At 39.4% G+C, this 1,012,428-nt stretch overlaps 15 protein-coding genes across 32 annotated transcripts; 7 read left to right on the top strand and 8 right to left on the bottom strand.

The window, feature by feature from the left end:
* The first annotated feature begins 13,934 nt into the window (after window positions 1–13,934).
* Window positions 13,935–189,880, top strand: pde4d (phosphodiesterase 4D, cAMP-specific). Of its 6 annotated transcripts, XM_051950510.1 has the most exons (16): window positions 13,935–13,994; window positions 32,608–32,849; window positions 165,313–165,504; window positions 167,416–167,452; window positions 167,557–167,633; window positions 168,015–168,064; window positions 172,926–173,038; window positions 182,453–182,546; window positions 182,675–182,850; window positions 182,959–183,057; window positions 183,172–183,336; window positions 183,567–183,666; window positions 185,181–185,335; window positions 185,445–185,567; window positions 185,703–185,885; window positions 185,965–189,880. In XM_051950510.1, the coding sequence occupies exons 1-16, from the start codon at window positions 13,950–13,952 to the stop codon at window positions 186,475–186,477; spliced, it is 2,364 nt and encodes a 787-aa protein (XP_051806470.1). In that variant the 5' UTR covers window positions 13,935–13,949; the 3' UTR covers window positions 186,478–189,880. The 6 variants fall into 6 exon arrangements, with proteins under 6 accessions (XP_051806470.1, XP_051806469.1, XP_051806471.1 ...); XM_051950509.1 differs by lacking the exons at window positions 13,935–13,994; window positions 32,608–32,849 and adding an exon at window positions 42,404–42,726; XM_051950511.1 differs by lacking the exons at window positions 13,935–13,994; window positions 32,608–32,849 and adding an exon at window positions 89,175–90,259.
* A 1,263-nt stretch (window positions 189,881–191,143) lies between these two features.
* rab3c (RAB3C, member RAS oncogene family) lies at window positions 191,144–204,359 on the bottom strand. Of its 2 annotated transcripts, none has more exons than XM_022218169.2 (5): window positions 204,225–204,359; window positions 202,169–202,393; window positions 198,757–198,875; window positions 194,658–194,782; window positions 191,144–193,602 (listed from the first exon to the last, which is right to left on the bottom strand). In XM_022218169.2, the coding sequence occupies exons 1-5, from the start codon at window positions 204,240–204,242 to the stop codon at window positions 193,412–193,414; spliced, it is 678 nt and encodes a 225-aa protein (XP_022073861.1). In that variant the 5' UTR covers window positions 204,243–204,359; the 3' UTR covers window positions 191,144–193,411. The 2 variants fall into 2 exon arrangements, with proteins under 2 accessions (XP_022073861.1, XP_022073862.1); XM_022218170.2 differs by lacking the exon at window positions 204,225–204,359 and adding an exon at window positions 203,616–203,843.
* Window positions 204,360–204,488: 129 nt separating this feature from the next.
* On the top strand, window positions 204,489–209,625 carry si:dkey-190g11.3 (uncharacterized protein LOC567059 homolog). 3 transcript variants are annotated; one of them, XM_022218171.2, is made up of 6 exons: window positions 204,489–204,941; window positions 206,980–207,162; window positions 207,945–208,049; window positions 208,211–208,351; window positions 208,435–208,485; window positions 208,606–209,625. In XM_022218171.2, exons 2-6 carry the CDS (start codon window positions 206,995–206,997, stop codon window positions 208,792–208,794), a joined length of 654 nt encoding a protein of 217 aa, XP_022073863.2. In that variant the 5' UTR covers window positions 204,489–204,941; window positions 206,980–206,994; the 3' UTR covers window positions 208,795–209,625. The 3 variants fall into 3 exon arrangements, with proteins under 3 accessions (XP_022073863.2, XP_051806369.1, XP_051806368.1); XM_051950409.1 differs by lacking the exon at window positions 204,489–204,941 and adding an exon at window positions 207,323–207,362 and having other exon boundaries at window positions 207,017–207,162; XM_051950408.1 differs by lacking the exon at window positions 204,489–204,941 and having other exon boundaries at window positions 207,032–207,362.
* Window positions 209,626–210,519: 894 nt separating this feature from the next.
* Window positions 210,520–216,036, top strand: plk2b (polo-like kinase 2b (Drosophila)). 2 transcript variants are annotated; one of them, XM_022218167.2, is made up of 14 exons: window positions 210,520–210,745; window positions 210,839–210,946; window positions 211,055–211,171; window positions 211,467–211,596; window positions 211,802–211,985; window positions 212,184–212,382; window positions 212,517–212,664; window positions 212,842–212,942; window positions 213,241–213,373; window positions 213,601–213,681; window positions 214,025–214,184; window positions 214,422–214,551; window positions 214,709–214,819; window positions 214,980–216,036. In XM_022218167.2, exons 1-14 carry the CDS (start codon window positions 210,557–210,559, stop codon window positions 215,169–215,171), a joined length of 1,983 nt encoding a protein of 660 aa, XP_022073859.1. In that variant the 5' UTR covers window positions 210,520–210,556; the 3' UTR covers window positions 215,172–216,036. The 2 variants fall into 2 exon arrangements, with proteins under 2 accessions (XP_022073859.1, XP_022073860.1); XM_022218168.2 differs by having other exon boundaries at window positions 214,028–214,184.
* A 51,346-nt stretch (window positions 216,037–267,382) lies between these two features.
* On the top strand, window positions 267,383–281,073 carry mier3b (mesoderm induction early response 1, family member 3 b). Of its 2 annotated transcripts, none has more exons than XM_022218174.2 (13): window positions 267,383–267,707; window positions 268,535–268,559; window positions 268,862–269,007; window positions 269,617–269,739; window positions 269,907–270,030; window positions 274,045–274,118; window positions 274,254–274,326; window positions 274,455–274,603; window positions 274,837–274,918; window positions 277,169–277,263; window positions 277,355–277,482; window positions 277,625–277,779; window positions 277,964–281,073. In XM_022218174.2, exons 1-13 carry the CDS (start codon window positions 267,699–267,701, stop codon window positions 278,437–278,439), a joined length of 1,659 nt encoding a protein of 552 aa, XP_022073866.2. In that variant the 5' UTR covers window positions 267,383–267,698; the 3' UTR covers window positions 278,440–281,073. The 2 variants fall into 2 exon arrangements, with proteins under 2 accessions (XP_022073866.2, XP_022073865.2); XM_022218173.2 differs by lacking the exon at window positions 267,383–267,707 and adding an exon at window positions 267,885–268,449.
* A 4-nt stretch (window positions 281,074–281,077) lies between these two features.
* Window positions 281,078–287,462, bottom strand: elac1 (elaC ribonuclease Z 1). The gene is made up of 5 exons (XM_022218175.2): window positions 287,225–287,462; window positions 286,095–286,301; window positions 283,460–283,518; window positions 282,657–282,867; window positions 281,078–282,149 (listed from the first exon to the last, which is right to left on the bottom strand). The coding sequence occupies exons 1-5, from the start codon at window positions 287,379–287,381 to the stop codon at window positions 281,671–281,673; spliced, it is 1,113 nt and encodes a 370-aa protein (XP_022073867.2). The 5' UTR covers window positions 287,382–287,462; the 3' UTR covers window positions 281,078–281,670.
* A 17,469-nt stretch (window positions 287,463–304,931) lies between these two features.
* On the bottom strand, window positions 304,932–321,200 carry me2 (malic enzyme 2, NAD(+)-dependent, mitochondrial). 5 transcript variants are annotated; one of them, XM_022197286.2, is made up of 16 exons: window positions 321,031–321,200; window positions 320,365–320,421; window positions 317,227–317,383; window positions 314,285–314,418; window positions 314,031–314,180; window positions 312,810–312,885; window positions 312,349–312,510; window positions 312,022–312,235; window positions 311,040–311,137; window positions 310,624–310,737; window positions 310,344–310,455; window positions 309,847–309,989; window positions 309,599–309,701; window positions 309,336–309,406; window positions 308,694–308,792; window positions 304,932–308,404 (listed from the first exon to the last, which is right to left on the bottom strand). In XM_022197286.2, exons 3-16 carry the CDS (start codon window positions 317,338–317,340, stop codon window positions 308,237–308,239), a joined length of 1,758 nt encoding a protein of 585 aa, XP_022052978.1. In that variant the 5' UTR covers window positions 317,341–317,383; window positions 320,365–320,421; window positions 321,031–321,200; the 3' UTR covers window positions 304,932–308,236. The 5 variants fall into 5 exon arrangements, 4 of the variants coding, with proteins under 4 accessions (XP_022052978.1, XP_022052979.1, XP_022052977.1 ...); XM_022197287.2 differs by having other exon boundaries at window positions 320,365–320,438; XM_022197285.2 differs by lacking the exon at window positions 320,365–320,421.
* A 440-nt stretch (window positions 321,201–321,640) lies between these two features.
* mapk4 (mitogen-activated protein kinase 4) lies at window positions 321,641–341,266 on the bottom strand. 2 transcript variants are annotated; one of them, XM_022197283.2, is made up of 9 exons: window positions 340,831–341,266; window positions 335,602–337,283; window positions 334,677–334,852; window positions 329,648–329,792; window positions 328,019–328,101; window positions 327,699–327,777; window positions 327,217–327,436; window positions 326,251–326,416; window positions 321,641–325,677 (listed from the first exon to the last, which is right to left on the bottom strand). In XM_022197283.2, the coding sequence occupies exons 2-9, from the start codon at window positions 335,966–335,968 to the stop codon at window positions 324,721–324,723; spliced, it is 2,193 nt and encodes a 730-aa protein (XP_022052975.1). In that variant the 5' UTR covers window positions 335,969–337,283; window positions 340,831–341,266; the 3' UTR covers window positions 321,641–324,720. The 2 variants fall into 2 exon arrangements, with proteins under 2 accessions (XP_022052975.1, XP_022052976.1); XM_022197284.2 differs by having other exon boundaries at window positions 335,602–337,286.
* A 6,568-nt stretch (window positions 341,267–347,834) lies between these two features.
* tspan36 (tetraspanin 36) lies at window positions 347,835–354,458 on the bottom strand. The gene is made up of 7 exons (XM_022197282.2): window positions 354,237–354,458; window positions 350,591–350,782; window positions 350,313–350,387; window positions 350,064–350,159; window positions 349,639–349,788; window positions 349,340–349,423; window positions 347,835–348,716 (listed from the first exon to the last, which is right to left on the bottom strand). The coding sequence occupies exons 1-7, from the start codon at window positions 354,294–354,296 to the stop codon at window positions 348,636–348,638; spliced, it is 738 nt and encodes a 245-aa protein (XP_022052974.1). The 5' UTR covers window positions 354,297–354,458; the 3' UTR covers window positions 347,835–348,635.
* A 3,572-nt stretch (window positions 354,459–358,030) lies between these two features.
* Window positions 358,031–358,894, top strand: LOC110953330 (histone H1-like). The gene has a single exon (XM_022197281.2). It carries the CDS (start codon window positions 358,102–358,104, stop codon window positions 358,648–358,650), a length of 549 nt encoding a protein of 182 aa, XP_022052973.1. The 5' UTR covers window positions 358,031–358,101; the 3' UTR covers window positions 358,651–358,894.
* Window positions 358,895–361,443: 2,549 nt separating this feature from the next.
* mpeg1.1 (macrophage expressed 1, tandem duplicate 1) lies at window positions 361,444–364,687 on the top strand. The gene is made up of 2 exons (XM_022197280.2): window positions 361,444–361,895; window positions 362,268–364,687. The coding sequence occupies exons 1-2, from the start codon at window positions 361,446–361,448 to the stop codon at window positions 363,936–363,938; spliced, it is 2,121 nt and encodes a 706-aa protein (XP_022052972.2). The 5' UTR covers window positions 361,444–361,445; the 3' UTR covers window positions 363,939–364,687.
* A 772-nt stretch (window positions 364,688–365,459) lies between these two features.
* prf1.5 (perforin 1.5) lies at window positions 365,460–370,860 on the top strand. 3 transcript variants are annotated; one of them, XM_051950894.1, is made up of 5 exons: window positions 365,460–365,924; window positions 366,213–366,479; window positions 366,671–366,942; window positions 367,407–367,548; window positions 369,644–370,860. In XM_051950894.1, exons 2-5 carry the CDS (start codon window positions 366,219–366,221, stop codon window positions 370,529–370,531), a joined length of 1,563 nt encoding a protein of 520 aa, XP_051806854.1. In that variant the 5' UTR covers window positions 365,460–365,924; window positions 366,213–366,218; the 3' UTR covers window positions 370,532–370,860. The 3 variants fall into 3 exon arrangements, with proteins under 3 accessions (XP_051806854.1, XP_022052970.1, XP_051806855.1); XM_022197278.2 differs by having other exon boundaries at window positions 365,462–365,924; window positions 366,194–366,479; XM_051950895.1 differs by having other exon boundaries at window positions 365,468–365,924; window positions 366,277–366,479.
* Window positions 370,861–371,659: 799 nt separating this feature from the next.
* smarcad1a (SWI/SNF-related, matrix-associated actin-dependent regulator of chromatin, subfamily a, containing DEAD/H box 1 a) lies at window positions 371,660–387,340 on the bottom strand. The gene is made up of 23 exons (XM_022197277.2): window positions 386,882–387,340; window positions 385,968–386,106; window positions 385,747–385,876; window positions 385,438–385,507; window positions 384,954–385,048; window positions 384,461–384,562; window positions 382,939–383,017; window positions 382,145–382,827; window positions 381,204–381,400; window positions 380,716–380,806; window positions 380,162–380,261; window positions 378,938–378,997; window positions 378,078–378,153; window positions 377,785–377,920; window positions 377,496–377,627; window positions 377,008–377,103; window positions 376,190–376,307; window positions 375,968–376,083; window positions 375,450–375,638; window positions 375,225–375,343; window positions 374,085–374,267; window positions 373,725–373,834; window positions 371,660–372,811 (listed from the first exon to the last, which is right to left on the bottom strand). Exons 1-23 carry the CDS (start codon window positions 386,985–386,987, stop codon window positions 372,750–372,752), a joined length of 3,189 nt encoding a protein of 1,062 aa, XP_022052969.2. The 5' UTR covers window positions 386,988–387,340; the 3' UTR covers window positions 371,660–372,749.
* Window positions 387,341–418,801: 31,461 nt separating this feature from the next.
* atoh1a (atonal bHLH transcription factor 1a) lies at window positions 418,802–422,519 on the bottom strand. Its single transcript, XM_022197273.2, has 2 exons — window positions 420,733–422,519; window positions 418,802–420,500 (listed from the first exon to the last, which is right to left on the bottom strand). The coding sequence occupies exons 1-2, from the start codon at window positions 420,995–420,997 to the stop codon at window positions 419,665–419,667; spliced, it is 1,101 nt and encodes a 366-aa protein (XP_022052965.2). The 5' UTR covers window positions 420,998–422,519; the 3' UTR covers window positions 418,802–419,664.
* Window positions 422,520–424,699: 2,180 nt separating this feature from the next.
* On the bottom strand, window positions 424,700–962,629 carry grid2 (glutamate receptor, ionotropic, delta 2). Its single transcript, XM_051950360.1, is given in 17 exon segments — window positions 424,700–427,904; window positions 438,642–438,882; window positions 458,036–458,202; window positions 497,727–497,922; window positions 505,185–505,323; window positions 534,108–534,420; window positions 538,320–538,517; window positions 544,983–545,084; window positions 580,515–580,634; window positions 585,813–585,974; window positions 591,652–591,740; window positions 591,743–591,824; window positions 602,811–602,864; window positions 632,584–632,789; window positions 648,161–648,448; window positions 864,366–864,521; window positions 961,524–962,629. Coding segments are annotated over 17 exon segments (3,060 nt in total). The 5' UTR covers window positions 961,612–962,629; the 3' UTR covers window positions 424,700–427,445.
* Window positions 962,630–1,012,428: the final 49,799 nt, after the last annotated feature.

Here is a 1,012,428-nt window from a genome sequence, read left to right on the forward strand (position 1 = left end):
TTGTAGAGTATCTGTGTGCTCTTCAGTGTGATGCAAACAGTTTTGTTACCTGTAGTTTCATTTTCAGTACTGAATGGCAGATGTTGCTCAAACTAATGACTTTAGAGGAGGCTTTGAATGCAGCATCGTAGCTGTGTGAGATTCTGTAAGGACAGAAAATACAAAAAAATGATATACACTAATAGACTGTTTTGCCCTCTTTATGTCTGTGGATGCACAGCAACAAAATAAAAAAAAAAAAAAATTGTTGTTTTTGCCCCTTGTATTTTCTTCTCCTGATACTCAAGAAGCGTATTTAGATCTGACACCTGTCTTATAATGAAGAATATGGCCAGATCAAAGTAATCTTAATGTTGTTGATTGAATAAAAAAACAGTAGACTAATCAGTTTTCTAATCTGTGTTAAATCCCAAACTTTGAACATAACCTCCTTCAAAGCAAGTTAGCCGTGTAGCATCAGTCACCATGGTGATCGTGTCACGTTTAAAGACAGCATCTTTATGACAATGGAAACTCTGGTTTTAGGTTTGACTTATCTTGCTAACCTAATAATCTTGCCTTCTGAAAAAAGAAAACCACTCTCAGATTTAGTCATTACCAGCTCTGCAATTTACGTTCAAAATTAATGTCTCTTATTCCATCAATAAGAGACACATTGGGAACTTTTAAAATCCCAAATTCTCTGTGTTCCCATCACCAGGCCAGAATTTGATTTGAAAAACTGCACAAAAAAATGTTTGCGTTTTTACTTCCACTTTATAAAACCTCTACATCGGAGATATAACGACAACCTTACATCAGCGAGTCAGTGACACAGATTTTATTGACACTGTTCTAAAAATTTGCAGCTGACAACTCCACCAAATCTGATGTAACAGAAAAATGATGCCCAACAATGCTGCATCCATTGAAGTCATACTCCAGACAGGAACTTCATTAAATGTGCAGCGCTCTGCAACCTTTGAAAAATGGCAGAAACAGCCTGGTCATGGTACAGCGACCTTTAGGGTAGAAAGGGTTAAACTCCAAAGCGCCCTCGCTCATATGGTTTTCTTTTGGAGGTGTACTGACTCTCAAAAAGCTTAACTAATCCTTTCTACAGAATGTCAATGAAGCTGCAGCATCACACACTCACCAACTCTGACCAAAGATACTGCATGTCTGAATACAGACTTACCAGATAGCACAGGAAAAAAAAAGTTTTGACAACTTCTGTGTGAGTTTGACGTGCATTTTTCAGTGGCAACAAACCATCTACACATACCTCCTTTCACTGAGCAAAGTTAATTCATTTTGCACCAGACTTCCCTAATATAAATCTGTTATTAAAATAACAGTAAACCAGCAAATAAACACCTATAATGTTGAATAAACCATGCAAAATAGTGGGATTAGTAATTGTAATGTATTTACTATCCAACAAGGCATTAGTGTCCACAAGACTTAAAGTGAACAATTAAGTGGAAACAGTTACCCCAGAAATAAATGAATGGTTATTTACATACTAAATCAGCAACACTCAGCCTGTAGTCACAGTTAATGGTTAGTTTGTTTAGCTTGGACAATAACAATAATGGTCAAAGTGCTCTAGAGCTGGAGCCATTAGAACCAAAACACAATAACTACTAAACTCTGAAATGAATGAATGTTAAACTGTGGTTGAATGGACAGTTAATGCAGGCTTCTTTGCTTTCCATCACTAATATGACTCTTTTCTAAAACTCTGGATGCTCTGCGGTGTTGTGTGCATTCACATGGAAAACAATTCTGCCTGTTAAAATAGTGTGTGAGAGGAAAGGTGTAACACTGACACAGTGCACATTCACAAGAGCTGCAGCTTTTGTGCCTGAGGAAAAAAAATCATGTCATACCCTGAAAATAACTTAATGTGCTACGATGGTATGCAGGCTTTTTGTACAGCATGTGTGTAATAAACCTCTGATAGTAGGGCAGTGAGCTTTACAACAAACAATAATACATCTGAAAGAAAATTGAACTTTTGTCAAGATTGAGCTGAAATTACGAATTCTGCTTATTGTTTGATATACAATAAATACATTTAGACTATTTCCCATTGCTTAATATGTTTACCCAAACTCAAGAGAAATAGAAGAAACCCACCATGGATTATGCTGCCAGTCATTCTCTAACTAGCTGGGCCATTAGATGGAGAGAAACCACTGTGGACTGGGTCGGCCCCCTTGATGTGGAGCAGCACAGCGATGGCCAGTCTTTCATCGCTGTGCATATTGAATCACACGTGATGAGAGCGGTGCAGGCTGAGACTGGGCTCACCCCTGCGTGCCTGCTGTGTTCTGCTGGGCTCTATGGACAGGAGTGAGTCATCACCAGCTCTGCAGGGCCCACTTACGCCTCGGGTCACTGATGTCATTCGGCCAGTTGCGCCTTGTGTATGAGAAAAATGGGATAGCAGACAATGCTTTGTGTGTGTGAGAGTGTCACAGTTCAGGATAAAAAGAAATAAAGACACCAGAGAAGCTTAAGATTGTGCAGTTTTAAATCAGCATAGCTTTAAGTGGTAGATATAGAGTGCCACCTGCTTTGTAAACCAAATAAAAAGACTTATATTGTTACCCTAGATAAGGGGAAAACTTTCTTTGTGTTTTGTGTATGATTTTTCTATGATTTTTGTTTGTTTTTGTTTTTATCATGAAGAAACAGTGAGAGTAGGGGACAGAAGCTTTACCAGGAGGGACATCCAGGCGGCTACACTGTAGCTCTCTGGGAACCTCTGCTGGCAGTTTGAAGCAAAGCAGCACCCAGTTTTCATGCATCTTCAGTACACATTTAACTGTAGAACTTGTTAAAATGTAAAAGATTCTTTCCTTTGTTTTGCTGAATGTTAATCTACATTATACGTTAGTGAACAACATACTAATGCTGATTGTTGCTGCTTTTGAATTAGACTGAGTCGTAATTCACTGCAGGCTGCTTTTCCATCACCCCACCCATTTCTTTTTTTTTTTTTTTTACAAGACTTTCTTTAGTCTAACTGGTCTACAGTGAGCTATAAACTGATAGTAACAAAAGCTTCCTTAATTATCAGTCAGCACTATAAGAAAGAAGCAATACAGAATGCAGTTTCAGAGGACACAGACACCAGTGTTTTTATTGCAGTAAGCCACTAAACTGGCTTTTAAACATGATTATAATAAAGTTTTCAGTGGATATTTATTCTTACTTTATTTTATAGGCAAGACCATACTAAAGACATTATAGCAGAATTGAAAGGTGGTTTGGTATAATCAGTAATTATAGTTTCTGGCTGTTTTTGTGATGTTTTCTTAGTGCAGCAATATACTGTGCTGGTGTTTGGCATGTATTAAAGCAGTATCAGTTGATATATTTATATTGTGGCAACTTGGGAGCAACAAAATAAGCTGTAAACACAACATTGGCACATTTACCCAATCACTTATTAGGGCGAATCGCTGGAAGAGGTTAGAGTGCAGACCTCATGGGCAGAAATGCCCTCAGCAGCTGAGTCCCTGGTTTAACTTTTGTCTGGCCTGACCTTTGCTGCTCACTGTCCCCATCTTCTCTTTCCCATGTTTCCTTTCTGTCTCCACTGACAGCCCAGTCTCACCTCAAAATATATTATTTGCTACATTGTTCTACAGCTGAAAAACATGTTATTTTCACACAGCAAAGGCGGTAAAATTGTGAGATGCAGATGATTTTCAAGAGCTGCCCATGTGTCTCCCTAAAAACCTAAAAAACAACTATTCTTGTCAGCATTTGCATGAGTGTTTTTTTTTTTAATTTAGAATAACAAAGCTTTTCTTAATGAAGTAGTTTCGGTACCTAATGTCAAAGGGACACGTGTTCAGGGGAAATTAATATTTTCAGATAGCTCTTGAACACACCATAGAAATGGGTGGAGTCCTCCGATGGCTCTGCCCCTCAGTGAGGGTAATTAATGCACCTGTGACATCATGGCTGCCAGCATGGGCTCCTTTCTGTGACTCTGTGATCGTGATCTATTCAGGATTGTTCAAAGGCTGTTTTTTTTTTAAATTTACATTTAATACATTTATATTCAGGGCTGCACAGTGGCCTAGTAGTTAGCACTTTCGCTTTGCAGCAAGGAGATCTTCGGTTCAAATCCCGGGATGGGCCTAGGATCTTTCTGCATGGAGTTTGCATGTTCTCCCTGTGCATGCGTGGCTTTTCTCCGGGCACTCCGGCTTCCTCCCACAGTCCAAAAATATGCTGAGGTTAATTCATTACTCTAAATTGCCCGTAGGTGTGAATGTGATTGTCTGTCTGTATATGTAGCCCTGCGACAGACTGGCGACCTGTCCAGGGTGTCCCCTGCCTTCGCCCGAGTCAGTTGGGATAGGCTCCAGCGACCCTAGTGAGGCGAAAGCGGTGTATAGAGAATGGATGGATGGACATTTATATTCACATATTGACCAAGGTGCGTTTGTGTGATTGCATCCAGTCTGCCTCATCACATTGGGGTCTGTTTGGCTGAGAGTTGCAAAGTAAAAGTTTGTTTGCCTTTGGGTGAGGTTGTACTAGAGGTACGGACCCGTACCCGTAGCATCTGTAGTAGAGGTACGGACCGTTAAGGCCACTGAAGAGCTGGCGCCGGTTAACTACTATTTGCTGCACATTACAGGCAGTTTATATGAATGACTTTGACGGCGAACATTGTATAATTTAACCAAAAATACACCGTCTCCTCTCACACTTTAGACATTGCAGTTTTTACGCTTTTAGACGCTGTGTCTAAATTGTTTGAAGTCCAGCTCCTATTAATTAGTTTACCGCGTTCAGTGGTGGAAGCGGCTGACGAACTCCATTGCAAATGTTCCCATTTAATTTCGGACGCTAATTTACAAGATAAAGTTAAGGATGTCGAATATGAAACAAACACTCGTGAATGGTGAGGAGCAGCTCTTTAATTCGGCATGAATTAAAAAACCCACAAACTCGATTTACTGTGATATTGTGAGATTTGTTTGTGGTTATGTAACTTAGCCATTCAACAGAGTCCGCTAACATTAAAGTGACTGACGTGCAGTGTCTGTGTTGACAGACGCAGAAAATACGTCAGGGTTTTGTTTAGGTTGTTAATATGTAATAGTCTGTCGCTACTTTTGAAGGTAAAAAAATACTTGTAGTTTGCTGGTTGTTAGTTCCGCCATTTGTTTTGTTTGCCGTTTGTGCTTTATTAGAACAGGGTCACGTGAATAAAAAGTTTTGCTATTTTTAATAGTAGTGCTGATTTCAACCCCCAAATCGCTGTCCGTGAAAAAGTCAGATAATGATATTTATAAGACATTATGCATGATAGAAAAGAGAACAGTAGATGACTGATATGACAGGCTCGGCACACAGATTCACCTCGAATCACGGAAGCGCCTTCATCACTCGGATTACCAAGCCGGCTCATTAATATTTATGTACGTCGGATTACCAGCCAATCACAAAGCGCGTTCATCAGCCGGCTCATTAATATTCATGTACGTCTTATTAATATTTATGATAAGGGGAAGTGCCGTATCCGTAGGCCACAGGCTACGGGTACGGGTCTGTATCTGTAGACACTACCTTTGGGTGAAGTGGATGCCTCCGACTCCCTGAACTGTATGAAGGAACACACCATTCTGTCAAGGTATGGATTATTTTAGCTAGCAGTAAAGCAGAGCTGGCTTCTACCCCCTCTTTCCCTCTCTCGGTTAGTTGTATTGTGCTGAAAGTGTTTTCCTAAAAGAATTTCATTGTCAAACAACATTAAAATATTGCAGTGAACTTGTGGTGCACCCACCACATTAACCTTAACAAAGTAGTTTTGTAGCGTAAGAAACAGTGACTGAACACGACTGATAAAAGCGAGGGAAAACAGAAACTAAAAAAGCAACAGTGTACAAACAATTGTTCCACATGGGACTCAAACACCTGTCTCCTGAGTTGCCCTTTTAAATGTGAAAAAGCAGAAAGACCGATGTATCTACTGCACATTTTGGTATTAGACTTGAGTTGCCATTCAGTAAAAGAAAATGCCACATTACAGTTGATATTTTACACATTGGCTTCATGTAGAATTTATTTATGATTGTGCTCATTTCACAAATCTAGGGTCCAGCAACTCCTTGAAGAAAATCTCTTTAGTTGCTAAATGCTTCACCAAGCTGATCAACCAACTTATATTTTTGGTAATGATGGGGTTGTGCTGAGTAAAGAAAGCAAAGTTGCAGATGTAAAAACCTGCACCACTCACAATGGTCTTTACTGGTGTTAAAAAAACATAAAAATGTTTACTCATACAGATTTTAAGAAAACATAGAATCAATGAGATGATCTAATGAACAAACTCATGGAGTTTTATTATAAAGAGTGGAGTCAATCAGTTTAGGAGGCTAACATCTCCAGTGAGCTCAATTCATCAGATTAAAGATAGTGTAATGCTAACTCGCAGGGATAGCTCTTCAAAGGATCTTCATGACTTCTCAAGTAGCTTAAAGAAAGCGTCACATTACTGAGGAAGTGCAATTAGAAGTAGACAAACCTATTTGTCAATCCCAAGCTTTAGGAACACCTTTCTGAACCGCTGAACATCCTACAGCTGCTTGAAATCACAGGATGTGTAGTTTTCTCTTTAACAAGTAAACTAGACCGTGTGTTTAATAAGTGATGCTTTGATCAGAGTGATTCAATTAAAAGATTAGTGCCTCACTGATTATGATAAATTAATTCTGGTTCATTTGGCAGCAAGAGGTAGAACACAAAAGCTCAAAGGACACTAGTATCACAAACTGCACAGTCTATTGCCTCCGTGTATTAAATGCATGGTGGCAAGAAAAACAATAGCATATTGACTGAGAGAAACCTGTCAAGATTATTTTGATGAGTGTTTTTTTTTTTGGATGTTTGACATCAACTTAATATTGAGTGTGATTTAGTAAACTTTTACAAAAGCCAAAACTAAATTCAAGTTGTAGTGACTCAATGAAACTGGCTTGGTAACTGGATTTTTCGTCACCTTGAGTTCAAAACATTTCGATTTCTACCCACTGAGCATATCTGGAGAGTGTCTGATGGTTAGCAGTGTGTGTCAGACGGCATGTCAGCAGAACAAATGGGATACAATGGACAGTCATTGTGTGTAAATAAACAAATAAATTTGACAAAAGCAGTGAATTTGGAAATATTTTCATTTGTGATAGGACCAGCAGTGAACTCCTGTGTGGAGTTTAGGCTGTACTTGCTGACACAATTGATGAAGTATGTTGTACTACTGCACATAGCCAGTGTCATATTTAGCAGTGACATTTCAGTTTCATTAGAGGAATCTGCTTAGCTGGAGAGAGTTTTTCATGTTTTTTTTGTTTTTGTTTTGTTTTTTCAAAATTTTCAGCACAATTTAAATATGTGTTTTTACTTTCAGGATTTAAATAACAAGTCTTGAAACACACAGCTAAAGTTCAAAACAAAATAGTTAATGACCAGTAACTGGGCTGGTGAATGAATTATGTCTTTAAAGTTACTGCAATGAACAAAAACCTGAAAAAAGTATAATACTGGGGGGGGGGGGGGGGGGGGATCAGTTTGAACATATTTGTCAGAGCAAAAACTTGTTTCATGATTCTGATAGTTAAATATGTAGCATACAAGAATAAATACAATGGGAAACTAGCTGGAAAAGTTACATTTTTCTTTTTATTTAATTAAAACTACCTTTGATTTTAGATGATTGGCTAGTTTCTCTAACTAGGTGTTCATAACTTACAAAAATTGATGTAAACTGTTGCTTTATTTTCTGTCCATTTTTAAAAAAAAAATGCACTCAATAGCTTAAAGAGGTGGTTGTACAAGTTTTTTTTTGTCACATAGGCTTCCACATTGCTTGATTTCCATATCTTTAGTACCATTAGAAAAGATGTTAGTAGTACTTTAAGTAGTGGTTTAATTGTTTTTTTTTTCTTTATTGGTTTTCCAGCTATTAGTTAAAACTATGGAAACATATTCCATCCTTTAGTGATGAAAGATTCAATAAATTATTTAAATCGGGAAGAGAAGCAATTTCAATCAGATACTGAGCTTCATTGTCGATGCACAGTTGAATATCACACCGTTTTGAAAATACTCCCACATCTGATGACCCTAATTTCATGACACAAAAAGAAAAAAATAAATTGTGTGACTCATACTTAGGTCTGCCAGACAATAGGTGGAATATAAGACAATTATTTTCTGAGGCACTTGAGGTGTGAGAGCTAATTTACATTTCAAGTAAATGTTATTGTATTTTTCGACCCTGGTCCACTTGCTGTGGAATTGTTTTGAGTCCTACAAAGGGCTCATCACTGTCAACAAAGTGCTGAGGGAATGGATGGAAAGAAAGTTGAGCCGTTTTGCCAGATATAGCTTTATTACAGCCATTTTCAATTTGTCCATACTTGAGAGTGAATTGGAGCTCCGACAGGCACTGCAGAGGATCAGTGTATGTTCTGAAGTATAGAAGGAGGAACATCATCATCCTGGAATGGAGTCTGTCTGAAGTGACAGCACACATCAGTCATTTGCTGGTTGTGTTTCAAGGGCGTGATGGCATGCTTTTGATTTTTTTTGTTTGTGTGTGATTGTATTACAGGAGGTGACAGGGCTCCAGTGGATGGATCGTAGCTGATTTATGTGATGAATTGATTGCTGCTGGGGTAATAGTTGCCCTCAGTGTAAAGTACAGGACAAGGTCAGCCAAACTACGGCAGCAGCCGCTCAAGGTCTCATACACGGAGGTTTCCCTCCACAATGGGTTGCGGCTCTTCTTTTCTGTTTTTACTTTCGTGCCTATTAATCGCAGCTCCACTTGGAGGAGCCACTGCTATGCTTCAGTGAGTCAGTGGGTGGAGAGACACAGAGGACCCAGGCTTCTCTTCTGTTCATTTATTTTTCCATGCACGAGCCCATCTTACTTCAAAAGTGGTTCAACAGTGATCTTAAAGCTGCAGTCAGTGACCAAAACACAATTACTAAATCAATAGAATAATGATTTATGTTGCTGTCGTTGGATAAGTGAAGGAACTCCACGAAGTGGAAAATCCACTTGAGTGGACGGTTGAGAAACGAGACTAATAATTGGATGGTACATGGGGAGCTTTTAGCGAGCATCACACAAGTGTCACTGCCTATTTAGTCTGAGAACACTGATGCAGCCTATAATGGGTTGTAATTTGTTTTAATTTGTAGAATCTAAGACGGAGCTTTGTGGCCGCTTTGACTGATTTGTTTACTGATTGTGCAATTTTAGCATTCGCCACCTCAGCTTGAATGTTAATGTCAGTGACGGGGAATCTTCCAATGGCTTTTCTCCAAAATATTAGCTTAAGAAATTGAACAAAAAGCGTACTTTATTAATGAGGTCTACACAGATCTGCCTACAAAGGGAATAAAAGTGACTGGCTATTTCAACAAAGCCACAGTGGCGGCTCATCTCAGCTGATTGAATGGCCACAATAAAAGGCCTGAGATGCTTTTGAGCGATTATTCAATAAGCAGCTGTGGGAGCTCAACAAGAGAAAAGAGACGTTTCACACACAGCAGCTGAAATTCGGAGCACATTAGACAGCCATGACCTTCTGCTGCTGGGTGAGGAGAAGCCATAGCTCAGCTCATTTTTGCTCTCTCGCCTAATATGATCACACAGGATAAACCCTCATCACTCTCCTAAAGATGGCAGGAAGTTAATTGAAAAAGCCATCAGAGGGACACGGGAAGAAATAGCAACTGCATAGGGCCAGTTTTCATACGTGGATCTCTAGTGGGGGATATGGAAGTCTAATCTGCCTCATGTAACTAATGCTTGAGCCCAGGCAGAAATCAACCTCCTGGGGTTGCATTGCAGGCATATGCCCTGCTATAAAGGTCCATCGCACACACGCAGACACACAAACAAGACAAGCTTGTTGCCTTTAAAACAGCAGCAGTTTTAAAGGCAAAAAAAAAAAAAAAATCAATTTTAATGCACAAACACTTGTTCTGCTGACTGACAGGTCTCAGTAGATCTTCAGTAAAATGTGACTGAGTGTGTCATGTGACTGGCTATTGAGTCTAAAAATGAGTTTGTGCCAGAGGGAGTGCACACACGCATGAACACTCTCCACAACCCAGTTCAGATTCCTGCCGAGGCAGTCACTGGCTTCAGTTTTAGTTGAGTTTTACATGCTGGAATACTTTTTATCCTCTTAGTGCTGCTTTCAGGAGAATGTATAACAAGGCGAATAATAATAGCTGGCTGCGATGAGGAGTACAGCGTTGTTTATCTTTCTATCCCTCCCTCTGGGTTCTTATCTGAGCCATGTCTCCTGTTGATCCAGTTTTTTTTTTTATAGCTAAATTAGCCTCATGCTTTCAAGGCTGAAATTCTTCATATTACTTTGGAGAAATCATCAGATATGGGCTCTAGGCTCATGCCAGAGAGACCATGGGAGACGGGAAAATTTATTAAATTAATTTTAACTGCAGCTGCTATTTAATTCAGGCCACAATAGACCTGCGGTTGACTTGGAGCTACAATGAATAATTGCAAAGTTGCAAAGTCGATGCAGAATTTCATGAGCAGACCTAAATGAGCAAACAAGGTGCAGGAAGACTGAGATCTTGACTGATGAACTGTCAACTGCATGAACACGTTTGGAAAGTTTACGTCATTCTGTCTGTCAATTAATTTTCTCAGCACTACCAGGCTGTGCAGAATGCTACATACAAGCAGAGACCAGCTGCACTGACAGATAAATAACTGTTTACTTTTTCCAAACTGCAGTCTTACAAAAAATTCAAAATAATGGACTGGGTTTTCCGACAGGCACTAATGGGAATAGAAGTGAAACTGTGCAGAGTGTATCAAGCACGAGATCGTCGGGAAGATTTTGCAGGCAACATAATCACAGGAACTTGCAATATTGTAAAATTAATGACAGCAGAGGCACAGCGAAATAAGATTATAAGAAAAGCTGAGGCAGAAAATGTACACATTTTGCATTTTTGATGTGATAGGGAAGTTGATTTATTTAGCCTTTGTCAAACCCAGAGATAATAAAAACATAATGCAAAAAAAGAAACTGTGGACAAAAAGCCTACACTGAGACAAATCCCTTATTATTCCAGATCCTTCAACTGTGGTTAGGCATGGTGCTCCATTGCAGTTAACAATGTGCCGAATGTGAGGAATGAGCATAGGTCAAGGCTGTGGTTTGCCCCGAGGTTATCTTGTGCTCTGTATGCGTGATTATTTGCCATGTGTGCTTTATGCGAGAAAATGCCTTGAGATTTGTTTTGTGTAGCTTTTAATAGATTACACTGCTGTGGATATTTGGAACATCGCTCAGTCTGAAATGGTGCCGTTTTCATTAGCACAGCTGAAGGTGTAAATGCAGAGAATTTCCAGCGAACTGCAGAAAGAAGAATTGCTGTGAAATTTAAAAAAAATACTGCAAATTCTCCATGTTTAATGCCACTTAAACAGATGGAAAGCATGCTAAAAAAAAGAACACAGTTGTTTATTGCCAAACAATATATCAATATTCCTGTATACTGCATGCTGGAAGCAGTGCATATGTTTGGTTTATATTAAGTGTCGACTGATATGGGATTTTCAGGGCCAATGCTGATTATTGGTGATCAATAAAGGCCAGTAACTGATACACATTAAATGTAATATTTTAACAACATGTGATGGAAGATAACCTGTCATTCAAAACTAGACTTATTCATTAATAAGGATGACTTAAACTAAAAATGTAAAATAGAAATGGGAGGGATTAAATCAGGATGTTCTGTTTATGTGGAATCAACTGAGATTGATCGATTTATCAGTCATATCGCCTCTATTTTCTTAATCTTTCACTGTTTTATCACTTTTATTACCCACTCATTCCAGATCTAAAAGCATTATTAGCTAGTTAGTTTGTAGCTGTAGCCGGTAGCATAGCCTTAGCCATTGTGAAAGAAAATTATTTCCTGATTTGTAGCAACGGCTTGTGTTCCTTGTTCAGTTTTTGCAGTCTGTCCTTGAAAGACATATCTAACACCACAGAGTGACAAGAGAAAGAGAGAGGAGGCTCGATCAGATCTGAAGCATTCATCAACTAGATGAGCCCTCAGTAGCGGGCAGAACCACGCCCTCTGCTGGCGAAAACCCTGTTCTCCCTATACAACTGATGCAATATGTATCAATTTTGATCATCGTACGTATCTCCCTCACTACTTGATCTGCTGACTGTAACTCCACAACTGAGCAGGGGACCTTAGACTGATCTTCAGTGCCAAGTTTGATTATCCTGACTTCAGCGGTTGCAGAGATACCGGACCGGATATAGCCACATACATACATACATACTTACCCAGCCAGCTACCCCACCGAATGCAATAACCCCGCCGACCCGTTGGGCGTGGTTAACGACGTACCCGTCGGGCGTGGTTAATAATCGCTCAGTAATTTACAGATAATCAGGAAAAGGTCACAGGTGATAATCGCTCTATTGCCAGTTTACGTACAGTGTTATCCGCATGGTATTCTCTAGTACAGAATATTTTTCATGATAAAAAGCAGTTTATTTATCCCATAGGCAACATCATGCAAAGCCTGTGCACCGTTTTGCTGACCAATTCCTCTCCTCATAGCCCAGCTGATGAAGAATGTCCGTCCAAATCTGTCTATTTTTTGTGTCTGTGGTAATTAACTGGTCATCCCTGTCACTCTACATGCATTTAGTAGCGCTTGGGCTTTGAGATAAAGGACTGAAGTGGAGAATAATGTGTGCCCTGTTTGGCTGATCTCTCATTCAGAGTACATTCAGTGCTGCTGCTGAGCCCTGGTAGACGGGAATAGAGGGGGAGCTGGGCTCATGGACCAAGGCAATGAAGGATGATATAGTAAATGGCCAGTGACATGCAGGTGTGTGTGTTGTTTTACATGGAACAGACTGATAAACCTTCACTGGTCATGAATGTGGAACACAATACAGTAGTTGTGAAAGGAAAAATAGTATTCAGGAGCTGCACATATGCATCCACACTGAACCTGATGGATCTATAGACAGGAAAGCAAAGCTGTTCTGAAAAGCAAAGCAAAATGAGGATTCCTGAATTGTCTGCTGACTTTCATGATGCTTCTTGCAGGATGATAACAAGAGGTGACAGGAATACTAAAACACACATAGAGTGTGTATATACAGCAGGCAAACCAGGCCAGGATTTGGTTGTTTATTTCTCTCAAGTTTTACAGGATTTTCTGCATGTGTCACATCACTTTACACTCTGGGAATGTTTCTTAACATCGATTTCAGCACAATTGGTGTCTTGGGTAAAAGTGTGAGAGAGAAGAGGATAAGAAAAAAGGGAGAGAAGGAAGCAGGTGTAGGCTCTGGGTTATAGCCCAGGTAAATAGAATAGGGTTGTGTAACTCTGGCTGATAATTCACTGACCTTTACCTTTTACACACTAATGCATTCTAATAGGCCTTTGGATCCCAGCATGTCTCCTCTTCAACCAACACAAACATGCATTATGTTCAGGCATCACCACACACACGCACACACGAGTACCTGGTTTTCTAGGAGATCAAAGCTTTCATATTCTCAAACCACAAAGCCCCTGGGAGGTGGAAGAACTTCAGCCTGTCAAAAAAGAGCTATCATTCTTGAAAATAATAAACAACAATCCCTAAAAACGCCACACTGTGCATATGAATTCCTCAGTTATTTTTCCCTCCTGTTAAGTCAAAACATTGAAGAAGAAAGTTAAAGCTTTAAAAAATAGCTGAACTTTTTTTAATTTGTCACCTTTCCAGACTGAGAATTGAGTTTGGATGCATACAGATGTTGAATAAATGAGATTCATGGGAATACTTTTTCTTTTTGCTAGCCAACTCTCTGAATCAGAGTCTGTGGGACTGAGGCCTGCCAAAGGTGGCCCGCACCATGCAAAAGAATGACCGGTCCGGGGACGACAGCCAGCGGGACAGCGTGAGTGAAGACCACTTTTAATCTTTGTCTATGTTTTCCCTCTTCATACAGCAAAGTCATTATTATGTCGCTGGTCGTGCACAATTATACATATAATAGTATAAAAGTCTGGATTGATGTGTATTTACACAGTCTTATGGGTGTTCTGATCCTGATTGTGTCTCCATAAACCATCTACACCAGTTTTGCTTGTTAACACATACAGCAAATGTGATATGATTTAAATTCAAAAAAGGCTTGTGATTATACCTGAACTCACCCTTACCCCACACAATTTTTTTTCAATGACACACTGTTCATGCAGCACAAATTCCCTTGTGTGTAGAAGAAAAGATGTAGTATAAGCCAGAAATGCAAGCTTGTTGCCTCTGCAAAGAATCTTTCATGAAGCAAAGCTGAACTAGAAGTCAGCCACAGTTGGCTCTAAGTATTAGCTTTATAAACAGCGTTTTTAATGTTGTTTTTTTCATGTGTGATACGGCTAACACTAATGGTAAAATACATTTTTTTGTTTTGTTGTTAATTCTACAATGATAAAGTCTGTGATTTCTATCAAACATCACTTATACACCTTGTTCCTGTGTCCGTTCGGTGTTTTTATATGCTGGAAGACAAATCAAATGAAATAAGCAGTCAACACCACAGCTGAGCATAACTACCTTGAAGCTTCAGCCTACTGATGACTGTCTCAAACACACATAATCAGACAGACAGGGTTTCACACTTGACAAACCAAAAGAATTGTTGTTCTTCTTCAGAATCTTTTTCCAGTTTGAACATGTATGACTGAAGCACACCAATATAAACTTGGTGTTCTGTAGTACTGAGTAGATTTATAGTGTTTAAGCAGAGTCGTGGGTAAGCTGGTGTGCTTGAACTGCAGCGAGGGGCAGAAGGGAGGAGGGAGAAAGAGGTTGGGACTGCACATTCTAGAGTAATTATAGTTAAACCATTTCAATGCACAAGTGATTTCATGGATTTGTAATTGGTTACTTGCAGATGAGTTTTTAGGGGTTTAACTTTAATTTAGCGTACTTTCAGTCGAGACATTAAAAAGAACTTTTTTTGTTTAAGATTTTGGTGCCATGTTTTATTTATCTAAGTTGTGGACTCACACAAGGTCTTTATCGCATGAGAATCCAGTTTTCCAGGGTTTAATGCACTTGTTGGCACACTTACATGTGTGTTTCAGGTGTGACTACAACTGAAGTCAGTCTGTGACAGACAATGATAGATGGTTCATTCAATCACCTGCCAAGCATTTTAAAAATGGTTTTCCTTTTCTGAACGTTATTTTGGCATGTCAGATTATATATTTGTAGTGCCTGGGACCGGAGAAGTTCCTTACTTGAAATTTATTGTTAAATGTAAAAAGTTGTCTGAGAATTGTTTTCACTACTGCGATTATCCTGCTATCATGACTAATGATTATTCTCATTTTCAGTTAATGTGATCATTATGTTCTTCAGGAAGTAATTGTTTGCTCTATAAATGTCAAAGAATAGCAAAATCTTCAATTTCTCAAACTTTATTTTGTCCATTCCAAAGAAAAAACACATCTTGTTCGCTATCACATATGACGAAATAGAAAAACCTCACAACTGAGAAGATGAAACTAGAGAATACTTATGATTTTTGCATTTATTATTAGAATCAATTTAATTATTGCCAATTTTTTTTTCTCTTTTAGTTTAATTGGTTAAACTGTTTGTTGCATCAAAAACTAAGTAACAAAACACAAATAACAATCCCTCTCAAATCTATATGGTCATTGTGGCAAGATGCAATGAGATATGCAGACATACGCTTGACAAGCACACATGATAAACAGCAATTTGACTGATTTAATCTTTTTCTCTAGGTATCTTTCTTGTTGAGTCTTAAACACTCAACACTGATGAATTTATTGCACTTTGTTACACAAATGCTACGTAAGTTCAGAGTGGGTATTTCATAGCATTGCGTATTTTCTTCATCACCCATCCCCCACAACAGCTACACTACCGTCTAAACCAAGGCTATCTCTCCTCGTAGATGATGCTGTCAGAGTTTTGTGCAAGCTGTCCATCACCCACCACTATCCATCTGGATTTAATAGGCAGGTTCCTGGAAATCTGCACATGCAAGAGAGGTCAGAGATCCTGTGTTCAACTCGCAATGGAGCTTGGATAGAGCAGTGGCAGACACAGCCAGGCTTTTCCTCCCGTGCATGAATAAGATATTCAGTCATACTCTATGGCTGTTGACCTTGGGTTAGAATTCAAACGTAAGGTCTCCGTGCAAATGTGTCAGATTGGCTGACGATGGCGAAAAAAATACACTTAGTATGTAGATGGAGCATTTCTCTTAAAAAAAGGCTCTCAATTTGCCTCATGGTTCACATCTCTTGGTGAATTATAGTGAAAGATGAGACAGAAGTGTCAAAATGGTCTTTACAGTCATTCATATAGGATCTCACACATTTCCACGCTGTCTTAGTGTGCATAATGTAAAGAAATACTGTCTGTTCTGCAGTTCACATGCATGGATGTGTATTTCTGTAACAAATTTGTATTTTTGCATTGAACTCTGGACTGTAATCTTCACTTCACTCCAAGGTAAAATCTGATGCCAATGCTGATAAGCTCTCTTTATCTCCTATGGGGAAAAATTAAATCCAGAGGTCACCAGTACAATAACACACAAAGCCACAATTGCCTGCAAGGCAGGCTTCTCAAACTGATTCATAACATTAAAAGCATGTTGTCCCATTGGTATAATATAAAAAAAAAAAGGGGTGCATAAAAATAAAGGCTTATTGGAAAAAATAGGACAGCAACAGAAGAAAATGACCTTTGAAATGGAATTAAACCACTACTAATGGAACAAAATCTGACTGATGTTCACATTTTCTGTCTCTGAGGAGGCTGTAAAACTGTACATTACTAAAAAAAACATGGGAAAATGATTGAATTTTTAATTTCTTCCCTCCCTCTCCATGTTAGTAGTTGGAAAACACTGTGAAGTGAGTGCTGTGATTAAATTAAACATAACTGAGAGATATGTATGAAATTTATAAGTAGGTAGCAGCGAGGGATTTGGCAAGATGAGCAAATAGTATGTGTCAGATGTGGCCGTGATTAACGTCTTCATGAATTAAAGCCAGAGTAGAAGAGCAGCAGGTCAGCGGGTTGGAGAAGAGAAATGAGAAGTGTCGGGAGAGAAGTGGGTGGGACATCAAGAGCGAACAGGTAATTAGAGAGAAGAGAGCAGAGGTGGTGGTAGGGAGGGAGGCTGAGGTTAAGACAAGAAGCGAATGTGAAAAAAACAAACGGACGGCAGATGAGATGTTCGCTCATCATCCTGAGGGGCATGTTGAGGTAGAGCAGGGACACAGGCTCAGCACTGATGAATACGTTTTCACTAGGCTCTCGGGGACTGTCCAATCAGGCGGTGCCATTGATGAATAGTCATGAGTCACCTTATCAGCGTCACCATGGTTACGCAGATGTGACTGTGGCCCTGTGAATGTGATGAGGGAATAGAAATGGGCCAAACGCTGCTCCGTCTCCTTCCCGCGCACATCTTGATCACCAATTAGAGCCCAGCAGGGGAGCATCCAGGCCATGTGTTTGTTTCAAGGATAAAGTGAAGGCGGTTTTGAGTGATGTGAATGGACAAAAGGAGATAGTAAGGAGGGTGATTTGAGATTTAATGTGTATAAGGGGGAAAGAGGGACGCAGATCTTGATTCAGGTTGGATCTTTCGATGACTTAAAAACACACTGATCACCAGTGAAGCCCGCTGACACGTGCAGGTGAAGTCTGGAATCAGGAGGAGAGGGGAAGTGGATGACAAGATATTTAATGAAAAGAGCTGGGAAATTAGATTGAACAGGATCAGGGGAGGGGAGCATTATAAGAGAAGCGGAAAAGTGGCTGAAGGATGAGCAGGACAAGAGACAGCTGGAGGAGATGAAATGAAGAAAATGGACAACAATATAATGGAATAAAGGGCCAGGACGACATGTAATGACTTATATAATTCCTTATCCTCTTCTATGGACACCTCATGAAAAGCAGCAACCCCTCTCAATTGGAGCTTGATGAGTTGATCAATAGGTATAAGCTGGCAAAAAGTCACTGCTCCAGCTCTGAACACTTCTGGATTTTAGAGGCTCATTAAGGATAGGTACCACTTATCTGCAATATTTTTATTATCTCGGCTCAGGGAGGAAGGGCACTTTGTCTTTTTTCTTAATCCGTCTTCCACTAATTCTTCCTTTTAAAATGAGCATTTTACTGCACAACACACAGCAGATGTCACTGACACGGTAAACCTGGTAAAAGCAGCCTCCTTATCACCGATTTGTCTGGCCAAGTGCAAACAATGTTAATTGTTTTTGAGCCACTGCTTATCTACCTGCTTCTTTATATATGAGGAAGTAGAGCAATCTACTGCATATTTGAAATGTGTAATTAGATTAGCAGCTCCATGCAAAGGGATTAAAGCACTCAGTGAAAGTATAGCTTTTTTTCCCCTTTAAGCCTGCCAGAATTGGACTTGTGTAAATTTGTGTCAACTATCTAATTTCCACGTACTAGTCAGGGTCCAGCAGCCTCCTTTGTTGTCTATGTGGAGCCTACATTTAAATGTAGCATCATCATCTATGCACATTTGTAGAGAATTAGGCAGGATTGATATTTATTTAGTCTTCCACACCGTGTGTAAAGAAACATTACCGCCTTCTCACCGTTCTCATTTCACAGCCTGTTGACTGCGTTTGAAGTGTGATTAATCTTGCATAAGATGTTTGGCAGTGTGCTACTTCCGGATGTGGGGTTGATGCATGAAGAGAGGTGTGTAAACGCTGCCGGGGAGGGTAGACACAGAGGCTGCATGCGGTGATGAATCTGCCATGCTGTTAGTGTCAAAGTTTACCTCGATTCAATTCACGGATGACACATACACCGTGTTTTCCTCCCACAAAACAATCCAGACAGCAATGCTTTATCTTCAGAGGAGCTTTATTGTTTGTAGATACAACACACTACAATTGGATTCGGCTTCATCTGTTCATATTACAGCACAGAGACCCTGACCCTCTGCACAGACGAGGAAAATGCAGTAAATGTGTTATGAGCTTTAAGTAACTTCAGCCCATCAGCCACATATAGGTGTAATCCAGCTTTTCTGTCTGCATCTGCTGCACAAGTTTTGCCTTCCCTGTAGGTTTGAGGCATTTCCAAGGTATTTTATCTTATTTTGTTGTGCACAGACCACAGCATCACAGAGCCATACCTGAAGCCAGGGAAGACTAGGTCTTGTCCCTGCTGGCCATTTATTCTCCTGCCCTGGGCTACTAGATAGGGGCTCTTTGAAACAAATTGATTCATCTGCCTTACCTCCAATATGACACTGTTCACCGCTTACACCGCTTTTGCTTCTTTATCACCTGTCTTGCTAGTTTTCTCCGACTAATCTGTTCTTACATCTCATTTTTCTCACTTTTGCCATTGTGATAGATAGGGAACAAGAGAATGTATCGCTGTTGTGTCCTCTGTGAAACTGGAATTTTTGCAACCTTGTTAAAGGCACATATTGTCACATGCGTGCAGTATCACATCAGAGGGAAAATTTACATATTTATTCAAACTGTACAGTTCAATCAGTGATGCCAATATGAACAGCAATCTTCCTTGACAGAAAAAAGGGGGAAAAAAAACGTTGCATGGCTTCATGTACACCACAAATGTCTAAGAATAGCAAGACAATTTGCATACAGCACACAGTAGCAGCAAGATACCTAGTAGAGACAAGGAGTTCTTTGATATCAACCCCCAGCTGAAGTCAACTATGTACTACTGTGTAAAAGGACAAATGATTAAATGTAGCATTGGTGCCACATGTGGTGCAGCTGCATGAACAATCTGTATTTCACACAATAAATGGGATGAAAATAATGTTTTGAATGATGGATAATCCAGATGTTTATTGAATCCCAGAAGATTGAAATAATTTACAGCCACTTTTAATAAAAACATCTCTGTTGGGTAAAGTGTGTAGTTTAATAGTCTTTCTTTCTGTAATATTACAAATCTACAACACATGCCACAGGAAAAAAAAAAAACTGACTGAAAATCACTAATGGTAAATGGTTGTATTTATATAGCGCTTTTATCCAAAGCGCTTCACATGATATGTCACATTCACCCATTCACACACTGATGGTGGAAGCTGCCGTGCAAGGCACTAACCACGACCCACCAGGAGCAATTAGGGGTTAGGTGTCTTGCTCAGGGACACCTCGACATGAGCTCGATGGGCCGAGGATCGAACCGGCAACTTTCCAATTACAATACAGCCACTCTACCCACTGAGCCACGCTGCCCCAAGTCTGGTAGGAGTTGATGTGTTTTATTTATTGCTTTTACTTTTGCATCTCCTTGTAACATTGTTGCAAGCCATTGCATATAAATAATAAATATCATTATTATTATTCTTCTACATTGTACTGGCAGTCAAGTCAAAGTAATGCATAGTGTATATAAGGTTTACTGAAACCCAGAATGAAAATCAAATCAAATTCAACATAGCATAACCTGGTAGTTTATATAATAAATAAATAATGCTCTTCTTGGGCTGGATTATATGCCTGATTGCAGAAATGGGTTTCAGCAAGGATTTAAAAGCACCCAGTGTTGGCACAGATCTCAGTCAAAGTGGTAAACAGTTCAAAAGCAAATAAAAAATGTGCAAGATTTTAGAACCAGTGGGACCATTTGATTAGAATCAGAATCAGCTTTAATGGCCAAGTACGCACACAGTATACAGGGAATTTGGTTTCGGCTGTTGGTGTCACCCTAGGAATAAAGAAAGAGAATAATAAAATAGATATTGAAAAAAAATAAATAAATAAAAAAGTAGATATATGAAAATAATATATAAACACAGTAGTGCAAAAATTATAATTGCTACAGTGACAGTACAGTGCAAAAAGCAGAGAATACGGTTTGTAGTGCAAAAATAAAAAAATGGTGTATTGCACAGGTGTGGAGGAATGGCTAAGTTGCTCCCATGCATGGACACCATGGACCACAATATCAAGCTATATCTGGTGTTTCACTCTGTCAGTAACACAGACAAAAGCCTGCAGTGAAGCTGTGAGCACTGTGTACTGTAGAAGATGAACCGAGTTAATTTTTATTACCCCACAGGATACAGTGTTTTACAGCTGTGTGATGAAGCGGTATAAAACGCGCACCCTGGTCGTAAATACCAGAAACTCTCACCATGGAGCCAAAGATAAACCTGCGTTGTTGTAAGTTAGTACGCACAAGCAAACATGTGAACAATGGATGCCACATTCACCCAAATTTATCAGGCTGTGCAGTCACTTTAGAGTCAGTGCTGTACACAGGAGGGCAAGCAGACAGAAAAGGAGGGTTATCGATAGAATCTCTACTGTCCTGCAGTTTTGGCTTCTTTAAAACTGAGAGATGCTTATATACTGTAAGAAACGTGAAGACCAAATAGTTTTTCTAAACAGCTGATTTATTGCCTCTCTTTCAATCTCAATCTGTTTTCCCATCATCTCTGTCTTTTCCTCCCTTTGTGTTAACTTCTCTCCACTTCTGTCACTCCTCTCATCGCCCCTGGGCTTTACCCAGAACCCATTTAAGATTCATTCTGTGATAAAATCAATTGCTAAATTCAGAGTGCAGAGATGAATGATGGTACTGACGGTAAAGAATTGCACATACTCAGTATAGTGCAGGCTGCCCCTGTGGCTTGAAATTCTAATGGTGCATTCCTGTATTCTAATCCAGCCCTAGAAGCAGTTCATGATCACAGTCATTTTGTTAAGTAGCTTATAACAAAACCACTCTGCTGAGATTATGAAGTGTTACGGGCTGCGTGACCCCATTCAGGATCAAATACCTGTTTTTTTTTTAGGGAGGGGAGGAGATTTTGAATCCGTCTTATCTCTGAATGTTTAATGAGTTATCATATTTTATTATAACGCCATCACAAACTGACACGGTGATGACATTTTTTCTAATCGAGGTAGAGAGGGAATGCCCCTCAGCTCGCCTCAGGTAATGCTCAGACTTTCTCAGCAGATGGTGTTGGTCGGATAAACTGCAAACGGGTAAAGAAAGCTGCATCGGGGAAGAGAGTTCCTCCAGACTGTGTGTGGTGCATACTGATGATTTAACAGCATTATTTTTCTATGATTTTTTCCTCGTATGAGCATAATTGTCATAAAGAGGAAAAAAGGTGTAAGAGCTGATGTCCAGATGCTGTTTCCACTGTACACAAATTGTAAAGCCAAGCAACACCAGTCTGATTTTTGTTGCCATTTTCATCTCTCCAAAAAGGTCAACAGAAAAAAAAAAAGTGCTAATGAAAAATTCAGTTTATGAAAAAGTGATGGCTTCCTGTTTGTTGTGGCCTAATTGACGTGAATTGACTCATAAATCATGCACGCGAGCGGGAGCAACTTTAAAATGATCCCCATGTGATGCAGTTTGATCCCAACTGATGTAGATTGGAAATGGAAGTGAGCGATAAACAGAAATGCCTAATGTTTGATGCACGGCAGGGCCATTAAAATAGACCAGTCAGGAAGAGTCCATATCATCTGGCTTGATCACAACATCAGAGGACACGACTTAATTAGCATGAATGCAATGTAATAAAATGAAGGAAAGCATGGCCTCCCCTCAGTCTTTATATGAATAAATGAGAGCTGTCTAAAACCTTAAAGGAGCCAATATTGAACCACCTGCATATTTAAGAAGCCTCACATCAAAGGCTACAACCCCCGGCAGAAAAGGTGGTAAATAGTTTTTTTTTCTTGTCAAATAATTTCTGATTCACATACATTTTTAACCATTTCTATAATAAAAGCATAAATCAAAGCAGGTAGTGAGCTGCAATTGTCAATTTGTACTACATGCTGATGTGATCAAAGTTTCCTCAGGCTGATTTAACAAACTTTTCCACTACCAGGTTTCTACCTGTCTGTTCTCGGCGTAACTCTCTTCTGTCAGATTTTCCTGCAAGGCCGCACAAACACATGTAAGCCGAGGTCCGAGTCAGAACATGACCCATTTTGCATTGATTTTTCTACTCCCTCTGCCACCAAAACCAAATTAAGTGAATTAAGTACTTTTTCACCATGACAAAAGGAGGGTATCACTCTGCCGCAAAGCTGAGTTATTGACCTGAACTCCTACTTCATCTATGACATTAAACATTGTAAGTCTCTGAAGAAATATCGATTTGCTGTGGGATTTTTTTCTTTCTTTTTTTTTTTTTTTTTTTCTGAAAAAAGCAAATTCCCCATCAATGCACAACTACCTGAACTTTCAAAATCAAGTATTTGAACTCTCACTAATTGTATTACTACTGTTTAGCTATGGTTGGGTAGCTACTTTGCTATGCCAAACTGACTGCTTGCAAATATTAGTGTGATATGCTCACTTGCTTCATACCAAGAAAATTAACCAAGCGTTATTTCTACAGTGAGGTGCTCAAATCGGCCAGTGGAAACTATCATTTATGCCAGAAAAATCAAGTCCCCTCGAGCCATAAATGAAAAGCTGCTTTTGTCCGTCTGTTGTTGCCTATTGTCCCAAAATTGCTATGATTTGTGTGCAGCAGCACTGTTATCATAGCAAACTGAACACGTGTCATGAACTGCGTGACAGGTGTATTAACAGGAGCTTAGGGGGCAAAATGTGACAAATATCTGTTTGAATTTGAGTTGATAATATACTAACAAAAGTTTTCTTTACGTAATTGCCTTGAGATTTTCCCACATATCATATCTGTATATAAAGTCATCATGCCCTGTATATTGTCTTTATTATATCTTCATTTTCAGCCTTATTGTACTTTTGTAATTCTTTTCCTGCTTCTTTCATGCCTCATCTGGCTCTACTTGAAGTGCCATGTAAATTTCCCTGGTGAGGGATCAATAAAGTATAACTCTTATTAGGATATTAAGGTCAGTGTAAAAACATAAAAAAAAATCTGAGTCACAACACAGAAAACTAAATTAGTCAGCACCCAAATAATTTTGAGTGATTAAAAAATCACTAAGTTTTTACAATTAGGTTTCATGTGAAATTAGGCCTAGCATGAAAAATAAGCAGTAATCGGTTCTCTGAAATGCTGAAGGCAGCTTTCATATTGGCACAAATGAACGGCATTAACCATACAAAAGGGCCTGAGTTTGTTTGAACAAATCTGAACAGGTTAGATGTAAATTCACAAACCTGCACTGTTGATACAAAGTATTTTTGTGACTTTGTGGCTGTGGACAAAGTTGCCTACTGTAACAAACTAAGCACACAAAGCAGATATGCTTAATGGTGAGAATCTGCAGCTGGTGATGGCTCCAGTTTTTAGTAGGGCCTGAGGACCGAGGCAAAGGAAGGGAGATTTTTTTTTTTGATTTGGTGCCATTTGCCAGTAGTGGATTATCTGTATAGTTGTCTGAAATGAAAGTTTAATAATTCACATAATTCCCGGTCTTTTCAAGTTTTAAGGAATTATTTTCCGACATGTGCAATGACTTCAGAAGTAAATCTCTTTACATGGGATTTTAAAATTGTCTTTCTGCTGATTTCATAAAATCTGACCAGTCATGCTCCAACAGTTCAACTTGACCACCAACGGATTGGCATATGAAGAGCAGTGAGAGCTCAGGAGAGTAACAGCAGACCAATTAACCTTTCACTGATCCCACTTATCATAAAGAGCCACTTCAGGCCTTAGGAGAGACAGCACAAGTGAGTGGAAATGAAGGGCTGTGTGAATAATCACGATACAGTAACACACACATATACACACACACACACACACAATCACACACGCCTGTCCGTGCTAACCTTTGTTCCTTCAATGGTCTCTTTTGTCTTGCATCTCACCCATGGTCTTTTGTTAAGACTAATTTACATATTCCTTTCATTGTTGTTTTGGTTTTATTATCTTTCTTCGTTTATGATTCATGTAGGCCTTTATTTAGTTTATTCAGTTTCCTTAGATTTCCGGTATGAAGTGACAAAAATCACTGCAAAACACAAACTAGCAAAATTTAGAATTCTTTACTGTCACAGATTTTATAAATAGGAGTATTTTTTTCAGGTCAACACTCTCTTTCGGTGCTTACTGTGATTGTGCTAATCTTTTTTACAGACAAATAGATCAGTGAAAAACTAAAGCAATAATGAATTTTAAATGCAATTCAATGTGGCTTAAGCACCTCAAAAAAGAGCAAATGCAACTATAAAAGTCGTGCCGTGTATCACTGCAAGAGAAATAAAAAGAGTGAAAGGCCATTACATAAATTGTTTAGTGGTCTATGAATGTGCTGTCAGAGGAGTTAATGGTTAGTACTAACTGAACTTTATTGACTCATTAGATCTATCATCCATCTGTTTTTACCCTGAGCCTGCTGAACGGTGAGGGTTAATCATGTCGGCTCCTCCGTTCCTCTCTGTAAGCCATCGTCTACTGCAATGGGGCTAATACGGGTAATTATGTAGGAATGAAAAGGCTCAATGGCTTCCTGGATGAAGATTGGCATCTTGATGGATGCAGGGTTGGACTGGTGAGGGTGGGGAGGAGGGAGTGAGGTGTTGTGGCTGTACGATGGAGGGTGAGGCAGAGCAGTCACGACAAAGGCAGAGCAGGGAGACACACAGAGACACGAGTCAATGCTCTGAGAGATCCTTCTGGGCTAATAGAGACATGGAAAATTATAAGGGGCAGCATATAGAAAAAACTGCCGGGAAAGTTCATTTGTTTGCAGTTGTACACACGTGGACAAAATTGTTGGTACCCCTCAGTTAAAGAAGGAAAACCCCACAATTCTCACTGAAATCACTTGAAACTCACAAAAGTAACAATAAATAAAAATTTATTGAAAATTAAATAATCAAAAACAGCCATTACTTTTGAATTGTTGATTAACATAATTATTTAAAAAAAAAAAACTAATGAAACAGGCCTGGACAAAAATGATGGTACCTCTATAAAAGATTGAAAACTATTTGACCAGAGTGACATGATTAACTCAGGTGTGTCATTTAATTGACATCACAGGTGTTTCCAAACTCATAATCAGTCAGTCTGCCTATTTAAAGGGAGACAAGTAGTCACCCTGCTGTTTGGTGAAAAGGTGTGTACCACACTGAACATGGACAACAGAAAGCGAAGGAGAGAATTGTCCCAGGACATCCGAAAAAAAATTATAGACAAACATCTTAAAGGTAAAGGCTATAAGACCATCTCTAAACAGCTTGAAGTTCCTGTGACAACAGTGGCTCATATTATTCAGAAGTTCAAGACCCACGGGACAGTAGCCAACCTCCCTGGACGTGGCCGCAGGAGGAAAATTGATGACAAATTGAAGAGACGGATCGTTGGAATTGTATCCAAAGAGCCCAGAGCAACCTCCAAAGAAATTAAAGGTGAACTCCAAGGCCAAGGTACATCAGTGTCAGATCGCACCATTCGTCGTTGTTTGAGCCAAAGTGGACTTCATGGGAGACGACCAAGGAGGACACCACTGCTGAAAAAAACTCATAAAAAAGCCAGACTGGAATTTGCAAAAATGCATGTTGACAAGCCACAAAGCTTCTGGGAGAATGTCCTTTGGACAGATGAGACCAAACTGGAGCTTTTTGGTAAGGCACATCAACTCTATGTTCATAGACTCAAAAACCAAGCATACGAAGAAAAGAACACTGTCCCTACGGTGAAACATGGAGGAGGCTCAGTAATGTTTTGGGGCTGCTTTGCTGCATCTGGCACAGGGTGTCTTGAAAGTGTGCAAGGTACGATGAAATCTGAAGACTATCAAGGCATTCTGGAGAGAAATGTGCTGCCTAGTGTCAGAAAGCTTGGTCTCAGTCGCAGGTCATGGGTCTTCCAACAGGACAACGATCCAAAACACACAGCCAAAAACACCCAAGAATGGCTGAGAGAAAAGCGTTGGACTATTCTAAAGTGGCCTTCTATGAGCCCAGATCTGAATCCCATTGAACATATGTGGAAGGAGCTGAAACATGCCATTTGGAGAAGACACCCATCAAACCTGAGACAACTGGAGCTGTTTGCTCATGAGGAGTGGGCCAAAATACCTGTTGACAGCTGCAGAACGCTCATTGACAAATACAGAAATCGTTTAATTGCAGTGATTGCCTCAAAAGGTTGTGCAACAAAATATTAAGTTATGGGTACCATCATTTTTGTCCAGCCCTATTTCATTAGTTTGTTTTTTAAAATAATTATGTTAATCAACAATTCAAAAGTGATGACTGTTTTTGATTATTTAATTTTCAATACATTTTTATTTATTGTTACTTTTGTGAGTTTCAAGTGATTTCAGTGAGAATTGTGGGTTTTTCCTTCTTTAACTGAGGGGTACCAACAATTTTGTCCACGTGTGTACGTGTTTTTATCCCGCAGATTGCCTCCGGCCAAGCATGCACCATTGAGCACCTCTGCTTGAGCACAGCCAGTCAATCTGCTGCATGGAAACCACTACACATGCAGTACACAGAGAGTTAATTCAGCTTCCTATATATGCTCTGTCTGTCTGCCTGCAATTTTTACTGATATCATGATGCATTATTAGTATTCAGTTATGAGTTATTATTATGAAACCTGTTGAAATGTCACTTGGTGTAGAGCATCTGATGTGAAAAATGGAATAGAAGAAAACTCACTAAATTGTTTAAGGGCCATAGTTCAAAATCTACACTCAGTTAGTTGCAGTACTTACAGACAGAATACTGCTGCTAGTGGGCTTTTATCAAAGCACTGCACCTAAGTGAGAGTGTTTCACATATATTGGTGACTCATCAAAGATGGCAATTGCCTCGGTCTTTGGCCCAAATGTTGTAATAAAAATCTCCAGCTTTGGTTTTTTTTTTCTTTTGTTCAAATAGTAAATTCATGAATAACAAAACCGTTAAGGAATTTTCACAAAGTCCAAAATGTGCTCATGATTCCAACATTATTAGCTCATTCTGGGGACATGGAAAAACACCTTACTGTACTGTACATTTTACAGTGTTTGTAGAAATAGGAGGGCTCGGCTCTACGCCAACCAGCCTATAATGTAGCAGGTAAAAGAGCTGCGCAGAATGTAAATGTTAATGGTTTGATCCAACTTTAACAGGGAAGCCTTATTGATGCAGAACAAAAACTCCTCATGGTTTGCAGTAAGATTAACGGCACAGAATCGGTCTCAATTTATCAAGCTGTCTCAGTAACTCACTCTGTATGTGAGCGCTTGTGTATTCAAGTGTGTCCCAAATCTAAGATATTCCTGGAATCACTCAATACACAAATACCTGATTACCTCGCAGCTGTCCCTAAGGACAGTATATCTAAGAAACTACATAAAAAAGAACTTCTTATCTGCTATCCAGCTGAGACTTAGGGACACTTGGTGTTCATTATGAAAAAGAAAGGGGAAAAAAAAAAAAGCCTCTTTTGCTAGAAGCTACTGTAAAGGAAGCAAAATTGCAATTTGCACATTAAAAATGCTAATTTGCATTAAGTAATTGTTTGGTCTTTCTCAAAATGAGATTGATATCTGCATATTTATTTGAAGGAGTAAACTTTCAGGAAAACTTGGACTATAATGTGGAAGCCTTGAAGCAGTCCTATTTTTAAAGCAAAGGCTCTGCTGCCATCCTCACTGCAGCAGAATCAACCTCTTTGATAACCACTTAATGGTACATTGGCCACCTGATGTGTTTCTTCCAGGTTAACTCGTCGCTGTAGAATGAGTTTCTGCTCTCTCACACCGGTCTCACCTCTGACAGCTTTAACAGTCTCAGCTTTCAGATGGCTCCTACCTCCTGCTGGAGTTCTTATCATTTGATTTTTTTTTCTCCTCCTCTCTTGACATAGTGTGATGTGTCATTTTCACTTTGAGATTCCTGTTTTCTCAGATGAGTGATTTTCTACTTGAACCTTTAAGTCTGACAATAAACCCTTCAGTGTTTTCTTTTTCCAGTATACATGTTCTCCTGCTTGACCTTTACATTTTCTTTTGCACCACATTACCACCTGCCATCACGATTTTGCTGTATACAAGCCTATTCCATATATTGTAAGACACTTGGCACAAAGGTTTAGTGAATCCAGGTTGATCAAGCAAAAATATAACCAATAATCTACAGCTTCAAGATGGTATGAAAAGCCGAAAATATTTGCAAACAGAAAACAAGAAGAAATATCATCTGCATAAAACTAATCAATGACGGGAGATAAATAAACAAATATGGTTTCAATATTAAATGGAAATCTTACACAAACACACAGGGAGACCATTAACAGCTCATCCTGTAATTAAATTATGAAGGCAGAAAATTGCAAATATGTGAGCTATGTACTAATAAAGACAGTATGTAACCTGTTTGCATTATGTAAAAGTAACGTTTTATTTTTGATGATGATAATGAGGCCCCTACTTTTCACTACACTGACTATAAACTCTTCCTCTTTTACATCTCTTTGTCAGGAAGTACACAACAAAGGACCAATGGCAACAGAAAAAAAAAAAAAACGTTCAAATTACAAACTTGTTACCACTGTGATAACAAAATGTGTGAACTCGAAGGAGGAAACAAGCTGTGTTGTAAAATGTAATGTGTTGTCTTTGAAAACATTTGTCATAAGTGTGTTAGTGCCAGTTGAGACAAAATGCCAAAAAGACACTGCTGTAACACACTGGGTTACAAAAATGTATTTGAATAGTATCTGGTATAATGCAATGCATATATTTTCAAAAAGCCTATATAGATGTTCTCATTTGTTTGCTTCATTAGACTCGTAGACTGGATTCGATTACACCTTCCTGATGAGGAAAGGTTTAAACATATGACCTATAGACCTTTTACATGGTGGCTATTTTGACTAGTCATAGTGCAGAATAGACAGAAAGAATTAAATGTCAAGTCTGTGATTTTAGAGAAAGAATGCTAATTTTTAGCTAGCACATTTAAATAGTAAGTGCATGACAGATTTACCGTCCCCCTCGATCTCATTATCCTGTGTATTGGCCTGTATATGTACAGGAAACCTTGAAATAGTACAGCGAACCCGTCTGATTTGCTTTCAATTTACAGAACAAGGGCTGCATCTGAAAATCACTTTTTTTTCCTAGTGCACACAGAAAGTGGTCATTTCATCTCAAATCATCGTATTTTTAGAGCAACCCGACCCTGCACTGTTTGTACATACTACCTCATGCTGAACAACTGCTTTTTTATTTAACAATAGACAAAGCAAACGTGCTTTTACACAGTGCAATTTTATCTTGATTATTGTTTTTGACACTGTGAATTACCATTTTAGCTGATCTTTATTCTATTTTTTGTAATGACTTTGTACTTTTTTGGTGTATGCATCCTGCAAATTCCAAATCCAACTGCCTTTCACTGTTGTGAAGATTCTATTCTATTCTATTCTTTATGCTCAAACATCTCTGATTTGCCTGAAAATTTAGTAGCATGAAACATGCATACTGAAAAGGCTGTTAGTTTCAGGTGTCAAATGTTTCTGCTTTTGTTGTTGTTGTTTTTAAAAAAAAAAAAACAACTCTTAACACATTTTTTTGCTCATTGAAATTAGAGGGTATTTTGAATGACAATATCTCAGAAACTATTAAAGATAAATAGCTGAATATGTGATATTACATTTTTAAGCAGACCTATGTCTGAATGATCCTTTTAAATTTTCAGAACTTTGCTCTAGTTGGGTTAGACTATTTCCCAATATTTTTTGTTTTTGTTACAAGTTTTCCAACTTGCTCAGTTGACTTTCTATTTTTGACATGCAACTACATTTGACTTAGAAAATATCACTAATTGACTTCTGCATTACCATTTTTTAGTTAATGTGGGCTCAGAGATGGGACTTTTAAAAATGGATTCAACTGTTTGTTCATATTTCATCCCACTCATAGCTGGAGACTATTTGGTCTACTTGTTTCAGATTGTGAATCAATGGTTTTATGAGAAATGACGGTGAAAATTTCAGGCTTTTATATAGTTCCTGAGATATTGTTGTTCAAACATGTAGTCAAAAATTGGAATATGAGAAAGAATTTGGTAAAAGTGGGTTGATGAAAAAAAAACTCAGAAGATATTTGATGTAGCAATTTATAAGTTCACAGAAAATATTTTAAATATCTGTAGCTTATGATTAAAAAAGTTTCAAACAGATCAGAGGTGGTCAAGCAGAAGGCCCTTGGTGATTTAAAATGGAATAACCCAGAATTGAAAGCTAGAAGACAGTGACTGGAAATGAACTGAATTGAACTAAAAGTTCCACTGCTCTAGTGTCACTGACTCGACCTTTAATGATGGCTCGGTTCCCAGTCCCACTAAGCCGTGACAGTGAACAAGCCAGCACCTTCCCAAAGTGCAATGCAGCTGTCATTAATACACCTGTGTTCCCTGAACCATGACAGGACAAAATGCCTTCCATTAAAAGAGTCTATTGTTCATATAAAACTAGTATTCATACGGAATTAAACACCGCACTGCAATAAGAATGTTCGTTTTGGGAGTTTCTAGACTCTTGAGCCTCACTGGAGCAACCTCATTAGTAGCAGCATGTTGTTCATATGGAAAATCCACCCGGATCCCTTAAAGAACTGAATGATAAACTCTTTGCACTGTGGTGTTTTCCCTTGTAGATGCTTATATGCAGTCTGTTGCTGGTGTTATTGGGTACACCTTGCTAAAACTAATACACTCCAAGAGAATTGTTCTGCAATAAATTCCACAATACTGAAGGTTATAATCAGTTTTAACTAAAACTTTGGAGAGTTGTTGCTTAAACTTTCAGCTTCTGCTGCTATTGCAGTACACCGACTGGAATTTCTATCATTTTGCCCACCCCATTTGCATCAAGGATTAGGATTTATTGCAGGACTGTTGAAGTAGACCATATTAGGTTTAGCCAGGTGTATCTAATAACTGTAGTTTCTATATCACAAGAACCGATAGTGAATTTGAATGGCATTGTGCTTCAATAATCTTATTTTTGAAAAGCACAGAAACACAAAGAAGTTTCTTGACTGACAAATTGTTAAGCGAAAACTTCAGAGGTGCTTGATTAAAAGTTTGGTTACTAAAATCTTTAGGAATCATTCTCCTCTGTGCTAAGTGTCACATAGTTTAAGTTTAGACAGCTGGATGTTATTTAATGGGCTTTTAATTTCATTCTCATTTGCTTGGAACAGATCAGCTAAAATTGTGTGACAACAGGCAATAGAACCTTTGATGGACATAAATACATAAGACATAAGTCAGTGAATTCTGTACAGACTGAACCATTTCTTTGTCATTTCACTGCTTACATTTAGCTGCTACTATGACTGCAAACTCTCTTCAATCTCTCTCCTCTCTTTCTGACCCTCAAACCCATTGTTTAAGATCATTTTTTCACAGTTATTCTTTCCCTTTCATTTTGCTTCTTCTGTTAAATCCCTGTCAGGATCATTTGTGTTATATGTAAAGACTTTCTCAATGCCTTCTTATCTTCTATCGCTTCCTTGAATTCAGATATCACTTACCCCTCTGTCCTCTTCCAGCAGGTGTCCGATGATTCTTCAGACTCCCCAGAGCCGGGCCCAGTCACCTGCATGGAGCCCTTCATGGTGCGGAGGCTTTCCTGCAGGACAGTCCAGCTGCCCCCTTTGGCCTTTAGACAGGCAGAGCAGTACTACTGTGATCGTAAGCCAGAGCCTGACACGGTTACAGTGCCGCCACGACCCACAACACTGCCACTACGCACTCCGCCACTTATCGCCATCACCTCAGCTGACGCTAGCAGGTAGGATGATGCCTTTTCCCTGACAAAACGCTGGGTGATAAGAATTATGAGCGAGTATAATATCGTGGTTTCATTGATCGGTATCAGTTTCACATTTCTGAAGTAACCTCAAACTTTGCATACAGGTTTAAATCAATGTATTTAAAAATGTATTAGTGCTTCTGCATTGCTCAGCAGATATTAAATGTTACTTGTTTGTTTTATTTATTATGATTGCAACAATTTGCCAAAGCATGCAACTCAATGATTGCTACTATTTTCGGTAGGTTTCGCTTTAGACAAGTCAGTGGTTTTAATCCAAAGTTGGCCAAGTTGTAAGCAGCTTAACAGCTTTAAGAGCCCTGATTCCTACAATTCTGCAATGTCACAATTTCATTTAGCAGACGCTTTTGTCCAAAGCGACGTACATCTGAGAGGAGATACAACACAAGCAAGGATCTAGTCAGGAGAAAACAACCTGGATAAGTGCTATAACACAAGTTCAACTGCGATAACAGGACTGTGGTAGCTACAGGCAGTGCAGATGTAATAGGATTTTTTTTTTTTTTTTGCAGTCAAGTGCAAAGTGTTCAGTGAAGAGCTGGAGTTTTAGTCTTTTCTCAAAGCTCTTTACTGCTATCTATCAATAGCGCCTGTTGACAAGGTGGACCAAATGAGCACAAAATGGCTCAGAATTTGTGTTTTGACAACGATATTGTCAATAAAAAAAAAACATTTTTTTTCCACTGCAGTTATTTGATGGAAATATACAGCAGCAGTGAGGACATCAGCTGTTATTTTATAATTAGAGTAACACTTGCATTGAGCCCTGCCACATGAAGAAGAGAGCGCATCCTGATTTTTTCCAGTAAAATGTTGTAGCTGTTGAATTCTGCCAAAGGCAAACATATTTCACAGGAAAAGAGCCAAAGCAGTTTAGCAGTTTGTCATTCAGCAATGTCTTTTTAAGCTGGAAAAAGTCGATATATTCTTTGCAAATTAATCAGAATTGAGGTGACTAGTCAAGAAGTAGATGCACTGAATGAATTTCAGCATTTGTCTGTACATATATGCTTGAGTCTGAAAGTTTGAGGCCACATAAAGTCAGATCTTTTGCGTGAACCTTGCAATAATCAGAATGCTTGACAGTTCACAAACATGTCATCAGAACTAAGTAAGTGTCAGGAGTCATTGTCAGTGTCAAATCATGGGTGTACTGAAGGGCTCCAAGGAGGCAGTTTATGGTACCCCAAAATGCTTTGCGTTGTAATCGGTTGTGTTCAAAGCTCAACAAACACGGGAAAAAGTGAGCGCACCATGAGAAGATCAATACATCAGGCTTTGTTTACTGAGAGCTCGAAAAGCAACATCACAAACACAAAACTGACTAAATATGCAACGCAAGACTCCAATCAGCAAAGTACTGCGAGAAGAAGTATGCCTCGTACTCATCTCGTCTCGGAGCCACTTCTCAGGAGGAGAAACGAGGCCAAACACTTCGGGTGGGCGAAGACGTAGCAGCATTTCTCAGTGGTTGACTGGGAAAAAAAAAGTTGTGTTTATTGATGAAGCCAAGTCTGAGATTTATAGCAGTAACAAAAGAGGTGTACGTTAGGAGACGGACAGGAGGGAGAATGAAACTGCAGTGTACCAAACCCACAGTGAAACAGGGAGGTGGAATTATTCAGGTCTGCGGGTGTTTTGCTTCCCTGGAGTTAGACATCTGAACTGAATCAGCTCCGCTCTGACCAAGGAAAGGTAGCACTCCAACTTTCAGACTATGGTGCACTCTCTGCTTTGGATGTCTGTGGAGAAGGATTCATACTAAATTGGAAATGGTGTGTATTTATATAGCGCTTTACTATACCTGAAACGATACCTAAAGCACTTTACATTATCCATCACATTCACCCATTCACATACACATTCACACACTCACAGTGAACACACTGTGTATCTTCACACATACTACAGCAGAATAATGAGCCCAAATACACTTCAGAGCTTTGAAGAAATACTTGACAACCGAAGAAGTCAAAGGAGTCATGGCTGTTATGGACTTTACTCTACAGCCACCTGACCTCAGTCCTCTTGAACATTTACTGAAGCATTTGAAGACTGAGAAAGACAAACACTCTTGGCATTACAAGAAGCTCTTTGGAACGGTGTCAAATTGCACTGGGATAACACTGGTTTTCAGGTTTTGCACAAACTTGTCCAGTCTAATATGCATTTGCACAGAGAGTCCATTTCTCACTGAATTTTTTACGCTCATGTTATCATTTGTTACATTAAGTTCAAAACAAAATTTTCTTCACTCATGGGCTTAAATTTTTGGTCTCCACTGTATGTAGATGCATGTAATTAAGTAGTAGAATTAGATCTAAGCCATAGCTACAGTGTCTCTTTGTGAAAATAGACCTATATGTTGTCAGTAATAAAGCAAAGAGGACAAACGACACCAAACACGGCTTGCATTAATAAGTGACTTGATAATAGCTTAGTTGGTAGAGTGGGTCATATATTAATCATAATAGTGGCGATTTTGCATGTAAGTTGCTTTGTACAAAAGATATGAAGGCATTGCAACATGAAAAGGTTGCTAATCAGCAGTCAGCTGTCATTTTCTAGATGTCTGGGTGCATTTTACATAACAACAAAGGCAGCTTTCAGAACCAGCCCGTTTTCTGCCGCCACATTATCATAAATCACTCGAAAAAAATCTGTAAATATAAACACAGGTGACAGAATGCTCATTGTGATAGATTACGTATCCCCCGCATCTTGCAAGTCTCTGCAAATTGTCATGCTGTAGTGAAATGAACACAAACTAACGGTGGCCTAAAAGGTAGAAAATCAAATAGGGCATGATTTGGAAATTGGCTGGAAATTATGTTTGCTGTGTAGGTGATTAATAACATGCAAACCACTGGTATTTAAATCATCCCTGTCTGGCTACATGCTCTAAAGAGTGACTCATCAAACATCGAGGTCTAATAGATTTCTGTTGTCAGTGCTGTCACTCACTGAATCAGTGAATGTAATTCCCTGTTCAAAATAGTATAAAGTACATAAATGCAATCTCACAGAAAATACAGTAAAGATTCATTCATGTTTGCTTTTGAACTCTGAAATGTAATTAATCCACTGCACTGTACATGGTAGTCTTATATATGGAATTATTATTTCTGGTTGTCTAGTTGTTTGTGTGACATTTTGTGTGTGGGCTGTAGACCTTAAAGTCTCAGTGTTGCAGGTAATGGGAACCATTTTTTCCTCAGTTTTATGACAGGCAGAGTGTGTCATCAAATGCGTGGCACTTTAAGTGAGCACTCGCAGTCTCTCGGTGCCTGGAAATCACAACAATACCACAGCTAAAACGATACCCACAGTATCTGGTGAAAGCTGGAGAACGTATCAGAGTGCTTTAGATGAAATGAGGTTTGGCAGAAGCAGGCACCAAGTCTCCAACCAGCTAGATTCTCAGAGGGGACAGAGAAACAAATGTACCACACAGCATTCTGTACCAGAGACAGCAGTCCAGTATAGAGAAGTTGTAACTTTTCGAACAAAATGTATCCAGACAAGTTGAAGATGCATTTAAATTCAGCAGTCAGACCTATCTGTCAGTGGAAAATCCTGTTGTCCTGGGTTAGTATCGTACATGGAAACTGATGACAGAATCCATTCATCAACCAGAGGGAAAGTGGCGCTCCTCTGACTCCTCTCTGATCACGACGGCATGCTTGAAAAGGCTCTGTATCGCCCTCATACACATCGTGCTACCTGCATAACGCTGTTCAATGGCTCATCGTGTACCAGATGAGAAAGAAAATGCACCAGCTTACTCTTGTTTCCCCCTCTTCTGGCTCCTGTTTTGTTCTTCTCTTTCTCTACCAAGTATGATGGGACCTGCAGTGTCTCACACAGTGAATGAAAACAAAAATGAGCAGTGACACAAGGCCAATTAATAAACCCTGAGCTTGTTAAAGGGGCTGTGATTGGATAATATATTTTATGTAGCTGCAAATTTACTTGTAGAGAAACAAAAAAATGTTGTTCTAAATGACATTTTCAAGGAGGCAGAGCAAGTTTCATGGTCCACAATTGTGCCGAAATAATTTCCTTGTCTTCAAAAGGGCTGCTTATATATCAAGATCATCTTTATTTTAAGAAATAGAGTACATTTTTTCGTTTTTTCTATCATTTTTTGTTGCTAGATGTATGGCATCATAATTGGGTCAAAAGTCGCGAGGTGGACTGACCGGAATCGGCCCAGAAGCCCAGCGTGTCTACTGCAGTGATTCTGACAGGGAGTTTAAGAGTCACTGGAATCACTGGAGTAGACACGCTGGGCTTCTGGGCCGATTTCGGTCAGTCCACCTGGGTAACTGCCGTTAGCAATGGAGCTAACTAACGTCTATTCGCTGTACTAAAGGCTGATAGCCCCGCAATGGAGCACTGAGACCTCCCGTTTAGAGCCAGAAATACGTGGAGACACTCGCCCACCGGCAGTTGGAGATCCAGGTTAGGTTCTGTGTGTGTTCGGCGGAGCTGCAGTCCATGGACACAGCAGAACAGCGGCAGCAGCATCAAAAGGGCTCCGGTGGACTGTGTCATTTGTGGGGGGTGAGTTCTCGCTGTCGCAGACAGCCAATCATAGGTCGGTTGTGGCGAGCACTGGTATCCGCCCACAAAGGGTCAAAAGTCTTCTCCCCGCTCGCGTAGATCAGAGCTCCACAAATAATTACACTAACATACACTGACGCGTAGCAATGTCTCCACGCGCGTAGGAGGCTCCTCGCGCCCGGAGACATTGCCATGCGCGCGCAGAGTGTTTATTTGCGCCCGTGGAGACTTTTTTCCGCTGGCGCGGGGTACGTGTTTCGCGCGCGCGAGAGAGAGTTACGCGCACGCGACTTTTGACCCAATTATGACGCCATATAGATGCATCACACATCTGCATTGTTGGCAACCTTGTCAACTGTATCAACACTGCTACCAACATAGCCTCACTGAATAATTTATTTCAGGACTGAGATAATGCCAAAAAGTATCAGCCATTAGATGTACAGGAAGCTCATCCTCACTGAATAATTGTCAGCAAACTTTAATGGGAACTTCAGAAAAGGTCAAACTATTCCCAAGTGTGCACCGACCACTCTTTGAATGGTGTGGAGAAGGATTTAGACATTTGAAAGGTGGGTTGAGTCATTATTTTTTAGTAAATACCAGCCTGTCACAACCTCTTCTTCTTGTGTAGCACATATTTTTCTTTGGAGAGAGCCTCAAAACCTAATGTTTTTTTTTCTTTTTGTCTGTTTTGCCATCCTACTTTTCAGTACTCACGAACACAATCAGACATGAAATCAGTGTTTTTGTTTGTAATGTACTATATCCTTTACAACATTTTTGGCAGCTTATTTTTAAAGACTTATTCTCACTCACTCGTCTGATTCCAGTAAAAGCGCACATATAAAACCATCAATCACGCTTCATCAAGCTCGTAATCTTCAATTCAAACACTGACGGGCGTGTAAGTTTATTTAAGCCACTAAAAAGCTTCTCTTGTTAACTTCCATCCCATAATACAAATAAAACACTGTATTGCAGTTTTGTGCATAATGTCAAGATTTTTTTCATTAAAAATTGTCCTGAAATTTCTGACTGAGCTCAGGTTTGATTTAGATAAGCTTTAATGCAAATAATTCCACCGTGTCATCCTGGAATCTGTGTGGAACAGCTGACCTGTCAGATTTAAGGAACACAGAACATAATTCACTGTCAGATGCTGTATTTATGAAGTTACTGCTGCTTTGCCATGTGCAGAAATGTGCACATCACTCTGTCACACACTCATTATCACTTGTGGTGCAGGTGTTAATGAAAATAAAGGGAAGAATCTGACACAGAAACAACTGAGAGCACCAAATGTTAAAGCAGAAGGTGTTTTTGCAAAATCCCAAACAGCATTATCGTTTCAGACATTAATCCAACACGTCAGAATCACATCAATAGCTGCATTTTGACAGAAATGTCTGTGTTATATGATAAATACCTGTGGGATCTTGACATACCTCAACTGCCGTAACACCCGATGACCCCAGGAAATATTACTGATGATGTGTCCAGGTGGATCAAGATGATGTACTGTATGTTCTACAAAGTGTAGTAGATGGCCTACAATATGTATCACAAGCAAAACACATGGAAGTAGATGTGTGATTTTGCAGAGCTCTGTGTACAGACTTCTGCTTACCAGAGACATGCAAATGAAAGTTTCTGAACTCTCTCTCTGCAATCTTTCTGCAGAAATAGGGAGAAAATTCTAAAACACTGTGCCACGCACATAAATTTTCATTAACAAATGGAAAAACACTGAAAAATAAATAAGAAGTAGCAGACAGATCCAATGACTGGGTTCAAAGGAGGACGTATTTTACATATTTTACACTTTATATTCCCTCCCGAAGGATGCATTATTAAAACAGCAGCAAGCAAACTTGACTGCTTTCTAAACATAACACAATAAGTCTGATCAATTAAAGAAAAAGAGACTTTAGAGACGAGAGCAGGTGATGGGAAGACTTTAAACAAAAGCAATACATCTCAACTTTGCTTCAAGCTTAATTCATTCATTATTCAACACAACAGCGAGGAAGAAATATACTGTTGGGAAGCATTAAGAATGGAGGATGTGCCACATTAAATGCTCCAGCTGTAACTTTTGACTGAATTTAGTGACATTTTGTATGCAGCTGAAAGAGGCTGTCTGCAGTATTAATGCAGCAGCCAAAAAGTAACACAAAGTAGTGCACTATGTTCCCATTAGTTGCTCTCATAGTGAATTCAAAACAATGATTTTGTCCATTAAACAGTGCAAATTGCCTTTTTCTCTTCAGTGAGCACCTAGCTGTATGGTGAGACAGCTTTTCTCGAGAACAGAGAGGGGAGATATTTTAACATAATTTGTGCCTCCCAGTACATTAAAGTACATAAACATGCCCTGATTCGGCTGGAAGACGTAAGTCCCTAGAGATTTTCTGGTACTATAAATAATGTAACAGCTGAAGATAGTGGATGGAATTCTGTTGCTTACAGCAACATTAATGTACAGGATTTATTTATTTTTTGTTGTTTAAGACTGTTACTTTCTAATTATTTTTCAGACAAGGCTCACAGATGAGCCCAACATGTCAGCAGCAAATCAACAAATGAACTGACTAAAACACCAAGTAGCAAATGTTAATATGCAAAAAATGTCTGGATACAAAGAAGCTGACGAGGGCCGATAAAGGCTATACCAGTATTAATACTACTACTGGGTATTCCCTCAATACTGGATCAATCAAGCTATCAGTTTATTGATTTCCCAAACACTAAAAGGAATCCCAGAGGCCCTATGTCAGAGATCAGTTGAAAATGAGAAATTCCTTTGTTTTCATTTTAGCAGACACATACACAAAGATTATGCATACAGATGTACAGATCCCACTTTCACTGCCCTGATGCCAGTCCAACACCAATGCTGTGTTTTCTTACTTAATTAAAAATCTGTACAGCTCACGGTGTGGGACTGATTGAGCTCATTCTGCTATATGTAAGGAAACGCAACCCTACAACTAGACATTCAGTCTAAACTCTAAGTATAAACATGTGTACACAAATATTTTTTTTCAGGTTCATGCTAATTATATTCTTGAGGGCTGATAAAATTGTGTTGTGACTGAGAAAGTCCTTGATGCGAGTCAGTCAAGCGTGTCTAATATCCTGTTAAGTATAATAAGATCAGTATTGAGCAATCGGGTTGAATCACTAATTATTGACTGGATCATATTTATCCAAGTCACTATTATCCCAGTTTAATCAAATTCAGCATAAGCCGAATAAAGAAAACACAGATGGGACTTTAATTAAAACAGGATATAAAAAAAGTAAGGATAATACTTGTCAACATATATTAGTGTTACAATGTTTTCATCACACTGCTGAAAGAATTTTACAGCCTTAAGCGTTCATGTTCTTTTGACTTCAGACATAATTTCACGTCAGATGTTTGATATTTACAAAACTATTAAGTCCAGTGACCTTACTCAAGGAGTGTAAATTTGAAAAGTTGCCAGCATATTATGTGCCGAAGGTGACTCTCACTGCGTGTTGAGACGCTGTCCTCCCTGTGACCTTGTTTAGGAATCATACAATTGAAAGAAAAATGAAATGAGTACACAAATCAGGTCAGTTCTCCAAGTGTGTAGTCATCATCACGGCGAACCTCAGCAGGTGAATGTGGACCAATACAAAGTCCACACATGACCTGTCTGTGTGTGCACGCATGACACGCATGCACTTTCTATTCTCTTTGCTGTGTGCTGTTCTGCCACCATTGCACTTACATGCCGCTTCTGATTTCAGTCACCTTGTTTTGGAGATTACACTTCTGCTGGTAAAGCAGGAGAGATTACACTCCCTCCCCCACCAGCACACACACACACACACTCACATTGTTAGTTTCCAGAGTAATGGGCTTTATGCTCCAAAGGGAAGTATATAGGGAGAGGAAGGGAAGAAAGAAAGCTTCCCTGATAGTTTCCTTTCCCTGGAAATGATGGCAAACAGAAGAGAGGAGGAGAGATTTAACAAGGTGCCTGGATGTTTGCACTCTGTGCCCTGTGGACATCACCGGCACAGACACACATCCTGTCATGACTCCCGCTTTAATTAATTTTCACTGTGAAGGTGAGCTTATTTTACCTGCAGTGTGGTAAAAGTCTGCTGTTACAAATGACTTCCTATTTTTTGTGTGTATTCTGCCTCATTTCTGCAACACTCTGTGATCAAACTGAATCTCATTTGGACTATTGGGTCATAAAACAGAACCCAGAGTTGTTATACTAGTTGGCCACCTGACTCTGTCCACTCCCACCTCCACCTACTTCCCACTCATGGAAGATTTCGGGGGAGGTGCTTTGGGTGGGTCCCTCATGTTTAATGTATTATCCTGTTCCCTATATCCCGTCATCGCTCGTTCCTGCAAGGGACTTGAGGGAAAGGAAGGACAGTGCTGTCATGTCTGGGTGCTTTTACGCACGCAGTGCAGCAACTTAACTAAAAAAAGCGACGCTTTGCAGAAGTTTGCAAATTGTGGAGGGAACATCCTGAACGCGTGGAACTGCCCTGAACTGAACATTTCCTTCTGCCGCAGCAGCACAAGCACCTTGCAGAAATGGGCGTGTTCGGAGGAACCGGAGAGCATTTGGAAAGCAGACTGTAACTGAGAGTTCCTGCTCGTAGCCTCAGGGAAGCTTTCCCCCGGTGATGCTTAAATGGATGCATTTCTGCCTCTGTCCATTGCATTTGTGCCCTGTATTCGCGGTGAAGTTGATGGAGTTAAACTCATCCAAAAAATAACTGGACGTGAAGCACTCACAGTAACTCCAAAAAAGTTGCCCGAATTACTTCCAGGGTCCTAAATTTCTTTGAAACACTTGAATTTGCAGTTTTGTCACTTCCCCGTTCCATCCCCCTTATTCCATTTGAATGCTCCTGAAGTGTGAATTTCTCTAAAGGGAAATACATTTTTGGTGAGGAGGATGGACCCTGCCTGCGGGAAAGTGGGCACGGCGTCTTTGGTCACCGGCGGCGGCGGCGGAACCGGCGTGAGTGCAAAGGCGCCCAAACATCTGTGGAGGCAGCAGAACCAGGCGACGCTGTCTCCGCTCCTGCACCACGCGCTGGGAGTGCGCAAGAACGACCGAGTGAGACAAAGAGGCTTTTCGGACACCGAGAGATACCTCAACCCGAGGAACATGGACCGGACTTACGCAGTGGACACGGGGCACCGACCCGGGCTGAAGAAATCCAGGATGTCGTGGCCGTCGTCCTTTCAAGGTCTTCGACGGTAAGGACAAAAAAGAAAGGGGAAAACTGCTCTTCCTCGCTATGTTTCTTTTTCTTATTTCCTCCCCAATTCTCCTCGATGAAGATGGGCGTTGTGTGGTTGCCTGACACGCGGCATCGGGAAAGTCTTTTGGCTTGTATTTAACTTTCAGCAGGTTATGGTACATTTTTTTCGGGCGCAGCCTCTCTTCGACCTCTGTTTAACATCACTTTTTGGCAACACACTGTCCTAAGCATTGTGCAGTGCTGTAATGGTAAATAAAGGATGGACAAACTGCTATGTGATACCGACAGCTGAAGGGTTAAAAAAAAGAAAGATAAACACAGTATTATCATCTTAAGATCATTGCATATGACGCCTCTTATCCTGCAGCTCATTTCTTTTCTATGTTTTTAAATATTGCAACCTTTAGTAGCTGTTTATTTAGGTCAGAAAGACATGTCAGACTGGAAAGGATCTGTAAAATTCTCAAACAAGAGAAATAATCAGGCAAAGTCACTGAGCAATACACAGAGTAATCGCAGACGGTTGTGTTTGTGTTATACACCAGGCAGTTAAAAGGATATTTTGTGCACAAGACATAGGTGGAAGTCAAAGGTAGACTTTAACCAAAGGAAGGTCACAGGTAATACCTTATGTGCAGCACCCTGAACACATCAGGGCAGCCTTCTTGTCTCTTTAAGACAGTGTTTTGTGATCTTGAGGGGATAAAAGCCACTTAGTTTTAGCGTCTCTGGGCAGCCAAGTGTTTGTAATTGACATGACACTCTGTTCTCTGAGAGGGAATGAGATGTGGTAGGATGGCTTCGGTGACCACAGTATCTGGAATGACAGAAATGTGACACACTTCATATGACAATACGCATAATCACAGCGCACGTGTGACAAGTGGGTCCTCAGATGCTGCTTGCACGCGAGCATTTAACCAGATGACGACAGTAATGTTTTGCAATAACATTTTTTAATGAAGCCCGCCTGTATACAGACAGATACAAAAGCAGCTCGGCACTCAGACAGCGGGGTGTGTGGGGAAATGTTTCTGCTCTAATTACTCACTTGTTCTGGGAAAGAGGGAAGAAAAAAGGAAAAAAAAACGACCAAATGAAATGAAATCTGAGAAGGTCACCTCAGCTCTCTGGCTTAAGTGACTGTTGCGGGTGTAAGTTTCTGACAAATGGCTTGCTGTTTCCTTTCTTTCTTCTTTCTTTTCTCAGTGTTGGTTTAGACATGAGTGATACTCGCCCGCGGGTCCAGTCACCAGTCAAGTATAGAAATCGTGCTGACTTGTCTGGCGGAGAGACAGAATGGTACCTGTCACAGTAGCAGTCACAAAGAGGAGAAGGGAGGGAATGTAGAGAGCTCAAAGTGGTGTGCTGGACTAAAACGTTCATGCAATGTGAAAATCTTGCACTGAAACAATATTGATTCCGAAATGTAAAAGGAGATACCCATGCAGATTATCTGCAGTGAGGATCATTCAAATGGTTTTTTGCTTCAGGAGGGAAATTACAATTAGATTAACCCAAACAAATCAAATTTCACACAGGAGCCTAATCACATAAGAGACGCATTGCACTCCGGCACATATAGAGAAACACCAACACCAGTTTAAATCAAAGGTGAGCGCTTGTGCACCACAGCAGAGAACATGAATGTTTTCAGTTGGTCATTTGATTGGTTGTGTATTTTATTCATTTGGTTGCATGGTTTGGTGAGTTTTCCTGTTTCAGTGTCCTCTTCCACACACAGAGGCCTGCATCTGGTGGGGATGTCATTAGATGAATACACATTACATTCATAGTGTGAATCATATTCTATAACCCCATGAAGACAAATTGTCTTAAACAACAGTGCCGGGGATTTTGTGATGAGCAGCATATTGCATGGTAATCAGAACAGTAGCTGCTACATAAAAGCAGAACAGCTACAGTTAAAATATGGGCAGTAAAGTCATCCACCTCCACCTCAAAGTCACTCAGTTCTGTGTGAACTAAAATTACCTCAAACTTTACAATGGCATGTTAGCATTAAAAGACAAAAATGTTCTATCAAAGTTCCACTGTTTCATTAAAACTAGACTGGCTGGCATTTTGCCTTTTTGGATTGTATCATCCAAATACCATTGAGTTTGTCCTCCTGGCATTTACTCACATTTCTGCATTTAAGTGCCTTTTCACAGCCATTGCGAACATTCAGCCAAACTATGTCTGCCTGACCAGGAAGATGGCGAACTTCTCCTCTGAGCCCCAAAAAAGTTTCAGACCCCCTATAGACTACACAGCTGGTGTGTGATGCATGTGGTTTACATTGAAGCCGTGCACGTGATCGAGCGTTCCAATTAAGGCCGCAAAGGTCACATATCTTCACAAAAAAACCAACTCAGCAATCAAGTTTTTGCTGCAAGTCAGGTAAACAAGACATGTTTCCTGATTATAAGAGACAGATATGAACAACTTCTGACGCAGTGCCCTAGTAGAAAGCTAATAAGAAGTGCCAGCTACTTGCTCAACACATACAGTTGATATCAATCTTACGTATAGAGTGAGACAGCAAAGCTTTGCCTGAGACGATTGTTGATGTTGCTGTGTGTGCCCGAATGGCTGGTTTGGTGCAAAGTCCAGCAGCCCCAAGGTAAAACACATCACCCAAATGTGTCACAATCTAGGCTGGGCCTGGATGCAGCTCGAGGCTTCAGCGAGACCTCAGCAAAAATCTGGAGCATCCTTTGATGAGGAGATGGCATTTCTCCCGTTCCTCCACTGCTGCTTGCCTGTCCCTGCCATGGGGAAGCTGCAGGGGGATTCTCTTTATCTCTGGAGATGTCACTGAAGAGTAGGATCCTGATTTCTTTTCTCTCTGTACAATCGCAATTCAATATTTGGCGATTGGGTGGAAAAGGAAATGTCAAAGCAAAGAAATATCGAAAGAGGGAAGGGAGAAAGGATGGAAGGAGCTCCATCTGGATATTTTGTCCCCACACCAGCGGCAGATTGGACATCGTACTCCTGCACTTTTCACTCTGCCTGGTATTCAACAGCTGTTGATTTTTCTCTAGCCAGTCCTTCTTCCCTGAATGCTGTTACCAGCGTGAGTTTTTTTAGCCAGTATGAAGCGTAACCACCTGGCTATGTCATTAGTTCCCAAGGGTGTTAGTGGGCAAGGCAGGGACTGCTGTTGGACATGGCTATATATAACCCCATAATCAGAGTCCTATTCTATAGCCTGCTGCAGCGCCGTCACAGTGCACATATACTGTAATATAAGGGAAGTGAAAGATGCCCAAAATGTGCTAATAAACACGTTGATGCTTAACTGTCCGTTGGCACAGATCAACATCAGCCACCGTGGTATTTTGGATAATGAAATGGGTCATTGGGGATATTTTCTGACTGGGTTTCTGATGTGAGTCGTGTCACAGAATGAAAGGCGGACAGAGTTGATGGTTATGTGAATGCCAACTCCTTCTCTGGGTCTGATTGACTTATTTAGACAGAAATGGAAAGTGTATTCAGTATGGTCTCTGTGACTTACTCTGGTTTGGAGGCTCAACACGTGAATTAGAAATTAACTGTTGCACACATATTTGGGTGAGGAGTTAATTTTAGTCTCTCAGATGTGGACTGCAACTAGGCTAGTTGGTCACTCGTCATATTCGATGTGCTAGATCTACAAGTGACAGTATTGAAGACCTTTAAAATAGTTTGCTTAACAGGAGCATAGTGAAAAATATACAGTAAATATCAATACAAAGGCGCAAAGGCTTGTCTTTTAATCAATGCAGGAACTCGCAATTTAGCTGTAGATACTGTAATTCTATATAAAAAAGGATCACATTTCCCTTTGCTCAGTTATATGCACAAACTGCAGTATATCAGACAGTGCTTTGTGCAACACATTTCTTCACTCAGATAGTAAGAGACTAACTGTAGAACATATACATAGTTAGACAATGGTTTAGTATAGTGACTTTCCTTCACCAAGTGGATGGAATAGAACCGAAACATCTAAGACAAACCATAAACGATTGTGCCACTTGAGAGCGACATAGAATCTGCTGCCAAATCTATACTATTCAGATTCAGTGTTTCAGTCAGTCTTGTCTGTGAGTGATGCTGATTAACTCTTATTCTACTGAAAAGTTACCTAGCCTCTTTCTATGCACCGCTGTACACTCGTACACACTGACTTCGACACGTTTATTTTTTTAATTCTATTTTTGAAAAACATCTTGCAGACATTTAAATGACAGTGCAGTCTGAACTGATATTACATGTACAAGTGCTTCTTTTGTCAGTTACCTCACTCTCAAACCACGTAGGCATCTGAGATGTGTATCTGGTAACTATTCCTATTTTTCTAGGTTTTAAGAGGATGTGTGTGTTTTGTGTAGTGCCTTAATACATTGGCAAATGATGTGCTGATGCTAGCAGACTGCATGTTTGACACTACAGTACACACTGTACTTGATGGTAAGCTGGAACTCTGAAGCATATACAAATGCAGTGACAGTCAAGCTGCCTCCGCTACTCTTTTGTGGCACATGAAGTGACAACATAAATCTGTTTCACTGAATGCCAGCGATTTTGGTGTCATAATAGAGAAGGTGGTTGCAGGAACTGCCTTGTTTGTTTTGAGGTTAAGACCAGCAATTCTCTCTGAATATTACATAATCCATCTATGTCCAATCAAAAAGGCCTAAAAATACATTTTTTGGGGGAAAGTGGAATTTCACACTAATTAATTTCCTTTGCCAAAGCAAACTGACATTAGGTTCAGCAACAGAGAAAATTAATGTTTAATCAATTATTGCAGAACACTGCTAATACACAGGGACAGCAAGGTCCTACTTATAGAAACATGCTCATTCAGTGTCAAACTCAAACAATGCTCAGCACAAAACCCCAGGCCACTGTGTGCAAATGGCTCTAGGACAACATCATTGCTTCATAAAAGATGGGAGTTGTACTGAAATGGTGTAGTCACAAATAGAAACAGAGCTCCGACAGTGTATGTCAAGCAGAGAGGACTGGTCATCTAATTTTTAGCAGCAGGAATAGGCATTTGTTTTTCATAGCCCTCCCCTGACTCTCTTTTGCTCACTGGTCATCTGCTCAGCTAATAAAATGCTCGAAACCCGTTTTTGAAGGACAGCATTGTAAGGGGCTACAAGCCAAAACCTCTCCAGACTGCCTGCTTGACGCCGGGTGATTCCCTGAGCTCTTGGCTGGCTGTGCTGTACTGATCATATTACACACAACAGGGTGATAAAGACTCTAGCTGAGCTAGCAACTGGTCTGGTCGAGGGTCTGCTGGCTGCATTCAGACAGACTATGTGTTATCAGTTATTTATTATTTCTGTCAGGGTATCTGTATCAAAGCTGTTGAGAGAACTGTGAAAGCAGACATGAGAACAAAATTCATTGCCTCTCAGTGAATCATATGTCTTTTAACTCAGTACAATAATAACTCGTTATTTAAGGGGAGATCCTACTGGTGAAGAGCAATACAGATACCCTCACCAGACTTCTCCAGATGATTTCTTGCATTAAGGCAATTATTTTTTGTATTGCAAGTTTGCATAAATTGCATGTTTGAATGTGCTAATTAGATATGATCTCATTTAAATATGCACCAATTTCCATAAATGTCCAGTAGACAAAGTGTAATAAAATACACTCTTAAATAAGTAATGTTCTCCACTTGTTTTAAAGAAGACGGTGCATAAAGCAAGGATACTTTAGCAGCGTCTCACCTTAATAAGCCTTTGCCTACCTGGATTCTCCTAACAATGTTAATGTTAATATTCAGGCAATATCATCTTCAAGTTGATAAGTAGCCAATCAATGTGTTAGAAATTCCTTTAAAAATGTAGAAAAGACTGGGAGGACAGATTTTCATCAACAAACAGCATCAGGATCTTTCTGGAAGCAGGCGGTAGTGGGATACTTATCAGTGGAAGTGGGAAAAAATTACATTTAAGATCATGTCACATGGAAAGCATATGATCTTGCTTAACAGCTGTAAAGAGAAGTTAAGTTGCATCACATAGTATTATGACAGTTAGCACCTCCTGGAAGAAATGAGCTAGCAATAAACAATCTATCAGCATGTTGATACAATTAGGGTTTAATAAAGTACCCGGTAATGAACGGAGCTGTTGTGGTAACTGTCAGTCATGCCAGGGTTCAATACCTCATGCACGGTACTTGGTTTCTCAGATTATTTCCCTCAGCTTTTTGATTACTCTTTTTTTTTCCTCCACCAATTTTCTTTCTTTCTCTTTCAATCAGTTTGTTCTCCTGAGACATATTTTCTCTGTCTCCTGATTCACTGACGCAGATACTGGCGCACTCAGAAATAACATTGGTTTGCCAGCTCATACTGACATAGTTACTATGCCCTTTTCATCTTTTCCTTCTGTCTCTCCCATTGTTTTTTTTTCGCTTATCTCCCATACATGCTGTTTATGTTTACTGATTCTCCTTCCCCCTTCAGTGTCTTGGTCCTGAATGACTTGCCTCTCAGGCCCACACGTCTCCTGTTGCATCTGTCAACTCTCATCTGAAGGCTGAAAGTAGCACTGCAGTTCATATTCACCATCTGAACAACAGCATTCATGTAGCTCTACCTAAAAAATTAACAAAAGCTACACAAATGAGCAGCATTTCTCAGAATATCTTGGGTAGCTTTTCATATTTATGTACTATTACTAGTTATTTTTGCATTAAAAGGTCTGTTTTTAATTGGGCGAAATCAGTTTGACTGTCAGAAAGTAATTTTTAGGTATTTTTTGTGTATTTCATTGAGATTTTGAGTAAGAACAGACATGAACTAAGGGAGAAGAGTGAGAAAGAGGTAGGGAATAACATGTAGCAAATGTTCTTTGCTGAACTGAAGCTGGGGATGTTGAGGTTTATGATTTTGTCTTAAGGCGGCACAGCTAGAAGGTCCTCAGTTTGAATCTTGGCCTGGGGTCTTTCTGTGTGGAGTTTGCATGTTCTCCCTGAGCCTGTATGGGTTCTCACCGGATGCTCTGGCTTCCACCTACGGTCCAAAGACATGCCGAGGTTAATTTGGTGGTTCTAAATTGTCTCTAGGTGTGAATGTGAGTGTGCCTAATTATCTGTCTGTGTGGCCCTGCAATACACTGGCAACCTGTCTAAGGTGTCTCCTGTCTTCATCGTAAGTCAGCTGGGATGGACTCAGCCCGCCGCGACCCTACAGAGGATTAAGTGGTGTATAGATGACGGATGGATGGATAGATTTTCTGTTTCTGTTGTATGTTAATATAGACTAGAATTTACAGGACATGCCATCTATAAAAGCCAGGATGTAGTTTACAATGAATTAGGGCTGTATCCGAATGTTCGGTCATTGCGGTGGTGTCCGAACATTTATTTTCAGATCCGAATTTTCAGAAATTGCTATTCCCTACAATGAATACAGTCAACCCACATTTTGTTCTATTTTTACAATATTATGTTTGTGTATGCCTGATTCTGCAGACATATCACACTTACAGTGTGTGTTTGCTGGCACGTATGATCGACATGAACAAAGTGCATGGTAGTAAATTATGGGCTGTCTGTGTAGAGGCTTTCAGACATGGACAGCGGACCATATTTAGGCAAGGCAAGATATCTTCTTGTGAAGCCCCAAGGTCAAAAAAATTAGTTTTGGTGGGTCGTATTTGACCACTAATATGCGTTTCATTATAGTCTAAGACATGTCAGTGCTGATGAATAGATAGCTGAACCTTGGCAAACTCCAGCTGCTGATTAGATGTTGAGTCATGGCTAAAATGAGGCTGACTTGTCATTGTTGAAATCTGGGCCAGAAAAGCGTCATTGACAAGTGAGAGGCAGTAAAACTGGAAATGCAAAACAAATGTTAAAAACATTATTTTTGCGATTCAACAAAATTGAAATTATGTTGACTGAAATGAGATAAAGTAAACTTCTGGGATTGAGTCTATCTGGAGGTTTGGGGTCCGTTGAAAGTTCCCCACTTTGTCCGGTTGGCTGTCCAACCTCGCATTTATGTTACACAAACCCTTGTTGCTACATGACTGCGGGAAGTATAAGTTTGAAACACTGCCGATACCATATTTGGGATACAAAATACAGCTTCAGTAAATTCAATCAAGTTTGTAATTACGGCAAAACCGCGCAACTTTAAGGTGATTATAGCAACACAGCAATAACAAGTAAGTGAATGCCAAGGCTTACTAGCAGTAATGCCACAGGCTTTGTGGTGTACAGTTTAATCCCTAAAGAAACACAAGGTTATCTGCAATTTGCATTTTTGTTTCCTTGAGACGGATAAAAAAAAAAAAGTAGCAGCCCATCTGACATGGCATGCATAATTCATGGCTCATCTGTAATGTAGTGATACTGTGCAAGGAAAAAAATGTAACGTGACTCATCCAATTTGGACAAGAACCCAAAATACCTCTTTTCCATAGCTATGATGTATCAGTCATAAATTAGCAGACATTAAATACAGAAAAGTCTGATATGATGCGTTATTTTATTATATTGATTTGATGCACTGTAGCAGTCATCTCGAAAGTGATATCCCATGCTTTTACTTTTAGATTCCACATTTAGGCTTAGTCTGCTCATCTCTACATGCAGCACAAACCATCTTTATTTTCCTAAATATGACTAAGCATACTGCTTACATTTGTAGCCTTGTGTCGGGATCTGCTGTTGTCCACATAAACACAAAAACATTGATGTAAAGAACAACTATAGACAGTCTCATATGCAAGCTACAAATGTGTATTTAGCTAGATTTAAGCAGATTTTGTGCAGTGAAAGTGAATACATAATTTCAGAATGACCGTGGCAAGTTCTCTACAGAGATTGCAACTGGTTTTTCCATGAAACTTTCCAGCCTGCAGGGTGTGTGTTTAATATTGAAAAGCTTTTTGGTGGAGTAGCAGTTTAAGACCGTGACTCATGAGTTGAATTCATGTTACTATGGGGATTTGACCGGCTAATAAATTGACCCAGGACAATATCCCTATTAACAGGAGATGGATTTCATGAGGCAAGAATGGAAAGGTTGGTTTTGATGGCTCCTATTACAAAGCCATTAGTAGATCTGCTCACGTTGTGTAGCAATATCTGGACCTAAATCGTCATTAGAGACAGTTAGAGCTAATGTAACCCAATTGGATTATGCAGCTTTGCCTGGTTCATCACCTTTATAATGATACTAAACCACCTGAAATTGTTTTAAAAATAAAAACTTCTTCTCATTCAAGTTAAAATGACATTTTTACATCATTATTTTAGCTGTTTTGTAAATCTTAACTCTTTCTAATGTTTAAAGAGGCAAAATACATTAAATACAATGAATTTTACAGCTGATTCCACCCTATTGCCATTGATAACCGCTAATATGTTTGAGCAGGTACTTGTTTCCTGACATGTATGATCACACAGACACAAATGAACATTTGATGTGTTATTGTATAGCACACAGCAACTGAATAATGGCTAGTATGTCTATGTAGCAGTAACAATACTAGTAATATTGCTAAATCACAACTGGCAGAGTGTACTAGAGAGTATTAGAAGCTTTAAGATGATACTTTACCTAAAATCTGTCTTTTTAAAATCAATTAATCAACTAAGTATTTTATACAAAAATAATGTTGTAGGTGGATATTTCTGTAGGCCTCTAGCCAGCCAACACTCAGTAGCTGTCCATGTTTTCTTTTGATAAATCACATTCTGTCACAGTGTCTTCCTGCACTTTTGAGTAACGATTTTAGTGTAAAACTGTGAAACTGTAAATATGTATTTCTGTTTTGACTCGGCCATGTGGTTCACACCTCCATTACATCATCAGATTCTTGCTTTTTGAAGTCCAACTCTGAAGATAGACTTTTTGCAATAAACTGACTAAAAGGAAAAAGTCAGTGGCACTTTTACAGAGAGTGGCTAAAACCACAGAGTAAGGGCTGTGCTTTCACCTTTCACAGAATGTGACACTTCACAGCACACCACCAACAGCTTGTCAAGGACGTACAGAGCACTGGTCCTTATCTGTCAATCCTACAAAATGAGAGTAATCGGAATCTTGATAGAAAATCTGTAGAAACCAGTGCAGCCTCTGAGGTTCTGTTATACACAGTATTGTCAGTGGCTCCCCCTTTGCATTCTACTGTTAATTTGTAATGTACAACTTGAAGGCCAAGTGTCCAGTAAATTAGATTTAGTAGCAGAATTATGAAATAGATACGTCCTGTTTGAGGTGAATCATAATCTGCTTGCATTTTCCCTGAATGCATCCTCAGAAGGTCACCTTGCTCATTTGGGAAATAGTCGTCATGGCTACATTAGTTAGAGGGGTGCACTGATTTCATTAGTGATGAGATCTCATGAGGATGCTTTGAGGACAATGAGCAGAGTGCGAGAAAGACGACCAAAGGGAGACTTTGTGGAGACTAGGCAAAGATGGGGAAATTCTGGTAGAAAGCAGGCTTCATGTATTAGAATTGCAGCAGGTGCTTATGGTTTCAAACTGTTTAGCATACTTCTTAAACTTTCAGGCCTGATGATGACAGTGGCAGCTGTCGGTAGAATTTAAATTTATAATGTGTGTGGTTGACTTGGACTCTGCGAGTCTTGAATATTTTTCTGATGCAGCCTTTTCTTCAGAAATCAGAATAGTAGAATATTACATTTCTCAGGAACACACGGACAAATAGAGTCAAAGCTGTCCAATAATTTGAAATTTCAAGGTGGAGATTTTAAATACCGGTAGATCTATGGAACAGTGTTTTTATTCAATTTGTTTTGTATTTGTTCATACGCTTATGCACGCTCCTGCCTTGAGTTTCATGCTGTTTCACTGATAAACAGTTGGTGGTTGCATTGTACAAAGAAGCCTTGTGATGTATCAACAAAAGCAAGGAAGAATAAGTCTGTAAGTCAGCGTTAAAATGCATATTTTAATCTAAAAAAGTAGCTACAAGTATTTTTATGTGAAAAGAGAGGTTTCTTAAATCTCAAGGATATACATGATGTGTTTTGGTGAGAAATACTATATTTATGTAACAGCACTCATTCAATTTGATAAAATAAGAATACATACATATAAATTCAGAAGAAGTACAAAAAGTTAGCAAATGGTTTGGGATAAAGAACATGTACTGTTACATTCCTAATATTTACAAAATGTTTCAAGCTCAGTTGTCTTCTGAAAACTGCATGCTGTTATTTGACAAATTGGTAACAGGAGGAAACTATATTACTGTGACAAAGCAACATTTATGAAAAGTTGTTGATTGTATTAGCTCGCAACCAACACCTACACAAGGGTTAGGGGTATAAGGATCACTAATATTAGACTTGGTTGGTCCTCAGTCTGACATCTGTCGCACGTCTGACAGATATTATTGATATTCAAAAGTTGGCCTGGTTTTCATGCAAGGAAGAAGTTACAGAAACCATTCAGAGTGAATGCTGGAGTTTTAGAGGCCCCGTTGTTTGCGCTGCACTTTATTGTGAGGGCAGAATAAGGAAATGTGTTAGTCCATAACAATTGATCTATTTTTTTTCTAGATGTAGTAGCAGTAAAATAAATAAACAAATAAACTGTGATGTGTCTGCAGGGCATCTTGCAGCACTGTATGACTGTGGCCTACTTCCATCCTTTCCCTCCGGAGTGCCCTACCTGCCTGTGCGTGTCTACATCATTTAACACATGATGACTCAAGGCTCAACTGTAACATAGATATTTATACATCAAAGGCTGCAGGCTTTTGGAGATGTGGAAATGCTGAATGTATCTTGACCGTTTGAAACAGTTTTTCCAACTGCTATGAAGTCCTATATTTCTGGACACTAAAATAAACAGGACTACACATCATACTTGAATCTGTACTTCAACGTCTGCTGAAATATGACTTCCCTTGGAATTTGCTGCACTCAGGCAACTGCCTGAGGTTGTGGATGAGGTTGTACCCTGCGCCATTCCAATATGTGGGTGCACCGCAACACACTGACATCTCACTGACATCTTAACCCATTTCTCTTCTTCAATCTTGCTTCATACATCACACATCCCAACTGCCAGGACTTGGACTAGTTACAAATTGGTAGTGTGAAAGTTAAAGAGGAAGCAGTGCAGAGAGAGGAAATTACTTTTTATATCATCACACTGTTAAAGACCCAGCACTTTGAAATCAAGGATGCTTTATATTGCAGGATTCTTTAATGCTTATCAAAACATCTGACAGCTTTGTCTGATTTAATATCTAATACGGTGAAGACACCACCTACAACTGTCCTAACTCTGCACGTACCCACTGTGCACTGTGTGTATGGCTTTGAAGTTGTGAGGTTCACAGTTTTTTAACATTATATAGAACGTGTGTGCCATAATGATTGAGGTATGCCCTCCAGCATATTTCCCCTGAGTCACTATTTAATGAGACTGCAGGTCTGTCCATCATATTGAATCACTGTTTGTCGTCTTGTCCTAAGTCATCATCAGAGATGGGATTCTCTGCTATATACACTGCAAACTGGGTCACGCTCCTGCACTGAAGGACTTTTGTAACTATGTCTACCAGTCATGTTAAAAACCACACTGTGAAACTCATTTTCAATGTTTCCAGTTGCCCATAAGTTGTAGGAAAAAAATGGAAAACTGATATTTCTCATGGAAAACAAATATATAAAAATATATATTTCTTCTACTTCAGGTTTCTTTTGGAGTCCCTCACCTTTTAAAAGCTGGTGTCCTTATCCCAAGGTCGTGACATGATGCAGTTGTCTTTTTTAAAACACTTGTGAACACCTCAGGAAAGCGCTCCATGAATGGAATTAGTCATTTCAAGAACATTTTCCTCAGAGAATGTGTGTGTCATTTAGCAAAGAACTTTATGAGTCAGCTGGGCTGTCTGTAAAATATATAGACGAAGCTGATAACATCATGGAATAAATGTACTTTTTTAAATGTTCAGATTGTAAATCTGCTCAGCTAACCACAAATGATGACTGTAATGTCTACCTACTCTCGAAAAAAAAAGATTTTGTAGAAGTTGCCAGTGAGGCAGCAGAGACATCCGAGTTTTATTTTCTTTAAATCACAAACAGAAACATTAATTTTGTGTCACCTTTACTGCAATGAGTAACCATGAAGAGCACACCTCTTTCCTGCTTTTTACTCAGGAGATAAAACTCAGCAGTGATTTAAACAAGCAGAGATTAGAGAAGTGGAGGCTGTGCACTGCGATAGAAAACACAACGCTGCTTGACTTGTTTTGCTCTGATTGATGTGATGACCCCTTTTATTGTGGAGGAAGTAAACCTTTTTATACAGCATGTTTGTTCTGATTAGTAGCTTTGGAAGTGACTAATTTGTAACCAGTGAGAAAGAAGGGAGTATACTATAACATTTTGTCCCTTTTGTATTTTCCAATCTTTTTTGGTCCTTTCATAAATAGTGTATTATGATCCAAATCGCATACAGAAATGGTAAAAATTATTTATGTCTGACTGCTAAAGTGGACATTAAACTGAATGCACAGACAGTTAGATGACTGAGATTTATCGAGCTCAGCAAGACGTGAATATCAACCAAGCAGGATTTTAGAAATGCTTGTTTGTACTTCTGTGCCTTTGAAATTTAATCTTTACTTTGCTTTAGGATTAATAAGCTCATTTTGTTTTGTCAATACTTTTTAAATTGTCCTTCTTTCCAGTATATTTCAGAAAGTTTGGTTTGCCGGGTGTCTTATTTGTTGTTGAAGAAACATTTGCTGGAAGCCAACATAGTCAGCTACAGACCAAATCCTCTTTCTTAGTCTAAACTTTACATTGTTGTAATCTTTCACACACCTCTTCTGTTACTATTGATCACACTCAATGTTTCTAAGTGTCCCTGTCTTCAGTGAACAGTTGTTTTTATAACTTCTCCCAGGGTACTTGTGCCTTTACTCCCTGATTTCTCTTTGTGCTCTCTGGTGATGAATTGAGCTCCACAGATGAAATCGGGATTTATACTGCACCAAATACACAGTGGCTGTAAACCACCGACCTTATGCTGCCAAATAGCCAAAATGTATTGACGCTGAACTGAAGCTTAAGAATATCGCTCCTGCTGCAGTATAGAACAGGGTTGACAGTGGGTGAAGAATGCTTGATACATGCGAATAATCTGTAGAGTCTGGTAATTCTGTTCTTCAAATGAAATTTTGCTGCATCGGGCGGAGTCTAGTGGCACAGTGGAGGTTGTGTTTCTGTTAATTAGTTGATGCAGTGCAGTTTGGACGATCTGTTTGGCTTGAAATTTTGATTTCAGTAGGAATGTGTGCAAATAGTCAACATGCCGATTCCAAGAATAGCCTACTAGTTGGTTAAACAAATTATAATATTTTATTAATGACCAATGTTGGTTAATGTTCCTCTGCTACTGGCCACTAGCGGATATGGCAACCTGTCATTGGCCGTGGATGTTGTAAACCAGCAAGATGGAACGTAAGACAGATGACATCTCTTACAACCAGCGTGATTTAGAAGTATTTTGATCTAGGAAATGGAAATAAGTTTGTGTGCAGGCTGTGACAGAATAGCTTGTCATATGCCTAACCACATCCAGCACAGGGATGTGGACATTCTTCATCTTCAAGGAAAGAACGCTGTTAACACCATCCACACTCAGCAGACCAGTACGGCACTGTTTACCCGCAGACACTGTGATGCTGCTCAGTCTGAAAAGATAACGCCCCTCATCGCGGCACTGAATAACCAAGATATGCCTCCACTCTATTTTGCTGAAGGCAAAGGCTTCTGAAAGTTAATGGAATATGTTGAGCCTGAGTACATGGTGCTGAAGTGCAGAATTATCACATCGGGACTGCAGCACAACCAGTGTTTTCTTCCATACAGACGAGCCAACTAGTCTAAATTTTTATTTTTATTAAAGTTTTACCCCATTTTACAATATACAGTCATAACAAGAATGACATAGTATTTTCCAAAGAAATAAACAAAACAAAACAAAACAAAAAAAAGCCTAAGCTACTACCCCGAACCTCTGTACATGCTAAATTCTGCACAGTTGACTGAGAAATGAAAAGGAAAAAAAAAAAAGGGAGAGCATACATTAATAGGATTCTCCGAATATGCCAGTGTAGTAATATGTATAAGTATAAAGATAGACACAAAACAAATATATATATATATATATATATATATATATATATATAACCTTAGACACAAACATTCTACACTGCCATCTTCTGAATGTAATTTAGGAAAGGATTCCACATTCTAGCAAATTTGTCCTGACCACCACAAACATCAAGTCTGATCTTTTCACACTTGAGATGGTATAAAACGTCCTTAATCCAATGAAAATGAGTTGGTGAATGTGGAGCCTTCCATCTCAATAATATTAGCCGCCTTGCCAACAATGTTGTGAAGGCTACAACATCCTTGTTAGAGGAGGACAGACTGGGCGGGGATGGACAGACTCCAAACATGGCTGTGACAGCATTGGCAACAATTTTATGACCAGTTACTATTGACAGAGTATCAAAAATTTCTGACCAAAACTTAAGTAATGAAGGGCAATTCCAAAACATATGAGTGTAGTTGGCTGGACTCAATTTGCAGCGGTCGCAGGTTGGAGATGTCCCTGGAAATATTTTTGCAAGTCGAACTTTGGTATAATGGGTCCGATGTAAAATCCTACATTGCGTAAAGCAGTGTTTAGCACAAACAGAGGAGCTATGCACCCTCTGCAAGATGTCAGACCACAATTCGTCTGAATTAGAGGTCTTAATTAGTCTAAATTTAAGTCTCTGTTGGGAAGCATCTCTAGTGCCAGCAGCTTGTAATATCTCTGGGTTATCATAGCAAACACAATACACAATACACAGACCAAAACAACAATTCCAATCATAGAAACCTCTCTTAGTGTAAAATAGAGATGATTATTTTGAAGGCCTCAATGTTTGATTCAGTAGGAGAAAAGTTAAGCGGCTGCCTCTCTGAGCAATGGAAAATGCTCTGAACCTCAGAGAGGCAAACTTCCTAAAAATGAAGAAGTGGTCGGATATCAAAGTTGACACCAATAAATGTGTTTCTTCATGCTGACAAAGTGAAGGTGCCACTGGAAGGGTTCAGGGAACAGTGAAACTTGCCCCTCTTGATGAGTGTCTGGCTTCTATAATTGGAAAGTGCCTCGTCAGTGATGTTCCGCAGAGGGAAGTACACAGACTTGGCACCTGTTGGGTAAATCTTTGCTTTCTTGTGCACAAAGAGCACTTTAAATTGCACATTTAATGTGCCACTTGATAACTTACACATGGCCTCCGAGACAAAGAAAAGAGCATGGATCTTCCTTATGACAAGGTATGTAACCGTCAGAGGCTTTAAAAGATAATGTGAACTGCAGTAAATGCTTTGAAAAGGAGCAATAAAATGTGTCTGCATTGGTCCGTGTTTCTGTGGATGTGTGCACTTTCTTTTATTCCCAGATCTGTTTTCTTAGAAGTTCTGCAAGTCCCTTTGGTGTGCAGTAGTTTCTAAGTTTTGTTAATAGCAGAAGAGTCTTTTGTCTCCTTGAAATGCTTAAAATGGATGTAAAGCTTCACTTGTGGTTTTATTTTTATCTGCTGCAAATTAAGTTGAGTTATTCCTTCGTTTGTCTGTTGTTTTGACCACTGAGACTGAGCCATAGCCTCACACAGACAGCCAAAGCTACTGTATGTGCACTGTTGACTGCACCCAGAGAAAATTGTATTAACCTAAAATCCCTCAAAATGTCATTGTAATAATATTTTAGTCTTGGCATTCAAACTCTAATGAAATGATAGAGGCTCTCCTTAGACTCTAGATGCTGGTGGTGATTGGAGGAGGTACCTTTTTTGAATTTTCCATCCATATTAGTGAATGAACACAGGAATAAAGGATGTATAAAATGTGAGAATATGATTATATTTAGGTTAAATATGAGCAAAACTGCCCTTCTGAAATACATAAAATGCTAGAAATGCTTATAAAAATGTCAGCAAAGCATATTTTATGCTAAAATATCCACAGAGGTGCATATAATTAAATACTATGTCTGTCAAGATCACAAATTTATTAGAGTATCTCATTGACATTGATTAACTAGTCCTAATTTCCTTGTTTTAATAGATTCAGCTCTGCCCACATCACACAAGTAACCACTGTCTTTCTGCTTTCTCAGTTTGAATGTCAGAAGAGCCAAAAATCACTGTTAGCATGCCTGATAAACAGTCAAACTGTTGGGATTTTATTCCTTATGAGGTTAATTTTAGATTCAGTCCTGAGGCTAAAAGATGAGATCTTTAGGCATACAATTAAGCTGGTTGCTATTATGAGAGAATGCAAGGACAAAGTGGCACATGACATTTAAAATGTCACAAACCTCCTGGCAAAATATTCAAACACTTCCTTAGGCCCTTGAAATAAACATATCTGTATTATTTATCAGCTGATTACTTATTAAATACGTTTGGTGTTCTAATATAATATATTTCCATACTTCACTGCACTTTCAGAAGTGTGGTTTGAGTTTTCCTGCCCTCCTCATGATGGAAAAACGTGCATGTACTCACAATTTAGAAACTGCACTTTTAAATATTTTGTGGTTTCTAAGTTTACCGTGGGACGAGTAAAACCTGACAGGGTTGTGTCTTAATGTGTGAAATATTTTTCTGTTTCTAAGTGGTCTCTGAGGGGTTCATCCTGTCTCTGCCATCTGGCTTGAGCAGTTGAAGTGTTATGAGGTCCACTCCTCTGCAGATGTCTGTTACCTGATTTGTGGTGGCACTAATGAGAGGGTTACCTAAATTAACAGCCCGTCTGGATCCTTCCAAAGCAGGATAACAAAAGCACTGAGGACGCGCTTTATCCTGTAATTAGTAAGACATATGGATTTAGCAAAAATGAGATATCGCACTGTGATGTGCTTTGTTCCACATGCCTTTAAATCAAATGGATAGTGGAAGTTCACACTAATGAGTTTTTGTTTTAAACTCAAAATACTTTGCGGTACAACGCTATTATCGAACGCTTTTTTTTTGCATAGACTGAATCAATTCTTTTTTTGGTGGCTAATTTAGCTGAAGACAAGTGAGCGTTACACAACATTCGAGCAATGTCAGATGAATTTGTTTACAGTAACAACACAGATGCAAACAGAGTTCCTGATTTAATTGTAGGCCCACATAAACAGGCACACACACTAGCTTTTTCTTTCTTCCTCTGCTGGTGACCTGAGCTGTCTGTCATTGCTGTGTTACAGTCTGATATTGTTGATTTTGTTGTTAGCCTGATAGATACCTTGGGGGCCTTAGTTATAGATTAAACCCTTCTGGGGATTGAGTTGTTAAATGTTGTCATCAGAAGCAGCTGTGGGAGTGAAAGCTTGTTGGGTTTCCTGAAAGCCTTGGCTGTGCTAACAACCACAGCAGTGTAATTAGTCTCTCTGCTTCCTTCAGCCATTATTGGGGAAAAAAAGAAATGCATTAAAATCAGTAATTTAATTATATGAATCCTAGTGAAAGACATTAGGCAAATCCATTAAACTTTCTTCTGAAAAGTGAATAATTTATTTGAATGACAAAGCATTTAAGACTGAACTCACAAACATGGGTGAACTTGTGTGAATTGTATTGGAAGAGATAACACTCTCTCTTCGCTGTATTGCTTTGCTGTGGTGGTACTGTGTATGTATTTTGTGAAAGAAGGTGACATTTTCAAATTTTAACCCTATATGCTGCAGTCAATTCCAGCCATTTTCAGTACAAAAAAATCGCTAATATTTTATTTGTAAATAAAAATATGACGAGAAATACAGGGAATATTGGACACGCATAGCGAGGTGCATTTCCTTGAAAACGACCTATTCGTGGATTATATGCCGACTTCAAGACATGTTTTGGACAAAATAGTTTACTGGCTTGTTTCGTCTGGATGTCCAAGGTTGGATTATGGCTGTTTTTTGTGGAATATTTTCATCTGTGTGTAATAATGAACCCGGAAATGTGAGTCGCGCTGTGTACGTTGAAGCAGTGTATAGAGAACGGATGGATGGATATTCGTTGTTTGTCGGACAAATGTGTTTATATTACCCGCTGTGGTAATCACATCTGAAAGTGGTTTATACCGGCGGATTCATGAGAATCTAAGCTTTCCATCGGCGTATAGTGTTTGTGTAATCGCGTTTGCAGTTTCAGACATTTAGCAAATTGCTTATGCGGATCTCAAAGTGTACTGCGGGCGGGACACTGAAGCGCAACGAGTTAAATTGTGAAAGATTATTAGAGGTAGAAGTTAATTGTTGTGGAGGTTGGCTAAGTCCTCAGCGTGTACTTCGGTGTACAAAGCAGATACTGTATAGAGGTAGCTTGCAGTGTTAAGGTCAGCTCAGGTCCTCTCACAAATGCCATGAGGTTCTTTGCTTTTGGGTGATGTACTGCATGTCAAAGCAGTGCGAGATGTGTTGTTCTGACCAACACAGATCAATTGTGGCTATTGATTGTGTTAGGGTTGCTTGACCATTTTGACTTTTCTGTTAATTCGTGCTCAAAACAGATTGCTGGCTGTTGTTACTGAACACGGCAATGTGCTAGGTTTGGGGATAAAATTTCACACTGGTACAATTACTGCCACAAAGTCTCTGAAATGGTAACACTAGCGACATATTAGCCAAAAAAAAGTGTATTTTCCTAGAAACATTTCAAACTACTTATTGTAAGTGTAATGTAAGTGCATTTATTATGAAAGAAACTGAGAGAGAGACTAACAGTAAAGAAGTGCAGCACTGTCTTGTGGGGCATGGAGGAGAACTCGGATCATAGACAGATGGCCAAGAACAGACGCATATCACATCCCTGTGGCAAAATTAAAATGCGTTATTATGAGCAGTAAAAACTGCGATGCTAAGCTTTTGTTGACACTGTCAGTGAGTAGTTGGTTGATCTGTATGTTTATGATCGAGGCTGTAGATCATGATTTTAAATTATGTCAAATTATTACAGCACAGTAAAAGCTGTCAATCTAAACTGAGCATTATTGTGTTTGTGCAGGTGGAATTATAGCGATATTGGATTATCTTTTTATTTTAATACAAATGTATGCACACATAATATGTACCGGGCTTTGCAAAAGTTCTGTTACACGGTTTCATGATCTTTAGAGACGTTTACATGTCGGAGTGAAAAATTCCATTAAATAAACTGAAAGTTCTACCTTATAGGCAGGTGTCCTTAATACAGTTTTTTTCTCCGGTGAAGTTGTATCAAGATGGAAGTCAAAAGAGTTGAGATATCTGCTCTCCTTCATGCTGGCCACAACCAGCCTGACAGAGCCAAGCAGCTGAACATCAGCCGGATGACCGTCCACAGAGTCGTGGAGAGGCTCAAGAATGGTGAAGATCTTTCAGTGATCTTTCAAGAATGGTGAAGACCTGAAAGATCTTCACCATTCTTTAGCCTCTCCGCAACTCTGTGGACGGTCATCCGGCTGATGTTCAGCACAAAGGAGAGCAGATATCTCAACTCTTTTGACTTCCATCTTGATACAACTTCACTGGATAAAAAAATTTGTATTAAGGACACCTGCCTATAAGGTAGAACTTTCAGTTTATTTAATGGAATTTTTCACCCCGACATATAAACATCTGTAAAGATCACGAAACCGAGTGTAACAGAACTTTTGCAAAGCCCGGTATTGTACTAACTAATTAAAATGGTACATTTTAACCAATACGTTAGGGATGTCCAGATCATGTTTTTTGTCCCAAATCCAATCAGTAATTTAATATTGAGTATCTGCTGATACCATTTTCCATTATTGCTTCAAGTACATTAAGTTATTCACATCAATTCAATGTATACTCTTGACAATATAATAGCTCTGCAATGCACTAAGGAAAAAAAAAAGGCTTTTCTATTCTTTACCACAGCAATGGTCTGGTCGTCCAGTGTGATGAATTTAAGTACGCTCCCTGTAATTTTTTATGTTTTTGGCCTTGTCGCTGTCTCAGGAAATCTTTCTTGTTCAAAGTATCCTCCAGCTTGTGTTGCTTCGGTGCAGCCTTTGCCTGAGTTATGCGAGTACACTCACTGTGTCTTGTTGAGTGTTTACTTTTTTAGGTGCCGTATCAAATTGGTCGTATTGGGAGCAGCTCTGTTACTCCCACCTCTCCAGATACTCACATTGCAGTTATTACAAGTGGCTGTTGGACTGCTTTCGTTTTCCAAATTAAAATATGTCTGCGCTGCTGGCATTTTGGTCGCCTCCTGCTCTTCTTTAACACTTGAGCCCGTAGGTAGCAGCGGTCCACCTTTATGCTGTTTTGCCAACCGCTAATAAGAACAAAAGTAAAAAGATGAAGAAGAACTCTTCATTTAGGACACATATGTGACAAAACGGATAACAATCAGTTAAAAAAATGCCTTGTTTAGCCTTGATCCCAATCATTGAAATCAACAAAATAAAAATAGTACCATTAGTGTTTTACAGATTATGTCAAACATGAGTGTTCAGGCACACTTGCAGGACTCTGCCTTCCAGTGGCATTTGTTGTGTGGGGATCTGGAGGAGGAGCCAAGTCAAGCAGTCAGTAGATTGGACTCACATTGGGAAGAAGAACTATGACTGCAGGCAGCTTTCAGTACTTCATCGTCATCATAATTACCATAGACAAGGCAGCGACTGATTCTAATGTCCAGGACTAGTTTTCCAATATATATGCTTTATAATCAGTGTTCATGTCTACAGAATGCAGAATGTGCGCTACTTGAGTGACCGTTTTTTTTTTTTAAATGATGCATTGTTTTTACATTACTTTCTTAATGGCATGACTGTTAAGATGTGAAACATCTCCTACCTGCTGCAGAAATAGCCCTGTGGATGAAAAAAGACCACACATAGAAATGAAGGGCTATGCCAGTATTTCTCTCTGACCATTCAGCTTTGTACTGGCTCCTTCACAGCTTTATATGGATTTAGTATGTATATGCCATGTGGCAGTACAAGATCCAGGGCTTTGGCAAGAAACATTAAGTCCATTAATCCCAACTGTAGTGCTGCCTGTGGCTTGAAGCAAGTAAGACTTGAATGTTTTACCAGTGTCCACGTGACCTAATGTGACCAGTAGTATTCTACTATTACCTGAGCAAAATTTTCTGTGCCAGTGTTGCAGAAATGGCTTGTGTTCTTGCAAATAACTACATCTTTGACCACTTTTTTTAAGTAGTGTTGGACCACAGACCAGTGCGACCTTGGGGGGGCAGACACACTTTAAATTGCAAATGTTACAAAATGTGACTTATGCTGGAGTAGTGCTGAACAATCAATGGGTTTTAAATCAAATCATGATTTGAAACAATGCAATGAATACGTCTCAAAAGCTGCAAATGGTTTAGACTGTCATGTCAGTGATTTTACAATTCATGCCATCAGATGATTTCAGTTCATTTCAGTTTTACAAATGAATACATATATCATCTCATAGCACTTTATAATGTAAAGTGAGGACCTAATACATTTTTAATACTGAACCCAATGGTTCAAAGTTTCCTTTGAATTCCCTATGAGCAAGCAGTTGGTGACGGTGAGGATGAAAAAAACAACAGCTCTTTAATGGGGGGGGGGAACCTCATAAAGAACCACACTCAGGGAAGATGGCCATCTGCTGCATCTGGTTGGAGTGAGTGGGGATGAGGAGGGTGGGGGGATACCAGTAAGGGTTGGGGTGGGGATGGCAAGATAGCGAATGCAGAATAGACAAACAGGAGAGAGACACTTACAGTCAATAGTATGTCCGATGATAATGATCTACCACATTTTAAATCTCTTAAACAGTGAACGCTAAGCTGAAGTTTGACTTTAAAAAACATACTGCAAATCTAAATGCAATCTGGTATCAAACTTGCATTTACAGATTTTTTTCAAATCCTTTAACTCTAGTTTGGAACCCCAAATAGAGACTGTAGTGTGCACAGGAACATATAGACAGTCACATATTCTTCATAAAATGTCGTTTATTATTGCATGAATATATACACTCTAACATGTCTCTGGGGCTTTTTAAATTAATGACTCCCTGGGGAGCTAATGTGTGCGAACAGTGTAGTGGAAGAGACAGGAGGTTAAATGCATATGTGTCTGTGTGCTGTGTGTGAGTTCTGTCCTCATGGTAACAGAAGGTGTGCTAGTCAAACAGTCAGCGAGTCAGCCAGGCAGCCATTCAACCAATTCCCCAACCAAGAAGAAAACCAAAATAACAGCCAGCTACCCAACCAAACATGCATGCAGTAAACAAGCTGCCACTCAGGTGATTCGCCATCTGCCAAGCACCTCGGCGCCAGTCACCCAGTCAAGTGGTGTTTCCTCACTCTTTGACTGGATAATGAAACGAACCTTTCTTTCTGTTGGCCTTGGTTTAGATACATTAAACACCGAACATGAGCAGCCACTGTTCTCTGTTCTGTTTTCCTCAGCTCAGCAACCTCATGCAGGTTCTTCCATCCTAGAACCCTCTTTTCTGTTTTTCGTGTTCCTCACGTATTTTCCTTTCTTCTTTGTATTGCTCTTGATATTTGAACACAACCCGGGCACAGCTCAGAGTCCAGCCCACAGATTGAACAATTATAGTTTATTTGCAACTGCTTTTAATTTCAGACATGTTAGCACTACCTAGGGCTAGGCGAGATGGCCAAAAATAACATCTCGATTTTTTTTTTTATTGGACGATTACGATTTTAATCTATTTTTGTTGTTTCTTTGCGGTCTGTTTGCTATGGCTAGTGCTAGCCATGCCGCACTCCCGTAGCTGCGAGCACTTTTCCCATTCTTTAGGATGCCTCTGCCGGAGGTGCTGAAAGAGGTTAGTTGTGCTGCTACTCTTTGTTTTCACAGTACTTTTGCAAACCTTGCACATGACTGTAGTTTGCTCTGTGTCAGTCTTGTCAAAGCCGAACCGCTTCCATATAATCGACATAACATGAGGCCGTTTTCTCGAGACCAACTCTTCGTCTGCTGTTCTCTCCGCCATGACGGGTGTGTGAGTGTTTTGACCGAACGGAGATGAGAGGCGGAAGCAAACGCCAGTGCACAAGTCGTAAAAGGCAGAAGAAGAATCTGTATTGTTATATATTTAAGCTCGCCTCGATTTTACTATTTCGCAAATTTTCAAATCGTCCGGTTTTAAAAAAGCGAATTAATCGAAATTAATTCGATTTATCGCCCAGCCCTAGCACTACCTGAAAGGAGAACAATAAAACGGTAGATTTCTGATCTGCTTTAGAGCAAAGCGCAGAACAGACAGATTTATCAAAGAAAGCTGGTCTATCACCAAAAGAATAAGGTATAGGCTGTACCAGTTTAACCAGTGTGAGGGAAATTAGACAAATAATTATTTCAGATGCACTTGTTGAAATATGGAAATTGCCCGACTGAGGCTGTGCTGTGATCTGAAACTCAAACAGCACTTTGTACTTTCATTTGATCCATGTAAATTTGATTTGCTGCATTTAATATAATAACTCAAGGCTAAAAGCAATGATATTATGAAAGAAATAGTCAGAAACAACATTAGTATATGTGTGGGAGATGTCCACTAGCACAGCATATTCACAAAAGAGGCTAAGAGCAAATCATCTGAATAAATTATGACCCTGCTAAAACTCGCATACTGTACAAGAATGTACTAATAGGCTATACATCAGAGAAGAATGGAGAGGCCCAATGAGGGATGAAGCTGTTATTTGAAGTGATTAGAGACAGCTAAATGCCTAAACGCTTTACACCAGAAGAGATGAAAGTGGAGCAGATCTCAGAGTCTTAAGTGACTCTTCAGTAACAAGCATGGAAAAAGGGCAGGGTAAATTGGTGTTGCTCTGTGCATCGTGAGTGTGAGAACTTGACTTGTGATTTCTGTGAAGTCACAATCTCTTAACTTTCTGCCTTAGTCTCTGTGCTTTTGTATCACGTACGAGGTTTATTCAGAAAGTTATGAGTCCGCAGAAGTCATGCCTGATTAAATTTGACGGCCATCTGGCAAGTAGAGCAGGTGCAGAGGGTTGAATTGTGTTGGTACAGCCAAAAAACCTGCAATAAGTGAGCACTTTGTTATGAAGGAGCACCTAGTTGCTGCTGTCACACTGCTCAGGTAGTTTGAGCCAAATGTTCTCCCTCAGACGTCTCAGGATGTTACAGAAGAACTTTTCTTCACTCTTCTATTGGTTGTCGCTTAACTGAAGCAACAACAGAAGTAAATTATTTAAATGTGATCATTATTTAGTTGTTTGTCGTAGCCTTATTATTTATGAATTTTAAAATATATTTGACCATTTCAGTCTGAAATGAAAGCGCTTAAAGCAAGCTAATGCACATAACAAATTTTATAGGATTATTTTAAATGAACAACTTAACTGCCTCATAAAATCTACTATTACCCCGTGATGTTTCTAGGGGTTACTGGAACTGAGGTGGCTCCAGTGTATAAGGAATAATTTTGGAAACATTTTGGAACATAATTATTTACTTCCTTGTCATGGTTAGATAAGTTCAATACCTATCTCACATTTGTATGAATCTTCATGAGACTTTCACATGATGCTGCTTCTGAAAGTCCAAGGTAATATTGGATTTATACACCAGTGAGTGAGTATAAAACACAAGTAACACGGGCTGTAATGTTAATCGTGTCACATCCCACAGAAGAGTTATGCTTGTTTTGGTAAGGCCATGACCGTGATGTGCTCTGTTAATGTACAACAGGAACAGAATCAAAACTTGTTAGAAGCACAGAATTTAAGCATGCAAGTCATATAAAAGTACCAAAAAGCAGAGAAACAATAACATTTCTTAGTTGTCTTCATATATAACTACTGTAACTACATAAAATTTATTGGCAACTTGGAAAAGTTTTCAATTTGGGATTTTGAATCTCAAAGGAAGCATCGTGCCTTTTGGGTCATAACTTCTAACATTTTTCTTAGTAGTTTTTGGATCTCTACGTGACCACTTAAACGTCTCTGGAGACGGAACTGAGAACTTTTCATGCTAAGTGGTATGGCACAATCAATCAGGGGTCAAATGAGATGGCTCTTAATAAATGTGGTCAGGAGAAGACCTTAAAAGGGTTCTTGGTTTGACAAAGACTCTCTGCTGCAGGAGACTTATGTATATTTAAGACTCCTGCATCCTGCAAGCTCCAGCAAGTTCTTTTGCCATAAAATAATTGTATCCCAAAAAAAAATGTGCATTAATGTGATACAGGACCTGATATTAATATGTATAGTTTATCATTTTGGGAAATATTTATTTTCTTTCTTGCAGCTCGTTAGATGAGAAGATTGATACCACCTTCATGCCTCTCTAAACTTAGCATAAAGAGTGGAAGCAGGGGAAATTCAAAGCTTAGCTAAGTCCAAACGGAATCTGCCAATTTGTAAGACTTGCTGTCACTACGAGGTCGCTCGTCAACTTAAGAGACTCCATAATGTCATTCTGCCTGATCAGTAAAATTGTCGGCTCTCGATACCATTACTTGACTTTTTCTCACTTTAGCAGTTACATGGATTAATGAAAATATAAAATGCTATTTGGTGATCTTTAGAAGTATTGTTTGGGAGGTTTTCTTTTTACTTTAGGACTGTAGCTTTATGCTTGATGCACAGACATGACAGTGGCATTGATGCAGGAAAGCAAATAAGCATTTTTTCATTCTGCAGTAAGCTATTATCAACTGATATACCTACCTGGCCACTTCCATATGTCACATTCTGGTGTGCACAACTTAAATACTCCATTCCTCATATGTGCCAGTTACATGCAAGAAAAACTGATGATGCCAGTATTATATGTTAATACTTTTTTCTAGTTTATAAATTTCGCTCTAGATGTAAATTTTCAGTGCCTTTGTGGAATATCTTCCAGTGATAAGTTTAGAATTAACCTTGTTTTTATGTAAAATGTAACTGGCATAATACAAAGGCAAAAAGAGGATCATTACAGGTCATTTTTACCTACCAACTGTGAAAAACATCATAGTACTGTTATAACTAATCTGGCTTATAAGTAAAGGGACAAGAACACAGTATGGACAGCAATTGTGGCTGTGGATGGCTCGTGTGCATGTGAGAGAAAAGACGGCACGTGCAAGGAGTCACCGAACATGCTTCTGCCTAAAGGAAGCACAGAGGAGTGAAGAGGGACCAACAGTGGAGAGGACAAAGAGCCCCCTCCCCCACCACCACCACCACCACCACCACAACCACATCAGGCTTAGACAGGGTCATACCAGCCATGTCCGCTGGGGCCACAGCAACGACAGAGCACATGCAGGGAGGGAAGCGAGGATGGAGCGAAGAGGAGAGGAACAGTGGGAGGTGGAGTGGATGATGCTGCTCTCTGAGGCTCTGAGGAGTCAGAGGCTACAGAAGATATTGTCGTGTTCTGCGGCGAGGCACAAGAACAGGACAGCTGCGTCGAGAAGAGGAACGCGATGATGTAAGGGCAGCGAACACGAAGCTATCACTGCAGTATGTGTTGTAATAATCAGATTAAAACCTCTACGCTGCTCTAAAATGTCCTCATATATGCAATCTGGTATAGAATATCAGAGAAGAGTTGATGCTCGATCACTCAGTAGATAAACATTGCACATGCTAGCACATTTCTGCTTCAAGAGAAATATGATGATCTAAGGTGGGTGGAGGAAAATCTGTTTTCTTGCAGGCATCCCGTTCATTATACAGATTATTCTCCCATGACAGCAGGAGTAATAGAAACATTCAGCTTCCAAGTGACACATAAAGGAGAGGTCACCCAATTAGTTGCACAATCGAACATGTTAGAAAACATTGGTTTCAGCAGAACTAGTAAAGATTAAGAGGTAGCAAAATATCCTTTCATTTCTCAGAGATGATACCAATACAATAATGAAGCTTTAAATTTAGTAAAGTCTTTAATAATAGCTTGTTTCATATTCATTGCTATTATTGTTAGAGTCCATTGGTGCTGGGGTCTAAAGCTGGGTTGCAACACATTTATCTAAAAAAAGAAGAAAACACAAGCCGTAATTATCGGCTCGCAGTCTAGTTTGATAACAAGATACTGAAGCAATGGACACAATCCTATAGATCGGGCAAAATAGTTTATTATTCTTTGTAAATAAAGGTTTTGCAACATAATGACTTCATGAACTATTCATGAGTCTAACGTTTCATTGTGTGGTCAGCTAGTCATCTGATGCATGCAACCTTGCTAACATAAAAACAGCAGTTGCATAACCTTGGCAGTGAGTCTCAGCTTAACTGCACATATGTGTGTGTCAAAGGTGTGCTTTATGACTTAAACCCAGCACTGCACCCCTGAACATCGCAATTATACGGGGAATAGCTACAGGTAACTAGCCATTATCACTGATCTCAGCCATTGGTTTGTGACCTTTTACAATATTAATACTGAGAAATTCTACCAGATGCTTGATGAAACATAAGCTAAGGTTGTAACCAAGATGAAGGCTCTGATTACAACCTGCACCATACATGGCCTTCACAACTGTTTGCTGGTCAGGCACTACTGAATCACTGATAAGCCTCACAGGACATTTTATCCAAAAGGTCTGGAACAGACAGCAGGTTGTGCTAAATGTCAACACTATGACTGGCTCACATGCAGCACAGGACATTCAGGAGACATTTTTGGTAATGCTAGACTCTTGGAAAATCATCACAAACCATGTGCTCTTGTTCTTAGAGATGGTGGTGACAACATGGTGATACTGAGCACCCTGAGTTAGGCTAAACTGCTCGCACTCTACGTCATGTAGTCAGCGGTGGCCTTTCCTGTCAGAGCTGTGCTGGTCACTTTGGCCATTCTGCACTGAGCACACACTAAGGCTGAGAGCAATTCAAGAGGACCTTGAACTCCAACACACAGCATATTTCAAGCTGTTCAGACTTGCTGGTACTAAGCAGTGAGCTGACATGTGCACTGAATGTGTGTGACAGCAAGCGTGTCCATATCGACTGTCAGTCTGCTGCTCAGTGGGATATCGACTCAGTCAAACCTGACTGAGACACTGGAACCATTTGAGGAAGTGACACTGGAAATGAGCCACTCAAGAGCCTTCCACATCATGTGTAATCCCCCAGTGTTCCTGTTCAGAGACTGATGCTGCAACATGAGGGTCCATCAAAGCCTGACAGTCTGGCACGGTGATTCTCCAAAGCAGTGGACACAAAGTGTTTGTTGGTGACAACTGTCCTTGATCCCTGTTAAAAGGATAAGACCCTTACATCACCAGAGACAGGCGAGAAAAACAAGACGAGTGGCTGAAAGAAGAAGCTGCGCATTGAGTGGAAAAGACTGGTCAATCGGAGGATCCAGCAAAAAGAAAGTTCAGATTGATCCCCCTCCAACTCTTTTGGAACAGCTCACCTCACAGTTGTAGCTCAGTCCAGCTTTGAGAATGAGCTGGAGTGTTGGAGCTGGAGTACCCAGTGCTTGGAGGAGAAATGAGGGGAGACTTATTATATTGGCCAATTAATCTGCCTCTTCCTGCTTACAACTGCTGTTATTGTGTCTGCCTATAAAATCCACTCTTGGTCAATGTTGAATGTTGAAGAACTTAAAACACATTTCCATTGTGGCTTATTACAGCACATGACCTTTTCCATCGCAATATATATGTTAATATTTAAACACTGAGGCTATGAATAATCTAGGACCACTGAATAGAATTTTACCTTAAAGGTGCAATATATGAGATTTCTAATATAGATATCACATAATATTGCAGCAGCAAACAACTGCCTTCTTTGTAAGAAAATTAGATCCTGTATGTGTTGTAATTCAGTCTTCTCCGTTGTGTTTTGGCAGCTAGTCTGGCCTGCATGCATGTTGTGCAGTAAATGGGAGTCCCTCTGTGTGAAACTGTTGATGTCTCTGATAAACAGACTGAGAGTGACCTTCCACAATGCATACTAAAAGCAAAAATGCAGTCTAGAGTGTTCAGCTTGTGTCCCAAAACACCAAAGAATTGAAAAGAAAGGATTTTATTGAATTTATCTACCTGATTGCACTAGTTTAATTTCAGCTCAGTGTGAGTTCCTACCGCTGTTTTGTGGCTCTCCTCTGCCTCTCCTTCGGCTCACTGTAGGCTCATTTCATTTCACTAATTTCGTCCTCCTGGTCTCCACTGTCCTCCATCCTCCTGCCTGTGACCTAGAAATCAATCTTGGTGCACCATAACAAAGGATGTCTCAATTCCTAAAATGCATCTCAAAGAGAGAGAATCAAGGACACTTACTGGAGGAGCTATGAGCGAGGATGCACAGGTGTATCCTCAATATGTCCTCGAAGTCCTTTCTGTACTTGTGACATAAGAGGTGTGACCTACAGCTGGAATATACAAACCATGTTTGGAGCAAGACTGACAAATGACACTCACTCATATCTGCATAGTAATCTTTTGTGTGTTTTACTTTTTTCATACTTTACCACACGTTTGTGACAAAAAAAATACAATGTGTGACATCCCTATTTTTTTTAAATCACATTGTGCCATATTGTCAGTTGAATTCTAATCAAGTTTCTGCTGTCAGTTATCATGAACATTGGTCTATTCAGCTGACAGAGATTATAAAATAACCTTGCCAGCAAGTTGATTTCTCGCGATATTTGTGAGTTCACAAATCTCTCAAGAAACCATCTAGCTCCGCTCCCGCATTCACTGTCCGTACAGAGCCAAGTTGGCACGGGCCAGTCACGCAGCAGTATTTGTGTGTGGGGCGGGATATCCGGGTGTGAAGATGACACCAAGCGCCAGTAGATCAAAACAAACATGGCAACGGAGGACAACGATCGTGTAGATGCTGCTATTAAGTCAGTTTTAGCTGAATCTCCTATCGCTTCTTTGAAGGAAGAACAACGAGAGGCGCTTTGCGCATTTCTGGATGGTAAAGATGTTTGTGCTTTTTTACCTACGGGTTTTGGTAAGAGTTTAATCTACCAATTGGCTCCGCTCGTTGTGAAGATCCCGCGATTGGCTAAAAACAAACCTGTCAGAGGTGGGACATACTGTTGCATTGTCCAATCCGTGCCTCTTTCCTCTGAACGGATTTACATGGAGCAGTCCCAGATTGATATTGTGGAGTACTATCAAGTACTACACAATTATTAATCTGGCTATTGCCAGGTTAATCATAAAACATTGTAGTAGATTTTATCAAAACAGAGGACAGATGATGTCATATTTAGTTGATGTTGCTGTGACCTGCCTGCTCCAAGTCGAGGATGTTTTGATTTGGTAAATACCGGTTGTCTTAACTTCTCTGTCCTCGTGTCCCTTTCCTCTGCTTGCTTCTTTGGTGGGAGCGACTGAGACATGAGGAGAGGAATGGAGAAAGAAATGGAGGATGTACAATTGGTCACACGAGCCTTGTGTCTGTTCTGCTCCACTCTGTTTGTGTCTTTATCCACACATTGGTCTGCTCCAATCCACAAGAGACTCACATGCTTTAAATGAAATGTAATGGGAGGCAGGAGGTGTGGCTAATACACTTGATTGTTTTCATCTGAGGTGCTGGTGCTTCAGCCACATCTGGTGGCTCTTGTTGTTGCATAAAGCAGCTTTAAGATTCACAAATCTCGTACAGTTAACAGTAACAGTTCCACATTTTGTTTATGCAACTATCTCCTCTGCTTGGAGTTGTCTCTGTAGAAATATTTCTGCATCATACAGTGCATCTGCCATACTAATTAATAGTATCTATATTTAATCATCTTTTTTATTTATATTATGTGGTGTTGCCATGAGCACTGTGCCATATGTTGCCCTAGGGTTTAATATAATGCCAAAATTTGAAGTGTACGTGCTGTTAAGTGTTGCCAGGAGGCTATCGCCAGAGACATGTAGCTACGCTGGTCTTCAGCGCTGTTTTTCTCAGCATTGAAACAACCTCTCTCCAGATGATGCATTATTTGCTGAGATGTAAGACAATCCCATGTGATGCGTCTTGGCTTCAGTACAGGTTTTTGTACAATTAGGTGTGAAACAGAGGTGTGTGCATTTTGCAGTTGTAAATGAACAAACTGAACTACCCTGTTTTGTCTACCCTCATTTTCTGCTCTGTGATGAGATCAGCAGAAATAAAATATCTTTGAACTTTAATTTTCCAGTTTGCCTCACTTTTATGGCTTGGAAGCTGTCGATGTAAGCGCTTTGCTTTGGCTGGAGTAAAACATGTGCCACACTGGTGTGTGGGTGTGTGAAAGAATAATCTGTTTGCTTTAGATTCAAAATTTTCTCTCTGTAACTACATTGGAAAAGTAAGAGCACAAAGAAGCCAATGGTTGAACTAAGCCTACATCAAACTAGGATGAACACATTTTCTGTGCCCCCCCCCCAATAGTAAAATTAGCTTAGTAAAATTAAAATGAGCAAAATAAGGTTGCCTTTCCTTATCCAAGTACAATTTTAATTAATATGAATTCTTACATTAGAAATATTTACATTTTAAAGAAACATGAGCCACACTGCAAAAACTGAAAATCTTACCAAGTTTATTTGTCTTGTTTTTAGTCAAAATGTCTCATCCCACTTGATTTAAGATAAAATCACTTAACAAGTGACTTTTTCAGCACGATGGAAGGACTTGTTTTAACCCCCGTGTCATCCTGCGGGTCAAAATTGACCCGTTTTAAAGTTAGAAAATGTGGAAAATATTTATTTTCACAGTGAAACTTCTGATGTCCACATTTTTGGGAAATCGCTGAAAATTTTTTGGTGGAAAAAAAGAAATGTTAAAAATGTTTAAGAACATTCACAATAAAAATCAACCAAAATCCAGCCAATTTTGCTGGATTTTAGTTGATTTTTTTTATTTTTTTGGTGAATGTTCTGAAGAGAATATCAGAAGTTTTACTGATATATATGTAATCACTTTAGATATTATTAGGATTTTTTGGAAGATTTTTTACTCAATTTTTGAAAATATTTACAAGAATTTTCTTGCCAGATTTGGAGGATTTTTTAAAATAGAACTTTTAAGGGAAACTTTTAATTAATTATTGGAATTTTCTTCCTGAAGGTTTTGCAAATTTTCATAAATTTGGGGAGGTTTTTTTTTTTTTTGCTGATTTTCAGTGGGTTTTTTTTCAGACAAGGAAACAATATTTTTTGGTACCTGTAAATGAAGACAACAAGAGGTTTAATACATCTCAAATTAGGAGGCTACATTAAAGCAAAAATCTTTTTTTTTTTTTTTAGCTTATTTTAAGACACCTAAGCTCGACAATCCTGGTAAAATATAGCTTAACATAAATTTCCCAGCTAATTTTAAGATCTCCATATTCTAAATATCATATCTTATTTCAAGAAATCATTCCAAGCCATTTTTCACTTGTTCTATTGGCAGATTTTTTTTCACTTATTTCAAGGTAAAGTTCCTTGAAATAAGTTTGTTTTTCTTGTTTTGAGAGGGCCATTTTTTCCAGTGCATTTCATTTTACATTAGTGCACAGAACTGTAAAGGTAATTAATTTTTCGAGAAGTCTCCGCCCAGCACCTCTTTTTAAAAAATAATTCCTTCCTCGCTCCATTTTGCCTTCCAATTATTGCTTCCTGCAACATGATAATTGGTTAAAATGCCTCATTTTCTTTGGTGGTGTTCCTTTTTACAAGGTGGCATTCATTTTCCATTATTTTGCTCTTATCAACTAATCAGAATACATTTGCTTTTACTGTGAAAGCACAACATTGAAACAACCCATTTTTTTAAAAAGGAAAACAGCAAATCTATGCCTCTGCTGCTGTTGTTTGGGAATAATATTACATTTGTGACTTTGCTTGTGCCTTTGTCTCTTGAAAATGTCAGCAGAGTTTAGAGTGTTCTCCATTAGCTTAGACAGAGGAGTTTAATGAAAATTCTTATTTTAATTCAGCTGGCAGTGTGAACAGACTTTGAAAATGGTACTTGTTGGTTGGTTTCTTGCCTGTTTGAACAAATTTCTATCATTAGCTTTGAAAGATTTGACGTTTTTGCAGTTGCTTTTAATTGGGATTAGGATCAACGGATAAAAATTAATTACATTTTTAAATCAAGTCATTAAGGTAATCCTCCTTGTCTTACACTAGTCATTTGTTTAAACTCCTAACAGAAGTGTTTTCTCGGGGCTCCAGACTAACTTTCACTCATTAGTAGCACTGGTGATCCCTACTGAAAATTATGGGAGTGCTGACACAAGTTTCAGAAGCACCACTTAAATAGATCTATAATGGAAGACATTTAAAGATAAAGTTCCATCTTGACTATAAAAGCTTCAATAATTAATAGCCACTTTACAGAAAAAATATGTTTGCTGTTTTATTTCAAAGTACAACGTCACAGAGTGAAGTAGTATTTACATTGGTAGTTGCTAGAGGTACGGACCCGTAGCCTGTGGACTACGGATACGGCACTTTCCATTTGCCAATCAGATACGCGAGATCTGGTCATGTGACTCCCGGTAGACGCTGGAGGTACGGACCTGTAGCATCGGTACTACAGGTACGGACCCTAAACCTAACCATAACACTAACCCTAACCTTAACCTTTGCTTACTTTCAACAGTTTGCAGTGGTTAGCAGCTTCTTGACTCGCGAGACTCACGTACGGGTCCGTATCTGTCTGGCAAATGGAAAGTGCCGTATCCGTAGGCCACAGGCTACGGGTACGGGTCCGTATCTGTAGACACTACCATTTACATTAGAGGCGCTTCAGTTATGTCAGCTCATATGTCCCACGAAAGATCATGCTTCATGCTGTTGTTGTGCTTTTGAAGGAATTCATATTTAAAATCTGCATTTGGGATGTACCCGATGCGTTAATTTCTTTACAGTATTTGAGCCAGGTAAACTTGGTGAACCATTCTTATCAGAAAGAGTAGGCCTGCCATTCTCAACACAACATTATGTGGATTCCTCGTCTGAATTGTCTTCATCTGAAATTTGCCTCTGCATGACCTTCATATTGTTTCATTTGCGCCAAAGGGTCAAGTGAGAGCAAGCTCACTTAGGGAATGGACACAGGTGGATGACATTGTGTTAAGAATTGTTCTCATTGCGCATTGCTATAATAACAAATGCCTCGTCTTAGCTTTCCACGTTATTAGCTCTCTATCTCACTCACGCATACAAAGCAGTTCTTGCTCCTTCCTAGTGTTTCACAGGATACACGGTGATAATGTAAAATCAAACCGCAAGAAGAAAAATCTGGTGCATATTTGCACGTCGCAATGATGAATATATTATGTCATATCATAGTCAGAATTGGAAAAGCACTGATATTACTGTTAACAATAATAATGGCTCTGTCTACATTGAATTCATTCATTGATGTTATTTAGTCTTTCATTTGCGCAGCTTCCTCTGTGCAAAGTCTGATGAATTCTGATGTCGCTTGAGGCTAGCCTTAGGCTTGCGTCTCAAAGCTTCATCCGCCATCGTTTGCACATACCACCTGAATTCCTGATCGTACTGTCAGCAGTTGAATTGCATCATGGGTAATGCCGGTGTTAGGCTTTGTCAAAGAAGGAGAATGCATGGAATACAACTGTGATCATGATGAGTCTGATGGTGCTACAGGAGTGCAAAGATAAACCAGTGGAATACTCATTTATTGTCTGGATTTACAGCCATAACTTCAAAAAGTTAGATTTTTTTAAAATTCTGCTAAGCATTTCTCACCCAGGTGTTATTTTGATTAGCATTAATTTTCTCATTAATAATTCATTTTCAATTTTGAGGAGTAATTCCCCTCTCATCATGCATCAGTAGCTGCTCCGTACACCAGTCTGCAATTCCCAGCATCATCACCATTTTATCCCTCCTGTATGAGAGCCACATTATAGTCCACGCTTCCCTCCTCATTGTGAGCATAGTAATTTCTTTGTTTGTGCTGACCTAAATACTTCTTCTTCTTCTTCTGTGTCTGTGTGCAGAATGAATGTGTGAAGTGTAGCCTGTGTGCCGTGAGCCAGTGAGATGTAAAACAAGCAATCCTCATATATCTCTTACAGGGGTATTTATTGGTGTGTTCCCCCAGCATAGACCCACTTAGCTAAATGATACAAAATGATTTTAAGCTTTGGAGCACCTTGTTGAGCACAGCTATTCCTTCCTAATAGATCCTAATAATAAAGCTATATTTTCTGGTTATCAACACACATACTGACCTGTGAATACATATTCTCAGATGTAAACCACACACAGACACCCAGGATGCTTCCTGGGACCACCATATTTACAACCATGGGCTATTTCTGGAGTCGCCCTGATCTTTGTATCCTCCTTCCCCCCTCAACCCTTCTCAGCCTCTGGTCATTTGTATTCATCCACTTTCGTTTACTGTCACCCTGCGTCAGTTACAGCCTTCTCTGAGCTCCTCTCTCGCTTGGCAAGCTGTTCTGCTAGTTTTCCTCCCTCACTCTCCTCAGTCCCTCAGTTCTGCCTCCCCCCTGCCTATTTCCCGCTCATCATGGCAGGCTGCATGCATGCCAGAGTATGGCTAAATAAATAACAACTATTGCCATGCTCCAAAATAAGCACAACTGAACATAAGACATGCACACAAAGGTTACCATTCAGTGTCATGCACACTCACATGCACACATTTAATCAAACGTTCCAGCAGAGTAATATAATGGATCCTGGCCAGGGTCTATATTACTTCTTTCCTTGGCAGCAAACCCAGTAATAACCGATTACTCCCTGAAGTTGAAGCTTTCTGGGTCATTATTCAGTCTTGACATTGACTCATAATGCCTTAAGAATTGCAGCACCGATAAGGACACTTTCAGTTTAATTGAAAGCGCAATAGATACTTTTTTCAACCTTTTGTTTTTGTTCCATTATTTTTTCTTTTTTCAGGTTCTGTTTGTCACAGTTCAGTTTTAGAACCCAAAGTGCAGACACTCAGTACAGGCAACAACAGGTCAGATTTAACAAATGTCCTTTATTAATCAACAACTCAACCAAACAGAACTGGCAACGGAAATGTAGCAAACCAAAGCCCAGTCAAAAAACTAAGAATTTTACTAAAACCAAAATCTAGGCCGTAACAGATTAGCCAAGGGGGAACTAAAACTACAAATACAAACTGGTCTCACTAAGGTCCAAAAAACGGCCGACTAACCAAACATAAGAGACAGAAGGACCCAGAGAGAGGAGTGGAAGAAAGGGCGAGGGACGGATCGAGGAGCGAGAGACGGAGACGGCACAGAGGGGGAGAGAGAGAGAAACACACAGAAAGGACGGCCACCCAGGAACCCTGACACTATTATTAGTAAGTTCTTGTGACACTGCTGGATATCAGATATTTAAAATATCGTTCATTTGATTAGAATACATCAAAGTACCTGATTTCACATTAAAAAAATATCCCATTACTTATTTGGTGCTTGCAGGCAGAGGGAAACTAATTACAAATCTGACGCTCAGATCTGCACGTCTCAAACTGAAACACTGCATGTCCATTATTTACAGATTGTGGAAAGGACAGAATAACATAGTTGTGCTGAAACCATCCTGTTGGTTGTAGATCACCTTAATGTGTGTCTGCCAGTGTGTGTGTGCGTACTGTGTATGCTTTTAGGTCAGGAGGAGAAGGGTGTGACCTTTTAGCATCAGTGGGAGTGAGGGAATTAGACCACAGTCCCTGTCAGGGTCACACTGACAGCTTGGCGAGCCAACTAACTGTCCATGAGGTATTCTCACCATGCATGAGAGACCAGCTGCACAGGACAGCAGGAGGATGTACTTGGATGATGCAGAGAGGAGGCATAGCAGGTGGAAATATGAAGATTGAAACAAATAGGAGAGGCAGGTTGAAGAATCTGTGCTTTACTCAAGGACTCCGAGACAGAGATAGATAATGCAGCAGCACTCTGACAGTTTTAGACTGAAGAGAAATTCATATCCCACAAATGCATGAATGAAAATAGGGAAAGATCAGTTCATTTGAGAGAGTTATATTCTTTCTCTGAATTATTATTCAAATGTGTTTTTTTTCTAGGGTTTTGTTTTCATGATATACTCCCATGAATATTTTCTTTTACTTCCTTCACTATTCATGTCTTTCTTGTGAGACAGCGTTGGGCTTTTGTGAGGTACACTGGAGTGGAGGAGAGATGCAGAGCCATAGTTTGCTTGAGGACTGCTGTCACGTCGTATATCATTTTTTTGCATCAAACTGTGCTTTGTAAAATGCAGCAGGGGCGTTGGAAGCTCACACTAGCTACAGTGCGTTTCCCCCTTTCTTTATTTCTTCAGAATGTACACTTTTGCATTCACAAGGTTGACTGCTTTCACCGCAGGCTGTGAGTCATCTACAGCTACGGCTCCTTAAATGTTAAAACTATAAAGAAAAATGTCACAGCCCAGGAAGGAGAAAACGGCAGCGCTGTTTGGTCGTGCTGCTGATGCCGAGATTTTCAGGAAATTACAGCAGTTACCATCTTATAAAAAAGCTGGACAACAACACATAACATGAATATGATCAAAGACTGAAAGATGGTTAAAGTGCACTGCTGGCCCCAGTTCACAATATACTAACTTACCTCTTCATGGTTTATGTCAGACATGGTTGGCATCTTTCAAGCTTTCTGTTTACAAGAAAGCATTTATAAACAAATGCTGCCATCTGTTGGTCAAATATACTGTCTTTACTCTGCGCTTGATATCAGATTTTCCCCAGCTTCTCATGTATGTTTCTGGAAGATGGAGCATACTGAGGATTGCTGCAGCATTTGGTCCTTTTAGGTACTACATTTTATACTCGACTTTTATGACAAAGATATAGACAAACCAGTAGAACTATAATTATGGATTGTGAATCTGTACTAAATTATCTGCGGATATCTAAATTGGAATTTGTTTTTGTACATCATATTTGAGAAGATGTTGTGTGTTGAGGAAAATATTGAGACTCCCAATGAATATTAAAATTAATTTTCAGATTTGCTAATAACTAGTGATTGACTCGTTTGTTTTTTCAGCACCAATATGGATGCCGATTAATACGTTTGCTTTAAAAAGGAAAATCTTCAGAATAACATTTAGGTAAAACTCCAACACAAGACATGATCAAGTTTTGTTTGATTGTTTATGTTTCTCATATCATTTAATTAAAAGAGAATTTTTCAGCAGTTATTCGTCAGTACTGAAAGACTGCTAGTGGAAATGTGTAACCAATCAGATGGAAATGTGGGCGGAGCATTGCTCACAAAAACAGAATGGTGACAACAGATAGAGGGAGGTGGCAGCGTCAGCGCCAAAGTGGCCATTTTTTTCTGACAGATATTTAAAAAGTATGGAATATTGGCTCTGATAATAAGCCAGGCTGATAATGTGTTGCCCACTTCTGACAAAATCCATCACCATTCTCTGTCACTTTGTTGGGAAGGTGACAAAGAAGTGTGCAGGGATTTTGTCATAATAGTTGCCTTAATTCATGAGGCATCATGATTTGCATTTGTGATTTTTATGGATGGCAATCTGAACATCAGAGTTAATTCAGTTTTGTTATTTTAACACCATATTTCTCTTTACTTTTTGAAAATGTGTGGTCAGCAAATCACTTGTAATTTTTCTGTCCAGATGTTCATGTGATCTGGTGGTGGCAACTTAAGGATAAATGCTGCTCAGTGTCATTAGTAACTTGGAGTAAGAAGATACACTGAATATCATAAATGTAAAAGAATAACAGTATGAAACCATGAAAGAAGAGATAAACTGCTGCTTCTAAACACAGTGTCTCTGCCTGTTTCCTAGATTAGTTAGTGGTGAAACATGTCCACTGGAGGGAGTCAGAGCTGCACTGAGTTTTAGAATGTACTGTGTCTATTAGCAGCATTGTAGTTTGAAATGATTATTTCATGATTCAGGTCCTCTTTTTTATGTATTGTTTTTAATTTTTACCTATGTGGCACTTGGCTTATCACACTTTATACTGTTTCAATAGTATTTCAGCTCTGAGTCTTCACCAATCACATGCCTGCTAGACTGTCAAATTTATGTAAGCGGTAGCTATAGCAACAGGTATATGTCATAAATCTTAGTCACTGTAGACATCTTTAGACATACTATGAAAGAGAGTGCACTGATTTGATAGTCAAGTGTCGGGCAGAGAACACTTTGCCTGTACCGAGCTAGACTGCAGACTGTGCTGCGTGAGCTGACGGCATGCTGTGTGCTGCCAAAAGAAAGGCATCCAATCTGTCAAGATGAAACAATATTTTGCAAGGCACTTGTGGGCAGTGAGCTCACATTCACACACAGAATCGATGGATCAATGTATTTGAGTGGACAGTGCGCTGCTCGTTTTTCACGCAGGGTTTTGTTTTGTACAGGGAAGGGAAAGGGAAGCATTTAGGCAAAACTGACTACATTGAAATTTATATGAAGATGAATTCAAGCAAAACTGCATACAACATATTCTAATATTCAGTTTCCTTCTGTGTATAGTGATGTTGGAAGATGGAGTATCTGCTCGGGGTTGAGCAATTTATTGATTTCAATCAAAATTGTATTTTGATATGATGGAATTAAGCTGCTATTCAGGATGTCCAAAGTGGGGCTAATAAATAATGAGACCAATGCTGTGATTCAATTTTGTTAACTTGAACAGACTGAAACATTCAGGGGTTGTTAGTTCTTGCCCAATGATCAATGATCATTATGGAGGCCAAGTGTACATGCTGTTCTTCAACTCCTTATTTATTAGCCACAGCTTTTGCATTTTGAGCACGTCTGACTCAGGGTTTGAACTGTCATGTCGGTGGTTGGACAAATTCCTGTCATCCTCATGTGACAGTCATGTTTATATAAAAATCACATTTTCATATTTTCCCCAAATAGTTTGGTATCGGTCATACACCTTTTATCTTGAATAATATAGAATGTACAAAGCTTCAGACGACATCATTGCTGAAACAAGATGTATGTAACACCTAATGCTACATTTTTTTTGTTTAGACTGCGTTCGTATTTACAGCTTTATGGTATGTTTTAGTCAAGTTTCTTTACTGCTAGACTGCATTACACTGCATTGGGTATCTTTAGAGGGATGTTGGATGGACTATTGGATTACATTTCACTGTTAGATGTTCACACCTTTCCATTGGCATGGTTTTTGATTCCACTGATAGACATGTACGCTCCAACAAACACACAGTGACTGTACCTTCTCTTGGCATTTTTGTGTGAACAGAAGTAGTCACCTGTGTGTTGAAGTAACACCTTGTTCTCATTTGCGTTCTCAATACCTGACAGTATTGTGTGCTGGTGTGCCTGTTTCTGCTGTAGTATTTATATGTTGTAGATGTATTTGAGTGCCTGAGTGTACTTCACATTTGTCCTGCAGATTGACTTCCCCTTTCTTGCTTTTGTTCCTTCAGCCTTTAGTTCTTGTCAAATCCATGTTGCCCCTGGTAACTAGGGGAAATGCACATAGACATCATGCACAGCAACGGGAAATGTTTTTTTTTCCTTTAAAAAAACATTTGCAAAGCATAGGTTAAAAAGGGTTGGACCAACAGACTGCAGAAGAGAGGAAAGAATAAAGATGTTTGGACAGCGGATGGGAAAGAATGGCAGCAATGATGCGAGTTCATCATGTGAGAGAAAAAAAATAAAACATTTCCTCAAAGAGTGGCATTCATTTCCTTTGTTGTAAGGTGATGATAAACTGCGAGCTGTCAAATGAAGGCCAACACCTCTCCACTGTCATCATGGCTGAAGGTGTATGCCACAGCTCGTCCTTCACTGGGAGTTACTGTGATGATGTTGGCAGGCCACAAGTGTCAATGACTACAGCTTCAAAAATGTCACATTTTATACAATTAAGTGTTAACCAGATGGAGTTTTAGGTCTCATTAATTGTTGCTTTAGTAAATAGCCCTCACCTTATGGTATGATCTGTTATTGTGGCAACTTACCTGATTTACGTATATTATGCTGTGTACAAGACACTTAAATCAAGTGAGAGTATTATGCTATGTATGCTGCATTTAACTATATTTAATTCAACTGTGTATCTATTTTAAAAATCTATTTTGTATTGTAGTATGTTATAGATTGTACCACTTGTAGCATATACTACACTACAACATTGAGTACACATCTGCAAAATTAGTCAAATGTGAAATAATTTAAAATTGTGTGACCTTTCAATATTTATATTATTTTCAAGCTGACAAGTAGACTATATCCTCTCAACAATCAAAAAGAAATACTTTTGAAAGACAGTATTAGAACACAGGCCCCAAACTAGAAACTCAATTCCACAAAAATGAACACTCTCAAGGTGCAAGTTACAAATCCAAAAGTCACTAACACAAAATTAGATACAGTTGTAGTTTTTAATTAGTCTGATTGTATAAACAGTGAGAAAATAATTTGTGAAGACTATCGTCTTCTGAATTTCAGACTTCATGTATTTACATGTCTGCATCGTGGCTTCACATGGAAACCTGATTGTTTGACTTTACAAAAATGAGAAAGGACACAGAAAGATTAATGAACGCAAAAAATATCTCCAGATACAATGGCAGTAGTAATAAGTGGCTTATAGAGTGAGCTGTAGTACCAGTAATTAGAGCTACAGTGGCTACACTCCTAAGACAGTGCGATACTTTCACATTCTACTTCTAAAAACCAGATGGCCAAGTGCCTCAGACTTGTCACAGTGGGTGCCGGTGGAAGTTTTGAAGTGGAGTTTTTGACAGTTTGTGAATATCTGACAGCTCAGACAGTGTTAACAGTTCTGCAGCTCTATCAACAGTGTCGATGGAAAAATAACCTTCCTTGCCTTTGGCACAGAACAGCAAAATTAAACTTTGCTTCTTTTTTTGTAAAGAACATGAAAAGCAACCTGATGAATATTGAAAGAAAATTCCTTGATCAGATGAAACCAAAATGAATTTGCTCTGTGCAGCTGGGGTCCAGCACATTTGGTGTTAACCTCACCAGGGCTGAAATCTGGCTAGTGAATGCATAGTCCTGACAGTGAAACACTGAGGTGGCAGTGTGATGGTATTTATCGAAATGAGTGCAATAGGTGTTAGGGAAATGACATTTATGGTACTATGAATGCCTTACAAGAATACCCCCAGTCTTCAGAAACTGGGCAAAACAGTGTGATAATCATCCTAAAACCACTACCAACGTCACATAAATTTTCTAAAGAAGAAAAAAAAAAAGAAAACTGTAACTTGGTCAAGTGTCATCTGACTTGAGTCCAGCAGAACATCTTTGGTAGACACATAACCCCTCCAGCTACTAGCAGCTGAACAACTAGTCTTTGAAGACAGACATTTGGCGTCCTCAATGCTGAGGAGAATTGAGTCTGTCATTAAAATTATAGCTGAACATATGAGGTATTGAGAAAAAAAGAAGAGATTTGAATCTCAGTAGTGAAAGATATACTGACTTTTGTTGCAGTGGGTTTCCACTATGAGATCTGTATTTTACATAAATTTCTAAATCTGAACTGTAATTTTTTAGTTTTGCACAATACCAAGTACGCTACCATTGTACTTAAAAGTGGTGCAGTTATTGAGAGGTAATAGAATTTTGAATCATTGACATTTAAGTGACATTGCCCAAGGATGTATTCACATCTGATGTATGCTGCATTTCTTTTTTTGGATGCCAAAATTGTTAAGAGAAGGGACTGCTGGTTAAAAAAAGTTAAAAGAACTTCTAGGGTAAATTCGAAGTTATTTTAGTCTTTATTAATTACGTTGCCTGTTCAAAAATGAATATGTTGAAATAAATGTAAACAAGGATGCATTCCTGATGATATTTATTGGAATCCACAGCCCATCAGAGGCACCACTCTTGAGAATACTACTCTTTTGCAGTTTCTTGCATTGCACCATCAGTCAGAACGGTTACATCAGTGTTTGACCATAATGTAATGTTGGTCTTTTCCACCTACACAAGGTCAAAGATTTCGCCTTTCAAATCTATAATAGTGTCACAGTTACCTTAATGTCTTTTAACATTCCCTGAGCTTCATTGTGGTAAATGTTATGTTTTAGACTATTAAACAGTGACTTAAATGGACTGAAAGTAAATGCCCGCTGAAACTAAATGGATTTAAGGTTTGTAGATTGCATCCAATACAGCCCGCAATAAAGCAGTAAATAAGTGTTTGCTGTCAAACTTTTTGCTCCAATTGACACTGTGACAACTGGAAAAACATTTGATTTCTGGAATTTTGCTGTCATTAGGAAGTTGCCAATGTGACATTTTGGGTCATTTGCTGCCACGTTTTTGAAAAGGTGCTGCCATGGTATTGGTAAAATATTAAACAGGTATTAGGTGGTCGATAGTGTGTTGCTTATGTGGTTGTTAGGAGGTTGTAATGTTGTGAGGAGCCATTCCAGGTGGTCTCTGCTTGCTGATTGGTTTTAGGACATTCTAAGTGGTTGCTAGAGTGTTACTAGGTGATTTCAGAGTTATGCCACATGGTCACATGATTTTACTGAAATACAAAAGGGGGGAGCTACTGAGGTGGTTAGTGACTGTTCTTTATGTGGTATGTTCAGAATGATGTGACTGAATATTTTGACATAGTTTTTAGAATAATAAAGGAAGAAATTATTATAATTGCATTTTCTGTTGAAAACTAAACAAATACTCAACTCAAAGTACATGTATGTGCATATACTTCTCCAAATTAACACTCAGTCATCTCTCAAGTCAAAGCAAAGTTTTACTTGCGCAAGGAATCAACCTGCACAGAACACAGTCTGAGCAAGTGGCAGACAAAGAAGAGAGAGCATAGCTTTTATACATGCACAAAGGAATGAGCTACACATCTTGGTATGGTTATCTCGAGGCTTTGGTTCCTTTTTACAACACTTCATGAAAAATTACTGAGCACAACTTCATATGAGTTACACGCCACTCACTTATATAGTATTGCAATCAATAACAACATTTAATCATAAAATACAATAAGTTTCAGAACAAAAAACCATAGTATGGATATGACAACAAATAATTTCAAGACAAATTGCATGACAAATCCCTAGAGGGAGAATCATCTTGACTTTGCCAAATTCCTCATGAATATCCAGTGAAATCTCAACATCGATAAGAGGAATTGCTGTCAAATTTTGAACAGACATTTCTGATTTCTGATTGATATATTCTAATGACTTTGGTCGTCCCCTGACTTCTCAGTTTGTGTCACCACCGGCAGGTTGAAGTTTAAGTACCTGAACAGCCAAAGACATTGCTTGCATTTTTGTGGCAATATTTTACCATTCTGCACTACAAAGGTCTTAATTACTACAAAAAATTAACTACAAAAAATCTTAATTGTGAGCATCAATGCTGTTGCTAGTGTTCGAGTCAGACCACCACTGTGCCACTGCTGAAGCACATTACTGTTGTTTCTCTAAATCTCAGGAATGTTAACTGTAGCCAGAAAGAGTTCCTTTGATTATCTTTTGATCTGTATTTTCACTTCTTTGTTACTGCATGTCTGAAATGCTTACTCCATATTGAGATGTAGCTCAGTAAGTGCCCTTTACTTAGTCAAAGTATATGCTAAAGCAAAACTAATAAACCATTTAATTGTATATTTGCGCTTTGTATTGGGTTGTCTTCATAAGCAATGCAAAAAAACATGGCACCTGTGTTGTTTTAGGGTTGCTGCTGGGCTTGGTTTAAGCTACCCCTATAGCACTGTGTGGAACTTGTAGGGGCTGGATCAGTAAAATCACTAAGACATTGAGGTATCTTTTAAGGGAATCTAGTGAAAGTAGAATGACTAAAAGCTGGTTAGAAGTAGATTTGCTCTGTATTCAAGATAAGATGGTGATCGCTAGGCGGAGGAAGATAAACGCTTGGTGGTAGCATATTAGATTCAGCCGACAATGCTGACATATTTCCCAGTATGTCCGCCCTCATTTGAAAAACGAATACCGTCAAAGGGTGTGGCAGAAGATGGAGGTACGATGACGTTGGTTGCAGCTGTTTCCTAGTTTACTTGCGCATGTGCAAATGTGAGTCAAATGGAACTGCAGATTTGTGCACATGTGCAGATACAGGTATACAAATTGCATTGTTTGCTGTTGCTGGGGATATTCACTCAAGCAGAGTGTAGATTGAAGGTTGCTCACTAACTAAAGGGTGCTTTTAGTGCTGCCTGCTGCATCAAGACATGCACCCTTACAGATGCATGTGCCTCGACTTCAAGGCACACAACATTTTTCAGTGTTAAACAAGATTACTGTCTCTCCTTTCATACATCCCTGTTTTTCCTGCTCTAGTGTGTACACACATGCATGCACGCACACACACACACACACACACACACTTCCTCTCTCTCTCTCCCGCTCCCTTTCTCTCTCCCTCTCGCTCTCTGCCTCTCAAACACTCACACATGCTCACGCTCTGCTCAGCTCTGAAGGATCAGTAGCTTATAAACTGGCTGCAGTCAGTCTCTCTATGTAGAGAGAGGAAGGAAGGATAAATTGCTTCGACTGGATGGAACAGATCTTAACCAAGCCTTACTGGACTGAGTCACACTGGGCTGGAGGTTTTTATTGGTGAACCAACGCAGGTTCCCGGTTGACTTATGCCAAACAGAACTGGGCTTGAATGGACTGAATTAGTTCAGTTAAACTCTTGCTGGGCTTAGATTTGCTGGACAGTGTTGAGTGTGCCTGCAGGCCTGGGGGAGAAAGGGCTGGAATGGAATTCCCTGTTTTTACTCATTTTTTGTGCATCCCACCCTGCCTCTCTCCTTTTTTCACCCCGTCCTCATCTTCTCTCTTGCACTTTCACAGCAGACATCCAGTGTTGCAGAGCAGACAAAGGCAGCAGCCTTCAGTGCTTCTGTTCCTCTGCTGGCTCCTTTAAAGACGGAAGAGGAGGAAGGGATTTTTATTGTTTTATTTCTCCTGCTTTTGCACAGAAGGAGCTGCCAGAGTGAGAAATTACCTTTTTTTTCGCCTCTTTTCTTTTTTTTCCTTTTTTTTTTTTTTTTTTTTAACAATTCCCCTCCCAGGGGATTTTTTTGTGTGTTTTTTTTGGGATGCATCTTTTTGTACAGATTCCTAAACTCGGACTCTGACAAACAAGAAACATACATTTACTGCGTGCATTGCTTCATCTCTGATATATCTCTGCTGCCTTTACCGTTCATTTAATTGGCCGGTGGTGGTGGTTGTGGTACTGAAGCCGGGGCAGGCATGGCCCAGCAGGCAGGCATGGGGGTGACCCACCAGGACACCCTGGCAGTGCCACCCATGCCCAAACACTCTGGCCTGAATGAAGACCTGGTGAAGATCCTGCGGGAGAACCTGCTGCAGCCGGAGAGGCCACGAGGACACCGCCGCTCGCCCTCCTCCATCTCCCCCCGCCTCTCCCCCCGCAACTCGCCACGACTGCTTCGCCGCATGTTGCTCAACAACAACATCCACAAACAGAGGCGCTTCACTGTCGCACACACATGGTGAGACTTTATGTGGGCAGATGCTCTGTGTCGGTGGCTGCAGATGAGCCGTTGTGCAGGCTAATAAAGTAAATATTTGTATGGGCTAAACCGCACCCGTGGCAAACTTTCAAGGTCAGAACTGCTGTTTGTTGAACACTGTGTGTGAGGGAGGTGGCAGTGAGAAAAGCCTTTTGAGTAATTAAACTTTGTTTGCGGTTTGACGCGAATGCTTTCCTCTGGCAGAAATGGCAGGAGCGTGTGTGAGCAAATCTGCATTGTAGGTTACGTCTGTCAAATCTCCTAGGAAACCCTCTTTTCACCTTTAAATAATGAGTTTCTGTCTTGCTCCTTCCTGTCCAGCCTAATCTCTATTCCGGCGGCCCCCCTCCCCGTTACCCGTTCTTACTACCCCGATCTCTCTCTGCCCCCCACCCTCCTTCCCGCACTGCCTCTGCTTCTACCTCTGTGTGATACACGGTGATGCAATATGTGTGGAGATAACTCCAAAGCTGCCTGTCTTGTTAGGTAGTCAGGGTAGGAAGCCATCCATCACTACATTTATTCTCCCCTGCTGTGGATTTCTCTCCACACCTGCCTGCCTGCAGTTTTTGACTATTAATTAGTCCTCTATTCCTGGCTGTCTATCAGCCTCTGTTGCATTCGCCCACGCCTCATCCCTTCCCTTCGACTCATATCTGTTCTCCATTCTCTCTCTTTCTCTCCTCCCTCCCGCACCTCTCGCCTTCTCCTTGCTCATTTTTTTCTCCCCTTTAAACCAATTTAGTCCCCCCCACCATCCACCCACTTCCACCCGCTTCCCTTCCCCCACCGCCTGGCATTTTCATCTCCTCCGTTTTTTTTTTCTTTACAACTCATCTCTCTTTCTCTTCACTCTCCATTTTTTCCCCCCCTTGCCTCTCTCCCTCTTTTCTCTGTATGTCTTGTGTCCCACTTCCTCTACTCCCAGTCTCTTCCCAGAGACGTCTCCCTTCTGGCATCTGGAATCTGGGCTCACGATGTAATTCGGAAATGTACATATATTCACACATATGTATTAGAATTTTTTTGCTCTGCTCTTTCCTCTGCCTATCCTTTTATTTCACCCTTTGCTTCTGCCTCCAGGTGTGTTTTATTTCCATTTTGATGGTAGACAGTTCCTTGCAGTTTCCTTTCATATTCTTCTCTTCTCTCTTGCTTTCTCCATTTTTAATCCCCCATTTTCCTTTTGTCTTTCATCTATTATTCCTCAGTTCTTGTACATTTATCATCTCCCCTCCTTGCTTTCTTTTTTCTCTCCCTTTGCTTGTTATAACTAATGGTACACCGAGGTGTACAGTATCTCATGGCTCGTATAGCTTCTTGCTATTTTAGAGCCACTGCTTCCCGTATGTCTGTATAATTTAAATGTTATGAATTAATTATCTGTGTACCAAATTATACAGGGTGTGTGTACATTCAGATGTCGTGTGTGTGTGTGTGTGTGTGTGTGTGTGTGTGTGTGTGTGTGTGTGTGTGTGTGTGTGTGTGTGTGTGTGTGTGTGTGTGTGTGTGTGTGTGTGTGTGTGTGTGTGTGTGTGTGTGTGTGTGTGTGTGTGTGTGTGTGTGTGTGTGTGTTTTTTTAATTCCGATTATGTAATATTCGGCACTCCTACCACCGTTCTCCCATGTGCCACTTTAAACAGAAAGCTATTTCACACAGTTCCATATTAAGAAGCAGAAACACTTTGATTCTGGGGATGGATTTTCCCTCTTCTGTTTTCATGCTCAACCTTGCTGTCAGCATGATAATGGGGCAAGTTAGCTGGATTTCTAAGAAAGTGACAGTTGTTAAATGTCTGAATATGATGAACACACTGGTGCAAAAAGGCAAGTGTCACTGCTAGCATAATGATTCATTCAATGATGAGAAAGTAGACATGATATTTCAAAACAAAACATATTTTGTTATGCTTTGATGAAATGTTGCTTAGAGGATTCTGTGGCTCAAGATGTGCATGGAAGAAAGATTCTGGTCATTATTTTTTGGGAGAGCAGCTCTGAGTAGAGTCCTTTTTTAAACTGTGGGTCACAAAACAGCTGTGGACTGACTTGTTACTTCACAGGCAACGCTTGTCATTAGAATAATTCCATTGTCGGTTTGTGTCTTATCAAGAGATTTGTTGTTGAAAATCTGAATCCACAATACTGCAACCTTAAGCTTTCAATGTCTCTTTAAAATGTCAGTGGTAATTTTTTTAAAATCTCATCACTCATTCTGGCGTTTATCCTTGGCTACAACACTTGAAAACACTTTTCTGGTTTCCGCCGCCAACATAATTGACAGTCAGTGTTTTAAATGCAGTTTCAACATCAACTGATCCTGCTAGAGAAAACATCTATGTACCGTAGATGGAGAGAATAATGTGTGAATCCGGATGTAAAATGTGAATTTCGTTAAACACAGGGCTTTGGATTGTGAGATTTGAGGTGACAGGAGAGCAAGAGTAGGAAAAGACGGGAACAAGAAAAAAGAATGACCGCTTAATCACTAGGTGCCTCATTGGTCATGTACCTGTGTTGTTTCTTGACATTTAAAAAAAAGTGCCAGACAGAATACCAGACAGAGATAAAGAGTGTGTGGGAGGTTAGGGAAAAGAAATGCCGTTTGTGTGTTCATGTGTGAGCCAGGGAACGGGAGAGAAACAATTTGTTTGTGAGAGAGAGACACGATGAAATGGCTGTGAGCAGTCCGAAGGTTGACAACTGCAGTGTAATTTACTCCAATCACCTCCTCATTGTTTTACAGCTGCAGGGAATCACAGGGCCGCTCTGGTGTAAATCTGGTGACATACGCAGTCCTCAGTGGCTCCACTCCACACTTCATTAGCAAGACAATCCTTCTCCATGGACCGATTGGTCTGATGTACAGTGTCACTGGTCTTATGGGCCCAACGCTGAAAACCATTCTCAAATTGTTTTACAATCCCTTTGAGAACATTTTGGAGAATGCCTCTCGATCGCTGATTGGCCTCGCTGTTTTGAATGAACGTGGTTGGTTGTAATTATTTACAAAGACTCGGGGAAGGTATTCTTGGGGAACAAGGAACAAATTATTATTGAATACACTAATTTGTTCCTTGCAAAATGGTTTGGCCTCATTATGGTGATATCCTAACACCAAAAACTGTTGAAAGCTTAGATGATGGTATAATAGAATTTTGAAGGCAGTAAATATTTGAGCTGGGTTTAATTTGGCTGAGAGGGTTTTAAGTAGATGTGGTAGTTCTTATTCAATTGTTGCCGGTATTATTCCGGCAGAGATACCTCCAACAGCAGCAGAAGCATTAATGTGGCTTTACTTACGGAATTAGGTGGTATCTGCAAAACTGGGTGTGCTGACAACAGACTTAGGAATCAGTACTGAGTTTGTGCCTCTCTGGAAAGGGATATATTCACACCTTAAATTGTTTTGAACAATTACTCAGGCACATAAACATTATTTTATAGCCGCTAGAGTTGGTGTTAGTGATAGCTACAAGGGCACAGCAGTTGCTAATAATTTCTTTATATTAAATGCATGCACGAGTGTATTCTATGGGCATAACAGCTGACTGCCTTTGAGATATACTGGCACGCTGATTACCAAACTAAAACACCCTCTTTATTAAGTGTACAAGTGTGGTCTTGTGATACAGGAGTACGACAGGAGGTTAATTGCTTTCAAGAGTCATGTGTGCTTCATAATCACACGGTGCTGACAGACCCCGAGATAGCTGTTATTGAATAATGCCGCTGCATGTGCACATATGAGAAGGCAAGGTAGAAACTGCTCGCTCGCAAAGTTGAACATTGATTGCTCTCTCAGCTCTACAATGGCGCAGCACACACAAAGCGAGGGCTGAATGCTGTACTCTTACCTTCAAGTGACAGACAGACCAACGCTCACGACTCCGCTTTTGTATTCTCTCCACCAGAATAACTCTGCCGATATCCTGTTTTCAACTTTCCTCCTCACTGACCCTGAGGTATTTTTAATGCTGTTGCACAACGGCGTCTGATGCTGCATTGCAACAGTGCAAGTGTCTCTTTATGTAAGAGTAGAGGGGTGTTTCAGCGAGGAGGGGGAAACAGGTGGCTCTGACTGGTGTGGTGCAGATGCCAGTGCTTTTCTGGCTGAGTGGTCCAACTGGGGAGCTTCGGTAGGGATGGCTGGAGGGAGGGTTGGGCAGAGATGAGTGATGGATTGATGGGTCGCTGGATAAATGATGGATGAGTGATGGGTGGGATGGAGGGGAGGAGGTAGGGCAGAAGAGAGGGAGAGTGTGGGAGTAGAGGGCCTCAAGCTAAACACAGTGCTGCTAATCCAGGCAGAGCATGACTCTCTTAACTTCTCACTTGGTTATATCATCTCGCTTTGTGTGTTTTTCTTGCTTTTGCTCTTTTTTCTCTACTTTTTCTTTTGAATGCAGCTGCTAAGCTTTTCTGCAGTAATTGCGAGTGAAGGTCTCACATTTGTTTCACGCCTTGCATCTTAATAGTGCTATGACTCACGGTTGGGCATGCTTGGAGTCTCTGAAAAGCATGCATTTATGAAAAACGCCAACTCCAGGAAGCCATCGCTCCTGGCCAACAACTTTCTTTTCTATTTGTGTTGATTAAATAAACAAGATAATGTATGAATTGACAAATTTTAAAAATTCTGGTTAGTAGATATTCTTATTATCAAACAGAACCAGGCTAGCTTCCCCCCCGAGCTTCCAATCCTTATGCTGATCCACCTATATAGCCGCAGTAGCCTATATTTTCTATGCAAGAACGTAGGTGCATGGCATACTTATTTCCCAAAGCATTTTTTTTACATTGTTAAAGGTGTATGAGCAAGACTTGATGTATTTGATTTATCATCTGTATTAGCACTGGAAAGATTTGTTGATCAGTTTATTGCTTGAGCAAGAGAAAATCAAATCAAACCAAGCTGTTTATACTGTAGTATTCATTTAGTTGTTGTGTTGCTTTTCTTCACCGTACATGAAAATATTCTATATATGATAATATCTACAATATGTCACCATGATCTCTGGGTAGTTTTTGCTATAGCAAGTGTTTTTTTTTTTTAGACAGAGTAATTTTTTGATTAATTATTGATAAAAAAAAGGAAAAAACAAGTTGCAGGCTTCACAAGTGTGATGTTTCCTCACATTGGTTTTGAAATATTGAAGAGTACAAATGTTTTTCGGGTAGACAAATTTGTAGCACAGTCCTGTAGCAAAAATGCCCTTCAGCAAACTCTGAACCTAAATTGGCCCAGAGGTTCAAATACAAGATTTCCTGTCAACATTTCTGTTAATACAAATTAAGACTAAGGTGGTTCAGATGATTGGATTTCACTCTGACTATGAGAAATACTTCTCTGTTTTGTCTGTACCTTGAAGTGAAGATGATTCGTCCATCAGTTTGTTTACCTGTTACAAGTGAAGCCTCTTACTGCCTCCTCAAAGAATGTCCACAGTGAGTTTTCCACCACTGCTGAGTGTTTATTCCAGGTGAAGTGCATCTCTGTGTATTTCTGTATCATTTCTATTAATAGTCGGTGCCATTTTGTGTCTTGTTCTTTTCTATTCAGTTCATAGTTCATGCAATCCTAACATTTTTTCATATTAAGAAAGTAGTTTTGTTTTGGTGATTATCTTCTGTTCATTTGTGGTGGCATTAGATTGCAGCTGTCATCCTGCTGTGCAATAAGGAGGATTCTCCACGTTTTATCAGCCCAAATACTGCTCTCCACCCAGGAGAATGAAGTGACTGTGATTTGCATACATATGAGCATTTGAGCAGTGCTGCTGCAGCTACTGTGCTAAAAGTGCTGGCTGCGTGATGTATCGACAGAGTACGGGCTTTTCATTTGCAAAGACAGGCAGACTATGATTAATTGATGGCATGCACGCACTAATGCATACATACACATAAATATACACTAATAAATACATAGACACTCGTGTCATTCTCTCACTATTAGAGATTAGACAAGACCCTGGTTATATGACTCAGCTTTGACTTTGTATTCTGTGGTAGTGGCCGAGCCAGTGTTGGAATAAGAAAACTAACATTATATAACTATGTGACAGAGAGACTGTGAAAAAGAGAAGGATGAGTGAGGCAGAGAGGACTGGAAGAAGTGTTTTTTTCACATTTTATATACTGCAAGTGTATTTCATATCTCGCCAATGGAAATATTTCACTCATGAAGAGGAAGAAGCCCTCTGGAATTACTGCTGTAATCCAATCCTCCCATTTAATACGGAGTTATAGAACATAACTGGATTATTTTGGAAGTGATTAATACATCAGTAGCACATTATAAATTGGACTCCTGAGGCTCTGTAGTATCATGTAGTGGAGTCTGGTGGTCACTGTGACCTGGAATGACTTTAGAATGGCCATTTATTAACCTAAGAAATGCTTACAAATGACAATAGTTCTTTCACAAATACAGTTCTATCTAGAAGTGCTGACTTCACAGACGCCATTTGAGGCTGAAAAAGCTTATTACAGATGCTTTCTTACTTCTTTTTTTTTTTAATCATCCAAGTCAGCATTTTTTGGTAACACTGAACCTGCACAACAAGTTCTGGTTGCCTATTGTAGAAGCCAGACATTTATTATTGTTATATATCAATGGACACAAGACTATAATGCAGTAAATCAAAAATTGAAAGATGTTGAATCTGGAATTTAAATGTATTGTTTTTTTTACACGTGCAGTAGCCATAACTTTAGGATTGACTTGAGGAAGACTTTCATACACATTCACCACATGAGCCCCCTACATGACCGGATTTGTCCACATGTTTTGGCAGATAATGTATGTACTCTGAATGCTGAATGAGCTGTCAAACAGGATGAGAAATAGTCACAAAACACTCTGGGCACTCTGTGGCTTGGAAAGCGATGTAAGTGGATGTTTCCAAATTTGTTCATCTGAGTCTGCCCAAGCTCCTGTGAATCTCCACTGCCCTCAGTCTCCTTCCTCCGCTCTTCACAATGTGATCGTCAAACCTTAGTGCACTGCCAGAAGTAGTCAGGCTCACATCCATTACATGTCAAATTCTATAACCCTTTTGAAAACCAGCGGAGGCACCAACACTGCTGCCAGTTCTACTAGCAGAAATGCATTTTTTTCCCCCTGTTAAGACCTATGATACCTCCCGGTCCAAACATCGTTATTTTCCTGACGCACATTGATCTGTGTGATAATTAGCTCAGTTCACTTACGCAGTTCCACAGTGATGTGAAGTAAAAGGCTATGAGCGTATTGATAATCATTTGCATCCAGCATGTCCGGACACATGAAGGTGTGTTAGCAGCGGTTACCACACTACCAGATTTAATTAAATGATGACCAGAATTAATCTGCATTGAAGAGGCGACAGCTGCAGGGCTTCATCAAAGACCTTTTGATATGTTGATATCTGTTTCATTCAACCAGATGATGGAAAGATTTTGCCTGTGCTTGCTCCAACATGTCAGCCATTCATGTACTTCTGTTTTCATCTTGTTTGTGTAATTCACATCCATCCATCTCTACATCATCTCTGTCAGTGGAGTGCAAATGCTGGGCTTGTTGCCCTCCATCTGTCCTCTTGTGCTTTTTATCCCCCCACCTCCATACTCTCTTCTTTAATTCTCTTGCTCGCACCTTCATTATTTTCAGCTGCGTTACGTTTCAGCTGATTTCACCGCCAGAACTTTGACTTGATTGCTAAGAGAGAATTCAGTTACTGATTAGAGGGCTGCTCTGATAAATGCAGCTGCACCAGAGCCTCGGCAGAATAGCCCGAGGATAGATGGAGTTGAGAGAAGGAGTGCCAGTATGAGGGGAAGTTGTTAATGGCTATGAGTATCTTTGTAATGGACTGCAGATGGTCATGTACTCTTTTGTGCATATCTGATGCAGCCACTGTGGAGGTTGAGAGGTACAGGCGATATTTCTGTCCCTTTTCACAGCTCCGCTCTCACCGCGGCGAAGATTCTCCCAATCGCAAGTCGAGAAAAAAAGAAAAATTTTGCAACTCTAAATGACGCTCGGATGTGGCCTAAAGCTTTCATTATCATTTTCTCTGAGAGAGCTTTATTAGCCTGAGGTGGGATCCATTAAAGATGCATGGCTGTGGCGAATCCGTTGGTCATGTGTGATTATAGTTGGCAGCCTCAGCTCATTTAACAATAATTGAAAGTATAACCCTCTCAAGTCATGAGGCCCGTTTTTCTCTACTTAGACATGATTAGTTTAAGATCCTTTTAGGTTCTTGTCAATTCACACATACAAACCCCCCACAAAAAAACATTAAACCTGCACTGCTGCTGTATAATTGGCCTCTTATAAACAGAAACATTTTCCATTATTTTGATGTGGGAAGCACAAAAGCTGCAAATATATAACTGAGTCTAGAGAGATCAAATTTGCAAACTTGGCAGAGCTTTCAGTGCCATCTGAAATGGTTCAAAATAATTTATATGCGAGTCTATTTATAATATTTGGTCTATGATTAGCTGTTATTTGTTGATTCTAGCCATAGCAACATCTGCAAGTGAAAGAGAAACAGCTTTGCAGGTTTGCAAATGGCTACTGAGACTACACAGATTTGTTTTCATCACAAACATGAAAACATGCTTGAGAGAGAGTAAATTTCTGGAAAAGAAACGATCTAAATGAACTTGTAGCATTTCTCTGTTGACGAAAAAAAGAAAATGAAAAAGTCTGTCCTTGCCCAGAAAGTCATGAGAATGTTTTACCTTTTTTTTTTTTTTTTTTTTTTTTTTAACTCTACTATACCCTTCTCTCTGCTGCTCTTTCACTCTCTGTTTTCCTCAGGCTACTACTCACATAATACTTATTCTGTCTACATCTTCTATCAGATTTCCAAGGCTTGGGTAGATATTAAAGAGCAGCACACTAGAGCACTGGACACTGTGAGGCTCCACTGTTGTCAGGGTCATCTTCCAGCATTTGCTTTTAAGTTCAGTCCATTTCATTTCGCTCTAGTTTTTAGTGGTTTTAAGGTAGATTTGTAATAACATAGAAAGTTGCTTTTCTCGCGGCAGTTGTAAAGATGATGTAGGACAGATGGTTGCAGTAGAAGGACAAAGGAATCATAAGCTCTTCTGTCTATCTAGTGGAGCTGTGTAACATTGCTGCTTTTCGGTGTTGGCAAGGTAAAACCCATCAACATTTTTGCCCTTTAAGGTTCCTCATTCACTTCTGTTGCCCAGCCAGCTTCTTCAACCCACCTTGTGTTGTGTGTGTCTGAATGGGACCTGAATACAGAGAGACAGTGTCCACCTCTCGCAGTTCTAATGAGGTGCATGTCCAATTAAGATGCAGCTGCCTCCTGTGTTGTGAGAGCCATCCTGTTATTGATGTCATCCCTTGATCATTTTTCACAGCTGCTTCCAATATCCTGCTCTTTATGAGCGCGTGTTTTCATCTTTTACGCATTTGCGTGCGTACGTGTGTGCAAATACAGGCTATGCAAATACGTGTGTTGGATTCATCGGTCCTTTGGTGCCCTTGTGCTTTTACGCATTATGTATATATACACACATACCCATAAATTTGTTTGCACATCTCTGTGTGTGTGTGTGTGTGTCTGGGTGTGTGCTTTTTTCTTTTCTTTTTTTTTTTTACAAGCATGTGTGTTCTTGTTGGTGTCAGTATCTATCCTGATTACCAGTCTTCTGCTGTCTGTCTGACCACTGGGGCTGTCTCCTTTGATTGCATTGATTTAGTGCCGCTGCATGCAGTAATGAAAGACGAAAAATGAACAGCATGCCCTGAGTATGAGGTAATTGGTCTGCACCAAGTTTCTCATGGTTCTCAGGAGGCGGAGGATGAGGAAGATGGAAGAAATTTACGGGGCGGGAGAGGGGATGAAGAGGGAGTGGGAGGATCTACCCAAGCGCCACTCTGTGAGCATAAGCGCGCCTCTGTGAAGCTAGCTGGTGTTGCAAATTGTGCAATTGCGCGCGTCTGTCTTGTGTTGTTGGGATGATGGACAACATTCAAAGCTGCAGTGGAGTGATCATGCATGTGTGTGATGTTAAATCACCTTGGCCAGTTAAACTCATGAGCTTGTTCTTACTCCTCATGTTCTTGTTTAGCGTCATAATGTTTTATGTAATTTATTTCTAAGTTTAAGTAAACATTGAATAAATGATACAACTGCTTTTCCATCTGTAACAATATATATTTAGGTAAGGAACACTAAGTTGCCTGTCTGCTATAGCAGATTAGCCTGTCTAAAGCCATGTAGCCTCATGCAGCATTTTTAATTCTATTTTGCAGTTCTTTTTAAAGTTGTCTCCAAGAGATGTTAAATCATCTGTATGATCGTTTTAAGATGTTGTCTGTGGTGCTTTTGAGCTGCTTTGCATTATATAGAATGGAGTACCTCTTATTTGTTATTCCCACGTTGTCCCGTTTATTAGTGACAGTAGGCAAGGAAGGTATGAAACAAACGTTATAAACTTCATGAGGATTTATTGCAGCACTCTTATATTGCATTAATTGTGGCTTTTTCTGTGTAATAGCTGCAAACCCTGTGATCAACGTAGCATAAAAGAACTGATATTTGCTTTGTGGACCAGATGTCTGACAGGCAGGTTTATCTGTAAGCAGATGGTTTCGAGGAATAAGTCTCCTCAGAAAGTTGTTGGCGCGAATTGTGGGCATGTAATGATTACTATCACACTGGAGACCGGGGCTTGCATTCACACTCCTGTCTCAGATTAGGTTTAAGCAACAGAAGCACTTTAGTTGAGGACCTCCTCCAGTGAATCAATTTTTATGTCATTCACATGTATATATGATGTTTTCTTTCTTCTTTTTTATTCATCATAGATGGAATAAGCAGTCAGTGCTATGGCTGAGCATTTCCCTTTTGAAGTTTGATGTTGTAATGAACTGATGACAGTCTTAAAACACAGATTCAACTTCTGGGCCTTCATATGTAACAAAACAAAAGAATAAATCCTGTCAACTTGTGGTGTAAAGCTTTCTGTATCATTATTCTTCTTCTGAATCATTTTCTGGTTTGAACATGTGTCACTGAATTACCCCGATATTACAACTTCCGATTATGGAGTGTGAATTGGTTTTACAGTGAGGGAGAAGAGTTTTAAGTGAGCTGGTGTGCTCCGACTGTACAGAGTGGAAGAGGTGGATGGATCTACTTCATAGATCTGCAGTAATGGTGCATCTAAGCCATCTAAAGGCAGGAAGGGAGTCTTCTCATGGAATTAAAGACATATGTAACCTTGATGCATAGAAATGAGTTTTTAGGGGTTTATTTGAGGATCAGAAATGGACTTTGAGGTTAGATAGAATTCATGGTTTTGTTCAGATAGGGAAATGTTGAGCAAGCCATTGCAAACATTCTACACCAGTCCACAATTTTTATCTGATCTTTTTAACCAAATGCTGCTAGTTACGATACATAAGTGTAAAAAGGTTCAATAATGATGAAGCTACTTCAGGTATGCATTGTTCTGTAAAATCTAATATTTTTGAGGGTAAAAAAATGGTTGTCTGTGAACATTTTACTGATGGCCCAATAATGCCATATTCACAGCTTGTTAGATACAGAACAATTAACAATAACTCATCATTAGATTAATAGAAAATGTACCCGTGAAGGTATCTGGGTATCTGTGATTGTGTTGCAGCACTAACTCTGTGTGTTGTGACGGGCTGCATTAACGAGATCTTTTTGCTCGCTTTCAGGGAGTGTCTGGACACTGACCTGGAGTGGAAGGATTAGTGCAGGTGCTTAAAAATGAACACTGCCTCAGATCACCTCTCACGGCTTTAAATGGATGTGCTTTGCCACAGCAACTGTCAAATGACAAGAGAGTGAAAGAATGGGGTGTGGGTTCAAGAGATGAGTATGTGTAAGCCATGGTTTTGACACATTTAACACATTTTTGCTTCTTATATCCCACATTATGTATTGTTTTAAAGCCACCCACATGAAATAGTTGTACACGATACACTCGTCAGGGGAAAGCATCCATCAAAATTGGTTTCATTGCTTTAAGCTCAATCGCATAATGCAGTATTGTCTTATGTGATTTTATTCACAACATAATGAACACGTTTACATAATGCTGTGCTTAATTCCCTAATTAACCATCGTTTGAATTGTTTTCGACATCTCTTATTACATGGTGGGTATTTGCAGCAAACTAAAAACGTCTGTTTTTCAATCCCGAAGGCTCACTAGTTTGGCAGCAAGCACTGCAGTAAAGCCCACACATAGTGTAAACAGGGAAACAGGAAATACATTGGAAAACAGTTACATCACACTTCCCCCACAATGCACACAAGAACACACACACACACACACACACACCCACACACGCGTATGTAAAAACTCCAGAAATGTACATAATTTGTAACAGTGGATGTAAATTGTCTCACACCGATGAGTGACATATTTGTGATGTAAGCTGTTGTGGCTGGGGAAAAGTGAAGAAATGTAGTCTTGCTTTTAACTGGATGTCAGTTCATCCAGTGGGATTTTGAAAGGGTTTCATTACTGCAGTGCCGTTTTGTAGGTGGAAAATGGTGGGGCAACAACCACTTTGTACAGATGAATGACAAGAGAATTACAGATTACCGTTGTTGAAATGGCCAGTATAATTACAAAGGCCAGTGCACTGAGTTGTTACCATCCCATAATGTTGATAAAAAATTGTTTTTCTCCGACTCGGAAGCTTTAAATAGCAGAACAGTGTGGTCAACGCAGTCTTCATTCTCAGCTCTGAGCCAGGGAAGGATAGAATAGATTTGGGATGAAAAGCTTTGTCAGCTATATCTGTATACTGTAGTTTAGTCCGATGCAGTGCTAAAAGCTGCGGCGGTGGAACCTGCTCAAAACACCCACCTCTGGCATGAGCATTGGCTGGCGTTTGTGTATTTTTGAAAAGCACACATTTACTGATGATAGTGTCACCCCTTTTTTTGCTGGATGCCTTTGTCCTCCATATTCTCGAGCAGTAGTTTTGCTTTAAAACTTCCATTAGCTTTTGTTGTCCCTGCGAGGGCTGGAGCTAATTTTGCACACCCTCAAGAGGAAGGGGGGAAAAAGGCTGTTAGGCTCTAAAAAGCATACTGCAGATGCTCACATTGGCAGAGCTACACTGCTATACAGTCAGACAAAGCTGCTGTGCATTGCTGACCACAAATTAGTGGCTAAATCTAGCTGTCTCTGCAGTATTTAAAGCATTGGTTGCTTCTCTGAGAAAACGGTGGTTTTAAATAGTATTTTGCAGTAGTTGTGAATCATCAGTGTGGCTTTAAGTCCAAATTCGTTCCCTGTAACACAAGTGATTTTGTTCATGATTAATGTGTCCGTCTTCCATCTCAGAAAGCACTACCTTAGAATAGAATATATAATTTATACTTGGAAAATCTGCATTAACTAACTAAATTTACTTTTTCAAATAAACTAAACTGTAGTAACTTGCACTAGAAATGTCAAGTTGCAAAGTGTCAATGAACCCCATGTGGCACCAAGTTATTAGCAGTGATCTTAGTTTAAAATACTCAAGGTGGTTGGTGCAAAGTGTGATGGGAACTAGGTGGAGCCGGTTATCTTCAGACTGAGCCAAACTACCTGGTTCCACCTTTATTCTGCCTGTATACTAAAGTAACCATTTTGTTCTATCAGCTTCATATTATTTAGTTATATGTTGTGCATACATGAGTGGAAAAAAGAGACTTCTGTTTTTGGCAATGATCATCTCTTACATTTTAATTTAATTTCAGTTTTAGTTTTATTGTCTCTGTATTACTCTTTTAGGCTTTTGGCTAACTGCCCAGCTACCATCTCCACATATAAGGATTACTGATGACAACTGTCACAGTACTGTATAGTCAAGTCATTGTTCATACAAGCAGTGGATGGGTTTTGTTTTCAGAATCATACTCTATGTATAAACCTGCAGAATTCATGGTAAAACCTGTCAAAAAGATAATATTCTTACAGTCTTCTATCCAGTGACATTGTCATGTCAGTGTTATCGCAAGTGGTTAATGTGACAGTACTGCTTCTTTAAAGAAAAAGCGCACATTTTTCTCCCCCTGAACATGGACTATCCAATAGTGTGACATTGCCCCAGGATGATAGAGAAGTGAGGAAGAGTGATTCACACTATATGAACTTTGAATGACCCGGTCTGGCAGAAGATCTCCTGCACTTCCAGGAGCCTGTGTTTAAAGTGTTTATGACATGTTTACATCCATTTTAGCTTGATGGGTGCTTCTGACAAAGTGCTTCTTCTTGGTTTTCATGATATTACAGAACACGCCTGCACATCGACATACTGTATGTACACTTCAGGGCGCGCTGAGCCTCTTTAAAAATGGAGTTGTTGATTTTGGGAAGCTGCTGGAGGACGTTGTAACATCTGGATTGCTCACTGATTTCCAAGAAAGGGAGCTTTCATCCACTAGCCTCTGAAAAACATACTCATTGGTTTCCGTGACAACAGGTCGCTAACCTGGAAATGAACTCTTCGTGCCAACAGCGTTGAGGGAACGCTGTGTGTCCAAGGATGTTGGAAAGGCTTTGTGCAAGCCCCCTGTGCTTTCGTATCATTTGTGGAGAGATGACCTTTCTATATCGCTGTGTGCCTTCGCCTCTTCTTGGCATAAGGTTGGATGTCTTGTTAACATCATCCAATCAAGGGTATTTGCACCTCTGTTTCAGTGCTCACTTTCACCTTCTGTGGACCTTAATTGTGTCTGCTTTCTAAAGGTTTATGCTAAAGAGACCTGCTGGTAGGATTTCCCAGTAAGTATCTGTCCTCAAATGGCCAATGTTGCACAATTTGCAACACCAGCTAGCTTCAAAATAGCAAGCAACCACTGTACTACACTCCAACCTTTCTGTGTTGTAATATAACCTGGAAATAAGAAGCTAATTTTAAAATCTAATGCACCTTGATATTTGGCTCAGGAAATAATGGCTACCGTGCCACAGGGTCTCTTAATTACTTCTGTTGCGTGTTTGATTAAGGCACTGCAGTGGCGTGTCTTCTTTGAGGAATGAGATGTGTGCTGATATCTGTGCATGTCTGTTGGTGTGTATGTGTGTGCACTTGTCTTCATGTTACAGTGGGGGGTAAAATTGATTTGAGAGCCAGAACTACTTAATCTTCTTTTAAAATTGGTATTTGACAGAAAGCTTATCTCACAAGCCAGAGAGAGGGAGACGGAGGAGAGAGGGGAAAAAGAGAGGAGGAAAAGAAATGAAAGTGGGATTGGTGCCTTTTGCGTCAGCGGTCTGATTGTGCATGGGCTCCTTTGTTTCGACTTAACCTGTTTCCGCTGAATGAAGCCTGGGACTTGCATCCAGAGAATGGTAATCTGTGTTTTTGGAGAGAAGCCAGCCAAGTAGCCATTCTCACCACTGGACTCACTGTAAGACAGCTGATGTTCTTTTCTTTCCACTGATGCACTTTAAATTGAAGCCAGATCTCTTTGATCATATCTCCACAGAAAGCAAGCGTAGTTTTTTCTACAACACAGTGAAATAAATATACTGTTGTTGCTGTTGAGCGTACAACAAATCTGTGAAGTCAAAATTTCCCTCACCTGGTGATTTGGAAATTAGAAATTGGACTCCTCTTCATGATTTTGGCCTGGAAATATCCTCCCACAGAAGAGGCTGAAGAAAACAATGCCACAGCTACTTTGTCTAGCCTCCTACCACAGAAACCTGAACCTGGATAAGTAGCCAAGAATGTGTATCCTAACCGCAACATGCTGCTCTCTGTCTTAAAATACAAGCAAAATACTGATCAACAATGATATCTTTTCTCCTTCTCCCAAAAGCATTTCTCTAAACTGAAAATAAAACATTGTCTCTGTCTGTGGTTTATTTCTCTTTATACTACAGAAAAGAGCAGCATTTATTTTTCCCTCACATCTCTGTTTCCCAATTTGCTCTGTGATTGGGATAGACCAGACAGTTTACGTACAGTTTGTCTGATCTTTCTTTAAAGGCTTTTTTGGACTGGTGCTGTATGATGCAACTGGTGATATAATATCTATTAAGAGGGCAGTAAGAGCTGAATAGAGCCATAATCTAGTCTCACAGGACACATAATTTCAGAAACACTAATGCCATGCAAAGTGCAATTAAGTGCTCAATCATAGTCAGAGACATAAACAAGATAACCATATCCATTTTTCTCTCTTAAGGGCCGAGAAAGTGAGAGAGTGATGGAAGACCCACCATAAATCAGATGGTTGATTTTTAGCACGCCTCAGCAAGTTGCACTGCATAGACCATTTTGTTAAGCTGCTGACCAGAGTGTTTAGGTGTGATGCAGCAGAAAGCATTTTACCTTCAGCCATGTAAAGTGACGTAGGAGGCGCAGAAGTTCTATCCCGTCTCAGTTTTTTTTCATTCCACAGTTATAATAAAAAAATAAATCGTGTTGTAATTACAAGAAGCTACATTGTACTTAACAACATAAACACAGATAGTTTGAATTAATAAATTGCTGTTAAATATTTGCTGGTCTATAAAATCTGAACGAAACTGAGGTTTCTTTTTCCGGTTTAATATTTGAACATTATTACAGAAAACTGAACTTTTCATTTTCTGGGGCCTGATTTCTGATCTTCACAGCGATGCCACATGAAGAGAGGAAGCCTACATTATTCATGGAGATGGAAAATGCTGTAACAAGCTGTGAGAGTAATTTGATGATGATGATGATACCCTTGTTGTCCGCTGGGAGAAATTAATTGCGTGTGACAGATTGTCAGTTGACATATACCATTATAAAGCAAACAGCAGCACAACTGCACATGAACCGACAGTGAAGCATGCGAGTAATTCATAAATATAATATGGCTGAACGCTAATGTACGCTGACAGGCACAGAATATCCACAGCATGGCTTCTGAGAGGCGAAGGCACCCTCGACAGCCTACAGCAGCTCGTATTTTCTGTTTCAAGAATGTGCTTGGTCATTCACAATACGAATTCCTTCCTAATTAGACGAGTCTCAGATATAGTGTCGATTCTGCCATGCTTAGACAGGCCCCAAGGATTTTTCTGGCTGTGTTCTCACTTTCATTTATCTTGTTTTAGTTGCTTAATGTTGGGGAGTGAAACCAAACAAGACGGGATATCATACAAGTGAGCAATAAAACAGCATCACTAAATCTAACTTGTTACTCTTCTTTCATTTTTATTTCCGTCCTCCTAAATTAATCTCGCAATCCTTCTCATTCACAGATTTTAGTGGGAAAGGAGAAGGCAACAAGATTTACTTTACATTTGTATATGACATAGTTATAACAAAGGATGTTTTCCATGGCTTGTGAGTATGTATTAGTGATAATTATAAGCTATATGATGATTGTAAAAAAAATCACAAATTACTATATATAGAGTGAGTTATCGATGTATAGATATTTTTGTATATGTTATTGTTTTCTTTATCGTATTTGATAAACTGCAAATGCTAGAATTTGAGTGGTTAAACCTGAGAATGTGCCGCATTTTTTTGAATATGAAAAAGCAAGTTTTATCGAAAAAAGTTGTGTTTTGCAAATACTCTGTCACTTAAGTAGCTGAAAATAAACTAACGGCTGTAGCTGATGTAGTATGTAGAAATATTTCACATTTAAACCTCCACAAGTGGACTGCCTGGTCCATCCCTCGAATGATCTAGATTCTGATGACCTGTACTTTTCCACTATATTCTGCCGTTTTCTCCTTGCTATAAATAATAACCACCTGGGTTATTTTTTGACTCGGTGGTGGTTTGTGGGGTAGGATCATTTGAAAGAGTGGTGGCACAGTATTCTTTGCATACATTCACTTCAGCCATTTTTGCACCTTATTTGGTATCAAAGCATATGATGTCTGCTTTAGTTAGTTGTGTGGGTAGAGAGGCTGGCTAGAATAAGAGTGCCGACATGATTTTACGGGTTATTGTTGACAAAAAGGACAAAACATAATTGTGTGTGCATGTGTGTTTTTCTTTATGTCAACATGAGTGCCCGTTCATGGCTGTCGTTTGTATTTTTTTCCGCCTGCATGTATGTGGACATTTGCATCTGCATGCATTGTATGCGTGCAATGCTGCGGTGTAGAGGGTGGGAAAGCAGCTATTGGTGGGTTCCCAATTGCAGACAGCGTATTAGGAATAAACTACTCTGATCACGTAGAGCTCTAGCTTGGTATCTTTGTTTGTTGTTGAGCTTAAGTTCTTAAGTGAGTGCTGCTTAGAGGTGAGGCATCAGACTATTCCTTGCTTTTTCTAACCCTTTTCTTCTTTATAACATCATCCCCCTCCATTACATTTTACATTTTTCTTCTTTCTTACACTTAAGAAAGGAAAGCGAAAATGCATGATAAGGTTCTAATCCACACAAGAAGACAGTGACAACGTTTTTCTGTGTGTGTTAAAGCGGGATGTGGCACTAGAACTGTTTGTGTCACTGCTGCTATGCTTTTGCATAAAGAAAACATAGGTACTCATAAAATAGACCCACAAAGATATGCAAACACACAGTTCTCCTGCATGCAAATCAGCCTGAAAGGTACACACAACTAGGTTCATGCCCATCCCCAGAATACATCCACAAAGTCCAAGTCAACTTTTTTGGCATTTTTTTAAAAACTTCTTTTGACTTTCCTTTGTCAAGCTTTTAGTGACTTCCTTGAGCTGTGCCATCTCTGGACATGGTGGTTGGGCGATTTCAGCTCTGTGTTATCACCCCTGTTATTCTGAGGGCCTGCTGTTGCTCAGCAACTCTGCACATCACATTGTTTGCACCAGGGACCCGCTGATCATGTTGAAGCAGGCCAGAATGGTGACCAGAAACGCTTCAAAAGACTTCCCTGCACGAATCAGAGGGGGGTGCACAGAAGATGCAGATAAAGAGCAATGGCCATGAGAAAAAAGCTGGGTCCAGAGTAGATGTAAGCCTCTCCTCCATCATCATGGGCATGAGATCACCGGACAGTAGGATGGACGAACTAACGCTCGTAGTGAGGCTTTGAGGGGACTTCCATGAGTGTCCTGTTATGGGTTTTGCAGAGACACGGCTACAGGAATGACTTCACATGCTATCATTACCATCAATAGCTTTCAGATGGTTTGGGTTGACAGGAATATATTCAGGAGTGATATACAAGGAGGTAGATGCCTTGCTGCTTTTATTCATCAGATTCAGTGCCAAATACCTACAAAAACTGCAAGAAATTGGGCTTCGGCTGTTGGTGTCACCCTAGGAATAAGGAAAGACAATAATATAATAACTATAGAAAGAAGAAGAGAAAAATGATGAACAAATGTCTCTGCTGCCCAGACATTAAACTGCCAGCTGTGGGGGTACATCCTCAATACACATCCAGGGAATATCCACATGCTATCTTGGTTGTTGTTTTCATCCCTGTGTGTGACATCATCTGCTGTGTAAGACTCCAGATTATGGACCCCACAGCTTCCTTACATTCTTGTGTTTTATATCTTGTATAATTTTACAGCTTCCATGTGTTTGAGTAACTGTTAGAAGGACGTTTCTCTTGGGATTATTAAAAGCTTTATATATGAAATGCTAAGATATGAGAAGTAAATATAGCAAGGAAGTCCTGTTTACAAGGTAAAGTTATAGTGGAGTGAAGGCCCACTCCTTCTGTGTATGTTGTAATCAAGCATGTCTGATCTGGGTTTGTTTGCATGTGCGTCATTCTGTTTAATACTTATTGGCCCTCCCTGCATTTATCAGGAGACTAAGAGACACCTCTCCTCACCACATAAAACAAGCGTAGCCCAGAGCATTCAGCTGTTGCCACTAAGAAACCACAAATTTTATTTTTGTACTTTACCTAGTTTCATTGCAACGCAGTGCGAGTATTTCACCTGCTGTTTATCTGCCCTCTCTGCTCCTCATGTGTCTTAGTTTTACTGTGTGTCTCTTCTGCTGTGTGTCATGGTGAACTGAGTGGAGAAGGAGAGACAGGTGAAGTGAAAATGTTGTTAATTGAGTTAACAGCATTCTGTTATTGTAGTTGAGTGTATTTATAGTAGTAGTATGGGCTAATGGTTGTGGATGGAATATTTATTCTTGACATTCATGTACACAGACTTTCTGGTTGTGAATCAAACTTGGAGGAGGGAAGAATGGCTGGCGCACCTGTTTGTTTCGGTCTAAGTTGTTGTTGTGCAGTGGTAGTGAATGTCATACACAGGACCTTTAAAGTTCTTCCAATTCTGATAAAATGCACACATGGACAAAGCCAAGAATCTTCACACTCCGGCACATTGAGTCTCCTATCTGGGGCTTGTGATTAAAAGCCATCGTTATCCGTCTGTGGCCGTAATGAGAAGCACACACCTGTTTTTCACAGCTGTTCCCGATCACAAGCTGTCGTCCTTCACTCTTGAAGCTTTGGAGGTGATGCCTGTGTGATGCCATAAATCACCATCTGAGAATCGAGTCGCCACGGAAACATGCCTCATTAGAATCTGCTAACTGAAGGGAGTTGTCCTTTACCCCTTGCGCTCAAAGTCCTGCAGCAGAACGGGCTTTAGTCACTGGAGCTTTTAGCCTGGCCTCTGGCACTGCCTGCATGCAGGGCAAGTACACCATGAGCTCACCATGTGCGCAGGCAAAGGACCAAGAAATGTCTGGCTTCATGAGTCAAGGGGCTTTTGTATAGGTTACATACAGGCATTACTTCAGCATGACTGACATGAGAACACATTATATTTTCCCTTTTGCTCCGGTGCAGAGCTCATGAAATTGTGTAATATAAAAAGAAGTTGTCTGATTCTATGTAGGTGCTATTTTCCGTTTTGTTTTTTTAGTTTGCAGTTCAAGTAATGTACAGTCGGTCCCAGCTTGCCACATTGAGAAATGGACCTGAGAGCTAGTGTATCCCCAATATCTTTAAAGTTTGTGTCTTTGCTGCTCATAAACCCACTACCTCTCTATAAATGTCAGTGCTGACAATTTGCAAATGGATTAAGTTACATCTCCACCATCTTTTTCCATTAAAAGGCTCTTTGCCCCTTGAGCAAGACACTTCAAAGACATTCCTGAATAATGACTGACGGAGTGGACTGAGATGGTTATGAAAGAATCGTTGATGCTCTATTTATGTCTTTTTGAATAATTTGTCTCCAGAATCAATCATGCATCTTATATAGACAGAAAACTGTCCCAAAACTATATAATATCATATTTGGCTAAGCCCAAAAAGGAAATCGGAGTCATTCAGTGTTTATTGTAACAACATTGAAAATAATTGGACACATTTTCAACAGCAGCGCCCTGAATATTTAACCAATTAGGATGTTCAAATCCCCTGGTATTATTTGTGTGATTCTTTTATAAAATGCTGGATAAAACCTAGTGACATTTTAAGTATTTAATAGTAGCAAGGAATACAAATTTAATGGCCACATGTGGCTGCTCTGGCTGTGAATCAGTGGAGCGAGGGAGTCATTTTCCATATGCTGCTCTACCTGTGTGTCTGCCCTTTTTTATTAAGGCACCGCTTGTTGTCATATCTGTGTCTCTGGCTTTGCTTCCCTGTCTGCTTCGCTGTTTGTCTCACTTTTTTTTTAGAGACGCACAAGAAGCACAAGGTACATTTTAGTTGGATTTGCTTTGAGTCTGCTTTTTTTGATTGCCACTCCATCCACTCACCCTGCCCGACATTTGAGTCTGAATGTACTGTAACCTTTTGGACCAGAAGAGAGAACGGAGAAAGAAATATGCAGCCAGTGTAGACAGGTGGGTGAGATGGAGAGTTCAAGGATGGAATGAAAAGTTGTTGAAGTAATGTGTTTTGGTGTTGTCACTCCAAAAGAATTTAGACTTTGAGTTTTATGTGAAACCAACAGTGTCACAATTAGGATTAAAGAGTATCAAAACATCTGGAGAATTTTAATAACCTGACAGTAATGCTTCCAGAGATGATGAAATTACAGTTACTGCAGTATAAATGGTATAACTATACGATGAGTGATGTGGCAAAATATCTGTTTGTATATAATATCATAGTATTTTTTGTCACATTGTGTGTTTATTTGCCACCACTTTGCTTCAGTTGGAACAGGTCGGTGATGATTGTTTTAATGTTTTTCTTGACAGCACTGCTTTTGACATAAGTTCATGTTTTGCTCCAGGTCTCCATTTCATCAGCCCTTTCCTTAAATTCAGTACTGACTTGCAGCACAACCGAGGTGTCATTTTTGTGACCTAAAAAGAATTACAAGAGTAATTCCATTTATTCATCTTTGTGTCACTTGTCCTGGACAGAGAGCTTATAGAAACCAGTGGAGTGTGACCAGCCAGACATCCTGTAGCTTTACCACTCAGTGCAAACTGGGGGATGAAGTCCCACCAGTGTCTTCTGTGTCTGCACGTGTATTCTGTGCCACATTCCTGAGCCACTGGAGATTATGTGCTTTTTGCAGGGGCAATTTCTGTCACATTTCTCTCTGACGGCAAGCTGTGTTTCATCTCATTCCTCATCATGCCCTGTTTTGACATCATCTGTGACATCATTATAATATTGCAGACATCTTTATTGAGGAGGAGGAGGAGAGCTCTGTGCACAAATGACAAAGGGTGGTGGGTGTGGGGGGAGTAGAGGGGAGCTAAATATGGGAGGCTTGACTCAGATCAATAGGCTTGCGTTTGGAAGGAGAGAGATGAAGACGGAGCAGTTTTCTCACCACTGCAGCATATTGATATGCACTCACCGATATACTCATTATTTCAGTGTGTGTCCAAGAAGCAGTAGAAAAGGGTTTCAGCAGTTACATGCAATATACAGTGCCGTGAAAAAGCCTCCTCTCTCAAATTCTTTTCTTTTGAATATTTCCCCTGTTGTGTTGGGTTCTTTTCTAAATAAAGACTGCTGCTTTGAGTAATCGCGGAACCTCTTTATTAGCTGGCTACAACAACATTGCCGTTCTTCTAACTCTCTGCCCTGTATTGGATTACTCGCATCCCCCATGTAAATGTTTGAGACAGTCAAGCAAATTTAAATATTAGACAAAGATAACCAAAGTAAACACAAAATGCAGGTTTTTAATGATGATTTAATGTTTTAAGGGAGTAAAGCTATCTAAGCCTACCTGACCCTGTGTGAAAAAGTAATTACCCCCCTTGTTAATTCATGAACTAACTGTGGCTAATCCCATTTTTTGGAAAGCGAGTTCAATTTCACAGACCACACCCATGACTGATTATCTCCAGACCTGTTCAATCAAGAAATCATTTATATAAAACCTATCTGACAAAATTATGTCGGCCAAAAGATCTCAAAAAACTGCAACAAAATTCTGCAATCCAAAGAAATTCAAAAACGGATGAGACATTTATCAATCTGGAAAGGATTACAAAGCCATTTTTAAAGCTTTAGGACTCCAACACACCACAGTGAAAGCCATCATTCAAAAATGGAGAAAACATGGAACAGTGGTGAACCTTCCCAGGAGTGGCCAGTCCACCAAAATGACCCCAAGAGCACAGCGGTGACTCATCCAGGAGGTCACTAAGAAACCAAGGACAACCTCTAACGAACTGCAGGCTTCTCTTGCCTCATTTAAGGTCAGCGCTCATGACTCAACAATAAGGAAAAGACTGGGCAAAAATGGCATCATGGCAGAGTTCCAAGGTGAAAGCCACTGCTGACCAAAAAGAACATAAAGACTCGTCTTTGTTTTGCAAACAAACATTTGAATGATCCTGACGAGTTTTTGGGAGAATATTCTATGGACTGACGAGATGAAAGTTGAACTCTTTGGAAGGTGTGCGTCTGATTTCATCTGGCGTGAAAGTAAGGCAGCGTTTCAGAAAAAGAGCATTATCCCAACAGTCAAATGTGGTGGTGGTAGTGTGATGGTCTGGGGCTGCTTTGCTGCTTCAGGACCTGGACGACTTGCTGTGATTGATGGAACCATGAATTCTGCTCTCTACCCGAAAATCCTCAAGGAGAGTGTTCAGCCATCAGTTCGTGAGCTGAAGCGCATTTGGATTCTGCAGCAGGACAACAATCCAAAAAACACCAGCAAGTAGATTTCTGAATGGCTTAAAAAAACAACAAAACAACAAAATTAAGGTTTTGGAATGGCCTAGTCAAAGTTCGAATTTGAATCTGATTGAAATGCTGGGGCATGACCTTAAAAAGGCCGCTCATGCTCAAAAACCCTCTGGTGTTGCTGAATTAAAACAATTCTGAAAAGAAGAAGAGCCAGAATATCTCCACAGAGATGTGAAAGACTCATTGCCAGTAACTGAAAATGCTTGATTTCAGTTGTTGCTGCTGAGGGTGGCCCAACAAGTTATTAGGTTTAGGGGCCATTGCTTTTTCACACAGGGCCAGGTAGCTTTGAATAGCATTTTGTGTTTACTTGGGTTATCTTTGTCTGATATTTGCATTTGTTTGATGATCTTGAACATTAATATGGTAAAAAAAAAATGCAAAAAATTAAGAATTTTCATGACACTGTGTCTTGATGCTTGTTTAAACGCACGCTAAACCTCACTACAGTTAATGATTGTCCTGATAACTTCTGTCTCTCTGTCTCCCCCTCCCTTCTCTCCTTCTCCTCTCTGTCTCATCCCCATTTTTTCTCTCTTTGTAGGTAAGTGACAATACCGCAGAGATTTTATCTGAACATGAGGTACTTTGGAAGGTAATGCTATCATTGATTTTTCTTTTTTGTGATGTGAGCCTGAATAGTATATTTTTATGGCAGTAGAACTGGAGGCTTGCACACTCAACCTGAGTTATATTAACCATCTTCAGTGTCACAATGCTTTTTCTTCAAGCACTTTTATCATAGGTGTAACCAGTGAGCCTATAGGCAGAATAGTGAGGTGTAATAACACATAGGGAGTCTTTCAAGAAGTGACATCAGCCGCATCATTTTGTTTTTATGTTCATCACTGTCTTTAAGCTTCCCTACCATATAATGAGCCTATCATGAGCAGTATGTGTCTACACTGATTTCACCTAATGGTGGTGTTGTGTTTTGCTGCTAATCTGTTTATCTAATCAGATGCTGAGGTTAGGGGGTCTATCTCATTAACTTGCAGGATATTGATTTCCTGTGTTTAGAGCAAAGTGCTCTGCAGTAGCCTGCGTCAACATTCCCAGATGGGAGGAATGCAGGTTGCTTTCCTCATAGCTCATCAATCGATCCCGCCTCAGCTCAGGGTTGTTGTGCTCTGTGTGTATTGTCTGTTTGCGCGTGCATGTATGAGAGTGTGTGTGTGAATTTGTGTGCCTGCAGTCGCGCCTGGATGCAAAAATAGCTACCAAAGCAAATTGATTTTTAGAGAGGCATGTTTTATGTTTAGAAACAGCTCAATAGAAAGACAGAGAGATGGATGGTGTTGAAAAAGATTTAGTTAATAGCATTGTTTTAGTGCACTTCCTGTAGATAGGCTATAAAGATATGAAACTGACTTTTTCATGTAATTTATCGTAAGGAAGCATCTCAAATACATTTGATTACAAATGCATCAATGCTTTGAAATACACATGGGGTCATTCACAATATGTGCATTCAGTACGTGCATCGTATGTTTGATGTGATATTATTTTTTTGTTGATTTTAACATTTGCATCTGTAGAAATCTCCAAAAAAGGTGCAGGTTAGTTCCACCAGCCGGAGCCTAGAGGGGTTTAAAATCCGACATTCAGCACTTGAGCTAAACTTGCCAAATCTCACCATTCAGCATCACTCACACAGCATGCAGAGGCATAAAAAGCTTTCATGCGAGAGAAAAGCCAAAATACCAGTTTAGGGCTCTAGAAGCAAAAGTGGATCTATGGCTATGTATCATTTCAGTGGCTCTGAACTGCCCCAGCTCACGATCTCTTCACAGTTAACGGATCAAATTGATTGTAAATGTTGCTTTTTTTGCTCCTCTGCTGCTCGGCAGCGTTGTAGTAAATGTATCGTCACTCCTGCTGTCGTGAGTGAGATTGTGATAAATGTGTGGGAGTGACTTCTCTTGCATGGAGCACATCAGTGTGAATGTGTGCCAGTTACTGCATTGGGGATGGTGTGTGTGCCTGTGTGTGTGTGTGTGATAATGTGTGTGAGGGCAATGCGTCATTCTGCGACTTGCAGAAGCCCAGGAGCTTCCCTTTGGTAGCTCCCATGCTGGTTCTATCTGTTATGTAACTATGCTGTTCTTATGTTCTCACACTGTTGCCCTCTCTCTCTCGCTCTCTCTCTCTCGCTCTCTCTCTCTCGCTCTCTCTCTCTCTCTCTCCCTCTCCTCACCCCTCTCTATTCTTTTGTTTCTGTGCATTTACTGTATGTGCAGAGTATACCAATATTTGGAATTATGTGGAGTTTGGGTGGGATTTAGGGGATTTTTTTCCCCACTGATGCGGGGCTCAGAGTGTGCGCTACGATGCAGCAGACAGCAACTTGTGGCGATGTCCAATTGATATTCTGTTTGTTCCATCATTTTCTTTTTGTCTCTGCTCTGCTCTATGCCGCTCTCTATCTGTGCCTGCCTTTTAGTATAACTGTCTGTGTATTCATGCATCCATCCCAACCCACTCAATCTCTGCAGCGCACCATCCTGTGATACAGCTGGAGTCACAGTTAGGGAAAACAGGATTTTTTATGAGTGCTCCCTTTATACCAGTCACTTATAAGAGAATTCAGTTGTACTCGAGGGAGCTCTTACTCCTCTTATAAAGAAAAATCATGCAGAGGGATTATATTTTTCGTGCTCGAGAGAAGGTACAAGAAAGGGAATACATTTACATCTGGGTTATTTAGCAACTAAAGTATAAAATATTATCCAATGAATTTTTTTTTTTTTTAGATGTTTAAATCATGGTTTAATCTGCATGTTAAAGACCTACTAAGAGGATTAATTTTCTGATAAATGGATTCATATTTATTTAATTCGTTAATATGCCGTTATCTAATCAACTCGTCCATAACGGCCAACCAGATGATGCCTGCAGCCGGCCAGGCTTGCTCACTAACTGACCCACTGTACATAAATCTGCTATGGTAATCAGTTATTTTACAGTCAGTGGGAGCAGGTGTTTGTCCGCATGGCATATCCATTACCTTTGTGGACAGTTTTAATGATACCAGTTACATGATACTCTGTTGGTCTCTGCAGGGAAACTCGCTATTTGTTTGCTCCTCTCAATAGACGCCATTGTTGGGTCATGTACTGCAGCAGAAAGGCACACCTGGAGTGGCCAGTCTGTTGTACGTAAAGAAAAGAAATGTACATCTCCATGTATCTTACGAAATTTATCAGTGGAGAAAAAAAAGTTTGGAAGGTATTAAGAAGTGTTTAGGACTGCATTTCTTCAACAGCTCTATGTGGTTTGACTATTTGATCCCTCTGTAACATTTAAAAAGGTACCCTGCTGACCTTTACTGGCACTGTGAAGAAGTTGTTTTACATGTAGGTCCCTGTTTTATTTGTCTAACACACGTGCACAAGGAAACACAAACACGTGGGTGACATAAAGCACCGCCAATGGTTTTGCCCACTGATCTACAGGTGGTGTCAAAGCACCCATAAATATTGCAATGTGCCACTAAAGACAGAGAAGAATACCACTAGGTAGTAATCATGCAGGATTTAAACACTTAAAATGTTTTGTTTTCTCTACTTTACGCCCATCAGAATTCTTTTTTTCCAAAATGCAAATCTTGAAAGAGATATTTTAGTATTCTTCCCATAATGGATTTTATGTTGGAGCTAAGATGCAGATTCATTATTAGCATCTGAGATTGGTTAAAGTATTTCCTGTAATCAAGTTTGCTGATTGCATCTGTTTACATTACTTTTTCCACCGTACCCTGCTCACGTTTAGCTATCATAAAAAGTTTCAATCCAATGCAAGTGATTTTTTTTTTCTGTGGACATGGGCCTTAGTGGTCGTGCTTTTTGTTGTGTTTTGGATATTGCAAGAAACAATATTCTATACCAAGTTGATATCAAAGTTCTGAAACAGTGCTTATCCTTTATTGTAAGAATGGAAAAATGTCATAGGTAGACTATTGAAACATATTGAAACACCTCGCCGGCCGTGTATGGTCATATTTGGTTCAAGACAACCAACAAAATGATGTCACATTTGGAGGGAAACTGATCTAAGCAGCACAGAGACAAACACCCAAATCTATACACAGCATTTGAGGGGAGAGAATATCGGTTATATTAACAACATGCCATCACAGTGTTCACATCCTGCAATGTTACTATGCCTTATGTGAACTGGGACAGCTGCATCTGTTGTAGCAATGCTCCACACACATGTTCACGAAGAGCGAACCGGGCTTGTTCAGGCTAAAGTAACAACAGCTCATAATGTCATAAAGTGAGCTGAGTGCTGCTGATAATGTCGGTAGGTTCAACCTGCCAGCGTATAGCCGTGTGCATGTGTGCGTTTTCTTTGAGCTCCTGTTGATAACTGAAATCTCTGCACAATATCAGCATGAGGAGGACGTTGAGCAGGAGAGACTGATGCAAAGTAACGCTCGCAGCCAGCTAGATCTGAGGCTTTACAGAGGCTCAGAACATATGACACAAACTCACAGGAAAGTCCTTACAAAGAACCGCTCGAGTGAATTTCATAACTCAGTATTGCTTGTTTTAGAAGGCTGCATTCCACTGCTTTATGTAATGTGAGTATTTTTATCTGTTTATTACACCTAGGCTCTTTATTATTTGCATTATTTTTCATATATCAGGCAGCTCTGTAGTAGAAATGCAATACTACCCCCCCAAAAAGCTGTTTATTTGTTTGCCACAGTATTGTTTTGTTTTAAATAACAATCAAGTCTTCTTTATTACTTGAAGGCTCCATCCCAGTTTTTTTTCCAAGTAGAAGACTTGATGCTGGAATGCTTTCATTTGACTACGTAGTGTATTATTTGCTATGGCACCCAGAATCATTGCTTTTTTAGCGGTGTTGGTACCGACTACTAAATTTGTGGTATCGTGACATCCCTAGTTTGGAGTAAGTGGAAAGACTTCACACGTTTATCGACTGGGAAAACTCATTATGCTGTCATTGCCACATTGATTCCTCCACCCACGTGTATAACACATCTGAAATGCAGAGTGTTCAGAAATGTTCCCTGGAGGTTGTTGAAAAATTCTCCCCTGGAAATGTAGAAAATCAGTAACCGCAGAAGATGAGCTCGGTTTCGAGAGAGTGCCTATAACACTTCATTATAAACTAATTCCTGGGATGCACTGAGCAGCGGGGAGTTTTATATAACACATATGAGACTGGAATTTTCCTCAACGGTCTCAGTTTCAGGGGTGAATACCTGTCAGTGAGGGAGGAGGGGGTCTTGCAGTTGGACGAGAGATATTTTTGCTCAGTTTCTCTCCCTGCTGTGTCAGTTTACCCTGAAGTCAAATTTCTGTGACTGTTTTCGACAAATACGGTCCACCGGATGGTTGAAAGCTCCCAGTAAAGCAGTAGGCTGTTCCTTTTGATCTCATGTTATAACAATTCAGAGTTGTGGTTTCTCTCCACACATGTTTGGTAGAACCTGCAGCGATGTCAGTCCCACTCAGGTACACCGAAAGACGCTTCCATGGAATCATACTGTACACACCCAGTCATTCAGATTTGCATGTTGCATGAACCACAAGTTCAAATATGCAAAACTGAAAGGCACCGAGGCAAGCCCGCTCCCAGGACTGCTGTCTCTTCTGGGCTCGACATGTGTTTGTGTTTAAGTGCTCCGCATTAAGCAAAGTTTATTTTATTGAGACGCATTCTTCATTTCTTCAGCCAGCTCTTTTTACAACAGCCACAATGCTGTCTTTGCTTTTCAGTTGTTTGAGACTAAAGGAGTTGCTTTCAGTTCAGCAGAGGATTTAGGAAGTTGACCCTGCCAGCCTCAACTGGCACCGGCCTCACACCGATTTTGCACAAATGTAACATGCCGCACACCGATTGCCACTCACCCACACATTGACTTTTATAAAATCTTTACTCATCTTAAAAGTCCACTTCCCATCCTGTCCTATCTGCAGCTGAAACACTGCATCTAATAAAACATTTAGTGGGGCTGTCTCCACTTTAGACTCCTCTTATCCCTTCTTTTTTATAACTTCTCCTCTCCTCTCTTTTCATCACATCACTCATCTCAACCTATTGTGCAGTAAAGTGTTTTTGATGGTTCTGCCATTTGTCGTCTCAGCTTCTCTCCAACATGAAGCCACGACCATCCTGCTGTGGGTTTCCAGTGTGCCAACAGGTTTCATGTGGACATAGTGAGGTGTGGATGAAAAGGGGGTTGAAAGTTTGGCTTTTAAATGTCATAGGAGTCGTGACAGCAGACAGGGGTGGAATGGTCATCGCTGTCTGCGCCTCAGCCTTCCTTTTCATGTCCAGTCATGGAGCAAACACAGAATGTGCCATTATGGTGTAATGCACCACTATCAGTAGAGGTTGTAGTACCATGAACACCCGCAACAAAAGGTAATTTGAACACAGTTCAGCTTTTTGCTTGGCAGTCTGTGTTTCCATTGAAAACAGCAGAGGTGGACGCAAAACTGCTTTACATTTGAAATTAAAGAATAACCTTGTGCATTTTGTATGAGACTGAAAATAAAATAAAAAGCAACAATCATCTTTAAATGTTAAGGTTAAGACCACAGAATATTATAGAAAGAAACCTGTTGATTCCCTTTGAAGAAACACCTGGCGACAGTCAATAAAGATGATGTCAAAAAGTCACTCAGTGCTACAGAATATGAATTCATTTATTATGGTCTAAATTCCACAATACAATATTTGAATATCAGATTGGCACAACAGAATTGTAATCACAAGCTTACCTCTGATTATGGAAGTTATTTTTTCTACTTCAGCTCCACAATAATTCATCATTTTGACAGGCTTTAATTTAACTGTGGATTATTCTACAGGTGTGAAAATGGAAGTCAGATAAAAGCAGAAATCCATTTGTCTGGGGACAAATGTGTTCTAGTTGGCTACCCACATAAAGTTTTCTGTGAATCCATAGATAAAACTGTATGTAAGGAAGAACTGCAAATAACGCCTTATAATGGTAAAATTAATTATAGAGTGTATTGTTCTTTTTTGTTGGTTATTTGAGAGCTTCTCACTCAGATAATGAAAATGCATTTTGTTCTTTTTAGTGTCCAGCTTTTGCTTCTTTTTTTTTGACTTTATAATTTGATGACAGTGCACCCTAGTGGTTTTGCTGCAAATTTTTGCATGCATATGTCTTCACGATGGTCCCTTTAACAGGCAAGTTCCATAGTCTTTGAGGACTTGTAACCCAGTGAACTGTGCCAAATAAGTTGCATGTTTTGATTGTGTGTGACTTCTCTAGTGGTGAAACTTTTGCGTTCACGCTGCTACTTTGCTTGCGGTTTTTCACTGTATATTGAAACTAAAATATGACCCCTTTATGGAAGTATTTGTGAGGGCGTGTGCACTTGTGTGTGAGCACAGTTGGGTGGTTTCCTCCATGGTTTGCAGACAGAATCTCACAGACTGAGCCATTTTCAGAGTGAGCTTTTACAGCCTGCAAGCCTCTTCCCAACGTTCAATTACTTTAACAGTTTAATGTCACACAAGTCCCCCACAGTGCTCTATCCTGCATACTGCTCCTGCTTCATAATTCATGCCTTTTAATGGAATTTAGGCCAGTTAGAGACAAAAACACAAGAGAGAGCCTCACAGCTAATTTCCATTACACCAGTTTGCTTCAATACAGTTATTCACATCTCTTGTTCATTTAGAGAGTTTCCTGGCATATCTCAGTGGCTTCAGTAAATATTTTTTTTGATCTTGTACTCCTTTTTTCTTCTCTTTATGTCAGTTTTTGGAATTTTAATGCTAGATAAATTATAAAACTATTATTCCACCCTGTTCTGACCGACTGTGACCCACATGTTGATGCAAACAAAAAGCGAATTCTAAATGGTATCCGCGATCTACTCAAAAGGTACCAGATATTTCTCAAAATACATTTTGAATGCCAGTTTTGCGAGTTGAAAGCCATTTAAAAAATCCTTTGAATGTGCTTTCTCTGTTATGAGACATTGACAATGCATGGTAACATGGTGAATAAATGAAACTGCACAAATAGAGAACACAGAAAATACCGGTAGGCTTCAGTTTCATATAAAGTGCTTCAACATGCAATAAATAAGTGGACACAATTTAAAATCATGATAAGCTTGTAATAAATTAGATGCATTGCCTAAAAACAATTTACACTCAACAGGATCCAAGCTAAATTGTTCTTCATTGAGTGCTAACAGCAGACCTGTGTTTTCCCCTGAGCTTAGAGTAATTAGCACATCACCAGAGGTCATCAGTGGGTCATATCATCCCTCTGAGGAGCAACTAATCGCACCCAGATAGACACCAGGTTCATCCAGTGCCGTGATTAAGGCTCAGACTGCTCAGACAGTGCAGGGGGAGCCAGTCGAGCGCTTTGGCTGCAACAGTGACACAACGTTGGTGCAATGCAGGAAAAGTCTATTTTTGGAGGGGTTGAGCAACAGAACTGACACCATGGCTGGAAATGGAGGTATTGAGTTGGATACATACGGATATCGATGAGTATGAGAGTGGGAGCAAACTATAGATCAGCACAGCAGGGTTACGGAAATTGAGAAACGAGTAGTTGCAATAATTCATGCACACGGAACTGACACTATTGGCAACACCGTGTCTTTTTAACACATCTGTGAATAATATGTGTCACTTTTCTGCATCTGTAGCAACAATAATTTAGAAAAAATACCTCACTAATACAAACCACAACAGCTGACACAACAATAAATTGGAGTCAAATAGTTTATCGCATGAAGCTATTTATGTTGATGATGTCCTGAAGAAATAAACACTGGCCCAGTATGAGTTAAAGGCAAAACAGGGTCGAAAATGTGATTTAGTGTTGTTTTGAATTTGATACATCCACCACAAGTCAGTTTTACCAAATGTAATTATGTTTCACACTTATTTAAATGTTCTTACATCGTCAGCTGACTTGAGCTTCAACATATCAGTATTGCTTTGAAGATTTTGGGCTTTGAACATGGTATTGGCCACTATGATATCTTTTCATTTTAGTTTCCCAGTGTTTAGTTGTTTTTTGAGAAGCTGCTGCTCTAGTGCTTGACATTTGAGATTGAGGATATTTAGATTATTTAGATCTTTCAGTATAATTTATTTTGCAAATAATAAGAAAACATGAAATTAAGATGTACATTTTTCCAAGCACCTACAGTTATTGGCAATTCCTGTAAATGTTGGTTCTGTATACTATTAGACGGATATCGATAATTAGCTATTTACATGGTTAATTTGTGTCCATGCTTGAATCTTTTCTGCTCTGCATTGTCTGCAGTTCAGCATAGTTCAGCTGAAAAGTCCCTGAATTTTTGTCACAACCGTTGGTTGGAAATGAGTCACTAATGGCTTCATGGTAACACTGAGGAATGCAGTTTTTTTTTTTTTTCTTTTTTACAAAATCTTGATAACTCAGGTGGTTTACTGTTGCTGAATTTTTGAATGAAACAGGTAGAGTACAGCAACAGAGAGAGGGAGAGAGAGAGTATTATATAAAATTACTCCACTTGGTAATTTAAAAAAAAAAAATAATAATAATATGCCCTTTTAAACCCACACATGGTTGTTGGGGTTCAGAAAATTAATATCAATAATGATGACTTCTTTCAATTTAAGTGTATTAGTGGTACTAATATAGTTTGTAAAACATATGCAGACTATAGCATCAGTGTTTTTTGCAATGCACATATTAATGTCATTATCAAATCAAAGTAACATTAAAAATAATTGACAACAAAATCAGCTCAAATTCACTGTGAGCTATCTACTCGTGCATTTGCAGCAGTGCACAGTGGTGACTGGTGAGGACAATAATGAGCCCTTGTGCCTTAAAGTGGACACAATCCAGTCATCTGACTGGCAAGCAGTGAAATTTTATGACACTCTAACTAGCGTGCTCCAGAGTCACCAGCTCACAAAATGTACTCACCCCTCTGGGGTGAGTGGATATGCTAAATTCGATGTCCCGGGTACACAGCTCTCATTGAAATGTGCAGTGCAGCATTTACGCTGTCATGGCAGCAGATCAAAAGCACAATGCTGGCAATTGACAGAACACTTGATAATTATTGTGATTTTTAACCTGCACATGTGCATTCACATATCTGCAACGGTTTGTGGATGGGGAGGCAGATCAGTTTGGACACACTGTACACCACAATTAGTGTGTTTGCTACCGTGAAGCCATTGAGGCTGAAGAAAATTTCTCAAATGCTTCACTGCATAAGAACTGAATCTACATGTGCCGTTGCATTTCATCTAGACGACACAATTTAAAGAGAGAAAAAAACATTTGTGTTTCCTGTTAATGCCACATTTATCTAGCTAGCTGCTGAACTTCTCAGAAAAGTGAAAGGAAAGAACAGACATTGTTTACACAGCTGTAAATCCCCTATGTGATTAGTTCATCTGATAAAAATTCAAGGTTGATAATCCAAGACAAAGACTCTGCATAGCTTCTCTGTGTTTGTCAGTTGTGTGGGCACACCTGTAAACTTTGTGACGTCAAGTTGGAAATACCAAAGTCGGCAGTAAATCCTGCAGCTCTGCAATTAGCGCTTTATTGAAAGCAGGTGCAGTGGAAATGCCCACCAGCTACATTTATGCTAAACTAACAGAGCAATAACATTTTTTAGACGATGCATTTGCCATATTCTGTCTGGACAGACAGTTGATACAAGTAATTAATTTATCATGAGAAAACTTTATCAATTAAGAATGTTATACAGGCCAAATTTAATGTTTTGGTGGCTGTCGGCAGCAAGTAAGAAATGTTCGTCTCCCTTATGGAGCTGCTGATAGCGTTTGCCAATACAGTATTTGAACAGTATTGTTTAAGTACAAAGTGTGCAAGTGTACACATGTTCTTAAACCCTTGTTAGCACACGATGTATTGGCATGTTTCAGGTAAGAAGTTAGTGTGTGTTTAATACAGAGTACACAACGTGGCGTTTGCAGTAATGTGCTGCTGACTTCAGTATCGGCACTTTAAAACGGTAGAATTTACGTTGCCTGCGTCTACGTAATGGGATAATGAAGGTATCAGAGAGTGGAGCAGTTGATTGCACCAACTGATAGTGGGACCCATCCTCACCAGATGGTGTTCCAGTGAAGATTGCCTCTGGTAATGGACCACTGATATTTCAGTACGGTCCCATCTGTACCTGCTCTCACAAAACAACCTCATGAAGCAGTCAAAATGGATATCACCATTTACAATAGTGGTTTTTAACTGGATGTTCATGATGCTTTTAACCGCGGCCCTCCATCCAATTGAGATGATTTATAAATGAAGGCAGATTTAGTGCTTTTTTGTTACAATTTAATATTTACAATTCTGGCATATATTTGCACGTTAATCTTTTTTATTATTGTTATTTCGGTCATGTTCAATTTTGTGTGCGTCTGTTCAGGAATACACATTTTTGTGCAAAGTGTCGAGTATATTGACAGCTACAGTGTTCGAGCATAAATCTTTCTTTATTTTTTATTATATAATTAAGCATGCTATAATCATAATTCAACTGTGGTTGAATTTAGCTTGATTCATGTTTTTTTCTGCACTAACAAGTGTTTATTTTGGTGTTTAATACACTGTGCTTATACTGTTGGTAATTTTAGCCAAGCAGCCTGACTACAGTCACAATATTGGCACACTCATAACAGTGGGTGTTCTTATAGCAAATAGTGAAGCACAGTAATTAAGTTTTTTTTAAGCAATAGACAAATCTTGGTAATGTTGTATAAGCCATATGAGAGCTTAAATTAAAAGGATAATCTTTAGTGTGATGACAGATTTGTACAGTTAGTCACACTGAAAAAATGTTTTTTTCTCAACTCGGAGAATTCCAGAAGACATCATAAAAGCGAAATAACCGATTTGTAAAGTAGTGTTTCATTTATTAGTTGCTGTAGATCTTATTTAAAAACATTTTTTTCTGAATGTTTGTGCACAGCATATGCTCTGTACATACATCACTAGCTACAGCTGCTGCTTTGTTGTAATGCAGCATATTTTTTTGTCTAATAAATGAAGTCCCTCCCGCCTGTCTTTTGGTCTGCCTTAAAATTAGAGTCATAAAAACCTCTCCGCTCCACAAGTGAGTAATTTTTTGGCCACTTAAACATTCTTCACATTCTACAAATGGCCCTTGAAGCCTCCATGTCCCCATTAGATGTGGGAATCTAATTACAAATATCTGATTTGAAGGGGGAATGAGTTAACCTTTGCTGAAATGCCACTGCATAACCATCTGTGAATGGCAAGGAGGAGGACTGGGCCTGAAGCATTTTCACGGCGACATGCAGAGTGATGGACAGTTGGCCTACCTCAAAGGAACAGTGTGATGAGGCCCAGTTTTCTGTCAATCTCAAGAGAGATTTGCTTTGCTATTTAAATGTAAAACATGGAAGCGTTTTTATTTTAATGTGGCAGTTGAGTAGCTGCATCACAGAATGAATGTGCTGGTTTAGATTTGATTCGTCTTTCAGTTTACTAATTGTGGTACAGAAAAGGCATTTGGCTTCATCGCAATTACATTGTGTAGTGAGGTGTTAGTACACAATAGAGGACGCATATTAATTTTCATGTTGCAGAGCTTACAGCACATTGCTTAACAGGCTTTACAACTTTACGAGTGACACTTCTGTTGCTTTGAAAACACCTGGAGCAAAAGCAGTCATTCCACTGGCGGGCCGTGATGTCGGACCTGCCCGGTGACTCGATTGTAGAGGTTGTTCAGCCTGTGTTCCCTGGACAATCGATCTGCAGAAAAATAAAGGAAAGTACTTTGCTAAATGTCAGTACACATGAGATCGATACATTCTTGTTCCGTTGTGTAATCTGGCCCTTTTCCCCCAGATGCCCAGTTACAGAGACCAACCACTAATGTAATGGAAAAGGCCTCCTGATTCAAATATGATGTGATGTTTTGTAGATGGGAAATACATTATTCTGCCTACAAGCAGGGGTCACAGGTGATGATACACTACCGCTGTTCCACTACTTCACGTGCTATTGTGTTAGCGTTATGTCGGCTAGCGATGGTTGTGTCGAGGTTTCTGTTTCCTCCATCACAGCTGCATTTCATATTTAGTTTATTGTTCATCAGTCTTACCTCATTCTGTTGCTGCTGCACTTTCCTTCAGGTTTTTTTTTTTTTTTTAATTTCTCATGGCAACAGTGTTTTTTTTTCTTTTAAAGATGCTGGCATGTGCATATACTTCGACCTTCTACCATACCTTTGTTCTCCATCTCTCATTTGCTGTCAGCCTTGCTTTCTACATTTGTGCCTTTACACTCACTCTGGTTTTCCCTCTCTCCTCTAGTCTCTCTCTTTCAGGTTGCAGGATGAGTCATGACAGCTCACCAGTGTTGGGCAGAGCAGGGGCCAGCAACCCCCAAAGCAGAGGCTAAAATGATGCAATACTACTCTTATGCACGCACATAAGCACTTGAACATACAGCATATATTCTGTTATTAGCGCTTCGGTCACAGTTTCCATTCGCATGCAAGATGTCTGACGAGGTCTGAGAATCTGAGTGACAGACAGAGAGTTGTTTTCTCTGAGTGTACATTATGAATCACAGGTGCTCCAGTGCTTTCTCGCTGCTTTCGTTTTAAGACACTTCAATTTAATTTTTACTCTGTGTTGTTGCCTAAACTGTCAACCCCTGCCCCTCTACACACAATCTGCCCACATATCCCCCGAGAGTTGCCTTTCTGTCTTGATTTTCCTACGAGCGGATTCCTCAGCATTCAGCGCTCCTCCACCCTGTTTCAAGAGTGGCTGTTGTGGCAGAAGGTGCAGGCTTACAGAGGCTGTGAGGTGGTTTGACTTTTGGCAGGAGTTGAGAAGCTGCTGACGTGTGTGTTGGGCAGGATGTGTGTAAGAAGCAGTGCTGGATCCTGTTTTTCAGACCGCAGCAACTGGAGCTTAGCCACAGCTATGGTTTTTATAATGTAAAATGCACGCACACACACACACAGATACGCATACAAACACAGACACACACAACCTTAGTGTGTTAACCCCAACTTTGACTCATAACTTCCTTGCCAACACCAATCATGCAACACGCAATTGATTTGTGCACGCAAAGTTACTCTAACACGTGCAGGCAAACAGAGACAGACATGCTCTAAATTGCACCGAATTTAACAAATTGCAGATTTATCTGTTATCTTCATAAAAGACAGCATGACATTTACTCTTTCTAATTGCTGTTTGGCTTATAGGCAGAATTACAGGCTCCATCTGGAGCCCGAAGCCGCTGGTGTAAGAACAGAGGAATGCATTATACCGCAGTAGGGCAATGACATCCTGTATAACAAGTTTCTTGAAACAAACAAGCCTTGAGAGGCCCCCTGCATGCTCTCAGTCGTCACACATGCACACACTATATGCTTTGCAGACACACACGCGTGCAGGGCAAAATAAGTTGGCATTTGCCGTGTGGCTTGAAATTTTATGGTTCACTGACGTGCATGCAGACACTGGAGACAGACGGAGGGTGTGCATAGAGTAGCAAAAAACAAACTGACACGGCAACAGCAGTACTTGTGTTATGAAGGAGGAGGGCTATAATAGAGACAAACACACACACCACTCGAGAAATGAAGAGTAGAGTAGAAGATTTACGGGGAGGAAATGAAAGGAATTACTTATGTCAACATTTCTATAGCAATATTACTATATACACTAGAGGCTCTCTGTGTCACTATGTGCTCTCTGGTGTGTAAGCAAATTGTACATGTGCAGACCTGTTCCTCTCTGAATGAAGTGGTAAGAGGATCAATAGGTTTAGCTGGCTGTATGTGGCAGGCACACCTATTACACAGGGATCAGGACATCCCACTGACTGGAGCGAGGAAGGAGGAGGAGGAGGGAGACGATCAGCAGCCAAACAGAGACAAGGGGAGACACTGAAGAGACGCTTCACTGTGTTTTTTTTCTCTCTGTACTTCCTCACTTCCCTCCATGGGAGGTTGTGAAAGGGCAGAACAGAGAGACAGACACAAAATCAGAGAGACAAAGGGGGCAAAGCTGAGGGGATGAAAGCGAATGTGAGTCTGTGAGTGACTCTGTGGCTAACATGCTCTGTCATGCTGGTGTGACTACCGCTGCCTCTCCAACCGGCGTCGCTGGCTGTCAGGAAAAGGAATGTTTTCCGGAGAAATGAGCCCCTGAACCGGTTCACCATGTGGATGTGGGACAGCAATTTCCAAACCTTTGCCGGAAGAATCCCACGGAAAAAAGAACAGCGGCCGGAGAGCTTAGCTGGTCTTGCTGGGTGGCCGCCTGTGTGCTCGCACTGCTGAGACTCTCTTACTTAAAAACTGAGTTAACTCTGGCTTAAGTGTGCTTCCAGTTCCTTCTAGTTCATGTTTCTTTTTAGTCACCACTTTTATTGGGATTTTTTATTTACCTTCTGGAACCCAGTGGATGTTATGGTGCTGTATAATTAGATTTTTAAGATTGCCTTGGTAGATGTAGGCTGGCTCTTTTTGTAATCATGCCCTAGGACCAAACACGTGAAGCTGGAAGTTCAGAAGAGGATCTATTACCGGAGGACTGCTCTGAATGTGTGCATCACAACAGTGAACTTTACTATGGAACACTGTATTTTGTGCTGGATCCCACAGAAATTGGGGTGTTGTGTCTGTAGACAGATAGCTAAATAGGAAGGGGGCGACAAGTTAACAGGAAGGGCAACCAGTCCTGACACAACTTCAGTATGAAGCCTGGACAATGTCCAGGTGTCCCCAGCGATAGGTCCATGATGCACCTCAGCCATTTTCCTTTTAGAAGACACTCCTGGATATGGTGAGTATTGATAGTGGTGATAGTTGAGATGCATGTGTGTCTTTGTCTTTTTATGTTGTCGCTTTAATGTGTAACTACAGGACTTTGTTAATTAATTATTTTAAAATAACTAAAATTAGGAATTGGCATGTTTGTCTGTCAGCATGCTTGTTGTTTTTATGGTATCATAAGAGTCCCTGTAGTGCTAGCCTAGCCCAGCCCAGTGTCACTTCATTCCAAGCTTGGCTCTGATGTATTCAGGGGAAATTTATTGTTAAATGGGCCAGACATTTCCTGTCATTTTCTCCCACACGAAATGCTTCACTTGATCCATAAACGTGAGGGCAAGTCACAAACGGCAAGCATACAGAGGTATTGTAATATTGAGACTGCGTTTTCAAGGCTTGGAAAAGAATATTTTGATAAAAGTGCTGCGTTGTTGGGTCTTGCTTTGATTAGTCATACTTAGGCTGGGTATCTTATGGGAATAGTTGTCTCCCAGCTGTGCTATAAACTGGGAGGGACGCAGAGCAGTCGGTGATGTCATCAGAGTGGGCTGCTGGGATATGAGCAATGCTAGAAGTTCTAACAATGTTTTTTCAAGTTGAGTTTTTCATGGCAATCAGGCAAAAGATATTTAGTCACATGTCATGACCTTTAACAAGTACTGAATTTGTGAACTGAGCATTACCTAATAAACTGAGCACAATTTTGGACCATTTACTGACATTTCCAGCAGAGACGGTAAAAAAAGAGAGCTGGTGAGATGTAAATAGAACACAGAAGATGAAACGTGGAGAAACAGATGAACTTCATACAGACGTCACGGCACACAAGAAAACGCACACGAGCGCATCCACCCAGCTATTCAAACTCACTCATGTACATACACAGACAGAAACAGGGCTGGTCTCTTACTCAGGAAGCAGATTACAAAGGAAATATTCCTTGTAATCTGTGAACATTGTGTAAACAGATACACAGCAAAACATCCTGGTTCTTGTCTCTCCTCTCGACACTATAAGGATTATCGTACATGTGCTGCCAGGCTGTACAAACATACACTCAGATGCAATAATGGGGGACTGTAGTGTAAAATTAGGATGAGGGAGCCTTTAGTGATAAGTACATGTTTTAACCCTCAGCACCCTAAATCTGTTTGTTGTTCACTGTGAAATACTTGAACATATTCTGCCCTTATTTCAACTTACTCTCCCAGTGCAAGAATTTGAATTCCCGAATAATACAGAGTAAATAGCTGTCACTTCCATCACAAATATCATAACAATGATAAAGAGAAAGACTGACAAACTGTATTAAAACACACTAGCTTTCATATAGTCTTCACTTGTTATTGCATGTCTTTCATTAGTTTGAGATTTTTGTTTTTAATAATGTGTTGGAATGCATTTTGTTGCTGAATTGGATGGGTGTAGCAAATCTCGTGAGTGTTGGGGCAACAATTTAAGGCTGTCGGAGTTGTCAAAATGAAGCGTTATTCTGAAAATGGGGGAAGAGCCTGTCAGACTCTATTTTAACCACAAGCAGGATTTTTTGTCTTTTTCTGCACAGTAAATCTGCGTAACTTTGTGTGTACGAGTAAAGAGAAGCTTTCAGGAGGATCTGTATTATTCATTGCACCTTGATAATGGACTAGTCCTCTCCTCTTTGTGTCAGACCTGTGGTGTACAAGTCAAGTACAACAGAGACAATAAGCCTGACAGAGATTACAAGAAGATCAGTATATTAATGTCTGAAAAATGCTTTCATGTATGTACTCGCACAGACATGAATACACATGGATTTGTCGAGAAAGTTTAAATGTTAAAATAACATTAAGTCTCCGTGTATTATACTGCAGAAGTTTATAAAGTCAACTGAAGAAAATTTTCCTCCACCAATTGATTGGTCACAGTGCACTGAATTTTCTCTATCTGCTAACCTTACTAGCTTAAATGAACCATAAATAAACATGAAAAGCTAATATTTGTAGCATATTGAATCAATTGTATCTATTTTTTTTGTACTTTTGATAACAACGGATTTAGAGCAGACCAGTGTGCATCCTCCCACATGCATAGGATTTATACAGTATAGCACCAGTTCACAACATTTGCCATCTCAAGGAACTTCGTATAGTATGATATAGATCTTATAAAATTATTTAGAGAAACTCAACACATCCTCCATTTTCTTAGGATTTCCTTTGAGCAACCACTTGGCAACAATGCAAACAAACAACAACAAAAAAACTTTGTCCACTGATTGCAAGGATGGCGGTTCGATTCCCGGCCCCTCTACATGTCGATGTGTCCTTGGGCAAGACCCTGAAACCTAAGTTGGTCCCGATGGTAGGCAGGCACCTTGCATGGCAGGTCTGTCGCCATTGGTGTATGAATGGTTGAATGAGAAACATTGTAAAGCGCTTTGAGAACCACTGAAGCAGAAAGGCGCTAGATAAGTGCTGACTGTTTCCCTCTACCAGGCCATCCATTTTTGCCAATATGCAGTCACACCAGCCCCTTCTTTGACATGGTGTCAGTAAGTTTTAAGCTGACTGAGTAAATGTTCAGGAAATGTAAGCATTAAATAACTTAGACCTTGCAGTCTCCATAAGATGGGTGAGAAAACAGTGTTTTCCATGCAGTCCATTTTCCACAGGGAATCTGTAATTTTTGGTGCCTAAAGGAATGGATTAATCCTGGATTCCATCGATGTAGTGCTTTTCTGCCATTGAAACTAACAAAAACAATTGTCTGACCAATGAGAATTTGTTCAGATTAGAACATGCTGACCGACCAATCGATCTGCAGCCCTACCAATAACATTATGCTCTCTCTTTCTTTTTCTCGCCTCACCACATTATTGTTGGGTTATTTTACACCAAGCTGTATTGAGCTCTATACTGCTAGCCTGAATGCATAACATTCATGTAAATTGATGCTGGGAAGCTCCATGCTGTGTACTGATTTTATTCTACATTTTGAATGTGCAAGGTGTTCCCTTCAGACCCACAATGAATGAACTGAGATGTATGATTGTCTAAACTTCATTAAACACTAACCAGAAAGGAAATGAAAAGTGTGTGTAGTAATCCAATTAAGTGAATCCAGTGCCTAAGAGACCAGAGAGGGGGAATAGACAAGGCTATATTTAGAACAAAGAATGGAAATTCATTGCTCCATTGCTTTTCTCTTTCCTTTGCTCTACTAAATGTTGGAGATTGTGTAGTGTCGGTGGATATTCAGTGGCTTAAACATACATTTTGGTGTATTTTTTTGCACATTTTCTTTCACAAGTTGTTGAAGGACATAAAGTGTTGCTCCCTAAGCCCCTCTTCTCTTCCTCCTTTCCTTGCTCTCTTTGTCCCCAAGGGTGGCTACCTCAGACATATCACATTTTGTCACTACAATAAAAAGACACAAGGCATTGTTATCTCATTTCTTTGTGACGTTCTCCCACAGCACATTGTCATTGATTCTGGTGTTGCGGGGTCAGTCTCAGCCAAACTTTAGATTGCTTTCTATCACTTGGTTGGGACTGAGGCGGAGACAGCAGAGACCCGCTGTCAGTTTTGAGGAGACAAAGTCATCAGTCACTGTTGTCCCAGAGAACCACCGGGTGTGTGTGTGTGTGTGTGTGTGTGTGTGTGTGTGTGTGTGTGTGTGTGTGTGTGTGTGTGTGTGTGTGTGTGTGTGTGTGTGTGTGTGTGTGTGTGTGTGTGTGTGTGTGTGTGTGTGTGTGTGTGTGTGTGTGTGTGTGTGTGTGTGTGTGTGTGTGTGTGTGTGTGTGTGTGTGTGTGTGTGTGTGTGTGTGTGACAGGCACAGCACACCTACAGCATCAATCTCTGCCAGCTCACTGGGCAGGGTGATGCTGATGTACTCAGCCTTATTAAGGGTTCTCCCCATTCACTCCCCCTAGAAAGGTCTCACAGCCTAGCACTCCTTTCTTAACACCCTTTCTTCCACTGCATTCTCTCGTAGAAACCTGGCTACTGCTGTGTGTGCGCAGTATATGAAATGATTGATATCTGGGCTTGTACACAATACAGAGTTTGTTTTGCACTTTACAGTGCAAATGTAGAGCATCCTCAAAGGAAAAATGACTGAAAGACATGCAGTGACAAGAATCCTGTGATATCGCAGCTTTCAGATACAGTATATTGCTGGCTGTCTTGAAGCTGTGGACAAATCTGCTTGATTCTCCTCCATATTACTATTTTTTGTTTGCTTTGGTGCTTTGATTGGCACTACATGTTGCAATTTTGAGTTTAAGTTGAAAGCAACAGTACTTGTTTCTAGTTTCCAGGTAGAATTGCCAGCTACACATCCAACCTGTAATATTGCAGTCATGGAGGTGTTGTTGGTCCGGTTTCTTTCAGCATGATTGAAAGCTCCTCTACCATGCCAATGTATCAGGACATCAGAGGAGGCCAAGCTGTATGATTTCCTCAAATTAAAAACATGATGCTGTTTACTTCCATTTTGCCAGCTTCTGATCAGACATAACTGCACATTATCCTGTCTTGTAACGAGCATTTTAGCATCAGTGATTCTGTTCCAGAGCAGTTTCAGTCAAATTCAATGAATGTTTGGCCATGTATTTCCAGCTGTCTGTTCCGTGTGTGTGCTGAACAACAAAATCCAGTGTTCATACATGGCTCTGGCTCTTTAAATGAGTATACTTTCTGCTCCTAGGGAGCTGTTGCTCAAAACAATAACGAAAGATGTAGTTTGGTGATGTTGTGAAGTAATTTTGCGTCATGCCAGTTGTTGTCTTCACCACCACTGACAATGAAAATCATGTTTATGGACAAGATAATTTGTTAAAGTCATATTCAAGTTCCGTTCAGTCACATATATTCACATTATGTCATTTCATTCCATTTCAGGGAAACTTTGATGTGAGTGAAATGCACTGTTACGTTGAGTTAAATAACTGATTTCTTTGGGCTTCGATATTGTTGGAAAGATTTGAGAAATGTACGTTCCCAACAAAATAGGCATTTCAGGACAGAAATGTTACATAACATACCTTTAATCATATCCCCAGATTGATCTGTTTTAACTTGTCCGCACCACCTTCAGCCATGCAATGAATCATGCAGCTGCGTGTGGTGTGACAGCCCAGTCTGGCCACGAGCTCTATGACTAATTAATGAATCTTGAGCAATTGTGCAGTAGAAGAGCAGATCATGTGGCACACACCTTCTCAGAAATGACTGTATCTTGACCAGTTTCAGTTTTAGCTAATATGAAAGTCAGGTCTGCATTATGTGAGTAAGTGCTGCGACTGTAAGAATTGAGTGGAAACTATTGTTTTCTCAGATTTTCCATGAGGCAGAGCAGTGTTAAATTGATTACAGCGTTACTTGAAGCATGACAGACATGTTCTTACTGATACGTTGGAGGCTCTCAGTTTATTCTGCTCACAGAGGAGCACACCCTGCTGTTGAAACAAAGATTCCACTGCTTCACCTTCTCTCTGTTACAGAATCTCATTTAGCTCCTCTTTTGAATTGCTAAATGATCAGTTCATTATTTCACACTTATTTTTCCAGGACATCTTGCTGTTAGTGTGCGCTTCTCTGTGCACACACAGTGAGTCATTCACTGCTGGCTGTCTTAAGGTGCTTCTTTTTTCCCAGCTTTCCACTTGTTTCGCCATCCAATTTATCTTTCACTCATTGCTGCTCTTGGATTTGTCGTTGTGTTATTCTGCCACTTATTTGCAGTTGGTCCCTTCTTCCTCTTTCTTTGTCCTATGTGTTGTACAGGAATACCTCATGTAGTTACATGAAACATACCCCATGAGATTACCAAGAGGCAGTGTTGTCATTACTCATTGCAGTATTCCCAAGCCAAAAAACACACTTTGATTTTGGCTGACTGTAGGTCAACACAGTTTAGCTGTATTTGCATTATTAAAGGGATTTAACACCTACATTTTTTTTGGTCCACCAGACAAATAAAATGAATCAGCCTTTGTGCACATTTATCTGTTTATCTATCTAGCGATTAGCTGCTAAAAATACAATAATATAATGTGTCTTGTAAGAAAAAAAAACAGACTGCTATTACTCAGGATGGTCTATCTTCATCCATTTAGCTGTGAGCTATGACAAGAACATGTTTAGCAACAGCTCACAGCTGAATGTTTTGACCGTCTCTTCCCCTTACTCTTTCATAATTACAGTATAATGATGAATGAATACAAATCAAAAGGACAGAGTAATAATGCGCTTCCAACAAAACCAGCTATGGCTATGTGACACTGTGGTCACATAAATGTCTTATTGAAAATGCGGTCCACATTTCTTCACAAAGGCCTTGAGGCAGCGTTGACATCATATTCATTTTAACTATCTATTTCATTTCAATTTTATTCATTTCTGCCTTTGTTGTCTTTTGCTGCTGTCCACACAGCAGCTGCCAGATAGGGCATTCAATCTTGTGTTCATCTCCAGCACAGAGGCAAGAAGATGGACAGATCAATAAGAATACAGCGTGGGAGCCAGACATATTGGAGGCAGGGGATAGCCTGCAGGTGCTTTTGTGCGCTCCTGATAAATCAAGAGCAGAAATGTTACAAGTTAAAGCTGTGGCCAAGGGAGCTGGGACTGATGTCCAATGGCTGATGTTTGTGTTAGTTAAATGTGAAATGAAAAGTAGGTAATTTACAACAGCATTTTTTTTGTGAGCCTGTATAGTCAGATCTCCAGGTGGCGGTTCGGAATAACAGTGGTGTGATAAAATGTCTGAGTGTAGTGCATTTTGTTTGTTTGCTTTGTTTTTTTTTTTGTTTTTTTTTGGAGTAAATGAGTAGTTTAATCCTCCCAACTCCAAAAATGTAATTAATTTTCACATGTTTTGCATTTTGAAATTTGAGTGTCTTTTATTTTGGAATTCTGATTTGACAAAACAGGCATTGTGAAGATCAACTCTTCAGGGTATTTTTAGCTATAGTATCATTTTTTATGCAGTCAAACTAAGAAATAATTCACAGATTAATAACTGTTGAATCCCTAATTGCAGCCACATTCTATTCTCTGTCTAGGTGCTTTCAACTATATACTGTGTAAAATTGCTGATATCAACTGCAGTAAGAATGTCCTGACATTCAAATGCCAATGCTAATTCAAAAGGGCTGATGACAAAATACAAAGAAATTGGAAAATAGCATTATAGTGCAGCTGTGTACGTCACTATTTGACCCAAACAAAACCTGATTTTTGCCAACAGATGTTATCATGCCCAGCCCTTTCCTGGACGGACAAAGCAGCTCTCTGAGAGCAGCTTGTGATATACTCCCACCGCAGCTAAAAAACAAACAGTTGTAATGAAACAAAAAGATGTGGAGAATAGTGTTTCAAGGAAAACAGTGTGGAGGCCTAGCCCTGGGGGTTTCTTAAAGATACAGACTGAAGGGTTTATGTGTCACTACTTGCTCGCTGTCTGGAGGTGGGGTGGTGTCATCTGGCTTTGATTTCCTGGCTGCTTCTTTTGTGAGAGGCCACAGCTTGACTGGGATCCCCTTTCACATTTTGATTTCCAAACATGTGTTGACTTATCCAAGGAAATTACTCTCATTCTCAGTAGACCTCATACTCTGTCAGCTGTTTTTAGTTCAGCCACCTCCCTTGTGGTCTGCGCTGCAGACTTGAGACATGGAACATCACAAACACTATGGGAATTAGCAGAAAAACACGGTGATGACGATGTTCATCTCCAGAGGGAATTGCTTGTGACGATGATGGTGATTAGGATTTCCATGATGACGACAGCGGATATGAGAAGGCATAGAAACAGATTAGTAAGACTTACGCTGGGAGAGGGAGTCCCCTTACACACACATACCTGGCTGGATTTGAAATATTACAGACTTATGCAGTATTATAATTCCACCTTATGCTTACCAGGAAGTCTGTGACGGTAATGGAAAGTGAATGACTTGTCAAGTTGTATTTGTAATGGTTTATTTTGGCAAAGACAATGGCATATTACAAAGTTTAGCTAGAGAGTTCAAGTCAACCCTGTAAGCATAACTTGGACAGTTGGAGTTTTCTGGTAATTGTTTGTTTCTGCTCGTTCTCTTTTGTTCAGTTTTATGGGTACATTGTGCCAGACTTCCTTTGCAAACTTCACATATCCAAACTCTTTTTATGACCAGTGTTTAGTCTACATATTTCACCTTCCTCTGTATTTTTGCAAGCACTGGCATATTAAGAATGCATTTGTTCAGTGCTTCCTTAGAGGAAACTCCCACTTGCACAACCCTAACTGTTACTTCTCATCCATCCGGTAAGAGAGTCTCACATTGCAGAGTGTAGAATAACACTTTCTCAGCAGGACAGGAATGAACATGGACAATGACAGCCAATTTGTGCCAACACTAAACAACACCAATTACCTGCACTTATTATCCACTTGATTTGGTCCATGCTACTGTGCTGAACCAATTTGCTGACTGCTTCATGTTTCACATCCTTTTAAATGTGCTTTTAGTGGGTTGAGTTTGAGGGAGTTGGTAGGTTCATCTGCATTGCACTGCAGTAAGGGATATTTTTCTCAATTTCCCTGCATCTTGACAATATAAAATGAATCCTAAAAGTGCTATAAGCATTTGCATTAGCACCACTACCAAACTGCAAGTTTGACATTTGTCAGAACAGACCCTCACAGAAGTTTTTGGGAAGCATGTTTTGGAAATTTCAATAAATTATTTTTGCTTGTAACGGGAGTGTGTTTGATTGCATATTAAATGCAAAGAGTTACAGGAATTTAAAGAAATTTATCCATTTAAATTTCTACACTTGTACCATTCTCTTTTTTTACTGAACATCTGCAGTATGTCCCCCCTGTGCTATCTTTGTTTTAATTTTTGGCTGCTCCAGCTCTTAATTTTTCTCATTTGCCACACTTCCCTTATTTCTCTCCATTTCACTAACATGAGACCGTGGAATAGCTGAGCTAATAACCCTGTGATATGAGTGGGCTGTGTTGCCAGATTGGTGACATTTTCCTCCGCTTTAATTCAGCTCAGTTATTTAGGAAGCTATTAACAGTGCAAAATGAAAACATGAAATAGACTGCATGCCTGTTCTGCAGTGTGGTGTGTATATACGGCATTTAACAGAAGTGGATACATCCCTGTGTAGTATTGGTGCATGTCATGGTTCAAAACTACACCACCTCTCCATAATTGCATTTTTTCTAAGTTACCAAATACAATATTTTCTCTGATGAATAATCAAAATCACAAGCTGTACTGAACATACAGGCTCCAAAGTAGAAACATAATGCAGAAAAAGTGTATACCCTTGTGATCACTGACGTTGGTAAAGAGGAATCTGTTCAGTCCAAATTGGATCCAGTGTATTTTCCATGAACATGGCAAGCGTGCCACAGCGACTTCATTGTCCCAACAGTGAAACACTTAGGTGGATGAGTGCAAAAACTGTTGGGGAGATATCATTTATAGATGGCACCATAAATGCCTGTGGATACATTGAAATGCAGTCTCAGGAATGCTACAGCAAAGACACAAAAGGGAATACTGTGGCCTGCTTCGGGATTCTGTTGGATTTGAATCCATTGCTATGTGAGAAAAACTGAACAAAATAGTCTTTGAATGGCAGAACATCTTTCTAGAAATTTGGGCTAAAATATCCTGCATGCTGGGGAGAATTGCGCCAGTCATCAAATTAGACGTGGACATCTGAGGTGTTGAATAAAATAAGAGATTTATATCTCAGTAAAGAAAGGTGTACTGACATTTGTTGCACTGAGTTTCTACAATAGGGCTAATAGTTAGTTTTAATTTTAAGTAAGAATAAATACCCTGCTGTTTAATTTGAAGTTAATGCAGTTACTGTAAGGTCATGTACTGTTGTTATTGACATTTAAGTAATACTGCACTCACATCTGCTGAACACTGTAATTCCTTAATTTTCTTAAACCAGCTCACTATTTAACTGTCCAACAACACTGTGGGTCAAACGGCTATGCTTCAGTGAGTTAGAGTGGGTTCATACTATACTGGTAAATAGTGTATCAACAGTGTATAGATAGCTGTTTCAGTATTTTAGGAATTCTGTACATTGCTGTGTGAACCACTGGTTAAACACTGGAGAGCCACACAAGCCATGCAACCTGCACAGTGAGTGACACTTGGCTAGATTCACCCTGTTGACGCTAAATTTAAACCCTGATACCCACGTCTTCAGACTGGGTAATTCCCCCTTCATTTGTTCTATTTTGATCATGTATTTATTGGGCACTGTTTATCGTATTCTTCTTCGCTGAGCTAGGTGCAAATTCTTTCAAAATGCTCTTCTGCACTTCACTGTTAAGCTCGAATTTACATGCCTTATTTGCATATTTGTGGCTCATGTATAAACAATGTCTAGACGCTGTTGTGCAACAGAATACCGGGAATACAGTGTTTCTGGAATGATGGAAACAGACAATGAAACTGGGAAACCTTCTACATGTTTGTTGTTCAGGGATTAATCGGCGCTATTTGTGTTCGAAAGTAAAATTTTGAATTTATCATGCAGTGTAAGACTGATTAGGTAGCCATGTCACAACAAGACAACACAAAACAAAAAAATGCAACTCCCTTCAACCCTTTCTTATTTCTCTGTCTTAATATAGTGCATATAGGGATACCGTGTAATTAAGATACCCACTGTGACGCTAGTGTTTTCTGCATGTGTTTTGAGGAACAGCTTAACCTGGATTACCTGGACTTCGGCAAGAGCATCCTTGGTGTACACTGGCAGGGCATCCCTTGCACACATAAATTTGAGTCCTCAGCTCACACACACTCTCAACAGCGCAGTGATGTCATCAGGGTTTTAATGAGGGATTACTCTGACATCACTGGGACTGCTGCCAGGTTAAACCTATTAGCTTCACCATGTGCTTGAGGTGTACTCGAGCTAGAACTGTGTGCCCATGTGTGGTGCGTAAGAGCTTTGTGCAGTCCATGGGGCTCTGCATCTAGTTATCGTCCATGCATTCACCTCACCATTAATGTGTCCATTAAATAAACTGTCTGTTTGCCAGAAAAATGGTGTATGTCATGTCGATAGCTGAGTATTTACTGCGGTGTTTTCAGTTACCAGAAGATCTTCTAAATAGAAGAAATTTGGGATCATTACCATGATATTAGTAGTCAGTATGTGCTGTCAGTGCACATTTTGCATACTGCCCAACACGTGCACAAGCTCATAAAAGTTGTGCTAAAAACTCATTTCATTTGAGGTTTTTGTTCCACTCTTTTGTGCCTAACGCGGCACAGCAAACTTCATTTACAAAACCACTTTTGAGATTAATTATTGACACTGTGATCACGTTTGGCTTGTACAAGCAAAGGCTACTTAAACTGTTGTTTTTTTTCCAGATTATAAAACCACCAAATAGCATCAGCCAGGATTGTGAACAATCGCTTTTGTTGGTGTTTGAGCCAGTGGTCTGGTGACTTTGTATGTGTACCGCAGCTAAATGTTTGTGATAGTCAGGTCTTAAAATCCAAGCTTTTGTAACAGCTACATTTGTAGACTCAGGGCAGCATTTCGTGTGTGTGTGTGTGTGTGTGTGTGTGTGTGTGTGTGTGTGTGTGTGTGTGTGTGTGTGTGTGTGTGTGTGTGTGTGTGTGTGTGTGTGTGTGTGTGTGTGTGTGTGTGTGTGTGTGTGTGTGTGTGTGTGTGTGTTACATTGTGAGAACCATTTTCTGCATTTAACTATCAAAGTGAGGACATTTTTACAAAGTGAGGACATTTTGGCCGGTCCTCACTTTGAAACAGCCATGTTTGAGGGTGAAGACTTGTTTTTAGAGAACAGGTATGAATTGAGGTTTGGTTAGGGTTAGGGTAAGGATTAAGTTTAGGCAATCAGTTGTGATAATTAAGGTTAGGGTAAGGCTCTAGGAAATGCATTACGCTTATGGATGTCCTCACTAAGATAGAAGTACAAACATGTGTGTGTGTGTGTGTGTGTACTTGTTTCTGCTATACCGGTGGGGACTTTGACCTGACTATTTGCTATAAAGGTGGGGACTTGTCTTACGGTGGGGACCTAAAATGAGGTCCCCACGGGTGGCAACACCGTTTTCTTGGCCATGTTGTTGTTAATAAAAAATGTAAAAGTGCAAAAACGTTTGTTTAGGGTTAGGCATTGATTTGGTGATGGTTAAGGTTAGGGTAAGGGTTAGGAGTTAGATATGAATGGGAGTCAATGGTAAGTCCCCACCGGTATAGAAAAACAAACGTGTGTGTGTGTGTGTGTGTGTATGTATCATGTTAAAGTTTGCTTGTCTCAAACATATTTGAAACCTTGAGACACAAATCCTCGAGTATGTATCTGCTTTTGTGTTTAGGAAGATTGGTTTTCGATTACAAGCACTTAAGATTTTGTTGATTTTTATTCACTTGAAGCAAACAAAAGACATTACTTTGTGCAAATGGTAATGAGCTGTTTTTTGTTTTTTTTTTTACAAGTGACATTCTGACATTTTATAGATAATACAATAAATAGATTTGTCACAAAAGCCCATAAATCAATGGATTTCAAAGGAATGAAAAGATTTGTTAGTTATAGCTCTTTATAAATCTAAGAGGTTGGTTTGCCAGGTCTCTGATGGTGATGAGACTCTGAGAGCTGTGCTGACACAAGTGTCTTTTTGCCTCTGAGACAGATTTCTTCATGCTGGTCTCAGTACATGGTTCGCACATTCATGCTGTCGAGCATCACTTTAGCTTCAACACGTCGTGACTTTCTCTCCCATCACTCACGCTCGGTTGTCATTGAATGCAGCAAAATGCCCACCACTTACAGTACACACAGGCACAACACAAGTAAGAGCTTTTGTTGGTGCTATCTTCAGTGGTCACGCTTCTCTAGACTTTTTTTTTTTTTCATTTGGTGGTAGGGGTGCTTTCTGTTCGCCTTGTGCTCTGGTGAGTCTGTGAGGCAAGCAATAGTTCAGCCAGTTTAAATCCTCTCGAGCCCATGAGTCAGCGGGAGGTATAAATAAAACACAGGTAAGTCATGCATGACTGCTGTGAAATATTAAGTGGCCGCTGTTAATAACTAATGTCTCGACATGAGCCACAGTTACATTTCTTAAGGAAGCGTTTGGATTGATCATTTTGATGAGGGTATGTTAACATGCACAGCCCTCAGAAATCATTGCTTATTGTATCACTATTCTCCATCTTTCCGTCGATGACCCTGTCATTCTCATTTTCTTATTACACAGTCTGCCATTCTGTCCTTAGCAACTGAAGGCTGATTGGTTGTGAGGACCTACCTACCTGTCCCTTTTGAATTCTGCCATGTCGCCATGGCAACCACATCATAAACATGAATCTAGCAGGGGACTGTGAAGGCAGGCAGCTATGTGAGTGTGGTTGAGGCAAAGGAGTTGCTCCCTGACACACATAACAACAGCTGTTTTTAAAGCAGCACGACTGGTTCAGAGCTGTTCCTCTTTACGCACATACAGTGCAGCATGAATCTCAATTACCATTCTATTGTTGCTCCTAATCCCATTACCTGTGCTGATTTATATACTTGAAAACAAGTATTCAGTCGTTGTAATTATATTCAGTTTCCTTGCAACGGCAGCAGAGGTGCAGTTGTCATGGCCCTAAGCTGCGACAGTAGCTTATTTTTCATCACGCTGCAACACTCTTGCCCTTTACTTTCCTATAGAATTCAGTTCACAGGGAGGCGCTTTCTTGACGGACAAAGGAGCTGTAAGAACATGACAGATGGATAGAAAGCAAATCCCCTTCCTTCCTGTCACTCTGTGACTTTCGCTGTACAAAGCTTTTCAACAGAGGACCAACTGAGTAAACCCATTGCCCTTCTTGTGTCTCTTAATTCCTCACAGTCCATCTTAACATTTGTCTTAGAAAGCATCCAGGTCAGTAAGATTATCTTCAGAAACTGTTGCATCTAAATCATCACATCGTTTAGGAACCCCTATGTGTCGAAGCATTGAGAAGAATACTTTTTCTGTGACACATTATCAGTGAAGTCAGGTTCTGATGCACTGGTAATGAGGCTAAGTATTAAATCATTGCTTTTTGGAACTAAAAAAAACTTTGTTGCACTAAATATTGAAAACTGTAAAGTACAGAAAGCTGTCATAAAATGCCTGCTCAGATATAAGCTAATCTGTACATGTTTTTCAAATAGTTCCAGCTTAAATGGAAATTTTTTAGGCTTGAAATCTTTATTCTTTACTTTGTGGTTCTTATTGAAATATTTTTTACGTACTGTAACACATGATATGGGATCACTGTGCTTCAAAAACTGAGAAAACAGTTCACCAAAAGGGAATGAATGTTACTGTTGAGAATGAATTTTCGAAGACACTGACCAAGTACAATCTTCAATGTGCTCTGGACTGATCATGGCCACTACACAAATTGATAAATTGAATTTGGAAAAAAAAATAATTTCAGTGTTCAAGCTCTAGTATTTGGTAAATCATATACCAATCCTTAGCTACTACTAACTAACAGCTTGTCTGCTCCTTTGACGGTCTTTGCTCTCCCCATCTTCCTCTTTCACTAGTCGCCTTATGTCGCCTTAATGTCCTGCTGCAAATTACCTAACGCCCCTCATTCCATCCCCACTCTGCTCTGTCCCAGGCCCACTTTGTCAGGCTGCATTGTCCCTAAATCCCTAGATGAGGTCGCTCACCCCACCACTCATGAGAGGAGAGCTCTTGAAAGCCGTCCTTGCCCTTCTGGCACGCAGCCAGTTAGTTAGCTGTTGACTGTATTCGCTTTAGAACCTGAAACCTTCCGCCTGGCCTGCACTGATTATTCACCACAGATTAAAACAAACAAACAAACAAACAAAAAAACTCTCCTACTGTATTTTCTCTGCATTACAAGTGTAGGAAAGATGAGTTGCTGTTTCTTTATTTTAAACAATGAAAATAAAATATGGTTGATTATGTAGCTGTTAATAGCAAAAAAAAAATGTTGAATTTTAATGTCAATTTTTGATCTCTTTCCTGGGTTTAGTCACATAATTTCAGTGCCTAAATCTGAACATACTTGATCTCTGTTACCCACATCGAGACCATGACTATGTGATGCAACTTGCATGCACATACTGCAGCGTTCAGATACAGTGCTTCTGGTTTTATGGCTTTGAGCCTCAGGGACACTGAGTGACGACAGTCACATCGTCACCTGGCGCTCTGTCTCAGCACGTCGCTCACACTGACAGTTTGTGGCCAATGCTTGTGTTGCAGACTGTGTGTTTGTGAGAGTCCGCACGAGAAGCAGAGATCTTCATGATGCTGGTGTGATGATCTGTATGTATTTGATCTGTTTGTACATGCTGCGGTGTGTGCCTTCACATTACTTGTGCTTTGACACCACTTGTGTGTTTGTGCATGTGGGTGTGCTCATGTGGTGATGTTCAGTACGAGTGGAGACGCCTGTTGTGTCTGTCATTGCATCTGTGACTTTGACAGCCTCCCTGTCCACCCAGGGGCTGTTGTCACATGGTGGCTGCTTCTGTCAGAGCTGAGAAGGAGCTGTAATGCCGCAGAGATTTACTGCTCTGTGTGTTTGTGCTGCTGTTTGCTGTGCTGTTGCTTACCTGTACTTGCAGTTGAAGAGAAGACTGCCCCTTGCTGGTAGTTAAGAGCACAGCACTCTGGTATTGGAGCCATTTAGAGGTCTTCACTTTATACACATTGAGCATCATAAAACAATACAACATGATAACCAATGACAGGGATTTCCTCTTAAATATAATAAATTTCCATGCTCATTTGATCTGTTCACTTACAGTTCTTACTATGATTAGAACTTATCTTCAAGCACAGCTTAAATGAATAGTATAATTTAAATGAGTGCTCTAGTAATTATTTTGGCTCAAACTGCAGCTCCTGCTGTTAATTTCACATTTGCTTTTCATTATACAAGGTTTTGCAGTATTAGGGTTTGTTAGGTTTGTATAACTCTGCTGCCCCCTTGTGGTGAAATATAGTTATTACCAGGATTGGGGATTTAGACGGGGCTGGTGATTTCAAACCATTCGAGGTTTAGGGAGTTGGTTCCATTGAATTTCATTAAAGAACAAGACTGATATGATGTAGCTTAGTTCGGTTGTTCTTGCTTGTATTTAACTGTTTGTGCAGCATATGTAGCAGTCATGGTTGCTTTTCTGTGTCCCGCTATTCATTTTTGTGCCAATTTGTAGCTCTTTAAATACATATATTGACACTACCATTCAAAAGTTTGGTTTCACTCAGAAAATTTCATGTTTTCCATGAAAACTCACACTTTTATTATTGTGCTAACAGAATTACACCAGAGTTTTCTAATCATCAATTAGCCTTTCAACAGGATTAGCTCACACAATGTAGCATTAGAACACAGTAGAGATGGTTGTTGGAAATGTTCCTCTGTACCCCCTTTGTAGATATTCCATTAAAAATCAGCTGTTTCCAGCTAGAATAGTCATTTTGTTAACAATGCCCAGACTGTATTTCTGATTAATTTAATGTTATCTTCATTTTAAAAAAAAAAATGCTTTTCTTTCAAAAGATAGGGACATTTCTAAGTGATCCCAAACTTTTGAATGGTAGGTAGTGTATATGATTAATACTGATATTGCTTTTAAGATTACATATTTGTAAAGTCAATATGCTTTATATTCCCTACAGATATTCAGATCAGAATATGAACTAAGCTTAATTGTGGATCGCAGATCTTAATATAAGGCTTCATAGTGTTCTGGAAGTGTCTATTTGGTTGCGTATTTTATATGCACACATCTTTAGTTGGTGAACATTCACTATTACATTGTGGTAAAGGTAAAGAATAGACATAAATTAGCTAAAAGATGCATTCAGTTTAATGTAAATCAGTTTAGGCTGGCCAGAGTACAAGGATCATATTTGGTTTGTTGCACAATTTAACCTGCTGGTCTTTTTCACGCACAAGGAGGCTGCATAGAACAGACATTCTCCATCTTTGCAGCAACTTTATTTTCATAATTGTTATGTTAAGTCTCAATCTAGATTTCTAAAGCCACTGATATCTGAAGTTTAGACTTTTACTACCCAATACAACTACAATCAAGTGGATCTGTTTTTTGTTGTAAAGTGGCCTTGGGTGTCAAGAAAGGCTCTTACAAATAAAATGTTTATTATTATTATTGTGGTTGTGTACATACTGTGATTATCTTTGCAGAAAGTCCACAATAATGCTGAAAACATTTTTGCTCTCTCTCTGCACTTTGCTCCACCCTCTCCTGCATCACTCTCCCTCACATCTTTCCTCGTTTTTTTTTTTTTTTAATCTGTTGAAGTCACACCATTACTGAGCCCTCTCCTCCTCTCTTTTCTCTGAACACACCCCTCCCTCCTTCCTACTGAGATAGCTTTATCAGGCTTGTCACTCTACCTATCCTCCCTCTTTCTCACTCCACATCTGTCTTGACACAAGTGCATGTGTTGTGCCGGGTTAAGATTCTAATCAATATGAGTTTGCCTGTGAACTCAGATTATCTGTCTTTGGAGAGGATAGCCCGCTACCGCCATGCCTGCTCCAATGGCTCGCCCTACGCTACCAACAAGCCCATCGACATCAAGCCTCGTGGCAGGAGAGGGTATGGTTCATCTCTGAAATGGAAACCAGCTATTTGTGGGAGGGTGTGTCAGGGAAGGAGCCTTAACCTTTTTCTTTAAAATTTATTTATCATGTGCTGAGAATTTGTTTCATGTGGAACACTTTTATATCATCTATCATCTGCGTACTTTAAGTAGTTAGATTTCCAACTTCAGCTTGACATTTTTTCTTTGTAGTTATATCCAACCCTTGTTTGCATGTGGTAAATGAGAAGAAAACTCAAGAGGAAAACTGTGTCGAACTAAATGGTAGTCAAGCTTTAAGGCTGGTTTTCTTATTGCTGTGTGCGTCTGTGTATACTTTGACTATGTAACGTGCAAGTACTTGGATATCTGTGTTTGTATGACTAGCATAAATGTCCACAAAGTGTGTGTGTTATCTCTTATCAGAACATTAGCTGATTAATAGTTCCACCTGGACAACACAGAACTGGAGCCGTGTTCACCACAGAGTGTTGTGTAAACGGTTGTTGCTCGGTGGCTGGTTGTGTTGTTAGAGCTCAGTGGAAGCCACAGTTCTGCTATTTGCTCTGCTACAGCCATAGTGTTGGCTTGAAGTGTGCACGATTGTGTGCATGTGCGTGTCTCTTTGTGTTCCATGAGAAAACAAAATGTATCTGCTTTTTACAAAACATGGTTAAAAGCAAAGTAAGCATAGATCCATTCATTAACCACAGCAGAGTGTAAGCTAATCATCAGAGCACTCTCTGTCTATTAAGGCCCCCACAGAAATTTAAAGACCTTGTTTGGCCCATTTCCCTACTGCATTTCTCTAACTAACCCAGTCTAAACTAAATGTGCCATCATTTGATGGACATCTGTTCCCACTTGTCTATTATTATTTTTTGTCTTGGGGTCTGTACACATGAACACAAATTGTCTGTGCCTCTTTAGCATTTAAATATAAGGTTAAAAAAAGCCGTAATAGTTGATGGTGTTTGTACACCTATAGATATGGATGGAGCCTTGTCAATACTGTGGAACAGCCATCTGTGCTAAGTGCTATTTATATCAGCATTTACTGAATGTGTTTGTCTCCACCATATATTGAACCTGGTTCATGAAGAAGGTTTTTGAAAAGAAGGAAAGAAATCAATATCGTGTCATTAATGACAAATTTTGTAGTAATTCTAACACTAGGTGGCAGTGGAGTCTCTGAGTAGCACAGAATGTGTTTTGCACTGGCACATTAAGTGGTGCTTAGTACATGCTGCTACAAGTGGTGTAATGTCACCATTAACATAATACATCTAGTCTTCAATTAATGTGATAGCAGCTGTCTAAATGACTCTGTATCGCACAGAACTCACTTGGAAAGCAGTGATGTGGTAAAGAACTGAGGATTTCCAGCTTATGCAGACAGTTAGGCAGCTTTTTGTTACAACTTCACTTTATAATAAACCATAAATATGAATTCTGACAATTGACATGACAAGACATAAGGGGATATAATTTTCCTAGTGTATAATAGTAAACCAATGTATAAAGTAGGTCTGTGCACTGTATAATAGTAAACCAATGTATAAAGTAGGTCTGTGCACTTTTGGCAATAGGTTGAATGTTTAGTAAGATACAGAAAAAAACGCCATCTTGCAAAAGATATATGAATATTCCTTTAAGGCGGATAAATGAATCTTCATGGTATGAAGGAAGTTACATACCATGCAAGATTAATTCACGTTCTTCCATCTACTAAAGTAAGATTGATTTCGTGCCAAATGTACTCTGTTTCTCACTTGGGGCAAAGCAACACTTCGAAAGTAACACTAAGATTCGATATTTGTCTTTGTGTCTTATTCCTCTGCTTCATGGGGATGGCAGTGTTGCAGTCTAAAAGTAAATATTCATTTTTTGTGTTTATATGAGAGGATGCAGGGGCTTGTGGGCCACATTGTTTTTCACAAGAGACAGTAAAGAGAGAAAACGAGGACCAAGAGTGTGCCTCTGATACAGTAAGTTATATATTACTTCAGCTGAGAGCGCCAGTTTCTTGAAGACCCAGTTTCTAAATTCTGTTTGCCACGAGCGTCATGTGAATGCTGTTTGGCTTCTGTATACACACATCTGTGTCATTAAAGTAAAATAGTGTGACTTTAAATGTGCTTCTTATGTTAAATGCGGTCAGGTGACATGAGTTGGAAACTGTTTGTGTAGTTTTTGTCATCATGTCACTGGTTGTGTTTTCATTTGGGATTCATGTGGTTTCAGTTTGGAGGAGAGGCGACTGTTTTCCCCCCAGTTTTCTTAAGGAAACTGTTCTCTTTTGTTGTTCTTTCCTTGACCACGTGGAATGTGCAGACCGTGGTAATAGGATTAGTTTCAGCACTTTGACCAAACTATAAACGACATCATTCTGCTATGCTACACTGACAGCATTAGATGTGCCTATTCAACTTACTGTAAATCACTTTGAGTGCTTTACACGTGGTCACATTTAGAGTAGAGTGACACATACAGACATACCTGCCACCAACCCTGCTGGTGTGAAATCAGAGACACTGTCCAAGAGATGTTAGAGTGAAAGACTTCAGAGGAGTTTTTCATTGGAGTTTGCTGTTGGTCCACCATGAAGTCTGACACATATTAGTATGGAGAAACGCTGCTACGTGTTTTCTCAGCAGTCTGCTTTCTCATTCACTTTAAGATTAGTAGTGCAGGGTGTAGCTGCTGTGCACATGACGGTAATTAGTGGGAGTTAACGTGTTGCATTATTAGTTGGTAAGAGGTGTCTGCATGTATGTCTAGTGAGCAGACATGTTTGCTCATGTGTCATCTGCATGTGCGTATAGAAGATATTACCATATGACATCTGTCATGCTGCACTTTTATGAGGTCTGCGTCTTTTCTTCTGTGAGATACAAGCACATCCTTGTACAGCGGGTATGGAAAGTATTCAGACCCCTTGAAATTTTTCACTCTCTGTGTCATTGCAGCCATTTGCCAAAATCAAAAAAGTTCATTTTATTTCTCATTAATGTACACTCAGCACCCCATCTTGACAGGAAAAAACAGAAATGTAGAATTTTTTTCAAATTTATTAAAAAAGAAAAACTGAAATATCACATGGTCAGAAGTATTCAGACCCTTTGCAGCGACATTCATATTTAACTCACATGCTGTCCATTTCTTCTGATCCTCCTCGAGATGGTTCTGCTTCTTTATTGGAGTCCAGCTGTGTTTAATTAAAACTGATGGGACTTGATTAGGAAAGGCACACACCTGTCTATATAAGACCTTACAGTTCACAGTGCATGTCAGAGCAAATGAGAATCATGAGGTTGAAGGAACTGCCCAAGGAGCTCAGACAGAATTGTGGCAAGGCACAGATCTGGACAAGGTTACAAAAGAATTTCTGCAGCACTCAAGGTTCCTAAGAGCACAGTGGCCTCCATAATCCTCAAATGGAAGAAGTTTGGGGCGACCACAACTCTTCCTAGACGTCCAGCCAAACTGAGCAATGGTGGGAGAAGAGCCTTGGTGAGAGAGGTAAAGAAGAACCCAAAGATCACTGTGGCTGAGCTCCAGAGATGCAGTCGGGAGATAGGAGAAAGTTCCACAAAGTCAACTATCACTGCAGCCCTCCACCAGTTGGGAGGAGGGCTGCTTTATGGCAGAGTGTCCCGACGGAAGTCTCTCCTCAGTGCAAGACACATGAAAGCCTGCATAGAGTTTGCCAAAAAAACACATGAAGGACTCCCAGACTACGAGGAATAAGATTCTCTGGTCTGATGAGACCAAGATTGAACTTTTTGGTGTTAATTCTAAGCGGTATGTGTGGAGAAAACCAGGCACTCCTCATCACCTGCCCAATACAATCCCTACAGTGAAACATGGTGGTGGGAGCATCATGTTGGGGGTGTTCTTCAGCTGCAGGGACAGGACGACTGGTTGCAATTGACGGAAGGATGAATGCGGCCAAGTGCAGAGATATCCTGGAGGAAAACCTCTTCCAGAGTGCTCAGGACCTCAGACAGGGCCAAAGGTTCACCTTTCAACAGGACAATGACCCTAAGCACACAGCTAAAATAACAAAAGAGTTGCTTCAGAACAACTCTGTGACCGTTCTTGACTGGCCCAGCCAGAGCCCTGACCTAAACCCAATTGAGCATCTCTGGAGAGAGCTCAAAATGGCCGTCCACCAACGTTCACCATCTAACCTGACAGAACTGGAGAGGATCTGCAAGGAAGAATGGCAGAGGATCCCCAAATCCAGGTGTGAAAAACTTGTTGCGTCATTCCCAAGAAGACTCATGGCTGTACTAGCTGAAAAGGGTGCTTCTACTCAATACTGAGCACAGGGTCTGAATACTTCTGACCATGTGATATTTCAGTTTTTCTTTTTTAATAAATTTGCAAAAATTTCTACATTTCTGTTTTTTTCTGTCAAAACGGGGTGCTGAGTGTACATTGAGAAATAAAATTAACTTTTTTGATTTTGACAAATGGCTGCAATGACACAGAGAGTGAAAAATTTCAAGGGGTCTGAATACTTTCCATACCCACTGTAAGCATCTCTCTCTCTCTCTCTCTCTCTCTCTCTCTCTCTCTCTCTCTCTCTCTCTCTCTCTCTCTCTCTCTCTCTCTCTCTCTCTCTCTCTCTCTCTCTCTCTCTCTCTCTCTCTCTCTCTCTCTCTCTCTCTCTCTCTCTCTCTTTTTTGAACCCTTACCTCTCCTGAACAAAAGACAAGCGTCCACACAGGCGTCCTCTGACTGATGTCGCTGTGCTGGTGTATACGTCTGTAGCCAGTTGTACTACTGATGACATGGAAATATTCTCACTGCTTTCAATATGAAAGGAGCTGGAATACTGTGTATGCAGAGGCTTCTGGGTTTCTGGTCATATGTGGTGTGTTTGTCTGTGGTTTTTCAGCTCGGAGTTTGAAGGGATTTTTTTAAGCATCGCTGTTATTTCGTCTCGTGTTTTACACTTGATGCCAAGTAAACAACCAGAAAAACATAAAATTAAGATTAAATCTGATGCAAAATGATTTTTGAAAGCAAGCAATAATGACATTTTGGTGCTTTTTATCAAGCTTTATTAAAATATGTGTTTATGCATGCATGTGAATATTTATAATCTGGCTAATATAATGCAATCACACTTTGTATTGACTTTTGCATCCCCCTATATTTATTCATCCTTTGTTTTTTGCTTGATTGACTGTTACCGTATTTCCTCTGTGATCCCCTAATATATAATTGACACACACAGCAAACACTGAGTCATTGACATACCAGACAACTGACACGTCAATCTGACTGCTGGAGAGCTAGTGTTAGCTCCTCTGCTACAGCTGTAGCAGCAAATGACCTGAGCTTCATACTCAAACCTAGTTCCCCACTGATGATTACATTTTATAGCCAACTTTTGGTTGTTTTGTTTTTCTCATGTGAAAATAGTTAGATTTGATAAAACAATAAAAAAATACCCCTCAAGTCTCAGGTGTAATTATCAACTAAACAAATCCGTTCTGTTAAGGCGGACTAATGACACTTTGAAGACCGTACTGATATGAGTTCATTTAGTTCATGCAATTCAAGGCTGAAAAACAACATTTACAACCATGTGGGGAAAATCTGCTTTGTAAATAAATACTGCTGGATGATTGGGACCTCTTGTTTGTTCTGTAGCACTCTGTGCAAAGGGTAAAAATGTAGGGCTGGCGCAACGTTTCTGGTGCTATTTTAGGAAGCTTAACTCGACAGAAAATGGATTTACTACCATGCCCTTCTGTTGGTGTGCAGAAACTGCAGTGTGCAAACGAAAATACTTTAAATAAAAATGATTTGAATGCACACTATAAAAAATTCAAATGATACTTCTTCTTAATAATTCTTAGCCTTGAGAAAGTTATATGTTAAAACATTTCAGTTCTTTAACTTAGAATTAGACTGTATGTCAGATATTGCATGACATTTTAACCACAGCGTGATGCATTTCACAATTGCCACAAGTGTTTTAGTAGCTTTTTCTCATCACATTTTTGTTTTGTTTGTTTACTCTCATGCATTTTTGTCCTCATTTTGAATAATCTGTCACCTCTGTTTCATGTAGTTCTAACACCTAACATTAGATTTTCAATTATTCTTTATTTTCTCAGTTTATTGCTTCTCTTTTTGGCATCACAAGATGAAATTCGGCTCACACTACCTGTGTCTCCCTGGATCATTGGCATGCCTAGCTGTTGGTTTTAGGTTACTGTGGTAGCCGAGTGATTGACACTTGAGACGGCTCTCAGGATTGCTGGGGGATACAAGTCCCGCCCTTGAAAGAATTACTACTACCAAAACAACCCCTCCCACTTCGGGCATACCCAAGCTGCAGCTCAGGGAGACAACAGACACAGGGGGACAGAGAGAGAGTCATGTAACTCAAAGACAGGGACACAGTCATAAAAAGAGAGAGAGAGCAAAAAAGGAACGTGGGACAAAGAGGAAAGGAGATCTTATTTCCACCAGTCAGGAAAAAAAAAGCCACAGGGACTTGAAAGAGAGAAGCAGAGTGAGAAAGAGTAAAGAGAGTGAGTGCATTGCTGGATTAGGAGAGAGGAAGATCACACACTGATCTGGCAGGAAAGAGAAGTGTGTATGAGAGAGAGAAAAGAGAGGAGAGCAGGTTAACAAACCACCTACAGCCAAGCAATCGGAGCTCGGCGAGCAGCGTCAGTGTGGAATAATGTTGGGTTTGATCTGACTAAACTCGGGTTTTGGGGCTCGAGCAGCTCCTCATCGCTGAAGGAAGGAGGCTGCCACGGGATCACTTTACACCAGCAAGGACTTTAAGCCAAACCACCGCGGAGGCTGGCCAGTGGGTTCCAGGTGGCCCTGAGGGTGTGTGTGGCTTTATGTGTGTGTGGACTGTGCATATGTTATGTGTGTGGATGTGGAAGGAAAAGCCAGACCATGAGTATCATTCTTAAGCCACGGTCACGCTCCACCAGCTCACTGAAGAACACAGAGGGAATATGGTAAATACACAGGAAACTTTGTCCTCCTGACAACATTTCTATGTTAATCCTGTTTTGTGTGTGTTGCTCTGTTGCGCTCCATTGCTCTTTGAAATACTTTTCCTCTGCCTCACCGACACAGTCCCATGTCCTTCCTTTTTGTTTTTTGTCACAGGGGCTTTGCTATGCTTGTCTTCGTGTGCTTTTCTCAATGCCAGCGCTCTTCCCCAGTCAAGCCTTCTTCCGTGGTTCAATGAAAAACCCTTCTGCATCCTGTAGATATGTCAGTTTGGGATTTTTCTCTCCGTTTTGCATTTTCCGAGGTTGAAATTAAAAGTAGATTCACTCTGTCCTTAACACTCCTATATATTATCACACTAGCTCACTTATGTTCACACTTGGTGCAGCGATTTTGGTGCCTTCCCCTTAATGTGTTTAAATTGGGGCTCTGTCCATTCAGCTGCGACAACTGTATAAAAGGGCAAATTGCAAACCATGAAAGTCGTCATTCATTGAGGAATGTGTTGTGTCGCTCTATATATTTTCCCATGTGCACATGACTCCAGATACATTCAGGATGCAGAATGCATTGCCAGGGGCACAACTTGCCCTGCCCTCCTCCTCTTGTCTCCTTCCACCTCCTGTCTCAGCTTGTCCTTGCCTGTCAGTATTCATTTCTTAGGAAGAAACTGCCCTGTAGCTTGTATGTTGGAAGTTAATATTCACAGTTTATTCCATTGTGCTACTCTCAGGCAGAGCTGTAAATGGATCAGAACAACCCTGGGCAAATATATAATGTCTGTACAGTGGTGATGGTGGTGGGGTTGCCCAGCAGCATGTGTTTTCAACCAAGTCGGACCTCCCTGCAGTGTCCGCAATGTTCTCACATTGTCAGGTTATTAATCTGTTCTACAACCTCCCCAGCAGGAAATGATGCTTGTGTGAAATGAAGACAGTAATTAGGTCTTCTCAGGGTTTCTCTGAGTTACTGCTGATGACAGACATTGCTGTACATGATGTGGTGATGCAGAGGGGGAGTAAAACCTACACAGAATACTGCTGCTAGTGTTAGGGCTGCCTGCAGAATGTAGCTTTTTTTTTCCCTCATTAAAATCAGAAAATCTGGCAGTGTTAGGTTTGTATGAGCCATCTTTTTTGAATGGCTACCAAAACCAATACTCAGCTGGACAAAGCATACCGCCTCCTCCATCTGTCCTGAGCTCCTCTCTTCTGTTATTTACCGTTTTAAGAAGGCTTCTTTCACTAATTCATTTGTTGCTTCGTCTTTCGCAATTGTTATCACAGAGCTTTAAAGACTTACAGTGGATTTGTAATACTTGAAACATCTACAGTGTAGGTGATACTTCAGCTGTTTGTGTAAGGGTGGGTGTGCTTGTAAGTACAGTAAACACATAACTGTGTGTGTTTCTTAGCTGTATGGTTCTGACAACTTATACGTCTAAGTTGTGGGCTCATGGGTATTTGAATTCACAAATCCCCATGTGTGTCTGCATGTTCGTCCCTGTGCTGAACAAATCAAGCTGACTTGTCTCCTCCTCACTGTGCAAATGCAGATTGGTGTATGCAGACTTTTGGTATTCATCAAGGTGTTCTCTCAGCAAACACGGCTTGACTTTTTATCCCCCGCCGGCCGTAGGCACGGAGGGGGATATTGGCGTGGGCACGTCCGTCCGTATGTCTGTACGTCCGTCCGTACGTCCGCATTTCGTTTCCGAAACATATCTCTGAAACTACCTGAGGGATTTCACTCATATTGCACCCAGGCCATCTCTATATAGTATAGATGTACCTTTTGGGGTGTATGACCTTGACCTGATTTTCAAGGTCATAGTGAGGCACTCCAAATATTTTTTGTTTCCGGATCATATCTCAGAAACTAGTTGAGGGATTTCATTCATATTGCGCACACTAAGCCTGTTGGTAATGTAGATGTGCCTTTTGGGGTGTATGACCTTGACCTGACTGTTTTTCTTTTTATTGTAGTGAAGATGTATCATTTCGTAGGTGTATCGTCCAGTATATATTATCATTTCTTGCACTTAGAGGTACTATATATAAGGCGGGGGATGTTTTAAGCGGAGCGTGTTTATTGAAAGGTGTCGGATGAGGAGATGGGAAGGATCGGATGTTTATGAAATCTGGTTCGTTTGACGTTCACTGTAGCCTTTATTCCCCTCTTTTAAAATCCGGATCTGGCATAATGAGATACAGAATAGAGGAGCGGGGAATGTGTGACTTTGATACTAAGTGTTTGCATCTGGCCTTTGTCAGTCCCCAGTTGAGCATCTCTGGCAGGCAGTAAATGTTGAAGGTTACGTGTCTGGCTTCTCATAGGGCCTGACAACGTGCAAGTTATCTAACATATTATCCGGATCTGACCTTTAGTTATCCAGTTCCTAAGATGGTGAATAGGATTGAAAATAGGTTCATCGTTAAGTGGACTTCTATGTATACGGGAACAGTACTGCTTTGCTTTGCTTTGACCGTGTGAACTGAGATGACGCTGCATTACCATGGTGACCTCTTTGTATGTCTCTCATGATTGACTGAGTTTTCTGAATGGTGCAGTAACAGTGAGCACTAAAGCAGTGTCACGACTGAAGTGAAGGATTCACATTACTTATACCTGACAGGGCAAGAACAACCAGAAGGAGAGAAGGGGAAAGCAGGAAGAGGGGGCAAAATGTAGAGGATAATACCTGACAGACAGGATAACTCATTATCCTAAAACTTTACAAGGCCTCCTTCTTTTTCCAGTCAAGTCTTCTGTGTTAATTGAAAGCTGCACTCACCATCAAATGTTGTCTTCTCCAGAATTCCCTTGCCAATGTGGCATAAAAATCCATTTCGACTTGTGCCAAAGACAGATTTTTGTAGCATTTGCTGTCTGGTGGGTGTTAATTTCACTTAGTTGCATGTGTGTATTTCCAAAGATGCTTCCACTCCTGTGAATGTGCAGCTATGATTGGTTGTGTATGAGTTTGGGGCAGATACAGAAAAAGATTATCAAGAAGTGATCAGTCACTTATCTGCTTTGCCTAAGTGGCCTGAGGGCGCTGGCCTCCTCACAGCTTGGTCTTTCGTTTACATTTATTCATACCTGAAGTTGTCTAAAGGTTGCGGTTTGTTTTGCCTGCCAACTTTTTGTACAAGATGACAAGAGCAGTGCTGAGGATTGAAGGATTGTGAGCATTAACATGTTGCATCAGTGAGCCATATTTTGTTCAGGTTTATGAAGAAAACGTCACGCAAGGGAACATTGCTAGCTACTCTGCTTATTTGGCCCTTTTCCTTTCAGAATCGTTTGACTTACTTCACTCTCAGAGAGTTGACATGCCATTCATCCCAAGAGAAATAGTACTTTTAATATCCCAGTGTGAGTTGGACATTGTGAGGAATGTTGAGAGACTGCTTTATGGTCATACTTTTATTATTTATGCATCCATGTTGTAAGATTTCAGGTATTTGATTTGCTGCCTTAACCAAAAACTCCAGTCTGGATAGTTATACAGGGAAAGTTTCTCATTTGAATCCCTAGAAAATCTAACAGTGTCTAAAATAAAAATAAAATTTGCAGTTACAGAGGTGCCTGTTCCCTTTACTGCACTCAGAGCTCTTTTGTTACTGTTATGGCAACTTCAATATGACTCACTGATGTTAAAGCCCTCATTATGGTAAAGTGATACAGTTTTGTCATCATTTCCAGAGCTAGGGGTATTGTTGGAAACTTTTTGATATCTTTTTGCCTTTTTTTTTGGCTGATTTTCAATTTACCTTAACACACAGCGGGGCTGCACAGTGGTGTAAGTGGTTAGCACTTCACCTTGCAGCAAGAAGATCCCTGGTTCAAATCCTGGGGTGGGCCTGGGATCTTTCTGCATGGAGTTTGCATGTTCTCCCTGTGCATGCGTGGGTTTTCTCCAGGCACTCCGGCTTCCTCCCACAGGCTCCAGCACCCTCCGTGACCTTAATGAGGATAAAGCAGTGTACAGAGAATGGATGAATTAACACACAGCACAGAAATTTCAAAACTTCTGTAGTACCAAGGAATTTGACCGTTTTGCATTTTGCAGAAATATGCCAAACATGTCTTTGCATCTGTACTTAATATTGTCAAAGAACAAGAAGATGCACAACATGCTTTCACAGAAACTAAAAAAACGAAGACTAAGACTCAGACACTATCTCTACTTATCATCTACATAGTTATGTTCCAGCTGAGGTCACAGAGTTTAATTTGAGATACAGACGAATTTATCTGGGATCTTGTGAGTCTGAGGACATGATAGTGTCTGTCTTTCATCACATCACATCATGCTTATCCATAATAATGACACTGCATGTTTTATCAGTTGTTCTGCCGGTGGTGGCTTAAATATCTTTGACCTGACAACAGAATTTGTTTACAAGTCATCATGACAGAGCACAGTCCAGTTTTCACTCTTGTCTCTGATGGGATTCATCATTCTCATTTGAAAGAACATTTTCACATTGAATCGGTGATATTGTCTCTATCTAATATTCTAACACAGTTGCTATAAACATCAAGCAGACGCTTAAATCGCCATAGCTTTTCTGTGATATATATATATATATATATATATATATATATATATATATATATTCTCTATCTGTGTGCGATATACCTTTGGTTCCTTCCTTCCTTTCTTAAGGCATAGGTTTCTGGTTTGCATTTAGAACAGGGCCAAGGTCATCACGCACGTCAGGATCACACGCCTCACTCCTACGTACAATACATACAGGATCACGCTCCTCACAATCTTTATAAATACATACACTTGAATACTGACACACATACAGGTCTGACATGTGTCTCCTTGTCCTCCCTCCACTGCCCTCTGTGTCCTCACAGCTTTCTAAAATAAATTGAGTGTCGTCTTCCCTCTCGTCTGCGTCAACATGCAGCTCTCCTCACATCAACAGTACTCCACATTTTCCAAACTCATCTCCAGTTTTGGAGACGTCTTTGTAAATATGACCTTGGTTGTATTCCAGTTTGAGAAACAATTTAACTTCTTGCGTTTAATTTTTTTTTACGCTTTCTGTATGAGCTCAACTACTTCACAACAGACACACACACATCATGTTTGTGTTTCATATTGTGTCCAGTATTGCTGGATATTTTAGCCTCAATATCCTCAACTCAGCTTATTATTTGTCAGTGACACTTGTGTACTGACCTCTTTCTCCAGTGTGTCTTTTCACAGCTCGGTCACGTCAACTCCTGCAGTGTTTATAATTGCTCAAGTGACCCAGGGATGAAAATAAATGAGTCAATGATCTATGTTGTTGAGTGTGTGTGTGTGTGTGAGAGAGAGAGGCAGACAGACAGATGGATGGAGAGTAAGGGAATAGATGGAGACAGAAATGAAGGAGAGTCAGACGCACACAGAGAGGATAAAAGAGCTGTGCAGTGTCCTTAGGCATGTATGTGACCCAGCAGCGTCCTACAGTAGAAAGTCACAGCAGCTACTGTTCATCCGTTTCTGTGCCCTCACAACTTTGTTTCCTGTATTTGAATGTAGCAATGCGGAGTTTCAGTGAATTGGATGCGTTTTCTGGCAACAGTCTTTTTGCCTGCAACCCAGATTCAGGCATCTGAATCTCTATTTCTGTGGGAAACCGTTCCCCTAAAGGCCACCTTCATTTCTGCCAGGAATTTGAATAAAGTCAAGAGTATTTGTTGAAGTTTGTAGCCCCAGTCAATAGTTATTCCAGATTGTTTCACAGTTCTGTAAGAAAATGATACCTTCTATTCTTACATCCTGAATGCAGAGCTCAGAATTAACATTTGTGGTTAATTTTCACCCACCAAAACACGTGTAGAAATAAATTATGATGACTGACATTATCAAGTTAACCACAGCAGGAGGTAGTTAGGTTTCTGTAATTGCATTAAATTGGGTTTTCTCATGTTTACAGTGTTAAATGAACTCCTTTCCAGGGATGAGAATTTTCCGCGAATCCGCGGAATTCCGCGGATTTTATCATTGCCAGGGTCATTCTTGTGAATCATCTAAATTCGAGGAGAAAATTTTTTGGGAGGGTGAGGTATGTTTATGGTCGGCGAGTCGTAATATCGAACGGCTGCTAATATCCACCGCGCTGAATGCTAGCCGCCACTCACTGAGACCAGTCATGTACAGTACTGTAATCGAATCACCATGAAGTGTAGAGTCAGAAGGCGGGTGTAACTAAGTGACGACAGAGGCGCGACGATTCTGACAGGATACGTCAGCCTATTCATTGCGCTGATTGGTTGTATACCTACCCAATTGCTGCAGAGTGATTTGATAGACAACCTTTTAGCCCGCCTCCCTCCCTGCCGAGCATGCCTAGACCCTTGCGTCGTAAGAGCTAAATATGTTGGTTGGAACAATGTGTAGATTTGTGTGTGTGGCTATAAAATCTCAGAAACATTGACATCCAAAACCCAAGAGCTTCAGGGGGGCTTCACTCCGCCCTGGACCCGCGGCCCCCAAACCCCCAGCTAATTTTCAGTTGAAAATATTTTTTGTCATTCTCATCCCTGCATTTCTGTAACATGCTGGAAATTTGATTAATGACATGCAGTTTATTTATGTCTCCGAAGCAAAGGGTTATGTATGTTTGTTATGTTTAGAATAATGCATCAAAATAATGAAGAAAATCATTGCGTTTCTTAAGGGAGGCTGCTGTGGCAACTATAGTAGGCTCATGATTTTAAAAGCTGTTGTCAGAAGTAATTCAAGTCATGATCATATACACAGATGTTGAACATGAGTGTAAATTCTGTGTGGTTTGTTCCTCTAACCCCAAAAATCAGCAGTAGTCATCAAATACTCATTATATTTGGTGCGTGAAACCTGTAAAGATTTCACTGTTGTCTTCTTTTTGGAAGTTAACCGTCATGGCTCTGCAGAAATACGGAAAACTAAATGACAAAAAAACTGGTCTGGACTCCATTATTTACTATTCTCTCCCCCATTATCCTGACCTAGAAAGGTAGAAGGAATACGTGGTGTATGTGACTTTCAGCTTTTTTTTTATGTCCAACAAGGACAAACGTTATGCATCTGATGCTCAGCAGATGTAATATCTGGAACACCATGAAAGAGCTCTCCGTCATCAGGCAACTGTTTGCAGGTCAAATATTTGTTTCCATGACAGTTATATCCCCGTTCTGGATCACTCCCTTTTTGGGTAAACTTTTTGTCTTGGCCTTTCAGTAATGCCGGATTTACTGCCCCATTCAGACTGTAGTTCTCTTGTGAGTTGCATTCGTACTTTGTTGTTGATTCTCACAACATAGTCATAGGGGCGTTGAAAGCTCTTTTGTTTTGTTCGTTTTCCTGTATTTCTGCTTGTTTGCTAAGTTTGCTGCAATGTATTTGAGTAGGGAAAAAAGCCAGGCTTTCCCCCCTGTGATGTCAGTGGTATTGCATTACTGGATACAAAGACCATTTGTGTCATTCTCAGAGAGGGTGTGTCTGTGGAATGACACCACACACTGAGACTGGAATTACGTGGCAGGTGTTTAGGTGCGAATCAGTGTAAGCCGTGACGTCAGAGTGAGCGTGATAATGAATCAGTCGTTCAGCATATGCTCAGTGTTGTGTTTCCACACTTCACTGTCTTTTGCACCTATAATACACACACCCATTTGCACTCACCACACAGAACAGCTGGAGAACAGACTGTACTGTGCATTGAATTACAACTTATGCAACTTTGCTTTCACACCAGCAGTTAAAGAAAGCAGAGGGGTCATTTAATGTGGTAAGAGGGTGTGGAATAGGGGGTTGTTTGTGAGACTGTGGGTATGAGTGACTTACTTCTGATCTGGTACTAAATATAGAAAGACAGAATGAGAGGTGTTGAGGACAAAGATTGGGGTGATGTGTGAAATATTGGACAATTTGCAACTGTGGAGAAGATCTCCTGGAGTCCTCGCAATGACCCACACATTACCTCCACTATGTGCCTGCGTGTTTGTGTGAGAACTACTTAGAGAAGAAGGCAAGGACAATACAGCTGCCCTTTCCTCCATGTGTCAGGCAGACAGCCAAACTATCCCATTCCACAACCAGAGCTAACACTCACTTAGCTGCTGATACTCAGAGAGATCACAGAGAGATAGCGCCTCGTTTAGCCATTTAATTGTTGTGGAAAATATGTCTGGCATGTCCTGTGTATCATTGTGGCTGTTGAGACATTCAGATACACAAAGATAACTTCTTGTTTCTGACTGCTTGAGATACTATAGAGTTTTGACTCCTTTTTTCATTGAATTTGGTCTGTTGCTTTATTTTGGTCCTTGCTGTGCACTTGCATGTGATCTATATACTGTGCATTAAATAAATGTAATTGACACACTGATTAGAACAGATGGATGTGATGGGAAAGAGGGTGGGAGAGAACGAGCACATCCATAATACATGGTTGAAGCTGGGGGTGTAAAACTGAGACTTGGACTGTGTCAGCGATATCGCCCAGGGGGAGGAAGAGTCGGCATAATGACTTCTTCCTCCTCGCGCATCAAAAAACTAAACTTGCTAAACACTATTTAAGCCTCCAACCACCAAGCACCTTTTACCCTGTTTTCGCTCCTGTCACATTTTTACTTTGATATGAAGTCTTGCACATCTATGAAGACACCACAACCATGGCAAGAAGTAGAGACAACCTATAAATGTATTTTATGCAGGATAACGCAAATAGAATGATTTTCTTGGATGATTTAGTTTAACAATTGAAAGAGCCTAGAATCAACATATGCAGCATTTTCCCCAGCTGTTAACAGTACTAGAAAATATATGGTGACTCTATGTGCTATCGATGTAGAGTCTTTTGTATTTTCACAGAATCCATTAAGAAAAAAATATGTATTTTCGGTGAATATCTAAATGAGTCACATAGAATATAGTTCTTTTGATAAAATATCACAATTTTTAGCTCAGATTTGATTAAACAGTCCCAACAAAAAAGCACACACAATGAGTGTCAGAAGCTTGAACATAACATGATTCTTTCAATTTTTATAGTTTCCAGCTGTAACAACTTGTGACATTTCGTCTTTTTTGTCCCAAGACATGTAGTCTTTCAAGCCTGTCAGTGGGTTTTGGAGTTCAGGATTGAAATCGTAATAACTTGCACCTGTTAAGTCGGTGAATCATCTGTTGCTACGGATGTAAAATACCTTGAAGAAAAGATGCACGCTTAAGACAGACTGCAGGCAGAGTACGATAGAATAGTTATTTCTCATTGTGTAATGACAATGAATGATTTGGTAATGGGACGTGCTTTCTACGCTGTACAAGCACACATATATGTATGTGCGCTCACAATGTTCACTCTGTTCTTGAGCACTCTTTGCTCTACATGCATATTCATGCATAAACACACCGGCAGGAAGATGCTAATGCGAGCAGAATGTCCCATACTAGTGTCACGCTGTAAACAATGTTGGAATAAATGTGTGGCTGTTTCCATAGTGAGGAGGGTGTTGATGATGATACAAAGGGGACATCATCCCCATGTGTATTACGTATCACGCTGAGGGGAATCCCCCCCTGACCCTTAGCATCCACACTAGATGGGATTATGGGATTGCTTGGTGTAGCCCTGGCGATGAGGCAGGCATATCCCTGGTGATATGCGTTAGTCATCACCTGGATGAACAATCACCCAGGAGACTAAGGAGCTCATTGTGACTGGTTTGGAGATGCCTTTCAGTTGTGTGACTGCCATTATTAGAGCAGTTGTGTTTCCTGAGGCTCTGTTTTTATGGCTTGAAGTTATATGTAAATGGCTTTGAATATTGCTGCTTTTGTTGTAACCATTGTAAATGTGTCTATTAATCTGCCACTAATCAGCCAGATTTTATTAGCTCAAACCAATGAGGAGTTTTGCAAGAGCTGACACTACATGAGAAGTGTGGAGGCCAGTATTGATCCAATATACCGACAGTGTAGGCGTGTCATTTAGCTTCGAAATTCACCGCTCATGACCATGGAGCCAGTTTACATCAACTTAAGATAATGCATAAAAAGGCCTATGATGTTGCAAGGGAGCAGTATTCATTTGGTTTTGGTCAATATTTGAATAAGGGCATTAAAATCACTAACATGTAATTAATGTTTGCATAAAGGCTGTAATTTATTAAAGCATTGAGAGTTGAGCTGCATCATAAAATCTGTCACTGGCTAATTTATTAATTTCTGATGGCAGTCAGATTTTCTATATTGCACTTAAAAACTGTTGATTGAAACTGATTCTGACAAAATTCCATTACCACTGAAAGAGCAATAGAGATCAGCATGTTCACAACTGTTGTGTGACATGTCAAATACAATCACAGTTCTGCACTGAGACATTTGCTCTGCTTATAACACCAAACAAAATGCTACCAGCTGTACATTTTCAGATGCTGATCACTGTATGTTTCTCTCTTTCCATTTGCAGTTTTGATGTGGACAATGGCACATCATCGGGTCGAAGCCCCCTGGATCCCATGGCCAGCCCGGGCTCAGGCCTCATCCTGCAGGCCAATTTTGTCCACAGCCAACGGAGAGAGTCGTTCCTGTACCGCTCTGACAGCGACTACGACCTCTCGCCTAAATCTATGTCCCGAAACTCCTCCATTGCCAGTGACATGTGAGTGTTTAATGTCTTTTGCTTCCACCTGAATCCTCATAAAATGCACCAAAATGTTCCCTATTGTGCCAAATGCGGTCAGTTCTACTTTCATCTTCTTTTCCTGTCTCTCTGAATCTGTGTCACGCGTGGATGTTTATAGCACCTGGTCTTGAAGCTTCCATGCTGATTGCTTTGGACCTGGTGGGAAGTCTGCATGACCAGCAGCTGATTGTTTCGTGTCACATCTATTCCAAGCTATAACCAGTAGCACAAACAGAGTGGTCTGTGACAAACTGTCCACAAGCATTGTTCAGCGTTTGAGATTGTGTCAAATTGGCATTTTATATCTCATGGGGACAAAACACAGCACACTACAGATATGTTAATAACATACAAACCGACTGGCATCTTCTAGGTCAGAGTATACGTTGACAGCACATTCTTCATTTCCCACACAAAGGTAGCTATCTAGTTACATGTACGGTACACTTTGTGCTACAGGAAATAAAAATATTGATTGAAAACATAGCATTTTGATCCTGCCTGAAAGAAAAACAAATACACAAAAGGATGAGTAACAACATTCACTGTAACCTTAGACTTCCTCTTTTCTGCTGCATTTTGCTCTGTAGTATTAAAACTAATGATCCTTGCTTGACCTATGTCCAATACCCAGTTTCCATGTTAAAAACCATTATTACAACTTTTAATTAGACCTGTGTGTCTCATTCTTGCTGAATTAGAAACACAAGAAAATCTTTGGATAGCTAGCAGTCACTGTAACATCTGTATTTCTAATTAATGCAGCTTCACAGTCAAGCTTCAAGTCAAGCTGACCTGTGAAATATTTAATCAGGTAACTGCTTAAGTCCAGAAGAAGTCCAGAAATTTCGTGAAGAAAATTCTGCACAGAAAATTAAAACCTCAAATTAGATCCTCATCTAATTCATTATTTTATTGTCTGTTAAGATCCTTTCCATCGCCCGCAGAACATATTGTCCATCATCTTCATTCTGAATACCTTCTGTTTGTTTTGTGTTAGAAGCACATGACAAACCTGCATCTCTTTTGACTTTCGTATCTGGTATGTCAGCCCCCGTACATATAGCATGGCATAGCTGTGGTTTTGTACAACTGAGCAGCATTCGAGAGGCACCGTGACACTAACACACACTCCTGTCACCTGGACCTGTTGACACTGTTCACATGGCTGGGAAGTCAGCAGGGTTATGACTCAAAGTTTACTGGCTGGATTTCTTTTTTTTTTCTTTCACAATGTCCACTGTGGTACCCTTAAGGAAGGCTCTTAAACTCCACCTCCAGCAATGTGTGGAACAGCATGTAAAAGTGTAGCATGACCATCAGTGTAGGCAGTTCAGATACGTGCTCAGCTGATATTTCCCTGGATGGATAAACGTCAATAAAAATATGAAATAGGAGTTGCCTAAGTCCCAGGGGATGTAGTTTTGGGCAGGGAAGGGATGGTGGGAAAAGAGGAAAAGAACGTGGAGAAAGAGTGATGGTATGTTAGCGACACAGCAGGTGCAAAGACAGTTTGAGTGTTTTACAGCGCTCTATCTATGGGAATGTTTTGGTAGATGCTGGAAATGGAATACACTCAACTACCTTACATGTACTGAGACACGTCCACCCACAAATCCTTCCACGTCACTTGGTGAAACCTGAAACTCTTCTCAAACTGTTACACGTTGTCAAGCAGGGCCTCAGCTGGTAGGTGATGTATAGAGTAAACATGTCATTAGGATGAAGCACACTAGAGACACTGAAATGAATCTGATGTAACCACCCTCATCGCTCCCACCCTTTGACCTTTGCAGAGCATGAACGTGCCCTTCTGTTGATGAATGTCAATGTACTATTTGATAATTGTGCATATAATATAAACCTCACTTTCTCTGTTTCTTCCAGTCACGGTGACGATATGATTGTAACGCCATTTGCACAGGTAGGAACTGTTCCATTTCTGCTGTATTGCCTTTGTATTTTGTATTGTCATGATGTGATGAACACTGCAAGATTCTGTCCTGATCTATCATAACCCCTCAACAGGTTCTTGCAAGCTTGAGAACTGTACGAAACAACTTTGGTGCATTAACTAATCTTCAGCAAGACAGAGCGTCCAATAAGTAAGTTGTCAAGTTTTCTTGAAACTGAAATTAAATCTGTTTATAGTTCAAGGAGTGACTAGCAATAACGTTTTCTGATCACAAGCGCCTTATGACTTAGATGTTCTATTCAGTGATTTGAACTGACATCCTGCACCTGCCTGAACCGTGTCCAGTGCTCTGTGCTGTGCTTGCCCTCTGTTGTTCGTTTTGAGTACTACAACAACAGTATCAATCCTTTGCTTAGTTACCATTAGCTATAGTGCTAAGTGAAAAGAAATGGTGCTGCCTACTGCAGAGTCACATGAACAGCTTTACCTATATATATATTTGAGGTAAATAAGTGATTGTCCTTTTTTGGGAAGGAAATGTCTCAGTGTGTGTTTGTTTCCCCCATGCCAGGAGATCACCCATGTGTAACCCACCACCTATCACCAAGACCACCTTCACAGGTATGTATGTGGGCAGTGGATGGAAGAGTGACATGATCACTTGTGTCTGTGAGTGACTGAATGTGAAGGGTCGAATTTGGGATTGTAGAAGTAAACGCTTAATGTAACACTTGACTTTAAAAGTCCCCCTATTTAGCACTTAAAAGCATGATAGAGTTTAGACTAATGGTTCGCATCATGTTGTAGTTGTCTGTGTACAGCTGGTAAATGCAAAGTAGAATTGAAAGCAAGTTGTAAAAGTAATTGGTTGTAGTAGTTGTACATTCTTTTTAAAAATTATTTTTGTAATATCAGACTAAATAAATATAGAGGATGCTGTTGTTCAAGTGATGTTTTGTCTGCTGTAGGATGCTAGCATAGTAATGATCAAGGCCTGGCAAACACACATACCATGCAGGGAGCCAAGGAACATGAACATAATATCCAACAGTGTCAAAATGCAAATATGGGCAGCATATTCTGCAGAGAATTGGTTTAATACAGAAGAATATTACTGACAAACATTTGGTTTCTTGAATAACTGGTAGCAGTTACAGAAGTTTGGCAAGACAAGTGGTTCACTTGTGAAAAAATATTCAATGTTTGCTTTCATTTGTTTTCTCTTTGTTTTTGTATTCCACAAATCAAATTTGGTTGATTAGGCACCAGCTTTGTCCCACAGAGCTGTCATCCTTAACCCCAGACATGCCACTGCTTCATAATGGATTGTGTGTGTATATATATGTAATTATAGTCCTATATAGTCAAGTCCTGCTAGACTTGGATATTCTGATGTGCTGCAGACAGCCTTTACTGCACAGCCTGTCTGGCCTACTTTCAGTGTTTTTGTTGTGAGGATGACACGGCAGAGATAGTATTAGATGGCTAGAATAGACTTGCCCTTGACAGTCACATTGCTTTTTAGCAGTATCAGTGGCTGTAACCTAGCTGGGGTTTGCAGGAGACACAATATGACCTCCACCATTAATAAATAATTTCACTGTGTGTTTTAAAGCAAAACTGTCATGAATGCTTATACATAGACACCCAAAGAATCACATTAACACATGCATCCATGTAAGTAATTAAAAAAAAATGATGTGGAAGAAATATGAACTCATGATCCAAATTTGCTTTTTGTCCATTTCAGAGAGATCTATAGTCTAATGGGCCATAGCTAGGATCCATGCAGGTCTACACCCACGGTTCAACAAGAACATGAACTGTGAATTGGTTGCAAACCTAAGCCCTCACAATATGACATATGGACATAATTCTGTTACAAGCAGTTGCTGATGCGTATCTGTGTCCTGATACCAAAAACTCTGATTTGATCCAAACGCGAGTTCTGTAATCCTTAGCAGTCCAACATTCTCACTGAGAATCACATTCCTGATGTATATCCTGTTTATATATGAGGACCCAATGACACTGTGCTATATTTAGAGCAGAATCATACTGGCGGATGGCCATTATGGGCCCTGCCATAAACTGGTGCCAGCTATGAGTCATGAGCATGATTATTTGAGGGTATTGACCGATGGTTGTAATGTAAAGGCTTATCAATGCTGCAAGAAGTCATCTTGCTGAGAAAGACAATCTTGGGACTCAGAACCTCATTGAATCAGTCAAGTAGAAGATGCTGGTCAAGAAAAGTGGATTTGCATTTAGTGTTTTTTGCCCTTTTTCTGCTTGTCTTTCTATCTTTTTCTTTCTGTGCCTTTCTCCTGCATGTGAAGACATTTTTTCTGTCATCTGACATTGTCTTACCGTTGCGATAAACTATTTTAGAGTGGCATAAATCAAAAAAAGCGTTTTTAAATGTTCTGTGACCTTTTACAGTAGTTATTAAGGATAAGAATGGATGCTAGTTAAAGCTAAACAGAGGCACGCTGATTCTTAATCATTCCACTTTAGACTGGAAGAAAAACGCACTGACAAATCGTGGTCCAAAGTTTCAGTCAAGATAATTTTCTTTCAACATTTACAGTCCAATACACTCAAACCAAACCACCATACACTAATGGGGCTTTGGAGACACAAGCAGTTCTTCTCACAGTGGGCTGATCAAAGATGGATATTTTCTAATATTGTTCTCATAGAAGAACAAAAACTTTTTAATGTCTGTTACAAATAGACCAGATTACAGTCAGTGTAATACTGAACATGATTAAAAAATGGAATTTGAAATTTTATGGATATTTTTTCATATACTTAGATGGTACACTTTGGTAATACTTTAAAGCCAAAATAATAACTGGGACCAGCGTTTCTAATTTAAGAAAACCTCCCTTTTCTATTTTTTTATAACATTGTAAACTTAATAAATTTGTAAAACTGAGTAATACTTTCCTGTCAATTCCACATAAGATGTCCATTTGCAGCTATTGATAATGGAAATAATTATTATTTGCCGCTTTATGTTGTGAAATGATTCATGCAGATTAGTGCATTCTATCGTGGCTGCTAAATAAAAGCATTTACTACCTACCATTGCTAAGTTTGTACTGATGCATTATTTAAAAAAGCATACACAGCTTTAATTAAGTAGTTGACTTTAGGCACTTTATTGTTTTTTCTGCAGAAGTGCATTGGCTCCTTTCTCCTCAACTCTGCATCTTGCCTCCGTTCCCTCTTCCTACTCCTCCTCTCATCTTTTCCCGCTCACGGTCCGACTTCACCATCAAGCTGTTCCGGTACATAGTTTGGCTGCAGCCCTGCGTCTGTGCAGCAGAGTGGCCTCTCCGAGCGCCGGTGTCTGATGTCGCACTAAGCATGAGAAGAATGTCATTGACGTCAGTGCAGTTGCTGTCAGAAAGAGTAGCACCCCAGCCACTGACACCACACCAGGGAGAGAGACAGGGAGACTTGGAGAAAGAAAAGAGGGGAGAGCCAAAAGAGACAAAGGAGGCAGGAGGAAGGATGATCAGTGGAGGAAATGAGTGTGGGAGAGGAAGGGGACTAAAGGAAAGGAGGGAGGGAGAGATTTGTCAAAGACAATGAAGCGGGAGAGGGGGGATTTTGTTGAGAATATGAGGAGACACAAAAGGTTTACGTATAGTCAGGTTTGTACACTAGACAGACTTGCATGGAAACAACAATAGTGTGCATTTTTTTCCAAACATAGTGTAGAATCAAATAATATAATTCATAATTTCGACTGCATTATCAATGTTTATTCAGGAGCTTAAAAAAATACATGAGCTTTCCACGATTTACTTTTAAAAATAAATTGTCCCAAATGGAAAGACAAGCGAAAAGGACAATGTTTGTTATTTAAGTGAAAGTGAAGACTGTGCAGTTTTTTTCCTCCAAAGGCTTTAAAACAGTCTAAATACTAAGCTGATATGGTGTCATGGAATTAAATTTGGTCCTTGTGTGTTTTAATCTGCCGCTGTTTTCTCTATCTGTGTAACTGAATTACAACTAAAGTGACCCTCCACCCCCACCCCCGTCAGATCACAGGCCACAGAGCATTAAAAGCCTGTGCTTTCCCAAATTAGTCAAGGCATCAATATTAATTGGCTTCTGACAAGGTGACATTTTCTGTTAACATAGGCTGACTTTCAGAGAGTCATGTCTTGAGTTTCAAGTCAAAAGAAAAGGATACTGTGATACTGATATGTAGAGCTCGTGATGATAAAGTCTTGCCGTCTTTTCCATTTGCCGTTTGTTTACCTGTCTGTCTCCTTGTATTTGCATGCTCAACACACATTAGCATGCATGCACACACAGTATAGGGAGCTCCCAGCCTCAGCTCCTCTCCTTTAGCAGTCCAGTCCATGTTTTGTCACTCTCCCTTCCCCATCCACAGTGCAGTCCTCTCAGGCTTTAGGTACAGCTTGGGGAGAGCAGCACGTTTGGCTACCAGGGACGCCGAAGCAACAGCAGCCCACCCCCTATACTCACAGCATCTATAGGAAACACTATCCAGCTCACACACAGCGCTGGATTATACCCTTTGCTTCCTGGATACCATGGATGTTTTTATTGGCAGAAAGGCAAAGGAGACAAAATCATGATGTGTTATGGTTAGCATTTCGTCTTGTCTGAGTGTGCGTGTGTGTGCATGTGTGTGTCCGTTTGCGTGTGTGTGAGAGGTGTCTTTGTATTTTTTTTAACCATGTCAAGATGCTGTGAACAATCTGGTGTTTGTTCCGTGCTGGACAGTATTGACATGGATCTTGACTGGTTCTGAGCCTCTCACTGGATCCTCCTTTCCACCGTCCCTGTCTTCCCTCCATCCCTCCTATGGCAGACATGGGCCTGCTAAGCAGACTGTTGTTCATCTTGCTGCATGGTTGGAATTGTACTTCTCTCATAAATGATAGAGTCAACCCTGTCCAGCTAGATCCCTGAGTGTGCTCTGTATGTATGGTACTGAATGAGTCTGTCTGTGTGACATTTCTGTTTTTCTACTGTTGCTCCCATTGCTTTGTGGGTTACCTCTTTATTCTCTGCTGTTGTCTCCTGATTGCTAACAAACATCTGGACACACAGAACTGACTCGGGGTGGCTGTTTGCCACCCGTCACCTACATCTGTGCTCCCAGGGATTGTATCTGAGCTAAACCTGGAAGGACAAATACAGGATTTGAACTGTAGAGCTGCACTGGAGATTTTTTTTCTCTAAAGGAATCAGTGAGCTTTGCTACAGCTGACCTGTGATTGCTCATCTGTGGGTTAGGATACAGGACAAGAAGGCCCTGCTCCCAGGCCCTCACAGCTGGCTCACCTGTCCAGTATGAAGAGTCGCCCATGTGTCTACTCGGGGTATCCCAGCTTAGCTGTTTGTGGGGTGGGAGACCCCGGGCCTGGACCGTCCACTAGCCCTCTGAAGCGGGCGCTTACTTACCCCTTGCCCTCCTGTCTTGCCCCTGCAGAGGAGGCCTACCAGAAACTGGCCACTGAGACCCTGGAGGAGCTGGACTGGTGCCTGGACCAGCTGGAGACGCTGCAGACAAGACACTCAGTCAGTGAGATGGCTTCTAACAAGGTAAGAACATCTAAAAAGTTTTTCCTACAGCTTGTAGAACTTTGGCTCATGGCAGCATCTGTTGGAAGTATTGATGCAGCTTTAGCTTTTTTTATTTAGACTTCAAATGCACTATTGCTAGAATGCACAGTCTTTATTATTATTCAGTCAAGCAGAAGCTGTTACCCATAATTCACCTTGGTATGTTTTATTGCTTATCAAGATGAGCTGTTACATTTTGGTTTGAGTGTGATATATGTGTGGTGCAGTGTTGATGATCTGTAGGACAATACCAAACTGCTAAACTTAACAGGAAGTTGCACTATTACAGATACTCATGTATAGAGTTTTCTGCTGGTTGAGAATTAATTTGTGACAGATTAAGCTAGAAAGGGAGGTCTTTTTTAAGGAAAATTGCTTTAGACTGCACCATGTCTTCATCAGACCATGCTTCCACATCCATTTATCCATCTTCAAGAAGAAGTGTAGAAATAGAAAGAAATCTTGTGTGCGTGGCTTAATTGTACCCTTCTCTGGTATATACAATATTGCAAATTGCACATTGTTTCTGAAGGAACATACTGCACTATATATTCATTCAGCAGCATTGATGTTCAGCACAACTTTAAAAACTACCACGAACAGAATGATTCTAATGTGTGTAGTGTAATTTGAATTAAACCTCCTGTATGTGTGTGACGCTCCCTGTTCCTCTGTTATGTTGTCTTGTATTTATCAGCACATGGTATTTACTATTTGAGATGAAAGATCTCAGTGCTTCTGCAGGTATATTTGATTGTCCTGGATGCTCTTTATACTGTGTGCTATAATGCATCTTTTAGCATTTAGCCATCACAGCACAGAGGGGACTGTTTGTATTGTATTGTCCATGCATGTTAGTGATAGCATCGTCATGCAGGCAGGGAGTTTTGGTATGAGCATGCTCAGTTGCCTCCAGTGTGTGTGTGTGTGTGTGTGGAGGGAGGCTGCTGTGCCGCTCTGAATGCTGATCAGCTCTGGGCTCTGGTGATGTCACACACTGTGATGTCACACGAGGTGGGACGGACCAAGAGGAGAGGCAGGGAGGACAGACAGACAAAGGAATTACACAAATGCACAGGTTTCACCTCTGATGTTGCCACGATCACGTGCGTGACCTGTGCATCCACCTCATTTAAAAGTGAAAAGACGGAAAAAACTAGCGTGCTCCGGCTCGCCGTTGCTCACCAGCACAGCTATCTCTGGTTGTCATGGCAACAGCCACAGGCCCAACCACCCTGGTATCTCACTCCAGCAACACACACACACTCGTACACGTACATCACAGGTTATACAGTCACTACATCTCCCACACATAGACGTTACTTTGTGTATGTAGCCTGCAGACTTTCATTTGTCAGAGATCAGCACAATCCTTAATTCATCAGTGAAGAGAACAATAAAATGGAATTCCCTAAAAACAAATCGAGTTAAATTACAGCCAAATCACCACCTCATTTCTCCCGAATTTAATGTCCAGAGACATTTCTGTGAAAATCACCACCCAGACTCCATGTACAGCTGTTCCCGTTTTACATGTGAAAGCTGCACAAGGTTTTTCCTGCTTTTTCATTCCACAGTAATGATTCCAAGATCAGATTTTAGCATAACCTGGCAAAATAATGAATGTCACTTCAGAATGTCAATATTCTCAAAGTTGCTTGATTACCATGAACATTAGGTTAACAAATGTGATGTACCCGTTTTCCCCTAAGCACATGTTCACTATAGTTGTTATTCTACATCCACACAGTAGCCAAAATACACCATGAGCACACCTGTTCCATACTTTTTCATCTCTAAATTTAGAATTCTGACATAGTCTTTGGGAATAATACGTCTTTCTTGATGTACCTATTGCACTGGCTTCTTATCAAGGTGTACTAGTTTAGGACGTGGCTACACTTCCACCCTTTGTGTGGGTGTAAGTGTTTCTGAAATCAGCAGCTGGTCTTCCTCTGACTCTGCTTTCAGAACAGTGTGTGCTAGTAGTCAAGTTTGATCAGTGTACCTCTTCAAGGTGTGAACATTTTCAGCGGTAACTTTGGGGGAACAAAGGATTTGAGATGGGATTTATACCTGAAAGATTATGTTGTAGTGATGGCAAGACCTCTCTTCAGACTTCTCTCTTTATCTGTATCTGATCTGTTGATCCTTGATTCTGGCATCTGGCGAGTAACTGGTTATATGTTGTTCTCTATGCTCATAACATGTTCGGGGATCGATATAATTTTGCCCCAAAAGTGTACTTGTTGATTTCACTTAATCTTTCTTTAAAGGTTTGGACTGCTTTCTTTGCAACCCGATTTTAATGGTGGTCAAAGGTTGTGCACCTCAAGAATAACATCAGAATTTGAACTTATAACCTTCGTCCTCAAGTGCTTTCCTCTCTGTTCGCACACTCTAAATGTTCAAAAAATAAGTAATAACTTGTGGCTTCACAGGGGATTCAGACATGAAAGGTCTATGTTTACATCTTTGCACCTTCATGTCCTATTTGCACTGTGGACTTTGTTGTTTTCTATGTTCTCTCACCCGATCTGGCTTTAAAATGCTGTAATTGGCTGAAGTCTCCTATCATGCATGGTGATGTCTAGCTTCATCTCAGACCATTAGAATTACAATGTGTTGAAATATTATTGTGGATTTTTTGCCCAGTGATGCCAAAATAATAAAGTCTATGTCACCTTTTGTTCCTGTGTGGATCTATACAAATCAGGCATAACATTAAGAACACTGACAGGTGACGTGAAAAACACTGATTATCTCTATAACATGACACTGGTTAGTAGGTTGGATATATTAGGCAGCAAGTCAACATTTTGTCCTCAAAGTTGATGTGTTAGAACAGGAAAAATGGACAAGCGTAAGGATTTGAGTGAGTTTGACAATGTCCAAATATTGATGGCTAGATGACTGGGTCAGAGCATCTCCACAATTGCAGGTCTTGTGGCGTGTTCCTGGTCTGCAGTGATCAGGAACAGTGGTGAATCAGTGACAGGGTCATGCATGGCCAAGGCTCATTGATGCATGTGGGGAGCCAATACTGGCCCGTGTGGTCCAGTCCAACACCCGGACTACTGTTGCTCACATTGCTGAAGAAGTTAATGCTGGTTCTGATAGAAAGGTGTCAGAATAAACAGTGCACTGTAGTTTGTTTTGTATGAGGCTATATAGCTGCAGACCAGTCAGGGTACACATGCTGACTCCTGTGCACCAACAATGAGCACATAAGCATCAGAACTAGACCATGGAACAATGGAAGAAAGTGGTCTAGTCTAATAAATAACATTTTCATTACGTGGTTGGGTGCATGTGTGTCGCTTACCAGGGGAACACATGACCCCAGGATGCACTATGGGAAGAAGGCAGAAGTCAGAGGAGACAGTGTGATGCTTTGTACAATGTTATGCTAGGTAACCTTGGGCTCTGCCATCCATGTGGCTGTTACTTTGACACGTACCACCTATGTAGGCATTGTTGCAGACCATATACACCCTTTCATGGAAATGGTATTCCCTCTTGCTCTTTCAGCCATTTTTTTGCACATTTTGCCATGCCACAAAGCAAAACTGTTTCAGGAATGGTTTGAGGAGCAACAGTGGGTTTGAGGTGTTGACTTGGCCTCCAAATTCCCCGATCTCAATCCAATCAAACATCTGTGGGATGTGCTGGATAAGCAAGTCCAATCCATGGAGGCCCCACTTTGCAACTTACAGGACTTAAAGGATCTGCAGCTAACACCTTGGTGCCAGATATTACAGCACACCTTCAGGGGTCTAGTGTAGTCCATGCCTCGACAGGTCAGGACTGTTTTGACAGCAAAAGTGGGACCAACATAATTTTTTGGCAGGTGGTCATAATGTTATGCCTGATCGGTGTATATATTTCTGTGGTTGCTGTAGGTTCTACTGTAGGTGGCAGTGTTTTTACACTTACTACATGTCCAGTACAACGGTTTCAGGATTTAGATTCTTCCTCTTACATACACAAATACTGTTTACACTAAGCTGGCTTTTGCAATTCTCAAACATCAATTGAATTTGATTCAGGTTGATGTGACAAATCCTTAATGTTGCAACATATTTTTTGCAGGCCTTTAACATTGTAATAGAAAAACTCAATCAGGACACAGATTATTCTCTCTGTTACGAGACTGCACTGCTCTGATGCCTTATACCAGACAGGTTTCTTCTTCTACTAGGAGAATAATGGACTATAGCACCTCAGCTGGCTGCAGCGATGCTTTTGATATTTCACCTATGTCCGGAAAATGTGCCTCAGCTGCTCATTGCAAGGGAGAGCAACAGGCTCACCAGATTAGCTATGCTTGTTCAGCAGTATCACAAAACTATAAGACCTGATCTGGCGTACATAGACCTCCACTATGGCTGTCCATTTTTCTGAATACCATGTATCATCTCAACATCCAATCCATAAGCCAAATATTTCACTTCATCCTGTTGCACTTTCTGTTAAGTCCTGTCATCTTTATTATTCACTAAGGCATTATCCAGATAAACTGCTACTTAACTTCTGTAGCCCTGTAAATCTGCTCAGGTTTTTGTTTTGTGTTCTGTTCCTTCAAAGCCAGGATATCTTTAAATGGGGTTGCCTTGCCAGTCAGTCATTCAACAGGAGCTGAATTATTTTTTGTACATTTTGCCTTTGCATTTTCCTCTTAATATTAGCTTTAAATATATTAGGGCTGAAAAATTAATTGATTATAAATTGAAATCACAATTTCAAGAAATGCAATTCGCAGGTTGCAATGTAGAATATACAGTGGGTCTGATAGACATTTTCCCACAAAGCCTGTAGTCCTAGATTATATATAGTACTGATATCTCACCCTTTATGTTTACTGCTCAGCTATTTAAAGCCTTCCTATGCATAGATTTCTATCTCAACATCTTGTGCGTCTCATGAATGGACAGCAGAATTATTTCCCACCGTGAGTAGTACATTCATTGAAAACAGTAGCTGCTCTCCCTGTGTTCTGCAGAGAGGGGGCGTCTGCTGCGAGAAGAAATGTGGAATGTGAGAACAGAAACAAATATAACAGAGCTCTGGAGGTGTTGTGGACTATATACAGCAGGGAATGGATATTTTTGGTCGCGCCGACGAAGAACAAATTACACACAAGTCACAACTAAGCTTGGTGTGACACTTTCCAATTTTTACCCGATATTTTGTGTTCACACCTCTTGGTTGAGCCGCCGCTTTGTGTGTGTTCGTGTGACAGTGAGAGGGAGTTTGTGTGGTTAGGGAGAGGTGGAGGTTTCTGTGTATATGCTCCAGCTGAGAGCAAACTGTGTGTGTTGGTGTGTGTGGTGAGCCTGTGCTGGCCTGCTTGGCTTTGAGTCAATCAAAGCTACTGGATCTCAGTTAGTCGGTGGTCTCATCTCCTCCAGCGTAGCTGCAAATTACTCTCAGTGCCAGGCTGGCGGTAGAGCTGGGGTGTAAAGTGAGCAGAGACAGGTTTGGTCCCTTCTCAATCCGTGTAAGCACTGGGCCATCATAGAAACTCAGCTCATACATGCACACGTATGTTTACAAACACACACAGACGCCATGAAAAACAACGCTTTTATGAAGAATTACAGACCGGTTTCTTTTCAGTGAATCATTGATGGGCTCAGGGACTCTACAAGTTGTGTCTGATCAAGATGCAGTAACATATATACATAATAAAGCTTTGTTTTTGCATAGAATTTAAAGCTTTCCTTTTTTAGTCACAGATGTATTTTTACATTAACAGTGGTACCTGTAAGGTTATTTTCTGATTTGTCCTATTCTTTATTAAAGTACATCTAAAGTCAGTGTTATTTTTAAATGTGATTCTACTTCATTTTGTTATATATTTTTAAGTTAAGTGGAACTCCCTATTGCAATCATTATTTCACATTATTTCTATAAACGTCTATAAACTACCTCAAATCTTGCAACGAGGGCTGGATATATACATATCATTTTTTTTACTTCCATACAGGTGCAGATTTAATGAAATGATTTTTTTCTTTGTGCTAGTACCTCTAAACTTATTTTTGTCATTTGGCAAAATACGCAAAATGTTGAATGTTGTCTTAAAGAGATTTATTGTTTTAAAATAATCTCAAACTGCTAAATTTAGGAATAACAACTCTAAGTATCTTTTCTCTGAAACAAACAGCTTGTGACACATTTCCACTGTGTCCACATTCAAAAGCAAAATTTGAATCCGTTCCCAGCAAGCATTATAAAAGTATCAAGGTTCACTACCCACCCATACTTGTAATTATAAGAAACAATAATTACTTAACCTTAGACGTCTCATATCCTTAATCTCGGCAGGACATGATTCAGGTGCTCTGCTTGCTTTAATTAGAATGAAACGCAAACAGCGCTCACTCAGTCCCCTTGGAGATGTTTAAGCTTTATTATTAGATATAGCCCTTCTACTTTAATTAATTATTGTTTTAGCATTATCTTGTTGGCCATTTGACTTGGCTTTTGTTTTCTGTTTAGATGGTTACATGAAACCGTGAGTCATAGATCTTGCTGAGACTATCCGACTAAAGGCAGATGATCAGATAACATTAAATTAGTAGCATTAGAAATGACTACCGAAGACATGAAATATTGATATTATTTGTGTTTACGCGATTTCTGTTATCATGAATTTATAAGGTGACCATTCATACTGTGTTTAGGGGGAAGAAAATGTAATTCTTCCTTTAGTACGGTTTGATCCTTTCAACTAAAACAACAACCTTTCAAGCAGTGACACACACAGCAGCCTGTGTGGACGCAGCGCTTTCAGTTTCTGTCCAACGGAGCCCACTTCAGATCATGGTGACGCTCTTTCTTTCTCTCGAACTAATGTGTTTTTTTTAATGTATTTACATCATCTCATCAGTGATGTTGCTGTGACTCACCTCCCATGAATACTGGGCTTCAGGGTGACCTCAGTTTTTCAGTATTGTTTCATGGCAGATGAGGTAACCTGTGCTTTCACACATTGAACAGAAGGTTATGTCAGTCAGTACATGCACGCACACACACACACTTCTGAGTGCAGTATGAATACATGCACAAAAACACATACTGTATGTACTGTACACACACGTACACACAAAATCCCATTCCGCTGCACAGCAAGACTTAAAGGAAAAGGAAGGGGTAGATTTTCCACTGACTTCAGCACCGGCCAATCGCACAGCAGGTAGTCTGGAGCTAGTTCCAATCCAACCAATCAGAGGTGATGATGAGCTCACACTCCTTTCAGATGCGGGCCCCGATTTGCTGCCGTTGCGTGACACTACGAGAGAAGCAACCTGCCCTCTTCACATGGGAGCTTGTGTCATAGATGAAGCAGGCAGGCAGTCGGGCAGTCAGTCCTGAAAAATTTTTGCTGTCCTGGTGCTTTGGCATAAACCAAGCATCCGCACCATCATCAATTATTCACAGCCTCAGCAACGCATCTGACTGTGTGTGTGTGTGTGGTCACAATATGTTCTCAACGGATCTTTGGGGAACCACGTTCCGGTCGCTTCTCTCCCAGAATCTGCTTTTCCTCTCTGCTTTCCGGGACATCAGCTCAATAATGTGGATAATCTCTAGACAGAAGCATGAGGCTTCGTTTGTGGATTCTGTACAGCTGATTTTCCCTATAACCAAGCTCTGGAGGCTCAGCGGGTTGAAGTGTTTTATTGACGAGAACCACGGACTGCTTTTGTTGTGCTAGCCGACTCCTGCTTTCATTAACTGAACAGTATACCGAGCTATAAAACTGTGCTTTTCTGTTCCTGGATCTGTTTTGTCCATTTGTCAAAATGCCTGAAGCAAATTATCTGCTCTCTGTGTCGTGGGGATATATCAAGGTAAGATGTGTTCAAATATTAGTGTGTCTTAACTAAATATTCATGTATTCCACACCTCCTGTAATGCCATTGCTGAAGTGGGGTTTTTTGCCACTTTGGTTTATCCTTGAGACAGATTGGGATGCAGGATTTTATGGACACAAAGAGAAAGCACTAAATATAGCTCCTCGCCAACATCCCGGCGGTGAAACAATGCTTCATAGGTGCGACATTTCTGGATCCATTATCCATTCTGATGCGTTTGTGATGAGAAAAGATGGTGCTTGCACCTTGGTTAGACAGGAATGGACATGACTGGACGTAATGCACACAAAAACATACATACATAACACATAATGTCACATTTCGAGTGATTTTGGATTAAAAATAGACATTTTCACTCTACCTGTAAATTAGAAATATTTCATCATAATTTTCAGTCATTCCTAATAGATGGAATAAAACAATAATGCTTTGAGATCTCTTTTTTAGGTTAGCTCTGTATTTTCTGACATACTGAGTTTCTTTTTTTTTTCTTTAGTTGCATACAAAATACAAAAAACGTTTCATTTTTTTCCCAATGACTTTATCTTGTGACCTTTTTTTTCATAATTATCATTCCTATTAAAAGCTCTACCTGATGTGTATTTATAGTTTTTCTTCCCTACTGGCTCTTATCACCTAACAAAAGTCCGCTACAGATGGCTCTTAGCCTTTTGTCTGCTTTTTAAAAAGCCACCCATTGATTGCTCGTGGGTGTTCTTCAATTGCCTTCAATTGTGCGAGTAAGCACTTTGCCCTTTTGTTCTGATTTGCTTCAAGTGATCAATGTTGATTGGCATTATAAATTAATATTTATCCGTTATGCATTGGGGCCAAAGCCAGTATCATTAGACTAGGTTTTCTTTCCTACTTGGTTTTGTAACTTTTTTGTGACCACTGTGGAGAATCCCCAATTTCAATCATACTCCCCTGACACGACAATCACTTTGATTTTTAGATGAAAAGCTGGAGCTAAATTTGGGTCTGCCACTTCAATTAGGTACAGCAGAGGGAAGGGCGGATGAAGAAAAAGAGAGGCAGAGATAGAGACAGACTGACAGGGTGAGAATGGAACTGAAATTGCAGGAAACTTGGAAATTGGGTTACTTATTACTTTTGGCCATGCCAGTAACACTCTGACCTTGTGCGTGTGTGTGTGTTTACTTGTGTGATTTACGAAAAGGTGACATTCTGGGAACAGCTTCTGTGATGTGATATGGAAATATCAATATCATTTATCAATATCATTAAATTTCTTTATGCTTTAGGTTTTGTTACTGAGCTCACACTGTAGGTGCCTCAGAAATGCTTAGAGAACAAATGTAGCCAAACTGGTGGAGTTTTTCTGGCTCTTGAGCAGTTTTTTCAGCTTCTTTCCTTCACTTGAATATCATATATTGAAATATGCATTTGGTGCCTCTAAATACCAGCTGTAAAAACAAGTCGTTTTTATTCTTCTGCCCTACACTACACACCGTTAAACCCATCATCTGTGTTTGCCCTTCTCTTCCAGTTCAAGAGGATGTTGAATAGGGAGCTGACTCACCTATCGGAGATGAGCCGCTCCGGGAACCAGGTGTCTGAGTTCATCTCCAGCACCTTCCTGGGTGAGTGATGACACAAGAAGATGGACTCACTGGTTTAGTTTTTTTTTGTTGTTGTATTTTTTTTTTTTTTATCTCACTCCCGCCTGAACAGTGAGGATTTTTATGTTCACTCTCCATCTGTTCTCCAGACAAGCAACATGAAGTGGAGATGCCATCCCCTCAGACGCAGAAGGAGAAGGAGAAGAAGAACAAGCCCATGTCTCAGATCAGCGGGGTGAAAAAGCTGCAACACTCCTCCAGCCTCACAAACTCCAATATCCCTCGATTCGGAGTCAAGACCGAGACTGAGGATGAACTCGCTAAGGTTCGTACAACCTCAATAAGTTACACAGTCACATAAATAAAGTGCACACCTCATGTACCTTGGTGAATAATGAATTTGTTATTGATCATGTTTCTGTCTTTTTTTTAGGAATTGGAGCATGTGAATAAATGGGGCCTTAATGTTTTTAAAATCTCAGAGTTCTCTGGGAATCGGCCACTGACAGTCATGATGTACACGATATTCCAGGTAAATATGGTCACTTCCTGTGTCTGTCTTGCTCTTTCACTCCAAAGTAAACGCTTGTTGAATCCCAAAACTGTCCTGACTGTAAAACCTCTTCTTGTAATTTCTGATTTGTAGGAGAGAGATTTGTTGAAAACTTTTAAAATTCCACTTGACACCTTTATAACATACCTGATGACCTTAGAAGACCATTATCATGGCGATGTGGCCTACCATAACAACATCCATGCTGCTGACGTCACCCAGTCAACTCACGTGCTGCTATCCACCCCTGCCCTCGAGGTGAGTCGCGTGTGCACACGTGCGCCTACACAAAAGCAATGGAACACATCTGCATCGACTTAAACACACACTCGCAAACACACAGCCCACGCATCAACAATCAACTTCAATCAAACTCCTGCTTAAAGTCCAATCAATGGCTCTTACTTGAGAGGATGTTTTTGTCGGACTCGTTGGTTGTCTCATCCATGTCTGCCCTCCTCCAATCTGTCCTTGGTTCTTTCTTGCAGGCCGTGTTCACGGACCTTGAGATCCTAGCTGCCATCTTTGCCAGTGCAATTCACGACGTGGACCATCCTGGAGTCTCGAACCAGTTCCTCATCAACACCAGTGAGTCTAAAAACAGCAGCGTCTAAACAGCTATGTCAGTGGCTCAGCAGTGTCGTTCATTAGTGCATATTCGCAGACTCAAATGTGCACTCATAGGCTGATATCCAGGTGGAAATATGCACACATACACCTAACAGGCATTTTGCATTACAATACATTTTTTTCTCATATAAACCACATTTCATGCATAAGCCAAATACAGATGCATACTTGGCTTGCATACAGATCACACATGCTAAAAGAGATGGACATCATCAGGCAGGCACATCTTCACTAGCGTGCTTTTTCAGTCGCGTGTGAGGGCTTTGACGCGTGATTCAAACAGGTGATCAATATTGTCCTCAATGCTGCCCTTTCCATGTAAAATAAAATCGTTCCAGAGAGCCCTCTCCTAAAGACTGGTTAAGGTTGTATATGGTGAGAACAGTTGTTGTGCCACCTAAACTACAAAAATAGAAAATAAATTATATTTTCTAATTTATATTGAGTGGCAACGGGAGCAGCTGCTGACAGTTTTGTTTGTGAATTATTTATCATTGCATTTTCTGCCTCTATGCCATTACTGTTACGATGGTACAAAATTTAGCTTTCTCTAAATTTTCTATATTATTATTTGTAAAATATATGTCGTATTGCTGTAGCAACAACTCAGCAGAATTCCAAAGTGAAGGCAGAAATTACAATGTTCAAGATCTCTCAAAACATTTAAAAAACAAAAGCGTGACTCAGTACCACCAAAGGTCGTGGCGAAAGTAGGTGAACTGAGCTTTTAGCCAGCTTACACGGTTCATGGTGTTGTTTTAGTAACTGTGTCCTCGAGCAAGAGACTAAACCCCTGTTATCTCTTCAACTGAGTCACTCACTAATGGCTGGAGGTGCCACAAATATCACCTTAATTTGGCAGTTGAGAGGAAAACACAAACAAATGGAGTTGATATCCACTGGGTATCCTTTTATAGCCATTTTCAAACTATTACAAATGTGAATGTGGCATAAGAGTGCTACTAATATCGCATATGGACAGAAAAGACACTGCACAGACTCATACACTTAACACACAAAATGTGTAGTGCTTCCCATAGGCCCAAAAGGGGAATCCCTGCAGTAAAGGCAGCGTGAGTCATCTTCGATAGGAGCCACCAGGCTGATCTTCTGTCAGACGAAGAGCAACAGAGCAGGATCCCCTTCCTCTCTGCTGCACTGTCCCACTGTGGCCAACACTAATGCATCTTAATGGAAAATCTAAATATTGCCAGAGGACATTCAAATGACCCACAGTGAGAAACCTCTCAGTGGAAAACGAATTGCTGCTTTCTTCTGCTTCCCACTGAGGATGAAATGCACGCTGATACATGTACAGCAACACATATTAAATGTGAACAAACACTACAAGGTCTAATTAACACTTTATTCCCTTTTTGCATGTGTATTGTTAGCTTTCATGTTTTTTGAGGGGATTTGTCATGGTGTATTTTTGACCCAAACTAAAATGATCAACTGTGTCTCCCCTGCAGATTCAGAGCTAGCATTAATGTACAATGACTCGTCAGTGTTGGAGAACCACCATCTAGCAGTTGGTTTCAAGCTCCTACAAGAGGAGAACTGTGACATCTTCCAAAACTTGACCAAAAAACAAAGACAATCACTGCGAAAGATGGTCATTGACATTGTAAGTGCAAATCTGAACATGTCTTCTGCAAAGTTTAAGTGGAATGCTTTGTGTTGGCTACATTACACTGACACAAATTCACTGTTTTCTTTCTTATTTCCATTGCAAGGTGCTAGCAACAGACATGTCCAAGCACATGAATCTATTGGCTGATCTGAAAACAATGGTAGAGACCAAGAAGGTCACCAGTTCTGGTGTCTTGCTGCTAGACAACTACTCTGACAGGATACAGGTTAGACTGTACTATAAACTGCATTTCTCTGCACTTCTTATTGTGATAGCATCATTTACTGGGTCAGTCTACACTCTCCTGTGGAACAAGCTGCATGGGGCCTGTGTTTTAGACCTTGGTATTTGTCGTATTTAGGTTCTCCAGAACATGGTGCACTGTGCAGACCTGAGCAACCCCACCAAGCCCCTGCAGCTCTACCGGCAGTGGACGGATCGGATCATGGAGGAGTTTTTCAGCCAAGGTGACAGAGAAAGGGAGAGGGGCATGGAGATCAGCCCCATGTGTGACAAACACAACGCCTCAGTAGAAAAGAGCCAGGTAACGCACACAGACAGACAGTTGTGCTGTACATTGCGCATAGACACACCCTGAACATCCTGTTTTTGCCCTCATGTAGGTTGGATTCATAGACTATATTGTTCACCCTTTGTGGGAGACGTGGGCTGACCTGGTCCATCCGGACGCCCAGGACATCCTGGACACGCTGGAAGACAACAGAGAGTGGTACCAAAGCACCATCCCCCAAAGTCCCTCTCCAGCATTGGACGAGCCCGAGGACGGCACTCGACCCCCAGGAGGGGACAAGTTTCAGTTTGAGCTGACCCTGGAGGAGGACGGGGAATCGGACACAGAGAAAGACAGCGGCAGCCAGCCAGAGGAGGAGGAAGAAGAGGAGGAGGAGGAGGAAGAGGAGGAAAACAGCTGTACTGACTCTAAAACGCTCTGCACGCAGGACTCTGAATCGACAGAGATTCCTTTGGACGAACAGGTGGGGGAGGACGAAGAGGAGGAGGAGGAGGAGGAGGTTGTAGAAGAGGGGGAGACTCCCTGCTCACAACCGTGTCTAGTGGAGGAAGAGGTAGCAGAGGAGGAGGAAGAAGAGGAGAAAGAGAAATCCCCTGACACATAGCAGTTTATGGACAACATCTGATTAACTGTTCTTCTTAGTAATGACAGATGATTATTTATAGAATATTTTTTGGGTTTTGTGAGATCTGTCTGTGTTTTTATACATCTATGTTTATGGTTCCAAAGCGTGTGCTGCTCTCCACCTTGGCCACTCCTCCTGTCAGCTTTGTTCAGACACGCCCACCGGTACTACTTCAAAGTTTTTTTGCACTCAGGAAAACTCCTTTCCATTCCCATTTGTACTGAAGCGGTGTGTCTTTATTTCACTTTTACACCTCCCCCTTTATGAGCTTAAGTTTAGGATGTGGACGAGCAGTTCACAGTCTGCTCAGTGCTGTTCATAGGATACGTAAGATCACACTTTTCCTTGTTTCTGCTTCGTCTCAGCCTTGCTTGAAAGTTTTGGCGGTGTTTCTGTGTTTTATTAAGTGCCCATACTCTACAGAGGTGGTTAACGGTGTGTTCAAGGAGAATCTCCTCTCAGTTAGGTCATAACCTCCCCACTACGAATTAGGAGGCACGTTATGTTCCACAGAAGGTTCTGCTGAAAACCCGATAGGACGCCGCAGAGACGAAAGCTGCAGCACACTGGGGAGCTTTTTGAGACACATTTCTGGCTTGGAAGTCTTCCTTGAACCTGACTGATACAAAGCTCAAATCTAAACAGCCATGATGCTGTCGTAGACCTCTTTAATTTTTGTATCGTACTGTATGTAAGATTCAGATATTTTCTAGAACTTACTTTTGCAAACCTAGGCTTTCTTTTGTTAGAAAAGGTGTGAGAACTTTTGGAAAACCAATGGGGAGAAATGTGTCACATATATACAGTGTTTCGAAGGGGTATCTTTACAGCTGGATTAGGAGTGTTTTGAGCTGTTTGCACTTGCTCCTATAGCATTTACGAGTATACTACTATTCCCATGCCACTATCCTCATATTTGGTTAGTCCTGTGAGTTGAAATTTGGACTTTATTCCTGTTAACTATTGTTTTTGTTGAGTGTTTTCAGTGAGAAGGAAGCAGACACCTTCATGCTTCCCTCTCACTGGAATCCATCATGACATGGATGAAGCCTTTCGATTTTATTATTGTTGCCTGCAATTCTTTTGAACACATCCTGGGACAATGCAATGCTTTGTAGTTGATACAAAACGCACTTTTTTAGAAGCTTGATTACTGCTCCAAGTATACAGAAATAGTAGTGGTGTTACAAATTACAACAATGATTTTATACCAATGTTATGAAAGCTTTTTGTTTTTTTTGCCCATTTTGTTTGAATTTACACATCGACAACAGCTGCGTACCTGCTGTCCAGGCTGTTGTCTTCAGCCATTTTATTTTCTGTTTTATGAATTCATTTTCCATCAGAATTGTTCAGTTTGCCATCACACCATAAAATCCAGTTACTGTCTTTGTTTCTGACAAGACAATCAGCTCCGTTGCATAGTCATCAGATAAGACTATCCTCTAGGTAGACACTCTAATGCACTGATATATTCTTATATCATCACTTTAATACTTTAAAACTCGCCAAAACACTCGCTCATGCACACATAGGCTTGAACATTGTTGCGCTACACCTCGGCCAAGAGTTTCTTCCTTTTTCCATGTTTCTATCATTTCTCACTTTAAACCTGATGCTATTATTCATTGGTATATTTTTCTATTTAAGTCTTTTTTTGCAGTATAAAGGTGGTACAGTAAATATTTCACTGTAGCATAGACCACAGATACAGGCTTGCCAGTTACCTAAATATACTTTCTCCCTCTTGTGTACATAAAATATTCAAGAAAAATCCACAACTGTAAAAAAAAAAAAAAATCCCCACTTGAAGTACTGCACACTGCTTTTCTAAAGAGTGCTTGTTTTAATTATTTGTCATTTTAAAACTTTTTATTTAGTCTTTCATTTTGTGCCAAGATTTTATTTTATTTTTTTCATCCTCACCCAATGCCCTTACCTGTAATAAATTTTTCTGGTTTTATCGCTGTTTACAAACATATATTTATTGTGCTGTATATAATATATAATTAATAATGTTATTACTATCATAATGCAGTTTGCTGTAAATGGTTGATTCTTATCATCCCTTTTGGTGATGGCGTGGCTGTATTATGTACCTCTTGTTGAGAGAATGTTTATTACACTTGAGCTTCGGTGTAAAAATGATCCATCGACATGTCGCTTATCTGAGAACTAGCTCACTGAAGAGAGGGGGAAAGCCAAATTGTTTTTTAAAAAGAAACTGTTCCTTGGCCCATGGGCTGTGCCTTAAATTCAACACATCATTTACTTTAGCCTTTTTTAAAATTCTCTAGTTCTCTTTTGCTGCATTGGTGAATCTTTTGACTTGGGTTGGCCTGATCTCTTGTTGAGAATCCAAAAAAAAAAAAAAAGTTGCCTTTAAACTTTCACAGCCAGACACAAATTTGCTGTATCACAAATATGGCACAGGGTAGAAAACTTGTTTTCAGTGCAGAGGTTTGTAGAGATTTAGGTCAACCACAAGTTACAGATTTACTGCACGAGTGATGTGTGGCCTATAGCCGGATGTCCAAGAGTCGTATTTGCTGTAGACCTGGTCTGAACAACTCGCACTTTCTTTACGCTCTGCCACTACACTCAAAGATGTGAGTCAGCTGGTCAGATGCAAAGGATACGGAGTAACTTTGCCTTTCTTGAGGCCATGTGTAGTTACTGTTGTGTCGTCTGCATCCGTCTGGTTGTATCGCAGCTACAAACACTGAATGGGGCGCAACAGGAGTGTGTAGTTGGTGCTCGACTATGGCCCTACGAAGCACAGAGGCTTTGAGACACATCTGCATGTTCAGCCACTGCTGCATTAATTATGGCTGAAACACTGACAGTGTGTTGCTTATCTATGCTCGGCCCACATTTCCACTCACATTACTTGCAATATTCAAAACCACTGACATCTTTCTGCCTGGACAGGAGAAGGGTTTAGTATAGCTCTGTAGTGAAGGGCGGGTTGGGGAGGGTGGGATGCGGGCTTTGGGATGACTGCATCATTGTCCTGAAACAGGAACTCTTGTTTTGACACACATACTGTAGATTCTAAACAGCCCTGGACCAATGGAAATAGTGGGTTCTTTTCTCATTATGTGTTCTATTTTTTTATGGTATGAAAGGAAAACACAAACTGTAATTTAAACAAAAAAATAGGTCTTGAGGACAATTATTTTTTGGGTTATGTCTTTAGAATGCCAACTTGTCTGGACGTTTCACAGGACAATTAAAATGTTATTTTAATGGATTCCTTGTTAATTGCAGTCTATTGGATAGCACTGTAGATCATACAACTTTATGTAAAAAACAAATAAAAAGAATGAAAAAAGTTTTTATATGCAATGGATTAAATAAAAGCATGGGTTGATTCTGCCTACTCGCTGCTGTCATGTTTTCATTTTGTCAGAGAATGTTTTTCAATCAAGTGTGGATGAGTGCACCAAATCTTACTGACAGAAGTGATGACGTTCTGAGAGGAGATTTTAAAAATATCGCTGAAGGCAGTTCCTATATTTGGAAATTTAGTTATTCCCCTCAGACTCCTTTGTAGTTTTAAGTCATGTCTCTGAACTAAATTAGTGACTGTAGTTTGTCTCTCAATAATGTTCCTTTAGAAAAGACCTAGTTTTTGTACTGTATGTGAGTATATTTAGTACCTTCCAGCAAATGGGCAAAAACACAAAAATAGTCAGTTGACAGTCTTTCACTGTTACTTGAACCTGCTAACTGTGATAGGCATTTATTGTCACACAGCTTTTATCTCTTGAAAGGTGTCGCACATATAAGCATGCATTATTCAAAGATGCGGTGCTTATTCAGTCCTTGTATTGCCCAGATTTTGTTGGTTTCACAATAAGAGTAGATGTTCAGTGGGATAGCATAAAGTACAAATTTGGTGCATCTGAATTTTGTTCTCGGTCTTCTTGTCCTTTTAACTCAGAAAAAGTGGCGATACCACAAAGTAAACACACCAAATTATAAGAAAAAGTCCTGCAAATACTACTTAAGTAAAAGCATAGCAGCAAGATGTAGCAATGCAACATGATTTATGAACTTATCACACATGTATGGATTTTTTTGCAAAGAATATGTAGGTAAATACTGAGACACAGATAAATACAGATTAATGTGATATAGTATAAACTAGTTGACAATATGGAATGTAAGTAGAAAGTGGCATTATGTTGCAATATTCAGTAAAAATTTAATAAGACCTCACTGAAGAACATTACTTGAGTAAATGTCTACAATTATGCATGATTTGATCTTCAACAATACTTAATCAAAGGTCTTGAAAATAACATCCTAATATGCAACAACAAACTGTAGTTGTACAAATGTAATGAAGTAAACAATAAATTATTTAACTATGGAGCTGAGTGTGGTAAAAATATCCCACAACATCTTGTAGAATCACGATAATGCTCATACATCACTCACCACATTTTCGATCTTGGTGCAGGCGTGCTAGCGTAACACTAGGTGGTGTACATTGTCTTGAAATGGAACAAGGCGTCTGTGCAGCATCAACTGAACAGAGCAACGTCATGGAGACGGCAGCTCTGCGTTAAAGCCACTGAATCCCTCCTTCATGCTTCCACACGGTCAGTGAACAGTGACAGAGAACACAGAGACCCACTGATAGAATTCGATTTATTTCCTATAATCTCAAAAACATACTTCTTACTTTGCTTGCACTCCAAGAAATAAATATATTCAATTCAATTATATGTAAAGTCATACTGCTCTAAAATGAGATTGGACCAGAGTGACTGTTTGGCCGTCATTAACTATTCCTCTATGAAATTAATCTTGTCTTGAGATCATTACAGTAATTCATTTCATGGCTATTAGCATCAAATTATAATATCACACACATAAACAAATGCACACACACTGACCATGTGTACACACATATGCACAGGGTCTTTGAACGAGATTATGTGCATCCCTTTTCTTGGAATTACAACAGTATGGCATATGGCATGGACTACGTTTTCTCCCTGGCTATCTTACACAATAACACTGCATTTTGACATGATAATACAAGTTCAACCAACACCCAACAATTAGCAGGAACGGCATATAGTACGTGAATACATTTGTACAAAAGGTATACACAAACAATACACTATATTATGTAATTTGTCTCTTAAATATGGCAGGTACACACACACATACACTCTTACACACACATCAAATCACACATTCACTGGCTGCAGTTACTGAGTGAAGCACACACTCCCTTTGTAGAGACTGTGTGTCAGTTTCAGAGCCATTTTGACCAGCCATCACTCACATACTGCAGATAGAGTCATTGTACTCGAGGACAGGAACTATGTACAGGGTTTAATTCATAAAATATTGCACTTATTGGCCCATTGCATCTCACAGCGAGTGCCATGATAATGCACCTATATCTGTAACACAGAGTGATATATACAGTGTCTTATAATATAAATTGACATAGATACGTCAGGACTGACTTCATGCACTTTTTTGGAGCTTTTTATTCAACTATGCAACAAACGACTGACAATGCTAAAAGAACTCTAATGTTTTGGCACGATTTTTTTTTCTTCTGTGAATTGCAGGATTGAACATTTTCTGGATTTTAAAATAAGCTACAACTTTTATACTACATGGACTTATCATTAAGACACTATAGTACACCGTATGCCTGCTAGAGGAAGTTTCCCATTTTAACTACTGTATGTCTATGGTGTTCTTTTAAAGAATTTACTGAAATTTGTCATTTAGGAGGGACTTAATTTTACACCACAAACGTGAAATTTAAGCATGCTGACTCAGAAATTAAACTTTTTTTAAAAAAATTATTATTATGGCTGTTTATTCCATGCCAGAGCTGACACAATCTGTTGTATATTTTACACTGTACTGACAGTGTGAGACTTTTACTTCATGAAATGCTGTCATATGGAGTTGAAGATGTCTAGGTTTTAGTAAGGCCTGTCTTTAGATTGAAACAGCACATGGTATTGTCTTTTTGGCAGCATGCTCGTTGGATCAAACTATAAAGGGTCATCTTAGAGGCTAAGCACAAGGAAATAGTTGCTTTTAAGATTTACAGATACACTTATCAGAGAAATCACACGTCTACAGACAGCAAATTTGTGGAATAGTACTCACATCAACATTATACATACTTGATCCATTCCAGAAGTAAGCAGGACAGAGGGACTTACAGAGGCCGTATTGGAGATGCTAAAAGGCCACTTTTTTTCCAAGGTAGATGATTTATAGATGGCAAAGTTGCAATCATTTGTTACTCAGACATAATACTCACACTCGTGCTAACTCGCGGTCACTTACTGAACGGTCGCACAACAGCCACACGCTCATCACACAACAGAAAGCCGCTACATCCTGTAGTGCACGAAATCATTGATTTGGCAGCTTTAGGATACAAAATAAACCTATAAAAAGAAAATACATACTGTACAAAAAATCTAAATAAAAGAATTATTCAAGCACTCACTGACTCTATCCCTCATTGTGTAATTATTCTAGGTCTTAAAGATTTTAAAGGTCTTAAGGATTAACTGTACAGTATGACTATGAGCTAATTCCAGCCTTACCAAACATACTTGGTTTATAATCATACTAACTAGGCAAAGAATGAGAATATGGTGTCTGTATTTTCTAGATATCCTGTAATGTTACACATTTTTACAACTGCCATGTCTGTTTGCTCTTGATATAAGGTGATAAAGTTGAGAGATAATACGACAGCATTCTGTAATTCTACTACTAAACAGGGTTTGAACTGTAGTCCAGAGAAAGCAGCGCTAGCAGGAGTGATTATGCTGAGGGAGAACAATACTCTGCACACTGTACCACCTTGCAGGACCTGCACTGCTCTCCGTCCGCTTCCTGCCATTGGTCACTAACAGTTGCATCCGGGCTGTTGGAGGGGCGGAGCACTGTCTGTGAGTTTGGCAGTGGGGGCTCCCGTGGTCACAGCCGGATCAGTATCCAAGCTCTCGGACATTTTGTCGCAAATAAGGTCAACGAGACGTTCAAAGGTCTGCTTCACGTTGATGTTGTCCTTGGCGCTTGTCTCAAAGAACTCAAACCCTTGGGAGGAAGAAGATCAAGAAATGTGAGAATATGTAGTGACGGATAATGGCCAGCAAATGATCACATGATAAATGTTATTTAGGGTTATTCCATCGCAAATCATCAGATTTTTAGAATAATGTCTGTTCAACCATTTTTGATTAGCCTAAAGTTTTTATAACATAAGATATAGATATTGATCAAGACATTTGTGAAACGTACTTTCTGACTCTAGTTTAGTTAAATCATTGCCCACAGATCCACTTTCAGCACGTTTTTTCACACACTGAAATTTGAGGCTATGCTTGAATGAAAATATCTCAGGAACTATTAGAGATCAAAGAAATTTTCACAGCTATTTCTCATTCTGCCAGTAATTCTGAATCTGAAATGACAGGTGAGTTACAGCAGGAGAAAACTGAATCTGTCAAGAAAATTTCGATCTTTGAACACATTCAAACCGAGCAATAATGCAGAGTGATATTTTCCGAACCATAGTAGTTGCAAGTCACAATAATACACAACAAAACATACAGAATATTTTCTAATGTAAAATGTGTTTACAAACATTTTTTTAAAAAAAAGCAATATTCATCAAACTTTCATAGCTGATTGAGCAGGCATGACAACTTCAGATACTGCCAATCCACCCAAACACAGCCTCAAAATTCAATGTACAAAAAAATTTGCTGAAAAAAGGTCAACAGGCAAAATTAAAACAACATAAAAATCTTGGTAAGTATTTCATATACCATTTTAAATATCAATAGGTTATGATAGAAAAAAAGGTTTCAAGCAAATTAGAGATGCTCATGCAGAAGGCTTCGGATGATTTGAGACAGACTAACCCTTTTTTGTGATTTTTATCAGAAACTTTGCTGTTTTTGTTGCTGCTGAAAGTTACAAAATAAAAGCTTGTCTCTTTGTATTACTTCTAAAATTCACAAAAGAAACACATTAGCAGGTGTAAAAGGAATAAAGGCAATCACATTTATGTCTTTTGGGCAACAATATAATGATGATGTCACCCAATTCGAAATCCATAGAGGGGTGAATGCTGCTCTAAGACCTACCCAGCTGTTCTGCCAGCAGTCGGCCGCTATCCACTGAGACCACTCTCTCTTCTTCCATATCACACTTATTCCCAGCCAGCACCACCTGAGCATTGTCCCATGAGTAGGTCTTTATCTGGGTTGACCTGCACGCAATCGGAAACAAACACAGACACACACAAAAATAGGCATCACATTCAAAGTACCACTGTTGCTCTGTTTTGTCCCACTTTTTGTTGGCTGGTATCCTTCATAAACGGACAGACGATGGAACCAGGAAGGACATGTTGTAAAGCATGTTCCTCATGTGGACTGGTCATGAACAGTGGCTACATCTCGATCATTTGGCATCATTTAATGTTTGAGTCACTGATGGCAGCAGTGAAAAGTGGGTCAACTGCCACTCTGTTGTGAAAATTTGCATCCACTTCATGCTCAAATGTAGGTTATTATTTGTTATTTTGCAGATATTTGATGGTTGATGTACACCCTGCAAGATATTTTAGCTACACGAGTTATTAGCTTTAACATACCGGGAACCTAAATGTACATAGTAGCTAACTATACAGAAGATGCACTAGCAGTTCATTATTCGAAGTCTGCCCATTCAACTTCAAAATCATCAGTAAACTCAGCTCTTGGATGGTGGCAGTGTAGTCCTATAAACCAATGTAAAACATGTAAAACAATGTGAAACATCATTTACAACAATATTAACTGAGAATACTTACTGACATATTTTGTGTAAGCACTTCAAAAAGATAACAAGCATTGTGAGCCATGTCAAATGTTTCCGCATGACAACAGCATCATTTTGGCATTTATATGTCATTTACTGTGAATCAGTGAGGGGTTTGCACTGTTCCAACCTCTGCAGGCTGCTCACAATATGGGAAGGAATTTAGGGAAAGGAACAAATCCCTCCTGTGGTTTTGCAGTTTGACTGAAAGTAGGGCAGTGAACACACCACGGGCTGAAAACATGACAGAAAGAGCCAGCAATACAGAAAGAAAGAAACAGCGAGTCATAGAGAGGGAGAGAGAGAGAGAGCAGTGTGACGTTGGCACTCCTCCTCTCAGTCCAGTTCTGACTTGCTATAACAGTTCAGATGTGGGTCATTTCCAATTCAACTGCTGATAATTTTCTTTGACAGAAAATCTCTTGTGTTTGGATCACATTTAATAAAGCTGCATATGCAGGAGTTGAAGATGGTGAATTAAAGAAAGAAAATGCCTTAATATTGTTGTTGTGTTATTTTTATTAAACACTGTTATTAGGGTCCGAGCACCGACAGTGCCGAAGGACCCTATTGAAACCCTACGGTTTCTTTTTCTTCTTCTTCCCTCTTTTCCCGTCTTTTCAAACTCCACTTTGGGGGCCTAAACATACCCCAAAACGCATCAAACTTTGCATACATTTAAAGTGCAATCTGCAGATGGCAAGAATGTGTTAATTTCTTTGCAAAATAAGGTGTTAAAACATGCAAAGTCACATGTTTTGTTACAGCCACAGCTTAGGCAGTGAGCTGTGGCAGGGCTCTCTCCTCCCACTGCCTTGCTCTCTCTCTCTTTGCAAGTGTGTGCTGTGCTGATGAGGAGTCCAGGTGTGTGACATCTGTCATCAGCAGATCATGTGCAGGTGGAGGCCAGCTAATCAGGTCCTGGCGTCCTATAAAAGCCATCGTCAGGCGTCACTTGATGATGGCCTGTCTTTGTCCTGCTATGCTGGCCTCTTCTTGCTTTTGGTTACCTGAATGCTCTGGCTCCTTGGTCTGCTCCTGGTCCTCTGTGGATTCTGCTGGGCCAAGGAAAATCATCTATTGTCAGCCCCCTCCCCCCTCCAAAGGCAGCAAGGTCCTGGTGCCTTGGTGTCATCAGATGCAGGTTATACTAATCTCCCTAGGTTAGCATAGCGGCTGTGTTAGTTCCCTATAGTCAAGTGTAGTTTGGGTTGAGCTTTTGGGTTTTAGGGCAGAGTTCTGGTTGCTTAGTTTGTGTTAGTTAGATTTCCTTTGTTATTTTGTTCTCCTGCTTTGGTGTTACCAACAGTGGATTGTATATAAATATATACAAGTACAATCCAGGGCAAACGTTGAGAAGCCAGATCAAATTTGTGCAAAAAAATTTTCATAGTTACATTAGTGCAAAAAATTAAACATGATAATGATATAAAGAATCGTTCATAAAAACAGATCCTTACTGTCATCCTCAGGTACCTGTACCTGTCAATCAGTGACGGGCAGATGAGACGATCATATGCAGATATACAGCCAAAGTCATAGCGTCACCTGGTGGATGGAAGGAAATGCTCTATAACTAGCTATACATGCTCCGATCTGCCTGAAACTTTACATGTGTGATCAGAGTCCAGTCCTGATGACATCAATAGGCCCAAATACACTCTCGGTCGCAATGCCACCTGGTGGACATGCGTGGATTTGCCAACCAGCAAGGATGCGAGGACCCATCCATTGCTGCTTGCAGGTTTAATTTTCATTGATTTCTTTAAAGTCCAACATTTGCCTTCAGTGCTACAATATTTCCCTGTTTTGTCTGTGACAGAGGCAGGAAATGAGCACGTCACAAGCTTAATTCAGCTACAGCCGGGGAAGGAGCCATCACCATGGCAACCTCTTTTTTTCTGCAACCTTGTCACAAGGAACAAGGGAAAGAGAAAGTAGAATTAAAGCCCGTGGCAAAGGCAAAAAAGAAGGATTCCAGCTATGTTGCGTGTTAAAAAAAACCTCTTCCTTTGTATGTAGTTGACAGATTTGTGCACTGTCTGCTAAGTAAGCTCACAGGTAACTCTCCAGAATTGTGACTCCCAGTGACACACTTGGCTCTGTTAATTAAGATACCCATCACAGACGGTGCTCAGACTGCAACACTCCATCAAAGTGTCAGACAGACCTTAAAAGAATAATAGGTGTGTCTGCTTCCGACCTCTTTTTACAAGAAAGGCACTCCTGCTTACAGTGACAGGGAATTCATTTAAATACAAATCGGGCTGAAAATGTGCAGCATTTTAACACAACTGCTGCTTATAATAAAGTGCAGCCTTCCAGCTGGATGTTGATTTAAATATTTTGTTTCTAATTGAAGAACACCAGACCTTAAATATGTGTTCTGTTAGGCTAAATGCAACTGCTTTAGTCATGACAGGTGCTTCCTAAAGCAGCTGCCAAGTGCTGCTGGCTAAGTGACAAGAGGTGAGTAGACACTGGCCTTAATAGTGATTGTCATAGTGCTACTAAGGGCACAGGCAACACAGTGTGCAGGTGAAGTCAGCTGCAAAAATACTACCATTGATATATTTTCTTGCTGCTGATGCAACAGTAACATCATGAGAATATTGTTATAATGATTCAGAAAACTTTTTTTCCTCACAAAATGCACATTTTGTGCTCCCATGATCTCTTTAGAGTGGCAGAGAGAGAAAACTGCAAGACAACAGGGTGTAAATAAGGCAGAAAATGAAAGTTGCTCACCAAGGCACCTGCCATGGTGTAAGGAGAAAGCGCAGCAAAAAGGAAATCAAAGCACACTTTTTTCTGTGACTGCAGAGCTGAAATTCCACTGTGTGCCACCGAAGTATCCTAGCTGTGGTGCTGTATTGATTTTGCTGACGGGAATGTGTTGTTTCTAGTGCAAAAACACTAACCTAGAAACCTGGTTTCTGCAGCTGACTGAATGCAGCCATCCAAGTCCCATTTTAGACATGAATGCATCATCATACATCACAGACATTTGGGCTTGGCTCAGAGTTACTGTTCAGCCTGCAGACACTTGTGTGACTCATGAATGGACCAGAGCCATGACCTTGACAGGTTTTCCCTTGATCCCTGAGCCTCACAAAGATGCATGAATACACAACATAACAAGTCTGTTCAATTATCGAGGGAGACAGATGTGCTGTTGCCATTAGAAAGAGATAGGAAAGATAAATAGCTTGTAAATCTCAAAGGGAAAAACTGTGTAATCTCACTGCAGTATGATGAAAAATAAGAAGTCATTTTAGTGTGTTGCTCTGATGCTCATAATATAATTCAGAGACAGAATGCAAAGGGTTTAGAGATGATATCTTCATTCAAATCTGTCAGAAATGGGCCAGGATGACTCACCAGTCCTGCACAGCGCCGAAGGACTCCTCATTGGTGATGTCGTACATGAGGATAAAGCCCATGGCCCCACGATAGTAAGCAGTGGTGATGGTCCTGTAGCGCTCCTGGCCTGCCGTGTCCTACACACAGACAACATGATTTAGCATCGCTCTGAGGCAGCTTGAATGATCTTTACACTGTCGGGTTCAGTAACATTGCCATGACCCTGCAAAGTCCTTTCACTGTATCTAATCCCGTCATGGTAAATGAGCAATCATAATTAATATGCTGCTATTTATTCTTACAAAGAGATGTGCTTCCTTTAAACAGAACACAGTTTGGCGTGTTGCATTGACTCTTGCTCATGACTTCATTTATTGTGTTCATGATGTGGAAATAATCTTTATGCTAATTGCCTCGCCAGCCTCGCATTGATAAAGTGCCAAAAACAGTGATGCAGTTTTGGCTGGTCTGATTGATTCTTTCCTGTCCTCAATAAATTAATCACTCAGCTGTGTCAAAAAATTCAGTTGTGCAGTATTAGTAGCTCAGTTTATGATGAGTATTTCCTAGAAAAGGGACCAAAAATAGAAGTAAAAGGATTTAAACACATAGAAACTGCTCTCTGGTCTTGATGAGAATGAACAAATTGCTTCAGTCAAAGGAAGTGATTACACAACAATTGCAGACGAGCACACTGTACACAGATTACCTTGAGAACAAATGCCCAGTGCAGCTTTTGCTACAAGATGTCAAAGAAAACACTAATGTTTTAGACAAATGAAGCTTTGTGGTCATAAGAAGATAAGAAAAAATGGAGTAGACTTGTATTATAGGTTACATAATGAGAAATCCCAGTCATGTCCCTGCTGTTTATACTGTATGTTTACTGTGCTGTTGTTACACCCACAACAAGTGTGTTTGCAGGCTTCTGTGAATCATGACAGAGGACGTCTGGCTGCTCCACTTGGCTCTTGTGAAACAGAAGCCCAACAGGCAGCACTGGATTGTATTTACCACAGTATTCTTGCTTTCTGTCGGTCTGCACATGGCTGCAACAGTGTCTGTTTTAGCCAGAGGACAGCTCTGACCTTCACTCCACACAGACAGAGCTCACAGCCTGTCGAACCACCACACACACTATCGTTAGGACCCTCTGTCTGTTTACAATACCACAAAAATAAAAGCATGTGTGCGTTTTTAATGTCAGCAACTCGTCTGCGCTGTATAAATAGCATCTTTTGTGGAGTGACATTGTGAACAACATAAAAGAGGACGATGAATATCTTTCAGGGATTCTTTTCAGTGTCACTGTGAATACACAAAGTCATGCTCCAGTCAGTTGACTACTAGTGTAACCTCAGTTTTGTTTATTTTCAGTATTCTAGCTCTTAGACATTTTAGTATCCTATTGATTCTTGGCGGAGTGTTTGACAATGACCTTTGCATTTCCAGGCTATTTCAGTGAATCGGTTTGCTTATTCTCAGTTAAAAAGGACAGTGGGGTAGGAAAAAAATCTGCTTATGTCCAGAGAATTTGAGCGCCTTGAAAAGCTTTGCCTGTAGTCTGCAGCCCACCAGAAATCAATGGAAGAAGCTGACTACTTCAAGTGGAGAGGCAACGAGCAGAAATTGACACCCGAAAGAACTCTTCTTCACTCGGTGAAGTGAGTTTCTGTTTTTCACTGGGATGATATTGCCAACACTTTATTTTTCATTCTCCTCAGCCTAATGTGACAATAGGGGCAACTCTGTGATGCATTTTGACGCTTTTATCTCTCAGTAGATTAATGGTGCAACTAACACAATGACATGAGCCAATAGCCATCACCTTAAAAGGCCACTTACTGTATGTTTCAGCTCTCTTTTAGTCCAATTAAAAAAGACAGACCAATTATCTGGATGCAAGGCCAATCCTTTTTCTTTCTGAATATGCTTGTCCTTGTTAATAATGAAAACACATTATCCCGATTAGCCCATCATTTGACTGTCCAAACTCAGTTTTCACATGGTGATTGAGCACTTCTTATTGTCTCTTAATGTTATAGACAAACACCAAATGTCTAGGGAAGGCTAATTACTGTGACTATGATGAGAAACGTCAGCATTTGGTGTAGCATGGAAAAAGAAAAGATAAACTGACAGGAAACAAAGTGAAATAAATAGAGAATGGGAGGGACGCTGACATTTATTTCTCCTAACTATCTCAGAGGTATTATCTGTTGCCACAACTGAACTGAACTCCTAATTAAACAGCCTCAGACATTTTTTTTTCAGTTTCCCACACATTCTGTGGAAGGTGTCGCTTCTGTGTTCTTTTCCACAGTGTGCCAAACTAACACTTACTAGTCTCCTGTCAGCAATGTTGGGACTTCCATCTGTTGGCATACTTGCATCTGAATGTTAAGCCACAAAACCTTTCCTAAAGCTTTATTGAGTTAATTAAGCACACAGCCTGATGCACCAAATGTTTTAAAGACTGAGGAACAAAGCACTAGAAGTGTTTTTGTTGTTGTTCTGAATTGAGATGCTACAATTCAAACACTAATTTGCCCTTTTTGTATAAGTGTTTGTGCCTACAAAGCTGAAATTGGTTAAAGAAGTAATTTTAACTTAGCATATACATTTTCGAACATTCACTAAAGTATGTACAGCATAATACTAATCATTTCTGTAACAAGAGATGCAAGGATTCTGTGTATCTGAGTACACTAAGTAAGCATGATCTGCCTTAAGAGACAAAACACTGACAGGCTCATACGGCCATCCGGTTCCAACTTGTCAACGTGCTTTAAATGTATTGATCAACGTAGAAAGATATGGGCAGAGGTCAGGACAAAGTGGCATTTGAACATAGACTGACAGCCTTTTACAGACAGGAGTCACTCTGCAGGAACACAAAGATGGAGAGAACAAGAGAAATGAGGGGATAGGGCATCTCTGAAGAGCTCTTTCCCCTTTAGAGCTCAGACAGTCCTCCAAGAGACCTCAGAGGACAGAAAACAGATATCTGTTTCAACATCCAAATGTTCAGTATTTCACTGAGTTAAAGGGAAAGTTGGTTCATGAATGGCAAGAGAAGGAACAAACTGCAACATGAAAGGAAGGTCTAGCAGTAGTTTGTGAAACTTTGCTGCTTTGTAGCCGAGAAATTCATTTTCTTTCTTCTATAAATTGCTACTGTCAGGTTATATTAATAAATATTTGGTAAAGGAGTTTGGTTTTATAAAGCGAAGGATTTATGGGCAGAATGCAGGATCTACAAGAGTTAACAGCAAGTATGTTATGATCTTGTGTTGGCCAGTCTTGCAGGATGAGCAGAAATAGCAACTTTCACAGCTATATTATATTTTTTTCATTGGGCTTGGTCAGCAATGAAACATTTTGTGGCTTTCTTCTAAATGTTTAATGCCTGAATGTGAATATTTCATACCCAGATTTGCAGCTTGATCCTCTTGTCATTCTTGTACACAGTCTTCACTTTGAAGTCGATGCCCACTGTGCTGACGAAGGCTGAAGTGAAGGCATCATCGGCGTAGCGGAACAGGAAAGACGTTTTGCCCACACTGCTGTTGCCAATGATCAGCAGCTTGAACATGTAGTCAAAATTCTGGTCCCCTCCCTCTCCCTTCCCTTTCACATCCTGAGTGGCAGCCATCTGCAACAACAAAAAGAGACATTTGTGAAGCGTTTAGAGCTTCACCTTGAATCAATGTGAACCTTTTCTGAGCCATGACGTACAGAAGATATTCACTCATCTCAAAAGTAACAGATAATTAGTTTTTTTGCACTTGATTCTGACCCGTTTTACAAAAACACTTCAAGTTTATCTACAACACACAAGAAATAGATAGATGCTGCATGCAGAGTACAGTACAAGCTTGTTGTACAGGGTACAGATCAGAGGTGACAGAAGGCTGTGTCAGGCAAATCAGCATGAGCAACACAGCAAGCTGTTGTATTGATGAGTATTAGATAACCAGGATTTTAAAAAGCTGAGTAGAGCCATTTTTCCTCAGAACAATTTCTTTAATGAAATAAGAGGACCGCTACCATTAATGGTATTAATTACAGAGCAAAAATTAGCTTCTAGATACAATTTAGATTAGACCTTTTATACACTGTATGAAATAATGTTTATAATTTTCATACATTGGAGTCATCATATATTGCATGACAATTTTACATAATCTCAGTTTAAATTATATTTAGCCATTTAAATTGTAGCATTTCTCTGTGATGTTTTGAGACTACCTTTAGGACGTTTTCCTCCAATATATACATGCATGTTCAAGCAGACCTTGAATCTACATCCATGTTGGAACAGCTACAGCTCACTCTTCTACAAAGGCTAAAATAGAAATGCATGTTTCACCTTAACAACGCGCATCTACTCTGAGCATTTCCGTGCACGCTGTCAGCAGTCACCAACCCGAGAGGACAAGAGTGCTGGATGACAAGAGCACAGTCATCTTTGGTCCAAGGTGAATGTTTTGTCAAAGCCACTGAGCTTACATGCTAAAGCCTATGCAGTTAATTTAAAAAAAAAAAATGCCGGATCTCCATCCTTCACATCCCGCATTGTGCTTTTTCTCGCTTCCGTTTATTAAAAACACCACGGAGGCGGTGTTTTCTTTTATTTTTTTTATTTTTCTTGCAAGGACACCGCTTGGAAAATATCCTTGCAATGATGGCATTTTTTACGCGCACCGCACAAAAATGAAGCCAGTTCTGCAAAAGAAATTTTTACGGAAGCTTAGCAAAGAGCTTGCCAATGTTAGATTAGCAATTCTGGGCAGGAGGTCATTTTGTCTATTAATGAAAATTCTCCCACAGTAGAAGATATATGAAACGCGTTTAAGGACATGGTGCGAACAAACCTGTTTTTGAAGGCCTCGGTTCTATCTGAGTCTGTCTCTGTTTTGCAGGATATATATTTTTTATATTTATATATTTGAATGTAACGCAGACGCTGCTTCTCTTCCCCCCTTCTCTCTCTCTGCTTCTCTTTGGAGCGCCGACCGGTTTCAGCACCTGGGAGCTGTCCCCTCCACTTCGGATCTGGCACGCGCCCCTCAGCTTGACGAAGCTGGCTCGCGTGAGGCGATGAGCACGAGCGAGAAGGCGCAAACGTAACACGGACGTCACCACCGAGGGAGCATAGGGAGTTGTAGTTTTTTTACGATTTCAGCGTTCAGGCGGAGAATGGCATTCAGACCAGGGATTTGACTCCATTACTCGGCATGCAGCGCGCTACAGCTGTCAGCAGCTGGATGATTTACTGAAATAAAAACCTTTGCTGCCTTTTATAATCGCCAGAGACTGACTACAAGGCGTACAGACGCTGCTTAATCACGCGAAATCACAGCATATAACGCTAAAAAAAAATTATATATATTTTTTAAAACAACCTTTTTCTAAGTCTCTCTTTTCAGTCTAAAATCTCAGCTCTTCCTCTACATCTTGTTCAGCAAAACTATTCCTCTTACCTTCCCATACAGGTCCATTGCGCTCCCAGTAGTATTTCACCTGCTTGTTTTTACAATTCCCTGCAGCATCTAATAAACTCCCAACAGGACTGCATTTTTTTTCTTTTCCTTTCAGGAGGCAAATATAACAGCCTCTCCTTTTTGCGTCACTCTCTCCGCCCCTGAAGCCTGCTCCGCATCAGAGAACAAGCGGCTGAGCAAATAAGAGAGGCCTGATGAATATTGTTATTATGGGCCTTTTCAATGGGAGCAAGTGCAAAAGGCGAAGAGGAGGAGGAGGAGGAAGAAGAGGGATGGGTGGAAATGGGCATCTTTGCAATTGTAATCACACCGCCTCTACTTTCAGGGTTATTATAAACCTGCATGTTTAACGTGAGAGGTGCAAAACTGTGACGATGCAGCGGATCTCATATCAGCTGTTATTCTGAGCTTTACTTCCTGTGAGTCTCACCTGTCTCCTTCTCACACCTGCGTGGCTCAGCCCAGAATAGTCCATCATGTGCTAAGAAACACTAGACACAACAGACGTTACGTAACAGTGGACTACAGACTGACATGTAGGATCCACTCCACGGCTCAGGATCTGTCGGTCTCCCACCAGTCAGTGAGCAGACATTTGATAGGACGTGCATGAAGTAATAGGGCGGGATATGCTGACGGATTGGCCTTTGACTGGAGGATCTGCTTGTGCGGGCAGCAGAACAGGGGGCGGGTAAGGTAAGCAGCACACAGGCGTGTTTGCTTCTGCAAATGTGTCGCGTTACAACTTAACAAGTTCACCAAATCTAAATACACACAAACACACGCACGGACACATACAACCATGTGCGTGTATCTTGCTCACAAGTGTGTCATTTATTTGCGTCCATTTTTGCACCGATTTCGCCTCGAATGCAGAAATCCTACGAGTCAGTCAGCACGTTTGAAGGTAGATTTTGGAGTACTGAGTCCCTTACGAGCTCATCTTTGTCGAGGATAAACTGCTGAAGGCACAAGAGTTGTCGTTTCACATAAATGTAGCTCATGACCTAAGCACAGGGAAACTTTTCTAGAAGGTTTCTGCAGGAGAAAAGGTCATTGTAGCCCCATCTGCTGTTAGAGAAGGGGCACTGGTGTTATTTTGCACCTCCCAAAGTCTGCTCTGTGGTAATGATTAACAGAGCAATGTTTGCAGAAGTTAAATAACTTGGTTTATAAGCTGACCTGTTGATACTAAAGTGAGCTGTATCTGTGTGCATGGGGAGTGTTTTTAGCTATTTTTACGCTGTTTTTCAAATGCAATTCAACAGTTTCGTATTAAATGACATATTATTTTTACAAAACTGCAAACTGTAATTTTGCCAAAATGCAGTGTGTATTTTGATATGCAATGCATGTATTGATGTTGAAAAATATATTACATTATACATTTTAATTTACAAAGTGAATTTAACGCATGCATGTTAGGAGTGATAAGGGATCAACTGATGTTTGTTTGTTTGGTCAATACCATTGCTGATTATTGCCAATCAAGAAAGGCCAATTACCAATATTTGCAATCCTGCAATTACATCTGCTGTTTTTCTCTGTTTTCCTTAATCATTCATTATTGTATTACTATTATAGCCCACTGAGGGCCATATTTTCAAATATTTTTAATTATAGTTTTCCAGACTATGTTTCAGAGTAATCTGTGGCTGCCTTCTAACATAGCTGCTAGCCGTTAGCTTAGCTTTAGTCACTGTGAGAGACAGTAATTTCCTGGTTTGTGTTTCTTGTTTAGTTTTTGCTGCTGGAGTGACATTTCTGAGACCACAGAGTGAATACAGACAGAGAGAGGTGTCAGCACCAAACCTGAAGTAGCACGTTTAATTCAACAATAATCATTCAATGAAAATAGTGATACAGATAATCGGCAAAATGCCAAATATCATCCACGATAATCGGCCTGTCCTAAGGAGGGATGCTCTTCAAATCTACATGATGACTGTTCTTTACAAAAGTATCTGAACCAAATCAGTACCCTCTTTCTCTCTTCCTATGGACCTTTTCAGAGCTTGACTGATAAGCTGCCTGGACTGATACAATGGCCAACACTGGCAATTCGTGTATGTGTTTATTGGCCAATAAGTACCAACAAATTGCAGGCCATAAATGCCGCAATTTGTTGAGAAACAATGTTGTATTTCATACTTTGCGACCAAGTTTATTTCTCGACTGTTAAATATCTAGTTTATCTTCACTCGTTCAGTCTTGCTGAATAGGGGATATTGTGTATTGTTCACCACTAACCAGTCTTTGATAATAAATTTGCCATAGTCATTTTCACATGACATAGAAGCTGCAGTAGTGGTAGTTAGGAACTGTGACCTTATGTTTCTCTGATCGAAGCAACATGTTGATATAAAAGTTGTTCTATAGCTATCTATATAGCTATATCTTGCTACATTGTCAGCCTCATTCTCAGTCCTAATTACTAAACCCTGATTGGCCCATTGTTTCTCTAAAAGATCCAAACAGCCATCAATGCATCCGAAACAATAATCACAAAAATCAAACAAATAAAATGTGTATGTGATGTGTTTATGTTAAAAAAAATCTGCTGATATAGTTATCTGGTTTATTTGAAAAAAAAAAAAAAGCATCAAATAGTACAGGTCTTTTACCTTAATAAACCAGTTTTGGTTCAGCTAGAGAGTTATCTTCAGGGATATTTCCTGTCAGGAAAATTGCAAGCTGCAGTAATATTTACCCTTGTTTACTGTTTTGACCACAGTAGTGATAGTGTGCAATGGAGGACACCATTGAGGTGATTTTGCAAGACCACGGCAGGGTCCTTCCTACCAGCAGACCTCATCCCATCCTGTCAGCCTGTACAGGTGCTCTGCTCACAGGCCTGTATGGAGTGTGGTGCCTCTTTGTCATACCTGGCTTCCGCAAAGTCCCGTGGAAACTCAAGGTGCTTAAGATTCCCTTTTGTTCTGTATTTATGTGCCTGCTCAGCCTTCTATCCACCTTACAAATATAAAATCAATTCTGCATGTGTAAAATCAAGGAAACTCAGCAGAGACAAAGAATAACTTGCACATTAATGATGATTTGCTTATTTTGGAGCATAGTGCTCCATGCTAGCAACAAATGTGGGAAAAGAAGAACATGGTAAGTCTATAACTGCGGTTATGTTTTATGGAACCCTGCACTATCAACTTCTTCTACATGCTAAATATAAATGCTTTTGCTAATACATCTGTGAGATTAGTTCTTTCGGATTAAAGATGTGATGCTTTGCTGCTGTTTCTCTTGTCAGCTGATGTATATCTGACATAAAACACCTTGTGCGTGGAGAAAAGTGGGCTGTGAGACATTAAATCCAGGTTACCACAGCCAGAAATGAGAAAGGCTTTTGATTCAGGCAGCTATTGTGCAGAAGTTCAACTGGCAGTGAGTGGGAGATCAGATTCAAGGTTGTAGTTACAGCATGCAGAAGAGTTTACTGCTGTGAGCAGAAGTATGTTTGATATGAAGCATTTGCAGATTTTTTTTTAAACAAAGTTGAATAAATGTTAACATTTGTACAGTTTGATTGATAATTATGTCATTTTAGGTTGAAGTTTATTCAAGACACTTCATCTTCTTCGTGTTTAAGCTCTAGTGCCAATTTGATAGCAAGGAAGACTTAGAATAAATACTGTGCTATCTGTCATGTACATTGACTGACTGCATGTTTGTACTGTGGTCCAGGTGCCTTATTTGCCCTCTAGCAAAGATCAAACACTGAACACTATGAAGCTGCTTGAGGGACGAACAGGTCGCTTAGCAGATCTGGGATCAGGAGATGGAAGACTGGTGAGTGAGATGAATTTGTCTAAGAAAAAAATCTGCATCCAAATGTGCAAGTTTGCCTGCAAAGTTGGGCATGTCAAGCTTGGTTTTCAAGGTAAGTGTGCTTCATTATTGCTCGTAGGCCACATGTAGTTGCATTTTACACAATCCCATTTGCTTTCCAGGTGTTTGCAGCCTCTTCTGCTGGCTTCCAGTGCACAGGGTTTGAGATTAACTCCATTTTAGTGGCATATGCCAGGAGCAAGGCCTGCTGGACAGGAATTCCTTCTAGCCAAGCAACTTTTGTTAAACAAGACTTCTGGAAGGTAAGACCTCAATGAACAGCTGTTTTGTTTTTACACCTGATCAAAGCTGTAACTTGAGCACATTTGTTTCTTTCTTCTCATAGACTGATTTGTCTTCCTACAACAATGTAACAGCTTTCCTTGCTCCAGGAGTAGTAAGTAGTTTTTTCTAAGTGGATTTTTTTCTTTTCTTGCCCTAAATAATTAGATTCTGTATAATTAATATGACATAAATAGCCTGGATTGCTAATTCGCCTTCTCTGATTGGTTTACAGATGAGGGTGTTGGGTGAGAAGCTGTTGAAAGAGCTTCCAGATGATGCGCGTGTCATCGCTTGTCGTTTTCCGTTCCCTAACTGGCCACAACAGTCGTCTGCTGGCTCCGGACTCGACCAGACTTTTGCTTACGACATGGACACTGTGCGCTCACACCTGAGAAATGTGACGAACACAGTGGAGGAATAAGTCAAAGTCTCTTTCCGCCGCTGTCATTCTCAACAGCGCTTAACCCTCCAATCACTCTCTTTTTTTCTCAGACCAGACATGCAAAATAATGTGGTTAGGTACTTGAAAGAAACCATACAAAGAAAACACATTGATAGGAAGCAGCCAAAAAGCACTTTTGGGACATAAATCAATGATGTCTGTCATTTGTGAGCGCTGATTATGAGTGATCTTTCTGAAAGATGTTTCTGAACATTGCAAAGATGAGAAGGACTCTGACTAAGCAACATGTCAAAAAGATTTTGACATCCCTTGGCGCCTGCAGTATTTGTTCCGGCTTTGCACTTCTAGAACAGACTGAGCAGTGCCATATTGCTCATGATCTTGGTGTAAATGCTTTCATGCACCAGTATCTACAGTGTGGCTTTAGCTGTCTGTCTAAGCACTCCAACACTACTAACAATTAAATTTTGCTAATTTGCAAGCGACGCTATGAGGTCAGTGTTTTTGAGAGGTGTGTATTAATTTTGTGAGGTTGCAGTTAGATTCATGTGTGGTGTTTAAAATAAATTAATGCCTTTGTTCTAGCTTGAGGTAAATCTGAGATTTGTTCCATCAGTCTCCCACACAGCCGCAGATGGTTAGACATAGACATTTATATATTTTGTGTGGGCACCCCCTAGGTAGTCTAAAATTGTTGTCTGCATCATCTGACCCTTGTAGGTCATGTGGGATGCATAACAGGGTGAAGGAATGAGCACTTTAGTTTGAGTATGTACAATATGTAACCCTGTGTTTGTGTCTACTAGCAGTTAAACTTAAGAAATTTCAATAAATTTAGCTGGTAATTCACTAAGTGGTAAGTTTGTGGTTTGTATATCAAATTGATTGAAAATAGATTGATGTAAAGTGAAAGATTCCAAACAACAACCTTTGTAAGATACCAAATTTGAGTGATTTCGCATCCTTGGTGGAAGAACTTGCTCTTTGCTTTTCCTTGTGCATCTCACTGTAGTGTCTACAATAAATTACAGTACAGTAATTTGTAATTCATAGGTCTTTGCGACATACACACAACTGCAAACTAGAACACAAAGGTTCCTGTTTGTCACCACCTCTACACCCACTCCACTAACCGCTGCTCACTTTCGACCAAACAGTAAATTCTCACGTCATCTCAGTGAGAAGATAATAAGAAGACTGTAGTTGTCATGCTGCAGTGTGACAGTCAGAGTAAGTCTGTAATACACAGTGAACCCTGAATAATGTCCACCTGAGGGTGCTAGAGCTCCAAACTGAGTTTTGAGGCAAAAACGGAAGGAGGTGACCCTGAGCAGAATACAAATAGAGGCTCTCCTCTGCATGGTGGATTTACCATCGACCAAATACATCATTGCTCCAACACCTTGGAAAAGATTTTGCACCAGAATGTAAAAACTAAAACAAAAAAAGCATTCACCTGTTTGTCTCTCAAGATCAAAAGAAGCAAATCACAGAACATGTCAGTCTTTATTTTAATTGTGGTGGTTCGAAGTTAAAAACAACTAGAATCCTCACTATCCACACGCTGCTTTGTTCATTTTCTGGTTTCATGTCTGTGCCATCATCGACACGAACGTACATGCAGGTTAATCGATATCAAGCAGACCTCGTTCTCTGGTTTCACTGCGTGACGTCAGAGAGAGGGCGGCAGACAGCGGGGCGGGGAGGCTGCCAGGGTATAAAGGCACCGGAGCGCACCGTCGGGGCTGCATTCTGAGTGCGCGATCGGAAACCAGCTCTCATGGAAGTACAGAGGAATATCGGGCCCCAACAGACGAATAGCAGCAGCAGCATGTGCGAGTCCACGCAGAGGTCCTGCGAGCCTCGCCGAAAGAGGATGGATGAACGCAGTGCGCCCTCCGAGATGGCGAGGATAATCACCGATCCTGCCACGGGGAAGTGCTACTGCCGTGGAAAAGTTTTGGGAAAGGTAGCTCAAGCGTAGAATCTGTACTTTTTTTTAAGGAGGTTATCACTTCACTTGAAGAAAACACAATCTTAACAGTGTTTTTAATCTTTCCAGGGAGGATTTGCTAAATGCTATGAGATGACAGACCTCTCCACTAGCAAAGTTTATGCAGCCAAAATCATCCCACATGCGCGCGTCTCCAAACCTCACCAACGGGAGAAGGTAAGCGCGCCGCTCCGGTGCTGGTGCGCACTGGCAGAATTGGGTAACACAAATGACAAAAATCAATTTCCAATCGTGACCTTTTTGTCTTTTCCCCCTCCTCGTTAGATTGACAGAGAGATTGAGCTGCACAGAGCACTGCACCATAAACACATAGTGCACTTTTATCACCATTTTGAGGATAAGGAGAACATCTACATCCTGTTGGAATACTGCAGCAGAAAAGTAAGTGCTTTTTATGTCACATGCTACATTTATAATGACTATGCTTCTTTGCCAGTGCTTCGTTTCAAATTTGGAAAACACCTGCAATGCACCCAAAGTCAATGAGGCAGCACTTAGTTGGTATTCAGAGTGTGATCTCACTATAAGAACTTGGTTTTAATACCTATGTAACTCTCTGAGATTAAAGAAAGTCAACAATAATGATAAGATTTTATTTAAACAGCAAAATATGTGTTTTTATATTACTTACAGAACCTCTATATTGATTGTTCTATTTTTTTGTCTTTTTTTGCAGTCATTAGCTCACATCCTAAAGGCTCGCAAAGTGCTTACTGAGCCAGAGGTGCGTTATTACCTGCGACAGATTGTCTCTGGACTGAAGTACCTGCATGAACAAGAAATCCTTCACAGAGACCTGAAACTTGGTAAGGAATCTTTCTGTGAGCTGTTGTGCATATTTTTACAGATGCATTCTGTGCAGGGAGGGTATCAGTTCTCGATACCAACCTGTTTCTTACACTAGTTTTCCTTCAATTAATTCATCTCAAGAGGACCTGAGTCTAAATTTAGCCTTTGATCCCAGGTTGAATATCAAGTGCTCATCATCTCATTCCCTTTTCTTCCCTACAGGTAACTTTTTTGTGAGTGAGTCGATGGAACTGAAGGTCGGGGACTTTGGTCTGGCTGCCAAGTTGGAGCCAGCGGGAAACAGGAGGAAGACGATCTGTGGAACTCCCAACTACCTGTCCCCCGAGGTGCTCAACAAGCAGGGCCACGGCTGTGAATCAGACATCTGGGCCTTAGGCTGTGTAATGTGAGTAGGAATACTGTAAATCTATCATTAGCGAGCTTTAAAAGGTTTAGTAATATTGGTAATTGTTATGAATTATTAACGTAAAACATCCGAAGATGCACACTGGCATTAAATTTCATGAACATTCTTACCTCTAGTCGCTTGTCAATATATTTTTCGAGATGAAATCGGCTCAGTCACGCTTCTCTCTCTCTCCAGGTACACTATGCTGTTGGGCAGACCACCATTCGAAACCACCAACCTTAAGGAGACATACAGGTGTATCAGAGAGGCGCGTTACTCGCTTCCCTCCTCCTTGTCGCCACAGGCCAAGCAGCTAATCGCCAACCTGCTGGCCAAGATCCCCGAGGACAGACCCAATCTGGACCACATTCTGAGACACGACTTCTTCACACAGGTTAGGCACCACCGTCACCCCTCTGTCTGTCTGCTGCAGTCTGTCAGTCTCTCTGCAAATGTCACTGTGTAGGAGTTTAACAGTGACCCCCTTCCCGCCAGCCGCACACTGACCCACTTTTGTTTTTTTTACAGGGCTTCAGTCCAGAGCGTCTGTCGGCTAGCTGTTGCCACTCAGCACCAGATTTCCACATCTCCAGTCCCGCCAAAAGCTTCTTCAAGAAAGCTGCTGCGGCACTGTTTGGTGGGAAGAGGGACAAGGTCAAATACTACGAGACTCTCAGTGAGTATTGCAATAATCACTGGTATACCACTTAATGCACCAATGTCACATCAGCCAGTTATCTCTCAATTTTAGATGATGCTTCAGCCAGAGGCATCATTGTAGCTTGTTTTTGAGCACAATTGCAGTCACAAAGGTCATGCTCTTATTTTCCTGTCTTGCTATTGCCCTTCACAGATAAGTTAACTAAAGAGGAAGAGGAGATCTACAAACTGCAGCATGATTTGGAGAGAACTGTCATCAGCCAACAACAGCAACAGAGCAAAAAGCTTTCCGAGGTAGGAACACAAAACAGGATATTTACAAGAGTGTGGGTGATGTTGCAGGTCCATTATTCATACAGCTACTTAGACAGATTGGTAGTTCTGGGATATCATGTAGTGGAGAATCCAGTGAGTCATTCTGATGCTGCACCAAACTTTCTAACAAGCACAGTTTTCAGAACTAAGTAAAAGCACTTATTTTCGACCTTTAAGCCAACTACTTTGCATCTGTGGGTGACCGGTGAGTCATAGTAGGAAGAGATGATCTAAACTCGCAGATTCTAAACCCTGCCGTCACTGATTCTCACCTCAGAATGGAAGTCTACTTCCGCCATCTGCTGAGAGCCCCGTTGCCTTGGCAACAGAGAGCCAGTCCCCGACAACGCAAGATACCATCCGTCTGATCGTCAGGGGGAGTCTGGGGAGCTGCAGCAGCAGTAGTGAATGTAAGTTCAACAGCATCATTTATTTACACAAAACAGCCCAGCCATTTACAGAGAGACTCATATAGAATCGATACAGTAATACATTGTAGCATGTGACAGGAAGTTACAGATAGGATATGTGCATGTACAATAAAGAGAGACATGATGTGACAGCAAGAGAGCAAAGCAATTTCTGGTACCGTACCATTGTTACATCAAACTCAATGTACCCCCTGTTGTTCTTAAAGGCCTGGAAGACAGCACAACAGGGAGTGTGGCTGAGACTGTTGCAAGTGTTTTAAGGGGCTGTTTGGAGAATATGCCTAAAGGTGAGTGATTTTTTTTCTGTAAAGTTCTGTACAGTTGTTGATCAAATAAACCCACAATGACAAGCTTCATGATACAGCTAAAGCTCTTTAATGGTGTTTGACCTTGAAACACTTCAAGAGAATGACATGTTGATTAAAGGATTCAGAACATTAAATGTCAGTTTTTCAGAGTTTGAAATGACACTCCTTTACATTATACAGATCATAGATAATTTTCAGCTTTTGTCAGTTTAACAGAAATAACACAGTGTACCCTATCATGCATTTAAGCTTGTGGTTTTCTTTATATCTTCCGTGTAATTGTATTCTAATCCTCCTCCTCCCCTGTGCTCTCACCCTGCAGCAGATGACATTCCTCAGGGCTCAAACAGCTGCAGTCTTCAATGGGTGACTAAATGGGTGGACTACTCCAACAAGTACGGCTTTGGCTACCAGTTGTCTGATCACACCGTGGGAGTTCTCTTCAACAACGGCACTCACATGAGCCTCCTGCCAGACAGAAAGTACGAACTATTCTGCGTTCTCACAACGCTCCACCTTCATTTTGAAAGTTGTTAGTCATGGCATTTAATGGCTTGTGTAAGTTTATTGTGATAAATCTAATTATGCTGGAAAATCTGATAGTAGTTTGAATTAAATTAGTAATAGGGTGCCAAACTCAAGTAGTAGATTTTAGAATTGGTCAGAAAGTTTTCAATAATCTGAGTGGTTGTGTAACTGTTTGCACCTCTCTTTTTCAGAACTATCCATTACTATGCAGAGTTGGGCCAGCGCTCTGTCTTCCCCACCTGTGAGGTTCCCGAACACTTTGTGGGCCAAGTGACTGTGCTCAAGTACTTTTCCCATTACATGGAGGAAAACCTGATGGATGTAAGTTTCTGTCCCCCTACTTTTCTGTTCCTTCCTGTAATCTCTTGCTTTCATGCTGTTGTGTTTTTTTGTCTTTCCACACCCTGAAGCATTAGAAATGGTGTCTTTCAAGTTGCAGCCTGTCTAATCCTGACATGTTGCTCGTTTATTTTCTCAGGGTGGAGACCTTGGTACTATGACAGATGCACACATGCCCAGACTGTACCTGCTGCAGTGGCTCAAATCGGACCGCGCCCTCATGATGCTCTTTAACGACGGCACTTTCCAGGTAAACACACAGGCATACATAGCCGTTGCCGAGATTGCTCAGAAGAGCCACTGTTGAGGTGCAAATGCATGACACCATTTTCCTCAACAGAAGAGCAGAGTTAAACCCTAAATCAAACAACGAGAAGACAAAAACTGATCAACTTTGTTTCTTGTTTCAGGTCAACTTTTACCATGACCACACCAAGATCATCCTGTGTTGCCAGAGGGATGAGTACATGCTGACGTACATCAACGAGGACCGCGTCTCCAAAACCTTCAAACTGAGCTCCCTGCTGACGTCCGGCTGCCCTACAGACCTGCGTGATCGCATGGTGTACTCCCTCAACATGCTTCTGCAGAGATGCAGCTAAACCCGACAACAGTGTGTCTGGAAAAGGCAAACCCGAGATGAAATCTACTCGATGTGTTGCTGCAGTGCTGCAGAGGAAGAAGGATCTGGAAAAAATCTGTGAGAAACGTGGATTTCAAGGATGGGCTTGAGCAAAGTAAATTAGCATTCCTCCATCGTTGCACCTTCGTGACTCAGCAGCGGCGCAGGTGAAAAAATAGCAAAGAGAAGCTGAAAGAGACTGAAAAACTGAAATGTAGCACAATGACTGTGGATGGGGGAAAAAAGGGCTGATTTGTATGTCGATTGTTGGAGGAGAGGACGTAACAAGTATGTTGGTACGAAAGTGAACCCCGGATGTTTTCGGGGTGAAAAGAGGGAATTTGAGGAAGTAAAGACAAATGCTGGGCTGGCACCGGCTTACCTGTGTACAGTATAGTTGATTCAATGCAGAGGCAATCCAATGCTCTGAATATAAACAGAGCTCGACTGTGGAATATTGTAAATGATGTATGTCACAGCCAACTCATCAGTGCAAAGACATTACTTGCTAATATGTGTGGATGTGAGTTTGGCTGCTTATATGTGTGAGTGTGTGTGTGTGTCTGGGTGGGTGTAATATCACACAAACTTTTAAAACTGTGATTTGTTCTCTTATGGACAGATGGACTCAGCACATTGAGCTGAGAACTGGAGGGCTGATGTGAGGGAGGGGAGGGCAGGAGGAGAGAATGACATTCAGAAAAAAAACAGTACCAGAGATCCTTTTAAGGATCCCTTAAGAGCCATTATCACCTTGGTTAAAAAAATGTCCTAAATAACTTATTGTGTAAAAAAGTGCAGTATTTATTTATTTAATAAATGAGAGCATTTTCTAAAAAAAAAAAGAAGTCGTTGTCCTTTTTATTCAGGTTTTTATTTTGCAAAGAACAAAACAATGGGGCTGCATAAAGATGTCATTGAACGTTTGCTGCTGCTACATTTTCAAAAAGTGCCCTCAAAAAAGATGCTTGCCATAATTTCCTCGAGCATTTAAACGAAACTGAAAGCAAACATTGTCCTTGTTCTGTACGAAATGAGCAGCTCCTGAGTTCATGGAGTTTGCTGTAGGGCAGATAATTAGATCAAACTTTGTATATCTGGGCACTTATCTGAGTCAAAGCAAGTATTTTATCTGTGATCTTTAAAACTTGTGTTTTCAGCAGGAAATGGGTGCACACAGAGAAGATGGATGGATAAGAGGGCATGTTTACAGTGAAGTTGTTTATACTGTGGTTCAAGGCTCCCCTCTGTTGCTGAGTTTTCTTCTGCAGTGATAAATGGAGGATGGCAAAGATAACTGACTGTGCAAAGTTGTCGACCTTGTCTCACAAACACACACACACACACACAAACGAGGGCTCTCATTATTTATCAGAAAAGAACACATGGGCACCGATCAGCACAGAGGCTGGCCGGGTTGTTCGGAAATATGGAAGGAAAGGCAGCCAAGCGGTGACACGCCGCTACAAGGAAGACACACTAATAAAATGACAGACTTGGTCAAACTATGTCAGCGATTGCATCAGAGCTTTTCAGGCAAAGTGACAACGCTCATTCTTGGACATCCTTTCACTCTCACTCACTGTCACCATGGAAACAAGCATCTACTGACCAATTTGGTGAGAGTCGGAAATCATTGAAGGCTGCGTAAAAAGGCATCTGCCACAGATTAGACTTGCTGAGAGTCGGAACTCGTGTCCTGACATAATTGTGCTAAAATCGTTACTAGTGTCTCTCGCTGCTGATTGGCTCCTCCGCTGCTCTGCCTTTGTTCACCACACGAGCTTTTGATTCATCTGTCTGTTGGAACACCTCTTCACCTTCCAAGCTTATGTAATGATGGAAGTTGAACATGGATTTTTGAGTCATCCTTTTAGATGTTCTCTCAAAATATCTGTGCTCTTCAGGCTTCAATAATGAAAACCTCATGCATAAACATACCCCCACAGACCGAAACAGAACAGGAAGAAGCCTACAAGAGGAAGGAGCAGGAATTATTCATGATGACACCTCCAGGTCTGAGTGTGTGTGTTTTGACAGTAATGGCCCCTGGAATGGATGCTTCAGTCGGACAGGAATAGATTGCGTTGTTGACGTAGAGTTTTGTGGCCTCTGAGGGCGTTTGTACCCCTGGTCTTAACATCTGAGCCGGAGTGCAGCATCTCTATCGGATAGATGCACTGGGTGGAACCAAATTAGTAACAGGCTGCTAGCTTTTTCCAAGCCGGCAAGAGGAAAAGTGGCACTTTCCCCGAGGATATGAGAGTGGAAATATCACATAGTCCAATGTAGATTCAGTTTCTATATATCTTGAAAATTCGGGTCAAGTCAGGCGTGAGTCAGCAAATGTTAGCTGATCAGCTTCATAGGCCTCATGGGAAGTTTCTGCTTTTCTGAGAGCAAAATATGTAGATACACTAATTACAAAACCCTATGGAGTTCAAAAAGCTAAGAGTGCGAGCTCACTGGATGTTCTTAGTGTCACTGCAATGTGAAAGGGAAAAAATGTTTAGAACACTGCTAGTTTTCAGTATCACCCACACAAAGCTGCTACTTTGTTATGTCACGTTGACAGTGGGAAAAGTCTTGTGTGTGCAGGCAGGCTTAGCTTTGGAATGAGTCTAAGCCGGAGTGACAAAGGGGATCTTTATACCTCAACTTCTATCATAAAGTTCTCCGCAGGCAGAAGAATGAGTCAGTTTGGTATTAAAAGTGATAGTAGGCATATTCTGCCTGAGAAGAATAAAAAAAAGCATGCTTTGATATGTGCATACACTGGGATGCACTTGGGGGATTAGAAGCCTTTGCATATCAAATGTCAGTGCTCCTCCTCCTACTATGTGGACGAAAACAGATGTACTGCACAGAGAGCTGGGATGACTGTAGCTTTGCCCATTCTGTGTTGTGGCTTAGAGTATCGACTCGACAGATGAGCAATGCAGAGCACACAAACCTGCACAGTTGCCATTGCAGACTTCGTCAAATACTCTAGTCTTACGACGGAAATATGTTTCCTGAGTGTGTTCAAGCATGACGACATGTGTGTTTGAGTGTGTTTGCTTAATAATTTGGTTCCCATCCAGGTGTTCAGATAAATATATTGCGGAGAATGAGTCACCACACAAGATGCAGTGGCCCCTTAGCAGCTCAGTAGCATGACGTTCACATTCCCCTTGTCACATTCCTGTAATTACCTACAATCAGTTCACTGAAAAGCTCTTTTGACTGAAAATAGAAGATCTTGAATTGCATTTATAGTTTTTGATTCATTCATTGGTTAAGGAGTTGTGGTAAGTTGTGTGAACTCAGCCGCAAATAGTAAAGGAGGCATAAAGACCGATTCAAATAAATCAAATTTAAACCAAACAGTGTTGTACTATTCAGCTGTCTATATTCTCAGTCTATCTTTAACACATTCCATAAGATAATCATTGTGTCTGTAAACAGAAAAACTGCATTCTTACCACTGTAATGCTTTTTGTTCTCTCACACACTCCATCTCTCCAGCATGCATATGTCTTACTTAAATTGTCACTGCCTCATAGTTTGTGCTTCATGTTTTATTGAATGCATCTAACTACCACATAACTGCACGGGGATTTTCTTTATTCCAGTGCTAATCACATATGTCAGACCAACTCAGCTGAAGTGAGCTGAGGTGAACCGCTGCAGACAGCCTGCATCAGATCGCTGCTGTATTGTCGCAAGCACTGCTGCATGCAGTGAGTGCGCGTCACAGCCCAATCATTGTGTTTGAATGGCAGACATTTCTCTCGATTTCCTATAAAATAACAGTTTGTTCTTACGTCTCCTCTGCCCCAGCAACCCTCCTCCGTGATGCCATTAGAGAATGTGACTTCCATGAAACGGTCTAATGACTTCCTGACTTCTTTAATAGAAACATCACATGCCTGTGTGTGGGCAGCCGTCTGACACACGGCAAAGATAAAGCTCAAGAGGGTAAATAGGAAAAGCTATGCAAGGACTTCCGCTGAAATGAAAAACCCCCTGTTTGAGGCCAGCACTCTTTGTAGAAAATCTAACACAATCAAGTATATACACTATCAGTCAAATGTTTGGACATACCTTCTCATTTAATGTTTTTTCTTTATTTTCATGACTATTTACTTTGTAGATTTTCACTGAAGGTATCAAAACTATGAATGAACACATTATGTAGTAAACAAAAAGTGTGAAATAAGTCAATACATGTTTTATATTTTTGACTCTTCAAGACAGCCACCCTTTGCTTTGATCACTGCTTTGCTCACTCTAATGTAATTCCTCTGTACTTAGTGTGAAACCCCTGTGTAGATAGATCTCTTTGCAAGTCCAGTCTAGCCCTGATGTGCCTCTTAGTTAATTTCATGCACACATAGTTGAAGACCTGCATCTGTTTCCTGCATTTTAGCTGTTTGGTTGCAATTCCTGTGGGATACAAAGGTTGTCCAAAAGTCCTGCGGCATCAGCCTCCCCATCCTGTCATTATAGCATAGCAGTTTTACAGATGATCATTGAAATGCGCTGGGTTGGGAGATAATTACTGTTTAAGCTGCAGCAAAGGACAAATTCCATCCATACCGGCAAATGAAAGGGTGTGCTAGAGTGACTTTCTGAAGCTGTCTTTCTCATAGTCGAGTATCGTAGTTGCAAAGTTTCAACTTGTCCTGTCTGTTTTCTGGCTGAGTCATCCACATCATATTAGTTTCAACTATCACTACATTAAGACTTAGTTGATAGCTTCTCTTGAAATTCTTTATAGTGGTATTAAAAGTTGCAAACCTTGTACATTAAAGAAAATTTACAAAAAAAACCACATAAAATAAAATCAACTGGATGTACAGAATACTGTAAGTTCAGTACTTGAACCATCGGTAGAGAAAAATGTGCGGTCGTCTTTCCGTTGTTCAGTCCCACTAACCTTTACAGGCACGTGGCTCAAAAGCTACTTAAGCTGAGCGGTGCTGGTATCAGTAAATGTGGAAAGCATTTAGCAAAGGTCTGTGAAGTGTGGCAAGTGTTTAAACACAGCCCTGCCTTGTGGAGGGAGGCAACTCCAGAGGCTTCAAAGCCGCATTTCAATCCTGTGATTCACAAAAGAGACAGAAGGACAAAGCAAATCCTACACAACACACTCATGCACACACAGGTGGGGCTGCTTTGCTTAACAAGTGAAGAGTTTAATCTTCATCTCTGGCTTCATGTCGGAGCTTTACACACCAGCGCCACTGGTTGCTACCGACTTGCTGCAGTGATAATACATAACATAAATCATGCATTTTTATATAAATATGTGCCAGGGTTATTGCCGGCAGATGTAAAATCGTTGATACAAGATCCTTTGATCCAGTGCTACGCGTTCCACATTGTCATAACTTGCTCACATACTTTAGTGCCAATAAAACTGCTATCTACAGTACATGTTATTACCTCGCCTGAAGACTGTGTATTTTTTTAAAGCTCTGCAGACTCTCATGTCCTGTATGTCTCGGTAGAAAAGTGAATTTGTAACAACAAATCGCTCATTTCATCCCAGCTCCCTCTTAGAGTTCACACAGTTCAGACCGCTGACTCAGTAATAAAGTTTGATTAAATGTATACTAGCTGAAAAGCCTGTGACACAGCCCCTGCACCTTTGGCATTTCTCCAAGCCCACAGTAACACGCCTTCGTCTGGTAAATGCCAACCGTACTGTTACCTAAATTGCTGTTCTCCCAGAGTGCTCTGGACAGATGCAGAGGTGGACAAATGGACTGCGGTGCCAGATGGAGGAGGACTGGCTTCGTCACGTCAGCTGAGGGAAGATGAATCTCCACAGCTCTTAAACTCTGATGACACACACAAGGGGAAACATTTTTAAAAGAGATTATGCTGAAGAGGATAAAATGGCATTGTGCTGTGATTTTTTTCTTTTTTCTTCTGACGTTCTGAATGTAAGACACGTGATGTAACCACCGGGTCATATAGATTAGCAACAAACTCCACTTTATTCACATATTGTTAGATGCAGGGGCAAAAGTTGAATGTATTCACTGAAAGGAAAAAGAATCACCTGTAATTATGCTGCTTTCATAAAAGACTGGCTGAAAGAAGAGTCTTATGTAGACGGCAGCTTCTCTGCAATCTGTTCAACTCCTGCCCTCTTAGCATGTCTGTGTGCTCTCATTCATGAAAAAATCAGTGTCTGCTGTAGCACATAAAAAACACAGAGAGAGGAAATAGAAAGAGAGAGAGAGAGAAAATGCCATGACACAGAGGGAACGTGACATCCTGGCATGAGCTTGGAGCGTTCAAAGGTGTTGTTTCCGGAGACTTGTTCGACAGCCCCATCAATAAGCCAATCAATGCATCATCTCAGATAATACATCAGCAATCTCTACTTGCCCTGCTATTGAGCTGAGTGGGAGACACTACTGTTTCTATGGCAACTGGTGTTCTCATCCTCGCCCGTACGTAAACATCCAGCTGCAATTCATTTGCCTGCTTGCTGTTAGTCATCCTGTATTGCGTGCACGCCTCCTCGCTTAAACAGTGTGATAATATTATTTCATAAAACTGGTGAATAAGTCACACAGTGTACATTTGTGACACTATTTTATTCAGAACTGAATGGTGTCCCTATTCACCATTTGAGTCACTCAAAATGCATTTCTCTAAAGAAGACATGCCATTTCACAGCCGCTTTCAACTGTTTTGTTGACACAGTGATGTGAGTTTAGACGACAGAGACAACTGGGCTACTTGGAATTAATGGCAGAATTCTGTCTGTTGTTTTAAAAAGGTTTTGTAGTGGTTTTTACACAAAATTTGAAATCTTTGGGATATCAGGTGCATTTCCCATTTTGACATGAGAAACACAACAATGTTTACAGGCCTGCTTTGTCTTACCAAAAGCTTATCTTACCTTATCATTATACTTTTGTTTTGCACCAGCATTAAACTCTCTTTAGTGTTAGTCCTCTGACACCCACAGGAAGTATCCACCCAGATAAAATCTTTGCAAAAACATGTTGTTAACCAGACAATATAATCTAATTCATGTCCTTTTGCTTTAACCATTTGATAACAAGATAGACAATAATTCACTGCAAGCATTTTAAAACTTGAATAATTTCCATATTATCACTCATGTTGTTTGAGAAAGAAAACACAAGAATTATAAGAGATACAGCCATTATTTTTGCACAAACTTCTACTGCTTGTTATAGAAACAGCAGGGTGCTGCTGCTGCTGTCATGGCTTTAATAAATGATTAAGATTGACTGACGCAGGACTGATAGGCAGCCTTCAGCTAGCCAAATGTGACACAATAACTGCTGACGAACTGTCATCCCATTTACTGGTAACCAGGCGGCAGGACAATAGCTGTTGCCACTGTTTATATTCCTTTCAGGGGGAAGTGAACAGGAACACATCCTACTGGATATCCTCTGTTTAGGTTGGCGGATGAGATGGGAACAATAAGCCAGATGCATTTTAGGGGCTGGGAGGAGAAAGAGGAGGTGGACTACGATCTCTAGAAGAACCAAAATAACACTAAGTGTGATGATATTAGGGTTATGAAAGAAGATAAAGGAAGACAAGTTAATGAGCGGTCTTACAAATCCTTACAGGCAAACATGAGCTGCAGGGCAAACAGATGGAAGAGCAAAACATCAACACAGCATGTTTTTATGTAATGTAGTTACAAACCACTATGTATACTTAAATCCAGTGAGATGCCGGTGGCATTGCAGGTGTTACGCAGCTGATGTCACATAGTTTCTGTCAAGTCTGATGTTATAGTGCTGTACACCGCTTAAGGAGTCCTGAGATAAATGTAAGGTGATATATTTTGTATATCAGGATAAAATACAGAAAAAATTATTTCTTTATTTGTGAATGTTGTTGGGGTTTTTAAAAAACAAATAGTTTGGTATAATACAACTCTGGTTAACAATAAAGCCATAATGTATAATTAGAAACCAATAGATGTTGATTCATTTTATATGGTCAAAAGCTATAATGTCATAATTCAATACAAATCACTATTTTACTCATGGAAATTTTTCAAATTAAAATCCAAAATGACAAACATTTTTAAAAAGGCAGATGGGAGCTAATCAACCATTTGTATGCATTTCTAAAGACCCACGTTATGGCGAAAAGTTTTGCTACAGAAAAACACAGTTAAGTTGATGAAGTACACGTTGAAGATAACGTGTTTTTCCAAACATTTTACCATTCTACACTCAGATGCGTCTTTATATAGTGAGACCCTGAGGAGCCACAACACAATTCACCAGTCTCTCTTTAGCTTTTTCTGTGTCTATTTTAACAACCATAAAAGGACCAGCTGCCTCCCTTGCTGATAGGTTTGCTTTCCGTGCTGAGGAGCAGGTGTCATCACGCGCTGTGATTCTCCCCTGAGTTCATCTGTGTGACGACGTCGGCTAACAGCAGCAGCAGCAGCACAGACAAACAGCTTTACTCACCCTCCCATCAAAAGTGGTGTGATGACTGAAACTGTGAGCTGTGTCTGGTGCATCTGTGTGTGCGTCAACTAAAAGCCTGCCTTTGGGTCCATTTCTACGCTTGACTAACACATTTTGAAATTATCTACAGTGTCAGGTTGGTCCTCTGCAGCACACTGGGTCAGTGGATTTCCAACTCACACTTGCCACTCTGGAGTTTCCATGTTTTCTTGCATGTGTATTTGCCAGATTTTCTCCTACAGGTTCAAGGACATGCTAACGTTGCAGACCAAATATCCTGTAATGGTCTGCTGATCTTTCTTAAAGTCATTTCTTTCATCTACACCATGTTGTGGTTGTGTAAATTGCAATGATTTATTGCATTTTTGAAAAACTTCAGATGAATATTCTGTTTCTTTATCTTTGTACTGCACTATACTTGCAATTAAGATATTTCACTTTTTTATTATTTGCTTTTATTTGGCATTTGTAGTAACTAATAATCAAACAGATCATGATTCCGTATATACCATAATATAAGCTATAAAAATGAAATGTATCATCAAAGATTAAACTCACCAGTAATAACATACTGCCATTTAACCCTATTTCTCCCAGCTGTAACATTACAGTGCTACCTGCTTCTTATTAAATTAGTAATAATATTATGCATATCACGCAATGATTTACCAAAAGGACCACTCTACTAATGAATATATCGGAGATACATTTAGCTGATAATGCTTGCACTTGTGTAATAAATTTGAAATTCAACTGCAGGTAGTAAAGTGTTCAAGGTATGACTGTTGCTTTTATCTTAGTTAGTGATCTGACTACATCATCCAACACTGTATAATAACTACTGTGTTTCCACACAACAATGACGTGAGTGGTTCTTCTCAGATGGCCATCTCACCTGTCTATTTTTTCACTGTACACTCATGCTGTGGGTTACCCCATGTGCCTGAAAAGGAATGAAAACAACTGTAGACAAAATAGGCATTGATTTGTGTGCTTTACCAGCCTGGGAATTTTGTTGGCTACAGTCTGCAACGCTTGCAAAAACAATTACATTTCTCTCAGCTATCAATAATTTGATAAGAGAGGTGAAAAAAAAATTCTCCTTGACTACCCTTCAAAAGCAAATATGGCCTGGAAAGGAAATTATTTCTCTACACAAGCCTTTGCAACAGTAGGAACAGGTCCAGGCATGTCTCAGAGTCCAAGTCTTGAAACTCCCAATTCAAGAATGAGGAAGATGTTTTATGGAGTTGGGCAATCCTTGTGCCTTCCAGTGTTTTATATGGTATCTGCCTGTGCAATCTCTAAGCAGGAGAGGCTGTTGTTCATTCTTCCTTATGTTTCTTAATGTGAGGATCCATTGTCCAAAACCACAAGAAGATAAAGATACCCACATACCAAGGGGAGATGTGTCTGAAGTCATGAGGTGGGCTCCAGCTAGCTTCCCTCCAACACGGGGAATGATATATCTATCAGCCTATTGCATTTCGGAAGAGATCTCCAATGAGAAGACACATAGGGAGAGAGAGATGTGCCCACAGAAACACGCTTGTGAAGGTCTTTTCAAACTCTCTACAAGCATTTTTGTTTTGTTAGATTCCAGGAAGCGTTGCGAAGAGGAACGAGCACAGTAATTATCCTTGTTTTATTTCTGTTGAATACCAAGAATAGCAGGGTGATTCAAGTCGTGAATTTTCAGCGATGTTATCTCTGCACCTGAAAGTGAAATCTTGTCACGATGCACATTTTCATTCAGTTCAGTAAAACATCCTGTCAGGTACTTTTTACTGATCTCTCCTTTCTCCAGGCATGGAGTCAACCTTCATGCACTTGTCTCAGAGAGTTTGATGACCTGATGAAGCAATCACAACAGGGTCCTTTGTGTTTGTTCCTAAATAGATGTCATTTCTTGCAAGTCATAGGACACACGCACTCAAAATTAGATCACATGTTTACACATCCTCTCAGGGGAGGCAGCCAAAGTAAGATTGCATGTCCCCTTCAATCTTTGCTCTTTCACTCTCTCTTTGTTGCTCAACATAAATTAAATCTCCCCTGTGACACATCGGCTAGACAACATTATATGACTCGACTGGCTTCAGCACCAGAGCCTTGACCAGACACTTTTTATTTCTAGGGGCCTCAAGGGACTGATGTCTTTAAAAATACATTAGGCTTTTATTCCTGAAAGATTATGTAACTCAGAGGGGATGAATTGTGTTCCGTAGCTCGACTGTACTCTTTTGTTTTAGTCCTTAAGCTGTGATGTTTTGCTAGCAGCACTGAACAACTCTGAAACAAGTGACAATGACAGTACAGCATCTGTTCTTTTACAGTTACATGTGTATACTTGATTTTATTTCTGCATGTGTTAACTCACATTGATATTAATGCATTAACAAAACTAGACGAGCCCTCAGTAGAGGGCAGAACCACGCCCTCTACTGGCGAAAACCCTGTCCTCCCCATACAAATGATGCATTATGTATCAATTTTGATCATCCTACGTATATCCCTTCCTACTTGATCTACTGACCTGTAACTCCACAACTGAGCAGGGGACCTTAGGCTGATCTTCAGTGCCAAGTTTGATTATCCTGACTTCAGCACTTGCAGAGATATCTGACCGGACATAGCCACATACATACATACATACATACATACATACTTACCCAGCCAGATACCACACCGAATGCAGTAACCCGCTGACGTTCGTCAGGCGTGGTTAACAAGCAATTGCAGTTTTTTCCTCTCTTCTTTTACTTAGATATGTTTTATCCAAAGATCTTCTGCTCCCGTCAAGTCATTAATAGCATTTAAGCCATGAGTGCAATTTTTTTTGACTGGAAATTATTACTCTTAATATATTAAATACCTATAATATTAGACAAGTAGCTCATGCATGACTATTGTTGCTATTTATAACAGTAAAATGAGTTTGCTGGCAATTATTCTTGGGTCTCAGAAGGCTTACTAATAGGCTCTGTACTGTTCAAAAGATTTGCATTTTTCTTCTGTTTGGAGAGCTAATTGCGTTCCATATTTGGCTTCAAATATTTAAAAATATAAAAGATGGTGAGATGTATATTTAGAGCCAATATCAGTTCATCACTGGAACGAAAAATCATTCTTATTTGTGACTTAAACAAAAGTAGAAATACCATAGAGACAACAACACCCTGATTGCCCTGCATTCAACATTTTACTTAGCAGTAAATGTTCCATCACCAACATAAACTGTCCCTAAAATACCAAAGATAAAAGTCCCCTTTACTAATTTACACCAGTCAGCCACAACATTAAAACCACTGACAGGTAAAGTGAATAACACTGATCATCTTGTTAATAGTAACCTGGTATTCAAGGAATGGATGGATGGATGGATGGATGGATGGATGGATGGATGGATGGATAGATAGATAGATAGATAGATAGATAGATAGATAGATAGATAGATAGATAGATAGATAGATAGATAGATACAGTGGGTATGGAAAGTATTCAAACCCCTTGAAATTTTTCACTCTTTGTGTCATTGCAGCCATTTGCCAAAATCAAAAAAAGTTCATTTTATTTCTCTTTAATGTACACTCGGCACCCCATATTGACAGAAAAAAACAGAAATGTAGAATTTTTTGCAAATTTATTAAAAAAGAAAAACTGAAATATCACATGGTCAAATATTCAGACCCTTTGCAGCAACATTCATATTTAACTCACATGCTGTCCATTTCTTTTGATCCTTCTCGAGATGGTTCTGCTTCTTTATTGGAGTCCAGCTGTGTTTAATTAAACTGATTGGACTTGATTAGGAAAGGCACACACCTGTCTATATAAGACCTTACAGCTCAGTGCATGTCAGAGCAAATGAGAATCATGAGGTCGAAGGAACTGCCCAAGGAGCTCAGAGACAGAATTGTGGCAAGCAAAGATCTGGCCAAGGTTACAAAAGAATTTCTGCAGCACTCAAGGTTCCTCAGAGCACAGTGGCCTTCATAATCCTCAAATGGAAGAAGTTTGGGGCGACCACAACTCTTCCTAGACCTGGCCGTCCAGCCAAACTGAGCAATGGTGGGAGAAGAGCCTTGGTGAGAGAGGTAAAGAAGAACCCAAAGATCACTGTGGCTGAGCTCCAGAGATGCAGTCAGGAGATAGGAGAAAGTTCCACAAAGTCAACTATCACTGCAGCCCTCCACCAGTCGGGGCTTTATGGCAGAGTGGCCCAAAGGAAGCCTCTCCTCAGTGCAAGACACATGAAAGCCTGCATAGAGTTTGCCAAAAAAACACATGAAGGACTCCCAGACTATGAGATGGGGGTGCTGAGTGTACATTAATGAGAAATAAAATGAACTTTTTTGATTTTGGCAAATGGCTGCAATGACACAGAGAGTGGAAAATTTCAAGGGGTCTGAATACTTTCCGTACCCACTGTAGATAGATAGATAGATAGATGGATAGATAGAAACTTCATTCATACTGTTGGGGAAATTCAAGAAAAGTTAGGTCTGTGTCAAAGAGGATGTTACTTTGATACATACCACCCACAGTGACCTGATTCTGGACCTCAACCTGATTCTGGAACTGGACCTGGACCTCAAATATGATAAATTTATCATGTAATTATATTTTGCACAGAAAAAATGTAGCATAATATGGAAAAACTCAAGTCAAGTTCTTCAAAATGTTCCACGTTAGTTAATATTCAGTTGAACAGTAAAATGAATAGAAAAATTAAGTGAAATCAACTCTAGTCATTTTTACAAGGTGTGTTCAAAGGTGTTTATTGTTGAGGCAAACAGGTTTCAGACACTGACATATGTCTAAATCCATGTCATTTATTAGTTTTTCACAAGAAGGTGGTGCTTAAATTAATTAAACTCTATTGTGGAAAAGTTAACTGAGTGACCCCTACTTTATTTCTACACTGAAGTTGGAGATACGACATCAGCTCTCCTACAATGTAGATTCATTAGAAAGAGGATTGTGCCACAGTTGCAGAAAGAGAAAGATAGAATTTAGGCTGGAGGAAGAGCTGAGTTAGTGGCGTTTGTTCATTTTTAGCAGCTAAAAGGAAATGTTAGACTGCTGTGGAATTACAAGATGAAAAGATTGGTGGGAAGTGGCTGTTGTGAAATTGTAGGGGACTGGAATGACGATGATATGACGCAGCAGCCTCACAGCAGGACCCTTAGTTTCAGTCTATTAGCAATCAACTGTCAGAGCACTGTGGAAAACTGAAAGCTACATATATAGCAAACCAATTAGGGCAGAGTGTGTGTGTGTATGGTGATGTGTGTACGCCTGCAAGTGTGTCACTGTGTTCATGTTTGAGTTTCTCTAAGGACAGGACAGAGTGAAAAGAAAGAGCTGCACAAAAATAATAGGAAAGTAAACAGTGACATTTTCTGCGTGATTGGAAAAGCCAATAGTTTTTTGATTCCTGCGAAATAAACAACACTTGACCTCAGATGCGGCCGTTTGAGATGCCCAGCGCTCATAGGTAAATGCAACCAAATGACAAGAGAGCTGCCATTTGCTTGCCAAATCTTCACTGCAAAGGGAAACATTGCATATTAAAGCTTTTTGAATCAGAGGGGACCCTGTGAATATTAATTAAGGGTGTTAAAAATGTTCCCTTTGTTTCCTGGAATAGACTTGCGGAGATATAGGTTCACAAAAAGTGCAGCTCTGAGCAGCTTGTGCAAGGCCCTGGAAGATGTCAGCAGAAATGACAGCTCATTATTCCGCTGTGGGAGCACTGTTAAGCTCATCCTCACAACTTTAATAGCTTTTTTTCATGTTTATGCTGAATAATTTTGACTGCCCAGGAAGGGGATGAGAATTGAACAGACAGGTGATAAGCATGTTTTTTTTGTAGAAGTACCACTTCACAATACAGCAAAATTCATATCCTCACTTATTGTAGTTAACAAATCACTGATCAGTCCTTGATGAATAAATAATCAGCTAAAACAAGTGTTTGGTTGCCAAGTGGTAAAAAGGTGAAGCATATCTTTGGCAGAACCAAAACTATGAAGTATTAAGTGATGACCTACAAAAGCCAGGCACCCACTTCACAATGTAACTGTCCTGTCCTCCCATCCTGTCTAAGATGTGGTTGTCCCTAAAACATGCTTTTCTAATCGTCTTGTGGGGCAAAAAAATAAAACAACTTTAAAAAAAAGAGAGAAACTTACAGACTGTCACTCTGGCTAAAAGTCAGATGACTGTTACAGTAAGGTGTTACAAAGATGTTTTCCAATAACAGGTATATGACTGCTATCACTGCAGAGTGATGATTCACTGTAAAATGGAAGCACACTGCATCAGGTTGTCCTTTTGGATTTCCCTGTATTGTGCTGTATTCAATTTTGCCTTTGCAAGCCTTACAGGGCCTGTTGCCTTGGAGCATCCCACCATCAGGATTCTGTGTGAGGGACTGAGGTGCAAAGCAAGAGGAGTTGCAGGTGAAATTTATTTTACCCAAAAATAAATTTGGGCCCATAAAAGACATCAAAAGAACAGAACTTAACAAAGGCTATAACTAACAAAATAGTAGCGCAAACCACCTGCACTGATCAAACAAACTCATAACAGACCTGAAAAACACTGAATTAAAGGGGATACATATACTGGCTAATCAGACCAATTACACGCAATGGGGGGAAGATAAAACACCTATAACTAAACTAACAACAACAACAAAAAACAAACAAACAATATATCCAATTAGCCAACACAAATTAAATGAATAATGCAAAATTTAAATGAAATAAACCCAGTCCACCCCTTGAAGTGGCAGGCACTTGGTATGACCTAATGGCAGATCTGGAATAAACACCTGGTGCTGCCTTGGTGCAAACTTTTGCCTGAAGCCACCAGATGACCACAACTACTGAACGCCCCAGCACCAGTAAGACAAAGAAAAGATGACTAGAATTTGAAGCAATCCTGAACATACAAAAGTTAATGAATTGTGCGCTACAAAGTTAACTTAAGTTCTTCAAGCTAAATAATTTCTGAGTGTGCTGTTTGAAATGCTAAAGTATGTGTTGTCATTTTGCGTTTTTGTATGTGCAAGGTAAGGGCAAAGCGTTGCAACTTAAACTGAACTGATTAATGGGGTTACCAACATTCTCACATGCTGCTAACACCATGCTTCACAGTAGGGGATGGTGTGTTTGTGATGTGCAGTGTTTGGTTTCCACCAAACATATCATCTAGTCTGATGCCAGAAAGCTCCATATTGGTCTCAACATTCTTCCAGTGGATTTCAGAGTCTCACACATGCCTTCTGATGAACTCTAGTTAATGTTTTATGAGTTTTTTTAACAGTTTGAAAAAACTCTTGGCCTCTCTCTCATAAAGCTAGGACTAGTAAAGACCCAGGCAATGTTTGTTGTATGCAGAGTCTCTCCTATCTCAGTTGCTGAAGCTAATGACTCATGACTTCAGAACACTCACACATGTCTTTGTGGCCTCCTTAGGTGTCCCTTTCTTGCTGTATTATTCGGTTTTTTGAGGGCAACCTGCTCTAGGTAAATTTACACATGTGCCATATTCCATTTTGCATTTCTTAATGATGGATTTAACTGTACTCCAAGAGATATTGAGTGAATTACACACTTTTTTGTATCCATCCCTAGTTATGCCTTTTAGTGGCATTTTAACTGAATTTCTTGGACTGTTCTTTTGTCTTTATGGTGTAGTTAGAGCCAGGAGTACTGAGTCACCAGTGGCAGCCCCTTTCAGATCTGGGGGTCTTTGTACTACACTCACTTGAGACACATTCTCTGCACTCAGGTAATCTCCATTTTTAATATTTGTTTGACTTTGCCAAGAACAAGTCTTTTTGTGTAAAAGGCAAGTTAAATAGACCATAATTTACTGGTGTGGGTTGAAAAGCAATATAAGAGGTAAATATGTTTTATAGACACATGCATGCATCATCAACAAGCATATCACAAGAACTGACGCATGTCACTAACACAGTGCAGTACACTGTGGCAGAAATGGTTCTATATCGCCAACATTATGTTCACACAAAATGGCCTTTTTCTAATATTAAAAGCATTAATAGAAGAGTTAGTAACCATAACAAAGAATGCCAATTTATATTGTATGCTAAATGTAAAATGATCCGTATAAAAGGTTCGTAGCTGAAACATTCACTCCACCTAAACTAACATCTCCTACAGTGGATCGCTGGTTGTGGATTAATAAGTCCGCAGCTGCAGATCAGTGAGTAGAAAAGTGATCACACCTTTCCTTCCAGCAGGAAAGAGTTGGCCATCTAAGCACAAGGCTTCCTGCGACCTAAATTAACCCAGCAGTTCTTTTCCTGCCAGACTGTTTCCTGAGTTAATGAAGCATTTCAGGCCTCTTACAATGGAACTGTGCAGCTGCAAAGACGTTGCTTTGTTTAGCTACATTCAATGAAACTGCTTTGATGCACTTGTTTTTATTGTCACCTTCATTAAATATGTAAACTCTGACTTTAATTCATCAGTTTAGTGATCCGAGCTTGGACATCCTCCATTTTGGTTGTTTTTTTAACAGCTCCCTCTCACTCACCCCTGCTTTGTCCTGTATCTCTGTCCCACACAGTGTTTAGCCTCCGACCAGTGGGTGGAGTGGATTTAGCTACACTTCCTGCACAACAGGAAGCAGAGATCAGGGCAGGGAGATGGGAACGACTCAGAGGAGTTGATGGATGAGCTCGTTTTACCCCATTGTTTCTGCTTCCCTCGACAGGTGCAGCTGGGCCTTTAGTGGGATAACAAAATGTGGCCTTTCTGTTTGTTTTCTGAAGATTAGACGTTAGGTGTGGAAGGGTTTAACATAAAGTCGTGTCTCTTAAAGTTTCTCTGCAACAAAACTGCAGTGTTCCCATCAGACTACTATAAAATGATATAAAGCATGAACAGTACAGTCACAATTTACAACCAATCGATAATGACTGGGCTCAGCCCTTACCATAAACTTAATTATGTTACCTGATAAATGAGTCCTGCTTGTTGAAACAGACTTTTCATTGATCTCCGTCATTCCTTCCTCTCACATGCAAAGCACTAAAAAAAAGTCTCTATCTCAACCAGTCATTCATGCTGAAATTGTCTCCCATTTGCAAATCATGAGCAATTCGTCTATCAAAGGTCGCCAGTGAATTGTTAGACTTTCATTTATTATAAACTGAAAGAAAGTGCAGTGAAATCTTATTCCTGAAATACATCTTGTATTCACTGGGCTCTGTGTGAGGAATAATTCATATTATATTTTAAAAGATTCAGAATTTATATATTACCGTCGCTGACATCACAAAGTGCTTCAAAATAGAAAAAGGAACACACATAAAAGACAGAATTTAAATAATAGTAGTAACAAAGAGGACTGTGCGTCTGTGGTTTGGTCTTAAAGCATACTCTCAATTTGAAGATGCACTCAGATCAAGAATGTCATGTTTGGATGACATTTAACAGTTTATGCTCCTGGTGCCTTGTGGAGCAGATATTTCTTTTTGATGACGATATTTCTAGTTGCCAGCAGCTTTATTTACATTTCAAACAGACTTGAAAGTTAAATCAGGTATTTACTGCAATTCTGTTTGGTTTTAGGAGTAAAAGATTGATGTGTGTCTTAACATTTGGATGTGGTGCCCATGACTACAAAAATGACTAAATAATTCCTTTGGAGTTTTCTTTAGGTGTTAGAGTTATAATATGATTTAGACTGTTGAATGTCAGTGTTCAATCAGACCAACATTAAGCTTGGCTGTTCCTTGGAATTATTAGTGTCTAAGACCTGTTCCAACACATCTGGAACTATCAGGTTGTTTGAAATATGATAGTTGCATATGTAAATCTCACAATTTGTTCCTGTGTTGTAACAGGGTTGTGTGCCTGCTGAGGCTTAATTTTGAGCTGGAGTTAGAGAAAATGTCTGGGCATGTCTGGCATACCGTGCAAGCGTAAAAGCCAGAGTGAAACCAACAACAATGAATTCTTAAAATGTATGTTTGGTAACAGTTTCTCCTTTATACTTACAGTTTTAAAAATGCTGCAAGTTTGAATTGAAATCCTTGCAAAAAAGGAGAGAGAACTTTCAGTGCAGTTTATTGACAAACTGTAGTTATTACCAAACTCGGAAAACAATCACTTCACATAAAAGCAATCCAATCCTTTTGTGTTTCTTTAATCCCACAAAGCTTTTAACACTAAGTTGGGCATTTTTTATGGATTTTTTTGGTTACCTGTAGCTTCAGAATTGCTTTTGAAAGCCTTTAGCTTGTTCATACCAGTCATCAATTGCTCAATGGCATACCAACAATACCAAGGCTGACTCACTTGTTTACTGCAGCTGAAGAAATGAGAATTACAGTGAGACATCAGCCTTTACTTGCAATGTGTTGGCTTTTCAGAGGTAAAACTGCATCTATAGACTCTGTACAGAGGGGTCTGAGTTTTGTAGGACTGTGTTTTTCTTACAAATGACAAGTTAATTCAGCAAACCGGAATTGTTGTTTGCACCCCAGGCTTCATGCAGAGGACAGTTTGGGAGCATGGTGTCCTAGAATGTCACTGCACTCTCAGAGGACCACAGCTTAAAATGACTGTCATGGTGCTGTGCTTAGAAGGCTTTGTGGGAATACAAAGAGAAAGCGGGAGAGAGGTCTCCAACTGAAGAGGCGGTTTGACCGTTTTGTGCTCTATCAAATAAGTGAACTCTCTAAAAAGAGATGTTGGAGTCATGTAGTGCACGGAGGCAGCAAGCGTAATTGAGCTGCTGACGTGAGCATTCCTGCTGTCTTTGCTCAGTTTCGTTCTTGCGATATGGGCAAACCTTTCCAAGCAGACTTCATAATTGAGGAGCACAACATGCACCTGCAGACTCAGAAGCACCACTTGAAGCACTGAATGCAGGGAAGCTGAGATATTACCGAGCAGCAAAGTAATAAAATTTACTCTGCATATTGTATTGATTCCTCAAGGTAGCAGAGGAGTATGTCGGGCCAGTAGAGGATAAGTGTTCTGATAATGACTTTGTACATACAGAAAGATATGAAATGAGCTGTAGAGCTCACTCAAAGCTGTAGTTCTTAAGATTACCCTGCATTCAATCTCAGTGTTGATAGAGTTGAAGTTTATGCCTTTGTATTTCATGTTTCTTTTCTTATTCCAAGTTTTATATAAAGCCTTTTGAATTGCTTTGTTGCTGAAAGATGCCATGCATGTGAAGCACCCTTGCTTTACCATATAAGTGTTTTTTTTTTATTAGTGGTAGTGTCCTCTGTCTACATCTTACACGCCTCAGTGTTCATACTATTCATAATGTTCATGCTCATATTAGAGCTACATTAAGTGTAAATCCAATATTTCCTACTGCTGCTTGTTCTCATTAAACACATTCAGCTGGTTAATAAGGGGTAGCAGCAGCTTATGCTTAATCTTTACAGACAAGTATTCTGTAAAAGCTTGACCATTCACAGTAGATACATGAGTGACTTAAAAATGCTATCAATTTGCTTGTTTATTCATTTTTCTTAATGTACAAATGTATGTGGAACAAAAAAAAAAGGTCAGTGACTGTGATAGAAACATGCTTACAGGACATGTAGCACATAGCAATGAGATGCCAGTAGTTAGTAGTGACATATGACGGCAATATTGAGAATATATAAAGACTGCATATTAATCTGGCAGTGGAATAGGAGTGATTTTCCATTTTGTTGTGCCATAAATTGGTTGAACAGCAGTGGCACACCACTAAAAATCAATGTATGACGGAAGTTGCAGTGGCACATATTAGTACTAAACTCCATTTTCCTATTGAAAAATGGCAAACAGCAGATAGTAGAGAACGACACAGAACATTAACCATTTTTGACCAATGTCACCCATATTTGAGCCAGAATTTCAGCCAGAAGACCCATGTTTTTTGGCAGAGCTCCCTGCTTTTGCACCCTTTGTTGCACAGATGGACTGACACCATTGAAATAAATGAAAGGACTGCACTTTTCATGCAGGGCAGATATCGGTTTCAACACAGCTTGAGATGAAGAGTCACGTTTTGGCTGCAGAATCTAAAATTTTGCATGAAACAACTGGTCCTTCTGGATAAGCCAGGAACTTTAAAACTTTCGAGACTATAAAATTCAAAACATTAAAAAATTCAGCTGGCAATACTTGTCTGAGCAGCAGGCAGCGTGCAAGTTCTGTATGAGTATTGCACTGAAAGTGATACATAGCTGACTGAGATCACAAAGTGTGCGTGGTGACAGATCTGACATCTGAAGAATTGAACGCTGGGCCGTGAATCGGTGTCTCATGGGCTGACGGGAACAGCGTGGTGTGTTCCATATTTGCTCTGCATGTCCACACATTGTCGAGACCTACAGACGACAGATCTCAGTGACATCAAACCTTTGATACTTTTCACAGTCAGGGCTTGAGGGGTGAAAATCCGCTTTCACTTTTCCAAGCAGACCTTATCTGACATGGATGGCCTCACTGCAAGAGGGTGGAAACACTGAAGCCTGCATGATGTAGCAGCATTAAATATATAACATTGCTCTAGCAGGAGCTGAGGCATCTTCCTTTGTTTGAGTTGGCATTGTAGTGAGAATTGGCACACTAGGCTTCACTGAACATTTCATTGTCTTTAGAAATGGCATTAAGGTTACAAAGTCCCAGCAGCTTTTCCTCCAGTATGCAGTGTTTGCATGAAATTCACAGTGAAATACATCTTGCACGAGATACATTCATCATTCATTTCACAAAGAATAAAGCAGATCTTGTTAAAAAGAGCCAGTTTTATCAGCTTTGTTGTAATTTCAAGGTGATTGCCTGATGTGTTTTCCCTTTTGCTTCGTCATACCGTGTAGTGTGTTGTGCTGTGCTGCGTCGTGATGTCTTGGGTCTGTGTTTGTCTTGAAGGACTTATCAGAGCAGACACCGAGACAGTCTGCATTACAGCTCTAATGAAATCTGTCAGTGTCGACTGCACTCAGGGGCAGCTTGCAGTGCCGCAGCACTACTTACCACCACACAGGAGAAAGGAGATGGATAGTGGGTGTGTGTTAGGGGGTGCAGGATGAAGCAGAGATAGGTAGAGATTTAGCAGAGTTTTATGCTAGTGAGGTTAGGTGTGTGTGTGTGCACGTCTGCCTGTTTGAGTAATTAAACTCTGATGAATAAAGCATTCTGCCGTGCTGGGGTGCTTCACTCCAGTGGCTTCAAACCAGAGGAGCAGACACCCACAGCCTCCCTGCTTAGACCGACTGGGACTGAACAGAATACTAATGTGAAGAGGAGGCAGAGATAGAAGAGGCAGAGTGATGAAGCGAGCGAAGAGAGGAAAAACACAGGGAGGGGGTATGAAGGACTGGATGCAAAGCGAAATCCTTAAACACTGAGGTGACTATGAAGGGACTGCAGAATGGAAATGGTGGAGTGTGGGGTTCATTGAAGTGAAAAATGAATCATAGATAAGATTAGTGATAAAGTGCCAAGCAAGATTGAGCAGAGGAATTGTCAGAGCAGCATGCAGTGATGTGACGTATCAAGTGAGACTGCTCACAAAGGCCACATTGTTCTTAACACCAGTGGCACATAGCAGGATTAAAAAGTAGCCATGATGGAGTTTGCATCAGATAGAATCTAAGGTGTATTAGTTATAAGGGAAAGGAGTTCATGGGGGCCATTTTTGTGATAGTGACATAGGATAATTTTTATGCCATTTAAACATATTCTGCACTGTCAAAGACGCATTTTAAAAGATTAGATGCTTTGTCTAAAAAATCAGTGATTGCAGTTGAAACTATGTTAGGATTTGAAGTATATCTAGATATAAATTACACATATAGCCAAAAGTGGTTGAAAACATGCAGCAATGAAACAAAAGTCAGAAGAGAAGGGGAAAAAAGCAGCCTGGGGTAACGCCACTGAATACAAATCCTGATGCCATCTCACTCTTCCACCGTGTCTGCTGCATTTACCATCTCTCCATGGACGACCTCTGAATGCAATTCAGGTTTACTATTAAATAAAGAAACAAAGTGATGGATTGTTCAAGTCATTTCTAATGGAGAAAAATGAATGAAACGTGGCATCACGTTCACCGAATGACCATTAGCATGCCATTCTTTTTCTTCTTTTTTTTCAGGATGTCACACGAGCACTGATCACATACAGTGAAATGTTGTTGAGCTGCATTTTCAGAATACCAAAGCAGGTACTTTCTGCTGTTCAGTGATTCCATTATTCTCATACAAAGGCATGCCCCAACGTAGACAGTATGGTAACATCAGTATGTTCTTTTATCTAAAGTAGCCCTTTGTTTTTCACTAAAACATACGTGATTTGATTCATACTGTTGGATCTACCTTTCATTTTTGCTTTCTGGCCTTTGTGGTGTTTCATCCTCCTTATGTCCCTGTGGCAATCAGCCCCCAGAGGTTACATCATTGTCTCATACACTATGCAACCCCAAAGGAACACTGACTGTGAAAGAAAAAGCTTCTCTGTTCCCCTCGATCTGGTTGTTGAGGTCTTTGCCAAGGTCCAGCTGAAGCTTTGAAATTTAAATTCACATTAACCACAGAGACATTTGAATGACAAGGGTTTCATTTTATTATTATTTGTGTTCATCATTATTGGAGGCCAATATCACTTTAGCACTTTTGAGCTTATTCAGACACAATTGAAACACAAACATCAAGTTATGCAAAGCACTATTATTAGACTATGATCCGCTGACCAAGGTACGTCCGCTGAGGAATTATGCTGTTGAGCGGGCGACAGGGGCTATAGTCCCTGACGCAGTGGCAATGGTTTGATTCTGGCTCACAGCCCTTTGCTTCATGTCCTTCTCCCACTCTTCTCCACACATTTCCTGTCTCATTTCCCCTGTCTACTGCAATAAAGGCTACAAAAGCCCCCCCCCCCCCCCCCCCCCCCCCAAAAAAAAAAAAAATTCTAAGCAAAAAAGGATGAATCTTTAAAAACAAGACAATAATTGAAAAAATCACGTCGTAAAGAAAAATAATGTAGTCTTAAGCTAGAAAACTCATTTTAGAATTACCCCCAAAAGAAATACCCCAGTAGAAAAAAAAAAATTAAAAGCTAGATTTCCAAACGGACTCCGATTTAGAGTTTAACTTAACTGGTCACATTTTTCAATTCTCATTATTTCTGGCTTCTGTAATGGGTACTGTGTTGAAGTGAAGATTTGATATGGAAATGCTATTTGTCACTGTGGTTAGTGGGCATGATTCAGTATAATAACCACAGTTTTAACACTAAATAACACCCAAGCTCGACCTCTTTAATCTTGTCATAGCGTTACTACTGTGAGTGAGTGCTTATATTGCCAGATGCATCCTGGTTTCATTTGTAATTTATCAGCTCTTTCAGTGAAATGAATATTTGCTATAGCTACTTGTTGGCTCATCATCTGAGACAGTTTACAGAAAACCAGCTGTCAGACTATACTTAGAATGTGGATGCTAACTCTAATTGTACAAAACCACCTTTTAACAATGCACACCTTTCCATTACTCTGACAGCATTTACAATCACTTTCAACATGGCACATGTGTGAAATGCATGCGGCTGAATTACACACAAGATTCCGACATATTGGGGTGCCCGTACAGCTCAACAGGTTAAGCGGGCGACCCATGTACAGGGGCTGGTCTCCGATGCAGTGGCCCGGGTTCGATTCTTGCTTGTGGCCCTTTGCTGCATGTCTTCTCCCGTTTCCTGTCTGCCTTTGCTGTAACTATCAAAATACAGCCAAAAATGGCAAAAACAAAATATTAAAAAAAAGATTCCGACATATTGACATAAGATGTTGCTGCCTAGGCTATACTAGGAGACACAGCAGCGTAGGAAGTGATGCTGCAAAAGCTGCAACTTAATTTCATCAATTGTTTAGGAAAATGTCCTAAACAGCAATAACGAGAGAAAAAAATTGTCTTCTGGAACGCATTCAAGCTTGTCCAATATGTTGCTGTAAGTAAACTCTGACGTAATGTTTTACATGTCACTGAATGTGCTGCTCAATGTCGTGCCTATGGCAATATAATGCATATATACTGTGGGGTTTTTTTGTAGGTATTTGAATGAAGTCGTGAGTAACTTTATTGTTAAAGTGACCTAGGTCTAAATGACATATTGTCATCACTTTCACACGTTAATGAAGCCAGCAGTGTTACATAACCCATGTCTGAAAAGTGCTATAGTAACATGCAGAGTTTCTCACTGCCTGTTGCCGTGGCATCGGTTGGCACCTCCTCCAAGAAGTGACCTTTCCCTGATGCTTTGAGCGTAAAGTTGCCTCCCATGTAGTCATAGAATGCAGATTTTTTTGGGGGGTAATAGGACTAGCTTTATGCTGATTTGATATGGGTGTACAGGGTAATTGCTGGTTTGTACTGATATTAGGATGTGCTTGGATGAGCAATTATTGTGTGCGTTTCATGCCATTTTAGAGACAGTGAAGGGAGATAGAAAATGCGGTTCAAGAGTGTCAGGGATTGGCATGAAGTAAATGGTCCCCAGGCAGATTTGATGCTCAGGTGGCATGTGCACTCACCACATGGCCATCAGAGTGTCCACTGGAATTAAAGAGGCCTTCACCACTCACACTTGGAGTCCAACAAAATTGAATGTGTCAGGGTCCTGTAATCACTACTTGTGAATGCCACTGTTGCTACTATTCAGCTAAAGTCGAGAGCTCAGCAGGATCACTTTAATAAAATTTGGCTTATGACTCTCCTAAACCCTTTGGACAAAAAGAGACTGTCTGATAGCCATGTTATGTAATTCAGTTCAAGAGGGCATTATGGTTGATAGAGGTTATTCTCGCTTGATAAACTGGTATTTCAGATTCTGTCTCCTCTAACTGCCTAATATTGCAGCTCAAATGTGGCTCTAGAAAAAAAAAATTACCTACTTTAAAAATATTTGGCCATGATGTTGCAATTTTCTTTTGGAAACAAATGTTCAACTACAAGAATGTTCTTTTACTTTGTCAAGTGATTTTTTTTCATGATCCATAAAATCAATTGAAAGCAAAGAAAAAAAAATCTGAATTACTCAGATGGCATCGTTACCTACAAAACTTACCTCACCCATCGCAGCTGGCAGATGTACAGCCTCATTAGACTTCCTTAGACACCGAGAAGTCAAATAATGCCGTTCAGCCTCACCATGCATCACTGCAAACCTTGTTACCATGACGAACTCCGCCAGTGTAAGTCACATAGCATTGCATTTGTTTTAGATCATCATAAGTCAAATTTGGCTCGGTTCCTGTCATGGTATCCATGGTGATGCACTGATGACGTGTCAAGGTGCTGTTTTTGTTCTTGCGGTCACACCGGGCAACTCCAGCTTTCCCTGCTTAAATGAGTCACAGCTTGCACTCTAACTGCAGCATTTCAACACTCTGAATAAAATTATTGCTCGGCAAAAATCTAAACAATAGCAACATAATGTGCACGTAAGAACCTATTCAGATGAGAAAAAGTAGTCTGGCTATTCATTATGTTGTGTGCTTTTAGTAACATTGATGGCAATAATGGTGATGTGAAAATTATGTCACATATATTGAACATAATGTTGATGATGGTTTAGTTAAAATGAAGAAAAAATCCTTGATAGTATAGTGAAAATGTATAAAGACAATGAATGACAGACTCAGACTGTAATGACTGTGAGGGTCATATGACGTAACAATGTCTTGTCTCATGATTTGAATGAAAATGGTCCAGATTCACACCAAAATTGAATTTGTGGGTTAACTTGTGTGCTCCATATCATTTGGCTTAAATTTTTTTTTGCATAATCTTACTGGCAAACACACAGATAGATGGACAGAAAGCAGTAATCAAATCCTCCTCAGCTCTTACTTAGAGGAAAAGTGATAATCATGAAGAGGATTATGAAGGCGATGGAAGAAATTTCTTTCAATGGCTTTTTCTTTTAGTGTTAAACCCTGTCATATATTGACCTATATCCTGTTGCAGCAGAAAATTGTACTGAGAAAGTGAACATTTTCTTTTGACAGTAGTTTCTATCGTTTACATGTTTGTGTGAATTCTCCATTAATGCTGAGGGCAAAGTTCGGACTGAAAAACTAGCAGTTACTGTCAGCTCCACAGAAACCTTGATCCCTCCAAACACACACAAACACACTCATACAGACGCACAATCGCACAGACACTCTGTCAAGAATCATCATGTCCACTGTGCGACACTAGCCACCCTTGCCCCATGTGGCCATTTCTTCCCACTTTTGGAAACATGGACACACACACATGATGGCATACACACTTTCACAAAGGCACTAGTAGTTCACAGATCTGTGTTCCAGCATGTCCTTCTTTCTTTCTCTTGCACTCAATCACTGACTTATAGAACATAATTTCAAAGTAGATGCATTTTCACAGATTTTTCAGAGATGAATGTAATACTGATATAATATTATAAATATAATATCAACCTAAAGGTGAGTTTGTATGAATAAAATTGTACAAAAAACTAAACAGAATATGTTTGAATTAACTTCACCTTAACTATGATCTTGGAGGAAATTTGGTTTGCAGCAAGAAAAGCACAAATCACAGGAATATACCATATACATTAAACAGTCTCCATTAAGCAGCTTAATGCAACATTAATTTAACATTTTGTAAAGGAGCACTTTAGAATGAACACTTAAACATTTAGTACTTACTCTAAGTATATTTTACTGCCAGAATTTAATTACAGATTGAGTACTTTTGCATACACATAAACACACAGTGCCAGTCACTCCCACTCCCCTGGCCTCGCTGTCTGCTCTGTCCTCCCATCCAGACAGAGTAACATGTAATTACAACAAGTTAAGCTCCCAGAATCCTCTGACTCTTCAGAGAGCTTCAAAAGATTATGCTGCTCTTTCCAATCTACAGCCTGTCCACCAAAGATCACAGACTTTCTATTTTTCTGCCTTCTGCACACCTTTCTGTGGCACACTTTCAGGACAGGAACACATGGGACTGTTTGAAGATTGACCTTGTTGAAGGTAAAATCATATACTATATACATTACCATTCAAAAATTTGGGGTCACCCAGGCAAATTCATGTTTTCTATGAAAACTCGCACTTTTATTCATGTGCTAACATAATTTCTAATCACCAATTAGCCTTTCAGCGAGATTAGCTAACACAATGTAGCATTAGAACACAGGAGTGATGGTTGCTGGAAATGTTCCTCTGTACCCCATGTAGATATTCCATTTAAAAACAGTTGTTTCCAACTAAATAGTCATTTACCACATTAACAATGTCAAGACTGCATTTCTGATTTATTTGTTGTCTTCACTAAAAAAAATGCTTTTCTTTCAAAAATAAGGACATTTCAAAGTGACCCCAAGCTCTTGAACGATAGCGTGTGTGTATATAATTTTTTTCATTATAATGTTTGAGCGTACCTTTTTGACGTCTTGAGTATCATTGCCAAAGGAGAAAACTGTTTTTGTCAGCAAACTGGTTGCGATTGACAGGTCAGTGGTCCTTCACTGATGCTCTCTGATGTGGTTGACTTTCCTCCTCTAACCACAGTGTTCAGGACAACACTGTGTGTTGTCTCACCAGCTGCACTCCATGTTTTAATAAGGACACATGTAGCTCTGTAAACAGAGCTGGGAGCCAGATGATGGACTGAGGTAAAGAGGCAACTCTTTCTCTCTTGTGCGTGGATAAACAAGATGGGAAGCAGGCCTGGATAATGGGTGCATAGTAGTATACAAACATTTACAAATCCAAACTGACTCAGTAACCCTCTAAACCCCAGAGTTTTTGGCTCCTATCACATTTTTACTCGTTATTGGCTTATTTTTCATTACAATATACAATTCTGAACATGTAAGCAAGCCGTACAACCATGGCTAAAATCAGAGAGAACTCAAAAATATAATGAGCACAGAATAGTAAAATTAGAATCTCATAAAACCTGCATAACATTTTTCCAAGTGTCCCAAGGTGTATACTAGAAAAAAAAAACAGCGATTCTACATGAATATTTTAGTACTTACGTTTTATTTTTTTAACCAAACTTGTCTCCTTTCTACTCTGTGTGAACACTGTCTAAAGTTCAAATGAGTTCAGTCAAAAAGTCTCTTATCACATGGCTGTTGGTCACAGATGCGTCACCAGTGCTGTTAGGCCTGTCTCGAGGAGTGCAGATTGTTTTAGATTTTAGTAGATGAGTAAAATGAAGAGGTTTTCATACAAGTCAGTCTGAAAGTTGATTATCTGATAATTCTCTGTTTCTGACACTGATAATTGGTGTAATTTCGCAGATTTATTAAAGAAAGCATGTCTTTCATAAGCGCTGGCAGGTTTTGGAGTTCACTCAGTTTACAACAAATTTATACCACTCTGTGTTATCCTCTGTGGTCATATCTAGCTTCTTTTTTTTAAAATGCTACTCTGTTATACCTGCTAAGTACTATGTCAGTAAATGACCAGACTCTTAGATGCTACAATTACTGAGAGTTGGATTCAACATGCAAATGAGAGACTAGCCAATAGCTGATGCAACTTATGTCAGGTTTTCTGCAATGATTCCAAGAAGCTCCAGAGTATCCTGATACATTAAGGATAAGTGGGTCAAAGACTGACACTTTAGATGCTTCATAAAGGTAGAATTTATGGCAGAGCTGCTCTATTGAACTGCATCATTTTCACAGTTGTACTTAATAAATTGGACACCGAGTTGAAGTATCACATGAAGAAAGAAAGCCTTGAAGTCAATATCGTACAAATACCTACCAGTGAAATAGTACTACTAAATATATTATAATAGAACCTAAAGAGACAATGCACACACTGCACAGACGGATATAAATATATTCTTTCTTCTTGAAGAGAAGAAATGTAAACGTTTATTATCTTAAATAGAGAAAAATAAGAATATAATCATGTTACTGCACATATCAAGACATTGCACTCTATAGAGATATTGTATGTCTTATTGCACATAGTGTTTGTTTCATTTGCATTATTATTGCACAGTTAGTGAGTGAACTGAACTACGGGAAGCAGGCTTGATTGAACGGTGTAACAATCGATGTTGCACATAATCAAAAAATGATTGCATGTGAGTGAAAACCAGTGGAGATACAATTTTTTGCAAGTTAAAGATTCTTCATTGTGTATTTGTTATTAATTTGATTATTAAAAAAACCTTCAACCGTAAGTGTTTAGTTCTATATTATCCTTTGGTTTTCATGGACATTCAGTACACATTTCAAGCCAGTCTAGTGAATAGTAAGCACTGCTTAAAAAGGAGAATTTAAGCTCCAAGGACCAAACTCCAAAATTTCTTAAGTAAAAAAGTATTTGGAGAAGAGCTTAAGGATTTTGCAAGGTCTCGTGAACTTAATAGAAGTAGTCACATGATTTTGTTCAAGAAAATCCTGGACATGAACTGTGGAGGATTAAGTGAGTTGGCATGAAACAACCCGTGGCACTTCTTGTGTGGCTACAAAACTCATTTCATCCCGTCTCGCCGGCTCTTCACTCGTCACAAAGGTGATGGCGTATTTCATAGACGGGTTGGTATCAGAATTTAATTTTGCATGCTGGGAACAAAATGAAATCAACCTGCTGTAGCAAAAGCGCCAGTGGCAGGCCATGAGTAAGCACGATAAACTGTAGAGAATAGAACAATAACATACAGAGTGAAAATAACCCCACGTCAGTGCTGGACGCCAAGCACATTGCACGCCCCGATCCCCCCCACTCCTCGCCTTCTCTCTCTCCGTAATAGTTATCTGTGATGACTCAGAGTACGCCAGAAGCTCACAGGGGTACTGAGGGATAATAAAAAAGAACAATGATGGTTAATAAGCTTTACTTCAGCTGCTGGTTTCTGCAAAATGTATGGCTGATAATGTGAGTAAAAAGATCTCAAAGAAAGACCTGTACATTCTATTTTTTATGACTGAACAGGCTGGTATAACTTTAAATGCAGAGAAAATTTCTGGGGCATATGATGAACATGAAATAATGAGAGCTTTTCCTGAGATGGGATCAAACTTTCGGGCATGTCATCCACTCACCGCTCCATCCAGTCATCCAATAAGGGAATCGTATATCTCTCTGAAGATCTCTGAAGATCATTAATGTTGGTAGCCTATTTTATGTTTTGATGTGATAGTTGGAGAGGGAAGACATGCACACACATTGGTAGACTGATGATCTGAATGACAGACATCGACCTCCCTACAGACATGCTTCCAGCGTGGATAAAAATGTACAGCTTTCCTTTTTTACCAGTAAAAATGGACACCAGGTCACCCAGTCTGCACTGCTTTTTAATAGAAGCTGACTTTGATGCTTATGATTTCTGATGTCATGACAGTTTCAAGTGATGGTTGCACTTAATCACAGGCTGTCGTTTTATCTCGCAGGTACCCAAAAGGCTTTCCTGAGGGAGGGAGAGGTCGTGGTTATTCCGTTCCTTGTTTGTTTCACATTATTGTTTTGCTTTTTTTTTTGCTCCTCCAGCTGCACTCAGTGGGAACCAAGGCCTACAAGGTCCTCCTATTCCTCTCTTCCTCTTCCCTCCCTCTCTTTTTTTAATCCCCTTCCTCAGTGTTCAGAAAAACATCCCTAGAACACTTTTCCCTCTAAGAATTACCTCATCCATTGTTTCCAGGCTCAGTAGTGCTGTTAAACTGTGACACACTCGATGACGTCTATGTTAGACTGTGTTTTGTAAACAGCCGGAGAGAAAACCTGCAATGCTTTTGGACAGAAAACATTGCACTGAATCACATTATAGTCTCAACCTATGAATTATTAGCACTTTAGCCCTGGACACTATGTTGAGCCAAACTCTCTGCAAAGACATAGTTCAAGTACAAAAAAATGAGCTGTGAATCTAATTAAGGAGATACTTCAGAATAGTATGTGTGTGTTTTTTTTAAGGTTTCATCTTCAGAAATAGCTCTCATGAGAAAAACAATTTCCAGATAGAAAGCCCATTCAACGAATCCTCATCCTGTTTTTGCTTTGGGTCCTTTTGACCTCAGCTGCTGCAGATATATGTGAGGGAAGTTGGTATCACAGTAGGATGTGTAACTGAGGAACTGTCTCTCTAGAGTTTGTGGCAAGAGCAACATTTAGGGTTTGACTGATATGTTACTGAACATAACTACAAATACAATTTGCACAGACTGAGATTTATGTGGAATTCTCTCTCTCATCTATCTATCCATCTATCCATAAGAGAGTTTGCAGACTTTGAATCTGTCAGAGGTTTAAATGTCAGTCTTAGTGACATTTGTACTTAGTATATTATGGACCACCTACCGTGTATTCAAACTATAGACCCACTGGCTGCTGGCAAAAGCCTGACTCCCTACACTCTGAATAATAATTAGTTGGCGAGAGATTTTCTTTCTTCCAAGTAAATCCACAGTAAGGACATTTCTTCTTTCTCACCAGCCATCCAGGATCCAGGTTGAACAAAGCTGGGAGGCTCACATGAGGGACATGAACTTCAAGATGCCAGCAGCCTTGACTGATAATGGTATAGTTTTGAGCCAGAATATGTCATTTCTACTCCTACTACATGCTCAGTAACACAAATAGCCAACTTTGGAGCTCTTTTGAGAACGTTTTTCTGTTTTTATTTATGGCGGAAACTAACTGTTGTTTTGAGACCAGCTAATTACATCCCAGTCCAATCTGTGCAGCAGCATGAAAACTGATATCTTATCTGCACTGGTTGGCCAAAGCAGCGCATTTCCTAAAATCCCTTTGAGCAATGCCCCACCTAGTTCAGTGTTTTCATGTGAGCACTCACTGGCAATGGTAAACAAGTCTTGCAGAGGAAATACAAGAATACCCAAAAAGCACAACAGACACTTCGTAAACAGAGTTTGTTGTAATTCAGATCAATGTCTTCGTAATTACAAAACGAAAACATATTTTAATCTTGCTGTCTTCTGATGCTGCCATCCTCTTAAAATCCTATAAGTTCTGATGAAAACTGTGCTTGAAATAACTCCAAGGTTCACATTTGTACTACTTCCTAAAAATACAATCTATACCTTGGAAGGCATTTTTTTTATAGATGACTTTTAGAAAGCTCCACTTTGTGCAATTTTTTTTAAATGATGCAATAAAGGAAGTAAGTGTGCAATCACAGCATCACATTGGAGGACATTTATGAATCATAGGAGGATACATACTTCCTGTCATAACAGGTGGTTCAACATTCTGCAGCCTTAAGAATGTGACACCACTAACTGTATCTGTGCCAGTGGAGTGACACAGTCTTCATGCAATGCAGGGTTCACCTCCACTTATTCATGATGCAAGTGTGTTAAACATGTAGCACTGGATGCCCATCTAAAAGCAGAATGCTGTTTTTTAGACTTACACAGCCCTGATTGCCATACAACTGGTAATACACACGTGGACAAAATTGTTGGTACCCCTCAGTTAAAGAAGGAAAAACCCACAATTCTCACTGAAATCACTTGAAACTCACAAAAGTAACAATAAATAAAAATTTATTGAAAATCAAATAATCAAAATCAGCCATCACTTTTGAATTGTTGATTAACATAATTATTTAAAAAAACAAACTAATGAAACAGGCCTGGACAAAAATGATGGTACCTCTATAAAAGATTGAAAACTATTTGACCAGAGTGACATGATTAACTCAGGTGTATCATTTAATTGACATCACAGGTGTTTCCAAACTCATAATCAGTCAGTCTGCCTATTTAAAGGGAGACAAGTAGTCACCCTGCTGTTTGGTGAAAAGGTGTGTACCACACTGAACATGGACAACAGAAAGCGAAGGAGAGAATTGTCCCAGGACATCCGAAAAAAAATTATAGACAAACATCTTAAAGGTAAAGGCTATAAGACCATCTCTAAACAGCTTGAAGTTCCTGTGACAACAGTGGCTCATATTATTCAGAAGTTCAAGACCCACGGGACAGTAGCCAACCTCCCTGGACGTGGCCGCAAGAGGAAAATTGATGACAAATTGAAGAGACGGATCGTTGGAATTGTATCCAAAGAGCCCAGAGCAACCTCCAAAGAAATTAAAGGTGAACTCCAAGGCCAAGGTACATCAGTGTCAGATCGCACCATTCGTCGTTGTTTGAGCCAAAGTGGACTTCATGGGAGACGACCAAGGAGGACACCACTGCTGAAAAAAACTCATAAAAAAGCCAGACTGGAATTTGCAAAAATGCATGTTGACAAGCCACAAAGCTTCTGGGAGAATGTCCTTTGGACAGATGAGACCAAACTGGAGCTTTTTGGTAAGGCACATCAACTCTATGTTCATAGACTCAAAAACCAAGCATACGAAGAAAAGAACACTGTCCCTACGGTGAAACATGGAGGAGGCTCAGTAATGTTTTGGGGCTGCTTTGCTGCATCTGGCACAGGGTGTCTTGAAAGTGTGCAAGGTACGATGAAATCTGAAGACTATCAAGGCATTCTGGAGAGAAATGTGCTGCCTAGTGTCAGAAAGCTTGGTCTCAGTCGCAGGTCATGGGTCTTCCAACAGGACAACCATCCAAAACACACAGCCAAAAACACCCAAGAATGGCTGAGAGAAAAGCGTTGGACTATTCTAAAGTGGCCTTCTATGAGCCCAGATCTGAATCCCATTGAACATATGTGGAAGGAGCTGAAACATGCCATTTGGAGAAGACACCCATCAAACCTGAGACAACTGGAGCTGTTTGCTCATGAGGAGTGGGCCAAAATACCTGTTGACAGCTGCAGAACGCTCATTGACAAATACAGAAATCGTTTAATTGCAGTGATTGCCTCAAAAGGTTGTGCAACAAAATATTAAGTTATGGGTACCATCATTTTTGTCCAGCCCTATTTCATTAGTTTGTTTTTTTAAATAATTATGTTAATCAACAATTCAAAAGTGATGGCTGATATTGATTATTTAATTTTCAATAAATTTTTATTTATTGTTACTTTTGTGAGTTTCAAGTGATTTCAGTGAGAATTGTGGGTTTTTCCTTCTTTAACTGAGGGGTACCAACAATTTTGTCCACGTGTGTATATATTCACATATGGGACGTATCCACAGTTTTATTACACATGTTGGCGTGTCCTGCTGACTAATCCATTTGCAAATGTGCCTTTAACTTTTCTAGATGTCGTCACTGGTCTCCCCTGCTATCGCATTCACCTAAAGCTATATCGCCTTAAATGGATTTTCTCAAATTATGACTCACTACAGTGATATACACAGGTATGCAAAAAGCTACGCATTCACACACGTGGTGGCTGTGCGAACGGAGGCACATTCACAGGGACATTCCCACACAAGTGTGAAAAATCAGCATAAGCCTTGCAGAGAATATGGAGTAATGTTTAAAATATGCCAGAAATGTAGGTGTGCTGCTCTTGAAAGATGGGGAAAATGTGGGTATGCTTTGGCTTTCTTTGCAGAAAGTGCCACATGGCTTTAGGGCAGGACTTTAGACCAGTTTTTCTTCCTTGAAAATTCAAACAGTTTTTCTCCCTGGTGAGCCAGCGGTACTGCGAGCTGACGAAACTCCCTGCATTAATTTTCGATGGCTCTGAACTGGCAGTGAGTTAAAGCCTTCAGGATATTTGCAGAAAATAGGGATTCTGATGCTGTTTGACCTAAATGACCTCGACTTTGTCCACATCTTTTCATATCCAGATATTCTAATTTTCTACCAAGGAGGTGAAGGTTCCTCTGCAGGAGGAAGTTCCCTTTGCTCTCACCTTTTCACCCTGTGGGAGACTCTTCCTCTAGAGCTGTTAAGAAGGAGGCCTCACCACCTTGTGTGTTCTTGGGATCCCAGCGATGATTCACTGAGCATTGCTTGGTCTCGAGCAAGTTATCCTCTCCTCTCTCGGCCTGATCCAAGCAACATTTCACACTCCTCCTCCTCTTCTCTCTTAGTCAGAAAGCAGTTCCTTTTTTTTCAGTGAGTCACAAGCGAATCCACAGATATAGATGGCCTGTGTGGGCAGATGGTGCCCCCCGTACTCAACTGCTGTTATTGCAACTATGAGGCTCGTCTGACCATCTTGAGAGGCTATGATAAAAGAAAGATCCCCCACATTGTCCTCATTGTAACTGGAATATGCTTCGAATGAATTGTCTGCAATATGAAGATGTGATGTTCTGCTAGAGTGTCTTGTGGGTCAATAAAACAGATATTGTTTTACAGACTGACTCACCACATTCCAACGCACAGATTCAATCTCTTGAACAACTTGTCCTGAGCCTTGGACCATTGCAGCTACACGATATAGCAAAAGATCAAGGCAATGTTGCATAAAATTAAGCTTCGTGGAGAATTTCATACCACTGATAACAATATTGAGCTGCAACTTTGTCTCGCAGGGAATTTGGCTGTAATGATTCAAAGCTTCCTTTACTGTTTTTTCAATCAGTCCCTTGCACACACAAAGCACATGTGGTGTCCATGCGGACAAAAAATGTACAGGCACACATTATGGACGTATATGCTCCTTTGTACTCCACAGTGATCTGGACTTAATGTACGAACATTACTTCACACCCAATCCGGACTTCTTCTTTGATGAACTTGACTTTGCCACAGGTCTGAAGTTAGGAAAGGGTGGAACGCTCTGAGTGGAGGAGGTGTGAGAGGTATCCGCCTCCAAAGGAAACATATGGAAGGTGTTGAAGAGGAAACCAGCTTCTCCAGAGGGTGAAACAAAGGATATGCAGAGGAAGTTTAATTAATCACAGGAATGTGAGAGATTTATTTACATTCTTTGAGTCAGCGAGTAGCTTGGACACAATATATACTTTTTTGTGAGAGTCTTTTTGGGAATGGATTTTGAAGAATACTCAATACCTCGGGGCCTGTTTTCAGTTGGATGCAAAACAGAAAAGTGAAGAATACTTAGTCATTTGACTTCATTAGTCACTGGTATTCCTCATCATTTAATGTTGTCAATGAGGGCTTCTTCATTTAAAAAAAAACTCAACTATTATGTTCTTTGCTGAGAAAAGAGCCCTTTTTTAAAGTTCAAATATTTATAAGAAAGGATTTTTTTTCAGTCACGATGATGTTTCAGCTTTCGAAAAAAACAACTTATGTGGGCAGAGGGGCAATGGATGTGGAAAAATTGTTATAAAATAACCAATGTTCAGTTTCTACGTATAGCCACATTTAAATGTTTCTTACATCATATGTCAAGTTGTCAACACACAAAAAAATACATTTGATGCAAAATGCATTTTCTACAGCTTTTTTCTTAGACCGTGAGTAAACAAATATGTTTTTCAAGGATAGAATGATGCCATTGTTAATTAACATCAAAACTCTTTTGACAGTTTGAATAGGGATCATTAAAACTACATTTAAAAAGTGTACTGTAAAATGTCTTGAGCTTCTCCTTGCATTTTCATGGGTTCCCTATAAATCCTTCTCTTTCCTCCCACACTCCAAATGGACTGCAGTCAAATTGCCCACAGGTAAATGAGAGGGTGTATGTTCAAACCTAATGGATTAGCAGGACCAGGGTATTTTCCTGCCCACCCAGTGCATTCACGGATAATCTCCATTCGCCTATGACCTTGTGAAAAGTGGGCCAAGGGAAGACCATTATCAGTGTAATTATTAATGTGACATTCAATCATGGGAATTGGCTACACTAAGCGCCAGCATGCAGTGAATATTTTGTCACATGAGTGATAATGTGCAGCAGATTGGCAGCAGGGTGTCGTATCAGGCTGTATGTCTGCTAAAGTGTCTGGAATGCTTTTCACTTCAGCTGCGCTTGCATCAGCCTCTTGCTATAGACTTTCAAAACCAATAAGACGTGTTTGTCCTTTGTCACATAGAAGCAAGTGGTTATTCAATTAAGGTCAGATCTTCTAAGTGACCGAGGGATTATTAGACTCATTGCACAGAAACAATAACCGGTGCAGATAAGATGTCTTACCAATTGTATTATCTGTGATGGAATTATTGATGCCAACATTATATCAGCATCCACTCTCAAGAGTCTTTCCAACATGCAGAAAGAATGGCATCAGCCCCACAGTATGAACAAGGTCATTGGGTGTTTTCCCACAATTGTATCTTTGCCTTCATTCATGCTCTGCTATGGGCAAGACCTGCAGGTTCACTGACATTACCACACTATAGGAAAAAGAAGTTAATAGATACATTTTGCTTCATCTGATTAATGCTGCAATGATGCATTACTTTGATATTACTATACCTGCATGTGTTTCTCATGTTTAAACCCATTAAGAATTACCTGAATGTTACCATATCCTATATAGCTGTATGTTGTGCACGCACACCTTACGGGATGCAGGGGTTTCGTCTTGGAAAGGAAAGCGTACATGCTTCTGGCTTCATCCCACAATCCCTGGGGGTCATCTTCACATCAGAGAGGGGCATCCTGGACTCAGGCCGAGGGGAAGCACAAAGAAAGAGGATGTGCGTTTACTGCTGTGTGTGTTTAAGTGTGTGTGTGTGTGTGTTTGGACCTGCAAAAACTCTTTAGTTCACAGTCCTGGGAACAGCTGCAGGCAGGACTTCCTGTTCTGCACAGGAAACAAAATGGCCGAGTATGGAGGGCCTGGAACAATGCTGTGAAAGTCAGCCACCACCCAGGTTAGGGGGCGAGGTGCTTGTGAATCAGAGAGTGCAGAGGTGAGCGAAGCACGTCCCATTATTGCTCCATTACCACGATTTGGAGCACCTTCCCTTCTGTGGCCTTTGTGTAGAATTCTGTTTCCAAGGCAATTAATAATTAAAGCAAAAATGAAACTGACAAAGTGAAACATTTTCTGGATAAGATTGCAAAAACATCAAACCACATGTGCGCTTAATATCAAAAAGTGTAGATAATTTGGTTTAATCATTAATCAGTCTAATTAATTCAATCCAATAAATGAAGTAAGAACCTGCATACATCCTTGCACATTTTCTCAAGCATCTTTTACATGTTTACACTCAAGATTAGCTATCATAAATTATGGAAAGCAATGCTTACTAACACTTAAACTATAGCCAACAAAATAAAAAAAAGCAAATAACAATCACACACGTTTCCTAACAACTTCCTTGCACTTCCGCTTTGTGTCACCGAGAATTCAGGCACTCTGCCAAAATAGACGTTTGTCCTGAGCATTCTCACGTTTCACGACTGATCAGAATAGCAAGGAGGATGGAAGTTTACAGCATTGTGCTCAGGATGTTTTACAGGCCCTATTTTTAGTCTCATCAGATATAACAACCTGCTTTGTGCCCGTTTTGTATCTTTTGTGGAAAAGGAGCTGTCTTTTCTATCTTTTCTCTGACTGCGACCCCGTTCTCAAATAATGACCATTAATAGCAACTGGAAAAAAGAGCTGTTGCATTTGAATGGTGAATTTGGTGCACAGTTATGCCTCTTTGGTCCCAGTGGTGCATTAGAGTTGGAGTAGACAAAGAGATAGAGGCAATGGGGGATTTTAGACAATGGAAATATGTAGGCCAAGTTACTGCACAGCTTAGAAATCTGGGCGATTATGTAATGTAACTCTAAATGCTACTCCACCAGAGAGTTTCTCTCACTTTTTTTCCTTTTCCAATCTAGCCACCTACAGTCTCCTGATAGTGCCCTCAAATATAGAGGTGTGATAAAAGCAGAACTGGAAAACTCAGTGGGTGGGGACACATTTTTGCAGCGATGTGTGTAACTTCAAAGACTGCATTCTTCAGGCTTATCAACGTGTTGTCACTTCTGGATGTGTTTTGTGTTAGACTCTTTGGTAGAGTTTGTCTTGCTTCACTACAGTCCAAAGAATCTGGACACTCAGCTGATTATATTCTCACACATTCATCCTGTGAGACAATGTGGCAAAAAAAATACCATTCCCATATCAGTTCTTCACACTATCTTCCTCTCTGCCGTTTCACCACATTTAAAGCACACTTTCAGACTCCCTTAAAAATTGACAAGGAAGTAGAGATATTTTGTCATGTGAAAAATCTGATATCTGCACTGCAGCATCGTCTCCCATCAGAGATCTTTGTAAGCAAAATAATGAAACGGCACAAAAGACTGCTGTACTGTCTCCCTTGGCTCAGAAGCCCTTGGGATAAAATTTTCTGGGAGAGGAAATAGTTAAAGACATTTCTTTACCCCGTTCCCTTATCACAGTTCACAGATGGTTTTTACTTCCAGATGCACACCTGTGGATACAACTAAGCTTTCTTTACATAACCGGGGTGCTATTAAGCTCAGAAAAGAGGATGATGAAAAGCAGCCCCTGCAGTAATGGGATGTGTCACTGTGAAGATGGGAACAGTTATTTTGAAACCCCTAAAACTTATCAGATCTTTAAATGTAAATGCAATTCAGTCATTTCTGCATCTGAAACTAGCAGCAAAATGAGGTAATATAAGTTTATTGTGTTACAACGTCAATAAAGAAAGTTTATTTCGAGTGAAGGTCCCCCTCACAGCTTGAATTTCATAGTTTAATCATAACTTTACTTATAGAGAGAACCAGAGCCAGATTGCCCAACATCAAAAGTTACAGTCAGCCAGAACTAATTATTGGGCTAAAATTAGGTCCTCATGTTCTCTTCCAACTTCATCTTGCACAGCTTCATTCTAAGTTTGTTTCATGGTGTTGTTACAAAGATGAAAGAAAGTAAGTGCATAAGTGCAGTGTTAGAGCACAAACTCTTTCCTCAGTGCACTTATATTATGACTTTTTATTATGCAGCGTGAGTACAATACAAAGATTTACATTTTAAGCACAATTCTAACAATGAGTTTACCAATTATGAACATAATTACTATGACAAAAGCTCTGTGTTCAGCAAATTCACCCCCTTTGTAAGCATAACTACGTGCAGATAAAAATATATTCTGGGGAAGTAATAAAAAAGAGGCCAAAAGAAAGTGGGTCTGCACAGCTTGTCTCTATTCTCTGCCCTTGTTGTGCTCATGTCCAAACATTAGTCCAAGATTCATTAACCAGCTCCTGAGGGACATATCTGATTCCTTAATCTTTGCTCCATTAACCAGTAGAGGCTTTACTGTGCCCAATAACTTTGTCTGACTGCTGCTCAGAACTGGTAATGTACAGTGGGTTCATCACAGCTTTATTTGCTCAAGAGAGCTTCCTAAGGCTGCTGGATGCAAAACAATACAAACAGAACCACAACAGAACAGTTGCAGGCTGTGAAAGGATGCTGAAAGATGCTGAGACAGTCCATAGAGCTAAGGGGAGTGATAATTCTCTGTGGGTATATTGTTCACAACAATCTTTTGCACATATACACAATAACTGTCTCCTTAAAGTAATAATCAGTTCAACTTCAAGTGCTACAATGTTAGAAAAAATAGCACTTGGTGTTACATTTGTATATCTTCATCTGTGCAATCTTGCAATTTTCAGGCACAGTCTAAAGACAATGGCAATTTTATAACAGCCGATTTACAATCCATGACATTGCACGTAACAGTGAATTCACAAACAAACTCTATGTACTTCAATGTACTTGTTGGTATTTTCTTCTTTTTAGGTAGTTTTCATGGACATAAAAAATAAAGAAGTAAGCAAAGAAACACATGACAGGTCATGTTCTTTCACATAATAATCCCATGACAGGTCATAATCCAGGTATTCCACTGGCCCCCTCCATCACACACTCAACAATGTCCTTGAGCAAGACACAACTGCCTAATTTCTGTTGCCCTAGCTACAGGAAACCACAGTCTCTTTGACTTTAATTGTTCTGCGAGTGTGTAGGTGGCTAAGAGCGACAGCACCCCATTGTATTTTGGCAACTGGGAATTGTATGTGTGATATCTGAATTAGTCTGTACTTATAAAAAAGAGAACATTTCCCAAGTTTTCAGCCTCTACATCCTCTGCTCCCTTCACAAACTGTTCTTGTGGTAGAATCTTGAGTTACCATGGAGACAGAATCACCCACATGTCTCGTCACGAGGAGCCTCTTATCCATGACAACACAGCTGTTTCCTCTATCCTTCACATTTGGTAGGTTGCTAGTCGCTTTGCATATTCTGTACAATACTTGAATCAAAGGAACTTTAGAGTGTAACATCCTGCCTTAGCTGTGAAAAACCTTCAGCAGTGATGACGAGACAAGAGACTCTGAGAACTGTCACTAGTGTTAAGTCATTTTTCAGCGAAACAACTATGTTCACAGATACATCTGAAAAAATGTTTTTTTTAAAAATGAGCATTTACAGATGTGGAAATTCTTCATTCATGGATGGTTCAGTAAATGTTTGGGCCTAATTCTTAAAGAGCAGTTTGTTTGTGGTGGACAGATTTATGAGCATATTTTTCTTCAGGATTCAGCATTCTTCAAATGTAGCTTTTAAGCGTTTGCTCTGCGTCATCTTCACAAATATGGTCATTTCCACTGCTGCTGCTGAAAACAAGTGATTCAAAGAAATAATCTCATATAAAACATGTGATTGCACACCATGACGCAGGATATGGATATATACAAACACCTACACAAGTAGATACTGCGTCTGACTACAGAAAGAGAGGAAATTGCAGTGCCCACTCACTGTTACTCCGCCTTGAAGTGAGCCCTTGCCACTCAGTGTTCCAAGCATTTACAAAAATGAACAGGCTGAACTGCCAAGTTTTTACTACAGGATTGATACAACATTTGCAACCTCTTACACTGGCTGTGCACTGATAAACAGTGTAGTAGGATGGATTTTAAAACATTTTTTTTGATTAGACAAACACATGCATCTACACCTGAATCCATACGTTACCTAAAGTCTGCCAGTGAAAGATGGACTCTGCTGTGTTGTGTTAAAGAGCTCTGTATGGGGCCAAGGACAGACAGAGTGCTACTAATGCTCAGACTCTTAGTTAGTGCATGTCTCAAACTCACTGACCCCGGCGTCACCTGAGGAGACATAACAGATCTCCAGCACACAGGAGAAGTACATGTACCAGCTCATAATGGCTGCATGAAAGTAATGTCGATTGGTGCTTTAAGGGCTGATTTAATGAAAAACCCCTCAATCATGCAACAGCATGGGTCGGTGCACTTAACAGTGAATGAAATGTCCCAATTCTCACAAATTGTTTGTGGCTGACTGAGGGCAATGTCAATAACAATAATAAAAGATCCATAATCAAAATGACACTGACCTCTTCATGGTATTATTCTGCAAGCACCCGTCTCATTTTAATAAAGAGGTTACATAAAGTAAAATTGTAGCATCTAGGACGACCCCATAGCCATTGGGCACATGTTTGCAAATGTCACCAGTAATGAGTCCCTTTTTTCGTTTCCCAGCCGACCAGACCTTTACAGCATGTCATTTCCCTGCTCTATTTCCCCACATTTCCTTTTTGTCACCATTGATCCAGTCTAATAAAGGAAAACTGGCCACATAAAATAATAACAATCTGAAAATTGTAGCATCTCTGACACGCATTTATAGAAATGGGCTGTTAAAAAGTACTTCAGAATCTATTTCATTTCCATTCTATTTTCAGAGTCCTCTCCACGCGGGATTGCACTTCCATTGCTGCTCTTACAGTAATAGCCTCCATGTATGTACCTACCACTACTAATGTATCCTTAATATACCAGGAAAACCTCTTCAGACACTGAATGGCTGCATTGAAATTTAGACAAATTAATCTGTACGGGATTTCACTGAGCATTCCCCTTTTTGCATCATAACCATCTCATATTTTTTTCCTTTTTTAGAGACAAATATGAGGAGGAGGAAAATGGTAAGTCGAATAGCGTTAATATACCGATTTTTGCTTGGCGCACATGACATCGTTGTAATCTGTTTGATGGTTGAAGTGGCAGTAAGAGATTTTGGAATGATGTGACAATAGGGCAATGGTTTGTGAACAATATTCTGCAATTAGCATCTTGAAAGTCTTGCAGACACTGATACATGTTGTCATATCAGAGCACAACTGACTCATTTTAAGTCTAAGAATAAAATTAAGCACTCAAGGACCCAAAAGGAGAACTGTGTGGGTCTAATAAGCCTCGGGGCTTCACAGTCAATAAAACCTGTGTGAGCTCTGTAACACACGTGCTGTGTTCAATGCACAAAGCCATGCCTTTAAATGTCACTGGACAGATGAATCATTATGTGCTAAATCATTTCCTCCACAGTGACTTTGATAGCTGTTAATGATATCTTGTTCTCAGAGTATTTGTGGTAACAGCATGTGTGCAACAAAGAGCTAATATTTAAACATGATATGACTTAGCCTTCTTTTGTAAAAGACATTTACTGTAAAGTGCTGGTGTATGTGTTTAACATATTTAACGATATGAATGCATTCTTGCAAAGATTTGTTTTGCAGTATCATTCATTCTTTAAAAAAGACAAATAATTTAGATGCCTTAATTGAAATTCACCAAAGCTGCTTGTGTTTGCTTGTCATCAACAATGTAAACCTAAAACTGGATTTATTCTCAAAGGCAAACATTGCCGATAGAGTTGAATTTCTTTTTTCTTTTTTTAAACTGTTAATATTCATCCTCAGCCACTTGATGTCACAGAATAATAAATGTACACCATCGTGTTTTCCAGGAATTCATGTAAGTAGCATTATAAGTCAGAAAACACAACAGCTTGTTTACATCACTGATGAATAATATAAACTTCAAAATGGCGAAGTCCTTCAGAAGGGTTTGTTGACACTGTAGAGGTTGCTCTGCAGCTGCTCACTGTTTGGTGAGCTACATGTTGGAATAAATACTGCACTTTCAACCACACGAAGCTGTGTCACTGCAAATGTTGGGGCTTTACATGATTCACCCATGGATATCAACACAACGCACAGTCAGTGTTCGCACAGTCATTGTTACAGCTTGTCTGAGGATGATGTTTGGAGCACAGAGGAAAAGGAAAATGCTACAGTTGAGAGTAAAGAACCCAGAGTTGTCACATATTGCCACCTGGTGGTGTAGATACTTGAGCATTTAAAGTAAACGGCAAATTATTTCACAAGATTGAGTTTACTCTTTGCATCGACCACCAAGTTTTAACACTTCTTCTGAAATTTTGGGAGTTTAAGTTAAAGCTTTACTTTTACAGTAAACCAATTGCCTGACCAAATATAGCTGTTACTTTATTCAGTTCCGTACTGTGTGTGTGTGTGTGTGTGTGTGTGTGTGTGTGTGTGTGTGTGTGTGTGTGTGTGTGTGTGTGTGTGTGTGTGTGTGTGTGTGCGTGTGCGCGCGTGTGCGCGCACGTGCATGTGTGTGTTTTAAATTGGAGTAGACATGTGTCTTGCAAGTGTTCAGCAGATATTTTATTGCTATTAAAATACTGCTATTGAATCTGTTCATTAACATTTTCATTAGGTGTATATATACAATACATTTTATATATCTTATCATCCAGCCTGAGTGTGCAGAAAGATGACATTTTCATACTGAATAGTGCTTACAGCAATGACCTTCATAACAATATGATTCAGTTTCCACTTCCTTCTGGTTCAATCATGTTCTGACACCATCAAATATAATTACTGAGAATGCTAAATGGTTTCAAGACTTACACTTCACTCAGTGTGATATCTTTCAAAACTGAATTCATGATCAGTAAATGTGCAGCTGATGTGTCCATTTGGCTTGAAATATGTGGCACATCAGCTGAGTGGGCAGTTTGCTGGACAATTGCTAAACCAGTGTAGGTGTGTGCCAGTGTTAATCAGCAGCATCCGTTTTTACACTGCAACAATGGATTGTTACCCTTTGTCACCCGCCTCTCCCTGATCTACGTCACAGGATAACTTGTTGACCTGGCAGCCATTAGGTAAAGGCCCACATCTTCCTGACTGCATTGTTTGATAAAAGTGGGCTTTTCACGGGCTTTCAAATGATTATGGTAATCATAAAATGGCCAAAGAGGAAAGAGAGTGACAGATAATGATGGCCGCTTTTGTTTTATTCCACAAACTATAACCATGCAAATATGGCTACCTGTGGATAGAGAGACCTCAAGCAAAAGGATTGTAGCTGTCAGAAGAATCAGCAGCAGAAGAAGAACCAAAACTTTTGTTTGAGCAACCATTCAACTCAGAAGTCAAGTCTATTCAGAATATGCAGAAAATACTATTTAATTTCATCTAGCCCAACTTAGACTCCCTATTTTGACCGACCTTAGCTCAGCTAGTGAACAGATGTGGCCTGCAGAGAGCTACGCCTCTGAACTGTCTGAAAACAGTGACTCATTTGTTTGCAGAGTCCTCCAAACGAAGCCCACACTGCTCTTCCTACGCCTTATGGGGGATTCTGTTTTTTTCCAAACATAGAGGTGTTTACTTGCTGCAGAAGTTTTAAAAATAATGATCTCAATGGCGAACTAAAAAGGACCCGAATGTAAACAGTAACTTGTGACTCTTTGGTTTAATTGAAAACTTTGACGCCCACCACTTGCAACCTACGAGTCAGCATTTATGATACGCTGGTTCCACATCCCGGTAGAGCTGCGTCATAAGATTAAGATGTGTTTATACAAGAGGAGTTTATGTATTAAACAGCTACACTTGCAATGTTTATACGTGTGTGTGTGTTTATAGCATTTGTATGGCTGTGTTTGGATGTGAAGTTATATTAAGGCCTGACCAAAGTGTTTATTTCAGGGCTGATATCGACCGATTATTATTCATCAAAGAGATCAAAAAGCTAACATTTGGAGATGATATTTGCATTAAAAGTGAAAATGTGTTATCAAAATTTTGCATAACATGAAGTGCAACACAGGAAATTGTTGAAATGGTCTTTTTAATTCATGTTTTGTATATGTTTAATTCAAAGATATCTTTGTAAAATTCATCCATCAGTGCTGATAGGCTATTACTAGTGACGCATAACCTGTTAGATAGTTCCGTTAATGGGGCATTACTCAAAGCCACAGAATAGATCCAGCAGATGGAGAGACGCAGCTGCATCAGACATGAAATAGCGTACATTTTAAATTAGCTAATTTTACCTGGAATCTGTTTTTAAAGAATAAAATAACAATACCTATCCGGAAAATGCTGAGTACTGGAAGTGATAATCGACTGGTTTGAAAATCTGTCATTCCCTGACTATATGAGCCTGTGTAAATATAAAGTTTTTAGTTAAACGAGGCAAAAGCAACACAATCAAGCTCAATCAAGTAGTAAGACCCTATTATTTCTATTGCATTATCTATTCTATGAGCCCTCCACTGCAGTAGAGACTCTTCTAGCATGACTACAGGTCTCAGTGTTGTTTCTGCATCTACATAGGGCATTTTTTAAAAGACAAACAAACTACTAAAAAAACCTTTCCTCAGCATGTCACACAAAATATCTAACTCATACTACAGGTCCAAAACAAAGGTAATCTGTTGACATGGCAAAACCACATGTATGACTTTCTGTTATGCTACAGGAAGGACGCCCACCTTCTGCCCTAGATCTGACCAGGCCAGGAAGCAGTTTATCGCTGTCGTCCTGTGTACAAACATCTGCAGATTTTTTTTACGGTAACAGCTGGTGTAAGTCTCACCTTGATCCTGTTGAAACCCTTACTCCCTCCCCTGTGATAGTATTCAGGCCAATATGCACAATCAAACGCATAAACAGCGACAGACGATGAAGGAAAACTGTCTGTTGGTTATGCAGTATGCAAAACAGTGAGGCCTTTGGATATTTGGATTCTGCATATTAAAACTAGGTTTGGGTGAGTCTATATTCTAGCCAGCCCAAACTACTGCCTGTTTTTACATGTGACTCTATTGTCAAATGTGACGGGAAGTTTCACAATCATCCAAAACAGGAAAAGAGGAAAGACTTGGGAAAGCTGGAGGGGATCCGATGTGACTAGAGGAGCTGCATGTTACACTTTTGCCCCCTACTGGCCAGTAAATTTTAAAATACTGATATTTGGGCTGCACAGTTGGGTAGTGATTAGCACTTTCGCCTTGCAGCAAGAAGATCCCTAGTTCGAGTCCTGGCCTGAGCCCGGGATCTTTCTGCATGGAGTTTGCATGTTCTCCCTGTGCATGCGTGGGTTTCCTCCGGGCACTCAGGCTTCCTCCCACAGTCCAAAAATATGCTGAGGTTAATTGGTCACTGTAAATTGCCCGTAGGTGTGAATGTGAGTGATTGTTTGTCTGTATGTGTGGCCCTGCGACAGACTGGCGACCGGTCCAGGGTGTCCCCTGCCTTCGCCCGAGTCAGCTGGGATAGGCTCCAGCGACCCTAGTGAGGCTAAAGCGGTGTATAGAGGATGGATGGATGGATGATATATGTTTGATTTTAAATTACATTTCTGAAAACAAAATGATACTGCACACAACATTATCAGTAATTAACCAAAGTCATCAACTTTTGCCTGAAAGAGATAGTTCACAATTTGTTGAGAAAATGACCATGACTCACAGAGAGACAGTTACCGTAGCTTTTGCAGGAAAATATAATAAAATATATATTCCTCAATGTGTTATCAAACAAGTGCACAAAATTTCTCATTCAATATTTGAAATACAACATCAGTTCCTGTTTTGATCTTTAGGCCAATTAGCTTCTGGTGGTGTTTATAAATGTGGGGACATTTAGATACATACATACATACATATATACATATATATATATATATATATATATATATATATATATATATATATATATATATATATATATGGCATGCCGTTTAGGAAATTATATATATAATGAAACTTGATATATATATAATGAAACTCGATATATATATAATGAAACTTGATATATATATAATGAAAATTGATATATATATAATGAAACTTGATATATATATATAATGAAACTTGATATATATATAATGAAACTTGATATATATATATAATGAAAGTTGATATATATATAATGAAAGTTGATATATATATATAATGAAAGTCGATATATATATATAATGAAACTTGATATATATATAATGAAAATTGATATATATATAATGAAAGTTGATATATATATATATAATGAAAATTGATATATATATAATGAAAGTTGATATATATATATAATGAAAGTTGATATATATATAATGAAACTTGATATATATATAATGAAAGTCGGAATATAGAATGTTCAGATTTTCATTCCATCTATTCAAAGTTTCATTCCATATATTCAGACTTTTTCCTACTGAGCCCTGGAAGGACATGGCAAACAAAAACAGGAACCTTATTGGACATTTGCTCTTCAGATGAGCTCTTCTGTGATTATCTATCTGTCTTCATGGTTGTCACAGGGAACGGCGACTACGTTTGAGAAAACAGGTAATTTTTAGAGATGTTTTGATTCTGAACACTGAACGTGTTAGCATTAGCTTAGCTACTTAGCTTCGACTACATTTGCATCCCTACATAGCTTAAAGGTTAAACACATGCACCATATGTTGATGATAATGATAATATCTATGTTTATCTTTATAGCTGGTCTTAAGGCTAATTACGAGGCAGAGGTCAGCTGCTGCCTGGACACATCCATGATCACGCCACTGGTGGGACACAATTGTACTGGATTTCAGCTGAAGGCTGCTGTTCTGTCCAAACTGAGACATTTTTATTGTGACATACCCTCCACTGTTGTTAGCTTTTGATTCAATAATTTTTTTTGAGATGAGGAAATCACTATTGCATGTTTCTAGTTAAATACCCTACTTTTATGATATATCACTACAGCGTGCACTTTTTATATTTTCCATCAATTTCACCCAAAAGTTGAATAACTACTTGTGAGCAGTGTATGTAGACACATAATAGAAGCACATTTCAATAATATGTCTGCTGCAGTAGTGCAGTTTATCTACCTAGATTGGTGTAACAGTAAAAAAAACAACAATATATGCTACTGATGTTTCTGACTAAAATCTGCTTGAAAAGCACAACTGCTTATCTGTCAAAATGTGTGTAACAAAAGTGTGCACTGAACACTGAATAAAGTCTCTGTAGATTATAGACAAAATTTGCATCTCTCATCACAAATTTCTGTTCATTCATCCAAAGTGCATGAGTAAAATACAAAACAGGTGAAGTACTAAAAAAGATTTATTTTCTAGAAAAGCCAATAGTCAACAATGCAGTTTAATTCTGGGACAGTTGCTCCAGCACCGACACCATGCGTCCCATCAGTGCAACCAAGGTTTTCATTCATCTTCTGGATGTTCTGGAGCATGGCAGAGGTCACGTCTTGGTGTCTTCCGATCTGTTCCAAGAACCGTTCCTCTGACCTCTCCAGATACTGCAGAGGATCCACAGCAGCTTCCTGGTTCCCTTTTCCTGCATAAAAGCACCAAAAAGTACGAGTTGTCAGTAATTATTTTCTATTTTCATAAACACAGTTAACTTAAAGTAAATGTTCTATTTTGTGATTTTAGGATGGGTCAAAAGATAACATACTGATCATGTTGATGTCTGCATAGTCTAAACAGATCTTACTTGATTTGGTCTGTAGAGAGGAGGACAGCGTGGAGGAGCTGCAAGACGGAACCAGTAAGCTGCAGACTAGTGCTCCTGGTAACTGGACCTCATCATCCAAGGCCGACAACTAAATAAAATGAACAAGACATGCTGTTGATAGCATCTGTAATACAAATGATTTTATCCATTAACTGATTTATTGCTTTGTCCATACAATGTTAGAAAGTCTTACAAATAATACCTGTAATAATTTCCAACAGTGATAAATGCCTTGTTTTATTTTACAACAAAAAACACCAAAAGCATCTGTGTATAAGAAATCAGTGCATTGGATTTCCACATCTGCAAAGCTAGAAAATCACACATCAGAATTTCACCTTGAAATTATGAAAATAGCTGCAGATTACCAGTACTCTTTACTTCATTGTGTTAACTTGATCATTTCAATCAGTTTTTTAGACTTGTATTACTGATACGAAACATAATCAACACATAAATTAAAATGTGTTCGCAAAGAGTTCACTGGTTCTTCAAGGGAAATTTCAATGATAACCATATAGTTCAGTAATATGATTAATGGGTCATTGTGTAACAGCGTGGGAGGTTCTGAATACAGGTCTTGGACTGAAATATTGCTGCTGCTTTCCTCCGGTTTTATAAGGAGTTGTTTCATAGCTTGTTAGCTTACCAGCGGCTAACTGGCTGGCAAACAATAGTTGAACGCCAACCTCTAATCACTGATCCGGTGTCCGGACCGCGTTAGCTGGCGGAACGTTCATAATACTGATGTGGGACTGTTGTAGCTAGCGTATTCATAGTAGGATAACAGCAGGATGTTGGAGAAATAAAACTTACCATTATCAGGATCGCTGGTCTGCATGGCAGACTCTTAGCGCATCGCACTGCTTGAATGTCTGTGTGTTTCAGGCCGATTTTAAAATAAAACTCAATAAAATTCTCGTCCGGGTGAGTGTCCTTCGTTGTCGCTTCGCCATACGGACATGTCCCTTCCGGGGCTCGGTAGGAAAAAAAGATTTGATATATATATAATGAAAGTTGATATATATATATAATGAAAGTCGATATATATATAATGAAACTTGATATATATATAATGAAAGTTGATATATATATATAATGAAACTTGATATATATATAATGAAAGTTGATATATATATAGTGAAAGTCGATATATATATATAATGAAAGTCGATATATATATATATAATGAAAGTCGAGATATATATATAATGAAAGTTGATATATATATAATGAAAGTCGATATATATATAATGAAAGTTGATATATATATAATGAAAGTTGATATATATATATATATATATCAACTTTCATTATATATATATCAAGTTTCATTATATATATATCAAGTTTCATTATATATATATCGACTTTCATTATATATATATCAAGTTTCATTATATATATATCAAGTTTCATTATATATATATCGACTTTCATTATATATATATCAAGTTTCATTATATATATATCAAGTTTCATTATATATATATCGACTTTCATTATATATATATCAAGTTTCATTATATATATATCAAGTTTCATTATATATATATCGACTTTCATTATATATATAATTTCCTAAACGGCATGCCATATATATATATATCGACTTTCATTATATATATATCAACTTTCATTATATATATATCAAGTTTCATTATATATATATCGACTTTCATTATATATATAATTTCCTAAACGGCATGCCATATATATATATATATATATATATATATGGCATTAATGTACTCAGAGGTATATAAATGCAGAGAACCAGAGGAAGGCAGTAGCATATATATTATAAATATCACACTATTACAATGTTAATTTTGTAAATGTTGTATACCGGATTATTTGTTAGAAAGAGGTCAGTGTTCAGTACCAAGGTAGTTTTTTATAGATCGAGTACATTTACTGTCATGATATATTAGCACTTGATGCAAGCATCAAGTGCTAATATATCAAGCCAACTTACATATATGTAAGTATATATGCTACTACTTACATATATTGCATATAGCATATATTGGCCGTGTAAATAAAACACAATAAAATGATAGAACAAATCATGTGCTAGTATTTCATTTTAAATGCTCAGTGAATGCTTCTTATGGGAATATTTTGACAAAAACTTGATTACACTGCTTTTTTTTTTTTAAAGCAATCGCTCCGCTTTACGGTATTAAGGAGAGCAGTAAATCAGCTGGGATATACCGAGAAGGCTCTGGGAATATTCTAGGAAACTGTCTTTGTGTGGGATCATTAACAGGGTCGACGTCGTGATATGTTCTGGATATGTATCCCTGATTTGATTTATATTTGCGTGTATTTTTTAGAATATCTTTTTAGCGTAGATACACCGATTATAAATGATTACCGTTAGCCTGACCAGTGGTTGGTTTGAACGGCGTCACGACTAGAACGGTCACCTGGATCTCTGATTGGCTCAGCGCGCTGATCCGGGTACTGCGCTAGAACGAGCCCATTAGCTAAAGGTACCAATATGGCGGAGGTAAGAGGGAAAACAGGGGAGAAGCAATCGATCTTAAATCGATATTTTTAAATTTTCTGTGTTGTATTTTCCATTTTTACGCTATCGATTGGAGAAAGAATAGGTTTTGCCTTCTGTGTAGCGTGTTTCGTCCCATAATTGTCATTTTTATTCCTCTAAAATATGCTTGAATGTCGGGACTGATCCTTCACTACGAGGCCTCTGCGCCTTCGCTCTCTCAGCTGCTTTGGTGTAGCGGCTGTGTAAATTGATACGTAAATTTAACGTTAGCTTACTGGTTAAAGGAAATAAGAGATTTTGCCGTGTTTATATAGAATGGAAATGCATTTTTTCTATTTTGTTAAATTTCCGGCAGCTGTATTTGAGATATCACCCAGTTCTATCGATTGCGGCGCCGCACAAACGAAATTAGTGTTTACATTTTTCGGTGCATAACGTTAACATTCGGCTTTGGAGTTAGCTTGCTTGCTAGCAAATTGTTACAGGAGCCGACACCGCATAAAGCGTACTGTCCATCTTAATATACGTCTTTAATTTTTTTTTACTGTGGTCGACACTGATGCATATTTTTTCCAGCGGTGGAAACTAAAATTTGTTCACGGTTGTCGTCGGTGTTTAGCGGGGCTAGCGTTGTGTTAGCCACCTATGTCAGGTAACGTTAGCGGCGAATGCAGCTTTCCTGCTTAGCTGTTGTCAGTGGTCATGTTACAGCCCTGTAATGTCATTCCCCTCCTCATTCGAGGTATACAACGCCGGAAAAATAAACGAACCTATGTTTTTTTTTTAAAAGTATTATTTCACTAATTCATGGTCTGTTTTTCTTTCAGGCTTCCCTAGGGAGTTCAAGTCCAGGTAATGTAACGTCCGCCACACATTGAGTCTATTTTATGAAGTATTATTAAGCGATATCTGCACTTTCTATGAAATAATTTTGCATAACAGAAATATTAAGATGAAATTCCATGATTTGTATCACTTTACCAGAGAGTGTGCCTTTGAAATTGGAAGAGTATAGCGTTTTGCTAATTGTAGTAATGTTACCTGTGTATATTTTTAAATAGGTATAAAATAATTTCCAGAGTGTAAAATAGTTAATATTTGGTAATGTCGAGATATTGATGATTATTTGGTTTCTTTTACCTCCTTTTATGCAGTTGGCTCTTTATCATCGGAAGATCATGACTTTGACCCAACAGCAGAAATGTTAGTTCATGAGTATGATGATGAGAGGACTCTAGAGGAGGAAGAGTCTCTGGAAGGCGGGAGGAATTTCAGCTCTGAAATTGCAGATCTGGAGAAGGTAAACTAATAAATGTGCAAAATATGAATGAAACGGGGTTTAATTGTGTACATTTAATGAGTGCTGCTAATTTAAATTTTCAAGTCTGCTTTGACTGTCATGTGGAACGGTTGCTGTGAGCAAATGATTTTCATTATGTGATATTTTGTGTCTGTAATTTGTTCTCAGGGGTCTATTGCGAAAAGGTTGTGATGAGACTTATCTAAATAACTTTAGCTGATTAAGTTTAATTGAATGCAATAGCAAATGCTGGTGTGACTTTTATGATAATGAGAGCCAGCTAATTGATTTACGGCTTCAAATTTTACAAGAAATATAGGTCAACTAAGATTAAGTCCAAATAATTTCTGTTAATGCAGTTCTACTCATCCTTTGGTTACACTGAGTTTCAATATGATGTTAAAAATTTCACATTGACTTTTAACTCTAATTTGATTTTCTTTTTAAAAAGGGATAGCCACTTCAACTCAAAATGACTGTTTGACCACTCTTAAATACAACCGTTAAATGGGATATGTACTATTTTTTGTTATTATTCAGATGAGACTGTGAAAATGCATGTCATTCTCTTTATTTATGTATTTATTTATTTTAACTTCTTATTTTCAGGAAGGGAACATGCCTTTGGAGGAACTGTTGGCCATCTATCGCTATGAGGCCTCAGCAGGCTCCAGTATAGACAGCTCCTCTGGAGACCTGACTGATGAGCTGCCTGACATGACTTTGGATAAGGTAAGTACCTACATTTACCCTGAAATTGTAAAGTTAGTGTAAAAATTTGGCAACAAAAATTTTTTAAAAAAATAGCTAAGTTAGTGGATTAATGTAAACATTTCACAAATACTCTGATCACCTTAGGTCTGTCACAGTGTACAATGTCTCTTCTTTTTTCTACCTAGGAGGAAATAGCTAAAGACCTGTTGTCTGGAGATTACGAGGAGGAGACCCAGTCCTCAGCTGATGATCTGACTCCTTCAGTTACCTCACACGAGGCCACTGATTTCTTTCCAAGAACACTTAGATGTAAGTGAGGTTCCAAATTCTAAAAAAAATACTCTCTGTAGCTTTGCAGGATTAAACCTTGTTACATAGTTGAGACCAATAAAAAAACAAAATCAGCACTACTTGTGTACCTAACTAAATTTATAGAGTGGTAATATTTTAATTTTCAATTGTATGTTTTGAACTATCTCTACAAAATGAAACCTTTTCAAATGCTCATGCAGTTAACAAAATTTGCTAATTATTATTTGCTGCATTCACAAAACATGCTGCACATTTCTTTCTAGTTGTGCACGGAGAACTGATTGCTTTGATGATTAACTTGGCAGTTATTTAAAAAACAATAATCTACAGTGACAATAATAGAAATACTTCATAATCTTGGGATTTTACTTCTTTGTGTCATGGCAGAGGTTTACCATATTTTGGCTCTGTACACTGTTGGCCAAATTATTAGTGTGTGTTACTGAACTGCAAACAAAACCTGGCAGTTAAGCTAACTGTATTTGAGGAGAGTTATTGTGTAACTAAAAAAATAGCTGATTTAGATGTCAGATTATGACACTTTTATGTAGTTATTCATGCAAATTATGTATACAATCAGGGTTCTCGCCAGCGCATTTCAGCGTAACGGGCCGTTACGCAGTCTTAATGGCCCGTTACGCTCAGTTTAAAAGATTACGCTGTGATTAGGGCCGCTACGCCAGCGCATTTCAAAGATTACGCTGTTGTTATGAGTGTGTGGCTCCGTCAGGAGAGTGGGAGAGAGAGCAGCGTGTGTGTGTGGGAGGGAGGGGGAGGGAGGGAGGGGGAGAGCGAGTGAGAGAGAAGTGAAGGGAGTTAACCCCGGGCTTCCTGACCACGGTCGGGGGCCAAACAGGAAGGGTTAACACTGTGATTAGGGCCGCTGCGCTTTTATTTTGACAGATAACGCCATGTGCGTTTGTTTTTATCAACTGGGTGCCTATCTAGGTTAATTTATGTCTCCCCACCTCAGCCGTACTGTCCTGTCGATTGACCCGTTCTCGTCTATTGCGCGAGCAGGAGGACCTGCCGTTATGCTGAAAAAAAATCCTGGCGAGAACCCTGACAATAGTAACTTAGAAGTATCTTCAAGTGCCTCTACTAATGATTCTCCATACCATACTCCAGTACATTTTAGCCCAAAGCCTAGTACGTTTGAATGTGTTTAATGCCAGAGATGATGGTTGTGAGACACATGGGACAAAGCCTTTCAGACAGTTTTTTGGCGCAAAGTCACCAAATGTTTAAGTGGTTTTATCAGATTTGACTTCTGAGTCTGTACTTGTAGTTTTTGTGTCCTGATGAACCATTATAACTTCAGTTATAATGTCCTGATGGAAATTGCATTTATGGCTCTCTATCCATTTATTAAGATAATGATCTAGTCTTTTTAGGACAAAAAACTTCCAGTGGACATTACCAAGATGCCTGCCAAGTGGCAAGACTTGGCTTTGAGGACTTTGCCCATATACAGTATCAGTGTACTGGGGTGTGGTACTCATCAGATATAAAAACTGGCAGTATCAGTCACCTTTTCAAACAAATGTGGGCAGATCTAAACACATGACAGATAAGATTTGAAGCCAGAATGTGTCAAGTGTTCTTCTTGTTTGTTTACTAAAAACAAAAGCATCAGCGACGCGAAGTTGCTCTCCATTATGGAGTAAGCTAGAGGCGCTGTGTTAAATTGGATTGGACACACATTTAACTGTGTATAGAAGTGTTGTGTGAGTGACGACATAAGCATACATTACACAGAACATTAACGTGATGTGACCACTGGCCAGCAGGGGAGTTGAGAGTTGGAGGGAATTGTGTTTGGGTATGATACATATTAATCAGAAAAAATAGCCCCCACATTCAGTTATAATGGTTCAGATTTTAACAGCAATCACAGTTTTGACTAAATGAACATGATGAACTGTGGTATTGGCATGGAAAAATCTGGTAATAGAGAACAGCATAGTGGATTAAAACAGCTCGGTTTCAACTTGGCTTAAAGTTTGTGGAACAGTGTTTTCCAACAAATTTATGGTCGCACACCTGTCAGAGCTGATATGCTGCAGAGGTCTGGCAGGGTTGACTGTAGCTAGCATTTGAGGTGTTTAGGGAACATGAATAAAATGTAGTATTTACTGATAATCAGGTGTTTAGTGTTTAGCCTGTGCCCAGTTTATGACTGACATCACAAGAGTAATGCCGACAAAATAAATATATTTTCAGATTGAAACCTTTTAGAAATATTAGACCCTCCAGAAAAACGCGATTATGCGATCGCATGAATTCCCGCATTAATCACCAAAATGCCGCTGATTATGCGGGGGTCAATTATTTCCCAAAAGGCCGCATAATCCCCGCAAAACAGCGCATAATTCCCGCAAGAATCTCACATTTCCACGAAAAAAGAGAAATATGCGGGTCCTGCTTGATTTCACAATTTCCGCATAAAATGAGAAAACTATAACCAATATAAATGGAGTTGTGAGTGAGTTTTTATGTGACGCCCGGCCTGACGTCATCAGTTTGCGCATTCACACAGACACTAAAAGCACGAGCTGATGCGGAGCGTGGCGCCAGTGTTGCCAATTTAGCGACTTTTCAAAGCTCCTAGCGACTTTTTTTGTCAAAAGCGACTAGCCACAAATCTAACGACTTTTTCTGCCGTTTTGGAGACTGATAGGAAAACTGGGCTCATTCTGCAGTTACTGTCCTCAACAAGCAGCAGGCGCTGCTATGAGCTTCTCCCCCTCTCAAAGCACAGGTTGTCAGTCCAGTAACCCCACAGCAGTCCCAGTGTCTGATTAGAGGACACATCCCTCCGCGTCCAGACGGCAGGTGAATCGCGCATATTTTTGCATATTTCACAACTATTCGCATACTTTGCAACTTTCCGCAATTTTCCCGCATAAAATGGCATAAAAACTCCGCATATTCATTTGCATAATCAAGGATTTTTGTCCGCGTTTTTTCTGGAGGGTCTAAAATATGAAGTCTTGTATCACTGAAAGTCAATGCAACATAATTGGGTTATGCAAAAACAGCTGTTCATCAGCGTGCGTGGTAGATCAACAGCTGTCGCTTTGCTGGACCACAATAAGAACGTGGGAGTGGGGCGGCCAAATTATTTGCTGGTACAACCAACAAAAAAAAAGGTTGGTAGCACCAGTGGATAAGTTAGTCTGGAGCCCTGGCCCTTGCAGTCTTCTTCCTGTGTGAAAACAGTGGTACATTGTTCCATCATGGTTTAGTTTGTTCAATTGGCTAAAATTAATAACCAATGCTATTTTAAATAATTGATTTTTGGCATTTGTGAATCAGCCGGGAATCACAGAAGATAAGAATTGTAATTTCTATTCCTATACATTTGATTTTTTTTTTTCACCCACCCCAAATTGCAGTGACATAAAATATTAAAAAAAAACAGGTGTTCGCTTTTAATAAACTTGAAACTGATTTTTTTTTTTTGTTTAATTTTTGATTAATCTGTTGATAATTACTGAGGACTAAATTTCTTTTTGATGAGTGAATCTTCTATGATATATTTTGTCAATATATAGTATGGAGATGCCTTCAAACAGTTCTGTTCATTCTTATGTGTTAAGTAATGTAAGTATGTTAGAAGAGATTTTTACAAACTCTTTGTACCAAACCTGGCACTTGTCAAATCAAGTCACCATTATTGTTGGTACATTTAAAACAGCAGCAATGCAGCCAAAGTGCTTTTCGTTAGAAAAATAAGATGGTATTATAAATTTACCTATCACATTGAAAATTTGAGGTTAAGAACCTACTGTTTTATTAATGATGCAAATTTACTCAAGTATCTTAAATGTTATGGTTAAACCCTACAAAATCATGTGAAATACACATTTACCAGACCAAGTTCAATATTAAAGCCAAGTCCCTCCAGTGTTACTATATTTTATTACTAGATTAGGATGGCAAAACAAGTGCCATTGGAATTCAGTGCATGTCCGTGGTATTTAAAGTATATTTGTTTTACTTTGTCAGCCAATGCTATCTCTGATGGTGATAAAGAATCAGAGTGTGATGAAGATGGTCCAAGCCCAGAAGACTCCAGAAAGGTAAAAAAAAATGCATTTTGTTTCCAAATGTTTTAAGAGAGGGATAAATAATTTATTTCATGTTTTCTGTTTAAGCTAGTTTGCTTTTGTATTTAAGTGTGTTATGTATTCTCTTTTGTTTGATTTTTGTAATAGGAAATAATGGTGGGAACAGAGTACCAAGCAGAGGTTCCTTTGTGCCTCTGTCACTACAAAGATGGAGAGAAAAGTAATTGCTGTTTTTTTTTGTTTACAGCACACATGCCTAATATGTCCTTTTATTGTGGCTCCATTCAATTAAAACAGGATAATCTACACAAGATGACTAATATTACCGCCATGTACTTTGTTTCGCAGTCTATGAAGATGAAGATGAGTTATTATGGAGCCCAAGTATATTGTCAGAAAACAAGGTTAGGGGTTTCCTGTCTGAAGTGCTGTCACGGACAACGGATGAAAAGGCAGGATGCGACAAACCAGGGATGCATGTTCGAGACAATGAGCAGGTTAGTCATGTCTTTATTCATCAGTCCTTTCATGTTATAATATAATGATCAGTGTGACTGTTTGAACGCTTGCAGGCGTGTACATTTCTCAGCAGCTTTCATTAATCACATACTATTGAAATGGGTGCTGAATTTCACAGATTTCTGAATTCTTTACATTAATGTTTCTTAGTTACATGTAATGCGTTTTGGCCAATACTGTAGTGCTTGATCATTCTACTCTTTCAATACAGGCTTTGCATGAGCTTGTAAAATGCAACTACAACACCCGTGAAGCACTAGAGAGATACTGCAGCCATGTAAAGTCTTCGAAAGGTAAGCAAAAGAAGTTCCACATCTCCAGTAGGCAACTGTCATATTTGACAAATATCATACAATCACTGTAGTTTTGACAGCTACTTTGTGTACTGCCAGCCTTAACTTATGTAGCTGCAAAACTTGAAATGCAAATTGGATATTCTGTCAAACTTTAGAACAGATAATTGCTACGAAGCAACAGAAAAAAATAGCCAGATAGCAGATTCTTTGGCATTGGGTAGATTTATGATATTCATAATCGCAAAAAAAACCCAAACCAACAATTACAAGTGTTATGGCTACCAAAAAGTAAAATACTCATGATCGAGCAGATCTCCATTTTGAACTAATGGTTTACATAGTTAACAGCAAGACAGTGGGTCAGTTTTTTTTTACATAATTTCCAAAATGAATAGTTATTTCCTCAACAAGTCATTTTTGACATTTGTCAGTTGCACAGCAGTAGACAGATGGATGAAGTCATAACATGTTTTTGCTCTGCCAACGAAGCCAGAGTTATGTGACGATCGGTCTGTGAATCTCTGTCTGTCTGTGTGAAACATTACTCAAACACAGACCAACAGATTTGGATGGCATTGTTCAGGAAAGGCCAGAAATGACACAAGGACCAGTGATTACATTTTGGCAGCGATGCAGCTTATAGTCTGGATCCACGGCTTTAAGGATTTCCCATTGCTAGATATAGGTGCCAGCACATCGTAACAGCTGTAACCATGATGTGAACACTGTCAGTTACCTGCTACTACAAAATGATCATGATTTATCAGTTGGAAATCATACAAGGAACAAATGATTAAACTGTGGGGTGTTTCTGTTTCATCAATTCGTGCTGCCTGCTACATATTTAGGTCACGCATTGTAGCAAACCCCAGCCAGATGGTGGCGCTCCTGATGTTTCACAAAGCCTTTATTTATGTTTAGCCGACAGCCTTATATTGAATACAAATTCACCTTTCTGTCCTTCACTCATTTCTTCACTGTAATAGCTTGTCCCCATTCCAGCTAGATGCTTCAAAGTTTAGACACATCCTGTGCAAGATGGCAACAACGGGGCATAGCTTTCTTTCATCTTTACGTGAATTTTCGGACTTTTCAGCAGTGTCTTTGTCATGTCAAGGAACCTCTTCTTAGATAAACACTTCCTGTGCTGCTGGAATGATGACAAAATAAAAGCCTGTAACGTTAAAAATACGTCTTCAACATAAAAGCCTGGAGGGAACGGTTATTCTAAGACTTGCAAAACACAGGCTTGCCAGAAGTGATGAACTGATCAGAAGACCTTTATAAGACTAACTTACACGTTATAAATACATAACGTGCACATGCATAACACATGCCTGTGCTCAGCGCAAGGGAATTTATCAAAGATTTCATTCGTCAGAAATGATACGTCAACAGAGCAGACTTGGCAGAGTACTGCGCTCTGAGTGCTTTTCTAGTTTAGTATGTCATCCAAAATATGACAAACATCATAGTTTAGTATGTCATCCAAAATGTGGAAAAAAAGTCATAGTTTAGTATGTTGTCCAACAAGTGGGAAAAAAGGTTCTCAGGTAGTTCAACTGGTTGAGAGGGCGACTCATAAACAGGACTGCATCAGAGACACAGGTTTGATTCCAGCTTATGGCCTTTTACTGTTTACTGCAGGTCTTCCCTGTCTTCTTCTCTATTTACCTATTCAATAAAACCAACAAAAGGGCCCAAAAATCAACTTAGAAAAAAATGTCAAAGTTTAGTATGTCATCCAAATTGCGTAAAAAAGTTATGGTTGCGTATGTTGTCCAAATGGTGTAAAAAAAAAAAGTCATAGTTTAGTATGTCGTCTAAAATGTGTAAAAAAAACAAAACAACATCATAGTTTAGTATGTGGTCCAAAATGTGGAGTTGAGTTGAATCGGCATCTCTCTTGCAGTCTATAGGAATGTGAACATTACCATTTTTAATTATTGTTAAAATTATATTTAAACCTTATGAGACATTCTTTTTTTTCTGGCCTGCTGCAGCAATTTCTTTGCCATAGACCTTTTCTTTTTTAACATGGCATAACATCTAAACACTTGTTTCTGTGTTATTATGGTAAAACATGAAAAAGATTTTGATATTTGGTAAGTTAAGTTCAGTTTGTGTTTTGAGAAATGTGATATAAAAATTCTGTGATGAACTGATCTCGTTAAACAGAATTTTCTTCTAAACATTTGGTTTAGACATTGATTGCCATTATATAAATTGATTTTTGTTTTATTTCAGAAAAATCACCTCTTTGGTCGGAAGAAGAATGCAAGAACTTTGAACATGCTCTACAGATGTATGACAAGAATTTTCATCTCATACAGAAACACAAAGTGAGTCTTATCATGATTTCTTACGCAATCATAAAAGACATACATACTGTACATAAAACTAAAAGTTTCTCATCCTTTTTTGTTCTCTCAGGTCACAACGCGAACAGTAGCGGAATGTGTGGCGTTTTATTACATGTGGAAGAAGTCTGAGCGCTTTGACTTCTTTGTGCAGCAGAATAGGTTTGGGAAGAAGAAGTACAGCAGCTATCCTGGTGTAACGTAAGTGGATGAAAGATGTACAGTAGATCTGCTGGCATTGTTTGGTGTTTTTGCTAATGTTTTAATACATTGTAACATTAGAAAATTAAAGTGTGTATAATTTGGAAGAAACAAACCCACTGATCTGTATGTTTCTATGCAGTGACTTGATGGACAGACTGGTGGATGAAGCAGAGGGACTAGCAGTGGACAGTTCCTCCTCTGTGTGTTCAGGAGCTGGTGGAGGAGGAAGGCTAGAGACCACCACAGAACAGCAGCTCAGCCTGCTCAACTCCATCACTGCCAGCGACCTCACAGGTTAGTAATGACAATTCTTCAGTGATGAAACGACTTAAAGACAGCAAGATCTGATACCATCACAGACAGTTATCTTATTCTTGATTTTCTGTCATGTTTCTCCCTCAAACAAACTGTTTTTTGATTGTCTGTCGCTGTTAATTCCAATTATTGAGTTTTAACTCAGCTTCCCGTCTCCTTGCAGCTTTGAGCAACAGTGTAGCAACAGTGTGCAGCCCTGCAGAGGTTAGCTGCCTGGACTCCTACAGTTTTCCTCCACTGGAAAGTCTCCATCGCGGCTCTCTGAACCACGATGAATCTCTTGGGTTCCCCTCTAACGGTGCAGACCCTGACTGCCTCAACATGCTTGACGCTGGCTTCTACCACTCAGACCTGGGCCAGCTAGGAGGGGTCTGTGTCAATAAGGACTGTGAGCGGCCCTCCAAGAGACTCAAGATGGCACTGCCTGACTCCTTTATCAATGACGTGTCTGTGGGTAACCTAGGAGTGGACTTCGAAGCGCGACGGACAACGACGCATCACCACCGAATCACCGGCGCCAAAATGGCGGTGTCTGTCACAGACTTTGGGAGCTTGGCCGGCAGCGGCGAGCCCAACGGGTTTCTGGGAGCACATGCACGGCACCACACACAGCACACTGCAGCACTTCAGTCAGAGTGATCTTCCTCATCTTCTTTCCCTGTTCTTCCCTTTTGAAACCCCCGTTTCCTGATTGTACATAAGACTGACCTCACTGGAAAATCCAATTTGTTTAAATTCTATTATATATATATATATATCTATATATATATGTATATGAATATACTTTTTGTTTTCATTTTTGTGTAATATGACATCAGTGATGTCTATCATATAGAACTAAAATCTTGATTTCTCTCAAGAGTTTATATAGCCATTTATTTTATTTTCGTTTTGCGGTCTTGAGATGTGTAACGTCCATGTACAGTTGGGCCCAGAGGCTGCAGTAGGAGAGTTGTGGATCTTCCTCCCTCACATCTACACACAACATCTTCAGAGCTACACTATGTTATCCTGCCATTCTTTTCAGCTGCCAAAATTAGTTTAGTATTCGGCCTCTAGTGTTAGCATTTAGTTACCCATCGTTGTTGTTTGAAGTGGTACTTCTTTTTTAAATAGTGTTTGGTTTACAGGTACTTTATTAGTAACCAGACGGGTGCAGATGGTTTTATTTAATCCCAAATATACCTGGGTACATATTGTACGAAGAGCAACACTAGCATGGAGAGTAGCTTGGAGACCAGGAAGTGTTGTGGCTTTAGCTGCTAACGCCCTCCTGTTTAATTTTCTTTTAATTTTGTCCTGTGGAAGCTTGTTTATAGTTTGTCTGCTAGTTTACTTTTGTTCAAAGTGGCCAAACTGGAATATGTGTATATTAATGTAGTAATTTTTTTTAAATCCCAGGTATTCCAACCCAAATTCCAGGCCTCAATTCATAGTTATTCTGTTACCTTTTTAAACGGGGGATGAAGAATACCTGTTCAGAGTAACTTAATGGGAGTTATCTTGTTTCATGGTTGGATATAGACTCTTTTTTTTCTTCTTTTTTTTTAAAATCCTGCCTCTTTTTTAGGAGGATATCAGCAAACCATAGCAGCAATATTGCAATGCAAAGATTTTTGGTTGGGTTAATAGCCATTTAAACATAGACACAGGAAAATGTGTATCTATTGCATATATTTTCTCAAATTTCATTTATTCCTTTCAGCTCATGCTTTCACTCATGCTACTCTTTGGAATGTGTAGCTCCATGCATTTCCTAGTTTTGGCAAAATGTTAGAATATGTTGCGGAATGAAGTAGCGCCATTTTCAGACCACTTGCAAGCTTGGGTTAACCTGCTAGCAGTATTATTTTTATTTAAAGCCTCTCTGATTTTTGTATTGAACCTCTGCTTAGCCTGTACTGACTGGAGATGCCTTCTGAAATCTGGTCGACAATTTCTTTGAGTCTCGTAGCAGAAATGGAGCTGTTATTGCTTGACTGAAGTCCATAATTGTGAATTGTAAAATGTTTAGCGGGTCAATGTCAGTTGATTGGATGCAGTAGTAGTGTTTACTTAATTTATCTATGCATTGTGCTATGAATATTTAGTTTGTTTCAGGGGTACACCATGTTTGACATGTTCATAGAGCTACTTTTTCACCATAATGTGTGTACAGACAGGATTCATACCTATTAACCATCGTTAAGTTTGATCAAGTAATTCATTTTCTAAGCCCAGCATCAGAGAGGATATTTACATCTGCATTTAATGTAAATAATTAGCAAATAGCCTTTAAAAAGTCTATTAACTGACCTCTTACACTTGTGAATCTGTGTTGATACAAAGGTTTTAATTCAATTCCTTGTCAGAAAGGCAATAATTTGTAGATATGTACAGATATTTTGGGTTTTGCATTTTCCCGGTTGACTTGGTGTTCTGATTTATTTTTCTCTTTGGGAAGTCATGATACCCACACACCAGGATACAGCTGAAACCACGCATGCCAGCTGTGCCTGTTTCTCAAGCGTACCACTGAAAACGGCTTTACCTGAAGACGTATTGATATTACTCAATGTTGCAATTTTGCATTCGAAATTTGCAGCCATGTGTAAAAGACACTCATCTTTCTTTCCTTGAAAAAAAAAATCTTTTTACATGTCGTCTATTTGTCTTGATGGTAAAGGGATGGCTGCTGCTCTAAGTATGTGGAGAGCTAATTTCTCTTTTAATGCAATGTGCATAATGCAGTAGGTCCTCCAAGCTCTTCTAGCTTTAGCAGTGCAGTGATATTTATTTCACCTGTGGTTTGTACAAAGACTCAGAAAAACTGTCAGAATGTAAAGGCCATTAAGTAGTAGAAGTAGGTTTTTCACCACCCTGTGAACTCTCGAAAATGTGATATTTTATTGATATCTCTGGTATGAGACTTGTGTGTGCGAGCAAGCACTAAACAAATTTATTTTATATTTTGTATTGTGTTTTGAAGTTTAAAAAGGAAAAAAAAAATATAGCAGTTGTGGTTTTGAAAAAGAAAACTCGAGTCCTTTGATGAAAACAAAAACACCTTTGTGAATAAAAACCTACAAAACTTAAAAATGTATATCCAGAAATATAGACAATCAAAAACTTCACTATGAGAAATGTTCAAGAAGCTATCTTTATCTTTGTTTATAAGAATTGTACATATACATTGAGTTTTTTTTTTTTTCTTTTGTTAAACATTATTTTGTATTTTCTGTTGTACTTTAATACCTTGTGTACAGATCCAGAAATAAAGCTCTGGAAAAGGTTCGAAGATGATTGCATGTTCTTTAATATTACATGATAGATGTAAAAGAGATACTTTTGGTATTGAGTTACAGTACTTATTTTACAAAATTGCAAAAACAAACTTTTACTGCTTAAATTTATACAATTTTACTTGCTGCATTTCCCATAAATACACAAGAGGAAAATTTAGCAACATGATGTAAAAATCGTTCTTGGCTTAGGGAAAACGACAACTGACAAAATAATCTCAGCTAGGCCACATGGTTGTTTGTTCTGGGGCTTTCAACGGAATCGCCTCGTCTTAATCAGCAGATCTGTAGACAGCTGTCATGGTGTCTACTTTTGTTTTTGTAGAGAATGGTTCAGTAATGGTTCTATAACTGAGCCATCTGCAGATGGACTTCATGTGTGATCTGGTCAAAAGCTCCAGAATAAGTGACCTTTGAGCAGTTGAAACTTGCCATTATCTGCAATATCTAAACCACCGGATGAGGAAAACAATGCTAAAGTACGTATTCCCTTCAATTTACACCACAAGAGGAAGTAGAAAACACAGTTTACTGCTCTGCTTTCAAACAAATCCACCACCAGCATTATAAAAACTGGACTGGTTATCTGTTACCTTGGTCTTCTGAGAGGGATGGGTAGACTCAGAAAGTCCTCAGCCAGAGCCACTTCCACACCAGAGTCCTGCAGAGCTTCCTCAGCTTGCCTTTGGAGCTCTGAAACATTGTCCTCATCTCCCTCCTTCTGCAGGGAGCTCGGTTTGTACCGCTGACTGAAGTGATACAGGACCAGTCTCTGTGCACAGCAAGCCCGAGCCACCGCTGCTGCCATCTCAGGTGTGCTGTGTCCGTGGTCCACCGCTTTCTCTCGGTGCTCGTTCCCAAGGGTGGCCTCGTGAACCAGAACGTCCGCTCCGCTACACAGCCTCAGCGGTCCTTCCCCGAGGACTGAGCTGCAGTCCCCTAAAATGCAGACTTTCCGCCCTGGTATAGCTTCTTCCAGCACCTCACTGGGCAGCACCACACGGCCGCTCTGAAGAGTAACCGACTCTCCGGCTTTGAGACGCCCATAGAAAGGTCCTGGTTTCAGGCCTGAGGGGCACAAAAGGAGATTAGTCACTGTAATCCACACCTGTTATTTAAAAGGTATGTTTTCTGACATAGTTTATCGTGCCATAGTTGTTACAGAAACTTTCAATAATTTCCCAAGCAGAATATGAATTAAAGAAAAGCTCACTGCTGTACAATAAATGCCAAAGACGCGTAATTTTTTATTCTTGTATTAATCTCTTTTCTACTTTACAGTCATGGAATCTGTGTTTTTAATAGTTTCATTGCTAAAACTTCAAAACACAGACATCTGAATCATCTGCTTCGCATTTAATATGTACCTGATGTCACTTTTTATTCAAACATTTTATGACCATCATTACAATGTTCCATTACTGGACTAAGGACACTTCGTTAGGAAACCAACTGCAATCTGTAACTGATACTGAACAGGTGTGAATTTAAAATTGTGTCTCTCTTAACATTTCTTCACAATGGTCCAACGTTTTAAAAAAGATATCTATCAAAGAGACAGAAGCTACTTTTTACCTAGTTCCTTCAGTACTTCAGTTTTCAGTCTTCCAGGTCGATCACGCTCCTGAATGCAAAAACCAAAGGAGGGGATGCGGTGAAACAACCTGAAGGCTTTCACCACAAACTTCTTGTCTTCAAACAGGAAATAAGAGTCACTTTGGACATCCAGGGAGATCGTCTTGCCCGGCTGCTCCTGTGGATGGGGAGGACCGCTCTCTGCTGTCATCTAATCAGAGAGAGGAAACACGAATACACACAATGCAAAAACTTAAAAGATTTTTACATGCTTCTGTAATTATTTTGGAGGAAACCGTTAGAACTTGTGAGATGAGGAAATCTTTTCAAATAAGTGAGAGTTGAACCAAAAATTATACTTGAATTTTTTTAAAGGTTCCTTCAAGTTCATTGAAATTTGGACATTTGTAACAGCACAGATACATCAGAACACAACAACTTCACACTAAGGGACATCTCCAGTATTACGGCTACTAACAAGATACATTTGTTGAATGCAATGAAGGCCTAAAAATCTGCTGAGGCATGAAAGGTTGAATGTAATTAAATGCCTTTTTGGGCAATTTGGGATACAACTGATGTAAAACAGAATCCACACCACACTTAATTTCTGTATTTTGCCCAAAACCTTATCACAGTCAGTTATTACAGCAACATCTTTCCATAAGGGAACCACAAAGAATTACTGTTTTCATATTGTGAAAAAAAAAACAGATGAATTGCATGTCTGAATTGAGCAATACAGTAACTAACAACAGGCAAGGTGTGATCTTTGTACAGGAACACCAAAGTCTGCTGCCTACCTCCTGGCTGAGCTGTCCTTCCACTGGACTCTGGTCAGATGTGGGCTCCAGCTCATGTACTAAAAGGACACACATTGTATAGTACAGATGTAGCACTCACTCTGGAATAGTTCATTGTTGGCCATCAAGAATCCCAACATGAACAGGCCACTGCAATCAATCACAATCAGTCACTTCCACAGTACTAGACCCATTCACTGTCACTCACAACACATGAGCCAATCACCGGCAGTCTCTGTCCCACCTGGAATCCACCCCGTTCCTTTGTTTGAAAGCACATCAGCTTCATTCAGTCACATACACACACAGTCACTGGAACAACAGGATCACCCCACACCACTCAGATCTGAACAACCATCTACTTTTCTCAGCCTGGAAATCACAGCATTAAAGAGGAAGTGAGTTCAAACTCCTGTAAAGCATGCTGAAAGCTAATTGATATCATGCTAATGCTAACAGGCCTTCAACTGCTTTTGGATTTCTGGATGCCACCCACCTGAACCAACATCGTGTTGAATGTTGGTGAGAAACTAATGGCAGATATGATTGCTGCGACTGATGATGATGATAATGATGAAGCCTGTCTGCTGAACAGGTTAGGCTTCAATGGATGATTTGAACTGATGGCAAGCTACCTTGGAACAAACTGGAAAACAGCTGACAAGATTCATCCCTTCACCCACCTCACACATTGACAGGCTTCGAGCTGCACAGCTTCATCACTTTCCCAGTGGTGTGGTAGGACTTGTTTGGACATATTTGGAATTGTTTGGATTGGTTTCACCTTGTTTTACTTGTTTCATGGATGAATTAGTTTGATAAGCACCCCATTGGCAATGGTGGAAACATACTCATCTGAATTCTGAACTGTCGTTGCATTAGTGACATGGAACCTAGCACATAGTCACTTTAAATCGTTTAAAGTGACGCTGCTGTATTGTAAATGAATTGTTTGAATGACAGGTGAATGTTGTTGTTTTTTTCCTGATTCTGATTTTCAGTTTTATTTTAATATTTTGGTCATTGTTCTACCTTGATACATTCAAGTAATTTCTGTTGATTATTTTTTAATATATACTGACAGTCAATAGAAACTTTGAGGTAGAAATGTACGCAGAATTCTACTTGTAGGGGGGTTGTAATTATTATTCATTGTGGATTTACTGATGATCTAGTGCCCTGGTAGTTGACATAATAATGAGTTGTCATTTTGTCATGATTCATTGCACATGGGTTGGTCACTTTACAAAAGTGAACCAAATACACACCAAGCACTACTCAGTGAGTATCTGCACAATTTGAGAATTCACGATGTATAAAGGCCCAAAAAAGGCCACCATTGTGAGTCCAGCGAACAGCATCATGCCGCGTCTATCACATGAACAACGTCTCTGGGCACTGGGTATGGTGGAGGCCGGTTTGAGCTACAGTGATGTAGCCAGGCTTATGGGCTGTTCCCAACTCACAATCAGAAGCCTGGTCCAAAGCATGCACCGACGGATTGCTGCCTGCATCGAAAATGGAGGCCATACTCGGTATTGACTGTTGTGACTTTGTGTTTGGCAGGTGCCGTTTTCTTTTGTGAAATTCTTTATTTTGAAGTAATTCTTCAAACTTTAGATTTTTGTTTCTGTATGCCAATATGCTAAACAAATGATTCATATGAAGAAAATCCAGTTTCGGGCTTCAAAATAAAAATTGTTAAAATATGGTCTCAAAGTTTTTAATGACTGTCAGTGTACATTACCGGTAACTTAATTTCTGTGTGCCTCGTCTTCATTAATCTTCACACAGCTCCCAGAGCCGAACCTTCCCATAGCCTAGCCCTTAGCCTTCCTAATAGCAGCATATTTCCATTGCAAATGCTACACAGAGCAGTGCCTCAAAATGAAGCCAAAAGAAGGGGGGAAAAAAAACAACTGTTTTTCTTCTAGAGTTTCCTTCTATATTAATAAAGTTTTATCTAATTGAATCTTGTTGAAAACATATTTTACTACCCTGTCTTATCTTACTTAAAACATAAATGTCACAGCTAGAGTTGCTGTCAAAATAAACCTCAACTGCAGTTTTACAAAATATACAGCAAAAATTACACAATCCTCTGAGAAACACAGTATGACTGAGATACATCTAAATTTGGCTTCTGAATTATTTTTTTACAGATACATAAATAGTTTGAGTTGGATTAATAAGAATCTATCTAAAAGAAACTCTGTGAAATTATTGTGGTTGGGGAGGTTTCTGACACACAATTCCCTGTCAGGCAGCAGGTTGGCAAGCTCTCCTGAAGGTGGCGGTCTAATACAAAATACAGAGTGAAAATGTCATTTTTTTTTTCTAGCTGTTTTCTGTACACCTGTCCAGGGTGTCCCCTGCCTTCGTCCGAGTCAGCTGGGATAGGCTCCTGCGACCCAAGTGAGGATAAAGCGGTGTATAGAGAATGGATGGATGTTTTCTGTACTCGGAGGGCATAACTAGTTTTCTCTGATAAACCCTAAAGCAGACAGCTGGGTGTCTGAATATGAAGCACACTGTCTGCACGCCCTGGTTGTGCTACAACTCTTCGATCATGTGTGTTTTCATACTTGCAGTTGCACTGAGACATTAGACCTCAGGCTGTATATTTTGGACCTGCCTGCATAAGGGAAGAGCAGCTGTGATCCTGTAAGGCTAAGTGTCACCCTGAGAAAGTGCCGGAGGCCCCGGGGCCCATAGATGTCCACACAGTTCAGGTTCTGCTGAGGGTCCGAGTTGGTGTTGAGACTCACAGTGCAAAGGAGACCAGGCAAACCAAACAAGTGATCTCCATGCAAATGGGAGATGAAAACCTTGGTGATTCGACCTGTGCAGAAAACACAGGGGAAAAAAAAAGGTTATTGTAGTGAATAATTCATATCCATTGATTGTGCAAACAGACTGAATTTTCAGCACTACTGTGTCTGATTCAGAGACAAAGAGGACAAAAACGTGTTGTAAACAGTCAGTGTATACCAATTATCACTGGGCCACTGTTTTGAGAAGGGTTTTAAATCTATTTGATTAAACGATATGGGATGCAACAGTCAGTGTCTAAAGGCCACTCCCCTGACACCACACAAGAAAAACAGAGGCACAGACTTCTCTTAAAGTTACAAAAGTAAACCCAAACAAAGATTAGATTTGCCAGAGGACGAACATAATGCCAGAAACGAAACAAAATACCACAGACTGCTCTTGAAGTTATATGGACGGAGGCACAGCAGCAAATATCTCAAGTATGGTGAATTGAAAGAAATGCATAGAGTTAATGCCCTTATTAATGTTCTTATGCTTTGTTAAACGTGTGAAATGAATGTAAATGAATAACTTATGCAGTTAGGCAATTTTGATTCATAATTTCAAAGGTCTTTGTATGTCCAACATACACCGGACCACAGGGGTATTTTAGCATAAACACAGCATGTGTGTTACTGCAGTTAATGAAGGATTGAATAGAGAATTGTATACAGTATTTTGTTTGTTTTTGACTCTTTGCATGTAGTCAGAAAAGATGAGGATGCAGAAATCATAGAAAAATGTCACTTTAAAATCTCGATTAACCAATACTTATAGTTTGATCTTATTCAAGTCTGTAAACTTAGAAAGTAAATTTTAAGACAACAGTGGCCTTTTGATTTTATAAGGGACTAACAAAAATTTCTCAACAGTTCAGACTACAATTACTGATGACAGGGTAGTTGTAGTTTGGGGATGAGGCCGACTGCATGAGAAGCAGCAATGACTCACTTGCTCTCAGTTGGCTTTTCATCAGTTGGGTCTGAGTTCCTTCTCCGCAGTCGAACAGCCAACAGTCTCCGTCCGTCCGCAGAACCAGAGCAGAGGCCCCGCGGTGAGGAGACGGGTAAGCCGACCCAGTCCCCAGGAAAGTTATGTCCATGGTCATCCTTCCAGAGTTACAGAAGAACCTACAAAACCTTTCTACAACCAGCTATCAGCATGCAACAAACGTGTAATGCTTCCTGTAAACACTGTCACACGCTGATGACGTAGATTGAGGTATGGAGAGGCGTTCAAATTTGACGTATACAAAAATTACAACGAAACTTCAATAAACCACAGATGAGCAACTACATCAACTACATAACAGCTTGAAGAGTTTTACGAAGGTCCGTAATAAAATGTATGGGTAGCTCATTCGTTTTTCCGTTTCAAAATAAAATCTAAAAAAAACAATAAACGTTGTTTTTTTTGTTTTTCAGTTTTTAAAACCTAAATGTAGAAACGTATTATTTAACTAATGGAAAAACCACAGTGTTGGATTTTTGCTCTTGCTTTTTAACCCGAAATACAAAATACGGCTGTTGTTTTAATTTGTTACAACACCGGAAGTCGCTAATTAAGAACAGTTTAAAGCTGGTCTGGCTCGTGAACACATCTAGAATGGCTGTGCCCCCATACTTGATACTTCACGCAGCAGCAGCAGAAGTGCAGATGTTGTAGCTGAGGAAGTTTGGAGGTTGTCACGTCTTGCATTCCCAAAATAGTAGGGGAGTCAGATTTTGTTAAGTGACCCTACAAAATCTGACTCCAGATTTTATTTCATATCATACAATCTGCACAGTTAACTCAACCTTTCTGTTAAAGTCCTAGTTTTGAAATTGTCTCTCTGTTCTTAATCTGCCATACTGTGATCATTTAGCCCCTTATTTTATTATTCTGTTCTAACAGACTGTAAATTACTATTTTTTTAAAAGACTTGTGATTTGGTGTTTTAGCTGTTGTAGCAAATAATTTCCCAGATATGGGATAAATAAAGAATTTCAATTCTATTATATTGTGAACTGGCTCAATAAAAATAACAACAATAACAAATGACTTTATACTTAAGAACTATACTTATATTAAACACTTTATACATAAATACCAGACATATTTTGATGCCATATCTTGTATTCTTAGGGGAGTCCGATTTTAAATAAGGAGATATAAAGTTTTCTCAGTGAACAATTATTTTATTGACACGTGTAGAACACTGATGGAATATGAACAATATTTGGCGATTACACCCTGTCCTGTCCTGATGTGCTGATGACAGTTATTTCTCAGAATTCACAGAGAAAAGTCTGAAATGTTTGCTAGATTAGTGTCCCACGTGTTCTTTGGATCAGCTAAAGCTAACTTTCTCCAACTGCTGGATCTCTTGAGTTGCTCGTTGTTAAAATATCTTGCTATAGGTGCTGAAGCTCAGAAAGTCTGACATCTTTGTTCAAAATAAGCTCATTCTCAAGTCTTATCTGAACTGTTCTCTTTTGTTTGAACTTTCCCTAAACTTAGGCGTTAATGACAGAGCAGCACATCCAGACTTGGTCTCATTTATTTCAACTTGAGTGTCATTCATTGATGTTAAAGTGCAGTTTTTCAAGTGTTTATTGCACATGCTCCCGACCAAACCGGTCCAGGTAGAAGACGATGTGAAGAGAAGCTCCAGACGATGAATATCACACATTTACGTTGGAAATAAATGTCTTTTTATTAGACATTGTCATGCAAAAGTTGGATTTCCCTTTAATGATGTTCAAATCTTTAAGTGTTTTGTTGATGCTGGTTTCTAAATGTTTTTTGACACTCGGCCCCAAAGATTAAAACCTTTTACGACTCACAAGCTGCAACAATTCACACATTATCAACTATCTTTCTGACTAAACTAAGATAAAAAGTGAAAAACTGCCTGAATCCTGCATCATGAATATAAATCTTTTTGGTTTTTATGACAGTAAATATATTGATGAATATATATGAATATATTTGGGTTTGAGATTTTATAAATCAAAACAAGAAATAAATTACAGGAGAACAAACAATCAACAGATTAATGGACAAAGAAAATGTGTTTTCCAACATATATGGCTGAATTACTCCAACATTACAAAATACATACAATTTTAATTGAATTTTATTTATATAATGCCAATTACAGGTCAAATTGTCCCAAGACGCTTTATTTTTTTAGATTTTTGTCATATTTAAAATATGACAAAGTAAGAAATTTAAACCTGTTAACTATTCCAATTTATTATTTGGTTTTTAAGAGACTAATCGACAACTAAAATAGCTTTCTCCACTAAAACTAATAAACATGAGGTCAGATAGAAGAAACAGTTTTAAATACTGCATATCCACGCAACAAGAATAAAGTTTCTCAACAAAAAGTAAATCTGCTGGTGGATTCCATTAAAGTCCTAATAAATGACAAAGTGTGATACTAAAGGTTCGGGTTCGGATAATTCACCACTTCACCCTCCGGCACTGCCATTCCCTCTGTCTCCAAAATGTGCTTAAGCAAGCATCAAAGTTGGCGCACCGGTGCGCACATTCTCACGTCAAGTTTGTTTTTATAAATCACAATGTACACAGCGTACGCCACTTTCTACGCAAAGGTTGTGATTTACGCCACTTTCTAGCCCTGTTTTGTGCGTATGCAAGCTTTATAAATGAGGTCCCTGCTCTTCTAGTCATCTTCCTTCTAGTCACTGTTAAAAGTCACTCCATCCTCGCAGACTTCAGCACCTCTTCGTGACAACTTGTTCTGCCTCTGACCTGGTGGAAACTCCAGAAACTCGGGAAAACCCGCTGAGTTTCGGATTTTCAAAAAACTCGTCGGGCGGGGGAAGGTATGGTGGGCGGTGGGGGAGTAGTGGGGGGTAGAGGGGGAAGGCCGCCACCCATCTCCCTGCCTACTCTCCGCCTTGACTCCACCCAGACTCCACCTTGGCTCCACCCATGTGGTCACTTGGAAACTACGATGACAAAGGGACCACGAAACTATGTCTTTTTAACTGATCTGTAGCTCAAATGATCATTTGAATCAGGTGTGTTGGAGCAGGGAAGCATCTAAAACATGCAGGACATGGGGTCCTGAGGAACAGGGTTGAGAACCACTGGTCATTTATGACCCCACTATATTTTACACAGGAATATGTCTACTTTAGTGCCTCCCCAGATAGCAAACTATGGGTGAATCAATGTTGAATCTATGTTGAGACCTAACGTCGAAATTATACAGAAAGCGCAAGGTTGATAAAATGTTGAGTCAATGTTTGCTTTTCAACCATAAATCACACTTTACTCAGATAGCAAAAGATGTTAAATCAATGTTGAATTAGGGTTAAGAAGGTTGAATTGTGGTTATGGTTGAAGACTGATGGTTGGATCAACGTTGATTCAACAACATTTTGTCAACATTGAAGTTTGTGTTTAAAAGATACCATTGAATCTACGTTGTATTTTGATTTAATTAAAATGTTTGACAGGTCAATGTTTAATTAATGTTGAATCTATGTTTGCAAACATGTAATCTATGTAAGCAAACGTTGACTCAACATTTTATCAACCTTGTGCTTTCTGTATAATTTCGACGTTAGGTCTCAACATAGATTCAACATTGATTCACCCATAGTTTGCTATCTGGGTCTTTTTGTGCTTTCTTACCTATTCCACTCCACTGCATTTTAAGATGGATATTCTGCTTAGCCAGAACAGACTTGTATGCTTGTTTGTAATTAATTATTCTGTGTTTTTTGTATTAAATAGGGCTAATGATGTTTGTCTGCATGTGTGAATGGGATTGGCTGTGGAAGAACAGCCACTCCCTATTTAAGATGGCTTCTCATGAACTAAAAATGTTTGTCTGATGAAGGTCTAGTACTGAAACGTCACAACAATAAAGGATATTGCAAGTTGGACAGTGTGCGGGGGCCTCTTTTTGCAACAAGATGGATATTCTAAAGTAACCTTCTGTAATTATTCATGGATTTTAATTATTTTTGACTCAGAGATAAAGTAAAACCATATGAACAATATGATGCATTGTAAGAACGCAATAACATTTATTTAGACACACTTTGTCTGCCACTTCTTTTAAAACTTTATTCCTTTTGTTTCCTCAATAGTAAATCAAAAGTACATAAAAACAAAATCCACACAAACATCTTGTCTGTATGTGTGCAATGTAACATGCAGAGAAGTATTTAGATTAGGGGCGGCTGTGGCTCAGGTGGCAGAGCCGTTTGTCCAATGCAAGACACTTTACCCACCTTACCTCCAGTGCTGCCACTTACACTAGTGTATGAATGTGTATGCTGTGTAATGTCGGTGGTGGTCAGAGGGGTTGTAGGAATCCTGGTAGTGATGCCAGCGCTGATTGGCCAGGGCCTTCAATTCTTGGTAGATTCTTGGTAGCAGGCGGCAAGGCGACTGGCCGTCGCTACCAAGAATGAGCTCGACCCTCGGCCGGCAGGGAGAGCTACTCACTCAGATACTGAGGCTTCTTTTTTTGCAGATTTATCATCAATTTTTGCCATTTTCGAGTTTTAACTCGAGTCTGGACTCAACCGTTTTTCTCAGGGGGTTGGACTTCAACCTTTGTGCTGGAGGGTTGAATCCTCAGTTCCAAGACTTTCCAAAGCCTCCCGAGTCCTCAGGACCTGAGCTTTCAGACAGTCTGAGGGGCTGAAATTTTCTAAGTTCCTTAGTATATGTCTGTTAGTTTGAGCTTTGAGACAGTCTGAGGGCTGAAATTTTCAAAGTTTCTCAGTACTTTACTGTTACTTTGAACTTTCTGGTTAACAGAAGCCTTAAAACGTGTGAACATGAATCTTGATTTCATATTTAGACCAAAAAAAGACACCATAGTATACTATGTTGAAGAAAATGTCATTTTTTTCAACATGTTGTAAAAACATGCCATATGATGAAATAATGTAAAGTAGGCCGCGAAAGACGCTATCGAGTAGTTTTCTTTGAAAAAAAAAAGTTCATGAATTTTGTCCAAAAAAAACGTCATAGTATACTGTCGAAAAAAAATGCCATTTTTCAACTTATTGTAAAAACACGTCATATGCTGGGCGCCCGTATAGCTTGTCGGGTTGAGCGGGCGACCCTGATACAGGGGCTGGTCGCTAATGCAGCGGCCTGGGTTCGATTCCTGCCCGTGACCCTTTGCTGCATGTCTTCTCCCCGTTTCCTGTCACTCTTCACTGCTACTATCAAAAATTAAAATATTTTAAAAAATGCCATATGATGAAATAATGTAAAGTAGGCCACGAAAGACGCTATCGAGCAGTTTTCTTAATGTCGCTCAAAAAACCGTCATAGTATAGTATATCATCCAAAAACATCATAGTGTAGCATGTCAATCAAAAAGTGTCATAGTATAGCATGTCACTCTGAAAATGTCATTGTATAGCATGTCACTCAAAAAACGTCATCGTGTAGCATGTCACTCAAAAAATGTCATAGTATAGCATGTCGTACAAAGAACGTCATAGTTTACCATGTGGCTCAATAAACATGCCATAGCATGTCGCTCTAAAAACATCATACCATAGCATGTCGCTCTAAAAACGTCATAGTATAGCATTTCATTCAAAAAATCAAAAGATAGCATGTCGCTCTAAAAACGTCATAGTGTAGCATGTTGCTCAAAAAACGTCATAGTATGCGAATTTTGTCGAAAAAAACGCCATAGTATATTGTGTTGAAAAAAAATGCCACTTTTATATGCTGGGTGACCGTATAGCTCATCGGGTTAAGCGGGCGATCCCTATACAGGGGCCGGTCGTTAAAACAGCGACCTGGGTTCAATTCCTGCATGTGGCCTTTTGCTGCATACCTTCTCCCCGTTTCCTGTCACTCTTCACTGCTACCATCAAAAAAAAAAAACTTTTAAAATACCATATGATGAAATAATGTAAAATCGGCCGCGAAAGAAGCTATCGAGCAGGTTTCTTCCAAACAACGTCAAAGTATGGCACATTGCTCTTCAAAATGTAATAGTATAGCATGTCACTCTAAAAACGTTACGATATAGCCTTTGGTCCAAAAAACGTCATAGTATAGCATGTCGCTCTAAAAACGCCATAGTATACTATGTCGAATGTTTTTTTTTCCAACATGTTATTAATACATGCCATATGATGAAATAATGTAAAGTAGGCTGAAAAAACACCATGGTAACGTTTTCTTTGAAAAAAATCGTCATGAATTTTGTCCCAAAAAAAACCACCATAGTATACTATGTCGAAAAAAATGCCATTTTTTCAACATGTCGTAAAAACATGCCATATGATGAAATAATGTAATGTAGGCCGCGAAAGACGCTATACAGCAATTTTCTTTGAAAAAAAAGTCATTATGAATTTTGTCCAACAAAAAAACACCATAGTATACTATGTCGAAAAAAATGCCATTTTTTCAATATGTCGTAAAAACATGCCATATGATGAAATAATGTAATGTAGGCTGAAAAAACACCATTGTAACGTTTTCTTTGAAAAAAACAATCATCATGAATTTTGTCCAAAAAAGACACCATAGTATATACTATGTCGGAAAAAAAATGCCGTTTTTTCAACATGTAGTAAAAACATGCCATATGATGAAATAATGTAAAGTAGGCTGAAAAAACACCATGGTAACGTTTTCTTTGAAAAAAAATCATCATGAATTTTGTCCAAAAAAACACCATAGTATACTATGTCGAAAGAAAATGCCATTTTTTCAACATGTTGTAAAAACATGCCATATGATGAAATAATGTAAAGTAGGCTGCGAAAGACGCTATAGAGCAGTTTTCTTTGAATAAAAAATAGTCATGAATTTTGTCCAAAAAAACCACCATAGTATACAATGTCGAAAAAATGCCATTTTTTCAACATGTCGTAAAAACATGCCATATGATGAAATAATGTAATGTAGGCCGCGAAAGACGCTATACAGCAATTTTCTTTTAAAAAAGAGTCATCATGAATTTTGTCCAACAAAAAAACACCATAGTATACTATGTCGAAAAAAATGCCATTTTTTCAACATGTCGTATAAACATGCCATTTGATGAAATAATGTAAAGTAGGCCGCGAAAGACGGTATTGAGCAGTTTTCTTCCAAACAAAATCATAGTATGGCACGTCGCTCTTCAAAATGTAATAGTAAAGCATGTCGCTCAGAAAACATCACGATATAGGCTTTGGTCCAAAAAACGTCATAGAATCGCATGTCGCTCTAAAAACGCCATAGTATACTATGTTGAATTTTTTTTTTGATTTTTTTCAACATGTTATAAAAACATGCCATATGATGAAATAATGTAAAGTAGGCTGAAAAAACACCATGGTAACGTTTTCTTTGAAAAAAAGAATCGTCATGAATTTTGTCCAAAAAGACACCATAATATACTATGTCGAAAAAAATGCCACTTTTTCAACTTGTTGTAAAAACATATAATATGCTGAGCGTCTGTTTAGCTCATCGGGTTAAGTGGGTGACTTCTATACAGGGGCTGATCGCTAATGTGGTGGCCTGGGTTCGATTCCTGCCCGTGGCCCTTTGCTGCATATCTTCTCCCTGTTTCCTGTCACACTTTACTGCTACTATCAAAAAAGAAAACATTTTTAAAAAATGCCATATGATGAAATAATGTAAAGTAGGCCGTGAAAAACACTATGGAGCAGTTTTCTTCGAAAAAAAAAAAACAATCGTCTTGAATTTTGTACAAAAAAAACACCATAGTATACCATGTCGAAAAAAATGCCATTTTTTCAACATGTCGTAAAAACATGCCATATGATGAAATAATGTAATGTTGGCCACGAAAGACGCTGTACAGCAATTTTCTTTGAAAAAAAAGTCATCATGAATTTTGTCCAACAAAAAACACCATAGTATACTATGTCGAAAAAAAGTCATTTTTTCAACATGTAGTAAAAACATGCCATATGATGAAATAATGTAAAGTAGGCTGAAAAAACACCATTGTAACGTTTTCTTTGAAAAAAAAATCATCATGAATTTTGTCCAAAAATAACGCCATCGAAAACGCCATCGAAAAAAAATGCCATTTTTTCAACATGTCGTAAAAACATGCCATATGATGAAATAATGTAAAGTAGGCTGAAAAAACAGCAGTGGCTAGGGGTTCGATTCCTGCCCATGGCCCTTTGCTGCATATCTTCTCCCTGTTTCCTGTCACTCTTCACTGCTACCATCAAAAAAGAAAATATTTTTTAAAAATGCCATATGATGAAATAATGTAAAATCAGCCGTGAAAGAAGCTATCGAGCAGGTTTCTTCCAAACAACGTCAAAGTATGGCACGTTGCTCTTCAAAATGTAATAGTATAGCATGTCACTCTAAAAACGTTACGATATAGGCTTTGGTCCAAAAAACGTCATAGTGTAGCATGTTGCTCAAAAAACGTCATAGTATGCGAATTTTGTCGAAAAAAACGCCATAGTATATTGTGTTGAAAAAAAATGCCACTTTTATATGCTGGGTGACCGTATAGCTCATCGGGTTAAGCGGGCGATCCCTATACAGGGGCCGGTCGTTAAAACAGCGACCTGGGTTCAATTCCTGCATGTGGCCTTTTGCTGCATACCTTCTCCCCGTTTCCTGTCACTCTTCACTGCTACCATCAAAAAAAAAAACTTTTAAAATACCATATGATGAAATAATGTAAAATCGGCCGCGAAAGAAGCTATCGAGCAGGTTTCTTCCAAACAACGTCAAAGTATGGCACATTGCTCTTCAAAATGTAATAGTATAGCATGTCACTCTAAAAACGTTACGATATAGCCTTTGGTCCAAAAAACGTCATAGTATAGCATGTCGCTCTAAAAACGCCATAGTATACTATGTCGAATGTTTTTTTTTCCAACATGTTATTAATACATGCCATATGATGAAATAATGTAAAGTAGGCTGAAAAAACACCATGGTAACGTTTTCTTTGAAAAAAATCGTCATGAATTTTGTCCCAAAAAAAACCACCATAGTATACTATGTCGAAAAAAATGCCATTTTTTCAACATGTCGTAAAAACATGCCATATGATGAAATAATGTAATGTAGGCCGCGAAAGACGCTATACAGCAATTTTCTTTGAAAAAAAAGTCATTATGAATTTTGTCCAACAAAAAAACACCATAGTATACTATGTCGAAAAAAATGCCATTTTTTCAATATGTCGTAAAAACATGCCATATGATGAAATAATGTAATGTAGGCTGAAAAAACACCATTGTAACGTTTTCTTTGAAAAAAACAATCATCATGAATTTTGTCCAAAAAAGACACCATAGTATATACTATGTCGGAAAAAAAATGCCGTTTTTTCAACATGTAGTAAAAACATGCCATATGATGAAATAATGTAAAGTAGGCTGAAAAAACACCATGGTAACGTTTTCTTTGAAAAAAAATCATCATGAATTTTGTCCAAAAAAACACCATAGTATACTATGTCGAAAGAAAATGCCATTTTTTCAACATGTTGTAAAAACATGCCATATGATGAAATAATGTAAAGTAGGCTGCGAAAGACGCTATAGAGCAGTTTTCTTTGAATAAAAAATAGTCATGAATTTTGTCCAAAAAAACCACCATAGTATACAATGTCGAAAAAATGCCATTTTTTCAACATGTCGTAAAAACATGCCATATGATGAAATAATGTAATGTAGGCCGCGAAAGACGCTATACAGCAATTTTCTTTTAAAAAAGAGTCATCATGAATTTTGTCCAACAAAAAACACCATAGTATACTATGTCGAAAAAAATGCCATTTTTTCAACATGTCGTATAAACATGCCATTTGATGAAATAATGTAAAGTAGGCCGCGAAAGACGGTATTGAGCAGTTTTCTTCCAAACAAAATCATAGTATGGCACGTCGCTCTTCAAAATGTAATAGTAAAGCATGTCGCTCAGAAAACATCACGATATAGGCTTTGGTCCAAAAAACGTCATAGAATCGCATGTCGCTCTAAAAACGCCATAGTATACTATGTTGAATTTTTTTTTGATTTTTTTCAACATGTTATAAAAACATGCCATATGATGAAATAATGTAAAGTAGGCTGAAAAAACACCATGGTAACGTTTTCTTTGAAAAAAGAATCGTCATGAATTTTGTCCAAAAAAGACACCATAATATACTATGTCGAAAAAAATGCCACTTTTTCAACTTGTTGTAAAAACATATAATATGCTGAGCGTCTGTTTAGCTCATCGGGTTAAGTGGGTGACTTCTATACAGGGGCTGATCGCTAATGTGGTGGCCTGGGTTCGATTCCTGCCCGTGGCCCTTTGCTGCATATCTTCTCCCTGTTTCCTGTCACACTTTACTGCTACTATCAAAAAAGAAAACATTTTTAAAAAATGCCATATGATGAAATAATGTAAAGTAGGCCGTGAAAAACACTATGGAGCAGTTTTCTTCGAAAAAAAAAAAACAATCGTCTTGAATTTTGTACAAAAAAACACCATAGTATACCATGTCGAAAAAAATGCCATTTTTTCAACATGTCGTAAAAACATGCCATATGATGAAATAATGTAATGTTGGCCACGAAAGACGCTGTACAGCAATTTTCTTTGAAAAAAAGTCATCATGAATTTTGTCCAACAAAAAACACCATAGTATACTATGTCGAAAAAAAGTCATTTTTTCAACATGTAGTAAAAACATGCCATATGATGAAATAATGTAAAGTAGGCTGAAAAAACACCATTGTAACGTTTTCTTTGAAAAAAAAATCATCATGAATTTTGTCCAAAAATAACGCCATCGAAAACGCCATCGAAAAAAAATGCCATTTTTTCAACATGTCGTAAAAACATGCCATATGATGAAATAATGTAAAGTAGGCTGAAAAAACAGCAGTGGCTAGGGGTTCGATTCCTGCCCATGGCCCTTTGCTGCATATCTTCTCCCTGTTTCCTGTCACTCTTCACTGCTACCATCAAAAAAGAAAATATTTTTTAAAAATGCCATATGATGAAATAATGTAAAATCAGCCGTGAAAGAAGCTATCGAGCAGGTTTCTTCCAAACAACGTCAAAGTATGGCACGTTGCTCTTCAAAATGTAATAGTATAGCATGTCACTCTAAAAACGTTACGATATAGGCTTTGGTCCAAAAAACGTCATAGTATAGCATGTCGCTCTAAAAACGCCATAGTATACTATGTCGAATGTTTGTTTTTTTCAACATGTTATTAATACATGCCATATGATGAAATAATGTAAAGTAGGCTGAAAAAACACCATGGTAACGTTTTCTTTGAAAAAAAGAATCGTCATGAATTTTGTCCAAAAAAGACACCATAATATACTATGTCGAAAAAAATGCCACTTTTTCAACTTGTTGTAAAAACATATAATATGCTGAGCGTCTGTTTAGCTCATTGGGTTAAGTGGGTGACTTCTATACAGGGGCTGATCGCTAATGTGGTGGCCTGGGTTCGATTCCTGCCCGTGGCCCTTTGCTGCATATCTTCTCCCTGTTTCCTGTCACACTTTACTGCTACTATCAAAAAAGAAAACATTTTTAAAAAATGCCATATGATGAAATAATGTAAAGTAGGCCGTGAAAAACACTATGGAGCAGTTTTCTTCGAAAAAAAAAAACAATCGTCTTGAATTTTGTACAAAAAAAACACCATAGTATACCATGTCGAAAAAAATGCCATTTTTTCAACATGTCGTAAAAACATGCCATATGATGAAATAATGTAATGTTGGCCACGAAAGACGCTGTACAGCAATTTTCTTTGAAAAAAAAGTCATCATGAATTTTGTCCAACAAAAAACACCATAGTATACTATGTCGAAAAAAAGTCATTTTTTCAACATGTAGTAAAAACATGCCATATGATGAAATAATGTAAAGTAGGCTGAAAAAACACCATTGTAACGTTTTCTTTGAAAAAAAAATCATCATGAATTTTGTCCAAAAATAACGCCATCGAAAACGCCATCGAAAAAAAATGCCATTTTTTCAACATGTCGTAAAAACATGCCATATGATGAAATAATGTAAAGTAGGCTGAAAAAACAGCAGTGGCTAGGGGTTCGATTCCTGCCCATGGCCCTTTGCTGCATATCTTCTCCCTGTTTCCTGTCACTCTTCACTGCTACCATCAAAAAAGAAAATATTTTTTAAAAATGCCATATGATGAAATAATGTAAAATCAGCCGTGAAAGAAGCTATCGAGCAGGTTTCTTCCAAACAACGTCAAAGTATGGCACGTTGCTCTTCAAAATGTAATAGTATAGCATGTCACTCTAAAAACGTTACGATATAGGCTTTGGTCCAAAAAACGTCATAGTATAGCATGTCGCTCTAAAAACGCCATAGTATACTATGTCGAATGTTTGTTTTTTTCAACATGTTATTAATACATGCCATATGATGAAATAATGTAAAGTAGGCTGAAAAAACACCATGGTAACGTTTTCTTTGAAAAAAAAATCGTCATGAATTTTGTCCAAAAAAACCACCATAGTATACTATGTCGAAAAAAATGCCATTTTTTCAACATGTCGTAAAAACATGCTATATGATGAAATAATGTAATGTAGGCCGCGAAAGACGCTATACAGCAATTTTCTTTGAAAAAAAAGTCATCATGAATTTTGTCCACCAAAAAACCCCATAGTATACTATGTCGAAAAAAATACCATTTTTTCAACATGTCGTAAAAACATGCCATATGATGAAATAATGTAATGTAGGCCGCGAAAGACGCTATACAGCACTTTTCTTTGAAGAAAAAGTCATCATGAATTTTATCCAACAAAAAAACACCATAGTATACTATGTCGAAAAAAATACCATTTTTTCAACATGTCGTAAAAACATGCCATATGATGAAATAATGTAATGTAGGCCGCGAAAGACGCTATACAGCACTTTTCTTTGAAGAAAAAGTCATCATGAATTTTATCCAACAAAAAACCACCATAGTATACTATGTCGAAAAAAATGCCATTTTTTCAACATGTCGTAAAAACATGCTATATGATGAAATAATGTAATGTAGGCCGCGAAAGACGCTATACAGCAATTTTCTTTGAAAAAAAAGTCATCATGAATTTTGTCCACCAAAAAACCCCATAGTATACTATGTCGAAAAAAATACCATTTTTTCAACATGTCGTAAAAACATGCCATATGATGAAATAATGTAATGTAGGCCGCGAAAGACGCTATACAGCACTTTTCTTTGAAGAAAAAGTCATCATGAATTTTATCCAACAAAAAACACCATAGTATACTATGTCGAAAAAAATGCCATTTTTTCAACATGTCGTAAAAACATGCCATATGATGAAATAACGTAAAGTAGGCCGCGAAAGACGCTATACAGCAATTTTTTTTGGAAAAAAAAAACATCATGAATTTTGTCCAAAAATAATGCCATAATAGACTATGTCCAAAACAAATGCCATTTTTTCAACTTGTTGTAAAAACATGTTGTTTGTTGGGCGGCCGTATAGCTGATCAGGTTAAGTGGGAGAGCCCTATATAGGGGCTGGTCACTAACGCAGCAGCCTGGGTTCAATTCCTGCCCATGGCCCTTTGCTGCATGTCTTCTCCCTGTCACTCTTCACTGCTACTATCAAAAAAGAAAATATTTTTAAAAAATGCCATATGATGAAATAATGTAAAATCGGCTGCGAAAGAAGCTATCGAGCAGTTTTCTTCCAAACAACGTCATAGTATGGCACGTTGCTCTTCAAAATGTAATAGTAAAGCATGTTACTCTAAAAACGTCACGATATAGGCTTTGGTCCAAAAAACGTCATAGTATAGCATGTCGCTCTAAAAACGCCATAGTGTACTATGTCGAATGTTTTTTTTTTCCAACATGTTATTAATACATGCCATATGATGAAATAATGTAAAGTAGGCTGAAAAAACACCATGATAACGTTTTCTTTGAAAAAAGAATCGTTATGAATTTTGTCCAAAAAAAACACCATAGTATACTATGTCGAAAAAAATGCCATTTTTTCATGTCGTAAAAACATGCCATATGATGAAATAATGTAAAGTAGGCCGCGAAAGACACTATCGAGCAGCTTTCTTTGAAAAATAAATCGTCAGGAATTTGATCCAAAAAAAAGCCATAGTATACTATGTTGGAAAAAAAATGCCATTTTTTCAACATGTTGTGAAAGGGCGTGTGTTGGGTGCCGTATAGCTCATCTGGTTAAGCATGTGACCCCTATACAGGGGCTGGTTGCTGATACAGCGGCCTGGGTTCGATTCCTGCCCATGGCCCTTTGCTGCATTTCTTGTCACTTCTCACTGCTGCTATCAAAATAAATCCAAAAAAGGAAATACTTTAAAAACATGCCATATGATGAAATAATGTAAAGTAGGCCGCGAAAGACACTATTGAGCAGTTTTCTTCCAAACAACGTCATAGTATGGCAAATAAAATAAAACAAATAAAACTCCTTTAAGTTAACATCTGTAAACAAAACTAAAACGTATCAACAAAGTTTTCTGTTAGAGTTTGTGTTCTCCTAAGTTTAACTCCAAGATTTTAAATACTTTCATTTCCTGCAAATGAATATCTACTCCAAATGTCTCACTAATAACTATCGGCCTTAAAAACCCACAAAACACCTCTCTATACTCGACCACACTTAGTACAGTCTGGTTCCCCCTTTAATAAAAGTTTTTAACTGAACTTTAGCTCAGTGAGTTAAGGGTTTGTCTATAGAGTTGCAGGTTGCTGGTTCAAGAGCAGACCCAGCTTAAATTTTTTTGAAAAACTTAGACAAAGACAAAGAAAGAAAACTGCCAGTGGTAAGTCTTGAACCTACAACCTTCCACTTCACAGGCTTTCTTCTTAACCCCTGAACTACTCACTCAGACACTAAGGCTTCTTGTTTTTGCACATTTATCATCAATTTTTTTTGCCATTTTTGAGTTTTTTGTTTATTTGTTTTTTTAGCTCGAGTCTCGACTCAACCGTTTTTCTCATGGGGTTGGACTTCAACCTTTGTGCTGGAGGGTTGAACCCTCAGTTCCAAGACTTTCCAAAGCCTCCAGACCTCCCGAGTCCTCAGGAGCTGAGCTTTCAGACAGTCTGAGGGCTGAAATTTTCTCAGTTCCTCAGAAGTTCTCTGTTAGTTTGAACTTTGAGACAGTCCGAGGACTGAAATCTTCTCAGTTCCTCAGGAGTTCTCTGTTAGTTTGAACCTTTATACAGGGCTGAAATTTTTTTAAGTTCCTTAGTACACTGACAGTCATTAAAAACTTTGACACCATATTTTTCAACATCATTTTTATTTTGAAGCCCGAAACTGGATTTTCTTCATATGAATCATTTGTTTAGCATATTGGCATACAGAAACAAAAATCTAAAGTTTCAAGAATGATTTCAAAATAAAGAATTTCACAAAAGAAAACGGCACCTGCCAAACACAAAGTCACAACAGTCAATACCGAGTATGGCCTCCATTTGCTTCGATGCTTTGGACCAGGCTTCTGATTGTGGGTTGGGAACAGCCCATACGCCTGGCTACATCACTGTAGCTCAAACCGGCCTCCACCATAGCCAGTGCCCGGAGACGTTGTTCATGTGATAGACGCGGCATGATGCTGTGCACTGGACTCACAATGGTGGCCTTTTTTGGGCCTTTATATAGGCCTTCAAAACCCATTCTCAAATTGTGCAGATACTCACTGAGTATTGCTTGGAGTGTATTTGGTTCACTTTTGCAAAGTGACCAACCCATGTGCAATGAATCATGACAAAATGACAACTCATCATTATGTCAACTGCCAGGGCACTAGATCATCAGTAAATCCACAATGAATAATTACAACCCCCCTACAAGTAGAATTCTGTGTACATTTCTACCTCAAAGTTTCTATTGACTGTCAGTATATATGTCTGTTAGGTTGAACTTTGAAACAGTCTGAGGGCTGAAATCCTTAAAGCTTCTCAGTACATCTCTGTTAGTTTGAATGTTCTGGTAAACAGAAACCTTAAAACCTGTGACCATGAGTCTTGATTTCACATTTAGACCATCCATCTGAGTTCTTCTCAGACTTTCACTGTGGGTTCTTTAGAAATCCTGAACAAACTTTGATTCTCTTCACTGAACAGTAAAGTTTGTGGAGATTAGAAGGTAACATTAGTTTGATTGATGCCTTCAACTACTAGTAGACTTTATCTGGAAAGCAGTTTTCTGAAATGAGTTCTTAGTAAATCTGTCCACAATAAAACCAAGAATATAAAAAGAGGAAATGTTTGAAGAAACAACTTGATGTTTTCATTTCAGACTAGAAAATGCTTCAAGACCTTTATCTGTTTTTGCTCTTTTTGATCATTTTATTGTCTCTTCTGTTTAATTTGACCTTCTAAAATCTAAATGGTATCTTTTCAAATGTTTTGTCTTTAGTTTGATTCTTCTTAAATGTTTAATTTTGCTCTTTTCTCACCTTTTATTCTTTTCCAATGTCTGACTTGATTTTGAAATGTTTTGTTTTTAATGTTTAACTGTTGTTAACAAATGTTTTATCGGCTTGTTTGAAAAATGTCCTTTTCTTTCCCAATGTTTAATATTTAGAATAAATCTTTGTTAAAGTTTTTCTTTTTGAATGTTTTACTACCTTTTAACGTATAATTCTCTTTTGAAATGCTTCATTGCACTTTCTGTTTAATTCCTATTTAAAATTTTATTGTCTTTGCCATTTAATTTTCTAATTAAACATTAAAATTTTAAATTAAATGTCTTTTTAAAGGTTTAATAATCTAATTAAATGTTTTGTATTTTTTTTAATGTTTAATATTCTTTTTGTTTAATTGTATTTTTAAACACTTAGCTCAAATATTTCATCTTTAATGTTTAATATTGTCTAAATAAGCATTTACTTTCATAATTACATATTTGGTATCTTCTGTTCAATTATCCAATTAAAGATTTTGTATGTTTAATATTATTTAATGTTTAATTTTCTTTTTAAAGGTTTCATTGTGTTAAATATTTTTTTGATTTGTTTTTTTAATGTAGTTCACTTCTTCAATCTTTTTTCTCTTTCAAGATTTTAACTCCAACCTTAAAAATGAAATAAACCCTTAAATCACAATGAAAATACTTCTGTTGTCACAATCATGAATTAGTCAATTATTCAGTTTATCAATTCAACTTTATTTAACACCTTTCACACAGATGACAAAACTAAACATTCAAAGAGAAAAAAAACTGTGCTAAAACTGTGATTAAAACTCAAAAACAAACAAAAAAAGATTTAACATGCTAATAAAATATGTTGTGTCCAGGGGATGGAGGGAGTTTATTGAAGTCTTCTTGGGCTCACACAGTAAATAATTTAAAATAGAAAGTTGGCATTCAGTCTAAGGAAACTGCAGAGTGACAGAAGACAATAGCTCCTGTTTTCTTCTTTAATGAGTCGACTCTTCTTGTGCTTTCAGACCAAAGAACTACAAACTCTTCCCAACCTGCTTAAACTCTTGGTACAGGACCTCACCACACAGGTCAGCTAAAAACGGCCATTAAACTTCAAAGTGCATAACAACAAATGGCTGCATATAGACAGACTAATAAACAGCTGATGAAACAGATCTGTACACATGAATTAGTTAAAAATAAAAAAACCATCAGACAGTGGAAGCGTGTAAAATAGGATTTATTCTTCACCGTTAACACATCAAAGCAGAACTTCTCATCCTCAAACTTTCCACCAGTGGACCCTCCAGACCAGTGACTGTCTACCATGTTGTCCAGACTGAGGACAACCACGTCACTAACACAAACTTGCTGCCCTCTGCATACAAACGCTAAGGCAATTTTCCTGTGTACCAAAAATAAACTTCAGAGATCAGCTCAAAGGGGAAAACACGACATGAATGCACCCTACAATAAAAACTGTTTGTTTACTTTTTAAAAATGGGGCTGCCAAGGATCACATGAAACAAAAACTGACATAACACAGAAATAATTCACACTGGACGATTACAGTTGACAGCATTTAGACACATGAGCACACACTGAATCGTTTACATATAGTTTCTTTTAAATAATACTACTGGAAACTTCAATGACATCAGTAGAAAAAAAAATTGCCACAAATAGTACAGTGAGTACTCAGGACTTAAAGGTGCACAGTCAAACAGAGAAAATACTTCATGTTGAATAGTACAGAGTTAAATAACTTTATACAAAACAATTATCCTTTCTATTAAATTCATAGTGCTGTTGAGTCATTTCTAAGCTCTGCTCGCAGCAAACTGTAAGGTCTAAGCTATGGAGCACCGAGTGACAATGAACATCATGCAGGCACTTCTATGCAGGTGGTTAAAAGGTCCGAATACAATCTCCTGAGGTTAAAAATTAATACAGTTGACTAGTAAATATATTTAAACATCTGAAGATTAATGCACAACACTGCCAGTGGCTTTGACAGAGTGTGTGGAAAGTACATAGACTGAGTGGTTTAATGGCATCAGTTAACTGTTAGAGCTGAAAGAGTTCAATTATATCCTGTGTATATGGTCAGAGCATCTCATTTCCAGCATTTTACATGAAACACACAGAGCTAAAACTGAAGATCCAACAAAGACCCTTGCACAGGTAATTATCAGCAAAGCGTCACACAGCGATGGCTGTAAACCGACATACATATGTGAAATATTAGAAAAAGATAAATGTATAGTTTAGCTGCTTTGTTCTTTCTCACAACTACATTTGCTAGTTTTTTTTCTCCCCTATCTATTGGCACCATTTAGTGTGAAGTACTATGCATAACAGTAACAGTAAGGACCATTTTTTAGACACTGATACTGGAAGATTTTTTTTTTGCAAAGGGTAGTGAGGATGAAAGCCATGTAAGAAGGCCAAAACATTCATTACCTCATTAATCTGTGTGTCTGTGTCATTATGGCAAAATGTTGTCCTTGAAATACCTACTGTAACAGCTGTTTCTATGTCTGAAAGATTTTAGTGATAGCGTCACAACCATAGGCACAAAATTTTACAAGCCTGTAGCTGCAATCTAAATAAAGGCCGAATCCAAAGCGGGAGCTGGTCCGACCCATGAGTACAAAGTAGTCATGTAATAATTGTAATGACTACTGGGTACTCATTGGAGGGAAAGTGACGCAGCTGGTGATCCCATCAAGATATTCTCTTCTGCCAAGATATTTGTGACTTTTCCCAGCATGGCTATTTGGTAAAATTTGAGTTACTCTGCAAGACAGCTAGAATTTCCATCTCTAAATAAAGGCAGAGCAGATGTATTAAATGAGCAAGCTTAGCCTATTTTTGGTGTCTAAATATACAGTATAAACTGATTTTATTACTTATTGTTGATGATCATGGTAGATTGTAACAGTAAATAGGAGTGTAATTTGTAAGTTTGTTGTACAGGATCTTATAAAGAGCTATACCCTCTCTCTCTCACACACACACAGATGTATTTAACACAACTTCATAAGTGCTCAGGAGACCATTACCAAAAAGTGCATGTACAGTTCATAAAATATAAAAGTAACATTTATCCAATTATTTGATACTGCACATCGTTTCCTTAAATATGTAGGGCATACTTTATGTAAAGTTTGTATGCAACAAACAAAATTATTCATTTTTAGGGTCAGATTTTTCATATTATAACTCCTTACAGGAGTGTTGACTGCAGGCTTTGCAAAACATCTAAATACAAAATAAAATACATTCTCAAAGATAAATACAATGTGACAAAATCCTTCAAACTAAATACAAAACTGGAGTGGAAGTTCAAGTGCTGTGGAGCTGCAGGACGCATTGAATGTTTCTAGATATAAATTTCATTTAATTTCCCTTCAAAAAATCTCTTCAGCTTCAGACCATCAGCAGGTCTTAGTTGAATTATTCACTTAATTGCACCTTTGAGTAATATTGTCTATTTCTCTTCTAGTTTGCACACAAAAGTCAAACTTTTTAACTCTCTGATCGATGTTTCACACCAAGCATTGGCTAGATTTAAGAAGCCACACAGGCCCTCTTGATGGGAAAAAAGGCAATGTAGAAATCCACACTCCACTGTAATGACCTGCACCTCTGTAATGCTTTTCTACCTTAGCAGTACTCAAAGTGTCTCACACAACATGTGCATGAAGCTGGGCAGTCTCTAGGTGGCTATATGTAATCAAAGTGGTATCAATAATGGAGATTTTGCAAAACTAAAGAAAGTTTAGCATTTGGAGTGTAAATCACATCAAACTAGACTCTGAGCATTGCATTAAAATATAGTTAAATATATCTTAAAATAGGTGAAAAAGATAAATTGTATTACAAATGGCATTTGTTCACAAGGGCGACTTATTCTAAGGTTGTTCATGACCAAAAAATATTTAGAAAAAATGCATCACGTTCAGCAGTGGCACAACTGTCCCTGTAGTTTGGATTATTGTCTAATTTACATACTGTTAAATTGTTTAATGTAATGTTAGTGCTGGTGTATATGACAATCACATAGATTAAATCTAACAGCAAATAACTGTAGCTATCCACACGCTGATATAAATGTTTGCTGTATTCTTTTCAAAGCAGAGTAATGGACAAAATGTATCTCAATGTTTCAGGATTGGAATAAGATTTCCACACTGCCCTTTTCCACCACCAGGTGGCCCTCTGGCTCTATCAAGGTTTATACGTAATGCAGAGATAACAAAGAGCTGTTATGTGGATAGAAAATTTCTATTCTTATTCAAATGAGCCTCTCTTCCAAGTGTCACTGCCTACTAACCTTTCACAGATCCATTAAGAAGAGTTAGTGCAAATGCAGTAAAATGGAGGGATTAGGGAATCGCTGAGGTCCATTTTAATAAATGTATTTGCACTAAGCTAACAACAGTCTTAAAATCTGTGATGAGTAAAAGTGGAAAACAAAGGAACAGAGGGCCATTTTGACCTGAGGCAAAGTGAGGATCTGTTCTACTTCGACTTAGTCTTTGGGCTAAAGTTGACACCATGCCAGTCGTAGGTGTCTGGAAGGAAGGAATCATACTGGGTGTTCCAGACAGTAGCACGTACAAAACCGTTTTTGTCCTGAGGCTCAGGGTAACGGAACGCCATGCCTTTAGCATAGACATACTCCATCACCTGTAGCAAAGAAGAACAAGTTTAGCATTGACCAGTATCTACAGTCATATAAAAAGAACACGAGAACCGACATAAGTGCTGAACAATAAAATAGCAAAAAAGTTAAATGCAAAATGGCATAACATTTTGACTGTCTGTTTGGCTGTGGGCCATGGACTAAAAAAATAAGATGAAAACAGAAATGGCTACATTTAGGCTGTAACTTTTAACACTTATATTAACCTTAACAGGTTGATCAATAGCGAAACACCGGTACAGTTAGAATTGGTGGACAACTTAGGTGACTTACCTTGACAGCCATCTGGACAGAGACTTCTCTGATGTTGGAGAGAGGAGGGTAGAGTCTGCCTTCAGCCAGTTCTTTATCGGTCAGCTGCTCTGCAAGGGTCTGGAAAAAGTACAAAAAAATCCTTTAGGCTAAAGAATCTTTAGTAAAGTTTTTTTTTTTAAAAACAATTTATGAGAGAAAAACTACTACATCATTTGTCTTTAATATACTTCTGTCGTTTATCATCAGACATAGATTAAATACGCGCTTCCTAATGAGGAAAACAAGAAAATAGGAAAAATGAAACACTTGCTAGATCATGTGACAGAATTGCCAATTCCCCCTCCTTACAGTAACAACATGCAAATGATAGTGCTTTCCTGGCAACTGAGATAAGAAGTCAAATGAAGCCCAACAAATGAAGGAAGAGAACAGATAGGAAAAAAGTGCAAAGCAGAATCAGTCTTAAAAGTTCTTCATCATGTAGTTGTTATGCCAGAGTCTAGAAAGAGAGAGAACAGGAGACATGAAAGGATTAAAGAGGGTTCAACGTGAGCTTGCAGGGCATACGCATACAAGACAGACTCAGCAACAAAGTGCAGGTCAAGGTGAGGGCGAGGTAAAGATGAACTTTAGCAGAAATACTTTGTGACGTATTCAGACCTTGGCAGCCTCTAAGAACACCGTGTCGCTGATGTGTCTGACTCCACTGACGACTACAGCCAGGGCCACACCTGAAATGCACATTAAAAAAAAAGTGCATTTGGTTTTTACACGTTGTTACTCATCCAGTGTTCCTTCTAAACACTTTAAGTTATCAACAGTCATTATTTATGATCAGGGGATGTATTCAAAATCCACCATTTAGTCACAATTCATACTCTCCTCTGGTTATGAATGTAAATTACAAACATTCTTTTGTTCACCTGGAAAGATATAAGCGTTGTTTCCTTGTCCTGGTGTTAGAACACGGCCGTCACTCAGAGTCACTGGTCCAAATGGACTGCCACTGGCGAAAAGACATCGACCCTGCGAGACAGCAAAAAAAGGGTAGAGAATGACGTTGGTTTATTAGGGACAAAAGAAAGGACAACAACAGGAACTTTGATTTTATAAGGCTTCAGTTCACAGTTAGTCGAAAAAGAAAGAAAAAGCAGGTAGAAAAAATGTTTACATCAGTTAGTTTGTATGCGTCCTCGGCTGTGCACTCTGCTTTATTGGTTGGGTTACTCAGGGCAAAGATGATTGGCCGTTCATTCAGTGCTCCCATGGCCTTGATGACGTCATGTGTGAACAGGCGTCCAGCTCCTGACACACCTGAAAGAAGGAAAGAGGAAAAACTGGTCATTGTATGGGTTTGTGATCCATCATTACTGCTTAAGTAGAGTTTGAAATTAAAAGAAACACAGAGCATTGACAGGAAAACTTAAGACTATTTTTTGATTCCTACATTGGATTAAATCAAATTAAACAGTTTGAAACATTAAGATGTTATTTATCAGCTGCCTTAAATGATCCTGACTGGGTCAAATTAAATGAGAACATTACAAATTAAACTATATTATTTCTTTAATTCAGTTTCTGGCTGATGATCATTGCTGAAACATAAAAAGGCAGACAGTACTATGAGATTAAAGTTACACAAATACAAAAAAAATAGATGTTCATCACCAATGATAGCTGTAGGTTTAATGGTGTTGACAGCATCTAGGAAGCTCTGTACATCCCCTGGACTGTCGTGGACAAATGCCTCCTGGTTAGCATCTGTTTCCTGTGGTCTGCCCTGGAGTCACATATGGTACATTAGTGGCAATTAGAAATCAATAGTAATAGAGTAAAACAAGCTAAACAGTGTACAAACAGAGGGCCAGACAGGAAGCCACACAGACATGGTGTGTACAGTATTTTCTGGTCATTAATGCCTGAGTCACGCACACTGACAATTACTAACCTTTACAAGTAAACCATATTTATCGTACATCCAGATCTTCTTTTGGGCCTCGTCTTGGGACACCCCTGACTCCGTCATGGCCATTACAATCAGATTAGCAATACCAAGGGCAGCCTATAAAGAAAGTATTTAGACAGTGCATACAAACACAGACTTAAGCTTTATTTTTAAATAAGAAAACAAAGCAAGTCTTCTTTTTGCTGTTGTTGGGCTACAGTTTCTTATCAGTGCTGCTGAGTAGGCAGCAGTGTGACTTGTAAAATGGGCCTTGTTTCCTTTGAGGATATAAAGGACTTTCACATTACAGACTGGAGAGAAGAGGAGAATATTGCAAGAAGCAATAATAATTTAAAAAAAAAAAAAAAAAAAAAAGACTTAGAGGGCTTGACTTGACAAGAGGATAAATATTAGCTTACCTCTCCTGCTCCCAGGAAAAGCACTCTGTGTTCAGTGATGGGTTTGCCAACGGCTCTCTGAGCTGCTAACAGACCAGCAAGGGCTACAGATGCAGTGCCTGAAAACATGCAGAAAAATAGAATAGTAAACACTGAGTCTCTGAAGAATGCATTTTGTTTCACACAGCTTTCTCCTCATGAGTGTACAGTTTTCAAAATGGATCTGGAACAATTGCAGTAGTAATGCAATTTAAAGGTCACAGTACTGTATGCTCAGCATAATGGATTAGGTTTTATTCATGTATTTTTTAATTCTCTAATTTTTTTGATTTTTACTTTCTAACTTCTAACCTTCAAACGTATTCTTTACTTTTAAAATCGCCTAGTTCCTTTCTTTGCTATGCGTGCTGACCTAGCTAGTTATCCATTTAACTTATCATTTTTACTATTTATTTGAACTGACTGCTCTGCCTTGTCTCCTCATGTCTTACTTGATTGTCTGTGTTTGCATGTTTTGACTGTCAAAGCACCTTGTGAACACTGTTCTTAAGGGTGCTAAATAAAGGTTACTATTGTTGTCGTTATATTTTCAAGCACATCTCAAACTCTTCACAGCAAAATGAAAAATTAAATCAGCAGCAGTCTGGATGGATGTTACCCGTTACTGAACAATTAAACAGCAGAAAGTTTGTAAACGGGCTCAAACCGCTCTAATGGTTCTTTAAGCAACATCAGTGGAACTGTATTACAATGATTCAGCTGTTAATTTTAAATAAATGTGTAAAAGTGGCTTCACAAATGAGCCTTTTCATAAACTGGAAAGCTATACCAACACAATTTAATTCTAAATTATATATAATTCATATGGTGTGACTGGACTTGCACTTTTAAAAAGTGAACTTACTTTCAAAGCCAGAATCATGTATACATCATCTGTACAATATACTCAAAATATATGTCACATTACAAGTCTGGATTTCTATGTTCAGGATTATGTGTGAACCTTGGATGTCATCGTTGAAGGTGCAGTACTTCTCCCTGTACTTTCTAAGGAACCGGAATGCATTGTGGTTCCCAAAGTCCTCAAACTGGATCAGAGTGTCCTGCCCATATTTCTCCACCACAGCTTCCATGAACTCATCGATCAGATCATCATAGGCTTGAGAGCGGTCTCGCTTCTGGTACAGGCCCATGTATAGTGGATCTTGAAGGAGAGTCTGAAGGGAAGACGAGGACACAGAAAGAACATGAGGACAAACACTTTACCCTCTTTCACAAGAAGCACAGAAACACATGTAGTAAACACAAAACATCCACACGGCCTTCATACCTCGTTGTCTGTGCCTACATCTATCACCACAGGCAGACATTTCTCAGGTCTAATGCCAGCACAGGCAGTGTACAGGCAAAGTTTTCCAACGGGGATTCCCATTCCATAAACACCCAGGTCTCCTAATCCTAAAATACGCTCTCCATCAGTCACTACTACTGCCTATAGGGGGAGAGAGGGAGGAGATAGGAGTAAAGTGCATTAGTTTGCAGAAATGCAGATTAAAATCTTACAAGCAGACATGTGTGAGCTGTACTAAACTTGACCTCTCTCAGGTGAATGGAGAATATGTGGACACTAGCAGGTCGATTAACAAGACTTTTGTAGACTTTCTGACATAATTAGAACGTGATTGTTTCTGCATTTGCAGTCAATTTTGAAAATTCTCAGTCTGTGAAATCTCTTTTACACTGTAAACGTACTGCACACGTATTACTGTGGTGAAGTTTTTTGGTACTCACTGCCACATTAGTTTCTGGCCAGTTGTCCAGGATGGAGCGGACGTGTCCTCTGTCCCGAATGGAGATGAACAAGCCTCTAATGAAAGAAATACAGTGATAGTTTAGCCATTTTAGCCATCATGGTAAGATTCTATTTGATACAAAACGGCAAAAAAATGTTTAATTTCTTTTTTAAACTGGTCCTGAAATCGTTATTTAACTTGTTCAGGTGACTGACTAATGCTTGAAGTCCTGTGTGCTTACACCAAACGTGGTGAGAACAGCTTTTAGTTTTTCGGCTGCACAAACCTGGAACATTTGGCAGTAAATTGTTGTTGTGCGGCGGCGCACCGACTTCCAATCGCTGGGCCGTTTACAATCGTCGTTAACAAGCTATCGTTAACGTTGTTACCATCGCGTGGGAGTATCAGCGACAATAAAGTGTCCAAACTTGTGAAATCGGCGTTCAAATAAATGAAATCCGCGGATCCGCGGTCAATTCCCATCCCTGAAAAAAAGCGTAATTCCGCGAATTCGCGGAAAAATCACATCCCTGTATATAAGCTGCACTTGTCTATAGGCTGCAGGTGTCCTCATTGTAACATGACATACTTACACAAAGACTTTTTTTAACTTTTAATTAAATAAATGCTTTTTTTCCCAAACAGTGCCTGTAACACGGCAGTAACAAGCATTCAGTCAGTTCACGCTGTCGACTCCAACGTCTCACCATGGACTCATTGATGCCAAGCTTACGTGCAGCCGCTCTATTTCCTTCTTCGACAGGCAGATCAATTGCCTGTAACTTAAAAGCTGCATCATATTGCATTTCTTTATGCGTTTTCCATCATGAGGGTGTGTGCATGAAGTGCAAAATGACTGATCTGAAGAATTTAGTGTGTGTGTGTGTGTGTGTGTGTGTGTGTGTGTGTGTGTGTGTGTGTGTGTGTGTGTGTGTGTGTGTGTGTGTGTGTGTGTTTGATTTAATTCAAACAGTTTAATTGGTCCACTGTGACCTGTTTGGTAATTTCATTCTGATGTTAAGAGCCTAAACGTATTGATGGCATGAAGCTTGCCTGTAAAAATCTATACAACAGCTGCATCGTTGGATAAGCCGCAGGGTTCAAAGCATGAGAAAAAAGTAGCAGCTTATAGTCCAGAAAGTACAGTAAATCCCACATTATAGGCAAAAAATAGCAAAAGCCCCTGGAGATGACTCTTGTTGTTTGACTGAATGCTTACTTGGGTCTTCTAAAGATGTGTCCATACTGCGTGCAGGCCAGGCCTACAGTGGGAGTGTAGACAATTGGCATCAACTCCTCGATGTCTTCCATCAGCACCCTGTAGAAAAGCCTCTCGTTCCTTTCCTGGATGCCCATCAGGTAGATATACCTGTGTGGAAAAGAGGAGAAATTTGGAAAGAGAGGAAAACTGAGGCTGTATATGGTCACATGTATGAGCCATTTTACAGTGCTTTAACTAAAATGTGTCCTTACTTCTCCAGGGGATCAGTCATCTTCTTGAGATTATTCTGAAACCTCATGGCCTGAGTGTCCTGAGTCTCCACTTTGGGGGGCAACAAACCATGAATCCCCAAAATCTGTCGCTCCTGTAGAGAGAAGGCCATGCCCTATGGAAAAAAACATGCACAAAGAAGAAAGCTATGAAGAGGAAGACAATGGAAACAATTATATCTGCCTCTATTCATTGCTAAATTAGCATTTTTAAGTGATGTTAACCTATCTAAACTCAGGTAGCATTGACATATAAAGACATAAAGACAGTTGTAACTATGAATTTCTGAACTCTTCTTCTAACTCTTCTTCTGCCTCAAATACAGGAGGTAACTGATTAAATAAATTCTGGTAGAAACGGTAGAAGTCCCTCTCTGGAAAAAGATTGTCTTACAAATGTTTAAAGACTTGCTTAAATACCCTGACATTTCTTGTGGCATGATACTGAATTTCCCTTCGGGGATGAATAAAGTGATTCTGATACATCTTGCAGACCGTCTAAAAAAAATGTGACTTCACACTAGAGACGTCACATATCTCTGAGAAGTTTAACTAAAAAAAATCTGCTGCTACAGTTTTCTAATTCTAAGTTTTAAAAAAAACACAAATGAATAAATAAAATAATTTTAATTTACATCCCTTGTCAAATAAATAAAAACAATTACAACTGAACTAAAATCTGCTACAGAAAAAGTTAGCATTCTGTGATGGGGTTTTGCCACTAGAGGGCACACTCTGAGCCCTATGATGGAGTGAACTATTGACTCCTTAAGGAGAAAATGACAGCAGAGGGAAAGAGGTAAACCAGATTAAAGCAATTTTGGTAGCAGGGTAAAGGGGAAGGAAAGGGGGTAAGAGAGGGGGAGTAGCCTCGAAGAAGCCAATGAAGAACGCTGTAGGCAGAAACACCCCATATCTAACAGAGATGATGTTTTCATGTTCCTGCAGTTTATGTGAACATGTGTGTGTATGCAGCTGTACAGGCTCTCATCTGGCTGAAATATGGGCAGAACACATAGAAGCCATCATTTCTGGGGCTGGGGAAGGGGCTGATTATTTAGTGAGAGTGATGAATGCTGGGGCTCCCCCTGGAAAAATGCTGAGTCATGCCGATGGAGCATTTCACTTCTTTCAGCTCCCATTAGCACAGAGCAACCTGCTGCAAACCTCCAGTATCTAGTTTTTGCCATTTTACACAGAATTTCAACTCTAAGCTTAAGTAGAAATTCAAATGTTCAAATGTTTCTCATTTCACATTTTATTTGAGTACTTTGAGGGATAAAGAAAAAAGAGCTGAATTTATCAAATTCAATGCAACGCATATCTTGAAAAGTGAATTTGTACCATTTTAACTGTGTACGCATTTCCTAAATATAATAATCAATATATCCTATGATTTGTCACAGTGCTTTCACATATTCAGAGCAATTTGAAACACTGTACTTTTGTTGTGAAAAAGCACATTTAAAACTGACAGATTTTAACAGATAAATACTGCTTCAAGACAAAATTTAAAAATTACTTAGTGCTTTGCGTTGCCATGAATTAATTGGTTTAAATTATCTTTTTTTATTTGTTGCAAATTAAATTGTTCCACAAAGATCATTCATCTTACATGTTGAGCATTTGTTTGCATATTTAATAAATAAGTAGATAAACACAGGACCACATCCCTTTAGTCACATTCAAACATTGTATATTTTACAGAAAAGAGCAGTGAGAATTATTCCTTAGGCAGATAAAAGACAGCACATCCATAGGTTGTTTATTAAGTCAAGACTATTAAAACCTGAAGATTTATCTGAGGTACAGATATTACTTTGCACAAGGCAAAATAAACAGTGCAGCCAGAAAATGTTCAAATTGACTCAATTGCAAACCAAAAGGTGATGTCACATTTCGTACATCCACGGTCTATGGGACCGCTGGGCAGTTGGCCTTTGACCAGCTTATATGTCAGTTGGAATTTCTATATTTAGTGCACCATGTCTGGTCTAAGTTTAGCATAACCTGCACAGAGTGAGATCATGTAACTTCAAGGAGCCAATGCTTCATGTTACAAATGTCATTTGTGACATTCAGACGGAAAAACACGACAAGAACATTGTCAAGATGATGCAGAAGCTGAGTGTGGTTACCTGTGCATGGCAACGCAAAGCATAACATTTGAAAAGCAATGATCTAAAACTGAACTAAAAAAGCAAGGAATACCATACAAAAGAAAAAATAATATAACTTTCTGTACATCTCGGATGTCTCTACAGAGCAGAAGTAAAGAGACTTACAAAGAGAAAGGTTGTTTGGCAACATCTTAACTGGCACTTGTAACGAAACCCAACCATGATGCTGGGTGTGGTCAGAAATACAACAGACTTCAAAAGTGCCACCAATACTTTTCAGTTTGATGTCTAGATGTTAAATCAGAAACTATTTTAGTTTACACAATGTCTGAATACTAAGATCTGAGCTTTAACCGGTTTCATTTCTGTTTATTAAGATACAGAGAAAGTCAACTAAAAAAAAAAAAAAAAAAAGACCTGTCAGAATCAATTCAAGTCAAAGCTCCCAGCTATTCTTATGCTGGAATGTAAAAAGAGATCTTGACACCTCCAGGGCTCCAGGGAGATACAGAAGTGTTACTAAAATCTAAATAAATAAATATGCAAATGAGGCCTCAACATTTAAAGAATATATAAGAGATGCATCATAATTACTTTCAGTAGTCAAAACACTTAGTCTTCTCTACACTGTGATCAAACAATATTGTACAATTTTAACAAATATCACAATTATTTTCAGCTCAAGCATAAAAATAACAACATGTCATTAGCCCAAGATGTTGGGCTGACGCGCTGCAGAATTTTTTTTATTTTTTTTATTTTTTAAATGCTGACATATTAACATAACGTCAGTAATCAACCTACTTTGTTGGTGCGAGGGTTGAGCATGAGAGGCTTGCCCTTTTCTTTGGTGTGAGCCCATCTGCAAACAGAGACGCAGGGCCTCAGTGACATGGTTGTCCTCAGTCTGGACAACATGGTAGACAGTCACTGGTCTGGAAGGTCCACTGGTGGAAAGTTTCTGAGGATGAGAAGGCAAACAGAGTTCACCAAATTGCCTAGTGTTTAACCCAAATAACTACTGTTCAGCAGACACATGACCATTTTCGTCTAGCCTTCCTGCTTGGGAAATTTTCAACTGATTCACAACAGCTGGCTATAGAAAGTAGCTCTACTGGGATTCTGAATCCTGGAGAAAGCATTTTAATGCAGTAGTTCATATTGCCAAAGATAAACACTTCAATTCCTTAGGCTTTTTAAGGTTGTTAAGGATAACTTGTATACAAGATACATTACCAGCATGGGCAGGGACAAGTTTATATATTATACACTGGGTTCCATGAGCAGTTAACAGCCAGAGTTTTAATGGTAAGCTACTCTTGCATCTGACAATCCAGGCCTGGAGTGCACAACTTTGAATGTATGGTATAGAGTATCAGACCCCTATCACATATTGATATGATGAAGCTATTGTCAGTGAGGACTGTCAGCTACAGTAGGTACCGTCCATGTACACAACACACTCAAGGATTACAAACGCTGACCGCAGTGGCTGTCATTAATCTGGATGTGGTCAGAAGTGATTTTGCGTGTCATCTGAGAGACAAAGCTCTGAAAGATCATGATAATCTCCTTCGCAGTAAGCTCCACACGAAGACGTACTACCAGATAAATCATGGTGGTCGCAGCAAACAGAGGACAGATGTGAAAGACGGGCAGATACTGTACATCACATGCTAACTGGAAGAAACACTTTAATAAATGCAGAAATGGGGCATCTGGAGAGCAAACATGAACAAATAAATTATCTCTACTATTTTAGGAGTAAAACAAGCTCATAAATAAAAACACACAACAGAACACGACTGCAGGGTTTCCTAAAATGACGCCACATGTACTTCGATTACTGCATAATCACTTTACACAAGGTCCTCTACCAGACTTTCTGCTGCTGCCGCTGGCCTGGATAGAATCATCATTGTTGGAGCTATGTCATGCATGTGACCTACGATTCGCTGCTAAATGGTGTTATGCTGTGTTGTGCTGGGTGCAGAAAGAGGCCGGCCACAGTTATCCTGACACAACCTCTTCTAGTTGTAGATAAATAATACAAGCTTTTCCTATCAAGCCAGAAAGTAAATGCTGTCCTGTCACCCAACTTGCGATTTTATTTATCCAGTAAAATTCCTGTTGGCCTTCCTTCACACGAACACCCAGAGGAAGTGCAACTAGACTTGTGAGCACGTGACGCAGGGAGCAGCAAAGCAGTTCCTATTTTGGTCCCTCATAGTTCACCGACCAGGACGTGCAAATGTGCATGACAAGAACTGCTTTAAAATACAAGGAAAAAAAAAAAGAAAATACTGTGAACTGCAGCCAGCGATTACAAAACTATGTTAAAACAATTTCCCAAAAAATGTATGGGTCAGTGAAACAAAAAAATTAAGATCTAACTCTGAGTAATTTCATGACCTAGACAGAACAACATTCAGTTGAGTCAGGGCGGCTTCATTCGACAGATACCACTCATCTATGCTGTCGACATTTTCCTGCCCTCCTACATTCCTCACTACACTCCTCTTGCCATGTTCATATGTTCATGTTATCACAGCAAATATCACCTGCACAAAGCAACAAGCAAAGTGGCGTTAAGTTAAACAAATGTGTGTGCCTGCACGTCTTTTAATGCTTTATGCTACATCAAATAGTGTTTGCAAATGACTTTTAGGATAGTCCCTGTGTTTAACTGTTTGGTCACATAATGATGGTTTCCGTTTGTTCAGCAACTCAGTCAGCATGTAAATTACTGCTGACCTTAAAAACCTCCAAGCAAACAGCCCGTGTGATTTTCTATTTGACCGCTCTTGCTGTTAAAGAACTGATTCAGAGGAACCATTTTGCACTGTATCATGTGCATCTTTCCTTTGAACACAATATCTGATGAAGGAAATCACAAGCGCAGCCAGCTGGCAGAGTCATGCCACAGAACCACATGTCTAGGAAATGCTGCCTAGAAAGCAGCATTAAATCCACAGCCAAAGCGGCAGACTGAATAAGCAGCACCACCACCAATTATCAGACATTTTAATTATTGGTGGCTTTGAGGTTTAGCAAGGAAACCGCCTTGATGCAGCTTCAGTTGATTTCAGTCTTTGTCTTATAGGTTATTTTCTGAACCTTCACTTCTACTTCCTACCTGTTCCTCAAGCAAATAAAGCCTGAACACCTGATGCAATGATTTTTGATGGAGTCCCTGAACTCCTTTACAATTCTATTCCTCCCAGACTTCATCGTTGTGTCTACTCTACGAAATCAAGCATGCTGAGATTGTCTGTAATTGGCTGTTTGGTACTTCTTGTGTCTGCCAAGTAACAAAGTAGATCTTGTACATGCCCCAGTTTTGTATCCTTGTTGGAACACCCAGTGTGAGTGCACATTTCCACAGCCAGAAACTGGCCTGGACTGAACGTGTAATTGTTTCTAGGCAAACAGCACATGAAAGCAGGCAACCACCCCACCTAGAATTGTCCATTTGGCTTTTTCATCAAATGGGAACCAGAATGAAAGAAAATTTGTTATTCTAAGTGGGGCTGATATCACCACACAAATACAATATCTTGCCAAGATTGGAATTTGACCAATCTAAGTCCTTATGAGTACAGCAGCTGACTGGACTAAACTTGAGTTTCACTATAACTCAGTGCCAGTTGAAATTGAACATTTCACTCCCTCTTCCTTCTCATCCTGTGGGTTACTGATCATTTTTAATTTCATTCTAAACAGGCAGGACAAGCAGGGGGCACAACACAATCTAATGAGACTAATGCATCTTGCACTACTAGGTCTGATCAAACAATATGTTCAAACAATGACTGTATTGACTTAGACATAATATAGTAACAAAAGTGTTCACTCCAGCCATTACTCACAAGCAGAAAGGTAGGGCTCTCATGCATGCATGCTGTGCACAATTGTTTAGTCTGACAAACAAATCACACTCACATGCTTTCATGTGTAAACTGTGGCCATCTTGTTTCCTGTTGCAGGAGTGCCTGGGCACTGAATATAAAAATCATCTGTAGGGGTTAGACAATAACTTGTACAAACATATTATGTAAAAGTAGTAATAACCACAGTAGGGACAGTAAGATCTCGGTGCACTTGGGTTTGTATGCTCTTATTGTGCTTAAATGACACGTAATACAATTTCAAAGAGTTGTACCTCCACTTCTATTTCTATCTTCTACTTGAAGGTGAAAGTGGAGGGAAGGAATATCACTTATAAATGTACAGACAAAACAACTAAAACAGATGGAGAAATAAAACTAACTGCAATTCTCTACAGCTGGGAGCTAATCAGCTAGTCTGAGAATCTGATACACAGCAGCTAAGAACCGCTACAAGCTAACGTTTGGCTAGCTTAAAATACCAACAGACCAAGGTGCATCTGAGCGCTGGTTTGAGCAAACAAGTAAACGACACAAAAGCCCACAGTCTCGGCGTTTGTATTAGTTAAACTGACACAAAACCCAACACTTTTTATCCTCATTTCTTCGCCACACGCTGACACTCATTCAGACTCCCTGCTCGCTAATTCTTGGCACAGAAACGGGAAGTTCTTAGATGACACAGACTTTCTCTTATTTGGAGCAAAACGACTCGCCTTACCTGCTGTAGTATATTAGATTATTGGCGTCCTTTTTAGAAGCACAGGTTACTGCTTTTTAAGCATATTTCTTCTGATGTTCGCTGTACAACTGTTGTGGTCTGCCCACTTGCTCTGTCCTTTGACAGCAGCCACAGCTGAGAACTGGAGAGGACGCAATCTGGAAGAATTTGGCCGCTCAGCCAATCAAATGCCGGCACTGGATTACCGTAATAAAGGCGACATGCGCACTACATTTAGGAGTCTATTCGCTATAATTACGGTAAATATTCTGATTCAATCAATAGAATCATTTGAACAGGTTAAGCTTAAGCGTTTTATAACTACGAATTAGTTATCTTGTCGTGGATGATAGAATAGTACAGTATAATAGTACAATAGCAGTTATTTTTTAGCATATTTCTTATTTGTGTTGTAATTTGTGTGTAGACTATAAACTCCCATAATGTATTGCTATCTAAATGTGCTTTGTAAAATTTACTGAGTAATGATCAAATGTGGAATATCCTTAAATGACTGATTAAAACAATGTGTATCTCTCTCTATGTATATATTTACCTTTAATTGATACCTTTACCTATCTATGGCAATGCACTAAAATATGACAAATAGTAGTTTCAGGATTGTTTTATTAATTTTTCAGCAAAAACAGAAATTCCAAAAAAAGAGTTACTATTGAGATTGAGCATTAAAAACTTAAACAGCTTTTCTCATGTGAAATCTGAGGCCTCGCTGCATGAGTACAAAAGAAATAAGAGCCCACAGAAATCTGACTGTTTCACAAAGTGACATGTAATAAAAACAACAACACTGAAGCTATTTGAATAGCCATGCAGAGAGGAGGGAATATGTTACATTCAGCAAGCTGGAAGCATTGAGGTGTACTGAGGCACATTTTCTACATTGCTTTACACACTTAAAAGAATGAGTACGGCTCAGCAACCACGCGTGTTACAGTGTGTTTGTGTTACTTGTCAATGATGTTATTGCTGGCTTAGTTTACCTGCAGAAGAAATAGTATACTGCAAAATGTGATCATTAGACCTGTATAAGTTAAAAATCAAATTTATTTGAATTAGTTGGCCTGCAGCAAAATTATTATCAATATCTATAATCAATATCTGACTTCTCTGGATCAATATGATGGGCAGATTGTACTTTTTTTAAACAGAACACTTCTTTCAGTTAGTCCAGCAATCCAGTTCAGGCATGTTTCATAGCAAAAAAGCATATTATCGCCAAAAATGCACATAATGGAGGTTTATGTTCCAGTTGTAGCTAAAGAAATCCCGTATTTCTAAATGTGCTAGTAACACTACATGTGCTTCACTGTGATTATAAACAAATATACCTGACTTTGCTGCGGTTGTACTGTTGGCAATTCTCATGTATGGCTTGGTTCTGTGGAAGTCATACTATGTTGTGCAAGTGAAGAATTGCTTACAACCTTTGGGTGTTGGCTACAGCATTGTATTACAGGTGCAGATATTATGCAAATCAACAGTTTTAGAGCAACTTTGTATGTGCATCAACAGGTAGGAGCTGCAAAACCATTTGAAAACATAACTTTGAGCAGTGCTCAGCTTGTATGTATTATATGAATACAATTCAAATTAATTTTAGAAGCCATGAAACATTTATTTCTGACTGAGTATCATTTTGTTTAGTCAGATGGGTATCAGATGCTTGACTGAAAGGTGATAAATCATTCTTACTCTATTGTGTTGCTGGCAGTGTGTTTTTAAATATCTCTGTATTTTGCCTCTCATACTCCCTATACCTGGACTCCAGTGTACACGTACAGCTAACAGTCGACATACAGTCTATGGTAAACTCACATCAGAGCATTACTTTTCAAACAGTATTAACGGGGATGGTGGGATTCTGTCTACAGAATAGAACCATTAATTCAAATGTCTTATTTTTGGCACTAGATCCGCAGAATATCTTTAATGCTTTTTCTATATGCTCACTAATAGCTTTTCCAGTTCTAAAATTGCAGTGAACATCAGATGCACTCCACTGAGAAACTATGAGGCTCAAGCCAACATCTGCTAATCACTTACTGTACACCTGACTGAATCTATTACCCGCTCCAGCTACCTTAAGACATCAAATGCCAAAATATTGTTAATAACATTATAAGGGCCTACTGCCTAGCATGCTGGACAGAAAAGTATTTAAAAATATAGGTTTTATTTCTTATCATTCCATAGTATTATGTTTAGTGATTAGCACTGAGAAGTTCTGAGTACAAATCATTTTCTATAAAGGTTGTAAAGGATCTACATTCACCAAAATATAGGCTACCTTTGTTTGCATTAAAGCTTTGATGGCTAATGGTTAGGTGAGGATAATGTAGAACATATGAGGCCATCTCATACACAGAGCATCGTATATTGACCTGGTTTGGTTCATTAGGCAGACAAGAAGGTATTTAAAACAAAACAAGAGGAAAGTTGGCTAAATAACCATACATTACTACCATAGAGCATTCCACATTCAAACGAAATACAAGCCTCCAAATTAACATGAATGTGGGCCCTCAAATTTAACAAAGAATACGTGATTATTTGAGAAATGAGAATATCATTATAAATCTTGAGAAAAATACTATAGAATTAAATATGACAACAATCTTATACAAATTTACAGAACTTTAGTAGTGTGACGAAATTCATTGAGTCATTGTGGGAGTGTTAAAACAGTAAAAAATAAAACCGTTAAAAGTGTCCATGTAGTATAACATGACTGATAATTTTTCAGATAATACATTCAGAGATTCTTGGAAAAAGCATTTCCTGCGTCACTGTCATTGTTTGGTGAACATCACCTTTGGAAGACTGTCTGACATATTGAAAATTTACTGACTGACTGACACACAATAAAGGACCTTGTACAGCAGAACAAGTTTAAAAGGGGCGGCATGGCTCAGTGGGTAGAGTGGCCGTCTTGCAACCAAAGGGTTGCCGGTTCGATCCTCGCCCCGCCATGCTCAAGGTGTCCCTGAGCAAGACACCTAACCCCGAATTGCTCCTGATGGGTTGTGGTTAGCGCCTTGCATGGCAGCTTCCGCCATCAGTGTGTGAATGGGTGAATGTGAAGTATCTTGTAAAGCGCTTTGGTTACCTTGCAGGTATAGTAAAGCGCTATATAAATACAGACCATTTACCATTTAAAACAAAACTAAAATTCACCAAGTGAGCTCTCTCCAGTGGCAGATAGTATTAGCCTGGATGTCAGGAGCTGACTGTTCCCTCTCTGTCATTTGCATGTGTTTATGTCACACAAGAAGTCGCTGCCAAATCTCATCAAACAACAATTGCCAAAAACATGAAATAACTGATTGTTGATAAATCTGCTGATGCCGGATAAATCTTTGATATTTGCAATGCAAAGCATGCAGGTTATTTATATTTAACCCAAATGCTTTCTGACCTCTTATTGCCTGAGAACATCTCATGGCAAAGCTGCAAGATTGCTTGTTGAAGTGAGGGTTTTTTAATTGTCACAGCGAGTAGTGTGCCATTGCAGTAGTACCAGAAAGACAAAAGCTGCTAACACTATGGTCTAATGTTTAAGCAGCATAATCAACCATGGACACCCCTCACTATGTAAAGCACTATTAGCATTTGGAAGTGCTACCCATTTATGACACTATACTGCAGTGAAGCTGAAACTGAAATTCAGCATCAAGAGTTGGGAGTTGGTGGCGGGGGAGTCCTGTGCTCTGGAAGCCTGGGTACCTTTCGGTTAATGTTTGGCTGTTTGCTTTCTTCCATCCACCCTGCCTCTTTCCCTTTCCTCCCGTTTGTTTTCTCTTTATTCTGCCTGCACAGTTTCAGCGCTCGGGATATGAACACATCCAGATCAAACAGACGCTCTTTTTGCTTGACAGGAAGAGATTCCATGGAGTCAGCATTTACTGACTGAGAAACAGAAGAAGTAGAGGAAAGGGGTTGAGACTCTAGTGGAGGCAAATGTGGCGTGGTGGGGGGTGACACTGTTTGAGGTGACTGAGGAGGAAATAGAGATGTGGGAGATGAAGGGAGAAGTGAGGGGAGGAGGATAGGGGAGGATGTGATAGGGGGAAATGGGCTTAATCTGCCTTCATCGTATTCAGTCGATGGTTGCCTCACAACGTCTGTATAGTGGAAGACTGGAGTGGGGAGGTCAGTAGGAGAGAGAGGAAGAGGGGGAGATGAGGTGTAGTAGGAGGGTGAACGTTGCTCCAAGGAAGGACTTGGACTGGGTGAGTGCAGCCGAGACTGGGTGCTCTCCACCCAGCGAGAGATTTCCTTGAATAAATCCCCCGTCTCCTCCTCTTCTTCCTCTTCTGCTTCCTCCTCCTTCATCTCTCCCAGGTCCTCCATGCTGCCACCGATAGGCTCAGCAGGCACAGGGTGGCTGTTGGTGTTACGCTTCCAGTGAGACAGATCCAAGATCAGCTTCGGCTCTGAGTAGTGCTGTGGCTTTCCCTCCCGCCAGGCAATTTTATCCAGATATGAAGGAGAGCCCACTTTATAGTCACAGGAGCGACCACAGTCCAGCTCCCCGTAGCCCAAACCACAGACCCGGTCCAGCGAGGAGTGAGAGTTTTCCAGGAAGCGTTCAGCTGAGCTGCTGTGGGAATATTTGCGTGGGTCAACCTGCAAAAGACAAGGGAGGAAGAGGGTGGCAAATGAGGTAGATAAAAGAGCAGATAATTGCAGTTTTATTGTGTGTTGAACTGCTTCTAATCTGTTACTAAATATCCTTCATATGCTGGATTAACACTAATAAAATTAGACAATATAAAGACACTGTAAATACAGACATGGTGTATCTACAGTCTGATGCTGCAAGAAACATGCAGGACAATTTAAAGCGAAGATGAAAAAAAACAAGTGACAAATGTGACAATTTTCTATTTAATGAAGCTTTCATTTTTGCCAAATAGCAGGTGGTGAAACAAATGAAATGCTTCAGGGAAAATCAATTGTAACACGATTTTTCGCTGAAGAGGAGTGATGTGTTTGCACAGGAAACGATAAGATTATAAGAAATGTAGCTATGTTTTAAAACACTATCACTTCCAATAGAATTCTCAGCCATGAGCTAATTTATGCACCTTTTAACCTAATCAATTTAACCGCCTTCTTTGCATGTCATTAAATCAAGATAATGAATATACTCAAGTGTAAATCAGTCAGCGTGGAGCAAAAGGACAAAGCATATTCAACCTGAGCCTCCTCTAGCAGTGATGTGGAAGTGGCCCGGGGGTCCCTCTGCACCTCTTCTTCCTCTGTAGTGTCTCCCAGGTCAGAGGTAACGTGGCCAGGACGCATGCAGCGACACTTTCCACCCGATTGCTGCCAGCACATATCTGTTGACAAACTGTTCTCATACCTGCAGAAACACACACATGAAATCTGTGTTAACCATGTTATGCAATAATGTATTCCAGTGCCACTATGGTATAGAAAATGCTGATATCCAGGGGGAATTTTAACTCTTCGCTCTAGTGTCAAGTCTCATTACTGTCACTGTTCTGCTTCAACTGCTATTTCCACTTTGATTTAATCTATAGCATAGTCTAACTAGCCGAACGATGGAAAAGTGGCAATCTGAAATGATTAAAAGACACTTTACAGTCATAAAAAATAATTGATAGATTAAATTATGTTTTTTTACAGTAAAACTAGTAACTCTAAGTTGCCTTAGCCCTGCGATAGATTAGCAATCTGTCTAGGGTGTCCCCACTTATCTAACAGATGGATGTTTGAATTATCTTAGTATGCAATTAAGTCTTCTAAAACCTTCGATTACATGCAGTTTAGCACGACTGCAACCAAAGAGAAATCTCCTAAGATGTATTTCCAGTATAAATATACTGTGTGACAACATCTCCAAGAGGACTGTGGATTAGCCTGAAATCGCAAGTAAATACTTTGCGCTATGATGTATAAACAAAAGTATAGTTATAGCATTTAACTTTAAAACAGCACAGCTGAGAATTGTCTTCAGTAACTGCAGACTGTTGCATTTAGATACAAGTGGCTGTTTGTTAATTTCATGTGAATTTAACAAAATAGACCAGATTCTTTATTGGAAATGTCACTGTCTGCCTGTAAATTAGAAACACATCAAAAATTAATACAAAAATCACCTTAATAGACCACTAGTGTATAAAAAAAAAAGCTTTAAACCTGTCCCAGTGGATGCTGGAGGCTTGACTGTTGCTGTTGCTGAGGCTCTGCTCAGTGATGAGGCTGTCCTCCAGCTCGTCCTCAATGCGGAACGGATGCGATGAGGTGGGCTCATCCTCTGGACAGGAGTAGTGCTGCAGGAAGGGGTGCGAGAGAGCGGCTTCAGCTGTCAGGCGATCCATGGGGTTAAAAGTCAAGATACGCTCAAGGAAGTCCACAGCTTGGAGGAGAAGAAAAAGAAGGAGATGAAATGATAAGTGTGTTCTTGTTAAGAAATAAATTAATCCTCCTTTCAAGAGTAGATTAGATGTGTTAGACTTCCAGACATCTACACTCTACTCAATCATCTGTCACGGGCCAGATGAGCTGTGTGTTCTGTCACTGTTTTTTTTCCCCTTCACAACTCTGTCACTTTTGTCTCTATTCTATTTTAGTCTGTTTGACCTTCCCTTTTGTCCCACCACTCAATTCCCTCTGCTCACCCTGAGCATCCACTTCAGGCAGCCGCTCAGAAAAGGGTTTCTTGACTCTCCATCCATGACTGACATATGAAGGCATCACCTGGGAAAGCAGGGTTAAAATATTACACTCCTGTTGTGATTATTTTTCTTTTTTTGGTACATTTCTTTAGCATATTCAATGTACTCTAATTCATGTAATTCCTGCATTAAAACAGATTCAAATTAAACATAGCCATGTTGGAAATACTTCTGTGCACAATAGAAAGCAGCAAACACATCCTGACCCCATGTTAACAACTGGACTGCAGGCATAAGGATTGCAGCAGCCACTGAGGCGTCACCTGTAGCAGATCCTGCCTGTCCTCCTCTCTCAGCACGGGCACTGAGTTCAGAATCAGCTGCATCTGCTCTAGCTCATGAGCTCCTGAGAGAGGGGAAAAAAGCGACCAATCAGGTACAAGCAGAGAAGATACAAAGGATCAGTTACATAAGCAAAAAATAACTAAAAATGTGACCAGTAAGGACCAAACAAGTGTGAACTTTCAAACGAAAGACATACAAGGTAGGGAGATTCAATTAAAATTATACAGATAGGCTGGACTTTTTGGAGTCAACTAATAAAAAAATCTTTGGTGAAAAATAATGCAGTATTGTATTATTTAAAGTATTGTATCAGTGATTTAAATTTTAATTGTGTTGCTTAAAATTACTAAAAAAAATCCTTTTGCAATTTCCTTATTTTCTCCCTTTTCAATAACAATAAGGGTTTCAGGCATATTGTTCTTCTTTTCACACTGAAACTGATGGAAAAATCCTTCATCTTTCTTGCACTAGCAGGTATGTACACCAACAAGGCCCAATCGCAATGTTAAATCTTTCTAAACTTAATAATCTTGATGAGTTTTTTTGTCGGTAGAACATAAACAGGTAGGAATCAGATGCTGTTATCTCTGGTGAAAGTTCACAAAGTGCATTTTACCTTTGCCAACTGATGGAGACTTAATACATTGAACAGCCAGCCTGAATACTTTTACTGACCGTGATGCAGCTAGAAGTGTGACGTTTGCAGGTCACAGACAGAAGTGCAGCATCATTTTTCCACCCATGTGACACAGTGCGAATTTGTCCTTTAAATGTCTCCATCTAGCTAACGATCACCAGCAGGTGGTGCTATGTCAACACATTCATCACTCCAAGAAACAAGCAAGCAGTGGTAATAATATGTTTGGATGACATTGTTTCCCCTCTGATAAACAAAAATATAATGTCATTCCACTATATTCTGTTGGTCAAGTGAAAGGCAAAGGAAATATCCCTAACACCTAAAGTGTGATATTTGAGCACGCAGGGACAACAGAGAACAGATGACGCCATTGAGTTTGCGATGGCTGCCCTGTGGAGCAGAGGGCTACTGGAGGTCAAACGAGCCTGTCAGGAGGAGCTACATCTGCTTCAAACAGTGAGAACTTCTCTGTCATCATTGTTATTCTGGTCAGGCAAAGAAGTAGCCTGCAAAAAGAGAGTAAAGTGTCTTTGGTGGAGGACACTCTGGGAAGAAAAACTCCTTCACTTTGAGCGGGTGCCACCGCTTCTGTGATGCAATCTTTAAGCCCATTTTCTGCATCTCTGCTGGTAAAAACTAACAAAAAAAGACACTAAATATGTCCCACTGCATTGAGCCTTGAACGCATTCAGACTGGTGGTTACTATTGGTCTGGTGTCACTTTCTTATACTTTTCATTTTGCTGCAATGCTGCAGACAGTGACAGAAGGGATGTCCGAGACTACTAAGCGTGTCCTAAAAAAATGACATGTTTATTTTTGCATTCATGGAACAAGCTACATCTGGCAGCACTTTCAGCAAAAAAAAAAAATGTTCCTGGATATTAAAATATGATCGTATTTCATTATGGCATCCTATTAGTGATCATTTTGTTTCATCTAGACTGCATGACAAGCAGCAGAGGTACCTGCAAACAGCATGCGTCCAGTGAGCATCTCAGCCAGTATGCAGCCGGCAGCCCACATGTCTATGGCCTTGGTGTAATTGTTGGGGGAGAGGAGCAGTCGGGGGGAGCAGTACCACTTAGTTACCAAGCCCTCGGACAGATAGCCCTGGAGAAGTAAGTGAATTAGATAAAAATAGGGCGTGAGTGAGAGGAAAAACAGAAAGCTTAAAAGACAGAGCAAGAGGATATACTGCAGTGATAATAATAAAGAGCATGCAACAGATTGAACTGTTATCAGGTATAACTTGTAAGTCTGCATAAGGTGTTACTCATTTTCCATGCATCCAGTCGGCAGTTTGTGTTCAGTTATTTCTGGTGCAGTGGAAGCGTCTGCTATAAAAGGAAACTTGAGCTCACAAGGGATAGTTTGATTTACATGCACAAAGACTTCATCATTTTTCTGTCAGCTACATGCTGGAAACTGGCCTCTTGATACGCTCTGCAGTAGGAAACATTCTCACATCTCCTCCTGAAGTCAGGCTACTGAGTTTCCCCAAGTCTTTGATGCTCTGCTGTGTAACAACATTTGTGTTCTCGTTAGGGTCCTCTGCCTTTGGTAAATGTTCATCTTGTGCATAACAATGATGCTACACACGGAGATGGGCCACAGGTGAATGCATCCCCATACAAACCAGATGTAGTGATTATGAGATGTTTTTGTCTGTTGCTATCATTAATGCTCTCTTATTTCACTCTACCTCTCCTACCCAAACCTTGCAAACTCTCAAAATACCTGCACTTTCTACATGATACGTCTTTTCTTTTCCTTGCTTGTCTCTTGAGCCAAACTTTGCTGCCCCGGGCTACTGAACTTCTTGACAGTCCTGATATCAGAAGACTATAGTCTGCAGAACAAAGGTTGCTCATAATTCTCTCACATGTTTAGATGTCTTGGCAGCTGATGGCAGATTTGTTTTTCGGTATAGTTCAAAATGACAGACATTGCACAAATAAAATGCACCTTTTTTTCTGAAGTGCAATTTTATAGGATGCCTCCAGGAAGAGACATGGGTTGAAGTGTCTAATCTGCCTCCTTTCTTTCATCTCTTTAACCCTCCCTCCTCCAACCTGGCTGCCTCATCCCTCTCATAAAGTCAGATATTTCCATTTTCCATCCCACCATTTACCTCCCTTCCTCTCTGTCTGATACTTCTTGCAGAGTTAACTCCATTTAGGGTCACGCCATATAGGAAGTATGAACTTAATCCCGATCCAGATGAGTTATCACGCTGAAAATGGATGTCAGAAACTGCACTGTGAGCTTTTTCACACCCGTTAAATTATCAAGAGCTCGCTGTAACACCAGCGGAACATAACACTAAGCAGGGCATGGCCCTCTCGAGATTATGTTTTAGGTCTGTCCCGAAGTGGTTTTACATTTTTACTACACAGCCGAAAAGTGACTGCCTTCCTTATCTTTGAAGCAGGCAAATAAGAAAAAGGAGAAGAAAAAAATGCTTCTTGATCAGCAGGTTCTGGGCATGAGTGTTTATTCATTGTGGCCCACCCATGCAAAGGCCCCCACTTATTCATGACCTTTAGCAGTGAACGCCTCAGTACAATTCAGCCTGGTTGAGGGGATTTTACATGTCAAAATGCCTCATTGAGCTTCCTGCTCATTCCTTTCCTCTTTACTCCTCCATCATGTGTCCCTTATCTACTCCTTTTATTATTTTATCTCTGCTCCCCATCTCTCCATGCCTGCTCTGCCTTCAGTAGACCTTACTCTCAGCCTCTCCTTCCCCTCCATGCCTCCCTCATCACTGCTCGCTCTCATCTGTGTGGCAGCAGATAACAGAACAGAAACTGATGCTGAGTGCTCTGTGATCGTCTGACAAACATACACTCTCTAACATACTATTCTCACTTTAGTCTTCTGTCTATCTGGCCCTCTGTCCCGTCTTTGCTGATCATTCTGCACATCCGAGCCCTCCTTTCTGCTTCATAGCAAACATTAGAGATGGTGACTTTTAAGGAGTGTTTCAGCAGGAGTGTCGAGCAAAACAATGTGTAGATTTGGTCCTAGATTTTATTTTGCAACTCTACTGACACACTGTTCAGCCTTTTGTGTCACAGCTATCCATCAATATAAAAGGCCTATTGGGTGTCTGGACTCCTTGATTCCTTCTCTTCTTCCCTCTCGACCTTCTTCTTGCTCTCTTCACCTCCCACTTTCCTTTCTATCTGTTCACCCCACCTCACTGTTTCTCTACGTCATCCTTAGCTTTGACTGTTCCCCCTCTCCATCGTCCTTCCTTCACACTTCACCCCATCTTGCTCTTTTTTTAATTTCTCACATTGCTCTCCTCACCTCCTCTCTCACCCGCTTCTTCCCTCTTTCTTTTCTTGCCATTCACTGTTCAAACTCTCTGTCCTTATTCACCTGTCCTCTCCTCCTTCTTCTTCTCTGTCCTTCATCCAGGTCATGAATAATTTCTGGGCAGATCCAGCGCTGCCTCAGCAGGTGACACTCACACATACACACTCAGAGAAGCACCAAGTTCCTGCCGGTGTAGACTGTAAACAACATTGCAAATCATGTTTTTCTGCCTCTGTTTTCCTCCTTGCTCCCCTCAGCCCCCTCTGTCATCTCTCCTCGCCTGAGTAAATGTTTGTCTGTGTAGTCAGAAGTGCACTTCTAGACAGCTCGTCAAACAACCTCGTTTTCACTGCGCTGCAGAGTCGCAGTGTTCAGATGAAGTCCGTGTGATACCACGTGAACCATACAAAGAAAAGGTGGGAGGGAGTTTTTTTTTTCTTTGAAGCAATTACAGATAATTGAAGAGAGGGGAATTCTTTGATAGGAAGGACTCTTAACTAGCCAATTTTGGTGTCAAGCAAGCCATAATATAAAATCTGATTACGGTCAAACGTGATGCAAAGAGCCTATTTGAAAGCAGCGTAAATGAGACATAAAAACCGTGCCACTAGTTTCGTTTAACAGCCCAAAAATGAAAGCTAATACTGTTTGTGAATTTCCATCCAGCTGAAGTCAGTACTGCCCACGTCCATTAACACTAACTGCTTGAAAAAGCAGTGCTTTTGCATTGCATTATTAAATAAGAGAGAGGATGCTATCACATTCACTGCAGGCATCTGCTTTGGTGTCAAAACTGCATCACAAATAGCCCGGCATCATCTTACACACATTTTACCAAGAGCCACACACATATAACTGTGATAATATAATAACAACAATGACGAGCTGATGTTCTGCTGACAAACAAACACAGCAGCTATCTATCTATCTACACAAAGTAAACCTTGTTTCTTCTGTCTTATATGGAACCAGGCTGTCTTAACCTCGTTCACTTTTTCTCTCTAACTGATACATTTTTTTCGCCTTGTTTTCCTCTTTGCACTTTTTCTCTTGTTCCTCCCTGCCTCTGCTTTTGCACTTCTCACCTCTCCTTCTCTCAGCCTTTCATGACTCACCCCTGCTCCTCATCTGTTCTTCCACCTCCCTCCTCTTCTTTCCCTCCCCCCTGTCCTCCCCTCCGAACGCACCCCTGTGTCTGCACCCAGCTGATCCCCAGTCCTGTGTTCCTTGGCTGACAAAGATCGCCTTTCACCAGAGCTCCTCTTCACATGCACGGACCTCGAAAACACACAATCACAAACACACACACACACATCCAGTCCTGCTAGTGTTACAGTATTGCTGGGGGATCGTTCGTTGCACATAATGAAGCAGAACAATGGAAGGGTAAATTGTCACATTAATCTCTCAGAAGTCTTTTTATGCAGTGGACAGGCTAATCACAGTGTTTGATTAGCACAAAACTCCAGGTCTGGGAAGAAGTTAATAGCAGGGTTTGGTGCGAAGAGGAAGCCCATTGTGAAGGACAATGCTCGGCAACATCAGACATTGGAGATGTGTAATCAGAGAAGCCATTAATACCAATAATAAGAAAAAAAACTTGGCTGCACTGTAGTTGAAACATGTACAAGGAGGTGTAGCAGTTACACTCTTATCAAAGGGGAAGATTTTTGTTAGCCTGTGTACTTATAATAAGCAGAACTCAACTTGTGATGATTAAAAATGACACCTGAGATGCTTCACACTAAAAGGAGATCTTACAGACAGATTTTGAAATGTGAACTCAACAGAGCATACAGTATGTTCACTCTACTGATTCTCAATAGGATGATTCTTGTGCAACCACCTATAGTGTATCCATTGCGACACAGAACCAGGGTTTGTTCACTGCTGTTTAATAATCACATAGGACCGGGGCTTCAGGGGTTGTTTCCTCCTTAATAACAGCTGCACCTCAATGCGATGGAAGAGAGATAATATTTAATACAACAATACTCTCTCTGGAATCATTCATCAGCGGCAGAATTGCATGCAGTCCTCTGGAGCAATGAGAGGGCTGAAAAATCCTCCCCATCTTTGCTGACTTGAATATTTATAGAATGATTAATGTGCACAGAAGAAAAAGTGCCATTTTTAAACAAGGCAAAATCGATGCAGCCAATACCACAGAGACGGTCACGCTGGCCTGTCCAGTGAAGATTATAGATTTATGTAATTAACATGAAACTTGTAAAGACAGCACAGCCCAAAGGGGAATAATGATCACAGGGTTTTACTGGCCCCTAGTCAAAATAAAACTTGGCACTTCGGAAGCAGTTACATGCCCCAAAAAAGATTAGTAAGAGTAATTAGGTTACAGCTGGAAATGTCTGAGCATGGGTACAACTCCTGCTTACTTGTCATGCGTGGTCATCAAAGTGTTTTTCTGGCAGATGAGTGTTTAAAAAAACCCATCCAACAACCAGAATGTATGCACGATCAATCCAAACATCACATTTGTCATTTCAATAAAAGATAAATAAGATTATTGTTAATAGTGGACATTTAAAAGACTGCAGAGAATGTATATAACTTCACAGTAGGCCTAATGGAAACATATTTCCATGCAGACAGATTCCACTCTCTACATGTGTTTGTGTGTGTATGTGTGTGTGGCTATGTCACGCTCACCTTATGGGAGTAATGAGGGTCGACTATTCTGGCCAACCCAAAGTCTCCGATCTTGAGCAGCAGTTGGTCCATGTTGATGAATATGTTGGCAGGCTTCAGGTCTCTGTGCAGGACGTTGGCTGAGTGAATGAACTTGAGTCCCCTCAGCAGCTGGTAAAACAGCAGAGTAGCGTGACCTGTTCAAGGGCAAAAATGTGATATCACGACACACTCCAATGCACCAGTGTAATTACAATTACAATATAAAATACTGCATATTTATAAATCACCTCAATACATTTCAAATTGACTGTTTTTTCAACATGTTACCTGTCAAACTATCAACACATAAATGGACAAGCTTATTTAAGTCCAATTCTAGTGTTAACTTCGGACATGCGACTTGTGGACATACAAGTCACTCTCTAATCCTTTATAATTGACAGTATTTTACTGAAAAACAAGCAAATTGTTAAAGTTATAATATATATATTGACAGAGTTTGAGCAAACTTAAGCTTTCAGATGTTGAAAACTTGATATTTTATCACAGTCTTGATTAACCACAGCTTAAAATGACTGATCCTTAATCCTGTAAATCACAATTTAACCAAAGCTAGCAGTGAAGTAACAAAATAGACTGTTAGTGTTTCAGTGTGAAGCATCATAGCAGCAGTGTAGTGATATACTTTGATTTAAACTGACTTTAAGTTAGTTCTTGACCTTTCAGTTAATAAAACAGGCTCACCTCAAGATCCAGCTAGTAGTTCCTGATCACATCGTATTTCTAACTGTTGTTTGTAGCTCTTGCATGACTTTAGGTAGACTTTGAAATGAGACTGTTTAATCAACTGGACTTCATATTGTCCAAATGTGTAATTTCTGTATTATTTTGTGCTCATTCATAGGTTGAATTTTCTATTTTCTCTTTTTTTTCTCCCCCATACCTGTGGGTAGTGGTCCTTGCTCTAGCAGTCGAGCCAGATCCGTCTCCATGCACTCCTGGACGATGTACAGGGCACTGAGCTGGGTTGGATCTCGGGGAAGCGGTCGTCCATGCGGTGCTAAAACCTCGTGGACCCGCACCACATTCTCATGGTGCAGTCGGCGGGTGATTTTTACTTCCCGCAGGGCGTGTTTCACCGTCACAGCATCTCGCATCACCAACTTTTTAATTGCTACACGCTGTCCAGTTCGCTGGTCCACAGCTGACAGGACCAGGCCAGTGACACCTGTGCCGAGTGGTCGAGGGTCAACAAAGTGACCACTGAGGTCAAAGCCGTGGAGAAAGAGAGGGGTGTCCTGTCTGGCCATGACTGTTCCGTGTCGAGGTATTAGGGATGGCGATAGACAGATTCCAGGTAGGCTGGTACAGGTTGATGGATTTAATCTGTAGATTAACAATGTTCTTTGTGTTCTTTTATGCACATAATATTACATCTTGCTGGTGAGTACAGACCTGACATTTCTTTAGGTAGCTGCTGCATGTAGATGTCTTTTTATTCTTATTGATAAAACTCTAGCGTTGTGGAAAATGGTGGCAATTCTACAGGCCCACAAATGGGATTATTTTATCAAGAAAGGCCTGTGCTGAATTTTGAGCTACACTCAGTATTGCAAGAATAGAAAATGTTTGCCTCAGGCCTAAGAATAAGTTTCTTTGTGCATCATTTCTCTTCTTCATTTGGTCCCGTGTGGCGCAATCCTTATCAAATCAACCATCTTTTGCACATGTTGTCCTGAACTGAGAAGACACGAGGTTTAAAATTTTTCATCATCTTTGATGTTTTTAGAACAAGGAGTATCTGAGCAAAGAGCTGAATATCAAAAAGGATCAAAATATATGAAACCAAGTGGAAATAAATCCAACGTTTGGTTTAGTCAGTGATCTCACGGCCACATGTTTAAGCATGTGATGGAAAATCATCTACAGTTCATGGTTAAAAATAGGACATTTTTTCCTTCAACATCTTCCTCTTGACACTTGATAGTGATGTCTTTCTTTCCTGCAGTTTTTTTGTTATGCTGTATTCTGCTGAAAGATGTACTTCTAATCTCTCTCTGTATATTCTTTATGCACAGATAGTCAGAATATCAGTGAGTCTTATTAATACAACCCAGGGCAGGGGTATCCATAGAAACAGCCCTCTGTGTGGCTGATTCTGCTCTTACAAGTGTTGATGCATCATGGGACAGCAGCAGGCGGATGGTAGGCTCTGCCTTCCTCTCTCTTTCTGCACGCTCGGCTGTTTGTTACAAGTGTATAATTTCTCATCGAGCAGTCAAAGCCTTTGACGGTGAGGCAGGAGGAGGGAGGTGGGGGGTCATGTGTTTTGAATTCAATGAGACTCTGTGGGCTCCTCCTCTTCTTCCATGATACCAGAGAGCGTCTCAGTCAGTCAGACAAGTTCATTCAGAGCGAGATCCACAGATGGATGGCAGTCAAATCCTGGAACTGCTGTATCCTCTGTGTGTGCATGTGCATATGTGTACATGCGTTTAATCCCTCAGTAATCGGCTTCCTGTTGCCTTCTCATGAATGTAGGGATTTCAGCATCAAGCCGTGGCCTCTATGGGAAGACATTGCTATTAGCTGGGTCACTCAACACATCTGCTGGTACTGTGGCTGCTGCTGGGGAGAAAAAAAAAGGAAACAGGGTTAACAGACAGCCGAGAGACAAGGAAGGTGAAGTTGAAAGTTACACAGCAACGGACCCTGGGTGTTAACAGGATCTGTTGCAGAAAAGGTGCCATTACATAACAGAGAACGACACTGTAACCTAATCTACACAAAGCCATGTTCATTTGGAGAGGATAATAAAGTCAATTCAAGGACGTTTTCATATCTGCTGTTAACATTTTAGAGCAGAGAGACGATTTGACATTTTTTTCTTCAATGGAAAGTCTGCTTTTTAGTCTTTCATTGGTTTAGCGTTGAATTTTTTGATCTACCTGAAGCTTCACCCTGGTACTCGGAAGTTTGTGAACCCTTTAGAATTTTCTACATTTCTGTATAAATATGGTCTAAAACATCCTCAGATTTTGACACACAGTTCAAAACCTATATGAAGAGAACCCAGCTAAACAAATTTCATGAAAATATTGTATCTGGTGTGTGATTTTTTGAGGAAAATGATCCAATATTACACATTTGTGTGTAGCAAATGTGTGAGCCTTAGCTTTCAGTGTCTGGTGTGACCTCCTTATGCAGCTTTCACTGCAGCTAAATATTTTCCTCTTACTGTTGATCAATTCTGCACATCTGATGTTGGTGGATTTCCTCACATGAACTGCTCACCTCAGGTCCCACCACAACATTTATTTTGGATTAAGTTCAGGATTTTGACTCTGCCATTCCAAAACACTGACTTTCCATCTACCCATTCATTTTCTTCCACTTATCCGGAGGTCGGCTTGTGGTGGCAGCAGACTAAGTGGGGCATTCCACACATCCTCCTTTCCAGCAATGTTTTCCAGTTCCTCCTGAAGGATTCCAAGGTGTTCCAAGGCCAGATGAGATGTATAATCCTTCTAGCAAACTCCGGGTCTTCCTCAGGGTCTCCTTCCATTTGAGTGTGCCTGGAAAACCTCCAAAGAAATGCACTCAGGACTCAGGAGGCATCCTACTTAGAAGCCTGAACCACTTCAGCTGGCTTGTTTCGACATGAAGGAACTGAGCTCCTTCTGAATGTTTGAGCTCCTCGCCCAGTCTCTAAAGCTGAGCCCAGCCATCCCATGTAGGAAACCCATTCTGTCTGTTTGTACCCACGATGCAATTTTTTCAGTCACTATCCAGAGCTCATGACCATAGGTGAGGATTGAAACTGGAAAACTGAAAGCTCTCCCTTCATCGTCAGCTCCCTCTTCATCACAAAGACAGTCTGCTTAAATATGCACCAAACCATATGTTCAATTCACATTCCTATTTTTCCCACTTGTGAAAAAGATCCCAGAACACTTAGGCATTAATTTTAACCATTCTTTGGTAGAACGACTTGTGTGCTTATGGTCACTGTCTTGCTGCGTGACCCACTTTCTCCACAGATTGAGTTCATGACATATTCCTGTAAAAATTACTGGTATAACTCATGATGATGGTGAGGTATCCTGGCCCAGATGCAGCAAAATAGTCCTAAACAATGATACCACCACCACCATGATTCACAAATAAGGCCCTTTATGCTAGAATATATAGTGCTTTCCTTTCTTTTTTCTCTCTTAATGCTTCTCATGTAAACCAAAAAGTTCCATTTTGGTCTCATCCATCCATAAGACACTTTCCTGCTTGATCTTTAGAATACTGCAAATGCTGTGTTTGAAGATGAGTTACTTTCTTCTCGCAACCCTGCCATGTAAATCATTGTTGACCAACATTTTGCTGATGGTGGACTCAAGAACATTAAAATTAGCTAATGTAAGAGAGGCCTGCAGTTGCTAAGAACTTACCCTGGGCTCCTTTGTGATCTTATGGACTATTACATGCCTTGCTCTTACAGTGATGGTCCTGGGGACAGTAACAGTGATCTTGAATTTCCTCCACTTGTACACAATCTGTCTGATTGTAGATTGGTGAGGTCTAGACTGTAGAGATGGTTTCTATCCTTTTTTTTTCCAGCCTGATAGAATCAGAAATTCTTTTTCTAAGGTGCTTAGAAATCTTCTTTGATAGTGTCATGATACACTTCCAGACGTGTGTTGTTAAGACCAGAATTTGAGCGATGCCTGTACTTTAAAGAAAACAGGACGCCCACTCACACCTGAATGCCATCCCATTGACGGGAGACAACTGACTCTAATTTCACTTTAAAATTGAGTGACAGTCTGAGAGTATCACATTTTGGCCACTTACAGATACTGTAAGTAATATTGGATCGTTTTCTTCAATAAAGAAATGAACACGAATACTAATTTTGTCTCCTGAGAACCTATTTCTATTTAATTAGGTTTCTTTTATCTACTTATAGCACTTACATGCAACTTGTATGATGATGTTTTAGATCATATTTAACCCCAGACACAGAAAACTTTCAAGCACCACCGTCATTTCTGCTCCTACAAAGGTCATACAGCGGTAAGAAACAAAAGCATGGACTCTCTCTCACCCCTACGTACCTGGGCTGTGAGAATTCAAACAATCCATACAACATATCTCTTTGCTATCGAAAGCCTGAGGGCATGCTTGAGCATTAACTCTTCCTCTTGCAAGCCTCTTTCTTTCTTGAAATGGGGGGCACCACACACCCACTAACTGGACCGCTGTTGGTGTTGAACTGTCCTCAAGATACTTACTAACGCAATCATGTTAGGCTCAGTGTCACTGTCAGAGGCTGCAAGAATGTAAGGTGACAACAGAGAGACTGAAAGGAGAGGGAGCATTGACAGTGGTGCTGGGTGGGAGGTGCAGCTGGGGTAACTTTATAAATAATGCATAACCACTGGAGATGGCGGTTGGTACTCTCTCTGAGCATTTATTCTCCATTTCTTCAGGTTACGCAACAAGAAAATATATTATAGATAAGAATCATTTGCAGCTTTTTGATGCAGTAGGGCTAGAAAAAATCCTAGTTGGGCATATTTCATCTCAGAGTCAACAGGCTTGGAAACATCACCGTGAAAATAAAAATCTTTTTGATTGGAGATTGTTTTTTAAATGACACTGTACTCTACACTTCCTATGAGCCAATGTGATGTTAATAAATTTGTAGGTGATAGCAGATATGAGTAAACAAGGGCACATCTGTTGTACTCAGGCTTTGTGCAGCTGCCTCTTTGTCCCTGAGGAGCCTGTCTGGCTGTGTTTTCCTTCTTCCTCTTCTTATTTTTTTGTTAAACTCTATTTACTCCCCAACAAGGGTTAACGCAGTTTTACTTAAGATGGGAAAGGCTGCATCCTCTCTGCACAGTGGCTTTAATGCAGCTGCCTTTGTGTGTTCACTCCAGAAACGCCCCTCTGACAGAACAAAAACACTGAAATTGAAGTGCATGTAATAAAACAGAGAGCCCCGTGTCTGAGGAAGAAAGAAAAAAAGTCCACCAAGCGCAACCAGCCCCCTTCTGTAGCTCCGATTCCTCTTCTCGGACTGGATTTCTTATCTATCCCAAGTATGTGCTCGGTGACCAGGAGGAGGAAGAATGAAATACACGCAAAGATAACAACAGCAAGCATCAGTACTCACCGGAGCTTTACGCAGCCGCAGCCCGATGAGCGCAAACAAAGATCCGGGGAGGAGATGTGGGAGAGATCCTTGGAAGGCAAAGAAAGTGGAAACACGGCAGCATCTCTCTCTCTTCCTCTCTGTCCCTTGTGTTTCTGTGATTGAGGATGATCCAGCAGGGGAGAGTCGGTGCGGGTCGGCACCGGGGGCGATCCGCGGAGATGAGATAAGCCGGAGGCTGCTACAGAGCCGCTTATTGTGGGCGACTGTCCGCTGCTCTGTCAGGAGTGATGAGAAGGAGGGAGGAGAGGAGAGGAGGGATCACCCCGCTTCAGGTGCATCCAACACACCCGAGTGGTGACTCTCTCAGACACTGCAGCACGCACGGTTAAAGTGGCCCTACTAAATCTCCCTCTTTTACTCCCCACTTTCTCTCTCCCTCTCCCCATCTGTCTGTCTCCAGGACTCCCAGCAGCATCCCTGACCTCAGATAAACTGTTTTGCAGGAGTCTGGTCTTCAAGCTCACTGAGGACAGCAGATGAAATAATATGAAAATCCAGAAAAGGAAAAAAACATATTTTTTTCACAGAAGATAGCCTGAAGTCCCCTCAGCTTGATTATTATAGCTGGATCATTGCCATGGTCATCTATCATCCTGGCAGGCGCCAAGATTTGTGGGTTTGAGATTCCCCAACAGAGGAAGCTATAGAGATGAGCTTTTGTTGATTGTGAATGGATGCACAGTAGCAGCCAGGATGCCAAGACATGTGAAGGGAATCCAAAAGAAAACATCATTTTGTTCGAATACAAAAATTCTGGAGAAAGTCTACATTATAGAGAGATCAGAAAGGGAGTGAAAATGGAATATTAAGCATATCATAACAGTGAGAGGACACATGATGTTTTCCTATTTCAAAACAGGAGCCCATTATCACTGGAAATTGCAGCAGATATGGTTAAATAGGTCACTTTCTAATACCAAAGAGCCTAAAAATTCTAGAAAAAAAGAATAAAAGCAATCATTATATGTTCACTATGTGTCACAAATCAGTTGAGTTATGTTGTCGTTCCACAAAACTCCATTCATAAAATAAAGGAACAGATGTGTGAGGTTAAAGGTAAAATCTGCTCCCACACTTGTGTAGATTGTTGGTTCGCTGTAAGCTCACTTTGCGATCTCTTACTTTTCCCAAACAATTTTGCCAACTCCAGAAAACTGCAGGCCTTTTGCTGGACCTCTGAAAACATCATTTTGTTCTGGTACAAGAATTCTGGGGAAAATCTACATAACAGAGAGATCAGAAAGAGAGTGAAAATGGAATAAAAGCATGACATACTTTAAAACGGGACTGTTTCTGTGGTGAAATATGTCATTTTTGAATACAAATGATAGAAAACGTTTAAGATATGAAAAAACAACCCCATATGTTGAAATTACACAAGTCAGTGGAGTCATGCTGTTGTTCCACAAAACTCAGAGACAACTGTGTAAAAGTATGAAGTCAAAGGTAAAATCTGCTCCCTCACTCGTTGCATAAGTTCAGTTTGTGATTTCTTACTTTTAACAAACTGTTTCTGCCAACTCCAGAAAACTGCACGAACTTAATATACTGTGTGGGATGCAGGCCTTTTGAGAAGCTGGAGAAAGCGAACCAGAAGCGCAGAAAAAATAAAAAAAAGTTTTGCAGTGTCTTGTGTAACAATAGTCTGTTGACTTTCAACCCCCCTGTTGCCTGTGGATAGTAAGAGAGTAGTTTGGTGTCTTATGAAAGTCAACGCTGGAAAACAGAGAGAGAGAGAGAGAGAGAGGGTAGGTCATGGCGAGTGTAATGATGGTTATGCAGAAGTGCTGCAGCTGGAGGGATTAATAAAGAGGAGAGCGACTGTAGAAAGAACAGGTCCATGAGTCACCTAATGTAATGAACTACATGTGATGTTGTTATGATGTTCTGTCAGTGAGGAGACGAAGAGGACAGTAAAAGGGACACTTCTGTGTGTGACTTCTGCCTCATTAGATGACACATATATGTGAAAATAAATATTTATTGCTCTTACCACAGTTTTTTTTTATTTTGCTGTTTTATAGGACATCTTTTTGTTAAAGCGTGATGCAGTGATGTGATGAATAATTTGCAAAATGCAAGCCAGTAAGTGATGGGTCAGTGGGTTCTTTGTGATCACAGAGAGGAGGTTAGAATCCAAGGGCCGGTGCTGTTGGGAAAATGTAAAAGAGGCAGAGAAATGTTCAGCCCTTTTCAAATAACAACCATGGAAATCCTGTACTTCTAGCATTTTGTACTGAAAGAGAAGTATTTGCTGGATTTGTCTTGTGTGTTGATAAGATAAGCCCGACATCCTGTCTGTAATGAAAGATCAAATCCACTTTTCCCCCCTTTCAATCTGTTTGCGACTGTGCTCTCTATTGATCTAATGCTTCACAACATCCTTTTCTGCTGATTCACAGAGTGGATTTAATAGTTCCTCTGATGTTGTGATACGCTGCCCTCATGATGAGCGACTAGACACCAGCAATGGTGCAGTTCAAAGGTGTATCCGTTCCCAAAGGCATGAAACAACACTTTCTGGTGTCCCTCGTGTCTACTTTTATTTTGCCGCACTGACACAGCCTACTTTTATTTACAACAGACAATGAGATGGCAGAAATTCAACATTTATTTGAAGCAGTGAAGTAAAAGTTACAGAAATATATTCTCTTGTGAGCAATTTCAGAGATGTGTGATTTATATTTCAGCAACTTCTTCTAGGTGAGTATTTCTAAAGCAATAGTGACTGGAAGTATTTGAAAAAAAAAATCAAAAATGAAAAGCTACTGGCCATTGTAAGTTAGTCCAAATGACATAAAGCATAACTTTTAAATGACGGTGCTTACAAGAGAAAACAAAAAAGAGGTCAATAGAGAAAACAAGACCAAGAAAAAGGAGTGAAGAAAGAAAAGACAAGGCAAAGAAAAAGAGAGAAAGGGGCTCAACGACATTATTATCTCTTGTAACAATGTGTGCTATGAAGATTAAGCTTAGACAATTATAGATAATATGGATTATACCATGATACTGCTGCTCCATTTCACTCTTTGTTCTTAGTGTCTCTGTTGTATTTCTGTTCCTCTTTTCTGGCTGCCCTCTCTAATTAACACTGATAGCATCTGACAAATGGAGACATCACAGTGTTGGTTGTGGGTGGCTATTTACAGAAACACACACACACACGTACGTTGTCAGTAGCACCTGCTCCCGGCTCCACAATGTGTGGCGATTATTTTGTGGTCTACCTTGAAAGAACACTGAAGGGGAGAGATCCATAACCATAAACTGATTCCTTGTTTGCATTATTTTTTAATAAAAAAAGGAGGAAAAACCTGCCTTTTTTCTTGCTGTAGCTATAAGACAGCAAACATTCCCCCTGTGATACACTTCTGGCCGTGCTGATCAGGGTTCTTTGTCACTGGTTTGATGTTAAAGCCGGCAGATATGCAACAAAACCTGCAGTTATGCAACAAATCCAGAGAAGGCCTTTGGTAACAGAACATTTACAAGCGCCATGAAGGAATCCTCTGAATAAACGTCCTCAGATCTCCACAGAAGCAAAGAAACCACCTTCCTGCCCTTTTGTCTGTCTCCCCTCAGCACAAAGTGTGCAGCAGCTCTGCATGCGTGTCCTCCTCAGATTACCTCCCTTCAAAAGAGCCCTGTGCAAGTAGGAAAGGAAATAAATAAATTAGAGGTCAGGCTGAAGTTTCCTTGTGATGGCATCTGGCTTAGTCGGTTTGCTCGAAGCGTGCTCGTGATGAAGATGATGATGGCCCAAAGAGAAGAGAGAAAAAAGGCCACATCTGTAAGGTGTGCACAAATCACTCAGGGGGAATAAAAAATGTCACAATGCCAGATCACGGGCACAAGCAAATCTTACCCTCAGTATTTACCAGTTCTGCATTGTTTTCTTTGAGGCAACAGAGAGTAAAGGCTTAAAAAATAAGAAAATAGGAAAGAAAATCTATCCAAGCTTATTCTCATTCTTCTTATTATTAAAAAGATCATTTACAGTGTAAAGTCACTGTTACACACAGAGTTCACTCAAGTAAAGTCAAAGAGGTGATCTCAGTTTGGACTTCAGACCTTTTTGTCGTTTTTTAATCAGAAAGTTTGCATTACAAGTTTCAGTTATTGAGTTTGAAAAAATGGCTATTGAGGCAAGTGGCATGAATATATCTTTTTAAATTTATTTTATGTATTTATAGCAGTGTTTTGACACAGGCATTTAAAAAAATCCTCTTAGCACTTAGTGTGTGAGAAATATTTTATTAATTTCAATTTTTTTCTCATAAAAAAAGAATAGTGGTACTATGCACACAAACCGTCATTTAAAGGGTTAAAATCCTAAAACAAACAAACAAAAGAATATTTGGTAGCTGTGATGAGAACTGACGATGGGGAAAATCTGGACCCAGCAAAAGTGGAAAATAAAAATAATATATAGTATTTTTGGCAGTATTTTTGATGCAGACATTTCGTCTTTCAAGTCCTAAGTATCTTGGTGTATTTGACTCTGAAAAAAAATAAAAATGAACAACAGTGCATCAGAAACCACGTTGCTGCTAAATGCTGACTTATCCTAGACTGTGACAACCCTGTATAAATTCATTTTATTTAGTATATGCAAAATATCTAATTGTTTGAGTTTTGATTCCTCAGAAAAACAACAGTGACATCATGTAAAGGCTGAACTCCTAAAGTTGGTCAATATTTAATGGACATAAGGACTGATGTTGGTCTAAACAATGTACTGAGTGAAAGTGGAAAATTATATTAATATGTAATGTTCTAGCAGCGGTTTTGAGGCAGAAGATTTTGTCTTTAAGGTCCTGTGTGCAGCTTTTTCAAACTGACATTGAAGAGTTAAAAACAGTATCTCGACCCACACAAAAATTTTAATATAGGAGTTTTTTTAATTAAAAAAAAATCCTGTTTCTTGTGAGTTCCTTAAGGCTTCGACCATATGACACAGATAGTTACGTCCATACCTACCCATATCTACACAGACAGTATGTTTAAGATAAGGTGTCTCAGCTTTATCTTTTATTTTCAGAACCTTCAATGAATCCTTCACACTGTCTGGTCTATAGAAAGCAATCTGCCAAAGTTTAACTTATGTTTTTTTTCATCAAAACAAATAAAACAACTTCTTAGTCATTGTTTTTCACTCCCTTCTCATAGACAGGTTCTGTGTTCAGACTGATATTTATTATTCGCAGCATGAGTAGGTGGGTGAGTGACAAAGGCCACCATCTTCTCTGCTGCACGACGTGATATTAAGGGTTAACATTTGAGATACTACAGAGAGGAGAAAAGTCAAGAAAAACAAGAGCACAGAACAGAAAACAGATGGGCGGTCCGAGGAGGAGATAAGAGATGCAACTAAACCTGTAATGTAAATAAAACCGATAAAGAAAGACAAGAGAGAAAAGGTGAGGCTGAGGAAGTGACACAAAAACATGGGGACAATCTAACATGAAAGTAGAAGAGAGAAACAGAAGGAGGGGGCAGAAAAAAAAAGACAGTTTGAAGGAAAAAGGGAGGAGAGCAGGTCCCGGAGTTGACAAGGTTATCTAGCAGTGTGTGTGCCAACAGTTCGCTCCGAAAAAGAAGGGCTTGTCGAAATGTCAACACAGCCTGGGGCAGCGGGGATGTGCTCTGAATAAGATATGCAGACAAGAGATATGAGAGGGACGCAGACCGAGACGGGGCAGGAGGGTCATTCACATCAGTGGATGTCATTAATACGCCTGCAGACACACACAGATCTCAATCACATAAAGAGCCATTAACTGAAACTCCAATACAAGTGATGTAATTGTTTTGTCAATATAAAGGTTAAAAAAAAAAAAAAGTGTCACTGAAGGATTTCAGTGCGTCTCTTCAAGCTTTTCAACATCTGGAAATTATCTTTATCCTAATGCGTGAAAACAGACTTCATGCATTAAAGCATGTTGTATTTTAATACATTTATATTATAGTCCATAGGTAATAATTGACAAAGTATGAGCTCATATCTTCACTGCAGCAAGTACACAGCCAACAGTTTGGGGCCCCTTTACCACAGAGCACATTCTCTAGCACCACCTGCAGGATTTTCTTGCTATTGCAACTAAACAAACAAAAATAGAGATCATGCATATTTAAATGCTGCAGTTCTAGCTCCAAAAAGATACTTTTTTTTTTAAAGCAGGGATGGGGACTGGCAATAGAGGAGACAAATGTGGTTGAAGTGTGCCTGGTTTGAATTTCAACAAATGCAAAAAAGCCACATAAAAAAACCCTTGAATTTTGACTTTGAAATCATAGTTTTACTATATATAAATCCACTAAATATATTACTTGACAGATGTTTTCCATTGTTTTCACCATATCTTACAATTTTTAAAGTCACAGTATTCCACAATTTAAAGAATTTTCCAAACAGTTTATTAAAATTCAAAAGCAAAGGGATGACTGAACTGTGAAATAAACTAAAGGTTGAAATCGGTGAGTGGTATATCGGTTTCCTCTCACAATTGATGGCGGTGACTCTCGGAATTGACTTTACATTTTTATTTATCTTTTCGAACACTGACAGGGCTTATGTAAGATGAATACTCTATACCCTATCTCCTGTATGTGTCACACTGGGGGCGTCTTTTATCAGCAGAGTCAGGACGGGACAGATAACCACCGTGGATCATGTTTAATGGGGTACTCTGAATATAACACTCTGCAACAGTAGTCTGCTTTTTAAATTGAGGCTTTTCAAAAGTTTTAGGCACAAAAATGGCAACAGGATTAGACGCAACTGTTTGCCTGCTCTGCAAACTTTTCATGACAAAGTATTATGTTATGTATGAAACTGTCAGCATGTATGAGCTTTGAAGAGTGATTAAATAGTGTAAATGAAAGAAAAATAGAAGATAAACTAAATATGCACAAGAGAAGGTAATACAAGCGTGTGACATAACCGCATCAAACACAAACAATTGTGATAATATTCACCTTTTTAATTTAGAAACATAATAAACACAACAAACTAGAAGTAGAACCACTGCCCAGCTCAATACAGGTAACTGACCATAAAATGACGTATATATTCATTTAGTTGGCTATAAATACTGCAACCCCAAATACGGCATTAAACCGCTGTCTTTTTGTTCACAGCCACAAAAAGCTTAAAATGTCATTTGAAGTCATTCATTAAAGTACATTCTGAAGTCTAATGTCCTTCAAAAAGAAAATCTCCAGGATGCTGCAGAGGAAAAAGGTTCAGTAAGATTTACAAGCAGAAGCCTTAATGTCCAAAATAGATTTCTTTCCTGTGATCTTTTCTCTCATTTGATGTCTTAGCAGCAGCACTGGTTTTACAGACTACGTGGGAAGCGAAATGCTGCATCAGAAGAATAGGGCTTTCAGCAAACAAAATCCAAAGCTCTTCACGTGGGATTAACATTTGCAATTATTTAATTACTTTTACAGTGTTATTTATGGGCTGTCCCAAAGAACGGCCACAACTGGGCTGAGACATTACAGAAACATTTGGCTGCCTTCATCAGATCAAAACTCTAGGTAACACATCTTCAACAAAATCACTTAACAAGTCAGAGGGCACCTTCATGTCGATTTCATCTATGGAGAAATGCTCCGGTATGATCCTCTCGTCAGTATTTGAATCAGATTTCTACACAATGAATGGAAGCTTCTGTACAGTGCGGTGTAAGCAGTCAGCAAACCTAGCGGAGCGAAACGTGGCGATGGAAGTACGGTAGGTGGTTGCAGGACGTGCTTCAGGCGTACAGGGGCTGGTAGCCACTTCTCCGGCTGCCAGTTCTACAGGTTATCACACAAACGCTCAGCATTCCAAAGAACTGCAACGGCAAAAATAAAGGTCATGAGACACAGTGCTTCAAACACATTTTCTGTGGCAGCACGAACAGATGAGCTCAGGGGTGGAGCGTAAATACTCGAAATGCCATGAGCACAAGGATCAGGTACTCTACTAAAAGTCTGTGAAGAGCAAGAATTAGAAAGCAGTACACAGGAGAATCAGGACGCTCCATTCATGCATTTCTTCCATTGTCTCTGAGGTCAGCTTTCTTAGAGAGAAATAGCTTGGAAGTGCGTAATTAAATAAGTAAAGCAAATAAATGTCACAATGGAACACACTTATGCCTTTCTGTCTCAAATCAACAAAGCTGTCATTGTGCCTTAACATGAGTAGATTTCACGGCAAGTAATATTTTATTTGGGTAATTCCATTAAACAACACTTCATGTCAGCTCTTCACTTCTGACAAATCACATAACGAGTGCTCGGTTAGGAATTTCACTTGGAAATTTGGAAACAGAGAAGCGTATTGTGTAATCTCCCATTTCCCTGAAAGGATGCACCGTCTGTTGCACTGACTGGTGTGTATCCCCCTGCATCCCCCTGTGCTAACGGAGAGCAGAATGTACAGTCATGCTCACTCAGCAGCTGAACTTTATGTTACCTTGATGATGGCGAAACCGAAAACGACCAGCATGGCGTATTTCAACACGTCCTGCAGGAGGTGCTCCAGCTTGGGTTCACAGCCCTAAAGTGAAGACACAGTCAGCATATAAACAGTGAAGCACATCAGAAACCTAAGAAATAAACATTAAAAACTAAGATAATACCAGCTTCAAGGTGTTCTCCAAAGTGTACAAGCAGTTAGAAGCATTTAACAAACAAGACCAAATAAACTGATGCAGAGCACGTGTAAATGAATGCATACTTACACACTGTTTCTGTTAAAAGAGACAGATTTACCTCTGTGTTCAGCAGTTGTGGTTGATCCAGTCTGCCGGTGCACTGTGAGGTGGCGTTTTTACAGCAGGACAAAGGCACCGTGTTGCTGTGGCTGGCAAACCAGGTAGTGTTGGACCAGCTGGTGTAGTTGCGGACACCACAGCACTTCCACTGTACAGAGTCAAAGAGAAAACATACAGTTGATAAGAATGTTCCATTACCTACATTGTGGCCATGTAGATGGAGCGCGCAGTGTTTGTTGGTTGGTTTCAGAAGAGTTATTCATTTTTAATGAAGACAGATTGAAAAGCAAATCCACAAAGCAAGAGAAGGAACTGAAACCAAGCAGGCGAAAGAGAATGGAAGGTATGCAGAAGAGATTGAAGAGAATGAAAGCACAACCAAGAAAACAAATCTATTTTTGTACAGTAGGACAGAACACCAACCTCACTTTGCATCGAGTCTATAGCCTTGGTTTCAGTTTCCTGTTCACCGTACTTTGAGAAGACATCATTCATAGGGCGTGCCAGGCTTCCATTAATCTGGAGAGACACAAGAAAAAACACAATGTATGCAGACAGGTGCTTAATTAATGGACTCCCACAGACAGAACATGTGTCACAGTGCATTCAAAATGGATGATGAAATGTAGATTGAAATTGTAACACTGTTTAGAAAGTCTGTCGGTGCCTCACCCTTCCTTGGTAGATGAAGCTAAACACCAAAGCAGCCACTTCAGCTGCAAAGATCGCCATGATGATCAGAAAGAACTGCAGATAATTAGACGTTGAGAGAAATTAGAGAATAAAACACACAGAATTAAAGGAAAAACAAGTGTTACTGGAAAACACAGTAAAAACATCAAAAATGATAACTAGGATTGCAGTTTCCATCTTCAGACTCCAGCTGAGAATACAAACATCAAGGATCTGAGAGGCTGACCGACTCTTCTGTCGCTCTCCCTCACACTTACAAAGCCGAGGCCGAATTTAGACTCGCGAAGCGTGGAGCAGCATCCCACCAGGCCGAAGACGAACATCACCACGCTGATGCCGATAATGATCGCTGCTGGGATCAGCGTTTGCTTGTCCTGAATGAAATTGCCAAAGCTGTCATAGCTCCTGATCATGTAGGCACCAACGTAGGCCAACGCTGCTCCTGCAGCCTGCAGGGAAGAGAAAGCGTCATGAGATACATGCCAAAGTGCTTATTCTTAGCTGAGGAGGTAAAAAGGAGGAGCTTTTATTGTTACATGTGTATCCAGTAAAGAATGGACAGCAAACGTAAAGGAACATTTTCGAAATAAATATAATTGGAAGACAAGTTCTCTCATTTTTCTGTCTGATATAAACAAAAATCCAACTGAAATCAACAGAAGTATACATTTTTCTGCAGACATGGTTTCACTACAGAAGATTTTACACTCAGCATTAAACTTTGACGCCTAATTTTCACTGCTTCTGCTCATTCACAATCTGGGATGCTTTTTTAGGCTTGTGCAATTGAAATTCATGGAGATTTAGCTTTTAAATGCTCATTCAACAATGCAGTTTACTGCAGAAACAAACACATATTGATACAGTTGAAGGGATTTGCCACATGATCTACCTTTTCCTCTCTGTGTAGTAGCTGAAATATTCATGTTCAGTACACTGCATAGCCAAAAGCAACCTTCTATTAGTAAACACTGGTGTAATATTTCAGTCATTTGGTCTTCTTCTTGACACAGTCAATACACAGCAGCATGGATTGTCCTGCATTGTAGTACTACGACTATTATGATTCTTTTCTAAGATACGAAAAATAAAGGGGATAGTAACACACAGCGGTCTTCCTATAACCACTAACCCCATTAATTCTAAATACTTTCCTTTTCTCATTTTATTACTCGGTATTATCCAACGTGATTATCACAGGCTGTCAGGGTCACTGATAGTTTGTCAAGGTGGAGTCAGAAGTAAATTAGGCATTAAGTCACACCGTTATCACAGCTGTTCTCTGAGTCATGCTTCAGTGCTGATATCACCAATCACAAGACTGCATATGTAGGAGCCTATTTAGTCTCTACACGGAAAAAATTCTAAAGATTAAAAATCATAAAAGAACGATTGGCCAATCTGTTCCACATCCATGATAAGTCCACAGGGTCAGACCTACGTGTCAACAGTAACAGTTGTAAAAAACAAAAAAACAATGTCTCTAAAGTCGCATTATCATCGCTCCTGATTCCCCTTTGCCCTCTAAAATGTACCGTCAGTTTAGATTCAGGCCACGGCTTGTGATGGAAGAAGCACAATGAGCTGCATCAATGACACTTCTGAGTCTAATGTGTGAATGAGATTAAACTGAAACATATCTGTTTGTCCTGTTCTGACACGCTGATAGCACAGCTGAAACACGAGAAAACATTTTTCTGTGCGTGTCAGATGAAAAACCCATGGGGAAAAAAAAATGATGGTGCTACTCTATGGCTCAAAAAAAAAAAAAAAAAAGTGAAATTCCCCTTCATTTATGCCTCCACTGTGCTCAGTGGATTAGCGTCACCTTCAGTATCACTTCCCTCATAATTATGGGAGCTCTACATTGTTTGCGTGTTCGTATTTGAACATGTGTGTTTTGCGTGGTCTTTAACAATCATTCATTCTGGAGTTCAACCTCATGACTTACTTCTCTTAATCACGCCACAGTCACGAGATCCCTGTGGGGCAGTTACTCTACACCCCCCTCCTCCTTCACCCCTCACCCCTAATCTTTCCGGAAACTCTGATCTTGTGCCTAAGAAGCAGCACAAAGAGGCTTACACAACGTATAGCGTCCACACACGGTGCCACCTCCCTGGAATGTGAGAAACCTCTGAGGCTGTGTCTCTTGATGCAGGGATGATGTTAGTGAGCCCCTGCAGCACTAATACTATATCTCAGATCAGATTCCAGAGTGATGTAAGTCAGGCTAACTAGGAGCGAAAGCAGCCGTGACATTTCTGCTCATGTGCTTCCAGGCACTCAGAGCACGTTAATGGTTTAACTTTTGATTTCCCCCACAAATCATCCAATTTGTTAAAAAAAACTACACATGCCCTGATTACATTTATACCACTAGTAATCTGTTTAAAACTTCTACAATGAATCACAACTTTTAACAATTCTCAGTACCGCTTCTACACCAAAGTTACAGTTAGTCTTGTTCAAAATGTGCAGCTTCTTGCAGCATATTCAGTTCAATTCCAATGAAATTTACTGCCATAGAACCAATGTACAACACAACACACTTCACACAGTGAGGTGAAGACTATACGGGATTATAGTATCGTGTGAAACCAAACAAAATCTAAGTGATTCCCTTTGAGGAAGTGCTTTAGTGACAACAAATAATCTGCACTATGAAAGGCCTCCATTATCTTCATTTGTCAGGGAACTCAATATTCACTATGGCGACAACAAAACAACAAAGCAGAATATAAAGTGATACTGAAATGGAGGGCAAATGGAGAGAATGTGGCAATCTGGCTATAAAAGTCTTGGCCTGATAAATTAATAAAGAAAAACAAAGATAATGCTCACTTCTCTCCCTCTAACATGTGGACTTTGACCCACATTCTTCATAAACAGTCGGCAGGTTTAACCGACAACACGACGGAGCTGTAGCTGTTTGAAAAACAAGTTCACATGTGGGTGACGTTTTACATTATGAGGGTCAAACAAGAAGTAAGAATACAGAATATACACCATTTCTTTCTAGCTGTGGTCGAACTATGTTGTCTGTGAAGCGGAATCGGTTTAAAACAAGTACATTTTTATATGTATAAAGCCTGAACATTAAAAAAAAGTATCCTTCAACATGGACTCCGATCAAACGAACACTATTCAGATATGAGGAAATATCATGCATGACAGACAAAAAAAATTGTAGTGCACAGAGACAAAGAGGAATGAAAAGAATGAGGCCTAGACTAATATGGCGAATGAGGAAATGAAATAAGTGGACGTGGATATTGAAATGAAAGCAATAACCCAAGTTTGTGCTCTGTCTTACAAATATTTGCACACACTAGTCAGTAGTCTGTTTATTCTCACAGTAATCTAATTACACAGCCACAGACTGGCAGAGGAGTTTATACAGTGCCTGCTGCTGAATTTTCCAATGAGGAGATAAATTAGGCCAAATGGTTGGAGTCAGTATGAACCAGCAGTAAAGAAAAAACATCCAAAGTTTTATCTGATGTGACTTTTGATCAGACATGAGAGTGAGTCAGAGTTCAGCATGACTGAGGTGGGTCAGAGTCATGGACTGAGGTTGATGGGAAGTGTTGGTCTGGTTTCGAAATCTCTTGGCTTCTACACAAAAGAACAACGCACATCTGAGCTATGGAGTTCAAATGAGGAAGTGCAATAGGACTGTGTTGCACAGCAAAACTGAGGGAGGGGACACAGATGTTTTTATCAATCTTTAAAACATGAGGCCTCACATGTAGCAGAATAATAACAATTAGCGACTATTCAGACGGGGAAAAAAAGGCAGAAATCGTTGCTGTACAGCCATCAACCACGTTCAGCTTCGTCCTCCTTTCTAAAATCCCGAATTTCAAATCTGTGCTGGTGGAGAAATCAGCGACCACTTACCCAGAAAACCAGGCTGAGGAAGAGGAGGATGGTCTTGGACGTGATGATTCCGCAGTCCATGGTGTCTGGAGAGGCTGGAGGGAGACTGTAGAGACGCTGCGTCCGCTTTTTATTTGATCTGGTAAAGCACTGGGTTTATCCTGCTGCTTCTGGTCACAAGTTGCCTCGCTCTGTCTGACTGCAGTGACTGAGATCACATGATCACATGCTTTGGGGAGGAGAGCAATGCAACGGACAGGTCCTACAGCCCTCCCTGCTTTATGTCAGCCTCCTGCTGGGAGCTGCATCACAGCACACATCAGGGAAGACGAGGGAAATCAAAGACATACACAACCTAAGGTTTTTTTTTTTTGGCAATACTATACATATTTTGTTTTGGCTTGAGCATTTTGGACACGTTCTTATACTGAATAATGGACATTTATTCATATTAACATGCCATACACTCCAAAAACAGTATTTGGGTCAGCAAAAAAGTTAAGATAAGATCACTTTTTTATTGAGCCTCCTGTTGGTAAAAGTGTATGTTACAGCAGGACAGAAATACAATGATGCTCAAAAAATTAAGATATTATAAAAACAATGTACGCCTTTCACATCTTTTTTAGTTGTGTCAACTTCTTTATGTTCAGTCAACAAACTACGTTGAGTTTGAGGAATCAGCTTTTCCTCTTCTATCAAACTCATTTTTAATTAACCAGTCTTCACTTTCCCACATGCCAAGATAGCAGAGTGGACTTGAAATGTTGAACTCAAAGTGAAGTAAAAATAGGTCACCGAAACTCGAATTTGGTTTGGAATCCACTGATGCAGTATAAATTACACATAGCATTAAAGGCATTATGGAGGATGTTTTTTTTTTTGTTTAATTTGTCTGATTCACATAAAATGAATATACTGACCTTTAGTGGACTTGTATGTATGGTCTCTAAAAGAATAAAAAAATAAATAAAATAACTGTGGGCATGGCAGGACCTGAAAAACATCAGCCAATCAATGCGCTCGGACCGAGGCGTTTGGTTTGCTCCATTTCCTGTCAATCAAAAATCTTCTGGCTCAGGCCTAGTTACGTAGATTACGTACGCTTTGGACTTACGTGTTTTCTGTATGTGTTGCTTTGCTATAGCTTCGTAGTTAGCTGGCGACTTGTTTTGCTCATCTTTTTTTTACATAATGGCAGATAAAGATCCAGAGGGAAATCTCCTCTAATCTCCTCTAATGCCACAATTAGCATTTTGTTTGTATAAACACAAGCCTACAAAACAATGCAAATGAAATAAAAAGCCTTTAAAAAATCTTGCAAATATTCAATGCTGGGGAACAGGCCCCCTAAGTTATTTTTTTAGAGAGTAAAGTGTAGGCTCCTCAGCAACCCAACACAAACACCCTCTCCAGTCTGATGACTCAACTTGAGGGAGGATTTGTAGTTTTTCAGAAGAATCTGCACCCTTTACCGTCAGCGCAATTGAGTAATGACTTTTTTCACTTTTTTGGCAGAAATTGTGAAGTTGAACAGTCATGAATTTGTGACTTTACATGAAATAAACTGATAGTCCACTTTTCTTCTCTCTGAGTAAATTCCAGTTGTGATTGCAGTCTCCTTTGGCAGCTGAATAGACAACTAGAAAACACCGATCACACTGAAAGTTTAAAGGCTGGAGGCCTCATCTGTAATCCAGCGGCACTGGAAGATAAGATAAATGTTGCTGCTTTAATTCACAGACGCTTAACTTACTACTGGGGCGGTTTGAGGCAGCACAACAGACGTTTACAGCTGCGGTGTTGTCCAGAATACAGGTAAAGGTTCCTAATTTTCACACCTCGACTGAACAAACACCAAAAGGAATCAATCAAATCATTAAATCCCACATTAAACGGTGGATGCAGATTAGACAAAAAACTACACGAGAAGTAAGAGTTTTGGTTTATTAATAGGGACAACATAGTCTTAAAAGCTGTTCGTATAAAGTTAAAGAAGACAGAAATACATGCAGTTTATTAAAACTTTATCTGATCTAGGTTTATTCTGCTTTACCCGAATACATTGTTGAGGTGGATTTAAAAGTTTTCCACAACTCTAATATGAAAAAAGTGACATTTATTTCGTGGCCACCAATTATACACTGATATCCTTTTTTTGGCCACTTGAGAAAGTAGTTCTGCTCCAGACAGCACAGACTTGCCCCTTACTGGACTAAAACAGAACTGCATCTTTACTGAAACAAAACTTCCTCAGTCTGCTGTGTTTGTACAGAGGATTTTCATGTAATGGCAGGAGGCGCTATCAGTACACTCCAGGAGGCCCGACTGCATTTGCCAATCTTCTCCCTCACACACACACAAGTGCACATGTTATCTCAGGACATGTTATTCAGGGAAAAAAAACAGCGGGAGAAAACACAAAGGAGAGACAGAGACAAACATTCTTTATTTAAGTGTTTTGTAAATGTAACAATTTTCTCTCCATGTGCCGGTGAATCATCTCCATTTGAAAACGGACATGAAACATTGGCCCAGGTGTTTAAACACATTTTTTAGTTCAAGATTTTTATTTATTTATTTGTTCATGCTTATTTTACCCAATGTGTACACTCAACATGACAAATGACCTTAAGCAGTGTGCACTAGAATTATTATTTTTTTTTGCAAATGCAGTTTGCAAACAGAACGACAGACAACAACAGACTTGCATGATGATTCTTTCCAGAAAAATCAGCCACAGAATTTCACCTAATTAGTCAAACATGCAAACCACACAGAATATGTGAATGTATCTGCAACTAGCTTTTACAAACTGGGCACAAATATGTAAAATAACACAAAATGGTTAGAAATATATGAAGTGCATACTATTGTATTTTTGAAATAAGACTGCATCAGATTTAAATTAATATTTAAAAAATTCTGTAACCTCCAGTACATTAAAGCTGAACATTAGAGACTGAAGGAAAGAATGTCAGAATATTCTTGATAAAATGAATAAGGAGGCTAAAAAACTACTATCTGATGCTTAAATAAAAATAAATTAGCCTATGCATTTATTAATGTGAATTTATCCCTCACTGATTATTGACAGAGAGTCTTGAAAAACCCGGTAAATTAATCTTAAATTCGTTGGTCTGGTTGCCACACCTAACAGACTGATAACAATGGTTAATTAATCTCTCTCCACACAGTGGAGACATATAGTAGTATTCACTTTCACTGTGTAATTCATTATACAGAACTATTATTTTGTTATTCAACCTTCTTGACATAAACCTTTTCAGGAAAAACACATCCCTGCTTTTGCTATCTATGCCTGGGTCACTCTATGGTGACCTCAGCATAGATACAAGGCAACTGTGTTTCTTTGGTCATCTTAAAACGAATATATTTTGCAAAAATAAATGAAATTATTTAAAAATTTTAGGCCAGTATGTCAGACACATTACTGTGTTAAGACTCATTCATTTTTATAACTTTGTAATTGATTGTTCAGAGGATGTAGAGCTGTTAAAATGTTCAAATTACGCATTGCAAATTACATTCTGCAACTGTCACCTTGAAATTACACAACATATTTAACAGAATTTGACCAAATTCTGAATAAAAAAATATAGATATATGCAGCTGAGAATGCGTATATTCTAATGCGATGCGTTTTATATGGATATACGGCGTTTTACGCAGGAATTTTGTAGAATAATCCAGTTGAAGAAAACACAATCTTGATCAAGTCTGAGAGGGAAAGAAGAGGCGCACTGTGGTGGCGGGCTTGAGTCTACACGGTTCTCACTGGGGTCTCATAAAGCGTGGACCTGTCAGTAGGACAACACAGACACCACTCTGTCTTCTACTTGATCCTGGTGATAGAGATATTACAATGTCTGCTCCTGCGATTGCTTTGCCACCGCCTGCATCGGCCAGGTCTCCCAAAAAGACAGCCAAGGGAAAGAAAAGTCCGACTGTATCAAGTCTGATACTGAAGGCTGTGGCTGCGTCCTCAGACCGCAATGGCATTTCCCTGGCAGCCCTGAAGAAGGCTCTCGCAGCCGGAGGGTACGACTTGAAGAAGAACAAAGTCAGGCTCGCCACCGCCATCAGGCGCTTGGTGGCCAAGAAAACTCTGATCAGGTCCAAAGGCTCTTTCAAGCTGAACAAAAAGCCCCCCACACCTCGTAAGAAGAAGGTGGTGAAAAAGAAGAAGCCAAAGGCCAAGAAGCCCAAGAAGGCCGGCGCAAAGAAAGCAGCAGGAGCCAAGAAGTCACCGAAGAAAAAGAAGGCGGCAAAGAGCCCCAAAAAAGCCAAGAAAGCCAAGAAAGCCGCCGCTGCCAAGAAGCCAAAGAGCGCCAGGAAAGCCACACGCAAGGTAGCCAAGGTTTCCAAGGCTGCCAAAGCTCCCAAGACCAGGACCAAAGCTGCTAAGAAGTGAATATTTTTCCACCTAACACTGTGTGGCACAAAGGCGTTTTTTGCCGGCCTTTGACTGTGTGGACTAAGCTGCATTCAACTCAAGATCCTGAGTTTGCTTTACCTATTTTATTTTTTTCTCTTGCTGAAAATATTGAACTTGCTGTTTGAGACCTCTTACTCTCTCCTTTCTGTCGTAGTCTGTATTAGATTGAATGGCAATAGTTGGAAATGTTAAAAAAATAAAATGAAACTATTTTAATTTACACAGTGTGAGGTGTGGTTTTATCAGAATAACTGTTTCAGTGATTATTTAAAACACTCGGAACAGTCTGCTGTAGACGATAATAAACTGAGAAACATTTAGAACTAAGTATACTACTTAGGTCTAAAATATAATCGTTCCACTCATAAGAAATGAGTCAGATCTCAGCAAAAAAACAAACAAACAAAAAAAAAAAACTGAACCTTCTTGATTAGCAGAACTGCCAACAGCGCGCGGAATGTTTCCGAGAAGCGCTTTTACGCACCATTACGCACTATTACGCACAGGAACAGTGGGTCAGATTTTGAAACACATTTTAAATTCAATCATTTAACTTTATTTTATTTATTGTTCGGCACATTTTATCACAATGTGTAAACCCAACATGACAAATGAACCTAAAAGTGTGCACTACAATTTTTGATTTAATTTGTTTTTCCGGAGAAGCGCTCCATTACGCATCATTACGCACAGGAACTAAGACCTCCAGACCTGCTTCCTTTCATGTTAATTTTACCACTACTTACAAAATATGCTTTCTTGGAACTGGTAGATATTTCTGCGTGTCCTTCCTGTCGACTGAAGATTGATCTGCAGAATATGAGTGGGACCGAGGAGGTCTCATAACAGCAGCTGGCGGCACTCGCTAGCTGCTGGCAGCCTGCAGCTAATCATCGCTAACCACACTGAGGTTTGATGGGCGTGACTAAAAGTGGTCGTTTGGTTTCTTCTTATCTGGGAAAAAAAACACTTGAGGGTTTCAGTAGCGAATAGAAGAAGTGATAGTGACAAGTGCCTGATGAATTTTGACGTAGATTACCATCCTCATCCAAGTTTATGGCAGAATTTAAACCGCAGATGACATGGTGGTTACTTTGTGTGAGAAGAAAGGAGAGTTGAACAGAAGAATGAAGACAAACAAAAAAATAGATATGATGCATACTGATTCTGTCATTTTCATACTATATTCTAAGGTAATGGGGTTGTAAACTGCTAGAAAGCTTTCTTTATTGTATTTGGTGACTCCTCAGGCTACAGAGTTCATCCTGCATAGTATCTATTGCCATCTACAGGGAAGATTCAGGTCATATGGCTGTAAAAGTAGACAAACAATAGCCTAAATATTTCTAACAGAAAATAATATGTAGTACACTTAAATGTACTCTGCTTAAAACAGAAGCTCTTACATTTGACATGGTATTGAACCAAGGTGATGAAGAATCCCATCATAAACACGAGAATCTACCAAGGTTTCAGCAAATTTTTCATAAAGCTCAATCTTCTGCAAGAAGAACAAGGAGTCTTGCAATAGTTATATCCCCATAGATTCCTGATATTAACAGACATGAAGAAATTGAATCTAAAACACAGAAAAGTTGTTGCGGGATGTAATTCTCCTGCCAAGTGCCTTTAAAACATGTATTTGGTTGTCATTAGTAGAATTGTAGCAGTTTTAATGATAAAATTTGATTTAAGCTTGTCTGCTTGCTATGCTTTGTGTGAAATAAATTGATATACTGTATATATATATATATATATACATGACTTCATTTTTGAAAACATCTTCACTTTACTTTTAGTGTGGTTGAATGTGGAGGGAGTGTATTTGCTACTTCAGGGTGATTTTTGAGTTGCATTTTGTGATCCTACATGTTTGTCAGAAGTGGAGTACGAGAGAAGGGAACTCAAACAAATGTGGCATATTATATCTATTTATATAGTGTCTTACATTTACCCAAAATAAACTAGAATACGTAATATTGGAGACTTCTGTCTCTACATTTTTTTACTCATCTTTTGTAGGTTGCCTAACATTCATGTAGTGACTTGACTGGTGTGACTAAGAAATCAATGCACTTGTGACTTTTACCATCTATGTGAAAACACTGGCACTTCCTTTATTTTATTTTCAAATGTACTTTCTGTTCCCTATTGATAAGGGGAAGAATGTGAAGTAACTTGTGTTTTAATTTTTTTTAATTGACAGCACCCTTTGAGGGCGCTCCAGCATACTTTCTTTTACTTGCCCTTTTTTCTTTAAACAGGTGTGCTTTTGGTGGCTGGATAAATAAAAAGATAGATTACATCTGAAAAACAGCTAAATCCTTTATACAGTGAAAAGCAAACTACACAGAGGTTTCATTTACTTCAAATTGTGTGTATATTTAGAAAGGTCGTCATGACTTTATTTTAACATTTTATCTAATTGAGAAGCCTCATCTATAAATCATTTCACTATAACATAAGATAAATCACTGAAATATTGCCTTTTATATGGTTATAATCCAATAGTCATGACAAATGTACAGACTTCTCAGATTGAAATTTATAAAAAGCAATCAAAGGGTCTCTTTACTGTTAATAATTAGCCCCAACAGCATAATCTGAGACAAAAACAGACCAGCAGACATAAATGAAAGCAAAATCATTTCCTCTTTTATTACATGTTGAATAAGTAGTTCTTCTTTGTCATATGACAACTGACAAAAGAGGAGGAGGTGGCAACATGTTTAAGTTCAGTTATCCCAGCCCTCAGTTCGCACACAGCCATCATGAAGCCAACAGCGATCCTCTTGGCTCTCTTTCTCTTTCATGTCTGCTCTTCAGTCCCTGTAAGCCGTCCGACCAACTGGCTCAGACAATGTCGGGCATCCACCAACCTCTCAGTCACAGCTCTGGAGGTGCTGCCAGGTGGAGGCTGGGACAACCTCCGGAACATGGACATGGGTCGAGTCATGAACATGAGCTACTTCCAGTGCCAGACCACCGAGGACGGGCTCTACCTCATCCCAGATGAAGTGTTTGTCATCCCACACAAAGAGACGGGCGTGGAGACCAACTCTGAAATAATCAGTTCATGGTTGGACCAGAAAAGCGTAACGTCTCACAGCATAAATGTAGACGTCTCCTTCCTTTCAGTGCTCAATGGCAAATTTTCTGATGAGAACATGAGGATGAAAACTCATCAGGTCCGGGATTCTTCAACTTTGGCGAGAGTACAGGTAAGCTTTGATTTTGTCATGGTTTGGATGTATTTATAAAACAAAACAAAAAAACCCTCAGTGTATACTAATGTACAAAAAAATCATGCATATAAAAGTACCCATTTTTTGTGTATTGCTTAAAATGTCATTTATAAAAGAGTTGATTGCCTTAAAACATTTTATTTCTTTACTGGTTGCATATTGCATTTCCGTGTACCTGTGTTAGCCACAAAGTGGACTTTTTGACTGGAGTCCCAGGACTGAGGTTATATAGTCATTTTAATTTAAGCATATAAGAAAAGGACTTTTTTGAAAATGTCTGAAAAACAATAACCTTAAACAATTTATGATATTAATGTTAATGTTATTATATAATCCTTCTTTCAAAAGGTCCGCAACTTCATCTACACAGTTAAGGCTCACCCAGACTTCACTCTGGATTCACGCTTCGTTCAGCAAGCCAAAGAAATAGCTGAGGCAATTGAAAACAACCAGACAAGGAAGGCAGACTATCTCTCAGAGAAGATGGTGCTGGATTATGGAACTCATGTCCTCACCAGTGTCGATGCCGGGGCTTCACTGGTGCAGGAAGACTACCTCACTTCATCGTACGTATCGGACACTGTGTCACAGTCTTCTTCCGTCAAAACACAGGCTGGCTTTAACTTTTTTGATAAACTCAAGTTTGATATAAGCAGTCAAAGTACCCAACAGAGCTCATCACTTCAAACATATCAGTCCAACATTCAGTACTCCCTCACACAAAGCCACGGTGGCATACCTTTTTATCCTGGCATCACTCTGCAGAAGTGGCAGGAAAGTACCAGGAACAACCTGGTTGCTATTGACCGCTGGGGATTTCCCCTTCACTACATCATAAACACCAACACCCTGCCTGATCTGCCGCAGCCTACTATCAACAAAGTGGCTCTCACTGTGAACCAGGCTGTAGAGCGCTACTATAAGGTCAACACCCGCCCTGGATGTGTTGACATCGGCTCCAAGAACTTCAACTTCCAGGCCAATATTGATGATGGTTCCTGTGAAGGTCCTGCTACAAACCTTAGTTTTGGTGGCGTCTACCAAGAGTGTGTCCCAATCAGCCCTGATGCAGGTCCACTTTGTGATACTCTGGCCCAGAAAAACCCAGATACGGGCAAATTCTCCTGCCGTTCACCTTACACCCCGACTCTTCTGAGATCAGAAGTGAAACAGCAGAGTTACACTTCACATGACTGCTATGACGAAACGTATGGTTGTGGATTTTTTTGGCTGGAAACTTGTACGAATCAAGTATGTCATGACAACAACCGTGTTCGCTCTGCTCGCATCAACACCTACTGGTGCTCTGTAAACGGAATAGCCCCAGAAAATTCAGGGTTCCTCTTTGGAGGTATGTACAGTCCCTCTCTGATGAACCCCCTTACTAAAGCCAAAAGCTGCCCCTTAAACTTCATTCCAGTAAAGTTCCTCTCAGATGGCCAAATGCTGTGCATGAGTAATGATTTTGAGACTGGCACCAGGTACGCAGTCCCATTCGGTGGTTTCTTTAGCTGTCAGTCAAGCAATCCACTGGCAAGAAATCAACGCAGGTGCCCTCCCAAGTTCAGTCAGCACCTTGCTGCAGTCAGCGACGGCTGTGAAATTCTTTATTGTGTCCAGTCTGGGTTGTTCACAGGTGGGCAGCTGCAACCGGTCCACCTGCCTCCATTCACTAAACCTCCACTTTTAACCATGCAAGCCACTAACACAGTAATGGTAATTTCTGAAGGAGAAAGAAGCTGGGTCAGAGTGGGGCAGACCAAGGCATGGAAAATTGCCAAACCAGAGGAAATCAAGCAAATTGTTGACAGTCTTAACTCAGAACGGAGTCAGATGTCTGGTGGAAAAAAGGCAGGGATAGTATTTGGGGTGATGGGCATGATGCTGCTGATGGTCATAGTGGCAGTGGTCCTGAGGAGGAGGAGGAGGAGGAGGAATAGAAGAGGCTATGTGAGTATACGTGAGGGGACTGAGGGGGAGTCGCAGCAAGACGAGGCTTTAGAGACACGTTTAGCTTAGAGGCTCGGCGCCGAAGAGATTAATCTGCCAAAACAGATTCTGCTGTCAACTGCCTTGTTTACTGATACCTCAGAAATCACTGTCAAGCCTCTTACAGAAATGGAAAATATCGTTTTGTATCAGTTTTTACATTATCATCTCACATAAAATTTACTTTGCAAGTTATACTAAAACTTTATACTGAATAATGTGTATTTTCTTAGATCTGAAGGCAGTGTGACTTTAAAATCACTAAATGGTGAATCAGAGGTGATTTTAAAACTTCAAATGAACCATTACTGCCCTCATGAGGCCAAGACACACAATGGCATTTAGCAAATGAACATTTTTTTTATGAGCTTTGCATGCTTTGTATGATTAGACCTACCATTTATAAAATCTATATTTTAATGCTGAATAAATGAACATGTAACATTTTTATTTCAATATCTGCAAAGTTTGGCTCGACTGGAGTGTTTATAACAATTCATGAATCTGCTGTCATTTTCATATTGTATTCATTTGAGGTATGTCTCTCGTAGTGTTGGGGATAATATACTGTATTTACTAATCAGTTTTCATTATTACTTTTATTTTAAAACAAAATAACCTGCTTCCAGTACCACCTTGACTCTTTAAAATATGTAACTGAGCCTCTTTCACATCATGACATTTTTCTCTGTGAAGTCTTCCTAGGATTGAGTTCCACCAAATTTGCAATTTGCAATTTGCTTTGTGATAATACTTAAATAAAGAACATTGAAGAAGGATCTTGTGGATGTTCTCTTTATCAGTATAAGGATTTATGCACAATGTATGACAAGACACCTCAGATGATGCTGCAGAGCAAATGCAAAATTATTTTAATGAGCAGAGTAACAAATTACTGTCTACAGGGAATAAAAGAGTATAGTTGTACACTGGGTTTTTTTTATAAAAAGTATCGAATGATGTGTAATACATTTATTTTTCATAGCAAAGAACCAACATTGTTCTCATGTCATGTCAAACTTTAACTGTCCTTATAATACTTCCGTCACTGGTGCATTTCCACAATTTAATCTGAGACACATGTACTTTTATATTCTACTTACAGTATACTGTGAAAGTACAAAATGCAGAAGTCAAAGCCATAGGGAACATGAGATAAGAAAGCGTGTGGTTCTGTATACGTGGCATTAAAGTACACACTGGTTCTTTAAATATAATGGCAAACCTGAACTGAAAACCAAATCTTTTTCTGACTCACAATGAACGAAACCTCTTGCACCGATTGCAGTAAGATGCCTCTACCTACCCAGACCTTACTGAGAAAAACACCAACATTCCACCCACATCCATAAATAGACAATGGTAAAGCTGACCTCATGGTTTTTGTTAGGTTATCGGTACACAGACAGGCCAGCTCAGGCGTTATATAGACACAAACACACATTCAGTCCAGCAGATTTACAGTCCTGCACCGTACACTCACATGCACACACACACACACACACACACCCATTTCCAGTAAACACTCAGACTAATGTTCATCTTTTCTCTCGTGACCACACAAATATCTCCCTCCCCCACTAATGCACATGCACACATACACAAACAGGGCAGACAGGGATTCACGGAACTAGGTCTTGACCATGAAAACAAAACCACTCATGCTGAGGAAATTGTTAAGGCCTTAGGGGGAGGAAAAGGGAGAGAGCAGCAGATCCACAGCCTCGAAGCAGGGAAACTCCCTCCTTGTGCTTTGTCAAAAGGCGGAGGACAGACCAAAGAGTGCACCCAGCAGGCTTCCAACACAGCCTGGCAGCACAGCCGAAGCTTGCTGAACCGTGATTTCATGTCGGACAGGATCAAGACTTTAGTCTGTAGCTCATCGTTTACAGTAAGCTGTGCCATCGATGGAGACAGCCAAGAAGAACTAAAACTAAGAGCAGGAAAAAGCAGCCACTGCTCGACAACTCCTAAAAGGAGACACAAACTGAAGGAGGAATAAAAAAATAGTCCAAGGTAGGAGTGCATGTGCTCTTATGTTGCAGGTCTGTTGTACATTTTTAGCATTACCACAACATTTGTGGCTGGATTACCGCAGTTTATATTGCAGAGAGGATTAGAAGCTCATCTCTCGTCTGTTTATAGTGTAGCAAACAACTCGTCACAGTTCAATTTTGCTTGAATTCAAAGGCAAATAAAGCAACTTTGGTACAAAAAAAAACAACTTCATGCAAGATAGTCCTGAAGTTCTCAATAAAATCTAAACTTTACTTCCTCTCCCACAGTGTTTTCTGTTACATTTAGGTAATCATGCAAGCAGGAGGATTCCAATGGAGAAATTTTGTCCTGTTTATATTGGCTTTGCCAGTAGTGTTGGAGGTCCAGGGCTGTCGGATTGGCACAGGGCCCGAGTGTGAGAAAGCTCCCTTTGTCCCGGGTCACAACCTGGCAGGGGAAGGCTTCGATGTGGTGCGGATGCGTCGAACGGGAGCATATGTCATCAATGTCAAAGCTCACCTGGCTGACAACCACACCTGCACACTGTGTCCGAACCGCTTCCAAGACGGACAGGTGAAAACTGTCAGGCCTGCTGCTTCACAGTCTCTTTATCATGGCGTTTTCACTCAGTCTAAACTTCATTCTCTGTCTTCCAACCAAAGCATTTGTTTTTGGATTTTCTCCTCCTGCTCTACATTTTTCCTCCCGCTGTACTTCCTTTATTTTCTTCTCTCACTCCACATCCTGCCCTTTCCTCCCCTCAGATTCAGAGGCTCCCAGCAGCTGTACTCGACTGGCGTCCCTTCAGCCGGTGCAGTAAGCAGCTCTCCAGTGCCCTCCACCACTCTGTGGACTCCCTGCTGCGCAGCTCCAACTCGCTGGTTAACAACAACTGGGGTTTGGGTTTGAGCCTGGATAATATTGGCAAGGCGGTGCTGGGAGGGAGCCGCTCAGATTTGGCCAAGTTTGCTCGTTCGCAGCACAGTGTGGATAAAGCCACTTTCGCCATTCATGAAATCAGCTGCACCTACTACAGGTAAAGTAGAGCGGAGTAGATAATGTGCTGATTGATGAAGCATTAGTGGGAATTTATTGGACTGAAATGCAGAATGAAAAATATGCTCTGACAGTGAGAGAAATGATTTAAAATGTAGTATTGCTACACAAAAGCACAGTCCAACACATAAATGAGCAGTTATATGTGGACACAAGTAAAACCCACATGTGGCTCATGTAGTCTGTCAAACCTTTGTTGCTGATCTTTGCATGCATAGAAGGCAGAATATGTTCCAACATGAAAGGTGGCCTAGATTACAGCATGCCAATGAGTCTTACATTGCAAGAAAATGTTTCTGTTAACATTTTTTGTTGTTACAAGTCCAGTGGTGCAAGTTGGGACCTCAAAGTGAACTTAGCAGTTTATTGTCTTTGTTACAGAAAAGTCAAGATTACATTGTCGTTGTGTTATGGTTGAAGTCCACATGCCTTTTGTTTTTGTAGCTACAGGCTGGCTGACCATCCCCAGCTGAGTGCAGAGTTCACAAAGCATCTCAAGAGACTGCCACAGAGTTTAAATACAACCCAGAGCAAAGCCCTATACAGACGGCTTATAGACACCTATGGGACACATTATATACACCAGGTCAGAGAAACGTGTTGGATACACAGGGTTTTCTTTTCCTTCCTTTTCTATCTTGATAAATATGCTGCACAATGTCTTTTTGGCACAGTGTTTGTTAACTCTTCGAACCCCAAATTCTGTTGGCGATTTGAAAAAAGAAATCACCAAAATGATACCGTTTGTCAGAGCCAGAAACAATGAGAAGACAGAGAATCATTGGATTTTCAGCTTTCTTATAGTGTGTTTTCATCAGGAAAATGTAACAGATCTAAGCTCAAAATCATGATACTCAGCTGTGACCAACAGTCACTTGACAAAAAGTATTCGGCTGAGCTGCAGGCTGATTTTACACAGCAGATAGGAGTCAAGTCTGAAAATAAATGAGGCATTAAGAATATAGATGGAGGAAAATCAAACATACTTGAGCAATAAAATAAAGGCAGTCCAGCTCATGAAAAGCATAATGAGGAGAAGGTTGAAGCAAGCTGTTGGAAGATACATTCAGCACGGTGAAACCTTTCTGCAGGTGATGTGCAGAGTCATGTGAAATATGGTGTCTGTACAGATTGTAAAAATGGGCATATTTTATAAAATTATCATTTCTACATTTTATATTTTATAAATATATGCACAATGTATGACAAGGCACCTCAGATGATGCTGCAGAGCAAATGCAAAATTATTTTAATGAGCAGAGTAACAAATTACTGTCTACAGGGAATGAAAGAGTATAGTTGTGCACTGATTTTTTTTAAATAAAAAGTATCGAATGATGTGTAATACATTCATTTTTCATAGCAAAGAACCAACACTGTTCTCATGTCATGTCAAACTTTAACTGTCCTTAAAATACTTCCGTCACTGGTCCATTTCCACAATTTAATCTGAGACACATGCACCTTTATATTCTACTTACAGTATACTGTGAAAGTACAAAATGCAGAAGTCAAAGTTAAAGGGAACTTGAGATAAGAAAGCGTGTGGTTCTGTACACGTGGCATTAAAGTACACACTGGTTCTCTAAATATAATGGCAAACCTGAACTGAAAACCAAATCTTTTTCTCTACAATTCTACAATTTCATTTAGCAGACGCTTTTGTCCAAAGTGACGTACAACACAAGCAAGAATTCAGACATAAGGAAAAACCTGTAGTAAGTGCTTCAAGTGCGATTGGTCAAAGGTGTTGCCATCAAGTTGCAGAAGAATTGCCAACCACCCCCCCACCCCCTTTTTTTATTTTTTTATTTTTTTTTTTAACTTTGTCAGCGCTAAATAAATGCTGGGTTTTGGACCACCTGACTTATTCTACCCCTAAGGTGGAGTCAGATTAAGTGCCAAGGTGTTCTCTAAACAACTGAGTCTTCAATTGTCTTTTAAAAGTAGAAAGGGACTCAGCAGAATGCACAGAGTTTGGTAATTTGTTCCACCATTTGGAAACAACAGAGGAGAAGAGTCTGGCTAGAGAGATCGAGGGTTTTGGACCACCTGACTTATTCTACCCCTAAGGTGGAGTCAGATTAAGTGCCTAGGTGTTCTCTGAACAACTGAGTCTTCAATTGTCTCTTAAATTGTCTCTCACTCACAATGAACAAAACCTCTTGCACCGAGTGCAGTAAGACGCCTCTACCTACCCAGACCTTACTGAGAAAACCACCAACATTGCACCCACATCCATAAATAGACAATGGTAAAGCTGACCTCATGGTTTTTGTTAGGTTATCGGTACACAGACAGGCCAGCTCAGGCGTTATATAGACACAAACACATTCAGTCCAGCAGATTTACAGTCATGCACTGTACTAAACTTTACTTCCTCTCCCACAGTGTTTTCTGTTACAACTCTTGTTTTGCAGATTAATGACATTATAGTTCATGTACATTATATCTTTTTGCTTTTAGCATTGGTTGTGCGGCTTCCAAAGAAGTAAAAAAAAAAAAAAAAAAAAAAAGAGTCCACAGTGACGAAAAATATGATAGGTCAAAAAAAATGTTCAGAACTGCTTGGGGTTCAGAATACTGATTATTACAAAATGATGCTTAAGGTTAGTGATGAGGGACTAAGTTAATGAAAGTATTTCTCAGCCTTGACTCCATAATCTGCTTGTGCTCGACAGGTCCAGCTCGGTGGTAAGGTGAGGAGAGTCACTGCCTTCAGGACCTGTTTGGCCACACTGAAGGGCTTCTCAGAGTCAGACATTAAAACCTGCCTGAATGCTGAACTCCGTATGGCTCTGGGCTTCCTGCCAGGCAACGCTACCTTCTCCAACAAGTGCGACAACCTCCTGAAGGGCAACATGAGCATGGGCTTTTACCAAGGCTTCATGACCCATAGGATCGAGGTTATTGGAGGGGAGAGGTACTTCCCAGACATCCTCTACCAGGAGGATCCATCTGAAGCGTACCAAAGCTGGATGAACAGCCTCCACGACAATCCTGATGTGGTTTCTTACGCCATATTCCCTCTGCATCACTTGGTGGAGGACGCCCAGATCAGTGCTAATCTGAGGAGCACTGTCACACAGTACATTAAAGAGAACCAGCTGCAAGAGGACCAATTTGGTTTCAAGAACTGCTCCCCGACCCCCAACCTGGACCACAACTGTTGTCCTTTAAGGGCCGGCAGAGGAACTCTAACACTGGAGATCCACAGAGCTGCAGGGCTGAGGGCAGATACGTTCACGAAAACCGACGCCTACGTGAAGATCTTCTACAGCGGCATGTATGAGGAGACCGAGACAGTGATGGACAACAATGACCCGGTGTGGAATGCCACTTACGACTTTGGCTCAGTGGAACTGGGTCAGGAGTTGAGGTTTGAAGTCTGGGACAGAGATGTGCTGTATAATGATGTAGCGGGGAGATGTGTTGTATTTCCTGAGAGAGGAACTCATTCTCTAAGCTGTCAGCTACGCAAAGGAGTTCTGTACTTCACCTACACAATCAAATGTGACGCTCATTTGACAGGGTTCAGGTGTGGACGATATTCCCCCAACGCTGAGTAGAGCATTAGATGACGGTACGTTGTTTTAGATTTTAGGATTTCATGATAACTTTTGTCAAGTATCTTTTTTTTTTTTTTTTGAAGAATGTAAAAACTGTAACTTTGCATGGATTTCAACATTCAGATACTAAAATCTGTTCACCTTTTCTTAGAGTGTAGATTGAAGTTAGATTTAAAAGAATACAAAATTAAAGAGACCATCCGTAAAAGTAAATATATATAGTTGATAAGTATCTTCCATGTAAATGCCTCATGATGCATCAGTATTAAATGTCATGTTGTATACTATTTGTGCAGACTAGAATAAAGAAATTGTGATTTGGAATAGCATCATTTAAAGTTCTAAGTAACCTTGAGTTCTCTTCAGTTTAATATAATGATGAACTGTCTACTGGAAATGAATCAATAACCCCAAGGGTAAGCACACACTTAAAAATCTTTTTTGTGGAAGCGGAATGTGCATGATATACAGCAACAAAGGATTTGCATTTTAAGTTATCATTTGCAAATGTTCACATTTTTTTCTGGCATTATTTAGCTCCTAAACTTGTTTTTTGGATGCAAATTTTTTTGAAGAACTTCTGTAGACTACTTAAAAAGGTTGTTTCAAAAGGGCAATCTTCCTTCACATACTTCTTAAAAATATTCAAAGTTATTTTTGGCTTTATTTGATAGGTCAGTGAAGAGGCAGACAGGAAAGTAGGGAGGAGAATGGATCTGCTGCTGTAGTTCAGCAGGACTACAGCCCCTGTTCATAGGTCGCCTGCTCAACCAGTTGAGCTATCTGGGGGCGCTTCCTTCACATACGTTTAACATAAAGAATAATCATAAATCATCTCAGTAATGTGGTCTAATCCAAATTCATACTACTCTGGACTTTGCTGTTGCCAAACTAGAGTTAAAAAAGTTTCAGTCTGTTGTCAGAGCACATAAGGAATTCATGCATAATCACAAATTAAAGTCCCTCTGTGGTTACTGATTAAACAGCCCAAAAACTCCTCACTGTGTGCCAAAATTACACATTTAGAATTTTTGTTCAGAAAAATAATGCCCCCCAATGAATTTTCACTGCAGGGAGTGTTTAAGAGCTCATTTTCTAATTGGCAGCGCTATAGTCAACACACAAATATTTATTCCAATATTTATTATTTAGTTCAAACAGGAACCTAAAAACATACAAACAACTTAAGAAAAGCTTTTACAGTAACACTTGTACACATACAACACTTTAGCCACTTATACAGTACATGAATGTAGCAGTTGCTTTCTGAAATCACCTTCTTCGTCACTTGGCTCAAGGGATTTAAATGTAATGGCAAACAAACCAATTCAAGCACCATCTTTTTCCGAGACATTTTACATTTTTGTCTCAGTTTTTCTAGTTTTACCAATGAGAAAAATCCAGAATATTTGTGTATTAAATGGGTGAACAACACCCAAACAACCATGTATTGTTGGGCAAAAAAGGTCAAACTAATTGTTGCGTCTAAAAACAAATAAACCCCCAGAAAATTTACTTAAAATGTGACAAGGATGAAACTCAACATATTAACACTAACAGTGACAGAGAGTCCAAATGCATGGCAGAACAAATATGTTTTTGTTTTTTTTAACACAGTCTGGAATGAAAAGTTGCACATAAAAGCAAAAACGCCACTCTCCATGCTCCACCTTCTTCAGGTAAATGACTTCAGTAGAATCTGGATTAATTCATCCATCAAACACAGGCAGTATGCACCATTTTCCTCACCAGCATACATCACCTTCATCTGAATGTTCATAATATAAGACTGCATGGCATGTCAACTTTAATGGTACTTTTCTTCCAACAAGTTCAGTGGTGTCTAAACATGTTGCATTACTGGAGGCTACTTCTGAACAGTCAAATTCCAAATTCAACTCAAGTTTCTACTGCTAGGAACCTTCACATAACACTTGGAATGCATAATATTTAGAAGGCAAAATTTTCCTTCAGTCATTATGTACTGGTCTCGTAGTCAAAGTGGGAAGAGGAACTGTGCGCGTGTAAAAAATAGTGTTTTAGGCACAGCTACCATGAAACACAGCAAAGCAGATTTCATTTTTTTCATGGCATTAAGTGGTTTGCAGTCGTCCTCCAGTATAAACCGTAAAGTGTGTGTTCAGTCGGCGTAATCAAGTCTGCCCAGAACCACAGCAACAGCATCAAAAATGTGTTTCAAGTGTCCTTTGTTTGTGTATCACATTCCCAGTGAGGCCTTAAGCAAAGATGCCATATCTTCAGGTATGGTCCCCTCCCCACCTGAAGAACAAATGAGGCTTTATTTTATTCAATTCATAAATAATTCAGAACATAAAGGTGTAAATTTCTTGCCTGCAGTTCTGAACCACTACGGAGTAGCACCTACATGTTGTTTATGTCTGATCCTTAATTAAAATGTTTGTGCCTAGTTTGCCCAATACTGTGAATCATTTCTCTACATGGATAATTTTACTATTTTACTGATTGATTGTTACCCATAAACATTAATTGCATGATTCATGGTCCTAGAACTAGGACCCGATCGTTTTTTTCCTTTTAGACCTGATGGTAGTAGTCACTGTGATATAACTTAACCAGGAAAATTACAGAGCAAAAAAATGAAACAAAAAGATGCATTTACACAGGAAGACTCCTTGGAATTTCATGAGCCCTTACGAGTTTACCTGTTGGATCAGCAATTATGCATGCATATATATATATATATATATATATATATATTTTTTTTTTTTTAACCTTAAGATGTACCTTTAAGAGACTATCACCAACAAATACTTCTTTGTCTTAAAGCATAGTGTACCCACATGTACCTTTGTGAACAAAAGGTAGATGTGGGTACAAGCAGATCTACTTGACTTCTTCCCTTATTGATGAACTCGTTGATTTGCTTAAGTGTGGGGAAGTCTGTTATGTGAGGAATAACTATAAGTAAGTAGAGGAATATTCACAGTGCTCTAAATGCAAGCAGACTGCCAGGAAAATGCATGGCCATACTTGGGCCACAATACGCAGCACTACCTACAGAAATCAGCACTGCTTTTTCTGTTGGAGCTGTTTTGTATATTTTGGATTTTCAAATTCAACCGCCTGAATTCTTATATTAAAGAGTAATAGTGTTGTAAATAAATGCAGTCAAGAGCAGTTTTATAGCATGTATGTGTACATGTCATCTTACCCTCTTCAGCAGTGGTCATGTCCTGCTCCAGTTTTAGTTTCTTGTGGCCCAGCTCCAGGATGCAGTCCTCTATGCTGTCCTTACTGATCAGCTTGATCACCTGTACAGTCCTGACACACACATGGAGGTACGTTAGTCACTACACTAAATGTAACGTACTGTTTTTAAGAGGAGCATTTTGTCTGAGGAGGTCTTGCACTTGCAATTAATATCCACTGCATAATTCTGAGATTTAAATCCCATCAGAATCCGTAAACATATCGCAGAATTGTTTTTGCCAAATTTCTGACATAATGAGAGGGAATTACAAGACCTCATGAGGTAAAATACATCCCTAAATCCATGCGCATCTGATCTAACCTGGTCTGGCCGACTCGGTGACATCTGTCCTCTGCTTGTTTGTCATTGTAGGGATTGCAGTCGATGTCATGCAGGATGACAACATTAGCTGAGGTGAGGTTGATGCCGAGGCCACCAGCGCGCGTCGACAACAGAAACACGAAGATGTCAGGGTCTGTGTTGAACTCATCAATCAACACGATCCTGTAGGGCAGAGAAATCATTGCAGTCGACACAAGTGAGTACAGGCTGAATAGCAAACACTGCTTCCATTTTCTGCTTCCAGACAGGCTAAACTTCGTGTATCAGTGGAAGTTTAACCAATATCTTTTACATGTCTGCTCATAGCCTACATCCACACGAATACATTTTGGTGGGAAAACACAACTTGTGCTCAGTTTACGTGTAGTGTCCACATCGCTCCGTCATTTTGCAACACTTGAAGTAGAGATGTTTGGAACCCCTGCTGACCCAGTGTTAGTTTGAAAACTCTGCAGTTGTGTTTTAGTTTTGACTGGCAGAAATGGAAACCTTGGAAACGATGACGCCTGTGTTCACTCTCTGCCTGGTTCTTATCAGTGGCTATGCGTTCTTCCCTGATTCTTAAACCCAAAACAAATGATTCTTTTTCCAGCAACAACAAAGACAGAAAACTGTTACATGCCTTCATGAACAGCTCTATATTGTCGTTGGTCCAAGCAAAAACATCTCGTCTTATTTTTGGCCTTTGCGGTTCTTTTTCTTCCTAAAATGATGCACAACTAAGCAACCAACATCTTGCTCCTTGTTTACACAAGCCTGGTGTTCATCAGCAGCCATGTGATGCGTTTACAAATGAATGAGCATGGACAGAGAATATTTCTGAAAACTTCTGGAACACCGTTTTAAAATGAAAACAAATGAATGTGGATATAACCTTATTTAATGTGTCTTATTGTATATTGTTACTGCAACTCCTTCAACCTGATCTCCAAGAGAAACCAATAAAACTATCATTAAAAAGATCTTTTCAGTCTCAAAATCACAATACAGATATATGCAATTTTCCTTCCGTAAAGAATGCAGTGCAATAAGGAAAACGTGGTTTACAATGGATATGACTGTTCAAAGTTTGGCTGCAACTGATTTCACATTAAAATTTGAATCTGAGACAAAACTGACCTGTCGGCTATTGGCGTCGACCCGTCCAGTCTGACGTAACGATGCTTCAGATGTTTCAGCAGCACTTCCACAATGTCTAACATCATGGTGAACTGACTGAATAATACCACTCGGTCTCCCTGTAGGATGACAGGAAAGTTGCGGTATGTGATTTCTGTGCACCAAAAAATGCCTATGTACACTTCTCAACACACTACAAATGTGACTGTGCCCGTTTGTATTTACTTGGCTTTTCAGTGAGGCCAGCAGCTCTGTGAGATGGAGGAATTTTCCAGAGTCGAGCAGCACTTTGCTTTCAAGTTGGTAGGAACTGATGGAGGAGTATTGCTGGCACAGACGATGCAGCTCGAAGTCTGACATCACTTCCATGTCCTCTTGGATCAGAGCAGCATCTGCATCAAAGTGTGTTGGCTCCTGAAGAGAAAGAAAAAGAAGATGAAGAAGGAAACGCTTAACATGAGAGAGCAGAGAAGCACCACAAAATGTTACAGAGGGAACAGAACAACAAGTGATGTTAGGCCAGAAAAATGAATGAAAGATTAATTTAGATTAAACACTTATCAAACACAATCATAATACAGTGTCAACCCAAAAATGCTTTACTATCCGAGTCTTTTTGAGGTGGAGTACAACTGGTAATAAAACATTGCAAGTTCAATGAGTTGTACTTCACCAAATTCCAGGTACGCTAAGGTGGCAAATTTATCTGAATGGTAAGTTTTGTAACAAAAAGTTTTAGTCACCTTGAGCATAAGCTTGCTCATTGCTTTGAGCTTTTCTGTGGTGTAGTACTGCCTGTGAAGCAGCGGGTGGTTGGCCATCTTCCTCAGCTGCATCATCACATTACACAACTCGCGCTCTGAGGACGAAACACATTGGAGAAAATGATTATTAAAACGCCAATAAATGTTATTTGCACAAAATAACGCCGCAATGTCAAACGGAGAGCAGAAAATGAGGCTCACTCTCGCCATTGATGGAAGTCTTGAGTTTTTTAAGGAGGGCCTGGTACAGAACCTGCTGTTTCTCACTCATTGAGCAGAACTCGACCCTTTCTTCCTTTGCTGGCAGCTGTTTGAGGACCTGGGAAAAGCAAACCCCATGAGTTAAATTACAATACACACTGCTAAAACTAATGATTGTTTTCGTTATAACAAATGTTACATAAACGGTAACGACCAAGAAACTCTTGAAATAAGTAACAAAGCTTGCAGAAATTTATATCGCCATGTGTTTTCAAGGACACTGATTTTTGACTGAATCACAACTGAAACTGGTGACTACATGAATGAATTAGACTACTATTGATGTTTTAATATAACAGCTGCAGGCTATTAATGCTTAAACTAAAAGTGCCGAATGTTTCACTAAACTGGAAGTAAATACATTTAATGCAAGATTAAAGAAGGGCAATGAAATTCAGTATTAAATAGGCCTGGGGCTAAACTACTAAAGACCATACTACCAACAAGCAAACTCTGTTTTGTTTTATCGTCAGATTATCTCTAACTGAATATAGAATGTGTTATCAAAGAAAATGTCCTGCAGCCAATGTTTTTCAAAAAAGAGACCAAATGTTTTGAAGAAAAAGAAGGAAATGCATCGGAGCAATGTTAAAATGTGAAGTTTTTCTCTTAAAACATAAAAAAACAGTTTTTTAATAATGCAGTATCAAAAAAATATACCAGTATTATCTAAATCTTATCAACACCAAGGTAATTCCAACATTTTCCTTTGTAACACATTTTAAAAAACGGATACAATTTTTCTCAGATTCACTCACCTCACTCTTGATTCTTCGGAGGATAAAAGGCTTCATGATGAGTTTGGCCTGAGAAATACGATCCCTCTCAAAACGGCTCTGCTCCTCATGGGATTTCTGACATAATGTAACATTAATCACTTTAGTCCAACGGGGAGACAAAATAAATAACGGCACTATAATTACACTGCGATTGCTTTGGGATGCTTATGTAGCCTGCTTCTATTCCGTCTCCAAGACAATGTTCTCTTTCTGAATATAATCATCTAAAGGGACTGGTGGGCAATTAGGCATTAGTTAAGGTCAGAGATTAAAAATGCTTTCTCAAATCCTGTTGTTTTGTGAGGCACCAGTAGTGCTTTTGTATTTGGTGCCGATTTTTAGCGATTCAAATTCATGTTTTTATACCAGAATATCTGAATAATTACAATTCAACATAAAAACAGAGACACTGAATTTGCCTTTTCCAAGTACAGGGGCATGACTCACACACACACACACACACTTACCATGGAAAACATTTTGGAGAGCTGTGTGGTGGAGCTGGAGAACATGGAAGGCATGATGAAGTTTAAAAGAGACATCAGCTCCAAGAGATTGTTCTGTAGAGGAGTTCCTGTCAACAGCAAGCGATGCTCTGCCTGCAGGAACAGAGACAGATATTCTGAACTGCTGTGTGAAAAACCTCTGGCTGTAAGGGACAGAAAATAAAATGAAATTTGCTGACAGACATGACAATACCACAGAAATGCAGAGAATGCGTTGCTAGAAATGTATTGAATATGTAAGTCAACTAACATTAATAGCCATAAGGTGGCGGTAGCGCAGAGTGTTCATGTTCTTCAGCATGTGACCTTCATCAAACACAGCGTACTTGAGACGCAGCTTACGAAAAAGGCTGCGGTCGCTATCGTTTCCTATGGCCAAGTTATACCTGTAAAACAAATTAAACACAGCAAAGACGTGAGTGAAAAGTTGCTCCAGGTTCTTTACAGCACTCATTCTCAACAGCAATGATTTAGCTTTCTTGTAGTATGCTTAATAAAACAGCAGTAAAACATCACTCAGGGTGACTGCATCTGTTTGCTTACGTGGTCACAATGACGTTGAACTCGACATCTTCATTGAGGATATCGTGTCTGAGGTAGCGGCGGTCTTCCACAGAGCCTACATAAAAAACAGGGGCACATGCTCTACTTTGATTTCAGATTTTGTCCTGTATACTCACGGACCATTAGCACAATACCTGAAAAGATGTCAAATGAAGCCATGTCCAAACATTCTCAAGCAGAAAGCAAACGCACAATAATAAAACAGGAGAAAATGCACACAGAAAGCAGATATGCACATGTGGCACAGTGTTAATTTACTATGCAACTTCCAACAATCAACATAAATTATACGTTTTGAAGGCTGAACATCCTGCCTCAAAGGAACACAAAGCATAGGTTGGTTTCTCATATTGTGATATGCCTTTGTAAACTTCCCCTTCTAGCTTCATCCTATGGCATTATTCCTTTAGTTTTAATGCAGGGCTACAGTTAGTCTGCAGCAGTGCCAAGTTTGACCTAAAGCCCTCTCCAGTCATCTCTGTATACTCTTGATAACAGTTAACACTTTAGTTTTATTTCACTTCGTGTAATTTTCCATATTTATCCTGCCTTTTATATATTAATCCTGTTACTCATCTATTTTATCTAAACTTTCCCTCCTTGGTTACCACGATTCGTGTTTTCTCTTAGTCCTGTGTTTTACCTAAACTCTTTATTCTGTGTGATCTTCTAAACTTGCATTGCTAATCCGTCTGCCATGGCTGTATATCAATCAACGCCTGCTTTTTAATAATGTGCTGTATAAATAAAAGTAACCTGACTTGATTGGATTCTCAGGTCAACTGCAGGATACACATAAGGATTTTTTTTAATGTGAAAACATGAATGAATGAGCTTACCGTAATAGACCAGAACTTTGAGGTCTGGACACCACAGCTTCAGTTCTCTGACCCAGTTATCTGCCAGGCAGAGAGAATGAAAACAGCATAAATCTCAAGTAAATAAACCTCAAGTAAATTATTTTTCAAAAAACTGCAGTGTGGAATTTCTGTCTCCACCTACAGGCAAAAAGTGTAATTACACAAACACTGTTTATAGGCATTGATGCTGATCACTTTCATTTTTAGACTGCAATCTAGACAACTCTGAATGGCAAGTTTATTTTATACCGGGGCCATTAGAAAATGTATCTAACTCATCTTCATAAGTTTCTCACCTGCTTGCTGTAGGCTAAGGCAAACTAATCACTGCTGGATGACGCAACTGATGCCACAGACACCAGAATTGAAACTCACTGATGGGTTTAATCTGCATGCTGTGAACTTGCTTGAATGTAATGAACGACCACTCCAACTTCAGTGCCAATCTTACAAAGGAAAAACAAAAATGTCCCTCTTCTACCCAGGTTTATGGTTCACTTCCTCAACCAGCTAAACTACTGGGGCACTCTATAATCATACATTTAAATAAAGTCCTACGTGAGCTCCACTTGTAGCACATTGCAGAGGATTGGGTGAAGAAAGGCAGTGACTTCACTGATTCGCATATTCACTATGTAGAGTTACATATAGACCATTTCAGGGCAGAAATGGATTTCTACTGTTATTACTCATAAATTTTTATGTTGCTCTCTTGAGAGTAAAACACTTAACCCTTTGATGGGCAGAGTGGGTTGGGAGAATCCCATTTTCCTTTGGATTTAGGTCACTTTTGACCCATGTTGTGCATCAAAGGGTTAGAGACTGCAGAACTTTCACAGTAGAGTAACTGAAACATAGTTTTCAAACTGTAAGAATAATGATATGGAAAGCCTCAACCTGCCAGGTGACAGGAATGGTTCTTTAGAGTTGTTACTGAACCCATGTTTTGAGTGTTTGCCACTGCAGTTTAAAGGCAGAAATGCTTAGCAATGACGTCAAATGCTTGTTTGGCTCATAATGGGTCTTTCAGGAGACAAAAGCAGACATGAATACTACAGTCTCTGTGAGCCGACTAAGCTGACGTGTAAATATGACTGTAAACAGACAACACATGCTGTTAATGCAACCTTATCTAACTCCATGTTGTTAGATTATTTAGTGGAAAACCGGGTAACAAAGTGTGTAATGTGTGGAGCTCATTACCCAGAGTAGAGGAAGGCACAGTGATGAGGTGAGGACCTTCTATTCCATCCTGGTACAGCTGAGCCAGAAATGCTATAGCCTGGATTGTTTTCCCCAAACCCTGTGAGAAGGAAGGGGGAGAAAGATGGAGAGATACATCAAACATAAACATCGAGTGTAAAAGAAAGCCCCAGGTGGATGAACAGAAACAACATTTGGACATCTGTGTTTCAGCTCACTGCCAGTACAGACAGCAGAAATGCTGACAGACTTCAACACTTCAGCTTTGCTAAACTAGACAAGTCAAAGTTCTCACTTTTCTCACCACTCTGGGGCTTTCACTCTCTATTGCTCATACTCTGTATGTTTCATTCCTATTTTCTGTTTACCCACCTGCAGAAAGGCCACATATTCACACAAAACACTCTTTGATGCAGGCAGAGAGAAAGCTGTCGGAGTCTGCTGTACCGTTTGATTTATACATTAAGAGTATTTTATTTGTTTCCGACTTTGGGTGTATGATTAACATATCACAAGTTTTGGCAGTGCACTGAGTCCCTGGCTGGTTGCCTCACCATTTCATCAGCAAGGATCCCACTCAGTTTGTGTTTATGCAGAAGCAGCAGCCATTTTAGACCAATCAGCTGGTAGGGTTTCAGCTGGAATCTGAAAGACAGCAAATTCAACTTAGAACAAGAATTGGATCTCTGAGTTTTATCAAAACACACACTGGAAGGGTCTGCTAAGTCCTAATACATTATTTATGAGCAAAATGGGCTAAATTATTGTCATAAATCACTTAGAAACACTCCTGGGTAAAAATAAAGCTTCCAAGCACTTTCTGCAAACGCCTGAGGCTGCCTTGAAGGAGGAAATTTGCTAACCGACGCCCAGATGGGTAACATTTGGACTGACATTTCTTCTCAAGGTTAACATGTTTGTGTATTAGGCTGAGAAAGCTCCTATCCGTCATGAACCTTTTGCTTGATTTGTACATTGCAAAGATGCTGGAAAATGCTCCACAATCACCACAAGGCACTGTGCGTATGTGAACGTTACTCACTGGCTGTTGAGTACACTGGGTTGTTTCATGGCTCCGGTGCCCTTCTCCATCACCTCAGTCACCTCTTTGACCATTTTTGATGAAATGGTCTCACATTTAGACATGAGGTCCAGCACAACCTTCCGCTCTTTGAGGACGACTCTGCAGCCCAGCAGCAGGCCTTCTGAAAGTCCATTGTCCTTATGAAAGACTTCAGTCTAAAGAAGAAAGAACATCAAGCTATAAATCACACAATACAGCAAATATATAGACTAAACCCTTACAACACAACCTATTCCTATGAATTCTGATAAATCCTCAGATGGGCTGATTTAGCTCAGGAGTTCACCTTTGCTGGTGCCATTATTCTTAAAAAAAACAAAAAAAAAACAACAGACCACCGTGTCTTAACAGGTTTTGCACATAAAACATATTCTATGGGGCTTCAAAATCAACTCAAGAACACAGCATAAAACCAAACACATATATGAAAAGGTGTTAAAAACCTTGCACTGTTTGGTTTACACAAAGGCATGAAATATTTCACTGATCTATCGTTGCAAAATTACATCCCAACCGAAATATTCTGCACTACTAAGATTAATATTTACTATGATGACAGATGTTTGGAGAAAGAAACTGCTGAAAATCTGCTACAAGACAGCAGAATTCTGTTCTGCTTTCCATAGATTGATGGAATGTCTTGTCTCTACACAGAGAACTTCAGCATTGTCTGCTCAATCAGTGGATATGGTGTGAACAAAACTTAATAGGCCACAAAGTCCTGTTTTCCAGGTGTTAAGTAGACTTTGAGTGACTACACCTCTTTGCTTTGACAATTACTCCCACAGAAAACTTGTGCAAACTCTTCAACTTGACATGAATGAATCCCCAGCATGATGTCTGTCTGAGGTTTCTTGCCTCATGCTTTAACAAATGAATGCACAAAAACGTTCTCTCACCAGGCTGTGCCACTTATCAAAGGGTCTCAGCTCCACTATCTTCTGGGCCTTTTTAACGGAGCACCCGGAAATCAATGTCAGCTCATCTATTGACGCGTTCTGGAAGAAATTGAGTATCTCCTTCTTCAATTCTGTCATTCCACCTCCAGAGTCCAGCTCTTCGTCTGAGTCCTCGAATTCGCTGTTCACTGTGTCCTCACCGTCACTTTCCTCCTCAGAACTGGCACGTTCATTTGAGGCACGGGCCTTCCTTTTCCTCTCCACTGCCTCCTTCTTGGCTATGCTTGTCCCACTGGCAAATCTGGACAGCGTTTGGGCCACAGAGGAAGAAGAGGATGGCTTCAGGGAGGAAGAAGTTGCTGTCTTTGCGACAGGTGAGGATGAAGACACAGAATCAAACTTTTTTGGAATCCATGACGGCAGAGTGGAAATGTGACTTTTGTTTTTGCCGTCTTCCAAGTCAGACTCGTCTTCACTGTCCTTTGTAGCCTCTGAATCATCTGTACTGTCTTCTGTTTCACTGATATCATTGTGGCTTTCAGAGTCCTTGTGATTTATCTTCTTTTCACCATTTTGGTGATTTTTGTGGCGACTTAACTCTCCGCGGTTCCTGCTTGACTCGTCTTTGCTCTTTGATTCGCTGACCTTTTCATTCGACTCAGGTGAGCTGAAACTTGCATTATCTGACAACAGAAAAAAAAAACAACAGCTTATATTAGAATCACTTAAATGCATAACTTAAAAGTTCACATATACTTGACGTAAGTTACAGATGGCAGCTGTTGTGTTTGCACCTTCGTCTGAGAACATCTGTAGAACCTGCAGTGCATCTTCAACATTCCAGTCGTGTTCCTGCAGCACCATCCGCAGCTCCTACACCAAACAGAGAGCAGATTAGTATCGCATCTAAAACACAAGGTCCACCATCTCCAGATCAGCCTCCACACATCCAATGAACCCATGATTGGTTTTTGCTTCATAATGTTGAACTCAAATAACAAGGCAGATACTCGGAAAATGCTGAACTTAAAAATTCAAATTCATTTATTCACTGAATAATTTAGTGACTCAGTTAGGACTATAATGTCAGGGTCTACAGATACCAGTCTGACTAACTGGATGTAGGATGTGGGTAAAAACCTGCCACTGATCACGACTTCTAATCCGTTCCTTCTGCTATCTGCGCGTTGCCGTTTTCTTTGCTATGGGAAACAACAACAACCACCTCTGGGCTAGGAGCCTACCACACTGAAAATTAAAAGTTTTGCAAAGGATTTGGATCGTGCAGAGAGGCATCCCTGTTGGATTATCTATTCTAATCACAGTGCTCATCCTCCCTGTGTTGAAGGACGGCCAGTTGTCCCCAACGTATGATCAACGTCTAAACTAATCATTCAGTATACTAACACTTAGAAGCCATTGCTAAGTTCTTGCTGTATAATAATCTAAGTCTCACCAGAAAAGATGAAAAAGTGTCCAGGAGCCTCGTCTTCAGATGCCAAGAAAAAGTGTTTTATTGCTGTTCTAGACAGGTCAAAACACTGAGAATCGCCCCGGGAACAGATTCTGATTTTCTGCCAGATCGCTTGGTTATTTAGACTATCTGGGCTGGGGTAAGTTCACGCCCTCAGTCCATCCTTCTTTATCCCCTGCCAACTTTAATTTTTCACCATTAAATCATTGGTTTTATTTTTAATAGAATCTGATACTCCCTAAATTTTTAATTAAAAATTTGAGACTGGCCCGGCAACTCCCCAAAGGGAGAAGTCCTTCCTTTGGTTTCATGCCAACACCACTCTCATGACTTCTTTTATTGTTTTCAGCAGTTACCAGGTAAATGAATGCAGTTCAGGTTACAGGGCCAGTACATCAGATTCAACACACACATTTATAGATTTTTCATAGCAGTATATAAAATAATACACAACACCTGCCACAAATGTTCCATCGAAACAATTCTGTCAGTATTCTGAGTGAATATCAAAGCTGAATACTTTGCTTAGCCTTTCCCACAACAGCTGCGATTGGTCTAAAGAAATACAAACAAATCACAGCTTCCAGTTACCCCCTACAGTGTGAAAACAATACAGAATATCGAATGAAGCCATACTGCAGGCAAACCATTACGTTCTACAGAATGGGCTGTCAAAGCAATACAAACCCACCACAGTACACATTCAAAAGTCATAGGCTCACTCTTATGCACACAATCCTTAACTACCATATTTCTGAGTAATTAAATACAGAATCAGACGGGACTCAAATGAACCCAAATACAAATATTCCTAATGAGGTAGACCTTGGGTGTGTCTTTACCTCCTTGTCCTGGTCAGGAAACTTCTTTTGCAGTTTTCTGACCATGGCTTCCTGCCTCTCCCAGCTGGGCTCACTCTCTTCATTTTCTCCTTCATCAGAGACCTTGAAGTACAAAACAGTTACATACTTAACATACCTCACATACTGGTTGAAATACAAAACAGGGTAAAAGCCTGACTACTTCAAGTCACATAAATCAGAAGAGAAAGCAAAATTAGTCATAATTAGTCTGATGTGCAACAGTGTTCATTTACAAACAAACATAAATTTGTGGTTTTATTCATAATTAGTTGCATTAGTTCTCAAGTAACTTTTAGGAAATGAAAATAATTATTATGAACCAACAGTACTGTTTCTAAGCAAAAGTATCTTGGGTATAAAATCTGCAGCTTACTGAAATACTGCTTAGATAGACTATAAATGCTTAAAATGAATTTAATCCGAATAATGAGCACATCTTATGCCATTTAAACTATGAAAGCAGTAATCTTACCACTGATAATCTCCTCTTCTTGCTCAGCTGACTCTCACCACTGTCCTGAGAGCTGCTGGATCCATCTTGCTTTCTCTTCCTGCCTTGATTCGGGGCTGAGAGGACAAAACAGACAAGTGTTCTCAAAAGAAGCCAGCAGAAAAAAAAGGTGTCACGTGGACATGTCATTGTTAATACTGTGTGGTATTTTCCCATACTTCCAAGCTTCTTACAGTACACCTCTACATTTGTACACCATGTTCAGCAATAAGTTCTCAAATTAGGTTTTGGCCTTGCTTTATGACACTTTAAGGCAAACACTGCTGAATATATAACCGACACAAAGAAGCAAATGAACATTTTTTTCCTCTTTAAAACTGGGCATAGGAGGTTTTTGTGGAAAGCTGATGATTTTTCTCTAACTATAAACTAAACCTTCTTTGTGTCTCACAGGAAAACCACAACCAAGTCATTATGTATTGAAAAAAGTGGAACAAACACTAACCTTCTTTATCACCAAATCTTAAAAGGCAGACAGCTACAGCTCCATCCAATGTGCCCGTGCTCTCAATGACCTGAAAAAAACAAACAAAAATAGAAAAGATGGTGCCTTAAAGAGGGCAGTTCAGCAAAGAGTATTCACATCACAGCTGTTTGACATATAAACTAAATATCTGACCACTATAAAACAACTGTACAGTCAGTGAAGTCAATCAAGACGTTTGATGGCCGTGTAACACTGCAACACAAATTTAGCACAGTGGTTTTGTTCACATATGTTCTGTTGCAAAACCTCTGTTCTATGTAGACTCACCTCCAGTACCTCCGTTCTGGACAGCTGAGGAAACATCTCCAGTAGCCTGTTCATTTTGTCTTCCATTTCTTTTTCCTCATCATCCGTATGATCTGATGCCACATTTTTAGACGTCTTCCCAACAGGTTTCCTACAGCAGACAATCAAAAAAGGCATTGAAACAGTGTGAACCTGCATTAATGTGAAACAAGTAAATCAAATTCATTTTAATGATCACATACTTGGATTTCCTGGGTGATGATATTTTGCTCTTTGGTTCAGAAAGGACCTCATCTTCCTCTAAATCAATAGTTAGGACTTCCTCAAAAACCACTCCTAGGGCATGGGACTTTGATGAGGCTTTGACAGGTTTCATCTTAGCTGAAAAAAAATCAAGACCAAAGCATGATGGCGGAATCAAAGGAAGTCATTTCATAAACGGTGCCTTGTCTGGTTCAAATGCCAAATACCAACAATCTGCTGGTTGTGCTAGATGTGCGGTAAGATTAATGCTCCACTGTGGTGTAAAGGCTATACAGATTTCAATGTTATTGCAATGCCACTGCTAATATTGTAAGTCAGATATGTGAGAACACCAATCACATCTTTACAAGTCACTATCACACACGGAAGTGCTGTAACAATAGGATCATTGTAATTAAAATATTTCACTAGTACAAAGGGAAATAATCTAGCATACTGTAGAGACAAGTGGAAATGAAAGATAGTTGATGTGTAAGGGACCCAGATCAGAAACTGGTCAGCTGGCAATTTTGCTTACTGAAATTCAGATACATACTGACATATATGATCTTATCATAATAGCTAGGGCAGTGTCATCTATAAAGAAGAACAGACTGAAATTATATCAAAGCTCTGACTGCTTTTTCTTTTTTTTTTTAAAAAATTCACATTATTAATTCTGACAGATTGTCTTCTGTGCCATACATACAATGTGCGAGTTCCTATTGCAGGATCATATTCTCCATACAATAACAATAATAATGGATTCATCTGAAGAACAATCTGTCTGAGTTGCAGGAAAAACATCATGTGAACAATAAGGATGTTCCTTTAGTAATGTTACAGCTAACGGTGCCAGACACATCTGGCTACCAGCAGTGTAAGCTAGCTGAAGCATGCAGAGACTTGTTACCTGGCTTGTTCTCCTTTTCTGACTCTGGACTTTCAGACCCGTTCTCCTCTTCTTTATTATTTGCCTTCTTCTCGAAACGAAATCGGTCCAAATTGAACAAACTCATGTTACCTCGTCTTTTTTTTCTTGACGGACAGAGGCAGCCCTTTGTCTCTTCCTACTCAGCGGTATTTTCTCTGTGCAGTCGCATGAAGCACAATGTTCCTGTTAGCCAATGTGACAATCCAGCTAGCTAGCTAGCGTCAGGTGTTAGCTTCGGGGCCGGGACAGCGGTATTAAGCCGTGTCACTGCTCCGATTTTAACCGTATTAGTCGAGAACGGACAAATTGATGATAAACAGGTTTCATAACAAAGACAGCAGTCAAATTCTGAGTCTAATTTGTTAAAGCCCGTCCGCAGCCGGTTCCCGCGAACTCCGCGGCCCTGTAGGATGCAGTACCGACACCGCTGATTGGTCGAGAGAAAAGTGGGCGTGCCTTCAGCAGGAAGTCAAGATAATTCACGGCCATGAATCGTCGCCAGCAAAAACTTTCTGTTCTTGTGGCGTTCTCACTTCCACCAAAAACCCACTAGTGAACTGAACATAGTCTAATCCACACACATGAAGTTTTGTGATATTATTTCCTTAGATATAGACTGGGTTCTTGCTGTTACAGTGCGATAAACGCTGTAATCCACTACCGGAAAGAGAATAGGAGGTGAGTTATCTTGGCAGTTGTCGCAACATGTCTTATGAAACAGTAATTTGGTGATGTAAGGAAACTCATTAAAAGCCACCGACTGCTTGTTTTGGGCATCCCGTGATGTAACCACATTATTTGAATGTGAGGATCATTAACTGTGCGTCCACATCCTTTTATGAAAAGTGAAGTGTTCCTCTGAAGTGTAAAAGGCTGAATTAGTTGCGTCCAAATGACTGTAGACGCGTCCATTGTGTCTGTGGTGGAATGTAAACAGGGTAATTAGAGGTTGTGATGTGTAATGCCATTTTTACACTGCTAGTGTGTGTGCTGTTTGCATGAAATGATTTCAGACACTATATTAATACATTCTAATTCAATACATTGTGCCTTTTTAAATGCGTATGCCCATCAAAAATATGCATATTGGGTAAATTATGGGATAAATAAGCTGCAATTTGCTGTAGTGAACCTCATTGACAAGAACGTTGATTCAAAGATTTACTAGAATATCATCCTGGAAGGGCCCGAGTTTGTCTTGGGAAACAGAAGTAAACAGAACTTGGATACTTGCTGTGTAATTATAATAACATATTCACTCATTGTGACCATTTGAGGCACTTTTTGTATTTAGATTTATTTAGTGTCATCACAGCAACTGCTTACCCCATTTGTTTTGCATTTAAGTGTTCCAGTGAATCATAAAAGTAATACTGCACTAAAATAGAATGAAGCCACTGTCACTGGTATTAAGTTTCACATGTGTTTGACAAGTCAGAATATCTAATATAAGTACATTTAATAGAAAACTAAAGTCGAACATTTCTAATTTCAAGAAATTCTTAACATTCTAAACTACATTACAATGTCCACCTGTTTCTGTTAACTGTCCACTAGATGCCACACTCTCATGAGAAACACCACAGTTTTCTGCGTGAAAGACAGTCATAAATTTGTTGTTCAAAAGGGGGCAGCAAGTACACATTCTCTGAGATAGGGTATAGAGTTATGATAAAATTCGCCTGCAAGAGTATTGAACTACTCCTCTAGAACTTTTTCCAACTCTGTGGGTGCATTGTGTTTGGTCTCGTTGAGGACAAACCTGAGAGAACAATGCAGTTGTACTCATCATTCTAGATAGGTATACCATGAAGTTCTGTACTATTCAATTGATACCTTGCCCTTTTAGTGAAATCCTGTGCTGAGACTCCACCTCATCATAAGGTAAAGCCCTGTTAACTGACAGAATGATAAAGACTTATAATGAGCTTAAAAGAGTGGATTAGATTAGGGTCCAGTCGGATGGAAGAGAACGGAATATGATTTGTTTGACCCTCAGAGACACTGATTAGAATTAAGACAAGCCATATGCAGCCAAAACTTCTTAATTTGGAAGATATAAAGAGAGCTGGTCAAAGGCTATTTAAAGTTCACTGCAACAGTAACAGTTTATTTTTGAAAAACACTGGCACTCAAAAATGTGTCTAGTTTGAGTAAAGTTGTGTGTATTCATGAACAGATATAGTCATAGAATATAATATGCTAAAATTAATGATATACTGTCACATAGAATAGTACCAAAGTCATATTACTTTACTTAGCAGCCGCTACAGACATTGCAGATGTTGTCTTCATTTGGTCTTGATGTTCAAAGTCGATGACAGGTACCACCACTCCTTCCTCACTTAAAATATGTACAAATTTAGATTCTCACACATCTCGACTGCTTCAAACATCACAAGATCAAAAACTAAACTAAATATGTTTATCATTTGTGTTCTGGAAGCTGCTTTTGTTTAATCTTGTTTGTCCGATCCGTACCATGTTGAAAACAGAATCTGATTTCATGTATCACTTCCATTGCATGAGACCCTAATGTTGTCCAAATCCACTTTTTGAAAATACGTACAAACCAAACTGTATAATGTGTCTTTACCTGCAGATTTTACATTGGTACAGTGAATATATGATGATGATTAGGGTGGGCCCTCTCATCAGAACACCTCAGCAGCCAGTACAGCGCCATCCTGCCGCCTTACTGTCGCCCCGACCATCGCCATGGAGACCATGTAAGTTATAGCATTGCGAGCGTGTATGTGTGTGTTTGTGTTCTACCCGAGGCACAATAGGCAGACTGACACAGAGTCTGATAGGGGTCATGACCTCTCACAGCAGGAGGCTCAAACTGTGGCTCCTTGCTTCTCCTGTCTCCTGGTCAAGGTTTGTGTGTGTGTGTGTGTGTGTGTGTGTGTGTGTGTGTGTGTGTGTGTGTGTGTGTGTGTGTGTGTGTGTGTGTGTGTGTGTGTGTGTGTGTGTGTGTGTGTGTGTGTGTGTGGGTTTACATCCCACATCTGAATTAAGATGTTTGTTTACTTTGTTAAGCTTATTGTCTAGAAGTTTGTCTACTATTTAGGTGTGCAGAAACACACTCATCCATGCACGCAGACAAGCAGTCGTGCATGCAACAACTCAGATGCATAAATCATTAGGCTGAGCTCAGTGCTGAGGCAAGTCATTAACATGCATGCATACACACACACACACACACACACACACACACACACACACACACACGGAGATAGCATCAACAAAATTAGATGATTTCTGTGGATGTTTTAATGGATGTTTGAGCTTGAGACAATATCAGAGATAAAAGTATGGAATCATTCAGACTGCAAGAGTGCATCACATAGTAGGATGCTCTGCTGCTTTAGAAAACAAATGATTAGCTCAGTGTAATATCAACAAGTCGCTCAAGCCTCACACTCACGAACGCACGCACAACAGAAAAGCAGGTCCTGTGAGTTGGAGCTGAGCGTGCATACTGCATGTGCGTGTACTTTTCATACTGTACATGCACATGCAGTATGCACGTATGTACTGTATGTATGCATGTAATAAGTGGACAGTTTACATCCGCACATTAAACGGTTAAGTATGCAAGCTTTTGAATATTTAGTGCCTGTGTCAAGTGCAAGTGCCTGCATTTTAAAGGTTGACCCATCCATGGTGTCCCAGTGGACTCGTCACAAAGTCTGTCACCACCCAGTCACCACGGCGCCCAACTTGGCCGAGACCCGACGGCGGCAGGGAGCACCTTGTCACCGTGGTAACACGTCTGGGATGTAACAGACCCCCCCACCCCACTCAGAAATGCACAGAGAGACATACACATACACACACACCCATTACCCCAAAGGAAAGGCTTGCTCTGAGGGCGGAACACATTTCATGTTAAAAATAATTGTAACGATCAACGATGGCTGGTGTGACCAAAAACGGAGAGAACAAACAAAATTCACAGATGGAGTTAAATGTTATGCATTTCATACCTAATTTACATCCACACACTACATTTTATTCAGTTTCAGAGTGCTATGTACCTCTTGGCCTCCCAAGTATTTCACATGTAGCCACCAAACATGATAGTACCTAGTCTTTGTGCAGCAGCTAATGATTTTAACCAGTTCACTGATCGTTCATTTCCCATGTCTCATACCACAGGAAACGGCCCATGTCATTGGTTTGTGCACAGTATCATTGCTTTGGATGAATTTGCAATTGTCTGTGTAACATATACAACTATCAGTCTTCATTATAGATCTAATGTGCTCATACAAACAGCTTCTAAGAAGAGATGATGTTTGTATATACAAACACTAAGCTGTTTGAACATTCAGGTGAACAGTGGAGATGTGCTGCAGGTGCTATGTGGGAAGTTTTCCAATAGATGCGATGGCAGCTGTGAAAACATTGCAATTCGCTGTAACGGACATGTCAAGTCAAGCTGACTACAAGTATTGTTCTCTAAAGTGGGAAAACCGCACATTTTTATTGTCCACCCTTCATGCATATGAGGGTTTGATAACAGAGATAAGAGTATCATGTTAACTAACCATCTTACCACACCACTGATGACATTATAGGACATAAATCATCGTACATTATAAATCATCTTATCATGTTTATTACAATTTTTTTTTTTTTTGCTGCCCACAACCTAGGCCAAAATTTAAGTTTGATTTTTGCTTTGGGAGGCTGAGCTCTGATGTTTTGTAAATCATTCATAATTTAATACTTCAATGAATTGAGCAAATGATTGATTGCTGTTTTTATCCCTTTAAAGGATTAGTTTTGGGAAATTTATAGACTGGGTGTATGGTCAACCAATTTACATGATTTTACTTTTTGTGTGTAAAGCTGTGCAAAGGAACTTTAGTCTGTTTTTACATTGCATATAAATTCATAAACAAAGACCAGACACAGACAGCTTGAGGAATGCAGCGATATACTGCGGATTTAGCCGACAGAAGCAGCACAAGCTCATTTGGATTGCTCCATATTTTGTACTCCTTCATGCTGATATCATTAAAACCCTCCCAAATCCTCTCGCTGTCAGGAAACATATCCCACACTCATTTGAGTTCTTTTGAACTGCTGTTGTTTAGTCATCACTCATGTAACCGCTCACGCTCTCTGCAGGCAAAGAGAAACAGCAGCAGGGGAGAATTCCCATGTTGCTGGAGGTGATGCCACAGAGCAGCCGAGACAACACACCAATCACACAGAGACAATGACTGATCCTCCTGGCTGCTTTACAGAACATCAGTCAAATGGAGCTTTGTTAGCGCTGCATTCCTCTTCATTGTCCTTTTGTTTGCACTCCTTAATCAAACAACGTTAATTGCATCTGTATCATAAATCGGACAACTTAAATTTCTTTTTTGCAGATATGCTTTTCCGTTTGTTTATTGTGATTGTACTGTCAGCAGTCATTGTGCATTATTGCTAATATTCAAAATCACGACTGAAACAAAAAAGGTTGGATTTGCACCTGCACCCCCAAGTGTGGTGGAACTTACATGTGGCCTTGTTTTTCTTTGGCTGTCGAAATCAGTGGCTGCAGTCAACTTTGTTGGATCCGTCACATTATCGCAGTGTTTTCATTAAACAGAAGGAGACATGCAGAAAGACAGGGGGACAATGACTGATCCCCAGGCTGCCCTACAGAACGTTGTTCAGACAGAGCTTTGTTGGCACTGCATGCCTTTGCATTGTCCTCCTGTCTGCAATTGTTCAGTCACTGATGCCAATTATGTCTTTGTCATTTAGACCACTAATATTGTAAGTTGTATTAATTATTTTTCTGCTGCATCAAACAGCAATTGTCCAACCTGGTGCTATTTATTCGTACTCAAAATATGGAAAGCAAAGACATGCAAATTCACACCAGTTTCCACTTCAGTTGCTGTTTTCTGGTAAACTTAAATTTTGCTGGTGGACAGTCACTAAATTAAAGCTGCATTTTGACTCAAATTTCAAGTGAATAAAATACTACAGGATTGATCAGTGTGTGCAGGCTGGCCAGCCACTCACAGCCCTTTAATTTACTGCTGCCTGCAGTCTTCTGGGTTGTGTTTGGGTGACGGCTTCTGGATGACTTTACATCATGTTTTGTTAGTAGTGCACTTTCAGCCTAATGCACATCAACATCCATGCAGTTTCATCTCAATTACATCATGAAAATGCATGACAGTGTGCATTCCCAAGGTATAGCAGAACTTTTAAAGGTATTTCCAAAGTTATTTGAAGAGAGACGAGCCTGGACAGGAAGAGAATGGGGAAAACTCGTTAAGCTGTTGTCTGCTGGCAGACTAGATGTGGCAGCTGTGACAGTGTGAGCTCCTATGTGTGTGTTCTGGCCTCTCTACTCTGTAAACTGGAAAAGGAGTTGAGAAGGTTGAGAATGGGGAATGTCAGCACAAGATCAGCACCCCTGCTGGTGGACGCCAGTTGGGGGTCGGCCTCCTCTGGGACGCCGCTGCATCCCAATGTGTATGTGTTTGATAGGGCTTGAGAAACTTTTGTGTGTGTGCGGGTGCATTTTGACTTAAGTGTATACATCATAAATATGTTTGTGTCTAATGTGAATGTTAGGGGCCAATGTCTGGGCCTTTTTTTCGGGGTAGGGGAGGGAGGTTAGTGTGGTGACAGCCTCAGCTGTGTTGAATTGTGGGAGAAAAAGAGCTGACGCGACGGGAGTTGATGTCTGACATGACCTCTCTCAGCAGGCGCACCGTGGGGAGCTGGGAGCTGCCGCTGACTGTGTGTGCTTGTGTGTTAGTGGGAAAGTGAATGAAGAGTTAGAAAGTGAGCAAGAAAAACAACAAAAAGCAACTTTTCTTACACTGTCCTCCTACACAGCCACACTCATGGCAAGGTCTCTGTGAAACACCACCTCGATGGATGTGGCACTGGACTTTTCCTGCTGCGTAACTCAATCTTCTCTTCTTCTTTCCTTCCTCTGCTTTCCATTTTCTCTCCCTCCATATCATATACCTCTTCTTGACCTTCTCGCTCTTTGTTGGTGTCCCTGTGCTCCCTTCTTCCCTCTCTTTCTCCCTCGCTCAGTCTCTCCTGAAGGTGCATTCAGGTCGGTAAAGTGATCTACAGGGTGCTATGCCTCTGCTCATTGTGCTCGCCATTCTTCCCCATTCTCTTTTACCCCTCCGTGCTCTTCACAGTTTCTTGTCTCATCTCTATTTGCATCATCCTTCTATTCTTTCGTCCCTCATTCTCTTCCACATCCCCAGTCCGACACGCACACACAGAAACACACACACCTACGTCCCTTTCTATTCACTGTCTCTCCTCTCTGGGTCCAGTGCTTTGCCATCAGTCTGATAAGTGCCAACAAAGCTCCCACTGTCTAGTGTGACCCTCTATTCTTCCCCCCCATCCCCTCTCTCTCCTTCTCCCTCCATCCTGGAGCAGCCAAGCGTGAGGTAAAGGGGGGGGGGGGGGGGGGCATTTATCTGGTGCACACACCCCAACGTCTTTTACCTTTACCGCCTTCTTTTTCTCCTCTCTTTCTCCCCATCATACTTTTTTGTTTTGTTGCATGTTTTACGCTCCACTCACGTCCTCTCACTTTGTTCAACTTTCTGTCATTCTCTGCCCTTTTCCTCTAACTTTGCACAGCTTGCGTGGAAACTTTGTTCTCCATGCGCTCACAATGGATGCTGATGCTTTTAATGTGGGACAATGGGACAGATCTGAGGCTGTAGCCAGTCCATGCACTCTCATCTTTCCACTGATACTTCCATCTTTTCCTGCTACCTCCTACATCTGCTTTTCTTCTTCACCCTAATCCTTAATCAATTAATCCTTGTAAATTTCTTGCTTTTGGCATTTCTCCTCATTTCATTTTGTTGTTAATTTTGTACATTTCAGCATCATTCACAACAAGGATGCAGTCCACAAATTTCTAAAAGGGAAGCATGTCAGTTTGTTTTGCTCTTTGCAGACATCTGTCAATAAAGGGAAAACAAAAGACTTCACCCAAAAAGTCTACAAAAGCACCTCATGAAAAATGTATTGAATGCCACACTGTTATGGACTTTAAAAAATGCAGGGTTAAACCAAGTTCATCTTTTGCCACAATCCAGTGTGACTTCATCTGGCAATAAATTTTATTAGCAAAATATAAACAGGTAAGAGAACATTTCTGGTTCGCTACAGCAACACTGCATCATTCACAGTTCCATCCTTTCATCCATTGTCTTCTGTTTATATGGGGACAGGTCGAAGTGACAGCAGGCTAACTGGATCTTTCCAGATGCCTCCACAATGTTTCCAGCTCTTCATGGGAGATCTTGAGGTGTCTGAGGTCAGATGAGATGTGTTATCCCGATGGATTATATGGATCTGCACAACAGTCTTCTCACAGTTTTTGTGTGCCCAGAAAACCTGCGAAGAAGTTGTCCAAAAGGCATTTTAATCAGATGCTCGAAGTAAAGGAGCAGTGGTTGTACTCTGAGCTCCCTCTAGATGTTTGAGCTCCTCCAGCCACCTGATAGAAGAATGCTTGTATCCCTTCAGCCACTGCATAGACCTCATGACTACAGGTGAAGGTTAGAATGTAGAGTGAATGGCACATTGAGAGCTTGGTTCAAGTCTGAGGCCAGAGTTCTCTACCAGAAACGGTAGATTCCTTCCCCAGGCGAAGGAGTTTCAGTATCTCGGGACCATTTACAGTTACGACAATGGAATGAATGCAACTCCGTTATCTGTACTATAGAGTTGTAAGAATGTGTTTTCTAGCAGTGCGGCGTTTTGGCATCTGATAAGCCTTCACAGACATATTAAAAGTTTGTGTATGACTCTTATCGACTTAGAGTGAAGGAAGACGCAAATATAATGAGAACAGAACACATTTTCAGATAGTCTCTGCTGAAATACTATTCCGACTGTCGCTGTCACCTGTGCATGCATGCAAAAAAAAGATAGAAAAAGCTGTGTCAAGAAGGGAGATAAAGATGACTAGAAGGAGAAGCTTAAACCCTGCTGAATTTCTCACCTCTGCATAGTAGATCAATCATTACATGAAGCAGGTGTGGATGCTGGATTGTCATTTTTTTCATAAAGTTACAGAAAGAGTTGTTAACTTAGTTAGCATCATGTATACACAAGTACCCTGTTTACATAGACATACAAATCTCAAGTTACAAATGCAGTGCTGAAACATAATTAAGAGCATTACATTATGCTATACTGTGTTGCAAAAAAGATCTCAGCCTTGTGTATTTAAATTATTCTATAAATAATATTGTGTATACCAACAATTTGCTTCCTAAAACATGCTCAAGTTTCTCAAAATCATTCATCCAGAAACTTTACTAAATCCAGTTGCCTTTAAAGTATCAAATAATGAGCAATAATACCTTTAGTTTCACCTAAATCACATAACAATCTTATCTACAGGTACACCAATCGACTTGCATGCATCCACAGCTAATGATGCGTAAATGTAACTGCACACACAGAGATCTTTGACCTCTAAGTTCTTCCTTACGCTATTTGTTTTTAATCATCAGTCGAACAAAATTTGGTTTTAATCTCACTAATCCAGCGTTGTCCATGCAAAACGACTAAACTCAAAATCTTTCTAGTGTCAGACCATCTCATATTTATGCCTGATCTGTGTGTCAGAAGACATAGCTGAAGAAATCATTGTTTTTACGCTTTACAGGAAACACTAAAAGTAAGACAAGATGAAGTTTTTAGAAGTCTCTTGACTTAATATGATGGATTCTTTTTTCAGTCCAATTCCAAATTGATTTCGAGAGTTCACTCTTAGTTCTTTCCTCCACTCTGTTACAACCCATTCATGTGTCTTTGATTTTTACAAAAACTTTCTTTACTCCTCCAGCCACATTAACACCTTAATTGAACCAAACTTGGTGCTCACACTGGTTAAGTTATTTGAGGACATGTGAAATTATCCTCTCTTTCTCCCCCTCCCTTTCACCCCCCCGTCCACTCCTGTCAATCAGCAAGCCAGTCACTCATTCAGTCTGTCTGCCAACCATCACTCTCAAAGTCTGAGGAGCACTAATGGGTCTTGTTAGCTACTTACTCTCCCTCTCTCTTTAACTATGAATAGAATAACCCTAACGGTGCTTGTTTGCCACTCCACTGCTCTCCCTTATCCTCATATGGCTTTATCATCGCTGATCAGTGTACCTAGAGATAAGTCTCTGTGTGACTGGGCAGTATCCTCTTCCTTGAGACTTTATCAGTCTTGATCAGTGTAGCTGGAGTTCTCAGTGAGAGACCTCGTCTGAGAAGGTCATGTTTTCATTCGCCCCAATCGGCTCACTGACCGATAAGACAATTTGTAAGGTGGAAATCAGAGAGGGCTTTTTTTTTTGTCATCAGGAGGAGACAGATGGAAGAAGGAGCTCAGGAGGAGAAATGCATTTTTACAGAAGCACATTTACCTATATGCATCTTTAAATGATTGTAATAATTTAGAGAATGACAAAAATGCAACACTTCACTTTTAGAAGGCTACAAATAATCCAATATTTGTCACTATCAACAGGAAACATAAATGTGTACAGCTGAGGCCAAGTTTTTTTGTATTGAAAATGTTTTTAAAAATTCAAATTTCCTTTTTGAAAATGTGGTTTCTGGTGGGTTTTTTCAGCTTAGGCATCCAGCTCACTGTTTACTAAAACCACCCCTCAAATAATATCTGTAATAGCTTAGCAACTCTTTTAAGGCAAGGAAAGTCTGTCAAACAGATTTTTTTTACCTGTTGGAGCAGTGAAAATGCTGAAACTGGTCGGTTCTGTTTGTCTTTTCAAAATCAAAAAACACAAAACACAACTGTGACATAAGCTGCAACCTTTAGCATGTCTGGATAAGCAGCTCCCTTATAGTCCTTACTGCTATTATGGAATTACTTCCAAGAGTTAACACTGAGGAAACGCACACAAAAAAAATCAGAAATGAATTTCCCTGTGTTTTCTATGTCAAAATCAAACAACACAAATCCTGGATGTGGTAAAAAGTGCTACTTTTCGATCGGTTACTTCTGGACCATCTCATCAGTATTCACTCCATCTCCCGAAGGGCCTCTCACTCCGGCCCTCGCTAATCTAATCGCCTCCTCTGCAGTCTCACATAAAGCCTCCAATAGTCCAGCCATGGCACCTTAATCGACATGTTATTGCCCACAATCGCATTTACAGCGCAGAGGCAAATCTGCGCAGATGCGATTGTGTCGGCTGCTAATCCAATAAGTCCTCGCTCACTTTTCTTTTACCCGGCATCTTTCATCTTCAAAAACAAGGTGACAGTGTTTTAATTTTCATTCCTGGGTTACTCTCCATCAATTTAGCTCACAGTGTTTGGTGGAGTTTATGGAGCGAGACACATGTAGGTGCTGGTTATTGTACGAGCTTTTTATTTCTCTCCTGTGGGAAAACGAGCTGCAGGGATTTTGGTTTAGATGCCATTAAAACAGGAGCTTTCTGTTATTGTTTATTCACAGATGAAGTGTCTATTGGATCATACTGGGGAAGATTTGTTCAAACCTGGTGCTTTGGCGCTGATTATTTGGCTTTGATAACTGATGTTGGTCTGTGGGTTCAGTGCACAATATATGTTTCTCAGACAGCTGTTGTGGAGGCAAAGATACCTGGCCTTTGTCATCTGTGGAAGGAAACTGCAATAAACAGTGAAAAATGTCGAAATCATTTTGAACAAAGCTCTAGAAAATTCATGCATAAAAAAGATAATTTCATTTAAAATAAGAAAATCTCTTTAGACTGTGGTAACCGGGGCAGAGTGTTGCATGGACAGTAAAAACATTTGGTCATTGTAGGTGAAAAGCCTTTTAATATGTTCTTCTCTGTAGGTTTGATCCTCATAATATATTAACACAAAGCTGCTAAAGAACTTGCTGCTTCCTTAAACAGGAATATAGTAGAATCCCAGAAATTCTATTTATATTCTGCTGTGGATCACGGGGACATGCAACTCAGAAAAACACACAGATTGACAAAGACACTGGCTGACTTAACCAGTCACTAAGTAATGGCAGCGTGGATGTTATTTTCTGCTCTCTGCCTCCATTAGTCTGACAGAGAGGATCCTAGCGAGAGGTGTCTATTGTGTTGGGCTGCTCTACCAGGGGTCCTTCCCATTTCAGTCTCCTCTCATCACAGCAACCCAATGTAGTTTTACTTGCTGTGGTAGCACAAATGCAAATTTCTTAATGTTCAGTATGAACTGCTAAAAATGCTTGTTCATGAATCAGTGCTAAATATGTCCACTTATAAAGAGATTGCTGCGATCCTAGAACATATGCTGAGGATAGACAAAGAACATATTCTCAGATTTATAGATAATTCTGAAGAGTCCTGTTTTAGTCGGTTAAAGGTGAACCCACATACATACTCTTCATCCTGGTCAGCAGACTGGTTAGTCAGGCAGCCAATGAACCATCTTTGGAAGGACATGTATGGACCTCACCACTCTCTGGGGGAAAGAATGTGTGTGGTGTGTGTGTGTATATATATGTGTATGTGTGACCCAACCCTGGGTCTCCAGGTCAGAGTTCCTGACACACACTCACACCCAGCGGGGTGACAAAATAATTAACTCAGACTATGATTGACAGACAGTTCATCACACTGTCACACAAACTGAGGGCATTGCTTTCCCATAATCAGCAGCACAGACAAGACAGATGACCTGTGTGCTTCTTTGTGTTCCTAGAAAAAGATATAGATAATGAACATGTCTTAAACAGTTCAAAGGATTTTTACTCCGTATGTGCAGTGCATGTACCACCAGATATGATTGTACTATATGTACATCTTGCTGTTTTGTGACTTTCCTCTTTTGAATGTGTCCTGTCATTTCTAAACACTATAGACATTTTTGCAGTTAACAATGCATGCATTGTTTAGCAAATGGCTATGAGTAATCGCTTTTATGTTGTCTTTTGTGGGCAAATCTCCAAGTTCTCAAAAGCAGTGAAATGACTCACAACCTCATCATCACCCCTTTATACAAATGTCCCTTTTACGTAAGTTTTCAGTAAGGCATTCAGTTTCGGACCTGTGACTCATAATAGGGCTGCTTTCTTGTCAAAATGCCACATTTAATATTTGTTACATTCCTGCTAAATTCTGGATAATCTGCTTTGAAAAAAGTGAAACGTTCTTGATTGATAAGCCCCCTCTAATTGCCTCTTTTGATACGCAGCACTCATTTGACATTCAGATTATTACAGGTAAGCAAAAATCCAAAAACAGAAAAGAACAAATGAGAGAAGCTTAAAAAAGAAGAAAGAAATAAGGGAGGGAGGAAAATTAAGGGAGTATCTTGTTCTTGGAGGCACTGTAACACAGACAGCTCTGTTTCAGATAGCATGTTCACCTTTGGAGGGTGCACTTAAAAATGTGGGTATATGGGCCGGAGTGGAGGCGGTAAAAGCGGGTCTGGGTGGGTGGATAGGGGGTAACCTGCAGATTGAAATGGTGTGCCTCCCCTTGCCCGCCCTCCATCCCCTTGATTCTGAGAGGCCGTTTTTCTCTACGGCCACAAAGGGAGAGGGGTCGGATTGCGCCGGCACATTCATGAGCCCACTTTGTTTTCAAATGGTTTTGTTTAGTTGTGACACTGTAGACACCCAACACCTTCCAAGAATCCGAACTCTTCTGTGGGGGAGTACAGAGGGCAGGTGGGTGGTGTCCAGGCGTGAGGGGAGAGGAGCAGTGAACAGATAGAGAGGAGAACATTTTGGGCGTTGGAATATGTTAAAGGAAACTGGATTCAGCTGCAGCATCTTGTCGCTCTTGTCCCATGTGAGGCCTGTTAGTTGTGCTCTCTCTTCGTGATTTCATGTCCTGTCTCCTGACTAAACGATGCATGTTTTATCTTTTCCCACCCCCTCCTGCTCTCCAGCTCCAGTGCCCCACCTTGTTCTGTACTACTGTCTCCCCTGCCCTCTTCTCCGGTGCTCCCTGTCCTCTGCTGTGCCTCCAGGCATTCACACTGTTTAAGCTTTTCCACCTCTGAGTGTTTAAGAAGCTTAAGGCAGCAGGATCTGGACTGCTCAGCCTAGAATCGGCTGATGCTCAACAGCTAATACACAGCTAATTCTAGGCTTAGCCTTCACTTTTACACGGCACTTTGTGCCTGTTGATATATGGGACACCTTTCATCCACGAGCATGGCACATACTACTGCAAGGCATTCTGCATCCTGATTCTCTAAAGGAACTGCTGAGCTACAAGCTGCAATTTCTAATCTATTCTCCTTTTGTCTTCTATTTCAACCGTCATTCTCTGGGATACTCGACACAAAAAAAATTATCAAATAAAAAAAAAAAACACTTTTTCAGCAATGGCACACGTCCACACGTTGATGATTTATATTCAATAATCTGCTGATTAGAAACTTCCTTCCATATGCAGCGAGGCACAGGGACAGCCTTTGTTAATGCTTCTTGACATGCTTGACAAGGCAGCAGTACCTGAGCTCACAGGGGCAATGGAGTCAATTGCTACACCACATAGGCAGTGCTTTGAAGGGCAGAGGTGCGTTCTGCACCGGGCTGGGGGGTGTGCGGGGTTTTTGCTCACACACAGACACACACACACAAACACACCACATCCCAAAGGACAGATGAAGCAGCGGCAGACTGCAGATTCAACCTAACTGAACACCATCCATCTCGGGGCAGCTAAATGCACCTGCTGTGCCAATCAGTCTTTGAGAGGAAAAGAAGAGTACATGTGTTGAGTGTGTGTGTTTCTGAGCAAGTGAGAAGCAGCAAGAAGGGAAACCAGCTACAAAGATGAAAAAGAGTGTGCGTCTGAGAGAAAAAAAAGAATAAATAAAGAGACATGGAAAGAGAGCAAGGGAAAGACTATCTGCTGCATTAACCTTCCTCTCCACAGTGCCAGTATAGAGTCTTTTCTGCACTCCTCTTTCAGCAGGGAGGACCCAGGGGACAGTAACGCTAAGCCTCACTCCATTCTTCCACCAGAAACTTTGATTTCCTATTAGGTTCCTCCTGATGGGGACCGATGGGGAGAGGAGGGGAAGGAAAGGGAGGCAGGGAAGGACAGACATGGAGATGGAAGGGCGGGAGAGAGAAAAGAGAGCGGTGGAAGAAAGTGACAAGTGGCCAAAAGCAGAACAAGAAAGGAGGTGAAGAGTAGAAAAGGGCGGTAGAAAAATCGAAACAAATGGCAGGAAGGGCAGAAAGGAGGAAGAGGGAGAGGATAAAGATGAATAGGGAGGGCTGGCCGCACAACACATGCGGCGATGGCAGGACGGCGGCTGTGGGACACTGGCTGTCCCTGTCCTGGGTAACCAAGGCATTGTTTACACCGAGCCCATTTAGTACTGACCTTTCCTAGCTGGCAGACATACAGACTGAGAAGTAAAAAGGCACACTAAGTAGCAGACAGGTTGGTATGCAGAGAGACAGGTGAGATAAGAAGCAGGCAGAACAACAACGTACAAAGTATGAAAAATGGTTCAAATGGGCGTATGGACTGGCAGCAGGCATGTTGGCAAAACAAAACAATAAATACATTTTAAGACACCTGAGGCTTTTCCCCTCATATTTTTTCTAGATGCTGTAACTCCTTTAATATCCAAGGTAACTTTTTTGTTAACATGTGAACAGGGACAAATGATAAAGTCAGCCTGGATAATTCTTAGAGTCCATGAAGCCACCAAAACTAACATAGTAGTAGTTCATTTCACAATACTTTCTCACTCTCATACCCAGTCTGTTTCGATATAGAAATATAGTTTCATTTTCAACATTTTCAAGTTGAAATGAAACCCCTCAAATAGCGGGGGACTGTGGCAAATGTATCATAAATTAATTGTAAAGATTTTGAGAACATTTTTTAGCTTTGAATATGGAAAGCTGGACTAGCAAGGGTAACATGCAGCAAAGCCCATGGACATAATGAAGTTCGTATTTAGGACAAATGTGTGGCTCATTTATGCGTGTTTTTAGTTTTTGGACACTAATAAAGTCCTATGGCAGAGGATTACGTTGTATCACGATTTGGTTACACGGAAAATATTTGTTTCAAGGTAAAATTCATAGTTAATTTTAGTCTTTTCATTTGATTAGCTGACAACAGGAAAAATACAATCTATCAGCAGAGAGGTAAGTGGAAAAGCAATGAGGAAAAGTGTTATTCCTCATCCTGTAACTCCTCAGCAACAACTGAAATTCTAGCATGGCATGACCATTCATAGTGTTTTTTGTGTGAATGAAGTCTACTACTGAAAATGCCCGTAGTATTCTTACAATACATGGGACACACACTTGTGGCCTGCAGTTTGTATCGTAGTACCTGACCTCCCATGAGGGCAATGCAGGAACAAAAACCCACTGCTATACACCGTGTGCTAGTTCAACCCTTCTCTATTGTCTCCTCACTTCTCTTACACATTTTGCGAGGTTGACCTCATTATGAAGGCAAGTACAGAGTTTTTCTGGAAGACTGCAAGTTGAGTAGCAGCGTTAAGTGGACACGTGGCATGTGTAGGGAAAAATTTGACAAAATGTCCGAAAAATTTTTGAACAAACTTTCAAGAACCCTGCCTAAATAGAAAAGTCCATGTGTCCTCCCTGTGAAAATAAGAACGGTCTAATAACAATCATCAATAAAATGACAACAGCTGCTTTGCGATTCACCACTCAAAGAAATTTCTAAAACACACCCAGTGAATGAATTGCTCGATAACAACAACAACAGCAGCAGCAGCATTTATCTGTGTTTTTATGACAAGTAGTTCCCATGTCATATGTGGGAAAGAGGGATGAGAAAGATATTAAAGTTGTGTAGGCGAGACACAGAGATATGGAGACAGATACATACAGAGAGAGACAAAAGGAAGCGGGAGAGAGGTAGTCGGAGGGAGAATGATTGATTGATGTGGTCAGTGAGGCGTCACTGATCTCCACGGGAGCAGCCCCCGCCTCAAAGAAGAGGATGTGGATTGGCCTTAATGGTGTGAAAACAGTCAGACTGCAGCAGTAATCTGGGAGGAGGAAGATAATGATGGCCAAATCAGCTACAAACAAACAGGGTCAATGAACTCAGAAATTGCTCACGTTGGCATTAAAAATTTCACTAGTACCTTGAAGCCTGGAGTAAGTTATTTAGTTTCATGTTTTGTTTTGTTTTTTAGCTCAATCTTGCAGTTGGCCTCAGGGTATTTCTTCCAGAAATCTACAAACTAATTTTATAAATGTAAAAACAGCCTCAGGTTTAATCATTCTGATGAATGTTAATGCAACACATGTGGTTTAAAGACTGAGAGGAAGAGGTTTGTGTCAAAATTGTGAGTTTAACAGGTGGAATATGAGCCTGATCTCACAGTTAAATGACCATTGACTAAGTGTTTATGTTACCCTGCAGAGAGGTTGACTAATCCATTATAGTGGTAGGAAATGTCTAGGTATATTAGCTGTGTTATCCCACTGGGATCTTGTGTCTTAGTCGGTGACTCTTAAAGATGCCCTCCAGGCATCACAACCAACAGACAACAAATATACTTAGAAATGAAAGGAGTTAGGAACATCTAAAGGTAGTTTTCACTTCTCAACTTATTGTATTCCTTATCACATTTGAAAAGTGCTGTATGCTGAATAGTGATGTGATGTGTTGGCAATGTTGTGATTGAATTCTTTTAAAACCAAACAAACTTCAGTTTTGGTATTCAAGCTATTTCTGTGGGGGCTCAGGTTCACAGACCCACAGTTACATTTCCTGTCTCGTTGAAAAGATCCATGGTAATCCAGTTCCTTCACTGTGGGAAGTAGTGTGCTCTTGTTTTATCTCGCAGGGGGCTTGCTGTTTCTGAACGTGCCCTACAGCTATTGTTGTGTGTGTAAAAAGACCACTCGAGAAATACATGATAGCACAGCTCCTCTGATTAAGTGGCTGATGTGAAGTTGGGTGGGCTTTATCTCAGTATCTGAGGGAACAGAAACAGAAGCAACAGTATACCATAACATCTAATGAAATGATTCTCAGGTAACACTAAATAAATATTTATTCTTGGGTAACCACAAACCCTTCAAGTCAACATGTTTCTGATAGCTTTCCAGTTACCTCTCCTCACATAACTGTGTTTTCTTTAATAGACTCCCATGTATGTCAGTACACACGTGGATTGCTGAAATATTCCAGTTAAATCAGGAATCAAGTAAAGTTGGGTTGTAGCTGGAGTACCAATACAGCATTTAATCCTATTCATAAGATTATGTAATTTATAGACTCAAACTGTGAAACTCCATGAAGGAATGTAGTCAAATCAACTCATCTATTCAAGTTTACTTCAAGTAATTTACATAACTTTTGCTCGTTCCAGTTAGACCATAAAAACATGGATTTCTAATTTGAGGCATTTTGACTTCAAGTAATGTATTGAGTAAATGAACAGCTGAGAGTTTACACAGCTTACTAAATTTAGTTTACAAGAAACAAAACTCAAATATATAAATTGGTTTTTGAGAAAATGGACATGCTGGAAACAAAAAGTAGTTGTGTTAGTTTATTTTAATAAAAAACAAAACAATTCTAACTCTGACAAAGTCCATTCTCGGATCCGGTCTTTACACCTGTAGACTTATAATTTATCTCAGTGTAACCAAGAAAAGTTCACCAGGTGTCTTTGTACTGACAAAGATGAATTAATAAGAAGCTCTTTAAACTTAGAAAATGTAAAGGGAAAAGGGAAAGCCTGTAACCAATGTCTATTTGACTAGTTAATTCAACTGAATACTTTAAGTTTATCAAACTTGTTTTCTCAAGTTCAGATAATTTAATTGAGCTAATTTTACACTTTCCCAAAACATAAGAAGACTTTGAACTAATTAATCCACCAAAGTGCAGCTAAATTAAAATTTTAAGGCAGAAGGGGAACTTTTATTTGTAAGTGGAAGGAATTTAAAATGATTTACAGTGCAGATGAAAGGATAAAGAACATTTTTATTTTCAATAGTGCAACATAAACAGGTGTTAAATACAGATAAAACTTATCATTTTAGATTACATGCTGTAGTATGCACTACATGCTGCCTGAGAAATTTCATTTTTTTATTTATGTATTTTTTTACATCTTGTACGCAGCAGGTTTATTGAATATAAAAGTCAATTTCTGAACTTTGAAACTAAGTAAAAGTCCTAATGCTGGTTTATCCTTGGTTCCTTGATTATAGACTAAAAGTGAGACTGTTTAACACACAGATATTAGAATTGTTTAAAGCTTGATGCTGCAGCATTGAACAAGAACATTATCTGATATACCTGCCTGCTTTATGCAGTAGGTCAAAGATGTGTGACTACATGGATAGCATGTTGACAAAGAGGGAGTCCAGATGGAATTCATCTTCTATATGATTGTGTACATGTGCATGTGTGCCTGTGTTTCTAGCTGTGCGAGTGCCTTTGAATCAAGTTTTTGTCCCAGTAAATACACTTGCGCCATTCTCAATATAAACTCATGTGTCACTCTTAGTCACCAAATCTCAATTGCTGGCTTTTCAGTGCACAGAAATGGCTTTCCACAGCTCCATTGTAGTCTGCCTCCTTCCTAGATCGGTGGCTAAATGGACAGATTGAAAAGAGGGGGGTGAAAACGATAGGACATGTATCTCTAATTGGTAAGATGGGGGAAAAGATGTGCATGTATGTGTGAGCATGCACCAAAACCACTGTGTGTCTATGTGCACCTGAGGGAGGGAGACAGGCGAGGTGAGGGGGTGCACTGCTGCTGTCTGCCTTCTCTGTGCTGTGTGAGTGCAGGAGGGAGGCTGTAAGCGATACCCTTGTCTGTTCCCTACTTGCCCCACTCTGAGGCCGCTCCACCCAGGCCAGCCCGGGAGAGAGTGGGGGTCCCCTGGGAACTGGACAGGACAGGGAGGGAGAAGGGAGGGGGGCAGTACGGAGGCCAGGCTTTCAGCCGCTCTGAAAAGGAGCGGAATCAAATACAAGCAAAATCTCCTGCAATATACTGTATCCCTCACCTGAGTAGGGCAACTAGCTGAAAGGAGAGCTGCAAGGGCAACTGTACAATAGGCCCAGGAAGGACAAGAGAGCAGATCAGAGAGGAAAAGAGAGGAGAGATATGGTTAACCATGACCACTCCATAACCTGAACCAAGCATTTATTGTTGTGACTATAACAATTAAGGTACAAAGTTTGTTTCCCATTTCAAACCAAAAAATTACTTGTCTTTTTACAGTGTGGGTGTTATTATTAAGGTCCTCTATATTATATAAGACTTTTTTGAAACTTAACCAAAACCAAACTTATTTTTGTGCGTAAACCCTATTAAAAGACAAGCAAAAATTAAATAATATAATGGAATTATTTTTTTTTAAAGTAACATATAGTATGTATAAACATGCTGCAATCAAAAACTCTTCAATTTTGTGATAGAACTGTCATTAAAAGTAAGTCAAGTCAAGGCTTAGTTATTTCTACAGTACATTTAAAACAACAGTCATGGGTTTTTATGACCCAAAGTGCTTTGCATTGAGATCTGCATTGTGAATTTACCTGACAATACTAAATATTAAGGGTAAGGCCCTTCAGTGTTAGTATGATGTGAATTTACTAGTGTAATTTAAATATTTCATTTAAAACCCCACAAAACTTTATGAAATATAAATTTACATAACCAATTTCAATATTAGGTTAAGACCAACAAACATACAAGTTAAGGTTTAGAAACCCAATATTATATACTCTTATAAATTACCTGAATAATTTCAAAATTTAAGTTGAAAATTAAAACAAATCCAAAGAAAGGCCTCTGATGTCACTATATTTTGAAAATTGCTAGACTGGAGACTTTTGGAAACAGTGACAGAATGTGGTCACACTCTGTGGATTCCATTTACACCTGAATCAGATCCAATCATAATACGATCTAGCTGATTTTGTATTCCGGGCTGCACAGTGCCGTAGTGGTTAGCACTTTGGCCTTGCAGCAAGAAGATCCCTGGTTCAAATCCCGGCCTGGGCCTGGGATCTTTCTGCATAGAGTTTGCATGTTCTCCCTGTGCATGCGTGGGTTTTCTCCGGGCACTCCGGCTTCCTCCCACAGTCCAAAAATATGCTGAGGTTAATTGATTACTCTAAATTGCCCGTAGGTGTAAATGTGAGTGTGATTGTCTGTCTGTATATGTAGCCCTGCGACAGACTGGCGACCTGTCCAGGGTGTCCCCTGCCTTCGCCCGAGTCAGCTGAGATAGGCTCCAGCACCCCACGCGACCCTAGTGAGGATAAAGCGGTGTATAGAGAATGGATGGACGGATGATTTTGTATTCCGATCCCAATGCATTCTGTGTACATTCACACATTTGTATTATTATTATGCAATTTCACATAATAGTTATCTGGAAACAGGTTGCATGATAACACCAACTGTAAATGGGATACAAGTAATCAACTTATGCATCAAAAATCTGTGCATGGAACATAGAGAATACAGAATGACCAACAACTTTTTCATGCAAACTGCAGATGTACTTTTATTTATTTATTTATTTATTTTAGATATTTTCATGCTCTGCCTTTTACCTTTGACCTGACAGGAAAAGAGAAGCTTCTCCAGAGGGCATTAAGGACTTCTCTATCTGCATCGTTTTAGAAGTTGGATGTCTATCCATGTTTGCTTCTTCCTTTTCACCTCCTTGTTTTTCTTTTTCTTGATAACTATAACAAGAAAAAGTCAAATTTTTTCTGCTAATGCTCTTCTCCCTTTTCTAACTTTAATGACAGGACATTGATGTATGTCCATCCCCCTTCTTTTTTTTTTTTTTTTTTGCACATACAAGCCTATGCAAATCCTCCAACCAAAGCTCAAAGCAAGAGTGGAAAAATTGCACCACCTTGGTTTTATGTCATTCGCATCTTAAAGCTCATACATGTACATATTGATGACAAATTAAAAGAAAAACTTAAAAGTAACATGCTACCAATATTTTCACATGTTCATCCAGTGGGAGTCACCTCAGTTTGTCATCATTAATTAAATCAGCCTATTCTTATGGGCAGAAAAGATTACCCTGAAATATTTTTGCTCACTAGGTTAAGGTAATGGATCTGACACCGGTTGCTCATTAGGTGACGGTGTTGTACGGCTTTGTGTTCTTGTATGGACACAGGTTTGTGTACACGTGAATCTGGCTGACTGCCAGTGGAGGCTACGTGTGGTGAAAATGACCAGTGTCAAGTGAGCGGGCTGGTCTGTTTGTATGTTAGAGATGCACCATGCAACACACACACACACACACACACACACACACACACATTAGAACAGCGTTTCACCCTCTCACACACCTCTCATGTTCCAAGGTGTGAAAAAGATGGAAAAGCCCTTCCAGCCAAATCACTTCCGAGGCTTCGAGAGGTTCCTCTTTATGTATGCACAGTCAGTCAGAGTGAAGAGACCCTCACTCTGATTGACTCCGAGGACGACCGACAGCACACTCTGTAACCCAACCCTGCTGGAAGTCATACTGTGTCAAATGGAGTAAAAATAGCCTTGCAGTTTAGGTGTTTCCTATTGGGATGTATTGCTACACCAGAAACACTCACACAGACACACAAAAGGTGCACCCAACCACTGCAGCTGAGGGGTTCACAAGGCGTTTGTTTTATAACAGAGAAATGAACTGTTTAAGGAATTTAAATGTGCCGTATAAAATCAATATCAGAGAAATGTTAAAAAAAGATAAAAGAAGACAGCATAAGATTAGAAGATGTACAAAATTAGATGTAGGGCTCACACATGCACACACAGGGTATCATGCAAGCACAATGTTACATCGAACGACATGCGCGGAAAGATGCATGCACACACATCAAAGCTTTACATCGGCAAACATGCAAATCTACCATACACACTCGCTTACTCACATACCCACACAGAAACGCACACAAAGCCGTGTAACTGATTCCACAGGAGCATTGAGCACTGTGGATAATTGTTAGAACCATTGTGCTGCTCTTCAATGGGCTGGTTACCCAAGAAGCCTCATGTTCGTGTTCATGTACATTTGCTTTGAAGGTGGTGGACACAAAGAGCTAAACCCTGCCCAGAACAAAGCCCTGGGAGACCCTGCTTCACCCATAGACGTCTTTCATGGAGAGAACCGCAGAGATAAATGATCTTCTTCCTTGTTACAGTGTGCACATCCTGCTTGTGTGACCATGTCAAAGTGTTTATATGCAGGTGGACATGCTCTAAGGGATTGCTTGCGCTTGTCATCACGGAAACCACAGGATGTATTTTGTCAAAATAGTTCAACAGCTCTTTAATCAAGAATGTGGAGACACCCGCTTTGGGACCCTTTCAAAATAAGGGGAAAAAAAAAACTGTGTTGCAATAATTTTAAGAATTTTTGGAGCACAATATTTTGGGAATCCACTCCATTTCAGCAGTAAAACAAATAGTATTGTACTTATCTTTTGTTTTACATTGTACAATCTCTTTATGCTTGTTTCAATAATAATTTATAATCAGTGGTTCACTGACAGCAATAAAAAAGTAGCAATGTCTTGTATCCAGGTTGTGTAAATATTATATGCTCACATTTGATTCCATAGGGGGGAAAGATTTTTACTTGTGCTGACTTGTAAGAACGTCAATAGATATTGGTTAATTAGATATTTTCAAGAAAACTACAGCAAAAGATCAAATAGAATGTGTTTATTAGCAGTAAACACAAAAACAGTGTAGATATGAAAATTTAATGTGACATGAATGCAATCTAACCTTTAAAAACCCCACTATAAACAGAATTTTAAAGGGCAGAGATTCAGTGACAAACTGCTGTGTGTCTCTGTTACCTCCTCAGCTAAATAAAAGTCAGTTCAAGTGCAGAAAAGTAAAAGTTCATTTCAACTTACAGTAGGCTACTTTATTTGCCCTTGAAATGATGAAGGTACAGTAGGATGCTTTGCATTACCAGTGATAACTTTGCTGACTGACTTTTCCATGGTATATTTTAAGTTATGTTGCATTTTAATTTAACTCTTCATTATAATTTCCTTTAACTCAGGGGCGTCACTAGGTTTTAAGGACAGGGGGGGCTTAGCCCCCAGGAAATGCACAGGATGTGAGTGAACATTTAATTTCACAAACAGCTAACAAAAACTGAGAAATTGCTTTTCCCCTTTTTGGAAAGATTTAGATTTATTCAGAGAAACTTTACTGTGTAAATGTTTTAGGGCACAGTGGCCATGACTTTTGCTCACAACACAATAATTCAGGGCTACCAACTTGTGACCAGACCTCAGAGTGAGATTTGGTCTGTGTGTGATGCTGGTGGGCGATCTGGGGGCCCTCCCCCCCAAAATTTTGAAAATTACTGATCCTATTTCCTATATTTTAAGATCATTTTGCCCTTTTAAAATCTTATTATAGAGATAACATTAAGGGATAATAAAAAAACAAACAAACATTGAGCTAAAAAAAACAGAGCAAGGGCAGGCAGTATTGAAAATGGTTATTCATGTAAAATATGGATGAAAGTTATGTGGCTGGACGTGCACAACACATTTCAGTATTTTCCATAAATATATGCATAATTGAAATAACTCCAGCAACCACTTTGTAACATTTGTCTTGGAGGATTTTAATGCACACACTCAACAGCTTCAAGTTGACCACATCAGCCAGCTAAACAATAAAAAGTGCTGAAGCAAAAACAAAACATATCTTCATAACTTAAATTATCCATTCACTGAACAGAATTACAATCAGACACTAAACTCTCTATTAAATGTCAAAACAATCCATGTGACTCTAAAAACTCAACAGCTTTACAAACTCTAAGATTAAACTCTCCACAAGGATCCAAAATAAGTTGGAGTTTTACATGAGAGTGTCAGTTATTCTTCATCTACTTCCTGAAAAGTTTGGTTCATAAAAAAGACAAAAACTAATATTTTCAGCTGAACTAAAGACAGACTTTGTGATTTTTTTTTGCTCACATGTTGTGTTGTTGTAAACTTACTCTTTCAAATAAATAGCCTCCTAACCCCCTGGAAACCAGGGTTTGCCCTATTTTTCTGTCGCTATTCGGTGACCCCAGACAGCGGGGTCGTGATGTTTTTTGAGCAACACACCATACTATGACGTTTTTACAGTGAAGGTTCTACTATGAAACCAGTTTGACATGTTCAGGCGTTCTTTGTGTGAAAACTCAGAGATTTCAGGTATCAGAAGGTGGTTTTCAACTTTCTTTCTTAACTTTCTGCTTCAACTTTAAACTAAATTTCATTCACTAATCCAGCCGTCTGGACTTCCAGTAAGCTGTGTTCCTATTGGCTGTCCAGGTGTCTGCTTGTTGTTATCAGGAACACCTGAGCAGCTCAGTGTCTTCCTGCTTTATTTCTGCAGTCAAACATTTCCTCTGCTTCTCTTCACTGAACTGGGTTTGGTTCTGTTACTTTAGTTTGTTCTTTAGGCGTTGGCTTGCAGCTTCCAGCAGTAAAATCCTCTTTAATGGGTTTCTTGGTGTGTTTCAGGGCTTTGTACTAGATAGCTGTCTTGGTCAATGTGGTTCTTTAGCCATACTTAGCGCATGGTGCTAATGTGTGCAGTGATTAGTGGATTTTGTGCAGCTGAGTTGTGTCTTTATTTTGGCTGCAGTGAGTCTTTAGAGGTTTTTGGTCAGACACATTCTGTGTTGTTGTTTGTGAACCAACGTTGGTTGTCCAGAAGGTAAGAGTTCCTGTCCTGATTCAGTTTAAAGAGGTTCTCTGGTAGGCTGCAGGAGACTTTAGCGTTTGGGTTGTGCTAGTTTGGTTTTTGTACCATTTCATTTGGACGACTATTTTGACAATATACCGCACTATGACATTTTTTGAACCACATATCATGACAATTTTAGGCAACATCCTATCATTTTGCGCTTTTTGAACCACATAATCTATGGTTTATGGTCTATCATTGGTGTCTATGGAGGACACGGGGACTGTCTGCAAATTGCAAAACCGCTGCAACAGCGAAGAGAGACACAAATATTCAAGAACTTCACTCTGATACATTGTAGTGTCACCAAAATCACTGCAGCATTCAACTGGCTCCTGTTGACACAATGTTATTCCTGCAACTTGAAAGACAGCTACTTTTGATAAAACTGGGCTTGTAGCACATTGTCTACCTTTCAACGATGGGAAAGAGGCATTGTTTATATTTTGACAACCTATATCTAATGAGTTACTGATGCCAGAAGTCCGATTCTGTGAATATCTTTCCAACTTTACTGAACTCTGGCCCCGAGGAGATGAGGTGGCGTCCTTTATTTTTTTTCTGAAAAGTGGCAACCCTATCTACGACTCTAACGGCTACAACTCTAACAGATCGTAACCAGATACATTAATAATCAGCTGACATTCAATATGCACACTGATTTTGCAGGCTATGTCCCAAGTTGTGCACATTTACTACAAAATATTTAAAATGTAAAGAAGATGTTTTATAACAGTCCTGATGGACTGCAGGTGACCTGTCCAGGATGTTTACTGCCGCTAACCCACTGTCAGCTGGTATAAGCTCCAGCCTTCTACAGGATTTGGCAGGTATAGCTTATGGATGTATATTTTATCACATTTTGCAGGTTCCTTTACAACAAACATTGACACCTGTGCACATCAGATGCAGATTCTACTTTTACAATCTACTATATACACACGTGGACAAAATTGTTGGTACCCCTCAGTTAAAGAAGGAAAAACCCACAATTCTCACTGAAATCACTTGAAACTCACAAAAGTAACAATAAATAAAAATTTATTGAAAATTAAATAATCAAAATAGCCATCACTTTTGAATTGTTGATTAACATAATTATTTAAAAAACAAACTAATGAAATCGGGCTGGACAAAAATGATGGTACCCATAACTTAATATTTTGTTGCACAACCTTTTGAGGCAATCACTGCAATTAAACGATTTCTGTATTTGTCAATGAGCGTTCTGCAGCTGTCAACAGGTATTTTGGCCCACTCCTCATGAGCAAACAGCTCCAGTTGTCTCAGGTTTGATGGGTGTCTTCTCCAAATGGCATGTTTCAGCTCCTTCCACATATGTTCAATGGGATTCAGATCTGGGCTCATAGAAGGCCACTTTAGAATAGTCCAACGCTTTTCTCTCAGCCATTCTTGGGTGTTTTTGGCTGTGTGTTTTGGATGGTTGTCCTGTTGGAAGACCCATGACCTGCGACTGAGACCAAGCTTTCTGACACTAGGCAGCACATTTCTCTCCAGAATGCCTTGATAGTCTTCAGATTTCATCGTACCTTGCACACTTTCAAGACACCCTGTGCCAGATGCAGCAAAGCAGCCCCAAAACATTACTGAGCCTCCTCCATGTTTCACCGTAGGGACAGTGTTCTTTTCTTCGTATGCTTGGTTTTTGAGTCTATGAACATAGAGTTGATGTGCCTTACCAAAAAGCTCCAGTTTGGTCTCATCTGTCCAAAGGACATTCTCCCAGAAGCTTTGTGGCTTGTCAACATGCATTTTTGCAAATTCCAGTCTGGCTTTTTTATGAGTTTCTTTCAGCAGTGGTGTCCTCCTTGGTCGTCTCCCATGAAGTCCACTTTGGCTCAAACAACGACGAATGGTGCGATCTGACACTGATGTACCTTGGCCTTGGAGTTCACCTTTAATTTCTTTGGAGGTTGCTCTGGGCTCTTTGGATACAATTCGAACGATCCGTCTCTTCAATTTGTCATCAATTTTCCTCTTGCGGCCATGTCCAGGGAGGTTGGCTACTGTCCCGTGGGTCTTGAACTTCTGAATAATATGAGCCACTGTTGTCACAGGAACTTCAAGCTGTTTAGAGATGGTCTTATAGCCTTTACCTTTAAGATGTTTGTCTATAATTTTTTTTCGGATGTCCTGGGACAATTCTCTCCTTCGCTTTCTGTTGTCCATGTTCAGTGTGGTACACACCTTTTCACCAAACAGCAGGGTGACTACTTGTCTCCCTTTAAATAGGCAGACTGACTGATTATGAGTTTGGAAACACCTGTGATGTCAATTAAATGACACACCTGAGTTAATCATGTCACTCTGGTCAAATAGTTTTCAATCTTTTATAGAGGTACCATCATTTTTGTCCAGGCCTGTTTCATTAGTTTGTTTTTTTAAATAATTATGTTAATCAACAATTCAAAAGTAATGGCTGTTTTTGATTATTTAATTTTCAATAAATTTTTATTTATTGTTACTTTTGTGAGTTTCAAGTGATTTCAGTGAGAATTGTGGGTTTTTCCTTCTTTAACTGAGGGGTACCAACAATTTTGTCCACGTGTGTATGACGAGGCTTCCCTCTCCTCTTACAGTTTACTGTAACATCACACAAAAGATAACTTTGTAGTGACAAATGCTGCAATTTGTGCAACTGTGTGTGAGCACTTCCAGTGAAACTCATTAAGAATTAATAGCATCACTGAGTCAGAGCATGCAATGCAACAGGTGCTCATTGTGTCACAGCTGCGTTGTGCGTTTGTGTGATCACTACAGGTTACGCTACAGTACATGATAATGCAGGGCTGTGGTGGCTAATGAGAGATGAGGACTTCAGGCTAATTTAAGGGTAAGATTTAACAAAGGGGCAGCTATAGTTTTTAGTGTTAGACCTTTACAGTTGGCTGAACTGAAAGGAAACCAACTTATCTCAACATTATCTTACTCCCTGCAACAGCTCATCAAGCTCCCTGTTGCTGATGTCTCTGCTCTCTCCTTTCCCCTCTCTCTCACTTATTATTCTGTCTCTATATCTGCCCATGGTGTCCTCACTCACCACCCTCTCCCTGTCTCCCTCTGCCTCTCCCTCTTTCTCTCTGGGACAGCAGATGGAAACTACGGCCCAGTTCTGCCTTTTGTTCTGCGTCCCCAGAGAGACCAGTGGCTTTTTGGACAGCGCACAGCTCGGCTCCCCATATCTCATACAAAATGCAAGTGCCTTTCTTTTCATTAAAAAGGAAGCTGGGGAATGCACATTTTCTGAATATGTTTATTGAAATGAGCATGACTACAGAGGCTTAAAGTGCGTTCAATGCACCTCTGACTTGAGATTCCTTATCAGCTCTTGATTTCAGTGTAACTCCCTGTAAAAATACCTTAATGCATCTTAATGTCAGTTAATTTAGTGCTGCTAGAATTGAATAGTGCATTTTGCATAGATCAGTGTCAGTACAGATTCTGATTGCATTTATGTTACATTTTGTTTGATGCACTTAAGCCCATGGCATTTGCTAAAACAAGAAATTGAAGCTACATTTCTCTTAATAAAGGGACTTTTTCTGCTGCTTGTTGCAGCACCTGTTATGTGATGGATAAACAAATCTAGCTCTATGAAATGTACTATATAAAAAAGGTAAGAATTTAACTGGGACAAACACTTAAAGATCAATTTATGATGTTAAGGAGCTACTTCTCTGTAAGACAAACAAAAAGCCTCACCAAAAACAACAAGGAAACATTTACAAGAAAAACGTATTAAAAACGTATTTGAACTAAACCAGTAGCATGGGCAGGTTAAGCTTTACATTGTGCTAGATGTTGCTCTTTCCTTCTTTTTTCATAACAGCATCCACACACCTCAGTGTGTCTCAGGTTCTCCACCACTCTGTTGTTATTTTTCATAACGTCTGAGCCTAAATAATTAATGTGTGTGAAACAGTGAAACGCAACCTGCCCAGCATCCCACCTGTTGAAGAGAGGCTGTTTTATTTGCAATTTTCTATAGCTGTCTTAAATGTTTATTGAAAAAGAAAACAAAACCGAAAAGCAGTGTATTACCTCTGAAAAATACCCATCAAAAATACAAAGAAAGATAGATGTTCCTTCTGCAGAGGTCAATACATTGGAAAAAGCTCCAGATATTGAATGAAAAATAAGAAAATGGTGTGATTAAAACCAGTGAACCATGCAATTAATCGCACGTTATGCAAACTACGCAAACCCAGATGCGGTTGTGGATTCCCTTCTTACCCACATTTTGTGGTTTACTTATTTGCATAACAAGAGGATGCTTAAGAACAATATAAACAAACTTTTTCGTTAGAATCTAAAACGCCAATCAAAGTGCTGTCCCCTTTCAGGTGCAGAATGCATGGAAATCTCATTTCATTTCGGTCTAATTTTAACCTTCAGTTTTTATGAAGAAAATGATGCAAAGTGTCAGTAATTGTTTGGACCTGATCAGAAACCAGAAGTGTGTTTTTCGGTAGCCTACTCATTGTGGCCTCTGCGCGCTAAGAGGTTCCTCAAACGCTTCCACGGAATTACTGAATTCCCTACAGGGAGCACGAGTGTTTTACCTGAATAGATCAATGTTTACGGAAACTCGAGCTGCTTTCACCGCAAAACGAACTCGTCGCAGATGGCTGTCTGATCATACTCAGATGCAGCTCGGCGTGCATAAATTGTGTTAATAATTTAACGCAGCGCCCTTATTATATTCCCCTTTATTCCCTGCGTTCAGGAGGCGAGCGAAGGGGCACGGGCTGTGATTGGCTGGAAGCAGTGGGTGGGAGACAGAGCAGTGACAGGTAGCAAGCAGGTTGCTGACTTTCATAAATAATTTCAAAGTACTTTTTGCTTCTTTTTTGTGACACACACCTTTGTCCGACCAACCTTTGAAAAAAAAAAAAACATTGAAAGAGAGAAAGAAAAAAAAATTCACTTCAGCCTGAGTCACGCAGCAGGACGGGTTGCCAGATCCTGTGTGGTGCGTGCGTCCACGTGTGTTTGTCTGAGCTGATGGAGAGAAAGAAAGAAGAGGAGACGAAGTGTGTGTGTGTGTGTGTGTGTGTGTGTGTGTGTGTGTGTAGGCCTTTCTTTAGCTGAGAAAGTGTGTTCTCTCTCGAGTCAGGTCCTCGGGGACACGGCGGGGACCCGCGAGCGCTCACCAGCTGACAGCGCGTGCTTCACTGAGGCCATCCAACACCTCGGCCCACGAGCCTGCCAACAATAGGTTGAAATTAATGCACACTCCCCATTAACAAATCTGGTATTCACCAAATGGAAGAGATGGCAACAGTTCAGGACAAAAAAAAAGTTTTGCAGTTCGCCAGTGCCGAGAAGTTTGTTGCACAGAAAACAACATTGTGCGATGATTTAATGTTTCTGAGTCAAAGTTTTTTTTCAATCACTGAACGGAGGGCCAGGGGGCGCGTGCACCGGCAGCATATGGCGAGCGAGCGCGTGTTGGACACGTTTCACGTCGCTGTTAGTTTTACGATAAATTACATAAGAGGGAGATCAAGTGTTGAAACCTTCTTTAATTAAGTGCAAATGCATGCTTATGTGGTTTCAGGCGACAGATATTTTTTATCCACATCAACACGGTCGAAAAAGAAAAAACTTGCAGGGCCTGTTTACATTTGATCAACCTCTAAAACTTAGTTAGGCCCCACTCACTTCTAATGACCTGGACCAGTTTCAAAAATAGATATTAATATATATTCGTAAAAGTTATGTAAATTTCGTTAGACTATATGCAATACATTTTTTAAATTAGGTAATAACCGAAAAATAATTAACTTTTAATCTTTTTAGGCTATTTTTATCATTATTATTTTTCCTCCATTCATTTCAAACTTTTTGCTTTATCATTACGCCGTTGGTCGACATTTAAAATAAGTCAGCTCAGTTTTTTAAACGAACTTTCATAGTGTAGTCTGACTATTTAACAAATATCTCAAATGCATTATTATTATTATTGTTGTCATAGTAGTACTAGTAATAGTAGTAGTAGTTCTTGTAGCATCTGGGGTGAATTGTCGATTAAAAAAAATAGAGTTCACGTTTGGTTATTTACCGTGCGTACAAATCACACAAAGAAAAATTGCATTTCCATTTCCTTTTTTATTCTCAAAATCAAATGAACATAAAGAATGGCAAAAATGATTGCTTTTTTCCAGCAACTTTAACTATGAAGTTATAAAAAGCAAATCAAATGAAACATATCAGCAATAAATACATTACATACACCAATTAATCTCATCCAGTGAAAGAAAAAAAAACACACATCTGAAGATACAAAAGAAAATACAAAAGAAGGCAGCAATGATGGCTACATTAAATAGGCTATTTGTATGGAATTGGCAGTCCTACACTAGCAAACAAAGAAAAACTATATTGTTTATGGTATGAAAAAAAAGTCTCGTTTCTGAAGCCTCTGGCTCGTATATTTTAAAGTGCACATTATGAACTTTTTAAGTTGCAAAAAAAAATACATTAGCCTATACAAACAAATTCTCAATTAAAAACATAAATCACAACAAAACTCATATCAGAGCTACAAAAACATGTCTTTACATTATCAAATATAAGTAGTTATCCATGTGTTTTTGTGGAAGACAGCTTTTTTGGTTGGAGAGACGTGGGAAATACCCATGGCAGTGCTACATGCGACATGGCAGAGGGGTCTTCCAGCCACGTCTCCATGGAAACTGGAAATTATAGGATATAAATGTATTGGCAGAACCGAATTAGGCCTATCTCACATAAAAAATAAGCTTTAGACAATGTAAAATAGAATTATTGTTAAAAACTGAATGACTTTTTTTTCTGAAAAAGCAATTCATTCTTCTTAAAAATGTATTTTGTCAGCAACAGACAGGTGCAGGCCCGGGAGGATGATTGACACGGTTTATGGACATCATTTAGCTGTAGGCTACAGTGAAGCTTTAATGTAGTCTGTTAGATTGATTTATAATTATTTAAAAAGAAACAGCGTGGTGATGGTGGGTGGGTAGCTTGAGTTCTGACAGGTCGTCTTCTTCACTTGAGTGAAGCTCCATCGCTATTTCATCCGAGTCACTGAAGTGGGAGTGCGGGGAAAACTCTCCGTCGCTCCGGGGAGACTCTTTCCTTTCGTTCTCGAACTGCGAGCTGCCTGCCCGGGTGGAGGAGGACGAAGGAGAGGGCGAACACATCGCTTTTTCAACTCTGGCCGAAAACGAACTCTCGTCGAAGGAAGACCGGAAAGGCATCCCGCTAAGGTGAACAGGTAAGCTGCCACCTGAGACACCCGCCGCCGTCCTGCAGGTGGTGGGAGACGGTGCAGCTCTGTCCTTCGCCCCGTCGAAGCCAACCGCAGATGAAAGCATAATGTCACACTTTGGCGAATTGTTATTGTTGGAGATGTCGTTGCTGCTACTGCTGCTGCTGGAGGAGGAGGAGACTGGACCCTGTAGCAACTCAGCCAGGGCGTTGATGTAAATCTGCGCCATCTGCAAAGTTTCATACTTGGAGAGCTTCTTGTCGTTGTCAAACGCTGGAATGACGCTGCGCAGCTCGTCAAACGCGTGGTTCAGTCCGTGCATGCGCCTCCTCTCGCGTGCGTTCGCGGCTACACGCCTCTGCCTCTGGATCCCGTTGACCGGTTTGCTGGACGGGGCTCTCTGTCTCATGGAGGCCTCCTCTTCGGGCCCAGTGATCGTGCCTTTAAGGCGGCACAGGTCCCTGACTTTGAGCGAGGAAGAGGTGGGGTTCTTGGCTGATTTTCTGTAGCTGGGAGGGCTGGGATGGCCTGAAGACCCCGGGGAGCTGCTCTCTGGAAAATGAAAACACAAGTTCAGCACCTGATGTGAACTGACAACAACCAGTAATAACACAATTGAAATTAAAATCAAGGGATAACAGTGTTTCAGTTACATAAAGTGTGAAAAACAGCAGCGCTACTTCTACCCATTTCCAACTTTTGGTGCATGCTCAGCTCCTTCACTTTGCTGCCTGTTGCATGTGATGTTTACCAAAGTGTTCTGTTCATTAGTGTCGTCTCTCACCGTGATAGGAGCCGGTGCTCGGGCAGGGCGAGTGCCGCAGGTATTCGGGTGAAGTGGCGTGTGCCGCGCAGGTGCCGGAAGACGGAGCCAGCCAGGCGCGTGGGTCACTGCCGCTGTCCACGAGCGTCAGCCCGAGCTGCTTCTCTCTGTCCGCCGCTCCCGGGCTTCCGCAGCCGTGATGCTGCTGCTGCTGCTGCCGCCGCGAATCCAGGGCTGCCGCCTCCCGTGCGCTTTTGCCCCAGTTTTCAACAGTTAGGACATCCATGTTTCTTTCCCTCCAAACAAAACAACTGTTTCCGAAGAAAATTGGGGAATGAAAAGTTCTAGGAGGCGCGCGCTGCTGCTCTGCTGTCGTACTGTGTTGAATATGACTTGTCGCGTGCGGGACTCCTTCTCTGGTGTCTCGAGGCGCGGCGTCGGTTTAAAAAGCGGCACGCGTCTGGAAGCCCCCCTCCTCGCGCTGGTCGCGTGTTGACGTCCAATGAGAAGTCTCGGTTAAGCCCGAGAGAGATGATTACGGCCCCCCGAAGCCCCGAACTGTTTATGATAACGTTACCACCGGACGGCTGTTTAACGCAAAGGGAGGTAAGGGGACCCTCCCACAGGACGCACGTGCAAGTGAGGTAGGGAGCGTGGACAGCGCGAGACACACGTACATGCATGGGACAGAATTCCTAACCTGTCCATGCTATACCTGAGATGTGGAGGGGTGGGTGTGGGGGTGGTGTGTGTGTGTGTGTGTGTGTGTGTGTGTGTGTGTGTGTGTGTGTGTGTGTGTGTGTGTGTGTGTGTGTGTGTGTGTGTGTGGAGAGTTTCAAGATGGTTCATTTGCCTCCTTCATTAGTATAGACTATTCCTGGTTTCCATTAGGAGCAGTTAAGCCTGATTAATTCAGAACTTTCCACCAAAACCACCTGATTCTGATGTTTCAGCCGAAAGAGGAAAGTATGTTACAGGCATGCTTTTAATTGCCACTATATGGTAAGTGTAAGACAGGTATCATATAGGTTATTTCTCTCATTTTTTCTCGAATAACTGCAATTCATCCCTCAACGGTGGCTCAAAGTATGAGCATGCTGTAGAAATAAACACCCTATTTGGGGTGAGTAAAATTTGACCAAAAGCCAGTTTGGGTATTAAAAAAAAGCCAACAAATGTTGTGGTTCCTGGGGCTCTGGTGCTCATTGTCAATTCATTCATTCTAAGATCATCTCCAGTTTCCATTTTTCTTTTGTAGCGGCTCTAAAACCTTTTGATCCAGCTCTCGGAACGCCCTGTCGGTAAAAAAAAGGGCTTCACGGGGAACGGAAACATGAGCAGGGGTCTCGCGCTCAACACTGTTTCCGTAGCCTACTGACACGAGCTGCAGAGGTACACGCACGCGCGCACGCACACAATCTTTACAATTTAAATGTGGACACAAGTTGAGAGCATAAACTTTAAAACTGCAGACAGGAAAACGGAATTTTACATCTGTTTGGGTAAACCACCTGAGGCCTGCTGATCAAAGCATGCTTACTGAGATGCAAACTTTAAGGCTAATCTGGCAATGAACAATAGGCTAATTGCTGGGTTCCAATTGGCTGTTAAGCCTAATTGCCACGGTCAATTTAGCACTAGAAAGGTCTGGGCTACATACAGTAGCCCAATGTGTGAGGCACAATGATCAAGGGGGGAAGGTTCATACACTCTCCTGGTCCAGAGGTTGTGTTGGTAGCATAAAATAAATGAACTAAAAATCTGTTCAAAGTCACAAATTGTGCATAAACAGGCTTTCTTAAGTAGGCTACTATATGGGTTTTGTTTCATTATGCGTCAAAACGAGCCTCCTGGGTAACTCGAAATTGTGGGAAAATGCAATTTGTGAGGAGAAATCCCATAATTTCGAGAGATAACCCGACATCAATCTTTTCTATTTTTTATTCATGTATTCATCATGGGGACGTCTTGCGGGGCTAGAGGTCTGGCGCCGAGCGTTCGCCCCCTCGTCCCACCTACAAGCCCCCCATCCAACGGGCCGGGCCGGGCTCCTGAAGCTACCGACAGGTTGGATATTGTAGCTGGCGATTATTAAAGTGTCGCGGCCACAATGGAGACTCTATGTTCCATTGGTCACGCCTGGGGGGCTTCTCGAGGGAGAGGGGCGGGCTCCCATTCCAATGCGCGAGAGGAGTCTGCGTGCTGCCCCTTCTCATTCCCATCTCCCGGGAGACCGGGGCGCGACGGGCACGAGACTGGAGTGAGGGGAACTGGACAGGGATCTCAAACCGTAACTGTAGCCTCCACGAAATTCACTCAGTCCAAATCTGGTTCTGTTTTAGATGAAGTGCACCCAAAACACAAGTGCAAATGTTCTTGTCTCTGAGCCACTGACCAGAAAGATCATGAAGAAAAAGGAGGAAAATAAAGTCTTCTCACTTCACACCTTCAAGGGAAACATTTTATTCATTCTTAATTTAGTTGACCGCTTTAGTTGGTATCAACATGTATGCCCTTAATATATACTTAGTCTAAATTCACATCTACCCAAGCACCTGCATTATTACTTACTTGTTGTGCATCATTACTATTCCAGTCATAACACTTTCAATTGGGTAATATTATGAGTGCAGAAACTTTAGCCCACTTATAATAAAATACTTCTACACTGATGTTTTCTTCAGGACTCTAGCAGCTTATATTTTTGTCCAAAACATCAGCTAGAACAATTTAAATGATGGTAAGCTTTCATTAACAAAAAGCATGAGTGAATGGTTTTAGACTACTCTCCATTGGGTTAAAAGGACAGAAAATCAGCACAGTGACTAAAATCAGGACCATTAAGGTGCTGAATGTGATATCATATCTTCAGTTCAAGTTGGATATCACTCACTTGTGTCCAATCACCATAAAATATCAATTTCTTACATTTATTTACAATAGTTTTCACAATTCCTCACTGCTGTTTATCGTGACATTGATTGAGGACAAACTGAGTGAACTCAAATCCAGAGATATGCAGCTCTCAGACAATTTGCTGGAGCTTAATAGTGCCACTATCTGGTCAAAAAAAGCTACTACAATGCAATGGTCCAATGAACTTGACAGCAGTCGTCCTCAGCAGTGTGTCTATCCAGCTGTTAACAGCAGCATACAAGCCTTTGAAGTGAGGACCTATTTGAAGTGAAAGGCACAAAAGCTCAGCTCAGGCTTGAACTTAAAATCTATTTTGCACATAAAATCATCTCACATCAGCAAAACCCATCTAAAATTTTACGGTAGGTCTTTGTATTTCCCCTTAACTTTGACCCAATTTTCTATCCTTAAATCTCTTTGGTATAATAATTTGCAGCTTCAATGTGTGAAATCACTCCATAATTAAATGGCATCATGCTGGCATCAATGAATTTCATTTACTGATCTGTTCTGGATCAAGTGACTCTTGTCAAATTTATAAAGTTCAGAAATTACACTATGACTTGTGGTTAACAACCCTCCACAGGCTTTTTTTGTTATAATTTTGATGTGTAACACCAGATTTTCTTTTTTTGAAATATTAAACCACTTGTGCTTTGCAGTCTAATGATTCATGTTGATAAAACAATCACTGTAACAGGAAAACAAGAGAGAAAAGCATAACTACTTACCCATATCTGCATCAACTTACCAGTAAGCTATGGCTTGTAGAGTACTGGGAAAAGAATAGAGACAAACCATATGTTTGTAAAGTCAAAACTGTAGAATGAAGTCTGCAAGTGATTTGCAAAGCACTATTTTGATTGCTGTGCCTCTGTTCACCCAAAAATGTTGAACCTCAAGGAATACAGGTTTGGAGAGACATGAGGAAAGTTTGACCCCATTTCACACAGAGCAATAAAATTTTACTGTAATTGCTGACAATTTGTTGTTTTTTCTCATGCTAAAGCTTGAAGTGTGACTTGTATTACATGGTTGTCTAGATTAGCAAAGACAACAAATACCATCCCACTGTAGAAAACCTGTTTATTAGACAAATTATACACAGAAAGCTTTGCCACTTGTAACAGAGGCCCCAGTTTGTTCAGTTTTTGAATAATATGCAACACATACAACAAAATAGGCCTATATTAAATACTGTACATCATAAATTTTTGAAAATTATCAAGTAAATCCTGTAGTTCTATGCATGAAATTAAAAATGTTAACAGATAGCAAAACAGCAAGTTTGTGCATGCTTTCTTTTTAGTGAACTTGCCACTTTTTGTTATTTAGCCAGCAAATGAACAAAATGAACTCAGGATGGCATGAGAGAAGCAAAAAAGTTCATGTACGTGTTTATGTTTACCATGGGCAGGACAAGGGAAACCAAATGCAGTAACGAGTCTGCTCAACTCAACACTAAAGCTCAACATGATATACTCTTTTCTTTTTGTTAAACAAAAATAGCATCAACATGTAAAATATACATTTTCATAATGTCTCTTTCATTTATACTAAATAAAATTTTTTAAATGTCTGTGTCCTATTTGTCATTCAATAGCCATACTGTAGCCTAATATAAGAAAAGAATGCCTAAGAATGCTTGCTTCAAAACACTGTGGCTTGACTGAGTTCTCTACACACAACATTTTGCAGTTTTAGTTCTTAAAGATAACAAACTGAAAACTTGTTCTAAACAACTAACATTATCAATTATTAATACAGTGTTAGTGTAAAAAGTTTGGTTCCATTTTACCAACCCACCCCCTAGTCCACAAAATATTGTTAATGTACCACTCCCAGTACCCACCCCAAAATGCACCTTAATGGTCTCATTTTAATTAATTGGCACTTTAAAAAAACACATTATATAAACAGTACCCTTAACATGAGAGATATGAAATAGAAGTGTATTTTGGACTCATCGCGTAAAAGGCAGCCATTGGGTTCCGATGGCCGTTGACTCTTCCAGACATTCCCAAGACCTACAGCACAACCATTGATCCGCTGCTCTTACATGCTTCCAGTACACGCTGATATTTTGGGTTTGACTGGAAGCTGGGAGGGTACAGCTAGCTAGTTGACATATAAGGCCTGTACTGAAGACGCTGATGCAATGGCTTCTCCTCAACATCAAAATCGACTCCATTTCACCACTTGAACCTGGTAAGAAGTGATTAATGACCTTGGATATGAAATGACGCTACAGAATGAGCTTTTATTTTTTAAACACTTGGGCCATGGTTGCACTAAAAGTTAAGCAAAACAAAGAAAAATTCAAAAATAGAGGTTTGAATGACTTAATGATGCAAAACCAGAGACTACAGCACTCATTTAGCAGTTTTTCAAAGTTTGCTGAGAGAAAAAAAACAATTAGACAGCTCAGAACAATGTTATTTTTTGTACTTCCTGACCAAAACACATTCCACGCATTAAAATCTATTTTTTTCAAAAACAAAACTCAATAAAAGACATATAATAAGCATAAGCTTTTTGAAGTCTTTCAGCTTGTCTTTTATGTTTTTTTCTTTTTTCTTTTTTTTTAGTCTTTAAGCTGCTTTTTATACCATCCCTTTTTATTATACCTCTGAGAGTCTGATTAGAGGGTCCCACCTTGACTTGAAAAGCAGATAGCACAGTACAGGTGAGAAAAGAAAAGGTCAGATCTACATACAATCACTTACAGGTCTGTGGGCACTGGTACAGTGCAGTGGGATTGACAAAGAGTTTAATGTGCATCAAAATGGTGAAAACAGTTTCAAGCTGATGCACCAAAATGGCAGAAGTAGTTTAAGATCGATGCACCGAACTGGTGATTCTACAGTGTCGTACTGTTGCACTGTCATGGCATTTCAACAGTTTTCAGACTGATGCACCATGAAGGTGTCAGGATGTGTTCAGCTGTAAAGTCTTAGGTCTAGTCAGGCCACCGTGTGGACACCATCTTGGAGATGATTACACATTTAGAACCCCAGGTATTGGTGAAAGAACACCAGAGAAGAGAAAACTGAGTATGGACTCCCACATAGTGAAAAGGCAGAGTAAAACTGGAGGAGAGGAATCTTCCAATATTCACTGAGATGGGGGCCTGTTCAAAACACTACAAGGGGCTGCTGTATGTATTCCGAGGGCTACAGACAAAACTATATGTTATATATGCCTTCACAAAATAACTGCCCGATAATTGCTTATTAGTTAGAGCCCCTTGGAGTTTTTTCATGGCTAAAGAGACCACCATTTATCCACTGATAACAGCCCTGGAGCTAACAAGAACATAGAAGTATTTCCTGGTGTTGGACTAGTATAAACTGAATCCTCCAATGGGGGTTCAGACAGTAATAGGAGTCAGGTCATTTCAGCAGTTTTCCATTACATGAGACATTCCTCATGTTATAAAACAAACAATAAAAAAGATCCCCTTTCACACATATCCCCCAAAATAATCCCCCAAACAATCACAAGAACAACAACAATAAAGCAAAGATTCAAGCCCCCCCTGCCCTGTCCCTTCTTGCACCTCACCAGCGTGGTTTGCAAGAGGATAAGAAACACCCCAACAGGCCTCCACCTCCTTCGTTTTCTCCACGAACAAAACAGACACCCCTTGGAAACACCCTAGCAGAAACTGAAAACAGAAAGATTCCTATGTACATAGATCTCTATCTTCGGACTTTTTTCGCTCAGCCACAACATATTTGTTTTACCACCCCATGATTGACTAACCACCTTGCCTCTTCCTTCTACTCTCGAAACCAACCATATCCGTTAGCAACTCCTCATATGGAGGTGCCCCTGTCTGGATCATTGCCGTATCCAAAGTTGGGTCCAGGACCTGTGGGCTGGTACGGGATGGAGGACATTGTTTTAATGGGGCTGCGGAAGAAGCCACCATTAGGAGCCCTCTGCCTGAAAGGGCCAACCCCGCCAGTCCGGTGGTCCTGGAGGCCGCCTCCACCACCGCTACCGAAACCAGCAGAAAATCCAGCGGCGGCTTTGGCAGAAAGGCTACGGCTTAGGGTCTGGATCTGCTCAGGGATGAAGGTGGTGGTGGTGATGTGGGTGTTACGGAAATCGCTGATCTGCTCGAGTGCCTGACGAGCAGCAGGCAGCGCATCCATGTCAAGGGGTGTTAAATCGACGGAAGAGGTGGAGAATTGCTTGTGGGGGCTTTCATCCTCGGTGCACAAGCTGTTAACCCGGCGGTGTAGGTGCTCCAGGTCGATCTCCTTATCGTCCTACAAATGGGGAGGGGCAGGGAAGGAGCAGAACGGAGAAGAGGACGCAGCAATGGGAAATGAATGAAGGGAAAACACGTTAACGGGAAGGAAAATAGAAAGAATATGTTGGAAAGACAGGATGAAAAAGGAATTGGATTGGCGAAAGATCCAGAGATAGGGTTTTAGCATGGGAGATTGGGATGAAGAGAAAGGAAGAAGAGAGCAGTAGGACAAGATAAGAGTGACGGGAATGTGAGACAATGGGGGTGGAAAGAAAGATAAGAGGGACAAATCGAGGAAAGTTTGATAAAAGAAGGAAGGGAGATACAGAGAATGAAGGAAAAGGAGTGAAGGTAGAGGAGGAAGGAAATGGAGGAACCAGAGTAGAGTATGTACAGAGAGGATATAGTTTGAAAAAGGGGACAATAATGGGATGTAATTGTATTCATCAACAAGGATGTCATTCATCCAACCAGTAAAAATGGAGTAAAGATAATTATTAAACCAAGAGAAGGTTGTTGGACAAAGCAGATGATAAAATGATGAGGGCAAGACAATGTGCCAACATGTCCAAACAAAGATTTTTGCACAATTAAAAATGGGATTCAAGTAGTAGTAATTACATTTGTTAAGGGTTAAAGTGAGAGTGATGCAAAATAAAATGAGTAAATGTTTGATTGTCACAGAGAGACATGGATGTGACAGGAAGTGGGGTGGAGCAAAGAGAGAGGAGGGGAAAGATGGAGGGAAGGATAGAGAAGCACACTCTGAGCTGTGGTCAGGATATTGAAAAAAAGAGAAACATACACACACTTCTACAAGGTCTTTACGGGGGTGCAGATAATCTGGAATACACACAGAAAGCACACCGCTGTCATGCTGTGTGCTCTGGGATTCCAGGGTGCTAGGTCTATAGTCAAGCAAGCATTACCATACACTGTCTACTGTTAAACTTTGAGTGCAACTTATCTATGGAAGACAGCCTGAATATTCAACAATGCCTTATTCATATTTTTTTGGCTGGTTCCTCTTATTCACATAGCATTATGGCAATTGTATGAAAAAAGAATTCACACTGAGACAGAAATCTCATTTTCAAGTGAATTCATACCAGAACATAATTCACTGCTATAGCTGCTTATGTGCTATGTATCAGTTGTGTCATACAATGCAGATGATTTAACTAAAACATGATTTAAAAAATCTTAGCAATTCTACCTAAAAACACAGAACATACATTAACTTAAGCTTTAACTTAACTTGCAGTATAAATTAAATGAAACTTATAAAAAATTACAAAGCATACATTAAATGTCTATATTCACATATGAATAACTTATCCACATAGTCTAGAGGATGGTAACACTCAGTGGGAGGTGTGTCATGCTTTTACTGCGTAGGATCAGGTGGACAGTAGTGCAGGGCAGCTCAGTTTGCAATGAATGAGGTGAGCATATAGAGAGGAGAGGACTCAGGTGAACGTAGGAACGGTAGAAAGTGCTGTGGAGAGTTTCCAAAATTTTGACACTTTTTTTACATTGTCCACATGCACGTGGCAATGTGTTTCTCCTGGTTTATGGGAAGTAAGGTAGGGGCAAGTTTTCTGAGGAGTCTTAGAGGTAGGTGGGGGACAGTGGGAGGGTGTCACATAACTTGGTGTTTTAGGCTTTGTGGTAATATTTGTGGGTTTTGTGATGACAGGATTCACATCACTGGGGGGTAAAGACAAATTTACTGACCGTGTCCTTTGGGTCTGGGGGTTCTGGAGGGGCTCTGGCCCTACTGTGTGTGGCTCACGGGCAGAGGGGACCAGCAGTGGTGCCCTCTGGTTACCATCTAAAGGAGGGACAGTGGGGGGAAGGAGAGAACGAGGGGGCGCTAATGTTTGTCGCGAAACTATCATACACAGACTAAAAGTTTGAAGGAAGGGACATTGTTGGGGTAGAGTTGGTATTAAAAGAAATGAAAGGAAGTGAAAGAGAAGAGTGAGTCATAAATGGTCAGTCTGCTGTCTGTGAAAGGAGACTAAGGGGTAACTACAAGGAGTGAGCAAAGGGGACTAAGGCATGGAAAAGTGAAAGGTTTGTGGCAGGACCTGACTGCGCTCATAGTATATTGTTAAGAAAAATGTTACATTTTCCTCTACAAAATCACCCAAATAATCCGTATCTATAATTACATATATAAAACAATAAATGTAAATCTATGAAATATACATCATTGTGTGATGACAAGGCCTCATTTGGGGAACAAAGCCAAGTTTAAACCACAGAATGGTTTTTGGCTTCATTTGGAATATGAGGTTTTGCAATAATCTCTATGTGACATAAAATAAATATCTCACTGCAGACTTTTATCTGGATATATAATATTAGAAATCATCTAACTCTCATCTGTTTAAATACGATGCTCCATTTGCCTCTACATAGAAAGACAGCACCCTCTAATGGCAAAAAGGCATTATTGCACACATAGTCAACTGGCAACATGCCAGGTAAACAAACGTTTAAAAAGAGGTACTTATGCTTCTAACAGAGAGCTTTGCTATCATGGAGATACCAAAGTTTGAACCCTGCTCCCTGATGTTCATCACTTCTTGTAATAAACTATCATTCATATATCATGACATTTCAAAAAGCATCTGTCTTCAAGCATTACTAACCAATTCTTTTATTTCTATCTTCTATTGTATGTATAACCTTGGGGTGGGAGGTGAGGTGGTGAAGGTGGTCATTCTCATTTTGGGGGTGATCTCGGAGGGGTTGGCGGGTTCGTAGGAGTGCTGCACAATCAGAGCGCAGGGGATGTCGCAGCATGCTGGGGGCTGGTAATGGGTTGCGGTGGGGGCAGTGGTGTTGGCGGTGTTGGGGGTCTGGTTCTGGGTCTGACTGGCCAGGGCAAGAGGGTGCTCATTGGGGCTGTGAGGACACGTCTCGGCGGCTTGCCTGGCAGATGGGCCATCTGCCTGTGACTGGTGTGAGTGTGTGACGTGCAAGTGTGCGTGTGTGTGTGTGAGCGAAAGGGTTGAGAGGAGAGAGTCAGAAAGAGAGGTGATGACAGAGAGATGTGGAGTAATTCATGTGTGTTTTTGTGTGTTTGTGTACATGCATGTTGGTGAAATTAAAACAAGCCCCAAACAAAAAAAAAACCCAACAAAAACAAACAGACGCACAGGCAGACAAACAGCAGGCGGACCGAGTCAGAAAAGGGATGAGTGACAGACAAGATCAGGCAGATGGAAGGATGGTAAGGTGGAGAAGAGAGAAGTAAATTGGAGAGACAGATGGGCGGGGGGTGAGCAAGAAGAAAGACATGGCAGTCAGTCAGCACACACAGTTAAGCAGGTCGCTCTGTGTTGTGTCCTTAGAGAGACATTCACACAGTCTTTATATACCTGGAAAGGTGAGATGTTTAAATGCCATTTTGTATTGCTCTCTCCCTCTCTCTCTCTTTCTCTCTCTCCCCCTCGCCCGCTACACCCCTCAACACAGAGTACTTATCTACAAAAACAAAACAAAAAGGCAATACGAGAGCTTTGAGCCACAGTGACACACATCATTACATAGAGTTAGAACGAGGAGACTGGCAATTCCCATCCAAACCACAAACATCCAAAAATATAAGCCTGTTTTGTGTGTAAAAAAGAATTTGATACACAAGGAAGTGCCAGCTCTTCTCATGCTAAATCTACATGGATTAAATGATATATCAGACATGGTCAAAACCACAGATGTTACCATTATGGAAGAGTTCTGACAATGATAATTGTTATATAGTTACTCTCAATGTTTAATTTTTGAAGCTGAGATTGTTCTCACTGACAGAACTCTTTCATACAAACCTCTGGTTGAACATATATAAATATATATATACAGGCCAAAAGAGATAAAGCCATACAGCTGCCCTGTTATGAATGAGATGGGCTTCAGACACTTGTCGGTAAATAGCTTATCAAAAGCATTCAGAGCAACGTCAAAAGTAGTGTTCAGGGCACCTTGATCGATTTTTTTATCAGCTACACAGTACTATCATTACAAAATATTCCCAAAATGACTTCAGATGCTTCTGAGCACAATAAAAGTGTAGCAATAGACAGAACATGATGATCTCCAAAAAAATGCAGGTACAATGCATGTTTATTTATTAGAAAATTAAAATATGCTATCAAAGATCCCAAGATAATAGGAATCAGTTTCGGGGAGACTCTTAACACACACTTATATGCCACTCTCCTTTATATTGTGTGCATTATATCCTTGTGAAATGAGCTCAGTCATGATACAGCTCTTATCACTCGTTACCCACATTAGTCAGCTCTATGGAAGGGTGTGTTTATTTGTGTTTGTGAGTGCATAAGCCCGATAGAAATACTCAGAAGCAAACACCAAGAAGCAGGCTTGTAGATAACAATGTCAGCCATTCCACAACACAGAACTGCAGCACAAACACAAACACGGACACAGTCAGAAGCAGTTAGCACACATTAGAGCATACAGTATGAATGTAGAGGCATGTACATATACAGTATGTGATTGTGCATGATGTAGTGTATATATATATATAAAAACACAAAGACACAAACACAGTTTAGTTGTGTTAGAGTTTGAACAGTGGCTTGTGCTTTGTCATGTTTGCAGAAAGCGAATGTGGGTGTGTGGGAACTGGCTGCGTTGCTACGGCCATAAGAAATTGATGGATGAATGTGGCGATGATTTGTGCCAGTGATTACAAAGTGTAAGTGAATTCCATCCATCTTGAGGATAACCTGATTCTTGCTGGTGAGAAAAGGAGCAAACTCAAACTACCTGGGTTTTATGGAGCACATTTAAAACAAATTGAACAATGTGTAGCTTGCATTAATGGGCTTAATGACACAAAGTTTTGAGCATTCCTTATTTTGATGCAAGCTTGGGCATGATGGAAGAGACAAGCTTAATATGAGGCAGTGATAATGTGTCTGCATGCAGGTGTGAGGGCGAACTCACTGGTGTGTGTTATTATAAGAGCAGCGATACTGGGGGAAGCTGTTTGTCATCATCAGCGAGGACAAATGAGGACATCAATGTAATTTTCTAATTAGAAATCATTAGCAACCTAAATGTGTACTTTGGTCTACATAATCCATAGGCCTTGTTTAACAAACATCTGTGAAAGAGAAGATCTCTATGACATAATTCTACTGAGCGTGCATTAATTCAGTTTTTATATTTGTGCACTTGCTGAGAAAATCATATAAATCACATTGAGCTTGACATTAGACTGAGTTCTCTATACAGAAAGTCCATATATGTCTGTGTTGGAGTAGGGCATTGGAGGCAGTCCTCATGCCAAGTCTGCACTCCCAGTGCATCTTCCTGGTGCCAGTGTCTTACTCAGCCAAGTTTTCTAGGCCCACGCATAAAGAGATTGTCACCAGGCTTTCTGATTTTATGTGAAGCTTGCAGAAAATGCACAGAGAGCCACATGCTTTTGGCCCATCGTTACAGTCTCAAGTGGATTCAACATTCACAGTGACAGGAAGATGGAGGCCAACAAGTTTTTCATTTAAACTGACAGAGAGCAAAGCGTCTGGTGGAGTTAATTACAAGCTTTATGGTTTACTTCACTTTATTAATTTAACTTTAGGAAGCTGGATGACTTTAAACACACTAGACTTACTCCACTGGCCATGACTAAGGCCAAATTGCATGCAGCAGCAGAGATTTCCCCAGTCGATAAATTGCAACATATGCAATTGATCTAATTAGCCGCTTTGAAGTTGACTTAAATTTGTCTTCCTTCCTCCGCTGAGTCAGGACATGCTGCAGTGGTCCCAGCTTGACTCTCTCCTGCTCTGTTCTCAGCAGCCATCTTTGCAGCTGGTTCAGCCATTTGAAACATTCAGCACAGATGGTGATTTGAGATCAGAGTATGGCATTCCCACTGTTTTCACATATATTATGACAGGGCTATGTAATGGGAAATAAGAAATAATACCTCTAAGTTTGATGAAGTGAGTTCTGTCTTCAAGTTATCTTTACAGAAAAGTAGTAAATCTTAGGGGTGCGTATGAGTGAATTACTTTGTACAGTATTCCCACAAAATGGATTTCGTTTTGTTCCATTCATTTGTGAAAAGTGGTGAATTAAAACATACGAGAAGTTCAAATCCTGCCTACTTTTTGGCCTACATACATCTGGTCATTCACTGAGCGTGCCTCACAGATTGTTGGCTCCAGAAAGTTATTTTGTTTGATGTCGCTCCGAAGTGGAAAAGATGTAGGTGTGGAAGTTGTCAGATGCTGTTCGACGCTTCGACAAATGTTTTGTTTGACACATACTGACTCCTTTATGTTCAGTTATTGCTCTGAAAAACCTCAGGCAGCACCAACAACAATCAATAGGTCAATGCTGTGACAGGGTGAAGGATAAATGTCAGGGGTCAACCATCAAAAACAATCACGGTTGACTGAGCCAACTGAATTATCACGATGAAAGAACTGAAGGAGTTCTTCTAATAATGCTCCATACATTTGGACTTAACTTAGAAATCCCATTTGTTTTACTCCCACCATTTCAATGCTTTGTTTTGATTCACATTCAAATAAAATCTCACTCTCTCGTCTAAGCATACGGAATGAAACAACTTCAAATTTGCATATCTATACCATTGACTCTCCATGAGCTATTGGACTTTGGTTATATTTTATCCATATAATGGGGCATGTGTCAACACAAATTACATAAACGACCACTAAATGTAATTGTATATGAAATGCATCCATTTGTGACTTCTAAATCAACAGCAGCGTCCTCACTCTGACTTTGACTGCCTAATGCTCTTATATGTGACACCTTGAACAAGATCTACAAAGAGAATCAAAGACGACTACCATTCAAATCCCCGCTGTCCTTCCTATTCACTGACGCGACGCCTCTCTTGCGCTCAGTCAGGGGCTGATTCCACTGGCTGCTCTTCGTGGCTAATGAAGATAGCAGGGGGCCGGTGTGTTTGTTTGTGTTTAAGCTGAACCACACTGTGCTTAACATGACTTTGGGTTCATCGTCTTTGTGGCTGCTCAGTGGTAGACATGACTACTGGTCTGAATGACAGATTAAAGCTGCTAACTGAGCAGGGAGTAGGAGGTCGGGGGTATGTGGTGTGTGTGTGTGTGTGGGTATGGCTGCGTGTGCACTGAAAAAAAAGTTTGCCTGACAATGGATAAGAAGACACTGTCAGTCAGTTGCATGCCAATGACGCATGTGTTGCAACATATAATGGAGATCCTCATATTCAGGAAATTATTAACATGTCATCCAACAAACACATTTTTTAACTGCTTAGACACTAAATCAACTAAGATGAACAATCTCTGTTTCAGTTACACCCAGTGGGATGCTAACACGCTGGGCAAATATCTATTATCTGATTTAGCAATGCAATTAGATTGTAGAAAATGAAATTATGGCAGAAATATAAAAGAAACTAAATTAAGCTTAAGCAGATTGGACTGCAGTCAGCTAGCTTGTGAACATGTTGCTCTATTCTCATTAGACTTGTAGTCAGCTTCATGACGTATTACACCAGATGCATGGGGAACATGAACACAGAAAATTGCCTGCTATGGGGGGAATCTGCATGCGAATGTATACCGCCTCCTTATCTAATCCCAAAAGTGCACAAGTCCCTTCGTAACATCTTCAACTCTAGCCTTAAACCGAATGAATGTCTAAAGAGAAGAGAGCAAGGAGTGCAAATGAAATTAAACAATTAAACAGATCAATGCACAAAAAGCCCAAAGGACATGTAATAAATGCAACTACGGTAATTATTGACTGCTGTTGATCTCTTCCAAGCAGTTGCAGGGGGTGTGTTGGACTGCAGTAAACAAAAACTTCCAGACATGCCTGTGCATATAATAGTTGATGTTTCGCATTATTTAAGTCACAAACCACCTATTTGTCTGCAATAACTCACAAATCAAATTTTTGTTTGTGGTAGTTTATCTGCCCTTCATGTCAAAGAACATCAACACTCACAGTCACATCATTCCCTTCAATGAAGACTAAATCTAGAAATTTGAAATTGCAGTCACGTAGCAATGCAATTATTTAGGATGAGATGCAAATGTTTATTACTCATTTGATGATTTGGAACCAGTGGTTCATACAATTTTTGTGTTGTAACTTTTCTTTAAATCACTTTCTAGATTCTGTTCTGGGTTTTTTCTCATGCAAAGTAACCTGATCTGTCTCTAAATCATCCTGGGTCACAATTTCCATTTCCCATCTGATAGTCATCTTTTCTAATTTATTCTTATTGGACCTGAAAAATAGCAGAAAAACAAAGATTAAGGAGAAGTCTCTTGCTTATTTCTGCGAGTCAGAATCATGCAGAGATGTTCAAACAGACATCCCAAATGTGTGTAATAGTCAAATTTTTACTTTTATAACATGCATCTTAACAAGCAGGCAACAATATCCAGAATACATTATGTTCAAAACACCTCTCCTCTGGTTGTCAGTAAATTGGTTTTATTTCTATAAGGACTGAATGTTTAATGATAGGTTAGGAATTCATTCTGCATTAATTCTCTGAAGTCATTATCCACAAGTTAACCTTAACCTGCCTTTATCAAACAGCTTCCTCTGAAAGGAAAAAGCAATTGTTAGAAGGGGAAGTAATTTACCTGATGGCAGAAACATTTTCTGCTAAAAATTAATCTGTGCTGCTTCATGCCTCAGTCTAATTTGTTACCAACACATAAATAATTAACTCTTAACCAAAAGTGAAAATATTATTTCACACATAATTACATTTCTTTCAGTTCATCAGTGGGATGTTTTGCATATCAAACTTGCTATATTTTGCGTCAACTTTTCAGTTTTGACTAAAGTTATTTACACAACCACTTTCGTGTTTGGTGTTTTGAGAAGCATACCATTGAGCGTATGAGGTTATGGGGAGGAAGCTGGTTCAAATCCTTGTTGAACCCCTTTGTGGATAAGACAGTTAGTGGAACAGAGAGGCTCCAACAGTGGCTATTAGCTTGTGTAAATAGGGTGTTTTAGAAGAAAAGCAGCTAATCATGCTGCCATTTGGGGTGTTCTTTGAAGATGCTACCTGTCTTATCTCATGGTGGAGCAAACAAAGCTACCACATCACAACAGACTACAGGGTTCCAACCAGACAGTGATGTTGCCAGAGTCATTTTGATTGCCTCAAATGATATCCCCGCTGAGGTGATCAACCGCACATAGCCTGATTGGATATTTCACAGGGTGCTGCTGCTAATTTACAAGGTGGAGTATTGCCACTGTTTCAGGGAGAACACTGGTATAAATATCCATGTTAATACTGTGAGTCAATGTTTCTGACTCTGCCTTGGTCTGCAGCTTTCCAACAGGCCCTCCAGCTGTTTCTGTATTCTGCTTTTAAGGTTGCCAGTGTCCTCTTTTCTCAAAAACATTAACCTTGCAGAAAAATAAATGGTTGATTACCCCGTTCACACCGACAACTTTTCATCACTTTAAATTAATCAACGCCATCAAAACAGCATTAATAAATCATGAAAAAAAAGAGGCGAGATTTTGCTAGATGCCACTGGTAGCATCATACTAAATGCAATATAGGGACAGGAGAAAATACTGGCTGGTTTTAAGAGTTGACATTTAGAATAATCATTGATAGTGAGGATCTGAACTGGGATTGTGTTTTGTCAGTGTGTAAAAAAGATGCAGGGATTTTGTGAATGTAATGCAAATACAGTATTGTCAGAGCGGTTCTTTCATAGTATCTAAAGCACTACCTAAAATCTGCCTGTGTGTACAGAGTCAGTATGTGTATAGTAAATATATCACTGTGGCCATCAATTATTATATCACACTTAATGTTAGATATCTTATTTGGCATCTCTAGGAATTGGCAGAACTATAATGAGGAATAAGAAGGACTACCACATGAGGGAAAAATTAATGCTCTCTTCAATCAAGTTAAATTTGCTGCCTAATTCAGTTTACGCTCACATTCAATTTGCTTTTGGCAGAGAATGTCTCTTTGGTTAATCATTTTGATAATTTGACGGTAACTTTAATTACACAAACAATTAGAATTAATAACACGACAGGATGCTTTATGCGCTGACGGAGATCGTGATCGTGGGTGAAGTGACTATGATGTTCTCTGGGCTTCTGAAAGGAGTCAAGTCCTGTTTGACTTGTCTTTGCCAGCATTATAAAGCACGATATAACACTACGCAAAAGATCGATGTCCGTTGTATTATTGGGGAGCTAATAAAGGACCTTCAATACTATTTTTGACAGAATGTGCAAAAGGCTAGCAATAAATACATTTCCAGCACAGCTATCAGGAGTACTGCTGACGTTGCTTGTGAGTAAATGTGATTCAGGAGAAGTGACACTGGGAACATGGGAATATTTCAGTGGTTCCAGATGTTGTCAGTGTCACATCTCCTTCACAGTGACAGACTTGCTATTACGTCTAGTGCTCAGGTTTCCTGACTTTGAGTAATTGGTCACAAAGTCTAGCCGTTGCGTTTCATCGGGCTCTCCTTGCACCTGAAACAAAACTCATCATCAGTCCCATCAATCTCTGTTTATTTTTATTTTACTACAATTTGTCCTCACCCTGATGCCTCCATTCCCTTTGAATTATATATTTAATATTTTCTTTTCCTTTCACAACATACTATCGTAGACTCTGCACCTCTCTTTGGACCATCGTTCCTCCTTTCAGTCACCCATCCATCCCCCCTACCTCCTTGGAGGGGACCCGGGATCCCTTCCTTCGTGACCACCAGCTTTCCACCATGGCAATGAGGCAGGAGAGGACCACGCCAGCTGCCAGGACGCAGAAAACGCCAGCGAAGCTGTGAATATCAAGGGCATTTCCACGCTGCCGTGTCTGGACTGAACTGTAGAGGTCACATGGGCTGTCCTTGGGCCACCACTTGAGTTTTAGTATATCCATGTCACCATTTTGCTGGAGCTCCAAGATTCTAAGATAGAGGGAAAGACACTGGCATGTAAGCAGAGAGCCATATACAGGAAGCAGCCATACTTGAAACATATACTAACACAAGCTACAAAATAAATATAACAAAAATATAAAGAGTGAATTTCAAAAATTGGCAACCTGCAAAGCTCTGTAGTTACAACTTTCATTTCTGGTAAATAACAAATAAATAAAGATATACATGTGAAAAGCCAGAGATATATAGATGTTTGAGTAGAAAGTCTGCACAACAATATGAAAGTAGAAGTAAATAACTCATTGATGGTGTTTCAGTGCCATTTTAATAATCACAGAGCCAAAATGATTGTCATCCATTCATAAACAATCACAGAAAAGAAAATATTTGCACAAGTCAATTACACAAAACCCAACGACACTGCAGCTCAAACTGCAGCTGCTGTAACTCCCATCTTCCATTTGAGGGCAGTGTTTGCCAGATGAAATCCTCCCTGATCCCTGACAACCATATTGGGCTGTCAAACTCATTATGGCTAACATTAATATGTTTTGCAGCACAGCACGAGTACACTGCCACAATGTCATTATGCAGCCGAGCTTTAGTCCCACGATTGATGGCTTCAGAGAGGATACAGCTCAGAGGTTGATGGGGTCCCTCTGTTAGCCTTCAGCTTATTATTTAACTGGGTCGTTCATTTTGGTTTGGAAGAGAACTGCAGACGCACACAGAGAGACAGGCATACAGATATTTAACAGGCGATTTGCCATGGAGTAGAGAGGGGCAGGGGAAAAACACGAAAAAGACAGACAAAGACGGAGGCAAAAAGCATTTCAGGAATACGCATATCTCCCTTGCAGACACATACGTACTAACATAGAGCAAATGAAAATATAAATGATATATTAAGTCACCACACTTACTGACACCAACAAGGCAGATACACATTCAGACATGCACAAAGTCACTAACTTGACGGGATACACACCCAAGCAAACGTAACCAGAATTCATACATGTGCACACTCAGATGTTTGCAATTATCTGCAGAATTTCCTAGGGCCAACGCCTCTTACAATTTCAACGACAACTTGAATGGCAGTGCCCATCTCTCATCATCGGTTTTCCTCATACTGAACACACAAAATGGACTGAAATCAATCAAGAAATGCAAATGAACCTTGCAGACAGTTTACATAATTAATTTCATCCACAATAACTAGAAAACATGGATCATTTCGATGTAAATCAGCCAAAGCGGCTCAGTACACATTGCTATAAACATGTCGCTCTCATTCGCCATTTTATCATCACTTTGTGAGCAGGTAGGACTGGAGAATTACATGACTGAGTAATGGCAGTAATGGTTGTAGGACAGGAGGAAGAGAAGAACGGCAATAAGAGACCAAAAAACTAATTAGAACAGCAAATCCACCAGCAATCATTCTAATGAGAGATCATGTCCACCGACTGCTTCTGACTGTAGAACTGTTTGGCTCAGATCAGTATAGATTAGCACCATGATTAGATAAGACTTTTATACTGATGATGTGCAATATGGAATGAAAACAAATAAAACTGCACTCATCTACATTGATAGCAGAAGCAGAATACTATCCATCAACCTTGCACTTGTTGTTCTTTAGTGGTGCACTGAGCCCCTCTTCCTTTACTTTCAAACACGTTGCTCAGCTACTTTTAGACTGTGATATTGTATAACAGAAGACTTTTGCCTCTGAAATTGCTTCATGCTTGACCACTCTGTGCATCCTCCGAGCTAGACTGCTGATTGCTCAAGGAACAATAGCCCCAAAACACTTCACTGTTGCATGCCAGGCACACTGTTGAATTGGAAGTTGGCATCCCTAAGATTGCACTGTTGAACAAGAGCCTGTGTTTGTTCATTTATTAAGGACCATCCAGGTGAACACTGTCACATCCAGGAAAGATATGCAGCTGATGTCATATATTCAACGCATCTAGCTGAAGCTAAGGGTCTGCCCGTCCTTTGGGATAAAAACAACAGGACAGATAAAACTGTATGAATCTGTACAGTGCTATGGAAAATATTCACCCCGCTTCTGGTTTCTTTTACTGATAATACAAACTGTGTCAGATTTTTACATAATTGGTGTGCCAACAATCGGTGTGTGTGAATCTGAAAAAACAAAGCTTTTTGAGTGTGACAAAAGTAGAAAAGTGCTACATGTATGTGGAGACCATTTACCATTTTTCTAAAAGATTACTGTATCACTTGGAGCAAATATCATGGTGAACAAAATAATCAGCCCCCTGAGCTTAACAGCTAGTTGAGCCTCCTTTAGCAGCAACAATTGCAACTTGATGAGTGAGGATCAATCTTTGACATTGTGGAAGTACAATTTTGGGTGACTCTCCTTTGCAGAGTTGTTTCAGTGCACTCACATTGGGATGTTTGTGAGCATGAACTGCTCTTTTCTCATTCTGCCACATCATCTGAGTGGGGGACAGGTCCAGACTTTGATTAAATGAGCCAGACTTCCTCTTACGCTTGAGGTCATTTTCTAACTGCATAATCCAGTTGCACTCGCGTTTCAGCTTGCAGAACAATGACCTGAACCATCTTCAGAATTTCCGAATAGAGAACAGACTTCATGTTTCCCACAATTATGGCAAGTTGCCATGGCCTTGAAGCAGCACGGCATCCCTACAACGCCACACTGCCACCTCCATACTTGACCGACCAATGAAATAATGATCATTTTAGTGCAATTCTATGTTCGGTTAAAGCCAGACGTAAAGGAACTTGTGTTTTCCAAACAGTTCAACTTTTGACTCACCACAGAATTTAGGACAATCTCCCAAAAAGTTTAAGGGGTCATTAAGGTGTGTGATTCCAAAATCAGATGAGCCTTAATGCTGTTCCGGTCGAGCAGATTTTACACCTCACCAGTCTTCCATCAGTGCCATTTTTGCCCAGTGTCTTTCAGAGTCACTAACACTGACATTTACTGGGATGAGAAAAACCTGCAATTTCCTGGATGTTCCTCTTGGATCTTTTTCTGACTTGCTGGATGAGTTACTGGCATCCTCTTGGAGGGATTTTGGAAGGTGGGTCATGTTTGAGAAGGTTAACTATGGCTCCAAGTGTTCTCTATTTGCAAATAATGTCTCTCACTATGAAGTCCCAGAGCTTTAGAATTAGCTTTGTAAACCTTCCCAGACTGATGTATTTCGCTCACCTTCTCCATTATCTCTTCTAGAATCTTTGGATTTTGGCGTAGTGGCGACTGGTGAGACATTTTTGCCAACCTCATGCTTTTCAAAATGGTCTATTCTAAATGCTGATTTCATTAAAACAGAACATGTAGTAATCAGGCCTGGGTGTGTGTCATCCGGTTGGAACCAGTTCTCAATGTAGTTTGATAGTTTTCTGAAACAAGCAAACTATGGGAAGGATGAGTACTTAATTTGTTTCTACACTTCTCCTATATTCTCTGTGTTAACACTGCCAGCAGTTCAGCAAAAAAATCCATGAAGTTTTGTCCCGATTAGCTGGAGCTGAGTCATTAATAGCTTAACAAGTGCAGAAGAGTGAAATATTTTGAGTTTTTAGTTTTTACACAATCTGCTTAATACAAACATTTCAACATTTCTTTGTTTAATGAGACAAGTAGAATTAGGTGATTTTGAGGAAATACAACAATCTTGAGCTTAGATATAGTTAGTTTTCCTATGGAACGACGTGTCAAAGATGATTTTTTTTAAAGGGCAGTCGAAAAAGGGAAAATGTGATGATTTGTTCTGTTTTTATAGTTTATGGCTCTGATAAATTGTGTAGTTTTGGTGGTTTTTTTATCTTTTCTTTTTCTTTTTTTAATAGCGAGTCTTTCAAACTCACTGCAGGGTTTTGGTGTTCTGAGTGTTGCTTACCCTGCAAAAGCTTTGTCTGCTTGTTTTCTGAGGGCAGTGTGTTCCATAACAGTGAATATTTGAGTTTAACTATTCAAAAGTTGTTTTGTGCTTTGGAACTACAGTTAATTTTCTGTTTCTCTCGTATGACTGCTTGATTTGCTGTTTACAAAATATTGGACACATTATATGGGACAAGAGGATTTACGCACTTGAACATATTCTTACATATATTTTTATGAACGAGAATCTTAAAAATCTTTCAAGACTTCGAAAGAATGATGGTTTTTTTTTTTAATTTGGCAATGGGGTCACTTCACTAGTATCAGATCTATCATCAGAGTCAGAAAAAACTTTATTCATCCCCGAGGGTCAATTAGGTAGGCAAAGAGCGTGACATTAAAAAAGAGCAAGAGTAAAAACAAAGGCACAAAAAAGGTGGGTGGGCGAAAGCAGCAGATTATGTGCAGAAATAAAATAAAATAAAGGAAGTATAGTAAAAGCAGTAATTAAAACAGCATAAAGTACAGAATTGCAGTGTAAAAGTAAAGTAGATCGCATCTGAATGACATTGTAATATTGCACATGAGGACAGTGTAGTTATTGGACATGAACAATACTGCACAAAGCTTAAGGTTATTGTGACCGCTTACAGTTCAGAAGGAGAACAGCTTACAGGACAAAGCTGCTACCTTTAAAGTTTGTATACTGACATTGCAGACTTGACTATTGCTTATAAGACCTGGGCCTAGATAAACACACAGTGGGATCTGAGTGATATATTTGGTCTTATCAAATGAAAACAGTACAGTCTTGGAAATCTTCTAACATGTTCATGAGAATCCAAAGTAATACCTGGATATTTAAATTTACACACTTCTTCCACTTACTTTGATCAATATTTTAAAATTTAAAAATACCAACACTTGGCACCCTATAGGTATGATTCTGTGCCAAGCAGCTATTTTGCGTCACAAAGTTTAAACAGCATCGTCAGCAGTTTGTTCTTAGCTAATGAAAGTATCACAGGAAAATCGCTGTTTACGAAAATTCAAACAAGTTTTTCCCCAGAGAAGTGTTGTGCTTTTCACACAGTACTGACCTTTTTATCTGTCATTCTGACAATAGATTCTTCACACACGCACAGGAACGCACAAACAAGCCTCCTGTCTGACAGACGGCTTCAGAGAAAGACGGATTACACGCGGGCTAATGAGATGGAATAAGAGCAATCCCACGTATCAAAGACGCCAGGCAATGTTTTGTCAAAATATTTCATCATTTATTGCTTGGAATTCAGCCATCTTCTAAAGATTTATTGTCAGAGTTCACATATTTTCATGTCTGTCAGAAAGAGAGGAATGCTTTATGTTTGGAGTTGCCGTTTGTTGTCTCTGCTCATGAGTTGGTTGTTCTTATGTGTCACAAATGTCATGTCACACAGATTTTGTGTGGCACTTTAAGAGTGGCAGTAAACAGTGGCATTTTCTTGTTTCATCTACTTTAACATCTATACACAGAATGGACAGTAAATGTCTTTGTGACAGATTTGCTATGAAAGGTGTTTAAAGTTGACATTTGAGGCAAATTATTAACATCTCATAGTGTGAAGAGAGAAATAGCGATGTCACCGACATATAAATGCTACAGAAATGCCCACTTGATTTTAAATGTAATATTGCTGTGTGTTAAGGTTCTGTAAGGTAAAGATGGATTTTCTGATGCGATTTTCAAATATTAATACAAAGACTCACTAAATTTTAACAATTTCCTGTCAAAAGGATGCCAAACAAAGCAACAACTACTAACTAAAATACATTCCCCCTAATTTGATCAAAGATCAAACAGATCAAAACATTTCAGAAAGAGACTTTCATCAGAGGACTTATTAGGACGTGACTAAGCTGCGTGTGTCTTTGAGTCTTTATGGGAGGACAGAGCAGAACAGATTTGAAATTCAGGACAGAGTGCTCTCTCTCACCCCTCTATTACGACCCTGTCTTCCAGTGGAGCTCATCATCTATCATTCTGCACTAATTGGCCTATCAGAGTTATGCAAAGGCTGCTTCCCCAACAGGCCCTTGAATCAAACCCTAACACCGACATCCACTCACAAGAACATGCACACACATGCATATTGCCTACATTCACATTATGCTTACTCATTATCTCATTGAAAGTAATCTTTTGTCCTGCCCACAGATATATTGTCAAAGCACACTGATTTGACTCTACAATTGTACAACACTAGAAGGAAATAGGACAGATATTATGGCCATGATGAGAATATTGTGTAATTCTTGCTGGTGTGTTTTGAAATGCTTAAAACTGTCTGGATTATGACAGATAATTGAAAGTGAAGAGGAACATGCTTACTTGCCACTACAGGGCCTCTTTTTAGATAAGACAGCACTCTAACAAGCTAATTATCAAATCACCTTTCAGCTTGCCTGGGAAATTCTTGTTCTGATGTGTTTGAGTGTGGTCACCCACAGATATGGATGTTCAGAAGGACTCCACACGTAATATCAGCTACTGGCAAGTCTGGAATAGATCTTTGCTAACTCCTGGCAGCTACTCTCACAGATTACTCCTTAGCTGCTCACACTCCTATACTTATCTATGAGAGAGGACGTGAGCGTGGTGGTGTTCATTTTTAAACACACAAAAGCAGTTACCACTGTTCTTCATTTATCTCTATCCTTTGGCTGACAGGCAGGATGAAAGGCCACTGTGAGCTGCCGGACAAAAACATGGGTTGAGTCAAAGGTTTCCGGCAGTACACCATCTGTCTGGCTCTCTAATTTGGCTGTCGCTGCCTCACCAAAGAAACACATCCTCCCTCAGAAAAACACACAGGCAGATAGATGCATGCCCCAGACATAAAGGCCTGTACACACACACACACACACACACACACACACACACACACATCTGCAATGCACAGTTTGTTCAGAAACAATGATGTAATGTGAGTTACGACTAGCTAATTAAAGTGTGTCGCAGCCTTTGTGTCTTCGTGAAAGATTGACTATATTGCGCTAAGTTTGATGGAGTTGTGATAAAGCACAGCAGAACAAGCCTGGCATCTACTTTATTTCCTCCACAGCAGTGTGCTTTACCCTGCGCAGTAATCCAAAGCTTTACCCCCTTCATCTTAATATGTAGTGGTATGCTTTGTGTTGAAAGAATATACAGTTAGATTTGGTTCTTAGTTTTTTTCCCCCTTCCTTCAAGGCCTGTTCCCCCCCTCAAGGATTCATCACTCTGCACATAGCTGCCCGAGGTATCAGGAAATAGATCACTTTAATCACTGAGAATAGCATCTACTATACATCATTTCAGTCTGAGGACATATGGTATAGGTATTAGTGTCATGTCTTGCAGTATATAATGATGGGGTTGCTATATTAATGTCAACTACAGAGCATCTAATTAAATGCTTCATTGTCATCTAAAATATACGGTACAGGAGGTGGTTTCAGTGTCAATGTCAGCCGCATGCATGGGGGGAGTAAAGTGTGTGTGATAGGTGAAACGTAATTACAGAAAAAGAGTAATGTGTGTGTGTTTAAATGGCACTCATGGCCAGTCCTGTGTGTGTGTGTGTGTGTGTGTGCGCGCCTGTATACATGTCACCATGGCTATATGTGTGTTTCTATTTGTCATGCTGTACGCATACACGCAGTGTGGACGGGTATGGTGTGTGCATCGTACTGCGTCACGAAACAGCTGGTGGGCTGCAAGTGTGCATTAACACTGTGTGTGTAATGAGTTATCACCTTGCTTTAAGATCATTGACTTTGACTGGGGAGATCTATAATGACTGTAACACTCCCACTGGCTGTTAAAGCAAATGAGCAAGGGTTGTCCATGTGATGAGGGGCAACTGTTGTGTGCCGCTATGTGTGTGTATGTGTGTTTGTGTGTGTGTGTGTGTGCATGCTCTGTCACTGCCTCTCCATTCTCTCCGCAGTAGCCGTTACTCTCTGTATGTGTGCGTGTGGATTGGTGTTGCCATGGTAACTCTATGGCAGCAGCCTTGATGGTGGGATGATCACACATTATTAGTTGACTCAAACTGGGGAAAAAAAGAACACCACAGCAATTTGGATAAAGCACCAAGGGGCAGAAGACGAGAAGAAAAAAAAAAGACAGAGTGGAAATGAGAGACAGCTGCAAGTTCTGTCAAATGACAAAACACTTTGGAGGGAGGAATTTACTGAGATCACACACAAGGATAAAGAACATGAGAAGGTGAGACAAGATGATGAGAAGAATGTAGGTATAGTTACACAGCTGTAGTGTGGACATGTGTCTAAGGAAGAAGACAACCCATTTTCCAATCAGGCAGGGCACAGACATGGGTAAATATTTGTTCAGTTTCCTGTGTGTGAGGACACATTCTGTATGTCTGACTTAGTGAGGACGAATCTGAAATGTAGATTCAAGAGTGAAGCCTAGCTCAGTCACTTGCATAAAATCCCAAAAGTCTCATATTAAAAGCAGTGTGCTGCCTTTTGTGGACATAAAAGCAATTTTCTTGCGTTTGATTTAATCAGAGTATTGCATATCCCATTCTGAGTTGGAATCTGTATATATGAATTTATATTACCTAAAAAATTGGGCTTTTTGGAGTTCATCTGACAACAATGTCTACTGGTAACTGCTTTAATGAGCTGTTCCTGATGGTATAAATGATATCCCTAGTGGAGTGAAAATGGACTGTTAAGAGATGTCATGCCGTGTCGCTGTGCCGCTGCTGGGGTACACGGAGTGTCTTTCTAACTCAAATAGATGGTGGGGCTGCTCCAAACAGAGACTAGGGGCTACAAAGTGAGTTTTGAAAGCCTGTTATCTCAGCACCTGGCAAACTGATCGTTGAGTCACTGGTATTGATCAACTTGGCTTTCAACCCCCCTCTAGATATATTAGGGCTATTTTCTGCTATGGGACGATAAAAATCTTACTTACTGCCCTTTAAATGTGCTATAACTCCATATATTGTGTTGATTCGGCAGTCTTCTCCAGTCCCATCCATAAGACCCCTATAAATGCAGGTGATGTCCCAAGCTTCTCTTTCCCCCAAGTAGCAAGTTTTACTGCGGCTGGAGCCCGTTAAAATGCAGGGCGACGCGGGTTAGATGATCAAGCTTAATGTGAAACAGTTCAGTGAATTTCAGAGCTAGCTAGATAGACTTAACTGTTTCTGTGAAAGGTGTCAGGGAACAGTGCATCATCTCGGAGTGCACTGCCTTCTGTGGAACAGTGAAATATGTCTGCAACAGTTACAAGAATAGTCTTCTGCTGTCACCTCTGGAGCAAACACAGTTTTAAGCTGGATAGGGTGAAAAAGTCGGAGTGAAGTTGTGGTGAAGTGAGAACAGAATGAGGAGGACAGATGTGAGTCAGCCCAAAAATAAGGGAGGATGGAAGATTGAGTGAGAAAATTAGAGAGGAGAAAGACAAAAATCCTGGCAGTATGTTCAGGCTGAATGGATGGCTGACGAGAAATTGGACAATGGAGGGAGGGAGAGCACAGGTGGAAAAAGTAAAGGAGACAGGATAGAGGAAGAGGGGAAAAAATGGATATGATGAGTGAACAGAAGAGGAATGTCAAATGAAATGAGCAGAGAAGGAGAAGAGGAGGGGGATGAGAGACAGAGGTGTTATGCTAAAATGAGTTTGTTGCTCTGAGACGACCGCTGACTGTCAGTTCCTTAAATGAGAACAACACTGGGCTGACAGCTCACTTACTAGCTAAACACAAAGCTGGCAACATCAGTACTCTCTAGCTGCGTCACTCGTGTTAGTCCCACTGGAAAGCATGATAGAGAATAATGTTCATATACCAAAGCCAAAACAAAATCCGGTAAAGTGGCTTCATTGTAGTTCTGATGAGTACAAGCCCGTCTTAGAAAGCATGAAACTTGTTTGCGAAACCATCTGCACTGAAACACACAGTGAAACATACATATAGAAGGTTTTTCAAGGGGGAAACCTTGGTCAACCTTAATCAGTATTTCAATTACTCTGGGTAGGTGAGAGTGACACAGTGATTAGGGAGGTCAGCCTTCACCTTCAGAGCTTAGCTCAAGAACCCATGTCAGCAAACAGCCCACTGAAGTATTCTTAAATGCTAAATCGCCACAAGCTTAAGGTTTGCTGAACCTAATTTTTGACCTGCCTGGAGAGGAGAATGGGCATCAATAAAACATCAGATTACTATCATTATTGTGTTGATTTTACTATGTAACCTCCCTCCAGATGCAAGCCAAACTTGTCAAAGACTATCAGCAAGAGGCACAAGAATGGCTAAGACTGACCCGTGATGCACTCGCTTCATTCGTTTGTAAAAATTTGCTCATCAGGGCAGCGACTGAGTGTTAGTCAGGAGACTCAGTGGGATCGACCCAATCAGTGAAGTGCACCAGCACCAGATTATTCTCTCCCTGCGTTTAAATTAAAAAAAAAATTAAAAAAGCTGACAGAAGTTGAGATAGAAGCACACTGACCCACAGCCACACATCACACATCAATATCCTGACGCCTGGAAAGTCTGTTTATTCAACCACACACTTCTGCAGTCATCTCAGACAGAAGAAATACTCTTTCAGCTCTGGTCGTGCATATTTGAGTTTATGTTGGAGTAAGTTTTTCTTTTCTTTTCTTTTTTCTTTTTTGGTGCCAAATATAAAAAGGGAACCACATAAGTCTCACCAGTAGACTTTCTAGTCATAGAATGAGTATTTTACCGGCCTCATTTCAGTGGCAGAGATAACATGCTGCTCTATCTCACAGCTACAGTGTGTAGAACCCGCTTGGATATTGAGGAAATTTTGCTGAATTTCTAATGCCAGACTGAAACATAATAAATGAGAACAGCCTGGATTTTAGCTGTCCCAGACACATTTGACAGATCAAAGAACACACTGACGAACTGTCTCATGCATTCTGATTTGCTCAAGATCTCCAGCACTCTAACACGACATCCATGACTAAAGGTTCTGACGGCTATAGGCTATAGCCAACGTATCATCACCATGGTGATTAAAAATTGCAAATTGTGACTTGAAACCAGATTACTTCTACTGTGCAAGAAGCATAAATTGCAATCAATGCTCAAGCTGGGTGAACTTAGGATTTCCAACTCATATCGACTTCCCTCTGACAAGCAAAGAATCCGTATTTGTTTTTGGATTCTGCCTGGTATTCTCTTTCTTTGTGTTTAATGCACATGGAACTCCTGTTTTGCATGCCATCCATTACAGTTAAGTCAAGTCAAAACTCAAGTCCAAATGAAGAGTCTTGTATGTCTTGTAACTCAAACTGTGCACAATGCCATGATATCCACAGACCCAAATATGTAGATCTGCTTGGGTGGAAGCATGGAAACACACAGAAAGAGTGTCACCACAGGCAATAAGCACATCATAAACATGAAAACTCCACAGAGACAATAAAATATGGAGCAATACTAAAATACATTATCCCACTGTGAGGCACCAGTGCTAATCACTAAGCCACCATGTTGCACTTTCAATTAACAGTGTCAATATACCGAAAAGCCCAAGGAATAGGACGGGTAAGGTTATTTACCCACGGGTCTTTGGTCCCTCAAGTAACATTGGGGAAGCCTAATTATTCCAATTAGCACTCTCAGGGTTCAATGTCATACACTTTGTCAACAAAGTTTTCAATTAAGCATCATTAAGGCACAGTGTGCGGGTGAACTGGAACAGATTATCAAGCTGAACTATGATAAACAACGCACAAACGTAAAACAGCCATTAACCATCATTAACACATCGAGAGAGAGAGAGAGAGAGAGAGAGAGAGATCTATCATTAATTGTGATTAATAAAGATTTAATGAATGTACTAAGTGTGTGGGCAGAGTTTGACTGTGATAGATGGGTAGAAGACTGACGGTTTTAGAGAGAGAGAGCTTAGACAAAGACAGAGACAGCAAGATTAGATTGACATCTGACATTTAATCAATTTTTTTTTGTCATTTGGAACAATGTCACTGTGTGAAAACAAACACACACACACACGCACACACACACACACACACATACGAACACACACACACACAATCCGTTCTTTGTTCAGCAGCCTTGGGAAAAAACCCAATATTTTCCCCCATGGATGGTGATTTCCGTGGATTGGAAACTGAGGGCTTTAGAGCCTTGAGCTTTACTCGAGCTCACTCTTTGTATGTATGATTGAACAGAAGAAGAAGAAACGACAAATCAAATAACATTTTAGCTTTTGGCTGCTCCGCTTTGATCAAGACTTATTTCGAATATGCTCGAGGTATTATGGTACTACAAAGAACCTTAAAAATGAGAGGCACATTTCTCAAAACATGAAACTCTACGTTGTTTTGATTCTGAAATCTAAGACCAGATTTCGAACCATCTTGATTGTTATAAGTGATCAAATGCACAGTAATTGCTGCACTGTATTGTAAATTGTGCTGTTTGCTAGTGTCTTTTTCACACTCTGCTGTTATTGTGCACTTTTTGCCTTTCAAAAGGAAAATCTGGATTGAGGTGGTGCTGGTTTATACAATAAATTAATCAATAAGAAAGAGAGAGACAGAAAGAGAGGCGGGGAAAAAAAAACTCTGACTCTGACAAAATGTCAATACTTGAGTCAATATGTCCCCCGGTGCCATGGGCCCCAAACAGCAGAACAGCAGGCAAAGCGAAAAGTCTGACATTTCTCAGTGAAAAGTGTTTTTTTGTAATGTTCCTGCAATACTTGAATTAATCTTGTAATAATAATAACAATAGACTACCTTGCTGCTCTCTGCAGTCGCATATAGACATGCACTGCTGCTCTGTTAGCACTGGAAAATCACAGAATAAGTACAAATAAATACGAACAAAGAAAAAGTGATAACTTATATCCTAGCGACTATAAGGCCTGCAATTAATTGTGCCATTATCAGTTCATCTGCTGTTTATTTTCCTAAAGAATTGATAGTTCAGCTGGTGGAAAGTCAGAAAATATTGAAGGGTCATTCGAATTTCCTAGAACAAAAGGTGACATTTCAGAAACTTCGCTTTTTCTACCCAATAGTCCCACATTTTACCACCGAAAGAAGAAAAAAAGGAAAGCAGAACATTGTCGCATTGTGAAAGCTTAAATCACAGCCTGACATTTATGGTTCACAAATGACTGTTGTTCAGCTTCTATCATTTGACTGCTGACTTAATCGGCAAATTGTGTGGTCTCTATCTGACTGGCCTGATTTTGGCTGCTAATTGTGTCTCCAATTGGTAAAACTGTGCTCTCTTTCTTTTTGCAGTTGTTTCGGCATAAAAACTGCACCGAGTAATGAATGTGTGACTCACAGACAAACTTCAAATAGAGCTGACCTGATTCTTCAGGTCAGGTGAAATCAGATTTTTTTATCGGCTGTGTGCAAGGACAATTACAGAGACTTTCTTGTCATTTCATTAAATGTATTTTATTGACAGCTCTTTTACCAGTAAATACCACTTCACCAATAGTTATACTCTCAAATTGCTTTTAAAAAATTGCCTGAGACAGCTGTAACAAAAAGCTAACAGTACAGGAAAAGGTATTACAGCCAGAGCCTTCTTCTGCAGACTCTGTTTACAACCCCTCTGCTGAGACTAAAATGTAAGATTTACATGGGCAACGGCAGCCTTAAAAGCCATTTATATGTGCCCTTCACTGGTGCAATTTAGTTTATCTCTGTCATATACATTTCCAAAGAAAAACTTCACTATACGATTCATAAAATTTCACTTCAAGGTTTGCAATAACCAAACTTTCAGAAGTCAGTTCATCAAGAGTTTTTTAACTATTGCTGACAATTTTATTGTCATGAGTGCTACTGACATAAAAGCTTGCGAGAATACTGAAAGCACCACAAACAAACAGTTTATGAGCTATATTCAGTTTACTTTCTATTCAATATCACTTAAAAACAACTCTTAGTCAGGACAACTTTCATATTAGTGACATTCCTTGCTATGGTTTTGCCTCAACTTATTGTCTGGATAGGATATGAAATCAACGCATGAAAGAGCTGTGGCTGTAGAGAGAACAATGAAGAATGTATGCATGAATTGTTGGATTCATGGCTGAAATTAAAGCTGCACTAAAGATATTCAGAGTCAAGGAGAAAAAAATAACTAATACTTAAAAGTTATCGTGCACATTTGCACATCCCATCGCTCTCATGGCATTTTATTAAACATATGACAATGACAAAATGAATAATCTCTGGGCAACGTATTATCGCCACAAAAGACCAAATGACATAAAGTCATGCTATTCACATGAAACCCAAAATCAGCAATCCAATATCAAACTTTAACAAAAGGCCTCTCAGATGCAGATTTTACATCTCGGAAATACATGTTTCTATTTCTGTGAAAATACCATCCTCTTTATGTGGAAGAACATGCATTTCCTCCCCAGATAAGAAATACAAACCACTCAGGCCCTCAGAAAATACTAATCCCTACTTTCATACAAACCATGTCAGGAAATTACATGCCACAGTCTAACAGGCTAATATAATTTCTACAGAGTGAAGCCAGCCTCTGGTGCTTGCTCACCACAGCAATCTAACCCGTGGCCTCTGAGGTGTGATTTATCTGTGTTTGTGGCAGTGATTTGTCGCTGTTGTATGCGTCATTTGGCCCCTCCAGCGTACCATACAGCATGCGCTGCCATCGTCCCCACAGAAATATAGCGCACCATGGCTCTATTTTAGACACATTCGGCTATCGGCCCTCAGGCGACCAATGAACGGCTGCCTGCAGCCAGGTAATAAAACAACAATATAGCTGTATCTTGTGAACAGATCCTGATCATATGGTAGACGTGGTGCTCTTTACTAACCCAATATGTGCTCAAATTCAGAGTATATTTGAATGACAGCAGAACAGCATGATCGACCGCGATAATAATAAACAAGCATGTAATTAATTTGCTTTGAACTGTTTGTTCCGGCTGACATTTATCATCTACTTTCAGTCAATTTGCTACACTCATCGAGTCACTCCTAAAAATCAAAATGGCGCCGTCCTGATGACTCATCCAGTGGAACCTGCATGCATCCTGCATTCAAAATTTAAAACATTCATTCAATATGCACAATAAAACACCCTGAAGATGTCCATCTGCTATGGATTAAATCTTCTTTAAAATTTTCACATCAGTGCACACAGACAAACAGAGACAAAAATAATAAATGCCTGTGAGAAGGGGTTTATGTTTTTTGTTCCAAATCTTGCCCCTTCAGCACTTCAAAACAACATGTCAGTAGCTGTCAGCTTAAATTAGCGAACTATCCCTTTATAGCACTTTTTTCTGAGTCTGGTAAATCTTCAGGCTGTCTCCATCAATCAAACACACACACACACACACAAACGTGAACACACTTGCACGGTATTTGTTCTACAGTGTCGACAAATACTCCCAGATCCACACACTCGCACCGATATGAAGTGGTGCTGCACTTGAACTCAGGCAATGGCTTCTTCATAACAAACAAAGTGGATGAAAACGATAAAGTTGTAGCAATCTGTTGGTTTCTACAGACACTGCCCTTCTCTCTTTCTCTTCAAAGTGTCAAAACAAATAAATTCTTTTTCATCTCTCATATTACCTCCAGGGACCTGAAGATAGCAAACACTCCGCTAGCATGCAGAACAAACACACACACTCACACACAAATATAAAAGCAAATACTCCTTAGAAGTTGTAGATTCTCGCTCCAATTACACCACCGAATCAATGACTGCTATTTACATTTTTTATCGATTAATGTTTTAATTATGTCATCTCACATTTGGGGGCTGTTTAAGATTTCAAGTTCTTCACTCTAATTTATTTAGTTAGGACCATTTATTTAGATCAATATTGCTTTTGAAAAAAGAGCCAAACAAGAGACTGCAGAAGCAATAGTGCCACACAATGACATGAATCAAAACAATCTAAAAATATGAACGACAATATCAACGAGCACGCTTTAAAGTCCCTCAAAGGAATGCATGCTTCTTATTTCAGGTTGTACTGGAGCGCATAGGTTTTGGTTTCCAAAAGAAGTGCAGGTTGGTTTAGGGCATGATGGAGCTGGGTAAAATGAATAACTGTGGGACACCCTTCTAGATAGTTCCCTGCAGTTGCTTTGAAAGTGACAGCCAGAACTGTCTACAAAGAAGATATGAAGCCAGCTATAAGCAGAATTATCCACAACCCATGAAAAGCAGCTCATCTGACAAAATGATGCGATACAATCAAAAGCCGTGCGCAGATCTATCTTACACAGATAGCATACATTCTTCTAAAACAAAGACAGAAAAGCCTGTGGCTGTGGTTATCTTTCAATAGCAATGCTGCGTCAAGACATGAAATATCCAAAAAAAGATGCAAGAAAAGACAAGAGATATTATATTTACATTGAAACTGCAGTCTCAGATCCTTTGAGCAAATACGTGTGCTTATGCTTGCTGCTGAGAAGAGATATGCAGCCTTAAAGTCAGTGGAGAGCAGTGAGATGTATGTTTGAGGTTGTCACAATTTTAAAAAACAACAAGTAAATAAATTAAGCAGCATACTCTGAGATCTGAAATGCTGGGGTGTGCTCGCAAAAATGGATGATTGACAGCTTTCACACCAGCCCAAGTGAACTGTACAAAGCACGCAAACAGAACGAAGTTTAAACGTAGTGAACCAAACAGATGTGAAGATGTGAAGTGGAAAACGCATGCTGTAGACTGAATGTTTTTGGGCGGCAGACTAAGTTACCAATATAATAAACTAAGCAACTATAGCAGGGAATGTACTGCCAATGTTGTGCTGCAATGGTGGACTATCAGTAAATCCCAGTTGTCTCAGATGAAAGATCATAGAACTAGCCAGTGTGAAATGGTCACTGTAGAAGTGGGGGTTGAGTCCTCAGCTCTCCATCCATGTGGCTCTTCAGTCTACTTCTTCTTCATCTCATCATTCGTAGGAACTTTAAACAAGACGGAGATGTTCTACAAATTCTGGCAACCAGAGAAGATGCATTTGCTGAACAAAGGTGTAGAACACCAGTAAACTGTGGGCTGTAGTAGGTGTAGTAACGACACTCATGTTAATACACTCTGGTTTTTATATTGTTCTAGCGTTAGTGGTTCTGGTCAGGTAAAGTGTGGCTCCAGTACATCATTATGACATAATTTCTGGCTGTTCCAAAAAATCCTGACCACAAAATGATGAAAATCTATTTAACAGTGTAACTTGACAATTCACTACTACATAATTCAATGTCTTTATGCTTTTCCAGCAATTATTTTTTGGTGCGAAAACGTATTTCCAAAAAAAATTATTTCCACTGGTTTGAGCAGATGTTGGCTGCTTATGTAGTTCCTCACTCTGGCTGTGGCAGTTTCTGGCCAGCGTGAGCCTTGACTACACTGCACTGTGTGTTGCTGCTTTAAAATGATCCCCTTTTAGCAGATGAAATTCATACGATACGCATAGCAGTCTACTGACAACAATAAAATCTTGCCCATCACAGCATTCTACGCTGACTGCTGCCTACAGAGATTGTCACTGACTTCCTGATTATTTAACAACTCCAACGTTTTTTGCTCCTGACAAAGTGAAAGCATGTGTTTGCAAAAGCGCATTGAGTGGTGAGTTCGTATTCAATAATATAGTACCTATGGAAACTAAAGCAGAAAGCAGTATGAATGCAGATGTCATCCACAATTTGCTATTATTCATTATTATTTAAGTTGATTATGTTCAAATGCTGTATGCGTTGGTTGAGTTACTGAGGAAAAGGACCATGTAACGCAATAAATTTGATCACAACACGAACCTAACTGAAAGATGCATGGACAGGTCTCCTAAGATATCTCAACATTTCTCTCCATGCTGTCAAGCCAGAGACTGCTAATTCGATTCCTGTTAAACCTCCACTTTGTGCTTCATTAACCAGTGTAATAGAGAATGTCAGGATGAAAAATCTAAAAATCACTGCAAAGAAAAACAAAACAATTATACCTCTGTGATTATTTTTTTCTCTCTTGATAATTTCTCTCTCTGTTTTTACTTCAACCACTGGGACCAGTGTGAGCAAACTGTTTGAAGCTGTCTTCTCACGAGTATGACATTGCCCCTGAAATAATAGGAGTAAATTGGAAACATGGCCTGTCAATTAATTGCTTGTTTATTCTAATAAAGGCCATGATAGGCAATATTCTGAAGTGCAACGCTTCACCAGATATCCAGCTATAAACACTCCGCTAAGCTCACAAATTTTAGCCCAAGCACATAACAGTGTGTCTCCTAATATACACACAATACACATAACAAAGAAACAGCACTGACTGTTTTACATAATGTAAATTTACACAGCTTAATGAAGGCATTACACATATTTGTTTTCCCTCATCTCCAAATAATCTCACGCTTGACGACAAATAAAGCCGACAGGATTCTCTGTTGGGATGCGAGCAATCCTTATGTGGCCTTCACAGGAGCACTTCACCTCGTACGACTGAACCTGCAGCCTGGTGATGTGGTTTACATCGCAGCATGGCATTAAAGATTAATGCAAACGAACCAACAAGCAAAGACTCAGCATTGTGGAAGTGGCTGGGAGGAGATGAGTGAATGACCTTTTGTGTGGCGGTTGCAGAAATTATCAGGCTTCCTAGTAGCCGTGAGGGGACAGTTAGATAGCGAATAAATGAATAAATTCAGTTACTGTCTTGATCAATGAGATACTTTGAACCAACAAAACCCTGACTGTGTGCTACAGCGACAAGATAAACAACTGAGATCAGCCGGGCTACAGCTCTGCTCCACTGTCTATTGTTGACTTATTTGTGAAGCCGAGTTGTCACACTTGCCTCAGCGTAAACTGCCGGTTCACGCTGGAGCTGCAAAAGTGCCATTTTACTCTTCCTCTGAAAGATAGATGTACAGTTTAATCTGTCATTTACTTGGCGTCTGACCTACAGAACAGATTCCTCAAGCACTGCAGAGGGGAAACCTTTATGGGAATGGCAATTTCCCTTTGACTGAAAATAATTTGGAGAGATAATAAAAAACTTACTTGACCTCTCCAGAAGTAGGAGAAAGTATATGGAGGCATTTTTCATATCTCTTCTCAAATATATATATATATATATATATATATATATATAAAGCTAAAGAAGACTATATGACTAAAATGATCAGTATGGACCAACAGAGCTGTCAAATATGCTGCTCATTGTTTTTTACTGTTATGACTCCTACCTCTGGGAGAAAATGTCCCTGTAGGGGCTGCCGTGCTGCATGGCGATACCATATCCACGGTCTGGTGCATTGTTGCTGACGGTATAGAAGGAGCAATCCTCATCATTATTAGCAACATATTCCAGCACTGCTGCATCCCACACGAAGCCAAATCGTCCATACTTCACCTGACAGAAAAGGAGGGGAAAAAAAGACATTTAACAGATGTTTAACAATGCTGAGAAAGGCAGATCTTTACCTCGGTCATACAGACAAGACCCTACAACATTCAGAGTTATTGACATGATCCTGTAGATTCTAGTGATTTAAATAGACTCATTTCAAGGTATTTATGAGCTGAATGCTGCTTGAGCGCATCAACCCTCAGAGCCCCAGGCTGTTTACAGGGTAATTTCATAACTTTTACCTTTAAGCTTTTATCTTTGTCATTATAAGGGCCTCCCATATGTGTTGTATCTATTTTCTTTTCAGAATTGTTCACGCTATTTAGCTCTTCCATCATTTGTTGATAATACTATAGATGTGTTCAAATGAGGCTTCATACCAAGAAAGAAAAATCTTGTATGATGAAAGTGCTTGTTTTTACATGCGTCTCACTCATAAAATGCTGGCGGTACAGATACATTTCCATAATTGTGTGGCAGACATTTTTTGGTATAAGTAAATATCACAACCAAAACAATACTAAAAAGTACTTGGTGCTGAACAGAAATATGTCATTATTAAGTGTTCACAGCCAAGTGTGTTCAGTAGCCTTCTTGCAGAGCTGGAAAACAAGGAATATGCTCTAATTTCAAATCAGGATTACTCTTGGAACAAAAACAGGAAAGCAAGTAATTTCACTAGGAAGTAAGTTTGACAGTTTATCTTGCCACTGTTTAAAGGTAGGGACTTATTGAAGCGATAAGAGTCTGAAAACAGCTGAAGAAATTTGTAAAGATATTACTTTGGAGAAAATGAATGAGTCGTTATGACGTTATTCATCTGAAGTGGACGAATGTGTAACAAGCATAATTACAAAGCTCCAGCTCCGTTCTTTCTTGTGACATGTCATGAAGAAACATAATTGCCTATGTATGTTAATATGTATGCAGTGACTGCTTACATTGCAAAACGATCCCAGATATCAACATATGTATGCAATGACGTACTAATGAGTCTTTAAAACAAGAGCTTACCGGTAATGCACAATAACTTCATTAAAACTGATGTAAATTCAGACTTATTTTTCTCACCAACACTTTCTTACACAGACTACCGACTAGCATTATTGGAAAGGTGAAGTTATGCTGTTCTATTTGATATACACAATAAATACTTCACAGCGACTCAACAAAAAGGGATGTGAATTCGAACACAAAGCGTGTCCATCGGGTTCTAAGGGTTAAGCAGAGGAGGTCTAGGATGACTAATTTACGCCAGCACACAGACTTCACAACCACAGTATATCAGCATTTTTTAGTCCCAAAAAAAAATTGCAGCATTGCATCCAGATTACACTCTCCGTCTGCTGTGGGATGGAAAACTTCACAGCACAGCAATTTCAGTGTTCCACATTCCCTCTTGTCTGTAGCTGCATGTAGTCTTAATGGCTTGTTGGCTCATCTTCATTTTACCCTGCGGGGGTGTTTGTCGGACATGTTTTACATTTTCATGTAGGCTGCATGTCCTTGTTGTGTGTGTGCGTGGTCAGACTGTAGGCATGTCTGAAGTGTGAGACAGCTGAGATGAGACTCACAGCTTGTTTTATAGTTAAGGCAAGCTGGCTGTTGTTAACACAGCTTCTAGTTAATATTCAATACATCTATATTTTCACAAGAAAATGAAAAGCTGAGAGTAAATACGCAGGCTGTGATATTCCTAACACCTACTGACAACTCACTCAAATAGCCTTGGGTGATAAGTACAACACATGCACTCGCACACTCATGCACGCACGCACGCACGCACGCACCTTTTCATCTAACACATTATTTTGGTCTTGGTGTGTCATTAACTTTAATGGAGCTTTATGAAATTTTCAAACCCTTCTGTCTTTTTTTGTGTATATGTGTGTGTGCGCGTGTGTGTGTGTGTGTGTGTGTGTGTGTATCACCTCACTTGGCCTATGTGTGATGACTAATGTCTGAGAACTGACAAGACCTTCTGATTGGGTAATTTCACAGGCTGTAGTTCTGTACTGTGTGTGTGTGTTTTGGGATGTGTGTACATGTGTGTGTTCAATAATTCACTGTAGGGCATCAGAATGGCTCGCTCTGCTCTTTACAACCTTAAAAAGCGAAGGAAAGAGCACTTTATTACTTTGAAGAATAATTTTATGGCCTTTTATTATTGCTTTTGAATTGAAAAGATTATGGGCTTTGTGCAACGGAAATTAGTAAAAAATCTGTTTCAACTGCTTTACAATTGAACATTAAGGACACTTTTCTCACCGCGTTTGGGTGAAAAGGGCTTAAATGAATCATTATGTGCAGTATGTATGCAGTGACCTCCGATGTCAGCTGCACTGAAAACAATCAAAACTCTGCTAATCTTACGACCATTGTCCTTTGTGTGAATTTTAAGTATAAAAATTCTCACAATAGAACTAAAAATCAAAGTACCACGGAAGCTATATTTAGTTAACGCTGCATTGTAATATGCAAAGATAAACTGCAGCCATGTCTCACTACATCCACCAGTAGTGGAAATCAAGGTAACACTTTATAATAACTATACACTATTAAGCATTAGTTAAGCATTGGTTCAGCATAATTTAAGCATTAGTTAATCCTTAAATCCTCATGAACTCATCATGAATTCACCATTAGTAATGCATTACAAAGCATTAGTAAAGACAGTTTTAAATGTTCAACCAACACATTATTAAGCATTAGTTAAACATTAGTAAAGTGCTTAATTCATCGTTAACTCATCATTTGTCACTAATTAGTTATACGTGCTTAATTAATCATGAATTCATGATCTGTATGACATTTATTATGCATTACTAAGCGCTTAATAAATCCGGTTAAAATGTTTTGTTGCTCATTGATAATCTCAGTTGTTAATACTTTATAAAGGGTTAGCAACTGTGTTAGTATATGATTTACAAACACATATTCATACTCAATGAATAACTTATTAATGCGGTTACTACTCATTAGTTCAGTATATTCCGTGAGCCCATCTAAAGTGAGGACAATCTATGCTTTATAAAGCATTTATAAATGACACAGAAGCAAAGACATACAAAGTGTCAGTTTTATTGGTCCCAAACAATACAAGCTCTTTTAAATACACACTTTAAACAAATACAATCTATAAGATTTCAAGTAAACTTGACAAACATCTTCAAATAACAACAGTCTGTGATCGTATAAAATAGAAAAATAAAATACAAGCTCTTTTAAATACACACTTTGCAATCCTTAACATTTCAAGTAAACTGGTGAACTATCTCTTCAGGGCACACACACACCAGAGGTAAGTGGCTGCCTGATTCTGGGATTCCGCCAGTGCATTTCAATGGGAAACGAGTACATTCCTCCTCCTGCCAAAGGTAAGAGTTGCAGGAGGAGGAATCCGCTCGTTTCCCATTGAATTACATTGGCGGAATCCCAGAATCAGGCAGCCACCTACTTCTGGTGTGTGTGTGCCCTTGAATTGCACAAAGTGCTTTACAGTAAAACAAATATACCGTTTTCAAATATTGCAAGATAACACTAGATCATTTCTGCAACCTGTTTGCCTCTACGATCAGCTGTCATCTCTCCAGCAGGTTCTCTCTCCGACTTCCGCATTTGAGAAAATTAAAAAAAACCCGCGCGGTCTCGCTCTCCAGAACCGCGGAGGAGACTGGGACTTGTAGGACTCTGGGACGTGCAAGACGCTACTGCGCATGCTCTTACCGTCAAAAATGCTAGTGCGCATGCTCCAAAATGCAGAAGTCACGCTGGAGAGATCGTAGAGGCAAACAGGTTGCAGAAATTATCTAGTGTTATCTTGCAATATTTGAAAACGGTATATTTGTCTTACTGTAAAGCACTTTGTGCACTTCAAGGGCACCCACTTACCTCTGGTGTGTGTGTGCCCTGAAGAGATAGTTCACCAGTTTACTTGAAATGTTAAGGATTGCAAAGTGTGTATTTAAAAGAGCTTGTATTTTATTTTTCTATTTTATACGATCACAGACTGTTGTTATTTGAAGATGTTTGTCAAGTTTACTTGAAATCTTATAGATTGTATTTGTTTAAAGTGTGTATTTAAAAGAGCTTGTATTGTTTGGGACCAATAAAACTGACACTTTGTATGTCTTTGCTTCTGTGTCATTTATAAATGCTTTATAAAGCATAGATAGTCCTCACTTTAGATGGGCTCACGGAATATACTTAACTAATGAGTAGTAACTGCATTAATAAGTTATTCATTGAGTATGAATATGTGTTTGTAAATCATATACTAACACAGTTGCTAACCCTTTATAAAGTATTAACAACTGAGATTATCAATGAGCAACAAAACGTTTTAACCGGATTTATTAAGTGCTTAGTAATGCATAATAAATGTCATACAGATCATGAATTCATGATTAATTATGCACGTATAACTAATTAGTTACAAATGATGAGTTAACGATGAATTAAGCACTTTACTAATGTTTAACTAATGCTTAATAATGTGTTAGTTGAACATTTAAAACTGTCTTTACTAATGCTTTGTAATGTATTACTAATGGTGAATTCATGATGAGTTCATGAGGATTTAAGGATTAACTAATGCTTAAATTATGCTGAACCAATGCTTAACTAATGCTTAATAGTGTATAGTTATTATAAAGTGTTACCGAAATCAATCAATCATCATCCTTTCACAGACTTTATGGAGATCCTTTGACCTTGTGATCCCAAAATCCACTGGTGGATTATATATTTAAAATTGACCAATTCACACCTTTTTCAAAGCCAGAAACTGTAAAAGGATGAAGAATTGTTGCATTTCAACCTTCCACCTGTCCTTTTTTTTTTTTAGAAAACTTTACTAAAGCTAAAATTGAGACAATTTATCAACATGACTTTATCGTACAATTTCATTTTAAAAATTGCCAAAAATAAACCACTTGTATTACTCAAATTCTGTAAAAAACAAAAAAATCTGAGCTCCTTGGCACAACTTCAAAGCCATTAGTGACTCAACTACAACCAACAGTGACATGACAAAAACTCAGGGACTTTTCAGTTGTCTTTTACACAGAGCAGATCGTAGACTAGTTAAATTAGTTAACAAATTAAAAATATTTATAGTATTCAGAGTCAGGGATTTTTTCCTGTATCAGAAACATCTGGGCCACATGAGCCTACAGTTTGAAGAAAAAAAAAAACACTGAAATTGCTTGGGGTTCAGAGTTTTCATCAAAAACAAAATTGAAAGATGACATGCTGAGAACTTGTATTGTAATCTTTATTTTACTTAACTTTGTAAATTGTAGCTAATTTCATGAACATAATTGGGGAGTTTGTCTTTCTAAACTGTTCTGTCAACACATCTTAGATCAAAACAGCCTTTGAATTTCTACTGCTGTGCTTACAAAGACAGCTGAAGTTGATGCATCTACCAGCCAGTGCAGTTATAGCTGACATCCATGTCTGTTCAGACTCAAATATGTGACGAAGACAAGCGTGCAAGTTCATTTAGACAAACAAAAAATAGAGTTCAATTTAATTTGTATGTGTTCAAATATGTGTCTGCTTGGCCGATGAAGCTGGATTTGGAGCCATGACAGTAGACAAAGCTTCAAATAAAGCTTTTGCTGCAAAAAAAAGCGACAAATTCTAAAATGCAGATACTTCACACACATTTTCAATCTGCCAAAACAGAAGATCTACACAACCACCACAGGTTCGAGGTGGATCCCAAAGATTAGGGTCACAGTTCAGTATCTGATCAAATGTGAAATGTGGTCACAATGTCCCCTTTGGTTCCTGAGTTATGGTGTTGAATGACCAGAAAAGTGTTTTTGCAGAACACGGTAGAATCACAGTGAAACTGACCTTTGACCTTTTGGATAAAGAGAGTCATCACTTCATCATTTTATTCTGTTTGACCTTTTTGTGAAATTTCGTCAGAATTACCAAATGAATTAAATAAGTTATGACCTAAAATGTGTTTTGTGAAGTCCACATTGATCTTTGACAACCAAATTCTAATCAGTTCATCCCTGAGTCCCAGTTGACATTTGAGTCAGCTGTAATGAAATTCCCTCCTGGAGTTTTAGATGTATTGAGTTCACAATAATGGGACAAATCTGAGGTCACAGCGACCTTAGACCAAGAAAATCTAATCAGTTCATCCTAGAGTCCAAATGGACATTTGTACCAGATTTGAGAAAATTTCCTCCAGCTGTTCTTGCAATATCACGTTCCTGAAAACGAGACAGATGAATGGACAGACAACCATAAAGCCTAATGCTTAGAGCAATGGCTTTCACTGCCACAGGGGCATTAAAAGCCTTCAGCAAATACCCAAATAACACGGATTTTGTTGTTGAAAAACTTCTTTATTATAGAAGACCTGCCAATCAAATTAAGAGTGGTAACAACTTCCAGTCCTTTCTTATGAATTCCAGTGTTGAGACAACACTGCTGTTTGCATTCAGATCATGGCATGCCTGTAAGGGAGAGAACACACAAAAAAGCAAGAAAAACAGAAAGAAAATCCAAGTATTGGATTTGAAAGCCCCTATCTTTTGATGCCTTTTAGAAGCCAAGACAAAGTGGAATTTGTGTGTTTACTTGGACTGAGAAGGCATTTTGGAGAAAATAAATACTTGTGACTTTGGTATACCCGCATGAAAGAAAGGTGTACCTATAAAAGGAATTCATAGCAAATAAATATGAGATTAAGTGGATGAGCGAGAGTGGAGAGAATGCTGCAAATAATATTAAACACCATTGGTCTAAAAGCTAAGCCAATGCACTCAAAGTCTAAAGGTAAAAGAGAATGTGGAGTGTGAAAGGATGAGAGCTTCAGTGCTGTTGACTGGATTTTGTTATTTCTGCCAGAACACAGTTTTGGTTTCTTTCTCTTAACTTTTGAAATGAACAGCATTCTTCACATGGGAAGTAAAAATCTTCTCTGGTATTTCCATATTTAAAATAGGCAAAAGGATTTCATTTTAGGTGACCAGGTATGAATACTTATTTATAGTGTCTCCTCAAAGCTTGAATTTAATCAATATACAAATAAAAATGAAAACAATGCCAACACAGAATACAAGCACATAAAAAGGAAACGATACAATAGGCTGTGAAGTAAAATGCCGCTGTTGCCTGCAGCAGTAGCATCTGTAGCCGCTGCAGCAGCTGTGTTTTACAGAGACCAAGTATCTGCAGGGGGCACTTAATTTGATACGCCAGCGCAAGTAATCTACATGCAAAACATCACTTTAATATTGGGTCAAGTTTGATTAATTACTAAAGATGCAATCATGATCGGGGTGGTACCATAAAAGTGATGTGCTGAAGGTCAGCTTGCCCCTGCTGCTGCTTAGTGCATGGTAAATGTACTAGTACTTTGTTTGCCTTTCCCTTTTATCATTTCTATCCATCACCACAGAAAAAGTAAGGTCACTGGCAAACAAGATGGATGACCTCTCCATTGGTCAAGACTTGTTAGTTGGATTTTCTTGGCAAAGTTTTCACATGGATAGCCTAACCTGGCAAATTGCCATTTTCCAATTAAGATTGTATTTTGTTAAACTGTTTACAGGCAGTCTTAACACCTGGACTTGAGACTTCATTTTCACAGTTAACATAATATTGTTGTGAACCTGTGGTATCCTGCATACAGATAAAACAGCAGTCAGCCAGTAAACATATATACAGATGTTCACTGACTGATTGCTGTTGCTTATTTAAGAAAAAGTACCTGAAATACTTGGACAGAATTCAACATCCCAATAGTAATGACAAAAGTTGCTGAAAAATTTACATTATTTTCATTTCATATTGGAGGGAAGACGGTACAACCCCATTTTCATAGCAGCTGAGGAACATAATAAAATCAAAGACTAGCGTATATTGGAATACGTCTTCATTAAAAAAAAAAATCTATAAAACAAAATGCATTTCCATTAATATCTAAGATCAAATCCTATTTGATCTGCATCAATGCAAGCAGAGAAGAAAGCAAAAACAAAACTTACAGAACCAAGGTGTCAATTAGTCAGTGTAAAAATGCAAATACTGGACATGTTTAGTAAATTTTGTCATCTAGAAATCATATGTTTCAATGAATCAACCGATCAAATGCCATGACATTCAGCATAGGCGGTCATTTTTCTCCATCTAATCTGATCTTTTGCTGTCTAAATTGTGACTGTTGCCTGTTCCATGTGCAGCCATGATGTCAGTCCATCTACCTTTTTCATTCTCTGCCTGCCTCGTCCTCTCTTCCCATTCATTTTTCCAGTTGTGATGATATGTTCCAGGGTCTCTTTCCTTATTATGTGTCCAAAAAATGTTGCTTGCCATTTCCTAATTTTGTTCAATAGCGTATAATTTGTGTTGAGTAATTTTAAAACATCTTAGCATGTGTCTGTAAAACCACATCCCTGCTGCAGTGATTTTCTTTGACATTTTATTATTTATCCTCCAAGATTCACATTCGTACATCTGGTCGAACTGGTCGAACGTAATAGCTGAGAGTCCTCATACTGATGCTAATTGCTATTTTCTAATCTCTCAGTATAGTTTTCTTTCTCATAAATGCTGTTCTTGCCATTGCTACTCTACACAAGACATCCGTTTCACATTTCCCATCTGATGCCATCCATGAACCGAGATATTTGAAATGATGGACCTGCTTCAGCATTTCTTGGTCTACTTCTATGAAACAGGTTGGGATGGCATTTTTGTGATTCAACCATTACTTCTGTTTTCTTTTGGCTCTCTGTATTAATTATGGATACTATGGTTTGCTCACTGTTCGCTATCAGCACTGTGTCATCTGGATAACATATGCTATTACCTCAGATGGATACTCCTGATACACGCCTTGCATTTTCCTGATGATGTTTTCACTGTACTAGGAGAACAGGTCAGGTGACAGCACACACCTCTGTCTCGGCCCTCGTTTTATTGGTTGTTCTTCACTGACTTTGTTGTTTAATCTCACTGCTGCACTTTATTGCCAACACAGATTTTTTTTTATCATTTGTAAATCCTTTCCATCTGTGTTTATGTCATTTAGCATCTGGATGATTGCTTGAGGTTTCAGTGTTCACATTTTTATACGCTATTAATTTGAAAACAGTGCAAACCATCTTATGTTTTCTGTCTACATAACTAAAGAAACCTAATTAAATGCTGGTACTGTACTACTAAAGTAGATATTTTTTTTTCAGCAAAATACTGAATTCTGAAAAGCTACATATATTTTCAGTATCTAAAGCATTGGTAAATTGCTGAGTGTGCTATGTTTAGGCACTCACAACACTTGGTTTAATGCTGGGTAAATGCTGTGGTTTGATACAGAATAAAAATCACAGCGATTTGAGGCTAACATATTTAATAATATGAAACCAATACCAATATGTTTTCTGAACTGTAACCAAAGGAGTAATCTTAAATTTGCGTGAGGATATGAAGTCCTGTCTCTGGTATCCTACAAGTTACACGCCCTCCATCAACCCCGTCAACCTCCTTGATATTCTAGTAAAGTGCTTCATTTATTCAAAAGAAAAACAAACAAGTCAGCAATTACTTTTGTTACCACAACATTATTGTAAACAGAATGGAGCAGAATTTTTTAATGGTATAAGCAGCATTTCTAGGAGTCAGGGTTGATACTGTGTATATGAACCAATCTGAAGTGTTTCTTCCTCAGTATGCATTGATACAGAAGCAGGTTACTTGAGTTGCTGAGTTCACAATAGTCTGAAAGTGTAATAATAGCAGCAGCGACATGACTGCAGGGAAAACCAACTCACTCTGCAGCACTCCAGGGATTTTTAAATACAGGTTCAGTGTGAATACATAGAGGTGAACACAGCAGTAGGATAAGAAGGAATAAGAGGAAGTTTTGAGATTTTTTTTGCTGTTTTCTAATTGCTGTCTTGACAGCAAAGGGGACTTTAAGTTCATATATGCAATTAGTGATTCTGGGAATAAAGGCTAATTTTCTTATGCGCCATTCATTGTGTCAATCAGTTAAACAAATACATTGTTCATTCATCCAGTTTTCGTAATGCATTCTAAGTATTGCACTTTATATGTTCATTTTACAGTGTGTTTTTTGTTTACTATATCACTAACAGTAACTACATACAGTAGTGCGTAGAAAACAATATTTATAAGAGCTTTATTAGGTCACCTCACAAACTTTTGTCTTCATAGAGAAGAATACTTCTCAGCAGTCTTTTTTTCTCCTGCTCGATAGCTGACTGTTTCATCTTGTTTTTAATCAAATCTAAAAATGGTTGCTTTTCCTCTGAGGAGGGGATGTAAAACAATAGACAACAGTCTGTCTCTCACTGTAACGTTGTGCTCAACCAGCAAACAAAAGCCTCAATCGACAATTCCAAAGTCAGTGTTGAATTAATACGGCCCACCAGCGGGCGATAGTCATAATGTATTTTTGGTGCCGAACATAGTGTTTTAAGCAGCGGTTTAGTGTTTCATAAACCTCCCATTATCATACAAATGAGGAACAGGAGATAAGTTCTTGCACTGGCTGTCTATCCTTAGATAGCATGCAGACTTTTTTAATACTTTCATTTTCAGGTGTGTTTGAGGATTGCGATCACATCTTCAAGTCCTGCTCAGACTAAAGGGCATGCTTGTAAGGCTTTCTCAAGTGAACTCCTCATTAACTGTGTTCCGTCTAAGGTCTCCACCTACTTGGAAATGTTTGTTCTGTCAGATTAAGTTATCATGCTCATGCAGTATGTAATTATATGCAAGCGACGCTTAGTTCAGCCAGTCAACACTAACTGCTCTATCTGAGATTTATCCCCTTGCATACACACACGGTACATATGCACACACCTTTACTTCTGCTCCGTGTCCAGGGCTGTGACTCTACTTGTGCCAAGGTAATTAAATCATAAGCTATTTTTCCTCAGAAAGACTGCACAAACACTCTGGCAGGAATCACACTCACACACAGATATACATAAAGACATGAAAAAAAACAACGCAAACACAGAATCACACACCACTAAAGATCCGCCGATGAATCCTAATCGCTGCATTGCGTCTTGTTTTTCTCTCTCATGAATGTGACATGGACATCCCAGCGTGATCCATAATCACTAAATTAAAGTCATCTCAGCATCTCTTCCTTCTCTGTCCACTTTTTTCTCGATGACTCATGCCACTTTTTAATTTCTTTTCCTTCTTCCCATGGAGGTGAGAAAATGAAACAAATTCTGTTGCTCTTTCATTGCTTATGATCTCTGTGTTTAGTTTTTTAGTTTAAAAGGTGCTTTTGTGATATTGGAGGCCATTTAATGAAGCCGTAGCACGAATGGAGCAGAGCCCGAGTTATTTCTGCTGCAGCTCTGATTTGTGTCTTTATCCAGGCACACGAGCAAGAAACAGGAAATGGGGAATAGTTCAATCGAAACTAATTATTATTCATCTTTTCCCTCCATTATGTGTTATTACTAGTCCTAAATATGGGAGCAAAACACCAACTGGGTTGTGATTAAAATGTTAACGTGCTGTACAGCAGCAGTGCAACTGGAATTATGCTGCAGTGGAAAGAAGTAGATACTGTTACATTACAGTGAAACAACCAAAAAAAGGTGGCTTTACAAAATGTAGGGGAGGCCAAGTTAACAATCCAAACACAGATTAATGAAAGTACAATGGATGTCTAGTAAAATAAGAATTTAACAGCTGATCTAAAATGTTGTTTGAGAAGAGAATGCTTCCAGATTTGAAAGTCTGGATTCCCTTGTTTTAAAGCCACGGACAAGTAAAGCTAAACAGCTTTTGCATGTCTTTAAAACATCCAGATGGGTCATATCTGTGGAAATTACTACAGAGCTCACCAAACAGATCAAAACCACAACATGTAACACTCGCTCCAAATACATGTATTTAATGTTCTTGTCTGTCGGTTCACATCAGCAATGACTTTTTTTTCAGTATTTAACTGTTAAATCCACTATCTTTCCCTAAGTTGCTTAACCAGAAATATCTTAACTCCCTTATTCACATCACAACAGCGATCTGAACAGGTCGGCTGCAGGTGCTTTGTGGACATATCAACCACCAGGCTGCTGAAAGGGACAAAAGTCTGCGATAGCTCTGCTGACAGACTATCAAATCACTGGCAGAGGCTGCCGAGCAGAGCTTCACCTGGCTCTGGGTGAAAAGAAAAGGATAAGAACTAGGTGACAAGATGGCCATCAGCCAGCAGGAGGGGATAAAGTCCCTATGAGCTAAGTATTCTAAACCGAATACTTTGAGTGGAAACACAACAGAAAGAAATACACTGAAAAGTATTTCCTTACATGCACACGAGGCATGTGAATGTAATTCGTAGCATATACATGACTGCACCACACCAGGCTTTAAAAGAAAAACTGTCAAAATCTTTTCAACAACTAGAGAGGTGTGACTTCATCTAGTATTAATGGACATTCTTACCTAGACAGTGAGAAATAGAGGTTTTTCAGTGAATAGAAATGAATAATAAAACTGACCTCATTTCAGCAGTACTCACATTTTTGAAAAGGCTGCCATTCAATTATCCTTCACTCTCATATTAACAGCTACTAAAAAGCCCTCTTTTTTGATCAGCCAAATGAAGCAAAATTCGAGAATAAACAAACAACTGAGAGGGCTATTCAACAAAGAGAGCTACCTGCAGAGGATCAGACTCCTTGAGGTGAGTTCATACCGACTTCTAAAACTCTCCAGACGATCCTTTCCAATTACATTACAGAACTGGTCCAATGAGTGTCTAGGCAGTTTTCAAGAGGTCTTTCTATCTCATCCATGGTTCAAACACTCGGGCTTCAGAGTCTAGCCACGCTGAAACTTCAAAACGGCCAAACTACTCCAGGGTCCACTTTCTCTCGGTATCTTTTTCTCTCTCCTCCCCTCTCTCAGAAAAGACGCCTTCAAGGGCACCCAACATGCAAAAGGAATAGCAGATTCTTCGTCTTGCTTTAAGTTTCAAACCAAAATATATCAAAAATCTTCTCTTTCCTCATCCATAAATTACATCTTAGATTACAAACACTTTAAACGTGGCACATAACAAATCGTCCCCCAGTGTGAGGTTAGTTCTTTAAATGTTCACTATTTAGCCTTTAAGCAATGGATATGGAATGTTTTACACATGGGAGGCTCTGTGCTTTGTTCTTTCCAGGGAGAACGCACTGATGAAGTTGCAGCAAAACTGTAAAAAACTTCAGATGAAGGCTCGTGGCCATGGTGCGTTTTTTATACATGCATTATTTCAGAATTGAACAGTGTGTTTACCATATAGATTTGTTGTGCCTGCACGTCTTTACCCTTGCATCAGGCAACACAGTCCATATCCAACAGTTTTTCAACCTCCCAGTGAAATAATCAGCTTTAAACAGAGGGATGAACATTGGAAACTGTGAAGAATTTGGTTTGCAAAACATAACAGTGGCATAACAGCACATTGCAGCATTTGGTGCTGATCTGTAACAATAACCAAGATAGTCTGCCTGGGCAAGGTAAGATAAATCTGCTTGGTTATGTTTAATCTGTAGTTATATTTGTACCGTTTACCAATAGTAAGGAAAACCAGTGTTACACATAAGGTATCAAGAAAATGTAAGTGCATGTCATTCTAATTTTTTTAAACAATCATTGGTATCATTTTCCTGGAACCAAGTAGTGCAACCTGCATGTTGAATCATCACTATCATGTTTCTATTTGACTTTATAGGAATAAATGTAAGTTAAAAGATGCTTCTAATTTATGTATTGCATCAGAAGTTCTATGTTCTACTGTCAAATCTCTCATCTCTGCACATCACTGCTACCAGCTCCAAACTGTCTCCTGCAGTCTCTGCAAACTCCTTCGTATGTTTTCTTGCATCACTCCTCTTTGACTTTGATTTGTCTGATTTTGAGAAATGAGAGAGCGGCTGATGAGAGACAGACAAGCAGAAAAAAGCAACAGCTTGGAGACAAGCTCAAATCTACTTTGACGATTCATACATCTCAGGGCACGAGCGCGGAGGATCTGAAGCTTCTCTCGATGTCTTAACTTTATGGATGGTCTTTCTGCCTCTCGCTGATGTCACAATCACTCCAAACATTTGCTCTCCCATCATGTCTATGTGGAACAGGGCAAGGAACATTCGGCTCTCTGAGCAAACTGATACGCCTCCTGTACATCCCCCCAGAGTTGTGTTTGCTCGCATTTTCATTCTGCAAGCACGCAGTGAATTAATACAAGCAGCAGATAAGAAAGGACTTTGTGTATCTGTAGTGGGTGTGAGGACAGTGATGGAGGTTCAATCAATCAGTCAATCAGACTTTATTTGTGCAGCACTTTTCATACAAATAGAATGTAACACAAAGTGCTTTACAGAACAAGGTTAATAGCATCAAAACGTTTGATAAAAATGCAGTTTAATTCACAACTCTGAGGACTACAGGTTGTATTTACAACACTACCTGTGTCATTTCTAGTCTCCTCCTGCTTTTGGCCATAACACACACGTAAATATTACTAGGTGGTTTTAGTCTGACTGTGTCTCTCTCTCTCTCTCTCTCTCACACACACACACACACACACCAACCTACAAATGGTTTTGTCTTTTCCTTAAGCCAGATAGTTCTGTCTCTTGGCTCGTACACTCTGCCTCTTTTGCTTGCATCCCACATGCTCTGCGCTGCCTTTGTTTGGGCTTTATTTGACAAATCAGAGAGCATTACAATGAGAAGCTGCTCCCCAGCCAAAATTTCCCCCCCAAGCCTGCACTAGCTGGCTTCTCGTAGATATGTGAAGATGTGAATAACGATAAGATTAGGTGCAGGCAAATCAATCAAGTCACAGAAGAGTGAGACAGCACCTCCTCCTCCATGCATCACGCTGCATCAATATACATGAGGAAGGTTGTTTCAGGACAGGCTCTCTTGAAATGTATGAGGAGAAGATTGTTTAAATAACTTTACATTTGCCTTTTGTTCTTGTACATATTGCGGCTTTTCATTTTAATGTTTTTACATGAAAGAGGATGTGCTTTTGAAATCGGAAATAGAATACTAAAAGAACCATAACCAATGTTAACAGTATTTTTAAATTACACATACAGATATAGAACATAAGTGCAGCACTACATCTCCTGTCAAAATTGCTTCCCTCGCTATTCTCTCGTGATTAATGAACAATCATTTCCCTCTTCCGAGAACCAAAACACATAAAGACACTCATGGCCCAGTCTCAGATGATGAAAGCCTGGCACGCAGGTGGCATCAATTTCTCATGAGGCGTTCTGTCCGAATGTTTGCTCTTGTGGCAACAGTCGCCTCCGTCCCTGGAGACGCAATATGACAACTTCTTCACTCCCTCTCCTCTCTTTGTTTTCTCTGTTGTTTAATTACCATCAGCTGTCATTAGTCGTCTTTGTTTCTTCAGGAAGAAGGAGCGACAGAAAAAAGAAGAAATTAATCGCCTATTGCCACGCTCTATGCAAATCTTTGCTCAGACCCCGTTAAGCCGATGAGAGATGTGATAGTGGAAGAGTGGAGTAATTGGAGACAGATGTTGGAGAGACGGATCATCCGAGACGGATCAGTGAGCCAAAACTAAGATGCCACCCTTAATAGGATCTGGCACAGAAAAAAAAAAAAATTATTTCTCTCTGTTTCCTTTTTATCCTCCCTTTGCACAACTGTATTTTTCATAATAAAGTCTTTTGTTACATTTGCTTGCCTTTGCAAAGTATGAATCATTCCATTAGTCTTGTGGGTGTGGTGTTGTGCACTTTATTCCGAATCAGTTCTCTTGGACACATAGATGATATGTATGTGTGACTCAGGCCACGGAGGGTTCATTCACATCCTGGGTTACTGCTCTGCGTGTACCCTGTTGCATGGCAACGCAGCACGCATCAGTGGCACCTAACCAGCCCACAACAAAGACAACACAAAGCCTGACAAGGAACTAATTACATAAATTAAAATGGCTCTGTTCTGCTTCACACAGACCCAAAGCACTATTCAATCACAGGACAAAGATTTACACAAAAATAAAACAATATTAAAACTTTTCTAACTAAATACAGGGTAAATGCAGCTTCCATGTGTGAAGATGAGTGTTGGTAAAAATCACAGGACTTTGCCAGAGATTTTAGGAAGCAGTATTTAATCCAATACCTGCCACTTCTTATACTAACAAAACTAAATAGCAGCATAATGCCTCACACAACGCAGAGACGAATAAACAGCATCGACTCAAATCTTCAGAGTTCTTCCACACAGCATGCACACTCACACAAATGCTATGTGGCCTCGCTGTGCAGCAGCTGTTTACGGCATCCTCTGGACAGTGAGTTATGACAAGCAGTGAATGTGTCGCTGTACTCACCTGTTTGAATGGCGCTCTGCAAGCTCTGCGGCTTTACGAAGTCAACCACAATCTGCTCTGGGCTCAACTTCTATGCTCAGTTATTCTCAATAAAAAAAATATGACTGGCCCTTCAGCCTCTCTTGCTTTGCTGCGCTCCTCAAAAATTTCAGCCTTTTAGCTGAATGAACGCTCAGCAGTCGCATCGTCAAAAACAGGAGAAAGGTCAAGCACACGTCCCTGAGGGTGGTTTTTTAGGAACAAAGAAAGAAGTCACAGCTGCAGCATTTAGCCAGCGTGCACCTGCAGTCACTTTTCTTTCAATGCTATTCTAATTATGCAACAAGAGCAACACAAAGTTGTTTTGGTACTGTCCAGCATGAAAGCCAGAGAGGTTAAATATGCCTGAAACTGCCATCTGAAGCCACATGCTGTTTGCATGTTATTACCAGTAATAAATTACCCATTACATCAATCTTTTTCCAAAGTCGGGCGCAAAAATATGCACATTATTCACTGCCTTCAAACAACTCCACGTCCTCACGTCTTTTGTCGAAGGTGGAGAAATGTCTTATGAACTTCCAGATTTTAATTTAAATATCTAACAGTGAGAACACCCCCGTGTAATATCGCTTGAATGTCAAATGATTCAGTTGCATCACCTCTCAAGGACTGTATTATTTCTACTTGACAAGCAGAATATTTCATCTTATGAACAAAGAAGAGCAAACACTTTAAAAAGGCTGCGCTTAAATCCAGAAGATAAAGTACAAACATAAAGACACAACTATGAACAAACCTGTGATCACTGACACAACAGTGAGAAAACCTGTGATTACTGAAGCAATATCAAATACACCTGTGATTCCAAATTAGTTGAATGAAATAGCAAGGGAATAACAGAACTTTCTCAGTTTAAGATCTACAGGCCAGGTAAACTGAAAAATATAATATACAGTTAAGTGTACCTATTATTGGGATGAGTGACAAAAACTTGAGAAGAAACAAATCCTCACAGATGTCAAATGAGAGATGACCACTAAATGAGGGACAAACCTCTCCAATATAGAAAATAAAGCTATCTTCTTGATACTATGAAGTCCATTAAACTTAATCAATCTTGTTCTTTGTTTCTTCCAAAAAGCTGTATATTTTAAGTAAAGCATTTCAAAAACACCAACACAACCAATATTCTGTTTTTAAAACTACTCCTGTTGCCCCTTCAATATGTTTAAAAACAACAAGATTACAATATAATATGTGACAAGTTTTACCTTGTAAAACACACACTAACTCAGCCACATTGCGATGCAGTGCTGTTGATTAAAATTGCAATTGAATTTGTCTTTCGTTTCATGAATATTCCACTCTTCTTGGCATATTGCCTCGGGTAGTATATAGTTCACAAGGGACTCACCAAGAATATATTGCTGACAAACTGATTTTATGTCCCTGTTGCAGGTAGTGGACTCAAACTGCAGCATCTGTTCACTTCAGGGTGCTATGAGGGGACTTCTTTAGTTTGATATTTACTGTGTTCCCTAAATAAGTTTGTACAATTTGTATTCAATTAGAATTCAGAATGTTTTACACTGATGCGCACTTAAAAAACATGCAATCATACTGGACTTCAAGTCACAGTTTCATTTTAAAAAAATATGTTTGACTTGAATGGACTGTTTTTTTAATCTTCTATTTAAAATTACATATTTTTAATTTTCACACATTTGTACACAGTAGGCAGCATTTTTTTTTTTTTTGGAAAATTACAGACTAGTTCTTGTCAAGTTTGTGCCCTCCACATTTTACAGAAATGGTTTAACCCGAGTTCCCAAGTTTAAGCCAAATGATGGATCGGGGCGATGGCCTGTGCCAACATGTTGTTTACACATTGTTAACACTCTGCTAACATGTTAGCAATGTGTTAATAAAATATGAACACTGTGTTGCATGCGTATCACATTTTCAAGCATCAATATGCAAACAATGTACTGACAACAATCCTACATGTTACCAACATTGTGTGGGCTCAGATGTCAGTTGTATGCATATTTGGCTTTCTAAGCAGCAGACACACCGACTTCTTCTCTGCTGCAGCAACTGATTTGCCTCTTTTTCTTTTGTTTCCCCTCCCTCACAGTTTTTTTTTTTTTACGAGATGAAATGTACCAAATTGCAATACTTGTGCTAGAAATGATTGAAATTGCTGTTACAAGAGAAACTGCATCTCCGTCCATGCAAAATATAAGTTCAGTCAGAAGAAAGTGGTTCAATTAATCTCAGTCACATCTATGTCTACAAAATGATGTTACATTTTTCTCTGTGTAGAACAGTGTGTTTTGTGCTTAAAATGTAATTTTAATTGAATTGTCAGATTTTGTCTCCTTGTCTGCACAAAAAATGTAATTAGTCTGGCAACTGTTGTGATGAGGTGTTTTGATTATGGTAATTTTTTTTTTACAAAGTATTTTGATTGTGTGCTTTGATTGAAAACCCTGTCTCTGCACTGAAGTCCTCCCACAGGATAATGTTGTTTCAGCTCAATCCTCTCTGCATGCAGTGGCTTATCTAATGCAAAGGGTTGATGTACCTCACGTACGTAATAGAAAGGGCATTTCAATAAAGATGGACAATAATTCACTCTTCTTCTGGTTCAAAGTCTAAAAAAAAATACATACAACTAATCAACATGGGGGGTTTGGGAGCAAAATTCCCGGCTAGACTGAAGCCATTCAGATGTGTGATGTGCACCCAACATTTGCTGTTCAGAAGAGGACAACTGAGGCAGAAAAACTAAGTGGATGTTGCACCGTGAAGCTTTCCAAGACATCTAAATGAACGTGACACTGGACCAGTTCAAAACCACATCAAAGAGGGCTTCAAGAGCAACGTGGCACAGGTAATGATTTCTTAAATGGCACACTGTTAGTACTCTGAAAGTCAGCAATGCAGTTCACGGTGGGTTCAAATGTGTCACAGACAGACAAAGATTGGTTGGGTTGTATAATGATTGCATAACTTAGTCAAGATGAGGTCTCAGACTCTTGCACAAGTTCTATTTGAGAGTTTGAGTCAGACAGTCAAACAAACAGAGAAAGACAAGGAGATCTCTGTGAAACCTCCGCCGCCTAAGAAGGAACAGGTGGTGCATGACCTAACCATTGTCCTCAAACAAAGTTTCTTTTTTTTCCATCTTTGTAAGCAAACATAAAAACAAACCAACAGATGAACAAGAGACAAAGTTTTGAAACACCAAGGTTAGCAAACGCATTCAGAATGAACACTTCTTCTTGCATTTCATTTTCTTTGTGTCTTTGATCAAGAAATCAACAACATCTACACAGCGGGGTGGCAAAGTGAAGGAAACAGGGAGAAACAAAAAACAACGTAGAGAAAGGGAAGAAAAAGACACGAAATCTGTCTATGACAAATACAGACGGTGACAGAGTGAGACAGATGTGGGAGCAAGTTAAATGCGTAAAAAATACCAAGTGTGATCAGACTTGCAAATCAGATCGAGAGCCGTAAGTGGATTTTGCTGTACAGATCAACTAAGACACATAAACATATCAAGAAGTCCTTCATGAACACCTGAAAATGTCTGTCTTATTACTCTGAAAATTGACCCTTCATACATAAAACTCAAGGCCATGGAAGTGCTCACAATCTGCACAGACACACACCTTATTTGCATGCATCCTGCACACATGACTGCTTTCAGGTGGAAATACAGAAATGAAAACGGACTAGAGAGTTCTCCATAGTCCCCACTTGCTGTGGTGCCATTTCATTTGTGACTCTATAAGTACATCTTTGGAGCTTTTTCTCTTACTTCTCGATGGAGCCGCGATATTATCATTTTTACGACTGTATACCTAAAAAGTATGTATTTTTTGGTTTTCTTTGTGCTGTGGTTCGCTGTACCTGCAGCGCTGTAGTGAAAAACACAGCTCGGAATGAGCTTTGGAGTATCATACCTTCCCATCACTCAGTTTCACAATTCAATATGGGGGAGAAATGTGCCAGTACCAGAAAAAAGAGACAGAATAACTCGTACAGAATGGCCGCCTGTGTCTCCGTCTTCCTGTCTATCCATCTGTTTTCCATGCACTTATCAATGAACAGGTCGTACCCTGGTGGGTGTGCCCCCTTGGTTGCCATCGGCTCAATCATGCTCAGTGAACACACTAAACGTGTGAACTGTGAACTGACTAAGTTCGAGGTCGTCACAGATGATTGAGCTCCTCACCCTGTCAAAGCCAAATGAGAACAGACACCCTGCGGAGGAACCTCATTTGACAGCTTGTACATTTTTGCTCTCTGGTCACTTTGCAAATTTCATGACTTCTGGCAAGTGTCGGAAGAAAAAACAAGTAAATTAAAAGTTTTGCTTGGTGCCTCACTTAGCTGTCACAATCTAACACGTTCCAGCAGCTGCAGCACTTGACCTAAGCCCTTTCTCTCTTTGCAGGAAGTTTATGTGCAATTGTAGCCACTTTACTTATAGGGGTCTTAAGTTTCACAATTATACCCCGTCTTTTTTGGGAGAGCACAGACAAAGGAAATCAGCCACTTTTTTGCCTTGATTTGGAAGACATAAGATACAAACAATTGCCACAGACTGGGGAGCCTTGGTGTTGATTCTAAGCATCACAAAGAGCTGCAAAGCCCTCCAGAGAACCTCTCAGATCACAGTCCAAAAAAGCTAAAAGCACAGCATTCCCCTGTAGAGTCACTAAGGTCGACACTTTGCAGACTCAGTTTCAAGACGAGGTCCTGAATGTCTTCTGAAAATTTAACATGCGAGCTGCCAAGGCAGTTTGGAGAATATAAACAGTTGATTAAATGCAGGCTGTAGTGTTCAACCCACCACTGAGACTGCCAGGCCTCCTAAATTTAGTTCATTAGCTTCAGTTTCAGTGGTGAGTTCTGGTGCCAAATGGCCTAAGTACAGTGTCAAAAGCCCTCCACACCACCAAGAAATAATTGCTAGGGAAAGCACTGGCAGACAGATTCCATGTGTATTTTAGATTGGATTTCTATTGAAGATTCAACTTATCATATCACTTGTATATACATAAAAAACACCTTGTATATGGTAATACGGAAGCAATGTAGCCTGATTTGGAGGAGTTTTAATTGGAGCGGTGCGAAAGGAATAGCTATGAAGGCAAGAAGAGAGAATGATGACTGATACACTCAGATGCTTTTCCAGCCATAGATTTCGGTGTGCGAGTGCTCTCACACCATCAGTCACCGTAGCTCCATCTACTCCCAGGGGTAATTAAACGGAGTGACTTTTTTCTCAACAGTCACTACTCATCCAGGAATTATTTGAATTCCAGGAGAGATTTCACCTGTAGGACCGGAGGATACTGTTGAAGTAAATGAATGTCAATGAGCTGACACAGAAGATCTGAAAGGGAGCACAACCTCACTATCAGTTACCACTGTGACTGACAAGCTGTGCCAATATTTCTCAACAGTTGTGTTAATTTGAGTGGCGCCACAGCCGCACTCACACAAAATTAATGAACAGCTGGTGTTTGCTCGAATGAATCTTGTACATCATACGGCCCTTTTGCTACCTTGTGTTTGGCAAAATTCTGAAGCATCTGCTCTTGCGTATAATGCTGCTTATAAATGCCGACCCAGCAGTGATATTAACACTGACCCCTGAAAGGCCAAACACTCTTGCTCTTGTAAACACGTGAGACTGACTGGAAATCTTTATTCGGTCAATATTAGTAGCTGCCAGGAAGAAAGGAAAGATCAGACACGGGATTACCCAGAATTCATTAAGCTATGAGCAAGGTTCAGAGACACCTGCCCTGTGGTTCCACTCAGACCTGAGGTGAATGTAATGATCCTCACTGCACATTACAGCTTTCTGCCCTTGTGAGCTGCAGGTCCACTCAGAGATGCATGGCTTACAGTTCGATGGTGTCTACTTTGAGACGAGTTTGCCACTGAAGGTCTGCACTTGGATACAGATACATTTCAACGTCTTTCTAACCACATGGGGCCCATATAGCAAGAGATTGCAGTGTGGAAATGAAATCTGCTGTAACTACTGGGAAAGTCTGTGTTTGTGTGCGAGACTGCAGAATTTCTTCCTTTCCAGGTAGAGGTCATGACTCCGGTGTGTTAGAGACAGAAAGAAACTGTTTGCGTATGTGTGACTATGTGCTTGCATTTACACACACACGCACGCACGCACGCACGCACGCACGCACGCACGCACGCACGCACGCACGCACGCACGCACGCACGCACACACACACAGGTTCTTTCGATTCTTTCCAATTTGAGATGCAGCCCAGACACCATAGATTATTCTATCTGCTCAGCCTTAAACTACAACTGACAGCCTTGTCTCTACTCCTGTCTCTCTGGAGGCACTTTTCAAATACAAAACCCATGTTTGTCACTTGTGTCCTGATGGGAAGTTGTTCTTCAGAGTAGCAGCAGAGAGAGAGGATTTAAACGTGACCACACTTTTGTAGTGTGACACAGAATGAATGCCATGATACTGTGATTAAAATACAAGATGAGAGACACGCTCTTGTCTTTTTTGTGTGCAAATGTGTTAACTATTGAAGCTAAAAAAAATAATAATTTTTTTTCTGTGTTCTCTCTGGGTGGCCATGGTTTGCGCTACTAGAAACATAAGTCTTTCTCACTCTGCAAAGAAACTGTTCTACTTTGGCTCTCTAGGCACCTTATTTTTTTCTTGAGATGCATTCACAGCATATCATTCATTTCTTAGTGAGTTTCACATAATATTCGCCGATTTGATTATAGACACATGAATCTTTCACATTGTTTCTTAAGCTGCCCTGTACCACTGACAGGAGAAGTTAGTAACATCGATCATCTTATTTTAATGCAATGTTCTGCTGGGAAACATTGAGCCCTGACATTCATGTGGATGTTTGACACGTACCACCCACCTAAACATTGCAGGTCAAGTAATCCCCCACCCCCTCATCCCCCATGGCAACTGCAGTCCTTAGCTCTGTTGTGGCCCAGGGAACACAACAGAGCTAAGCTGTTACACCCTGGTTCCACACTCGCCAGATGCAAATCTTCCAGAGGATCTGTGGGATGTGCCAGGATAAGCCTGATCTAGGTAAGGTTTCACCCTGCAACCTACAGGACCCACAGATTCACTGCCAACATCCATCCATAGAGCGTGGCAATATGTATGTATGTGTGTGTGTGTGTGTGTGTGTGTGTGTGTGTGTGTGTGTGTGTGTGTGTGTACAAGACTTAATAATTTTAGCTGTGATCCTTTGACATACAGTAAGTCTCACTCTTCCAACTCCAAAGCTTAAAGCTTGCAGGGATGTTTAATGTTAAAGTCCCACTTCAATCAGTGAGTAAACTTCTGAAAAGTCATCTCTGTGTACCAAAGCTACACATTTACAAGATTTTCCTTTAAAATATTCCCTTCCTGCCTCAGTATGGCTTAGATGTAACTCTGCACTGTAGCTTTCTTCAGAATATGCAGACCAGTGATTAATTTCCGGACATTGTCCACACAACTTTCCCTGTCGGCTGCAGCTCAAGCACACCAGCTCACCCACAACACACCAACACAACAGCAAGATGCACTATCAGATCATTCATGTTTAAACTGCAAGCCTTTTCTGAAGAACAACATTGATATTGAAAGCTCCAACTTGCAAGCTGACAGGATTGGTTCCTTATGTTTGTTACTTATGAAATCCCAGTATCTGTGTTTTTGAGGCTGTTATTGGTGAGTTGCAGTTTCAAGGTGGAAATGCTCAACTGTAGCATTGACTACTTACTATACTCCTCATTTGTCGTCTCACATAATAAAAACATAATAGGGACATGGTAACAAGGTAAAACAACAATAACAAACAAGCAAAAAAAATTTAGATTTTTGCCATCAGGCTCACTGTTTTTTCGTAATCACACTCCTCTACAGTAGTTCCTTAAATATACATGGCAACAAACGGGGAAGCCTATCGCAGATGATGACCAGCTTTTCTTACATTTTTTCCTTTTAAGTAGTTTAGTGGAAGGAGGAAACAGGGTTTTCTGATGAACTCCAAATAACTTATTTTTTTAGAAAATGTTTGTTCATTTTTGGATCAGTGTTTGCTCACAGAGAAATTTGCCCTTTATCATCATCTCTAGGTTGAAATGTTGGGCTAAGTTTTGAGTACAACATCTCAGTGGGAAGCCTTGGGATGCAGTTTCAATTACATCTGATGTTTGAGTTCATCTGGTAAATTTAAGAGCACAAAAGGTAAATGCCTCAAAAAATGTATTTTGTCAGCAAATGCTTTGGTAATTACGACGGTTTGCATACTTATTTAGTACATATAATATTTTCAAAAGAACTACCACATCATTTATTAGACTTCTGAAGTAAAAACTTGGTTTGAATGGTGGCAGTATTCTTTTTCTTTAGCCACTTCTTGCTACCAATCTCTATGATCATAAAAAAAAAAAAAATAGGCTCTTCAGTTGCTTGACTGTGCTGAGAGTGGCTGACAAAGTTGCACAGGGTAAATAATGGAAACTTGTGCTGTGTTACAAGATGAACAAGAATGGGTTACAGATGTCGTTATTGATTAGAGCCCCCACAAGCATCAGAACCTTTTCTTCCCCACTATTTCTTCTCCTCGTGTTGCTTCAGAGGCCCCTGCCACTTTAATTTTTCCTTCAGTACCACTCTTTCCCTTGTATGTCTTCCTCATTCCCTCTCCAAAATCATTCTCACTTTGGCCTCACTCCAAATCCTTCTTCCCTCTCTCCCTATTTCTCCAGACTGTGATGCATGGCTGTCTGTGTTCTCCAAAAGTCCATTAGTTGCTGGCACTGGGCTGCCTTCTCTCCCACAGACAGAGATAAAGATGCAGAGTGTGGCTGCCCAGCGAGTCGCATGAAAATGAGAGGACAGTGGAAAGAGAGGGATGGAAGCAAACAAGAGAGAGAGAGAGAAAGAGAGAGAGAGGAAAACTGATGTGAAAACACCTTGATACTGGCCTGAAGCCACACCACACAGAGGAAGAGAAGAGATTAAAGGGAATGGGTGGGAAAGGGGTACATGGTAAAAACAGACAGAGAAACAAAACAGAAGGGAGTGAATCAATGGACACAAAAACCTTTAAGCATTCAACAGCAACAGAAAAAAGATGAGCTCAAAAAGAGGTGAAAGAGGACAGGAGATACAAGAGAGAGAGAGAGAGAGAGAGAGAGAAGACAGAGGAAAGGAGAAGCTTTGTACTCAGCATGAGAGAAGTGACGACATAAGGAGACAGGAAAAGCAGAGCTACAAGATGCCAAAGGGGAGGGAGGGAGGGAGGGAGGGAAGAAAGAGAAATGGCATAGACTGAAGGTGAGGTGGGGATAAGAGTGAGAGGTCAATTGTAACCAGATATCCCTCCACCGAAACCATTTATATCTTGCTTTTTTTTCCAAGTCCCTCCATCTCCTCCTCTGTCCCTCTAATTTATCTGCAGTCCAGTAATTGAACTTGTTTCCTCCTCCATGCAAAACACAAGGGGGTGACACAGATTTATCCTCCATTTTTCTTTTGTTACTCTCTTTTTTATCATGGAAATTAAGATGTTATCTAATGGTTAGTTTTAGGGCACAAAGTTGCCTAGACATGACGTAAACCAGGCAGATGAAAAATGTGTTTAAAAAGTGTTTTTCTTCTTCTTTCGGCAGGGCCATTTGGCCCTTTGATTAATACTGTTGTCTAACTTTGGCAACTTTGCTTTTTCTATTTCTATTGGCCAAACTGCTTTTTATGCTCCCCTCAGCCAGACGGACTACGTTTTAAGCTCCTGTAGGCCTGCAAATGTTGTAATTATGTGTTGTCTTTGCAACTTGGATTTCAGAAATATATAAAAAGGGTAATAGATACAAAATAATTGATAACTTAGGGGACTAAAACATTTTAATTACATGGCCAACAGCTGCTTTGGAACTGAGGTCTCCTTCCCAAGTTAGGATGTTGAGAAATTGTGTTATGTATATTGCTCTTTTTTTCAGTGAGCTGATTGCTTTCAGGTTTGTTGTCTGCTTAATTGTATGCACCAAGTATGTGCATGTGTGATTATTTTTCCAACACCTTTTCATGGCCACCTCCCTTCCTTCTCTGGATCATTGAGGTGAGTTGTCAAATTAAGGGTGTGGGGGATAGTATTAACGCCACAGCGATCATTATTCAAGGTGTTTAATTAGAAAGGAGATGCAATATGAGTCAAAGAATACTTTTAATGGGAAGCATGACAAAGCAAGGCAGGATTTCACACTGTTAAAATGCAATTAAATCTGCATTTTTAGTGAGATTAGTTTGAAAACACAACCTTACTTTAAGACAAACTCTTATACGCAAGCCTTGTAGAGTTTGCCAAAAATGAAAGCTCAAGTGTTTTTGTTTTTTTTTAACTGGTATTTGGTACAAATACAGTCTGAAATGGTACAATCTGCCTGAAGAAAACAGCCATATGCTCACACTCCAAAGCTGGACACTGACAAATGTTTTCCTCATCTCATATCTACTCAGCTTTTATGTTACCAAACTATCTAGCATCCATAACTCAAAGTAATACAACTTTAACTTGCTTAAAGCAGTGCGAGTGGGGACTGAGTGGTAGAGTTTTCCCCCTTATCATAGCTGTATGTGCACAAACCAGTGTAAATCCATACACTCCATTAAACCTGGTTGATGCTGATATCAGCTGACTCTCATGCTTATTGCCCTTGACACTTCCTGTACATACTGAAGCGTACACTGAAGAACACAAAACAAACTGCCTGGGGAGCTTTGGGGCTCATCAGATTCCTTCATTTATAGACAACAGACTCGGTGTTTGTTAGCCTGTTAGCTTGTTAGCCTGTTAGCTTGTTAGCCTGTGAGTGTTACTCTTGATATCTGCTGACTACAGACTTTGGAGAGACTCACTGCTGTCGTTCACACAAATTCCTTTGCATCTTAGTGCCTATAATTAGTTTAGATTTTGATTGAAATACTGTATTCATCTCCAGAATATTTCTTATTTTTGCTAGTTTCATGATATAACAAATGTACAAGTTGGTAGGTTTTTGTTTACTGTAAATAACACACACATACAGCTTCAACACATTATCACAACAAGTAATGTCAAAGCACTTTATGATTTCATACCTTTAGAGGTCCAAATTGTGTATACTGAGGGAAAATAACACCTCTGTACCCCAGCACTAAAGCCTTTCAAGAAAATCTTTAAAGCTTGTTTAGGTGGCACAGCAATGCATAACAAAAAGCAGCCGAGGTGAAGGATAAAATGAAGCATTTTCTTTTGTTTTCTTCAGCACTAGGTCATAACAAGAACGTAAAACAGGGTGGAAAGATGACTAGATCCCCAAGTTTGACTCTACTAAATACATGAGGAACTTGTGTTTGGTACTTTCTGGGTCTATGAGTACATGCAGGTCCACTCAAGTCCACCCAATCCCTCTGGGAACACTGTACAAGGACAGCGGTACGAATGCTCGACAGTAGAGTGCATGTACAGAATACGTAGATACCGGACTGCTGCACATTCAAGTGAACTCAAAGAGGACTAGAAAATACTATACTAGCAACAACTATGCATTCATGGTGTCTAAAGCTGTGTGTGCATCTGTAAGGGAGCATAAAGTAGGATTATGATGGCTTTTCTTGACAGGTCTTTCACAAGAGCCCCAGAGACTTATTCAAACAGCTTAAACAGGAACTTAACACCGATGGAAGAATGAGTTTTTTTCTAAAGTCTCACGCTGATGTAGTTATGTAGACGTGCACTCTGTGTGTCAGTACAGCGCACAACCAGTTTGAGAATGATTTTTCCAGCAGAGTGGAGACTGTGAGCCAGAGAAGGCCTTTAAACACTGCTTTCAGTCAGATATTAAGCTACTGTTAAACACGGTTTTCTGTGTAGGCTACAACATATTATTGCATTTATGGTAAAATCTTTCAGAACAAAAAAAAGAAATGTCATAATGACTGAGGCAATTTTGCATTGACAGCACAACCACAAATCTGTGTCTTAAATTAAACCTATTTGATTTCATGAATGATGATAGCTCTGTATCTCATTCAAGTTATTCCATCCCAAAGTTTCAGTGGCATATTTTTTTTGAAAACACAGGTAAATTATAAGCAAATAATTCTCTGCTGAGAAATGGAGAACATGCATGCAATAGAGCAGCACATAAATTGCAGGATTCATCTGTTGATTTTGCTTTTAAGTTTCTGTAATTATTAATAGACATAAGAGGTACTGTAGTGCACAAGAACAAGAGAAGAAGACGAAAAACATTGCGAGAATAAGATGATTGTTTGGCTGCTTTGTTGGCAGAAGAGGGAGAAAAAGATAAAAAGGCTATTTGGCTTCATTATTAGATATGAGCACGTATAGAAGAAAATACAGAGACAGAAACTGACAATATAAATATATATTTTTTCATTTTGATATATAAAGGTAAACACTTATCTACTTCTCACTTCCCATCTTTCTCTCCCTCTGTTCTCTTGATACCGATTTTTCACATCTCAAGCAAACATGCCAGTTTTTAATCAGTCCCCATAGTTTGCAAGAGTGATTTCTCTATATATGTGCTCTCTCTTTCTCCCCGTTTTTTATATAGCATCTATCATTCCCTCATTTCAAATGTCTCTTTCAATCCTTACCACCTCCATTCTTTAATATGGAGTGTAAATTCTCCCCCCTTTCTTGCTGTATTCCACTTTTCATCTGCTCTCCCTAAATCTGAGTCACACCACAGAAACACTGTCATCACACAGGCAGAGAATTGTAACAGCAGGAAAATATGTTTGCTGTTTGGGCTTGTTGTGTTGAATCCTAATGAGCTATCAGACTCTGCAGGAAAAGAGCTTTCTCTTTCTCCTGTCAGGGTGATTTGCACTACTAGAAAATAGAAAATGAGAGAGCCCAGCAGCCAAAAAGGCATTTTCTGGTCTTAGCAGAGGCTTGGTTATTACAGAGGATATTGCAGCAGTCATACCGAGGCACAGTGACAGATATATATCACCAGCTTATGCCTCTGCAGAGATTTCATTCAAATCCAATAAAATACATGACAAACACATAAATATGACATTAATTTATTTTTAAATCTAATGAAACCGGTCTTGTTCTTGCCTTGCTGTAACTGCACCATGTAATCACACTGGCTTAGACACAAAAAAAGTGTCATCCCTGACTCTAAAAGCAAATACAGCATCAGCAGAAAAGAGAACCAAGAAGAAAGGAATGGAGGAAAGAGGGGATGACAGGAAGAAGCACAGGACGGATCCTGTACGTGAGTGGGCACATTGTGAGAGACACAAGTCACATAGCTGTAGGCAACCTTGAGACCTTCAAAGCTTTGTTCATGAAAAGTCAACCTCACTCTCTCCGCCAGAGTGGGAGAAGAATCATAAACACAGAGATCTGTCACCCGAGCACAGCTGGGCCACCCTGCTCGGTAACCTTGGCAACTCCCTGACCAATAGCTGGTTGGCAGGAGGTCCTTAAAGAACAGTAACACTGACACATACATGTACAGACTCAGTGAACACTGCTGCCTACGGATTCACCGTTAACTGTGATTTGAGAGGCTAAACAGGTGTTCTCTGAGTGTCCTCTCTGAGCTGAAAGTACACCTGCACACACTTTTACACACTTTTACACACTTTTACACACACACACACACACACACACACACACACACACACACACACACACACACACACACACACACACACACACACACACACACACACACGGTTTAAACAACATCTTTCCCAATTCACCTTGCTTCACACATCTTGACTGCCTAATGACGAGAAAGAAAGAGCCCATGTGTTCTTTAACCCTTCAGTGCATGGATAATTTTTCTGACACACTTACATGCCTTGACTTTTACCAGCACTTAAGATAATGCAGATTGGGCCATATATTAAAATTATATTGCTTGTAACCTTCTCACACCACAGTAATAACAATTCCACAGCCCCGTAGCTGCAGAAACCATTTGAGATTCTCTCATCAGTCCTGACTTCTGATGGAAGTGCTACCTGGACGAACAGTTGGTCGAATGCTTGACTGAAAAAACGGACACAAGAGTGTGAAATAGTCTTGCATCAGTACCAACCTAAGGTCAATGTCTGTGCATAGAAAACAGGAAAATAAAGAATCATTGCATTCATAAGACATGGTGTAAAAATGCCCATATCTCCTGTCTCTGTGCTTGCTTTCCCCTACTGTTTCACCACATACTATATCTTCCATCTTCCTGAGCTATAATTCAACCCCATTTAGGTCCCTATCTACCAATTCTTTCTCTGCATCTTTCTATCCCTCTATCCTTGCCTCTTCTTGCACTCTTTTCTTGTCCTTTCTCACCCATCTGCAGTTCCTCAAGTCCATCTACACTCCTCCTTCAGTCCCTCTCTCCTCCCTTATCACTCTCTTTACACCTTCCTAAATCTCTCATTTTCCCCTCTTCCTTCTCCCCGAGCACCCATTCACCATCCATATCGTCTTCCCCTCCTCCCTTCATGTCCCCTCTGCGTTGTCTCAATTGTCCTCTGGAGTGCTGTGATGGCCTCATTCAGGGCTGAAGGATCTAAACAGGTCTTGGTTGATTTACCATCGGCTCTATCTGGCAGAGGAATCAGCGTAATCTTTATCATCATCATTGAAGTCATTATGGTAAATTGGTGAAAACTTACAGGCTTACATTATGCAGCTCTTTACTTGCAGTCTCACAATATATGTAGCAGAGGTGAAGAAATGATGGTAATTTTTATCATAATTTCTAGAGTCATTGTGCCAAATGGGAAGATAGTGATGGAGAGACATCAAGTGATGGGAAAAGGAGCTTGTTACACAATGGAGTTAAGCATATGTGGGACGAGTGAAGAAATTTGTTAGTTTTCCATCATCAGTAATATTATATAACATGAAGAACAGGTTGTCAGTGGTATCCAGAAATATTCCATGTGGCATAAGTGTCATACAATTTAAAATAAAGGGATTTTGGGCTGCAGTATATGACATGATCTTTTTTTTTTTGAGTATGCAGCAAACAGCAGAAGTGAGTACACCCTTGTGCAAATGATTCAAAATGGTATCACCTCGATGCAACTGCTTTACTTCCAAGATGAACAGCTGGGTATTTGCTTGTATGTACAATTAAAAACTAGCAGTTCAGATTTACTGTGATGACATACAAGTCCCACAGTATCGGAGCTCAGTGCAACAAAAGTCATTACTGGGATTCAAATCTTAATTGTATTTCATCTATATCTTTGATGACAGACTTAGTCCATCTTGTGTGGAGAATACACATGTTGCTTGAAATTCCAGACAGATGCTCCGCTATTCTTCAGAGACTTTTTTTTTTTAAGCTTCTTTTTGCTGGAGGGGTTGTGATGCTTTATCTCTCTTGTTAAAACATGACAAAGGTGTACTGAATAAAATTCAGGTCAGACAAGATACTTGGCCAGGCGATAGTTTGCAGGTTTTTGTTCTTTAGAAAGTCTTGTGTGATTTTAGCTGTGTGCTGTGGATCATGCTGGGATATTCCTCTTCTGCCAAGCTTCTGAAGACTGAGAGCTGTATTTCGGCATATCCATAAGCATTCATGAGGTCATCTATAAACGTCATCTCCCTCACACCTTTCGTACTCGTGCAGCTCCATATCATCACATTCCAACCTCCATGATTCACTGCCGGGAATATGCATTCACTGTAGTAATCCTGGCTTGATTCACACTGAACATGCTGGAACTCATCTAATTTTACACCATCTATAGAGATTGCTTTTCCTGTTGATAATGCTTGTAGCAGCAGTACAGTCACTGCAGCTTTGATTACAGGTACCGTGGCTCCTTCTATACCACCTGATTACAGCTGCAGCTGTGCGTCCACTGATTCTGGTTTGGATTTTCCCTCTATATTTTTCCTCCATCTTTTTAAATTGTCACATAGCTCTTTCATTTCCAAATCATTTCATTCAACAGCTTTTCTAATTTGTCTGTCCGTTTGTACCTATTTTTGATTGCTCATACGTGGAAATACTTATTAACTTACAAATAATGCCATTATTGAGAAATGACAATTTTGAAGCATTTGACTTTTATGTGATAATGCAATGGCTGTACATACCTCTTTTGATTAAAAAAGGAGAATTAACCCTGTGTGGATTTATTGATTGACGTGACCTCATCAGCTGAATGGGTCAGGTCCATTTCAGCATGGTAATACAAAAACATTGAAATTCAAATCCAACAAATTGGTATGTTTAATGGAAAGGTTTTTTTTTTGTTTGTTTTTTTTTTAATAAATGACAGTCGAAATACAAAATTTCTTGAGCTGAGATAAACATCCTCTGCAGTATAATCCCAATGCATATGTATGTATGAAGCATTCTAACACACTGACCTGGCCTTGTTTTTTCCTTCTGTTTAAAGCCTTGGTTGTACATACATACATGTATGGGTAATCTTCAGGATTTTCTGTATTTTTTCCAAAAGCTTCATTGTCCCTTTCAAAATTGTCCAGGTCAGGGTTATGCTGGAAGCACTCTGGATTCACTTCTTCAGTAATAAACCTGTCAAAGTGTTACATGCAGTTGTTGAAGAACAGGACCTTTGCTATGTTTTTTTTTTTGTTTGTTTTTTTACTTCTAGCCTAGCTTTGAAAGTGTTGAAGTAAAGGTTTCAATATAGTTTTATTTTCTTCTTTTTGAGAAGCTACCCTCAATATGGAACTTGGGAATAATGATAATATATAGTGCACAAGGACACGTGAGAAAAGATGCATTTTCTAAAGTGGCACCTTTCCACAGCGGCGCAGAAAGCCATACAGACAGAAAATCACTCAAACTGGCAATCCACTCAACTCTAAAATCACTCAGCAGTCATCAGAGACTCTTAAAGCCTGACAGAGAGTAGCTGTCATATATTCACACTGGGACACTTACATCAACTGAGTCTGGTGTGTATGCGTTTATGTCAGTAGCAGTATGTATACGAACAAGCATACAAATGTGAAGGCTTTAGTGATTTCCGTGTTTCATTGAAAATGTGTAAGTATGCGCCACGCATACATGTGTGTGCTGCAGTACTGGGACATAAAAGCCACTCAATGGGAAGCATTCCCACTTTTCATTCCTTTATATACTCTGGTCTCCTGTGGTATCAGCTGAAATCATTCCGTACCACCAAAAAACATTACATTCTATGACACTTCAAGCTAAAGACACAAGTAAAACATAAATGATATGCAACCATTAAAGTGATGCCTACCATAAAATAAAGAAGAAATAAAAGACGTACAGCATAGTGCTCAGTGATGCAGACATTAGGCTGAGAGTTGCCATGTTCTACTGTGAATGTCACTCTGAATTCCCTATTTTTTAAAAATTACTGTCTATGTCACTATGGGTGCACATAATTAAGAAAGTAAATAATTGACACTTAATTACAGACAATATGCTTAGAAGTCAGCACAGCAGCAAAATGTCTACTTGTCAGGAGCTCATCAGCTAAAAAGTCTTCCATCAAAAATACACAAAAATAAGGAAGAAAGCTTCTTTTTCCCTCTTGAGACCATGCAACAATAAATGGAGAAGACCACAAGAGATGCATTGACTTAAATGAAGAAGCCGTTATGTCAAATGGTGACACAGAGCACACCAGTCTTTGATATCATATGTGACACAAAGTTAATGAGATATCAAGTCTGAGGTGCAACATCTCTTATTTTATTGAACGCCTTGATCATTGACTGAAATGGCAGAGACACATATATTACACTGTGACAGGCCTCAGAACTGCACAACTTGCCTGGCTTTGTGTGCACTTGTGTATCGATGCATGCAAGGTACGCACGTGTGTAAATGAGTGAAATGCAAATACGTGTTTGTGTGCATTTGAGTGTTTCTGCATGTACACAGAATGCTAGTGTGTGTGTGTGTGTGTGTGTGTGTGTGTGTGTGTGTGTGTGTGTGTGTGTGTGTGTGTGTGTGTGTGTGTGTGTGTGTGTGTGTGTGTGTACACATGTTTGTGTGAGTGATATCAGAGGCGGCTCAGACACTGACCTGTTCTGACATATAATATTATTCTGCTGCAGGGGATCGAACTGAAAAGGGAGAAAATCCATAGTGCACAGGAGACAACGGTGACAGTGAGAGTAAGAGGTTTATTGTGGAGGAGAGAAAAAAAAAAGCCTGAGAGAAAGAGAGTGAGAACTAGAGAGAAAGCGAGGCCAGCATCAGGAAGAAGACAAAAAGATGAGAAAGAGAGAGAGCCTGACACTGAGGGGAAATATATATCAAGTTCTTAACCTCACAGGAATCAAATATAGAAAAAGGGACTGGATTGAAGAAGACAAACAGATCCAAATAAATCAGAGACTGAGAACAAAAAGATGTGAGTCTGACTCACTCATGGGGTCTGTTAATGACATCATGGCCTTCCAAATAGCCTCCAGCTTGGAAATACTATTCCAGGTACTGTTCCTTGCCTTCCAAATATATTTGTCAGTATGAGAAAATCCTAACAGGCTGAGGTTCCTCACGTTGAGGGAATAGTTTACGTGATTGTATCACTTCCCTTGCTATATGGGGTTTTACAACAAACTCATTTTTAGTTTCTATATTGTCTTTAACCAGATCTGGTGAAAAGCAACTGATAAAAGAAACCATCTTGCCTTCATTCTGTACGAAAAGCTTCAAGGTGAAATTAGATTTAAGCCATTTTCCACGAAGGAAGATGAATTTTGAGCACTGCATTTACAAGATGACATATCCAGTTTTTGAAAAGTAAATTGAGATTACATTAACATTTATTGTGCCGTGTTAAGAATCCTTAAATGACTGTTGCATTTGAGATGTATTGGCAGTTCAAACATACAATTTAACACGGCAACAGTGTCATTGACTGTCATTGCAGCTTGTGTCAATGCAGTTAACAGAGAGGGACAGGCATTAGTGAACCACTAGAGTGCACCCTGTAGCCTTTAACACCATGTAGATGAGTAGGACAGAAACACACAGTGAAGTGTAGAGAGAGGAAATATAAAGAGAGACAGCAAAAGAGGGGGGATCAAGCTGTAGACATAGAGCAGTGTCAGAGAACAGAAGGAGTAACAGAAATTTGAAAATAGTCGGTGGTGCAGTGAAAGAGATGCAGGGGAGCAAAAAAGAAAGAGAAGTGCAGTATAGAGGATGAAAGTAGAAAATGAAACATAAAATCAAGAGAGACATATTCAGAGGGGAATGTCTGCCTCCTTCTTGTGTTCTGGCTCATTGCTACTGTGCTCACTGCCACTCTGGAGGTGTCACCTATGTCATACAGAATTTATCCATGAAAACCAGATCCTCTCTCTAACCCTTCATCCAGTTCTGCCTCTTGTCAGTCCTACCTCCTCCCACTCGGCTGCTACTGAAAAGCAACCTTTGTCATAAGATGTACTTATCACCGAGCATTCAGTCTCAGTTGGTAATTAAAGAACCATCCACCCAGAAGGACTGCTCTTGGAAATTAGTCACAACAACATGTTTGATATATTGTAGCTATAGGACAGCTCCGGTTCTTTTACTTTCACTCTGTCTCATTATTACCATCACCCTTTTCTGCTGACACACAAAGATATTAAAATACTTAATCATAAATGACACATCACATTTACTTAATACAGTTGTGCTACATATATCTGTGCATGTTAGGGTAATAAACCATGGGACATTTACTGCAACACAGGCAACTTAAAAGAAGGGGAAAATGCCTTTAACTCTTCATCCATTATTTCTGAATGCATTTCTCACCAGATCATCTTCTATTTATTCTGAAGCTGCAACAACTCAGTCTACTGGTAGCAAGTGGACTTGAAATTTCTACATTAGCATAATGTCTAACACTGTCTATGCCATGCACTTATCAAAAACATGCAGACTTCGTCTAACTAGTCAGCATCACCAAGGGAGCTCACGTGTTCCCCTGTTATTACTGTTGCAATGACACTGCAGTCACATTTTAGCTGCAGTATACCACTGATGTAGGGTACAGGCTGTAACTGATTCTTCCCACAATCTTCTCTAGCCGAGTGGAAAACAGCACAAAGGTCGACTTTGGTCTTGTTGACCTTTACAGTGAGTGCCACAGCTCTACATCCATCCATTAGCTATACCGGCTTTATTCTGCAGAGGATCTCAGCGTTCCAGAGTCCATCTCAGCAGATGCTGGGCTAGAGGTGCGGTGCACCCTGGACAGGTCGCCAGAACATCACAGGACTGCATCGTAAAAGCCTTTTGTTTTCATGCTTTCTGTGCACCAAATATCCACCGAGGTAAGAGATCGTATCAAACCACAGTACTATAGTACTGTCCCGTGTATTGCAGTACTGACACATTTCAACATGTTTTTTTTTTTGTTTTTTTTGACTGGACAGTCTGTACCCACAACATAAACAGAAAACACTATGATGTCGTGTATTCTCTTAGGGTATGATAATGACCTGACTTCAACCTTACACACTACTAACATATATATCCCTGAGCAGTTATGCAGCAGAAATCTTAAGGTTTTGTTACATTCCAGGTTAATAACAATTAATAACAATTTCTATTTTATGTTTAAAACATATTAACATATACTGATGTATTATATGAACACAGTTTTTTAGAACTGGATTTTAGAACTAGAAAGGTTTTGATACATTCATATCACCTACCAGCCACAACTAAAAAACAGTGATAGCTCAAGTAAATAACACTGACTTTCTCGTTGGCATCTGTCAAGATGTGGGATATATGAGACAGCAAATGAAAAGTCTGTTCTTGAAGTGTATGCATTGGAAGCAAGAAAAATAGCCAAAGCAAAAGGATCTGAGTGACTCTGACAAGGGTGAAATTGTGATGGCTAGACGGCTGGATCAGACCACGTCCACAGCAACAAGTTTTGGGGGGTCTTCCTGTGACGAAGTGGTTAGTACCCACCATAAGAAGTTCACAGATGGACAACTGGTGAATCACTGATGCATGTGGGAAGTGAGTGATGGCCTGTGTGGTCTGATTGCAAAAAAGAGTTACTGTAGCACAGCCTGCTAAAATCCTTAGTGCTGGCTATGATATAAAGGTGAGCAGTTGGTAGCAGGATGCACTATGGTAAGAAGGCAAGCTGGCGGATGCAGTGTGGTGCTCTGGGCAACGTTCTGCTGGGAAACCGTGGGTCCTGGCATGCAAGCGGATGCTACTTTTACACATACCACCGACATTGCTGCATACCATGCGTGGCTGTACACGGCAAAGGTATCTCCTGATGGCAGTGTTCTTATTAAACAAAATAGTAAGTCCTGTCTAGCTGCAAAAATTGTTCAGGAATACCATGCCACATGCCGTGACAACAAAACATAGCATGACAAGAGTTTAAGGTGTTGACTTGGACTCCAAATTCCTCAGATCTTAATTCAGTCCAGCTACTGTGGGGATTCCTGGAACAAAAAAAAGTCTGATCCATAAAGGGCCTCACCGTGCAACTTCTAGGACTTAGATAATCTGTTGCTAATGTCTTGGTGCCTTCAGAGGTCTGTGGAGTCCCTGCCTTAATGAGTGAGGGCTAAGTTGGCCAGATGAGGAGGGCCTACACAGTATTACCGGTAGGTAGGTATAATGTTGTGGCTCAACAGTATGGGGTCAAAATTTTGTTTTTCTCTGTGTCAGGAATCTATGCTGAATCCAAAATTTAGTCAGTTCAATATTAAGACTTGGAAATAATTCCAAACTATTCCAAATACAGACAAGCTAGTTCAGTCAGATCAGAGGCTAAGTGTGTTTTTAGATGTTGTTGGTGTCAAATTAGTAATCGAGATCCATCCATCCTCTATACACCTCTTTTTCCTCACTGGGGTCACGGGGGAGCCTATCCCAGCTGACCTGGGCGAAGGCAGGGGACACCCTGGACAGGAGTAATCGAGATGATGAATATATTTTTGCTTCTGCAAACACATAACCCTGTTTAAAAATAAATTACTAATGCATTCATGATGCAGGAGATATTACTAATTACATATACATGCTCAGTAAACGTCACTACCAACCAGCAATGCTTCTGAATAAGTGCTAAATGTGGCATTCTTATGTGATGTTATGTGCTGTATTTATCTCATAATTTTCAAAGCACCACCCGCCGCTTTAATCACTCCTCCCAACGCTTCCATTGCTGGCTCCAGTTCAAGTCTAATATATTCTGGAGGGAGATGGGATGAAGTGAGGCCCTCTGGAAGAGAGAGGCGTGATGCAAACAGAAACTGGGATGCGTGCAAATGAGATGCAGCAGTCAGGTATTTATGATGCCGGGTAATCACCGAGGGAATTAAGTATTTAGCCATGCGAACGTTATCTCTGTATCATTAACATCGTTTACAAAGATTTATCCTCTATCAACAGGAACGACCCTGTAGGATGTGCACTATGTTAAAACAGGACTGAGGCTGATCTAAGAATGTACTGTACAGCAAAGAGTAAGAATATTTGAATCAATGTGTGTATCAACGGGATGAAGGTTTATGAAATTCACATTTTTTCACAATAAAGAGAATATAGAAAAAAAACAGAGAGGATGTCCATTTTAGGTTGAGGTTTTATTTATTCAGGAAATCTCACTAATATGTAAGAATTCAAATTAAAATCCTCTAATCCCTTAATCCTTGCTCACTTTTTGCACTGTAGAAAAGATGTTAAATATGATTGGTAAACTGTAACTTCAATTACAACACTATTGGGAAGAAATGCAATATTGCTCAGACGACTGACAGATTCAAAACTGTACAACCCATGATAACTGAAATAATAAGCTGTGAATGTGACCTTAGGAGCAAATTTTATTTAGCCTAGGTTGATTTAACAGTACAGCAAAATTGTGTTATGTTCTCAAAAATGGCTGCACTGAGTAATGAATATTTGTGTTGATGTTACTACCATTCTGCACCTGGTTCTGTTTATTCAAAACCCATTACAGGAATCTTTCTACTCTGATGTTCAAATTGTGAACCGCAGTGTGTGGTACATGTGTCAGAGGCTCTTTATTTCAAACAGAGAAGTATTAATAAATGGAAAGACTTACCTTTCGAATGCCTTCTTTTGACTCTTCAACATTACTATCTCCGCTTCCGGTGCGGTTAATCATCCGCCACATCTGGGAGTACATGGGATCTCTCTCAAAGGGGTTCATAGCCTTGGAGCGCACCTGATCATATACAGCGGAGTCCAACACCGTACCATAAGGCAACTCCGTCTGCTTGGATAAGTCCTGCAAGGACCTACAGAGAGAGAAGCAGAGAAAAGAGTTAATATTTATGTTATTATTAGTCATCCATTAACTGTAAGCACCCCGCAGACTCAAGAGTGCACCTTCACAGTAAAACATGGTTTAGCTCCAGTAGTCTTGCTTTTGTGGTGACACAGTCGCTTTTTAGGTGTTTTTGACTGTTGTAGCAATTCGCCATTTTCGACAGCATGCTCCCTAATGACAGCAGACACTGCCATCTCATCTGAAGCACCAATCATAGTTTCAAATGTCTTTTGTTTGAGACAACAATCTCAACAAATGATGAGATCCTCCTTCTATGCAATACCAGTCCATAGTAACAAACATGCAGTACATTACAGACAAAAATGACCAGACTCCACCCTAACTACATTGTCTGATGATGAGGGAGTATTTACAAAGACGCAAGGCGAAGTGCAATGCAAAGTATGGCTTGGTTTAGAGTGATGATTAAATTCAGGAAGGTCAGAAGGCATGTAGATTTCTCTAAGGACTCTTCAGCAACACATTGGTTTTAGCCTTCCAAGTCGCTTCACCCTGGAGGCTCTAGCGTATACTGCACTTTCAAGTACACATTTAGCATAAAATTAGCATAACATAAATCTACAGCATGCAACAATATTCACACATACATAAAATGTTTGACACTGGGCTGACAGAGGAAAAGCATCAAAAGAAGCTGCCCATCGAGGGTCAAGTTTAAATCCCTGACTGTGATGCTTCTGGCTTGGGACTCGTGTTTGCAATTGAGAATATCAACCCGACCGTCTTGGTAACTCTTAGTGATTGCTGACAGGGTCTGGAGAGGAGACCTTTTGGATGGTACACATGGAGTATAAATGGAGTGGCCAGCTGTACGAGGGCTCACACCATCTCCTCCCCATTAATGAATGACTTGGACCTAAATGCTCCATGTGCCAACAGCTGGAGTTGGCAGCAAAATGCAATTGACATGGAGTAAAAGGGGAAAAAACTGAGATTTGGCCATGACAAACAAGTGACAAAAATGGGGATGGAAAGCAGTTTAGACAGCGGAACTCACTCAGTTCACAGCGCTAAATGAAATGGCTCCACTAACTGTACACTGTTGATATCTACAACTGTAATATTGAGAAAAAGAGAGAAACTAATAAGGAATTGGAATTTAGGAAAACCACAAGTCCATCTATCTTGCATTTTTGTTTTTTGTTTCTCTCCTCGATTCTCTTTCGCTCTACCCCTCATCCATAATGTGACACCTCTGGGGGACTACAAAAGCTATTGTTAATTATAACGCAACAGTGCTTGGGTTGCCTTTTAAAGAGTTTGGCTGCTGAGAAATGTGATGGAGAACCATTACAGGAACTAATTACTGTTTGTTTGTTAAATGGTTGCTACATACCACCCATGGATTTGAGAGACACACATTTGGGATACAAAACATGTGTGCAAGAACATTCAACATGTCCTGGTTAATGAACAACAAGTGCAGTCTCTTACATCATTAATACAGTTACATAACAGCACATCCATGAAGCAGATTTAACAACGGGCACAAATCTACTGTAAGTAGGTACTGTTGGCATTATTACAAATCTGTTCACTGAGACAAAAACACATGCACACACTGGCACACACGTGTGAAATAACACATTCAGATTTTTTATGGACTGCTGCTGCGGTTCCCCCTCTCACAAGCCTTCGACAAGTATCTCTGCAAACCATTGTAAAAAAAAAAATAAAAAATCCTTTGAAGATTTTAATGAACTTCGCTGTGAACATGAATCTTTTATTGCTGTCAATTAATCTTTGGCCTTAATAATCTCCCCTCCCCACCACTCCTCTGTGAATACGTACGCCTGTCAGCACACTCTTTGACCAGGATCCCCCCTTCGTGAATTGGTTTCACTGGGTAGTAACTCAGAGCTTGTTCTTTAATAGTGCATGTGTAGGAGACAGCGAGTGAGAGAGAAACATGCATTCACTGCATCAGATTAGATTAGAGTTCACTGGGGCGAAAAAAAAAATCTGCATAGAAAGGATTTATAGTTGCTTCGCTGATTAAACAAAGCAAAGAGATGACGGAAGAAGCAGATATAAAGAGTTTGCATACTGGGTGGAGTCAAATGTCCAGGGTGTCTACAGTAATTGAAACTTCAATGCAGCTTCGGTCTCAACCTCTGGAAATTCTTCAAAATTTAACAAGTAAAGAAAAAGCAACCATGCCTCCAGAAAATTTAAGTAATGTGGAGGAAAACACATTTTCTGCTAAACTGCCTTTTTTTCTCACTTATCACAAATATGTTTCTAATCAAAACATCTTTGCCATTTTAAATTGCTTTACTGGCACTCTTTTTCAACCAATCAATCATATATTAGATAGAATAGGATATGTCACCTTGGTAATCCAGTTCAAACATGTAGTTAAAGGGCTGTATTTAGCCCAAACTGTGCTATTTTCCTAAATCAAGTAATTTTGGGTCCTAAACTTAGCCAAGTCTCTATTGATTTGTTGTAATTGTAAACTAAAGGATATTTCTTTCAACATAAGCACAAACATTTAATATATTAACGTAAAGAGCAAGTGAACAATGATTGAAAATTAAAGACTAAAAATAATAGTTCAACACAGGACACAGATAATAGTCCCCTGAGTGAAAGTCATAGTACATGCATACATTAAAACGTACTAATAGCATCATTTTGTTGAGTTAGGACATGAAGAAGGCTTACCCTGCCATGGCTGAGATGTACTAGTAAGACGTTTAAAGAACACAGACAGCATATAAAAGACGACGTAACGAGTGTGACTTTACCTATAAGTTTGTGGACTACAGTGTTTAAAAGTCAAGTTTGACATTCAGCTGTTGCTGTGCTGTTCTTATGAAACCAGATATTACAAGAGAGGAATGCATTTCGCGGATACGGCGATGGTAGCAACCTATCAATCCCAAGTTACCCTAGATGTGGAGTTAGCCCTAAAACACATCCTGCTGCACTGTCTATTTTATTATAAATGTAACTGTAATTTATGAAATCAACTTAACGCTGGATTCAAAATGTCCTGAAACGAGCAATGAACTTATTAGGAAAATGTTTACTGAGGTGACAGATCAAGTGAGAAGTAGGGTCATTTTCTCATAGACTTCTTAACAGTCTGACTTCTTTTTTCAACCAGAGGAATCCCCCCACTGCTGGCTGTTATAAAGACAATGCAGGTCTAATGCAAGAAAAAAAAAGAATTGAAAGAAGAAGAAGAAGAAAAAACATTTAATAGGTGTTGTTTTAATCAAACCCTTTTAAATTCCTGGATTCTAATAAGAACGCTGACTGGCTGACTCCAGATTGATTATTGTGTGTGCTGTCTCTTGGAAATGTGGATATATGAATTATGTGTTTAATTGTCTTTTTGTGATTTTGGTTAATGCAAATCAAATTTAAATTTAATTTCTGTGTGTGTGAGTGTGTGTGTGTGTGTGTGTGTGTGTGTGTGTGTGTGTGTGTGTGTGTGTGTGTGTGTGTGTATGTGTGTTTATACATTTGTGTGTGTCTGTCCTGTGTGTATGGTAGCTCATTTTGCAACCAATTATATTCCCCCTAAGCAGCTCAATGAGCAAGTAAATGGAGTGAACAGCAGCTGAATGCATCCCGTGACAAATAGTGTGTGTGTGTGTGTGTGTGTGTGTGTGTCAGTGAGAGAGGGAAGGTGAGTGAGAGACAATGACAGAGACAGAAAAGTTAAAGACAAACACTCTTAATTGCATGTTAGTCAGAGTATATGTGCAAAAAGCTTTCTTTGTTCATATTTGGTCATCTGGTCACCTTTGATGAAAGGTACTGGCAATGCTTTTAGAACAGCAAGCTTTGCAGTACTAAAATCTGTGTGACCTTTCAAGGAACAATCCATAACAGACATTTAATGAAGCTTATTTTAGTCGGTTTAATTATTATCATTCTGTTTTAATGACCTGGGTTTCTATGGATCTTCAGGTGTTCAAATAAGATACACTATTTCACAAACTGTGAAAGTCAAAGTCTTTTCTCAAAAGGCGAAGGACAAAGATGAGCTTAGCTCTGTGATTTTACAGGGAAATTAATCTGTGAAAGAAGTAGAGCCTTGATCACTTTATGAACTTCTGATACCGACACTACTACACACAGCTGTGCAACTGTGAACAACATGCCACTTATGCCATTAAAGCCAAGTGATGTGACGCAGCAGCTACACTTGTTTTGAGAGAAAGATAGCTAAACTTCTATAACAAAAATCATTATTCCTGTTTATTTGATCACTTGCAAATATTGGAAGACCCTGTGACCTGTCATTTGAGTATCTTTTTCTCTTATATATATATATATATATATATATATATATCTCAATATGATTGAAGTATTGGTGCAGTAAGAAAGATTTTATATTCATTTATTAGGGAGATATTTTTGTCTAAATGAGATACAATCCAAGCGCTTCAAATTTGATTGTATTTAGTCATTATTTCTTATGTGTCTGGTCATAATGAAACAATGTTACGTGTCGCTAGAGAATAAATTTTATTTTCTGGGGAATTTGTGCCTTTCTTTTACAGACAGATCATGTGTGGAAAGAAAGTGGAGAAATGACATGAGGGTCTGTCCAGAGGGGAATCGATCCAGGGACTCACTACTCAGGACCTCTCCACCCATGACGGTCAATCTTGATTTCATGAGCCTTGAAAAAAATTCTGTCACAAGTATTTAAATGAGCTTATGCCATTTGACAAGCTCCTGGTGACAACATATATGTCCACAGTCACTTGCAAATTTTAAGCTAAGACACAAACACAAACAAGCATAAAAATACCTGATTGGCTTTATTGGCAATCTTTATCAACCATAAATGGGACATCTGCTGTTCGAAGTTGGTCCAAGAAGGAAGGTTTTAATCCTCAAACACTCCATCCATCTTTCATTCTTCTCATTCTCTCCACTCGAACCAATTCTTCCGCTCCATCTAGTCCCTCTCTCAACAGATGTTGTCTGTTCTCTCACTTTTTATCCCTCCAAAATACATTTCTCCTTCTGACTCACCGCCACTACCCAAAACCTTCCCCTTCGCTTTCTCTCCGTTTCCATGCTTCTCTCTCTTTTCTCCTTGGTCTGTCTGCCAACCTTTGCCTCTTTCTTCCCCCTTCTCTACTTATTCTGTCTCATCTTTTCTTCCACGTACTTGCTCTCTTCATTTCCACTTTATAATGTTTATTCCTTTTTTGTCTCGGTCTTTGTACATTGCTCTCTTGCACTCTCCCTTTGCTACTCTCCACTCCCATCCCTCACTGTTTTCCTAAAGGATTCACACTGAAATTGAGGGAAAACATCCAAGCGTGAAATAGTCCAGAGAGGGTTCTGAACGCTCACTTGTTATTTCATTTTCAGGATGAAACAAGGGCATTAATACTTAAAAACCCTGTCTGTCCTGACGGGACACACTAAGAAGAGCAATGCCTCTATCCTTCCCCGGTCTTCTCTTCCTTTCCTGCCTGAGTGTTCACTTCCTTGCTCTTTCCATACTTTCTAATTCGCTCAGACAAATGCATCCAGTCTCATTCCATCTGTGTAATATGTTAATCAAGTATTAATAGATAAAAGTGCATGCTAATCACTAACATCACAATCTCCTTTTTTCACTCGGCTACTCTCTTCATCGCTCCAGTGGGAATTTTGTTATTCTTTGTGATTTCTCCGCTTATTTTAAGAATGTTCCCTCTCACCACTCTTTCTATGACCCTTCTTGGGAGGCCTAAGGCCACGCAGGAGCTGCTGTTTAGGTTGCAATTATGGCATTAATGACCCCAGAAGAGTCAACACATTAAAGATAATGCATTAAAATTTATGGAAATCCTTAATTAGCTCAATGGATGCTGAATGAGGCGGCAAACAGAGGCACTCATTAATGACAGGAAATTTAAGTTAGAAAAAAGAAAACAAAAAAACTTAAAAAGTGAGGATAGACAAAAGAAAGTAAGAAATTACAGCTGTACAGATTTTTTTCAAATGACTGGGTAGAATGACTTGGAAGAAAACGTGGAGAAAAGAGGGAACAGAGAGGAGACCAAAGCAGAAGGTCTGCTTCAAGACAAGAACGGTAGAGAAAAGCTGAATGACAGCGAGACAAACTGACAGAAACAAATTAAGAGACAGATAGTGATGAGGTTTAGAGAAATAAATGTTGTTTATTCCAAAGCCAAGCACAATTAACTGTGGCACTGCCGGGCATAGCGGATGCTTCGGCATGCTGATTAGTCCAATGAGAGATGAGCGTTTCCTAGTGCCACCAGGAGAGAAGCCGGAAAACATATTATCACAAGGATAGATAAACAGAGGGCACAGAGCTTAGGGAAATAATGTCAGTGTGTGTTTTTGTGTTTGTGTGTGTGCTTATATGACTGTAGAGGGTTGGTGCCAGTTGCTGTGATACTCGAAAAGAAACGTAAAAATCCTCCTACATTTTCCTCCATGTTTGCCTGACTCTCTCTCTTTCTCGTTATCGTTCCTGCCTTCATCAGTGGAACACACACACACACACACACACACACACACACACACACACACACACACACACACACACACACACACACACACACACACACACACACACACACACACACACACACACACACACACACACACACACACACACACACACACACACACACACGTATGGACACTCGCATACAAACACACAAGCAAAAAGCAGGCAGGAAATTACTATCTTGGGGTGAAGAGGGAGGAGGTGAGAAAGGATTGGGACAAGGAAAAGGAAGGATAGGGGAGTAGTTATGTGTTTGTGTGCACGTACATATGTTGCTTCTCATGCATTACACCTGTCTGGTAGAATGGATTTCCACTCTGGGAAGCAATCAAGCACACTGAGGAACACTGCAGTGTGTATCTGTGTGTTAGAAACAATTTGCCATGTACACAGAGCTACACACAAGCTGCAGTGAGCATTTGTGTGTGTGTGTGTGTGCGCAAAATACATGCAAACACTTTTTTTTTGTTCTGGGCTTATCTGTCTTCGCCTTATGGAGTTTGTACTTCTGTACAGATGTGACGTGCAGCTTTAAAGTATACCTAAATACGATAAACACTGGCAATATGTAATGGTTTAAGGTTTTCAATTTTTAGTTTAATCACAAAAGAGTTTTTCAGAAATTCAAGTCGTAGAATCAAATTTTGAAGCAAGCACAGTTGCTACTACTGAAAACAATGTCTGAATAGAATCTTTTGGACACTTACTGTATAGAGTTCTCTATGCGTGTGATGGTGAGGAAAGCTGCGAGGTTGGCAGTGTATGAGGAGATGACAATTAAAGCAAACATCCACCAAACGCCCATCATCATCCTCGTCGCTAGGGTGGTGTAGGGGACCTCTCCACCTAGACAAGAAAGAAAGAAAGAAAGAAAGAAAGAAAGAAAGAAAGAAAGAAAGAAAGAAAGAAAGAAAGAAAGAAAGAAGCGACAGTTAAGCAAATGCGCATTGACAGATAAAAGATATCACATTAACACATACAAGCATCTCTTAGCTGCAGGAGAAAAAGCTGTTGAAACAGCAAAGCTCATCCTGAAAGATTATGTTTGGATTAAACGGATCTGATCTGATGCATTGGCATGAATCTGATCTTCACATGGCGGAACAAAGTGTGAGAAACTGCTGAGCTGAAGATAGGCTTTTCTAGAAAGACATCAAAAGAAGACTGCTTTGACATATGAAAATATTTATATATTAGGTAATATGTAATATATTGCATCAATATATTGCCAAGTTCATCAATATATGATGAACAAAATGCCTGTCAGGATTTCCCATGAGGCTGCTGCCTGGAACACAGTGCAGTGAAAAGTGGCTTGTCTGTCTCCAAATATAAATTTTTTTATCCCCGTCAGCTATTCTGGCCTTGTCCTCTGAAATCTTGTTGTGCAACAGTAAATAGCAAACTGGCTCTGCTTTATGTGCGTTTCAAAAAAGGTTGTCACTCCAAACCTGGCCCTCGAAAGAAAACTGCACACATTTATCTTTGACTCAGGCTATATCTGGCTACTTCTAGCCTCTCTGTTTACACATATTCGCTTGCTTGTTGACAATTACGCATTTAGGTATGCATATGAAATATACACATATACGTACACTACCACATGGCTGACTTAAAACCTGCGAGCTCTTCCTTTCTGCTTTTATTGAAGCCAGTTAGAAATTACTCTCATTCATCCTTGTAGCAGGGGATCACTGTTATGTCGACTCAGACCAACCAACGCTCTTCTCGCTCCCACTTCCTCCAGCCCAGACTCAATAATATATGTGACACCCACATAATCCCATGTTCCCTTTATCTCTTCCCTTATTCTTTCTCCACTGTATTCTTGCCTTTTTCCATCTTCCTTTCAGGCCTTTTCTGCATTGCTTATAGCATTTGATTTAATTTAAATGTGTTATCTGTCTCCCTCTCTCTCTGGGTGTTCTGTATCTTTCCCATGCAATACATTTGCTGTTGACATCAAGTTTTACCACAAGCCAGAAGGCACTATATTGCATAGTGCTGTACTCTATATTCAGTTCCAGTAATCCTTGTGTGGTGTCTCGAGTTCTCGGTATTTCTCTAGAGTCACATACGCAGTGTTTATGAAGCTTTGATTTCATCAGTTTATTACTATCAGGTATCCTTACTGACAGCATGAGCCGTTGTATTACTATAGCATTTTTTGTCGAAATAAAATCTATAATAAAATGCTATAATTTAAATTAGAACGAATATGTAAATGATATTACTTTCGAAAGTTCACGCAGTTAAGTGTTGGCGAGAAACTGTGGATTTGCCAGAGGGAAGATGAGTTGAATCTTTCCATGGATGAATGTGACCAGCCGGCACAGATGCTTTTACTCATAATGTGAGCTGCCAGAAATGTCCAAATATATGCCAAACCGTGACTGCAGTATCTTGGACTTCAATGCCTTCTAAAACATGACCTTTGTGAATCACTCCACTCGCAGACGGTATTTTGGGATTTGGGGTTTCATACTGGCAACACGCATGGAGGACCGAATAAGCCACCAGAGAAAAACCTATTGTCAAGTCTCAGAACAATTTTCATGTTGATTTCTGGCTACACAATTGACTTTTATAAAATATTTAACAGAGCTGAAAAAATGACTCTGCTGAGTTCAGGTGTCTGAATGTTCCAAAATTTTAAGGTGGGCGGACATGTGAGGTTCTTCTAGTTTGAAGTTCTCTCTGTCCTGAGATGTTTTTAAATCAAATCACCCACAACAAACTTTTTGTAAAGGTAATTTTGTCTTGTTTAAAAATATGCACAAATGTGTCGGACAGAAAGTCAGAGAGAAAGAAAGAGTGGGAACATCTTTGTTTGACATTATATAAACTTGCTGCTCAATAAACCTAGCTGGTTGAAGTGGGTGGAAGATGCCTCCAACATTTTTTTTTTTTTTTTAAAGATAAGCTCAGCACAGTTTCTTTTGTAGTTTTGTATGGGCGTGGAGATACATTCTCCTAATCTGCTATAAACTATAATAATTGATGCTCATGTCATATTTTAGTGCATGTCTCGGTCTCCACGCAAATATTAGTGAACAACAAACATACATGGCTTCATGGTGATTTATACGACCTGTGACTACCATCACAAAAATGCTAAATCCTCACTGAGAAAGCTGATTGAACCACCGTGTTGGAACCTGAATTACATATTAAACAAAGTGCTGCACAGACACAGAAAATATCATGATTTTTATCTATAATGCTATGACAACTCAAAGAGGACATACTTCATTGTGTGCAGCTTGCTTTTAAGTCCAATCTAACAGCAAGGATATCCGTGTATTTATTTATTTATTTTTTGTTTAGAAAAGGACAGAAAATAGGCACATCACTGCAGCCACATAACTCCAATCTTTTAAAAGCACTGTGTAAACTGGTTACTTTCAAACACTGCACTATGCTATCAATCTATCTTTCATACTTAAGTATATTGTACCCTCAGAAGCATCCTTCATTCTGTGCGCTATCAAAACAATCTTTCTTATGGGAGGAAACACTCAGAAGGACGTTACCATTTAGGAAGAATCCCGCAGTCAGCAAACCCTTCAAGTGGTTGAGTGATTGAGTCAAGTGTCATGTGGATGTGTGCCGACTACCTGTACCTTTTGTATTTTTTCAAGAAAATCTCAGTTTTTTTCTGTGCTGTCAGCAACAGCATCACGAGAATTAATGACAGAAAAATGAAGAAATGAAGAAAAAATGTTGACGGAATTACACCCAAATCCACCTAGTTGGTAAGTAGAGATGACCACTAAAAAGCTACCTGGCCGAAAACAAAAACAGGACTTCTTATGGGTTGCTGATTGTGTTAGCAACCAAGCGGATGGTGACAAACATAGTCTAGAAGTTTACTCTTCTCTGTAGGACAAGAGCTTCTCTTCGAAAGACATTTTCATGGAACCTTTCAAGTTTTCTAGGGGTTGAAATCCTGAAAAAGTTCTTTCAAAGGTAAGAGTGTATCTGTCTCCGTTTGCTTGTGTGTATGTTTATGGATTCTAGAGGAGGCATAGCTACCAACAAGCGGCTTTTGTGAATGCAGCTTGACAGCTTCAAAAGCACTCTATTGTGTCCCTCAATATAGCTCTCCATTCTTACCATCGTGTTTCTCCTACTTGTCCTCTTATTCTCTACTGTGCTCTTCTTTAGCTCCAGGCAAACAGTATTTCTCTATTTCTTCCTACTACCCTTGAAATAGGGAACAAATCTGTAACTGTCGTTAGAGAGTCTCACCTACGATGTTGCATGTCAGAGTCCAATAACCTCAAAGTACTGAATGTTCTACTCTGTAGTCAAACATTTGGTAACCTGTGTGGCTGTGTTAATATATTCTCCTGACTTCAAGGCCACCGTTTGCTAGACACAGATAGCTGGCTTACATCCTGTCTTTTTTAATTGAAAGAGTAACTAGATTTGTGGCGATCTACATAATTGATTAGCTAACTAGATAGCTAGCTTCCCGGCTGGCTATTTGCTCCCTTGGCTGTATTATTGACACACTGATTGACTTGCTCCATTGCTGGCTAAAAAAAAAGCTTGCTTTCTCATTTCAAGACTTGCGGCTCTGCTATTTCTGTTGCTTTTTTACTCTTTTAATTTCATGATATCACTGTGTGAGTCCTTGAATAGACTGGCAGCTGACCAGAAATACACCCATCAGCTACAATATTAAAACCACCTGCCTAATGTAGGTCCAGCTTGTGGCGACAAACCAGCTCTGACCTATCGGGGCATTAACTTCACGTGATCTCTGAAGGTGTCCTGTGGTATCAGGCATCAAGAGGTTAGCAGCAGATCCTTAAAGTCTCGCAAGCTGTGACCTGAGAACTTCATGGATCAGATTTGTATTTCCATCACATCCGAGAGATGTTCAGCTGAACTGAGATCTGGGTAATTTAGAGGTCATGTCAGCAATTGATCTCTTCATCATGTTTTTTTTGTTTTGTTTGTTTTTGTAGTGTGACATTCTGGTGAAAAAGGTCACTCTCCTGTGGAAAACTGCTGCCATGAAAGAGTGTGCATGGTCCACAGCAATGTTTTGGGGGGTGATACATATCAGAGGAACATCTACATGAATGCTAGGATCCAAGGTTTTCTAGCAAGCTGTTGATTTGAGCTTCACACTGGTTCTGCCGCCATACCTTCCTCCAGCAGAGAACTCTGGTGACACAGTTATATACATAGCAAGCTGTGATACATTGACTGTTCTGACACTGTTCTTTCTATCATAGCCAGCATTGTGGCTTTTAGCAGTTTGCGAAACAGTATCTTTTCTGTATGAGTCAGATCAAAAGGGCCAGTCACTGCTTCTCGTGTCCTTCACTCAAATCCATGAGCCCCTGACCCTATTGTTGATGTACTGGTTGTCTTCTTTGGACCACTTTTGGTAGCTCCTACCTATTTACTGCATGCTGGAATTTCCCCACAAGACCTGTCGTTTTGGAGATATTCTGACCCAGTTGTGAAGCCACCACAATGTAGTATTTGTCAAAGTCACTCAGATCCTCCTGCTTGCCCATTTTTCCTGTTTCCAAAGCATAAACTGCAGGAACTGACTGTTCACTTACTGCATAACATACCTCACCCCCTGACAGGTGCCACGGCAATAAGATAACCATTGTTATTCACTTCAACTGCCAGCGGAGTTAGTGTTGTGGCTGTAGTGGCTTTTGAAAAGATTTTTCTAGGAGTTCCAAACGTGCTTATTTCTTCTCATTATGATTTGCACTTATGTATTTTAATAGTAGTCATTACACTTTTTTTAAGTCATTCTGGAAGGGGTTTTGCTACTGCTGCTGTAAAATTAATACAGTTACATAAAAGCAGCAGCACTACAATCTGCTGTCTCCAACTCTTGGCCACTAAGCAGTCTGTAATTAGTAATTAGTCTATGCTAGTCTTTTTAACCTTCTCTGTTTTTATTAAAGGGTACTCTCAGACACTTCTCAGACACTCTGGCTCTGCTTTTATATCTTCCCACTTCTTCTTTGCTATTAAAGGAGCAGACACCAAGGTGTCCTGATAAGCTTGCAACTGTTTTAAAGATGGAAAATGAGTAAAAGAAGATAAAAGTATCTCCAGTTTTGTTTTAAAAAAATGCATAATGCAAAGGTTCAACTTGGATTAATGTGCTTCAATCAAATAACCTTAATACAGATATCAGAGTGATGGGACTCATGATAAAAATGTATTTCTAATATGTTTTTCTCTCTCTGGATTATGACAGAAAAAATCCTGTTAAAATTCTAGTTGGTATTTCAATATAATAATGGCGGATATCCTTTCCCCAACCCCTAACCTAAAACGTGATTCCAACATGAGCCCTAACACCAACTTGGAACCCCCAAACAACCCCTTTGAAGCTGAGTCAGACAGTAAGGACAGGCAAACTGTCCTCACTCTCCAAAAACACTGCCAAAGTCCAGAACTCAAACTGGCCCTCGCAAAGTACACACACATACACATCTGTTCATGTCGGAAGCTGCCCAAATATTTAGTGAGAACATCAAGTGCTCAGATAAATGAGAGTAGCAGACATGACCCCCTCTGCCTCAGTCCCAAGTCAGACTCATCAGAGTGGAAGATGATTAGGCCAAAAAAGCCCTTGATCCGATGTATGTCGCAATAAATTTGATGAGGTGATTAAAAGGCCAAGACAGTGTGCATAAAAGAAGTTACAAAATGTGTGACACAGGCTTTTAAGTGTTGCCTGTAAGACTTTTGTCATGTATTAAGCGCCCCTTTTATGACCTATTTGTTGAGTAACACTTATGAGTCATCCTATGAACCTCTGAAAGAATCATCTGAGTAGGTATTTGTATTGGGTAAATAAAGAACATGGCGTTCAAATGATATTTTTAACAATAGAGAAAAGAATGCTATTTGTATTAATTACATTCAGCTATAAACTGATTATATAAAGCAGCAGCTACCAGTTTCCATTCACAATAGTAAAACTGATGCAGAATGACAGTATATAAGGAAGCGATGCATTTGTGACAAGCTGCTTCTATTCCGAAAGAATAATTCAGATTTCTTTTCTGTGACGTAGTGAAGTAATTGTAACTGAAAGTACAACACGAGGTCATGAGACCAACTTGATTTTGCACATCTTGAATACAACTAGTGCTGTAGTATATAAAGGTGTTTTTGCAACAAACTACACGGCAACAGTATGGCGTGCAGCAGAAAGGAGGAGGAATAAGCATCCTAATGGAGAGGTTTATCTTGTCTGTCAGTAAAACATCCACATTTCAGTGTAAACGAGACAAAAGGGGTCAACCACGAGAAGATGATGCTGGACAAATTGACGATAAGGACCGGCTCTGTTATTGTGCATGGTCCATAGACAGTGTGCTCTCTACTCTTCACTGCATGCTGTCAGCGCCATCAGTCAAGAGTTTATTGTGCTGAAGTGCAGTGAGAAGTGCTTGAGACATCCACTTGTGGAGACTTATACATCTCCAATCTCACCCCACAACAGCACGGGCAGCTACATGTTTCAATAATCAATCAATCTCTCTCTCCATTTCCACAAGTTTAGACAGCGAGGAAGGCAAAGAATTTCTGTCCACAGGTCTGAAAATACACTTCTATCAAATGCACTATCATTTTTTAAAAATCTACATTCCTGCTGCCAACCTTTCTGAAGCTTCTCTTCAAAGTTACTGCGTCACACTCCAGTTATTCTTGGATGAAAGAAGACTCGAACAGGTCATTAGAGATTTTTAAACGAGTAAAGTCAAACTAGAACATGTTCAGCTGATGTCAGCCCCCAGTTGGCATTGCTGCAATCTTGCCACAAAATGATGTAAGTTTTTTTTTTCTTCCTTTTTTTACTATAAGTTGGACATTTTCATCCCCTGCCAGCAGTGAAAAGCACGTAGCTGAATAATATTTTGGTTGGAGAGTACAGTAGGAGGTTCACAACAACAGTCCAGTGAAAAACTTGCAGGTTGGCCTCATATTTAGCCTTCTTCTGTAGTGGCCACATATTTTTGATAAACCTTTTCACCTTTGTCCTTTACACACTGTGCACAGTATGTGCACGGGCAAGGAACAGAAAACATCTTTTCAAGGTCAGGGAAATTCTAATCGATACTGTTTTTGCAACAATGCTTGCACTTGTCAGAAAACAGAGCCCTGTGTGATGGTAAAATGAAGTTTTTTGAATCATAAATGATTACAAAGCAAAAGCATTTTTTTCTTAACTATTTTGACATCTTTCAAACTTTCCTATGTTGTCTAAAGAAAAGCGCACAATAAACTTTACAGATCATCCAGTTCATAAAACACTGAAGACAGCTTTTCATGTAGCAGGATTCTGCAAAGATGTTTTCTCAAAGCCTTAAATCTAAAAACAAAATAATGATGCCGAGAGTCTCTACAAAGAGAAGGGGGCTGTTCAAAGTAATAACATCTCATTAAAGTGAGCACTCATTTATTATCAAAGCACCATAATGGCCCATCAAAAGTCAAGCTAAAACACGACTGCTGACACTGGATCACTTGTTGCACTGCATGTCTGCTTTGATTGAAAGGGGCAGAGAGAAAACAAAATGATGAGAAATAAGATGTTTTCCTCATATGAAAAAGTGTTTCAAGTTATAATCCTCAATATGTTGGTGGAGCCATTTTCAGTCAAGAAAAACATGTTTTCTTTCAGATCTGAATCAAAACAGTGAGTACGGACTGTGCTTTGGAAAATATGTAAATCTGTAATATCTTCACTCATGAGTGATATATGCATGTCTGGGAAACAGCATGCTCGATAATGTGACTATGCACAGCACTGAATATATGACACCACTGGTGCTAACCAGGTATAGGCCTGGACAAGCATTACATGCACAGTATCATTGTGTGAATACCAATAATTTTAATAGTCAGACTTGGACAACCAAACAATTTCAAAGGGACTTGATTGTTACAGCACATTTTAGGGGTAATTTTGAATAATCCAGCCTTAAAAGAACATCAGTTTCTCTCAATGTACCGTGTATTTTGGTTGCTATTGATTTCCCAAAATCAAAGAATCAAACACAGTCACAAAACAGCAAACAAGTATATGTCTACACATTGTCACTTGCTTGCTTTGAGTGAAATAAACAGGTACAGCCAGAAACACGATGAAAATTTAGACCAATACAAGGGGACTGTTGTTTCCTGCAGGTTTGGCGCACATAATGATTCTATAAGCCAACTCATCTGCATCAAACGCATCCACTGTTTCTCTGCCTGCCTCCTTTTTTCACGTCGTCCCCTCGCCTCGCTTCATCTCTTACCGCCTTCCTCCTCTTTCCCCTCCATCCTTGTTGACTTTCTGCAATAAAGGTAGCTCCAGATGAGTGCAGCTTTGAAGCCAGTCGAGCGCTGGGCACATCCAGGAGGGTTTTTATATATGTGTGGCTTTCTTGTAAAGCTTCAAATCTCACCGCTGAGCAAGCACCTCCACCGCCTCAGATTATACCCTTCTACCGCCTGATGACTTGCAGGAATCTTTATTTATTATTTATTTATTTCCACCATCTATTTCTCCTCCAGCACCTCAATCACTCTAGACTGACGGTGTCCCAGTGATTATAAACATCTTGGGAAAGACATATTACTGTGCTGGAGCCAGGGTGAAGAGGCAAAAAGTGGGAGAATAGGAAAAGGGAGGAGGGGGTGAGGCTGACGGGGTGCATGCATCCCTCCCCCAGCACCTCTGCTGCCTTCTGCTTTTCAATCTCTCCATTGTACATGTGCCACCTCTAATACCCCTGGCTATCAACCAAAGCGAGGAGGGATTTTCCATGTGGTTAGCAATTTTTTCAAGCCATCAAGTGCCACCATTAAAAGGATCCAGCAGGCCGATAATGTTGCGGATTTGAGCTGAGGTGCATGAAGTTTCCGATTCGGAGATGTGCCTAATGGTATCTCCCTTCCCAGCATGCACTCGGATTTCCTATGAGAACTTCAGACCATCATCCAAACATGACGGAAAAGTACACTAATGTTAAAGAAAGTGCATCACCTTAGAATTTCACTTTTCTAAGCCTTTTATCTTTTTCTAATGATAGTATATTACATTAATGACCAGCCCCACAAAAAGAAACATTCATTCATACTAAAGGCAAAGCTAAGTAGCATTTGACGTGTTTCCCTTAGTTTTCTAATATGAGCACATTTGCATCAAAACTGAATTGTTACCGGAAGCCCTCAAGTTGCTTTATTTAATGAATTTTAATGGATATAAAGTTCACCAGGCACCATCCTGAAAAATGTTGAGTGCAACTTTTAAATATCTGGAAGCATCAGCTGATGCAATGTTCCATCACTCCAACTACACGTCAGTCTAATCTGATGCAATATGTAAGAAATATTGCCACACACGTAGGTTATTCGGACAACAATTAAAATTTTAAGGGGTGATGCAATTTCTTTGAACATTAGTTTATCTGCGTACACACACACACACACACACACACACACACACACACACACACACACACACACACACACACACACACACACACACACACACACACACACACACACAAAATAAGTGGGGTCACTGAGAAATAATCAATATTAAAGAACTAAGTTGATCAGTACTTATTATTTTTTCATTATATATTATACTGACTTACAAAGTTGAGATGAGTGATTGTATAGGTGTTAGAGTTGTCTTTAACTCATACAACTTCTGGCTAATTGCATTTACAATAAGTCACTCAAACAAAAATGGCATGAAACTTAACTGATTGTTAAATGAATGTCATCCAAAATTTTGATTGTGAGAGGTCTTGATTACACTTAGCATAATAAATTCAAACTGCAATCAGCAACTTGGCAACCACATTTACAGAAAAATTTCTAAGACTACATTTTTTTTTTTTAGAATATGCATTTTAGCTGACAAAGCAGGCAGTGCATTCATTTCTAGAATGCGCACAAACAATCATATAATGAAAATTATTCATCAAGATTTACATATTTATTACATTTTGTTATTTGAAGGGGACAGAAGAGAAAGTTTAAACCATATTACACTAGATATAGTGGAGCTAAAAGCTAATCATGTGTGGTCCCTGAGTGGCGTCTGGAGCCCAGCAAACTGCTCAGAGGCGGGTGCTTCAATTTGTGCTGCGCATGAGACTCACATAAAGAAAATAAATCCATATTATTTAGTGTATAATTTATTTCCTTTTAAAGCTAAATGCAACATGTAAGGGTGGAGCATTGGTATTATGGTAATTGCTTCAATAACATTATCAATATTCAAGAATGCTATATTAATATTTCATTTTGGCAATGTTTTGCATCTGATGTTGACAAATTGCTCAGGACCCCATCAGTGCTGATGTGTTCGCTACATACAGACCCACATATTGTAACACACAGCAGCAAAACACAATTGAACGCACTGAACCCTCAGAATACAAGCACACTTGTATCTGCATACATGAGGCCTGTACACACACACACACACACACACACACACACACACACACACACACACACACACACACACACACACACACACACATTATGTACGTGAAGGATAAAGAAAAGATGATGCACACAGTAGTGGCAAGATAATAAAGCATGTGTCCACGACAAACCTATAATTTTAATAATTACTTTCGTTTGTTTTAAGCTTCTTTAGATATTAAAAGGAGTTGAAAACAAGAGGAGATTAAAAAGAAGAAAGAACCAATTTGAGACCAAATCACAGGTCCTCTATTAACGGATAAAATAAGGCACGCACAGGCCTATGCATGTATGTGCCATATTATTTACTATATTACAGCATTTCAGCGAGTGGTATGCATGTCAATATGCCACATTCATTTAGAAGAGATTTGTTCATTCTGTAGATCACCTGTACCTCCTTTTACTCCCTTACAGAAAAGTATTCTACTGAGAAAAATAAATCTCTGTATTTCATCTTAAAATGTAATTTTTGTTGAATGAATGAAAATGTACAAATGTGAGATGTGATCAATCTTCTCTGGATTCAGACATTCATACAAAAAAAGTCAATATTTTGATGCAACACGTTTTACCTCAAAGAATTAAGCATTTGCAAAGTACTAAAAAAAAAACGAAACTACAAAGTCTGAGAATTCAACAACGCTGTTGCTTTTTCAGAATTTGGGGGAAAAAACAGCTGAATGATATGCTAGTTTATATCAATGCAATTCTTTTGCTAATTGCATTTGATGGAAAGCTTTCATTGTTGTGGATTTAAAAACCAAACATTGCAAGGTTTTCTTGCATCTTCCGACATGGACCACATTTTTGAAACAGTTTCTGGCACATTTAAGATGCAATGGGAAGGTGAGCAAAGTGCAGTCATTTCTGCGTCTTCTCTGTTGGAGGTTCAGCTCCCTGTCACATCACCCTTAAGAGCCCAGAGAGTAAGCTCTCTCGGAATTTCCTTCAATTCTGAATGTTAAGTTTAATATGTCTTTAACTCAATCTTTGCAGAGTCAACATGTTCAGAACATGACTTGAGTTGAAAACTCAAGAGTTCAATGTGTGTAATAGAAAAATGAGTTTCAGTATGAGTTCAGCTGGGAAAAGAAAAAAATAAGATATTCAAATTGTACAGAATCACCCTTAGGGGGGATGCTGAAATGGGGTTCTGTACTTAACTGCAGTTAGCTTATGGAAGTCAGCTCAATTTCACAAAAAGGGAGCAAATTAAAAGATTGAAATGCAAATTATTCCCTCACTTGGCTGTGCTTCAGAGCGTGCTCACCATGCAAATGTCAGTTATGTCTGCATATGTGCAAAACGGACACAGCGAGTGCAAAAGAGTGCAGGACTCTTTGTGCTTATGCCTATACTTTACATATGTGTCGATGTGCGTTTTTAGTGGAAACAGATAACACAAGATACTGCACTGTAATCCCTATTGGAGATAGCATGTTTGACATTGAGACAAAAAATAAGAGCAGAAAGTGATAAGTTTGGAGTTTTAATAGATTTTATAGAAAGTGAAATTAATTGAAATAAGCAACTTCATTTTTCCTGCTATACATCTCCATCTCTCCCAGCTTCTCTTGTTAGCTTAGAAAATCTTGCTTATAATGATGTTATTTTTTGGAAAAGAATCACACCCACAAGCTGGTGTCCAGAATATATCGGACCTGTACACTTCATCTTTTCTCATGACCTTTCTGGTATTTGGGGGTGTAAGATAACTGACAGCAGGTCATTCAGAAACAACAGAAAAACAGGAAAGAAAGACAATAAAGTTTGCTAAATCAATTCAAGTTTGGCTTCCCAGTTAAATATTTTGGGTGGGATTAAAGCTGCACAGCTTTGGGTTTCATGGTCTTCAAATGTAATTTATTATAATGTAACAACCTTGTAAAACAATTGTGCAACTTATGCCACAGTAAAGCCAACATTAACCACAGTGCTGACATGATGCCATCTTCAGTTTTGGTCGACTGTATTGTACTGCACACAAACTTCTAGGCACATGGAAATAAGAAAAAAGTAGTGTGAGCGTGCATATTTATACAACTGTGCTAAAACAACTACCAAAACACTTCCTTTCCCTGCTAATCATATGTGCAATAACTGTGTCTTGACTAAACAGCCACAATGTTCCATTTGAACCACTTTAACTTGTATGTTGCGATTTTGGTGTGTCGTAAATACAGAAAACTAAAGGATTCAGAAAATGCCTTGTGTACAAAGATTAAGCCGCAATTTAAATTAATTTTAGGTCACATCGGCTAAATGTATACTTTGGAAAACTCACTCTAAGCACACCCACATTTAGTTTGTGTGCCTGCCCTGCAGAGGCACCAACTTGCTGCATCATCACTTGTAAACATTCATTAAAACTGGCTGCTTTTTGGGTTTGGAGAGCTGTTTCTTATTCCCTGAAATGAATGTAGGAAAAGCAGCCGGTGAAATTCAAGGCTTCAACGGGCAAAGTGTGGAGACCGGTGATAAACCTCAGCCTCTTTCTGTGTCTGTGTGTGTGTCTGGACCTGTGTGTGTGTGTCTGGACCTGTGTGTGTGTGTGTGTGTGTCTGGACCTGTGTGTGTGTGTGCACCTGTATGTGTGTGTGCTTTCATGTGGTAAGTTGATGATGCCCTCCCAGAAAAGCTGGGGTGGGAGTCCTACTCTGAATGTATGTGCGTGCAAGCGAGTGTCTGTACCATATGCAGAAATTGCTTGACATTGGACTTATTAAAGAAACACTAATTTCCCCTCTTCTCTCCTCCTTTCCTCAAGCTTCATCAGCACTTTTTTCCTCCTTTTCAGGGTTGAAAGGAACAGAAAAATGGCAGAGTCAGCAGAAAGTTCTTTGAGCTTATTTACAGGCTATGTTTCCCTGCTCGCCTCCTATACATGGATCAATACAATCTGTGTATAATACAAGGCTTACAACAGCCAGCGGGAAGTCAAGGCTGTGTGGCTGCACGCTTGTGTATTTGCGTACATGGACGTTTTGTGTATGCTTACTTCTAAAAGGCAAAAGTAAGGACTTTTTGTGGAGAAAATTTCGCACACCAGTGTACGAGCAATCCATTTTTTCTGAAGTTTAAGAAAAAACTACAATGCGTAAAGCTATTCTTTAATATGCCACTATAATAGTCTTCATGCAAGAGTAGGAAACATAAGTCATTTTTTATTTGCCCATTCTGTGAGGCACATATACTTTTTCATTGTGGATATATTTCATTTACCCTCAAAGTCTGTCTACACAGAATTAAATAAAACAGACAGAAATTATTCCAGGTGTTGTGGGTATTTGAAAACTCTAGCTTTTAGGAAGTGTTCAGACCCCTTTAGAAACGTTGTTTGTTTTTTGGCAAATAAGCACCAAGTGTCAAATCGAGTGACTTTCTGGACAAGTTTATGCCTATTCCCATAGAAGAGAGTCATTACTAGTCACTATTATTAGTCACTACTGTCCACAAGCATGAAATCTTGCTTTTCCACCAAAGACGTGCCTGATGGTTATGTAGTCTTAATGGGTAACGTTAAAGTTTTTTTTTGACAAAAGCAGCAGAAAAATATGTCAATTAGAGCTGCTTCACTGGGAATTGGGCTATAATAAAGTGAGGTATATGTGAGCACAGAAAACAGGAGACAAGCAAACAATAGGCAGAAACCAAATGCAACACATTAATGTTACATTTTTCAGCAGATATTAAACAAAACAGCTAATACTAGCAGTGATATTAGGGTACTACATTTCCCAGTAGTCTTAGTAACGACCTTGTTTTCTAAATCCAATAGCTATTTAGTAGCGAAATTTTTAATCAAGCATTACAGGATTTAGAGGTCTTTACATTATATAATAACACTCATGTGGTGTTCCTATAGACGTTTTTTGTGGGCGGGGCTTATGCTGGAGGCAAAAGCGGAGCGAGAAGTCAAGCAGGACTGGTAGTATATAGTTTGCGCTGGGAGTTTGCGCTGCAAACTCGAGCATTTTTAACCCATTAAACTGCAGTGTACCGCCAGCGGTACACTTACTAATTTGCATAGGAATTTAAAGAATGTCCGAAGGCTGCAAATGCGATTATATAAACACTATATGTCGATGGAAAGCTTAGATTCTCATGAATCCGCCGGTATAAACCACTTTCAGATGTGATTACCACAGCGGGTAATATAAACACATTTGTCCGACAAACAACGAATATCCATCCATCCTTTCTCTATACACGGCTTCAACGTACACAGCGCAACTCACATTTCCGGGTTCATTATTACACACAGATGAAAATATTCCACAAAAAACAGCCATAATCCAACCTTGGACATCCAGACGACACAAGCCAGTAAACTATTTTGTCCAAAACATATCTAAGTCGGTATATAATCCACGAATCGGTCGTTTTCAAGGAAATGCACCTCGCGATGCGCGTCCAATATTCCCTGCATTTCTCGTCATATTTATTTATTTACAAATAGAATATTAGCGATTTTTTTGTACTGAAAATGGCTGGAATTGACTGAAGCTGATCGTCTCTGTCCAGTCTTTTCGCCTCAGTGCATTTAACCACAACTGTCTTCGTTCCCTCTGAGCACGAGTGTTCGGTGGACAAAATAATTTACTGGCTTTTTTTGTCTGGATGTCCAAGGTTGGATTATGGCCGTTTTTAGTGGAATATTTTCATCTGTGACTGGTTTTGAGCCTTCAAAGGTGAGTTGTGCTGTTTACGTTATTTGCTGTTTGTTGGACAAATGTGTTTATATTACCCGCTGTGGTAATCACATCTGAAAGTGGTTTATACCTGCGGAATCAAGAGAATCTAAGCTTTCCATGGGTGTATAATGTTTCTATCATCGAGTTTGCAGCTTCGGTCAATTTAATGAAATACGTTTTCCCGTCCGCCTGTACGCTGCTGCAGCCGTAAGCATATGGCTAACAGCATCCTCATGCTAACAGCGGCTAACAGCCCAGAAATATGTGAACAACACGGAGCATGTTCGGGTCATACGAGGCTGATAAGTGACTGCAGGTTGGACAGAAAATAGAAAATAGGAAACAGAAAACTGTCAGCTGTTTGTTGAATTAGAAATCATGTGAATGAACAGGGAGGCTGTTGTCGAAGCTCAGATGGGCCGCTGAAGTTTATCGGGTTACCCCGTTAAACTTCAGCGGCCCATATTTCATGTATCTCCATGCATGAAAATGAAAATGGTCAAAGTCAAAATAACCACAACTGCCTAAAATCACATCAAACTTTTCTATCTGTCATTCACCCATACATCATAACATGAAAGTACATACATGGGACTAACCTGGCACAAAAATCATGATGAAGTCGGTTTCCATCCCACTCTCTGGACTGTATTTTCCCACAGTTTCATTCTTTCACTACTCCTTGGAAATATAAACATGTGTAATCCCTTCTCCGATCGATTTGTTCACCCAAAGGCACAACAGCCCGTCATTTTTCAGGTATTTATGAAGCCAAAAAAGACCTAGAATTTCTCTCTGCGTTGTAAACAACGTTAAAAGGCATAACCGGCGTTCATGAATTGGAAACAAAATGGCTCCTATAGATCACGTGACCAAAATTTTTTGGACCCGTCATGTCGCCACTCTCATTATATAGGCACTCTAACCATAACTAACCTTGTGCTCCTACTACAGGCTTGAATTGTACATTACTCTAATTTAACTGTTATGACACTTTAAATGTATCATTGTCACCTTTGCTCTTTGACTTTTCAGACTGGACTCTAAACTACTTAATGATGGTAGACATTTGAGAGCTTTCAGGTAATCTTACTCATTTTTCTCTTGGCATTCACTCATATACTCAATATTTACTGGAATCATGTGAAATTGTAGTTAGCCGATTTGTGTATTTGATTTGACTAATGATCACTAGGACTAGTCTTGTATATTTATAATATTTTCACGTGATCTATCCGATTTGTTTGATTTTCATATTAAGAAATGTCTTTCTTCCTTATGGTGTGAGCTTTAAGCACTCACAAAGTGGGAGAATGCGATGGAAATTTCTCATCAAGCATTACAGGATGTAGAGCTCTTTGCATGACATAACAGTGCTCATGTGGTGTTCATATGACATATATGTACTATAATTAACCTTGTGATTCTGCCATAGGCTAGATTTGTACATAAGCCTCAGTTTACTGCTTTGACACTTCAGCGTATCCCTGTCAGCTTTGCTTTGCCTCAAGGCAAGGACAAAAATATGACAACAAAGAGCCTGTCTAGAGGCCTCGGCAGTTGTCCTCAAGCCATCAGCTAAGGACAAAGTAACTTGTATCTTGATGTCCTTGACTGTATAAAACCTTTTTGTACAGTTTTCCTTTCACTCACTGTCTCCTGTCAGCTCATTCTGAACTGTCTGTGTGTGAGTCCATCTGCTGATGCTGAATTAGACTCACAGAACACAAATTTTTTCACTTTGAAATTGCCAACTTTTCATGGAGTGTGGCAGTGTCCACACAGGCTACATTTTCCAGAGCAGTGCTGTGGCAACAAGCACAGCAAAGCTTTCAGTCCAGTCTGAAATATTATTAGGAATCAATATGCGATGCCATTTTTGTTGTTGCCACAAATACGTACCTGAGAAAAGCCATTTCATGTAACTGTGGCATGAGGTACCAGTGGTGCAGTCTGCAACCACCAACTAGAAGCATGTGAAAAACGACCTATGTGCTAGCTATGTTTTTATGTAGGCTGAAAATCAATACAATTTAAGTAAATATAACTAAATGAAAAATAGCTTTTGATCTAATAAACCCCCTTTGCCATGTTGGTGTAGCTTAGATTGTTACATGGGGTAACTTCAATGTTTCTTCAGAGCTTCATAGAATGTAGGGTAACTGCTAGCTTAGCTTACTACACTTTCTAAGTAGCGTTTCCAGCACTGAAAATGGCAGTTACACACACATGACATCCACAGACACATGCAAATCACATTCAGCTAACGGTACAGTACTGTGGTCTCATTATAGGTGACTGCATGCAGCCTGTGTCTAGTTCTATCAAACCAATAAGACCACGGCTGTGTGAGTACAACTTCTGACAGACGGCTCTCTCAGCAATTTTCTTTTGGCTTGGACAAGGTGTGTGTGTTACGCACACATACGCAAGTCTGCTAGTGTGTGTGCACGTCTAAGACCTTTCATCTGATAGTGATTGTGTCTGAGTCACTCATATTCAATTTTAAGAATGTCATTCTCAATATTTCACACCTCGCAACCCACATACCCCTCCTCTTCTTGTCAGTCCTCACCAACATCCTGTCTTGTTCTTTCTCCCCCTTTTCCCAAGGACAGCATGTCCACACTAACTCTGGTAGTTTACACAGATCTGAAACTTTTTAATTTCCCCCTTTAATTAAGCATGAAGTTATGCATTGTGCATACACCAGAGTGTCTGTATCTGCTTTGTTTGTCTGCTAGTCTCACACATTTTTGTGTTTTCACTTTTTACTTTTACTTGAACTTGAAATATTCCTAAATAAGTGCATGCCATCTGGTCCCCATTTTTGTAATGGGATATCAAGTTAGGATCTTAATTTTAGGATTCAGCAAAACTGCTCTGTGGAGTTTTTATGCAGGGAATCTCCATAAGCAGGTCCCACTTTTGTCTGTACCTTACACTAAAAGGACATATAGGGCTCTTACAAACGTTTTTTGAACTGCACGTGTGTCTTTGCTTGTGTACTTTGTACCTATTTTGGAGTGGATCGCAAAGTGTAGAGCAGCAGGCCATACATGGACCAGCCACAACATTAAAAACACAGACGGGTCAAGTGAATAACATTGATCATCTTGTTACAATATAATGTTCTGCTGGGAAGCCACTGGTCACGTCAGTTAAGTAGATATTACGTTGACACGTACAATCCACCTTTACATTGCTACAGAGCAAACACACGCCCAATGGTAATGTTACTCACTGACAGCAGTGGCGTCTCTGCAGCATTACAATGAGCCCCAGTTGCAAATTTTCCCTCATAAATGATATTTTATTCTAATAAAGGACATTCTATTCTGGCAGCATGAGGAGGACCAACACAATATTAGGCAAGTGGTCTTAATGTTGTGACTGATCTTTGTATTTTTCCCAATGAAACCATAATTATGACCAATCTAAAAACTGCAATTGCATTAATACCTGTATGTTCACACACAAAAACACACACAGTGCATCAGTTGTTATTTATCCTCCGCTTTTGCACTGGCTAGAAAAACACTTCAGTTTTCCACTCGCTGGCTGATATTAAGTTTTTTTTTACTGTGCTTTGTGACACTACATGTCCATAAGTTGAGCTGTTACTGGTGTCAGAAGTTCTCTCCTTTTCACAGACCTTCTTCTCTTTGACTGCCATTGTTGAACTGAGTAGCTTGACTAGAAATCATATACACTACCAGTCAAGTTAGACTGCTAGTGTACATTCTGATCACAATTTTAAGAAATCAAAATGATATAGATTAAATAAACTTACTTAAGAGGCACGGAAAGAACTAAATCTTCCAACTGGCTAAAAGCAGGCCTGTTTCTTTCTTGTTAGTATGAGTGCACAATTGCATTTTGCCACATTTGATTGGTCAGTGAAAAGGTCCTCGTCTCTGGAGACACACAAAGGTAATGTGGGGAAAGAAAATGTAGTCAAGACCTCAGAGAATAGTTTGAACAAGTGCTTTCTCTGTTGCTCTTTTACTTTCTATTGAAAAAAATACTTTGCAAATTATAAACTTACAAAAGTTGCTATGCTTTCACCTTTCATTCTCAACTCTCACCTTTTACTTTGTCCTTACCCTTTATATTGTTCCTGGTTCTGTATTCCCACCTCCTTTCCTCCCATGTCCTTGTGGTTTATTTATTTCCAGTATACTGCTGTCATGTTGGATTGGCCACTATGAAAACCTAAGCTTTTCTGTCTTTCTGCTCAGCCTTCTCTTTTGTGATATACTCTTGCCTCGGCAGACACTATAATGTCTGGGTGAGCACTAACAAGGTGTCTAACAAGGTGTGGTGCACTCAGCTCTCCCACTGTTTTATCTCTTTTGACCAACCTATCTTGTGCTCTTTTTTGTTTTCTTCCATTTGGCTGAGGGGTCTTGGAGCTTTGTTGAGGGGAGAGAGAGACGCAGTTGCATTGTTAACATAAATGAACACATAAATCTTACTTATCTATCTTATTTTCCTCTTCAATGCTTTTTGAAAAGCAGTTTTAAAATCATTTGGCCCCGAGTTGGTAAGTGCAGTTAGTAAGAGGTTCATTCATTACATTGAGATTTTCTCAACATATTGTGAGCTTTTTGGCTTTTATTTTCAGACACAAGTTCCTACATTCACCCATCAGATACCCAACACAATGCGACAATAATTAAAATTCTGACAAAAAGTTACAGTGAACAAAACATCTATCAACAAGCAATTAAATCTGTTGTTTATTCCAGCTGCATTCTACTCAAAGCCTGACCTTTACAACACATTCACTGGGAAATAAACGGGATTCATTCGCTCTGTTTATCTGAGGCCGTTAACAACTGAGCACCCAAAATAAATATGCTTGTATTACAATTAAGTCAACCTTCTCATTACTGTCCCTGGTAACAACAGCATCTCTCACTCCCTTGAAAGAGAATCTCGTTAGAACAAAACCAGCCGCTTGCCGTTTGCTTGGAAGTCACACTGACAGATGCAGATTTTGTGTGAGGTACGTCTTCAGTCAACCAAACAACAATCTAGACAGTAAAACGTGGGCATGGATGAGTGCCATGCGTTTTAGCTTAAAGATTTGTTCAATCTGGTGCAGATCCCTGTCTATCTGTCCCTGGCTCCTGCGGAATGTGACAATACTTCAGCAGAACAACATCTTGTTGATGCAGCTTAATCAGTATGATGAAAAATTTAAGGTAGAGGAAGTGAGAGACAGCTCAAACAGCAGGTGAAAGTCAACACATGCAATTCATTACCCCCGAACATATGTATATAAAACACAAACCTGCTGAGCAATATGAAACGGATATTTTTGCTGGTGGTTGCAGAAATTAAAATTGGAGACAACAATCAAAACAAAGGAGGTGCTTTAGCCATTTTAAGTAGTTTACAAGTCTCTTCATACAGAGACTACAACAACATTTTGTTGGAGACTTAAAATGTATAAAATGTCATATTTGCTACCGAAGTACCAGAAAGCCTTATAATGTGAAAAAAAAAGACAAACCCTTCAGGAACAGCAACTGAGCAGGTAGTACTCTTATTGGACAGCCATACAATAGATGTTAACACAGAGAAGCAGTCAATTAAGATGATAAACTCCCACAAAAGAGTTGTACATCATGACAAATGCAGAGAATTACCACCCTACTGCAGTTCCCCAAAGCTTAATAGTGTTGATTCACTAATATTAAGCTCACAAAAGACTTCAGAAATCCTGAAATCTAAACACATACAATGTGCACGACAGTATTTACAAGACTGTTTGTTTATCTTGTTTCCTGCCAGACAGCTGAAATCAATAGTTATGCATGCAGCTGCATGCAAGAAGTGAAAATTCTTGATATAGCAAGGAAAAGAGAATCGTATCAAATTAAAGCCATGATGATGTTTGTATCCTGCTACCTTCCGTGTCCAACTCCTAATTCGCTTTCATTTTCTGTCAGTCACTGCTGCTCTTACGGGCTGTTCCAGAGGTGCTCCAACTGCAAAGCACCTCATATTTTGTGACAAGAATTTTAAGCACGTCAGAAAGTACTCAGGAATCTAGAACGATCCCACAGCAGGTGAAGACGCATCTCTAGCAGCTCAAACTTAAGTAGCATCTATGAGGAGCAGGAGCAAGGATTTGGAAATGATCAGGGGTTTTGTCTGAGACTTCAAAAACTTTTCTGGGGCAGCAAACTCAGTGTTAAAATCGTGTAGTCTGACCTCATCTCAGCAGCTTTCTGGCCTGCATAGTCACTGTTCTTGCTCACTCTCATATAACCACTTCTGACCCAAAAAAAATGGTAATGCTAGTCTGCATCTGTTAGACAGAGTCTTTACTAACAAATAATAACGGCTTAAAAAGTTATGCGTCTCGTGTACAGCCTATTTTTGCCGAAAGTGTAGTAAAAATATAGCAGTATTTTTGTCTAACTGTATTTAATTTCTGGGAATCCATAAAAAATTGCTCATGTTAGGGTAAATTGTTTCTTCCAGAGACTAGTATCACCCCACTGAAGTACAGTACTGGAGTAAATGTACGTAAATTACTTTTAGAAAGCGAAAGAAGGCTGGCCAGATGGATGTTTGGAGGACAGAAGGGACACATCCCATTCAAACTTGCTCTTAAAATGAGGCTAACCCAGTTGGACCCCCTCATACGTGAGCAGTAAGAAAGTAGTGGCCGGAGGGGGCCAAGTGAGATCGCTGAGAAGTGGAGAGAAAAAAGAAGGGAAAGAAAGGAAGCAACCGAGACAGAAACAGAACAAAAGAGCACCGAGTGGAAGAGAGAGCAGGAGAGAGACATGCATTTAATGGAACTGCTGAGAGATGGTCTCTTTTCACAGTGGCACATCTCTGTAGCCAGAAAGAGGCTGTGAGGGGGACAGAGAGAAAATAGAGGGACGATAGATGGAGAGATAGAGGGGTAAAGTCAGGAGGGATGGACGTCCTAAAGTTGGGTCCACTTCACAGCAGCACAACAGAGTCGTTAGAGAGGGATAATGGATTAGAAGCAGTCATAAAGAGAGGAAGAGAGGGAGAAAAGAAGAAGAGAGCAGGGAAATGATGATAACGTTGGCTTCCCAGCAGTATGGCACAGCAGAAACAGAGATAATGATGGAGGGAGAGACGCATAGAGGAAGCAAGAGAGGGAATGGGGAGAAGAGAATGTGAATGCAACTCATACTGAGAAAACCCAGCAGTAAGTAGAGAGAATTGGAGAAAAGGAGAGAACTGAGGGAAGGAAGGATGAAATACAAAAGAAGAGGGGATGGAAACAGAGAAACATTTCTTATATATGGCTCTGCAACAAAGCTGTGAAAAGAAGACACTACTCTTCTTGCTCACTCACATACACAGTGACACAGTCACTCGTGCAGATGCTGTAGATGCGCAGCAGGGGACAGCGGGAAAAAGGAAGATGCAGAGAGGAAAGAGAGAGATGTTCGGAGCAGCAGATGGAAAGATGAAAGCATTGATTATGGCCTATGGCCCTGACTCCATGTGTGTGTTTGCGTATTTGCACAATTTTCTTCGCACAGTGAAAACAAATAATCAGTGTGTGTGGGACTGTGTACGCATTTCCTGCAAAGATAGCTTCTAATTGAGAGACAGCAGCTCTCACGCTGACAGCGTGGCTGCATGCAAAGATAACACACACACACGCATATGTGCATACACCCACAAAAACACAATCTGTTTCTGCACAGTGTCTTTTCTCCTCCCCTACTAGTTTGGACATTAATCATGGGAGAGCAACAGAAAGCGAGAAAGAGAGAACGACTGGCAAAGATTTGTGAAAGACAAATATTCAAGGTGACAACAGAGTTTTGCTTTTGACTGTTTTAATTTAGCTCAGTTTTGCTGCAGGCAAAACTTGGGAGTCAGGACAGGACAGAGGAAGAGGAGAAATGGTGAGACAGATAAGGGGAGACAGGAAGGTATCAAAACAGGAACTAGGATGGAGGAACAAGGTAACTTGTCCACCCTCAACTATTCTGACTTGCATAACAGAGCTTGTCTCCCTCCTACGCGAGTTACATGTCTGCAGAGACGTCTCATTTGACTGTCGACTTTTGTTTGTTGTTTCTCTATTTAAATTACAACAAAGGTCATGGTCGAAAGGTGTGGACACTTTAGCTTTCTTCTTCTCTAGAGAGTATAGCTGTGCACCAGAAATAAATAGGTAAAAACAATTACCCCCCCCCCCCCCCCCCCCAAAAAAAAAAAAAAAAAAAAATAGTATTGAGGTAGTTTCAGTTTTAAAATGCAGCTGGAGACCGTCTGTGTGGAACACAGTGCCTGAGCACCCGAGGGCATCCAACACCCCGAGCTTTCAGTGTAAAACTGGACCTATAAACCTCTCTCTACAGCAAAACGTTTTTCTTTGCATTGCTAAATTATCTCCCACTGCTTTTACTGTTATTTCTCAGCTTCCTTGTGTTTTACTCCACTTACTTTCTTCTTAGTATAATATTTTTTTCTTGTAGCAATTTGAGGTTAATAAAATGATCACAAATGAATTGCATCATTACTGCATTTACTTGAAATATTTAATAGAATTATCCAGATCACTCAAACACAGTAACAAATGGTCACTCTAATTTCCAGTATTCATAGAAAATGATGTTTAATCCATTTCGCAGGCTGCAATTAGAACAGCATCATCATCCACAGTGATGAATAATGCTTTCATGTCGCGATATGCATGTGCTCATCACACCAGAGCAGCATATTTTTTTTGTGTGCTTGTCTACAGTTTTCCAAAACAATGAGGGAGGCAGGCATTTCCTTATTAGCACCTCTGCTCAACTTGGTGAAACTTTGGTCTGAGGTGGTACTACTTTCTTCTGACCATGCTCCCCACATCTCACCCTAACTGCTACAGGCTGTCTTGTTCTCAGTCGTCCTGGGTTCTTGCATGTTATCATCCTCCTGCTCTCCCTCTACTGACTGCCTGTGGTGGCTCATTTCAGATCCAAAACCTGGTGTATAAGACTGCAAATGAGTGCACTTCTCCATCCCTTCAAGCCATGGTCGGTCCGGGTAGCAGCTAGTCAGTGCCCTGCACTCTCAATGTTGTCTGCTTGGCTGTCCTAATATTGTGACCTGGTAATCATTCATCTCAGCCATGACTCTCCAACCTCCTGGCTCTGAAAAATATTGGAATGACCTTCCCACCTCAGCCAGGGCCAAAGAGCAACCTAACTGAAGCTGAAAATTAATCTCCTTAGGAACATTTCACATCCTTTAAATCATATCCTCTCTCCTACATCTTCCCTGCGTGGACGACTTACGTACTTCATCCAGACTGCTGCTTTTATTATGTGATCACCTATTTTTTCACTCATATTCCAGCTATTTTCACTGTCTTTGTTCACTGCTAAAATGTCCAAATCCCATACAGAAGAAGACAAATTGAATGCAATCAAAACCAGAGTCGAGGCCTGTGCAGATGTGTATTCGTAGATGATCTCTCGTATCAGCCAAATCCACTGCATGTTTTTGAGTTACGGGGACACAGTTGTTTTTCATCGTACAGTAGGAAAAGCAGATAATCATGAACACAAAATTGAATGTTCCATGGCTTATTTACCAACACCATGTACTCTAGACTACTTGGCCTTATAGTTCTCTTCCTCGGTATGTTTTATTGCACTTTAAAGTATGTAGGAACTTTTCGTCATGCTCGCTGATGCATTGTGTGACCTTGTTCTGACTGAGTGAGCTGTATATCCACTTTTTATATCCTCTAGCTGATGGCTGCTTGTAAAGTTAGCATTGTATAAATTTATGTTCAATCTCTTCTTCTGCCTTGTTTTCAAAGATTGGATGCAAACAATGACAGCCCTCTGCCAATATTAGTGTTGACATGCAATTACTAAAGTGAGGATAGTGTGCATGTGGGACTGGTGACTTTTTTTTGTCTTATTTCTTATTCTTTATTTAAACTGTCAGTGAGCAAATGATTAATATTTCTTTTCTGTCAAAGTTGCTCTTTGATGTGTTCTTTTGTTTTTGATGAGATACTGGATTACTGGTGAATAATAAAATCAAATCCCATGATTTCTGCTAGGCCTTTGATGTAGTAGTTAAAGTCAAGAACTAACCAGCAGATTCTGTGCGATGCAGTCCTTCCCATTGCGTCTCTTTACTTCCTCCTTTTTCTGCCTCTCTCACTCTCATTGAGACCAATTAGACATAGTTTATGGAGTACAGACATTTTTCCCACTCCATCTTCTGCACACACATGCCAGACTGAGAGACCTCTGGGTGAGGTTGTAAACAAACAGTCACTTGGCGGATGCCCTGGTGGCTCTGATGAGCTAAAAGGAAGAATAGAATTTGTAAAGGGGACACATGAAGAGAAAGAGAAGGAGGAGAGATGACTGGAGGAAAGCAGAAAAGATCAAAATCAGGGACAAAGGGGACTGAAAAAGATGAAAGGTAGGAAAATTGAAGGAGAAGGAGAAGTGGATGGTAACATTAAAAATGAAATTGTCAAACTGAAGAAAAGAAAAAGAGAAGGGTTGAAAGAAATCAATGCTGTCCTTCTGCACCTCCCTTTTCTCCTCTAATGTTCTCCTCCTCCGCTCACCGTGGAAGCTACAGAGCCAAAAGCAAAATTCTGGCATTATGTTTGACTATTTGCTCTCATCACTCATCTCCAACTTCCTCCTGTTGTGGATGCCTTTGCCTCTGAATCAATTTTCCCAAAGGGTAATACTTCAGGGTGAAGCACAAAGGTCTGGGACATTATAGAGGCACTGTGAGAGAACTGCCAAATTAATATTCTGTGTTTATGCATGTGTGTGAGTGCATGTTTGTGTGTTCACAAAGACAGCACTGTCTGTATGGAACTTTTTTTGTACCTGCAATTCTAGTATTTTAAATTAATCCTAATATCAGTCAAGATATATTTGAATGTCATAATTAGCTATTGGGTATATGAGAAAAAGGATATCTGCTTTCCAAAATGACTGCGAGGATGAAAGCATTCCAGGTGACTTTAAAAGCTAGTGAAGGTCAGCCCACTTAGCCTTGCGGCAGTAAACTGTTCATGCTCACTTAATTTTGTGAGAGATATTTCTGGCTAGGCATATCAGAAATGAATCACCTGTGGCTAAAGCACAGTCCTTTTCACATGACCAGGAAGTAAATGGCACCTCACAATGAACACAGAAGTACACACACCAGCACAACACACAACCAGTATGTACGCCTCCATTAACCAGTGAAGTCGCAGTTTCTGCTGATGTCTGTTACGACTCCTACAATACATGGATTGAAGACTATGCAGACAAACACAAAACAGTCTAATTCATTGAATGTGTTCACATGCTTGGCCAGTAAAGCTTATTCTGACAGAACACACAGTTGCAGCCATGGCAGTAGCCATGCAAATATAAATGTTGTTGCAAAGAAGCTACAAATTCTAAATGTAATTCTCATATCTTCAAGCTAGCAACAAAAAAATATCTATATTATCACCACAGATTCAAGGTGGACACCAAAGATTATTGCCACTCATTCAGTATCTGATTAAACGTGATATATGGTCACAATCCTCCCTTATGTTCCTGAGTTATGGCAAAAAACATGCTTTAATCAGTTCATCGAAGGGTCCAAGGGCCTGTTTGTGCCAAATTTTAAGAATGTTGTGTTTTTGTGAAAAGGGTGGATGGACAGTATGTACAAGCAGACAAATGACTGAAAAGCGTAATGCCTCCAGCCATAGTTGTTGTTGGTACAGAGGCATATAAACAGTCACTAAAGTGCAAGCGAGGAAAGAACGATGAAGGACCTGATAACAAAAGAATCATTAATAATTTAAACGGAGTTCTTGATTAACTCTGAACCAGCTGCTGAGTGTCACAAACTGGTAACAACTCTTCCATCACTAATTAATTAATCATTAGTTATTTTATTTGCGCTGTCTCTAGTTTGTTTTTAAGGAACTACTTGTAAATCCCTCTAAAAACCAAATACCTGCATGTTGTGTGATGAGTTTGTGGTTGAGTAATTAGTAAAAAATGTTTAGTAAGTAGCTTGTACTACACAATGAATGATTCAGATTTATTCACTTCAAAAGAAAGTCATTAATGATTCAGTAATTGCTACATAAGTTTTGATTTATTCCTCACTGACCCCTACTTGTTCCTCAGTAACTACACACATTTTTGTGAATCGTACTGGTGTGTATCACCTTGTATATGCATACAAAGGACAAAGCCACTCTTAAAGAGCTAGATCCTTTCTCTCGCTCCCTCTTTTTTCTTTCTAATGATGCCATGACTAAAATGTTAATTACAGCTAAAAAGAGAAATGATCGTGAATATCAAACAGCAATTAGCGTGTATCATCATCATCATCATTACCACCATTATCTGCAGCACAAGATGGAGGATTATTTACCAAACGGTGAAATGCTCATCAGTTGCTTATTCAGGGCCCAAAATGTTTCACAGGCGGTGTTAAAAAAAATCATTCCTCCTTAAATTTGCATAATTAATGTAGCTTAAAAAATTAACTATTGCAAGGCCCAGAGCATGACAACAACAGTACATTATGTTCATTTGAAAAGAGCAGATATTTAGACAAAACACAAGCATGAGCCAAGGAATATGAAGATACTTGTGTATCTTTTTATGTTGTAGAAAAATGTATTCTTAATGAAACACGGGAATTAGTTGAAAAACAGACATAATGGATATACACATTTATGTGTCCTTTCTTTCCCCTGTTCCCAGTTCAATTTCCTGTCTTTGCCATGCCTCTGTACCTACACTGATGACATTTAAATCCTTCTTCAGGTGTCAATTGTCTGATCTCTACATGTGGGCATGGCCTGATGGATCCTAGAAAATCTTTGGGCAGATAACCAGGTTGAGGCCATTATCCTTCGCTCAATCCATGTGGAACAAAATGTCTCCTCCCTTTTGTTCTAATTCGACTATTGTGCTGAAACATGAAAGGTCAGTTCACACTTATGACACCCAGAGGACAGGTATTATCAAATTGAAGACATTCGACTGGTTTAGCAATCACATTTTTTGTTCTGTGCTTCCTACCCCTCCCATTATCCCTCATCTTTTACCTTTGAAATGGAACCTGCAAAAAAAAGCATGATGTGGTAAAAGTCCATATCCCCCCACGAGCAAAATATTAAACATGTGCAAGCGAAAAGTGTCACAAGTAACCACAAGGAGACTAATTTGATGAGAATGTCATCAAAATTTAAATTAGGTATGATTTTTTATTTTTATAGGTATGGCCTTGGACAGTTTTAGATCATAACGCATTTATATAAAAAACACTAATATTTACCACCACAGCAGTGCAGCTAACCATCCAACATTCTATTCATTCATGCATCAGGCAGTACTGTTTGTTTTCCCCCTCCTCCTTTCCCCTTCCTCTATCCCATTTCTTTCTTACCTTGTTGTACAAAGGATCCATAGACAAACCACATGGAATTATACAGTGTTGTCGAAGACACGGATCCCATGGGTAGCCGGGGTGGGTTGAGCCAGTTGAGCAAGTACACCAGGACGCCAACGAGAAGCACAGTGCCTGCAATGCACGCCCACAGTGACAGGTCGAAGGGTGCCAGGCAGGCAAACATGTCCACGGTGCGTTCGGCCTTGCGCAGCAGAACGCCCACAGAATAATCCATGTAGCGGGTGGTGAAGTCCACAACGCTCTCTCGCTCAGGCGTGATGGTCAAAGCCGAGAGTCCCACATCGGCTCGCTGCAAGAGGCAGAGAGGAAGGGAGAAGTTTTTAGTATCAACACTGTGAAAATGTGTAGGTGAGGAACTCACCTGGAAAAAGTAGGCTGTTGTACCTTATGATAAGTTAAGACCTGCGAAATAATGCAGGTAAATACTGAATACAAAGAAATGTGACAAGTACACAGGAATATCTGTTCTTTTGCTCAGTAAATTGAAATGTTTGTTGTTTGTTTTGATTTAAGGTTAAGATGGTTACTGGTAATGGTACCAGTACTTGAATTAACTGGATATTTAGATTTTTTTCATGATTGTGCAACTATGACAGTCCCCGTTTCAGTCTACTAAATTTAGGTAATGATGAATTCTCTCAGATATGAACAAATTAATTACAGTGTTTACCACTTTTAGTAAATTAAGCAATGGAAATGAAGCAAACATGGGTTTGACTAAACATTTTAACTTACAGAGACGAACAATGATCTGTTTATCCTTCTTACCTTCCTATTATTGAGCTGACTTACAAGTAAACAAAAACTGAAGATAATTAAAGATAAAACTAAGGTAAGAAAGAAGCGAATACCTAAAAGCAAGCTCATTTGCGAATACTCTTATTATGAGCTTCATGTTGTGGCTTTTATTTCTCGTGACTGACATAGGTATGCATGGGTTCCCTTTTAACATCACTCTGTGCGCAAGGTGGATAAGGTGGATGATGTTTGATGTTTGACCTCTGAATCATTTATTCATGAATTCATTGATCTGCTTCTTTGTGAGTATGCCTTCATACGCACTTAAACCCTTTTCTTATCACTTGTAATTCTTAGACAACAAATGACTGCTTTAATTATTTACATGTAAAGGCTAAGTTAGAAAATACAACTGTCAGTGTGTCTGCCAGGAAAAATAGGCTGATCTTAGCTTTAATGCAGAAACAATGATGGCTAATTAAAATGTTTCCAGTCCCCAGTGCTTTGCTAGCAGCTGTAGACATCTGCTTGTACCATAACAAGGATTTAGAACGCTGCTGTGAGCGCATGCTTGTGTTTGAAATCTATACTAGTGCAAGAGAGGGCCCATATTATGAGCTTGTTCGATAATGAGATTTTCTTCGTTGCTAGAAACAATGGACTGTAACAAGTTAGGTGAATTTGTAGGTGAAGGCTAAGGCCTACAGGCACGGTACACACAAGGATTATGCACTTATAAAGACACACATCGGATCCATATCCACACACACATACACGCACGCACGCACGCACGCACGCACGCACGCACGCACGCACGCAAGACAAACACGTTTTTAATCCACTGTAGGCAGAAAAAATCTGCTAATTTCACAGTTGAGTGAAGAAACAAAATGCTTAAATGTGCAGAAATTGTCACTTACACTGCATAAGAAGAATATTATGAAAAACCCTGCAGGATGCCTTTTGGTCGAGACACCATGATATGCATGCAAGTGTGTGTATGTAGAGAGAAGAGATGAATTTCTAAGCTAACACATGCGGTCAGTCAACACAGAAAGTTACTGAGAGCACTCTGGGTAATAATTATCTGGTATAATTGGGTTTTTGGAGAGATAAACCTTGTTGCTGACTGATGGGGAAAACAAAATATTTTGCATGTTCAGTTTATTTACAGCTTGTGCTTGTCTGTGTACACATAAATATGCATTGTGCTTAAAGCGTTTCTCTATAATTTTGTGAGCTGGGATACAGATGCTGAATACAAACACAAGTATTCAAGGTCAAGGGAAGGAGAGCGGAGTCTTGAAAACTGCTCAAGCCTGACACACGTCCAAAAGAAAAAAATGAAATGAAGGCATGGAAAACTTTGGAAAAAACACTGCTGATAATAAAGCAAACAAACATAACAAAAAAAAACATCTTTGATCCATGGAGAATGAAGAAAATGTGCAGCAGCTTAATACAGTTCCAGGAGGACATTGAAGGGCATGGCACACATGAAGATATCAGCATGAACTTACATAAACATGCTTACACATGTATATCCAGCAAGACATTGCCATCCAAGGGCAGAATAGTATCTATTGCACAGGGATGTCTGAGGATTTGGTCTGGGAAGTGTTGTATATGAGAATATACTTCTGCAACTGAAGGTTTATAGTGTGATGATGTGAACGATATTTAACAGCTGCTTATAGCAGAAAAGCATAGAGACATTGACTTTAAGAGGTACAGTAAGTGATGTGGTAAATGTTGTGGTCAGTCGTTAAAGTTGTGGTCAGTGTTGCACAGCTAAAATGACTAAATTGAATATCAAATTGCTTTATAAGAGGTCTTAATGACACTGCATCAGTTTTGTTGGCAACAAATCGTAACTTGGTTCAGGACGTAATTCAATTTCTCTTTTTGTGGCATCGTAAGTAAATGGTATGCCCAAAAATATGTGAATTGCAACTACAGGAGAGTTGCAGTGGTATTCATGAATCAAGTTACTTCACTGTACATGATGTACATAGTGGAAATACTTTATCTGGGCCCTACTCAGTTCTATCATTAATCAGGAAAAAAAAGTTAAATTATTGTGATACTGCATTGATCTTGCCGCATTCCACTTTAGCAAACATAATTTTAGGGACAAAAGAATGGCATGACTGTAGGCAACTAAGAGGAATTCATGGCCTTCTTGATGGCAGCCCCCCACATGCCAGCAGTCATTAAACTTTTTACTGTATCAAGGCACCAGTGGAACAGACAAAAAACCCTGAAACCATGAGCTGTTTGGTTTTTAAAAAGCTTCTTGTATTGTCGCCATGTATTTGTAAGGATTTTTTTCTTCCGAGTCTTAAGGAGAATAAATCCTAACCAACGTCAGACTTGTAATAAAGATGGGCAATCTGAAGACAACTCTGTGTACATCTGAATGGTCATCTTTCTTCGATTTCTCTGCTCCTTAATTTGTTTCAACTGTGAAATATTATCAGGTGGTAATATCAAGCATATTTAGTACTTTGACAAAATAATCTGAAATATTTTACTGTTTGCCAGCACTAGAAAGGTTGTCCACGTCACAATTGGAAACCCTCATTAGAATATTAGAATGCCAAATATTAAATAATATTAAAAGGCCAATATCTTGGACATCCAAATTGAAGGCAATCACCTTGGGGGCACAAATAGTTGGTTTATTACACCAAGTTTGTTACACAGCTCAGAGCGAATTTGGTACAGTTTGGGATACATACATTGACCTGTATCAACATCCAACCAACATCTTTGTCAAAGTTAAAGTAGTTAGTTTCCAACAACACTAATTTATCAACCTGGACTCCCCTCCATCTATGTGGAATCCACATTTATAGCTCCACAACTCCACTCTTTTTTCACTTTCCACTGAAGCACTTTAAGTGTCTGCCAGTAGTTATGCATCAAACACTTGAATCTACTTGAAGCTTGTCAAATTATTTAAAAAGCCGCTCTGTTTTCACCAATGTGCAATATCACACAATCTTTGAGGTCAGCCCCTCTCTTCTTCCACTTCAGACTTCATGCTGCGAAAGATCGTGAATGAGTGCCTGAGTCTCTCTCCAAATTAAAGAAGTTTAAAGACGTCAAACCGGTAGACTCACTCAAATATTTGCTTTTGAAGTGGCATGATTTCAAGTGGGAATGCTATGATGGGGCTTAAAACTGTGACTCAACTTGTGGGAGGCTACAGTCCTACTTAATAAGTGAAGCCTTTGGAATATGCCTGCTTGCATGGATGCTTCTCCACTTTTTGTATTGGTGTAGTGTGGTGCATAAATAGGCAGCAAATATTCCATAAAATACTGTCTCTGCAACTTATGAAGACAGAATATGGACTTTAAATGTGATTGCTGTCCAATATTCAACTGTATGCATCGTCATGCATGTTTGTGTGTGTTCATGTGTGAAAATAAATCAGCTTCTCACCTTGAAGACCAATTCACCCATCAGTCCATTCCACTGACCGTCAGGCTGCAAGCTGCCATATTTGTGGTCCGGAGCAATGTAGATCTCATACTTAAAGCCCAAGTAGTTGGACAGAGCATCCAGAACGTCGATGGAAAAGCCCTGATACTTCTTTGGTTTCCCCAGAACATTTTCTGACACCATTACAAACGGCTCCTCCTAGAAGGCAACAATCAATCAACATGTCAGCAAGTCAGTCCAGCAGTCAATCAATACACCAGTCATTCAAGCATTAAATCAGCCATTACGCAAAGGGCCATTATAACGCCACAGACACTCATTCTGATGGCTCTAACCCTGTCTGTGAGAGCCTACATTGTGCATACAAAACCCCAAGAAGTAAAAGCAGATGCAACACAGACTACATATGAAGACAGGGTTGCCTCCATATCTTTAAGACCTGCTTCACGTTGAGTAATCACGTTGTTTGTCTTTCACTGGCAAATTGCTACCTTTGAATGCCTGCATTTCTCTGTGGACATTAAATTCTGCCTGCTACCTTAATTGAGCATTTACTATTGAAAATAATAATAATTAAAAAGACAACAAAAGATAAAACAAAACAGTGACCAGAAGTAAATGTGTCTTCATTTTTTTCAGATATTGACAAATGTACCAAACAAAACTGCACCACTGTGCTATTTTTTGTCCAAGAATACGTTGCATCCAACCTTTATGAGTGTATATGTCCACCTCTCCAAGTTCTTAACTCGGCATTTACTCATTTTGACTCTCTATTTGCAGTCAAAAGAAGATCAAGACGTACGCCTCAGTTGTATTTTGGCTGGGCTCCCAAAGTTCTCTACTCAGCCTCCGCCCCACAGTTTTTTTTATTCGCAGGGGGAACCAGATTTAATAATTTTAGAAGAAAAATAAACTATTTAACATTTCCAAGTGAAGTAAAAAGTTGAAAATCAATAATTGCACCAAGCAATTCAGCAGACATGTTTTTTGATTCGTTCATTTTGAAATACCATCAGGATGGCTGCTCCTCTTGTTTATCGATATCAGTGTGGTATGTAAAGGGCAGCTTACTGGTGAGGTTAAACGGCATCCAACAATGCTGACATTTTAGGCAATTAAGTGAACAAAGTGCCAAGAGAAACAGGGTATTTTTGAAAGTCGAAAGAAAAACTCTACTTTTGTTTACTGTACCTTAGAGTGGGCTTATCACTGAGGAGTTTTTTTTTTTTTTTTTATCTCCGGCTGTCCACCACCACTCTTTTCTTCTCTTTTCTTGAATAAATACCTATTGATGAGTGAAATGTTGTAGGCCAATATGTCCTGCAGATTTATGAGGGCTTGCAGGTTATCGACTGGATACTGACTGCACATTAAGCACACACATGCAGACACAAACATATGCACACGGGCTATGCTATGCATTAACTCGGCGGTTTCTAATCCTTGCTAGCTGCTGCAGGTCAATAAGCTATTAGGCAGTGAGTGGACATGCATGCCAAATCCCTTTCTCACCGCAAGCAAACATCAATCAAGGTAGGAATACCCATGAACACACGCACCCATACATACTGAGTGATTCCCCCTGAGTGCCTTTAATATCTAGTGGGGAAAAAAAACATATCTGAGCTTGTTGTATAGGGGAATAAAAGCAGAGTTGGCTATTTGCCCAGGTCCTGATACCAAAATACACTTGTAAGGTTAAGGCTCACGATATTTTTTATATCAATAATCGTGAACACAGCAGGGGATTTAAATATCAAGGTTTTATCATCAGTGATTTTTGTTTTTGTCACACTCCTGGTGCATTAATATGATGCACAAACTGAAATAGGATTTTTATAAATTATTATCAGAATTTTAAAATAATATCCCTCTGAAAAGAAATGTAATATCTTGAAGAATGTAATAAATCAAGCAGCTGTCAATAAAACCAGAGAAATGCTATAAACTGGAAAAACCGGAAAAAGTGAACAGCAGAGACTCCTTTATTTTAATTTCACTTACCATTAAGTTCCAAAAACTAGTTTAAAAAAATAGACAAAAAACAGTGGAGACTGTCCTATGAAAACACCTTCAAATTATCTTTTATCCCATTTCCTCTATTTTTTTTTATCCTGTTGTGAAGTTGATTGCTTTACAGCTGGTATTCCAAGTACACAGTCTCTGTTGTTAAGAAACACACACATATGAATGGACTCTCGTAATGTGCAAACATGTAGATGTACACACATATTCATCCTCACAAGCTTCCATGTTTCCCATGCAACAGCCAATCAACAACAGCAGCAAATCTGTGCAAACAAAGAAACTGACTGTGGAAATTTGTGTAGGTGTTTGAATGACATAGCAACAATAAAAATACCGTACGGTGTTTTATCTGATTATGGTGCACTGCAGGTAAAGGACTCTGGACAACACCAGAAATCAAAGCACCTCATGTCACTCTAATGCCTCAAAGCCAACCAACAGTTTGAGTTTAGCTCACTTTTCTGTGGCAAGGGCACAGGTTGTCTGAGACAGATGTCATTTCATGTTTGCTGTGCTTTACTTGACAGTTCTCTACTTCACTTCGACATCGACATGAACGTTTCCAACACCTAAAAAATAAACGAACACGCTGCAGTGTCACTGGTCTTTCTTTTTTTAAGCTCATGTCACACGGTGGCTAGTGGGGGGGAAACAGTCTGCCTGAAAGTAACCAGACGGATATATTTTGGAATAAATTTGCAATGAAAGAATTAGTCATGTGGTTGAAGAAAAATACTTAATAATCCTTAAAATGTGGTTCAAAGAGTTGATCAAGTGTTGGCTGTTGGCAACCTATGGGTCATGTAATCATTTAAACATTTCCCAGAGCTCACAGTTTGGTCTGGCTTTCAGCTTCTGGGCTCAATCGATACTCAGTCGATGGTTTCCAGACTGAAATCTTGTAACAGAAAATGACCTTGTTAGATGTAGTATGGCTTTGTGATGCTAATCTGTCTCTCTTGTGTCTCTTTTCTTTCTCTGTTGGTGTTCTGCAGTCTCCTCCTTTCTCCTGCCACTCACCAGCTGTAATATACAGCATTTGGCATCTTTCCACACCACAATGTCTCCAGCTTTCCCTAAACATATGTCTGGGACACCTCGTCTCCCTCCATCCCTCCGTCTATCCATCTATCAAGGTTACAATACTTCCCACTTTTCATCCTCGCAGTATTATCTCACATCCCTCAACATCCAGTAATCCTGCTGCTCTATCTCCGCTTTGTTTGCTTGATAGTGTTCCCAACTTTCAATTCCATCCCTCCTCCTCCCTTTCCCCTGCACTAATTCCTTTGGCACAAGTTCATCCTCTGTCTCCTCTTGACTGGAAGTACCACATGTGGTCTCAGTGCTGCTCGGGCGTTTCTGCAGACATGATTGAGCGAAGGAACCGCAATTTTCCACGAAGACTAAGTAATGGCATTTGAAGAGCCCTTTGAGGGAATGCTGATACTGACAGAGTCATGTGGTGATTTGCAGCACGGTGAGCATTTCAAAACACTCCGTGGATTTCTCTGTGAAACTGATGTGAGATGTATTTTAAAAAGCCCTGCCAATCTCTGCGGAAGATTAGATTTTATATTGTTATAAGAATGTATTTCCCCTCAGCATCTGTTTGATAAAGACAGAGAATATGAACTCCAAAACACCAGACAAGCTGTTCATATTGACAACCAACAGCAAAATCTTCAACTTTGTGGTTTATGTAGACAATGCATCGCAGATTTTTCTCAATGTCATTCTTTCGATAGGAGTTCAACAGATGCAAACTTTATTAACTGGAATATGTCACTTTGGCTAAAGTCCTACATGTTTATGTTAGTATAATGGCTCTGTGGTTTGGAGGTTAAGAGGTACCCGGAGCTATAGTGTGAAAGTTCTCAGCGAGCTACCATAGCTGCATTTCCTCACAGTTTGTCTAAATTATCCCAATGACAGCTTGACAAAATCACAACAGCAAAGGCTGCCCCCAACCTCAACCAAGTCCTTTTGTTGGTTCCTATAGTATTTTAGGTGCTAACCATAGTGTGGACATTGTAGGAAAAAAAACAAAACAACATTTTTACAAAATACTGTTCCGTGGTTGCCAATGTGTCTGTTCTTTTGTATTTACTAATTTTGCCATGTGTACTTCAGCAATTGTGGGAGTTCATAGTCGATGTAAATCTTTTTGAAAAAAAACCCAAACTTTTGTATTGGCAAAGTTAAATTAAGGATGTACCAAATGTAGTACCTTTTAGGCATTTGAGAGTTTTCAGAATTTTCTAAGCCTCTCTGACTACACAACAAAAGCAGACACAGAATGGTCAATTCTTTCTGATTCAAAAAGTTCTTAAAGCGTAAAGTTTTTTACTACCTGTTTTCACTACAGGGCAGTCCTTTTTAATCAACAACAGTTTGTAACAAAACTGTAACAGTTTAAAATACAGAATAGTTTTGGTTAGCTTTGATAGCTGTGAGAAAGAAATCCAGTTCCAACTTTTCATTCCTAAATTTCCAAAATCAGCATCAACAGAAAAAAAAGCACTGCAGTAGTCAGACAAACATGACTATAAGAGAAAACTGTCAGTGGATGCACGTGTAAACATTACAATGGACTAAATGAAGTATTACTTTACTTACAGCCCTGAAAACAAAATCACTACTGTCAAAAATCCATGTAAATGACATTCTAAAAAAACTGAATGCAACCTTATCAACCATCCCTAATTATCATTATCAATCATCACAATGCCTTCAATTGTTGGTTTCAGTCGTGGTTTCTGTGTGCCGTATTGTCCTACAAAGCAAAACTTTAGGTCTAATTTGGGAAAACACTGTGAGCGCTCTTCATTATCTCCAGAAATGGGAACCCAAGTTAAAGAGGGACATCTTCTGCCTTCGGCTGCATATTTGGGCTGCTGTAGCTATATTCACTGCTTGCTACTCTTAAAAGTGGAGTAGAACCCTTAAAAAAATTAAAGAGCACAGCCGTATTGTGAAATGATGAAAGCTCGGCTGCTGAGATGAATCAAGCTAAATTAGAAACACACCAAAGTCAGTGAGTTGTAATTTATAGGCCGTGTGACGGTGCGCCGTCTGAGTCTTACGTTCAAAGATGACCGAACTCCTGTCTAGTACACCTCGTTGTACTGTAACTGCTAAAAGACTTCAAAATAAATTCCTAGTTGAAAAAAAATAAAATCAGGTGACACTAGTAACCACAAGGGCTACATCACTGAGCCCCTTGGAGGGCTATAAAAAAAATAATTGGCCATAGCTTGGTAACATCCATTTAATAATCAATACAGCCCCAGCTAATCAATACCATTGATTTAGAGTCATTGGCCACTAATAGAGAAATGATCTCATCACCAATTAGCCAATCAATACCTATTTAACACTTTGGATAATAGAGTGGAATGAACAAATCATCTTACAGGTTAATGTTTGTGTGTGTTTGCATGTTAATGCTTGCTTTTGTGTGTTGTAGGGCAAGAGTCACTCTATGTGTTATTACATGAGAGCAGTGACACCATAGAGACAGAAAACAGTTATATCGGAGAAGGAAACACTCCGGGCAACACAGAACAATGTGTTCAAAAGGTCCCTTAAGAAACCTTTACATTCTGCACACACACTTACACACAATCACCCCCAGCCATGTGCGTTTAGGCGGCACCCTCAACATGTCACATGATTTCGATCTGTTTCCGTCTTTGGGCCCACAAGAGGCATCAGTCATCCACGGTAACACACACATACACACGCACACATTTACACAACCAGGAATACAGAACACGGAGGTTGCCGAAGCTATGCAATAAAGAACATAAATGTGCAAAAACAATACAACTTTTTCTCATCACTAGAGCCAACTTACTCTAGAGATGGAGAAAAAAAGGGGGGCGATATTCAAAAACACAATCCACATCCTTTTTTTCCCCTTTAAGGATGATGAAAATCAAAGACTGCAAAAAAAAAAGAGAGAGAGAGAGGGGGAAAGGGATAGCCACAAAGATGTCTAGCATTATCTCTTTTTCTCTGTTTCTGACTTCAAAGACAGGATATGAAGAATTTACAGCAGTGAATCTTTAAAGCACTCATGGGATGTACTCAAATCGATGCTGCAGGCGAGACAGAGAGAGCTGGTAAGCTGGAGTCCCACTATCATCAAGACTCCAACAGTCTCTATCATCTAGCTGTCAAATGTCAGAACGGAAGCTAATGAAATGATGATAGCTTGGTCCATTAGTAAGCTCACCTTGCTCCATTTTCTTTATATTTCTGGACTCCTCTCTTTCCTCTCATCACTTTGTCTCATAAATGTTTGTCTGCCATTTTCATTCTCTCACATAAGCTCTCAATCTTTCCCTTGCTCCATCTCCGTCGAGACGGAATTGAATGATGGGCAGAAAACTAGACAAAAGGACAGATATACAATAGAGCAAAAGGCTGAAATCTGACATGCCAGCACAAGTCACAGCAGTCCCTTTTCACTCATCAGGGAGAACAACAGACAAATTTTCAAACAGGGAGCTCTGAAATAGGTTATTTTTTGTGTTTGGACAATCAGTAATCACAGGACAGGAACAAAAAACAAAGCAAAACAGAAAGACGGTCACACAGATTAACCCACTGGTCAGCTATACTCACCAGAACAGTGGCGACTCGCAGCACAACTCCCCTCATGTTATTTTCCAATTTCCTGTCTGTCAGAGTGCCATTCAATCCATGAACTGGATCCCACGTGGCCAGCTGCAATACAGACACACAGAAAGACACCAGACGCTTAGATTCATAGAAATCTTAGACACCAGGTTGGCTTTACAGAGCAACAATCAAGAAAGAAAAATCTGAATGCAAGCAAATGCCTGAGATTAACCCTGAAAAGATCACAGTGAAAGCACATCATTGTTGTCTAAAAGAAACTAATATTTAACTCAGAATAGAAATGAGATGTGTTGACGTGTTTGTTTTAAGTAATAGACAGCAGCCTCATACTGTCCAACATAAATATCAATCTACCTACTGCACATTTTATCTTCCAATGTCCCACTTTTGGCTGTATATGCATGTTAAATAGTTTTTTTTGTAAGACACTAAGGATTATCTCTGGTGCACTATAGTTGTGTACTATAGTAGTTAGTTATTTATTGTTTCATGCACCAACAAGTGCCCTCAACCCTAAACTTGAGGCACCAGAGTGCACAGGTGCAGTGGAGGTGCATATTTTAAACATGAGCATGAACAAAACATCTTTCATTACAGGCAGATGACTCCGTCCCAAGCACTACCCCGTTCTCTACAAATTTAATGAATCACACCAAAGGTTCCTTTCCTGAAACACAGCTTCTTGGAATAATTTATCCAGAAGAACTCATCAGAATTTAATAACATTTTCACTAAATTATGACTAAATCATCATAAAATGAGCATTAAAAATTAACATCAAAATGAGGATCGTCAGTGTCACCTAAATCACATAGTAAATACAACTTTTTCTCCTCCAGGACACAGTAAGCCTGACAGTTTATACAGGTAATGATATGAATGAAAGAGTTTAGGAGATGTTTGCAGATGGTTTTCATTAGAAATTCCTCTTCTTTGTGTATATCATGAACAGTTTGCACTGAATGTCAAGAATATTGCCCTGTAATCTTTTTTTTTTGGGGGGGGGGGGGGGGGGGGGGGCATTATGCAAAATAAGAATTTCAACTTACTAATCATGGGTGTTCATGCAGACTGTTCCAATTAAAAATCTTTCTAGGAAGCCACTCTTCAGCCACATTCACAGTGCTTTTCCAGAGCTGGATCACCTCACAGTTATGTCTGATGTTTGGAGATTTCCATTTCATATTCCCACTGACACCCAAAACTGGTGCTAGTTTATGAACTTTCAAAAACAATCAAACTGTTCACTTGTTCATGGGGCCCCCAAATGGAAAAAGCATGATCCAAACTAGGTACAGACAAGGCTTACAACTACGCCCAAAATCCTAGATCCATACAGTTTAACCGTGCTGACTAGTGATCTGCTCAATCAACTAGAACACTAACAACTTACTTAAAAGCCAGTTGTTCATGCAAGATAAAACAAAAATATCTTCATAAATGCGCATATGACAGCTCTGTTGAACCCAGTTTAAAATTAACTGCATGCCTTAAAAAGATGTGCTATTTATGTATCATGGTTTATAGTTAAGCCAGCATTTTAAGCATTTTTCTAGATCATTTTCAGCCACCAAAATTATGTAAGCAGCGAGTCGTGTATTAGATAACATATCATCTACTTTAGCCCCTTGATTAAAAGATTTAAACTGAAAACCTAAACCACACATGAGTGTAAGTGACACACTATGAAGTGTACCTGTGAAAAGGGCAGTGATTTTCTTGTAAAAGTGCTTCGTGATCAAGAAAGGCCTCTCTGTCTATCAAATTGCATCATGAACATCCAGTCTTTTCCCCTGGACCACATTATTTAATCTGTGTGCTGCCTTATGCTTTCAATAAAATATTGTTTTTAGCTTCAAAGATCAAACTAGCCTGCTTTCCCTGTGGAGGGAGAGGCAGTCGGAAAAAAGAGAAAGACGTGATTTAGCTGTCTGCTATTCAGAGACAAACACACAATCACGCAACCACACTGTGATACACACAAAATTGCACGGCATGACTTGTGCTTAAAAGCAAACACAAACACGCCAGAGCAGCAGAGGGCATGCTGCAAAGGGAAATATGGGATAATCCATTTTTCTAAAGCCCGAAGTTAGCATTGAATGTGCAGTTCTCTGCCAATTCTGATCAATTCCCTTATGGGACCAATACTAATACTGAACTTCCTTCTTTTTCATGTTCCCAAATTTACATTTCATATGTCCTTGGAAGTTTTTTTCTTGGTTTTTTTTTCAGAATAGAAGGCAACAGTTGAAGTTATTACAGTAGAATTACTTTTGCAGACACTGAGCGAGTATGTGAGTCAAGAGCGGGTTTTTCACCAGAAGTCTGTAATAGAACATAATGACTGTAGTACTTCAGTTGACCAATGTGAAACAGCAAGATAGTAAATATTTCTATTCTTTCATCCCTTTACACATTCATATAAACGTGGTGTTTATTTAAATGTCCTCTCCAACCATGGTAGAACCTCCACAGGTCTTTTTATTTATTTAACTAGATTCAACCTGGCCCTGCATACGCCTGTGTCCATGTACTGCATTGACATGTTCCGAAGATTCCTGTTGCAGCTAAGTGATGACAAATTTTATTAGTACATTAAATTTGCTAACTGTCATAATTTCAAGGACAGCCCTGCCTAGCATCAGCTTTAACTGAAGTCTAATCAACCATGACAGACAATGCCAAGTGCAAGATATATTGTAAAATGTGTGCTACTTGCTTTTAAAGACTTTACACAGCCATGGTACTCAATTATCAAACCAGATTCGAGCTGTTAGGACTCACTAGGCATGCAAAGACTCTTTGACTGACACCCCTCTGAGTCTCTTTATAGCCTTGTTGCACCTTGTGGTGGAAAATGACACCTGTAAATATCACACAATCATCATTCTTATTTGTACAATGAGTCCGGTGGCCTCACATAATTTACTACACAGTGCTGCCCACCTTCAATGTTGAAAGCACCTGTGGGGGTGTGCAGGGAGTTTAACAACCCTGTTGCAATTAGTGTTATTGTAATTATCATTACAGCATAGTTGTAATTTCAAACAGTAAAATTATACGATACACTACTTGTCGGGCTGCATTTATGTAAGTCACACAGACAAGGCCAGGTGAATTATATTGCATGCTATCCTTGTTGCTGCCTACAGGGGGAGATGTGGAGCTAGAATGCAGGACTAAGCTCTATCTCTATTTCATAATGTGCAATAAACAGAGGTATTTGTAATCTTCTGTTTCTCTGAAGACGAGCCAACTAACTTTGATTTTATAACAGAAAAACTGCCGCTGTCTTCTTCTCGCTACAATCCCAATGTCAATACAATCCTTGAGCATGGTGTGTGGATGTGTGTGCAGACCCTACTCTCTGGATACAAGTGCTGCCTTTCCAGTCATCTCAGTATTTATGTGTGCCACGTATGTGTGTGTCTGCCAAGAGTAATAAACCTACAAATCTGGTAAAAAGGGTCAATATAAAGTGAAAAAAGAAACAAAGGACTCAAGCACAGGAGAGAGACAGGATATATGTGAGGAGAGAGAGAAAATAACCAAAGAGAGAAACACTAAGGGAGGCAAAAACAAAGACGGGGAGATACTGGAAGCACACAACACACAAACAAGACGCTGATATGTGGTGAGCGGGCATGATGAGAGACATTGTAAAATGTGAATTTACAGCACAGCAGCTGCTGTAAGTGCCTGTAAAAACGTGAGCATGTATAATCAATAAAATATTAGCGGTGCAGCCAAATGCCACCAGGAGACCCAATAGTGCAGGGATGATCCCACTCTACTTTCATACCTGAGCACACCTGCAGGAAATATAAATCCCTGACAATAGCACATATAATTCAAACAGATCAAAGCAGAAAACACTATGCTGTAAATTGGTTAAAAATAAACAACAAAGGAACATAAATGTATACATTACCCAGAAAATTATGCAGGATAAACAGACTTTTTCAGTGACATACGCACATAGACTGATGCATACACACTGGAGTCACACAACAAATAAGCCACATAGCCAGAGACACGGATGCAACACATACACACATAAAGTACGCCAGGAAAAGTGACATATGTGACAGGAACACTATAGAACACTGACAGAATGTAGATTTACAAAAGACAGATTGACTGAAAGACAACTCTTCTAGTACCCTGGACAGTGGTGACAGACAAACAGTGCTGAGACCAGAATTGTTAAGTGTGACCATGCAGTGAGAAGTGTTTTTTTTTTAAATGAAAACTGAGAACAGAGGTAGATAAATAAACCGTGACAAATGCAAATTGAAATGGTATTGGAGACCAGTGACTGTCATTCGATTGTGTGGTCTATTTAAGGCAAAAGCCCTGGGGAGGAAGTAATGAACAGTCAAATGTAAATAAGTGAACCATAGCAAGCATACCTGCCACTGCACACCGACTAGCACAGAGGTGTTCAGCACTGAGCCTGAACCCTTACATTTCAAAGTAAGTGAGACTGTAGAAATAAGAGATTTACTGATAAAGAAGGGGAAAAAAACAAAATCAAAACCATGTGGCTTTGTTTTATTAGTGTTTCCCGTGCTGCCTATGGAAAACAGTAATAGCCTTCTGTTGTCATTTTTTCCTTAACCCAAGGAACTTGCTGTTGTGAGCAAGGTAACATACACTTGTGTAGACCATGTGTTTTGTCGTGGCTGTGAAGTTCAAACTCCCTTCACTCAAATATTTACATGATGAAATCATTGAAACGTGCCTTAATCACAAAAAACAAAAACTCTGATGCAATTTAGTTCTTTCATGAATTTATTATATCGGTAGGTCTTTTGACAATATGATAAAATCTGTTGGGTGAAAAATATACATGTATCAGCGCAAGTATTTTGTTAAACACAATTGTGGCTAGTTTCATTTCACTAGGGGCTTTTAATAGCTGTCCACAAGTTTCTGGCTGTATCTCTGACCACTCCTCTAGACAGAATTGGTGCAGTTCTACTAAATTTGTAAGGCTTTCTGACACAGACTTTTTTTTAAATTGCAGTCCACAGATTCTCTGTGGGGTTTAAGTCCAGAGACCTGTCTAAAACCACAATTCTCGCCTGAATTAGCCATCTCTTTACCACTTTTGATGTGCGTTTAGGATCATTGTCGTGCTGGAACACCCAAATGCATCCAAGACCTATCCTTCTGGCTGATTGTTTTACGTTTTCCTGTAGAATGTGGAGGTATTTCTCCCCCTCCTCCTTCTATATTTCATTTACTTTGTCTAGATCCTATTACTACCACCACCATGTTTGAGCATGTGTTTTCCTCCTGATCATGGCAGTGACACAACTGTATCATGCACTTTACAAACAGCCGTGCTAACATGCTTTCAAACAATTGCTTGCACAGTTGATTTTGGAATCTGTAGCTGCTTAAAAATGGATCCAAGTGACTTTGCTGACTTGCTGAAGTCTGTGATTTGTTTTTTTCAGATGTGTGCTGAACTCCTCATGCTTTTCCGCTGTGATGTTTGTGGCTGAGTGTATTGAGTGTGTCGAATGAGTCTTATTTAATTTGGCTCAGAGAAATCAGCAGCTGTAGTCAATTATAATTACTCATTCACAGTTAAGAGGCAATATCACTAAGAAAATCCAATTAACACAACTGTCTATATCATCAAAACTGCTAATTCAAGCTCCTGTATGTACATTTTTGACCCAGCTGATCGTTGTCATTTCCAGATGATCTATAAAAAACATATGAAAGAACTAAAATGCACAATTGTTTTCTGGGACAATAAACAATGCTGAAGTGCCAAATACCTTAGCTACAATGTTTGACTGCACTTTGCAGCTGTGAAAAGAGAATAGGTAAGCTATTACAGAAAAGTCAGCAGTGAGCACTCTGCAGCAGCCTGCACTATGTCCTGCATTCTGCACAGTGTTTAGCCATAAGTCAATAAGATTAGGTGGAACACATCAATCAACAAAGTAGAACACTACAGTAATCACAGTGGCTATCAATCAGGGTCTGGCTGCTTAGCAAATGCATGTGGCCTCACTTAGTCTTTCACATACACTTAGGGTGAAAACACACACACACACACACACACACACACACACACACACACACACACACACACACACACACACACACACACACACACACGCTCACACTCACACATTATGCATTAAAGGCACATCTAATTTTACTCTTCCACTGTCATATGGAGTCAACGATGATTCAGTGACAAAATGAGTCATTGCCAGCCACTGTAATTAGTAGTTTAAGGCCGAATTTTTGAAGGTGATGAAGGTGAATGAAACTGCTTTTTGTAAACATCTACTTCATTCTATAGCAGAACACCCTCAAAGATCAAATGTAATAAACTGGAACTATGCATCCATAGGTGGAAAAGATCATTTTAAAAGCCAGTTAGGCTGCAACTCTGTTCATTTGCTCTTCCTGTCACTTCTTGAGTAATTACTTTGTCAAATAGAAACATTTATTCATAACATTGCTACAATTTACATCAGATAGATGCTATAAATTATTTAATGCCCTTTAACATATTCATCTGATATATTTCAACTTCTTAGAGGATCTTATACATACTTATAGAGATGAACAGGTTTATTTTAATCATTACTGCCTTCATTTCCTCATCAGCCATTCATCCATTCTTTATAGATGACAAAGAGGAAATGAAGACAGAGACAGAGAGAGTGAGAGAGAGACACACAAGGAAGTAAGTCGGCGTGAAATGAAAGAGCATCTGCACTATTTGAACAAAACTGAATTTACCTGAAAATCAACACAATACATATTTATATTTGCTAGTTTTCATTAAACAGGTGAGTGTAAGGACAACCTTTTAATGTGTGTGTATGTGGACATGTATGAGGAGCTAAAATGGCAGCCTTGCAGAGTGGCCCATTGCCTCTTATCTTCACAGCTCCAGATAAGGGCTCATCCCAACCCCCCGACAGTATGAAATAAATGTGCATTGTGGGTGTGTGTTTGTGTGTGCATGTTAAGTGAATGACCCACTGTGCCTAGACCATTAGAATGTAGACTCAGGCTTTTAGCATCCCACAATGCCTTTCTTGCTATTCCTCTGGCACTGTCTCTATTTTCTTCTCTTTACTTTATTCTCTCATTTACTGTTCACTCTTCTTTCTTCTTCTTCTTTTTTGGACAGAGCATTCTTTCTCCTTGCTTCTTGCCTCTCTCTGTGTATCTTGGCACAATTTTTCTTGTTGCAAGTTCAGATTCAGCGCACGCATAAGGATATCTGAAGACCTCCAAGCAAATGTGTTGACCTACATGACCTATAACTCGGTCAAGTAATCAGACAAGTGGAACATATGGGAAAAAAACATGTCAATGTTTCTCCATAGTTCATCTATTCTAAAGGCCGCTAGAGCTATTTAGCGTTAAGTAAGGCTCTACAAACTGTAATATATTCATATAAAATTTTTTACAAGAACAATGAACTTTATTCTTTTATAGGATCCATGTACTAGAAACTGCTGTTTCTACTTAAATTAATGTAATAGACTAATTTTATCCCTAAGTGAGTTTAAATATTTGAAATATACTATGTGGTAAAACACTAATATTCCAAATGTGGTCAAATATAAGCTGCAATCATAACACAAATCCCACCTCAACCACTGTATATAAAACTTGAAATAGAAATTTATTCAAATAAGCTAATGATTTCTCCATAATATAATTTGTTTCTACAAGTATTGTTAATGTCAATATCAGTTAAAACTACAGTCAGTGATACTAATCCAATACATTTTTTTGGTCAAATTCACTAAGTATCTCCTCACAATACCTCCAACTTGCAAACATGAGTGTTTCTGAATAAAAGTCTTTGAGAAAATTCTAAGTCTTAAAATGGGGAGTTGGATGAATTACTTTCTGAGCATTCAAAAAATGTATTAAAGCTGTCAAAGAAACAGGACTAGCATATTGACACGTCTCGCTTTGCATTGTTCGAGAATTTTTTTTTCGAGAATTGAATCTGTCAGCATGTGAGATTAAGTTATGGTACTTTCATTTCATAACAATAAAAGTAATGCTAAACAGGATGCAATTTAGTGTGGCTTATTTAGAGTGTTAAGTTCTCTATGTAAAACAAATATGTGCAGAGCTTTCTATAAGCGACTGCTATTAGCAAAAACAACCAACCACTCATTTAAGTTCAGACAGCTATTTTATAATTATTCATTTTTGATTCCAAGAAAATTGCTTTGATTCACAGGTTGTGATTTGCTGTGCATGTACATTTCCCTACCACGAGCTTCCACTTCAAAGCAAAGCAAGAATGATGACAGAAAACGGGGCTATCTGTCTCCATCAGTCCCACCCCCACAAGACCTATGTGAATGTGTGCTTGTGTGCACAGGCTCAGCTGAGAGGTCGTGTCCCGCTGAGTACAGAGCAGAGAGTCATCAGCAGTGTTTGACAAATATTAGCAAAATTACTTATGACAAAATACATTAACAACTGCACTGATTGCACACACAGGGGACTTTATCGTTAGACGAGTCACTTCGAAAGAGCACTGGTGGGAGCAAGTAGATGATTGTATAGTGAACAATAAAAAGTCCACTAAAAGCTCTGCATTTTTCACTTGCACCACATAGATGTTTGTTGGCTTGATACATTAAAGAATGAATGAACAAATAAATGAATTATTTTCATTTCACAATGTGATTTTTGCAGCAGAAGATGACTAGAAGTTTGGTTGATTAAGTAGATTCACATGATTTCATCTTAAGTCAAGATTTTGGGCAAAGTTTTGTATGTGGAGAATATTCTAAAAGAGCTGTGGTTAAAACACGCTGTCCATTAAATGAATCTTATTTATTTTCATTGAATAAAAATGTATTTATGGTTCTAATAAAACAGTGCATTGATTATTGTGGTGTGTCTTGATAAACCTTCCAGTGAAACTGTCTTTAAATAAATAAGGACTAATAATTCTTCATAATAAAATTGCTGATCACTCAGGAAGAGTCATAATTTATGTATTATTAGCTATTTATTGAGTGGGCTAAAATGCACCAGAAGCTGTTTTTTGTATTGGTTAATAAGGTATAATTTTCATGAGCATATTATATTTTTGAAAAGCCAGCATGCTTCACAAACCCAATTAGTATCTTTTTCATTTCTGAGCTTTTACTTTGAAAGGGTAGTCTAGTATCAATCAGCCAATCACACACACATCCTGACACAAGACACATGCCAAATAAGCAGAATGGAGAGACACACACTCATGTTTGCCAGTTCCAGGACAACTGAAGATGAATCAAAGCACAGGCCATGCTATGCTAGCTTACTCTACTCTCTTGAAAGCCAGAATTCAATGCGTAATAATGTCTGCAAACCCATCAAGAAATGCATTAGCGGTAAAATGCTTTGTTGACATCATATGCGTTCCTTTAATGCAGCCTTGAAACTCAAACTGACTGATGTGATGACAGCAAAATGAGAAACAATACAACATATAGCATCCGTTAATTGTAGCTTTTATTTTTTATGTGGCTCTCAGTGGGAGTCAGTGCTTTATCTGTAATAACAAGTAAACAATATAATTTAAATACATCTTGATTTGTTGTTGTTGATATCTCTCTCACCAGCAGCTGATGTTATCATTTTCCAAAAGCGATAAGCCGGATTTTGTGTCTCACAGCAGGAAATTGTGTTTTCATTTTTTTTCTTTTCATCTAGACTTGATGTTAGTTCATATTGTTTATTGTTTCCTCCAGCAATTTGTTTTCATTAACATATTGAAAATATAAGACAAAAGAAAATGGAGCGGAGAGATAATGAGTTCAAGGTCAATAGAGTTGAAACAAACAGTCTTGTTTGTCTCTCTTCAGAGGTCACTACTTTCACATACATACAATCCTGGAGATTGAACCTCAGGCCAAACTAATACTTGCTTAACCCTAACTCACAGTAAGAGCACCTGCTTCTATGCAAGCAGTCAGGGGAACCACAATGTGGCTTTGTAAACATATTTATGTCCCGACATCATGGGTCATACATGTATACAGGCACACAGACACTGCAGTGTGTGTATTTCAGCATTGGTAGGCCATGATGACCTCATAAACAGCCTACATTACTACAACACTGATAATAAGGGGATATACTTCAGTTGTCTTCCCATGTGTTTGTCCACCTCACCTCACACACACACACACACACACACACACACACACACACACACACACACACACACACACACACACACACACACACACACACACACACACACACACACTTAGACCTCAGGCACTTCAAGAGATGTCTAACCACACACATTTAAAAGTAATTGGACCATCGACCAGTGCTGTGTGGGGGCCAAAAGAGTCATTTGCTGTTACAACAAACCCTTTCACTCTGCACAATTCACCCACCCATCCCACACACACACACACACTCATTTAGATGAACACAAAGTGCACATATAAACACACACACTAACAGCATGAACGTATCCTCTAGCCTAAATGGCATCTTACACTCACTAAGGGGTGCTTTGAGATTTCATACATCTCTCACTTTCTCTCCCCGTGGCAAACACACCGAAGCACAATGTGCGACAAACTGTGGCCTTTGGTCTAACTGTTACATACATGACTCGCAGCGATTCAAAACACAATCGATAGCAGGTAACATTTGGACACAGCAGAGGTGGGGAGAGTGTGTACGGCGCTGACAGAGATTAGCAACTGCAACAGAATCAATATGCGCAGGAAGTTGTAAAAGTAAAACAGAAATATCTAAATAAATGCTGTCAAAAATGCTGTCGTACACTCTACCACAAATTACTGCTAGTAGACAAAAGAGCAACTCCCCATGAAATTGGACCAGGGCAATTGTTGTATTAGCTGCCACACATCTTCCCACCCTACATCATGAGCTCCACTTGTGGAGGGAGAGATTTGATTTTGGGCTTTCTAATGCAGTGCGATATTGAACTGTTGCTGTAGACTACTCTTAGCTCCTTGTACTTTATCTGCCCATTCTTCACCAGGAGCAAGGAAAATGCTATTGGAATTTCCCCCTTCATTCAAAAGCGATCTCTTCTCTCTGAGCTAACCTTATTTCACCTGCTCAGCACTGTTATGCTGCTTCCAGCCTCTGTCGCTCTGTAACCCAGCTTCTGTTGACTCTGCCAAACACTCATATGCCTGCCATTGCAGTAAAGAGACAGTAGCCAGGCACGAAAAAAAAAAACAGACAAGCTGCTGAGCAGTTTCAGTCTCCCACTCTCTCCCCCAGTGCCCCCCTTCCCAAACTCCCCTCCCCTGCTGATGAGCAACATGTGTGTCAGTGCTGTCTCTGAACAGCTTGCGCACCAAGCCTTCCTTCTGTCCTCTCCCCTCGCTTTCTTTCCTTCAATCCCTATGCCACCCTGGTGGTTGGTAGGCATGTTTTAAGAAGAGCAGCTAAAATGTCCAACTCTCTCTCCCTGTGTGTTTCTGCTGTCTCTCTCTCTCTCTCTTCTTCTCTCTCTCCCTCTCCATCAGTTGACAAAGAGGGGACAGCTTGTTGCAGCAAGCAGTCCAGGCTGCACTAGTATCAGTGCTCTGCACCACCAGCTGCCTAATCTCCACTTCATAGTCTGTGTGCTCATCCACTCTGCCATGAAAACTAGTTCCAAGCATGCAGCTATTCTATTCTGCTGCTGAACCACATCTCAACTAATTGCATAGATTCAATCATCTATTATTCATTCTGTCCTTTTGACTTATTCTATTTTATATTTTTACTCTTTGTTGTTTTTCATGTGATGAAAACATAACAAATAGAAAAGTGCATACCATTACAATTGAATTGTGTCTTTGATAATGAAACTACTACCTGGAAAGCAATTATGAAATATGAAAAAGCCACTAAGGCATAGTTCTGCCCAACTGCTTACTTCCCAAACAGAACAGGATTTCAGGAAAACAATTACAAGAGCAAAAGAAATATTGCTGGCAAATCACAGATAAACTGTATCAAGTGTAAGCTAATGATGCAAAAGGCAACATGGTCCATTACAAATGGCTCCCTTTTTGTCCCCAGAGAGGTTGTATTATCTTTTCAGTGCACAGAAAAACTAAATAGCTATTGGTGGTGGCTTTGTCTCTCTCTAACAAAAACTTGACTGGCCTAGAAACTTTAGATCAGTCAAGACTTTTGGTTAAGAATGAGCTTATATTTATCAGCATATACTGCAACTATAAAATTCTATAAGACCAGTACATGTTGAAATATTGTAAATTGTAGAAATCTTACAATAGGTCTTCAATTAAAAAAAAAAAAAGTTTATCTCAACTGAAAACACCACAAAACTTTAGAAACCTGTATTTATACATTCACAGCACACATTGTATCGCTCTCAATGAATGTCCTTAATACATCAGATCACTAATTCAATGTAGGACAAATGACCATGAAATTCATACACAACACTGTACATAAAATTATCTACATGGTGTGATAACTCTATAAGAATCTGTTAACAGGAATCATCATGAAAACACAAAAATCTAGAAAACCAACGATCAAACATGTAGTGTCTTTAGCTTATCTAATTTTATGGTACATAATGTGTTTCAGTATAGCTTTGTGTCTATTTAATTCTAATTCTGAACAGCTTTTGATTTCAAAAAAATCACCTTGGGTGCCGTTACTGTCATTCAATCAGTTAACTCCCCTTGGAGTAGCTCCATAGGTAACATCAAATGGAATAATAGATGACAACTGACTCTCACAGGGCCTTACTTTAAAGGACTGCTCAAACTCAGTAGTCCCAATTCAACTAGCCTGTAAGAAAGTAAAGTCTTTGTATATTATTTTATTATGAAGATCTTTTTTTTTAGCTTGACATCTATATATTTGAACTGTCACAAGACAGACATGAACTACTCAACGTGACTTCTGAGTTAATGGTTTGAATTAATTGTGTTTTGCTAAAATGAAACTTCTCAATCACCTCAACAATCAAACACATTATATGTGACATTTGTCTTTACATAACTGGTTACAATTCAGCATCTTGCAACATAAGTGTTCTGCAAGTCCATATAGCATATATATTCTTTGCTATATCTGCTTAAGACTGTGATGAAACCTGTCAGACAGCATGACAAAGTGGCTTTAGATGTTCTCTCATGTACAGTGTACAACAATAAAGCTGTGGTTAGGACAATTGAATGACCATGGTTAAAAGAAACACTGATTATTTTGAAATGGGAAATGAATGTAGCCAATAGTGTTAAGCTGATGAGTGGATGCCAATCAATCTATCTACTCACCTCCTGCATACACAGACTGTGTAGCTCTAAAACCACATCAGCTTGCTTCCTTTATAATTACTGCAGTAACTAAAGGTGCTGTCACAATGAAACATGACTGCTGGCCTCAATTAGCTCCTTGCACAAATAACATATGGGGTTGTATTTATGAGAAAACAGACGTGTACAGACTTCTGGACTTCCACAACAAGACCACTCCTGAAACCTCACGAAAATATTTCTGACATCTTCTTTATACTCCACAATGTTTTCTGGTGAATCGTCAAAAGAGAACAAGTGATTTCCCTGACTAGCTGTTCCTCATTGGTCAGAGTCAACCACCGAAATGAAAATCTATGTAGTTTTGTTCAGTGATGGCAACTGTTTTAAAGGGAATTGTACACCAAGCACATTTTAGGCTCACAGTGTCTACATTTATGATTTTCAGTTCAAACTAATATTGCTATATAATGTCATTTTACAATCGAGATGCATGAGATTATGGCCAAAAGGGGATGGAAGAACAAATTCAGTCACCCTTGAAATGAATCTAATCATGTACAGAATTCATAGTGTTCAAGTTACAGGACAATTTATCTTATTAATAGTTTTTATTGCTGCACAATTAGTGTCGATTTCTTGTCTGACACTGACAAAGTCATTATCAGATTGCTTCGTTTCGGTTGCGTCAGGGAGGACACACACAAATGACTCAGTCCGTGATTTGGCAAAGCTGCAAAGTATTCTTGAGATAACAGTTTGAGTGTGGCTGTATGCGAATAACTAAGTGGTGTTTCAGTTTATGCACAGCAGTGGAGAACATATGGGAGTGGAGGGAAAAAAGTAAAAGGAGGAAAGAACAAACAGAATGAGAGTTCATTGTGGATGATCTATTCAGGACCTGAAGTAATTGACTACACACGTGGTTATGCAAGATCATGAACAAACTTTCATTCTCCCTCCTGAATAAACACATACACACGCGCACACACACACACACACACGCGCACACACACACACACACACACACACACACACACACACAGCAGTCTATACAAACTGATCATTACAATAGTGACAACAACAAGCTCTGTTTCTGATTTCCCCGATGAGCTGCAAACCGTTTTATTGCTTGCTTGACTTGTTGGGAAGGTGTGTGTGTGTGTGTGTGTGTGTGTGTGTGTGTGTGTGTGTGTGTGTGTGTGTGTGTGTGTGTGTGTGTGTGTGTGTGTGTGTGTGTGTGTGTGTGTGTGTGTGTGTGTGTGTGTGTATTTCAGGGAGCACTGGATTGGATTTTGGTATGTATATACAAATCAAACTTTCTGCTTTATTATACTTTTAAATATCAAACTTTAAATGAATAAACAACTTAATAATTCAACGGCATTATCATTTAATTTAGTGTGCCTCTCGTCTTAATTGAATAAGGGGGAAACATGGCATCAATTATTGCTTTAATGCACAGAAATCATGAATGTAATGCGCTCCAGGAAAATGCCTTTCAAATCAATTAACCTCTGTGTTTGAGATATGTTCGGCAAATGAAAACGCATTTGTCTGCGTAAAGCCAAGCCATGTAAAAGCATTCTATGGGCATCTACAAATGAGTGATAAGGTGTTTACATAATTTGCGTGTATCTGTGTGTGTTTATTGTTGCTGTTTTTTTTTATGTTTCCTTAGATGAGAGGTGAGGAAAAAGATGGAAAGAAACTGGCTGATGGAGACCAAATGGGAAGTGGAGAGCAGATAAGTAAGAGCGAGACTTGGAGGCAAAAAACAGGGGCAAAGTCATTTTAAAGAAAAGATGTTCTCTTCACTCGGTTTACTCTCCCCATAGGAAATTGAGGGGAGAGATGTCAGACTGTACAGTACAATGATGAGGAGACTGATGGAGGGTTGAGGATCCACTTGGGGATACAGATTTAATCTGAGAGAGGTTACCTGCGAAGTTCTCCAGTGGTGTTAATAGGTGGAAAAGTTCTCTACTTTATTTGTCTTTCACTCTCTGTCACTCTTCCCTACTCCATTTCTCAGTGTCTGCCTGCTAAGTGCAGGCAGTCAGGTAGGCAGTGAAATTCCTATATTTAGGTCTTGCTCTTGTCTCTGCAGTCGCACTAAGGGATGAATAAAATGCTACATGTGGTGATCGGTGTATAAAACTTAAACTCGTGGCCTGTCGTGAGTGATCTCTGTTATATCCATTTAGCCAGACTTCACATGCACATATCAAAAAAAAAGCAAGAAGGCACTGATTCTGTGTGGCCGAAAATGTATGTACAATTACACAGCGACCTCCCACCACCTAACCCAAACACACAGGCACATACTGAAGGACACAGATGAAGATGTAAATCCATAGGGACTGTTAAGTGAAGTTAAGCGGGGAGGGAAGAATGCAAAGTCATTAAATAGTGCTGAGATATAAATTATTCATGCACATACATGTGAGGTTAGAAATTATACATGCACATATATCATAATGGAATGGTATGTAAAGTATGTCTTAGAACTGCAGTTTTCAAGCATCAGAGAGAAGACATTTTACTGTTGTCTGCATTTTTTAAATCACATTTGTAAGGGACCCACAGTAATGGGTCCTGACATATTTATCTGAGGGAAGCAGAGAACCATAATTTTGCCTCAAATCTTTTTTTTTTCTTTGCTGGTTCTACATAAAGCTCAACGACAAAGCTTGAAGTATATGGATTTCTGTTTTTTTAAGTGAAAGTGAACAGGGCCAGTTTTTAATGTATTCTTCCGCTTTTCCTTTTTTGCCTTTATTCACTGACTTTATAACTGCTGGTATATTTGACAAGTGACCCAAAAAGCACAGTTAAAAAAGTACAGAACCCCTAATGTTACAGTTAAAAGAAATTATTTTATTGCTGAAATGGCCAACATTTGAAACATTTTCATATTACAGACATCTTTGCGCTGGTTTGATTGGAAGCAACAGTTCTCCACAGATCTTTCTGTAGTAAATTGTGGTAGGAGGATAGAAAAAACTGTACATGTGCAAGAGTATATGGTTAGTACAAAATATCAAATTAGCAAAATATGCATACTCCTTTCACTGGCTCATAACTAGGTGATAGAAATCACTTATCACGTCATTCACATCCATTTCCAAAATGTAATTATTATTGCCTGGTTAATTTCTTACAGTGAAGTTGCTGGTATGTGTTATTAATAATCCCTGAAATCTACCAGTTTATCACTTCTTCTCCTGAAAGTTAATATTGTGTAACATGAGCGGAACAACTATTTGCGGTAAAACCAAAGACCCGAAGCCTCCGGAACACACATAATACTTATCTTCAAACTTCATATTGCAGCACATTGGTTGTATCTACTCATATCTTGCATTTAACCTTTGCCAAACCAGCTGTTTGTCAATTGATTTCTACGTTGAGTCCTGTTGCCTGGTCAGCAAAGCAGAAAATAATACCCAAGAAATCAATTTACACAATGTCAGCTGCACTCAGATGGATAAGGTGTCAGTTAGGTAGCCAGTGAGCTGGTCACTTAGTAAGTGTAACTCAGTCGTTACAACCTTGACAGTCTGGTAGACAGCTGACTGCTGGACATCATGTACTATACCTCTGAAGCAATGGACACTGAAATCTGCAGGGTGTGTGTCTGTGTAGCACGTGTAGACAGTTAGGGGCTGTTTTACAGCCATTCTGGCAGGAGGATACTCTTGGCACCCTTCACTTCTCAGCTGTCCAACACTCACTTTCTCTCTCTCTCTATCTCTCTCTCACACACACACACACACACTCCATCCTGTCACCCGTCACTCTGATTCCTGCTGTTCACTGAGGGTTGTCTCTGAGCCGGGTATGTCCAAATGCAGTCGTTTTGTTGCATTAACACATCTCTTGACCCCTCATGTAAACTGACACTTCTCCAGCAGGAGAAGACAACAAGCACAGACAAACACAGAAGGCAGAAACAGAGAAATGGTTGGACAGATGGATAGATGATCCAGGATACTCAGTCAACAAAAACAGTTAAAACCACTTGCAACAGCATCTTAACCTCATTAGGCAGCAAAAAGAAGATGAAGTTCAACTAATGTCACTTCAAAAAAGAATTGGACTTAAACTGAGGCCACATAATGCTCTTGTTTTCTCTGTTGCAGTCCAGAAAAACAGATGGCGCACGGTCCTGGTAAGGCAACTTTTAGACATTCACATTCAGGTTGTTGGAGCAGGTAATGATTGAATTATGGTTTTCGAGACAATGGGAGCTGTAAATTAGATTTAATGATTTGGTCTCTTAACATGGAAGAGACAAAAAAAAGCACTTTCAGAATGTCTCTACACAATTTCAATCCCTAAACCCTGGAAAAGAAAGTAGTGGGTTTGTCACACTGAGGTTTTTAGACATATGTAGTATCTATTCAGATTTAGTAGCAAAACAAAGTGATATCATGATCCCAATATCCAACTGACACAGTTTGGGGGAAAAAAAAGTCTTGATGCAGCAAAGACATGTCCTCCTTAAGCTCTCCATACATATTCCCTGTTAACTTTTGTGTTTAAGCAACCAAAGTGCTCCATAATTTTTTGTCCTTTGTTTAACCACACAAGGATGTACATGTTCATAATTTAACACCAGGCAACTTGCAGCATAATCGCAATCCACTGTGCAGTTCCAAAGTTATGCAACTCTGACCTCTGGAAATTGCAGCTCTCTACCACTGATTTCTTTTGTCAGAAATGTTTTGCTTCATGTCTTTTTTTTTCAGTAGTTTTTAAAAAATATTTCATCATGCTTTAACTGCTCTGCGCACAGGCTGTATTTCAGACAGAATATTGCAGGGAAATTGAATCCAATACGCTGCCAGCTGATGGAAATGAGATGTGCAAAGATGTTGCAAATTAGTGGCATATATATGTTTTTCAATTCGATACAGTTGGTTTTACGTGTTTTGCCGAAGGGCATCCCAGCAGGAGATGTTGAGAGCCCTAAGGTGTGAATGTTATGTCAATCAGCCATAACATTAAAACCATTTGTCTAATACTGTGTAGGTCCCCTAATGCTGATCATTTTGGTCCTATGATGGGAACTCTGCAGATCGGTTTTGTTGATACGAATCAGTTTGAATCAGAATCATTTGTACTAGTCATTCATCTGTGTCATATTACCTGAGATGAGCAGTTTTTATGGTGTGTCAAGGCTTATTGTCTTGCCAGTGGAGGCCACGGTAATCTGCAATCTATGAGAGTTCTTGCTGTCAGATACATATCAAAATAAGAGCCACATGAATGCCAGGACCCAAGGTTTCCCTACAGAGCGCTGCATCGTGCATTTTAATGAGAAGATTAATGTCATTCACATCAGCTATCAGTGGTTTTAATGTTGTGGCTGATCGGTTTATACGTGTCCTTCACAACTTGCATTAAGCAATGGCAAGTGGCCCACAACAAAGTGCAACGAGGCCAGATTTAAGGATGGTAAACAACAGCAATAATCATGACAGAAGTTAGACAAACATACACAAGGAGAGAGCACTAATCCTCTAGCGAGTTAGCTTTGGTAGAGACATGGTGAGTAAAGAGGGAACTAAGCAACTTGATGTGGAGAAGACCAGTACTGGCGTTTGTGGACATAGTCAGTCTGTGTGCTGTGTACATAGGCGAAATCGCTGTCTTTAAGGTTCATGTGTGTCCGCGGCTATGCAAATATGTTGCATCTTTATGTGTAAATGACATGTGGGTGGGTGTGTATTCGCACACTTGTGTATTTGTGATCCGCAGAGGCATGCAGCGCTAGGCAGACTCTGGCTGCTGTAATCCGAGGTTTACACGCTGTAATGCTGCTGAAAGCCTGCAGGCCTAGCTGGCAGTGAGAAAGAGAGTGAGGGCAAAAAAAGAGAGAGAAAAGAAGGGAAGACAAGAAAGAGACGCTCTGTGAAGGGCACTCATAAGGGACAAGAAATAAACTGATAAATGGAGGGAGAAAAGTCGAGATGGAGAAGGCGAGAGGAAGGGACAAAAAAATAAAATGTGTCGTAAAATGGAAAGATGCAGCAAAAATTGGGTGTATGGCATTAAAATAGACAATTTGCAACTGGACAAACACTACTTATTTCAATATTCATACTAATATTAATATTATTAATATATTTTGGGTAGAGCCATCACTACATACCTCTGTGGATCACAAATCACCATATTTTGTTTTACTTTAACTGTGCTAAACTACTACAATTTTCTATTTATAGACTGTTGTCAGCATACTGCTGTGGCTGTATTGATGTGCTTTGTTCTTTGCAATACATTTAAACAATGACCAACTAAAACACAGAGCAGTTTAAATTATTCACATTGGTGCATTCCTTCAGTGTGTATGTGTGGTTCAGTTGAACCAGATAAGGGACAGTTAATATTTAATTGTAACCATTTGGTCTTTCTTTTGTCCTCAGATAAGTTCTTGTTTGTGAATTCCATTTGAGGGTCTTCCTCACACTGTTTTTTTTTCCAGTTTTTAAACTGGAATCCTCTGTTCTGACTAACCCTGACCCCTCATAATAGTATTATAGTTGTTTGGCAGACACTTTTGTCCAAAAATAATTCAACATTTTCCCATACACATATAACAGGAACACCACTTTGGGAATGTTAATTAAATAAAATGAACTGATACAGATTTAATAATTTATATCTCAGCTAATTCCTTGGCTGAAGTGTTACTGAATAGTCACAGCATGCAAAATAAGTAATCACACAAGTAGCTGGAGGTGCCAGGAATGTGTTTGCTTAACATTACTGCTAAGCCAAAGCACTTAGGCAATATCTGTGGAACGCTGACAAAGTGATAATCATATGCCTGTGTTTTCACAGCCTGCTGTTTTCATCATTCACACAACGTAAGACTGGCATTTTCAAATTCGTCCAATTACGAGAGCTTTTCAAAAAGCCAATTTTCAGGATTTAGAAAAATGCTGACTTTTTTGTGAATAGAATGCTAAATAGAAAATAGGATAAACATGAAAAACTGAAGTGTTTAGAAATGTATTTGACATAACCAATATTTCTGACATGGTCTGAAATAGAGGTTGAAGACTTAAAACACAGTGAACCAGACTAGGGGAATAGGATGGATGGTCACACCCTAATATAAATTCAGTGAGATTTGGTTCTAAAGGCTCCTACTGGGAAGTTGGGGAAGGTAGAACAAGACAGAGTGAGTGTGGTGCAGAATGAGATGAGTGGAGAGGAGAGGAAATGAAATGAGAAGAAGGTACCACAAGAGGTGAAAGAAAAGGGAAGAAAAGATGGATAGCATATCAAACCAATGCAAATCTGCCCTCCACTACCACAACTGTAATCACTTTAGTATGTGCAGCCACACCCACACACACACACCCACACACACACACACACGCACACACGCAGGAACGTACGCACCGTAAATCCTTCTTGCCAGTGCTTATTAAGTGTATGAGAAAATCTAATGTCGGCCTGTGGTGATTCACTCGCAGATTATCCAATGATATGATTGTTTGGTATTCAGTCCTCCGGTAGCCTGAGATATGCGATGGTGTGAGTGTATGTGTGTATAGTGTGGAATGAAACTAGGACCATCAAAAAAAAAAGAGAGAGAAAAGATAGAGAAATTAATTTCCTTGTTTTTGGAGTTGAACACAGATAGATCAAACTGCATTTAAGAGAACTTTTGAAAACCGGCTAACATCTGTCAGCAGAACAGTAGCTGTTCACAGGTCAATGCTCTTTTTTCATGGACAAAATGTTGCAGCAACTGACCACATTTTGATTAGTAGGTAGCTTGTAGTCAGTTGTGTTTGATTTTATTATCTATTTAAGCGTCTATATGTCATCCCAGCATACAATGGGCAAAGGGCAAGAGAAACCAAAGACATGTACCAGTCCTTTGAAAAACAACATTCATATGCAGTTCCACATTCATTCGTGTAAGGGCATGCTGCAGCTTTAATGATGCATGAATAGATGTTGTGGGGTGATGGGGCTTTAAGCCCTGGACAAAAACATTATGGGTGGGTAAAAGAAAATATTGTTTCCTTACTGTGATTTTCTTAGTAAAGCAGGTCCTCGGGAGTTAACTGTTGCCTGGGGAACTCTTATTATGGTAAGTGTATATACTATGAAAAAGCTTCATACTGAAAATGAGGTCTTAGTAATTATAAGGGGAATAATTGGCTTCTGTTTTAAATAGCTTTGGGCCAATATTTACTGATTATTCAGTGGAAGAGTGAAGAGGCCATGATTGGCCTCTAGAGGCAGGATTATACCAAAGAACCAAAGTCGTGCAGCTGCTCTACGTGTCTGTAACCCTCTCTTTTAGTGCGCTTGACTGTCTCCGAATTCATGAGAGAGTAATGACCAATTGACTTTCTTATCAATTTTATACTTGGGGAATTGTGGAAATGGTTTGAAATTAATACACTGTTTGGACAAGAGTGTTTCTATTTTCATACAGACCTTCACAGACCACTGGGACCGAGATGTGGTGGCAAAGTAGACATTTTGTGTCATGAAGTGATAACAGGGGTTTTAGTGGTAAATTTGTGACTGCGGTCATACGGCGGCTAGTTTTGGACAGGAGGGATGTCGGGCAATAAAATGTAGTTAAGGAAAGGATGTTGAAAACCAGGACCGTGTGAGACTGATGTGCTGATGAGTTACATCAATTCACATCGCTCCTTCATCAGTTCCATCACTGCAGCAGCCCCCGCTTCAGCTGGAGCCAGCGGTAATATTTGTCACAGATTAAAATTGAAGAAAATCTGCAAAGTTTATGGGAAATTTTCCAATTTCATGGTGAAGTAAAATAGTGCTAGATAATGGCACTCACTCACCAAGATACCTGTCCCATTTTCCACAGGTTTTCCTTACGCAACTTAATTTCTAGCTGTGCCTTGCTTTTTTTTCCATTTCACCCTTGCGTGTTGCTGACCAAGGATACAATTAATTTGCATAATAAAAGTCCCCCCTCCGTGAAGATGAAGTTCTTTACCTCGTTAATGATTTCATATGGAGTTTCTTTTTAAGTTAAGAGAAACATTTTGAGCAAAATAAGCATTCAGTACTATACCTGAGCATTTCCACCTTGAGACTGCAATGTAGCGATAACTCAAAAATTTAGATTTAGATTTCCGGGGATTCATATGTAACAAACCTAAGGAACCAATCTTGTCAGCTTGTGGGGTGAGGCTTTCTGTATCGTTTTTCTCCTTCAGAGTCATTTTTTTGGGTCTGACACATATGGCTGAAATACTCCAATATTACAAATTGCCACTGTGTAGTGCAGGGTAGTTCCAATGTTTGAGCAGAGTCATAGGGGAGTTAGTTGTGCTCGAGGTGCTGTGAGCAGGGAAGGGTGGGTGGTGAGAGAAGAGGGAGACCTTACAGATGAAAGTAACAGTGGAGAGCTACATCGAAGCAATTTTAAAGCAGGAAGGGATTATTGTAGAGAGAAGGTAAACTTTTACATTAGCTTTTTTAAAATTATTAATCATTAATTTCCATCAATAATTTGACAGATTCTAACAATATTAACCAATAAGCAGAAGATGAGGCCCATGCATGCGACAAAAATGTTTTGTAGATTTACTGGAGCACCTGGTTGTGCCTTCAGATGGAGTCTCTTATTGTTTATTGGCATGAAAGAGTTTGCTGTGTGAAATACCATGACAAACTGAAGAGGTGATCATGTTGCACTTAAGAATCATGGGAATGTTAATGGTCAAATTCAAACTGTAGTGAGTATTAATAAGAAAGAAGTTTTGTGACTGCTAATTTACTTGTGTTTAAATTTTGATCGCTGTGGATAGGTGAGGCAATTTTTGGTGTTTGTGTGGCTAAAACCATTGTACGTATGTAGCTAGTAGTCGCTGTAGCTAGTAGTCGCTGTGTAGCTAATAAAGATTTGGCAAATTTGCAGCAAACGGTAAGCTTAATTCAGTAAAAATGGCCTCATCATCACATGGAAAAACCACCACTTCAGTGACTACTTGATTATTAATTGACAACATGGCTGACAATTAGTCAAGCAAAGTGTTTAAAATTTGCACCCCGACTTTCAATTACATAACTTTAATAGACAGACATAATGTGTTTTCAGGGTTGTGTGTATGAATGACGGTGCAATCATTTGTATCTTATCTGACATTTTAATTCCATTTTTTTGTTTTGTTTTTTGTTTTCAGGTAGGCACAGAAATACCTGCCAAACTCTTTTCATGGTGTTGTGTGTGTGTATGTATATATATATATATATATATATATATATATATATACATACACACACACACACACACACACACACACGCACACACACACACACACACACACACACACACACACACACACACACACACACACACACACACACACACACACACAATATATAGACAGATGACAGATGGATAGATGGATGACAGACAGACAGACAGACAGACAGACAGACAGACCTTTTTTTCTTTGTATCAGCATCTATAGCTGTCCACATTTCTTCCTGTCTTCTGGCACGTACCTCATTCTCCTTTGTGTTTGTCACATATTGATGAATTTGACATATTCTATTTCCTACTTCGGTACCTTTGCCTCAGATTTAGACTGGTGGTATCCTTTCCTAGTGGGAAAGTAGATGACATCCATGAGGAAAAATCTCAAGGATCACCATAACTCAGATATTTTCTTTTCTTTTCATCCTTGCTAGAGCAATAGTATTAAGGCATGACGTTCTGGCCTGATCCGGTGGCATATTTGTCTGTGCAGACACATAGCATTATTTCCATAAATAAATTGTTTGATTCACCTCACTTAAGCTCTTTCTTGGTCTATAATCCTTGACCAATCTATCTGCCCCTGAAGAGTGTCTCTCCTGTCTCAAGGTTTTGGCTAATGTCCTTCCTCTCCTTCGTTTCTGGGCCAGTTGCCCCTATTTACAGAGCCATGCTTAACACAAGGACACAACCTTGGTGTCAGATACCGCTGTTCTCTCACTTGCATTCCTTTGCCACTGATCCCTCAGTCATTCTGAGCTGCCACCTTAACCGTGCTATGTTTACAACCGGGTCACAGGCAATTAGGCCTCCTCCTTATCTCCCCTTCACATCCTTGCTTCTGTCAATCCATTTATCCATCCATCAATCAATCCATCCATCCACTACATAGCAAAGATTAACCCAAGGACTGACAACCCACATCATTTCCCTATTCCTCTCCCCCCCTCTGTCCATCCATCACTCTCCCTCTATACTCATCCATCCATTCATGTATTTGACTTAAAAACATTAGCTTGAGGGCTCAAACACGGCTGCTTCTTGGATTTTGTTTCCTTCTCTCTGTATCCATCCTACTGTCCTCCCACTATTTTTCACAGCACTCAGACCAGCAGGCCTCACAGCTGAACCTTTATCTTCCATCTACCCGGCAATTTTTTTTCTTCTCTCTCAGCATTGTATTAAAAACACAACATCCCAGACAAAGAGAGATTTACCAGTAATCTCCCTGCCTCAATACAATCAGTGAACACATGGTCCAACTGAGCGCTAAAGAATGAAAAGTAATTTGCAGAATAAAGAAATTCATGATTCACAACTGTTGGTAAAATTGCAAACAAAACATCAACATATAGCTGCCAGAATCAACAGTTTCAGAATTCAGCCCTGCACTCAAACATGGTTCAAAAGGGACTGTTTCTGTTAAAATGCAGACGAGGACATCTCATACTTCACTACAGCACAGTAGTAGAGCAAATCAAAAGGGTATGGGTTGGTCCAAGGGGGCCGGCATCAGAGATTTATAATGCCGATTTCTTCAGCACTCCTCGGTATGTTTTACATTTCAGGAACACGATTTATACAGACAGTTGTGCTTGCTGTATTGCAGAAACAGGTATGGACCAGAATGAAAAATTTTCTGTAGTGCCCACACAACAGCACTGCTATTCTTTCATACTGATTTCTTTCTTTCCATCAGATTCTGGGAGCCGTTTCCAACTCCAGAATTTTAAAAAATAATAATAGTAATAATAACACAGCAGAACCTTCGCACAGCACATGCAGCCACCAGCAGCATTTTCTTAAGGTTCAATGTGCTTGTGCTCAGTTTCTTTATGTCACTGCACTGAATCCGTTTTGGCTGAGACATGAGACGGGATTGACAGCGGCGTATCAGGGGAATAAAACTTCTCCTGGCTTGTCTCAACAAACAGAGAAGCAGACGAGTGGCTGCCGGGCTAGTGTTTAGTGTTACCCATACTGTTTACACAACGGATGTTTTTGTTTGGCGCCACAGTGAATTTCCCAATGGGGTTTGTGTGACAGCAGGTAATAGTTAAAAATGCTGTCTCGCACTCCTTTCCAATTTCATATTTGTTTGCTTCACTTATCTGCATCTCTTATGTCTCGCCACCCCCGACGCCCTGGCTCTCTAAAGTTTTTGAGATCTCTTTCCCCTTTCTGCAGACAAATGCGACAAATATTCATATGCAATGCCACACTTTAGCTAATAAAAGAGGACCGGAGGCAGTTCGTCAGCTTCAATTAGTTTCCAGTGTCCGCTGTGCAGTGGTCACCCAGAATATTGTAAGTTGCTCGTCGGTGCATGTGTGTTCACTCATGACTGACACAACCCTCCAGCTAAAAACAAATCGGTGTCATCAATCAGGCCACAGAGGAAGCCGGCAAATACTCAAGTATTCATGAGTTCACAAGGGTAAAAGCTGTTATCACAAAGGTTGGGAAAAAAAATATCTATTTAGTGCTCCTGCCTTATCCACACTTTAGAAAAGGACGGGATAAAAGATAAGACAGAGAATTGAAGCCTTGAAGGAATACCTCAACACTTTGGGAAATGTGCTTGTTTGCCACCTGACTGGGAGTTAAATGAGCAGATCAATATCAGTCTAATCTCTTTTAGTTCTGCAGCAAGATTAGTCTATAACAAAACTGGGAAATTGCCCATCTTAGTCAAAGCAGAAACAATATTGCTTGCTACCAGTACATCCAAGCATCAACTGGGATTCGCTTGGATGTTGTGCAGCATGCAAAGGGAGCAACTTCATTGCAAAAACCACACTAATCAGATCTCCTGCTCTCATTATCCACAAGAATTAATGCACAATTTGTTGGAGGCACCTCTGACAGAGCGAGAGAAGCAGTTCCCCTGTGATTCGACTGATGTGCTAAGCTTGGCTGCTCCTACCTCATATACACCGATCAGTGGTGTATATCATTCTATCATTCTGTTCTGCCTATAATTCTGTTCGTCCAGTTTAGCACGGGGATGTTCTGGGATGGTGGCAGTGAATTCGGTGGGTCCTGTGGATTGCTTGGTGGGACCTACCTAGATTAGACTTATCCTGACAAATCCCACAGATGCTCAATAAGATTTAAATCTGAGGAGTGTGGAACCCATGTAAACAGCTTAGCTCTGTCGTATCCCCTGTGCCATTCTTTTGCAGTTTTTGCAGTGTGTCGGGGTGCATTGTCCTGCTGAGGATGGCAACTGGCATCAAGGACTGCTGTTGCCATGTGGGAGTAAGGGCTTGGGGGAGTTGCTTGACTGCATTGTAACAGGAGGATCGATGTTATTCACTTCACCTGTCAGTGGTCATAATGTTGTGGCTAATCGGTATTTATGAATTGTGTGCTGAACACAAATAGATGAAATTAATGCAATCTCTTTATTTAAGTCCACCAAAGAAGTGTATTACGCAAAATGTCAGACAACTTTAAAACAGGCTCAATTATGGATGACAGACTCAGTGATCAAACCTTTGCTGTTACATTATCTTTGTATGAAAATGGCTTAGCAATTTCCACTAATGCACAGCTGGTATTAGAAAGCAAAGAGTGTCAGAAAATAACACAGGATCTTGTGTAATTTTGAATGAAACACTAAGCTGAAGTGCTCTTGGACACATAGGCCAAAGTAAAAAATGAATGAAGGCTCTTTATAGCAAGCAGGGAAAAAAAAGAACAGCTGAATGTTGCAGTAAATGTAGAAGTACTTGTTCTTTTGGTGGCTGCTACATGCTGGTTTTTAGTGTTGCTATTCTGATGATATTCAGGTTTGAAATATATTTTGTATTATGTTAACCTTAATCATGCATTTTAAAAATAAGTTTTACAAACGATTATAATGGATGAAACGCTGAAGTTTAAACATGAGAAAAATCACATTCTCTCATCTTTTCTCTGAATTTGGGAAGTTTGGATGTTCATTAATACCACTCCTGAATGTTTCACCTCAAACGCAATTGTTTTTGGAACATACATTAGCTAACATAGTGTTTTCTTTCTTTCTTTAAGCTGAGTTATTCTTCAATATCCCCTTTCTGTCATTCCACAGTACATGATAGCATCAGCATAGACCTCACACGTAATGAAAGAGCAACTATGAGGCAACGAAAATCTTACAGACACACAAATGCAGGTCCACACACGAACACACGCATACACTCAGAGCAATCAGGTGAGATGACCGGGAAGGAGAGAAGTGAAGGGGAAAGAATCTGTGAGGCAGGACAAATCAGTGACGTCCTCTCCTCTCTCCGTGTCCCTGCTCCTCAGACCTTCCCTCCTGTTTCTTCCTTTCAGCCAGGCATCCTTACTGCTTCTCCCCTTCTTCAACTTCCCGCCCTCTCCGTCCTTTGCAATCTCCCACCTGGCCTGGAGGTACGGGAGACATGCTGAATAAAGATTCATGCAAATCTACCCAACAGGATGGAAAATAGGGATCTTTCTACCCTTGCAGATATTTTTCCTTCTATCGCTATCTATCCACCCTTCGCTCTTTGCATGTTTCCACTCAGATTTGCTTTCTATCGCGCTGTGATTTGTTTATTTTATTTCACTCCCTTTCTAACTTACTGTCCCTCATTTTTCTGACTCACATAATGCCCGTCTCTGTATCTGCCTTTACATGTGACTCATCTGGTGCGTTGCCTCGAAAACTCCCTTTCTTTTCTCATCACCCTCTTTATCTCACCCTGTCGAATTTTTTTTCTTCACGTAATAGTAACCATCAGTTCCAGTGTTGTTGCCCCTCATCTAGCCTTCCTAAAATAGAGCTTGATAACTTGCACTTGCCTTTAGAGCTGATTTTTTTTCATGATCAGAGCACATGTGAGAGGCTGCTGTATACCTAAATGTTGTGCATGAAAAATCTGAATTTAATAAACACCTTATTATACCCATTTCCTTGTTAGCAACCGTGGCATATTTGATATCATCATAAATCCTTATCTGGCCTTTAGGTCTTAATTATTATCTTCGCTCTGAAAACAGAACTGTGCTTATTTTGAAACAACGGCACACGTACAACCTCACAGTGAAACAGCTACATATTTCTATGTACTTAAATCTCGACCTCAAACGCTTCTTAAAACTTTGGTTTTACACTGACTAATATGTGCGTAAATTCAGGCTCCATCAGTCCATCACTGAGTTCCAGACAGAAATACCCAAACAAAAGATGGGCTGCCAAAAATTCTGAAGAGATACTGACGGTGTCCAGAGAATGATGTAATGTGTGTGGGCAACATGAATGTCTACTCAAAATATTCATGTTGCCCAGCGAATTCTATTGACCCCCTGACCTCACATGTAGAAACACCAGCAGGTTTCCAAAAATTGCACAACAATAATTCAACATCTACTAGAAGGATTGCCACTAAGGTTTCCACATCTTTCTCAGAAAATCTCTCCTAATGACTGTGGTGATGCTCTGACTTTTCCTCTAGTGCTTCCATGAACTTAACATATACAGCACCCTCCATAAGTATTGGCACCCCTGGCTAAGACGTGTTAAAAGCCTTAAATGGAATTAAATTTTATTGCAGAAGCATACTCACACACTGAAAATTGTAGAAAAATGTATTATAGGAGAAGCTTTGGTGCTGTTTTGTTGGCAAAAGGGGGTTGTAAAAAATATTAACATCAGGGTTGCTAATCATTTTGGCACATGATTTGACGTAAAATAATTATTTCTTAATGTGTGATTTTTTTCCCCACTGAATAAATGCACTTGAATTAAAGGTTGGATATTTCTCTTTTTTCATTGTGGTCCTATATTATTTAGAAAAAAAATGAATTTATTAGAAGCTAAAGAACACATCTTAACCAAGGGTGCCAATAATTATGGAGGGCGCTGTATGATTTTGACTTCTACATCTCAACAACTATTAATTTGTGCTGTAAAATTGCTACAGATGTTCATGGCTCCTTCACTCCAGCAGTGCTAATATGTATGAGAACATAGCAACTGAGAAGGTGAACATGATACACATTTAACTGTGTCTCCACCAAAGTTACATTCCTATGAACAGCATTGCGCTTTTCTTTTCAAAAGAAATGGAATTTCATTTGGAGACAAACATGTGTTCTTACCTATGACACTTTACTCCATGTAGGCGGGTAGGAGGAAGGGATAGGGGCATAGATTGGCACAGGACCCCACCTTTCCCTTCAGAAAAAACAGAGTCCACCTCCAATGTGGGACTAAATTATATTTAGTCTTAAGTTTTGTTGTTTATTTTTGTTTTCACTCACTCTTTGATTTGGTTTAAGCACCAAAACTACATGGCTAGGGACTGGAAAATATCATGATTTTGCTTCAACCAAACCATTATATTACCTATTCAAAGCTTTTCATCCATTTTCTGGGTTACCATGGTGATGAGTCACACTATCTAATATATCAGTGGTTATTAAAATCAATGGCAGAGACATGTTCATTTGTAATGAATTTATGATGCATGAGAAATGTCATCAGGCAGAAAAAAAAAACACTCCTCCCAAAACGTAACTGAGAATGCATCTAAGTATAGAAATGTAACTGTGTGGAACTATGAGTGTAAACATTATATCTGCATGCCGCTATATTTATGGTGGTAGAATAAGTATAGACGCACAAATTCAATTGCATAGCCATTGCTCTTGTTTTTAATTCTATATAGGCATGATAGCTCTAGTTTTATAAACCACTTCAGTAAAAGCCATTTCACATATTTCAAACATGTTTGATTTTAAGAGATGATATCTGGAGTAGTTCAGTGGAATGCTGCACTGTGAGCATGTGGAAGGAACATCTGAACAGAAACCAGGGACAGGATATTAGTCTGTGAGCCAATAACAGGTAAGTTGTTGAGAAAGAACAAAAAAAAAAAAAAAAACAGTCAATTTTTATCCACACAACTTAGGATATTGTGTTGTGCCAGTGTAAAGCCTGGTATTCTTTCCAATAGAAAGTAAAGACATATGTTACAAGAGTAAATGTAAACATGCAGATGCCATTGATTAAGTTTAACTTTTTCATAGTTTGTACAGACATAAAATCTCTTCTAGTTCAAAACATAAAACTCATACCCCACTGAAACAATAAGTGAAATGAAAATGGGATTAAAAGCAAACAAAAACGTGCTTCTGAACTGTTCAAGCTAAACAAACAAACAAAAAAAAAAAAACCAAAACAAACAAAAAAAGATTTATGTCCTTGTTCTGGGACAACAGTTCAGTACTTTTGCTCACACAAGAAGACAAAGCAACAGAAGAGCTTGATTGAGATTTTGCGTCTGGACCCGGAGGTTAACATGTCTGCAGAGCACATCTGTTCTCCGTTATATTTTATGAAAAATAAATATAACAGCTTTATGTGTCACTGCAGCTTAAATTTAGAAAAGAAACTCTGTCAACAATAATTAACTGTCTGGAATTATGAATTGCTTGCTAAGAAATCTGCGCTGCGTATTCGTCTGTGTGTGCGTGTGTGTGTTTGTGTATGTGCGCCTCATAGGGAGAAGAAGAAACCCCGCGTTTCTCTGCGTTACGGACTGATGGTCATGCCGAGTGACAGAAATTGTCATGCAAAGTGAATAGGGGTTAGCTTAACGTTTTCAAACATGCCAGAAGATTTATGCAAACGTGTGTGTGTGCCTGCGTTCACATGCGTTCCAGAGTGACTGCAGCTATTAAGTCCATTTGAGTTGGTGAGCACATTAAGTCATCACATGAAAAAAATAATAGAAGTCTTTCAATCTTTCCAAACATGTAATGGAAGGAAATGTTTTTACACATGATAGCAGGACTGTGAGGGTCTTCCAAGGTCCACTGACTCTTTGAAGCCACTTAACATAATTTACCACATGTCAGATGGGACTGGAGATGATAATTGAAGGTGACCTCAATTTAAGAACACTGCTTTTTACAGGTCATTGATTTCTGTAAAGAGGGAGAATATTTCTCTCTCTCTTCCAAAAGATGGAGAATATGTGCTGATGTGCGAGGAGGAGGAAGGCACGGACATATGTGAGAGAGTGTAATGATTGTGACTCGATTATGACCTGTGCTGCTGTTTTTATCTTTTGTATGGAATCTATAAGGATGAGGTCATCTATCTCCTTTCTAGCTGTCTTCCGTGCTCTTCTGCTTGTTTCATTTTACTTTGACATCTACCCCGTCCCCTCCCTTATCTCCTCAGTTAGCCGCAAACCGTTTTATACTGCGCTTGTTCTAAAGCATTTGATGGCGTTTTTCCTCTGTGAAGTAATTTAAGATGTCGCAGATAGCTAACGAAGCAATTACACATGGCAGACTTGTCGCCTCTATGTAAGAGATCAGTGGAGCCTGTCAAGCCCGCAGATGTATAGAGAGAGAGATATAGGCTCCTGTGTATAGCTACTGAAGGTAATGGAGCAGAAAGCCAATTCTACCACAGTGTAGCAGTAATAATTATGACTGATCTCAGCTGTCTGCTATTATCATTATCACTAGACAACTGCATGTATATGTGTGAAGTATGATAGGGATTAATGTCATGACAAGAGATTGGGGATTGAAAAAGGTGAAAGCAGACTGGGAAGAGGTTGGGGCTTCATGAAAGCAGGCAGGACAGAGGGAGGGAAAAGATCAGAAAACATAAAGAGGGAAGGGAGTTGCACAGAAAGAAAGAGTTCCTCAGAAGAGTAACTTAATTAAGGTATGATAGGAAAACATAAAAAAAGCTTGACTGTGTGCCTGTCATTAATGAGACTTTCAGCAGGGATAAGGAGGCTCAAAGAGGAGGAAGAACAGTGAGGGGGGAGAGGAAGGAAAGCTCAGGTTGAGTGGTATTCTCAATACATTGTAGTGTTAATACTATAATTAGAGGAGTATGCGCATACTGTTAATGGTGTGGTCAGGCACACGAGCTATGCATCTCAGCGTCCCAGTAGTAGCAATGTAATTTGGCTCTTTGGGGCCTGTTGCCCATAATTTAGAATTCTTCAAAATAGAATGGGGCTCAGATGCAAATAAAATACATGTGACTCCCCATGTTCTGAACACTAATGTTTGTGGTTTGGGTGTGGGGGAGGCAGAAAGAGAGACAAACACCCAGAGACAAGAGGAGATAGATTATCTATAATTAATCCAGAAAAATAACCAGTGTTCATTTCATGTGGTTCAAGGGTTTGACATGTTTTTTTTTTCCTTCCAATTTTTCTTGGGAAAGGTCATTGGCGGGTGAAACCTCAGCATTTGCAACTGGTAAAACACACAATTATCACAGAATCAAGGCTAAATAATTGAGCAAAGGTTCGTACAAGAAATGCGAGGGATCAAATATTTAGCAGTGAGGCTTCTGTCCCGTGACCATGGGGAATGTTAAATACAGGCTGATGTCGAAATAGCGCAGCACACTTAAGAGAATATTTCCAAGAGAATCTCTACAAGTAAATGCATGACAAAGATAATCTAGCAGCTGCTCAAATAATGAAAAATAACTGGTCCCCAGTCTGCGGAATTGAGGGCCATTGTTGGCAATCTATAAAAAATGAATAAAAACTGTTCCAACTCTTTCTTTTTTTTATGCTGGCTCCTGATACTCTGCCATTATTAATGTTTATAAAGTGCCAGCCTGAATTGAGAAATATACACTGTCTGGGTCTGTCTGACAGCCTCCCTGATCACTGGCAGTTATAAAAATTAAAACAAAAGATCTGCACGTTACACTTCATGACAATGCGACATGCTGGTTCAGTTTACACAGGTCCTTCTTGGATGTTTCTTCTACCATTCGTCTGTATGTCTTGAACGGAGCACTTCACATTATTGGGACGGTAATATGCTCCTGGATACTTCCAAGTATATGTGGGTAGGAAACACCATGGCCACATTGGACTACAATATTTGGATGCATTGCAATAAGCAGCCATCTGCACTCCACAGTATTGGTAATTCCCAATTCACACATGAGATTAGGATAACTGAATCCTATACCATAAGAAAAGAAAGAATTGTCACTCAAGCTATTATTAAAAGGAAAACAACAGGGTTATTTTTCATTTTCATTAAGCTACACTGAGGTATATAATCACCTTTTACCTATTTTCACAATGCAAAGGAGAATAGGAGAAATTTTGCACATTTAACAGTTCTTGTCCTTCTCCATCGCAGCGGGTTTGCACTGCTATTGTACTTAAAGTCGACCTTTCTGTAACATACTCACTGCTACATTTGGGAATCATGGGTAATGGAATGCTTGAGCAGTGAGAGAAGCTCGCCATTATTTTCTACTGCTATCCCAGGGCTTTCATTTCTTTTTAGCCTTTCCTCTGCACACATTCATACACACACACTAGGTCACACAGGACTTTTCTCTGCTTTTCTTCTTGGTGGTGGGGTGGTTAGAGGCAGACTATTTTCACTAACCCTTTTCTCCAGGATGACATACATCCTGCCATGTCTTTATAGTTGCATAGATGCTCAGTGTGGACACCATTTAACAGGGCTCCACATGATGTGCAAGGGCTCGATTCAGCTACAAGAGAAAGCTACTACGCCAGCACTCTGAGAGGAATATCAGTCCCTCTTTAGTCATTTTATGCCATGTATGAATTTAATTGAATCCCAATGACAGACCAACAAATGTTCAGAGCATTAAGGGAGACTGTGGCAGGAATACTGTATAACAAGTGCTTTAATTCCCTCAGAAGTAATTATGCTCTCTGATTAGGGAATTGTGCGTTAATGTAATTATGCTGTGCTTTAAAGATTAATTTTGTCTGTGATGGCATGCTGCGTTATGTCGGTGTCTCACCACATTATCCATAATCACAGCCCACTGTTATCTGTAAAAAGATCCCTCTGGCGTGGAGGACAGACACACTGTGAATGTGTGTTTGAGGGGGTCTTATTTTCATGCGCTGCTGTGAGTGTGTGGTACAAGAAGGAATGTGCTGAACCTGTGCACACAGATGTCTCTCCATCCAACAGAAATATATGAAGATAAGGCACTGCAAGCGTGATATATCTCTCTAATCCTAACCCATATCTGCCGTTTTCATTTCAATATGCATAATCAACCAACACCGAGTTATTCATATCGGGAAAGATAGTTTCTACCAGGGAGGATGGGGAATGTTAAAGAACCTAAACTGTGAGAACAAAGGAGTCTATTGTCTTTTCCCAAACATATACTGACATATTTCAAGGATGTATGCTCAAGAGTGTCATGCTCTGTTTAAAAATAAAGACAAACATAATAGTATCATATATTATTATTACATGAATCTACATACCAGATTTGAATTTATTGCCTCAGTCACTGTATATACAGTATTTTTACAAAACCAGACACAGCCACTGAAACACTCTCACACAAGTGTACACTACCAAACAGTGTGATTAATATGTGTGCATGGCTGCGAGGGGAAGGGCTGCCTTTCATGAAGCCTGTTAAAATTCATTATGCATGTATCATTACTAAATACCACTTGAAAATGCTCCTAATTAATCCAGTTAACACCAGGCTTTATTGAAGGGGAGGTGAGTTACTGAGCTGATGCTGTATCTAACTGGTGCACAGAAAAACATCAGAAAAACGAGTAAGCAACCCGACATGCGAAAACAAAGAATGTAAAGGAGCATTAACTGCTTCTTCGCATTTGTTCAGCTAGAATTATTGATGGTTTAGTAAAAAAAATAAAATAAAATAACAAAAAACAAAAAGCAATCTGACAAAAGAAGCAGTAAATAAAGAAAAGTAGCAGGACTGTACTCTGCTCTGTGAGGGTTACAGGCACAAAGAAAGAAACGCCTGAATAAATATGGGATGAAATAATGTAGAGAGCAGGTGCAGTGGAATTCCCTGGTAAATCCAGGAATTATGCAAATCCCTTCCACGCTTTTGAGCAGAAATGATTTCCCCTTCACCTACAGTAGTACACTCTTGTTTTAACTACTTACCCTGCTGACTCCACGCCCTCTGTCTTCTCCGTAGTTTGTTCCCAGGATTTCAAAGAAGATATTGGGGTTAGTGCCGTTGTCGGTGAACTCCAAGAAACTGGTGAGCCCGCTTACTCCAAACTGCAAGGATAAAATGAAATGTTCTGATATTATTGCTGGTTCATTTTAGTATTATTGCTCTTTGGTAAAATCATCAGTAATTGTCCTCCTGGTACTCATCACTATAACTACGCCCGTTCTCATCAGTGGTGTAATGTGTCTTTGGCTATAGTAAAATAAACCTCATCAACAAGCACCCTGTAAAATTTGGACAATTAATTCCTCAATTTGACCGAGCTTCCATGGGATGCAAAGGAACGAGTCTAATCGCAGAGCTCCACCTCGTAACCCACAGGATCCGAACGATCTGCTGCCAGCATCCTGGTGCCAAACCCAAGAGGACAACCCCAGAGGTCCTGTTCTCACACCGAGGAGTCAGAGCTGGTTGGGGCGCACAAAGGGGACTCACAGAAAATTAAGCATGCAACTCGAATGTTTTGGCTACTCGGTGTATTTCCCATTTCAGCTAAAAGTTTTAGACAAATTAGTGTGTTTGTAGCTCTATGTTCCAAAGCACACTTAGATGTGGGTGTGTGTCTTAAATGTGCATTAATTTGTTTGGAAATAAGATGGGGGAGAAAAGGTTGCATTAGTGTCTCTTTATTGAGAAATTGTATACATGCTGAAGTTCATAAACGGTTTTAATGCACTTTTGGTTTATTAATCTACACTGACACACAATTATATTGTGTGATTTTTAATTATTATATCCCCTGGGATGACCACACATGCACACAGACACACACACACCTAACACACAAAATAAAGCACATGTTCATTTGCTTCCTTGCAAGCTAGGCAAGGGTGAAACCTACTCAGATACTGTTCACTGCCTTTGATAATTATTTAGTTAATTAATGCTGGCAGCTCAATACTGGAACAATATATTGAAAAAAATTTTTTTATTTTAATTGCACCTAATGTAAGAACATGCCATTAGGCCTAAGAAAATGAATGAAAGGCTAAGGAATAAATAGGAAATCTCAAGGTGTTTTTTGATGTCTAAAAGCTGCTTAAAACTAAGATGAAAGTGAACAAGTCTGTGTTTTATAATAACAGCTACATTAAATCTAGCAAGTTGTACTTTGAAACAGCCCTGTGGGCTCTGGCTCAGGATATCTGGCTGCATCACCGGCCTAACCTGTGCCTTAAAATCGATCAATAACATGGTTAAATGAATCCTAAATCTAAACTGCTTAAGTCACTGTGACTCAAAGGAGGATGTATAGTCACCAAAGATACACAGTCTACTAACAGCACAGCACAAACAGCACATACTTCAGGCTTTGGGGATCAGTGTAACAGCAGTTTCACCTGCTACACCTTATTCCTTGCTCTGAATTTGTCAATGACACCAAACAACAACATCAATAGCGCTCCTCATCAACAGCTGTAATTAGTATTTATCATTACCATAATGGCCCCACATACCAAAACACTGATTAAGCACACAGGCACGCACAGTCGGTAAAGAACACTGCTGATACAGTGTAGAATGGAACTGATGCCAGACTCTTGAACTATTCTATTACTGCTCAGGGCTCTTTGACACTGTTCTGTTGAGACAGTCATTGAGGTTGGGTTAACAGACGGGGCTGCCTGATGAAAGTGTTGCCAAACACCAGCCTGATCTCAAGGTGAAGTGCAGAGATAGATACGAAAGCCATTTCGCCGCATTTATTTATTGTTTGACACTAATCCTAAATTAGCATTCCACTTGGTTTCTTCATTCAGTCAAACTGCCATCCCTGGAGTAGTTTTTTATTGATATCAAAACAGAGGGCATTGATCCAATTGGATTTAACAGTGATGAAAGTGTTGCCAAACCCGAGTCTGAACTCAAGGTGAAATGCAGAGATTCCTGAAATTATAGCTAAAGGATAAAATCCCCTATCTGCCAAAAGTTAAGTGTTCAGAAACTGAAGAAACTTGCTGATTGATGTATGTATTTTTTTTGAAAGATATGCAGTCCCTTTGAATGCATGATCACTTGGGTCGTGAAGTCTGCTGTGCTTAGAACTTGGAAACTTTCAGTCAAAGTAATGAAGAAAAATTGGATTTCCATGTGATACGAACAATAAAAAAAATGGGGGGCTTATTTAGAGCCTCCTCCATGTCACTCTTCATCTCTGGAGGAGATTTTAGTTATACCAAGTGATGCCACTGTACAAATGAATTTAGCAGTGACTGTATCTTGCTGTTTCAACTAGAGCGTTTCAGCCAAGTAAGAATAGTGCCTGGTCTCCAAAATTTCCTGTAATGAGCACAATGTCTTGAAATGCAAATACATGCTCCCTAAATGTAAAGTGCAAAAAAAATGTGTTTTCCCACTGGTAAGAGATACACGAAACACATCTATAAATAGGAAGAAATCAGAAATTCTATTTGGGTTCTGTAGTTGGTACGACAATGGGCATATGCTTCTGCTGTCAACTGTAGTAATCAAGCCTCAGCTCCAAACTCCTGCAGAAATATTTTCGGGTTTGAGCCATTTTTGGCATTTATATGCAATACCAGTCAAAAGTTTGGACACACCTTCTCATTCAATGCTTTTTATTTATTTGTATTATTATCTACATTGTCGATTAATACAGAAGATTAAACTTTTTTGTTTACAAGATAATTCGATTTGTATTCTTTTATAGTTTTGACGTCCTCAGTATTAATCTATAATGTCCAAAATTACCTTTGAATGAGAAGGTGTGTCTAAACTTTTGACTGGTAGTGTGAGAGAGGAAGATAATACTTTAAAATAGCTGCAGGATTATATTCTTCTTTTAAAGAGCTTTAATCACTTGGCTTTGGGTCATTATTTCAAAGATAAATCAGGTATGACAACATTTCACTGCCAGTTTTACAGTGCAAAACACTTGGCATTAATTGTTCAAACCTTTGTTACACATGTTTCTTTAAGTTTTAAAATGACTCATTATCACAGATTTCTGTACAGCAGAGTAATTGTTCAGACTGACCTATGTTACTACTAGTGTTCAAGAACCATAGTATTTACTTTTTTGCAAGTTGCTTTTTGTCTGTCGTTTTGGAAGGATATACTGACCATCCTGCACCAGCAAAGCTTTCCCTCAGTGACTGAACACACCTCTCCAAAATTCTGACCTCAGCTGTACAGTTAACACAATCCTACTTGTACCTGTGGCTAACATTACATTGCTAACTAAAAACACAATAAACAACTTTGCAATTACTGGTGGTCACATTTCTCATGCTGTACCTCCTCAACACTCCTCCTTGCATCAAACAATGTGTACTGGACCAGTTTGTCAACTCAACATCCTTTCCAGCATTTCAAATCAAACTGTAATCTCTTACACTATTTGTTATTGCAAAATGTAATCATAACTAGGTTGTGTCACTACCACCAATGACTGCTCAACTATGTTACTAATTCAGTTTAGGATAATGTATCTTATCATCATCTCTGTATCAATCCTGTTAATTCTGTACATTCTGCTTTAGTTCTTCCCTTCAGCTACTCCCTCACTTAACCGGGAACTTCAGCCCCTGCTGCCCCACCTGACCACCAGATGCCCTCAGAGTTGCACACCAGTCACGTGACTTTAACACCCAGCTCACCCAGTGAGTACCTCAATCACTCCCTTATGCGTTTCTGTCTGCTCCCTGCCACAACATCTTGACTACAATAGCCTCATTTGAGATGTGGCGGGCTACACAGAATCCATCACCAGCAATCACCACACAATACAAGCTTGATAGACTTCTATTCAACTTATACAGATCAGAGAGTGCATACACTGTGTGAGTTTTAGTTTAATGTATATAAAAATTAGATTGTCATTAATGAGACTAAAAGTTCTGATAATTTGGATGTGAACTAAACTAACGTGTGCAGATGTGAAGCTGTGTGGGTCTCAATATACATAAGTTTAAACTGCATAGAATGTTCATAAATTATATTTATTTTTACTCCGTGTAACTGCTTATGGACAGATAGATAAAATCATACAGATTTAAAAAGAAAGAAAGAAAAAAATATCCATATCAAGTTCCACCAGGTTGTCCACTCCAGCCTTCAGCAGACTGCTATGAAGTTGCAAAGCATAACTTGCTCCATTAACACATTTATCAGGGCAAAAGCCATCATCTGTGGTTGATTCTCCATCAGTTGTGTATTATTCTTGTCCAATTATTTTACTTAAAATACTCCTTTGGATCATTCTCACCTGACACTGCAACCCTGAAGAACGTGCACACACATTTTGTTGTTTTTCAAAGGTACAGTGATGCATCTCAAAATCCTTTTTTGTTGATTTTTTTAAAGAATTAGGATCTGACACATTTATAGAGCTTACATGTTTTGTAGGATTTATTTTTTCCTCCTGTGGGTGACACAGGTGGGCATCCAAATGGCTTGATAAGAACATCTTTACTCTCTGTGTAATGTCAATGTAATTTGAGAGGAGCAGGTCGGCTGATTTACTGTCTATACAGGACTAAAAAGTGATTGTATTTTAAGAGTCCACATTGTCATTTGGAGACTGCACTAACTGGTCCAATGACATTTTCCTAAATCGGGATTAAATCTAACTGGCTGTGAATGTTTCTGAGACTCCCTGTACAGACTCAACGCTGCTGCTTTGACTACAGCTTTTTGTCTCTACCCCCTGCTGCTGCCGCCTGCTCTCGTCAGCCTTCCAGGCGAGGCACAGTTCGCCTCGAATGGGCCTACTGCTGCCTTTGTTCTTGCCATCCCGCTTGCTGCCAGTCCCTATATTTGTTCAGTTATATTGTATCTGCCTAGAAATGTGTTTTTGACCAACTGCCATCCTGTGCCTACCAGTCTGTCAATCTGGAAGCCATTGTTGCTCTTCACTGCGCCTTTCTGCAGATCCTGTAACACCTATACACTGCTCCGAAGTACTCTTCTCAACATTGGTACAAATAGGTATATTTGTGAATTGAAGAACTGATTTTTTGACAATGTTGCAATGTGCTTCAGTGGGCAGGATTATATTAACTCTTTAAGAAATGGTTATGGTTGTGTGACAATATAAGAAGCTCTTAAGAACTCAGGAAGCTTTCTATGTGAAACAACCTCCTGCTTACCTCTGTGCCTGCATGGGTGTGTGCACAGGTGGAGCAGCCAAGTACACTATATGCTTACACACTTCTTGCAAGGATTTGAGAAAAAAAAGTGTGCACCTCTCCTGCATTTTATACCTTTTTGACAGTATCCAGCATGCTCTTGCCTCCCTGCCATGGTTTGGAGTTCTTCCTGATGCAGCTTAGACTGGCCATGCTGTGCCATTTCCTGTCCTCCAGCTTTCTGTGGAAGGTATTGGCCAGCAGCAACACGGTATCATAGATGTAGCGGTTTGTGATCTACAAAGAAAGGAAGATAGAGGGAAAAAAGTCAATGACAGAATAAGTGCGCTGAGGGACTCGAGTTGTGTGAGACGACTTGTAACAAAAATGGCACTATTATGTGGAGAAAATGACCAATTTCATGCTTTCGTGTGTTTCAGTTTGGGAAACAGTTACTCGGTGTTTCAGTCACTCTAGTTGTTTTTCCGTTGGTTATGAAACTGGGAGAGATAGACCAATACTGAACAGCAGATATTAGACGTAAGTGGGAGAAATAGGCCAAACCTTTTCATGCTGAAATGCTATTAAAGTTAAATGCTGTACTTGCAGACAAATCCATCAGCTTCTTTGATAAAAAAAAAAAAAAAAAACTTTGCAGCTTTCCTTTCCCTTCTCTGTATTCCCATCGCTCTATAAAGCAATGTGCTTTCTGCCCTGCAGTGCATTATATTGGTAAGTTCAGCTCAAACAAGACTTTCTTTTGGCTCAAATTGTACATATATGCATTCATAACAAAAGACACACACTCACACTGAAGAAAAGCTCTAAAGATGACATTAATTCAAATGTAGTGATAGGTCCTTGGCAGCACAGAATTAGAATAAGAGGGAGAAGAGAGGGAAGGAGAGGGATTTATTCAGTCTGCAATCGATCACTGCGTGATCTACCAAGCCCCTTTGCCTCCATGTTAATGAGAATAGAGTAAATAAATTGACTGCAACAGCCACCTTCCTCCACACACACAAACACACAGGCAGTTGATGTGTCTACATTTACACAAACTTAAAAAAAGAACACAATGATTTCACAGGAACCAATCCTTTTATATAAGTAACAATGCATTTTATAGAAAGATGTGTAGGATGTGCACATCATTGTTTTTTATACATGCATATTTTTCCATATATCTACTGAGACGCACACACACCATAAGCTGCATGCTTCTACTTTTATTCATACTGTTAATGTCAGTCATTCTGTATCTTTTGCCACTGAGCTGCTGCATTCCAATTCAGCTCAAAAATTGCTTTACTGAATCATTTTCTTATTAAAAAGTGAAATGCTGATATTAGAAAAGGGTAAAATGGCTGCTACATAATGTCAAATGAAGTATTTCAGCACATAACATGCAGTACAGGCCTTTTGAAAAAGTACTAATAGCCACATAACTTCAGGGAACAGGCATTACCCTGCATACAGATATGTCAACTTCAATAGGGACACAAAAAAATTAAATAAAATGGAAAAAAAAAATCAATTAATGCAGATCCAGAGGCATGACTACATTCACCCAGATTTATGGACTGGACCACACTATATAAAAGTTGTTATGTAGTATTTATTTGCCTGAATTTGGATTTTTTTTTCTCACTGGAAATATGGGAGAGATGACATGACCAGATTATATTTCAGGTATTTGTGTATTTGTATTTTGTATATTTTTTGTATTTGTGTTTTATTAGTAGTCTTAATTTTGCATGACATTATGTGCATTTTATTTATTCATTTTTGCCTTTTTAAGGTTTAATGAAGGATATTTATATTTTTATATGTATAGAGGGTTTTATTTGTTAAGTACAAAGGAAATATTTATCAAGTTAAGGAAAATTTTGCAAATGTGTTTTAACACTCTGGGAAAAAAATGAAAGTCTTTCAAAATGGGAAACTTTATGGTTATTCAAAGTGACAACTTTTAAATGCTATTTTACATTTGACATGCAAATCCATTTAAAAATAATTGTGTTATTATTCCCTATTTCAAGATACAGATAACAGATACAGGTGATAACTAGTCTGGGAATACCCAGACTGCCTGTGCACTCATTGTCATTTCGTTTACTAGGCAGTCTGGCGACCTGGGGTTGAATTTGTCCCTGAGTCAGGGATCCAATCACAGGACGGGGAGGGACAGTTAGACGATGACGCACACTAAGCGACTACGCGCAATGCATGATGGGTTGTTTGAGAAGAAGCGTTACCTTTGTTGTCGTGTTTCCGAAGGAACAAGCTAGTGAACTCGGTGGGTTTGGGCAGGTCTTTTTCAAAGTCCTCGGTGTCTTGGACGGGGTGGGTTCACGTTGTCTTTTCGATACGCTGCTTAACCGGACGTTCTCTTCCCATTGCCTGAATAAAGGAAAGTCTTTTTCAAGCCGACCGAGTGTGGAGGTGCAGCGCTGGCAGCATCTGTTTGACTGCTCCGGCTCCGGGGTGACTATCAGGTCCATCATCGCTAACCTATCTGATATGGTCGGCGTTGTTTTTGACACAAACATATCTGTGGAGTGTGCATAAACACGGGGTCCACTTTCCCTCATGTTTACTTTACATAAACGGCAAGAATCGTCCGGCGACATGGCGAAAGAAGCAAACACATGAGCAAACACAGCAATGATTCTTTTTCGTGGTGCTGCCGTCGCTCTGCATTTACGTCAGCGGCTAGCAGTGACACGATTGGCTGTGAGCTTCAACTGCCCCAGACTGACTGACATATGCAGCGCCCAATCAACGGCTGTGGAAAATTTTAAACTGCTCCACCCCTACAAGAAAATGAATAGCAGGTACCCAGCCTGTATCTCACTTGAGATTCAGGCTGGTGGTAGCCAGCCTAGGTGATAACTGTAAATATGATTTAAAATTTCATTAAAATATATTTTTAACAGTGTATCCTGTCAGCGACTTAAACATAAACAAATAAATAAAAAATTTAAGATGCATGTTGTTTAAACAAAACAGGTCAGCTGAATTTGCTTCCAGACCATCAGGTGCATTGAAAACATATGTTGTACACTCTTGGAGTGATATTTTGTTTGCTCAGTCAGTCACTCTCCCTCCAATAAGTTGTTCGAAAAGTTACGGTAAAGAACCAAGAGAGAACAGGACCAAGGTTTTCCATGTCTCAAATGATATGAAGAATCAAAAGAAGATGACAAGATATATTTTGTTCCTCGTTACATATCAGATAGTCTACTGGCATTCAAGACAAAAGAAAGTGTCAAAATCGCGCATCTAACTTCCCTCACTTTCTTTCGAAGCATCTTTGCTTTCACAGTTTGTCTTCAACCTTTCACTGCTGTCTTTGTCTCTCTGTCATGTGTATTGCTTTTTCTCAGAAAATTAAAGTGAAAATCTACTGCTCTGTGGGGAGCTTGGGTTCAGCATTCCAAGCCTGCATTATATGGGAGTGTGTGTGCTTGCGTGGTCAGCCTGAGTTGATGTGCTTCAGTGCAGTGTGAAATTGGGCTTCTGGGCCACTCTCTGACCGCTGAGCTGATCTGCTTCCTCAATATCTCTCTCTCTCTCTCTTCTGAGTGTGTGTGCGCCTTCCTGTCTGTCCCATTCCTCATTTCCTCCCTCTCTCTCAAATTCAACTGCTCACCCACCCACACACACATACACACGGGCCATCAAAATCAACATGTGTACAACGTGTTTCAAATGTGCACGCACAGTGGTTTGTGAGCTCACCCTCTTTGTCAGATACTCAAAAACACATTGCCCTTGACTGAAATTAGTTTCTCACACATGCACGCAAATGCAGAATATAAACACATGCACCCCCCTCAGCACTGACTGCACAGTAGAATGAACACATACGACCAGCCTCCATCCAACAAATGAATACGTCGGAAGGGCTTCATTCTTGACAATAGATTTTTACACTTCAGAAGCACTTCATTCATATTAGGACACACAGGGCAAGTTTCTGGAGTATATTATATAATGTTTGAGGTCATTATTAACCTTTTAGGCATTTGTTCTGTAATTTTATCGTATTAAAAAAACAAATAAACTTGAATTATGCAGGGTATAGCCACACATTCTATCTTCTGTCTGTTCACTGATTATGGTGGATGCAAGCCTAGAACCTCAAAGGGAGATATCCACATAATCATTAGGACCACATTTCTGTTTTCAATGTATTTCCAGAATTCATCAAATGGGTTCCTCCAGGGTCTTGCGCATCCACATAAATCAAAAGCACATTAATTCAATTTCAGATTTTTTTCTTGACACATAAATAAGACTGTGCTCCCCTTTCTTCACTCTATTTGATGGCAGCTTGATGATTCACATACACACAAAAAGGAATAATAATTGCATACATATTGCCACCTTAGGGGACATAAAAAAAAAAAAAAAGACTATGTAAAGAAAATGTGAAAATGGAAAAAATAAACTGTCACTGTGTGTCTTCCATGACTAAACCATAAGATAAATTGTGCGGTCCAAGAAGCACACACATAAATTTGTGAGTCAAGTACTCAAGTACAATGACTGATGTTCCACGCAAAGAGCCTCACTGACGTGTGCAGTGACAATGCCAAATGAGATGAAGAGACACGCTGAAATATCCAACTGGCTAAAATATGAGTATTTTTAAAAATGAAAAATAGAAAAAGAGAGTAAAAGAGAGCTATCAAGTACAAAAGACTTTAAAGGGGCAGTGTTCAAGTAAGATATCAATTCAAATTGAGAGGATTTTACAACTCTGTACTTTGTACATGTACTTTAGAATGCATAATGACTCTGGACTCTGCTTTTCTGTGACAGTACTTTAAGTGTCAAAGTCAGATGTTCTGTAATGTTTAACTGCATTAAAATAAGCCTGAAAAATGTGTGGCAAATTGTACATTTGTACAGTTTACTACAACTCAGTGCCTCACTTTGTCTTCCATTTTTTGTGGTATGAGGGAATACAAGGTGCTATTTTGCCGGACTACAGTTGCTTCAGAAAATATTCACCCTTTGACTATCTGGCACTTCATTGTGCTATAGATTACGTTTTAAAAGGGTGAAATTTGCCATTTTCCTCCATCAGTCTGCATTCAGTAACGCTTCATGACACAGTGAAAACACATTCCTACTAAATCCTTGCAAAGTTATTAAAAATCAAAAACCGAAATCTCTCCTTTCCGAAAGTATTCAGAGTATCAATTCTGCGCTTCGTAGAAAGCACTCTGGCAGCAATTACAGCTTCTTGGGTAAGTATCCAGTGGCTTTGCACACATGGATTTGGGAAGTTTATCCCATTCTTCCTCTCAAGCTGTATCAGACTGCACGGGAAGCAGCTGTGAATTGTCATCTTCAGGTCTCTCCACAGCTGTTCTTTGAGGTTTAAATCTGGGTTTTGGCTGGGTCACTCAAAAACAGTCAGACTTGTCCTAAAGCCCCTCCAGAGCTGTCTTGGCTGTGTGCTTTGTCTCACTGTCGTGCAGAAAGCTGAAAAGTTGCTTGAGACTGAGGCTGCTGCACCCCAGGATCACTCTGTATTTGATTGCATTAATCCTGCCTTTAGTTCAAACCAGTCTCCCTTTCCCTGTCACTAAGAAGCACCTCAAAGGATGATGCTGCCACCATGTTTCATATTTTTTATATTATGCAACTGTTTAAACTCCCTAACTCAACCGCTTCTTTTAGAACTCCTTAACTGGTGTAATGATTGAATGATTGTTCCACAAGTCCTCTTAATTTGGTGATTTTTTTACTTAAATTCTGCAATCGTCTTTACCATACGTCTTCCTGATTTTTTTTTTAATGTAACTAACATTATTTTGTTTTTTATTAAATTTACACACAGCACAGAGAATTATGGTTGCATCCAAGTGAAAACTGAAGCAGGTTTTCAATATAATATCAGTATCCTTGCTGGATCTGAAAATTACTGCTTTCAGGACAAATCACCAAACCAACTCACCTCAAGCTGCTGAGCCTTGGGGTTTTTAGGGTCACAGAGGGAAGTGTTAATCCTGTGGTTGTGTTTGACACAGCGCTGAGTTGTGTTCTGGGCATAGGGAACATCTGGCGCACCAACGTCAGCCGACCAATTGACTTCATGACTAACTCCTGTAAGTCATAGTCTGAGATCTCCTGAGAGGGTGTAAAGAGAGAAAGGAAGGTGGTAGGGATAGGTAAAGAAAAGATGAGGAAACAAGAAAGAAGGGTGGGGGGTAAATAACAGTAAATAAATAATGCTATTTAAAAAATCCATTATTGTTGCAGAAGACCTATAGCTTACAAGAAAAGACACATACAAAGAATAGTAATAACACCCACACAAAACAAATACAAACTGGTTGGATACTACTCCATAAAAGCCCAAATTCATTTTCATTTAAAAGCACAAGACATAAATTGATCAGTGACACCATTAAAACCCCTAACAGGTGGTGTTTTGTGAATATACTTGTTACACAGCCAAAGGGTTCGGAATACTGGGTAGTAAGTGCATAGTTGGTTCTTGAACCTGATGTGTTGGAAGCAGGGAAAATGGAAAAGCATAAGGATCTCAGTGACTTTGACAAAGGCCAAATTGTGACGGTTGGGTAACTACATCTCCAAACAGCAGGTATTGTGGGGTGTTCCCAGTATGCAGTGGTTAGTACCAACGAAACATGGTCAAGCAAAGGACAACCTGTAAACTGGTGACAGGGTCACGGGTGCTCAGTGCTCACCGAAGCATGTAGAGAGTAAAGGCTGGCCCATATGGTCTGATCCCACAGCAGAGCTACTAGAACATATTGCTGAAAACCTCAATGCTGGCTGTGACAGAAAGGTGTCAGAACACACAGTGCGTCACAGCTTGCTGTGTGTCAAAGCGGCACTGCTGCAGACTGGTCAGAGAGCCCATTCTGTTTCCTGTCCACTGCCAAATGGGGCAACGAATAGGCCCAAGTGTCATGACTAGAGATTGACCGATATGTTTTTTTTTCAGGGCCGATACTAATTATTCGTAGTCAAGGAGGCCGAAAACCAATATTTGGAGCCGATATTCATTTGCAGAAAAAGTGGTAATATTGGCGTCAAAATTTTGAATAATGCAAACTCCAACACTTAATTTAGTTTAAATATCTTTAAACATATGTTTATTAAGCAGCTTTTCAGATTTGCAATGTGTTCAAGTTATTTGTTTTTATTTTATTTTTATTTTTTTATCTCAGACGATAGACATCTTTGTTTTAAAATTCTAACAAAAAGTGCCAGGAGCTCTCAGGCTCAGCAGCATGTCCTATAAAGTTAAATGAAAAATTACAGTCCTTACTAATGTATGCCGCTCACGTCACACACACGCGCCAGATATTATGAAGGGCTAATGGAGACACTATGGAGTTGGCAAAACTTACTCAAAGCAATAATTCTAAACATTTGTGGCCTCTATATAAGTGCTTTGTACACATAAAATAAAGACAAAAATTTTCCAAGGCTCAAACGTTTTAGAGCCAACAGCCTATTCATGAGGTTTTTCAGAAGTTGTTTTTGCTCTATAGCTTGTTTTCGCCTAGAGAAAAACACCAAAGATGGCAGCGATGAGCACCCACTCGGCAGCTAACAAAATGATCCTTTATGGAGGGGTTTCCCTCATAATTTTTAACTGTAGCCTTTTAACAGATTTTATCATGTAATTAACTTATGTAGTCACACATTATTGCATTAATCTACAATGTAGAACACAATACAAATAAATAAAAACTGTACTGTGTGAACACAGTGCATGTACAGCTTTCATTGCTGATTGGCTGTTACCTGTGCCGTTGCTCTGAGTGTAACCAATCAGATGGTGCTGTAGGTGGGACAATGCTGGAGACAGTAGTGTCTGCAGACAGAAAGGTGTGGCTGCATCAGAGCAAAAATAACCTACTTCTAAACTGATCTCTTATCGGCCGTCAGATTTATAAAAAAAAAGGCTGACGCCGATATGCATCAAAATGCCAAATTTTCATCGACTGATAAGTCGTCCCGGCCGATTATCGGTCGATCCCTAGTCATAATACTAAACCATGGAGCAATGGAAGAAGGTGTACTGATCTGGTGATGGTGTTTTCTTTCATATCATGTGGACGGCCAGGTGTATGTACCATTTACTTGGGAGGAAATATGGCAGCAGGATGTACTTTGGCAAGAAGGCAAGCCGAAGATGTGGTCTGGGCAATGTTCTGCCGGGGAACCTTGGATGCCGGCAATCAAGTAGATGTGAATTTGAAAAATACTTAAACACTGCTGTATACCCCTTTGCATCAGTGGTATTCCCAGATAACAGCGTCCTCTCACAGCAGGATAATGTGAACTGCAAACACTGTTCGGGAATCATTTGAGGAACATGACAAAGAGTTCAAGTGTTCTCAGCCTGATCAAGAGTTTGGTGGATCGGTGGTATTTTTAGTGATTTAGGCTTTGTTGCGCTATGTTCCACATTATTATTACAGCACACAACAGTCTACATCATAAGCACACACTGTAATTAGATATGACAGATACATGCCAGCATATAGAAGGAAGGAGAGAGAAGTTACGCATGTGTGTATGTGAGTTTGTGCATATGTTTGTTATGTGCACACGTGTTGTCACGTACTCTACATGTCCTTGAAAAACCTTGGGGAAGGAATCATCTCTAATTTTAGCCCTAGGACACAATCTCTCTCTCTCCCGCTCTTCATCCACGGATCTCCATCTATCCTCTGTGCAGAGGGTCATATGGTGACGAGATGAGAACTGACGTTTATCGTCCCTGGTGGAGGTAACGCTGCCACCAACCAAGACAGCCTTTGCTTTCTTTGCATGTGTGCAGTGCGTCGTTTATGTTTGTGTGTGCATGGATGTGTCTTGTGTGCACAAGCCAGAGTGTTTGTGTAAATCCGAGTGTATGCGTTTTTATGAGATCGTTTTTAAGCCTTCCAATCATGCAAAGCCCTTTTGATTCCTTTCCATTTGCACAGCAGCACGCTTGACAGGATGGATAGGACTCTGCCTGCAGACCATGCACATCAATAAACAAGCCATCACACACGCTTCATATTAGCAAGGTGCAATATTACAGGTAACACACCTCATCAACTAATCTCAATTGATTCTAATTGAATGTAATTAAAATTCATTAAAACCTGCATGTCCTCACGCGATGTGATCAGTGATGACTAGTGTTAGCTTTATTGGTATAGTTGGTGTCATCTGGCCTAATTAGTCTGATATATGACCCTTGTCTGGATGCACAAATATGCATTTGCTGCTAAAAATTAAACTGTTACTGCAGATGATGCGCATTGATAGCTGACGTTCAAGTTCATGCCTCCAGACTTTTCTTTCTCTCTGCTGTCAAATTTATTAGATTTTCTTGAAATAATGCAAGTGACAGAGCTTTGGGTGCACAATTGATTTAAATTATTAATTAAAGGTAAAAATAGAACATAGGAGTATTTATGTCTCGAAGAAGAATTTTAAAAATGTATGCGTTTAACCTTGTGTGAAAGCAATGTACTCTCAAATATCTACTTTCTAAACAGTCCAAGGAAGGAATCTATTTCATGGCTTTTGGGGCTAAAACGTGGACAAAATGCCAAACTGATTCCTACATAAAAACCCTGAAGGGGACTGAATTACAAAGGTAAAAAAAAAAAAAGAAAAAGAAGAAAAGAAAAAAGATGCAGGACAGGGCAAAAAATGCTGAAAATTGCTAAAAAGGAAGATCGGTGGGCCAAAAGAAAATTAAGATTCACAGCGGGCAGTCAAGGGCATGCAAAGAAAATTATCCAGAGTGCTTCACTCAAAGGATCAAACTCAAACAAATATAGATGCACCAGTGCACAGGCATACAAAACATATACGCAGACAAAAAGAAAATGAACAGGAAAAGATCATTTTGAGGTTTGCCCTCTAAGCAAGCATTTGTCCATCTTCCTTTGTCATGTACTGTTTGCCACTTTGTATTTCCCAGGAGACATCAATCAGTCAGACTTCCAGGGCTATTAAAGGTGTTAGCCTTTTAGTAGTGGAGATTAAATGAACGTGATGGAGTATAAGTGGAAGAAACACACTGAACCATACATGCATTAAATCACTCTTTGACAAGCATGACTTCTCCAACATCTTCCCTCAGGACCATTACCATCAACCTTCCATACACTTCTTCAAACAAATCAGAATCATGCCAAATTAAAAACATTCTGGCCTTTCTGTTAATATAACAGTTTGGTTTTGTATAATTAATGATAATTTCATTTGACCCTCAAAACAGACACTAATAACTATCTTGCTACCAGTTTAAGGAAATCTCATTCACACTCTTCTGCTTACAAAATTTCAAAGTTGGCTGGTTTTAAATTCAGTCATTTAATCCTAATCAACATTTGAACAGAAATAGCATCATTGTTCATTCATTCTTATCAATGCAATTTCCTTTTAAAGCTGAACATCCAACTGCAAAATCATTCAGTCCTCAGGATAGTTGAGTGGGTCCTGATTCCAAGTCCAACTACCTGAAATTGTGGATAAGGTGTAACCCCCAGAACACCCTGCAGCTCTCATCTAGAGTGAATCATGATTTGTTTACTCTCTAAACTTGAAGTTTTGGTCTGCAGGCATCCCCATCAACCTATCCTCTCTATATCCTTCTCTCATTCCCAGAGAGCACCAAATCCTCCTCTTTAGTGTTCTATTTGAAGACTAGATTCAAAAGCAAAAACACATCCCTCATCCTCAGTTCTTCTTGGCACTTTCTCCCTGATCCCTATACTTTGTCCCCTACTCTTCCTCTCTTCAACCCTTCCCTTCTCCCTACTCCTCCCCTGGAGACATCAAATCCTTTCTTTTCTCTTCTCATCTGGAGATGAGGGGGAGAACTTCTTTCATTTACTCTTTGACTATTTCTGCTCCTCCTATTCCTCCTCTAAACCACTCAGCTCCGTTCTGTTCACCCCTTCTATGAGAACTACAAATCTGCCTGTCTTTGCTCTTGTTTAAAAGTGCATAATTTCGAAAAACAAAACAAATCCAAACAAAAGCTTATCTCATTTCACTTGCCCTCAACCACCTTCAGCAAATTCCCACAATAGCACCTAAATTTCTCCTCTGGCTTTGACTCTTTTTTTCCTCACCCTCTCTTTTTAGAACAAACTATTAAAGGACATAAACAAGAGAGAAGCTGGAATAATGGAAGAGAGTGGAACAAAATATGCACACTAGCAGACGACAGAAAAATGCCAACATACACTGCACTTAACTTGAGGTGCTCTTTTCCTGATATTTGTTCCAAAGGGTACTCAGAGCTGAGTGTGTCCCACAAGCCACCATGTTCTACTACTGCACCACAGCAGCTGTTGGGAATCATGAACCTACAGGCTGGCACTCGGACAAAATCAGTCAACGGGCATGAGGAAGTTGAAGCTGATGAGATGTTGGATTCAGAGTGAATAGGAGGCCTATTATTCATGCCAAATACTAGACAGATGGTTGATGTAAAAATCTGTTCTTCACTGGACTGATGAGACTAAAATCCTAAAACTAAAATCAGATACTGTCAAAATAAATATTGACAATTACTGGAGATTTTAGGAAATATGGTGCATTGTTTTGGCAGTCAGTGGACAGAAGTCACAATGAGCCACTTGACTTCTTGCCAATTCAGCAAACGAGATTACTGAGAAGGACAATATTTGAAGAACAAAAGGAAAGTATCAGGTGATAGTGTGGGTTGTAAACATGGTAAAAATTTAACTCTGGCCATTTCCAGTACTGACCCTTTATTTGTTTTTGGTTCAAATAAAGAAATTTGGAAGAACAAACAAGAAATACATAGTATGATGACAGAGAAAACATGAAATGTTTAAAACAAATTAACAGCAGCCAGTGCAATAAAACAAAACCATAATCAAAAACATTCTGACTTAGATCCCTAACTATGCAGAGAAATGTGGATCAGACACTATATAGATTGAGGGTATTTACTTGGAAACAACAAAAGCAGTCAATGATGGCATACTTGCAATTGTTTGACTCATTTCCTCTCTGCAAGTACTTCTGTAACTGTAGAGAAGAATGTCCCTTAATCTAGCAAAGATTGCTGCCTAAAGTCAATTTGTATCTTCACTTTATTCCCAAGAACAATGAATGGCATTACCCACCATACATTTCTGTACATTGTTTTTTCATTGGGTTCAATTAACCAAAGGGTCTGTAGAATGTCCTTAAACTGTAAGATAATAAAATACAGCAATTATATTCAAGGCATTAAAACACCTATAATTTCAGATGCAAGGATTCCATAGGATATTCTGCAAATATATGTTAACATCTAAAATAACAGAAAAGTTGAGTCGCATCTTATCTCATTATGATGCATTTGTTCCCTTGAGAGGCAAAATGGCAGAAAAAAAGCAAATGGAGAGAAGGAGAAAAATGAAAAAGGGGTGTGAACGACAACAGGGAAGATCAAGAATGATAGCATGACAGAAACTGAAAGCCCATGAAGAGATTCCGAATGAGTAAGGTTAATAGCAGCGTTATCCTCCAAACTTGAGGAAGAGAAGGCATGAGCGTCCCTTATCATTTCTTGTCCTCATACTCTTCATCCTCTCATGCTGAGAGGACCGAAGTAGATGGGTAAAGGAAGGATGATCAATTACGAACTGTGAACTCCCCCTCAGTGGGGCTGTCTGACTGTTGGCTGTAGATAAAGCAGAGTTATGACAACCATACAGTACCCCCTCATCCATAATAATCCACAGGGAGGGAGAGCACTTTCACACATAGGAATATTCATTCACCAGAGAACTAGTACTAGAGGACATTACATATGACAAATATTGTCACCACTCATCTATTTTAAACACTCGGCTAGAGGACTTCATATAGCCCGAGGAATATTATGTCGACATCAGAATAATTTGTGACTAAAGTTCAGTCTTGATCTTCAAAAGTTATTCATGAAGACTTTGGTTAAATTATCTCAAGGCATTTATGATTTTTAGGACAGTTGAAAGCAAGCTAGTGAGACATGGACAGGAATAAAAGGAGACCCATCAAGCTTCTTCATGCATGCTCCAGCTGACTTAGAATAACCATAAATTTGTAATCTAACTTGATTCCTGCACTTGTTTCTCTTGTAAAAATTATCCTGCAAGTAAAGTGTCACATCAGGTTCCTCAGTACTTCATGATTACCTGACTGTTACTTACACTATTCTGTGCCCCTTTCAAGTGTCATCAAAAACTTAAAAATATTCATTCATCAACAACAAACCAGAGAGAATACAAAAAAGAGCAACTGATGATTAAGTGATGAAGTGTTCATTAGTTTGTTTTTCCATCTGACATATTTTTATGAGATAATCACTACTTAGTGATTAATTAAGACAGTATCTTCCACTCTGTTCTCTTAATTCATTATTGTCCACCACATATTCCCAGATTCTAAGTCATTAAAACTACTCATTATCAATTCATCAATTATCTGGCAATTTCTGATTTCTTCCTCACTTGTTTCAGTAGCTACTCACAATTCTGGAACCATATTGCAAATTGTACCTGAACACCAACTGGAATGTCTAAACTTTCAGAAAGTTTCATGTGTACAGGCAGCACAAGAGGAGAGAGATACACGGATTTAGCCCTTCTGTTCTGCCTATAACCCAGTCTGTTGTCTTTGTAGCTTACTCGCTTTATTCGACAACTTACACTGCAGCACGAGATTTCTTTGAAAAACAAGAGAAAGTGATGCAGAGTCTGGCCGTATAATGGCTAAAAAACAGGAGTTCTTCGATCTTACGCTGTAGTACAAAGGGGCTAAGTATGTTCCAGAAAGGTGAGGCATGTGTAAAGAGCTAAACTAGCTGATTTTACTTAACTGTACAAACACTGCTTGGTGCAATGGCAAGTGTTTAGAATGTGTGGGGGTTGAACCTAGTCGTTGGTTTCTTTTTGCATGTTTATTTAGTTTTCCAAGACATGCACGGTTGGTTAAATGATGAATGTAAATTGGCCAAAAGTGTGAGTGTGTACATGCATCCCCGTCTGTCTCTTTGCATTAGCCCTATGATAGACTTATGCATCATATACCGCCTCTCCCTCAGTGCCATCTGTGATAGGCTCAAGCCCTCCACAACCCTCCACGAGGTAATAGATGTATGGATAGTCACTACAAACACACCTAACAGAATGCCTATAAACTTATATTACTGTACTACCAGAGAAACTCTTGTTCTTTGAGTAAGAATGGTCAGTCACATGGTTGGAAAAAGAGTCTCTTTTTATGATGCATGTCCTGCAAATGATGGCAGAAGAGTTTTATATGAAAGAGAAAAACTAATCTGTACTTTTTGCCGAGATTGCATTGTGAAATGGCCTTTTACAGACCCTCCAGAAAAACGCGGGCAAAAATCCTTGATTATGCAAATAAATATGCAGGGTTTTTATGCCATTTTATGCGGGGAAATTGCGGAAAGTTGCAAAGTATGTGAATAGTTGTGAAATATGCAAAAATATGCGCGATTCACCTGCCGTCTGGCCGCGGAGGGATGTGTCCTCTAATCAGACACTGGGACTGCTGCGGGGTTACTGGACTGACAGCCTGTGCTTTGAGAGGGGGAGAAGCTCACAGCAGCACCTGCTGCTTGTTGAGGACAGTAACTGCAGAATGATCCGAGTTTTCCTGTCAGTCTCCAAAACGGCAGAAAAAGTCGCTACATTTGTGGCTAGTCGCTTTTGACAAAAAAGTCGCTAGGACGCTTTGGAAAGTTGCTAGATTTAGCGAGAAAGTCGCTAAGTTGGCAACACTAGCGCCGTGCTCCGCATTGTCAGCACGTGCTTCTAGTGTGAGTGTGAATGTGCGAATTGATGACGTCAGGCAGGACGTCACATAAAAACTCACTCACAACTCCATTTATATTGGTTATAGTTTTCTCATTTTATGCGGAAATTGTGAAATCAAGCGGGACCTGCATATTTCTCTTTTTTTTCGTGGAAATGTGAGATTCTTGCGGGAATTATGCGCTGTTTTGCGGGGATTATGCGGCCTTTTGGGAAATAATTGACCCCCGCATAATCAGCGGCATTTTGGTGATTAATGCGGGAATTCATGCGATCGCATAATCGCGTTTTTCTGGAGGGTCTACTTTTATACATATTTCGGGATCTCACATTTCTGTCGTATTCGTCTATTGTTCAAACGTTAACAACTGAGTGCACATCAGGCAGCCAGACTACATTTCACCACTGATTCCTCAAAGGCAGCAGGTACAAAGTGTTACAGGCTACATGCTGCTAGACAGACACACAGCTTGTACTATGACATGTTACGCCTTGCAGGAAGCTAAGCAAAGAGAAGGTCACAACCAGGAAGTCTGAAGACGCCTGACGGGACGCAAAGTACAGTTTATTAGAGAGCTGGACGTAAATTTAGCCTAGCAGTCAAATAATGATAGACTGCTTCATGGGTTGCTTGACATTGCTGTCTGAAAACAGAGTGTACAAAGACATTCTGTCTGGAAAGTGCACTTTCTGTAATAAGTGACTGGTAAAGTCTCTAGTGTTACATATGAAATACACATTATACTAAGCTGTCTGTTTCAATTAGTAGAAGGGAGACAGCTAAGTGGCATAAAACTCCCAATATGACGTAAATAGCTAATGGAGCGCATGTTTTCTACAGATTTATCCGCTTTTTCACCTCCGATAATTCTACTGTCTTCATTAAAGTGCACAGCCGAGTCTCATTCATTTCCCTCACTCCCTAGAAGTATTAGCATTTGAGAAAATGCAAGAACAATTCTGAGGGGTTATTTGGGGTACTTAGAGGGGGAACTGTGGCACTGTTACTGCTGCCTCTCATCCATTTCAAATACAAAAAATGTAAACCTTCCAGTAGCAAGGCTGACATACTAAATGTGGACATCAGAGAAAAAAATGATTGGCGATCTCTGCAGCATCAATGAATGTAAAGCATACTAACTGTTGTATTAAACAGAAATACTTTTGTAGCATAACTGAGTAAGTAATCAGACTTACAAACCTTGTAGCATGTAGCAGCAATATTACAGTTAAAGGCTATGATGTGAAAATAGAACACAGAAAGAGAAATTACAGTACACTGAAGCGTCTCAGTGTCTTTTCAAGTTTTGAACTAAACTAGGCTTTCTGTTGTTCTGACAGTAATATCCGCTTGTGTATATGGTTGTGTGTGTGTGTTTGTGTGGCAGCACAGACCCCCTGTGGTGCCCTGCCAGTTCACTGTAATACCCAAGGCTACCAAGACACACTGTATTAGTGAGCAGCGTACATCCAACATTTGAACACACGCACGCACGCACGCACGCACGCACGCACGCACGCACGCACGCACGCACGCACGCACGCACGCACGCACGCTCAAACTCACAAATGTAGCTGATCCAGCTGGTTTTGTAAAAAGGCACTTCTCATAAAGCAAGATCAAAGAATGGTTCCTACTCAAGATTAATATGAAATCACACCCAACATTAAAGTTTAATCATGTTTCTCTTATGACCAGTAGTCACTCTGATCAGTGATTGTGAACATGGTTGAGATAAATCCACAGGAGGAAGGCTGTAGACTCTGAGGAGGAGGGGCGTGACTCTGTGGACTGTCAGAGCTTATGTGCACTCGTTAATCCAAAAAAGTCCGGAATATTCAAGTGCATAGTAACACAGAATTTGAACTGGGAGCAATATGCTCACATAAATGAATGCTTCCAAGGCCACTGTTGTCATCTCTGTAAAAAAAAAAACTATTGTTTATATATAACAGCTCTGTCTTTAATAAGCGGTGAGCAAAGAAATATATAACCTTTTACTGCATTCTTTTTGTCTGCGGTGCACTGAAGCCTGTGCTCATTAAAGTAATGAAATTGTCCTTGGTCATACTGGCTGTGATTTTAGATAAACTTATGTGACACAAAAGGAGTCAACAGCTTTGTAAGCTTCTCCTCTCACATGCAAACTTTGAAGACACCGAAAAGGTTAGAGAAGGTTCTGGATTTAAGGTCATAAATATTCCCAGGATAATTGAAACAATAAGGTGAACAGAAGGCACACCCAGTACAGGATCCATAAATCATTTCCATGACACTCACCTCATTAATCAGGATCCAGTGACAATCGAAGGCCACCAGGTTGGTCTCCACCACCTGCAAAATAACAAAACACACCAGCACAATTACCAACAAGACAAATAAAACAGGTGTCGGTAGAAATATTTAGGATTTGGATGGACTGGTCAAATGAACTGAAAATTAAGACAAGTTTTTTTTTGTTTTCAAAGGACACTAAGTTGCTGATTTTTATGGATATTTTTTGGCTTGGATAATGTGATTCATGGCATCTAAAGTGTGAATTGGAAGAAAAAGAACATTATGGAAATGTAAAAAGCTGAAACCCAGTGTGACGCTTGGCACACTGGAGGTGGAGAAAACTTGTATCAAAGGTACTCAAGGTATCAGTCAAAAAATCTTTTCAAACACATGCAAATATAGCAAAGCTGGCCTGTGTATGACAGTATCCTCATAAACATCCACACACACTTTCAGAAATCTCAATATTTAAGATTCCCTCAATTTACACAGATTAAACTTCTAAGTGGACTCGACTTTCTTCCTCTTGGTCTCTGCTGCTGCCTCTGAATCTCTCACACGCACACACACAGAGACACAAATACACGTTTTTGAGCACAGGGAAAAAAGAAAACTGTTCCCATGAATTGTTAATGGTGCAACTTAAATATTTATATGTGTCAACTCTTAACCAGCAACTACACAATTGTTAAACACTGCAGCAAGGACACTTTGAAATGCCACTGTCTATAACAGAGAGAAAGTGCAACTGCACACAAGGCAGAACCATTTGGAACTCCACATATGCCTTTAGTATATTTGCACATGCATTTCTGTTATCGTACCATCCATTTTCCTTCACATGGCAGCTGCAGCTTTCTTTAAATTCCTCTGTGCTCTTTTGCTTGAGCGGCTCATTTATTCTGTTATCTGTGAACTCTGTCGGTGTCAAACACCCCGTCTCAATCATTTTGTCTGACAATCAAGAGGATGACATTGTTCTACAGTGCTGCTTAGTCTCTCTGCTCTTCACTCCGCCCTTCTCCTTAAGTCTCCTCTACTTATCCACCACTAATACACAAGTGATGCACACGGTATGAGAAAAGCTCCTTCTCATCTCTGGAACACCACTCTTTAACACAGTGAGTGTAAGTGATTGAGTTTTGTGTATCAGTGCCATTGCTTTAGTTTTGCTTACTTTGGCCATTTGACAGTAAAAACGGACAGAAGCTACATTTTATGATGTAAATAAACATCACTTAAGGGTTGGTAAAGAACACATTTCTAAAGAACTGAATGGCAGAGTGCCATTACCTACAAAAATAGGAGTAAATAAGTGTTTGAAAGCAGTTCTCAGGCTGTTTTTCTTCCCTCAAATCAAACAGTGTTCACTTATTATCCACTCTCTGTTGCTCTCTGTCATCTGTACCTCGTCTGTTTCTTTTCAAGGCACATCACTCAATCTGTATCATGTACTTTTAAACACGGATGAGGGTTCAGTCTAGTTACCTTGCTTCTGACTCTCTTGTGTCATGAAACACTTGCCTCTGCCTCTCAGCTCTTTCGTCTTTCATTTTCTCCCTTCCAATCCCACCCTCTAATTTTTTCTTCTCTTAGCGTCGCTCCCGCCTCACCTCTCATCACATCGTCTCGGTCTTATTTGCTCACTTCTCACTCTGCGACTACTCCTCTTTCTTCACTCGTTCTCCACCCCCCTCCAATCCCAGTGAAAAAATACAGCGTAACTCGTATATTATTAGCTATAATTGCCTAGGTGACTATAGCGCAGTGTGTCATAAAACACTTTTTAGCCGTAAACAAAAGGCAACAGCTGGAGAGGGTGACAGAGCGTGGCTAATAGTGGTTTAATCTCCCACAGAGTCTCCATAAAACTTCATCATTATAACACAGACGGCTGCCGTAAAACACTGTCTGCAGAAAACACAGTTGCAACACAGACGACCAGTAAGCCAGGATGGAGAATGGTGGAGATGCAAAGTGCAATATTTTCCCTAATTTTTTTTTCTTTTTTTGTGAGCATCTCTGTTTTCTTTACTTCTACTTACTCCATCTTTGTATGGAAGCTCAAAAATAAATAATGTGAATCACCAGAAAACGGGGGGTTATTCATCTTTTTTATCCTCTCATGCTGTTTGTTGTTTCTATCTACTGGAGCATTGCAAAAACAGAAACAGCGAGCAGTGAAGGAAGGAGGAAGGAGAGAGAGAAGACCGAGGTTTAGCGAGCTCTTCTTGTTTCTCTGCCTGTTTGTCGTGCTGTCTGACTGTCCTTTTCCCATTCTCCTTTCCCTCGGTGCTCATTAAGATTTTAGACCATTCACATGGGATCATGGGTAAAATTCTGACTTTTGTATACATGGAAAAACAAAAAAAAAAAAAGTGCCTCTTTATTTGTGTGTAAAATAATGTAGATATGTTTGTGCTGATGCTGTTTGTTTGTATGCGAGTACTGGTGAGTGTTTCCACTTCTCCCATTATGACCTCCCTCTGGCATTGGTCTGGACAGATGTTTTAAGCTAATTAGTGAAAGGGCAGATTTGTAGCAGTAGGCATGACTCCTCAGGGGTTGAACCTCTCTCTCTGATACACACAAACACAAGCACAAAACATGCACAGCTACAATAATTACCTTTGCTTAAATGCAAAACTGCCTTGTCTGAGTGTGTCTGTGCCTGTGCATTTGTCCACATGCACAAACTGTCCAACTACCACAGACTTGCTAACAAATCAGTGCCATTACAGGATGTATGTAGGAGTCATCTGGGCATTATTCCCTTAATGCTTCGAGAGATTCTTCTGACCTCTTCTGACTGGCTCAACGAAAGCTTCATTTCTGCCCAGTTCTTTGGCTCTGAAGTCAGAAGATCACACAAAGAAAAAGAAAAAAAAACCCACAGCTCTGTCGTCTGGGATCAATCCAATCACCTAGTGTCATAATAAGTAAGCATTTCTCCAAGTTTGAAAGCAGACAGAGAGAAGTAAGACTGATGTGCAACATCATGCCACAGTGCACACCAGTCTTGTGTGAGTTTTATTGATTGGTCACGAGACAGTCACACATTATTTTGATCCTACAATGACCACAATGGTTATTTCTGGCAAATGGCGCCGTTAGCCTGACATGGTGCTCTCTCCAGTGTCGGATGTGACAAAAGAAGGCTAGATTTTGCGATACTTTACTTACTCACACATACACACGTAAATAAAAGCAAGCGCACACACATCAGTCTTTGGAGAACGGTGAAGCAAGGGCACAAGAATAACTCCAGAATGATGGTTTTTTTCTACAGTATGACTCAAACACTGTAACAATCTTTATTTTGTAAATTCGTGCATATGGTTGTGTTTGTATGTGTGAGAGGTTAAGAAACATTAATGTAAAAGCAGATACTGCCTGAGTACATTGTGGGGGAAGCCTGAAGAGGTAGAGTGGGCGTTGCTATTGAATAAAGTGCTCTAAATTAAAAATTAGTCGTGTCATTTAATTTCATGGGCTATTTGTGATCAAATTAAGCAAACAGCCTACCCTCCTCGTGAGATGTATGCAAGTTACACATTTAAACATGCAAGCACAAACTGTAACAATGTGTACAAGCACAAGGTTAGACATAGAAAAAATGAAAAGCACAGATCCACACCACTGCATTCTCTCCCATATTCCAGTCACTGCTGTATTATTTGTCCACTGAACAGTACTTTTGCTTGCTGTGCTTGGCATTTATTAATGCACTCACTGGAAACATCATGATATCAGGCTGGTCCATCCAAGTCTGCTTTTTGATCACTATAATTAATTTGTGTTTCTGTTTCTGCATATGAGTGTGTGCAGGGATAAAGTGTCTGCATCTGGGGCTTTAGTTGTGGGTGTATGATTACGGTTATCATCTCAAAACCATCACTCCACCTGCGTACTGTAAGAGGGAAGACAAATACACAGAGACAAATTAGAACATCTGAGAAATGGGAAGAAAGTGGGCACAGATGAGAGAGAAAAAGAGAAGCAGATGGAGAACAAATGCTGATTTAAAAAAAAAAAAAGAAACAAATGCTAAGTGTTTCGTGTGATACAAAACTGCAACTGTAACCAGTGCTGTGATGCCTTTTTTTGGATTTACAATTGATGATCTTTTCAGATTGACATTCTTTTTTTTGCCATTTTGCTGCAGAGGCTTAGTCAATCAAATACAATAATATTCGTTACCCGTTTTTGTTTTGTTTTACTCAATATGATGAAAATAAAAGTGAGGATTCGAAAGGCACAATCAGAAGTGGAACTTATTCAAGACACATTGCATAATTAATAAAATATACATGACACAATAACCACATTGTGTTGCATCCTAATGAAAGCTTTTCTGACCAATTTATTAGTAGAGATGGTGCTCGACAAACCCAGTCTCCACTTTCCTTTTCTGCCCTCTGGCATGGTTGTGCTCCTGTCAGTCCTTCTTTGCCTTTTTAAAGGCACATAATAGTTTCAAACATCTAGGCGTTACATGTCCCCACTCTCTTTTGTCAGTCTATGAGCTATTTAACCTCTCTTGCACATTCTTCTTTCATTTGCTTGTTCTCTCTTAACTAATCGGAGACTAATCTTTTCCCTAATGCCCAATGTTGCACATCCTGTTGCAAAACATATCATCACTTGAATACAAAATATGAAAAAGGAGTTTAACCTATTGTCCTTTCACATAATATTTATTCAGCCTGACTCTCCCTTTCATTCTTTCCCTCTCTCACCCTCCCGGTTCACGAACTGAGCATTTAGTGAACACAAACTGAAACATTTTCTTTCAGACGCATCATAACTGCTACATGTCATTGCCAAACTCACACTACTCCCACAGTGTGGCTTATGCATGTTTGATTGTGTTCCTGGATATCAAGTATGTGTATGCATACTTGTGTGCTCAAAGGAGATGATTGCAAGCAGAGGGTGGTACATAATGACATTGCTTTGCTCTATGGACTTACAGGCTTGGTGGAGGAGCACTGAGCTCAGACTAAAGACATGCAGAAGGGCACAGAAACAAACACAAGTGAATAGATACTTCAGTGACATGTGTTCTGCTACCAGCAAAACTGCTAAGACTGCTAATCTTTAGCCTCTTGTTTGCCCTTCCAGTACAATGCTGCATGAAAAAACAAATAATTGTGTATCCTGCACCACATACACTAACATGCATCACCACGACAACAGAATAGATGGTATCCAACGTATATGCATCTCCATATCTGGGATGTAACATGCATGATTGAAGCATTTTTCGGGGGGGGGGGGGGGGGGGGGGGGGTAGCATGATTCGTGTGATTTGTGTGCATAGTACAGACACACAAGGCACATCAGTAACATTTCCACAAGCCATGGAATGAATGCTGTTCCTAGACTGTTGGCTAGCACAGCAAATACACACAGCCAAGAATCAACAGTAAATAAATACTGTTCTGTTTCCAAGACATCTGTGTGTCTTGTCCACCGACTATGTGCATTTTCCATCAGAGTACCAGTGCCTTTTGAAAATGAAAGTGGAACTTTTGTCTTGAAAATATTAAAACTCTAGGAAAGCTTAAGTACATGGTAAATCTATTATAAAATAGTGGGGCCATAAAACATATGCAGTTACGATGATGTAGTGTAATGGCACACATTTTGATGAAGGTGCTTAACAATCAAGTTGAATAAATTGCATGTGATTAATAAATCCATTAAAAGAACAGCAAAATGTCTTCACAAAGGTTTCAGAAACATGTTTTGCAGCACCTCATGGCTATAAAAGGAAAATTTCAGACTGTCACATTGTACAATAAAAAAATAAAATATAATGCAGATCCTTCTGGCAAGACTGTTCAGTTATTCACAAGGGATAGGGAACTAGTTAAAAAAATATACTTGTAATCAGGTAGCTATAACTACATATTTAAATGAGAGAGATTGAATGATTTTGTCTGAGTTTATCAGTAAGCAGAGAGGTCAGACCGAACCGTAACTGTATGTATACTGTAGCAGCACAGTATGCAAATGGACACTTTTGTAATCAAGTCTTGGTTTTGGATGCACTGGACCGTACCATGACATGAGTCACGCGGGTATAAAAGGTCTGCATGGTTCTTCCCAACAACTAATGACTTTAAATCATTACCATTACTGTCTGTTTAATTAGTTTGACTCAACCGTGGTCACACACCACTGATCTACACAGTCTATGTGCTTGTTTTGCTCAACACAGAGGAAGGAAGGTGAAACACAGATATTGGAGTATGCAGAATGTGTACATACATATGTGGGTGTCCAGTCAAGTGTGTGACTTTTTTAAGCAATTGCACACAAAAATCATCTCTTTACAAATCCCATTTGATGAGATATTTCACTCCCCTTTCTTTCATGTGCACACCGACACCGAGCTGTCACACTCAACATGAGCCACAAAAACCTCATCTTGACAAGGTCTTGCCCTGCGCACCAACCCACCATACAAACCATTGGCATTATTGATCAATCCCTTGCTTTCTGATGAAAACAAGGGGGAAAAGGAGCAGCGGAGTCATTCACTTTTTTTGGCCTTTCAGCAGACATTTCTCGGCAGCAAATTCTCCCTCTCCATCTCTTGTGCTCCCTTTCTCCTTCTCTCTGTCTGACATATAATATAAAGCTTGGACAGCAAAGGTCTATGATAGTATGTGCTGTGATGGCAAAGGGTAACAGGGCCAACATGCCAGACATCTATCATCCTCAAACTGTGTATGTGTTTGCGTGTGTCTTATGTCTTGTGTGTACGCAAAACAACACCACACTCTGAGGGTATGTGTGTGCATGTCGGCCTTTTCAGTTTATCGATCAGACCACAGATCTGAACACTGCCAAATCCACAGAGGGGATGTATAACACACGCCCAGCACAAGTATGTGCGCACAACTGCATACATAGACCACAACCACTTACATCGAATGTGACGATACGCAACCTGACATTTAGATATGAATGGATCAATGGCTGGAACAAATAGAAGAAGCTGTCTTGATAGGTCCAACGTACATAAGTGTGCTTGCACTTGTGCATTTGTGTGACCCAGTGTGTGTGCTTTTTGCTGTTTTTTTATTAATTATAGATTTTTGAGCTGCTTTTTCCAGAAGTAAGAGGGACTAGAGGGGTTGCTTTCTTTCGTGAGAACTTTGTCTTTTTTCTTCACCACTAAACAGTAGGTAGTTACCTGCTGTTTAGTGGTGACAAAAAGTAAGAAAGTTCTCATTAAAGAACAAAAATCCAGATAGAAATAACTTGATACTGTGCTCAAACAAAGGCACTTTTCCTTCATTTTTTTCCCACATTACTATGCATGTACATAACCCATATTAAATATCCATCCATCTATCAAGTTCCCGTAGGAAACTAGCTAATAAAACAACATAGATTCAGTTAAACTTTATTTTAGCATGTTTCCTACCATTTATATGGAAATTGTTAGAAATATGCTTAAAATTATGTGCAATTACGGGATTTTTCTGTGTATTAAATAAAGATATGCTACATTTCCAAGGCAAAGTGCATTTTAATGGCCAATTGTCTAATTATAAAATAATTTAACAGCATTACTAGTAAGTGCCTCTTTTGTCAATGTTCAGCCAATTTTGGAATACATTTGAACAATGGGCTGCTGGTCTGAAGGCCTCTAATAAGTTCATGTCGTTTGAAAATACTTACACTTGGTATTGTATGGGATGAATTTATATACTACATATCTTTGTGCTGCATTACAAACAAGACAACTCTTCCCTTTGAAGCTTATTAGATAAACTCTCTCATCCTGATGACATGTCAATATAAAAATGAAAGCTGAGTGTAAGAACAGACAATCATATTTAGATAAGCCTTTCACTGGCCTCATAATACACAGCCAGTTCAAAAAAAGTCACCACTTGGATTTAACCAAGCAAATAGGTAAGAGGATAATTGGACAATTCCTGCAGCTATGAATATGTTTCAGCTGGCAAAAACCTATTTAACCCTAGCTGATGCAGTGAGGAGCTTCTCATTTCTTAAACAGCCATGGTAGAAGACATATCCTGTGGTCATGAAAAGGATGTTCTTCTGTTTCAGAAGGGTAAAGTGTACTGGTGCAAATTTTTCTGGTCAGGCAGTGTATATGTACGTGATTTTTACAATATTTTTAACCTTGACTACTGCAACTCAAAAATACCCTGCATTAGCTCAGTGGTCCAACTGACAGGAGGTCAAGTCAGTGCCGAGAAAAACAGGGCAGAAGACCACAGAACACAGGTGAATTAAAAGATTAACCCCTGTCCTAAAATGTCAGTGCCCATACCAGTTGAAATTGCCAGCGGCAAGGCCAGATGAGAGGACTGAAAGGTTGGCTGTGTACGCGATTGTGTGAGAGAGAGTCTGAGGGTGAGACAGATGAAGATGGATGGACAGAGAGAGAGAAACCTTGTGTGGGTTTTTGTATGCATGCTTGTGTGTCTGATCAACGGGGGGAATGACAATGTGTGTGCATGTTTGTGCTGACCAAGCTGCTGAAATGGTCGCTGTGAACCAGGTCTTCTCCAGACTAACTAATCTTTGAGCCAATATAAAATCGTTCCACCTCCTCTTTTCATGTGTCCGTCAGCAGTCCAACCATCCATCACCTCTTCTACCAGTCTTCCCAACTGAACTATATGAAACGTATATTGTAGGTCATCTGTTTGTACAGGCTTCTCCTCACAAGTGCCAATCATACGCACACATACTGTACATGAATACAGATGACTAAACAATACACAGAAAGCATGATCTACTAATTTTCAAAGCACAGAAGGCAGCAAACGCTCACACGCAACAACATAATCATGACATCCACCTGCTGGCAAATATTTCAACCACAGGACACAAATGATTCCTATTTTAATAAACAAAAATAATATATTTATGCATCTGTTTATCAGAATAAAAGTTTTTAAAATATCTCAGCAGAAAATGTTAAGAATCTTTTTTCTACATAATATAGGTATCGCTACACTTTAAAATTGAATGACTTCACAGTACTTGCATTACTTCTAAGTTGAACAGAGTATTTGCTCTAATGTAAAATTAAAAACAGTTCAGATTTATTGTCCAAAAAATAATTAAAAAAAAATAAAAAACAACCTCCACATTAGGAGATCAACACACATTTCAATAATTACACCCCCCCCAAGATTTTCGATGTTCACATTTATTTTGGATCACCAACTCAATACTCAAGATGGAGAATACCAAATTTCTGAAGTGATGTTCTGCCATTCTCGAGAGATTTCTTCGAGTTACCCTTTTTGGAGGGGTTGTGTTGCACTACCTTGCTCTGTAAAATATAGTTTACTGAATTCAACACAATTGTTATTGGGGGCGGGGGTGTCAGAGAACCCAGACGCAGCCACTGAGATCAGGCTGAGATAGAATAGGTGTCAAACAACAGGATTTATTTGTACAAATGAATGCTAATAACATACAAGGGGAAACTAAGTCTCTAACAAAAACACCAACCCTCATACCACAACAGTCTAAACTGAAACAAAACCTCAATCAAACCCAAAAACTAAAAACTTACAAATCTGAATTCACCTACAGGGGAAGATTAAACCAAACCAAATACAAAATACGCCAGAGAACAAAACTAACTAAACTTTAGAGTGGAATACAAGCAAAAAACTAAATTAAGCCAACAAGGTACTCACAACTCAGGGAAACAGAACTAAGGAGGCTAGGAAGGCAGGTACAGGGAATCAGGAAGCTGGCAGGGGAAATATGGCAGGCTGGAGACTGAAGCTGAGCAGGTGAGAATCCAGAGGGAGAACTGAGTCCATGTAGGGGAAATGGAGTCCATATGGAGATGTGGGTCTATGATCCCACAGGGAGTGAATGGCAGAGCTGGCTTAAATACTGGGAGGAGGAATTGCAACAGGTGACTGGAGTGAACCAATTATGACAGCTGATTCACATTGCTGCAATCAGATGACAGGCAGGTGGAACATTCAGGAAGGAGAGACACAGGAGAGAGGGAGCCAGAGATACAAGACAAGGAGAGAGAGAGTAAGAATAGGGAGAGACAGAAGGAAAGAGAAAGAAGGAAAAAAAGAGGAAAAAGGAGGAAGAAGGGCAGAGACTGAAGCAGGGATCATAACAACAATTGGCCAGGTCATAGCTTTCACTGTTTAGTTCTTTAGGAACTCTTGTGTGATTTTGGCAGCGTGCTTTGGATCATTATCATGGTGGAAAATTCTTCTTCTGGCAACCTTCTGGAGACTTGGTGTCATCATGTCAGCGAGTATTTTGCTATATCCACAGGCATTCATGGTGTTTGTGGTATCTATAAATGCCATCTTGCCTACACTTTTGCACTCATCCAGCCTCATATCATGACATCCCCACCTCTGTGCTTCACTGACGGGACTATGAATTTACTGGGGCAGTCATGACCAGGTTCATGTAATCCCATCTGAGGAGACCAAATTCATCTTGACCATTGTCTGATGAGGCTTCGTATCAAGGTCTGCAGCAAAATTCAATCTTTCTGTTTTGTACTAAACAGCAAGCAAGGATGGTTTTTAACACTGTCCATCGTGGTTGATCCATAATAATTTTATGCAATGCCCTTCAAGCTATCTGAGTTGTCACAGAAAGTCCAATTTCCATTGACAACACTTGTGCCAAGTCTGAAGCACTTGTCAGTCTGTTTTTCAGAGACAGATTGTCAAAGTAGAGTACTGTCTGTCGCATCAGTTTAGAAAGACAGCCACTACAGCTATGCTTAGTGGCATTGTTAGTGATACTACACCTCTTGATTACAAATGCAAGTGCATTTCAGTTTGTTTTCAATTGGTCATCACCAATCTTCCAGTATACCTTTTTCCTTTTTGTGAAATCTCACAATAAATTTTTTTTTCAGTTCGCTTGCAATTCTTTTTGCATACAGAGCCACGAAGCAGGCATGTAGATAGACACGGCCCATAGATAGTGAATTGCACAGTTCCAGTGTTCACAGGTCGTTTCTAAAACCACGTGCACGTAGTTAAACTAATTGGAAATCACAGGTGTACTCAGTTTTGTTTCCATGATCACAGGCGTTCTAACATGTCAAAATACTATATTTCTCTACTCAGAACTAATGCAATTATTGACAATTTTTAAATATTTGACATTTAAGCAACGCAACACAGGGTTGCATTCTCTGCAGTTTGACACACTATAATAGCGAAACAATAAATAGCTTCACTTTCAGCATTTACTATAGCACTCCTAAACAACAAATCCAATTTTCATGGTGGCAAAGAAGTCTTTGAATGCCAGCCTCACCAGGGCAAAGGGTAACTTGTGTTAAATTACTGTAGCTGCTATTCAACAGTGCAGTTCATGATTCCTAATCCAAACGCGGATGCATAAGTAACAGAAATTATGCCTTGGGGTCTGCTGAAAATTCAACCACAGAACGTCCAGGTTGGTCTTAGAATATTAACATACATATAGGTTCAAGGGAAGTTATATTCTTACACCGACTGAATTAGCAAGCAGTGCTGGTGTAACAACTTTACAAAATAAGATTAAGCAGTCACCAATGGGAGGTGACAGCGAGGTCATTTTAGTGTCACACAATGAAAGGTCGGCGTTCGAGTGAGTGCGAAATGAAAGGAATAACCAGCTGTATATGGTAGAGAGTAACAGCTGTTCTAGTCCTCAATTACACATCTGATCTGGCCTCCAGTGGTTGAAACATATGCTAAAGCTGTCAGCTGGAGGAGCTGACCCCACAGTGCACTCATGTTTTACAGGTAACTCTGGGAGCTGACTGTAGCATGAAATAATGTAGGAAATTACAAATTTTAATGATTTTTTTCTTAGTTTGAAAAAAAAAAAGAGGTTACATTATAATATTTTGAAACCAAGGGTGAAATGGCTATAGAAATAATTTATGTGAATACTCTCAGCTGTGAAATTGTGTTCTAAATTTCATATTTAACTTGAGAGTTCTTCTGTTGTTGAGGTAGTTTTAATACATTTGAAATAAAAGCTGCATACCTTTCTTGTTTCGCTCAAAATAAGCGGCCTCTAAAGCATCATTCTTGCTTTATTGAGATATTGAGTAGCTATTTTGCCCCAAATGAGCTTTTCCACAAAATGAAAACAATTTAACTATGTAGGGCGCTTTTTTTCTCTCTAAACTGAGGCATCAGGACAGGAGAAGGTGTATTGTGGTGATTTAGAGTCTTGCATTATAATGAAGACACTTTAAGGATAAAAGTTGCATTTGGGTTATCAAAATAAATGGAGAGAATCTATATGACCTTGTGTTGATGCATTGTTTTTTTTCTCTCACATTAAACCATCTCTAAAAAGCTGAAGTCTTTGCATGAGGTGGGAAGAAACACATTCTACTTACTTTTAAAGTGTAGTAAAGTAACTTTTTGAATTAGATTGCTCTCGCTGGGGTTGTTTCAATGTCCTGCAGATTTCCTTTTTTAGTATATTTTTGTTTTTATAGAAAAATCAATAGAAAAATACTTTTATAAAGATAATAGAATAAATGGCTTATTTTCATTAGAAAAAAAGAGTAGTAACAGTACTTTCAGTTGAGTACAGTTTCAGATGGCTTACCCACCCTTGGCCACATATGATTAGAGTAAACTAACAAAATGTGTTGCTCTTGCAATCCGTGAAGCATTAGGACTGGTCTATGGAGCTGCCAATCTGTTTTTTTTTGTTTTGTTTTTTTTAACTACAACAAATATCGAATCTCCTTTATTACTGACTTCCCAGAAGGCGGTCAATGCGCATGTGCACACATTCTAAGCAATGTGTAGATATCACACAGAAGTGATATCACTGAATTTAACATGAAATATTTCTTTAAACAGACTGAAAAAACTTTGTCTCAGTGACTTTACAGAATATTTTCACACTGTTACACTGAATTAAATTGATGTAAGTCATTTAAATGCTAATGCAATGCAGTTATGGTTCAATTTTGGCGTAAATCTGATCAAGGAAACTAGCTTAGACTTTACCTGTGCCATATCCTAATGAGTGAAGCATGCCTATTGAGACAAACTAAAAGATCTCATCAGTTACTTCAATTACACAGCTCATTTACAAAGAAGAACCTCCTGCCATGCTCTTACTGAGAGCATGTGGGAAGTTTCATAAATAAGTTATTAAACTCCACTCTAACACAAAATGCCTCCTGCAAAAATCGAAGCCATAGGGCACTGTGCCCTGAAACCAAAGTAGGGATGAGATAATACATCAAGTGACCCTAAAGACAGATTACATCTTCTGCCCTCTCAATTATCAAATCATTTCATTCCTCTATTTCCTGCTGGGCCGGTGGGAGGGAAACTATTTGACCCCGAGTCTGACCCAATTACAGAGATGAAAGAGAAGGAGATAACATGGCTGTCTGCAAGTGGGCAAACATGTGATGAAGTGTATTATTTGTATGCTTTGCAACAGCATGAAATAGAGAGACAGGTCCTTGGCAAGTCTATTTGGACAAGAAAAAAAATCCAGTGTTATTATCAACACACCACCAACCAGTCTGAGGAGAAAGTGTAAATGACAGGAACGGGAGAAAAAGAAGATCAAAGGGGAGGTGGACAAGGGGAAGAAGACCTAGTAGAAAAATAACAAGGTGATGTGAAGAATGAAACCACAAGGCAGCCATAACAGGCCATCCATTGCAGCTCTCTTCACCAATTCAGTAATTCTGAAAATGGTGAACTACTGTGGTGCAATGCTGTGCTCTGCAAGTAAGGTCAAAACACAGTTCATGCTGTCTCCGATATCACATATGACAGCTGGATGAAGCAATAAAGCACAAAATTATTTACCAGTAAAAAAAAAGCACACAAAAAAACCCAAAACAAAACTGTTCTGCTCAAACTTCAAAGTACATTCACACCTGCAATCCCTAAATTGGGTACAGAATAAACACACAAACCCATGCAAGGAACATACAGTAGAGGGTCTCCATTGTTAGATGTGTTAAGAAATTAGACTCTGTGTAGCAAAGAGTTGTCAATTGCCATCATGCAACATTACCTCCAGCTGCAGTCAGAAAGATTTAAAGAAATAAAGTGTGACATTTGAACATACATAATGCAGCTCATAAAAACCAAACATCTGACTACGGACTAAAAACAAAACCAAACATCTGACTACGGACTAAAAACAAAACCAAACATCTGACTATGGACTAAAAACAAAACCAAACATCTGACTACGGACTAAAAACAAAACCAAACATCTGACTATGGACTAAAAACAAAACTCTGTCTCATAAAAAAAAAAAAAATCTTATAAATAACATTATAATTACGAGACACCGCCTTTCAATTACACAGTCAACATTCCTAGATGATTTTTCTTTGCTCTATTTTTCAATCCTCAGACATCTCTTTCTGTTGTGGGTTTGCAAGGACACTATTTGGGCTCTCTGCTATGACTTGATGAAAAAAAGAGGAAAAACAAAGAAAAACAAAGTAAAAAAAACACATACACACAGAAACCATTCCACTGTGTGGATGTCAGATGCTCATCTTCAAAGCTACTATGTTGTTTGTGGCCATTCAGCCATACACAATAAGAGGCTTTTGGGAAATAAAGCCTTCGTCTTTATTGTCAGCCGTTAGCAAGGTACTGTACTTACAGCAACTCTGTGGCTTCTACTGAAACACGCCATTCTTTTTTCTGTTTCTGTGTCTTTTCCCCGAGTCTCCCATCCATGATCATCTTCCGTTGCGGTCTCCCTCTCCTTGCCTGCAATTTTCCCCTTTTTATTTCTGATTTCATTATGCTTCATCTCCCTCTGTCTCTCCCTTCCTTTTCTTCCTCTCACCAATCTTCCTCTTTTTTAAACCAAGACAATTACAATTCTGTATGTCGTACATCCGCAGTAACAAATCCCATTAGGAACTGAGTACAAGAATTACCACAGGATGCAACAGCGGAAATACAGGAAACAAAGAAGGATTGAAAGGAAGGCATTTCATTTTTTTTTTCCATCACTTACTCTACAATTTGTCTCCAATCAACACATTCTCACTTCTGTTGCCAATCTCATGCACAATGCACAGATTTGCTGCGTCTACGGGTGCGTGTCATCATTTAATATAATGATCTGCAGGCTTTTATTAAGACTGCACTGTGTGTGTTTCTCTGTGTGTTGAGTCCGCATGGCGATAAAGTGATAACATTGATAGCACTGTAAGCAGAAGTAGGTGGAAACATGATGGTGTAAGGGTAGCGAGCTAAAGGATCCTTTTAGGGCATAGAATGCATCGAGAGTGTGTAGCTGGGGTAAAACGTGTGTGTGTTTGTGCGCATGTATGTGAGTGTTTGAGTAGATGGCATTGAAACATTGGAGAGGAGAGAGAACGGGGAAACAGATAAGCACATTCGCACGCTGAAAAAAAAAATTGTGACAAGCATACACAGGCACACAAACACAAACACACATCCGTATCATCTCTAAAGTACTTCCTGGCATCCCCATTAGTGGCTGTACAAGCAGCAGTCAATAGTGCTAACCTTTGGTGCTCCTTACACTCGCACACACAGGTGCACACACACACAAACAAACAACCTTTCAGTCCTTTAGCCGTAATGCTCTATAATCACTGTGCTTCCAGCTCCACGTGCACAGATAAAACCTTAATGTCATCGCGCATCACGCACACATACACACACACACACCCTGTTTGTCGAGATAAGAACATAATGCCATCTCTGTCTGGCGATAAAGTTCAAGGAGAAAACTAGAGCCAAGTCCTTCAAGTGGCCTTTTGAATGCACTGAAAAGTGTTGGGCACAAAATGCTATCTCTCTCCTCCTAGGTGAGTGTGTGTGTGTTGGTTTAGTGCCAAAGTGTGTACTCGTATAAGGAGCAAGTATGATTACACAATCTCAAAGGGACATATCTCCACGGTGGATCCTACAGCAAAGGTAGACTATCAACTTAAGTGCTGCAAAATTTGGTTTCTTTTGTCATGGTCCAGTTGTGCAGACCATAAGCCAAGGCACAATCTGATACATGTGGAGGCACCTGGGGCTTAGCTGGTATAATAGACTGTCCATTAAATGCAAAAATGGCCGTCCAATCCCCAGTTCCTCCTGTCAACATGCCAAGGTATCTTTGGGCCCCTGATGGTCAGTCCACTGTGACATGGTGGCTCGTTGTCATCAGTGTGTGACCAAAGTGTCATTGTTGAACACAAAGCAGCATTAGGACATCTATCCATGTCTTAACAACAGGATAACGGAGTACAAGTGATTTTTATACTGACAGTCAATAGAAACTTTGAGGTAGAAATGTAGGCAGAATTCTACTTGCAGGGGGATTGTAATTATTCATTGTGGATTTACTGATGATCTAGTGCCCTGGTAGTTCAGATAATGATGAGTTGTCATTTTGTCATGATTCATTGCACATGGGTTGGTCACTTTGCAAAAGTGAACCAAATACACACCAAGCAATACTCAGTGAGTATCTGCACAATTTGAGAATGGGTTTTGAAAAAAGGCCACCATTGTTAATCCAGTGAACAGCATCATGCCGCATCTATCACATGAACAACGTCTCCAGGCACTGGGTACGGTGGAGGCCGGTTTGAGCTACAGTGATGTAGCCAGGCGTATGGGCTGTTCCCAACCCACAATCAGAAGCCTGGTCCAAAGCATGCGCCGACGGATTGCTGCCTGCATCGAAGCAAATGGAGGCCATACTCGGTATTGACTGTTGTGACTTTGTGTTTGGCAGGTGCCGTTTTCTTTTGTGAAATTCTTTATTTTGAAATCATTCTTGAAACTTTAGATTTTTGTTTCTGTATGCCAATATGCTAAACAAATGAACATATGAAGAAAATCCAGTTTCGGGCTTCAAAATAAAAATTATGTTGAAAAATATGGTGTCAAAGTTTTTAATGACTGTCAGTGCATTTCTTGTCTTTATCTTTTACCATTTGACAATTTCTGAGATGTTCTGTGTCACACACGGACAGCAGCAGAGGCCGCTCTTCTTTGCACAATTGTAAATATAGACAGAAAATGTTGTGTTTCACTTTAGTGTGTTTTCTAATCACTCGTCAGCCATCCTCTTGTTAGGAACATAACACCCAATTAATTAAAGTTGGTCACAGTTTCTTCCTTTCCAAACACTTAAGGACATCATTCAAGTCATGAAACACACCAACAAGATTTCTGGCATTTTGACTGACTGATAAAATTCTTAAAATGTTTGACATTTATCAACAAATGTTGCCGTAGCTATTACAGATACAGCAAGAACCCACATATAACGAACAAAGAAACTTTTAATATGTTGTACTGCTATGCTGTATGATTAAGAATGCCTATTTTCATTACTGTTGTAAGAGCTGTCAGGAACAATAAATACAGTGCTACAAACTGTTGTGTAGCGTATACATCTGTAGCACTGCGGGCACCATCTAAATGCCAATTCACAGAAGGAACCACCCCTTAAAAACATCATGCAGTACTTTAGTCTGGAAGACAGATTTGGTTGTGTGTGTACACTTTCATTGATCTTTTTCTTTCTTCTAGCACTATCTGGTTTACCTACTTAAGAACATCCGTCTGTTTCCTCTCTGTTGCAGTTTCTCTATCTATTCTAGCCTGTTCTATTCATTTGCTCTCCACATGTTCATCCTTCACACTCCACATCTTCCATTTGTGTCTTTTTAATCTGGCTTTCCTTTCTGACCCACATTTTTCCAGTTACTTATACACTAAGAGCAAGTATACATATCACAGTCAAAAGCCTGTAATGCAGCTGATAGGAAGTTTCTGATATTTGTAAAATAAGTCAAAATATCATGTGTCAATCCAAATGTATCTGAGTAAACTTTAATCTTTACTCCTCTGTATATCTCACCCCATTGTACCATTTTATCTAACTTAGTTCCTCTCTCATTGTCATTCAATATCTTCCTATTTTTCTGTGTCAGCCATCTTTTTCTCACATCAGTTCACTTTTCCATTATTTTCATGAAATGGACCTCAGTGCCCTTCTTTCCACCTTCTCCCTGTCCATCATTCCATCATAACTCCTCCTCTCCATTTTACACCTTGTCCTACATGCCCTGTTATTGTAAGGGTCAGCATTCATTCCTCATGCTCCATCACAGGAACAACTGGCAATCTGTGTGCCATGATGAAGAAAATCTCAATAAGTCAAAAAAAACCCCGTCAAACTACCAACATATTATCATGCTAATAACTGTCATTTTCCACTCTTCAATTTATTCTGACAATGTTCAGTGTTTAATGTGTGAAAAGTTCAGTAAAAGTTGACTTTAGACTAAGAGGCTGCAAAAAACTGCTGGCCTTCACGGTCAGTAAGCAAAAGCAAAAGGGGAAGCACAGGGAAGCAGAAAAGCACTGAAGTTTGAATTCAACCACACTGAGCCACAGTATGGTTTATTTCTGTGGTGTTTTTTTTTTTAAAACTTCTCTTCATTTCAAGGGGCATTGACATTTAGTCCAACAGTCCAGAGTTACCTTGGCTCTCTGTGTAAAAGTCCTCCACAGAATGAACAATTATCAGTCTGACAGATTCTAAATCTACATCTAAGTTATTAAATCAAGACAAAGAACAAATCCAATGCTGCAATAAATTAATTGTATGAGACACTCAAAATGAAGACCAAAGAAAATTAGACCAAATTATTAAGGACTGCAGATTGGTGCTATAATATGAATTTGTCACTTAAATCCAAGACTGCATGCTTATGACTTCATCTTGTATATAATATAATATAATATAATATAATATAATATAATATAATATAATATAATATAATATGTCCTGCAAAAAAAAAATAGAAAAGTTTGTCCTTTTTTGATGGTGACAGCTCACATTGTCTCTCCCCAGCATATATTTCATGGCCCTTGGGTCCAAAATGAATCAGAGGTAATTCATTATAAATTGTAGAAATTCATGCAGAGGGTGTTGATGAGAAAATACATATTCATCACTGGCAATGGAGCAAGGCAGAATCACAACATCTGATTTAAGGCTCCATTAGCAGTAGAAGCCTGTTAATCTCGACCCCTCTGGGATGATTACAGCAAAAGAAACAAAGGGGACATATCATGCACATTTCCTGGTCTGGAGTGTTATTCTGGGGCTCTACTGGCATATCCTTGCATGATTTACAGTTCAAAAATCTATTAATGTTAAACTAGCCTTAGTCTCTTTAGTCCTTACCTGTTGCAATTGACCAGCTACTGGAACCTGCTTTTCTGAAAGCTTTGGTCAGCTGTGGAGGCTGTAACAGCAATAGCTGAGCATTTTGTTCCCTTGTTCTTCCCTTAAAATGTTAAGCTGTTCCATGTCCCTTAATTTTATGTGGCAAAATGCTTTTTGGCAAGCTGTGCATGACACGAATATTGACGAAATTGTAGTAACATGGCTGAACCACTGTGTCAAAATCGTCACAACACTCTTCATAGGGGCTTAGAGCAAACCCTATGTTTATGTTTCACGCTATACTGGGGTTCATAGAGTCACAGAATTATGTAAGAATGACTGAGACAAAAATGTGCTGTGACTGCAGCAAGATTTGAGGTGATGACAATTTATTAAAACTGACCAATTCCATGTTTGCTGTAGCATTTGCCTTTTGGCGAAGCACTTGAGCAGAATTCAGCAGACCCGACACTGAATGAGTTGTCCATGGAGTGCTAATCTGAAATGTATAATAAAGAAAATCTTATTTCGAATCCCATTATATCTCATGAGCCAAATTTGCCCCACGATCACCTCTTTCCGTTTGACAGTTTCTCCTACTGCCTCTGAAATGCCTACATTTCTCAGTCCCTCTCATTCACCAACAAAAAATGACTGCTAAAGACCATGCAAAACAATTCCCAGATGTTCTTCACAAAAGCGGAGGTAAAATGTTTTGCACCCATGCAATACTGTGGTGGAATGCAAAAAATAAAAATAAATCATCGATTGAGAAACACTTTTCTACCACGAAACATATTAGGAGAATGGCTGAAACGAGCGGACCACAGACCAGACAAATCCCTGAGACGGAAGCTGTTGCATCTAGACATGTTGCACCACTGAAAGAATGAAGCTAAGTTAGAGTGATTACTCTGCCAAGGAATGCGATGGAGAAATGTGATGATCATTTCTCAAAAACAGACTAAGGGATCTGGATGAAATTTTCAAGAAAGATCAGAAATGACACCTGGACTAAGTGACTAGATTTTGGCAGTCTGGAGTCACGGATTTGTTAAGGATTTCCCATTGAGATAGCAGCACGGTAACCATGACAACAAGTGAACGCTACCTGTCTGCCTGCTGATGATCACATGACTACGACCCTACTTCACAGTTAAGCAGCTGCTGAATAAGCAAAGCTGTATTGTGGTGTTTGCATAAACTATGAAGCCATTCTCATCTCAACAAGTAATTCAGAACAAAGCACAGTGGAGGTACCTGTGGTGGTTTTCTGCAGGTAGTGATCAATCACTTGTGCAATGCTGATATATAACTAAATGAATTTAATCGCATTATGCATTAAGTTTGTGACTTTGACATTCACTTTGCTGTTCCTATTAGTCTTTGGAGGCAGTGTTGCAAAGTTTGGGGAACCAGTTTTTGCATATATGCAATAAATCTCAAAGGATTTTCTTTTACTTTAATTGACAATGATTGCAATAATATTAATTCCATTTTACCTTGGGGGGGGGGGGGGGGGGGGGGGGGGGGTTAGAATGAAAAAGAAAAAAATCAACAAAAAAACACCAATAAGGTCTAAGGGTGAAAATAACTGTGAGAAACATGTACAAAGAGGGAGAGAAAGAAACAATAGAGAAAAAATACAATCCTGGAGCTACAACAACAACTCGACAACTTTTCAAAAGACTGCTCCCAGCAGAGCCACCTACCCTGGCTGTAACAACAAAATTCCACCCACTGAATAAAATAACTTGCAAGTTCCTTATGTTCCAAGTGCACTTTCTGCAGGCTATTCCAGACATAGGGGTAGAAGAGCATAGATCATAGCCCCGTTATATGCCATTTCTGTCTGAGTTTGGGGAACTGTCAGCAAAAGAAGGATTATACAAACCTAAAAGTATGATCAAAGACACATAAATAAGAAGAAAGCTGTCCCAGGTTCATATTAGAATTCATCAAGTGACTGAGCCAAGATAAGGAAACAGACAGCAGTTCAAGATGTATTGATGTGTATGCTGCTTTTAATACTTTGTAGATGGAATGTTTCAACATATTTTCTCTGAGTCACATGTCTCTGTTCAAGCATCACTATCAGATGTTTCTTCCACTCATCAAAGACAGTGGACAGCTATGAGAGCAGCCCTTATTTAAGAAAAAAATAACAACTTTTGCAGTGGATGGAGTCATGTTCAGTGAATACATTATTCAACATATCTTATCGAGGATATTTTTATATTTTTCTTCATGTTTCATTTGTGGCATCTCTCATCACAGGAATAATCTTGCAATCGTTTCAATGGCCTTCAAGTAAGAAACGTCAGTTAAAGAGAAAATAGTTCCAAAATGGCAATGTTTTTAAATTTTAACGCTTTGAGATCAAATGGCAAAATTCATATTTTCCACTTCTTTGCATCTAAAATGAAATCTGTGTGTGTCTGTGTGTGTTTGCGAAAGAGATAAAGTGAGACAGAAGACTAATTCTGTCAGAGTGGATTCTGACTCACAACAACACTGTATTATATAATGTCCAAATACTAGTACTTTTGTTCATGTGATGATCATGCAGCCATTATTTCAAGCTCCTGCCAAGAAAATGACTGATGAGTTGTGATAAAGTATTGACTATGAATGAGCAGAATATGGTTTTTAGAGTAGGGGGTTAGCACTGGACAATCTGATGTTGTCGGACGTTTTCTCCACCATGGACAACGTCTCCTACCCTCCTGCACAGTGTTTTGGCTTGCGGAGGAACAACCCAAGACTAACAATGTCAAGATGCTCCACTGAACTTCACAGGAGGTCCTCCCATCCCGTGGTCATCCAGTTATATAATTCTTCTTTCAGCTAAATTTACAACTTTCCAATCAAATTAACAGTTTAATGGTTTAATTTAGATGTACCACTTGAGCAACTGTTACAAAATAATTTCCCTGCAGAGATTGTTAAAACTACAGATTAACAAAACTGAAAAGTCTGTGACAAGACTGTGCCTCGCCTGAGTCATATTTTCTCCCGTTTAAAGTTAATATAAGTTACAATGGCCCTCTCCTTAAATCCTTCTGCAATGAACACTGACAATGCAGAAAACACGGATTCTCCGATTACCACTACACTGCTATAAAGTACTTTTGGATATGAATCTGCGTGACTTTTTAGTTTTGTTTAAGAAAATATGTCACACTGTCTGTTTCGTTGCTTTGTGTTTCAGCCACTAAGAATCACAGGCATATTTTAACTGTAATAAAACGTCACAGCAATGATTGCAATGATTTTTTTCTATCTTGAAATAATTGTGTTATTGGTACTTTATTAGCTGAGCAAGTCTAGGGAAGCAATTCATAATTCATTGCGAGGAATAAATTTAACAAGACAATGGTTGCAGGTCAAAAAACAAACAAAAAAACCCACTTTGCTCTTCTGTCTACATGAAATAGAGAGAATAGATGTATGTACCAAGAAAGAGCCTCGCTGCCAGTAGCAACTACAATCACCTATATGTACTAGACTGAAAAAAGGCAACAGAACAGAGAAATGTTAAATAATGCAGAAAATTGAACAAGCACGTTGTGTCTCAGAACATATCCAGACGTTTGTGTGGTGAATTTCACGGACGTCCCTCATTTGACTGAGAATCAAGCAGATGTTGGACTAAGTTTTTTTTTTTTTTTTTTCCCTGTGTGAACTCACCTCACAACAGGAATATAAAAGCTACAAATCACATGTAAGCAAGGGCAGAGACTTGAAATAAAGATACAATAAGGAAGAAATGAGCCAAAAGGCAAATTTTATGTGAAACTGAGAAACCCAGAAAGAAGAGAACCTGAAAATCACTCCAATGGAGCTTGAGAAGTGCACTGCAGAGATGTGAGAAACTGTTGGAGGACTGATCCTGTCAGTAGGACTCAATCAATCAGATCTTTCATATAGAAAGGCTAGTGGTTTCTGACCTCCGAATATTCGGGCCCTATTAAAGACGAATATCCGAATATTCATTCCTGGCCATTCGGGTGGTGGTAACAAACACGAATGGATGAGCCGAGATGAGCCGAAGGCGGCGGGATGAGCCGAAGTGGGCCGAAGGCAAAGGGAAGAGACGAGCTCCGAATATTTTCGTCTGGGGGGAGGAAGGGCTGATCACATAGATGTATGTGTATATGTCATAGACATATGTGTATATGTTTATGTGATCACACGACAGCCTGAGCCGATGTGGGCTGAAGGCGGAGGGAAGACAGTAACGCCCCATTCTTTCCGCCCGGTAACGTCCGGACAGGGGGGAAAATTTGGATACCAAAATTAATATACCGCCGTAGCGAACGAATATTTGGATATTCGGGATATTCGGGTCCAGCCCTAGTGAGTACACATCATTGTGTTTGTTAAACAGCATTTAAATGACCCCGAGCATGAGGAAAGGGTATGTCATGTCTGAAGGGACAAATTTTGAACTCTTTGGGCAGAACTCAAAGCATAATATGTAGTGAGCATCACACATTGCTCATCTTTTGCTAATACCATCAGTATTAACAGAGCAGTGAAACATAGTGGTGGTAGCATCACATTATGAGGGTGCTTCTCAGTGGCAGGGACAAGATGTGAAAAGCATACATGCATGCTTCACCTTACAACCACGGTGACATGAAGTATACAAATAAAACCCTGAAGTGGCTTCATCAGAAGCCTCTGACTATCCTGAAATGGCTCAGCCAAAATCCTGACATAACCCAATATGGCATTAGTGAAGAGGCCAGAGATCACTGTTCATAGACACTTCCCATCCGATCGGAAGGAGCTTGAGCGGATGTACCATAAAAAATGCATCAAGCAGCCAAATCTGAGTGTGCAAAGGCTGTACAGATTTACCAAAGAAGACTAATACCTGTAATTGCTGCCAAAGGGGCTTTCATAAAGGGTCTAAAATATGTGTCATTGTGTGTTATTGAATGTTTATTGATTGGATGAATGGCAATTATAATCATGCAAAATTAAATTTACAACACTATAAATGTGCAAAAAACGAATAAGTCTAAATATTTTCTGAAGTGCCCATATAAATCAGCTGCAGTTCACTGGTTATATTACAGTTGGTGAAGGCAGAGAATACAGGTGAGGCCCACAGAATCTACGGTGCAACACACCACAGGTCACGGTATTTCATCATCAGACACACAGACAACATACATTAGCAAAAGAATGATTTTGTCATTTAATTCAAAAAAGGAGACATAAAAACTTACTTTTCTCTTTTAGCAGAGTGAAAGTACCATTAACTATTAAAATTTTTTTCAATGTCACATTGAATTTTTCAAATTTGCTTATTTATTTATTTTCTTCTGCCAACACAGTTGTTATCAAAAGACTCTCAGTGCTGTTAAAAACATACTGACACTGCTGATTGGTTGCGTCTTAAATATTCTTCTTGTGCATACAGGTTTCGGATAATCCCTTCCTAATGCATTTTCAGTTCTTGCTCTGTGGAAAAATGATTGAGCTCGAGACTTCACCGATCCAATCATGAATGTTTACCAAATATTTCAATTCAGATAAAGACAGGAGGGAGAACATGTATGATAAAAGCAAAAAATTTAAGTAATTTTATGAAACCAGACTGCAAAGCTACACAACAAATAAATATGCTTATAAGAGACAAATCACTATCTACAAAATGTCTAGATCAAGGAGGAAAAAAGGAGCAAGCGGACAGGCAAGCTTCTAAATCTTCCCCAGCCCCACAGCCTAGGTGAACATCATCTGTCTGATGACCTCCAGTATGCTTGGTTGATTTTTGAAATGAAGTAAAGAAAAAAAAAGAAAGAAAAGAAAAGAAAAAAAGGCAAGCAAGACAGACCATACAAAGTAGCAAAACAGGAAGAAACATCACACTGGTCAGAAATAAATAGTGATATGATAACAGATGAAAATTGCATATTCTTTAAGGCTAGGGAAGGCTAAATTTGGCAATTTCTTGCAGTGTCTTAATTGTCCTCCATTTGCTGATCGCTCTCCTCACGTGCTTTCTCTCTCCTTCTGTCAAGCCTTGTAATTTTGGAACAGCTTTCCATTCACATGTACCATCAGGGACTAATGCATCTGGATGGGAGGTGCTTTCTGTGACAAATGACCTTACAAATAACTGATAAAGATACAGCAAGGTCCCACTCATCTCCTTCAGTCTCCACATGTCTGTCTGACTGTCTGTGTTTGTCTTTCAAGCCTTGTATCTGTCTCTCACCCTCCCTCACCAACTTGGCAGGTAGAGAGAGAGACATCTGCGATCATCAATCTTATCTACCAATCTCTACCATCTCTTGACACTTCATCTCAGAAACCCCTCTCCACTTGATGTCTGACTAAATTAGATTAAATGACTGCTTTGTCAACCTTCCCGAAGGAAAGAGAGAGAAACTCTCGAAAACTAATTTGGGTTCCAGTCACATGCTAAAATGGAGGCCAACACCTCCATACTGTAGAGTAGCAACAGCAATTCCCTACAACTACTGTCGATCAGATCTTATCATACAGATAAATAGATGAGAGTAACGATGCATTAAAAAAAATCAATTTCCATTTTTAATTCTTGAATGTTTTTTTTTTTTAAATCTTATTTTAAAAAACAGATTTTCCATTTCAAACTATTGTCTCAGTCCCATCTGTTGTCCATTATATTTGATAAAATGCTTCATTGCCAAAATGTTGTATGCCAAAACTCAAGTAACAGGGGCAACCCGTGTTAGTTTTCTTCTATTCAATGTATAAGCAGGCAGTTTCCTGCACTTATGTACTCAGAGCACCTTGGCAACCAAAAAATTATTCTTGTGAGTTTTCTTTGGCGTTAATCTGTTCTTTAGTGGTCAAAATTTTGTTAAAAAATGCCAAAGATTGGATGTTCAAGGGTGAAAATCTTTGAGGCACACTGCTGTCTGCAGTATAGCCAGCAAGAGTTCTAACTTCTGCATGCTTCCATGGTACACTCAAAAGGCTAAGACTATAACAGACAGCCACGGAAACACCAACACAGTAGCATTAACACACTCACAGTCACAAAATAACACCCCATTTTTTACCCCCTCCCTGTCACGCCTCCAACCAAATTAGATTGCAATTGCTCTTTCCGAGGTCACTTTTAATTAAACTGAGATGAGAACATGACACATGGGATTACACCCCATCCTACCACTTCGAATTATGAATTCATAACTAATGCTAGAGCCTATTGCTTTCAACCATGACCTCCATATCATTTATGTATAAGAGCAAAAGGAACGCCTCTAATTGTCTTCTCTTGCGGAGATAAAGGGCATGATGGAAACACTGGGGAATGTGTGTCTTTGTGTTTTAATGCACATGCACACCTTACCAACAGTGGATCAGAGCATTCCTACACATTCACTAACAGGGGACATTGTAGCATACGTGGGGCATTCTCTCTGCCCTCTGTGGGTAAAGCTTGACTCGGTTTGAAATCATGTCTGAAACCCTTGGTGAAATAATTTGAGCGTTGGCCAATAGGGGACTGGCGGTGTGTTAAGTTTTATACCATACAGTGTCTGCAGTTTGGAGCAGGGATTGTAATGACCCACTAACACATGCATTTATTCACACTCTCCCATTGTTGAATGGTTTGTTGTCCCACAGAGCGCTGACATCATACAGGGTGATTTACCAGTGGAGCTTGCCTCTCTAAATATTATTTGATCATATCTTTTAGAGACAAGATATAAAGGTCTATTCTCGGTCCTAACCCAGCTTTAGCAGTTAGTTTACATTCTATTAAAATTAAGGGCAGGTGCAATAGTAAATACATAAAATATTAAAGAAAGAAATAAAGAAAGTACCGGTAAAGTAGAAAAACTATTTAAAATGACAAAACAAAAATCAATAAATCCAACAAAAGGATCATTTATTTGAATTTGTTGATTAACTGCTAAAATATTTCTTAGGTTTTCACTAATTTTTAAAAGTTGTTCCATCTCAAAAACTCTGATCATCTTCCACAAGAACACAATTGTAGTTAATTTAACAATGTTCTTGTCTTTTAAATTTGTACATTTATAACTATGTGTTCATGCATATGATGAAAAAAAGTCCACACTTTAATGACTATAATCAATTGCATTAAAATACGATGACATACCATTGCTATGATTGAATGTGCTCTTTAAAATATTGTTTCAGGAACACAATGAATCATGAATGAACACACAATCTGGTCCTAACTTCATGCTGAAAACTGCTTCAGTGCTTTTTTATTGTTAATGAAGTGGCACATGTATGGTTGGCACTAAACATTTTTACAAACTGACAGTGACCGTAACCTTTCTAAGACAGAAAGGCAACAAAGTACTTGAAGGGCAGCTTGTGACATTGGCATCAGGGCATTTGTTTTACCTTGTACTGTTAAAAAATACAGAAATAAATTATGACACAATCTGTGTATTGATTAAATGAATATTTAAGCATATTAGGTCCTCTGTTGGCTATACTGTATGATAAAAGTCTGCTGCTTGTACCGCTTGGTGCAGCACCCAATCACATTCTCCCTGTTATTTGTGAGATGACTGCTTGGCCCCCTTTATTGATGTTTGCAGCTTTCTCAGTATCAGTGACCACTCATTCAATCCAAAGTACTTAATGATCGACACTGACTGCACTGGGTTGTCATAACACTGACATTAAAACTAGAATTTGCTGACACCTCATTAGGTACAACCTGCACTGTAGAGAGAAAGGGTTGGCCTTACCTCTTTCAATACAGGCGCTTTAAATACAATGCAGTCTAAGGCTGCACCTAATGATTAATTTTAAACTAATTGCTGTAATGATTGTTTCTTTCAATTAATATGACAAATGTATCTATTATTGTAAATATTATAATTAATTATCGAAAAGCATCATCATTCATTTCCCATGTCATTGCTGTGTAATAATATAATAATAATAATAATAATAATAATAATAATAATTATTATTATTATTATTATTATTATTATTATAGTAACAGCTCATGTTTTTCAGATGTCTGATCAGACAATAATATGCAGCTAAGATAATCACACGTCTTTTTGCATCACTGTGGGGCAAAGACAGTAATCCATGAGAGTGGATTTACAGAATGTAACAACAGTAATTAGTTTAAGTAAACACAAAGTACAAAAAGGTCGAATAGCAATGCTGGATGACACATAATTTAACATTACATTACCATCATAGCAATGCGGAAATGGGGGCGATGAAGAAACATTTATGAAATCAATTTTGTGACTACTACTAACAGAATATGTTCTCTGTGTTAAAATTCTGATAGCCTACATCAAGCTTGGCTTGAGACAAAGTAAACAGGACTGTGCTGACTGTTGCTGCAGCCTCAACAAAGCATTCTGGGATGCTGTGCTTGTGCAGCAGTTGTACTAGTGTGGGAAGCCATTTCCGGTTTGTAGCACTCACAGAACACCACATTGTTTGGTCTGTGTCTAAAAGAACAATCATGTCCAGGTTTTCATGGCTACAGCTTGTTCTTCAGGGGAATCCATGCTTTGACCAGACAAAGCCGTTTCTAAGATGCACTGTGTTGTAACTGATGACATCATTACGTTGTAGTCAGCCCTATACTGTTGTAACCAGGTGCTTTAATGTTTATCTCTTTATGTTTATTTGAAAAAGGCTAATTCTAACAACTTCACACTAGACTCAACACTGGTTCCCGGCAATACATCAGACAGACGAGCAAAGAACAGACATACAACCATCCATGCACTTACTGATTTCTTAATTTTTCAGTGAGAAATTCAGAGCCTTAACTTGTCCTAACTAGTTTGTAATCCACCCGGAAGCCAATTATATGTATTAAGGAAAACTAAACAAAACAAATAAACAAATATAAATCCGAATACAATTCAATGAATGTTTTGATTAAAATCATCTGATTATTAGAGGGACAGGAAGCCTACTTGAATTAGAGAAGCATGCTCCCGGTAACGTGATGGGTACCGCTGTATGCCATAAAAGTCCTTCAAAATAATCTTTACCACAGAAATACACATCTGTCATGGAAAAACCAAGTCTACTGTGTTGATGAGTACTGCACTTCATCTACAGTAATATATGAAGTCTGTATATCTGTAGTATGCATGAAGTCAACAGACTCAGTCTGTGCTGGCATATTCATTTAGATGAAGTTTGACAAATAAATCATTTACTGATTGATTCCAGTCTCGTAGGATCTGCACTAATTTCCACAGCTCTTTTTCATTTCTCAATCTTTTTGATCGTCAAGATATGCTAACTTCCCAATAAATAGTGCTATGGGGGTCTTTTAAAAACTTTTACTGGTGTTGTCCATTTTATTGACTGAAAAATATGGGGTCAAAAACCACCCTCCCGAGGAGTCCAGACAGCTCAGCTGGTGGTCATTGGTTCAAATCCAGGTCATGGCCATTTACTGAATGTCAGTGCCCTACTCTTCTACCCATGTTTCCTGTCTCTCTCCACTGTCCTATACATAATAAATGCCAAAAAACATTATTTAAAAAACACCCTCCTTACCTCTGTGATAAAGGCCTTGGCAGTAGCTGGGCTCATGAACAGCACAGCTCTGCGTAGTGTATCTCTATAGCGATGCAGCTCTTCCGTACGCATTGTTCTGAACATACTTGAGATCATCGTGTTAATATTAGATTCCACCTTCTGAAGAGATACGTCCATTCCTTGCTGAGAAGTCCAATCAAGGAAATCCTCAATACCACGGATATCTAGAGAAACAGAGACAGATGTAGAGGTGTGATTATATATTTGGCTGTAGAGCAACAAACACATTCTTCTAAAGGCATTATGCAATAAAGCGACAGGATGAAGACACGGTGAGAGATAAATATGCTGCACATAGACAAAGATTTAGCAGAAATATTAAGACCATCGCTGATGACTTTACACCATATTCTCTGTTACAGCTGATGGGTTATCTCTCTGCATGAATAGGTTCAGCAAATATCCCCATTCATCAGCTCTTACTGGGAGTGATTCCCTGCACTGTGGGCATTTGTGCTAGTCACATTTTATCCCTTGTGTTAATCTGAGATACAGCTTTTGTTGACAACATTATATATATAGTATGGTGGTATTTACACACGTGGACAAAATTGTTGGTACCCCTCAGTTAAAGAAGGAAAAACCCACAATTCTCACTGAAATCACTTGAAACTCACAAAAGTAACAATAAATAAAAATTTATTGAAAATTAAATAATCAAAATCAGCCATCACTTTTGAATTGTTGATTAACATAATTATTTAAAAAAACAAACTAATGAAATAGGGCTGGACAAAAATGATGGTACCCATAACTTAATATTTTGTTGCACAACCTTTTGAGGCAATCACTGCAATTAAACGATTTCTGTATTTGTCAATGAGCGTTCTGCAGCTGTCAACAGGCATTTTGGCCCACTCCTCATGAGCAAACAGCTCCAGTTGTCTCAGGTTTGATGGGTGTCTTCTCCAAATGGCATGTTTCAGCTCCTTCCACATATGTTCAATGGGATTCAGATCTGGGCTCATAGAAGGCCACTTTAGAATAGTCCAACGCTTTTCTCTCAGCCATTCTTGGGTGTTTTTGGCTGTGTGTTTTGGATCGTTGTCCTGTTGGAAGACCCATGACCTGCGACTGAGACCAAGCTTTCTGACACTAGGCAGCACATTTCTCTCCAGAATGCCTTGATAGTCTTCAGATTTCATCGTACCTTGCACACTTTCAAGACACCCTGTGCCAGATGCAGCAAAGCAGCCCCAAAACATTACTGAGCCTCCTCCATGTTTCACCGTAGGGACAGTGTTCTTTTCTTCGTATGCTTGGTTTTTGAGTCTATGAACATAGAGTTGATGTGCCTTACCAAAAAGCTCCAGTTTGGTCTCATCTGTCCAAAGGACATTCTCCCAGAAGCTTTGTGGCTTGTCAACATGCATTTTTGCAAATTCCAGTCTCGCTTTTTTATGAGTTTTTTTCAGCAGTGGTGTCCTCCTTGGTCGTCTCCCATGAAGTCCACTTTGGCTCAAACAACGACGAATGGTGCGATCTGACACTGATGTACCTTGGCCTTGGAGTTCACCTTTAATTTCTTTGGAGGTTGCTCTGGGCTCTTTGGATACAATTCGAACGATCCGTCTCTTCAATTTGTCATCAATTTTCCTCTTGCGGCCACATCCAGGGAGGTTGGCTACTGTCCCGTGGGTCTTGAACTTCTGAATAATATGAGCCACTGTTGTCACAGGAACTTCAAGCTGTTTAGAGATGGTCTTATAGCCTTTACCTTTAAGATGTTTGTCTATAATTTTTTTTCGGATGTCCTGGGACAATTCTCTCCTTCGCTTTCTGTTGTCCATGTTCAGTGTGGTACACACCTTTTCACCAAACAGCAGGGTGACTACTTGTCTCCCTTTAAATAGGCAGACTGACTGATTATGAGTTTGGAAACACCTGTGATGTCAATTAAATGACACACCTGAGTTAATCATGTCACTCTGGTCAAATAGTTTTCAATCTTTTATAGAGGTACCATCATTTTTGTCCAGGCCTGTTTCATTAGTTTGTTTTTTTTAAATAATTATGTTAATCAACAATTCAAAAGTAATGGCTGTTTTTGATTATTCAATTTTCAATAAATTTTTATTTATTGTTACTTTTGTGAGTTTCAAGTGATTTCAGTGAGAATTGTGGGTTTTTCCTTCTTTAACTGAGGGGTACCAAAAATTTTGTCCACGTGTGTAATAGATTTCTTTCTCAAAGTTTGAATACATAAAGCATACTACAGATAACCCTTTCTTACAGGCGCACACACACCCAAAATAGGTAGGGAAGATCTGAAAACAAAAACACATGGTAGTGAGTCATCAAAAGTTTGATATCTAAAAGCTTATTTCTATTTTAGCCCAATTCATTCATTTGTCAGTCTTATATGGACTATATTCAACACGGTCTCACGGGGATTCGTGAAACTGTTACGTAAATTTTTTGTTTCTTTTTCGTGCGCACCAACACGATTTCGTCATGTTTTTCGTGCCGCTCACCACGAAATGTTTTTCGTGTTGCTCACAACGAAACCCGCTGTGGTAATCACAGCTGAAAGTGGTTTATACCAGCGGATTCATGACGATCTAAGCTGTCCATCGGCGTATACTGCTTGTGTGATCGCGTTTGCGGCCGCCGGCCGCCGGACATTCTTGACATTCCTATGCAAATTGGGAAAAAAAAAAAAAAAAAGGTAAGTGTACCACCGGGTTATGGTTATGGTTAGGGTTATGGTTAGGGACGATGTCATGCAAAATATAGCGTTGGATTCGCCATGGTTTTACATTAAAAATATAATACACACATTCGTTTGAAATACGTTCTGGGTGGCACGAAAAGTCCGCCGTTTAAAATACATTGGTGCGCATTTCGTGGTGAGCGGCACGAAAAACATGACGAAATCGTGTTGGTGCACACGAAACCGAAACTAAAACTTACGTGACAGTTTCACGAATCCTCGTGAGATCGGGCTGCTATATTCGTGTAAATGTACATCTCTAAATATATATGGAAATGGATTTTGTTTGGGTTGTAATACTGGACCATCAATCACACATGAATTTATTGCACTGATTATCTGTACATGCAGTATCTGTGCTGTTAGAACAAGGTAGAATTATCCAAAAAGTGCCACATTTCTGCTAAACCCACTTAACTGTCTGAACACTAAGAGAGCAAATAACTTATGACACAGTTAAGAGTTTTTCAAAAAGGAAGTACCAACCACTATAATTATCTCTGTTAAGAGATATTTTTGTATGATAACAAAACCAGCATGCCGCAGTAAGTTCTACTGCATGAACTCCTCTGTTCTTAATGAGCTACATTGCAGGTCAAGGTAATCCTAATTAAGGCACTTTGGTTGAGACCACTGCTAATGATGTCAGAGAAGATGTGCGTGTGTGTCTTGCTATGTAAAGCAACTACCTAATGATCTATCTGATATGGAAAAAGGATGACACTGCCGTCATTGCCGGTGTCGCGGCTGAGCAATTAAGTGGATTGATTAGACTTGTTAAGGGCCGCAGGGCTGGGGCGATGGTGCGATTTCATCAATGCCAAATTTTGGAGGTTTAACAACGTATTAAAAGGAGAGACACTATGCAATAGCACTGATTGCTCAAAGAAGTAATTCAGAAATAACATAAATGACATCCAGTGAAAAATATCAAAACCACGATGAGTTCACAGGGTTAAACGGGGAAAGTTTGTGTGTGTCAAATATCATATTGACTCTTCTTCTACCATCAAGGGATATTAAATAAGAATGTTGTCAATCTTTCAGCAACAACAACATGGCATGGAAAAACATAACACCCAAGTGATAGCAGCTGGAACTCTATCTCCTTTCTCAAACAAGCACTCAAGAGGCACAGCAGTACAGACACAGTATACATATATGCAGGTGCAGAACTCCACAAGACAACAGCTGGGCACACAGTCTGTTTACAAGGGAGTTTCACTGTGGACAAATCTGTGTGTCTAGCATGAGCAAAATGTATTGTCATTAAAGTATTCATTTAAAAAATAATACAGTGTCTCTATCAGCTCTCATGGCTTACTCACTAACTCTGGCAGTGTCTCTCTGTGTTGATGAGATGAGGAGAAAAGGTTGATAAACAAACACAGCATCTTTAAAGGCAAAACAACCCTTCTATGATCTGTCCGGGAACACCGAGTTATCAAGCCACGGAAATCTAATTACTATAATTAATTAGCAGAAATAATCATGTGCTGCATAAGTAATTACTGTTAACTGTATTATCATTGGTAACACGGTCATTGTCACAAGTGCTGTGACTCAACTCCATTAACTGTAGGTTGGAGGAGCCAAAATCACCATAGTGCTGAAGTTGGGCATGATTCTTCTTCTTCATCCCAATAAAGGCAAAGATACAATCATTTTTCGATCTTCAGCAGTTAAAATCAGTGTAAACTCGGTCAAAACAATCTACGTACATGTACACACAGAAACAAACACACACTACAAGCTATATTCTTCTACCATGTTAAACAGATTTAAGCTTAGCTCTTAAATCTCTAGATCTGTCATGGTTTATAATCAGTGGTATAAGGCTACAATTTTGTTTTACAACACCTAATTTCTGTTCTCTATCGTGACAAATTTTGGATATCAGCAGAATCGAAAAGCTTTAGAGAAAGACGCCTGTCTGTTTTTTTTCCTTCTTCTTATCCAGTTTTTACCAACATATGCCTACCAATCGTCTCAAGTGTCTGTACACTTTCTTTGCCTATTTTAACAGGTGTATTATAGGCCTCTTTGTTTCCCTTGTACCTGCACATCTGCCTGTCAGCCATTCTTGCAGTCTGCCTGGAGGGTCAGACTGGCTTTACTTGCCATCATCAATCCATTCTCCACCCCAGCTTACAGTTCAGGTTGTGTGTCTAATGTATTTGTCTTGCTTCGCTTTGAGAGGAAAGAACAAACCCAACTGTCTCACTGCATACAGCTCATTCATACTCACTGCATTCAATACTTAACCGTCTATCTGTAATCACTTGTACAAGCCATGATGCAAGAAATACCAAAATGTGCATTAGCTTATAATATAAACAAAACAAACAAAGAAAAAAGATCCCTCGTGTAAACACTGCAATATGCATTGCTAGTTTGCAGGTGAAGACAAAGTGGACACCCGAAGAAAGAGATACAGAAATAATGAAAGCACACTTGATACAACTATTCGTGAAATGAACTGCATTCAATAAATATAGATATGAATCATAGAATTTATTGCAAAATAAAACAAAAAAAAATGGCCAGACATGCATGAGAGATAAATGATGTCAGTTTTAATGTTTAAGATATACAGTAAATAAATGTTTTTTAACCCCTACTTAGACAAAAAAGAAAAAACGACTTTCAAATGTGAACATATGCTGGTCCAATTTTACACATTTGTAGTAAAAAGCATCCTCATGCCTGACATCAAAGTTTGGTTGCGTTTCTGTCTCCTGCTGTTCAAAGGACACGATTCGAGCATGTGCCTCCCCACTGCTGAGCGGATCATTGACTGTCAGCTACTTCACATCAAGGAGCTTCAGGACACGATAGCGGATAAAAAGACGGGTAAAATTGTCACCGACCTTGCCCACCCAGGCAACCATCTGTTTGAGAAACATTCCTCTGGGAGACAGTACCGCTCCATTAACACCATGATCACCCATCACCTCAACAGCTTTTCCCCCATGTGCTGTCACCTCACTCAGCCACTCCTCCTGAGTCGGCCATGCAAAGACATATTGCGCATTCCCACAGTCCCAGGCCTCTTCATCTAATAGAGATGACTGTATTACTGCTGCCATGTTATCTGCTGTCACTTAAGTGGTTTTTGCAACATTCAGCAAACTTCTGCAGTGTCTGTACGCTACTTCACAACATCTTTTGGCACCAGAACCCAATATTACTTTAAACTGGTACATAAGACATTATGTTTTTTTGCAGCAATGCTCTATACTAAACTCTTAAACCTATTTTGTAAATGCGCCTTGTAGTTATCGCTTAATTTCTGAACAAAGAGCATAACAAATGTTGAAATTATATGACCCATGGTAAAAATAAATCAATAAATAAATCCAGCCATGTATCAACTGAAGATGACAAGGACATATATACAGTATATTCACGTTATGCAAACTGACGGCTTTCTTGGAGCACTTTCTCTCCACCTTGTAATATGACAGTGTTGATCATTGCTTTTCAAGAGATACAAAAGTGAATGAAAAAAGTATTTTGCAAAGAGAGCTTATTACATGGAAAGATTTTCATAATTCCTTGTAAAACAAGGTTAAGCCTTGTATGACATAAGGGTCCATGTGTGTCCCTTTCCCCCCCATTTGTCAGGCTTCCCTTCTTTCCCCATCCATCCCATCTTTTCTCCAAGTCCCTGGCTCAAAGTGAAAGCTAGAGTTAATGTAGTGTAGCAGCCAACAGCATGCGGGGATTTCACCTGCATGTACCGACCTCACTGGTACTCTGTCTGTGTTCAGAAACACCACTATTTTCTCCCCTGCTTGCTTTTCCCTCATTCGTCTTTCTTCCCTTGGCTTTTCATCTGAAACCTCCCTCGGTTTGCTTTCTATTCTCTCAGGCAGAATCTCATTTTGAGAGTGTGTAAAGTCCATGCTGTTGTTCTACTCTAAGAGGCGTACTCTGTCTCATGTGCAATGTCCGTCAATTCCACGCTGGAGACCTGTTCTACTAAATGTCAGTGCTGGTTTATTTCAACTCTGACAGTAATTTTTTACACCACGTAACAGCATTTACAACTGTTAATAAAATACTGGGTGCAACTGGTGAAATGACTGATTACATAGGCAACATAAGCTACGTAGAAAAAGGTTAAAATTAGCCTCTTCTTGTAATATAATGACCATTTAAAACAATGCACATGATTTGAGGCCATTTAGCACCTTTAAATGGGGAAAAAAATACCAGATATGTTAACAAAGCCTGGCTGGTGTTTATGCTAAGAATGCTGTTTTAGTGGAAGGATAGAAAGAAAGAGAAAGCCTGGAGGTGAACTTTGCACTGTGAAGGAATATATTGGACCAACAGTCCAGAAAGAGGTGTTAACACATCCAAGGTTCCCCAGAGTATTGAGAAAAGGGAAAACATCAAACATCTGCAAATGAGATTCAGCCTATGCAACTCCCTTGCTGTCTGTCAGAGCATCCCTGTTCCCCTGTTCTCCTTGTTTCACTCCCTGTGACTTGCAAGTCTTTCCCTTCTTAAAATAATAAAGAAGATGCTAAATTTTGTAACTGTGCAATTTCACTTTGCGTCCGACTTCACAGTTTCAGGCCTTTCTCTCCGCTGTCCTTCTCTGTTCCAACCTTACTCTCCCTGCCTGAGGCTTTCAAAACCTGGGCTGACAACTATTGTTTCAATGATACTAGAGAATAGCCAAGCATTACCAACTTTAGAAAGAGGTTTTGTCTGTCTGATTATACATCCATCCATCCATCCATCCGATCATGCCACATCCATCATAACAGCTTGACTGAGCTACCCAAGTGACCAGACTTTTCCCACTGATTGGTGCTTGCGTCCCAAACACGAGTGATGCTTGATTGCTCATTGTCCAGGTCATAATGTGAGGTTTTTGCTGCCATGGATGCCAAGCTGACAAATGAGTTTCGTTCCCTGCTAGGGAAAGCTGAAGGAAGTGTAGAGTAAGTCTGACTTATTTCTATCCATTTAATATAGGGGGAAGTTTGACATGACAAACTGGTTTGATGATGCATGTAGTTGCAGCCTGTGTAGCTCCCTTATTTGTGACTGGTATATTTGAATTTATTGTGTCTATATAGAGAAGCCACTCACTCCATATTTATCAGTGGCTCTTAAAATATAGATTGAGCCTAAACATAGAATGCAATGCTCTTGTAAGCCTAGCTCTGAAAGTTTCATTCCTCCATTGAAGTCGTGGCTGAACGTGTTAAAAAAAAAACAAAAAAAAAAAAAAACAAACAGCCCTAGGGACCTGAACCTTTTGTGAAGTTTACCTTCTTATGGGAAAAACTGCTTTCAGCCATAACTCATCGGTAGTCTATTAGGCTACCTATTTTTGCTACTTACAGTACTGACTTTTGCTGGAATGATAAGGATCCACTTGTCACCTTCTAGAAAGGGTCACTGCAAATCATTACAAAGTTGTTCTGAGTGGTTGCCTTTATTCTCTGACCAAAATTTCTATCCTGGTGGGACTGATCTTTTCCAGGATGACAAATCCATCCTTAGGGTAGGAGGGAAAAGTGAATGATTTGATGAGTATGGAAATGATGTGACTCACATGTCCAAATCAATCCAAATGAACAAGTATGGGAGACGCTGGGCCATGCTTTTAGGCAGCAATCCCCATCACCATCATCAAAAATGACTGAATATTTTTCAAATGAATGGTGTTCCTTCCAGTAGTGGTCCAAAAAATCACTGTCAAGGCACACCAAAACTGTTCTGGTTCCACACATAATAATACTAATACACTTTATGTTGGATTTTCCTTTAAAGTGTCACTCAACTGTACCTCAAGTGTCGGAACTTTTCTCATCTTTGCTAAGCTTGCTTCTTTGTTTCTTTACTTTATTAACTTTTTTTTCTTTACCTTGACCTTCCTATGCCCTGAGCTGTTTTGACATTGACTTAGCTGCCCATGCTACCTGACAAATATCAGTGCTCAAAGTCGGGAAAAAAAAAAAATGGTAGACAGATATCCATTTCAAAAACAGATTCTCTGGGATTCTAGCCTCCAGTGACCACTGGATGTGGATGTACTGCTTTCTTGCTTTGTTGTGCAGCCAGAGACAATCCACTGCTCTCCCAGTCCTTGTGCCAATGTCCATATCTACAGAGCAAGTCCTCCCCTGAATATAAACAAATATGTATACTTATTGATATTTTTGGATTGTTTTTTTCTTGTTTATGACCCCTCTCCTCTTGTGGGCCTATGAAATAGAAAAAAAAAAAAAAATGTTGTACTTTATATTCTGCTAGCATACACTATTCGGGAAATGAGGCTACAAGATAAAGACATTTTCGAATCACAATACAACTCAAAAGAAGATGAAGGTGCACTGCAACTAGAATGCAAAACAGCAACATCCAGTGGACCACCTGGGCTTTCATAAAACACTGTTTTTGCATGACTTGGCCTCCATATTCTTAGTGCTGTAAGATACTAATATCGCTAGGTCGCTCTCCACTTTGCTTTAGGTTTACCTCTCTTCTTCTCTCCAGTTCAACTTTTTTATTGCTGAAGACATTTCCCCTCCAGTGACCTCCAAGGATGTTAACTACTCCTCTGGGGTCACAGACTTTTGTAAAATGTTTCACACCCTTTATAGTTGTTTTGCATTCATCTTTTTTTTTTTTTTTTGCTGACTGCCTATGTCTGTGCCCTATCAAATCCGTTATGTCTTTAGATCTGTGTCCCTATCCCCTTTCTGCTTTAGTGTTTCTATTTTCCCTTATATATTCACAATCTCTTCTATCTTTGTCTGTTTTACTCTCCGTCTCCTCTACAGCACAGTTTTTCAAAGTAAAGCCTGACCTCCCTGTATAAAGCTTGTAGATCTTTGGTGTTTGGCTCATGAGTGTACCTGTTTGACTGCATGTCTCTGAATTTGCCTTTATCATCAACTTCCCCGTGCCTCTGTTGGCCTGGCTTTCATGTATTTCTTTCAACCCATCTGTCATCTCCTCCCTGCCTCCCCCCACGCAGTGTCTCTGGGCATCACTACCGTTACAATAGATATCCATCCAATCATGCAAGTATGCATGCATTTCCTTGCTTCTTAGCTCTCTGCCCTCATCTTCACCCTTCCTGCTTTATGTTATGACCTATCATTATACGGGCCTGGTGACATAATGGGTGTGTAACACACAGCTGTATTTATTGTGATAAACCTCGAAAATGGATAACTTGTGACTGGGACCAGATGGTGCACAGGCAAACACAGAAAGATGAGTAGAAAACTGGACCACATAACTGTGAGTAAAATAAGAAAAACAAAAACAAAAACAAAACAAGTTAATTATGAACAATTAAGTTCACAGACTGCAAGGTGTGATCAAAATGTTCCAAGACGGTTCCTGCTATGTGTACATTAATGAGGCATTGCCACACACGTAAAGGTGAGAGTAGCAACTGTCATAAGTCAGGATCATGTGTGATATGGCAGGTGCACATTTGGGATTTATTGACCTCAAACTGGAGCAGAGAGCAAACATCATGTTTCATGCCAGTCAGCGGTCCGGAATGAGCAAACCTTCATGTCGAGAATCATCACTGGTGACAAGAGTTGAATCTATGGCTAAAGATCTATACACCAAACAACACTTTTCGGTGTATAGATGTGCTTGTAGTTTTCCACCATGCATTTGTCCCATGGGTTTAGACTGTCACCATTGTGTTCTACTGTAATGCCCTGAGACATTTGTGAGAGAACATTTGGCAGAAATGACTGGAGCGATGGCACGACTGCATTTGTGTGCTCCATTTGCGGTCCCCACCCAAACATAGCACATCAATTACACACTGGCTATTCGGCCACAACTACACAGTTATCACTTCCTACCCATCCGACTCAAGATCTGGCACCCCGTGCTTCTTTCTTCTTGACCAAAATGAAATTCAAGTGTCAGGGTCACCATGTTGACACAGTAGAGAAGATTCTGCACACATCACAGATAGTACTTGATATGCATGCTAACAGAACAGGATTTCTGGCAGCTTTCCAAGTGTGGCAGGAGCGCTGTGAGTGCTGCATTGCTGCACAAGGACTTACTTCAAAGAGGGTGATGGGCAAATTTAAATCAGGTATGATTTTAGCTTGTTGCTCTTTGTGTTTCAGATCCACCTTCAGTATGGGTTAGCAAGTCATGTATTACATGGGAACTTCAAAGTTGGAGACTGTTTTTCTTACAAGTGTGGGGCTGAGCATGTATTTTGTAACAAAATCATGGAAGTGTAGGGGGGAATTTGGATGCAAAGTTAAAAGAAAGAAAGAAAGAAAGAAAGAAAGAAAGAAAGAAAGAAAGAAAGAAAGAAAGAAAGAAAGAAAGACAGAAAGAAAGAAAGAGTCTAATTTGGTATAATATTTTGGTTGGCATCCATGCTTGTGCGTTTTGACCATAAATCCTACATTTAAATTAACATCTAAATGGGAAGTGGTTTTAACATTTTGATATCTATTGCAATGCAATTCAGTCACTTTAAATCATTTTCAAATATGTCTAGGTTTCCCAATATATTAAAAATTGGAAATAAAGTTTCAGGCAATAAGGGAAAGTAATAAATAAAGAGTTTCATTGTTACCTGTCAGTTTCAGATTTTTTTTCCCTCATTTAGTGGCAGTAAAACCATTTGAAAAGAAAAAAAAAATCCCAGAAGAACTTTCCTGTTCCCTGCCTTTGCTTGATATGATTATGTGAACCCTGTGGAGAGATCAGATGTACACTGGGATTTTACCTACAAGTCTTCTTATGTGAAGACTTTCATAAAATTTTGGCATTTTAAATTTCAGAGATTTATTTATTTATTTATTTTATCATTGCCTTTATTCTTAAAATATACACATGTGATTTAAACAATAAAAAGCAGATTTTACTACCATGTTAATTCCTATATCCATTAACACCACAACAGTGATTTCTTTTTACTCTCTGCTTGAAGCATTTCTATATCCATATCATCTTTTTTTCTTCCTTATGTTATTACTCTATACTCTGCTCATTATATGCTTTTTCCCGATATGCACAAGTCAAGTATTTTTTCCTTTGTGCACCTCTACAAAAGAGCAGATGCAACAAGGTGAGGTGACATCAGCAGACACAATATGCTATACCCTCTTCATTGTAGAAGTCATAACATCAGTTCTTGACATTTCACTGCGTGATGGGAAGAAACAGGAAATCTAATGAGAGGAGTTTTCTACTGATTCTCATCTGGCTAATTACTCACTAATGACCAAATTACAGAAAGGTTTTATTGTAAAGCCATTAACAGGCAGCACTATTCAAGGTGACAGTGGCACGTTTATTGGCAATGTACATGGGTTACAATCTATCTAAAAACTTTTAGCACAGGGCGCAGACCCAAGACACTGCGGCATCTATGAACTGCTTTGGTGCAAAAAAAAAAATCCTGGTATAAATGGCTTCCCTCTAAGGTGAACACCGGTTTATTATATGGATTTCATATTTAATTTATGAACCTGTGCTAAAATATTTAGAAGTGCAGACATACAGGTAATGTGCAACAGACATAAAGCACTAAGCTGACACGTGTTGCCCCACTGACCACTACGGCTGAAATGCAGCATTTATACAGTAACCTTGGTGAAGTAAAGAGCTTTGACTCATGTGGATGCAACGGACTCAGAAGCAGTCAACCTACAGACATGTAACCTTCTTTGTAGGGTCTTTTTTTTTAGGAATTTAATTAGTATTTTGGGTGAAATGTTTACTCTTGATTACATTTAAGGCCTTGAAACATTTTCACACAGTTTCATTTTCATTAAACAAAACAGATTTGTCCCAACTATAAGCACTTTTAGTGATTTCTCCTCATAAAAAAAAAACAAAACTGTCAGCATCACACCTTTAAAACGGCTCTGGTTCCGCTATAACCTTTTACTATTGTGCCTCAGGCCCTACTTGTCATTGGCTAAAAGCAAAACAAAACAAATCATCTTAATGTCAACAGTGTTATTACCACTAAGTGGTACTTCCTGCATTTGCTCAATGAGGCCAGTGTTGCTGTAGTTCAGACTGGATTATGGACAAGGTCACTCAGCAGGTATACTCAGCAGCAATTGTCTGTCATGTTTTCATAGAATAGACAATACATAGAGAATGCAAAATACCTGAGGAAAGACTGCAAAGAAGTGGTACAACAGTGTGGGAGTCAGAAAAGGAAAGAAAAACGGAGGGAGAGCAAAAGAGCTAAACTGTGAGAGGAGGGAGAGATGGTAGAGAGAAAACATGTGTTCTCAGTGTCCGGAACGCACCAGTAGAGCTGAAAATAGGGATTGGGACAGTTGCACCGTAGCTTCATTTGAGAGGACACAATCGACTGTCTGTTCTCTAAAGAACTCTCCTTGTACGGAGGCACGGCCTTTTGGGAACATTGCTATCATCTTAAAAGGCCATCTCTGTCTCTCTCTCCCTCTCTTTTTCCACCTTGCTCTCTTTTCCCCTCTCTCTTGCGCTCTAGCCTCTCCCTTCTCTCCTTGAACAGGGGGTGAGGCCATTAGGGAACAATGGTGATATCTTTAAAGGGCCTTCTGTGGCTGAGAGAACAGCACTGCCAAAACCCAGAGGATCCATGTGATGAATCAGTGGTCACAGAGCACAGAGGGGATAGAGGGATTTAAGTGGGTTATGAATGTGTCTGCATGCATGCGTGTCTGTATGTGTGTGTGCGCGCTTCTCTACTGTGGAGATATTATGTGTGAAATACACCACATTTATAGACAGACTTTGGATTTAGAACAGTTGACTGAAAGCTGTCTAGCGAGGGGAAAAGAGTGTTCCTGCTTTCAGTCCTGATTATGGAAAGGTTAAGTTTAAAGTATAAACGTTAAACCAGTGGGCATGAATATATTTGTCGGTAATTTGCACGGAGATTTAAAAAAAGTTGACCTCATGCTGTGTAGTGGAGGCTTTTACAGTAGTGCAGAATGTGGTATAAAAGGAAGAGATACTACTGCAAGTGATATTACATATTCAAGCCAACATGGGCTAACTGTCTATGTGTGACAACAGCAGCTTTCTACACACATTTTGGTACACTGACTCATCTGTCTGGCCCTTTGTTCATTGTGGCTCAGATGTTATTGCAATCGCAAAGCCTGTGACCTAATAAAAGTTATGGGAAGAGTGTAAGAGGCACACAGAGAAGGTTTATAGTTCTGAGCACACTTCCTATCTATCTGTTGGTATATCTACCAATTAATTTGCAGACTGGGCAAAATTCTCTCTCTAAGTGTTGCTCAGGGCTGATTTAATCATAATATTTACTGCACTCACCTCTGAGATGTGGGACTGGCATTTTCAGAAGGCCCACATTAGCCACTATTCAATATTCATCCAATATAAACTGCTTGGTAGAGCTCCCTAGTCAGTACATACTTTTAGATGACATAATGTATTCAATACACTGATAAAATGCTTTAATGTCTTGAAATATTGAGGCCCCAGCCTGGAGAAAACACTGCAAAACAATCCCACTGCAGAGATCCCATTGGACATCAATGCATACAACACATTAATTGTGTTAATTGACTGTGATGAGTGAAACGCAGTTCCATTACAGCTATAAGGAGTAAATCAACACTGAATCACCTGAGGCAGAAAGCTATTACGCTGCATTCTATGGGCTGAAACTTTTAGGTGTGCTATATGTCTGTCAGCCTAACAATGAGAGATATTAAAGCTTTTGTTATCCGGTTACTGGCGGAATATCTGCATTGGCATCAGTTATTCGAGTGACATCCAAAACATGGGGTATGTTAATGGTTCAGTCTGTTAGGAGCACCGCCCAAGCAATGCTCTCCTTTAAATGACTCAGAGTTAAACTACTTTTGCAAATGAAAGTGCCAGTACAAAGCAGACTGAGCAGGACCATGGAAGGGAAATGAGGTAAAGACCTGCAGTGAACGCCAGTCAATCTACTGATGTGAGCTGCAAACAAGATTAGTACAAGCACGTGATGCTATGATGGCGAATTGTGTGATGGATGGTGTCATTCATGTAAGTTTGACCATACCAGAGAGGGAGGAGAGGGGAAACAAAGTAAAACAGTAACATGCTGCATGCACAGACACATTGCACCTACACCTTATGAATATACCTGCTCACACATGCTAGCAACAGCAAAATGATATTTCTGTAGGAAGCAGAGAGTGATGAAGCTGAGTGGCACTGGTAGCACTTTATAAAAGGGGCAGAGGATGCTTCTAGTCTAATGTTAGAGTTAATGGACTGGAAAGAGAGGGCAAGAGAGAAAGGGAAGGAAGGTAAAATGAGACAACGCACACACAAGCAGGCAAACTGATGTGTCAATGGCAGAAAGATGCATAAAGATAAATACGGGCATATATCTAGGCATATGTACAGGCTGCACATCCACATTTGCCTGTGCATCTGTTTACTTGGAAGAGAGAAAGAAAGAGAGAGAAAAGAGAGTGAGAAAGAAAGAGAGCAAGAGGCTTCTGACTAACCATACATCCATTAGCTCTCTAATGTCCTCTCATGCTGAGAAACCACTGACACCATTACATCAGATAAATGTAAAATTCACACAACACCAGTTTCATGGATTAGACCTGCTATAGATGCCAGTTAAAGTAAAACATCTTTCCTATATACTGCAGTGTCTCATTTTTGTCTACGATGGAAAGGTTGAGCTGTTTCAAAGAATCACCATGAATCACCAGAGTAACTATCTTAATTCGATAGATAGGTAGATAAGTAGATAGATAGATAGATAGATAGATAGATAGATAGATAGATATTTCAGTTAAGTGTCCTTACCAAAATCAGAATCATAGAAGAGGATGAACTTCTGCCAGCTGTACTCTGAAACCACTTGCATGATGACCTCATTGAGATAGACAGGTGGGCGGACCATTAGGGTGTAGTCATCTGTTCCAGGGACGCGACTGGTGGGCGGGCAGGCGGAACGGGGTGTTCCCGCTGGGGAGCGCTGGATAAAGAGGTGGGGGATGTGCATGGCATCGGCCAGAGTTTGAAGGCTGCCGGCCGACATGCAGCCAATTGAACTGACCAGAGCCAGGATACCACGGTTCATCAGCTCACAGGCTACATGGAGGGGACGGAGGCAGCAGACACAGAAAGAGGGGAAAGAAGGAAACAGAAAAGGAAATGTATTATAATTTTTTTTAAAAGACAGAAAAGAAAAACATTCTACGTCTCATTTAACGCCAAGAATTGCCAGTTGTGAAAATATCTGTTACAGCTGTGGGCGATATCAAGTGATATTTTTGATCTGAGCAATTATTTGTGGTAAGAGTGCACCAAGGCAAATAATTCTTATTCTACAGGTCACCACACTGCAGCACCGACTAAAAGAGGCAGAGAAATTTTTAGCAGGTTGTTTCTACTCGTTTCCACATGCACTGCATAGTTATTTTGAAGACCGACGCTGTTAGTCATACACAACCTGCTCTGTGTTAACAACTACAAACGGAGAGGGAGGTATACACAAACAGATGTATGGCAACAGAGTGAGAACATATTGTCTTCTACGTGTAAAATCCTACTCTAACGAATAAAGAGATATTTTTTATGTCCTACTCCCTCATCAATAAATACAGGCTAGCCCATGTGAGCCTCCAGGCACTGTCCACTCCAAGTTGATATATAGAGTTCTGTGAGTCATTCTATCAATGAATGGAGACATGGACATGATAGAAGTACATAGAGAGATGGGTTGACGTGTAAGCTTCCTATAAAAGTCAAAAATCAATAACATAACGCATGAACACTTGGTGCAGAACATCAACACCCAACTTGTAACCCCCATTTCAAGTTTCCTATACTAACTAAAGCATGTTCTGACAGGACGCATGTTTAACTATGAAACTGAAGCAATGTCAAGTCACACATAATCAAAATTGGACTATAAAAGTTGTACAGTAAAAGATTCAGTTCTTGCCAGAGATTAGTAACAGTACTCCAGTTGTTTGCGCTCTGCTGCCTAAACACTTCTAAGCTTTCAGAAAGTATGCTTGCTTGTTTCACTTTCTTTTCCTCCCTCCTAGGCCCGTAGTGCTATCAAAAACACCTCTACCTCCTACCCTCTCATCCCACTCCCCTGTTATATCTCTCCTTGTACAACACAGCCCCTCTGAGTGCTTACCTTTCAGTCCCAATCATTTCAGAGCGAATATTTGGCAGTGATTTTCATTTGCCTTACAGCACCACGCCGTGATATACACTGTCCTCAGTTTGGAGTCATCTGCCTTCCTCTTCTACCTCCCTTCTAACATCCCTCCTGTAGTATCTTTCCTATTCCACCTACCGATCTTTTTCACCATCTTTACTCACCAACCATTTTCTCCCTCATCTCTTGTTTATGCTCATGGCAACACAAACATCCACCTCTTTCACTCCAGCTAGCTTTTGATTCATCACTTCTTTCCAACTTTGTTTTTTTCTTCGCCTCCCACAGTCCGCAGCATTTATCCACATGGCCACACACATTTTGCCCTTACGTCCTTGCCCCTTTTTTCCACCTCTCATCCATCCTGATCCCTATTTCATCCCTCATTTCTGCTCCCATATTGCTTCTCACTGTGTCCTTCACTGTTAAAAGTGTTTATTTCACTTACAGTTGACTAAAATCCTGTCACGAAGTCACTGAGTAACACAAAAAAGTGGTAAAAAATGTTTGAAGACAGCACGGGGAAAGCACACACACACACACACACACACACACACACACACACACACACACACACACACACACACACACACACACACACACACACACACACACACATACACACACACACACACACACACACACACAGTGCAATGGCAGTGTATAATGGCAAGAAAGCACAATCTAAAACACACATAGTCAGCCTGTATAATGCCACTGGGACTAATCTGTTGACACTGCAGAAATAAAGCCAAAGAAAGAAAGAGAAAAGAAAAAGTCTCCCAGAATGAAAGGCTCGGGGAGACAGATCCATGGTGCTGAGGTAAGCAGAAAAATACATTGTATGTGTGTGAGAGAGAGAACATGGGAGCTATACAATATGACAATGACTCAGTGTAAGCTGGTTTGCACAAAAACAGCCAAATGAGTGAGGTTTCAAAGAGGTTTGTGTAAATGGATATTCAAATTGTGAGAATTCCATACGTGTGTGTTTGTCTGTGTATTACCAGGCGTAAACTAACCGTGACGTCACCCGCTGGTTTCAACGCCGAGAAAATGAAGCCCGGATTTTGCTACTTCCTGGTCGCCGTTTTGGATTTTTTGGAGCCAGTGATGTAAAAAGCGTCATCAAACAGACTGGACCGGAGAGCAACTAGGGGCAGGATTGGCTGAGGACTCTCTTATCCCGCCCACATTTTACCGCAGAGGCTTCTGTTGCTGTCTATCAAGTATAGCCACGCCCCCTGGCTCCGCCAACTTTAACGATTTATTTAAAATTCTGTATTGATTTATTTTAAGATCGGCCACCTGATCTCTCATTTTGACCATGAAAACTAACGGGGAAAAAAATCCTGAGCTGTAGAAAATCAGTCTATCAAATTTTATTTTTTCCAAAAATGAATTGGGGTCTATGGAGAAAGAGCTTTTTGGAGCCAACCCTAGCGGACGGCGTGATATTGCAAGTTTTTGACACTTCCGGGTTGGCTTCAATTCTGGAGCCAGATGCTACGTCCACTATATATACAGTCTATATGTATTACTGATCCACTGAACGGTGTCTGCTTGATTCCTTTAGTAGCTTGCTTCAAATGGTTTAATTCATTCAAGTTAGTTCAAGCACCTCTGGTTCAATTTGTACACATTATTTATTTTAAGAATGGCATGTCATTCCAAAACTAAATCCATGTGACACTGTATCTGTCTTACCCACGCTGCATTTGTCAAGAAAAACAAAAAGAAAAAAGGTTAATGCACAAGGTGGGGATAGCCTGCTTAAAAACAGTTTATTTGACAAATTAGTTAGTTGTCACTCATTTCAGTGACAGTGATTTAATTTAGAAGCAATAGCTTTAAATATATGATCGCAAATCCATTCTGTAATTAATTGGCAAAACATTGTTGGGAACGATTTTCCTTTTTAGCAATAGCTAAAGGGTAATTTCAGACAACCGCTTTCTTATGCACTGATGTAGATGATTAATGAGTCGAAACTCAGGCAGTTTCAATCTCACTGCCCATTGTACAAGTCCACATTTTGAGGAATTAATTAAAGTGTAACAATATATGATTAAACTTCACTAAGTCTCTGCATACTGCTTAGTCACTGTCATTATTCCAAAAATCAATGAGCCTAGGATTCATCTTCTACCAGGAGCTTAATGTTTGAGCATACGTATGCCTGTGGGTGTGTAGGGGAAGGTGCAGCTGTGCATTTGTTTATGTATACATCAAGTGTTCAGTCATTGTTTGTCTGTGTATGTGTGTTTGCCTTTTCTCTGAATATCTGAGCTGAATGAGCCCGTCACATTTCACAAGCAACATTATCCAGACTCCACATCCGTATTATAGTGGTCATGCTAAGTAACGCTTTAGCTGTACTGCTCTAGTCTAACTATGGCGCATTAGCTTAGCATCATCAAGGCTTTGGCTAATGGAAGGCTTTGCTAATCCGCTACTTATTAGGGCACTTTGGAGAATTAGTGCCCTCATCCCCTCTACATCACACACTCTTAAGTCTGTGGGGGGCTTCTAAGCACCAGGCTCATTAATATTCTTTCCTAATGACTTAAAGGGCCTGTTGCATTAACCCAGCCCAACTTTACATCACTCCAATGTCGGCAACAGTTAAACGAGAGTAAAAATGAAAATTTAGACCTGCTGGAGCAGCCACATATAGTTTAACTCTAAAGAGTTTGACAGCATCTAAGAGTAATACACTGTACTTACGCTACACACGGCTGAAAACCGTATGATTTTGACTAAGTATAAGCTGACAGCTAAGCTGTACAGATGGACATTGTTCATAGAATAACTGCTGTGCACAATGACTGCACTTTGAGCACAAAAGCAGGTTTTGAATTTCAGAGGAAGAGAGAGAGGTGTGTAGGAGTGCAAACAAATACAAAGTGTAGCCATTTGGAATCTTTCACCTATCATCACGAACCATAACCACCCACTAAACCACACTCACACACCACCGCCATCATCATCACCAACCCACACAGGAGCACAATACACCCCTCCCCTGTGTGGGCACCACACTGACGCATGATAAATCATTCCGGAATCAATCTGGCTAAAGCAGCTAAGACTTTTCAAGCAGTCATGCAGAGGTGCTTATTTGAGGGATGTAAATGTCAGTCATTCGAACAGACATGTACACATCTAGCAGTTCAGACTGGCAACTACAGGGATTACTATGGGACTCATCTACTTTGTTAATGTATCTGCTCTGTTTTTATCCATTTATTTGGCTGGCATGGCAATTCACCTTCTCATCAAACTTTCCAAGTCTTCTGTTTTTCAAAATGAAATGCTTGTGATTCATCCTGTGACACCTAAAACATGTACTGGGAACTCAGTTGCAAAATGAGAAATACTGAATCGCATGGGTTTTCATATGATCTAGATATATTGAGAAACTACCTCAAACAGTTGTAGTTACGTGCAGACATTTTGATGCATGTTTTGCATGTCAGTGTGCATTGTACATGTGTTGTTTGCAACAGAGCATGTTATTGAGCTCTCTCTCCAGCTTGTCGGTCTGCGAGAATAAATGGACTGCAAGCACTTCACCTGCAACCAGGTGTGACCGATTCTTCTCTCTATCTATGTCTCTCCAAGCAGCTCTCCTCCCACCACAAACTGACACACACCATACACTCTTTATCACACTGAGTCACAGTCCTTCAGTTTCTGTGGCCCAGTGACTGAGGATGGAAACAAGAGGAAAGACAGAGGGATAGGAAGCGAGGAAATCAATACCTGAAGAAAACCAATAAAAAGACGACCTGTATGTCTGCAGCCCTAGAACATTTTTGAGGAAGTTAGACAACATTGCAAACAGTTTCACTACAGTATATATATATATATATATATATATATATATATATATATATATATATATATATATATATATATGCCATAATATACCTTTTCCATTTACGTATGTTATTTAATCCTCATCACTCAGTGAACCAGAAAACAGTAAAAATAAAAGTACAAATTGGGGTAGATGTGCAGAAATATGCTTAATGCTAATATAGTCACACAGTAAGTATGAAAGCTTCCTGCGTCACATTTCCTGTGTGGAAAAAGTCTATGCTAAAGAAAATGAAATAAACTAAATGAAAATGCAGAATACTCATTATGCCTTAGGGCAGGGGTCGGCAATTAGATGTGACTTCGGGCCAAACTTTGTGTAAACAATCGAACAGCGGGCCAACCTGCGGGAAGGTGTGCTCCGATGCCGCGGGAGGGGGGGCGGCGATACCGCGAGCAGCGGAGCTTCTACAGCTGATTGCCGCTACTTGGAACACACGTCTCAATTCTGATCACAGATGTATTAAAAATGACTCCCGAGACACACACGTTTTACACACACTGTTGCTCAGTGAAATCTGGCTGGTACAACCGTGTCCGACCAGTAGCGTGAACGCGGAAATGCCCGGCAGCAGGCGACCACGCCAGTTTCGTTCAGCGGTGACGGACTGGCTTGGCTCTGAACTAGCACTAGCTCCTGGAGACAGCGGGCGGAAACACGGTATATAGGTGCGATCGATTCTTCATTTTTAATAATCTCAAACATTGAAAAATAAATCTAATTTTCAAAATCATCTGGCGGGCCAGATATTATTCCTGATGGGCCAGTTTTGGCCCTCGGGCTGCCAATTGCCGACCACTGCCTTAGGGTTTGAGCTATAGTATCTGAAACACACAAAGTGATGTGGCCATTTCATTTGCAGTACAGTTTTGTTAATAAGATCAAATGAGATATTAGGGAGAAAGCATGTGTTACTGACTTGAAATTGAATCTTTCACATTCTGTGACTAAGCTACACAAGTGCAGTCTAAGTGAAATGTGGGTGATATAGATACAACTGTCACCGTCTCTCCATCCATCATCTATTAGTATGCCCATTTTATCCTGTAAAGTGTCAAAGAGGGCTGCTGCCTATCCCAGCTGACACTGGATAAAAAGTGAAGTACACCCTTGACAGTTTTCCAGTCCATCAGATGGTTGACAGCTGTAGTCATAGTATATGCAGTTTTACATCATAATATGAAGATATTTTTCATGCATTACACGTTTCCAAAATCAAATTCAGAAACTTGCTCAAAATAGTCTAAATTGCTCACAATAGTCTAATAAAAGGCAAGATATTATGGCAAAACCTCTCACGGAATAAGCGGCATAGAAAATAAAATCTCATAGTATACACAAAATTACCATCCAACAGCAAAAAAGAAAAGGCCTCAATAACGCCCCTTTCCATTACATCAGCTACAATTTACACAGTGAATTTATTTGTTTAGGTTATGAATTTATTGTTATCCCAGGAACAGGGATGTCTCCACTTGCTTTCAACATGACGGTAGTCCCTTCCGTACAACAATGAACTGAATGAAAAGGCAGAGAGAATCGGCTGGCTGTAAGATCAGTGCGTAATCATAATCAAGTGTTTGGTTTCATCAGAAATTCACAGAGAGAGAAAGGAAGTCCTACTAGCTCCCACAGCACGGTCGTAGCCAGGAGTGTCTCTCCACTTCTAGTACTGTGTTTGTGCGATTGTGTGTGAATGACCTACTTGTGTCTGTATATTGTTTCATGTATTGTTCCACATTTGCGGCTACAAACTGCTGCCATGCATTGTGCCATACACGGCTAAGCACTGAGTGGCATAGAGAGATGCTTTCTCACAGTGCTGGCAGGCTCTGCTCCATAAATGCCTCTGTGTGCGGCTGCGTGTGCGTGGACCGTTGGTTTGCTGATATACACTCCTTGGGGGAATTAGCACTTGAATTAATGTGGTCAGGGAGGTAGAATGAGTAAAAGATAACATGCCCTTTTCGACTTTGTCTCTCTAGAACTGTATCACTGTAGGGTTGTCAGACTCCTGGCACTTCCTGCTGCTGAAAATACCAGACCAATGGATTTCTTTTTTGCAAACACAGTCTGTTCTTATTTGTGCCCCCAGTATGCCTCCCCACCCACTACCCTGTCCCCATTAACATTTAATGGACCCCCTTTGGTCCCTTCATCTTGCCACATTTAACATCATCTATTCAGCTCTAGTCTTTGTGCCCTGGAGATGTATACATCCTCTCTTTCATCCGGCTTCTTTTTGTCTCGATTGTAACTCTATCTGTGCTCCTCTTCTTGTCCCCTTCAACTGGCCCTCAATCCAGTGCCCTTTACCTCTATATATCCAGTTACTGCACTCACTGTTATCATATTTGCCAGATGAAAAACCCTTCTCCTCCTTTAATTTCCAATTCTCATCTCTCTCTCTTCCTTTAAACATCCAATATGCCAGTATTCCTACTTGAATACTTCTTTTAGTTTTCAAGTAAGCCTTTATATTACTCCATTCATCTGCCTACTTTGTTGTCTTTTCTATCCCTTCTTTCCATGACTGCCTCCCTCAATTCAACATGAACAGTACAACTGACCTCGTTTTTAGCTCTTGGTGTTGTTCAGCATGACAGATAAATGGCTTTTTACCACACCCTGCTTTCCTCCATGCTATCTCCTCCTCAGCCCTCACTAATCTCTCCTTCCTTCACCTCTTGCCACCCATCAAGTCTAAACTAATTCCTCTACTCTATTATCTAAGATTGGTGCATGTACAGTAGATCACTGAGGGCTACTTCATTTTTCTCCTTCCTTCAATTCATCTTTTCATCCATCCATGCATCCGTCAACTCAATTGTTTGTTAAAACCAATTAAAATGCACCTTGTGCTCCTTTTCGTCTCGTGGCTACTTCAGTTCCTCTTAAAATTCGACCCTCATCTTCTACAGTATCTACCCATCCATCCTACTCTCCTCCCTGCTTTCCTAATCCATTGAATAAAAATACTTTCATGGAAAGTTTTTACCAAATAGTAATCCACACCAGTTAAAATACAAAAAGTGAAACTTGACATATTCCTCAGTCTATTCTTCTTATTTCTTTGGTAGTTTGTATGCTCATTTATTTTTGACACACATTCTGGTGTGATTTTTTGACAACAAGGTCTGCAGAAGAATAAAAGACAAAAGTGAGATGGCAGTGCCTGTTTTGTAATTTAGGAGAGGAACTTTTTGACCTTTGTGTTATTGTGTCTTTACCTGAGCTACCTTTGGTGTCATACTGCTGATTTTGCCTCCTGATACTGACCCTATACAGGACACAGTCCCCCCAATATTATTCTACATGGTGCTGACAGTTTTATACCATGTGTTTTCTGCGGGTTGTGTACTTGTTTACTCATTTTCATACTACACTATCAATGAATTAAGTCTTTTATGGGTCACTGATATTTTTTCTGGAACATAATTGTGTGGAATCAAAATAAACTTGCCTAATATTCAGACAGGTTGTGAAAAGGTCTTGCATTTCTCACAGCGGCTCACATTTCAACAGTTTATCCTCTCACACATTTCTTGTTTCCTTGTTTGGCTATTCCTCTATCCACCCTCAATCCGTTCAAAGAGACCTGATGTCGTATATATATCTTTGTGTCCCAGCTCTATCCATTGCAAAGTCAAGGAGATGAAAGTGTCCCCTGGGAAAATCCAAAGCCCTTCTGTTTACAGACCTGGGGCTTTTACTGCTATTACTTCACCAGGACAGATCTATGTCCTTCTCTTTCTCTCCTCCCTTGCTGTGATTCTATTTTCATTTTGTTTTGTCCAGCTTTAGGGGGAAATTTCTGGCCTTGTATTAGATTCAAATGTGAACAATGGGAAACCATTTTCTAAAAGGAGACACACACACACACACACACACACACACACACACACACACACACACACACACACACACACACACACACACACACACACACACACACACACACACACACACACACACACACACCATATTATTATGCCATTTTGCAGTATATATACACACCAATCGGACATAACATTATGACCACCTGTCTAATTTTGTGTTGGTCTCTTTCATGCTGCTAAAACTCCTCTGACCCAGTGGGGCATGGACACAGGACCTCTGGGGATGTCCTGTGGCACCGGGATGGTGCAGTGGATTCTGTGGGACCTACCTAAATCAGGTTTATTCTGACACATCCTACTGATGCTCAATAAGATTTGCATCTGGGGAGTGCAGAACCTGGGTGAACATCTTCGCTCTGACGTCTGTCCTGAGCCACTCTTAAGCAGTTGTGGGTTGGGGGTTGCTTGACCTGCACTGCTTAGGTGGGTGGGTGGTACATGTCAAACACTCAGATCCAGATGACCGTTAGGACTCAAGTTTTCCAAGCAGAACTTTGCATTATGAAAAGATGATCAATGTTATTCTCTCTCTCTATATATATATGTATATATATTGTAGTGAACGTATGTATAATACACAAAGTTCTTGCTGCCTACCTCTAATCTCCTTCTCTCTTTCTCTCTCTATCTTTTTGATATTCTCTTTGTCAGCTAAGGTAATGACCCATTTGTCAATGCTTTAATCATATTGAGAAAATGGATTGGGTGTCGTTCACTGCTAATGGCTCAGTGTCTCTCGGTTTTCATTGCCTGTGTAGACAGCAGATGTATTTTCCCACTTGGTAAGGCAATTGCACACAGGTGTGTGAGCATGTGGGCTTATATGCACATTCATGCCTGGGCATACCCGTCATGTCAGAAAGTGAGATACAAGGAAATATTATCCCGCACTGAAAAATAAAGACTTTTTTAAAATGAAATTTTTTTGGTACGTAAATAAAATGAGTACAATTTAACTGGCTTTCAGCTGTTGAAACTGTCCAGAAAGACTGCCTAGCTGATAGCCAAGCATGCCTATAGTCACTGTATCATTCATCTCTCCATTACACACGTTTTCTGATCAGATTTTACCAAAACGGCTGGGAATGTTGCACCTCAATCAATTTAGTAGTGATTAGCCTGACGTGGAGAGCTTTTCATTTGCTTGTAACAGATTGACTCAGTGTAGGACTGTAATATTCATGGCAGACAACATATCCTGATTTTTGAGTACGTGAAAGTGTCTGTGGTATTTCGCACATATTTTGTACAGACACACACTTCTCTGGTGTTAATGTAACACATCAGGGTCATATACTAAACATAATATTTAGAAGTATTTACACCATTTACCAGTTAAAAATATTCCCCGCTGCTATGGTGCATTTCCCTGTGCCTGAGAAAGCAGCATGGTTATATGATGAAACAACTTAATTAGCAGCTGTAATATACAGAGATTTGGAAGTGAAGTAAAGAATGGATGGATTGAGTGAGAAATGTTGAAGAGGTGATATGAGCAAAAAAGAAACACACACATATGTGTGTGTGTGTGTGTGTGTGTGTGTGTGTGTATAAAAGCAGGAGTTTTTTGTCTATAGAGAGGAAGTTATAGACATGCATTTCAGAAGGAAAGTTGACATGCCAATTGGAAACAGAGTTAGAGATTTTTTCAATCGATGTATTGCAGTGAGGAGCACTGAAAAACGAAGAAAGGATAAAGGCTTGAAGAGAAACATGCAGACAAACGCAAATCAGCGGGCAGGAGAGGGTGAAGGCAATGAAAGGAGGGAGGCAGCAAGAGATGGATGAATTATGGAGAAACTGTGGGGAACTCCATAATGATACATGGCTCTATCAGAGTTACTTCAATGGGAAAGAAAGTGCCTGCTCCCTCCATGATAGAGGTGGGAATATAGTGGGAGACAACAGAGAGCAGCGGGCATGCATGTAAAGCAAAGGTCAGAGTGATTAACCAAATCTGAGTAATTGAATAATTTAAGCTGAAAAATGCATTGCACTGAAGGAACAAAGATCACAATATCACAGTTGCTCCTGGAGCCAAGAAGCTGCATGTTTCATAGATCTGTATTCAGAATTGAGCTACTTGCCAATTGCAATGCAAATCACAGTGATTCCATAGTGTGAGTCTTGGCAAGCTTTCCAAAATTAGCTACAGGATGGTGTATTTTAAGGAGCCATCTACTTAAAATTAGCTGAGGGTTCTGTGAACTGTGCAGTTGAAATTGGGCCATCTGTAGGGGTGTGCACAGTGACTGAAGTAAGCTTGGCTCCTGCAGGAATGTCAAGAAGTCAAATCTCCTTTGTCTTATTTTCTCTTTCTACATGCTTTAAATATAAAAGATGTAAGATGAGAATGCGACGTGACAAAATAGGAGTGAGCACATAAAGTAATGTAAATAGTACTATAACATTCCCTTTTACTATGATGATTAAACAATTTTCCTTTATTCCTCAGTCACACATATTACATACTATATAGGGGAATGTGCATCCAAGCCCAGAATATGGATTAGTTAACTCATATGCATGCACTTCTACAAGTTTGCAGACACACATACACTCACACCAGTAATTTACATTTCGCACAGGTTGCCACAGCGGGTTCAAAAGCAGCCAATTTTAATTGATAAAAAAGGAATGGAGTTCTACTGCATTCATAAGAAATATAATGAGTCAGTTGGGATATGACTCACACACCCACACTGAAATATCCACTGACTGAGGTATATGGTTTCAGCTGGCCATGGCTGCTTGTATCAAATTCCAAATCTTGGTACTGTCACACAAGTCTGTGAAGAGATCTATGGTCCCTCTCCTCCAGGCACTTATCCACAACAACATGCCAGCCAATGTCTTGCGTTCTGCAACTATAACCGCTTGCTCTCCTTTCCATGCAGGACTGGTCAGCACAGCACACGGGATCAACTATTCACTTTCCTAGCTCTCCTAGTCAAAATATCAGCCAGTCACCGTCTTCCCAAACAAGATGAAACCACTTTGCGGGAGTATCTTCCGTCATCTGAGCTCATCTGATTGATGTGTTTACAGTGGCACCATGCACCAAACTCAAAGATGGCCACAAACTCAAAAATAAACCTTTCAAAACATTAAATTTGAATTATAGAAATGCCATTTCCTGATAGTTACAGAGCATCTTCATTTGACATGCATTTTATATTACGTAATCTTCTCAAAAATCACTTTATTAAAAAAAAAATTAAACTCAATTAACACCTTCAGACAGCCAAGACAAATCAGGGTTCCTGTTTAGTCACTGCCCATGAGATAATGAAACACGAGATAAAGTGCATCCTCAACAACAAATCACACAAAACACAAGTAGCCCTCTTTGGGGATATCTTTATGTATGTGTACCTCATTTGCCAACAGAAGGGTACCAGTTCTTAATGAATCAAATGAGGACCTCTGATCTTTATGTAAATTAAAATGTCTGCATTCTAAAAGTCTAGTACTAAACCGTTTGAGAGGAATATGTTAACTGTTACCCCACAAACAGATGGCTTTGCAGTCATGGGAATGTCTGCCTTTTTTGACTTTGAAAATCTCCATGTATAACACCATAAACACACAATATTTAACTTTTTTAATTGAGTAATAAAATGCAAAAGCGTATATCATCAATCAATAGGTCTACATTGGCCTGCTAAACTGATTTACATCAATAGCCAGGGAGTCGGGGAGCATGCCTCCCTGCTTAACCCCAAATGGATTAGGAGACCCACCAGTCCGAATATTAACTGCACACATGAAACTCAAGTTCTGCATGAGAACTTAATGGCATTTTTTTCCATCAATATTAGAAGAAATAAACTCTCTCAGACTCTAAGAGTCTTCTATTGATCCAACCAAAAGCTTTCTTGATATTAAAAAAAACAAGCAAATGTGTCTTCACCGTGTCGAAAATTCTGTTGTGTCCAAGGGTTTCTTTCTCAGTGATTACTATATGGTCACAAACAAAAGCTGCAATCACTCTGACCTTTCAGGTTCTACATATTTAATCTTAATATAGCGTTCATTTATTGAGAAACTGTCAGAATGCATTAGCTAAATCCATAAATGCTAATGTAAATGTATGCACAAATGCCTTTCCATATATCAGTTTTATTGACCTCCAACTAGCCTTAACGCGAGTCATAAAAAAATCCGATAATCCTCCAGAGCGTATTTTATTTGGTCTTTAAGGGGATTAAATGAAATTACACAATAAATGGAATAACATTAAGGCTGGCTGCAGTTCCTTAAGGTGGAAGACAACTTTTAGTTGAATAGTGGTGTCACAGTGACCTAAAGCACATCTCATGCTGATTTCAGAATGAGTACATTTAAATTTACATAAAAAACATAACAGTATATTGTAGGTTTTGATCCTGTACATAAGTTTTCTGATGATCTTGTGAATTTAAGGAGAATACAATGAATAAAATCACTGATACTGATATCAAGTCTGTTGGACCAAATATACTTATTTTATTTTTTATTGCTTTTATACACTGAATTAAACCTTCTTGGTACAAAAGGTTTGAGTCCACTTGGAGCCACAGACTGTATCCTCACGGTGTATATACAGTGTATCTTCGGCACTTGAGATAAAAAGAAAAAAAGAAAACACTCTCCAATTGGCATCAGTGAGAGATCAGACAAAGACAAGAGCCATGTGGTGAAAAAGGTTATTTAGGGTTATGACAGTACTCAACCTGTCCATGATGAAAAGACAGAGGGAGGCAAGGAGGGCTTTGAAGTTCTAGTGCCGAGCAAAAGGCTACATTCACCTTTTCATTTACACAAGAGGAAGAGAAGAGAGGGAAGGAAAGCAAACTGACAAAAAAAAGTATATGTGTGAGAGGCAGAGGGGAAAAAAAAGGACAGATTAATACACTATCAATCATACGGTTATGGCAGGAAGGGAGACACACACAGATTGAGATGAAGGAGTGAGAGAAGAACAGAGACAGTAAAAGATACATGTTGTAGAAAGGAATAGGAGACTCAAGTCTAGCAGTGTTGGAGTCCTGACACATTCAGAGGAGAAACAGAAAAAAAATAATGATGTTTATGTTTGTTTTGAGACATTTTCATTGAATGACAGAGTTGTAGGAATGTTGGTATGATATTAATGTAAAAAAAAAAAAAAAGCATATGGAATTGAAGTGAATCAACTCCACAGTGGCAAGCATGTTGCAAAGCAATTCTCTGGGCCTCTGCAAGCAAATCACTAGCAGAGATAGACCACTGCTAAGGATGTGCTAGTCAAGAGGGAGCCCAACTATCCACATCTATCAGTGCATATAGGTTTCCATATAATTGCACATGTATTTTAGTCCCTCAGAGAAACAATGAATCAGACAGAAGAGACACCAACAGTTCACACGTCCTCTCAAGTACACTTTTCTACTCTGCGGTGGAGCTAGATATCTACAGTAACACAAACTAAAACACACAGAAGCTGGCAGACTGAATACACCCACTGTACACACATCCTGTGTCCCAGACCACTTAATTGAGAAAAATATACAAGAGTTGCACTGCAGCCAAAACCATGCCATCATTTCTCTGTCTTTCTCATGCTCTGTATTTGTCTCTTTCTCTCTTTCCCCTGACAGTATGCCTGATAACTTTTTATGTCGCTGTAACAAGAATAAATGAGTTCAGATGGTGGAAACCGTGCGTGCACATGGGCGTGTGCTTGCACATTTCTGATGTGTGAATGTTTGTGCCACTGCATGCTTGCTCCCAGATATTTTTTTTTTTTGTGGGTGTGTTATGTGTTTCACTATTCATATAGTGTAGAAAGTGTGTGCATGGTGTGGGACTCAGCATGTGTGTACCACATGACAGATGGCAGGCCCCCTATGAAGACCCGGAGAGAAGAGAGAAGCGTAGGACTGATGTATTTCAAGTTGAAAAACGACAGCAGAATCTGTTCTCAGTACTCGGTAAAGCCTCTTCTACTGTCTGTTGATCCATAATTGAATGTGTGAGTGTTTATAGCCAACCACGCAGCATGAAAACATTAACAAACAGACATGCTTTGTGCTTTTTGGGTCCATCACTGTAGTTGCATTTGATAAATATCGATTTTCGTTACAGTGGCTGTCAGCCATTACAGTGGCTGTCAGCTTTGACTTTAATGACTGCAATGTAAATCTGTCGTGATCACTGGGATAGCTGTTTGTTTGAAAGGCTCTCACATACTGACTCTGTCACAGGTCTTCAGCCTAGTCAGTTTTCTTCACACTCTTTCTGTCCTGTCGCCATCTGTTTGTTGGAATACGAAATGTTCAATAGCATGTCATTCACTCTCACGATCACAACTGACCCTGAGCATCAGAATTAAATGAGTGGTGTAAGAGTCGTTTGATGGTGTGCTGGAGCTTGCGAGTCAGTATTAATTCAACTGTCAAAGCAGGAAAGTGGTCAGAATATGATCATTTTCAGTGTGCGTTACACTAAGAACTAACATTTTGGATATGTTTGGCATTTTGGTAGAGATGCCTTTAACCTTCTGGACCAAGCTGTGCCTGGGTGATTGTGTTGTCACATTTTTGGTCAATGTTCACTGCAATAAAAAGTCTTGCAGCTCTATAGAAACAGCACAGCCATGGTTTGAAGTAGAGAGAACTTAAAAATGTATTTGCACCAGGTAACAGTTTAAATTCTGTAAGAGTAAAAAAGAAATTTAAAAAAAAGTACATTTTCTTTGATCACCTTGTCTCCAAAAATTTAAGGGGAAAAATACAACAAAAATGGAACCAACAGCTCTTCTTTGTTTTTATTTTTGTAACGTGTTGCAACACTAAAAACAATGGTAGTTCTACTCACTACACATATTCTACATTTTTATTCTATTTCCGCATTTGTCACCTATCTGCTCTGTGTAAACACAGACAGCAGTCTCTGAATTTTTGTCTCATGACTGACAGCCGCATCACAGTCATTATGGTTCATTTGTGCCGAGTCAGACACACATCCAAAACAGATTTTGGTGCAACATCACAGTCAGATTTGGTGAAGTCACAGATTAGCCGTTTAAGGAACATTAGCTAGCTTAAAATTTGACGATTCTTTCTATTTTCTGGCTTTTCAGCATTGTTTAAAAAGACAAATGTATTTGTGTTGGTGATCACAACAAGCTATCCAAAAGTGTTTGTACTATGACTTACTGCTGAACTGTGTCAACAAGCTCTAACAAAAGGGTATTATATACGTGGATGAAAGTCAGCTTCCAAAGCATGTAAAATGAGTAGAGGCATTATACTTTCGTGTCCACAAATTATAGAGAGGGAGAGAAAGAGATTTCTTAATGTGTCGCAATTTAAAGAGGACTCTTCATTTACTGTCAGTATTTCATGTGATTCTTTGTGATACACAGTACCAGCAGCAATGCCTAAATGTATCAGGTATGTGCAATAACCATCTTTGGCTTGTGTTTGGTTGCTTGCTTTTATGCACAGTGCTTTGCAAATGCTTTTGGCACTAAAATAAGTGCTATTATTTATCTGCTAACACGATGCAGAGTGAAGTTAACAGAAATATCTAAGAGAAAATGAATATTTGGTATGACTACCTTTTATCTTTCAAATGGCACCAATTCTCTACATACGCTCGCCCACAGTTTTTCGAGGTAGTTGGCAGGTAGGTTGTTCCAAACATCTTGGAGAAGTTGCCACAAATCCTCTGTGGATTTTGATTGTCTCAGTATCTTCTGTCTCATCATGTAATCCCAGACTCACTACATGATGTTCAGATCAGGACTCTGTGGGGGACATACCATCTGTTGCAGGGCTCCTGGTTTTTCTGTGATTCAGGCTGTATGTCTGGTTGCTGTCATGGAAAAAAAATGAACTTGGAACCAGTCACCTCATTGATTCAAGATGGAGAAAGATCCAAACATTTAATGCGCCTAAGACCTTTGCATGGTTATCCATCTATAGTCTCCGCTTTTAGCCGTCTGATGTGGTGTCTGATGCACTTATTTCAGTGATGACTTTAAAACACATACTGTGAGTGTATTGGGGACACATGTACAGATACATTAAGTGACTAAATAAGACCTAGAAGCTCTCTGAATAAGTTTCAGTATTTTGATTGTTGGTTACACAAATAAGAAAATCTTCTCTGCCAATGTTGTGTCTATCACAAAACTATTCACTAAACAATAATCAATTTACAGGAAAACCCAGACGATGAAATCTCTTAAGGTACAATTAAGTAAAATCAGTATTTCAGGAGCACAGTTCAAAAAGGGAGAAAGAAAAGCTGTTGATAACAGATAGTAACAGGAGAAATCCATTGGCACCGAGCAAATGCCTCAATGATGGAAACAGATATTGAATAGTAGTTATTAACTCATATTGACCTCCAAATACCCGCCACTGTTTTTGCAGGTTCGAGGTTTTACCCGACCGACACTTGTTCCTTAGGTAACGGTAACTGGGAGCAACAATGGGAGATGCAAACTGTTTCAATACGACAACAATAACAGCTTTTACTGCCGTGCTGTTGAGTGGCACAAACAACTGTGTGGAAATGGGATAAGAGACAAAGTACCACTGAAAGTCAGACAAATAGAAACACACATCGGCACTTGGTCATTGACACACAAACACACACATGCCAATTAGCGACAAACGCTGCAATTGCATCTAATAAGGATGGCAAAGACCCATTAAAATTAAAACAGAAAAAAAGCCAACAATAACCAACAAAAAAAAAAAACAACTTAATTTGCCATACTGTGTATTGACAGAGAATAACAATTGTCTGTTGTTGGTGCTTAATTTCTTTTTAAAAAAAATAATCTGAATTCGATGTGTTTAGCAAAACACCGATTGTTTTAATGAGTGACACAATGTTGAGTGTTATTTTTTTTCCTTCTGTAAACCTCCAACCCCCTGATGGAAACTAATTGGCTTTGAGTAGAAAACTTTGATTAGAGATGTTGTCTTACTAGAACATTCCTCTGGCAAAAGTGGAGCCATGTTGGATTTTGGTGAGTTTTATATGTATATTGTTTATGTAGTGTAAAAAAAAATGAAGAAGAAAGGTTGCTTCCAATGAAGTGAACTGCTGTTGGGCAAATAAAAAAAATAACTATTGCTTGGGAAAGAAAGAGAAGAGAAATTAATTACTTACTTAATTATGACTATGAGACTAACACAAAGCAATTAACAAAAGCAATCACATGGACATAGCCATTGCCTAATAATGTGGCCATAAATAGGTTTGTCTGAATCATTTCCATGCTCCTTGACTGATTGGACTTTTTAGAAAAAAAGAGGAAATTATTGAGCGGTTACTGTCCTGTCCATTTAAATGAAAGGTTCTCTATATGAAATGTTGAACTTTAATAAAGCAGTAAACAACGATATGCTATTAAAATAGAATGGAGAAATAACATTTAACACAAGGATTGAAGTCACACTCCTCAATGTATGTTGTAATCTTAATTCATCTGCTTTGTGTTCTTGGTGTTTATGAAATTTATGTGCACCGGTTGTATTTTAGCTTAGTATGAAGAGTCTCGGCTGATGTTTTGCTGCTCTCCACCACTCTTACCTGCTCTCTCTCAGGTCATGAGAATACAGCATAAAAGTAGAACAAAATACTGAAGTCTAAGAACTACAATGTAGTACTGGTATAACCCTGCATAATAATAATAAAAAAAGAAGTAATTTTTGAATATGATGTTTACAGTTTTTAAAAGTCAGCAGTCAAGATGTACTGTAAGTTCATAAACAGTGGTTAATAATATTAGATTATTTTTAAGTAGTCATTTATTCATTACCTTGTCTGAAGAGAAATGCATTTGATTTGAAACCTTCACATAAAAGACCCTCCATTTGCTGTCTTGTCTTTGTGCTTATATTGCCGTTTGCTGTTGCATAAGCAATACATCCTCAGTCTCCGCCTTTTAAAATGAAAATCAATCCAGTAAGTTCAGGGGGCATGTTCTATTTCTATTTTCATGGAGGGATTTTATTGTGAAATACCTTACTAAACACAATGTGTCAACATTCTCAGAGAAAACAGTGACAATCCAGAATATGTCAGGAAAAAAGAATATCTCAAGTAATATGAAATCTGTACTCAGTAGTGAGCGTGACATGTCGGGATTGTTATTGTACTGATTTCTGCAGGATTTTCAATGCAGATCACAGTGTAAGTACTGACAGCATTGACTGCTTTATCGGTAAAAAATTGGAATCAGGTTGATCTTGGTGTGTATGAATTTCATGTTTCACGATTTAAAATGCAGGTAAAGTCTCTGTCATTTCTTATTCCATTAGTGTTTAGTTGAACATACTTTTCTTGTTGTCTCTATCGTGATCAGGGCATCCTTCTAAAAGAGTTTGCACTCAATAGCCTTCCCTGTTAAAACAAAGGTTAAATGAAAAAAAATACCTTTACATCCTCAGATATTGTACATACACGTCGAATACACAGGCACACAAACCCAAAAACATGCACACACTTTTCCATTTTGAGTGAATTTGTCTTTCACGAGCCCAGAAAGCAGAAGCTCAGCGAAGAAATGAGATGACAAGTGTGTGAGAGAGAAATGGCATGTAAGAACAATGGAGGAGTGTAGGTGGATGAGTTACAAACTGATCGACAGCTTTGTGACATTGTAGCGAGACAGAGAGTGCTATGTGATAGCAGCTCAACAATGCCGGGAGACCGAGAAAAAAATATGACAGTGCAATTAAGAGGAAAAATCTGGAGTAATGAATGCAAAGCATTCAGAAAAAAAATGTGATTTCAAAACTACAATGCCAACCACAGCTTTGCTTCAAGAAAGAACACTGACTGCTGCAAATATCAGCCTACCTGGGCTGGCGTTACATGTTATCCTAAGACATTTTCAAAGATGTAGAAATCAGGAGGTGTTTGGCACATTTATAGGAATTAACAAGGTGTACTTGAATTGTGTCATTATTTTCAAATGGGCTGTGGAAGTGAACAATTAAAGCTAAAAATCCAGAGGCAAGGGGAAATTTTTGAATAGTCTTTAAAAAAATCCATAAAAATATTGACTTTCTGGTTTTATAAGCCCATCATGTTTGTGTGTCTCATCATATGTCATTTGTAGAACTTTTTGTTATGCTCACCAAACTCATTGATTACATATTGCAAAGATGACTTGACGAGGTGTTCTTGCATTATTAAGGCAGCACTGGGAAGCACAAGCAAAACAAACCTAAGAAAAAGCTTTAAAGAAGAAGAAATTAGAACTCTGAAAATATCCATGACTGCTCTGTAGATGTTATCAATAGGGATGGTTGGGATTACAAATATGCAAGAATGGACTACAAATGGAAATATTCATCCAGCTGTTTTGCTGTGAAAAGACGGATTTCGCTAAAGTCTGGCTGAGCTTGTGTTTGACTGTTGTTGCTTTCCCTGAGACGCCCTGTTAATCTTGCTGATGCACATTTATTTTGCTTTCTCACGCATGTATGTGAAAATCTGATTGTGCTTGAATGTGCGTCTGCAAATCTGTATGTCTGAGTAGCTTCCTGGGTTTAATTTTGTCATATGTGGAGTTGAGTGTTGGGGGGGTTGGCAGAGAGAACCTAACTTGTCACACAAATATCTTGTAGGAGCAGATTGTACACGTCACTGTAATGTAAGCCAGTGCAAATGTAATGTTCAAAAAGAGATGAAAGAAATATATTCTGTTTCTTTTATGAACATGAACATATATAATACACAGGACATAAATATGCAATTATAAGAAAACAGAAGCATCTACAATCAAATATGCAAACATGAAAACACTTGTGTGAATAGACTGTGCACACCAGCAGTTGTAGCTCCATCGATGATCAACACAATGCAACTCCACTATCTCAGGCTGTGTAGCAACAAACTCCATCTCTCTGTCCCGAGGGCATAGCTTGATTTTTAAACAGCAAACATTGGCAGAGGACCTAATGTACATCATCAGTCTAAATTTAATCCAAATGGACCATGTGGCAATGAACAGCGGCGTTTGAATGCCAAAGTATAATCTGAATGTATAATATATGTAAATATCTTACTGTGAAATGTTGCGAATGAACAGGTGCATTACCGGGGATGACAGTGAAATAATCCTGCTTCTTTCCTCTGGGAAAATGGAATGACTGCGTATTCCCAAACACCTTGGTTTATATGCCCTCGGCTATATTTACTTCCAGTAAGTGTGCAATGGAACAAGAGTCCTCTCTTCACTGGGAGAATTTTGGCAACTATTTTTTAGACCATTTGGTAATTTGGCTCAGTATGTCCAAAAGCACACACAATAAGGTTTTACTCATGCCACTTTTTTTTTTAAAAAAAATCTGTTTGGCAAGTAGAAGTAGAGTTATAAGGCTGCCTTGTTCTTAATTATGACATATTGAATAAACTGTTGGAAACAGAACACATGCAGGGAATACAAGAGAAGACAGCAAGGTATCCCCCTATGTCTGCTAGAAATGACTCTATATACTGCTTAATTGTTTTCAAAAATGACACTGCAGTGACACAGGAATTATTTACTTAGGTTATGTTCAGAGGCACAGTGTTTTTGACTGAATGAAAAGCTGCATGCATAAACTGCACTGAAGTTAAACAGATATTCAGGATTTTGAGTTCTGCCGCTGTCTGCTGTATCTACTGATTTTTAGGAGCCATCATACTTTTGGTAAGGTTAAGTACAGATTATGATTAACATTATGATTACTAAATGTTACATTGCCCTTTTCTTTGAAAGACCGAAACATGCCATTTCCTTAATTAACCAAGTGCCTTAGCATAGCCAAAACAAAAAGGACAATAAAACTGTAGTCACTTCTAAGAGGTAACGTACAGCAAAACAGGTATCAGGGCAGAAAACAAAAATAGTTACTGAACATTTTACTTATACATCTAATATCAACATGTTTGCAGTATTTTCTATTTATGTTATTTGAAAACTTAATCCTGTCTGCATTACCTTTCCTTTAAAATGTATTTAATGTTACAAACTAGTTGCCTATGAACAGCATTAATGGGAAATAGGGTTGTAAAAACTATTTCCATGAGATTTTATTGACATTTTGTGTCTAATGTTCTGTTCTGCAATTCTCAAATCTAAAATGTACAATTTCAAGAGTTAACAGCATAGTCGTTGGACTTAAAACTTCACAAATAAATTTGAATAGTAAGACATGAACTTCTGATTTTGACAGTTTGTTAAAAAATGAAGGCAAAGCCTTGGGGATGCACATTAACATAATGCCTGGGTCGTGTAAGGTTATGTATTTTAAGCAGCACTATAATACATTTAGAATCATTCTGATGTATTTATTTACATCATTTTCACAGCTTGTAAAAAAACAAAGCAAAAACAAAAGCTTAGTACATGTCATGCATATTATTCACAATATTTAAATGAACATCTCATCCTTTTGTCCTTGCCTAGAGCGCTTCTCACTTTAGAAATCAAAACAAATTACTTTGTCATGTTCAAAATAGTAAATGCGGATTGTGTACATGTACTTAAAGTGTGTGGGTGCAGACATTAGTTATTTGCATAGCTGTGTGTGATCAGAGAAGCACATATTGTGATTGTTGGGCAGATGATTTTCTAGCGGCACACTGAACAGAAAACAGTTCACTTATTGCACCCAGTGCTTTGACCCCTCTAACAGTTTTTTTTTTTTTTTTTTTTTTACCTTTTTCTGAACTTTATCTCCCTCTGCTCTCCTCTCCCTCCTCCCTCTTGTCTCACACTCCTACCCACTGGTTTCCTCTCTGTTTTTTCTCTCCCTTCACTTTATCTCATGCTGCAACTGTTGTCGGTTTCCCTCTCTTCCCACTCCCTACCACCTGTCTGTCCCCTCCCTAAAATCTCGCCTCTATAATCTCTCTCCCACTCACTCCCCTTCCCTGCCCTGCTCGGTGCAGCAAGCAGACAGATGCTAAGGTTTAATACTTTAATTTGGCTAGCTGTCAGCCCTTCAATCTCTTTGATACTTGTACACCTAGTCCCATCGAAGACACTGTGATCCAATTTGGGCAAGCTGGCATTCGCTCAGAGAGAAAGGGTTTGTAGTTTGGGTTTTTTTTGCTGTTGCTGTTTATCTGTGTTGGCATGTTTGTAAGGGTGCATGTTTCTATTTATTTCACAGCATGTCTGTGCAGCTGCATTGGAGGGACACATACAGGAAAAGAGAGATTTGTCATTTACCACTACAAAATGTCTAGCGTACACAAACACAGGCTCATACCCACACTAAAAATACGAATGTAATTAATTCCCCTGGTTCACAGAGGGTGTTATTTGTTTATTAACAAGGCAAGCGAGACCTTGGAGCAGCATACAGAGCAATCTAGAGAACAGGCTACAGCAGAATGTGCTCATCAGTCAGTTGTTGAGACGAGGAATACTTTATCAGCACGTGGAGCAGGGACAGACTCCAGCAATGGCCACTCAATCAAATCAGCTGTTATAATTGGCTTTAGAAGTTGAGGACTCCCCACTATGACACTCTGACAGTTTTAATCTACCAAGAAGAGAAACTCAGGCAGCATCTCCAGCTTCTAAGCGGAAATCATTGTTCTTGTCCCCAAGGCACAGATTTCAAAGATGCAAATTTACCAATAATTACCAAACAGCTCACCAAGTATGAATACAAAGCAGCCTAAATATTCAGCAAAGGGCAAATAGGTTGAATAGCATTTTAAGCAATAACAATGAGACCCCTGCCACTATAGATTTAATGATTAATATTATACACAGTTATGATTTGAGCAAATGTGATGCAGATATGTTCCAAAACAATACAATGTGTTACTCTTTTGGTGCTTTACATAGAAAACAGGAAATAAAGGAAACAAAATCAGGGTTTTCAGGGTGTCTGATATTTTAAGGGAATATATACTGCTGCATCCTTCAGCTGGCTCAACTCCTAACAATTGTAATTGGTTTAAAGAAAAACTAACAAGTCCAAGTGTTTTTCTCACTGAAACAGAGCTATAATGAGGTGCAGCCACCATAATGATCTGGTTAGATTATTGCTGAAAACTTAAATTAGTGTCATTTTGAAGCAGTGTGTGTTCATCTGCCAGTAGTGTAGTCAAGACTCCCTCAGCTGTCACCAGACCATAAGCAACACCAGAGTGTAAATAGACAGAGACAGGGCCATGACTTGGAAGGATTGAGACCAAGTCAAGACCAGGATCACAGCAGTGCACGTCTAACGCTGCCATTTAAAAATGAAACATGCAAACTATCGCATTGCATCACTGAAAATATACTGCACATAGATGCATGTGCTAATATGCATAGCAAAAATTCAGCATATCTTATTGGGATGATGAAATTTCTGTATTGATTTGGTGCAGAAGGAGATTGATGACATTAGCTGGCTGGCGTTGCTGGTGTCACCTACACAGCTTGCCTTTCTTTATGGTTCCTTTCTAAGTGGCTGTGTCACTGAGTTGGACCCAGCCATCTCAGTAAAAGTTGCACTGGGTTTCTTTTGGACGCGACTCCGAAGATGAACTTTTATGGTTTAGGTAGGGAAATTTTATTGCAGAAGATATGGCTGATATCTCAACGATAGCAGCAACTTCTCATGTGTTACACATTCACTTTGTTTGAATGGGAGTTAAACTTGGTAGGGATGGGTTACAGCCCTTAATAGTAAAAAAAAAAAACAAAAAACTTCTAATCAGAAATGAGTGTGGTTTCATTTAAAGCAGGGTGCTTTAAATTCAATTGCCCAGAAATACTGCTAACAAATAAACCAGACATTGCACAAGTGCTTTTATATTGATAAAACTGTTGTAGTCTTGAATGATTTTGAAATGTCCAGACTTCTCCTTGTCGGAGGCTGAGACACAAGTGAGAAAAAAATGCAATCCTAAGGCAAAAACAAGACCTTCAAAACTAAGACTGGTTTTGAGTACAACACCACCACCTGCCAGTAAAGACAATACAGTAACTCAGTGTACCTGTGTTTGCATTGAAATTACTGGCCAGGAAATGCAGGCGTAGTTTCAGTCCAAAATTGCACACTGCATCTGTGTTAACAAACCCGCTAACAGGCAAACAAGAAATCAACTGTAAGACTTGCAAATACTGCAGGAAAAATTTATCTTGATAAATACCAATTAATGAAAAGCCATGCCTTTCAAAATTCCTCTAGGCTCAACTATTCATTCTAATCTGAACAAAAAATTACCTTGTGTCTGATAAAGCAGCCAAGAGAAAGAGAGAGAGAGGAAGAGAGAGATTGTTTCTGTATTTACGTCCTTTTCCTCAGGCGTTACTGAAAGCGAATGTTTTTATGTTCCAATCCATTTAACTACACCACAGTTTTACTTGCATGAGTGTGTGTGACTGTGTGTGTGCTTGCACAAAAGACACAATTTGTTGACCACAAAAGGAAAGTTTTACTCTATGGTTCCTTTCAAAAACAGCAAAACAACACAAAAAATGTTTCTCTTCCCTGTCTGGATAAAGTTTTAAGCTTGTAATGGTTGACATATACTTTAATTCCTTGTGCTGTTTTTCTGAGTATGACATCAGAAAGACAACTTTTCACAAGGCAGCGCATTATAATAGGGCCATGAAAAAGAGAGAGAGAGAGAGAAAAGAATGTTTCAGAAGAGTAACCAAATAGTAAGGTTTGGCATGTGGAATATGTGGCACCAACTAACATTACCTACTAAAACACTGATTAAGCTTGGCCATGTCAACGGATGTCTGGGAGTAGGTGTCTGCCATTGTGAGTCACAAAGTGTTTGCATGTTTGCTAGCAGGAAGGTGAAATCATTGCAAGTCCAACTGTCAGAGGCAGACAAACCAAACAGCAGGCAGATATGAAGGGTGGTATAAAAAAAACCTACAAAACTGTGGCTTAAGAAAATACTTTCAGAGACAGCTTTTAGGGTTTGTCAAACTGGAAATAAATGGATAATAACTACATTAGCAGTGTCTGTGATAAATTCAAGTCAAAATATACACAAGGAGACACATCAAACCTGATGCACAGATAAAACCACCGGAGGGTCAAAAAAAAACAAAAAACAAAAAACAAGACAAAACGGCCCTATACAATGTTCGGTGTCTGGTTTCAATGCTGTAGTTCATCTATTTCACATATCTTCAGATCTGTCAGCAAAAGTGCAATTTCTGTGACTGTTTGTTTCACATCAACAAGTTCCTCCAGTAACAAACCTGTACAGCACCTGTCTTTCTGCATGACTATCACACAAGGCTGTGTCTGTTCATAGAACCCACGGTGTCATTAGTTCCGTACACATACACATGGAAGTCATTGTCAGTAATATGCCATTGGTAGTCATCTGATTAAAAACAGTCTTTCATTTAAAAGATAAATAAATAAACAGACTAAACAAATGACAACATATGACTATATGGTAGGCATTAGGTGCATATATCCTCACATGGTTATATGTGTATACAGTTCATGGTGTGTGTATGTGCTTTTCTTTCATTTCATTTTATTTCACTGCCGGGAATATATTTAGCTCCTGCACCAATCTTAAAAAAGTTAATTAAATTCAAACACAGTGGAAATCAGTATCAAAATCGTCATCCATCACACATTAATCTCTGCAGGGAAATTGCCTTGAACACTTGCTCAACACTGAGGAAGTTGTAAAATCATAAAACTTCAGCAAACAGAGGAGGAACTGTACAACCAGATGTTCACACAAAGGATGAACTTCCTGTGAAGTCCAGTGGAGAATGTAGTGAAATGTAGTGAAAGTCACCTTCCTCGCCAGGGTGTTCTGGAAGGTGCTGAGGGCACTCGAGGCATCAAAGAATATGATAATGACAACACCAGGTTGCTTATTTGGATAGGTGTAAGTATAGTGAAGTCGGTACATGAACGCATGGTCATGTCTGATATCTGTTTTGTAGGCGAGGAGGTCCACAGAAAGCCAGACGAAAGTCAAAGTCTTTTGTGGGGTCAGTGCCATCAGCCTGCGATTGCTGGCAGCGCTGGGAGTTCTTCAATCTAGGATGAATCAGGATATTCTCCACAGGATATCTCTTCTAACCGTTAAGTCCCTTTAACCGTTAACCATTAAAGGGGAGCTTAGTTATGACAGGCAGCTGAAGGGCACATCTCCTAAGCATGTTGGGCTGATCACCAGAGAGTCAGAAGAAATTCTCAACAGATTGGAGGTGCCACTGTTGCTAATTGTTTGCCTATCAGTGTGGTAAATGTGAGATTGTGTTTTAAATTTGTTGAAGAATTGGTTTAGCTTGGAAACTCTGTGCATGTTCCCATGTTTGGATCATCTTTTTTTCCCTCTCTATCACATGGCCTGATCACCCTTCTCTTCTTATTCTGTAAAGTTTACATATCTTTGGTGACCTAAGGCTTGTTACTGGAAAAACAGAAACAGGTATCTACATAGACGTTCTGTACCCTAATATTCTGCCAGTCCATCTGCAGCTTCACCATTTGGCATGAGAAAAGCATCCCAGTCAGTGAACTGAAATAAGTCTTGCATAGAGTAGCATATGTCTCCTCTGACTGCCTCCTCACAGGCTTGGTGGGGGCATGACTAGTGGTCTGTGTCTGGACTGAAGGTGGACCAAGTGGTCTGATTTTCAAAGTGAACTTTCAAAGTAAGTGAAAAATGGAAGAGTCTTGCCCATTTTCACATGTTTGAAGTCACCAGAGATCATGGAAAAAATACAGGATATGCTTCTGCAATAAATAAGCTGGTGCCAGCAACTGCTGAAGAATTGCACAAATTGTAGCCCTTTGAGAAACCCAGCACTTAAGACAATGAATATTTCTATAAACTGGAGGCTCCAGAGAAGACAATGAGTAGGGATACAGTGGTGTGCTTGTGATTTCCTCTCTGATACATATTTATATGACTTTAAATTAATTTTAACACAAACACTTATTTCTCTTTTTGGTCTGCAGAGATCTTGTTGAGACATACAAAGCTTTTGAGCCACATCAAAGGTAATGGCTTTCACTTGTTTTGTCTTTTCCCTCCCTTTTCTCTTTCTTTAATGACACAATGAGCACTTAAGCTTAAGAGCTAACTTTAAAATACTCCTTTGTGTCAGACGGCATTAACAGAAGGGGGATAAGCATGTTTGCCCACAAAAAAGACAGTCGGCTGATGTCAGAGGAACACATAGAAAGAAATTAGATAAAGCAACTCTGAATATAATTTGGTATTTTCATTCTTGATCGGTCAAAAATGGTGACACCACAGGTGCAGACACTCATAAGTGCATAGCCTGAATATAAGAAAATATGTGATTTGTAGACCAGCCCGATCTCACGAGGATTCGTGAAACTGTCACGTAAATTTTTGTTTCGGCTTCGTGCGCACCAACACGATTTTGTCATGTTTTTTGTGCCGCTCACCACGAAATGCGCACCAATGTATTTTAAACGGCGGACTTTTCTTGCCACTCAGAACGTATTTCAAAAGAATGTGTATATTATATTTTTAATGTAAAACCGTGGCGAATCCAACGCTATATTTTGCATGACATCGTCCCTAAACATAACCCTAACCATAACCTAACCATAAGCCGGTGGTACACTTACCAATTTGCATAGGAATTTCAAAAATGTCCGGCGGCCGGCGGCCGCAAACGCAATCACACAAGCAGTATACGCCGATGGACAGCTTAGATCGTCATGAATCCGCCGGTATAAACCACTTTCAGATGTGATTACCACAGCGAAAAACATTTCGTGGTGAGCGGCACGAAAAACATGACGAAATCGTGTTGGTGCGCACGAAACCGAAACTAAAACTTACGTGACAGTTTCACGAATCCCCGTGAGACCGGGTTGTGTAGACACACCTGCAGCAATATAAAGGTGTGGAAATGTTATAAAATCAGATGACAAAGCATTACTGTGACCTAGTATGAATATACAGCATGAAGATAAAGACAGAGGGGAAGGAAGCTGGAAAGAGTGAAGGCTCTGTGTTGCCATGGCAATGTTATTTTATAACTCTTGGTCCTACAACAAGCACAGCTGGAGCAAAGATTGTGGAAGTGAACTAAGGAAAAGGTAAAATGCAAATAAATACAACAGATTTGCACAAAGTTTAGCTGTGGTTTATGTGTTGCATTTCTAAATTTAACCGAGGTTCTGTTGCAATCTACCATAAGCTATTGATGACCTTTCTCCAAAATTATCACTGGTATGAAGAACTTGGAAGCAGTGAACCTCTTTGCTTCAAAATTTAAATAGTGGGCAGCCTCAACAACTGTCAACCCACAATCCCTTCAGTTGGTATCATCTGTAATGGAAAATGCATGTTATTGTGGCATATCAAAGGAGTCATGTCTTCAGGGACAGAAGGAGCACAGATTTAGGGAAGGGCAAGAAAAACACATGACTGCTTAGGGCCATCTTAAAAAGATGCCCCTAGTTGTCAAAACAAAGATTGTTTTGACAGAAATACAAAGCACAAAGCTTAGCTGGCACATGCTGCCAAAAAAGAAAACAGTCAGTTGGTCTAGTCCATCAGGCTGTGTTGCAAAATAATCAAATAAAAGTGAAGCCCAGGTTATTTCTCAAGAAAAATGTTTGGTTCTGAAGATCCTCAACTTGAGATGTGATTAAGGATCCAAAATTATCCAAAGCATTATTCCAGAAAAACAAAGGAGCATCCAAACGTGTGCAAAAACAAAACGTGACTGTCAAAGAGGGAAAAAAAAGTATCAAGGATGTTCAGCTCATGTGGGACACCTACATGTTTTGACCATTTACAAGTTATCTTTGAAAACCCATTTGAAAAGTCTGTATTCTATACTATTCACACACTAAAGAAGTTCCAACACGGAAAATGTTTTTCTCCACAAAAAAAGTGCCAGACAAAAAGGAAATAGCTTTTCCATGTTGAAAATCATCATCATGTTGCCCAGGTATCATGAGACTGCAAACCTATTTACACTGTAGTGCCAATATCTATCCACCATCCATCCTGTACTTCAATTCTCTCCTTTTTGCACCTGTCTGAGTTCGTCACTCTCCCTCTAGGATTTATCTAGGTCGAGGAGTTGCACTCCCTTGTGTAAATGAACACAAGTCTGAACCATCATTACTGCCTTTGGTAATTGCTCTTTGCTAAACACAGTTTCACATTTGTTGTAATTTGGAGCCATGTATAATTGAATTAATGTTCGAAGTAATCAATCAGCTCATGTCAATCAGTGGATTCAAGTTCATTGAATATATCTGCCCATGATTATGTCAGTGCGTGAAGATGTTCATGTTGATGCTTTCTCACTGTGGGTGTGGAGTCATGCACAGATGCACAAGTAGCTCCATTTTTGTATCTGGGTTGAGCCCACTGATAACTCTTCACTTTGGTTATCATGAAAATATCACACTGAAGTCATACTACAACCTGAAACATTACATGAGTGCTGATTATCAGACAGTCTGCAAAATAAATGCCTCCTCATGTTGACGAAAGCTTCATTCTGCAGATGATATCTTGCAAACCCCTTCAGGTGAAAGCACAGTTTATAAAAAGTCAACCTCAAAACACCATTTATCTTAACCACAAACCGTAAAAAAGAGAGAGAGAGAGAGATTCACTGGACTTTTGTTTTGGTTTTTAAATAGGAAACATAACCAAATCTAAAGTTAATATCATTATATTTCATCAAAATCATAGTATTCATCCTCGTCCCATCCCCCCTTAGTTTTTGACTGAACTGGACTGAAATGCTTAGACAGACCAAACAGGCAAAAGGTTTGGAAATATTTTCAAAATGTAATTAGCAAAACATCTTTATTGTGTAGAGTCACTATTTACAATGCAAAGACAACACAATAACAGATGCTTTGTCTCTTGCTTCTGCAATATATGGCAATCTTTAGATATCTCTTATTTAACTCATCAGTTATATTGTCTTTTTAATCATCATGAATACAAAAATCCCTTCACGGGAGATACAACAATAACTGAAATGTGGCGCAGAGAACATAAAGTGTGGACAGCTGGTGTGGAGAAATGAATTTCATTTCTTCCCTCTGGAGAAAAGGAAGGCTCAGGTTTCAGTTGACAGCTCAACAGGTGTAGGAGATCCTGTGTGTGTTTACAAGCATGTGTGCATTTGTTCACGTATGTGCTCCCCTGACCTTTTCACAAGGGAGTGTAAAAGGTCAATGAGACCTTTCAACCATCCGTATTAAAGGCAGCAATCGCTTTGGCAGTCCCAATCACACACATGCATGCCTGACACTGCGTAGAGAACCATAGCGGTTTCTGGTCCCAATTGCTTTCAATGACATCTTGAATAACACTCTATAACAGATAAATGGACTTTTGAAGGCCACTGCAATAATTCCCATTTAGTCTGAATGTCTGAGTGAAGCTCTGGAACTTACTGCAGCTGTCATTTGTTTGATTAGATGAGATCAGATACTATAAGACAGAATGCCTAAGAATGAAAGAAAATGCCTAGAAAGGAAGAAGAACAGATGACAAGTTTTTGAAAATATGTGTGCAATAATTGCAACAATTTTTATGTGTTTGACAATCAAATACTAGAAAGCCTAAATAAAAGGCATGATTTATTGTAGCTCATGCTTTCTGAGGATATTCTTTCTAAGATATTCCATGTCCAACAAAAATGGAAATAACTGTGCCCTTTCAATCATAAGGTTGAGGTTCATTAAAAATAGATTAACACACAGAAAAAGACAACAAACCTAATATTAGATAATGAGAACAATAGTCATGTTAAGTCATACCTGCCTGTGAGAGTCATGGGAAGGTTTCTGCTGAGTTTTTCTTATTAAACCATGTTATAGTTTGTTCCCAAACTCCAAGACGGTTAAAGATATCTGTAACAAAGATCTGACACAGTGAACCAAAGATAATTGAGCGTCTAATATGAGCTCATGTCTTATTATGGAATTTGTGGTGCTGTCACAAAGATTCACTTCATAGAAATGGCTGTTTTGTTCATTTCATATCACTTTGTGAGATTTTATTTGATCTACTGCATTCCTAATGAGTGTTTGATTTTTATTCAGCCCTATCATCTCCCTCCCTCTGCTTTGTTTCTCTCCTTTCTCTCTTGTGTCCACCACCATCTATCTATCCATCCTTCTCCTTCCATCTCGCTCCATATGTTCATAACTATTTGTGCAGAGTACGCGAGCTGAATCTCAACAATGTGGAAACTCTTCACTTGATTGGGTGCCTTATCGGTGAAAACACAAGAGCTTTAATTAAAAAACAAAAACTTTGCCACACATTACTGCACAGAGATGAGAAGGAAGATTGGATGTAACCATCTGCATGTGTGTGTGTGTGTGTATCTATATGTATGGGTGTGTGTGCATATGTTTAATGCATCTGTGCAAATGGAAACACATTTACTTGTGTGTTTTGTGTGTGTGTGCACATGCCTGTGTGCTATTTACTCATAGCTGGATGTATTCATGCGTCACTTATCAGTTGCATTTTAATTATGATAACATAAGATTGTAATTACTTTTATATCGCTGTGAGCATCATTATAATTCTATAAGTTGAGCGGGCATTTCTTTCATCCAAGCATTGAAGGACGCAATATGTTGATGCTATGCTAAAAACCACTGCAGCCATACACACATTAGACTCGGCAATGGTCATTTTCAAGGATAATAACGAAACCTTCTTTTAAAACTCTCCAAGGGAGTATTTTCAAGGTATGATTAACGTGATCACGAGGAATTAATTCTTTTTGACGCCTAATGGTTTTCACTTCTCAAGATCCAGACCAATAGAGGCACCAGGGAAGAGAGGAGAAAAGATAGAGAGTAATTATGAAGAAGAAGCGGGAAAGAATGAAACACCGGCAAGGCCATTAAGGCTGCAGTGAGAAGCAGAGAAAGAAGATAGGACCAATAGAGCTGTCTCCTTAATGAATTTAGCTTGCCCCCTCATAATCATTCGAACAAACAAAGAGACCGTCTACATTTCATTTTGCCCGGTGCCTTTCTTTCCCATGATTATTTTATCACATTTTATTAAACATATCCATCCTGCTGTCCGTCTTCATTTACCGCATGCAACAAACAGTACAAAAGGCATCTTTGTCTTAAGTGAAGCAAAGAAAACAGGTAATGAGCTTCCAGGATGAGGGGGAGTCATTCATTAGACAGACCACAGAGCACAATATTGAGCCTTTTATTTTCTGGATCTCCTACATAATAATCATTGTATCTGGTAGAGGTATTGGGAGACATTAAGTGTAGGAAGGACAACAAAGGTAAGTTGTGTCAGATATGTCAGAGAATTTGCCTGCTGCGAGATGTGCAGTTCTTGTTTAAAGTTGATGTTAAATTGGTGTTAAGTATATCATGCATTTAAATGACAAAAACACCCTGGCACACAGGGCTGAGCAATATTTGTTTGCATTTGCAGTGTCCATAGTGTCACTGCCGTCGTAAACACTAAGGGAGTTAAAGAGCACTAGGGAGCAACAAAATAACAGTTTCCTCAGTTCCAAGATATGTACTTAAAGCTGACAATACCACAGACTGCTGAGCAAAACCAAACATACTTAAACTGGAGACAAACACATCAAAGCGTAAAGAGAAGGGACTTCTAACATTGCAGGGCCAGAACACAGATGGATAAAAGTAAACACTGCGCTTGCGCTTGCTTGTGTGTTTAACTGCATTGTGCAACATTTAAGGTAGCTTAAATTAGTCTTCTGTTGGAAATGACAACAAATCTTGGTCTATGTTGTAGCTGTAAGCTAGCTGTAGCATTGTTAGTACTGTGCAGAGATGGGCTGAGGAACACCATGATGCATCCAGAAAGTGTACAAATGGAAGTGTTTGTGTTCAGGAGAAGAGTATGTGCTTCAGGTTTCTTCTCAGTATGACTTCTTGAACTGGTTATGGTGTTGCATTGTGACTGAACTGGATGTGAGCCACTGGTGGATGCAGCTGAAAACAGGCCTGAAAGTTGTTTTCCTGCCTCTGTAACTGAAGAGAGCTTCTTAGGATAAGTGAGCAACAAGAAGGAACTATTTCTTTGCATTGACTTGAAGACGAAGGTTTTGTAAAGTATATAATCCCAAATCATCTCTGACAGAATGGCATGACCTTCAGAGCACCGGAATAGTGGATAACAGATTTCCATTTATGCCAGGCAGATGATGTATTGGTTGATACCCATAGAAACAAATACATATGATACAAACACTGTTTAATACTTTTTGAACATGTATGACTCCATTTTCTGTACCTACTTGAAATTCCAAGTTTGTGAATTTGTTTATTACCTCCAAAAGACTGCATCTTTTACTCCATCTTATACTAACTGCTTTCTAAAAATGGTAAATGGTTGTATTTATATAGCGTTTTATCCAAAGCGCTTTACATGATACATCACATTCACACACTGATGGCGGAAGCTGCCATGCAAGGCGCTAACCACTACCCACCAGGAGCAATTAGGGGTTAGGTGTCTTGCTCAGGGACACCTCGACATGAGCACGACGGGCCGAGGATCGAACCGTAACCGTCCGGCTGTGAGACAGCCACTCTACCCACCGAGCTATGCCGCCCCTAAAACCATAGTACTTCTACATACATATACTACAGTCTGAATTTCGTTGTAGGAACCTGGTACTGTAAAATTTACAGACATAATTTGAAAGAGAACATGAATTTTAACACAAAATGTGAACTATGCTGTTCAGCATTTTAATGCTTTCCCCATTTTTAGTAATCTTTTGTTGGAACATTTGCTGGCTCAATTGAACTCACATATTCACGAGGGACTCATATAGCGACGATGTACAACATTATTTTCTGGTGATTAGCGATGATTCTGTGGTTTGGGTCTGGTAAACACCACTGTAATTTCAAACTCATTTGTTTATGAAAATCCAGACAAACATTCAACTCCATATTTTTCAAGCAGAGCAGATGCAGTGTACACATCAGCATGGTATTAGCTTTGGGAGATAGTTTGTCATTTTAACAATACTGACTAGAGCATGATTTTAAACTCTGAGATGGATGGAGCTTCTTGTTTTAGCATTGGTGATCTAATAAACTTTATATTGCACCTTTATATATGTTTTTTTTTGAGACAATGGGATGGCTACGTACATGTAGAGAAATGTCAACACATTAACAGTGTAAACATTTTGAAGACTGACAAAGTTTTGCGAGAAACATGTCTTCAAACAACACAACAACAGTTTCAGAGCACTTAGCGATCTGTGGTCATCATATTTTGGACAGAAAATCCATCTAATTCCCAATACACTTTTTAGGGGGCCACAAAGATGGATCATACAATTTCAGGGACTTTTCTTTATCTGGATGCATAAACATTTTTTTGATTAGAGAGATATTATTGGTGTTACTGGAGGGAAAAAAAAGTGATGCTGCAGGTATTTAATTCAAAAGACAGTTGGACACATGCCAGTTGTGGACAGCAAAAGTCTAAAACAGTAAAAGAAAATCACAAATTATATTACTTGACATTTGAAGGATAGTATGATTTAATCTAACCTGTTTCAGATCAGATTGTGTCACATTAAGAGCTGTATTTTGACAGACAATTCAATCTGCTATGTAATAGATGTGACACACAAGATAACTAAATGCAGGAAAATACATGAAAGTTGATTGCTGACATTGGAAAGCTGTGAGTGAGCACCTCTGCTGACAAAAGAGATACAAACTAAGGCCTTTCAAGCTATTTTTTAAAAATTATTATCATTATGGATCAATCTCGAATGCAAAGAATAACTTAAAATGCTGGAAAATACTGTTTCACAACACATTCTCACCCTCCCTCTGATGTGCCAAGTTGATTGTTACTCTTAATCTATAGTATTCTGTATTCTTATTATGTTGCCTTAAAATACCAGGTTTGACAACCAAATATATGTGAGGCCGAGTTCTAAATATTGACAAATCAGTGGCAGTTCCCACTCACACTCGTTTTAGGAAAACAAAAAAAGTAATAAAATGAAATTCTTATGTCTTCCATGTTCTATAATTTTAGGGGTATTGGGCATTTTGGGCTTTTGGGATTGGTTGGCTCTGCTGAGCTGCTGGCTCTTTGAACAGAATAAACGACAGAGAGGAGAAGGGAGGGGAACTATAGGAGCTTGAGGAGTCACTGTTCCTGCATGGTCCTATTATGTGCATTATATCTTGTTTTCAATGATAAAATTAGTTTTCTCACTGTAAAAAGTGGAGAAGTCCAATTCTGCCTTCTGAGTAGGTACAAGGGACACACGAGAGAAAAAGAAAAGGAAGAGAGTTATCTGAGAAGATAAGGGAGAAAATGATTGCCAAGGCTGCGAGACCATCTCCAAGCACGCTGATGACCCTGTGACCACAGGTGCTAATATTATCAGTAAGGTTGAGGTTCATGGGGCTGTGGTCAGCCTCCCTGGACAGGGGCAAAAGAAGAAAATTGCCTTCAGAGAGGCCAAAAAGAGATGGTGGAAAAAGTCATAACAGAGACAAGTTGACCTCTAAGATCAAAGTATGGTTGCACCTGTTTGCACCATATGTCACTTCTGAATGAAAGGGGTTTCATAGACCCAAGAAGACCTAACTATCATTAAATGCATGTGGATGAGTCACAATGCTTCTGGGAGAATATCTTCTGTACAGACTGAGAAAAATATCAGCTCTGTGTTCAAAGATGAAATAATGAAGCTTTCAAAAAAAGAACACCATGCCCACTGTGAAACATGGAGGAGACTCAGTTATGTCATTCGGTGGCTTTGCTGTGACTGGCACAGGGTGTCTCTAGTCTGTGCAGGGCACAGTGAAAATGGAATATTATCAAGGCATTCTAGAGTGAAACATACAACCCAATCTCAGAATGCTGTCTCAGCCCCTGGTAAAAGGCTACAGGCAAATTTTGCTGGCCACAATATTCTGTTCTTTGTCTCATCAGAAATAAACAATCTTCTTAATTGGAAATTTTACATTCTGACCTATTTTTTTTTTCTGAAAGACCCCTTATGAGAAATGAGTAAGCAATGTTTTTCAACATATAGACTAACCCTGTTGTTATTTTACAGATTCAAAGGAATCTAAGCAATATCTGACTTTTTACATGTGAAAGAATTTGTACAATAACAAAAGAATGTATGTTTATTTCTTGTTCTTTGCTTTGTTCATTTCTACTGATGTCCGTAGATGTTTCAACCTTCCCCTTTGCTGCTGAAACACTGCACATGCTCCTTCTGTGAGACTAATAAAGGCTTATATTATCTTATCTTAAAGAGCAAGAGAATAAATCAAACTAAGACAAACCATCCTGTCTAGTTTGAGCATAAGACCAGAAGTTATTTTGCTGTCCTAACAGGATTCTTTGAGTTTTCTCCCTCACAATTTTACAGAATAACACACAACTAAGAGAAAAATCCAGAGAAAGTAAGAGCCAACGTGTACCATGGACAGACTGTTGTCAGAGTGCTAACACAAAGAGAAAGGCAAGCATTCATGTTCACACCTAGAGCCAATTCAAATTTGTCAAGTAATCTACAATGTATATCACATAGGGAGAAGATGTAAAGGGAAGTTTTGGTATTGCATAACATCTTTATAGTGAATTTAAATGAAATAATAATCATAATAATATAAAGTGTGTGTTGAACTTACTTGCAGTCTGTCCTGTACATCTGCTCAGCTGTGATGCACCATTGCATTAACACCTCCACAGGAAAGCAACAAGTTATATGGGAAACTAAAACTAGTGCTAATCCTGTTGTCACAAACACGTTGGCATCAGCAAAGGTAAATGTCACAATAAGTGGTTTAACTCTAAAAAAAAAGACTCCCAAAAAGCTCACTGCACATCCAAACACCTTTAGCCTCAACACTGTACTTTCTTGGGTCCGTGGAAACATGACTGACAAGTAAATCACATGTGCTGTTGCCCAGACATGCAAAGAAAAGATACACACATACAGACAGAGATTCTCTCATTTGTTAGTGAGATCTGTTTGTGGGTGAAAAAAGAAAAAAAAAGTTTATATGTAGATTTCTAAAGTGAGAAAACTCTGAGAATAAGCAAGATACTGAGTTGAAACTTGAATTTGATCACTGAGACACATTTCTGATACAAAATGTATTATTGATGTTGAACTGAGCATAGTTAAGTCTAGGAGAAGTAAGACTGACAGAGCAGATCTCTGATTTTGTATTTTACTTTCCTTCAGGGGCTCATCACAAAGCATACATCTAAAAACCATGCAGAAGAGGCGTGCTTTGAGTCCTGACCTCAGTCCAAAGGAACATCTAGAGATGAGTCAAACTACTGGTTCAGAAATGTTGAACTCTCATGGCAACAAAAGTTCTTGATTTTAGAAATTGTCTCTAAAATCTGTGCTACAATATCAGAAGAATAATCTTCCCTTTGTTTGATAGTTGTATGGTTTAAAATAATACGTTTGAGCAAAAATAAAAAGGAATCCTTTTGTTCAATTATCTGTAGAACACATGATAGTAGATATCAGTTGCTTTTGTAAATTTGAACTTATTTTGAGGGGAAAAAATGAAATATATAAAACATGTTTTGACTTATTTTACACTTTTTTGTTTACTACATAATTCCATATGTGTTCATTCACAGTTTTGATGCTTTCAGTGAGAATCTACAATGTAAATAGTTCTGAAAATAAAGAAAAAACATTAAATGACAAGGTGTGTCCAAACTTTTGACTGGTAGCGTATAATGTGTGTAATACATTGTTTGGTCCAGTAGGTTTTCATTATCCCTTATTATGGCCCCAGGATTGTAAGACAGCTTATGACAAATCTTCCTTAATGCATGGTGGATGGAGAATGCCAGTGTGTGTTGTAATGGAGAGGAAACACTGTGCTTAATTCAGCCTCCCAACTCTTGAAAAAGTACTTCATTTGTAATGCTTGCCCTGGAGAGTCCTGGTGCCATATGGTCTAGAAGCTATTTAGGATGCCTTACAACTCTGCCAAGAAACATTTCTGGGGGAAAACAGAGGTGCAAACACACACACAGCTTGACTCTCCCTCCCATTTGTACCACACTGATTGCCCTGTTGTCTTTTCCTCTCACTCTTACTGCACGGTTCCTTGTTCCCTCCTCCAACTCCCTGCACTCTGCTCCTTCCTCCACTGGCTCCTCATCCCTCCCTCCCACCTGTCTTTACCTCTCTTTGGCTTCCCCTAACTCCCTCCAGGCATACACGCACTGCCAGCTCTTTCTCCTTCTCTCTCACTCTGATCTCACAGGGGAGTACTCCTGTCCTGCTACTGTTCCCCCTCATGACTTATTTTGCTTCAGGCCTTTACCTCTCTCCAGCTCAGCTACTCCACTTCTTTTCTTCCTTCACCTTCCCCATTCCCCGCTTTCCTTTTTTCATCATTCCAAGAGGAAATGTCACATGATAAAAATGCCTCCCCTTCTGGAATTGCCAGCTCTTTGGAGTTGAAAGGCTTTAGCGCCTCCATGACCCTGGAACCTGTGTTATCTGCAGCATTAGTTCTTGTTAGGATCTCCGGCAGAAAATTGATCCCTGGAGAATGGCTAGACAAAAAAAGATTCCTTGAGGCCTATAGAAAGGCCGAAAAGAGGAGAGACATCGTGTCTGGAATACAGTGTCTACACAAAGTATTCAGTTCCATTGGAAGTTTTCCTCTTTCATCAACAAGTAATGGCAAATGATTTGAAATCTAAAATGTACATAATAAGAAATGATTGCACATGTATCCCTCCCTTTTAGAGTAACTCACCTAATTCAACACAGGTGCAGTCATTTGGTGCTAGAAGTCACACAACTGGTTAAATGGAGATCATCTGAGTGCAGTGAATGTAGCATGAAGGCACCTGTATCTGGAAGGCCTACACACTAGTGAATCAGTACTTCTGCTGGAACTACACCATGACAACAAAGAACCCTTCAAGCAACTCTGTCACGAGGCTATTGAAAAGCCAAGTGTGTTAAGTCCAATTAATACAATTTTCCAAATCACTGAATATCACAGAGTACAATTAAATCCATCATTTGAAAAAAAAAAAAAAAGATGAAATTTGACACATGCAAATCTGACTAGAGCTGGCTGTCCTCAAAAGTGAGTGATGGAGGCCACCGGGTTGCCATGACTCCTCTGAAGTAGTTACAAGCTCAGCAGCTGAGATGGGAAAGACTGTGCATAGAAAAACTGCTGCCCATATTACAAAACCTGAAAAGGGCTGTTCATTTACAACCTCTGTGCAAACTAAGAGATCTCATGCAGTTTTGCAAATAAGAATAGAGTAAAATTGCACTGTCTATATGGGCAAGGCTATTTGAGACCCATCAACCATGATTCGACATCGAAAAGCAAAAAAAGAAATGGGAAAACTTCCAAGGGGGTGAATATGTTTCATAGGCAGAGCTTACATCTGGAGCTGAGTCTGCAAAGTGTAGAACCAAGCAGTCAGGCTTCAACATACAGATATTAGATAGGCAGATTAAGCCTTCATACTTTTATCCTGTCAGATTGTTATTTAATACGTTTCAGAATGAGTCTGTAGTGTCCACTGATTGGTCCTGTTCACATCAAACAACCTAAATAGCATTTGTCTTTTATCACAAGGGGGATTCAATCATTCACATCTCAGCCTGAATGGAATGGCAACTCCTGTTTTGTGCCACCTTCCTTTGAAATCTGATTGTCGTAAGTCTTGATTATATTTTCTTGCAGATTCATACACAGTTATGGACACCACAAATGTATTGCTGGTTGCTACTTTTACATTGTGTTTTTAGTGCATAAGGGGGTTCTTTGAAGACTCCTTTCCATGCATATGCAGGATGTTGTATTAATGTATTCTGTGCATGAACAGTACTGCTGAGCAAGCACACCATTGATGGATTGTCATGTGAACACACATTTTGATCAGCATATGGATTTGTGTGGAGGAGTCAGCGCAGACTCTTGCGGACTTGGGTTTAATACAAAATTAACATCACGTGGACCTTCGTAGAAGTAGAAAGTATAACACTGGCCATAGACTCACCAACACCGAACCTTGTAACTCCCCATGTTTTTTATCTTCGTGTCCCCCCTCATTTTCATTGGCCCAACTTTGCTTCACTCCTCCCTCGTTTGAGAGATAAAAAACATTCATTTCTCTCATAACTTTCACTCTGAGCTATTTACACTCTATACTCTTCTACTCCCTCTCAGCACTGTGGGAAGGCTGAGTTATCTTTTTTCTCAGCTCAGCATTCATACCTGCCTTGCCTATCACTTCGGCTTTCTTCTCCATCCTTCACTTGCCTCAACAGACATCTTAGCTCTCCTCTCCAGCTATTTTCTATATCCTCACTTTGAGGCTCGTTCCCACTTGGTGTGAGTTCAGCTGATTTTCTGTCTGCGCCTAGCATGAGTCGCTGTTTTCGTCACCTTCTTCCTTTGCTTCATTCCTCCCCTGTCCTTTGTTCATGTTCACACTCTCACAGCTGGCCTCCTCTTCTCCACTAGTTCACACGTGCTGTGTCGTCCTCTGCACCTCCTGGTTATCACTCCTTTTTCACCGTCTTGCCTTCTTACTTCACCCTTTGCCTTCTGAATTGTGTGTCTTCTCTCCCTCCTTTCCCTCCTCACCCAGGAGTCTAACACTTCACACTGGGCTGTGTTCTCACCTTCAAATTTTTCGTCTTTAATTTCCTGCTTCCGTCCCTGACTTACTCCTTCCTTCAGTGAGAGGAATTAGACTTCAAAGGGGGCGTGATAGGGGGTCAGTAGCTAAATGTGTCATTGTTCTGTTCTCTGGACTCCATCCCTCCAAATTAGACCCTACAGTTGTCCCTCGCTTTAGCCACACACACACACTAGTGCACACATTAACAAGAGAATTCATAGCTCTTTGTCTTCTCTCATTTTCTCAATTTCTCTCTCATCCCGACATCAATAGTTTGGCCTGTTTGAATTGTCTGTCCCACTACAACCATTACAACAGGGCCTCCATCCCTCTCTCTCCTCCCTTGCTTCTTTTTTATCATTACACAACTTTTTGTTTCATTTTTTAGAAGCAAGCTGTGCCCACCATCCTTCTACAAATGACTGCCAATATACCCTTGAGCAAAGTCATTTTCCACAAATTGCTCCGATTTCGCTGGTAATGGTTATACTGGGTATAGCCTCCAGGTGAATGTGTGAGCATGTGCTGGTCCTCATTTGTCCCATTTTTTTTTTTTTTTTTTTTTTGTAACAGGAGCAGATTTTGTCTGCTTCTCTAATCATGTAGAAATTTGTTTTGGACATGTTATAGAAAGCGAACCGTAGTTTGGAAAATGCAGATCATTCACCAATATTAATTCAGTGTGAATTGGCATTAGCATAGCATTTGATAAACTGAGATTTCTTTTGAAGATCTAGAAGCTGCAGAAAAAAAAATCAGTAGCATTTTCCTTGTTCAGTGAGTAAATTCAGTGAGTTCATCATTCATTCACAAAATCAAATCGGTGTCTCAAGGCCGACAAACGTGGAACAGAAAACCCAGATGAGCTTAGCTTTAAATTCCTAAATTACATGAAGCTGTGCAGGCAATTGAGGTCAGGTGAACATGACTAATGTCTATAAAGTAACTGCTATGACAGGACATCTGTAATGTTAATGACCAGTCTTAATGGGATCAGAGTTCTCTGAATTCAGGCTTCAGTTTACAAAAGAGGGACTTACAGGAGAAGGGCCTATATGTGACATGTAGCATCCACTGCATAGTAATTGAGATAACACAGTGATAGGCTACACTTGTATATGAAGAGTTCATTTGCAAAAACAGGTAACTCCGTTTTATACATTTTCAGAAAATTATTTTTTTATTGTTTACTTGAGATAATAATAATAACACTAATAATTTATTTTTTCTCTATTTTGTCATGTATTTTTCTACTGAGTCAAATCCACTCAACTTCAGTTTTTTTGATATTATCTCAAGTAAAAAATAAAATAAAAACTTTTCTGAAAATGTATCAAAATGGAGTTATCTGTTTTTGCTAATGAACTCTTCATATATATCATATTTAAAGGCTTTATTTTAATATATTGGCCAACATCTGTCAAATTAACTGACACTTCAATGTTTCTGTGTTTGGATGACGTGACTTGTCAGTATGTCTTTATATTCATGACAGTCAGTATGTTTACATGAGGAATTAAAGTTAATTCCGCTTTAAAATCTCCTTGTAAACACTTAATTCAGAATTAAAAGGTTAATTCCAAATAAACTTAATTCCGAATAAACTACCTGGTTTATTCTGATGTTAATTCTGAATAAACTAATTCCTGTGTCCGTTCTATTCATGTATACAGTTAATTCCGCTTTAGTTAATTCCGGTCATTCTGCGCATGCTTGGCTCCTCACCTAGCCATGTAGCAACACACACGTTCTGCAACCTTACTGGCGCAACAGAAGTAGTATGCCATTGTTGAGTTGCTGTTTCACAACGACAATAAAAAGCAAAGCGAAAAGCATGCTTATTAGTTGTTCCTCCATGTTGTTGGGGAAAAGAAATGCCGCTGCAAATGAAGTTTGTTTTCTTACGGTAAACAGGGATACGTCACGTCCACTCCCTGTCCAATCAGAATCTTTCCCAATGCCCAAACGTGTGGTCCATGTAAACCTTAATTCTGAATTAATATTTCCATGTAAACGCAAAGCACAAAACTTTAATTCCGAATGAGTTAATTCTGAATTAATAATTATGAATTAAAAAGCTTCATGTAACCGTGGCCAATGAGGGAGAAAGACAGCGATTATAAACTAAGGCTTGAGAGTTTGTAGCAGGCTTACAAAAATTACATGACTAACTCCAGTAAATCTAACTCCCATCTCCTAGTGAAAAAGATATCATGACTTCCATAAATACACTTAAAAAGAGAAATCAGTTTGGTAAAAGCGTAGAGGACATAACTTGATAAATGATAAATCATTCAGTACCAGCTCTTGTAATGACTCAGTGCTCCCTGTTAAAAAGAGGAAAACGCCTTCAGGGCATGGGAACGTGCACTCAGGAATTCAGGTGAGAGGGCAAACTAATTCATACAAATCGGTTTAGATAATTTGGTGAAGTGCAGCTGTGTGTGCGCGCCTTTGTTTTGCGCGCAGGCAATAAAGTGAGGGATGTCGACGTAACTGTAAGCTCTCCTACAAAGATGTGTAGTTAGTGCCCTGGGCCACAGAGACAGTTGTAGCAGATCCAGCTGGCAGAGACAGCCTACTAATGCAAGAAATATTAATTTTGAACTGTGCCATTGAACCAGTGGTATTTATTCTCAGTGTGTCCACATGTGCAAGAAGTATGCATATGTATGTCACCCTGCCCAAGCACTGGAGTCAGTCACTGTAACAAGATTAATGGTTGACTGAGACAGAAGTCAATTTTCTTTCTAAAGAACAAGTGAGAGGAAACAAGCCTGATGGTCTGTACACTATCTCTCAGCCCTCATCCTTTAGGGATCATCTCTCCCAATCCCTGCTCTCTCTGTCTCTCTGGAGCCTATTCTTGCAGATTATTATTGCAGATCCATCTTTCGTTCTCCCTCCTTTCTTTTCCTCTGCTCCACACCACAGGGAACTCACACAGAAAAATAATCCCCTCTCCCACAAGCTGCAACAAGAAGAAAAAGTTTAACAAAGCTAATTAAAAAGTGAAGATTGATGTACATGTTCATAGACAGAGTAAGGAATTGAGGTAAAGAGAGGGTGATTTGTGGGAATAGCATAGCACAGAATGACTACAACCACTTAACGTCATGGCTTTCATTCGTGAGTCTGCATCTGCAAAAGGCTGCATTAAAACAATGCATAGCACTATAACTTCACACTGTTGTACACAGTCTCAGTCACATAGCATGAATGATGATGTATCTTATAATGAGTGGGAAACCGTGTGAGAGGCAACAGTGCTATCACTGGAACCATGAATGCTTTATGGTCATTGAAACAAGTCAATTTCATGCTAATGTGACCACTGCTTACCATGCTAGAAAATTATAAACAACATTCTGGCACAGGAGGAGAGCAGTGAGCAGACGGTTGCAGAGAGAATGAAAGAAAGTAGATGGTGACACAGAACAAAATGAAAGACAAAAATCTCCCATTTTTGCCTCCCGTTTGTACGTGTGTTAGTTTAGTTTGGCAGCTGAACAATGGTGCTTGTCATCAAATACAATAAAGGAATGATTAGCTTCCCCAAATCTCATCTCTCTGACTGTGTCGCTTTCTATTTAAATTTCCACTCTAAATATGTACTGATCATACATCTTGCAGACAGTTACAGTCCACCACTAACAAGGTACAGAGTGCACTACACAAACCACTGATCTGCTCCGTTCTCTTTCTCACAATACCTCCTGTTGTTTCCTGTTGCAGTCTTCTTTACTCTCCATTTGTGAGCCTCGTTCCACTATTCTGCCTCTCATTCTCTTCTCTAAAACCCACCAAATGGATTCAGAGATTCTACAAATGAACTCATGGAAGACTAATCACACACAAATGCATTTTACTTGGGCTTTCCTTTATAATCATAGGTCAACAAAGGGAGGACTCTTATAAGCAACGGAGGAGAAAATCTCAGCCACTAATTCAAGGAGGTAAATGTGTGACCGAGCAGAGAGAGGGGCAGGAAGTCATACTATGAAACAGCAGAGAATTTCTCAAATCATTGCACAGAAAGCCATGGGAATCTTGTGAAATCAGAGAGCTGGAAGAGGAGACAGAAACAAAGGATAATGTGAGAGAATGGAACTGAAAGAAGCAAGAGTTTGATTTACAAATACAGTTACACAGATGTAAGTGAAACAATCAGGGATCGTTCAGTTCTAGAGTGAATATTAGCAAGACAAATCATCTATAATATGCCTATCAAATCCCATTTGCTGATATTGTGCTGTGTAACGCAGCTCTCTGAGTAGAATACCATAAGGATTACATGAGTTCTTCATGTTCTTCCTCTTTTTTCAGTCTCTACCTTTTCGTTTTCACTCTCCCTCAGTCCTCCAGAGCCCTAACATTATACAGCATAATGGAATATCGACAGAGTCACTCTATTGTCCTTTAGACACACACAGTTCAGCCAAGAGATGACTCCATATCCTATTCTAAAATGGGAACCAACGTTCCTGTAATGCAAAGGGGCATGAAGAGTATGGCACAGAGTGTATCTGACAGATTGAGTATTGTAATCCAAACCTTATCATTGTGAGAGGTACAGGGATGAATCCTGGATGAACACACTGCACTCTCTAAACAGTCATTTGCTCTGTGTATTCAGTTTCTGTCCGGTTCTGTCTCAGATCTGCCTCCTTCACAGATGTACTGTCTCTGTTTTTCGTTCCCACCTTTTCAGTCTATTTATCCCATTTCAGCTTGTCATACTGTTTCTCTCTATATATGTATCCCTTTGTGTCACTCCTCTCTCTCTCCCTGCAGATTGCCATGGTAACAGGTTATAGAGGCTCAGGTTGAGACCGAAGGCTCTCTGCCACAAAAAAGAAAAGAAAAGAAGTGCTTTTAATTGGTCACTTTGTCTGGATTCTAGTAAAAGTACCAGATTTTTCAGATTTTATAATTTACATTTAAACCATACTGTTGACATTAAACATTTAACTTTCACTGACCTTAAAAGCTGTATTTAAAAAAAAAAAATCACTAAAAATATGAATTCATTTTCCAGAGAGATTCAGAGAGAATCCAGAGATTTAAAAGTTAATTCAAAAGTACAGTTCGGTCAAAGTATCTCTCATTTTCATTACAGAACAAAATTAAAAAGTAAATGTCTCAAATGAATATAATTTTAATAAGAAGATGCTGAAGTCCGTAGGTTAACATAGATTCTAATTAAACCGTTCTTTCATCCACATGGCGACGTGCAGTGCTCAGGGTTAACTGACGTGGTCTTAGTGGTGACCCGTGTGCAATGTCAGTTATAGTGTTGTCAAACGTGACTGACTTTAGCGTGGGAAAAGTAATGTTTGGTAACATGCAGCTGCAGCCTCTATGATGTGTGTGCTGAAAGGTGTCATTAAGTTACTGTTGGCAACCATTAAATGTCTGGACATGCTTAAGTTTCAGCTCTCCAAATGCACTGCAGTAACTGTAATGCTGATCTGGAGAACGGCCATCATTTTTATTTATCTTGTTTCTCTTGTTCATGTTTATTCATTAAGTGTTTCAAATTGAAATAAAAAAAAACAAAACAGGTCATTATGCCAGCAAATCCACATGACAGCCTGATGTTTTATAGTATGCCAGCATGGTATGATGGCAAAATCAAGAAAATAAAAGGGAGAATATTAGTGGCTGCTATGAAATGGTGAATCTGATTTGAATAGCAAAGTTCCGATTACAAATAATATCAGAATACCTTAATATTTGGTCTGAAACAAGAACGGACACAAGTTTCAGCCCGATCTCACGAGGATTCGTGAAACTGTCACGTAAATTTTTGTTTCAGCTTCGTGTGCACCAACACGATTTCGTCATGTTTTTCGTGCCGCTCACCACGAAATGCGCACCAATGTATTTTAAACGGCGGACTTTTCGTGCCACTCAGAACGTATTTCAAAAGAATGTGTGTATTATATTTTTAATGTAAAACCGCGGCGAATCCAACGCTATATTTTGCATGACATCGTCCCTAAACATAACCCTAACCATAATCCTAACCATAACCTAACCATAACCTAACCATAACCTAACCATAAGCCGGTGGTACACTTACCAATTTGCATAGGAATTTCAAGAATGTCCGGCGGCCGGCGGCCGCAAACGCGATCACACAAGCAGTATACGCCGATGGACAGCTTAGATCGTCATGAATCCGCCGGTATAAACCACTTTCAGATGTGATTACCACAGCGAAAAACATTTCGTGGTGAGCGGCACGAAAAACATGACGAAATCGTGTTGGTGCGAACGAAACCGAAACTAAAACTTACGTGACAGTTTCACGAATCCCCGTGAGACCGGGTTGCAAGTTTGTCTTGTGATGTCAGGAATGTTTGTAAGTTTTCAGATGCCCCATACATGTTTAATAGAGATGAAGCAGCTGAAGAGAAAAGTCAGCAACAATCAGGACTCCTTGGGCTTTAAGTAGTTCTTGGCAAATCTTCTCACTGTCCTGCTGCATGATGTCTCCTTTTCCACCAAGATGCAAACCACAGTGCAGCAAGTCTTTGACAGCAGAGTGGCACTTCTCTGTAGTCTGGGTGGAGCTGATTCAGTGCAGGTGTGCAACTCCAGAGGAGGCAAAACACTCTCACACTTCAATATTCCTATCACCATGTTTCACTATGTGGCAGTATTCTGTCTACTGTTAGTCTTCCCACATACCCTTCAGTTTTTTATTGTCTCAACCGGGTGAGGCTGGCGGCTAGCAAGCCAGAGGCTGTTTGGCCGATGAGCAGCAGTTTGGGAGATTGGCTAGGGGATAGCAACTTGAAGGGTAGCAAGCTTGAGGCTGTCTTACTCTGGCACTAGGTCAGGCAGAGATGAAACTGAGGATGAACAACAGGCAGCCAAGGAGTAATTGGAAGCCTATTTTTTTGAGTGGGTCATTTTGAAGACGGACACTGTCCTGGGAATCTAGGGAGCTGAAAACGAGCATGACCAGGTAAGAAACAGGAAAGAGGGTAGCTGGACAGAGGGAAGTCAACGAATACTTTAAAATGGCAGGCTGAGCAATTGGAGAAGAAGTTTGTAGCTGGGAAGCTGAAGGCAATCTGGCTGGCTATTACCAATCTGTTATCAGAAGGCTATGTAACAGTAGTCAATTGCCTGGAACCTTCAGAAACTAGACACTAAAGTGCTCTGCAATATGGTTAAGCCTTTAAATGGTCAATGTCCATGGAGCAATTAAATCCAGGAGTCAAACTTATAACAATGAAATTCACTTCTTTGGAGCTGTTAACGTTTTAGTTCAAGGAAGTGGATGCAAATGAAGGACTGAGGACAGATGGGGAGGTAAAATGAGCTGAGTAACTTATAGAAGGTGGTAGCAAAAGCTGGTAGGGCAATAAAAAAAATAACCAAAAGAGCCCAACAAAAATGCTAAGTGCTGAAAAGTAAGAAAGAGGAACTGAACACCAAAATTCTGGGACACCAGGAGATATGTGGAGACTCAGGGAAATACAAAGGCACAGATGCAAATGAAATGCCAACTGAGAAGGAGAAGGGCTGCACTATAAATACACAGGGATCTGAGTGGTAACAAGACACAGGTGAGTACAAAAATTGGTGGAAAACACACAAACGGTGGAAGCAAAACCACCAGAGACACACAAGGTAAGTCACTTCAAAATAAAACGGGAAATAACTACAAAGAGTGATGCGGAGAGCACACATAAACAAACAGAGGGAGACACAGGCAGGGATTCACAGGAAACTCGGGGGGAAAGGAAGACACTGGAAACACAAGGGAGGAGCAAACGAAAAACAAGAGACGTGCCCAACAGCATGACACTGTTACTGGTATAAATCTAAAACTTGGATTCATCAGTAAATAGGACTTTTTCCAGTCATTCACTGTGAAATGATGGTAAGTATTTGCCCATTCCAAGCATTTGGCCTCGGTCTCCCCTCTAGAGAGGTGGTATAGAGTCTGCGACTCATCCTTTGGGACGACTGCTAGACAGCTTTCCTTTAACAGTACTTTGCTGATTGGAGCCTTGCGTCTGCATCTAGCAAATTCTGAATCTTTGAAGAAGTTCCTTGTTTTTTTTTTTTTAATCTTTCAGTGAACAAAGCATGATGTATTGATCCACTGATGATGTGGTCACTTTTAGTCTGCCTCATTGTGCTTTGGATAAATCTGATTAAGTTTCTACACGTCGCTTTGGAGTGCCATGCAATGTCCCCTTAGGACCCTTTAGTCTATTCACGATTTGATGCTGAGAAAGCCCTTCTTTGCTTAGAATAACAATTTGACTTCTGATACTTTCACTTACTTCTGATGTTGTGTTTTCCACTATTGCAATATTAGAATACAGCAATGCCTTAAAAAAATAAAGCTTGAGACACAAGCATAATTACATAATTATAGCATTATCCAAATGCTTTATGAAATGGATACACTTAATGGAAACTCTGCTCTTCTTTACAAAGGATTTACCACATAAAATGCCACAAAATGCTTAAATCTAATTGTTGACCCAGAAATAGCACATAAATGATGCATTTGGATTCCACTGTCTGAAAACATGCCTAGAAAATGCCCATTATCATAGCGCCTCAGCTCTCTTAGCAATTTTATGACATAGTTAGCCAGACTATGATGGGCAAATGTGAAAGGAAACAAAGTCGATTTAGTTAATTGTGCAGGTAAGTAAAGAAAGGCTAATGATGATTGGATCAAATGGAGCATAATGGAGGGAAGAATGTTTGCAGGTTTCAATGGGTCAGTTGCTCTCTTACAGAGAAAACAAATGAAGAGGATAAAAACTATGGGCCAATCATTACAAGGAAGAGGAAGAAAAAATGATTGTGAAAACAACAGAGAAAAGCAAATACAAAATAGTATTTCATATATTTATAATTTCACTGAAATGTTAAAAGATATAAAAAAGAAGAAAGGACAGGATATATGTACACAAGAGAGTAAATGAACGGAAGCTTAGCCAGGCAAATGGGGCTAGTCTTAGGGCAGGACAAAGTAGAAAACAGCAAGAGCTTTTTCTGGATTGTAGAGGAACATTGTAATCCAAACCACGATCTTTTCCTGAACCTAACAAAGTTGTTTTGTGGCCTGAACCTAACCAAGTATATTTATAGCATCAACCAAAGCTAAAACTGACTAAAATGACAGAAAACAGTCCGTACACAAAACCAAACAATGGCCCCATTCTGTCTCTTGAGTGAAAGTCCTGTGGTTTATTCTTCCTCTACACCTTCACCAACCCAGCTTTCTTATGTAGATTTCTTCATGTGCGAAGTGCAAGCAACTTGTGAGTCCTGTGATGTGAAACTTGTGAAACTCTTAAGTGAAGCTGAAATGAACAGCCCTGAAATTCTGTAGGTCCGTCTTGCTTTGTGTGCCAGACAGCCCAGAAATATATTGGCACTTGAAGTGTTCTGCAAGGGAAAATGGGTGAAATTTGTAAGCCATGAACAGAAACTCTGGCTACAAGAAGTGTTTGCAAGCTGTAATATTTGCCAAAGAAGGTGTTACTAAGCGCTGGCTTGTAGTTGGTGCCTAAACCTTGCTACATGTCACAATAGGTAGATTTTTCTATTTTAAACTTAAAATATGAAGTTCAAGGTCACTGACTTTTGCCTAGAATGCTGAGATTTTTGCTTAGAACTGTATATTACTCTGTTGTGAATAAAGTTTGTATTCTCAGTTTATTTCTTGAATGGTATATTCATATTATGCACATTACGTAGATATTTTATCTCATCCCTTAGCTCCCCCATTACTCTTCCAGCCATCCCTCAAACAGTTTTTCCATTCCCTCTGAAGGTATGTGCAGCTGTAATGACTTGTGAATCCTAAATATCCAAACCATCCATCCATCCATCTCTTCATTTATCTATTCATCTACCCATCTGCCTATCTATCCACCCATTTACACATTAATCTCTTCATCCATCCATCGCGTTGCCACTTTTTCATTTACTTCTTTCCCTGAATGAGCTGAAGGATGAACTGCAGGACTGAAGGATTGATGGTCACCCACATTTATGACTTCCCTTTCCCACCATCTGCCTGTTCTCTGCTCTCAGCTTCCTTCTGTCATGTCACTGCAACCTCTTCAATCCTTCATTTTCATATCCATCCGTATGTGCATGCAAGTGTGATTATGGGTGTGGAACAAGGGATGGAGAAGATACCCTCACCATAGGGAGAAGATGAGGTGCAAGAGCTGGTGAAAGGATGACACAAAATAAGGTGTTAAGGTATGAGTAGGACAAGTTGGTTTCAGGTGGATTATCAGGGAGAAATCATAGGATTTTTAAAAAAAAATGAACAGGATTATCCATTTCAAAAGTAGCCCATGTATGAAAGGACAAAACACAATGTAGAAAAGAGGAAAAGTGAATGGGAAAAAGTGAACAGAGTTGTTACTGAATGCAGCACTGGTGTTCAGGATGCTTGCTCTAGTGGCCAATAATGGGCTGTTGTATGGTGTGGGTTTATTAATGCATTTTAGTGAACAGTTTTTCATGTCTTAGCAATAATTGCCTTCCCTTTTGTTGTTTTTGCATTTTTGTTAGTGGGTACTGTAGGCATTTCACAGCATTTACTATTACTGCAACAAGACTTATCGATAAAACTGCCTCCTTCACAACTTGTCTTTGCCAATTTCTGTTTAGTTTGTTTGCACACACGGAAAGGCCACTGCACAGACTATGCAATACCAGCAGCCATGCAGGCTATAACAAAAATATCTGTTTTATTTTATGTCATGTCCTTATCGGCAGCTCCATCTTCCACAAGACTATAACTGCTTTCTGGGCAGTAAGTCCCAGTCTGTGTCCACTGTGCAGTCTTTCTAGTTTTACCTGCAAGTTCTTATTTGGACATAATGTTGTCTTGTTGTTTGTGCACAGAGTTCTATATGCTTGGAATTTTGTTTTGTTTCACCACATTAGCCATGAGATAGCTATTCCACTCTCACTCCCTCTTACAATGTACACTATATCTCACACAATGTCTTGTTAAACTGATATTATGGCTTCTGCTGTGGCTCCAAGTATATAATCACTCTATTCTGTGATAGATTGTTGATTAGATTACTTCATACAGGGGCTTCTTTCCGTGTGAAGTTCTTCTAGTCATACTTAAAATAAATGAGCACAGTATATAGATCATATATTTAAGTTTGACTATTAGCCCCCACACTGTCACTCCAAGAGATTACTTTCCAGTAGAAATTTAATAACTTGTGAGTGACTTTTTAATCTTATTATTCATAAATTACGCTATCATACCAGTATATTGCTGCAGCTGCTGCTGCCCCGCCAAGTTTTTCTTCTCTACAGCTGCTTGCACACAGTTTGAGGACTGTTATCTGACATGGCAAGGATGCAAAATCTCCTCTTAGCCTACAAATGCAAGCCTTTCCACCTAATCAAAGCACACATTACAAGGCAAAATTGTTTAGCCTGCTCACATTAAGACAACTTGCTAACACTAACTTGTGGTTGCTATGGCACCAGCCCATCAGTGCGCCTGGGGCTAAACCACAGAGTTGTATATAATCCTTTCTATGATCCCAGTCTGTTTCTCAGGGCAACAAGCCTCCTGAGATGATTTATGTATCTGTCTCAGCCGGAGTGTGCAGAATCTTGCTGGAGGTAGTTAGCAAGAGAGCGGGAGATATTGAGAAAAGAAATAAAGTTTAATCACAAAATGTGTTCTTTCTTCGTTTTCCTGAAACTTGTCCTTCTACCTAGAGGAGCAAAGATGTGAGACAAAAGAGGATTAATCTGTAAAGGCAAGGCAAGTTTATTTTAAAAGCATGCTCCCTTCTCCCTTCTGTCAATGCTAAACAGCCCATTAAGAAAAAAAACAATCAACTTTGATACAACTTTTAACCATTATAGAAACCTTCAAAAATCTTTAATATGTGGCTGATTTTGCTTGATTCCTCATCATTACTTTCTAAATTATGCTGTTTAAAGTCACACTACCCACAGAGTTGCATATTTTTTTTAATCTGACCATTTCAAGGTCAACTCACATGGACAGACAATGCCCTACACGAGGACATTATCCAAATCCCTTTGTGTTCTGCTTCTTAGTAACTTTCCTATCCCTTGCACAGGGATTTTAAATCAGCCCTAATAGTCTTATGTTTGCTCTCAAAGGACACCGATATGCTATTTTGGTATCTAAAGCACCATGCCCGGTGGTGTGTTAGTGCCAAAGCTCATAAAAAACCACGGGAAAAGCCAGGTGACAAACAATATGACCTAGCCCGGCTTTCAGGGGCTTCACGTGGCTCAGTGGTGGAAAATAGCTGTTGATTCACATTGAGAAAATCCACAAACACGCGAACACACACTTGTACCTCCGAAGCAGAGGAATGGCGAGTATCAAACTAGTATTTTGTCAAACGTGGTGACATAAATCACTTTCGCAAATGTGGAGCATACTCACCTGGTTGCAGGAAAGATGTGTTTGAGCTGGCATACACAGTGATAAAAAGGAGGAAAGAAGAGCTGATAAGACCCGCAAGCAACGTGTGCAAATGTACTCAAACACCACTCAGCCCAGGTTCACTCACATACGTCCCACAAAGCCAAATCATATTCCCTGAAGTAATCTTTACACTCTCACTCACATCCATAATATACTACAGTCTAATCAGCTGTATCTTGGAGCCAGCAAGCAGACAAATTAAAATAAATGACTATTTCCGTGTTTACTCCCACTCTCCCCACTGTTTTCTCCCCCATGTCCCTCATTGCCCCAAACTGCTAGTATAGTGCACTTCCAATTTGAAATAAATAAATCAATGTGCACAAGGCAAAAAAAAAGAACAGCAATTAATTCTTCTTTGATTTTGGACTCTGCCTGCCAAGACAGCTTTGCAGGGATGTTTGCCAGATTTATGATCACAGTTGCCAGGTATCTGGATTATCAGCATTGTATGTTGAGAAACAAGTGGATCATTATTGGCCAAGAGACAAAAAATAATATAAATCATTGCAATAGTATTTGTATTGTGTCTCGAAGAATTCAAAAAGTGGCTTGACCACAAAAAGAAGAGGTTGGGAACATCCAAAAACACTATATCTGCTGTGCAATCTGAGTTACTTGTAGTTAATCTGAGCAATTTCGGAAAGTGTAACACATCTAACAGAGAGAGAAACAGAGCTGCTATTATGTGTTGTAACAAATATGGGAGACAAGAAATTGAGTATTTACAATACAATAGATCTGAATTTCCCCATTTTTTGTGCAACGAACAAAATAATAATGGCTGTATGCATTCAGGTGCTTTGATTCCAGGATTATCATTAGTGCTATTAGTTAGATCTGTGTTTTTCTCATTATGATCACCATCATGAGAAATATAAGCTGCAATGTGAAATATATATCTTCACTTTGACTTTGATTACACCAATTAATTGACCGATGAAAGAAAAACAAGCAAAAAAACCTTCTTTTTTCATGCTCAACAGCAACAACAAAAAGTATCTTACTAGATAGCAGCCATAAAGATCCAAATCAACCAAAATAGCTTGTGATATATACTTGTGAAATGTTTGATGAACTGGAATTTGATCTATTGAAAAATGCACATGTAGCATACATGATCTATTACAATAAATAAGTTGTCAACAAATAGCAACAAAAAGGATGTAGACAAATTTTTACACACTGTGTTCATTATCAATGTAATGAACTGTTTGTGGATATTCTGGGAGGGGCACCTATGTGAACCTAATAGAAATGACTGAATGCAATGTCCATAGAATCATTTCACTTAGTGAAAAACAATTGCAAAAGTGGCAAGGTAAAGCAAAAACCAAACCTAGAGAAAAGGTCAAGCACCGTGTGTTTGCACAGGCCAGTCCATTTGTCATATTATTAAAAAAGTCAATCTTCCATCCTCCACAGTTGGATGTATTCAGAGATGGAATGAATACCGCTACAACTAAATTACTTGTGTGAGATGAAAGTAAAATGTTGATCAGTATGTGTTATTTGTGTCATTCCTGCATTACAGTCTGCGTATGATGCAGGCATTCAGCTTTGATGTATCACTGGATAAGCAAGTCCATACCAGTAAAGTTGCATTGAGGTGTATACAACTAGTTTTTTTCTGCCTTTGTTTGCCTTGTAAGACATGTGTAAAGATCTATGGGCTGCATCAATTGTGTAAGTACCATGGCTACAGCAAAAGGACAATTCCCTGTTCCCTGGTCTCTGGCAAAACACACTATATATACAATAGCATTTTGAAAAGTCCACACAGAACGAACATTTACACAATTCTATAAGTAGAGGGAACTTCCTCCATTTCAGACACAAAACAGCTGCTGCATTTCCAGGGAGAGTAGTCTGTAAGCCAGTATCCAAGCAAACTTGGTGTTAGGGGATGGGTTTATAATCTCAACTTAATGCTAATTGGGTTGGAATGACAATTAATGTGGCAGACCATCGATGTGAATGTGGAAGTCGGAGTCAGACAGGAGGGTGAAGAAGATCGAACTGAATGACCACAAATAAAATCTGCAGGATTTCGATATTAATTTCAGCTATCGCTAAAATGATTCATGAGTACACTAAAGCTTGCAGTCAGTTACAGATGACTTTACAATGGTGCTTTTTGTCACCAGTAAGTGGTGCTCCATTCAAAAACTACTGATTTGATCGCTGACAATAAAGAATCAGGATAATAAGTTCATTAAGGAAATTTGTTGATAGAGTTTCATTGGTTCATGTTCTGAGTACCCTCTTTCCCTCTTTACAACATGTCTAAAATGTCAGGTGATTTTAAACTGAATTAAGGTGGCATGTCCACAATAGCTTAAAATTGTAAATGTAGATTGAGCAAAAGCATAATGAGAGTCCTTCTTAAAGTTGTGGCAGGTCAGCTCAACCTACTACCAGATTGTTTAAAAGCACACTTCACAATCTGTACCTACCCACCGCTCTACCCGTCTCTCCTGTTTGTTGCTCTCTGTATGGCGTTTTGTACACCGCCAGCCAATGAGTCACAAGCTTCAGTACAGCACCTTCTACACAAACAGTTTTATTGAGACATATTTGAAAAAAAAAATCATATTTTAAGCCTATTTGATGGACAGTTAGGGAATGACATGCAGCAAATGGTCCAGCAAGTCAGATCAAATCAGAGACGGCTCTCAGGGCATTGGTGCCCATGTGTATGCATCATAACCACTCAAATATCGGGTTGCTGAGTGCCACATTTTTATATATACATAGGAACAAAGGTGGAGAAAATGAAGATGAATAAGTCCAGACAAGGTGACCATGCTCATGCAAACAGTGACATGGTTTTACACCAAAATCCAAGTATCCCCTCGGACTTTAACCCAGTTTAATGTTTGCTCAGTTGTGCTGCCCAGTCAACCATAGATGGATTTTCCAAAAGCCAACACACAGGTGCATCAGGTTAACATTTTTGGGGGTTTGAATTGAAAAAAAAAAAGAAAAAAGAAAAGAAAAACACTGGAACTTCTGTTACGTTTTACTGATGTCTAAAAAAAGATTCTAAAGCTCATGAGAGCCGGACAATCAAAAATATAATTCTAAAAACAAATGCATTTTATGAATTGTAAAAAAAAAAACAAGAACTTTTACTGTGTCGCATAAATACAGAGAGTCACAAAGGTTCTATTTTCAAGGTAAGCCACAGCATGTGTTCAAAACAACTTGGGACCTACTAGAAAAATATTCTTATAATTCAGTGGTATATGTAACCAAATTGCTCATTGAAATGGCAATATCAGCATAGGGCAAAACTCAGGGATGTTTGATTTGTGTAACTGATGAATTATTTATTGATAATTCTGCATTTATTAGGGAAATTATATTACAATGGTTTCTTCAGCTATCAGTCATACATTTCCATAGCATGTGCTTCATCTGACTGACCACAGATATGTATGATATGAAAATAATATGTGGACATGCATATTTAAGCGAATGGTTGCAGTTTTTTAGAACTAAAACATACCTACATTTTAAGCTTGGCAATATGTACAAACATGAATTGCTACAAAGTCCAGCAATGTTCCTAACCAGTGGCTTCCACAGCTGCCAGAGCTGACTGCAGATACTCTGGACAAAGCTAGTAATTCCACCAAGCAAACTGAGGCGTCTTTTAAAAGTACCCCGAAGCGGTTCTTCACTCTGCTTGATTACATATTTGAGTTCAGTCTGTTGTTCACAGAAGCCACACCAAGCTGTAGCAATAAGTCAGAAACAACACCAACATAAAACATGTTCTCAACTGTCAAAATAAAACATTTGTTTTGTACTTGTCCAAAAAGGCCGATCATGGTGTTGGCTATCCAACCTCAGCTCAGCTAAAAGGTGATGAAAATCCTTTTGCTGTCTCCTTTCTTGGTACATCCCAATACCATACACTTATCCTTCTATTCCCACTTGTTAGTCTTTCAGATTGGAGCAGAAATGCAAGTGTTCCCTTTCTGCTAACATGTACTGTTTGTGATGTGAAGATATTGATAATTATTAAGATAATAAACTTAAAGCAACGACAGCTAAAAATATCTGCTCCATGGCATTTATCTCTGAACTTTACTTGTTAGCAATGGCGATTTTAGGGGGTGGCCTACGGTGGCCGGGGCCACCCCTGAAATCTCATTGGCCACCTCTGCGGCCACCCCAGATCTGATAGGTAGTTGGTCACATGGGCGTAACGGACGCGGGGTACGCGTGGGACATGTCCCCCGCACTTTCCACATCTGTCCCCCGCACTTTTTTCAGCCGTTACAACAGCTAAACCCGTTATTAGCATCCAGTAACGTGTTTTCCCGAGCCGTCTTTGAATGCACCATGAGCGCATGCTAACGCAGGTGTTCCACAGGAGACGTGCTGCTGTGCTGAGCAGTGCTGAACGTGTGTCTGGAGTAATGTTTAGCAAACCAGCCAGAGCCAGCAAGAAGCAAAAAACTTTACACAGTTCTTTCCAAACAAACCGTGTAAGTTGTGTGACCTTGTTGGATGCAAACAATGTTAGACTTGTTAGCTAAATGATGACAAGGTAAAATGTGGCAATATATCAATATGTTAAGCTAGTTAACAATAATTTAAATGTTGTTGCCTCTGTTACATTACTGCTAATTAGTTTATTCTTGGAATAAACCCAGTCCTCTTTCATTTCTGGGCAGAAGATGTGCTCACAATTGCTCTCCATGTATTTAAGTCTTTTGGTCCCAAAAGAGGAGAGTCAGGGAGGAGAAAAAAAGAATAGGCTATCTATGGTATAAATTTACAACTATTTTTACTGCTTCTCTTTCTAATTCTATCTCAGAATTTTGATTTTCATTTTTTTTAATGATTATTTCCATAACAAAGAGCAGAGTCAGGCAGGAGATGGACCAGAGGCAGCGGCCAGCAGTAATGTTGACCATGCAGGGTCTGCAGAGGTGAAAAAAATATATAAGTGGCTGAGAAAAAAATATGTATCTATGGGTTAAAGTGATTTTGAGGTTAAATTCTACTGCAATTTTTACTCTTCCTAATGCTATTTCAGAATTTTTCTTACCACATTTTTTTATGTTTATTGCCATAACAGAAAGAGCAGAGTCAGGGAGGAGATGGATCAGAGGCCAGCAGCAGGGACAAGGATGTAGGGACTTTACAGGTAAGGAGAGATTATAACTTCCTGAAAATAAGATATCTATTGCAGGGAGAAACCAGGCAGTACTGATCATTTCATGTTCAGTGTTTGGCACCTTTGGCTACTCGTCCAGTAGATGTTCAAGGGACATTGTTGTCAACTCAACTAGAGTTTGGCCACTAAAACTTTAGATTTTATAGTTTAAAGTTTTATACTTTATAGTTTAAAGAACTAGCCTAGTTGGTCCCCTGGTATTGTACTGTGGCTGTTAGGGATTATGTGGTTCTTTAGCCACTAAGGACGGTGCAATTAAATGTAAGAGAATGATAAATCGCTCTGAAAAATTTGTCCCCCTCACTTCTGAGATGGTGGTTACGCCCATGGTTGGTCAAGTTCGTCAACACGAGAAACGAGAAATTCTGTCAATCAATGATAGAAACGTCACACGTGTAGTTACTATACAAGGTGCTCGGATATTTTTTTACAATGCTGGTTTTGCCACTCAACACTTAGATGCCGGACTTCTGTTCAGCCTATGGATGCTCTAATGAGCGCTGTAAGGAAACAAGAGCTCGTGGGATTACTTTTCACATGTAAGATGTATGTAAGGAATAATATATTGTTAGCAGGTTGTCATAGCTAGAGTGAAATAAACGCAGAGAAGACGGATAGAACCCCTCAGCTCCGTGTCTGGCTTCTACTACCCATGATCTAACCAGCTCTCTACATCATCCTGTGTATTACACAGCTGCTTACTGGTGAAATAACTAATCTGAGACAATTTTTTGTTTAAAATTCGATGTTATGAATCTAGCATTCCTAGCAACTTACTGCAGTAATTGGTACAAGATGGCGCTTCAGTTAGTAAAGCAACAATACAGGTGACACAGTTGATGAGCTGATGACTGATAATGTTATTCTACAGGATGAGTTGAGAGCAGTTGAATTTTGCTAATCTAATCTAATTTGTGAAGAGATGAGGACTTTAATCCAGGGAAATGGCTCTTAGAAAATTTGTACCCTATCCTGAACATATTTTACTGATTTAGAGTAGTTAAAATAACCAGATATAATTGAGGACTGTAATAATGGGAAATGGAATTTAAAAATAAACCAGAATAGACACCTTTATTCAACACTTATGAGACAGGAAATCATGGGAGAAAGAGGGGATGTCACACGCAGCAAAGTACTGGGATTTGAACCGTGGTCGGCTGCGTACATGGCATTAAAGTCCGCTATGCCATAGCCACCCCACACTACCTTTGTGTCCCATCAAGGCCACCCCGGTAAAAAAGTCCTGGATACGCCACTGCTTGTTAGCTCTGTGACTAGTGAACACAGCACAACAAAGCACAAAATAACAGAAATAAGCAGGCAAAACAAACACAAAAAATGTAACTACATAGCCTACATATTCTTGGTAGAAGCACAAAAATCAAGCAAAATGACCAAATCAGGAACAAAATCAGGCAGACAAAACTCTCCAGTCCTCCAAAGCTCCCACTGGGCTATGGAGTCGTGTTGGGGGCTAGCACAAAAGCACGTTGCAGAGGTGATGCTACTGACCCATGGTCAGTGCAATGCGTGGTTAAGGGCTAAACTCACAAAGCTTTAAAAGTGGAATGACATCCTGAGTGTAGATGTCAGCTGTATCACTCAGTTTCCCACCATGAGTGAGCAAGTGTGGGTTCCTGCAGTAACAAGAGATTGAAAGGTCAAAACTATCTAAGATATAATTTTTGATACAATCCCCACTGTCTCTTTCTCTGCCTTCTCTTTGCTTGTCTCCTAGATCCCTCTCTGCAGTGTGGTTTTAAGTAGCTGCTGAAGCAACGACCAGCGTACATCTCACCGATATTCATGCCAGAACAGCTGCTGAAGAGTAATGATGTGGTCTACTCGGTTTCCCCCTGAGAAGCACCGACTCTATGCTAAACAGTTCCACTTGGCTAGAGATAAAGATGGAAAAAGTTCTACTCCATCCAGGCTACAACATGAGGAAGAAAAGATGGGGGAGAAAGAGTGATAAAGAGCAGAAAGAAAAAGTCAGTAAGAATGGAAGGTTACTGAAATTATTTATGGGACAGTACCTTTATACTGTTTTCTGGGTGACTGTCTTTTAAAGAAATATGCTCCGAAAAATTGAATATTCACTCAAAAACTTTTTGTTTTTTTGCCAAGCGGAGGCCAGTCTCTAATCCTCTTAGAATGACGCACAACATTCATATGCAAGACTCCAGGTTGAACAATATCCAGGTCCGGCCTTCATGTTTGTATATGTTGCAGTGTGTTTCTAGATCCCAGATTGTTAATTCATTCTTCTGTCTATAACTTAACAGACTGACAAAGAACATTCTTTTTCCTTATTGCATATAGCAATTATTCTTTCCAAATATTCAAACTTGTGTACACGTGAAGTGCAGAGTCATGTGTGTACGTCTGAATGTCCCTGTCGGGTCGTGTGTTGCCCCCTACCTCTCAATCTATTATTTAAGACTTCATACAATATTTATCAGAGGTTTGTCTTTCCAGTGCCAAACCATAGACTGCCAGCATGTTCCCCGGTTTCTTGACAGCTCCGCTAACTCATTATCATTTCAACAGGTTTCCACATACCAGTGCTGTTCAGCTGGGGACAAGGTAGAGTTAATAAAATCAAGTATAACAAGCATAGTTGTTTTTGTTGGTGTTGTTTTGGATTTTTTTCCCAGGCCAGAAGTTTTATCATATCAAGAAATATGTCAGTGTGGTCAGGTTCTTTCATTTTCAGTTCTCAAAATCCATATCAAGAAAATAACAGTTCATCAAAGAAAAACGTGGAAAGTAAATTGTGAGTTGAAACAAAATAAGATTATAGGATTCGAATAGACAAAAATAAATGGTAAGAAATTCCTCGTCATGCTGCAGGTACCCAAAGGACCACATTTTCAATTATATCCAGACTTTTTCTTATTTTATTCCAGTTTGATAAAAACTTGCATTACGCCACCCTCCACATTTTTTATGCATTAAAAAAATAAAAACAAAAATGTTGCCTTCATATAAATACTGAGACAGAGGAAAGATTTAGATAACAGGTAATCACCCAGCCGTGAACAAACACAAGATTTTGCTTGAGAGACTGAGCAGTAATAAAAAGGACAGAAAACACGTCATCTGCCAGGATTCACATTCACAAGACTTCTCACAAATTTACTGGAATGTGTGAACACACACTATCCCACCATAGCAGCTCTGTTTAAGATGGTGCCAGTTCACACAGTTAACATGTTACCTTCAAGCTTAATTGCTCAGTTAAATTAATGAGTTGGCTCGAAAATCCGGTTAAAAAAAACTCACGATAAAATCCTTACCAGCCATTCCCACTGAAATTACAATCACAGACCAACGTCGCTCTGCTTTCTCTCTGTTGTTGCCTCTCACTGTCTCTTTTTGGAAGCCAGTCACTTTCTGGAAAACTGCTGTGGGTCAGCTGGAACAAGTTTAGTTGAATTGTGCCTTGGGGAATGCAGTCTTGGAAAACTCTAAAATCCTTTAATTGGGACTTCACAATTTTCGTCTTGCATACAACCGGGAATACAGGAGGGTTATTATAATGAAGAGCAATAAACAGAATGTGTTTTCCTGTATTGTCTGTGTCATGTTTGTGACGACTCATGCATATTACTATTACTGTACATACTGTTACATTAAAATGTAAATACAAAAAATACCCTTACAGTTCAACGATTTACTGAGCAGTTTAACCTTTTAAATCCTTTAAAATGAATTACGTTGTGTGTGATTGATATTTTAGGTTCTTACACTAGAACAAGTGAGCCTTACATAATCTTTAAGATTTTTCCTGTAGCTGTATATGTATAAGTGTATATGTAGGAGGAACTATTGCACACTGCAACATGGTACAATTTCTAACATTGGTAGAAAGGTAAGTTGGACAATTTTCAGTGAAGCTACCATTCCTTTTAGGTTCAGATTAGAGATTTTCTCTGTCTGAAAAAAAAATTCATCAGGTATCCCAGTTACACCCAGTCATATTATACAATCTATATACGGGTAACTTATCTGCTCAAGGAAAAATGCATGTGAATACAAGCTGCGTATCCAGGCAATACGCAGTACTACTGGGATAGAATCAGATTAACCAGGCCGCATTCGGAGGTGGTCAGGCTCACACGGTGATTGGATCCAAGTGTAAATGAAATTTCTGTATTATGACCACATTCTGAAAAATAATCATCAGTCCCACATGTTGACGAGTCGTCTGATCCCACCTCTTCCTCCAAACTATTAGGTGTAACCCTGTTTGCTTCAAATTGCATTCCAATACCACTGAATGTGGAAAAGGAACAGAAATTTATTAGTATTTTTTGTATTAAATAAATATAACAATAGCAATAGGAAGAAGAAGAAGAAGAATTACATTTACAGGCAACAAAAGCACTTCTGTGAAGGTTCAGTTAAATTTGTGGATAAATTACGTGTGCTGTTACGGCCCCAGGACACTATTATAGTACAAAAACATTATAGGTCTTAAGTCACAGTACATTTTCTCCCTTCAGTTTACAGATTATGCATGTAGGTATGACCGGGGTTTTTCCTTGGTTTAAAGAACTAAAAGTAAGTGAGAGTGCCTTCATCATTAGAACTAATATTGTCATATCGATATTATTGCTTTTGTTGTTTTTTTCCGTTCATATTATGCCTTAGTTTTATAGAAAGTGCGGAAAACAGCAAACCAAATAAATCCAGTAAAATCAAAGCAAGCCAACATCTTTTGCATTTCAAATGTCACCAATTCTCCTCTGTGCACTTGGCAGGCAGGTTGCTCCAAGAATTGAGGAGAGGTTGCCACAGTTCCTCTGTGGGTTTAGGCTGTCTTAGTTACTTCTGTCTCTTCATGTAATCCCAGAGATGCTGGGATCCGGAGAGGCCCAACCATCTGTCCGTACATGTTCTTCATGTTATTTTAGATAGCTCTTTAAGACTGGCTGTTTGTTGGAGTCATAAATTTAGTGACTCATTGTCATGTTGCATAATGAATTTGGGACACTTTGCATGATGTATAAGGATGTAAACATCTAAAAAGCCTTGAACATGCACAGTCTTGTGTATAATAACCAAGTAAATGTACGTACACCTGTTGATTTTCTCTTTGTTGTGCACATGGTTAAAGAAAAGGCTTACAAAATATTTAACCACTAAATTTAAAAAACACAAAATGCATGTTATTTTTTTTAAAAAAGAAAATCTTAAAGCTGCATTACTATCTGTCAGCATTTTTTTTTAATATATATCACAGATTCTGACAATGTGTATTTACAAATAAACATGTATATACAATCACATAAAATCTCTTCACTTTGTTTTTTTCCCGACCAATAGAATACAAATGCTGCAAAGAGAAAAATATGTTTCCAAACAAACCTACTTTAGGCTGATGGAATGCACATCAGTGGTTTAGCATGCAAACAGAGGAGAGTGGGATTTCTGCTATGGGTACATCTGTATGCTCAATTCTCTGAAGTGGTGTGATACACAAGAGCCACTTCTGGGAGAGCTAAACAACATTTTTATTCTAACAAATTCTTTATAGGCTTAGCTCCTCTTTTCAACTTTGTTGTCTTTGAAGTTGAGTGTTTGTAGGGCTTTCTCTGTAACGGCTGCCATTACACTGCAGAAGCATGTAATCTGGACCTGGCAGATAAATACTATGCAAAATGAAGGAGACTTTTCAATAAAAAAGCAAGAAAAAATATGAAAAGGGATGGTATGCATGCTAAGTTTAGATTCAAGAAAGATGGAATATTTAACAGTGTACATATAACAAAGTGCAAATATGGACAAAAACATGCAGTTTTCACACACAATTACATGCAATATATTTGGCTATTAGCATGACCCATATGGTAAGGCTGCACTGAATCTGCACATTCATACACACACACACACAAAAAAACTGACACTTATTTCATCTTTTCATCTGACCTGGGCTTGCTCCACTAATTACAGTCCATATGGCCAAACACACACCCACACACACACTCATACACAGAGACACAACATACAAAAAAGATGATGGCAATTTTATATTCCTCATTATGTAAAACATCTCAGTCATGTAACATCTGTCCCTTCAACTAATAATTAGTATATTGCAAGTGATCAAAGTGTGTGATTGGCATTATAATAATGGCTTTAGCTCCATGAGGAATCTGTTCTTTGAGTTGTCCAATTACCTGTGAGATTGCACAAATCTCTGGAGAGCACGGCAATGACAACAGGCCTCATTTGTAAAATTTGCTCATTTGCACATCCTTAATGGTCAATATAAGTCAAGACAAAAATTGTAAAATGCAAATTAGACAGCAGGGAGTTATTACAGCCATTTGGCTCCAAGGTTCAATGTATATCAAATGGGGTTTTATCTGGTATTTCAGTCTCAGAAAACCTGCTAATAAATCGCTAAAAGTGCCCCCAGTGATGTTTAAACTATGTATCTTAAGTGCCACTTGGTTAGAGGCATCTGTCATGATGGAAAATGTGCTGAAAATGTATGATGGAGGTTAACGTCCTCCCATCTTTGCCAGTGATGTGGTTGGTATGAGTGTACACATCAGTCAGGTGAAATATTCATGCCTGTGCTTGTATGTCTGTGCAGACTACTATGTCTACATGTGTGTGTCCAGATGGTCCCGCCCTGCTCCTGCCTTGAAGCAGCAGCCCAGTGGCCTCATCTATACTAATCCGAGCATAACCAAAAACCCTCTGTATTTTTAAATACAGACACGGCAGCATGGGGAAATAATTGGGAGCAGTTGTAATCCGTAAATGAATAAATCCGGCAGATGTGTTATTCAAAGAAAGATACAAGAATTTCTGGAACACAGCATATCTGAGTTACTCATTGGTTATTTAAAGGAACAACTAGGGAGAGGCTGTTTAAAAGGACAGAGGAAAGGTTGCAGGATAACATTAACGGATAGAGGGGTTATTTTAAGTGCAGTCAGGGGGCGAGGGAAAGAAAAACAGTTGTGTTTCAAGAAACGGCCCTTTGAAATGTGTTCTTGAAAATAAATCCTCACAGCATGCTCCACAAGCAAAGACACATGTATTAGGGATGTGAATCATTTAAGTTTTATTTAAATATCAGCTACACCATACATTAGCAATGCCTAAATGTCCATGGACAGTTAGATATCAATGGTTGCCCATCAAGACACCTACATATGTGAAAAAGTAAATATAGTACATCCTGTGGACATATTCAAAACATAATCACAAGGAAAATTTGATTTTTGAAATTATCATCCCTGGCTCACAAGCCAGTGTTGCCCACTTAAACAGAAATAACTCGTGGAACCCCCCTCCCCCAATAGCCTCTACATTAGTTTGCTTACATGTTGGACCACGTTTCCAAAATGCCTTCAGTTTTAAGATGTTTCAGGGTTTTTTTTAAAATGTGCTGCCCATTCTAAATCCCATACAACATTCCAGTAGCACTCACATTTCGGCTCTTTTTTGGCAAGGCAATTACATAATCCTCCTTTTTTTTTAAATTTATCCCTTACACCTAGCCATTCCATCTGTGGATTTGCTAGTGTGCTTAGGATCAGTATCCCTCTGAAAGGTCCACTTCTGGTTCAACTTCAATTTTAGGACAGATGGCCTCACACTGTCTTCAAGCACTCATTCAAGCGTAGCTGAATCAATGTCAGCAAGCTGCCCAGTCCCCGAGGCAGGGAAGCAACCTCAAACCACAACATCTCCACCACCAACCTAACAGTTGGTATGAGGTTCCTCCCCATGTAAAGCTGTCTGTAGCCTGCACCAAGACTGAACAACCCTATGTTCGACTAATCCGTCCAGACCACATTATTCTAAAAGCCTGTATGTTCATTGTTAATTGTGTGGTTTTTTTTTCCTGTGTGGATTAAATTAAGAAGAAAAAGGAAAAATACTTGATATTTAAATAAGACAGATTCTACCCATCACTCCATAAAAAGGTTTTACTCATTGGTACCTAATCTTAGAGGTGTAATGATTTTTTTCTTGTTGTGAAATCAATGACAAAGTGTCTTATTGTTTATTGTGTCATTTGTTGGAATATATTAAAGTTACTAATAAGTGTTGCTGTTAACATGACTAAAATGACTAACTGTCCAAACATGTCAAAAAAAACACTTTTTCACATGAATGTACATACCACTGAACATATATGACTACAGAAGCTTATCTGAATTGCCTAGTAATATTTAAAAAGTGTAATGAAGGTGCCCTTTGTTAAACAACACAAGAGTTCATGGAAGAAGAAAGATCTAACGCATTCTTCTAGCTAAGAATTGCGAAAGCCTTTATTCAGATGACTATTTGATGATGAAATTCTAAAAACACAGTTACTAAATGTGCATATTAAAATGGAGCTGGAGTGCAACTCATGTGTGGCGGCACAAACAGTTTTCTTTAGAGTGTCGTCCACAGTGTTCCTTTTTGGAGGCATGATGATTGCACTTTAGCCGGAAGCCAAAAAACAGTGCTACAAAATGTCAAAAACACACACACGCACCAAGCATGCAGGCACGCACGCACACACACGCACACACACACACACACACACACACACACACACACACACACACACATATATATATATATATATATGAAAAAGTAATGGTTACTATTTTTTTGCATTTTAAGTCCTAGCAAATACGAGTCAAACTAAAAAACTAAAAGGCTGAACTAGAACAGCAAATGTGTTTAGATTTTACAAATATTACATTTCCTTTTTATTAGCACTGACACATAAGAATTATATATAACTTCACTTTATTTTTTGTGATCAACAGAAGAAGTAGTCTTCTTCTGACATTTCCTGCTGAAATTCAGTATTTTCTCCCCATAAATACATCATGCCGTATTTCTGTGGAGTTGGTTGGCAAATGTGTCACAATTGTACAAAACTTTCGACAGTCATAACTCACTCTAGCACATTCTGAAGTGAGAGGAACCGTCAGAGTGAAGTGAAAAACACTCCAGCATTGCCACCTGTGAGGAGTCCCTGACAGGCACAGAAACAGTTGCCTATAGAGTGTCATGGATATGCACAAGTGAGTGCACAAACTGAAGTATTTGTATTAAAATTTGGCCTGTGCAGACACAATCCTACACACACACACACACACACACGCTCCACTGCTTTAACACTTACAAATCATACACCGCAAACGCTACACAGTTGAGGTGATGCGTATGCTACTTGCCAGATGGCATCACTGTCTTTCCAACATGGCAGCTCCTGAGCAGTCAGCCAAATCTACTACAGCTTTGACCACACAGAAAGCACAACTTCACCACGCACACATGCACAGTGTACACTACACCAGAAAACCATACAAAGCTATACTTTTTTATTGTGAAACTTATAATTAGTAATGTGACATCACATGAAAAAACAAAAAACAACAAAAACACACACACACACACGTTTATATTATGACATTGATTCTGTATCAAACTATCGCTTGCAGAAACACAGAAAGGACCCCTTCTTTTTGAATGGCCGTATGACATGTTGGATAATGTTTTGTTTTTAGCTTCAGGGACTGCTAAATTTTGAAACAGAGGAGAGAACAATACCGGCAGAGTTGCACGGAAGCAAACACACATGCAGGCACACAGACACACAATTCAGCACACACTTATGCTCTGGCCTTACATTCCCTTGCACCCTCCTGTGCCCTCTTCACAGTTTTGAAATAGCCTTGTAGTGGCGAGTAGATGTCGCTACGCATAAAATGACAGCGACAGCTCCAAAGGCAACAGCAGACTTTTCCCTGCTGAGAGAGCTGTTTTAGTTTCTCTGATCCAAAGGCACGCATATAGAAACAAAGAAAAGGGAAAAAGACACATGATCCTGTTGGGAGTGTGGGCCATCAATGGGGCAGGAGTCCTTATAAGGTACTGCATAAATATATCTTATGGCACAGACGTACACAGGCCAGGTGAAAAGTTTGAGATAAAAGTAACTATGTTTTCTCTTTTGTACTTTTTTAAATCCCTGAGTGTTTGTTTGTCTATTTGCTGAGCCTGAAACTACACAGTGTAACATCAATAGTGGCATTTTTTGTTTGTTCTAACCATTTCTTTTTTTTTCTCCTCAAATTCCTGGCAGAATATTTTTGACTCTTAACGGCTGTCAAGTCCAAATAGGTGGCAGTCAAAAGGCAACTGGTCTGAGGGGCGTTATACGAAGATTAACGTGTTGGTGAGGTCTGCTGTATTGTGTTGCCACTGGAAAACACATGCACACAGTTGGTGATGCAAAAACACATAAATCTTTTTTTTTATTCTTGGGCTTGATTTGCAGCCATGTTATCAGAACATAGATTTAAAAATGTATTAGTCTGTTGCTATGTATTGCACAGAATATTCAATCAATAACATTAATTTGACTTTAAGTGATTTCCACATATCCTTCATTATGGGAGAATGTCAGAGCTAAATGCACTTCTGGAGTATCATGTTTTTGAAGCTGACAGTTGAACAGCACCAATGTGCTGCTGTCATGTTTCATTAAAAGTGTTAAAGTAAATACATTCATTTAATTTGAATAACAGTTTTCTACTGGCATTTCTCTCTCGTATCATTTAAAGTAACCATTTATTTATTGCACTTTTACTTTATGTCGATATAAAAAATAAAGTTGATACCAACCATTGTGATACCCATGATCCCTTATGTGGTTTGAGATTTGGCAAACCACATAAGAAAACTTAGCTTTGTCAAACGTGCTTTGTAGTACACCACCCACTGTACCTGAATATGATTTGCTCTTTCCTAATGACAGCTAAGGAATCACTTTGCGAAAAAAAAAAATTTAAAAATCAAGATGTGGTTGAACTATGTGAGGGTAAATATCTCTCTCCTCCAGACCAGCCACAATTGTCACCATTCACACTGTCACAAAGTAAATAAAGTATGGCAAGGCCAGCATAGGATTATTTAAACACATCAGTTGCTATGCCTCAGCAGTCTGCCTCTGTGGATGCCTCGGGCAACATGCATGAGTAAGTTAATAATTAGGGTAATAATGCATGTACACAAAAAGTTGTCCTGAAAAAAGGAATAAATTATCAAGTTGGAGATCAAGTCTAAGTGCTAAAGAGTGAGAATGAAGTGTGATTGTTTCATGAAACTGAGCTGTCTGAAGCACCCCGGTGCAAAGTTTGAAGGTGCATTTGTCAATTAAATGCTTTTTTTTTTAATGGCCATGGTCTAATATGCAAATAACTGCCCCATTATGACAATTACGCTGTCCAATGAGATTTGCTCCAATCTAGCTCAGACTAAACCTCTTTTGCTGTCAGTTATACATTCCTTAAGTCAAAGGAACTTAATGAAGACTCCATACATGACATGCTCTCACTCTAGGATGAAGGCTGCACCCTGTGATTGGGTTTCTGACCATAGGTTTATTAATATTGCTCTAAATGGTGTAGATAATAACTGCTGAAAAAGTGCTGAAAAAGACCCAACCACAGAGTTCCTGCTGTTCATCCATCCATCAAAATAAGTGTGGGTGTATATGAGTATGTGTGGGCTGCTGGAGGACGATTTCAACCAAAGAGTTCCTGCTGTCCCTTCATCCGTCAAACTAAGCAGCATTAGAGGAAGCTGTGTGTCCCATCAATTATTCCCCTCAGCACATCCATTATTGATGACTGCTACTTAAAATAAGACACTGAAGGACTGACAAGGCACTGAGCTAAGTGAAGGTTCTGAGTTTTAGTGTTTGGCTTTCTGTAAGAGTCCATGTGGGTCGAGATGTCTCTGCACTGGGGTGCAGGTGTCTGTGTGTGTGCTGATGTCTGCTCGGACACCCAGTCTACCGGATGTGAGTGACAAACAACGAAGCAAAGTTTGACAGGAGTGTTTATTGGAAAACGGAAATAGACCTCCTGATGTGACAGCATTCTGCCATTTAGAGGAAGCCACAAATCAAAAGCAATCATTTTTGACTCGGGTCCTGTAATAATTCAACAGTAGATTTTTCAAAGTGCTGAGTTTAAACATCCGTTAATAGCAGTAAACACAACTTTGCATGAACAGTGAAAAACAATGTACCAATGAGTGGAAGTTTTATCTTTTTAATGTTATCTTACAGTTAAAGTCGAAGGTTATATTCCTCTACAGTCACACTGAAATCTCTTCTTTTAAACTAAATTCCATGATGTGGTTTCTAGAATAAAACACCATGCGTGCCATCCCAATGTTCATTTAATTATGAGGCTCGAAAGGATTACAAGCAACACAAAGAAAAGCAGAAATTACTCTATGAATAGCTTTCTCATAAATTTGCAAGTTATTTTCATGTCAAAACTATGAAGAACCTGTGTCAAACTCAAGTGATTTTAAGTGTATGGTCTTTTTTGGTTTAATCTCTCAAATGGAGTCTTCCCGGTGACTCAGACTTTGCACTCCAGTCAACAGTTGATGCTCTTCTAACAGTTGGCCAATACCCCAAAACATGGCATGCAAAGTGAATTATGCGAGAGCTGAGCACCAGTTGCTGTCCTACATTCACAATGCTTGATCTTTTTGAGGTCTACAGAAACACCTACACTGTTTTTTTCCCGCATTCTTCACATATTCCTGCAAAGTCCTCTCTCTCCCTTTCCTTTCCTACCTGGTCTCCAACCATGCAAACATCCCACGCACCTCTGCCTCTATCCCTGTCTGGTTATGTCTTGTCTCTGAGCTTGCCTACAGTCATCCTCCGTTACCTGTCAACAGTCAGAATTTGAGCTCATAATTTTTGTGCTCGCAGACTTCAAAAAGCAGATCCACTGTGAAAAGCTGTCTGTTTTTCATCCTTTATGTCGACCTTTGATGTTTTCTCTGCATTTAATGACAGGTGGGTAAACACTGCATGGTGGCTAATTTTAAGTGCACATAAGTGGCTGAAACTAATTTTATAAAGTATCACACCATCAGCAGTGTCAAAATCCCCCGTTTACATGCAAGCAGAACTCCTTGGAGCTCATTAATTATGGCTACAGAAACAGTCAAAATTTTATGTGAATTCAAACAATCAACTTTGCTTAATTTCTGGCACTTAATCTTCCAAATCTTAATTGCTCTTTTGGCTGTAAATTCAGCTATTTCCTCAACGTAATCAATTGGGATTTTTTTCCCAGCTCTTTTAAAACTACGTGCAGCACAAAAACAAAGGGGAAAACTCCTCTGTGCACACTGTCCTCCTATTCTCCTTTCTTTTCCCTCTCCGCCCTGTCCTTCCTGTGTCTGGTCCTGTCTTGTCTCAAAGTTCGCCAGTGGCCATGTCTCTCCCTGTGTGGCCAGCTGTGTCATAGGTGATCCATCACCACAGGTGGAGGCTTATTACTGGCCGAACCCCACGGGCCCGCCGATCCTGACAAATCAGCTGTAAATGCCAGCCCTCAGCCCAATGCTCTGATTGGTTCTGACAGGCACAGCGGGCCTTATGCCAGCTTCATGCCCCCTAGACCCCAAAAACCAGGTGGACGCAGGTATGTGCGAGCATGTGTGTGTGTGGTTTCTCTGCTACATTATTCAGCACCTGCTGTTGGGGGTTTTTGTCTCTGGTTTCCTTTCGCTTGTTCCCTTGACTCAACAGTACATAGTGTAGCAGTCAGCTGAGTGTGTGTGTGTGTGTGTGTGTAAGTGCATACTTGTGTGTTCATGTGCAAGTGTCACACCATACTGTAGCACTTGTGTCTACACGCGCAGTCAGCACTTTGCTGCTTAAAAACTCAACCCAAAACCAACTTTTTTTTTAATGTGACCTGGGTTTTTCTCAGCAAAAACTTTTCTGCTTACAAAAAGCTTTACAAGTTATTTCTTGCACATCCCGTGGTCAAAGTGTGTCAAATTAATGCGGTCATTATCACGCTCACTGTGTCAAACTTGCCAGCCTCTAAACTATTTTCATTATGGTGCAAAGATACTATGAAATATTAGATTGTGCACGGTCTATCATTTCCTACATTACTGCACTGCACAGTCATGATGTCGTTTCATGAATCTGTATCAGTCAGCCACAACATTAGAACTACTGAAGGGTTCAAGTGAATGACAATGGTTATGTGGTACCAAAGCAGTGTTCTATAGGGAATCTGTAGGTCCTGGCTTTTATGTGGAATGCCCACTTCAACCCATCTTAATAGTCTTGCAAACCAAGCACAACCACTCATTCCCTGACAGCAGCAACTTCTCCAAGCAGGACAATGCTCTTTGCTGCAGAATAAAAACTGCAAATAGTTTCGGGAACAGACACCCTGGTGTTTACAAGGCCACCAAACTCCCCTTAGATCCCATTCTGACTGAGCTTTCCTGAAATGCAATGAAACAAGTCCAATCCAAATAGGCCCCCTCACTACAGCCCAAATGATCCACAGCCAGTGTCCCAGGGCTGGACATCACAGGATACCTATAGGGGTTGGATGACCCATGCTCCAATAGATCAGAGATGTTTTGGTGGCACGGTGGGGATCTATACAACATTATGGAGATAAGCTTTATGTCACGGCTGATTAGTGCAGGTTTTCCTAAAGCAGTGAAGATTTTCTGTAAAAGCCATATGGATATTTTAAAATGTATTTCCACTCACAACAGACTGGGCCTCCTTTTCCCTCAGAACTGATTACCCACAACATCCCATCATCAAGTCATTTACACATAGGACCTCAGTCTCATCAACTGATGCACTTATAGCCAGTTCAAATCGACTGCCACACTGGCAAGTAAGGAATATTGCAAATGGCAGCCTCTAATGTAAAAGGCCTGGTCTAATAACATTAAAAGAAATCCATAGACATAGCAAGAATCTACTACCTTCTCACCCAATTAGCACATTTTTCATTTAAGAATGTATTTGTGGTAATATGTTAAGGTTTGACTCAAAATACTGAATTGTATAGCTTTGATGTGAGGGTTTAAGTTTAATTGAGTAAGTGAAGGAAGTTGTTCAAATAAAAGAGTTCAGAGGTTCAGATAAATTGTGAGCGGTATGGATTTACAAACTAGATACCTGAGCGATGGAACTAAAGATAGTTGTTTTTGGACTGCTATGAGTGTTTGTAGAAACCTTGGTGAGGTTTTTTTTACTAAATGGGAACCCAGAAGAAAAAAGATGTGTCTCCCATTCAGTGCATTATTCTGCAATGACCTTCTTTCATACAGCGGTTTGTATTACATTGTGAAATTAACGGTAGACTTGTACAGAGGTTACTGGAAGAGGAACAAATACGTGTTCACTGTCTGTAATAAACAAATGTAAATAGGTTGAGCTGGTTTCATTACTTTACAACTTACTTTTTGTCTTTATGAATAAGCATTCATCTGTATCCACAAGCAGAATCCAAAAAAATACACTAGTAAAGGATATGTAAAAGCAGAAAAAGAAACCTGGTTGTCATAGAAGTGCAAAAGCTCATTGTTTCTTTGTTTTAAGTCAGTCTCCTCTATCACTCTCACTATACATTTTCACTGCTTTTTGCACCAAGTGCTCAAACGTCAGTATTGTGTATGGATAAAAGAGGATCAAAGGCATTCCAAATTCATTTCAAGAGGCTTTAATCTATTGCCTTATCATTATTTGAAGTTAAAACCAGCCTCTTTTGGTCCTTCCCCTTCATGATAGCCTTATACAAAAAAAGGCATTAAAGTGGAATTTTTCAGGGCCTGTGATTCATCCATTTCTGCTGGCTAAAAATAAGCCTCTCTGATGCCAAGTAAGCATCCACATCGTCCAACCCTCGACACTGAAAGTTACAGACCATTTGCACAGGTGGTGGAGCCAGGATTCCTGCAGTTATTTGGAATATCAAGCGAAACCTGAACTATATAATTCTTTCCCACTGTTTTACATGACACAAAAGCAATTTATACTAGAGGTTTGTTATCTGACACATTAGAGGGAAGCAAACTCGTTCGCTCAGACCCCCTCGCTAATAGCTTTTATGATATAACTTAACATCTTGCAACTTCCGCTAATAATAGTCATTTTTTAGCACAATCACATAGTAGGAGTTTTAACTACTGTTTCACATTGTGAATACTGTTGTTCTTGTGGGGATGGTATCAGAGGAAAAATTCTATCAGCATGTTGAAGACGCCCTGGAGAGACAGTACACATGAAAATAAACCCGAACTGGGGAATGTCACACATCCTTCTCATACCACGTTTGGGTGTGTGGGATTGTGTGAGTCAGACTTCAGCCCATTGTAGCAGCAGGGGTTCATAGTTACATGCAGTGTTAAACAGTTTGACTAACAGAGACTAGCCACTTCCAGCAATGATTTCACTGCTTTTTCACCACTTCTTTGAAAAAAAAGTAGAAAGTAGAACTCAAGACTAAGAACCAAGGCCACCCACAAGAGTGTTGAAGTTAACAAAATTCACAAGTAGTCAAAAGACACAAGTGGAAACTGCTTCATACTGTTTAGGTGTCAATTCATGGAGGGGAGGTGCTAAAAAAAATGTAGACTGAGGATTAAACTTTGAAAAGAAACACTTATTGTCCCTAGCATTTTTCTGTCCAGAGGCTCTGCCCCCAAGGTAAAAACAGCACCAATGAGCCGTAAACAAGTTCGGATTATGTTCAGCTTTAAACACAGAAGAGGTGAGATGTTCCTACAGCACAACGCTGTTGGCAGAAGGTTGGCGTAGTCGACTAAACACACAAACAAGTAATTTTGACACTAGAAACTGTGATTTCATGGCCAATCTCAAAAAGCAACACTGATTTCCCTCAACTTTAGCTAACAAATTGTTTTAGTTGCCTACACAAAACCAACCATAACAGTTGGGGCAGCAGCTGAGAAAACTCTTATATAATACATTTTTAGGCCACTTACATGGACTGTTTTTTTAAAAAGTCTGCTGACCACTAAGCATTGAAAACAGATTACTAAACAACAAAGAACTACCACGACTGTATACAATATCTTGAAGAATTTCGTTCTTTAGGTTGGTTGATTTTAATTATGTAACTCCTAAATTGTTGGAAGAAATAGTTTTTAAGGCTATGCACCAATCAAGATGCATCAGATTAGTAAAATGTAAGTTGTTGAGATTTTACTTGGGTGCATCTACAGTGTATACTGTTGCTGCAGATATAAATGCAAGAACACCTAAAAACGAAATGAGAAGAAGAAAGCATGAATAATATTAAACATAGGTCTAGAAATCAAGTACAATCAGAATGATCAGGGTCACTTAGTTACTGGATGGATTTTGTAGATGTCACTGATACACAGCAAGCGTCTCATGTCTTCACACCTAGATTATATTGATGTGGTTAAAATCACATAAAGAGAGCTACTTCACAGAACTTAGAGAGTACAGAAATGGTGTTACCCTCAGAATAAAAGAAAACAGCATCATATATGTGTTTTAAATAACTATTATTGAAAACAAACAGCAGCAATGTTTGATGGTGGTGAGGTGTTAGCCTGGACAACATTAGAGCAAAAGTTACTATAAAGGTGCTATTTACAATATAAAGGTAAGCAGAGACAGACAGGGGATCCCTTTGTCCTCAGCAGGCCTTCTATTGCAACATTCCTTCTTTCTGCTGTAAACAACAAACACTCACTCGTGACCTCAAAGATCACAGAGTATGAACATCAGAGACTAGAGATTAAAGACATATGAAGATAGATTAAAAAAAAACAATGGGGCAATACCATGTTGCTGTTGTACAACTCGTCAATTGCATCTAAGACTTAGAAGGAATTTAATAATGTGTATTGAGTATATTTATGTTTGACTAGAAAAGCTGATTCTAATGGAACACAGTGGGGACCCATGCAATAGATAATCCATAGATAAATACGGCTGTTGAAGTATTAATGTATTCATGCATGTCTTCAGCCCAGAAGCACAACAGATCTGTCGAATCTTCAGTTTCGTTTTGTTTCATTTTGTTTTCCAATGTCAAATATATTCACAATCTCCTCCTCTGTTCCTGAGTTAAAGTGCTGAATAATGGTCAGAACACTATGTTACAATGAAAACTGACTGTTGACAAATGTCCTTACTTTTAGACATGTGTGTGAGTTGTTTTTTTTTCTCACAATTAGCATGAGAGCCATTGCAACAAATTCCAAGAAGCTCCCTTAAAACATACTAGATGTATTTCATTGCTGAGAATGGATAAATTAAGGTGCTATGATTTGGATCTTTGACTAGTAAAATCTAATCAGTTAATCCCTGAGTTCAAGCTTGTGCCAAAAGAAATTCCCTCAAGGCATGAGTAATCATGTTGAAGACGTATACAGACAGACAGATGCATGGACAGACAACCTGAAAACATAAAACCTCCTGCCATGGCTGTTGCCGGCGCAGGGTGCATAATAAGGGAGAGAGGCCACGGAGGAATCAAAAGTGCTGGCTGGGCAAAGCCAGTGATGTCAGTAATAGTCCCAAGTGATGAGGCAGACAGCTGTGAAATGGAGCAGTGTCCGTGTGTCTTTGTTGTTCATGAGTACAGCAGAAAAACAGCTCTTTCAACAGAAAAACACCATTTTTCAAAACTTCCAAAAGTGAATATAAAGCTTGCATTGCGTTGTTTAGCTAAACAACAACAAGTGTGTATACTCTATTTGCAATTATTGCAGCTTCAAGGGACACCATATGTTTTTCTTCTAATTTCCTATGTTGTAAGCATTTGTTGATTTTAGCTGATTTCAGTTTGCTGAGGCTGACAATTTGCTTAATGAAAGAATATATCACAGTATGTATGTAATTGTCTCCAATTTGGAAGGTTCCGTTGAAGATTACTGTTATTTGGTACTGAAGGTTGAAGCAGCTACACGTAAGCGTTGACACCTTGGATTTGAGAGTAAACCGACAAAAAAATGGTTGTTTTCATGTGCTGTGACATCTAAATATCAAATATGGAAGACAGAGAATTATGAAAACATTAATCTGCAAAGTCTAATGTCAAATTACTAACTTGAAATATGCACAACACTGTTCAGTTAATTTACTTAGATGGAAAGCTTTCAAAACAGCTCCTGACTGCAGCTCCACACCCCAATTGCAACATATATATATATATATATATATATATATATATATATATATATATATATATATTATTATTATTAATAATACGTCTATTGTGGCAGGAGACCCATCTCATTTCCAAGCTCTGCTGGCAGGAAAATGAAATAAGCACTGTTACTACTTTAAATATAGAATCCTTGAATATATTTAAATGGTAATCAGTAAAGTAGATTGTGTGTATATGATGCAGTTAAACTTGTTAAATCGCCAGTATAGTTCAGATTAAAACTGAATGAGAAATTATAACAAAAATAAAAGTAAATGATGACAGTGCATGAGTAAAATATCACCTTGTAACTGGGGAAAACATCAGTAGCTCTAATCTGCTTTTAGTGGAGCAGCTCTCTCCTTCAGGTTATTCATTTATATCAACGTAATCATTTTTGTGCAGTCTGTCAGAAAATGGCAGTATATTGTACCCAGTAGATTTAAGCTTTACGTTCTTTAACTCTGAATAGATCAGGATTTTAAACTCCTCAACTTGCAATTTGTAGGGATAACAGAGATTTAAAGAAGCCTCCACTCATCTGCACCCTGTATTCATCGTGACAATCAATTGTTCCTCTACAGCTCTCTTGGACTTTATATAATCTAACCTAAGTCTTGTGTTCATAGTTGTGTGTGCATTTGAATGTGCATTTTTGTGTGTTGTAAATGTGTGGTCACTTCTCATCATGACAACCTTTTACTCTAAAGTATTTAGTGCATATTTGTCAAATTTAGAGATGTGCAAAGTTTGTTTTTCAGAAGCGTCTCTAATTTTGTTGACCTTCCCAAAGCTGAAAGCCACAACCTGTCGGGGAGGATTAACTGAGGACCTTATGAAATTGTTTACGAGTTAATTGACTAAAGGTCACTGTCTGCACTGGTCAAATCAAGCAAGGGTGTTGTTAAATTACCAAGTTTCTAAAAAGTGCCAAAAAATATATAGTTAAGATGATGTATGTACAGACCATGCACCTGTTGTTAACCTAAAAAGTTAGTTCTGCATTTTGAAGAGCACATTGTTCCACTGCAAAGTGTTTCATTTACTTTGTTCATCAAATATAATTATAGCTGACGATTTTCTTAGGTAATCGGAGCATTTTCCACATAATAAAATGTGAAGTGTTTTTGTGTTTATGTGTACATGTATGCGTGGACTTGTGCGCAATTGTTGACATTGGAAACCTTTGGAAGCCCTTTTCATGTGCATGTCGCAAAATCCCTCACAGCAGGAAACAAAAAACACTGAAGAGCAACAGTTCTCCTTAATATATGCAAACACACATACACACTATAGCGGCACTGGCCATCAGCCACTTCCTTCCAAGCTAATCAGAGGAAAAGACAACGTGCCAGAACATCAGATGTTGCACAGCAGGTGGATGGCTTATTGGAATAGAAAGACCTTTTGTGTGTGTTTGTGTGTGTGTGTGTGTGTGTGTGTGTGTGTGTGTGTGTGTGTGTGTGTGTGTGTGTGTGTGTGTGTGTGTGTGTGTGTGTGTGTGTGTGTGTGTGTGTGTGTGTGTGTACCTATATGTGTGGATGATACAAGTTAACAGGACTATAGTGAAAAAAATAAAAATAAAACTGAACTTTGGCCAAAACTATAAGCTAATTTTGGGGGCATCTAGTTCCAGCATGTTGCTTACATGCTTCTTTAACCTCTAGGCTGCTTCATTATGAAATACATCAAAGAGCAACTGCACCCAGACAAACACACGTGTTTGTGCTGCCAATTAGTAGTGCTTACATGCCTTTTCCACCCCCTGTGTAGGATTTGAGCAGCTGGGCGTGGCTGTAAATACAACTAATTGACAATACTTGCTTGTAAGTACGTGTCTTTACAGGATCAGCAACATAACCCATGCAGGTTAGTGGAGAAATCATTTGCCTGCATGCAAAACCAAAGTGTTTCCTCCAGAATCCCACAGTAAGAGTTGGTCCTGAATGCTTGGCCTGAGATATTCTAAATGAAATAAATAAATACTGCTCATTTGATTACAAAAACAACAAAGTCATACGCAAACAAAATTAGTAAGCACCAAATGGCACACAGGCAGAGCAATGGCAGCCAGAGATAATCAAGAAACAACACAAAGGGCAAAGCTACTTCAAAAAGCTCTCAGAAGTAGACGATCCAACACTAAGTCAACATTATCATCTTTATTATGTTGTTGTTGATGAGCATGAGATTAATACCCACTATATTAACTCTCTGTAGTCTATTGCTTTGACATGAACTTAGATTGTGGAGAAAATAAAGACATCCTAAAACAAAGTGCAGGAAAGCTGTAAGAAGGCTGAGGAAAGTGCATTTACAATACTTTAATTATCTGATTTGGAATCATTAGCAGAGTTTTGTGGGATTCCGGCTTTCCTTCTGTTGATGCCTACTTTGCAGGCAACACTTCAGAGTCTCTGAAATTTTATTTTTTAAACAATAAGAAATACTTGTAGGTTACAAACAATCCTGTGAGTCACAATTATGAGGCAACACAGGTTTTTAATGAGCCCATGGGCAGGACTGAAGCACACAGAACTGTTGCATGAATTAGTCTAGTTGCAAGCCTCCACAGTGAAAATGACTTACCTAGAAAAGGCTATTTTTTTACTCTATATCATGTTATTGAGAAGCCGATAAAGTCACTGGGGGATGATTATTACTTCAAATTACTCCCATAACCCTCCTTGAAAACAAAAGTAGATACATGAGACTTTCTATTATGCATGTAGCTAAAATTAGATGCATCCGGTCCAGACATGGTATCAGCATATTTAAAATGGTTGCCACATAGCACAAAATGTCTTCCCTCTAAGGTAATGAAGAAATTAAGAGACTCAAACCCCAGCAGAAACAGTAATGGCTCAGTAATTACCTCAAACAGAGCCAATAAAATGTTTGAAAAGTTGCACACAATGAGGACGTTGTATGAATGCTCATATGTGTCGGAGGGAAATGCGTCTTATCGAATGGTTTTGTTACAAATCTGACAAGGTGCTGACAAAGTGATGACACTGTACTATATAGTTAGAGACGATTGGTCACTTGGCTCTTACCTTGTTGGATGAAAAACAGTGAGCAGTGGCACGAAAACAGAATTTGGGAGTGAGAGAAAGAAAGGGAAGGGGAGGGGAGACAAAAAACTGAATGTTAGCATTTTCTTACCCAGAATAACAATTAAAGCACCAGCACATCATTTTACTATAACAGTATTTGTTTAAAATAACAAAACTAAAAGCTCCACATACACACAAACATACACAGGTACACAAGTGAATATAAATACAACTCAAACTCATGTGACCACTTCATAGAACAATCTGTAATAGGACTTCTTTATCTCTTGCATACTTGAGAAGTGCGATTTTAACGCAAAAACAAACGAATCTCATGATTGTATTTTCAGAAACACTAAATTAGAAAGAGCAATTATTAAATCATTAATTAAAGGTGCCTCTATCTATATAGCCAGCTGCTGTAATACAATTCACATATTTTAATTTCGTATGCTCTTGCATAGTGTTGAGATGTTGCTGGAAGATTTAACTGTTCAACACAAAAGACAACCTAATTATCCCTTTATTATGATTTTTCAGGCTGTGTGAAATGCATGCAGTCGCAAATTGTTGAAAGTAAATTTTAAAAAAAGCTGCATTTCTATGGTACCTTACAGTGCTTAGCAGGTGCAGATAAAAGTACAACATGGCAAAACAGAGCAAAAATAACAGAGAAAGGTCAAAATTAGAGTTTACGGAACAATGCAATAAGCACATTTAAACCTAATAGAAGGACAAACTGTGCAATTTAGCTGAAAGTGATGGAGACAACATTCCTACAGAGAGTACGCTCCTCCATAATTTGAATGCAAATTGAGCCAGATGGTATCTTTAGCCTGAATGGCCTCAACATGGTAATGTTACTCACTATTGACCAGTCACTTATGGCTGCATTTCAAGACTTTCTCTAAGGTATTTTGTGCATTGTTTCAGACTGAAAGTGTAATTAGCACAAATGAATCAGTCTGTTGTTGTTGTGGATGGCGTCCAATAAACTTAGAGAGGAAAGTGATACGCTCTCAGTTAAAATGTCAGCCGAGCGTTTTGTTGAAGGGCACTAATTTGTTTCCCTACGCTCAATATAGAGGGTTGCCAGCTTCCTTTAACTGAAGTCACTTCTTTACTTTTCCTCTGAGAGTATCCATTTACCAAATCTAGTTTCCCCAGAAACAAAGGCGAGTCAAAGAAGAAACCTAAACAACCTTGCTCTCCTCTGATTGACTAAATCATCCGTCTTCCCCTATATTGTCAAATAATTTCTAAAATATGTCCCCGGCTTCACTGAATGCATTTCATGTCATAAATTTAAAAGGAAAAGAAGTGAACTGGGAATATGCTTCCACTTCATTGCAGTCACTTTTTCTTTGCCTCTCTCGAGTGAGTGCACCTTCAGGGAAAAGATGATGCAGAGTAATTCATCTTCTTTCTACTTCCCAGTATACAAAGAAAAGGGGACTGAAGACAAATAGGTAATGTTTCCATCAATAACAGAGGTACAGGAGACTTCTGCATTTCAATCATTCAGCCATTTACCATGGCCCATGGTTAACATGTGTTTATTCAGAAGGACACATTCTTTCAAAGAGATGCTGCTTTGATGCAAGATAGAAAAAAGATAAAACACATCAAACAAAAAAGCATGCTTCTTGATGTGTGTGTGTGTGTCAAGGACTGCTTCCATATTCACTAAATCACTTCATCCTTTCAAGTAGTCAATCAGATTAACATTACTTGAGCCCCATGTCTCTGCATCGACTAAGGGTTTTGCTTCCAGCTTATATGTTGCGGATGAAAGCCACGGCTCATTGGTTTTCATGTGATTCACGTTCAGAACACAGATCACAAGTAATGGCACACAGCGGCTTTGAAAGCAGATGTGAAGATAAACAAGAAGTCAGGAGGTATGATGTTGTTTACATGTCTTATTGTCGACTCTTTTAAATATGCAAGGTGCAACTCTTTTTTAAAAGAAAACTTACATTACTTGACATAAAAAGACTTTGATTTGGACAGACTTCTTTTTATTTAGTCGATAAAACAGTTAAGTTTTACCTCTGTGTTCTATTCTTTGTGTTCCAGTTGAATAAATAAGTGGCTTTGTACTTTTTTTTTCATGGAAAACAAATTTTTTAAAAAAAAAATGGTCACAAAAAACAGTTAAGTTGCATTCTGTAATTTGCTTCCAAAATTATTTACAATTAGTGATAATTTACGGACAAAACTGTAGTTGTCAACTCTCGCATAATGCCTAAAACAAAAGAATTATGTGAAGCCACAAAGACAGATATCTTGCCACTGCTGGAAATTGGCATGAATGAGTGACAGGTAGTGAAAAAACTGAAGATCCCCAAGACAGCCGTTCATTGCACCAAGATAAAAACAAGCTGAACATGGTACTACCAAATTGCTAGTGGATGGTGGCACAAAACGCCTTTCTACCCCGTGAGATGACCGTGCACTCATTCATTCCTGTGTCAGGAATTGTTGTCAGACCTCCAGGGATCTTAAAAATGAGTGGGCACTGTCGAGAAATGTGACTTGTTCGGCAAGGACAGTTGGAAACTGACTTCTTGAAGCTGGTCTGAAGTCACACAGGACACAGAAGAAACCCTTTATCAACAGCGGCAGAATGTCTGGTTACTCTTTGCTGGAGATCACGAGGACTGGACTGTTGATGACTGGGCTAAGGTTCTAAGATGAATCCAATTTTCTGTTGATGCCCACTCCAGCCAACTCAATGGCTAGGAGGAAGCCTGGAGAAGTCTACAAACCAGACTGTCTGCCCCTACAGTAAAACATGGGGGTGTATAGGGGTGTATCACAATGGAGAACCATTATATATTGTTCTGTCTCATTACATACAAAAAATACACATAATACAATGGATAGAGAATGATAATATAGAAAATTGCTGCATTTTTATGAGATGTTATTTCCCAGTATTTTATAGTAATATCTGGCACACCATCTGCCAGATAGTTTATTTTCTACTGGGATTTTTTGTTATGTATTTATTTGTTTTTAAGTTTACTTAGTTTTTTAATATAATTTAATATATATATATATATATATATATATATATATATATATATATATTCAGCATGTAATTTGTGTTTAGTGTGTTCACAATGTACGACTTTCATTAATGTAATTTAATTTAAGCAGACGGATACAGGTATCCTGTAGGGACTCCCATTGTCACTATTGGGGATCCCATAAAGGATTTTGAGATGTCAAAAGAAAAAGAAGCAGAAATACAAGAAGATAAAGTACAATAAGGAGTTGCTGAACCTCTTCCCAGTCCACCAACAACAAAGAGTGACGATGAGGGAAAGGGGGAAAAAATAAAAGGGATAATAGCCCTGAGCAGAGTGATAAGAGAGGGATGTAAGCAGCTTCCTCTTATCAGTCCAGACAGAATATGGCATCTATGCATTTGATGCACCTGCAAAAATCCTATAGGAACCATAAGACCATTTAGTGATGCTGATGTACTGGACTGCAATAAGTGGAATTTTGCTTCTACAATCCTCATCTTTTTTTATTTTTTTGTAAATGAGAGCGGCAAGACATTAGTAGTTCCTCTCAGTGTCATGCAGTCAAGCTGAAGTGAATTCAAATGCAAATTTTAATTTTAATAATAAATATCTAAATAAATAGCACAGCGTTGATAGTGCCATTGAAAACTGAAAATTATTATTTTTGAAATTATGGCTGGGTTGTATAATAGATTGCATTAAATTATACAGGTGTATCAGCAAAGTGACCACAGGGTTTTTGTGTAGAATTTGTAAATGCATGTTTATGTATTATGCACTTGGCAAGGTTTAAGGTTCTGAGCAGACAGGCACCATATTAGGATTAGTGAAAAAGCATCCTTATTTCTGTGTTTGTGTCACTCCTGCATCTACTCAGGAAATTTATTTTTCATGCTCATTGATGTCACAACTGCATTTCTTCATCTTATCATTGTTTTTTGTTTTGTTTATTTTTTAATTTTCATGTCGATAAGTTGAAGAAATATTCCAGTCCAGTGGTTTCCTCATTTGTAATCTCACGCCCATTTTTTTCCCCCCTCAATCTCCAAAAGAAAGGTCCATGAAATTGGATGAGTGAGTCAGTGACGACACGTGCATGTTTGTGTCAAGAATGTTTGTGTGGCTGTATGTATCTGATGTGTACATGGTGCCATTTACATTAGCAATGGTTCAGTTTGGTGAATTAGAAGTTTACATACATTATATGAAGGGAGGTAGCAGCAAATGTATTAGCTTTGTGCATTGTTTTGATGTGTTCTGTGCATTTACCACGCGAGTTCTCTCGTCTGGTGCCAGCATTGCATTTCCCCATTTTTGTGTTTTGTATCTGTTATTTTTTTTCCTATTTATGCAGCAATGTAGCCTTAAATTTGCACCTGTTATGACAGCCAGACAGAGAGACATGCATAGCAACAGAAATCAATTTATCTCTCCAGCAAATGCATTGGGAAATGCAATCTAACCAACAAAAACTCATCAGGAGGGAATACAAAACAGCAAATACGCTCCAAAAGTTATTGAAAACTTAAATCTGGGTCGTTGATCCCATCCCACCTTCTGCCCCTATCAGAACACGTAAAATCCTTTCTCGCCTCTGAAAATGTGTGTTGCAGGAGATCAAACCTTCTTTTAAAAACTAAAGTAAAAAAGTCTGTGGACATAAACGTTAAAAAAAGTTGATGAATTTTAAATATTTTAATCATGAATAGACCTGACATTTGAATAAGTATGATCTCATGATGAATTTACTGTCTGTTGCAACATAAAGCAATATGCGGGTGACTTGAAGCACTTTGGCTATGCGATGTCAGAAGAAAGGGAAAGAAAAAGCAGAAATACAAGAAGATGAAGGACAAGAAAGAGTTGCTGAACCTCTTCCCAGTCCACCAACAACAAAGGGTGACGACGAGTGAAAGAGAGAAAAAATGAAAGGGATATTAGCCCTGAGCAGAGTGATAAGAGAGGGATGTAAGCGGCTTCCTCTTATCAGTCCAGACAGAAACAAACCCAGTCCATTTCAGCTCACAGCCAAAAGACAGAAAAAGCCTACAGACACACAAAGATATGCATATGCACAATTACACACACATTTGCCCTCTTAATAATAAAAACATCAGCCAAATATCAGTGGTAGAATAAAAGCCATTTGTTTAGGCTGAGTGAGCAAATAAAGTTGTTTTGTTTTGTTTGTTTTTTTCCTCAAAATGAACTTCAGATATCTGACTGAGAGCTCCCTCATGAAAAAAGCACAATGAAGTGTGTTTTGATCTTGGGCTATTTTGAAGAGCCTGAAATGCACTGGTGCCAGTTCCAGTGTCACATGAAGAGCTTGCATCATGCACAGTGTCGCTGTTGTGCAAAATTGGATGTGGCCTCAGAGCAGCAGCGCTGGAATCTGTACCACTGTCCATCACACACACTCTGCCTGTTTTCCCGCAGAGGGAGAGAAAAAGAAAAAGCACCGACTATCATGTGAAACACTAGATCTGAAGGATTCAGCATTGATTTTATTCTGGCAATGTCTCAGGTGCACAGTTAAGATGAACAGAATCAGTGCACTGTAGAGATGAAATGACCAGGGATGCAACAGTTTATCCGATCTGCCATGTCTCTCTGCCTCACGTGTTGAGTCGAGTATTCACTATGATGGAGTGCTAAATACAAGTAAGCGAACAAACCCCACGCTTTACCTTCAAAGACAGCAATTTCATATATGAGTAATGTTCACGTGTGTCAATTAAATGCATGTTTGTGTAGTCTGTTGAATTTAACTATTTTCTTCAGACATTAACTGGGAAGCTCCTTTAAGGGCAGTAAGATGTAAAGCTGACTTAATTCAGAAGCAGTCTTTTTACAGTGAATACTACATCAACCAATAAAAGCTTTTTTCATAAAATATTCATATCTTGTCAACTTGACAGCTATTGCGCCTTTATAGATTGGTGCCGGATCTAAAACAGCAAAATTGCACCGGTTAAATAAGAAAACGAGGAGGTTTTATTTTTCCCTGAGGAACAAGAGAGTCATCTGGTATGTCAACATGCAGCAAATCATGTAAACAAATAACAGCACGAAGCACTTATTTCCACTAAGTCATTAATCATGTCCATATTCCAGGGATCTCTGGTACCTTTTAGTCCAAAACAAAACAAAACAAATAAATGAAACAAATAACCAAAAGTTTTTTGAAAAGTGGAACTTTCCCTAATAGTTTGGTAACTGTTTTTCATCTTTGCAACAGCACTATGCCTTCAATGGCTCAATGGTAGACAGTATGTAATCAGATTGAGTCTGTTTTGATTACCATTAAAGGGCCACTGGCTTCTAATTGCAGTGAGATACATGTTTTGATGACATGAAGGCACATTTTCAAATAAATGGAGCTATAAAAGTCATGATCCAACATTGAAAGCAACACGGCCATTGGCAACAGGTGTAACCCAGAGTTTTTTCTAACTGCACAATTCACAACTTTCCTGTCAATCAGTTTCAAAGATTATTATGTATAAAAGAGAGATTTCTTGATCCACTAATGAACAAATAAGTTGCCCAACAGCTAAACACAAGATTATAACCTTGCTGAATATTGCTCATATACATAGACAAACACAAGATGGCACCTGGATACTGGACAATGATTTCTGATAGTTTAGTTCATAAGTTTCAGGAATTAAATATTTTGAAATGTGATAGCCTGTGAGCACATAACTGATTTTATAAATAATCAATCATCCATTTTTTGATCTATTCATGTGAATAAATCTTTACAAGTGTAAATTTATATGGGTAAATGCTCATAATGACTGGTGGCCAGCAATGGAACGACAGAACAACAATTAAACTACAGAGAAGTCAACAAACATTTTTTTTGAAAGGTGAATTTGAAGGAGGGACATTTAGAAACATGCATGTTTGTGCAGCAGAAAATTAATTTTGCTCGTACATGTATCCAGAAGATAATTAACGTATGTATGTATATGGATGTGTGCGTGTGTGTGTGTTTGCATATGCATGTGCATATGTGTGCATATTTTGACACGGTGTACTTGGCACCTGAGACTAGCACTGTTTCTGTGTGCTAATCTCTTTTGAGTGGGGGTTAATAGCACAGACGGCTGAATGATAGACTCTTCCAGCATTTGATGGCTGTTTGGCTGCAGAAGTGCAGCTCTTTCCCAAATAAGCTTTACACTCGCCAAATCATGCAATGACAACTTGCTTTATCACTGCACCCATTTTCAGGGAGGAGTCAGCTGCATCATATAGACACAGAGATTCAAAGCAACTGCAACAGTTGGGATTTCAATGAGCCAAATTCAAGGTTTAGCACCATTACCTCTGCTGAATATCCGTGGGGTCTGGTGAGGATAAACACTGCTGTTGTGAATTAATGGCCAGGTTATATTCTCTGAGAAATACCTTTTAAGACTTGCTCTCTGACAACATCAGAAATCGAATGTATCTGGAGCTGCTCTGAATGGCCACACAGGGAAGCAGAATGAAAAGCTGTTAAAAAACAGGTATAATAGCACACATTCAGAAAATCTCTCCAGGGAGACACTAACAGTATTGCAGTGGGTTATACACAAGAAAAATGCATGGCTCCACTTTCACCTCCACACAGGAGGCCAATCAGAGTGTAAAGTGGGCGTGAATTTTAGATTATGGGATGATGGGTGAAACAGACACACCCTATCTTAAGTTGAAAAGGTGTAGGGGGAAGCTTCTTCTGATTCTCCAAACATCAGGACATTTCAGGGAAAGCATCAAAGACGGAAACCAAGTTACATAAAAGACTGTGTGTAATGTGAGTGTATTGATCTTCTAGTTGAAACAAAAAGGTCTTAGATAAGTGGTGCAAAGGTACAAGATTGAAAAAGAGGATAACTATGAAGTTCTTGATTAGGCAGTGCAGAAAATCATGCGTTTGTTGCGCTACTAAAATAGCCAGACATGCAGACAGAATGTTGCATGTTAGAACATGAAAATATCGGTGTTGAATTGTGGAATAGAAGTCTTGTTTCTGCATTTTGTATTTTTATGCACACTTCAAATCATTGCAATAGCAATGGACATTTTCTTTAAAAACTTCTTCAATTTGCCCCCAAGAGTTTTTTTAATGCTCATTTGAGACAGATTTCAACTTTTTAGGTTTAGTTTCGGAGAAGGAAATGCCTCTTTTGAATTAGCTCTGAGATAGAAAATATTTAACTCACATGACTGATCAGCCGTTAATGCGTCTTTAGATGTCTTCATTTCTGAACAGCGTGAAACATGGGCAATACCAGCTGACATGAAGGAATAATTACAACTTGTCCAACTGAAAATAATTCTTTCAGACTTATCTATTTTCTCTCATTGATTGCCAAATACAAATTTCCTTCTTCAATACATTCTTGTAAGTCATTGAGAAATAGCTAGCTGTGTCTGCTTGTATATTATGTCCATGGTTAATGCTGCGTATATCGCCACCTTCTGATGACACTAAGGAGCCTAGTTTAAAAGCTCCAAAGAAGTTAGTGAATACAAGCCTAATTTGTTTTTCCTTCATCTTTAATGCAGCATTTCAAATGCTTGACAAGGATATGGAAAGATGGCTACAGGAGCATCTATCCAACGTTAACGCCAATTGTCTTTAAATCACCCTAATCCTGTGGTACAACAGGAATTTGCTATACAACAATAATATTAGACCAGGAATGTAAAGAGAAGAAAAACGTTTCCCTGACCACTGATCAAATTTTTATCAATGTAGAGATCGAGCGAGATGCACCTCAGAATATTTCTCTCTCTATCACCATGTTCCCCAACAGCTTAGCAAATGGGCTCTGTCAAGTCAACAGGGAACAGATGAAGGCAGTAAGTGGGCACGTACACTAGTGTCAGCCACTGTCCGGTTTTTATTAACCAGCTGTGCTAGACATCCCAATCACTATCTGCAAGACAACGCGAAGTCAAATGAGCCCATCAAAACCAGCTGGCACAATGCCCATTACACTCAAAACCCCACTGTCAGGCGAGTGTTACATTCTCATTAAGCCCAAAGAAAGATCCTCTACGAGAAAATAAAAATGCCCCCCTGTGGTTTCTTCTATTTACAATTTCAAAAAGCAGTAAGTGACTGGTAGTAAGCTGCTACTGAAGCAACTCAATTAGTAGCTCAGTGTGCGCTTGTGTTCCGTGCATGCATGTTTTGTGTCTTAACAGACTGCCACGGTGTAGGGGATGAGCCGTCCACGCAGACTGCTTTGCTTCACAATAGGAACACGTTTTTGGCCCTTGATACACGCTGTGCACTCGAATAGAGTTTGCTTTAATCAGTGTTTATTCACTGTTGTTGCAGCTTTGACCTTAATACTCAGATTTGTTAAATTTGGACCCACTTCAAACTTTAAATGTTCCCTTGGCTCATAGTCACTAATTACCCGCATCTCTTGTGTCTTCTAAATGACTTTAACACAAATAGAGGATAGTTAAAATTCTGTTCAAGGATAATATTTGATCATAAATCTATCTTGGCCTGACACTATTTATGTAATCTGCATCCTTTATTCTTAAAGTATGATTTCAAGTGACTTACTTAACCGTGCAACAAAGAGTCACTTTAACTGAGAGGATAATGTCACAAATAACATGGAACAAAACATTTTTCATGAAAACAAACGTTACTTGAATGCATCAGACAGATCAACCACTACTTTCAGAAAAGTAAAATAATGTTTGTCTTAATCTACACAACTCTTCCTAACTACTGACTAAGAGCTCGGTGGATTTCCCCACCAACAAAAAGGAAAGCTCAGTATCTCTCAGCAAACATCATTAAGGACAGACAGAGAAAACAAACATTCACATAAACAAAGATGCGCATTCAAGGAGATGCACAGCCCTACGTGCAGACACACACAGTCACATGTGTATTTGTGCACACTCCATGGTGGGTTGACAGAACTGGGACAACCAATTGTGAAGTTAAAAGACCCCGTAAGGCACAGTGTCTACCACCCCATGTTTAGTGCTGCCGGCTGAACCAGGCCAAGCTCTAAGTAATGATGGCAGCATGTGGCGCTCACAAGGGGGTGCTTTAAGCTGCTAAAATGTCTGCAGTGCAGTGGTTTGTTCTCGCATACAGTATGTACACACACGCTCACACATACATACACACACACAGACCCAAATTTTCAAAATTTCACATTTACAAATAAGCATAGTCTCACTCAGTTTCTAAAACGTACTCAAAGATCATTACGTGGACAGTAAAAAATATGCGTGCAGACACACACACACCTACATACAAATGTAACTGCATGTCTTCTGTGCTGACATACATCCAGCTGCTTTTAGCACTTTTTATACAGATATGGAAATGACAACGGGGGAGTTTCATGGAAAAAATGCTTTCTTATTCTGATGCTTTATTTGCATGTGTTTTTTGTGTGTCTGTGTGCTTTAGAGAGGACAGAAATCTCTGTCACGGTGCAGTTGTGTTTTCCATTATGCATTCCTTGTTCAACGCTTCTGCGCTATTAATGGCATTAAACATATTCAGTTTGCTTTCCCTCCATGGCTCAAAGTAGCAATTAGCTGCACTTTAGAAGAGATCACAAAAATTCAAGTGCTTCTACATAAAGGGGTGGGTGGGCCTGGGGCACATTAAGTAAATGGAAGATTGAAAATTACAATTAAGGTGACGTGTACTACCGTTCAAAAGTTTGAGGTCACTTAGAAATGTCCTTATTTTTGAAAGAAAGGTGGGGGTTTTTTTCAATGAAAATAGCATTAAATGAATCAGAAATACAGCCCAGATATTGTTAATGTGGGAATGACTATTCTAGCTGGAAACAGCAAATTTTTAATAGAATATCTACAAAGGGGTACAGAGGAGCATTTCCAGCAACCATCACTCCTGTGTTCTAATGCTACATTGTGTTAGCTAATCATGTTGAAAGGCTAGCTGATGATTAGAAAACCCTTCTGCAATTATGTTAGCACATGAATAAAAGTGTGAGTTTTCATGGAAAACATGAAATTGTCTGGGTGACCCCAAACTTTTGAATGGTAGTGTAGCTTTACAGTGTCTGCAAGATGAAGAGGTTTCTGGCTGAAGACTGAAATTATTGTTTATGTCATTGCAAAGACAGCACCTGTACTGGTAGCAATATAAGTATGTTTTTTTTTTTTTTAATTTAACCTTTATGTAACCAGGTGAGTCATGTTGAGATTACATGATCTCTTTTTCAAGGCAGTCCTGTTATACAGAAAACATTAAAAACACACACAACATAAAACACACAGTAAGAACTCGCAAAAGACAGCCTAAACAGTAGAAAGCATAATTGGCTATGAAGGAAAGCAGTTAAAGACTCCAATGGATTCTATGTCCATACCCTTCACCACATTTTTAAAATACCTAGTCGGGATCAGCTCTTGAAGCTGTAGTTCAGTCTGAAAATGATTCCAGGCTGCAGGGGCCAAGAACATAAAAGCCAGTTTGCCAAGTTCAGTGCAAGCCTTAGGGACACACAATAAAAGGATGTCATTCGAGCACAGACAATAATTACTGGGTTTAAATAAAATATATCCACAAAGGTAAGAGGGGAGCAAACCAAGGATGGATTTATAAGTAAAATTATACCAATGGGTGAGTCCATGCATGGTCAGGGAGGGTCACTGAACTCTTGGCCTATAGGGTGCAATGGTGAGTGAAAGCTTTGGAGTCTGTAACAAACCTCAAAGCGACATGGCACACACCGTCCAGGGAATGCAAGCACTGGACAGAGGCATGCGTATACAGCAGATCGCCATAGCCAAGCAAAGGGAGGCACGTAGCTTCAACCAGCTATTTCCTGGTAGCATAGGAAAAACAGAATTTCTTTCTAAAACAGAAACCTATCTCAAGCTTCTTTAATTGGGTTTCAACATGTGGTCTAAAAGTTAAATGTTCATCAGTTAAAATACCTAAATACCTGTTTTGTGTCACTAGTTCAATCAGACTGCCCTGCAGGGTTTGTATGATAGGAAGAAAGTGGATTCTCTTCCTAACGTTAGAAAACAACATCATTTTAGTTTCATGTAAAATAGTATCTCAAGCCCCATACGTTATGAGTCACTAAACCACTGAACCTTCAGTAGACACAGAGCTGTTCTTTTACATACATCAAATGAATTTTGCATGCTAAGATTCTACTTTTATGGATCAGGTGTACATGAGGCTAACATGCCTGTGAATGGTAATGTAGTGGGCAAGTTGTGTGTGCAGCAAATATTTATATTTTAGACAGAGATGAGGCTACTGTATGTATATAGGTGTAGCAACAGCCGGTGTCAGTACCTCTCAAAGATGTACTGCACTGCTTGACCACTACTGACACACACACACACACACACACACACACACACACACACACACACACACACACACACACACACACACACACACACACACACACACACACACACACACACACACACACACACACACACACACACCCTGTATTGGTCCTCTACAGGCAATCAAGCTAACAGCATGTCACCAAAACAGCAAAGAGACACTGGTTAGAAAAACTACAAAAATAAAGAAATACAGTAGATCAAAAATACATGCTTGCATGGACAAAGCCTCGCCACAGCCTGTGTGCTATTACAAAGATCGCTATGGAAGTAGCATTCACTTTCTAGTTAAATGTTAACTTGTGTTCTTTGCTGTCCTCATTTAAGCAGGTCAAGAAGGAAGGACATCTTAGACTAATCATTCTCACTGTATTCTAGCTTAGAGGTGTCTGCTTTCCCTTAAAATGAATAATGCGTGTCTTTTCATGTGAAATGTTTGTTGCCTTTATAATGCATTACCAATATTATCTTTCTATCTGACTGGGTCATAATTGTTCTTTTTGAGCATGTTCTCCATATTCACCTTCTGCTAAATGGGTGAATTTACAAATTACATCTGGATTTCCAATTCTCGAGTGATTCTAAATTCATGACCTTCCTACTAACTGCATCCAGTGACGATCACAGTTCATTAGTTTATCTGCATTTATTCATTCTGTCATTCTGATTCACTGTCATGTTGTTTATTGTTTGTTCATAGAAGTCGTTAATAAATGTTTGTATATGATTATCATCGGTTCTACACCGTGCATTTCTTTGTTTTGGGAGCTGGAGATCAATGAAATCAGAACTTCAGACTTTCAGATAACAGATTGATCAATTTCGTTTTCATCAAAGTCTCTTTGAGACTTAGTCTAAATTGATCATTTTCTCAGACAAGCCGAGAATGGTGCCCCTAAATTAATGAATGCAGTTTTAATCATAAAGTATAATTTCTACCATTAGGTGTGTTGCAGCCTACACCAGATTAGCTTGGTGCTATACACTCCATAAGTAAGACCTCAGATGTTATCTGTGTTAATTGCATGGTCCCTGATCAAATAAATAAATAAACTTTTATCTACATTGCTTGGTGCAGCCGTACGGGGCAAATTTCTGCAACAATTTGCTACAACAGCTTTAGTGTTTTTGGTTTTTTTTTTGCTCCTTAAGAAAATACTGAACATATTATCAGCAACCCTTGGATCCAGGACACTTAATTGTTGAGAAGCATAGGTGTCTTTATTTTACACAATTTTCGTTCATGACATCTAACCTGAGCAAAAATAAATAAATTATATATGTAGTGCTCATTGAAAATTAAACTGCTAATTGTGTCTAATGGGTCATAAGTGACACAGCAATTTTGATAAAGCTATTAGACAAAATGCTAAAAAAAAAAAAAAAAAAAAGATGGCTATGAGGAAAAAATATATATTTTGTGTTTGCTTACTGACAAAGATATCAAGTATTTTCATCAAAACTGTAAGTCCTATCTTTGCATTGCACACACGCCACTATCTACTGCACATGCACAACTGTCAAGACACATGCCAACAAACAGAAAAACCAAGTTATAGCTTATGTAATAATTCGTAAATGCCTTCTCTCGCACATGATTTTTTTTTAGAATGACCCCTCTGCTCATCTGTGTCTGTTCAGAGTCAACGTTTATCTGACAAAGCTGGCAGGACAGTCTGGAACGATAACTCCCCAGTGGCAAGATAAGGGGAGTAGAGGATACAGTGCGTCCTGATTTGTCATACTCACACGCTATGTTGTGTGGCAACCAACCAGGGCAAACACAAAATAACCAAACGGGGTTGTAATAAAAATAACATTGTAAATGTGACCGTATAAGGTGGAGATTTTCACAGCATATGGGCACTTACTGGCCAACCTCCCAAAAAATGATGCTCCTATAAAACTAAACTACATTCTCACTGATGTTTTAAAATATACAGTATTACAGAGTAGAAAATGTTTTCACTTTCAAAGAGCCATATTGGAGAGGTGGTGGTGGCTCTAATCCAAAACAGGACTTTCTCTCAGGAAAAAGTGTGCGACAATCACATTTGCACTCAAGCTCTGTTTTCGTTCTTTGTTTACTTTTGTTTTTATGTGCTGTTTGGTTAGGATTAGGCACCCAACTCAGTTAGGTATAGGAAAACATCATATGTTAGGTTAAACAGCATGTTTGAAGCTTCTCCTCCATTCTTTGGGATACCGGGATGCAGAGTCTTACCATCTAATATATGACTGACTGGCTATACAGGAGCTGCAGTTGTATAGGAACATAATTTTTTGGAGACAGGGCTGCAACAGCAAAGCTATACATAGCCAACTTTTTACACCAAGTGGCATAAAGTCTGTGAAAGCAGTGGTGTCATGCTTGAATGCTACTATAAAAGTAGACAGAAGCTGAGGAATCATTTGAGAGCTCAGGAGCTCTGAAGGGGGCAAGTTAACCAAGTGACTGGAGCATGTAGTAACAAACATTTAAATATATTTTTTGCTATACATCTTCTGCTTTTGGTTTAGTAAATGTGTCTCACTAAATACTTTAGTTAGGTAGTTAACTTTCATATTTAATTTAAAAAAACATATCTACTGTCAAGAGACTGAAAAGCCAGGTATACTCAAAGAAAGTAATCATAGGCGCCCGTATAGCTCATCGGGTTAAGCAGGTGATCCACGTACAGGGGCTGGTCTCTGATGCAGCGGTCCGGGTTCGATTCCTGCGCGCGGCCCTTTGCTGCATGTCTTTCCCCTACTCTTCTCCCCATTTCATGTCACTCTTCACTGTGACTATCACAATAAAAAGGCAAAAAAAAAAAAAAGAAAAAGACAGCAATCATGCTCTCCGGTGTTTATTACAGTATGAATGCATGACTGTGGGTGTATCTAGCTGTCTAAATCTGCTGGTGGGAATACAAGTGGATCCCATTATTTAAACAGAATAATGGGTCACTGAATGTGGCACAACCTCCATAAGTTTTTTGCACGTGTAATTACTTGTATCTTTATTACTATGGCTATTAGTTCTACACTAGTTTATACTCATTAACAACCTCATGAACTAAGACCCTCCATGCCAATGGGGAAGGCATCAATATTCCAAAGGTGTGCTCTACACTCTCTCTCGCTCTCTGCATTTCTATCTTTCTCTCTCTCACTCACACCTTTCCTCATCTGCTTCAGAGCCTAATGCCACGCAGTGGAAATCACTTCAGACAGCCGAGTCTGACAAATTTGCATAGCCTATCAAAGGCATCTTACCACCGGATGGCTCATTCATATTCATGAGGTCATGCCCAGACGGGTGCCCTCATTGGACTTGTCAAGGCTAAAACCCGCCTCTGTGATCAGAGCTAACAGCTATTGGATGGCTTTTCATTAGCAAGCATATCCCTGTTGACCCAGTTACCAATGGTTACAGATTTTTTTTTCCTCTTCTGATTGCATGCGCAGTGTGATTCAAGGACTGAACCTGAAAGTGGTTTGAGACAAGGTGCTCTTGATCTAAACTGTAAAGCACTTCAGCAGTATTACCAGTAAGCTCATTTCATATAATATGCATGAGGCATTCCATGTTTCTGAAGATCATTATTTTTACAGAGAGTATTAATTTCAACATTTTATGCTTTCTTTGCACAAAATAACTTGCGTGGTTGAATTAACCGTTTTGATAATCCTGTCAAAGTCAATAGAACAGTTTGTGCGCTGACTAATTCCAACAATTAAAAATCCACCATGATCGCCCTTTGCACATGTCAACAAGGCTAAATGAAAGATTTATCAGAAAGTTTTCAAAAATGTAATAGGTATTAGTTGCTGTATATGATGCTGTTTTAGATGTTTGTTTTTCAGTGAATTTATTCTTGAGTGTATGTGTCTTTTATTGCACTGGCAGTAAGAACACAGCGTAACTATAGGTATTTATACAAACATAACACACCGTCTTTAATGAGTGGAGACAGCACTAAATGCATCAGGATCACTCTACTTCATCAAAGACTAAAGGATGCAGGCAATATATGAAATCTGCATGATTTAAAAAAAACAGACAAAAAAGAAAAAGCAAGCAATGACAGTTTTGGCTCTTCAGGATAAAAGAAAATTTTGTGATTCAAAAACTCAACCAAACGCAGACTGCATTCAAACAAGTACGCAAAGAATTAGTGATACAAAAGTGCTATTAAAAAAGACATCTGCAAACAGAGACCTATTTTTTGTAGATGTGCACAATACAGTGTGAAAAATACACAGCCGTTGTCGACACAATAAAGCATCAACACTTACTGAAATAACTGACGAAGGTCATCGACTAAAAGACGTTATACAAGGATGATAAGTGTTGACAGTGCAAGCTCATTTCTTTGTTTAGCTGTGAGAAACAATTGGCATTCATATTAGTGTCACAGAGAGCTATGGTTTGCATTAGCTCCCACTATTACAGTAAAGTTTGTGTGTATGATTGTTTGTGTGGTTGTATATAACTGTTTGAGCATTGTGTAATCTAGAACATTAGTGATGGGGAACATCAACACAGCTAAGAGCCTGAAACATTTACAGTACAGTGAAGGAATTGTCTTCAGGAAATAATTGTTCCATCTATTTGCATACCTTAAACGGATATGTTTCTCCATAGAAAGGGAGGTGACGTCTTTTGTCGAGAATATGAAAACAAATATCAAACACAGTTTGGATAATACACATCACATATCATGAACAAAGCTCACTGCAATAACTTCCAATCCTGCTTTATCATACTTTAGGCAAGCTCTACAAGACTCTTAACTATAATTGCACAAAAGATGTAGAGTGTAACAAAAATGGCAAATGTCCAGTGTCAGATGAAGCCATACTATTTCATACTTGCTGCACTATTCTCATTTCTATCCGAAGAGAAAATTCTGGGGCCTTGTGCCTTCCAACCAAGTAATTACCACACAATTTCATATTTTATTACTGACTGCAGTAAAGAGAGTGTAACATGATTTTTCTAGGAACATCTGCTGGAAATGGGGATAGAGAAGCACTTGTGCAGCATCCATATATTTCAATCCAATATGGGACTCCTTTAGTAGCTATTGACATTGGAGAAACTACACCTATTAAATATTGGCCTCTAAGAACTATGAAATGCTGGAATGGCTCATCCAATGTAATGCTCCCTTCAGAATAAACTGAAATATAAGCCAATCTAATGTAATAAAACAACATTAGATAATATTTAACATTTATGACAAATAATCTTGGCCAGGTACATGTTTTGATTTTAGTGTTCGTGTGCTCACATGATGTGGTTTGTTAGAGTCAGCAGAGACACTCACTAACCTAACACTCATATCTACCAACATCTAAGCTGCACGTCAGACTTGAAAAATTGTAATCTGAGCTGTGCACAATTTCATACCATGAAACCCATACATTACTGACTTCCAGGGAAAAATATAATCGTTGACTGTCATGATTATCAACTAGGAAACACAAAGACGGCATGTTCAATATTTAACCCTCAAGCGACCAAGTGGGGTCATTTATGACCCCAGCCATATAATTATACTTGCCGTTTTTATGTCTTTTATCCTAAAAATGTTTCCTACCATGAATTTGTCAATCTACTTGTCCTACAGGTGCTCATAGATTTTTGTAGAGATCGGCCAACTGAGTGTGACAAGGATAATGGAAACTTGTCTGGGGTCACTTACGACCCCAGAAAGATGTATAGGTTTTTCACTATTGTAGGCCTTAGTTTTATTTATTTATTTCTACCTCTAATCGCTATATTTCAGTGTTTTGCAGTGCACTATAGCTGGCAGACCTACATTTTTAGCCACAGCTGCCCTGGGGCAGACTGACTGGCTGCCAATCCACTCCTACAACCCCTCTGACCACCACCAACATTACACAGCATACACATTCATACACCAGTGTAAGTGGCAGCACTGGAGGTAAGGTGGGTAAAGTGTCTTGCATTGAACGAACGGCTCTGCCACCTGAGCCACAGCCGCCCCTAATCTAAATACTTCTCTGCATGTTACACTGCACACATACAGACAAGATGTTTGTGTAGATTTTGTTTTTATGTACTTTTGATTTACTATTGAGGAAACAAAAGGAATAAAGTTTTAAAAGAAGTGGCAGACAAAGTGTGTCTAAATAAATGTTATTGCGTTCTTACAATGCATCATATTGTTCATATGGTTTTACTTCAGCTCTGAGTCAAAAATGATTAAAATCCATGAATAATAAAAGAAGGTTACTTTAGAATATCCATCTTAAAATGCAGTGGAGTGGAATAGGTAAGAAAGCACAAAAAGAGCCAATAAAGTAGACATATTCCTGTGTAAAATATAGTGGGGTCATAAATGACGCCAGTCGTTCATTTTAGCCGCTAAAATAGCTTGGTCGCTTGAGGGTTAAATGTATCTGATATCAAGGCCCTTAATCTCACAGTGAAAGCATTTTGGCCTTTTTGATAAAAGTCTTCACTTTTTCTATTTGTAGAGAGCAATTGATTTTCTAGCAATGGCAGCATAATGCATTCTGTTTGCCTTGTTAGACCCTGTAATATGACCCATATCAGAAGATTGCTTTTTTCAGAGGTAAAGATATGAACAAATAGAACACAGAATTATATTGTCTGTAAAAGCACTGCAGAGTGTGCAAAACTGTGCTATAGGTTCTGTTTTATTATACTATGTGTACTCTCAAGAAGGGGGAAAAAAGAAAAAAGCTATTTTTTTAAGAGTTATTTTCTTTGGGAAAAGCCATGCAGACATGACAAACTGAACAAGAGGAAAAGACCAAGAATATCTCTTGTAAGCTGAACTTGAACATTGAGTTCTGTCATTGGTAGCCTATCCAGCAATTACCTCTAACCACTGTGGAAGCCATTTTTCCAAAAGTATCTCTCTTATGACAAATGAGAGCAAACTAAAGGGACACTTCAGGGACTGTGACTTTCTTCTGGGAGAGTGTATAATGTATAAGTTTACGTCATTTCGCTGTGCAGTCCACTGGGGCTGGCCCGAACAGCAATTTCTGTACTCCGGATATTCAGTCCCGATTAATGACGAATATCCGAATATTCGGATTGGTTCATAACGTCCGACGGGGGGACAGACGAATTGACGAGTTGAACACCAATCGTACGACGGAGGGGATTTGAATATTGAGATCTCAAAATAAATATTTGGATACCACCGTCATGAAAGATGCAGCAGTGGACAGCACTGACCATGAGCCATCGGTCTTCTCAAAAAATAAAGAAAGACACACTAACACTTTACCCTCATTCAGACTTCTAGAGAAATTGCTTTTCTAAGAGCAGCCCCATTTCTCATTGTTGTTCTTTATGTTTTCTCCAGCTTCGGCTTCCCTGTTCCTCTTAAAGAACAAATGTGGCTCCATTTCGAGTCAGGAGTTTCAGTGCTCAGCGCAGGGTTGATACCCATAGGACGTTGATGGAGAGATAGCTTTCAGAAACAAAATATTGTGGCCCCACAAGTTCAAATTGTCTGTTCTCAAGTAAATGGATTTACACGTGCCTCTTCACAAAGGCTCAAATTGCTCTTTTGCCCACACATTTTCCTTATCTTGCTGTTTCGATCACTGTCTCACACTTACATTACTTTTTTGTCGTCCTCTTGCTCCATTTCCACTGTCAGCACAGGCTTACGCTCCTTATCTAGTTTTCTTTTTCCTCCTCTTTTCAAACACCGGATGTCTATCTCTTTGCTGATTTCTCTAATTCAGCCAAACTCTATACATATTTCTGTCTTCTCTCTACTTGTCTTCCCTCCCATCTCACCCTATTGAAAGTCCTGATGCTTTATAGAATCATGTGGCTCAGTGACTGATAAGCAGTGATTAAAGTGTTGCGATACAGCGATTGCAGAGGATAGAGAATCATGTCCGTTAAAAACCAATTACTAGGTACATGTCAGAACTTTTATAGGGAGACAGATGGGGCACAGATGATGTTAAAGAGAACAGAGAGAGAAAAGGAGATTAACTTAGGGATTGTAAAGGATGATGGAAACACTTACAAAAATGTTAACGTATAGAGGAATGAGAGAAAAAGTGCACAGAATAAAACGACTGAGCATACATTATGCTGTCTTTACAATAAGTTATAGAGCTACTGCTTAATTTATAGTCTTCTGACATCCATTTAGCATTGGCAGTTTTGTTTTAGGGGATGACTGAAAGTATTGTACAAAGATTTGGCCCAATGGATCCAGCAGCCCAAATGATGCACTGTGGTGTTTTACGGCCAGTGGGATGCTTTTGGTGGAAAATGGTGAGACAACAGCAGCTTTGGACAGATGCAAACTTACATAATATAGCATAATCTACTATTTCATATTCCATTTACAAATAATGTGACTGAGCACATACTTCTTCTTCTCTATTTGCCGTCACTGTTGAATTGTTCGACAGTATCAATATGCATTGTCACTTTGGCTGGCTTTGTCTTTTCATTTTGCCCTGTTTCCTCGATTACTCCTGCTGCATGCATGATGAGAAATCCTCTTAGAAAGACATCTGACAATACAGAAGGCATGTTCTTTACTAGGTTCCATTCATATATTCCCAGAGAATCATATACGCCACCTTCAATCTATGATTATTTTTCCCATAAAAATATCCTGCAGCTGGCGGGCACCAAGGTGTTCAATCTCCCATTTTTTTTCCCTCAAAAGCAAGACTTCTGCTAGAGAATTACGCCCATAAAGCTGCCTCTCCAGCCAAGCACAACAATTCTATCAAACCACTAATCTTAAAATGTGGAATGCTGAAATTATCATTTTTATATCACGATTTGGCACTATAGAAATACAGTTGAACTGAAAAAATGCAATGCTGCAGCCTGTCTGTCAATTTGTACTGCATTTTTCTACACACATATTGAGACAAATTTTTAGTGTACAATTGGTTCCAGACACTAGATAATTTCCTGCCATGCATATGATGTCTCTGAAACAGATGTGTGCCATAGTGTGGGGATTGTAATGCCATCAGCGTCACTGCAACATTATCAGTTGTATCAGTAGTTTATACAGTATGTGCCGCAATTGGCACTGGAGCACTTCCAACTGCACTTATTAAACTTAAATTCTAGTCTTGTGCTAGCCTAGCCGCGCTAGACCCACGTTTCTGAAGGCACAAGGGTCTAGGGCCGCTCGACAGGGAGGGAGGTGGGCTAAAAGGTTGTCTATCAAATCACTCTGCAGCAATTGGGTAGGTATACAACCAATCAGTGCAACGAATAGGCTGACGTAGTTCCTTAGAGCGCCGGCGGATTGTGGCTAAGTCCCGTTAGCTTCCCAACAAGCGGAGCCAACTGGTATATTAAGGATTTGCCATATTCCGTCGGCATAAGTCCAAATACGTCTTTCTTCTCAATGAAACACTTCAGTGCCGTCCTTTGTTTATCTTTCAAGTTGAATTTTAGCTTCAAATCTTTAAGGGCTGTGGCCAAAGCCGAGTCGAAAGATAACTGTTTATTGTGCACTGGTTGTTTCTGTCAGAATCGTCACGCCTCTGTCATCACTTAGTTACGCCCGCCTTCTAACTCTACACTTCATGGTGATTGGTCCGGCCAGTTTTAGGAGAATCCAGCCTCCAGCCTTATGGAGGGTAACTAGACCCACCCTGGCAGAGAATTAAATTTGTTGCCGTGGGTTGTCTAGCGCGGCTAGGCTAGTCTTGTGCAGAGAGATGGATGTAACCAGTAAGCATTTCTTTTTTTCTGAAATTATCTAGACCTGCACAGCTTTGCTTAGGAGCAGTCCACTACTGCTACCATCTCAAAAAAGTTATTTAGAAACATTTTATCCTCTACAAAATCCACCTAATGCATCAACACCTACTCTCTAGTTGACATTTAAGCAGCATCCCATCATGTTACCATGCTGCCAAGTCTGTTCACAGTTTCAATCTTCACTGTAATATTGGAGCAGAGCTTGCACCCCCCTGCACCACCTAACTCACCTCTCTCTCTGCTATTTTAATTACACAGTGACATTTACTTTTTAAGGCCCCACGCTGTGCAGCTGCAAAAAAAAAAAAAAAAAAGAAAGAAAAGCCCTGTGAGCACATGTGAATGCATGTCTATCGGTACGCATAATGTCTCACACGCTCAGGCATTAACGTGGTCAAATACATCCATTTATTCACACATAAAGACATTGCTGGATGTCAGACTATATTCCTCAGAAGGGATTACTACACAAATTAAAAGTAATATTTGTCAAAGAGCAGGATGTTCACAAAATGTGATAATTTACTGAACGATTAAAAACAAAAGCACCGTTTATCATAAATGCGCTACTTATAAAATGACACTTGCTCTGACAAGTTCACAATTACTTTAATTCACTCCATTTCTATGGTGTTTTGTGCTTCCTTACAAAATGGGACAAACTGTGGCTTAAACACTGTTCAAAAACAATGGCAGCAATGCTAAAAGTAATTAATTATTTACACTGATACCGTGCTGATATCAATTTGGCCCATGCTGCTGATTTAATGATTGGCTGGAAAGTCAGTCTAAATAGGCTGATGTGGTGTTTTACACTATAAGGGGAAAAAAGCTGAAATAACTTCCTTTGTTAAGGCAGTATCTTGGTCTTCCTACATAAAATCACTGTGATGCTTCTGTCAGATGTATGAAATGACAAGAATAGAAATCTCTCATTAAGCTTACATGTCCCAAAAGCAGTCTTACCATTTCAGTCATTTTGTCTCTTACTTTATGGAGCAGAATAAGCATGTTTGAAGTGAATTATCATTTATCAGCATTTCATTCAAATCCACACCTGTCATTGAACAAAATGGTGCTGGTGGAGTTTCACTGCTGCTTTATTCCAAAAACCAATCTCCTTCTGTGCCCTAAAAGAAATCAAGGGGATTTCCAATCAAACAAAAAGTATTTTTTGAAAAGTAGTGTCTGAAAAGCGATTTTGTGCATTTATTGATTTGAAAATGCATCTGTAGGACATCAAGGCCTCTCATTGAAAAACACTTGCTTTCTTTTTGTAGTTGTCTTAAGTAACGCATTACAAGAGGGAGAGACAGCTGCATGAGCAACATGACTGCCTGTCAGTCCAGGTTTTCCGTCATCCTTTTAGTTCATCTATCATCTTAACTCTAAAATTCTGCAATTTCACATCCATTCATCTACATATTAAGAGCACGGACAGACACAAACGCACACGTGCAGTATATGAATACAAATGTATTCAATCCAATTACATGGAAGTAAGAACAATCAGCCACACACACAAGAGCACCTGCAACCTCTCCATCTCTGTGGTTCACCCAGAGGCCCTCCAACTCATTTAAATATACATGAACTCACACACACAGACACTCGAGTGGCTGCACACACAAGCACACACAAACAAAGGTGAACAAATGGTAATCAGATTGTGATTATGGGTCTCCGTGAAATAATGGAGACAATGGCCAAGGTGTGCCAATGTTTCCCTCACGATTATAAAAGCTAATTCCTGTCTGTATAATGCGATAACCAACGAAATAAAATCAGATTTAGTGTATGCTTCTGTAGATGCGTGTGGGTCTGAGAGGGTGACACGGTCTGAATGATTAATGGTCACAATACAATAGAAAACACTAACAGAAGCTCTGCAGGAATACGCAGAGCTACTAGGAAAGTAATGAATGCTTAAGCAGCAGGTATACCTCACATATAGCCTACAGCACACACACATGAATAATTTTTTTCCCCTCCATCTCTGTATGTGTGTAAATAATCCCAGAGAGAGCAGAAACAAATTATGGCTTTGAACATGAGCTTCATGCAATTAACTGTGAGCCCGAGCAGATAGACTCCACAGTCGATACCTCTTGTAATGCTGGCAAGGGACGTAAATAAAGAAGAAAAACTGTTTCTCCTGTGTGGGTCTGTGTGTGCGCCTGTGTGGTCCAGGTAGTACTCATGTAGTGGGGACTTTAATAGGTTTACATGCACAAAAGACAGGACTCAAGGTAAGCAACGATCACAGTAAGGGGGTGTGTTTGCCTTACAGGGAGAAGAAGCGATGTAAATCACTAAATTATACAGTAGCTACATGTTTTATGGCTGGAGTACAGTTTAAGGTTTGGGCCACTTAAAACCCACACAACGCCCAATATAGAATTCAACAGTGTGGTGGAGAAAGTAATGCTAGCGCTAATGACAGTAAGTGTGTGTGGAATTAGGGATACCAAAGTACAAGTCATTAAATAAAACTATGAATGGAATAGTGAAAGAGAGGGGAAAAAAATGGGAGGGTCAACTAACTTTTATATTCCAAGAACTGGAAATAGGAATGGATATCACAGAGAAAAGAGGCCATAAATAATAATCAAGGTCGGCAATACAGCACATACATATGAAAAGAACATAAAATAGGCAAATTACAGTATAGTAACACTGCAATGAAAAATGGTGGTACAGTCACAAGTTTACACCCTTGGGGGACACCACACCAAGCACAGCTGAACATACACACACATCAGCAAAGCAATCGATGTAAAGAAACACACACACACGCATGCATGCACGCGCACACACACACACACGCAAGCAGGTGTACATACTGACACTTTGTCTCTCATCCACACATAAACAAACAATCTGCCCCTTTCTCCACTCTAAGCCTAGCATTGATTGTTTGGAGCTGCAGGTTCTGCATTGATTCCTCTAATCAGTTTTAAATGAACAATTATGGCTATGTCACCAGCTGTTACTTGCAGCTTCTCCACCAACAGTCTTGTCTATTCCTCTTTATAGTAATTTACACTCTGTCTTATTCACAGAAATTTAATAAGCATATATTTTCAAGAATGCCACAATTAGATTACTTGTCCTCGTTGTCGTGTTTGTGAAATTTTCAGAAGGAATGCGAAAACACTTGGTAATTGGAAAAAACACCCAGCCCTAATTAGGCAGTTTGTCAGTAAGCAATATGAAATGAAAACATAAAAAAAAAGTACAACAGAAGCAAGTAAAATGTATTTATTTTTTCATCTCATCCTGCGACTGTGACTTGTAGATTTAGTATTACATTGTTTCCTGTCTTCATTAAGGTTAATTTTGAAGGGGCTGGGAGGTGGAGCCCAATCAGTAAAGCCACCAGTGAAAATTTTATACATGCATGCGCACAGGGGAACTGATTCATGTAGGGCAAGTTGAAATGCCTGTCACACATACAGTGTATATAAAAATCATTATACTGTACTTTTATATTCCATGCAGGAATGTGTGGCATTCACGTCTGCTGAGTGATGCACACAGACTCCATGCTATACAAAGGTATCTTTTGTTTTCTCTATTTCTTTATACAGTACGTGTATAACTCAGATGACATATCTTTGGCAGTGAAGCTCAAATGCAGATGCTGCTGACTATCAAATTAAGTGGAGTATGCCCAATAACAATAACAGACTCATCCCACCAAGACATACCACAGAACCCCACAGGAAACCATTCCTACCTGTGGCCATCAAACTGCAGAACTCCTCACTCAGAGGGTCACACTGAGACAACGGTCAGACTAAATTTATTAATTAATTAATGAAAATCGCCATTATTTGTCACAAATACATTAGAACACTGTGAAATGTTGCTTTTCGCTTGTCCCAATCGGGGATAGTACATAGTACAGCGCCACCACTGCCATTTAAGTATGCAAACCGTTAACGCATTTTTCACTTCCCTTACACTATTTATTACACTGTATACTTATACATTTATTTTCTTAGAAAATATACATTTTATATTGGAAATTTGAATTGGAACAACTGAAACTTAAGTGATTTCAACTAAGGGATCAAAAATTATTCTGTAAGACCTGCATTTATTGGTCCATAATCCTTCATCTTATTCACAAAGTATCCATTGTTCTCTCCAAATCCTTATGCTTTATCTCATTTTACTGTCTACATATTCGAAAGAGCTCAGCAATCATTTGGATTGTCCCACACCTTTGTACGTTTTCTGTCTGATCCTGATCTTTTTCCGTGTTGCTACCTTGATCAAATGATCGACATGCTTTGCCACTCTTTCTTAGAATTGACAGATTATAAATAACCAAATATATAGAAGAAAATTTACCATTATTAATTATCTGAAAGAAGTTACAACCAGAAGTGGGGAACAAAGAATTACCATTGTGTTTTAATTCATAAATGCTTTTCATTTGAGCTGACTGAGTTGAGAGGGTCATTTTAGGAGAAGCTATAGTTGACTGACAAAGTGGGCTCTCTGGCTTTTTAATTACAATTCTGTTTTGTTTTTTTGTTTTTTTCCTTTCTAAATTTGCTGTAAAACATCACAAATGACACATTGGTGTAAATATTTAAAAATTTACCAACTGAAATTACAGGCAATCTTCGGTTATTCCCAGACAGACAATTGCGCACAATTACGTGCATGTGTGCAAAACAGCTTATTTGTCTGGTCTGTTGGCATGTGCATTTTCACTGCTGGATATCAGTGAGCATGCATGTTGTGTGTGGGTGAAAGACAAAGAGATTTATCCCACTTTCCAGGACCTTGGAGAGCACTCGCTTGAGCAAATCAAGCCAGCCCAGGACCAAGGAATCGAAATAAAGTCTGATTGTTTTTTTATTTCTCCTGTTGTTCTGTATTACTGCTCCCTGGTGAAAAGCAGAAAGCAGCTCGACACTCACACAGGGTCTACCTACTATCAAGGAAAAACGAAATTTTAGGAAAATGGATTGCAGTTTCAATCTGTTTATTTGGAAGGAACAATGCATATTCCAAAAATGTACCCGAGCAAGACAAAAAGCAATTTTTTATCAGTAATAATTTAGTTTTATAATGTAGGCTAATATGTTCTTTATTTATATCAACCTAAGCATATAATTTACAGCAAAAGATAAAGGGCAGGGAAGAGGACGGATGCAAAAAATGACAATGTCGTTCTGTTGTTCTTTTTTTTGTATATTTTTTGTTTTTCTGCTTGACAGTTACGGATTAGAATGAAGAAAGTGTCAAAGTATGAACAAATCCACACACGAGCTCACGTTTGTTTTTCTGTTAGATCCTATTAGACTTTGACGCGATGCAAGCATATTAAAATCAACTTATCACTTAAAACCACCACCCTAAAATTATGTAGGTCCAACTGATGCTGCTAAAATAGATTGAATTGTCAGGGCAGGGACCCCTAGGCATGTCCTTTGGTGTGTGGCACTGCGATGTTTGCAGCAGATTCTTCGGGTTCTGTGGGTTGCAGGGTGGAGTCTCCAGGGATTTAGCATTTTCAAATGGATCCTATAGATTCCTGATCAAATTGGAATCTGGGGGATATAGAGGATACGGAGCGGGTCACACTGTTCTGCTGTAGGATGCCTCTGCTGTTGTGGAATGCTGTTGGTCTGCAACAGTGTTTAAGTGTGTGGCTGGGATGCAGTTTACCCAGCAGAACCATGCACTGCAGCAAAAAGATCAATGTCATTCACTACACCATCAGTGATGTTACTGTTGTGGCTGATCAGTGTAGATGTAGAGTTAAAATTCAGATGTAAAGAAGAAGAAAAAAAGAGAAAATAAGTGAATATAAATTTGAGGAAAATACGTGAGCTGTAGAGGGGGATGTTAAGGTTAAAATGTCTGTCAAACAACATGATGAAAGAGCTGAGAGGGGCAAAGACAAGTGAAGGGGAAGCAGACAAGAAGTGATTGAGAAGGAAGAAGAGTGAGTGCACTGTCGAGGATAATCGCAGAACAGGATGTAGTGCATGCTTAACTGTGTGTGCGCATACAGACCAGTTTTAATGCGTGAGCAAATATAACAAGCAAAAGACACTCATTAAGGATACCAAAACGGAAACGTCACTAAGAACAAGAACAAAATTATCTCTCTATCAGCCCGCATTTTTAGACTGACTTATTATATGTTCCAATTAGTTTCAGAAGGGAGAGAACCCACCTCTCGCCTCTGTCTGTGTCTGCTTCATGTATGCATTCATGTATTACATTATTATAATTTAGTCCTTGGGGCCTGTTTCATCATCAAAACCTCTCAACGTCTCAAACAGCTCAATTCAATTTCAAATAAATGGATTTCAAATGTTTTATGGAACTAAGCTGCAATCATCCCCAATTTTAAAAGGTTAATATCCCAAACAGTCATTTTTCTTGCTTCCATTTAGAATGAATTACTTTTATTGTCATTAATTATAGCAATTATGTACTCACGTGTCAGCAAAATAAAATTCACTGGTGGTAAATGGGAGGTTTCGTGCAAGACAGAACGTTTTCTCTGTAACAAATTTGGTTCACGTAAGGGCAGACATGATTTCATGAAGAAAAAATACTTCATTATGGCTCTTGTTTTTTTTTCCCCACACAGACACACACACAAACTAGTCAACTTTAGAAGCTGACAAACAAGCAACCCACTGATACCCCCTGTGCAATAATGCACCGGTAAAAATAAATAAATAAATAAATCTGTCTGGCGAGATAATTTTCTCCCTCTCTCAGACTGTGACCCCCTATAAACTCCAATACCCACAATTCCCTCTGGCCTCATGTCATGCCTTATTGGCTGCCTAATTCACAGAAAGAGAGAAAAGAATGGAAAGACAAGGAGTAGAAAGACCATTAAATTGCTTAAAAGAAATAGAAAGAAGAGAAAAAAAATGATGCAGGGCAGACAGAAAGAAATTTAAGGAGATCACTAAACCGTGAAACACTCAGATCACTGTGTGAGCACATCTAGCATATCAAGCGCTGGCTAGCCATGGGGCCAGATTCTGACTGGCTGGTATAAACAGGGTTACTGTTTGCCAGTTAATGGCAAAGTATCAGGTTTGGCTGGGTTTATTCTTCCATCTTGCACTCCCTCTTTCGTACACCCACCCACTGCCTGTCCTTCTCCTTTGTGTTCCCTCTGGAGAAGAGAAGATGAGACACTGATGATGGAAGTGTAAATCTGTGCCAGCACTGCTGTGGTCTAAGGCTAAACAGAAAAAGAAAGGAGGCCAGAACTGACCGTGAGAGAGGTTAGGTTAGGGTCAGCTTGTGATCCACAATTTCTTAGTAGTCTCTGGAGGTCATTATCTGTCCAACAAACTTACTTCTGTTTTGAAAAGGTGTCCAACGATTATCTTCTTGCTGCACAGAGACACCACAGCATGCCGTTTAAAAACATATAGGATTATATTTTTTTATCTGCTCCTATTTAAAAGCAACCAGTTTCAGAGAACCACAAACATGACAGTAAGGTCTCTTCTTTACACAAACTGTAATCTCAAGATACAACTTGGATGTTATATATATATTTAGCCTATCCTCCCACAGGTTGCACACTCAGTTCCCTTGCCACTGCACTGTCTGTTTCTGGCTTGTGGAAGGATGTGCATTTTGCTGCCAGTTGCATCTTTTCACTTGACAATGAAAACAGGGGGCTTAACTCAGCGTTCATATGTTTCTCTAGCATTAACACCATGCAACGTACACATTCCTCATCCAGCCAGTAGGAGTCCCTACTGCAGGGGAAACCCAGTGCTTTCTGTAGTATATGACAAACGGAAGCAGTCTGAGAATGTGTTCGGAAACTTCACCCCTTGCGACATATGATTCGCTTGTTTTGTTTTTTTTATTTAAAATTGCATCAAACACTCCACAGATATCTTTCCGATTTAGAGAAAATTATTCCAGCACAAAGTACAGTCACCCTGTTTGTTTTGACAAATAACTATGTTGATCCTTTCACTATCGAGTTAATTTTTCTTAGCAGCAAAGTACATGGAAACTTTGATGATTTCATTTGGTTGCTTGTTTTTTTTTTTTTTTAACTAAGACGCTGACAACAATAGCAGATAGAAGTGAAGCTCTGCTTTAAAGAGACAATTTTGCTGTTAAAAAATCCACAAAAAAGATGTGACCCTGCCCTGCACTTCTACTTCCAGTAAATGGGAGTTCATCCTGAATTAAAATGATATTCAAATGTGCAGCAGCATAGTCAGGACAACTGTGCACAGCTGTGCCTCTTTCAGTTGGCAGGAATCGGTTGTTACACCTGTTTTGCCTTGTAAACCAATGATTTGGTTACACAGGGTACTAAAAGGATGTATTAATAGTCTGTAAGGAGGTTCAGAAAAAATAAAGGGTGGGAGAGTGAGTATGGTTTCCCATCCCGAAGGACAGTGGATGGCAGTGCGGGGGTTGATGCCAAGTATATGCTGCATCTGGAAGCAAGAGACAAGAACCGTGGGCATTGGATTTTGAGTGTCTGCCAGCTGACAATTGTCTAGACCAAGACAGACGGAGGAGAGTCCTCCATCTACAATCTGCTGGTTTTCTGAGATTGCAAGCTGAACAGAAGAATGCAGAGGACATAGGAAGACGACGCCAAGCTTGGCGATGCCAACTGCTGGATTCAGGAGCCAGTTCAACAGCATCTTGATATGCTTATTATGTCACACTGTGAATTTTTAGCTGTAATTGTCTTCTCATTTGCTATGACACTAATTTTCCTCATATGTCCATGTTTATTTTAGCTCCTGTCTTCACGCTCTCTCCGCCCATTTTCTCCGTCACCTGTTCCGTTAGTTAATCAGCATTTATTGTCCATGTTCTTCCCCTTTCAGCTGTCAGTTCATCTGTGTTCTTTATCTGTGTTCTTCTCTCACGTAGCTCTGTGCCATTGTTTTCAAGCATTTAAGGTACATGCTTTTCCACCTTTTGTTTGCATGTTGGACTCTGCCTTGGTCTATCCTCTCTCACTTGCTTCTGTTTATTTGCAGTAACTTTTGTGACCACTTGCAGGTGTGCATTTACAAATTCATTTTGGACTTGCAGAAGCAGCCCCATGTTGATGACCCAGTGTTGAAAAAAGAAGAAAACTCCAAACATCAGGAGTGCACATGGAGCGTGTTAGTCTTTCTCTTCAACATTCATGGGATTGTGCACTGTGAATTCATCCCTCAGGGTCAGACTGTTAACACTTACTTATAGTGTAACGCCCTGAGGCATCTGAGAGAGACCAGTCGATGGAAGCAAACTGAACTGGGGTGTGATGGCAACTGTGTACTACACCATGAGACTGCTTCAGCTCACAGACACTAAAAGCGCACAAGCTCTTTAGGCACATCAACACAACCGGCCCTCTCCAGCCACCCAAGAAGCCACATCTGGCTCCCTGCAAATTCTTCCTCGTCCCCAAAATGAAATTCAGGTTGAAGGATCATCATGTGCATTACACATGGTGCTCGATGCGCTTACAGAACATGACTTCCAGGTAGCTTTCCAAGACTTGCAAGCATGGCAAGAACGCTAAGAATGATGTATCGCAGTACATAAGGAATGCTTTTGAAGGGGAGGTTTTTGCCTTTCATAGGCGAAGTCTCTGAACTATTTGAATGCACCTCGTATGTGCCTCTGCTTGTACTTATTTAGATTTTTACTCTCATCTCTTGCCTCTCTCTCTCTCTCTCTCTCTATGTCTATGTCTGTGTGCACATTCACTCATCTCTCACTGCTGCCCTCCCACTCTGCTACCTCTTTCACCTTTCCTTTAATCCCTTTTTAGTCTGTTTTCATCTGTGTTGCACACACGCACATTTGTCAGTCCTCCGAGCATTTGCACCTTCAAATATGTTGCCATAGACTTGGATCTTTGAAACCTTAACATATACAAACCTGTGTTCTGACTGCAGCATGGGGAATATACACATGTGTGCATGGGTACCTGTGGGTGATATTCATACTCGTATGCCATACATCAATGTCCAGTACTGTCCAGTACCAGTACTTTAGGTACTTGATGTTTAGATTCTTAATCATCACAGACTATTATCAGAGAGGCATCTCCCAGGAAAATTTGACCCCACTCACACACACTTGCATTCAGGGGCTTGGCCATTTCAGCATATCTCTCTATCAGAGTGGTAAATGTCACATGCAGAGAGGAGCGAAGAACTCCCAGCATGCATGTGTGTGTGAGTGTGTTTGTCTATGTCAGAAGACAGAATGAAGTGAAGAGCTGGCAGACAGTCCATAAAGGTTAATTAATATCGAGACAATGAGCAAGCAGGGGCATGCTATTACATGGACAGATTTTTAATGCACACACAGACTTGCATGAACAAAAGTGTCTTCATCCAAAAACTCTCCTGCTTATATGTTAGAAATGTTGACCAGATAGTTGGCAGAAATGCATTGCATAGTTGAATGTTTAGTTAATTAGTGAAAATATTGCTTTGCACAACAACAAACAGCAGTTTTCTACCGCATACAAACACATAATTATGCTCATACACTAAGAGTCTTTTATGTGTGTGTGGGTGGTAGATGTCTGAGTCTGTGCAGAGAATTCCTTTGGTACATGTGCACTCATCTTTCATACACTATTCATTTTCTGATATATTAGAAATGATTATGCATCTCAGTGCACTGTATAGATTCAATTTTGCTTGACAAATGATTTTAATATAGCAAGATTTATTTTAGCATATGACTGTGAAGCTTAGTAGATGAAGTTTTGTTTGAAATATGCATCTGACATTTGAAATGACAAGTGTGACTAAGGTACAGTATTTTGAAAAAAAAAATCTGCATATACATTGTCCGTATGGCAGCACATCTTCAGCGGACAAGAAGCCTAGTGCATATTTTCAGAGCCAGGACGGAAACACCAATTTAAAATGAGCACATTTCCAAACGAGTAAAGAAAAAAATGTTAATTTTTCAGATAATCAAACAAATCTTGAAAATGCTTTCATCGAACTGTCAGACATTTTACTTTCAAATTACCATGCAGAAAGGAGGTCACTAAAAAAGCCACATCCTGAAATGGTTGGGATGGATGGATGAACCAAAGTTCAGGTTACCCTTTGTTCAACTGACAATCATCCTATACTGAATTCTCTGCATTTTTAGAACTCACTAAGTTAAGAAACTGCAATTTGCTTTTGTATTTTTTAAAATAACTTCTCAAAGTTCAAGAAATGGCATGACTCAAACCCTTGGAGAGATCAAACCAGAACTGGGAAGAAAACACTAATAATATGCTATGATTCAACAACACAGAACCAAAGAGAATCTGACTGACTTCAAGCAAGTAAAATATATTGACACAATGCTGTTGAACTTGGCAAGCAACAGAAATACTTAAAATATGACATTTTACACACTGTCAGCCAAGTCGTTAAAAATTTGAACTGAACTACCATTTATAAAGTGCTGTCCTGCACAATAGCAGCCTCTGCACATTTCATCCTCTTTGCTAAGATGGATACTTTTTAGACTGACTCACAGCCTCTCCCCAAGTACATTACTCCTCTCTCATACCCACAAACACTAAAAAGACAAATCCTGATGATAGACTGCCCATAAAAGTACCCAAATTAGTTCACTGTACTTTCAAAATGTTAAAGGTCACAGTGAATTTAATGTTGGCATGGGGAAAAAAAACAGTTGTGAAGCAGATGAAATCTATTACTACTGGCTATCTTATATAGCTAGAAGCCTGGCACTGGATATGAAATGGTGAATTATTTACCACCTGTGAGAAAAACAATGTTTTTGCCATTGCCTATGTAGTCTATCAAAGAAATATTTTTCAATTAGAAATGTTCATCTGGCACGTGGTGACAGTGGCTGTGAGTTATGATGGATGAGCATAGTGAGACTGTTTCAAGCAGAGGGATATCCAGGAAAAAACAAGCATTGCAGTTTTAGCTAGTCTAAGGAATACACTTTCCTGTCTGGTCAATCAATAATGACAGCGTAGCTGATTAGAGAGGAAATTGCTTCTATTTTTGTAATAATCAATTGCTTCACGTTTTTAAAACATGCCTACTCCATAATCAATAAAACCGTTCATGTATGAGGTTTACATGTGGAAACTACAGCTAAATCAAACTCTCTCCTTCAAACCCTTTGCACTTTCTATGCATCTTTTTGTATCTGGTCTTTGCTCCTCTTTCAAGATGTTTTCTGCTTACATGCATACACCCGGTTCTTCCCATTTCTTTTTTTTTTTCCTGTTCTATGCCCAAGACTCTACAAAGGCTAGTAATAAAACAACATGCTGTTGGCCAAACCAAAATACATTCTTCAACCAAAAACACTTCATGTAAACATCATGTTGGATAAATACATGAAATATATAGTCAAGCAGTGAAATGAGGAAACCCCTTCCTCTCTTTTGCAGTGAAGCAATCATGTTGTTTTCTTTTGGTCCTGCCCCTGTTATTTCTCACAGGTCTCTTTCGCAGTCTCTCTCTATGATAAATGGGGCTGTATGTTGACAGGTGAGAGCTGGTTCTCCCACAATGTGAAATCCAATTCTTCACTACGGCAATACTGCCAAAAACATAAAATGTCCCACTATATACACATACACCGAGTCTACTCTTTTTTTTTCGAAGTTGCCTGCTAGATTCCATCTTAAATAGTTCACCATCAAAAGGTTATGTCAGATTGTATTGTGTCAAATTGTCACGAAACTGAGAATTTTTGTAGCTCTCAGAGGGCTATAAGCTGGTGTAAAGCATGGAGCTGACAGGGGCTTGGCAGTATTGGTTTGTTAGAGATATATGAAAAGGCGATGGCGATGCCTCTTGTTCTTGACACTGGGTACTCATTTGGAGGATTTTCTGCTGTTCTCTCCTAGTTTCTCATTCCTTTCTTTCATGATTTCTCTTCCTGTGGCCCTACACTATCTTTCCAAGAGTGCTAGGAAATGTAAACGCACACAGCACCTTTAAATACTGAGCAGTATACATGTGTAATGAGCCATGAGGCTTCTTATTTTATGCCGCTTTGCAGTTTAGCAGTTAACAGTTGTTCGTACCAAAGGCATCCAGCACATATTTACCATATGATACATCATCACAAACCGGCAGCATGCCACATCCTTTACGCAGTTTCAAGACTTTTTCTCAAGCTGGGGCCAAAATGATAAAATGTATGATTTAAAGTCAGAGAGGAGGCAATTGTCAAACCTTTCACAAAACATGACCTCCAACCACAAGTGGTTTTAAACACAGAGCAACCTCACATCTCGTACATGGCCACTTAACCACGACACTGATTGAGAATTTGGCAGTTCAGGCCCACTTGGCAGTCAAGAGTCATCAGCCTGGAATGTCTGGTTTGCATCCCATCATAGTTTGCGAGCACAGTTTCGCTAAACATCCTCTCACCTCATGATCATGAGCTGAAGAACAATCTACTCAACAGCAGCTTTATGCCTGTCTGTCAATGCTGAGATTTTGGGGTTAAAGTAACAGGAAAACAAACAGAAATAGGTCATCAGACAAAGCAGCATGAAAGCACAAGACAGCAGTGGCAAGAAGAACCAAGTCTGGTGTCCAGCACGTCTATGTTTTATTGTGTTGCATCTCACTTCAACTTGAAAAAGCCCATCTCTCAGTAATTACAATTTTGAGGGAGATTTCCCCCTGATTATATGCATATACTCTATACATATATCAATGATTGTTTGTAAAGGAAGGGACTTTTTCATGATTTTTACCAGAATCACACCACACATTTGTCTTATCCTTGATGTAATTGGTGAAGTTACTCTTTCATAGTGTAGCTGCATGACCAGTTTGGTAGAATTTGCTCATCAACCAAACTAGCTGGCTAAAAAGGGCACAAACAATCTGCCAGTCATCCAAGCCAGTGAAAAAAATTAGATTAGCCACAGAATGGAAAGCACCAACAAACAGCAGGCCGTGATTGTCACTCACCAAGCTAGCTAGACTTTACAAATCAGTCAGCAAGCCAGCCAGCCAGTCAGTCAAAAAGAAAAAAAAAATAACACAGACAAATCAAGCAATCAGCCAGTCAGGCAGCTTCCTGTCCTCTAAAGATTGGATTAGTCACAGGAGGCTCGGCTTTAGCAAAGCCATAGTAACAGCTGCCCTCCAAGTCTGTAATGTCATAAATTCCTTTCAGTTCCAGAAAACTGGAGACTTTACCTCAAATCACCCTTTTATCTACAGAAACTAAATCCTCATATCTATGGCTCAAATACTGTTATGGTTCATCCTCATTACAAATTTATTCACATCTGAACAGCTGGCAGAAATGAGAAGGGAAACATGGCAAAAAGAAGCATAAAGGGGACAGAGCAATGAATCTGATTAACTAGATTTACTTCAGCTTAATATGCACGGTGGTGGATGCACTGTAAAGATAATGTGTGGGTTTGTATGTGCACCATACTCGAGTGAAGTAATGAAAAAATTGTGACAAACATGGAAACTTCAGTGGTGTTATCTATATTTAACCATTTTTAGATCAGTATTATTACTTGGCAAGTGACAAAGGCAGAAGCAAATTAAGTCTGGGCACACAACATAATCAAGGAGCCATGTTTAGATTGTACAAGCTTTCATGGGAGACACACTGGTTTGATTAAATATGACAGGTTGATATGTAATTAAAAAAAGTTTGTAGTAATGTATTAAGTTTGACAGATTTCAGTGGTGAAATATCTTCTCATTATAACATGAAGCGTATTGTGATTTTTTCTTAAACAAATTAAGTATTATAATTTATACTGGATGAGAAATTAAATTAGTTAGATAAACTATTTTATAAAGCAAAAACTTTCAGGTATTAATTATGGAGGATCATAACATCCACATTTTTTCCACAGATGTTGGATTTGGTGTTCCATCTCAGAATGACTGGATTTTGATGCAACTAAACAGTTGATAAAATGACTTTCCTTCTGAGACTGTGAATTACAGAGTGAAGCCCTGAGACATCTGCAAAAAGCTCAGAATAAAACCACTTCTCCATTTTAAAGAGGGCCTTTTGAGGTGACTTTAGGCATCTCATTAGGATACCTCTTCAACACATCCCAGTGGATGTATTCTAGGAGGAGAGCTAAAACAGAATATGCCGGAGTGATTACACATCCCAACTGATCTGAGGATGCCAGGAAATCCTCCAGGAGGAGCTGAGGGCAATCAAGTAGCCAGCAAGACAAAGAGACCCTCAATATATTTTTCATGGAACAAAATCAATGTTTCAACACGGGCAGAATATAAATTTCTACTGTGCTTGGTACCACTTTAGATATAAGGAAATGCATGATTAAATAATTTACTCTTTAACTGTTCAGTTCTACTTTAGCAGGCTAACAGGTAGATAACTGTTACTGAATCAATGAATCAACCCATGTGTTGCTGGGAAGTTTGGATCTTATGCTGTTTTAATACGTGCCAGATAAGTACTCATCATCAAACGATTAGCACAAAGAAACTGTTCGCTGTTGCTCGTACAGCACTCTTCACAGCAAACCTTTTCACAGTGGAAAAACAGGGTATCAGTTGGTTTTGTCTTGTCCCTATCAACCTTTTTCTATAAATCTTTCTCACTTCAACTCTTTTCTATTTTCATCCTGCAATAACTGACAATTTTAATTAGTTTGTGCCCCTTTGTTTATCTGTTTGCATAGATCCATCTCCCACAGAGTTTCATTCAGCAGTTTTTTGAGGTTTTTTTTAAGTGACTGTGAAGTTTGTGTGATCAAAGGACACAATCACCCAGGATGAACACATTTTTTGTCATTATACACACAGAATTTTGTGTGTGTGCAGATGGGCAACACTCCTGTCAGCCAGGAGGAGAATTACAAACTGAGACTACATCTAAGTAGATGACAACAAAGGGAGCTACAAAGAACAAACCAGACCATCTGTTTCCCACCTTACAAACAGCTTGTGGCGCTGTATTGATGGTTACAATACAACCTGAGCTGAAATAGAGGCTTAATAAATAAATATATCCAGTTAACAGTTAAAACTGAGTTTGGCTTGTTCTTTAACAAGCAGTCTTTTTGACAGTCGCCAGATGATACTGCTTCACAGGAGTCATGCTGTTGTCTCTCACAGATAATTACCATATATCTATTAATGAGTACGAACACAGGCACATTTAGCAGCACAGTGAAGCACACTGTATTCTCTTATTTTCCATCTGACAAGGTTGGCAATATTTGTACCACAGAACAATTAGCAGCAATGTGCACATTGGAACTTATGGAGTGTTAACACAGATTTTCTCCATTTTGCTTCATTGACGCTAGCAGTACGTATATTCAGGGTAACTGTAGGTCAAGGAAAAAAAGTCTAAAAGAATGAAAGTGACATCTTGTTCGATGTGTTTGCACATTTATTTCTCACCCTGGCCAACTTATACCAACTTTACTATAAAAGTAAAGCAAAGTTAACCCTCTCAGAAATGACCAATTTGCAGTCATTTATTTGTTCCTGTCACATTGTTACTCACTGTGAGCTTATTATCCACTACAATATGAAGTATTGCATGTCTATAGGAGCAGCAACACAAGAGCTAGAAGCAGAGAGAACCCAAAAATATAATTCATGTCGCATTACTTTTTTGGATTTTAGATTTTTCATTTACTATTTGATTTGTTTTACACAAATTGAAAAAGCTGGAATGAAATTGTACTTCATTGTCAATAATGGACAAAAATAGCAACTTTAAATACAATAAAGGTATCTTGCATGGAGTAAATCTGGAACAGAAGAAGTACCTTTTTCAACATTTTGCTTCCATTTTGATTGGCACGCCTCTTTTTAATATCCACAGAAATGCCCACGGTAAATAATCCCTGACTTTAGGTCTAACTCACGTCTCTCCATGACTTCATGAATAAGACCTCAATAAAGTAGCTGCTCGGATGGACAGTGATGAAAATGGAGGAAAGGGACTGAGAGACTGAGCCAGACAGAGAATAGACTATGCAGGAAGATGAGTAAGAGAGACGATGGGCAAGAAAAAGTTATCAGAGGCAAAAATAGAGACAAAGGGAAAGAGTGGAAAAGAGAGTCTCTGAAAGGGAGCTTGAGAAACAGAGAGAGACTGAAACTGGGGAACCAACTGGGAGACGAGAGAATGGTACAGATTAAAATCTAGCAGTGAATGTTTAGATGAGGATTCCATGGCTAGTGTTCTGAGCAAACTAAAAAGTCCCCTAATAGTCTACAATATACGACTAAGACATCAACAACGCTTATTAAAAAGGACTATTAACATAGCTACGAGCAATATTGTGTGTGTGTGTGTCTATTTTGGAAAATATAAATGTGAATGTGTAGCTTTACAGCATTTAAGAACTTTGATTAAAACATTTCTTCCCAGTTCTGTTTGTGCTGCTGAGAGATTGCCAGTACTGACTGCAACAGGGCAGGCCTCTTTATAGACTGTATAATACATGCATCATACTGCAGTTTTGACTATTTGAACTAGAGAAGTTTGAAGTAGCCATGAATACAGAGGCATCTGATGGAGAAAGCATGAATGAGAGGGACTGCAAAGCTTAGCAGGGCAGATGAGGGCAGGGTGAATGGCGGTGACAGGCAGATTCCCCAGCTTACCTCGACAATCCGACTGCTCCCTCACTCACTTCCTTCCTTTCTGCAGCCTTATTCTCTCAGTCAGTCTAATGTGCTCTTCCTTTTTCTCCGTCTCTCTTCTCAGAACTGCCCGACTATAGACTTTGCTTGTTTATCTTTTCCTAATTCTAGTCGTCACTCACTCTCTCTCGGCAGACAGATCATTAGGATTAGCTCTCTGACACTGCCTATCCCATCAGATGCTGATCGGCCACAGTGGCAGAGTGTGGGAACCAGAAAATGAGCTCCTGACAGATAATAGCCTGCTCTGTACCTTACATCAGACGGAAAAGATTGAGGGGGAGAAAGAAGGCGAGCGAGAAAGTCAGAGAATTGCCAGAAGTCGCTTTGACACTCATCTTTCGACTTTAAGGACACTGCTGTTCTACGGAGAAAATATTTGTTTATTCATGGAGATGACAGTAGTCTCTGCCAGTCAAAGTTTCTCTTCATCAGCGACAGTAAAGATGAGAGTTAAATTGCACCCACTTCTATTCAGCATCAGGGATTTGGCAAAAAATACGTTTTCTCAGTGACTCTAAAGTAGGATTTATTATTTGGCTTTCGCATTGATTTTAAATTGGAAAACTACAACCACCAGGTATTGATTTTGCTTTCTTCACCTTAAATATAATCATTTTGAAACAGTTTATGCTTTTTTGAACTATATTGTGTTACATAGGCAGTCATTTCATTCCAAATGCACTATATTAACGTAATCACAGCACACAAACCCAGAATCATGCTGTGATGAAGTGGCAAGCCACAGAACCTCATGCTAAGCACTGAATGGTTTGTGATAGGCTACCAATTGATGTCCACCACACAAAGACTGTAGAAAAAAGAACTCAAGTGCAGATGAAACTCACTGGTGCTGTATTGTGCTATTTGAAGAGTAAGAACTCCAGTTTTCTGCAGCCACTGCATTGCCCAATTTCCATTTTTTGTTTAAGTCGGAACATTTCAAATGAAGCAGTGTAAAAAGCGGCGTAAGGATACTTTCTTACTAAACAGATGGAAATGAAGCCACTAAATACACAGTAAAACACTCATGATAAAATCAATGCCCATACTAAAGCAAAGCAATGAAACTGTCAAAGTGCACAGTCATGTAACAATGATGTCTGATAAATCAGCAAAAAATACTGCATAGTTTTTTGTGGACAATTTCTCTGAGAAAAGGCATCAACAAAAATGAGTCTGAAATATTCAACTTGCGCAAATGTAAAAAAAAACAACAACAATGTCTCAGCTTAAAGGGGAACTTTGTTTTTTTTCAACTTGGGGTCTGTTTTCATATGTCATTTCATACATGTGAGTGATGGAGAAATGAATTTTCGACATAGCTCCAGTATTTAGCCAGGCAGGCAGCTTAGCAGCTCAGCTAGCAGCTCAGTTAGCGAAAAGTATGGGGCAACTTGCCCCCCCGCGTCAAAGTCCATGCTAACCTGCTTTTTCCCCCACACTGACCGGCTCGGCTAGTCTCAATGAGTGTCCCACAACATACTAGAGATCGTGATAGCTCTATCGCGCGATTTCGGAACGAGATTTGCTTTCTAGCTTCCTGAGCTGTGGATACAGACCACAACAAAGAGCGATCGCCAGGTAATGTGGAGGTTTTCGTTCACTTCTCATCTCTAGTATGTTGTGGGACACTCATTGAGACTATCTGAGCCGGTCAGTCTGGGGAAAAAGCACGTTAGGGCGGACTTTGACGAGGGGGGGCAAGTTGCCCCATACTTTTCGCTAGCTGAGCTGCTAGCTGAGCTGCGAAGCTGCCTGCCAGGCTAAATACTGAAGCTATGTCGAAAATTCATTTCTCCATCACTCACATGTATGAAATGACATATGAAAACAGACCCCAGGTTGAAAAAAACCGAAGTTCCCCTTTAATAGCAAACAAGTCCAGATGCTGTACAGCCCCACCATGTCTAGCTGTGTAGCCGTGAAGCATGAGAGACGATTAATTATCTCCGAGACCATTAGTGAGCCTGTTGACAACCAAGTTATGATTGTCACATCACAAAAAGTACTAGGGCATCTTATTATGATATGAACTACAGCACTATTACTGCAGACCTGAAGGTGTCCCCATTAGGTTTGTAGATTTGAAAATATCAAAGTCCTTGCAATAACTAAGTTATTTCTTGCTACTTCACAACATTAAGTGAAGACAACTAAATAATACAGCAATACAGCTCTGAATTATTTCAATTTAACACAAACTATGACGTGAAACTGAGGTTTTTGTTAATAATCTCTGAGATTGAAATGTATCAGGTCTAACTTCAACTATCCTAAAATGACTCTGGGTCTGAGAGGGGCATGTAATGAATGAATGAACTTTAGAGCTGTTGTGTACAGATTTGTGTGACTCTTTATGCTCAGTAATCACAGCTAAAATGGGACTGTTAATGCTGTGCAGGAGAGTCCAGTGTAATGAAAGAGGGAGACATTGCACCTCCCAGCTGTGTCGTGTCTGCTGACTAATGTAGCGTCGCTCACAACAACAGCGCCAGCCGATGGCTCAGTACAGCTCTAAAGAGGAAGGTCATCAGTGACGTGAGGCACAAACAGCTGAAGTGGGTGTGTGCAAACATTTCTACATGGCAATCTACAGACAGACTCTGTACGCACACTTTGTAGGCAGTACATGGGTAAGTGTTTCCACCTGTTTGGTTTTTGGCACAAAAACAAGAATGCAAACTTGCAAGTATATATTACCTCATGTGCTCCAGTTAGCTGAAATATTTAATACGCATGACAATAACTCAACCACTCATATCGTGGGCTAACTAAAGAAAGCACACAAAAAGGTAAGACAATTCAAACCATGAGACAACAGCAACTTACAAGCAAGAGAAAATAATATATTTACAATGTATTCTATAACATTTGGGTTGAATGGTTCAAGCTGAAATTAAATATTTGATTGGCATGTCATTTTGTTAATTTAGGTAGAGATATCCATAAAAGCTGTCAAAGGTGCATACAAAATTAAAGCTGGAAAATTACTTTCACTGATGAATAACAGCCAGTTCAAGTCAGAACACAGCAGGGAAATGTTGTCACCATTAGTTAAACAAAATGAAAAAGATAAGATAAAACATTTATTAATCCAAAAATCTTTTTTTTTTTTTTGCTGTTAAGTCATTCCTCAATGCCTACTCAATTGCCACTTTTTATTTTATAGTTTATGGTAAAGTTGTTATATTGGATTGCATTTGATGTCACGCTGCATTTGATGTGTTTAAAGCTTGCAAAATAATATACACCAAGTCTCACAAAGTCATTATGTTTAATACTTTTGCGGAAATTGCTTTGCACTCACTAAAGAACTGCCTGAAGTTATTAGCTTGGTATCAGCAGACGCTTCGTATCTTTTCCAGAGATGTTTGTCCAGACCTTCACTGCAGCCACTTTGAGCTCCTTTTATGGGATCTCAGTGCTTTTATGCTGTTTTTCAGCAAGTGGACTGCATGCTCAGTCAGAATGAGATCAGACGATTGATTTGGCCAGTCAGATATATAGACCATCTCTTCACTCTGAAATGTTTTTGGTTGCTTTGGCCGTACGTTCAGGATCATTGTCCTGCTGAATGATGAAATCTAGTCTTGATGGATCAGACTGAATCTGAGCACACAGAATGCTTCTGTATACCTCTGCAGTCACTAGAATCACCACAAAATCTGACAGATGAGGTCGTATGCTTTGGGTCATTCACCGTTCCCCTTTCTCTCCACACATTCAACTTTTCATCATTTTCATTTTTGTTTCGTCAGTTCAGAACTTCTTCAAGTTTCTTTATGTATGTTTTTGCGACCGGCATCATGGTCCTTTGGGTTTTGAAGTGAATCCTCTCAAGTCTTTCTTTGATCATTTACAAGCAAACTACACACAGCAGTGATTATGTTAAACTGTACACTTAGATATCACTGCAGCAAGGAAAAGGAGTTAACCAGGTCAAAAAGTTTCACCTGATGTTGAGTTACTGTTGAATCTATTTGACATTTCATGAATTTTGCTTAGGTTTTTTTCGTCTTTTGGAGATTTTACCTTTAAATTGGGGCCGTGCGACTTCTAAATGTTAATAAACTTCTGTTTTTTTCAAGTCAGATCAGTTCATACTATATTGAGGAAGCCTGTCAGCACCAGCTAAATTTCTCTGTGTTTTGCAGTAGACCAAAGTTTCAAATCTGGTGCCAACATTCCCACTGGTGCATCAGTAGCAGTGCGTTTTACATCAATCAGTCATAACTGGCTTCCCAGTGCTGAAAAAGGTCACAATCATAGAGATGGAGACAGAGTAGGCAGCAGCAAGTAGGAGTATGGTGGAAAAATCTCAGAAACATCTAAGAAAAGCTTCTGATGCTCCAGATAATAATAATAATAAAAAAAAGAAACTTGCTGTTCAGAGAAAGGATAACAGTCTGAAAGATGGGATGGATGTTTAGTGCAAACACTGCAGGCATAAATCAGAAGCACTCATTAACAGTGTACAGTATGTGTAATCGTTCTCACTGCCACAAGTGGGAGACAAAAGTTCCAATTTTCATTATTATGCTATGGTATGAACTGTTCCAAGTAAACTGGATGGCTTGTTTCAAGTCCCATTACCATTTTAATGATATTTCATAATCCACCAAGGTTATATATAAAGACACCTACTAATAAATGTATGAAAGCCATCCCCCCTCCTTCTTCACACATCTCACAGCATCTCCCTTTTCCTTTGGTAAGAAACTTGAAAGGTGGTAATCAGGTACGCAGAAATAACAATCAGCTTAACATAAATGTAGAGTGATAGAACTCCAGAAATTATACAAAATATAGATTTTTATTTGTAGTGAGGAAATGACTAAAAAGAGTTGAGAGAATCCATTCGGTTCTCTGTAATAGGAAGGTGTAAGCTCTAATATAAGAATGTTTCTTTTTCCAGACAGTGATCAAAGACGTCTTTGCATGGATCGATACAACAAAAAGAGATGGGAATTGCAATCATCATACACCTAATTTACAGTCACATAGCTAGCATATGGACACTTCAAACAATTTAGCAACTGCAGAAGCAGCACAGGCACGGTTACGCAATATCATTAACATCACATTAAACACGCTGAAACATAATCACTGAATGAAGCTATTTCATTAGCACAGGTTATAGTTGGGGTGGTGCTGACAGCTTGAGGCTGTGAACGAATAAAGTGCCCCATTGTTCTGTCTGTTGTTTTTAGGTTCCTCTCATATTGCTGATGTTAGGGTAATCCTGTAATAAACATGACCACATTAGCAGCACAAAGCCTGACTTGTGCCATAAAGAATATGCATGTTTTGTTTTTTTGTTTTCTTCTTGTTTTTTTTTTCCTTTGGGTCCTGTCTCATCTTAATTTCCTATAAAAATGGCTGTTTCCATAGAGGTGCAGGATTTATATGGAATCTATACTGAGTGAAAATGTGACAAGTGCAAAAAAAAAAGATAGATAGAAAAAGAAAGATAAATTGTGTTTGCAGTCTAATAATTTTGCTTTCTGACCTTCACATGAGCCTCACTTAAGTAGCAAATATTCCACTGCTGCTTCTTGTGTCAATCAGACTTACACCACTACAAACCACAAAAAGACTAGGACAGGATTAAATGAACCTGGAGAAGGAATAAGTACATGAGGGCGTCATCTGAAGAACAATGATGAATAATTTGTTTTTTCCTTCTGCTTTGTCAACATTAGCAGTCCGATGTTATTTTTGCTGGCTTGTGCATGTTGGAGAGGAACAGATTTAATTCTTGTTAATCCACCATTTAACCCTGATGCAGACAGACACATGCACACAGACTACTAATTACCATGATGATTATTAATGCATGCAAAATAACAAAGCACATCTGTCAAACAAACCTCATGTTTGTGTATATGAGGACTAAAAAGGAGTTCAAAAATTGATTGAATGTTTCCTTTGTGAATGATTATAAGTTTATTTTATCTGATTAATATGATTAGCATTTTCATGTTAAGTATTTACATTAGTTAATTGGTTGAAGCTGCCTCAACAAATTTTGTTTCAAAAGCTTCTCAATCTTAGGCTGTTTGTGTATGATGCTTCATAAAATAAAAATAGGTTGTTTGTTTATTTGTTTTTCTGACAAATGCATCGCCAACTGATGAGTCACTTCATTTATACTGTGTTGCAGAATTTGAAATAATTTTGTAAAGAAAAGAAATTATTCATGCACAGCTGTGAATTTATTTAACAGTTAATTTCACCGGCAATAAATTGTTAGATTTTACTCCGTCCGCTGTAAGAACATGGGTTATTTGATATTTTCTTCAAATAAAAATAATTAATAAATAAAACACTACCACTACTATTTCCACTGACGCTCATATCCTATAGCATTGAACCTGCATATGCATATATGCTCTTTCTATTTAAATAATGCATATGGCACAAGGCTTTAATGTTTCATGTGAATATTGGTGGTGTCGTTGAGCTGAAACCTGGCTTTACGTTCTTTAAAGTTTTAATTGGATCTATTTTTAACCGAGTGTGCCTATCAGTCACAGCTCATTTCACAGGCTTGTACTTCAAAACCTAACACTAAACTTCAAAAGAAATTAAGACGCATGTGCTACACGTACATATGCACAATTCATATTTCTGCATGATGATTATAAACCCACATGCAGGTAATGTAGACACACTTTGCTGGTTACTTCTTCAAATTTGGTTAAGCCAAAAACAATAACATATGAAAAGTCAACATTAGCATGCAGTGTGTTGTACGTCCTCTTTCTGTCTCTGTCCCAATGCATTCTACTTCACGTCTGATACGCACCGTGAGGCAGAGCAGAAGAGAGTGAGACAGACAGCCTGAAGGAGTGAAACAGACAGCTCAGGCCTTTTCCAAACAGTTTTTGAACCACTACAGAAATGTATATATCTCAAAGGACCTTCATAAGCAACATAATGGAGAATATCAAGAAAAATGGATCCAACATATTTATGGTATTTCTCCTGGGAAGGCAATGCATGGCACTTGGAAATGCTTTGGAGAGATTTCTCTGCCCCTAATAAAGCTGGTAGCATAACCACTGCAGAGACACATGTCCAGAGTGTTTACTGGTGTCAGAGTAACACTGCTTGACACACATGTATGTTTGCGTGTACGAAAGAGAGACAGTGGGCGAGAGAAATAAAGAGATAGTAAATGGCCTCAGGCTATGAATGACACACTTACCTTTGCTCTGCACTGATACAACTGTGTATTCCCCAATGAATGGCATTAGACACACTCTCTCTCTCTCTCTCTCTCACAGTATCTTGCTCTCTTGGCCCCTTTCAGTGTCAGTCTCCATACACAGCTTCTCTGCTTTAATAGCTGCCGCAATCTTCAGAAGAGGTTTGAAAGGGGAAAGGACGGATCAAATGTGTCCGCTGTCAAATGAGCTGAGGGTAGATTAGGTGTGTCTGACTTAGTGGAAGATGGCAACAGACATGCTTTCATTGAGGCTCTTATAACACTGCCGGCCTCATGAGACTTTGCTTCCCCCAAGAGCTTTACTGGATTTATTGTGTTATATTATATTGTACTTAAATTTAATTGTCTGCCATAGATATATTGATAACATTGTTGTGCTAATCATCAGTAATCCTTCAAATGACACTCAAGAGTCGATGCAGCACATAATTCTACAAAGTTAGACACACTGATTTTTCCCTGGAGAGGCTTTGGAAGCTGTTTTTAGAGTACTTTCTGTATTGTTTGCTGCCATTCTTCAATTTGGGATTTATATATCATCCATCAAGGACCACTTTATTTCAATTACACAGCATTTCAAATTAGGTTGCCCATGATTTTTTCAATTTTCTTTTACCAGAAGTGGTGTACGTTACCAAAAGGGCTGAAGCAATTCTAAAAGCTTATATTTTATTAAAATAAACATGTGCTTGGTAGATAAGATGTCTGGTAAAACAGCAAGAGTCAGACTTTGTGTCACTGCCAAATCGTAATACTTTCAAATGGTTTTAAAGTTGCATGCAGAAGAGTAGGAGAGAGTTACACTTTTGTTGCATTGAATTTGTTAACAATAGCAGAGGGAAGCTAGCTAACCTACTAAACCTATTAACATCCAATGCTTGCTACAATGGTTGTCCTATTGAATGTTGAAGACATGATTATTTTATATAAGTAAAGTTATTACAGCTAATCACTAGCTTAGCTCATTTGAAGTGACAACCTTCATCTCCGTAGACCTCCATGTTAAATATCAAACTTTACAGTTGAAATAAACATGTTTCCAGTCTGGAACTAAAACTGTTTTGGTCTCATAGGCAATTTCCTTTTTCATGACAACAGTATGGGGGTGAATATTTCATATGAACTGTATTAAGGCTTAAAGAAGTGCATAATTAAGGGCACAGCTGCTCTAAATGACAGGTGACTCTACTTGTGCTCCTCCTCTTGGCTCATTTTTTGGATTAGTCAGGAGTTAGGAAGAGTCAGGCACTGCCAAGATGGTGACAGCTACAACCACCCCACTGAGCTTTACAACTTCTCTTCAGGAAACATGGGTGACATCATGGAGGGCTCATCCATCTTTATATACAGTTCATGGTCCAGATTAATTGTTTCAGGACAAGTAATTGAAAATGGCAATTTTGGGGTGCCTAACAAGATAATAAAGGGAACAGCAATGCCAAATCTGTGATATTTTCAAGTGAGGCAACACGCCAAATGCTTCTACAATAGGGTATGAATATGTTTATTCTAGATTCTGCTTCAAGGAGTAGAAAAAATGTTTTGACTTGATGAAAGTTGACATCAGTGAGAGAAACATAGACACACATTGGGCAACACTTACAAAGACACATACACACACAAACACCACTCGCAGTATGTCAAGTTCCTCTTGAGCAAAGCCACTGTCACTGCTTGTACCCCAGAGCCAGCTGCTTTAAGAGCATCAGCAGTTTGGTAGGAGTGTTTAAATTCATGTGCGTGTGTGTGTGTTCGTGTGTGTGTGTGTGTGTGCGTGCGTGCGTGCGTGCGTGCGTGCGTGCGTGCGTGCGTGCGTGCGTGCGTGCGTGCGTGCGTGCGTGCGTGCATGTCTGTGGTGTGTCACCCAAATGAATCAGCGAGACAAAACCGCTATTCGGGCCTTTACAGCGAGACTTTCTTTAAAAAACACTGACGCCTTCTTGAAACCTAAACATCCAGAATTTACCACACAAACACAGTGTTGTGATGAGAACCTCAAGGCAGTGAGAATGGTCAGATCTGAGCTCAGCTCATGGCAGTCGATACACAGCATGGGGCACAGGGTTGGTGTGATGTGTGTGTCTGTGTTCATGAACATTGTGTGTGGGATAGAAAGTGTTTCTGTGTGTTGCTGCCACAGCAAAAAGTGGTCAAGCTGTTGGATTTACTAGATAAGCATTTTGGATGACTGCTCATGGCTGAAGTGTTTACTTGCGTGCGCACACGCACACACACGCACTCGCATGTACAGATGATGACAGATTTGGCGACGACACACGTGGTATGAAACCTGGTGTTTCAGCACAGCAGACGTTTTACGGTGTGTAGCCACTCAGATCCAGATTAGAACTTATTGGATTTGTGAGTGTCTGTGTGTTTATCACTGGCATTTTGTTGTGACTGTAGCCTACTGAGACATGGGTATGAAGAGAGAGATGTGTGAGTGCATGCAGAGATTTTACTCTGCAAGTCTTTAGGCAATTTTACAGTTTTTGCTCCTTCACTTTCAGTCTTGTATGTTGCTCAGTTCGAAGGAAATTATAATCAAAACCTTTGCTCTACAGTGCACACACACCATAAATGATCAAAACACTGCAAAATTTCTTCAGAGCAGGATACACTACTCTCACAAAACCATAGATCATGTTTCTTCTACTGAAATTTTATATTCCATTAGAAATAAATTAGCAGGACAGAAAGAATTGCATGTTATGCAAAACTGTGTGTCACAGCTCAATGCAGTTTTTAGGAATGTAAAGAAGAATGTGTGCACAAAAGAGCATTGCTGCTGTTTGAAGATGTACAAAGCAATAAATTCCCATATTGTCAACTCACTGTTTCAGCAAAAGCGCTTGCTAGTCGTGAGTCAGTGCAAAAGCTCCTGTTGCAATACGTTGCTTTCATTGTTTTTGTGCAGAATCTGAATTCTGAAAATTGAATGGCATGCATTTAAATTTTGATTTGAGTATTTTATTAAGTAAATTGCACTAAGACACAGTAGCAACCACACTAGTACTCACTAATGAGACATATAGAGCCAAGAGCAGTATGACTGAGTATGACTGGCTTTTCCAATTTGCTTGTATCAGTGCACTGAAAAAACTATATGTAATATTTTGGTGTCCCCAAAGTCAAAGTTTAATAATGAAAAATGAGTTAAATTACCTAGTGGCAAAGATATCTACAAAGAAACACAAGACATTAATTTACAGTGTGTATTTAGAAAATTAAAGCATGTGTGAATTCCTGACTAACAGAAGGTAAACTTAAGTATGCGAGCCGTTCTTAATTAGTGGGGCAGCTAATGATGGCGGTTCACCTCTCAGAAACTTGAATGAGGATATAACTAGTGAAAATTAAAAACGTTGCTCAACTGAAATATCACTTTAATTATTCCAAAATGAAGTGCATGTCCACCCAGTGGGAATACAGCAGCAAACTTTTAGCTCTGTCTGATGATAAAAGCACTCAGCTGAGGATGTCTCCTCCTGTCAAAATCAACAGAAGACGCAAAAACGCACAAGCATGCACTCACACACACATGCACGCATCTTTCAAACCCTTTTCTCACATGATAAGCATTAAGAGTTTTGGCAGCTGCTTAATTATGGCTGCAATCAGACTTCATAATGAGTCACTTGACTATGTAACTGTGTCTTTCTTAATTATTTGAGACAGTAAGTAACATTAGCGCATGAGAGAAATCAAAAGTGACTTCAAGCTCAACTTTGATTAGGTAAATATCTGACATAAAAATCTGTATTTAAAGTTTCACACAAAGTAAAAGTGAGGATAAGCAACCCTTCCATTTGAATATGCTTGACATTTCAGATAATTTATGAAGAATAAACAATTGCTCTAAAATGATTTCTTTATGGTACTTGTGTTTAAACTGTGTTGGTTGACTGTTGGCAAAGTCAAGAATTAACTTTTAGATCAGCCTACATGAGAGTTCCTCAAAGTAAAATCGCTACAGTTGGACCGTTAATCTGAAGTGGAAATACTGTGAAAAATAGACCCTGTAGCAAGATTGTTTCATCAAAATCTTATCCAGCTGAAAAATAAGGGCAGAAATGTTGGCTTTGGAAAAATAAAACAATCTGTATTGACTTTTAGAAAAAAAAAAAATCAACTGTGCAGCTAACTAAAAGCTGAGTTGCTGCATATATCTGCCCAGAAAGAAGAGTGCTTTATAGAAGATTCACTTAAAGACAGCTGTATGAACTACCATATAACACAGTTCATGTACACAGTGGAGCTGACAAGTAAAAGGCACACACACACTCACACATGCATCCAACACACACCAGCTGTTTCTGGTGTTAATTTAAATAAAATTAATTAAATACAATCTTGCAATGACACATTTGGATATCACTGAAGGTGTTGTTGAATCAGGAAAATGTATCCACAAAAGCAAAAAAAACAACAACAAAAGAAAAAATATCTGCCATCTGTCACAATTACAATAAGTAATGCAGCTAATTTTTAAATAGGATGTTAGTTGTTGAGTGGCGACACATTTTATCTAAAACCTTAATATGTCAAACACGTGAAAATGTAGGAAGAAATCTCTCCCCATAAATAACCCGTGATAGATTGTCTCTTCCTACATCAGTATCTAGGTGCAAATCTCACTTTAAAGAAAGAAAAAAACACTAGAATAACAATTTCCTCTTGGTTTGCGAGATACTACGGTTTGTCGCCAAGGAATGATAATCTCCTATCTGAAAAGATGATTTAGCTTTCCTGCCTGGCATTTCTCATATCTTATTTCTCTGAAGCAATATGCCTGTCGATGTTAGATTACAAAGAATTGCTGATGGATATCTGCCTATAGGTAAGAATGTATCAGTTGTGCGTAATGTCTGATTTTCATTCATGCTTCAAATATGTATGCACGCGTGTGGGAGCAACATCAGGGAAGGCAGACGTGCTGGACTATGATGGATCGGTTATAATACAGTTGATGGATGAAGAGATTATTGTTAGCGGCGCTGGCATTCTGCTGCCCTGCGTGAGTGTGCTTATGCGTGTGTTTTCCAATTCATACTATAATGCTCAGACAATAAACTCACTGACCTCCAAACATCTTTTTTTCTCTCCTCCACCTATCTCCCTATATCTGTCTCACTTCTCCCATTCATCCTCTTGACCTCATTTGTCAATCTTTCTTCTCTTCTCCCAACATCCAGACTCTGTTTCCTCAATCACTTCCCGTAACTGCTATAATATGACGACACCTCACAAAACACACACACACCTGTCCCGTTCAGCAATAAACAGCTGTTTCCCTGGTACTTATCTAGACACTATTAATGAGCTTCATTTGCAGAATGACCAAAATTCACCCATTTGGCAGTTGGATTGACCCACTGGCTGTTCATTTGCTTAATGGTGACAAAAATACCACCAAAGGTCAAAGGTCTGGAGGTCTACTGTCTCCCAGCTTGCCTAACTGGCTGCATAGACAACTGAGACGAGGACAATCTAAGACATGTGAACAAGTGTAAAAGGTAGAGAGTTACCGACAAACAGAAAAACTAAAATCCGTCTTTTCAGTCTGACACTCAAAGATTACTTGTATTTGTGCAAGTCTCACTCTAGCAACTGTCATTTAGCACTACTGTGTTCATATATTCTTTTCTAGATGTGTAATTATCTGTATGTGTATATTTCTGATTTATTTCTTATTCCTTTGTGCTACTATTGCTTTTATGTTTTTATTATACTTTTTTATTTTAGTGTTTTAATTCTCTTCTTCTTCCTATAGTTGTTTTATGATTCTCTTTCCATATTTCTAGGGTGACACCAACAGCTGAAACCAAATTCCTTATGTGTTGTGTATATATTTGGCCATTTAAGCTGATTCTGATGGGTCTTAGAATGTGATTAGACATAATGTATGTGTGTGTGTGTATGTTTGTGGATATTACACATGTTGCTTGGACCTAAATCTGTTCACACAATCACATTGTGAAGATGTCTTTTCCTTGTGGGAGCAAAGAGCAAATCTCTGTGATATAAATCACAAAATCATTAAATTGTGAGGTAAAGTTTAAAGGTTGAGGTAAGGTTAAGTTTAGATTAGGATTAGGGAAATAGTAGTGATGATTAAGATCTGAATAAGTCTTGTGGAAGTTACTGTAAGTTAATATAATGCCCCCTGAAGTTCTGAAAACATGAACTGCGTGTAAGCTGCATACTTCGTGCTGGCATCCACACATCCGAATGCATAATGGGGAAAGAGATGTCAAAGTGTAGACTTAACAGTTCCTCCAGTCATATACTCAACCATACCAAAGCTATTTCTGACTCTAGCTCTGGGGATAAATACTATACATCTATTTGGCTTCAGCAACGCGCTCCTTCTGGACACGCACACACACTCTCAAAATAATGCGCCTCGCAGCTACGTAATGCACAAAGCTTGAAGGTTTGTCCTGTAAGCAATCACTTAAAGGTTCAAATATATAAATGTATTTTGGGAAAGTATGTTTTGCCACAAAACCAAGAAATACAGCCAACTATGCTTTTAATTTTTAAAGGATATTAAATGCTAAATTTTATATGTCTACACATATATGTTTTTGATTGTATTTTGAGATAAAATGAATTGTAATCTACTGTGAAATCTACTTAAACACAGTATAGCAGTATAGGAAATAGAACAACATAGCATTTACTGCAAACCTAAATGAAAATCTTGTACAAGAAACAAAGTGCAAACATAAAACAGATTCCTTCAGGACAATTGCCTCTTCACGGGATGACGTTACAAAACGCTCCGGTAACACAGAACAGAGCTGACAAGCAACTTTTGTGCTACATTATGCTTTTATTTTAGCAGTTTCAATTTGGTTGCACTGTTCTGCTTGATAGAAGGTCGTTTCTGTCCTGCCGTATGACTCATTGTCTAAACCTTCTGGTGCTGTGCATTGTGTATTGTCTCATCATATTTTCCAGTAAAAATTTGCCAATAACCAGTGTAATAAGAACCCCCTCTAGTTGATGATAGATCCGCAACAACGTGATGACGATTTCAGGTCAATGTTTAGGTTTTTGCTGTGTTTTTTCTGCTGTGTACCGCTTTTTAATTCAGCACTGAACCCATTTCTCCTCAGGCGTCAGTGCAGTTCATCTTATCTCTAATCTCCCTTCTAGAGCAACCGATAACACCGTTCTTAAAGAGGGAAATGAACCGACCAGGGTTGTAACCTCATACTCTTAACCTGCTGTAACATGAATTATGCTTTCATAGCTCGAGGTCTGACTCTAAGCATTTCAAATAGACTTCACAGACAAAGAAAGTCCAACTACTTAGTAAGTACAATGTGTAGAAGTAGAAAAAGGTGGTGTGATACAATATCATGAGATCACAGAAAATCCAGTGCAATTCAGGAGCACAGTTATGCCAACTAAAATAGTCTTAATTCTATACTAGTTTCCTTCAGCAGCAAATCCTGTCACAGAAAAATACAGTATTTTCTAACGTGTACGGAAAACACAACAGCGTCAAACTGTGCAATTACGTAACCTCAACAATTTCCATAGAACTGAATGAAGAATCTCAACCAAACTGGGTGTCAAAGCCTTCTCTAAAGTTGTTGCTGTTGTACTGATTTACACAAAATTCTATTAATTAATAGCATTAATGGCATGGTGTATTCAGAATGAAATGTGTCTTTGTACTATAGTCAACTGTGGAATTACAGAGCAAGGCTATGAAAAAAATACTTTAGTGTACACACACATTTTTTTTTAGAAAATCTTATCTCTACCTACCATAGTTTGCTAATTTAATTAAACAGAGGTGACATAAAATTACTAAGGCAATGCACATTCACAAAGGATAGATCTAAATCTGTAATGGGATATGTCTACCACTGCTTCATTCATCAAATTTATCTTATATGAACCATTTATGTCGATCAGTAAATTGCTACTGACAGAGCAAAAATTAAATGCTATTTGACAGCATGGCAAAGGCAATTTGAAAAAGTCTGTGCCACATGCATAAAACATACTACAACCAATATGCACCACATTATGCTTTGTGAGGGAAGTAGAGTGGTTCATCATGTTGCCTTTGAAGCTAACAGCATTAATAATTAGATAATTATGCTAGCAATGAAAAAAAAGGGGAAAAAAGTATACTGATTGAGACCAATGCTTGCGGGCTCAAGGGCTACAGATGCAATTTTAAAGTCTCTCTCTGTTCATTGATGAAACCTCTCAAAGCTAATCTCTGTGTATTAAAGTTAGTTTTATTATAAAAATAAAGCCTTAAAATGCCTCAAGAACTTTAATGAAGTTAACAGGATGTGTTCCTCTGGCTTGTAACATAAAATCTACACTGTTTAAATCTATGTTGTTCCCTCTTTTTTTAATGCCAGCAGTACACTGTCTTCTAGCATATTATCACTTGACTTTCAGTCAGGCTTCAGTGGTTTACCTATTTATCTCTCTCTCTAGAGGAAATAACTAATAACCATTGCACTACAGACTGACAAACAGACTCACTTATACGCACTCTAATGCATACACATTCACACTTGAGTTTCTCTTACCTTTGTTGGAGGTGTGACATCAATGTAGAAGGAAGACATGAAAGACAGAAGGAGAAAGACAAACATAAGATTTTTTTGTGTCTCTTTTTAAATAACTGACGGAATCTGTGCAACTTAATCTATAGTCAACTATTAATAAAATACCAACAATAGAAACAAAGCAACAAATAATGTGAATCAATGGTAATGATGAACACTAACTGGCTGCAACTGCAATTACAAAATAATACACACATAGACACACAGACACAGGTCAATAACAGAATTAATCGCATCTTAAAGACAAAGCTGCACCAAGAGCAAACAATGACACACAAAATACAGATGACTGTATGGTGACGCCACACATTCAACACTGCATAACACATACTACACATGTCTACACACATCCACACAAACCACACAGACATGGAAGCCTTTCAGAGATAGCCATTGATCTCTTACTGCAGCCTCCAGACAGTCAGTCTAAGGGAGGGAATTCAGCAGAATAATTGTTAATTTCCTGTTCCACTCTATACTTAAATGACGGAGAGGAAATTCTGCAGACAGACAGAGAAATCAGACACGCACAGACAGACAAGAGGATACGGACACAGACTGGCAAACAGACAGATGAGAATGATGATTGTTAATTTCCTGCTATGGTCGTGACAGGTTGATCGACACTGTGGTACACGGATTGTTAATTTTTTTGCTCATCTCAACTCAAAAGGCAAATTTGCGAGAAGATAATAGAGATGACTGAAAGAGTATAACTGTCATGTTGCTGAAAATAAAGCTGTGCATTGTAAATCTAGGTCTGCAAGTGTAAGTAAAGCCCTGTGAAGGCTCTAAGCTTGACCTATCACTACCACTGTAATGGAATTTGAGTGTCAGCCTCTGCACATTGGTCTCACTTGTTCAGTTTTACCCTTACTTCCCTCAACGATTTAAATGTTCTGGTCCATGCAGACGAATAATCAAGCCACAGGGTGTATGGATTATGTAAATACGTCCTACATGTTCAACACACAGTATATAGTGAAGACTGTCACTGTTGTAAACCATTTAAGAAGTTTTTTGCTCTTTTTTTCCCCCAGTTAGTCACACATCTTTCTTAGTCTCAGTCCCTCTCTTAGTTACACTGCCTGACCTTGTAAGTAAGATATACGGTCCTCAGATAATGATAAATGTGTTTAATTACTATGCCCTGTGAGGAAAGAAGACTCAATTCATTCTCACTGATGTCTAAAGCAGCTATCTTTCTCTATACTAAAATACAGAAGCAAAGCTCAAATTTAAAAAACAAAACAAAACCAACTCCTAAATTCATACCCCAATAGGTTTGCTCTTTCTGTTTAAGGAAGAGCGTGACTGTCTCACTGTTAAGGTCTTTCAACCTGTGTGCCTCTTCTCTCCACCCCGCTCTTCCCTCTTAATGACAGACTAAATCTTGTCTGGATGCTCACAGGGAGAAAGGCTTCCCGAACCCAGTGAGCTTTAGTAGTTTGTTTGGTGGAACTGAGTCAGCCATGGCGTCTTCTTTCTGTGTCTATGTAACATTGTGAAGTGCTCATTAAGCGTCCACATAAGGGAGATTTCTGTTCCAGGATCCATTTCCTGGTTGTAGCTGATATCTAATTTCAATGACTTGTCAGGGTCTCTGCCAAATGCTAAGAGTAGAGACAACTACTGAATGCTTGTGTGCAAGTGGGTTCGCAAAAACTATGAGAGGAAGCGAGGACAGTGGTTTGCTGCATGACATACATGGCCCACAATCCTAATTTGTGTGTACGTCAGTCACTGATACTATCACTTGAAGCTGAAAAGTAGTGTGGCCTAATCGCAAAATAAGCACAATGGGTGGAGTTTTCAAAACTTTTAGTGGGACTACATCACCTCATCTTCTCAACTGGGAAACTCACAGTTTTTGGTTACATGGGCAAATGTCATGGTACAACATAGGACAACACAGCACAGAACCACCGCTAATTTCTGTGTGAAAGGGCCAAAGGAGTGAGACAAAGAGATGACAGTGATCATCAGTAAGAAAGTCTACTTTCCATCTTATTGGATTACTGTAATCATCAAAACATCACAATTGTTGACCTTTGAGAAGTAGAATAGCTTTTAAATTAATTGGAGGGTAGAGAGATTGTTTTTCATCATATTTCAAAAACACAGAAGGAAAACTAAGTGGGGAATGTCTTTTTTTTAATCACTGAGGAGCTTTGAAGGGCTAAAAAGAGAAAAGCATTTCAAAAGAGGAGCTTTCAAGTGCAGAACAAAAGCAGAGAGACAAAAATGAAGAAAAAAAAATCATATAAAGCTTCGCTGCGTTGCACTTGGGTGGTCATTTGTTTCCAGGCATCCCTCTTGGGAAATCTGTAGCTGGGGACGCAGTCTGGAGTTTAACAAATAGCATTAGCTAAAAATGCTGCGCGTGCATCTTTTACTGTGAGATCTTTTCCTGTTTTGAAGTACTTGGAGTGTGTGTGTGTGTGTGTGCATGCACACGTGAGTGTATGGGGATGTATAATGATGTATTGCTTCATCTCAGTATAGTACACAGTATATGCAAATGTGAGGGCGTGCAAGGGTGTCCAGGTTTTAAAGCACACACTGTATTCATGCGTAGACATCATACCAGGTTGTAAAGTACTACTGTGACTTGTAGTGCTGCTCCTATAAATCTTCATATACGTGAACACATGTGACTGCAACAATGGTCAAGGTTAGAAGTCCATGCTACATATTCTTTTTGTCATGCTCTAGTGAGGAAACATACCCTTGCATGTTCTCTCTCTCACACACACACACACACACACACACACACACACACACACACACACACACACACACACACACACACACACACACACACACACACACACACACACACACACACCACACACACACACACACACACACACACATATATAGTGCTGCCATGCAGTGTGGCTCCTTCTCATCTCCGAACTGTACGAGTAGTAAGGGTGCACTTAAAACTGCTGGGCGTGTGCCAACACACACATACACACACTGGGTTGGTCTTGAGATGATGAAACCACATGAAATTGCTCTTTTGGGGAACTAATGATTCTACAGAGTTCCTCTTCAGAACCAATGGGTCCATCCAGTCCTGATGTACATCTGAAACGAGATTTATGAGCTTCCAACTAAGAGCACATCACTTGCTATTTACTTACTGGATTTTACTCAATTTTTTTTTCTCTCTTGTGCACATTTAAACAACACATAGATATGGAGAAACGCACTCAGAAAAGCATTAAACAAGCAGACAGTAATTGTTTTAAGAGTTTCTAGAAGCAATTCTGCCCTACAGTACCATCCTTGACGCCATCAATAGCACTCCTTAAGTGGAATCACATAACCATCGACTGGCAGTTCGACCCACTTTAAAGACACACTGAGAAACTGTTCACAGTGGAGACACTCATGAATTTAAGTAAGTCTGTAATATTCAGCTATACTATCCAAATTCTATTACAAGTATTACCAACAAGGAGTCTAATCCTCTGTCAATAAAAGAGTAACATTAAGACAGTACATAACAGCCATAATTATTCCAACAGATAATCTGAAAATATACATCAATTATGAGTTCGACAAAAGCTACAAACTACCAAGAAAAGGACTGTTGCATTGTGTTTGCGTCTATAACGTGAAAGTTGTTGTGCGGATGGTGTCTGGATGAAAAAGTGACGACATGAATTATTTATTTTTGGCCTTTTTAGTTTGTGAAAGCCCTCACTGTATAAAAAAAAAAATAGCAGCAGTTATGTAAACCTTCAAGAGATAATTCCAGAGTTTCAGTGTCTTGTATTCATATAGCTGAAGAAAAAATCTTATTGTAAGGGAGGGAGCACAGAATTAAGTAGGCCTACAGCAAGTCATGTCACAATAACATGCCATTTGGTTCAGCAAAAGTGAAACACTCCCTACATCGGTTACGGCATTCATAGCCACATATATGAAACAATAGATGAGGGGTTCCTAGCTTCAGTGTTGATAATACCTCCAAGGGCATTTCTCTTCACTCTTTACTTCTTAGCTGACTCTGCTTGCATAAATGTGGAGGTGTTTATGTATGTGTCAAGATCAATGTTGGCCTCAAATCAATAACTCCCTGGGAACTTGTACACTAGCTGCCTATAGATCGGGCTACATCAATCCTTCTCATCCTCTTCCTCTTGTTCTTATTTTACTCTTCTCCTTAATATTTCAATCCATTTTCCCCTCACTGTGAAACTGATAGTCCTTATTTTCTCTCGACTGGTTCTAAGGGCTGTCCATCCTTAGGCTGCCACTTGTTATGTTTGTTCCATATTTTTTTCTCTATAAAAATCTCCTCTCCTTTCCACAGAGGGGAACTCAATAGCAGACTTATAGTGTAAATACTACTCTACCTTACTCATTTCCACAGTTACTAGTTAGCACCTCTTGGGCCTCATCATTTCCTGGGTGGCATGGCAATAACAGACAGTACAGTATGTCACACTAACAGCCCTGTTTAGGAGTTGCTGTTCTCCTACTCTGATTTCTCTCACTGCAGCCACTCATACAGTCAGTAAACACAATAGAGTAAAAATCTCTCTCTGTCTTTATTTTTCTGTATGGATTGAGCAGAAGAGTCCCAAACACCGCAGAAAAATCAATGAGCAGGATTTTTCTCATCTTTTTTTTGGCAAGACTCCTGTCTGCACTATCAGTATGTTAGTGTAGTAGGCTGGCAACACAGGCAGCTGATGTGAGAAAAAGCAATGAGATTCAAAATTAAATGATTTGGTAAAACAGTATTTGGTGTAGCTGTATGAAGTGGTAAAGCCTTAATTACTACTAACATTTAATTAATTTTCTACAATAAAAAAATCCAAGTGTAAAGGTCAGCGTCAAGGATGAATATGGAAAAATCATACAGTAAAATACAAGGATTAAATATGCAGTTATTTATCAGAACATCCAAAATGATGAAGATTGAAAAAAAAAAAAAAAAAAAGAACTTTGGTGGTGCAGCTATTTTATACCTGTGCATAGATCACAAGGCAGCCAACAATAAGCACATGTGAGCACATTATTATAATTTCAACCACCAGGATCCATGAAAGCACATCGTGGTCTGAGCTCCGTTGAAATTAAGTACAGCCTTTCTCATCTATCAAGTCTGTATTGATCTATTCCAACATTTTGAAAAATGGCCACCTGGAAGTGACTGATCAGTCAGCTGTAATCAATCGGTCTGATTGCAGGGCTTTGGAAATGTATGATGTATGAATGCCACAGCAAGTCAGTCATAATATGCATGGCATGATTTAAAGCCTAAACATGGAGCAGTTTCACATAAAGAAATGGTTTTAGATGACAAATATCAGTATTATTTATAATGTGGACATTAGAAAGAGTCTTCCTTCTTTTTGGAAATAATTATACAACAGTATAAGTCAGAAAATGTAAGCGCTTTGGCAGCTACAAAAAAAAAAAACTACTAAAAATGCATGCAGGAAGTATTTTTTTTTTTATTAGACTTGCATGCATTTCATAGACTTCAGATCGTGGGTGTTCTCGCCCAACAAATTCTGTCTTTGCCTTTTTTTTTTAAACGTCAAAAATAAAAAGCAAAACATTAACAATGGATTGAGTACATAGCTTCAATAAATGTATCAAAAATCACAATGAATATCACTTTAATTAAGCTTCAGTGTACCGCCGGCGGTACACCTACTAATTTGCATAGGAATTTCAAGAATGTCCGACGGCTGCAAACACGATTATACAAACACTATACGCCGATGGAAAGCTTAGATTCTCATGAATCCGCCGGTATAAACCACTTTCAGATGCGATTACCACAGCGGGTGAGAAAAACACATTTGTCCGACAAAAACAAATATTCATCCATCCGTTCTCTATACACGGCTTCAACGTACACAGCGCGACTCACATTTCCGGGTTTATTATTACACACAAAAAAAAATTCCACAAAAAACGGCCATAATCCAACCTTTTACATCCAGATGACACAAGCCAGTAAACGATTTTGTCCAAAACATGTCCTGAAGTCGGTATAAAATCCCCGAATCGGTCATTTTCAAGGAAATGCACCTCGCGATGCCCGTCCAATATTCCCCGTATTTTTCGTAATTTTTTTATTTAAAAATAGAATATTAGCGATTTTTTGTACTGAAAACGGCTGGAATTGACTGAAGCTTAAAGGGTTAAAGAAACAGCTGGATTCATTGTGCATGTAGTACAGTAGACTTAGTTATTTACTATTGTTTGCAATATTCTTCTTAAAAGTCAAATATGCTGATAATACAGCACACGTTTTCATCAAATTCAGCAAATATCTCATCATGTTGTTGAAGAAATATTCTTATAGTCCTCATACAAAGTTTTCTTCAGTTGGGTGTTTATTAGTGTTCTGGTAAATGGTGGGCTTACAAACACAGGGCATGACTCTGAGAAGGTAAGCCGACCCAGAATACTGGCTGAATACAACATTTTATGCAGCTGATTTGAGGGTGGGGAGGGGACTGTAGGCCAATACTGAAGTGAATAGTGGTTGGCTTGTATACAGTTGATAATAAAGGACAGAGGTGATGAAAGTAAGAGGTCTGGCAGGCAACAAAAGCTAAGAGAACGAGGGCTCTGGCAGACAGCTCCCAATGAGAAAAGGTGACTGAATCAAGGGGTATAGCAGACAAGAAAAGGGAAGAGAATTTATCAATAAGAATGGGTAATGGAATAAAGGAATGACACAAGGGGTATGGGCTGTCTGTAGCAAAAGGATCTGCTATTTTCTTCATCAGTGTTCATAGACAGGGTTGGTTCTGTAAATTGGAATCAGTGTGGCATAATTCAGTCCATTCAACACTATTCCAGCGAGTCTTGCGCAGAGGGCAAAGGGATGCAAGCAAGATGTGGCAAAGAAGGGCATTGGGAGCAAGCGGTCTATTCTACTAATCTCAGTCGGGATGTTATCATCCATTCTGATCACTGATAAACAGAAAGTAACCCGATAACATCGGTGCATGTAAAGTCTCACGGGAAGTTGCCACCCTGGAAATGCACAAAATGGGGCTTTGTATCATGTGGTATATAGAGCAACAGGGTGTATTTCAATCCAAAGCACCATCCTTTTCTAGACCAAAACAAGTAATGTTGGTAAGTAAACTGAACCAATCACTGAATGAAAGTGCAAGTAAATACAGAACAAAAAACAAGTGAAAAATGAAGTCAAAATGTGACTTGTGTGCTACGTGGTAGGTGCTCAACAGTACAAAACTCCAAAGTCATTATTAAGACTCTGTGTCCACACCCACACAATCCAGTATCTGTTTATAGTCAATTACTCTGCCAAGGAGGGATGTGACAATCAGCCTACATGAATCCGTTTTTCTGTGCACGACACTACTCAAAAACGGATTTGGATAGAAATTTTCAGGAAAGGCCAGAAATGACACTAGGACCAACTGATTAGATTTTGGTAGCTATGTGGCATACAGACTGGATCCACGGATTTGCTTAGGATTTCCCATTGTGAGATAGCAGCATGGCGTCACTGTAACTATGACTACAAGTGAACACCACATTCTGCCTGCTGACATCACAAATCCACCACTGTGGACTTATCGGGACTTATCCATCAGAAATGATACAAGGAACAATAGATAAAATTATGGGGGCGTTTCCGAGTCTCATCAATTCCCGCCGTCTGCTACAAACAACGTACACATACATAACAGATGCCCATTCTCAGCGCAACGTCATTTGTTTCTGGATACATCTATATTAAATGGCCACACTCTATGTTACTGCAATTTCTGATCATCAATAACTAACAAAAAAAATGCTGCATTTCTACAAAAATATGCTATATGGGAGAATGAACAGCATTGGTGAAGTACTGTGCTCTCTGAGCGCTTTTCTTGTTTGAAACTGTGAATGAAATATTTTTACCATATGCATACATGCATATGAAGATGCCTCCTCTTAATGACTCCTCTTAATTATGATGTGTATTATGTCAATTTGGCGCAATAAATTTGCGATAATACAAATGTAACCATTTAATAGATTTACCACCATGCCACGCCATGTATTTTAATGATAACTTGTTCTGTTTCAATGAACATTTAACCAAAGTTAAACATATATTTACCTTCATTTATGTTCATCATGACTGTATTAACACGTAAATCTATTATTAGAGAGCTGCATTAGCAGAATGAATGGACACAAAAAACACAATTGCATGCAATAAAGTATATTCATAAGAATATATTTTTAAAACAGAACCGCACAATGGTAGTTAACCAGCATAAAAGTTGAATATCATGGTACAGTATATAGTAGAAACTGTACAGTTAGTTCAAGAGGCTGCATCTGCTGGTTTGTGACTGTTCCCTTTTCCATTTTTTTTAATTGAGTGGAAAGAGTGACATTGCAACAGGACAGTGAGCTGATGGGATAGACTCTGAACCCAACACCTGTTCACTGAGTCAATAGTCCCTTCTCACTTTCTCACAGCTGAAAGGACAAAATGTGAGAACAAAATATTGTTCTTAGACTATCCAATACTTGATTCTGGGGGCGGCATGACTCAGTGGGTAGAGCGGCCGTCTTGTAACTGGAAGGTTGCCGGTTTGATCCTCGGCCCGTCGTGCTCATGTCGAGGTGTCCCTGAGCAAGACACCAAACCCCTAATTGCTCCTGATGGTTGTGGTTAGCGCCTTGCATGGCAGCTTCCGCCATCAGTGTGTAAATGTGTGTGTGAATGGGTAAATATGACATATCATGTAAAGCGCTATATAAATACAACCATTTACCATTTTGATTCAGCATACGGTTTGTTTTTACACTACGTTGGTATCATTCATGCACTTGTGGACATTTAATTAATGTTAGCAAGCAAATGCTTGATTCAAATGTCTTATCTGATCTTATCTCCTTTCTACTCAAACCAAATTTCACAATAATGACTCACAGGGCTCTTGAAGTACGTGATAACGCATCGCTAACAACATGTTGTTAATAATAACGTGGTTTGCAACAATAAACATTTTACTATTTCTTTATAGCCCCACATGCAAGAACAACCTTAACTACCACATACTCCTGCTTTATTCCTGTGGTTGGTTTCCCAAAATATAAGAATTGTTTTGTTTTGTTTCTTTTTTTGGACTATGTCTAAGAAATGGGTAAATGTGCTTTTTTCACAGTCACGCACAATACACAGAAAATTGACGATATGTTTATGTGTATGGGAACTTGCAAAGCACTTACTGCTTTGAAAAATTAATTCAATTCTAGAGTCTCGGACACAGTTTATTGCAGCATGAAATAAAAAAAGGTCAAAGCAGCTGGGGATGTTGCTGAAATTGTTTTGATTTCCACTGCTGAACTTCCATATTTTCTCTATAAATGTATCACCTCTTCCAAAGCTCATGCACGAATTAAAAGGAAAAGAAAGCAAATATTTATGGAAAACAGAAACCCAGCATGTTAAATTAATTTATCACTTAATCATGCCTATTATTCAAGTGACTACTAAAGAGAAAAATCAAGAAAATGTTACAGTAAGAGACAGGTTTGTCCCTCCAACTCTATTAAACTGCTTGACCTTTTTCAATGCATTACTAATTGAATAACATACAGGTATAGCATTGACAAAAGAAAGGGACCATAGGCACCAAGACCTCTCTAAATTATAGAGGCTCCACACTGATTGGGAGTGCTTTTACTGCATTGTTCTGGTCCAGTCATTTCCAACAGAGGAGAAGGGTCATTGATCTTAAGTGATTATCCGGACCCTTCCATCATAATGAAAGGTAGTAAAATTGCTGTCTCAGACATTGTATTTGATCTCCTATAAACACATTATTGGGGGTCATTTCTGATTGCCCCAGCATATGCCAATCATTGCTCTTATTGCCTTTTAGTCCTCAATCACTTGCGCTGTCAATAGCGGCACAGAATAGTGGCACAGAAGAAGAAAAAAAAAGAATACATCATGGAGGAAATTTGCATGTTCGCTGTTAAATCTGATTAAGATGTGAGTTTGTTGGGACAGAGAATGCCCTCAACAGACTGACTGATTCGTTGAAATGGCCACATTTTCAAAGAAATACTCTGATCCACTGAGTCATTTGTGAAACTGCCCCCCACCAAAAAAAAAAAAAAGCTTCATCGCATAATAAAAGAAGTGACAGACAGATGCTCCTCCTTCATAAAGAGATTTTTCATATAAAAACGTAACACCAATTTTGGCATTAGGTAATTTGTGTGAAACTTTTAGTAACTGCAAAACATCTGTGTTAACTTCACAGTTACCAAAGTTGTTGGACGGTTAAGACAGAGATGAATAGGACTATAGCCCATTACTAACATCTGTTATGGTAAATTGAAGAAAGGCACGAACTGCTGAAAAACTGACTGAGTCAATACAGTGACCTGTTGGAGACTAAAACACGACTAAACGTATTTCCAACCTGTTCTGCAAAACGTTGACACTCCCAAAGAGATAATTTGCTCTTCAAAATGTGTTTGATGGATAACCTTGTATTTAAGGCAATGGCACCATCTCCAGTTTGATTCCAGCTCGGGACCTTTATTGCTCCTCATACCTCAGTTTTTCTCTATATAACATTTCCTACACTGTCAATTATCAAATAAAATCACAATTTAAATAAAAAAAACTACAACTCCCAAACCCACACTTCCAGCATTTCCATCATGCACTGAAGAAGTGCTTTACCACTCTTCACAGAAAATGAAAGGGACGCTAATCTGCTTGGCTTGGGCTCTTAATCATTGTTCTACAATAGGTATTGAAAAGATTATTAATACAGTGCCATTGGATGTAGCAATGCAACAGATCTGCAGCATCTGCATTGAACAGCACTTGAAATTCTCTTCCTTCTTCTAATAGTTGTCATGGGAAGCTAGTCGTCTCTTCTTGCGGTCAGAGTGCACAGATAGAGTAGGTATGTGTGAAGGTTTTGCCATATATGATGGCAAATGGAGGGATAATCACTTGAAGGGAAAAAAAGGTAATGTCCAGAGGAGAGTTGAGAAACACACTGTGAAATGGATGTGCTTAGGAGGAGAAATGACCTCTCCACCTCTCTGTCTTTCTCTCTCTCACTGAGACAAAATGTTTCTTTCTAAAGTGTGCAATCTCTTTGCAGTGCAATGTGTCTCTGGCTCTACATCATTGTGCCTCAAAACCACTCACCCCCCCCCCCCCCCCCCCCCTCCTGCCTCTCCTCTCTCCCAGTCCCTTGCCTGATTGCCTTCCCATTAAATCACTGCAACACAGCATTTCCGAATTTCATATTTGTTTCAGTCTTTCAGTCAATCAACTGCCTTCTCCAGCCCAGAAACATTTATGAGGGTGAGCATAAAGGGCATAGCTAGCCCGAGCAGCCAATCAGGGACCTGCTCTTTCATGTCAGTCTTTATCTATAATCTGACACAGGAGGTGGGTAGAGAAGAGGCCAGAGAGAGGCTACGGCAAGGGAATGAGTCACAACTGAGAGAAAATAAGTGGAAGTTCGAAAGAAAGCAAAGATCCAGACCAGCAATATTGTGGTCCAGTTCTGTGAATTCCAAGGACAAACCATTTTCACGTTTGTGTTGCACTAATTAACATGCATCTTAAGTAATATTTTCCCAATTATCACCAGCAACAATTTATCATCCACAGTGGTAACTGCTGCTGCTGATTGTGTGCATCAGAGATGTGCCGCATTGAATATTCATGAGAGTCTAGATAATAATACTGTATTGAGACATTCAAATTAACGATCTTCTCTTCACAAATTAATGTGGATGGAAATACATAACACGCTGCACACACACTGAACACAAATTTCAGTCAATGGACTCTCAGCAGAAATGGCTATGGAAGTAATTCAAAAAGTACCATGTTTTATGTTACTACGTGTTTAAGTAGTGCCGCTGAGTAGCACTGTTATCCTATTATAGTGTTTACATACACAGAGAGAGTTCTAACAATACTGCTGTTGTTATTGGTTATTGTACTCATCTTAAATGTAATTACAGTTAGCATAATTCTAGAATAGAGCTAGTTCTTAATTCAATTTCCTTTTCCCAGACATTTCATAATGTTTCTGTGTTTTGACTATAGGATTGTGTAAAGAGGTCAAGGAAGATGTAAATATTGTAAATATGTCCCTATTATAACTATGATTATTTACCCGTCATTACTCTTGACAAGAAAAAATATCAGCTAACAGGACTCACTATGTTAAACTGAGTTTGTGCTGTGGTGTTGCAATAAATCCATTTCATCAAGCAAACTGACAGTTGCACAATGTGATAACACAGAACAGTGAAGTATTTCTAAACTAACTGTATAGAGGTTTCATTATTTCCAGTGTATAGGAATGATACATATCAGTGCTTCCCCCACAGAGCCATACATGCAAACTGCCTCATCAGATGTTCGTTATCTTGATTCTTCTTCCCCACAGGTTTCATACCTTCAGCAATCTTGACATTCACCTTGCAGTATACATTTCAATGGTCTTTATCAGACACACACCACACAACAATACACATCACTGCAATGGGGACACAGCCACCTCTATGATAAGCAATTTGGGAATCAATAGCTGTGATGCCTCTATGAACCTCTGACACCAAGCCATAACTTGCGGTCCTTGGTGCAGACCTCTGAAAAGACAAGACACCCACCAAAAAAAGCACATTCTGTCCATCTCGTATAAATCTTTTGCTGCTTATCTACAAACAGCCTCTTTTTGTACACTTGCACACTTTGCTGGCTCTCTTTCAGCTGACCGGGAATGGCTGCTATTTGTTCGGGATTGAGAATGAAAACGTTGGTGCACATACACTGTGGGCCCCAAAGAAATTCTCAGCATGTACGCGTGATTGAGTGTTCAAAGGGAAAACAAAGGCAGGCATCTTGAATATATTTATTTATATCAGTGACCCCTCAAGACAAAAACACTTTCTATTTCTGTGCAACTATTGCAAAGGAAAACTGGTACCCTCTGTGTCTGTTTAGATTTCATTCTACTAGAAAACTGGATTCTGAATTCATATTTGACCCTGTTAATTGTTGGGCTAAACGGGGTGGCAAGACACAAATGGTTTAAAGATTTTACATTCTAATGTAAAGCCAGTCAATCCAGCAGCCCTCTTAAGCAGCATTTCATATTCATAACATGTTTCCCATCTGGCTGCAGGCGTTAACTGACTGAAATATCACAGTCTACTCTAATCGCATTACTCTGCTCATAGAGCATTCACACTAGGCGCCCAGTGTGAGGCTTCAGCCTTTGGTTGTTGTACATTCACTGACTGGAAGGCTGAGAGCTTTCTGAGTGAATGCATGAATGAGTGTACGTTTGGTTGACCAGTCACCTAAATGTATGACTTAAAGTCCAAAATGAACTGTCTGGCTTACTGACTAGTCAGTCTTTCTTGTTTGACAAAAATTATTATTGAATTCTTGCAAAAAAAAAACTATTTGAATATGGGTTTATTCATAGAACAGGTAAATAATAAATCTAGTATTTGAAAAGTTACACAATATTCACAGTACAGCACATGCAACCCACCTGTCAGATAAATACGGCAGAGTGACAGTGTGATCCTCGAATATTTACTATACTACATGTTATATTGCTTGATTTAATGAAGTAAAATTAGAAAAATTAAACATAAAATAAAATTATTGAAGAAAAGCATGAATAACCTAAAACTAAATGCTATTATTCATCTTCCATCTGTTGTGATCCATTCCATTCCATTTCATTCTATAGTAAAATGAGAGTTTTAATGACATCTTAAAAAAATAAATAATATCGCTTGTTAAATAAACTCGGTAGGTAATGTAATTAGGCAAGGCAGGTTTTTTGTAAAAAACATTTCATACACAAGGGCAAAGTGCTATCTTCATAATGCATTAAAACCATAAAAAGAAAGAACAGCATAAAACAGCAACAGCATAAAAAAACATTAAAATGCAAATTCAAAGAATAGAAGCCTTTTAAAGGAAATTTAAAAAGTTAAGAGCAAAGACATAAATACAGGAGAGGATGGTGAAATGGTCAATGATGAGTATTTAAGGTTCAGTCAAGGGCAGTGCAGAACGTATGTTTTTTTATACAATTTCAGCATAGTCAAAGTTGGAGTGAGTAAAATTAATCATTATCTGGAAGTTTGTTCTAGCTCTGTGGAGCACAGCAGCAAAATGCTGCTTCTCTGTGCTCAGATGCTCTCTGTGAGAACCCTTTTACCTGATGATATGAGACACTGAAGGGTTCACATGAGACAGCCATGGATATATTTTTGTCCAAAGCCATTAATAGAGTTACTGACAAGCAGCAGTACTAATTAGAACTTCTCACTTCTCTCTCAGAAAAAGCATTTATATATGCTTCTTTATTCACTTCATACAAATTGTCAGAATTCCAGCAAACTGTTGCCAGACAAATGTGGCAGACATAGAAAGATGCTGAAGCCACGTAACCATCAGAAAGTTATCCGTTACAAGTCTAAACCAAAGGAAAATTGGCTGATTGAAATGCGAAGCAAACCTAAAGAATATGTTAATGATGAATAATAAACAACAACATACACAAATTGCTTTGTAAAAGAATCTGTGTTTAGTGTGTATGTTCCCAACTAAACCCTTCATCATACAATATATATTGCAGACTGCCTATATGTTTGTCTCATTTTTAGTCATTTGAATTCCTTTCTGGCTCTGTTTTAATGCGACATATTTGTGATGACAAAAGCGACTCATTGTGCTCTGAACACAATCATTAGCATTTTTAAGGGCTGCTTTTCATGCACAGAATAATCAAATCCTTACAGAATTGCAGAAATTAAAGATAAATACAACAAAAGCATCAGTGTGTTGTCTTCAGCAATTAAGACACCTCATTTAGAAATTAACTGCACATACACTACTCAGAAGCAGCATAAATCAGTCTCAGTGTCACTTGATATAAAACACCTCATTCACAAACAGCACTGTGCAGTGTATTTGCGTTTCTAAGGTCTGATGGACAAATCCCCAGCTGGATAGATCTCTACAACATAGAATTAGACTAATCCTTAAATATCCTTCACTGTAAGTGATACTCCATGTAATCCAGAATTCTGCTTTATCTGCCATGGTTCTGCCAATTGAAGTCTTTCATTCACTTTCTACCAATGCTTAGTCCTTGATGAAAGGCACTTCTAATCCAAGACTTGGCTGTCTCTTTTATTGTTATATTCATGGACATTTTCTTTTTAAAGAAGATACAAGAAGCCTTACTATGGATGCACAATTTCTCATGTTTAGCCCTACCAAATTTAGCAATTCTCATTCATGCAAGACTTGATCTAAGACAATGAAAACATCCAATTGTTTGCCAGTGAATCTTTAGAAACACATGGTGCATGTAGTGCGGTAGCTGGTGTTTGCCCACTGGCAGCCTATTGCTCCTGCTCTGTCTTCTTCTTGTCATTGTTTATTGTGGTGTTTTGAGTTGTCATGTCAACTTTTCTTCCATGTCGCTTCACTTGTCTTCACTGGAGTGATGTAAAAGTCAATATTAAGAGACTGGAAGGACTTTTTTGGTTCCTCTCTTGCTTTTTTGAATTTTTGAACATTAAAACCATGTCTGTGGTTATGGAGGTATAGTTAACAGTAACCATGGTGGCAAACTGGCTCTCAAACCCAGAGCTAAGCCTGATACTCAGAGGAGATACGGAGGTAATACCTCAAATGCATGGCAAGAGCATGGTAGGGAAGGCTGTGGGTCCAGGGGTAGACTAGTTGTCTTAGTAAATGCTTGATGCATATGTGATGAGTGAAACTTAATGTATTTCATCTAGACATGGCCATCAGGTAAGCTCCACATGAAACCGGTTTTAGAACCAATCATAGCACTTTAGGTATGATTGAATTTGCATCTTAGTCAAGAACCACTGTACTAGTGTATTTAAAAATATGTATCCCCAGTTCTTGCTTTCATATGACATATAATGACTGATAAATGTCTGGATATTAAGGGCGTGTCGCAAGATCAGTCAAGGCCTTGTTCTGTTTACCATTTACAGCAATAATATCAACTACTTTACAGACAAAAATATCATAAAAAACCGTTGCTGCATCTGTGAGATGTTGTGATGAATGCTATATATTAACATTTTATAGACTTAAAACAAAGTTATTTTATCTTGTTCACATTTCCATCTTACTTCAATGTAAGAATGACAGCATCAAAAACACGGATTCAGACTTCTGGGGTGTCAAACATAAACACCAGATACAAATACTGTCAACTTGCATGGTGGGACTTTATGACTTTATGTAACTTTAAAATTACGGAGCCGAGAGGAACGTCAGTGCTCACAAAGACTCAACAAGCCTGCCTTAAATAATGGAATGTTTGTATGAGGGAAACTGGAAAACCACTTGACTATTACATGAAAAGCTTTGGATTTAGTGGTGTAGTATAAATACGCAGACACAAATCTTTAGGATTGTAATAAAACTTCAATAAATGTAAGATGTGATCCATTAATGGTGTCTAAAACATGGGATTTCAGCAATCAAGAGTACATGGTCATATAAAAAGGGAGCCATATATCTAACAAGAACCAAGCAGAATATGTTACACAGATCTAATAGTAGGAGTTTTCAGCAGTGAAGCAAATCTATTGTTTCTACAGATTGACCTGAGTGACCCCAATCTGAATTGCTATGGTTACTGCACAGCATAATAATCCCTACTTAATCAACTCTGTGGAATAAGGAGGATGAGCAGAGTTGGGGTGTGTGTGTGTGTGTGTGTGTGTGTGTGTGTGTGCGTGCATGCGTGCGTGCGTGCGTGCGTGCGTGCGTGCGTGTGTGCGTGCGTGTGTGTTTTCAAGTTATTTTCTTCTTAACAAGTGATTTGGTCTCAGAACACTAATCAAACTGTTTCATTAGAGGCTTATAGGTGTGTGTGTGTGTGTGTGTGTGTGTGTGTGTGTGTGTGTGTGTGTGTGTGTGTGTGTGTGTGTGTGTGTGTGTGTGGTGGGGGGGGGTGAAAGCAGCACTGGATGTGTGCATGCATGTATGCTGTGCATTTCCACGCACACATCCCACCCCTGACAAGCTTTCATTTTATGTAAGGGTATATGTAGAACACAAAGGCGCTCAGCGACATCTGCACGACCCCAAGGAAATAAGGTTAAATATACCACATCCATAGGGGCCATATGAGTGTCACAATATCTGTTCCTGTATCTGTATGTGTGTGTCCGTGCGTGCGTGCGTATTCACAAGACAACCAAGTATTAGAAAAGTCAACAGTTCCTTTAACACAGAAATGTCAAAGAATTAACTAGCACTCAAGTTTTGAAAAAAAATGACTATATGGTTAATATTTACCTTGTATCCAGTTGAAACATATAATTGCATGATTTAAAATAGTGATTGCTTTCTTTCAGAATAATAATAGTTAATTGTTTAGTTTGTCTGTGCGTTATCAGTGATAGAAATACGAGTACAAAAAGCTAAATCCAATGATTGACTGCCCACATCTCATGTTGTTTCACAAGGTATTCAGATCTCTTCACTTTTATTGTGTTCACTTTCAAATGGACAAAAGTGCTATTTTTGCCCATCAGTCTCCACTGACTAATTCATAATGACAGAGTGAGTACATCTTTTTTAGAAATCTTTACACATTCACTTGGGGTGCCAACTGAATTAGATGAATGAGACATAAAAATGAAAATGACAAGCTTCCGATCATGGCTCTCACGGTGTTAAATGTTACCAAGAATCAACAAAAATATGCCAAATCAGTTCAAGGGCATGCAGACTCTTAATTAATTTGGTTGTGCACTTTGGAAAAAGAGTTTGGATTTCCCGGGAACACTATGTAAGAAACAGTATCATTATTCAGACGAGGAAAAATGAAGGAAAAAATACTCCTTTGTTGAACGTGGAGGTAATCTTTAACAATGACAGCTCTTACCTCAAATGGAGCTGATTCATTTCATCCCTATGCTCATAACAGTATATAAGCGGGAATTGACTGCCTCATTGATTTTTACTACTTTGTAGAAATTACACGGCTATTTCTTTAATCAAATTTACTAACTATCTTTTACAGTAAAACTGTGACATGTGCAATGGGCTGTAGTGGTGGTTCAGTCTCCCAGCTTCCACATTAAAGAGTGCTAAAGGCAGCCAAATTAAAACAACCCCTTATTAACCACTGTAACTGCATTATGAAGTATTCCTTGATGCTGGTGGCATTGGTCCAAATACAGTTTTCCTTCAACCTACTCAAATGTATTAGTTACAATGCTGATACCTACAACAAACATTCTCATGTCTTCAACAACATATTCGTTTTTTAACTTGGTTTCTTGCACATGTACCATTAGTAACTGTATAATTATGCTTTCTACATTCCCAATCAATGCCATATAGTCATCACTAAAACTACAATTACTGTAGTCACTTTTGCTGTCTCTATGAATCTAGACCTTTACTTCTACAGAAACATGCATGCAGTGAGTGACATTTTCTGATGCTCACAGTTTTTCTTCGTGATTTGGATCTGTGAGGCAATTCTGCCATTTTGCAGTGCTTTGCAGACACTGGGGCAATTCATGGCGGATACCCCATGGATCTAAAACAAAGGAGGAAAACCACAGGCAGCACGCAAATGTGGCACACACGCACACAGTGTATCCAAAAAAGAAGAAAACCACAGGAAGCATCCTGGTGATTCCATGAAAAGGGAAAATACTGTTCAAACTTTTTCCCTCTGCCCCTCTACCACACTGCTTGTCTCTCTCTGCAGGAAACAAAAAAAAAATTTACTGAGAGCCCCCAATCTCAATTCTGACTTGACAGTTCCATTGAAGTCATTCAGCATTTTCCCCACACACAAACATGTGCGCACACACACACACACACACACACACACACACCATATCCAAGTCCCTGCAATTGTCCACAAGCCCGAGAAGAGAATAACTATTTAATAATACTCTTGTGTTCCCAGGAGATCTAAAAAGGCAGTCAGTGTGTGTGTGTGTGTGTGTGTGTGTGTGTGTGTGTGTGTGTGTGTGTGTGTGTGTGTGTGTGTGTGTGTGTGTGTGTGTGTGTGTGTGTGTGCATTGATTCACACTCCTCCAGTCTAACTGGGTAATTGTCTTTTAACCGTAAGTCATGATTGAAGGACACCAGGGGACCTGTCATAAATGTAGTGAGAAAAGACAGGTGAGGAATAGAGAGAAACTAAGAAAACGAATGACAGTGATTGGTAGAGCGAAAAAGAAGGACTAACAATAAGCCAAAGTCTTTCACCCTGCCTCTATTTTTATATTAGCATTTAAAAATGCATGGGAAAAAAATCTGCAGCGTCAGAAGAGAGGGGAAAGACTGTGACATCTTGTATATGTATTGCTCTGAAAGGCCATTTTGTTGCTCAATGCCTCACTTTTTTCTTAGCCTGCTTTGTTCCATTTAAAACATTAATTTTCATTCAAAGGAACTTTTCTTTTAAATTCCTGAAGTCTGACACTGTGTCCTGGGGATGTCTTTCACCGTGTTGTCCTGCTCAGCTCCATTTTAAAACAGTCACACTTAGTATGCGCTGGCTTGCTCTGAGGTCTCACTGGCGAATCAGATGTGGTGGGGGCAAGAAAAGCTTCTTTCCAATCATAAATGTTCAAACGTGAAATTCACCTCCGCCCTAATAGATGTAATGATGTATGAAGGGGGCTGGTAAATGGGGAGCAACACATATTTAGTCACACGCTGACTTTGAAGAGACTGACCTTCTAATTATTTTGAAATACCAAACCAAGCTTGCTTAAAAGGCGGATTTTCCCTTTAATCAAACAGCTGCTTAAAGCATATTCTAACCTAAACTGAAAAAACCCACATAAAAGTTTAAGAAAAAAAAACATTCATGTGGGATGTGGCAATGGGAACCACCGGTAAACATGTGCTGCACAATCACCAATCTTCTTACAGTAAAGCAGCCAGCACAGTCTCTAAACCGGAAAATCACTTTAGGTTTCTAATACTCACACACACACACACACACACACACAGACACACACACACACAGACACAGAGGGACATAGGGGGTGAAAAGAGTCATTGTACATGTACTGATAGTGTACATGTGAACGGTATTTTGATTTTGATATGGTACTCTGACTCTATCTACTGTATGAGAGGACGAGAGAAGATGGAGATTATGGAATATTTTAGACACATATTTTACAGTAGAGTAAGAGTGAAGAACTTTCAACTGTTTTCCTTAGCATTTGCATGTCTCTACTGATAAAACATTACAGGGTCCAGGTATCCAGAAATCAGAATGTAGTAACTCAGCCACCATGCTGCTCTCATTTATAACATGATAGTGAAACAAATATATTTCAGATTTTTAACTTTCTGTAAATAGTTTGTAATTTTAAAGCTCACAGTATGGTTTTTATACCAAAACACTTACATACCTTGGTTGCATTCCAAGGAGCAAGTTGACCAAGGCACTTTTTAATGAACAATTTATACTTTCCGCCTCCACAACGATATATTTGATGTAAATTTTGTCATCCACTCAACTTCACCTGTGTGAAGGCCAAATTTTATGACCATGTTTACTGTCCTCATTACAAGCATACTAACTGTGCATGTGCCAGGAAAACAAGAAGTGCTTAAAACAAATGTTTTCTGGAAGGAGAGACTTCACAAGGAGGCTCTGTGTACTTCACACCTTTATAATTCATCAGGAGCTGTAATTAAAGTTGTCACTGTTGGACTTTGGAGGAGCTTTGTTTGTACATGCATCAATTACCCTATTGTCCAAACAGCAGAAAATACTAATTTCTCGAGAAATCCTCAGGAATAATGTGATATGATGTTACAGCATCAGCTGCTGTTTTTCTGCATTTGATATGAGGAGGGATTTAAACAGCCACATAGCGTACCAGTGCAGACATATTGTAGTATTACCAGAACCGCATCCATATATTGCTAAATGGCCTGCACACAGAGACACAGAAACCAGGAATTAGATGAATCTCACATTACTAAATCAAATCAAATTTTATTTCATACAATGAAATGCACTAAAAGCAGTAGTCACTCTCTAACTCTAAAAACACTGAAAGTTTGTTTTTCTGAAAATTACTAAACATATAGAAACCTACTCATTAGAAGTGTAATAGATGAAGACAATGCAGTAAAGTAGTGCGCATGCTCAGTCATCCTACCTTTTTGATATGGCTCACATAGTATGCAGTTAATATTGTTCAGAGGAATAAATTAACTATTAATCACTATATGAATCCAATGGGTTTTTGTGTTCATTTTCACCACTAATTGTTGTTTTTAATCAGGTAATGATTAAAGGCTTACATGGTGGTCTGCAAATTAACAAGGTCACATTACACCATTTGAGGGCAATCAAAAAAAGTATATAATCCAAAAAATATGCACATTACCTATTAGGATTCTTTGTCAAAGACAAAGGATTTTTAATTGACTCTTTCATTTGAGCTTGTGACTTTGGTTCACAAGAAGCCTCATCCTCTTATGGGGTATCAGATAATGTGAAAAAAAAAATCATTAAAAAGGACTCAGCCCTTTGTGGCTCACCAAGAGATAAATGCTGCTGCTTGGTCGAGGTGACGAGGGACTGAGTGTGCTCAAGGCTGACCCTGTGGTATCAATCCGTGCAATGTTAAAAAGTTTCTGTAGGATATGAGGAGTCATGGTACACTCGATTTTAGCTGCCCTCTGACCTCTTTTAGCATTTTAAGCCACATTCTGCTCAGCGTGAATCAACTAGGAATAGAGAGAAGTGAGACGAGAAGATGGTTTAGAGAGCTATGACTTGCAGAATAACTTTGATATCAGATATATACAATTGCACCGTTTCATATTTCATGAAGAGTAAAATAAGCTGATGGAAATATGTCTGCTGCTAGAAAGGTTGTAACCACAGCAATAGGCAGGTGTACAATCCCCCCTTCATGTGTACATGACACATAAAAACATAAATCATCAGCTGCCTTACCAGCTTTCATACACATGAATAATTGGACACTTTCTGGATATTAGAGAAAAAAACTCATTAGGTGTCATTTGATCACAAGTCAGTAAGACACAAAGCAGCACTGTACAAGCCAGCTCCACATTACATCTGTCACTTCCCCTCTACCCTCTCTACTGTGAAAATTTGGACACTTCCTGGTAATTACAAGTCTTAGAATCAAAGGTAAAGTACCAGTTGTTACTGGTGGTTAATGTACTGTTTTAATGAACTCTAAAGGAGCAAAGAGAATCTCGCTTGTATAAAATGTCCTTGCTCCCTCTAGCAGAAAAAAAAGAAGAAGAAAAAAGCTCTGAGCTGGGTAATTCTCTAAAGTAGGATTTTTGGCTATGTTTTCAATGTGGGAAGCAAATTGTTTACTCTAGCCGCACCACAGAACCCAGTCTCATTAAAACACACTAGTAGTCACATAAAAGGAGGAAATAACCAGCCCTGACATCCATTTGAGGTCTTGACTTAAAGTCACAGAGATGCTGCACTTAAAGATACTCACCGGAGAGTAAATTCTCACATCTCAAGTCAAACATGCCCTTTGAAATAATAACAATATAGTTAAATGTTTACAAGAGGGACATTTTCCTTGTGTTTCCTTCTGTCAACAGTGAGGTCAGAGCACAAGGCAAACTACAGAGAGCTGAGAAAGTGAGAGTCTTCCTTCAGGACATTTCAGCGAACCAAATGTGACACAACTTAGTTCCACCTGCTGGCTCATAATTATCTCAGCACCTCAAGATGGAAATTCGTATCCGTCAACCTTTTTAGGCTCATGGTTTTCATTATCAACACCCTCTGTCAATGCCTGCACAAACACATCCCTCCAAATTGTCAGGACACCAAATTAATCTATTTAGTAAGGTGGCATGTCAAAGTATGATTAAAACTCTCAAATAATCATAGTTCCAGTACTAGTCTCTCACCCCCCCCCCCCCTCACACACACACACACACACACACACACACACACACACACACACACACACACACACACACACACACACACACACACACACACACACATCCACAAAACCAAAACAAAACCTACCAAGGTCTCCTCACAGTTGCCAGCTACAACCCTTCCATTTGCATAACTCTTTCCCTGAGAACTATAAAGAGAGCAGCCAAGGATTTGCAGCATCAAAGTAGCTGAACACAGGGTATCCACATGAGGAAAAAATAATAAAGCCTATAACTTATTACATTCTTCACATGGAGTGAAACGTTTCATTGTAAAGGCCACGTAGCGGGAGCCATTAATTCCATACAGTGTGCAATGTAGCAACCTGGTATGGTGTAATGCTTTAATATAACGTAATAAAAAATGTCATATGAAATCATAAAGTACCAAAGTGTCCATTATGTATGAAAAAGACAGCGAATAATGCGGACACTAATCACGTTGAATGCTGCCGTTTACAGTTTGGTGATGAAAGTCACTTCAGCGTAGAATTTACTTACAATTAAAGCATAGTTTTTCTTGACATTTTGAAAACAACTGATGACAATGTTAGATCCACAGCTGTTAACCTCTTGCTGATTTCTGGATCTTAATATATAATGACTATACTGTTTTTTTTCCCCTAAATATGGTGTCTGGGGTCTTAGGACAGCAGTAAACAGGATACAAAAGGATATATATATATATATATATATATATATATATATATATATATATATATATATATATATATATATATAAATAAATTAATGTCATTGAGCATCATGTAGCATCATTCATAATGCTGTGGCAATTTTTACTGTCATTGTACTATATTTATTATGAGGTTTCAATTACACTGCGCAGTTAGGGTTAGATGCTACTGTGAAGTTGTTACTATAACAATGACCCCCTTTAAACAATGACTCCCACATCCCCTTTTCCAACAGTATTCTTTAATGGCCCCACATACTCATCATTTGGTGCTGCTGATAATAGTACCTTTAATGCACTGTGTTGTACTTCGCTGTGCACAACTTTGTAGTGCACTTATTTCCACTTTAGAACTTTGCTTCTACTCATTTACCTTTCACAGAGAAATATTGTTCTTTTTATCCCACAACATTTATCTGACGCCTTGCTAGTTTTCAGGTCAAGACTTTAAATATAAAACATATAATCGGCTTAAAACTACCCAACAGTAAATACAATTCAAAGAATTCACTCAGCCATGAAGAGGAAGTTGAGGATACCATCATCTTTCTGATTCATATGGCCTACTTCCATCTGAAGAGGTGTCATGATCTTGAGTTGCATTTTCTGACTTCTCCTGTGCTTTCAACACCATCCAGCCTCACTTGTTACGAGAAAAGCTCCTGCGAATCCGCGTACATTGTAGACGAGATTATAGACTACGTTACTGTGGCTGCACTATGTTTGCCTGCAATAAGCAGTGCAGGTGCACCCCAAGGAAATGTACTGGAACCATTAATATTTGGGACCTCAGATTTCTCCTTCATCTTGTGAATGTGACATGTCTAAAAATTGTCACAAAACTCCTCCATAGTTTGATGGATCAGCAATAATGGTGATGAGGCTTAATGAAGTGTTGTAGGATGGTGCAACCACAGCTGCTGGAAGTTCAATCTCAGCAAAACCAAAAAAAGCCAGCAGTGAAGAAGCAGAAGTAGAAAGGCCCCAGTCCTTGGCACTGTTCTGCGGGAGAAGGTAAACACTGGAGTCTGCGATAAACTGGACTAATCATAGAGCACATATGCTCTTTCACAGAAAGGACAGAGTAGGGTATTCTCCCTCAGGATGTCGCATTCTTTAAATGTGTTTAACAGGTTACAGAGGATGTTTTATTAGTCTGTGGTAAAGGTGTCCACTGCTCAGTGGAGTAGTGTACTAGGAAAGTGAAATATCAAAGAATATTATTCCAACAGCTGGCCAGGAAGGTACAATTTTGACAAGAACTGGACAATTCACAGGTCGGGGCAGAGAGAGGAATGTAGAGAAGCTCAGTGCCAGCCTTTGCAATACCTATCACTGCTGTTTGATCATCTGTGGCAGAGACACTGAAGTTAAGATGTACTGTATTTAGCACTGCATGATAATAAATACTGTTGCTATTGTATTGTGTATGGAAGATTATTTACATCTCACACTACACACTCTGTCATTATTCATTTTGATTTCAACTTTATTTACCTCATGGTACAGCATTACAATGGTACAGTCTGTACAGTGTTACATACTGTACTCATATTCATGTACAACTCAATATGTGCAACATTGTATGGTGCATATTATAATTTATATCTTACATATGGTGGCATGGCTACCAGAGTTGCACTAATGGAATCTTTCCCTTTGTATTGCAATATATATATTAGGTATATATTTTTTTCTAAATATTAACTATTCAGTTAATTTCATGTCATATTTTATTATTATTTATTATTATCTATTTTATCTTCCCTTCACAGTGCCTTTTTAGTATTATTAACATGTTTCTCTGCTTCTTCAACATGCAAATTCCTCCTTGGCAATCAATAAAGTCTTATCTGATCATGTCTAAACTGGTCTTACACTGGCATACTTTAAAAAGTTACCTACATTAACATTTCAGTGCAAAATGTTAATATATTTGCATGTGATAGATAAAAACACCCTGGAGTAATTTTGCAATATTAGTAATTTTAGTCATGACAGGTTATAAATACATATATACACACACACACACACACACACACACATATATATATATATATATATATATATACACACATGTGTGTTAGTGGCATTCCAACCAGTTGAATGCAATAGCTATTATATAGTGCTGTTCACAAGTAGGACATTACCATTCACCATTGCAACTACTTCACCTTGCCAGCAAAAAAGCTGAAAAAGAGACGATATGGGATCGAATGACAAGAGACACAGATCAATTCCTATTCCCATTTCCCCTCTGGACTGTTATATATGGTAGGGTGACCCGTTTCCTTTGGGATCGAGGTGCAGTGGTCATCTAGAACGTCAAACGAAGTGTGGAGGGCCATTTAGAGGGCTAGATGACCACTCTCTCACAATCTCCAAAAGATTTGCTTCCCTAAGCAGCAGCACGCAAAACAGAGGGGTAGGGTCAAGGAGAGGAATTGGCATTGGGCAAAGACTCAGAGGGGATGTGATGGAAAGAGACAGTGTGACAATCAGAAGGACACAGACATGACAGAGTCAGAGAGTCAGACAGAGACAGTGTGTTGAATATCTAATGGCATTTGTGTGTAGTCAAATTTAAGCAACTCTGGGTTTTTCAAGTGTTATACACCAGAAAAAAGACTGATATCCAGATCAAGGCAGTATGCTGCGAGTTGCCTCAAGACCTTGAATAAAAATCACCCAAGAAACCCTAAAAACTAAATAAGAGTCATTGTGTAATAGAGTAATGCTTCGTAATCACCCTTTGGTCCACTAAAACCTCTGGGTGTCATTTGTTTTATGAGCTCAGTTTTTCTGGCTGGAATAGGCTGGAAAATTACTTTGTCTCAAAGTAGGAATGTGCAAAGATGCCACATAATTTAAAAGGCTCTCAAAGTGTTTGTGTGTGTGTGTTTACAAATTTATGCATTCATGTCTATGTCAAGATCTACCTCAGCCAATGCATGAGTTAGATGTGTAAGTCAAGGCTTTCCCTTTGAGCTGTTGATCAGTTCAGCCATCAGTGGGAGGATTTAAATTTCTAAATGACCTCCGCCTGAAATCATATGGAAACAGATTTGGCAGGTATATTCAAATGAATCACTATATGTGTGCTTATGTGCCTCGCAGGAAGGACACAAATTGGAGTAGTGCATATGGGTGAGTGTATGTGTGACATTTTGTCTATGTGTTAAGTAGAACTTAGGCCACACCTGTTTACCAATGCATGAGGTCAGTACCCAGTGTTCTGAGCAATCATCAGGCTCTTTCCTTTACAACAGCACCATCTCATCTGTATTGGCCGCTGACTCTGATTTCTTTTCCCTTTCATCCTTTTCTATCACTTATATTGCAAAGCACACACCTTTTCAAACCATGGACAAAATTGGCTTGTACAAAAATCCCCAAAACAAAACATAACAAAAAAAAACATGATTCAGTTTTGTTCGTGAACAAACTTAAAGCTGTGAACCACCAAAATATTCTAAATTTAAATGAAAAACAAGCATTCTGCTTTGTCATTCTAATATTTCATGTCTGGTGCTCACTTTTTTTGTTGTTAGTGTGTGTTTGTTATTGGTTGTTTTGCCTTTCCAGTTAAAAAAATATAATACACAAATGTGCTTTATTGTCTTTGTCTCATTATTGTAGCATCATCAAAAAAACAAATGCCATGCTTTTGGGGGTTCCCCTTTCCTTTTGTTTGGTATATGCCATTTCTGTGACACCACCGTTCCTTAACGGTCTAATATGTCTTGTCGGCAGTGGAGTCTTTCCTTCCAATACTTGTCTACGTCATTATGTAACTGATTTACATAATGCCCACCTAGCGGCTAGTTTGGCACACTATCAAACAATTTTAGCAACAATTAGCAGCTGCTCATTAGCTTAAGGCAAAGTGTTTCTCTTTGATTATTTACAATGCAAAAAAATGTTACTTTGTTCAAATCCCAGATTTCCGGTTAGTTGCACAAAGTAAATATTGACTTTGGATGTTTTGCATAAGTGTATTAGTTGTGTTGTAGCTGGTGTTTTTTTGCTGTTCTCTGATTTTTAGGTGATACTTCACCGTCACAGCTGCAGCTCAGGAATCCATGAGAGTAGAGGCAAACAACATTATTTTACATAGTTACCCCAAAAGCACTTATGCTATATTAGTGGAACATCATTCTCTAACAGCTAATATAATGGTCAGCTTGGTAATAACGAAACTACAAAAACATTTGGAAACAAGCAATCGCAAATAGCTTAATGAAGAAAGAAATCAAATACTTCTCCAATACATTTGGGAGCCACACAATATTCAGTTGAGACCATTTGCATATGGTAAGAGGATAAGCCACTACGATCAGGAGTCTGCAGCAGACATCTGCCTTCAATTGGAGTGCATGAAGAACGTTTGAGGCACTTATTTTTTTTTCCGTTTTTTGAGCATCTACAGTAAGTAAATAATCACACACAGTGATAGTGTGGTCAGTGCATACAAACTACAGACAGCAAAACAAAACAAACCCAACAACTTTTTAATTCTGGCTTTGTGAGTGTCTTGCCTGTGTTGGTGTTCTGGTAACTTTGTTCCTTCAGAGGGCATATCTGAATACCTGCTTTGACAAAGAAAATGTATGCTTATGCTCGAAAAAGCCTCTGAGTATTTTGTCCCAATTATCCTTGCAATTTCAATGGAGCTGTATTCTGACGAAACATCACAACGGTATCAGAAAGACAAATACCTCTCTTTCTTTTGTTTCCATTAGAGAAGGGAAGTGAATGTTTCCTTACAGACACCAAACATTACAAACTCAAAAAAAAAAAACTTTAAATAGAAGTTGTACGAAATATGCTAAAAACAAAATTAATGTAATCAATTTTTTTTTTTTAAAAACCCCTCAGTGGTCACAGTTCAGGTAGAGATTTAGTAATTTATTATTGTCTGCAAACAATGAAAGATCAATCTTCAGATTATTTTCTCATCAGTCCATAGTAATGTCTTGTTGTCACTGTTTGCTTCACATGGAAAACTAGCAAAAAACAATAATAATAAAAAATGCATTTGAGAAGCTAAAAGTTGCATTTTTGGCTTCTACAATAATTACAGACTAGTTGAAGATGAACACCATTGTTTCAACTCCCAAAACTTCTCAAGCTGTATTTAAATGTAACTATGAATAAAAAGCATCCATTGAAGATGTGATCTTAAAATAAGAGAAAATAAAACTTAATAGCAACTATTAATATTATTTTTAAAAAACACACAATGAGGCATGTGTAATTTCAGAGTCTTCAAAAATTATTGTACACCCAGCACAAAATCACTTTATCACCCAATTTACGGAGAAATGTGCAAAGACGCAAGCAGTTGTGTGTGAGTTTGCATACGTTATGTGCCTGTATTCCTTTATGCGTGAGTAAATGAGATAGAAGAGAGAAACAAACATGTCTCCATCCACTTGGTTGACGCTAAGGCCCCTGAATAGACTTATCCAGAGCTTCATCAACAGTGTATACACACAATATCTGTCAGTGCCGCTATCTGTGCCTTTGAATAGCGTGCACACATGAAGTTGACAAACAAAATGGGATTCTGAAGTACAAAGATGAGAACAGACACAAGCAAACTCAAAGGCTTTTAAAAGAGGTTGAGAAGTGATGTGAGTCCATATTTATGCCAGAAACAGAGTTGTCATGGGCATGCGTGTGTCCATGGTCTCATGCCTGTGTCTGTACGTGCGAGTCTTAAAGTGATGTCATGTGGCCGAGATCCCATAGTCAGGGCTTGCAGAGGCTGTTTCCATGGTTTTAGCTTCTGAAGACTGTTGTTTCACAAAAGGGGAGGAAACAATTGCTATATAGAGTAACTAATCCCAAAAACAGCCCTTTCCTGGTAAAGCCACATAGTATGACAGGGTGACTGTGTGTTTATATAGTTATGAATGACCTATATGCCCATTTTTCAAAGTTTGACTGCATATGATTTAGTGTGTGTGTCTGAATGAGTTTCTACATGCGGTATGTGTGTGCCCCCCATGTGTGTCTGTGTCTCTGTCAGCCACAATTTAGACAGCTCAGATAAAAGAAGATCAGAAAGCACAAAAGACAAAAAGACAGAAATGACAGCAGGGAAGAGAGTGGGAGTGAATAAACAGGGCAACAGATGAACAACAGAGAAAAGTGGAGAGAAATCAGGGGAGATGGAGACAGAGAAGGGACAAGAGGAGGAAAAGAAAACAAGAATGGTAGAGAAAAACAATACAGAAGGGAGGCCAGAAGCAACAGGAGACAGGAAGACAGAACGCTGAGCCATGAAGACGAAGACAGAAAGAGGGGAAGCAAACAAAAGACAAGGGAGAGCTGGAGGTTACAGATCTCTACTCACTGACCCTGATGAGCACAACAAACACATACACACTGTCTTGCACAAAACAGTGCTAAAACAGTGAATCACAGAAAAATAGCTGCCAAAACCCTCTAACCTGCAGGGCATTATCTGGTACAGAGGGCGCCCTGGCACTCAGAGGCATTACCCAAGCAAAAGGCAGAGCAGACTGTTGATATCCAGCCAAGAAAATGTCATTTGTATTGAAACTGACCTGTAGGGTCCAAGCCCCCCACAGCTGGCTTAGTGACTCAAAGGCCAGCTTGACAAACCAGGTTTCTTGGCTTGGAAGCCATAAAAACTGAATGAATGGATTAATAATTTTCCCTAGTGTGAGGTACCATGGGTTGAATAACTACATCAAAACATGATTTTTCCATTCCCACTCAACACAAACAAGTGAAAGCTAGCAAGTGGGGATGTGCATTCCAGACAAGAGACACAAATACGTATAAGTAGCTGAAGGTGTGAGGTGATTTTAGAAAAAATGCAGAAGACATTTTTTTTTTTTTTTTTTTTTTTTACAAAGAGCTTTGTCAGTGAAAACTTTGCAAAGCCTTGCACCGTAGTAATCATCAAGCTTATAACCACTGTGCTAAGCAACTGCTGGGAAACAGAGAGATTTGCCCAGACAGATGATGCTGGGGTTGAACTACTCAGTAGCTGCCAGACCGGTAGCAACACAAAGATGTGATGCTACAGCTTGTTCCAATCTTTTGCCAAACAATGGCCCCTGTGGGAAGGCGCTACCATGTAACTTTTGCCAATAGAGGCTAAAATGTGCCAACCTCGCATAGGGGAAGCTCACTACTGCAGAGAGAGAGAAAGCTGTATCTCCACATGGTATAAACAGCTTAACCTCTGCCAGGGAGGTGCTACTGTGTGCCAAGCTAACAGAGGGTAAGGGCATCGAGACATGCATGCCAGGGAGGTGAAGACCTCTCTGCATTTGTCTGTGGTGACTGTAAGGATGCCACAGGGCAGAAACAGCCAGAGCATAGACAGCTCAACCTCTGTCAGTGAGATGCTCAGTAAAGTGGCAACTCTGTCTGTGTGGAAGTAACACCCAGTAATGTCATAGGACAAGAGCTGCAGGACAACCTTTGGGATAGAAAATCCACTACTTTCTGCAATATGTCATCATTTTTTCACGTTGATCAAAAACATCAAAGGAAAACCAATGCTTTCATGTTGTATGAACAGTATGCACTATTTAGAATCCACATCCGGAATTGACTTGTGATGTAAAGCAGATTAAAAACAAGACTTACTGTCACATAGCGTTGTGACACCGTTGTGCCTACAGTGTGTGTTTGCTATCACAATTTAACAGGAACAGTGAACTGGGCAAAAAGAAGGCTCCCTCAGAGATTGGCCTTTCTGCTATGAGGAACTGCCAACTGCATGAAGGAAGAGAATTTTGCATCACATAAACACAATGGGTGGCTATTCCTGGGAACCTGTAAAGATAAATGCTAACAGTATGAAGACAATGCTGACCGAAAAAATAGGAGGCTGCGAAAACACAATGTTACCACTTCATTTACCTTCACGCTTTAAGGTAAAGACTAAATAGCATTTCTTGATTTTTTTTTTAATACACAAAAGGCAGAATTTACATGTGAATATGTGCAGCTTGGGAAAACATCTGCAATAGACAAAAGGGGCAGGAATGGACACGATTGAAAACATGTTTAATGTCGCAACAGTTTTTCACTCGTGTTACTGTAGTTGTGTTAAAATGAGCTGAATATTTATGTTTTCTATTCTGCTTGTCTTCATATGTCATGAAATAGTGCAATAACAAGTACCGTATTTTCACGACTATAAGGCGCACATAAAAGTCTTAGATTTTCTTCAAATTGTGCGGCGCGCCCTATGGTGGCAGTGCATCCTGTGTGTGTTGTTGTTGTTGTAAGGCGGACGTAGACCAGGTGGTTTTTTCCACGCATCACCATCGCTGTTGATCTGTGACTCTATGCGTGCCCATCTCACAGCCGATGTGAAAAAACAAGTGAAGCAAATGAACTCTGAGCTTGCTGTCATTCCGGGAGGCCTGACAAAGGAACTCCAACCGCTGGACATCGGTGTGACCGGCCGTTCAAAGTAAGGCTGCGAGCGGCGTGGGGAGCGATGGATGACCGATGGGGACCACAGTTTCACTAAGAGTGGAAGGCAGCGCCGGGCGAGTTACGCCACAATTTGCGAATGGATTGTAAATGCTTGGGCTAACGTGTCTGCTGGCACTGTTGTTCGAGCTTTCGCAAAAGCCGCATCATTTCCGAGGCCGCCGCACGGCACGGAAAGTGACTCTGACAGTGAAGAAAGTGAACCTGGCATGTTTGATGGAGGTTTAGCGCAGCTGTTCAATTCAGAAACAGAGGATGAGGACTTCCATGGGTTTGATTGATGACGATTACCGGTAAAAAAAAAAAAGTGAATACCAAACTCAGTTTGCTCCCCGCTCTATTTTTAAATACGCACGCTTGTATGCTTGTGTGTGTTGTTGTAAGGCCGACGTAGTAGAGGACACCATGAGAACGTTAAAGGGGGAAGTGTGGGCGTGGATTGTATATAAAACCCTCGCCATATAATCAGGTGCGCCTTATGTGTGTTTTAAATACAGTAATGGCACACATAACTGAGACTGCGCCTTTTGGTACAGTGCGCCTTTTGGTCGTGAAAATACGGTATGTCCCAGTCATGTCCATCACTTTTTAGTGCCCATTGTGAACATTTCCTTTGCCACCTGCAACTTTTTTTTGTATATAATTGTTTGCTTGTTTTTTATTTTTATAAATGTTCCCTAATTGTTTCTTCTTCTTTTTTTTTTTTTTTTTTGCTTTTCTTTAATTTTATTGTGTTTTGTCAAATATGCATGTCTTCTCCCAGTGCAGTGAACTCTCAGGCCTTTTACACTTTCATGCATAAAAGGCTAAAATTGCACAGGGTAAAAACAATCAATGAAAAAAAGGCACGTTCAGCCACAAGACACGGGAGCATAAAGGGATGACAATGAACTCTAAAGAGAGATAACAGTCCTGTGAGGGAAAAAGACAAGCCAGCTGACTTATGACTGCAACCTCCCATGAATAGAAGCATTGCAGGGCAAAGAACTGACCTATCTGTACGAGATAGAAGGAGGAGGAACAGTGGTGGAGGAAGTGGGTGATAATACATACTTAGTGTTTTCCTGCTAGCAAGTACCAAAGCTAGGAGAGACCAGGAGGTAAGGAAAGGTCAGACAGTGTCTGGCAGAGACCACTCAGTATTTCCTGTACCAGCCTGTCATGTTATTTATGAACTGCAGTGCAATATCTTATTTTATATCTAAGTTGAACAGTAAGGTATTTCTGCTTATGCAAAATTAAAAGCAGAGAAAACAGTTTGTATTTACTACATTAAACTACATACCCCAACACTGGAACTTAATGCAGCAAAAGTCAGTATACCTTTCAATGCTGAAATGTTTCAATATTGTGGCATGCATATGTTTCTGGAGAGATGTGCTGCATTTAAGAGACTTTTTTCAGCCCTCCATTGCTGGTGGGGATATGTTGTTCAACCAAAGACGTTTAATTGGATTTAAATCATGCAGCAGCCTTGGACAGGGCTTACCTTTCACTTTTTAAGAAACTTTTATGTCATTTGGCAATATGTTTTGGATCTTTATCACGATCGACTAATCCTCTTCTCCTCCCCCGTAGCGTGTGAAGACTAGGTGTCAACTTGTCAGCATTTTGGTAAATCCCCAGGCATTCATGGTGCCATCTATAAATGTCATCTCCCCAACACCTTTCATACTCCCACATATCATCACACTCCCACCTCCGTGCTTCATTGTCAAGACAAAGAATCTACTGTAGCAGTCCTGGCCAGGTGCACAGCAAAGATGCTGGACATCATTTTAGCTTAACAAAATATCTTGGTCTCATGTGGCAAAGTGATTCCAATATCCATCAGGCTTCTTTTAATGTCCTGTAGTAAAGTTTAACCTTGCTGGTTTGTGCCAAAGAGCAAGCAAGATTTTTTTTTTCTTGGATTCTGTAAATCGAGGTTGATGCTAAACAATGTTCTCTCCAATGTCTGAGTCGATGCAGAAGCTCTGATTTCCTACAGTAACCACTATGCCAAGTCTGAAAAAATTTGCTTGCATGTGTTTTGCAGCTAGATTGTGCCAGTAGCACACTGTCTGTCATTTTAGGATGATGGCCACTGCAACTGATTTGTGGTATTATGATTCATTCTATACCTCCTGATTACAGCTGCAAATGTGTATTTCACAGACTTTTAATATTCTTTTCCATCACTGTAGAGTTTCACAATTCGATTATCCATCTCTTTCTTTTCCATGTGGAGTTATGATGCAGACCAGCAGATAGACACAGCCCATAGACCCAAAGTTGTGAATGTCTTCATGTTCCCATGTCATTTTATAACCATGTTCAAGCAACTTGGCTAATTAGAAAGCACAGGTGTGCTAAATTTTTGCTTCAGAAGCTTTTTTTGCACTGTGTTAGTGATCATAAGTATATTCACTTTTATTGTACTGAGTTTCAGCCTTGTTGCATGTATTTTCAATATACTCTTTCTGAAGTGTTTTTTTAATTATTATTATTCATAAGTATGTCTAGATCCATTGAAATTATGTGAATCAGATGCTATGGCCATCTCTAACACCACCATCCTTAAAATGCCAAAAGAGGATGTCTCCAGTAAAGCTCCAGACACTTTACAAATCAATACCAAGACGCACTGAAGCTGTTTGCTCAGCACATGGTGTTTTTTTTTTTTGTTTGCTTGTTTTTTGTCACCCATCGGTACTTGACAGATTTTTTTTCTTTTAACTTATCAATCTTGATCCATTTTTCATTTACTGACAAGTTTCATTAATAGGGCATATTACATTAATTACAAAAATCAAATACAAATATTATGATACATCATGTCAAATATAGTAACAGAGACTTGTGTGTGTTCTGAGTTTCACTTTAGTGTCACTATATTTTGGTTTACTGCTTCATTTACCACATTAACCAAAAGTGACAGATTCAAGTGGTTGTCACAAAATGCACTGCTATTTTTGACAGGAATAACACAGGTCAGTGGAAAACAAAACTGTGGCCTTGGAAAAATCTATAAAACTAAATCAACACTTTACTGAACTAACGTGGAAACATGAATAGTATATGCACTGCAAGCACAACATTTATTGTTCTGAATGGGCAGAAAAGTGCAAGTTTTCGAGTTGTTGTGTCCATTCTCTGCATGTCTTGATTTTTTTTTTCCATGGCAGTCAAATTAACAAGAAGTGTGATGACATGGTGCTTTGAGGCATATCACCACACAGAGCCCTTCTTCATTAGCCTTTCAGACACAGACACACACACATAAAGCTGTGATCCTGCTAATGAGACACATATGGACCTCTGATCACCATGGGTGTCTCTGACATTCGTCTGCTTCAACACTCCCGACTGTCGCTTAATGTTTTCTGACAGGGAAGCGTTGCAATGTGTTTGTCAAAGAATGTAAATAATAATTAAAAAATACACTGAAAAGTGGAAAAATGTTTGTGTGAATAACCATCACTTGACAGTGTTAATCTCTGCCATGCACCACTGGCTAGCCCTCATTACAAATTTCATTAAAATGGCTTTTAAACATGCATAAAATATGAAGCACAAAGGGAGTGAGGAAAAAGAAAACTATGATGATAACGAAGTTTGGTTTGTTTGCTGTGTGCTTAGCTTCTATTTTGTAATTAGGCATTTTTAAAATAAAGTAGTAGGAAAGAAATTGGAAGTTAAATGGCTGGAACATCAACCAGCTTAACTAAGACCACCATTGATGTTTATGGTGAAGTCAAATACAAGCAAATCAAGTAGAATAAACAATGCACACAATTTCTTTCTGTCTATCGGAAGAAAAATACTTTTCCAGCAAAGAATATACTCATAATGTGAGGGAATACAAATATACACTGAGAGCTACATGTGGTTACTTATGCATACTGAACTGTACTTGGGAGCATAAATATCACTAAAAGGTAATTTCATTGAAATTGATTCGTGAATTAGCCAATGAGTTGAGTGAGAAAATGAGAATTTGTTTGAGGAAACAAAGAGAAGAGATGATCAGATCAGACCTACTCTAGGGAATCCTTGTAAGTGTATCGAAGTGTGCTGGGGTTATCTGCCTCACAGCTCGCATAACTCAGAGACAAACACAATACATCTGGCTGTGTGTGTGTGTGTGTGTGTGTGCGCGCGCGCGTGCATGCGTGCGTGTTTGTTTGTGATTGTGTTTTGTGCCCTGCCAAGCTCTGCACCTTTATCACTGTCCATTTTTTCCATCTGACTGTCCATCTGCCCACTTGTCTGGCTGGCTGTTTATATGTCTGTCTAATCATGGGGTCTTTAAAATTGTTGTTGATCCAATTTCAAACCCAACTGGCCAATTCAGGTCTGTGTGATGTTGTCCAAATATCCTGCCACCGCTCAACAGTGATAATACAATACTTGCACTACCTAGAGTTAAATGGAAAGTGATTATGTGTCCCTATCTAGAAGGTTGTACAGTTACTGTTGGTACATTAGAAATATGATTAAACCAGAGAGCATGTTGAAAACCAAAAGCAACATGGAGAGCAGAAGGAAAAGAACAAAAATGAAAGACTGTGCGCTCTTTAAAGTTAGCTATGGAAGTTTACCACGTCATCTCTCCGTCTGTCTCAGAGTTAACCCTCTTTCAAATCTGTACAATGTGGAAAAGTTTTCATCTATACATACACAATGACAGTTAAAGACACATAAAAATGCAGACACATGTGCTGGTTATGACTGCGGTACCCTCTGGCACTAAACTTTTATATTCTGAGTATGATCATTTTTTGACGTTGCTGTATTTCTCATCACTTTTTGTCATTATTTATTTCTGTTTCTTTCACTCCATGCCCTTCTCTGGAACATGCAAAAGTAAACCAGTGCTCTGTTGGAGCTGAATAAAACTCACATCACTTTATGGCTGAGGTTTAAGAACACTTACAGTCCTTTAACACTTCCAAACCTCACATAACCAACTAAAAACCTCTGCACTTGTTTTTGATCCCAACCCACAGTGTTAGGAAGATTACTGAGTAGAGCCCCTTCCTCTGTTTTTGTTCAGGTTACATCAGTGTCAGAATCCATCTGTATCACTCTGCAGGCACTCTGTCTGTTTTTTACCATCCTCCCTTCCATTATCTACTTGTGCATCACATCCTTAGTCCCAATACTCTTTTTTCTCTCTCACACACACATCAGTCATCACCTACTGTTCTCTCTTTTTACTGCATCTGAAATTATGTTTCCTGAGATAATCAGCGGCATAAATTTGAACATCCTGTTTCCAATAAGCTGAAGATATTAACTAGGAAAAACTAGCTAATAATCCAATCATGACTCGTGATTTGTGTGATTATCTGCTCCTCTACTATGTCCCCAATGACATCTTTCTAAAAGTAATTTTCATACTACTACTATTACTGATACGACTACGAGTAGTAGACTACTCGTAGTCGTAGTACTAGGTTTAAACAATACTGACAAAAATGTGTGCACGTCTGATTGAAATTATCAACATTGTGATATTTAAATCTATCAAAATCTGGCAGTGACGTGTGGCACAGTGTCCACAGAAATCAAGTACTGGATGATGCGAGTGATGTTTGTCATACTATGGAAGCATGATTTGTGTTACAATGATCCATCCTCCTATTGGAGACAGCTTGTGAATTTGAAACAGGATCCTCAGCACAGCTCAACAGCATCACTGTCAGGTCAGAATGCATACCAAGTCAAACTGGTTAAATAATCTCTTCAGGTGAAAAAAGGAGAGTACAGTTTCACACACTGACACTGTATATGCAAACACATAGCTCACATGTACACTTCAAGAAAATCTGCCATGCATGTACAGGACCTAATCTGGTGGTCAAGTGACAAGACATTTGTGTTTGCTTGTTTGCTTGCTATTCTGATTTGACTTATTGTGACTTTAGAATTCCGCTCTAGTTTACTTGTTACAGGACCTATGGTTTAGTCAGAGCATCTGGCTGCCTCCACTGGCATGTCACCTTCCCACGGTGCATACTGCCATATTTTCTGCAGATAAACAACACACATTTATCAGACGAGGCCACAAATTCCATTGCTCCATGGTCCAGTTCTGATGCTCACATGCCTATTACAGGACTTTTCTCGGTGGACGTGGTTCAACATGGGCGGTCTGACTGGTCTGCAGCTACGCAGTCCCACAAAACAGCAAGCTTCAGTGAACTGTATGTTTTGATACCTTTCAGTCATACTGGGCATTAAGGTTATCAGCAATCTGTGCTACACTAGCTCTTCTGCGGGATAGGAACACATGGGCCAACTTTCATTCCCCACATGGCTATGATTCCGTTGCCAGTTCATTGGTTTTCTTTCCTTGGACTGCTTCAAGAAGACACGGTTTCAAAACAGTAGTATTGGTAGTATAACCTTAGTGTGGACCTTATCATTCAAACTTTAATGAGACCAGTTTGGTATTCACTTTGGTATTCATTACCAATTCACTTTGGTAAGAGTTTATATTTTGCTGAGGATTTTAGCAACATGTACCTAGACACCTCATCTACCTAGTGTAAGTGTTAGTAGACACCTTGTGGGTGTGGATTTGATCATGTAATTAAAGTTGAATTAGTCAGTCTTGTGAAATGCAATATAATCAATAGGAAAAAAAAGAACAATAAGTTTTGCCAAACTTGGACCGCCCAGCGACAAAGATGACCCCTGTGACCTTGAAAATGAGGTCAAGGTCACCAAATGCGAACTTGACCTGTGTCTTATTATGGTACACCTGTGTACCAAATATGGTGAGGCTACATCAATACTTTATTGAGTTATTGCGCGGAAACCAAATTGTTACAGACAAACAAGCAAGCAAGCAAGCAAGACCATGCAGCTGAAAACAATACCTTCCGGAAAACGCAGTTTTGCCGGGCGGTAATGATGATTGATTATCATTAGTTAGACCCCCACTTTGTAATGTAAACTACCTGAATATGGTCTCTGGATTGTCTGTGTGTTGCTTTGGAATGTGCCTGTTGTTCTTCCCTTTAGGATGCTACAGCATGAACCAATGCTGACTCGATCAACTATCTATCACAGTTTGGTCTCTGTCACAGTTCTTAGTCTTTTCCATTTTGTCCGCTTCCAACACATCAACTTCAAGAACTGATTCACTTGCTGTCTAATATATCCCACTCCTTGTTAGGTGCCACTGTAGCAGGATAATCAATGTGATTCACTTCACCTGTCGCTGTTCTGTAAGGTAGCTATTAGCGGTGAGAGACATTTTAATTGATCTACAATTTGTCAAAGAACTGCGCAAACAGTTTTAAGCATGTCGGACTTCAACACACCTGCTGATTTGCCGAAGAAACTGTGGAGTAATTAGTTGTAACTAACACATTTGATGCCCACATAAGCACTGAAGTGCCTGTGATTATTCTACAACAATCTGAGACCTGTGGTGAAATGTAACTAGGAGATCTGTGGTGTACAATTGTACCTTAACAGCATTTATAATCACAAACATATAATCCAGAAGGAGCAGATATCTGCCTTCAGATGGCTTTACAGATACTCAGACATCTGCATACATATGCAGAAGGAAAGCGGAGAAACAACAAAATTAAACAAAAGTGTTTGTGCAATTTCATGGAGGGATATATGGGTGTAAACAAAGTGACTTGAACATTATGGAGCACAAGTGCATTCAGACATTCACCTGCCCTAAGCAAGTCAGCAACAGATTGTGTGACACTGGCATGGCCACAAACTTTAATGTGCCAATTCAACACTGTGCCATGTGCCAACACAAAAATGAAGTTCGTTTATTTTTTTCTTTTTAAAATTTCAAATTAGTACCTTCTTCACTTCCTAAAAAGAAAAATCCCACTGAAGACGAACACAGACACAACTGTACGACATGCATCTTGCTTTATCCAGAAAGTGCTGTTGTCTGTTCTATGGCTCAATATGAAAACCCATCCATCACTGTTTAGTTGGGTCCTGGGAGGGAGGGAAATGAAGAGATGGAGAAAGGGAGGAAAATGAATATCTTCTATTCACTAATATATGGAGAAGTCTAGAAATGTAGGTGTGTGTCTCTGTTAATCACATTTTTAGTAACTGATCATTGAATGTACATCTCACTTGGTGGGTGTACTGCAGAGCAACCAAGGAAGTGCTGTGTTGAGTATGAAGTAGCTAGGATGAGCAGTCCTTGCAGAAACAATGATCGGCAATTGATGACTACAGTAGGGTTAAGGAGACTCAGCAACTTAATCTGTGTCATTGATTATGAGAAGGGCATATCGAAAAGATTGCTGCACTTGCTCAAAGCATGGTTTTGCCCACAGACCAAGTTGCAGCTAAAAATAAAAAATCACCTATGATCGTCTAAATTGCAGACATATTTCAGTGTGGTGCTCTGTAAGCATTACAACTGGAAATGGCTTGTCACACTAGTATAATGTCAATGCATGGACACTGCTTTCTGTCACCACTGCAGCATCAGAAAGTAAATCCTTCATTTCTGCACAGGGATGTCTTGAACAGGTACTTCACTAGTAGAGAAAATTAGATGAAAAGAATAAAGAGTGCAGTAAATTAAAGATATTGCACATTTTGCAGAGAGGCAAGTGAACAACAGCTACAGCTTTGGCATTATGCAAAGTCATACAATTTTGACCTTGTCTAAATAAGACTTCATAGAAATTGTGGCTTTAGACTTTTCACTCAGTACCTTGTTTGGACTTGGTGTGGTCGGCATTCCATGGATAAACCCTTGGTTTCTCTTTATTAATGTGTTTATTAGTGGCTTTTACAAAGGCCTGAATAAGTTTGTTCAGAAAAGTAGCAGAAACAAGGCTAATCCTAAGAAAGCTCTCCAAGCATCCCTCTGGTAGAAATCAGCCTCATGTACTGTATGTGTCTTAGTTAGTCCTGCTTTGAGCTTTCGCAGCAAGCATTTTTTCTTTAAAAAAAAGATGTGAACACTCTGACCTTTAATTATGAACTACATACAGAGTGACTAGTTACGCAGCAGTTCCTTTGAACTTTTTATGGCAAAAAATATTTAAAAAGGCTGAAAAATTTAAGAAGGGGTAGCTGCAATGCAACTCAGCGGTCAGGATGAAAGAGGTCCAGAATATTCTGAAGGAGGGTTGTATTAGTAATATATAATGGCAATGCTAGTGGAAAGGAGATTGCTCAGTGTTAAAACTAGATAACATGGAAATAATAGACTTCAACACCAGATTAATTTGATGAAAGAAGTCATTTGTCAATTAACACAAAGTACACAACACCTGCTCTTACCAAGGCAACGCTTTCATTAACAGCCATATAAGTGTATTATAAATGGTAATGTGGAAGTTAAACTGGTATTATTTTTAGTCAAAGACACTAAAGACACTGTACTATACAGCATGCATGTAAATCGAAACTTTAAGCTGATACCGTGTATCCATCAGAACATACTTCAGTATCACTTCTTGTGATTCTTTAATCTTTTTTCAGCTCCCATGTGTTTCAGGGTTTGATCTGAAAATTCAACAGCAGCTCACCTGTAGTAATTCCCTCATGGAAGCCAATCGTGTTAACTATTATGGCAACTGAGTGATCATGCATTTACCTTTCTTACACATGTGTACACATATACAGTCTTGCCATGTTGACATTGATGGGCTCTGTGGGACCATTTATCACAAGTTGACAGAGGACCATAATGATTGAGTAATGGAAACAAATGCGGAAAGGGAGTGATGCAAAACAAAGACAAAAAAGTGGGACTGTCAAAATAAACACATTAATGAGAATTAATCAATCATCATGATTAATCTGATTAAAATTTTTAACACAATTAACCCATCTGCAGTGCAGCATGACTCAAAATCCCTGAAACGTCTCTGGTAACGCAATTCAGGCAGTTTGTCCAAATAGATTTACTGTTGCGCATGACGCCGCACATGTGCGAATGGGCAGTTGATCCAATAGTGGCAGAATTAACCAACTCCAAACGGAAGACAGTAAACAGCACATTGGCCGTCTCAGTGGGAAATGTGAATGCTACATCTATATATATATATATATATATATATATATATATATATATATACATATATATATGTCAGGGTAGAGACTGCGATTTGGTAGAATTGGAGTTTCTACCAGTAGAGATTGCGATTGGAGTCTCTACCAGTAGAAACTCCAATCCTACCAGTAGAGATTGCAATTGTAATCTCTACCAGTAGAGATGGAACTTTAAATCTGACCCCTGCCCTGACCCCTGACCCTAACCTTAAAAGTCTAACCTTAGCCCTGACAAATCTCTACTGGTAGAATTGGAGTTTTTACTGGTAGAGACTCCAATTGCAATCTCTACTGGTAGAAACTCCAATTCCACCAAATCGCAGTCTCTACCATAATATATATATATATATATATATATATATATATATATATATTGCAAGAGAGAGAGAGAGAGAGAGAGAGAGAGAGAGAGAGAGAGAGAGAGAGAGAGAGAATGCAACGCAATCAGTACAGATTCAAAATGAATGACAATCGTGATTAATCAAAATTAATCCACAGCAACCCTATGATAAATCTGATTAAAAACTTTAATCAATGGACAGCACTACAAACAAACAAAACAAATAAACACAATTCAAAGCAACCAGGGGTTGTCCTGGACTGCCATTAGGACTTCTAACAATCTTCACAAGCAGGTCCTCTTCTCCCATGAGAGGAGGTTGGAAGGGAGAGAGAGACAGGAAGAGGGGTGTGGGGCGACAACAGAAGATGAAAGAAGAAAAAAAAACTACAGTGAAAATGAATCATGTAGGCAAAAAGGAGCAGGGAAGAAAAGTGGGAAATGAAAGCAAGGGAAACTGAAGACAAGCTGGGTGATGATTAGCAAGAGGAAGAAGGGGGCGGCATGGTAAGAACAAAGGGAAGAAAAAGGAGGTACAGAAAACAAAAAGACAAAGAGGAAAACAGGTGAAATGGTATGCAAGTCATGAGGGACCATGATCATATAGACAAGTGAAAAATAAACAAGACGTGGAGGGAAGTGTAAGACCTACGCACAGACAGAGAAGAAAGACAAGGACCAGAAACATCTTTTTGCACCACGAGGAAATATTATAAATACAAAAGAAAACCTTAATGGCACTCACGCATTGTTCCATTGCTCAACCATGATCTAGATTCACTCATGTCAGAATCAGAAAGGTTTTATCGCAAAGAAGGTTTTCACGTACAAGGAATTTGACTAGGAAACAGTAACATATAGATTATAAATTGTTATCAGTCGTAGGTATTGAGTGTTGATTGTTTCAACAGCAAACACAGCACATAGATAAATGCAGATGGGTTTTATCCTCAGCATCCATATGAGCTTTAAAACAAATAAGATAAACTACACTAAAGAAATGAGGTGTGACAGATTCTGTTTAAAAACAAGTCTGGACTTCCACTAATGCAGTGCAACATGTTATTAAATCTCTTCAATTTCAAAGATTATTTTGTGGTCTCAACAAACATTTGTCCTAACAGCACAAGCAGCTCAAAATGGTGACCCAGATTCTTGTAGTTATTCATTGTGGTAATCACATTACATAGCAAGGAACCTTTCAACTTAATCTAATGTGTCAATATGATAATTACACAGTAAGAAACCAGGGCTTGCGACACAAATATCATTGGGATGCAATTAGAGCAACATTAGTGCCGGTTTTTAGAGGCCGCAAAAAGAAGCAGCAGGTGTGTAAAAACACTGTTTTTAGAAGTTATTTTCAATTTTATCATCATTTTAGTGTATGTTAGAAAGGATGCTCATTTGTCCTGTGCACAAAGTAGAGTTCACATATAAATGCAATAAATACAAAACTAAAATTGCATTATCTACAATTATTGTTTATCTTTTCAGACCTGATTCAAGCTCTTTAATATTTCATATTTTTGATCGGATGTCTAAACTTGTACTAAATGTTACCTCAATGTTGGTCAAACAAACATTTGACAAGCTTTAATAAAAGTTGTAGCCTACTCAATTTGACCACTTATCCCTCATGAGCTGCTTGATAAAAAATACTGAAAGCCCTGGTTTAAAATCACAAAGCTGCTGTGCTTAAACTATTGATATTAACTGAAGAGACTTCCACGACACACAGTTTCACACTTCTGTCCATTATGACAGCCTTAACTCTGTCATGGCAGCAGTGACACAAATCACGCTGTTTGGCCCACGAACATGACTTTCCACTCTGTATTTCACAGATCTCCCAACACAGGCTGTCTTACAGGACATGTTGCCTTTCGACGTAAGTCTCCATTCTCCCCATGTTCTCCTTCATTTGGTTTAGCACACAGTACGTGTATTCAGGTTCAAATAGAAATGGGAGGCCATAACAAAAAGACGATTCACAAATGCCCTTGAATAATTCAACTGGATATTCAGTCAATAATGTATCTGCATTAGTGTGCACAGAGCACTAATAAGCAGTGGTGTGTCCTCCATGTGTTGAATATTTAATAGTTAAATACTGTAGATGGCATCCTAAACAAAAGAAAAACAGGGTGGTGTATGGATAATGATTTAAGAAGTTCTTGCCAGCTCAGGAAGTGCTGGATAAGAACCCTGTGAGAATAGACTCTGTGTGCATGCTTTCTGTAATTCTCACCAATGCCACACACTTTCACACACACAAATAATTATCTCCGATAAGGACTTATTGACTTTACCTATCAAAAGTTATATGTTCATATACCGTATACACACTGCACAGAACATATATTCACTGTATCCAATATTGAGAATGACTTTTTGCCCTTTATGTCTCGATAATAAATGAAAATAAGCTTTATTAACTGATTAATTCTCTTGCCTCACTTTTATTCTGCTTCAGGCTAGATTGAGGGGGCGTCTTCACCCCTCCTCCTCTCTGAGCATTGCAAGCTGGCACATTGCTTTCCTGAGATCAAAGAATTGCCACACTGCAGCCTTTGTTCCCTCCAGTTGGAAAAAAAAAAAAGTACTTCATTGTCTATATCCTACAGTGTCATTGATCCCCATACAAGCAGTACAGCAGAGAGATGTCTTTGATACTGTAGGTACAGCACACCTATAACCTATTTAAGATATGGTGACGAACAAGATTTATTTTCAAAACAAAAAAATTGAAATCAGTACTGCACCAGCAAACACTGTAATTATACGAGTAATCCTCTTCACATAGGTTAGTAGTTTCATTTCCATGAGGTTATGCCTACTGCTTTTTGGTTTAAAGGGTGAGGCTTATTGGTTATTGGTTTAGCAATGTCCTTCACATATTGCTAGAGGTCACTAAAGGTCACGGTTACTAAATGCCACTTAAGTGGAGGAATAGCCATAATGCAATCTGGCGAAGCAATACTGGAATGATTAGATCTTATTCAGTCTGTAGTGTGTGTATTCTTCATGCATAGCGAGTGGCAAAATAGTAAATGGAAACATAGATTTGTCTAGGAGGAAAAAGGAAACGATCTGACAAAATCAGCTTTTTATATTCATACATTTTCTACGACTCTTGGGGTACTTGTTTGTTTCTTTCCTGTGGTGATGTGAATTACACTTTACAGTCTGGTTTGTTGTGTTGTGCTATGTGCTGGGCTGAGCCACGCTAAGTCGTTTTTATTTCTGTTTTAGAAGTCTAAGGGTTGAAAGGCACAGAGGCAGTGTCTGGGAATTGGAAGTCATGCTTCTTAATCCCTTAGCATTTGAATACACAGGAGAGGATATAAAGTCACCCGCATTCACGCACATGCAGCTACCTAACAAAGACATACGCAGAGAGCGATGCGCACAAACACACAACAAAAAAAAGAAAATCCGAGACATGGACCCGCATAGTCATATCTCGAGAACAGTTCAAACAGATTACGCACACAACATGCACACACATGCATTAATACACATAATATGATTACAGAGGAAGACTTTGGCCATTTGGATTTGGATGCAGTCAAAATTATTCATAAATCTGAACACATTCGCTGAATATTAATTTGACAAATAGCGAAAAAAGGCAGGGGACAGAAGATGAGTGCAGATGCTGGTGTTAGATTGTGATGGAGCATAGAAGTAAAATGAAGGATGAAGGAGCAAGGATGAATGGCAGTAGAGGGTAAAGGCTCAGAGGGCGTGAGGCAACAGTGAGAGTCATGAGGCCAGCAGCGAACGGATGGGAAATCAAGAGTGAGCATGAAATACAGGGCAAGAGGAAGAGAAATATTGGCTTTCAATCACACACACAAGTACACGTGCAAGCACATTCACACACACACACACACGCACACAGAGACCTTATTGTGTTTTAATGCAGTTTAATGGGGCCCTTTCTCCAGGCTAGGGGGAGTGCGACCAATTCATTATTATGCTGTACACACCATCTTCCAGAGCTGAGGCAAGGAATTGAGAGAGAGACAGCAAGAGTAAAAGGACAAAGAAAGAGAGAGAGAGAGAGAGAGAGAGAGAGAGAGAGAGAGAAAGCGGATTCAGGATATAATTTTTTTCTCCCAACCTTGACTTACATTGTGGGCTTCTCTTTCTCTTTGTCTCTAATCTGGTCTTTTATCCTCAACCAAGGATCTTTATGCCTCTGCTTGAAGAATAATGTTGGTATTTTTTGCATGTTTCATCCCATGTACTACAAATTATGCATGATGTACATTGCCGCTGATACATTTTCTAAAGAACAGCATAGGGCCATAGTTTTACATAGGCTTTGCACTATAACGGGCCTCTTGCACTTCATAACTCATCTTTACATGTCTGAGTGCTGAATATTTTCCATTTACACTCTCATGTCTTCAACCTGCCCTTTGTAGTGGCCACTCCATCTACCACTCATCCATTTCTTCTCTAGCGACCAGCAAGACAACAATGAAAGCCAAGGTTGGCTTCGTCACACTCCACTTGCCTTTGCCCCCCTTGTCCCTGCGTAATCACTACCAGACATGTTTCATCTGCCTTGGCACTGAGTGTGCTGCTGCTGTCAGCACAGAAAATCCACCTGCATGCCTGGACAGCTTTCCAGCCATTCAAGGGTAAACACTGATGGGATCTGTATGAGTTCTCTCCTCTCATGGCGTTCCATTTGGATGACGGCAGCAGCAGTATAGTGACAGTCCTCCTGGGCCTTGTCTTTCTGAACACACATTATACTTTAGTCACCATCATCCCGTGCCAGCAGACAGAGGCCAAAGGTAAATTGATCAAGACTTCACCAGTGGCTCCATGCCCTTTCTTTCTACCAAACACACAAAGGCAATGCCGGGAGCAGAATAGCAAATGGCAATAACCCAGTTCCTGGTTTACTCTGAACTTTAGCTGTAGATATTTCTGCATGAAATTATCACTGTGATGCAGAGGCCTATTGCATTCTGTTAATAGAGTGGGGTCTTGAACACACAGAAATAGCTGTGGTTGTTACAATCAACCCCCCTCTGTCCACTTTAATTAGGAGGTTGTTCAGTAGGTCCAAAATGACATCCTGCGTCCGGAAAAAAAAAAAGAAAATTTCTGCTTTGATTCTGGACTGCACAGTGTATGGTGGTTAGCACTTTCGCCTTGCAGCTAGAAGATCCTCGATCCGTGTCCTGGCCTTCCCGGGATCTTAATGCATGGAGTTAGCGTGTTCTCCCTGTGAATGCGTTGGTTTTCTCCAGGGATTCTGGCTTCCTCCCACGTCCAAAAACATGCAGAGGTTAGTTGGTAACTCTAAATTGTCCATAGGTGTGAATGCAAGTGTGCTTGCTCATCTGTTTGGTAGACTGGTGACCTGTCCAGAGTGTCCCTTGTTTTTGCCCTAAGTTGGCTGGAATAGGCTCCAGCCGCCCGCGACCCACATGACGATTAAATGGTGGAAAGATAATGGATGGAGAAATGGATGGATGTTTTGATTCCAGCACTTGAATATGGAATGAGGCCAGTCATTGCAGTCTACAGGGTAACATCTGTATCTCCTCAAAATGCTGACACTTCACTAATGCTTTTAGTCAAACACTACATATAACTATGATATAAACCAAAGCAGCCTCTGTGTTTTCTAAACATTTCCGTTTCCCGAGAGGGTTTGCTAAGTGCCATAAAAAGGATGTATTGGACATAGCGTGCTTTGGCCACTTAAATGGCATTCATTAGACATCGTGCAAACCTGTCTTGGTAAATTTATGATACATCTGCAGAAAAGTGAACATTTTTTCTTCATGTAGTAAAAATGTATGTTGACATATTTACATTTAAAAGAAAACTTTAAGCCTTTTTCCACTATGGGTGAAAAATGCCTTTCTTGTTACCACATCCATACAAACACCACCCATCTGTAAGCAATCTTTACTATACACCTCTCAAATATGAAACAATATAGATACAAATATTACCAGACAAATCAAGTATGAGGTCAGACCAACTTATATACAAACACTGCATCAACATCATCCCCCACAACTAGTGTGTTTGTTGCTAGCTTTTGGAGACACCGATTCACTATCCAGGTTAGACTAATCAAGGTCATTTAAATGTCATGTATCCTGAGCTTTAGGGTGGGTTTTCACATTGTCTGCGACAGACACCCTAGGGATGAATTTATCCACTCAGTCTAAGAAACGATCATGTTTGCCAGGCAAGATTAGCTTACTGAAAACCCATCAGGAATTGGACTATCCATTAAAATGGTCATTTTTTATTCAGGAGGAATTAAAGTGATGTCTTGCAGTGAATCCCCAGACTGAGAGTTTGGACTCCCACATGTGTCAAAATGTTAAAAATTATATTACCTTGAGCTTTAATCAAAGAGCATATGAAAATGTATTTTTAACAAGGCCGTGGGGTTTTTTTGTGCGAAAAAGAGAAAATAGTTTTAAGCCACAGTCCAATGTATATTGTGATGTTCTCTATGTGTCCAGTGAGGTTGTGACAAAAGGTTACTACACAAGAACAATGGATTATCAATTCCTGAAAACTTACATCTGTACACAATGTTTTGACATATCTTTGCAAAAGCATGGGTATTTTTATTCTTTTTTCTTTTATTAAACCATGCACTTGTAAATCAATTCATGACATACCACAGTCACACACCCGTGTTTCAGTTACACTTGTTAACCCCCTGGTGGCCAAAACACAGTATTCAAATCTTAATGAAACTCGCAACACTTTAATACACTCTCATGTATACAGATGCTGTGCTTATTACTGCCTCAGGGATACACACACAGTAACATGCTCTTCCCCGCCTCTTACGTTGTTCTCACGGTCTCGATCTTCCTTCGACTTACACAATCAGTGAACAAAGCCGTGTACAGGGTGTAATTCAATTAAGCTGTGCAGTGTGAGAGCTGGTTGGTGGTTTTTATGGCCCATCATTTCAGCCATTCATCTAAGGTTAGAGTTAGTGGGCTTTGATTTTTGTTTTTTTTGTTTTTTCCTTATCCAAACTCTTCAAAGTCGGGGCTCCCTTCAGACAAAGCCCAGACATCTGCATCTTGTCTTCACTAGCCCAGGTTGTTAACCATAAAAATATGGAGGGACCTTTAAGTTTTAGTTTCACCTAATGAAAATGCCAGCATGTTAATGAAGTGTAAAGTGTAAAAGCATTTAATTGTTGGTTGAAAACCAAAGGTCAGTGCAATATACCTAATTAATTATCAAGCTGAATCCAAACAATGACTTATGTCACTGATTATGCACCCACTTTGATTAAGCTTCATTAGTTTCATAAAAGCTCAATGATGGAGGAAAGTGGGAGCTTATTAAGCTTTAACTGAACAGATTTTCTTGTTTCACGTTTGCATACAATGTTGGTGGTTTACGATATAGATGGATAGTTCTTTGATTGTTGGCTTTGTAAGCAATTTCCTTGTGAGCACCAAAATCCACAATCAATTTAATCTACTACTGTAGATTTTGAATCTGCTAATTTTTTCACATCAGTATAATATGTCACTACTCATTGAGCTGCTCCCTGCCAACAGACTACTGGGTTACCAGTGGCAGTTCTTGCTGCTTCAGGACATCTGCTAGAGTAGGAAATATCTTCATGTTCCTCAGCTTAATACAGGTCAACCTATGAATGTGCTTTTTTAGTGTGTTCATGTGCTCAAATATATCTGAAAGATTGGCCCGCTGTGCAAACTGTTCTGTATTCTGTACATACTGAACCAGAGGGAACTGGATATCTGTAAGAAAAAAAAGACTTCTCCCATAAATCACAGAGCTGGAATAGGATCCTGCCCTGAGACAGCCAGCAGACTTCAAGTGTAAGCATCTATTTCCATGCTCAAAAACTATATGGACTACATCTTAATCATACAGGCAATATACAGTCACAATATTAAAACCACCTGCCTAATATTAATTAGACAGAATACAATTTGCACTGTGTTCACGGCTAGGTTCAGCTCACTGTCCACTTCAGTGGGAGTCGTGGAGTGCAAAGCAAAATGGGTAACATCTTCAAAACTTCCAGCAGCACAACATCCCCTCATCCCTTTAAGCAGCATGTTGGGCTAACACCTCAATAATGAAGATGGATCTGTCCCATGCTAAGAAGCAAGTGTTAACAGTAGACCTGCTGTGAGAATAAAAATAGGAGCCGCAGTGGATGCATGAGGCCCTCAGGTCCAGAAAGCAGTAGATATATGTCATATCACCACATGCTGCACGTGCACATTGCTTAGTGCAGCAATAAATATTTGTTGTGTAGTGCAAGCCATTGGAATAAATTAGTTTATGTGAAAAAGTCCCCCTTGTGCTACCAAAACAGCTCCAACCAACTGAATCATGGATTCCACAAGCCCTTTATTGGTATCCAGTGGTATGAGACATCGAGATGTTAGCAGCAGATTATCTAAGTTATGCATTTTCCAAAATGGATGCCCTATAGGTCCGACTTGTTTTTTCGACACATCTCATAGATGTTCGATGAGATTGAGATCTGGGGAATTCAAAGGCAAGGTCAACACCTTGAACTCAAATCATGTCTGAACAACTTTTTGCAGTGCAGCAGGGTGCATTATTCTGCTTTAAGACAGGCGGCATACATTGCCTGTAGCAGAGTTCAGGTGGGTGGCATGTCTTAAAGTAACACCCACATAAATGCCAAGACCTAAGAACCCAAGAACTTGCCCAGAGCATCACTCGACTTCTGCTGGCTTACTTTCTTCCTACAGTGCTTTCTGCTGCAATCTCTTACTCAGGAGCAGCTGGCAATTCACATGATGGAAAAGAAAACATGGACAGAGGGAGCATGGACACTTTGACTGGTCTGCAGCTATGCAGCCCCATATGTAGCAAGATCTGGTGCACAGTGTGTTCTGGCACCGTTGTAAAGTAGGCACTAAAAAAGCTTTCAGCAATATGTAACTTTTCTTTTGGATCGGAGTACACCTGCATGTTCATTCCCTACAGACATCAAGGAACTTTTAGTACTCATGACACTGTCATCCTTTCACCAATTGTCTCTTTTTTTTTTATCTCGTTTGAATCATTTTTGGTTGGTACTAACCACTGCATACAGAGAATAATTCACAAGACCTACGCTCTGATCCAATCCACAGTTCATTCAGATCTTTATGATTGCCCATTATTCTGCTTCCAACACATCAACTTTAAGACTTGACTGTTCACTTGCTGTCATATATATCCCTGCCTTTGACAGGTGCCATTGTAGCAATTATCTGTTACCTGTATCTGTTATTTACTATACCTGTCAGTGGTTTAATCTGAGTGGTTGTGCATCATTTTTTAAGGTCATGACAGAGACCCTCTGTCATTTTAGGTTTGCAGAATAGTTTTCTCACTCACTTCTTGTATATTAATAGTAACACCACTTCAAAAGCATAACTAATAAACAAAATCATGTATTCCGTAATGCAAGGATCAAGAATCATGGGTATTTAAGGTGACTGAATTTCAACAACAAAACTTTGTTGGTACCTTTTTAAAAAAAAAAAAAAACACAGTATGACAGATAACAGCTTCATAAAAACAAATATTTAAAAAAGTGCAATATATTGTATGCACAAAATTAACATTAAAATGTGTACCTGCCTGTTGACTTTCAATTTGATTTCAATTGATACTTTGTCTGTGACAGTGCAACAGTGCTGTCTGCTTTGAAGAAGTTGGATGCACAAACAGCCCAGGATGTCAGAGATGTTAAATCTGCAGTTGCTCAAATGCAAATGATCAGGACAGCTGGTAAAAGTGACTGACATCTCAGAGGACAGAGTGCACACAAGCATTCTGTGGGTGCAAAAAACCACTCTTCCATTAAGTGCTTGTGGTCTCTACAGGGAAGTGATGAAATATAAATGAACTAGTGGCTGCACAGGGTTATTTTACACAAAATAGATGGCATATTTCCTCTTAAGAGGCTTTACACCAGACACAAATCTCCCATAGGAAGTTTGTGATAAAATTGTAGCATGATGGATACCAAGAACACACACACACACACACACACACACACACACACACACACACACACACACACACACATGTTTGTACTTCTATCTTAGTGAGGACATCCATAAGCGTAATGCATTTCCTAGAGCCTTACCCTAACCTTAACCATCACAACTGATTGCCTAAACTTAATCCTTACCCTAACCCTAACCAAACCTCAATTCATACCTGTTCTCTAAAAACAAGTCCTCACCCTCAAACATGACTGTTTCAAAGTGAGGACCGGCCAAAATGTCCTCACTTTGTAAAAATGTCCTCACTTTGATAGTTAAATGCAGAAAATGGTACTCACCATATAGCAAGTACAAGAACACACACACACACACACACACACACACACACACACACACACACACACACGTTTGTACTTCTATCTTAGTGAGGACATCCATAGGCGTAATGCATTTCCTAGAGCCTTACCCTAACCTTAATTATCACAACTGATTGCCTAAACTTAATCCTTACCCTAACCCTAACCAAACCTCAATTCATACCTGTTCTCTAAAAACAAGTCTTCACCCTCAAACATGGCTGTTTCAAAGTGAGGACCGGCCAAAATGTCCTCACTTTGTAAAAATGTCCTCACTTTGATAGTTAAATGCAGAAAATGGTCCTCACCATGTAGCAAGTACAAGAACACGAACACACACACACACACACACACACACACACACACACACACACACACACACACACACACACACACACACACAGAAACTAGAAAGCCATTTGTGTTCGACAGACAACATATCAGAATGCTCTAACCACTGTGGTCCCAGGGTAATACATGTCAAAAACTGTGCATCGTCTTGTCCCCTCCTCACCTCAACACTGTGGCTCTTATCTCCTTTCCCAATCTTTCCTCCTCCATCATCCACTCCTCTCTGCCCTTCCACTTGTTTCTTCTTTGTCCACCGCATTTTTTTTCTGGTACTTTTCACCCAGTGGACAGACCTCTGTTCTCTTCCTCAAAGGGTCTACATCACCTTCCCAGTCATTTTACCAAGAGAATAGTAGGTGTCACTGTCCAACTACCTGTGCCATCTTTCTCTACTGGTCTTTGTTTACATTTACTTTCCTCCTTGTCTTCCTTCCAAACACTGGTTAACTTTCTGCAGTTGCAATTTTTTTTAAATAGATTTTGGATTATAATTCTTCTACTTTCACCTGTTATTCTCCTGTGGCCTGCTCTTAGCTTTTTGTATACTAGTGTACCTTTTGTCAACTTTGAGCATTTTCTGTAGCCTTCTTTCATCCTCTGCTCCTCTCCCTTGACCTGTTAAGCCCTCTTATTTCACTGTTCGAGCTGCTAAGATGATTAGATTAGATGCCCCTATCCCATTATTCATGAGCCTACACTCATGAATTCACATTACTGGCAGTACACGTCAGCTTAAAGCTCCCTGCCCTTAACTCCCCCCATTTGTTGTCTCTTCTCGTCGTGGGTTGTCATGTCTTTTCTGGCCTCTTTATCTCACTTCACCCATCCATCCTGCTCTCATGCCTCAGTCCTTTAATTTTCTCCTCCTCTATTCTACCCATCTACTGATCTTCTCTCGCTTTGTCTCATCTTTTCTCATCTGCAGAAACGAGCCCTCTACCTCTTCTTCTTCTTCTTATGACTTTTTCTCTCCAGTCCTGTTTTTTCCTCCTCTGCCGTGTCTTTTTCTTCTTCTTGTCTCCCTTTCCCTCTCTCTGACTCTCAGAAGACCTCCTAGCTAAAAGGTGTGAAGGAGGAACTAAGTGCTTTCTCCTGTCTATAAACACTGTCCTTTATGCCTGTGTGGCTCTGGGTCTGCCTGGCTGTGGGAGGCAAAGAAGGAGCTGTCTGCAGAGATTTATCCATTGCTCAATCTCCTTTGTCTGAAATTTTCTCACACTCTTTCTTTCCCACCTTGCCACCTTCAAGTGAAAGAAGTCCAGCAGTGGGATTAATGAAAAAACAATAAAGAGGGTGCAGTGAGACAAGAAACTTAACGACCAATTGTTGTGCAAGGATGAATGGACAGCTCCACGAATTTCTGCACATAGTTTAATCAGAGATATATTGAATGGCTAGCCCTTGAAGTGAAACCAAATGTGATTATCATTAATGAATATGACACTTTAAACTCATGACCTGAGAAATCCTAACCCGGGAAAAGAAATGAATGACCAACAAATCATTACTCATTTGCTAACATGTCATAGGTTTGGCCTAAGATTCAATGTTAGAAACTGACACGGCAAAAGCAATGAAGTAAAAAACAGATAACAAGAGATGAGGGCTTTTTTCACCTCTCAGAAGAAATTCAACAATTTCCTGAGGACTTCAGTGCTCCAGATTTAAGCTTGAGGGTAAGGCTTAGAATTACAGTCAGTAACAGTAAATAGTGGATAAAAATATTGATGTCTCTTCTTTTCCAAGTTAAGGGGGATCTCCTGAAGTCTGCTCCAGGCATACTGGAGGCTTGGACCTTGAAATGAAGGACTATAAGTATTGTAAGAGAGTCAAAAAAAAAGAATATAGGCAAAAAGAGTCGACATCCAAAGCACAATCTAACAAGTATTTTGTGTCTTGTCAGACAAGAGGGATGAACCTGGATATGAAACAAACAATGTAGAACAAGCAAAAAGAAAAGGAAATGGTGCAATAAACACTGAATAGAAGAAAGAAGATCATTTTTGGACTCCACCCGAAATCAAGACATTTTGTGAATATCTGTTTTTCCTGGGCCCCTAGTATACAGATAACAGTTTCTGGACTTATCAATGCTGTTTCCAGTTTTCAGGGTGCTGATAAAGGACATTTGAGCAGCAATGCAATGTCACATAATAAAACTAAATTCCAATATCTCTGGGGTATAAATGTATGCGTATTCACATTGCATTGAATGTGTTGCTGACATCTTATCAATGACATTTTTAACGAAGAGGGCATCAAGTGCATGAGAAATATACAATTTAACAAAACAGTTCATTTCCCCAAGCAATAGTCCCTCTTCACCTTCCCCTCCTCACAGTTTTCTTCTCCAAACTACAGAAATGGAAGCTATTTTTTATTATTTCTTGCTCTTTTTTCTTTCTGCATCTCACTCTCCCCAATTCCATCTCTCTGCATGTCTATCTCTCACTTCCTATCTATCTCTTTATGTGCTCGACTAGGGCTATTGCCACTGCATTGGCCCTTTCCGAGCATTTCATTAAAGTGCTTCTCATACCTCTTTCCTCTCCACGTTCACCTGTCTGACCCTGACACTTTGTTGTTTGTGCGTTTCTGGATGTGTGCAGTGTGGCCATGTGTGTAACCATCCCCCGGGGGACTGCCAGTAACGGTTCCAATAATTGCCTAAAAAACAGGAGAAATACCCTTGATAACCCTCTCCTCTCCTCTCCTATTTCTGTGTCTCTCGACCAGACTCGCCCACATGATTTACACACATCACCCATTTGTGAAGGAGGACGAGTAGTTTGAGCCTTCAATGTGGTAACTCAGTGCTCTGACTGACAGCCTGTCAAGTGGGCATCAATCATCAGCCATAGGCACGCCTGTAATAATTTCCCTATAGATGGGATGGCACGGTATAAAACTTGGAGGAAAGAGCGTTTAAGATACAGAAAGAAAAAAACTGTGCTCACAAGAGAAAAAACACTTTTCTTTCCTCAAGTTGCACTGGATTGTGCAAGTTTCAAACAAGACAAAGTTTGCATTTTAGCACAAATTGTTATCGTCCTATAATGAATGAAAAAAATTATCTCAGACATCATGTTCCACCTCCTTTTCTTTTATTTCACCTCCTTCTTTCCGTTACTTTTTTATCCCTTTGTTCCTCTGGGTCTGCGTTGGAAGCAGCAGTAAATGAAATGGCTCTAAAAAAATAATAAAAAGAGAAAAATCATGACAATGGAGGCCACAGAGGAGGGAGGAGGCGGATCTGTGTGGAGAGGTGAGAGAAAAAGGGATGGAGGCAGGGAAGGTGGTATTTGGACTAGTTTGGCAGTGGGAAAAACAATTATAATCTCCCTACGGGGTGAAGGGGGTATGAACAAATCCATGCACATGCTCTACACAGACACACACAGACACAAACACACACACACACACACACAGACACACAGACACAGACACACACACACACACACACACACAGACACACACACACACACACACACACACACACACACACACACACACACACACACACACACACACACACACACAATCAAATACCCAACAGATGAATTAATCTTGCTGTCGCTGGACACAGGGCATGAATGTCCTTTCTTTTCTGGAACAGGAACTGAGTGAGCGAGTGTGACTATACAGTCATGAAAAAATATTAGACCACCCTTGTTTTCTTCAATTTTTTTATTCATTTTAATGCCTAGTACAACTAAAGGTATATTATATTTGTTTGGAAAAAATACAATGACAACAACAAAAATAGCTCATAAGAGTTTATGAGCTGATATCTAGCTATTTTCATGCTTTTCTTGATAAGCATTGATATCTATGGCATTGCACTGCCAAAAACAGTGCATTTAGAAATTCCATGTTTTCTTTTCTGTCTGTTTTAGTCACATGATGCACACAGGAGTTAGTGCTTGATTGCATAACCATTGTTTTTGATGACTGCAGCCATGCGTCTTGGCGTGCTCTCCACTGCTGTCACAGCAGCCCATTCCTGTTGCACAAATTCAAACAAATTTGCTTTATTTTTGAGCTTGTGGTTCTCCATTTTGCATTTGATGATTTCCCACAGGTTTTCAATTGGATTTAGATCTGGTGCCAAGGCATGTTTTCAAGAGTAGCCCTGGACATGACCTGGTTCATTCGCCCTTCACACAACTGCATTTGCCCTGTTCCACTCCTGCTGAAGCAACCCCAGACTGTCACTGATATGTTTTACTGTAGGGGCAAGACAGTCTGGTTTGTAGCTTCTCCAGGCTTCCTCCTAACCAGTAAGTTGGCTGGAGTGGACATCAACTGAAAATTGGATTCATCACTGAACAGAACCTTTGCCCAATCATCAACAGTCCAATCCTTCTAACCAGGCTTTGCTCTGCCTTTCGTAGATGAAGGGCTTCTTCTGCGCCCTGTGTGACTTCAGACCAACTTCAAGAAGTCGGTTTCCAACTGTCCTTGCCAAACAGGTCACATTTCTTCACAGTGTCCACTCATTTTTAAGCTCCCTGGAGGTCTGACAATGATTCCTGACACAGGAACAGATGAGTGCACGGTCATCTCATGGGATAGAAAGACTTTTCCTGCTGCCACCAGCTAGCAGTTTGGTAGTATCATGCTCATCTTGTTTTTCTCTATAATGAATGGCTGTCTTGGAGATCTTCAGTTTCTGTACGACCTGTCTCTCACTCATGTCAATGTCCAACAGTGCCAAGATGTCTGCCTTTGTAGCTTCACATAATTCTCTTGTATATACCCTATTACACCCTGGGAATACAATTAAGCTTAAGCATGTGAAACAGAACATCAAGTATGATGTAATCACCTGCATTTTTTGTCATGTTCATTGTATTGTTCAGGTAATATACCTTTAGAGGTACCAGGCATTGAAATGAACAAGAAATTGAAGAAAACAAGGGTGGTTCAATAATTTTTTCCATGACTATATGTGTGTGTGTGTGTGTGTGTGTGTGTGTGTGTGTGTGTGTGTGTGTGTGTGTGTGTGTGTGTGTGTGTGTGTGTGTGTGTGTGTGTGTGTGTGTGTGTACCCACTGGACATTTATCCAGATAAGATACGATTTTACGAACAAACATGAAGACAATGGGCATAAAATTCACAGTCTAAATCATGTTGACTATTTGCTATTTGATTTTAGTAATACTGTCAGCTCTCATGCCAACAGAACCTTGAATTCAATTGTGCTGAATAAAAGCAGTGAGACCACAAGAGAGCATCAAATCAAATCAAGAAGAAGTTTTTTGGCTGCCCCATGCCTGTGTAGTTTATGAGTCCAATAAAACACAAAGTATTAGAGTGGGGTGGCTTTCCAGTTGCACGGCGTGCAGGTGTGTTGGTGTGTGGGCAATCGTACCACCACAGTATATCAGTGTGGTTTATTAATTTATGGAGGGTTTTGTCCACTGGTCAAACAGTGCTCCACCGAGCCAAATGCTCTTCAGGGGGGAGTTACTTTCAATTTTTATCTGCTAGTAAATAAGCTTCTTAATTTGTCTTTGCTATGTTGTTGTCTGTGTGTTTCTGTACGTGACTTTGTGTGTGTGTTTGTTTGGATCTCTGTGTTGTGACTTGGCAAATGATGACAGGAATCCAACAGTTTAAAAGAATAAAATTAATGTCTTTGTCTACCTAAATCAAACAGCACTTCAGAAAGTCTGGACAGCTGCATATTTTTTTTCTTCTTCAGGCTCTGTATTTCGGAATAAAATAATGAACATCACATAAAACTATCAAAATTTCGATTTAAGGTTTAGGTCAATGTCTGAGAAGCTGTGTGGGTAATATCGCCCTTTTAACTCATGGTGATGGCCTGCTTGCCTGACCATCCTGCCTCTAATTGTATATTCCATTTGAAGTGGAAATTCAGAATTTCTGAGTTCCGACACGGAAATTTTAACTGGAATGCTCCCTGTGCTGAAATTTGTGACTCAGAAAGTTGGAAGAATCTCATTAACCCTCAGTTCAAAAATCTAACATGCCCGCTGAGCATGAGAACATCAGCAGTGTGGAAGCGGCAGTATTTGGAGCTTTATTAGCACATCTGTTATATTTGTCTCCTTAAATCAGCTGTACGCACGGTACTGTTCAACTTGTACCTGTGCATATGTTGCTATGGCGTTTGTATGCAAAAGTAACACATACTGGGTTGTTATCAACTGGAATTGCTAACAATGGCTGACCTGAAAACAAAATTTCCGTGAAGGCATTCATTTTGATTAATTCACTTGACTTCAAATGCAGTCATTCCTGTCTCTGATTTTTGAAGTAAAGGAGGATATTTTTTTTTGGCTTCATGTAAGTCTGTCAAATTACATTGAAAGCCCTAATCTTTGGGCATTATAATAAAGAGCCAATATCATCTGTTTCACGTTTTCCCCTCTCTTTCTGCAAACTGACCAAGTTTAGAGATAAAAATTTGTCTCCAAAAGGAAGTTATTCTTTTAGAAAACATGGATCCTTTTCTACCTGAAACACATCATTTGAAATCAAGACTTTTTTTCTGTTACTTATTTATGTCACCTTGCAATGCATTTGCATAGGAGACTGCTTAGCCACTAGTTTGGTGCATTCAAAAAACAATAAATGAGCAGCTTTCTCACAGTCTGCTATTTTCTTGCTAAAGACACTCCTGCTAGGACTAGTCTGAGCGTATACTCATAGATCTGGGGTTACAGTAACCAAAGTTTGCCTCACTTCAGTCAAATCAGCTGATCAATCAGAGAAGACGGGGCTTTTAGGGATGGGGAGCCTCAATCACGCACGATCTAAAATGAAATGTATCAAAGGATGAGAAATGGTGCTGCATGAGAAATATGGTGTGTTTTTGAACATTAAAGTATATAAATATATCCCAGTAGACCCCAAACATAAAACTGTAAAGCTATAAATGTGTATAATATGGGCTGCATATCCCACAAAACACTCTATATGATGTAAATGAATTTATATTAAGCCTGAATTAACATTATAGTATCAGTTGTTTTATTTCATACTGAATGCAATGAAGCACACAGTCTTAAGAATGAAAAAGTGTAGCTGTTTAAGTGGTCATGGTCGGGATGGTATTAGGCTCAGAGATCTAAGATGAGTTTTCAGATGTAGTATGGCTGGCTTAACTATTCTATTACGATGGAGTCGTAGCTGTAAATGCAGTCAAATGGAAGTAATTAAACGGGGCGGGCTAACAAATTACATAATTTAAGTGTGACTTCAATTATTTTCTCACATTTTTGAAACAAATTTTTTTATCATCAAGCAACTCTACATAAAGCTGTCACAATCCATGTTAGAGGAAAAAAGCAAAGAGAAGCAGACTGTTGTAGAGATCAGCACAACGCAGGGCTTGGCAGTTCTGCTAAACAGCTTGAATTATTATGTTGCTACATGTCATTATGTACACAGAAGCATAATTACATATATACACACACATGTATATGTATGTGTGTATGTGTGTGTATATATATATATATATATATATATATATACATACACACAGACACACACACACATATACTGTATATATATACCATGTCAGAGTTACCAACAAATTTACATCAATTACAAGAACTACAAATAGGAAAAACAGAAAGAATCTTTGGATGTTGAACTTTCTGGCAGTCCATGAACTCCTCATCTGTGAAGCTGTTTGCTGGGTGACAATCAACAAATAGTGACAAACAATCACACCTATGTACAATTTAGAACTACCAATTAACCTCTGCCTATTTTTGGACTGTGGGAGGAAGCCAGAGTACCCAGAGAAAATCCACACATGCACAGGGAGAACATGCAAACTTCATGCAGAAAGATTGAAGGCCCAGGCCGGGACATGAACCAGGGATGTTCTAGCTGCAATGCGATGGTGCTAACCACCGAGCCACTGTGCAGCATTCCTAAAACAACATGAATAATAAAAAAATTAAATGTAGTTTTCACTTGATGGGCAGTGCAGCTTCAAAAAAAGGCCACAACGAAAATAATTCCATGGTGATCTTTTTCATCTACAGTGAAGGACTGTCTTTGTGCGATTAGAAAGGGGAAGCTGGCTGTCAAGCAGCCATCTAGAGGGAGAGAGAGTGTGCACTGGTCAATGCTCAGTAGGGGCAGGAAGGAAACCTTTCAATAGAGATGCACTTCTGACTTCTATTCAAATGACACTTTCTATCTACCAACCAATCAACAGACCCACCACCAATTGAGCATACACACCACAACATCGCACACACACATTATTCAAAGTCTGGTTGGATCTGGTTTGTCCCCAGCTGTCAGCTGCTGGACTCCCCACACACACATGCACACAAAATAGCATTATATTGCCTCTTGTAAAATGTAAGTGTTGCCATGGATACCACCCCCACCCTCACCCCATTCCTGATTAGTAGGGAGGTTAATTGAATTATTGCAATTCATCTCTCAATAAAGACAAAGCTTGAAAGAGAAGAAGATTGAGTGTGAAAGACAGATGAGAGGAAAAAAATAGATGGAAATGGACTAAGAACAGTGAGGTTAACATCTTTGTGTGTGTATAGTTGTTTGTTTGGCAGATGGATGAATGGCCAAATGAAGGAACAGTGGCAGCAGGAGGAGGATTTCCAGGCTCTAAGTGATGGAATGGCCTTAGAAAATTAGAAGTGTTGGTCTCTATGGCAGCTGAATGCACACATCAGTGAACGAAGACACAGAGATGTGGAGGATGGACAGAAAACATGTCCTCGGTTTCTATGGCAGCTAATTTTAGTTCAAGGCAGCTCTGTATGTGTTGAATTGTAGTGAGGGGAAACAGAAAGTGAGGGTGAAACGGCAGAGAGGAAGAGGAACATAATGATCTGTAATATGGTCGCTTATGGATGCAGGTAATAACATGTAGGAAGAAGACGAATGTAGCTGCATTTGTTGTTGGTGGTAGTCTGCTGAGTAGCAGAAGAAGACTGGAGCTATAAGATCAAAACCAGATTTAGCTAGGAGCAAAATGTTTATTTTACTTTTTTTTAAAAAATACAGGATCCGCTATTGAGTGTTGTTTGAGAAAAGTACACTCATGAGTTTAAGCAAAGACTCATATAAAGTCAGAATAAACAGATAGCTTTCACAAATCAAGTGGGAAGTTACATAAAACAGCACCTAATTTGATACTCAGAGGCCATTCAATCCAAGGCTTAGCTTTGCAGGCGTGAACAAGACAAGAGCTGAAACCTTAATTCCCCCCTCATTCACATACGCAGGACCAGTAAATAAACCAGGGCAGGATCGTTTATCCTGAATTAACAAGTCTGAATGCAACCTCTGCACCATGTCACTGGAGGACACCAAATTCTTGTTGTGTCAATTAAAAGTAAATGACATAATGCAGATGAAACATTCATGACAGAGGCCACTGAATCATCAAGGAGCACCGTTTAAAAATGCTGCAGTTTTTCAAATAAGGATCAGGTTTTGTATAATATAGAAAGATTTGAAAGATGTCTCGCCAAAAATCACGCATTACAACTAATCAAGGTCACTTTTTTGTTCTTTACCTATGGCAGACTGCATGACTTGTATCCATTGTGAGAGTGTAGTACAAATACACTGTGAACTGAGTGTGCCACTATAAACTCTCTGTCGGAATGTTTCCAAACTGAATCAAAGAACTGTGTAATATTATACCTCCCCACAACCTAATTCCCTATAGTTGATATTGCAATGAATCAAATGAGTCATGTAAAGGAGAACTCCAACATACCCATAATTTGCTCTATGAAAGAGCAAAAAAACTAATCAGTAGTGACCTGTAAGACGCATTTAAAATATGCCTGTCGTCTAAGGGGTGAGATGTGGAAAATTTACATAATTTGTCCAATTTAACATGCATATTGTTTAATTGATGTGTAGATCTTTGTTTTCTGATGCATATTGTTTAATTGATGTGTAGATCTTTGTTTTCTGATGCATATTGTTTAATTGATGTGTAGATCTTTGTTTTCTGATGCATTTAAGGTTTTTTATTTTTAACATCTTGTAGATCTGTTGAGAGCTGAAATGCATCCACAGACCTTTAAGTAGTCAATGAACAAACTCACAAATGATCAGGCTTATTGGTAAAGTGAAAGGCATTTGCAACCAAATCAAGTCAAACTGTGCATCAAACTCTGATTTAAAACAAATGTTTGCGCCGTAAATGCCAAGTTTAATGTTAATATCTGCTTTTGCTACGCTGAGTAAGTTTTGGTGTGAGAGTATACATGTCTCCCTGACTCCTGCTGGTACTGACACTCTTGTTTATGTTTGGATTACAGACTGAAACTCCAACAGAGGAGGGGGTCGTCTAAATCTTTTAAACGGCACATTAATATTTTACGAACAGAGAAGATTGCAATATTTGGAGGAAAAATTCAAAATGCCCTGATTACAAAACTCAAGTCCTCCTTTTCTGCATTCTGAATGGAAGTTCTGCAGTAAAAACAGATGAGCAGAACGAGAGTGAAAAACAGTCTATGTAGATGGTAAAAATATTTGGGATGAGGCGTATATGTTAGATTTTGTAAAATACTACCCTTTTAGTATGTGCTCTTGTTTTGTTGTTAATGTGTTTACATTACCACTGTGTACTCATTAACACCATAAAGTCTGATTTAGTTAATTTCATCACACTCAAAGTCAAATGTTTCTCACACCCTTAAGGCATTTGCTTCATGCTGACTTTAGCACTACACCGAATTGTTCCTGTGAATCACAATGTCTTCCAGTGTGTCACAATAGATAAACTGAAAAGTTGACAAATTTTCTAAATATATAGTACATTTCAGTCACTCTAATCCATCAAAACTTCAGTTAAGAAATTAAGACGACGGACCATTTTATTATAACTTTTTTAATGCACATCCCATTTTGCATTGCTGTTGAAACACTGTCAAGCATTGTAATTTTTTTTTTTTTTTTTTTTTTTTTATTGAGCATCAACAGTATGATACATAATCACACAAACAGAAGAATCACAATGCCCGTGTTTATATTTTAACTTTTCTCCCACCCCCAAGAACATGTTGGACACCAATCCATAAAAAAAACATATGATTAAATGAGATGAAACTGGATATGTAAAAAGGGAAAAAAAGAATATATATATATATATATCCACAAAAAAAAATAAAAAGAAAAAAAATAAATAAAAACAACCTATGCCTAGACTCACCAAGATTGAAGCTGTGCACTAGCCCCGACATGGTTTACATGGATTCAATCATAAACACAAATATTGATGCAAGATAGCCGCAGAGTGGTCATTAAGTGGGTACAATTTTAAGTTTATTTAGATGTTTCAACATTGGACCCCAGACAGTGAAGAATTTGTCCCTGGAACCCCTGAGGGTATATTTTATTTTCTCTAATTGTATGAACTGTGTCAGGTCGCTAAACCACAAAGATGCTTTCGGTGGATTTTTTGATTTCCAATGCAATAGTATTCTTCTACGTGCCAGCAGCGTCGTAAAAGCAATTATGTTTTTGTAACCTTCCCTTAGTGTTGCGTGTTTTCTATCTGAGGTACCAAATATGGTCATAGCTGCATTGGGTTGAAGGTCTATATTCAATGCTTCTGACAATATTTTAAAGATAGCAGACCAATAGGTAGCCAGGGCTGGACACGACCAAAACATGTGTGTTAAATTAGCAGGAGAATTTTGACACCTGTCACAGCTTGCATCTGTGTTAGGGTAGATTCTAGCCAGCCTTGCTTTGGAGTAGTGAATGCGATGTAGAATCTTGAATTGTATAATGCTTAATTTGGCGCAGGAAGTGCTGTCATTGACTCTTAGAAGAGCACTCTCCCAAGTGTCCTCTTCCAAGTCTTCCCCCAGCTCATTCACCCAGTCTGCTCTGATCCTTGCCAGTGTTGTGTTTTTTAGGGAGGTCATACATTCACTAATCCTTGAGATAAGTCTTTTGAATTGAATGGGGATTTCAACAGATCATCTAAACCAGAAGGTAATGTTATGTATGGAAAATTGGGATCCTGATGTTGAAGGAAGTGACGGACTTGGAAATATCGAAACAGGCTGGATTGAGGAAGGTCGAATTTATGCGATAGCTCATCAAAACTTGCAAAAATGGAGTTTATATACATATCCTTAAAATTATGAATGCCTCGTCTCTGCCAAAGTCTAAATTCCGAGTCTAACCTAGCTGGCTGGAAAAGGTGATTATTATGTATGGGACTTAGATAGAGAAGGTTTTTAAACCCAAAGTTCCGTCTAAGCTGAATCCATATTTTGAGAGTGTTTATGACTATAGGATTATTAGTGTACTGTAAGAAAGAGATGGGAAGATTGGAGGTGACCAGGGCTCTAAGAGAGGTGGAGATGCAAGATGCAGCTTCAAGCTGACACCAGTCTGCATCAGGTGTATTGAGCCAATACATAATTTTTGGACATTTGAGGCCCAATAATAATGACAAAAATTTGGAAGGGCTAAACTACCTTGATTTCTGGGCCTCTGCAAGAGTTCTAATCGTATTCTAGGTTTCTTCCCGTCCCATATGAATGAAATTAAGGCCTTATCAATAGATTTAAAAAAAGATTTAGGAAGATAAAGAGGAATACATTGGAACAGTTAAAGAAACTTGGGGAGCACATTCATTTTAATACAGTTCACTTTCCCTGCTAGGGATAGATGAAGTGGTTTCCATTTCTTCAGGTCTAATTTGACTTTATCAAATAGTAAACAAAAATTTTCTTGGAAGAGATTTTGCATGTCCCGTGTAATATTAATGCCCAGGTATTTAAAGCCATTTCTGGACATTTTGAATGGTAGAGTACCATCTTGTATTAGAAGAGCCAGATCATTAATAGGATAACATTCACTTTTACTAAAATTCAGTTTATACCCAGAAAAGATGCCAAATCTCCTTAGGGCATGGGTAATATGGGGAACACACAACACAGGGTCAGACACATACATTAACAAATCATCTGCGTAAAGCGATACTCTATGCTCTCCCCCCCCCCTATGAATCCCAGTGATTGATGGGGATGCTTTAAGTGATAAAGATAAAGGCTCTATGGCTAGGGCAAATAACAATGGACTGAGTGGACAACCCTGGCGGGTGCCCCTTGACAACTGGAAATATTGTGAGCGCTTACCATTTGTGGTTACAGAGGCTTTAGGTGAGGTATACAAAAGTTTGATCCATGTTATAAAATTAGGGCCATATCCAAATTTCTTTAAACAAGCAAATAAATAACCCCATTCTACCCTATCAAATGCTTTCTCTGCATCCAGCGCGATGACCACTTCTGGTACCACGCTGGACACAGGAGAGTGGATAACATTTAGGAGCCGCCGAATGTTTGTAAATGAATGTCGGCCTGATATAAAACCAGTTTGGTCGACAGATATCACATCGTGTATTGTGGTTTCTAGGCGTAGGGCAAGGGTTTTGGCCAAGATCTTCACATCACAATTTAAGAGAGAGATGGGACGATACGAGCTACATTCTGTGCCATCTTTACCTGGCTTCAGCAAAAGAGTAATCGATGCTTCAGTCAATGTCTGTGGGAATGACCCATGAAATAAAGAGTCATTAAACATATCAAGTAAAATTGTTAACAGTTTATCAGAGAACTTTTTATAGAATTCTATAGGATACCCATCGGGGCCTGGTGCCTTGCCGTTCTGCATTGCCTTCATAGCAGTTATGATTTCTGTATAGTCTAGTGGACGCTCAGTTTCAGTCCTATGAGCTGTTGTTATAGAAGGAGCCTGGATGCTGCTAAAGAAATGATCCATGTCAGAACAATCATTCGTCATCTCTGATGTATACAGATTTGAGTAAAATGTGGTGAATATTTCTTTTATTTCTTCTGGATCAATAGTTAGTTCGCCGTCTTCTTTCCGTATTTGTGGGATTTGTTGAGAGGCTGAGTGGCATTTAAGTTGGTGTGCTAATAAACGCCCGGTTTTATCGCCATGTTCATAGACATATCCCCGTGCTTTTAGTAGGAAACGTTCTGTTTTTTCCGTTGATAGCAAATTATATTGTGTTTGGAGATCCAGCTTCCTTTTGTAGAGCTCAGGGGAGGGAGAGACAGAGTACAGAGCATCCACCATAAATATGTCTTTAATAAGCTGCTCCTGCTGAATTCTTTTCATTTTATTTATTTTAGCTGAATATGAAATAATCTCACCCCTGATCACAGCCTTTAGTGTTTCCCAGAGGAGAGAAGGGGAAATGTCATGTTTTTGATTGGAATTTATAAAGTCATCTATTTTTTGTGAAATTGTTTCACAAAAGTTCTTATCGGCAAGGAGATTTCTGTCCAATCTCCAGAAGGGATATTCTGATTGGTAAAGAGGGAAAGCAAGATCCAAAACTACAGGGGCATGATCTGACTCTGTTATAGATGAATATTCAGCTTTTTTGACAAAGGGGAGAAGGTTCTGATCAATAAAAAAATAATCTATCCTACTATATGAATGGTGTACATTAGAAAAAAGGAGAAGGATTTACTCTGTGGAAATAAAAAGCGCCAGGGGTCAACACTTCCTATCTGGTTCATAAAAAGTAATAATAGCTTGGCTTTTTTGGAAAGATTAGTAGGTTTAGAACTGGAGCGGTCAAGTGCTGGGTCCATCACGCAGTTTAGGTCGCCACCAAAAATCAATTGTTGTGAATTCAAATCTGGAATTAATGATATAATTTTGGCAATAAACTTCTCGTCATCCCAATTTGGGGCATAAATATTAACCAGAACCACCGGTTTGTTGTAAAGGAGTCCTGGGACTATCACAAATCTTCCTTGTGGATCTGAAATAACAGTGGTTGCATTAAACTGTATTTTTTTATGAACTAATATGGCTGTACCACGAGTTTTAGAGTTGAGATTGGAATGGAATACATACCCCACCCATCCTTTCTTAAGTCTGACTTGATCTTTTACTAGCAGGTGAGTCTCCTGGAGAAATGCGACATCACATTTTAAGTACTTAAGATGATTAAATATCCTGGCTCTTTTAATAGGCCCATTTAAACCCTTCACATTCCAACTAATGAACCTTATAGCAGCCAACTTTGCATCAATCCCATTCACCATGTTTGATTAAATAAAATAATAAGAAGAGTAATAAAAAGACAAAGACAATGCAGTGATCATGTTAAAGTGCACAGTTCGGATCATTTCTTCTGTTACTTGAATAGAGGCGAGTATACATTGCAAAAATATGGTGGTGTCCCTATCCCTAACCAAAAACAAAACTAGAACTAAGCCTATACTTGTCACTCTCTTTGAGCCAAGCTGCAGGCTAAACACTATTTCAGATAACTTCTGGTAGCACATTTTCTCAACACTTCTACCTAGAAAGGCTCCCAGTTCCTATGATAAGCTATATTAAATACCTCCCATCACCAAGGTAGATGTAACAACGAGATGGTTGAACAGCACAATAACCGTCACGCAAGTCAACAGATACACATATTCCTATGAAAACGTATATAACCTCAAACATAATATTGATTAGTCCGGCATTAACATCACTGAGTGTCCATACCTCGGGTCCGCGGCCCGCGGGTCAGCCGCTGGACTGAGTGAGCTTGCACGTCGTTGATCTCAGAGGATTAATTATCTTCAGGCTGCAGAGACTGACCCGCAACACAAAGTCTTATTTTTTACCGAATCTCCCATCGAAAAACTTCTGGGCATCATCAGGTGAGTCGAAGGTGAGCACGTCGTCGTCGCACATCACTCGCAGCCGAGCTGGGTAGAGCTGGTGGAATCTGATGTTCTTCTGGTATAAGGCCTGCTTGATGTGGTTAAACGCGGCTCTCTTTTTAGCGAGTGTTGCGCTGACATCCTGGTAGATCCTTATAGTGGCACCCTGGTATTTGAGTTCATGATTCTTAGCCCAGCGCAGTGCAGCTTCCTTCTGTTGGAATCTGGAGAAGCAGACCAGAAACGTGCGGGGGGTCGATCTTTGCCCGGCTTTGGAGGTCGGGGTACGGTGTGCTCTCTCCAGTTCAGGCGGCGTAGAAAAAACATCAGGGCCCATCACTTCCATCAAAACCTCTGACATGAACCTTACGGGGTCTTTCCCATTCTCGCTTCCTTCGGGAATATTTAATATACGGAGATTAAATCTCCGCGAGCGGTTCTCGAGGTCGTCACATCGGTCCAGCAGTGACTGGTTCTGGTTCTGGAGCGTTTTGATAGTGGACTCCGCTACTGTTAGTCAAAATTATCACCTGCTACAGACTCAACAGAGGCAAGGCGTTTCTGGAACGAGGTCACTGTTGTCTGTAGTGAGTCCAGTGCATTTTGTATTGGTTTGATTGCGTCTTGAATCAAAGTAGAGACATCTTCCTTAAGTGTAGTTCTCTGTTTAGCGAATTCGGCAGAAAGGTGATCCATAGCCACCACCGTAGCTGCAGGCTTTTCAGGTGTCACAGGATCTCCTGCCGTAATCGGGGGGTTGTTAGCAAAGGAAGCTAACTTACCCGCAGCCCGCGTGGCCGGAGTCTGTAGGTTAACGGACTTAGCGTGTTTAGACGTGCTCATCTCCGAGGAACAAGTTCAACTAACGTCAACAGTTAAAATTGTGTTAGAAAGTTTTGCGGAAGATTCGTCCAGAAGGGAGAATTACAGAAAGTGAACCGGGAGCCTTCCCATGCGAGTCCTCTCCCTACATGTCACAACCCGGAAGTCCACTCAAGCATTGTAATTTGTATTACATTCATGAAAGTCAATATTTTGAGGAAAAAAGAGTGACACAGGTTAAACAGTATTGGGGATATTCCTCAATTTCCCTTGTTTGTGAGTTGGTTTATTGTTGTAGTTCATCTAAAATGTAAAATGTTATATTGGGATAGTCTACACAAGCAATTTCTACAATGCCAGTGTCCAGTGGTGGCTGGTGGTGAAATTTGTTGGGTGGGCTAACAAATGCATAATACTGATTAAATAGTTAACACAGCTGCAAAAGCAACATCACCTATGATACACACAGTTACATCAATTACAGGTACACTATACCTCTCTCTCTCTCTCTCTCACTCACTCACTCACTCACTCACTCACTCACTCACAACGGTTGTCTCATCAGCTTGCACAGTCACAAATCCACAATTCCTTGTTGAGTCCATGCGGTATCTCCTCCAAAAAGTAAGCATGGGAAACAGAAAAGTGAATTTTTAGCTATACTTGCCGTTAGCCAGTCCTTTCTGTCAAACCAAGAAACGCAAAACTTACGATTTTGTCGTTTGTCCCGTTGAGTTATTTGAACATCGTTTGGCCGACGTGATCCCAGTTTCTTAACTTCAAGCTTTTCCTCCAAAGACATTGAGGAAAATGGAAAAAAAATCAAAAAATAATCCACCTCGTTCATGCTAACGCCCGTTATAGCTTAACTTTCTCTCCCTCCTTCCTAACTCTGCCACAAATGGCAGCACCGCTGTATTAACTCCCTGTTACTGGTCAAAATTCAGTGGCCTGTGGGCTGAGTGAAGTTAGCCCAAATGATCAGTAAATAACGGGGGCGGGACATGACACCTGTCAATCACTTACAAGAATGAAATGAATGAAAGCGGACTGCATCTGCTGGGGCTGTAAAAAATAAGCCCATTTAGAGATATTCTATGTTTTTCTTTTGACTGATTGGTGCTGTTGCTACCTTTGGTTTCACCTAAACTTAAAATAATCTGTTGTAAGTTTTAAAAAAAAATAATTTTCTCATCTTTTTTGTGTTTGCTTGGGAGGGCTTTGTCCTGTTAGCCCATTTATACCAGCCGTCCCTGCCAGTGTCACTACAAATCCTGTTAATCAAAAACTATATGATTATAGTCAGAGTTTACTTAAAGGATCTGAATTCTGAATTTGACGACCTTCTGGATGACTCGAACTGAAGCTTGGCAGCATCCCTTTGGACCACTTGACAGATTAAAGTGCTGTAAGTCAAGGCAGGAGGAAATAAACATATGTGTGATCATCTTCATCACAGTAACAGACATAATGGGCCTGAGATTTTCAGAGCATGGACTACAGAGAGCCCTGGATTCCAGAGGGAATATTTAACAGAAGAAAATGAATCACATTCAGGACAATGAGAGCTTCGGCAAAAATGGAAACTTCTGTTTTCTCAGTTTCTAGCTGAAGGAAACTATTTGTTACAGTCTTTCATAGAGTTACAGCAAATGTCTGTGAAATGTCATAAAATTGGGGAAAAAAAAAAAACTCTTAAAGTCCTCAGATGGCTTGCTTTTTTTGACCAATAATTCAAAACACTAACAGAATTCATCTTCAATGTACTGCAAAATATCAAACAGATAAAAGCAGAAATACCTCAAATCTGAGAAGATGGAACTAAGAAAGGTTTGGCATATTTGCTTGATGGCTTTAAGTGTTGTCAGCTACAAACATCTGATTGTAAATGATTTTGAAAAATGTATTTAATTTTTCTTAACAAAAGGTTAATGTGCTTCTAAGTCGCAGTACCACCTAGCCAATTAAAATTTAAAATGTTTCATAGATGTTTGTTAGAAAAGATTTTTCAAAATTTTGCCCCTGATTTAGTGCTGAATTCTGCAGCTATCTACACTGTATCACTGGATAACTGATGGAATGAATCACAGTCGTATATTCGTCATTCAATGCTTAGAATTATTCATTCAATTATATTGTCGTACACAGTGGTATTTAGCATTAAATAACAGTAAAAATAGATCACTCAGAGGTAATGGCATTGGTAGGGAGCCCTACATTTCAGTGGCACAAACAGACACAACACACTAACAGTTATAGATGCTGGCAGGCTCTGTCAAGATTATGCAGGTTCAAGTTTGCATACCTTCTAGCAAAGGTGTGAACGTCCCCCCCACCCCCCAATGCGTGTGGCAGTGTGTGCATAAATGCAGCTGTGTGGCCTGTGTGTCACGTCTAAGCTGAGATGAAAAATAAGCTGAGACAACTATTGAGTTCCCTCCCTCCTGCGGTCTCCTCCTGCTTTCCATTTCCTCACCCCCCCACCTTTCCATAGACTGTTATCCAATTAGGTGATTCTCATTGCCTTAATCGATGGAGACATGAACGGGCATACACTGACCATACACACACCACACACACACCACACACACATGCACACACACAGACATTACAGTTCCACAAGTCTGGACTATGGAAACTGGTGAGGGGATATGCTGTAGGGAGTTAAATGTGAATATAAGTGACAGGAGCAGAACCACAATTAAGTGCCATGCCGGAGAAAGAAAGGGAGGAAGAGAGGGCATGCGATTTAATCTGAGCCCATTTACACACTCCTGAGACAATTCTGTACACACAAACACACACACACCCACATGGACGTCAGGGCAGAGAGCACAGTAAATTATTTGGATACAGCATTTAAACAGATAATTCTGTTTGAAATTAAAATCTAGTTGGACAGCTCAATATTGTAATACGTGCTGCATTGTTAGAGATGGTTATTGTGATGTGCCATTTTTTATTACTCACTTCAGTATAATGGTTCTATTGCTTCATAGCAAAGAGAATGTTTTTTTAGAGAGCACAGGGCAGTTCTAATGTATACTGCTGCAGTGATGAAGGCTTCACACCGATGTGGGGATGTGGCATCCTCTTTGGGTTATTTTCCTCTCAATGCAATCAAGTAATTATGCTGCAATGATGGCTTTTATGTTATTTTATGTAACTGTGCCACATTCCACAAATGACCCTAAAATCAATAATGTCTGTGAATGGTACACCCTGCTTTTTAACAGATTTGCACAAGGGAGAGTAAACAACGCAGATCTGACTGGTTGCACACTTAGGTTTACTGTGTCTCAGTGAATTTGTGAGGGTCATTTCCGTGTGGAGCATCATTACGTAGCACTTTTATTGACAGCAGGAAAGGTGCATGTTCCTCAAGACTCTATGTTAATACAAAAGATTCTTGATCAGAAATGAACCCAGTATTATATCTGGCTGTTCAACAACTCCAAACACAGAGAAGACTGGGGGATGGAAAACAGAGCTTGATGTTTAGAAAACAAACAAATCACTATAGCATCGCAATTGCACTCTTTGATCATGCACTTGGCTGAATTTACATGCATATTCCATTGAGAGACCAAACATGTCACAGCACTTCACCTTCCTCTCTGAGCTTCTACTGAGACTGCCAGTCTCCCTCCCTGCAACATTCTTCCATTATGAGTTCTTTTTTTTAAGACTGGTGGTCTCCAACTAATCCCACCACTGAACCTCGTCAACTGAGCTCAGCTTCACACAGAATGCATCTAAGAGGGACTCCCAAATGCTGATTGCATAATGAGCTACTACCTTTGCAAATCAGGTGCTAATTACACTTGCATTGCCAGCACAGAGTGACGAAAGGCAAGGCACAAATTATCACTATATACTTTCACGTATGTAAATTTAGCCTTTAAAGAGGACAAGTGGTAGCCTAGCCACGCTACACCCATGTTTCTGACGGCACAAGGGTCTAGGGAAGCTCGACAGGAAGGGAGGCGGGCTAAAAGGTTGTCTATCAAATCCCTCTGCAGCAATTGGGTAGGTATACAACCAATCAACGCAACGAATAGGCTGACGTAGTTCCGAGCGCACCGGCGGATTGTGGCTAAGTCCCATTAGCTTCCCAACCAGCGGAGCCGCGGAGCCAACTGGTATATTAAGGATTTGCCATATCCCGTTGGCATAAGTCCAAATACGTCTTTCTTCTCAATGAAACACTTAAGTGCCGTCCTTTGTTTATCTTTCAAGTTGAATTTTAGCTTCAAATCTTTAAGGGCTGTGGCCAAAGCCGAGTCGAAAGATAACTGTTTATTGTGCGGCGTACGCTGGACGTTTCTGTCAGAATCGTCACGCCTCTGTCGTCACTTCGTTACGCCCGCCTTCTGACTCTACACTTCATGGTGATTGGTCCGGCCAGTTTTAGGAGAATCCAGCCTCGAGCCTTATGGAAGGTAACTCGACCCACCCTGGCAGAGAATTAAATTCGTTGCCGTGGGTTGTCTAGCGCGGCTAGGCTAGACAAGTGGTTCATGTTGCTATTAATCATGGCTCTGAATGCAGTGGGTTTGAGTGTTTACAAATGATTAGCTATTGCAATATTTTAATGAACCCCATAAGTGTTGTGACATTTATAATTTATGTAGCTGCATTATATATATGTATATATATATATATATATATATATATATATATATATATATATAATTTTTGTATGTCTGATCAGTGGACTCCAAGCTAGTAAAAGGCGGCTGTAATATCTTTAATTCAAATTCAAATTTAGATCAGAATTTATATATTTATGTATATATGTGTGCATGTTCTATGGATAATAGAAAAAGAATAGATTAATCGTATTTCATTTTTTCTAAATATCAAAATCTTCCAAATGTGTGTAACCTACTGTCTTTTGTTTCTGCTTACAGCTGCACCAAGTCACACAGAACACGGAGGTGAAAGCCACTGACTTGTCAGCGAGGTTACTAGTTAGCAGGACAAATACACTGATAGACAGGCAGATAGAGAGACAGCCAATCAATTCATCAGCTTGCTAACTACACAAACAGATGGGCAAACAGAAGACCAGCAGGCAGAAAGGCAGGGAAATGAGTTAGGCGGTCTGTTCAGTACCGGCAGAAATGAAGACAGGGAAGAATTCCTTGTACCACCCACAAATTTGGACAGACCAGTCAACAGACTGAGGGACTTAGTGGCCTGCTGGAGTTCAAACAGTCAAGGATGAGAAAAGCAAAAACTGAGAAGCAAAGCTAGTTTATCATTAAACACTAGATGGTTGAAGTCCCCTGCAATTACAAATTAGCAGACTTCAGTCTATCCATAAAAACAATCCTTTGAATGTGGTGTATGAGTGAAAAACAGCGCACACTCGACTAGAGAACAAGGGATGACAAAAAGAGAATAAAAAAACATAATATATGAAGTGCGGAAAATCTATGTCAGCATAAAGACAAAATTGAGACATACCGCAGGATGCAGAAACATGCTGTTGGCTCAGTCTGCTTGGTCAAAGAGCAAATATTCAAATGCTGCCTCCTGCTGTGCTGTCACATCTCTTTTTCCTCACTGTCTTTATTTCACACAATGCTAATATTCAAAATAAGACACTTGAGATTCAAGCTGCTCACTTTGCCTGAATGAAAGAAGTAAGAAACAAACACAGCAATTTAGCCTGCATGCACACAAAGCCCAGCTAATGGAAGGACTCAGGTTGGGACTTCAAAGAATTATAGCCTGAGTACCAAACATCATTGCAGAGCAGTTATATCAAAGCATGAGCCTTAACAAGGGTCTTAGAAGTACACAAACACAGACAACACATCCATGCAAGGTCGCCGGAGCGAATCTCTGAAACATAGACACACTGGGAATTTGGTCACCATTGTTTGCTACAGGCGTGACTCCTGCTGCTGGTTTGACTGAAATGCAAACCAGCTTGCAGATTTATTCTCCTTACTTTCCATCACTCTCTTAGCCAAAGCTAATATAATGTTTCTGGTGTGTGTGCATGTATTTCCGTGTGTGCACGGGTGCTGATAATCGGGCCTTTGTATTTGATTATCAGTTAATTAAATCACTGGAGGGATTCTAAGTTCTGGCATTTTCCATGCTGCCTAGTTAAATCTATTGGTTTTTGTTTATCTGAAGTCAATAAGAAAAATCTGCCAAGATGTGAGACCAGTATGTGACTACCAACTTTCATCGTTGCATAGAGTACTATGGAGCAAAATCTTCTGATAGAAATCAGTGACATTTCTAACATTAAGTCTTTCTCCCCTCATCTTCTCCTGTTTACTGTAATCCTTAACTTTAATCAGATGCTTATTACTAAACGAAAGAACACACATACACTGTAATGCCAATCTCCTTCAGTGACTTTGCAGCTCAGTTTGCAACATCTGAACGTATCATGTCTTTATTGAAGAGATTTCCCATATCATTAATTGCATCAAAATTCCCTTACAAATGTGTAGGTATTCATTATGAACACAAAAAAGATCTGAGACTGATATGCAATGAAAAAGCTTGTGGAGTCTACAGTATGTCACAGTCATAATACACAAGCCTTCCATAAATAATAATAAAAAAAACACAGAAGTATGGCTTGCCTTTTGAGACTGATTGATTTGGTTCTGTTTCACTGTAAAGTTTGGACAGTATGTTAGTACTGTACCTGCTTCTTTCAAATGCCTGCCTATTCCTGTATTTTGATAAAATCCCTATTTACATGGAAGTAAATTGCTCAAAAGGCAGACAGCCAGTCAAAAAGGCTGACACACACATGGATATTTGGGCGATGATCAATTTATCATCCAAATTTTATTTTGTGCCAACATACTAGCTTCTCCGTGAAAAACTTGTACTCAGTGCAATATGTTTCTCCAGTCATGGATACTGGTCCATATGGACAGCAGTTGTATCTGTCTCGGATAGCCTCATTATTGGGTCTACTGAGCTCATCACAACTTAAAGAAGTGTTTTTTCCAATAATGTATCCTTCCGAGCTGTTTTCTTTGGTAAATGCAAATATTCTATAGAATCCAAATGAAAGATATTAACATGAATCAACAATGACATTTCCAAGCAAAACCATTAATCATTAAAAATCAGAAAGAAGATAATAGCTGAGGTTTATACCTACTTCACAAAAGCTTTTGGATGACTATCAAACGCAAAAACAAATGCCCTGATTAGCAATTCACACAATACAATTTGAAAAGAATGTGTGTGGCACATCCTTTGTCAGATGAATCATTAGTCATGCAAGCAGTGCCAGTAACATTAGTGCTGTATCGCAGTATTTTGTGATTTGTTATATTTCCGGATTAAAATGGTTTCAGTTATAAAGTGAAAGTGTCTGAAAGCTGCCTAGCTGTCTGATGTAGCAAAGATTTATTGTTTGCTCTGTTTGAAAAAGCAGGAAGAAGTGAGACTCCTCAAAGTCCAGCTGTGACTTTGTTTCATTTTTTTGACCACAAAACACCTCACTGGGAGTATGAAGCCTTGAAATTGAAAAAAGAAATTAAATTGATGATAAATGGCTCAGATTCATTTCAAAATGGAAATGAACACAAGCTTCTTTGAAATACACTTCACCTGCTCATAAGATAATTCTTCATTCTTCCAATTCCACAATACCATGAGTTGAGTTGTAGTGGGGTAACTGGTAGTTTGCATGTTGGTATTTCCACTCTTGTTGGCCTGAAAGCGCATGCATTTTGTGTCTGCCTGCTTATTCCTATGATATGTGATTTATGCTTTCTGTGTGTGTCTCTGCCTCCCCTACAGCACTGGTAACGTCACAGTGCCATTCAATACACCCACACAATCTTTCTCTTTCTGCCTCTCTTCAATGACATCCCATGTTTCTGTTACTTCTGTAATCTTGGTGGGAACAAATGCTGTTTTTGGGAGTTTAAATGATTGTGTAGAACGACAACAAACTAATAAATAAAGCTACTCTAATGACCAAAAAATAAGAGTGCATGGTTTTGTGATGCTGTGAAGCAGTCATATGGCAGTATTCAATAGTTCTAATGATCTATAGGAAGTTGGATGATACTGTAACGGCAGGAACAAACCTACATTTGAAAGTGGAAGGCAAAATTTGTTAATTTTTACATATTTTTTCTTTTAAAGATGAATGTGTTCTGTAAATCTAGTAAAATTGCATAACTTCCTCTGGTAACCACTTATCTGTAAGTAAATGAAAAATCAGTACCTAAAGAAAAAAACTAATGCAGTACTCACTGAATCATGCATCTCATTGTTGCCGTCTAATGTCTTATCTACAGTTGAGGGTATCTGAAAAATGAGTCAAGAACATCAGCTGGACAAAAGCATTATTAAAAGGTTCTAAACCTCATGGAACCTGTTTTCACTGAACTAAGTTTCATTTTAAATTGGAGCATCATAAACGTTTCTTGAACCCTTTGGAATTATTTCCCACCTCAGTCTTCACCGGACTTACAGCTGCTGTAGCTGACTGTATCGCTGATATTACGACTGCTTTAATCTTCAACAGTCACAAACCAAGAATTGCTGGTTGATGTAAAACATTGCAACACCACATTACTACACTATATTTTGAAATACAGAGAGATTTACCTGCCGCATATAATCTGCATTGTATAATCTAGCTAAATAGGGGCTTGAATATAATGGATGTCCATGTAATCGTAACGGGCCCACATTCTTTAAAGAAATTGTTCAGGATATCTTTTTTAATGACTGACGAACCTCGTGGTCATACATGCAATATGATACAAGATTTGAACAAAAATGCTTAATTAATATATGTTTAAGCAAAAGTAAAGGTTGGAAATTGTGACGAGAAGCCTGTTGAGACTATCTGAATAACTTTTCATGTCAATACCAAAATATGAAATGTCAGTACTCAGAAAGTTGCACTTCGTTTCACGTTGAAACTGACGCACCTGCTGAGTTCTGCTGGTTCAAGACAACAGATTGTGATCATCCTACCTTCTTGCACAGCCTGGAAAGGGTTGTTCCCATCAACGAATTCCACAGAGATGGTTATCTTCTCTGTCTCCAAGATCTCATTGTTCAAATTGAGATCTGCCACAGCAAGGCGAAACACCTCGTCATCTTTCCGTGCCGACTCATCAAAGATGGCGCCTAATCAAAATAAAAGCATGAGAAAGGAGAAGAGGAAATCAATACTCACTATTAGAGAACATTTGTAATTGAAATTCCTTCCTAATATTTATGTAGCATGCTAACCCCGAATTTCCATATAACGCGATAGCAGCGGAACGAAGCGCCGCCATCTTGCTCCGAAAGTCAAAGCATACTCCAAGCGCAGCGCAGCGGCGCGCCCTCCGGATGGGAAGGGCTGCTCCTCGGAGAGGCTCTCATGTGAATAGCGATATTACGCGATAACAACACATGATATAAACAGAAAATAAATAAACCACACCTCATTTCGCTTCTACAAGGTCGCTCTGCTCGACCCAGCCACATTGCTCTGTGATTTATAGTACTTCTAGCATGGGTGAGAACATGATTTATGTTTTGATCTCAAATGAGTGATTTTCTTTATCCAATAGTTCATTTTGTATGGTTTATTCTATATAAAAAATGGTAATTTCTCTTCGTCCATGGCGTCGTGTTGTATCTGGGACCCTGTTGACCTGATGCTCGTGCCTCCAGAGGTGTAATAACAACATATAGGAAAAAAATTACGTCCGAGAGGTCGTGCATTGTGTTTTATTTTGAAAGTTCCGATTGAACTTCCTGTCTGGTGCTTTCTCAATGACAGTGAATTTATGAGGTTTTGAAGCAGCGGCGCAGAAAATAGACCTGAAGTGAATCTCCAGCGTCGTGGCGCGCTCCGGCACTTCAGGGACGCGGCGCTGGCGCTCTGCAGCGCATGCAGTGGAAATTGTCTGATAGAAGAGAATGGGTTCTGAGTGTTGTGCAGTACGATTCAAGAGCGCAGCGCTGCGCTTTCGCGTTATGTGGAAATTAGGGGTAAGACTGATGTGACTATGAAGTATCTGAATACAAACATTTGTGGAACCAAACATGCTCACTTGATATATCTTGATATAAGAGTGACGGGAAGAAACCATCTCCAAATGAACTTTGTAATATGATATGGAAGGCTAAAAAAGGTGTACCAGCTGTATTCTTCAAACATGGGCTGAATAAAGCTGCACAGAACAGCAGCCTTCACTCTACGATGACATGCCTGAAACGTCTAGATGTGTAGACTGTAAGTATATAGCCCTAGAATAGTGACCAAGCTTGAGAAAGATAGGGTAAGAAGAAGAAATTAGTTGACAATAGTGTTCATTTTAAGGTCAAACACTGCCCAAGTAGGACACACCGACTCAGCCAGAATGGTTGCTGCACAAAGGGAAATGGAAGAAGAGAAGACTGGTGTGTGCCAGTATCTGTAGTGGCAGATAAAGTTCCCACTAGTCAATACTAAATTAGTCATAAAAAAGAAAGGTCAACCTGCAGCACTGCTAAAACAAAATGAGGCGACTTGGGGTGTTGACTGGCTGGTGGAGATTTGGTCTTTTCTTTGGTCTGTTACACACAATTAACCACGGGTTGTGTTTTTTTTCCTCTCCGTTTCTTCCCTTTTAGTCTCTCATTTCAACCCAGTTTATCCCCTGAATCCATTGGGCCACTAATTGTGTAAGCCAGTGCAATGAAGCACTGCTAACTGTATTTCGCTGACCAGAAAATGGGCCTTGTATTATATAGTGTGCATGTGTGTGTCTGTGCATGTGAATAACGCACAGGTTGCAAATTCCATTAATAGCCAGGCAGGCAACAGACTGAGGCCTGCTTGGTACCATATTCAGAAAACTGTTGTTGTAATTGGTCCTCTATAGTCTTCTGTTTTTACCACAAAGGATGTGGTTTAAATCTAACAGAGGCCAAACCTACTGAGGAAAAGGAGCTGTCCTAAAGGTGCAAAGTGCATTCTGGATAAAATCTTCTTGAAAATATTACTTTAATGCAATAAGATTAGTATTCTCAGTCCAGGGATGTGCCACAGAAATCCACTTTCCTGCTTAATCATTTGACAGAATGAGCAGCTTCTGCCCTTTCTAGGTTACTATAATGTAATTAAACAGTCTAAAACAATAAATTTAACTTAAACAGAGAAATGTGTGACCAGCAATAATCCTGAAAACCTGAACTTTTCTCTTTCCTTCTGCCCTACACTTCAAACTGTTCATCAAATTTAACTTCTGAAGGACAATTAATTTTAGCACCGCCTTCACACACACACCCCAAATTCAAAACCAAATGCTGTTTGAAAGCAGTTAGGAACGGTATGCCGACTGCCTGTTCATCAAAAGACCTCATGAAATATTTATCCTTCAATAATTTGATTCTTCAGCATTTGGTAACTGTAAATATCCTCCCACTGATTGAGTCTTGGTTCTTTTTATATTCATGCAGTATAGATGAGGTGAGACAAACGGGCCTGGACAAAGCGATAAAGAGTGAAACACAAAGACTCATTCACTATTCCATTAGAGATAAATAATGAATAGTGTCCCAATCAGTTTGAAGATGACACTGCTGGAAAATGATCTGTACACATTTCAAACTAGCTCTGTGACACAGGACAGTGGTAGGTTATATGTCTAGAGGGCAAACGCGAGGCGAGGAGAGGAGAGGAGAGGAGAGGAGAGGAGAGGAGAGGAGAGGAGAGGAGAGGAGAGGAGAGGAGAGGAGAGGAGAGGAGAGGAGAGGAGAGGAGAGGAGAGGCCTATATACAGTATGTACTGTATGCCTTTAAACTAAGGCTTTGGGGAGGCTGTTCAAACATTTATGACTAATGAATCAGCTCACTTGAGATCAGTGCCTTTGCAGTATCCACAAGATGAAAAAATATCTAATTAGAAAAAAAATCACAAATTCATGAGAATCACAGGTATCTTTAAAAGGTCTGATATGGTGAAAATCTGGAGAATATGAAGAGGCTTACCACCGCTATTCCTTTACCCCCTCCAAATTCCCCAAAAAGCTGTTCTCATTTACATACATATCTGTTTTTAGTCCATGGAGCTGGTCTGAAATAGTGATTGAAACATGGCCTATTAAGACGACATGAAAATTGGCAGTTACCTAATTATCATTCCAAGCTGCAGCTCTGCACTGCTAAACTAGTGATTTTATACCAGTAGTGTTGTCTTCCAGCTAACTATACACATATGTCAAAGATGAAGGCTGTGCAAAGAATTTACCTTTATTGTAAAGTAAAATCATCACGTACAAAGTCAAAGGCGACAGGCAATTGTTTTTCTGCACACTGTCAATTACATATGCAGAGACAGTCTTCTTCCTGAAGGGTGCAATATTTGTATCTGACATTTAAACAGTACAGTCATGGAGAAATTACCCAAATTTGGAATATTTTGAGATAAAAATTGAAAGAAACATTCGAGACACGTCAAATTCTCATTAATTTGCTGAAAAGGGGGGCAGAATATGAGATTTTTAAATTGCTTCTTTGTTTGTTCCAAGGCTTTTCATTAATCTAGGCACTCATTTATTATCATTTTTAATTATCGTTAATAACTGTTGCTTATTTCATGACATTGTTTTGTTTTTTTTTTTGATTGAATGATTTTACTTGCCTCATTGCAATGAAGAGTCTGGAAAATAACACTATCTTTGTTTTTTTGAAAAGTGCTGTACGGGTAAAGTTTTATAATTGTATTTTTTTGTATTTAGAAACACAGAACAAACATTAACTGGCTCCTGTAACCTGGGCTTCCACAATGATGTTGTCATAGTAACATACTTCCAGACATATGTTAGAAGCTGTACACCACTTTCTTTGTATATGGTTCATTTCTTTGTAAATGTTTTTCTTTCTTTATCTCTTTGAAATATTCCATCGGCAATATGTTTTTGGATCTACTCACCATAAAAGTTACAAGAGGATAAAATGTAGCAATATGTGCCACATTCGAGCTCTTAATCAGTCATTTTTTTACCCTTACAAGTCAATGGAAATGATTTAATTGGATGATTCTTCATCCAAATGTGTTTCAAAACTCTAATGTCGACTCACTGTCGAACCTTGTATATGAAATTTTTATTCCTTTTGATTATTAGGGATCAAATTTAAAGGAATCCAAACATAGCCGATGTACACGAGAGGAAAAAAAGTAACGATGCGAGAGGAGAAGGTAGGTGTCTTCTGTTCTCTGACTGCTATTTTGGAACCACCACATTGCTGAATATTAATAAATAAAATACTAATCTTGTTCACAAACACAAACGCACTTGGATGTGCACATACACACCACACAGGATCCGTGCTCTTGCTCCTTTCCAGTAATGTGATTGTGAGCGCAAAGGCAGACGTCACAGCATAAATCAGGCAGGAAATAAAAGCACTGAATCTTGCTTTACACAGACGCCCCAAGGGCAGGCACACATGCATGCTCACACACATAATGTGTGGGCAGAGACACTAAATCACCAACCTTTTTTTCCCCAACCATCGCTTCCATGACAACAGCATCATCAACAACAGCGGTCAATTTGAATGGATGTATCATCCAAAAGTACAGACTCCAAATTGTTTGGTCGAGAAGTATTGATCAGATGTCTGCCAATGGTCAAGTGTTTGGTATTCATTTCCTAGTTTGTTTACACTGATAAAGAGACAATAAATAACTTGTTTATCTACTTACTGCCACATAACCTCTAGGGATGGATGGGAGATGGTGGCGGAAAAAGAAAAATGAGGAGAGGAACGTGTTGTCACTAGAAAGCGCAAAGAAATGAATATTCTGTCATGACAATTTTCTTTTACAATCTTTCATTGTACTCACTAGAAATAATATTTTTGAACCTCAGTAAGCTTTGTTTTTACATGTGGTCACCTTTTCATCTACTTTCAATAATTCTGTGTAATTAAATTAAAATAATTAATTAGTAGAACTCAGTAATTCATGTTTGCCTTCCTAAAACGTACACGCTTTAAACCAGAAAAAGCTGCGTCTACAGACAGTTTTTTTCAGCGTCCGCTGTGGTTTTAAAATTACTTAATACATGAAATTACCCAAAGCCATCACACCCTCTTTGATATTTCATCTTGATGCAGTGGATCAAAGTATCTACAACATCATTAAACATTTTCTACCACAGACAAACAACACGAGTAAAAGAAACCGTGAAAGATGAAAGGATGAAACTGAGTCAGAATGTAGCAGAAAAGGTCTTCTTGGGGTTTTCAGAGCAGTTGTACTCCTGCCATGCTACACTGAGTCATGCATTCTCTTAATAACCTGGTTTCCATAGCAGAGGCCAAACCAGAGTTTCATTCTTTTAAAAGTCTACGCCCATACTAACTGCCCGGTGGGTTCTGCTCAGTGAGATTGCTCAAGCTTTAGTATTTGGCTTGTATTTTATATTACTCATGAGCTGTAGAAGTGTTTTTTGTTTGTTTTTTTGTTTCCCTCCCATCAAAAAAAACTATTGTTGCTCTTGTTGTTGCAGCAGATCACCATCGAGAAGTACAGTCCCTCAAGAAAAGATCTGTGTGCAAATAAAGTTCATGATTGAACAGAGTCAATCCAGTGTGTGCTTTTTTCCAGGGCATGCAACAGATTTCAAGGAAATCTGGGCTATGTTACGAAAATAGAAGCAAAACGTTCATATATATATATATGTGAACCTCATGGTGGGGGTACTGGGAATGTAAGTAACTCTCCAATATCAGTAGAATTCATCCCCTGGGAACTATATATATCTGTTCCACACTGCCATGTAAACCACGCTACTAAATGACAGACATCGCCGTCCTGGGCATGTTGTGAGTATGGGGAGAAATTAAGAAATCATCCTGTCTGCTTTTATGATCTGTTGCGAAATCCAGACTACCATCAGCAAGTAAAAGGTTCACGTCATATTAAATTGTTTTCACAGAGTATTTAAAATCTTTCCATTAAACGATTTTCACTATTTTACTATGACATTAAAGTATATAAAATTAAATACCGGCAATCAAGCAGACAAAGGCACATGGCTGGATGGACAAAACATAGCTCAATTTCCCTATTAAATGAACAAATTAGGATGGCACATCATCCAATGCAGAGTTATTATGTCCCTACACTCTATAAAGACCCAGTAATTAAGCCAGCTCCATTTCAGGATAATGATTCCACACTGGTGAGAGAAAGATTGTGAAAGAAGTGGTGTTGCCCTCCTCTTTTCATCTAGTTTCATGTTAAAAGCGGACTGCAACATGAACAGAGATGGTCTTGAAAATTATTATTTTAGGTTGTGAAACAGTTAAAACACCATTCCTTGTCAGTCAGGTCGCTGCAGTTTTGAAGTTGCCATCTGTTTGTCTATATACAGTTATAAGCTCTCCAAAGTCTCTCTCCATCTGACTCAGTCTCTACACCTGCCTCCTGGACTTTTACTTTCATTCGCTCAAACTCTTCTCTGTTGTTAAACTCTCCCCCTCTTTTCCTCTCTCTCCATCTCCGCATGTATCTATCTGCCTCTCTTTCTCATAAAGCCGACTCCAAACAGGGCGTTGAAGAGTTCTGCAATACTGCGGGGGATTCATTCCTCTGTGTTTCAAACAAACTCACACACCTGTTGTTGAGGCTGCAGCTGATGGCAGTAATGTGGCAGGAACACTGACAGACTGACAAGGATAATGACTATGGAGGAACACACACACACACACACACACACACACACACACACACACACACACACACGTGGGTGATGTATTGCTGATTTGTGACAAGGCTGGACCTAAGCGTTGCTGTCTCAATGTGATGATGAAAGCAAGGCGGCGGCGCTGAGTGATGATGGTGATGAACGGGGGAGGTTATCGTCCTGCGGTGTCAAAAGTCACTCGCGCGCACACACACACACACACACAGATGCGAGGACACACAAACAGGCTGTTATTTACAGCGGAGATGTGAGAGCTGGGAGGGAGTGCATTTTGACACTTGGGAGGACAGCGTAGAATTAATGTGGACTTTTGCGTGCATGTGTGTGTGAGCAAGAGAAGGAGAGAAGGACAAAGAATTAATGATCGCAGGAGAGCAGAGCAGGTCAGTGGAGTACGATAGGACAGATATAAAAACAACACTAATATTTATCATATGGACTCGGATAAAACTTTCACACACATATAATGTTCAAGCAGTTTTGCTCGGTATAAAGAGTAGGAATCCATTTTTGCGTGTCTATGTATATGTGTGAATGTACTATAGAGAGTCAGCAGCAGAAATGTTTGTATTAACTTTACTAATGTCGATAGAGCTGCAGATGTACACAAGACACTGAATCATACCTTGTGCATATACAGTCCTTCAGTGCGGATTTATAACAACACGTGTCTCTGCAACTAAACAATCACTATAAGCTGCATGTTGTATATATATGAAAAATATGTAGGGTTTCAAATGGCAAAGGATTGGAGACTGTTTGTCAAAAAACATGTGTGACTATGTAATTGATTATACTTTACATTTATGCTAGCATATCTAAGTATATGTGGACTGTATCAGCTCTATGTAAGTATGTGTGGTTGACTGGAATACAGTGGGGTGCCAGTGTTTCCATTCATGGAGAAATCTCTCTCCATCTCTTATGTTTTCCACCTCTTTTCCCCTCATTATAACCCTTTCCTTCCTTCATCATAAGCATGTATATTCATTTGCTCCATCGTTCATAAGGAGTAGAGCCAGGAGATTTTGTAGTCATAGTTCAGCAGCACACAGTCCTTTGTCACACAAAGCTGTGCCAAGGTCATTGCTATCTTTGCCACGTCGCTCTCTGCTTTACCTTTTCCCCTCCACTTAGGCAGACAGAATTTAGCCCGACTGCTTCCCTCCTTTGTATCGACCTACTGTAGATATCCAGGGCTTTACTTCCTCCCACATAAATGAACATACTTTGAGTAGGTGGAGGATTAGTTGTGTGTCTCCATTCATTAGCCAGCAAACAGAACACAATGCATCTATATCACATTTAGATACATTCCCTTAGTGTGCAACCAGGACTGTAGAGGGTGGACAACTGACAGCAACATCTTTCTTTTCGTGTTTCTCTTGATGTCAGCTCTTGACCGGTTTTGGCCAGGTCCAGGTCGTTTGCAGACCACAGCTGACTCAGCTCCCATTCGGCCAGGCTTGCCTGGGATCTTAAAACTGTAGAACTGGTGGCTGGGAGCCAGATGTTAGAGTGTATCTAAGCTCTCGCCAAGTTATAAGTAAATGATAATTAGAGTGATAGCAATGTACCTTCAAAATGACCCAAGCTGTATTTTCAATGTACCTGTGTATACCCTTGACAGCTACTGCACAATGATAGCTGCATTTTGCTACCCCTCCATTTTCTCCTTCATAACATGTGGCATACATTACCTCTTGCTTTACAGCTTAAAATGATAGAGCAATCAACTCCATCTTTTTGTATAACACTTATTCTTTCTCATTCCCTCTATACACTGTCACTTATTTTTAACCTTTTCCTTGATTCTCATTTTCCCTATAGTATAGCCATTTTACCTCATTTTCTGTTCTGCTTCATAGTACTGTCCCATCTATTCACCGTTCACTGCCGATCCATCACCCCTTTGCCATGCCCTCATTCCCTTTCCACCAATTTTCTCATTTACACATTTATCTCCTCCTCCCTCCTTTTTTGCTCCCCCATTACCCATATCTCCATGTTCTCCTCCCTCTTTTGTACATTTTTCTCTTCATATTGCCATCTCCCTAAGCATCACTCCACTCACTTCCCTCATTTCATCCTCTCCCTCTTTCCCTGCACAATGTGATGGCTCATGTGACATTTAATCCAAGTAAACTCGCTCTGGCTCCGGACGTGCACATTTTTGCAAGTGAAAGAGACAGTAACAGGGAGATTTCACCAAGAATGCCTGATTTGATTAAAGACCCAATTGGGTATTTTTGGATTTTTGTATCACTTAAAACAAATCACCGATGTATTTCCGATCCATTTTCAATCCTTAACTATTTTTTGTTTGTTTGAGAAATGTATTTGTTTGGTTGGAAACTGTTCAGATACAGCAGAATACCATTAAAGATATACGTTCCATATCAACAAAAAAATTCATCTTTACTTTCTTTTGCGAAATATAAATTATCATCACACAGTGAAAAGCCTTGGGGCCTTGATGGATGTCACCTGCTGGCACATTTGAGTAGTGGTGAGAACTTACAGTGCCTCAAGGTTAGACACTCAGCAGCATTGCATTCATGCTATATTTTTAGAATATCAAACAGTAGACAACAAGCAGCATAGAACAAGATTGAAGTTCTGAATAGCAGTGCTTGACCACAATAATCAAAGCTTTCACTTTCAGCTATATTACCATGCAACTAAATGCAACTAATAGGCTATTTGTGCCAAATAGATGCACTGTGGACATGAACCTTTGCTGTTTTAAAGCCCAAAGCAGCTGGATTAAGCTAAAATACTGTAAATCATGTTATTTTTTTATATGAAGATTTTTTTAATGAGATTCACAATGAGACAAAAGCTGCAGTTTTAGCCACTTCACATTCATTTACACCACTAAATTGGGAAGCTAAACTAAAACATTTTGAGAAATGGGCCATTACCCTAACATCTAAATGGCTTGCTTGTAATTTCCTGTTTGCCACACTGCACCATAGCCATTCAAAATGGCAGCCTTTGGATTGGCCAAAAGCTGATGGAACACAAAACTGTTTCCATGACAGGAGAAAATGCTTAAAATATAAATGTTGCTTCCGAAGAGCTATAAAATCTGTATCATGAATTCTTTACATCTAGCCATAATATATATGTACAATCACCACAGTTTCAACATGGACACCCAGGGTTTGTGCCACCAATTCAGTATCTGGCCAAATGTGAACTATGGTCACAATCTCCCCTTCTGTTCCTGAGTTATGACAGAAAAGTTGCAGAACAATATGCGGTCACACTGAAGCTGAGCTTTGACCTTTTGGATAACAAGGTCAGCACTTCGAAATTCTATTTTATTATAAATTTGTGTGAAATGTAGTCAGAAATCATTTGAATTCTGGAGCTATGGCCAAAACAAAAGTCGTGTGTGAGGTCACAGTGACACCAGATTCTAATGTCTTCATCCTTGAGTCAAAGCAGGCTTTTGTGCCAAATGCAATGAAATTCCCTCCAGGCGTTCCTAGTTAATCACGCTCACAAGAATGGGATGAATGTGAGATCACAGTGACCTTGACCTTTGACCATCACAATCTAATCAGTACCTCCTTGAAACCAAATAAGGATTTGTGCCAAATTTGTAGAAATTCCCTCAAGGCTTTCCTAAGATATTGCAATTACAAGAATGGGAAGGGCAACATGATGCCACAGTTGTCACCACTGCTGAGGCATAAAAACTGTGAGTACAGTAAAGTGTGCTTCAGCATGCAAACAAACATCTGCATTTTCCTTTCACACCATTAGTGGATTGTGTTTGTGAAGCAAAGTGTAAAGCAGAGATGACGGTTAAAAATATACATATAAAACCAGAGGCAGCAACTGAGAGAGATGAGACACAAGAAAAGAGGCTGAAGATGAAAAGACAAAACTAAAAGAAAGACATACAAGGCAGAAATAGAGAGGATAACAAGACCAAAAGAGGAAAAAAATCTTACTCTTTCATTTTGTTAAAAATGTAAACATATCAGGCCATATGGGAACTAACCCTCAAATCTGCTTTTAAAGCAAGAAGCTAGTCTTTTTGAGCACCTTGAGTCTTAAGCTCACTCTCCTGATTAATGCCGAACATTTGGGAGGATTTTGCCTGAAGCGCTGGTAAGAGGCTCCAGATTTGTACACATCATAAATGTCATATTATATTTCAGGGAAGGACGGATTTTCTACAATCCCCCCCCTCTCTTGCCCTCCTTCCCCTGCAAACTGCATGTCTTCAGCATCTTCAGACATTTATATTCCTCCCGTGGTCCTCTTCAACCCCATGCTATCAAATCCTATCCTCTTCTCAATTCCCTATGGTTACGACTCCAAAACTTCTGAACTCTCCTCCCCTTTGTCTCTTTCCCTTCTTAGCTCTCTCCTCTATCACACTGCTCTCCTTCGTACTTTTCTCTTATCATACAGTTTCTCTCCCCTTCTTTTCTTTATCCTTCCATCACACACTTGCTCTCTGTGTCAGCCACGCATACACAAACACATATTTTCCATCCTCACCTGTAATCCTCTGGCATTTCTGTCTTCTCATCCCACATCTTCCCATTCTTCCTTTCACTCCCCGTCCACCACCACACTCTTTCATTGCTTCTCTCATCTCATCTTAACCAGTTTGCCTCCTCGCCCACTGGCTGTTGGTGAAAACCTCCTGTCCTCCTTGCCCTCTGCACTCATCACAGACTCTGCAGTTCTGTTCATCATTATTCAAGCAGCTCAGTAGCTAAGTAGTCCTCCCTGCTATCTTTGGTTACGCTGCCACAGCGATGCTACTTAGAGCATGTTCCCCACCAGTTTCACTGTTCACAAATACCACTGAGCGGGCACAAGCAAGACAGCATGGATACAAGGAGAAAAGCTGACACAAATAAGCATACAGACACAAACACGCACAAACACACCGGATCACTTGTGCTTGTTTCATAAATAAGCCTCTACAATGCTGGTGGCTTGTAGAGATACGACAGGTCTAAATAACCACAAACTGTGTGTGCTTCTGTGTCTCTTTATCTTTCATTAACGCTACGTTACTCATTTGCTCTTCACTATTATATTCGTAAAGCAAAGTTAGTACCACTGATATTGTCCTCCTTTTCCCTCCATGAGATCCACTGTATTCCGGTGTCTATTTATTCAATTCTTCCTTTCTGACTAAACACACTTTCGCTCTTCCTTCCTCAATATCCCGCTATCATACTCTTTCACCCTTTATCTTTATCTCTCTAGTCCACTTTCCCCCAAGGCCTTTCCTCAGTACACCACCACCCCCACCGAAAACCTTCTGTTCCAAACCTGCGCTCATCTCGCTCATATTCATTAGGTTACTAATACACACACACTCGTTGCGCACACAGTCAGACTCACACACACACACTCATTACCAGCAGTGAGCAGTGAGTCAGTTAAAAAGTCATAAAGAGCATAATAAAGCTCCTTCATCTACAAACCTACACAGTAAATTCCCAAGAGTGAAATGAGCAGTGTCAAAGTACATTGACTCTCTCAGAGTTGTTAGAACAACAGCGAGTAAAACGCCCCCCAGTGTTGGTGAAAATTTGCGTAGTTAAAAGATGTAGCACTGGGATTACTCTGGACAGCCCCCCAACCGCCTTTTCATTTCAAACCGTGAGGGGCAGTGTCACTCCTGGTCCTCCATCAGTTGTCAGAATTGACAGAGTACATTCCCAGCCATATCATTTTTTTTTCCCAGAAATATTTAGTATTCATGTGGTGAGAGAGCAAACACTATTTCTGACAGTTAAAATGTCATTCAGTGCAATGCAGTTTAGTACATGGCCCCCAAAAGTACACATTCATTTGAAGCCTAAGTTGAAGTCGTGCAGTGCATCACGACCATGACGTGAAGAAATAACCGCCAGATGAATTGTGACCTTATTCTCCTACTTTAGTGACCAACACTCTAAAAATGGCTACGCGAGTTGCATAAAGTAATTACTATAGATAAAGCTACATACATATTCAACCACTTTAAATCCTGTTAATCCCATCCATTCCTCAGTTTATTGTTTTCCAGCATTCTAGAGCAAATAATCCACTTTTCATTTAAACAAGTGTGTGTTGCCTTTCATCCTCCAAGAAGTGTTATTCTGATATAGAGAGTGGCACTGGGTATTTGGTCGGACGGATTAAAGCTATGCAGAGGAGCTGAAAACAGACAATCATTATTTGGAGGTATCACTACAATAATACCGTGAAATCCTATTTATTCAAGCAGCTACTTCCTCTGTCATACATTTCTCTTGATCAGGCAATAATCAAGGAAATCACTTCATAGTGTAGTCAAATCCGAGTTGATAAAATGTTCATGGTAGCACTGACAATAAGCTATCTGAAATAATGTTTTGCGTCTGGAGAAGGATTATCTGGTGAAGAAAGGGCCAAATATCAGAGAAGAGTCCAGAGCAAAGATGAAAGCAACCTCCTCCTGATGAACGAAGATGACCTTTGTCCCCCAGCGGTCAACCAACATACTCTCCAACTTTCTAAGTTTTAAGGATCCTAATGGCTTGGTACACATCTGGCAGTTGCAGTGTCATAATAGTAGTAATAATAGTAACATAACAGTAGCAGTGGAATAACCTCATCTTTTAGACAGTGGAAAGGTTTTGTTGTGATCCTCAAATAAATGGCAACAACAAACTTAGTTTGGACATGACATTCTAAAACTGTCATCCCAAAATCCCCACCGCAGGCAGAACAGGATTTAGTTTGGATGTTTGGACAGGATGTACTAGGCAGGTTTCTGGAGAGGTGGCCGATAACATTCAAGCAAAAGATTATCCAACAATGCAGCTTCCCTTCTGTCAGTGAGCTGGAAGAACCCCTGTTTGGCAGCTGATGCTTGTGAAGATAGCGTTGAACTGGAGGCAAAGTTTGTGTTTGACACCTCACACCACAACATGTATATGTTCATGCAGACCACTAGGTATAACATAGATTTTGCAAAGTCAAGGAGAGTTCCCATGCTGCTGATGCACGTAGCGATTAAAGTTAATCATTTATCATGAAGTGAAGCTTGGTGTGTCAAGCTAACTTCACAAGTTCCATTTTGATTGTAAGTCATTTACAATTAGTTCATGGTGACTTTGCTGGACAAAAATCTTCATCTTTGATGTGCCTAGGCTTGGATGTGTTGTTGTGCGTTTGGTAGTTCTTCCAGGTTTTAGGAAACATTTCAACACCAAACACACTGAACATATTGGCCAGCAGGGTGACACGGATGTTAATTTACAGCCTAATGTGGCAGTTAAATCGATTAGCGTTGCAGGAGAAGCACTAACAAACTAGAAGAGGCAGCCACAACATCTGCAACATTGGGAAAGCCAAATAGATGCACTCTGGACATGAACCTTTGCTCAAAGCAGCTGGATTAAGCTAGTAAACTGTAAATAGTCTTGTTTCTTATATGAAGGAGGTGCTTGATGAGATTCATAATCAGATAAAAGATGCAGTTTTAACCATATCACATCCATTTACACCACTAAATTGGGAAACTAATCAAAAACACTTTGAGGAATCTCGAATGGTTGTGCCTTTTAAAAAGGTATTTGATACATGATCTGGCAGTTGATGAAACAAAACTACATGTATTGATGACCAGGTCATATGGTCCCTTTTTGGAAGCATGCAGAGCAATTTTTCAAAACCTCAAAAGCTGTCAACATGCACAAACCCAGACACATGCCCAAGGAAAGAATAGATGCATGCATGATACTATATATTTAAAAGTTTCTTCTTCTTTTTTGGATGTAGAAAAAGATGCTTTGCAGATTTAGCTGTTTCATGATGATTTTAAACTGCAAATCCCTCAGGCTCTAAAAAGGATGTACATAAATTAGGGCACTAGATATTTTAAGTTAAGGAGTTTCCCCCACATTTTTTTTTTTTAATCCTCTTCAGTTAATATTTATTTGTGGGCTCTTTTCCATGCACAGAACATCAAACATTACGGTTTTAATTTAATACTTGAGCCACTTGATCTGGAAGTGCTTGAGACAAAGGGACTTAACATTCCCATGTTTAAACACTCAACTCATGACACCACAGTCCAGGACACTGGGGATAATCTTGGCTTATGTAGCCTGTTTGGGTTTGTGGAGTCATTTGAAGCTCGACGCTGCTCATTTGTTTTCAGAGACTGATTTGAAACTGTTCAGTGAACGTGATCCTGGTGTTGTACTTCGAACTCTGGAGTGCATAAGCAACACTGTCAAACTCTACAAGGATACATGTAACCATACCGGTCCTACTCTACCTTATGTTTGTGGTGTGAAACAAGTTTGTGTCTTGAATTCACTTTTGTATGTCAACACAGCACTCCGGCTTCCTCCCACAGTCCAAAAACATGCTCAGGTTAATTGGTAATTGTAAATTGTCCGTATTGTGACCGTTTGTCTCTATGTGTAGCCCTACGACAGACTAGCGGTCTGTCCAGGGTGTCCCCTGCCTTTGCCCCAAGTCAGCTGAGGTAGACTCAAAGCCCCCCGCGACCCTAATAAAGATTAAGCGGTGTGTAGATCATGAATGAATGGATGTCAACACAACCTGCATTTCGTATAAAGGATAACATTTTAGACAGAGTTTCTCGCTTGGAGGTCAAACCTGTTCTGTAGTACATTCAGAAAAAACTTTCTAAATGCTTAACTTGCTGTTCAAATATATGCTCCGGATTATGGACAATCAGCAGAGGAACAGGCTGCCAAGGGCAAAGTTGTTTGACGGAAGTAATAATTTATGGTTTAATGCATTTCGGTCTTGGTGCCTATTGTGTAATATGTCCTGGCTATTTGGTGATTTAGAGCAGATGGATGATAAGTACTGGCATCTTTCACTTTGGCTTTTACAGATTGTAAACACTGTATTTTCACCCATCCTGTCAGAAGGCATTATCATTTGCCTTAAGCATTTAATCACAGATCATCATCAGCTCTTCTGGCAGTTCTATGTCCCTTTATGACACATGCAGAGTAAATTTAACACTAATTCTAAGCTGTACCAAATATACTCAGGAATAGTACTGATTTTAACTTATAGTTTTTACTTTGCAGCGCTTTTTTACTGTGTATTTGAAATGGACAGTATTAGTGGACATAGAAGCAAGCAAAAACACACAGGCGCATTTGTAAATGTACACACAGACACACACTATTTATACAATTTTAAAACTAGATACATAGACTGTGTTTTCATGGAGGGCCAAGTGGTAATAACGGGCTTCTAATGAATCCTAGGGATATTCATTACAGACAATACATCAGGGAAAGCTGGCAAAGTGGTGGCATGTGTTGTGAATGTGCAAGATCAGGATAGAATTCATAATTTATGATTAAAAAAAAACAGTCATAGACAAGATTTAAAGTTATACTAGACTTTAGTCTGGAAAAATGAGCTAATGTGAAGGCAGGAGAAGCAACAGAACCAGCCTTTTAATTGCATGTATTAATGTTCACTGTATCGATATGAATGCATGCTGTATCACAATAGTAAATCATTCAAGGAAAGTTCTCAGTTCAATTAGAGAAAATTTTACCATGGCAACAGTTTAACTGATACAAGAAAAAAAGCATCACTGATTTTTGCAGAACCTGTCTTTAAGCAGGAAATATATGCCTCGCACTGATTTTTTGTAGAATACATGTTTGAGAAGATTTGAAAAAAAGTGCAGTTAATCATCACCAAGTTTTACTCAGTGAGTAAGATTTAATGAATTTCAGAGCTTAGTGCATAAGCCCTACACATTTCCCAGGCAATCAAGCAATTATTTCTGCTGTCAAAAGTTGTGAGCAAAAATCAAGGCTTAACAGGATGGAATAACCTTTTCGAGGAAGGTGCTGAATTTCAAAAATCTAAAGAAAATTAAAGATGCTGAACATTAAAAACTAACCTTTGTAGTAATAGTCTGGTCGGTTTGTAAAGATAAAGTGAGGTAAACGAAAATTTGACACAGTGTTTCGAATGTTTTGTCGTTTTATCGATGTTTTCTGTTTTATCTGTTCACAAAGGCATGCAAAAGATGAATGATGCCATTTTGGTGAGCGTAGCTTCCTCTTGATAGTGATCACTGACTGCTGCTGCTTCTGCTGCTGGGTCCTTTCAGGTAATCTTTTTCAGGTTATCGTGTATGCATGCACACACTGTTGTGAGCAGAGGCACTCACATCAGGCAGAGCCAGAAGCTGCCATACTGCCAGCCAAACAGCTAGCCAGAGGAGTTCATTTAAAAGCCAGCACGTCAGCAGAACCTCTCCACACACACACATAGCTCCAAGTGGCTGTTGTTTTATTCATCACTACAGTAAGGTAGGTGGCCCTCAGGATCCAACACCCACAGAGTGGTGTATATGAGATGTAAGTGGCAGGGTGCATATCTGTGTGCGTGTACTTATTTGGTTGTGTTTGCAGTCCAACATTTATCAAGAAATGTGTGTGAATTGATATGAGATTTAAAAGGCATTTAAATGACAAGGGATTGGATCTTTAAATAACACAACTGAAGTAGGTTTTTTTGACAATGTCTGTCAGTTGGGAAGGTAAGCATACAGCTATCACAAACATGTATATGTACACATAAAAACTGCGAAAAATATGAATATTTTTGACTGTGACAACCTTAAAAAAAACATCAGATTTTTATCCTGTTGTATCAGAAAATTTAACCAAGTCTGAGCTTAAAATTGTGATATTTCATCGAAATCACTTTATTCTGCATGTCTCATTTAATATATATATATATATATATATATATATATATACTGTTTGCACTAACCAAATTCTGTAAGATACAAAATATTTTACCACCCTCGATACAACCGTGAAACTTTTAGTAACTCAGCTACGACCAAGAGCCACACAGCAAACATGCTGACTGAACTGCAAGCTGTGTTTAAACACAGCTGAGAGGAGTCAGGAGGGGAATGGAAGCAAAACGAAAATGTGCATCGTATAATATCTATAACATGGAGAGTGTCCATTTTTTCCCATATTTTATCGTATATCATGTCATACTGCACAAAAGTCACTTCTAGACTGTTCTGTCTATTTTTAGCTGTAGCTGAGCTGTTTCCATAGAAGACTTTATATTGCAGGAGAAAAAAATGAGCCAGCAGTAAGTAAAAATGTGACAGGAACAAGAAATGCCCAGAAATGGCTGTGGGTTCAGAGGGTTACAAGAAACTTAACTTACAACATGCAGTAATGTGTCTATTTGAAATGGTGTTGACAGAAAAAAAAGATTCTGTTAAGAGTAACCAACTTGTCAGAGCAAACACAACACTTCTGGAACCATTTACAAGCCTTATGCAGGGATAAAATCAAACCATTACATTACATTTGACATTTTAGGCCTTTGACATTTTCACAAGAAGAAAACAATTGTTGAGCGCTAAGGGATAACTATGCCATAAATCTTTGGTTACTTCAGGTAACAGAAAAAAAAACCCTCAATTGTAGGCAGAGTGCTGTATAGAATGAAAGCTTTCATTTACTTTTTACTGAAACTGAAGCTGGTTTATTGTTTTCTATGCACTTATGACAGCATGCAACATGGGAAATACATGTTCAGATGCCTGGTGTATCACAGAAGTAAAAATGTCAACTGTAATGGAGGGAGATAAGCTGATTGCCGGTGTTGTAAATTAATTTAATGTCCAAGTCTGAATCCTTCCTCATAGTTGCATGAGCTCCATTTATATGCATAACTGTGAGATTTTCTGTAATTTTATATTGAAAAATATATATATACTTTCATCATCATCACCTGGCAGAAGGTTTTCTATTATCCAGGTAGGCAAATCAACCATGAAGTGAAACATTCAAGCGAGGGTCAAAATCAGGCCAGTAATCAGTATTCCAACTACTCAGAAAACACCAAATGTAATAACAGAGTGCCATCTCACCTCTTCATAAAATACAAAGTGTGTGGAAGAGGGGGAAAGTGTGCATGTATGCATGCATGTGTATGCGTGTGTGTTGGGTGGTTATTGAAAGACAGAGAGGAGCAATGCCACAGAAGAGTAATAAAACCTAATCCTAAAATGTTCCATTTCATAATTTAGGAGATAATCATGTGATATACACTGGTCTTTCTGAAACTCAGCTCCATGAATAAAAATAGCCACTGAAAGCAGTACTGAGAGAAAAAAATAAATAAATAAGTGCCCCACAACAATCAACAGAATTATGTTGGAAGCATATTCATTTTGAGATTAGTGTATTTCCAAAGCAATCTGCTATGCACCACATGCAAATTAGTCCAGGAGGTTTGCATCTGAAATTTCGATCTGCTTTACCAATCTGTGTGCAGTCCAAGTTTTCCATCACATTCCGAATAAGTAGGAGGGGGCGCTTTGATAAATTCGTCGAAATATTAACTGGAAAAAAAATTCAGATTTATTGCAAATGATTCCCTTTAACTTGCCTTGTAAGAAGATCTAAGCTTGGCAAAGACGGTCAGCAGAGTTGGATATCCTAGTGAGAAGCTGTGGATTTTTTTAATCTTGTGTCCATTAGAACCAGAAAGCAAAGTGCAAAGAAGTACAGGGTTATACAACTATGAGCAAACCAACCTGCAGGATAACATTTAAATAGTAGTCTGTTTGATCTAATGCTCCCTTTATGTTTTTGCCATTATTTAAATAGCTTTTATAGGATACATACTTCCTGTGGCTACTTCTAGTTCAAATACTGACACACTTAGATGCAAATACAGTGTTGTGTATTGCTGCAAAAGAATCGTCTTATCTTGAACTCCTTCATGACATTTCTTGTTTTAGGCACCAATTGTATATCTGACTTCCTACACACAGCCAAACTGAAACACGGGCTAATTTTGAGAAGAAAGTCTCCTGGTACCAGCGTGTCACCACAGTCACACACAAGGGCACGCTTTAAGGGGGACATAAAATGCTTTGATTCTCAATACATAAATGAATTTAAATAATGTACTACTTTGGCTCTGATGCCTCTTCTACCTGTACTCACCACTGATTGGTTACATGTCACAAGTAATATCCTATTGATGCTAAAGGACATGCAATATGTTGAAAAGTTCTCTTTTCAGTTTTGTGTTGTATTTTTGATTTACATTTTGGCACTGCAAATGTAAATCAGGTCCATGCTACTCTAGATTTCAACCCTGTCAAACACATATCTATCAACCCCTAGGCCTGTAATTTGCCCAGAAAACCATAAAAATTACTGCGTTTCCTATCACAGATACGAAATAAACAGTTCCTATTCACATAGTGGTACTAAGACATTGCCCTGAATTCTTTACAGGATAGTTGTGTGAAATAAATGTTAATGAATGTTACCAGTGGAAACACACAGCTAGTTAGTTACTGTTTGCATTTGAATGGTCTAATATTGACTCTTAGGATGCCAAGACCGGTGGTTGCAAGCCGTTTCTCAATAAACACATTGTATTTGTGCAAAATATATAGTCACTAATTGTAAATGTTGGCATTTGGGCTGTATGGGGTGTAAACTCTCAGTTTTGTGAACATCAAATAATTACAACATGAACAAGAAGATTATTTTAAGTCTGTGTTGTGATATATTTTAAATCACAACAGCCCAATAAATGGGGATGTGAGAAGTCACTGTCTGTCATGCAGGATGGTTAGCTGACTCTGGCTATTTCATAGCAAATTCAGAACTGCATCTATGAGATCAAAAAAGAGAGAAAACTGATCTGAGCTCTGTGTTTGTTGAAGAGATTATCTGTGGCTATCCGATATGAAATAGTGGAAGTTGATTGAACAGTATGTGGTTTCTGCTTTATTCATTCTGTCCCTGGTGAGTAGCTAATGCTAGCTAGCCTGCTGTCTGCAGATATTGAGCGGATGGCATATCAACACAAATGATGATGAGAAGAGTTAGTGAGCAGACTTGCAGTTTCTGCCCTGTCTGGGTCAGAAGTGATAATTAAAGTAGATGTGCTGTACTTGAAGCATCTGGTTGAGACCATGTACAGCTGTAAGGGATACCACTTATTTTTTTTCTTTTTAATATGCTAAATGACTCCTTTGCAATCAGAGCTGGTATTCTATTATTTTTGGGTAATAGGTATGCACAATTATGCCTAAAAACAATCTAGATATGCCACATTTAGTCATTTTGAATTTGGTTAGAAAATGAATCCAAGGTCCAACCAAGAAATGTTTTGTTTTCAAGGAAACAAAAGTCTTGCTACCTTGCTCGATTGTCAAAGAAATTTGTGTTCTCAGGATACCTCTGACAAATTCAGAGAAAATAAAGCAGTCCAGTGATTGCTTTCTATTCACACAATCTCATCAAGATGCATTATGGTTTTAATCAAATGTAATTGCACAGAAATTGCCTTGAGATAGGAAGCTATTATGCTCTCTAAGTTTGAAAAATTGAAGCTGCTTGAACCAAAACAGTTTTCTTGACATTTGTACCAGACAACAATCACTTGTTAAGTCATTTTTTTGTGTGCTTACCATTTCACTTCTTGTCATTTATTCCATCAACTGTCTGTTCTTTCAGTAGCAAACACTGTCCTGCTCAGTTCCACATTGTCATGACAGAGAATTTGCCTATGTCTAAGTCCAGAGAAATACATTGTGTCATGGCAAGCCATCAAGGATGAAAACGAAGATTAAAAAAAACACCATAAATTATGTCCAAGAGCTGGCAGGTTTTTGGTTATTAAGAGGTACACAATCAAAAGTCTCATGCATATAATTCTCCACATCTGCCATTTACCAATCAATCCATGATTTTCATGCCACAAATGTAAGTATTTTGTAGACTGTATTTTCTTGGCCTTTTGTTTGATTTTGCTTTTTTTTTTTTTTCAAGACTTAACAGCAAGTGCCGTAGCAGCAGATAATCAATTTGTGCCCTTTACAAGACCCCATTTCCTCCATTTCTATGCCTCTCTATAAGAAATGTAATACCAATTAGTGGCTAATTATGGAGGATTACAAAACCAAGACATTGGTGTCTTTAATTAACAAATCAATTAACCAACTGTAAGGGACAAAGTGTTCAAGTGTAGCTGTATTAGGCCTTTCTGGACAGAGCCACTTCTCAGAGAAAATGAAACTCCATTTTTGTGATTTAACAGGTAATAGTGATAGGTGAATTGACAACTAATGAAATATTTTTTCTAGTGTTTTAATATCTTCTTTTTAAATTTTCCTCAAGGTATTTCATACATCTCATCTGTATGCAAAAGTATGAATTACATGATCTGGCCTCACTTAACAGGGTTGCAGAATGCCATTACCCACATGGATGAAGGTTAGACTGAACCTCCCAGGAATCAATAAGCTGCATGTGTCTTAATGATTTCCATTTTACAAACCTACAATCTCTAATTTCACCATTTCTGAAGGTCAGCCTTTCTTTTTGCAATGCTGAACTTGATGGCCAGAAAGCACTGACTGAAATGGAGATGCAGAAGGATAGATGGAGAGAGAGAGAGAGAGAGAGAGAGAGAGAGAGAGAGAGACTAAGATTGAATGAGAGGAAAGGACTAAAAATAGGGGAGAAATTTGAATTGGAGAGAGGGGAAGACAAGGCAACTGCCCTGAGAGATTTATTTGTCTGTTGAACTCCTGAAGGACAACAAACTGCAACATATGCTCCAAGAAACAGAGCAGCACGAAACTCCTAATCGATTTTCTTAATTTATTCTCCTATAACCTCATTCATATCTTCTTTCCATCAACACCTTCTAAATATGTATCATTAGTAGTACCACATTCCTGATTTCCACTGGTCTAATGTCCATTATTTGTGTTTCTTATCGCTGTCAGTTCTGTTCATCTTACTGGTCTCTTTGTAGTGGCTTCCTCCACAGTTCCACTATGCAGACCTGATTCATGCAGTCTCCTCTGAGCAGTTAATGTGGATACACGTCTGCTCATTGGACTCTGGGAAACATCGATGTGGGCTCTAATCGGACATGTCTTTAACTGGTGATTTCTGGTAATTGGTGATTCTAACGAACTCCTCCTCTGCTACAGGTAGCTCTTTCTTTTCCAGTGGTGGTCCTTATAAGGTTCAGTTTCATCACAATGCTTGGTGGTTTTTGTGACTTCACGAAAAGGAACTTCTAGCAATCTTGAAATTTTTCAGATTAACTGACATTTATATCTTCAGGGAATGACGGACTGTTGGTCTTCTTTTCTGAGGGGAACAACTCATTTTTGACAAGGTGTCCTTGTTAATTGAAAACCATGATAGGTGACTGCCTCATGAAGCCTGTCTGTAAAAATATTAATAATGTGCAAAGCTTATATTAAGGGTATTTGAAAAAAATCTAAAATTTAAAACCGATCTTGTTTGCTTCACACTCCCCCCCCCCCCCCCCCCCCCCAATACTTGACTTACGTTGAGTGAGTCATTGTCCATTTCAGTTTCATTTTCACAATCACATGGGATGACCTAGATCTCACTTTGTATCATATCGACAGTCAGTGGAGAAGCAGAAAGAGAAAGTGAGAGGTGAAAGGAAAACTTCTGCTGAGTTCAGTCAGTTCAATGAAACAGACAGATGTGCACGCCACTCAATTCACTTCCCTGTGTGAAAACACAGTTTTCTCACTAAATTGCTACATTGAGTCAGGTAACAAGTAACAAGAAAAACCCACTTAATACTGAACAAACAGACAACAGACATACTACTGCACTGTAAAGATTGTTTTAAGGTGATTTTGAGTTAACCTGTAGCAGATGCACTTCACTGACACAACAGTGGAAACAGAAAACTGCATTTTCTAGCTAGAAGTCCATTGTAAATATTTATCAAATGCGTCTTTTTGAGTGGACGCACAATGGATTTACTTTCTACGGTCTGTGTCTATTTGCTACTAGTGATATGGGAGTTTACTTCTGCCTCAAATTCAACAAAGAAACAACAAACTAGACTATGCTGAGGTGCTTTGGTTTACTTTCTGCTGTGACCCAATCAGGTGACAAAGGTATGTTAAGTACCTCTGGAACAAGCTCTACACACATTAATTCTCAGTCATCCTTTGTATTCTCTTCAGCTGTGTATTTAAATGGCTAAAGTTGCTCATGTGGAATGGTGCTGCCAGTGCTGTAATGATCTCAGTAGAGCTTTGTGTTTGTGTGTGCTCTTTCAAAGGAGGCAGTGTTCTCATTACACAAGGACGTCTATAGGCTCAGCAGGGGCATAAGCAGGCATATTTTATCAGGAAGACAAATATGTGCACCGACACATTACGTACATTCTTTAAAGAACAAAGATTGTATCGCCAAATTTGAACCGACACAATGGTGACACCCTAAACATAAGGTTAGATGTCACAGCTGTATGACCTGAAACTATATATTAGCAAGTCACAGTGAAAGCATGTACTTTTCTATGTGTATGATGCTTTATCTACAAGCAGAGGTCATCACTTCCTGAAGAACAACATTTGCTATAATCCCACAAACAAGTCAAACATACAATTTTGTGAATTTTGTTACATCCTGTGGGAAACCGTGACTTGTAGTTTTGAAACTGGATGAAAATGTCATCACACAAAGCTTTTAAAAATGGTTTGAAACTTTTTCTTTGTTTGTTTGTTTTCCCCCTGGTGGTTTCTGCACTAAATGTTCAAGAGTTTGTTGAGCCTCAAACCTCCTGCGTGCTGACCTTTGAGAATATAACAAATGACTGTGGGTAACTGCTGTGTGACCGACAGTAGCATGCTGCTGCCAATTAGAATAGCTTTTAAGTACTTTACCTAGAGCCTAAGCAGGTTGGTTTCTGATACGCTGCCACCAAGTGAGTTGGCAAGGTTTCATAATTCATTGTAGAAAGGGTAGAGGTGTAGCAGGGGCTTTGGTTTTCCACAATAAGGTGAACTTCCCCTAACCCACTGCTGTCTTTTTGTTTTCCCCTCCCCCCCTCCATCTCAGTCAGTTCTTTTCTTGTCCTCAAACCTGGTTTTACCCCCGTCTGAGTCATATAGTCTGACTTTCTTCTAGTTTGCTCCTCTCCACCCCTTCGCCTCCCCGCCTCTGTCTAGTATGCACTCCTCCCTCACTGTCCTCCACTTTCCCATTTTGAACACGAGGATGAGCTAGAACTGTGCTGAGAAGCAAGTCGGAGTGAATGCTAAATTCAGATTAGGACTTCTTTTTCGATTTGCATCACCTAGGCACAGGAGAGGTGAAAAGAGAACAGAACCAGAGTGACACAAGCAGACAGATTCATGTCAGACACATACTCTCTCTCCCCTTCACTCTCTTTTTTCTAACCTTCGACATTCTTTCACTCTCATTCTCATTCACCTCACTCTCTGTTTAGCTAACCCTATCTCCCTCTCTTGGCTTTTCTTCTTGTCCTGCTATTCCAATCCCTTTCTGCTTGTCATCTCATAAGCCAGCATTTTTCTCCCTCCAGAGCCTAATACCTGACTATACCGTAAGCTCTTCCAGTATGCTTTTGTAATAGGATTCTACATAAATGCCCATATAGTGGACAAACAATATAAAGAAAATGTGATCTATACATAATCCTATGTTTTGATCTAAATAGCTATTTTCACTGCGGCAATGTCATTCTATGCAAACAATGTATCCTCTTTCTGCTATCAAAAAAAAGCCTCTTCAGGGAATTTTAGATCATGACGATCCCAACAGCCTAAGACTCATAACATGCAACTCTGATATTCTTAGATTGTTTTTGTTTTTGATATTACTCTTTTTAATCAAATATCCCCTATGTGAGCTAATAAATAAAAAGCAAAAATTACCTCCCAAAAATCTTGGGCAACTTCTAAATATGGAGCCGGTGTCATGATTTGTTCTGTAGAGGAAATTAATGGAAGTACTGACATGTGCTTAATAAATGCTCATTAATTGTGATAAGTTGTTTATTGTTTCAATCCTGACAGCTGTTTACAAACACATTATTTCCATTATATATATATATATATATATATATACATATATATATACACACACACACACACACACACGTATGTGATACTATCTCCAATATTTTGCACAGTTAATTTGTTTCATTAAGTATTTCAGCATGAAAAAGTCTAAGAGTGTGAGTGGGTGGAAAGAAAGAAAGAAAGAAAGAAAGACACAAAGACACAAAGACACAAAGAAAGAAACTACAGTGGGGCAGGTCAAAGTAGCAGTGTGTTATCCATCGAGTAAAGTGTCCACCCTGTGAGTCAGCTTCCAGCTGCACACTGGATCTCCCTGTCGCTATGGCCCACAGAGCTATTTTTAGAAACACACACCCACCCTCAAGCACAAACGCACGCACACACACACTCAAGCACAAACGCACACACACACACTTGTAAGCAGATGCATAGACACAGTTATACACAACTAAACAAGCACCCTAGATTTCTCGGCGTCAACCATCAGATTGAAGCTGGAAAATGGACACGAGGACAGATGCAAAAATAAGAAACAATCACAAACAGATAAATAGCAAAAATGCACGCACACACACACACACAAAAAAAGCTTATGTGACTCAAGAGGGGATTGCCCAAACACAGGAAATCCTTTGGGGATTACAACAGCTGTGCCTTTACATGTACATGTAAAGACCATGCAAGGTGAAGCAGGGTGCCATAATTAGTCACTGTGCTTAACAACACTGGAAAGCAAAAAAGGAAGAGATCGAGACCAGCTCATTGACTGACAGAGAGAGACAAAGCAGCATTCTAATAAGCTGGTGCAATGCACAAGATAAGAAAAATATAGAGAAAAATACAATTTAATAAATAATCTGTCCTTATATTCAGAGAATATGTAAACCATGCTAGAGTGCAGAGGCAAATGAAAATAATGTTTGACCTTTGGCATTGAAAGAACAACATTTCGACACAATGTCATGGTTCACAAGCTCATTATTGTCATATTTTTGCTTGGATATCATTTGTATTTTATTTTCTGATCCAGCTGAACAAACTTTAACATCTACAAGAAGATGTATATCCAGTTATTTCAATTACTTGTTCTTATGTCAAGTTCAGAACTGTTTTTCTGTTCCTTCGTCTGCAAGAACAGACAAAAACTACCAAATTGATTCTATGAAACTTGGTGGCAAAGTGGAGTATGGGCAATGGAAGAACCCATTAAATTCTGATCCAGATCACAGCAAAAAAAAAAAGGGCATTAGCCTAGGTGGAGGATTACACTCTCGAAGCGCCTTTCTAGTTATTATTTTGCATTTATGATACTGATCACTATGTTATTTCAGATAACATATGTAGTTAATGTTCTCTGATCGCTTTATGCTGTTCATAGTGTGGTTTCATGCGAAGCAATAAGGTTAGATTTCAATCACTTCATTCAGCCAAACTAAACGTCTACACAAAAGCCTATATCAGATAAAAGTTTTTTTTTATCCAGGTTGAACACTAACAGGCTGAAACTGTAACTAACAAAACCAAGGAAGCAAGTTGTGCAACTGCTTACTCAGTCAAGTTGAGCCCAACTGCTAACATCTCCCTCCAGTTTTTTGATTTAATAGGCTAAATCTATCAACCAAATCAAAGTTCAAAGAAGTTCCCTATTCATTCGCTTTCTTATTCAAAAGAGGGCTACATGGAAAATCTGTCAAAACGTTGTTTCAGTAAATGTGTGTGCGTGCGTGCATGTGTGTGTCTGTGTGCGTGGTAGGGATTGGGAGACCTCAGGCAAAACATCCCAGATGATGTTTCAGAAACCCTAAAAACCATTTAAAAGTAGAAGGCAGCTCAATTTCTTCCTTACTGCACCACAGAGGGAGAGGGAGAGAGAGAGGGAGAAGAAGAGTGAGAAAGAGAGTGACCCAGTTAGAGAAAATTTAAATAGGGATTCCATTTAGAGGGCCACATTAATTGGAGCAGATGCCTTCTCAATTATTAAGAGGCCTCCAAGGGTGTTAGCACGAGCTAAATTTATCCCGCACGGCTTTGACTGGGCTTGTCCAATCTCATACAGCATCTGCAGACAGAAGGAAGAAGCATGCATGGTGTTTCATACATCAGTGTACACACATCATTGGCACAGAAACTCAAACATACGCAAACCCAAAAGACCCAGCTGGCATTGGTGAGCCTCTTTGTGTCCATTGCTGGCACTGATAGATATGCACATAAATGGCTGTAAAGCAAAAAAAAACAAACAAACAAAAAAAAACAGAACACAAAAGACAGATTTAGGCATTCACGCAACAGCTCTCCTAAAACATGAGTACAGACGCAAACTGCTCTGAAGGTATTCCCTAAAGAATAGATACACTCTAAAATAATCTCCCACTGAGTCAATGGCCCATCGCCCTGGCTCCATCTCTAGTCATTTGAGCCATAATGGCTTCCCAGTTTCCCCCAGCCTGCCTTGCAATGAATCAGCAGGCAGAAACTAGTCCCATGAGGTTAACACTCGAGCCCTGGTAGAGCTTTGGACAAAATGAGGAAAGTGGGAGAGAGAGAGAGAGAGAGAGAGGCAGAGTAGAGTGAGATAGTTCTGAACTATTTCATCAATTTATTAATAAGCTCTCCCTTCTCCCATGTCATGGAAAAAAAAATCTGAAGAGATTTATAAAATGACAAGCTCAAGTCTGACATGTAGATGATGAGGGATTTTTTTTTTTTCTGACTCAAGATGAGACAAGGAGTCAGTTCATGATTAATTCATTGTCTCCATAACGTAGGCTGATGGCCACAAGCTGGTGAAAGGAGCTGTAAATAGCACGTCTCCATGAGGAGCAACCTAACAAAACTAGAGACATCACTTGAGAGATGGGGCCTCTTAGAAATGGAATTGTTTTGCTTTTCACTTTCTCTGTTGCAATTTTTCACCACCATTGTGTACAATGTCTGCATCTTAACACCCAATTTAGCGACCAACTGTGTTTCCCAGAATTAGATTCTATCTGTGGAAATAGAAAGCAGGCATTTTACCTCCATTTACTTCTCTCCTACTCCCTGTGCTCTTGTATATTATTTATTATTTCTCAGCTGTTCTCATTTACATATTGTCTAGCTTCTGTTGTCAGACAACGCAGCAAGTGACCTCTGAAATAGTTGCTTAAATACAGCCTACTGAGACCACAGTTTAACACACAGTTTATGTCTTCTCGTGTATTGTAATACCAGAGAATATTTCTCTGCTTGCAATAGCAGAACAGACAGGTACAGGAGGGGTAGAGTGAGGGCAGTAGTTCATTGATGTTGGAGTATGCTATTCTCTAGGAAAGAAAAATACAAAATGCTGGACATATCTGGACAAACCGCTTAGGTAAAGTCTATGAACTGATGCATTCATAACGTGTTTGTCCAGAATAAATGCACCACACTTCTTTGGATTTTCTAGGATGATATTTAACTTGTGAATCTAGTCTGATTTAGAAGAAGTTAGCAGGATTCAGCTGTGTCATGTGCTAAATATAGCACTGAGCCAGGCCATCACTATTTGGAAGTCAGCATCAAAGAGAGACTTTGGAGTTACAGACTAGTGTCACTTTAGATTACACAGACTGGACCAAATGGGGAGCACAGCACATACATTTATTCAAAGGGTCAAATCAGCTCACACTAATGCATGAAAAATGTAGATAAAAAAGAAAGATAAGCAGATCATCTTATATCATCTGTGTAATTGGCCGACACACTTTGTCTAAAAAAAACAGCAGCTCAACGTACGGAAAAATATCTGACTAGTATGTCAATGACTAAATTGTGTTCTTTGCTAATAACACACCATGGGGAGTTCAGTCAAGGTTGTTAGAGGCTCTTTGTTATTAACAACAAGAGAGGAATTAGAAATATTTTCCAAGACGAGATGAAACATCTGTGCCTCATGCTGTTCTTATTCAGAAAATGAGGTGAGCTGCCATACACGGAGACCCGGAGCATGATGTGCAATTTAATGTTAATTTTCCGCCTATTCACTCCACACTGCTCATTACGTAGACAACTGGTACTCCACCTAGATTTATAGAAGCCAATTAATCTGTGTCAGGGAGGTGAACACAAAGACATTGTAAGGGAGATGGGAGGGCATATGCACTCACATATGAACACACAAACACGTGGAAAGTTTGCGTTAGATGAGAGATTCAGTGAGCTATGTTGGTAATGAGGCCAATTTGAGTCAATGTCTGAATGTGGGAATCAAAGTTTCTCTCTGGTAGCTGTTAAAGGTACAGACAGAAGGAAGCAAAAGTCTTTTACACTGACATATTTGCCGTTAATCTAGCACACTCTTACTCTACTTTTTTCCTCCCCTCACAGCCATTTTTAGTATGTCACACATTTCTTTATCCACTCTCTTTCTCTTCCACATCTGCTGCTGTCTTTCTGTTTCCTCCATTCTCTCACTTCCTCTGCCATTTAAGAGGCATCCAGCAGCGTGGGGAATGAGGACAAGCTCAGCAAATATCTGGGCCATTCAGTACCTCTACTTCAACAACTCCTGCCCATTTTGTCTCTCAACCCCTTTGTCTCGTCCTCTCAACCTTGGCCCATTCCCCCTGTCCCACTCCGCTCCCCCTCCTCCCTCACTCCACCTCTCCTACTTCCCATTTTGGAATGATTGATGACCGTGATGCTTTGCTCTTGGGCAGTTTATTAACTTCATGGTGTGGGGCTAGATAGGCAGGGATCCTCACTCTGTCTCACTTTTTTCATCTCCTTCTATACTTTCTGCCTTTGCACTGTCTCCCATTCACTCTACTGGCCCTCCTGTTCTCTCTCTCTTCCTTCGTGCATCGACTTCTTCCCTGTCACCCTTTCCTCGTGTCCCACTCTTACACATTCCCTGCTGCTATATATCCTATTTGGACAAAAAAAAAAACAGCTGCAGACGATCAATGTTTACCATGGTGAGATATATCTCAGCACATCTGTGTGTGTGTGCGTGTGCAGTCTTTCCCATTTGAGTGAGTAGCACGGCCATAAATATGCTTTATGTTGTCATTACTTACAGGAAGCAGCAGGCACACTTCACATGAAGCGCTAGTTGCGTTCAGAGAATGTGAGTTACAGCCTGGTGTAAGATCACATTTCTTGACATGTAAATGTTGTACATACAACCACGTATATATGTACACAAACTTGCATGCTTGCACGCCAACTTAGCCACACAATGCCAATAAATACACTAGTGGACATGTATTGTCATGTTGAGGGAGGCAGAGGGCACACTGACAGACTGTAATGGTATCAGTTATCCTGTCCATTACCCCTTTGTCCTTGAAACTATAAACCTGTTTTATGGTGTACATATGTGAGTACATGTGTTTTAGAATAGGCAGACATAAAAGTCTATCTATGTATGGGTACGTATATGCAATACACCACGCTTCGCAAGAATGAGCGAAACATATTCAACCAACAACCTACAGAAATAAAAGCAATTTCTACATGTCAATGAGTCGTCTTGGTAGTAATATCCACCACCCCAGTATGAAAGCACAACGACATTTACTAGTACTAGTAGCCATAATGGTGTTCACTGCAGGTATGGCAGAAGTAATGGCTATGATAATGGAGGTTTTACGTGAAATAGTCAACTTGACAAATTATCGTGCAGCTCAGGTTAGAGTGAGAGGAGAAAGATGAGTTTGTCCGAGAGAAAAGAGGTAATAGAATATAGTTCAAGGCAATTTCATTTACAGATTTATAGTTCTGTAAAAAAACAAAATAAAAAAATGGGTTGATGGAGAAGCCTAAAACAAAACAATAATATAAGACGACGCTTAAATGTACTGTTCAATTTTCCAACAACTGGCAGTAGAAGGATGATATAAAGAAAAAAATGAGATACATTAAATTGATAAGTTGAAGTCCATCCAACATAAGTCGCAAAATTCTAATGTACTCCTGACAAGAAGCCTTATCTGCTCCACTTGGTAACCATATGAGGGTCTTTTTTGCTTCTATAGCGCACATATGTGAAGGAGTGAGTAGAAGAAATGTGACAATGCACAGCCAATGTTTGCCTCTTTGTAGCTAGTCCACTGGCTTGCACAGCCTTTTCTATCTTCTGTGAGTTTCACCAACAAGCTGTTCATCACCCACAGGACTCCTGCTGTGCAATTTCTCTTTTGCAGATAAAAAAATACACTAACAGAAAATAAAAAGAGTAATGTACTCTTACATAACTGAGACCAATACCAATAATCAGATCACCATTTGAAGTTACTTAAATATCTCGCCTTTCCCATTCTAATGTGCCAGCTAATGGTAACTAAATCTGTTTGTTTCAGTATTTATTAGCATGCAACACAAATGGCATCCGCTGTCTGTTCTAATACAAGGGGGATAATGTGCCTGGTATGACTGAATGCAGATTTTTGCTCTTGTGTAGCAGCTATAAACCTTTTTGTATGTATAGGAATGAGCCATTTTTCCCTATAGAACGCCCAGTGTATCACCCTGGGTTCTGCGAATAAAAGCTTTTGTCAAACAGCATATATAATTATATAACTAAAACAGAGAGATGGCAGGTTTGCCAGACAAGCTTCAGTTTTATGTCCAGTCCCCGGTCAGAGGTAAAAAGTTGTATTGAACAGAAGGAGCATCTCCAAAGCCGCCTTTTTCCTTTGACTGGTCTGCAGGGAAGGTGTGAAAATAGTAGCAGGATGGAGCAAAGAAAAGAAGAATGATTATGGGAGGGCGATGCGTGTGATTGAGACCAATACCTCTTTCAAGACCTTGAGTTGATGGCACGGCCCCCTGCTGGAGAACTCTTACACCCCCTGCTTCCCTCTTCCCTGCCTCTTTGATTTCTTCAGAGTTCATCTCTTCGCTCAGTCCATATATCACTACTTCATCGCTCTGCTTTCACTGTGCACAGAATCACTTAACCCTGCCACCCACTGCCCACCCCCCACCCACCCCCCACCCACCCCCATAGTTTGTTTGTTGCCACCAAATCTTTTCACTTGCAGTTTCTTCTTCTGAATCCCTCACTCTTTGTGTCTCATCTTGCCATCCAATCCTATATTTTTGATTTAAGATGTATGGTTGGAATGGCGTTCAAGTTACCGTTATGAGCAAGCCACAATTTAGAATAATGATAAAAATGTTTATTTATCCATTAAATATATGTTTTGTTTTATCATTGAGAAAAAAATATCTATTGTTTATTGGTGTTTTCCCTTTTTTTGTTACATAAAAAAAAATAGCCGCCTATTTTTGTTACATAAAAAAAATAACCGCCTACCTTCTTTTTGTGTTTGTAGTGACCTGAAAGATCCTGAAAGCACTGAAATAGCATTTTGTTAGTTGCCTCTGTACTGTAATTGCCATTTCCTTTCTTTCGGCTCAGCACGAAACCAAAATGAAAACCTATTCGTATCGATAAGTTTTTACCGTTTACATAGCTTAAATTATAACAGTCTCTGCAGCTAAATGTGCTGTATCTTTGGCTTCCTCCATGCTCATTTATGCTCTCTTCTGAATCTGCCCAGACTTTCTTTGCTTCATGTCCGACAATGAACTTTTTTCTGCTCTGTCAATTTGTTCTCTACCATTTATTATCATGAACATGCCATGATACAACAATGGTAGGAGTCTGAACTGCAGATGTCTCGCCGCTCTGTTTCTTAAGTGTTGAAAACAGTTAGAAAACCACCCCACAGCTAGCTACAGCTGTTTCACCAGAGGTTATTACAGAACAAGTAAGTGTGGAGCAGAATGCTGAATTGTAGAATGATCATGCATTCTTCACCAAGTTATTCCTACCTGACCTATTTCTGGCAAAAAAATCATGCAAAGTATGATTCCCTGGTTGAGCTGTGCGTTCTTATTCTCTCCTCTCACTGTGCTTTCTTTTACACGTAGCATTTCAGGGAATCGACAGAAACAGTGTGAACATTTTCTGACGCTTCTGGTTGATTAATTAAAACACAATCTCTCAAAAGGCTGTGTATGTGTTAGGCAGATGTAACTCCAGAAACACCTGCCACACTGTATTTGTTTTGTCCGTTGTGTCACATGCTTTACGTGTACATCATGTATGGATTGATGCATATGCTTCTATGGTTCCTTTAATGTATTCTGACAGTCTCACATGTCGTGGCAGCGAAACAGTTTGTGTAAAGAACCAATTACCACGTGATGGCACCATGAAGTGGAATGCTACCTGACCCTCCTTACTGAGGGAACAGCAAATTGAAATGTTCTCAAGGAGCTAACACTTTATTTATCAATCTCTGAATGTCTGTTGAGCAAACGGATCTCCTGCAGCAGCTGCCTCTTCAGGGTTGATTACATTTACACACATTCAAACTTAGGATCAAGCCACAATCTTCATCTGTGGGCCACTGAGCTGCTCCACCAGAGCTGCCGAGGGTTAAGTGCCTTACTTACTCAAGGGCACCGCTGCGGCAGAGAAGAGCATAATTCATTCAATTTTCCTACCTAAGACTTCTCCCTTAGAGGTTCAAGGCTCTGATTCAGAAACCTTTAAGCTGTTAAACTATAAGCATTTTTTGAAGTAAAATTGACTTTAAAACTGTTTTGGAAAAAACAGACAAAGAGCAAAAAGCTCCCATCAATGTCAAAAATACCATTAATGCCTTACAAAAACTATAAATAACTTAGCAATGAAAGACTTGTCCGTTGGTCATCTTTTTTCAAAGAAAGCAAATTCTATACTTCAGTAAATAAAATATTTTGAGAATCTCATCTATGAGGGTTGAACCTATTATTTCTTCAAATCATTATACTGTTAGCCTGTTTGACAAAAACTCTTATTGTGCAGTTTATTGTCTTGCACAAGTAAACTGCTGTGTGTGTCTTGAATAGCTCTAAACAGTGTGGTTATAGCAAAAGAGTGTGTTTTTTTTTAAGGTGAAAGATATGATTTATGTGCTTAATAATCACCAAAAACATCAGTACAATGAGACACAGTACAGGTGAACTCTGCTTCTTTCAGTGGGGAATTCTGTGAAGATTCACTGAACCTGCAGCTTTAGGAAATAGTGCTGAGTTCCACTTCTTTGCCTCAAAGGCTCTGTTGAGTAATGAGGTTTGAAATTGTGATGAAAGAAAACCAAGTCTGATGCCTTTTAAAAAAATTTAAATGTCTTCATCCTGGTAGCAGCTTTAAAATGGTACACAGGAATTTCAAACTTAAATTATTTCCTTAACTCACTGGCTATAATACAGCAAGATTAAAGGCTTTTAATTTTATATATATATGTAGTATGTGTATAAGCAAAGAAGAAAGGTGGTTTTCTTTCACCATAATTTCCTTGTTGTCTTTTTTGTGCGTCTCCAACAAGTGATCAGGCTCTTTCAAGTCAAGGCCTTGCTAGTTTCTGTACACTGCTGGGTATCCATCAGTGTGTTCAGGAAGAGCAATTTTTGAATACTTAAAGAGGACTGAGGATTCAAGATCATCTAAAGTTAGTTAAATCTAGTTCAGATGTAAAAGCTTTGGAGAGGCTATGTCCTAGAACTTTCCATGATTAAGGACAGAGGAAGAGACATTCAAACTGGGAGAATTAATGTAAATATCCTATGAAATTGGACTTTTAACCCTGATTTAGCAACCAGGTTTGCTCATATACTTAGAGTCATTTTTGGAAGTTAGATGCACATAAATGCTCTCTGCATTAACTGCAATCCTACAGCTATCTGCTCTATCTCACTGTGTTTCAGACAATCTGAGGCATCTGTTTAAAACTTTTAAAAGCCATAATTTCTTTGAAGTGGAAACGTGTTCTGCAGATGGCTTTTTATAATTCCATAGTTCACTTGCTTGCTGTACTGTAAAAAGGCCTGCTTTTGTTTGAGATCGTGAGTGCCCCCATCCAGACACAGAGCTTAAACGCAACATCCGAGACCTCTCGTTTTTCCTCAACATCACCACAAGAACACAAGCAAAAGCACTAATGCACGCATGTGATAAAACTGAACCTTTTTCCCAGGCTTTCACCGCCACAGCCATGTTTTGTGCACTGTCTACCTCTACCAATTGTTGTTTCTCCCACATGGTATCACTCGGTCAGCCTGATCTTATAAAAGATTCACAGACCGTTTACATGCACCAAATCACACCCCATGCATTATGCAGTGAAGCTAAAGGTGTAGCTCTCCAGTCCCTTTCCTTTCTGCTCCTTGCAATCGTTCTTCTTCGCTTTCTTTCCTAGACCTCATGACTTCAAACCTTTTTGGCCTTCACCTACTTTTAGAATTTGAATTGAAAAAGAATTGAAAACCTGCTCTCTCCTCCCCCATCTTACCTTCTTCTTCTCCCTCTTCTCATGCAATTCTACTTCTGGTGGCCCCAGGTGAAATGTTTGACTCTTGATACTGCTGCATCATGAAAAGCTGCAGCAAGACCATCCTCTGATGATTTCCTCCTCAGATCCTAAATCTTTTTTCTCATCTCCTTTCTGTTTCACTCTCTCACCGTTTTCATCTGTCTATGTCAGCATCAGCAGTCCTTTCACTCAGACATTGTTGCGTATTGGTTTGACTTTCTTTTATCCTCTTCTTCACATTGGATCAAACTATTACGGTGTGTAGACACAATACAAGATACAGTGAAGACAATCAACCGAAACAGCTTTTAGTTTTGACTTTTGTCACTCAGTTTGAGGAATGCTGGTTTATCTTGACCCTTGGCGACCTTGTGTCTGCAAAGTGGAAGTATCTCAATAGGTAGAGTTTATGTTAACATGAATGCACATGATGCAAAAAGTATAATTAGTCTTGGAAATGTCCTTTAATTGATTAGTTTAAGTTAAGATATTATCATAGATTACAACAAATACATGTTTGTCAGCATCAAAAAAATTGGTATAAATCAGTATGTGACATTTAGCTCAACTAGCGAGAATAGCAAAATAAAGAAAAATTTTCATGTTTACGTTTGATAACTGATATTCTTATACTCCTTGACTCTTTCCTTCTGTGCGATTTGCTGCTTCTATTAAATGCGGAGCAACAGTGTCAGAATTAGCATGTGAACCAGACAGTAAATACTGCGCTCATGGTGCGCTTTTATCCAGAGTGCTTTGCAATTTGCCTCTCAAATGCACATCAATGACAGCAAGCTGCCATGCCCCTAACCAATTTGGAGTTAAATGTTTTGCTTCAACATGCGGATGGGAAGACGTGGAGATTGAATTGTCAAACATTTGGTTAATGGCTGCCAGTGTGCACATTTAAAAGCAGACACAGATGCCTCTAAATGTACGATAAGATACCAACAGGAGTCATTTTAACTACATTCTGTTACTGCGGGAGTCCATGTTGCAAACTGTAAATGTGAATGATGAGAAAGACTGACAGACATGGAGCGTTATATGGTTGCTGCTCACATCCTAAAATATCATCCAAAATTATTATTAGAGATCCATCTGAAAACTCCATAGCAGCTATTCACTGGATTTTGTTTAATTACTTACTTATCTGATTATAAATTACAGCATGTAATATATCACACTGGATGTAAATCTTTTTGCTACTTTTTTTTATTTCTTTAGAGTCTTATTTATCCACAAGTCAAATTGTAGTGCATATATTTAGTATTTTTATTACAAAAAGACTAAGTATATACAAGAAACTGCCTGCAGCTGTATTCCTTTCTGACAGCCACCTACACGTAACTACAATAGTGGCAAAAAACAAAACATCCATTATTTATCAGTAAATAAATAGAATATTGGAGATTATTAGTGTTTTAATGATTGCAATTTAATTCAATTCAATTTTGACTGAAGGGCACAAAACACATAAAGAAAACATTAAATATATATTTTTGAATGAAGAATAGTTTTAATAAAAATGATTCCCAATAATGAATTCGACCTTGATGGAGATGACAGTGGCAAATTTCCTCCCCACTGCCACAGCTTCAATTCCTTCCTTGCTGTCAATGAAAAAAAAGGTTCTAATCAAAAGTCCAACTGAGGCAATCATTACACTGGCCTCGAGTGACCCACAGTGAAAAAGAGCAAGAGAGAGAGAGAGCCTGTTACATGTAACCCATTACATATTTTCCATTCATCTGATGCTGGAATCTGGCCCTCTTCTCAGGTTATACATAAGTGAGAGATAAGCAATTTCCATCCACAGGCATAGAAATCTGCACAAACGCAAGTGTCCACGTGTTGGCGCACATACACATTCACACTCACACTTTGTCCTTGGTGTAAAACACATTACATAAATCTCTCACTGGGGAGCCGAAGCAGGCCTAAACTCACACATTTGCACACGTACTCGCGCACAAACACACGTGCATGTAGGCCCAGCCCTAGATATGAGATTGGGTCATGGGAGGCCCAGATAAACGCAAACGGCTAATCAGGCCAACCAAAATAGAGCTCATCATCTTTAGGTTGAAATGAGGCTGAGACTGAGGTTATCTTTGGCTGTCCGCTGGGCAATCACTGAAAAATCCATTCGCACTGGAGAAGCACTGATGGTGTCAGTTCAACTTATATGTGCTGTGGCACATAATTACATGATCTATATCAAACTGGCGATATTGCTCGAGCCTTAAGGTGGTTAACTTGTACACCTAGGAAAATGGCAGAACAACGTTAAATGATAAACAGCCTGTAGACATAAAAATTGTCAATGGAAAAAAAAAATGCTCGATATCATACTTTGTTATGCTGTGCAGATAAAAACATGTTTACTGTGAGCGAAAGAACAGTACCTTTTTGTTTCTTGCTAAAACTAAGGGAAAATCAGTAAGGGTGTCATTACTTTGACTGACTATGCATATTTGCCTCCAGAAAATGAATGTATGAGAAATGACTAGAATTTAAAGGTAGAAGTGATTTATTTAATGGTGGAGTCAAACACTTGTTTGTCGTATGACAGGCTACATGAATTCTACATACATATGTGTGAAAAAGCTTAAGATAAATCACTGCATGGTATCACAAGGGTTTGTCAAAACAATGTATCTTTGTTTTGTTTTTGCTGTACTTAAACACAGAAGAACATTTTGTTCATTTCTATTTCATGTTTTTCTTGATTAATGCAGTGCTATAGCTACAAATAACTCGAGCTCAGTAAGACAAGCCAGAAAAGGGCAAGAATGTCATAAATGTGACCAATGGGCTATTTATCATTATTACCCAATTTATAAACTGCAGAGAAACTTGTTTTCCTTTCATGTAATTACACTGCCAAGAAAACGGTAAGAAAGAAAAACATGATTTATCACTGCTTCAATTTAGACACATAATGCAAAAGTTCAAAAATGCATTACATTCCTACTGTAAGACCTCTTCAATGAAACATTTGTTTAACCATGAAATGGGTGACCTTTGATTTGACAGCAGGTACAAGCGCATTAGAATACTGACCTGAAAGTGGTTTATAAAACAATTCATAGAGCAACTACTAAACATTAGAAATGGCCTTGAAAAATATATTGCCACTCACAATGTACACATTTTATTCAAACAGTGCACACACATGCACACACACACACACACACACACACACACACACACACATATATAAAGACAAGTACACACGTGGACAAAATTGTTGGTACCCCTCAGTTAAAGAAGGAAAAACCCACAATTCTCACTGAAATCACTTGAAACTCACAAAAGTAACAATAAATAAAAATTTATTGAAAATTAAATAATCAAAAACAGCCATTACTTTTGAATTGTTGATTAACATAATTATTTAAAAAAACAAACTAATGAAACAGGCCTGGACAAAAATGATGGTACCTCTATAAAAGATTGAAAACTATTTGACCAGAGTGACATGATCAACTCAGGTGTGTCATTTAATTGACATCACAGGTGTTTCCAAACTCATAATCAGTCAGTCTGCCTATTTAAAGGGAGACAAGTAGTCACCCTGCTGTTTGGTGAAAAGGTGTGTACCACACTGAACATGGACAACAGAAAGCGAAGGAGAGAATTGTCCCAGGACATCCGAAAAAAAATTATAGACAAACATCTTAAAGGTAAAGGCTATAAGACCATCTCTAAACAGCTTGAAGTTCCTGTGACAACAGTGGCTCATATTATTCAGAAGTTCAAGACCCACGGGACAGTAGCCAACCTCCCTGGACGTGGCCGCAAGAGGAAAATTGATGACAAATTGAAGAGACGGATCGTTGGAATTGTATCCAAAGAGCCCAGAGCAACCTCCAAAGAAATTAAAGGTGAACTCCAAGGCCAAGGTACATCAGTGTCAGATCGCACCATTCGTCGTTGTTTGAGCCAAAGTGGACTTCATGGGAGACGACCAAGGAGGACACCACTGCTGAAAAAAACTCATAAAAAAGCGAGACTGGAATTTGCAAAAATGCATGTTGACAAGCCACAAAGCTTCTGGGAGAATGTCCTTTGGACAGATGAGACCAAACTGGAGCTTTTTGGTAAGGCACATCAACTCTATGTTCATAGACTCAAAAACCAAGCATACGAAGAAAAGAACACTGTCCCTACGGTGAAACATGGAGGAGGCTCAGTAATGTTTTGGGGCTGCTTTGCTGCATCTGGCACAGGGTGTCTTGAAAGTGTGCAAGGTACGATGAAATCTGAAGACTATCAAGGCATTCTGGAGAGAAATGTGCTGCCTAGTGTCAGAAAGCTTGGTCTCAGTCGCAGGTCATGGGTCTTCCAACAGGACAACGATCCAAAACACACAGCCAAAAACACCCAAGAATGGCTGAGAGAAAAGCGTTGGACTATTCTAAAGTGGCCTTCTATGAGCCCAGATCTGAATCCCATTGAACATATGTGGAAGGAGCTGAAACATGCCATTTGGAGAAGACACCCATCAAACCTGAGACAACTGGAGCTGTTTGCTCATGAGGAGTGGGCCAAAATACCTGTTGACAGCTGCAGAACGCTCATTGACAAATACAGAAATCGTTTAATTGCATTGATTGCCTCAAAAGGTTGTGCAACAAAATATTAAGTTATGGGTACCATCATTTTTGTCCAGCCCTATTTCATTAGTTTGTTTTTTTAAATAATTATGTTAATCAACAATTCAAAAGTGATGGCTGATTTTGATTATTTAATTTTCAATAAATTTTTATTTATTGTTACTTTTGTGAGTTTCAAGTGATTTCAGTGAGAATTGTGGGTTTTTCTTTCTTTAACTGAGGGGTACCAACAATTTTGTCCACGTGTGTATGTCTTTACAAGTATGTATATGAACAAAAATGCAATTTGACATCTTCTTGTGTATGTGAGGATAAATATGTAACCCAACATAGTCTATCTATCTCATCCCCTTTATAATGCCGTCTTTAATTCAATGGTTTTAGCGACAGCAATTTGCTCTGTGACAATGTTCATGCTACGGCGTCACTACAACACAAGCTTTCACATCATCTTAGAGACTTGTTCAAAGCAGCCCAGTCCCTTCGTATGAATGAGCACTGAATCTAACCTCCTAGCTTGTTGTCTCCTCCTCCTCCTCTCATCTCATTTCAGAGAAGATTGGTTTACTTTGATTTACACCAGGACTGTACATCTTCTTTATGTGCTCTCTATAAAGAGAAATGTCTGGGAATGACATATGTAAATGAAGGATAGGAAGTTGATGGTGAAGGATGGCAAAACAGATGGCCGTACAAGAACAGAAGGAGAAAAGACAAGCATAGATGGAAAGAGGAAAGGCTGTAGATGTACTTAATGATAGAGATCTCTGACGTAAGGAGCCAAAATGTAACCACCACCACACTCAAAAAAACAACCACGGGACTTGCTACAAAACCTCCTGTGTCAAATAACACGCATTCAGGGCTCTTAAAAGCTCTTTACTGCTTCCACACTCTCTCTGTCTCTCTCCCTCTCTCTCTCTCATTTTTTCCCTCTCACACTAAACAGTGATTCATCCATTAAGATTATTGATCAAAATAATCAGAGAGCAACAGGGAGAATGAGCGATAAGAGGAACGAGAGACGGAATTGAAGGCTGCTGGCCAAGCCTACTAATCTCCCACAGCGATGCACAGACAACTTCCTCCACTAAGTGCCTGTCAGAGTCGAACTGGTGCTGAATGCTTTTGACATGCTTTTTGAAGGGAGCCAAAGATTGTTTTGTTGTTATCGCTCTATTTTTCTGTTTTGATTCATAGTTGTTTTTTAAAGTTAACTTAATTTCGCAGTGGACGCTAATCTTTCGTAGGGAATGCGATACAGGTTTGACCTTGCCAGGGGAATTTATGCATCAAAATTCTCATCTACAGTGAATGAATTTTATGGTATATGTAGAAAATAAAAAAGTGACAATGGTAACCTCATTTAAGGAAAAGAAAAACAAGGTTTGCAGTATTGTGTGTTTGCTCTCTGCGTTTGTGTGTGTTGATGCACAGTTGTACTGCACTAAACAGAGATGGGACACCAAAAGGGGGCATGTGCAGACAATATATATCCCAGTTTGACTGAGTGGTAAACCCTTCAACAGGCTGCCGTGAATAATCCATTCCATTAATGCTTCCTCTCCGAGCTGAACAATGGCCCTCCTCAACTATGACCAATAGAACTTCATTACCTTGCATTGTGAAAGAGCCAGGCTTCCTATAACATTACAACAGCGTGACCTTGACATCTTGTTAGAGCTCACATTAAACTTTATGAGCACCGCCTATGGTGTTTAACTATGTCTAAGATATATATGGAGTCTGCTCATATGGATATGGACGGGAAGGGGGAAGTCATGAGATCACAGATAGGCTATTTGGTTTAGTCGGCGTAAAAGGCTGAAGAAGTGTGTCACTGTACGAGCGGCAACGGAAATCCTATTTCTTTTAATAGCTTACAAACCATAGAGAGGCTTTGAATTAAATGCTGCTATAATACCCTGCAGGCTTGTCCAAGATGATTGCGGTCATTCACGGCCACTGGCCAGTATTCAGACTGCTATTAGCCTTTTTGTGTTGTGCTGCTCAATGTAAAGGTGGTAAGCTGTTCTGATCATTAAAGATTACAACCACATCATGATGCTTTCTTGGACAAAGTTGTAATCTCGGGTTGCATAAATTAACTTATGTTGTATAGATTTACACCACGGTACATACACTGTAAACTCTATTAATGTGGAGTTATAATTACGCCTCAATTATTGCCATGTTTAACTGCAGCTAGTTTCAGAAATCATCAGGCTTCTGCCTCACTGCGTAACATACAATGAGCATGGCTGATATTAGTCTCGTTGCCGTAGTCCCATTTGTTCACAGCAATTACAATGAAATGTTGGCCTGTGATTAGGGATTTACGCCTGGCAAATTAAAATGCCAGCGCTACAAACCAGTACGAAAACTTGGCTATCGTTAAGTTGACAGGCAGAGCTGTATTAAATTTATATCACAATGGGTGTGGGTTTATGGATATTAGATTTATATACTCACAGAGCGGAAAAAACTGATTGCACTTTTACAACTACTGTAGATTAAAACTGAAAAACTACCTGTGGATAAGGAAGTGGGCAGAGTTGTGGGCGGTGTGTGCTTTAAAGACCATGATCAACTACAATATAACTGAACCAATAAAGACTTTAATCAAGCCACAATCACATAGGGAACAAAGCAAAGAAAAAAGAATTTGACGTGCAGTACCTTGCCAGACATACGCTTTCAGAGAGTCAGTTTATATTTCAATGAATCCAAGAGCAAACCTTCCATAGCTGCAATGTGTTTAAATAAAAATAGCATTTCAGTCTCACAACTATCAGCGAAAGACACCTTGATCAAAGCCCACAGAGCAGTTTGCTGATGCAATAAGATACCAAATGTCACATATACAGAAAAGTGGTATTTCCTTGGAGTGATATCCTGTGCAATTGTCTGTCTTGCAAATTCTTATGAAATAATTCTAAGAACTAATCATCTACTATGAATGTACGATTTAGTATGAAAAAAACTGCATCATTTTATGTTTAGTGTTATTCTTGTCTTTTCTTAAGCTTTAAGTACATTTTGCTCTTCAATAACATCACAAAAACATGCTTTGTGCAACAGTAGTATGCAGTTGTTTGTTCTCTAACGCTATGCAGACCAAGGATGATTTTTTTTTCTCTGCCTCTCTGTCTATCCTTCTCTTTGTCTTTTATAAAGCTTGTCTCCTGGCTGAGAGAAAGCCCCTGAAGGCCACTAAAAACTGCATACATTCCAGTGTCTAAAAACGGAAAAAAGCATTAGCATTACAAGGAGGAATGGTAGCGGTGTCCTCTGTTGAGGGAACAAGTCAAAATGAGTGAGTGAGTCAGTGAGTATTCCATGTATAGGAGCAAAGTAATAATAGAGGGGGGGGGGGAACACACGCTACTCTTTGTCAGGGGGATGTGAGCATGAATTAGTGTCCTCATTTAGCCCTGCATCATTCAAGTCATTGCTCTCTAAATATGGAAGCTTGCATTTCTGAACCTGCCCACCTGTCTGACAGTCAAAAACACAAAAGCATGTGTCCAGACTCTGATCAGTATGGCAAGCGGCTCTCAAAGAGTCCCAAGTTTTGACATATTTGGATTTAGTGAAAGCTGGAACTGCAAAAGTGCACATTTTGCTAAAGCTTTATCTATATTCAAATAGAAGGTGAAGACCAAGGGAATTTGGGTATTGAGTTCTCTAAATAAATTTAAAAGGAAAGAGAAAATGGGCCTGCTGTCTCCTTGGTTTCTGAATTCCAGTCACTTATATTTAGACTCCCCTACTGTGTAATCTGGGACTGGCACACTGAGAAGGGAGATCCGTCACCGTTCAGGCATTATCACATCTATCTAAGGAGGAAAATTGGTGAATTGCTTCATAATTCTTTTAAACGACTTGTTTATGCAGAAATGAACTCCACTTGACTTGGCTCTTCGTACTTTTGATGGCTTAGTTTGATGCTGACAGTTTTCTTCATATAGTAACACAATTCCCCCTTCGACTGAGCAATAATGAAGCTTCAGCCTTCAATGAGTAGTTCTCAATTTTTAAGTTCAACTGCTGTCAATAAGTGCTTCATTTTGTTCAAAAATAAGTTTCAGTCTATTATTTTGCACACCTCCTGAATAACTGGAGCCAATAAAATCTGTCTCATATTTCATGTTGATACAGGATTCGACTCTTAACTGCCTCAAACAAACAAACAAACAAAAAAAACAGACTATAATTATTCATTGATTCATTTTTCAAAATTCACTGGACAGTACAATATTCTTCTTCATTTCATAGTAAGCACACATTTGAAGGTTTGCATTGCATCATATTGCCTTAAACTAGATTTATAGCATTGAAAAATGCAAATTCCACAGTTTATTGATTGAAACTGTGACTGACAGAGACACACAGATGTATAAAGGTGCACACAAACACAAATAAGGTTCAATATTGATTGCTGTGATTGCTGTAAAGGTCAAAAGGGATTTGGATCACTTTGTTTTGTTTGTCTGAAATTTGAATATTTTCCAAATGTTAATCAAAATTCATATGAAAATGTTAGTTTTCTAAACTCCTGGGGCTTACCCTTAATAGTGTATTAAATCTTATCCAGCACAGAATATTTTGAGACGTCAGTCCAACACTTTGAAGTCGGCAATGGTGGATCTTTGGTGCATAGCAATGATTCTTCCTTGCAAACAGTGCGAGGCTGATATGTATTTTAGTATGTGACTGCCATATTTCATGTTTGTCAGTTTTTAATGAAAGAAAGTCTGGATCCAGTGATGTGTTTAAGTGCATGCGCAAAGATACTGATAACAGGTTTTCAAAGTAGTAAACAGATCACTGTGTATGTATATATATATATATATATACACACATATACATACATAAAGACTGGGAATGTATATAAAGACTAGGGAAGATTAAGTTTTTCAGACAGCAGGGGGTAGCAACATAGCAGAAAACTGTCCTTAAAACTAACAGAAAGCTAATCCAACAAATCCCCCTTTTCCAGTGCCTTCAAAGCTATAATGATTATTTTTAAATTAATATTTTTCTCGTAAATGATTCTTTTGCTAAACTGCTAAACAAACTATAGGCATATTTCCCTGACATAATCGTAATTCACCTGCCATTTCACTGTGTTCAACGTAGTGTTGTTTTGATTAACGCGTTGCAATTTTAATTGACTGGATGTCAGATGAAATATATTCTATTTTAACTTTCTGTGTATGAGCTGGATCATGAGGATCTTTTGACAAGTCATAATTTGCATCAATTATCTGCAGTTTTCTGTTTTCTAACCTCTAACAGCAGCTTTCAAATCACCACAGATTGATAAGAGTAATTATATGATTCTAAAAAAGAAAAACATTTTTACGTTCATAAATTTAATTTATAAAATCTTGAGTATAAAGACAACTAAAACGAACTCGTCATTGCTTAAATGTCAGTCATCGTGAGAAGACTCAACCTTTACAAGAATCATGACCAGAAGAATCACATGAATACTGCATTGTATTGTAATGATTTGTTATTCAAGCCTTTTTTAACAACAAGTCCTCAAATTCATACGACTGCATCGGTCGTATGTAACGTGCACCGGAATACGACCCATGAGAGCGTATTTACCTTAGCGCCGCTACGGGGAAAAGGAACGTATTACGGGATTTAATTCGAGAAACGGCTTTTCCCTCGCGAAACGGCTTTTTCCTCACTTTCCCAGCACGGGTTTAGGGTTAGGGTTAGGGTTAAGGTGAGGGAAAGGGATAGGGATAGTGTTAAGATAAAAGTTTGCTCAGGTTGACGTTTCACCTGCGACACCAGAGTGTCAATATTTACTCAACCGCCAGAGGTCACATAGTCAAAACGTAACACTCGGTCGTAATACGGGCGTGTACAGACGACCGATGTGGTCGTTTTTGGTTTGAGGACAGGCTGTTTTTTAAACCAAATTCTAATGCATATTAGGCATTAACTCTGGAATAATTCCTTTGATTAGTCTGATTTTAAATTTAAAACGCAATTAAAATCCCTTCCCCAAATCGAATTAATCTGAGATGTCCTTTAAAATTGGGGGTGATCATAATTAGATGAATAATAATTTTTCTCCTCATAATCAAAAATACCTCTGAAAATAACATATTTTGAAAACATTTAAGCTGATATTTGCATGAATAACTACTCATATAGAGATAAGAGTGAAAGAGAAGCCAACCAAATCAACCACTTTTTAGGATTTCATTAGCGTCAGGATGGAAACACATCACCTATAAAAAGGCAAAGGCAACTTTTTCATTATTTACATGAGATTATCGGTTTCATTTTCTTCATCAGGTTCCATTTGCCATTTATATTCTAACTAATATGTCTGTATTTAGACATTGCAAAGGAAAAACTCTGCTGATAATTTTATTAACCTTTAACACCAGAGAAACAACTAATAAGAGACAGATAAAAATATAAATAGACCGTCTCACAGCAACAAGGTTCCTGTGTGTATTACCCATATGTATTCACACACAGACACACACACATACACACACACACATTGTACCAATCATCAGTGGTCCATGACAAGACAGAACTGAACTTCCAAATACTACATCTACTCAAAAACTGATTAATGGATTTGGATGAAATTTTCAGGGAAGGTCAGAAATGATACAGTGATGCCACTAATAGTCTGGATCCACAGATCTGTTAAAGATTTATTTATCATTGCAAAATAGCGGCACTATAACTATGACTACAAGTGAACACTAGATCAGCTGCCTGCTGACGATCAGATGACTGCGCTCATACTACAAATTGAATGCTGTGGACTTATCCGTCGGAAATGATACAACAACTGAGCAGACTACTGCACTCTATGTGCGTTTCCTGTTTTAATCATTTTACTAAACTGAGAACAGAACAGATTTATTCCACAATATTCTGCACATTAAAATGACAGTTTTAAAGCCAATAAAGCATCCCACTGTTTCAAGTGAAGATGCAATTGGAGGTTGGGGGCTTGATATGTTATTAGTTTGAGATAATCGCTGGCATGATTCCTCTACAAGGGAATACACTGATGCTGCTTTCCAAGGAAATAAGGGTTGTCTACTTTCACAACACCTCTAAGTGTAATATTCATTAAAAGAAGACATTTTGTTTGCTTGAACACTCATTTGATCTACTTGCTTTATTGGAGTATGCACTGACTACAGAACCGAGTCTTCAGCATACAAAGCATTCACTTAGTTCTTTTTGCTTTCAAGAAGATTGTGTGTGTTTGTGTGCTCGGTGTTGAGTTTATTGCACTTACAATCATGCGTTATCATAAGTGCATAAGTGCAAACCAATTTGCCGACAATCAATACAGATTGTGTTCTGTTTCTTTGTTGTCACAGGGCACACACACGTGCATGAACACGCGCCACAACATTCACTACAAAACCCCAGTTCTTTTTTGAATCAATATCTGTATATGAAGCAGAGAATTGTCAGTTCAGATTTCTATCTTTTTATATAATTTCTAAGTAATTATACCATGACGCTGACAGTTCGGAAGTTCCCAACAAATTTGTGAGCCATGATGGAAAAGTTTCACAACACTGATTGATGTCTTTGTGGTCAGTCTTTAATATTGTTACTGTTAGTCTGCTGGCTGCACGTATTGCAACAGTCCCAGTCAGTCTGTCTTTGTTTCATTTTGCTGCTTTGAACAGAAGAGCAAGTAATGGCCAGATAAAGGGCTTCCCCTCTGCACTCCATCTCTCTTTTGCTTTCACGTTGGAGTGGATATGTTGCTGGGCAGCGATACTTACATTTCTCTCTGTGGATGTCTATGATTAAGCTGCTGCTGCTGCTGCTGTTACAGCACCTCTACTGACAGAACTGGCCAGAAGGATTATCTATCCCATAACTGCACAGAAGAAGATCAGGAAAGAAAGCATTTGGTAAAGATGCACTGTTGCTGTTACTCCTAAAAGTGTAAGCCAATATCAGTGTTTCTCGTTGCTCTAAAGCTGCAGTGAATATTACGTTAAGTTGAAGCTCAAAAGTAGCACTTTTTAGGTCTATTTTAATCCTTTTTGACTCGCGTTCATACAGATTCAGTTACAAATTGCCATATCGTGTCTCTCTGTTCTGTCCCTACATAATAGAGCAAAACTGTATTAGCGAGTGATATGTATTTTAGCTTTTGTTTTCCGTTTGTTTTTCTGGTGTTCTGCTGTTGTTATTTAGTTTGACTGGTACATAAGTACAAAAGTGATATTTACTGAAAGGAGAAATACACATTTATCAAGTAATCTTTTGATCTCTAATCAATGTCATCTTAAAATGAGAGAGACTGCAGGGCTTCCTGAAAAGGGCTCCCAGAAAAGCTGCTGTTGAATAAACCAAATCAATGAACATCTGGTTTTTTGTGTGCGTTTTTCTTCGTTTTTAAATTCTTCGGGTTTTTTTAATCTTTATCTCACCTAATGTGAAACTGCAATGTACTTAACAATATATTTTGATTTCTGTCTGGTTGGGAGAGCTTTGATTTCTTTTTCTGACACGGTAATTGTTTGCCTAACTTGTCCAATACAGCTGAACTGTGTCAGCTGTAATTGACAAGACTGAAAAGAGCTGATATTGGCATTGTGTGTTTACCTGACAGGTTACTACAGAATCCTGTTAATTGTAAAGCAGTTTTGATTTCAAACTGTGTCCCTGTTACTGTGATGGTAAATCAGCGAGTGAATACCACTGATTGAAATAACATTGAACATTGCTGAGGAATCAATATTACTTCAGAGTGCAAAAGGGATGCTAAATGGAAGTGTCGATGCATTAACACAGATGCTGTGTTCTTGCTGATTACATGTTAGTCTGCTATTTTTGCCTGAGGAATAGACAGCCCACTTATTCAACTGTCAAGTCTGAAATGTGATCCCAATTAAAGGCAGCTGCAACTGTGCGTGAGGTCAGGGAGGATGTTGGAAGTCTACAGCTTCTCTTTTATTCTTCTGAAGCGTACGGTTTTAGATGAAGTCGAGTTAAGTCTGATCCAAAGTATAAGTTCTTTTGTCAGATGTGGAAAGACTCCAACAGAAATATGTGTGTCTCCTGCACCTGAGGCAAGTCATAGAAACCTGACTCATATATGTGAGCAAGGTGAGGTGATGAACTACAGTAAATGTCTGGTCTTAAGTAATACTCATAATAGGGAATAAAGACAAGATAAATTACTATTACTTACAGTACAAGATGTGTGAGGTTGCAGTGTGAGTTATAAATGGTCCGGCAATATTTTACTTGATAGTTTTTTAAAAAAAAAAAAGATTTCAGTACAAATTTAGCCTTCCAGCTTTGAACAGTAACAGTGCAGTCTTGCACCTCTAGCATAGGAGATGTTACGTGGCTCCATCTGTGTGTTCAAAGCATTTACAGAGGACACACTGACTCAGGTTCTGTGCCAATGCAGCTTTATCCATGACCCCAGAAATCACAGAGGGAATTCCTATGAGAAGTGGAAACCATTACAAAAAAAAAGACCGGTGGGTTACAGCTGTGTCCTGAATCAACAGTCAACAGGCCTGAAAAACAGCAATGTATATTCACAGAGAATATTCCACAATTCTTAATGTAGCCTAAATCAAAATGCTAAAAAAAATGAAAGAGAAAAGGTCTATAATACTTTGTGCACACAGAATTTCAAATCTGTGTTTGTTTGTCTGTCTGTCAGTTTATCTTCTTCTTCTGTTTGTGGATCATTTATCAAGTCTAAAAAAAGTTTTGTAGCTGAGCACGAAATATGAACTCTCAGGTTTGAACAGTACATTTTCATCCAATTCATAGCACATATAGGCTTAGAAGAAACCTCCAGTGAGCTTGCATGGAAATCTGTGTGCCCACAAGACAATAAACACTTTGAACTTATTAAACAGGAGACTATCATTTACGCAAATGATTTATTCTGAGGTTACCTAAATGAAAGGAATACTAGACAAATATTATTGAACAGGTGTGAGTTTAACTTGGATCTTTTTCAAACAAAACCAAGGCAGATGCTACGGAGGCTGTTCCAAACTCGGCGGCTGCTGCTGCACTGTTTAATCTTTGAACTGCTTCATTAATCTACAGTATGTTTACTCCCACCTCATTCCCCAGTAACAATGCCGTGTTGTTTACAATGCTTCATTCACAACTGAACACACAAAAAGTTAACTGAATAACAGCCTGATTCTGAATCCAACTTAGGGTGATTGAGCTGGGACTGTCATCACTTTTTTTAAAAGTAGCTGAGGTGTAGTTGTGCACATCTGATCTGCATCATTACACGGTTTTACACAATTATTAGGTGATTGAGGTTCAAAGAGCATTTACTTTAAACTGCCCCTCTCACAGCAGACTTGGCAAGACAGATCAGTGAATATCAGGGCACTTGCCACACACAATCAGATGCAGCTTAAACATGACTGTCTATATATGACAAAAGAACATGTCAACTGTTACAACCAACATTGACTGAAACAAGTTTTCGTCATTTCTTTTTATGCTCCATGATCACCATGGTGATGCCACAACATTTTATTCGGATTTTATTTACACTATGCTTCTCTTTCCTGCTACCTTATGCTCAGTCATTTTCTTCTCTTACCTCTCTAGCATATCATATTCCACATGTTTGTGTGGCTTCTGTGTTGAATTGTGCCATCTTTTGTTTACCAACTATCTCTCTATCCCTACTTCCATCATGCAAGCCATTTCTATTCTCTTCAAAATTTGCTCCATCCCTCCAGTATCTTGTGAATCCATCTGTTTTTTTTACAGTCTATCATCCACTCTTTATTCTCTGATCTTTTATCCGCCTATCTTCAGCTCATCTACACTGTCTGTCCCACCCAGTTGTATCTGCACTGGAATGCAGGCGCTCGCATTAGCAGGCATGAATCTCTTTCTTAGCATTCATCTGCTTGTAGATGTCAGTCATTGTCTTATCGGCAGTTGTTTTATGAGTCTGATCATTCCCTCCTTGGGTGCTTTGTTTCTGTCTACCTTTTCATGTCGTCTGCTTTTTTATCTGTGGTTTATACTCCTGACCCCATTAAATTCTGCCGTCTCACGATTTCTTTGATCTATTAAGTTTCTCCTATCAATAGTTAGTTTCATTCTAATACTCTGAAATATAGTATATTTAAGCTCAGTCATTTACTGTTTTCAAAGATATTTCAATCTACATATCTCAGGCTATAACCATCCTTCTCTTCTGTTGGATTTTTCCACTTCACCTGCCTGCCGTATTTACTGCTTATCAACAAAAGTTATCTTTTTTTCCCTGTTGTCAAAAGGAACATTCTAGTTCATGTAAACTAACTTATTAGAACTACAGTAATTACTATGACAAAATGGTAAATAATAACATTGTGGAACATTGTGTTTGGTGTCTGCCCAAATCTCCTTACCTACTGGACTCCATTGTCGTGGTGTTGTGATGTTTACAAATCTCATTTTTTTATTCTTTTTTGTTGTTGTTGTTGTTGTTGTAATACGTTCACAAATCAAAATCAACAGAACTGATGACCAGAGCTATGGAAAAAAGTCACAAGATGGAAGAAACTAGAAACAGCCTTCGGATCAAGAGACATTAAAGCTCGTGTTCGGAGTTTGAATCTCAGCGTCTCCCAAAACACTGTTGGTCCCACCCTCGCTCTGATTTCGCCCCTTTATTTGTGCACGCGCGCAGTACCTGACAGGAGTGCCCGGAGTGCTGCAGCATATGGCCTGTTTTGCTGTTTTCCACTCTTCTACATTTAGTACATTTAGTAAATAATAAAGGAATTACGTTAGAATGCTGTATTGAGTCTAACTTGTCCTAATACCAAAATAACATGAATCTGCTCGGACGAACGAGTAAAGTTTCAATATGTGATTACACTCGTGTATCCCTCTCGATGACGTTGTTTATCAAACTTAGTGCATTTACGCGTGTATATGTGTTAGATTGTTTATTTATTTATTTCTAGAGTTCAGAATTGCATGACTCCTCTGACGAAGAGTATGTCCCAGACGCCCCAACATCTTCCTCCAGAGGTCGGGCATCTAAACGAAGCCGTCAGTCGGGCTATGGAGGCCGTGGTCGGGGAGTGACGCGAGCACCCCGAGCCAAAAAACGTCCTGCAGTCTCTTGGCCTGACAAGCCGTGGGATTGGTAACTTTTCTGGAAGTTGCTGATCCCTGATGCTCTCTCCTCCACAAGCAAAACAAATGTGCTCGCGGTTGCGTAGTGCGTAGCTCGCCCACCTCTGCATGGGCTTGCTTGCTGTGCGCGAAACCGTTGATTGACAGCATGACAAAGCTGAAGCTCGAACTTGATTGGTCGGCAGCGACCGGCGCTTTTTGGAATAACATGGGGGTCTATGAGAGGAAAGCGGAGCTCATGAATAAATTTTCATATCGCGTCATACTAACATTATATTATAGTATCGAACTAGACTAACACATTTAAGCTTTGTTAAACAATGATACATAAATTGAAAACAAACGGAAACTCCGGACACGAGCTTTAAACACGCACCAAAACAAACTGAAATAAAAGCAAGTCTTCAAAACACATCCCCAAAAACTGTGTTTCTTTGTATGATCTTTACACATTTCCCTTCAATTAATTTCAGCGTTTTAATTTGAACAACGAAAAGATTGTCCTTGTTTTTGTATGCAGGGAAAATGCTGGAGGAGTCATCTGTGTTGCAAATGTGACCTGAACATGTGAGCCTTCTTTCTCTCAACCTCTCAAGTCACAGGAACACACAAACTACAAAGCAATACTTAAGCATAGACAGAAACAGACTGAAGTGGTGAGTCGAACTGTTGTGTTATTTAGCCGACAGCCACATTACATGCACTCTCTCTTTCATCGCCTTGCACATTTCCTTGCATCTCCTGTCCCATTTGGCTTCTGTAGTGAAATCAAAAGCCCTGTAATAAGATGGAGATGCTGCCAACACAAGTCATCCCTCTGGCTGAGACAACCAGAGAGACAGGCAGGCATGCACCCAGAAAATTACACAAGCACATGCATGCATACATAAAGAGCCAAACAACACAGTGTAGATAAACAAAAGTAGAGAAATATTGAAGTTAGATTTTTTAGTTAAAAAAAGTAAAAATCCTTTTATATTTAAATGCATGACTTTTGCCAGTCAAAGATTATTCTGCAATGCAATAGGGTCAAGATAACATTTACCAACAGACAGTTCTACCAATGTTTCAATCAAGTTTTTGGGCCCAGAGTATTTTTAATAACAGTAAGTCCAACATATACCATTTATCTGACATTTATCATGTATCTGATGCACTGAACAGTAACCCTGATGCATTATATAGACCCCCCAGAAAAACGCGATTATGCGATTGCATGAATTCTTGCATTAATCACCAAAATGCCGCTGATTATGCTGGGGTCAATTATTTCCCAAAAGGCCGCATAATCCCCGCAAAACAGCTCATAATTCCCACAAGAATCTCACATTCCACGAAAAAAAAAAGAGAAATATGCGGGTCCCGCTTGATTTCACAATTTCCGCATAAAATGAGAAAATTATAACCAATATAAATGGAGTTGTGAGTGAGTTTTTATGTGACGCCCGGCCTGACGTCATCAGTTCACGCATTCTCTCTCTCTCTCTCTCACACACACACACGCATACTAGAAGGACGAGCTGATGTGGAGCGCGGCACTCAGAGACGAAAAACAAGAATGGCGAATGCTCAAAGATCACATTTACCTACGAATATTTCAGCCAGAGACCGGGCAAAACAGTACCCAGATTTACTGCACGAAAGTGGGGGTAAACTTTTTTGCACCTCGAGCAACATCGTTCTGGAAGAAAATCCAAAGAAAATCAACCGTGCTGCAGCACTTTGTTGCAAGTCACGCCTACTCCTTTAACCTAGGCACGTAGAGGTGGGCGTGTGTGTGTGTGTGAGTGTGTGTATGTGTGCGAGTAAAGAGTACGTAATGGGGCCTGCGGCGGGTGTGTGTCGGCAGCAGAGATGGAGATATGTCGAGCTGCACATGATGAGACAGAAATTATTGAAAAGAAGTATGAGAAGTCGATGTATGCTCCAAGAAGTAAGTGTGGACAGTCGCTGCTGTTAAAGAAAGTGCCCTGTTCTTCCCAACTGCAAAGTTTTGTTGGACTATGTATTAGCTGTTACCACCAACGAGCCGTGCTAAGCTAGGCGGGCTAGCACTACCCGAGGCTGCCCAACCACGGTTCGGCGGCCGACAGAAACGGGTCGGTAACAACTTCTCCACGACACTGGAGCAGGTAGTTTGCTCTACCTCAAAGTATAACTAAGCAGAAAGAATGTTTTATTTCTGAGAAATTTGTGATTGAGGAATGTTTAAGTCATGCTTAAGCTGATAATAAATGAAACATTGGCAGCACTTACTGTGATGCGTCTTGCATGTAGTATGTCTGTTTATCTTTATATTGCTCTTTTTCATTCAGTGGTAGCCTAGTAACAGGATGTAGGAGAAGAAAAACCTTTTTTTCCCAGTTCCGACATATTTCACTTCTTTTTGCATATTTCACAACTATTCGCATACTTTGCAACTTTCCGCAATTTCCCTGCATAAAATGGCATAAAAACCCTGCATATTTATTCGCATAATCAAGGATTTTAGCCCGCATAATCAAGGACTTTTGCCCGCGTTTTTCTGGAGGGTCTAATTATACCTTTATTCATCAAAATACTGGCTGTTCCGCTGATAATCTCAAATTGTTGATACATAACCAAAGCTTAAATTAAAGAAAGTGAGTTCTGAAACTCATGTGACCAGGTCAGACACAGAGAGGATGTTTGACTCTGCTGGAGTTCTAGAGAATACAGAAGCACTCTGTCTACTCATGACTGTACAGATGTGTCACAGATTGATGCATTTAATTTCATTTTAACAAGATACACAATCTGTACATAAAAATAGATGCCATAAGTTATAGGTTATGGCTGGCACCATCTTTCCCAATGAGGTGCCAGGACCGTCCCTATAGGGAGAGCAGTGTGTTTCCTTTCAGATTCTGGAAACATGCCCAGCTACCCTGGACCAAAGCCAACATGAGCAAGCTTATTAAAAACACACAACAACAGTCCATACATTTGCTATGTTGTGCCAAATGCGCCAGCGTGCAAACAGTGCACATATTGGCATAAACTATTCACACAAAAGCTAATATAATGTTGCATGATAGCTTCCTCTGAGGAGCCACTGTAACTTCTCAGTCTCAGACAGTAGAAGTGTGTGTCTGGAGAGAAATCACTTATTCTGATAAAAGAAGTTCCAAAAGTTCAATACAGGACAAGTTCAGGAGGCAGAGAGCAGCAGGCGAGCAAACTGTCGGTCACACATCAATGGACACATGACAGACTTCAAAGCCTTCTGTAAAGGTGGAAATCTTATAAACAGGCAGTAATTTAAAAAATGACCACCTGCACGCTAAAATTGCATATTTCATTTCTAGTGATTGAGACAATGATGACTCAAGAAAATACTTGAAGTATTTTAGTCGTGGATATTTTTCAAATGGGATTCAAATGAAGCCTGTCACAATTTCAAACCAGCACATTGCAGCTGTCATTAGACTTGAAGGCATTTCCACAGTGGCTTTAGTCTTGAGCCATAGTAGATGGTGATTTTTATAGACAATGCAGCAAAACAGTTACATCAATAAAACACAGAATAGAAAATAGCTCTATAAAGAGACCTGTATACTGTACTCTTAATGAAAACAAAATGTATATTGCCAAGACAGAATAGCCAGCTTTGTCAAACATACAAAACAACACATTCCCATTGTGCACTCATATGTTAAGAAAAACAAGAAACACATGCAAACAAAGCGGTTGTTCTGTACCCCAGAGTAGGAAAAGTGTTCTTTTAATCTCAGGTTGGAATGATCTTAATGTTACATTTTCAGGTAAGACTCAGTCCTGTGGGAATATCTGGTACCGCACAAAGTACAGACTCAGAGAGATTTGGGAGATGAGGGAACAGTTCAAACGCAACCTCACACTCAGACAAGAAAACCCCGACACACACACGTCCACAGGAAACTCAGTCCATCCATAAATCATTTCATGGTTGTGACCACGGGCTCACTATGAGTAAACATTTTGTCAAAACTTCCACTGTAAACAAATGAGGTGTCTTTGTGTACGTGCATGTATATGTGTACGACACCTTAGCATGCGATTGTGTCCGATTATGCATCTTGTGTCTTGTATTTGTATATTGCATACTGATTGTAAATTCACTATGTGTCTGGAAGTATGTCTGTATTAAAGTTTATTGAAGGCAAGGCCAAATCTTGTGCAAACTCTAATGGGACTATGAAAATCGGTACACTGACAGCAACACACTTCAACTGTTGCAAATGATAGACAAGCTGTCACTGAAAGACAGCAATAAAAGAGGCAGATGAAAACATAACAAAGCCTTAAAACGGTAGCCACATAGAATCACTGGAACAATGTAGGAGCTGGGTTATAAGAAGAGAATAATTCTACAACAGTGCACAGCATCTCCTGTGGAACTTGCTCCTGATGCTCCCTGGTGAACACAAATGAATGACACTGTGTGACAGAGCTGAACATCTCGGATAATGTGCTGTTCAAGGGCAAATCTTGAATGGATTGATGGAGACAAAAGCTTCTTAATAACTACCTAGAGACAAAACTTCATAATAACAGCACTGTCACTGATTGATGGAATCAAAATCCGTCCCTGGTTGCTGAGACAGTCATCTTTTCCATGCACATTAATTTGCACAGCGTCACATTTTCCCTTAGACAAACACACATACCTGGAAAAGCACTCAGTACTTTATTCACCACTAACAACTGTGACCTGAATATGTCGCTACCTATTCTCAGATTGCTGCAATACTGGCCACTGAGTGATGAGCTGCATTCTAAGGCACAAGCTCTCAAATTATTCTATGGATGCTGCTACGACTGCTGCAGCAAGCAATTATGTACTTTGTCTCTCTTCATTAGTGTGTATACTTGTATCATTATTAGTTTACCAAGACTAGAATAGTTATCTAACAGCAAAACCCTTCATAGGGTCCCATTCATATAAGTATTTTACTCATTTTGCTTAGAAGTGAAAACATTGGGCCTTGACACAGTGTAAAATGTCATTTTGTGTGACAAGGGCAGTATTTTAATTTTGAAGCTGTTTATAATTTTGACAATGAAGTTGAACAAAAATCACAGGCTCAGTAGATACATCAATTACCTCACAAAGGAAGGCTCCTTGATTTAAATGTTGTTTCTAGATAATGGATGTTGTTTTAGGGGGTTAATGTGGTCACACTTCATTTGTTCTGGAGACGAAAAAGTTGGCCCAAGTTTAAACATTTAACTAAACTATTGACCTCATAGGGATGTTTTCTTTACAAATACAAATGGATATCAATAAAAAGGCTGCATAGTGAATATTGAGGTGTTAAAATATCTGTCTACCTATATGTGTGTGTGTGTGTGTGTCTTTTTAATCTATATATATTCCTAAAATTTCAAAGTGAAATTTTGAGTCCATACAAAGTTCACCTTCAAGACTGTTAAATTGAAATGATGGAGAAGTGACAGACTGTGAATATTGATGGGATCTGATGCAGGTTAAAGCCAGACCAGCTAGTGTTTTGTGTGTGTTCAAGAAAGATGGCGTGTCTATTGGATGACTAAATTTAGTCATCCCCGCAAGCTGTGACAAGGTTTGATTCCTCTGTGCTTCGTTTTAAGTGGAACCTTCAAAAAGAATTATCTGCTGTCACTACAATTCTTTATGGACATTGAAGACCGTATAAAACCCTTCATCCCCACACAGACACACATACACAAACATGCACACACAGAGGTAGCCAAATATACCACTTAGTTTCAGCACAACAAAACAAAGGCTACTGTGCCCACAAACATATGAGACTTCAAACTCTACCTTCTCTTACTGTACAGAACCAGAAGAGACCAAACAGTGCAAATCTCGAAATAAGATCAGTGTTGATGCTGCAAAAAACTCAAAGTAGTTGTTTAGTAGAAGAAAACTGTTAATGAAAAGAACTTGCATCAATGCACTGGATTTTCAATGCGTGCTTACAATGATATAAACTGTAGGCATGCCTCTTTCATTGTGCAGCATATCCAACTGTGGAGTCCTACACCAATTTTCTCAACCGCCACTGCTCTGTTGCGATAAACGTTAAATCAATCTTTTCTGTTGTGTGTTGTTTTGTTATGACACTTTCTCTCAGCTCACACCCAGCTTGTACGGACCTCTGACACCATACAAATAGAATTTTACTGAGAAAGCTGAGTGGGTGAGAGAGTGAGAAAGGCATTGAAATAGAAAGAATGAAAAAGAGACAGCATACAAAGGAAAAGGCAGTGGATATTGAAGAAGAGGGTGAAGAGAGATATGACAAAGAAAGCAGGGAAATAAGGCAGAGAGAAAGAAAACAGTGAGGATGGAGGAGGAAAAAACAACCAACAACAAAGAAAACAAATAGCTGATGTTGTGCTTACATTTCTGTCTCTCCATTTATCAACCCCTGGCATTCTCCCACAGTGATTAACTTTGTTCTCGAATGCTTTGTAGTTCTTCCCGTCAAATAATTTTCTTTTCACATTTAGGGAGGAAAAAAAAAAACAAAACAAGGTGATTTTGATGTTGCTGTTTGCCCCAAGCTGGCGACCTTGGCTTTGAAAATTATGCAGATGGAAATCTTTGGAAAGTAAACAAGAGAGAGTAACAGAGGAAAGGAATAAAAGAACAGATGCTTGAACATGACAGAGGTGCTGAATTTGGCTTTGGGAAACAAAAAGCATTGACATGTTGAATATGCAGCCAACACAGGGTTGATATTGTATAATTGGGAAAGACTGTTCCACATGGATTCACATGCATACATACACTACCGATCAAACGTTTAAGAATGCCCCATTTTTTCCAGTCTTTTATTGAAATTCAAGTAGTTCGAGTCCAATGAATAGCTTGAAATGGTACAAAGGTAAGTGGTGAGCTGCCAGAGGTTAAAAAAGGTAAGGTTACCCAAAACTGAAAAATATAGTATATTTCAGAATTATACAAAAAGCCTTTTTCAGGGAACAAGAAATGGGTTAACAACTTAAAGCTGTTCTGCAGCAATGGAGGTTGATCAAGCCTTGAAAGTTGGTGCTACCAAATCCTACAGGTGTCCCAACTTTACTTGATTACGTACAACCCCGTCAGTCTGCATAAAAGTAGTGTTGGAACACACCGTGGTACCACACCCTCCACAGTATTATTTGCACAGTATTGTGCTGCAGACAGTATGTGTTGCTATAAAAATGGAGAAGAGACAGACCATCATAACACTTAAAAATATGATCTTTCCTACAGAGAAATTGCGAAGAAAGTCAAGGTCTCAGTGAGTACACTTTTTGTCACCATGAAAAGGCAATCAGAAACTGGGGAAACTCTGACAGGAAGACTCAAAGTCACAACAGAATCAGAAGACAAGTTTCTGAGAGTCAACAGCTTGGTGATAGGCAACTCACAGGACAACAGCTTCAAGCACAGCTTAATAGTGGTCGTAGTAAGAAGTCTCAGTTTCAACTGAGAAGAGAAGACTTGGAGTTGCAGGTTTGACAGATGGAGTTGCAGCAAGAAAGCCTTTGCTAAGATGCTAGAATATAAAGAGAGACTTGCTTGGACCATGAAGCACCACCAATGGACTACTGAAGACTAGAAGAAGGTATTATGAACTGATGATTCAAAACTGGGAATCTTTGATCACGCAGGGTTTTTGTACACCGTCAAGTAGATGAAAGGATGGTTCCTCGGTGTGTGCCAACTGTCAAACATGGAGGAGGAAGCATGATGGTCTGGGGCTGTTTTGCTGAATCCAGGGTCGGTGACTTGTACAGTGAGAAGTACCCTGAATCAAAGCAGCTACCACAGCATTCTGCAGCACCATGCAGTACCCTCTGGTATGTTCCTAGTTGGTCAGGTGCAAAACAAGATGGCAAGCTTGAAAACATGGAGTGGCAGCACAGTCTCCAGACTAAAACTCCATGGGGCTGGTTTGGGATGAACTGGACAGAAGAGTGAAACCAAAGCCACCTACAAGAACCACACATTTGTGGAAGAATATTTAATTTCCATTGTGAAAAGAATGCCCCGAGTATTTTCAGCTGTTGTAGCTGCCAAAGATGGCTACTTTGATGAGTCAAAAGTTTAGAATGTATTTCGGTTTCTAAACTTTTTTTTTTTTTATTTCACTTGTTCTGTGCTTTCATTTCAGAGTACAATGAGACATTAACATGCATATATTTCCAATTTAAAAAATTGAAAAGTTGGGGTGTTCTAAAAGTTTTGACTGGCAGTGTATTTCGGCTACACCTCCACCCCCCCCACCCCCAAAAAAAAGAAAAAGCAGAAAAACTACCTAAATACAGAAAAGTACCTGTTACATGCCCTGTGTTGGTGTGCTGCTTTGCGTTCTCTCTCTCTCTCCCTCTCTCTCTCCAGGCTCCTCTGCTGCTGTGAAGGTGTGGCAGGTGCTGGTGATTAGTCTGATTGCTGCTGCTATGAAGGTGTGGCAGGTGCTGGTGTTTAGTCTGATTGAGCAGGAGAGTACATGTAGCAGGAGAGAGCTGTGGTCTCTTGCTCTATGGCCTCTTCTCTCAGCAGTCCTGTGTGGAGCAGTGGTGACCTGTCGGCTTTTTTTGGAGCTGTTTGTGAGGGTTTGTGAGCTTTGCAGGCCTCCAGTGAGTGAGGAGCCTGCAGTAGTTTGGTAGTTTCCTTTGTTCTTTGTGTTTTTTGGCTTTTTAGGTTTACCAGGCGGTATATGGGCTTCCCTGTGGTTTTAAGTTGTTATCAAGTTGTGTAAATAAACATTCATCACCTTTTCTTTTCATAATTTGTCTCGATTTTCTTTATTTAACCTGAGTTTTAAATTATTGTTACTTTCTTCATCCCCTTACCATCTTTTAGATCATAACAGTACCTCAAATGTAAAAATATCTCTCTGGTATTAATAATAGTCATTCCATTCTAAACCAAGACACGCTTTTGCTCACACGCAAACAAACAGAGAAGATAAAACTAAATCTTGTGGAAGAATGACATCCTGTACAAAGAATTGCCAAGGACACCAAATGAGAGAAAGAAAAGGTGAAGAGGAGAGGGTCAGATTAAAAATAGGGGAAGGGAAGCAATGCACTGCATTTACATGCACAAAGAACAACCAAGGCTGGCATGTTTTGAATGTATTAGTGATCACGAACACTTGGATATGCAAAGTTTCCCCCCCCATCTACTTTGTGAAACCATTCCAGTGAATGGTACACCTGATTTCTCTGGTTTCTTTGCCTCAGTCTAGACCTTTGAATCCATCCACTCCATCGAATGGACTGAGTCATCCAGCATCGTGACATGGAACAGTGATTTCTCGCCTGAAAAAGCAGTCGTCTGTGTAAGTACCAAGGGGGGACTAACGATTAACCAATCATCGCCATGGGCAGGACTAGCGCCATTGTCAAGCTGCTGTCAAGCATTGTCAACCTGTGCACTGGAAGCAAAGAGGAGTAATAAAGGTACAAGAAAGACTTGATAATGACATTTAGGAGCATTTGGGCTGCAAAAAAATTTTCCAGAATTTGCTATGACCCCCTATTTTACTTAAATGACATTTATACTCAATATCTAACAACATCATAGTTTGTCTTTACATCTGTCTGTTCTACTCCTGAAATTAAAGAAAAAACAATATGCTGGCATAGCGGCACATGGTGTCAACATAAAATGCTTAGTTTCAGGCAGATATGTCAGTCGAGCCCCCTCCCTAAAAGAAGTCAATTAGAGTGCAGGACATGTCAGACTGAAGATGGAGATGGAGTGTAAGGACAGTTTCTCTTATTAAGGAAACTAGGTTTCTGTTGTCATGATGCTACAAAGAAATTCTATTACTGCAGGATGTCAACAATAACTGGGGTTGAGTGTTTGTACAAACAGGAGAAGAGAAGAGAAGAACAAGTTACTGAGTCCAATAGTTAGACGTGTTTTTTTTCTTCTTCCAGAATCGATACCAATTATCCGTAAAAAGGTAAATTTTAGTGTGAAAATTTAAAATAACACAAGTCCCGACAAGAGACTTAATTGAAGTACTTGCCACAAGTCTGTTAATGTTGTACAGGGATGCCAAAAATTACTCAACCTGGCACTAACACCAATTAAAGATATATTTATAATGCTTGTTTTTATAGAAATAGATCATAAGAATGTGGTGTTTCTTGAAGCTTGCAATGTCTGGTTCATCAACTACAAAACACAGCTCCACTTGTTCACCAGAGCTGCTTCAGTCTGCAAATGAGGTCTTTGGTGCCCAACTGTGGTACAGCAGCCTTCAGTGTTAAAGATTTGTGGCATGGAACCAATTAGATTTTGCGTCAAAGGCAAAATAGTGCATTTTAAAGTTAATTTATTATCAGGAATGTGTATGAAAAAAAAGCAATGACAATCACAAAAAATGATGAATATTTAATATGATAATCAGTTGATCTCTAATTTGTATGCTAAGGCTTTGATGCTAAATTTGTTCAACAGTTCTAATAACAATGAATGTCTTAACTGTCCTACCCAGAATATTTATCTGGGCATATAAACCAGAGATCCTTGATCCTTGAAAAACAAATCAAGCCTCATGAGAAATTTAAACTGCTGTAGTCGTACCTGCTGAAATCAGCACTCATTGCTTCTCTGGCCATCCCACTGACACGTCACTCTCCTCTTTCTGGATTATCATGCAGCGCAGGTTGCATCATAAAACATGCTGAAGTCACCACCTGATTGAAAACCACTCAGCAACCCATCGACGAGAATGTACATACTGCCAATCTATATCATTTTCAGGTATGTGCCAGGAAAAGTCCAGCTATGTCCTGGGACACTACACTTCTTCTCATTAAATAAACATATACATGAATGTGTATTTCTAATATGTAAATATTGCTTGAATCCTAGCCTCCATCCTTTCATGCATCTTTGATTTTATGTAACATCAAGAACAATGTAGAACTGAATATATGCTTGAAACAGCTTATGATTCCCACACAAGAATCAGCAGTATGGAGTAAAAGAGTTAGGCAGTAAAGGTAAAAGTGAGACCCAAAAACACTGTCTTAAATAGTTTTTCGAAAATACACTTGTGCACTGTTTGTTAATAATATTTGATGCAGAGCTCATCAGTTGCAGGACTCCTTGGTCTTATGACTGAACATATATCTTTATGACTCTGGATTTCAGTTTGGCATCACTGTCATGCAGCACAATTAACTTGACACCAATAAGATATCTCCCTAATGACACCATGTAATAGATAAGAATCTAAATAACATGTTTGCACAGAACTGTATCATCAAGATTCAAGATTTCTTTGTCATTCCTCTGTGCATCTGTATGCACAAAAACTAAGTAACACAACAATCAATAGTTGGTTAAAAGAGTAATAAAACAAATACTATGAAGAGAATGAATAGATTTGCTGTAAGACAAGTAGCATAAAAACATTCAAAAACAATAGTGGAGGCAGAGCCCAATATGTTAAAGTGCAATAAGGCATTCACCAGTTCCTCTAAGGGTCAGATGAACTGAATTTATTACTGCACTACTTCAGAAAACACTAAATATATGTATGCACACATACTAAACACACGTGCACAAACAACAAAAGAGCAAGAGAATGAGAAGCACGGCATCTGAAATAGCAGAATATTCAGGCTGAGCTGCCCACACTAAGCGATCCAGAAATTGTAGTTGGGGTAAAGGGCAAACATGGCCACAGGGTGTTCGCTTGGTGATTCTAAATATCTAGAAATCCCAGCTTACAACAGTATGAAAGGCCGTTCTAGTAGGTAGTGCTACTGCTAATGGGCATATCACAAAACATTGGCAAGTCAGACACTATTATGGGACAGGACAGGACAGGACAGACAGGCTTTTTGTAATGGCTATGTGCTCAACAGCATGCTAAAACAAAGTGAATTGAATCTGAAAAATGAAAAAAAAAATAAAAAATTTTTGTTCTTTCTTTATTTTAATTGTTTTTTTTTTTTCTTCAACTGGCCACAAATGCTACAAATACTAGTAAAGAAAAATGGTAACACTACAGACTTTAGATATTTTAATGGTTAAATTTTTAGGTTAATTGTCTTCTATTTGGTCTGTGTTCAGTTTGCTAGAACTGTTGGTCACAGTTAAGTGACGCATGGTTTCATGGTTGCACCGAGGAGGAATTTTTACAGAATCCTGCCACTGCTAGGGACTGATTTCCAATTTTTAATTTAAACATGTAGAATCTACAGATTTAGATGAAATGACATGATTTAAAGCTTAGGTTTGGTTGAGGTTGCTTTCAGAATGGTACATCACAGATCAGTGGTTTCATGGACTGTTTGGAGTGTTAACATATTTGATTATCAATTTTGTTTTCACCATTTCCGGCTCTGATAAATAATGCAGAGTTAAAGTTAGAACATCTTTTAAACCCATCAGCAGGACTTAGGATACAATAGGTGCAAGAACAAGAAGTTCATTTGGATTTTTGGGGTTGTCTAATTGTATTTACGTATGCATTTTCTTGAAAGTGACAGAGGTACATCTGAGTACGGAAGCCTACATGTTCATTCTCACAGGCTATCTGCGGAGCACCACCAAATTCAATACAAAATTACTGATTGCAAAAATTCACCAGAAAATGACAAATTAATGAACAGAATTAAGGCACAAATAAAGGTCTCCCAAGGCAAGTAGGGATCAGTAGGGCGCACATGCAGGCATGTTTTAATTAATGTGTATCGACTGAAATAAAGAAAATTGAAATCTGATCAATTCTCTCGTGTATTCTGCTGTGTGCTGTCCACGTCAGCCTGCTAGTGTCACTGTGCTGCTCTCTTTAATGGCAGCCGAGGCTCTACACAGTGCAAATCTTGCTGGATACCAGAATGAAAATCATTTGGCCATGGTGGTGGGCGATTTGACACCTGGGCTGGCGAAATTTGCTGAGCTTACCATATCCATTAATTCTTCGCTCTCTTTTTCATTCCAAAACATCAGCGTACAAAACATTCAGGAAGTCGCTTCTCATTTTTTAGCCAGCTCTGATTGTCATTTTCACTGTTGACAACTGTTCCGGTGGCAAGTCATATCAGCTGCTGCTAATTAACCGTGATTCCGCGATGAGTAACTTGATGGGAGGCCAAAATAAAGCTGGACTTCTGTTTGGTTTGTGTGCTTTCGCCAGTCTGCTCTGTGCTCTGCCAAAGACTGGTTTTGAGGTGAGTGAAATGTCTTCTTTCCAGCTGATTATGTCTCATTACTGATAAACTCACATTCTCCCAGTTTAACTTTTCTTCCCCATATCAATAACTTAATCTCATTAAGTATTGTGCTGCAAGAAAAACAATGTGTGGAAAATATACAAGGCTATAGCTCATATTTCAGTGGGCCAGATACATATTTAATCGTTCTTTAGGCAAGTAAAGTAATGAATCAGAGCCTGTTTCAGAGATACCTGAAATGAAAAGACTTGGATAGAGATCGTGCCCCAAGAACATCCCTGCTTACCACAAATGTTCATTATTTATATTAATATAATCCATTAAGTTCCATTAGGGTTAATTAATAAACAGGGTTGATCTGACTGAGAGCCCAACAACAGTAATGCTTCTTTTTCTTCATTTTATTTTTGTTCAGTAAAAATCACTGGATTTCTTTTGTTTTTAACCTTTCTTCTGCTTTGTGCTGTCTGAGTCTTGGATTTTTTTTTCTCTTTTTTTTTTTTCTACAAACATTTCCAATATTGGGGTCCTCATCACTGCTTTCTTCAACTGCTGCTTATTTTAGCTGGCAAGTTGAGAATGGTTCAACTTATTCAACTCTGCCACAGCTCGTTGCGTGACCATGGCAACCACAGAGATAACATCAAAGAAAAAGAAACCGGTGCTAATTTCACTGTATCTGAATTCACTGAGTGACACACCTCATCACCAGCAGAAAACGGATGGATCAGGAACAGAGAAATGGTTTTGAGAAACATCAGCCTCAGCTTTTGATTCGGGGCGATAAACAGCATTTATGACACTAATCGTGTCATGCTGCTAACCATTTCCAGCATTTTAAATTACAACACATCTAATGAGATTATAGCAAGTGAGTGACAGCAGCCTGCGGTGCAATGGCCGGCAGAATAGTAGAAGAAACAGGGGGCAGGGGTGGTGACCGGTAACTACATGACATGCCAATCAGAAATATACATACAGAAAGATAAGATGCAAAAATAACAGGTTCAGTCTATTGGCCTTTGTGCCTGCAGCATACCAACCACTAGTTCTTGCCAGTATAGCAACACAAACATGATCCCTCGCTGACAAGTTTAAATTACAACCATTTTAAGTCAATCATCAACAATCCCCTCTAAGTGGATAGGGACTACTACTGCTGAACCGTTAAATGCCTTTGCCAACCAGTCAAGTCACAGTTTACATTCAAATTTCTTTTTGTTCCTCAACAGTGGTGCTGAATAACAGCTACAGAAGTGTTTCTGAAGAATATTATGACGTCATAGTGAAGCTCAACTTGACCATTGCCCAGCAAAAGCTAATGGTTCGTCTTACAGTCTAAGTGAGCATTTTACACTTGAGAGATTCCCTTCAGGTTTGAAAGAGATCTCGCATTCATGAGAATGGAACAGACAGACAACTGTCACCAGCCCGGAGGCACAAGAACCAAACAGTGAAGAAAAGCCAACCATACAGTGGGCAGTTGATTTTCATAGATTGATTCACATTCAGTACTTCAACTCATATTTTTTTACTTTGCCTGAAGCCTTTTATTCAAGGATTATAGAAATTGAGTTTTTGAAGCCTCAAGGATAGAATGTGACAACATCTGAGTTCAGTGACTGTAACAAAAACTTCAAATTCTGCATGTTCACAAAGGTAAAATAATAGATTTGCTCCAATATATACTGTGTGCACATGCTATCACACCATTTTTTGATTGACTTATTTGGGTGGGATAGCTGCAGCTGTACAACAAATCCATTGGACAGTATGATTTAGCATTTACTAGATACACTGGGTTTATTTTATTTCTCTCAGTTTTCATCTTCTTTAAATAAACTTACAATTCACATCTGTTATTGACTCACAAGCTCTTATCTGGTGTGAACCTCATTAAACAACAGACCTGAAGTTGCAGTGAGTATTTGATTACAGTGCAGTCTTCGACAGCAGTCGGAGGACAAATCCAATTCGATTCACTTCAGTTTGGTTTGGATTGCTCCCTGAGCTAGTCCGCAGTCTATTGGGTTGAATCTTCACTGTGGAATTTTTATTAAGTTATTTTCTTCTTTCTAGTGAAACAAGAATTGAAAATGAGAAAATGGCCGTCTTTTCTTCCTCTGCCTTTCTTCCTTCTTTTAAATCATTGGTCGACAGCTTATTGCATGTTGTAGTCATATAATATGGTGGTTAGCTAATGTACTGTGAAAATGATTTCATCCAACGAATGAATCAGGACCAGTTCTTTACAACTTGGAAGGTTTTCAAAAGGCTTTCTTAGTCATGCACAGATGATTTTTGGAAATCGTCTCACTCAATGAAAAGATGAACGGGCTTATATATATATATATATAATAATACACACACACACAAACACACACACACAGGTCAAAAGTATTTTTCAGTTCAAGTCCAGTGAATGACGTGAAATGGTAGAAAGTAAGTGGTAAATTAGCAAAGGTTAAGACAAGCTAACAAAAAATACATTCATCAGTTATTCATCAGGTTGCCTCTTACAAGTATCTGGGTGTTGTCATTTTTTAAAATGGTCAGACCATGTTGATTTATTCTGCAGCAAATTATCCCAAAGACTGCATTTTCTACGCAGGCTCAGACTGTTTGGTGTCAGGTGTGAAATCATGTTGATCTTCTATAATACTGTTTTTGAAAGTCTCCTGAGATATGGACTTGCAGCCTGGTTTGGCACACTATCCAACCAGAATAAATCAAAAATATATAAACTGATGAAATCTGTTATTAAGGTGATAGGTCAAAAAGACCCCCCTTCTCTCCAATCTGTCTTTGACAGTGTTGTCCTTAACCAGGCACATAAGATTCTGAAAGATCCTTCTCATATTCTTTTTCTTGAATATGAACTTCTGCCTTCTGGGAGACGATACAGAGCAAGCAAACACAAAACTAATCGCTATAAGCTCTCTTTTCTCCCAACATCCATATCTCTTCTTAACAGTGAGTAAATTTCATCTCCTGCAATTGGTATTTATTTAATATTAATCTTTTATGCTTATTTATTGCCACCAGTCTCTTATCTGTTATTAGTATTCCTCTTTTATCCAGGTTTTATTATTTTCATATTATTCGATCATTTTAACTGTTCCTATTTATGTTCACCGATTATTGTAATTGAGTACTGTACTTAATCCTGTGCAATAACGACTGACCATGTTTGTCGCCGACCTCTGCTAATGTATGTAACTGTTTTTTTGTCGTCTAGAGTTTTCTGTATGTACACCATGCCTGTAGCCAGTAGCACTGCTGTCTAAGACAAATTTCCTGGAAGGGACAATAAAGTGTACCTATCCATCTATCTATCTATCTATCTATCTAAATACAATGCTTGGGTAACAAAAAGATTCAAACACAGATAAACATTGTATATTTTAAAGTTGTAAAAAAATAAATAAACCAAACTAAAAAAAATATTCCCGGTGGACAAGTAATCAGTTGAAGAACGTACAGATTTTCTGCAGCAACGGAAACAAGGTTGATGCAAATCATTCTTACATGTGTCTTTTTTAACATTTGCACATGCTCTACCTCAATAAACTCAATGTTAAAACAGGTTGTGTTAGTGTCCTCTGAACCAATATTTGGACAATATTGCCTTGCAGTGATTTTCAGTACCCTCTTGGTCTTTGCCTGCAGATCACAGTTTCAGCCTACAGCAAGACATACCTCCAGGTTGTCTCAGTTTTCAACCGTGAAAGAACAGAACAAGACAGTAGGCTTCACGTGACAGAATGACCAGCACAGTCTACAGACTTCATCAAAGCAGCCGACATGTACAACATATTTCTAGAAACTGCGTAGAACTTTCTGAGTAACATTTGATTTTCACGATAAAACGATTGCCAGAGGTGCTAAGCTGTTACGAACTTTAATTAATTGAAAATGTGAAAAGAAATATTGTGTTGAATAGAATAATTTCATGATTCTCCCGTTATCAACAGTAGTTTCTTATGTTCTATTATTTCATTTCAGGCCATACCAACTGTAAATTTCAACAAAAACTGAAAAAATGAAGTGCTGTAAAACTTTGCACTGGTAGTGTATATTTTATAATTCTAATATAAATTCATCCTTTTTAATATTAATATGTTAATGACTTATTCATTCTAATCGCCCTCGGTTCTCCTCAGATCTTTTTAACTTTCCTTTTTCATTTTCTCACTCCAAATTTATCTGCATGTCTTACCTCCTAATTCAAAACTTTCACATCTTCTACACCATTTCTCTTTTGTTTTGCCTCTCGTCCATCTTCTTTTCAAAGCACAGTACAGTCATTTTAGGTCAAAACCGGCCCATATGGGCAACAACTAAACTGTTCTACCACTTGATGATAAAAAAGACCTGTGAAATGCCCACAATAGAGTTTAATGGGGAAAATAAAATACCAGATAACACCATAATCCTGAGTTTGGGAGGATTTTCCATTCAGCATCCTCTGAGGCCTCTATCGGATTTCATCCAGCAATTGTTAAACAAAGGCAGGAGACAGAAAGGACAAAGTTACTCTAGAGGCTAATTTAATCCAAATGGGCTTCATAAACACTGAGTAATCAGAATAGCCATGAATGATAAACTAATAATCTAAACAAAATATTTTTTCAGTTATATTTCATCAACCATGAGGATAATTTTATTGCTATCATTGCATTTTATTTATTTATTTATTTATTTAAATTCAACAGCATCTATGTTGATAAATGAGTTTGACGTATTGTTAGCACAGAGGTTAAGTTTTAATCAGCAGTCCTCAAACACAACCAACAGTCTACGTTGTTACAATCTGAAAACCAATTTTGGCACAAAGTCGCCCGCAGAGGCCATTTATTTCTTTCCACAGTAATGTTGACTTTAATGGCCCAAGAGCAACTCTCTCCCTCTTTTTCAAATGTCAGTTTATACTCCTTTTTTCCTCTTTTGCCTTGACATTAAATCGCATTTGTGTATTTAAAACAGCACTGCTCTTGATTCCTGTCACTCCTATTTACCAATTTCCCCATTTTTTCTATTTAATTATTGCTTTTATCCCTCTCTGAAAACAAGTCTTATCCAGTCTTTCCACCTCTTTCCCTCATCTTTCCCCGTCATCAAATCAGTTCAAGCACCAGCCTTGTTGCCTAGCTACTAATGAGGAAAAACCAGAATGAGAAATCATCTGGTGCATGTGCTTATAATTTCAATTTCAATTTTAGGGATTGGATAATAGAGGAGATGCAAGCAATATAATGACCTGATTACTGTTTTACTTGGTATCAAAATATAAAAACTGTTTTCTTTATCTTACATTCACTAAATGCCATTGTAACAACTAGTGTACAGAATGGCATGAAAAATAACAAGACCACAGGAAAATTGTAAGAAATATATTGTAAACTGTAGTCATGCCACACACAGACATAAGTGTAGATTTAAATAAAAGATTTAACAGGTATTTGCAGAGGCAGTCCACTGGGTCAAGTTCCAGTTTTTAAACTGCTAACTTCCACTTTTCTGTTGTTCTTTTACACAAATTGATTGCCCTCAAACATACTTATAATGCTGCATGAAATTTATGGGAAATAGAGAATGAAAATCAGCCAGTGTATCACTAAAAACACTTCTCATCGGTAACATTGACGGATAAAGATCAGAGGCACCCCACTGATCCATCCATACCCCTCTCTTTGTCTCTCTGCCCTATAGCTGTATTCACTCCATGAGCTATGCTAGTTTTCACTCTATAACACTGCTTGTGTGAACTTATGTATCATAGACTCAATATGCTATTGAATATGACAGTTAATCTTATCCGCACACTATGTCTAACATCAGCAAAAACCCAATCTCTTTCGCTCTCTGCCATTCTCTTTTACATTTCCAGTCTTTTTTTCTAGCTGTGGTTGAATTTCTTCCCTTGAGCTCCTCGCTGGGTTTCATTCCTTTATTTATTAATGCAACCATGAAATTATTGTGCAAGTCGCCATGTGGGTATTACGAAGCACGTAAGAAAAGTTTCCAATTAAAAAATTAAATAAGAGAAGTTTTCAAAAATGACATCTCAGACTCTCATTGTTTCCCTTTATTTGGAGAACGGAGTTCATGAATGTCTTATGAGTATCTACTTTATCACAGAAAGGGCTGAATAAGAACTGAAGGAGTGGGTGAATTACATCTGATGTCTTCATAAGGAAAAGAAAGACCACATAGCTGCACGAAGCAAATTAGGACTGTGTATTGTCACAACACTGTTCCACTTCAGCAGTGCAGCTCATATTTTAATAGCATTTACTTTGACACTCCTGTAATGGCATGCATGTGAAGTATGTTGTGTATGGCTATTATTTGCCTTCAAACAAACACATTTTACTTATTGATTGATATTTTTTCCTTTTTTTTTAATACGGTGTGCAACAAAACTTGAGTTATATTCTGCAGGTCACTCCTTGTGTAGCCAAAGCAGCGCTGTTGTTAGAGTTGGGTGTCTATCAGGGTGTCCTGTGGTGGGTAACACTGGGTCACTGGCATTAGATCCTGTGAGTTGTGGGGTGGTATCTAGGTTGATTCGGCTCTTTCATGGGTATGGGTTGTGTGAAGGCCAGGTCAATGCCTTGGGCTCTTTGTCGTGTTCCTCAAGCCAAGCAGTTTTTGTGCTGTGCTAAAGGAAAGTATATGGAGAGTGTGTGCGGTCTGGAACAATGTTAAGGTGAGGGGTTGAAGTCCACACAAATAATAAGACCCAAGGTTTCCCAGTAGAACACTGCATTGTGACAAAATAGTCAATGGAATTCACTTCGCCCTTCTGTGATTTTAATGTTGTGGATGATAAGTGTAAATAAATTTTGATGGGTGCTAGGATTTTTTTATTATTATTATTATTTCTGTTACACATGCAGCTGGCTTGATACTGATTTACACTTTGCTTAAGTGCTAATAAAAAGAGTTGTGTTGACCTGTGTCAAGACAGGAGACATATACAGGAGAGTCTCAAACATTATCCCACACTATGTGAATTGGGATAAACCAAAGGTGAACTGACCAGATCAACAGAGGGCAAACTGCAGCAGCTTACACTCACTACACACCAACACTCATTGCTGACACACACACCGCACATTCTCACACACTCACTTAGTACAGAAGGCCACTCCATGTCCTGAAGACTTCTTGTTAGAACAAAAGCTGCTGTGTTTAAGAACTGATAAAACACTGATGCCTGGAGTTGGTGCCTCAACTAGAAGTTGTGATAATACATGACTGAGACGGATGACAGCATTTAATCGAGAAAGGAACAGTACAGAAAGATATAAATGAATCACAGTGGAGAGGGTCTAATTTACAGTACTGGAGGGATCGTGTGCAAAGAGGCCAAGGACATGCCTGTGAGTTAGACGCTGTTCCTCTCCATCAGTTTTTGACCAATGACACTGCTGCACATTCCATAAAAAGATTCTATACCGTGAACTTCATCCATTACTGGGAAAACGCCTTCAGATTAACACCTTTGTTGACTATAGTCCTCTGAACAGTAATGGCCCTTGATATCAAGCTACGTGGCATTGCAGGATAAAGAACTTTCACTGAAAGAAGTTTGTTGTCTTCTATCTCAAAAAAACCGAACACGATCAACATTGGCACCAAGTGAAAAAAGTGAATTGTAATTTGAAAAATGAAACAAAAAGATGTACATATGTGTGTTGTCATGAGTGAGCACGATAAAAGCAATACAATATAAAAAGTAACCACATTAAAACAAGATTCAGGAGCGGGCTGTAATCTTTCGACAGTGATAGTAGGTGACAGGGCTTTTTGTTGGTAAAGTGACATTTAAAACAGGCCCACACAGCTAATTTGTGCTTGTGCCCTTCTTCTACTCTGACAGTAAACATGGCCATGTCTACAATAAATGATGACTGAAGAGGAGCAGCAGCGTATGTGCCACTCAAGTTAATGCAGTGCAGAGTGCAGTTTTGGTGTCAAGGGTTACCTGGCTTTGTGCTTGCTTTCCCTGCCTGCTCAAACCAAGTGAAAAGCAAATGGTGCAATTTGCTGTCATATCTTGTGCTATTTCCATGGCTCTGTCAACCGAAGCATGAATGCACCGGTCCCACTGAAAAACTAACCAACCTGTTTAATGGAAGCTGCATTGGATAATCAGATTTCCTGAAAGGAAGGCATTCTGTGGTGGATCAGCTCCAGGCAGTTCTATCCATTCCATGTTTCGAGTACTGTATTGCAAAAACAAAGGTTTTCACAGGAGGAACAGAAGAAAACCACATACTAGTATGGCTATGGTAATTACATTCTTTCTAAATCTAGCCCTCTTTACCAATGGACTGTAATTTTCCAGTCCATCTTTGAGCTTGAGAACAAAAATCAATTACTACAACCTGTGCACTGTCACAGTACGATGCAACACACACCACTGATTCAAAGGCCTCTAAATTCCTTGTTCATAAATGAATGCGATGCTTGCCAATACAAATTGGCCTGTGATTTGAAAGACAATCTCAGCATGTTATCCTTCTGCCAAATATATCAGTATACAGTTTATTTGATTATGCTAATGCAAAGAGAAGAAGTTATCTTTTCTTCTGTCTAAACCATGACACAAGGCGCTGTGCATCACTGTGTGCCATTCATTTTGTCTAGTTGAGCGAGTACCAACAACAAAGACATGTTTCATCAGAAAGTGTCAGGGGAAACGATAGGAGAGAAAAGAGACAGAACTGTAGAGATGTTAGAAAGACGCTGGAAGAAGAAACTGGCAGACAGGTGATTACATTCTCAGTCATGTTCTCTAGTGACCACAGATTGACCCTATGAAAGACACTATCAGACACAAACATAACAAAGAAGATAGGAGTTATCTGTTAGACTAGCCTCTCCGTTATTCATTTTCCCCCTTTTCTTAACCTCTCGTTCCTTTTTGCCGTTTCCCCCGTTTCAGCAGTTTCCTTTTTCCATCTCTCTTATAATTGAAAAATACAAAAAAAAGACATTATTGCATTTTCACTAATGGAAAATGCTGCTTCAACTCCACATAATCTCTTTGGTTTGACATAATGGAGGGGTAAAACACAAAGCACCCTGCTTTGTATTTTTATTAAGCTGGTATTTTATGTCAGTAACTAATGAAAAGAAAGGGCAAACCCAAGACAACGACACAGAAATAGATTGGGTTCCCCCACAAAGAATATTAACACAATATTCAAAGTATCTCGCTTAAACAATATGAACTGATCAAAGATGCAGGCCTACTTCAGCTAATAAAAAGATGCCAGCTAACTTTAGAAAGTATGTTACTGCTAATGTTTATGTGACTGAACAGGTGTTTGGAACACTGCCCTCAAGATGGAACATATCTGTGTTGTTGAAGTAGCTTTAATTGTACCTGGATTTTTTATGTTAAGAAAACAACAACTTGAATTACGTATTAAAAGCACTCAGCATTTGATTTTCCTGGAGGCACATAATAATAATAAAATGGTAAAAATATTACTCTTTGAAATTCTAATTTGGAATACCATGAGATGTATTTGTCGATTTCATTTCAGCAAATTTCATCACTATATGTTCTTTCTTAATTGCTAAATGTGACAAAGCAATGATAGTTTTGCGTGACGCACCAATATCTAACATTTGAAGTGTAAAATAAAACCAGACATTCAAAATTTGGGAGTGAAAGAATTGTCATGGAAGCAGCAGCAGCTTAGACTCTAAATGATGAACCAATGCTGTGCCATTAATCACCAGTGGTAAAGTATGGCAGATCAAGCTGGCTCTTTCATGGCTATCATGATGCCAAAGACATGCGCCAGAAGCACCTAACCTGTCTTTTGGCAAGGCAGGTAGCTGACAAGATCTCATCAGGTCTCATTAATGTCCTGCCAAGACAGATGAAGGGAAAGACTCATGAAATTCCTGGCGAAGGTGCTGTATAGCACTGCTGGTGAAAATTACTGAGCAGCTTCTGAGGTCAGTTAGGATGATTCATCTATGGAAATGGTTAACTGTAATGACTAAATGCAATATATTAAACTGTACTAATTTGCTATCATTAGGTGTATATATGTTGGACTGAAAATCCCAAATGTTCTGGCACCATCTAACAATAAACTTAGTAACAAGAATAAACATGTTATTTCTTTATATTTTAAATTCTGTGCTTTGGTTGTTTTGTGAAATTTTAGACAACTAGTTCACAGAAACAATTGAGATGGGGGACTTTTTTTTTAAAATCATAATCTCCTTTTTGAGTGATTGCGTGTTAAAAGGTAAAAGACAATGTTTTAGTTGAGTTTAAGATGACAGCCCTCAGAAGCCTTGGCATCTGTGGCCTGTAGATAAACTTAATGCATTAAAACTGAGGTACTTACTATCAAAATGTGTTTGCTAAGAAAGAGGACACACAGTACATTTCTATTCAAAGGCTCAAGGGTATGATGTCACATTTAACTAAATGTTTTATATCACAAGTTCCCATTCCTCCTACCATCTTGGTCTGGAGGGGGAAACAAAGCTCTGACACCTGTTAAAAACTTGGAAGGTATTAAACTTCTTCAGTTTTGTCTGTTGTTTTCTTTTTTGCTTTTCTGTGGCTGGCTTGCGTATTTTGTGCAACATGCTGACTAAAATGATGTTAAAGCTCAGATGAGATGTTATTCACAGTGGGGCTGGAGAGTTAACTGAGAAGCTCCTTGAATAGGATGTTCTTTTCATTTCTTTTACACAAATGAGGATTTTTTTTCCCTCCAAAAACATCAAAGTACCTTCCAGATCTGGTGGAAATGACAACCTTAAAATTAAATTACTAACCTAACACTGACACAAAATCATAGTTGAATTGTTGCTGTGCAAAGGATTTATACCCAGTGATACTGGCAAAGGCAGGAGCCTTCAACTGATAGGAGACAGTGGTGCTAAAAGAGAATACTCTACCATCTTTGTCTCACTCTGCCAAAGTCGTTCCCCTCAGACTACAGTCGCTATCCATTGCGTAAGAACCTAAAAAGCATTCACATAGCCAAAAACATCCCACCACATGTCTTAAGGCCACAGCACAAACATACTTCTGCTCCTTAGAATAAAGTGTGCACTCAATGTGGTTGTCAAGGACATCATTCTCATCTTCCTCCCACTGAATACTGACTACTAAAATCAACAAAATCCTCCCAATACCTGCTGCTATAAGATGACAGCTGTTACTACAACTTTCAATAAAAATTCTTGGTTTTAATTTTTTTTCTCCAGTGTGTTGGTTTTGTTGACTTTGACAGGATTGCCATAAATATACACCAATTTGCCACAACATTAAAACTACCTGCTTAATATTGCTGCTGCCAGAACAACTCTAACCTGCAAACACATGTACTTCACAAGACCTCTGACGTTGTCGTCAGCAGCAGATCCTTCAAGTCCTGAAACTGTTCAGGGGGCCAAATCTGTTGAATGTAGAGACAAAACCTGCCCCTGAAATGCTTTGTCATGTTCCTCAAATCATGACTGAACATTTTTTGCTGTATGACAGGATGCATAATGCTCCTGAAAGAGGCTACTGCCACCAGGGAATACTGTTGCCATAAAAGTGTGTACATAGTCTGCAGCAATGTTTAGGTAGGTGGTACATGTCAAAGTAGCATCCAAATGAATGCCAGGAACAATACATGCCAATTTACAACAACATTTCATAATTTGGCCCTAGTAAAAGTCTTTTACATTGTGACATTTTTCCTGCTTCCAACACGTCAACTCTGAAAGCTGATTGTTTCAGCACTGCCTAGTATACATTCCATCACTTGATAGGTGCCATTGTAACAAGATGTTGTTTGCTTTATCAGTCAGTGGATTTAATGCTGTGACTGATTGGTGCATGTACCACAACTCTTCCACCTCTATAAAACATGAAGCATTCCTTTGATTACGGCTGTAGGTTATTCTACTGCATGCAATAACCAGTTTGATCATCAGATACATCAGTCTGAGTTGGTAATTGAAACAAATGCTACGAGCAACAATGTCAACACACTGTGCAATTATATTTCACACATAAAAAACAAAAAATTAGTGGTAGCAATTACACCTTACTGTCCAGTCTGTCTTTCAAAATCTGTTACATCTAATTTAAGAGCAAGATCTGTTCAGAGCATTGAGTTCATACTTAGTGTCTTACAACCATAGCAACACACTTCCAAGTTTTCACCCTCTCAGTTCATTCGCAAAGTAGTCTTTCTCTGCCTACAGTATAGTTTGACATAGAGAAGGTCATTACCAATATTGACTGTTAATTCTTGTCAAAATGACAATGAGTCAAATTCAAATTGCTGCATCAACAGCTCTCTGACAACTTGGCTGAAATGCGAATGAGGGAAAATCAAATAAACTATGAGCAGACTACATAATTAGCTGCTGTTTAGCATCTTTCCACTGGAATGCATAATGTTTGCTCACTTTCTACATTTTATGTTGTCTCTTACTTCTACTGTTTTTCTCGAGTAAGGCTACATTTCAGCAGCGCTGTCATTTATCCCCTTAGGATACTAAGGCCCATTACACATTACACAGTTTCCCCCTATATGCTTCATAGGCTTCATGCGCACACACATTGGCACATTCTGCATTAATGCACACAAACACACACACTGGTTTCGTCATACATCTTTGGTCTAGTAACACACACAAGCACACACACATGCAGGCATACTGTACAGAGCATAGTGCACTGATGTGACCCTTATACTGCTCACACATACAGTACCAGAGCAGTCACACAGGCCTGATTTGGTTTGACTGCACAGTAACACGCTGAGGTTAGATGGCTGTCCAGTGTGCATAACCCTCGGCAACTACATGGAGATGGAAAAATAAGATTGTCTGTTCCCATATTCTGCTGAGCTTCTGAGCTGAACAGCCAGACAGGACAGCCTACAACAGGAGTATGTGTGTAGAAACAGCTGACTGCCTTGGTCTACCATTTGCAGCATGTACTGTACATCTGATATGCATATTCATTGACACAGACGGGCACATTTACCGTGTGCAATCACTCTTCCATATAGACAATTCTAGTCAACCTCATCAAAATCCATTTGAAATTTGTTTAATCACATCTAATATAATAATACAATTATGAGATGAACATCGCATTTCCCATTTCCATAAAGATGCATTAAGCCTTGTTGTGTTGAATTACTTTGATGTTACACTAAACCAGAAAATTTGTCTGTTTACATAATGCTATAATCCACCTGAAGACCTCTCATATGTGTGGAAACACGACACAAATCCATGACACAGTCCGCAATAATGTCCATACTGTCACGAGAGGGTGGCCACCAATAGAAAATGAGTTAACATGTGAACATGCATGCATTCATTCACATCTCTACTTGTCTGAAGTTAATTCCACTTTAATTCTGTATCTTGACGTTGGACTCTGCCTTGTAGTCTATACTAATCCACTCTTGCTTTCCCTCTCATCACTAAACCTTTCCTGAATTACAGCATTGTCCTATTGTGCATGCCCTGTTCTAAGCTCTGCTAACTCCCTTAAATGTGAGTGTATGTGTGTGAGTTTTTCTCTGAATGCGTGAGTGCATGCACTATAGTTTTTTGGATAATGACAGATAGATGATTTGGAAATGGAACACAAATCACTATGACCTTTCCTCACAAGCATTTATATGCATACACAAAAAAAAAAAAAAAGCACCCACTCATATTCTCTCCAGCGCACACACAGGTCACCGGAAATCAGTGGAATTAATAGGACCAAAAACAACAATATCCTGACGATTAGAGCTGGGACCTTCAGACTAAAGAGGATTTTCAGCTTAACTTTTTAAGATTTAGCTACAAGACTTATGCTCAGGACCACAGTGTAATTGAATAAGACATTTGCATAAGGATTACCACTACCCAGTTCTAATTCTTTTTATTTAATACCGCAAAGAGATATTTTCAGTCAAGTGAATAATGGTTATAAATAACAAAGGTAAAGCAAGCACATACTTACTCACTCACTCACTCTCTCTCACTGTGATGTGCAAGTAGAAAAGAAACTGACTTGCCCCACTGGATGAGTGAAAAGTAGAGTCAGAATGCCTTCACTCACCAATCGGGAGTTTATTTAATTCTTCTGCACAGTAGAAACGACTCACAGTTTCAACATTTTACCTCAGAAAAAGAGGGGTAGAGATACTCAAGTTTCACATCCAACAAAATGACAGGAAAAGCACCAAAACGAGAAACTAACATTATGACTGTCAGGTACAACTCAACAAAAGAAGGAAAAGTCATGGAAGGGATAATGTCCTGCGGTGTTTGCCAGCGGAAACCCACCAATGCTGACAAGTAAGTGATGTTAGCGTTACTAGCTGAGTGATAAACAGCGTTAAATATTTATACATTTCACTATATAATACACTAGAATATTAACTGAGCACTAATCTGTGTGTGAAGGTGCTGCATGGATCACAAAATACATTTTGAGATAGCATATAAAGATGTAGAAAACAATGTTTCACAGTAAGAATACGTCTCATATTAAGTCAGAAAAACGACTTTTGTGCCTGGTAAAGTGAAAGGTGAATTTACTTGTTCAAAGACCAAGTGCCTTGAAAAGTTAATGCCAAGCCTTGCTTGAAGGGTCAAGAGAAAAAGCAAGAGATTCAAAATCTACTCAGCCTTATGACTTTCATTATAGTGCTCAAAATGCAACTGCATTAGTGGTCACACTTCATACAGCATCCTATTACTTTGTATTTTATTAGACTCTAGCTGTACCATAAAACAAGGACAAGCTGGAGAACGGCAGAGACATGGGAAAATAAAGAAGGTAATGCAAATTACTAACTGCATCTGCATTATTTAAATATAGATTTAAAGAAAAGGAGATTAAAACCCTTGATAAATCAGGAAAAAAATCATGCAGTTACCTTTCAACAAACTGAAGTAATAAATAATGCAGTAGTTTTAAACAGTACTTCAAAAGACCCCTTCTCTATTATATACCCATTAAGCAGTTCTTTGTTCGTTGACTCCATCCTCTCTGTATCTGGATGCTACATTAAACAGAGACAGAGAGAGTCAAGCTGCACACTGGTACCACGGTGACAAAGATAAAGGGACTGATCAGTTTGCATAAACATTCGAGCTGAAAGACATGCACACTCCTCTGTAAAACAGAGAGAAAGAGAGAGCAAATCATCTCATAATCCACGCATGCAGCTTTGTCAGCTAACATTAGAAGCGTTGGCATGAACTGAGACAAAACTCAAAAATTTATCATATTTAACGCAGCCAAGCATCGTTAACATGTTTTTGATGATGAAGATTAATGGCAATGGCCTTGCAGCACTCAAAGAAACATAAATCTTACAGATAAAAACCAGATGGCAAAATTATTTCCCTGCAAACTGAAGTTGCAGTCAAGTGGATGCCCCCTTCTCAGAACTCTCAAAGGTCAAAATGGTAGGAGGAGAAAGAACAAAGAAAGTTCCCTCCAAGAGCATATGCTAGTTTATGCATCTGGTTTCCTGTGACTCTCAAAAATAAAACTAATCATCAGAAGACAAGTCAAATTGCCTGGATTCAAAAAGCTCTACTGGGCTCTCCAACAGAATAAAAATGTATGCAAGCGAGCAGATTTACTGGCAGTAGTTGATTGAGTTCATTAATTACTAACTCACACAGCCACATTCTGATTGTTTTGTTTTACATATTATATAAAGAAACGTCTACAGCTGTAAAAAGTTGTAGTAAAAAGTCAACAAAAGGCAAAAGAAAAAAGAGAGAGAAAAAAGAAAAACATCCAAAATGCACTTTACTGCCACTAACTTATAGGCCAGGTATGCCAAATTAAGACAGACAGGGGAAAAGTGGACAGACACTTAAAGTAGTTAAATTGTCAGATTGAACAAGAGGGAAAAAGAATCCAAGAGGCCTCAGGCAATCATAGTGTTTGGTCCTGAAAAAAGCAATAAACCAAACAGTCATAGTCTAAGTAAAGACCCAACACTGTTGTTGCTGTATTTTAGAATATAGCTGCAGAGTTACATGACTATTAATCACAATCACAAATTTGTCCTTTCACAATTAAATGAATATGGTCAACTAAGATATTGATTTTTAAAATGCATGCATTGCTCAAAAAAAAGGAAAAAGGGAAACTTCTACACATAGGAAAGAGCCAATGCAGAGAAAATCACATGACTTCACCTTGGCTAAATCTTAGAATGTTTTACTTCTCTTCCTATGTTCTTTCTTTGTTACTCTGTGACCGAGATAAAGAGGTTATTTTAAGTCTCATTTTGATGGAGGGATGTGTACATTAGCAAGTGTGTAGAAAGACATGGAAGTGAATGCAGTGCTCTGCTTATTCAAATGTGAAATTGCAATAAAAATACTTTAAAATCAATCAATAATTGTGATGAATGATTGCGGCCCAATATTGATCAAAATAATCCGAATTATCATTTTGACCATGATGTTGCAGCCCCATGAGTCACTGTTGCTGTTTTCCACGGTGCAACACATAATACACAGATTTAGAGGAGGTAATAACTCTGACTCTGCTTGCAGTACAGACTTTCCCTCACTCACTGTATAAATGAGTGCAGCTATGAAATGTTCTGTCTGAGGGATTCCACTGCTGTGCATTTACGAAGCAAGAAACAAGTACAATACACTTCAGATATTCACTGAGAGCAACAAAAAAAAAAGTACCCTGCAAAGAATGAGCAAAAGACTACAAGCTTAATGAAAAGAAAAACAGCAATGTGAATCTTTCTTTGATTGTAGGTCAGCAGACGGTTAAAGCATGGAGTGAAGAAAGTGCATGTGTGGGTAGGAGGGGGGACAGACACAGTGAAGTGAAAGTAAAGCAAGTGAAAAGCAGAGGGGGGTGAGAGAACGAGAGCCCAGAGAGTTGTCCACAGCTAGACAGGTTCTAATGATGCTGTCTCAATAACAGATCCCATTGCGCAAGAAGTACTGGCTGTGCTCCAGTGTAACACATTTCTTTAGAGGCTTTCATAAAGGATCATAAAGGAAAAACTTTTCATTGTGAAACTGAAACTGAAATATTTAAAAAAAGGTAGCATATAGCACATACAATGCATGAAAATACATCTTCTTCAAAGAAATCTGCCACATGCAGCTTTATATTATAACGTTTTAATATTTATTTGAAGAATATCAATAATTGAAAAGTAAAGCGTGACAACAGCCTGAGGTGAAAAGCACAGTAATGACTATGTCTCCAAACAATGTCTGAATCTATATATGTCTAGAATAACAGTTTTGTGAGCCTCAAAGTCCATCAAACATAAAACAACAAAACATTTCCCAGGAGCTACCTGCAGTGCCCAACATTCAACTCCTTTAATCTGGATGCTGTAACTATTACAGCGGCGGTGTAATAAGCACCAAAAAATGCAGCCATAATCAATATGCTAGCCCTCTTGCTACCAGCCCCTGAGGCATTCATTGCTGTAAATAAAAATGAAGTTTTTTTCGACTTGAGGACAGAAATTTGAAGCCATTATGTGACTATGATTTATGTCACGTTGGAGACATTTGAGTGACAAGAAGTTGTAGATTTATGAAGAAATGCACAAGACAACATTACATGCATATAGGTGGGAGAATACCGGTTGTTGTAAAAAGACTGCGTGTAATATATATTTTACACACAAACATACATATACACACACACACACACACACACACAGGGTGACACAAAAAAAACGGGAACTTTTTAACAATCCAATAAAACCAAGAGTGATGGAAGAAAAATATTTAATTCATAGGAACCTTAGGCTACGTTTATACGAGGACCATCTTAACAGAAAACGCAAAAGTGGCGTCTTGTCATTTCATGTTTAGGCGAGCGGTTTTTAAGGAAATCTGCGTATATACGGTGACTCTATAGTGTGCGGAATTCGATTGGATATGCATGCCAGGCAGCTGGGTGGCACTGTGATAAAACTCCGCAATGTCTACGCACTATCTCCCTTTTCGGATCTCCGCCGCGGTAAATGTTCATGAATGGAATCTGTACAGATTCTGCACATTTGTTGGTACGACTCCTGTAGTGTACATAGAGCTGCCAGAGTTGCTTGAAGGTACGAAGGATGGAAATAATCACACATCTTTGTTTACTTCCTTGTACCGGCCGGCAAAACAAAGCACCGGCGCACGTATGTGACGTAATCGCGTACGCGACGTGGTCAGATCTCGGCAAAGTTTTGCGTTTTGCTGTTTAGACGGAAACGTAACGGCGGAGAGTTTTCAACTTTTCCACTCTGGAGGCCGGTTTCAAATTTTTGCGTTTTTAAGCCCCCAAAACGCCGTCCTTGTATAAACGATAGGGTGTGTTGTTGAAATATTTTGACGTTTTTACCTGCAAGCGTCCTCGTGTAAACGGCCCCTTAGAAACCTGTTGTTGAGATTCCTCATTGACCGCTGCAACATCTCAGCTGGAATACTGTGAATTTCATCCTGAATTCTCTGTTTTAACTCATCCAGAGTTCTTGGTCGAGTCGTGTACACTTTACTCTTGAGATAGACCCAGGTAGATTTCATGAATGCATTCGTACAGGAGGACGCCATCTGCAGGAAGTATTTTTTTAAATGAAAATTCCAACATTGTTTCTTAAATGGCATGTTTTAAGGTTTCAATTACTATGAATAAAATATTTTTCTTCCATCACTGTTTGTTTTATTGGATTGTTAAAAAGTTCCCATATTTTTGTGTCACCTCGTGTGTATATATATATATCATTGGTAGGACAAAACAAAGAAGCCTACAATAAAATTGGTCTACAATAGAACCTGCAGTAATGCATTTAGACCTCTATCACATTTTCATCATAAACTGCTGTTTGAATGGCCAAAACAGCCAACTCCAGCTCCCTACTGTTACTGTCTGTCTAGTGTATTTAAAAATGCCTAATGTTGTCTGTACTGCATGCAGTGTCTGCATAAATCAGTTCACAGGACAGCCTTTAAGCCTCAGGACCTGTGATAACGTGAAGTAGTATGTGCTCATCTGCATGGATTCACACAGTTTGACTGTTAAACATGTAGAGCGGTATATATTCTGTTTACCAGAACACATTTTAATAACTTGGTCATGAAGGACAAAACCATGATGACAGCAAGTGCTGCTTTTATCATCTGCTCATTAGTGCTAGAAAAAGTTGCCTAAAATCAATATCATGATTAATTGTCACAATTACCTCTGTATCGATTCATTTTTCAATTACTTCTAATTTACACACAAGGGTACAGCATCTACCCTTAAACTAGACATTTACTTATTTGGACCCCCTGGTAACACATTTTTAACCTTAAATTGTAGAACACTTTGGTTTCAACAAAGCAAAATCTATATTTAAGTCCTCTGCTGTTTGAACTATACCAAAAACTGCACCTCAGACTAACATTTCAGACCTCTATTTATCATTTACTATAAAATAAAGGTTTCCAAACATGTCTTAAGAGGCATTGCATGGGTTTCAGATACACATTCTCCATGTTAGGATAGTGTTAGTGTTGGTGTTAGTGTGTTAGTCTAGTTCGATACTATAATATAATGTTAGTATGACGCGATACGAAAATATATTCATGAGCTCCGCCTTCCTCTCATAGACCCCCATGTTATTCCAAAAAGCGCTGGTCGCTGCCAACCAATCAAGTTCGAGCTTCAGCTTTGTCATGCTGTCAATCAATGGTTACACGCACAGCAAGCATAGCCTAGCTTAGCTAGACTGTATTCCCGTTATAAGGGATATATGGGAATACGGTCTAGCCCTCCTCCATTGACACATTTTGACAGGTTTTCAAGCTCCGAGCAGATCAGACCGAACCAATCAGAGCACCAGAGGCGGGAGTTAACGATGCAACCGCAACAGAGCGAGGTTTCTCTCGTGCGCTTTCCTCTGTTTTGCACGGGCTGAATTTGTCCTTAAAACCTCAACAAGAAGCAGTTCTTAAAGCTTTTCTTTTTAAAAAGGATGTATTTTTAATTCCGGCAGGCTGTACGATAGAATGCGTAATGCTGCCCTCCACTGTTGAAAGGGAGAGCTTAGATTTTCCTCAGGACCCCTGTACGTCGAAGGAAGCTGTTAAAACTACAAAACATCATGACGGAAAGGCAATTGTTAGGTCGCTTAGTGATTGCGTCACACGTGTGACGCTGATTGGCTCTCTCCAATTCAAGCTGTGATCGGTAGTCCCGCCTCTGGGCTAGATTTGGTTCAATGGAGCAGTTCCAGACTGACTTTATGTGTATTTGTAATACACAATATAAAGGCTGTCTGGTCCCCAGGCAACAGCAAGCACGCCCATGCAGAGGTGCGCGAGCTACGCACTACGTAACCGCACGCACATTTGTTTTGCTTGTGGAGGAGACAGCATCAGGGATCAGCAACTTCCAGAAAAGTTACCAATCCCACGGCTTGTCAGGCCAAGAGACTGCAGGACGTTTTTTGGCTCAGGGTGCTTGCGTCTCTCCCCGACCACGGCCTCCATAGCCCGCCTGACGGCTTCGTTTAGATGCCCGACCTCTGGAGGAAGATGTTGGGGCGTCTGGGACATACTCTTCGTCAGAGGAGTCATGCAATTCTGAACTCTAGATAGAAATAAATAAACAATGTAACACATATACACGCGTAAATGCACTAAGTTTGATAAACAACGTCATCGAGAGGGATACACGAGTGTAATCACATATTGAAACTTTACTAGTTCGTCCTAGCAGATTCATGTTATTTTGGTATTAGGACAAGCTAGACTCAATACAGAATTCTAACGTAATTCCTTTATTATTTACTAAAAGTACGAAATGTAGAAGAGTGGAAAACAGCAAAACAGGCAAGATGCTGCAGCACTCCGGGCACCCCTCTCATGTACTGCGCGCGTGCACAAATAAAGGGGCGAAATCAGAGGGGGGGTGGGACCAACAGTGTTTTGGGAGACACTACAATTCAAACTCCGGACACGAGCTTTAATTAGAATCTAATATATCTTTGTCTACAATTTTTTTTTAAATAAAATAAAAATCCAGGGTATGTTTACCATTTTGTTCATGTCACTATGCTAAGTTCTTGGTTGTTATGCACCAAATTATACTCCCATGCATTCAATTTAGGCTAAAAAAAACATACATTATTCATTACTAAAAACACATGCGAGCCATAGCTACACACATATAAATGTCTCACTCTGAAACGTGTTGATTAATTTAAATTTTAGAGTAGCTAATGGTAGCAAAAACAAGTGCTAGATAATCACTTCCACTTTGGCTGCTGTGGGACATTTAATAAGAGCTACAGATGTAGAAGGAGGCTGCGGTCTGTGAGTCAGACTATTCCAGCCATGACTAACACACAACTGGTTTAGTTGGATCTGATGTGCGTTACAACACATTGAATTACAACAGCAAGGAAAGAGGGTGAGCTTTAATCCACCATCTATCAAGCTCTCGCTTCCTCCTTTATGTCTGATTCAGGAAGTTAAATCACAGTTTAAACGGATTAACATTAAGTGTCTAACCATAGTAATCTAATATTGTAGGCACGAGAAGCAACAATAGCCTTTAATTATTAACGAGGCCATGAACAAAAGTGGCCAGTTCCTCTGTGTCGGCACACAGATGAGAGAATTTTCTCAATGCAAAAATGCAAACCATATGTGAATATCTGCTCTTAATGATCTTTCCCACTCAATTTGTTGATTTTCTTTTTCTGCCGCTAAGGGAACACTCGACTCAAAGCCACAATCCAGATGGGCACATGCAGGCAGCTTTGTGACGTGTTGCCAAGTGTGTCAGACAAACAAACAAACAGCACATTACAAATCCATGACAGTGATTAGCAAAGTGTTTAACACCTCTCAGTTCCGATGCCTGTTTCTGGAATCACTGACAGCATATTAAACATCAAGAGGGAGGTGGAGATAAAAGGGAGAGAGGAGCGCAATGGAGGGAGGGAAAACAGGGAGAGAGGAGGGGCAAACTATAAGGGGAGATACAGTACAGGTACTGAGAAAAAAAATAGCCCAATGTAGATAATAATAGGAGTCTTCAAGCAGTCTAAACCCACCACAAATTTGCAAAACCAAATCTGAAAACAGAACAAGTAAAACTCAACCAAAGCATACTAGCCACAACAGCGAGTTATATTTGGCATTAAATTTAGTTGTGATATTTTGTCAACTCTTTGGGTTATTTATAGTTTTGCTGTGACCACATATGTCCGTGTTAGCATCATCTAATAGCTGTGTTATCCCCACAAGTGCTACAGTGGCTGAATACAGTGTTTACTCAGAAAAGATGCAGACATTAAAAAATGAAAAATGCTGAATGTAACTAACTTTGTAATTTGGATTCACTACACCATGTCAACAGAAAAAGATATTGCCAGAAGGTCATATTCCAAAATGGTTCAAGCAAGGTCTGCATGTCTGTTGTACTGTCAAACTATTTTTCCTTTGAATTATCTTTCTTTGTTGTATGTACTTGTTTGATGTTGTACATGGTACCCTTAGAGTTGTTGTGTTTTAGCCACATTAAAAAGTCCAGATTGATTAATCCCAAAAATCGGCAAAAGAAAAGCAAATCCCACACTCAAAATGTCTTGGTCTTCCTTTGACATTTCAATCATCCTCTTGTACTGTACCTGCCAATGAAAAAAACTAATAAAACTTCAAGTATGAACACCACCTTACTAATGACAGGTTTGTGCATCAGGGTTGAAAGTTTTAAAGACAGAAACAGAATCCATCAAGGAATTTGTCTGTGTCTATCATTTGTAAATGAACTACTTTTCTCTCCATATAGACAGAGGATCCATTGGAGTACTGTGAAAATTAATGGCCACAATACATGCATGCACTTGTATTGGAGTGGCTTTAGCGCAGTGCATTTCATAGCAGCCATCTTCATACTTCACTGTTCAATGAATCATTCACAAATGAGTGAAGCAAGGAAAGCCTGTAAAAGAAATCTTACTTGGATTTTCCAAATGCTTTAGGTGTATGTTAGTGTGCTGATTTTCGTGATGGTGTGTGAGTTTTTTTATGTGCCCTTTTGCATGTGCATACAAGCGCACATGCTTTAGTTTATATGCATGTATGCACGATGTAGAACAATCTTGCCAAAGTCAGGCTTCTGTGTTTTATAGTCCTATGAAAAGTTGCCTGTCCATGATTTGTTGTAGAGGAAGTAATTCAGAGGAGGGAGGCACTGCCAGCAAATTATACTGGCACTCGCATACAAGCATGTATATAAACACATAAATATACACACCCACCCATGCCGGCATGTGTCCATACACACAGATTGTGGTCTGGAAGTGTGCTCACAAATGTGCACTTGGAGATGCATGGGCTTCAGTCAAGATGCACGCTACTTAATGCATGAACATGCTCGCATACATTCATGCCCGAGATGTTCACACAAATGCAGTACATACATGAAAATACATCTTATGCACATTCAGGGCACACTCTGCACCAGGGAGACACAGAGCAGACTGCTAGAAAACTAAAACAGCATTTGTATCGACATAGAGACAGCGTAGAAGACAATGACGAACCAAAAACGAGAAAGAGGAAGGAGAGGGCAGCTGTAAATATAACACTGTGCTGCAAGAATATGCAAAGTACATAATAGATGAACACCAGACAAGAACACTTACACTGTATAGTAAAAGCCACAGACTTGCATGTGCACATATACACACACACGGAAAAAAAGACAGTCACACTAGTCCTTGAAAAGACTAAGTTTTTCTCATCATTGAAAAGATTTTATAGACCTACTGCACACTAACCATTCTTCCCAAAGAAGACTCAGTGCATGCAAACGGTATTACTCTTCTGCATTTCTCTGTTTGTTCTGTTTATATTCTTCTCATCTCTGAAAAATTATTGATAAATAGTGTGATCAATTCTTTAGTGTGCCACTGTAACTTTGGTTAGAGAGCTGCGAGTATGAATAGTCTTGAAGCAGTTTTGAAGCAATAAAATGCATGTATTTCTCATACAGTTTGCAACTAAAACATTAATGGTAAACATGTGGTATGTGACATTATTGCAAAGTACTTAAACACATGAATTTCCCAAATTTTGGAGAATAGAAGGAACTATTGTAAGTTTTACTCAGTCACATTCTCCAGAAAACTCTGGATAGAATTACATCTGTCAGCTTATGTCACGCCTACTGCTTGACAGGACTTTATCATACAAATATTATCATTGTCAGTTAATCTGTTGATTGTTTTTTTCAAATAACTGATTAGTTGGTTGATTTATAAAATGTCAGACAATTGTGAAAAATATTGATCATTGTTCCCTAAACCTCATGATGATGTCCTAAAATGTCTTGTTTTGTCCACAACCCAAAGATATTCAGTTTACTGTCATAGAAGAGGAAAGAAAACAAAATATGTTAAATTTTAAGAACCTGGAGTCAGAATTTTTATTATACTTGTTTTGTAAATTAGAAAAATTCATACGATTGAATCCGATTAATTTCCAGGTACCGCACAGTCTCTGTAAACAGATAGCTTTTCTGCCCTTAAATAAAAAATTGAGCAGAAAATGTGAAAATATTAACATTTTGAACATGTCAAGAGTGCAGAATCATTTTTTTTAGATATATTGTGTGTATGTGTGAAGCTAACCTACATGTATGAACAGAAGTGGCTTAAGTCAATCTCATAAAACGTTATCCGACACTTGTTCTGGTGAACAACAAAGATTCTTGTCCTCAGATGACATTAAACGTGTCGACCTGATAAACGCACAACATACAACACAATCATCCGGGAACAAGAGCCTGTGTTGTACAAGTCCTTCCCAGGCCATCTGGTCTGTTCTACCTGCATCACTGACTGATGTGGCGAGATGAAGCACCTTCGGCAGGGCTGGCCTATCTCTGTTCGCCTACATCTGTGGTCAACCTCAGACAAGCAATCATACTTCTTCTCACAGCTATCTGTCAGTCCATCTCAACCTCAGAAAGACACACACGCACGCACATATTCTCTCTTTTTCCTGTGTCTGTGTGGCCTGGTTAAGAGTTCTGCCTCAGTGACCAGGTGCAGACGTCAGAGCTGTCTCTTTCTTTCCCTCACAAGAGGATGCATAACAGTCTCAAAAATCGCACAAACATACAGGAAGCAGACACATGGTTTGCACCTCTGTGAATCATAGTCACATACACATAAAACACTAGTGGTTCAAGCACACAGAAAGATGAGGTGCTAAATCCTCCGAGTCAAAGATAGCATGGACCAGCACATCTGTCAACATTCGGATATATAATTCAAGAGATATGAAGCATTTAACACGCACTGCCTATCCCCACCCCACTAAACTGGCGTGTAACTACAGATTAAAATACACGTGTGCAACTACACACAAGCAGAAATGATGGTTCCAAAGAGGAACCGGTGTTGACAGCTGTGAATCTTGTAGATAAAAACCAGACAGGATCAACCATTCACGCACACTGAGGTGTTTAGAAATCCTTCTCCAAGGAACAACCAGAATAGCATCAAAGGAAAAAAATATACCATATGCCCCCATCCCACAGTCCTTCACCAAAAATAACTCTTCCTCTCACCACTGTTAGGGGATTGAGCCCCCCCACTGTGCACACTGCATAATCTCCGCGTCAATCCCTCACTTCTTTCCTCATAACCTTAACAATAAATCCCTTTCATCTTAATAACACAATTCTATCATACCTGACCTTGTCCACAACAGGACATAGAGAATTGCACAATAAACTGAAAGTCCATTCAAAATCTCGTCAAACATCATTAAACATATTTCCATTGCGTATCATCATGGACAGTTTGTGTTTTGAAAGACAATCAGAAGTTTGAGGAAATGATGGTTTCCGAAAATCTACTTAAAGTTTTAATTATCTGGAATAAACCAGTAGAGTTGTCTATCAACAGCTATGCGGTTCCTGTGAATTCATTCCTGCTTTTTAGTGTGTATCCCAACAATCTATCACAACTGGGGATGTTTGCTTCCCTGCCTAAAATCTGCATCATTCAAAATTAGCTGATGTGTGTTCCATAGAAGTGAGCAGTTGAGTTTTGTGGGCTAAACAACAGTAATAGATAAATGGGGTTGTAGCAAATGGATCTCAGTGGACCTCAGTAATGAGTCTCATGTCACATTCATTGGCCCAACTTCAGGACCACCTGTTCTGGTTTTAAGCAGTCAAATTAGGCAGGTTAAGTGTTTAGAGTCGCACCCATCAAATCGTACCATCAGGGAGGCATCTGATTGGTCACAAATTAATTCTGCAGCAGTATAACAACTGCCAGGATCATTAAAAAAAAAAGTACCTTGAGCGTCTTGCAAGAGAATTCTGATCTCAACTTCATTGAGTCACTCTGGCACTACAGGAGCAATTGAGACAGGCTAAATAAACAGCACAATTGTTGCAAGCTCTCCAACATGTCTGGAACAACCTGCCAGCCAAGCACCTTGAAAAATGTGTACCTACAAGAACTGAAGCTGCTTTGGAAGGTGGTTATGCATCCTCACCTTAGTGCCTAAAACATAGGCACAATACAGTGGAAATGTTTAAGGCACTTGTAGCCAACCTCATCTTTTTAGCGTGGCTTTTTCTCGGCCCGTCTTGAGGCCCTTACAAAGTAGTCTATGTTTCAGTTCGTGATTTTGGTACAACTCAAATAATGTTAGCATCTGTTTGGTGTAATTGTTTAATCATGCACTGTCTAAAAATTACTTAAATTCTTTAACAGAGGTTGCTTTCTTTAAAAGCATAAAAATATTTCACTGTTTGAAAAAGAAATGCTTGGAAATCCAAAACGTCAAATATATACATACTCTCGTCATATAATTAAGTATTGTATGATGTATGACATTAATCTTAAGTCTTATACCAAACAGTAAAATTCAACAGCATAGACTTGGAAAATCTAATTTATTATGGCATTATTGTTATATGGCATATATGCAGTATACGCGTGTGACAGACAGAGAAAAGCACATAAATGCAGTAAATACAATGCTAGGTTTAAACCGGGTTCACACATGAGGTTAAAGAAAAAAAAAAAAAAAGGCCAGCATCTTTACCTCATCTGTGATGCATGATGAGCCAGTGGATGTACTCTGCCACACTGTGTGGCTAAAAAACAGTCAGACTTCAAAGTGAGAACTTGGCTGAAGAAATCTCAGGCACTTTTTATGTGTATCTAATCAAGAAGACACACAACTGTACATACGTCCAAGCTTTCTGTCTGTATATGTCTCTTTCTTTTTAACACACACACACACACACACCATGCGGACCGCCCTCACAGACCACAGCTCCATTGGCATGCAGAACACGATGCAGTGAGGGCCAAGAGGCAAGCGGACCCCCCCTTCCTTCTGCATGCTGATCATTAGAGAGACAAAGTGAGAGAGAGAGAGAGAGAGAGAGAGAGAGAGACAGAGAAAAAGAGAAAGAAAGAGAGAGATGGACGAGGCAGCAGTGCCAGCTCCCCAGCAGCTCAATCACATTTAATGCCTGGACAGAGCAAGATGAAAACGTCTGCCGGTCAGAGCTGTTAATATCACCAAAAGAATGGCAACTCGGTTATTGGATGACAGGTTTGCAGTGTGGACGGCTAAACTGCCATGGCGACAAAGTCTACCTTCGACAACGCCTTTCACTTTTTTGTCTCCCATCTTTTCTCCCTTTGATATACATCTCTCTTTGTCTATCTCTCCCTCTCCTCCCCTCATTCCATCTTTAACAGCAACAAAGAGATTAAAGAGGGATTACTTCTGACATGTCAATGTGATGTGCCTGCTGGGTATGGTACTTTTTTTCTTTCTCATGCAGTCCTAAGTCAATATGATACACACACACACACACACACACAAACGCACACACAAACACACACAGAGTGTGTGAGAGAGCGAGAGAGAGAGAGAGAGTCAGCATTTTATGAGTTGTAGAGGAGATGTGGAGGAAAAAGTTATCTCCTCTTGCAAAATGCTAAATTTTGACATAAAGAAATTCACAAGTGTGGCTTCTCCTTCCTTGAAACAATAGCACCTTTTGAGAGGAAACGATAACAGGAAAAAAAAAAACTCCCTGTACTTGTGTTGACTGCATCCATACCCTACTTTATCTGCTGCTTGCAAGGTCTGCTGAAGAAGTGAGGATAAGAGAAGGGACGGCTGAGGGACAGAGCGCGAGAGAGAGAAGAGAGAAGTATTGTTTTGGGGGTGATAACCTTTTGTTGTGATTCAAAGTACTTGCGGCAAGCAGGGAAATGAACTATTGATTAGAAATAAGGTGGTGGGGATAGAGAAAGGAGAGAAAAGACACAATGTCTGAAATCACAGCAGCCAAACAGCCACCCACACTCAGCCTTTGTCCTCAAATACAGACACATGCATGCACATATGCTTGTATGTGCAGGGAAAAAGCAACCCCCACAACACTCTGCTTAAATTACGTTGTAACTAAGCAGGAATAATTTCAGCAAACCAATGAACTACTCACTGACTACACTGTCTATTCTACTAATTGGAAACCACTCACTGCCCTGGTTTCCACTACAGAATCGTTGAGGAATAGCTGGGTTTTCTCATTAGTCGTGTCACTAAATGTGCTTCTTAAACATATATGGGATTTCTATGGATTATGCTGCAAACTGGAGATTATTTCAGGGCTTCAATTTCTGTAAATCCCATGTTTGTACAGCTTAATACTCAATGTATTTACCTGGTACTTCAAGAACAGCTTTTTATATTCCAGTGCAAAAAACTCAATTAAGCTTACATGTTATTGGTCAATTTCTAAGAGTCTATTTGAAAAACACACAATCACAATACAATATCGATCCAGTTAGCCTATACATCCATCCATCCATCCTCTATACACCGCTTTATCCTCACTAGGGTTGTGGGGGGTGCTGGAGCCTATCCCAGCTGACTCGGATGAAGGCAGGGGACACCTGTCGCAGGGCTACATATACAGACGAACAATCACCCTCACATTCACACCTACAGACAATTTAGAGTCATCAATTAACCTCAGCATATTTTTGGACTGTGGGAGGAAGCCGGAGTACCCGGAGAAAACCCACGCATGCACAGGGAGAACATGCAAACTCCATGCAGAAAGATCCCAGGCCCAGGCTGGGATTCGAACCGGGATCTTCTTGCTGCAAGGCGAAAGTGCTGACCACTACTCCACTACTCCACTCCTAGCCTATACATAATAAACAATTTTTCAGTTCAGTTTTCCAGTTTCAGTCGCTGACAACTAGCCTACATAGATCCCTATCTTAGTTTTGGTAACAATACAAAAGCCCACTTACACGAAAGTCCCACTGCTAACACTCTTATCTAAAGAAACTTAAACCCAGTGACCAGGTAAGGTTTCAGAGTCTTCTCGTGAGATACTTGCAGAGCACAAGCCTGCCGCTGATATCAAATCATCTTGTCACAGGATGATCTGTCTAACCAATGGATTAACACCACAACCCCTGCAGCTTGTAATTCTGGATGTAAGGTGGAGCTTCTGGGCAGTTATAACTTGAAGAATCGGCATCCTGCTATACTGTGCTATATGTCTTTATAATCTTATTCAAAGATCCTTGAAGAGGATTAAACTGTCATGTCATAACTTTGCACCATCAGTAATGTTTAGTTTCCCCAACAAGAGATTCCATCTCAGATTGATTGCCACACCAATCCAATATTTCATTTCCCACCATTTACAAATTAGACAATATGCATTCACTGTCAACTTGACTCAATCTTATTCATTTGGCCATGTTGTTGAGAGTCTGATTTGAGGCAGTAGCTTGATCTGCAGCCCACAGAAGCCTTCTAACAGATCCAGCTCTTGGCAAACTGAAGTCAGGTAGCCACTAAGCTGGCCTGAGGTCAGTTGTGTAAATCAGCGGTCCAGAAATGGATCAAACTGGCCAGTCGTCCCTCTCTGGCAGCACAATGCAGGTTTGGTTCATAATGTGGGTTTTTTGGGAGGCAGTGCATGAGAGTGTGTTAAAATCTGGATGTGATCTTGACCATGCAACACGGTCAAAAAAAAAAAAAACAGTTCAACGCGCACAGGTGCTTATCTATCTGCTAGTGTGTGTGTGTGTGTGTGTGTGTGTGTGTGTGTGTGTGTGTGTGTGTGTGCTGCGCGCATTTGCTCGTCACCCTCATTCACGCGCCTACACACTGCTCTCCCCCCTCTCTCTATGGTCTGTCGCCCATTCCAGGCCACAGAGTTGTGCAACGATTATGTGTGCCCACCACCACCTCGCGTCCTCATCTCATCCTGCAAGGCACGCTCTCCACTGTCATCTCTCTCACCCCCCACCCCCACCCCACCCCACCCCCCCTTCCCTACACTCCCACTCTCTTCCCAACCTATGGCCGGAGCCCGAGGTGCCGCTACATCCACTGAAAGAGTCCGCTCCTTGATATCGAAATCAGACTCAACACAACAGTGCCACGCTATGCCGGTGGTGGTGGAAGGCACAAAAGACGTTAGGACGTTTCACAATTTTTTTCCCGACTGGCACTGCAGCAGCTCATGAGGGAAGGTGGTAATGTGCTTCTGCAAAGAAAAAAACCTATAAAATTTGATGCCATCCAGGATCATCCCTTTCCCGTGCAGGGCGACATCACGCCATCCTAAACCACCTGTTTTTCGTGCATTATGAGCCCAGATAGGCATTCTTGTATGTGGAATTCAAGGGAATTGCTGCAAGTGCAGTCCCTTTGCTTGACATTACTGATCAATGCATAGCTACTACTGATATTACCAACCACCAAGAACAAACTAATGAATAGGATTTGAATTTTACATATGCAACTGATGCTCCAAAATGCTTTAACTCAAATGCAAACTTGACATGACGCTAACGGCCTGTAAAGAAGTACATCTGACAAAAAAAAATCGAATCTAATCAAAATGTTCAACAGTAGCCTATCTACATCGTGAATGCAACAGACTACATTCATAGAAAAGCTCACTTAATGGAACAGTGCGTCAAAGAAATCGCCAGCAATGCTGTGATTTAAGCAGCGCCGCGCATATCAAGGCTGAAACCTCCCGTCTGTTTCCTGAGAGACGCACACAGAGCCTCGTTGTGGCTGCAATTTAGTGAAGGGGAAAAGCGCAGTAACTTACCGATATGGATGATCGAATCCGAGAGCACCGACTTCCACTCCTGGCTCCAAAGCACGGCAACGAGCAACATAGCCGCGATAACTTTCATTATGTCCACAGATATTTCCCCCCGAAAAGAAAAAAAAAAAAACAGCGAAAACTACAAGCTCTCTGAGTGAGAGCAAACAGAGTTAAAATCCCGAAAACCCGAGCTTCCCTTTTTTAGTCCATCTGTAGGGTGGTCAAGGAAATTCCCGGTAATCTCTGCCTTGATGTGTTCTCTTTGGAGCGTAACGCTTTTGCCTGTGGATGAAAAGAGCAAGAGATTCCTGGGTAGTCATAGACTGGAACCCTGTTGAAATTCCTTCCAACATTAAATCATATTCTGGGCCAGTAAAGAGAGAGAGACGCTGAGCCGCAGAGGAAACAAACCGCATCCAAACGCCGACGCGTTAATGCGAGCTGAGGGGCTGGAGGATGTGGCCACTCATTTACAGGGATAAATCTGCAACCATTCGATCACGTAAAAAGGGGGAAAACCTTGTTATCTTGAAAAGCTGGTCCCGCTGTAATGACCCGAGATCCCCAGCCTTTCAGACCTGGCGACGCAGTTTCCCCCCTGCACCAATCACCAAACCACCAGCAGCAGCAGCAGCAGCAGCAGCCTCAGCGGACCAAGCCAACGGCCAAAACTTCCATTTCTCCCAGGGGCTTTTTCAAAAATGTTTCCTTCACTCAGCCACTCTTTGAATACCACCAAAGCCAGAGCACACAGACGAACCCAGAAGCGACTTTTGTTGGAGGGGAAAGAAATGCCAAATGATAAAAAGCCTTGTCACATGGCATTATCATTGGAGAGGTACCATATTCCGAAATTGTCTGTAGCTTCCTGTAGAGATGAAAGAGAGACTGGGATGCTCTATAATGAACGAACCACTATTTCTTTTCTGCGTCAGGAAGAGAGAGGGGGGGATAAAGAGATATTTGGAGGAAAAAAAATGAACCGAGGGTGGGCGCAACGACACTCCGCGGTCCGCACTCCGTATGCGGGTACTCGCGTCAGCCCCAGCTCTCACGGTGGCTGGTGAAGAGGTGGTATACTGCGTCCGTGTGGGTGAGAGAGAGGGGAAGAGAGAGAGGGAGAGAGACAGAGAGAGAGAGCGATGGAGGGGGGGGGGCAGATGAAAAGGAGGAGGAGGGAGGAGACCCAAGAGAGAAGGGAAAAAAGAGAGAGAAAGGCAGCAACTATGAGCAGCAGCAGTTGCCAGCCAGGGCGCTCATCTACTGTCTGGAATTACCTTGGTGAAAGACAGATGAAATATGAGGGAAGGGCGGAGGGATGCAGAGCGGAGTCTAAAGCAGAGACAGACGGATGAAGAGAGGTGTAATGTGCCAACCTTAGCTCTGTCATGGGCACTTCAGGCTGCCACTGACCCGCAGTATAACCCCTACTCAGCCAAACGTGTGAGCTCCAGCTGATCATCACTTGTGATATGAGTTTATCTGGGACATCTACACTGATAAGTTCAAGGATTTAACCTCGCTGTGGTGCTGTTTTGGCAGAATCCTGTATCATGTCGTGTATTAACATTCAGACTTTCAGTGTTTATACTTTCCCCTGAATCCTAATGTCTTCTATTTCTCATTAAGAACTATTGTGTTTCCTTTTCCGGCAACTGACCTCCCATCCTCTTGTCCATCTATTCTGTCCACTCCTCAGGATCATCCATTTATCCATCCCTGGAGGGCCGGAGTCCCCTGGGTTCCTCTTAATCTGCTTCAGACCTTGGATTAGGGATTAGGAGTGTTGGGAGCCTCATGCAACCACAGGACTCACTGTTTTGTATGCATTCAAGGAACGAGAGATTAAACTGACTGATGCTGTGTTATTGATGCTGTGAAAGCTGCTCTCAAGTCTCCCTTTTTTTTCATGCTATTGATTTATTATTAACAGTTTATATAACCGCTTACATTGAAGGGGAACATCTCTTGTTTTGCAAGTGAGCTAGAAAATACACATAACAAAAAGGAAAGGTACTGCAAACAAAAATATATTTGGGAAGATGAAAAAAAAAAAGACAACAATGATCCAATATCCAGCTTTTGTGTTTGCATCAAAATAACATTTACAGAATATAGTCTGGATATTGGTATTGAAGGAATTTTTCACTCCATAATATTAAGAGAAGATAAGCTGTAGAGAGCTGGCCATTTCTTGTCCACTTTAGACAAAATGAAAGTTTTAGTTGAACTTAAAAACAATTTTGTTTTTAAACAAGTGACAAGTTGGTGCCCTTACGGTTACACTGTTTTCATTCTACAACTCATTTAGCACAGAATCTTTTAAAACGGCTGATTTCACTGGATGCGTTTTGTAACTTTTAGTCAACAAACATGAACGCCCACACATGCCTTGAATTTATGCGAATCTCTGTGATGCATTTGTAACTCTCATTAAGATAACTTTTTGTGTAATCACAAATTCAAATTCACTTTGGCAAAAACAACTCGCTGAAATTTTACCTATTCAGAAGTACGCAAAATTAATTCATGAAAACCATGTAAAAGAGAGGGTTCAACTTTCTGCTAAATTGAACAGAATTTAGCTTCATGAAGTTATCAGTGAAAAAAACCTCTATTCGTATTTTCATAGTGAATTCTCCAGTGAAGTAAGACCTCACAGCTAATGCTTAAACGTGGAAAATATTTGGACTGTTGCTGAGCAAAGAGACAAAACGTTACCTTGAACAGCACTCAGATGACTGCATCCTCGCACAAGATAGTTCATGTATTTTTGAAAATCATCAATTTGTAGGAGTAAAATCTCGCACGAGATGAGCACTGGTTGCTCAGAGCCACAAAAATATCCCGAGTGTTGTCTTAAGACTGATCCCTCACTGTAACTCCTTTATCAGTGGTGTCCTGGAAGCTGTGAATGGTGTGTATTTGATGAATGTGTTTGCCGTAACCCAGTAATGAACACATGTGCACAAGTAGCATCTGGCAGTTGTATGTGTGTGTGTGTGTGTGTGTGTGTGTGTGTGTGTGTGTGTGTGTGTGTGTGTGTGTGTGTGTGTGTGTGTGTGTGTGTGTGTGTGTGTGTAGTACACACTCAACAAAAATATAAATGCAACACTTTTGTTTTTGCTCCCATTTTTTATGAGATGAACTCAAAGATCTAAAACTTCTTCCACACACACAATATCACCATTTCGCTCAAATATTACTGTTCACAAATCTGTCTAAATCTGTGACAGTGAGCACTTCTCCTTTGCTGAGATAATCCATCCCACCTCACAGGTGTTCCATATCAAGATGCTGATTAGACACCATGATTAGTGCACAGGTGTGCCTTAGACTGCCCACAATAAAAGGCCACTCTGAAAGGTGCAGTTTTGTTTTATTGGGATCTAGAAAATCAACATTCCAACTTTAAAAAATGAAATATAAATAAATGATATCCTTAAATGAACTGAAGATGGGGAAAACTTTGTCTTTTTGCAAATTTCAGCATATAATAAATGTATTGTCTACTGTATATGCCCACATCCTTAATTATGCATCTCTCTCTCTATCTCCTATTGGACTGCCTTTGTATTTTTTTTTATAAAATTAGTCATTTGAGAAAGTGATGTTTTAATAAAAACACCACACAACATTTATTTATTTTTAGAAAAACTGTCTTCTATCCAAGACTGTTTGGGTAATACAAGTTTAACTAAATGTTAAAGCCATATGGCAGTGTTTTGCTTTTGCAGAACTACGTTATTCTCTTCCCTAGAGATCCATCATCACCGCAGTGAATTTTTTTCTGACTGCTCATGGTTGGTAACTAAACAAAATCAAAAAGGCAACAATGTCTTAGTAGGAAGTAGGGCCATGGACACATAATGAAATCAAGCAACTCTCAGCCATGCAAATAAGCAGTTTCACAATCAAACAGTGGAAAGTTGCTTGAAAACTGGTTGCTTCATATCCTTTCTAAATTCAGTTTGAAGTGAATAACATTACATTTTTGACCATTAATATGTACTCATAACCCCAAGAGAAAAAGAATATATTTTTGAAATGTCTGCAAATTCATTCCAAATCACTAAAAACTAAATCTTTAATTTATGAAAGCAGTCTGACTGAAAATTCAGTCCTTTTAGAAATCCATTTGGCAGCAGTTATAGCTTCTGGTCTTCTTGAGTAAGTCTACAAGCTTTGCACACCTGGATTTGGACAGTTTATCCCATTTCTCCAGCAGATCCTTTAAAGCTTTGTCAAATTGGATGGGAAGTCTCTATGAACTCTTTCCACAGATGTTCTGTGGGATTTCATTTTGGGCTTTTGCTGGGCCATTCAAGGACAGTTAGAGACTCGGCCTGAAGCCACACCAACATTGTCTTGGACGTATACTGTGGTTCACTACCATGCTGACAGGTGGACTGTCTCACCAGTCTCAGGTTGCAAGCACTCTTTAGTTGGTTTTGTTTTGTTTCCAAGGACATTTTGGTATTTAGATGAATTCATTCTTCCTTTAACTGTGACCAGTGCCGCTGTCATTGCGGCTGAGAAGCACTCCTAGCACATCATGCTGTCACCACTGTGCTTCAGTGATGGTATTAGCAGATGTCGAGCAGTACCTGGCGCTTGCCAAACATAAAGGTTTAGGTTCTTCCCAAGAGTTCTCCCCCCCACACACATCAGAGATTTTTTGGGTTAGGATTTATGGACTACTGAGTGCAGATTTATTAGAAAATGTAAATTTAATTAATTCAAAATTAAATTGAAAATGTAAAGAATCTTCTCATGCGCAACAGTACCTACTGCTACTTTGTCATTAATGTGAAACCCTTATTAATTTAAACATTTTGGAGGAAATGTAGAATAAAGTAAAAACAAAAAAAAAACTGTTCCTGCAAATTCATAAACTGAAAAATCAGCTCGGCATAACAACACAACAAATTAACACAAAAATAAACTACTTCCTACCGTTACATTCAGCAGTATGTCTCCATTCCACAGCAAATCATTATCTTCAGTGTTTTTTTCCTAGATTGATTACCAACAGTGTGTTATATGTAAAAAATATTGGCAAATTGTCATGTACATGTAGGCTACTATTTTAAAGCAATAATTAAGATGTATGGGTTTGTCTGGCAGCTACACTGCTGTTTGCATAATCACCAGAAATGTGTGCCACATATGATTGTTTACATTGTGATGAAAACATTAAATGGTTGTATTTATATAGCGCTTTTATTTGTGTTGGTCCTCCCATCACAGCCCTGACTGTCGAGACACAAACTTTACCAGACCTCTGAAGGTGTCCTAAAAGCTGTTAGATGGAGCCTCCATGGATCGGACTTGTTTGTACAGCACATCCCACAGATGCTCGAATGGCTTGAGATCTGGGAAATTTGGAGGTCAGTTTTACACCTCAAACTCATTATTGCTCCTCCAACCATTGCTGAACCAGTTTTGTTATGTGGCAAGGCGCATTGTCCTGTTGAAAGAGCCATCAGGGAACACGGTTTCCATGAAAGGGCATACATGTTCTAAAACAACGCTTAGGTAGGTGGTATCCACATGGATGGCAGGACCCAAGGTGAAGAACATTGCACCAAGCATCACACTGCCTCAGCCGGCTTGTCTTCTTCCCATAGTGCATCCTGGTGCCATATGCTCTACAGGAAAGTGACGCACACACACTCGGCCATGAATTTAATGTAAAAGAAAACATGATTCATCAGACCAGGTCATCATCTTTCATTGTTCTGTGGTCTAGTTCTCAGGCTCACAGGCCCATTTCAGCAGTGCACAGGGGTCAGCATGGGCACCCTGACTGGTCTGCAGTTATACAGCCCCATGTGGAACACACTGTGGTGCACTGTATATTCTGACACCTTTCTCTCAGAGCCAGCATTAACTTCTTCAGCAATTTGAGCAACAGTAGCTCATCTGTTGGATCGGACCACGCTGGCCAGCCTCCGCTCACCACATGCAGCAGTGTGAGCCTTAGCATCAGTGTCATTCACTTCACCTGTCAGAGGTCATAATGTTATGCCATATTGGTGTATGTCAATAATTGTTGTTACATTTTACTGTAAATAAAAACAAATGTTTTATTATCCTCAATGCCAATTTACAGACACATGAACAGCACGGCACCTTTATTTGTACAACCAACAAACATACTGCAGTAAGTGAAACTCTAATTTATGCATATGATTTCTGTTTTGATAAAAATGACTTGCATTACAAATGGTACTGAAGTAAAAGTATGGAATTTTAATCAGAAAAATGCACTTGCTGGACTAAAAATATTGGTAGCACTTTATAATAACTATACACTATTAAGCATTAGTTAAGCATTGGTTCAGCATAATTTCAGCATTAGTTAATCCTTAAATCCTCATGAACTCATCATGAATTCACCATTAGTAATGCATTACAAAGCACTAGTAAAGACAGTTTTAAATGTTCAACCAACACATTATTAAGCATTAGTTAAACATTAGTAAAGTGCTTAATTCATCGTTAACTCATCATTTGTAACTAATTAGTTATACGTGCATAATTAATCATGAATTCATGATCTGTATGACATTTATTATGCATTACTAAGCACTTAATAAATCCGGTTAAAAATGTTTTGTTGCTCATTGATAATCTCAGATGTTAATACTTTATAAAGGGTTAGCAACTGTGTTAGTATATGATTTACAAACACATTCATACTGAATGAATAACTTATTAATGCGGTTACTACTCATTAGTTAAATATATTCCGTGAGCCCATCTAAAGTGAGGACTATCTATGCTTTATAAAGCATTTATAAAGGACACAGAAGCAAAGATATACAAAGTGTCAGTTTTATTGGTCCCAAACAATACAAGCTCTTTTAAATACACACTTTAAACAAATACAATCTATAAAATTTCAAGTAAACTTGACAAACATCTTCAAATAACAACAGTCTGTGATCGTATAAAATAGAAAAATAAAATACAAGCTCTTTTAAATACACACTTTGCAATCCTTAACATTTCAAGTAAACTGGTGAACTATCTCTTCAGGGCACACACACACCAGAGGTAAGTGGCTGCCTGATTCTGGGATTCCGCCAGTGCATTTCAATGGTGTGCCCTTGAAGTGCACAAAGTGCTTTACAGTAAAACAAATATACCGTTTTCAAATATTGCAAGATAACACTAGATAATTTCTGCAACCTGTTTGCCTCTACGATCAGCTGCCATCTCCCCAGCGTGATATGGCTCTCTCTCCGACTTCCGCATTTCAGAAAAATTAAAAAAAAAAACCGCGCGGTCTCGCTCTCCAGAACCGCGGAGGAGGCTGGGACCTGTAGGACTCTGGGACTCTGGGATTTTGGAGCATGCGCACTAGCATTTTTGACGGTAAGAGCATGCGCAGTAGCGTCCGACACGTCCCAGAGTCCTACAAGTCCCAGCCTCCTCCGCGGTTCTGGAGAGCGAGACCGCGCGGGTTTTTTTTAATTTTTCTGAAATGCGGAAGTCGGAGAGAGAGCCATATCACGCTGGGGAGATGGCAGCTGATCGTAGAGGCAAACAGGTTGCAGAAATTATCTAGTGTTATCTTGCAATATTTGAAAACGGTATATTTGTTTTACTGTAAAGCACTTTGTGCACTTCAAGGGCACACCATTGAAATGCACTGGCGGAATCCCAGAATCAGGCAGCCACTTACTTCTGGTGTGTGTGTGCCCTAAAGAGATAGTTCACCAGTTTACTTGAAATGTTAAGGATTGCAAAGTGTGTATTTAAAAGAGCTTGTATTTTATTTTTCTATTTTATACGATCACAGACTGTTGTTATTTGAAGATGTTTGTCAAGTTTACTTGAAATTTTATAGATTGTATTTGTTTAAAGTGTATTTAAAAGAGCTTGTATTGTTTGGGACCAATAAAACTGACACTTTGTATATCTTTGCTTCTGTGTCCTTTATAAATGCTTTATAAAGCATAGATAGTCCTCACTTTAGATGGGCTCACGGAATATACTTAACTAATGAGTAGTAACCGCATTAATAAGTTATTCATTCAGTATGAATGTGTTTGTAAATCATATACTAACACAGTTGCTAACCCTTTATAAAGTATTAACATCTGAGATTATCAATGAGCAACAAAACATTTTTAACCGGATTTATTAAGTGCTTAGTAATGCATAATAAATGTCATACAGATCATGAATTCATGATTAATTATGCACGTATAACTAATTAGTTACAAATGATGAGTTAACGATGAATTAAGCACTTTACTAATGTTTAACTAATGCTTAATAATGTGTTGGTTGAACATTTAAAACTGTCTTTACTAGTGCTTTGTAATGCATTACTAATGGTGAATTCATGATGAGTTCATGAGGATTTAAGGATTAACTAATGCTGAAATTATGCTTAACCAATGCTTAACTAATGCTTAATAGTGTATAGTTATTATAAATTGCTACCAAAATATTTAATACGGAAAATCCTGTGCTGGACCCCTGTGACTGTTTTTAAAAATTATACCAATACTCTTTTTGTGGATGTATTGATGTGTAAGCAGCATTTTAGTGCTCTAGTTGGTTGAGGTGGACCAAATTTCTAACTTGGCTATACTGTAGAGGCCTACAACTAATTATTTTCAATGTGCATTAATGTCCTGCTAATTCCTTTGATCTATTAAATCTATTCACCTAAATTTTTGTTTTTTAAATTGTAGGAAAGCTAACACTTTCACACTGCCGGTTTAGTCGATCCAATAGTCCAAACCAGAAACTACACAGAGGGAGCTGAGCTGCAAGTCCAAGATTTCAACTTTGGAGTTAATCTTTGTAGCAGCGCTCATCAATGGTCATGCACTCTGGATAGCAACTGAAAAACGAGATAGGAAATACAAGCGGGCCACATGGGTTTCCTCTCTAGGATGGCTGGGCTCGGTCTTAGATGCAGGGTGAGGAAATCCAGAGGGAGCTCAGAGTAGAGTCGCCATTCCAAAGAAGCTCATTGAGGTAGTTTTGGCATCTGATTAGAATGCCTCCTGGGAAAATTCCTTCACAGGTAGTTCACTGCCAACTATGAGGACATCCTGAGGTTCCCCAGAACTTGCTGGGGAGATTATATATCACATCTGGCCTGTTGACCCCTCAGGAGGAGCCTGAAAAGACTACTGGGGAGATGGACATCTGGAATGCCCTTCCGCCAATATGACCCAACACCAGACTGTGGAGCAAAACGAGCAAATGAGTGGACATTAACTTTCCTACCAATCTTTCCCATTATTATTGTGAGAAGAAAATATGAGCAATGCAAAAAATCCATCAAACTGCTGGGAGTAAATGTATTTTAAAAGCCAATTAGCTCCTCCTTTGTTTTTAAATGCCTGTTGCCCTGTATTTGTGCGAGCTGTTAGAAGAGTCTCATTGGAGATGCTCAGGGCGGTGCAAGATTTTATCTGAGTCTATAATGAATATATTTAAAAAGTCTTTTGATAAGCTTACAAAACTAGACAGGTACACACATGGACATGAAAAAGCAGAAACATGCGCTTAAACCTCAGAGAAAGTAAAATGGAGTAATTCAGGTGTGAGCTGGGTGGCTTATTCGTATGCATACCTACTGCTGTCAACAGCTCTCAAGGACATTGTCTGACTTGGGGAGGGTGAAAGTAGATGCAGGTCTGCATCTGTATATTCGTGTAGACTTGGATGTGTATGAGAGTTAATGTCAGATATTTTGCACATTCTATAAAGCAACTAAGCCTGAAGCCATTAAGTATGCCACTGAAGCCATTAAGTGACAGGGCAGTAAAAGCCAACATTACTGTGTCAGAAACAAAACCGGCTATCATGAGCGTGCCTCCTCTGAGTGTGTCTGTTTGTGTGCACATGTATATGTGTTCGTTTATACGGGCTTCTAAACAAAAGACCAGACAGCAATTATTAAGCCTGAGCACCATCAGACATTTTCAAATGGCCCACAACCCACAGAGATGATTTATTCTCAAACAGAAAACAAAGAACTAAGATCAGCACAAGCTAACATGTGTATTCAAAAACAAATCAAAGCTGCAATTTTTTTTGTTTTGTTTTAACCATCAATGAAGACCAAGGTTGACCTGTGTCAAACCTTTGTTTTTTAAATAGTTTTCTTTGGTCAACAAATGTTGATTACTATCCCTTTTCCTTTTTTGTTGCTATGCAAATAATTTGGCACTTGCAAATCCGTTTCACAATAATTCTTTGTTTATTTTTTTCTTTGTAAAATCATGTTGTGTTTGCATAGTTTAAAAAAATTAGGCCACACAGAGCAAGAACAATGTGACCAAAACTAACAAGGTGAAGCTATGTACCACCACTCTTCCTGGGAGTGTCAGGAACTCAATGAATTACCGCCATTTGGCTAATAATTGGAGTCACCTTCTTATTTATATTTCTGTTTTTCTTGTGATATTTTAGAGGTGATTCACCTGTCCACCCACGCATGGTTTTTGTGTGCTAATAAAGGCCTAATGTGGCAAAGAGGGATGCATTTAGGAGAGACCCAATCTAATCCAAAGCACACCCAAGCAACGTGGCACAAATCACCCAAACAGAACCTTATTCCCCGCTGCCATAAATCTAACTGTGGCATTAAGTTCACACATACACACACCACACAAACACAACCTAGAGCTAAACTCCTAAGTGAATAATTGATACACCTAGAGTTTTCCTTATCTGAGAGTGGTAGGACTAGCACAGAGGGCAGACAAGTGGAGAGAGGCAAGGAAAAAGAACAAAGGGTGGGGTGAAAAGAGCAGCAAAGAGTTTTTGGTCTTTATCCCCCTTTAAATATGTGGGATTTCTGGATATTCAAGGATAAGAAAAAGGTGAGTGTTGTGTGAAGATAAGAAATGTGATCAAGGCTTTGACCTGCTTGTGCTTTTTGTATATATGTATGCATTACGTTTTTTTCTTATTAGAACTGCTGGCTAAAATCTTGAATCCTCGCCATTTCACCTGTCATTAATTAGTAAAATATTCACCTTTCTATCACATGTCTGGACTTAAATGAAGTCTTCTGAAGTGAGCCATAAACCTAAATCCTTTTATCTCTTTTATTCCTCTTAACTCAGGAGATAAAGAAAAAGGGTAGGGTGGGGAGAACTGGAGTAGGGTGGGGTGGAGAGCTGGATACGATGGGTGCTGGCAGGCAGAGACTGAAAGATTGAGAAAAGAGAAGAAAGACTGAGAGAAAAAGGCAGATCCTAGCCTGGGGCCTTAGTATTGAACTAACTCAAGGTGCCAAGGGGAGCTTCTAAGGTGCAATTATACAGCAACACACTTTTTTTTCCCCCTTCTTTCTCTCCTTCTATTTCAGTATCCCCTGTTCTATGTCTCTTTATATATGCAGTGATTGGAACTATCAAATGCAAATGAGGAACAAAACATTTCCCCATGACAACAGTGTAAAGGCAGTTATTTTACCCTGACACTGCATTTACAGTACAAGAAAGTGAATCACACACACATACACTGCTGGACTTCTATCAGGTGTTAGACACATGTCAAGGATATGCAAAGGAAATAAGATGTGTCTGATCACATTTTGTCTGAAGGGCTGAATACTTTTGTTAATTAGAGATATTTTCTATGAACGTGATTTCACCTTGTCAATACATATTAAATTAGGCTTGCAAATATATTCATTTATTCATCATCATTATTATTATGTACTGGCTTCATTTCAAAGTGTGGAATTAAAACTTTGGGTTCACTGTGTGCAAAGACTCCCTGATGAAAGCAATTGCGTGGACGTGCACTGATGTATTTTTCAGTGTATTAACCCAGATGTATTAAAGGTGTTTTGTTTTGAACCATCCATTTTTCATGCCACACCTTACCCGTGGATGAGGGCATAGTCTTTCCCCTTTAAAATGATTTTAGCTATTGTAGGTTTGCCAGAAACTAACAGATGCACTTAGTGGAGCTGTCCTCATAAAATGGTGCTGAAATGCTCTACTAGACTCCTGCTCAGCCTGGGAGCTGTCCAGTACAATGATGCTGAAATTAAACTCAGGCAAATCTACATCCATTTCAAATGTGCAATGGTACAGTGCAGCAAATTAAATGTTCTAGCAAGTAGAGAGGAACATCGTAGACTTAACTATAATCCAACACCACTACAAAAAGACAAGATGGAAAATCTTTTTTTTCTTTCATTGGCTCAATGTACATTTGATACAATGGTATGGGGATAGAATACTGTATAACCAAGCAGCTGAATAGTCAAGGTGTATGTAAGTATCCATGGTGATGCCAGTTTCCCGCTTCTAGTTGAGATGGAGAGAGTGTCCCACTTTTAACCTGTTTATTTATACACTCTTATTAATACAAAGTGTTCTCAATCACTGCAAGTGTGACTTCATGTAAAAGGACACTTCACTATGAAGTGTTTATGGAGCCGGACTGATTGGGGAAAAGGACTCTATAAACCGGATGATGACTTGCACCATTGTACCAGCACTGGAAATTGCCCTTGTGTTTTCTCTACAACCAGATAAGAAAGGGCTTCTCAAAAACAGGAACCTTATGTAATTAAAATGTGTAATGGGTCTGGGCCAAATCGTGACATGCTTTATAGCTCCAGGCCTTAAAGTTCTACTGTATTCTCAGAGGTGGCAACATCTAGGTCAGTTAGGTTAGCTAAAGGGTGGACACAGAAACCGGCTTGGCTCTCTGCTTTAGAATACAGAAGTGACATACACTATATAAACACTGTCCACCATAATCCTGTTATTAGGCTCCAGCAGTTAACAGCATGGGACTGATCCAATATAGCGTTAAAACTGAAAAGTGACACCTTTTTTTTTTTTTTTTAAGCAGACTCACACAGCCCTCTGCACTGGAACATTCTGCTGAAGATGCTGTTGAAGTCAATGCTACATTTCATCCATTTAAAGTGACTAACAGCATTGTGCATGCATGTATTTTAAAAATGGTGCCCAGTGGGAATGCACACACATATACTGAACATTATCAGTGACTTGCTGTGCCTGTGGGCTTACTAACACATGAAGATTTTCTTCATGCTCTGGATCATACCAAATGTCCATAAGGTAGGGTCAGGAAACCATTCGGTGCATGCACACAATGACAGAAGAGTTTCACTACCAAGATTCCGCTTTACTATATTCAGTAAACTGATCAGCTTCTATTACACCAAGTAATGAAAGAATTTGGCAAGAGGAGACTTTTGCAAAAAACTAGCAGCCATGCACCAAGGGCGGAAATTTAAAACTGCATTCAAACTGCATTGGGAGCTGTGCTTGCTCAGTGGAGCTAAAATATGGTAATACAGGCCATTAACATGTGATATTTGGTGGATGCTTTTATGCTAAGCGGCTTACAGTTCCATGAGTGGGAATCTTTTTTAGCATGAGTGACCCCAGAGGAAGTTGTACCCCCTGTAACTACAAATGCTATCCTGTATCCTTCAATGTAAAAGATTTTACTGTCTTTTGTGGTACTGCCAAAATTATTATTACTCTTCGATAGAGAAATTAAAAACACGCGTCTTACTGAATAATAATATGCAAGTATAGCAAAACTTTGGCATCACATGTCAGCATTTGCTTCTATATCTGCTGCACAGTGGCTCGGTGATAAGCATGTTCACCTTGCAGCTAGAATATGTCATGTCTCCTGTTTCCCCGGATCCTTCTGCATGGAGTTTGCATATTCTCCTTGTGCATGTGGGGGTTTTCTTCGGGTATTCCATACTGAGGTTATTGATAATTTGAAATTGTCCGTAGGTGTGAATGTGAGTGTGCTTGTTTGTATCTATGTGTAGCCTGCAATAGACTGGTGACCTGTCCAGGGTGTCCCTTGCCTTCGCTTTAAGTCAGCTGGGATAGACTCCAGCACACCTGCGATGCTAATGAAGATTAAGCGGTGTGTAGAGAATGGATGGATGAATGAATGTGTGTTGTCCTTTATGTATCCAAGTTTCTCTTTTTGTTTTTTGTTTTTAATGCATATGCATAAATAATAGTCTTGAGTTTGTGTCTTGTGGCAAAAGAAACTAAGTCACTATTTTCTAATTTTCACAGAATAAACAAGTATTTTAGTTTTGGAGCCTTGTTATTTTTATTTAATTTACCCATGGCTGCTCTCTACATAGAGCGGTGACTCAATGTAATGTGCATTTAAATTTAACAGATTAAAAACAGCTTAACTTCTTGGTAAATGTCAGGTCTACTTTAATATGGCATGCTGCACCTGCATGTGTGTTGTCAAACCAGTGTTCCAAAATAATAAAAACAATTTGAGTCTTTGGTAAATAGACATGCTGTCTGATAAGCCACTTTAAATCAGTACTCCTACACACAGAAGCATTACAAACTCTCCCCTGCTGCTCTCTATCATAACTCTATTGCAGTCATTGGGTCTGGTGCGGAACATTATCCCATCTAAAGCCCATTAGTACATTAAGGCAAAGTAGTATCTATAGAGATACAATATGCTCTTTATCTGAAATCTCAGTGCAAGCTCAGCTGGAATAACTACTATGTAGATATTACCACTAACAGCATGTAAAACACAGAAATACATATCTTCATTTACATGCACAGCAATACTGACACAACCTTGTACCCTCCTTCCTATCGCATTGTATTACTGGACTTGCTTGTTATGTTAACCTCCTGCAGTTAGCATTTTTCCACTACCCGCCCCATTGAAAACGGAAAGCACCGTAGTATCCTGGCACTGTGACTGGTCGGCCACTTTCAAATTTAGCCCACTGACAAAGCCACGAGATTAAAAAACAGTGCATGATGTAGTGTTGTATTAAAATGTTGCAAAAGATGTGCTGTTTATTTCAATTATCGCATATACATAATTGTTCCATCCTGTAAAGTTGACTGAAAGGTGTTAAAGTCTGAATGTGTGCTGCTGTCCTACATGGCCAAAAGCATCACTTTTTGCCAGTAAAAAGCATTAGAGCCGCCCACTGTGGCTTGTGCAGAAGAACAGATTGCCTTGTTGTGTCCTTGCTACTATATGGGATAGAATGGAGTGTTGTCTGTGTCATTTAATTGAATTCATTGCAGTTAATATACAAATAGCTGCCACAAATGGCGTTCAAAAGAATCTGTTTAATTGTATGTATTCTATATAACTAACTTCTAACACCGTGCAGAAAACCAACCAAGTCTCCCAGTTCCCTCAGAATATTTCACAGGAGCTCTGTCTGCTGAAGTGTGTTGCTGAAAAGTGCATTTTACTATCACTTTAGTCTCTCAGCTTAACTATAACAGAATCTTTCAAAAAATGTTTCAGTGGAAAGTTGTTCAGACCTTCTATGGTGCTGAAATGTCAGTTTAGCTAAGAGCTGTCCTCTGTGTGTGTAACTAAGAAAACCTGCATTCATTCTTTATGTAAAACTTGCATAAAAGCAAAGCACTATTCACTGATCACTGGAGCTGCAGAGGGACTACCTGCTGTGTTTCTGTGTGAAATAGAATCAAGTAAAGCAGTATTATGAACTATGAACACTATGCAATCTGTTTCATATATATATATATATATATATATATATAACAGACAGACAGATAGACACACAGCCACTGTATGGTGGAATAACAGCTTCAGTCTAAAGTTCACTGAATGTAACATCCAGCATACTCATTAGCATATATTGATTCATTTTGGATAGCCCTCTATTTCCCCTTTCTGTCTGTGCACTCACTCTTTGCTACGAAAATGCCATTCCTTTTATTGTAATGTAATCACGGCTGGACACTTGTTCTCGATGATGCTGATGAAAATGAGATCATCCAGGTTTAGAAACTTTCGGTATACATTTTCAACCTTCTCCCGGAACAATGGCATAATGTTCTGTTCAGCCTGTGTTGTGCTTAAAAGCTACTTTGTGTCAACAGTCACAAGATGGAAATCTCTGGAACAACTAAAGCAGAATTTTTGAAGTTAACGTCTGTGACACAACCAAAAATCACAACAATAAAAGCACATTTTCTGAGTCCAGAGGCAACACTGAGCATATAGACAACATTCATCAAGGAATATCAAGATGTAAGTCATCAGAGCACTTTGTGACTCATCTTTGAGTAGCTGTGCCAAACCAAAAATTGATTTGGAGCAACTATACAAAAACATTTTATTTGGGAATTTTATTTCATCCGAGTGTCCCTCGGGCTTCTAGAGACTGCATGTAGTCCAACAAATTCCACTGCAACCTCAGGAAGATTTTTTAATTGTCAGTATATGTCAGCTGGCTTTTCTGAACCTATTACGGGATTTCCACTCCCTGTAGCACTTAATGTGTTACTGGAAGGGATTTCATAAAAGAAATCAGCATGAGGTAAGCACTCAAGACCAAATCCTGAAAATTTTTTCCAAGCACGCCTAAGGCTGTATCTTGTCTAGAGGCAGCGGTGACAATGCACCATCAAAAATCCTTTTAGCAAGGATAGAATGAAATTTAATGATGGCACAACATTAAAAATCAGTGTTTAAAAAAAAAAAAAACATTATGAAAGTCCAGCTGGTGCTGTGCGGGGAAAAAAAATCCTGAAAATGTAGCTTTAACTGACTTCTATTGGATTTAAAAAGAAGTATACTACGTGTTACTCGGCCCACATCGGCTTTCAAGACACTTGAAGGCAAAAAAGCTCATCACAGGGCAAACCACATCATTCGAAAGTTCAGATGAAAGTTAACTTTAATAACTAACGAAAAAGTGTACTGTCTTAGTCTCCTGCAGTTTAAATAAATTCTACCAAAACAAAAATATTTCCTTTTAAAAAGTGGAACTAAATTCAATTACGGAAAGCATTTACTGCAAAATGCTGAATGAAATTTGGTTATGAAGAGGCATATCCAAATGATTCTCCCTTGTGAATTGTTAATAAACGCTGATTTGCTCCAGCCCAGACCTAATCCAAGGTGTTATTTAAGAAGCCTGCGAGATATGGAGGGAATGATGAACGGAGGTTGCCAGAGACTGGAACACACTGATTGAAGCACACTTTATAGCCCCCGCTCGACGCTGTTGCGCTCTGTTAATAGCAGGCTGCCCCAGCTTTAGCCCAGCTGCAGCCCACTTTCACTTTCATGCTGCTCAGCCACACAGTCCCTGGAACCCCTGCATCTCTCCCCATCTTTTCATATCTCTCACCTTTGATTTCTTTCCCCATCTTGCTTTCTCTGTCTACCTCCTCTCCAAATTCTCTCCTCTCCCTCTCTTTCTGTACTGACCAGAGAGTCATTAGTTGACCTCATGCTGGCTATGAGACTCGGCTGTAACAAAGAGCTACAGAAGAAGAGCAGCAATTTTATTGGAAATAGCTAATATTGTTAATATGTGATGTTTAGGAGGCACGACAGCATAGAACTTGAACTATAGGATGGAACAAACATCCTCTGCTGTGTTTGCTTTATTACAAATGTCCAGGTCTGAGCTCACTGCTCTGATAGTGACACACACAAAGAGAAAATAATGACTGTCCTGACAATGCGCCGCTACAGAAAACCGAACATGAAATATGAGATGATAAATGATTCTTCCACTATGATTGTGAATGTTCGGGCAGAGAAAGCCGATATAAAGCTGATTTTACCATAGAAAATGTGAAGAGCTGTTGCAAAATAGATTGGGGGGGAAAAAATCCTGGAATTAAAGTTAGAACACATTTCAATGTCACTCCAATTTTAAAGGTGATTCATATTTGAGAAATGGAGAAAATGTAAATATACTGACAAAGAAAAACAGTTAATAATAATGCTAATTTATCACAACACGTACAATATACACATGAGCGCACATGCAAAAACATCCACGTTGCAACCGCTTAGACTGAAGTGGAAAACAGAAGAGGAAACAAGTTTAAAAAAAAAACAGCTCACTGACTCATTGTGTTCTATCACAGCTGCCAAGGAAAGAGGTAGGAGGGAAGGAATAAATGATCAAAGACCCTGCATATTCACCTGCATTTACTGCACAGTTTGTTCAAATTTAACTACATGGGGTAGTGGGATGATATTAAAATTATGCACCCCCAGTTTTTTTTCATCCAACAAAGAGAAAGGACACATGCACTGCATTAGCATACATAGCATTAATCAAAACCAAATACACAAGAAGTGTTTGGAACTACACATAAGATACAGATTACAGATACAGATTATTAGATTTACACAAGTACATTTGATTCACCACATAAATACAAAGAAAAGCTGATGAGTTCCTCAGTTGTCTCTGAAAGATACATTCATTCCTTTTTTCAGCTGTATCTTTCAAAGAATTCATGTAACCTTTGGAAATTGTCCAAGAAGCTGTTTTTGGAGCATAAACCTGTGGGAACATGTTATTTTCTCACAGCTTCACTGCCTCTCTTTTCCTGCCATTCCTGCCTCCCAGTCTGAGGTGCTGAGGCTTCTTCAACCACTCTGACACAGAAACAGTTATCTTTTTCTATTTTATCATCATCTGTCCAAACTGAATCGTAACAGATTGAATGCCAACCCTTTTTATGATAAGTAAACGCTCATCCCTGCTGTGCTCATACATAATCCCATGTCTCGCAATTATCCTTATCTAAACGGAGATGTGCAGGGTGAGAAATCTATGCTTGAAGCTTCGTCAACATGCTGCTTGATGGCTCATTTTATTGATCCTTATGGAACCATAATGTTGGCTTCAGCATCGGTTTACCTACAGCACCTACAGTAAAGATGATGGATTATTAATTCACCAGTGTCTTTCACTTTAGTTCATGTTTAAAAAAAATTAACTGTTAATTTGTCTAAACACTATATCCAGTGTTTTCTCTACTTAGCAACTCAAAACTAGCTGAAGTGCTGGCAGTGTACAGCGTGTTTAAGGCATTAATGGTGTGGAAGCCTGTTGCATTTTCACAATATGGACAGAATGTTTTATAGAAACCTGTACTACTTGCAGCCAACAGCAGAGGACTCTGTTCCTGCTATGTGCCAGACTTAAATCCTTAGCTCTGGTTATAAATACTATTTTCGATGGAAATGGGGAGAAGAAGAGGCAACTCTGCCATAAAATCTGTGAAGAACAATCCTTTTCACGTCAACACAGCCTGTAAATACGTATTTTAATTGTTACTGTGTAATTTGAGAGCCATAGAGAGGAAAGCTATCTGTAGGAGTTGTTAAGCCTGAACAAATTACCTGCTGCAAACATTTACAGAAAAGTTTAAGAGCAGAGGGATAGCATGTATTTTAATGTAGAGACATTGCAAATAGCTGTTTTATGTTATTCTTGAAACCTTGAGCCCATCAGTCTGCACTTCAGATGAATATAACTGACAGAGTGGGTGCCACATGGTGCAACTAAAAGACAGCAGGTGTAAAGCCTCCTTAAAGCCGACATATAGCCTGTGTCACAGTATTGTGCCCACCGTCATTTCTTGGTTTAGATTCTTGAGGATTTGGAGCATCTAAGATACTTTTCTTTAAAGACCAGCATTGCTTGACTTTTAGTTTACAAGAGTCATATGGAGAGAATTATGACAAAAGATGGACTAGTCAGAAGAAGAAAAAAAACATACTTCACGTGACACAAACAATATGTTACTCGATAATACTGATGATGGGCTTTTTGTAGCAAACCTGCTTAAATACTACTCAAAAGTAAGTTTCTATATCAAGTCACATGAAAGCTATACTCGATAAAAAGTCTTGCCCTGTACTGTGAGATGTAAATGATATTTATTCCAACAAATGCTAACTTGGTGATTCAAGATTTTATCAAACATTAAATAATAATATGCTGACCATGGTAAATTGTATGTGTACATGAAGCCCAGGTCCCCTATCTATCTTTTAATTCATGTCACAATTAGGTAGGAGATTACTATCAAGAATCATTACAGTTTGTGACAGAACCTGACCTTCATTTGAAAGCAAGCTTGAAAGTATGGTCTGGAAAGGGAAGGGAGGAAAGGGCCACTCTGCGCCAGCCTGACGCCATGGCCGTGTCTAAGAAATAATCTCAAACAAATGCACCGTGGGTTTTCACAAGCAATTCAATCAATTCACCTCCAAAAATGTCTTGTAAATAGAGAACATATATTTGTGTCATCGTTGGTACTCACAGTGAATAGAGAGAGTGCTGGTATAGTGACAGCTTTTATTTGTGTTTCTCAGTGCACTACACTGTATTCACACTTGCTCAGAGCATTTCAACAGTAAGACAACTCGATGTGTGGTTACAGTTAAACAATGACTGTAAATTACTGGGTATAACTATAGGTCCAGTCACCCAAAGGACTTTAAGGTGAATGGAAATTATTAAATGCATGGGAAAGGTATATGGCTTCAGTTGATTGCTCACATTTCAGAGTAAGGAGAAAAATTAGGAAATAAATTCTATGAGGGCAAATTGAGACAAGCTTACAGTTTGTTTAAACTTAAGTGGGCTTGATAATAAGGTAATAGAATTTGGTGGAGAGCTCTGAAGGAGGTGGATAGGTGTGGTCTGGAGGTTAGGAGTTTCATTAGCAGATGGTTACTTGATTGTCTAATAATAAAGAGCTAAAAAAGACTGATGGATAGACAGGCTCCATAATGTATCGCTTCAGCACAGACATTGCAACATGTGCAATGTGAAGTAAGACAAACAAACTCAAACATCATCCTATAATTTTTTTGCAGCTTGATACAAACGGAACATTTGCATACATCTGGTTTACCATAAATAATGTACAACAGAAATCCATCTGATACAACATAATTTAGTTCAATTTGTTTTCTTGGACACATCAAGGTTTCTTATCTTTGTGCACAACACAGATTTTGGTGACATGCACACAAAATGAGCAAGGAACAGGAGAGAAATATGGAAAAGGAAGACTTGGCAGCAAAAAGAGGTGGAACTTTGGCTTTACAGAAACAGTTCGGCTACAGAAAGGATGGTGCTGATGAAAGACAGATACTCAGGAGTGTCTTGCAGTTGATGTCACCACATGTGGCAACATGACTAAAGTGTCTGATTATTTAAATCAGCAGAACACAGCTCTTTATGATGAGTCCTCAGCCACATCTGAATGCCATTCAAAGCAAAAGAAAAAAGAAAAAAGTTTGGATGCCTTTGCCGGAGTTACACCACATGGGAAAGGATCCAAATGGCTATTTCAAGTCACTTTTCATTTTTTCATGCAAATGCACATCCTTACAAAAATCACTCCTATCTTTCTGGAATGACTGTTTCCAAATAGCTATTTTTGAATTTGTTCATATGTTTGTACGCTCCTCCGCCTTCATGAAAAGGTCAACTTCAATTTATGTTTTAATGCTGATTTTGCACAAATCCATGCAAATATAAAGGCCCAACACTACTCCGTGATGTCTTTAATCATTTCAATTTTGTAAGTTTGCCAGTAATAATGAATATCTTGAAAACTGCTTACTCAATGTTATATTATCTGTTTGTGCATGAATGTGACTTCTATATTGTATGACTTACACTTCAGGATACAAGGGCAGGGACCACATAAATTTCTGCTGATGTTGTTTGAAAAAGTGTGCATGTGTGTTCTGTAAGTGCTGAGGGGGACAGAGAAAGAAGCATTCAGGCCTTGAAGGACTTTACATGTGATATTGTTCCTTCACCATGTATATCTTAAATCCATTTAAAGCACAGGTCACTTTTAGTGATGCAAAAAACTGGCCAACAGCATTTTGCCTCCAAACACTGCATAATGATATTCCACCACCTGTGTGTAACTCTAACCTCCTGCAGCCTGAGCTGCAATTTCAATTTAATGCTGCATTTGGAAATTACTAGGTGCGATGTGAATGAGGTGTAAATGTAGGTTAAGAATGGTGTGTAGCTGGTTTAGTGTACGGCACAATAATTTAGAAGCGAGTTAATTCAGTGTTAGGGTTCAGATATGTCAAAAAGTTGTCATAATGACTGGATAATTTAACTGTACGCTTCAGGATGAGAAAAGAAAATCAATTAAAGTTTTTTCTATAGCCCTTCACAACAGCCCAAAGGGTGAGCAAAGTGCTTCACAGTAACTTAGAAATAATACAGTAACTTAAAACAGGACAAACAATCACACTCACACCTATGGGTTAATTTAAAATAATCAATTAACCTCAACACATTTTTGGAAACCGGAGTACCCAGAGCAAAACCACACATGCACAGGGAAAACTTGCCTGTCCAAAAAAATTCACGTGTTAGAGTGCAATATTTTAATACATTCTGTTGAGCACTTTTAACATGGAGGGAAGGAGTATTTAGACTTCCAAAACACAGCGACCCTACGACTGAATGGACATCAAAAACATAGGTACTACATTGAAAATGTAGGCAGATCGACAGATCAAGAATGGTGTCATCGGCCACAAATCACAAGTCTGTGTCTCTACCATTTGTGTTACATAGTACCACACATCTGTGACACAGAGTTAATGAGATTGTGGCATGTTATCCCACTCTTCCTGCAGGGCTTGGCAAACTTGGCTAAAATTTTGAAGGACAAGATCACATTGTTGGACACGTCCATCCAGAGCTGTCTGAAACAATTTCCTCGATGGCAAGTGGTGCAGTTGTGGACGTCCACAGGCCTGGCTGCCGCCCTAACTGACTTGCCAGCAGCCAGCAGCTCATTCTCATTTTTCTCTTGTCATCTGTGCCATCGTGTCATTTAAATAAAGCTGCATTTTAGTGTGACCTTTTATCTTCACTGGTCGAAAGAGTGTCTGTGTTCTGGCCACGTAATCTGATCATTGTCCTTTAAAGCTACATCTGACCAGGGTGTGGATTCACGCAATGGTTCAGAATGTGTCACGAGTCAAACAGCTCAAAAACATTTTATGCACAAATGGCTGAATGCAACCACTTCACCAGGATAAGAAAATAAACTAGACTTTTAACTTGTCAGAGAAGGAGACTATTTGCATGCTGTGCTTATCTCTCAGTGTACTTTGACTGTCTTGCCATGCTGACGCCCAGGATTCTAGCCTGAAACCAAACTTTTATCCAATGTCATCTTACTCTATTTCCCAAACTTTACGCATTGTCTATACTTTCAAACTGGAACAGTCTTTGAGAGAAGAAATAATGGACTGCCCTTGAATCAAATGCACGTAATGTACTATTTAATGTCATGGAGAATCAGCGCTAGGTAGAACATCGTAGACACACATTCTACAGTCACCTGAGTGATTGTGAGGTAGAGAAGCCTCATTAATCATGCCGAGTCAATGAGGAGACAGAGAGCATAGAAACACGTTAAATAGGAAGTAGGTTCCTTCCCCTGGCTTCATCAGACAATTGCATTTGTGACAATGATTGAGTGTGTTTGCTTGCAAGCCTGTTGGTGAAAAGTGAACTCCTTTGAGAGACAGCCTTGGATGTATGGTCACTAGTAAGTAGCTACCCTAAACATGCATGCCCTTGGAAAAATGTAACCATGAAAAAATAGATATATTAAAAAAGGAGAATTAATAGTTTTACAATTTGAGCAACTGAGATTGCAGACTACTTATGCTTTTTCATGAAGGGTAACCTTTGCACATTTTACCTGCCAAACTGTCTCCATGCAAGCTTGTACCAGGAATTCTTAGCCTTTTCCTATTCGACAGGTCTCTTTTATTGTTTTCTCCCTCTTCTCCTGCCTCCATTTTCTTCATCATCCCCCTTGTCTTCTTGCCCCAGGTCAGAGAAGTGGCTTTCATACTTGGCCCTACTTACGGCGTGCAGGGAGGAAATGCAAGCCACTCAAAACATTCTGCATCACCAGCTACCAGAAGGAGGGAAGAAATTTTATATGTATAATTTGTTTATTGGCTGCGAATTAAGGACTGAATTTGCTTCTAGCTCTATACTGCATCTGCCTCTTTTCTTTTCCCCTATGTCCTCCTCCTCCTCCACACACCCTTATGCCTCTTTCCTCTGTTTTTAGGAAGAGTTGTGAGGAAAGTAGGCTACTAAATCCTTGGATATATGAGGCAGAGAAAGTATCAAGAGCTCGCATAAATTATCCTAATATTTGCATCTGGGTTTCCCAGCAAAAAGGGCTTCACCAGTTCTACTACCCAATTCCAATTTCATCTAGCGGATAATTGTCAATTCAGCCAGGATGGTAAATTCCATCAATAACTCGCATCAATCCTCTCTCTCACATATACGCTCATATTCCCTCTCGCTCGTTTGCTTGCCCGAATTGTTTCAGAGAGAACGGAGGCGATCCGTTTTCGAAATTTACTATTCTCATCGCTGCCACTGCGATTGTTCTTTCTCCTTACTTACAGATGTGAGGAGAGGAGAGGAGAGAAATATTGGTACTGTGTGTGTGTGCATACATCAACACAATACAACAATAACAAAAGGGTATGTAGCATATTAATATCTTTGCCATCAGGCTTTTCATCTTACCCTGTCCCTGTCCTCTCATTTGTCTGTTAAAAAAAAGCTTAACAGCCTACAGATGTGCAGCTGCAGTTCTGGTCTGTTCCATGAAAGACTTAAATAATAATGCCTACAGATGTCCTTCTGCATCAAATTGTCACACTGATAATGACATATGCACACCCACGCACACATACGTACACAGGGTCGGTGTTCTTAAAAGCGACAGACTAATTGTCTGTCTAGCCAGCTGACCCTGAAAGCTAGAGACAAAGTGAGGGAGGAGTGGTAGGGGGAGGAGTGGGAGAGATAAAACGATGTCAACTGTCTACTCTCTTGGGTCTGTGCGAGATGAACACAATGAAAAACGTGGAAGTCGTGAAGGATTCAGTGACACTTGCTAACTAGAAGGTCTCAAACCACCAATAAAGTCTGCATCTGATTGTTAGAGATGACAGCTGCCTATTAAAGGCCCGGAGGTGGAATGCCACTTATAACAACTTGTCTTAAAGTATTGATTGCGGAGGGAAATCCTTTTTTAAAATCATCATCTACCACAGACAGGTCAGTTTGGGGTCAAGAATGCTGATACAGGAGCTAAAAAGGATTTACAGTGTGTGAAGAAAAGGCGAATAAAAAAAGAAATGACTGATTTTCAGCAGTCTTTGTGTTACAACATCTATTTATGTTGTAGCTTTGTATATATTAGTAGTGTCTTTTTATACTTATATTGTCTTTTATGGAAGTTTTTATATTGTCTTATGGCTGAAACCGGGCAGGGTCCAATTTCGTATTGTTGCATGTGCAAATGTGGAATGATATGACAATGAAGAACCTTTAAACATTACTGAACAAAAGGGGAAAAAAATGTTCCTGGTCACAATATTTTTTTCCACTTGACTTCGTTTTGAAGGACTATGTGGTTTGTTTGTTTTTGTTGTTGGGGTTGTTTTTGCTACAAAGCCATGAATGGATAAATAATAATGCATAAAAAGGTGAGTGAAATTATTTGCCATTGAAACAGTATTATTTATTCTCTATCCCAATGCAATCCAATTTTCTCTTAATTACATAATTAGAAAGTAATGACTGTATACTGTTTCAACAATAGCACACAGTTTGATTCCTGCCGGTTTCACTTTAAACTCAACAACAAACGCAGCTAATTGATTCACTGTGTGGTTCTGAATATTGCAACAAAGACTGCAAGCAAGACCTTATAATGGGATTGTGTCCTGCAAAATAAGCAAAGTACAAAGAGCAACACACTCAGTAAAGTTGTGAGAAAAGAAAAAAAAGAACAAATATCAGCTCATTGGAGGCTTTTTGCAAATTCCGCCATGCTGAAATAGACTATGATAAGATCATCCCATGAACACAATGCTGGATTGACTTCTCATGCCACAAAGGCCACAGTGATGACAGAAACACTTAAACAGGCAGAATGCAATTTTTTCACCCCGGTGGATTTCCACACATTTATTAATGTAACAGTCATTTGATTTGATTTGATTTCAAGTACACAGTTGTTACTTAGTTTGAAGAATTCAGCTCCTGAATCTATGTGGAAAACAGGGATGATTGTGATAAAGTTTTACTGACAGAAAGTAAAACGTATTTCCAGTTTCCAGCAACTGCTAATAAAATCCAGGAATATAGAATTGCTTTGGGTAAGCAGCTCAGCAAGGCAGTCCAAATGGTTCAAATCACTGTCAGTGATTAAATGATCTTCATATGCTGTGCTGGTAGCAAAATTTTTATATCTTTTCACACGCCATCATGCTTTCACTATTCTAAATGAGTTCCATATATCTTGTCTGACTAATGCACTCTGGTTTATTCCCTTTTCACACTTTCTGGTACTTTTTCTTTTCTACATATTATACATTTAATGAGGACAATAAGGGTAATGAAGGGGTGGGTTTCCAGAATAACTTTTAAAAGAAAAAAATAACATTCCTTCTTGTAGAAGCCAGAAAAAATTCATAAACACACAATAAAAGCTGATCATTGCCTGATCTGAGTGCAAAGACTCAAATCAGGTTTTAACTGTACTACAAAGCAAGTTTGAGACAGCCAGGGTTTCTTTGTGTTGGCTGAACAAAACCTAAAACCCCAAGCAGAGATAACGGGTATCGCAATTATGGTTAGGAGCTCTCTTTAAGTAACCAAGGGGCCTTTTAATGGTTAATGTGACTCTTTCTGTACACATTAGACAGATTAAATGCCACTTACTTCAGTCAAGGGGAACACGTTGTTACAATGGAGAGCTATGAAGAATATTGTAAATGCAGCTGCACTTGATAAGTGAGAGGAAAGCAAGTAGAAAGCTGTCGATCATGTAAGTTAATATGTTTATTTTACCACTGAGTGACTCTTAATTCTGTCGCTTGCTTCTAAGGTGACAGCTATGTAAGCTGCTAAACTTTAAACTTCATACATTTAAACACAATACTCAGATGTGTATTTCAGCCTGAAATTGCTCCATAATGAATGAGATCATTGCAGTTTTGGCCAAATCAAAGTGAAATTAATGTCGTTGATGTGTGATAAAATTTCTGATGTGTTCTATTAGCTGCTATACCAGCAGTGTAAAATGGACTTGGCAGAAAAAAAATTAGGACAAACCACAAAAACATATACTCACCAGCCACTTTATTCGGTGCACCTGTTCAATTGCTTGTTAACACAAGTAGCTAATCAACCAATCACATTTCCGCAATTCAGTGCATGTTGACGTTGTCAAGACAACTTGCTGAAGTTCAAACAAAGCATCAGAATGGGGAAGAATGGGAAACTTAAGACACAGAAATTTCTGTGACTTTGAATGTGGCATGGTTATTGGTGTCAGACGGGCTGGTCTGAGTATTTCAGAAACTGTCGATATGGACCAAAATCTCTGAGGAATGTTTCAAAGGCCTTGCTGAAAGCCACGGAGAATGAAAGCAGTTCTGAAGGAGAAAGGGGGTCCAACATTTTACTAGTAAGATGTATCTAATAAAGTGGTCAGTGAGTGAATTTATGGATTTTGTGCATCACCAACTGAATACTTGCAGGTTCCTCCGACAACAAAATGCATACAGTTTGTTCTACTGCAACTGCACAGCTTTGTATAGAAGAAATATTAAATTAAAGCTAAAACAGGTTTTCAGATATAGTGTATTCCCTCAGCTTGGACTCAGTATTACTCAAAAAATTGTCCGAAAAAGAATTGGTGAAAACTTGTCACTTCTTAGGGCTCATTTAAATCCCAAACTCTAAAAATAACCTCCTCTGGAGAAGGGAAGCTTTACAGCATAAGTTATCGTGATGATCTCGCTGGTTAAAATTCAGGGACCTTTTTGATGTTGAAGACTGACTTCAGGCTGAACACACTTCACTAGCCCATTTGTTTGTAGTAGACTCTTCTGCTGTTACATTTTTGTATATATTGGTGACTGTACACAAAATATGTCACTGCAGCTCAAGGCTAAACACATATCTGTGCCTCGTGTTTTCACTCAGAATTTATTCTTACAGTTCTGACCAGAAGTGATGGTTCATACCTTCGCCACTTTAATAGTTTTCCACTTGCTGCTATTCTTCATCTGTCATACTGACTTCTGTTTACAAAGAAAGCTGCAAGGTCGTATGTATGCTGGTACTTGATGTCACTGAATTGTCCATGGACTTCACAAACTTGAACTGTAACTGGTAACAAAAGTCAGCTATCTATAGATGGGAAACTTTATGATGTCCCAACTCTGCAGCCTTGGTGAACTGGGCATGGAGGCACAGGAGCCAGGTCTCCACATACTGCAGGTTCTGGTTGGGGTGGAACCTTTAGCCTGCAGACAGCCTTCCAAGAAAGTAGATTAAGAACTATCTTCACCAACCCCAGCCAAAAGCAACAGAGTCCATATGCAGAACAAGAGTATCACTGGAGAAACAGCTCAATGACATATGACCACCACAGCAGAAACCTGCCCAGCCTGCACCTAGAGAAACATTAGATAGGATGATTCAGTGTTACTTGGTTAGCAAAGACTAAACTTCCTTAAAATACACACACACACACACACACACACACACACATATATATATATAAACATTTACATAGAGCAGTGTCTTGATAAGTACAGTTCCTCAGAAAAGCAGATCATATGTAAAATTCAAATTGTCTGATCATCCATCCCTCATTAAAAAGCAGTGTTTACTCCAGGGGTGTCAAACTCCATTCCTGGAGGGCCACTATCCTGCATGTTTTAGATGTTTCCCTCTTCCAACACACCTGATTCAAATGATCAGGCTCGTTATCAAGCTTCTGCTGAGCTTGATGTTAAGCTAATCATTTGAATCAGGTGTGTTGGAAGAGGTAAACATCTAAAACATGCAGGATAGTGGCCCTCCAGGAACTGAGTTTGACACCCCTGGTTTACACCTTTATTCACATTTGCTTGTGTTTTGTTGTTGTTTTGTTTCGTAACTTCTGTACTTTCCGCACTTTGTGAACTTTGGCACTGTCGAAGCCCAAGACAAATTTAGCCAAGGAACAGCACAATGCATCTTGATCCTGAAGTACAGCCCCCGTTGATTTAAGCAACAACACAGACTGGAAAATTCCACCTTTTCATCCATCACACTATTTCTGTGGTGCTAAATGAGCATTACAGCTGACGCAGCTGTGGAATTTAAACTATGTTCCCAAAGTTGATGATCAGACCAAAGGGAATAGTATTAACCAAAAGTTTGTTTTGGAGGTGACTGAAAAGACAACACCTTTAAAATGAATATGTTAACACACCAGCAAGGTCCAAATATATCACCAGCGGGGCCTCATGGAAACACAAAACATCCACACAACGTCCTACAAGTAGTCACACACACACACACACACACACACACGAATGCATACATGGAAATACACAAACACTAATTCAGTCACTCACGTAGACACACATCAGATTAGTGGAGCCACAGGCACTAAAGCCACAAACAGCAGGAACTTAATTGAAGCAAGCAGGAACTAAAGAATGTCCTGAGTGTGTCAAATGCTTTCCCTCGCCACTGAGATTGTGACATACACTTCTGAACCAACGGGTCATCATTATCAAAAGGAGACATGACTCACTCGCTCACACTCTGTTTGTCCACGACTCCCTCAGTCTCTCTCTCTCTTTGTTTCCCCTTTTTCATTATCGATGAGACACATGACTGCTCACAGCTGCAATGCATCGAGGGAGCCATAAAACAGGTCAAAGTAAATATTCTCCAGACTCGTGCTTTAGACTCAGAATAGGATTGGCTCTGATGGACTAAGGAGAGAGAAAAGGTGAAGCAGAAGAAAAAAATCCTGTGTGTGTCTGTGTGTACGCGTGTGCGTGTGTGTGTATTTATAATGGAAGGCTTATTGTGTATCCAGCAGAGTATTTCTACAGTTTCACTGCTTAAGTTGTGGATTGGATATTGGATACTTAGACATGCAGACAAATACAAATCATCCAAATCATTGACAGCAGCAGAAAATTGGTTTGTGAGTATTTTGGCAGCTCAGACTGCCAAGGTGAACACACGCCGAGTGTTCAGCTTTTGGCTTATGCTGTACCGTCACATTTCTTTCAGCTCTAACATAGTGAACACTTTCATTGTATAATCGCACATTAACTGGCTATAATTATGATAAGGGGGGCAACAGATATTACCTGAAAATGGGATACCCTCCACATCAAATTGTAACCCTTATTAAAGCCCGTTTCTTCACACTAATACTCGATATGTTATGGGTTTCTCATTAACTAAAATACTGTAACTACTTTCCCAAACAGTAGTTTGCAGTGAGTAATTGATTTTTATTCTTGTCCAACACTTGTCTCAAGTTCCCATACACACTATGAAAGAAGGTGATCTTAAGGATTTTTTTTCTTGAAATTTTACACATTTTGTCTGTTTTTCAAAATGTATGAAACACAGTTAAAACACAGACTTGACAGACATGTCAATTCGATCTACTGGAAAATAAACCAGATTATTTCTTTAAAGAAAAATGACATGAAAAAGATATTACATATCTAAATACCCTTCATTAAACATTCAAAAAACAAATATATAGTAAAATTCAGGCTATAAAAGTATTTTAACTATGAAAAACTACTGTTAAGATGCTTTTCTCCTGGCACCCCAATTACAGGTATATTACAGTTTTTGTTTGTGATTTTTGCAGTGTGGAGAATCACATGAAGTATTATTCAGTTTCCAATTAGCCATTAGACTGCAAGTCAAATTTATCTGGCTGCCATTTAATCAAAGTACAAGAGTGAACGAGGAAAGATAATTCTAGGAAAGACAGAAAAAGGTCTTGCTTTGTTTACAATTCAGTAATTTAGACAGCGGTAAACAGGCATGGAAAAATATGGAGATTGTCACACCACTAACAAGCAAAAGACCAACATTAAGCAAATGTCACAAAAACATGTATTCTAGTTATTTTACATTGCACTATATGCACTGAGTGCAACAGAGGCAGCAGCACAGAGATATTCACTCTCATCATTGGGCAGCAAGTGAGCCTTCACTAGAGGTAGGAACAATTTTCGGTCGTCACAAAAGGAGCAGGTACATGTCCATACCAGAGCTACCTAAAATTACACTGCTGATTGCAGTCAGTGCAGCAGGCCAGATGAAGCAAATGGAGGGTGGTGGGAAGTGGTAAAGAATGTGTGGCACAAGGCACCTTTGTCAGATGGTTCAGCAGGACTTTTTCCTTCACAAACTTCACTAAGTACACAAAACAGAGTTTCCAGTCAGTCATACAAATAAAGTTTAATTATTAGTCACATGAAACAGCTCTGTGACATGACAGTCCGCTATAATGGTTTGTTCTGCTTTACGTTTCAACCCAACTTCACATCAGTCGTATTTGAGTTCAGTCTACAACTGGTCTACAGTTGTGAAAAATTGGCCTCAGCAGCCAAGTCTTAATCGATTTAACATAAAAGTTTCCAAAGACCTAAAGCCTCAAAAGTATGGGAGTAGTTCAGAGAAAACACAGAAACTAGTCAATCCGTAGGCGTGTCACGTCAGTTTGCATGAATTGATAACTACGACATTGTCCAACAAGAAAGCGCAGTAATCCGCTAAGGCTGCTCAGTGTTGATTTCCGTCAAGGCACTGCCTCCTTGCGGAGTAATAAACTTACGCTATACATAAAGATAGGTGTGTAAAGAATTCAGTTGATAGCATTCCTGTCAACAAAGAAGCTGCTTCAGCTGGTCTTGGGTTGCAAAATATGTATTGAGTCCATTTTGTTGCACTTTATTCCATAAACAGACTAACCTTTCTCACTTTTTATGGGTTTAATAAAAGCTTGGGTTTCTTTTGGAGTTGCACTATTGACTAAAATAATAAGCCTTCTATTTTTATGACTGCTTTGCTGCATGCAAACAATGACATGTTGTTCAGATTAAGTGATTCATTGGTAAAATAGATTTTTGAATAAAAAATGGTCATTAGTGGCAGTCCTGTAATACACATCATACAGCATTTGGTATAAGGAACAAGGAGGCTGAGAGAAACAAGTATCAAAGTGAGAAGAATACTTCAGGTCACGCAGAACCATAGAGGGCAAATATCAGACATATACTGTTGGACATTTCAGCATTTATAGTATCAGTGGGCAGCATGCTCAGAAATTCTTGCTGATGCAGCACATGGAACATTTTTCATACGCAGAAAACTAAAATGTTATTTAGGTGAGGTGACCTTCACCTGACAAGGTGGCTTGGGAACAGATCTGCAGCAGAGCAACAAAAACATTTCATCTTTTATTGCATACACTGCTTTTAGTTCAAGAAGCACAGACAGCGGCCTTGATCATGCAAGGACACCATGAGTCTGAGCACTGTAGTATATAGCTGTCACAGGGACCCTTTGATTTGGTATCCAAGAACTCAAACCTTATACTCTCTCTTCCCAAAGCAGTTCTTCCACACACAAAGTAAGGATTGGGGAACTGATGAACACTCAGAGAAATAGACACACTTACAGACAAAAACACAAGCACAGGGTTTACCAAAATGTGCAGACCAAAAATGGGCAGTTTACAGACGGTAAAGATAATTTGGCCAACAGTATTTATGATGGCTGTGATAAACAGAAAACTATACTACATTGCAAACTGCAGTTCTATCTTCATAAGGATGACAAAGGTAAAATGACAAAGGCTTTACAATTACGTGAAAACATTTGGCAAAAGATACATAACAGAAGCAGAAATGTGCCCTCTTGAACATTTTTACTCTGTAATCAAACATTTTGGCTTCTAAAATTGAGATAAATGGGAAACTACATGAAATTGTTGTATTGCATCCAGCCAGCAGTCCATCTTCACAAGGCCTCATATTACATAGTTTAAATTTATCTTCAGCAACTTCAGCCATGCACAGAATAAGCTGTAATGCTATCTTATTATCTTCACATTGACTTGCAAACATTTCATTTCTCATATTCATAAATTACAACAGCTCAGTGTCTGGAGTGCCTGCAGTGCCTTAGTTTTGCTCCAGTTTTTAGCAAACGAGTCTGTTCCACCCCCTGACGGCCGTTTTCTTGTCTTGGTCTGCAAGACACAGAGGTGTTTTACTGACAAACAGAATTTCTCTTTGCTTTTTGGTGGCATACTGGAAATGTGCTTTGACTCATACTCTGATTCCGATAAATACCCATAATCATCATTTATCCAAAAATCACAGACATCTGAACTCAGACTATGCTGAGTCATATCTAGCAGCTGAACAGCTTCATCTACATCCATTCATTTGCTTGATTTTCTTTGCTGGGAAACAGTAGTTGATGGAGGTTGGTGCCAGACAGGCTGTCACAGTGGTGGGATTTTCTAAACCACGGCCACTAGGGTAGGATATCAACATAAACAGGGATGTGGAAATTGTACATAATCAGACGTGAAATACTATAGCCAAATTTGGTCTTGTTTAGGCCGACTAATTAGTCTTGGACACAGAGTTATTTTAATATTGCGTACAATACATTATTAAGTGTATGTCCATCTAATTCAAAGTTTCAAAATAAAATGCCGCAGATGACACATTTGTCTATCTGCACTCGACTGACAAACAGTGGAGCGGTACACGCTTTGTGCAAAAGCATCTAACTGTGGTTACTGTGCTTACTGACTTGCATGCATCTTTCTGGTTAAAAATGATTAATTTCTCCATTATGTACATTTGTATACCTATGATTGCATTTGACTGTGGAGAACATTTAACAGCAGTGATAAAGGAGGAGAGACCGACTGCCAACCCCGATGGCCCATTGTTCCCGTATCAATGTGGAATTTTATGTGGGAAATTGCATTCTATCAGCATTAAAATTCTAAGTTAGCTTTGCAGAACTGTCAAAAGGTGAGCCTTTCAATTTCGAATATTTATGAAATAATGGAACAGAATAATGGAAGGATGAATTTGGTCTACTTAAAGTGATGGAGAAATTTTAACACCCTGTGACAGTATTGTGGCTCACTGCCTGTGAAGCATTAACCTTTTTCAGTGAGAGGAGCCGAGACACCATCAGTGCTCAGTCAGACACCACATGCGTCTTCGATGACTGCTACCGTAGCCGTCACAAAATCTAAAAAGTTTATCCAGACTTGGACTTTCCAAAACTAATGTAAACATCACTATATCAAAAGGACAGAAGACTATGTGGCCACATGCACACATTTTTTGCAAGCAAGCATCACTCAGTTTTACACACATCAAAGCAAAAAGCACAAGCCCCCCTCTCTTCCTTGATCTGGTGCATATCAATATGTGAGCCCAATAGGTCTGAGCAGGTGTGGGGCATTTTCTCATCTCTCAGTGGTGCTCTTAAGCCCGAGGCAGCATCTCCTTTTCAGCACTTCAAAAAAAACAAAAAAAAAACAGTGGGTAGTCCATCATCTTTACGAATTTCATGGATTTTACGCAGGATTACCAGAGGAGATAATCATATTTAATAGCCCAAAAGAACAAATTGTCATTTTATTAAAATGAGGATGGCAGTGTTAAAGATTTGATTGAGATATATTCACTTTGATAAAACATTAAGATAAAGCCTCATTTTAGAGGAAAGCCACTGAATCCCAGTTACTTCAAATTTAGAAATCCAGTGCAGAAATATTGTGTTTAAATTGACTAATAAAACAAAAATTGCATCGCACTGACCCCTACTATCTGTAACACATTGTTTTAAGTTCTGCTGTTTACTTTTTCCCTCCACAGATGAGTGATATTGCAGTTCTCAAATTAATCAAATTTGCTGCTGGATTTTCAGCTTAATGGTTCAACAGTGTGCCACTGTGACTCTTGAAGCAAAGTAATGCTAACTTTCCATTATATCCATCCACAACTGATTACTGTGGTAGTGTTGATCTTGTTGCTTAAAAATTAAAAGCAATCTCCTTTATGCTCAGGTCCTTCAGCTGATATTTGCACCTTGGTGGCTGTTTGTCAGCGTCTCTGCTCCACTATCAGACAAATTCACTCTTGGATGAAAATTAAAGGCTCTGTATGGTGAAAATCCATTTTTGTTGTGTTTTGTGTTTGTTATAAAATTGGATGTGTAAAGTAAAAGGCATTAAAATTTTACTTTGTGTTTACATCTGTCATTTCTCAAGCCCTGCCACAACTAGAAGTTACAGCTTTATCAGCCAGTAAGAATTTTACTAAGCTGCTCCGTTCCAACTGAGGAACCAATAGTCTTCTAGCTCAAACTTTGCATAATCCTGTCCACAGCTTCTAGTTGAGTGATTCTAAACAAGCAGCTGCCTCACAGTCCACCACGTTTATTTACTTTGTAGAGATGCTTCTCAAACTGTAAAATGTCTCAGCAACAAGCGTGGTACTTCAAGTGTTCTGCAGTTGGCTACAACAGTGAACACAAGTCTTCATGCGCTCCCATCATCTGAGGACCAAAAGATCTAGTGGATTATTTTTAAATAGCAATGTCACCACAGCAAGAGGAAAATCCTTTACATAAGTGGGTTGTGCGGCTATTGTGCTTAATGTTACCATGAATATTTATCATATGCCCACAGGAAATTTTAAAGCTGAGGAATTTTTTAGAGGTAGTGGAAGCTGTAAGAGCAATCTGAAACCAATCAACAAGGAGTGGATAGTTGACTGTGTTTTTATGCTGCCTGATGTGCCAAGGTTTGTTTCTTTCCTGCTCTCTGTGTTCACATAAACTGTATTTTAATACAACTGAATTTCCAATAAAGCTGCTCTCATTTGCATATTTTCCTGTTTCTGTTGGCAGACAACACAAGCATGAAGTAATGACTGAAATACAATCTACTGAGACCACATGTTAACCACCAGTGACCTCGCAGAAATTTCCATTTCCAGTTCTATAGTGCTAAAATACAAATTCTAAAACCACAACACTGTCCAGCAAGCTCACCATACAGAGTTACAAACAATGGCTCACACAGAAGAGACACAGGGAAAGCCTTCTTCCTGAAGGGGGTGTGGACAGCAGCATCTCAGTTGTATTTAAAGCTACAGACACTGAAACAGCCCATTTAGAAGAGGGCGATAGCCTAGCCGCGCTAGACAACCCACGGCAACGAATTTAATTCTCTGCCAGGGTGGGTCTAGTTACCCTCCATAAGGCTCGAGGCTGGATTCTCCTAAAACTGGCCGGACCAATCACCATGAAGTGTAGAGTCAGAAGGCGGGCGTAACTAAGTGACGACAGAGGCGCGACGATTCTGACAGAAACAACCGGAAACAACTAGCCTAGCCGTGCTAGACAACACACGGCAACGAATTTAATTCTCTGCCAGGGTCGACAACAAAAATGACGACAGTCGTTGAGCTCCATTAGCACCGACTCTGAATAATCTTTCTGTTCACATGTCTGTAATATACTTGAGCTTCACCCATTGACTGTATAAATAAGGCTTCACCGAACTACCGCATCCTCTGATTTCCGGCGCTCTAGGAGCCTATTTGTTGCGCTGATTGGTTGTATACCTACCCAATTGCTGCAGAGTGATTTGATAGACAACCTTTTAGGCCGCCTCCCTCCCTGTCGAGCGTGCCTAGACCCTTGTGCCTTCAGAAACATGGGTCTAGCCTGGCTAGGCTAACAGGCCGATACAGTCATGGTAAAAATTAATCATCTTTGCAGTATCTGAAAAATTGAAAGACACATTGTGGGGATGTGTGAGACTTTAATTAGTTTGCAGAAAAGGAGGGCAATAGAGGGCCTTTGAAGATCATGAAATGGGAATTCATTAAACATAAGTTGACTAACTTGATGGACAGATAAAGAGATACTTATTTGATTCATCTTGAGCATGTTGCCCCAACAGTTGCCTAGACAGTGCCGGACTGTTGGCACTGGTTAAGATTTCTCTTTCACTGTCATCTGCTCTGTGGCCTCAGGCTCGATCTGACTTTGTGTTATAATGACACCATCCATACCCACACAATCTGCACAAATACAGATTCTGAACTAGCAGCAGCCATATGGCAGGTTACTGGCCTGCATAATTGGCTTAAACAAGAAACAGTGCGTGTAGTGTCTTTGTGTGCGAGTCAAACTGCGTGAGTGTGTATGTAGGCGGCCACGTCGATAATCATGCAGCAAATGAGCCTGCTGTCATTGCTGTGGTCCCTAGACAGAGCTGCTGCAGCCACAGAGCACCCTGCACTCAGAACAAACATACAGTGCGCCTTACACTGTCAAAAAGTTAACTGCTACACATACTCTTCAGAAAGCACACACACATTTCTGGGTGGATTTGGTATCAAGTGCTAACTTGTTTTGAAATCCAAACTTCTAACCCCTTTATCCATGATGCTAAGTCGTCACGCATTATCATCATAATCACAGCACATCACTTTTCCCCTTGAAGTTCTCCAGAGAGGGATGTAGAATCCTCTTCTTTCCCGTTGTATTTTTGCTTCCTGAAATGCCCAACCCATCATCTCCTGACACTGCCTCTCTATGTGCCTGTCAGTGTCACCTACCATGGTCTCCCAGCGGTGCTGCTCACTGTCTCGCTATCCAGCCATAATTCTCAGAGGGAATAAACCCAAAAGTTACATTAGAAAGGGATGTTTGCTATGCTGCAAAGGATGACATGGATGGAATATAAATACATTCGGATAAAACCTACTGTATACAACATTTTACAATATTTTTAATATTGATGATTGAATGTCGAGGTAAGACAATAAAGAGAAAAAGTCATCTTTAATGCAATATGCTTTGCTTGCGGCATATAATGTGATGCACTACAGCTCTGTTAAGAGAATTTCCAAGTTTCTACTCCAGACAGTGGAGAGCCAGATTATTTAAAAATCGGAAAAGTAACTTTTAAATAATAACCAAGTTGGCAGCAATGCAAAAGTACCTTCTAGCGGTTTTTGTACCGTTTCAGAAAACAAACCAAGAGGTTTTGTGCAGAGTGCAGCGGCTGACACAAATTATATCAGCTACAAAACCTGACCCTTCATTTGAAACTCTACAAAGCTGTCAAACCTAATTAAAAAACTAAAGCTGCTTAAAAGTAGCAAGAAATAAATTCTAATAATCCAAAATCATACAGACAATTTCCATTTGTCAAATATGAATTTAAAAAAAATGTAATTAATAAAGTGAAGGGGGATGATGTTTTCAGTTGCAACAAAAATAAAATATTGCAGAAGGATTTATGGATTTATATTGCCATACAGTGTGTTTTATACATGTTAATAACAGGCTTACATTGACTGGAATTAATATACAGTGACATAAGATATCATCAACCCAGAAAGCACATGTTGTGTGCCCTAAAAATCTGCTGTACTACATTGATTTTCCCACAAGCAATATTTATTCAGTCAAATATAATATATCCAATGTAATTTGTTTCATATATTCAATTATTAATTACCTGAGGACGATTCTTGATCCAGGAACTCACATACCTGATTCAACTGATCAAGAGCTTTTAAATTTGTTTTATTTCAAAGCTATATTGGCCAGAGGACAGGAGTGGTTAGTACTGTCTTAAATGATTATGTTTTTCCTGAAAGGCTGAGGTCTACACTCAAGTCTCCAAGATCTCCTGTGTAGTGTAGGAGTAGTATGCCCTCAGTATTTCTAAAAATGTCGACTACAGCTTGGTTACAAACAAAGGCGGAGATAATAATGGCTTGAGCTGCACAAAAGGCTATTCTCTCGATTCAACAATACTCATTTCCCCTTTTGTCTATAAAAAAAAAAAAAACTTTAATTGCCTACATAAAGTTCCTGCAGGTGGAAATCACACAGTCACATAATAACAGCAGCAATAGTAAGGCCTGCTGACAGTGTGTTGATGGGTTCACATTATCCTGAAGGAGGAAGAGAAAGCTGGGCAGCTGACGGAGGACAGGGCAAAAGGAAGAAATTAAAAAAGAATGGGAGAAAAATTAAGCTCTCCACTGCGCCAATTTCCTCTTACAAGCCAAAAATGGCCCATTATGTTTAATATTTTGAGTCTCAGTGGAGGAGGAAAAGAGCAGAGATGCTGAGTGGGCCGACTGGAAGAGTCATCAGTGTCAGTACAGTATCTTCGGCATAATACCATACCATCTGCTTCCAGTAAAAGCCGGGGCTAAATTTGTCTTGTGTTGTACACATGGTAGTCCGGTACCTTCAGAGCAGAGAGGCACTGAGTGGGCAACATGAGCACTGTTGAGTACGCTCACATAAAACTAAGCCAACTGTTACGCCAACTGCCTAGTTCAAACACAAAAAAAGTCATTCTAAAAATGTTGAAATCGGCTATGTGTTCGTCTTTCTTTGGGAAGACAGCAGAGCAGCGAAGAGTTAAACGATGCCTTTGTGGCAAGAAGTCAAGCTATATCATAAAAACCTCTAGTTTCACATGCAGAACCAGGGAGGGATTTTAGAAGAGTACACTGCAGGCTGACTGGGCCCACAATATGAATCACTATGAAGAGGCTGAAGCACACCAGCACATAAACTCAGCGCTCGGAGTGGTGGTGTGCCCTTGAGCAAGGCATACAGCCTCCAGCAGCATCATATTTTTGGATGCCAATGTGCCCACAAACTTGCTTTGAGTGGTATTTGTGGAGCAGTACAAGTGAATCCAAGTATGTGGTCATTATATCGTGCCAATATCTATAAAATACCTCTGTGGGAACCTCGGGAGGCCCAGGAGCAAAACACTCCAAAGACCCAGGTTCAAGGTTCAGTTCCCAACAGCTGTACCTCCAGCTTGGCTGTGTGTTCCAACAAACAGAAATTGGCAGCGTTCAAGGACAAGCAGCCAATAAGGGATCATGTCCTTGTCACCGAACTAGGGACTCCCCCCGGGTGGTTCAAGATCCTTTGCAAATATGGGATGTGAGGGGTGGTAGCATGAACCTCAGCAGGCATCACCCCTTCTCAGTGAAGCTCCCCACTGGCAGGTAAAAAGAAGCGGCTCGTGACTCCATGTGCATCCATCCCCAGGCCATCAGGGGAGGTAGATTATGCATCAACAACCACAGTATGGAAAACTGGGGGAAAGGAGGACGCATTAGGTGAAAAAGCTCCTGGTTTGAGGACACAGTTGATAATATTCAACATGACTCACAATTCAAGACTCGATGAATTGAGGGGGCCAAAAATTATCCCTCATTTCAACATTTGAGCAATAACCTTAAAGCGGAGATGAGAAATTTTAATCTTGCCTGCCACCGAACTGTCATCAGATGAAGGGAAATTCACAATAATTTGCTTATAACATGAGGCCAAAAGCAAAAACTGATTTGAACATATAGTGGCACTTGAGAGAGTTCCAACGGCAACGCAATGAATCAAATGTTGTGGGAAAGCAAAGTTTGTAATGATGAGAAAGACTTTTACCACTTTACCCTGTGGTGGAAATAAAAACAGTTGCCATTTAATAAACCCAGCCAGACTTCTGGATAGGAACTCAACAAACTTGGTATGAATTTAAGACTATTCTTATTGAACATGTTCACATATTAGAAAAGCAAGTTTTGAACAATTTCTTCAACCAGTATCTCCCACATCACTAATCTTTAAATCATTGAAATGCAAAATCAGCTTGGTTACATAATTAATTCCAAAAACAGATCAAGTAAACAGCAGATCAGCACGTTATGAATATCATAATTAAGCTGTTAACATGTTATTCTATTCTCGGTATTCTTATAGTAGAATTAATATAACCTCTGGTCTAGACAATGAAGTGATGCATTCACTGGAGTAGTATTAGTCAAGATGCTGGGAAAATGCTCTTAAGGGGCAGTCAGCAAAAACACCTGTAACTCCATATGATAAAACTGTTGACAAAGCTCCACCTGGTGGTGCAACCAGGTAATAAAGCAAATCCACAATGCATTGTCTGAAAGGTAAACTGCATACCCTTCGTCTTCTGCCTCGTCACTTCAAATAATTCTAATCAAAATTAATGAATGAATCAATTAGCAACCAATCATCAACACCATTGATGCCGACCAATCCTGTCTCCACGTTGGGATAATTCATAATTATAAGTAATTAATTGCGTTGTTCCCCAAGTGCAAATTTGTGAAACTCTGTTGTTGTGGAGATACTCCTATAGATGCTGCTGCAGTTTGACTCTGCAAGTAAGTAATAAACTCCCAGAATGATTCCTGTGAGTCAAAACTGTTGTGTCCTGCAGGGACCCGCAATTTGTAACTTAATCATTTTTATGTTTTTGAAACGCTTATTTGAATTCATTTGTCACTCTGAAGTGTTTGCTCTACGTAAATATACGGCACCAAATTAAAGGTAAAGTGAGCGATTCTAATCCAGGAGAGTTATTGTCAATTTTTGTGAATATCTCCTCAATGTCCACTAGCAGGTGGCTTAGTGTGTGTGCAAAAAATAAAAAATTCTGGTGTTTGCAAACAGCTGTGGCTTTGTAAAGGAGACCAATCCACACAACACTATTCCAGTGTGTTTTGGACAAGGAAAAGGGAGAGGGAAGGGAGATGTGGGGAAAAAAGGTGGACAAAGGGATGGTAAATCTAGCACATGTTGACTTTTTAAATATGCTAACTAGGTAAATATCAACAATCTGTCCAGGATCGCAGATTCCACTTTTAACCACTGCAAAACTCATTTGCATTGTAGCGCAACTCCAAAGTCTTTTCTGTTCCTTACAATACTTAAAATATTTCATATGTCGGCTCTCCACAGCAGGAACCAAAAGCTTTCAAGTGTTATGCATCAAATGAGAAGAATAACGACCTGCAAATATGTATAATCCAGATAAAATAGTATACTATTTTGAACAAAGGTCTGTTAAAATCTCTAAATCTTATAATTTGTACAGATTTCTAGAAAAAATAACAAAACCAAATATGTATTTTGTAATAAAACCAGTTTTCTGTTAAACAACAGCTTCTTGTATGCAGCATTATGAGTGAATTAAAAGAGAAATCATTCTTATAATCACCTTTATATTTAGATGCCTGTCTTCTATGAATCATATGCCATGAGCATCAGTAAGATCTTGGCTCAGTGTAGCATGCTTTTGTCTTGCAAGATTGATAGACTGCTTTGGCGTGCACAAGTAAAACAGCCAAGATTAGTCATGAGGACTGCAATCATTCACAGTGTACAATAGCCATGTTGAGGGCAAAATGATTATTCTCGCTTTTTCTTCACCTCTCCTCATAGCACAGGAAATAAAACTTAGCCAAGAGCTTACAGATGGCCATCTCTTCCTGTCAGTGATTGACAGAGAGAAAACAGCTCTCTCACACAAAATGCCAAGTGATCCAAAATGGAGGAAAACTGTGAGGCAGTGCTAAAAAAAAACAAAACAAAAAAATAAGCTGCAATGGCAAAACTCTAAAAGAGAGGTTAAAATAAGTTGTCAAAGCTGTTAGTTTACTTTAAAAGAATGATTCAACTTCACATTTCAGGCATTTTTATTTCTTTCAAATTTTATCTGTTCTTCCAAGTGCTAAAACACTGCAGTTGTAATTAGACAAACTTTTTATGAAGACACAGCCAACTAATTAAATGTCACAAATCACTTTGAGTCCAAGTATAATCGAGGCTGTGAGGGGTTGAATTTATGTGCGGAGCTTGAACTTTTCAGCATCACGGGATTACAGTAATCTGTGTTCAACCTTGTTGGTCTGCACTGTCGTGTAGTAATGTCTGTCTAACACATTCACTGAACTCTTCTTGCACATTTGAGAATAAAATGAGTAGAGTCAGCAACTGTTGGCCCACTTGTGGGTTTTGTTGTACTCTATGCAGAGAGTACAATAAAACCGAGCTGGCCTCAAGAGCAACTAAGGTGTAGAAGTCGAACATTTTCATGAATACAGTTCCCAACCTCCACCATATACTGTATGTCAAAGAATCTCCTATTAGCAAACTATTGCATCCGACTCACTCTTCTTTTAAGCTCCTTTATGGCCACACATTTTCTGTGTCCTGTTCACATAAAAAAAAAACTTAACTATATTGATCTCTGAACAACATGTCTTCTGACCTCGTACAGTTTTTTTCCCCAAGTGTGTGAGAGAAACAGAGCTTACAAACAAAACAAGTTTATCAGTTTCTACTTTTACTCCCTGGCTTTCCATCTAGAATGAGACACTGATTTTATTTGTTTTTAGTGTCTTTTATTCTGTATTAGTGCCTTTTATTCTGTATTTCTGATTATATTTGTTTTAGTGCCTTTTATTTTGTGATTTTATTTGTTTTTAGTGCTTTTATTGTGCATTCCTGATTTTATTTGCTTTGTTCTGGATGTACAGCACTTTGGTTCAATCGGTGGTTGTTAAAAGTGCTAAATAAATAAAGCTGAAGAAGAAGAAGAAGAAGAGTTTCCAACCATTTACTGACATTTCACTTTTTAAACAACAAAGCTCTGTGACTTGCGAATTTTGTTGATTATGATTTTCATTCAAGCTTCTGACTGTGTTCTGTCTTTACATTACAGCAAACGTGATTAGATATTTGTTAAATATTAATTAGGTGCTTCTCAACTGTATATTTCTAGACAAACAGACAGACAGATAGATAGATTTCAAAGTATATCTGGCGTGTATATAGATTTGTTCTTTTTTTGTTTCCATCGTCTCGCTGTTCAGCACCTTCACCACCTTGAGCTGTGTCTAATTTTAGCTCTCCAATTTATGGACAGCTAACTACACATACAAAAAACAAGCCTGATTTTACAGTAAGTGGGCATGCAGTGTGTGTGTGTTACTTCAGGCAAGAGAAAAAGCTGCGATTGTGTACCAAAAGCGACTGGCTGCCTGCTGCGCTGTGTGCGTATGTGTCTGCCTGTGCTGCAAAGCGAGCAGTCTAATAGCCTTTTGGCCATGCAATGCAATAATAAAGTTTGCTTTGGACAGTTAGAGGGGACAACAAGAGTGATCTGTTCAGACAGACAGAGAGGGAAAGAGAGACGGGCAACGACAGAGAGACAGACATCGAGGCGGGAAAAGCACAAGAGCAAGCAAGAGACAGATGGGGGACAAAGCTAAATGGATCCAACACGTCCACGCTGATTCTGACAAATGGCATAGTGACAGGGTGAGATGACTGTGATGCGCGCGCACACACACACACACACACACGCTGTCAGCCAGACTATGAAAGCAGTGGCATCAATGTGACAAACAGGGTTTAAATTCAAACGCAAGTTCAGCCAGAATCGTAAAGCAGATTCAAGTGGGAAATAATTGAGAGCTATCTGAGACCCACACTCACTAGAACACGTTCACAAACACCACCCACCTCCTTCACCCCTTCACTGCGGGCTTGCAGACATAAGGGAGGCATGCCTGTCACAGTACACTAAGCCAACAGCTAGAAGCGACAGTCTGACTGAGTGGTCTGGTAGCACTTCGGATACTGTTATTGATCTGTCTACAAGTGATAGCGAGAAACATAAAAGACTTGACTAGTTAACGTCACATGCTACTGCAGAGCTTATGTCACTACAGTCCTATAATTCAACTAATTTATGACTAGGGCTACATTATCGAAACTGTACCACAGCCAAGTGCAACATCCAAATTGCTGCAATCTGTTTCATGAAGGTACAATGTGTCATGAAACATTGATATAACTGATGCATTGTGGCGCTACAGAGATTCTGCAGCCTATTAATCATATTTTAAAGATGTGAGGCAACATGCTTGTGAACAAAAATAACATCATTTTATATTTTCACTATTTTAAAGGGACTGAAAAATGCCATTGCCATGAAATAAATTCAGTATGATTTTTTTTTAAGCAACACTATTTCCAACATAAAATGAACAAAAGAGTAAAAATCATCAGCTTTCTGGGCTTTGTTATTGTTAGTGATAAAAACTCAGTCCACAGCAGGGGCTATTTTTTTCTGTTTGTTTTTACCTCAACAAAAAAATGCATTGAAATTAACACAAGGAATTGTGCATATAAGGTAAGATAACATGTAGTCTTCATGCTGTGTGCAGTAATGGGTTCAGACAACATGTGGTGAGAGTATATGTACATGAAGGTCTTGGATGACCAAAAACTTCAATAAAAGTTGCTTAAAAAGTCCAACAATGTTCCTTATTTTAAAAAAAAGAAAAAAAATATGAAATGACAAAGGTCTAAAGAGGCAAAATGTTTGTTTCCATCAAAACTATAAGTCACCCCTGTCTACTGGGTGTCTACATGCACAATTCATTCATGAATTAGGCCATTTATTTTAAGTCAATCATTTATACTGTAGCACTACTTTAAAGGGGAAAATAACACGATCAAATATCTGCAACAAGCAGCACATCCAGTTCGCGTTCTACTCCACAGAACGCCAGGTTTGTGAAAATCCGTCCTACACGTTCCCCAGTCATCCTGTCAGGCTGGCTATCTCTGAGTGACACACCTGTGTTTGAAAGCCTGTGTAGCTGCCCGGGCAGTGGCAGATCTTCCGTGGGGGAACGGGGTGGTCAGTGTTCGCTGTTGGCTGTCCTAAAAGTCGCTAGAAGTCGCTAAATGACGTCATCGCCTAATTTGCATATTTCACAGTTTGCATGTAATTGTAATCCACCTTGTAGGAGAGAGGAATAACGTTGTGGAAGAGACCAAAAAGTGAGTATAAAACACCCAAAATATGTTGTTTTTACTAGAGGCTAAATGCTGTGGTTTATTTTAGCATGACAGTGAAGAAACATTTTCGTTTATATGGCTCCATAAGTCTGGATGGGATCTGTAGTGACTGCGCATGTGCGATTCATCTGCCGTCTGGCCATGGAGTGATGTGTCCTCTAATCAGACAATGGGACTGCTGCGGGGTTACTGGACTGACAGCCTGTGCTTTGAGACGGGGAGGAGCTCATAGCAGCACCTGCTGCTTGTTGAGGACAGTAACTGCAGAATGATCTGAGTTTTCCTGTCAGTCTCCAAAACGGCAGAAAAAGTCACTAGATTTGTTGCTAGTCGCTTTTGACCAAAAAAAAAAAAGTCGCTAGGAGCTTTGAAAAGTCACTAGATTTAGCGAGAAAGTCGCTAAGTTGGCAACACTGGCTACAGCCCTGTGTCTTGCACAGGCGTAAACTAACTGTGACGGCACCCGTTGGTTTCAACGCCGAGAAAATGAAGCCCGGATTTTGCTACTTCCTGGTGGCCGTTGTGGATTTTTTGGAGCCAGTGATGTAAAAAGCGTCATCAAACAGACTGGACCGGAGAGCAACTAGGGGCAGGATTGGCTGAGGACTCTCTTATCCCGCCTACGTTTTACCACAGAGGCTTCTGTTGCTGTCTATCAAGTATAGCCACGCCCCCTGGCTCCGCCAACTCTAACGATTTATTTAAAATTCAGTATTGATTTATTTTAAGATCGGCCACCTGATCTCTCATTTTGACCATGAAAACTAACGGGAAAAAAATCCTGAGCTGTAGAAAATCAGTCTATCAAATTTTATTTTTTCCAAAAATGAATTGGGGTCTATGGAGAAAAAGCTTTTTGGAGCCAACCCTAGCGGACGGCATGATATTGCAAGTTTTTGACACTTCCGGGTTGGCTTCAATTCTGGAGCCAGATGCTACGTCCACTATATATACAGTCTATGGTCTTGCACAGGATTTATTTTAACAGCTACACCCGTGACAGTGCCAGAGCAGACCTCATTAGCACTTCCGCTAGGTCGGCTAACTTCCGGTCACTCCGTGGATGCTGTTGTAGGTAATGTACCCAGAATATTGATTAATTTTTCATTTGGGCTTAACAAAGACGAGAACAAAAATATTCAGGGCAAGTGGAGCAGCTAGCTAACGCATATTACAGTTTGATTTACATTTTCAAAGTCACATTTTTGAAATCATGTAACTTTCCCGTTAAACAAATCACGGCTTTTATTTTGTACAGAAACCTGGAAACGTTGTTTATCTATAATTCCACTAACTTGACTGAATGTGGGCTGCAGTTCCCGTTATTTAAACATCAATATGATGTATAAATGCAGATGGACTCATGTATTTCACTATGCAGACATTTTATTGATGTCCAGTATATTTTATAGACATAAACATATTTAATAGAAATATTAGAAATGGATTTCTATTTCCTCATAATAATTGAGTTAATGTCATTAAATGTTTATCAGTGATTCATTTTTAGTGTGAAACTTTTACTTTGCAGCTATATTTTTTTTTTAAATGTTGGTTATTTTAAGGTTCTGTCTTAGGTAAATATCTCAATTTAATTAATACAGCTCAGTCAGTTACTTTTTATATATCTAAGAATTCTTATTCAGTTTAATACTAGATGATGTATCAGTTCATTGAGTATTTCAGAGCCATTTTTTTCGTGTCAGTTATCTGTATTTAAAGTGATATTATTAAAATTTAATTGCAATGAAACAGCAGCAACATAAGAAACGACCAAATATACAAAGGAAGTGCAACTGTTTTAATATTTAAAAAAATGATCTATCAGAACATGGTGAAAGTGCAGCTTAAGTTAAGTTAGTGAAACTACGGATAGGCAACATTTCCTTTTACTTCCAGAAAAATAAAAGCCTCATATTTGCTATTTATTAAAAAAATCACTAAAAGCAACACTTCCAGTTTGTTTTAGTTTGTTGGTTTTTATCGGTGGAGCAGCAGCACATTTTCCACAGACAGTTTTAATGTCTTTTTTCCTGTTTTTATCAGCTTTCAGTTCAGTAATTCAGTCCTTCGACTGATTGGACCAACATACACTGAAGGACTAATAAAATAATTAATGATAATTTACTGATCGGTGCCAGTTTTAATTAGCTTTATGTTCAACTTCAGAGTCAGATATAATGTCAGCAGTGAACCCCAGGAGTTGGTGGAGTTTGTGTGTGTGTGTTGAGAAGACAGTTAGCATCCACTGAATATTAGCTTTAATGTGAATTAGCGATGCTAACCGAGCTAGCTGAGCAGTCCTGATTAGCAGCTAATTGTCGCATCAAGCTAACGTTGTTTGTGCTGTTTCCTGTCAGCAGCTGAAGTGTGTTGTGTTCCTGTAATGTGGTTCATTATGTTCATTAAACTGTGGCTGGTTGGTGTAACGTTCAGGAAATTTAAATGTGATTAAAACAGTAACGTTAATGTTCCAGTTGTCTGTATTCAGCTTTAATTTGACACTAAAACAGACTCTGATAGTTTAAAATGACATCAGTTTCATGAATTTGTTGAAAATTGTCTCAGTTGTTGTTGTGATGTTGCTGCTGATTCATTAAAACCAGATGATCCGTGTTGAAGACACGTAAATGGAAGTTTAGTTCTGATACGTCAAAGATTTCAGGAATGAAATAACTAAATTTTAGTCTTTATGCCTTCAACTTTGTTTTACAATAATGAAATAATCACAGATAATAAAAATATAAATAGCAGAGAAAACCTGAGAGAATAATTTACTGAAAAGTCTATGAAGGAAAAGCAGCTTTTTCTCCTGAAAGATCAGAATCAGCACCAACATCTGCATCTGACAGCATCAAGTCAAGCAGAAAGAAAAGAAAAAAGAAAATGACTTCTTTCTGATCACATCTGTTCCGCTGCTCACATTCTTCACCCTCCACTTTTAAAAGTTCAGCAGACAGGTGCCCTGCTTTGGAGTGTGACAATGTCGTTGGTGATGTGGAGACTGAAGTTTCTGTTTCACCCACAGCGTGCTTTAGGACACCCGGTTCGGACTTGATGTTTGAAATACTGACCGACAGCTCAGATTTAACTGTCTGCAGTTCCATTTTGATGGATGTTAAATTTTCACTCAAATCCGTCAGGAGCTGGGTCTTTAAAATAGCCGCCGTCTTGTTACAGAGTACACTGTAAAAAGTCACTCCATCCTCACCGACTTCAACACCTCTTCATGACAAGTTCTTCTGCCTCTGACCTGGTGGAAACTCCGAAAACTCTGGAAAACCCGCGAGACTCAGATTTTGGAAAAACTCATCAGGCGGGGGAAGGAGTGGTGGGCGGTGGGGGAGGCTGCCAACCACCTCCCAACCACCTCCCCTCCTACTCTCCGCCCTGACTCCGGCTTGGCTCCACCCATGTGGTCACTTGGAAACTACGATGACAAAGGGACAACGAGTTTCTTATAATCTGATCTGTAGCTCAGTGAGGTAAGGGTTTGCCTATGGAGCTGCTGGTTCAAGGCCAGACCCTTCTTAAATTTTTTTGAAAAACTTAGACAAAGACAGACAACTGCCAGTGGTGGGTCTTGAACCTACTACCTTCCACTTGGTAGTCTCTCTTCTTACCCCCTGAACTACTCACTCAAATACTAATTCTTATGTTTTTGCGCATTTATAATCTATTTTTTGCCATTTTCGAGTTTTTTTGTTTTTTTTTAAACTCGAGCCTCGACTCAACCGTTTTTCTCAGGAGTTTGGACTTCAGCCTTTGTGCTGGAGGGTTGAATCCTCAGTTCCAAGACTTTCCAAAGCCTCGAGACCTCCCGATTCCTCAGGACCTGAGCTTTCACATAGTCTGAGGGCTGAAATTTTCTAAGTCCCACAGTAGATCTCTGTTAGTTTGAACTTTGAGACAGTCTGAGGACTGAAATTCAAGAAGTTCCTGAGGAGATGTCTGTTAGTTTGAACCTTTATACACTCTGAGGGCTGAAATCTTTAAAGCTTCTCAGTACTCCTGTGTTTGTTTGAACTTTGTGGTTAACAGAAGCCTTAAAACTTGTGACCATGAGTCTTGATTTCACATTTAGACCATCCATCTGAGTTCTTCTCAGACCTTCACCTGTGGGTTCTTCGGAAATCCTGAACAAACTTTGATTCTCTTCACTGAACAGTAAAGTTTGTGGAGATCAGAAGGTAACATTAGTTTGATCGATGCCTCAGTTTTCTTAAATGAGTTCTTAGTAAATCTGTCCACAATAAAACCAAGAATATAGAAAGAGGAAATGTTTGAAGAAACAACTTGATGTTTTCATTTCAGACTAGAAAACACTTCAAGACCTTTATCTATTTTTGCTCTTTTTGATCATTTTATTGTCTCTTCTGTTTAATTTGACCTTCTAAACTCTAAACGGTGTCTTTTCAAATGTTTTGTCTTTAGTTTGATTCTTCTTAAATGTTTAGTTTTGCTCTTTTCTCACCTTTTATTCTTTCCTAATGTCTGATTTGATTTTGAAATGTTTTGTCTTTTTAATGTTTGTTTTTTCAAATGTTTTATTGGCTTGTTTGAAAACTTTCCTTTTCTTTCTCAATGTTTAATTTTTAGATTAAATCTTTAACGTTTTTCTTTGTAAATGTTTTATCACCTTTTAATGTTTAATTTTCTTTTTAAATGCTTCATTGTATTTTCTTTTTAATCCCTATTTAAAGTTTTATTGTCTTTAAGATTTAATTTTCTCATTAAATATTTAAATTTTTAATTAAACATTTAGTCTTTTTAAAGGTTTAATTATATTGGTTTGTTTTTTAAGTGTTTAATGTTCTTTGTTCAATTGTATTTTTAAACATTTAATTATCTAAAATATTTTGTCTTTAATATTCAATATTTTTTTTTTAAATTGTGTTTAATTTCATAATTACATGTTTTGTATCTTCTGTTTAATTATCTAATTAAATATTTTGTCTGTTTAATATACTTTAATTGTATTTAATGCTTAATTTTCTTTTTAATAGTTTTATTGTATTGCGTTTTTTCCTTTGATTTAATTGCTTTTTTATGTAGTTCATTTCTTTAATCTTTTTTTCTGTCAAGATTTTAACCCCAACCTTAAAAATGAAACAAACCCTTGAATCACAATAAAAATACTTCTGTTGTCACAATCATGAGTTGATCAATTATTCAGTTTATCAATTCAACTTTATTTGTTTAGCACCTTTCACACAGATGACAAAACTAAACAAGCAAAGAGAAAAAACTATGCTGAAACTATTATTGAAACTCAAAAACATATTTCAAAAAAGATTTAACATGGTGATAAAAGATGTTGTGTCCAGGGGATGGAGGGAGTTTATTGAAGTCTTCTTGGTATCACACAGTAAATAATTTAAAATAGAAAGTTGA

Source organism: Acanthochromis polyacanthus, chromosome 7 (genome assembly GCF_021347895.1).
Source record: "Acanthochromis polyacanthus isolate Apoly-LR-REF ecotype Palm Island chromosome 7, KAUST_Apoly_ChrSc, whole genome shotgun sequence".
Classification (NCBI taxonomy): Eukaryota; Metazoa; Chordata; class Actinopteri; family Pomacentridae; genus Acanthochromis; species Acanthochromis polyacanthus.

Excerpts from the sequence above, each read along its gene's own strand:
- elac1 (XM_022218175.2), bottom strand. The coding sequence starts at position 287,381 with ATGACCATGGACATAACTTTCCTGGGGACTGGGTCGGCTTACCCGTCT. Across the intron at positions 283,519-286,094 it reads GCTGCTCTTCCCTTATGCAG|TACATGAGCTGGAGCCCACA; the intron begins GCAGGTCCAAAA and ends GTGTCCTTTTAG. Across the intron at positions 282,868-283,459 it reads AAGGACAGCTCAGCCAGGAG|ATGACAGCAGAGAGCGGTCC; the intron begins GTAGGCAGCAGA and ends CTCTCTGATTAG.
- plk2b (XM_022218167.2), top strand. The coding sequence starts at position 210,557 with ATGGAAGTACAGAGGAATATCGGGCCCCAACAGACGAATAGCAGCAGC. Across the intron at positions 211,172-211,466 it reads TGGAATACTGCAGCAGAAAA|TCATTAGCTCACATCCTAAA; the intron begins GTAAGTGCTTTT and ends CTTTTTTTGCAG. Across the intron at positions 212,383-212,516 it reads GACACGACTTCTTCACACAG|GGCTTCAGTCCAGAGCGTCT; the intron begins GTTAGGCACCAC and ends TTTTTTTTACAG.
- mier3b (XM_022218173.2), top strand. The coding sequence starts at position 268,426 with ATGTCATTCCCCTCCTCATTCGAG. Across the intron at positions 274,327-274,454 it reads CTACAAAGATGGAGAGAAAA|TCTATGAAGATGAAGATGAG; the intron begins GTAATTGCTGTT and ends TTTGTTTCGCAG. Across the intron at positions 277,780-277,963 it reads CACTGCCAGCGACCTCACAG|CTTTGAGCAACAGTGTAGCA; the intron begins GTTAGTAATGAC and ends GTCTCCTTGCAG.
- prf1.5 (XM_051950894.1), top strand. The coding sequence starts at position 366,219 with ATGCAAGCAGGAGGATTCCAATGGAGAAATTTTGTCCTGTTTATATTG. Across the intron at positions 366,480-366,670 it reads ACCGCTTCCAAGACGGACAG|ATTCAGAGGCTCCCAGCAGC; the intron begins GTGAAAACTGTC and ends TCCTCCCCTCAG. Across the intron at positions 366,943-367,406 it reads ATCAGCTGCACCTACTACAG|CTACAGGCTGGCTGACCATC; the intron begins GTAAAGTAGAGC and ends TTGTTTTTGTAG.
- mpeg1.1 (XM_022197280.2), top strand. The coding sequence starts at position 361,446 with ATGAAGCCAACAGCGATCCTCTTGGCTCTCTTTCTCTTTCATGTCTGC. Across the intron at positions 361,896-362,267 it reads CAACTTTGGCGAGAGTACAG|GTCCGCAACTTCATCTACAC; the intron begins GTAAGCTTTGAT and ends TTCTTTCAAAAG.
- rab3c (XM_022218169.2), bottom strand. Across the intron at positions 194,783-198,756 it reads TTCGGCGCTGTGCAGGACTG|GTCAACCCAGATAAAGACCT; the intron begins GTGAGTCATCCT and ends GATTGCGTGCAG. Across the intron at positions 193,603-194,657 it reads ACTGCTGGCAGAACAGCTGG|GGTTTGAGTTCTTTGAGACA; the intron begins GTAGGTCTTAGA and ends CTTCCTCCCAAG.
- tspan36 (XM_022197282.2), bottom strand. The coding sequence starts at position 354,296 with ATGGACTGCGGAATCATCACGTCCAAGACCATCCTCCTCTTCCTCAGC. Across the intron at positions 349,789-350,063 it reads TAGACTCGATGCAAAGTGAG|TGGAAGTGCTGTGGTGTCCG; the intron begins GTTGGTGTTCTG and ends GACTCTGTACAG. Across the intron at positions 348,717-349,339 it reads TCGGTTTCGCCATCATCAAG|TTCTTTGGAATGCTGAGCGT; the intron begins GTAACATAAAGT and ends TTGCCGTTGCAG.
- atoh1a (XM_022197273.2), bottom strand. The coding sequence starts at position 420,997 with ATGGATGTCCTAACTGTTGAAAACTGGGGCAAAAGCGCACGGGAGGCG. Across the intron at positions 420,501-420,732 it reads GAGCACCGGCTCCTATCACG|AGAGCAGCTCCCCGGGGTCT; the intron begins GTGAGAGACGAC and ends TTCATTTTCCAG.
- mapk4 (XM_022197283.2), bottom strand. The coding sequence starts at position 335,968 with ATGGCCAGACAGGACACCCCTCTCTTTCTCCACGGCTTTGACCTCAGT. Across the intron at positions 329,793-334,676 it reads ACCCTCATTACTCCCATAAG|GGCTATCTGTCCGAGGGCTT; the intron begins GTGAGCGTGACA and ends TTACTTCTCCAG. Across the intron at positions 327,437-327,698 it reads GCCTGAAGTGGATGCTCAGG|CTGTGGACTTCCTTGAGCGT; the intron begins GTGAGCAGAGGG and ends TTCTCCTCCAAG.
- pde4d (XM_051950509.1), top strand. The coding sequence starts at position 42,419 with ATGGACCCTGCCTGCGGGAAAGTGGGCACGGCGTCTTTGGTCACCGGC. Across the intron at positions 42,727-165,312 it reads TCCTTTCAAGGTCTTCGACG|TTTTGATGTGGACAATGGCA; the intron begins GTAAGGACAAAA and ends TTCCATTTGCAG. Across the intron at positions 185,886-185,964 it reads CCTCAGTAGAAAAGAGCCAG|GTTGGATTCATAGACTATAT; the intron begins GTAACGCACACA and ends GCCCTCATGTAG.
- si:dkey-190g11.3 (XM_022218171.2), top strand. The coding sequence starts at position 206,995 with ATGGAGGACACCATTGAGGTGATTTTGCAAGACCACGGCAGGGTCCTT. Across the intron at positions 208,050-208,210 it reads GATCAGGAGATGGAAGACTG|GTGTTTGCAGCCTCTTCTGC; the intron begins GTGAGTGAGATG and ends TTTGCTTTCCAG. Across the intron at positions 208,486-208,605 it reads CTTTCCTTGCTCCAGGAGTA|ATGAGGGTGTTGGGTGAGAA; the intron begins GTAAGTAGTTTT and ends ATTGGTTTACAG.
- me2 (XM_022197285.2), bottom strand. The coding sequence starts at position 317,340 with ATGTTGTCCAGACTGAGGACAACCATGTCACTGAGGCCCTGCGTCTCT. Across the intron at positions 309,702-309,846 it reads ACGCATACAAACTAACTGAT|GGTCGATGTCTTTTCGCCAG; the intron begins GTAAACATTTTT and ends GCTGTCTCGCAG. Across the intron at positions 309,407-309,598 it reads CAACGCTTATATCTTTCCAG|GTGTGGCCCTGGCTGTAGTC; the intron begins GTGAACAAAAGA and ends TGTGCATTTCAG.
- LOC110953330 (XM_022197281.2), top strand. The coding sequence starts at position 358,102 with ATGTCTGCTCCTGCGATTGCTTTGCCACCGCCTGCATCGGCCAGGTCT.
- smarcad1a (XM_022197277.2), bottom strand. The coding sequence starts at position 386,987 with ATGAGTTTGTTCAATTTGGACCGATTTCGTTTCGAGAAGAAGGCAAAT. Across the intron at positions 383,018-384,460 it reads TTCCTGACCAGGACAAGGAG|GAGCTGCGGATGGTGCTGCA; the intron begins GTAAAGACACAC and ends TGTTTGGTGTAG. Across the intron at positions 378,998-380,161 it reads TGTGCCTTCCTCTACTCTGG|ATAACTGGGTCAGAGAACTG; the intron begins GTAATGAGCTCC and ends TCTGCCTGGCAG.